The 1,153,433-nt window shown below is 46.2% G+C and overlaps 14 protein-coding genes, 2 long non-coding RNA genes and 5 pseudogenes across 66 annotated transcripts in view; 11 read left to right on the top strand and 10 right to left on the bottom strand.

The window, feature by feature from the left end:
- Positions 1-60,171: 60,171 nt before the first annotated feature.
- On the bottom strand, positions 60,172-61,142 carry LOC118650571 (annotated as a pseudogene).
- A 33,063-nt stretch (positions 61,143-94,205) lies between these two features.
- PARP11 (poly(ADP-ribose) polymerase family member 11) lies at positions 94,206-147,407 on the top strand. 2 transcript variants are annotated; one of them, XM_036300872.1, is made up of 8 exons: positions 94,206-94,425; positions 125,871-125,999; positions 126,835-126,955; positions 130,046-130,121; positions 133,197-133,269; positions 133,349-133,479; positions 145,067-145,218; positions 146,935-147,407. In XM_036300872.1, exons 1-8 carry the CDS (start codon positions 94,408-94,410, stop codon positions 147,249-147,251), a joined length of 1,017 nt encoding a protein of 338 aa, XP_036156765.1. In that variant the 5' UTR covers positions 94,206-94,407; the 3' UTR covers positions 147,252-147,407. The 2 variants fall into 2 exon arrangements, with proteins under 2 accessions (XP_036156765.1, XP_036156766.1); XM_036300873.1 differs by lacking the exon at positions 126,835-126,955.
- Positions 147,408-198,686: 51,279 nt separating this feature from the next.
- Positions 198,687-200,881, top strand: LOC118649447 (annotated as a pseudogene).
- An 11,599-nt stretch (positions 200,882-212,480) lies between these two features.
- On the top strand, positions 212,481-350,587 carry CRACR2A (calcium release activated channel regulator 2A). 10 transcript variants are annotated; one of them, XM_036300457.1, is made up of 22 exons: positions 212,483-212,644; positions 227,753-227,906; positions 228,248-228,319; positions 256,802-256,854; positions 264,169-264,215; positions 267,964-268,214; positions 276,442-276,553; positions 277,646-277,829; positions 282,213-282,359; positions 302,259-302,349; positions 305,936-306,031; positions 308,426-308,613; positions 315,682-315,753; positions 319,378-319,423; positions 321,374-321,480; positions 323,274-323,613; positions 327,444-327,576; positions 332,852-332,933; positions 333,044-333,158; positions 343,940-344,041; positions 346,272-346,348; positions 348,137-350,587. In XM_036300457.1, exons 6-22 carry the CDS (start codon positions 267,999-268,001, stop codon positions 348,219-348,221), a joined length of 2,193 nt encoding a protein of 730 aa, XP_036156350.1. In that variant the 5' UTR covers positions 212,483-212,644; positions 227,753-227,906; positions 228,248-228,319; positions 256,802-256,854; positions 264,169-264,215; positions 267,964-267,998; the 3' UTR covers positions 348,222-350,587. The 10 variants fall into 10 exon arrangements, with proteins under 10 accessions (XP_036156355.1, XP_036156353.1, XP_036156354.1 ...); XM_036300454.1 differs by lacking the exon at positions 264,169-264,215 and adding an exon at positions 248,917-248,996; XM_036300456.1 differs by lacking the exon at positions 256,802-256,854.
- A 20,013-nt stretch (positions 350,588-370,600) lies between these two features.
- On the bottom strand, positions 370,601-464,329 carry PRMT8 (protein arginine methyltransferase 8). The gene is made up of 10 exons (XM_036301950.1): positions 463,296-464,329; positions 429,803-429,988; positions 411,904-412,059; positions 409,694-409,757; positions 397,136-397,278; positions 396,207-396,294; positions 389,423-389,538; positions 382,809-382,959; positions 372,179-372,300; positions 370,601-371,441 (listed from the first exon to the last, which is right to left on the bottom strand). Exons 1-10 carry the CDS (start codon positions 463,368-463,370, stop codon positions 371,358-371,360), a joined length of 1,185 nt encoding a protein of 394 aa, XP_036157843.1. The 5' UTR covers positions 463,371-464,329; the 3' UTR covers positions 370,601-371,357.
- Positions 464,330-511,910: 47,581 nt separating this feature from the next.
- Positions 511,911-512,560, top strand: LOC118650570 (annotated as a pseudogene).
- A 2,217-nt stretch (positions 512,561-514,777) lies between these two features.
- LOC118651845 (cofilin-1-like) lies at positions 514,778-515,414 on the top strand. The gene has a single exon (XM_036301455.1). It carries the CDS (start codon positions 514,851-514,853, stop codon positions 515,349-515,351), a length of 501 nt encoding a protein of 166 aa, XP_036157348.1. The 5' UTR covers positions 514,778-514,850; the 3' UTR covers positions 515,352-515,414.
- An 80,799-nt stretch (positions 515,415-596,213) lies between these two features.
- On the top strand, positions 596,214-655,279 carry TSPAN11 (tetraspanin 11). 3 transcript variants are annotated; one of them, XM_036300477.1, is made up of 9 exons: positions 596,214-596,360; positions 614,865-614,959; positions 627,878-628,069; positions 640,051-640,125; positions 640,928-641,032; positions 641,901-642,059; positions 642,427-642,513; positions 642,671-642,755; positions 647,194-651,766. In XM_036300477.1, exons 1-8 carry the CDS (start codon positions 596,354-596,356, stop codon positions 642,743-642,745), a joined length of 795 nt encoding a protein of 264 aa, XP_036156370.1. In that variant the 5' UTR covers positions 596,214-596,353; the 3' UTR covers positions 642,746-642,755; positions 647,194-651,766. The 3 variants fall into 3 exon arrangements, with proteins under 3 accessions (XP_036156370.1, XP_036156372.1, XP_036156371.1); XM_036300479.1 differs by lacking the exons at positions 642,671-642,755; positions 647,194-651,766 and adding an exon at positions 654,441-655,279; XM_036300478.1 differs by lacking the exon at positions 642,671-642,755.
- LOC118651376 lies at positions 632,692-636,854 on the bottom strand. Its single transcript, XR_004966215.1, has 3 exons — positions 636,511-636,854; positions 634,436-634,630; positions 632,692-633,319 (listed from the first exon to the last, which is right to left on the bottom strand). It is a non-coding gene; the product is annotated as an uncharacterized LOC118651376 (long non-coding RNA).
- A 1,542-nt stretch (positions 655,280-656,821) lies between the features above and the next one.
- On the bottom strand, positions 656,822-865,050 carry TSPAN9 (tetraspanin 9). 10 transcript variants are annotated; one of them, XM_036298111.1, is made up of 11 exons: positions 864,952-865,050; positions 859,372-859,433; positions 844,724-844,914; positions 843,339-843,403; positions 742,553-742,632; positions 664,646-664,837; positions 664,205-664,279; positions 662,948-663,049; positions 662,045-662,176; positions 661,575-661,658; positions 656,822-660,010 (listed from the first exon to the last, which is right to left on the bottom strand). In XM_036298111.1, the coding sequence occupies exons 5-11, from the start codon at positions 742,613-742,615 to the stop codon at positions 659,939-659,941; spliced, it is 720 nt and encodes a 239-aa protein (XP_036154004.1). In that variant the 5' UTR covers positions 742,616-742,632; positions 843,339-843,403; positions 844,724-844,914; positions 859,372-859,433; positions 864,952-865,050; the 3' UTR covers positions 656,822-659,938. The 10 variants fall into 10 exon arrangements, with proteins under 10 accessions (XP_036154004.1, XP_036154006.1, XP_036154005.1 ...); XM_036298113.1 differs by lacking the exon at positions 843,339-843,403; XM_036298112.1 differs by lacking the exons at positions 843,339-843,403; positions 844,724-844,914 and adding an exon at positions 824,878-825,107.
- Positions 806,914-808,089, top strand: LOC118650157 (annotated as a pseudogene).
- Positions 865,051-869,291: 4,241 nt separating the features above from the next.
- On the bottom strand, positions 869,292-960,274 carry TEAD4 (TEA domain transcription factor 4). Of its 14 annotated transcripts, none has more exons than XM_036301698.1 (14): positions 960,150-960,170; positions 959,626-959,743; positions 951,084-951,175; positions 927,808-928,062; positions 911,381-911,445; positions 910,868-910,930; positions 908,098-908,226; positions 906,212-906,455; positions 904,229-904,368; positions 903,027-903,200; positions 889,690-889,878; positions 888,672-888,824; positions 888,422-888,565; positions 869,292-869,421 (listed from the first exon to the last, which is right to left on the bottom strand). In XM_036301698.1, exons 3-13 carry the CDS (start codon positions 951,124-951,126, stop codon positions 888,452-888,454), a joined length of 1,569 nt encoding a protein of 522 aa, XP_036157591.1. In that variant the 5' UTR covers positions 951,127-951,175; positions 959,626-959,743; positions 960,150-960,170; the 3' UTR covers positions 869,292-869,421; positions 888,422-888,451. The 14 variants fall into 14 exon arrangements, with proteins under 14 accessions (XP_036157591.1, XP_036157592.1, XP_036157596.1 ...); XM_036301699.1 differs by lacking the exon at positions 869,292-869,421 and adding an exon at positions 949,742-949,851 and having other exon boundaries at positions 883,396-888,565; XM_036301703.1 differs by lacking the exon at positions 869,292-869,421 and adding an exon at positions 906,953-906,996 and having other exon boundaries at positions 883,396-888,565; positions 906,400-906,455.
- LOC118651963 lies at positions 959,826-975,804 on the top strand. Of its 2 annotated transcripts, XR_004966373.1 has the most exons (3): positions 959,827-959,961; positions 960,912-961,122; positions 975,030-975,804. It is a non-coding gene; the product is annotated as an uncharacterized LOC118651963 (long non-coding RNA). The 2 variants fall into 2 exon arrangements; XR_004966372.1 differs by lacking the exon at positions 975,030-975,804 and having other exon boundaries at positions 959,826-959,961; positions 960,912-961,375.
- On the bottom strand, positions 968,050-1,066,488 carry TULP3 (TUB like protein 3). Of its 6 annotated transcripts, none has more exons than XM_036301710.1 (12): positions 1,066,368-1,066,488; positions 1,013,102-1,013,153; positions 990,133-990,292; positions 988,787-988,963; positions 977,805-977,932; positions 977,225-977,422; positions 974,838-974,950; positions 973,986-974,091; positions 972,685-972,783; positions 971,974-972,145; positions 970,731-970,844; positions 968,050-968,364 (listed from the first exon to the last, which is right to left on the bottom strand). In XM_036301710.1, exons 1-12 carry the CDS (start codon positions 1,066,406-1,066,408, stop codon positions 968,330-968,332), a joined length of 1,395 nt encoding a protein of 464 aa, XP_036157603.1. In that variant the 5' UTR covers positions 1,066,409-1,066,488; the 3' UTR covers positions 968,050-968,329. The 6 variants fall into 6 exon arrangements, with proteins under 6 accessions (XP_036157603.1, XP_036157604.1, XP_036157605.1 ...); XM_036301711.1 differs by having other exon boundaries at positions 990,196-990,292; XM_036301712.1 differs by lacking the exon at positions 971,974-972,145.
- Positions 1,008,219-1,009,140, bottom strand: LOC118649684 (annotated as a pseudogene).
- Positions 1,066,489-1,068,266: 1,778 nt separating the features above from the next.
- RHNO1 (RAD9-HUS1-RAD1 interacting nuclear orphan 1) lies at positions 1,068,267-1,077,263 on the bottom strand. 2 transcript variants are annotated; one of them, XM_036300523.1, is made up of 3 exons: positions 1,077,174-1,077,263; positions 1,070,668-1,070,919; positions 1,068,267-1,069,137 (listed from the first exon to the last, which is right to left on the bottom strand). In XM_036300523.1, exons 2-3 carry the CDS (start codon positions 1,070,833-1,070,835, stop codon positions 1,068,574-1,068,576), a joined length of 732 nt encoding a protein of 243 aa, XP_036156416.1. In that variant the 5' UTR covers positions 1,070,836-1,070,919; positions 1,077,174-1,077,263; the 3' UTR covers positions 1,068,267-1,068,573. The 2 variants fall into 2 exon arrangements, with proteins under 2 accessions (XP_036156416.1, XP_036156419.1); XM_036300526.1 differs by having other exon boundaries at positions 1,070,710-1,070,919.
- Positions 1,077,264-1,077,352: 89 nt separating this feature from the next.
- Positions 1,077,353-1,091,879, top strand: FOXM1 (forkhead box M1). Of its 6 annotated transcripts, none has more exons than XM_036300519.1 (10): positions 1,077,353-1,077,538; positions 1,079,577-1,080,160; positions 1,080,747-1,080,898; positions 1,082,559-1,082,750; positions 1,083,867-1,083,995; positions 1,084,893-1,084,937; positions 1,085,539-1,085,605; positions 1,085,798-1,085,973; positions 1,089,528-1,089,605; positions 1,089,916-1,091,879. In XM_036300519.1, the coding sequence occupies exons 2-10, from the start codon at positions 1,079,659-1,079,661 to the stop codon at positions 1,090,951-1,090,953; spliced, it is 2,379 nt and encodes a 792-aa protein (XP_036156412.1). In that variant the 5' UTR covers positions 1,077,353-1,077,538; positions 1,079,577-1,079,658; the 3' UTR covers positions 1,090,954-1,091,879. The 6 variants fall into 6 exon arrangements, with proteins under 6 accessions (XP_036156412.1, XP_036156410.1, XP_036156413.1 ...); XM_036300517.1 differs by having other exon boundaries at positions 1,085,506-1,085,605; XM_036300518.1 differs by having other exon boundaries at positions 1,077,354-1,077,538; positions 1,085,536-1,085,605.
- Positions 1,091,880-1,092,482: 603 nt separating this feature from the next.
- Positions 1,092,483-1,098,230, top strand: TEX52 (testis expressed 52). The gene is made up of 3 exons (XM_036297333.1): positions 1,092,483-1,092,554; positions 1,093,947-1,094,494; positions 1,097,859-1,098,230. Exons 1-3 carry the CDS (start codon positions 1,092,483-1,092,485, stop codon positions 1,098,214-1,098,216), a joined length of 978 nt encoding a protein of 325 aa, XP_036153226.1. The 3' UTR covers positions 1,098,217-1,098,230.
- Positions 1,098,231-1,115,828: 17,598 nt separating this feature from the next.
- Positions 1,115,829-1,127,562, top strand: NRIP2 (nuclear receptor interacting protein 2). Its single transcript, XM_036302074.1, has 6 exons — positions 1,115,829-1,116,301; positions 1,122,903-1,123,055; positions 1,124,663-1,124,745; positions 1,125,075-1,125,175; positions 1,125,450-1,125,502; positions 1,125,810-1,127,562. Exons 1-6 carry the CDS (start codon positions 1,116,110-1,116,112, stop codon positions 1,125,900-1,125,902), a joined length of 675 nt encoding a protein of 224 aa, XP_036157967.1. The 5' UTR covers positions 1,115,829-1,116,109; the 3' UTR covers positions 1,125,903-1,127,562.
- Positions 1,127,563-1,127,807: 245 nt separating this feature from the next.
- Positions 1,127,808-1,142,352, bottom strand: ITFG2 (integrin alpha FG-GAP repeat containing 2). 5 transcript variants are annotated; one of them, XM_036299644.1, is made up of 12 exons: positions 1,141,522-1,142,316; positions 1,134,740-1,134,835; positions 1,134,238-1,134,279; positions 1,133,894-1,134,065; positions 1,133,183-1,133,322; positions 1,132,596-1,132,744; positions 1,132,110-1,132,207; positions 1,131,880-1,131,933; positions 1,131,706-1,131,797; positions 1,130,574-1,130,691; positions 1,128,913-1,129,086; positions 1,127,808-1,128,828 (listed from the first exon to the last, which is right to left on the bottom strand). In XM_036299644.1, exons 1-12 carry the CDS (start codon positions 1,141,615-1,141,617, stop codon positions 1,128,725-1,128,727), a joined length of 1,335 nt encoding a protein of 444 aa, XP_036155537.1. In that variant the 5' UTR covers positions 1,141,618-1,142,316; the 3' UTR covers positions 1,127,808-1,128,724. The 5 variants fall into 5 exon arrangements, 4 of the variants coding, with proteins under 4 accessions (XP_036155537.1, XP_036155538.1, XP_036155540.1 ...); XR_004966080.1 differs by lacking the exon at positions 1,131,706-1,131,797 and having other exon boundaries at positions 1,132,110-1,132,229; positions 1,141,522-1,142,342; XM_036299645.1 differs by lacking the exon at positions 1,130,574-1,130,691 and having other exon boundaries at positions 1,132,110-1,132,229; positions 1,141,522-1,142,336.
- A 4,622-nt stretch (positions 1,142,353-1,146,974) lies between these two features.
- The window catches only part of FKBP4 (FKBP prolyl isomerase 4), a 9,574-nt gene continuing 3,115 nt past the window's right edge, over positions 1,146,975-1,153,433 (bottom strand). Inside the window, exons 2-10 of the mRNA XM_036299202.1 lie at positions 1,153,391-1,153,433; positions 1,152,796-1,152,938; positions 1,151,864-1,151,984; positions 1,151,442-1,151,598; positions 1,150,423-1,150,513; positions 1,150,237-1,150,320; positions 1,149,802-1,149,987; positions 1,149,025-1,149,264; positions 1,146,975-1,147,780 (exon numbers count right to left, since the gene is read on the bottom strand). The exon at positions 1,153,391-1,153,433 is cut by the window's right edge and continues 102 nt beyond it. Of these exons, the coding sequence (XP_036155095.1) occupies positions 1,147,676-1,147,780; positions 1,149,025-1,149,264; positions 1,149,802-1,149,987; positions 1,150,237-1,150,320; positions 1,150,423-1,150,513; positions 1,151,442-1,151,598; positions 1,151,864-1,151,984; positions 1,152,796-1,152,938; positions 1,153,391-1,153,433 (1,170 nt within the window). The 3' untranslated portion in view covers positions 1,146,975-1,147,675. The remainder of the gene's footprint in view (positions 1,147,781-1,149,024; positions 1,149,265-1,149,801; positions 1,149,988-1,150,236; positions 1,150,321-1,150,422; positions 1,150,514-1,151,441; positions 1,151,599-1,151,863; positions 1,151,985-1,152,795; positions 1,152,939-1,153,390) is intronic.

The following is a 1,153,433-nucleotide window of genomic DNA, read 5'->3' as shown; positions in this document are numbered from 1 at the left end:
AGAGAGATAGTCAGAAACATCGATGAGAGAGAAACATCGATGAGAGAGAAACATCGATCAGCCGCCTCCTGCACATCCCCCACCAGGGATGTGCCCGCAACCTAGGTACAGGCCCTTGACCGGAATCGAACCTGGGACTTTTCAGTCCGCAGGCCGACGCTCTATCCACTGAGCCAAACCGGTTTCGGCTCAATTGTTGAAATGAAGGATTTTTGAGTCCTCTCCCTATCATTGTTCTAGGCACATCTGAGAACTTGGGCAGGACATGGAATCGATGGTTTTCAATTTCAGTTATGCAAAAGAGCACTTTTCTTTTTGCCCCTCTCAGTTATCCAGGAATGTCTTGATGTGACATTGCTAAGATTTAAAAATTTTTCAGGTTCTTAGAGAAGGACGCCTTCTGAAGTGAATGTGACCTTTGTATTCAATATCTTAAAAGAACTACCCACATATGGTTTTTCTCCATCCACAAAACATCCTGGTTATGTCTATATTTTATTTTCATTTGACTTTGGGTGGAAGAGCAATTGTGAGGGGAAGTGATGGAAACCCATTTTCCAGGGGGACTATGAACTCCGTACACATGGCTATTTCTCCTCAGCCCCTCCCGCCTTCCTTTAGCAAATCCAAGCTCCTTGACAAGGGTCCACAACCTGTTGCCAACTATTTTCTTTTCTCAGCGGTTGTGATGAGGAACAAATGTGAATAGAAATAGCACCCTCCTCCCACCTTCTATAGCAGCCTTTCCAATGCTACCCACGATTCCCCTTCCAATTTGCCACCTATACACTTTTGGTTAAAGTTTACTTTATCCATGGAGACTTCCCAGATTACCGTCACTTTATAATAGCAGCTTCCATTTATTGAGTTCCAACGTGTAACAGGCTTTTAGTGCATCAAATGAGAAAATGTATGCAAAGCATGAAACACTGTGCCTAGCACATAACAAGCGTTTAATACATTTTAGCATTTACAGGTCCTCCATCCTTATCCAAAACCCTCAGGGCAGGATGAGTTTTAGAATTTATTTGTTTTGAAGACATTGCAAATGTAATGAAGAGGCTGTATATTAGTCAAACACCCTCAGCTGTGCCTCGACACCATGCTCTATCCAATGCATTAACATTTCTATGGTGAAATGTATAAATGTGCACATTAAGTGGAATAAATAAAGACATCATTTTACTTTGGGTCAGGCCAGGTTTTTGCAACCAAATGACTTTGCACCAAACTTACAACAGAACTTATTTTCACAGCTTCTGGGACTTGGGAATTGTGGGTAAGAGATAGCAGTATATTGGTGTTTCTGGTTTACAGATTGGAGACTGATGTTCAGGGAGATGAAGATATTCCTACAGCTGGGAGCAGGGCTGTGATAGAAACTCAGACTTTTCTGAAACTGGAGCCTCACTCGTACCGAGGAGTTACTCTCTTTCCCTCCATCTCTCTTGGTCTTCTCTCCAACTTGTGTGTCTCTATCCCCACTATTCTATCTCTGTAACTCTGTCCAGTGTATTACTCACCTTTCCCTTGTAGGAAGGTTATGAAGTCAGACCAGTGGTTCTCAACCTTCTGGCCCTTTAAATACAGTTCCTCATGTTGTGACCCAACCATAAAATTATTTTTGTTGCTACTTCATAACTGTAATGTTGCTACTGTTATGAATCGTAATGTAAATATCTGATATGCAGGATGGTCTTAGGCGACCCCTGTGAAAGGGTCGTTTGACCGCCAAAGGGGTTGTGACCCACAGGTTGAGAACTGCTGCCTTAGACTATGATCCAGTTCTGCCTCTAATTCTCCCTCTCCCTGTCCTTGTCCCTCTCGCTGTCCCTCTCCCTCTCCCTGTCCTCCTCTATCTCCCTCTCCCTGTCCCTGTCCCTGTCCCTGTCCCTGTCCCTCTCCCTGTCTCTGCCTCTCTCCCTGTACCTCTCCCTGTACCTGTCCCTCTCCCTGTCTCTGTCCCTCTCCCTATTCCTGTCCCTGTCCCTCTCCCTGTTCCACTCCCTCTTCAGAATTTTCAAAATTAGTATGTACATTTCTGCAGTGAAATGAAGGGCTTAAAGGGGCTCATCTTTACAAGTTCTTTTCATTTCTTAACATTTAATTGAGAATTTAAAAATTATTGGAAATTCACAACATAATTTTAACCATTTTTAAGTGAACAATTCAGTGACATTTAGTATATTTACAATGTTATGCAGGCTAGTTCCAAAATTATATATATGTATTTAAATTTTGTAAAAGTTTCTATTGATTTCAGAGAGAGGAAGGGAGAGGGAAAGAGAGATAGAAACATCAATGACGAGAATCATTGATCGGCTGCCTCCTACACACCTCCTACTGGGGATTGAGCCCACAACCCAGGCATGTGCCCTGACAGAAAATCAGACCTTGACCTCCTGGTTCATGGGTTGATGCTTAACCACTGAGTCACACTGTGTGGGCCCGAAAAATGTTTTCACTCCGAAAGGAAACCCTATACCCATTACATAGTTACCCTCCCTTCATTCCCTGGCAACTACTAATTTGCTCTCTGACTTTTTGGATTTACCTATTCTGGATATTTCACATCAATGGAATCATTCATTTTGTGATGTATTTTGTCTGGCTTTTTTACTTTGCATGATATTTTCAAGATTCATTCATGTTGTAGCATGTGTCAGTTCTTCAACTTTTTTATTGGCCAAATAATATTCCATTGAGTAGATATACCATTCTTTATCCATTCATCTATTGATGGACATTTAGGTTGTCTTTTGGCTATTGGGATAAGCACGCTTGTAAATTTGCACAATTTCTTCTTAAAATAAACTCTTTGCTTCAGCCATGTATCAGTTTTCCCTTTTACGACCTCACTCAAGGCCCCTTTGCTGGGGTGTGGTACAGACTGGAGCTGATCCCAATGGCTACAATGAGGCAGTGTGTGAAAGGACTCAAAGGAGATGAGGAGTCAAAGAAGGCAGGACACAAAAAAAATGCTAGTTTGTGTTTGCTTTAGCTTTAAATTGTATTTTTCATGCACAGATAAAACACGTTCATTGAGGAAATATGCAGAACACAAAGAAAGGATATTTGAAAATTCTCTTTAAGTCTATCACCCAGGAAGAGCTTTCTGGTTTTTGCAATTGTATTGTTTATGTTGTGTGTGTGTGTGTGTGTGTGTGTGTGTGTGTGTGTGTGTGTGTGTGTGTTTTAAATAGACTTTACTTTTTCGATTTGGATGCACGATTTTGGATTTACAGGAAGATTGAGAAGGTAGTACAGAGTGTTCCCATATACCATCTCACCTATTTTCCCTGATTACTAACATCTTACATTAGTATAGTACATTTGTTACAGTGAATGAACCCATGTCTGTACATTATTATTAACTAAAGTCTATAGTTTATTTAGATTTTTCTAGTTTTTATCTAATGTCCTTTTTCTGTTTCAGGATTCTGTCCAGGAGACGACATTACATTTAGTCATTCTGTCACCATAGACTTTTTTGTGGTTGTGACAACTCAGATTTTCCTTGTCTTGGCAATTTTGAAGTGTTCTGGTCAGATATGTCGTGGAATGTCCCTTTATTGGAGTTTATTGTTTTTCTCAGATTTAACTGGGGTTGTGAAATTGGGGAGGAATTAAGCAATAACACAGAGGTACAGTGCTATTTTTATCACCTCATTTCAAGGGTACATATTACCAACATGACTCATGACTATTGTTGGCCTGGATCACCTGGCTGCACAAGTATTTCTCTGGTTTCCCTAATAACATATTCTTTTCTCCCCTTTCCATATTGTATTCTCCGGAAGTAAGTCACTATGCAGAGCCCAAACTTATGGAGTGGGGGTTCCCGTAGTGTTTTAAACATTGTGATTTTGAATAGTAGGAATTCACTAAAGGAAGCTACACTCACCTGGTGAACCTACCCTTGCCATTCCAAAAAGTATACTATGTACATGACACACTGAATTCTCACTGATCGTAGGTACTGTCTAGTTCTGACTAGTTGAGCTGTATGCTTACCAGTCAGTTCTGTTTGTCCCCAAATCTCAGAATGCCAGTTGTATTTGTCATTGTAATCACATTATTTAATTAAGTATTAGGTAACCCAATAAACTATAAGTGACAAAAACTCCCAACCAACCAGTTAGCTGGAATTCATTAAGAAGCCTCTGTTGTGCCTGTCTGGTGTGGCTCAGTGGTTGAGCCACCACCCATGAACCAGGAGATTACGGTTTGATTCCAGGCCAGGACACATGCCCAGGTTGTGGGCTTGATCCTCAGTAGGGGGCATGCAGGAGGCAGCCGATCAATGTTTCTCTCTCATTGATGTTTTTAGCTCTCTATCCCTCTCCCTTCCTCTCTCTCTCAAAATCAATAAAAATACATTTTTAAAAAAGAAGCCTCTGGTGTAACATTGTTCTATGTCAAACAAGTTTTGCCTATATTCAATTATTTTATCTGCTAGATTAGTTTTAGAATCATTTTGTCAAGATACATTAAACATCCTGTTGCAATTTTAAATTTTGATCCTATGAAAACAAAATTAAATAATTTGGAAAAAGCCAATAAAAAGAGTCATTTAAAAATTACTGCTTAATTAGAAGTGGTTGAGACAACTATGAAAGATGGAAGAAAAAATCACTAAAATCTAGGAGGATTCTGTGCATGATTGCTGAAATTCTCACTTTACTTAAAAAACAGCAACACAACTTAAAATTGCACCTTATAAGTGTGAGAAAGATTATGGAAAATTCCAAATGGCAGACCTATGCCCTAAGAAAAGATTTTGCCCCACATCATATTCAGTGAATAAATGTGCACATATGTGCTTTAAGTTAAAGTAAAATGGCCCTAGCCAGGTAGCTGAGTTGGTTAGAGGGTTGTCCCCATAATATCAAGGTTGTGGGTTTGATCCCCAGTCAGGGCACATACAAAAGTCATCCAATAAATGCATAAATAAGTGGAACAACAGCCCTGAACTGTGTGGCTCAGTTGATTGGATGTTGTCCCATGAATCAAAAGGTCACCATTTTGATTCAGTTCAGAGCACGTGCCTGGGTTGCAGGCTGTATCCCCAGCAGGGAGTGTACAGGAGGCAGCCAATTGATGTTTCTCTCTCACATTTATGTTCCTCTCTCTCTCTCCCTCTTGCTTCCTCTCTCTAAAAGCAATTACACATATTTTCAAAAATAAGTGGAACAATAAATCAATGTTGCTCTCACTCTAAAAATCAATAAAAATAAGAGAAATTATAAAAAATAAAGTAAAATGCTTGAAGTAGAAATGGATTATTTTTTATTATTTCCAACTTTATTAACTTTTCCTGTTAACATACCAGTTAGCAGGCCTACCAGTAATTGAAGTTCATTAGAGAGCTTCTATTGTAATATTGTACAATGTCAAAAAATCTTGCCTATATTTATTTATTTATTGCTACATTAAATTTTGAATCAATTTGTCAAATACATTTAAAAATTCTCTTTGAACTTTTATTAGGATTTAAAAAAATATATGCATTGATTTGGGAAAATTCACTTTATAATATAGAACATTTCATCATAACACAAATATCACTCACCTTTTATTAAAATATTTTTATGCTCTTCAGTAGTGTTATAGTTTTACTATATGGACCTTATATATTCCTTTTTTTAACCTTTATTTTTATTTTTTTACTAGAGGCCCAGTGCACAAATTTGTGTACCAGTGGGTTCCCTCGGCCTGGCCTGCGAGACCGGGCTGAAACCAGCTCTCCAATATCCCTCGAGGGGTCCTGGATTGCGAGAGGGTACAGGCAAGGCCGAGGGACCCCACAGGTGCACACTCAGGGCCAGGGAGGTACGTGGGAGGTTGGCCACCCGGAGAGGGACTGCAGGAGGGCTCCAGAGAATGTCTGGCCCATCTTGGTCAGTCCCGATCGGTCAGACCCCAGCAGCAAGCTAACCTACCAGTTGGAGCATCTAACCTCTGATGGTCAGTGCACATCATAGCGATTGGTTGACCGGTCAACTGCCTGCCCCTTGATGGTCAGTGCACGTCATAGTGAGCACTAGAGCGGCTTTAGCATATTATTAGCATATTATGCTTTGATTGGTTGAATGGCCGACTGGTTGACCAGACAGTTAGCATATTAGGCTTCTATTATATAGGATTGTTTAAAGTATTACAAATAGTAGTACATATGTCTCCTTTTTCCCCCATTGACCTCTCCTCAGCCTCCCCTATCCCCCAGCACATGCCTTCCCTCCTTCCCCCCAGTATCTGTGTCCATTGGTTATGTTTATATGCATGCATACAAGTCCTTCTGTTGATCTCTTCTCCGTCCCTTTCCCACTGTAGTTTAACAGTCTGTTTGATGTTTCTTTGTCTCTGTATCTATTTTTGCTCATCAGGTTATGATGTTCTTTATATTCCACAAATGAGTGAGATCATGTAATATTTATCTTTCTCTGACTGGCTTTTTTTGCTTAGCATAATGCTCTCTAGTTCCATCCATGCTGTTGCAAATGGTAAGAATTCCTTCTTTTTTACAGCAGCATAGTATTCCATTGTGTAGATGTACTATAGTTTTTTAATCCACTCATCTGCTGATGGGCACTTAGGCTGTTTCCAAATTTTAGCTATTGTAATTTGTGCTGCCATGAACATAGGGGTGCATATATCCTTTCTGATTGGTGTTTCTGCTTTCTTGGGATATATTCCTAGAAGTGGTATTACTGAGTCAAATGGGAGTTCCACTTTCAATTTTTTGAGGAAACACCATACTGTTTTCCACAGTGGCTGCACCAGTCTGCATTCCCACCAGCAGTGCAAGAGGGTTCCTTTTACTATGCATCCTCTCCAGCACTTGTCGTTTGTTGATTTGTTGATGATAGCCATTCTGACAGGTATGAGATGGCATCTCATTGTTGTTTTGATTTACACCTCTTGGATGATTAGTGACTTTGAGCATGTTTTCATATGTCTCACAGCCTTCTGTATGTCCTCTTTCGAAAAGTGTCTATTTAGATCCTTTGCCCATTTTTTTTTATTGGATTGTTTATCTTCCTTTTATTAAGTTGCATGAGCTCCCTGTATATTTTGTAGATTAAACCCTTATCGGAGATAACATTGCCAATTTTTTTCTCCCATGCAGTAGGCTTTCTTGTTGTTCTGTTGATGGTTTCTTTTGTTGTACAGGAGCTTTTTATTTTGATGTAGTCCCATTTATTTATTTCCTCCTTAGTTTCCATTGCCTTAGGAGCTGTATCGGTAAAGATATTGCTACGACAAATGTCTATTATTTTGCTGCCTATGTTTTCTTCTAAGATTTTTATAGTTTCCCATCTTACGTTTAAGTCCTTTATCCATTTTGAGTTTATTTTTGTGTATGGCATAAGTTGGTGGTGTAGTTTCATTTTTTTTGCATGTATCTATCCAATTTTCCCAATACCATTTATTGAAGAGACTGTGTTGACTCTATTGTATGCTCTTGCCTCCTTTGTCAAATATTAATTGAGCATAATGGCTTGTGCCGATTTCTGGATTCTCCGTTTTGTTCCACTGGTCTATATGTCTGTTCTTGTGCCAGTTCCAGGCCGGTTTGAGAACAGTAGCTTTGTAATACAGCTTGATATCTGGTATTGTGATCCCTCCAATTTGGTCTTCTTTCTCAGGATTGCTGTGACTATTTGGGGATCTTTCTTTTAATTCCATATGAATTTTTGGAGAGTTTGTTCTAGATCTTTGAAGTATGCTGTTGGTATTTTAATAGGGATTTCATTAAATCTATAGATTGCTTTGGGTACTATGGACATTTTAATTATGTTGATTACACCAATCCATGAACACGGTATATTCTTCCATTTGTTTATGTCTTCCCATATCTCTTTTTTCAACGTCCTATAGTTTTCTAAGTACAGGTCTTTTACCTCCTTAGTTACGTTTATTCCTAGGTATCTTAACTTTTTTGGTGCAATGGTAAATGGGATTTTTTTGTTTCTCTTTCTGTGAGTTCATTATTGGTGTATAAAAAAGCCATAGATTTCTGGGTGTTAATTTTGTATCTTGCTACATTGCTGAATTCATTTATAATACCTAGTAGTTTAGTTTTTTTTATAGAGTCTTTAGGGTTTTCTATGTACAATATCATGTCATCTATGAATAATGACAGTTTTACTTCTTCTTTTTCAATTTGGATGCCTTTTATTTCTTCTTCTTGTCTGATCACTATGGCTAGCACTTCCAGTACTATGTCGAACAGGAGTGGTGAGAGTGGGCATCCCTGTCTTGTTCCTGTTCTTAGGGGAAATGGTTTTAGTTTTTGCCCATTGAGTATGCTGTTGGCTGTAGGTTTGTCATATAAGGCTTTTATTATGTTGAGGTATGACCCCTCTGTTCCCACTTTGCTGAGAGTTTTTATCAAGAAAGGGTGTTCGATTTTCAAATGCTTTTTCTGCATCAATTGATATGATTATGTGATTTTTATCTCTCAACTTGTTTATGTGATATATCATATTTATTGATTTGTGGATATTGTACCATCCTTGTATCCCCAGGATAAATCCCACTTGGTCATGGTTTATGATCTTTTTAATATAATGCTGGATCTGATTTGCTAGGATTTTGTTGAAAATTTTAGCATCTATGTTCATCAGAGATATTTGGCCTGTAATTCTCGTTCTTTCTAGTGTCTTTATCTGGTTTGGGGATTAGGGTAATGCTGGCTTCATTGAAAGAGCTTGAAAGTGTTCCTTCCTCTTAAATTTTTTTGGAATAGTCTGAGGAAGATAGGTTTTATTTCTTCTTTGAATGTTTGTAAAACTCCAATGTGAAGCCATCTGGTCCAGGGATTTTGTTTGTTGGAAGTTTTCTTGTTTGTTTGTTTGTTTTTATTTTATTACTTCTTCAATTTCATCCATAGATATTGGCCTACTCAGATTTTTTTATTCTTCCTGATTGATTTTTGGAAGGTTGTATTTTTCTAGGAATATGTCCATTTCTTCTAGGTTGACCAGTTTGTTAGAAGAGAGTTGCTCATAGTATTTCTTTTTTTATGATTCTTTGTATTTCTGTGGGATCTGTTGTTATTTCGCCTCTTTCATTTCTGATTTTGTTTATATGGATCCTCTCTGTTTGCTTCTTGGTGAGCCTGGCTAGAGGTTCATCAATCTTGTTTATCCTTTTAAAGAGCCAGCTCTTGGTTTCATTGACCTTTTGTATTTTGTGTGTGTGTGTGTGTGTGTGTGTGTGTGTGTGTGTGTGTGTGTGTCTATGTCATTTATTTTTGCTCTGATCTTTATTATTTCCTTCCTTCTGCTCACTCTGGGCTTTTCTTGTTGCTATCTTTCTAATTCTTCAAGTTGCAGAATTAGATGGTTTATTACTAGTTTTTCTTGTTTTGTTTTGAGGTAAGCCTGTAATGCTATGAACTTCTCTCTCAGGAATGCTTTCACTGTGTCCCATAGATTTTGGATTGATGTGTTGTCATTTTCACTTGTTTCCAGGATGTTTTTTATTTCTTCTTTGATCTCTTTGGTAACCCAATCATTGTTTAATAGCATGCTATTCAGCCTCCAAGTGTTTGAATTTTTGTGATTGTTTCTATTGTTGTTTTTTTCCTAATATTATGCCATTGTGATCTGAGAAGATGCTTGATATGATTTCAATCTTTTTGAATTTGGAGAGACTTTGCCTGTGTCCCAATATGTGTTCTATCTTTGAAAATGTCCCATGTGTGCTTGAGAAGAATGTATATTCTGTGGCTTTGGGGTGGAATGTTCTGAAAATGTAGATTAAGTCCATCTGATCTAGTGAATCATTTAGGATTGCTGTTTCTTTGCCAAGTTTTTTGTCTAGAGGATTTATCCAGTTAATGGGGTATTAAAGTCTCCATGATTGTATTGCTGTCAATCTCTCCCCTGATATCTTCCAGAAGTTTTTTTTTTATGTATTTGGGTGCTTCTGTATTGGGTGCATATATGTTTACGAGAGTTATATCCTCTTGTTGTATCAATCCCTTTAGAATTATGAATTGGCCTTCCTTGTCTCTTGCTATGATCTTCACTTTGAGTTCTATTTTTTCAGATATAAGTATTGCTACCCCAGATTTTTTTTTCAATTTCCATTTGCTGACAGATATTTTTCCATCCCTTCACTTTCAGTCTGTGTGAGTCCCTTGTTCTGAGGTGGGTCTCTTGTAGACTCATATATATGGGTCATGTTTTCTTATCCATTCAGTCACTTGATGTCTTTTGATTGTAGAATTTAATCCATTTACATTTAAGATTATTATTGATAGGTAGTTGTTTGTAGCCATTTCTATTCTTTATGCTTGTGTTCCTTCCTCCTTTTCTATTTCTTCTTTTTACAGCATTCCCTTTAGCATTTCTTGCATTGCTGGCTTGGTAGTGACAAACTCCCTTAGCCATTTTTGGTCTGCGAAGCTCCTGATTTCCCCTTCAATTTTGATTGATAGTCTTGCTGGATAGAGTATTTTTGGATTCAGTCCTTTGCTTTACATTACTTTGTATACTTCATTCCATTCCCTTCTGGTCTGATGTGTTTCAGTTGAGAAATCATTTGATAATCTGATGGGGGATAATTTGTAGGTAACTCTCTGTTTCTCTCTTGCAGCCTTTAAGTTTCTTTCTTTGTCATTAACATTTGCTATTGTAATTACGATGTGTCTTATAGTGGATCTTTTTGGGGTTCATCTTGCTTGGGCCTCTCTGTACTTGTGTGACTTTTTTCTTCCCCATATCAGGGAAGATTTCTGTCATTATTTCTTCAAATAGATTCTCTAATCCTTCCTGCTCTTCTTGTCCTTCTGGCACCCCTATTATACGTATGTTACTTTGTTTCATGTTGTCCCATAGCTCCCTTAGGCTCTCCTGCTTTTTAATTTTTTTCTCCAGTTGCTGTTCAGATTGGGCTTGTTTCTCTACATTATCTTCTAACTCACTAATTCAGTCCTCTGCTTCTCCTAGTCTACTGTGAAACCTTCCATTGCTTGTTGTTCCCTTTCTAATTTTTTAAGTTGCACAGTTAGATAGTTTATTAATAATATTTCTTGTTTTTTGAGGTAGGCCTATAGTGCTATGAACTTCCCTCTTAGGACTGCTTTCACTGTGTCCCATACATTTGGGGTTATTGTATGTTCATTTGCACTTGTTTCCAGGAAGTTTTTCTATTTCTCTCTTGATCTCATTTGTAACCCATTCATTGTTTAATAACATGCTATTTAGCCTCCATGTGTTTCAGTATCTTTATTATAGTTAATTTCTAATTTCATGCCCTTGTGATTGGAGAAAATGCTTTATATTATTTTAGTCTTCTTGTACTTGTAGAGACTTGTTTTGGGTCATATCATGTGGTCTACCTTTGAAAATGACCCATATGCACTTGAAAAGAATGTATATTCTGCAGCTTTGGGATGAAATGTTCTGTAAATGGCAATTTAATCTATTTGATCTAGTGTGTCATTTATAGACACTGTTTCCTTATTGATTTTTTTTTATGGTCTGGAAGATCTATCCAGTGAAGTCAGTGGGGTGTTAAAGTCCCTTACTATGTTGTATTGCTGTTGATCTCTCCCTCAAAGTCCTCCAGAAATTATATATATACTGAGTGGCCATATTATTATGACCACCCCATCAGTACTTTGTTGGGCCACCTTTTGCCTTCAATACTGTGGCGATTCTTCTTGGCATTGACTCCACGAGATGTTGAAAGGTGATGTGAGGAATCTGACACCATGCCTGATGAATAGCACTGTCCCATTCTGTGAGATTTGATGGTTGTGGAACCAGCTGCTTGATGGCTCTTTTAACTTCATCCCACAAAAGCTCAATTGGAGTGAGATCTGGTGATTGTGGGGGCCACCTAAGTAAGGTAAAGTCTCCCTCATGTTCTTAAAACCACTCCTGCACAATATGAGCACTGTGGCATGGCACATTGTCTTGTTGAAAGAAGCCATCTCCATTGGGATACGCCATCAACATGATAGCATGAACTTGATCAGCAACAATACTTAGGTATGTTGTGCTATTCAGACGTTGGTCCACATGAATCAAAGGGCCCAAATCATGCAGGAAAACATGCCTCAAACCATAACACTGCCCCCACCAGCTTAAAGGGTTGTACTCATGAATGTGGAGCGCATGCTTTCATGCTGTTTCTGCCAAATTCTCACTCTGCCATCTGCATGATGCAACTGGAAACGTGATTCATTGGACCACATGACTTTTTTCCAATGCTCAACTGTCCAATCCTTGTGTTCCTGTGTGAACTGGAGACATTTTATCTTGGTAACTACAGACAGCAAAGGTGTTTGAACAGGCCTTCAAAATATATATATATATTCCTATATTGGGTGCATATATGTTTACTAGGGTTATATCCTCTTGTTGGATTGATCCCCTTAGTATTATGTAGTGACATATATTGTCTCTTGTTATGTTCTTCATTTTGAAGTCTATTTTGTCAGATATGAGTATTGCTATCCCAGCTTTTTTTCACTTCCATTTGCATGGAAACATTTTTCCCATCCCTTTACTCTAATCCTGTGTGAGCCTTTTGTTATGAGGTCAGTCTCTTGTAGACAGTATATATTTGGGTAATGTTTTTTATGTCCATTCAGCTACCCTATGTCTTTTGATTCACAGTGGTTCTCAACCTTCTGGCCCTTTAAATACAGTTCCTCATGTTGTGACCCAACCATAAAATTATTTTCATTGCTACTTCATAACTGTAATGTTGCTACTGTTATGAATCATAATGTAAATATCTGATATGCAGGATGGTCTTAGGCGACCCCTGTGAAAGGGTCATTCGACCGCCAAAGGGGTCGCGACCCACAGGTTGAGAACTGCTAGATTAGAGCATTTAACCCATTTACATTTAAGGTTATTATTGACTAGTGGCCCAATGCACGGATTCATGCACATTGAAAGGAAATTAATTAGAAGGTGGCCAGTGGGGCAGAACTGGGTGAGATGGGCTGGACACACCTTGGAGCCAACCTCCAATGGTCCCTCCCTGGGAGGGACCAATGGCCTGGGATGGTGCCACAGTTTGAAGGGTGTCTGCGGAGTGAGCGGTGTCCCTCCAGCAGGTGTGGTCCCTTGTCCTGGCCTGTGGGAATCAGGCCAAAACTGGCTCTCTGACATCCCCCAAGAGGTCCTGGAGTGGGAGAGGGCACTCTGCAAAGTTGCTGTCTCTTGGTAGCTGTGTTGAGCATCTGCCCCCTGGTGGTCAGTGTGCGTCATAGCTACTGGCCTGTTGCCTGGTTGCTTAGCCTTTCATATATATATATATATATATATATATATATATATATATAGTTATTGTCATTTAAATTCTTTATGACTGTTTTTTCTATATACATATTTCTTATTATTACAGCAGTCTCTTTAACATTTCTTGCAATGCTGGTTTGGTGGTGATAAACTCCTATAGCCTTATTTTTTTTTTTCTGAAAAACTCTCTAATTCACCATCTATTTTGAATGATAGCCTTGCTGGGTAGAATAGTCTTGGTTTCAGATCTTTGCTTTTGATTACCTTGAACACTTCATGCGGTTCCCCTCTGCCTGTAGAGTTTCTGATGAGAAATCAGCTGACATCCTATGGGAACTCCTTTGTAAGTAACACATTGCTTTTCTCTTGCTGCCTTTAAGATTCTCTTTGGCATTTTAATGCTGTATCTGGAATAGGCCTATTTGTGTTCGTCTTGCTTGGACTCTCTGTGCCTCCTGGAATTGTGTGACTTTTACCTTCACCAGGTTAGGGAAGTTTTCTGTCATTATTTCTTCAAACACATTCTTAATCCCTTGCTCAGTTTCTTCACCTTCTGGTATTGCTATAATGTAGATATTGTTATGATTCATGTTGTCCCCACTTCTTTAAACTGTCCTCCTGTTTTTAATTTTTTTTTTCTTTTTGGTACTTTGCTTGAGTGATTTTTTCCTACCCTGTGTTCTAATTTGCTGATCTGATCCTTGGCTTCTTCTAATCTGTTGTTTATTCCTTCCAATGTACTCTTTAAATATGTTTTTCTTGATTTCAGAGACAGGAAGGGAGAAGGAGAGAAACATCAATGATGAGAGAAAATCATCCATCAGCTAACTTCTAAACACCCCCTACTGGGGATTGAGCCTGCAACCCGGGCATGTGACCTGACCTGAAATTGAACCGTAACCTCCTGGATCCTGGGTCAATCCTCAACCATTGAGCCACATTGGTGGGGCTCCAGTATATTCTTTATTACTGCTATGTCATTCTTCATTTCCAACTGGCAATTTTTCATAGGTTCTCTATCTTTTCTCATTCTGTTGAGCATTCTTGTAATCATTATTATGAACTCTATATCTGATAAACTGCTTATCTCCATTTCATTCATTTCTTCTTCTAGAGAATTCTCTTATTCTTTCATTTGGGGCTTGTTTTTTTGTCTCCCCATTTTGGCTATCTGTTTGGGTTTGTTTCTATGACTTCTAATGATGTCTTGGATGGTCTCTGGTGCAGGAGAGTGTCAGATGCTGTTTGTTGATGGCCCTGAGTACACAGTTTTGAGCTATCAGCAATCTGAAACTGTGGCTCCCTCTGCTGAGTCTGGGTACATTTGGACAGGACCAAGATGCACACCACGGTCTGCTTTTCCTATCACCAGGTCCAGAAGCAGGTCAGGCAAAAACTCAAAACACCTAGAGATCCAACTCAGCCTGCAGGTTGACTATTATTCTCAGTCTCTTAATGAGCCTCAGGCTGTAGCCCAAAGCAAGATGGAAACTCCACAGGGTGGGATGAGAGGTTTTCCAACAGGGTGGGGCAATTCCTTCCCCTGCAGGCAAAATTACCTGTATGGTTAAGGTCTGCCTGAGAAAAGATGCTCTCTGCAGTATAGGGGGAATGAATCAGCACAGGAATCCAGGCAACTGTCCTCTGAGCTCTATTCTTAGAGCCCTAAACCCTGGATCCTCCTCACACAGCTCTAGTCCACTCTGCCCTCCCTCTGCCAAAGGTGAGTGGCTGCACACAAAATTTTGTGTGTTGGTCCTTTAAAAGGTTACCTGCATTTTTAGTCATCTCTCTTTGGTAGACAGAAACCCTGCTGCTTTTCACAGCCAGATGTTAGTGGGCACCTTTCTCAGCTCTAGTGCTCAGCTTGAGGTTTAGATCCCAGTGTTTTCAATGGGAACCCCCCACAGCTGAGATATCCCTCTGGAACTTCAGTTGCTGCCTGTGGGAGCCTGGCCAGCCCTATTGTGCCTAATAATTTCCTACCAGTCTCTATGTGGTCTCCACCTTAGGTCCTTGGTTATTAGGTTTCTCTCCAGCTAGTCTTCAGTTGATTATTCACGATGGTTTTTCTATATTTTCATTGTAATTCCAGTTTGGCCCTGGGAGAGTGTCAATGTAGCTTCCACTTAATCTGCCACCATCTTAGAATTTCTTTAATTTTTCAATTACAGTTGACAAGTAATATTATGTTAGTTTCAGGTGTCTAGCATAGTGGTTAGACATTTATAAAATTTATGAAGTAATCCCCCTGATAAGTCTAGAATCCATACATAGTTATGAAAATATTATTGACTATATTCCCTATGCTATACTTTTATAACTGGCAATTTGTACTCAATCCCTTCACCTTATTCACCCAGTACTGCAATGCTCCTCCCATCTGGCAATCATCAGTTTGTTCTCTGTATCAGTTTGTTTCCATTTTCTTTATTTGTTTTGTTGTTTAGATTCTACATATAAGTGAAGTCATATAGTATTTGCCTTTCTCTGTCTTATTTCACTCACTATAGTACCTTATCAGGGGTGGGCAAACTTTTTGACTCGAGGGCCACAATAGGTTCTTAAACTGGACCGGAGGGCCGTAACAAAAGCATGGATGGAGTGTTTGTGTGAACTAATATAAATTCAAAGTAAACATCATTACATAAAAGGGTACGGTCTTTTTTTTCAATAGTTTTATTCATTTCAAACGGGCCGGATCTGGCCCGTGGGCCATAGTTTGCCCACGGCTGCCTAGATCCATCGATGTTGTTGCAAATGGTAAGATTTCATTCTTTTTAAAAATCTTTATTGTTGAGATTATTATTACAGATGTCCCTCTTCCCCCCCCCATTGCCCCCATCCACGTGGTTCCTGCCCCACCCTATTGTCTGTGTCCATATGCATATAAGATCTTTGTTTAATCTCTTCCCACCCCCACCCCCTTCCCTCTGAGAATTGTCAGTCTGTTCCATTTTCATGCTTCTGATTCTGTTTTATTCAGCAGTTTATTCTGTTCATTAGATTTCTTATTCATTTATTTTGATTTTTAGATTCAATTGTTTATAGGTATGTATTTGTTGCCATTTTGTTGTTCATATTTTTTATCTTTCTTTTTCTTCTTCTTCCTCTTCTTAAAGAATACTCTTCAACATTTTATATAATACTGGTTTGTTGGTGATGAACTCCTTTAGCTTTTTCTCGTCTGTGAAGCTCTTTATCAGACCTTCAATTCTAAATGATAGCTTTGCTGGGCTGAGTAATCTTGGTTGTAGGTCCTTGGCATTCATCACTTCAAATATTTCTTGCCAATCCCTTCTGGACTGCATAAAATTCTGTTGAGATATCAACTGACGGTCATATGAGCATTCCCTTGTACGTAACTAACTGCTTTTCTCTTGCTGCTTTTAAGATTATCTTTTTGTCTTTAGCCCTTGAAATTTTAGTTATGATGTGTCTTGGTGTGGTTCTCTTTGTGTTCCTCTTGTTTTGGACTCTCTGTGCTTCTTGGAATGTAAGTCTATTTCTTTCACCAGGTAGGAGAAGTTTTCTGTCATTATTTCTTCAAATAGGTTTTCAATATCTTGCTCTCTTTCTTCTGGCACCCCCATAATGTGAATGTTAGTATGCGTGAAGCTGTTCCAGAGGCTCCTTACACTGTCTTCATATTTTTTAAAAAATATATTTTATTGATTTTTTTTTTACAGAGAGGAAGGGAGAGAGATAGAGAGTCAGAAACATCAATGAGAGAGAAACATCGATCAGCTGCCTCCTGCACATCTCCCACTGGGGATGTGCCCGCAACCCAGGTACATGCCCTTGACCAGAATCGAACCTGGGACCTTTCAGTCTGCAGGCTGACGCTTTATCCACTGAGCCAAACCGGTTTTGGCAGTCTTCATATTTTTTAATTCTTTTTTATTTTTGCTCTTCTGGTTGGGTGTTTTTTGCTTCCTCATATTTCAAATCATTAAATTGATTGTCAGAATCCTCTACTCTATTGTTAAATCCCTGTATATTATTCTTTATTTCAATCAGTGTATGCTTAATTTCTGACTGGTCCTTTTCCTTTTCTTTTTGGAGGTTTCTAGAAGATTCTTGAGTAACCTTATAACCATGGTTTTAAACTCTATATCCAGTAGTTTGCTTTCTTTCATTTCTGACATGTTTCTTTGTCTCTGCATTTTGGCTGCTTCCCTGCGTTTATTTCTATGTATTGGGTAGAGATGCTATGACTCCTTGAGTTGGTAGAGTGGTCTTCTGTAGTAGGTGTTCTATAGGGCCCAGTGGCTCAGCCTCCCCAGTCCCCTAGCTGGGAGCTCTAGGTGCACCCGTTTGTGGGCTGTGAGCACAGTCTTTTTTGAAGTTGAGTGTGGGGAAGCACAGGACTTGGTTGGAATGTCTGTAAGGAGTATTCTCCAAAAGGTCAGGGGCATCTGAGGAGGCCTTGCCAAAGGCAGCAGCCCCTACCTTGATGTTTCCAAACAAGTCTGACCCCCTGGGGTGTTTTGCTAGAATCTCTATGTTTAGTCTTTAAAGACCTGACCTTGTAGAAGCATATACTTTCTCAAGGATACTTACCCTGCTGATTGTATCTAGAGATTAATTTTAGCTCAAGCTGTTATGACAATAAAAGCCAAAGGAGGCAGGTAAATGGGGCTACTTGGTAGCAATAGCCAAGTAGTCCCTTAGCCACTTTTTCACAGAAATGTGTGTCAGAGCAATCTGTTCATCCATTGCTCAGGGTCTGCCAGTCAGCCCCAGCAAAGTGATGCCCTGTGTGAGGAGGTACCTGGAATGCAACAAAACACAACGGAACCCTCAAAAACTAAGAATAAGAAAATGAAAATAACTGCGCAGTAATTCATTGGAGCCTACTTGGGATTTCCAAGTTTGAGGGAATTGTTTCTCAGCTAAGGCATTCGCTATCTCTGTTATGCTTCTTAAGAAGGTGAGTATGTTTTCCATTAGAAAAATAAGCCTATTTCTAAAAGTAAGGGAAAAAAAGTTTTTCCTGTATTGTCTAGGAAGCAAAGGTTTTATATATATTATTAATATAATTATATTATGTTAATCAGGAATTTGATTACTTTAAATGAATAGATTACTTAATACTGTTTAATAATCTATAATAATAAAAAGCATAACATGCTAATTAGACCGGATAGTCGAACAATATTATGGACATCATGCTGGATGTCCTTCTGAATGAAGCCACAGTGGCGAGGGCCGAGGGGTGATCAGGCAAGCAGACCAGCAGTTAGAGGCAATCAGGCAGGCAGGTGAGCAGTTGGGGCAATCAGGCAGGCAGGCGAGCAGTTAGGAGCTAGTGGTCCTGGATTGCAAGAGGGATGTCTGACCACCCACAGGGATTGGACCTAAACCAGCAGTTGGACATCCCCTGAGGGGTACTGGATTGCAAGAGGGTGCAGGCCGGGCTGAGGTGCCGGGGTTCTTGTTCCAGCATCTAGAAGGGTTCAGCAATCTAGAGAAGGGCTATGTGTAACTTAATGAAGAGTCCAGAGACAAAATATAATTTTGAAAGGCATTTGGGGGTCAGAGGAGCCTAGCTAAAGAAACTAAGATCTCCTTGTCTCAGGACCCCATGCTTTTTATTAACACAAATTGTCCTGAGATGAGGTGGAGATATACGCTTCACAGGGTCAGGTTTCCTATACACAGAGTCCATTGTCAGATTGGAAGAATCACCTACGGCTGTTCAGGTGTTTGGCCAGCAGGAGGCAATAATATGTAGATTAAGATGCCTTGAGCTGTCTGGCAGCAAGCAAGAATCCCTTTTCAGGTTTTGGGATCCCTTTACCACTCCAGATGATTCAGCCCTTGGTGTCATGCTGGAATTTTGTGCACCTGGCCTCTAGTAATAATAATAAAATAAAATAATATAATGTAATTGACTACTTTCCCAGGGTTTGAATTTTAAGATTTGCTTTCTCTCATTGTAAAGAAAGTTTTATACTTAAGGTGTATAGGAAGCTCTGTCAAATAAGAAAATGATAATTATATTCTGTTTATATATGCATATTAAATAGATTCTAATTGTTTTCATTTATAACTAATTAGAGGCCCAGTGCACGAATTTGTGCACAGGTGGGATCCAGGTGGCCTGGCCCCAATCTGAGGATTGGGGCTGGGTCTGTCCGGAGGAGGAGACAGCAGGAGGTTGACTAGCCAGCCTGCCCCAATTGAGCCTGATCATGGCTGAATGGGCTGGCGGAAGAGCCGGGGAAGGTTGGCTGGTCAGCCCCACCCCCAATTGGTGTGTGTGTGGGGAGATCGGGGGTGAAGCTTGCTGGAGAGAGGGGCTGCAGGAGGTTGGCCAGCCGGCCCCACCCTGATCGGTTCGGTTCACTGGCCGCAGTGGGCATCATAGCAACTGGTCATTCCAGTCATTAAGGCATTCTGGTCACTGGCTTTATATATATATATTTATAAGTTATAATAATATGGAATATTGTGTTTTGCAAAAAGGACAAGATTCCATGTCATTTGTTTTACTCTATAAAGTATTTAAATTTGTAAAAATACTAGCAAGATAAATCAGGAGAAAAAGAATTTGATTATAGGACTAAATGAACTAAAATAATTATAGTTTTTTAATTATTATTATCATAGCAATGTGTTTGCATGAATCCAATAAGAATCTGACTTTTTCGTAACAAGACATAAGTCAGTTTCCAATTGTAGCTTTATTATCCAAAAGTTTACTGGAATATTGTGTCTGAAAGAGAGACATGCCAGGAGTCTGGATGTCACCCAAAAGCCCTAAGGAATGCAGATTAACTTTGAAGCTGATAAGCCCCTTAGATAAATATTCTGGTACCTTGCTTGTCACATGGTTCGTGGCAGTCTTTCCAGGTAAGGAACAAAGGTGGCTTTCCTGAGAGAAGACATGAAAGAAACCTCAAGACACCTGTAGGAACCTCAACTTGAGGAATACACCCCAATTCTGTAGGTATTGCAGGAAAAGCCTGATGGCAACTGTGTGACTTGGCTTCTTGACCCTGAGGGTAAACTTTCTCATAAGATTCCAGCAAAGCATATTTTTTTAAAATAGTCTATGTGATCAACTGTTATTCTTGTTGTGTTCATACAAACAATCAGACCAAATTATAACTAGACTTAATACAGTGAGTAAATTAGTCTTTAATAAACATGAGGGTGATTTTAGAGAGAAAAATTATTTCAACAGAAAATTATTAGAAAATGTTCTTTTTCCCCAATAATACTAAATTTTATAATACAGTCACAGTATGTCTCCACCAAATTACAAGCCTTACTTACAGCTAGGGAATATCACCTCTAGGCACCATTGCCACCTCCTTCTGTGCCCAGGCCTCAGTGTCCCTCTGACAGAGAGCAAGGATCTCTTGGTTCTGAGAGAAACCATCAACCTGCCTCAGCACGAAGCAATTACAGAAGAAATCTGATGTCCCCTTTCCCTAAAAGAATTCAGAGCCAAGATCCTTGAGGGAGATACAGTAGGCAGTTAGACAGACATGAGCAGAGCAAGGACAATAGGCCAACTAGAGGAGAGATAGACTGAAACATACTTCTCACTGCTCCAACTGCTCTAAAGGTAGGAATAAAGAAACCTGTGTAGACCTAACCTTTAATCATAACTAATTAGAAAGAATTTATAGTTTTGTGTAATAGAAGGTATAGAAATAAATAAAAAAGAAGACAAACTGAAAGGGTATGTGTAAGTTGCAGAAGGTATATGTGTAAGTTACAGATGGTATATATAAATTGCAGAAGGTATGTGTAAATTGTAAAAGGTATGTATAAGTTACAAAGGGTCTGTATAAGTAAAAAAAAAAACTAAAGTTAATGAAGTAAAAATTGTGAGAAGGAATATAAAGAAAGGAATATAACAGGAAGAAAGAAAATTAGAGTAGGAATACTTTGTGAAAGTTATAAGAATGTTTATTATAAAAGTTATAAGAATGTTTATAAAGGTCATAGAAGGTTTATAAAAAGAAATCTTAAAAAGATTTAGAAGCATACTGAATATAAATCTAATAGAGCACCTGAATTAATCTGAAAAGTAATCATATTATTTTAAATCTTAGAACACATATACTTATATGTGAATAGGGGGTTAAGTTTGTCTTAAAGTTTTATTTTCAAGGCCTAAGTGAAGTAATTAGGGAATTGTCTCAGCTATGAATCCAGCAAGCAGAACCAATAAGCACGGTCAGACTGACCCACCAGGAGTCAACATCATCTCATCATCTGACAATAGCTGATGTCTACAGACCCCACGCCTACACATAGCTACATCCCTCACCCTAGCCCCTTCCCCTTTTATAATTCTGTCCCCTACACCTTGCTAAAAGGCAAGATTTAATGCTTATAAATACCCTGTCTTCTTAATTAGACTAACCATTGCTGTCATTATAATTCTCTTTGTTTTTCTTATAGTCTACAAAATCAGAATTCTGAGCAGTGAATGTGCTTTGCAGCTCCGACCTTCCAAAGCAGAAAGTTCGTTGCCTCCTTCTGTCTTCTACAGCCAGCAAAACAAAAAGGGGGGAAATGTGGGGAAGCATGGTACTTTGTTGGAATGTCTGTAAGGAGGATTCTCCAAAAGGTTGGGGGCCTCTGAGGAGACCTGGCCAAAGGTGGCAGCCCCTACCTTGGCTTTTCCAAACAAGTCTGACCCCGCCGCCCCCCCCGGGGTGTTTTGCTAGAATCTCTATGTTTAGCCTTTAAACACCCGACCTTGTAGAAGCATATACTTTCTCTAGGATACTTACCCTGCTGATTGTATCTAGAGGTTAATTTTAGTTCAAGCTGTTATGACAATAAAAGCCAAAAGGAGGCAGGCAAACAGGGCTACTTGGTGGTGATAGCCAAGTAGTGCCTTAGCCTCTCTTTCACAGAAATGTGTGTTAGAGTAATCATTCATCTGTCATTCAGGATCTGCTGGTCAGCCACAGCAGTTGAGACTTGGTTACTGTTGGTGTCACTGGGAGGAATTGACCTCCAGGCCAATTGGCTGTGAGGATCAGCTGCAACTGCAGTGGGAAAGCTGCTGTGCAGGAGACACCCCAATGGAGCAGGATTTGCTTCAGTGGGGCATTGGTGCTCACTGAGTCTGCCCCTTGAGTATGTCGCTTATGGATGTGAAGAGTTGTAATCTGGTATGGTCTGACACTGACCACTGGGTACACTGGCTCTTGGATCTCCAAGGAGGTGCAAAGTCAGCCACTGCCTGGGGCCACCCAACTGGAGCTACAGAGAGATCTGCAGATTCCTCCTCTTTGTATCAGGTTTGGAAGTGCCCAGAAGAGGCCTAGCTATGAAGCAAGGCAGGCTGGTGCTGGTGCCGGCCTTTGGCCTTTTATTGATAGGTTTAGGGCTCCCTGACCCAGCTGCAGCTTGTTTGAGAGATTTTACCCTGAACAAGGAAAGGCCATTCATATGCAAAAGCTACTGCACACAGCTTGGGTGGGGTTGTAAATTGGATGAGGAGAGGTGTTAGGGAATCACCAGGCCAGAGCAAACAGGAATGGCTGCCAGTCAGCCCTGCTACCAGGGAGGTCCCAGCATAGGAACAATGACCTCTGCAAGCACCTCCACCTGGGAGAAAGCCACCCTCAAGTTCCTGCCCTGATGCCAGATAATCCAGTTCTTCCTCATATGTGTCTGTGTTCCCCAGAGCCTCACCCTGGTGCTGGAGCTCAGAGGAAGCAGGACTTTGTAAGTTCAGTTCATGGTGCCAGCCTTTTAAGAGAAACAGCTGGTGCTCCAGCAGCCTCTGTGTCACTGAGACCCAATTCATACTGGTTTTTACAACCTATAGTTCTTTTTTTTTTTTTTTTAAAAAAATATGTTTTATTGATTCTAGAGAGGAAGGGAGAGGGAAAGAGATATAGAAACATCAATGATGAGAGAGAATCATTGATTGCCTGCCTCCTGCACACCCCCTACTGGGGATCCAGCCCACAACCCAGGCATGTGCCCTTGGCTGGAATCGAACCTGGGACCCTTCAGTCTGCAGGCCAATGCTCTATCCATCGAGCCAAACCAGCTAGGGCTACAGCCCATAGTTCTTACTGCCTGTAGGGACTTCTTTTCCCAGCTCTGGGATACTGGGCTTGAGGTCTGGTGTGGGGCTGGGACCACTTGCTCCTCTGGGCAGCCTCCACAGAGACAATTTTCCTCCTGATTAAAAAAGAAGCACACATGGGTGCCAGTCTCAGTATGCTTTCTTCTTTACTTCTCTAGTTGTAGGATCTCCATTCAGCCAGCTTTCCAGAGGTTCTGGATGATGGTTGTTCTATGTTTTAATTGTAATTTTGATGTGATTGTGGGAGGCGGCGAGTATAGGCATTTACCTATGCTGCCATCTTCAAATCCCCTAAGATTTTATTCTTTTTTTATGGCTCAGTAAAATTTCATTGTATATACATACCAATCCCCTTTATCCAGTCATCTATTGATAGATATTTAGGTTACTTCCATATCTTGGCTTCTATAGACCTTATATATTCCTTAGTAACTATTTGCCTAAGTATTTTAAGAGTTTTATTGCTATAATAAATGTTATTTGGGTTCCTAATTGGTTATTGCTAATTTATAGGGAAGTTATAGATTACTGACATTTTATCTAACACTATCTGACATTTTCTGATTCTAACAATTTAAATAATATACCACCTTGGATTTTCAAAATAGATGATCATTAATCTGCATATAATGACAGTTTTGTTTTCTTTTAAAATATTTCTGTCTCATTCTTTTTTGTGTACTAAATTGGTTTGGACCTCAAGGAAAATGTTGAATAATAGTAGTAATCAAGGCATTCTTACAAATGTAATAATCTGAACAATAAAGATTTAATTAAAAAAATAATAAAAAGGCATTCTTAGTTTGTTTCTCATTTTAATGGGTAGACTTCTCCTTTCACCATTTCTGGTAGATAACCCACATAAATTGGAGAAAGTTTTCTTGTAATCCTGGTTTAAAAATGTGATTTTTTTCCTCATGATGTTATTATGATAACTAGAGGCCTGGTGCACGCAATTCATGCACTGGGGCATGTCCCTCAGCTAAGCCTGCATCCTCTCCAATCTGGGACCCCTTGGGGGATGTCCGACTGCCGGCTTACGCCCGATCTCACACTGGCAGTCGGAAATCCCTCTCACAACCTGGGACTGCTGGCTCCTAACTGCTCACATGCCTTCCTGCTTGATTGCCCCTAACCACTTCTGCCTGCTTGCCTGATCGCCCCATAACTGCTCCCCTGCTGGCCTGATCACTGCCTAACTTCTCCCCTGCTGGCCTGATCACCCCCAACTGCCCTCCCCTGCCAGCCTGATCTTGCCCCTAACTGCTTGCTCTCCTGCGCTGGCCTGTTCTCACCACTAACTGTTTGCTCCCCTGCCTGCCTGATCACCCCTAACTGCTTGCTCGCCTGCCGGCCTAATTGCCCCTAACTGCCTCTGCCTTGGCCCCCGCCACCATGGCTTTGTCCTGAAGGAAGTCAGACGTCTAGAAGATGTCCAGTCGACCCAGTCTAATTAGCATATTACCCTTTTATTAGTATAATTAGCATATTATACTATCATATAATTATATATTATCATATAATTATCATATTGTTATGATGTTATAATAGTTTTGTATATATTAACTTATTTATGGGTTAATATAATATACCATATGGTAATATAGATATGCTATATATGTTGTATATAACACTTATGTGTTAATAGAAGTTAGCATATTAATCCTATATAATAAAAGAGAAATATGTAAATTGACCGTCCCTCCACTACGCTCACCAGCCAATCAGGAGAGTATCCAAATTAACCCAACAAAGATGGAGGGTTAATTTGCATATGCAGGTGCCCAGTGGCCTGGGTCCTGGGAACATCCTTGGGATCCAGGCCGCTCCTATCCTGTAGGCCTGTGCATAGTCCCTGAGAGCTGGGGTCCCAGAATGCCCCTGGCCACTCTGGGCCTATGGGCACAGGTGCCAAGTGGATGTTCCTGCCCTGTGGCCGCTTGCACATGCAGGTGCCAAGCAGCAGCCGGGTCCATGACCCCCAGCCCAGCGCCCATCACAGGGTGAACAGGCCAGGCCAGGCCTCCCCGCGATCACTCACGGGGCAAACAGAACAGGCCTCCCGACAATTCCTGCTGGGTGAACAGAACAGGCCAGACCTCCCTGAGATCGCTCGCGGGGTGAACAGGCCAGGCCATGCCTCTCCATGATCAATCACGGGGTGAACAGAACAGGCCAGGCCTCTCCGCGATCAATAGTGGAGCGAACAGGCCAGGCCACAGGGCTAACAGGCCAGGCCACACCTCCCCACGATCCCAGGCTAAGCCGCTCAGCTGACCGGCCTGTGCTATGAACCTGTTCGGTGGGTGGCGAGAAGTCCGGGGCCTCTAGCCTGCAGCCACGGGAAGTCTCCCTCTCCCTAGAGTTAGGAGCACCAGCCCAGGTCCACCCAGAGCCCGGTTCTGACTGCGGGGGTGAGTTCCTGCAGGCTGGGGTTTGATCCCTAGGCATTAGCAGTAGAAGACCAGTGCCTTTGTTATTGCTGTGTGTCCAGGTTTTAATTGGACAAATGCCCAGTGGTCCCGGGTGCCTGCTTAGCAAAATCTTTTAGGAGGAGAATTCTGTCTGGGTTTCCTCAAATTCCCTCAGCCACTACTCACCCCTCTGTAAAGGTGCAGAACAAGTGAGGCCCCTTAAATAAAAATCAGAGGTCTCCAGCAACGGTGGGCCAATCTCATCACAGTTATTTGGACTGGATGACATTTGAGTATTTATCTTAGCACCATGACAGGGAACACACAAGCTCAAGTCATGATCTCTGCCCTTAAATAATTCACAATCTTATTAGAGTGAGTGGATGATAAAAGCACAGTAAATGACATCAGAATGTAAGGCAACAATACAGAGAGGAACAGAGGCAATTGCTAGGATGATTTTCCAACAATTAGTACAAAGAGGATGTGCTGTGAATTAAGTAAAAAAAAATATGTGTGGAAGTAGCTGCTTCATGAGTATGGGACCCCTTATTATTTTAAAGGAAACTGAGTTCCATATGAACTGTGAAATATGCTATGATATCTGAGGCACAGGACAAGGGAGGCCCTAAGTGTACTATGCTTTGATATTTAAGTCATTCTTTATTGTTCAATGTGATTTATTTCTGCATGTCTCAGTTTTGTAATAGTTAAATTACTAGAATAATACATCTTGCTATAAAATATTACTAGAAGAGCAAATGATCAAGTGAAATTTATTGTTATTTTCTATAAAAGAACACAATCTCTGGAATGCTAAAGTGATAGGTGTTATAGAAATACTCAGATAGGGAGACCTACAAGCTTGATTACAAGTGAGGCTTACTATCACAACCCAAATTTATTGCTTAAAAAAAAGAAGGGAGCCAACTAGAAACTGAACCAAATATAAGCCCTTGAAGGGTAAATGTAAATTGGATAAGCTTTGCTATTACAAGAGCAAGAAGAAAAAATTCAGATGCAAGAATGTGAAGCACATTGCATCCACTCTAAGTTGCTGTTAAAGAAAAAGAATGATATACTATGAAAATACTTAATACAGATTGTGAAGAGATTTGTTCAAAGAGGATTTCCTAGAGTAGGTAGTATTTCAGTTAACTTTTTTAAATGTGAAGAGGTTAGCTTGATAAGAAAAAGGTGTAGGGGTCCCAAATTGCAGAGGTGCAGGTGGGCTGAGGGATCCCTGACCCCTGTGCATGAATTTCGTGCACCAGGCCTCTTGTATATTAATATAACAAATCTCTAGTGTTGAACCATTTTTCATTCCAGAAATAAATTGTAATCTCAGAAATTATTTTTGTATTGAACAACTGAATTTGATTTGCTAATATTTTATTAAGGTTTTTGCATCTAGATCATGTATGTGTGAGGTTGGCTGGTAATTTATTTGTCAGATTTTTGTCATTAGATTACATTACTTTTTAAATGAGTTTTATGTCTTTCCATTCTTTTTCTCTTTTCTGAAAAAAATTACATATCATAAGATTATCTGCAACTTTTAGGTTAGGTAGAGTTCACCCATGGATACATCTGGGTCTAATGATTTAAAAATTTTTTGTTTTGTTAATCCTCACTGGAGGATATTTTTTACATAATTTTTTTAGAGAGAGTGGAAAGGATGGAGGGGGAGAGGAAGAGAGAGAGAGAGAGAGAGAGAGAGAGAGAGAGAGAGAGAGAGAGAAACATCAATATAAGAGATGTTTCCCTTATATTGATTTGTTGCCTTCTGCATATACCCCTTCTGCCCTGGCGGGGCCGGGAATCGCACCTGCATGCCTTTGACCATGAATCAAATCTACAACCCTTTGGTGCCTGCCGACACTCTAACCACTGAGATTCACTGGCCAGAGCCTAATGATTTAAATTTAAAAAACTATTTAATTTAGGTGTATCATACACAGAGATAAGTGCTCAGTTTATAAGTATATGGTTTGATGAATTATCCCAAAGTTAACATACTCATATGACCATCATCCTGGCCAAGAAAGAGAGCACTTATACCAAAGAGCCCCCTTTTCTGCCTCTCCCCTAGTTGCTACCCTCTGCTTTCCTCCCCAAATACAATCACTGCTCTGACTTAATGCCCTGACCTTCCCACACCCACAGACTTGCCATAACTGGCCCTGGGTCCCTCCTACACAAGCATTCACACTTGTAGCATTCTTCCTGCAGGGTTCCAAAGGAAAACAACAAAGGAATCTCCACCTGACCAAAGGAAGGTGACCTGGTTGAGAAAGGGACAATATCAGCCACCATCAGTTCCTCCCCCAAGGAAGAGAGGCAGCATGAAGGGAACTGAGGAGTGTCTGCCCTGTCACCATTGTGTCTGCTAGCTTGAATTACCTGCCTGGAACCCCTCTCTCTCTTGGGCACTGGAATACATAGAATTGTTTTGATTTTAGAGAAAATTGACTGTGAAATGAGAAATCAATCAGAAGTGTTCTGACATACATATAAAAGCCCTCTGTCTACTCTAAAACACTGTATGATGTTAGCTGTTTATTTTTCTCTCTCCCTCCTCATAAAAATAACAGCACTCGCATGCATGAGTATGCGCGCGCACACACACACACATCATTTGTTGGTATGGTCACTACTATTATTATTAAGTGTCACGTTGGCAATGATTATGTGTGTGCATGCCTGTTCTGCCTATAATCCTAGAAGAATTATTTTGCATCACTGATCATAAATCAACTGATAGGTCTGAGATGACCAAGACTTGTAGCCTCACAGAAGGAGAAGTCCATGATGGCTATTGGAGTAGAAGAAAATAGATTCATAGGGTGGATAATTTACCTCTGTGGAGGATTTCCACTATTGATAAAGGGCCTGAGAGAGGTAGTGAGCAAAGTGGTGGACTAATAGTGTGGAGTACTTATAAGGCAAAGGAAGGGGTTGCAACTATTTGCAAATATGAGAGCTTTCAGGAAATCTAGAAGAAAGCTCCAAAAATGATCAAATGAGCAGAACACAGAATTTTGGAAGCAAGGCTCCATAAATGTCTCAGTTCAGAGAAGAGAAAGTTGAGAAGTCTTCAAGGGTATGAATGAGCTTGTACTCATTGAGCCATGACTGCTGTTCTGGCATCTAATATTATTTTGAGATCCCATCAACAGACATGGAGGTAAGACTTTTATGACCAGAATTGGTGCTTAGACCATGGCCTGGACTGACCAGGCAACTAACAAGATGATTAACACCTGAGTAATAAGTCATCTTTGCTTAAAAGTAGGGATATGGAGAGGCTACTTTCATAGTAGTTGTTCTAAACTTTATTGAAATAGGATTTCCTGCAGGATGGGCTAGTGGGGTACATAGTTGTAAGAGTGCAAAGGCCCCCAGCATGCAAAGAGTTGCCTATGGTCCTGTCCACTGCCTGACAACCTCTCTCCCTCTTAAACTTTTCTGTGATTATGTATACATATATCAAAATATCAAGATGTATACCTTAATTATAAACAATTTCTGTATGCCAAAAATATCTCAATAAAGTTTAAAAAACTTTTCTGTGGATCTATTGAAGATTCTGAGTAGATAAGATATTGGACAAGTACGTTTTGATGGGTAGGGGATAGGGAAGGTTTCAAGCCAGGGCAATATTGAGGATGGCAAGCCTAGAGGGAAGGGATTCCTGAGGAGACAGGGGACACAAGAGCATCGGGTGTCCACAGTAGTCCATAAAGCTGAGAGACATATCCCAAGAGGAAGGTAGTGGAGTCCACAATACTGTGGATAGTCCAAGCCACTGGGAGGAGAGCCCTTGCTGAGCTGCCACTGGGTCATAATTCCAGGGCTAAAACCTTCAGTTGTGGCTATTCAGTTGTGGCCAAAGCCACCTCTTTTATCATTCTTAACAACTGTCCTCTTGTGGACATTTATTTACAATAAAGTCTAAAGTCAATCCTTTCTCAGTTAACAACCAGACCACTTTGCTTTATGTCCTTTGGTCACTGTATTGCTATGATAAACATTTTTGCCTGACTGCTGGGTGTCAGAAGGCATGGTTATGTGAATGCATAGTTCACCATGGGCTAGCTCTGCTCTTAGCTCTGTGTAATAAGGCCATGACACAGGTATGCATCAGGTGCTTTGGGAACACAAAAATAAAAAACTGACTTTGGCCTTGAAAACTAGGAAAACATCACAAAGGATTTGGAATGAATTTTGAAGGGTGAGTAAGGGTTTGTCTGGCAGTGAAGGAAAGAGAGGGGACAGGGTTTTAGGTACAGGACATATATTCAAAATACAGATTCTCTAATGACCATTATTTGTTTGGAGGCTAAAAGCAATTCTGTAGGGCTGTGTCAAAAGCTAATGTAAAAAATTAATAGACACTAATATTAATTGTGCACTTACTAAGTACCAGGTACTATCTAAGTGCTTTCAGTGTATTAACTAAACTAATTCTCATGACAATCATGAATTTTATTATCCCTATTTTACAGATGAGGAAACTGAGGTACAGAAATGTTCACATGTATGGAGGGAGGGTATAAGCATGGCAGATGCAGCACAACATGAAGTTGGAAATCTTGGGGCCAGATTGTGAAGAACTTTGTGTTTAATGCTAACAAGTTTGTATCTTGTCCCTCAGGCCAATGTTTCTCAAGCTCTATTCAGTGGAGCCCAGGGTCCTTTGGAGACACCTCAGGAGCACTTACTAGTAACAAGAAGTTGGTGGATCCAGCTACAACTTGTCATATTTAATAGGTTGCTGCATTCCTACACTAATAAAAGACAAAAATGCAAATTGACCATACCTTCCCTATGCCTTAAGCCACGCCCACCAGCCAATCAGAGCGACTATATGCAAATTAACCCAATGAAGATAGTGGCCGGCAGCCACAGAGCTGGAGCAAGCAGGAGGCTTGGTTAACCCAATGATGGAGAAAGCCAAGCTTCCCGTGGCCGGCTCTGAGCTCCATTCAAAGCAACAAAGTTTCAATTATAGAAGGTAAATAAATCACAGAATTAAAAAGAAAAAGAAAAAAAGGAGAGGCTGGGAACTTCCGTCGCTGGGGAGGCTTGGCCAACCTGAAAACAGCCATCAGCCCCTCACCCAGGCTAGCCAAACCTCCATGGGGTGAAGGTCCCCACTGGGGGGGGCTTGACCAGCCTGAAAACAGCCATCAGCCCCTCACCTAGGCTGGCCAGGCACTCCAGCGGGACCCCTACCCTGAAGGGGGTATGACCAGCCTGCAAACAGCCATCAGCCCCTCACCCAGACTGGCCAGGCATCCCAGTGGGGACCCCCACCCAGAAGGGGGTGTGGGCAGCCTGCAAATAGCCATCAGCCCCTCATCCAGGCTGGACAGGCACCCCAGTGGGGACCCCCACCCTGAAGGGGGTGTGATCAACCTGCAAACACCCATCAGCCCCTCACCCAGGCTGGCCAGGCACCCCAGCGGGACCCCCACCCTGATCTGGGACACCCTTCAGGGCAAACCAGCCGGCCCCGACCTGTGCATCAGGCCTCTATCCTATATAATAAAAGGGTAATATGCAAATTGACCCTAACAGAAGAACGACTGGGAATGACTGGTCACTATGACACACACTGACCACTAGGGGCCAGACGCTCAATGCAGGAGCTGCCCTTGGTGGTCAGTGTGCTCCCACAGGGGGAGCTCTGCTCAGCCACAAGCCAGGCTGAAGGCTGCCATTACAGTGGTGGTGGTGGGAGCCTCTCCCGCCTCCTCAGCAGCACTAAGGATCTCTGACTGCAGCTTAGGCCTGCTCCCCACTAGCAAGTGGACATCCCCCGAGGGCTCCGGGCTGCCAGAGGGATGTCTGACTGCCAGCTTAGGCCCAATCCCCCAGGGAGCAGGCCTAAGCCAGAAGGTGGTCATCCCCCGAGGGGTTCCAGACTGTGGGAGGGCACAGGCCAGCTGAAGGACCCCCCGGAGTGCACAATATTTGTTCACTGGGCCTCTAGTTATAAATAAACTAGAGGCCCAGAGCATGAAATTCATGCATGAAGGGGGTGTCCCTCAGCCTGGCCTGGTCCCTCTCCATTCTGGGACCCCTTGGGGGATGTTCGACTGACATCCCCCTCACAATCCAGGACTGCTGGCTCCTAACCACTCGCCTGCCTGCCTGCCTGATTGCCCCTAACTGCCTCTGCCTGAAAATTTAAAAAGATAAATTTTCTTGATCTTATCAAAGAACCAGCTTTTGGTTTTGCTGATTTTTCTCCTGATTTTCTGTTTAAATTTTATTGATTTTTGCTCTACTTTTTAAGTATTTCTTTTCTTGTTTTCTTTGGATTTAATTGGATCTAGTTTCTAGTTTCTTAAGGTGGAAGCTTAGATTATTGATTTTAGATCTTTATTTTTTTATGATATATGCATTAACTTTTAAATACACAAAAGTAGGATTGCTGGATAATATGGTAGTTCTATTTTTAATTTAAATTTTCTGGAACTCCATTTAATTTTCAAATACATTTTTACCATTTTACAATCTGACTAGCAGTACAAAAGGGTTCCAATTTCTCCATATCCTCTGCAACACTTGTTCTTTTCTATTTACAGTAGTTATCCTAATGGGTGTGAGGCAATAGCTATCTTATTGCAGTATTTATTTGCATTTCTCTGGTGATTAGTTAGTCATGTTGAATATCATTTCATATACCCACTGGCCATTTGTATGCTTTCTTTGAAGAATGCCTATTCAAGTTCTTTGCCCATTTTACTTGTTTTATTTTCACTGAGTTTTAGGAGTATTTATTTATTTATTTATACCTTATCATATATATGATTTACAAATATTTTTCCCATTTCACAGATTGCATTTTAAGTCTGTTGATTATTTCTTTTGCTGTGCAAAAGTTTTCTAGTTTGACATAGTCAAATAGTCTATCTTTGCTTTTGTGCCTGTGTTTTTGATATCATATTTACTGTCTTTTGTGGTTTTAATTGAGTATTCTGTATTATTCCACTTTTTCTATTGTTTTGTAGCATATCAATAACATTTCTTTTTTAAAACTTGTTTATTAGTTGTCTTGGAGTTTGCAATATATATTTACAATTTATCCAAGTCCATATTCAAATAAAACTACAGTACTTCACATGTAATCCTAAGTACTCCCTCTCATTCCTTATATCATTGCTGTCGTTTATTTTACTTAGATATAAGTATGTGTGAGGGTATATAAAAGCATATAAAATCTAATAGATTATTGCTATTATTATTATTTTAATCCTCACTGAGGATATTTTTCCAATGATTTTCAGAGAGAGTGGAAGGAAGGAAGTAAGGGGAGAGAAAGAGAGGAGAGAGAAACATTGATGTAAGAGAGACACATTGATTGGTTGCCTCCTGCAGGTGCCCCAACAGGACAGGGGATCAATCTTGCAACCCACGTATGTGCCCTTAACTGGGAATCAAACCCATAACCTTGTGTGTGGATGGGGGTGACACTCCTATTACTGAACCATGTCAGCCAGGACTATTATTAGTATTTTTAATCCTCAGTGAAGAATAGATTTATTGATTTGAGAGAGAGAGAGAGAGAGAGAGAGAGAGAGAGAGAGAGAGAGATCAGTTGGCTCTCATAGGCATCCAGAACCCGCAAACTAGGTATGTACCCTGACCTGGAATGGAACCCTCAGCTTTTTGGTGTTCAGGATGATGCTCCAAACAACTGAGCCACCTGGCAAGGGCTATTATTTTAAACAAACTGTTATCTTTTAGATGAATTAAAAATAAGAAAAATACAAGTTTTTATTTTACCTTTACTTACTGCTTCTCTAAAGCTATTTTTTTATTTATGTATATCCAAGTGCCTGATCTATATAATTTTTCTTTCTCTGAAGAACTTCTTTTAACATTCCTTCCAAGGCAAATCTACTCAAAATTAATTCCCTTCATGTTTTTCTGAAAGAGTTATTTTTTATCCTTCACTTTTGAAGGATAATCTCACAGGATACAGAATTCTAGATTGATGGGACTTTTTTTTTTCTGAACACTTGAAATATTTTACTCTAATCTCTTCCTGTTCACATGGTTTCTGAGAAGTTGGATATAATTCTTTGTTTCTTTATAGAGAAGATGTTTTCCTCTCTCTAGCTTCTTTTAAAAGTTTCTTCTTTATATTTGATTTCCCACAGCTTAAATGTGCTATACCTCGATGTAGTTTCTTTGGCATTCAGCCTGATTGCTATTCTATGAGTTTCCCAGACCTGTGGTTTGGTGTTTGACATCAATGTGGGAAAATTATCAGTCATTATTACTTCAAATATTTCTCTGTTCCTTTCTCCTTCTTCTGGTATTCCCATTACATACATGTCATACCTTTTGTAGCTGTCCCATGGGTTTTGGATATTATCTCTCTCTTCTTTTTAGTCTTTTTCCCACCTTTGGTTTTCTCTTTTAAAAGTTTCTGTTGTGATATCCTCAAGCTCAGAGATTCTTTCCTCAGTTGTGTCCAATCTACTAATGAGCCCATTAAAGGCATCATTCATTTCTGTTACTACTTTCCTTTTTAAAAATTCTTTCTTAGAATTTCTATCTTTCCGCTTACATTGCTTATCTACTTTACTAATAGAGCCCTTAAAACATCAACTATAGTTGTTCTAAATTCCAAGTCTGATAACTATAACATGACTGCTACAGCTGAATCTGGTTCTGATGCTTGCTCCATCTCTTCAGACTTTGTTCTTTGCCTTTTGGTATGCTTTTTAATTTTTTCTTGTTAGCTGGACATGGCAGCCTGAGTAAAAGGAACTGTAGTATATAGGTCTTTGCTAATTTTTTTTTAAAATATATTTTATTGATTTTTTACAGAGAGGAAGGGAGAGAGATAGAGAGTTAGAAACATCGATGAGAGAGAAACATCGATCAGCTGCCTCCTGCACATCTCCCACCGGGGATGTGCCCGCAACCCAGGTACATGCCCTTGACCGGAATCGAACCCGGGACCCTTCAGTCTGCAGGCCGACGCTTTATCCACTGAGCCAAACCGGTTTCGGCAGGTCTTTGCTAATTTGGTGGTGAGTGGTGAGGTGTGAGGCAGGGGAAGCCTTCTATGGTCCTATGATTAGGGCTCCATCTTTCAGAGAGCCTGTGCCTTTGGACTGTGAACTTCACAGGTGCCTCTCTGTCCACCACGCCCATGCCTTAGGTGGAACAGGATGTTTAGAGTGTCTAGAGTTGAGTATTCTCTTTCTCCCGTGAAGATTAGAGTGGGCTGGAGTGGGCTATTTCTGTTTCCCACATGGAAGGCCAGAGCAGGCCGTAGTTAAATACTTCCCTTCCCTTATTGATTGGTCTCTGATAAGACCCTAGTAAGTTAGACTTTGGTAAATAGTTTCCCCTAAGGGCAGACCTTGTATGGAAAAAGAGTGCTCTGGCACATTTCAGAATGCTTCTTTTTCAATATAAACAAACAAACAAAATAGCTATAGAAACAAACGCATAGATACAGAAAACAAACTGATGGCTGCCAGATGGGAGGGGGTGGAGGCTGGGTGGAAAAGGTGAAGGAAGTCAGAAGCACAAATTGGTAGTTACAAAGTAGTCATGGGGATGGGGGACCACCTCTTAATTCATATAAATGTCTAACCACTATGCTGTACACCTGAGACTAATGTAAAATAATATTAAATATCAACTGTAGATATGGAAGATGGCGGCGGTATAGGCAGACGTGTCCCAGGTCGTGTCCCTGAGCAAATGGAGTGAGCAGCTGAAACTAGTAACATCCACCCCGAATTGGCGAAATTCCTCAGCTGGCGAGACAGTTTACAGCCGGGAAGAGCAGAACTCCCCTGGAAAGGTAAAAAAACCAGGGATTTGGGCAGGAAAGTTTGCCAGACCTCTGAGCCCAGAGAGTCGGAGGGAGACCACATGGCAGACAGCCGCGTCCCTTGGGACAGGCACAGCCCCTGACGGGGGAAAGGAGAACCGCGGGATTCCTGGCGCTGATGGGGGAATTGAGAGCTCGGTCTGTGATCACAGAGGACTGAGCCTAAAGGGGGCAGCCTGAAGAGCTGATCAGACCATGCAGTCCCGGTAAGAGAAGAAGCGTACAGAAACCAAGCCTTCCCCGTTTCCGCGGCCGGCGTTTGTTTGTTTGTTTTCGCTGAACCCTGTTCATGGGACATTTCGGATACAGACACTCACCTGTGCTGAAGAGAGGGAGAGTGTGCGGAGGAGTGGAATCTGGGGAGAGACTGAGGAGAGAAGGGGGACAGGGAGAGGTGGCAGCGAATTGAGTGCTGAGACAACCCTGAGCGCACGTCTGAGGCAGCCATTCTCTCCGGAGAGTGAGACTCCTCCCCCTAGCCCCCAGGCAAGGAGCACAGCCACACCCAGATTCCACCCTGTAGGAGATCAAGGATTAAAATAACCTGATCAGTCCCTGGGAGTTAACAGGGTCTGGCCTATAGAGGGATTTTCAATCCCAGCAACAACACAGCACTGGTAACTCTTACGCAGCCAGCTCTGGGCAGTGAACTTCCACTGGACAGAGAGGCCCTGTAGCCTCAGAGGCCAACCCCAGAACACTGCCACCCAGAGGCTGACCCACAAACTGACTCTTTGCTAAACACAAAATAAGGCAGTCTGGGAAACAAATGCGGCTTGCTTTAAAATAAGGACTGTGGTTTACAACACAGAGGAACAGTGTATCGCAGGGAAACTCAACACTCTCCTGAATACCTGGCAGGTCTAAGGCGAGCCACACTGAAGAAAAGAAGAAACGAAGGACCTTCACTACTGCAATATTTTTTTTTTCTTTTTTCACCTTTTAACTAAGAAACCAATTTTTTTTCTTTTTTTTTTCTTTTTTTTTCTTTTCCTCTTCTTCTTTTTTTTTTTTTTTCTTCTTTTTTCCATCACCTGATTTTACCCTTTTAATTACTACCTTCTTATTTTTAACCAGTATTATTACTGCTACCATTTTGCCATTTTTTTTAAAGTGCCATTTTATTTTCTCTTTATTTTATTTTGGGATTAGTGTTCTCCATTCTATTTTCATCGTTATATTATTGGTTGTTTCTAGTTTGCATTTATCTCCAGGGAGCTGTTGCTGGAATTTGTTGGGATTAATGGCTGTTCTATAGGAGCATTCTCCTCATATAAAAAGTCTCTTCCCCTCTTCCACTTCATTCTCTCTTTTCGCTCTTTTTTTTTCTTTTCCTTTCTTTTCTCGCTTTTACTTTCCCCCCTCCTTTTTCCCACTTTCATTTTTGCACTCCTTTTTTTGGTCCCTAATTTTCTTTTCTTTTTCTCTTTTCTCTTTTTCTCTTCGTTCTTCCTTATCCCCTAATTCTCTTAATTCAGGTGGTCACCTTTATTTGGGGTTATTAATATCGTGAATATATTTGTGTATAGTGCCTGGTACGTGGTGCCTTGTTGTGTTGTATTTTGTGCCTTTAAATCAACACAGCAGATCCAAGCAACAGCAACCTCCTGAGCACCACACCCTCTGCTGAGGAACAGCAGCTGTACGTGAAACCTCGCCCCACCAGCCAGAAGAGCCACCACAGCTGTGAACAGCACCCACCAGAGGAGTTGCTGCCAACTGAAGAGCAGCTGCTACCGCAACCGCCCGAAGAGGAACCGCAGACCAAGGAGTCACTGCCACCAAGGGAGCAGCCACTGAACGACTCAACGTCTAGATATGTCAGTGAGATCAAACATGGGTAGACAAAGAAACCCCCAAAGGAAAGAGAAGGAGGACTCTCCAGAAAAGCAGCTAAGTAATACAGAGGCATGCAACATGACAGAAAAAGAATTCAGAATAAGGGTCCTAGAGTGCATAAACCGGATGGAGGAAAAAATCAACAACCTCAGCAAGAAGCAAGAAGAAACAGATGAAAAAATCGATAACATATGGAAGAAGCTAGAAGAAACAGATGAAAAAATCGATAACATATGGAAGAAGCTAGAAGAAACAGATGAAAAAATCAACAACTTAAGTAAGACCCAAGAAGATATGAAGAGTGATATAGCTGCAATGAAAAACTCCATTGAAAGTATCAACAGTAGACTAGGAGAAGCGGAGGACCGAATTAGTGATTTAGAAGACAAGGAAGCAAAACACACCCAAAATGTACTGCAATTGGAGAAAAAAATGAAAAGACAGGAGGAGAGCCTAAGGGAGCTTTGGGACAACATGAAACGAAACAACATACGAATAATAGGGGTACCAGAACAACAGAAGGATGAACAAGGATTAGAAAACCTATTAGAAGAAATAATATCAGAAAACTTCCCTGAGGTGGGGAAGAAAAAAGTCACACAAGCCCAGAGAGTCCCAAACAAGGTGAACCCAAAAAGACCCACACCAAGACACATCATAATTACCATGGCAAATGTTCAGGACAAAGAGAGAATCTTACAGGCTGCAAGAGAGAGACGGAAAGTTACATACAAGGGATCTCCCATTAGATTGTCAAATGATTTCTCAACAGAAACACATCAGGCCAGAAAAGAATGGACGGAAATTTACAAAGTGATGCAAAGCAAAGGACTGAATCCAAGAATACTCTATCCAGCAAGGCTATCATTCAAAGTTGAAGGGGAAATAAGAAGCTTCACAGACAAAAAAAGGCTAAGGGAGTTTATCACCACCAAGCCAGCAATGCAAGGAATGCTAAAGGGACTGGTATAAAAATAAGAAATAAAAAGCTCAGAAAGAAAACAGCCACACAAAAACAGAAATGCCTACAAACAACTACCTTTCAATAATAACTTTAAACGTAAACGGACTAAATGCTCCAAACAAAAGACATCGAGTGGCTGAATGGATAAAAAAACATGACCCATACATCTGCTGTCTACAAGAAACCCACCTCATTAGAAGGGACTCACACAGACTGAAAGTGAAAGGATGGAAAAATATCTTTCAGGCAAATGGAAAGGAAAAGAAAGCTGGGGTAGCAATACTTATATCGGACAAAATAGACCTCAAAGTGAAGGCCATAACAAGAGATAAGGAAGGCCACTTCATAATACTAAAGGGATCAATACAACAAGAAGATATAATCCTGGTAAACATATATGCACCCAATGCAGGAGCACCCAAATTCATAAAAAAACTCCTGGAAGATATCAAAGGAGACATCGACAACAATACAATCATAGTAGGGGACTTTAATACACCACTGACAGCACTGGATAAGTCCTCTAGACAAATAATCAGCAAAGATACAGCAATCCTAAATGACTCACTAGATCAGATGGACTTAATAGACATCTTCAGAACACTTCACCCGAAAGCCAGGGAATATACATTCTACTCAAATGCTCATAGGACATATTCAAAAATAGACCATATATTGGGTCACAAGCAAAGTATCCCCAAATTCAAGAAAATTGAAATCATAAAAAGCGTCTTCGCAGACCACGATGGCATAATATTAGAAATAAACTACAATAAAAACAACCCAAAATACTCAAACACCTGGAAGCTGAATAGCATGCTATTAAATATTGATTGGGTTACCAATGAAATCAAAGAAGAAATTCGAAACATCCTGGAAACTAATGACAATGAAAACACAACAATCCAAAACCTATGGGACACAATGAAAGCAGTCCTGAGAGGGAAGTTTATAGCTCTACAGGCCTATCTCAACAAACAAGACAAAATGGTAGTAAATCAGCTAACTCTACAACTCAAAGAATTAGAAAGAGAGCAACAAGAAAACCCCAGAGTGAGCAGAAGGAAGGAGATAATAAAGATTAGAGCAGAAATAAATGACATAGAGACCAAAAAAACAATACAGAAAATCAATGAAACCAAGAGCTGGTTCTTTGAAAGGATAAACAAGATTGACAAACCTCTAGCCAGACTCACCAAGAAGCAAAGAGAGAGGACCCAAATAAACAAAATCAGAAACGATAGAGGCGAAATAACAACAGACCCCACAGAAATACAAATGATTGTTAAAAAATACTATGGACAGCTCTACTCCAACAAACTAGACAACCTGGAGGAAATGGACAAATTCCTAGAAAAATACAACATTCCAAAACTCAATCAGGAAGAATCTAAAAATCTCAACAGGCCAATAACTATGGAAGAAATTGAAGCAGTCATCAAAAAGCTTCCAGCAAACAAAAGCCCAGGACCAGACGGCTTCACAGGGGAGTTTTACCAAACATTCAAGGAAGAACTAAAACCTATCCTCCTCAGACTACTACAAAAAATTCAAGAGGAAGGAACACTTCCAAGCTCATTCTATGAAGCCAGCATCACCCTAATACCAAAACCAGGTAAAGACAACACAATGAAAGAGAATTACAGGCCAATATCCCTCATGAACATAGATGCCAAAATCCTCAACAAAATCTTAGCAAATCGGATCCAGCAGTACATCAGAAAGATCATACACCATGACCAAGTAGGATTTATCCCAGGGATGCAAGGATGGTACAATATCCGCAAATCAATAAACGTGATACATCACATAAACAAATTGAAAGAAAAAAACCACATGGTCATATCAATTGATGCAGAAAAAGCATTTGACAAAATTCAACACCCATTTTTGATAAAAGCTCTCAGCAAGGTGGGAGTAGAAGGATCATACCTCAACATAATAAAAGCCATATATGACAGGCCCACAGCCAACATCATACTCAATGGACAAAAACTAACACCATTTCCCCTAAGAACAGGAACAAGACAGGGATGCCCCCTCTCACCACTCCTGTTCAACATAGTACTGGAAGTGTTAGCCATTGCAATTCGGCAAGAAGAAGAAATAAAAGGCATCCAAATTGGAAAAGAGGAAGTAAAACTGTCCTTATTTGCAGATGACATGATATTATACATACAAAACCCTAGAGACTCCATCAAAAAGCTACTGGACTTAATACATGAATTTGGCAATGTAGCAGGATACAAAATTAACCCCAAGAAATCCGAGGCATTTCTATACACCAATAGTGAACTTTCAGAAAGAGAGATTATAAAAACAATCCCGTTTACCATCGCACCAAAAAAATTAAGCTACCTAGGAATAAACTTAACTAAAGAGGTAAAAGACCTCTACTCAGAAAACTACAGGACGTTGAAAAAAGATATAGAGGAAGACATAAACAGATGGAAGAACATACCATGTTCATGGATTGGTAGAATCAACATCATTAAAATGTCCATACTACCCAAAGCAATCTATAAATTCAACGCACTTCCCATTAAAATACCAATGGCATACTTCAGAGATCTAGAACGAACTCTCCAAAAATTCATCTGGAATAAAAAAAGACCTCGAATAGCTGCAGCAATCCTGAAAAAGACCAAAGTAGGTGGGATCTCAATACCAGATATCAAGATGTATTACAAAGCCACTGTTCTCAAAACTGCCTGGTACTGGCACAAGAATAGGCATATAGATCAATGGAATAGAATAGAGAGCCCAGAAATCGGCCCGAACCAATATGCTCAATTAATATTTGACAAAGGAGGCAAGAACATACAATGGAGCCAAGATAGTCTCTTCAATAAATGGTGCTGGGAAAATTGGACAGATATATGCAAGAAAATGAAACTAGACCACCAACTTACACCATACACAAAAATAAACTCAAAATGGATAAAGGACTTAAATGTACGACAGGAAACTATAAAAATTCTAGAAGAATCCAAAGGCAACAAAATCTCAGACATATGCCGAAGCAATTTCTTCACTGATACAGCTCCTAGGGCACTTGAAACTAAAGAGAAAATGAACAAATGGGACTACATCAAAATAAAAAGCTTCTGCACAGCAAAAGAAACCATCAACAAAACAACGAGAAAACCCACTGTGTGGGAAAACATATTTGCCAATGTCATATCCGATAAGGGCCTAATCTCCAAAATTTATAGGGAACTCATACAACTTAACAAAAGGAAGATAAACAATCCAATCAAAAAATGGGCAAAGGACCTAAATAGACACCTTTCAAAAGAGGACATTCAGAAAGCCAAGAGACATATGAAAACATGCTCAAAGTCACTAATCATCCGAGAGATGCAAATCAAAACAACAATGAGGTACCATCTCACACCTGTCAGACTGGCTATCATCAACAAATCAACAAACGACAAGTGCTGGAGAGGATGTGGAGAAAAAGGAACACTTGTGCACTGCTGGTGGGAATGCAGACTGGTGCAGCCACTATGGAAGACAGTATGGAGTTTCCTTAAAAAACTGAAAATGGAACTCCCATTTGACCCTGTGATCCCACTTCTAGGAATATATCCCAAGAAACCAGAAACACCAATCAGAAAGGATATATGCACCCCTATGTTCATAGCAGCACAATTCACCATAGCTAAGATCTGGAAACAGCCTAAGTGCCCATCAGTAGATGAATGGATTAGAAAACTGTGGTACATCTACACGATGGAATACTATGCTGCTCTAAAAAGGAAGGAACTCTTACCATTTGCAACGTCATGGATGGAACTGGAGAGCATTATGCTAAGTGAAATAAGCCAGTCAATGAAGGAAAAATACCACATGATCTCACTCATTCATGGATAATAGAGACCATTATAAACTTTTGAACAATAATAGATACAGAGGCAGAGCTGCCTCAAACAGATTGTCAAACTGCAGCAGGAAGGCCGGGGAGGGTTGGGGGGCAGGAGGTAGGGGGGTAAGAGATCAACTAAAGGACTTGTATGCATGTATAGAAGCATAACCAGTGGACATAAGACATTGGGGGATAGGGGAGGCTAGAGAACTGTCTAGGGCGGGGGGATAAAATGGACACATATGTAATACCCTTTGTAATACTTTAAGCAATAAAAAAAAAAAAAAAAAAAAAAAAAGAATATGAAAAAAAAAAAAGAAAAAAAAATAAATATCAACTGTAATTAAAAAAATAAAATTTTGAAAAAGTTTTATTTTCCTCCTCCCTCTGCCAAAAGCATGAGGGAATTTTTTTTTTTCTGATATCACTGTGAGATCCTGGAGGTAAAACTGACAGAAGTGTGGGCACCTCCCTGATTTTTGAGCTCTCAGGCTCGTCTGTCCTGAGCCTCCAGCAGCTAGTCAGTTCCAGTTTGGCTTTCCTACTTTGGTACTGGTTTCCACGGAGGGTTCTGCTGGTATTTCTGCTCCAGTAAGCTGTGATTTTCTGTATTGCCTGTTTGCCTCTCCAATTTGGGGGGCAGTAGTTTGCCTTGTGACTTCGCTTCTCTTATGATCTAAGATTTGATGAATTTTCAGTTTGTTCAGGTTTTTTAAAAATATATATATATTTTATTGATTTTTCACAGAGAGGAAGGGAGAGGGATAGAGAGTTAGAAACATCAATGAGAGAGAAATATCAACCAGCTGCCTCCTGCACACCCCCTACTGGAGATGTGCCTGCAACCAAGGTACATGCCCTTGACTGGAATCGAACCTGGGACCCTTGAGTCCTCAGGCTGATGCTCTGTCCACTGAGCCAAACCGGTTAGGGCTTGTTCAGGTTTTTACTTGTTGTTAGAAGTAATGAATGACTTCCAAGGTCTTTTTGTGCCAGAACAGAAACCAGAAGTCATTGATACCCTCTCCATTCTTGTTCTGCACAAAGATCTGGTTCGTGGTCTCTTTTGACCCTTGTCGTGGCAAATGAGCAAAGATCTATTATTTCTGCCATAATATTAAGTAGCAGTTGAAATGAAAGGATCACATGCTCAGTCCATGGAACTCACCAGATCACTGATCTGTTTGCCTGGAGGAAATGATCTTAGATCAGTGGTAGTTTGCAGTGGAGAGAGATTTTGCCCTCCAGGGAACATTTGGAAATGTCACATTTTTGGTGTTACAACTGGAAAAGCTGCTACAGGCATCTAGTAGATAGAGGACCCTAATAACAATCCTACACTGTAGAAGACAGTCTCTCCCCAAATCCTCCAGTACATGCAACCATGACCTACCCAGTCTCAATGTCAATGGCAGAGGTTGAGGAACCCTATTTTACATTAACCTGGAGGTTCTCTTCCCCTAATCCCACCCCACCCGCATCTTCAATACAACCAGCACTGAACCAACTTGATGCCTTGAATGCTATTTTGTAATCTTAAGATTCAACTTTTCTCTTGATTATTTGTTGGTCTTGTCACCATTATTAGGCTGCTAGTCAAGATTCAGCCAGCATTTTACTGAGTATCTATGGCTCACCAGGCAGCATGCTCATTCCTTTACCTTATTATCTTGCTTCATTTATTTCCATTAAATATTAATGGAGCCCTAATAGGTACCAGGTACACTACTTCAATATGAGGGAAGAATTGCTATCCCTGTTGTTATAGGTGAGGAAGCTGAAGCTCAGAGAGGTTAAGCAATGTATCCTAGGTCACACAGCTCGGAACTGGTTTGTTAGATACACATGCTGAGAAAAGCCACCATAGCCTTTCTTTCTCCTGGAATTCGTGGGTGCCCAGATACCCTGGCTAACCAAGGCTGGAAAGTTGGAGAAACCCTGGCAGGGTTGAGGAGGTACACACACGGTCATGGCAAACAGAGGAATAGAACCCAATGTTCCAAGTCCCCACCCAGGTGCTCTGCAGGCCTCCCAGAGAGTATGAATGGGTTTTGATGGGGTTAATAGTCTCTCTCCAAATACACTCACTGTTAGCCTTTCTTATGGAGCAATTCAGCTTTCAAATGCTCAGTACATTAGACCAAAGGATGGGTGTTTTGTCTTCTTTTTCCCCTGCCTTTTTCTTTTTTAGGAAAAGCAATTTGCTCCTTTCTGATTTAGAATGAGATCTGGCAAGTAAGTGCTTGTTCTCCCTCCTTCCCTTGTTCCCCCACTCCCTCTCCACCCTTCAGTTAAAAAAACGCTGTGAGGGTAGTGAGGAGGGGGGGGATAAGAACACAGGATCCATGCTAAGCAAAACTATTTGCATAAGCTGTACACTTGGTCCTTAGAGCTGGGGCTGATCTAACCTATGACAAATTCCTCCGTCTCGGCTACCTGCCAGCTGCGTTTTCATCGGGGCTGGCAAGACAACTGAAGTCTACATTCTGTACTAATTAACGACCTTCAGGGAGAAGACCACCAATTGCAATGCCAGCACACTTCGCTTGTTAAAGGGGACAGGGGGCCTTGTTAGACAAGGCCCCGGCTTTTTTCTTTAGCGTGGGGGGCGGGTAAGCAGACCAGGAGGAGTGAGGGGTGGGCTGGTATGGGGGGTGTACAGTAAACATTCCAGAAAGGCAAACTCTAAGTTGTAGTAACAGTTGGGAAGACATCTGCACAGACCACAACCACACAGTGAGCCCTGGCTTCTGCAAAGTGACCTTGTTGCAAGTAGGAAAGGAGCCCGGGAGTGAGGGGCTCTCTTTTGGGAATGGGACTCTGGTGACCCTGAGCGTGCAGGCAGAGCCCACGCTACAAAGGGCAGCCCTGGCTGAAAACATCAGGGCTGCCTTGCCCGTTGGTGCCCACCAGCCACACCCACTGCGTAGACAGTCATCAGCATAGGGAGCATCACCTTTTGGTGCAAGGATCATAGATGCGGCTAGAAGCCACTCAGAGGGAAAACCTCTCCTCCCCCAGGATTCTACCAATTTCATGTTTCTTTACTGTTAGATGAGGCCGGGAGGGGAGCATAATAGGGGACATTCTTAAAGAACAGTTGAGTGAGGAGAACAACCATCTGTAATCTCACCATCTAACCCAGCTGCTCAGTTCATGCTGTGGGATGTTGCGCTGCCGTTGCCCACATTCTGTGAACTCCTGGAGCCATCCTTCTTCACCTGGATGGAGACGGCCTCCAACCACAACACGTTAGGACCTGAGGGAATCCTAAGAGATCATTTCACTGGCCCTCCTGGATGCAAGAATTACCTTTTAGAAACTAACCCTCGTTGGGTGATGACACGGTCCGTTTTTAAGGAATGAAAGGGATCCCCCAGGTTCTGCCTTCCCCACTCATATTGTGGGCCAGTGCAGGGGAAGAGTCTCTTGGTGGGGAGAATATAGGCCATGTGCTCCTGGCTGATGCTCCTCCCAGGAGCTCCCTGCCTCCTGCCCAGCAGAGCCTCTCCTGGAGGAAAACCTAAACCCTCTCTTCCAGCTCACCCCCTCAGCGCTCCAATCTCCAAAGGCTCTGACATGGAGCTAGTTCCATTCCTAGAGGCACATCCATACTAACTATGAGGTAAAAGAGGGGCCAATTGTCCTTTCCCTCAAGAAGAGCCTGGAGTAGAAAGATGGGGTGCCCCTCTGCTCACCCCTAGCCCCTGCAGGCTCTCAACACCCCCATATCACCAGCCCATGCTTCATTAAGGGAGCACAATGTGTCCCCGTGGTCGCCTGCCAGCCGGGATGTCCTGTGTGACAGCAGATGCAAAGAGAATGAACAGGCGGCTGAAAGAGCTGGGGACAAAAAGAGCACATTGTCCAGAGCTCTGAAAGGGCTGCCTGAGAGGGGACATATGCATCTGAAAAAATACCCCAGTGGGTCTCCCCCCCTGCTGGCCTCAGCCCCCCTCACCCAAACCTTCAACTGATATTGCACAATGGTGTCCCCAAGCCAGGCAGGGCTAGGCCAGCTCCAGGCTAAGAGCTGGAGGATGACTGTGGAGGTGAGGTCTCAGAAGCAGAGGTTCCCTCTGAGAAATTCTCCACCTGTGTTCTCTGTCTGTCGTGGAACCATACAAGACTAGAGCTGAGAGAGTCTGTAGAAGTCACCTGGAATGTCCCCTCACATTATAGATAAAAAGGATTGAGGCCTGGGATACATGAGGTGCTACAGCTGGACAGCTGAGGCAGATGCCGCCGGGGCACCCAGGTCTCCAACCTCCTGGTCTGGCGCGCTTTGGTACCCACAGACATCCATTCAGAGGATGACGGTGGAACTTCCAAAGGGTCGATATTCTCGCTGAACCTCCCCTCTGCTGCTCTGTCAGGGTCTGGAGCCAAAACTTGGGAAGTGATTGTGTCATACCCATAAGAATCCCAGGGGCCCCCAGAAAAGGGAGAAGGAGTGAAGCTCGCTCACAAACAAGCTGCTGTTTTGTGAGAGATGACTGCATGATTTTGCAAAGGAAAAGTTCATGGTTTTACAAACCAAATGTAAGCGTCCACGTCCTCAGTTCTGTTTTGTGAACCTGGGCAATCCACGGTCCCTCCATAAGCTGCAGCTTCAACCTTAGCAGCCAGGGCTGATGCCAACGGCAATGGCAATACCTCTTCACTCCAATTCTGGTGCTAACAGTGTTAGCAGTATCCACCCTGACTTCCCCGAGGGTCACCTGAAGATCGAATGCGATACCATGAGTGAAAGTTCTTTGTGGAGGAGAGAGCACCGTACAAGTTAGAATATTACTTTTACCACAAGAAAGCGTGGGCCAGGCTGCCTCGGCCCAGGACCATATTCATTTGTAGATGGGATCAAGGTTCTTTTTAAAATCAATTGCAAATTAGATAATGCCTTATTTTAACCATGACAGGCAAAGCAAACTCTTCTCCTCAAGGAAGGCGGCTGTAGGATCACTCGCCCTTCAGCCTGTCTCCAGTGAATTTTCTGATGTGAAAAAGTTCCCCCTCCACCTGGGGCCACTTCCTCTTTCCTCCTCAGCCCCTCCCAAGGTGGACTTAAGTGGACCCCACAGACTCAGACTGCATCCCCCGGAGAAATGAGCTCACCGGCTGTATGCTAGCAGATGTGGGGAAGTCTGTGTGGTCTCTCACAACAGCTGTTCAGAATTCTTTCCCCGAAAGTTTCCATTCTGTATATGGGGAGGTGGGCAGGGGGGAAGGGCAAGCCGGCAGGCAAGGAAAGAATGTCAGCTCTCCACCCTGTTTTGGAACTGCTTTGCTTCTTTGAGATCTCAATGTTTCAGAGACATTGTGCATGCTGGAAGGTGTCATAAATGAGTTTGTTTTGTTCCAGATGTATGACACCAGGATCTCTGACTCGGATTATACACATTATGTTGCCATGCCAACACACACATACACACACACACACACACACACACAGCACCCGCACACACGCATGCACTAGTATTCCAAATTGTTCGGCACTGGGGAGGAAACAAGGGGCCTAGGAGAGAACTTTTTTTTCCTCTAGAAAGAATTTCCCATTGTGAAGTCAAGTAACATATTCCCGAATCAATTAGAAGCCTGGTAAATATCACACTGCCCAGAACCCAGAAGAAAGAGAGTTCCCTTAGGAAGGGGCTGGTCAAAAGAGGTTTTGTGGTGAAGGTGTGACTTAGTTGGCTGGGAAGGGGAATATAACTTGGGCAGAAGGCAAGGGCTGGGACATTCTACACAGGGTGAAAGGGTATGCAAGGGGATGAGCTGGTTCCTCTTACCCCCATGTGTCCTACACAAGTCCAGCAGTCTACTTAAAGACTCCTGGAGCTGAGAAGGCCAGTGGAGAGCCAGGTGGTCTATCCCCACCTCCAAGCAGAATCATGATCAAATCAGCCTCTCTTGTTTGTAAACCTTACCCAAGAAAAAAATTCCAGAATCTCTGGTAAGATGTTCTGGAGTTTTATGACCATAATTGTCAACAAATCTTTCCTCATATTTGCTTTTAATCCCTTTGGCAGCCTTGTGTTCACAACCTGAAAACAAGTCTTAAACATATAGAACACATGGCCCCAAAGGCATACTCGAGGCTAAAAGGCCTCGCTTGACACTGCTGGACACCTGCGGTGTACCAGGCTAGACGTCAGACCCCAGGCGTTCCGAGGTAAGCTAGGACTTGCTTTCAATATGCTCACAGGGAAGTAGAAAGGCTATAACACAGTGCAGGCAAAAAGAATTCACAAGAAAGTTACTAACTCTGCTTTGAGGTTGGAGGACAATAAGGGAAGCTTTGCAGAGGAGGTTACAGTTGTGTTGGACTTTGAAGGATGAATAAGGGTTTGCCAGGGGAGGAAGCAGCATTCCAGGCACAGGGATCAGAAGGTGTGCATGCATAAGGGGTGAATGAGCATCCCCTCTTCCTTCCTCCAGGACCTTACTCCCAAAGTGAATTTGGATCTGTTAAAAGAATCAATAATAAATGAGTGAATGCATAAATAGCCTAGCACTTCACAGAATTGTCCATGGGATTTGACAACCTTGTAAGCACAAGATATCCAAAGGGTCTTTTATTAATTGGCTGGCACTGTGAACCCTGAGGACTAAGGGCTCCTGGTGACTAACTGGGCTCAAAACACCAGAGCTTAACAGCCATTTCTGCGCAGGGCCTCTCACCCAAACTGCACTCCCAGGAGAAGCCTCTTGCTAACCTACCTGCTTGGGCAAGAGTGTCTGCCTGCAGGGTTTCCGCCATGGGAGCCAGCCCTTATAAAGGAGTTCCTGGAGTCCTATTTCAACCAATAGGACTGAGGCTTTCCACAGACAGGCTGTAGTAGCCTTGAGCTGTTTGCACTAAATGACGTTTCCTTCTTCACCAAACCCCAAACAGGATTCCCATTGACGCCTGAATTAAATTGGCACAACGACCATCAGCTGACAGTGCCCATGGCAATGTCTGAGAAAGAGGATGAATGTGAACGTTTCTAGCAGAGCGCCCAGCATATGGAGGGCACTTGCTCACACACTTCTTCAGGGACTGGCCTGAGGAAAAGGATGCCAGTGTGAGGGTATGAAAGCTTTAGCTAATCCATGGGAGCTGAGATAACAATAGGAGAGAATGGAGTCGGTTTGATAAAGGGAGGTATATTTGTCTGCTGTGTCGCCCTTCCTCTGTTCTTAACTGTTTCTGTTCCAAGTCCATTTTCCCTTCCTCGTTGGGCTGGAAGAGCAATGCAATACAGTAACAGTAATGCAATAGCATTAGTAACACTGGAAACCTACCATCGACCAGACCCTGCTCTAAGCACTTCCTACGTTAACTCATAGTCCTTATGATTCTGTGAGCTAAGTGCGATTATTAGCCTCCTTTATGAAAACAACAAGAACAACAACAACAAAAAGCCCCCCTCACACAATGGACATGGACCACAGGGGGATGAGAGCAGGATTCGGGGGGAGGATGGGGGTTAATTGGGGGGATGAGGACACATTTGTAATACCTTAACTAATAAAGAATTAGAAATAAATAAAATTAAATTAAAACAAAAAACCCCACACACAAACACTGAGAAGTAAAATCAAACAATTGGCCCAGGCTCACAAAGCTGGTGACTATAGAGCTGGAGTTGAGCCCAGGTGGAGGGGTCCCAGAGCCTGGGATCTCGATCAGGACCCTCGTGGTCTTCTCCCAGTGACAGAGTATAAACCAGACCCTTTCCCTACCTCTCAGTGCCCATCTACTGAGCTTCAGTAATAAGAATCATTGTAGTTATTATCAGAGGTTCTTTTCTATCCTTCCATCTTTACTTTGTCCCGATCTCAGTATAGCATGGCTGTGGGGTGGGGTGGGGAAGGAGCAGCATATAGCTGGTAGAGAAAACATGACATCCGAAGGAGGATGGGGTAGTAGTACCCTATACTGCCTGTGATTTGAAAGGAGTTCTGGGCGCCCCATCTCCTATATAGTCTTTTTCTCTTACAGGGGAGATTATAAACTCCCTTTTGACCCTCCACCTCTTCAAACTCGAAAAGAAAGATATCTCATTATGTTAGACGAGAAACTCAGGCAAGGGACAAAGGTTCATGGACCACTCATCAGACCCTGAGAACATGAGGGCATGACAGTACAGGAACTTCTACTTTATAATCTGATCAACAGCCACACAGCTCATGGCACCAGCCCAAGATCAGACTAGAAAGATGGCAGCCACCTGGCATGGAGGCCTCCATTTCCCTGTCGCTTTGGACAGACCTCTCCAATCCCACCCCACAGTGTTTCCCACTGTTTTGGTGCTGCCTCAAGACTTCTTAGAGCAGTGCTTCATGCAGTCACTGCATCCTAATTTGATTTGACCTATGAGATAAAACCTCTTGGAACTCCCTGGACCAGTCATTAGCTGTTTGAAGACCTTATTGGGATCTTGAATTCCCTCCTAGATCTATAATCAACGTACTGTCTCCGGGGGCTGGATATTTTCTCATTGCAAGGCTGTTGGGCTGACTAGTGTCTCTTCCCTCTTTTATGGGACTAGGACAGGAGGAGTAACAATCTAATGGCCTTCCATTAGGTTCAATAAACAAACTTTTATTCTGTGCCAGACCCTATTAAACATAAGATCCAACTATCCCCCAAGCCGCTGCTTAGGATTGTGCAGGGTGTGTTTGGACTGAGATGTGAATAGCAGCCAGAGGGCTGAGCATTGCACATCCTGTACGATGATCTGCTGAGGCCTTCATCCCTCCCTCAAGCAGCTCACAGTCTAGTTGGGAAAATGATGTCTAAACAAGCATAATTCATTCTCATCAGCACTGTCACTGAGGCATGTCCAGGAGCTCTGGAGGAAGCCAATAGCTCTCCACCTGGGAGCTGGGGATGTCATCACAGCACAAGAGCCCTCAGAGTTAGGCACTGAGCAATGAATAGGAGTTTCCCAAGCAGAGCAGGAAAGAAAGAGCATTCTGGGCAGAGGGGCCACAATGTGGGATGATGTGAGTGCAGGGAGGGGAGGAGGCAGGCCTGGTGGAAGTCGCCTGGGTGCCTGCAGTCAGGTCAACCCCATCCTGAGAATCCTCTTGTCTGCCACTGGGGCTGTCTGGGAAGGAGAGGTCCTCAGAGACAAGCATGTCTAATGCAGAGAGGAGATGGAGAGATTTATTTTTTAAAGGCAAAACCCCCAAGCCTCAGCCCCACAGTACATCAGTGTGTAGAAGTGAGAGCCACAATTCATAGCCTGTTTGCACGGGCCAGAAAAGGGAGGCTTTCTGGGAGTGAGGTGAGAGCTAGGCTGTTCCCAAAGTCTCCAGTCTCTGTTTGTGCAGACAGCATGGAATCCTTTCAAGCCATGATGGTGTGGCATCCGCTGCTGGCCTCCAGGAAAATCCATGGCATGGCGAGGAATGGCCAGCTTCGCCTGCCAGAGGAGGGGCAGGCATTCTGGGGCTCTTGCCCACTGTGTGGTCAATCCACTCAAGAGACTATAGAGGCTCAAGACATTTTAGCTCAACCTCAAGCTGAATGTAAAGACAATCTCCAGAGTAAAGAGAGGGAAGGGAGAGAGGATTCTTAGGGACCACCCCTTTCTCAAGAAAAACACTCCAAGGACAAAGATATCCATCCCTAAGCTGGGGAAACCCCCAGGCACTAGACCACAGAAGAAGGTGTCCAACATCTCTGGCTCAAGCTCTCCTTTCTCCTGCAGCTCGAGGAAAAGTGTAGCAAGGACCAGTTACCTCAACCACATGGCACATACCAGCTTCCCATCTGAGCCAACAGTCACATCGAATCAGATTTGGGGTGCATCTCATCACTCCAAAAGCTTCAGACGTTGCTCTTGCCTGTGAGTAGAATCCAAAGTTCTCACTGTCTTATTTAGATCCATCACTACCCCCTCCATCTTACTGCAGTTCACCTGCCACACTATTGGCCTCTTTTGCTCCTGGAGAGCTACTCACTATTCCCTGAGCTCCCTGTGTCCCAGTGCTGGGCCTCCAGCTGGCAAAGCCCTCCTCCTCCTTCTTGTCTATTGAAAATGAGGCTCCTGCCAGAGCTCATTCACATATGCCCATTCTAGTGATAGCTCAGTAAGCCACGATCCCTTCTCCTGTTCCTTCACATGACTACACTGTTTGTATCTTATCTATAATAATAAAAGTGTAATATGCTAATTAGACCGGACGTCCTTCCGGATGACTTTCCAGATGAAGCCAGGGCTGTGAGGGCAGCCTGGGTTCCGGTTGCCAGAGGGAAGCCGGTGCCGGCAGCTGGGGGAGGGAAGGCCTACTCTTGCATGAATTTCGTGCATCTGGCCTCTAGTTATTTTAATAAATTAAAGAAGTTTTCAATTACAGTTGACATACAATATTATATTAGTTTCAGGTGTACAACATAGTGAATAGACATTTATATAATTTAAGGAGTGATCCCCCCAATAAGTCTAGTACCCACCTGGCACCATATATAGTTATGACAATATTATTGACTATGTTCCCTATGCTGTACTTTACATCAACATGATTTTTATAACTGGCAATTTATATAATCCCTTCACCCTTTTCACCCAGTCCCCCAACTGACCTCCCATCTGGCAACCATCAATTTGTTCTCTGTATCTATGAGTTTGTTTCTGTTTTGTTTCTAACATAAAATTCAATTTATAAAATAAAGTTATGGGTATTTTTCATCAAATTTTGAACTTCTTAAGGACAGGAACTGATCTCCCACAGTGTCTTGTATAAGTGTCTCACAGTCAGTTATCATGTGCCCGCTGGAAGAGAAGGAAGGGAGGAGGGAGAAATGAACTCGTGCATTTTTCTGAATACTACTCTGTTAATGAGGTGATTTCTTATTCTTGAAGGCAGACCTCACAAACACTGCCTTCTTGTGTGGATATCATAAAAGTCTGTCTGAAAGAGAAATCCTGTCAGCCAGATGCTTTCACAGAGGTATTTATGTGTGAGGTTGAATTCTATATTTGAATGCATGAAGAATGTCAGATACTTTTAATAAAATAAATTTCTCCAGCACTTATGCAGTGTCAGGCATTACACTGTAAAGCAGTGGTTCTCAACCTGTGGGTCACAAACAATGAAAATACATCATGCATATCAGATATTTACATTACGATTCATAACAGTAGCAAAATTACAGTTATGAAGTAGCAACAAAAATAATTTTATGGTTGGGGGTCACCACAACATGAGGAACTGTATTAAAGGGTCACGGCATTAGGAAGGTTGAGAACCACTGCAAAGGGACTTAAACGTGCCCTAACCAGTTTGGCTCAGTGGATAGAGCGTCGGCCTGCGGACTGAAAGGTCCCAGGTTCGATTCTGGTTAAGGGCATGTACCTTGGTTGCGGGCACATCCCCAGTAGGGAGTGTGCAGGAGGCAGCTGGTCGATGTTTCTCTCTCATCGATGTTTCTAACTCTCTATCCCTCTTCCTTTCTCTCTGTAAAAAATCAATAATATATATATATATATATATATATATATATATATATATATATCTCGACTCAAACATGGAGCAGAAGTGGGCTTTATCTTCAAGAAGCTAAAAGTCTATCTATACACAAAGAGAAGACATGAGTGAAAGCATCACATGCAAGGTCAAAACCCTCCGGTGTGGTAAGAGATGCGAAGAGGGAGGATTCAGCCCAGTTTGTGGAGATGTGAAAGCAGTGTCTTTCTGCCTTGAAGGTCTGGGGAGGAACTGTAAATCTGTTTGTTTATTGCCGAAGAATGCTCTCCTTGGAAACTAGAGAGTGCCTCAGATTCAGTCCCAGTGATAAAGTATCTCTAAACTGGGTCAGGGACAAAAACAAAGGGGACGACACCATAAATAAGGAACTTATGGGGCAGAAGGTGTCAGCTCAAGCATTTAGAGGCGCTCTGCCAGGGAGAGGGAACTAGAAATGTAATTATTTGGAAGACTTCAAAAACAGTAAATCAATGAGTTGTTTAGTACAGCACTTCTCGCTCTTTTTTAGCCTATTGCAATTACTTCCGAACTGATTTCTCCAGCTTCCATCTCTCCCTGCCTTATCGATCTTCTACTGTATTGCAAGGTGCATCTTCCTGGGATGTGGCTTTGATCACGTTACTTCCCTTCTTACACCTTTTATTTGTTCCAAAGAAAAAGAATAAAAGTAATGTTTCAATGGGCATTTGAAGCCATTTTAGCTGCAGTCTCTTTTAACAAGCCCTGATTCTGAGGCCTGAAAGGCCTCAGAATTGTTCCCTTATGGCTTATGTCTTCCACCAAGGAAGTATATTTTCCCCTGACAAGAGCCTTCCTAATACTATCTTGTAGTCCTCGGCTCAGAGTCTGTCACACAGCAGGCGTTCTAGAAATCGGGGAGAGGTGACCTGTATCCTCTGAGAAAAGGCTGCTTGACAGGAGGCATGCTGGGTGCACTGGGGAAGACAGCAGAGCTAGACATCGCCCAGCATTTGTTCAGAGTCTATCAGAGGAGACAAAATCAACACAAGCGGCAAATGAGAATGATAGAGCTGCTCCTCAGGGTGCAGCTCCCAGAACCGACACCAGCACAGACAAGGGGAAGAGGCCTGCATGGTTGAATTATATGTCTTTATATGTCCATAAAATAGCCTCAGTATGGCTGAACTCTCCCTTCATGGTGCTTGGGTTATTTCTTTTCTGTCCAGGAGCAAGTGGCCAGCAAACCAGAGGATAACAATGATGATGAAGATGATGACAACAATAACAACGAATGTATTCCTACTTAAGACAATAATAACTAACATTTATTAAGGTTCCAGTATGTGTCCTGTATCTTCTTAGCATTTTATATATTAACTTATTTAATCCTCATAACAACCCAATGATAGGTATCAGAGAGAGATTAAAGTTGAGGAAATCAATTCGGAAGTTATTGCAATGTGCTAGAAAACCCACTGAGATAGTGATTCATCAGTTTTACAGAGGTGGAAACTGAGGCACAGAGAAGTTAGGTAAGATTCTACTGATTGGAAGTGACAGAGTCAGGTCTGAATTCCTCTGTGCACTAAGGGAGTTGGGAACGGGCAGCTAGGGTCCTGGCCCCCTTGGTGTGATCTGCAAAGTGCAGAATGAGATTTTAGTTCAACAGGGAAATTCTTTTTTTTTTTTTTTTTACAGTGAAAGCAAAACTTTTTTTTTTTTTAAATATATTTTATTGATTTTTTACAGAAAGGAAGGGAGAGGGATAGTTAGAAACATCGATGAGAGAGAAACATCGATCAGCTGCCTCCTGCACATCTCCTACTGGGGATGTGCCCACAACCCAGGTATATGCCCTTGACCGGAATCGAACCTGGGACCCTTCAGTCCGCAGGCCGACGCTCTATCCACTGAGCCAAACAGGTTCCGGTGAAAGCAAAACTTTTAATGATGGTCTTGCAAGGTCAGGTGTCTAGTATGCAGGCATAACAGGGGCAGTTACAGGAAGCAATTTATCCCTACTGAGCTAGTCCCTCCCCCGGTTCCTCATTGGCTGAGTACTATGGGTGAAGGCTCCCCCCAACCCCCCACATCATCTAAATTTACTATTGGGTTATTTAAAAAGTGGGCAGTGGGCTTTTTAGTTGTCTCCACCTCCTTTTGTCTCTTTGTGGTGGGAAGGTCTTCCTGGGGTATGTGCTTTCTGACACATATACAGTCTTTTTAAAAAATATATTAAATTCTTTATTGTTTAAAGTGTTATGTAAGTCTCCTTCCACCCCTCCCCCCATTGACCTCTCCCTGGCTGCCCCCACCCTCAGCACATGCCCTCCCGCCTCTTGCCCCCTGCCCCACCTGTCTGTGTCCATTGGTTATTGGCTATGCTCATCTGTATGCATACAAATCCTGAGGTTGGTTTCTTACCCCCTCGCCCCCCACCTTCCCTCTTAGGTTGGACAGTCTGTTTGATGCTCCTATGACTCTGGTTCTATTTTGGTGCTTCAGTTTATGTTGTTCATCATATTCCACAAAAGAGTGAGATCATGTGATATTTATCTTTCTCTGACTGGCTTATTTCGCTTAGCATAAGCTCTCCAGGTCCATCCATGCTGTTGCAAGTGGTAAGAAAACAGGGAAATTCTTGGTGTCTTCAGCAATATCCTCCCAGATGGCTGCCGTTCCTTGTTAAGCTTTTCGTCAGCTTTTTGGCTCAGTAATTGGCTTGCTTTCTCACCTGCGTGGGAAAGCTTCTTCCTCTTTATCGATTCCCTTTAACATGCTTCCACCATCCTCCTTCCCCTACAGAAATCCCAGATGCCCCTCAGAGCGGGACACGGGTATCCCAGCACCCTCTGCTCCCTCGCTCCTGGCTTGGATGGGCTCTCCTCCACCTTAGAACATTCTTTTCTTTTCCTCTTTTTCTTCATCACAGAAGGAAGGGAACAACTGAGTTGACACCTATTTTTACAGATAGATTTTTAAAACAGGAGCACAGAGTTACAGTTCAGTGTGGTCCCATGGGGACAATGCTTCGGGGGACTCGAAACAACTAAGTTGTATGCCATCTCTGACTTACTGTGTGACCTTGGGGCCAGCCACTTGCCCTCTCTGTGTCTCAGTCCCCTGGGGTGGGATCATAATATCTACCATCAAGCAGTGCTCCGAGCAAGAATGAATTATTATCCTGAACACCCTCTGAGCTTCTGGGACAAAGGTGCTATGTTAATACACAGTATCCCTCTTCTTCTTCTTCTCATTAGTATTATTCAAACCCAGATGGCATTATTATTGTTGTTGATTGACAGCCCCGCATAGCCCCATTCATGGGTGTCAGAGAGCCAGGCGGTAGTTAACACAAGCAAAAACCATGTTTAAAACAAAGCCCAAGGAACACTCCAATAGTGTGTGGCTTGGGCTGCTATTAAAGCCAGAGCAGCTGCGGTGGCAACACGGAGGGACAGGGCAAGGAAATGCATCCCGGAGCACAAAGAGGGGAAAGTGGGTCTTGACACTGATCATATAATCGTGCTGGGCTTTTATAGACACTGGGAGGCCTCAAACAGAATAAATGCTTGAACTTTATCCACGGTTTACAGGCAGCGGCTGTAAAGGTCTTTGTTGCTGTTGCTGCCATATTAATGACCCAGCTTGGGGCGCTGCAGCCGCCGCCGCCGCCGCCGGCCGCTTCTTCCAAAGAAAACAAATCAAAGTGAGTAACTCGATGTCCAGCAATGAGTTTTCCATTATATAAAAATAAGTATAAATCTTTCCCAGTCGGGCAGCCCCACTGCGACGTCGGAGGCTGGTGAAGGGGTCAAGGTGGCTAGACGCTTTGAACCCCTGAACTAGCGCATCAAAAAGAGGCTCCTTCTCTATGTTAATTGCAAAATAAACAGATGAAAATAAACCGTGGTGCTCTGGCTCCTTGGACAGTGTTTGCACCAAAGGAGAGAGGATGGGAGGCTGCTGGTAGGGGAATGGTTTCCCTTGATCTGGTTCTCCCTTACCTTTCCTACTCTGCCTAGGCGGATAAAAACCCCTGAGTAACTGACCCTCCACAAGCAGGGACATTAATCTTCAGCTCCAGGCCATGCCTTGCAACATTAGAGAAGTCTTCAGCCAAGTGGTATCTTGCACAGATGCAATTTAGTGCCTTGGAGGTTTTAAAAAATGGTTGCCCATTCATATTCTGATTGTCTTAAACAGTGGTTCTCAACCTTCCTAATGCCCCGACCCTTTAATACAGTTCCTCATGTTGTGGTGACCCCCAATTTCATTGTTACAAATTGAACATAATTAAAGCATAGTGATTAATCACAAAAACAATATGTAATTAATATATGTGTTTTCCGATGGTCTTAGGCGACCCCTGTGAAAGGGTCATTCCACCCCGCAAAGGGGTCGCGACCCACAGGTTGACAACTGCTGTAAGTCCTTGGTAAGCGTTAGGAAGCTGAAAGGTGGAGGCACGTGCCTTGGTGGGGGAATTGGAAAAATGCATGAACAATAGCCTGAGCTCCCAGGACATGGCCAAATGGATGACTTTGGTTAGTTGGGCTGGGGTGGATGAGCATGTGAAATAAGGCGGGTGGGTGTGAAGGAAGAAAGTGGGACACTGGAGTGAGAGAGGGAGAGCTTGTCCCTGGAAGGGGGTGTGTGTGTGTGATGGTTTGGGGATGTGATGAAGGGAATGACAAGGACAGAGTTAGTGGCAAGGGAAAGACATTAGACAGCTGGAGGGGCAGGAGATGGGGCCCTGGAGGGGGAAGCAGGTGATTCCTCCTGATTATAGGGTCTGCAATCCCCATCCCATCCCATCCCCATTCTTCCTTCAGATGCAACAGAAAGAACCCAACATTCTGCTTGGATGTGGAGCTTTTTCTTCCCTAAAATAGCAGATACCCACCCAGCAAAAGTGAATGTGTTTCTTTTATCCAAACACTTTGTTTTCTTTTCTATATTTTATCATCCTTCTCTTCATCCCCAGACCTCTTTTCTTCCCTGGGTCCTTTCTGAGTATCTTTTCTTTGCCACCAGTGACCATTGATCAGTTCATTCAGTCAGCCAGTCAACATGGTGGAACACCTTCTACAGTGACTTTCCAGAAACCATGCAAAGCATTCTAGATGCTACTAAGGGAGAGTCTCTGTCCTGAAGCAATTCTCTTTCCAGTGTCTGAGACCAACTGGTGCTGAGATAAGTACCAACACAGAAATAAGCACAGAGCTGGGGCCCGCTTCGGGTCGGGGTGGGTGAGAGATTGTGGTATGTGTGTCTGGATGGTAATAATAAGGAAGGATTCAAGGAGAGAGTGGTTGAGCTGATACATGAAAACCATATGGGAGTTAGGTGGAGAAGAAGGTGTAAGGATTTGGCATAAAGAGGAATAAGCATGTTCAAAGCATGGAAGCTGCATTGATGAAAGAGAAAAGACTGTGAGAGCCAGAACAACAGCAAGGCTCTGGGAATGACAGGCTGCCTGGAGAGGCTGGAGCAGAGAATGCGAGAGAGGTGAGGCCGAGAGGTGGGCAGGGGCCAGGTCACCGAAGGCCTGATATGCCACAATGAGGAGTTCAGACTAGATATTGAAGGTACAGGAATCTACTGAAATGTTTGAAGTGTGGGGTGGGTCAGGGACAAGATCAGATTAAAGAGAGATCACTCTGGTTGTGAGATAAATAGACTGGTGGGCAGGGGTGTGAGTAGAGAGACCAGTTAGTTAGAAGGTTATTGCTATCTCCAGGGCAAGAGACAACCTGGCCCAAGCTAAGCAGGACCGGGGCAAAGAATACAGATTATGTAAAAAGGTGAGTCAGCTAAAGAGCAAGGCATGGGAAAAGTGAGGAGAGGATGCCTCCCAGAATTCTAGCAAGTCTAATAAATCCCTCCTCCTGTTCATTCCTTCATAGCTCCTCTCCTGGAAGGGCACTCCAAACTCCTCTTATTCAAACTCTCTCTCTCCTTGCGTCTCTGGTTTTGTTCAAGTCTTCTCCTCATACCTTCCTCTCACATACTTACAGGACCATGGCTCCTGACAACTGCTCTTCTCCAATATCCTAAAGATCCTTCTCCTCCAAATCTCATGTTCACCTTCTTTATTCTTGCTTTTTCCCAGTTCTATGCTTTTCCCAGCTTGCACCACAGTAGAGGATGAACTGGTTTCCAGCCTCTTGCCTTAAGGGCTGCTTGGGAGAAAGAATTGAAGGACTTACTGGGAGGCAGGGTGAGGGAGATTTGGGTGAATTTAAGGCAGAAATAAAATTAAATTGGTCTGGTTTCTTCCCTGAAATAACAGCCCATTGGTAATAGATTTAATGTGCCCCCTGGACATTTTCACTGCATACTCCTAAATTTGAGATTTGTTTTTTTTTTTTTTTTTTTTTTTAGAAAGACAAGTGAAGAGAATCTAATTTTTTGGGCACTTTTATAGTTCAGGAAAGTTTGCCCAAAATTCAATGATTAGGTGACCATTTGTATGTGGTCTACGATAAATTGGCATGCCTTCATTTAGCACACACTTGATATCTCTGTGCTTGACACTCTGACCTGGATGAGAGGTGATGACTATGGTTCGGTTGTCAAAAGTAGCTATTGGCTTTTGGAAGTTACACAATTCTTTAACCAGCTGTATGTCCATACTCATGAAAAGGTCTTCTCCTGGTGGAGTGAAAACAGCATGGTTCTTTTGACCTAACACAATGATACTATCTCCTGGCTCCAGGCTTGGTTCTTGGTCTCCTTCACCACAGAATGTTATCTTGTGGCCACCTTTCATGCCTTTGTCGATATGAACTTCTAGAATCTTCTCTCAAACTATCTTCCTTCCATTGCACCTTTTACATCTATCTTTAGGACAGATTCATTCCTCATGGCCCTGGCACTCCATGCACACAGACTGAACTGGCTGAACCATTCCAGGGAAGATCTGATGAATTCTCATTTGCATTCCAGTACCTCGGCAATTGGGATGGCACTCTACTGCTCCTTTCTTACTACCTCTGCATTTATATTTGTCACATACCATGTTCATTGGTTCTTTGGCAGAGCTAGTTTTCTTGTTGCACTACTATGTACACCTTCTAAGATTACTGATGAACAACATTTTTACCTCTCCTTTCTCTCTGCATCCTCCCTTCTCCTCCCAAAGATGTCCATTGGGGGAGCCAAAGCCACCACCTGCTCCACCTTCTTTAATTGCCTGTTTTCTTTTGTCATACAATACCCCCTTCTTTACATCAGAGAGCATTTTGTAAGCTTGAGAAATCTGTTTAAACGTCTCTCCTTCATTTAGAGTCTTATCAAGGTGGTACTTCAAGGCCAGCTTCCCGTAAGCCTTTTTCAATGCTTCGTGGATTTGACCCCCCAAACATCACAGTAAGTGGTTTCTTTCACCATTTTTGACAGGCAGTGAGCAGGCTGAGGCCCGTGAGGAGGAGCAGGAGAGAGCACATTGCTGTGGAGAACATAATTCTTAAGAGAACAAGAGAGAAGCTGCCCTTCCCCCTGCTCCTTCCCAGCCACTGCAGGGAATGGGAGCATGACTCCTGATTCAGACATTTCGGAAAGACAAGTGGAGACTTCAGAGGAAACATAAGGAGTCATTTTTGTGATTTCCATATTAATAAGTTCAAAGCAGCTTATTTATCACATGATAATGTTCTGCTTGGCGATTTCACATCCATTACATTTCCTCTAATCTCACATCAACCTTTGGGGGTAATTATAGTCCCACTTTAGAGATGAAGAAGCTGCTGGTTAAGAAACTGGCCCAGGTCTGTGTGAGTCCTCAGCCTACAGCCTTTCCCACTCTGCCATGTACTCCCTCCATTGTCAAGCTAATGCTATTTAAAAAATAAAAGTAAAACAATAATACGCCACATTAGCCTAACATAAATGTAACCTTATGCTTTTTCCTCTGTCTCCTCAAATGTTAGAAATGGATCTCACTCTCTGTATTTTGTTTGAAACAAAGAATTAAAAATGTTTCCTACAGAATTTTGATGCTTTCCTCCAGGTGAAATATTTGATGTCCTGAGAAGTTTTTTTGTTTGTTTATTTATTTGTTTGTTCCCGACAATAGCATCAAATAAAATCTTTCACTAACCCCATCTTTCAGCCCTTTTCCAAGACAGCTCCTCCGGGGAGCCATTCTTGGAAGAAAATCGTTTACCCACTGCGTAATGGAGACCAGACGGGCTTGATGGGCAGTCACAGGAGATGTAGATAGACAAGGAAGTCCGAAGTGGGTGTGAAGGTGAGAGACAAGTTGGGTGCTGCTGTAACAAGACACATTCAAATATGAGAGTGGCATTGGGACAGTAGAGGACAGAAGCTGGAAGGATCTTGAGAAGATTATTAGTAAAAATTTAAAGGGTCTCAAAGAAACTGTCAGTAGAAGCCAATGTCTTTGAGAAGGCTATTGGTCCAGGATTACAGAGAAGTGAGGAAAACGTTACTGGCAATCAGAGAGAAGAGGTTCCACTACGCAGTGACAGAACGTTTAGCAACACTCCTGCCTGCAATAATGTGGAAAATAGAAAATGTACCCCATGCAATGGGTGATCTAGTTAAGGAGGTTCCCAGGCAGGGCTACAGGTCACCCTGGCTTATTTTTCCCGCTGACATTGAAATGGGAAGGGAGAGCAATAAGCTCAAGAAAAAAAAAAAGTTACATATGAAGGAAGAGAATCTGCTGAGTTTGTAAATACCCTGCTTCTCCAGATGGAAAGCAATGTTGCATTAAGAATGGTTTCTGGCCGAAACCGGTTTGGCTCAGTGGATAGAGCGTCGGCCTGTGGACTGAAAGGTCCCAGGTTCGATTCCGGTCAAGGGCATGTACCTGGGTTGCGGGCACATCCCCGGTGGGGGATGTGCAGGAGGCGGCTGGTCGATGTTTCTCTCTCATCGATGTTTCTGACTATCTCTCTCTCTTCCTCTCTGTAAAAAATCAATAAAATATAAAAAAAAAGAAAGAAAGAAAAAAAAAAAGAATGGTTTCTGGAGAAAAGTAAAATTTAGGAAATTAAGGAAAACATGGTGTAAAGATGAAACAAATTATGATTATAAAATTATTTGCTAAGACTGTGGAAAGGTTTAAAGTAATGTCTTAGAGAACTGTTCAGTCAAAACAAAAACAAAAAATCCAGGACTTTTAAGAATCCTTGGCAGCTTCCGCAGAAGCCCAAGATAGATGGTGATTTATCATAAAGAGATTTGTAGCCCGGCCACAGTGGCTCAGCTGGTTGAGCCCTGTCATGTGCAAGGAAAGGTTGCAGGTTCATTCCTGGTGAGGGTACATAGCGGGTTGTGAATTTGATCCCCAGGCGGAGTATACAGAAGGCAACTGATCAATGTTTTCTCTCTTACATTGATGTTTCTCTCTCTCACCCTTCCTCTCTCTACGCATGTCCTTGGTTGAGGATTAAGAAAAAGAGAGAGATTTATAGATGTGGCTTTTTTTCTAATGGCATGAACCACAGTATGATTCATAGGAGGCTCTCAAAAGTTTTAAGAGAATGCCCTGGCCGGGTAGCTCAGTTGGTTAGAGCATCATCCCGATACACCAAGCCTGTGGGTTTGATCCCCAGTCAGGGGACATACGAGAAGCAACCAGTGAATGCATAAATGAGTGGAATAACAAACCAATGATTCTCTTCACTCTCTCTAAAATTCAATTAAAAATTTTTTAAAGTCTTTGAATTCCCAGACTTTATAGGCTGAAAATAGTCTGAAAAAAATGAACCAGTCACAAATGGCAAATTCAGATTACCTTTTATGGAAAAGGAAGAATGATACAGAGAGTAAAACCCAGAGCCTCCAGGAATAATTCCCAAGGTTTGATCTCTAATCAAAGAACTGACCACATGTGGGCTGTCAAGTTTCAGGGTTGCTGTATGTCCCCTGTGGTCCCCCTTTTAGAATGAGTGTCTATAGCAATTATCCTGTGCCTGTCCCACCATTGCATGTTCAGTGTGTGTGTGTGGTGGGTGGGGAACTAAGGGGTACAGCTAGGTTGTCTCTTTAATTCCCAGGTTTTCAAATAGGGACTAACGGTACTGAAGGAATCATGTCTATCACTTTATAGGATGGAGACCCAGCACGCCTTCCTGGCACTTAATACACTCTGTTCCTTGTGCCTAGAATTGTCTTCCCTCACTTCCCTATATGGTTAATTTCTATTCACTTTCTACAATTCAGTTTAAAAATAATCTCCTCCATGACATCTCCCTAGTTGTCATCAGCTCAAGTTAGTGGCTATGTTTTCTGTTTTTCTATAGGACTTATCATGGCTCTTATCATCCTGAGCAAAACAATTTACATACTTGTTTGCCTCCCCCACTGGCCCATCATTTTATCAATGGTGGGGATTATGCTTATCCAGACTCATTGCAAAATTAATACAGGTGCTCAACAAATATCTGATGATAAATACATGTAAGGCTACAGATGGTATAAAAACCTTGATGAGGGAAAGTTAAAACTTGAATGGTATGCTCAACAACTGAGGGCTGGAGAAGTTTGATAAGGTGACGTGGGGCTGGGGTCCTGTCCTGAAGGTCAGCCTGATTTGGTGTTTAGGAAATCTGAATGCAAAGCAGGTCTTCAAATAATGTCATTTTGTTCAATATTGTTTCTTTATAACATTGATGAAAAAAATAATAAGTTCCTGGCTGGAGCCACTGTCTGCGTGGAGTTTGCACCTTCTCCCCATGTCTGGATAGGTTTTCTCCGAGGACCCTGGTTTCCTCCCACGTCCCAAAGCTGTGCACGTTAGGTTAATTGGGTGTCTCCATTGTCCCAGTCTGAGTGAGTGTGGGTGTGTGAGTGCCCCTGCAATGGAAAGGAGTCCTGTCCAGGGTGGTCCCTGCCTTGCTCCCTAAGCTCCTGCCACCCGTGAACCTGAACTGGAATAAGTGGGTTGGAAAAGAATTCGCTCACTTTTTAGTTTTCAATTCATTTTTTTTAAATGTATTATAGGTCACATTTATTTCCATGTTTAATATTAAAAAGTGTTTGGGGCCTTTATTTAGAAGTTTGGTGATGTTTTTGTGACCAGAATTATGCCACGGGAACTTGTCTTATGCTATCAATCAGCCTAGGTAAAATTGGTTTCGTTACACATGAGCTTGCTTGCAGCCACGGTTTCTAAGAACCTATGGACAATGTGGAGTGAAGACTTACTGTACTGAACAAGTAGTAAGAGAACACAGGAAAGAAATAGCTTCATTTGTGCATGTGGAGATGGGCACTTTGTTCTCCTTCATATATCGTTAGGGAACCTAACTAAACTCTTTAGCATTTAGGAACCTGAATGGGGCACCAGGAATGGTGGAACTCTGAACATCAAATACCTGGGGACCACCTCAGACCTAAACTCTTCTGTTGGGAGAAACTAGTGCAGAGACCCGAGTTAAGCTCTGTGGGACCAGAGACTGGCCAGGCCTTCCTCTGTCACTGCTGGAATGCAGTATGCACCAACGACATTTTTTAGTGGTTGATTGCTATTATCATATGGAAGGAGGAAGAGGGGAAGGGAGAAGGTTAGGGGATAGTTGGGAAGTTTCCCAATGTTGCCTAAAGCATAGGATTTAAGAAAAACAAATGGTGTGAGTTTATCGAGTGGGGGTGATATTGTAAGGAGGTTTTGTCACCCCAGGATGGTGGTCTCCAAAGGCCACCTCCCTAGGAACTTTTTCCAGAGGCTCCCACATTTGGTTGGGACTGTTCTCCCCTAATTCTCAGTAAGGCTCACATCTGAGAGAGTATGAGACAGACGCCCACAACTTCCGCTGCCACGGAAACTGCAGCTGAATGCCCAGGAACTAGAGTCTTGAGGGGGAGGGAGGTGATCTACATTGAGCCCAAAATAAGATTTATTGACATGATTGATATTTCTTTTTTCTGTTTCCTCCTGTGAGGATCTCATAGTCAAGACCTAGAAATTATTATAAATACACAAATGGGCACATTCTAGTTCAACAGAACTTATCCAATGACAGTGTTAGAGGCCCCCCTGTAAGACATGTTTTCAGAGGGGCCAACAAGGCCTCTTTCCCGACCACAAGAGCTCTTTCAGCACAAAGCTGCCATTGGCTGTAACAGTGGCTTGGTGAAAATTAGAGAAGTCATTCCTTCCTTCAGGGGACACAGCTCTGTGCCAGGGAGCATGGCTTGGTGCAGAGGGTGCATAGTGGGTTGACAGTTCCACTCCACCTCTTGGCTTCAAGCTCCATGTCAGAAAAAACCTACACAATCCAGATGAAAGCCCTCTTGAAGTCCAAAATTCTACCATTTGGATTCCATTCTTTACGATTGGATGAAAATATTATTACTTTTCATAAAGTGCAAACACTCCTAAATATTGAATACACATCCAGCTCCTATCAGCCAGCATTTATGACTCTTTACCAATGACAAGGGATTGTGACAGAGACGGGGAGGAGCCTCCAGGCAGAAACACCCGAGCGTGGAAGCCCCCAGGGAGAAGAGACTGCTAGAGGGAGGCCCTAGAGCAAGCACATCAAACTCCGAGGCTAACTCGGGCCTAAAAAACAAGGTGTAAGTTTCTGTGGGCCAAAAAAAGAAAAAGCTTCAATTTTCACAGAAACGTAGGTTTATTTCGATAGAGACATGCTGAATACCAAAGGCTGAAATAAATGAGTAATCGCTAACATAAAATAATAGAACATTTTAATAAAAATTATCATTTTTTTCTTGAACATTAATTTACCAGACACTAAATAACTGCATAAATTAGTAAGTGTAATGCAAATAAACCTATTTTTCTTGTTCTCCAAAATCGAAATATTTCCTGTTGCGCACACCAAACAAGTCAGTCCAAGACTAATGACGTGGCAATGGGCTGCTAAAATATTCACTGCTAGCATTAGTGGAGAGAAATGGTGTGCCTGCGAGTAAGGTGGCATAAGGTCATAAGGGAAATGAATGCAGCATGATGAGAGCAATCAGTCATTAGCGAATGTTGTAGTTCCTTGTTAATAATTATGTATATAGGATATTGTAAAAATTAAGTTACGAAATTTTTATTAAAACCTTTCTTACATGCTGTTATATTGACTGGGCTGCAAAAATATTCATTGTGGGCCACATGTGGCCTGTGGGTCAGCCATGAGTTTTCCATGCTTGCTCTAGAACCTCAAGGAGGCTAAGGTTCATGGGAGGGGGTAGGAATGGTGGGTGGGGTAGGAGGCCAGAGGGCCAGACCACATTCCATTCACCAATTTCTTTCTAATGGTAATGTGGCTGCTAGAAATTTTAAAATTATATATGTGGCTGCCTTATATTCTATTAGACAGCACTGCTCTAGAACTCACACAGTACCGAGCACCTAGCAGACGTTCATAGATGTGATTTGAAATGAAATGGAGCTAAATGTACCACAATCGCATGTCTAAGAGCTGTGACTGATACCTTTTCTTTGTGCAGTACTTCTTTCTCTAACTGGCTGTTTTTTGTTTATTTCTTCAAAAATTCACAGTTGCTTAGAATGAAAGATTAATACAATAAGCTAAAATATACTTCCAGATACTTTCTGTAAAACAAATATCCCCATGTCCTTCTCCCTTATTCCCTTCTCTGGAATGTACCACAGTCTCTCAAGTACCGTGTGATGGCTGGTCACACAAGGAGAGAAGACAATTTGTCAACTTTGGGTTCTTTCTGTAGACATTGAAATTGACTCAGAATTCTAAACTGTCTAAACTCTAAATCCTTTATGAGGACCCATCGTGGATTCAAAGTCTATATCTATAGGAAATACAGCAGAGAGCAGAGGATGTAGTTAATGACTTTCTGTTAAATGAATAAATGAATAAAGCTTTGAGACTGTATTAGGAATATGGAGGAAGATAGCGATTTGGAGAAAAATGTTAGGCTCCCCCCCGCCCCCCGCCCCCCCGCCCTGAATCACTAGGAAGAAAATAATCTCACAGTTTTAATTCTTTTTAGTTCTCTTACCCCTGTTTTTATATGTGGCTTTTGCCCACCACATCCCCTATGTCGACAGAAGGAGCTCTATGGTGACCATAGCTGGGTCAGGTGAGTGTGGCTGTGTGAGGAGGTCACACTGGCTTGGCTTTGGGGAGGGTTTCGGCGAGGAAGAGGGTGTAGACAGGCGCCAGAGGAGGCTGTGGTTTTAGGGGATTTTTTTGTTTGTTTGTTTAATTACTTGTTAGAATAGATTTAGTTTCTCTCCCCAGAATAGATACAGATTTGAGATGAATTTTAGATGTTTTTAGAACAAAAATGCTGCTCAGTTGAATTTCTGTTTCAGCCATAGCCTTGTAACTGAGCTGGGGGATAGAAAGAACAAGTAACTCCCACCAGACTGAATCCCTTTTCGTTTCTTCCATGTCACAAAGCCTGCATTCTGTTCCTGAGGGAGAAATAGTATCCTGAAGGATTCCCCCAAACTTGGACAATTAGGTAAATATTTTTGCTCAGAAAACATGCCATTTGCTTCTATTTTCCTTGATAAATTATCTTTTCCTTGTCAAAAAGAGGCCAAAAGAAGGAAGCCTTTTCTGAGATAGAATCATAATAAATAAAGAGATCTGATTGGATTTTTATAGATGTTAAAGCACTTAAACATGCTAGAGCTTGAAGTAGTTAAGTGTTTTTCCATATTTTTAACTTTTCTGAAAAGAAAAAAATAAAGTCCATGGTAACATCTCTTCTCTTTTTAAAAGACTACAATGAAGTTGAGGAAGGAAATGAGACAGTTGTCCCTAATCATTTTTGCCTTACTGGTTGTAGAAGCCACACGTTTACAAAAGGCATATTGGGCTTCTTGCTGGCTTCATGCATAGTTAGCTTAAAGGCCAAGATATAAGACAAACTTCATGGATAAACTGTGTCCACTGCTTTCCCTTTATTTCTAAATGAACTGAGTAAATATAAGACATTGCAGTCGCTCAGAGAAGATATTTAAACAAAAATTGACCATGGAGTCAGTAAACCATAGGTACTGTGTATCTTCTCAATATTGCACACCATATGATTCATTCACTAATCCCCTCAGTTCACATGCATTGAGTGCATTGCACAAAGAAGAAACAAATATCTTAGCCTCTAGAATCTGGAGCCAACTTCCCAACTGAAATGATTTTTGATCAAGGTCTTGAAGATTAAAGGTGTGTCAGGAGGGCCAACCTGACAGAAAGAATAGCATATGTACATACACAGCTAATAAGTGATAGGTATAATTCTAAGCGTTTGAGGGTAGAAATGGGTATAACATAGTTGTTATCTCCAAGGAACTTAAAATGTAGTTGAAGAGAAAGAATATACACATGAGACATTGATTAATAGTTCTTATTAATAGTTTCAAATAGTTATATTTGGAGAATGTATTATTATTTATAATTATGTCTACCGTATCTCCCAGGCATTCTGCAAGGTAATTTGGGTTAGTATTGTTAAGGTTTAATTTACAGATGAGAAAACTGAGGTTCAGAATAATGGACATGTATTTGTATAGCCAGGCTTCTCTTTATTGAGTCCAGTGCCCTTTCTAGAACCCCATTTGTTAACCTTTATAAAAATACCAGAGTTATTATTCAGCTATTAAAAGGAATGAAGTTTTGCTACATGCTTCAATGTGCATGAACCTAAAATACATCATGGTAAGTGAAAGAAGCCAGACACAAAAGGTCACGGAATATGGAATATTGTATGATTCCATGTACATGGAATATCCAGAATATGCAATTCTATAGAAACAGAAAGCAGATTGGTGGTTGCCAGGGGCTGGTGCCAAGGAGGAATGGGGAGTAACTGCTTGATGGTATGGGATTTTATTTTGGAGTGATGAAAATATTTGGAGCCCTGGCCGGGTGGTTCAGTTGGTGGAAACATCATTCCATACACCAAAGGTTTGGAGTTTGATTCCTGGTCAGGAATACATACTTGGGTTGAGGTTGGATCCCCAGTAAGGGCATATATGGAAGGCAGCCTATTGTGTTTCTCTCTCTATCTCTCTCTCTCTCTCTCTCTCTCTCTCTCTCTTTCTCTCCCTCTTTCTCTCTCTCTCACATATATATAATATATAATCTTTCTTTCCTTTGGTGAGCATTTAAGATAATGACATGCACACCACTCTCCTCTCCCCAGCCCCCTCATAACTGGGTTAAGAGTCACTGTGAAGATAATGGGAAGTTAACAATTCTAAACAGGCTGGCATGATGAAAGCTGCATTTTAGAGAGAGCATTAGTAGCAAGAGGATGGGATATGAATGAAAAATAACATGCAGTCCTGCCCTAAAGGATTTAGAAAACCTAGCTGCAGAGAGACTAAACACAAACAGTGTAAAGGACAAAGGGCCTTGGGTGGCAGCCCAGGGAAGAGCACATGGGACTCACACCAGGAGAGAGGCACACTATTGTAGGAAGTGCAGGAAATGAGCTGGAGGACTGGGCTTTGTCACTTTAGTGCTGTAGGTCTCAATTTTCAACCTTTAAAAGTGAAATAATGACAATATCTACTTCACAAAGCTGTTACAAGAATTAAATTATAAGGCCTATATGAAAATGCTTTGTTGACTATGTAGTCGTGAGCCAATACCAAGCACCAAGATGTATATTGTGTCTCTGAGCTACAATGTACTCTAGCAGTAAAATTAATGACATGGACTTCTTTGCTCTTTACCTGCCGTAAATTCTTCATGTGAACAAGGTCAAAGAAGGGCAGCAAATCTTCCCGTTGGAAGACATCTTTGAGGTTATTATTTCAATCTCCCACTCAGTGGAGGAATCCTCTTTACAAATGCCTGCCCTAGGTGGCCACCCTGTCTCCGCCTGAATGCTTCCCACGGTGGAGGTGCTACTCCCTCGTCGCGCATCTCAGCCATGGTGGACCGCAGGAATCATTATAAATAGCCCTGAAATCAGACTCCCTCCAAGTTCTTTCCGTTTGTCTCAGTTCAACCTTCTGGAGGAACACAACACTAATTCACTCCCTTTCCCCTCTGACAGCTCGTCAAGGCTTTGAAAACAGCTATCAGGGCGCTCAGCTGCCTCCCTGGGATAAACAGCCCCAGTGTTTTTAACTGCCCCTCACAACATGATTTCTAAGACCCTTCACTAAACTGGCTGGCCTCCCTGGAAGGCTCACTACTTTGTCAATCTCCCTTTTAAAATCTGATGCCACCTTCCTGCCACCACTTCTAAATGGAAACAACCTAAATATTCGGGGGTCAGTCGATTGAAACAAATTAAGGCATAGCCATATGATAGTAGGTTGTGTAACTATTAAAACTGTGTTTTCAAAGAACATGTAATGAACTGGACAAGTAAGTCAGAATATAATGTTGATTTTTTAAAGAGTATAAACTATATAAGCCACATTTTTAATACTTCCCTCTATATGCCTCCATCTCACACAAAAAAGACTTAGAAGAACACATACAAAAATGTAATTTTTGTTTTCTTCTTTTTATTTTGCTATACTTCTAATATTTCTACAATGAACATATTTTGTTTTTATAATTAAAAAAATACAAAGGCCCACAAAGCTTAATATGAAGGAGAAACATGGTGCATAGAACCAACCTCGATGCCCTGATGCAGGCAGGATGATGGACCCCCACCACCCTCGGTATGACCATTGAGCTTCCCTCCATACTGTCTACCAAACATTAATGCTTTTTTTGTAGCAATGTCAGAATTTTTGACTCACATTGAGCTTTCTGTTAACTAAAAATCTTCAGACTTTTTCACATTGACTATTGTCAATGGTTTGAATGACTGAGTTGTTTTGTAAGAATCAGAATGAAAAACTTTCACTTTCCCTCATTAAATTCCATTGTGTTTATTTTGGTTCCTTGTTCAGGCAAACCATATCCTGTTTCTGTCAGGCAGCCTATTACTCATACTTCTTCACTTTGTGTCCTGCCACACTTATGTATTGTCAAGTCTTTCATATCATTGAAAGATTTTTAACAGAACAGGTCCCCAGACAAGGACCAGTGGCTTCTTGTTCTGTGTACCTCCCTTGTGTGTCTTGGCTCAGTCATTCAATGTTTTCTGGATACAGTGCTTTTCCCAGCTGTGCCTTTACCCGGAGGTAGATCATCTAGTCCTAATCTATTCATGTTACCATGAGAAACTTTGTTAAAAGCCCTGCTGAAAGATTCCCTACCTCTGGGTCAGTCCGGTCAGTTTTGGTACCCTTTCAAAAGAGAAAAAATGTATAAAATGATGTTTGTATGACGTGGTTTGTTTTACATGAATTTGTGCTGGCTTCTTGAGATTACCACTTCCTTTTTGAAGCGATTACAATCTAACTCTTCAATAACTCAAGTTAGAGTTTGCTGGAGACCAAAGTTAAACTCAACAGTGCAAACGTTCCAGAACCTACCTATTCCCCCTTTGACAACTCAGACAGTTGCCCATCACTAATCCTTTGGCATCACTCCTGAGATTTCTGAGAGATTGCTGACAACGGTTCTGTGATTAAATCTACAAGTTCTTTTAGTCCTGAGGATGTAATTTGTCAGGGCCTGGAGACCTGAGCTTATTTAGAGACAAGTTATTCATTTTCTAAGGAGCTTCACAACTAGGGCTGCAATTTTCTCTTTACTTTGTTTATACTACCCTTTCCAGTTTGGAGATCCTTCCTGGAGATGGCGAAGATGGAAGCTAGGTAGGAGTTGAATAATTCTGCTTGGCATCTGTTGTCTGCTAGCATTACACCATCTGCCCCACGCACTGGCGCTGGCCCTTCCCTATTCTTCCTGCTCAGAATGTGGTTGCACAAAGCTCTTTTTGCTGTTACTGAGCACTTGTTGCAAGTCTCAACTCATTCTGAGCCCAGCCTTGCTAACACTATGACTACATGCCTCTGACAGTCTTTGCTTTTCTTCTCTGGTTCGGGGCCTCTCCTTTCCACTTTTGTGAAGGCTCTTTGAAAACCTGGGAGTGCTGGAGGGCTTCCTCTGCTGGCTCTGGGCTTCCCTTTGCTTCCCAGTCAGAATCGCAGGAAACTGTACTGTTAGAATTTAATTTGGGAAAAAATGTTTCTTTAATAAGCCTCTGTCCTCATATCCTTTAAAAAATAAAACAACAACCACAACAAAAACAGGACAACAACAAAACCTCTTCAGGTATGTTTCCTGTCACAGATGCAAATAAGGTCTGACAAGTAACTGGTACTGTGCATTTAGGCTCAACTGTCCCGGTCAACTGTCCTAGAAAAACACGAGAAATGATTAAAAACATTGCTTAATTTGTTTCAAGTAAGGATGTAGAGGAGCTGTTTCTTTCCAGTTTATTGTGCAATGAGAAAGAGAGGAGAAGGCAGAGATTAAAGGAAGAAGGGAAATTAATATTGAGGACCAACTACATTATTTCACTTAACCGTCATGTCAATCCAGGAAACACTTTCCTGATTTTAGAGATGGAAAAAATGAAGCTTAGGTTAAGTAACTTGAAATAATTTTGTTTGTGATCCAAAAGGTAGAGAGCCCAGAGCCGATTCAGTCAGTATGACCCTTCTCTTCATGCTTTGGTAGGTAATCTACTCACAAAACTACTCAGCCCAGAGTTGGATTTTTTGGACCAAACAACATTTAAAAAAATTTGAATATATTGCCAACATTTCAATTTAGGAGATTTTATATCAAATTTCAGATTTCCAGTTTCTTAAAAAATCTCTGGATCCAACATTTCCCCCCATGGCAACCATTGACCAAGCTGAGTACTGATGATCCCTTTCCATCCCTCTCTAGTTTCCACATCCCCACTTCTTCCTTCCTTTATAGTCTCTGCTTGGTCCTGCTAGGTATTGGAGTTTTCAGTGCCTGAGGCCATGCTGCTGCACCATTGTTTTTCCTGGTTTTAGAGAGAATCTCCTCTGCCATTTGGAAAAGAAGGGAGCAAAGGTTATGAAAAGCATAGATATGTCTCTTACACTCAATTCAGTCTTATTATTTCCATAGAAATGGGGCTCCTAGAAACTCAAGAGGTTCTAAAAAGAATGTGCTTATTTTATTGAGCTTGTCTTACATTCCCGCTAATGTACTCACTTTTTGTACTATGTTTCTTAAACCACAGAGTCTAACAAGAATATAATTTCAGACCTTAAAACCTCTAAGGATGGGCAACAGCGTTTCTTCCTATGACTCTTTGAATAGGAGTCTCAGGCATGATCAAAGCCCATGCTCTCCCAGAATCCTCAGCTAAGCCAGCCATTGTGGCTGGACACTTCTAATAGATCATTAAACATACATAAAGCTGGATTGACCATAGGCTGGGAATCAGGAAACCTGTCTCTTAGTCTTGTTCTGTTACTATAAGGATACTAATGCACAGAATATTATAGCAATACAGACCTGGGGAGGTAAGTCCTAAACCAGGGCCAGTAGTAAGAATGAAGTTAGAGGAGGAATCTAAATGTCATTTTGAAGGGAGGGAGCCATTCATTGAGTCAGTCATTCGATATATATACTTATTATGTGTCCACTACATGTCTGACACATTACAATGAGGATTTGAAAGTGAACAAGAGAGACAAAAATCCCTGCCATCATAGAGCTTACATTTTAGTAGGGAAAGACAAATGATTAAAAGAAATAATAAGAAAGTAAAAACTAAAAAAAAAAGAATATATCTATAATAATAAATGCATAATATGTTAATTAGACCAGCCATCCTTCCGAATGACCTTCCGGACAAAGCTGGGGCTGCGAGGGCCGAGGCAAGCTGCTGTAGCTGTGAGGGCTGTGCCCCTTGCATGAATTTCGTGCATCGGGCCTCTAGTATATAAATAATATAACATAACTTTATATATATATATATGCCTAAGTGACTGAAAGACTGATCACCTGGTCGCTATGATGTACATTGACCACCAGGGGACAGATGTTCAACACACAGGATTGGGCTCCCTCCTATCTGGATCGAGCCTGCGGGGATTGGGCCCAAAACCAGCTATCTGACATCCAGAGGGGTCCCGGATTGCAAGAGGGCACAGGCCAGCTGAGGGATCCCACTGGTGCGAGAATCCATGCACTGGGATATATGGAGAGAGAGGAAGAGAGAGAGGGAAAGAGAGAGAGAGAAAGAGAGAGAGAGAGAGAGAGAGAGAGAGAGAGAGAGAGAGAGAGAGGTATTTTGGTGGTGATAGGCTATGGGAAAAAATGTGTCAAGCCAGGTAATCCCTGTTAGGGAGCTTTGAGACTAGAAAAGGATATTTAAATAGAATTGTTGAGGCCTCTTCACTGGGAAGGTGATATTTACAGACCTGAAGGAAGTGAGGAAGTAAGCCATGTACATATTTAGGGAAGAGCATTCAGGCAGAGGGAAGAGCAAGTGCAGGCCTTGAGGTGGCACCATGCTTAGCATGTCTGAGCTGGAGCAAAGGCCAGCATGGCTGCAGTGGTGTAGGCAAGGGAGAGAGCAACTGGAAATGGGGGTGGGACAGGCAATGGAGCCCTAGGCCATGGAGGGACATGGAGGCCATTGTAAGCACTTTGATTTTTGCTCTGATTGTCATGGGAGGCAGGGAAGTGACATGATCAGACTTGCACTTAACAGGATCACCCTGAGAGCTCTGTTGAGAATAGACTATAGGCAGCAAGGGTAGAAGCAGGGAGACCAGTTAGGTGGCTATTACATGGTGGTGGACTAAGGAAGTGGCCTTGGAAATTGTGAAATGTGGTTATATTGTGTACATATTTTGAAGGTAAAGAGAACAGGATTTGCAGAAGGATCAAAATAGAGTCTGAGAGGAGGGGGAAAGGTAGGACTGTAAGATTCTACCCTGAACAACCAGAAGAATGCCATTAACTGAGGTTGGGAAGGCTGTGTGGGAAGAATGGGTTTTGGTGTCAAGACTAGGAATTGTCTTGGATACATTCAGATGCCTATTAAACACTGTTACTATAAGGATACCAGAGATTGTGAATAGGAAATTGGTATGTACACATGTAATTATTAGTGAGGCATCATAAGTGTATTGATTATACTTAAAACCATAGACTGGATGAGTCACCAAGGAAAAGAGAGTGTTTAGAAACGAGGAGAGGTGCCAGGACTGGGCCCTGGGCATCCTGACGTTAAGAAGTGGGGAATAAGATAAAATCAGCAAAGGAAACTGAGAAGTGTCCAAGAAGAAAGAAGGAAAATGCAAAGAAGCCAAGTGAAGGAAGTAAATTAAAGAATGAGGTGATCCAGTCTGTCCAGTGCTGCTGAGGGGCCAGCATGATGAGGACTTAGGAATGGCCATAGGTTGTAACAATGAAGAGGTCTCTGGTGACCTTGATAAGAACGTCTTAGCAGTAGTGGAGGGGATGGGAGGGGAGGCTGCTATGAAATCCTAACTAGGCAATGTGGCAAAGAGAGATTGGAGACTGTGAGTATAAAGAACTATTTAAAGGAGTTTTGCTGTGTAGAGAAGAGGAGAAATGGGATGGTGGCTGGAGGAAGAAGTGAGGTTAGAAGAGGTTCTCTCTCTCCTCTCTCCTCTCTCCTCTCTCCTCTCTTCTCTTTTCTTTTCTTTTCTTTTCTTTTCTTTTTTTCTTTTCTTTTTATCTTCTTCTTTTTTTTCTTTTTCTTTTTCTTCTTCTTCTTCTTCTTCTTCTTCTTTTCTCTCTCTCTCTCTCTCTCTCTCTCTCTCTCTCTCTCTCTCTCTCTTCTTGCCTCAATAGAGGTGAGGATGTCTAAGTGAATTTGTCAGATGGGATCTAGTGAATATGTAGAGACAGTGGCATTGTAAGGAGCAGGGCCAGCTCATCCATGGTAATGGTATGAAGGTGAGGTAGGTGGCACATGGAGTGACAGAAACTTATAACTGTAGCAGATCTCATCAGCTAGCTAAAAATGGAGCGGGCAAGAAAGAGAAAACTCAGAGATACAGGTCCAAAGGCCCATAGAGAGGTTGGTAAGGGGTAGATATGGGTAGTTCTAGTAATTGAATCTGGAGGACACCAAGTGGAGGCATTATTTTTATTTTTTATATTTTTATTTCAGAGAGGAAGGGAGAGGGAGATAGAAACATCAATGATGAGAGAGAATCATTAATCAGCTGCCTCCTGCACGCCCCCCTTCTGGAGAATGAGCCCCAAACACAGGCATGTGCCCTTGACAGAATTGAATCTGGGACCCTTCAGTCCGCAGGCCCATGCTCTATCCACTGAGCCAAACCAGCTAGGGCAAGGCACCTTTTAAACAATGAGACAGAGTAGACCTGAGAGCCTCAATTAGAAATAAAGCCTGTGGGAGTTGTCATCACAGCCAGTGCCAAAAAAACATAAGATTGGATTAATTCAGAGAGAGAGAGAGAGAGAGAGAGAGAGAGAGAGACAGGAACAGGTCAGGGAGTGGTTCCACAGGACACCCTAGGAGTATGTGTGCATATGTGTTGTTGGTTGGGTTGGGGAGGCAGCAAAGACAGAAAAAGATCATTGCTTCAATTGTCAGTTCATACCTACTTTCTTGCCCAAAGAAGTAAAGACAACTGAGCATGCACTGGAGAGTATTTCCTGAAGGAAGGAACCATCAGCTAGATCACCAGCTTCATGAAGGCCAAGGGGGTGGGGGAGTGATGGCTTAGTAAAGTCGCCAGATTTAAGGAGGTCACTGGCTTTCTACGGAACAGTTACAATAGAGGAAGTTGGGCAGATGCCCAGTTGCAGGGGCTTAAGGTGTGATTAAAGAAGTGAAAAACCATATAATACCTCTAAGGACCAAGCAAAACATTTAAGGGAGTTCTAGGATGACATCAGAAGAGGGGCCATGGAGAGGGCGAGAGCCCAGAGAGGCAGGGGCTGTGGTGTGGCTTACAGGATTCTCAGCGGATTTCTGCCTACGCTTCCTGGTAGCATACCTGGAAGTTCCAGGGGGCGGTGGAAGGACATTTCAAGACCTTTCACTTGTCCCATAGCCTCCTGGGCAAGATTATACACAATAAGGAAATGGAAAGTGAGATGCATGGTGTCCTAAAAATCCCCCAGATCTGTCTGGGTGGAGCTCCCAAAGCTGGGAGGAGAGAATGTGAAGCAGGACATGTAGATGCTGCTTTCCTCATTCCCTTTCTTATTTACTTTTCCACATGCCTCCAAGTCTGGATGTAAATGTGTGTCTCTGCAGAGTGTTCTAAGAAGGTTCTACTCAACATGAGAAGTCCAAGAGTTTCCTCTTGGAGGAGGAGACTCAGGGCTGGAACCTGCATGTTTGGGGAATAACAAAGCATCACACTTTGGATCCTAACCCATGCTCCTAGTGGCATCCTGCAAAGGCCTTCATGGACACTCAGAGCCCAAAACTTTAGCCACAGGTGAAGAGAAAAGACTCGTGCCTCCTCTCCTACTATTTATTCCTCCTGCGCTCTTAGAAAAGGTCTCATTAAGCCTTCAGAGAGAAAGCACCAGTGAAAGTTTTTACTCTGGAAAACCTTCTAGGTTTTTTAAAATGACAAAGATACATGTCTTTATTAATACATTAAAATGTTATTAATCAATATATTAAAGTGCAGAAATTAAAGTTTAAAGAAACCACCTCTCCACTTAAGGCAAAGTCATTTTCTTTTTAAAAAATATATTTTATTGATTTTTTACAGAAAGGAAGGGAGAGGGATAGAGAGTTAGAAACACCGATGAGAGAGAAACATCGATCAGCTGCCTCCTGCACACTCCCCCACTGGGGATGTGCCCGCGACCAAGGTACATGCCCTTGACCGGAATCGAACTTGGGACCCTTGAGTCCGCAGGCTGATGCTCTATCCACTGAGCCAAACCAGTTAGGGTGTCATTTTCATATAATAAAGCAGATATTATTGAGTACTTGAAATATGCAGGTCACTGGGCCACATGCTTGATATGTATTATCAGACTTAATCTTCAAAACAAATTGATGAGGAAAGTCTTTACTGCTCCCATTTTATAGATGCAGAAAGGGAAGCTTGAAGACATTCATGGGTCCAAGTCCAGGAGCTGGTAAAGGACAGATCCGGGGTCCCATTCCCAATCTGCTCCACAGAACACGTATTTCAACCCTGTTGGAATCCTCTGACGGTATTTGATGAGTATTTTTTTTTCACATGCCTGCCTAACCTTGACCTACCCCATCTCCCTTCATTGTGGTAAGGGGTTTCCCAGTAGGAAGATCTTTGGGAAATCTTCCACCCCATCCCTTTTTCTCCTGGGCCAATGATGCCCCAGTACCAAGGGAACTTGGACCACCTCCTCATTCCTTAGCGCATTGAGAACCTCTCCGTGGGAGGAAGCACAGATGGAAATGGAGGCCCGGCCTCTTGTTGGTGGGAGGCAGGATGTGTGGACAGCTCAGAGGCTCACAAATAGCCCCAGGTCACACTTCCTGCTCCAGGTTTGCAGAGGCCCTTATTTGAAGTGTGACCTTAGACAAGTGACTAGACTCCCTAGGCCTCCATTTTCTCAGGTAGAAGGAGGGGGTGCTCTCTCCCTTTTCACTGAGGGTTTCAGCAGGGGAGTGGGGAGGAAAGGAGGTCCCCCCCACCCCCCAACCCTTCCCTCTCATCAGTGAGAGACCAGGCCTGAAGAGGGGAGAAGTTGTCCTGGCAAAGGGCTGGCTGGGAGTTTACTACCGGATGAAGGCTGGGGGCAGTGAGGTTGGGGGTCAGGCATTGAGGCATGTGAAGGATAAGGCTGGCTTCACAGGCATAGGATTTCCCAAGGAAAATACTTCCTTGACTCGAAATAACAAGGTTAGATAGTGCGCTTAGGTGGTGCAATTTCTGGATGACTGTTAGTTCAAAGGACTGGGGTGCAGGAGTTTATGTTCTCACGCCAGCAATGCGTGTAGCCCGGCTGTTTCTTTACACACTTCTACTTTTGCTTTCCTGTAGGGAGTTCCAGTGTTATCATTATGCTTAACAGTTATAAACACTCCCATTTATTATGAGCTTACTAAAAGCACTGTCTTTACTTATATCTGCCTGGCAAATCTGTGCTTATCACCCCAATCAGGGCTGTGAAAGAGCTCTCTCTATAAACACTGCCTTGGACGCCTGGAAGTGATTTGCCAGTTTGCAACCTTCATAATAACAGCGTGTGATTCGGCCTCTTGGTTCACGGTGTTTTCCTGGTGATCGAAGACTACTCCAAGGCATTGGCAGTGATTGCTGGACAAGTTAGTGAGCCTCTTCTCTCACGTGTGGGAAGTTTCAGCAGGGTTAGGGGTGAGTGTTTTCAAGGGCTGTGCAGGAACAAAGACAATCACTTCCTTCTCATTCTACTAGGCCCCTGGCCACAGTGGACACACAAATCAATGTTATAGTGCTTCTCATACCACTGTTGTCATCTGTTTATTGGGTGGTCTCTCCTCCAAGACCGTGAACTTCTTGTGACCAAAGTCTATGTATCTTTTCTGTCTCCACCTTCCGAACGCCTATGCCCCGAAAAGGGTCTGGTTCATAGAGATCCTCAGTGCATGTTTGCCTGTACGAATGCCTCCTTACCTGGGCTCATTTCTGGCATGCTTTGTGAGCTTACGAGTAGGGGGAAGACTTTATTTTTCTTCTGTTACAAGCTCATCGTAAGACTTTTCTCACGCCTATAGTACTTTCATGGCAGTGTGATTCCGAACTATTCTGTTAAGATTACTCATTATAACTTATAACTTACTATGAACAAATGTTTCACAAATGTTGGGGGGAAAGGCCAACTCTCCCTTTCCACATGCTAACATATTTATACAACCCCTGTTGGCTTGTGCATACCTGCTAGGATGCAGGATAAACAAAAGTAGTTTCTCCATTACGAAGAAATGTAACTATGCCATTTATTAGGTAATATATGAACCTGGCCTCCAACCCAAAGCTTTAGGAGGCGTTGGCCAATACAGGAAAGGTCAAATTAGCATGTGATAGGCTTCGTGAGTCACACTTGATCCCGAACCAATTAGTAATGTTGTGCATTTGGCAATTTTCCTCACCTCTCATTTTTTTTCTCTTTACAAGTCAGAAGATCAGCGTTTTGTTTCTAAAGCTCTGCCGTAATTTCTAGCAGGTGCTGATGGTCACCTGCCACACTGTCATCAGGTTGTCTATGTACCGGGCAAGGAGAGTCTGGCCATCAGCAGACCAGGCCAGAGAGGCACACTGGGTGGCTCTGCCTTGCTGCTGGTACTGGTAACTTCTTGCTTCAATTCATCTACAATGATCTTGCCCTCTAAGTCACAGATCTTGAATCTGGGGTCTCACATCTCCTATCTGTGCTAGCACAGGGAGAAAACTGAGATAGTTTTGACTTCATTATCAATTATATTCTCAAATTTATTTGTCTTAAAATGAAATGCTTTCTATAAAAAAAATCAATAAAAACAAATCCCCTGAAAGGGTAAATGGAAGAATGATTTTCATTAATCATAGAGCAGACTGCTATTTTATAGCCACATTGTTACTTCTAAGATATTTAAAAAAATAGATTCAGTCTTATTCATATAGACACTGATTTTTTTATTAAACCATAATTAAAAAAAACAAGTGCTTTCTAGTATTAAGCTGCCTGCGCTCATCTTTTTATGACTCCAAAGAAGAAAAACAAACTTGCATGGATTAAACAATTACCTCAATGTGCTGAGTAGGAAAAGCTGATAATGGCTTAGAATTCATTTAACATCCGACCAGAGTTTATTGAGATCCCCTGGACAGACAGTGCTCAACAAGGGGAGGGGAAGAGGGCAGGAGGGAGGTCCTTAGAAGTGTAAGTCAATAACAATACAATGCAAGAACACACCCAATGCCACAGGGATTACTGTGATTAAGTGTCAGATGATCTGCACTGAATGCATCAGAAATTTAGAGAAAGGAGCACAAAGTGTCTGGGAGTGCAAAAGAATCACAATCTGACTGAGAGGGATGGCATTCCACCTAGAGCAGGGACCTCAGCAAAAGGACAGAGCAAAATACACACGGGAGAGCGACTACGTCCCTCTGAAGGGAGAGAAGGTATGTACCTGAGAGGGCCACATAGTGTTTGGATTCTAAACCAAAACATATCTTCAAAATTTTAAAAGGGTAGAACAAATTTTATTGAGAGGAAACTGAAAGCCAAGATAAATGAAAAATGTTAGATTACTTGAAACATAGACATCAGACCTTGAAAGGACCTTCAACTTCATCCGGTCCAAATGCCTTATTTCACAGAAGGGGAAATTTAAGCTAAAATAAAATAAAAACATGCTCATGCTCACTAAGATAGTAAATGGCAAAGCCAGGGCTAGAAACGAGTGTGGTGTCCTTCTCCTCCTCCCCCCCCCCCCTTAAGAAATTCAAATATCCAGACTTAGACAAATCACATCCCAGGTTGCGCAAAGAAGTCCCAGAACCATTGTCAATAATTTCTGAACCAGCATGGAGAATAGAAGAACTGTTGGCAGACAAGAGAAGAACAAAGTTGTCCTGATTCTCATGAAGGGGGAAAAGGGCATATTATAAAAACTATAAGCCAGTCAGCTTGACAATTATCCCTGGCAGAATTCTAGGACAGAATTTTAAAAAGCTATTTACTCCACAAACATTATTATAATAATAGAAACGAGGGGGGAAATAACCCACAATTTCACCACTTTAACCCATCAACTGAACAGATTATTAAGTAGACTGTCAGTCTTTAGAAAAGCAAAGATCACTCAGAGCCAACCCGGAATCTCAGAAAACAAAACATGTCTTTATTTATCCCTTTTCTGATAGGGATATTAGACTGGTAAAAAGAAGAGGCACCAAATCCATACTTGCTTTCAGCATGGCCTTTGACAAGACGTATCATAATCACCTCATGGATAGGACATGAACTGGCTGAGAGCCAGTGGGTACAACCGTGGCTGGGGCAAGAGCAAGACCTACAAAGTGCTGATTAGCTGCAGAGCAACTATGATGGTGAACCACAGAGAGCTCTCTTTTACCCCTCCCTAATAGTATTTTTGTTTGTGTCTTAAAGGAGAAGCTTATCAGATTTTCATTCGATGTGGAGAAGGAAGGATAGTTAATATGAGGGGATATTATTACTAATAATAATAATGACAGATACTGGTTACTTGCTATGTGCCACGGATTGTGTTAAATATACTTTCCACACAAAATTGTAGCTTCCTATAAGGCAGGTAGTATTATTTTCTCAATTTTAGAGATGAGGAAATGGATGTTTTAAGAGATCAAGTAATTTGCTCAAGATGACACAAGTCATAAGGGGAGGAACGAAATTCTAAATCCAGGTGTGTCTGGCACCAGAGTCTGAACTAAACAATTCTAAGTAATTTTGACAGAACACAGCTATGAGCTTAAATCCACATGATATCTTAGGGCTTAACACGTGCATTTTAATTTTAAAAATTAATTATACGTACAAAGATTGGGCTGATCTGATATACCCATCCATATGAATGACCTGGGAGTTTCAGGTGACCTAAAGGCTCCAAAGGGAAAATAATGAAGAGAGTTCATAAAATTTTGGCTTTATTAATAGACTCATAGTAATGAAATCAAGATAGCTAAGTTTGCTGGCAGTGCGATCAGAACACATTTTAAGACAAATCAGAAAATGTTATCCAGATAGATACAGAAACCATGCTATATGAAAAATAGATGAAGAAACAAACAGCATTTTAGCCTGAGAAGGCCTAAACCATGACATATTTAAGGAACATCATATTTTTAAAAAGGCAGAATGGGGATATGTGAGTGGAAGTTATAAAGAGCTACCACCTAAGGAAGGACTTTCTACCTATTGGAACTGCCTAGAAATATAATGAGCTGCTTCTGAGTGCTACTACAAGAGTTCAAACAGCCTGCATGAGCCCTTGTGAATGTGAAAGAAATTACCGTGCTTGTGAGAAGGCAGGCAGAGGCGCTAGAAGGAAGGCCGAGGCATGTATGCTCCATTCCAAATCCAAAGATTCGAAAACTTCATTTAGATACGTATTAGCTTATCAGAACCTGGTTAATGGTTGCAGTTCAAACAGTGAATTATTCATCAAATGATATAAAATAATCCTCAAACAGATCTAAATGTGTTAAAACAATATGGTTTGTGAGGAAGTACAGGAGTTCCTATTTTAATTTCTAACTAATTTGGCGTCACCTGAATGTACAGCTGCATGATCTAACTAACTGGCAAAGACCCATTCCATATCAGAGTAAGAATCTAAAATGCATCACCTTCGGTGATAGTACACAGCGAAGTCTCTTGGCCACTCATTTTTGTCTTTTGACACTGCATGCTTAAAAGTTATGGTTCATTATAAATACCTTTACTTCTCAATCTTGACCATTTGGTTGATTTAGGGTAAGGGAGTACCATTAGATTATTACTACTCCAGAAAGCTATTCTGACGTGTGCTTGACAAAAACTGATCTTTCCCATCCAGAAACAAAGGAATTCTCTGGCTTATTATTAGGCGGTTTGTGCTCACCTTTTTTTTTAAATCAGAGCCATTCTTCCCTGTGTGCCAGCGCCATCTAGTGGTGAAATAGGCACATTTTTCCAGTGGGGAAGAAAAACCCAGTTGCGGACAATTAATTAGGGATCACCATTCCTTTCTGGAGGATAATTGGAAGAAACCTTTGAGGGGAAAGAAAATATTTAATATCTTAAGATAATCCAACAAGGCCTCTCCCAAGATCCTATCCAGAGACATTTTCAGTTGAGTTTCCAGAAAGCATTAATCCAAGAGGCTAGGGCTGAAATTTTCCTAGATTAATGAAAGGAAATCCTCCCAGAACAAATGAAAATAAGTTAATTAAATGGGAGGGATCACAGTGACTTTCCCTATCTATTTCCTTTCAGTATTAGTTCTAACTCATGGAAGTTTATGATATGCAAAGGCATATGATTAGACACCTGTGGAGATGCTCAGAAATAGCCTTAGGGAGTGGAAATGGCTCTGAAATGAAAGGATGAGATAGAAAAATGCATGAGGGTAAGAATTTAATTTTTTAGGGCAATGATTTTTGACAAGTCATTGCTAGGCAGATCTTGTGCAACTCCAAGCTGATAATGAGACTTGTCTTAAAATCATTCCATATTCAATCCTGGGCTACGAAGAGGAAGATATTATATGCATTCCTCTTCCAGTTTTAGGATTACTCAGGATTGGGGATAATGTTAAGGATAATAATATAAAAATATTAGAAGCATGAGACAAGCATCCCAAAGACTAAATGCAGATGGAGGGGGGTGAATTGGATGATGGCTAAGATCCCATTTCTCCTCTAAGAGTTTCTTACTCTGTGATTTGAGGCCATCCACAAGGTCAATAATGACTGCCTCTGTGTCAGGGCGACCGGCCCAAAGGACCCAGGGGTTGGCAGAGTGACAGACTCTTTGTCTCTTTAGTTCCACAGGTGAGTCAAAGCCAGGTGATCTGGACCAGAGGGCTGCTCATTCATGATTCTCATCTGCTTCCTGTCCCTTGCATTCTTCGGATGGTTTACATATTTACTTCACAATCTTGTCAAGTCTTACATGTGGCTCTCTTTTCAGTCCCCTCCAGTCAATGAAAAGTTCCTCAAAGGCAGGGAATTTATCTTTTGCCTCTTGTATCTCTGGGCATCTTGGCACTGACATATGAGCCCTGCATCTCACTTGTCTCATTATGACACCAAACCCTGGACTGTGAGATCTGGCATTGACCTTGGACATCACCTGGCTCCATTATCTCATCTTTTTGTGTGAAACTAGGGCCTCAAAATGAGATGTGACTTCCTAAATATCACTCAGCTAGTGAGAGCTTGGATCAGCCCGAGACTCCTGACCATCCTAGATGTTGGCATGGCATCTCAAGCTTCTCTCCCATAGGGCAGGGGACATGTGCCCCACCCAACCCCTCAGCTGGAAGAAGGCAGCCAGAAGCAAGAAACTTTCTAACAGCATGTGACTACTGCCTTCTCATGTATGTGAATTATTTCCTTCTACTCCATTATATATATATATATATATATATATATATATATATATATATATATATATATTTGTTTTAACATTAAAATGTTAGATTATTTTCCTTGGCATAATGCTGTAAGCCTTGGAGTCAAAACAACGTTGTAACTTTGGTTGGAGTGCTTGGGGTTTAGCAATGGTGAACATCTTTCTGAGCGTGATTCTGGGCCCCTGAAGCTGCGAAGAAGGAAAGAGGTCAGAAGGAAGGTAAGCAGGGAGGTAAGCAAGGTAAGCAAGCCAACATCCTATTTATTTAAAAAATTGTTTTAACAGCTTTGTTAAGATATAATTCACATACCACCCAATTCCTCCATTGAAAGTGCATAATTCAATGGCTTTTAGAATACAAGTCTGTGAGAGAACAGGACACAGAGGGCACAAGAAGAGCTGGTGACCATCGTGTTACAGACACACCTCCAAATAGTGCCTTTTGGGGTAGAAGGAAAAGCAATTATCTAGTTTTAAAATTCAATTGTGCTGTGTCCTCCCTCCTAGACCAAAGCACTGCTCCATTGTCCCCCAGCTTCCCCTCCCAAACTGAACCAAGGCTCCATCCATAGACATTTACTTGGGCAGAAGCAATAGACCCCAGTGATGAACTTTCCATAAAAAGCAGTTCTTGAACTGGCGAGAGAAGAGAGCAAAGGGCCAGGAGGGCGGGGGGTCATAAGTGGTAAAGCAGTGAGCAATACTCATTTTAAAACAAAACAAAACAAAACAAAACAAAACAAAACAAAACAAAACATAAATTGACCCTAGGAGAGTAATTGAATTCCAATTGCTACTTGGTGCAGAAGTAGAGGTGGAAGCCACGCTGAGAGATGGCATGGGGGAGTGGTTAGGAGCACCGGCTCTGAAGACAGGCACCTAGGTTTGGATCTTTGCTCTTTGGCCAAGTAGAGGGTAGGTAATAAGAGTACCTCCTTTTGGGTTGTGAGAATTACACTTGTGTATATATATATATACACACACATACATACATGGAGGGTGCTTGCTAAATGTAAAAGCCCACCCTGGGCTTTTACATTTGTGTGTGTGTATATATATATATGGCGCTTGTAACGCACATACTTGGTGCCATGTATTTGTTAATTGCTATATGAGTATATATACATCTATACCCGTTCAAACTGTAAACCTCCTCTGCTCCTCCCTCTCCAAACACACACACACACACACACACACACACACACACACACACACACACACTAAGTTTGCTCCCTTACCTCCTCCAGATTTTACTTTAAATGTTACCTTCTCAACGAGGACCATCCTGACTACTCTCAGGATGCCCTGATCTATGTTTTTCCTATAGTTCTTATTACTTAATACCATCTCTACAATGTTTGTTACATCATCTGTGTCCCCCTACTCCCAGCCCAAGGCCTTCCCACCCCCAACCCCAGCACACAAATTCCACAAGGGCAGGAATTTTTCTCTATTTTGTTCACAGATATATCTGAAGAGGCTAGACTCGAGATAGTGCCTGGAACATGGAGGGTGCTTGCTAAATATTTGTTGAGTGAAGAATGGAAGAGTAATTCATGTTAGATAATCTGCTGTAATTTCTTGACGCCCCCCCCCCCCCCCCCCGCCATGTGCTCCTAAGGAACAGGGGACAGCCCCACACATCTGGAATGACCTAAGTGCAAACAGTACACCCCCAGGCTGCTCTTTCTACCACCCTGGGTTTTTACTTGCCTCCCTCTCTAATTTTGAAAATGATTTCTTATGAAGTGTTTTCCTGATTTCTGCTTTTAGCCTCAAAGCTTTTCTCACTTGTTCCCAAGTCATTTCTGCTATCCCTTCCCACATCACTCCTACCACTTCCCTTTTCACAACGTGATGACCAAGACCCTAATGTGGCATTCCTAGAAGGAAAGCCTGGCCAGGAATGTCACCGCTCCAGAGCCTTTTCAGAATTCTCCATCCCCTAATTAGGATGGCCACACATCTCAGCTGCTGCTTTTGACTGCTGCTGTGAGCTGCATGTTGATGCCCATCATTGTGCCTAGATAATTTCCCTGAGCAGCTAAAACTAATAATCAGTGGTAGTTTCAATACAGCCTTTCCATTTAGTGTGGGTGAGCACTTCATTTTTTTTTTTTTTTTTTTGGCTGAATTTAGTTCCTTGTCATGTTTCCTAATTAGGAAGATTTACAGGACTCATTTTGATTTTTTGAAAAATTCCTTCCCAGGAATGCTTATCTCAGCTTCAGCAAATGTTTCATCTGCCGATTTCAGCTCTTAATTCCTGCTGGGTTGTTAACATGTCAGACCACAGCAGCAGGGCTGCTCTGGGGCTGCCTCGCTGCTGGCTGTTTCATACTGAGGCTGGGTCTTTATACTAAAGGCTGATGGGCACACATGGAGCTCCCCCTTTATTCCTGTACCCCATCTCTCCTTTTGCACCTTCTTCTGGTCTCTGGATCCTCCTTCCTGTTGAATCCAGCCTGTCTTCCATACGCATTCCTAGTGCTTCATTTCTGGCAGTAACTGTGGCCTTTAAAAATCAAAATGATTATGAAAATAACATGGAAAGAAATATGTACTAGATCCTACATCTCACCACTTACTTGGTTCTCTTTTCTCCTCCTGTTGTCTTTATGAGAGACTGCTCTCCCCCACACACAAATTTACTCTGCCATTCAACTGCCTGTCTGCTGGTTATTTTCACGATTTCCAGTGATGGTTCTCCGCTGCTCCTCGGCTTTCTCCTTTCCCCGGAGCATTTCCTCCCGCCCCTCTGGCATTCAAAGAGCTCATAGACTCCACCAGGTGGGAGCGGGGCTGGGGTGAGCACGAGTTAAGACATTGCCATCCAGAACACACATAGAAAACATGAAAGATAAAGTCAAATGTCTTCCCGAGAAAACCAGTGACTGTGGTCAGTATGCATAATTTCTACTCGGTGGCACTTTGCCAGAACTGTGATGCAGAGGGAAGCATTCCCAGTGCCGGACTCTCTACTAGGCAACATTTTGGGCATTACATGCAGAGCGTAATCTATTGAAAGACTGAGAGATTGAGACCCAGTGACTGAGCCCACCGTTGAGAAAGGTATGGGAGAGAGCAGTGAAGGTATCTTCTATAAGGATATTTTAGAAGTCCCAGATCCATTACATTTCCTCAGCAAAATAAGAGGTGGGTTATATGTAGTACAACCCCAAATATCTATAGGGCCCAGGTAGGTCATTTAAATGTGGATAAGCAATAAAGGCCTGATAACTCAGATAAACCTGACAGCACATTCCCGGTCTAAACGGGTCTGTAGGATTGGCCACTTGTTTGGCATATGAGAATACAGTGTCTAAAGCAGTGGTTCCCAACCTTTTCTTGGCCATGCCCCACATAAGCGTCTCTAAAATCCTGATGCCCGGCCTGTGACATATAATTCTTGTTATTCAAAAAGTGAACTCCTACTCACTATTTTAGGAAGCCTAAAATGCCATTAACTTGGTCTAAACAAGCTTCCAAAGAACATGGCATCCATGAAAGAGAAAAATAAAAGAACGAAAGGACGGTTGAAGTACTGAGGGAGAAATCACTAAGAAATTGTTTTAAAAAATAATATGAAGTGCTATAAGAAATAGCAAATAAAATTTCAAAACATATAATAGAGAAGTAAAATGCATAAATAGGTCACAATATATATTTATATACTGATATGAGGCCCCTAGAACCATAAGAAATACAAAAAATTCACTGTTAACTCATTCTTGAATTGCTCCCCTTAAAAATCCAATTGCCTCCCTGTGGGGCTTGTGCCCCATGTTGGGAACCACTGGTCTAAAAGAAGCAGGAGATCCATATCATTTAATGTGAAATTTCCCAGGGTTTTTTTTTTTTTTTTTTTTTTTTAACTTAATACTCTGTGTGCTAAAGCTCATTAGCTAGCAGTTTGTGACCTGAGGCCTAAATGATCATTAAGGCCCTTTCCCACACTTGCTCTCTAAGTGGTTTTAAATAAAGAATAATAAGAAAAAAATTATCTAACATTTCCACAGCTATTTTCAGTTTATGAAATATAAAGACATTGCCATCCAGAACACACATAGAAAACATGAAAGGGACAGGCTTCACAACCTGACTCCGTTTCCTCATCTTCGGAATGGAGATGACAATAGTATCCACCTAAGGGCGTAGTGATATCATTTAAAGTACCTAGCATGGTATATGACATACAGCAAGAGCTCAAGGAATGTTTCCTTTATATTATTTTGGGATACAGCATCTATATCTATATCTATATCTATATCTATATCTATATCTATATCTATATCTATATCTATAAAAGCCCAGTGACTGAATGGCAGAACAACCAGAACGACCGTTTGACCAGTCACCATGACATGCACTGACCACCAGGAGACAGATGCTCAATGCAGGAGCTGCCCCCTGGTGGTCAGTGTGCTCCCATAGCGGGAGCGCCGCTTGGCTGACTGGGATGAGCAGCTGCTCCTGGGAGCAGCCACTAGCAGGCCCAGGGTGAGCTGAGTGTCTGCACCTATCAGATACCTGAGACAATCCAGACTCTGGCCTGACCCCACCAGCTGATGCAGGCCCTCTAAGGTGTGTTCTAGAAAGAGTGCAGGGAGCTGGCATAGGCAGATGGCAAGAGGGGACGTGACTGTGCCCCCACACCCCTGGGGAGGCTATCCTGATGGCTGAGGATCCTGGAGCATGGCTGCGGTGAACATCCCTGATGGTGCCACCAATCTGGCATCACACATCAAGGACATTCACTGAGTGGCTTTGGGGTGCAAAGCTCTTCGCCAGGTTCCTCCAGGACACAGAATATGCCTTTACCCAAGACATTACCCTGAAATATCAGCTCAGACTAATTTCCTCATTCAGTGGCGGCTCAGAGGGCGGGTCCACAGCTCTGCTGCTGACTGTGATGACCCGGCTCCCACAGCGGGCCGATTCCCGCAGGCCACGCCCCCCACCACTGCATGAATCCATGCACTGGGTCTCTAGGTATATTATAAAAGGTTATTCACCTGCTACATATCCAAACCAGTTGTGTTCTCTCTATCCCATTCTGTGACCACCAGCTCAGGTAACCCCAAGGCTTCATGGAAATGAAGTATAGATCCAACCCCACAAAAAGCTGAGGAACTGGTCCTAATCTTTCTGGTTAAACTTGCTTTGCAAAAATCCACTCCACCTTTGATGAAGAGCTAATTCCTAAATTACTTAAACTATTACTGTTCACTTAACAAAACTTGCTAAGACAATCACAAAGAACACCCATTTCATTAATTATAAACTTTAATCCTAAATAAAAGATTAGCCCTGGCTGAGTAGATCAGTTGGTTGGAGCATCATCCCAATATGCTGAGGTTGAGGGTTTGATCTCCAGTCAGGGCACATACAAGAATCAATCAATGAATGTATAAATAAGTGGAACAACAAACCGATGTCTCTCTCTCTCTCTCTCTCTCTCTCTCTCTCTTTCTCTCTCTCCCTCCCTCTCTCTCTCAAATAAAAAATAAATAAGAGATTAACAAAATGAACCAAGAGTGTATTCAAAGAATAACGAATACACAATGAAACAAAGTTTATTTCAAGAATAAAAGGATGGGCTCAATATTAGGAAATCTACTAGTATATATTTCATTATATTAATAAGTCAGTAAAAATGAATATAGTAATAGAGTTTATGAGAAAGTTTATTTATCTTTTCCTGTATTCTTCAAAACTTTTCTGAGGTTTTGGCCAATGCAATAGGAAGATAGAAAACTGCATTCTTTGTAGGTGATATTGTTACTGGAAAGGGGATGGCCATGAGCAGGTCTGCCTAGGGCTGGCTGGTAGTGTGTGGGGCAGGATTACACCAGCCTTGATGCAGGAAAGATTTCACAACACAAATCCAAGTGATTTTGAGGGTATGTTTATTAAAGCTGGGGGCAGTGAGACAAAGAAGGGCCTAGCATAGAAGAAGCAACAGGAGAGACCTAGATGGGGCTGCTTTGGCCTCTGGAAATGTTATAGGAAAGAAATCAGCCAAGGCAGGGCTGCTCTGGCTTACTGAGAAGTTAGGGAAAAGGGGACATTGGGGACAGGTCCAGGGGGTTAGCCCAGGATGAGCTGCTGCTGTCTATTGCTGGTTGCAAGTCTCATGGGGTCCCTTAGAGTTTAGGAGATGCACACCTGTGGGGCATGAAGAAGGAGAAGGGTGAGGGCATGATCCCTGGAGGGAGAACACATGGTGGGAGCTTTGTTTTGAGGGTTTTTAAAAGCTGGGAGTTTATGGGAAGGTCTTAGGGGAGGATCTCAATAGAATATTCATCAGTTTTATGCTCATGTGCTAAAATGAAATTTATTCCATTAACTTCACCTGTCCTTGGGTGTGATTGGCACAAACGGCACCACTCTATCTCCCTAAGTAGGGTGATTTGAGCTATTTAACCTCTGGTTAGGGAGGAGAAGTGTAAACCATTTGTACTTTAAATTTTTTTTTTTTTTTTTTTTTTTTTTTTTTTTTTTTTTTAGAGAGAGAGAGAGGGAGAGGGAGAGGGAGAGGGAGAGGGAGAGATAAACATCTATGTGAGAATGAAACATTGAGCAACTGCCTCCTGCATGCCTCCCACCAGGGATTGAGCCCACAACCTGGGCATGTGGCCTGAACAGGAATCGAACTGGCAACCTTTGGGTGCATGAGATGACACCGAACCAAGTGAGCTTTACCAGCCAGGGCTAAACCATTTATTCTTAAGTGTCCTTGATTTAGGGAAGATAGGACTTACTAGATGGCTATAAACTGCTTGGCCATTTAAATATCTGTCTCAGTTTTCCTATTCCACTTGCCAAGGAATTTTTCTAGCTTTTTACTATCTTGCCTCAATATTATCATTGACATAAAAATTCAGAGACATCAGCTGACAAAGCTACTAGGACTAATAAGACATTTGCACAGGTGGTAGGATACAAGATTACATAAAAACAGTAGTTTTCCTCATTCATAATAACAACAAAGACTATAAAATATCTAAAAACAAACTTCACAAGAATTGTGCAAATCTACGTGAATTTTTGTGTGTGAAGATATAAAAGACCTATATACATGAGATGTGTTCCTGAATAAGAAGACTCAGGATTTTGAAAATTTTAAATAAAGGGGGGACTTGCTTTATGAGAGAGGGAATATATTACAAAGTTATAATAAGTATGGCATAGCATAGGAATTAGCACATAGCTAATAGAATAGATGAGAATGTTCAAAAATACATACCCACAAGTTTAGTTTTAGTTAATGGTGGCACTTTAAAGTAGTGGAGAAAGAGTAGATTACTTAATAAGTGATATTGGGGCAACTGGTTAACCATTTGGCAAAAAGTAAAGTGAAAAGAAGCAAAGTGAAGATCCCTACCTCAATCCATTTAGAAGTATAAATTAGAGATCGCAAATTTACATACTATTTTTGAGTGTAGTTTGGCAATATGTATCAGAATTTGAAATTTTCATAATTTCTTATTGAACAATTCCATTTCTTAGAACTAATTACATGGAGGTACATGGATAAATGTACAGAAATGTCAGTACAAGAATGTTTATTGCTGCATTTTTTGAAATAGTGAAAAATTGAAAACTACTTAAATGTCTGTCACAACAGATGTGTAGCACATACAAACTATGGAATGCCAGGAGTCTTTAAAATGATGATTTTAAAATGATGAAGTAGATTTACATGTATTGTAATAAAGAATATCCACATCATATTAAGTTAAAATATTGCCATGTTTTAAATCTGTAGGTATTCTTTATTTTTTTAATGTGTGAAGGTATAGAAAAGCCCAGGATCAATAGCAAATTGTTTCTTTTTCATTTCCAATAGGTAGAGTCTACTTTTTGACTAGAAAATTCTTCCCCTCTCTTAGCTCTTTACCCAGGTTACTTCAACAGGAGTACATCCTTAAACTTCTTGTGGGGAGGGGAGCGGACACCTATCCTAGGTAAGCTTGCTCTCATAGAACCCTGTACTTGCCATGCTACCTATAAACCATACTGCACCTTCTTATTGATCTAAATTACTTATTTTTTTTTTTTCCTTTAGATTCTAATCTAAGCTCCATGAGGTCAATCTTGTTCACTCGACAGCCCAGCACAGTGTGGGGCAAACAACATCCCTTGAGCTCTTGCTGTATGTCATATACCATGCTAGGTACTTTAAATGATATCACTACGCCCTTAGGTAGATGCTATTATCATCTCCATTCTGAAGATGAGGAAACGGAGTCAGGTTGTGAAGCCTGTCCCAAATGCCACTGCTTGCATTGGGATCCATTCCCAGGCCTGTGTGGCTCTCGGCCACTACACTCAGCATACGGCGACCAATAACTATCGGAGAAAATACAACCAACCGTGGCCCGAGGATCTCTTGATGGGGATGTTGCCATGGTGATTTAGCACTAGAAGCCCTTTAAACTTCATTATAATCCAGACACTTCCCAGCTCCTCGCATTACCATCAGCTTGCCGAGCTCGGAAGGGAGCGATAGGGGCGGGGCGGCTTCCGGGGGCGGGGCAGGGTCAGCGCTCCGGGCGGAAGTCGGGAGATTCGGTGGTCCGAAGACGCTGGCTTGTGACACAGAGGGGGAGAAAGAAGGCCTGCTGGAAGGTTGCCTCTCCATCCCTTCAGTCCCGGGCACCCTTGGAAAAAAGCCAACACCCGGCCCGCGGCAAGCCCCTTCCCCCAGGCTCTCTCCGCTCGATTTCGCCACCGTTATGTGGGAAGCGAATCCGGTGAGTAGCCGGGCGGGACGGGGCGGACCCAATGGGCGGGGTTGGTGGGAGAGAGGGGGCGGGAGGGGGTTTCCGGGAACTGCTCCCCCTCACCCGCTTCAGGCTGGATCTTGAGTTCCGGAGCTCAAAGATCCTGGCCCTTGCGGCTTCCCCAGCACTGCCTTTGAGGGGTGGAAATGGCCTGGTGGGGTCTCCAGCGTGGAAATGCTTTCCCGTTAGTTGCTTATTTTGCTTGCTGTGGTTTCTCCGCTTTCCTCCCTTCATCCTTTGAAACTCAGTTTTGCTTTCTAATTGGAGTCATTGGGCTTCGGACCTGTTACTCAGCCTTTGCCTTAGGTGTACTTGCCAGTCCCACTTACCTAAAGCTGGGGGATTCGACCCTCGGGTCTTGAATGGGCCTGGAAGGAACTGTCACTGCTTCCCTTCTTGGTGAACAGTCATTTAAAACTTGGGGACCGAGGATATGTTCTAAGCCTCTTGATTGTGAAGTTCTTAGATATTTCTTTTTCAGTGGATAGAAGTGATGACCTGGAATGTTTCAGCAGCAAGTTTTGTCTCCCTCGTTTGATTCTGGTATATGCATTATGCCTGCATGTATTTTTGTCTGTTTTGCTTTTATACATTTATTTAATGTGCAGCCCTCAAAGAGTGCAATCTCTTTGCCAAGAATATTCCATTGATCTCTTGTTAGAGTTGAAATTACTTAGTAACATGGCAAATGTACACTGTTTATGCCTTATGAGTTGACAGGGAAAATGGTAGAATCACATTTCAACAAATTGTTGGACTAAATATGTGAAACTACTCCATATGCAGAGATATCTGCCTAAATTTACTTTATAACCCTGTTTCCATACTTTCAAAAACTTATTTTATGTAATAAATACTTTCCTTTCATTTCCAGAATTTATTTCCAGATAAATTGGAGAGTTTATCAGTTAATTCAGCTAGATTTTTAAAAATATGTTTTTATTGATTTTAGAGAGAGGAAGGGAGAGGGGTAGAAAGATAGAAACATCGATAAGGGAGAAACAGATCGCTGCCTCCTGCACACCCCCTACCAGGGATTGAGCCCACAACCGGGCATGTGCCCTGACTGGGTATGGAACTAGTGACCTCTTGGCTCATGGTTGGATGCTCAACCACTGAGCCACATCAGCCAGGCTAATTTATTAATTTTTAAAATTTTTATTCAACAGAAACTAGCCTGTTAGTATGCGTTTTTTGGTTGCTCACTGTGGTTCTATCCCAGTTCATCATGTAACAGTGGTCATCTGAGATTTATTTATTTATTTTTGGTTCATACTCATAGCCCTCTATTCTAGGCTACATCAGAGAAAGTAGTTGCTGGTATTTGGTTTTAGCAAAAATAATTTAGAAATACGAGAATGTGCTCTCTCTATATATTCAGTTTCCTGTCAACAGTCTTCATTTTGTATCGTGTGTGTGTGTGTGTGTGTGTGTGTGTGTGTGTTTGTTTGTGTGTGTGTTCGTTCAGTTTGTATTGGCAGTCTTCCTTGTCTTGATTCCTCTGTAACAAACCTTTTAGTCACCCAAATACATGCCTTGCTCAAAGTCACATGTTTTAAATCCTTCACTAAGCTCTCTATGGGCAGGGAGTTTTGTCTGTTTTGTTTATTATGGTATCGTCAGTCTAGAGAATGGAGCCTGGCACACTTTGTAGGCACTCAATAAGTATTTGTTGAATTAATAAAGGTGTTTGTGCTAGAGAGAGTCCTTTGCTCCCAGTACTCTCCCTCCTCCATCACATATACATCAGCATTTGCTATTGGGTCATTTGTATGTTTGTGAGGGTTATAAAGGCATCAATGAGTGTCTCATTTATGTGGTTTGTTATATCATTATCTCATTTCTTTGTAAGAAATGCTGTTTTCTCTGAAATCACCCTAACAATTTTGCTTGATTTCAGTAGAGTAGACTGATTTTTGTCAAAAGTACTGACCTTCTGCATTGTACCCCTTGTATGCCATCATAATATTCCTTAATGCTACCGGGTTTGCTTACTTACTGATGCTGTTTTTCTTCCTATAACCATATGAATGCTGACAACAAAGGCAGTTTAGTTTTTAAAAATATAGTCAACATTCTGCATGTGGATTTCTCTAGTAATTCATTAGTGTCTTTTAATAGAAGAGGCATCTGGATATTCCAGCTGTGCTTATGGGATGAAATTAATGTTACTCTAAGCCAAACAATTGGGAAGGTTTTTAAAAACACAATGATCTTAAATGCAAATGCTTTTGCATTACCCATCAGTTTAAATCACAGTTTATTATTTCTTTCCATTGAATGAGAGAATAAATTCTACTATATGAAGAAAGGGAATTGACTTAATTGAACACTTATGCCTAGTTTCTCCCCGTGTGTTTTGTTAGTATCCATGACTTCACTATGCCACCTGTGATCTGCAAATACACCTTCTGGGTGAAGCTGTGAGGAAATATACCCTGGGTTATGGATAGTTTCACTGTAAACATCTTCGCCTCAGGCATTTTTGTTATAGGCAGTTCACAGCAAACATTTTCACCACACAGCTAATTGGTAGTAAGGCAGTTTCACCATAAAAGATAAAATAGTTGACAGTTTGGTTTCATTTCTTCATTGATGAATCATCTACCTCCAGCAGACAAATATTTAAGCTAGTTGTCAGTTTGGTTTCATTTCTCCATTAACATAGTTTTTGTAGCACTCCCATTTTTATATTATGTAGAGCTTAGCCAGATTGCATACTATACTCTAATTACAAAGTCCTCACAGTTCTTCTATTTTTATATTATATAAATCTTAGCCAAGTTGCCTACCATACTAGAAAATTATAACTTGTCAGTTATTTCATATTTTCCCATGAGCACAGTCATCCCTCCACCTATGAAAACCAAGTTTACCAAGCTATGGCAAACATAAAAGAGGTGGCTACTAATTCATAACAGTCTTTAAGAGCATCATTAATTCTCTAGTTGGAAATTGATACCTCTCTTAAAGAAGGAGGAGATTTTAGTGATAAAAGAAGTGCAGTGCTGAATGAGGAGACAAATCAACAAGCAAGCAAAGTGCACTATGAACAAAAGACTTCAAAGACAACGTATTTTCCTTTTTTGCAATAAAGCCTTTAATTTTGTTATTAATTTTTCATTTTCATTATGTCCTTTTGTAATGTATCTTTTATATTTTGTTTTGTTTTTAATCTTTTCCAGTGAAATTTTCTCTGGTTAATTAGTTGTGCTGCAAAAATGCTTGTGGCATAGATGTTTACAATGAAACTACCGGCCATGTGTACACTGACCCTGGCCATAGTAATGTTCAGAGGCAGCAGCCCTTTTAGGTGGAAAGTTTCCATGATATGACTTGAGTGTGGAAAATTACCCCTGGTCTTGCAGCCTTTTCTTGTGGGAAAACCCCAAAACAAGATAACCAAGGAGCTACAAAAGCTTTATTTAAGTACACAGTTTTATTTCTCAAGGAAGTCATGAGGTCAGTGGTGATTCTACCGAAGCCTGCCACTGACCAGGCACCTGGAGGTAAACATCGTGTCCCTGCCAAGGCAGCCCAGGTTGACAGAAGCAGCCGGCACACTCAGTTCTGATATGAGCTCCTGGTAGTTCTCCACCCACCTGGTGAAGGTAGCCTTTGACTAATGTCCTCATTTAGGGAAATGGCAAAATCTCTAGAAAGAAGATGGAAGGGTTGCCATCTACACACCTTGACTTTATCCTGCCTTTCTCTGTCTCCTTGTCATTCATTGTCTTACCCTCTTTGCTGGGATTGAAATAATTAGACCAGTATCACATATGGGGGAGTTTCAGCTACTCTCTGTCACACTGAGTAAAAATGAAAAACAACAAACATCTGTTCAAGATTACAAACTATCTATTACAATAATACGACCTTACTTTTTTTTTTTAGTTGTTCTTATTTATTACTTTTTAAAAATAAATCTTTATTGTTCATATTATTACAGTTGTTCCCCCTTTTTCCCCCCATAGCTCCCCTCCATCCAGTTCCCACCCCACCCTCTGCCCTTACCCCCCCACTGTCCTCATCCATAGGTGTACGCTTTTTGTTGCTGGGTCAAAGGTCATACACATGGAAAATATAGCTATTTCCATCCGCAACGTGTCCCTGTGTTCGGAAAGGTCTCTCACGACTTGTTCACACTCTACTCAGAAAGGGTACGGAGCCATGTAATGGCTTTTTAAAATAATGTGTCCTCTTATGTTTAAAATGAGGATTTCGCTACCAAAAGTGAGGAGACAGCAACGCTACAGCTGGTTTGCGGGCCATTGCCGAAGCCGTCTGGGCGGTCCGCGCTGCTCCACCGGCTTCTCAGGGGCTGTCGCAGCCTCTCAGGGGCTGTCGCAGCCTCACACAGCCTCATAGGGGCCGTCGCAGCCTCATGCAGCCTCATAGGAGGCGTCGCAGCCTCGCAGGGGCCATCGCAGCCTCGCAGGGGCCGTAACAGCCTCACAGGGGCTGTCGCAGCCTCACAGGGGGCGTCGCAGCCTCACAGGGGCCGTCGCAGCCTCACAGGGGCCGTCACAGCCTCACAGGGGCTGTCACAGCCTCACAGGGGGTGCCGCATCCCACGTTGGGGGTGAAGGTGCGAGACAGAAGCTCCTCTCGCTGTCTCTCCTGCTGCTCCCTTGCGTATCGCCGATGCTGGAAGTTTCTGAGAGCAGTCTGCAGGTGCTGGACATCATACTTTAACTGGTCAACACAGAGTCTGGCATTCTGTTTTTTGTTGGGAGGCTCCTTGCTGGACAAAATCTCCAGGCGTTCTAGCTGGCTGAATATCTGGTATGCTTGCTTGGATTTCGTTTTCTACTAAGTGCACAGACTGCTTGTCTGCCGTCTCCCGGTGTCCCATGTAAGACTGGAGTCCCATGTAAGACTGGATCTGGTGAACCTGCTTGTGCATTTGCTGGTACAGAGGTTCCATGTTGCTGGCCCAGCCAGGTTCAGCTCTGGCTTCCTCCGAACCTGATTCTGCTTCTTGAGTGTGTCCCTTATGGGTGCGAGGAGTTGAAATCTGCAGTTTGTTGGGTTAGGCTGCAAAAGCGCAGGTGGTTCCTTTTGTGCCACTGGCACAGCTTGGGTGGGGATGTAAATTGAGTAGGGCAGGGTCTCAGAGAATCACCAGGGCGGAGCAAACAGCAATGGTGTCTCCATGACTCCTCGTCTCTCTGTGACTCCGCGTCTCCGCATCCCCGAGTGCCAGTGAGCAGCTCCGCGAGAAAGCCACCCTCGCTCTCCGACCCACTGCAAGGCAGTCCTGCCTCTCCCCGTAGGGGTCTGGGACCTCAGAATCCTGCCCCAAACAAGCTCAGTGGATTCGAGAGCTTGTATCCCCTTCTGATTGAAAAAAACCGTGCATCCAGTTGCAGCTCGCCTGGCGCGCGACTCCGTACCTCTGCTCTTGGCGCCTCTGCACCTCCTACTCAGCCTCAATGCACTTCTTTCTTTGCTTCCAGTTGTAGAACTTCCACTGGGCCAGCTTTCCCATGGTTCTGAATGATAGCTGTTTTGTCTTATAGTTGGTAGTTTCAATGTTGTTGTGGGAGGCAGCACGCACAGGTCTATACCTTATGCCGCCATCTTGGTTCTCCACGACCTTACTTTATACAAAGTGATAAGCTCCTCTAAAATCCCTTTGTACTTCTTAACTCGTACTATTAGAATAATCTGATGGGTTAGCTAAGGGAGGGAGAAATGATTTTTCTAAGAACACTCAGGTGAGTAGCCGTAGAATTCTATCAGCTCCCATGTCCTCTTTCACCCCATTTTGTTGTGTGGTGGTTGCAGTGAGGACAGTGTATGCCTGAGTCATGCTTTACCTGCTGAGACACCTTTTTCTCTGTTCTTTTATATTCACAGCTGCTTCCAGACTCCCTTGGCACTATGATTCTATCTCCTTTTTCTGTTAAACTTCTTGAAAGAATAGTCTTACATTTTTTATCGTTCTTACTCATACCTCAGCTCCTCCAACCCTACTTCTTTCTGCTCCTTACTTGCTAGGAGGTCACCAAGTACTTTTGAATCACTACATACAGTGGCAACCTTTACGTCTTCAATCTCTTCTTTTTTTTTCCTGTAGCATTAATGCCATTAGAGGTGTTTCCCATAGCTCCTTTTTTTTTCTTTCCTGAGACTATACTCCTTTGGATTTCTTCTTTTTATGATTTATCATTGAATTATAATCTTGACTTAGCTGTACTGCCTTCTTTTACCCCTGAAATGTTCTACCTTAACCTTCTGTTGTTGTTCCTCTCAGCACATTGTTTTGTTGAGCTCCGTGGCTTCAGCTCTAACTCTGGTGAATACGCCTGCCGAATGTGCACCTGTAGTCGCGACCCCTCGAACTGGGGGATGGACAGTACTGGTGGCCCCCCTGACAGTTCAAAGTTAGTATGTGTAAACCAGACTCACTCAGTCAATGATTTATTATTTCACTCAGTCAACAAATATTTAGTAATGTATCTGGTACATAAAAAAAACACCATTCTAAACACTGGGGAGGGAGGTTACAAACGTGGATCAAATCAGAGCCTGCCTCTCGGGGGTCTTGTAATAAATATACTTTAGGGGGAAAGTGATACCAGAGGGTACCTGGTGGGGCGGGGGGAAAGGGGGGACTAGGAAGGTTTGCATTTGAGCTAGGTGTTCACCTTATAAAAGTAGTTATATGGGAAGATCAAAGGAAGCAAAATGACCAAAGCCCATGGAAGTGAAAGAGAATTGCAAGTACAGTTTGGACAAAATGAAGGGAAGTGGAGAAGATGTGTATCTAATGAGTAAAGGCTCATTAGAGAATGAGGATGGAGGGGTTGTGGGCAGTGGTAACTAGCATCTATGTAATATCTTCTGAGTCAGCTGGTGTATTTTATAGACATACCCTTAGTCTAGGGGGAGGATATGTGTCTGGAAATGGAAGGTCTATAGAGAACTTAGTGTCTCTGCAGATGTGTTCTTAGTACCAACATATAATCAGGGGCTCACATACTAATACCTTTATCTTCTTGACATTCTTTGTAATTCTTCTAACACTGGAGTTAGTTCGGCTAAGCTGAGAGTCAGTGTGACATGCCAGTGTTTGGTGACTGGGGACAGTGCTAAACAAAGTATGCCCAAACTTAGGTCATCTTACACTTCCGTGAGGTAGGAATTAATAAATTATTAGCCTCCTTTTTTAGTGACAATTCTAAGGGTCAAGGTTTGGTGAACTTTTTGGATAATGACAGAGACACATTTTAAATTTAGAATTTTCTTGCTCCAAACACATACTCTTTCCAGTCTAACTTAGGATATAAGATTTAAAGTAAGTAAAAGAGGACCTCTGAGGGGAGTCACAGAGAGATGAAGGATTCCGAGCTAGAGAAAATCAGGACGTTTTTGTAACACCCATGTTTTTAGTACTTTTTTCTAGTGGCATAACACCTGAGCAGGAGTAGAGAAATAATGTGGCCTTCCCAGGATTGGCATGGCAGGGCCAAGGAGATAAGTCTGATAGTCTTTGGTATGAGGGAGGAGAACAGTTTGGGATAAAGCTGAAGGCACATGTTTGCAATAGAGGTTGGAAGGAATGGGATGAGATGATATGTTCAGTGTGACCCACTGGGCCTAAAATGCTCAAGCAGAATGGTGAGGTGCTGATGCAGCTTACTCGCTAAGAGTTACCTGCTTTTGAAATTGTGTCTGATGGCTCTCATTTGTTTATTGAGCATCTACTACATGCCAGTCACTTCTAAGTCCCAGGGTTTACAGTGGTGAACAGAACAGACTAGATCCCATCACTCATGGGTTTTCTGTCTGGTGCAGGGAAGCAGACATTAAGTTAATAGTTACACAAATAACACTTAACTACAATTGTAGAAGCTCTAAAAGAAAAAAGAGTACCATGGGAATATATAACGAGAAGAGCTGGTGCTAGGCTGGAAGATCAGGTAAAGCCACTTTTACAGAGATCTGAAGGATTGAACTAGAGTTACCCAGGTAAAGGAGGGATGGGAGGCAAAGAGGGCTATTCCAATAGCAGAAATAGTATGCACAAAAACCCTGAGGCGGAAGGGAGTTTGGTGTTTGAGGAAAAGAGAGAAGCTACGTGTTGCTGGAACACAGTGAGCCAGGAGACGAGGCCAGGAGTTAGGTAGGAAGTAGGCCATGCCAGGCTTTGTGGCATACATTTAGGATTATTCTTAAAGGAGTTGAAACCCATTAAAGGATTTTAAATAGGAAGTGACATGAACATGTTTGTTTTTAAAAAGACCATTCTGGTTGCTGTATAGAAAATGAGTTGTGTATTAGAGAGTGGTAGGCAGGGTAATGGCCTCCCTATTCTATTCTAATCCCTGGAAATGGAAATATGTTAGGTTACACAGCAAAGGGGAATTAAGATCTCTAACTAGCTGACCTTAGGATAGGATGGCTATTTTGGACTAATATAAGTTGGCTCAATGTAATCACAAGCGTTCTTACAAGTGGAATATGGAGGCAGAAGATGTGAGTTAGAGGGAGATGTAACTATGGAAGAAGAGGCAAAGAGACAAGGTTGCTGGCTTTGGAAATGAAGTTGGTGGTGGTGGTGGGGGGCGTGCATAAGGCAAGAAATATGGGTAGATTCTAGTAGCTGGAAAAGCCAAGGAAATAGATTCCCCTGTACAACTTCCAGAAAGGAATTTAGCCCATTGAGTCCCATATCAGGTTTCTACAGACCTGTAAGAAAATAAATTTGTGTTGCTTATGTTTGTTGTCATTTGTTCCAGCAGCAATTGAAAACTTGACAGAAGTGCATCAGAAAGGCTGTTGGAAGACCACTTAAGAAGCTATAGTATAGTCCTGGGTGGAGATGAAGGTACTTGGACTAGGTAGGTGGAAGTGGAGAGAGAACAAAGTGAATCAGTTCAAGCTGCACTTTGGTGAGTGTTAGCTTCCTGGCACAGGCCACCAAGAAGGAAATATTTTCATTGAGATGGGGTGATTGGAAAAAGGGGAGAGATGGTAGAGATAAAAAGTTTGGAGCCTATTATAGGTTTAATGTGCCTATGAGGCGTTCAAGTAATAACGTCAGAGAGGCAATTGGACAGGTGAGTCTGGCAGCAGAGGAAGAGGCTAGGGTAGAAGTGCAGTTTGGGTCTCAGCCTTTAGAGATGGCTTTTGCAATCATGAGAGTAACTGAGACCCCTAGGACAGTGTTTGTCACACTTTCTGCACTCTTTCAGACCTCTGGTTTAAACGGTAAAGCAGTATTTTAAAAATTAATGATGTTTGTATTATCATTGAAAAAGGTGATATTTTTTGTAGCCTCTTACAAAGTGTGCAACTAGCTTGAAATATAGATTAGGCCCAGCAGTTTGATTTTTTTTTAACCCAATATTTCTACTAAATTAGGAGACCTCATGCTATAATCAGAGATTGTCAAGATTTGCAACTGGTATTTGCTGGATGTCAGATGTTATAGAATATCAAGATCAAATACAGACTGAGAAATTATGGGAAGATTTCTCCCTGAAGACCATTCCTAGTGCTCTATGAGTTGCCAAATCGACACGCTTATAATATTTTTTTTTTTTTTAGTATTTTATTTTTTTATTTATTTATTTTTTTATTGCTTAAAGTATTACAAAGGGTATTACATATGTGTCCATTTTATCCCCCCGCCCTAGACAGTCCCCTAGCCTCCCCTATCCCCCAGTGTCTTATGTCCATTGGTTATGCTTATATGCATGCATACAAGTCCTTTAGTTGATCTCTTACCCCCCTACCTCCTGCCCCGCAACCCTCCCCGGCCTTCCTGCTGCAGTTTGACAATCTGTTCGAGGCAGCTCTGCCTCTGTATCTATTATTGTTCAAAAGTTTATAATGGTCTCTATTATCCATGAATGAGTGAGATCATGTGGTATTTTTCCTTCATTGACTGGCTTATTTCACTTAGCATAATGCACTCCAGTTCCATCCATGACGTTGCAAATGGTAAGAGTTCCTTCCTTTTTAGAGCAGCATAGTATTCCATCATGTAGATGTACCACAGTTTTCTAATCCATTCATCTACTGATGGGCACTTAGGCTGTTTCCAGATCTTAGCTATGGTGAATTGTGCTGCTATGAACATAGGGATGCATATATCCTTTCTGATGGGTGTTTCTGGTTTCTTGGGATATATTCCTAGAAGTGGGATCACAGGGTCAAATGGGAGTTCCATTTTCAGTTTTTTAAGGAAACTCCATACTGTCTTCCATAGTGGCTGCACCAGTCTGCATTCCCACCAGCAGTGCACAAGTGTTCCTTTTTCTCCACATCCTCTCCAGCACTTGTTGTTTGTTGATTTGTTGATGATAGCCAGTCTGACAGGTGTGAGATGGTACCTCATTGTTGTTTTGATTTGCATCTCTCGGATGATTAGTGACTTTGAGCATGTTTTCATATGTCTCTTGGCTTTCTGAATGTCCTCTTTTGAAAGGACGACACGCTTATAATATTAAATAAGGTTTCAGCCAGCCTGAATGTTTGTAAGAAAGGAGGAAAGATATTCTTAGTCATTCTTTGATTATTTTAGTCTCTGGAAAATGTTCATGTTTTGTTATAACAGGTGGCTGTGTTCTATATATACTTACAATGATAATAATAAAGTCAGTCTCATTCTCTGGTGAGTAAAAAAAAACCATCCGATTCTGGAAAGAAATCATGCTCTAGCAGTTGAGCTGTTTGGTGACCTTGAAAAATCTGGTATCTATTAATCAGCATTAAAAATTGGGGTATTTTGACCTTGAAGTAGTAGGTTCAGGTTATTTAGGATGCTGAATATATGTCAGCGATATTTAAGCAGGCCTCTAGAAATCAAGAAAGATTTTATTGGTATTATTAGCATCATGAAGAAATGTTTTTGTCTTCTTCCTCCTTTCAGAAACTTGTCAGCACCTTTTTTCCTTTGACAGCCAGTAAACTTGAGTAGGAAGAGTAATTTTGCAAACTCTGCCATTTTTTCTTAGAGCTTCTGAGAGCACATACTCTGAGTGTGCTGACACTAATTTTCATTATTTCCTTCAACACACAGTTACAATTAGGAGCATATTATATACTTTTAACTGTTCCACGTTTGTAACATCTTTTAGTAATAGAACACCTTTTTTGCTATTTGTGTAGCTTGTGCTCAGACAGTTTTGAATGTGTTGTACCTTTTTCAGCCTGTGTCACACAGCGCACAAAAATAGTGTCTAAATGAAAACTGTCATTCCCCACAGTGAGTTCTCACTGATAGGCAGAACAAAGCAATGTTGAGTACTTCTACCTCATTACATACTATATATACAGGGTGGGGCAAAAGTAAGTTTACAGTTGTTTGTATGGAAAATAATACAATAATAAATAATAATACAAGAATAAACTCTGTGTTTTGCATACTCACAACTGTAAACCTGCTTTTGCTCCACTGTATTTTCTTTGGTGAAGTGTCTACTTAAAAAAAAAATTGAGCCATTTATCTTATAAAAAGCAAAAAGCAAGATGATAAACCTAACCATATCAATAATTATACCATATACATATACACAATGGAATACTATGCTGCGGTAAAATAAAAGGAACTCTTGCCTTTTGCAACAGCATGGATGGAACTGGAGAGCATTATGCTAAGTGAAATAAGCCAGTCAGAGAAAGATAAATATCACATGATCTCACTCATTTGTGGATTATAGAGAACAACATAGACTGATGAAAAGGGACAGACCCAAAGACTGAGAAACAGTGATCAGGCTATCAATCCCCAGAAGGAAAGTAGGGGAGGGCCGGGGTAAGGGGAAGAGATCAACCGAAGGACTTGTATACATGTATATAAGCCAAACCAATGGACATGGACAACAGGGGGATGGGAGCATGAGTTTGCGTGTGGGGGGGGGGGGGGTTGGGGGTTAATGGGGGGGGATGAGGACACATTTGTAATACCTTAACTAATAATAATAAAAAAAATGACACACAATTCTTACAATGCTGGTTATTCTAGAAATGCTTTTAACCAGGGCGGTTTCCAAGGGAATTCATGACCGCTTCAGGTTAATGGTCATTGGCTGCTTGTTCAGCCCTCAATTAAACTCTGAACTTCAATTGTTATTACTTAATTGACTTGGTTATAAAAAAAAAAAGAAAAAGAAAAAGAAAGAAACCACAGCAGCCTTCTGAATGTGAAGTTCAATATGCCTTTAACTATTATCTATAGCACAGTATCAGCAGAAATCAAAATGAGAGGAAAAAAGAATTCCCCCATGATGCGGCAAAAATTAAAAGATTTTTATTTATTTTTATTTTATTGTTTAAAGTATTACAAAAAAAAATAATAATAATTATACCATAATAAATGTTCTAAACACCCCAATTAGAAGGCAGAGTGTTAGACTGGATTAAAAAGCAATGCCCAACTATAAGTTGTGGCCAAGAAGCACACTTTGAATATAAAGACAAAATAGGAGAAAAGTAAATGGAAGGAGATGTACAGTGCTAACATTAGTCAAGAGAAGGCTTCAGTGGTATATTAGTGTTAAAGTAGATTTCAGATGTAATGATTTTGGGGTAATGAACACCACTTCCTAATGATAAAGAGGCCAGTGAATTAGTAACAATCCTAAACATTTACACACCTAATAATAGAGTTTCAAAATTCATGAAGTAAAACTAATAGAACTGTAAGAAGCAATAGACTAATTTCATTATGTTGGAGATGTAAATTCTCTATAATTGATAAAATAAGTAGATAGAAATGAGCAAGGATATAGCAAACTATTACACTAATAGCAACAATATTGACGAACTTGACTGAATTGACACTTATAAACCATTACAACCCAACAACAGCTAAATACACCTTTTTTTCAACTACGCAGAGAGCATTTAATAAGATAGTCCATATTCTGGGCCATAAAACAAGTCTCAGAAAGTTTAAAAGGAACCAAATCATAAAGTGTACTATCTGACCAAAATGGAATTAAATTAGAAATCAATAGAAGAAAGACCTGTAAAATTCCCAAGATTTGGTAAATAAATAAAACACTTTAAAGTAACCCACTGGTCAAAGAAATAAAAAAGGGAAATAGTATGAAACAACATATAAAATTTGTGCTATGCTTCTAAAACAGTACTTGAAATTTATAGCTAAACTAATGCCTACATTGAAAAAGAAAACGTGTCACAAATCAATGATTACAGCTTCTTCCTTAAGAAAGGAAAAAAAGCCCTAACCGGTTTGGCTCAGTGGATAGAGCATCAGCCTGCGGACTAAAGGGTCCCAGGTTTGATTTCAGTCAAGGGCATGTACTTTGGTTGTGGGCACATCCCCAGTAGGGGGTGTGCAAGAGGCAGCTGATCGATGTTTCTCTCTCATCGATGTTTCTAGCTCTCTATCCCTCTCCCTTCCCTCTGTAAAAAATCAATAAAATATATTTTTTTAAAAAAGAAAGTAAAAAAAGAAGAGAAAATTAAACTCAGGCAGGAGCTAGAAAATAAAGTTTAGAGTGGAAATTATTATGAAAAAATAACAGAGAAAATCAATAAAACCAAAAGCACTTTTTTGCGGGAACATCAGTACTCTTGATAAACCAGAGAGATCAGGAGAAAAAAGAATACAAATTACCAATATTAAGAATGAGATAGGTGACTCTGGCCAGGTAGCTCAGTTGGTTTAGAGCGTCGTCTCAATATTCCAAGTTGCAGTTTCAATGCCTGGTCAGGGCACATACAAGAAGCAACCATTGAATGCATGAATAAATGGAACAGCAAATCAATGTTTTTCTCTCTTTTTCCCTCTTTCCCTTCCTTCCCCCTTTCCTCCCTCCCTCTTTCACTCTCTTCCTTCCTCCTTTCCTCTCTCACTCTCTTCCTCTCTCTCACAAGTCAATAAATAAAATTTATTTTTAAAAAGGAATGAGCTCGGGCTGGTGTTTCTCAGTGTTTAGAGTGTTGGCCCACTCACCGAAGGGCATGTACCTGGGTTGGGTTCAATCTTCGGCCCTGGTTGGCACATGTAGGAGACAACCATTCGATGTGTCTCACTCACATTGATGTTTCCCTCTGTCTCTCTCCCCTTCCCTCCCTTCCACTCTCTCTAAAAATCAATGGAGAAAATATTCTCAGGTGAAGATTAACAAAAAAAAGAAAGGAAGGGAGGGAGGGAAAGAATGAGAGAGGTAATATCACTACATCCTATATAATAAAAGCCTAATATGCAAATTGTCCCCTTGACTGGGAGTTCGACTGCTCACTATGACATGCGCTGACCACCAGGGGGCGGCACGGAACATGGGCGTTGGTGACGCGGCACTGGCAGTGGAGGTGCTGCCAGCCCCAATGGGTCCTGATGAGAGAGGGACTGCGGCAGGATGGTGGAGCAGGTGAGGGGTGGTGCCAGGTGGCCCAGTCGCCCTGCCCATCACCCCATTGATGGCGACTAGCAACGGCAGTGGGGGGTGGGGCCACTGCCTGGCTCCCAGGCACTGAGGGAGCCAGGTGGGGGTCCGATCGCCCTGCCAATCGCCCTGCAGACGGTGACCAGTGGCAGGGAGTGGGGCCGCTGCCCGGCTCCCAGATGCTGACGGAACTGGGCGGGGGCCTGATTGCCCCACCAATTGCCCCACAGACAGCAACCAGCGAGGGCAGCAGGGAGCGGGGCTGCTGCCTGGCTCCCAGGCACTGAGGGAGCTGGGCAGGGGCCCAATGACTCAGGCAGAGGGGGCGCACAGTGGCTAGGGGCCCAGGTGCTTCCCGGGGTCTAGAGGTCAGCTGGGACCTGACCTTCCATGTCAGATGCTCACGCTTTGATCACCAGCCAGGCCTAGGGACCGCACCCGTGAATGAATTTCATGCACCTGACCTCTAGTATTCTATTAACATCCTATCTAATAATAGACAAACATGGTAATTAATTGTACCTCCGACACACTTCCCATTGGCTACTCAGGGTGATATGCAAATTAACTGCCAACCAAGATGGTGGCTGGCAGCCAGGCAGCTGAAGCGAACAGGAGTTTTGCTTGCTCCAGTGATGGAGGAAGCCAAGGTTCCTCACCTGCCGCCGCCCAGCTCTGAGCTGCACTCTAAACAACTATGTTGCAATTATAGAAGCTAAACAATCCCCAGAAACCTGCTTTCAGCCAGCCGGGATCTCAGAGCTGGAGTTGCAAGAGTGTTTCAATTATAGAAGCTAAACAAAGCCCAGATACCTGCTTTCAGCAGCCGAGGTCTCAGAGCTGGAGCTGAGCCTCAGAGCTAAAGCTGGCTCTCAGCTCCAGTGACAGCCATAGAAGGTAAATAAATCTCAGAATAAAAAAAGAAAAGAAAAAAAGGAGAGGTTGGGAGCTTCAGTCATCTGCCAGCCTGAAAACGGCCCTCAGTCCCTCACCCAGACTGGCCAGACACCCCAGTGGGGACCCCCGCCCTGAAGGGGGTGTGACCAGCTGCAAACAGCCATCATCCCCTCATCCAGGTTGGCCAGGCTCCCCAGTGGGGACCCCCACCCTGAAGGGTGTGTGACCAGCTGCAAACAGCCATCATCTCCTCATCCAGGCTGGCCAGGCAGCCAAGCAGGACTCCCACCCTGATCCGGGACACCCTTCAGGGCAAACCAGCTGGCCCCCACCCATGCACCAGGCCTCTATCCTATATAGTAACAGGGTAATATGCAAACTGACCCTAACAGCAGAATGACTGGGAATGACTGGTCACTATGACACACACTGTCCACCAGGGGGCAGACGCTCAATGCAGGAGCTGCCCTCTGGTGGTCGGCGCTCTCACATGGGAGGAGCTCTGCTCAGCCACAAGCCAGGCTGATGGCTGCCAGTACAGCAGTGGTGGTGGGAGCCTCTCCTGCCTCCTCAGCAGCGCTAAGGATGTCTGACTGCAATTTAGGCCTGCTCCCTGCTGTCAAGTGGACATCCCCCGAGGGCTGCCGGGCTGCCAGAGGGATGTCTGATTGCCATCTTAGGCCCAATCCCCTAGGGAGCGGGCCAAAGCCAGCAGGTGGTCATCCCCTGAGGGGTCCCAGACTGCGAGAGGGCACAGGCCGGGCTGAGGGATCCCCACTCCCCCCAGTGCACAAATTTTTGTGCACCAGGCCTTTAGTCCTATATAATATAAGGCTAATATGAAAATCTACTGAACAGTGAAATGACCAGTCACTATGATGTACACTGACCACCAGGGGGCAGACAACACAGGAGCTTTCCCCTGGTGGTCAGTGCACTCCCCCAGGGGGAGCGCCACTCAGCCAGAAGCCATGCTCACGGCTGGCGAGCGCAGTGGCAGTGGCAGGACTGTCTCCCGCCTCCGCAGCAGTGCTAAGGATGTCTGACTGCCCGCTTAGGCCTGCTCCCCGGGGAGCAGTCAGACATCCTCCAAGGGCTCCTGGACTGTGAGAGGGCACAGACCCGGCCGAGGGACTCCTCCCCCCCCCAAGCCTGAGTGCATGAATTCCGTGCACTGTGCCTCTAGTTAAAGGATAATGGAATGTTATGAACAACAATGTCAATCTATATGACAACTTAAATGAAATGGACATATTGTTTCTAAGACACAAACTATCAAAGCTCCCTCAAGAAGAAATAAATAACATGACTATCCCAATATCTATTAAAGATCTTGAATTGGAAAAAAAAAAAAAAAAAAAAAGCCTACACACAAAGAAGACTCCAGTTGCAGATAATTTCACTGGTGAATTCTAACATTTAAGGAAGAAATAAAATCAATTCTGCACAAATGCTTAGAGAATTGAAGTGAAGGTAATATTTTACAACTCATTCTAAGAAGCTGTCATTACACTGATACCAAAAGAAGTCAAAGATATTACAGGAAAACTACAGACCAATATCTCTAATGAATATAGATGCAAAAATTCTAAACAATATTTTAGCAAATCAAGTGTAACAACAAATAAGAAGGTTGTTGCATCATTATTAAATGGTGTTTGTACCAAAAAAATGCAAGGTTGGTTTAATAGTTGAAGAGCAAATCAATGTCATTCATCATATAAACAAACTAAAATGAAAAACCATATAAGCATTGCAGTGCATGCAGAAAGAAACATTTGACAAAACCCAGGAAAAAAATCTCAAAAACCTGGGTATAGAAGAGAACTTGGTCAACCTGATAAAGGAAGTGTGGGAAAGGGTTAACTCAGCAGTCCTGTGTAGCTCAAAATCTGTACAGTCTCAAGAAAGTCCTGTTTCCATGACTGCTCTTTGCCTAGCACCAGGGAACTGAGCTCTTGAAATGGTTTGTCTAATGAGTGTATTTGTATGTTTGAGTCCTAGAGCCATGCTTTACCAGTTTGTTCAGATAGTTTATACCAACAATGTGATTTATAGTGAACTTCTGCTTTTCCTCTGGAGCTCTGGAACTTGAGCATATGCTCATGTGACTAACTCCCAATAAAAACCCTGTACATCTAGGCTCAGGTGAGCATCCCTGGTTGGCAGCACTTTGCACTGGTTGTCATACATGGTTGCTGGAAGAATTAAGTGTATCCTATGTGACTGTACTGGGAGAACACACCTGGAAGCTTGTACATGTTTTCCTTTGACTTCAGTCCACGTGCTTGTTCCCTTTGCTTATTTCACTCTGTATACTTTCACTGTAATAAACTGTAACCATGAGTAGAACAACATCTGAGTCCTGTGAGTCCTTCTGTGAGCCTGAGGGTGACCTTGGGGACCTCTGACACAAAGGGCATCTACAAAATACCTATGTAACATTAAACTTAGTAGTGAAAGACTGAATACTTTCTCCTAAGATTAGGAACAAGGAAATGATGTTCATTCTTTATTTAACATTGTACAAGAGATCATATTCAGAGCAATAAGGCAAAAAAATCCCAAAACAAACAAACAAACAAAAAGAATTAATGGGCCATCTGTTAGAGGATATAGATAGATAGATATAGATAAATCTTCATATGGTAATGGTTTCATGTGTGTCAGAACTTACATATCTATATCATTTATATCTATATCCTATATAATAAAAGCATAATATGCTAAGCGTCCAACCCATCAACCAGTTGACTGCTCAACCAGTCACTATGACACCACTGACCACCAGGGGGCAGACCTTCCAACCAGTAGGTTAGCTTGCCACTGGGGTCTAGCTGATCAGGACTGAGCGAGAGGGCCAGACTTGCCCTGGAGCCCTCCCGTGGTCCCTCCCCAGCCAGCTGGCCCCAATTGGGGCAGCCGGCCAACCTCCTGTGGTCCCTCCCTGGCCAGCCGGCCCACATCGTCCTGATCGGGACTGGGTGAGATGGCTATATAGGCCTGATCACTGGCCAGGCCAAGGGATCCCACCCATGCATGAATTCATGGCCTCTGGTATATCTATATGTGTATAGATAGATATATGATGCCTATATAGAAAATCAGATGGAATGTCCAAAAATGTCCTAGAACTAATAAGTGAGTTTAATAAGGTTGCTGGATAAGGATCCATATACAAAAATCAGTGTATCTCTTTATATTAGCAACATTCAGTCAGAAATTGAAATTTTAAATGCAATTTTATTTATAGTATAAGAAATATGAAATACTTAGGCACCAATTTTGCATAATAGGTATGCAAGATTTGTACACTAAAATCTGTAAAATATTACTGAAAAAAGTTAAGACCTAAATAAGCCAAGAGACATACCTCATTCATGGGTTGGAATACTCCATATTGTTGAGATGCTGATTCTCTTTAGACAGATTGCTAGGCAATCCCAATCAAAACTGTAAGGACTTAGAAAAGCTAAAGCAATTCTGAAAAGGAAGGAGAAATTTGGAATGCTAGCACTACCTGATTTAAAGATTCAGTACGAAGCTATAGTAATCAAAGTAATCAAGCTATGGCATCATGATAGAGAAAACAATTTTTAGAAGAGAATAGAGAGTCCAAAAATAGACCCACAAATGTATAGTCAACTGATTTTTTTTTTTTATAAAGGTAAGATTCAGTGGAGAAATCACAGTTGTTTCAACAAATGGTGCTGGAATAATTGAATATCCATAGGCAAAAAAAGTGAACTTCAATACATACTTGGCACCACATGTACGAGCAAATTTAAAAGTGGATCATAGACCTAAATGCAGCTATAAATTCTGTAGATTTTTAGAACAAAGTGTAAGAGAAAACTATCTTAAAAAATAATAAAATCTTTGTAACATTGAATGGGCAGTGATTTCTTAGCTATGACTCCAGAACCATAATCCATAAAAGAAAAAATTGATAAATTTGACTGCATAAAAATTAAAAACATTTGTGCAGCATAGGAAATATAGTCAATAATATAATAACTATGTATGGTACCAGTTGGGTACTGATATTTACATATATGATTGTCTAACCACTATGATGTACTCCTGAAACTAATCCAAAATAATACCGAATTTAAATTAATTGAAAAATAAAATTTAAAATGTTTGCTGTTCAAAGCATACTGTAAAGATAATGAAAATCTAAGCCACAGACTAGAGAAAATTTTTGTAAAAGCATACATCTGAAAAAGGATTTGCATCCAGATATATTAAGAACTCTCAAAACTATAACAAGAAAATAAACAACCCAATAAAAATGAGTTAAGGATTTGAACAGACACTGCACAAAGAAGACAAATAGGTAGAAAAAAAGTACATGAAAAGATGCGCAGCCTCATTATTCATTAGGGAAATGCAAATTAAAACCACAGTGAGATATCACTACATTTCTATCTATTAGATTGGCTGTAATTTAAAAGTCTGACTATACAAAGTCTTGGTGAGGATGTGGGGCAACTAAAACTTAACACACTGTAGATGGGAATGTAAAATGGTACATCACTTTTTAAAAGTTTAGCTATTTCTTAGAATTTTAAGCACACATCTATCATATGAGTTAGCTATTGAACTCCTAGGTATTTACCCAAGAGTAAAGGAAGCATATGTTTATACAAAGACTTGTGCATAAAAGTTAAAGCAGCTTTATTTGTAATAGTAAAACCTGGAAATAACCCAGGTGTTCATCAACAAACAAAGGGATAAACTGTGACATATCCATATAATGGAATACTGCTCAGCAGTACAAGAGAATTAACTTGATATATACAATAGCATGGATGGATCTCAAAATAATCATGCTGCCCTAGCTGGTTTGGCTCTGGATAGAGTGTTGGCCTGCAGACTAAAGGGTCCTGGGTTCGATTCCAGTCAAGGGTACATGCCTGGGTTTCAGGCTTGATCCCCAGTGGGGAGCATGCAGGAAGCAGCCGATTAATGATTCTCATCATTGATGTTTTTATCTCTCCCTTTCTAAAATCAATAAAAACATATTTTAAAAAATAATCATGCTGACTGAAAGAAGCCAGACAAAAAAGGGTACATACAACATGATTCCATGTATATAACTTTTTAGAAAAGGCCAACTATAGTGACAGAAAGCTGGTTAGTGGATGCAGGGGAGGGGCATGAAAAAATTCTGGGGGTGATATATATGTTCATCATCTTCATATGGTAATGGTTTCATGTGTGTCAGAACTTATGAAATTGTACACCTTAAATGTAGTTTGTTGTCAATAAAGCTGTTAAAAAATATAGTATTGTTTTCCAAGTCTAGAAAGTAAAGCAACACAGTGTGGTCTCAAATGGAGGCACACTGCTGGCGGAATACGAGTGGATGAGGAAGCTTATGAGACTTGACCCTGGTGTGTTCCTAGAGACTTATCTAGCTGTCATCCTGATTTTTTCTAATGTATAAAGAAAAGCCTTTCAAGTAATTTATAATTTCTTATGAATTTTCCATTTGTCCACTATCTCTGTTCAGGCTTCTAATATCTTCTAGAATCTCTGGTTTTCTTCAGAATCTATTTGTTCAAAGCATAATCTTAGATTCACTATCATTTTTAACTTGGCTATAAGAGTCCAATTCTATGTTCTTTAGCTTTTAAAAGGAATATTTTTATTTAGAAGTACATCTAAATGTACTTCTAAATTACCCACTTAAAGTGTGTAATTTAATATTTTTAGTAGATTCCCAGGATTGTGCAACCATTACCACAGTTTATTGTTAAACATTTTCATCACTCAAAACAGAAACTCCTACCCATTACCAAGTCATTCCACCACCTTGTCAACCCTAAGTAATCACTAATGTACTTCTTGTCTTTATAGATTTGCCTACTTTGTACATTTCAGTGGAATCATTCATAATCTGGTCTTTTGCATCTTGCATGTTTCACTTAGCAAAATGTGTTTAAGGTTTGTCCATGTAGTATTTCTTAGTGCTTCATTCATTTTTAAGGCTGAATGATATTCCATTGTATTGTGAAGTTACATGTTTTTTCATTCATTCATCAGTTGATGGAAGTTGGGTTGTTTCACTTTTTGGCCATTATGAATAACTAGAGGCCCAGTGCACAAAATTTGTGCACGGGGGAGCAGGAAGGCCCTCAGACTGGCCTGTGCCCTCAGGGGATGTCCGACTGTCGGTTTAGGTCTGATCCCAGCAGTCAGACATCCCTCTTGCAATCTGGGATGCTGCATGCACCAGTGACCATATGTTTCATACAGGTGAAAGGCATCTTGCTGTTGTATGGGAAGCTACATTTTTTGCCCTGATTATAAAAAGTAGTACATAACATGATCCTTCTGAGGCAATAGTACCATTTTCCCCATCTTATGGGTGGAAAACTAAGTAATTGGCTTTGTCACACAGTTATAAGTGTGAGAATCAGGGCTGACCACAAAATGTGCAAGCCAGAGTCCACGCATGTCATCGCAGCATCATCCTGTTTTTTTCAGTGTTAGAGTAGCCTTGAAAGGTTTTAAATCTAAGAGACTATTCCCAATATATAGAGTAGGGTCCCTAGGCCTGGCCAGTGATCAGGGCTGATCTGTGGGGTGACCGATGGGCGGGGCAATCGGGGGGCCCCTGCTGGCACCCGCCTTGACTGGTGGCCTGGCACTGCCTGCTGGCTGTCCCCTTCCCCCCCTTCCTAGCCCCCCATCGCCACCATAGGTTGCCTCTCTCTCAGGGGGGTGGGGGCAGACGCGCATCATAGCAATCGGTCATCTGCAGGTTATTTCGCCATTTGGTCGATTTGCATATTAGGGTTTTTCTTATATAGGGTTTTATTACTAGTATATAGAATTTTTCTATTAATATTTGTATATTTGTATGAATGTATATTTTTGCTCTTAGGTATATACCTTAAGGTGGAATTACTGGGTTATATGTTAACTCTTATGTTTAACTTTTTTGGGAACTGCAAACTTCTCCAAAGTAGTTGCCCCATTTTACATTCCCACCAGTAAATATCATACAATGGAGTAAGGAACCTATGAAGCTTCCAATTTTTCCACAATCTCAACAACACTTGTTATTGTCTGTCTTTTATTTTATTTTTCAATTACAGTTTACATTCAATGTTGTTTTGTATTAGTTTCGGGTGTAGAGCATAGTGGTTAGATAATCACATACTTTACAAAGTGTTTCCCTTCATATTTCCCGCACCCACCTGGCACCATACATAGTTATCACAATATTATCGACTAGGTTCCCTCTGCTGTACTTTACATCCCATGACTATTTTGTAACTACCAATTTGTACTTTTTTTTTTTTTAAATATATTTTATTGATTTTTTACAGAGAGGAAGAGAGAGAGAGATAGAGAGTTAGAAACATCGATGAGAGAGAAACATCGATCAGCTGCCTCCTGCACATCCCCCACTGGGGAAGTGCCCACAACCCAGGCACATGCCCTTGACCGGAACTGAACCCGGGACCCTTCAGTCCGCAGGCCGACGCTCTATCCACTGAGCCAAACCGGTTTCGGCCCAATTTGTACTTCTTAATCCCTTCACCTTTCTCACCCAGGCCCCCAACCTGCCTTCTCTCTGGCAATCATCAGTCTGTAGTCTGTTGCAATTTTTGTTCACTTATTTTGTTCTTTAGATTCCACATATAAGTGAAATCATATGGTATTTGTTCTTCTATGACTGACGTATTTCACTTAGCATAATACCCTCTAGGTCCACCCATGCTGTTGGTAATGGTAAGATTTCATTCTTTTCTAAGGCCAAGTAATATTCCATTTTATACATGTACCACCTATTTTTAATGACTCATCCACTGATAGACTCTTGGGTTACTTTCATATATTGGCTGTTTTAAATAACCCTGCAATGAATATAGGAGGTGCATATATTCTTTGGGCTTCGTTGGATATACACCCAGAAGTTGAATCATTGGATCATAAAGCAGTTCCATTGTTAATTTTTTAGGACCCTCTGTACTGGTTTCCATAGAGGCTGCACCAAACTTCATTCCCACCAACAGTGCATGAGGATTCCCTATTAGCCACATCCTCACCAATATTTGTTGTTTGTGGCTTTATTGATGGTAGCCATTCCGACAGGTGGGAGATGATATCTCATTGGGGTTTAATTTGCATTTCTCTGACAATTAGTGACATTGGGCATCTTTTGATGTATCTGTTTGCCATCTCTTTGGAGAAGTGTCTATTCAGGTCCTCTGCCCATTTGTAAATGAATTTATTTGTGAGTTGTTTGGTGCTGAGGTTGTGAGTTCTTTATAAATTTTGAATATTAACTCCTTACTAGATGTATCATTGGCAAATAAGTTCTTTCATTTAGTAGGTTGTCTTTTTGTCTTGTTGGTGGTTTCTTTTGCAGTACAAAAACTTTTTTAGTTTAATATTGTCCCGTTTGTTTCCCTTGCCGGAGGAGATATATCAGAAAAAAATATTGGTAAGAGAAATGTCAGAGATTTTACTGCCTATGTTTTCTTCTAGGAGTTTTATGGTTTTGAGTCTCACATTTGAGCCTTTAATAAATACAGGTGGAGTTTGTTCTTGTATATGGTGTAAGTTGGTGGTCTAGTTTCATTTTTTGCATGTATCTGTCCAATTTTTCCAGCACCATTTATTGAATATCCTGTCCTTACTCCATTGTATGTTCTTGCCTCCTTTCTCAAATATAAATTGACCATAGAGGTGTAAGTTTGTTTCTGGACTCTATTCTGTTCCGTTGAACTATATGTCTGTTTTTAAACCAATACTAGAGGCCCGATGTGTGAAATTCGTGCAAGGGGTTTGTCCCCTGCAGCCATGGCGGCTGTGGCTGCATTGGCCCCCAGGGCGCCGTGGCTTAGTCCAAAGGTCATCCAGAAGATCGTCCAGTCTAATTAGCATATTATGCTTTTACTATTATAGATCATGCTGTTTTGATTACCATAGCCTTGTATAGTTTGATATCAGGTGATGCGATATCACCAACTTTGTACTTCTTCAAGATTACTTTGTCTATTCAGGGTCTTTTGTGGTTCTATATAAATTTTCAGATTATTGGTTCTAATTCTGTGAAACATGTTACTGGTATTTTGATAGGAATTGCATTGAATCAATAGAGAGCTTTGGGTAGTATAGACATTTTAATTATGTTAATTCTTCCTACCGTGAACACGGTATATACTTCCATTTATTTGTATCTTCTTCAGTTTCTTTCTTCAGTATCTTACATTTTCTGAGGATAGGTCTTTTACCTCCTTGGTTATATTTATTCTTAGGTATTTTATTACATTTTCTTGATGCAATTTTCAATGGAATTGTTTTCTTAGTTTCCCTTTCTGATATTTTATTGTTGGTATATAAAAATGCACCCAAATTTCAGAATGTTATTTTATATCCTGCTACTTTACTGGATTTATTTATCAGTTATAGTAGTTTTTTGGTGGAATCTTTAGGGTTCTCTACATACAGTATTATGTCATCTGCAAATAATGACAGTTTAACTTCTTACTTTCCAATTTGGATGACTTTTATTTCTTCTTCTTGTCTGATTTCTGTGGCTAGGACTTCCAGTACTATTTTGAATAAGAGTGGTAAAAGTGGACATCCATATCTTGTTCCCGATCTTAAGGGAAACACTTTTAGTTTTTCCCCATTGGGTATGTTAGCTGTGGTTTTGTCATAGATGGCCTTTATTATGTTGAGGTATGTTCCCTCTATTCCCATTTTCTGAGATTTTTTTTTATGGGTGCTGGATTTGGTCAAAAGCTTTCTTTGTATCTATTGATACAAATTCACACTCCGTGCCAATGCTGGGACTGAGGTCACTCAGCAAAAGTCTCAAGGTACACCAAGGTCAGCTGCCACCATCTGGGTGCCCATTGACATTTGTGGGAGGGTAGGGTGTCAGGGATTCCTCATGTGAGGCCAGCAGAGTTAATGAGGCCCAAACAGACCAAGATTTGGTCATATGAAGGGAGGGTTGTGCGCAAGAATGCTAATGCTGGTTGGATGTGCGAGCAAAATATGACCTCACCCTAGAGCAGGGGTGGGCAAACTTTTTGACTCGAGGGCCACAATGGGTTCTTAAACTGGACCGGAGGGCCGGGACAAAAGCATGGATGGAGTGTTTGTGTGAACTAATATAAATTCAAAGTAAACATCATTACATAAAAGGGTACGGTCTTTTTTTTTCAATAGTTTTATTCATTTCAAACGGACCGGATCTGGCCCACAGGCCGTAGTTTGCCCACGGCTGCCCTAGAGCCACACAACTCAGTTTATCCTTTACTCTCCTCTGCAGGTGGGAGCTTGGCAGGGTAGGGTCCCCAGGAGTCAGAAGGGTGTGGCTAGTGCATTCCTCCAGGCTGATTCAGAATGAAGGGGAGTGCTTGACCCAGGAAAGATGGCATCTGTGGGCAGTGTGGGAGAGGGACTCAGCACAGGGACCCTGGCAGCTGTCCCTTCAGCTCTCTCACTGGAGCCATACAACCCAGTCTATCCTCACATGACTCCGGTCTGCTCTGATCCAACCTCCCTCTGTGGGAGCTAAGAGTGAGTGAACAAGATTTAGTGTGCTGGCCCTTTCAGAGGGAGTCTGGATTTCTAACAGACTCCCATCTCACCCTGGCAAACAGAATCCCCTCTGATTTTCATAGCCAGATATTATGTAGACTGCTCTTTCTGGCTCTGGTGTTCTGGGCTGGGGAGTCCAATGTGGGCTTGAGACCCCACACTCCTCAGGGGGGATCTTTGCAGCTGAGATATCTCTACAGATTTTCAACCACCACACGTGGGTGCCAGGCCAGCCCTTTTCACCTCTCAGGGCTTCCTATTAGTCTTGATGTGGTTCCTTCTGTAAATTCTTGGTTATAAGACTTGTTCAACTCCTCTTCAGTTGATTATTCAGGTTGATTGTTCTATCATTTAATTGTAATTCCAGTTTGGACCTCGGAGAAGATGAGTATAGCTTCTACCTACTCTGCTGCCACCTTGGATCTCTGTTGTCTATCTTTTTTATTTATGGACATTTTAGTAATTGTGAAATGGTATCATATCCCATTGTGGTTTTGAATGCACTCCCTGATAACTATTGATATTGAGCATTTTTTCATGTGCACATTGGTAATTTGTGTATCTTCTTTGGAGAAATGTCTATTCAAATTCTTTGTTCTTTTTTGGATTATTTTCCCTTTTTAAAAAATCCTTGCCTGAGGATATGTTTTTTATTGTTTTTTGATAAATTGTGTTTTAATTTTCATTCTTCTCAACATATTTTTAAATTTCGCTTGTGGTTTACTTTTTGACCCATTGGTTATTTAGTAGTGTGTTGCTTAATGTCATATATTTGTGAATTTCCTGTTTTCTTGTTATTGATTTATAATTCCATTTTGGTAGGAAATCATACTTTGTATAACTTTGTTCCTTTTAAATTTAGAAAAACTTTTTTTATGGCATAACATATAGAAATGTCCCATGGTTAACAATAATACCAGGAAGCTCTTGGCTATCCCTGGTTCTCTATATTAGATTTCTGCCTTCTCTGCCATTCTTGTATCAGAGCTTCAGGCCCCCGATAAATTGTTTTAATCAGGATTTCCATTTTTTTTAATAATGCTCTTAACCATGAGGTTTTCTACTTCCTATTTCAAATAAAGACAATCCCTTCAAGTAGAGATGTAGAGCTCTTTGTCCTTAAGGTGTGCCTTTTCCTTGCAGTAGAACCCGCATTCCACTGTACCTGGAGCTGGGGCTAGGGACCCACTTTTCCCAGGGTGACACCCCGGGCACTTGGTGGGAGGGGTGGTGGCAGCCCCTGGTCTTCTTGACCTACTCCTCCTGGCATGATGAGCAAATTGGGGTGGTAGCAATCAAGGTCCAGTATTCTTTGCCTACTGGGCCTGGAGTAGAGTTTCCACCAAATGAGTGGGGAATGGATGAAGGAATGGAAACCCAGGCTCTGGGTGCCTGTCCAGAATAGACCTCTGCACCTCCTTGCTGAAGCTGATGAGAAACACCAGCAGCCTCTCCCCCACTGGGAAATGGACATAGAGGAAATGGAGTCCCTGCCTTCTTGGCTGCATATTCCAGAGGTAGAGCTTCTGTAACAGAGTTTGTGGAGTGGGGGTAATAGAACAGATGTTGGCTCAAATGCCACAAATTCTTGCCTCTTCTCAAATTTAGTAGATTTTCTTGAATAAATGTTTCTCTGTTTGCTATTTGCTGTTAGGACAATTTCCAGAGACTTTAAAAAACAAAACTAAACAATGTTCAGTTAAACTGCAGAGTATGTATGGCAGGGGTCCTCACACTTTTTAAACAGGGGGCCAGTTCACTGTCCCTCAGACCGTTGGAGGGCCGGACTATAGTTTAAAAAAAAAAACTATGAACAAATTCCTATGCACACTGCACAAATCTTATTTTGAAGTAAAAAAACAAACAAAACGGGAACAAATACAATATTTGTATTTGCATGTGGCCCGCGGGCCGTAGTTTGAGGACCCCTGATGTATGGCATTGTGGCTAAACTAATTCATTCAGCTGACATTTATTAATTGCCTACTCCATGACAGACAACTTTCCTTATATTGCCTATAAATGTGTTCTAACCTAGATCCATTATTACTATGATTATAGTATTTTAAAGTTATTAATTTAAACTTACTCTATGAGCCTACTTTTGCAGAATAGCCATTCGTTTGGAAGGAAAATTTGTTATAGAAAACTATAAGATTTAGTCTTATGAAATGAGTATGGAAAGAAAGCCATAGCATCTGTGAAGCAAAGCAATCAAATGAAGCTTTGGCAACAAAAAAAAGAAGGAACAACTGACCATATGTGAAATGAGGCAGTGAGTGTTGGCAGCTCAGGAGGCCCTGGGTGTTTCTTTGGTCTTCTTTATACTGCTAACTCTAGGGTTCTAGACAAAATAATTATATTTCCTCTGCTTCAGGTTTTTCCCAACTTTAACTGAAAAATAATGGCTTCTCCTGCACATTGGGTTATGGAGGGAAAAATTAGTGTAAAGCAATAAAGAAATGTTAAAAAATTTGAAGTGCTTTAGGAATGTTCAATGCAAGGGCACCTGTCTATAGTGCTGCCCTCTCTAAAACAGGGATAAATATGAGCCTGTCTTAGGTCCTACCCAAAGCTATTGATGGCAGGAAGTTCTGAAAGGACTTTGTTAAAAACACTTTCACTTGTAAACTGGCTTAACATGTGATCTTAGGGGCAGTGTGATGAGGCAAAGCATACATGTTATCTATATGCTGTATATATGCAATATGCTATATTTGTTAAATTTCCTTTTCTAGCAGAGAAAAGAGAAAACTTGTAAGCCAGAGATTTGTGTTAAATATTACTTTTAAATTCATTCTTCCAAATTGTTTTTTATTATTTTCAGAAGGAAAACTGAAGTCAGGTCATGCTTTCTTTCTCTCTCTCTCACAGTAAAATGGCCAAATGACGTGAATGTTAATAGAAGAAGCAGAAGTTGTGAATTGTTAACCTATACAATTGATCCTAAATTTTAAATTATTGCCTTTATTATCTGGTTAAAATATGTAAGGTAAATAGTGGCTCCTAAACCTGAAGCTCTTGATCCTAAGGTCTTCTATTTTTTATTTCTTTTTTTAATATGTTATTTTTATTATTGATTTTAGAGGGAGAGGAAGGAAAAGGGAGAAAGAGAAAAACACCGATGAGAGAAAGAAACATCAATCGGCTGCCTCCTACACACCCCATACCTGGGATCGAGCCCAAAAACCGGGCATGTACCCTAACCAGGAGTCAAACCAGCGACGCTCAGTGAAACGGATGACGTGCAACCAACTGAGCCACACCAGCTATTTTTCATTTCTTAGGAGCCAATCAACCTTAAAACATGTAGGAAAAATCCAGAAAATAAGTATTAAGCATTCCTTGGAGATTAAAAAACATGAGTAAAAAGTAACAAGCCCCCTTCATAGAGTTCAGCTACTGTACTTGGTACTTTAAGGCATTGTCTCATTACTTTCTAACAACAACTCAATGAGTAAGAAGCCTTTAATCTCCATTTTGTGAAGAAGAAACTGTGGCCTAGAGAACGTAATGGAATCTCATCCTAGATCATACAGCTTCTGGAAACAGGATGGACATTTAAAATAATGATATTAAAAACAAATATTTTCAAAATTACTTAAGTAGTACATATTCTTTGTAAAACAATTAAATATATAGGAAATAAACATTTTAAAATAAATAATTATATGTTTCTATGTGTACATATGATCTCATACATACATAGGGAGGGAGGGATGGAAGGAGGGAGAGACAGAGAGAGAGAGGGGGTGGGTAGAGACCTGAAAGATAAATAGTAAGTTGATAGCATTGGTTAACCCTGGAAAAGGAAGGTGAGAAGGTGCCAAGAATGGAAGTATAGAAGTGATGGTCAGAAAAGTCTTTAGGATTATTTGGTGCAGCATTTTTTCATATATAAGTTGAATAAATTTAAACTAGTAATTTTAAAAATCCTTTTAAAAAATGAGGACAGAAAGCAACATTCCAGATAAAGTTTTACCATTTTTAACTAATTTCTTTGCCCCTCTTCTGGTGACTTCCTCTTTTTCACGATCTCCACCCAAGAATGTTGAAAACTTTTCAAAGATAATGTGTACATGAGTTAGTTGATATAGTTAAGATTATAAAATCATTGATGATTAAGTATAAGGCAGTTGTCATGGTGGTTAAGAACCTGGGTCTAGACCGCCTGGGTTTGAAACCTGGCTTCCTCTTTGTATGACTTCCCTGTGCCTCAGTTTTCCCATTTCTAAATTTGGGATAATAGTACCTATCTTATAGGGTTGTTGTGAGGACTAAAGGAGTTATTATCTGTACAGTACTTAGAACAGTGCTTGGCAAGTAGTAAGAGCCATATAAGGCTTATTATTAGTAGTAGTAGTATTATCCTAACACTCAGAAAAAACTAACCTAAGTTTTTGTATATCCAGCCAGACTTTGTATGTATGTGTACATGTACATACACATACGTATACACTCATGTGGGTAAATATAGATGTATTTTTTATTAAAATTGGACTATACTATTTTTAAAAATTCTTTATTGTTTAAAGTATTACATAAGTCTCCTTTTTCCCCCATTGACCTCTACCTGGTCGCCCCTACCCCCCAGCATATGCCCTCACCCCCCTACTGTCTGTGTCCATTGGTTATGCTCATATGCATGCATACAAGTCCTTTGGTTGATATCTTACCCCTCACCCCCTGCCTTCCCTAATAGGTTGGACAGCCTGTTTGATGCTTCTATGACTCTGGTTCTATTTCTGTTCATCAGTTTATTATGTTGTTCATTATATTCCACAAATGAGTGAGATCATGTGATATTTATCTTTCTCTGACTGGCTTATTTCGCTTAGCATAATGCTCTCCAGTTCCATCCATGCTGTTGCAAATGGTAAGAATTCCTTCTTTTTTACAGCAGCGTAATATTCCATTATGTAGATGTACCACAGTTTTCTAATCCACTCATCTGCTGATGGGCACTTAGACTGTTTCCAAATCTTAGCTATTGTAAATTGTGCTGCTATGAACATAGGGGTGCATATATCCTTTCTGATTTGAGTTTATGAGTTCTTGGGATATAGTCCTAGAAGTGGGATTAGTGGGTCAAATGGAGTTCCATTGGATTATACTATTTCTATTTATTGTAACCTTCTTTGTACTGAACACTATATTACAAGCATCTTTCCATGCCATTAAATGAAATAATGAATGTTTAAAACAAAAATCAGATGTATTTGGTCTTAATTAGTTGTGATATCATGCATCCTTTTGACCAAACACATGAATAAACATACGATCAAACAAAATTTTTGACACTACGCTGACTCTGGAATGCTTATAGATTTGATACAGCTTACTTAAAAGGTTGAATGGGCATTGATATATCCTACCTAAGTGATATTCAACATTTTACTAAAATGTTCATCTTCAGAGCTAATATACAACATAGAATGCTACTTTTGAAGTGTCACTGGGGAAAAGACACTTGGAATACAGTTATTTGTAAGACGAAAAATGACATGCAAAAAGTACATTGGTTAGTAGAAAAAACATTTCTTTCTCTGCCTCTTTCTGCCTTTCCAGGAGATGTTCCACAAAGCCGAAGAATTCCTCTCCAAAACAGCAGGTGGTGAGATGGACGAGATGGACACGTCGGATACCCAGTGGGGCTGGTTTTACTTGGCGGAATGTGGAAAGTGGCACATGTTCCAGGTATCTCCGTCCTTGGACGTAGCAGAATGGGTTTAGATTCACTTAGCGTCATCTTGCCGATGGATAAGATGAGTATAAGCAAACCAGAAAGAAATCAAGCTCTAAGGAAATCAGATTGCTAAACTGAAAGAAAAATTAGAAATTCTTCTAGTTCTTTTCCTTTTCTTCCCCCACGTGTTCACAATAATTTATTTAGAAGAAACAGTGTGTGTTTGCCGTGTGTACAGAAGGCGATTGTGATTGAGAGTTGCATGATAGCAGTACATCTGAGCAACTCCAAGTTTGATTTGGTGGACAAAGAGAAAGGGAAGAGAACAGCCCATATTAAACGCCTTCTGTACACCAAGTATTATGTTAGGTGTTGTACATAGGTTTTCTCCTTCATCCTCATAACAACGCTGAAGCAGATGTTAACACTCAGTCTTACAGGCAAAGTGAAGCTCAGAAAGTTAATGTATTTTGTCCAGAATCACACAGCTAGTTAATGGCTAAGGTAGTGATTAAAGCTTGTAGTCTTTTTAAACTTACAAAGCTATTTAAAGAAGATTTAATTTTTGAGCCACTTAGGAAGTACAATTATTGTCATGATTTGTGAAAATTGTAATAATTTTGGATAAGGCTTAACCAGTTTTTTAAGTTTCTTTGCTGGAAGTCCTTAAACTGTTTTTAACATGCTGGTTTAGCTGTGATTTTCCCGGTGTTTAGGGGACTAGAACAGATGACTAGTGAAGTGCCCCTTGTTTCACCATTCTCTGTCTCTGAGCACAGTACCACCTCTGTGGCCAAGCCATTAAGGTGAACAGCTGTAATTGAAACTTTCTGGTTTGTCTTAAAGCCGGATACCAACATTCAGTGTTCAGTTAGCAGTGAAGATATCGAACAAAGCTTCAAAACAAATCCTTGTGGCTCCATTTCTTTTACTACTTCCAAATTCAGCTACAAGATAGACTTTGCAGGTATGTTGCTTTTTTTCTTAAAGTTGTGTGGTTTTAGTATACGGATATGGTAAAATCTACAGTTCTGAAGATGTATCAAGGATTAGTTGATACATTTGTGAACAGTGAAGTAAATCCTCTTTGTAATACATACAAGTACCTCTATAAAAATTCAGGATTTAAAATCTTGAGCAACACTGTCTTTTTATAAAGGAGTGTTTATATGCTGAGACTGATGTAATGCTTCTCTTCTAAGGAACACAAACATTGTTTTCCTCATGGTCCTATCAGTCTTTTGAAGTAGATAGGAACCTTTTATTTTAAGGACCACTCTGAGAGGTGAAGTGACAAAGTCTGTGATAGTTTTAAGACTGCAGTTCAGATGAATGACCCACCTCCGGGGGTCTTTGCCAGAAAATTATTTCTGTAGTGGACATTGCCTTCTGCCCTTTTCTGATTTCATGGGCTCTTTCACAGATTAGCCAGTAATCTGGAAATCAGCTGCACTTGGGATTTCATTCCTGATTTATGGGCATGATTTGGGGTACTTCTCCTGAAAAACCTGTTGGGTTCAGTCCCTTCACTTTCAAACTGCTACAGTCCCAGCTCTTTGCTGCTTAGAGGCAAACAGGACCTGGTTGGGGAAGCTTCCTTAATAAAAGTGCATTTTGGTTATTTCACAGCTCAGTCCTCTAACTGTTCTTCCCAGTGTCTTTATGACAATTAGTAGTGTGTTTCTGCAGGGGAGGGTGGTGAAACCTTAGGAGATGTCCTTGAATGAGCCAAGGCCCAGAACGGTAAAGGGGATTGTCCAGTAAGAGGTTGATGCAACCAAATCTCTAATGATCATCATCCCCCAAAGCTTTTTTATCAAGAGTTAAAACCATTAGATTCTTACTCTTGACTCACCATAACTTTTTTCCCCCACAGTTATTTTCTTTTAACTTTTTATTGATTAAGCGCAGGAGTCCTCAAACTTTTTAAACAGGAGGCCAGTTCACTGTCCCTCAGACCGTTGGAGGGCCGGATTATAGTTTAAAAAAAAACTATGAACAAATTCGGCAAAAACACCCGGCGGGCCGGATAAATGTTTTCGGCAGGCCGCATGGGGCCCGCGGGCTGTAGTTTGAGGACCCCTGGATTAAGGTATTAGAAATGTGTCTTTATCCCCCCATTGTCCCCCCATCCCCCCGGTCTTGCCCTCACCCTCACCCCCTGTTGTCTGCGTCCATTGCTTATGCTTATATGCATGCATACAAGTATTTTTATTGATTTCAGAGAGGAAGGGAGATGGAAGGGAGAGAGAGATAGAAGCATCAATGATGAGAGAGAACCAGGGATCAGCTGCCTCCTGCATGCCTCCTATTGGGGATCAAGCCCATGACCTGAGCATGTGTCCTGAACTGGAATCAAACCCAGGACCCTTCAGTCTGCAGGCTGATGCTCTATCCACTGAACCAAACCAGCTAGGGCAACTTAACATTGGATAAATAGGCCATCTGCCTTTAAAGGGCCCTGACATTTATCTTTCTCCTGCAGTCTAGACAACAGGTGTCTGGTAGGCATTTTAGTCTGTGTACCGGGGCCAGTTCTGAAGCCATACTGAGACATAACGATATGCACAGACTCATATAGGAGATGAAGTTTGTCGAAGCAGATGATTCAGCAAGCTACATGTTTCTGGAAGAATATTTTCTAGAAAACATATTTTTGCGAAACTTTCTCTCAGACAATACAGTTTATTAAAACTTTTTTTAATCATCTAGGAGTCACATGTTATGTTGGGGTCAAGTTCCCCAACCCTCAATATAATGACACTGTTTCAGAAGTATACCTATTAGCACTTCATATATACCATTTACAAAATTAGTCCCTGTTCTGCCACAAGCCAATTCAGGTTCTCTCTGTAGAAATGGTAAAAAGTGAACTCAGAGGAAGACACTACAGTTTTCACTATGTGAGCTGAGATCTTGCTTTTCCCTGCACCATGGTAACGCCAGTGTGTACAGAGTCTAGGAGAATACAGACAGGGCAGAACATACTTTATACAGCATTTGCTTGACGGGTGAATCCCTTTGTTTTGGAATGGAATAATGTCAATTAGATAAGATAACTGACTAGAATCTCACATTCACATCTTTGTGGGAATGTAGAAATGGGCTTGGTAAGTACTGCCACTGCTGAGGCATAGATGAAAGAAGAAAATAATACCTTTAATTAGTCCTTTGTCACTAGAATCTGTTATGTAAGTACTAGAGGCCCAGTTCATGAAATTCATGCACTGGGGTGGGGGTGGGGGGTTCTTCAGCTCGGCCTGCACCCTCTCGCAGTCCAGGAACTTCGGGGGATGTCTGATTGACAGCTTAGGCCTGATTCCCTCGAGCTTGGCCAGGGGGTAGCTCCTGCAGTAAGCATCTGCCCCCTGGTGGTCAGTGTGCGTCATAGCGACCAGTCATTCCACAGTTTAGTTGATTTACATATTAGACTTTTATTATATAGGATGTATGGAGTCTAGCTAGGTTTTCTATGTTTTGGTTTAGGTATACAATTTAAAGAGAAGGCAAGCAATGTACACATTTTTGAAATTCTGTGAATTGTACATGTTTTATAATGGTAATGTATTTTTTAAAATCATTTCCAACTACTTTGGAGAAATAATGTAGTTTCCACTTAATAAGCATCTAGAATATTCAGTATTATAATTTCTTTCTCTTTCTAGTACTCTTAATTTTCCTAAGTTTAGAATTCTTCTAGTTTAATGTCACTTAAACCTAAGGATTGTATAGAAAAGTATAGACCCTGCCTACTGAGCTGCATATGGTATTAGCATTCTTTTGTCTGAGAGTAGATCAAGCAATGAAGCCATCCTCCCTGAATAGCGCTTTTATGACATGATAGATAGGTAGGTAGGTAGTAGATAGGTAGGTAGGTAGGTAGGTAGATAGATAGATAGATAGATAGATAGATAGAAAGAAAAGTATCTTAATGCACTATGTTTGTCAGTGACTCCCAAAATTCTGTGATTCGTGTAGGGTGGCTATACATCTTCGTGACAATTTATAGCACAGTATGTTTCTGTGACTTATCTAACATCTTTGTCTTTGTATACAGAAATGAAGCAAGTGAATCTTACTACTGGAAAACAGCGCTTAATAAAAAGAGCCCCCTTTTCTATCAGTGCTTTCAGGTACGGTAACGAGAATAGGGGTAGAAAGATTGGGCTTTTCCTCTCTCTTCTCTTTCTTAATATTTGATAGAGGAACAAATAGACTGAAAATGTTTTGGTAGGTTACTTAATGATCTTAATATTGATCCTTTCAGTACTGAATTGCACCTTACTTGATGAAATAGCAATAGTATTATTTTATGCCCATGTTTCCTTTCGTCACAGAACCATCCAGTTACTTGGGCTATAAATCCCGAGTAATTACCACTCTTCTCCACTGGGCAACTCCTGGAAGTAATTTCAGAGCTAAAGGAGACCTGAGGAAGGTGGGAGTGCAGTGGGACAGCAGCACTGCTACTTGTTCCCACTGCGAGTTGTCTTTTTCTGTCTCTGGATTATATAGCCTGAAAAGAGGCATAAATACCAGAAGAGAATAAATATTTTGTATTGCTGTGAATGGAATCTCAGGGAAAAATCTTACACTGTGTCTCCTATTTTCTGGAACAATTTCTCCAGCAAGTATTCAAATTCTTGCTGTTCAAAGAATTTATAATGAAACAGAAGAACAAAGAGCTAGCATATGAATTTTAAGGGCTACCCATTTGCTCCTTCTGAGGAGATATTGTGAAAGGATTAGAGTAAAGAACGAAAATTTTTAAGTTTCTATCAGTTTGTTTCACAAGATTTTGGCTTACATTTTAGCATCATGATTTAAAAGTTATTTCATTAATGAATATTCTAGTACTTCTGTGGAATGTAGAGAAAACTATTTTCTTATCAACTATATCATATCCTCATTCTTAAGTATAGGAATTAATTATCTTTAAAGAGTATGTAATCTGGGAGAAAATGAAACTTAATAATGAGAAATGATATTGTAAATTGTAATTGCACATTATTGTATCTGGTATGTTTTGGTGAGGAGAAGCAGCACATGATGGGGTCTAGCACTTTGTTCTCTCACTGACTATACACACTATAGAAAAGAGACAGGAGAGGGAGACAGTGCACCAGAGTGGAGGATAATAAGATATTAAAAGATGAAGAACAGTTAGTTGGGATACAGAAGAGTGATGAAGGTGACGTGAGTATGTGCTGATATAGAAATGTTTATTTATTACAGGAAATATTACATGCAAGGTGAATAGTATATATTTTCCATTGGCAAAGATTAGCAGTTAACTAAGGCTATGGGCTATAGACATAAAAAAAAAACAAAAAATGCACACACACACAAAACTTTTCCATAGCTAAAAGATATGGCAAAATCTTCTCAAAAACTGGGTAAACTATTGTTACTCATTATCACAGCCTACGGATTTATCTCTGTAGTATATGAAATATTTCTATGAATCTCTAAGTAGAAGACCAACAACCTGTTAAAAAAATGAGCAAAGAATTTGAACAGTTCATAAAACTTCACTCATAATAAAAGAAATACAAATTACATCAGACTATTTTTTTACTATCAGGTTGACAAAAATCCAAAAGTTTGATAACACATCTTTTTTATGAGGTTGGAAAATAGACATTCTTTATTTTTCTGGTGGGAATGTCAATGAGTACAACCTTCAAGGAAGGCTTTGGTCAGTATCTGTCAAAATCATGAATAAATATATTCTTTGATTGAGAAATTCTATTTCAAAGATGTCATCCTAAAAATTGACTAGTGGACACGTACAATGACAAATGGATGAACTAGTTCTTTGCAACATTCTCAACAGTAGCAAAAAGTTGAAAGAATTGAAGATCTTCAATAGGGGACTTGTTAAATAGATTGTGGTGTCTCCATACCACAGAATTCTGTGCATCTTTGCATGTGCCAGACCCTATGGTAGGGACTGGGAACAAGGGTACTCTCTATCTACTGATGCAGAAAGATATCTAAGAATGTAGTAAGTGAAAAATAAAAGCTGCAGAAGACACATGTTTCAAGCTACCATTTGAGTGTGGGGACAGATTGGCTTGTGTTAACTTAAAGGAGTTCTAGAATAATAACCAAAAGACTGGAAACAATATTACTTGGAGTTGAGGCAAGAGGTGAGAATTGGACAGTCTAAGGACTGGAGTGGGAGGGAAACTATTCACTATTCACTATTTACTCTTTTTATACTTACTAATTTTTAAATCATGTCATTTTATGATCTTTTCAAAGTTGAAATGAGTCTTTAAAAATTAAACTGAAAATAGGCTTGAAATTTATTTCTTCCAGTGACCTCGAGTCACCACAGAGGGTTAATATGTCAGTGTCAGCCTGTTGCCATTGAACTCCCCAAGATTGCTCTCTTTTTCTGTGTTCACATCCAGTGGCTTAAACACGGTAGATAGTTTTTAAAAAGTTGTACTGACTGACGATATTAAGTGTGTTAATGTGAACTGTGTATGAGAATAGTGGGCAATAAACAGAAAAGTTTAGATTTGAGTTAGATCTTGAAGGACATTGAATGTATAGCTGAGGGGTTGGGATTTTATTTAATAGGCAGAATAAATATCTTAAAGAGTTTTATTTTTTTATTTTAAATATATTTTATTGATTTTTTATAGAGAGGAGGGGAGAAGGATAGAGAGTTAGAAACATCGATGAGAGAGAAACATTGATCAGCTGCCTCCTGCACACTCCCTCCTGGGGATGTGCCTGCAACCAAGGTACATCCCCTTGACCGGAATTGAACCTGGGACTTTCAGTCCGCAGGCCAATGCTCTATCCACTGAGCCAAACTGGTTAGGGCTTAAGGAGTTCTTTTTAAATCAAGGGTTTTATTTTTCTTCTCGGAAATTTCTTTTCTTTAGCTAAAATCTTCCTTACATTTTAAAGAAATTCTGTAAAATTCAGAAAAACAAGACAAAATGAAACAACTGTTCTTGAAATGTTAATGTTATGTAGGGTTGGATGTTTTCCATTGAAGTTCTCAATTCAGCACTTAAAAAGGTAATACACAAGAAAGATATTCAATAAATATTTTAAAATAAAGCAAGGATTCCACTTAATTGCATTTATCACAGTATCCAAACATGAAAATTCAGCATTGAAGAAGTCTGACTCACAGTAATTATAATCAGATTCTAATATTTTGTTTTGTCTTTTGCTATTTAAAGTTATATCTGTGAAAATGAGGCTATCCCCATGCCACCACATTGGGAGAATGTGAATACTGACGTACCCTATCAGGTAAGAGCAGCACTGACGGACCCTCCTGTGCTAGAGATGGAACAGGACTTCCATAAAACTATTAAACTTTATTTTCCAGCTTATTCCTTTGCACAATCAAACACATGAATATAATGAAGTCGCTAGTCTCTTTGGGAAAACAATGGATCGCAACAGAATTAAAAGAATTCAGAGAATTCAGAACCTAGACTTGTGGGAGTTCTTCTGCAGGTGAGATAGTTTCTATTCTGACCCCCCTCCTTGGCCTCTGAGACTTTTGTTGTCTTAGAGATGATAATGTAGCACAAACATTTAATTGTATTAATTTTCACTGCTGCTGTGTTTTCCTCTTGCTTTGTTTTGACCTGGTCTCTCAGCTCTCTTCTTCAGCCTTCTCAGGGAGTAAGAGAGATGCTCTGTAAGTAAATGCAAGGCATTGTTTACAGGGCTCGGGAACGTCCCACCGGCCGCATAAGGCCCGAGAAATCATTTGTTCTGGCCCTGCCAAGGCATTAGGGGTAAGTTCATTAAATGTTTGACCAAATACGGCAGGCTAATTTTTAAGTTGATAATTTTGTATGGCCCCTGAATAATGTTATAAATACCCAAATGGCCCTTGGCAGAAAAAAGGTTCCCCACCCTTGGCTTACCACATTGTTATGCAGTGGTAGAGGTTAGTCTCCTCAGCACGCTCCTAGAAACTTGCCCCTTTCAAGGTTCTGAGCTTCGCATCTTGGCTTAGTCAGCATTGCAGAGGAATAGGGGAGCTATTTAGTTTTGTTGATATGACTTTGTTTGCTCAGACTTTTATGTTGAACTAGTGGCCCGGTGCACAAAATTTGTGCACTTGGGTGGGGGTTGGGGGTCCTCCAGCCTGGCCTGTGCCCTGTCACAGTGAGGGAGCCCTGCGATCCATCGCCCCAAAGAGGTAAGCCCTGCCCACCCAACTGGTGCTCCTCGATGGATTGCCCCAAAGTGGTAGGCCGGAGTTGGCGAAGGCCTGCGGACCTCCAGCCGGGCCCACGGCGGAGTGCCCTCTCCGCGCGCCTGTGGATCCCCGGTGCAGGCATGTTCTCTGCCGCTGCCCCAACCCTGTCCCTGACGCTGCAAGTCCCCGCCCACCCATGCCTGCTGCGCACGCAGCCTGCTTATTGGTTGTTACTGTGATGATGTCCTGACCAATTTGCATATTACCCTATTATTAGTATAGATTATAACTCTCTGAATCATTGTTGAATTTCTTTTTAAACAATTACACTATCTTGCCTATAGTCATTTGCTTATTTAGTTTGAAGGACCATTGCAAAACATACCTGGAAATTTTCTGTTTAGCCCAAAGTTTATGTTGTAGATTTAAAAATCTCAATTTATTACTCAACTTGGGTTGGAAATGACCCATAGAATTACTCTGTGTGCACTTAACCTAAAAGTAAAGCCCACTACAAAACCGGAAGGGTATTGTCCAAATTAATCTGTTTGTTGTGCTGTTTGTTTGTTTTTGTTTATTTCTTTTTTTTTTTTTACAAATATATAGTAACAGGAAATACATCAGTATTAGTGAGGATAGAGGGCTAATTGAGAGAGGCAGGATGGAGGGATTACACATAGGAATAAGGAAACTGGGGAAGGTGATAGATATGTTCATTATTTTTACAACAGATTAATGGTTGTTAATTGTAAATATGTGCAGTTTATTGTATGTAATTATATCACAAATTGTGCTGAGGAATGTGTTTTTAATAACAAGTACTACCTAAAATATGTGATTTTTCTGAAATATTTATTAAATACTAGAGGCCCGATGCATGAAAATTCGTGCACTCGAAGTGGGGGGTGTCCTTCAGCCTGGCCTGCGCCTCTCGCAGTCCGGGAGTCCTCAGGAGATGTCTGACTGATGGCTTAGGCCTGCTCCTCTACAAGAGGCAACCAGGCAGGCCCATCAGGTGATGGTGCCAGCCGGCAAGCAACTGGCTCTGCCCAACCCCCGATTACAACTCCACCGCTGCTGGTTGCTTCTGCCCCCAAATCGCCATCCCCTCCCTCTGCCCGCTGTCACTAGCCTTGGCTGGCCTGGCGCAGCCTGCTCACTGGCCCCGCCCCCCCGTCCGGTCGTTCTGCCATTCGGTCGATTTGCATATTATGCTTTTATCATATAGGATGTGTATGAGATTTAGTTTCTAATATATTTTTTTATTATTTTTATTTTATTAATTTTTATTTTATTATTTTCTTTTGTTTTTTTTCTTGTTTCTAATATTTCTTAATATAAGCAGACCTTTAGTACTTATTCAGAAAATTTTCAAATAATAGAGTTTAATATAACAAACCTCTAGGTAGCCATCACACTGATTTAACATTTATCAAGATATACCACATATTATCTATCAATGAAAGTTGCAGTCTCATTAAAAGCAGGCTGACTTTTATTTGTTAATGATACATGGAATTCTTTCATGCTCTGGTGCTCATACAAGTTTATATGATAAAATAAGGAGTTTTCAGCTCTATTCTTTATAATTTTGAGTCTTTGGACCAAACCAACTTTTATTTCTGATAGTACTGAGTTTAGAAGGTTTTATTCAGTTCTTGTTTGGGTAATTTGTTTTTAGAGGAAGATGGAAGCCTCTCTCCCTTTTATTTTATTCTCTCAGTGAATAAAGTTTTTTCTCAGATGGTCTGATGAAATCTTACTTCATTATGTTTAATCTGGCCTCCGAAGTGGAGTTCATATTAGTCTCCCTCCTAATTTGAGTCTTCAGTTAAATCCTAGTGATAAAATGTACAGTGACTCCCCAACATTTTATATGAAGATTTTATGAAATCAGTTTACTGTTGATGCCCTTTATGATTTTATGTAATGTCAGTGTCTAGAAATCTGTGATGGCAAATGAATCTGCCACCTACTGTGATAGAAAATACTAAGTCTCATTATGAAGACAGCCTGTCATGTTGTCATCTCCCTGAAGAACTGATGTAACCGAGTCGATCTCATTGTCATGTAACCTGTGACTTACCACTTGAGTGCATCATGCATCAGTTTGCATGTTGTCCAGGCCTTTCTTACTTCCTCCCTTTTTCTAAAAATATGTTTTAACTCCTACTTTGTGACAGGCTTTATTCTGGGCACTTGGGATATAACAGGGTATAGGACTGTAGCTTAGACAAGGGGCCAGGCTATCAAACCACAAAATGTAGACGGGAGCACAGGGTATCTTGGAGCACAAGGTGAGGGTATCTACGCACCCTGCTTGACAAAGGTAGGATATGTATTGTGGAGTGGGGAATATCAAGAAGCACTTCCTAAAGCAGGGATCATTTAAGCTAGACATAGGTGGGAGAAGGGAAGGGCATCCCAGACTTTGGGAGCAGCATGGGCCAAAGTTGATTATGAGAGGGAACGTAGAACATTGACAGAATTTCAAATAGAACAAAAAATAGGATGAATGTTGAAGAAGGGCTAGAAAGGTACTCCAGAGATAGAACATGCAGAAGTTTGTAGTAGAGCCACTGGGTGGTTGTGTGATTTTCTTTGGTAGCCTTACTTGAGTTGGACTGACACACTGTTAAGGTAGAGAGTTAGCAGGGGCCAGGCCATGCGGGGCTTACAAACCAAACAAAAGGATTTGGATTATTTTTCTGGGACAGTGGAAAGCTATTGTAGGATTTTAAGCAAGAAAGAGATGGGTCTGATTTGCATTTTAGAAAAATAATCATCAGTTTATATTGTGGAATAGGGGTTTAAAGCAGTTAGGAGTGATTTTGCCCACCAGCGGGTATTGGCAATGACTGGACACATCCTTATTATCCTGCAGTGGGATGGGGATATCCTACTGACATCTACTCAGTAAAGGCCAGGGATGCTAAACATTGTACAGTGCACAAGACAGCCTCCTACAATGAACAAATATCCAGCCCCAAATGTCAGTAGTGCCGAAGCTTAGAAATTGGTTTAAATGGATCAAAGTCAGAAGCAGAGAGGCCATTGTAGGAAATTGTTTCAGTAATTAAACTGAGACAAATTGGGAGGCTTGAACCAAAGTGGACCGAAAGAGTGAAGAGGACAACTTTGAGGTATTAAGAATGTAGAATGATGTTGTTTGGTGCATAATTTAATGTGTGCAATGGGTTGGGTTAGGGAGATGGGAAAAATGACATTGAAGTTTCTGACTTGTTTTAGTTGACTAAGGAAATATGGGTAGGAACAGATTTTGGTCTTGGGAGGATGTGAAGGGAGTAGTAGTTAATATGTGGATTGGGAGCTTAGCAGAGTGGTGTAGACTAGAGATAAAGGTTTTGGAGTAGTTAAGAAATGTGGGTAATTGTTGGGGTCCAGCCCCAGCAGGTCCAGGTTTGGAATGGAGATAACAAATGCCCTAACCTTTGGAATAGAATGAATAGGATTAAAATCAAATGGTATAAATACAGATGTAACAGGAGAATAAAAAGAGAACCTGGCCAGAGAACCTGGCTATGCTGATCATCTGAACGCTGTCTCCATGTCATTCCTTCTTCACCGACTCTGTCCACACCTTTGGGAACCCCTGGACTTGCTGGGGCGGGACCCCAACAGGTATTAGAAGCCATAGGAATTGATAAGATGACCAGGGATGTTATGTAGATAGAGAAAATAGGATGTCCAAGGACTGAACTCTAGAAGGGATAGACAGAGGAAGAGAAAACCTAAGGAAGAAGCTGAGAAGTAACAACCAAAAAAAGGTGGAAGAAAATGAGTGGAATGTGATCACAGAAGCCAAAGGAAGAAAGTAGTTTACATAAGTAGGTGTCATCCATGGTCACATAGTGAAGAATAACCAAGTAAGATAAATATTGACAACTAGAGGTCCAGTGCATGAAATTCGTGCACTTGGGGAGGTTGTCCCTCAGCCCAGCCTGCGCCCTCTTGCAGTCCGGGAGCCCTTGGGGGATGTCCAACTGCCAGCTTAGGCCCACTCCCTGCTGGCAGTCAGACATCCTTAGTGCTGCCGCAGAGGCAGTAGAGGCTTCCACCACCACCACTGCACTCACCAGCCGTGAGCCTGGCTTCTGACTTAGCAGTGCTCCCCCTGTGGGAGCACAATGACCATCAGGGGGCAGCTCCTGCACTGAGTGTCTGCCCCCTGGTGGTCAGTGCATGTCATAGCGACCGGTCATTCCACTGTTCGGTCGATTTGCACATTAGCCTTTTATTATACAGGATATCCTTTGGATTCTGTAACAGAAAGGTCATTGGCACCTTTGATGAGAGCAATGTTGGTAGATGCTATACAGGGTTGGGCAGAAGTAGGCTTACAGTTTTTCAGATGGAAAATAATACAATAATTAATAAATGGTCAGGTACTCACAACTGTAAATCTACTTTTGCCCCACTGTGTATTGTATTTACAGCAAATGTTGACCAGTATTTCAAGAAGCTTGGCAGTGAAGAGACTGAGAGATCTGAGAAGATGGGTAATGTAGAGTTGGGAAGGCTGTTTCTGTTTTATGTTTTTTGAAGTAAAACATCAGGTAGACATGAGCATGTTTACATTATAATAGGAAAGAGCCTATGGAGAGGGAGAGTTTAAAGGACAGGAGGGGCAAGGGTAATTGATGGATTAAGTCTCCTGAAGAGGTGTGATGGGATAGAATGTGTATTAGGAGTTAGACAAAGGTGGTCCAGTTACGTTATAAGTAAGGAGAAGTAGGAGATGAGGACAGGAATTAGGTTGGGAGCTCCATCCTGATACTTTCAGTCTCCTTTGTGAAATAAGAATTGAGGTTCCCTATAGGTAATGATATTAAGGAGGTGTGGGTAAGAGGGAGAGATAGAGGAAAAGGAGCGATTTGAAATGGCCATTGTGGAAAATGGGGGAGAAAAAGCTAACTTGAGAACTATAGGATTTCCATCAGTGCTGAAGGCTTAGTTAGAATGTGTGAATTTGTGGAAATCACAGGGATGTTGTTTGACTTATTTCAGCCATTTACGAGTCGAGAGAGGTAGTGGTTTAGTTGATTCAGGAAAAGGTGGCAAGGAAAAAAGAACAATGAAAGCTGTTATCTCCTTATGAACATGGGAGAATGTGGATTGAGATCAGAGACCCTCAGCCCTGGCTGCATATCAGAATCACCTGTGGAGCTCCTTAACAAGTAGAGCTATTTATCCCCACCCTTGACCACATCAGAACCTCCAAGTTCTGACATTATCTTTAAAAAGTTCTGCAAGTATCCAGCCAGAATGGAGAACCACTGTTTCAAACCTAGGCAAACATAGTTCAATCCAGACCATGAAGATATCCCTGCTGCTGCTCAGAGTGCATAGCACATCTAATTTAGTCGTTTTGGCATTCCAGTCCCTGAGAGGGTGGGCAAACTTAAAAGATCTTTGAGAGGTGGGTGCTACAATACTTTTAGTAAGTTCAGAAATGACCAACTTACACCATACACAAAAATAAACTCAAAATGGATGAAGGACTTAAACGTAAGATGGGAAACCATAAAAATCTTAGAAGAAGCCATAGGCAGCAAAATAGCAGACATTTGTTGTAGCAAAATCTTTACCGATACAGCTCCTAGGGCAATGGAAACTAAGGAGAAAAATTAACAAATGGGACTACATCAAAATAAAAAGCTTCTGCACAGCAAAAGAAACCATCAACAAAACAACAAGAAAGCCCACTGCATGGGAGAACATATTTGCCAATGTTATCTCTGATAAGGGCTTAATCTCCAAAATTTACAGGGAACTCATACGACTTAACAAAAGGAAGATAAACAATCTAATAAACTAAATGGGCAAAGGACCTAAATAGACACTTTACGAAAGTGGACATATAGAAGGCCAAGAGACATATGAAAACATGCTCCAAGTCATTAATCATCTGAGAGATGCAAATCAAAATGACAATGAGGTACCATCTCACACCTGTCAGAATGGCTATCATCAACAAATCAACAAACGACAAATGCTGAAGAGGATGCAGACAAAAAGGAACCCTCGTGCACTGCTGGTGGGAATGCAGACTGGTGCAGCCACTATGGAAGACAGTGTGGAGTTTCCTCAAAAAACTAAAAATGGAACTCCTATTTGACCCTGTGATCTCACTTCTGGGAATATATCCCAAGAAACCAGAAACACCAATCAGAAAGGATATGTGCACCCATATGTTCATAGCAGCACAATTCACCATAGCTAAGATCTGGAAACAGCCTAAGTGCCCATCAGTAGATGAATGGATTAGAAAACTGTGGTACATCTACATGATGGAATACTATGCTGCTGTAAAAAAGAAGGAATTCTTACCATTTGCAACAGCATGGATGGAACTGGAGAGCATTATGCTAAGTGAAATAAGCCAGTCAATGAAGGAAAAACACCGCATGATCTCACTCACTCATGGATAATAAAGACCATTATAAACTTATGAACAAAAACAGATACAGAGGCAGAGCTGCCTCGAACAGACTGTCAAACTACAGCGGGAAAGCTGGGGAGGGTTGAGGGGCGGGAGGGGGGCGGGTAAGAGATCAACCGAAGGACTTGTATGCATGCATATAAGCATAACCAATGGACATAAGACACTGGGGGGTAGGGGAGGCTGGGGGATTGTTAAGGGCGGGAAAAAAAGGAGACATATGTAATACTCTTTGTAATACTTTAAGTAATAAAACAAAAAAGAAAGAAAAAAAACCAGTGGAGGTCAAAAAAAAAATCAAAAATGCCTTGGCAATTTTAGCATAGTTCCTAGGATATTGGTTGGCACTCAAAGGGTTAAAAAGTAAGTACATAAAGTTTAAAAAAAGACATAATTTATTGTTAGTGAAAACTTGCTGGCTTTTTCTGCAAAAATATTTGTTTAATACACATCCTTCTAAGTTATGATTAATGGTTTGAAAAGACTATCAATAGTAGATCAAAGCATAGACATTAAATTTTAATACGTATTGCCAAATGACTCTTGAGAACAACCATATACATTTCCAATTCTTTCATCATTTAAATGCAAGTATCCCCTTTTTCCCTGCATAATCACTAAGTTGCATGTTAGTTTTTAAAATAAATTCTGCATTTTTAAATTGCTATCTATATATATAAAAGCCTAAGCGACTGTTACTATGGAACGACTGGAATGACTGGTCGCTATGATGTGCACTGACCACCAGGGGGCAGACGCTCAACGCAGGAGCTGCCCCGGGACCCCAGGCCCCGATTGCCAGATGGGGCCTGCCGGCAACCTCTCGGTCCCTCCCCCGAGCCAGCAGGCCCCCATCGCCCGATCAGGGCCAGGCCCTGGGCTGAGATGGGGAACTGGAGGTGGGTGGCAGCAGACACGTCCCCTTTCCCCGGGGGGCCAAGGGCTGGGATCCCACCTTGGGGCTGGCAGCCAACTTCCTGGGTCCCTACCCCCAGCTGGCAGGCCCTGATCGCCTGATTGGGGCGGGGTCCCAGGCTGGGACAGGGAACTGGGAGTGGGTGGTGGCAACCAACTTCCCGCGGTGCCTGGGTGGGGTGCTGTGACCTCTCGCTGGCTACCTGGGGGTGGGAGTGATGAGGACAGAGGGTCGGTGAGAATGTGGGCTACCTGCTGAGCTCACTCTCACACCCCCTGCTACCTTCCCTGGGGATGCCAGGTCTTGTGCATCGGGGAAACCCTGCACTCAGATGCTGGGTGCCAGTGAGGAGCCTGCCCCCCCCCCCCCCCCACCCGTGCAGCCTCTTCCAGGTGAGCCAGGTAGCAGCCACCAGGACCACAGGGGCTGGTCGGGCTCCCCATGGGTTCACACAGGAGCCGGTCTACAAGGCTGGCCTGGAGAGAGTACGCTGCCTGCCAGCTTTCATGCGGCACCACTGGGCGGCCCAGAGGTCTATTGTGCCCCCACCCGCAGCTCCCGGCCGCGCTCACCACATCTCCGAGTAGGGACTCGGGCGCAGTGACTCAGGTGGGACCTGTCCTTCCATGCCAGACCTCACACTTTGGTCACCAGCCAGGCCTAGGGACCGCACCGTGCATGAATTTAAAAATAAAGCTTAATTGAAATAAATGTAGTACTGCATTAAGTTTGTAAATCAGTTATACAAATATAGAAAGCTGAGAGGAGTCTAGTTTGAGAAAGTTCTGGGAGTTTTAATTGACTCAGACGTATCAAAGTGTGGTGCCCCTGCTTCAAAATAAATTCAGTGTGTGCTGGTAGAGTCAGTGCTGTCTGAGATATCTGGACTCTGCTACTAATTCCTACCAACATTATAAAGTAGAAGGGATCCAGCAGATTCTTGTCAACTAAGGGCTGTCCAGGATGGAAAAAGAAAGGCCGTGCTGAGTGAGGAATAGCTGATGGAATCCTAATAATAAAGAGCTAATATGCAAATGATCATCATGCCCTCATGCTGTCACGCCATAACGGCTCAGACACTCAACACTGTGGAGAGAGGAATGGGGACCAGCCAGGCACAAATGAGTTCTCGACAGAGGAGTGGGGACCAGCCAGGCTGTGGCCCAAGAGAGGGACAAGCTGCCTGCCCTGTGGTCCCGAGCGCCAGCGGCTGCACCTGCACCTGCGGCCAGGAGAGAGACAAGCCGCGCATCCCATGGTTCCGGGCGCCAGCGGCTGTGCCTGTGCCTGTAGCCTGGGAGAGGGACAAGCCACCCGCCCCACGGTCCCAGGCTCCTGTGGCTGCGGCCCAGGTGAAGCCACTGCCCACGGTCCCCTGTGGCTGCGGCCGGCTTGGGTGAAGCCGGCCCAGGTTCTGGTGTCTGCGGCCAGCCAGAGGGAGGGAAGCCTGGGTCCCGGGTGTGGGGTGAGGCAGAGGTGGTTAGGGGCAATCAGGCCAGTAGGGGAGCAGTTAGGGGCAATAAGGCCAGTAGGGGAGCAGTTAGGGGCAATCAGGCAGGCAGGCAGAGGTGGTTAAGGGTGATCAGGCAGGCAGGCAGGCGAGCGGTTAGGAGCCAGCAGTCCTGGATTGTGAGAGGCAGTCAGACATCCCCCAAGGGGTCCCAGATTGGAGAGGGTGCACCCCCCCATGCACAAATTTTGTGTACTGGGCCTCTAGTCTATATATAAAAGGCTAATATGCAAAGTGTCCCCTTGGGAGTTCAGCCGGGAGTTTGATTGCTCGCTATGACATGCGCTGACCACCAGGGAGCGACATGGAACAAAGGAAGGCCCCAGCCGGCAGCCAAAGGCCCTGATCAACCCTGTTCACCAGCCAAGCCGAGGGACCCTACCCATGCACGAATTTTGTTCACTGGGCCTCTAGTGGTGTATATTTAACCTAGAAAAGAAAGCCAAGGTCAGTGTTCATAGTTAGTTTTGGATATTTTCAGAGTGGTTTTGTATAAGAATATTTGAATTGTTCTGTGTTCAAAACAGAAAAACTAAGACAAATCAATAGAAGTAATAAGAAGGCAGATTTTGGTTCAGTATAGTGGGGCCTTGACTTACAAGTGTCCCGACTAATGAGTTTTTTAAGATACAAGCCGTCTGTCGGCTGATTTTTTGCTTTGAGTTGCGAAATAAAATTCGGGTTACGAGCCAGCCTCAGATACCCCACCGCTAGTTGGCGCAGTGAACGTCACAGTGAACGCCACAACATCAGCCCAGCATCACGTGTCTCACTCATTCACTGTTGATTTGACATACGAGTAATTTGAGTTACGAGCTCCGTCACGGAATGAATTAAACTCGTAAGTCAAGGCCCCACTGTATTAGGATGGACATACTTTCTCACAATTACAGCTGATTGCAGATAGGTTGTGCTGTGTTGCAAAGCTGTGAGCACTTGACCCTGGTCTGAACTGAAGCAGCTGTTAAATAGCTATTTAGAGATATAATGGGGGAGGGATTCTTTTTCATGTTTAAATTGTTTTTATGAAATGTTTTTAAAATGAAAATGCAGCAGATAGTTTACAGACACCTGTGTACCTACCAATCAAATTTAACATTTTAATATTTGTCACATTTTCTTCTTCTTTGTAGCAGTTTTGTTTTTCTTTTTAAGATATAAAGCATTACAGATACAGGTGAAGTGTTTACCCCAACCCCATCCTGTTTTCTTTCTTCCTCGTGAGGTTGGTGCGATACCTTCTTGTCCATATCTTTATATTCTTTATTACCTATACATGTATACTTATACAACATACAGTATTATTTTGAGTCATATGCCTTTTTTTGCAACATTCTTTTTATATTCAACATTATTTTGCAAGAGTTATTTGTTAATACATGTAAGTCTAGTTTATTACTTTTAACTTTCATGTATAAATAAGTAATTATTTACTCATTTTTCTGTGAAAGATTTTTAAGCTGTTTTCAGTTTGTTTGTATGTTTTTTACTGTTACAATCAGCCCTACATTGTTAAAAGAGATTTGTCCATTGGGAAGAGGTTGAACTGGTTGACTTAATTCAGTTTAATTCAACCAATATTTTCTAATCTCTGAGGATAAAAAGATTAAGGCATAGTCCCTGCTCAAGGAATTCACTGTTTAAAGACTCTGAACTTTGTATTATTTAATTGTTTAAAGTGCCATTTTTAGGCATCTGTAAAACTTGGCTGGTTTAGGCAATCACCTTTTTAATAATGGGGCATCATCTGACATATCTATAGTTTTGAGTGTAATTTTCAACCTTAAGTCTCAATGTTAACTAATAATTTCTGATGAGATGACTTATGTGTCCAAGAGCATTTGAGATTCTTCTTCAGAGCTGCTTTGTCCATTTATGATTTATGTTAAAGAAGGTTTTCTGGTTCATGTTTTCTACTGAATTTTTCTCTTTGAAAAATTAATAACTGCCACTTATGGTATATTTCTGTGTATTTTATGTCTGTGTGTATTGTGTTTTTAGGAAAAAGGCTCAACTAAAAAAAAAAAGCGGTGTGCCTCAGATTAATGAACAAATGCTGTTTCATGGTACCAGCAGTGAATTTGTGGAAGCAATTTGCATTCATAACTTTGATTGGAGGATAAACGGTATACATGGTGCGCTCTTTGGAAAAGGTAATTATCAGAATTCCAGGTTCGATTCAGGTCCTAGGAGCAAATCTCCTCTCTTTAGAGATAATTGACTGTTCTGTAATTCAGGGGTTTGACAGTTATTAAGTTAAAAGTTATGTACAAGGTTCCCAGCACACCCTCAGAGGTTCTGAGCTACAGAAAAGCCACCTCCTGCATGTACAAGATAGAAGTAAGACCTTTATACCCTGCCGGGTTAGATCGAGCCCCGCTCCCAGTCATTCGCAGGACATCGTGTCCATGTTCACTGATTTTTGCATTACATTTAATTTTCACATATAAGTCCTTTGCTTGGATAAAACTAAAACTTTTATGTCAGATAAAGAGAGAACTATCAAATCAATTAATGTACATTGTGCACAGGTCTAGGTACTAGTATTTTTTGTTTTTTTGTTTTTTTTTTTTAGAAAAAGATAGGTAAGAATATTAATGAGCAATAAAGAATAATGGGGGAAATCCTCACCTTTTTCCTAATGTCATGAAAGTCCAAGTTCTCCAATTTATGCCTACTACCCAAGCAAATTAAGGAGGGAGATGAGGGGGAAAGGTAAGGGATGCACATTTATTTTGCTGGTTCTTGCTTTGTACCTTACTTCCATCAAGAGAACTGACTACCATTTAGGATTAGGGTGTGCTCTATTTTTAAAAAGTAAATACATTTTAAAAATAACTACCAAAAAGTCCATTTTATTTATTTAACTGTAAGAGGATCAGGAAAGTGTTACATAAATCCCATCAGTACTGGGTAATACGAGACATTGAAATTACTTTTCAAAAATTTTTAGAGTAAGTGTCCCCATAATGATGTCAGTCCTCCCAAGAGTCAGATGCTTTACTGAGTTTTCCCAAATAGGCAATGAACCAGTGAAATTGTTCTGTTGGGTGGTCGATGTGAACAGCATTGCACGCTCGGGACAGAGAGTTCTATTATTTCCAGACATATCATTGGATTGTTGCTCTGTATCATGGAAATGCGGTACCTGGGGTTTGAAATCATCTCTGTAGACCAGCAGTTCCCACTGTGCTCTCCAGGGCTTCAGTGGCTGCTGTATAGGGAAGCGGGGGAGGAAAGCGGTGGAAGGACATAGAAATGGGAGGGAGTCCAAACAATTAAAACTCAGGTCCTGCCACACTTTTAATCACAGAAATAGTTTGTATCAGTCTCACATATTGGATTTCTTTGTAAGATTTTTTTTTGAAAACAAGTCTGGCACTACTTTTTGGTGTGGAATGATGGAGTTGGTGGTGGGGACTGGTCCATACTAACAAATTTATCCCTATGGCAGTCTGAATCACAGCCATCCATAACAGATAAACTTCTGTTCTTAAAGATCTACATAGGAGGAAATTTCACATCTATTTCTGTTATACAATTCCATGTGTCTATTCCCTTAAACCATGGTCAGCTAACTGTGGCTCGCAAGCCACATGGCGGCTCTTTGGCCCCTTGAGTGTGGCTCTTCCTAAGCCTTAGGAGTACCCTAATTAAGTTAATAACAATGTACCTACCTATATAGTTTAAGTTTAAAAAATTTGGCTCTCAAAAGAAATTTCAGTCATCGTACTGTTGATATATGGCTCTGTTGACTAATGAGTTTGCCGACCACTGCCCTAACAGAATGTTTTTTTCTTGTGTTTCATGTATTCTTCAGAGTAGTCTTTAATCTTGGCTTTCTTTTTTCTTGGTTCTTTTTTTTTAAGGAACCTATTTTGCTAGAGATGCTGCTTACTCCAGTCGCTTCTGCAAAGATGACATAAAACATGGAAACACATTCCAAATTCATGGTGTAAGCCTGCAAAATCGGCATCTGTTTAGAACATATAAATCTATGTTTCTCGCTCGAGTGTTGATTGGAGATTATATAAATGGAGACTCCAAATACATGCGACCTCCTTCCAAAGACGGTAGCTATGTGAACTTATATGACAGCTGTGTGGACGACACCTGGAATCCAAAGATCTTTGTGGTGTTTGATGCCAACCAGATCTATCCTGAGTACTTAATAGACTTTCATTGATCCAACTTACAAATCTCAGTGGTCAAGGAAGTTTATTCTTTCTTGCAGGAAGACTTGCTCTCATGTCATCTAGCCACTAATGTTAATTATCTGACACTTTTCAAACCGACTTGAGAAAAAAAGTGGACTCCCTATAAAAAGACATACTGGCTTTAAGGTTGGTTTTATTGTTGTTTTGTTTCTGCTAGTTTTTCACCGTCTTGTTTGTTAAAGATGGACACCATTGCCATTTTAACACCTTGCGGTGAAAGATACCACTAAAAACTGAATCAGCGGAGTCTCAGTTAGCATGGTCACTTAGAGTTATCAAAGTTTCTGTGTGTGTTATCAGGATGAACGTTTTCAGGTGAGATAGACTGATTCCTATATATGTTCAGAAAATAAGTTATAGACATAAGCTGGTTCCTTCAGAGGAACTGAACCTTTGTAAGTTGAATTCTGATGTTCCTGTCCACCAATCTACATGTTGCTTTGTTGGTCTTCTGAAACCTTGAAGCAGCCTGAGTATTCTTGAGAGAAGTAGGAAATAAAATTATTTGCAGTCCTGCCAAACAAGCCAGAAGGAGAAAATCAAGGTAGAGTGCCCTGCTTCTGTCCGCCCAGGACGCAGGCTGCAGCCTCAGATTGTTCCTGTCACTCCGCTGTCTCCTGCATCTGAACTGACAAGTGCCGCAGCTGTCGTTAGCCTGCAGTTCATCCACCGAGGCTCTGGAATTCTTGTACTGAGACTTGCTGCACAAGGTGTTTATTGCAGCTTTAAAGCAAAACTTTTATTTACTATTTAAAACACATATTTTCCCTTTGTTTTGGGGTTCTGACAGTGATTACTTGTAAGATATTTTTATCTGCTTCCCAACTACCACACACACACAGCTATTCAATAGTGATTTATAAAATTCACTTCCGAATTGTATTTCCCCATTTTGAATCATTGGATGCATGGAACAAATCTGGTTTATTCCTTTCAGTAGCAATTGACAATCTGCTAACTCTCTTGAAAAGTTAGACAAAATTTATTATCATGTTTAATGGAAGTTTGTTTCCCTGTTCTTTCTGTTTTGCTATCCGATTCTAGGAGAAGTAATGTTGCAACAGCTTCCTGCCCTTAAAGGTATTCTGGCAGACTTTTACAACCTTGATTTTCAATAGTTCTACCTGGAAGAAAGAAAAAAAAAAAGAACACTTGTATCAATCATTTTCAAGAAAACCTTCAATCTAATACTGAATTGTCTTCATTATCCTCACCCAGTTTTAGCTGAGAGTTAGTGAACACAATTTAACTTCTCAAGAAAAATCCAGTAAATGTTCATGTCTGTGTTGTTCAGTTCAGCCATTTGAGTTGGGAAGGCATCTCAGCATAATAAAAATGAAGAGTATGCAGCAAGATTAGGTTGGTAATTCTTTACCTACTATCTCCGCATTTATTATAGCCCAGAACACTCGTATTTGTGAGTCGAAAGTAGCACACAGGAAATTGTGTGTACTGGTATAATACCAATTAAAAGTAAATGACAGCAAAGATTTCCTGACTCAGATATGCGGACTATCAGCCACTTTTGATGAAGTGCTGTGAATATTTAGAAAGAATATATTTTAGAAACAGTCAGAAATCATCATGGAAATAACTGAGAAAAAGCCCGCAGGCTGCCTTGGGAGTGGTAGTACACCATTGCTCTAGCCCTGTTCACAAAGAACTTCCTTAGAAACATTAGGAATTTAGATTTTTGAAAATCTTTTGTGCTATTTATTTTTACACACCAAAATGTTTACATAGTCTCCAACATGGCTGTCTTTTTTTTTTTTTCCTGATTTAACATGATTTCCTCTCCCATCACTTGACTGGAATAACTATTATAATGTCTGGGGGTTATTTTTCATTTAGACATGTGCAGATTTCATCTCCGGGTGACTAAGAGCCCAGAGCTGAGATGTGCAAGGCAATCTGTGTGAACTTAATTAGTTGGCTCATCTGTAGGAAGCAGAGTGCACTGCAGTAGACATTGTAAGAAAGAACTATTTGAGAATCTACTGTTAACTCTCCTTTTACAAGAAAGAGCCAATTGAGATCATTTTTTAATGTGACAGCATTGAGTTAATTGACACTAAAATTCAGTTTCTCTGTATTGATCAGTAGATTGAGTTGAGAATCATGGTATCAGTATGTTATACATGCTGGTCTGGACCCATCCACTTGTCACCTTTTCTTCTTGGCATCACATGGTAGGCGTGGGCGAGGGAAGAGAAGCCACTCCAGGTTAAAGAATCAGTGATTTAAAATATTCCACATTGAATGAATCCCAGCTGATAGTGACCTTTCTTTTTCACTTTGGTGATATCAGCCTCAGGGCAAAAAAAAATGTGTTTATAAAGAAAGTTTCATAAATCTTGCTGTTATGAACAGGAAGGTTTTTGTACTAGTGTGACTTTCATCTCTCCACTGTGGTGACGATGGTAAAGAATTTGGAGCCATTTTTGATATGTGAAAATATTGTTTTTACATGTGGTGATTAAAGCTCTCCATCACAGGCCTTGGTTATCTGTGGATGCCACGTACTTGTTTCTGTGATTTCTGTGTCTCAACTCCACCATTCGTTATTTAAGCCTAAATTTTCAGCTCAAATGAAAGGAGTTTATTGCTTGTACCTCTGTGTAACCCACGCACAGATGGGTAAAGTCTCTTGTTCTCAGTTTGCATTACCCTAATCAGATAACCTGTGAGGAAAATTACTTGTTCTGTGGTGTTGAAAATTTCAAAACAGACCAAGGGCTAATGCCTGTGGCCGCACCTTTCCTCAGCGCGCTCCCTGCGTCATCCTGCCTCCAACCAGCCCCTCCCAGCATGTTCACAGTAATTCCTTTTGAATTGAGTTAGGCATTTCACTTCATCTTTAAGCTTCTATTGGCAGAAAGGAAGGTATCAAAAGATATCTTAATTTTAAAGCTGAGAGAAATGAGAAACAGAATGATCAAGGCTCACCTGTGGAAACAAATCAAGTTTTACATCTACTAAAATCATGTCCCACTCTGTCTAAATGTTGGGCTATAATTGTTATGAAAATTCAGTTGAGCTCTGACTGATGATGTAGAAATTTGACATGTTTATAAGTTTTGTTTCTAGCCATCCGGTGTTTGAGGTCCCCTCCCAGGTCTCAGGAACATCACTGGGAACCATCTCCCAGGTCCTCGGTGTGCTTTGTCCCAGATTGTCCTCCCTCCATGGGAAGGATGTTTGTGTTGTTTTCAATAAACATATTGCTTGAAACAGAGATAGTCCATTTCTAGATGAAATTACGGGTTTTGTTCTTGTAAAAGAGAAAGTTAAAGGGAAATGAAGATTAGCCAGGAAAGGAAAAACAAGCCTTCTAAAAAATTATGTTTGATTAGAAACTGTAGCAAAGGGATTGTATTTATTTTTAGCCCTTTGTGCTAATATACAGGAAGAGGTTTGGTGAAAAGAGCCGCCCTGCCGCACTTCCTATGAATAATTTTGTGATGTTGCTTGGGGCAACGGTGATGGAAGAAATGAATGTTTCAAAGAAATATGAAGTACATGATTCTTTTTAAAAAAATTTATTGATTTCAGAGAGGAAGGGAGAGGGAAAGAGAGAAACATCAATGATGAGAGAATCGTTAATCAGCTGCCTCCTGCACACCCTACAATGGGATCGAGCCCAAAACCCGGGCATGTGCCCTGACGGGAATCGAACCGTGACCTCCTGGTTCATAGGTTGATGCTCAACCATTGAGCCACGCTGGCCAGGCCAAGTACACGATTCTCTGTGGGCTTCCTGGTTGGTGTGAGTAATAAATATAGGAGAGGTGAGCCCTGTGTATTTAGGAAAGACATTCAGAGTTCATCCATTAACCTTCACTTTTTTGCAGAGGTAGATGACTTCTCATGTTTTTCAAAAACTCCAGGCTTTGGTAGGTTGTGCAGTCTCTCTCTGCCCTGCCCCTTCCTGTACTGAACTGTATTTGATAAAAAGATGACTTTTTTAGCTTTGGCTGATGTGGCTCGGTTGGGCATCATCCCATGCACTGAAAGGTTGTCGGTTCGATTCCCGGTCAGGGCACATGCCCAGGTTGCTGCAGGCTCCGTGTTTCTCTCCCTCTCATTGTCTCTCTAAAAATCAATAGACAGTTTTAAAAAAATATGTCTTATTTATTTCTAGCACCCAGACAAGAACTTCCTTGCTATAACTGAGCTCAGTCTCCTGCTGTAAGACTGTAGAATGCATTTTCTCAGCTCTAATTGCTTGGCTTTCATTCTTTAGCACTGTAGGCTAAGAACCTGGCTTTGATTTGAACTTTCTCGTTGTGTGGCTGTGTATTTAAGAATTTAGCATCAGCCTTATTTATTTTTAAGTGGCTTCTCATGAGATTGGAACATAGGATTATGCCAAAGACATTGGTGTTTTCTGCAGCTGAAAAGCCTTATTGTGCCCTCTCCTGAGAGGTTATACAATATGCTGATACTGATTCTGGCTCATGCTAACTTCACTTTGGTAAGCTGGTTTAGGGGAGTCACAATCAGAATTTAATTCAAATTATTTTTGCAGTATCCTATATAATAAAAGCATAGTCTGCAAATTGTCCCCTTGGCCAGGAGTTCATCCTGGAATTTGACCAGGGGGCAGGTCTGGCTGGGGGAAGGGAGGGAGTACCCGGCCAGCAGCCAGCAACCAGCAGCTGCTAGGAACCCTACCAGTGCAGGAATTTTGTGCACTGGGCCTCTAATTAATTATAAATACAGATTGCCCTTCTTGTGTTTTCCTGTTCCTTTCTAGAAAATATCCTTTCCTGAAGGGCTCATTGCAGTTTAATGTCTCCTAGATAACATGTAGTATCTGCAGGCATTATAAGTCCACATTTGATTAACATTCTTAGAGAATCAGTATTGAAGTCCATTTCCTCTTATCCTTTTAAGAAGAGCAAGGACCACTTTTGGAGTTGCTGAATCCGAGTTTTCTGGCTTTGCTGTTTGATTTAGTGTGACCTTGGATAACTCACAGGGGGGTAAGGTTTACTTTTCAGAAGGTGAAGTTTATGAAGGACTGATCAGACTATTATTAAAAGAAAAAGACCTGAAAGATTTCTAGGTTTCAACATCTGGTCTGACTGATGACAATTTTTGAATTTAGGTCAAGAAATACACTAGAGCAAGGATCATGATGCATTAGGAAGCAAGAGTTTGGAACAGGAAGAAAAAAATTGACCTGGTTCTCCCCAAATCTCTACCACCCATCAAGGTGGCAACTCTGAGTTCCTGCAGTGTGCCAGTCCAACATGGCCCTGCCCTCGTGAACTTGAAGTCTAGCAGGGAGGGGCAGATGCTGAGCTGAACAAGAATAATAGGTTTAACAGAGAGGAAGTTCAGGCCAATATGAGCGCCTGTGATGAAGGGATCAACCTATCCTAGGGGATCAGAGAAGGCTTCCCTTGGAAGTGACACGTGGCTGTGGAGACCTGAAAGATGAGTGACGGTGAAGGGTTGATTTTAGTCCCCCTGGCTACACCCAGCTAATGCCACACAGGCTTTGGGGAGATGAGAAAAACTAGGTGTGGGGTGGAGGCAGATTGGAGCATTTTTTTAATCATTAAAATTAAGGTAACAGAATCAAAGCCACCTAAAGAACCAGAGTGCTAACCCTACTCCTGCACCTGGCCCTGCGGGTCAGTGTTAAGGGAACCAGGACCAGCGCTGAAGGGTATGTGGAGAGAGGAGCATGGATTATGTCGATTTTTATACAATTTACTGAGAGAATCAAGATGCTTGTTACATAGAGGTATCCATCACCCCTGCTGCCTGCCCTCAGAACACAAGCTCACAGACCTCTCACACCTTCCAAGTCCTATTTATCGGAAGCCTGGGCTTGGGAGTCAGATGACCACATGGCATCCTGGCACCCCCACTTACCAGCTGTCTGCATTTGAGGCTACTCTCTGTGCTTTACTTTCCTCGTCTGTAAATAAGAATAATGATAATACGTACCTCGTGTGATGAAATACGGCCTGTAAAAACACAGAGTAAGTCTCAGTAAATGTTAGTAGTAATAAGTAAGACCACATTTAGGAAGTGTTGTGTAACTAATACAGCCCTCACAGACCTGGGATTTTTATAGCATTCACTCTGCACTGGAGTTAAGAGCATACTTTTTCCCCCCTTAGCATTTACTTGGTCAATGCCCTTTAGCCAAAGACTACAAGAGCAGCCTGTAGTTAAGTGGATTTTAGTGAGGGAGAGCACAGTCCGTGGGGAACTATGGATATGTTAGTAAAGGAGTTAGAAAGAACTTCCTATAGGATTTGGGTTAGGGTTAGGTCCGTGGTCGGCAAACTGCGGCTCGCGAGCCACATGAAGCTCTTTGGCTCCTTGAGTGTGGCTCTTCCTAAGCCTTAGGAGTACCCTAATTAAGTTAATAACAATGTACCTACCTATATAGTTTAAGTTTAAAAAATTTGACTCTCAAAAGAAATTTCAATCGTTGTACTGTTGATATTTGGCTCTGTTAGTCGACTGATGAGTTTGCCGACCACTGGGCTAGGTGATTGGGGAGCATCTAAGGAAATGGGGTTTTGCCTTAGACTGGGAACTGTCAAAAGCAGGGCAAGTCTCTGACTGGGCATCTCAGTCTGTGGAAGAAGGACTAGCAGAGGAGGAACTGCCCCTTGTAAAGAGGCAGCAGGCACTCGCTTAGGCTGAGCTGGGCTGCTTGGTATTCTGCGGGGGGCATAGTGAGCTTATTTTTGTCTGTGCTTAGACAAAATTATGAAGTGACCTTGTTTTATCTCATTTTATCACAGTCCCCAAGTATCTTTGTCTGAGGTTGGTATTCTGAGAGTTTATGTTCAGTAGGAGAATAACATGGCTTAGTCTGAATGCCAGGCCAGCTTCTAAATGTCAGAATGCTTTATTTTTCTTTCTCATGGAGTAATTTTTATTTGGGCTAGTTTTCTTCCTTCATGGAAATGGTAAGTGAATATATTCATGGAAATGGTAAGTGAATATATTCATTCATTCAACAAAACATTGAGTATCTATATCTACTACATACCACCCACTATGTTAAACATAGGATGCAATGGTAAAAACCCCTTGTGCAGGGTGCTCAAAGTCTAGCATAAGAACAGATTTCAAGATTGCTTCAATCAACCATTTTTTGTGTGTCTTGTTTTAAATGTCTTCTTCAACTTTCCTGCAAAGAATTAGCCGTAGGGCAGTGATGGCGAACCTATGGCACGCGTGTCAGAGGTGACACACGAACTCATTTTTTTGGTTGATTTTTCTTTGTTAAATGACATTTAAATATATAAAATAAATATCAAAAATATAAGTCTTTGTTTTACTATGGTTGCAAATATCAAAAAATTTCTATATGTGACACGGCACCAGAGTTAAGTTAGGGTTTTTCAAAATGCTGACATGCCGAGCTCAAAAGGTTCACCATCATTGCCCTGGGCTATGCCTGCACACTCCCAGTGACAAGAAACACCTGTCCCTAATAGGCAATACTAGAGATTCAGTGTTAAAAAATCAATCCTTACCTTGATCTGTAATACCCTCCCCCCATATTCCATCACCTGGGCCTGTCTTCCATTCAAAGTGCACACAACAGGTTCTCTGCATGTTCCCTGAAGTACCTCTGTGTAGTCAGCACATGGAAGGTCTGACTGAACTCTGATTCTCATGTCTCAAGGCTGTACTGACTACTCATATTTTCCTCAAGAGTACCGTATTTTTCTGTGTATAAGATGCCCCCCCCCCCACTTTTCCAATCCAAAATTAAGAAATCAATATTTTAAACATAAAACAGAACACATTTTTATTTAGTAATTACCACCGGTAATATTTACATAGCAGTACTATGATATTATGCAGCATATCGCTTTATTCGGCCCCTGTTGCATCGCTGCTCTCTTCTTCATCACTATTAGTTCCAGACATATGAATTTCTTCAACTTCTATTATATCACTGCTGCCTTCTGGGTCACTATCTATATATGTGAGATCATCCTTGTAGACTGGTGGCATTTTCTGAGCTAACTTTGTTCACGTTCTCATGGCCAACCCTTCTCCCCTCATGAAATTGAAGCACCATTTGCCTTTCCTATAAGATCAACAATGTTCATTTCGCTTGCAAACATTCTAGCCTGACGTTGAATAAGCTTGGTTGACACACATAAGCCACTCTGGCGCTGCTCCATAATCCAAGTCTGAAGTCTTTGCTCCAAGTTTGCCCATTTTGCTGGTTTTCCTCTAAAGGCCTCCTTCTTTTTTGGCATCTTAAGGAGTTGTTTTTCCTGTTTTCTCCACTGTCTGATCATACACTCAGTGGGAGGAGGTCCAAATTGTCTCTCTGCAGCTCTATTTCCATGTTCTTTTGCAAAGCTGATTACATTCAGTTTGCATTTTGCAGAGTAAGACAATCGCTTACCAATATTTATCTTTTTATTTTTTGACACCTTTATGGGCTCAGATGGCTCTGGTCCCTTTGCATCTGCACACTCTCCACATCCCCCTCCAATGACAGCATCAGCTGACGTCAGTAACAATAAGGCTGGTGATTGGAGGAAGCCTGTTTGACAAGGTGTGGGCAGCTACGCACCCATGCAGCTCCCTCCTTGGCTGACTTCTGTGTATAAGACTCCCCTCGATTTTCAGTCTAACAATTTTAGAAAAAAAATAGCGTCTTATACACGGAAAAATATGGTACTCTATTCAACAAATACCTTAATGTAGATTCTGTGTGGGTATGCCTTTGCTATTTAGGTCTGAGAGAGACCACGTTATTGGGAGGTGAGAGCAGCAAACACTAGGTGGCAGCATCTGACTTCGGAACTGGCACAGCCAGGTCTGGGAACCAAGTTCATCCCTCCCCATTTTAGAGAGCAGGGTCAGAGGACCAAATAATCCTGTCTGTTTTTGCACCAGGCTGGACCGTCCTGGTCAAAGCCACCTGGGCATTTATGTATCCTATTTGAGATCATTGCTAGGAAAAGTGAGCCCCTTCCCACTAGTTGAGAATCTTGCCTGTGTTAAAGTTCTTCCTAAACAACCCTTTCACATACTATCATTCACTATTATTTTCTTTCCTTTTCTCATATGAAGTTTTATTTAACTCAGTAAATAATTACTGGATACTTTCTGAATCCATAAACCTTGTCTTTTCAGAGACAAGCTAAAAATATGTAACCCTCTAACTTCTGTCTTGCCTTACTCTCCACCTCCTTATCTACCGGCGGTGCTATCTCTGTGTGCTCTGTCCTCCTCAAGTTACCAAGACCCAAAGTTCTGCCATCCTTGACACAAATAAGACACTCAGTTTCTTATAGTTGTAAAGGTAGTACTTTAGAACACAATAGGCACATTCTGTACTCTTTACAAAACATGAGTCAGAAAAGAGGGGCCATAAATTTAGCTTAAAATTGGAATCTGTGATGTATCAACACACATGTTTTTGACACCCTTCTCTCAAAATTTGAGGAGCTGAACTTGGTCCATGACAAATGTGTTAAAGGTATAATTTTGCACTGTCCCTATGACACTGCGGTGGGGTCAGATACTGCCTTGCCACTCAGGAGGACAGGAAGAACTGACTCTGGAGGGTGCACTTCAGTGTGGGAGCTGGCGTGACTTCCAGACCCCAAATCCAGTCAGCAATATTTTAATTTACTTTGTTGCAATGTGGCTATATTTGCCTCATCTTAGCACTGATATCCTTCATTATAAAAATATATGTATTGTAAGATCAATGTTTTAAAAATATATGTGTCATGGGTTTAGCATTTGGTGTTTGAAAAACAATGTGCTATAATGAAAAACCTAGGTTTTAGAGTCAGACCATCCTAGGTTACAGAACCAGCTTTGCCACTTTGGAGCATGTAGCCTTGGGGAAGTTCCCCAGCTTTTCTGAACAGCTTTTCCTTGTCTTTAATGTTGTGAGAATTACCTGAGGCTGTGTGAGTAGGAAAAGCACTTAGCACAGTGTCTGACATATGCTAGTTGCTCAACACTTAGCTACAATTATTATTATTAATTGAATTATTCCAAGAGGAGGGGATCTGTAAGGTTCTGGTGAAAGGGCCAGACGGTCTAAGGCAGTGGTTCTCAACCTTCTGGCCCTTTAAATACAGTTCTTCATGTTGTGACCCAACCATAAAATTATTTTCGTTGCTACTTCATAACTGTAATGTTGCTACTGTTGTGAGTCGTAATGTAACTATCTGATATACAGGATGGTCTTAGGCGACCCCTGTGAAAGGGTTGTTCGACTGCCAAAGGGATCGCGACCCACAGGTTGAGAACCGCTGGTCTAAGGGAAGATATACTGGAATGATAGAGTGTCAGATCTCAACACAGTTCTTCACCTCTCAGGAAGCACAAGAAGTGGATGCAGGAGAGACAAGCCAAGGCATAGAAAGGCCAAGGAACATAAATAGAATATGATTTAGATTCGTTACCATCCATCTGCTGGCTTCCAGACAGGTTTGTATTTTGTCCATTCCAGATAGCCCTGGTGGGCTGGGGACAGAACAGGATTGTGGATAAGGGTAATATGATTTTTAATATCCCTTCTAATCTGAGGACTTTCTGTTGAGAATTCTTTGTACATTTTTATAATAAAAAATAGCAACAATGCATACAAGAAGCAACCAAAGAATGCATAAATAAGTAGAACAACAAATCGCTCTTTATCTCTTCTCTTCCTCCTCTCTCTCTCTCTCTCTCTCTCTCTCTCTCTCTCTCTCTCTCTCTTCACTTCCTCTCTATCTCTCAAATCAACATTAAAAACATTTTATTTTATTTTTTTAAATATATTTTATTGATATTTTACAGAGAGGAAGGGAGAGGGATAGAGAGTTAGAAACATCGATGAGAGAGAAACATCAATCAGCTGCCTCCTGAACACCCTCTACTGGGGATGTGCCCACAACCAAGGTACATGCCCTTGACTGGAATCAAACCTGGGACCCTTCAGTCCGTAGGCTGATGCTCTATCCACTGAGCCAAACCAGTTAGGACAAAAACATTTTAAAAATAGCAACAATAGCACCTAATGCACTGACTACATCTAGATTATCATGGACTATAGTTAAGTAACCTGCCATCATTGAGTATCAAGTCCTCAGAGCTAGGTTGAAATTTACTCTTTTCTTCTGGTAGCTCCTAGATCAGTGCCTTGAAAATTCACATTTATATTTGTTGGGTTTACAATTAATTGCATTAGCCTGAACTTAGTTTTGGCTCTTCCACCAACTGAGCAAGTAACTTCCTCCTCCTGAGCTTCAGTTCCACATCTGTAAAATGGGAGGGTGGTCGAAAGGCCTCTGCTAGCTCTCATTTTCTGAAGTACACAGCTTTTACTACCTCAAAGGTGCCAAAAATGAAAATAAGGTAAATCTGCAAAGCAATTTATGTTCACTGTTCTCCCAACTTGGAGTAGACTTGGACCATAAAATGGATGATAGAAAACTAAATTATAGGCAAAATGCACTAAAATACAAAAGGATAAAGCAGCAGACATTGAGGGTATTTTCAGTGTAATGAGTGGTCCTTTAGAGAGAGTTGACCCTCAGAGGACCTTTGAGAGTTCAGTCTATTCTTTTTTTATTAAATATATTGGGGTGACATTGGTTAATACAATTATGTAAGTTTCAAGTGTACAATTCTATAATACATCTGTATATAGACACAAAGTTTAGTCTCCTTCCATTACCATATATTTGCCCCACTTTATCCTCTTTAATCTACCTCCAACCCCCTCCCCCTCTGGTAACCACCAAACTGTTGTCTATGTCTATCAGGTTCTCTTGGTTTGTTTTGTTTGTTCATTTGTTGCTTTCTGTTTTATATCCTACATGTGAGTGAAATCATGTGGTTCTTCTACACTTCCATTTGACTTATTTTGCTTAGCATGATACTCAAGATTCATCCATGTTGTCACAAAGGCAGTATTTCATCTTTTCTTATATATATATCACATCTTCTTTATCCAGTCCTCCATTGTGGGGCACTTAGGTCATTATCGTGTCTTGGCTACTGTGAATAATGCAGCAATGAACATAGGAATTCATATATCTTTATGAATAAAAGTTTTCAATTTTTTTGAGTAAATATCCAGAAGGCGGATTACTGGGTTATAAGGTAGCTCTATTCTTAATTTTTTAAATATGTTTTTATTGATTTTTAGAGAGAGAGAGAGAAACTGATGAGAGAGAAACTGATCAGCTGCCTCCTGCATGCCCACTACTGGGGATCAAGCCTACAACCTGATATGTGTCCTGGCTGGAAATCGAACTGACAACCGCTTTGGGCATAGGGCAACATTCAACCAACTGAGCCATACCAGCCAAAACTTTATTCTTAATTTTTGAGGAATCTCCATGCTGTTTTTTATAGTTTCTGTGCCATTTAAATTCCCATCAACAGTGTCTGACAGTTCTTTTTTCTCTATATTCTCTCCAACATTTCTTATTTCCTGTTTCTTGATATTAGGTATCCTAAGAGGTGTGAAGGGGTATCTCATTGTGGTTTTGATTTGAATTTCCCTGTAGCTAGTGAAGTTGAGCATCTTTTCATAAATCTGTTGTCCATTTGTATATCTTCTTGGGAAAAGTGTCTGTTCAGATTCTCTGTTCACTTTTTAATTGTGTTGTGTGTGTTTTTGTTGTCAAGATGTTTGAGTTCTTTATGTATTTGGGATGTTAGCTCCTTATTGGAGATATTGTTTGCAAATTGTTTGCCTTCTCCCATTCAGTTGGTTTCTTTTTTTTTTCTGTGCAGAAACTTTTTAGTTTGACATAGTTCCATTTATTTATTTTTACTTTTACTTCCCTTGCCTTTGGGATCAAAATCATAACATCTTCTCTGAGACCAAGGTCCATAAGTTTAGTACCTATGATTTCTTCTATCTATTTTATTATTTCAGATGTTATATTTAGATCTGACCCATTTGAGTTCATTTTTGTGCATGGGTCAAATAACATTCTAGTTTCATTCCTTTGCATCTGGCTTTTCAGTTTTCTTAGCACCATTTATTGAAGAGGCTTTCTTTTCTCCATTGTATGTTTTTGTCTCCTTTGTCAAAAGGTAGTTGCCTATATGCATATGGGGTTTATTTCTGGGCTCTCAATTCTGTTTTATTAGTCCATGTGTCTGTTTTTCTGCCAATACCATACTGTTTTATTATTGTAGCTTTGTAGTATAATTTGAACTCAGTGATTCATTGGGATTTTGATGAAGTTTGCATTAAATCTGTATATTGCTGTGGATAATATGGCCATTTTAACTATGTTGATTCTTCCAATCCATGAACATGGGATATGTTTCCATTTTTTTGTGTCTTCTTCAATTACTTTCAGTTTATAGGTTCTTTCACATTCTTTGTTAACTTTATGTTTAGGTCTTTTCTTCTTTTCTGTTGAAATTGCAATGGAATTGTTTCTTTCATTTCTTTTTCTGAAAATTGATTGTTAATATATAGGAATGCAATGAATTTTTTAACATTGACTTTGTATCCTGCAACTTTACTGTAATTGTTTATTGTTTCTAACAGCTTTTTGGTGGAGTCTTGCAGATGCCAATATGTCATTCTTTTTTATGGTTGAGTTTATTCCATTATATATATATATATACCACATCTTCTTTATCTATTGATGAACTCTTAGGTTGCTTTCATATCTTGACTATTATAAATAATGCTGCAATGAACATAAGGATGCATATCTTTTCAATTTAGTGTTTTCAGATGAATAACTAGAAGTGGAATTGCTTGGCCCTATTTGTCTCTTGTTATACCCTTTTATTTGAAGTCTATTTTGTCATAATTATTGCTACCCTAGTTTTTGTTTTTCCATTTTTATGAAATATCTTTTTCCATCCTTTGCTTTCAGTCTATGTGTTTCTTTTGACCTGAAGTGAATCTCTTGTAGACAACATATATAAGGTCTTGTTTTCTTATCCAGTCAACCACCCTAGGTCTTTTGATTAGAGCATTTAATCTATTTGCATTTAAAGCAATTGCTGATATATATGTATTTATTACCATTTTATTATTCATATTTTTTTTCTCCTCTCCTCCTCCTCCTCCTCCTCTTCCTCCTTCTCCTCCTCCTTCTCCTTCTCCTTCTCCTTCTCCTTCTCCTTCTCCTTCTCCTTCTCCTTCTCCTTCTCCTTCTCCTTCTCCTTCTCCTTCTCCTTCTCCTTCTCCTTCTTCTTCTTCTTCCTTTTCTTCTTCACCCTTGAACATTTTCTGTAATACTGGTTTGGTGGCAATGAACTCCTTTTTTGTTTGGCAGGCTCTTCATATATCCTCTGATTCTAAATGATAACTTTGCTGGGTAGAGTAATCTTGGTTGTAGGTCCTTGCTTTTCATCACTTTGAATATTCTGTGTCAGTCCCTTCTGGCCTGCAAATTTTTTGTTGAGAAATCAGCTGACAATCTTATGGAAGCTCCTTTATAAAGAACTAACTGCTTTTCTCTTGCTGCTTCTCAGATTCTCTCTTTGTTTTTAATTATGATGTGTCTTGGGCCTCTTTTGGTTCATCTTGTTTGGGACTTTCTGTGCTTGTCTATTTCCTTCACCAGGTTAGGGAAGTTTTCCATTATTTTTGTCAAATAGGTTTTCTTTTTCTGTTACTCCTAACCCAAATATATTTTTCTCCATTGCTTTACAGAGAGAGTGGGGGGGGGGGTAGTGAGGACAAGAGGGAGAGAGAGGAGAGAGAGAGAGAGAAACATTTTTGTGAGAGAGACACATTGATTGGTTGCCTCCCATACACTGCCTGACCAGGAGCGGGGAGTGAATCCAATCCAGTTATGTACTCTTGACCAGGAATCAAACTCTTGACCCTTCAGTGTATGTCCCAACACTCACCATTGAGCAACACCAGCCAGGGCTCAAATAGGTTTCCAATTGCTTGTTCTCTCTTCTCTTTCTGGCACTCCCATGATGTAAACATTGGTATGCTTGATGTTGTCCCAGAGGCCTCTTAAACTATTCTCATTTTTTTAAATTCTTTTTTTCTTTTTGCTCTTCTGATTTAGTGTTTTTTGCTTCCTTATATTCCAAATTGCTGATTCAGTCCTCTGCTTCATCTACTCTACTATTGATTCCTTATAATTTATTCTTCATTTCTGATTGGTTCTTTTTAATGTTTTTTTTTTTTTTTATCTCTACTTCCATATTTTCTATCCCTTTCTTGAAGTTTCCAGTGAGGTTATTGAGCATCCTTATAACCGGTGTTTTCAACTCTGCATCTGGTAGATTGCTTGTCTCCATTTTTTTTAGTTCTTTTTCTGGAGTTTTGTTCTGTCCTTTCACTTGGGATATATTTCTTTGTCTCCTCATTTTGGCCACCTCCTTGTGTTTGTTTCTATGGATTAGGCAAAGCAGAGCTGCTACATCTCCTGGTATTGGTAATGTGGCCTTATATATTCAGTGTCCTGTAGGGCCCAATGGCACAGCCTTCCCAGTCACCCAGTCTGGGTGCCTTAGGTGCACCCCTCCCCCACCCATGTGGGCTGTGTGCACCCTCCTGTTGTAGTTGAGTCTTGATTGCTGTTGGCAGGTCAATGGGAGGGATTGATCCCAGGCCAATCAGCTTTGAGGACTGACCATGACTACAGCAGAGGAGCTGCTATGCAGGGGATGAAACCCTGGAGCAAGATTTCCTTCAGCAGGGCTTTGGTTCTTACAAGTCTGCCTCTGGAGGGTGTCACTGGTGGAGGTGGTTGGGTGGTACTTTGGTATGCTCTGAAGCTGTCCACAGGGTGCAATGGCTCTGGAACCTCCTGGGCCACCTAGTATGAGCTACAAAGCAATCTTCAGGTGGCTGTTACTTGTGTGGGGCTTGGAGGTTCCTGGGAGAGTCCAAGCTGAATACTGAGGCTGGTTGCTGCTAGTGCCAGGCCTGGGGCCACTTAGTAAGCAGTATGGAGTAGGCCGAGGTCAGATGCTGCTTGTTTAGGGTTTGTGAACCTTTGAAAGATTTTAGGAAAGTCTGAAGCATGAGTCAAGACAGGCCATTTGTATGGAAAAGCCACTGGAAATGGCTTGCGTGGGCCCACAAGTTGGGTGAGTCAGGCTCTCAGGGAATCACCAGGGCAGGGCAAACAGTATAGCTAGGTTGATGGAGGCTCATATGGTATCCACCTGCACCTGCAGCCCCTCCAGTCCTCATTCCAAAGCCAGACAATTCAGTTCCTCCCAAAGCCAGTTCCTTCCCTATGTTCCTGGTGCCTTTTGAGCTGCTGTCCCAGTGCTAGAGCTCAGAGCAAGTTAAGTCCACGTAAACGCATACATTGGCCCTTTAAGAGCACCACCTGGAACTCCAACAGCCCTTTCACTCACTCAACCACAATCTGCATTTGTTTTCACAGCAGAAGTTATGGGGAATTCTCTTCCTGGCACTGAAATCCCGGGCTGAGGAGGCTGGTGTGGGGCTGGGACTCCTCAACCCTGAGCAGACTTCCACAGCCAACATACTCCTTTGGGCTTTTAACTACTAGCCTCAATGTGGCTTGTTCTGCATATCCTTAGTTATAGGACTTCTGTTCAGCTAACTTTCAGGTGGTTCTCAATGATGATTCTGTAGTTTACTTGTAATTTTTATGTAATCGTGGGAGGAGGTAAGTACTGTGTTTACCTACTCTGCCATCTTGACTGGAAGCCTCAATAGCATGTTGTGTAAACATATTTGTGGCTTTTCCTGCTTTCTTTTGCCAGTTTATTTCCAATTTTAACACATTGTGGCCAGAGACTATGCTTGGTACAATTTTAATATTCTTAACTTTGTCAATGCTAGTTTCGTGTTCCAACATATGGTCTATTATTGAGAATGTTTCATTTGCACTAGAATAGAATGCATATTCTGGCATTCTGGGATCAGAAGCTCTGTAAATATCAATTATGTCTATTTGGTCTAATGTGCCATTAAAGACTGATATTTCCTTATTGATTTGCTGTTTTGATGATTTAATCACTGCATTGATTTCTAACAATATATTCTTAGAAAAATATATTTAGACTGAAAGGCTCCTAAGAGATCATCTCATTCATCTTTCCATCTTTAGACAGACTTGGGATTATACCTTTTAGGAGGATCATGATAGCCTAGGATTCCCATTGGTTGCCTGGAAATCAAAAGTCCTGAATTCAGTTTATGATGCAGTGTATGATTTTGACCAAAAAATGTAACCAAGACTCTTGCTTTACATGAAGTTCCTCATGTTTGTGTAGTCTCAGGAGACAAGATGTAATTCACACAACGCACTATTAAATTCAGCGGCTGCAGAAGGATGGTAGGTTAGAACAAAGGCATTACACTATACTGTAGTCTATTAAGTGTGCAATAATGTTATGTCTAAAAAGTAATGTACATACTTTAATTAAAAATACATGATTGATAAATAATGCTAACCATCACCTGAATCTTCAGCCAGATATAATCTTTTTGTTGGAAGATCTTGCTTCGATGATGATGGCTGCTAACTGGTCAGGGTTGCTGAAGGTTGAGGTAGCTGTAGCAATTTGTTAAAATAAGAAAATAATGAAGTTTGCTACATCAATTGATTCTTCCTTTCACTAATGATTTTTTCTGGAGCATGCAATGCTGTTTTACCCACAGTAGAACTTCTTTGGAAATTGGTCAATTATCTCAAAACCTGCTACTGCTTTATCAAGTAAGTTTATGTAATATTCTAAATCCTTCATTGTCATTCTACAGTCTTCATAGCATTTTCACCAGGATGTAGATTTGATCTCAAGAAACCACTTTCTTTGGGCATCCATATGAAGCAACTCCTCATCCATTCAAGTTTTATCATGAGTTTGCAGAAATTCAGTCAATTCAGGCCCTATTTCTAATTCTAGTTCTCTTGCTGTTTCCATCACATCTGTAGTTACTTCCTCCACTGAAGTTCTGAACCCCTCAAAGTCATCTATGAGGGTTGGAATAAACTTCTCCAACTCCAATTAATGTTGACATTTTGACCTTTTCCATGAATCACGAAATGTTCTTAATGGCATCTGGAATGATGAATCCTTTCCAGAAGAGTTTCAATTTACTCTGCCCAGATCCATCAGAGGAATGGCTATCTGTGGCAGCTTTAGCCTTACAAAATTTATTTCTTAAATAATAAGACTTGAATCAGAATTACTTCTTGATCCATGGGCTGCCGAAAGGGTGTTGTATTAGCAGGCATGAAAACAACATTAATCTCCTTATACATTTCCATCAGAGCTCTCAGCTGACCAGGTGCATTGTCAATGAGCAGTAATAGTTTGAAAGGAATCTTTTTTTTTTTTTTTTAGAAGTAGGTCTCAGTGAAGGTTTAAAATATTCAGTGAACCATGCTGTAAACAGATGTGCTGTCATTCAGGCTTTGTTCCTTTCATAGGGCACAGGCACAGTAGATTTAGCATAACTCTTAAAGGTGCTAGGATTTTTGAAATGGTAAATGAGCATTGGTTTCAACTTAAACCCACCAACTGTATTAGCCCCTGACAAGAGAGTCCATCTGTTCTTTAAAGCTTTGAAGCGAGGTGTTGCCCCTCTCCTTTCTAGCCGTGAAAGTCCTAGCTGGCATCTTCTTCCATTATAAGGCTATTTCATCTACATTTAAAGTCAATTGTTTAGAGTAGGTAGCCACCTTCATTAGTTATCTTAGCTACATCTCCCGGGTGACCTACTGCGGCTTCTACATCAGCACTTGCTGCTTCACCTTGCACTTCTGTGTAATGGAATGGCTTCTTCCTTAAACCTCAGGAACCAACTTTTGCTATTTTCAAAGCTTTCTTCTGTAGCTTTCTCACCTTCCTCAGCCTTCATAGAATTGAAGAGAGGCTTTGGCTTAAGGGAATGTTGTGGCTGGTTTGATCTTCTCTCCCAACCACTAACATTTTCTCTATATCAGCAATAAGAGTGTTTCATTTTGGTAAAGTTTTTGTGTTCACTGGAGTAGCACTTTCACTTTCCTTCAAGAACTTTCCAAAGGAAATTAAACTTTGTTAACTGGTGCAAGAGGCCTAGCTTTTGGCCTATTTTAGCTTTAGAAGCACCTTCCTCACTAAGCTTAATCATTTCTAGATTTTAAATATATATTTTATTGATTTTTTACAGAGAGGAAGGGAGAGAGATAGTTAGAAACATTGATGAGAGAGAAACATCGGATCAGCTGCCTCTTGCACACCCCCTACTGGGGATGTGCCCGCAACCAAGATACATGCCCTTGACCGGAATCGAACCCGGGACCCTTGAGTCCGCAGGCTGACCCTCTACCCACTGAACCAAACTGGTTAGGGCCATTTCTAGATTTTAAAGTGAGAGATGTATGACTCTTCATTTTACTTGAACACTTAGAAGGACATTATAAGGTTATTAATTGGCCTAATTTCAATATTCTTGTGTCTAGGGATTAGGGAGGCTGAGAAGAAGAAGAGAGACAGGGAATGGCCAGTCAGCAGAGCAGTCACACATTTATTGAGCTCACCATCTTATATGGGCAGTTTGTGGTGCTCCAAAACAATTAAGATAATGACATAAAAATCACTGATCAGCCCTGGCCAGTGTGGCTCAATGATTAGAGTGTCAGCTCACATATGGAAGGGTCTCAGGTTTGATTCCTCAGTCAAGGACTCGTACCTGGGTTGCAGGTTCCCTTCCACCACTGATGGGGGCACATGCAGGAGGCAACCAGTTCATGTGTCTCCCTCACATACCTCTCTCTCTCTCTCTCTCTCTCTCTCTCTCTCTCTCCCTCTCCTCCACTCTCTCTGAAAAGCAATGGGAAAAATATCCTCATGTGTGAGGATTTTTAAAAAATTACTGATCACTTATCACCATGACAAATATAATTTTAAAAGTTTCAAATATTGCGAGAATTACCGAAATGTGACACAGAGACATGAAGTGAACAAATGTTGTTGGAAAGAATGGCACCAACTGACTTGCTCAACACAGGGTTGCCACAAACCTTCAATTTGTAAATAATACAGTATTGGCAAAGTGCAATACAGAAAAAAGCAATAAAACCAGATATGTCTGTATTTGCAAATAACAGTATTTATTAGATTGGAAGCAGTGGGCATGATTACCCCGACAATTTAAAATTACTACCATGTGAGATACATTATTTGAGGATTAAGAAGTAATAAATGGATGTGTCTTTTTTTAAACAACTAATAGTACATCAAATTAATTAGGATCAAACTAAAACATAATCTTGATTTCTCTCTTTACTTTTCATTTTGCTACTTGGTTCTCCTAAGAAGGTGATTGATGATCTGGATGGAGAGCAGACTTCCCTTGTCTTCTAAAACTGAGGTTTTAAAATGAACTTCTGTGGGTTGTCATAGTGATAAAATGTTTACCCAGGATGCATCATACTCTATTTACTGTCCCTGGGAGAAAATTCCTGACCACCTTGCTGCTGCTTACCCCAACATGTTGTCCATGGCCAAAGACACCTTGCACTGTCCTCGTGTCACTACGTTCCCACAGAAGCCTGTATGCCAGGAACATGAGGAACAATGTCTGCATCTTGCTTTCTCTGTCAGTCCAAATGGGTAATCACATCTAGAGCTCAAAAGGAACTTAATAACAGTCCTCAATCCCCTAAAGGGTTTCCATGCAGAAGATGGTGGCCAGCTGCTCTTTATCTTTGCTGAGAACAGGGGAGGGATCGGATTTAAACTACAGAACAAGATCTTTCAGTTAGACATTAAGAAGAATTGCCTGTTACAGTTTTAAGACACAGAGTTGGCAACCAAGGGCAGCTATGAAATTGCTTGCCTTGAAGATCTTTAACAATAGGAAAGATAGGCAGATAGGCAAGGCAACCTGCCAGGGGAGAGGTTATGTAGAGGTCACCATTCATTGATCTCCCTCCAGGCAGACATGGACTTGTTCTTAGCTCTTTCATGAGACTTATGACAAGATGGGTCATTCCATATCTACTCTACTGGACTCTAGCAATGTTTAGGGCAATGAGAATGTTTGGCATGGTGCCTTGTGCATAGTAGATACTCAAGATTTAGTAGTGAATGAATTCAACTCAGATGAAATATGTCTTTGGAATTTCTCAATCCCTCGCCTTCTCTTCTCACCCTCTTCCTCCTTTCAGCACCTTCCCATCTCAGGTGAATTCCCAAATCCCTTCCAGCTCAGAAGCTTTAGTAGCTGGATCTGCTCTGTTGTTACCACACCATTGCACCTTTCTTTGGAAACACAGATCTTATAAGCCATCCCTGAATGTGAGTGCCTTAATAACAGAACAAAGTTTCCAACTATATATACACGTGTTAGTTTACAATTCCATGGCATTATCAACCCCATTTCACAAATAAGCAAGCTAGGGCTTAGAGAGATTGCCACATACCCAAGGTCAAATAGCTAATAAGGCTGTAAACTCACATCTAAAGCCCAGCACTTAAACACACAGCCATACAAGTTCTCTTGCCCAGGAATATACAAAATTGAACTGTATAAGGAACTAAATCTCCACCACATTCAAGACCAGTCATGGTACCTGACTGCCCAGGCCTGCCTGGCCCTAGCCCAGCCACCGTTCAGTGCCTGCGAGATGTAGGCAGGGCCCGCTATCTACTGAGATGGTGGGTATCACAGGTGCCAGGGGCTGTAGTGGGCCCTGATATTTGAGTTTACGTTACTACCTTGCTACCTGGGGACTCTAGCATTTCATCCACCTGCAGAGTGAATATTTGTCCTTCCCTTTCTGGCATCTGAACCACTGGAAATAGGATCTCTCTATCAATAGTGCAGTCTGGTCGGGCAGTTTATTTTTACTCCTTCAGATGCTTTTTGCTCTCTTCTCAGATCATTAACCCACTCTGGGAGAACTTTTGCTCAGATTTGGATCACAGAGGACCAAGGCTCTGATGTGTGTAGCTACTATATCAGAAACAGCGAACACTGAAACCGTGGTGCACACTGCCCACGGCCTTGTGCTTGGAGTTCTTCCACTGAATCTCTTGCTTTCTGACCAAATATGTTGATCTGCCCAGAATCCTTTTAAAGAAAGTTATAGATTTCTTCCCTGCAATTATGGTGTGATTCCCTGGGAAAGTGTGGTTTAATTTGTACATGATTTTCTTGAATACATCATCATAAAGCAATTTTCCATTGAAGCTTTGTTATTACATAGCCAGAGAAAATCATGCAATTATCACTTAGTGTGGGGACTGGCCTGTGCCACAGTGGGAGACTGAGCAGAGAGTGCAGGCTTAGTTTCCAACAGCTGCTTAAGAAATGATAGGGCAGGAGGAGCTGTGACTTGGAGCCCCCATTTTGAAAGGATAATAAACTGGGAAGACACCCACTAGACTTAAATTTTCTGAGGACAAGGCCTGTGCTATACATTTGTAGTCACTATCCATGTCATAGTGATTAGGAATATAGACTCTAAAGCCAGGCAGCCTGGGTTCAAATTCTTCCAAGATCATCAGCAGGCTGTGTGACATCTCTGTGCTTCAGTTTCCTTGTCAGTAACACAGTACCTATCTCCCAGGGCTGTTGTGATGGCTAAATGAGTTCATATATGTAAAGTGCTTAGAACACAGCCTAGAATGAAATTAGTACAGTATAGCTAACACAGTACCTGTGCATGATAGGCTCAATAAATGCTTGTGAGTACATAGCAGCAGCATTCCATGCCTGACCTACAGTAGTCCCTGCATGGTACATTACCACTCCAACAAAAAGAAAAAATGTGAATAGTTGGAATGACTGATCAAGGAGGAAGTGAGACATTTTTCCTTGGGGGTTTTATAATGGTATTGACTCTCCTCAGTCAGGGATCCCTGTGTATACTGCATATTTTCAAGGAGTCAATGGCCTGGAGAAAAAAGGGCACAGAGAGTTCTTCAAACAAGAGAAACAATTGTTGTCTGCTCACATTACCATGTACTAGTCCATATTGTCCACAAGCCACTGAGTTCCACTAGGCGGTGCACTGAGGTTGACCTATTCTGAGCCAATAAATGCTCAAGACCTTCCCAGTGGGTCAGCGAGTGCCACCCACTCCCCAGGAGTCTTCTCACTGGATTTCTCAAGTTCTTGGTCTCTAATGTTTTCTTACATCTTGGTGCCTTACACTACCAGTTTTCACATTTATCACCCTCCTTTGTCCTCTTTCTTGTGACCCCACCCCTAACACGGTGGTTAAGAATTATATAATTTATCAATTCACAATATTTAGATGTCATGGAAAACACAATTCTGTGATCCATTGGAGGGGAGTTGTTTGGCGATTGTCTAAGCATTATAGCTGTGGCAATTCACTTAGTTTCAGTGTGTCTCTAATATATGTCTGTATGCATGTATTCATGTACATATATGCACATATGCATGGGATTTATCAGTAATTATACATGCATATACTTCTTATTGATTTGAGAGAAAGAGAGAGAGAGAGAGAGAGAGAGAGAGAGAGAGATCGATCCATCTGTTGCTCTGTCCATACTTTCACTGGTTGATTCGTGTATTTGCCTTGATGGGGGGATTGAACCTTCAACCTTGGCATATCAGGACAACTCTCTAACCAACTGAGCTACCCAACCAAGGCTATATGCATATACTTTTAAAGATATGTTTGTACTCATATTGCCTTCACCTATAGAATACCTTGCTTTTCCTGCTGCTTGAGGCTCTTACCTTTCTGTGTTCCTTCTACCTTTCCATGATTGTATTCTCCAGAACAGTCACATGACACCACTATGAGATGTAGTTTGATGCCTAGAAGTGAAAGAAAAAAAGGAAAAGGAAAATTTTGTCCCCTCTCATACTTTGAAAGCATGAGAATGCTTTTCATTTTTCAAAAAAAAGTGACTTTATCAGCAGGTGAATTTGTAATTCCTATAAAGCCCATTAGTTGAGTATGTTTTACACATACCTCAATTTTGACCTTTACTTAGTAGATTGTCCTTTATCTCCACATAAGCCCTGCCTGGACTCCCTATTCTCCAGACTCTGTGCTTCTCAACTTTGTATTCCTGCCTTCCCTAACAGCTTCCAAAACACAATAATTTGTTAAAGGAGTAGGGATGTTAATTTACCTGATTGACTGATTGTGCATCTGATATATATATATATATATATATATGTATATATATATATATATATATATATATATATATATATATATATATATATGGAGAGAGAGAGGGAGAGAGAGTTATTTGCAAGGAGCAAAACTCACTTCTGCTATCTCAAGAGAAAAAAGGGTTTGTTGTAGGATTGCATGAGAACTGGAACTGGAAAACATATCAGGATTTCAGGAGTTTTAGGACACCTGCCCTCTTTATCTCTGTTTTAACGTCTCTCATGACAAACCTCATCTCTGTATATATGCTCTTCTTCCAGTCCGTCTTCATTGGTCCATCTTCTCCATAGTCTCAAGCCTGAATTCTGACTGGCTTGACTCTTTCCTACTACTCTATTGGACAGCATGCCTTTTGCTGCCTGCCTCACGGATGGATGCCCAGTCTCCGATTGGGCTACCTTGGGTAGTCACATACTATGACCTGATCAGTGGCCACTCCCGCCAACAAGACTGCTTTCCTCCTGCTACTTTGAAGGAGGAAGGTGGGCTATGGCCACTGTGGCTAAATGGAACAGTAAATGAAACAGGAACATTGCAATCCACGGCAGAGTACCCCTGACTTTCCTGGTACATGTAACAAACAACAAAAGGATAACTAACTAGTGGGTGTTGCTATGTACCAATTCTGTTCCATGCCTTTCACACATAACCACTTTTTGGCCTTTTATGATGTACTCTTAGGGTTGCCAGATGTAGCAAATACAAAACATAGGATGGGTGTTCATGCACTATTTGGGACATTCTTATACTAAGAAATTATTTGTTGTTTATGTTCAAATTTAACTGGGCATATTGTATTTTCTCTGGCAACCCTATTTACCTCCATTTTACAGTGAGGACACAGAGGCACAAGAGACAATTTGTCCAAGGACACACAGTAGGAAGTGGCAAAGCCATTTTAGCCTCAGTTCCTGTGGTCCTAACCACTATGATAAACTGTCACTTTAAACCTATATAAATGTACACACACACACACACACACACACGACAGTCTTTTGTTCTTGTCATGTTTCAAAAAATAAAAATCAACACTAAAGCATTCTTAGCTGGCTGTCAGTCAGAGCCCAGGTAAGAGACAGAAATCAGCAGAACTTTGAACAGGGAAATTTTCATATAAAGCTTGTTCACCATTCAAAGGGTTGTTAACTATTAAAAGAGGTACACGAGAACGCTAAGGAATAGAGAGGCAAGAACTACAGAAGGCAGCCACTACACCTAGCATTCGGGGACAGGAACAAGGAAAAGACAGAAACTCAGAGAAAAGGGCCTTGAACTGCTGGATTCAGATCTCTGAGAAGAGTTTCCTGTTCTCACAGGAACATGTGGCCTGCAGCACAGTGACCAGGAAACTGCCCGAGGACACCCACGGTTGAACCCCAAAGTGCAGCCTGTGGTCTATAAAACGCTGCTGCGGCACCTGCATACTGATCTGCTCCCCGTTACACTGAAACCAGAAACCATAAGAAGACCCTCTCTCCCAGCCTTGCGTTGTCCCTCCCACACTCCTATTGTCAAAACCTAACATCAAGCCAGCTGGCAAAAGAGACACACAGCCCGCAGAGTTCAGCTCCAGTATTACGAAGCAAGATAAACAAGGTGGGTTTAGAGCTGAAAGACGTTAAATTAATAACTGGCACAGATGGAGAGTACATCTTTCATCCTAAGGAAGGAAAAAAGCCCAAAACATCATCACACAAAAGGAAGATAGATCGACTTGAGAGAGACATTTGGGCCTAAAAAGCTGGCTGACTGCATGAAAACATCTCTCAGAGTAGAGCTATAAAATGCAGTCTGCTGCCAAGGTACTGGATATCCAAGACAAGGTGTTTTAAAACCTCTTGTGGAAAAATGTGCAGAATGCAGTGTTTTTCAACTGAGCAAACGTCCAGTACAGAGTTATTATAGCTGAGAAATTAATTCTATAAGAAATTGAGTAAAAAAAAAATCAATCATTAAAGGATAGATGACTCTTTAGGGAATCTCTATAGTTATTACTTTCAAAAGGATGGTGGTAAACATTTACTATGCAAGCTATCATTTACCTCCCGAACACTTGACATTTCTGGAGAGTCTAAGACTGATGTTTGTAGAGGCAGGAGCATAGACTTGATGAACTGTGAAGACCCCATTCCTTACCAGGAGGGAGCGCGTCTGAGGATGATGAATAGAGACCGTTCTTGCAATGTGAAGCAGAGTAAGCCAGGCGTTGGGTCTGTTACCTTTACTCGTGAGATAGTAACCATTCTATGCAGTCAGCAGTTACTGTTTTTTATAGAACCCCGACTTTCCTGGCTCCATAGCAGCTTCTCTAATTGCAAGGTGTGCTCTCTGATTTGCTCTCCAGACAATTATGTCTGTCTTGCAAAGTGCTGACTCTCAGCCTGGCTGAGCTAATTGAACACATCGCTCTTTGAAGTGCCATGGTGCCAAGGTCAGTCCAAGGGGGCATTCTTCTATATTGGAAGCATGCTTCACCCTCCTGCCTGCACTGGCAGTGGTGTCTTAGTATTTATGGAACATCTACCCCAGCTGCACCTGGCCTGCAGTGATTGAGTCAAGGCCCAAGCCATTCTGTAGGCATGAAGATACCTCCTACTTGTGGCTCATGCTTTGCTTTCATCCTTTTTAAATCTGGGATCAGGGCTACATCCTACTCCTTTTTAAAAATATATAAGTGTGCTTTAGAGATTTTTGTATTCCTAATACTTTCTTGAGAAGCAATATATTATGATACTTAAAAGCATGGGCCAGACTTCCAACCTTTACCAGGAATATTAATTTGGGTGACATTTTTAGTTCCTCTATGCCTAGTTTTCTCGCATATAGAATGAGCTTAATAATAATATCCACTTCAGAGGGTTATTATGAGAATGTGAGAGAGTAAAAGAGACAGAGAGTATAATCATCTGCCTTGGGAACTGCCTTCCTGCCCTAAAAAATTAGAAGGCATAGGACAACAGGGAGTACAGAACTCTGAAGAGAAATAAACTATGTGAGCCTTATGATTGCCCCAGTTTGCTGACTGGAGGCAGTTTACAGGCTGCGATGCAGATCAAGGAAATCCTGCAGTCTCACTTGACCGGAGTGCAGGGAAGCTAGAATTTATGTTGTAGAGAAGCTCCCGACAGCTGCAGAGTGCACGGGGTCTCCTCAGGTCTTTGCCTAATTATATACTTTGGTGTGGGACAAAAATACACAAGGCTGAGGAAATAATCACCAGAAATATGTAGGCCAAGAAATTCCCAGAGCTCACACATTCCACTGACCAGAACAGAGAAAAATGATAATACAAAGGACATTGTCAGAGTTCTGAAAAGGCTCATCCTTTATAGTAGAGCTTTGCTTGAACCCACTTTATCAAGTTTTAAAACAAGTCTTAAAAGAGCAAACATATCTGCTAGTAACTTAGTTACATTCCAGGACAAAAAGCCAACATTCTTGTTTTAAAAATATATATTTTTATTGATTTCAGAGATGAAGGAAGAGAGAGAGAGAGAGTGAGAAACATCAATGATGAGGAAGAATCATTGATCAGCTGCCTCCTGCATGCCCCCCCCCCCCCCAGCATTGAGCCCACAATCCCGGCACGTGCCCTGACTGGGAATGGAACCCTGACCTCCTGGTTCATAGGTTGATGCTCAACCAGTGAGCCATGCTGGCCAGGCAAAGCCAACATTCTTTAAAGGTATACAACAAAATCCAGCACTCAATATCATAAAATTCACAATGCTTATCATACAATAAGAAATTACCAGGCACACAAAAATGCAAAAAAATATAACCCATAATTAGTAGAAAAATAAATCATAGGAATAGATTAAAAAAAAAATGAGAAAATGATGGCATTACCAGATAAAGGCCTTGAAAAACTTATAAATCTGCTGAAAAATGTAAAGCCCCCCCGATTGACCCACCAGTTGCCCCACAGATCAGCCCTGATTGCCAGTCAGGCCTAGGGACCCTACCCATGCATAAATTTCATGCACCAGGCCTCTAGTATTAAAATAATCAGAGAATGGGAACATTTTATGACAACATATTCAACAACTTAAATGACATGAAAAGTTCCTTGAAAACACAAGCCCATTCAAGAAGAAATAAAAAAAACTACAAAAGTTGTGTAACTATTTAAAATTTTGAATCTGTAATTTAAAAACTGCTCACAAATTTCAGACGCAATAGTTACACTGTTGACCTCTAACAAGTATTTAAGGAAGAAATAATATAAATCTTACACAAATTATTTTATAAAACAGAAGAGAATGAATGCTTTCTAAGTTACTTTAGAAGGTGGCCAGTATTCTAATATCAAAACCAGACAAAATTATTACTAGAAAGCTACTCATGAACATAAGTATAAAAAAACCTCAATAGAACATTAGCACACTAAATTCAGCAACAATAATAGAATAAGCGTCATTGCAAAGTGGAGTTTATCCAGAAATAAAATATTGATTTAATCTTTAAAATCAAGCAATGTAATTCATCACAAGAACAGCCAACAAAACCCCCATATGACCATCTCGATAGATGCATAAAAAAGGATTTGAGAACATTTAAATCCTCAGTCATGATAAAAACTCTCAGCAAAGTAGGAATAGAATGGAATTTCCTCAAACTAATGAATGCAATCTATGAGAAATCAACAGCTAACACCTTATTTATCAGTGAACAACCGTAAGCTTCCTCCTTAAGGTTGGGAAGAGATGAGGATGTCTTTTCTCTTCACTTCTAGTCAACGTTATACCTGATCTTTTTGGTAAGGCAATACGGTAACAAAAAGAAATGAAATGAAAGGAAGGAAGAAATAAATCAAGAAGGAAAAAACAAAATCATTATTTAGAGTTGACTTGATCTTGCATATAGAAAAAAAATGAAATCTACAAAAAGTAAATAGAAATACAAAAAAGAATCTACAAAAATGTGAATAGAACTAATTAGATTTTAGCAAGATTGCACAATACAATTGTATTTCTATATATTAACAATGAATCATTGGAAATTGGAATAAAGAATACAATTTATAATAGTGCCAAACAACATGAAATACTTAACAATAAGTTTACCAAAATAGGTGTAAGACCTTTACACTAAAAACTCTATGCTTATGGATCAGAAAACTTAATATTGTTAAGGTATCAGGTGTCCTCAAATTGTTTAGATTCAACATGATATCAAGCTGATTCTTAAATTTATATGGAAATTCAAAGGTCTTAGAATGATCAAGACAATTTTGAAAAAGAAGAAAATTCCAATGGGCTTTCACTACTTGATTTTAAGACATATTAAAAGCTGCAGTAATCAAGATAGTATGATATTAGAATAAAGATAGATAAGAAGCCCTAGCTGGTTTGGCCCAGTGGATAGAGCATTGGCCTGCAGACTAAAGGGTCCAGAGTTCGATTCCAGTCAAGGGCACATACTTGGGTTATGGGCTCGATCCCCCATGCAGGAGGCAGGCAATCAAGAATTCTCCCTCATCATTGATGTTTCTATCTCTCCCTCTCCCTTCCTCTCAGAAATCAATCAATCAATAAATAAAATAATAAATAATAAAAAAAAGATAGACAAGAAAATCCAGAAATAGACCTTCATATATATTAATTTTGTCAAAGTTAGCAATTCTATGGGAGGAATGGTAGTCATTTTAATAAACAGCTTTGGAATAATTGGGTAGCCATAGGAGAAAAATTAACTTAGACTCTCATGTCACAACATACATAAGAATCTCATAATATTATAGACCTATCTGTAGTGGTAAAAATTTAAAACTTCTAGAAAAAAACCATAGGAGAAAAATTTTGAACCTTGGGTAGGCATTGCTAGGGCACAAAAAGCACAAACCAAAAGTACTGATGAATTAAACTTCAACAAAATTAAAAATGTTTGCTTTTGAAAAGCAGAGTCAAGAAAATAAAAAGGCAAGTCAGACTAGGTAAAATATTTGCAAAACATAAATTGATAACGGACCTGTATCCACCTCAAAAATAATTCTTAATAATTTAATTATAAGAAGAAAACTGGTTCTTTTTAAAAAAAGAAGTGCAAAAGATTTAAGTAGACATTTCATAAAGAAAATACAGGGTGGGGCAAAAATAAGTTTACAGTTGTGAGTATGCAAAACAGTTTATTTTTATCATTTATTATTGTATCATTTTCCATGCAAACAACTGTAAACCCATTTTGCCCCTACCCTGTATATGAATGGCAAATAAGCACATAAAAAAAATGCTCAGCATTCTTTAGTCATTAGGGAAAGGCCAAGAAAGCCACAGTGAGATATCATACACTGAGTGGCCAGATTATTATGACCACCTGATGTTTGTAGGCAAATTAGCTATAATTTCGCGCTGAAGTTGCTAGAGGGCCAGACCATTATAAATAGGGAAGCAAGTTGTTTACCACGACAGTAGAAGTGATTTTTTTTTCTGAAGATATGGGTAAACAACGCGATTTAACAGCCTTTGAATGTGTGATATATTTGAACATGAGTGGCCAGATTATTATGACCACCTGATGTTTGTAGGCAAATGGGCCGTACACTGCATTGTATGGGATATGGAAGCCGAAGGTTCGACACCTTTGCTGTCTGCAGTTACCAAGATAAAACATCTCCAATTCGTACAGGAACACAAGGATTGGACAGTTGAGCATTGGAAAATAGTCATGTGGTCTGATGAATCACATTTCCAGTTGCATCATGCAGATGGCAGAGTGAGAATTTGGCGGAAACAGCATGAAAGCATGCACCCCACATGCATGAGCACAACCCTTCAAGCTTGTGGGAGCAGTGTTATGGTTTGGGGCATGTTTTCCTGGCATGATTTGGGCCCTTTAATTTGTGTGGAACAACATCTGAATAGCACAACATACCTAAGTATCGTTGCTGATCAAGTTCATCCTATCATGTTGATGGCGTATCCCAATGGAGATGGCTTCTTCCAACAAGACAATGCACCATGCCATGGTGCTCGTATTGTGCAGGAGTGGTTTCAAAATCATGAGGGAGACTTTACCTTGCTTAGGTGGCTCCTACAATCACCAGATCTCAATCTAATTGAGCATTTGTGGGACGAAGTTAAAAGAGCCATCAGGCAGCTGGTTCCACAACCATCAAATCTCACAGAACTGGACAGTGCTATTCATCAGGCATGGTGTCAGATTCCTTGCATCACCTTTCAACATCTCGTGGAGTCAATGCCAAGAAGAATCGCCGCAGTATTGAAGGCAAAATGTGGCCCAACGAATTACTGATGGGGTGGTCATAATAATCTGGCCACTCAGTGTGTGTATATGTATATATATATATTCCATGTTCAAAGGCTGTTAAATCACGTTGTTTACCAATATCTTCAGAAAAAAAATCACTTCTACTGTCGTGGTAAACAACTTGCTTCCCTATTTATAATGGTCTGGCCCTCTAGCAACTTCAGCGCGAAATTATAGCTAATTTGCCTACAAACATCAGGTGGTCATAATAATCTAGCCACTCAGTATATATACCCACTGGAATGGCCAAAATTAAAGAGATTGGCATTATAAAGTGTTGATAAGGATGTGGAGCAGCTGAAACTTTCACACATTGCCGGTGGGATGTGAAAATGATACAGCTGCTTTGGAAAACAGTTTGACAATTTTTTTTATAGAGTTATATCACTCAGCAATCCCACTCTTACATATTTGTCTAACAGAAATTAAAACCTGTTGTTTACAGGAAGACTTAATTGTACCTGAGTTTTCTTAGCACCTTTATTCATAACTAGAGGTCTGGTGCATGAAATTCACTCATGGGTAGGGTTCCTAGGTCTGGCTGGCAATCAGGGCTGATCGGGGCCTTCTGGCTGCCAGCTGGGGCTTCCCTTCCCTGGCTGCCAACTGCCGGCCGGGGCCTTCCTTCGTTTCTTGCTGCCCCTTGGTGGTCAGTGCACATCATAGTGAGCAATCAAACTCCCAGTCTCCCAATCGAACTCCCTAGGGGACACTTTGCATATTAGCCTTATATATATAGATAGATAGCTTCAAACTGGAAACATCCCAAGTGTCCATCAGTTATTGAATAAACAAAGTGTGATATATTAATTCATTGGAAGACTACTGATACATGTAACAATGTGTTTAAAGTCAGAAACATTATAATAAGTAAAAACACACAAAAGACTACACAGTGTATGATTCCATTGATATGAAATTCTAGAAAAGGCAAACACCCTATATAATCCTATATAATAAAGAGGTAGCATGCTAATTGACCATCATACCCTCACAAGATGGTGGTACCCACAGACACAAGATGGTGGCACCCAGTCCCCTCAGCCCTGCCAGCAGTGAATTTTCATGCGACCATTACCTTTTTAAAAAAAAATCCTTACTCAAGAACATGATTATTTCATTTAGATCATCTGTTCTCAGGGAGCAGGACTAAGCCAGCAGGTGGGCATCCCCCAAGGGTCCCAGACTATGAGAGGGTGCAGGCTGGGCTGAGGGACTTCCCTGTGCATGAATTTTCATGCACCGGGCCTCTAGTATTGTGATAAAATGAAAAACAAGCAGGACCTAGGGTCATGGATGTGAGAAGGGATTAATGGCAAAAAAGTCCCCAGGGGACTTCTAGAGATAATGGAAATGCTCTATTTTGTTTGTGGTGATAGTTACAGGGTATATACATTGGTCAAAACTCATCAAACTACACTCTTAAAATGGAGAATCCTAAATAATAAAAACCTAATATGCTAAGTGTCTGGTTGTCTGGTCATCCATTCAACCAATCAAAGTGTAGTATGTTAATGATATGCTAAGGCCATTCAACTACTTGCTATGATATACACTGATCACCAGGGGGCAGATGCTCTGACCAGTAGGTTAGCTTGCTGCTGGGGTCCAGCTAATCAGGACTGAGTGAGATGGGCCAGACATGCCCGGGAGCCCTCCCATGTCTCTCCCTGGCTGGCCAACTCCTGTGTCCCTGGCCCTGATTGTGCACTGGTGGGGTCCCTCAGCCTGGCCTGTGCCCTCTCACAATCTGGGACCCCTCAGGTAATGTTGGAGAGCCGGTTTTGGCCCAATCCCCCAGGCCAGGCTGAGGGACCCTACTGGTGCATGAATTTGTGCACCGGGCCTCTAGTGAATAAATAATGGAATATTATTCAGTAACAAAAAGATATAAACAAGTAAAAATTTGGATAAATCTCACAGACATTATGCTGAGTGAAAGAAGCCAGATATACAAGAATACATACTATATTATTCAGTTAATTTGAAATCCTAGAATAGGCAAAAAATCATCTACAGTGAAAAACAATCAGAGATGTGGTTGCATCTGAAGCAGGGCTGGGGAGCACTTATTGGGGAGAGACCTGAGTGACTTTTGGGGTGGTGGTAATATTCTGTGTTTTGAGTGAAGTGTTGGTTACACAGGTATATACATTTGTCAAAACTCACTGAACTGAACATTTAAGATCTATGGATTACATTGTGTGTAAATTAGTCCTCAATAAAATTTTCTTAAAAGTAAAAAAATGCTCTTGTGTACATTATTTCATTAGTTCTTCACAACAGCCTGAGAGAGGAATACAGTGAAAATTATCCCCTCTTTCATATATCAGAAATCCAATGTTCAAATGAAAAACTGCCTGAGATCACACAGCTGGATAAGAACTCAGTCTTTTCACTTCTATTCCATTCTTCCTATTACACATGCTGTCTAGTGGTTGTAACTGAACCATGACACGCAGTGTAAGTTGGGTCTTTTATAAGTAAGCAAATGGAATATGACGCTCCACACACAAATCAAACCTGTATGTTTTCTGAAACAATAGGACTCATAGAAACAAGAACAATAAAAATATTCTCTGCAGTGACATGCCACATGGGGACAGTACAGTGTTTAAATTGTCCTCCATGTCTATCATGTTCTTCTTCCTTTGTTAAACTGTAAAACAAAAACACTCAAATGACAACAGAGCAATTACCGGTTGACATCTTACTATTGATCGGCAGAGCTGCTGGTTGCTGCTGAGATCCACGTGCGTTTGCTGTGAAGTTCAGAGGCCTGTGAAGCTGACACATCAGTCACCAGTTACTGGGAGTGCTAGTGCCCACAGTGAGGGCCTCCCTTGGGGGTCTCCTGAGGTGTAGTTGAGGTGGGAACAATTGATTTCCCCAGGCAGAGCAGCAGCATTTTATCACTGATGTGATATGTGTGATATGAAAGGACCTAAAACCTGCTGGTAAATTCTCAAGGTCCACTGGTATGAAGTCTCAAGTATTTACAGTTTTATTGCCAAAGGGGAATAACAGCTTATACCTTGCTAAGCTCCGACATCAGATGACTCAATGGTTTTTCGTTCTGATTTGTCCATGAAGAATTGGAGAAATACTCTATTGTTAATTGATTTCCAGATATCGTTACTGCTGATTGGCTTCTTTAAAGGTTGCCTTGGTGTAAGTTCCAGCTTTGCCTGGTCAGTGGTTTATATTTCCAGAAAAACGTCAGAATGGGTCTGTTCCTACATCTTTCTACCTCAAGATGGGGCTCTTTTCATTCCATTCTAGATTTCATAGTCTCCAAAAATGCCTGGGAAGATGGCTCAGACATTGTCATGTATTCTTTTATGAAGGTTGACACACAAAGACTAATCTTCCCCTTTCCCTCCCTCCCTCCTTTCCCTTCCTCCCTCCCTTCCTCTCTCCCTCCCTTTCTCCTTTCATTCCTGTTGTTCAACAAATATCATTGAGCACCCACTATATGGCAGGCATTGAAAATTCAGAGTTAATAATGGCATAATCCTTCTCTCAGAGTTACAGCTAGTAACAGAGACAGATGTGCACCCAGATAACCATAACACAATTTTAACGTGTTCCAATAAAGGGGGGAGGGGGGCAAGGAAGATGACCCCGGAGAGGAAAGTCAGGCCTAGATTGTGAAGAACTTGCCTATCATCTGAGGGGTTAGATTTTCTTGAAAGGGCACTAGAGGACCTCAGAGTGTTTTAACCACAGATGAGTCATGATCAGATCTGAATGTGGAGAGATCACCCTGACCTCAGTGGGAAGGATGGATGAGGGGAGTGAAGATTAGCGCCTCCTTTGCTGGCTCTCCCTTCTTTTCCTGACTTGTGGATATTGGAGGGTCTCAAGGCTCAGTCCTAGGCCTTCTCTTCTCTCCCTTTCTCTTCTCTTTCCTCCTCTAACTATATCCCCCTCCACTACTGTGTCAGCTAATCTCACTTAGTCCCACTGCAATAAACAGGATCTATTCAGGGATCACTCTAGCATGCCCTCTCTCCAGACCTACATATCCCATAATTAAAAGCCTTCTTGACCTTTACTTGGCTGTGTAAAACCTGTTCTTTCCCTCATTGTTCTCAGGATAGCAAACTGTCACCATCCATCCAATTAGTTACCTAAGCCACACCCCATTAGACATCCTCTTTTTCCTTTACGCCCTCACACCAATCCATCAAGTCTGGTCTATCACCAAAATATACCCCAGACCCATTCACTTCTCTCTATGACTCCACCATCACTCCAGCCCAAGCTGCCATCCTCTCTCATTCACACCATTGCAGTTGCTTCCTAACCAAGCCCTCCACTTTCCTCATGCCCCACGCCAGTCCACTGACCACACACTAATCAGAGTAGTTTCCTACAAACACAGTCAGATTATATTATTCCCTGGTTTAAAACCTACCCATGAGTACCCATTCACAGTTGGAAAAATTCCCCAATCTGTGGACAAAAAGGCTTTCCATGATTTGCTCTATCTTCCTCACCCTGAACCGCTCTGTCCCTCAGTCTCTCTTACACGTCGCTTATTCCTCCTGGAAAGCTCCAGGCAAGGCTGGCTTCTCCCTCTTCCCACCTCAGCTCCCCATTTCCTCCCCTCTTCACCCTATCTGTGAGGTCTCTCTCCTCTGTTACTCTTTCCCTTTCACTTCTCTCTGCTTATTTTCTTCCTAGAACTTAACATAACTTACAATCACCTTATTTAGTGGCTTTCTTGTCTGGCTCTCCCACTAGAATATAAGCTCCGTGAGCCTAGGGCCTTTCTTTTTCTCACCACAGTGTTATCTGGTCTACAGGAGAGCCCAGTACAAAAGGCATGCCTCAAATAAATGTCGCTCAGATGGGCAATTAGGAGGCTCAAAGGAAGTCAGCAGAGGTCAGGGTGGGAAATAGGAGGTTTCAATCAATGCACCTGTGGAAGACCGGCTCCGGCTCCGTAAGGCTTGGTGACTGAATGAGTTTGGGGTGAGGAAAAGGAGTCAATACATATTTCTTGGCTGGGTGGGTAATGATGTCATTGATACGGCACAAAATCCAGGAGGAGGAGGAGCAGGAGCGAATGAGGCATTCCTGTGGAGGAGCTCAGAGGCTGGAGAGGATTAAGAAAAACAATGACTTGACCTGTAGAATTGGCTACGGTTCTAAGAACCTTTACAAGTCGAATTAAACTGCAGATAGTTTCATTTGAAATCCATGCTTTTGTAGTTTAAGTATATGTTAAGATATTATTTCTAAGTCTACTTCCCTTTTCTACTATTTCTTGAAAGGGCACTAGAGGACCTCTTCTACCTTTAGAAATGGGGTATTTGTGATACAATCAAATAAAATGCCCCAAAGTGAGTATCTCAAGTTAACTTTCTGATCAGTTTTCTGCATTTTTTTTTTAAATATAAAGGGTTTTGGGGTTTTTTTTGGCTTCAAAATATTTAAAGTCTCCTGAACCACTTGATTTTTTTCAGATTCTTAACAGACATAGTGGGGCAAGAGTAGGTTTACAATTGTTTGTATGGAAAAGAATACAGTAATCAATAAATAATAACATAAGAATAAACTGTTTTTGCACACTCACAACTGTTAACTTACCTTTGCCCACCCAGTGCTTTGAGCCCACGTAGTGAAATGGACTGAATCAGAGAGATGGAGAGCTTTGTGGGTAGATGGGATGTCGTGCCATTTAATCAGCTGAAGAAAAAGATGCCCAAGTGAAATACAGCTTGTCAAGTGGCTGAGCTAGGAAAAGAACCAGGGAAGTTTAGTTAATTGAATCTACTCAGTCACTCAGCCTGAACTCTGCTTCTGATTGCAGCAGAAGGTGTCTTCACAATCCCGGGGGCAGGCTTTGTGCTGCGTTTCCTTGTCTCTACATTAGCTCAGTTTAACTGTCACAGGCAAGCACCTAACCTCATTATTTGCCATTTCAGGGCCATTTCAGATGGTGCTGCTGGATTTGTGAGAAGTTATTGCCTTAGCCAAATTGTGTGTGTGTGTGTGTGTGTGTGTGTGTGTGTGTGTGTGTGTGTTTAATGACACTATCAACCTCCTCCCACCCTCCTCCCACCTGATCATTTAAAATGTCAGCGTCTGACATCACATCTCCCACCTCTCTCTTCTTTCTGAGACACAAATCCCCTCTCTCCCTTTCCCCTCTGCTTCCATCGCAGGACTTCTGGCCTCAGCAGGTGCATTGCATTTATCGCACGAGCCAGCCCAAGTGGTCCAGACTCTAGGGAATAATAGTTGGAGTGAAAGTGAATAAAGATTTTGCACATTTGTCAGTCTTCTCAAACTCTTCTGAAAGTCTGTCTGGGCATCCCTGTTCCTGGGGTGGGGTAGGGGTGGGGGTGGGGGTTACTTAAGGATATTTTTCTATACAGTGGAATTAATAGTGATCAGACAGATCTGAAAGCATCGCAGGTGCACACCCATGTTTGCCTATCATTATGTCAGCAGTGGTGACCAGCCCACCTGGTATTTGAAACACTAGGGACTGTGTTATGCAAAGGTCATCCTCATTTTCTAAGCTTCCGAAGGGACTGACTTCTGAGCAAACATGCCCTTGGCACCTCTCCAGGAGGCCCTGAGCCACGTGTAGCTCTGCTCATGCGGCACCAAAAGGCAGGAGTTCATTTCTGTTCATGGCCTCCCAGAGAGCACCAAGCTCGCAGTGTCAGCCTGGATGGAGCCTAAAGGTCATTCGGTACAACATCCATATTTTTGTGATCATATTGGAAAGTTCTCCACGTGTAAGTTATGGATCTTGTCAAGTTGGAACCTGAGTCTGTGTCTCCCTCCATTATTTAAATGCCTTTGGAGTTAAGAGGTTAACATTGCCTGTCTGGAGATGAATCAAAATCTTAACTGGTAGTCAAGGTCCACATGATTTGTCTCCAACTTTATAAACTTACCTGCTACTGCTTACTGCCCTATAATACGAATTTTGTGCTTTAGCAAAATGATATTGTTTTTTTCCCCCAATGCTTGTGCTCTCCCATTTCTAAAATCCTCTTCCTCTGGGCACACATCCTTCTTTCTACTTATAATTCCCACCTTCCTTCAGCTCTGCCACTCAAAGTCATACCCAGGGCCCTGATTTCAATAGCAGGCTCTCCATTAAGACTTTCCCGATTGTTCCAGCTAAAAAGCGTCTCCCTTCCTTTGATAGCTCAGTTTGTATCTCTGTCACATGTCACCTAATAGTTCAATTACTTGTGTACACACCTTATCTACCTCTTGCTTTAATTGCATTGTAAATGATTCAGGACAGAGTCATTCATTGTTATCTCTACATCCCCCCTAGCTTGTAAGACACTTTTGCGCTTAAAAGGAACTTAATAAACATATGTTGTGAAATGAATGAGAATCAAGAAATGTATAGTTAAGGAAACATGAAATGAGTAGGAATTCTGGAGCCCTGGAACACTCAGCTGCTGACTGGGTCCAGAGTGAAAGAGAAAGGCAACAGCAGGGAAAGTACTGTTTGATCTCTCTTTGAGGCAGCCAGCTGTAATCCCAAAGAAATGCTTTCCTTTAAAAAAAATTAAAAGCCAAAGCCAGCCAACAAATTGGCAGAGGAAGTGATGATGTCACCCATTCCTTCACAGATATGTTACTCAAGTAAAACTCAAAAGCTCAGATGCTAAATTATTACATCTTCACACCCCTCATCTTCCACCTAGGTGCCCCCCCCCCCCCCCCACACACACACACTTGTTCCTGGGGGCGTAAATATCAAGTATGTTTTAGAAGCTTGGTAGGTATTCCTGCTAGGGCAGAAAGTGTCATCCAGAATATGTTTATGTAAGGTACACTTCAGTTCTTTCGTAAAGGCCAAAGTTTTAGATAAGAATTTATTTTTGTTAGATTTATAATGCACATGGACTATTACTGGTTTCAGAGGTATCTCCATATCATGATGCTGAAAAGTACTGAGCAGTCGCAAGCCTGGTGCGCTGTCCCAGAAATCCTGGCAGTGAAATCTCAGCGTCCGCAGGGATGATGGACAGCTGAACAGGATTGCTTTGGCCAAGGCTAGAGTGCAGCCAGTCAGTGTCGGTCAGGAGGAGGGAGAGAGAATTTGTCGTAGCAGAATGTCTTTGTCCACACAAATGAGGAGCTGTTATTCTGGTCTTTGATCTTCCAGAGGCCACATCTCTCTTGCTGAATCAATACTGAGCATCAGATGTTCTTTTCTTATTTTAAAATTGATGTTTAGTAAGAGAGGAAGGGAGAAGGATGGAGAGATACAAACATCGATTGGCTGCCTCCTGCACGCCCCCTACTAGGGATTGAGCCAGAAACCTGGGCCTTGGGCCCTGACTGGGAATAAAACTGGTAACTTCTTGGTTCATGGGTCAACGTTTAGCCACTGAGCCATGCTGGCAGGGCGAGATTTTCTTTTATAGACTTATTGAGGTATAATTTACAAAGCTTAAAATTCACCCATTGCAGGTGTGCAATTTAATTATTTTTAATAAAAGGAAAGAGTTGTGCAGTCATCACCACAATTCAGTCTTAGAATATGGTTATCATCCTGAAATTCTATTAAATTTATTTGCAGTCAATATTCACTCCCACCCCCCCACCACAGGTAATCACTGATCTGCTTTCTGTTTTTATAATTTCCCTTTTCTGGACATTTAATATAAATGAGATGATATAATATATGTAGTTTTTGCATCTGGCTTCTTTAAGGATTTTTTTTAGGCCCATCCATGTTGTAACATGTACAGGTATTTTTTTCCTTCTTATTGCAGAGTAGTATTCTATGCATGGATATACCACATTGGGTTTATCCATTCACCAGCTGGTAGCCATTGGATTACTTCCAATTTGGGGCTACTGTAAATAATGCTGCTATGAACATTTACCTACAAGTCTTTTGTGGGCATGTCTTACTTTCTCTTGGAAAGATTCCTTAGAGTAAAATTGCTGGGTTTGGGGTAAGTTTATTTTAATTTAAAGAAACAACCAAACAGTTTTCCAAAGTGAATGTACCATTTTCATTCCTGCCATAAATCTGTGATGGCTCTGTTTTTCCGTATCCTCATCAATACTGTGCTTCTGAGTATAGCATCTAGTGAGTATGCAGTGGTATCACATTATGATTTTGATTTGCATTTCCTTATGACTAAATATGTTGAGCACCTTTCCATGTGTGTACTAGCTATTCATAAGTCTTCCTTGGTGAAATGCTTATTTCAGCCTTTTATCCATTTTTTAATCAAGTTGTCTACCTATTATGGAGTTGTAAAAGTTCTTTTATATTCTAGATACTTTTGCGTCACATTTAAAGCCCTTAATCAGATACATGTTTTGTAAATACTTTATCCCAGTCTGTGTCTAGTCTTTTTTTATTGTGTTAATGTTGTTTCTGAAAGCACAAAGGTTTTTATTTTAATAAAGTGCAATTTATCCATTTTTTATGGCTCCTGTTTTGAAGCCATAAAGATTTCTCAAAGATTTTTCTCCTGTTTCTGTCTAAAACTTTCATAGTTTTAGCTGTTACACTTAGAGCAATGATCCATTTTGAGTTAATGTTTGTGTATGATGTGGGAGAAGAATCTAAAGTTTATTTTATTGCATATGAATATCCCCTATCCTAGCCCCTGTTGTTGCAAAGATTATCATATCTCCATTGAATTGTTTTGTTACTCTGGTTGAAAATCAGTTGGCCATAAATATAAGGTTTTATTTCTGGACCCTCAATTCTGTTTCAATAATATATATGCCCACCTCAACATAATAAAAGCCATATATGACAAACCCACAGCCAACATCATAATCAATGGGAAAAAACTAAAACCATTCCCCCTAAAAACAGGAACAAGACAGGGATGCCCCCTCTCACCACTCCTGTTCAAGATAGTACTGGAAGTACTAGCCATTGCGATCAGACACGAAGAAGAAATAAAAGGCATCCAGATTGGAAAAGAAGAAGTAAAACTGTCCTTATTTGCAGATGACATGATACTGTACATACAGAACCCAAAAGACTCCATCAAAAAATTATTAGACTTAATAAATGAATTCGGCAATGTAGCAGGATACAAAATTAATGCTAAGAAATCCATGGCATTTATTTACACCAATAGTGAACTTACAGAAAGTGAAACTACAGAAGCAATCCCATTTACCATTGCACCAAAAAAATTAAAATACCTAGGAATAAACTTAACTAAGGAGGTAAAAGACTTATATGCTGAAAACTACAGGACACTGAAAAAAGAGATAGAGGAAGACATAAACAGATGGAAGAATATACCGTGTTCATGAATTGGTAGAATCAACATCATCAAAATGTCCATACTACCCAAAGCAATTTATAGATTCAATGCAATCCCCATTAAATTGCCAACGGCATATTTCACAAATCTAGAACGAATGTTCCAAAAATTCATCTGGAATAAAAAAAGACCCCGAATAGCTGCAGCAATCCTGAGAAAGAACAGAGTAGGTGGGATCTCAATACCAAATATAAAACTGTATTACAAAGCCACTGTTCTTAAAACAGCTTGGTATTGGCACAAGAACAGACATATAGATCAATGGAATAGAATAGAGACCCCAGAAATCGACCCAAACCACTATGCCCAATTAATATTCGACAAAGGAGGCAAGAGCATACAATGGAGTCAAGACAGTCTTTTCAATAAATGGTGTTGGGAAAATTGGACAGATACATGCAAAAGGATGAAACTAGATCACCAACTCACACCATACACAAAATTAAACTCAAAATGGATAAAAGACTTAAACGTAAGACGGGAAACCATAAAAATACTAGAGGAATCCACAGGCAGCGAAATCGCAAACATATGCCGAAGAAATTTCTTCTCTGATAATGCTCCTAGGGCAATGGAAACTAAAGAGAAAATAAACAAATGGGACTACATCAAAATAAAAAGCTTTTGCACAGCAAAGGAAACCATCAACAAAACAACAAGAAGACCCACTACATGGGAGAACATATTTGTCAATGATACCACCGATAAGGGTTTAATTTCCAACATTTACAGGGATCTCATGAAACTTAACAAAAGGAAGATAAACAATCCAATAAAAAAATGGGCAACGGACCTAGATAGACACTTCTCGAAAGAGGACATACAGAAGGCCGAAAGACATATGAAAACCTGCTCAAAGTCACTAATTATACGAGAGATGCAAATCAAAACAACAATGCGGTATCATCTCACACCTGTCAGAATGGCTATCATCAACAAATCAACAAACAACAAGTGTTGGAGAGGATGTGGAGAAAAAGGAACCCTTCTGCACTGCTGGTGGGAATGCAGACTGGTGCAGCCACTGTGGAGAACAGTATGGAGCTACCTCAGAAGACTAAAAATGGAACTCCCATTTGACCCAGTGATCCCACTACTAGGAATATATCCCAAGAAACCAGAAACGCCAATCAGAAAAGATATATGCACCCCTATGTTCATAGCAGCACAATTCACCATAGCTAAGATTTGGAAACAGCCTAAGTGCCCATCAGCAGATGAGTGGATTAGAAAACTGTGGTACATATACACAATGGAATACTACGCTGCGGTAAAAAAAAAAAAAGGAACTCTTGCCTTTTGCAACAGCATGGATGGAACTGGAGAGCATTATGCTAAGTGAAATAAGCCAGTCAGAGAAAGATAAATACCACATGATCTCACTCATTTGTGGATTATAGAGAACAACATAGTCTGATGAAAAGGGACAGACCCAAAGACTGAGAAACAGCGATCAGGCTATCAATCCCCAGAAGGAAAGTAGGGGATGGCGGCGGTAAGGGGAAGAGATCAACCGAAGGACTTGTATACATGTATATAAGCCAAATCAATGGACATGGACAACAGGGGGATGGGAGCATGAGTTTGTGTGTGGGGGGGAGGTTGGGGGTTAAAGGGGGGGATGTGGACACATTTGTAATACCTTAACTAATAATAATAAAAAAAAATAAGCAAATAAAAAAAAAAGAATATAGACCATCTTTACCTTTGTGATTTTCTGTGTTTTTTAAGATTGAGCATGTATTACTTTTGTAATTTGGAAGAAAAATAAAGGTTAAGAAAAAAAAAATAATAATATATATGCCCATCTTTGATGCTAATATTACATTGCTTTGACTACTAAAGCTTTTTTGTAATTTTTAACAATCATGTAGTATAACTCCAACCTTTATCTTCTTTTAAAAAAATTGTCTTGGATTCTCATATACATTTTAGTATCAACTTCTTATTTCTACCAAAAAGCCTGATGTAATAAGTTGATCCTATAAATCAATTTAGTGAGATTTGACATCTTAACAATAGTGAGTTTTCTAATGCATGAACATTTCTTTTTTCTTTTTTTAATATATTTTATTGATTTTTTACAGAGAGGAAGGGAGAGGGATAGAGAGTTAGAAACATCGATGAGAGAGAAGCATCGATCAGCTGCCTCCTGCACACCCCCTACATGGGGATGTGCCAGCAACCAAGGTACATGCCATTGACCGGAATCGAACCTGGGACCCTTGAGTCCGCAGGCTGATGCTCTATCCACTGAGCCACACCGGCCAGGGCAACATTTCATGTTTATTAATATCTCATTTTAAAATTAATTTGTTTTTCCTTTTCTAGGTTCCTAAGGTGAAGATTAGATTATTGATTTTAGATCTTTTTTCTTTTCTAATATATGCATTCAATGCTATAATTTCTCTCTGAGCATGGCTTTCACTGCATTCCATAAGTTTTGATAAGTTGTATTTCATTTAGTTCAAAATATCTTAAAATTTCTCTTCATACTTTTTTCACCCATGTTTTATTTAGAAATGTGATGTTTAATCTGAAACTATTTGGGGATTTTCCAGCTACTGTTAATTAATTTTCCAATCTGTTATTGATTTCTACTTTAATTTCATTGTGATAAGAACATAATTTGTATCATTTCTATTCTTTTAAATTTGTTAAGGTTTGTTTCATGGTCCAAAATGTGGTAAATCTTACTAAATATTCCATATGAGTTTGAGAAGAATGTGTATTCTACTTTTGTAGTATTATAGAATGCCAATTAGATCTAGTTGATTAAGTGTGCTTTTCAGTTAATTATATCCTTGTTGGTTTTCTGCCTATGAATCCATCAATTACTGAAAGAGGAGTTGGAAGTCTCTAACTATAACAGATTTGTCTATTTCTCCTTGCAGTTCTGTAAGTTTTTGCCTCACATTTACCATCCTATCTAATAAAAGAGAAACATGGTAATTAGCCATACGTCCACTACCCTTCCCATTGGCTAATCACGGCAATATGCAAATTAACTGCCAGCCAAGATGGTGGCCGGCAGCCAGGCAGCTTGAAGCAAACATGAGGCTTGCTTGCTTCAGTGACAGAGGACTCCAACGTTCCCCGCCTGCCGCTGCCAGCCTCTGAGCTTGCAGTTTGAAACATTGTTACAAATATAGAAGCTAAACAAAACCCCAGAAACCTGCTTTCAGCCAGCCGGGACCTCAGAGCTGGAGTTGAAACAGTATTTCAATTATAGAACCCAAACAAACCAGATACCTGCTTTCAGCACCTGAGGCCTAAGATCTGGAGCCAAGCCTCAGAGCTAAAGCTGGCCCAGAATAAAATAAAATAAAAGAAAAGAAAAAAAAGAGTGGTTGGGAGCTTCAGTTACCCACCAACCTGAAAACAGCCCTCAGCCCCTCACCCAGACTGGCCAGGCACCCCAGTGGGAACCCCCACCCTGAAGAGTGTGTGACCAGCTGCAAACAGCAATCATCCCCTCATCCAGGCTGGCCAGGCACCCCAGTGGGGTTCCCCACCCTGATCCAGGACACCCTTCAGGGCAAACCAGCTGGCCTCCACCCGTGCACCAGGCCTCTATCCTATATAGTAAAAGGGTAATATGCCTCCCACCACCGGGATCAGTGTGACAGGGGGCAGTGCCCAAACCCCCTGATCACTCTGCGGCTCTGTGTGTGACAGGGGGTGGGGCCACAACCTCCCTATCCACCCTGCTCTGTTCGTGACAGGGGAAGGCGCCTGAACCCCCTGATCAGCCCTGCTCTGTGCCTGATGGGGGGAGCTCCCCAACCCCCTGATCGGCCCTGCTCTGTGTGTGACAGAGTGCGGCACCCCAACCCCCTGATCGGCCCTGCTCTGTGAGTGACAGGGGGGAGCTCCTCAACCCCCTGATCGGCCCTGCTCTGTGCCTGATAGGGGGGAGCCCCCCAACCCCCTGATCAGCCCTGCTCTATGCATGACAGGGGGGAGCTCCCCAACCCCCTGATCAGCCCTGCTCTGGGCGTGACAGGGTACAGAGCCCCAACCCCCTGATGGGCCCTGCTCTGTGCATGACTGAGGGTGGCATTGCAACCTCCCTATCCGCCCTGCTCTGTGCATGACAGGGGGTGGCACCCCAACTCCCCAATCAGCCCTGCTCTGAACCCGACCAGGGGCTGCACCTAGGGATTGGGCCTGCCCTCTGCTGCTGGGGTCCAACCCCAGTAGGTCCAGGGGTCCCCAAAGGTGTGGACGGAGTCAGCGAAGAAGGAATGACACAGAGACAGCGTTCAGTTGATCAGCAACCTAGCCAGGATCTCTAGCCGAGTTCTGGTCAGGATCTCCAGCGAAGTTCTGGTTAGGATCTCCAGCCAGGTTCTGTGTCCATGTTCTCTTGCTAGGTTCTCCAGCCAGGTTCTGTCCAGGTTCTCCAGCCAGGTTCAGTCACCAGGTTCTAGTCAGGTTCTCTTGCCAATTTCTGTAGTCAGATTCAGTCCAGGATCTTTTGCCATGTTCTCTCACTAGGTTCTGTCTCTAGGTTCTGTCTCCAGTTTCTGTCCAGGATCTTTTGCCATGTTCTCTCCAGCAAAGTTCTTCTGTCTCTAGGTTCTGTGTAGGTTCTGTGTCTAGGTTCTGTATCTAGGTTCTGTCTTCTAAGTTCTGTCTCTTGTTGTCTTGTTACATCTGTATTTATACCAGTTGATTCAATCCTATCAATCTCTATTCCCAAGGTTAGGACGTTTCTTATCTCCATTCCAGGGAGTAAAGATTATGTAGCTTAAGCATGATTGTTCGTAGTTAAAGTGATTAACTACCCGCCTGGCACTTAGCGAAGGGGTTTTATTCCCTCCCTAACTTCGGGGGAAAATCCTTACCTGGGGAAACAACCTTTCTCGGAGAGGTGACCTTGGTTAAAACACATAGCGCCAAGAAGGTGAGCAAACATATTAAGAACAGTATGCCATATACGCCAGGTCCCTTGAAACAGCAAGGATGGACCGGCTCCCGGCACTCTGCCACCCGGGAGCAGGCCTATGCCAGCAGGTCATTATCTCCCGAGGGGTCCCAGACTGCGAGAGGGCACAGGCCGGGCTGAGGGACCCCCCTCCCCGCCGAGTGCACAAATTTTTGTGCACCGGGCCTCTAGTATGCATATATATGCATATATATATATATATATATATATATATATATATATATATATATTGATTTCAGATAAGGAAGGGAGAGGGAGAGACAAAAACATCAATGATGAGAGAGAATCATTGATCAGCTGCCTCCTGTACATACCTCTCCACTGAGGATTGAGCCCACAACCCGGGCATGTGCCTTGACCAGGAATTGAACCATGACTTCCTGGTTCATGGGCTGACTCTCAACCACTGAGCCACACTGGCTAGGCTGCCTCTGTTGTTAGGTTCATACAAGTTAAGGATTGTGTCTTCTTGGGGAATTGAGCCCTTTATCACTATGTAATGTCCTTCTTTATCCCTGATAATTTATCTTGTTCTGCAGTCTGCTTTGTCTGAAATTAATATAGCAACTACACTTTCTTTTGACTAGTGTTTGTTGTGCCCAGATTTCAAGGTTCCCAAAAAGCCCATCAGGGAGCCAGCGAGTCCGATGCAAAAGCAAAGAGTCCTTCATTTCGAACTAGTTCGGCTCCCCGACCACACTCACCGATACAACAACGGTAAGCCCAGTGGCCGAAAGAGAGCGAGGCCTGATGGGATTGTGGGTTTTATAGTAAGAGCAGGGGAGGGGACTGTGGGCCCCGCCGACTGGCCAGGCGCGAGTCGGGTCTTGTTACACAGGATGTGGTCATATTGATGGTGTGCACTTCCCTTGATTATCATTGGTTAGTCCAGAGAAATCCTGGGCGTGGCCAGCAGAGGCCTGGGCCTCCAGGAAGAAGCCCCCGCCGAGCACATGGCTCTGCCCAAAAATGGAGGACCCAGGGCAAGATGGAAGGTGCAGTCCTCGCCCCCCCAAGGGCGAGCTGAGCCCGGGCTCCAGGGGCCAGTCCAGTTGCCAGCGGTCCAGCAGATCAACCAATCCCAGCCCAGACAGGAAGTCCACATCCTCCGTCTCGTCCCCAGGGGCGCTGGCGATCGCCGCCACCTCCTCCTCCATCTCCTCGGGCGAGGGCACACGCCCTGCCCTGCCACCGCCACTACCGCTGCCGCGTGGGTCTGGTCCAGGGGCGGTGGGTAGGTGGCCTGCGTCGGGCTCCCGCCGTGGGCTGGGGAGTCGGTGCCCGAGGCCGCCAGCACTGTGGTCAGGCTGTGCCTCATGGGGCCCGGCGGCCGGCCCACGTAGGCCCCGCAATGACTCGCCCTTTCAGTGTTAGAATGGTATCTCTTTCTCTACCCCTTTAATTTAATCTACTGGTGTCTTTATATTTAAAGTGGAATTCTGTTGGACAGCGTATAGTTTGGTCTTGTGTTTTATCCATAGTGCCAATCTCTGTCTTTTAATATCTATATTTGCTATTAACATTTTAAGTGTTTTTATATAGTTGGATTAATACCTACTGTATTTATAAAGTCTTATTTGTTGCATTTACTCTTTACTTTTAAAAATCTTTTCCTCTCTTTCTGCCTTTTCTAATTTTTATTGAGCATTTTATATGATTCCATTTCATCTCTTAACATCAGTTATACTTCTTTTAAAAATATTTTAGTAGTTATTGTAGAGTTTATAATATATACTTATAAATAATTCTAAGTCCACTTTCAAATATATCTATATCCATAATTCTCAATTCCTCCCTCCTGTTTCTTATAATATTGCTGTTATTCACTTATCTATCTGCTATAATCATCCAAAACATTGTGACTATTATTACTTTGAACAAATAGTTAACTATTAGATCAATTAAGAATAAGAAAAGCAAAATATTATACTCTACCTATTACTTCCCTGGTGTTCTTCCTTTGATTATATAGATCCAAATTTCTCACCTATTTCATTTTTAATCTCTCTAAAGAGCTTCTTTTAAAACATTTATTGGAGGGCAGGCCTACTGTGATAAATTTTCCCAGGTTTTTTCTTAAAACAGTATTTATTCTTTACTTTTGAAGGAATATTTTGCTGAATGCAGAATTTTAGGTTAGTAGGTTTTTTCTTTCAAAATTTAAAATATTTCACTTCACTCTCTTGCTTGCATGGTGTCTGATGATAAGTTCAATGTAATTTTTATCCTTGTTGCTCTATAGGTAAGATGTCCTTCCCTCACCTTTCTCTAACTTTTTTCAAGACGTCCTCTGCCTTGGTTTTCTGTAGTTTAAGTATGATATGCTTATGTACAGATTTTTTGGTATTCTCTGAACTTTCTGTAGTCTGGTGTCAACCATTCTCAGATTTCTTCTGCTCCTTTTCCTCTTTCTTCTTTTTCTGGAACTCCAGATACACATATGTTTTACCTTTTGTAATTGTTCCAAAAATTCTTGAATATTCTGTTCTTTTTCTTTTATTTTTCTTTGCATTTTAGTTCGGGAAATTTCTATTGACATATCTTCATTCTTGCCTACTCTTCTCAGCTGTGTGGATCTAGTCTGCTGATGAACCCATTAAAGGCATTCTTCATTTATGCTATTTTATTTCTCGCATTCCTTTTGATTCTTTCTTAGAATGTTTATCTTTCTGCTTATATTATCTATCTGTTTTTGTATGTCTTTTTTATTAGAGCCCTTAACATATTAATTATAGTTATTTTTTAAAATATTTTTTATTGCTTTCTAGAGAGAGAATAAGGGAGAGAGAAATATTGATGTGAGAGAGAAACATCAATCAGCTGCCTCTGCACAACCCCTACTGGGGGTCTCGTCTGAAATCCAGGCATGTGTCCCATTTGGGAATCCATCTGGCATTGGACGATGCCCAATCAACTGAGCCACATGGGCCAGGGTAGTCATAGTTACTTTTCATTCCCTATCTCAGAATTTCAAAATCTGTGTCATATCGGAGTCTGGTTCTGATGCTTGCTTTGTCTCTTCAGACTGATTTTTTCTTGCATTTTGGCATGCCTTGTACTTTCTTATTAAAGCAGGCATAATGTATTAGTTAATAAGAACTAATAAAATAGGCCTTTAGTGTGAGGTTTTATATTAATCTGGCTGGGAGCTGGGCTGTGTTGAAAATTTATTGTAGCTTAGGTGCCAGAGAATTCAATTACCTCAAGTGACCTCGTGTTTTTCAGCTTTTTCAGTTGTAACATGCTGTTATTCTGCTGGAGCCCTGTTGAGGTGGTGGTGAGGTGCTGGGAAGAGAAGCACTCTATAATCTTATGATTAAATCTCAGAGTTTTAGTGTGCCTGAGTCTCTGGGCTGTAACCTTCAGAAGTTATTTTTATTATTTGTCTCTTTTTTGCATTTAGGTGAGGCAGGAAGGCTATAGGGAGCTGGAATTGGCTAACTGCCCTTCCCACAAGGTTGATAAGACTATGGTAAAGTTGGTCCCTTGGAGAGAAGACTTTTGTTATGGAGAATGCTCTGAACATTTATGTAAATAGTTACTCCCCCCCTCACCTTTGCCTGAAATATGAGGGAATTGTTTTTTGGGTTTATTAAAACATATTTTTATTGACTTCAGAGTGGAAGGGAGAGGGAGAGATATAAATATTAATGATGAGAGAGAATCATTGATTGGCTGCCTCCTGCATGCCCCACACTGGGGATCTAACACGCACCCAGGCATGTGCCCTTGACCGGAATCAAACCCTGGACACTTCAGTCTGCAGGCCGACACTCTATCCACGGAGCCAAACCGGCTAGAGCCATGAGGGAGTTTTTGTTAGATCCTCACCTTGAGAATCAGGTGGGATTCCTGACTATAAAGCCCATGAAATTGCACCGCCCAGGAGTTTCTCACTCTCAAGCTTCCCCACCATTGAGCCTCCAGCAATTCATCAAAATTATCATTTAAGTGTTCCTACCATTTTGTGGCAGCAGCAGCTTCCTCTCTAGCTAAACAGATAGAGGATGTGATTTCTCTGCATTCACCTGTCTCCAGATTTTAGGGTGGTGCTTTGCCCTAGGACAGTGATGGTGAACCTTTTGAGCTCGGCGTGTCAGCATTTTGAAAAACCCTAACTTAACTCTGGTGCCATGTCACATATAGAAATTTTTTGATATTTGCAACCATAGTAAAACAAAGATGTATATTTTTGATATTTATTTTATATATTTAAATGCTATTTAACAAAGAAAAAACAACCAAAAAAATGAGTTCGTGTGTCACCTCTGACGCAAGTGTCATAGGTTCGCCATCACTGCCCTAGGATATCAGTTTTCTGATGAGTCTAAGAAAAGCCACTTATTTTCAGTTTGTTCAGCTTTTATCATATGAGGATGGAAGTGACGAATGTTATAAGCTCGTTACATGTCATATCTGAAACTGGAATTCCTTCTTTCTTTTTTTTATTTATTTTTTACTTTTAATCTCTTTGTTTCTTTGTAAAAGGCAAAAGATTTATGCGATCTGAAGAGAAACCAGAGTATCTCTTTGTTTCTTTGAATTTAAGCTGCTTTTCTTGTCATACAGCATATAGTTTGGTCTTGCTCTTTTTTATTCAGAATGACAATCTGTACCTTTCAAGTTTTGAACAGAAAGGGGCCGCATACTAAACCTGACAAGCCCAGGGAGGCCTGCATGTCAGGGCTTACACACTCAGAGACTGAAAGTAACCACATAGGATGCTCTGAAATTAAAACTTCCTAACTTGCGCTTGAACCTGTCTCAGCTTCTCACCTTCCCTCCTTGGACAACATGAGCTTTAGCACCTGCTCCAGCTTCTCCACAAACTACTGGACCCTGGGCTCCGTACAGTCACCCAGCAGCAGCATGGCCAGCATCCATGCAGGCTCTGGGGGCTTGGGCTCCAGATCTCTGAGCCCCACTCCAGCAATGTGCAGGGCAGCTGGGAATCTGGGGGCCTGGCTGCAAGGATGGCCAGGGGTCTGGCAAGTATAGGGGCATCCAGAGTGAGAAGGAGACTATGCAATGCCTGAATGACCATCTGGCCTCCTACCTGAAGAGGGTGAGAAAGCTGGAGGCTGATAATTAGGGACTGGAAAGCAAAATCCAGGAACACTTGGAGGAGAAGGGATCCAGGTCAGAGACTGGGGGTATTATTTCAAGACCATCGAGGACCCGAGGGCTCAGATCTTTGCAAATCCTGTGGCCAATACCTGCATTATTCTGCAGACTGACAATGCCCATCTTGCTGCTGATGACTTCAGAGTTACGTATGAGATGGAGCTGGCCATGCACCAGTCTGTGGAGAGTGACACCAATGGGCTCCGAAAGGTCACTGATAACACCAATGTCACTCAGTTACAGCTGGAGACAGAGATTGAGGCTCTCAAGGAGCAGCTGCTCTTCATGAAGAAGCATGAGGAGGAAGTAAATGGTCTATAAATTAGACTGCCAACTCTGGGTTGGCTGTGGAGTTGGATGCCCCTGAATCTCATGACATCAGCAAGATCATGGCAGACATCTGGGCCCAGTATGATGCGCTGGCTCGGAAGGACCGAGAGGAGCTAGATAAGTAGTGGTCCCAGTAGATGGAGGAGTGTGGGGAGCCGATATAGGGTTAAGCCTCTGACTGACCTGTTAGCAAAATCACAAACAAGTCTTCTTCGGAGTCTTAAACAACCCAATCCGAGAGGTGGCCGCTGATTTACACGCGCTGTCATTTAAAAAATAAAAATGGGGGAATTTGCCGGAGCCTCTCCACCCTTGCTGCTTGATGCAGTCGCTGCAGGGAAGAAACACCTGCACAGCTTATGTTTCAAGGGACCTAGCGTATATGACATATGTTCGCTCCCCCTCTTAGCGCTATGTGTTTTAACCAAGACCACCTCCCAAGAAAGGTTGTTTCCCCAGGTTAGGGGTTAACAGGACTAAGGAAGAGAATAAATCAGTAAATCCCCCTAGTGTTACAGAAATACCATGTACTACTTATGAAGAACTTGGACTAAGACTGTTGGCAATAAATTTGGGACTTGTTGGGCCCGCATCCCCAGGGGTCTGCCCACTAGGGAAAGCACCAAAGCCTATACCCCTGGAGGCCCACCGACACAGGGCAGTCCCAGGGAAGGCAAGCAGCGAGGCTGGGAGGACATAACCTTTACTGGGTAGGATAAACTCCATCAGTCACTTCCTTGTAGCCTATCAGTAGAGCAGTGACCTTGGAATAGCCCTTATAATGGAACACAGAGATTAACCTAGACAAGATTAAAATCAACAGAACTAGATAGAGACAGGATTTTTGGCAAAGGTCAGATAAGAAACTATCGAAATGAAGCAAGGAACTGTAGAAGGTTACCCAAAACGTACCATGATATAATTATAGAGGCATGCTTATAGGATCAAATGGTATAAATATAGATGTAATAGAACAATAAAGGGAGAACCCAACCATGCTGACCAACTGAACGCTGCTTCCGTGTCCTTCCTTCATCGCTGACTCTGTCCACACCTATGGGAACCCCTGGACCTGCTGGGGCTGGACCCCAACAGAGGAGAGCACTGCAGTGGTCACCTCACAGACTGCTGAGATAGGAGCTGCTGAGATGACACTCATGGAGCTGAGACATAGGGTCCTGTCCTTGGAGATCGGCCTGGACTCGATGAGAAATCTGAAGGACAGTTTGGAGAACAGCCTGAGGGAGGTGGAGATGCTATGTCATGCAGATAGAATAGCTCAAAGCATGGCCTAGACTCAGGCAGAGGGGAAGTGCCAGGTCCAGGAGTAAGAGGCCCTGCTGATTATTAACATCAAGCTGGAGACTGAGATCACCACCTACCTCCACCTGCTGGAAGAAGGGGAAGACTTCAATCTTGGTGATGCCCTCGACAACAGCCACTCCATACAATCCATCCAAAAGATCACCAACTGCAGGATTGTGGACAGCAAAGTGATGTCTGAGGTCAACTACACCAAAGTTCTGAGGCATTAAGGGTAGCAGAAGTGGGGCACCCTGTTAGGGAGGGGAGGCAGGAGGCCAATAAAAGTTCAGAGATCATTGAAAAAAACAACTTCCTAATTAAAGGCCAGTCATGGTGGGTAGTCCTGTCGTAGGCCAGTATCTTCCTTGACAAAGACAGTCTTTACCTGAACTGAGCCTTTTGCATCTAGAATAGCATACCTTTGGAATATCAGAGTAATCCCCTTTGTCAGATCCCCCAGGGCACAGTCTCTCACTAGAACCCTCATTGTTACCTCCTTCTCCGGCATACCATCTCTATGTGCTGTAAATGTTCACTGTTAACAATGTAAAAGAAATATGGGCCTATCCATTTTACTTTTCATCCAATCCCAGAGATTCCTCTGCTTTGCTTTCTCCCACCTCCCAAATCTATCACCAATGAATTTTATGTAATCCCCCTATGTCTTCCCCTTTGATTCTGATGTATAAAATAAGTGGTGAAACTGCCATTTTCCAGAGCATTTTTTTTTTTCAATCCATTGAGATTTTGCTTCCCAGCAATTGTCATAAGTTTGGCTCAAATAAACATAAAAATTCTCTACAGGTTTGTACATTTCTTACATGGACAAAGTGGAATGCTTAGTTACAATCCTCTACCCAATTCCAAAGTGTGGGATTTTTCTCCACGTCACCAAGCAATTCTCTAACACCAACTGGGTGTCCTACAATTCAATTCAATTATGATGATACTATATATATACCCAGAGATAGCAACAGGGTAAGTGCTCCAGCCCACAAGACTGCCTTCACTTCAGATGCCAATCACAAATCTAGGTTGTTACCTGTGCTTCTGACTGGTTGAAAATCAGAGGTTCCCAGGACACCCTCCTTGGATTCAATTAATTTGCTAGAGCAGGTCACTGAACTCAGGAAACAAATTTACTCACTAGATGAACAGTTTATTACAAAGACTATTAGAGGATACAAATCAACAGATATGTAGGGCGAAGTCCAGAACAAAGGAACTTCTGTGCTGTGGAGTTTGGGGCCTGGTGTGGTGGCATGTGGAAGTGTTCTTGTTCCCCAACCTGGAAGTTCAACATGTGGGATTTCCCCCCACCTTCTTTTTTTTTTTTTTTTTGAAGCTTCATTACATAGACATGATTGATTAAAACATTTCCCATTGATGACTAATTCAATCTCCATCCCCTCCATCCTTCCCAGAAATGAGGAGATAAGACTGAAAGTTCTAAACTTCTAATCACGGTTGGTTCCCCTGGCCACCAGCTCCCCTATCTTTAGGGGATTTACAAAAGCCACCTCATCGACATAATAAACCCAGATGTGGTGGAAAGGGGATTGTTATGAATAAAGCAATTTCAAGAACGGAGGACAAGGGAAAAAATTATATAGCAAAAGATGTTCCAATTGCTCTGATTGCTTAGGAAATTCCAAGGGTTTTGGGAAATGAGTCAGGAACCCTGGACAAAGGCCAAATAAAATTTTATTATAAATCACAATATCAGAATAGTCCATTTATATTTAGTGTAGTTACTGATATGCTTGGATTTACATATGCTTTTTTGATATGTATTTTCTATGTTCCCTTTTTTTAATTCTTCTTCCCTCTTACTTCTTTTTCTTGTGTTAAATAAAAATTTCTAATGTGTCATTTAATTCCTCTATTGATTTTGCTGTTATATTTTTTAGTTATTTTCTTATTGATTGCTCTAGGTATTACAATATGCATATCAATTTATCACAGTTTAATTCAGAAAATACTAAATTAATTCTAGAAACTTGCCCAGCCTACATGGCTCAGTTGGTTGAGCATTGTCCCATACACCAGGAGGTCCCAGGTTTGATTCAGCCAATTGATGTTTCTCTCTCATTGATATTTTTATCTCTCTGTCCATCTCCCTTCCTCTCTCTGAAGTAAAAAAACCCATATTTTAAAAAGTAGAAACTTGGTTCCAATATATTTTCTTTTCTTCTCCCCTACTTTGGTCCATTATTATGATATCTATTTCCATGTATACTATATGCTCAACAATACAGTGTTACGATTTTTGCTTTATATAATTTGTCTTTTAACAAAGTTAGGGGAAAAATGAGAAAATATATTTATAGAGTCTTTTATATTTACACACATAGTTGCCATTTCTGGAACTCTTCATTCTTACTCTGGATTTGTATATTATCAGGTATAACTTTCCTTTCAGCCTAAAGGACTTCCTTTAGTATTCCTTATAGGGTATATTTGCTAGCAAAACATTGCTTTGGTCTTTGATTATCTGGGAATATCTTTACCCTAGCTTTCTTTGTGAAGGATTGTTTTGCTGGATATAGAATTCTGGGTTGACAAATCTTTTTCACTACTTTGACTATGTTGTTCCACTGCCTCAGGGCCTCCATTGTTTTGGAATTGATTCATTTGTGTAATTTCCATATTTTTTTAAATAAATCTTTATTGTTCAGATTATTACAGTTGTTCCCCTTTTCTCCCTCCATAGTCCCCTCCACCCAGTTCCCACCCCACCCTCTGCCCTTAACCCCCCCCCCCCCACTGTCCTCATCCATAGGTATACGCTTTTTGTTGCCAGGTCAAAGGTCATACACATGGAAAATGTAGCTATTTCCATCCTCAACGTGTCCCTGTGTTCGGAAAGGTCTCTCACGACTTGTTCACACTCTACTCAGAAAGGGTACGGAGACATGTAAAGGCTTTTTAAAATAATGTGTCCTCTTATGTTTAAAATGAGGATTTCGTTACCAAAAGTGAGGAGAAAGCAACACTACAGCTGCTCTCGTCCCTCTCGCCCTTTGGGTGATAGTTGTGCTTGGGGCTGCGCGCTGTTTCGCTGGCCGTCGACGAAGCCATCTGAGCGGGTCATGCGGTTCCCCCAGTTTCCCAGGGGCCGCTGGAGCCTCATAGGGACTGTCTCAGCCTCACTGGGGTAATTTCCATATTTTTATTGAGATTTTTAAATTTGTTGAATCATTGTTGTCACACTTTCCTTAAATTTTTGAGTATAGCTGTTTTTTAGTTTCTTAAACATATTTCTAATAACTACTTTAAAGACTCAGTCTGATAAATCCAAAATCTTAGGGACACACAGAGATAGTTTCTATTGACTGTTTTATTATCCTTCTGGATGTTGTCATACTTTCTTGTTGCTTTGCCTATCTTATCATTTCTTTGCTGAAAACTGTATTATTTTACATAGTGAATTTTAGCAACTATATATTCTAATTTCCCCCTGAGTGTTATTGTTGTTTTGTGTGTTTTTATGTAATAATTTGCCTAGACTAAACCCATAAGCTCTACCTTCTCTGAAATGTGCATCCACAAACGTTTCTGCTGGTTTGTTTTTCTTTTTGTTCTTAAGCCTTGCTTCCTATAGTCACCCCTGTGTCTGCCTAGATTAGTGTTCAGACTGGCCAGAGGTTGTATTCATATACTTTGAGCCAGGAAGGCCTCCGGTATCTGCTGATAGATCTGTGAGTGAGTTGAGGAGCACATTCAAATGTCAAGCTTTTGTTTTTAAGTTTACCCAGGCTTCTATTTTTCAACGAGCCCTTTGTATGTGTAGGTAGGCTCCACTGCCCAGGGGTCTGTGGGTGGCTTGGGCTGCTTCTGTCTCTGCAGCACATACACACACTTTAGTCAACCCATGAAACGTGGCCAATGTGGCTCCGTTGGTTTGGTGTTGTACTGTATGCCAAAAGGTTGCTGGTTCAATTCCCAGTCAGGGCACATGCCCGGGTTATAGGCTCTCAATCCCCGGGTAAAAAGGAGTGCAGGATGCAGCTGATCGATGTTCTGCTCTAACATTGATGTCCCTCTCTTTCTCTTTCTCACTAAAAATCAATAAAAAATATTTAAAAGAAACGTGCAGAGTGCATCCATCTTCCCATGGCTGCATCACCCCATCAATTCCCTGTTAAATTTCCAGATAGTCCAAGTTCATTGTTTGCTCTGTAATTTCAGGCTAGCAGAGCTACTGGCCCTCTCTGTCCACTTGCTTCTGAGATCATCATTTAAACTGATGCTCCTCCAAATTAAGTCAGAACACTCTACCAGTGACAAAAGGCCGCTGGCTTTTGTGTGTGAGTGTGTTTGCTGTTGGTTTGTACAAAGTGCCCCGATTGAACTAGCAAACAGCAGAGTGCTGGGCTGGGGACAGCTCCAGGCAAACATGCCACATGCTGGAGCTATTTAAAAGTCAATAGTTTTCATGAACAAACACTTCTCAGTAGTTGCATGTCTCCAGCCAATTTCCAGAGCGCTGAACTGGTTGTTTTTGAAGGTTTTGACCAAGCATTATAGTTGCCTTTTGAAAAAAACAAAAACAAAAATGGTTTATCAACCTCTTAACATTCTCATGCTAGAAATTACTCTGTGAGCATCTGGTTTTTATAGTGTCCTTCTCAAGCTTGGAGAAATGATATGCAAGGTAGGTAAGAGCTCTGGGTGGAAAGCCTTCTAGTCTGAATTCTGCTACTGACTAGCTCTTGCCTTTTGCAGCTTCCTTAGCAGAAAAAAAAATGGCGGTTGGACAGGGTGATTTCCACAGCTCCTTCCATTTAGAAAATGCTAAGTTTCTAATAGAATTCAGAATTCAGCTAATAAATTTACACAGTAGACCTGAACAGATGAATTGCTTTTATCCTTTCTATAACCTTTATGTCAAAATAAAATTTTGTCTTCCATCTAAGATGTGTGTGCCTATCTAAGATGAGGCAATGGTCTTTTGACTCCAGTAGAATAGGAACGTATGGTTTTTCCTCCTCTCCTCTCTGCCTCTCTCTATTCTCTTCTTTTTTCCCTCCTAGCTTCTCTCCCTCTCTCTTTCTCCTCCTAACACAGTGGGCCCTGATTTAACACCAGGTACTGTACAAAGTATTTTTTACCTGAATGATCTCAGTTACTTCTCACAACAACCTCATCAGGTAGGTCCTGTCCTTAGCTGTATTTTACAGATAAGTGTGAGAAAGAAGAAAAATTCCCCTTTCCCTCCTCTGGTCCTTCTGGCTGGCCAAATAGTCAAATCAACAAGAGACAGATTGACAAGAGAAACTCAAATTCAATTTTGTGTGCACGGAAACCCCAAATATATATGAGAGAGTCAGAGACCCTGCATTCATAAGAGATTCCAAGACAGAAAGGAAAAGTGTGGTATATATGCTATTCTGAGCTAGGGATGAGATAAGGCATGTTGAGGCTTCAGAAAGTCATTGCAGGGAGAACATATGTTCAGTAATTAGTAGTTTGCCCTGCCCTATAGATAGGTCAAAAAAGGCTATCTCTGATAACCTCTTAGTATGGGCAAGGCCCCTAATTCAAAATCTTCTAGATAGTTAAAAGGAGTGGGGTGTGTGTGTGTGTGTGGGGGGGGGGGGGACAGAAGTTTTTCTTGAGCCTGTAGGATCTCAGTTGTTTTTAGCTCAGAATAATCTGCATATTACTAAGGCACATCTTGGGTGGCTGAGCCACTATATAAGAAAACTGAAGATCAGAGAAACTTCTTGGTTTGCTCAAAGCTAAGCAGTTAGTTGGTCTAATTCCCTTCCATTCAACAATACCAACTCCACAAATAGACAGGGTATAGGCAGCATGTGAACATGTCTCTAAGAGAAGTTGCTGGGAGTTGGGAGTTGGGAGTTGAGAGGAAGCAGCTCTGGGGTGTGAGTGAGGTCTTCCTGGGGAGGGCAGTATCAGAGCCAGATCTTATCCTAGACTTTGGATAGAAATGGCAGGGAGGTCCCTTCAGACATCAAGACATTGTTGGTAGAAAGTCAATCTGGGGCTCTTTACAGCCTACTTGTGGGTGAGCAGTGAGAGGCAAGCTTGGGGGTGGTTTTGGAGGTTTGCATATATCATACCTGGCAGTAATGTGGAGGGTGCATTGGGTGGAGCAGAGACAAAAAATAGAAGGGCAAGTCAGGAGTCCAGAGAGAGGTGATGAAGCCAGAGCTAAGCTGATGAATCAGGAAAGCAGATAATGGAGGCAAGAGGCACCACAGAAAAGGCCACAGGACTTTTGAATCAGTAGCAAAATTCGAATATAATTCTGATATTTTATTTCTACTTAATTAGCTATTTTCTAGCCTCTGGATTGTTTGTCCTAAAAATAATGTTAAGCAGTTGTTTCTTTGATTATTTTTGTTTTCTAATGGGCCAAGAAATGGCTGTGTATTTTTTAAATAGGTCATTTAACTTTTACCTTCTCAACCTCCAAATTGTCAGCTAGTATAATTTTTGTTGTCTAACATCTATTATTGGTTGAGAGCAAACACAAGGTTAGAAAGACCAAAAGATTTTTCCTTTACCAAAACAAAGCATCGTCCCCAAATGGTGATGTTTCTTGACCAATTTTTGATGATGGGAGAATAAGAAAATATGGAGCCATCCTATAATCTGACAGGCAGCAGCTTTTGTCCTCACCACTCTCAGGAGCAGTTGGGTCCCCCTAACTTGAGGCCTGAACACCTTCTTTTGGCTTATAATGCCCTCTTTTTTTCATTCCTATGTTTCTTATCTCCTTATTTATTACATTAATAGCCAGGTACTATGGTTGGGTCTGTGTATATGTGATTACATGCCTGAGGAAGCAAAATTATGATGACAATGTTTCTCAAACATTTAAAAAATAGGAAAATAGTAGATACAAAACATGAATTTCATCATTCCCAGAGGAGCTAACTTCATCTCTATTTTTCTGTACTTTTAGGGCAACACATTACTCATTGTAGGATCTTTACTTTTTTTAAGCAAAAGTCATGATAAGGCTTCTACTGTCCTTTAGGAGACATGTTTGATTATATGATGCTTTTTTCTCTCTGCTCTATAAACATGGGATTTAGAAATTTGTGATTGAAAACACAATAAATGTCCCATACAAGGCGGCATCTGGTACTCAGCCTCTCAGAGACCACCTGTAGAGAGGTGGGGATGGAATGAAATCTTGCATTCAAGCCAGGAGTAGTCACATCACTACACCTATCACCTTGGACTATAGTCACCTCATCTGAATACAGGGGATTGGCTCTACAACTTTCAGTCTCTTCCAACTCCATTAACTCTATGACTGCATCTGAATGATGAAGTCCGTTCTTGCTGCTAGAGACAGTAGGTCATTGCTCTGTCTTTTCCTGCTTCTGAAGGACTCCAGCTTTGTGAATGCCATAGAGGAAGTACATGGTTTTCATAAATATCCTCAAGGAAGCCTTATTTTTCAATAATAGCTATGAGCCTATAATCAGCCCCTGTAATCTCATTAAAAATGCTTCCTTCCCATCCAAGCCCAACACATTCAAGAAGAAAGACAACAAGTGTAGATACCGGGCGATCTCCCTCTGCAGTCGGCCTGCTCTGGTAGAGCGGCCAGCCCTCTAGCCTTCGGGGCTGTTTGATTTGGCCTTTGCTGGTGAGGCTCTGGGAGGTGGGGCAGAGGCTGCCATCTGGACGGAGCCTGGGAGAGTCAATATTGAAAAGCCTGTTTGTTGTTCCTTTTGGCCTCCACCTGTTGGAAACTCTACAATGGGAGCCACTCAGAAAGGAAGAAGGGACAGCAGAGGAATTCCTGTACTGGAACAGTGAATGTTTTCATTGTTCCCCTGGGGATCACCCAAGAGAAACTGGCCTTTAATTATAGTTGAGAGCAGCATGTGGCAAGAAAACACAGTCAGAAATGGTGCCATGAAGCTTAAAGGGGACTCAGGAAGCACATCTCCTGCAAGGGTCTCTGGGCTCTCCAAGCCCACTTGCTAACTCTCCCCTATTGGGTGGCCCCCACTACCCACCCCAAAGGAGGCAGCAACTCACAGCATGAGTGTCTAAATGCCACCCACCCCAATGGGCCACCCAGATGCTCAGCTATTACCTATTTTCCTGTGTCACGGAGAAAACGGGGCCAGTCATCTAGGAAGCCCATCCACTTTCCTCTCTTGCTCGTTCCTCATGCTCACCCATCCGTATCTTCCTCCTCCTGTTTGGAGACTTGGAGGCTTCCTCACACCCTCTTTTGCTCTTCCCGTCCTCTTGCCTTTTCTAGAACCAGAGCCTTAGACCCTATTCACTCCCATCCCTTCTCTCTTCATCAGATTCTTGACCTCAGTCTACAAACATCTTCATGGCTCCTCTGTGCTTCTCTTCATCCTTTAGCTCCCACACTATTGCCTTCCTTCTCCAGTCAGTCTCCTTGAGAGAGGCCCCTCCTTACTCCTCCATTCCTTCACTTCCCATTCACCCCTGAACCATTGTGTGGAGGCTTCTGCATTATTCCAAGACAAAAATGAAACACAACAAAATTCCCTGTTCTTCGGCCGGTGAGCTTTGAGTTGCATATTCCAGGCTTCGTCATATGCATTTACCCTTCATACTCAACTATGATAAATTAGATGCCCATTACATGTCAGGCATATAGGCCAGAAGAATACAAAAAAAAAAAAAATCCCTAATAAAGCCCATGTCCTTTGGATGAAGAGCCCATTAGGTTGACTTTATTTATCTTTTCCTGAAGTCAGCTGGGTCTGAGCAGGTACAGGGAATCAAAGGCTAGGAGTCTGGGGTGACATGTGAGGTGTGGGGAGGGGGCATGAGGAAGGCTTAGGGCTCTAATGACACAGATTTCCTGGTATTGCCAAGACCCTGCCAGGTCTTGGGGCTTGCAGCAGCTATTTGGGGCTACAGGCCTTGGTGCCTAACCAAGGCCATTGTCCCAGCACTGTGGCAAGCAGCTGGTGGCAGGGTAGGCTAACATAGCCGGGGAAGGTGGCCCAAGTGAGCTGAATCCTGGCCATGTTCCTGTCCTGTACTCCCCAGCTACCTGCCTCTATCACAGTAATCATCAATTCCCTGGCTGACTCCCCGGAAACCCGAGAGCTCTAGGGAAGACCTAGGTCCAGAACAAGCTGTACAACTTTCAGGGTCCAGTGCAAACTAAAAATGCAGCCCCCTCAGTTCAAAATTATTAAGAATTCAAGGAGGTGACAGCAGAGCATTACATCAGGCAGGAGGCTCTTCTAGTGCCTAACTGTATGGGTCAATGCCCGGGAAGCCGGTCCTGCCTAGCTTTTTATCCATCAACTTATGGTTGCTCAATAAGCACTCTCTAAATGAATGAGTTCGGGCTTCTCTAGCAACTCTGGAGAGGAGTCACTGGCATCCTAGGGAACGAGGAAGTGAAGATCCTCATCCTTCCTGAGCTTCAGGCCGCCACCTAGCCTGGGGCCACCAGTGAGTGCCTGCCCTGCCCCAGTGTCCTGTGTCCATACATGAGGAGAATCATTCTTGTCCGCCTCCTCTTCTCCACTGTGGGCTGAGAGTGAGAGAGGTGGAAGCCGGCCTTTTGGCATGTACATGCAGCGATCCTGTGATTCTGGGAAAGGAAGTGCAAATCAAAGGCGTCACCATAAAACCCAAAAGATATGGTTGGTGTTTGTAGTGTGCAATGTCTAGGTGTTCAGAGAGCTTAAAGCAGCGATTTCCAATTGATGTGCCATAAGAATTTTTAAAACATGCCACTGACCTCTTTTCCCTTAGATTGTCAGATAAAAGAATGGCAACAGCTAACACAATAGTCATGGGTGTGAATGAATCAAAATTATAGCTATTTTTTTTTTGTCAGGTCGGCAAAAAATATATTTTTGGTGTGCTGCAGAACGTTAGTGATTAGCTTATGTGTGCCAGGAGACGGAAACGGTTGAGAATCACGTGCCTAAAGGATCTATGAGTTAGGTGTAGTGAGACCCAGAGCAGCGGAGTGTGTCCGGCCCACGACGGGATCCCACAGGAAGCAGGGTCCTGTCAGAGACAAGGTGCATGGAATTCGATGAGGAAAGCACCCGCTTAGATGGGGCTCAGCCTTTCCAACCCTCTTTACCTCACCTGCCAAATAATACAATTAATAATAACAAAAGTATCCAAGAACAGCAAACACACTTAGAATATTAGTGTACCAGCTACTGTTCTAAACCCTTTAAAGATACACACTCACTTTGATCCTTAGAGCAACCCTGTGATGCAGGGACTGTGACCATCCACATGCTGCTTAGGAAGAAAAGTTCAGTTACTTGGCAAGGTCATTACTGACAGCTTGGAGCACCAAGGTTCAAATCCAGGTCTTTGGCTCCCAAAGTGAGTACTTAACCACAAATATCTTAAACCCTCATGGAACTGTGAGGGGCAAACTAGCACCAACATGTGGAATTGCTTTAGAAGAGAAAGGCAATCTAAACCTGGCAGATAACAGTATTAATAATATTTAACAACAACAGATGGTAGAAGCTTTGGATGCCATTGATCTCCCCAGCCTCCGTTTTTTCCTCTGTAAAATGGGAGTGGGTAGGTTTTGCAACAGATCCTCTCTAAGATCTTTTCCATTTCTCAGGTTCTGATATGAAAAGTGTTCCTTTCCTGATGCAGCATGAGAGAAAGGGAAGCATCCACTGCAGCCTGTTTTGCTCCCTAGAAAGCCCAGCCCTCAAACTTGTGTGCTTGAGCAACACCAAGGCAATCCACCCTGACCTTGGGGCCTACACAGGCAAACATACCCCAGAACTGGAACGGAAAGACCAATGCATAGGGCCGGGCACAGGTGGAAGGCTGGGGAGGTGGCCTGACATCCTCCTGAAACTCAGTGGGAAGGGGGTCTGGTGCATCCCTCCTCCGGGGGGGGGGGGGGGGGGTTGGGGGGAAGTAGTGGGCTTCAAGGAGAGGAAAGGACACCACAAAGATTTATGACAGCTGCTTAGTGTTTATTTCTGTCCCTCCAGGAATAGGGCTAAGTGTGGAGGGTTGGGGATAGGAAGAGGGAGAGGAAGGCGGTCTAATATATTCACCAGCATGAGATTGACGGGCTCACCCAGAAGGGGCTGGGCTCCTCTATGGGGGCCAGTGTCTGGGGACATTTCAGTGGGGCCTGGAAGGATGAGTACTATTTCAACAGGCGGTGAAGAAAGGGGCAGGGCATCCCAGGCAAAGCAAGAACTCCCAGCAGCTGGAGTTTGGGAGCAGCCTGTGTTCCCAGAGCAGGGGTGCGTGTGTTTGGGGGACTCGGGTGAGGCTGAAGAGTTAGTTTGTGGCCAGAGAGTGGGCATGGAGGGCCTTGTGCACCAGGCTGAGGGCTATCCTTCAGCCTGACCGCCTTGGGAGGCCTTTGAAAACTTGTTTAAAGCTTTATTAAACATATGTAGTGGATGCTTTTCTTTATACAAGCATTCATGCCAACAGAAGAACATACAGAAGAGACAGAAAAGTATATGGACCAGATCCCCAAAGTTAACAGCTGGAGTGGACCTGGCTGCTGCAGGTTTTCAGGGAAGCATACCCATACTTCTCTCCAGGGTCCCTGGAGGTTCCAGAAGAGTCTCTTTCTTTAAAGAAATGCGGGGCTCTGCAACCTGTTACCATTCTGGAATCAGGGCAAAGGGCCTAGGGGGACTCAGGAACAGAGGGGCCCAGGCAGCCCCACCAGTCCCGCAGGCTAAGTCAGCCGCAGCCCCGCCCCCGCCATCCAGGCTCCCTGGCTCTCTGAGGTCTCCTCCTGTGGGCCGGGACCCCAACGCGCCGCGTGCAGATCTGGAGGGCGCCCAGGGGGTGGCGGCCGGCAGCGCGGGCTCCCTGGCGCCGCCTCCAGTTCTGCGCGGCAGGGGACTAGTCCAGCCCGCGCGGTTCTGGGCGGAGAGAGTCAGGGGGAGCAGCCCGCGGAGCAGGAGGCTACCTGACAGCTGTGAGCCCAGCGGTGGCGTCAGCAGCTAGGAGGGAAGCGGCGACTCCGGAGGTACGAGGTACGTGTTGACGGTCACCAGGTGGGCGTTTCCCAGCCCCTCTGCTGGTGCAGCCCGGGAGGAAGGTGCTTCCTCCCCGAGGGCTCCGCAACAGCCAAGTGAGCATGTGTGTGCAGCACATGGGTTCCGGGGAGGGCTGGCTCAGAGGGAACAGCTGAGTGCCCGACCCCTGTTCCCAGGCCTAACCCTGAGGGGACTGGAGGAGGGCCGGGGAGCAGTGGGGCTGAGATCAGAGAGGGACCTCAGGGGTCCTTTTGGCACATCCAGCCTCTTCATTTTACAGAGTGAAGTGACTGGCCCAGGGTCTCAGTTCCAGAAACCTGAAGTCCTCACTTGCAGGGCAGCGCTGCTAGGAGCTCCTGCCGCCTGGCTCAGGACAGCTGCACAGCTGTTGCCAGGTGTAGAAACAAAGAACTGGGAGAGACAAAGTCAGAAAGTCAGAAAGAGACAGAAAGAGAGCCTCCCAGCACAAAGGAAGAAGGTCAGGAAATGGACTGCTTCTGGGGCTGTACTTCCTCCCCGGTCCGTTGTGCTGTGGTCTGGCGTGTGACTCAGCCGGCTTGCTGACTCTGGCCCAGGTGTGTGTGTGTGTGTGTGCATGCATGCACGGGGATGCGGCGAATCTACCTGAGCATGTGGAAACCCTCTAAAACTGTGTATATCTGTCCACTTACTCACAATGAACTTGTTGGGAACCAGCCCTGTGTTTGGCTCTGAGGAAGATACCAGGAATCCCAAACGAATTAGCTTTGCGTTACTCCAGAGGGCAGAAAGGGCCCATGGGGGAGTCCCTAGGGTAGATCAGAGTTCAAGAGGAAGAACCTGACTCATGAGGTAGCAGGTTCCCTGTCTCTGGAAAAATCCAGCCCATACCAGAGAATTTTCTTATCAAGGAAATGGGCACAGGGATATGAAAGGAGGACAGCTTACTCCACATAGAAGCAGGATTTTAGTTTGAGGGTCCAGGGCTCATGCCCCTTTTTAGGTAACATCACCAAGCATGACCTCATTGGGTGGTGCTTCCTGTAAGAGCTACTCTCTGCATATTTTTGAGTGACAACTGGGAGGCTTCACAGGCGACCTCTGAGGCCCCATCACCGCTCAGTACTCTACTATAAGAGTGATGAATGCCATGAGTCTAGGGGCCTTTGGAGGAGGCAGGGCACTTCTGGAAGGAGTGGATAAGGATGGCATTTTGGAGGTGGCTGTGCCTTGAGGAGGAGGTTGGGTCTGGGCACTTCTGGGGCAGGGACACCTGAGCAGAGTCATGGAGGTGGGGGGGGGGGGGTGGTGTCTGGAGACAAGGGAAGATGTGGTGGAGATGTGGTGAGGAATGTTGGTTGGAGCTTTTGGAATTGTGATGAGGAATAGTGGAAGGCCTGGAGCATTAGGCTCTGGAACTTGAACTTCATTCCTAGGCCTGGGGGCTTTCGATGGGAAGGGGAATGGGTTATTGGGGTGGGTTCAGAAGAACTTGGCTCTTGGCGGCAATATTTGGGAAGCACTAACAGTGAAGGAAGTGGTGGGAGGAGAACTGGGAAGGAGAAGATTGCAGTGACCATGTGCGGCTGAATAGAGCTGTTGGGAATGGAGAGGATGGGGCTTGACCAGAGACATTGCTAAAAGGGATGTGTATGTGTCACGGAGAAAAAGTCCAGGGCCTGTGGTAGGGCATTATCACACATGATCTTACCCAACCCTCCCAACAACCTTGTGAGATTATTATGTGTAGGAATTTTGTAGAGGAGGAGATGGAGAGTCAGAGTTTAAACAGCTTGTCCAAGGCCACACAGCAAATAAGTGGTGGGGCAGGGACTTGAACCCAGAGACAGATGGAATAGATCCAATCTGGTAGCCGAGTAAGTAAATGTCAGAGGCTGAGCAGAGGAGGAGACCTCGATGATGGAGATTGGGGTTCCAGTGCTAGGCAGGGAACCCCAGAAGTGGGTGTGAATGACCCATATCCCGCATGGTTCAGGGTTCGGGCTCTGGAAGAGGGGGCTCACACAAATGACAGAGACGAGACAAGAAATAATAATTTGGAAATTGGGAGGCCAGGCAGGAGCCCATCCCAAGAGGAAGGACTCCACTTATGCTCAGGCCTTGCTATCCTTTTATTCAGTTTGGGATACACCTATAGCCCTTAGGCAGGCAATTTCCAGTAACAGACAGACTATCTTATCAGTAAGGATTTACATGACTATCTGGTGGGGAAGTTACTTCAGCTACCATTGTCTGGACTAAACAGTGGGTGCATAGCCCTGACCTTTGCCAGGGCTTCGAGGGTCACCAGCATTCCCGGCTCCTTGTCCACACCTCTCTGCTAGAGAAGACAATAGGCAGCTTCCCACAGGGGGGTCAGGTTTGGTGGGTGATTGCAGGGTGGGAGCCTGTGATGGCAGCATGCCCGGGGATGGGGGCTGCAGTGTCCATCTGTTCTGCACCTCCTGACCTGAGGCTCCTTGTGGTGAATTTCCTGAGTGTGCTCTCAGAACCTATAGGCTGCTGGGATGCTGGAGGTGCTGGGAGAAGTTGTGCTGAGGGAGGTGGTGGGGGATCCCCTGGGATTTGGCAAGTCAGTCACTGAATTCACATCACTCCCTTGCTTTTCTCCCACCCAGAACAATTGTGTGTTCTGACTCAGTGCACAGGGGACTTGGGCATTTGCCAGGCCTCATTGGGCTAGAATTAGTTCAGGTTATCATGTTGCCCAATTCTTGGTTCCCTCCTATGTTTGACCTCTAACAACGGTTATACAGGTCCTAAAGATGTGGTTGCAGACTATTGTGGAATTCCAAAAGTGCAGCTTCGGGAGCCACATGTCCTAGTACCTGGTGATCTAGGGACAAGCCTGCCCTATATTTCAGGTGGGGAAACTGAGGTGTCAGAAAATCATGTTCCTTTGCCAATGGCAGAGTGAGTGGCAGAGAGGAGACCAGACCCTTGGGCTCCTGACTCTCAGGCTTTGCTCTCACCACTGCCATGTGGGGAAGCAGCTGCTTGGAGAGCAGCTTCCAGAGTCCCCCATAAAATAGCCCTTGGGGCGATTTTTAAAAATAGGCTTCAGCATTTGATGGACCATTTCAAGCTGTTATTCTCTTTTTCTCCCTTAAAAACACAAAGTCACAAAATGCCACATTATTTCCACTCATCCATCTAGGGGTCAAGTAAGTTCTTTGACATCTCAAATTGTTTTTTTTCTCTAAGAGAACTTTGGTAAGGCACGGTATAGTTAGAGAGCTGCCGGGAGCCGGTCCATGCTTGCTGTTTCAAGGGACCTGGCGTATATGGCATACTGTTCTTAATATGTTTGCTCACCTTCTTGGCACTGTGTTTTAACCAAGGTCTCCTCTCTGAGAAAGGTTGTTTCCCCAGGTAGGGATTTTCCCCTGAAGTTAGGGAGGGAATAAAACCTCTTAACTAAGTGCCAGGCGGGTAATTAATCACTTTAACTACGAACAATCATGCTTAAGCTACATAATCTTTACTCCCTGGAATGAAGATAAGAAACACCCTAACCTTTGTAATAGAGATTGATAGGATTGAATCAACTGGTATAAATACAGATGCAACAAGACAGCAAGACTCAGAACTTAGAATACAGAACTCAGAACACAGAATGAAGAAGACAGAACTCAGAAGAAGGAACCTACACAGACAGAAGAACTTCTCCGGAGAGAACATGGCAAAAGATCCTGCACCGAACCTGACTACAGAAATTGGCAAGAGAACCTGACTAGAACCTGGTGACTGAACCTGGCTGGAGAACTTGGACAGAACCTGGCTGGAGATCCTAAGCAGAACCTCTCTGGAGATCCAGACCAGAACTTGGCTGGAGATCCTGGCTAGAGATCCTGGCTAGGCTGCTGATCAACTGAACTCCGTCTCCGTGTCATTCCTTCTTCGCCGACTCCATCCACACCTTTGGGGACCCCTGGACCTGCTGGGGTTGGACTCCGGCAGAGAGCCAGAAAGTGTCCCTCACGTGTGCAGGGTCAGTGCACGCAAGGTGCCTGTGCTCACTGCTGGCAGCCTAGGGCACTGACAGGGACGACCAGAGAGGAGAGGATGGCTGTGGGAGAAGAGGAAGGAGGGGGAGCAGCAAAGTGAAGAGAAAAAGGAAAAACTGAGTTGATGGCCCAGATACCTCAGTGGCAAGGGCAGAACTGTCTTGGGGACATACACTTTGGGAACCTGGCTCCCCAATACTCAGAGAGGCAGAAAAAAAGATGAGCTAGTCGGCCTTAGAATTTATTGTGCAACTGTTCACAATAAATTGAGAAAGGAAAGTGTTAATAATGATGCTGGGACAGCAGGCACAAGCCAGGATGTCCTGGGCACACTGGTCATCCTCAGGACAACCAATGTACATTAAATGCCAGACATGAATTTGCTTGTTTAAGCCTCACTACAACCCAACTGAGTAGGCACTGCTATCGTTCCCATTTTACAGAAAAATTAATGGAGAAACAGAGAGGCAAATATCATGCCCACTAACAAATGGAGGAAGCAGGATTTGAACCCAGGCAGTTCGGCTCTGCCAGTGCCCATGCCTTCAGCGTCACCTATGCTGGCCCTCCCCTCAGCTGCCTTCTTTTAGGACTCAGCAGTGAGCTTTTGGGTCTTTGTTTCCCACTGGAAGCTGATCTCAGTGGCCAATTTAGCATGGCTGCGTCTGCATAAAAAATAAGTTTGTGGTTGAGGCCGAGGTGCTGGGGTGGGCTGGGCGAAGTGCTCTGTAGGTTTTATCCTCTACAGACTGCACCTTGTTCAAACCAGCCTTGACCACAGGTCTGCTTCATTCTTTCCTTGTACCCACTCTGCCCTTTCTAAGTCAATGGACCGATGGACTGGGTTGGACATAAGCAGGCCCTCCTGAAGGCCATTGCTGGGATGGGTTCCGGAAGGCCCTCATCTGCCTGGGTGACATGAGGGATCGCTGTCTGATGGACAATTTTGCATGCAGGGCCTCTCCTAGCTTGAGGAATATGGCGTTTTCTTTTGTGACAGATTCTTCTGGGGACAGTGCATTCCCTTCTTCAGTTTGTTTTGGCTCCCAGCCCGGGCTTTTTCTGAATGTCAGCACGGCTCTTTCTTACCAGGCCTGCCTGTTGACACATCCGGGATGGGCTGGCCCAGGGAGGCATTTACAGGGGCAGAGCCTGACCCTGGGTGATGCTCCAGGCCTTCCTAGGAGATGCAGGGAGGTCGGAGCAGCCAGGCTTTAAGGGCCTCTGTCCCCACTAAACCTGCTCTGAAGACCCTTATGCCTTTCCCAGGGCTGGGCAGAATGTTGGCTGGGCCTGAGAACTTGTGGGAGGGTGGGAACTGTGCCTTATGCAAGAGAGCTCCGGTGGCGGGAGAAGGGGGCTGGACTGGCTTAGCACCTAGCCTTCTGCTCTTAGAGCTCTGCTGGGTCTGTGCAGTTCTGTGCCCTGCTGGGCTTAGGAAAGGTGAGAAGGGTGAGACTTTAGCACACATGCTGTGGGTGTGCCAAGACCTTCCTTAACTCCCTTTTAAACTCACAGTAGCACGGGGGAAGTAGGAAGGTGGCTACAGTGGCTCCATTAATTACCAGTTCAGACAAAAGGGATATCTCTTATTACCTGGGCGATTGGTTTATTTTCACTTTTTTTACTTTAGTGATTGCTCAGTGTTGAGCTCCAGGATTTGCAACTGGTCTGAGTTTTCCTGGTAAAAGCATGCCGCTTTGCCACAATGAATCCACATGAGCGCACACCTCGCCGCTGGTGTGGAAGGTCGGGTCGGCGCTGACGTGGGAGGGAGACCAACTTCCTGCAGCTCCACCCTGATCACACACGGAACCTCAGGGACTCTATTCCCATGGCACCTCGAGGCTAGTGCACAGAATGTACCAGGCACAGCTGAGAACTTGGCACAAACAAACTCAATCCTTAGTACAGCCTTGTGGGACAGGTGCTGTTATTATCATTCTCCCCACTTTAGAGATGAGGCTTCTAGGGCAGGGTCCTTGCTGAAGGTCAATCAGCTATTAAGAGCCTGAGCTGGAATTTGAACCCAGGCAGCCTGGCCCCAGGGCCAAGTCCTCAACCATTCCTCAGCCTGCCCCTCTGAATGCTGAGGTCAGGGCCCAACTCTGTAGCCGTTCATGTGTCCTCAGCATTCACCCTATAAATCTGAGTTTCTTCCTTCTTCATGGAAGTGGGAACCTGCCAGTTCACCTCAGGTGAGCACATAGGTGTGAACAGGCAGGTGTGAAGGTTTACCTCGTCTTGCAGGTTTAGGTGGCTTTATCTGTGGAGAGTTTGCTCCTGAGTTCTGTAGTGTGGGGTCCAACTTTCCCTAGCTGGTCCTCGTCAGCATGTCAGTCTTGGACTGGAATTCCCCAGAGGGCCAGGCCAGAGTCTCACCTCATCGTTGCTTACTGTACAGCTCAGGTTCCCAGGGGACCTGGTTTACAAAGAGAGGTGTAGTCCCTTCAGCCACCATTTACAGTCCCCTTGGAGGGATGATCTGAAAAGATAACCAATGCAGCTCAAAGTTTATTGATAAGCAGAGTCAAGGGTATTTCTTGTGGCTTCACAGAGGAGGTGGGATTTGAGCTGGATCTAAGGATGGGCAGACTGGACAGGCAGAGGGCAGAGTTGGGAGCACTGAAGGCAGGTATGTGACAGCACTGAGAACAGCACACAGCGTGCTGGTGGGGCAAGAGGGTCCCTGCTTGGAGACCCCCCTAGGGGTCTATGTCCAGCTTCCAGGGGCTCTCAATGACTGGGAAGTGAAGGGACGATCAGCTGGGAAATGCTGTTGGGCTGCAGTGTGGTCAGGCCCAGGCACGGACATTTGCAACCGCAGTGCCCTGAGGCACAGGGACAGCCCTTTACTCCCTTGGCATGGAGGTACCAGGTTGGCATGCCTTTCGGGGGACATGGATGAGTCAGAGAGGTCCTGGCGGAGGGCGTTAGAGACACTGGCAGGAGGGACTACACTTGTCTTCAGCCAGGCTTTGTTTTTCTGTGGAGGAGGAGGAGGTGGACTGTCAAAGCCACTCTCTCTATGGTTCTGTGCAGGAGTGAAAGCTAGAGGCTTTCCTCCCGAAGGCAAGGGTTTTCTCAACAGGAGGACAGCCACCTTCTCTACCCCCTCCCCCCTCCCCCATCCCAATGGGAACACTGAGGAGTGAGGGGACTTGGTCCTTGGAAGTTTCATCTGAATTGTGGTCAGAAATTAGTATCTGAGGTGCCATCAGGAAAGACAAATTGTTCTGCATCAGGATCTCAAGGTCTTTCTCTGGTGTCCCGGTCTGTGGTGGCTTCTGGTTTTGAGGACTTCAGGGAGCTTGGATCAGATGGATGGCCTGGAGAAGGATCAGTCAGCTTGGTGCCATGAGATCTTGACTCAGAGCCTTCGGGGTGGTGTCTGGGTGCACCGACCCTGCCTTCCCTAGAGAACCCCACAGATGGAAGGTGATTCCAACTCCCCTTTACACTATTTTTATTTTAGTGTCTAAAGTGGCCTGAGAATTCAGTTTTAGGGTATTGTTTGGTTTTTGAATTTTTTTGTAATGGTCTTTTTTCATTGGAGTAAAATATACCTAGTACATGACATAAAAATCTACAGTTTCTAAGTGTGCAGTTCAGTGGCATTAAGAACATTCACAGTGTTGTGCAGCCACCACCACCGTCTCCAGAACTTCCTTTATCCTCCCAGCTGATAGGGTTTGGTGTTCACCCTGGCTCCAAGGAGGGCCACCGGCTCATTTTCTCAGCACCCTTAGGCACTGTGAGGCTCTCTCCACTTGGGCCATCTTCCTGCTTCTGTTTCTTGTTGTTTTTTGTTTTTTTAATCTCTGCTTCAGCCAAAGGAACTTCTGTGAGTCTGCCCTCCTTTGGGCTGGGTTCTGTGCTAAGCACTTTGTCATTTCTCCCAGCAGTCCTATAGGTGGTTATCATCCACCCTTTCCCCATGAGAAAGCAGCATCAGAAATGTAACAGGCTGTAGCAATTTCAGAGCCCGGGTTGGATTTTGGACTCTAATGCAGGGGTCCTCAAACTTTTTAAACAGGGGGCCAGTTCACTGTCCCTCAGACCGTTGGAGGGCCGGGCTATAGTTTAAAAAAAAACTATGAACAAATTCCTATGCACACTGCACATATCTTATTTTGAAGTAAAAAAACAAAACGGGAACAAATACAATATTTGTATTTGCATGTGGCCTGCGGGCTGTAGTTTGAGGACCCCTGTAAATCCTTCCTCCTTCATCTGGATGGGAATGTATAGAATCAAGCACAGCCAACCCTGCCTCACATTGGTGTGTATGCTAGAAGGTTTCTAGAAACTGCATGGATTTGGGGATGTATTATATGAACCCTCTTCCATTAGGATTCTTAATTGGAACCTTTAGCCAAAAAGGATTTGCTTGAAAATAGCTTAATTACATACCATAGAAAAACAGCTAATGGAATTTGCCAAACTACTAAATTAAGCTTTTCAACTAATTACACATGTACTGTAGAAATGTGTTTTTAGCCTTGACTGTGGGCCCTTCCCCAGGCAAAGAGATGTGGAATGTTCTCTGGCCAGCAGGGGCCTGGTGATCCTGCCAGCTCTTGTTCTTGATGGTGATCACGTGTGCTTTTCTGTCCCTCTTGGAGTCTTGCTGGGGCTTGACCCTGCATTTTCTCAGGGCAAGGCAGGTTATTCTGAGTGTGTGATTGTCCTGGCTGCAAATAATGCTAAGTGCATTTCTGTTTCTCAGCAGGCTTCTTCCTAGCATTTATCTCCTGCAGTGTGTCTCTGGCGCATTTCCTGTTGCTCCTCCTTAACTTCTTTATGGACTGCACTAGCCCCTGCTTGTGTCCCCTCTACTCAGATTTTTTGGGTTTGCCTTGGTTTGTGGCTTGGGGTTCCAGCTTCAGTAGATGTGGCTTAACTCTGGGAGTGAATTCACCACCCAGCAGACTCACATGGCCCCATGCATAAGAAAATTTGTTGAGTCCTGCCATATGCCAGGCAGTTTCTCATCTAGGAGTTAGCATTTCCATTTTACAGACAAGAAAACAGAGGTTCAGGGAGGGTACAGAATTGTCTGAGTTCACACATCCAGTTCTGGTATAGACACCTACATCACAGACATCTCTCGCCCGTGCTGTTGATCCCGCTGCACCAGACTGGCTCCCCACAAGGGCTGACCCCTCAGGCTATGGGGTCTGCTGGATAACAGAGCTCTGTTAACACAGCTGTGAAATGGGAACAGAATCTCCTGACTCCAACTCAGGCTCAGGCCAGTCAAACGATAGGGGTGGGCCAACTATAATGTAAAAAGTCTGCTATAGAACTTTTTAAGGAATGTAGTTTTAATGCATTGAACCACAGCTTGAATCAGAAACAGACACAAGAAGGAATTGCTAAGTGAAATGAATGTTAATAAAAAATAATTACTAGGCCTTCGTTATGTATTCACACATTGCAAACAAAAAAATTTTTTTAAACACACAAGCTCCATTAACTGGAGTTAGAAATAGAATGAAAAGCTCTACTTTGTACTGGATAGCAATCACATTATACCACATACCACATCTGAATTTTCTGATACTTTAGGGGTCTATCAGTGTGTTTTTATTGAATGGTGATGCCAAACAAAACAAAACAAAGCAAAACAAAAAACCCTCATAAAACAAAATGGATCAACAGATACTTATTGAGCTCACTGTTTCTTTCTCAGACTGTATCTACTATCCTATGAAGTCTATCCATACTTTGTCATTTCAGTTATTTAATTTTTATTTCTAAAAATTCTCTTTGGCCCTGGCCAGTGTGTTTAGTGGTTGGAGCATCAGCCCTTGTACCACTGAGTCTTGGGTTCGATTACTGGTCAAGGGCAGGCACCTTGGTTGCAAGTTCACTCCCTGCCCCTGGTCAGGGCATGTGAGGCAGACAACCAGTTGATGTGTCTCTCTCACATCAATGTTTCTCTCTCTATCCTCCCTCCTTCTCTCCCTTTCACTCTCTTTGAAAAAGCAATGGAAAAAATATCCTCTGGTGAGAATTAAAAAAACAAAACAAAAAGAAAAAAAATCCTCTCTGGTTCATTTTTTAAAAATCTTCTTTGTTATTCTTTATGATTTTTTTTTTTTGTTCCCTGCACATATTTGCAAGCTTGTCTTTAACTTCTAATTAGTATTATATTAAAGTCATTATTATAGTCAGACCTGGACATTCCATTATCTGAAGAGTCCCTGGCCAGTGAATTTCTTTCTCACCAGCTTTTTGAAACATGGTTTTTAAATATTTTATTCAAAATTTTTAGTGTTGTTCAATGGTAGGGTCAATCTAAGTGCTTAGCCTGCCATACTGCTGGAAATAAAAGTCTAGCATATTTATTTAAAATTGATAAAATGATGAGAGGGAAAAGTAATGGAGGTTGGCCTTTGAGACCTAGAATTGCCACTCTGTGCTGAAGGCATTTTATGAAGGCCCCGAACAGTGCATGAGGTGCTTTGCTGAGAAGCCACTCACAGTGCGCTTGCCCACCAGCGTGGTGGGGATCCATCTACTCCGCCCCCACCCCCAGACGACGTTAGTGTCTTGCAGGATCCAGCCATCAATCTTTTCCTCCTATACAGTCTTACTACTGTCTATGGCTTCAACCATCACATTGATGCTGGTGACCCCCAAACCTATGTATCTAGCCCTGACCCAACTCCTGAGCACCAGGTCCCCCTTTATCCTTCCATTTTGAAGTGTTTACATCTCTATGTCCCACAGACACCTCAGTCTTCACATTTCCCAAGTAGAGCCAAGTGTCTTCCCTGCCAATCTTGTTCCTCTCCTAGTATTGCCAATCTGGCTAACCAGTTTCACCATGGCCCTCACCTCTGAAGTTAGAAGCCCTGGAGTCATCCCGGATACCTCTGCCAGCTCTGTGTGCCATGTCCAACTGTTACCTCACTCTGTCTCTTGACCCTATGCAGGTTCCTCCTTTCTCTGCACTGTCACGCCTCACGCAGCCCCTGCTGCTGGTCTGAACCATCACCTGCCTCTTCCCTGGGCTCCCTCCTTCTGGCCTCTCCCTGCTGGGGTCCAGTCCTAGCATTAATGCCAATCAGGATCTCATCCCAATCGTGCCACATGCTGTCTCACTTCCACCTTTCTCCCCAGCGCCTGTAAATGAAGCCCATATTCCTTAGATGATATGTAAGGTTCCTCACATCTACCCCATTTCTCTCCTTTGCCAACCATTTATACTCCTCTGAATGTGCCATCTCTTCTCATTGCATGTTTATAGTGCTGAGCAGGGGTTTTCAGATATAAGTGGGCATCAGAGTCATGTGCAAGCCTTGTTGGAACACAAAATACTGGACGTCACCCCCAGAGGTTTAAATTGGGTAAGTCAGAAATGGGGCCCAAGATCTGAATTTGTAACAAGTCCCAGGGGTGGCTGCTTCTGGCAACAAATATGAGAACCACCAGTGTGGTCTGGTAATGAGTGTGAGCCCAGGAGCACTTCACTCCCTGTATCATGTAACCTCTCCATGCCACAGTTTACTTTTCCATGAGAGAGGATTCAATGAGTTAATAGTCAGAAAGAACTAAACACAATGCCTGCTTCATCGTAAGTGCCCAGGAAATGTTAGCTGCCAGCATTATCTATTATTATTTATACTAGAGGACCGGTGCACAAAAATTTGTGCACCAGGGGAGGTCCCTCAGCCCGACCTGTGCCCTCTCACAGTCTGAGACCCCTTGGGGAATGACCACCTGCTGGCTTAGGCCTGCTTCCCAGGGGATTGGGCCTAAGATGGCAATCAGACATCCCTCTGGCAGCCCGGGAGCCCTCAGGGAATGTCCACTTGCCAGTGGGGAGCAGGCCTAAGCTGCAGTCGGACATCCTTAGCGCTGCTGAGGAGGCAGGAGAGGCTCCCACCACCACCGCTGTACTGGCAGCCATCAGCCTGGCTTGTGGCTGAGCAGAGCTCCCCCTGTGGGAGCGCACTGACCACCAGGGGGCAGTTCCTGCATTGAGTGTCTGCCCCCTGGTGGTTAGTGTGTGTCATAGTGACCAGTCATTCCCAGTCTTTCTGCTGTTAGGGTCAGTTTGCATATTACCCTTTCATTATATAGGATAGAGGCCTGGTGCATGGGTGGGGGCAGGCTGGTTTGCCCTGAAGGGTGTCCCGGATCAGGGTGAGGGTCTCCACTGGGGTGCCTGGCTACCCTGGGTGAGGGGCTGATGGCTGTTTGCAGCTGGTCACACCCCCTTCAGGGTGGGGGTCCCCACTGGGGTGCCTGGCCAGCCTGGGTGAGGGGCTGATGGCTGTTTTCAGGCTGGCCACACCCCCTTTAGGGTGGTGGGTCCCCACTGGGGTGCCTGGCCAGTCTGGCTGAGGGGCTGAGGGCCATTTTCAGGCTGGCCAAGCCCCCCTGGAGACAGAAGCTCCCAGCCACTCCTTTTTTACTTCTTTTTTTTTTCTTCTGGGATTTATTTACCTTCTATAATTGAAACTTTGTAGCCTTGAGAGGAGCTCAGAGCTGGCCAGGGCGGGCAGGAGGGAAGCTTGGCTTCCTCCATCACCCGGGGCAACCCAAGCCTCCTGCTCGCTCCAGCTCCATGGCCATGGCCAGCCGAAAGCAGGTATCTGGGGTTTATTTACCTTCTATAATTGAAACTTTGCTGCTTTGGAGCTCAGAGCCAGCCACGGCAGGCAGGAAGCTTGGCTTCCTCCATCACTGGGGCAACCAAGCCTCCTGCTTGCTCCAGCTCTGTGGCTGCCAGCCGCCATCTTGGTTGGGTTAATTTGCATATAGTTGCTCTGATTGGCTGGTGGGCATGGCTTAAGGTGTAGCGAAGGTACGGTCGATTTGCATGTTTATCTTTTATTAGTGTAGATCATAATTCACATTTTTGGTGATGGATGTCTGCCCCCTCACTCTTTTCTGCTCACAATCTTCTTTCTTTCAAGAGCCAGTTTCTTTGCTGAGGTGCTAAAACACTCTTCTTTGCCACCTCATTTGGCCGCCCTGCTCTCCTCAGCCTCTCCTCCTGCTCACACACTCCAGTGTGCGCACCCTGCCCAAGGCGCTCCCCTCCTTCCCCGGAGTGATCTCCTCCACGGTGCACCTCCCTGGCTGTCTGGCACATCACAGGGATTCCAAAATGCTAATTAACTAACTGACTGGGCTTCTATTATAGAATTGAATATTGTATTGAAAATGTGGTAAAATGTGCTCAATCTGGGCAAAGAACTGAATGCTAAGAAAAGGTAGAGGGAAAAGAATTATGTGGACGTTTGGGAATGTTGTATTCAGGATAGTGGGATTATGCTTCAGGAACATGGGCCTGTCTTCTTGGGAACAATCTGAGAGCACTTTACTTAGTATAATCTTAACTACAGGTAGCAACTCCCCCACACAGTGGACATAAGTGATGAGGATACTCTTTACTATTATAATAGGACTAGAGGCCTGGTGCATGTAATTCATGCACTGGGGGTGGGGGGAATCCCTTCAGCCTGGCCTGTGCCCTCTTGCAGTCCGGAAGCCCTTGGGGAATGTTTGACTGATGGCTTAGGCCAGTGGTCGGCAAACCGTGGCTCGTAAGCCACATGCGGCTCTTTGGCCCCTTGAGTGTGGCTCTTCCACAAAATACCACATGCGGGCGCGCAAGTACAGTGCATTTGAAACTTCGTAGCCCATGTGCAGAAATAGGTTTTCGGCCTGGGTGAGTCTATTTTGAAGAAGTGGCATTAGAAGAAGGGGGGTGTCGGTCAGTCGGGCGATGGGAGACGCGGCGCAGGTGGGCCACGGGATACGCAGCATGGGGGAGGTGCGTGCGATTCATGCATGAGTTGAGGATGGGAGAGTTGGAAGGGGTCGACCTCAGCGAACATACCTCAATCAGATTGAGGACGTTTTTAGCAAAGGCCAGCTTAGGAGTACCCTAATTAAGTTAATAACAATGTACCTACCTATATAGTTTAAGTTTAAAAAATTTGGCTCTCAAAAGAAATTTCAATCGTTGTACTACTGATATTTGGCTCTGTTGACTGCTGAGTTTGCCGACCAGTGGCTTAGGCCCACTCCTGCCACCCCCACTGTGCTCGTCAGCTGTGAGCCCAGCTTCTGGCTGAGCAGTGCTCCTCCTTTGGGAGTGCAGTGACCACCAGGGGGCAGCTCCTGCATTGAGCGTCTGCCCCCTGGTGGTCAGTGTGCATCATAGCATAGTGACAGGTCCTTCTGCTTTTAGGTTGATTTGTATATTAGCCTTTTATTATATAGGAGGATGCTGGAGAAAGCACAGCACCAGGGTTGTTTATCCAGTGGGTCAATGATATCATCAAAGACCCAGGTGTTTTTTTTGTTTTTTGTTTTTTAAATATATTTTATTGATTTTTTACAGAGAGGAAAGGAGAGAGATAGAGAGTTAGAAACATCGATGAGAGAGAAACATTGATCAGCTGCCTCCTGCACATCTCCTACTGGGGATGTGCCCGCAACCCAGGTACATGCCCTTGACCGGAATCGAACCTGGGACCTTTCAGTCCGCAGGCCGACGCTCTATCCACTGAGCCAAACCGGTTTTGGCTGTTGTTTTTTTTTAATCTTTCTCTGCTCTTTACTTATGCTCCCCTCTCACGGTTACACTGTGGCTGCAGAAGGTCACAATATGGCTACAGAAAATCAGGTGTGGCTGAACAAGGAGAAGTTCTTGCATCTTCCTTTTTAAGAGCAAGGAAAACATTTCCAAGAAACTTCCCCTCCCCCACCAGCAGGCCCCTCTTCATGTCTCAGTGACTAGAGTTGGGTCAGAGCCCACCTCTAACCTACTCCCTTGCAAAGGGCCTGCATTTGCTTTGACTGGATGAGGCCTCTGAGCTGGACATATGGTGGCACCCTGAGTGGTGAGCACATTGGAGTTCTGTTAGAAAGGAGGAAGGGAGAAATGGATGTTGTGGAGGTGAGCAACAGTGTCAGCCACAAAACCTGACCCACACCCCAGGGGCAAGTTTATTTGAGCAGTCACAGGAATGAAAATTAAATGATTTTAGGAGTCTTTTCTACCTTGAGAATCTAAAAGGAATTACTTGAAGTGAAAATGAGAAGACTTTTCCTCTGTCTGTCCCTGCAGGTCCTGCCCTGACCACAGCTGCCCTTCAGGACACCAGCTCTGAGCCACAGCTGGGCCATCAGCTGCTGTCAAGGGTGGGGCTCTGGCGACTTGTGCTGTTCCTCATGAGTCCAGCCTGGGGCTCCACCTGGCATCCAGCACGGCCACGTCTCAGGTGAGAGTTACAGAAGGAACCCTGGGGCAGCTGGATCCCAGAACCTGGGGTTCAGAGGGAGAACGAGAACAGGAGAGTTCAGTTCAGTTCAGGAGGGGTGCCCCCTCCACACCCCCAGAGGTGTAACTGGACAGGAGGCTTGTTTATGGCTCCTAGAGGCAGGTATAGTGGGAGCTGCCCCCTGCAAGAAGGTTGGGCCAAATAAGCAAATATTCTGAAGGACACCGAATACAGTTTCTCGGTAGGCATCTCTGGTTTTCTGTAGCCCTATTAAAAACTGTTAGTCAATGTACCAAAGTGGACTCCCAAACCACATGGATCGTGTGTTTTCTGCTTATCAGGTTCGTGGAGAGCTGTGGAATAGGCTCGTCGTCCCTCCAGGGTCTGGCTGTCTGAACAGAAAAAGAAAGCTGGTAAGAAACTGATGAGAAACTTCCACCAAAGGTAGTGGATAATGATCATGGACAGCAGTAGGTATCCACAGTGGCCAAGAAGTTTGGGTTCCATGTGAGGAGCATTGGTGACAGCTTCTAGAAATTATCTACTAGCCTGCCATTCTAAAATTTGCCCAGCTCTTCCGGACATACATCAGGGGCATTAAGGTGAAATATGTGGGAGCCTGAGTGTGAGGCAGTATAGTGGGATTTAGTTGTGAGTGACTTCTAGGGTGGGGCAGGGGGCGAAGTCACACTAATTTGGCCATTATATGTGTTATTATATTTTATGTGCCTATCTTAAATCTTCAATCAAATTGTCAACTCCTTGAGGACAGTAATACTTCATTTCCCTTATATTCTTCACAATTATTTATTGGTTGATTTTTTGGTATATACTTAAACGATAAAATTTTATCAATCAAGGGCCTAGAATTTTCACTCATTTGGGCAGAGTTGTCATCAGTATCTATTGAGCACCTCCTGAGATGAACAGCGTCAGAGACCTTAGCCACTTGAACTGCCCAGAGTGTGTTCATTTCTGAGGGCTGTCAAAACAAAATACTACAAGCAGGGTGATTAAAAACAACTGAATGTATAGTCTCACAGATCTGGAGGAGACACGTCCCAAGTCAAGATGTTGGCAGGGCCCTTGCTCCCTCTCCAACCTGTGGGGAACCCTTCCCTGTCTTCTAGTTCCTGGTGGTTTGTGCCAGTCTTTGGTGTTTCTTGGCTTGTGGCTGTGGAATGCAAGCTCTGCCTTCATTGTCACATGGCATTCTCTTTACCTGTCTCTATTTTCACATGACTGCTTCTTATAAGGACATCAGTCATATGACCTCATCTTAACTCAAGACATCTACAATCACCCTATGGATAAATAAGATCCCATTCTGAGGTACTGGAGGTTAGGACTCCAACTTGTCTTTATTTGGAGATCACAATTCAACCCAGAACACGAAGTGAGCTCATTCACGGGGCCAAGACCAGAACACACAAAGGACTAGGAGTGAACATGAGCCATGTCCCTGGTGCTGACAGGAAGATGGAGGGAGAAGAAGCAGCAGGGGCACATGTACAGTTCTCACGTCACTGTCTGGGGAACTGTGTTGGGTTGGGGCCCCGTGGACACACTGTGCTACTGTCTGTGCCCCAGAGGAGGAGTTCCATGCTCTTACTGCTCTGCCCTTTCATAGGACAAGTCGGGAAGAAGCCTCAGAGGCTGGGAACACACAGACCATTTGAGTTCCAGGTAACCTTAACTTTGGAGGGAAGTGGAGGAGCCCACCTCATCCTGTGGAAAGTTGCACCCTTTTGCCCTAGGAGAGGAGGAGCTACTGGGCCCAGCCAGCTCATTGCCAGGCTCTCAGAGAGAGAGAGTTCTAGATACCAGATATTGAACAACCTGCTTGTCTCTGAGCCTAGTGAAACCTGGACTTCATGCTGCAACTTTCTGCCTCCCCAGTTTGAGATCCTTTAGTGCAAAAGTTGCAAACCAGAGGCCCACAGGCCACTTGCAGCCCGTAGATGTGTTTTGGCTACAGTGGCTAGTGTCAGATGTTTTTATATTATTTTTTGAATAATCAGTATATTTACATAGTTCAAAAATCAAATCATTATAGAAAGATATCTAGTGAAAGCTTATCTTGGCCCCCACCTGCCTGTCCAGCACCCTCCCCTGTTACCAATTCTATTACTTTCTTACACATTCTTCTAGAGTTTCTTATTGCAAATACAAGTCAGTACAAATCACATTCTGCCTCCATTACTTTCTTTCTCACATAATTGTAGTCCACTACATGCTTTTTCTACCTTGCTTTTATCACTTATCTTGGCACTCTTTCCCTATCAATACATTGAGAGCTTTCTCAACTCTTTTTTTACAGGGATGTATAGATTGTGTGGATGCACAATGTATCACTTATTTAACCAAAATCCTTCTGATGGACACAGGTTGTTTTCAGCCATTCGCTGTTTATTACAAGCAAAGCTGCAGTGACTAAAACTGCCACTTTGTACTATGCTTGAACATGTTTAACATTTAAAAATTCTGAAATATCTTTGAATTATCAAAAAGACTGGAAACACGAAATTCTAATAACTGTAGGTTGACCACTGTTTGGATTGTTAGCTGTTTCTCAGGGTCCCTAACACTGGGTCCGGCCTGCTCTTATTCGGCATGTTCCCCACCTCCTCTTCCTCCCTCTTTGCTTTGAGGCTGAGTGTTGACTGCATTGAGCACCTTGATTGCTTGTGCTCTTTTTCTTATGGTAGATTCAGAAGGAAGGGAAATAGCTCTTGTACCCATGCTCTTTCTACATTCTTTCAAGCAGAAAATGAAAGCTAGGGAGGCTGTCTTTTTCAAGAAGAAAAGGAGAAGACAGATTCCTTTGTGGATGTAATTCTGCTTCTTCTTATGTTCACCTGTGTTACTCGTTTGGGCACTTGATTGTGCAGCCCGGCCTTGTTATGTCCACGCTTTTCTCTCACCTCTGAGCAGAAGGGAAGGACTCTGCTCGCTGGTTGATTTAGCACTGCCAGAGCAGCTGCTTGGAGACCAGCAATGACGATGAACAAGACAGTCAAATGCATCATTCTAACACATGTACTCTCTCACCAGAACCCCACGAGGATGGGGGCGTAATATTCCTGTTTCCATTTCATAGACAAGGAAACAGTAATAGAGTGAAGTCGCTTGACTATGATTCATAACTTGTACATGGCAGAACTAGTATCTTTTTTAAAAAACATATTTTTATTGATTTTCAGAGAGTAAGGGAGAGGGAGAGAGAGATAGAATCAATGAATGAGAGAGAATCATTGATTGGCTGCCTCCTGCACACCCCCTACTGGGGATCGAGCCCGCAACCCGGGCATGTGCCCTTGACCAGAATCGAACCCGGGACCCTTCAGTCGGCAGACAGACGTTCTATCCACTGAGCAAAACCAGTTAGGGCGGAACTAGTATCTGAAACCAAGAACTCCTGGCTCTAGAACCTGCTGTTTTAGCCAATATATTATGCTGCCTCAAACTCTTTTTTTTTTTTTTTAAGGTTGTGGCTAACAGTTATATTTTTCGCCTTTTCAGTTTGTCGTCAGTGGTGGCGTGATGATGACAGTCATGACAAAGATAAGAGGAAACTCTGAAAGTAGGCGAGAGGTGACATGCTGCAGGAAGGCAAATAATGAGAAAGCATTGTTGTTCTAACAGAGGCCAGGCTCAGCCTCTACAGTCTGTCACACTGGATAGAGTAGAATCGGCTCCGTTGCCCACTTTGCTCTTTCAATGTCCGAACATTTATAGAGCAACTTCTGAATGCAAGGCACCGTGCCAGGTGGGAGATACGATGAATGGGCCACACCCTGGTCCTCAGAGCTAGGACATGTCAGCAGACACTGCAGTGCCACCTGATGAGTGTGGCATTGGAGTGACATGGATGTGTCAGGCCGGGTCCTGAATGTGAGAAAGGAAATAAATTCACTGGGGTAACAAGGTGGGTAGCTTGTAGTTGTCTCAGGTCTTCATCTCTGCTGGATGGAGGAAGGAAGCAAGGCCCGGAAGTGGAGGCTGTGAGCTAAGGGGTTGAGCCATCTTTCTGACCACAGGCCAGGGTGAAGGTGACAACGGCTGCACCTCTGGAGCTGTGGGCTCTTTGGCAAAGGCCTCAGTCAGGGCTGGAGGTGGGCTGAAGGAAACGGCCTCTCCCCTTTCCTGCATGCCATCTCAGCTTTTCTCATTCCTGGGCCTGGGTTTAATGTCCGAGCTGGGCTGCCTCCCGTGGAGCACTTACCCTGGGAGTTAGTATTCTGCTGGAGGGTGAACCCCTGTCCCCGGGTGAAGGACTAAATTTGCCAGGGAAGAGAGAGGGGCGGGGGGCAGGAGGACACAGTTCACAGGTCACCATATTTGACCTTTGACATCACACTTCAGCATAAGGATCATAGGCCGGGCTTCCTGTAACAGGGAGGGAGGCTCCTTGCTTGTCTTTTTATTTGCTGCCTTTCTTCTTTCTTCTCCCCCAGGCTTGCATCCACAGCATCTATCATCTCTGTGGTTATCGTAGAACAACTGGGGGTTTTGCTTTGTACTTATTCTTTCTCTGAGTGCGACACTAACCACAGCCGCCTCCAGGCACAGGGTGTAGGGCAAGGCCAGCTGCTCTTCATTCAGATGCTGTGGTCTTTGGTGCAGCTGATGCTAGTGGTGAAGTTATACAAAACAAAGGTGTTGAAACTCAGTCCAAGTGACTGTTGGGGACCTGCTGCTTGTGCTTCTAGGGATGAGTAACGGAAACTCATTTTTTTCTGGTTGAAAAGGAGAATTCAGAGTCCTGATGGAACAGACAACAGGCATTGCAGGGCACAGCCGTGCGCTTCTCTGTGCTGGCATCTTTGTGGACATGCAAGAGACGCACACACACTCTGTCCTCAGGGACCTATTAACAAGAAGAGGAGAAAAATGTACATTGACCTCCCCTCTTGGGCCCGCTTCCTCATTTGAGAAATGAAAGAGGTTGGGCTTTACCAGTGTTCCTCCCGGGGTCAGGGCTGCCCCGAGGGCAGTGCTTCACAAACGCTCCGTGTGCACATGGACCACTGGGGGTCTTGCTAACATGCACATTCCAGCCCAGGAGGTCTGTCCAAGGCTTTCGATTCTGCACGTCCAATAGACTCCAGGTACTGAGGCTGGTGCAAGGCTCCCAGAGCTTTGAGTACTGCGGCTCTGGGGGCACTTGGGAAATCTGTGGGTGGCTTCGAGTTGCCACAACAACAGGGTGAAGCCCCTGGCATTGCTGGATGGGGGCGAGGCATGCTAGTCATGATTCTGTGTGGGAATGTCATTAGTGAATTGTCACCCAGTCTGCCAAACTCAGCCCACTGCACATATAATTGGTAATTACTTCTCATATAGTAATACTGAGAAGTTTTTATAGAAGTTATGCCAAAAGCCCAGTAATCTAGGAGACCATTGTTCTGGGAAGAGAAGCCTAAATGGTGTAAAGACACAGCCTTGACATGACTGGATAATGTCCCCACTGTGGGCGTCCTGTCTAGATCGGAGCGTTTCCACACACGCTGAGCCGTGCAGCATGCAGTCACTGCAGAAGCAGGGACGTCACTGCAGATTTGCAACAGGACAACACGTTGCTAAATTAGCAGAAGCACAGGAATACCACCATCTCAGTGAACTTCTGTAGAGAAGCTGTTGTTAAAATAGTTTATGTTCTAATTTATATAATATACTTATATTTGTAGTGCAATGATAAGAAATCTCTTGGAAAAAATAGATCTTACAATGACTTACTTGGGGGTTGCCTTTGTTTTTCATTCTTACTCTGGTAGTCTCCTTAGAGGTCTACCAAACAACTTTTTCCAATCCCTCCTCCTTTCCCCACTGCCTAAACAAAAAGGATATGGTTTCCAAGGCTTTTTTTTTTGTTTGTTTTTAAATCCTCAACTGAGGACAGTTTTTCCATTGGTTTTCCAGGAGAGTGGAGGAGTGGGAAGAGAGAGAAACATCAATGTGAGAGAGACACATTGATTGGTTGCCTCCCACACGCACCCCGACGGGACCAGGGATCGAACCCAAAACTGAGATAACATGCCCTTGACCAGAATTAAACCCTTCGGTCCGTGGGCGGATGTTCTAACCATTGAGCAACTGGCCAGGGCTTCAAGGCTTTTTAATGCCCAAAACGGAATGTGTGCCCCTGCTCTGTGGATGGGATTTCCAGATTACACACATTGTTTTCCATGAGGCTCTGTCACTGCCCTGTCCCATGTCTCTGCACAATAAATAACTACGCCTAGCTCATACAAAAGAATAATATATTTTCTTGTTTTCTCTACTTGCACGTTTGTAATTTTATTCAGCACGTTATCTCTACTTCAGGAAAGGTTATTACCTGCTTCCTGTTATCAGATCCAGACAGGATAGTGGGTTTGCTATTTTTCATCCTAGCATTTTTATTCTGTTGTCCTCTGCTCTTTTATTTCCTTGTAGTCTTTATGAGCAGTTAAATCTAATCTTATCTATTATAAGTAGGTGTAAGCATTGACTTCTTCATTATGCATCCCTGTGCAGTCGTGCGTGAGCACTTACATATTGAAATACTTATTATTTTTATTATAAATTGCATTCCTTTTTCCTCCTTTTTATTATAGTTAGAGCTAGATTTTGCATATGGGTTGACTGACTTATCTAGAAGTTTCATTTCAGGTAGTTAAAAGAACATTTCCAAATATTTGTTATAAAAAATGGTGCATTGATTGAAGAGGGCAGAGCATCACTGGGTTAAGTGATGTCTCTGACATTCTCTGTGCAACATTTAAAAACAATAGATGTCAGTGTGATTTGTGACCAACTTGAGAGTAACCCTAGATGAGAAAGCAATCAGTGAACGTTGGTATTACCTGTAATTTCTGCTTGGATGAGATACTATGAGTCCTCAAGGCTTAAAATAGTGGCTCTCCCTAGGTTGCACTTTAGAAACTAGGAAAGTTAAACACACATTCATGCAAGCATTTACACACACACACACACACACACACACTTCACACCTTGATCCCACCCAGAAGCATTTCAAACTGAATATCTGGGATGAGGCCTAGGCATCTGGAGTCAGAAGACTCCCCAGATGACTCTGGTGCTCTGTGAGGCTGAGAATCACTGCCTGTAGTGGGGTGAATGGTAAAAAGATAGGTCCTGTCCCAACCACCAAAAGCTGTGACTGTGACCCTCTCAGAAAAAGGCTGTGTGCAGGTGATTCAGCGACAGGTCTCCAGCTGAGATCATCCTGGACTATCCCCTGGCCCTAACTTCAGTCAGTGTCCTTTCAAGAGGCCCACATAGGAGAGACACGGAGAGAAGGCCAGGGGGAAACAGAGGCAGAGGTTGGAGTTCCAGAGCTACAAGCCTGGAAGAAGTAAGGAATGACCTGTCCCCCACAGCCTTCTGAAGGGGTACAGCTGCCTAAATGTGAAAGGATGCATTTCTGTTGCTCTAAGACACCTGGTTTTTGATAATTGTTGCAGCTGCCCTAGGAAACTCATACACTGCCTAAAGGGTGGCTAAAAATGTGGTGAGATGGGAGGAATATAGGAGCTTTTCGGATGGGGAAGCAAAATGAGTGAGAGTGAGAAGGCCTGGCTGAGAAGAATGGGGGCAGCACGCCTAGAAGAGAGAGTGGCTGTACGAGGAGAGGGAGCTATCGGTTGGAGCCCATAGAGAAGCCTGGTGTGGAAAGCTGCCTTCCTCTGTGCTCTGTCCTGTCCTATTCAGGGAATATCGTTTGCTGCTCCTCCTTAGACCACAAAAGGCCCAAGAAGCCGGGAGAGTAGGTTGGCACTTCATTCCACAAGGGTGGGAGCCACTGAAGGGTGTGAGGGGGAGCAGCATGGCGAGGTTGTAGGGAGGCCCGCCAGGCCTGGGTCACGTGTCTGAACACTTGGCGTCTGCATCCTTCCTGCTCTCCACCTCTCCCGACACCAGCGGCCCCATCTTGTGTGGTGGCTTCATGAGTGTGAGCAAGCCATTTGTTTCCAGCTGGAAGTCCAGGGGAAAGTGTGGACGGGTTGGGTGGATCTGCCCCGTCTTGGGAGTTGATCCCTTCTGCAGCTCCTACAGGAAGTGCAGAGGAGCCATCCATCCTCTCCCAGTGCATTGGAATGAGAGCAGCCAGCCTGGAAGCACGCACAGTGCCAACTGGTCTTCCTTAATAACCAGCCAGTTACCTGTGGAGGCCCCTTGCAGGCACTGCCTGCCTTCTGCAAGCGTAAGCAAGGGAAGCTTTCATTAACGATAAGCCCGTGGAAGCAGAATCCTCCCTGCCTTGTGGGGCTGGCACGGAGGAGCTGAGAGGGTGCGAGTGCTTGTACATAGACTCACTCATCACATTACAGGCCTTGTTTGCTGGGCTCACTCAGAACAGAAAGGACCGGCAGCATGGGAGCAGAGAGGTCACCCTGAGTCTGGTTACCCCAGGGTGGAGAGGCAATTAGATACTGCCTGTGAGAGCCATCTAGGGACTGCAGCCACTGAGCTGGGGTGGGGGTGGCTCCAGACTGGATACAGATTGAGGAGGAAACAGAGGGGAGCCCCAGTCCACAGTTATTCTGTTAGTTGTGTGGGGATTTAGTATTATCCATTGTCCCAGAAATGGACAAAGGGCATAGGAACACCTTCATTTTACTTTCTGGGAGTGAGTGACTTTAAAGGAAGGAGGGCACTTCCTTCCATGGACAGCGCGTCTCACTGCCAGACGTGTTTGAATGTTGAAGGAGATGCTGCAGGATGCTAGGTGTGGGTCAGAAGGGAGCTGTGGGCCTCAGGGAGTAATTTTGGGATCCCCTAGATTGGTCGTGCTGATGGAGGTCATTCTGGGCATCCTTTTGCCTTCAGGAGCCCCAGCACCCGTCCCTGACCATTGTGGGTTGTGATGGAGGAGGGCACCTCAGGTGAGGAGTGGGCTGATGTTAGGAACAGGGATGGAGTCTCATGAGCTGCCCCTCCTGAGACCTTAATCTCACTGGGACCCTACAGCAGGGGACAGTGACCAGGTGTCCAGTCGAGCAGTAGAGTATTCTGAATGCAAACACACAGTTTCCAGTCTCCATCTCTCCTCCTACTTCTAAGAAGACCTACGGTACTTTCTCAGGGTGGGCGGAGGGGTGGATAAATCTGACACAACCCACAAGCTGAACTGTGGGGACAAACAGTGGATTCCAGATAGCGAGCTCGGTCGCAGAAGCCCAGCCGTGGTGAGAGGCCAGGCTGGCTGCTTTCCCACGCGTGGCTTCAGCCCAGAGAAAGCGTTCAGAGACCAGCCACAGACCTGCACAACAGAGGTGCTGAGTACTGCATGGCGCACCCCAGGAAAGTGCGGGGTTCTGTGGGAACAAGACAGGCAGGCCCTGGCCCAGTGATGGCGAACCTTTTGAACTCGGCATGTCAGCATTTTGAAAAACCCTAACTTAACTCTGGTGCCGTGTCACATATAGAAATTTTTTGATTTTGCAACCATAGTAAAACAAAGACTTATATTTTTGATATTTATTTTATATATTTAAATGCCATTTAACAAAGAAAAATCAACCAAAAAAATGAGTTCGCGTGTCACCTCTGACATGCACATCATAGGTTCGCCATCACTGCCCTGGCCTCAGGGATTGTTAACCTGTGTGCTTACTCATTCCAATGGGCATACATGACACAAGGGCTCCCAGGCATGTGCCTGGACCAGCCTCCCCTGTCTCCTCACTGCCCAGTGCTACTGGTCCTGCAGGGTCAGTATACATGCTCCATCCTCTAGGGCAGCGGTTCTCAACCTGTGGATCGCGACCCCTTTGGGGTCGAACGACCCTTTCACAGGGGTCTCCTAAGACCATCGGAAAATACATATATAACTACATATTGTTTTTGTGATTAATCACTATGCTTTAATTATGTTCAATTTGTAACAATGAAAATACATCCTGCATATCAGATATTTACATTATGATTCATAATAGTAGCAAAATTACAGTTATGAAGTAGCAACGAAAATAATTTTATAGTTGGGGGTCACCACAACATGCGGAACTGTATTAAAGGGTCACGGCATTAGGGAGGTTGAGAGCCACTGCTCTAGGGCAAGCACATCAAACTCAACAGCAAACACGGGCCAAATAAACAAGGTTTAAGTTTATGTGGGCCGCAAAAAAAAAGCTTCAATTTTCATAAAAACGTAGGTTTATTTTCATAGAGACATGCTGAATGCAAAGGGCTGAAATAAATGAGTAATCATTAAGATAAAATAATAGAACATTTTAATAAAAATTAATATTTTTTTCTTGAACATTAACTTACCAGACACTGAGTAACTGCACAAATTAATAAGCATAATGCAAATAAACTTATTTTTCCTGTTCTCTGAAAGTGAAATATTTCCTGTTGTGTACACAAAACAAGTCAGTACAAGACTAATGACGTGGCAATCAGCTGCTAAAATATTCCCTGCTAGTATTAGTGGAGAGAAATGGTGTGCCTGCATGTAAGGCTAGTAAGGGAAATTAATGCAACATGATTATAATAATCAGTCATTAGTGAATGTTGTAGTTTGTTATTAATAGTTATGCATATAGGATATTGTAAAAATTAAATTATGAGATTTTTATTAAAACATTTCTTACATACAACGTTATATTGGCTGGGCCACAAAAATATTAATTGTGGGCCACATGCGGCCCGTGGGCCGTGAGTTTGACATGTTTGCTCTATCACCCAAATCATTGTCCTTAAGCATTTGTGAAAATATTCTTGAAAACACATTTTATTGTATAAGCAATATATGCTTATTGTAAAAAAAAAAAAAATCACAGAATGTGACATACAGTAAAAAAGAGAATAAACATGCCCTAGCTGGTTTGGCTCAGTGGGTAGAGCATAGGCCTGCAGACAGAAGGGTCCAGGGTTTGATTCTGGTCAAGGGCACATGCCTGGGATGCAGGCTCGATCCCCATTGGGGGGCGTGCAGGAGGCAGCCTATAAATGATTCTCTCTCATCATTGATATTTCTATCTCTCTCTCCCTCTCCCTTCCTCTGAAATCAATAATAAAAAAAAAAGACATTAAAAAAAGAGAATAAACAGAGATAACTATTGTTAACATTGAGGTATGTTTTCTTCTCATTCTTTTTCAATGCACTTTCATGCACATATACTTTTATCATCACCTTTCCTCATTCTGCTTTACATTGTCTTTTGTCACATACACCTATCTTCTTTTTTAATTTATTTTTATTGTGAACACCATTACAAATGTCCCCCATTCCCCCCTTTGTGCCCCTCTACCCAGCCCCCACCGCACCCCAGGCCATCACTGTGAGCTGTTTGAGGGCACAGACAATGTCTCACTACATGGTATCCCTGTTACTAATACAGCATCTTGCACTAAGAGTCTCTCTGCAAATGTTACCACGAGAGCCACTCAGCAAATCTGTTTGGCTTTGGAACTCAGCACACAATCATTTTGAGGAAGCAGAAGCAAATTTGCTGTCCTGGCCATTGATGCTTGTTTAAAACGTGTGTGCATTCCTAAGCAACAGTGTCTGCTGGCCACTCTTCTGGGTGGCTGGGGAGGGGACTGGGATGCACAGTGATTCAACACGTGGCTGAGACACGCACAAAGGGTGACTAATTGTGCTCCGCACCCTGGAGGGGCTGCGTTGAAAAGCAGCTCCATCCAGCTATTCCACTGAGGCTCTTTTCTCACTTTAGAACAACACCGCTGATTCTGGCAAATCTTTCTTTATCCTTTCTGATTAAAAAAATAGTGTTGGCGTTTTACCCGGGGAGGAGTGGGTGAGATTTTCTTCTCTGACAAATCAGTTTAGGCTCAAAAATACTCTTCGCTTAGATTAAAATTCAGGAGGCTCTTGGACTAGCATTGGAAATGGAAATAGCACAGGCTCTTTTCCAAAAAGCTCTGTTGGAGGTTGAGACCATCAGGAGGGGCATGCACTCAGCAGACCACAGGTGAGAGCAGAGCGGAGCCCATGAGAGGGCGTCAGCAGAGGAAAAGCAGCAGAAGCTGTTCTCTGAGCATCAGGACTCCTCAGGCACAGGTGGAAACACGAGAGGCTGGGGCATAGATGGCAACAGACAGTACTAGGTGTACCGGTTAATAATGCGGATTTGTAATCAAAGAAAACATGATAATTTCAAGAGAAACATCAAAAGTGCTTTATTCAAAGTAATGTCCATCGCTAGCTACACATTTCCCCCATCTTTCAGGTAATTCGTGAATACCGTCCAATAGAACTTTTCTTGTTTTGAGACAAACCATTCAGAGACCCAATTTTCCACTTCTTCCTATGTTTTGAAGTGCTGCTCAGAAAGTGCGTGTGCCATCAATCGGAACAAGTGGTAATCTGAAGGAGCAAGGTCTCTTGAATACAGCGAGTGGGTTACCACTTCCCAGGCAAGACATGTCTTTATCTGGTTTTGAAGTGTGTAATGGTGCGTCATCATGAAGCAAAATTACTTTGCTGTGTCTTCTGGAACATTCTGGTCATTTCACAATTAAAGCATGGTTCAAATTGATTATTTGTTGTTGGTAGCGATCAGTATTAATGGTTTTACCTGGTTTTAGAAGCTCATAATACACCACATCTTCCTGATCCCACCAAACGCAGAGCATTGCCTTCTTTCTGAAGCGATTTGGCCTTGCAGTCGATGTTGATGGTTGACCTGGATTAACCCATGATTTTGTATATTTGGGATTCTCAAAATAAATCTACTTTTCATCGCCAGTCACAATTCGATGCAAAAAAGACTTTATTTCGTGCCATTGAAGCAACATTTTACTGATGACTTTTCGGTTTTCTATTTGTCTTTTGTTCAGTTGATGTGGCACCCATTTTCCTTCCTTTAAAATCTTTCCCAATCCTTGTAGATGATCAGAAATTGTTTGCTGAGCAACGTTTAATCTTTCTGCAAGTTGTTTTTGAGTTTGACATGCATCTTCATACAATAATGCTTATAATTGTTGGTCTTCAAACTTTTTCGGTTGACCTGGACATTCATTGTCTTTCACACTGAAATCACCACTTTTAAAGCATTTAAACCAGCATTCACAAGTACAGTGGGGCCTTGACTTATGAGTTTAATTCGTTCCGAGGCCGAGCTCATTAAGGAGCTCGTTAACTCAAATTACTCTATCAGCTCAATGCAAAAAATCGGCCGAGATGCAGCTGTTATCTCAAAAAACTTGTTAGTCGGGACACTCGTAAGTCAAGGCCCCACTTGAGATGGAGCATGTTCACCATAAGCTTTCCAAAGTATTCAGCAGCACTTTTCTTCAAAATAATGAATTATAACTTCCCACAAATGCTCTTTTTTTTTTTGGCACAAAATTCGATATTTTTAAGTGGAAAAATATCTATGTTAACACCTTCAGCAAATTTGACATATGAAGTTTTGAAGCTTGTTGTCAATACAACAAAATAGCATACATATCAAATCGCATTTATATCAACATACGTGTAACTCCATCTATTGAAAAAAAATCCGCATTATTAACGGGTACACCTAGTAAAGGCAGATACAAGGGAGACAAGCCCGCATGCCTTCTGAGCTTTTTAGTTGACTGTGATGGGATGTTTGTGATTTAGATGTCTTTCTTTCTTTAAAGAAGATGGCATAGCAGAAACTATTTCTAAAGTTAAATATCTTGGAGGGAACTTCATTACAAGATCAAGGAAAAAGTCTGCAAGATTTTGCTTTTGAAGAAAAACATCTAAAACCAAGTAAAATCAAAGAGAAGCCTTAAACAAATTATTGATTTGGGTGATGCCGAGAAATCTCAGCTGGAGCCGAAGAGTGGAGAGGAGAGAGGAAGCAGAGCTCAGCCTTTGACTGCCTTCTGCACACAGTGGGGTTCGCTCCGTGCACACACTGGGGTTCTCTCCGTGCACACACTGGGGTTCTCTCCGTGCACACACCTGGGTTCTCTCCGTGCACACACCTGGGTTCTCTCTGTGTACTCATTGGGGTTCTCTCCGTGCACACACTGGGGTTCTCTCCGTGCACACACTGGGGTTCGCTCCGTGCACGCACTGGGGTTCTCTCCGTGCACGCACTGGGGTTCTCTCCGTGCACACACTGGGGTTCTCTCTGTGTACTCATTGGGGTTCTCTCCATGCACACACTGGGGTTCGCTCTGTGCACACACTGGGGTTCTCTCTGTGTACTCATTGGGGTTCTCTCCGTGCACACACCTGGGTTCTCTCTGTGTACTCACTGGGGTTCTCTCTGTGTACTCATTGGGGTTCTCTCCGTGCACACACTGGGGTTCTCTCCGTGCACACACTGGGGTTCTCTCCGTGCACACACCTGGGTTCTCTCTGTGTACTCACTGGGGTTCTCTCTGTGTACTCATTGGGGTTCTCTCCGTGCACACACTGGGGTTCTCTCCGTGCACACACCTGGGTTCTCTCTGTGTACTCACTGGGGTTCTCTCTGTGTACTCATTGGGGTTCTCTCCGTGCACACACTGGGGTTCTCTCCGTGCACACACCTGGGTTCTCTCTGTGTACTCACTGGGGTTCTCTCTGTGTACTCATTGGGGTTCTCTCCATGCACACACTGGGGTTCGCTCTGTGCACACACTGGGGGAAAGAAATGAGATCCGTGGGGTCTGGGGTCAACAGTGCAGATGAGGATGTGAGCACCCTGAGGCGAGGCCAAGTGACTTTCCCCAAGCTAGGACTTCAGTGGTATTGAGGGAATGTGCTTTAAATATATGTATGTATTTTTTTCTTTCTGCAACTCTGCATGCCTGTGGGAGGTCACGGGTTTTAGTGGAAAGAACATAGGTTTGGGATGCACTTGATTTGAATCCTGGCTGTTTTGGAGCAAGTTTTTAATATGTTTTCCAACCTCAGTTTACTCATCTGTGCAAAATCCAGGCTGCCCCTAACTTGCCCTAGGACTACCCCCACCTCCTTAAGCTTGACCTCCCACTTTTGAAAGCTCTCCTCACACTCTCACTCACTGGCCCATTCGTTCACTCAGGGCCTGTCCTGGGTGCTTGGAACTCAGCAGGGAACCAAAGTGCCAAAGCCTTGGCCTCACTGAGCTCCTGGTCCAAACCAGGCTGTGCAGAAGGAGTATAATGTGAGCCACGCATGTAATTTTCAGTTTTCTAGTTGCCACATCAGAAGAAGTAAATAGGCAAAGTTAACTTTAATATTCTGTTTAACCTAATACACCCCAAATATTATCATTTCAGCATAGTCTCCATGTACAAATTTATTAAGAAGATAATTTACATTTTAAAATTGAAGTATAATTAACATGTAATATTACATTAATTCCAGGTTTGCAACATCATGATTCAGTATTTGTATATGTACTGTGAAATGATCACATTATAAGTCGAGTTAACATCTGTTTCCATACATACTTAACAGAATTTTTTTTTCTTGTGGTGAGAACTTTTAAGAGCCATTTCTTAAGCAACTTTCATATATACAGTACAGTGTTATTAACTAGCAGTGCTGTACATTAAACCCCCAGGACTTACTTATTTTATAACCAGGATTTTGTACCATTAGTTTGACCCCCTGTGGCAACAGTAAGCTGTTGAGCTTGTTTTTGTGTTTGTTTGGATGCCACATGTAAGTGAGATCATATTTGTCTTTCACTGTCTGACTTACTTCACTGAGCACAACGTCCTCAGGACCCATCCCTGTTGTGGTCATTCCTTGTGTTGGAACTAGGTTACTCTCCTAGCAGGTCTCCGTTGGGACGGGCCACATTGTGAGGGCTCAGAGCTTATGTGGCTGCGGCTGCAGCTGCTGTGTTGGACAGTGCGGTTCTAGAGCTCAGGGGTGAGATTCTGCCATTCACCCCAGTGAGTACAGCTTGGGGAGAGACAGGCCCTGTCGAGGGAGAGTGCTGCCTCCCCGCCAACAGGCCTCTCCCAGGGCCCCCAGGCCACCCTGCCAGAAAGAGGGAGACTGCCACACCACAGAGTCCTAGTCTCTGGGTTGAGACAGAGAATGACATGGAGCTGTCCTCTCTGTAATTATAACAGTAACTACAACAACATAGTTAATAGGTATTGAGTGCTAGGTATGGGGGCCAGGCCCCGTGCTAAGTACTTCATTATCTTTACTGCACCTTTACAAGAGAGGTACTGTTATTTTAAAGATTCCACCAAAAAACTATTAGAACTAAAAAATAATTCAGTAAAGTAGTAGGATACAAAATAAATATTCAGAAACGAGTTGCATTTTTATACACCAATAATGAACTATCAGAAAGGGAAACTAAGAAAACAGTCCCATTTACAACTGCATAAAAAAAATAAAGAAAAAATACCTAGGAATAAATTTAACCAAGGAGGAAAAAGACCTGTACTCAGAAAACTATAAGATGTTGAATAAAGAAACTGAAGATACAAATAATGGAAGCATATACTGGGCTCATGGGTAGGAAGAATTAACATCATTAACTGCCCTAAGCAATCTATAGATTGAATGCAATTCCTATCAAAATACCAATGGCATTTTCACAGAATTAGAACCAATAATCCAAAATTTTATATGGAACCACAAAAGACCTCAAACAGCCATGATAACCTTGAGAAAACAGAATGAAGTTGGAGGTATCACAGCATATGATATCAAATGGTATTACAAGGCCATAATAATCAAAACAGCATGATACTGGCATAAAAATAGACATATAAAACAAAATAGCCCAGAAATAAACCCATGCCTATATGGTCAATTAATATTTGATAGAGGAGGCAAAACCATACAATCGGGTAAAGACTTTCTATTCAGTAAGTGCTGTGGGGAATATTGAACAGATACATGCAAAAAAAAAAAAAAAAATGAAACCAGACCACCAACTTACACCATATACAAAAATAAACTCAAAATGGATTAAAGGCTTAAATGTAACACTCAAAACCATAAACTTCTAGAAGAAAACATAGATGGTAAAATCTCTGACATTTAGCAATATTTTTTCTGATATATCTTGTTGGGCAAGGGAAACGAACTAAAAAATAAACAAGTGGAACTACATCAAATTAAAGACTTTTTGCACAGCAAGGGAAACAACAACAAAATGAAAAGACAACCTACTGAATGGGAGGACATATTCACCAATGATGCATCTGATAAGGGGGTTAATGTACAAAATTTATAAAGAACTCATACAACTCAACAACCCCTCTCCCCCAAAACACACACACACAAAACACACACACACACACACACACACACACACACACACACACACACAATCCAATTAAAAAGTTGGCAAAGGATCTGAATAGACACTTCTCTGAAGGGGACATACAGATGACCAATAGACATATGAAAAGTTATCAATTGGTAGTAAATTGATAACAAAGTTTTTAATTGGTAGTTAAAAAATAGTCACCAGAATGTAAAGTACAGCATAGGGAATATAGTCAATAATGTATGTATCGTGCCAGGTGGGTTCCTGAAAATATCTGGGGGAACACTTTGTAAAGTATATGATTGTCTAACCACTATGCTGTACACCTGAAACTAATAAAAATAATATTGAGTTAAACTGTAATTGAAAAAATAAAATTTTAAAAAAGAAAGGAGGAAAGTGGCTGAGAGAAACAAGATAACTTGCTGTGGATCGCATGAGTCGTAAATGACAGACCTGGGACTTGAACCTAGCGCTGTCTAAACTCAAAACCTTGTGTTCTTCAAACAGAAAGAACAGAGGAGATCCAGGATGAGCACAGGTTTCCTGAGCCTATTCACAGCACACACTGCCAAGTCAAAACGCTGTGGGGATGAAGGTGTCAGTGAGGGTGACTCAGTGTCACAGCGAGGGGTAGGTGTGAGAGGTCTGGCACCCTCAGGCCCAGGCCTCACCAGCTATAGTCCAGGATCCATAGCTGCCAGCATGGTCTTATCTATATATATAAAAGCCAAGCGACTAGAACGACCAGAATGACTGGTCGCTATGACGTGCACTGTGGCAGCCAACCAGCCTGATCAGGGGTGGGGCCGGTTGGCCAATTTCCCATGTCCCCTCCCCACTACCAGCCCAGCCCCAATCGACCCCGATCTGGGCAGGCCAGCCAGACCCCACTGGTGCATGAATTTATGCACTGGGCCTCTAGTTACAAATAAGATATTAACTCATAGGCATAGATGACAAATATCTTTGTTGATTCTAAAGCACCATATGAAAGTTTGTTGTCATTATTGTATGGTTATTCCTATTCAGCTGGTGGTGTATCCAGGGAACTCACCATAGCTCAGATCACTGCAGTGGTGCCTGTGATATCAAATGGCAACTGAGAACATAACCTGACTTGAAATTTCTGTTCATATTAGATCACAACACCTGAAAGTCTTTGAGCTTCGCTTATGGATTTTTTCAGTAAAACCCAATGTGTACAAGCACTCATTAGCCAGGTGTTTTCATCATTTGCTAGCTGCCTGGTGCTGAAATCAGACTTTATGTTCAGCCTTGGGTGACCAACAGCCCTCCTGGCTCTTCAGAGCTTAGTTAGAGGGACACTTAAAAACCCCAAAACAGACGTAACAGGACCCCAGGCCTCCTCTCTCAAGTCCCAGGCAAGAGGTCGGGAAGCCAGCCTCCTGTGTCCAGGAGAGAAAGGGCCACGGGCTGTGCTGCAGGCTTCTTGGGCATCCTCAAGGCCGTGCTAAATGGGATTGCCTGGAAGAACATCCAAATCCCTTCACTGTCTGAGGCCCGCCTCCTCCACAGAAGCCTTTTCCAGCATGGCGGCCCATCCAGTCCTCTCCCACCTCTAAGGTCCTATTGTCTTAAATGCTTGTGCCACCCACTCAGACACTGAAGCCCGGTCTTGTGGTGTCAGCTATGCACTTTCTGTATGTCTGTGCCATTTCTTTCCTGGTGACAATCACATGTTGACTTGTGCCAACACTGATGATCGGGTTGGTCAACGTCACCTTGTTTGAGAGAGGGCTGAAGGGGGCTACTTCATCATTGTAAGTGCCACGATGTCCTCAGTGGACTTCTGTTTTGGTGTTGAGTGCTGCCTCTCTGTCCAGGGTATATGTCCTTTGAGAACAGGTATCTTGTAATCTTGGCTTCAATGAGAATGTGTGCCTGGCATACCCTGGGGACTTAGTGACAACGTATTGCTCAGTATCGGGCAAAGGGCTAGTGTCCCATCCAGATCAGCTCCCTCTGGTGCTAGCCATTTGTGTAACACCTTACTTCTCTTCCACTGCAGTAACCATGATTTGTATCATACATTCATTAATTTGTGAAGACCTTTTTGGTTCTCCCCTGTGTCCCCAGCACTCAGTACAAAGCCTAGAACCAGGTAGGACCAGGTGAAGACTGGGTCAATAACTACACATCTGAACAAATCAGCTTGGTCCCTGTAGGAGAAGGCAAAGGTGGAGACAGGGGGAGTTAGCACCTGGGTGCTGGCAGTGTCTGAAGGGAGGTCAGCTTCAGAAGGCCACGCGGAATAATGGCAAACACTTTGGCTCAGAAGTCGGGCACCTGGGGGCAGGCATTTTCCTGCACTAAGGTTTATTTTTTTATGTAACCTTGAGATTATCTTGTGAGGGTTGAAGGAGATATTTTTGTGAAATTGCTTTTGTAAGCCATAAAGTGGCATGGCAAGATGTTATTCATCATCCTAAGATCTGGTCCCTGCCTACCCATCCAAATTTATTCCTTATTAATTTGATTTATCTAGGCCAGTGTTCTCATTTTTTAAAATGTGTTTTTCCCTCATTGCAAAAGCACTACATTGTAATAATAAAACTATTAGGAAATTCAGAAGGAAGGCAAAATAAATCATCTCTTAAGACTACCACCTAGAAATAACACTATTAACATCTTATGTAGAGCCAAAATATATTTTCTAAATATGTATAACCTAAGTTTCCCAGGTGTCGGCAGCTGGGGACAGTCAGGGCAACATTACTCTCCATTCTGCCTGGCTCTGGCTCTGCTGAAGGCTGCTGCCTGGGTGGGGCTTCCACACCTTGGTTGCTTCCAGCAGCAATGCCCCTGAGGGGTAGGTACTGAAAGCTGACTTCTTCCAACACTTTTCATTTTCTGAAAATACTTACTGGGTTTATATATGTATTGCTTGTCTCTCTCCACTGGAATCTAGGCTCCACAGGTGCAAAGCTTGCTGGATTCGCATTATTGCTGCTTGTCTGGCACCTAGAAAAGTGCCTGCACAGAGCAAACATTCACTGGATGGTTGAATGAACACCTGAGAACTGCATTACCTCATATAGAACACCAGGCACTTGCTTCAGATGAGTTGTGCATGTGAACCCTACAGAGACCAAGGTTGCTGGGAATACACATCTGGTCTGCCAGATCTAGTGATTATTGGAGATTTGGCCTCAGCAGGGGTACAACAGAGAATCCCAGCCTCCTTTGCAGTCACTACAGCTGCCTGCAGTAATTTCAGGCATGCCCTCAGACCATGTTACTTAGCATGAGGCCAAAGCATTCTGCAAAGTTTGTCCCCAAGTTCACAGTGCTAATTAATGGCATCTCCCTGTCCCAGAACCTGTTCCAGCACCGTTTAGGTTGGTACCCATATGGGGCCCTTAGGTTTTTCTTACTTACTATACTACTGCAGAGCTTTCTTAGGTAGGGCAGTGATTCTGGCCACAATTCTCTTTCTCCATCTTCAAGGGTAAGCTTCCACAATGGTGCAGACAGCGTTTGTGGATCAGATGCAAAAGCTGAAAGATCACTGCTGAGAGCTGGGGTTGCTGAAAGGGGGTGTCCAGTTAGCCCCAAGGCTATACCCCCTGCTTAGGCACAAGAGTCAGCCTCTGCTGGGCTGGACCCATCTCCAGACTCAGGTTGCTATGTAGACTTCCCACTGTAATCCCTCCATCTCTCCTCATCTCCAAAACCTGGAAAAGGATGGGACGAGGCCTGTTTTCTGAGGGGCATTGCAACCCTAGCGAGAGGGACATTTCCCCCCATTGCCATAAACCCCTTCCTCTGCGGCTCCTGGGGGAAAGACGGCGTTTTCATCTCTGTGTGTTTCCTAGGCGGGATTCAAACACGGGTCACAAACATGCTCTCCAGATCTGAAGCGTTACCCTTGCTCTGAGGAGCCGGGACCTGCCAGGTGAGTGAGAGATCAAAAGGTGGACAGGGTACCCCACAGCCCCTGGTCCTCAGGCCTGAAATCTGTGAAGCCTGTGTGGGTGTCTTTGCTGCTGTTTTTAATATTTATGAGAATCATTAGCAGGCGCTTAGCTTCCAGAAACTGAGTTCATCAGATGGCCATTATTTTTCCCAGTCTACTTGAGGACACAGTTTTCTCCCCACTCCTCTCCCCCTGCCCCAGCTTTATTAAAATATAATTGACATATGACATTATATAACTTTAAGGTACACATAATGATTTGATATTTGAATATATTGTAAAATGATCACCACAATAAGTTTAGTTAACATCCATCACCACACATAGTTACAATATTTTTTCCTGTTACAAGAAGTTTTAGAATTTGCTCCCTTAGAAAATACAGTATTGTTAGCTGTAGTCACCATGCTGTATGTACGTTACACCCCCAGGACATACTCCCCTTGTAACTGGAAGTTTGTTCTTTTCTACCACCTTCACCATTTCTCTCCCCTTTGGCATTGGAAGAAAATATGAGAAGTCATAGGCATATAGGAGAGACTTTATCGCAGACCTAGTAGCCATTGATAACAAGGAGCCATCAGACAAAGCAGCTCTTCAAAGTAGCCCCACAAAGCAGCTGCGTACCTGCTGGCCAGTAACACCTCTTTATACCAACTTAGAAAAAAGAGGCTTCTTGCCAAATAGGGACATCAATATTTGGGTTATAGAGAGGTACGCCTGCGCAGTGCGAGCAGTAAAACTGCTGTGTCATTGCCTTTGCACATGCATATGGCAAATTGGCCTTGAACATCCTGTTTAGGTTCCCACCCCCCCACACCCCACCCCAGGTAGCCACCAATCTGTATTTGGTACCTATTTCAGTTTGTTTTTTATTTTGTTTTGAATTCCACATGTGAGATCATATAGTATTTGTCTTCTTTGTCTGATTTATTTAATTTAGGGTAAAGCCCTTCCATCCAGGTTGTCGCAAATAGCAGATTTCCTTTTTTTTTTTTTTTTTTTTTTTTATGGCTGAATAATATTCCATTGTGAATATATGCCACCTCTTCTTTATCCATTTATCATTCATGGATACTTAGGCTGTTTTTATATCTTTGCTATTTTGAATAATGCGGCAATGATTCTGAATGCCACAGGGAAGCATGATCAGGCCTGCGTTTCAGGAAGGTCCCCTGGGCAATGCTGTCACGGCCTTGTTTAGCAGTTTTTGTTTTTTAAAGCAGTTTGGTAATATGTATTAAGAACCTTTAACATTTGCATATAAAGTGCTCTTTGGCTCAATAATATTACCTCTGGAAGTAGTAAGAGTGATTTCCACTTATGTAGTGCTTATTGTACCAGATATTTTTGATAAGCTATTTTTAAATCTTTGTAACAATTATGCAGAGTGGGAATCATTGGTCATATTTTACAGATAAATAAACTGAGGTTTTAAAGAATCAGGCAAGCTTAGGACTGAGTTCACACTCTGTCACTAATTAGCTGTCTTCCTAGGTCAATTTGTTTACCCTCTCTGAAGCTGTTTCCTGAGGTAGGACTGCTTTCTAGAAAATGCCAACCAGGATGAAATACCAGCTGCTTTTTTTGGACTCTCCACTCATTTGGGGTATCTCTGCCAGAGCTGACCTCCATTTCCTTAGACATTTAAGATTAAGTAAACCAGCCAGAATCGAACAGTGCGGAGAGCTGTGGACAGTGGCTTTGCATTGGGGGAAAATTCTGAGTTGTTTCTCCTACAGTTTTCCTGTGTGCATGCACATGGCTCTTCTCATCTCTGCCCCCAAGTATTTGTGTCTTATGTCCCTGCAAGACTGTAAATTCATTGAGGAAAGGGCTGGTCATAAACGTATCTTTGTATCTCTCCCAGCATCTGCTGGTTCAGTGCCTTCCATGTGCCGAGGGAAAGCTCAAAGTTTAGTTTTTTCAGAAGCAGTTGGGATATCATGATCCAAGGGAAAGCAGGTACTTTGAGAGTGAAGAGCTAAGAGGTGGGGGCCTGGGAGTAGACACAGAAAAGATAAATATTAGGGTTGGAGGCTTGGCAGCGAAGACTTGAAACTGAAGAGATCTGGGAGAATGCATTTAATGGCAAACATGCAAAATGTCCTCATTAGTGCTAAACCAAGAGAATTGTCTTAGGTTGGTTTCTCAGATGCAGATCCCGAGAGGGGGACCAATGGGCAAGTGATTTATTCAGGAAACGTTCCCAGGAGGACAAAGTAAAGGAGCAGGAAGCAGGGCAGGAGAGGGGAAGAAGCCAGAGTGATGTCAGGCAGGCTCCAGTCTTAGCCTGGACCCACAGACTCTAAAGTACTTTGCTCTAAAGTACAAATCACAAGGCAGCGTTTGTCCCTGCTGGAGGCCAGGGCACTGGGCTTTCACACGTATGCACCAGCCATCGGGTCAGGGCTGAGAGGTGACGAGAAACTCAGGCACTTCTGGCTCCGTCCATGTGGACAGTGTGGCTCCAGCACCCAAGTGCCAGCCTTCTGAGAGTCAACAGGTGGAAGGAGTTAGAAAAGGCACGTAGAAGCTGGGTGTGGGGTTTGGAGAGGTGTACATATATCCTGGGGGTGTGGCTGGGGCGGCGAAAGGGTCGCCTTGATAACTGTACCCCTACCCAGTGGTACCTCCTGATGTGTGGATCCCCGCTTCCTCCTCTGCAAAGGGCGGGTAGTGCTATGTGCTCATGTTGCAGAATGATAGGGAAACAGAACAAAATGAGAGCCCAGGCGTAGACCCGTGCTGGCAGCAAGGCAGCACGGAGCCATTATCCGCGGGCAGGTGCTGTTATTGCATCCTTCCCTTCCGGGCCCAGAGGCTATGTTAGCTCCGTCCTCGAAGGACAGCCTTGCAGGCATCAACGGGGACCGTCTTGGAAAAGAGCCTGTCGCGTTGGAAAGAAAGCAGGCACTTTTTAAATGTTGACAAATTTTGCAGCGGTTTCTTTAACATATACCAGCCACCTTGAACTACATCTAATTAAGCACCAGACACCATGCTGTGGCTGTGTTTGGCTTTGATGTGCTCATCAGCATAGTGGGGAGCTAATCATAACAGGACTTAGCTCTTATAAAATGCCTTTTATCTTCGGAGTGGTTTACAACCACTAATTATTAGAGGAATTAGGGTGAACAGCAGCCGTCTCACAGAGACCTGCAGCCGCTATCCAGGGCCTTTGATGTATCCTATCATAGAGCCAGAGAAGTGGGAAGGGGTGTTTATTAATGGTTGTCCAGACCTGGAAGAGGTGTTTATAGGAGACAGCTGTTCTCTTTCTCCCTTGAGACTAGAACAAGGAAATTGAGCCTAATTTGAGGAAAAAGCAGGCAAGATATAGTGGTTGCATAAGTGATAGCCAGCCAGCCACCGAGTGGTAAGTTCGCCTTTTCAAAGGCGCCTGCATACACTTGCCCCTTTATATGGGCTGGCGGAGCACATGGCTCTCCTGGTGGCCTGTGGTGGGTGACCTTATACCACCAAGTCCCATGCAGCCGAGGTAGTCAATGGGCTTGTTTCCACTAGACCAAGCAGTATGTTTTAATGGGCCTCTTCATTGTATTCCTCTTATAATTTTTTTTGTTTTGTTGCTTTTTGTTTATTAGTTTGTTGGATTAGAATTTGATCTGGGGTGTAGGGTTTGAGTTCTACAATAATAAGAACAGTAACAAGAGCTCACACTCCTAAGGTACCATCCCACCCTCATGTTACAGGTGAGGAAAGAGGCTCAGGGAGCTGAAGAAACCTGTTTGTGGCCACATGGCTGGTGCCCCAGGTGGTCTGGCATCTGGCCTTGGAGTCTGTGTTCTTATCAGTAAGAGGCCTATCGGAGAAGGGGTGGGATTTGCCCAAAGCCCCCGCCCCCGCAACTGTCAAAGAGGCACATGGCAATCTCATAGGGAGCAGGGAAGGTCTGGTTTCCAGACTGGCCTAGCTCCTGTGCTGACACTTGACTCTTGAGCAGTGGGTGTGTGTGTATGTGGGTTTTAGGACCTAGCAGGGGTGTGGGAGGCAGCCCCCTGAAGAAGCAGCTTGGCCACTCTGCCCTCCCTGAGAAGATCCTCACATCTGCTGCCTGGTCCCAGCAGAGGATCCACAGAGCCATGGGGAGGGGCAGGGGCATGGGCATGGACAGCAGCCAGGCCACCTGTGGAACCCGGATGTTTGGTTAAAGCACTTTCCCCCATGTACTAAGAAGGATTTAAAACAGGCCCCGCCCTGTAAGTCCAGGGTGGGGACACAGTCTACAGTGGCATCAGCTGCCATGGCCTGTGCAGACAGTGCCGGGGACACGGAAATGACCTCTCAGGACACCTGGGCAGAAACACAAGCATCACAATTTCTTCCTTGTGGAAATATGGACACCCAGGAATATTCAGGTATGATAACCTAGGGCAGCGGTTCTCAACCTGTGGGTCACGACCCCTTTGGCGGTCGAACGACCCTTTCACAGGGGTCGCCTAAGACCATCCTGCATATCAGATATTTACATTACGATTCATAACAGTAGCAACATTACAGTTATGAAGTAGCAACGAAAATAATTTTATGGTTGGATCACAACATGAGGAACTGTATTTAAAGGGCCAGAAGGTTGAGAACCACTGACTTAGGGCTTTCCCCCACCCGGCCCAGAGAATGAATGTTAAATACTTCAGTGTCTTTTTTTCCCCCACAACACCATTCTGATACCAAATGTGTGTCCTTTGACTCAATTCAATTTTGACAGTAACATAGACCCCACGGATTAAGGGCTCAGTCTCACAAGACTGTCCTCACTTGGATGCCAGTCCCAGATTGTCGCTCATGTGTGTGACTGACCAGCTATACACAACCCCCTCCTCAGGTTCAGTAATTCACTGGAACAACTCCCAGGGCTCAGGAAAGCACTTCAGTTACTTTTGGTTACTGATATCAGCTTATAAAGGATGTAACTCAGGAACAGCCAGAGGGAAGAGGTGAGCGGGGCAAAGTGTAGGGAGAGGGTGCGGAGCCTCCGTGCCCGCCCAGAGCACAGCTCCAGGTACTTACGGACTGGAAGCTCCCCGAGCCCTGGGCGAGGGCTTTCCTGGAGGTTTTGTCACACAGGCATGATTGATGAAATAACCGTCCCTCTCCTTCCTAGAGGTGGGAGGGTGGGGGGGACCTGAAAATCCTGACCCTGTAATCACATGGGTGGCTCCTCTGGCAATCAGCCCCACCCAGAAGCTCTCTAGGGCCTGCCTCCAGTAAGCTCATCAGCATATACTCAGGTATGGATGAAAGGGGCTCCTTATACATTGCCAAAGATACCCCTTTCACTCAGGGAATTCCGAGGGTTTTAGGAGCTCTGTGCTAGGAACCAATATTTTTCATTATACCACAAATAGTCACCACTCTGAGCCCTCACTCTCAATGGCCTTAATAAGAAACCAACACACATTTATTGAGCAACTGTTGTACGTGAAGTACCAGACTGGGAATTGGTGGGGCACTTTTCATTCAAATGAGCAAATATCAATTTAATTCTTATTAAGATTTATTAAGGAGGCTTCTGCCTTGAGGAAAAAAGGAGAAATACCAGGTTGTCACCCATGTGTCTGACTGACCAGCTATATATTCTGGGTTTGATTCCACCAGACCAAGCAGTATGTTCTAATGCCCGAAGCATGAAAGCGCACTCAGAGACACAGATGCCTGGGTGGTCAGGGAGGACTTCTTGGAGGAGGTGGGCTGGAAACTGGGCTCTAAAGGCACATGCAATACCGAGAGTTGGGGCAGACCTAGGGAGTGTTTTTACAGGAGGGAGAAGGATTGAGAAACTTCCCTTGTTGAGTCCTAGAAAACAAATGTAGCCCTCTTATGCACCTGGTCTTTTCTCTGACCTCTCAGTGGTGTGAAGTTTGAGTCCCAGCTCAACTTGCTCATGACCCGAGACGTACCGCTTAACCTTTTGGAGAATGAGATTCTCATTAGTAAAAGCAGAAAAAGGCAGCCAGTCCTGACATCTTCACAGGATCACTATGGAAATGAGATCACAGAAGTGAAAGTTCTTTTTAAACTACAAAGTGTAATTAGTGCCATTATTGGTTTATAGTGTGTCTTTAATTATTTCATCACCTCCCAAACAGTGATCTTACTATCAGAATTTTGAACTAAAAGGTTAATATTGAAAATGCCTTAGAAATAATCACAAGAGCTAACATTTATCACCTCCTCACTAGGAGCCAGGCATAATTTCAAGGTCTTTTACATGCTTTATGCTGCTTAGTCCTCACATGAAGTAGATGCATTTTACAGATGGAGAGACTGAGTCCTGGAGAGGTTAACTTGCTCAAGGTCACGCAGCTAGGAGGTGGTGGAGGCAGGATTTGAACCTGGGAAATTTGGCCCTTACCAACCCTCTGTGTTGGATTCCTCTTTTCCGTGGGGAGGAAGAGAGAGACGGAGTTTTCTCTCTGCTCTGGTCCCTAGCCTTTCCCCACCTCACCCTCCACATTTTTTCCTGTTGCCGGTGGAAATGAGGTTCTTGTGGTGTCGAGAGAAAAGCGTTTCAGGGATCATGCATGGAGGATTTGAGGTAGTGTTAAGATTTATTGAAGCTGAAGAAAACACAATGGATTGTTTCCAGGATGAGCCAGTGTCTCATCCACGGCCAGGTGGTCAAACTCCGTCTCGCTGTGGAAGAAGTCCAGCCTACGCTCATCAAGCCCAGAAGGAGGTCCAGGATCCAGAAATCCTGTGTCATCAGTTCAGTCGATGCCAAAGCTTAGTCCAGCTCAGGCCCTGTCCCCGTCCAGCTCGCTTAGTCCTTGTTTCCAGGTGAGCTCCGCCTGGGGCTGCATTGCCGGGCCCAGGCCAGCACGTGGAGCCCATGCTTGGGCCTGAACATGCAAGTGCGCAAACACACCAACAAACCAACGCCTGTTACCCAGAGAGACCTTAGTTAAGTTTGTATTATATTACCTCGGGCTTTCAAACTGAAAAGCCCAATCTCTTTCCCAATCTTTTGCAGGCCCTTTTCCCAGGCTAGATGCCTCTCCCTTACGGTTCCCATCTTGGCTCCTACTGGGCATGCGCCCAGCAGAGGAATTTTCCCTTAATTGTTATATCTCTCCCTCAGTAATCCCAGCTAATGGCCAGTAACCAATCTTTCCCAAGTGCTTCAGGAATTAGAGGATTGGGGGCAGGGGGAAGGGGGAGTGGGGGCGACTGGAATGTGCGAAGCTGTAGCTTTCAACCTCATTAAGCTCAGCCAGTATTGCTCCCTTGTTTATTAGGCTTAATGTCTGATCCATTTGCTCCCTTCCTATATTTACAACTAACTAGCTACCTAGGCAAACACTCCCTAGAGAAAAGCAGGGTTGGGGTGCCATGTGGGAGGCCTAGAACCTCTCCTCACCCCACCTACCCCTGTGATGCTACTGGGGAGCCGCCCACATCAGGGAGCCTGACCATTTCCATGTCTTTTGGCAACTTCCAGGGGCCAGTGCTTGCCTCTTTGCCTGGATCTTTCCTGCACCCACTCCACACATGGCAAAGTGGAGTGCAGGTAATTAATGCCCCCAGGAGCAGCCCGCACCCAGTGACTGATAGGGTTGATATATAAATACCCCAGCTTCTTTGCCCCTGGGGTTGGATCATTGAGACATGTAGTGTATACCGAGCTGCAGAGTGCCCTGGGATTAAGCTCAAGGAAGGTACAGTGCTTTCCAAAAGTCTCCCTCCCCTCCCCTCCCCTCCCCTCCCCTCCCCTTTTCTCTCTCCAGACAAACCACTTTGACTGAAATCTTTGTCTCAAGGTATTCTGTGACATAACCTGCTAAGGGCTGAATTGCACCCGCCCCACAAAAAGGTATGTTTTAAATCCATCTTAGTACGTGGGGGAAAAGTGCTTTAACCAAACCTCTGGGTTCCACAGGTGACCTGGCTTCTGTCCATGCCCTTGCCCCTCCCCGTCCCCATAGCTCTGGGTGGACCTTCTGCTGGGACCAAGGCAGAGAGGCAGGTGTGAGAATCTTCTCAGGGAGGGCAGAGTGGCCAAGCTGCTTCTTTAGGGGGCTCCTCTCTCCACCCCTTCCAACCCACCCTCCCAATTCTCCTCTCCCCTAACCACTGCTCAAGTGTCAGCACAGGAGCCAGGCCAGTCTGGAAACCAGACCTTCCCTGTTCCCTATGATATTGCCATGTGCTTCTTTGACATGTGGTGGTGGGGGGCTTTGGGCAAATCCCACCCCTTCTCGGATAGACCTCTTACTGTGGGATAGGCCTCTTACTGATAAGAACACAAACTCCAAGGCCAGATGCCAGACCACCTCGGGCACCAGCCATGTGGCCACAAACAGGTTTCTTCAGCTCCCTGAGCCTCTTTCCTCACCTGTAACATGAGGGTGGGATGGTACCTAAGGAGTGTGAGCTCTTGTTACTGTTCTTATTTCTGTAGAACTCAAACCCTACACCCCAGATCAAATTCTAACCTAACAAACTAATAAACAAAAAGCAACAAAACAAAACAAAAATATTATATGAGGGATACAATGAAGAGGCCCATCAATCTCCCATTGGCTGCCCTGGCTGCATGGGACTTGGTGGTATAATGTCACCCACCACAGGCCACCAGGAGGGCCATGTGTCCCTCCAGCCCATACCAAGGGGCAAGTGTATACAAGCACCTTTGAGAGGGTGACCTTACCATTCTGTGGCCCACCAGGCACCATTCTTTGTATCTCACACCCATTCTTCCTGGAGCTGCCTTTGGAACCCTTCCAGCAGCAACCCTCCTGCCCCCTCTGCATTTTGACAAGACTCACCTGTCTCTGCCTTCGTGTGCAGCCAACTCAGAGCTAATGGTAAAGACTTGGGCTGTTGCTGCCTAGGGAGCATCCCTCCACGCGAGCTGGGTAATCAAGGAGATCTGATGGATCCCGAAGATGCTGTGAGGCCTTTGATTCCTAACTGTGTGCTGCAGGAGAGATGCAAGGGAGATTAGGGTGGATTAGTAGCCGCTTTCAAGTTTGCAAGGGATGTGGCATGCAGGGAGCTACCAGCTGTTCTCCATCTCTGCTGAGCCCAGAGTGAGGGGGAAATTATCTTAGAAACCTTAGGAAGGGCTTAGGCTTGATCTTAGAATTACTTTGGAAGTCTGGGAAATGTTCCTGGAAATGGTTGAGGGCTAGATAACTTCCATCTGTGTTCAAAGGCTTTTATGAACTCATTCTGGTGGGGAGAAGAGCGGCCTGCTCTGAGGGACAGGCAGATGAACAGTAGTTTCTCTGACCATACTGTTGCCTGTTTGTAGCTCTGGTTTTTTTCTTAATCCTTTCACCTTTTTCACCCAGCCTCGCTTCCCCTTTGATAGCTCTGAGTCTGTTTCTATTTTGTTAGTTTCTTTTGTTCATTAGATTCCACATGTAAGTGAAATCATATAAGGGGTGGGGGAAGCAGGAGAGGATAAAGGAGGAATAAGTGGTGATAGAAAGAGACATGACTTGGGGTGGGAAAGGCACAATACAATATCTGGGTGATGTATTATAGAACTGTACTCCTGAAACCTATATCATTTTATTAACCACTGTCACCCCAATAAATTCAGTTTTCATAAAAGCAGTTTCTCTGTCCTCGTCGTGAAGGTGATGGCCCTTTCCCTTGGCCTTGGACCACACCCCACTACTTCCCTTTTGTAGAAATGCTGTCTGCTGCTCTGACAACTCTTTGAAACAGAAAGCTGTCTCCAGCTCTGAGTCAGGACATCCTGGGCTCCATCCAAATGGGAGACCACAGAGCGTATCACTGAGCTTCCACTTTCTTTTGAGTTGAAAGGAGATTGCTTCTGTTGTTTTGTCTTCCGCTCCCTTTGGAAGACCCACAGGTGCTGTGCAAAGATTGCAGGCCAAGACCAGCCAAGAAGTAAGAGGAAGGGGGCTGAACTCAGCATGGAATGGGCTTCAGGAGGGGCTCTGCCTGCTCCCCTTTTTTTCAGAGGAGGGACTGAGAGTTTTCACAGGGAAATTACTTAATTTTCAGCTGTTTCCTGCTTGTTAGATTGAATGTAAAAGGAGGACTCAAGCTCCTGAGATGGAGTACCATAGGCAGGGCTGGATTTGCAAGTCCTGGAGGACATAAGAAGGTTCTGGCCTGGACCTACGGTATTCTTTTTAAATACATTTATTGAGCTATTGACATGCACAAACTGCACATATTTAAAGTATATAATTTGATAAATTTTGATATATATCTATATATATGTGTGTATATATATATATGTACATATCTCCCACAATTAAGATTGCGAATATATTCACACCCCCCAAAAAAAGTTTCCTCTTAATTTATTTGCAATCCCTCTTATTCACCCTTCTCCTTCCTTATCTCTTTTCTGTCACTATAGATTGTCTTCATTTTTTAAATAATTTTATATACATTAAATCAATTAGTATGTATCAGTACTAGTACTCTTTTTTTGTCTGGCTTCATTCATTCACATGATTGTTTTGTTGCTTGGGTCAATCAATAGTGCCTTCCCTTTCCTGGGAGTAGCAGTCCATCGAATGCAAAACAACACAATTTGTTTCCCACTCTGCTGGTGAGCATTTCTGTTGTTTTGGTTACTATAGCTAAAGCTTTTATAAACATTCATGTGCAAGTCTTTGTATGGACATATGCTTTGATTCTCTTGGATGAAATATTTAGGAGTGGGGTGACTGGATCATTGGGTAGAAGTTTGTTTGACTTCTTAATGAAACTGATAAATGTTTTCCAAAGGGATTGTACCATTCTACATTCTGCCCTGCAGTGTAAGAGAGTGCCACCCAATTGTGCCACATCCTTGCCAAGACTTGGTATGGTCAATCTTTTTCCTTTTAGCTATTCCAATAAGTGTGTGGTGGTATTTTGTTGCAGTTTAAGTTGTATTTCCCTTGTGACTAATGATGTTGAACATTTTCATGTAGTTATTTGATATCTATATATCAATTGCCTGTTCAAATGTTCTGCCCATTTTAAAAATTGAGTTGTTTATCTTCTTATGAGTTTTGAGAGTTATTTATATAAACTGAATCAAAATACTCTATCAGATATGTGCTTTGCAAATGTTTTCTCCCAGTCTATAGCTTAAATGGCATCTTTTAAAGAGCAGAAATTTAAAATTTTAATAAAATCCGAATTATTGGTGTCACAAAGATGTTCTTGAAGTTTTATATATTTTGATTTTACATTTAGGTCTGTGATCCATTTTGAGTCAATTTTTGTATGTGGCATAATGTACAAATTGAAATTCTTTTGCAAATAGATATCCAATTATTCTAGTACCATTTACTGAAAAGATTATGCTTTCTCTGCTGGATTGACTTTGCATGTTTGTCAAATCTGTTTTTGGATTCTATATTCTGTATTCTATGCCATGTATCTATTTTTCTGTCTTCATGCTGATTCCACACTACCTTAATTACTATAGATTCATGTCTTGAAATCAAGCAGTGTTAGTCTTCCAGTTTTGTTATTTTTCAAAACTATTTTGGCTATTCTAAATTTATCTTTATTTGTATTTCCATACAAATTTCAGAGTGGCTTGTCAATCTCTATCTCTGCTGGGATTTTGTTTGGGATTGAGATGAATCTATACCTGAATTTAGGGAGAAATAGCATCTTAGTGTGGAGTCTTCCAATTCGTGGACATGCATATATCTCCATTTACTTCTGTTTTCTTTAATTTCTCTTATCAATATTTTGTAGCTTTCAGTGAATAGGTATTACACATTTTGTCAGATATATCCCTAAGTATTTCATATTTTTATGCTATTGTAAGTGATACTTTCATTTCAACTTTTTATTACAGAAATATAATTGATTTTTATATAGAGCACTTGTATCCTTTGAATTTGTCAAAGTCACAGATTAGTTACAGTAGCTTTTTGTGGACTTTATCAGATTTTCCACATAAACATTAATATCTAGGAATAAAGACAATTTACTTCTTCCTTTTCCAATCTAGATCTTTTGGGGGTTTTTCTTGCCCTATCCTTGCCTTGGAGGCTAGACTCTCCAACACAATGTTGAATAGAAAGTGGTAAGAGCAGACATTCTTATCCTTTTCTTGATCATAGAGGAAAGTATTTGGTTTTTCATGATGAAGTATGATGTTAGCTGTTGGTTTTTTGATAGGTGCTCCTTTTCAGGTTGGACAGACCTCCTTTACATTCCTTGTTTTCTGAGAGCTTTCACCCAGAGTGGCTGTTGGTTTTGTCAAAAGCTTTTTCTGCATCTATTGAGATGATCATAATGTTTGTCTTTTTTAAGTTGTTAATTTGGTGAATGATGTTATTGATTTTCAAATGTTAAACCATTCTTGCATTACTTGGATAAAACTACCCTTGATCAGGATGTATTATTTGTTTTATATATGGTGTTGGTTTCAATCTTTTAGTATTTTCTAAAGAATTTTTACATCTATATTCACGAGGGATATTGGCCTGTATTTTTCTTTGTTAGTAATGTCTTTGTCCAGTTTTGGTATCAGGATAATCTTGGCCTCATAGAATATGTTAGGAACTATTTTATCTTCTTCAATTTTTTGAAAGAGTTTGCATAGAATTGGTATTCGTTTTTCTTTTAATATTTGGTAGAATTCATCATTGTAGCCATCTGGGCCTCTCAGCTTTTTGTAGAAAGATTTTTAACTGTCAGGTTAATTTTTAAAATAGATATAGTTTATTCATGTTATCTATTTCTTTTACTCATGTTATCTATTTCTTTTTTCTCTTCATCTTTTATTTATTTATCTTTAATTTATCTTTATTGTTGATAGATGTTGATAGTATTATAGATGTCCCTCTTTTTTCCCCTATTGACCCCTCTAACTTGCATCCCTCCTTCTCAGGCATTCACCCCAATATATATGCATATAAGTTCCCCAATTAATCTCTTCCCACCCCCACCTTCCTTCTGAGTTTTGTCAGTCATTTCCATGCTTCTGTTTCTGGATCTTCTTGTTCATGAGATTCCACAAATGAGTGAGATCCTGTGATAGTTATCTTTCTCTGACTGACTTATTTCACTAAGCATAATACTCTCCATGTCCCTCCATGCTGTCCCAAGGGGTAAGAGATCCTTCTTTTTTACATCTGTATAATATTCCATGATATAAATGTACCACAGTTTTTTTATCCACTCATCTACTGATGGGTACTTGGGCTATTTCCAGATCTTAGCTATTGTAAATAACGATGCTATGGACATAGGGGTACATATATTCTTTCTGACGGGTGTTCAAGTTTCTTAGGATATATTCCTAGAAGTGGGATTACTGGGTCAAATGGCAGTTCCATTTTTATTTTTTTGAGGAAACTCCATACTTGTTTTCCATAGTGGTTGCACCAGTCGGCATTCCTACCAACAGTGTACTAGGGCTTCCTTTGCTCCATATCCTTGCCAGCACTTGTCATTTGTTGATTTGTTGATGATAGCCATTCTGACAGGTGTGAGATGATACCTCATTGTCACCAAATAGCCACAGCAATCTTGAGAAAGAACCAAGTTGGAGGGATCACAATACCAGATGTCAAGTTATACTACAAAGTCACTGTACTCAAAACAGCCTGATACTGGCACAAGAACAGGTATGTAGATCAATGGAACAGAACAGAGGACCCAGAAATTGACCTAACCCACTTTGCTCAATTAATATTTGACAAAAAAAGCAAGAGCTTTCAATGGAGTAAAAATAGTCTCTTCAATAAATGGTGTTGAGAAAATTGGACAGGTACATGCAAAAAAAAAAAAAAAAAAAAAGAAAAGAAAAAGAAACTAGACCACCCACTTATACTATACACAAGAATAAATTCAAAATGGATAAAGAACTTAAATGTAAGATGTGAAACCATAAAAATCTTGGAAGAAACCGTAGGCAGCATAATCTCAGATATCTCTTGCAGCAATATGTTTGCCAATACATCTCCTAGAGCAAGGGAAACTAAAGAGAAAATAAACACATGGGACTTCATCAAAATAAAAAACTTCTGCACAGCAAAAGGAACCATCAACAAAATGAAAAGGGAGCCCACCGTGTGGGAGAATGTATTTGCTAATGCTACATCTCATAAGGACTTAATTTCTAAAATACATAAGGAACTCATACAACTTAGCAAAAGGAAGATAAACAATCCAATTTAAAACTGGGCAAAGGACCTAAATAGGCACACTGATGACCAACAGCCATATGAAAAAATGCTCAAAGTCACTAGTCATCAGAGAGATGCAAATTAAAACAGCAATGAGGTATCACCTCATTCCTGAGAGAATGGCTATCATCTATTTCTTTTTTTATAGCTAATGTTTTTCAAGGAATTTGTCCATTTCCTCTAAATTGTCAAGTTTATTGTTATAAAGCTGTTCATAATATTCCCTTATTAGCCTTTCAATGTTTGTAAAATTTGTAATGCTTTTATCTTTCAAATTTCTGATATTGTAATTTGGGTCGTCTCTCTTTACTGCTTTTAAAGAACCAGATTTTAGTTTAAGTTTTCTCTGTTTTTCTTTATTGCTTTCTATTGTATTGATTTCTGCTCTGATCTTTATTATTTTTCCCCTTATTTTAGGTTTAATTTGCTCTTCTTTCTCTAGTTTCTTAGGATAGAAGCTGAGGTAATTGATTTGAGGCCTTTTGCTTTTTTCTTATATATGGTTTAGTGCTATAAAAAATTTTTCTTGAATACTACTTTAGCAATATCCTACAAATTTTGATATAAAGTATTGTGCTTTCATGTTCATTTAGCTCAAAATACTTTTTAATTTTCCTTTTCATTTCTTCTTTGACCCATGGGTTAATTCAGAAGTGAGGTTCATAGTTTCCACATATTTGAGTATTTCCCAGAAGTCTTTCTATTATTGGTTCTAATGTAATTCCACTAAAATCAGAGCACATACTTTTATGACTTGAATCCTTTTAAATTTATTGAAACTTGTTTTATGGACCAGAATATTCCATGTGCACTTGAAAGGAAAGTGTATTCAGCTTTTGTTAAGTGGAGTGTTCTATAAATGTCAATTAGTTGACAGTGTTGTTTAAATCTTCTGTGTTTTTAACAGATTTCTGCCTACTTGTTTTATTAATTATTGATATAGGGGCATTGAAATATTTGAATATAATTGTGGATTTGTGTCTTTCTCCTTACAGTTCTATCAATCAGTTTTTACTTCATCATCTTAAAATCCAGTTATCAGGTACATAAATGTTTAGGACTGTTACTTTCTTTTGATGAATTGAGTTCTTTATCATTATGAAATGACTTTATCTTCATTAATATTCTTTGTTCTAGAATCTACATTGTCTGCCTATTAATTAAGATTCAGCTTTCTCTTGACTAGTGTTAGCATGGTATACATATTTTTCCAACTTTTAACTTTTAACCTATTTGTGTCTTTATGTTTAAAGTGCATTTCTTTTAGGCAGCATATAGTTGGGTTTTCTCAACTTAGGGAGTTTCCAGGCTCTGCCTGGGTTACCCCTTCCTGTGCCATGACAGAGAAACTCTTTAGGCAACAATGGGACTTATATTGTTTGCTTTTCACCGCTCAAGAGCAGGGCTTGGCTTGGTGTGAGGTGAGTACAGCCCCTACAGTGAAAATTTTAGATGATAAACACTCTTGGATACATAGTTTGAAAGTGGATTCCTCTTTACATTTTGGATCCCCTTTAAATTTTTTACCTCAGTCTTAAGAAGATACAGAGTTGTGCAAATACAGGGCTAGCAACTGAGAGTAAATGCCTCTTTTAATTTTGCACTTTAAGGCCTCACTCAATTTACCCTAGTCTCAGCACTGTCTTTCATTGCCTAACATCCGGCATCATGAAGACCATTATAAATATATATTTTGCCTGGATTTTTTATTATTTCAACTGGAAGGTTGAATACAGTTTCTGTTACTCCATCTTTTCTGGAAACAGAAGTCTGGACTTACTCTTTATGAGCCTTAAGAATCCTGGATATAGAGCTACCTGACTGAAATACGAATGTTTTCAGGCCTTGCAAAGAATTTAGCAAGATTGGTCTTCTGCAAACAAGCAATGAGCACCTACTCTATGCCATATTCAGGGCTAGGATCTGGGGTTAAAATCAAATAAGACAAGGCACCTACCTACCCGTATTCATAGCTGGCTTCCTTAGAAATATTACATAGGCCCTTTTATACCATGCATCACCTATGACATGGGCCAGGGAAGGCAGAGACCCAGAGAAAGTCAGACCTGGAACTGAGAGATCATCTTCACTAATTTCTATGCCCAGGGTAGTTCAGGGACTCACTTAAGTCACACAGTGGGTCAGTAGTAGATGATTGCTATATAGTCTGTTTTGAAGGGTATGAAGGAGGGACCCAATCCAAAATACCTTCCTTCACAGCCAGTCACCATGACTAAAATCCCACAGACACTTACTCATTAAGGTTGGAGACCATGTTTTATTCATGTTTCCATTTCTCAATGTTAGCTCAGAGCCTGCTATGTGGTAATCAATAGATATGAATGAATGAATGAATGAATGAATGAATGAATGAATAATGTTAAAATGATCAGCATGCCTCTAGGAGGTGACTTAGGTTGTTATCAGTTGGGGAAGTGTAGACTGTGATGAGCAGGCACACAGCTGGGACCTATGATAGGAAGGCAATGTGATACAGTAAGTACATGAGCCTCTAACTATACTAGACCTTGATCTGAGTTACTAGACCTATCCCAAAGTCAGTTTCCTCATCTGTTTGCCAGTAATCCTAATCCTATGTACCTTATGGAAGGATGTCAGGTTTCAATAGGATGAAATAGGTTAGGGGCCTGGGAATGACAGGTTTTATTAGCCTAGTGTCTGGGACAGCAGGTGGGGATGAGGCCTTGCAGACATCAGGAAGACTGCAGCTGCTCTGCTCATGCTGTGTATTTACAGAAGCTCAGATAGCACCACTATCATTATCCAAAAGCCCTCCCTGAGCTCAGCATTGCATGCAGATGTACCAGGCAGTGCACATAAATAAGCCTTGCAGACACAGCCCTGCTCTCTGGGGACTTACGTACAAGGCAGTTCCCCCGGGGAAAGACAGAATAAAAATGTGAAATCTGCCTCTGATCAGGTGACAGCCCACGCGCACATGTAGGGATGAAGGAAAGACCATTTCCCGAGTGAGGGGCTGGTCAGAGGTGTCAGGGTGGGAGTTCCTTGCTCAACCCGAGCACAGAGAGAAGGGGAGCCTGCTCTGCCTTGTCCCGGCTCTGTTCCACGGACTCCATTCCTGGGGCCGGGGCGGTCATCCAGCTCCAGGCCCATGTCTCTGGACAAATCTCACAGATGGAAGGTGTTGACTGAAATAATAGATGACTTTGGAGCCATGGTGTGGCTGAGCCACAGTCCCAGACTCTAATAGTCAGAGAAACCCGCCTGGTGATACAGTGATTTTCTGCCTTTATTCTGACCGTGGTCATAGGAAATGTAGTTTAGGACTTCACTTTCTCTATTTTCCCATCAAATGCATTACAGTGCATAGCTATATTTTTAAATTCAAATATTGTCATACATTTGAAATTTGGACCTAGTCTACTTCTCGAAAGTTCAGGTGGGAAAATCCAAGGATATTGCTATTTTCTTTTATCACATTAACCCAATTTTTCAATAAAAACATTTAATTATATTAAAATGTCAGACTTCCAGACTGTTAGAGCGAGAAAGGCCTTTAAAGACAAACAGGCCCGGTCTTCTAGTTGTACAGATGGGGAAACTGAGGCCTAGACAGGTGACTCGTTCAAGGTCTTGTAAGTCGCAGTGCAGTCCAGACTGGAAGCCAGGTTTTGTGCCTTCTTCTATGACATCACATTGCACTGAACCTTCTGAAAAAAACTCCTTGAGGGGCTTTAAGGACCTCATTGAGCCCCAGACGGTTTGGCTAAGTGGATAGAGTATCAGCCTGCGGACTGAAGGGTCCTGGGTTTGATTCTGGTCAAGGGCATGTACCTAGATTGCAGGCTTGATCCCTGGCCCTGGATTGACAAACCTGGATGGTAATCAATCGATGTGTCTCTCTCACATTGATGTTTCTCTGTCTGTCTCTCCACCTCCCTTCCACTTTCTCTGAAAATCAATGAAAACTATCCTTGGGTGAGGATTAACAAAAACACACACACACACACCTGACTGAGGTCTGTGATTTGTGATTCTACATTGGCTGAAGACAGAATCACAAATCCCAGAAACCAGGCCTGGGAAGTCCAGTACAACAGGAAGCTCCTTGAGGACAGGGTGCACTTTCTCATCCAGCCATCATGGCCTCCATGGATCTGTGGCAGAGCCTAAGCGCTCACCAAGAACTTGTTGGTTGTGAGTGATATAGGAGAGAGTGCATCTGAGTGAGGGGAGCCCTGCAACATTGGCTCAGGAGGAGTCAGGACAGTGTGGGATTAATAGCAAATACAAGTTAGATGACCTTGCATTTAAATGACAAATTTGTACAAACTGCTGTGTGGCCTTGGCAAGTCACTCAACCTCTCTGAGCCTCAATAAAATAACGATGATAAGATCTATTTCAGTGAGATGAGAGAAATAAATGATGATGTATAGAGAGAGACCATTGCCTGGTGCCTGCCTACAAGTAAACATTCAATAAATGGTAGCTGGTCTATCAGAATCTGTTTTGTTGTTTGTTTAAATTGGGAGAAATTACTTTCAGGCTTCCTCTACCATTTTCTTTCAATCTGGAAGTGTCTGTTTTCTTTACCTGCTCTTCTCTTTTCTCTTTGATGGGCTGGCTGATCAATTAGCGATCATGGCACACCTCCCCTTGTCCGAGCTTCTGCTAATTAAGAGGTGGTTGCTAAGAGATGCCGGGCACACTGGTGAGCAGTTCTGTGCTTCTCTCTCGTCCCCTTCATTCGTTCTCAGCCTCACTTCATCCCCACCACACTCACCTCTCTCTCATCTTCTATTATCAGGGTCTGAAAAGACTTGGAGAAATTGATAAACCTGGATGGCTACCCCTGACCAGAAAGTGGTTTCTAGGCCCCAGAGACCTGCCCGGGGACCGAAGGGGAATGGGGCCTGCCTGGGCCCCCTGGACAGCCTGGAGTGTATGGAGACACAGGAGATGGTGCTGGCAGAGGTAGCCATGCTGAGGAAGGCACAGGAATTCTTCCAGACCTGTGATGCCGAGGGCAAGGGCTTTATTGCCAGGAGGGATATGCAGGTAAGAGGGTCCTGTCCACATGGAAAGCCAAATGGCCTGGGTCTCCCTGTCTCAGGTTACAACTTGCCCCTTTGGAGGCACCATCCTTAACAGAAAAGAGGCCTTAAACTCGCCCTGGGAGGAGGCATCGGTCCAAGCTCTCTGGGTTCCCTTATTTTTCTGGTCTTTGCTTGCTGTCCTACTCGGGGGTTATTTCCCTTCCTGACTCAGTAACTCCCCGGGGTTGGGGAGAAGGTGATAGCACTATAAGGGACGTATGTCAGAGATGGTGAAGAACCTTCTGAAACAGGTGAAAAGGCACCAATTTGTTGCTTCACATCAAAGCTCTGCTGAAGTCCTTCCTGGGAGGTGCATGTGTGTCTGGGCAGCTCGCAGAGAAAGGCATTTCTGGAGCTCACCTTGTCTGTTCCTCTCTCTGAAACCCAACCACGCTTAACCCCTTCTGTAAGCATTTCCAGAGAGAGATAATGCAGATCCCCAGTGCACACATCTGCCAGTGTGGGGCTCAGCAAACGGTCCTTAAAGGGCCAGAGGATATATATATTCTAGGCTTTATGGGCAATGTGGTCTCTGTCCTGACTGCTCAGCTCTGCATGAGCCGTCATAGGCAATATGTAAATGAACGAGAGTGGCATTGTTCCAATGAAACTTTATTTATGGACACTGAAATTTGAATTTCAAATATTTTTCACGCATCACCAAAAGTTTTTTTAATGTTTTTTTCAACCATTTAAAAATGTAAAGGCCATTCTTAGCTGACTGATCATACAAAAGTGGGATATGTCTGATTTATAGCTAGGAAATGGTTTGCCCACCCCTGGTCTGGTTCTTCTTGGTGTCTCACTTAAGTCTCTTATGCTGCAGTCATGATTTCACCCTGATGTGAGTAAATAAAATTCAGGCTCCACTGGAGCTCTATGGAAGCATCTCTTTTCCATATCTTGTTGCCACTTGCTCTGTCAAGAGCATTTTTGGCAGCTATGCTATTAGAAGCAAGACCTGCAATGGCCAGGTTTTCTTTTTTTTTAAGTCTAGGTTTTCAGAATATACTAAAGTTGGACAATGAAACTAGACCTCATTAGTATCAATCCCATTGCTGCTCACTTGTGTGAGTCACAAGGCGTGGAGGCTAAGATGAGCAGGTCTTTCTCTCCTGGCCCAGCAGATGGTGTATTCTGGCTTCTCCCAGCACCCCATCCACCATCCAGTAGTTGTACAAATTGAGAGGAAAAGACCTGGGAAATAGAGCCAGCTAAGCCCACAGTGAGATCAGACTTGTGGGTTCAATTTCTTTCAGTAATTGACTCCCCAATAAATGTCTGTCACTGAAACTCATCCCCAAAGCCTCACTTCAGGTAGAAGGCCGGATTTGATGTATTTTGTGCAAACCAGAGACAAAACCCTGTCTGCGAACTTCACTCACAGGTCTGGTAGTGGTGCTTGGTGGTCATAGTTCCAATAGCGCCCTTAACTTCTGCTTATCCCTTCTAGAAACAGGGAAAAGGGAACTCACATTTATTGAGGGTCATTCTGGGTCACATGCACAGTGCACCTCACTGTGTAGATCCCAGTTAACCTGCATTGAAACCCGCTCTTCAATGAAAGGAGGCAGAGGCGTGGGGAATCTAAGCTGCCAAGTGGAAATCGTTAAAGAAATCATTTGTGTTTGACTTGGAATGAAGTCAGAAACATCGAGTGCAGAGACACCAACTCAGCTATATCCCTCCTTAGTCTTCCTCCCTCATTCCTCACTCCTGACCCAGGCGGGGCCGGGGGCGGGGGGTTGGGGGGGGATGGCATCCGCCAGCAGATGCATGTGCATTCATGGCACTTATTTCTACCAGCTCCTTAGTTTTTTGAAATTTCTGTGTAACTGTGGACAATGAAGCATTGAACATTCTTCATATTTTCAGACTAAGAGAGTGCTATCAAGAGAGAGAACAAAGCATGTCACCTAAGCACTTTCTCTGATGCTTCCACTGGTCACGTCTGGACAAAGACATGCTGGAAAGAGAGAAACAAAGGACAGTCGCCTCTCATAGTTGACCTCGGGCTATCTGTGTAAAGTCCACGTGCCCCGTGGTTCTCCTGGGCAGAACCTACAGATATCTGCCTGCTGCCTGTCACTCCCACATCATCACCCCTTTGGTTGGTGGCCAGCTCCATGTACCTGTCCAGCACCACCCTTCTCACCATCAGCTCCTAGCACAGCCTCATGGGAGCCGGAGGGAGAACAGTTCAAAGCGTTCACACACAAAAATTCAGCCACTAGGAAAGGCCCTTTAAAACTGAGAACGGCTCTCAAGGAAGGAGAGGCTGTGGGTTACGTGGGTTGGAGAACGTAGGGGCTGGAGGAGGCCGTGAAGAGGCAGAGTTGGAACAAAACCACAGAGAGCTCGCTGTCCTTTTGAAAAATGAATGGGAGAGTTAAGCTCCTTCCCCAGTGCTCTTGTTCCTTCTCCTGATTAACAAAAGCCCATGTGCAGAGTGTGAGGTGGACTTCCCAGTCATCTGAGAGGTGGGGGACACGGCCACCGTGGGCGGAGCCCCAGCAGGAGGCAGTCCGCCTGCCCTGAGGAGCAGGGAGCCCAGACCCAGACGGGAAGGAGCAGGGGCCAGGAGAAGCCTTTCTCCTTAGTGGTCCCTGGAGGGACTGAAGTGGCTGCACTGAGGGCAGGGGCTCCTTGTGAGGACATCCTGCTGCAGGGTCGAGAGGGTGGAGCCTGAGCTGTGGGAACAGCTTAGGCAGCCCTTGAGGGTCCTCAGCTCCACCCATAGGCCCTCAGACTCCACTCCCCTCCACAGGGAACCTCTCCGGGCTCCAAGGGATCACTCCAGGCAGAATGGGGGTACAGATTGCTTTTCAGGGTGGGGTCTGCACAGTCCCCTAGAGAAGCGAGGGCCCTAGAGGGCCAAGGGCCCAGGGTGAGAGCCAGTCCTGTCTCACAGGGACAGAGGGACATGAAAGGCCAAGCTGGAGAGGGCACGGCGGGACTCCTGCATCTGGGGGAGGAAGTGGCGTGCAGGGTGGGAGCAGTTCTCTCTGAAGAAACCTAGAGCCTCAAAAACTCTGTTTTCCTGATATTTTAGAGGAGTGAAATGGTTATCTACCTCCCAGCACTGCCTAGAACTCCTGGCTTAGCCAGACTGTTAAGAATCATGTAGGAATCGGCAGACCAAGCGAATCTGGCCCAGCAGCTGTTCTTGCAAGTGAAGTTGCATTGGAACACAGTGTGCTCACTCATTTACATAGTGTCCACAGCGGCTCTCACTCCCAAGGCAGAGCTGAGCAGTTTGTGCCCAAGACCGGAGGGCCTGCAAAGCCTAACTATGTACTACCTGGCCCTTTACAAAAAGGGTTAGCTGATGCCTGATTTAGGTTAACAAGAAGACTTTTAAAGATTTTTTTTTAATTGACCTGAGTGTTAATTCTGAATCTGCAACTTACTAGCAATGGGCGTTTGTATGTCTCGGCACCCTCTGGCCATGCTTCCTCCCCTGTGAACTATTGTAGCACCTCCCAGCATTAGAAGAGAACAAGTGAGCAGGAGGGCACTGAGCCCTGAGACCGAACCTGGTGTGTTTCTGGTGCACGGTGGGAGGGAGGGGGACTTGTACCCTGTGTCTTAACCCAGACCCAGTGTCCTCCACACCGTGATTTTTAAAAATTGTGATAAAATGTACATCACATAAAATTTACCATTTTAACAATTAAGTGTATAGTTCAGTGGTACAGATAGTTCAATATGTCCACTTTGTTGTGCAGTGCAGCCTTCACCACCATCCGTCTCCAGAACTCTTTTCATCTTGCAAAATAGAATCTCTGTGCCCATTAAACACTGAATCCCCCTCCTTTCCCCTCCCCCAGTTCCGGGTAACCACCATTCTACTTTCTGTCTATGAATTTTACTACCTCATCTAAGGGGAATTACACAGCATTTGCCCGTTTGTGACTGCTTAGCTCACTTAGCAAAATGTCTTCAAGGTTCATGCACATTGTAGCATGTGTCAGGGTATTCTTCCTTTTTAAGGCTGAATAATGTACCATGTACACACATGCTCATTTTGTTTCTCTGCTCACCGGTCAATGGACACTTGGGTCGCTTCATGTCTCTGAGTTTGAACAACAGTGCTATGAACATGGGTGTATAAATATCCTTTGAGTCCCTGCTTTAAATTATTTGGGGCACATGCTCAGAAGTACAATTACTGGATCACATAGTAATTTTTAGCTTTTTGAGGAACTGCCATACTGTTTTCCATGGTGGCTGCTCCATCAAGCTGTGATTTTAAGTGCAAGTCATCTGTCCTTCCTCAGAGATAAACAGAGGGCTTTTCTGCTGAAGAAGGCACCATCCATATGTACCTAGCTGGTGCTATTTTTGTTTGTGATCAGTGTGCGAGAGTGAAGGCAATTTTGCCTCTTATAGAAAATTTGGCAATATCTGCAGGCATTTTTGACTGAAACTACTGGAGAGGAAGGTGCTATTGGCATCTGCTGGGTAATGTCCAGGGATGTTGCTAAATATCCTATAATGAACAGGACAGCTTCTCCCCGCTGCCCCTCCTCCAACAAAGAACTCTCCACTCCAAGATGTCAATAGTGCAGAGGTTGAGAACCCCTATCTACACCAAGGAATCAGCCGAAACCAAGCACATCAAACCACAAAGCAGGAAAAAGGTGGACCCTGCCTCCAGGGCCTCACATTCTCACCCTGAAAACCTTTGGTTCCGGAAGCTCAGCTCTACCCCAGGGAAGACCTGGCTGGTGCTGGGACAGAGGTCTGGGCAGGATGCCGTGGAAGCCCCCAAAGGAGGGAGACTTTCATTCCGGCCCTAAGGATGGAGCTTGTCTGATTTTCTCTCTCATGAGTGTCCCCTGAGATATGGTTAAAGCAGCGCAAACATTTGCTTCAAGCTTCAAGGGGCATGCCATGGGCTGTGACCAGGAAGGTAGAGGGGTCAGGCTGAGTGCAGCAGAAGACAGTGCTTTCCCGGGCCCTGGAGCCCGAGGCCTCAATGCTGCTGCTGCAGGATTGCACAGTTTATAAGAACCTACAGTAGTGCTGCTCTGGAGTCTAGACCAACGTTGTGTCAATAGGAGTTCAGGATCCCTGTGATCACTCTTAGCCACTCATTTATTCAACAAATATCTAAATACTCCATGTGTGTCAGCACGGGGCTGGATCCTGGGGTCACAGTAGCGAGGAAAAGTGAATGGGATTCCTGTTCTCAGAGCTTCGAGTCCCCTGAAGGAGCAGACATTCACCAAGATATCACATCTACAGCATGTAAAATACAAGCCCAGGTGAGACCTGTGAGTGAGAGAATGGGTTTGGGGAGTCTGTGTGTACTGGCTGAACCTGGGGCCACAGAGCTTCCTGAGCAAGAGAGGCCAGAGCTGAGAGGGAAGCAGCAATTCAGAGTTTCTTAAAGGTGTGAAGGGGGGGGGGTGGGCAGCGTTTACAGGAGTCACAGATTCTGAGGAGCAGGGCCCGCCCTGGGCCAGGGAATAGGGTGCGTTGATGTCCTTCCATGTCTCCTCCCTGCTGCCGGCCTGCCAGGGTGGGGGTGGGTGGGAGTGAAGCAGGGGCTCTTTGAGGCTGTGCCTGGTGGTGCTGGCCAAATAGATGGTGGTGGTCGGTGGGCAGGTGTGGGATGGTAAGCAGACAGGGAGTGAGAGAATGATTAACCAGAGGACCCTTGGACTGTAGCAGGAGCCGGGATGGGAAACTGGGTCTTCCCCCCAGCGCTGGTCTCTGCTGTGACCTCAGAGTCTCACGGTTATTTACAGAGAGGAAGGAGTAATCCTGACCAGACACAGCACACTAGGTACCCAGGGGACAAGACCAGAATAAGCTGCAGGCCTTGAGAGGAAAGACAAATAAGAGAGAATTATAGTTACTAAGACGAAAGGATTTTTCAGGTAAAAGGGGTTATGAACTCTGGCATGGTGCGGCTTGCGGAGAAAGCTGAAGAAGCACTCAGTGCGAATTTGCCAGGATATGAAGAGTGGGAATTACTTGGAGGATATAATATTGCTCTCTCATCTTCACTGACAGCAGGAAGAGGACACTGGGTTTGAGATGTGGACAGAGGATTGGGATTAGACAATGGGAAGGATTTGTGGTGGGAGGCGTTAGATGCAGGAATAGTGCCTAAGGTGGGGTATGACATAGCTCCTCTTGGCTCTTCCTAACAAGAGAAAAGCTACCACGTGTGGTGGTTTGGGTGAAAGCCAAGCTGAGGACCCCACCGACCTCTGCAGTTTCCTTCCAGCCCTTTTCTGGCGTCAGCTCTGTGTGTGCTGTCCCATTTCACACCAGGTCCAGCAACCCTAGGCTGACAGTGGGGAGGGAGAAGGGTGTTTCCAAAGAAAGGGCTGGAATCTAGATGGGCTTTTCCCCCACTTCAGTGTGATGCTTTTTGTTTCAGCGGAGCTAATAAACGTTCTGCTTGCAAAACTGATTCCTCACTCCCCATTCTCTTCCTGCGGCGTTTGGGACGGCTGGTTTATGGCTGCTGGTAAACCAGAGACTCTGCTGTATGCTAAGCAGATGCACTTCTAGAATTTTTGCACACACCCTCACTCCCCTTCCTTAAGACAAAAACTCATTCATGTTTAATTTAATTCTTCTAAATGGCTTTCACATCATTCTGTCTTCCCACTTTGTAATGCATTATAGTCTCCCTAATGCACGTACCTGCCAAATTAAACTTTATGGCATATCAGCTAGCAGATTGCCACTGGATCAAGCCAAGTATTCTTGCATGTTATGTTATGGGCTTTACACCTGCCAGGTTTTTTTTTTTTTTGTCTGGATGAGTATATATTCCCTTCCGGCGGCCCTGTGTTCATTACATTCAGCTGTCAGTCACTTTCACAGGAATTCTGTGCACTTGTCCTTTGGCTAACTGGGAGGGGGGATATATAATGAACTCCTTGGGGAGCCCTCATTTGGAGACTTAGATTATTAGGGTATAAGAGGACATTTGTTTCCACTATGCAAATTAGCCTTGGCTTGGGCCACTGCACACCAGGCCACGCTGCTCGTCATCCCATCAGTTGGTCCTTTCTGTTCTGGTCTCAGCCCAGGACTCAGGTCAGCGTTTATTTATGACCTCACACACCATCTTGCCCAGGTTCCTTTAAAACACAAATGTTCTCTAGAATTGTTACCTTAAGTCCGCAGCAGTTAACATCCTGTCAGGAATTAGTTGAGAGCCAGCAGGAGCAAGAGTGGAGCATAAACCGGTGTGAGGGGTACAGGTCACTCAGAGGGAAGAAGGGGCTAATCCAGTCCCCACTCGGAGCTGAAGAACCAATGTGTGTCCCAGAGAACTTATAGATGTGGTGCTGGGGCCCTGAGACATGAGTGGCCTTCATCACAGAAAGCTCTGCGAGTGTGACCCACACCCGCGTCTCAGTAGGGAGGTAGCATGGCTGAGGAAAAGGGGCTCAGGCAGAGCGGGAAAAACTGGGCACAAAACTGCTTCTGTCACTCACTCACTGAGTGGCCTTGTTTGGTCAGAATCAATCTCTCTCTCTCTCCCCCCACCAGGCACTATGCCATATTCCTTACATTTGTTAGCTCATTTAACTTGACAGCCTCACATTGTGTGGGTATCAGGATTCAGTCCTGTATAGTTTTCGGTACAGTTGGTCCATTACAGCTGTGAGGAGCACCAGCTTTGGAGTCAGACCTGGACTTGACACCTGGCAACGTCATTCCGTGAGGTCCGCAAGGTTGGCGACCGCTGGTTTAAGGAAACCTTTGGAGCAGCGGTGGCCAAATGGTGGTCTGCAGACCACTGGTGGTCTGTGAGGTTCAAAAGGTTGGCGGCCGCTGGGCTAGGCGACCATGGGACAGGTCATTGAACTTCACACCTCTTCTATAAAATGGAGATAATAACACCCACCTCCAAGGGTTGTCGTGAGAATTCAATGCAAAGATATATTAACATATAAGGTATATAAATATATTGATAAATATATACATGTTTAAATACTTATAACTCACTTAGAAAATTGCCTAGCACTTTGGTAGGCACCCAATAACTGGTTGACATTCTACTATTCCAAGGAGGAGAAGGATGGTGAAGTGGTCTTCAGACGCTCACTCCGGCTTCTGTAGGACAGGGCCCCGATGGGCCTTTTTTGGCAGGAGGCCCCAGGCCACCATCCATGATCATGAATGCTAACCAGTGCGGTCTGGGTTGTTTTCAGAGGCTCCATAAAGAGTTGCCCCTCAGCCTGGAGGACTTGGAGGATGTATTTGATGCCCTGGATGCTGATGGCAACGGCTTTCTGACTCTAGAGGAGTTCACCACTGGGTTTAGTAAGTTCTGATGGATGTGGGGGCCCCATTGTTTGGGTCTCCCTAACCCTACAGAAAGTGCACCCTGCCCACCAGATCCCAGGGTCCTGGGAGCACAAGCTTTTCTGCCCTCCTGACATTTTCAGGCTCTGGATTTTGTGGCTCTTTCATACGTCTTCCTTGGCTGCTCACACCACTGCTCTCTCAGTGCTTACCACACTGTCATTGCCAAGTCCCCTGCCACCAGGAATGGCAAGTGGAATCCAGAGAAGCTCTGGCAGAAGGCCTGGCATGAAAGGGGGAGCCTCTCATTTCTGCCTTGGTACTAGAGGACGATAAAGGGGGATGACTCAGACTCCAGCTGAGTCTCAGGGTTTAGGACTTCCTAGAGGGTTTGAATAGGACAGTCATTCCAGGTTAACCAGCAGATCAGAGATCCATGAAGAAGACAAGAAAACCAGCTATGCCATCACATTAGACTGATCTGATATTGATTAGAGCAGATATTGATCAGATAAATCAGCAGGTACATTTCACTGCACATGTGGCTCCCACAAAGTGCTGTATAGTTTACTGTGAAGTATCTGAGGCCTTTCCTGACCTTCAGGAGCTTGCAATGGTCTTAGGAAGATAAGACAGATTGCTGTATTCCTAGACCTTATGAGAATGGGAAGAGTGCACCTGAAGCTATACAGTAATTTGCGAACGTGAAGTATAGCGATGCTGCTGGTAGGTCCAAGTAGATGATAACATGGAGCATGGGCGGTTGGGTCACTGGGGTGTGACGGAGAGAAAGGTCTTGTTGTTTAGAGAAGAAATCAATGAAGAGATGAGTTCTAAGCCAGACTCTAAAGGACTGAGAACCACCAAGGTGCCAGAGTACCTGCCATGCATTCTGCCTTTCCCAGGTTCTATTCTAGCATCTCTGGCAGAGTCTCTTGGGAGTTGGAAAGACACAAAATCCAGAATATGTTGTCATAGGATATTTGCTATAGGTGGTTTCCCTTTTTCTTCTCTCAGATGAACCTCAAATGATTCTTGGCAACTGAGAAAGGGAAGGTCTTCTTGGGTGAGCATTGCCTGATTCAGACCCTTGTACCATGCATCCCCCAGGTCATTTCTTCTTCAGCCAGAGCAAGCCAAGTCAGGGAGATGCAGGTGAACAGGTGGCCCCGCTCCAGGAGGAGAAGGTGTATCAGTCCAGAGCGGAGGAGGATCTGGGTGACCTGGATGAAGATGAGGAAGCCCAGTTCCAGATGCTGATGGACAAACTTGGAGTCCAAAATGTTTTGGAAGAGTAAGTGGCGACAGGGACTTGGGGGAGGGAACCCAGCCTAGGAGCAACCTCTGTATCTGCTTCATTCAACCATTAATGTTTGTGAAGCCCCAGAGCCAGGCCCAGGCTCCGTGCTGCCAGCTTCAAGACTTGCCCCATACAGCCTGCCCTTGCAATGTCCTGTTTGTGTGTCATGGTGTGGGGCCCTATCTCTGCTTTTCCCACTTTTTTCATGGGAATCAACTATCTCCCTACTCTCCCACTCTCTGCATTTCCTGCTATTCATTACCAGCACAGTCTGAGGCTCAGTGAGGAGCGCTCTCACATTAGAGGGCTGTTCCAGGCCTTGTGGTTTTCTCTGCAGTTTGCCTAAGGCTTCACCGTCAGCTCACCAGCCTTGCCACCTTCATTGGGGCCAACCTAGGCTCTCTGGGCTGCGGTGCATCCCAGCCACCCCCTATGGTAGGCTCCTGGCAAAGGCGCCCTTTGTGGAAGTGTCTGCACATTGCATCCCAAGCCAAACCAAACCTGTCAGGAAGCCGAGGCAGGAAATTAACCAGGTTTTACCAGCCCACCACTTGGATAATCAGTAGCTCAGCTAGAAATTTTAGATGGAACTTCAAACAAAACATAATACTCCATTTTTCTATTTTTTGCAAAAAGTGTTTTGGAAGAAAGACATAAGAATCTGAGCCCTGACATTTAAAATGGAATTAAAAAATGATATAAAATAAAATAAAGTGATGGCATCACTAATGGAAACCATACAGTGACCTGAAAAACATTTCTGTTGCCTTTTGCCTTTTCATTTTTGAGTCTATAGGTCTTGGGTTGGGTGTGTGTTTCATGAAGGGTGGGAGTGGCCTAATGATTGGAGCTGATGTGTCCTGAGCTTGGGAAGAAGAGACTGTGATAAAGAGGAAGCAGGAGAGAAGGAGTCTGCAGCAACATGCAGGCCAAAGAAAGTGTCTGTTGCTATGTGAATTTTCAAGAAATGACAGGCTGTGCAAATGATTTGATTGGCTGTGTCTGAGTTGAGAAAAGCTGGGAAAACCTGTGCCAGGCAAGGAAAGGACAGGTGGAGGGGCTAGGAGAGAGCCTGTGGGAGGCTCTGGCCAGGAAATGAAATGACAAAGTGGCAGCGGCAGCAGCTCTGCTCAGGCCTGGAGGGCTGGTGCAGGCACAGATCTGCAGAACTGGAGTGGGTTAGGCAGGCGTGCTGGGGGCGCAGGTATGTGTGAAGCTCCTTAGTCAGACACCTGACTCAGCTTCTCCAGGGACAAGAGGCCAGAGCACAGTGACCACTGCCAGTGGCTACGTGAAGCCTCCTCCTAGAGGAGGGGGAAGGAGAGGGCAGTGTGGCGATCCAAGGGACTGTAATGCAGAGAGGTGCCTCTCTACCCCCATCACTTCCGGAACAGCCACCTTCTTGGCAGGGCCCGCAAATCAGAGTTCACCAGATGTCACCAGATGTCTGACTAATGTCAGAGGCAGAAATGAGTCACATGAGATTTCTGGAGAAGAGAAGGCTCTGGGGAAGGTTTCAAGAGTGGCCTACAAAAATTGATACATAGAAGATGGTGACCAGCAATTTCCATCCTCATTGGGGTTGAACAAGAAGGAAGAGGGCTTAACTTTCAGCAGGAGGGCTGTGACTGTGGGACTCCAGATAAGGAAATAGAGGAGGCTATGAAGACTAAGATTTCAAGCTCCAAGATGGTTTGTGTGTTGTCCTGGAAGCAGGAAGATGGACAGGTTGACCACCCAACTCCCTTCTAGCTCCATATGCCTATATCTTTCCAGAGGAGAACCCTGGGTGTAGAATGGACAGCTGGAGTCCCACCTTTTTTTGATAGTTTGATTTGTTGAGTGATTTTGTTGTTTATGTGCCTGGCTTATTATTATTATTATTATTATTATTATTATTATTATTATTATTTTACTAAGGGTTTAAAGACTTGTCTCTTCTCTAGAAATCTGGGGGAGTTGATGTGGCCATTAATAAGCGGTTCAAGAGCTTTGGAAAAGGGTCAAATGGGTCTGCAAATCTCACTGGAGGTTCAAGCCCAATTGGTGGTTCTGTCAGGCCCCATTAAGAACTTGACAGATGTGAAAAGACCAATCTAGGCTAGTAAGATGGATCTTTTTATAGTGCAGTTATTCATGAGGAAAGCAACCTGTCATAGTGACAGGAGGCCATTGTGGCATCACCCTGAGACCTTTTTTTTTAAAAAAAATATATATATATATTTTATTGATTTTTTACAGAGAAGAAGGGAGAAGGATAAAGAGTTAGAAATATCGATGAGAGAGAAACATCAATCAGCTGCCTCCTGCACACCTCCTACTGGGGATGTGCCCACAACCAAGGTACATGCCCTTGACCGGAATCGAACCTGGGACCCTTAAGTCCTCAGGCCGACGCTCTATCCACTGAGCCAAACCGGTTAGGGCAACCCTGAGACCTTTTAGCTCTGAAACTTTTTTGCCCCATCCATTGTGCCCACATAATAAAGTAGATAGCCACAACATGTTCTGTGTGGGGAGAATGGAGCTCATTATGGGAAATAAGGAAGCTCCTTACCTCTCCTTCATTTGTTTCTCAGATTCCTTCATGCCACCCAGTTCAATGCTAGTTTTTCAACAGATAATAAATACTTGTTAGGTGGATGGGTGGATGGGTGGGTGGATAAATGGATGGATGGGTGGGTGGCTTAATGAGTGGGTGAGTGAGCAGATAGATGGATGGATGGGTAAATAGATGGACAGATGGGTGAGTGGACAGGTGGTCTAGATGAGTTGGTGAATGCTTGAATGAGATGGAGCAAGGGAAGGAAGGAGGGAGGGAGGGATAATTGGACAGATGATACGATAACTAACCAGAGGTAGATCTATTTCTCAGTTGGCCTCTTCTCATAGAGTAATATCTATATTCCAGGCACATTAGTAACATGATACTATCAAATACCACTTCTGAGGAAAGTTTCTCAAATATGGTGCTTGTGATATAAGCACAAAGGATTTTATTCATTATCATGAGGGTTTCTGGTCATAGCTACCCTCATATCATAGTGGTTGTAGAATTTAATGGAGTGCAAATCAGATTACTGCCTGGCTCAGTGGGACCATTGGCTGTAGATTACTGAGTTTCTCCAGAGAAGGGAGCAGGGTCCATGGTGTACACCACCTCCCTATTCCTCCCTGCTGGTCAGCATGACCCTAGGTGTCTCTGCTGCTGTGCATGCACATATGAATGTGCCCTGTGGGCCTGTTTTTGTGTGTGTGTGTGTGTGTGTGTGTTTGTGTGTGTTTTTTTGGGGGGCGGTTTCTGGCCATGTCCCTCTATGTCTTTGTCTCTCTGCCTGCTCTTTCCCTCCTGACTTTGTCTTTCCATGTGGTGCACACGTCTTTCAGACTTGCCACTTCCCCTCCTTTCACCTGTCAGTCATTCCTGCTGCCACCAGGCCCCAGTGGGGTGTTGCCTATTCTCTTCCTTTTCCCGCAGTGACAATTGCTTCTGCCATCCATCAAATGGCATGTCTCTCCCTCTCAGCTGTGAGGACCTTCCTTCTTAGGGTGACAAGCTCTCTCCTGTAGTTCCACAGCCTTTGTCCTCACATGCACCAGACTCCTGTCCTTCTTTCTTCTTCTGGGCATCTGAGATGTACCCAGAATGCAGCTGTGCATGCTCAGCACCACCAGCCCATAGAGAAAGACAGGGGAGTGGAAGCAGCCAGTGAGGCAGATAAGGAGGTCAACACAGAAGCCAGACAGCCCGAGTGTGCCTCCCAGCTCCATCCTTTACCAGCTGAGTGGTCTGAGACAGCTCTTCCACCTCTCCTCTCCCCATCTGTCACCTCATCTCTAAATGGGTGATGGCAGCACCTGCCACAGAGGTTGCTATGAGATAAAATGAGCTAATATGCACACAGCAAGCACTCGGTAAAGGTTAGCCACTGTCGTCATTATGATGACGATGCTGTTTCTGGCTGCCTGTTTCACAGCTGGGGACTTCTGTGTTCCCTTAAAGCATCAGTTCTCAACCTTCCTAATGCCGCGACCCTTTAATACAGTTCCTCATGTTGTGGTGACCCCCAACCATAAAATTATTTTCGTTGCTACTTCATAACTGTAATTTTGCTACTGTTATGAATTGTAATGTAAATATCTGATATGCAGGATGCATTTTCATTGTTACAAATTGAACATAATTAAAGCATAGTGATTAATCACAAAAACAATATGTAATTATGTGTTTTCCAATGGTCTTAGGCAACCCCTGTGAAAGGGTCGTTCAACCCCCAAAAGGGTCTCGACCCACAGGCTGGCGACCCACAGGTTGAGAACCGCTGCCTTAAAGCCTCATTTCCACACTCTTACATTAACGTTCCTTTCCTCTTGCAGTGAAAGTGATGTCAAGCAACTCTGGCTGCAGCTGAAGAAGGATGAGCCTCACTTACTGTCCAACTTCGAGGATTTCCTGACCAGAATCTTCTCGCAGCTCCAAGAAGCCCACGAGGAGAAGAACGAACTGGAGTGTGCCCTGAGAAAGTGGGTGCCCTCAGCTGCTCTCTGTCCATCTGTGTGAAAAACAGGAATGCAAATGGTGCTTTCTCTTATATTCTGTAAGAGTGGGAGCCAGAGTGGGAGGCCTCATTGCCGTCATAATGTGTGTGTGTTTGTATCTATATCTATATCTATCTATATCTATCTATATCTATATCTATATCTATATCTATATCTATATCTATATCTATATCTATATCTATATATCTATATCTATATCTATCTATAAGCCCTTGCTCACATTTGTTAGGCTCTTACCATATGCTAGGTGCTATTCTAAATGCTTTATATGCACTAGCTCATTTAGATTTATTTTATTTTACTTTTTAATTAATTTATTTTTTAATTCTCACCCAAGGATATGTGTGTTTTTAAAATTTATTTTAGAAAGAGAGAAGAAGAGAGAGAGAAGAAGAGAGAGAGAAGAAGAGAGAGAGAGAGAGAGAGAGGGAAACATGAATAGTTGCTGCCCATATGCGCCCCAACTGGGGAATGAACCCATAGCCTTTTGGTGCACAGGATGATGCTCCAACCAACTGAGTCACCCGGTGAGGGCTCATTTGGGTTTATTTTTATTTACATCACAGATGAAGAACTCAAGGGACTGAAAGGTTAAGTAACAAGCCCCAGAATACACATCTTGTAAGTGGCAGAGCTGGGGTTCAGAGGGAGACAGCCTGGCACTGAGACTAGTTGGAAAACCACTCTACCTACTCTGGACAGGAAGCCTCCAACGTACTGAACCTACCCTCCCAACTCTGGACTGGCCCTTGGTTCACTGAATTCCCCCTTCTGATCACACTCTGCCATCATAGCTCGTGTCTCTCCTCCTGCCCTCTTTGCCCTCAGGGCCTCTCCAGGAAACTAGCAATTTCTAGGATTCCTGGAGGAGGCAGGACCAGGCCAGTGAACACCAACACCTGAAGAGGCTGCTTAGGAGTCAAATGAAATTCAGCCAGGCACCTGTTGGCCACAGATGCAGGACCAACCTATTCACCTGTAGTAAGGGAATGAGTGTGCCATTTGGATGCTGTGCTTGTACGCAGCCATTGCATGTATATTACAGCAGTGAGCTCGTGTGCGGTGAAACTACAGACGATGCATAATCCTGAATGTGCAGCCAAAATGCATGGCTGCATTTGGGTAGCGCTCAGAAGCATGCAGAGGTGGCCCTCCCCCATGCCTCAGCCACAGACTCATCCCCACCTGGAGACCCGCCTATATTCCATAGGAATCCTCAGCAATTCCAACACAGACCACACCCCCAACCATGCAGATACTTCCCCACAAGCTTCTTGGTGCCCAGCACAGCCTCCTGAGGGCAGTGTTTCAGAGTCTGTGTGGACATGGCTTTAGTGAAAGCTCGCAAGCCCCTAATTAAAAGAGATCGCCTTGTGTCTTACTGTCCAGGTCAGCTGCCATATATTACCCGAGCTCTGTGCCCCCGCCCCTCACATTAGCTCTAAAGATAACTTGTTGAGGTCCACTGGTACACATAGGAACTTTAGGACCCTGAGTTATGAGAAAGTTGTGACCAACTAGTGTTGGGGGGACCTGGTTTGACTGAGCAATGTCATGAGCCTTCTGGGGAGAGGCCCCCAAGGCTCAGAGAAAGGAGGGTTGAGGATACATTTCCATATAGTCTGTAGCTGATTAACCCATGAACCAGACAGATCTGAGTTTGAACGTTGGCTCTGGCACTTACTAGCTGTGTGAGTTAGGCAAGTTACTTAAACTCTCCGAATCTCAGCCTCCTTATCTAGAAAACTGAAGGCCCAGTGCACAGATTCGTGCACTGGTGGGGTCCCTTGGCCTGGCCTGCACCCTCTCGCAATCTGGGACCCCTCAGGGGATGTCGGAGAGCCGGTTTTGGCCTGATACCTGCAGGCCAGGCCGAGGGACCCCACCAGTGTACGAATCTGTGCACCAGACCTCTAGTATGCATATAAGATCTTTGGTTAATCTCTTCGTGCCCTCCCCTCTACCCACTACCCTCTGAGATTAAACAGTCTGTTCCATGTTTCCATGCCTGTGCGTTGAGCATTAGCCCCCTGGTGGTCAGTGTGCATCATAGCTACAGGTTGAATGGACAAACAGTCTAACAGTTGCTTAGGCTTTTACATATATACTAGAGGCCTGGTCCATGAAATTCATGCACGAGAGCTGGGGGAGGGGCCCTCAGCCTGGCCTGCACCCTCTCCAATCCGGGACCCCTTGGGGCTGCTGGCTCCTAACTGCTCATCTGCCTGCCAGCCTGATCCTCCTAACTGCTCTCCCCTGCCTGCCTGATCGCCTCTAACTGTCTCTGCCTTAGCCCTGCCACCATGGCTTTGTCCGGAAGGTCGTCCAGAAGATGTTCAGTCTAATTAGCATATTACCCTTTTATTAGTATAGATGCCACTTTGTCCTAAAAATGTAGGTTGTTAGCAGGTTTTCCTATCATGGAAGGGGAGCCTGCAGTAGCATCCTGGGTTCTGACCAGGGCTTATGCACTCGTGCTGTATATCAGCAGATGAGATTCCTAGAAGAAGACTCTTGGATGTACCTTGAACATTTCTATCGATTTTGCCAAATCGTCCTCCAAAAGTGTTGAACCACTTTAAACTCCCACCAGCAACCATGCATGTGCCCTCTGTCCTACTTTGATGCCAATATCATTGATTTCCCCCTAGAAGCTTCCCTCCCCTCAGCCAGGACTGCTTGGCACTTGAGCCAACTTCACTGTTCAGCCCAGGACTTGATTTCCTGAGATAGAATTATGGAGGAGGAAAAATAGTTTTCCTCTACCCTTATGAGTTCTTAGCGGAGGCGCCCTTGTAATGAAAGACAGAGTACCAAGAGAAAAACAAAAGTTCATTAACATATGTACCTAGTGTATATGTGGGAGATCCCAGGTAAAAATGAATAACTCCCCAAGGTGGCTTAGAATCTAGATTTAAATACCTTCTTCCTAAGGAGAGGGGACGGGAGATGTAGGCCTCTTAGAGGAGAGTACATGATTTTTAAGAAACATAAATGGGGGTGGGGGGAGATAGTTTGTAACAAACTTTGGGTGTGATGTGAACTTCTAGTCTCCTGTCCTGTGACTGGAGTCAGTCTTCACTGGCTGATGGCACTTTCCCCATCGAGGGGACCTTTTGGGGGGGTCCGATTTTAGGCAGATCAGGAGACTTCAGTGAAAGCCTCTCCTTGCATTTGCTGTTTTTCAAGCATCTGCAGCTCAAGGTCATCAATATAACAATACGGCATATGTTGGGGTGGCCTGTTCTCTGACCTTCAGAATAAACCCAACAATAGCTTGTTTCCTCTTAGATGATTTGCCACAGTAGCATTATTCCCTGGAGACAGTATTCTGACCAGACCTTCCTAGGAGTGGTCATAACATACCCTGTGCTTGTAGAAAGGTGTGGGCCATATCACTAAATAAATCAGGGTCAGTTTTCTCATCTTGTGGAAAGGGAGATAAGGTTATGATAGTTTATCTCCCTTTTCACAGGTTTCCTGCAGGTTTGTGTCTCTGCTGCAGTCCCAGTGGCTCTGGGGCTTGGGGCTGCTGGGTGCTGGGTCCCCCTGCAGGCTTGTGTCTCTGCTCCTCCGGCCCCAGCACCACTGCGGCTGTGGGGCTTGGAGCTGCTGGGTGCCAGGCCCCCTTGAAGGCTTGTGTCTCTGCTCCTCCACCCCCACAGCAGGTGGCGACCAAGCAGGCCCACAGGCCCTCCGACATTCTGCCCCAGCCGCCGCCATCTTTGTCAAGGAGTGACAGCAATTTGCATATTCCCTTCTATAGGTTGTGGGCGCAGCCATCTTTGTTGCAGAGTGATGGCTAATTTGCATATTACTCTTTTATTGGATAGGACTAGAGGCCCAGTGCACAAAAATTTGTGCACTTGGCTGGGGGGGGGCCAAGCCTGGATGAGGGGATGATTGCTGTTTGCAGCTGGTCACACACCCTTCAGGGTGGGGGTCCCCACTGGGATGCCTGGCCAGTCTGGGTGAGGGGCTGAGGGCTGTTTTCAAGGTGGTGGGTGACTGAAGCTCCCAACCGCTCCTTTTTTTCTTTTTCTTTTTTATTCTGGGCCAGCTTTAGCTCTGAGGCTTGGCTCCAGCTCTGAGGCCTCTGCTGCTGAAAGCAGGTATCTGGTTTGTTTGGGTTCTATAATTGAAACACTGTTTCAACTCCAGCTCTGAGATCCCGGCTCGCTGAAAGCAGGTTTCTGGGGTTTTGTTTAGCTCCTATATTTGTAAGAATGTTTCAAACTGCAAGCTCAGAGGCCGGCAAAGCAGGCAGGGAACGTTAGAGTCCTCCGTCACTGAAGCAAGCAAGCCTCATGTTGGTTTCAAGCTGCCTGGCTGCCGGCCACCATCTTGGTTGGCAGTTAATTTGCATATTGCCCTGATTAGCCAATGGGAAGGGTAGCGGATGTACGGCTAATTACCATGTTTCTCTTTTATTAGATAGGACTAGAGGCCCAGTGCATGAAATTTGTGCACTGGGGGTGAGGGGTTGCTCAGCCCAGCCTGCCCCCTCTCACAGTCTGGGAGCCCTCAGGGGATGTCCTACTGATGGCTTAGGCCCCGTGGGGGAGCGGGCCTAAGCCGCAGTCTGGCCACGGAGGCTCAGAACAGGCGCCCTGTGTGTGTGTGTGTGTGTGTCCACTGGGGGCCTGCCCCCAGCCACGTCGGAGGCTCGGAGCAGGCACCCTGTGTATGTATGTCTGCTGGGGGCCTGCCTTCAGCTGTACCATGGAGGCTTGGAGCAGGTGCTCTCTGTGTTGATCTCTCAGGCTCTTGGCCACACCCAGCCCCTCCTTCTGAGCTGGTCATGACCATTATGGAGTCCTGACCTCATTTGCATAATATATATTATTTGCATATATGTGCATATTTGTACATATTATGCAAATGAGGCCAGGGCTCCATATATATAATTTAGCATTTTAGCAGGATGTCCAGGTGCTTTGGACATGGGTTTGAGAAGTGGGAGGCTGGGAATGAGGAGCTTGAGTTTGAGTCATGTGTGGCTCTCCAACCAGCTTGTTCTGTGCCCTTGCTCAATTCTCTGGGTCTATCTGAGCCTTGGTTTTCTCACCTGTAAAATGAGGAGATTGGATTAGTTTCTGACTATCACCACACCCCAACTCGCCTCTGACCACAGCATTGATCACACCAGGAGTCATAGCACAAGTCAGGTACCCCCCAACCCCCAGAGAGGATGGCACTCTTGTTCTCTAAGGAGGTGAGGGTAATTGCAGTCTGAATGGGCCCAGCCCATGGCCTGGAATCCTACCTGCAGGGTATTTCTCTGCTGCCCACACTCCCTCAGAGAGAGGCCTGTGCTCCTGACCTGCTGCAGGGCCTCTTAGCCCTCACATCCATCTTAAAGTGGCCTCCAGTAGCACTTTTGCCCTGATTTAGTTATTGCTTAAGAAGTTTTAAGATGAATGTCAAGGGCAGTCATGGCTACACATGCAAAACTAGCTCAGCCAAAGGCTCTAGGCCTCTGAGCCCATCATTTGTGGATATTCCTGCCAGCTCCCAACCTGGGGTCAGCTGATGAAGGCCCACTCCTGGCTGGGGAACTCTGGGGGTGGGGGTGGGGATTCACTGTGCTTTCTTGCCAGTCCCATCCAGGCGTGTTTTCTGGGTGCAGAACCAGAGCACTGCAACACGACAGGAGAAACCTGAGTTCTTGCCTAGGCACTGCCACTGACCAGCTGTGTGAGCTTAGGCAATTTGCTTTACCTCTCTGTGCTTTAGTTTCCTTATTAGTAATGTGAGAGAATGTGATTGGTATTTTTCCAACTTTGTGGTTGTAACTCTCTAGAAGGGAATGCGTTTGCTTTTGTAACTTCCATACACATGTGTTTAACTGAAACAAATTTTGTGAAATAGTGCTTATGCTTTGACATTTTCTATTAGAGTCTCTTTTATTCTCTTCTGTTCAAGACAAAAAAAGAAAAGGTTGGTCACATCTCACTGGGTTATGACTGGACTAGGTGATCTATAAGGGCTGTTAGAATCCAGAAGTCAAACAGGAAACCGGTATCCCCAGTGGGATGTAGAATACTTCAGTGGGATTCTTTACAAATGGCTCAGGGTGAAGTTAAGTGGTTCTGGGCAGGTTTGGGCTTGTGTGTGGGAGGAAGAGAAAGGTGCTTGTGAAGGAAGAGGAAGGAAGCGCTGGGCAATGGCCCAATTCAGGCTGGAGTTGGGGCATCCTGAGAAGTCTCAAGCACCCCCCAGGCTCCTCCACAGCTCCCTTCCAGTACAGGGAATCACATTTCAGTTCCACCTGGGAAATGCGCACCTGTCCCGGAGATGGTAATGAGAGCTCAGGTCATTACCCCTGTGTGTCCAGCTCAGGGCCAGGCACCAGGGATACGATCCACGTGTCTCTGTTAGCCCACATTTAACGATCACTTATTCTGTGCCAGGCTCTGAGTTAAGCAAATAGAACACAGAGTCCCTATCTTTGAGTTTACAATTACAGTGATGAGGCAGAGCTCATAGCCATAAAAACTCTGCCACAGAGCCAGCCAGAAAATTCCCATGCTGTTGAAACACTAGACAGCGTTGCCACTGGCAGCTGCAGCCTCTGCTTCTTCCTCCTTTCCCAAACCACACCTCGTTTCTTTCTCCCACTGGGCCCAGAGGAGATGGGATTGACCTTGGGGGAAACCTGGCCTCAACCAGGTCAAGCAGGGCATGAACTTCCTGTCCCAGCTCCCCAGGCTGGGCCATGCCCCAGGGTTAGAGTTTTGCTGCAGTGAGTGACAGGTCCCCCAGCTTCCTCTCCAGGCTCACCTCTAGGTGGTGGGGGGTAGGAGGATGCAGCTAAGTTGAGTACCTGGGATAACTCTTAAAAGCTGATGTCAGGAGACCAATCTCTGCAACAGTGTCAGAAATAACCCGGGGCCCTCCTTACCTCACTGACATGGATACTTTTTAAACCTGCATGTTGGGAAAAGGAGAAAAGGCCAGTCTGGGAGCATCCAATCCCCCAGCCCCTTGTCCTTTGGGGCAGAAGTTGAGGAAATCTCAGAGTTGAGTTGGAAGCCTGGGTACAATGTTTGACTCTATTGCATGTCCACTGGGAAATAGCCACAGTCCTGTGGGGTGAGGTGGGGGGCAAGGTCAAATGCAGGAACCTGAGGCTAAAACCCAGTTCCACTGCTGAACTTCCAAAGTGAGGAATGCTCCAACCATGCCTCTACTTCTCTCCAAGGGGGTGGGGTTAGATGGCCACTGTGCCACTCTCCTCTGTGTCCACAGTGCAGAGGCTCAGAGAACTTTGCATTTAGCATGAAGGATACAGTTTAGACTGAGGAAGAACATCTGGCCACCTGGCAAGAGCCTTAGCTGTGCCATTCTTGAATGCTGGTTTGCCTCACAATGACCAGAGAATCTTGATTAAAAGGTAGATTCCTAATCCCTTCCACAGAGAGCCTAAATCAGTGTGTCTTGTGGAGGGACTCTACAATGTGCATCTTTGTCCCCTGCCCACACCCCCCCACCCCCTAACCCCCGCCCCCCACAGTGGTTCTGATGCAGGCAGGCCACAGACTACACTTTGAGAAATGCTGCTCTAGCTTGTCCTTCCAGAATGTAACAACCTGCAGAAGGTACACCAGGGTGCCCTTCTATCTGTAATTTTACTCCTGCTCTGAGAGTAAAGGTAAGTTCTCAGGAAGGGCTCAAGGTGATAAGGCTATGGCTTAATCAGGCACCTGCATTTTATTGGTGTACTAGTGGCCCAGTGCACACAATTTGTGCACAGCGGGGGGGGGGGTGTTGTCCCTCAGCCCAGCCTGCACCCTCTTGCAATCTGGGACCGCTGGCTCCTAACCACTCACCTGCCTGCCTGCCTGAATGCCCCTAACCACTCTGCCTGCTGGCCTGATCACCCCCAACTGCCCCCCTTTCTGGCCTGATCACCCCTAACTTCCCCCCCCCCAAACTGCTTGCCCTCAACTGTCTTGCCCTGCCAGCCTGATTGCCCCCAACTACCCCCCTGCTGGCCTGCTCATCCCCAACAGTCCCCTGCCCCGGCCAGACTGCTCATCCCCAACAGTCCCCCCTGCCAGACTGGTTGCCCCCAACTGCCCCCCCCCCCCGCTGGCCTGATTGCCCCCAACTACCCCCCTGCTGGCCTGATTACCCTCAACTGCCCCAGACAGCCAGCTTGCTCTCCCCAACAGCCCTCCCTGCCAGCCTGCTTGCCCCCAACTGACCCCACCTGCCAGCCTGCTTGCCCCCAACTGACCCTACCTGCCAGCCTGCTTGCCCCCAACTGCACCTCCCTGTGGGCCAGTTTGCCCCTAACTGTACCCCCTTCTGGCCTGCTCACCCCCAACTGCCACCCCCTGCTGGCCTGATTGCTCCCAACTGCCCTCCCCCACTCCCGGTCTAATTAGCATATTACCCTTTTATTAGTATAGATTATTATCTGAGGCAGCAGCATGCTGTTAACATCACCCTGAGAGCAAGTGGAAAGGTGAGGACTGTTTGTGCTCTGCATGCTCCATGGGCATCGTTTGTAAACCTAGCTAATGAAAAATGGTTTGCTTTATAGGATGGGATAAAGCTGTAAAGTTGGTTTATACAAGACAGCAGAATCTAATTAGGGAGAAACCATCCATCTTGAAAATTCAATTGGTAGTTTCACAGTCTTTGCAGAATTTTCTACAAATTCTTGTTTTCCTTTTATTAAGCTCTACTCTAATCATATGTGCATGTGGGTGCAGGAGAGAGAGAGAGAGAGAGAGAGAGAGAGAGAGAGAGAGAGAGAGAGAGAGAGAGAGAGAGAGAGATACAATTAGAGAGTCCTAGAGAGACTATTTTCAGGAAAACAAGAAAATTGTAAATACGAATTTTCTAGTAAGAGCTTCTCCTTGCTGTGTAGAGACTGCAACTGCCTGAAGAAGGTGGGGCAGGGAGCAGTGGTGAGTCTGAAACCCTCACATTCTCATCTCAACCACAAAGCTGGCTGAGGCTGAACTTTGCTTGCATTTTCTTCTCTGGCAAATAGAAAACTCATTGAGACTTTTCCACTCTGGGATCAGTGCATATGTGGTGGAGGTGGGAAAGATGTGAGGAAGGGAGTCAGGCCTTGGCCATGATCTTGGCCTCCCCAGCCCTGTAGTGCAGTCAGCTGGCTCCATTCCTCACTCCAGTGTCTGTTCATTCCACACTTGACAAGCTCTAGATGGGATTTGGATCAATGATGATCCTAAATGCAAATGTAGGGATTTTTCAGTTTTAGGGAAGACAGTGTGCTGCTGGATATGGGACATAAGATTGGGAGTTGAGGCCTGGGTTCTCCCCTACTATGACCCAGGGAATCTGGGTGACCACAGGTTGGTCCCGTCCCTGCTTTGACCCTCATTTTCTTCGCATGCACAACAAAGGAGGTGGAATACATGAGCTTTTTAAGCTCAGAGTCTGTGATGGGGAGGGGAGGAGTTTTTTCCCCGTTGCATCTGCTTTTCACCAGACTGTACCCACCAGGAGACATTGGTCAGGCCATTGCCCGCGCATAGAAGCCATGAAATAAGGATGATCACTCTCCACAGCCGGTGGCCATTTCTGAAGCTCTGCCTTGAGTTCAAGCTTCTGAAATTTATCTAAAATATAGAGAAATGTCACTTGTTCTGTCCAAGGTTAAAACTATACCTTCATTTAGGGAAGAGAGAAGGTACTTTTTATTTTTTCAAAATATATTTTATTGATTTTTTTACAGAGAGGAAGGGAGAGGAATAGAGAGTTAGAAGCATCGATGAGAGAGAAACATCGATCAGCTGCCTCCTGCACACGCCCCACTGGGGATGTGCCCGCAACCAAGGTACATGCCCTTGACTGGAATCGAACCTGGGACCCTTGCATCCGTAGGCCGATGCTCTATCCACTGAGCCAAACTGGTTAGGGCGATGAAAAAAGTACCCCTACCTAGAACCTAGAAGCTTTCTGAGATCTCCAAATTCCTAATGGATTTTGTTCCTGAATGAAGGCAAAGGAGAGAGGGAACAAGGAAAATAATATTTAACATTCTAGAGCAGGAAGGTGTTGGCCTGTGGTATGGAGTATTAATGCTTTACTCTAGTGTGGTACCTTAACTCTCAGTGTGCAAAGCACTTTGTGAAGGTTAATTAATTTTCACACAACACCTGTGGGAAGTTTGCAGCGTAAATTATTGCTAACTACCTCTCATCTTCCAGTTAGTTCCCTTTAATTTACCTTGTAAAGGCCTCTCAGAACCTAAGCTTTCATTTCGTGAGAATCAGTATTTCCCCACCTCTGCCTTCTTCCCATACATCCCATCCTCCAGGCTCCACTACCACACACGAATGCACGCGTGCGCACACACACACACACACACACACACACACACACACACACACACAGAGACATTTATGCTCCTCCTTTTGAGAGGGGGGCACCTGCTGCAGGCAGACACCTGGCTGACATTCTGTGCTGAGATTTTCGTACTGGCCTTCAGGAAGACTCATTTTTTCAGATCTCTCCCTGCCCATATGGTGTCCTCAGTACATAATTGTTGGTCTTCCCTCACTATGGAAAATCTCCCTTTCCTGGACTCAGCCTTCTTAACGTTTCCCCCAACAACTCTACCATCCTCCTCACTACTAGACCAGGCAGCTTCCTCCACTTCCCTCCAGTCAGGGCTCTGTGGTCAGAGTCACTGTCAGCTGGAGCCCAGAGTCACTGTGGGCTGGGGTCCACTTCATGGTGTGAGGCTCCTGCCGGTTTCTTTCCTCCTTGCCCCCTTAGCATTGGGCTTGGTGCTTGTAGGTGCTAAATTCCTGGTGTGCAGAGGCCATTCCATAAGTCTAAATGATATTACCCAGATTGTTGCTTTATGAAGGGCATAAGCAGTACTTTTTAATGTTCATAGTGATATTATAGATCTCTCTTTCCACATTTACTCTGCTCTACTGAGGGACCCAGCTCGTGTCCTTCCCCATGTATTCTGTCCCCTAATGCCTCCTCATCCTGCACATGTCTTCATACCACATACACCAACTTGCTGCATGATTCCCCTGCAGTTTCTACTTGCTCCTTGGCTGAAATCTGAAGGAATTGTAGAGGAGCATCTTAAAATGGGGTCCACAGGCCTCTGGAGAATCAGAGAATGCATTTCAATAGGAATGATTAAATACAGTCTATAGGCTACCCTTCATATTAGGTATGCATATTATTTTTTATTTAAATTTTTTATTGCTGACACTATTGCAAATGTCTCCCAACTCTTTCCTTCCACCTTCGCCCACCTCCACTCAGTCCCCACCCTCTCAATCCCTTGGACTTCACCACACTGTTGTTTGTGTCCATGGGCTATGCATATACTCTTTAGCTAATCCCTTCACCTTCCTTTATCCACCCCTTCTATCCCTCTCCCCTCTGACATTTGTCAGTCTGTTCCATGTATCCATGCCTCTGGTTCAATTTTGTTTGTCAGCTTATTTTGTTCATTAGATTCCACATAGTAGTGAGATCATATGGTACTTGTCTTTCTCTGACTGGCTTATGTTGCTCAGCATAATAATTTCCAGGTCCATGCATGCTGTTGTAAAGGGTCAGAGTTCCTTCATTTTTACAGTCATGTGGCATTCCATTGTGTAAATGTACCACAGCATTTTTATCCACTCATTTACTGATAGGCACTTGGGCTATTGTAAATATTGCTGATATGAACATATAGCAGCATTATTTACAATATATAGGGGTGCATATATTCTTTCTGATGGGTATTTAGGGATTCTTAGGATATATGCCTAGAAGTGGGATCACTGGATCAAATGGCAATTCCATGTTTCATTTTTTGAGGAAACTCCATACTGTTTTCCATAATGGCCGCCCCAGTCTGCATTCCCACCAGCAGTGTACTAGGGTTCCCTTTTCTCTATATCCTCACCAGCACTTGTTGTTTGTTGATTTATTGATGGTAGCCATTTTAATAGGGGTGAGGTGATAATCTCATTTGCATCTCTATGATGATTAGTAATGTTGAGCATTTTTTTCATATGCCTATTGTCCATCTATATGTCCTCTTTGGAGAAGTGACTATTCAGGTCCTTTGTCCATTTTTTAATTGGATTGTTTGTCTTCCTGGTGTTGAGTTGTACAAGTTTTTCATATATTTTGGAGATTAACCCCTTATCAGATGAATCATTGGTGAATATGTCCTCCCATACAGTGGGTTCCATTTTTGTTTTGTTGATGGTTTCTTTTGCTGTGCAGAAGCTTTTTCGCAGTCCCATTTGTTTATTTCTTCCTGTATTTTCCTTGCTCTTGGAGACATATTAGCGAAAATATTGCCTGAGATTTTACTGCCTATGCTTACTTGATGATTTTTATGGTTTCATGACTTACATTTAAGTCTTTTATCCATTTTGAGTTTATTCTTATGTATGATGTAAGTTGGTGGTCTAGTTTCATTTTTATTTTTTTTTTTTGCCTGTACCTGTCCAGTTATCCCAATACCATTTATTTGAATAGACTGTTTTTACTCCGTTGCATGCTCTTGCCTCCTCTGTCAAATATTAATTGACCATAAAGTCATGGGTTGATTTCTGGGCTCTCTGTTTTGTTCCATTAATCTATATGCCTGTTCTTGTGCCTGTGCTAGGCTATTTTGATTACAGTGGTTTTGTAGTATAACTTTATATTCAGTATTATGATCCCTCCAAGTTTGTTCTTCTTTCTCAAGATTTCTGAGGCTATTTTGGGGTCTTTTTTGGTTCTATATAAATTTTTGAAATGTTTGTTCTAGGTTTGTGAAATATATCATTGGTATTTTAATAGGAATTGTGTTAAATCTATAGATTGCTTTGGGTAGTATGGACATTTTAATGATGTTAATTCTTCCAATGCATGAACATTGTATACTTCAACTTGTTTGCATCTGCCTCTGTTTCTTTCTTCATGTCCTATAGTTTTCTGATTACTAGTCTTTTACCTCCTTGGTTAAGTTTATTCCTAGGTACCTTATTTTTTTTGTTGTTGCAGTAGTAAATGGGATTGTTTTCTTAGTTTATCTTTCTGAAAGTCCATTATTGGTGAATAAGCATGCCATCAAATTCTGGATATTAATTTTGTATCCTGCTACTTTGCCAAATTCAGTTATTAGATCCAGTACTTTTTTGGTGGAGTCTTTAGGGTTTTCTATGTATAATGTCATGCCATCTGTGAATAATAACAGTTTTACTTCCTCCTTCCAAATTTGGCTGCCTTTCATTTTTCTTCTTGTTTGATCACTGTGACTAGGACTTCCAGTGCTATGTTGAATGAAAGTGATGAAAACAGACATCCCTGTCTAGTTCCTGATCTTAAGGAAAATGCTTTTAGTTTTTGCCCACTGAGTATTATATTGGCTGTAGTTTTTTATATATGGCCTTTATTATGTTGAGAGATGATCCCTCTATTTGCACCTTGCTAAAAGTTTTGATCATAAATGGATGTTGGATTTTATCAAATGCTTTTTCTGCATCTATTGGTATGGTCATATGATTTTTATCTTCCATTTTGTTTATGCGATGTACCACATTTATTGATTTGTAGATATTGTTCCTGCCTGGCATCCCCAGAATAAACCCGACTTGGTCATGGTGTATTATCTTTTTAATGTATTGCAGGATCCAGTTTGCTAATATTTTGATGAGGATATTAGTAACTATGTTTACCAGGGATATTAGCATCTAATTTTCTTTCTTTGTAGTGTCTTTATCTGGTTTGGGAATTAGGATAATGCTGGCCTCATAAAAGTTTGGAAGACTTCCCTCCTCTTAATTGTTCTGGAATAGTTTGAGGAAGATAGGTGTTAGTTTTTCTTTAAAAGTTTGGTAAACCTGACCGGTTTGGCTCAATGAATAGAGCGTTGGCCTACGGACTGAAAGGGTTCCGAGTTCGATTCTGGTCAAGGGCATGTACCTTGGTTGCAGGCACATCCCCAGTAGGGGGTGTGCAGGAGGCAGCCGATCGATGTTTCTCTCTCATCGACGTTTCTAACTCTCTATCCTCTCCCTTCCTCTCTGTAAAAAATCAATAAAATATATTTTTAAAAAAGATTAAAAGTTTGGTAAAAATCTGTCTGTGAAGCCATCTGGTCCAGGACTTTTCTTTGCCGGGAGTTTTAAAATTACTGCTCAAATTCACTAGTTGTTATTGGCCTACTCAGGTTTTCTGATTCTTCCTGATTGAGTTTTGGAAGATTGTATGTTTCTAAGAATTTGTCCATTTTGCCCCCATTGTCCAATTTGTTGACACATAATTGTCATAGTTTTTTCTTATAATCCTTGTATTTTTGTGATGTCAGCCTCTTTCATTTCTGATTTTATTTGGGTTCTCTTTTTTCTTTCTTGGTGAGTTCTAGCTAAAGGTTCATCAATTTTTTAAATATATTTTTTATTGGTTTCAGAAAGGAAGGAAAGGGAGAGAGAGATAGAAACATTAATGATGATAGAGAATCATTGATTGGCTGCCACCTGCACCTCCCACACTAGGGATTGAACTCATAATACGGCAGGTACCCTGACATGAGAATAGAACTGTGGCCTCCTGGTTCTTAGGTCAACATTCAACCACTGAGCCTTGCTGGCCCGGCTCATCAATCTTGTTTATCTATCAAAGAACCAACTCTTGGTTTCATTGATCTTTTGTATCGTTTTTTTAGACTCTCGTTATTTCCACTCTGATCTTTATTTCCTTCCTTTGTTTACCCTGGGTTTTTCTTGTTCTTTTCCTAGTCCTTTTAGGTATAGGGTTAGATTGTTTATTTGAGATTTTTCTTGATTCTTGAAGTAGGCCTATAATGCTATGAATGTACCGCTCAAGACTGCTTTCACTGTGTGCCAGAGATTTGGGGTTGTTGTATGTTCATTTTCATTTATTTCCAAGTAATTTTAAATTTTTTCCTCAATCTCATTGGTAACCTAGTCATTGTTCAATAACATGCTACTTAGCCTCCATGTGTTTGAGTGTTTTTAGTATGTGTTTTTTTATTATAGTTGATTTCCAGTTTCATGCCATTATGATCCCAGATGATGTTTGGTATGTTTTCCATGTTCTTGAATTTGTTAAGACTTATTTTGTGTCCTAACACATTAATCAGGCAAAAAGTACATTAAATATGTACAGTACTTGAAACCGTCCACCAGCAGGCTTAAGTTAAGAGACGAATGTAGAGTGTGTGTGTCCTACAAATAAATACACATGCTTCCCATAGACTTTACATAGAATTGATAGTGTTTTTGGTTACAAAAGGAAGGTTAATTGATTTTGTAAAGTAAATACCTTACCAGTATATTCTCTTGTTATAATATGATTATAATATGATAAAACTAGAAACCAATAGTGTATATGTGTTTGTGTATATATATATAAATTTCAGAGAGGAAGGGAGTGGGAGAGAGAGATAGAAACATCAATGAGGGGAGAGAATCATTGATCCACTGCTTCCTGCTCACCCCACACTGGGTATTGAGCCTGCAACCCGGGCATGTGAACCATGACCTCCTGGTTCATAGGTCAATTCTCAGCCACTGACCCACACTGGTAGGCAGTTTATATATTTTAAACAATTTTCTAAATAACTCTAGATGAAGGAAGTAATCAAAAGCAACATTATAGGTTATTTAGCTTACATTATGATTGAAATTTAAAATATAACAAAACTTGGAAGGTCATTAAGTATACTGAACAAACAGTGGGAAACCATTAAAACAGTGACAGGCTGGAAAGATGGACTGAATCTAACAAACATGAAATCTAACAGAATTATATTTAAGATTTTGCCAAAAGCAAAAAAGCCAATGGCAGAAGCACAAAGTGGGAAAGGTATGATTGAGTAGCACCATCTTTAAAACAAAAACCATCACACAACCATAAAGTTTAGAGCTTTTAGTTGACAAATGGGTCATACCAAGAAAAAGCATGTGATGTTAGGCTTCATGAGTAGATATGCAGCATTAAGAACAAGAGAGGCAATAGCCCAGCTCTAATCTGCACTGAATAGTCTTCATACACAGAGTACTTGGTTGGGGGCTCCATGATTTGAGAGAGCTAAATTAGAGGCCATTTTGCAAGGTATAAAGAGAATAGTGAGCAGACTTACCAAAACAAAACAAAAAAATCCATATGAGACATGATTCAAGGAAGTGGTGAGGCATGGCCTGAACCCAGGGCTATTCCTTGAAGTCTTAATGCTGTTTCAAATATATGAAAGGTTTTTATGGATAGGATGTTTATAATCATAGGAAGACACATTTCTATGAGCCAGAATATTCCAATGATGAAAGAGTTGCTTAGAGATCTAGCAAGTCCCCTATCACTGGAGCTGTTCTAATATAGTTTGGTTAAATACTTGGTGAGGATATTGTGGTAAGAATTTTAACACTGGAAAAATAGGTGGTTGGATCAGACAAACTTCCCAACCCTGAAATTCTTCATTTCCCCTGGAATTTAGTGTTCCCTCAAGATGGTCCACGGGTTTCTGAGTTTGGTACCCAAAGTCTTAAACATTAACATTTTGAGCACAGGGCCTGTGGGTGGCATAAATGTCTGATTGTTTATAACCGAATTAAAACAGCATTAACCCATATGAAACAGTTCTTCAGGACTTAAAAATTAAATGTCAAATAAAGACGTATGGTGTCCTAAGAGTTCAGAAAAGGAGGTCAGTGAGGGTTGGAATAGATGAGGAAACCTATTGGCTCACAGAGAAGATTTCAAAGTCTATGCTTGTATGCATCAAGCAATAAGAGTAGTTTTAGAAATCGTGGGAACAAAAATGAATATAATAAGCAAACAGAATTGGTTACCTTTTTCCTTTGGATGGAAGAATAAGGTGTGCCCATCTGAAACAACACACACTGTGCGCATAGATCTTTTCAGTGTCTCTCGCTATTATTGCTCTCACAGCTCCCTGCAGATGCAGGCTTTGGCTCTGCAGCTCCTACTTTCACACACCCTTGTCTCTAATGGATTGGTCTGACAGTGATTTTTATTGACTAAGCTTTGTATTCTTCATCTTCCTGATTGCCTCTGACCCTTACAATCCCAACAACCCTTTTACCCTTGAAACTAAGGCCCTCCTCCCCTTGGAGGAATGCCGGTCCTTGCCCTCCATAGCCCCTGATAATAATTACCATAATAAATAATCCCTACATTTATTTAGGACTTTGTAGTACCAAATGCTTTCCACACCTGCTCTCTTGTTTGACATTCATCATGACAGTGCTGGGAGAAATGCAGGGCAGGTGCTATCCTGGGATCTAAAGTCACTTGTCCAAGGTCACATGGAGGAAGTGAGCTGGCTCTGGGATGGGCCCCTAGGGCTCTGACTCCTGATCTGGCTTCTCGTGTGTCTGATCCAGGCTGGTCATGAGTCAGGGCGCATCCTCAAAAGTCATTCAGGCCTGAGCAGTCTCCCAGGAGGCCAGCCAAGCCAACACATTTCCAAAGGCCTGGTTCCATGTATCAGTCTGGTTGGGCCCAGGATCACGGATGCCCACCTGGACTCCCAACGCTTCTTTGTAGTGAACTCAGCCTGTGTGAGTGAGGGATGGGAGTACATACCTTTCAGAGGTGACATTTGCCTTCCCTCCAATTATATTTTTAGCAGTTTGCAAAATTACTTCATGACTAGCAAACTGACATGTGAGCACAAAAAACAAGCACAGAGTTTATTAATTTAATCAAATAAAACTTAGAGCAAAGTTAATGTAACACATTTAATGATAGTACAGAATTAATGCCTTGCATGGTTTCTAGGCATAAATGGTAAACGGTCTATATGAATGACTGTAATTAGTATTACTTTCACAGAGCCAAATTATTTTTTTAATTCTTCTCATCTCACTTTATTAGTTCTCCAGTATTTATATAGTTGAAATTGCTGTCTAAAGTTTTCCTTGACACCATTTGCCATCTAGCATCTGAATTTCTTCACGTACAAGAAGATAATTCCTGGGACCAAGAGAAGACCATTTTTTTTTGAAAGTTCTTTCGAACTGTATTCATTTCTGCTCCTGAAATGTTCCCATTTAACAGCAGGTGTTCTTGTTCCTTATTTCTCTGTAAGATTTTCTTGTATTGTCATGGGTTAGCTAAGAACAAAAGTAACCATCCAAAACACCTGTCATTTACCAAGAACAGATTTCTTACTCTTAGCAGAAAAGGTATTTGTTGCACCAGGATGTCAAACACAATGATAAACACAGGGCTGCAGCTCATGGAAGTCTTGGAGAGCTGTCACCTTTTACTGAGCACATCTTGGGACCATTGCTGTACTCACTCAAAGTCAGGTTTCTGGTCTTGGATGTACAGCTAAGAAAGGGAACTCAAAGGCTGGTGCTCTAATGAGTGACCTTGACCATGGAGATTCACACCAGTTCTTTTTTCTGCATCTGTTTTGTGGTTTCTGTAGAATTAAAAGGATGCCAATCAAAATGGCTCCTTAGTCATTGCTCAGTCTGTGCAAGTGACAGGTAGCAAGAGAGGAAGGGGCAGTGAGTGGGCTGTGGTGCAATCATAGGCAGCTGGGACAGCTGACACTGGATTAGAGTCCCAAGTGGACATAAGGAGGTAGGGGTTAAAACGATGAAAGGCTCAGGGGAATAAATACATACCCATCCTTGATGTTTTCTTCAGAAATCTCCCCAGAACCTCTTAGAACTGAGACTAGGACTGTTTCCTCAATTATTAAAGTCTTCTTACTTGAATTAAGGGTAGAGGGGCTTGCTATCATTTGAGTTTAGGATGACAAGTGCCAAAACTTGCAAGATGTGTGTGTGTTACATGCTCAAAACAGACCTTGAGAGCTGTGACCTCAGCCTGTTCACTGGAGCCTGGAGTTCCTTTAATAGGAGAGAAAGAGGGCAGAGAGCAGGGGCAGAGAGGGGACCTGTCAATGCAGGTCAGAGAAAAGGTATAGAAACAGGATACCCTGGGAATGTTTGTGCGCAGTGTGATAACTTCCAGTCTCAGTTCAAATGCTAATACCTGATCCTTCCTGTTTGAATTTGGGGGCATTTGGAGGAGGATCTATTACTGGGCAAAAATGAGGAACAACCCCAGGGTGACTTACAAACCTTGTCCTCACAGCCTCTTTTGTTTTCATCTGTGTAGGAGCCCATGAGCTTCCTTCATGTCCTGTGGGGCTCTTCTGAGTGGGGGAAGATGATGAGGGTGGGGATGAGGACATCTCATTATAACTCCAGCCTTTGCCAGCCTCACAGTCTCATACTGTCTGCCTGTGGCCCCATGCCTAGAGGGCATGAACACCTGGGCAGATGTGGCCCCTTCTTTTGCAGGGGGTGTAGTGGTGGTGGTTGTCATTATCATGCAGTCTTTTGAGCTCTTATGAGAAGTATGTATCCCACAAACTTTAGCACACAATTCTAGGAGAGCCCTCTGATGGTGCAGTTCAGATGGTGCTGATGTAGCCAGTAGAGAGAATGCATCTAATGTGGGAATGACATAGACCAAGAAGCCGAACAGGAAAGAAGCCCACACAACTTTATGCAGTCTACAAACAGGGGGGTCAGCAGGCAGGAGGCAGGGTGAGTGTAGCAGAGGCCAGGGAATTGTGTTAAATAAAGCTGATAGAGCCAGGGCAGCTTCGCTGAGGAGCATGTGCATGACCGGGAGTGATGGTCTGAAGGAAGAAGAGGAGAGGGTCCTGCTGGCCTCTGTAGTCAGCTGATCCTGAGGACCTGATCCTGCAGCTCAGACTGACCTGACCTATACAGTGTCACCCCACCACCCACAGATCCAGTGGGGTTCTGGTGCCCAAGCTCTAGGACTTGCTTCTGTGGGATAAAAGAATTTCAGTGTCGGCCTCATCAGACTGTCCTTTTGCCATCTTTGCAGGAAAATTGCTGCTTATGATGAAGAAATCCAGCATCTCTATGAGGAGATGGAGCAGCAAATCAAAAGTGAGAAGGAGCGGTTTCTCTTGAAGGTAAAAGTCACTTCGGGGGCTTGGTTCTGCGGGCCAGGTTGATCTTGCCTACTCTGACTACCTCCCCCAAGTTAAGATTGCAATGCCTCACCCATGGCACTACTGATTCCCCTTTTCTCTGCTTGATTTATAATTATTTCACGACATTTGTCACCTTTGAATATAGCATATAATGTACTTGTTTACTTTTATTGATGGTGATCTGTCTGCTCCCACTAACATGTAAGCTCCACGAGAGCAGGGATCTTTAACTTTATACCTAACATATCCTTAGCACCTTGGCCATGCCTGGGACGTAGTAGGTACTCAACAATTGTTTGTTGGTTCAATGAGTAAATGAACGAGTGAATGAATAAATGAATGAAAGGATGAAAGTGCATGCTTTACCAGTTTAAGCATCCTGAAGACTGAATCTGACACTTGCTCTAGTCTAGACCCGTATGGTAGGCCCACCCAAATGCACCAGCTCACTCCACTCCATAAGGGGACCATCCTTGGAGCGTGTACATCCCACCCTTTTCCCTTAGACACCTAGAAAATTTAATACCCAAGACAAATGAAATCCTACCTTTCTCAGATACCATGGGAGGAAATTTAAAACTCACATTTCCTATTCCTAGTCTGGCACTTAGCCTCCTACGTAGCCTTGCTATTTGTTTTGGGAGGTCAGAACTGGTAAAATCATCACCTTTTCCAGGCTAAGCTAAGCATATCCATATTCATAAAACAAAGCTATAGGAAACTCTGTTATCCATTTTTGGATTATCTACTTGGTGGGTTCTCAGTAGAAGAGTTTTGATCTTGAACAGTGACCTCCTGTCTTAGTCAGTTGGGGTTGCTATTACAAAAATACCATAAAAGGGTTGGCTTACAAACAACAAACATTTACTTTTCACCGTCTGGAGGCTAGAAGTCCAAGATCAGGGAATTCAGGTCCTGGTGAGAGCCTTATTCTGGGTCGCAGACTGCAACTACTCTTTGTCTCCTCACATGGCAGAAGGGCAAGCAAGCTGTCCAGGGTCTCTTTTATAAGAGCACTAGTCACCTCCCAAAGGCCCCACCTTTTAATACCATCACGTTGGGGGTTAGGTGACAGCATATAAATTTTTGGGGACACACTACAGAGACCACATCATCCCTGGCCTCTCAGCACTGGGGCTGTTGTCACAATGTCTTTTTCCCCTGCTAATGTGGCTGGTTTGAACCATTTTTTAGTTGTATGCAGCTTTGATCATCCAAACCACATCTTCATTTATTATCACAGATGTCATTGAAATGGAGAAGGAGTCTGGATGCCTTTCAGAAAAAGCCAGTCATGTTCTTTAACTAGAGCCTTATGGAGACTTGTCAGTTTCTCCAGACCTCCTCCCTGTTCCTTTTTAGAGCTTTAAAACTTTCTGCTGCCCCCCAACCTTCAGCATACGGAGTGAGTATATGGCAGACAGAACTCAAACTCTCTTCACCTAGCAGACCCTGAAATAGTCCTCTGAGAACAGCAGCCTTCCCCTACCCTGCAGTAGGAGAGCTACTTCCTTTACCCAAAATGGCCTACTGCTCAGAGGGGCTGAGCCCTGGGGCATTTGCCCCTCTGCCTGGGCCATGACAACAGACCAAAGTCCTGGCTAAAGAAAGGGGACCAGAAGCAAAAGTGGGCCAACACATGGGGATTGGGAGTGGGAAGAGGTCAGAGGGGAAAATTCAAGGACAAATTAGTATCACAAAGGTGATCTGACCATGCTTCTGCTTCACCCACTTGCCCCCTCCTGTCCCCTGCTTCTCAATAGCAAACACCTTTCAGACTCAGTGCTTAGATTTATGGTTTCTGCACAAGCATGGAAACTATCAGAAAGTGCTATGGCATGCTACTAAGCCTTGGATACGCACGCAGGCTTTTGCCGGGCCACAGTGTGAGCACAGTGGGGTTACAGTTGATGACAGCATGGAAAAGCAGGACCTTCTGGGGCTCTATGTTTAGCAGCTTGTTTGACCAAGAGGGAAATATTAGTCACTTGCACACCCAGCTCCAGGTATTAGACTCTCAAAGCTCTGTGCTGGCGGGGCAGTAAGACACTTGCAGGCCCTGGTGGAGATGGCAGCATCGCCATGGGGATCTGTAGCTGCTCCCCTCCCAGCACTGCCCACTGGTACCTGCCCCATGAGCAGCAGACAAGCCAAAGGAAGCAGGTTTCCTGTAACAGAAGTTGGGAGCAGGAACTGTCTCTTTAAATCTGCTTCTGCCATTACGTGTGGTTGAGATGAGGACAGTCACAGAGCTGTCCCTGAGCTGCAGTCACCTTCCTGAAAATGGGCAGAGGAATCAGGTAGCATCTACAAACAATGAGCCCAGGAAATACCTGAGCCCTGAACAGAGGTGTCCAAAGGCCTCTGCCCCAGAGCGGTCCTGTTTCCCGACTGTTGCACCGTCACATGCAACCTGCCAGCAGGACAGGCCGCCCTCCAGTGCAGCCTCCACGGCTGTCCTCCTCGGGAAGGCGTCGTTCCATGGGACGGGCAACCGGGGCTCCTACAGTGAGTTATATGGAGGTTATGGTGGTTTCTTCTCTTCCTGCATGGTTTGCGCCTCTGTTCTGCCTTCAGGCAAGTGGAAAGCTATAAGTGGCATGGGTATTTTTGTTTCTATTCTATGAACAAAGACTCCATGATCTAGAACAGGGGTCCTCAAACTTTTTAAACAGGGGGCCAGTTCACTGTCCCTCAGACCATTGGAGGGCCGGACTATAGTTTAAAAAAAACTATGAACAAATTCCTATGCACACTGCACTTTTCTTATTTTGAAGTAAAAAACAAAAACGGGGACAAATACAATATTTGTATTTGCATGTGGCCCGCGGGCCCTAGTTTGAGGACCCCTGATCTAGAAGAATGAGCAAGTTAGCTGGGCAAGGCCAGGCCTGGAACCCAAGTCTCTGGACGTCCAGCTCAGGGCCTTTACACCATTCCAGGCTCTGTTGAGAGTGTCAGGCATCCTGACAACCTACACACTTTCCTCTTTATCCCACAACCAGGTCTCTTTTGCTCTTGCATCATCAGGGACTCTGCATCCCTGAGTGGGAAGCTCAGTTCTAGGGCGGGAGGGAAGGTACATCAGGAGGAAGGGAAAATCTCCATCATGGTCAGAAAACAGTGAGGACCTAGACCCAAAAGAAATGATGCCCTGTGTTTCCAGAGTGATGGTCATTTAAGGGATCAAATGACAGGCCCAACGTGAAACAGAATATCCACATGGAAGGATAATCCACCTCCCAATTTACAGATGAGGAGACAGCCTGAGATTTGAGGTCAGGCCTGTTCTCTTCTCCCTGCTCAGTACTCCCCCACTTACTGACACTGCCTTTACAGGGGAAGGGGGGTACATCGTTGCCAGTCAAGCCACACCTAGCACTTGCACTCTCTGTATCTCACTGGGCCGCACCAACCAGCTGGCAGATCACCAAGGCCCTGGAATGCTATGGGGAGGCCCCAAAGTCCACCAGGATGGGCAGGCCCTGCTGTTGAGCAGGTTCAAGGTGGGAAAATGTCTCCATCCCAGGTGCATTTAGGCCTCACATGTCCCTCTCTCTGGCAGGACACAGAGCGCTTTCAGGCCCGCAGTCAGGAGCTGGAGCAGAAGCTGCTGTCTAAGGAGCAGGAGCTGGAGCAGCTCTCCCAGAAGCAGAAGCGGGTATGCTGTGTCCTCAGATGCCCGGCCCTCACTGCATCCTCTTCTCTGGCTCTGGCCCACTTTCCCTGCCATTCAGTTAAGGACTTCTCTCTTTTTCAATCTGAAAGAACCATTTAGTTGTACAAGAGAGCATTTGAAATCAGAGATGATCCCAAGATAAAGCCTTTGCTTCTCCAATGCCAGGTGTTTAACTTTGAGAATGTGCTAAGAATTCTCCCTTGACGTATCTGCAGACATTGCCGTATAATTGTGCCCAGGAGCCACCGAATGCCAAAATGTTCATTTGTCCCCTGCATGCTGTATAAGAGAGGATGGGAGTGCTGAGGTACAAGGGACACCGTCCCTGGTACTTTGGGGGCGGCTGCAGACAGCGCTGTCTGCCCGCCAGGATGGCCATGGAGCCTCCAGCGGGAAGAGGCTTTTCAAAGGTCAGATTTTCCATCCCCATCTCCCCCTGGACGTGGTTCATCACCTCCTTTATGACTGTTTCATCATCCTGCAGATGGATGCAGACACAGACGCTCCTCTGATGCACCTGAGCTCCCAGCAGGCAGGCTGGGTGCTGCACTGTGTCCATCCACTATGGCTGGGAAGGCCTGGCTAATGACCCCAGAAAGATTTATTACCTCGGCAAACCTCAGGCTCTGCCTCTTCTCCAAAGCCAGGGCTCATGGAGGGGAGAGAGTGTCACGTATCCTCCTGTTTTGTCTTGTGTTGGAAGGAATCCAGCCCTGGACAGACCCAGACACATTGCTGCAGTTTAAATAGAGAGGGCTATTTTTAGCAATGCATTAGAATGTGTTTGAAGACATCCCATGCTAAGGCTGCAGACTGCTCCACTCCTGCTGCTACCCCGTCTATGGATTTGGGTTTCTTTCCTCTGCAGTAAGATGGTTTCAACTCCAGGAACTGGCAGCTGCCTTTCCTTCCCCTTTCCACAGCCTTACCTTGACTTGCTTCTCCTACTCTTTCTCCTCCTCACTATTATGCATTAAGTCCTTACCAATTAGAGTTATCCCTCACATGAATGATTGCCACTCGATTTACTTACTGCATGCTTACCTGATTACACAAGAGCCTCCTGAGAATCACACAACATCCCTCATCATTTCTTCCTCCTCCCCTTACTGGCTACATTCATTAAACTAAATTTTTATAAACAGTTTGCCTTGGTTTGGTGCTTCCTCTAGTGAGAGGGTTGGAAGCTCTGCAAGGCATGACCACTAGCCAAGAAAAGCTGAAGTCATTCAAAGGCAGGTTTTTAGTTGCTTTAGGAACATGTTTGGTTTGACCTGTTTTAGCTATTTCTTAGAAATTTTCAGTGTTTCTGGCTACCATTCAAAGCTTCTGTAGATTAAAGGAATTGGACTTACACAGCTGAGAGAAGGAGGTAATAGATAGATTTATCTCAGTATTCAAAATTGGGAGGGAGGTTTTATGAGGATGCCCCTTACTTAGTGTTCTCCATTCCATTGATGGCCAAGGAGAAGAAACTGGCTTAAAGGACAACAAGAAGGATTTACTTTAGCTCTTAAGTCCATTGATGGGATGATGGTAATTATCATTGATATAAGAGTCGAATATCCAAAGAAGCTAGAAACACCAGTCAGAAAGGACATATGCACCCCTATGTTCATAGCAGCACAATTCACCATAGCTAAGATTTGGAAACAGCCTAAGTGCCCATCAGCAGATGAGTGGATTAAAAAACTGTGGTACATCTACATGATGGAATACTACATTGCGGTAAAAAAGAAGAAATTCTTGCCATTTGCAACAGCATGGATGGAACTGGAGAGTATTATGCTAAGTGAAATAAGCCAGTCAGAGAAAGATAAATACCACATGATCTCACTCATTTGTGGAATATAATGAACAACATAGACTGATGAACAGGGACAGATCCAGAGACAGAGAAGCAGCGATCAGACTGACAAACCTCAGGGGAAAGTAGGGGAGGGTGGGGGTAAGGGGGAGAGATCAACCAAAGGACTTGTATGCATGCATATAAGCCCAACCAATGGACACAGACAACAGGGGGATGAGAGCATGAGTGTGTGTGTGTGAGGGGGAGGGGGGAGTTGAGGGTTAATGGGAAAATGAGGACACATATGTAATACCTTAACCAATAAAGAAAAAAAAAAGATTAAAAAAAAGAGTCGAAGATGGATGTGGAATTTCCTTTTCTCGTAGCCCTATGGAAACAAGGGAGAGCTGAGATTGTTCTGGAAGCTCCTCCTGCTTCCTGAAGTGTATACATGTGAATGAAGGAACAGGACAAAGTTTGAGGGCAGTGAGGGGTACAGTGATGGTTCCTGCTAGATGAGGCTGGGGCAGGCCAGCCTGATGATGGTGCTTGCCTGCCATTCCTCTCTGTCCCCCATTCCTTTCCAGCTGGAGGGCCAGTGCACAGCCCTGCATAATGACAAGCATGAAACCAAAGCGGAGAATACCAAGCTGAAACTCACCAACCAGGAGCTGGCCCGGGAGCTGGAGCGCACCTCCCGGGAATTGCAGGATGCCCAGCAGCAGCTGGAAAGCCTCCAGCAAGAGGCCTGCAAACTCCACCAGGAGAAGGAGATGTGAGTGTGGCCTTTAGGCACCCCTATCACTGCTCTCCTGCTCCCTCCCTGCAGTGAGCATGCCATCTCCCCTCTTGGAGACCCTGTCCCTTTGCCTGTAAAATGGGGATTGGACCCCTTGCTCCCTAAGATCTCAACTAGTTTTCTGAAACTATCAGCAGACCAATGCTGCGCTGAGCATTATCTAGGATGCACAGCTCTGTTCTTGGAAAATTTATTATGTGATCAGGAAGATATGTTATCCAACCAACAAATATATTTCAGTCTGTGAGAAAATGCTGAGTGAGCGGGTTGACCAAACATGACCGTAGTAGTTTAGAAACCTTGGGGACCGAAGCGGACGAAAGTGAAGCCCGAACACTTCTGAGATTGACATGTAAATGGATGGGGCATGTGACGGTGCCCTGGAATCTTCACTCCATCTCTGCCCCTTTTTCCTACAAGTATTCTTCTGCATGGGCTGGTTGGGGAGCCCCACACCTCTCGGGGCCTAGTTTGCTAGTGAAACGCTGTGGTGTCAGGAATGGCTCAGCTTGTGAGGCAGAGGCATGCCTGCAAAGATTCCAGGTGTGGTCTGTGTGTTCAGCTGGAGAAGTTGCTGAGAATATCAGCATTTATCTTGTCCCCGGAGTGTTAGGTTTTGAGACCAAATGCACTCTGAGGCCCAGGGAGAGGAATCTCACTTTTTAATTTATTCATTCATTTCTCTATATATTTATGTACTTATTTAGCAAATATTTATTGAAAACTACTCTGTGCCAGGTACTGTGCTGAGCATTCAATGTGTCTTGCGTCGATAGTTTAACATCATCTCCTGTGACCTTTACAGCATCCTGATGTGGCAGGGACGCTTATGATCTTTGATTTATAGATGAGGAAACTGAGGTTCAGAGGTTTTCAGCATCTGTCCAAGAAGCTTAATGCTAGACACTCTTGGTTACCCCCCCAAGGAACAATGAGACAGCTAGAAAATATTTACACAGGCATTGGACTGGCCATCATTCACTCACTCATTTGTTCATCCACTCATTCATGTCTTCATCCATTCATTCTGTGAAATGTTTTTGTGTACCTGGTCCTGTGCTGGGTAGAATGAAAAGTCTGATTTTAGAGGAAAGGCAATATTACTTACCAATGCTTGATGTTATACATATATTCACTTTCCTTGCTCAAAAGTGAAAGCCCTCACTTTCGGACTGTTGGCAAAATGTTGGTCCACCTGCCTAAATCAAATTGTCCTGCTGTCTGGCTCACGTGTGGTGTCTTCTAGCATGTGGGATTGATTGCCTAGGGCAGTGGTCGGCAAACTCATTAGTCAACAGAGCCAAATATCAACAGTACAACGATTGAAATTTCTTTTGAGAGCCAAATTTTTTAAACTTAAACTATATAGGTAGGTACATTGTCATTAACTTAATTGGGGTACTCCTAAGCTGGCTTTTGCTAAAAACATCCTCAATCTGATTGAGGTACGTTCACTGAGGTCGACCCCTTCCAACTCTCCCATCCACACTCGTCTTGTATACAGTGGGGCCTTGGCTTACGAGTTTAATTCGTTCCGAGACCGAGCTCATTAAGGAGCTCGTTAACTCAAATTACTCTGTCAACTCAATGCAAAAAATCGACGGAGAGACAGCTGGTATCTCAAAAAACTCATTAGTCGGGACACTCTTAAGTCAAGGCTCCACTGTACTTGTTTCGTCTATTTCCTTTCCGAAAACCGACTTCTGCGCATGGGCCATGAAGTTTCAATTGCACTGTATGGGTGCGCCCTCACGTGGTATTTTGTGGAAGAGCCACACTCAAGGGGCCAAAGAGCCGCATGTGGCTCGGGAGCCACGGTTTGCCGACCACTGGCCTAGGGTGAGAGGGAGGTGTTTGGATTTAAAGTTTTATCCTAGTAAGATATCTGCAATTAAATACATACACACACACACACACACACACACACACACACACACACCAATTCTTGGGTGACCAGTGGAAAAAGAGTGTATTTCATTGTAAATGAGCAAAATCAGTTCCTCCTCATTGAAAGCAGGTCAACAAGGCACAGGCATTTAACTTTGCAAACAATGAAGGATTCAGGCTTTTAAAATTCAATCAAGTTCTAAAAGCAACAAACATCTGAAGGCGCAGGAATTAGAATAGCAGATGGAAATGAGCACACAGCGTGGAGTAACAGATCATAGCAGGAGGATTCAAATCTTCCCGAAGCCTCATCTTAATTAACCAAGCCAGAGATAGTCTCTGGAGGTTGGGAATTAAAAAAGAGGGGAGGAGGGATAGGAAGAAGAGATAAATGATTCCCCCGTTCACGGCTTGTTTTGGAAAAGCGTGCAGTGTCCTGTACAGCCAGACAGAGTGCTGGAGCTCAGGAGAGCATTCCTGGCCTTCCAGGGAGGTCAGGAGAGAAGGCAGGGAGAGCCTCGCTTGTCCTCTATAGAACAGAGTCCCAGACCACCAGGACTGATAGGACCTTAATGCTCTCCATCTCCCATTTTATAAATGATGAAACTGAGGCTCAGAGAGGTATAGTGACCAACCCAAAGCAGCACAGCTAGTTAGTTCCAGAAAATGGGACAGAGCCTGGTTCTGATGTCTTGCTGCCTGACACTGCTTCACAGCTGGGAGGGGAAAGGGAAGATTCAGAGATAAACAGACTGAGTCATTTATCAGCAAGAGTTCTGAATGGGCAAATTGATTTTCCTGTTCTCTGAAGATGCTCAAGGAAGGAGAACTAGATTTTAAAATATGATAAAGAAAGAACAATCAAGCAGGGAAGATAATATAAAGATGAAGGTCAGCTGAAAGCACCTCTCCGTTTATTTTGTTAATTAACTTTTATTTAGGGTAGTTTATGACAAAGCACCAAATTCAAAGGGCACAAAAGGATATGCACTAAAAAGAGGTTTGCCTCTATCCCCTGCGCCATCACTTCTGGCCTCCAGCCACACAGAGGCCACCAGTCATGGTTTCTTGTGGGTCCTTCCAGAGAGTTCTATGCATATGCAAGTGCGCATGCATACACACAATTTTCACTTACAAAACGGTAGCACTTTATTCTGCATTTGCCTACATTTTTCACTTGACAGTGTATTTCAGAGTGTGCTCCATATCTCATCTGCCTCCTAAAAACAAACCAACAGCAGTTTTCTAATAGCAACCATACATCTCTCACCAACTACTCCTGTGGGGGTCCTCACTGGGGTGCCTGGCCAGGGTGTTCTTCCCCTTTTAGTTCACATATTACCAATGTAAACATTTAGAATGTCTAGGTTAGGAGGACTTCCAAGGTCATTTAATCAAACATCCAAGCACCTTTTTTCACCCAGAAATGCTTTTCTTTTTGTTAACACGAAATAATCTGAATATGTTTCTATGTCTATAAATGGGTCTGAGCAGTTCAAACCTACATTGTTCAAGAGTCAGCTGTATTTTCTATCCCTAGTTGGTGGGATCTGTGTAAGTGGAGGGCCAACTTAACTTATATGGATTTCCAACTGCCCAGAGGATTGGCACTTCCAACCCCCACATTGTTCAAGGGTCTGATGTCTATTTATCTATATACTAGAGGCCCAGTGCATAAAATTCATTCACATGTAGGATCCCTAGGCCTGGCTGGCAATCAGGGCCGATCGGGGTCTTCTGGCTGAGGGCCAGGGCCTCCCTTCCTTCTGCGCTGCCCCCTGGTGGTCAGCGCACATCATAGCGAGTGATCAAACTCCCAGTCTCCCGGTAGAACTCCCGAGGGGACAATTTGCATATTAGGCTTTTATATATATAAACTAGAGGCCTGGTGCACAAAAATTTGTGCACTAGGTGGGGGATGGGCCCCTCAGCCCGGCCTGTGCCCTCTTGCAGTCTGGGACTCCTTGGGGGATGACCACCTGCTGGCTTAGGCCTGCTCCCTGGGGGACTGGGCCTAAGATGGCAATCAGACATTCCTCTGGCAGCCTGACAGCCCTTGGGGGATGTCCACTTGCCAGTGGGGAGCAGACCTAAGCTTCAGTCAGACATCCTTAGCACTGCTGAGGAGGCAGGAGAGGCTCCCACCACCACCGCTGTACTGGCAGCCATCAGCCTGGCTTGTGGCTGAGCAGAGCTCCCCCATGTGGGAGCACATAGACCACCACAGGGCAGCTCCTGCATTGAGCATCTGCCCCCTGGTGGTCAGTGTGTGTCATAGTGACCAGTCATTCCCAGTCTTTCTGCTGTTAGGGTCAGTTTGCATATTACCCTTTTACTATATAGGATAGAGGCCTGGTGCACAGGTGGGGGCCGGCTGGTTTGCCCTGAAGGGTGTCCCGGAACAGGGTGGGGGTCCTGCTTGGGTGCCTGGCCAGCCTGGGTAAGGGGCTGATGGTTATTTGCAGCTGGTCACACTCCCTTCAGAGTGGGGGTCCCCACTGGGTTGCCTGGCCAGCCTGGATGAGGGGCTAATGGCTGTTTTCAGGCTGGCCACACCCCCTTTAGCTTGGGGGTTCACACTGGGGTGCCTGGCCAGTCTGTGTGAGGGGCTGAGGGCCATTTTCAGGCTGGCCGGGACTGAAGCTCCCAACCTCTCCTTTTTTTCTTTTATTTTTTCTGAGATTTATTTACCTTCTATAATTGAAACATTGTTGCTTCCGGAGCTCAGAGCCGGGCTGTGGCAGACAGGGAACCTTGGCTTCTTCCTTCACTGGTGCAAGCAAGCCTCATGTTCGCTTCAGCTGCATGGCTGCCGGCCGCCATCTTTGTTAATGCCAGCAGTTAATATGCATATGGCCCTGATTAGCCAATGGGAAGCGTAGCAGAGGTATGGTTAATTACCCTTTTGTCTTTTATTAGATAGGATATCCAACTGGATTTATGTTTACTAGACAAATGGACAAATATGTTTGCATGGACATGTAATATAATATATGTGTGTATATATGTGTGTTGGCATAGCTCCAATGGTCAGCTGGTTCTGTGAGAACAAGGCCAGAGAAGACCTGCAACACCTTCTTATTTAGGAATTGGTTCCTCAGTCAAACCCCCTAGGACAGCGGTTCTCAACCTGTGGGTCGCGACCTCTTTGGCCGTCGAACGACCCTTTCACAGGGGTCGCCTAAAACCATCCTGCATATCAGATATGTACATTACAATTCATAACAGTAGCAACATTATAGTTATGAAGTAGCAACAAAAATAATTTTATGGTTGGGTCACAAGATGAGGAACTGTATTTAAAGGGCCAGAAGGTTAAGAACCACTGCCCTAGGAGAACCCAGACCTGAGATCTGCAATGAGTGGTTTTCCAAAGCAGGGGTAAGCTACCTGCTTCCTCTGCCCCCGGAGAGAAGCAGGACCAGGTGGGGTCGCACGAAGCGTCCAGGCAAGCTTGGCTCCTGGGGCACAGAGGCAGCCAGGAGGCACCTCTAATTGCTAATCAGAGCAGAATCCTAGACAGGGGTTTGGGAACCTGGTTCAGGTAATGGCAAATATGTTGTTTTTCCCCCAAGTTGAAATTAAATATAATTGGTAATAAAATGTTAGGAATTTGCAGCTCTGCAGGAGCCAGAGAAGTTTTGTTGCTTAATTAGGATTATCTGAGGTGAACTTAGAATTTAATTCAGTCTGTTATTGTTGTAATTGACTTTATAGTTATTCTATAAAGGGGGGAAAGCCACCACCGATACCTCTTCAGGAACCAGGTCATTGTGAGCTTGGCAGAGTCTTATGGACCCAGCAAACTGGTTCTGTTTTCTCCAGCTCAATGACATGGATGGGTGGCCGAGGGTGACTGTCCTTGCCCAGCCCAGGGTGTGCACAATCTAGATGCCCTGACAGCCTATGCAAGTTGACAATGTTATCAGGGTGTAAGATGCTCCCTTCACTAAATGCCATGCTGTGGTTTGGAGACGTGGAACTTTGGGTCCTTTGCATAACCCATGGTGCAGAGCACAGAGGAAAGGATGGAGGTGAAGTTATGAAGTCAACCACGGTTTATTTCCCAGTGTCTCCAGTTCTGCCTTTTTTCCTTTCTTCCCTGAGTGTTGTTGAGTACCTCCCCAACTCACTCCCCTTCCTTCCTTCCCTCCCTCCCTCCCTCCCTCCCTCCCTCCCTCCCTCCCTCCCTCCCTCCCTTCCTTCCTTCCTTCCTTCCTTCCTTCCTTCCTTCCTTCCTTCCTTCCTTCTTTCTGTCTTCCTCTAGCCCTGCCTTCCTTTTTCCCCTCCCCACTCTTTCCTTCCCTCTCTCCTTTCTTCCTTCCTGCTGCTTCTTGTTGACTCTGCCTGTGTGCAGGGCCCTGCAGGGAGGATACAAATGCAAGCAAACTGGACAGGACCCTGCCTCACTACGTTGCGCTCCAGCCACCCATGCAACTTTCAGCTTCTCTCTCCCTCCTCACAACTCCCTATATGGCCACCATGTTCACACTGTGATATAAACAGCTGATTACAACTGATGCATAAGTCTCTCGTTATAGCTAGAGATAAGAAATCCTAAGTCAAAGAAATGAGTGATCAATGGTGGAAATCCCAGATATCTGAAAACAGATTGGAGACTTTGGGAGGTGAAACAGGAAAGTGATTCTTTGAGAGCTCCTGGAAACAAACCTAACCAGCACCCAAAGGAAAAAGAATACCAGTTCTGCTCTCGCCCTCCAAGACTGGGCTGGAGAAGAATATTGATTCTAATCCCCTGAACTCTGGGGGGCAGGACCGTTTGGAGCCTGGGAAAACAGTGGTTCTCTATCACAGAGTCATGCTCAGAGGTGGCATGCAAGTGGCTGCAGAGTGAGCATGTCTGGGGCCAGGAGGCCTTGCTGAGGACCCTGGGTTGTCTGTGTGAGCTGGGAGGGTTATCGAAGCTCTGCCTGTGTCTGTGAAATGGGGTGTCTGTGATGACTAACTGAGGTCATGGCTGTGAGCACTTGCACGTGGCAGGTGCTCTCCAAGGAAGGTCATGTTCCTTGAAACCCGTTGGTCCCCAGCGCGGGCACTGCCTGCTTGTTCCAGTGTGAGGGCTCCCAGGTGCCTCATTCCCCATAGCTCCCCCCGCCCCGAACAATCATTCATTTCTGCTGTTTGCCTCCTCCTCAGGGAAGTGTACCGCGTGACGGAGAGTCTGCAGCGGGAGAAGTCAGGGCTCCTGAAGCAGTTGGATTTCCTGAGGTGGGTCAGCGCTGTGTGTGTTCTGAGAGCGCATCCCAGATGCCTCAGGTGGGGGCCAGGCTGAGTCCGCCCAGCCTCCATGCCGGATTACAGCCGCTGAGAGAGCACCCTCATTTCCCTGCCCTTGACATATTGTTCAGACACCAAGTACCACCCTCTCCATTATGTTTGGTCCATCTACACACGCCCACTTCCCTCTCAAGTTTATACCCCTGTGGGCGGGCCCTCCCTCGTTCTCCACCGCATCTCTCATAGCACCCTGCATGGCCCTTGTCAAGTAGAAGGGGACCTGAATTTATTGAGCATCTACACTGTGCCAGCCATACTACCCCTTTCATCTTCAACAAAACTTAGGGAAGTAGGCAGGGCAGTTGTTAATACAGGGAGTTAGCTGATGAGGAAGTTGGTATTAGAGAAATGAGATAATTTACCAAAAGTGACACAGCTACTCACTGGTGTAGCCAGAATGGAGATCCACATCGGGTCGATTCTCTTTATCCTGCCGTATTCCGTTCATGTTTGTTGAATGAGTTCAGGCACACCTCATCTTATTGTCCTTTACTTTGTTGTGCTTTGCAGATATTGCGGGTTTTTTTTTTACAAATTGCATGTTTGGGGCCATGGTGCATCGGGCAAGTCTATTGGTGCCATATTTCCACAAGGCTCAAATGATGTGTCGCACTTTTTAGCAATAAAGTATTTTTTAATTAAGGTTTGTACTTTTTTAGACATCATGCTCTTGCACACTTAAGACTACAATATAGAATAAAACTATATTTATATGGACTAGGAAAGCAAAAAATTCATGACTTGCTTTATGACGATATTCCCTTTATTGCCATAGTCAGTAATCTGCAGGGTCTGCCTAAAAATGAGTCAAAACAGCACCAAGAATGGTGTCTCCTTCGCCTGCTAAAACTCACTGTAACGTCAAAGCTCATTGGCCTGGGATGCGCCCAAAACCCAAACCAAACCAAATCCCACCAAACCTGTGTGGGAAAGGTGGCATTTTGAGTTCCGCCTCTGAGGTTTCTAAGTGCCTGCTGCCTACCAACCACCTCCTGGGGAGTGGTGACCAAGCAGAAGGACTTCGGTTCTGATTTGTAAAGGGCAAATGCTTTGAAGTCAGGTAAATGATGAAGCTTTTGTTTAGTTTTTTTGTTTGAAAGCAAGGTAAGGTCACTGTGTCTCACATCCCTGATGCTACCAGATTGAAAAGTGCTTCAAATTGAATGCCCTTCAAATTTACTGCGCTTAATGCCTGGTTCCAACAGGCCCCAAAGGCCAACTTCTCATCCACTTAAGAGAAGATGTTGATTCTTAGGAAGGCGTTGGTGAAAGGAAGAGAACAAGATGTTCAAGGCCAAGTTTTTGTGTTTTTCCCCTTCTTTCTATTATACTTGGAAAAAAGAAAAGGGCAGATTCAACATGAGTGAGCAGAGGGGGGTGACAAGGCAGCATTCTGCAAATGCTTGTGGGCCTTTTTAAAGGAGAGCAGCCTTTGTGCAGAATCACGTGGCTGGAGCTACAGCATGGTTACCAGCTCAGCCTCTGCCAGCTGGTGAGAGCCCAGCTGTGGAGGGGAGGCCCCCAGCAGGTTTCTCTTCCACACTGAAGTCACCAGCTAGTGACCCAGAGCAATGGGGAAACGGAAGTTGAGGAGAGAAAGTTGGGAGAGGGGAGGGGTGGGGAGAACAGTGGGATGTGGAGGGGTGGTGGTGGTGAAATCAGGACAATGGCCGGGATGTGACCGGATGAGGAGGGGACTGCCCTCCTAAGGGAAATGGAGCAAATGGAAGCAATTTCAGGAACACACCCTTTGCAGCTGCATCTGGTTCCAGTCCCAGCACTGCCCCTCATTACTGTGTGTGCCCTTGGACAACTGACTTAACCCGTGGGCGTCTTAATCTCCTGCCCACCTCTTGGGCTTCCTTTGAGACTCAGATGATAGATGTGAGTAGCAATCCCAACAGGGAGTGATGGGAATGAAAGTGGACACATGTAAAGAGTCTAGCATTTCTTTAAGTACTGAAGCCTCTGCATGGTGGTGGCTGCACAAAGCATGAAACAACAGCAAAGCCCCGAGAAAGATGTGGCTCCCAGGGCTCCCCACGTCCTCACCCAGACGCAGGGACGCTAACGTCACTCCTGCACAGAGGGAGGGCCATTCCGGCATGAGAAGCTCCCTTTCCATCCTCAGGGTTTACAAGAACCTTCCTCGTCCCTCCCGCTCACTCTGCAGGCCCTGGCTGCTCACCAGATGCACAGCTGGTGCAGAACAACCCCGGGAGCTGAGGTCTGTCCTCCGGCCTGTCTCAGACCGGCGCCTGCCGCGTGCAGCTCACTTAGCGGAATGCCTGCCCACGGTCCGTGCCCAGTAAATGGCCATGTTACAGTGATGACAGTCAGACCACAGCTGTGCCCTCCCTTTGGAGAGATCTAAATGTGTTATAATATTTCTTATACAGTTTCTCATCCTCCCCTCCCCATCTAGCTACTTTCCGTTTCTTTAATCACTTTCAACAAAACTTTCAAAAGAATTGTTTGCCCTTATAGTCACTGTCTCCATTTCTTTTCCTCATAGTCCCACCCTCTAGTCAGGCTTTTTCTACAACTGAAAGTGGAACCAATGACCAACATGTTAATTAAAATATTGACCAATTCTCGGCCCCACCCTCGTCCCCAGCAGTCTGTTCTTGGCACTGCGCCTATAGGGCTCCTTTGAAAACCTGGGTCAGATCAGGACACTCCTCTGCCTCTCCACACCCACCCCCACGGCTCCATCTCTCAATTGGGTGAAAAATCAAAGTTCTTACAATGGCCCACAGGCCATGAACGGCAGGTCGCCCTCCTCCTCTATCTTTTCTCTGACCTTGTCTCCTAATGCTCTCCCTCTGAGCACGCTGCTGCCCTTCGTTCTGTTCCTCATGCACAGCAGGCCTCCCCCAGTCCAGGCTGTGCCCCAGCAGTCCCCTCTGCACACCAGGCTTTTGCCTCAAATACCCACAGTGCTCCTCTCTCCTCTGAATCTCCGCTCAGATGCTGCCTTCTCAGCAAGCCCCCCCCCCCCCCCCCCGCCCCGCCACCCACCACCACCCTATTGAAACACCACTCTACCCCTGGCTCACTTTATTCCACTTTCCTGCTTTTTCTCAGCAGCAGTTATGCCTGCACTAAAATACAAATTCTCTGAGGGCAGGAACTTCTTGTTTTGTTCATTGGTGTAACCTTCATAGGCAGAACGGTGCCTGGCACATAGTGGGTGTCCAGGAGACTCTTGTTGGGAGGATGTAGGCACGAATGAATGGTTCACAGAGGGCACAAGGCCCCAGAGCAACTCATAGGCCCAGAGTGACTCCTGGGCACCCTCTGGGGGAGGCTCCCTGGTGATGGCATAGATCCATGCATGATCTGAAGGGCATGGGTGCCAGGAGGCCATTCTGTCTATCCCCTTCCTCTGAGCTGATTTACACAGACTATCCTCTGCCATTAACCACAACCCCTAAGGAAGGGGGTGGGCCTTCCACAGCACGCCTTCCTCTGTACCACCCGCTGGCGACTGCTGCTATCGGCTCCGTGGACCACAAGCTCCATGTTTGAATAGATTCTCCTTTTCCATCACAGGGAAAGGAACAAGCACCTCCGGGATGAAAGGGACATATGCTTTCAGGTAAGTGCCCGGTGCCCCCCACCTCTGGGGAAAGACAAGGACTGTGGTCCAGTGGCAGCCAGCGCCTGAGCCGGGACTGGCCCGCAATGCCCTGAGGTGTGGGGTCTGCTTGCTCCTTTCTGTGTGGCAGGACCATGGCATATGCTTTTTAGGAAATAATAAAAATGCAGGGGACCTCCTGGGTAACAGTGTGTTAATTTCCCATGAAGTCACACACTTCCCTCTTGGCATAACAGGGCAAATAATTGGGAGGGTCACGCATTTCTTGGATGCAGAAATGGTAGTTCTGTCCTGAGATGACGCAGTTGAAATGTCATGATCACTTTTACACCACAAAGCTCGCAGCGTTTTTCTTTATTAAAATTTTTATCTCTTGATGAAAAATTTGCATTTTAATTCAAAATTCAAAATGTATACTTGACAATTTACATAGTAGATTTTATGAGCAATATTTTTACCCTGTGGGGGCCCCTGCTTTTCCAGACCTGAGCACAATACTTACTTATTTTCCCAAACAACACAAAATTCTATATTTATTTAAAATCTTCCCTTTGGGCTGCATCAAACAAAATCTAGGATCCCACGTTCCCCTACTTTCTTCCCTCTTAGACAGCGGCTGTTGGATGCTCTCAAGGGAAGAAAAATGGTGGCAGGACTGATTGATGTGAGTTTTTAATTATTAGAATGATCATACCATGAAGTTCATGTGTGTCCTTGGGCAAGTCATTCGCCTCCTTGGACCATGACCCTGCCTACCTCATCAGGAAAGGGAATCCCTATTCTTTATTTTTTTCCCCCAAATTGTAAGGGTTTTTGAGAAAAAACTTTTGGCAAGAGGAGGTCTCCCACTGGACCCTTGGCTGAACAGTGGCCTAAATGCAGGTGGCAAGGGGCAGCTGGTCTGCCCTGAATGAAGTGCACCCAGTTTATAACTGCGAATCCTGGAGGGACCTTGTTCCACCGTGTCCTTTCCATCACTGACTGGCAACAAACACCTCTGCACCACCTGAGCCCTACCAGAGCAAGGCCTCAGCCTACATGTGTGTTGGATGATGATAATGGTTATTATTTTAGAAGTAACTGCATTTATTTTAAAACTTCCAACCGAATGTCATCCTAATCCCTTGACCTTGCTTTCCCTCACCTGCCAAACTCATTTTGCTTTGAAAAGGGAATGGGCTTAAGAAAGAAGGGTAAAATCATGTTAATTCTTTTTTAAAAAATCATGTTAATTCTGGGTAATAATTAAAAATTAACTTGGAATCATTATAGTCATATTTGCAGAGGCCCTGGGAGTCCTGCCAGTTCCCCCCACCCCCCTGTTAAGGATCATCAGGAATCATGGGGATGGCTGGTTAACGAGAGATTCCTTTAGGGACTGTTAGGGAGCATTGGCAAAGAGGGTGCAAGCCCCCACCCCACCCAGGCTCTTCCTTACAGATGTGTGAGCCATTTATCCACACCCAGCCCCCGCCCACAAAAGGTTTGACATACCCTGTGCTAGCTTAGTAGCTGTGGACGGGGGCTGGGTGAACTGATCCTCTGGGCTGGTCTCTTTCTCATGTCCGAGCCTTTGGGAATACCTGGAACTGGAGCCACACAAAGAGTGTGATTTAAAGAGCCAGGGTCTTTTCTGTCCATAAACATTCTTCCTATGCTTTCCACATCTAGCTCCTCTTACCTGTGCTCTTGCAAATTATCAATAGTCCTGTGAAGGACAATATCGTGGACCCCAGGCTCTAAACTGGGTGTTGCCTCATTTGATTAGGTTATCAGACAGGAAGTGGAGGAATTCTGGTGAAAATGCCAGCAGGGAGAGCAGAACATCACTTGCTTATTCAGAGTTTTGTCTAAAGCCTGACCTAGGAGGTGGGAAAGTTGAGCCCTTTCTGCTCAAACATTAGGACAAACTGGCAGGCATGGATCTGAGGGCCTTTTGTGTTTCTGCAGAAAGATAAGGCAGCCAAAGCAAACACAGCTGCTGCCAAGGCAAGCTGGAAACAGAGATCTGGCTCTGTGATAGGCAAATATATGGACGGCAGAGGAATCCTTAGAAGGTAAGTTGTCCTCTATTTGTTCACTCGTTATCTGTTCACTGGTCTTGTACTTCTTGGGAGCAGGCCCCAAGCCTGTGCTGTGCTGAGTGCAGACTGGCCCTTGGGAAGTGGCACTGGTGGGGAAGCCTGGGGTCAGCTGTGCTCACTCCGCTTGAATCTTGGAGGACGTATCCCTTCCTGTTCTGACATCCAAGGAGGAGTCTGGTGCAGAGCGAGCCCCTAGGACAGACCATTGTCTTTTCTGTCCCTCCCGTCCTGTCCAGTGTGTGCCTGCAGAGAGGGACTGAAGCAGTGCTATAGACCAGCAGAGGGGAGAAAACAAGAGCGTCAGGGACAGAGATGGAGGGTGTGGCCTGACGATGCCCAGCTGTCAGTTGAGCAGAATGGATACACTTGGTTTTTCAGGCACATGACTATTTGGGCTCTAAAGGGCAATTAAAGTGCCCTATGGAATCTCTAATAGCTGAACTCCTTCACAGACAAGACTAGGGCCTGTGCTTGACTGATTCCTTTCAATGATTCATATTTAATTAACTCAAAGATGACATGTTTTGTTCCTGTTGGATAACACATAATTGCATCCCCAAAGGAGGGGTTTGTTGTTTATTCAGAGACCAGCCAATCCCCTTCTTCTTGTTGGCATGTGCTCCTTCCACATTGATGGCCAGAGAGAGGTAGAGGCAGCTGGATCCCTTAGTATTAGATCTGGGGACAAAGTGTGCGAACTTGCTCATCTAGGAGACACTGAGGACAGCAAGCATGCAATACCAGGTGGGCAAAGGGAGGTGGCTCTGGGCTGTCAGTCAGCTGATGAGTCGAGTCTTTGGAGCTGATCATTGTGAATTTCTCAGTATCTGAACAGTGAGATACAATTTTGGAGCTAAGTTTGTGCAATAATAGTTGGCCTGTTGGTTCCTCAGAACAGAATCTATTCATTGATTGATTCAGTCAATAAGCATTTACCAATTCCCTCCTCTGTAGCAGACAATTTTTTGAGTTCTGTGAAGATTCCAAAGATAAATTAGACATGAGCCCTGCCATTAATGTCTATTATCGAGTGCCTGCAATGTGCAGATACTGCACTGTGTGCTGGGTATATATACAGTGGTGAGCAAACAGGCTCTGAGGCCACTTCCCCCTGACTGACTTGCAGGGTCACTGAAAGAGAAAGGGAAAGGAAGGAGAGGCAGGTCGAGATACCCTGGCTTCCTTCGACCCAAAGCACGTGCTCTAGTGGGCAGCTGCCTCTGAGCCAGGAGACATCTGACTAGTGGGGACATACAGTTAGTTAGGGCTGGCCTTGGGACCAGAGTCGAGGCTATCTGATTGTTAACCCAGGATGCTTTATTTATGCTCCTTTCTTCATACCCTTTTCTTCTCTATCAAAGCATTTCTCACAACTTGTAAAAATATGTTTAGTTGTGTCATTATTGCTCTAGCCCTTCCACTAAGGTAAACATTCCTCAAGGACAGGGGATGTGTCCACTTGTTCATGACTGTGACATTAGCTTTATACCTGATAGATCATCATTATTACCTTTACTGTCATCACCATCATCACCTTCATCATCATCACCTTCACCATCACCTTCACCACCTTCACCATCAGGCTCTTATATAAGTGTGTTGAGTGAATGAACTAAATAATGCTGGGTCTGGTTTTTCCTTTTCCAGAACTCTGTGCCCCCAAGGTGTGGTGCTCTTTTGTCATCTGTCAGAAAAGCGCTATGGCTTCCATACTGATACATTTTATAATTTTCTTCCCCTTCTTCTTTCTTCTCCACCCCAAACAGCCAGTCAGAGGAGGAGGAGGATGTGTTTGGCATGCTGAGGAGGAGAAGCTCCCTGGGCCTGAGTGGGTATCCCCTTCCAGATGAGGAGCCAGGAACCAGGGAGCCAGGGGCTGAGGGTCCACGCCCCCGGGCACTCCGCAGAATCATCTCCATTGAAGAAGACCCCCTGCCCCAGCTCCTGGATGGCAGCTTTGAGCGGCCGCTGAGCAAATGCCCAGAAGAGGAGGAGATCTCCAACCAGGGGGTGGAAGGACAAAGTCAGCAGTCCCAACCTTCTCAGGGGGAACTCGTGCCCACATCTCCCCGAGGGCAGCCTGTTGGGAAAGAAGCTCTGTCTAAGGTAAGGGCATGTCGCACCTTGATTTTAGAGGTCATTCCTATGCCATGTCCCAAAGGCAGCTTAGAAAATCAGATGTAACTGGTCTCATGATTCAACATATTTGTGTCCTTCAAATACTACCTTTCCCTGCTTAGCTGAGTGTCTTGGGGGAGACTCAGGGGTCCTGGTAAATTCTCCTTATAAACTCTGATGTTTGTCCCACTCCCTACCCTATGCTCTTTTCTGATTCAGTGTAAAGCACCAACCCCATGTCCCACCTGAACTCCCCACCAGGTCTTCCTCTAAACTCTGTGGGGAGAAGGAGGCCATATGAACCATCTTCCTCTGGCTCATAGTGATGATGTTCCACACCTTGTTTGTGACCTAAGCCTAGGAGCCTTCCTTGGGCCCTGACCCCTCCACTTGACCCTCCAAAGCAGCTTTAGAAATGTCCCGGCAGTGTGAAAGAGGCTCCCCTGCACACTAGGCCAGCCCTTTAGAATTAGCCCTTGCCACCTGGAGCATTTCCATGGCTGTATTAGCATGTGTGACAGGAAGACTTCTCTGGCCACTGTGCGCGGACATGTGGTGTCAGTTATCACCCTTGGGTCTGGATTAAGATTCATGCCTATGTGTCACTCCTCTGAAGGGTGGAATGGTGGAGGCCCAGGCCCCAGGTAGGGTGGAGAATTGGTGGCACCCACTGGTGGGTGGGGCCCCTCCCCCTACCTGTCAGCGCTATACATGCAGGCATTGGGCACAGATGGGGTTTTCAGTACCCCATGCTTTTCCCCCAAATGTGAAAGAAATGTCAAGAGGCCAGGGGTAGAGGGAAAAGGCTAAGCATTGTGTCTGCAATGGCATTTGATCCTTGCAGTCATCTAACGAGGCGTCGGAGATGTGTTCTTCCTTCCGGCAGACTGGGAAGTAAAGTCCAAAGGGGTGCGGCCTGGCCCAGCCTTCTCCCTCTGCTCTCACACACTGAGGCTCCACCAGGCTGGGCTGCCTTCCAGCTGCGGACAGAAACTGCGGCAACGAGGAAATATGATCCACCAGCAGCCACAGCAGCCTCAGCAGAGGCTCTGCTCCTAGGAAGGTGGCATGAGGCAGGCCCTCCGAGCCAGGCTGCTGAGCCGGAAACCATGCAACCTTTCGGAACAGTAGATTGATAGCAGGAATCATGAGCTTATAAATTCCACGTCCTTTGAACCAGCACTTCTTCTAGCAATCTTTTCTCAGGAAATAACCAAAGTTAGACAAAGATTTAATGCAAGAATATAAGTGTACTAGAGGCCCAATGCTTGAAATTCGTGCAAGAGTTGGCCTTCCTTCCCCCTGCTACCAGCTCTGGCTTCCCTCCAGCACCCAGGACCCGGGCTTCCCTCAACCCCCCGGCTTCATCCGGAAGGTCGTCTGGAACAATGTCTGGTCTAATTAACATATTATGCTTTTATTATTATAGATAATAGCAAACAATTGAAAATCTAATAGGACATAAACTATAGCTTATTAATTCAGTAGAATATTACACTGCTGTTAAAAATAACATTTAAAAATAGTGAAACAGAGAAATATTTATAATTTAATAATATATGAAAATGATAAAATTATAATATCTCAAGTCATTCTCAATAAAACATATGTTCATTCATCTATATAGAAAAAGAAGCCTGGAAGGAATGCATTTGAACATGAGTGGTGACCACTGCAGGGCAGTAGGGTAGATTATAATTATTATTTTCCTCCCTACTTTTCTGCATTTCCTAATTCTAAAAAAAAAGTACATATTAGTTTTATTTTTAAAGTGGTCGGAAGGAGATTAGCAGACCTTTCTCCAGTCGTCTTGCCCCAATCTGGTTGGCTCACTGTGGGTTAGCCCCAGAAGGGACATGGCTTAAGTGCATGAACACTGAGTAGGAGTTTGCTGCACCTGGAAGGTGTGTCCTGCCGCAGCTGAACCATCAATAAATGTGTTTATCTTCTTCAGCCTGGAAAAAAAAAAATAGTGTTTTGTCCCATGGTAGGGGGTGGGCACAGGGCTAACGTCAGGCACAGCCTCTGCAGCGGGACCTGCTCCTCCTGCCCTGGGCTTCTCATGTCTCCCCACACCTGGGCCTGAGGACACAGATGCTGCTCTGAGCTTTCATCTCAAACAAATTACAGGGAGACAGAGGCTGAGCAGAGACTGGCAGAGAGCCCATACCCTTGGCATTGCAAGAGTAAAGAAAATGGGCAGGGGCATAGTTTTTGAGTGTGGAGCATTTTTTTCTTTAAGTTTAAATTCCTGAAATTGACCTTGAATACCTACTGAAGTGCTGCATGGAATTGATTTCTCCCCAAAAGGCTGTTAGTGGCTTTTCTCTGATACTCAAGTCCTGCTAAGATCTGCTGCCACTCCATTATAGTATTTGCTCGATGAGAGGAGCTAATTCCCCCAAATCCACTTCTAAATAGATTCCAAAGAGTTTCCTCACTTGAACCAGCAGTGCTGGGCTGGGTTTGAAGGCAGGATTGGGGGGAGCAAGCAAACAGCTCTCCCAAAGGAATGAGGGCTCAGTGGAGAGCAATGACCCTGTGCAGGCGGCAGGTCCTTACTCTGCCTCTCATTCCCTCAGTGTCTAAGCCAGCCGTGGGCAAACTACGGCCCGCGGGCCGGATCCGGCCCGTTTGAAATGAATAAAACTATTGAAAAAAAAGACCGTACCCTTTTATGTAATGATGTTTACTTTGAATTTATATTAGTTCACACAAACACTCCATCCATGCTTTTGTTCCGGCCCTCTGGTCCAGTTTAAGAACCCATTGTGGCCCTCGAGTCAAAAAGTTTGCCCACCCCTGGTCTAAGCAAGTCCATTTCCCATTGGGCTTCGGCATCCCAGATGAATGGGCAGCAGGCTCAGCCCCAGCCCTCCTGCTGCCGGGCAGGGCAGGAGGAGCAGCAGTGCTGGGGGATTTGAACGCGCTTCCAGTGGCCTGGTGTTAGCATTTCCCCTTCTACGAGGTGGAGACTGTCTTGCCTTTGTTCCCCAGGCAAATGGGGATCCTGGATGGAAGCTGATGAGATGGGACAGAAGAGCAAAGGGCAGGAAGGCAAGACTATCCCCGTCAGTCTAGCCCAGTAATGGCGAACCTTTTGAGCTCGGCGTGTCAGCATTTTGAAAAACCCTAACTTAACTCTGGTGCCGTGTCACATATAGAAATTGTTTGATATTTGCAATCATAGTAAAACAAAGACTTATATTTTTGATATTTATTGTATATATTTAAATGCCATTTAACAAAGAAAAATCAACCAAAAAAATGAGTTCGCGTGTCACCTCTGACACACGTGTCATAGGTTCATCATCACTGGTCTAGGCTTTCAATGAAAGGGCAGAAACAAGAGCCCTACCCCAGCCTGGGCTGTCTCTGCCCCTGTGACAAAGATGTCTTTTTTCTATCTCCTCTCCTCCCTGCAAACATTTCTCCTATCCCCCCTTTCACCACCCCTGCTTCTGTTTTAAGCCCAGCTCAAGGCATCTGCGGGGTGAATCCTGGCTCTCCTCCCTGCTGCCCGAGCACTTGGACCATTGTGCTGAGATTGTCTGTTTACATGCCTGTCCGCTTCTTTCTACCACAAGCCAGGCCTCCTCCTCATCCCTGCATCATAGTAGGCAGACAACAGGTGCTGGTTGAATGAATGTCCCTCTTCCCCTTGCTGATGCCCAAAGCTACCTGCATCTGCGGCTGGGCGGTCTCCTGGTGCCAGTGTGGAGGCCAGGTCCCCACTGTCCCCTGCACACCGTAGGGATGGGAGAAGGGCAGGTGGTGGCAGGAGCAGGGCTTGAGGCCACACTGTCTGCCGTCCACAGGAGGAAGGCTCTCTCTCCACCCCAGACCGGCTCTTCAAGATTGTGTTTGTGGGCAACTCTGCCGTAGGGAAGACATCCTTCCTGAGGAGATTCTGTGATGACCGGTTTTCCCCGGGCATGACAGCCACTGTGGGTAAGTTCTTACCCTTAAACTGGGTCCCGCCACCTCTGGGAAGGGGAGGTTGTGAGAAGGGGGCCGAGGGAGGCACTTGGAGCTCAATGGGAGCAGCTGTGGGCCCTCAGGGAGGGGAGGCCAGGTCTGCTTGCTCCACAGTGAGGCTGAGGGACAGGCGCAGTCCATTCCTGCAGAGGGCTAGCTGCTAAGCTCACTCCCAGTGGGACAAGACCACCGAAAGCTTCCCATGTCCAGCTTGAGTAGAACTGAAGTTGCCAAAGATGGACTTTAGCCCTTTTATCCCTCTGAGCCTTTCTCTCTTATTGTTTCTTCCCACTTTCAGCAGGGCCCTGAATCTTCATGTTCCTGCTGGGACTTATTCCCTTCCCCCCTCCCCCCTCCCCCCACCCCTGTCACCACAACCCCAACCCCCTCCATGAGCCAATTGCTTCCGTGCCCTGCCCCTCTCAGTGTGTGTGTGTGTGTGTGTGTGTGTGAGAGAGAGAGAGAGAGAGAGAGAGAGAGAGAGAGAGAGAGAGAGAACAGGAGGGATGGAGGGCAGAGCTCTAGATGGCTCTTTTACGCAGATGACAAGACATTACCTGTCCTGCCTCCTGGGCCTGCTGGGTGGCAGCTGGAGTTCACTGGAGAAGCCCATTAGGCGCAGCTATTAGTGGATGATCATGGCTTAATGTGCTCCCACTCCTGTGTAATATTTTATTTAGATGAAGGAGTTTCTCCCTTCTCCAAAAGTTGCTCATTGCATTGGAATATGTGGTGAGACCACAGGCATCTTGACCTTTTTAGCTTTTACCAAGTTGAATCACCCAAATAAAAAATAAGTCCACTGAGTTCCTACTGTATGCCATTTAACCACACTGATAAGTCAACTATATTTGAAAATATATGGATATATCTGAATATTTACCATGGGCTTTTATATTCATCATTTCACTCTACCTTCGTACAACCCTGGGAGGCAAGTGTTGTTATCAGCCCAATGGACAGATCAGGAAACTGAGGCCCAGAGAGGTGAAGAGGCTTGTCCACATTTCCATCAGCAGGTTGGTGCAGATAGTGGCTCCCCCTCTGCCCCCAAACCCCTTCTGTTCCATTCCACAGTGTCCCTCATAACTTTGAGTTGTGTGTGCTCAGCACCCCATGGATTTTGAGGACACTTCCCTGCCACGGGAAGTAGACTGATGGGTGCAGGCAGGGGAGGCTGCTGAGGTTCAGTGGGGCATTAGAAGTCCTGGCTCTCTGTCTCTGCTCTGCCACTAACCAGTTATGTGACTTCAGGGGGACACGTTCCCTCTTTGGGCTTCAGTTTTTCTCATCTGAAAAATTAGGGAAATGAACTGGGTCACACAATACTGCTTCCAGGCCTGAGGCTCTGTCCAGGCCATCTTTTACCTTTGGGTGCCTGACAGCTGGCCCCACAAGACAAACTTTTCCTGCCCCAGAGTCCTGACTGGGGAGACTCCATGTTCTTCCTCTAATCCTGAACTGGCCCTTCTTCCAACTTTCCTCTACAGATGGGTCTCCTCCCACCTGCTTCAGGGTGCCATTCTTACTGCTGGGCCTGTTCCTATGGTGTTTCCACATCTGGAATATCCTCCTGTCCCTCCCTTCTGCTCCATTTCACCCCAAAACTGAAAGCACCTCAAGATGAAGAATTGGGACCCTGAAGGGAAGAAGAGCAGAGTCTGTGAACTCATCCCAGAAGCGTCTGGCCTTGTCTGCCCTGGAGAAAAGTGATGGGAGTGAGCCAGGTGCACTGAGCTCAGGAGTGAGCATGGTGACACAGGAAGCAATGGCTGAGGAGGTGGACTGAATTCCTGGGAGATCATTCGGTGGGGTGGGCCCCGACAAGCCATGGCTCAAGCACAGACCATGAGAGGCAGGAGGACAGATTCCAAGTGTTTAGGTGCCTCTCCTGTTGAAATCAGGGAATCAGGGTTCGTTTACATTTCCAACTTGTGTCCCTAAGATGCAAGTCTCTAAAAAGAGAAAACCAGACTAATTTGCACTTCCCAGGGGGCCAATTATGGAAACACCTACAAGTTAGGTGTAGGAACTGTGGCTCAAATTAGTGTTCCAGCTACACAGCAGGCCTTGCTCTGGTGCACCTGTCAGTAGGCAGTCATAGAAGCCACCTGAAATGCTTCTGTAAAAGGACAGAAGAGCCACAGAGTCCTGGCCCTGGAGGGCCAAAGCGGTCCAACCCTAGATTGGAGCTCTAGCCAACCACCTGTCCAGGGCAGCAGCCCCTGAACCATGAACACAGTACAAACAGGGACTCAGCAGCCCCTTAAAGCTTACCTCCATCATCAAAGGGGACTTCCTGGCTTCGCACTGCCTCAAGGGACCATGACTGGTACTCAACTCCTGGCTTGCGCGTAATGTAAGTTCTACAGTACAACAGTGTGACTTGAGCACCTTCCTGCACCACCTTAGCACCACATGATTCCTTTACAAGCAGGTGTTTGGGCCTTGTGGGTGTCAAAGAATGGTCTCTTAGAACATCAGAGCTCATTTTGTAAATGAAAAGACTGATTATTAAAGGCAAAAGCTCCCTAGAACCCAGGACTCCGAGTCCAGTGTTTTTCTACTGCCCCACATTGAGTCACCGCTCCTGCTTTTCCCAACAGACTGCACTCTGCTCTTTCTTGGCCATCAGTTGAGTTTCTATCCCCCTCCCCATCTCTACAGAGAAATCCCTAGTTGTCCCCATGACAACTTGCAGACACTCCCACTCCCACATCCGTCTTGCTCTAAATGACAGCTTGGTCCTGTCTTGTCACCCTTTCTGGAGTCCATCAACCAGCTCTAACTCATTACCATCCCACAACATAACACACTTCACGGCCACAGAGGCTCCAGCTTTCCAGCCATCATTAAGGAACCAGTTAGGTTGCAAGTTGGAGGTCACCTCCATGTGTTCATTGAATGCTACAGCTGAACAGATCCTGAGCACCAACTTACCCCTCCACACCCTCCATCACACCTCAATTTACAGGTGAGGACAGTGAAACTCCCCCAAAATGAGATGAAGCAATGTCATCAAGATCACATAGCTGGTCAAAGGCAGGACTAAGACACGAACACAACATGGTCGCCTGGCTCCTGGGGTGTTAAAACTGGTTATGGTCTTAGAAGTCAGTGTAGTTCAGGCCCTCAGGTCCCATGTTATTGTGTAGCCTCTTCTATTGGAATTGACTCCTTGTGTCTCTACCTTCCCTTGCCTCTCCCTCCCATGGACTTACCTGCTTCCTGGGCCTGCCTGTCGGAGGCTGCAGAAAGAAGCACCAGTACCTGGCAGGGACTCTCACCAAGCTCACCACAGCACAGAACCTGTTTTTTTCCAGCACTCCTTGGTCCACCTCACTCTCTGCAAGATAAGCATCCTGTCCTCCAGCAAAGCAATCAGCCAATGAGGTAGAGCTCAATCATAAAGAGCTGAGACCTGTCTGCCCCTCTGCCTTCAAGCCTTTCTTTCCACCAAGAAGAAGGCTCTGTCCTTGGGCTTCCCACCTTGGGCTGGCTGGTTTCAGATCAGGCCCTGAAAGTGTGTTGACAGTGCTGGCATTCTCCTGAGTTGTTGCCAGAAAGTAGGCAGCCCCTTCAGTCTCCCAGAGTATACACTGGGGAAACACTTCCACTTTTGGCTAAGAAGAAAGCTCACCTGGATTCAGCTCCCAGCCAGTTGTAATCCATTTGGATGGAAACACTTAGCCCTGGACTTTCCAGATGAAATGAAGCTGCCAGGTGTTTCTGTGCCCAGGATACTGGTGAAAAAAGAAGAATGAACCTCAGAGCTGGGTTTGCAACACACTGCACCTGATGAGCTTGGGCGAGGCATGCCATCTCTGGATTCTTGTTTCTTTATCTCTCACTGGTGTGGTGGGTGGTGTGGTGTGCATATACATATCTGTATGCATGTGTATGTATGTGCATGAGTATGTGTCACGGGGGGAGCACTGTGATGATGGAGAGATAGCATATGAAAGTTAGAAATATCAAGCATTCTACCAATGGGTGAAATCACTCTTTTCTCTACCTAGAAAATGTACTGCTCCCTCTGCCCTCATCTGCAAAGCACAGGGCCTCTAGAGTCATTCTAGGGGTGGCGACTCTCCCTCCTCTCCCCCACTCACGTGTCCATAATGTACTGGCCTTTGCCTGGGGACAGTGGCTGGGATGGTCTTTTCCATTGACTGCCTCTTTGTTGTCTGTTTTGTCACTTCTATCTTTTCCATGCAAGCTGCTATTGCTGTCCTCCCTGAGCCCTCCAGGGTGAGGACCTTAGAAGCTGGGCCCTTTTGGAGGTGGTATAGGATGCCCTCTGTTTCCAAGATTTGATACCTTAAGAGGGAAAGACTTTTTGAGCCTCATTAAGCATTTGTGAACATTCTTAAATGATGGCAAGAGAGGAATGTCTGTTATCAAAGAACTTCTGAGGGCTGCTGTGGGCTCAGAATGTGTGTACCTGAGCTTGCTCCCTCTCTCTGTGGTCCATGACTTCAAGTGGGATTGCAGCGTCAGAGAGACCATTGCGAGTGGCCCAGTGGCTGGGATTAGGAGCTCTGATGTCGCCTCCAGGGTGAATGTTGCCTTTGATTCCCTCCTTCACCCTCTTCTCTTGTAGCCTTTCCCCCACCTGCCACACCTTCCTGTCCTCCTGCTCCCCCTGTTCTTCCTCTGGCTCTGTCACATACATTTGCAGTGGCTGATGGAAGTCTGAAAGCATGATCCATACCCAGGGATATTTGAACTTTATTAGGGGAACATTGAAAATGATTTTAGGGAGAAAGGAAGGGAGGGAGGGAAGGAAAAAGGAAGGGAGGAAGGAAGGAAGGGAGGAAGGAAGAAAGGAAGGAAGGAAGGGAGGAAGGAAGGAAGGGAGGAAGGAAGGAAGGGCAAAGGGAGGAAGAAATTTAAGGACAGTCTTTCCTCCTGCTCCATCTTTGTGGTAAGAGAGTAAATTCATGAATATAACAATGTCTTTGCATTGGCATATTGCTTTTACATTTGAACCTGATTGTAGTATCCCTAAGGAGGGTATGGATTATAGTACAGGGAGGAGCCTGAAGTTCAGAGTGGTTAAGTGATTTGATAATAAGTAGCAGAGATAGAATCAGGCCCCACACCTCCCTGTCCAGTGTTCTGTCCATTTCCCCACATCGCCTCCCACGAGCTACACAGGAGCTGTCATCCTTGACCTGATGTGATTCCAGACATGTTGGGGCATCATGCTCTTATTTGGAAGTAACAGGCCTGGTCCACCTTGCAGGCATCGATTACCGTGTGAAGATGGTACATGTGGGTGACTCTCAGGTGGCCCTGCAGCTGTGGGACACGGCCGGGCAGGAGAGGTGAGGAGTCGTCCTGATGTAATACTGCCTCCTCCATTCCCCCCGGGGGCCGAAGGTTTGGGTTGCAACGGAGGGCTGTGCTTCCTTGACCTGTGGCCCTTCAATGGCAGGTATCGTTGCATCACCCAGCAGTTCTTCAGAAAGGCTGATGGTGTCATCGTCATGTATGACCTCACAGCCAAACAGTCCTTCCTGTCGGTCCGGCAGTGGCTGAGCAGCGTGGAGGTGAGCTGGTGACCTTCCTGGGAGCACTATGAGGGCCTCTTGCTTTTCTCTCTTCTCTGCCCATCTCCTGCCTGTTCCTCTGCTCTTTCAAAACCTTCTCCAGGGACAAACCGATTCACACATTTGTTTACCCAAGTGGCCAGTACCAAGCTAGCTACTGGGGACTCTAAAGTGACCAAGACAGATACAGTCCCTGCTCCTATGGGACATAAAAAAATAGAGATTGTACCAATAATTATATCATTATGATTTCAATAAGAGCTATAAGTGAGTAGGACAGGATTAGAGGAGGAGCACAGAGTACAATGTCAAGGAAGGTGTCCCTAAGAAATGGGTGTTTAAACTGAGTTACAATTGTGCTGTTCCCCCACTCTCACCACTGCCTCCTCAAATCCCTGCATTTTCTAGCTCCAACTGGCCCAGCTGTGCCCAGCCCAAAGTAACACCACACAGTATTTTGAGGCCTCTGTCACAGCCCTTCACAGGAGGGGAGGTTGACCCACAATATGAGGGCCCCAGGTTCACCCCAAAGTCACCTTAGGTGGGCCCACAAGCAACAGCACTCTTGTTTGAATTCTAGATTATCTCTGAGACACTACCTCTTGACTTATACTTGTGATATGTCCCTTTTAACTTCCTGACCATCTGCATGCTCTTCCTTTACCACTTAAATGCCAACTTTTCAAGGCCAATGGCAGAGTGGGCAAGCCACTTACTTCTTTTAATAGGGCCTTGCTGATTCATTTACAAAGCAATCAGGTAGGGTGTCCCATTTCCTTCCACCAGCAGAATTCATGCATTGTTCATTTATTTGTTCAAAACACTGCCAGCCACTCTCCTAGGATCTGGGAATTAGAGCAGCAGGTAGATGAAACAATGTCCCTGTCCTCATGAAGCTTACATTCAACCTCTATTCAAGCCCATTAGACCTTCCGTGGACCCCTTACTTATTTGCCACACTGACACATTGCTGTAAAGGACATAGTTCCCAGCGTGGATCTGTGCTGCATGCACTCTGTGCCTCCTGGGAACTGAAACTGCATCTTTGTCATAGTAACAAAGTGCTTGCTGGGGTGCCCACAGAACTAGAGCTCAACCCATGTTGGATGCCTGAATGGATGCTATATTGTTGTGCAATCAGAATCCTGGAGTTGTTCATTTCTTCATCCTTTTGGCCCTAATATCTGTGATTCCTCCCACCAAAATCTGTTGCTCTTATAGTTTGGACTGGCTGTGCCACTTCTTTCTCTACTCTTTTAGTTCTTTCTTCTTTCTTTTTTTTTCTAAGAGAGAAGGAAAGGGAGAGAGAGAGATAGAAACATCAATATGAGAGGGAGACATCGATTGACTCCCTCCTGCAAACCCCTACTGGGGCTCAATTCTGCAGCATGGGTATTGTACCTTGGCCAGGAATTGAACCAGAAACCTTTTGGTGCATGGGAAAATGCCCAACCAACTGAGCCTCACTGGGCAGGGCTCCTTTCTCTACTCTTAATCCCCATCCTTCTCATTTCCCCCAAAATAAAGAACAAAAATGGAAGTCAGATTCTTGAGTTTCTCAGAAATTTGCTTAATACAAATTATTTCTTAAAATCTTTGAGCCTAAAAACAGTTATAATAGAGAAAATGTACATTTTGAGATGTAGTGAATTGCTCTACACCAAGCTATTAATGGAAACAAATGGTATGGGTCATCTGGAAGTGGATCTTATTTGAACTTTGGGATTTCAGACATGACTTTTCTTTGACATTACCAGTGATTTATCTTCCTCATTGAAGTTAAGCACCAGAGACTTTAGTGCTTACCTGATACAGTGGTTTTCAAACTTTCTCTGGTGGAACCCTAGAAGCAGAGTGACACTCCTAGGGACAGAGGCAGGGCATGGAAAGGTATAACCATCACAGTTCTGGGCCCTTGTCCCCTCTTTCAGTCAGAGCCACTGTAGTTCTTTCAGTTTGGTATATTGGAGGTGCTGGTACAATTTTGCTAGGTAAGAAGGTTTCCCTTTGAAAATCACTAGTCTAAGACAGCCATCTCATTTTCAAACTAAGATGTTGAGGATATGCCTTGGTCAGGTGGCTCAGTTGGTTAGATCATCGTCTCATACACCAAAAGGTTGTGGGTTTGGTTCCTGGTCAGGGCATATATCCAGGTTTTGGGTTCAATCCCAAGTTGGTGCGAGTATGGGAGGCAACTGATCACTATTTTCTCTCACATAGATGTTTCCCTCTCTCCCTTTCTCTCTCTCAAAATCAATAAGAAACATATCCTCAGGTGAGAATTAAAAAAAAAAGAAAGAAATAGAGGCCATAACTTTGGGGGAAGTGGGTGAAGGTCAGCCATTCTTTTTTTAGCCACAAACATTTTTTTGATATTTTAGTTTTCCAAGTACAGTTTACATACGATATTGAATTAGTTTCAGGTGTACAACATAGTGATTAGACATTTATATTTCTTAAAAAGTGATCATCCTGATAAGTCTAGTACCCACCTGTCACCACACATAGTCTGTTCTCTGTATCTATTAGTCTATTTCTGTATTGTTTGTTTGTTTATATTGTTCTTTAGATTCCACATAAAAGTGAAATCATATGGTATTTATCTTTTGCTGTCTGATTTATTTCACTTAGCATAGTAATACCCTCTAGACCCATTCATGTTGTCTCAAATGACAGGATTTCATTTCTTTTTATTGTGTCTGAGTAATATTCCATGTATATATGTACCACATCTTCTTTATCCATTTGTCTCTTGATGGACATTTAGGTTGCTTCCATGTCTTGGCTATCCTATATAATAAAGAGGTAATATGCAAATTGGCCATCATGCCCTCACACAAGATGGTCACCCCCATGTGGTCACAAGATGGCCGCCCCCATGTGGTCATAAGATGGCCACCACAAGATGGCCGTCATGGGAGGGCAGTTGTGGACAACCAGGCCAGCAGGGGAGGGCAGTTAGGGGTGACCAGGCCAGCAGGGGAGGGCAGTTGGGAGCGACTGGGTGGGCAGGGGAGGGCAGTTGGGGGCAATCAGGCTGGCAGGGGAATAGTTAGATGTTGATCAGGCTGGCAGGGGAGTGGTTAGGGGGTGATCAGGCTGGCAGGCAGAAACAGTTAGGGGTAATCAGGCAGACAGGCAGGTGAGTGGTTGGGAGCCAGCAGTCCTGGATTGTGAGAGAGATCGGGCCTAAACTGGCAGTCGGACATCCCCCAAGGGGTCCCAGATTGGAGAGGGTGCAGGCTGGGCTGAGGGACACCCCTCCCCCTGTGCTGAATTTCATGCACCAGGCCTCTAGTTATAAATAATGCTCAATGAACATTGGGGTGCATATATTCTTTTGAAACATTGGGGTCATAAGGAAGTTCCATTTTTAATTTTTTACAGACCCTCCATAATGTTTTCCACAGTGGCTGCACCAGTCTGCATTCTCACCAACAGTGCACAGGGGTTTCCTTTTCTTCACATCCTCACCAATGCTTGTTGTTTATTGATTTATTGATGATTGCTATTCTGACAGGTGTGAGGTGATAGCTCATTGTGGTTTTAATTTGCATTTCCTTGATAATTAGTGACATTGAGGATCTTTGCTTTTGTGTATTGGCCATCTGTGTTTCCTCTTTGGAGAAATGTCTATTCAGGTCCTCTGCCCATTTTTTTTAACTGGATTGTTTGTGTGTTTTTTGGTGTGAAGTTGTATAAGTTCCTTATAATTTTTGGATATTAACCCCTTTTCAGATGTATCATTGGCTAATATCGTCTCCCATCCAGTAGTTTGTCTTTTTATTTTGTTGATGGTTTCCTTTACTATATACGAACGTTTTATTTTTATGTAGTCCCATTTGTTTATCTTTTTCTTTTGTTTCTCTTGCCCAAGGAGACATATACAAAAAAATATATTGCTAAGAGTAATGTCAAAGAGTTTATTTTCTATGTTTTCTTCTGGGATTTTTATATTTCAGTCTTACATTTAAGTCTTCAATCCATTTTGAGTTTATTCTTATAAGAAAATGATTTTCATTCTTTTGCATGTATCTCTATCCAGTTTTCTCAACACCATTTATTGAAGAGACTGCCTTTACCTCATTGTATATTCTTATTTCTTTGTCATAGATTAATTGATAATATAGATGTGGATTTATTTCTGGGCTTTCTATTTTGTTCCATTTCTCTGTGTCTGTTTTTGTGCCTGTACCATGCTGTGTTGATTACTGTAACCTGTAGTATAATTTGAAATTAGATAGCGTGATACTTCCAACTATGTTCTTCTTTCCCAAGATTGTTTTGGCTATTCAGGATCTTTTGTGGTTCTATGTAAATTTTAGGAATATTTGTTCTAGTTCAGTGAAAAATGTCATTGGTATTTTGATAGTGATTACATTAAATCAGTAGCTTGCTTTAGGTAGTATGGACATTTTAACAATGTTAGCTCTTTCTGTTCATAAGCATGGTATATGCTTCCATTTATTTGTATCTTCTTTTCTTTCTTTCTTCATTATCTCATAATTTTCTGAGTATAGGTCTTTTACCTTCCTGGTTAAATTTATTCCTAGGCATTTTATTCTATTTGATGCAATTATAAATGGGATTGTTTTCTTAATTTCTACTTCTGATATTCATTATTTGTGTATTATTCATTATTTGAATATTAATCTTGTATCCTGCTATTTTACTGAATTTATTTATTAGTTTTAATAGGTTTTTCTGGGTATAATCTTTAGAGTTCTCTAGGTATGGTATCATATCATCTTTAAATAATGACAACTTAACTTCTTCCTTTATAATTTGTATGCCTTTTGTTTCTTTCTCTTGTCTGATTGCTGTGGCTAGGACTTCTAATACTATGTTGCATAAAAGTGGTGAAAATAAACATTCTTGTCTTGTTTCTGATCTTAAAGAGAAAGGTTTTGGCTTTTTATCATTGAGTATGATGTTATCTGTGAGTTTGTCATATATATCCCAGCCACAAACATTTAATTGTTCCTAAATATCTATATTTTGATATATACTAGAGCTGGGTAGAGGAATTTTAAATAGTCTGGGATCAATAGGGATAAATGGAGTCAAATTCATGGAACTTCCCTCTCTGCCATCATTAGGAAGGTATAGTTACTAAGTCTCCTGTTTAGCACAGAGAGCCTGTGACTTAGCAGGAGAAGGAGAAGATCAGGTTGAATTTGGTGCTGATGGTAGAGGTGAAGAAATATTAGAGGGCATAATCACACCTTGAAGCATAAGTTCAGTCATTCTTCAGAAAAACTATGCCATGTGCTGTTCCTTATGGGGTGGGGCTGAAAGCATTGTCAGCATGGGCCCATCAGGAGTCCCCATGGAGCCCCGGTGCCTCTATGGGCTCAGAAGCCAACCTGAGATGGCAGTTCTTTATGTGGTTAATTCAGAATTATCTGTGTGTGGATGGGCCTTTTTGTACAATTTGTAGTTTGAGTTCTCCTTTTTTAAAATTAGCAAAAGATATAGCTAAACTCTCAATGACTATCCCAAACCTAGATGAACATCAGGATCACCTGTGGAGCTATCAAACAAAACAGATGTCAGGGCCTTCTCTCCCAGAGAGAATGACTCAGGGCCTGGAAATGTAAAAATAAATAGATAACACCTTCCCAAGTGACTCTGAGCCATCATGGTTCCCAGCTGACAAGTGTTTCTCAAACTCTAATAGGCCTAGCAGTGTCCTGGACATCTTGTTAAGATGCGGAATCTGACTCAGCAGGTCTGGGCTGGGCCTGAGATGCTGCATTTCTAACACATGGTCAGAGGAGGTGATGCTGCTGGTCTAGGGACCACACTTTGAGAAGCAAGCCTCTATATCTTATTCAAAGATGTTCATGCCCTTCAATGAGAATTTTCTGAGCTTCTCCCACGTGTCCAGCACCCACGAGGCACTCCTGAGGACTCAGTATGAGGCACCCAGCTGGGTGGCCCAGGGTTTTGAGAGCAAGTGTAGAAGGCTGTGTCAGATGGCAGACAGCGTGGTGAAGGTGTGGTGCAGTAGCATCATAAATGTGATAATTCTTAAGATTCTTGAAAAGCTAACTCATTCTGCCGTGGCAACCAGCAATCAGAGGTGTCAGGCGATAGATTAAAGCTTGACACATAATTTGATTGGAGAGGAACTGAAGATAGCAAGTACTTTATATTTGTGGAGCACCTTATTTTTCCATGGAGCTCCAAGCATGCTGCCTGCTCCCTCACCTGGGGAAGGGAGGGTAGAGGGGAGCTTTAATAACAGGCTGCAGGTTCTAAAGCCGTATTATTAAGTGAATGCTGGCCAGCTGTTCTCAATGCCCCTTCCTCCCACAACCTGAAAAGCAGCACAAGAATAAAGGGCTAAAATAGCCCCAGATTATACATAGCAAAGACTTACTCGTGGAAGAGGTTCTGTGGTTGGAACAGACTCTCAGGGGAGGTATGGAGCTCCCTGAAAAGGAAGGTCTTACTATCCCAGCTCAGCCATTTCTGGTCATGAAACTGTGGCCAGTCGTCACACAATGAAGGAAGGAATCAGAGTCTCTGAAAGGTCCCTCCTGGCCCCCACATTCTACAAAGTATGACATTAGACTCTCTGGGGGCCACAGGATGGGTCAGAAGTGTTTGTGCATCAGAGGGACCCTAGAGGATCCTTCCAGCCCAGAGGGAACCAAAACCCTTTGGCTCAGAGAAGCACCTTGCTTTATGAGGTGGGAGCATCCTGCCGCTGTGACTGTTCTCCCCCCGCCTCACCCTCCCTCATCCTCCCCACCTGGATAGCTTAACCCAGCCTGAAGGCCTTCTGCAGAAGAGGCCCAAGCCGGGCCCAGACACACTCTGTTCTGTGCTGATACTCCTGCCCTTTTACATTTCCTACACACCTTATAGGAAATCAAAGCAGTTAGTCATTCCTGCCAACTCAGCATTCCCAACCCTCCCTACCTCTTTCTCATCTCTGCTGCTGGGACTGGCTTAACCAGTCCAATCTGAACAAGAAACTGGTTGAGCTGTAAGAGCCCCACGTTTAGACCATGGGACACACCAGACATCTGAAGGCTTTGGGGCCTGTATCAGACAGAGAAAATAGGATTTAGAATGAGCTTAAGTGGGTTGGTATTTCCCCAAACCCAGATTTTTGGTCCTAGTGTCTGCATGTTGAACTTTTACTTTAGATCTTTTTTTGTCATTCTAGAGCACTGTATTGTTAGATCTATAAGTCAAGGAAATGGAATACGACTGGTATCATTAAACCTTTGAGCTGGAAAAAAAGGGGAAATTAATCCAATGCAGCCTCTTATTATAGAGATGAGAAATCCTGAGATCCAGAGAGGAAGTGACTTGTCCAAAGGCACTCCGGCCTGTGGGACAGCACAGCCAGAACTAAAATCTAGGGCTTTGCCACTGCGTTATGTTTCTCTCTCATCACATGGCCCATGGTTGAAATCTGCTTCTGAGAAAGAGGTGTTCATTTCTTTTTCAGTCCTGCCAGCTCTGGTCTCAAAGCAGAACCATTAGTTCTTCAGCAGAAAGGGGTCAGGCCCACTTTCTTCCCCTTTTGTGGACTGTTGGCTAATTCTCATTCCGTGATCTTTGTCATTGGTGACAATGTGCAACACAGAGCAAAAAATAGCAGATTTGTTCCCCACATTCCAAGCTGAGCTTGAAGTGCTGGCAGTTTAAACGAACTACACAAATAAATCTTGTTTTGACTCATAGTCAAGGGGTGGATAAATATGGAAACCCCCAAGATATAATTTTACAGTAATTTTTTTCTTAGCATAACTGCAAGCTTTAATGTGCTGAGAAATTTTTGTTCTGGCTCCAGAAAGATAGCAGCACCCTCCCAGTTAAGTGCTTTTCTTACCTCCCAGCAAATAGATGTGCGTGCGCGCGCGCACACACACACACACACACACACACACACACACTACAACCAACCAAACCCAACAGCTGCACATTCGGAGCTAAATGTCAGTCCGCTGCTCCAAATTGACAGCCTTGTTATTTAAAATCAGAGATGCATAATCTTTTGAATTCCAACTAGTCTATCTTCCAACAAGTTCAAGTTCACAGAAAGGCAACTAAAGTGATTGGAGGTGTAGAGAGGCTTCTGTATCTAAGTCAGAAGAGGGAAACCAGCTCTAGAGGCCTATTTCACAGCTCAGAGCAAAGAGGAGCAATTGGGGCGGGCCCCACAGGACAGCAGAGCCAGGTCTCCTACAGAGATTGTGTGCACGGCTAAGGGGCTTCAGCTCCCTCTGACCTGGCATGACTATGGGACTTTACCAATAACTGTAGAAACATCAGCAGAGGTTGGAGGACGTAGACTTGTTCTTCAGAAGAGGTGAACTTTGGACTTTTAAAAGGAAGTGTTGCTTCATCAGGTGGATAATTATGAGCATCTTTGTGGCAAGTGATATATAGGCTGAAAACCTAGTTATGTGTACAAAAAGGGTGGAGTTTAGTCAGAGGTTAAAGTGAGAGAGGACCATGAGACACCCACCCCAGCCCCAACCCCTCCTTGTGGGTGGCCCTGTGTCAGAGACTGACTTGGGGCTGGAGTGACGTCCACTGGTTGCCCACGGTAGCACACTCTCCAGTGTTATGTGTGGTCTCACTTATTTTTGCCACATCTTTGGAGAGAAACCGAATTCTCCTTTATCAGTGGCAGGCCAGGGCCCCTGAGAGGGAGTGAGTTGTGCAGAATGTCTGTGAAAGAGGAACAATGCAAAGAGCAGAAGCCACGGCTCCCGATGGGGACTTTCTGCCCCTTATAAGCTCTTCTATGTTTATATCCAGGAATTTCTTTTACAAAGAAGACTTCCCCTTCTTTTCCCAAGGGGCACACTGCTATGTGTGGTGCACAGGGCTCAAATGTCAGGCTTAGGACTGTTTCCTACCTCATCCAATCCCCTCCATCAGTACGCAGCATGCCCTTTAAAAGGGAGGAAACTGAGGCCACCATTCATACCAGATTGGGTTAGACTCCTGCCCTGGGATTTCAAGTCTGATGCTCATATTTTCAGAGTTTCCACGTCAAGAAATCCCACAAGCTTTAGTCATTCCTCACACATAAATCTACAAATATCTCTCCTGTACTCCAAGCAGCAAGCCCTTTGGCCCATCTCCTGCCTTCCTCCTCTTTTCTTCCTTTTCTGTATAAAACTCTTTGCCCAGGTTTCTGCGGCACAGCACAGTCAGAGAATGGGGGCATTCCCATTAACGACACAGCGTTCTTTATAATCCATAAGTGGGGTTTTTACTTGCAAATTTTTAAATGCAATCCACTTTACACATCAACTACAGTACACATAATTGAATCTATTTTGATGGGTCAGAAGACAACGTAAGATCTTGTGCCTTTGAGTCACCATTACCAACATTATTTACCATCTTACCATGGATATGTGGAATACTGCTTTTAGAGAGTTCTAGTTAATGAGACACTAAATAGCAGAGAGTTTGTTGGAAATCAGAATTTAGAGGAAAACATTAGAGAATTGTGGGCCCATATACTAAAGGGTCCTCATAACTCAGTGACTTTGATGTTGAATGTTCTCTTGGACTCTCTGAGCCTCAAAATCTCATTGATTTAAGTTTTTCCTGACTGAACAGCAATAAAATTGAATGTATACTTTAAGAAATCATTGGGGCTTAATTTCAAATGTAATTGCATTTAAACTTAAAAGAGGTGTACCTATTGGATGGGCTTTGGACATTTATTTGGAATGGCAATGTAAAATAGCTGAATTATTGGCGAAACTATAACTGTTAGCTTCTTCTCCCACAGCCCCCTCTCTTTAGTACATTTAGCTACAATGAATAACTATTCTCTACCAAATTATGATCAAAAGCCCCTAATTAAATAGCTCACAAGTAAAAATAACAACCTGCTTAAATGTGAACATTACCCTATGTCCTTACTAAATAGCTGTGTGGCCTGGGCCCTTTGCCCTCAGGAGAGGGACAGATGGTGCACCCACTTCACAGGGAGGACGCCAAGGCACGGGGACTCTGGGTACACAGGCCCCTGCTGGTCTGCCGCAGCCGCATGAGGAGTAAATAGGGTTGACCCCTTGAATAATTCTGTCACTTCTGGCCCAAGAGGTGCAGTTGCTATGGCCACACAGTTCTTCCCACACAGGGCTTCCTTCAGACCCAGAGTACCCAATGACAAGGCTCTGCAGACCCACGTGGTGACCTCCATGAGGCACACAACAGTCATTTTCCAGGCACCGTGGACCCAATAGCATGAATCAGATTTGGACCCAACCCTCAGAGAGCTTACGTGCCCAATATGAAATGCCTGGAGATGCCACTTCTAACCCAGCAACCCCTAGAACAGCCCCAAACCACATTGCATTAATTCCTTTGGTTCAGTCTTGTTAAGACTAAGTCTAGTCATGTAGGAATGGCCTCAGGGGGCTGTGAGCCCTGGAGAAGGACACATAGTTCAAATGTGCCCTCATCCTGATACCCACTCCCAGCACATCCAGGGGGTCTGTGTGTTCTGTCCACAGCCAAGGAGAGTGGCGAGGCAGAGGTCACTGCACTGACAGGGACTGGGGGCACCCAGAGGCACCCAGAGTGGGCCTCGGGCACCTGGCAGAAGCCTTGTAAACAGAGGCTGCCACAGAAGGTGGGTCTCCACTGTCAGGATGCCTCTGTTGTCACCTGGCCTATTGCAGCAGCAGGGCATTCGCAGCCGGATGTGTCTTTCCATCCAGCATTCCAAGCCTGCCCCCGGGTTCTCCCTGTGGATGCTTCTCTGAGTGGGGATGTCTGTTCCGCAGGAAGCTGTGGGGGACCGTATTCCTGTACTTCTGCTGGGCAATAAAATTGACAACGAGAAAGAGCGGGAAGTTCCCCGGGGTCTTGGAGAACAGCTGGCCAAGGTAAGAGCAGGCATCCCCATCTCTATGGACCGGGTGGCACCCAAGGCAGTTGGGCATGTGCCCCAGAGCCTTGGGGGGAACCTTCCCTGGAAGCCCACTGGGAACGGAGCGAGTGGGCAAGATAGGCGTCCAGCTCCTATGCATGTGGAACTTTCCATGGGAGCCTCAGATTGTAAGTGGGAGTTGGCCAGGGATGACTAAGGTGTGGGGAATTTTCCCAAATTCTTTCCCTCAGAAGTCAGAATTAGAAATTCTTAGATAGTGAGAAGTTGGTTATTTTAGTCCCTATCTGATGCTTGAATCCCATCATCTGTGTTTCCACTTGACTGCCTCCCGGGATGGAACACTCACTCACGGCAAGGCTGGTCCTTCTTTGGACAGCTCTGTGGAGAGTGCATCCTGTCTGTCAGATTGAGCCTCAAAGCTGTGAACTCGAGACCAACGCAGGGCACACACTAGATGGCCTGCCGTCAAACAAGCAGCGGCCCGCTTGCCCAGGCCCAGAACCAACAAGGTTGGACGGAAATCAGGCAGCAAAGCACGCCGTGCTCTCCCTGGGCTGCTCCAGCCCTCAGCATAGTTTTCGGGGCACCGTGTGTCTGGAAAGATGGGAGAGCTGTTCGGCCAAGGATTCATCATTTTAGTGTGCTCAATCTAAACAGAGGCTCGTGGCTCAGCGGCTGGGACAATGGGCACAGATGGTAAGATCCAAGGAAAAAGAAGGAAGAAGGGCCCGGTAGGTGTTCCTGTGGAGGGTCGCCAAGCAGCTACATCCACAAGCCCTCATCCTCAATTCCCAAATCCAAAAAGCTTTGAAAACAAAGAGCGGTTTTGACTTCATCTGGCAGAAGAATCTGACCAGAACTGACATGCAGCTATTTATGGTCTCTGTGTGCCACACTCTGAATGAATATTCAAATGTTTCACTGAAGAAATATTAATATGCTTGGTTACAGGATGCTGCCCCAGACCCACTGAGGGTACTATTTGATATCGTGTATACATGCATTATCTTTCTGAAACTCAAAATTTCTGGATTCTAAAATACAACTGGATCCAAGGATTTTGATTAAGCAACTGCAAGACCTATATTTTTATCATCCCGTTTTCTTTCTCTTTCTTTCTTTCTTTCTTTTTTTTTTTTTTTTTTTTTTTTTTTGTCAGTGAAAGAAAAACAGGCTCAGAGAAATTAAGTGATTTATTCAAAGTATCACACAGGTTCTCAGTGGTGGGGTCTGTAGTTGAGGCTGGAAGACAAACTGTGTCTTCCAATTTCAGGCCCTGTGCACATCCCCCACCTCCCCCTGAAACCTTCGTTCTTCACAGACTGGCCAGGAGTTAGGGTCTGACTGAGGCGGGAGGGGCAGGGGTGAAGAGGCTGGAGGACAGAGCTGGGTCCGTGGGGTGTGCAGCAGGAAAGCTGAATTGGAAACAAGCATTTGCAGAGTCTCTTGATCTGCAGCCACAAAAGAAGTGTCCTCACTCAACTGCCTGCATCCCCACAGGACATCAGCCTCCAGGGCTCAGTGCCATCAGCACTGTCATGAGGAAGCAGGACAGCTATAAATGGGAGTGATAAACAGAAAATGATAAGCCTTGGCCAAGGGCCCACTGTGCTGTGTGTGCAGCCCCGCCTCTGCCTGGTGAAGGGACGGACAGCTGTCCATGCACCAGGGCTGATAGCCACGCTGGAGTGCTAATTAACTGTGTGAAGGAGAATGCCTATGGGAGCCCTCAGTGACATCTGCCCCTAGGCCATGGCATGCCTGTGTCCTGGGAAAGGTAGGCTGCTCGGAGCCCTGCCATTAACTAAAGACAGGGCTGGAGCAGGCAGGCCACTTATACCTTCTCTAGCCTCAGTCTTCCTGCCCATGAAGTGGGAAGAATGTTGCCCATCCTGGCCTCTGAGTCTTTGCCTGTCTGCATCACAGGCTGGTGTGAAAAGGAAATGAGTACACGCTTTACCAGAGAGTAATTAGAGGGAGTGTGAAGCACTAAGGCAGTTTATGGTTTTGTTGCTTCACAGTTGTTACAGCTCACCTGGGAAATGGTTACAGAACTTTCCTGAGAAGACAGAAATCAACCTCTTAGAGAATGGCGAGGGGTGGAGGAATTAAAGGGGACTTGGAGAAGAAGCAGGGGTGTTGGTAGATGCAGACAGGGTGCTCTCCCCTACCCCACAGTTCCCTCCAGCTCCCCTCCTTTTATCCCCTCTGTTTTATGATTCTAGGAGAACAATCTGATCTTCTATGAATGCAGTGCCTATTCTGGTCACAACACCAAAGAGTCCTTGCTCCATTTGGCCAGGTAGAGGACAGCTCCACGGATGGGATGGGATAGGTGGGATGATGTGACTGCTTTGCGGGTCTGACAGGGACCACTGCATTCACCACCACCACCCACACCCACACCTGCGACCTCACTGCATTCACCAACCCCACCTCCTATCCCAGAACTCACTGCACTCCCCACCACCCCACTCCCCACCTGTAGCCTCATCTCACTCACCACACTCCCACACACCCCTACTCTCAACCTCACTGCATTCACCATCATCCCCCACCTCCCACCCCCAAGCTCACTGCATTCACCATCATCCCCCACCTCCCACCCCCAAGCTCACTGCATTCACCATCATCCCCCACCTCCCACAGACCTCTGGTCTGTTTTCTATGTGCCTGAGCCTCTGGGTAAATGGGCTGGTGGCCTGGGCCTTTGTGTGTGATTCCAGGGGTCAAGGGCAGCCTCTGAAACACACACAAAAAAAAGCCAAGAAGGAAGCCTCCCTGCCTGTCACTGGGTCTGCAATCTTCTCTCTTAAAGGCTGCCTTTCCCCAGGAAATCTTTATTTTTATTGCTAACACTATTATAGATGTCCCCCATTTGCATACCCCCTTTAGCCACCCCCTAATTCCCCCCTCCCACCCCCATCACCACACTGTTGTCTGTGCCCTCTTTTTAAATGCAAATGATCATGGGAAAGGTCATATCTTAGGTCCCACAATCCTGGCTCAAGTCTTAGCAGGGATTAGTTGCCAGCCAGCTGGGATCAAGGAGGGGTTAGGACTCCTAGGGAGGGGGAGAGGGAGGGGGAGAGGGAGGGGGAGCCCAGGAGAGAAGGGCTGTGATGGGAGACCAGAGGCAACCAAGGTGATGGCATTCCAAGGGCTGGTCCCATAGAAAGACACTTCCATAGCCTCTGCCTACATCACAATTAAGAAAACGCCACAACACACAGGGCCCTATTTTCCATACTTGAACATTCACTCCTTCATCTATTCAGGCATTTATTTCATTCCATCCATGCACCAGCTAACAGATATCTAATAGTACTCATTTGTGCTCAGCATTCATTCTGGGGCATCTAAAAACATTTTAGGTGAGTAATTAAGAGCCCAGAACAAGTTCTATGCCCTGGCGAGGTTGTAGAGCGATGGAAGACCCTGGGGAAAGTTTTAGGCTTTTCTCTGCACTGATTCTCAGAGCAAGTCACTCTGCCTCTGAGCTCTGCCCCTAACGTAGGCACATCAATCATACCTTCCCTGCCCACTCCCAGTGTTGTGAGAATCAAAACAGGTGCTGAAGGTGAAAGCACTTTGACAGTATGAAGAGGGATAAGATTCTTAACACTGTTTTTAATCCTTCCTTTCCCACATTTAATCTGGAGTTGTGGCCACATGGGACAGCCCTTCCATAGAGTTAATAACTAAGAAATATATTTTCTGAGCCTCTATGTGTTCCGGGTACTGTGATGGGCTGCAGAAATGAAGAGACAAACCGTAGTCTCTGCTCTCAGCAGCTCCTTCAGTGCTTGAGGGAGCGATGGGGTTTGAACAGAAGGGTCAGAGTGCTATCCTCGCACTACACCACCTGGACAGTCAGGGGAGGCTTCCTGGAGGAGGTGGGAAGGCTCACTATTGACTGAACTCTGGCTTTACACATTATACTCATGGGCCTGTAGTCCACAGGGGGAGACTTGGAATACTCTCTCTGATGCTCTGGTGAGGTTGCGGCCCCTCAGTATTACCCAGAGGGTCTGTAACCCAAGGGCCTAGCAGCTACCCACTAGTGATGCTATTCCTTCCCTCCTCCCAGGATCCTCAAGGAGCAAGAAGACACAGTGAGGGAGGACACCATCCAGGTTGCCCGCCCTGCCAAGAAAAAATCCTGCTGTGGCTGAAAGGCACCGCTTCCGCCTCTCCCCCAGGCCTGGCTCACAGGGCCCACCTGAACGCTGCGCATGGCTCGGCACAGGTGCCCCCGCCGAGGCCGGCCCAGACCTCTGTCCTTGACAGGGACTTGCCTTCCCCAAAGAAAGGGGAGCACCTCCACTCAGGAGAGCTGCTCTTGGAGCACCTTAGAGTCTTTCCTCTTCCTTCTTTCTCTAGATCCCAGATGCCCATTCCTTTCCCTCCCTCCCCCCACCTCCAGCTTGGCTTCCTGGGGAAAGAAACAGATGGGCTTTCCCAGAGAAGCCACCACGTGCCTTCTCCACCCCCCTTCTCCCCCCAACCCCCTTGCCTTTAAGAGCCTCAGCAATGCAGTTGCCATGGTAACTGTGCAGGGCAGACTTGCTGCTTCCTGCAGGCCACAGATACAGCACCTGTGCAATGAATGCCAGGGTGGCTGGTCGGGCTTTGGCTCCTGTTCTCTGGATGCCAATGGGACACTCTTGGCATATGCTTCATGGACCTCAAGGTGCCTGTGTGGTGTTCAGGGGAGCAAACCTGGGCACCCGCATCCTATTCCTCACCCACATCCTCCACCCCCAGGGGTCCTGCTCCTCTCCAGGCTTCAGGGCCCAGCCTCTCTCAGCAGCCACTGGCCCGTGGTATTTGCCCCACGGGTTCTCAGAAACAGTGCCTTATAAGAACCCCAGCCTTTTCTCCTCACCGCCCACCCACAGCCAGGACTCCCAGGTGGGCTGGGGTGATAAATGGGTGCCTAGAGTTAGGGAGTGGGCTTACTTCCTGCTTCACTTTCAGAGATGAAAAGAAAACCAGGGGGGAAAAACCATCTGCTGCTAAACAGAGCGACCATTTCTGGAGGGTATAAATAAACTATAGCTATGTAAAGCCATTTTCTAAATGTTTCTCAAAATAGCTCTCTGAGAAATTGTACGTGATGATTGACAGGGTAGCTTGACATGCAGGCAGTGAGGCCCAACACCAGGTCCATCATTACTGACTTCATTTTATTTGATTTGAGGTTTTCCAGAAGACCGTGTGTGTGTGTGTGTGTGTGTGTGTGTGTGTGTGTTTTAAGTGTGGCTGTGATGGTGACATTTTGCTGGTGTTTGTCAAGAGAGTGTAGCTGCTGGCCTGGGCACCGTGACTGCAACAGCTCAGGGCATTGGAATGAAGGGAAGGTCTGGGCCTGTGGTGGTCTCTGGCCTGGGTGCTGATGAGTGCCCAGCCCTGGCTGGCTGGCAGCGGAACTGGCGAGGGCACTCTTGCCCTGGGAAGGAAGTTGGATGAAATGACCATAAAGATCACTGCCGATGACCATTCTCGGGCTGTGGGCCCAGGCCCGCAGGAGAGGAGGTGGTGAAGGCAGAGAGGCAAAAAGTGCCCACACGCCTCTGAGAAGATGACTCAAGACAAATGCACACAGTCAGCCAGGCTGGGGAGAGGCGACAGTTCCCAATGCTCTTCCCTACATCCTCTCCACTGACCCCCAAAGGGGTCAGAGCCCCAGGGGTCGCCAGGTAAATGCCCAGTTCTTTTGCAGACTCCTCTCTTCTCTGTCATCCAGCCTTCAGAGGCACCAGGGAGCCCGTGAAGAGTGTGGAACAAAACCCAGCAATGAGCACTGGAAGGTGCCCCTTGATCTTGGGCAAGCCGGCTCCCTCCCTGGGCCCCCGTCTCAGCAGTAAAGTGAGCAGTGGGCTATTTGATGCTCCAGGCTCTTCCCCCTCAGAATGCTTTTGACGACCTGCTCATTTTCCCACTTAGGCTGCTCTGGCCCCACTCAGAGTTCGAGGGGAACTTAAAGGAGACTCCATTTCCTGGGAGAGGACACTGGTGGTGGTCTCATTCGTGGGATGCGTGGGGGACGGTCACCCGGCGGTGGCCCTCTTATCTGGTGTGTTGCTGTGTGAATGTATGTTTTACGTGTATGGAGTGCAGGTGGAAGGTAGGGATCGCCAGGGAGAAAGGGAAGCAGCTGTCCTGCTTCTGATGGAAACAGGATGGCAATTGGGATTTATGGGGCAAGCAGGCTCTCCGTGGGGTTCCCTCAGCCATAGATGCATCTGTCCCTGAACACCTGACCCCTGGCTCGGGCTGCATTTTTTCCATTTAGGAGAAGTGGATTCAGGACTTAGAGCAGGGTGGGATGACCCTAGTGCCTGGCCTTCCAATGTGTGGGGTAAAGCCCCACAAACCCTCAAAGGTCCCAAGAGACAGAAGGGCAGAAAGTGTCTTCAGGCCTCTGCTGCTCCCTTTTCCAACCTCACTTGAAGAAGTGTGGAGCATGAGGACTTCAGAGAGACTCTGAGAAGTTCTGTGTCCCCACGTCTCAGCCTTCCCTTCTCTCCTCCCCTTCTCTCCCATTCCTTTTAAGGAATTTTTTAAAATATATTTTATTGATTTTTTACAGAGAGGAAGGGAGAGGGATAGAGAGTTAGAAACATCAGTGAGAGAGAAACATCGATCAGCTGCCTCCTGCACACTCCCTACTGGGGATGTGCCCACAACAAGGTACATGTCCTTGACCGGAATCAAACCTGGGACCCTTGAGTCCGCAGGCCGACGCTCTATCCACTGAGCCAAACCAGTTAGGGCACTCTCCCATTCCTTTTAAACCACCACGGTGATTAAAGTCACCCAGGGATGGTCAGCCTGGCCCCGAGCCAGCAGTGCTATCAGAAAAACCTCTTCTCCATCCCATTTACATTGCTGTTATGATCTTGAGCAAGTCACTTCACCAGGCTTCACGTTAATCTGTAGATTAGAGGTTTCAACATCAACCTCTCAGGGACATTTAAACTAGTAAATAAAGCAATGTTTGTGAAGTACTTAGCACAGTGCCCAGCACAGGAGGCGCTAACAAATAGGGGCTATTACTGTTGAGCTGCTGCCCAGACCCTTTTCCTTGCTTCAGTTTCAGATAAGAACCAACTAACACCAAGTGCTTACCCCAAACTGGATAAATCCCCATTTCCCAGTCCAGTTACCTGGCTGATGAGTTTGTATCTGGCTTTGCCTCATGGCCTTTGGCTTTCCAGTCAATGTCTGTAGTCTACCAGTGTCTGTGGTCTGATTTCAGCCCATAGCCCACTCTCCCTCCCTATCTGTGGTTCTCCAGGACTCAGATAGCAGCTCAGACCTGGTGCCAGCTCCTTGGTGTTTACCTGGGAATGACCTGTGCTCGTTGTCATTCCTGGATCCTCACTTCTTGCTGTATTCTGCTTCCTTGTGCTTCTTCTGGGGTCTGCTGCTGCCCTCAGCCTTGAATTGCCAAACCATGAGCTCTGGCACCAAACCAATGCCCCATTCACTTTCCTTTCACAGACTCTTTGGGGTCCTTTCTGTTTCTCTGTGATACCCTAGCTTTCTTCCACATCTTCCCATCTTGTACTCTTTCTCTATTCTTTTAATATATATATATTGATTTCAGAAAGGAAGGGAGAAGAAAAGAGAGATAGAAACATCAATGATGAGAGAGATTCATTGATCGGCTGCTTCTTTCTTGCCCCCTCCTGGGGACGAGCCAGCAACCCGGGCATGTGCCCTAACTGGGAATCAAATCATGACCTCCTGGTTCATAGGTCGATGCTCAAACACTGAGCCACTCTGGGCTCTTTCTCTATTCTTAATACCTCCACCCAGTCTTGGACTCTCCTTTCTACTCTCCCCTGGCCTACTCCAGGCCACTCCTGTTCGCTCTATCTAAAATGTCTCAGCCTTTGTTTTTGTCACAAGAGATCACTGCTCCAAAAGATCTTAAACCAATTTCTACTAAGGTGTTAATACAAATGGTGGCTTCAGGGCTATATTTACATTTTAACAAAGAACTCTAAGGGAGACCAAAACTTTAACCCAAGGAATGAACTCTTAGTGGTAGACTATTAAGCACCATAATGGGTCATGGGCATCAAATATTTAAGACAGAGCTGCCTTCTCCTAGACTGCTCTTAAAGACCTCAGTTTTCTCTATGTATTTTGGAGCTCTATTTCTAGGTTCATATATGTTTGTAGTTTTTCTTTATGAAATAGCACTTTATCATTATAAAGTATCCTTCTTTGTCTTTATAGCAATTTGTATCTAAAATCTATTATTTATGATATTAGTATAGTCACAACAGTTCTCTGTTAGTTGCTGTTTGCATGGTGTATTTTTCCATCTTTTAACTTTCAACCTATTTGTGCCTTTGAGTCTAAAATGATCCTCTTATAGACAGCATATAGTTGGATAGTGTTTTAAATCTATTCCTCCCATCTCTGCCTTTTAATTGGCAAGTTTAAACTATTTAATGTAATTAGTACATTAAGATTTATGCCTGCCATTTTGCTATTTCTTTTTTATATTTCAACTAGAGGCTCGGTGCATGAAATTCATGCAAAGGGGGTGGGGGGGGTTTCCTCAGCCCAGCCTGCACCCTTTCCAATCCAGGACCCCTTGGGATCGGGCCTAAACCGGCAGTTGGGACATCCCTCTCACAATCCTAGACAGCTGGCTCCTAATTGCTCACCTGCCTGCCTGCCTGGTCGCCCCCAACTGTCCCCCCTCTGCTGGCCTGGTCACCACTAACTGCCCCCTCTGCCGGCCTGGTCACCCCCAACTGCACCCCCTGCCAGGCTGGTCACCCCTAACTGCCCCCCCCCCACCAGCCTAGTCTCCCCATGCAGCTTGCTGTTCAGTCATTTGGTCGTCCCTCAATAACCCCCCTGCTGGCCTGGTCACCCCACACAGCCTGCTTGTTCAATCATTTTGTCATCCCTCACTAACTCTGGTTGTAGGCAGCCATCTTGTGAGGGTGTAAGGGTTAATTTGCATATTACCTCTTTGTTATATAGAATGTCTTTTTTTCCTCTATCCCTCCATTACTGCCTTCTTTTGTCTTAGTTATTTTCTAGTGTGCTGTTTTAATTCCCCTTTTTTTTTCATTTACTATACTTTTTTAAACTTATTTTCTTGGTGGTTACCTGATGTTTCTATTAATATCTCATTTATAACAAACTAGTTTAGATTAATACCTACTTAATTTCAACAGTACACAAAACTGCTTTTGTATAGCTTTATTACCCCTTCCTTATGTTGTTATTGTCACAAATTGCATATTTATACATTTTGTTTCCATCAACATAGATTTACAGTTATTTTATGGAGTTGTCTTCTAAATCAAACAGGAAAAAAAGGAATTAAAGCAAAAAATACATTTGTACCATTTTCTATATTTAATTATATAATTGCTTTTACCAGTGCCCCTTATTTCTTCATATTGATTCAAGTTACTATCTAGTGTTCTTTCATTTCAGTCATATTTATTATAGAGCAGGTCTGCTAGAGACAAACTTTCTTAGTTTTGTTTATCTAGAAATGACTGAATGGTAACTGTAAGATATAGAACTTTTGGTTTATAACGCCCCCTACCACTTGCCAACTTTCCCTCCTCCCCCCACCCTCCTTGCACGTCCTTCCCTGTTCAGTCAGAATGTCAGTACTTTGAATATACTATTCCATTGTTTTTTGGCCTCCATGGTTTCTGATGAGAAATCAGCTGCTAATCTAATTGAGGTTCTTTTGTATATGATGAATTGCTTCTTGCTGCTTTGATGTGCCTAGTTATGGATCTCTTTAAGTTTATCCTGCTTGGAGTTGGTTGAGCTTCTTGGATGTGTATATTAATGTGTTTCATCAAATTTGGGAAGTGTTTGGTCATTACTTTGTTAAATATTTTTTTCTTCCCCTTTCTCCTTCTCTTTTCTTTCTAGGACTCCTATTATGCCCATGGTGGCATGCTCTATGATGTCTCACAGGTTTTGAGGCTCTGTCCAATTTTCTTTATTCTTTTTTCTTTGTGTTCCTCATACCAGATTATCTCAATTGCCTTATCTTCAAGTTCACTGAGCCTTTCTTCTGCCTGCTCAAATATGCTATTGGGATCCTCTAGTGAATTTTTCATTTTCATTATTGTACTTTTCAATTTCAGAATGTCTCTTTGGTTCCTTTTTATAATTGTTACTTCTTTGTTGATAGTCTGTATTTAGAGAGACATTGTTTTCATACTTTCCTATAGTTCTTTAGACATTGTTTCCTTTAGGTCTTTGAAAATATTTTTAAAAGCTGATTTAAAGTTCAAAGAACTGATGTACAAATCAAGCTCTGCTTTCTATCCCTGCTTTCTTCTTTATATTCCATACCACATAGCCAGAACTCTGAGTTCATTTCTTAGCCCTACCTCTAAGCTCCTCCCCATTATATTTTATCTCTTCTGAATTGGAGGGAGAACATGAAACTCAGAAGTCCTTCAGATCTGAGGATCCTCCTCTCCATTTTGAGCTTCTGGGTTCTGTGCTAGAGATGAGCAGCCCAAGGAGGTATCCAGTTCCTTGGAAGTGAAGAAGGCCAGACATCCTCAGGCAGTTTCTCCTCCTGCCAAGAATTCAGACATTACACAAAGCTTTGGTCAAAAGCTATAAATGAAGGAAGACTGCAAATCAGAAGCTTTTTTAAAAAAGCAGATTAATGACTTCAAAATAATGAAATCACAGTACACAAACATACAAAACCTAAGACTTAAATGCCCTGTTGCTGAGTGACCCTGTGAGTACTGCCATCTCTCCTCCTGTCATCTGAGGAATAGAAATTGGTTTATACAAATTCTAATCAGGTTCAGTCAAAATTCATAGGATTTTACATTCTTATCCTGGGGTATATAGGTTGTGGTGGGGGGTATTGATAATGGTTAACAGGATATAGGAGGTTTCTAAACCTCCCCCACTTCCTGAATCTATTAACGTGTCCATTAATAAACATGTTAATTATCAGCAGTAGAAGTAACAAAGAACATCATAACTCTAACCTTGAACAAAGGTCAGTGGAGCCAAGTTAATTGAAGTGTCCTACTTAGGAAAAAGATCTTGCTGGAAATGCTGGAGGTTGGGAAACCACATAGCACTTGGCAGAGGACCTGGAATCAATGTGGAAACTGAGGAGCATTGGCGAGGTGGGTCATTCATCACCCTGCGGCAAGACTGAGTCAGGTCCAAGAACTGACCTATCTCAGGGCTGGGACTTGATCAGGGCTTTGGCTCTGATTCAGAAGTGGGACTTACAGGCTCTTGTCATAACACCAGGAGATTCCTCTCCCAACAAATGAGAACTCATAGAGCCAGTGAGGCCTGTGCTATCATAATGAGTTATTGCTTGATCCATCTGACCTATAAAAATAAATGCTACCCATAAAAACACCACACTACCAAGCAAAAATGTCCAAAGAACATGGACAGAAAGAATGAACTTTTTTTAAAAAAACTTGGAAACAGAAATTGAAACATGTGGACTTCAAGGGGCCTTAGAATGTTTGAGTAATGTGACTATAGAACTAGAATTCATCAAGCATGTGTAGCACTAGGTCAAGGGCAGAGTGTCAGGGGCAATTCAATATCTGGCCCATGAACTCCCCAGGCTATTCTGTAATGATAGTGTGCAGTGATTATTTATATACACTTCCCCAAGGGCTCTAATGAGCAAAATGCACTGGATTGAGCTCCTGAGGCAGAAGCATTCATCTCTGTCACCTCATGTTTAGCACAGTGACTGGCAAACAATGCTTGCCTAAAGGAGCACTCAGAGCAGAGCTTCATTTCTCAAGAACAAGACTCACCACTTGGTGAGTTCACTCCCCTGGAGCCCCAGGTCCCAAAGGCTGGACCTCTGGGCCTGTGACCTGGTAGACCCATGGGGTTTGCTTCACTGCTTCAAATGAGTCAAATGTTTTAAAATGCTTCTGGTTTTTAAAACAAAGTGTTGAGGAGCATTCTAGCTGCTGCATTTAATTGCCTTTCAGACAGTGTGATGCCCATCAGAGCATTCCAGCTCATCACCCTGCAGCCACCCCAGCTGCCACGAGCAGCAGCAATCCATTACCCACAGGCAGCTCAACAACTTAATTTGACCTGAGCTCCATGCTTCTGCGCATAAAAAGACACTTGTCTGCCCAGTTCGCCTTCTTCCTGGTGTGGAACCAGCCATCTTTACCCAGGCTGTGCTCCCCACAAATTATATGACCTTGAGCAAAACCTGGAACTGCATGATACTGTGAGCCCCAGCTTCCAAGTCTGTACAATAGTGCTCTCTGCCCAACTGCCCTCACAGGGTAGTGAAGGTCAAATGAGAACTCTGAGGAAAGGGCTTAGTCAAATGAAAGTCTGTAGACAAATGTGAGTTATTAAATTTGTGCAAGAGACCAAACAAAACAAAATAGGAAAAAGAAAGAAAAGCCCACATTTGGTAACTGGGAGAAGCTGAGGCCTCAGGTAAGAGCAGCTCCCATTTCCCTGGGCCAATAGAATAAGGAGAACTTGCATCCTTTCAAGCTAGAGACTTTTTTCTAAGAAAGCTTTGTACCCTCACTCTGCTTTGACATTGGACAGGGCCAGCATTGCAGATGATAAGGTTCTCACTGGCAGGGCTCTGGTCTCATTAGTATTGTACTTACTGGGGCCTGGTATGTAATAGACATGAGGCAGTGGATGGGTGGGTTTGCTGCCCATTAAGACTTTACATAGCACATTCCTAATTAAACCACCTTTACATTAGATTTATAAAACACTTTAGGATGATGCAAAAGTTCTGGAGTTGGAGAGTACTGATGGTTGCACACAATCTTGTGAATGTACTAATGCCACTAAGCTGTACATTTAAAAATGGTTAAAATTATAAATTTTGTTATGTAGATTATACCTCAATACATTAAAAAAAAACTACCTTCTGAAACATTTATATTCCTTGAATGAATGAAGGATGGATTCTCTTCAATGCCCAACAACTGGGCTCTAAGATGCTCAATGTTTGTCTCAAGTTATATCCAGAGGTGAGGGAGCAGGAAAGGTTCCTCTGAGTACTTGAGGAAACACCTAGAAACCTACAGTGTACATTAACATGCCACAACAATGCCATGGCTCTCCTTCGCTGAAGGCCCTCGAGCCAACCTCACCCACACCCACTCAATGGGGGAGGGACTCTCAGTCCTCCTGGCATCTCTGCCCCTGCCCAGCACACGCTTCTCTTTAGGAGCCTGGCTCCCCCTGTACATAAGGTCCTGGACAGGACCTTCATATTCCACATGCCAACAGGAGCACCTAGTCGGACCCCAGAGTAGGGGCTCAATGTGAGTGTGTTGAATGACAACAAAAAATAAATGACAAATGTCTTTTGTTGTTCCTGGAATTTTGTTGCATTGACTACAGCTGGAAATACATTCATTAGCACCCCGAAATATTTTGGTTTTGCAAGATTTATGTTGTAATAATGTATAGTAAGGGGACTGGGAACCAGCATAGATGGATCAGTGTGGAAGAGGGACTGGCATACTGCGTTCAGGGAGAGCTGACTTTGGTGTTACACTTGTTCTGAGTGACTCAAGAGGGCTGGGAATGCAGACAGTGGGGACTTGATTTATCGCAAGGAAGCTTATCCCAGTGAGCATGGTCCAGCAATGGAATGGGCTGCCTCACTCGGTAGTGAGCTCTCTGACACTGGAGGTGTTCAAGCAGATGAACTCTTCTTTTTGGAATGTCAGTGAGAAACTAGATACAGTGAATTACAAGGAACCCACCTCCACTTTCTCTCCTGGTCTCCCCCTACTGTGCCGGGCCAGCACAGCCAAGGGTTCGGTGAGCCTGAGGGGGGGGCAGGGAAGGATGTAGAAAAGACAGACAAAGAGAATAAGCTGGGTCTAGGTGGATCTCCCGTGCCTGGCTAATGCCACAGAGAGGGACCCAGACAGCAAGCTAATGCTTTATTTTATAGCCAGAGGTAAACAAGGTAGTGGTCACCATAGTTACAATGTTCTTGTGAGTTTCACTTGTTTTGGCAGCACTTGCTGTACCTCCCCCAGCCCATTAGCTTCCCAGATAAGATCTAGGGAGCATCATAAGGTCAAGCCTAATTATGCTAAGAGGGCTGTGCCCTCTAAGCTGGGACTTGTTTGTGGCTTTGCCAACAGGTCAGTCCCAGGCTTAATCCTATAGCTGCTCCCTACACCCTACTTTCCCTCCCTTTCTTCCTTTTCTTTATCTTTCTAACTCTCTATCATCCTCTCCACTTCCCAACCTCCAGCCTGTGCTCTCACATCAGGGATTGGAAAGCACCTGGCCTAAAAGTCAACCAAAGAGGTTTGGGCTTCACAGCTCGTCCGGCATGGGGAGGGTGCTAAGGCCTCACCAGTGTCCAGCCAGCTCTCTACTGTGCCAAGTGAAATTACCAGCTTCCCAGTGTGGGTCTATTTAAATCAGCCTCTCATGTCTGATGGATTTAAAAATATGCTAGAAGGCAGCATCTTAAATACAAGAAACACAAACAAGCAGATGAGGCTGCATTTTCCTTCCTCTATGTTCATCCCTCTCTCTTTCTCTTCCTCCCCCTTGCCTTTCCTGCCCCCTTCCCAGAGTAGTTTTTATTCATGAGGGCCATCTCCTCCCTCTCCCCACCTCTTCTCTTCTCTCAGTGGCATGAAGTTTGAAGCTTGAGCAATGGCTGGGAAGCCCTGGGGTCTATCCAGGTTCCCTCCTTAACTTGGTGAGAGACAAATATGACCACCCTCATGAGTGCTGGGCACCCTTACTCCTAGCTCACTGCCTGCCTAACCACTGGTCTTCTGCATTGACTATTGTGTGCAAATGCAGAGCTAGACTGATCCCAGAGCAGGCTCACCAAGCTCCCTCGGGTCACAGATGAGGACACTGTGCTCATGCAGGAGGAGGGACTTGCCAGGGTCTCAGGTCAGTGAGCAGCCATGCTGGCTCCTGGCTGTCTTGGTGTCACAGTTGCCTTTCCAATTCTATATGCTCTGCTTGCTGGGAAGGTCATTTGCTACCCCTAGTTCCTCTGACTATCAGTAGTCCACCTGTGAGGGTTTCACAGGCTCCCGTACAGCAGGGTTCCCAGTATGTCCCCTGATATTTACTGGGAACTGGTTCTGGGGCCTTGGCCCACTTTGGTTGATCTAACCCAGTGGTCGGCAAACTGCGGCCCCTTGAGTGTGTCTCTTCCACAAAATACCACGTGCGGGAGCACACGTACAGTGTGATTGAAACTTCGTGGCCACACTCAAGGGGCCAAAGAGCCGCATATGGCTCGTAAGCCACAGTTTGCCGACCACTGATCTAACCCAATTTTCTCCTGCTGTGATCCAAGTCATGTTCCCTCTAGTCCCCGAACATCATCTCTTGGAGACTTGATAAGCAGGCCCTGCCGCATGCCCCCTCTCTGTGGGTGGTGGCCAGCTGCTGGGTTGCAGTGGTTGAAATCAGGGGAACTGCTTCACCTGAAACAGCAGCACCGCCTGCCCCACACCACGGAGTGATGTTAGCTCCTGCACTCAACCTTCGCTGCTCATTGGAATCACTAGGGGGAGAGGGGAGAATAGGGGAAGGATTTTTCTTTAACTAGTTTACTTCTTCATATTTATTCCACTTTTAATTGTTTTATCTATTTTATTATTTTTTAAAAAATCTTGCGCTCCCCTCCTACCATAAATTCTGATTTAATTACAAGTTAAAAGAGTTTAAAAAATTGTTTAATATTACCATTATTATCAACAATAATGGAATGGAATAATAGAATGTAAAAAATCTGCTTGTGTGTGAACATTTTCTTGACCTTGGATCTGCCCTTGTGTGCCTGTGTCTTTGCCCATGCTCTTCCCTCTGTCTGGATTCTTTAAGGGAATTTCAATGACTTGTCTATGGTCATGCAACAGGTCTTTAGTTAAGCAGATGGCCAACAGGATTCTGAGGCCTCCCTGGTACTGTGGACCCTCTCAATTACCAGGCCGTAGATAGCAGTCACCTGATTCCCTGTACTCAGGAGGAAATGTTGGGGCTCAGGTGCCACACAACACACACACACACACACACTGATAAAGCCACACATTCTACCCATTTTAATTTTATCCTTGACTCCTCCCCATTGTCCTACCATTTATGACTTGAAATACATTCCACAAAAGTTGCAATATATGCCATTACACTATGCCCTTGGAACATAAAAAAGAACTAAAAAAAATGAAGGAGCTCAAAGTCAGTGATGGAGCTATACTAGCAGATGGATAGAATATGAGAGACTGCAGTGTAGTATGGGAAGTGAGACTTTAGCAGGATTAAGTTGCCCCTGGAGTTGGAGGGGGAAGGACAGGGAGGATGGGTAGAGGCAGCCATGTCTTAACAAAGGATTCAGTGATGGTCTGAGAAGTGAAATCAAAGGGAAGCCCTCAGGCAAAGATGGAAAGAAAGGGAGTAGCTCAACAGTCAGGAATACCAAGGGGAGAGAAGGGCCCCAGGAGAGTGAGCTGGTTTGGGGACCCACAGGGTGCTGGGTTTATGGCTGTAGCAGAGTGCAAGGTGAGGAGTCTGGGGTTGGCTAAAGCTGGGCTTCGAGAGTAAATTGGGGATGGAAGCAGAGAAGCCCAAAACTTGAGAGCTGCTCTCCTGCATCAGAAGAGTTTAAATGTCACCCTGTAGGTGACAAGGAGCCTTTAGGCAGTGGTTCTCAACCTTCTTAATGCTGCGACCCTTTAATACAGTTCCTCATGTTGTGGTGACCCCCAATTTCATTGTTACAAATTGAACATAATTAAAGCATAGTGATTAATCACAAAACAATATGTAATTATATATGTGTTTTCCGACCCCTGTGAAAGGGTCATTCGACCCCAAAAGGAGTCGCGACCCACAAGTTGAGAACCACTGCTTTAGAGGGATGTTAACAGGGCGACAGGTCTGCTTTACAATTGTGCCAACGAGAGTGGAATGGAAGTAGGAGGCAAGACTGGAGTGCAGCAAGTGAGAGTGACCCAGGGTGTGGGGAAGAGAAGGAAGAAGGAAGAACTCATACCAACCAATCTCAACTCTCAGTGTGTCCTAGGTTTGTCTATGAGCCAGGCCATATTGTACCCTTGGCCTTCCCTCTCTGCCTTCCCACTGTCCAGTGAGTTTCCAGACTACCCGATGCCTCTCCACCCCATACTTTAAGTCATTACATCTCAAACACTGTGTTTTTTCCAATTAAATCCAGAGCCTTAGGAAAGGGGATTTCTAAGAATAAGGTGAGGACTTAGGGATTATGCATTGCAAATCTCACACCAAATAAAATTACATTTTGTATAATCCACTACTTTGAATTCTCCAGGCCATAGTTTCCTCCATGAATAATCAAAGCTCGCTGTGCTTGTGCACTGGGAGGGAGTAACAGAAAACCCACCAGTGTAGGCACATTAGAGTTTTAGAGTCTTTTCCTCGACACCCTCTGTGAATCATTTTCTCTGTGTGGAAACTGAGGCTCTGCGAGCATGAGGACCTCCTCTAGAGCAGGGCTGGGGAGCCAGGACTTCTCTGGCCCAGGACCCTTAAGTCCGAGGCTGGAGCCACTGTGGTTAGACACAATCACACAGTTTGCCCACAGCTTCCATCTCTCCCAGGGCCCCTGAGCCTGAACACCCACTCAGCCCTATTCTCCTTGCTCTTCCCTCACCTTCCTCAGAAGCCCACATCTCCAAGACCCACTCATGAGAAACATATGGGAGTGACACATGAAAGGAAATCTAATCAGAGATAATCAATAGGCAATATTAGCAGAGCCAAATTAACTCCCTGCATGGACAAGTCACCCAGCCTGCAGCCAGCCCGCAGCCAGGACCCTTAATTCCATTTCCTGACAGCTATTAAAATGATTTTCCAAGAGATAGTCCCATTTCAGCAGAGTCACAGACTGACAAAGTACAGTCAAGCGCCCTCTTTCCTCTGGCTCCTCATTGGCAAAGCCTCCAGAATTCTCTGTTGTCCAGGCAGGAACTTCATTTCCTCCTCAAGCCTTTATTTCTCAGCCTGATCCCTGCCCCTCCAAAAGCCCAGCAGCGATTCTACTCTCCTCCACTGAAAAGTCAGGATCTTCTTGGAAAGTTCTGAGTTCAGGTTCATCAAATAAGAGCTGTGGAGCTACAGAGTTAGAAAATCACAGATTCTTCATGCTGGTGAGGACCTGCGACCACCGTAAGCTAAGCACCGTCATTTCGTAAATGAGAGCGCTGAGGCCTAGTAGGAAACAGGCCCCTCAAGACCACACAGTAGGTCCCCAAGTAGGAGTAGCAGGCAGACCGACAACTGACAGGAGCATCATGGCAGCAAGCCATCATCTGCTCACCGGGCCAGTGTTCCCTGAACACCTACAATGGACCAGGACTGTGCTGGAACCTGGAATACAAACCCAAGTGAGACACAGAACCTTCCCTCCTGGACATCACAGTCGGGGGGAAGATAGACACAAAAACAGATGCTGATACCATGCTTGGTAAGCGTGGGCACAGATATCCGCTCAGGGGCACAGGGAGACACCTGTGAGGCTCAGAGGGGCTAACGTGGGTCAGGTCCAGAGGAGCTCACAGCCTGGTATGAGTCAGAGCTTCGTCCTGTCGTAGTAGTAACAGCTAACACAGAAGGCTGCCCTGGTCCCAGGCACGGCTGGTATTTGACCCTTACCACCTTCCTCTGAGGAAGATCATATAGGATTACCTTCTATTTACAGGTAAAGGAAACTGAGGTAGAGAGAGGCTAACAACTTGCTCAAGGTTACACAGCCAAGCGTGGGAGAATTGCGCTTTGAACTCACTCCTTCAGCTCCAGAGAGCACACTCCACCAAGCCCCGGCTCCTCTGCTCCAGAGTGACTGTGAGTCCTCATTACGACACCACAGGAAGCCTCCTGCCGCCTGAGCTCTGCACCACACACACAGAGGGTGGCCTCAGGCCCTGAGTCATGTTTAATGACCTCAGGTCGCCCCTGCTCTGAGCTCCCGCAGCCTCGAATGTAGGTATCCAAGAGCATCTTCAGAACCATTTCTAAGCAATAGAGGATCGTGTCTCTTCTCTGACTCCACGAGGCAAGCTCTCCAACCCACTGTGGGCAGACACACTCCTAGAGTTGCCTCTCTCTCCCTCCCTGGTTGAGCCCAGAGGCACCTGAACAGTCTTGTTGGGGCCTCCGTTTCAGAACTGGAAGCTCCGTTTTACATGCAGCGGTGGGACCATGCACTGCCTTCTCACCTAACACTCACAGCAACCTGGGAGAAAGGTGTTGTCATCCCCGCTGGACAGGGAAGAAGTCACACAGGAACAGGGAGCTCCAGGAACTTCGTGCAGGTCTCAGAGCCTTTGGCAGGAAGCACCAGGCTTCAATCCCAGGTCTGTTTATCCCCAAGGCTGGCTGGAGTTTCCAGGCATCATCTGTGACCGTGAAACTGAGCAGTGAGCCTGTGCAGTCTGTGTCTTTGGCTTCAACCGTGATGTGCTATCCAATTGGGCTAACCAACCATGGCCAGAAAGCAATTGCCATAATATCAGAAACCCATTAGGCTCCATGAAGCTTCAGAAAGACTCTTCAAGAAGATATCTGTGAGCTGAAAATGATGCCAAGCACTATGCGCTCTGGAAACAGCTGCCTGGGGCCCGAAGACAGCAGAACAGTCCTGAAATGCAGACCCAGCCTCGCCCAGACCCTCCCAACCACCTCCCGCCTCCCAGACAATAACATCCTCGGAGCCCAGAGGAAGCCGCCTGTGGGAAGAACAGGTTGAGGTGACACGGAAAGGGTAATCCAAATGATCTCTGAGTTATACAGATTGCCCATTTGCAGATTCCCAAGTGGTGAATGAGGCAATCCTACAATGAAGCAGTCTGTATTCAAGCCATTCCCCACAACAGCTACCCAAGGAAGCCTCCATCTCCATCCTCCGCAGTGGCTCTTAAAGGTTCTGCGGTTTTACATTTATCTTTCCTGTAGCTGATTTTCTGAGTAGGAAATGGGTTAAGTCTACTGTCATTTTCCTGGGGAAATGACTGCCAACTTGAGCTCATTAGATTGCGAGCACGTGTGGCATGCTATTCCTGTCCTGTCACTTCCCTCACTAAACGCCGGCAGTCTTCTCACTGCCCAAGGAAAAAGTCTCCTTGATGCAATTCACAAGGCTCTTGACCGTGGCCCCTGTCTACATCTCAAGCCTCCCTCCTCGCTGCTCTCCCCAGGCCCTTACCTTTTCCTGTTCTCTGTTCTTCTCGAATTTTCAGATCGGCCACACTCTCCAGACTCCTTCAGGCTGGGCCTCATCTCTCCCTCTGAGGTACCTCCCCCACCTTCTGCTTCCTCAAGTTTATGTTTAAACTCATATCTTCACAGAGTGTCTCCATCTCCTACCAGTCTCTTATTTCCTCAGCCTCTGTACCTCCTCTTTCATAATATTTATCACTCTTGTTTAGGGTCTGCTCCTCCAGCACCCTGTAATTCCAGAAGGGCAGACTGGCGTCTGTTTTGTCCCAGTGCCTACCACAGTGTCTGCCACACAGAAGCGCCCTGAGAAATATGAATGGATTGGAGGAAGTTGGGAGAGACAACTCACTTACCTCTCTGGTTCCAACTGAGACCAGAACTGGAGCCATTGTGCTGAAGATGAAATCCCACCCCATGCTTAATCTGAAAGCCATGCCCAGCCTCCAGATAACAGGTGGTGAGTATATCCTCATCCTAGATATTCCGTGTTTCACGGTCACATGCTCTCCTAAACCACAGCGCTGTGGTGCAGCACAGAATTTCCACATCTCTAGGTTTTGCTTCTTTTTTCCTGCACAGATGTTCTCTTGGGAAGCTCAGTCCTTGCCCTGCACACAGAAAAGGATCCCTACTGTTCTGTTCCTCTAATGCCTTCTGACTCACAATGCCACAGTGACATGTGCCTCTGTCACACTGATGACAATTTTTAATGATAGGGGACATTTGGCTGGCTATTTCTTATTAAATGTAGCCAGACATCTCTCAAACATCTATGTGGCTGCCATTGCAGTCAAGATGAGGTTCTCAGCTTGGTCCCTAACTCATCCCTCTTGCTGATCCCCAGAATGTGCTTCCAAGCCATTAACTCTGGCCATCGAAGAGATTAGGTGCTGAGAGTATACAAACCCAACATGTTATTGATCAAAACCAAATATGACAAGGGGGAAATTCTCCTGGGAAAGACGGCATGTTTGGGATTTCAAAATAAAGTGAACTTTGGGTTACTACTGCTCATCTCCACAGGATGCAAACAGGCACTAGACATAGACACTAGGCTCTGTCTCAAGGTCACTAGGAAGTCCTTGTGATTGGCAATGTAGGTCAACAGAGCCAGAAGGGGAGACCCTGCCCAGAGAGCCCCATGTGGGGTATGGCATCTCCATAACTGAGGCTCTTTTAGTTCCAATGAAAAGTCATGTGCCAGGTTGCCAGCCAGCTGTTGCCTGCCCGAGGGCTTGGAGATAGGCATTTTTTAAAAAATATATATTTTATTGATTTTTTACAGAAAGGAAGGGAGAGAGATAGAGAGTTAGAAACATCGATGAGAGAGAAACATCGATCAGCTGCCTCCTGCACACTCCCCACTGGGGATGTGCCCACAACCAAGGTACGTGCCCTTGACCGGAATTGAACTTGGGACCCTTGAGTCCGCAGGTTAACGCTCTATCCACTGAGCCAAACTGGTTAGGGCTGGAGATAGGCTTTAAGAGCTCTGCAAGCCACTTGTGAACCAGAGCCATGAAATGGGCTACCTTTGCCCAGGGCTGTCCCCAAACTCTGAGCCAAAGTCTGTGGCCCTGGGGGCTGGCCAGCTGCTGACTGAGGCTGCGATGCCCACTCCTGCTTCGCCCCAGGACCGTCAGAGGTGCAGGCCTCAGGCACTGGCACCCGGCGTGCCAGTGATGGGAGCTAGAGTACAGGGTGGAAATATTATTAAAATAGCTTTATAACTGGGATATCCATTGTACTTTATAGATTCCAAATGTGTTTTATATTTTTTTTCATTTTATCTGAGTTACCTCCTTTTGAGTTTCATGGATGTGGAGAACTTGCCCAAAGTCAGAGTAAGCAGCAGAGATGAGGTTTGATTTGGTCCTTTGGCTCCAAACCTCATGTCATGAGTTGTCCAGTGACTGTCACTTGCCTTCTGAGGTAGGGACAACAAGGGGCTGGGTCTAATGAGCCAGTGTCCTGGGTGTTTTCTCTGCCCAGTTTGCTATGGCTGCCCTTGGGACTGAGGTGTTAGCTACAGCCTAGTGGTTGGAAAAGGCACTTTTCACTTCTGCTGTGAGAAATGACCAGGATAAAAAGGGGCCTCAGACCTCCTTTGAAAATGGCCAGCTTGGCCCTCCTGTGGAATTTGTAGATAGTGGGCTTCTGTTTCGTAGGCTTAATGACTGAGAGATGCCAAAGAAGCTGCATACCTCACCTCCAACCCTGACACAGCTTATCTCGCTGAGCTGGGCTAAGAAGATGGATGGCTCACTGGGCGGGACAGGTAGAGTGGGGTTGGCTAGGGATGATGGCTGAGGGTCCGCACTTCTCAATATTTAAGTAAGAGCAGGCCAGGCCTGCCCAGAAACTGACACCCAGGCAGTGTGTGCTGTGAGGGCAGGGACGGTGCTTGCTGATGCTGCTGTATTGCTATGTCCTGCGCAGGACCTGCAGCCCATTAAGTATCCAATAAATGCATGTTGGCTGAACTTCTGATCACTGAGCATGTTGTGTCTGAGCCTTGGCTAAATATGGACCAGTTGTTTCCAATGGACCAAGACAGGCAGCCTGGGAGTCTCCCAGATGTGGAGCCAAGTGCATCAAAAGTGGTCAGACAGGCGTGAGGAGATGACCCATCCTCAGGAAATCAGGCCTTTCCTGGCAGTCATAAGACCACAAGCCCAGGGCTCAGACACAACATGGGACAGCCTGGGGGTCTAAGGCAAGTTAGGGTGCATCACAGAAACCAGGTGTGCAGGGAGGTGCCATTCAAGACTCCAGGCAGGTAGCAAGGATCCAGAAAAATCTGTCATTAGGAAGAGGGCTCCAGAAAACCAGGCTGGGGATCTTCCATGTAAGGGAGTTGGGCGGGGGCGGGGGGTGGTGGTGGGAGGGTTTGCATCACATAGGATCTGGGACTTAAAGATCGGAGATCAAGGTAGGGCAGGTACCCAATAATCAGAACTGGCCAGACACCTGGCCAGGTGACCACCCCAAGGCACCGGGATGAGCTGAGGCATTTGCTTAACTTTATCCTGTTACTGAGGTCTGGAGCCAAGCTGGGCCTGGAGATGGTATGTCAGGTGTGGTGCCAAGAGAGAAGGTTTCAGAGATGGGAACGTAGGCAGCACCTGGCAAAGGAGTGGCTTTTACGAGAAAAGAAAATGTTGGCATGTCCCTAGGGCACAGACGGGAAGGACAGGAGCCGGTGGCCTGGGACATGTTCCCCAGGAATCAAGCTGGTCAGCTCTCACCTGTGATCTCCCTCCTGCACCCCCAACTCTGTTCAGGGAAAAACACAGGCAGAAGGAGGCAGATTCCTGCCCTTGGAACCTATGGTCTAGTGGGTAAGAGACCATGCATGCAATGAAGCTCTAAGCAAGCACAGGTATCAACAAGCCCAATTAAGACCACCGCAGACACACCACTGCTGCAGGTCTGGGGGAAGTAGGGAACTAAAGGGAGATGTTCCCCAGGAAGGGAGAAGAGTGACAGGGTCTAGTATAGTCTAAAAAAAAAAGTCAGATTGGGGGAACAAACAGGTTCCCTAAGTGAAGTCATTTTTATAGCATCTCTATCATCATGCTGAAACCTTCTCATCTGACACACTGACTTCTCTGTAGAACATGCTCCAGCAGATATTGCTTATTTCCCACCGAATCAGAGAGAAATGACAATTCCCACTGGAGCTTTCTTTCCCAGGGGCAGGACAAGGCAGGAGGCGGGGAGGGGGGGGTGTTGTGGATGCTTCTTCCTGCCTCCCAGGCTTCACTCTGCACCCCAGGAGCAGAGAGAGGGGGTGGTGTGGTGGGGGCCACAGACCCAGGGCCAGGGCAGGCCGTGGGGTGACCCTCTTCTCCTCTGAAGGCAGAAGATGCCCAAAAGACTGCCAGGCCTTGCCTTCACCGACCTCCTGTCCCCCAGGAATGTCAGGGATGCCTATAGGTCCCAACACCTGAGCTCCTGGGAGATCGTCATCCTGGTTGCTCTTGGCGTAGTAGGATTTTGCCCACTGACCATGGGTGGAATTTTCCACAAAGTAGGAGAGCCTTGCTGTTTGAAGCTAGGCAGCATCCAGGGCTCCTGACTCCCACCACAGTGAAAATTCCCCGATGAGTTCCCCTCGGGGGCCCCAGCCCATGTCCTTCCTCAACCCCTCCTTCTTCTAACACAGTCACTGTTGTCTCCTTGAAGTTTCTAGACTTTTCTTGTTTAATACGTGTGGACAAAAAGCATTTCGCGGTTTTCACTGTATGTGTCTCTAGGTACAAAGAGAGGCCCTGCTGGCCGAGGTTCAGAGGACGAGCACTGTCAGCAGAGGCCCGAGGAGCAGGATCGGGCTCACTGCCCCGCTCCGCTCCTCCTCCCCAGTCTCAGTGCCTCGGCTGCAGCACTGGTGGGGAGCACTCATGCCTAAGTCCCACGGCTTTGGGGAAGCCAGAAAGCGAGCAGATACCTGAGAGCCATTGCCGCTGAAGTTCGTTATCATGTTTAAGGCCACGACCAACCCCAGGACACCCACCCTCAGGCAAGCCGAGGCCTCCTCCACTCCCTCCCATCCTGGGCCCTGTCAGCTGGACCACTTCCTCTAAATGGCCCCTTTGCCTTCCCAGACCTGGAATGTCTCCCCAAGGAGAAATGCTGACACAGATGAGACTGCCCTGCCCCAAAGCTAGAGAATAACCCCAGACAAACCAAATGAAAACATTTCACCAGTTCTGGCAAAGGATATGGTACTTCATCCCCATGAGGTGTCTGATGGAAAACCCAGGCTCCAAGGGGCCTGGCCTGCTGGGACCCTGCACAGAAGCCCGGCCAAGGGGCAAGTGAAACCCACCAGCCTGCCAAGCAGAGCAGCCTCAGAGCCACCTGCTCCTCAAGAGCCCCCTCCCCCGCCCCGCTCTGCCGACAGAGCCTGTGCCCCTTCTGAGTGAGGATGGAGAAGATATTGTGGAGCGGATGGGGCAGGAGATAACAAAGGTGCAGGTGAGGGGAAATGTGGCTCTAGGCCAGGTAGTAGGTGCCACTTAAGACCCAAAGGCTCTTTGGGGCTGTAGGAAGTGCTTTAGGTGAGGCTGTATAGGTCTGCTGGGTGGGAGGGAAGGGAAGGGAAGAGAGAGTCCCAGATAGCCCTGACTGTGGAGTATTAGGACTGTGAGTCACCTACATAAGTCATCTTCAAAGGGGTTTGGTTTTGGTCTTGGTTTCTTTACATTTCTTTGTTTTATTTTTATTTTTAGTAGAATTCTATCCTCCCCCCCAAAAAAAAAAAATTAAATAAATAAAAAACAGAGAAAGGAAAAATGGTTCCTTCTGAAGTTGGGGGGTTGCCCCTGGCAGCTCCCACAAGCCCTAGAGCCCCTAGGACATGGTGTGGAAAACACTCACTTGGCCCAGCCCCCTTCTTTCAGTGGTGCTACAGCCCCAGGTGCCTGGCCCCTAAACCAGAGGCGGGCCCTCCCCTCCCTGGCAATTGAATATTCAGGGCAGGTAGGCCTGGTCCCTGTCCACAGGTGACGCTCCCACCTTTTCTTCAAGTAACAGTCACAGCCCCAGGAGTCTCTCACCTGGTTCTGCCTCTCTGTGATGGGACTGGAGTCGCAGAGGTGGCAGGATGAAGAAGTTGGGAGGACTGGAAATTTATCCGCCACACTGGAAGGGAGCTGTTGTGGGAAACTGCGTGCCACTTCGAGGACCACGTGTCTTGCTTGAGCTCAGTGGGAAGGCCCTGTTCAAGATGGGTGGGCTCCTGCTGATGCGGAGGCTGCCAGGCCAGGCCAGATACTGGCCCAGGAGTGAGGGGCAGGGACGAGATGACCCACCAGCACGCCCTAGCAGAATCTCAGCCACCCTAGACAGGGAGTGTCCCTTGCTGCCTACTGGCCTTCCCCTCAAACCTTGCCCTGTCTCTCTCCAGTGACTCAGAACCACAAGCTCAGTCACCATCTCCTGCTTTCCCCCAGCCCTCCCGGCAGCAAGCACATCCCAGCTTCCTGCTCCTGACCTTGGCTTAACTCCAGGACACATGTGGCCTCCCATTCTAGAGCATTCTCAGTCAGCTCATGTCCCCCACTCCAGCTCCAGGAACCTCCTCCCACCCCGAGAGTCTGCGGGAGGTGCCTTTCAGCCAGTCCTGACTTCACAGCTGCTTCTACCCAGCAGCCTCCCTTCCTGAAGCAGGAAGCAAGCCAGGTGCTGCCCTTTCATTTCTGCTCCAACGCGGCCTTTGCCTTGTGCTTCCCCCCCTCACACCCTCCTCCCTTTAGAGCACCAGGAACACAGCCGTCCCATTGCTTCACTCTCATGTGCCTTTATTGAGCTCCCACAGAGTGTGTGGTACTATGCTCCAGGGTTCGGAGCCACGGTCTAGTCAAAAGGAGACCAAAGCTAGTACAGAGAATGTTTCATAGCTGCTTACATCTGGTAAGGGGTGGGGGAGGGGAGAGCTAATCACAAAACAAAGTCCTATTCCAAAGCAACAAAATCTCCTCTGGGAGTAATAGATATTCTACGCACGCGCACGTGCACACACGCCCTGGATGGACACTTGGGTGCACCCAGTGGTTGTATATGCATGCATATACAGTGTTGTGGGTAAATAAGCGACTGTATATGCTGTCCGCACGCAGGCACGCACACACCACCGCACAGACAGAATCCGGCTTATTCTATCAAAGATACTAGCCTCCAGGTTCTAGTGAAGCCTCTGCCCTAGATGCCTGCAGCATGCAAAACCTGGAGATCGGAGAGTCACAGTAAAGGACAATAGGTATACATGAGCACTTCTGTCCCCGGGCCCAGCCGCAGCACTGGAGGTCGCTCATGGTCAGCGACAGCAAAGACATTGTGAAGGGCTCACAGAGCAGAGCTGAGCAGCTGGAGGTCCTCTGTCCAGTGTCAGGGCCACCTGAGCCCTGGCGAGTTCCCCAATCTTCAAGGCAGAATTTAAAACTCTGGTTTTCGAGTGTGTAGTCCTGCAAACAGTATTCTCATCACAGTGCCGCAGATCGAGGTGAGGGTTTTTCTCGCTCGCTCTCTGCAGCTTCCCACGTGTGCTAACGCATTTTGTAGTCATTAGATACAGATGTTTCACATAGCTGTCCCTTGAAATCCAAGTCTACTGTGAAATCGAGGTCTCGCTGCAGAGAAGGAGCAAAGGGTCGCAGCATCAGTGTGGAGGGAAGTGCCGGCCCCACGCCCCTCCCTACAGGCAGATGGATGGGTAGCTACTCTGCTCCTAAGGTTTGCTAGCTAAGGAGTTCCCACTAACAGCTCTCGGGAATCTATTCTGGTGCCTCATTATCTTCACAGGAAGTTCTTTGATTCCTAACCTAAATTCTTCCTGTAATAATATAAACTGTTTCCTCTGATTTCATCCTGGGAGAATAGAGAGTGGGATGGGTGAGTCTCCTGTGGCATATCCCACAAGGCATTGCCTGCAGCCAGGGTGGCTCAAACAGAGAGAATCACGCCATCTCCAACCCACGTGGCCCACTAAAGAAATGCAAAAACTTCTTCTGGGCCACCAGAAACTTATTTCCTGGCTCAGCTCGTCCTAACTGAGGTGAAACCCATGACAACAGCCTCTGTTCTCAAAACCCCTCTATGAAGAGCTAGATACTGTGCTCCAGGCTGAGAGTCCAGGTGGAGAAGGAGGGGCTAGAAAAAGTCTCAAATTCCCGAGCTTTTAGGGGCCAACCCTGGAGTCCTTCAGTAATGCCTAGTTACATCCAAGCCCAACTTCTGACTGCCTCATCTGGTACCTTTCCTGATTGTGCACAAGGCACTGAGTTGCCTGGGTGAGTGGACACTGGGACCAGCACTGTGGTCCCTTCTCTCTGACCCTTGCCCACACAGAGGCCATTTTAGCACTCACCACATTTTTGGCATTTGGCTTCATGGAGATGGACCCATAGAGCTCTTCCCCCCTCCGGACGGTGAGGCAATCTTCCAGGTAGAAGACGGTCTGCTTCCAGTGGGTGTAGGGGGCATCAGGGGCTGAGGGGCGAAGGACAGGGAGGTAGGACGGAATAGTCAGAGAAGGCGTCTCCAGAAGGGCTGAGGTTGGGACCCTGCCTACAAGTCACTGGCTTTCCTCTGGGACTCTGATGCCCACACAACACTCTTGTTGGGTCACATGCCAGCTCCAAGCCCACACCAGAACTCCTCAGCCTCAGGGACCCCTCCTTCCATCAGATCCCCACCCCTCAGGGCTGCGGGTCTTAGCTGTGGATCATAAGAGAACAAGCTGATATTACAATTTCATACTAAGCAGTGGAGGATGAATACCCTCTCACCAACTAAACTTCCTAATACAAATGAATCTCAGAATGCCACTGTGTGTGTGCGTGTGTGTGTGTTTGTTTGTATATTTGTTTTCATTAGTTCAACAGAGTGAAGACTTTCCAACAGTGTAGGGGAGAGATTCATAGAGTAGGACATCCTGTTTCCCCTTAAACGACATCATTTATGCAAACTCCACGGCTAACCCAGTTTCCCCACTTCCATTGCCAGCCCAGTCCTACAAATAGCTTTCCCTTCCTGCCTCTCTGCCCTAGAACCAAAATTAGTACCCTTGGCCCGGGCTCACCAGGGGTCTCAGCTGTGCTGACCAACTGGCTCAAATAGAAATGAGGGATGATTCTCTTTCCACAGCCCCAACACTGGGCCAGAGCCCACACCGCCTGCATGATCCAAAGCCACGCTGATGCTTGCACCTCCTCTGTATTTGCCATTAAATTGCACACATCCCTCTCAGCACAGTACAGATTCCACAGCTCCACAAGAGGCACAGCTAATGGGCCATCTTCCTCAGCAACAGCCATCCCTGGAACACTCTTCCCCTGCTCCCTGCTCACCATGCTCTCTCTCCCTCATCCTGCAAGGTCACTTCCTCTGTGAAGCCCTGCCTGACCGCCCACCTGGACTAGGACACCCTGAGCCTGTCATGCTGCAGCACAAATGTCTTTTCTGCCCACTTGTATGTGTCCTCCCCAAGACTGCAATCCATGAGAGCAGGGACCATGCCAGGCCTGCTCACTGTTATAGCTTCAGTGCTTACCGCCTCACTTAGTAGGCCTTTAAGCACTGAACAAATGATTTATTTGATATAAAACCAGACTAGATAGACATCCCATGAAGTTTCAATGTACCCATAGATGCTCAGTTACACTGAGGGCTTTGAACCTAAGAACAATAGAAGATCCCATCTTATAGTCAGTTTCTCTTGGCCCTTCAGGCACTTATATTCCCCACCAGGATACAGGACTCATTAATGCTGATTTCCTCTTTGCTTAGGACCAAAGTTAAAGATAAGAAGACTTGGGGGAGAACGTAAGTGCTTTTTAAACACTACAAAAAGCTGTCACATGGAAAAACTCATGTGTGACCTTGGAGGCAGAGCAAAGGTTAGTCGGTGGAAATTACTAGAAGGCAGACTTCAATTCACCATAAAGAATTAGAACTGTATCACAAGCTTACAAGCTACCTGGGGTCCACTGACTTGGTATTTATCATGAAGCAAGTCAGACCAGGTGGCCTCTAACATCTTTCAAGCACTATTTGAATGGTGATGAAGACTTTGTCTTTCTTTGCCCTTTGCAATGAACTGGCTTGATCAAATGTCAGTGGTTTGGATTCAGACTTGAGTAGCTTTCAGTGTGTGCATGTGGGAAATCGATGCAAACTCAAGGTCCTAGAGGGGGAAGAGCAGCCTGAATATTTGGAATGGCTTGAAGGAGGATCATGGGCATGCAATCTGTGACTCTCCGATCCTGGATCCCCAAACACATCCAGCCTTCCTGTCCTCTGGTCTAAGGCAGTACTATACTAGTACTGCTGTCTACAGACGAAGTGTGCCTGCTCCCAGCATCTTCCCTGCCAACTACATCTAAATAAATTGTCAAAAGACAGTCTTCAGTGTGTGTGTGGCGAAGAGCAGTGTGTGACTGACAGCACTCTCGCCCCCCCCACTGCCACTTACAACAGCTCAGACAGGTGTCTCTCCAGTTCTTATAGACCTTCAGGCAAGAGGATTCAGGCACCTTCTTTCTTTTACCTCGTCAGATGCTTCATGAGAATCCCAGAGACTTCACTGCCTCAAATTTGCCAGTCACCAAGCCTAGGAGTCTGACTCTGATGGTAGCCCCAAAATATGCCCACATTGGGTTGGAGGAAAGTGATCTCTCCCCCTGACATCAACATCAAAAGGTTAAGAACTTCCCCAAGGTCTCATTTCCATGATGGGTTCATTAGCTATAGACTAATTAAACCAGTCTTCTCAGTCCTGATCCTCCAACAATATGTCCAGAAGAAACTTATTAAAAGTCAACTGTTTTTACTCTACTAGGAATTTGAATTCAGTATTTCTGGGGATGAGAAGGGAGCAGGTTTGCCAAGACTTAAAAATCTCCCCCAGGTGATGCAGATGAACAGCCATGGCTGAAATTGCTGAGCAAACCTAATGGTTCGCATCTGATAACACCTTTCGGATGGGTGTCAGTGGGAAGGACTGTGAATGGGCACAACAGACCCAGTTTCCAGCTTCCACTTTGCCACGTATTTGCATATGACCCTGGGGCTCATTTTCTACACCTCCAGACCATGGGGCTCTGTGAGGATTAGATGGGATGAGAACAGGGAAAAGATACACTAAGGATGATCAAACCTGTTGTGCACAGTTTACTTCTGTTTTCCTGGTATAATTATTACTAGCTCTCTCTCTCACTCTCAAAGATTTCCTTAAATGAAAGATAAATTATATGATCACCCAACCTATAACATAGTCATCCTATGTTAGGGTGTTACTAAGCATTAGGTGGCTATTTCATAATTATGGAAAGTAATATATCATTTTACTTATCCATAAACTATGGCTCTGGGCTGCAAATGTGGGCTTCTCGATTCTTGATTCTAGAGTGTCCTGGGGAAGCATCCAGGAAGTTGCAGTGCACGAGGGTGAGCACTCACCACAGGGCTGTGCAGGACACCTGGAGTTCCCGTAAGCAAGTCTTTTCTTCTCCTCCTCTGCCTTCAGCTTTCCCTGTTATGAAGATGCCTTCATACTCAATATCTGGACCCCTTTTCTCCCTCCCTGAGGCCTCTCCCCTCACAGTCTCTCTGGGTTCTGGATTACAGACAGCTTGTGTTTTGTATTTTGAAGTGATTGTGACCAATAGTGCCTGCAGGATTCCAAGTGTATATGCATGCATGCATCCATCCATCCATCCATCCATTGATTCATTCAGCACACATCTATTCAAGATGCCTCTGATGTGCCAGTTATGGTCCTAAATTTGGGGATCAGCAACCACTACAGCCTTACCCCCTTTATATCCTATCCCCTAAGTGAGAAGACAAGTCTGGCATGAGTTGTTACCACAGGGGCCATGGGAATAAACAGCAGGGGGTTCACAAGATTATTCCTGGTGCTTTTGGAAAACGAGTGGAATCCTGCTTTCTGTTTCACTTCCCAATGGTTAAGTGGAATCTAATGCTCTTTTCATCTGTAAATTTGTAATGATATGCTCTAGGGCAGTGGTTCTCAGCCTTCCTAATGCCGCGACCTTAAATACAGTTCCTCATGTTGTGGACCCCCAATTTCATTGTTACAAATTGAACATAATTAAAGCATAGTGATTAATCACAAAAACAATATGTAATTATATATTCGATGGTTTTAGGCGACCCCTGTGAAAGGGTCATTAGGCCCCCAAAGGGGTCGCGACCCACAGGTTGAGAACCACTGCCCTAGGGGGTTCACAAGCTCTCTGAAGAATTAAAGACTATGCACCAAGAAGCTCCTTTGACCTGAGAAAATGACTCATTGTCAAAGGACAGCAAAACTAAAAAGGGCTGCCAGGCCACTGAGGTCCAATGGTGTGATTTCACACATAACAAACCCAAGACCCAGAGACTAACTTGCCCAAGGTCACTTTCAGCGCCTGATCATCCTACTTTGCTGAATCCTGGGAATACCAGGACTCAAATCCAGGCTTGCTCATTCTCAGCCTACTGCTCTTCTATCTACTACACAGCAGCCCTGGGGCCCCAGGTCCATTTTCCTGCCTCTACCTGCCCAGGATGTGCCAAAGTGGTGAATGGGGCAGCTAGGCCTGTTGGCTAGCACAGCCTGGAAACCTGGGTGCCTGTGCCCATTAGGGCTCCTGCCTGGAGCTTCAGAGAGGAGGTGGCAGGCCATTAACAGGGATTGTTTTCAAGCTGCACAAGACTCAATGTGTTATGGAGTGGGCTCCCCAGTGTCAGCTGCTGCTGATGGAAGCACGGTTGAGGGTTGGTGAAGAGGGACTGCATAAGCAGGCTGCACTTTGCAAGAAGTTCAAAAATAGCTGAGACCAAACAATACGTTGTTGAGGCCTGCACACACATGTGATAAAACTTTTCTAAAATAGAAAAGCAATAAGGAGCACAAAATTTAGGATAGTGTTCACCTAGAGGCGATATGGGTGGGGCAGGGATAGTAGAGCATCCAAGTGGATGGAAAGGTACTGGTAGCATTTAAGTGAATGAGTTAGGTAGTGAGCTCACATGGATTTATTATGTGACTGTAAGTTAATTTACTTACACTTATGATTATAACCATATTTATTAATAATGGGTTTCTGGTTAATATTTTATATTCTAATAATTTATTTCTTAGCTGATGTATTACATTCTAATAACAATAATAGTCTTATTTCTAGTTACTATTTATTTTATTCTCATTCCTGAGTTAGGTGGTGAACTCACAGGTATTCATGATATCCTATATAATAAAAGAGAAACATGTAAATTGACTGTCCCTCTGCTACACTCACCAGCCAATCAGAGAGTATGCAAATCAACCCGACAAAGATGGCAGGTTAATTTGCATATGCAGGCACCAAGCAGCCTGGGTCCCAGGAACATCCTCAGGACCCAGGCCACTCCTAGCCTGTAGGCCCACACATAGGCCCTGAGCACCTGGGGTCCAAGAATGCCCCCGGCCACTCCGGGCCTACGGGTGCAGGCATCAAGCAGATGTTCCTGCCCCATGGCAGCTTGTGTGTGTGCGCGCGCCAAGCAGAGGCCCGGGTCCACGCCCCCCAGCCTGGCGCCCATCGTAGGGCAAACAGGCCAGGCCTCCCTGTGATCCCAGGCAAAGAAGCTGCTCTACTGACCAACCTATGCTATGGACCTGTTCAGTGGGTGGCATGGAGTCCGGGGCCTCTAGCCTGCAGCCTTGGGAAGTCTCCCTCTCCCCAGAGTTAGGAGCACCAGCCCAGGTCCACCCAGCTGCCCGGTCCTGACTGCGGGGGTGAGTTCCTGTAGACTGGGGTTTGAACCCTAGGCATTAGCAGTAGGAGACCAGCACCTTTGTTATTGCTGTGTGTTCAGGTTTTAATTGGACAAATGCCCGGTGGTCCCGGGTGCCTGCTTAGCAAAATCTTTTAGGAGGAGAATTCTGTCTGGGTTTCCTCAAATTCCCTCAGCCACTGCTCACCCCTCTGTAAAGGCGCAGAACAAGTGAGGCCCCTTAAATAAAAATCAGAGGTCTCCAGCAATGGTGGGCCTCTCTCATCACAGTCATTTGGACTGGATGGCATTTGAGTATTTATCTAGGCACCATGACAGGGAACACACAAGCTCAAGTCATGATCTTTGCCCTTAAATAATTCACAATCTTATTGGAGTGAGTGGATGATAAAAGCACAGTAATGACATCAGAATGTAAGGCAACAATACAGAGAGGAACAGAGGCAATTGCTAGAATGATTTTCCAACAATTAGTACAAAGAGGATGTGCTGTGAATTAAATAAAAAGAAAATATGTGTGGAAGTAGCTGCTTCATGAGTATGGGATTTCTTCCTATTTTAAAGGAAGCTGAGTTCCATGTGAACTGTGTACTATGCTATGATATTTGAGGCACAGAACAAGGGAGGCCCTAAGTGCACTATGCTTTGATATTTGAGTCATTCTTTATTGTTCAATGTGATTTATTTCTGCATGCCTCAGTTTTGTAATAGTTAAATTACTAGAATAATACATCTTGCTATAAAATATTACTAGAAGATTAAATGATAAGGTGACATTGTTATTTTCTATAAATGAACACAATCTCTGGTATGCTAAAATGATAGGTATTATAGAAATATTCAGATAGGGAGACCTACAGGCTTGATTACAAGTGAGGTTTACTATCACAACCCAAATTTATTGCTTAAAATAAAAAGCAGGGAGCCAACTAGAAACTGAACCAAATATAAGCTCTTGAAAGGCAAATGTAAATTGGATAAGCTTTGCTATTACAAAAGCAAGAAGAAAAAATTCAGATGCAAGAATGAGAAGCACATTGCATCCACTCTAAGTTGCTGTTAAAGAAGAAGAATGATATACTATGAAAATACTTAATACTGATTTAGGTGGTGAGCTAACTCACCAGATTGTAAAGAGATTTGCTCAAAGAGGATTTCCTAGAGTAGGTGGTATTTCAGTTAATTTTTTTAAATGTGAAGAGGTTAGCTTGATAAGAAAAAGATGTAGGGGTCCCAAATTGCAGAGGGTGCAGGCAGGGCTGAGGGACCCCCCCCCCCTTCCCCCTGCACAAATTTTGTGCACCGGGCCTCTAGTTAATAAATAAATAAGCAAAAAGTGAACTGTGCATGACCCAACTATGACAGTATGTCATAAACCAAGAATTAATTTTGATCCAGTTCTGTGCATCTGGGATCCTTAGAAACAGAAAGGAAATCCCCCTTGGTGTCAAAGTGCAGAGGGTCTGTGTAAAGCCAACTACCAAGCCCTTGCTAACTGGTAAGGACATCTGCTATGTGCGGGAAGCAAAACCCCATGCTGACATCTCAGGGTGTCTGAGAAAGCAGCTAAACAATTTAATTTCCCCTGATCACTATGTGTGTGGAAAAGCTGCAGCAGGAGGGATCTGTCAGCCAGCAGGCATGCAGTCAGAAGGCATACCGCAGTCAGGAGATGGAACTGCCTTTCCAGAGGATGTCAGCACTGGTGAGGCAGGCTTGCACAAGGGCAGTGGTTTTCAACTTTGATCGTGCATCACAATCACCCACAGAACTTAAGGCACAGATTCCAGGGCCCCACCCCAGAATTACTGACTCAGTAGGTTTAGGGGCGGGGGAGGGGGGAAGCAGAGAATTTGCATTTCTAACATTCCTAGGTGATGCTGATGCTGCTGGTCCATGGGCCACACTTTGAGAGCTTCTACTACAAGACACAGGAAAGGAGGACTACAGGAAATCCGAATGTCCTTTCAGAACCTAAGTTCCTGGGATTCTGTGCACAGGGGAGGGGACATAATGCCAGGACTGTGAAAGACAAAGAGGCATGCTCAGACCTTGAACTGGACCCAAGGTCGTTGAGCTTATAAAACATATTCGTTATCCTCTTTCTCCTAGGGGCTTGTGTGGGACTATGGTGGGTGTGTTCAAGAACAGGAAGGAAAGAAGCTGTGGTTGGAGACTTAGCACTTGAAATTCTCACCAATTCCCAGGCAGCCCAGGGCTGACTTATTTGATTCTGAACTTGAATTTAACCAAGACTCCTGCTTGTGGGGGGGCATCAGGAATGTTGTCCCTGACACCACAGAGCCAGAGAGCCATTTCCCCAGGCTGTCTGCTTGACCTCAAGGACCCCAGATATGACCTACACAGCTGGAGCCCAGGCTTTCAAAAGCCAGAATTCTCCCAGACTGCCCTTTCCTCAGCACCTGCAGCAGGGCAGGCCATCATCCTGGTCATGGAGGAGGCACAGCCAGCCTCTGTGATTCCACTCCTGGCCTCCAGTCACAGCCCTGGTCCCCACACAGGCTCCTTGACCCTCTCACTGCCCCCACTCCTCACCAACATGAGGCTGAGTTTTCTCACTTTGCCAGGGTCTAGGTAAAACCTCCCTGCTCCATCCTGGCTGTCCCTACCCACCAAGAAGATAAGCTTGCAGGCTGCCCCTAGAAGAAGGGTAACCGCTGTATCCCAGACTGGACCTCTGGTTTCACCAGAGTGGGAGTGCCAGCACTGGCCTGGCTGATGGAGATGAGAAAACCCTAGCATTGGCAGTTGGGAGACACTGGCTCTGGAAAAAGCCCTTCTGTGAGGAATTAGATAAGTTGCTTGCTCTCTCTGACAACAAGTAAGAGAGTAGCATTGTCACCAGGTCTTCTGAAGTGAATAAATCACATCCTTGAATTCTGGTAGAACCCACCAATTCCTGCCACATGCGCACTAACCCCAACTGCGTGCTCCCAGGTCCCAGGGTGACCCCACGTGAGTTGTGACTCTGAATACATCCCCATAGATATTTGTTTTTTCATAGAGATTTGTTTAGGATCTGCTATGATCCAAGCACTACCATAGAAGCCAGGAGAGCAGAGACTAATGAGATGTGATCCCGACTCATGGGGAGACCAAAGATTGAAAAGAATGAGTGGAAATGTTGAGTAAATGATGGCACACCTTACATTGAATTTCTGTGTCATTGTTTAAAAAAAGAAAGTAGGTATCTCTGTGAGGCTATGGAAGAACCTCCAACACATACTGTTAAATAAAGGAAAGGTAGCAGAAGGCAGTGTACGGTCTGAGCCAACCTGTGTTTTTTTAAATGCTGTAGTTTGATATTGTACTCTAGTTATGTAAGATGCCACCAATGTGGGGAGCTGGGCATAGGGTTCACAGAACTCTATGTGCTATGTTTGCAACTTCCTGTGAGTCTATAATTATTTCAAATAAAAAGAATAAGAAAAGGTGTATATAGATGTGGATGTGCTTGTTGTGAGAATAAACAAATCATCTTTTCTGTCAAAGAACAGTGTAGACAGCCTCCATTTTGGACTGCGTGACTTGGCAGCGACCATGTTGGCCGCATGCCTTGCAGCTCCCTGGGGGCCGCCACCTTGAAACAGCAAAGGCCAACCCCTCCCTTTGAATTAGCCAATTGCGAAAGACTGTGCGCCTGAGCTCCAATCAAGAGTGAGGGACGGGTCATGTGCGTCAGGGATTATAAAGCCAAGCAGACTGCCTGCTCAGGGTGTGCGTGCTTCCAGACCATGTGTGCACACCCTTTTCGTAGAAGTAAAGATGTTTGCCTTGCTGCCTGGCTCCCGAGTATGTTTTGTGTTCTACCAGGACCCCTGACTTGGGGGGCTCGCCTTATTTCTAACATTGTGCACCATTGAAATTTTTTGGAAGGATACAAAAGAAATCCATAACAATATATGCCTCTGAGGTGTGAAATTGGGATGAATGGGGAAAGGACTTTTTATACCTTTTGGTTCCTCTTTGCTATTGTGTATAAGCATCACTTTAAACATGGCCATGACAGATCTTAGCCCAGGGTGTTAGGGAGCCAGAGGAGGACACCTAAGCTTGACCCAAGAGGGAAGGAAGGGATCAAGTAATACCGAGCTGAGAGACCTCTGATGGGGTGGGCCAGGTGAGAAGGTGGGGACAGGGGAGGTGTTATGGGCTAAATTGTGTCCCCCGCAAATTCACATACCTAACTCCAATACTTCATAATGTGACTGTATTTGGAGCTGGGCCTGTAAAGAGGTAATTAAGTTAAAATGAGGCCCTTATGGTGGGCCCTAATCCAACCTGGCTGATGTCCTTTTAGAAGGAGATTAGAACATACACAGACACCAAGGATGTGTGCACACAAAGGACAGGCCATGTGAGGACACAGGGAGAAGGCAGCTATCTGGAGGAAAGGACATGACAAGAGCTTCTGACATAATGTAAAGACCCTCTTGCTCCCATGGCACACTGCGGTGAACACCGAGTTGGGGTATGCGAGGCAATTCCCAGAGACTTAAGAAGCCTCACTGAGTTCAGGGAACTGCAAAGTGCTTTGTGTGAATGGAATAGGGGTAGAAGGCAAAGCTAAGGAAGGGTAAGAAATGAGGTTGGAGGAGTAGGCTAGGGCCAAGTCCCCGAACCCCCACTTACCGGGCTAAGACATTTGGGCTTATCTGCTACAGGCAGTGAGGCACCTCTGCAGGAGGGCTGGGAGGGAGAACGTGGTGGTCTTTGGGGACCACTGCCAGGGAATTATTGAGGATGGACTGGGTGGACGTAGTGAAGAAAGCAGGACACATAGAGACGCCACTTGTAGTCTACTGAATCTGTAGTGAGGCATGGCAGGGGGCGAGAAACCTAATTCCACTCTGTTTCCTTACCCCTTCATAAAATATGCTCTAGAAATGCTGAATGAGCAAGTGTGCGCTTGAAAAGGGGCCCAAACCCCTGCCTCTCCTCACTTAATGCTCTATCATAGCTCTGGCCATGGCAGCCACAATTTTATTTACCTTCTCCTTGGGCAGCCAAAATTTTGGTGACATGCATTTTTCTTAGATTACTCCGCAGCTGCAGAAGGCTTAAAGATGCCAACTAAGGGCCCCTGGCTAATGCCCAGGTCCTTCTCCCAAGTTGGGGACAGCCCTGTGTCACTTCCCACAATGCCTCAGTATGGGGGAAGGGAGGATCTGGAATGCCAACAAACGGCTCACCTGTGGAAAACCCCATTTTCTTGTGGCACTTGGTAAATTCAATATTAAAATAGGTGACCAGGGCGTGGATGTAGTCATTGCGCTGGATCTGCAGGCAGAAGGCAGACGTGAAGGATAGCTCTTCTGTCTTGACCGTGTAAATGTCCACCTCCTGCAGCCCAGAGAAGAGAGAAGGCCAGACACTTAGCACTTATACCAGGGCAGCTGCATTCTGCAGGGGACTACCTACTGTACACGCCCCAGGGTGTCATTACTTAAGAGTGACTCCCCAGGCCCACCCACCACCCTCCCTATGACCCCCTCCATCCTTTCTAGGGTGGAACAATGATACAAACAGATATGAGTCAGCACCCAGGGGGAACAACATTAAAAGGGTAAATCTGCTGGGGGTGTGGGCTGTGGAGGGGGGAGGGGAGAGAAAAGAAGCTTCATTCGACAGAGCAATCCTAAACCCAACCCGAATGTCCTCAGAGTGGTCCGCCTCAGCATCATATGTTCATCTAGAGCAGTGATGGCAAACCTATGTCACGCGTGTCAGAGGTGACAAGCAAACTCATTTTTTTGGTTGATTTTTTTTTGTTAAATGGCATTTAAATATATAAAATAAATATCAAAAATATAAGTCTTTGTTTTACTATGGTTGCAAATATCAAAAAATTTCTATATGTGACACGGCACCAGAGTTAAGTTAGGGTTTTTCAAAATGCTGACACGCCGAGCTCAAAAGGTTCGTAATCACTGATCTAGTGGTTCTCACAGTGAGGTCCCAGAATGACAAGTGTGGGCATCACCTGGGAATGAATTTTGAGGGGAGGGCATCCTAGTCCTACTTAACTGGAACAGCAATCTGTGCTTTATCACATCCTCCCAGTAATCTGGGGGAACCAGACTCTCATTTCCCAGATGTTTGATATTTAAGTGCCTGGCAGTAGGAGGCATCAAGTATTATCCAAGAATGAGGACCGGAGCCTCCCCATAGTCACTGACTGAGCTAAAGGAAGTCCTGCTGAGCATTTATAACAAGTCTGGATTGGGAAGGAAGGAAGGAAGGTAGGAAGGAAGGAAGGAAGGAAGGAAGGAAGGAAGGAAGGAAGGGAGGGAGGGAGGGAGGAAGGAAGGCAAAAGAGAAAGAGAGAGTTAAAGGGAAAAGGGTAAAAAAGAAGTGAGAGATTTTCAGTGCTGGCTGGAGAATGAAGAACTAATAATTCTAACAATTTCAGCTGTGAAGTGGCTGAAAATCAATCTTGTGTGGGGAGCAAGTGTAATAAAAGTTTGTACTGTGCCATTCTTTTCCATGTGAAGAATGTTGGCTGTTGTTTGCTGGCTCCAGTGAGACAGGGCAGACTTTTCAAAAGCCCAAAAGGTATCCAGGCAGCTTTCAGTGAGGTCTAAGGGAGGACTTCCCATGGTCGGAGTGTGTAGCAAGGATCTCTGTCCTGAGGACTGCAAGAGCCAGACACATGTATGTCTGGGATGATTCCTAGAGGAACCATTGGGAATACGTGTTGGGAATGACAAAACCTGTTGGGAATCATTAGGACAGGGGTCTGAGGGTAGGAAACAAGCGCAGGCAAGAGACAAAGTAATGTTAGCAGAAATGCCCTTATCTCTACATATTTCCAGGGTAAATAAGTGAAAAGCAGATGTGATGCACCCGGGGACCTTTAAAGAGAAGTCCTGCCTCCAGGGGACAAGGAGGAGGAGGTATGGTCAAGGGAGCCAGCCATCAGAGCCCTGTGGTGTCTGTGGTGAGCAGCTCTAACATCCCCAGGAGAGCTGAGCTCTGACTTATTAGTTGGGAAGAGGTGGGACTGCAGGTTTAAGGGAATGTGGGGGCCTCAGTAAGGTTCAGAACTAAGGGAATGATGAGCCCTGGGTTGGGCATGCAGAAGTAGAAAGCCAGTCCCCTGAATCCAATGCAAGAGCCCCTTGGAAGCATTCCCAGGAAGTGGCACCTGGTGCTTGCTTGAACACCTCAGGGATGATGCATTCACTACCTACCAGGCAACCGATTCCTTTTCCTAACACCTCCAATCGGTACCAGTCTCCACCCACAGAATAAGCTGAATGCTTGTTCCAGCTCACACCAAAACCTTTTCTTCCCCAACTGCCTCTGTTTTTCCATTTACTTCTCCAAAGTCATGCTTTCTGACAACTTCACCAGCCTCTGACCTCAAAGAGCACACTGCTGGCTCCTCCTACATTTAGTCAGCCAATCCCCTCCCCCAACTTCATCCCTCTCACAATCCTTTGTCTTTTCTTCCTGGGGCCCAGGTGCAGGGGCCCTCCATTACATGTCATTCTGTTAGTTCGGGCCATCACCCCCGTTCAGGAAGTCTGTTTAGACCCAGTGCCTGTCAGCCTTCATGTTGATCATTATCCTTCCTGGCCACATGTTGTCCACAGGTTCCCACCCGCTCAACAACTCTTAGAGCAAGCTGTGCTGACTGTATTTGTATTAATGGCATCAGCACAGTCCACCAGGCTCCCACTGGTGTGCACTCCCACCAGGCCTGCACTCACTGACTTTTCCATCTCCTTCTTAGTCAGGGCCAGCTAGCCAGGCTCCAGGCTCTTTCCAAGGTCCGTGGCATTTTTTCTCTGTCCCCTCTGCCATGAGCCTAGCCTGGTCTTTTTACCCTACTTCTGGCTCATCCCAGCAGCCTCGCCACCTTTGTCTTGCCCCTGCCATTGGACTGGAGCTCTGTACTGACAGAGGCTACACCTTACTGATCTGTGTACACTCGCTGTGTGACATAGCACCTGACAGGCCTTCTATGTGACAACTCTCCTCCCTTTCCCAGATCTCTCCTTTATACCAACTGACTAATCTCTCAGATCCATTCAGACTGTGCTGCTCCCTGCATCCAAAATCTCCCATGAGTCCTCATGGCTTAGCTAAAAATACCCAAACCTATTGGCTTGAACATAAGAGGGGAGAACTGGAAAGTGGGCTCTGTGACACATCTAGACTTGGCTCTTTTTCCTTGTCACTCCCCTCACTTCACACACACACCACCCATCTATCAGGAATTCTACCACTATAGGGTCTTGCTTTCAACTGTCCATCAACCAAATGTCAACTATCAACAGTATTAGCTGAAAGTGTTCACTAGGTCCTGCAGACATTTGCATCTTAATGGGGACCTACGAAGGAATAAAAGCCTCCAAAACAGAAATAATGGAGCTATACATTAAAATGATGCCAGTGGAGGCAGTGGGTCTCTAGGAGTGGGGGTTGGGCCATCTGTGAGAGTGGGATCAGCTGTGGCTGGGCTTCTGAGCTACGGACACCCACTGAGCTCAGCTCCACGCTCTCAGACCCCAAGTCTACAGAATCAAACGCAGTTATCCTGGCTCCCCCAAAACTCAGACCCCTTTGCTGGAAGGTTGCTTTCTTTTCACAGCAGCAACAGCATCCCTGAGACCCCTGGGAAATCCCATGGCTTGGCCTCAGGTGACCCCATTAAGTGGAGGGCTCCGCAGGCATCAATTACTCAGAAGAGCCCCTGGTTGCTGCTATCCCCACCACTAAATAATGTTACAAATGGTTGTCTCAGAGCAGAAGTCTGGTCAAAACAGAGTCTTAATTATAATAAAGTGTCACACGCTGCAACGTTAATAGCATGAAAATAGCAATTAAGTGTGTGAATAAGGGCAAGTGTTTTCCCAACAGGCTCAGCAAGACATTGCTTAGCACATTAGCAAGATAGCTGCTGGAGGGGTGCTCCTGGTGGAGGAAGCAACCACAGCCAGTCCCAGCCTTCCCAGAGGTCAGGGAGCGGGGCGGGGAGGGACAGGACTGCAGCTCAGAGCTCCAGTCCTGACACCTCCTCACAGCCTCTCTGTAACAAGGTGGTAAGGAGCTAGGAAAAATCCCAGAGCCGGAGAAATAGGGAAACTGAGACAAGAAAATTAAATAAGTTTGGACAGCTTTACAGACAATTTGTAGCAAGATCTTATCTTTCCCAGTCAAGGAGCTTGAGAACAAATGACTAATGTCTCTCCTCTCTAACCAGAGAATACATAGCTTAAATCAACCTGGAAGTGCTAAGGCAGGAGGGGGAAAAGGGAAGGAAAGAAGGGAGAGTTTATCTCACCCACAAAACAAAGAAGTCAGCCATCTCAGGGAAGGGGGAACATAGGGGGAGTTTTATCTCACTCCTTAAACCAGGGGTGAGGAACCTTTTTTCTGTGAAGGGTCATTTGGATATTTATAACATCATTCAGGGGCCATTCAAAATTATCAACTTAAAAATTAGCCTGCTCTATTTGGTCAAACATTAAATTAATTCAGTCCTAATGCCTTGGCAGGGCCAGACCCAATGATTTTGGGGGCCTTATGTGGCCCTCAGGCCGGATGTTCCCTACCCCTGCAAAGCCGGCAGTCTCGGGCTTGTCAAGATAAAACTGTCAAATGTTTCTTATAAATTCTAGGAAAGCCATAAACAAAGAAAAAGGGAGCCCTTGAAACTAGTCTGTACCAAGATATCCAGCAGAGGAATTTAAAAACCGGTAGACAAAAAAGCACAAAAAGCCGAACCTCTACTAGGCGGGGCTCCTCAGATTAGCTGAGGGCCATCTGTGCTTCGTAAGCCAGTGGTATTTTGATAGATTTTCTTGCCTTGAATCTTTAATAAAGTTACTTGCTTTGTTTCTTTAATTTATCCGCTTTACTACAACACAACTGTCCAGGGTCGCTCATTTGAATTCTTTCCTATGAGACTGACAAGAACCGAGGAGGGAACAGTCCTCCTTCAATTCAGGGGGCTGTTCAATAGCACCTTTTCTGGTGTTTCTGGTGCCTGTAATGCCTCCTTCACTGAGCCTGGCTGCTGTCCCCTGGCTGTACTCAGTTGCTACCAAAGGGAAGTCCCTTGCTGCGTCCTGATTGGAATGAGGCAGAGGAAGGAACCTGGGTGCCCGGGCAGATGGAAGCAGGCCAGTCCACAGTGTGACCAGCAGATGTACAGTGTCACACCAGCAGGTCAAGGACAAAAAGCCACCTGGGGCCCAAGCATACTGAGGAATTTTATCACCAAGCTCAAGGCATGCCAAACAGCTGCCTAATGGTCAAATAGAGCTGCCCCATGTCATTTTGACGAATGTCGCTGTACAGTGATTTCTATCTATTCCACAGTAGTTACAGAAATGTTTTGCACTATGGTGAGCATGTTTCACAGTGTACTTTCCTGGTTCTTGTTTGGGACACCCGAAGGGAGAGGTTTCAGGGCCAGAGGGGCTGGTAGGAAGAAGTTAAAGGACACGTTTGACCACATCAGTCCTGCCTGGACCTGGAGCTGGCCGCATAAAGTAGTGAGAACTGTGTCAGTGGAGAGTCTGAGACTTAGACCCAAAGCCAAACTTCTTAGATAGAATGTTATGAGAGGGAGACAGAGCCTGTTGAGATCTGTGTGAGGCTCATGTCGTTTTATTTGCTCTCAGAGGTTGTTCTAAATGCCACAGTGATGCTATGAACCAAGGGTTGTGGTATTAGGAAGTCCGAGTCTGGGGGCAAAGCACATTTCTCATCTGCCAAATCAGCATTAGTCCTTCAGAAACTTCCTCTCGTCCCCAGAGGCCCTGGGCCTCTTCCCCTTCATGCGCTGTAAATGTCCCAGTCCTCCACACCAATATTTCCAGAAAAGAGGTGATATGTACAGGACAGAGCAGGCAAGTATGTTTTAGCAAGATTAGGGCTGAGTGGGCTAATGAATACTTACATAAATGAATCCAGATTTTTAAATAAAAAAGTCAGCTTGAACCATATGAAATTAATGTCTTCCTAGCTTTTAAAAAATCACATAACAATAGTTTATATGACTCAACATAATATATTAACATATATGCATGCAAAGACTTAGCAAAAGGACTGGAAAGCTCAATCCAATGTGTGAATAGAGGTCCCTCTAGGAGGAGCATGCGCTTGAAAGGGAGGGAGGTCAAGGGGAGCTTTGTGGTTTACTCTATCAAATTTGGCTTGTTTGGATATTCAATGATAATGAGAACACACTAGGGATTGATATAATGGGATGCTGACCCATTCAGGAAGAGGTGGGACTACAGAGGTGGGACTACTGCATCTGCACTGAAGAAAGCTTTGGGGGGGAGGGGGTAATGTTAGATCATGTATGAACAAGAACACTCAGGTGGGCATTGCTGTCTGGACGTCCCACGTGTGCTAGGATGTGGGAGTGTAATGACAATTATACAGCAGATTTCGGTACCGGATTTCTTTTGTAAGAGGGCCATTCACCTCTGAATAGAGTAGTTTATTCAACCCTGAACAGACCCTCCTGCCTGCAGGATGTCCTCTCCTCTATTACCCCCTGCCCCCAACACCACCAAGGGACAAGTACTGTCTCCTTCCAATCAGCTGTGCCACTGTGGACTCCAGTTTCTCTCCATATGATTTTTTGACTGGTCATCTTGTGATGCCAAAGGCTCTGACTAAGGTGTTCTTGACACCAGGCTGGGGCCGAGCAGGAGCTGGCAATACCTTACTCCAGGCCCACCACTCTCCAGGGTGGCACAGCTGGGTTCCCGGCATGCCCACAGGGTGGCACAGCTGGGTTTCCAGCATATCCAGGCCCATGAAAGATGAGTCTGCAGACCTTTATTAAACAGGCATTGGTCACCACTTGCTTTGGGTCCACGATGTCCACCAGGGGCTCCTTCATGGCAACGTCCCGGATGCAGCTCATGTCAAAGCCATAGACATTCTCCCACCCTGAGGGAACAGAATAACACATGAGGGCCAGCAGCAGGACCCCCAGAAGTCTCCCAGACCCTCCCGAGTACCAGAGCACGGCATGCCCAAGAGGGTGAGGGCCAGCCCGTGCTCCCCTGCATCAGAATAGCAGCAGAACGGCTCCTCTGGGTGGAGAGCTTTGCAATGTGCCAAATGCTCATTCACACTATCTTATGTGTACAGGTCCTGCTTTATGGTTAGGAAAACTAAAGCTCAGAGAGGCTGGGAAAGTTCTCTAGGGTCATACAGCTAGAATGCTACAGGCCTAAGAATAGAATCCAAATTACCTGTCTTCCTACACCTACTTTCCTGTCCCCATCTCTGAGCTAGCAGAGTCTCCTCTGAACTCTCTTACTGGCACCCACATTTCTATGTCAGTGCCTTTGCTCCAGCCACTCTACACACCTAGGATGGCCATCTCTCTCCCTTCTCCAGTCCCCACTCACTGAACCTTCAATGCAGCAGAAAGAAACACGGGTGTGCAAAGTGAAAGAGGCTACAGTTTGAATCTCAGCACCACCACTTACTGGTTAAGCCTTGTGCAAACTCCCTAACGTCCCTGAATCTCAGCTTTCTTAACTGCAAAATGAGGGGGTGTCCATGAGAGTCTCTACCTCTCTCACATGCCATGATGCTCTCACTAAGGAGCTCTCCTATAAGAAATACCCCCCAGGTGGGGCACACACCATCCCAGTGGTGCTCGGTGGCCCCTTGGGCAGCTCATAAGGTGCTTTGAAAGAAAGTTTTATGGTTCAGGATTGGTGAGTAAATGAATGCAAGTTTGATGGCCTAAGACCACCCTTAAATGATGATAATCATTGTGATCATTGAATGACCGCCAAGCCCAGGCCAGATTCTTCACTTCAGCTCCCCGGAAACCCCATGAGGATGGGATACTTCTATATGTCAGAGGAGGAATTAGGGCTGGAAGAAGTTGGCATTTGGCTCACATGCAGTATCAGGCCCAGTGTCACTCATCAGGGAGACAGTGGCACTAGGGGACAAGCCCAGCTTGTCCCCTGACCGTTCAGCTGCACTGCGCCAATGTGACAGCCCTGGGAATACAATTTCCCCTCCGCACAGCGCAGAGGGTGGCCTGCAGAGGCCTCAGTTACGAGGCAGCTGAACTCTCCGTTTACAGACGGGCTTAGAAAGGCATTGAAGGAGAGATGCTTTTTCCTAAAATCTTTCAGGATTAAATTTTTTAAAATGTTCATTAAATACATGGTATCTTAGGGAACTATGTCCCTAAGATATGTTTGGAGGAGGGGGTGTGTGGGGAAGGAACAAAGAACAGCCAGTGAGAGCTGTGTTCCTTTGACTCATGCTTTTCTAAGGCACATAAAGACCTTCCACAGGGAGAAGAGGCAGAGAACATCACCGTCTCCCAGAGGGTGAGCACTTGTGAAAGTCTGGCTTGAGGATAAGATGCCAGTCAAACCCCATTAAATCACCCGAGGCTGGTGCCAAATTCCCAATTGAAACCTGCATTTGGGAAGGAAGCTGCTCGGTCGGCAACAGGACGTGCGCCAGATTCCCCTCTAGAATCTGGAAATACCTACCCATCCTCTCCCCAGATGAAACTTTCTCACCAAGACACACTGCCTTTGTCTAGAATCCTTCCTTAAGAGCCTGCGCCATGCTCCTGCTCTTACTCCCTCGCGGCTGTGGCATAAGTTGAATTTAGTGCAAGTGCTGGGCAAATGCCTGAGAGAGTCTGTGCATGTAATAGTTAAAAGGCCTGGGCTTTGGAGTTCAAATCTGGGCTCTGCCACTTATTTGCTGTGTAACCTTCACAAGAATTTAACCTCTCAAAGAACTGCTTTCTTCTTCTTTAAAATGGAGATGATGACTTCAGTTGTTATGAGGATTAAACGTGATAATAAACATACAGAGTGTAAGGCAGTGCCTGTAGAGAGAGGTTGACAGATGGTGGTTGTCACTATATGGTTGGAGCGTTGGCTTTGCCACCATTAGAGTTGTGTGACCATGGGCAGGTCAACCTTTCCTTGAGCTTGTTTGTAATATGAAGAGTTTGGTTCACTAGTTCTGTGTTCCAGAATCATCTGGGACACTTTTAAAAATACAGATACCTGGGCCCAAACCAGACCTACGGACTCAGAACCTCCAGACTCAAAAGCTGTAACTTTACAAATCTATACAGGCAATTCCAACCACAGTGTGGAAACTTTGTGTTAGATAACCTTTAAAATTTCTCCCAGTCCTTCAAAGGTGAGCTTGAAGTCTCACGGCCTTTAATAAACCCTTTCCAGCCATTCCCCACCATGGGACCCTCCTGTATCCTCAGTACTTACTGTGTAGCTTCTGGCTCAATACAGACCCACATATAATGCTCTTTCATTCCCAAATATTTAGTGTCCATACTGCTTCACAATATCCTATGTTTTAGGTGTTTTGTTTTGTTTTCCCCCAGGGGTTAGTTCATGCCTTACGTCCACAGTTAGACTACACTACCTTCAGTTATTCAGGAGACAGATCAGCCAGGACATTAGATTTTTCCCTCTCCTTTCTGCTGATCATTCATTTCCCAAAACCTCCTTGAACAAAGTGGAGCAGGGATGGGAGATAATGCAAATCAAACAGATTAATTTTTATTGCAAGTCTATCTTATCTACCAAATGAGTGAATGTGGAGTAAGGTCCATTTACTACCAGAAAATATTGCTATTAATTTTCTGGTGGTTTAAAAAATAACATCAGAAGGATCTGTGAACTTTTGTTTAAGGATTGAAACAAACTCTTTAAAAGAGCTGCACCAGGGTGCAATGAATATAACTGAAGCAGCAGTGAAGCCCAGGCCTTGAAAACTACATACTAAGTTGACTCAAATCACCACTTTAGTAACTCAGTGGAGAAAAAGATCTATTCTTTCCTGGGAATACATATTATTCATCTATCTCTGCTTTTCTTTTGGAAAATGAACAAAAAATAGATCACCCAAGATCCATGAAACAATACCTAACAACTTCTAACATATGTGTAATTGGAGTCCCTGAAGAAAAGAAAGAATCAGTCAGAAAAAAAAAATATTTGTAGAGATAATAGCTGAAATTTTCCCTAAACTAATGAAATCGTCAGCCCACAGGTCCCAGAATTCCATGGAACCCCAACCAGAATAGAAACAACTAAAAGCATACCTAGGCACATCAGAGTCAAATTGATGAATATCAAAATAAAGGGAAAATCTCAAAAGCAGCTGGAGGAGAAGAAATGTGAAGTGCTGGAGAACAAATTTCACATTTCATTGGCAAGAGCTGTAGCTCCATCCTCCCTCCCAACTCTGGCCCAGCAATTTGAGTTTCTCTGCTGGGGCTAATGGGACAGCCTCAGAGAACAAAGCAAATGTCACCAGGTGGCACTGACAGCTTTCTTCTCTAGACAGAAGAAAAGGTGTTTACAATAGTTTTATATATTTTAGGCTCTTAGGAACAAAGTCAACTCCTTGTTTAAATTAGGCCAGAGCCAGAGGCTAGAGCTCTGGATTTTGGAGGTAAAAGTGGAGGAGAAACCATGCACAGCAACCGAGCCCTCCCAGAGGTCCTGCCCTCCACCCCTGCAGCTGCAGGCCCCACTGGCTCAACAGGAGGCCTTCTTTTTCATCCTTTTCTCATAAGCCAGGAAGCGAGTATCCATCCCGATGACTCTCAGCAGTTTGTAGATTCATGTATTGGTTGGGATTCATGTACTGGGTAAGAATTCAGAATACTTACCACGGTTCCTTCAAAATTTGAGAGTCTATAACTCTACTTTTGCCAAATTATAGTAGAATTTTTAAAAAATAATTACTCCTTTCTCAAGTTTAAACAGTATGCCTTCCATATTCCTCGGTGGTTTACTTTTATGCCTTCATTTGTTTACTCATTCATTCACTCAACAAAATATGTATTGTGAGCCTAGTATAAGCTGTAAGCCAGTCATTTGTCTCACTTTCTATCTTCTCTAGTAGTTGGTAAGCAAACTGAGAGCAGGTTCTATATTTTACTCATTCTTGTGTTCCCATGTTGCATGTGGTTGAGAAAGAAGAGGAGAGGAGAGGAGAGGAGAGGAGAGGAGAGGAGAGGAGAGGAGAGGAGAGGAGAGGAGAGGAGAGGAGAGGAGAGAGAAGAGGAGAGGAAGGGAGGGGAGGGGAGGGGAGGGGAGGGGAGGAGAGGGGATGGGAGGGAGGGGAGGGGGAGAAAGGCAAGGTGGGGAGAGAAGGGGAGAGGAAAGGAAGCTGTTTTCCTAACAATTTATATTCTGAAAGGACTGGGCATGTTTCACTTTCCTGCCCCACTTCAGATCTTTCTTTTTTAGCTGGTTCTTAAGCCAAATGAAATTTGCTTACAATTGTTCCCTTAGCAACCAGCAACCTTTGTGCTTTACTTTTTATTTAGAACTCAGAGTAACCAAAATCTTCATTTATTTGAAACTGATTTCTAAATGGGTTTGCCTGCTTTACTAAAAACAAAAGCATATCATTTAAAAGCACATTTAAATAGAAAACTTAACTGTATTTTAAATAGATTTTAAATGTGTGTTTAATCTTTGTTTCTGTTTTGTGTGTGTGTGTGTGTGTGTGTGTGTATTGTGTTTTTTTTCTTCATACTCCAGAGCAAGCATTCCACAAGAGAAAATGGGGCTGAGTTTCTTTTTTTTCTTTCCCAGAAGCTATGAAAATTGCAACAGACAGTGCCAGTTCTGGGCTGGCACCTGGGTAGCCATAGTGCCCCTAGTACCTCGCAGGGCCAGCCCGGTCCTCTTCTGGCCCCACTTGCTCATTAAAAGGTGCACATGCCAGAGGTCTCCAAACACCACCGAAGGAGGAGGAAAAGATATGTTTGCTTTTAAACCACGTGGAAGTTCCTTAAAGAGCTGTGCCCAGGGTCGGAGCTCAATAAATACTTAAGTGCACGTGAGAATGAAGACTGCCCTGGAGGTTCTCCTCAGAACACTGTTCGGTGCAGTCACACAGCAAGAACTCCAAGAGCAGTGTTATAATGCAGCTCCAGGGCAAAATGTGCCCTATTTAGACATACATTTGATCAGTATTCACTGTTGAGTTGCTTCTGCAACCTACCATGAGAGCACATTTGTCCCAGATTCTGAGCCACTGGAGGCCAGAAAACTTAGCAGTCAGCCAGAGCCAGGAGCAGAAAGGGGCTTAGTGAGCGACAGTTCAGAGACTAGACCAGTCTGGTGCCACAGAGCACCAAGAACTGCTGTGTCCTTCAATATGCATCATCTCACTTTATCCTCATGACAGGTCTACGGGATTGGTGATATTATCTCTAACTTGGGCTCAAGGATGTTAGGTAATTTGTTCAAAGTGACCCAGGGAGGATTTGAACCCAAGGCTGGCTGACCTCAAAGCATAACCATCTAACCTAGGCCACCCTACCTCTGAATCCTGTCAAATGTTAGAAATGATGCCAGACTGGCTGAAGAGAGAGGGCACAGAGCCTCAAACAACCGTCCATTTCTGTCTTCTTCTGAACCTCAACATCACGCTTGGATGTTATATTTCCAGAAGGGTGTGAACACACACATTCCATAGCACAGTCCAGCTGTGGTCTTAGCACTAACAGCTATTAAAGGCATTTTGTGAATCAATTAGCCGAGCAATTGAGTCTCAGCCTCTCAGGGCAGGAAGCATTTACTCATCTGCTCAGTCTGTGACCCTCCACAGTCATCTTGCCAAAGAGGGCTGGACCACTGGAGGGGCAGGAACTGCTGGCTTCGTCGGACTTCTGGAGTTTCTGCCACGTGCTTTGGGCTGAATTATGTGCGTGTTACTTGTATGAGGGGTGCTTTGCTGCTTTGTCGTGTTTAGTTCTGGTTGGGAAGATGTGGCCATTCCTAACCTTATGAAAGGTTAGGAGGTTTGGTATAACCTCGTTGAGGACCAGGATTTTGTCACTGAGAAATTTTATCCTTTAAATTAAATAGAACAAAACAGTCCTTTTTGGACCAGATAAAACAATGAAGGTATTTTTTGGCTTTTTTTTTTAATCTAAGAAAACAAGTTTCCAGCTGATAAAGTATTATGAACACAGATTTGGATATGAGACTCTCCCACCACACACACACACACACACACACACACACACACACACACACACGTGCAATCTCCATCTCTTCCCACCCCCACTGCTTCCCCAAAAGAACCTCAGAGGAGAATACATATTGTACTTAATGAAAGAGAGTGGATATCATTTTGGTAAGTTTGAGTAGTATGACGGCAGGAGTCAGGATGATTGGCTTGGCTAGAGATCTGGCATTTCTGAGCCCTGTGGTGGACTTTGGGGATAACTAACCTACTGACTTCCAGCCACTTGGCCTCTGTTCTTTGCAAAGCTCAGCTTCTGTGGTTTTAACTTATTTTTCATTAACCTTGCATATATTCTCTCCCCCAGGACATTTACCTTACACCAGCCATATAGTTTATTTTCTCTCTGCAGACCTGCCACCTTTGGGACTACAGGAAAACATTACAGAGAGAAGAATCCAGAAAGACTCAGGTGAACTCCACACACATAGCAGTATGCTTATAAACTAGCTGCTCATCTCAGGCCCCCTGATGTGCCTCCCACCCTAAACATAGAGGGGTGGGGTGGGGGGAAGCCCAGCAGAAAACGAAAGGAGACTTACAGTGGATTTTGAAGTCCTTGTACTGTCTGTCTTCAATTGCTACCACGTACAAAGCTGCCCGGTCTGGAAACATAAGCCCTCCAGGTTTCTGTTGATGAATTGTGGGGAAATGGGTCTCGTAATCTATTCACCTGACAAAGACATCACATTTTGAACTGCACATAGAGTTACCAGACAGGCAGCCCCTTGCCAACACTTCTCAGTCAGCAGACCGTCACCTTGGCCATCTAGGGCTCAGCTGGCAATGCTCACTTTTTATTTTGGAGTAAGGAGAACTGAGGGACTCAGATGGAATCAACAGAGCAAATAAAGCGGGAGAAGGTAAGTCCACTGGGAAACAGTGGAAGACGGTATGACCTTTCAGCCTGGAGAAGCCAAGGTCAGAAGCACTCTGGGCTCTCTGGCAGCCATGCCACCCTAAGTATTTGTTGACTAGAGTAGACTTTTGTCTTGACAACATTGAATGGGTTTCAATTGTGGTGAAGGAAGCCAAGGTTAGACCTACAGAAGAACATTGTGACAGTTAGACATATTGGGCCCAGGGACCATAATTCTGCCCCTGAAGCAGACCTGGTTTAAAGAGGGGTGACTGGAAGAGGTTATCTTCAAGGCCAAGTCCTCATGTTCTTCTAGGCCAGCCGGGGGCAAACTATGGCCCGCGGGCCGGATCCGGCCCGTTTGAAATGAATAAAACTAAAAAAAAAAAAAAAAAGACCATACCCTTTTATGTAATGATGTTTACTTTGAATTTATATTAGTTCACACAAACACTCCATCCATGCTTTTGTTCCGGCCCTCCGGTCCAGTTTAAGAACCCATTGTGGCCCTTGAGTCAGAAAGTTTGCCCACCCCTGTTCTAGGCTGTAGGTCAGGGCTAGAACAGCAAGATAGCCAGAGACCAATAAGGGGAGAGCATGCAGGACACTTACCAGCCACTTGTCCCTGGCAAAGATGACCGTGTTGAGCATTGACTCATAGAAGAGGCAGTAGCCCATCCACTCGCTGATGATGATGTCTACCTTCTCCACAGGCAGCTCCACCTCTTCCACTTTACCTTTAAATATGGTGATGACTGGAAAATATGAACCCCAAGGCCACACTTTGCAGGGCTCGATCTATGGGTTTTAGCCTGGTTTTGATTCTACGTTTAGGGTGGGACATACTCACCCTTCACCGTGCTAGTTTATACTAAGGGAATTGAAAGCTACTTGCACATTTTCTCCCTAAAATGTATTGAGCAGTTGCTATGTGGTGGACTAAGCCCAGGACATGCACCATATTATGTACTAGTAATCCTCCCAACAACTCCATGAAATAAACACTTTATTCTTATTTAGAACTAAGAAAATTGAGGCTTAGAGAAGTTACATGTGGCTGTGGAAATAGGGCCCAGGTCTGATAGGCCATGACTCTAGCACTCTTCTCATGACCCCCACCCCGTGTTAGACTCCATGATGATTCAAACCCAGAGAAGGCTGGGGTGACTCCTCTATTGCTCTTGCATCTGTTCACAACCAGATTCACCCCCTCACCAGTTCATGAGGGAGGCAACATAGTGTTTTGAAAGAACATGGGCTCTGCAGTCAGAAAAACCTGGGTTTACTGATAAGTGCTGGATATTCTCATTATTAGCTGTTTTACTTTCCACAAGTTACTTGACCAAACCAAATTCCAATTCCCCAAAGAACAGCCCAAAAGAACATCTACTTAGTGGTTGTACTGATGAAATGAAATAACACATGTGAAGGCCAGGCTCAGAGCCAGGCCCCAGCAGAAGGTAGACATTTTCTGACATTTCCCCCTTGCTGACCAGCCTGTAGAGAGGCGGAGGGGATGGGCCACGACAAAGTCCCTGCTCTAAGTGGCTTTTGCTAATGAGTCACTTCCAAGACTTTCCAAGACCTGTGGCAGGAGGAACTTCTTAGTTGGGTTTTTGATCACTTGACATACACATACATCTAGTTTGGGGGTCTCTCTTTGTATTCATTGTTATAAAGATCAAAGCAAAAGCTCTCTTAGATGCCGCTGTGAAGTTGACAGGATGATGTATCAGTTGGCTGGTTCCATCTAAACATTTCCTCTGGAAGGTTACCCATAGTCATGCTCTGAAACCCTCTTTCTGCACCATCTTCTGAAAAATTACACAGTGCCTGAGCTTTGCTGTGAACATTGAACAATGATCTGTGTTCGGGAGTTATAAAAACAAAATCCAGACTCACATCTGTTTTGAATCTGAGTTTCACAAAAATTAATTTGGCTTGGAGGCTTCTATCTGGCAAAGGGCACACAGGTCACTGGTTTTATTTCCTGTCTTCACAGTGGATAATGCAGGTGGGTGATGGAGTGCCCATTAGCAACCTCTAATGATGTTCTACTTTCCAATATCTGGTATTTAATTAAGGCCTAATCAGATAAGGCCTCCTCTGTAAAGAATCAGACACCTGGCAGATGTACACTGGCCCAGGTCATTCTCAAGTGGGGCTCAGGCTCATGTGACCCCCCCTGGTTACTGCTCAGAAGCCCTACCCCTAGGGAGTAAGAACAGGAAGGGCCGGTCTTCTCCAAAAAGTTAGAAGGGGTGGAAGGAGTAGGCATTAATATTCTGCTTCTCTGGGGGCTCTGGGAGCTACGAGCAGGAACTCAGCCCAGGGCAGGGCCCAGGCAGCACCAAGAGAAATCACAAGAAGACAAAGTAAAGGGCTTTTGAAAATGCAAATAGAGTGCCTAATTTATTTTTTATTCTAAAAAACAAAAAAACTAACAAATATGCCTGATCTACCTGCTTAGTTATTTATGTGCAAAGCCTCTCTGGTCTTATTTTTTAAAACATTTTTAAGGTGTTTCAATGGCCTCCCTTTCTTTTCTCTGTGCACATTTCTTGAAGGCTCTTCACTAATGTCTGCACATTTCCATGGGCACAAACATTCAAAGATTGTGAATGAATGAATGAGTGAGTGAATGAGTGAATGCGTTAGATCATAGTCTCCCAGTGGCCCAGGAGGACTTCTGACTGAGGTGCCCCATGACCTCCACCTAGTGCAAGGTTCTCCAGGACTATTCCATGGACTAGACTCCAGCAGGACTGCAAGCAGCAGAAATAGACAAGGACTTACGGTTTACTCCGACAGATAGGTATGTATGGGACATTCCTTGGGTGCCCCCAGAGTGAGTGAATGCTGCCCCTGTTCTCAGCACTAGCCCTCTTAACCATTTGCTCCAATAGATACAAAGATGCAGAAATACGAAGAGACAATAGATCACAGAACAGCAAAAAGCACTCCGTTTCTGCTTACAAAAAGGCAGAAGGAATCAATTAACCCATAAAACACTCAGAATCTGGGCCTCTGTTCATTAAACATTGCCCTTCTGCATCCAAACATTTCTCAGAGCAGACGCGGTCTCCACTTGGTGCAGTGAGGGATGGTCCCTTTGTGAAAGGAAAAAGACACACCTCCCTTCAGTCCAGCTGTGGACTAGATTTCACACCCCAGTTATCCCCTCACCCAGTTGCTTTTGTGCAGCGCCCAACCTGCACAACCTTATACTGAGTCCTGGAGGCAGACAATTTATGCTCTTGTTCCAGCTGACAACCTTGATTAAAGTTTCCCTTTGGGGGGGGCCTTGATTTCCTCATTGGGTGCCTAGTGCAAGGTTTCCCAGGACTATTTCATGGACTAGACTCCATGGAATGGAGTTAATGAATGAAGGAGGAAGGTTGAATCTAAAAATCCCTAAGATATTTTGCAGCTACAAAATGCTTTGATTTTTCAAATATGTGTTGAGTATGTGTAAGGTATTCGGAGAGTTTGGGGAATAACTGACATCAATAAAGAACCAGTGGCTGCAATGTCCAGTTTGACTTCAATTTGCATCAATTTCAAGCCTGATTTTTTAAAAAAGAGGCCACATTATTTCTACGGACCCAAATACAATTGCCCACTGGTGTCATCAGGGGTAGTCTCACCCAGCAATTACTTAAACTACGAGATTCAGTTTCCCAATCTGCAAAATGCTACCCCGCTATGGCAATTAATTAGGAGTTACTGGGCAGTGTATGGTATGGGGTTGACTCAAAGAACTGTACATGTACACACAGCTACAGGTGTCCTGCTTCATGGCAAGCCTTTCAAAGGGGATCTTAGCCGCTGATATTAGGGTTCTGAGCAGCAATGGGCTGCAGAGCCCCACTCCTAATCTGGATCCCACATCACAAACACTGTGTCAACTCAAGGTTGCTTTGAGGTCACTCTCTAGAGCTGTGTCTTTATTCCGTAAGGATGATGGAGAGTTTGTTCCACTAGCTGTGACAGAACCCTGGCTTGTAAAGTTTAGAATGATTAATCATAATTAGATGCACAACAGGAGGCAATAAACTCCAAATAGGGAGATTTCCCCCCTGCAACTCCGAGTTTACAAATTAGGCATCCAATTTTTTGGGGGGGTTGTTTTTAGTGAGATTATTTTTTCCTTTTGTCTTTAGTGGTTATTACATAAATGTAGTCATTCTAATTCACGGTCATTGGTTTAACCGTTTAGGTTTATTTTGTTGTTGTTATTGTTTTGTGATGCTTTTGTTGTTGTTGTTTTATAAGCCAGGCCAGTCTGATCTCATCTGGGCCTCCAATATGTTCATGAGAGTCAGTGGACCCCCCAAGGTCCATCTGAGTGGTCTCCCCACTGTAGACTCCTTACTGTTTCCCAAAACAGATCTTGTCCCACAGAAGAGTGAGCATGAGGGTCTTGAGTGGGAGGACAGGGAGCACGTGATGAGGCAGTGGAGCCTCCCTAATGCCACTCCCATCTCAGCACAGCCACCCGCTGCCCTCCATGCCCTTGCCATGCTCCTTACACACCTATGTTGGCAACAACCATACTGCCTACCTCGCTCCTTCTGAGGGCCTGACTCACCTCTAGCCTATGGTCTCATCTTAGTAGTATTTCAGCTTCCTATTTCCAGGATCTAGCAGTGCACTTGACTTCTCACAAACATTCAAAGCTTGTGAGTGAATGAATAAATGAATGAATGAATAAGCAACTTTGGGAAAAAAAGGGTATTGAATTCAGAGACAAAAGATCTTTAAACTAGTCCTAATTATGATAGCAAAAAAATTATCAGTATTTGAATAGAAACTTACACAGTGATTTTACATGCATTGTCTCAATAATCCTCACAGGAACCTGTGAGATTGATTTCATTGTTCCATTTGTCTAATGAGAACTGGAGTTTACAGAAATCAAAAGGTACAAGTCACCAACCTCCCTGAGATTCCCTTCCTTTACCTGCAAATGATCAGGCTATCCAACTCACCATGGGATTGTTGTGCATGCCACAAGAAATCAGAGAAGGCCAAGGACAACCCATTTTCCCCCTAAAGGCTGGTGGGGTTGCTTCCTAGGGTGAGGAGAGGGGGAATCATCATAGAGATAGAACCCATCAGCTCGCCTTGGCTTCCCACCCTCACCTTCTCCAGGGTCCAGCTACATGGATAAACCCATTACAAGGTCAAACCCACCCATATTCGTAAGCCAGTGATGATGGAAGAAATAGAATACCAACATCATTACCCTCAATATCTGATGGCACTTGGGATATATCCTGCAGGAAACAGACCCCGTAATGGAGTGGCATCAATGAGGCCTAGGTGCTAGGTATACTCAGTATAGTAGAAACTTAAATATGGTTCCCCTCTCTCTTCCCAAGTCCTCTATTCACACAAGAACATAGGGCTTGAGCTTCTGCCTTGTCGGGTGCATAATCTGTCTGGCTTCATGTCCTAGCCTGCTCTGACTCCCTTGAGGGCTGAAATCCCAGTCGGCTTAGCTGGAGCTCTCAGCTTTGGCCAGAGCCCTTCCCTGGCCAGAGCTTCTGCTTGGCACATCTGCTCCCCTAGGCACTGGCTGTACTAACACTCAGGTAATCAAACCCATGCCAGGACTCATCCCTACCCCAAGTTATCATCGACCACTTAGAACCCCTAGCATGATACAGCCGGGGCAGATCCCTAACACACTGGCCACATGCAGATGATTTTGTGGGCTGGGCCATCGTGGAGGAAATTAAGAAGGGAATGGAACTAGACAGAGTGGTTGAAATCAATGGGAATGTAGAAGGCAGCAAAGCTTCCCCTAGGCTCAGGGATTCAGGAAAGCATGCCAGCTTTCACTCACTAATTATACATGGGACAGGTAGAACGTGTCTCCCACCCCAGGGAATTTGTACCATCAATCCTTCTGTGTAAATACTCTTCCTTCTACTCTTAGCATGCTGACCTCTCTTAATCTCTTGGGTCTCAGCTTCAATTCCTTACTCAGAAAAAGGTCCTCTTTCCAGTGCTGTACTTTTCCATGTTTAACAACAGGCTCTGTGAGAGGGGAAAAGCCCTGATTTTTAGTGTTTGCTGTTGTCTGTGGTGCAAATACTTCCACCATGGCTGATTTCAGCTCTCACCGCAATGTCCCTCATGGCAGGTTGGGAAGAGAGGCGCAGAATTGCTCACAAGGTGGGGTGAGCGGTTCCAGTAAGCCACTGCCACCATCCAATGAAAGTGGATGCCCCATTTTTCTCAACAACTCTAACATGCTTCTTTCTAAGTGCTTTCACTATTTTAATTCTATTGTGATATTATTTGTTCCCTTGCTTTGATGTTTGCCTTCTCTGTGAGACTCTAAGTTTCATGAGGGCAAAGATCTTGTGTCTCCTATTTGTGTTGACCCCTCCTACCCCCACCCCTTGCCTGGCACAGGACCTGGAGAGTTGCACACTAATGCCTGAAGGGATGGGTGCAGGAAACCCAGTCCTAAGACTGTGAACTGGCCTCTGGAGCAGTTTGGAAAGGAAGTCACAACTGCCAGGAGCACTAGTACAAGTTCATTAAAAACCATCACAGCTGACTCATCTCATCTTCTGTTGACAGGGTTACTGGTCAAGTTAATAAATGAAGTAATAATAACAATACTTCACATTTATTGGCTGCTTACTGCCCTCCGGATACTGCTGTACTGTACACAGTGGTATGCTCATAGACAATTAACAACTGGCTCTCCAGGAAAGAAGCCCTGATTTTCTCATTTGCTGATTTCTTAGTGTAAATACTCCCACTATGGCCAACTTCAAAACACCAAAGTGACTTCATTCATCCCACAAATTTAACAATACTGACAATTTAACAACCAGCCCTTAGGAGCCTGTAGAGCCCACTCCAGTACACCACGGTTTTACATGCAGGAACTTTGTGCCCCTCATAATGACCCTATCAGGTATGTGCCACTATAATTCCCATTTCACAGTTGAAGAAATAGAGACACAGAAAGTGAGTTTGACCAGATCCCACCTCCATGATATCTTTATGGGAAAGGTGACAAATTATTGTGTGTGTTCATAACTGGCTTCCTGACTGAATTCCAAGGTTCAGATTAAGAGCTGAGTGAGAACCAGCCTGAAGAAGCATCCACATCACCCCTGGGCACTATCCAATATACAAGTAACAGGAAGCAGGGAACAGTGACCTTAGGAGAGTGATGCTCTGTAAGGAAGGACCAGATCTAACAATGTGATGCTTAATAGATATAAGAGTGGGACTCAGTCTGGATTTAAAACATCCACGGAGCAGATACAGGTTGGGAGCTACAGCACGCCAGTAGGCAAGTGTAGTTGATTCCGACTCTGTACCAGTGTGACATGGCCTCTCCCGTAACTGCTAATGGAACTGGAGCCACATTGTTCCAAGTGCAGCATCTGGGCCAGGCGCCTGGCTGTGCTTCTTAGCCTGACTGTCCAAGTGTGAGAGAGATGCCGGAGACATGGGCAGAAGAAAAGGTGACTCAAACCAGCACAAAGGGTAAAGGAACTGGGGGCGGGGGGTTACCCAGAGATATGGGAGGAAGGCAACCATGTGAAGGAGCCTCCTCACTCCATCTGGCTCCAAAGGAGCACCGGGAAGCCCCCAGGGAGCAGAGTGCCTCTTCGTGGAAGGCAGTGCTTTCTAACAATCACGGCTCTCAGAAGACGGGGTGAGGACCCCGTCCGAGGGATCATCCCCGACTGGATGACTGCAGAGCACAGAGGCCCGCTGCAGAGCAGAGAATTCAGGCAGCATCTATAAAAGCCATGGAGCTACGTGGTCAACCAAGACCAAAGAGTAGAACATTAAGCCTGAAAGCACCTATAGTTCATTTTTGTTAATCCCCTACTCCTCATAAAGCCCCATATCTCTAATCCCTCAACACCCCTGCAAGCTGTTCATGGACATATCTCCTCTACATGGAGCAAGCAGAGAAAGGTGAAGCGATGTGCCGATGCCCCCCTGACATTATGTAGCAGAGGCCTCTGTCCATTGCCATTCTGGTCATGCTACACTCAGGCCCCTTCCATCCATGACAGGTGTGTTTTAGGACGTGTACCAGTAGAAGAAGAGGAAGAAGAGATACACTTTCTTTCCTTAGTTTTCTGAGAAATAAAAAGGGTCTATTTATTTTGTTTCTAGAACTGTAAAAATTGTATCAATCCCTGAGCTCCCAAGTCAACATTCACAAGTGATTCTACCTTTTTAAGCATCGCAGCAGCCCACTGGTTTCCTGGGCAGAGAAAGAGAGAAAATAATAGTTGTCAGAGCCCAAGTGAGAGGAGGCTGTGGGCTTGTGTGGGGGCCACGCATGTGGAAGCAGCCTTGTGAGGGCTGCATGGCAGCTGCACAGCTTCGTGGAGGTGCGTGGCTGCATGCTTAGAATCCATCCTGAGGAGCTGTGCGGAGGTGGAGAGGGAGCGAGATTGATTGATGCTGGGTGGCAGGTATTTTATGTCCTGTGTTGTTATTTATGTCTTTACACCTACACTCCAGAGACACACACAAATGCTGGCTGACACAGCACTTCAAAAGCATTTCCATGGAAGCATTTGTGCAGTTAAGCTGTCCTCTCTCTAGTTCACATGCCACGGCTGGACGAGCTGTGCAGCTGACAGGACCCTGTGTGTGAGGGGCAGGAACACGGATGGGGCACCGGGCACAGGGCTAGCTATTCATTTGAGGACAATGGTTTGTCCTTCTTAGCCTTTGCCTCAATGACAGAATCAAGTGTGAGCCATCAACATAGGAAGTCTGGAACAAGTCCACCCTAAAGCCATCACGTGGGGCTGAGTGAACCAGACCTCTGTGCTGCCCCGGGAGGGGTTGGGTGTAGATGCCACAACAGTCCAGCGTGAGGTGTTGAAGCTTGAGCAGAAAGGGCAGCCAGCACAGTACATCAGAGCCAGAGTGGGGTGAGCAGGGCACTCTGGTGTGGGAGGGGGACTGCAGGGCCCCAACTGGAGCCTGAGCAGGGAAGGGAGGGTGCCCCGTGGGCAGCTGCCTGGCACAGGGTGTCAGAGTCCAGCACTGGGTGACAGAGGATCTGCAGGGGCAGGAGATGCTGACAATGGGAGGTTGTTTACACACAAGGGATTGATCCAGGACATAAACACACGCAGAATAACAGGAGCCAGAGTTTCCACCCTCAGAGAAATGAGGCGCAAGCATGGGAACGGGAAGAGCAATACAAGCTGGACACTGTGGTGCTGGATTAGAAGTGGAAGTGATAGACGGACTCATACTTGACAATATGTGCAGATAGATGTAGAAATGCATGTGCGGTGTGTGCACACACACACACACACACACACACGCGCGCGCGCACACACACACACACTAGTTCTTTCTTCTGAGACAGCCTGGGAGCATTCGCACCCTGAAGTCAGGAAGCACACCGCGCCCCGAGTCCTCATTTCTAAATGCCACTGTCCACTAAGTGGAATCAAGGCTCGGAGAGAAGGCTGGTTCTGGAACAGAGGCGTGGAAAGTACGAGGTGAGCCTGAAACATCGGTGCCAGAAAACGAGAACGCTCACAGGAAGTGAAGGAGGCATGTCAAAGGGATTTAGAAACCAGCTTGAAGATGCTCCAGTGACCAAATCAGGGACAATTTGAGAATCAAAGTAAGTACTGACAATAATAGATACAGCCTATTGAATAAAATGGGAAATGAATGATGAGGAATGAAATATTTACATGGTTTCGAAGTACCTGTCCCAGAAAATCTAACTGACTACAAAGGGGGAAAGAGCAACTTGACCATGAAGAAGCGTGGCAGACATCGCCTGAACCACATGGTCAAAGTCAATGCTGTCAGGAACCAGGAAACCCAAACCGCATGCTCCTGCCAGTGCACAAGGAGAACCAGCGTGGGCTGCTCCCGCAGGTGCGTCGCCGAGGAAGAGCCACACACACACAGCCCAACCGAGGGGCATGCACAGAACACGGCCTGTGGTCGAAGGCCACCAGATGGAGTAGAGTCTGTCCCAGCCTGGAGTAAAGAGAGACTCGCTGACAAATGCAGTGCATGCCCAGAACTGGGTCCTTTTGCTGTGGGTGTGATGGTAACAACCGGCAGGATGCGACGAGGATCTGAGCACTGGATAATGACAAGGTATTTATGTTACCCTTCTGACTTCAATGGTTGCCCTGCGTTTATATAAGAAAATGTCCTTGTTTGTAGCCATGTGCATTCATGTGTTCAGGGGTGATGGGGCACCATGTCACAACTTACTCTCAAATGGCTAAAAAACCCACAGTTGTATTTGCACCTCTTTTGTCAATTGGAATGTTTTGCAGTCTACAAGAAAGAAGAGAAAAAGGAAGGGGAGGGGAATTTTAAAAGTTATAGGAGTCTGAGGCAGGGAAGGGAGGTGGGGACCATGAAGTATGAATCGGAAGGGGTGGTCAGGGGATGAGCAGTTCTTTTCCTGGCAAGTTTCAGAGCCAGACCGCTCTCCTCCCAAAGTTGAGGGATCTCTCCGCTCCTGCTAGTCCCTCCCACCCCACATTCTGCTACCAACGGTGCAGGGCAGTGGCCCTCTGCCAGCCAGTGCAAGGAGGTGAGCCCAGAGGCTGCAGTTCAGACTCCAAGAGGTGGCGGCAATAGAGACAGTTAAGAGTAAGAGGCTGGGCAGACCCTCAAAGGGCAGGAATCCCTGTGCAAGTGAAACCTGGGCAGAGTAGGGGAATTGTTAAATGTTCTTTGAAGGCCCCTCAGAGCCCAGGGCTGAGACTCAATAACCCTGACAGGAAATCCACCTCTACATCTATTTTAATTTTAATTTTCAGAATTGGCAGGCACTCACTGAGCTTCCACATCAACTTTAGGAAAGAGTACAAGAATGAGAGCTGAAACCAAAGGCTCTGCCCCACGTCTCCTGTCCTCAGTCTCCACATCTGTCAAATGGGAAACCACCTGTCCTACTTCACAGAGCTGGGGAAAGGGAGGTCAGGTGAAAACACGCAGATGCCAGGTTGCGTCACCTTTGCGGAGAAAATTCACCATTTCCTTTTGCCATCTTTAGTAGGCCAGTAGGGAGGTCACCTCTGTCCCTGCTACCCAGCTCAAGTACTTCCCTGAGGCATGTACAGAAAAGATCTGGCCCCTAACTGAACCAAGACAGGTTGAATGACCAGCCCTAGGTCAGGGGTATTGAATGGCAAGCCCTAGTCAGTTTATCTGAGCAACACTTCCTCTACTCAGGCTGGAAAGAGGTCTCTGGATGTTGGCTCTGCTCATGGCCCCATCAGTGTTCCTCACACACCACCCCTAGCCTTTTCACTAGCAGTCACCCACCTGTACCCCATTCACTGTCTCACCTCCTTGTTCACCCAGCGCAGATTTCAAGGCTCATTATTGTTGTAACTCTGGCTCCTCCCTCCCTCTGTTGTGTCCTCCCAGCAGGGCCCCACTCAAGCAGCTGTGCCCTCCACTGCACCCAGGCTGCTGAGCACAGCAGGAACACTGAGCTCACTGCATAGCTATGTCCACACACCTCTAACAAGGCTGCCGGCCCCCAGCCATCCCCACTACCCATGGTGTTTGCTTTTCCCTCCCTCCTTCTAAAAGACCATTCTATTCCTTCTCATCTCCCCAAAACACTTAACACCTCTCCCCTTCTGTTCTTTTCCACCAATGACTGTCTCATTCTTCATTGAGAAAATAGAAGCAACAAAGCAAAGGTTTCCCACCATTGGCCCACTTCCATTTGGACCCACACTCCCCCCTTTCCCTCTGTTACTGTGGTTAAACTGTCTCTACTCCAAGAGAAAGGTCAACCCTCCATCTGTGCTTTGCATCCCAGGCCCTCTTACCTTCTCAAGGACCTTGCTCCTGAATTTACTTTTTCCTGTGTCTGCAATTTTGTTCTCCCTTTCTACTGGACCATTGAATCATACACATGTTTTCATATCTCCTGTCCTTAAAAAAACAGCTCACTTCCTTGATCTCACATTTCCTTGTAGCTCCTGTTCCATTTGTCTGTTCCCCATTACAGCAAGAAGACTTATTTGTAGTCCTCACTGCACAGTCTCTCCCTAACCTACTCTAAGTGGACTTCGGTCCTTACCCCTACACTTAGTCTGCTCTTGCAAGAGCGCCAGTAACCTCCATGCAGCCTAATTCAGTGGCCACTTCTCTGTTCTTATCTTACTGGATCTCTTAGCATCCCCTAAGAGACAGTTGGCCACTTCCCCTTTCCCTTGGTTTCATGGTACTCCTCTCTCCTGAATGTCCACCAACCTCACCTAATGTATCTTCTCTTCTTCTCTGCTTGATCTCCAAATGTTGAAATGCCCAAGAGCCTTATCTTTGGCCCATTTCTTTCCTCCTCCATCCCTAAGTGACCTCATTGTGTAGCTTTAAATAAAATCCGTATGCTGAGGACTCCCAATCCATTTTCTATAGAGAATGCTTTTCCTTTGTTTAAAATTCTCAAAAGGCCTCCATCATCCTTAGAAACTTGTTTTCCTAGTTTGTGAACCCTACATGATCTGCCCCACTCAACATGGGGCCTGGCAACTAGATCTCCTTCTGCTGACAGATAACTGATAAAGGATACAGGACACCTTCTAATCAGGGGCATTTCGGGGCATGAGTGTGTAGAAGATGTGCTCCAGAGGGAAGGGACTGGAGAATGCTGTGATGCATGGGAAAGGAGTAGGGAAAGGAAGGAAAGGAATACACTTCTATAATCAGACTCCAGCTTGGAGAAGGTCCTGCTTCCATGGACAACCAATTGCTAAGGCAGCCCCATGAGCAGCAGGGTCTGTGGCAGTAGAAGACCACATCCACTCTAGTGGATGGGTGATGGAGAGAGATGGGGGCTGGGTGTTGTAGAAAGAGAAGAGAAAAAGGAGGAATAGCTGCCATTTTTCAAAATTCAATAGACTGCCTATAGCTGGGGCCAAGCAGAGGGCATGGCAACCAAGAATTTAGCCACAGGCTGGGCTCATAAGAAGTTGAGCTGGGACAAACGTGCCTTGGCTAACATGGCAGAGATGGGGAACCTCAGAACCCCAAGACCACAGCTGGGCTCCTTCTCCCCAAAGCCAAGTGTTCTGTACTCTTCTCTTATGCCACCCAAGTGAGGAAATAAAAGCCCCCTCTATCCATGGGAAAACACATGGAGGTATGTCTTACTGTTGTCCAAGTGGTTGGCCTTAATGATCTTCTCTGAGTAGTCAGAAATACTGGAGCATTCAATCTAGAAAGGCACAGAACAAAGGAGCAATGCATCAAAAATACAACCAGCACCAAGTTAAGGAATGGAGAAGCTGAGACCTACAGGGGTGCAGTAACGTGCCCACAGCTGTCACTGCTAACCTGTGGCAGATTAAAAACTATAATGCAGCCCTCCCAACTTGTGGGGTGCCTTCACAATGGAGGCCCGTGTCTAAGTTGGGAGATTCGGGAGGCACTGGCAGACCTCACTCTCCTGACCAGGAAAGCATTGGATGAGGTGGCACAGCCACTGTCCTCCTGGGAGAGCATGTAGGACCAACCAGAGGTGCTGTGAGCCTCCTTCGATGTTATCTTCCCACCACCACCAGCTCCCAGCCCTCACTGGTTAAACTTGGAACATTCCAGGATAGGGAATATCTGGAAAATGCCAAGTCAGGGCCTTGGGGCCAGTCTCTCTCTCTCCATTTCTCTCACATCTGTCTCCCAGTTTCACTGTCTCCATCTGCTGTCTCTGTCAATTTCCTCTCTCCCTCCCTCTCTCTCTCCCTCTCTCTCTTCCCTCTTTCCTGCCATCCCAGCTTCCCTACTGGAGAAGAGCTGTGGGTGGAAGGGGGAGCCTGGCACAGGAGAAACTGAACTGTGAAATGAACCAGCCTGAAAGAAGCCCGGCTAACTGAGGCGGAGCTGTTTATAAAAGAGCTGTTATAGCAGAAGAGCGGGAGGCAGCCAGGTTGGGACCAGTCACCACAGCTGGAAGGCGCCTGGTGGGACCTTCCTGACAGCTCCTTGGCCGGAGCCCCTGCCAACTTGGAAGCCCCAGCCGACTTGGAAGGCGGTGACAGGTGGCCCTGCCTCTCCCTGTGCAGCCCTCCGCTCCCCCCGTGTCTAGCAGAGACTGGGGCTGAATCAGGGCCTAACTGTCAGCACTGCGAGGAAGGCGCTCCGGGGTCAGCATGCAGGCTCACCACTCTGCGGCCGTGTGAGCTCCTTGGCAGTGGAGTCTGCCACGGACAGGAGGCCTCCACCCTGGTGAGCGGGGCCTTGTCAAGGGAAGCCGAAAGGTGGGGAGGGCAGTACCTGTGATGATGACAGGCCTTGACCTTGGGCATCAGATTGGCCCCGTACCCTAACCACATGCCTCAGCTGAGTGCATTATAGCTTTTCTGGTCCAGGTTTCCAAAAGACCCTCCACAGCTAAGGACCAAGTGCGTTCCGGGCCAAGCATGAAGGAGGAATTCTGTTCCTGCTGCAGGGGGTTGGCCAAGGGGATTTGGAGGGTCCTACTCAACCCAGGAGCCTGGGGTTCTCCAGACAGGCTCTCATGACCCAGCGAAATGCACAGAGAATCAGGCCCCACTGAAACCTGCCCAGCTGCCTGGGATCCTCTGCAAAGGGGCCGCCTGTGCATAGGCTGTGAGTTTTTTATTATAACTTGAATTTTGATTAAGATTAATTCCAATTTTCCACTTCTAGACCCACTGCATTTTTTCAATGTCAGCCAGCAGCATGGATCCCTTTTTTTCACAGAGGAATGTTAGGAGGTTCCCGGAGGGTCGGCCTCCACCTCTAGCCAGAGAGGCTGCAGCAGCCAGAGCAGCAGAATTTAGATCTACCAAATTGCCCTTTAAAGGACAAAGCAGGAGGTTTTCTTGTTGTTATCTCCTAGGGCCCTGTCCCGACTATCCTAATAAACACTGAGCGGCTGTCCTATGCCGGTTCTGTTCTAAGCTCCTCACATATGTATTAAACTTTTCACGCCTCACAATGACCCCATGGGCAAGACACTATTTTCATGTCCATTTTATACATTGGGGAAACTGAGGTACAGAGAAGTGAATTGCCCACGGTCACACATCTCATGAGTAGAAGAGCAGAGATTCAGGCCAGAGCTCACACGTGTAATCATGCTGCACTGCCTCTCAAGCATTGTGAGGCACTGATGACACTGAAATGGTTTCTGAAAAATCAAAAATCCTCTGTAAATGTCAGCAGTCGCCAGGGCAAGGAACGATGCCGGGTGACAGGGAGCCATGAAGACTGTCCTGCCTCCTGAGGGGCACACTTGATTTTTCCCTTGAGTGTGTGACCTCAGCAGAGAGGTGGAGTAGGGTTTGTACTACTAGGAAGGGCCGAGGCCACCGTGAGGGGGGTGGGGGTGGCATACTCACCCCAAACACCTTCTTGGCCCCTGCTTTGGCAGCAAACATGGAAAGGATCCCGGTACCACTCCCGACGTCCAGCACCACTTTGTCCTTGAACACGTGCTTGTTGTGGTACATGGAGTTCCGGTAAGTGAGCGTCCGCACCTCGTCCTTCAGCATTTCCTGTATGGAAGGAAAGGAAAGTCAGTGTCAATGTTTTCAAGGTACTTGGGGGTACGCCAGGGTCACAGGCCCCAGGACTGTCTCGCCAGATTCTTCAAGGATCTTCACTAGGCAAGCCACAGAAGAGTACTGTGGCACAGCTAGACCAATGGCTGCCTGCATCATTACAAACAACTCCAGCCCTAAAACTCTGCTCAAGATAGCTTTGTACTATCAAAGAAGAAACTCATGTCCAGACCTGGGAAAACTCCAATTTACCAAGAAACAAAAGAAAGTACTAGTAGGATGCAGCATAAGAGACTCAAGTTATGCCTGAAGCAGAACTTCCTGCCATGGTGAGAATTGTGTCATTGAACAAGTTGTTAAAGGAGGCTTTTGGTGTGTATATTATTTTTGTTTGCTTTTAGGAAAAGAAAACATATTCCTTTTTCTACCATTATTTAACTGCTTTGTGGTAAGAAAGAAACTAGATTACCCATTACAGCTGCCTCCAGCCCAAGGAGAACATGGTTAATTTGTATATGGTGATGAGGTAGGGGTCTTCATCTATTCAAGGTACCAGCAAACACTCTAAGTCATCACCAATAGAACTGTAATTTTTTGGTATAATTTTAGTATATCTTTTAGTATAACCTGAGTACAATAAAAAGCCCAGATTTCAAAAGTATAACTAAGTGCAAGAGTTTTTACAAATGCACACCATAATTAAGATACAGAACATTTCCATCACCCCAAAAAGTCTTTCGTGGCTGTTTGCAATTAATTCTCACTCCCACTCCAGACAACCAATGATCTAATTTCCATCACCAAAGCTTCCTTCTGCCAGATTTAGAACTTCATATAAATTGAATCATACAATATGTACATTTTTGTATGTTTCTTTTGCTCAAAGATTTTGAGATTCATTATTTTTCTTGCATGTATCCAAGGTTTGTTCCTTTTTTCTTGTTGCTACTGTTGTCATTCTTATTCTTGTTCTTGTTGTTGACTAGTATTCCATTGTATGACCATATCCATTCACTTGTTGATGGGTATTTGGATTGTTATGAATAAAGGTGTTACATTTTCACATAAGCATTTTTGAAGATGCATGTTTCTATTTCCTTTGAGTAAATACCTAGAAGTGGGGTTTTGGGTCTTAGGGTAGGTGTTTAATTATACTTAAAGTTGCCTAACAGTTTTTCAAAATAGTGGTGCCATTTCATGATCCCACCAGCAATACATGAGAACTCAAGTTGCTTTACATGCTGACCAATTAGACTTATCAGTCTTTTTAATGTTAGTTATTATAGTGCAGTGACTTTTAACCTTTTTCATCTCATGGTGCACATAGAGTAATTACTAAAATTCCGTGGGACACCCAAAAATATATTTTTTGTTGATTTTACAAAAAATAGGTAATTTTGATTCATTCACACTGGACAGCTATTGTTGTGTTGGCTCTTGTCATTTTTTTTATTTGACAATCTAAGGGAATAGAGGTCAGATACTGCATGTTTAAAAATTCTTGTGGCAGCACACCAGTTGAAAATTGCTGTCATAGTGGATATAAACTAGTATCTCATTGTAGTTTCAATTGCATTTCCATGATGGCTATTGATGTAGATAATTTTTTTCATGTGTTTATGAACTCTTCATATATACCTTCTTTTGTGAAGTGTCTTCATTTTTTTTTCTCTTGAGCTATTTGCTTTTCCTTATTGAATTATAGGAGTTTATATATTCTGGAAATGAATCCTTTATCAGATGTACATATTGTGAATGTCTTCTCCAAATCTGTGATTTGCCTTTTCATTTTCTTAATGTTGTCATTTGAAAAGCAGTATTTAATTTTGATAAAGACCAATATTTTTAGTTTTTTTCTTTTTTAATTTTGTTTTATTGCTTAAAGTATTACATAGAGTATTACATATGTCTCCTTTTGTTTTTTTATCCCCTTGACCTTCCTCCGGCTTCCCCTACCCCCCAGTGTCTTGTGTCCATTGCTTATGCTTATATGTATGCATACAAGTCCTCTAGTTGATCTCTTACCGCCCCACCCCCCACCCCCCAACCCTCCCTGGCCTTCCCGCGGTAGTTTGACAGCCTGTTCCATGCTGCTCTGCCTCTGTATCTATTTTTGTTCATCAGTTTATAAAGGTCTTTATTATCCATAAATGAGTGAGATCATGTGGTATTTTACTTCAGCATGTATGGAACTGGAGAGCATTAGTTTTTTCTTTTATGATTATAATTTTCTGTGCCCTGCCTATTCTTTGTCTACCCCAAGGTCACAAAGATATTCTCTTATGCTTTCTTCCAGAAGTTTCATAGTTATGGCTTTTACTTTTAGGCTACAATTCATGTCAAACTAATTTTTACACATAGTGTAAGTTAGGGATGTGAGTTCATTTGCTTCATACAAGTAGATGGCTCGAGCACCAGGCTTCATTTTCCCCACTGAGTTACATGGAGGAGATCCTTTGGAACAATCCTTTCTTTGTTTCAATTATGTTGCCACCTTGTAAAAGTCAATTGACTATATATGTTTGTCTTCTCTGATTTGTTCCATTAATATACCAGTTCAACACTCACTTGATCACCACAGATTTATATTAACTTTGAAATAAAGTGATGTCAGTTCTCCAACTTAGGTATTGTTTAACATGATTATTTTGTTTTTTCTATAACTTCAGCATTTTCATATACGTTTTAGAAGCAGTTTGTTAATTCATACAGAATAGCTTGCTGGAGTTGGTTGGGACTGCACTGACTCCTACAGAGCAATTTGGGGAGAATTGATATCTTAGGAATATTGAGTCTTAAAATCCAAGAACACAAATACAGCTCTCCATTTATTTAGGTCTTGTTTAATTTCTCTTGGCAATATTTTAGATTTCAGTATAAAGGTCTTGTATTTTTAAACTACTAATTAATTTATTCTTAACTATTTTATGGCACTGTATACAACGTATTTTAATTTTTACTTTCCAGTTGTTAGTTTATATATTGGCCTTGTACTTTGCAGCTTTGCTCCTTTGCATATTAATTCCAATAGGATATTTTGGTAGATTCATTAGTTTTTTTACGTAAAAAAAAATCTTGTCACTTGTGAACAAAGACAATTTCACTTCTTTTATCCTATCAGTATGCCTTTTATTTCTTCCTTCTTTTTTTTTAAATCAAAATCTGTCTTTATTAAAGTGAACAAATCACCAGAGTCCTACCCAAACTTAGTGAGCAATGCTGAATCTGCTCCCCTTGCCCGCCTTCAACCAAGCCAACTCCAGCTCCCAGCTGGCCTAGCAGTCCTCAGTAGGGAGTGGCTCTGCACTGTCACGCAGCACAGACGCTGCACATTTCAGTGCTTTCAGTGAATTGGTGTCTTCAGTAAACTTTTTCTGAGCAACAAAGACAAGAATTGTTTCCAGAAACCTTAGAATTGGATATAAACATTGGCAATAGACACAATCAATAAATATCATACCATTTCCCAAATGAACAAGACCCCCCAATGCGAGTTCTTTTCCTGAAGACATTCAAACACCCTGACCAGAGAGCCTGTCTCGGTTCTCCAACCACACAAGGTCTCAAATGCCCGCGTGTGGGGGTCAGGCCTTGAACAGAGGGGGATGTGATGAGAGTCCAGAAAGCAAAGTAAATCACTTTTAATAGATACTGAAGAACTTCAAATAAAAGGAATCCTGCCACATGCACATCCCTCATTGGCAGCCGCAGGTACAGCAGAGACCACAGCAGCTATGTCCTGGATCCGGCGTGTGTCCCTGCATCCCTGTTCCATCTTGCCTTTTATTTCTTGTTCTTTCCCCTTGCTATATTGCGCTGGCAAGGATGGCCATTCGGTAATATGCTAGGCATCCCTCCTCTGTTCTAGTGACATACAAATGTCACCATTAAGTATAATTTTAGCTGTGGCCTCTCCATAAATGTCTTCTACCAGACTGAAAGATTATCTTCTACACTTGATCTTAGCCAAAAGGCCAAGAAGCAATGACAAGTTATCTTCTATTTCTAATTTTCTGAGAATTGTTATCATAAATCGGTGTTGAATTTTGTCACATACTTTTTCTACATTTTTTGATATGATTACCACTTCTCTCCTTTATTGTGTTAATGTATTGAACTCCAAAGACTGGTTTCAAATGTTGCATCAACTCTTTGTCATGATGTATTATCTTCTTAAATATTGCTGGGCTTTATTTACTAATATTTTGTTGCAGATTTTTGTATCTGTATTTATGAGAGATATAGAATTATAACTTTCTCTTATCTTCTCTGATTAGTATGCTGAGCTAATCATACAAGTTAGGAAGTGTTATCTCTTTATACATTTTCTGAAAAGGTTTGGGTGAGATCAATGTTTTCCTTTTTTAAATGTCTGTATAGTTCACCAGTAAAAACATCTGGGCCTGGAGTCTTTTTTGTGGGAAGATTTTAAATTATGAATTCAATTTGTTTAATAGATAGAAGGCTATTTTCATTTTCTATGCATTCTTACATCAGTTTTGGCAGGGTGTTTTTTTCCAAAGAATTTATCCATTTCTGCTAAGATGTCAAATTTATGGGTATAATCCTATGTAATAAAAGCCTAATATGCAAATTGTCCCCTTCAACTGTTTGCTATGACGTGTGCTGACCACCAGGAGGCAGCATGGAACATGGCAGGCATTGGCGACGTGGTGCTGGCATCGGGCAGCAGTGGAGGCACTGCTGGCCCCAATGGGCCCCAATGAGAGCCTGGCGGGTTGGTGGAGCAGGTGAGTGGGCAGCACCAGGCCAAAGCGGGTAAGAGTGGGGCCTGATTGCCCTGCCAATCACCCCACAGGTGAAAACCAGCAGCAGCTCTAACACTTTCATTACAGAGAAGGGGCAAATAGCAATATTAAAATATTTCTTCTGAACTCTTACCATTTGCAACGTCATGGATGGAACTGGAGAGCATTATGCTAAGTGAAATAAGCCAGTCAATGAAGGAAAAATACCACATGATCTCACTCATTCATGGATAATTGAGACCATTATAAACTTTTGAACAATAATAGATACAGAGGCAGAGCTGCCTCAAACAGATTGTCAAACTGCAGCGGGAAGGCCAGGGAGGGTTGGGGGGCAGGAGGTAGAGGGGTAAGAGATCAACTAAAGGACTTGTATGCATGCATATAAGCATAACCAATGGACATAAGACACTGGAGGATAGGGGAGGCTAGGGGACTGTCTAGGGCGGGGGATAAAATGGACACATATGTAATACCCTTTGTAATACTTTAAGCAATAAATAAAAAATAAATAAATAAATAAAAATAAAAATAAAATAAAATATTTCTTCTAATTATTTTCCTTTCAATGTGTAAAAATCCATGCACCAGACCACTAATATTGTTATAATAGTCTCTAATGACTGTTGGGTGTCTTTATGATCTGTAGTAATGTCCTTGCCTTCATTTATTTATAATCTGTGTTTTCTAAGATTTTTTTCTTGATCAGTCTAGTTAGGTGTTATTGATTTAATTAGTATTTTCAAAAAACAACTTTTGGCTCTGTTGATTTTCTTTAATGTTTTATTTCTACTTCATTGATTTCTGTTCTCATCTTTATTATTTCTTTCCTTTGACTTAGGTGGATTTAATTTGCTCTTCTTTCTCTACTTCATAAGGTGGAAGCTTTGATTATGGATTTTATACTTTTGCTTTCTAATAAAAACATTTAAGCTATACATTTTCCTCTAAAGATTTCTTTAACTGCATCCTACAAGTTTTCCTATGTTGTGTGATCAGGCTGCTATAACAGAATGTCTTAGACTGGGCGGCTTAAAAAAACAAACATTTACTTCTCACATTCTGGAGGTTTGGAAATCCAAGATTAAGGTGCCGCAGACCCGGTACCTGATTTGCAGGTGGTTGCCTGCTCCTTGTGTCCTCACATGGCAGACAGCAGAGCGAGACAGCAAGCCTTCATGTGTCTTCTAAGAAGGGCACTAATCCCATTCATGAGGGCTGGCCCTCATGCCCTAGTTACCTCCCAGATGACACACCTCCTAATATCATCATACTGGGGGTTAGGATTTTGACATATGAAATCTGAGGGGACATTCATTTCACAACATTTTTTTCATTATCATTCCATTTGGAATATTTTCTAACTTCTTGTGATTTCTTCCTCACCCTGTTCTCAGTGCTGCTTAATTTCCAAATATTTGGAGATTTTCTAGAAAATTTATTGCTTCTGGTTTCTAATTTAATTCTATTATGAAAAAACTAGGGGCCCAGTGCACAAATTTGTGCACCTTGAAAGGAACTGTGGGCCATGAGGTTGTGGTAGGCACAGGGGCAGGTCTCAACCCATCCTCTGTGCCCGTGCCTGGCCCCTCCCACTGTGGCCCTGGTCCCCTGTCTGCCTGCAGCCCTGTTCCTGCTGCCACCACTCCCATACGCTGATAGCACTGGCCCAACTCACACCCGCTGAGAGCACAGAGCGATTGGGACCAGCGCCAGCAGTGGGTGCAAGCAGAGCCGGCACCATCAGCAGGTGCAAGTGGCAGCTGGTGCCCTGATCACCCCTTAGGAGCAGGGGAAGGTGAAGAAGCTTTAAGGGGCAACTGGGACTGGCAGCCACCACTCGCACCCACTGACGGCACCGAGCCATCAGGGTCAGCACCAGCCACCGGCAGCAGGTGCAAGCAGTGGCTCCAACGCCAGCTGCAGGTGGGAGTGGGGCTGGCACTGGCAGCAGGTATGAGCACTGGGCAGGACCATGGCGCATTGGAGCAAAGAAATTTCAGTAACCACTAGAGGCTCACCCTGATGACAGCAACCAGCACCCCACCTTGATCTGGCACCCCTGCTCACCTGCTCCACCATCCCACCATGTCCATGCACGCCCCCTGGTGGACAGCGCACATCATAGCAACCAGTTGTTCGGTTGTTCCACCATTCGGTCTATTTGCATATTAGGGTTTTATATAGAGAGATATATACTGTGCATAATTTCAACCTTTTGAAATTCATTGAGATTTGTTTGTAGCCCAGCATATCTATCTTACTGAATATTTCAATCTGCCCTTTAAAAAAATGTGTATTCTATAGATTGGTGGTGCAATGTTCTAGAAATGCCAATTAGGTCAGGTTATTTGATAATGTCAGAAGATTGTTCAAATTTTCTCCAGCCTTACTGTTTTTTGTTTTTTGTTTTGGTACATTTGTTCTATCAATTACCAATAAACTAGCATTAAAACAAATCTTTACTTATGGTTGAGGATTTGTATTTTTCTCCATCTAGTTCTGTAGATTTTGCTTTATGTTTTAAGCTCTGTGCACACATGTTCAGTGGCTTTGTAACATGTCACCTTGGCCACCTGAACTACATTTTACAGAATTCTCTTTCCATTATATTTCTAGTTAGGAGAGGTTACAAGAAATACTCTTGTGAGATTTAGAAGGCAAAAGGAGGCAGGAACCATTTTATAATGCACATATGTCATTGGCAGATGTACAATTGTTCTGCCTTCAAAATCAGCTTCTCTAACTCCTGGGCCAGGTGCGCATTTCCGTGGTGAAACACCCCAGGCTCTATAGGATATGCTTGTCACCAAGGTCAAAGGCAATAGAATGAATACTTGTTTCAACCTGTTGTAGGGTTCAATCTTGTGCTTATGGGTTCTAGCTGCTCCTGATCTCCCCTTATTTTATATTCAAATTTCTTTTCTAGCTACCTGTTCTGTAGACTTAAAGCTCCAACATTAGACATGGATATATACATAAAAAATCCTACTGGATCTGCTTCCATTGTTGAACCCTGACTGATATAGAGATTGGTACCAAGAATAGTTCCTAAGGAACAGAACCTGAAGTTGTGTTCTCTGAATCAGTTCTGAGTTTTAAAGGTACTAATAGCTCTATTGCCATTGGTAAAGGGGGCACTGGTAGTCACTGGCATGAAATGGCAAAGGAGTTACTCAACTTTAGCTTGAGATACCTGTAATAAAGTATCTATAGAAGACAAGACTGGGAGGCCAAGCATTTGCTACCTTAGCACATTTTGGTCAAAACAAGGAATAATATAATGGAGTGGGTTAGTTGGATGATTACTACTAACTTTGCTAGAAATCTTGGAGAAAACAAATCATGAGCACAGGATTTAAAATTTCCAGTTCAGGGTCTGAATATAGCACCTAAAAGCTTCTGTAAGTTCTCAGGGCAGGGGGGGGGGGGCTGGTGTGAGGGGGGGGAGGCAGTGGCATTTCCTGTAGGTGCAGGGCTAAGATTTCTGCAAAGCAAATCTGAAGTCTAATCCTGCAAATGCCTGAATTACAACACAAATTGAATTCCCATCCCTGTAGGGTCTCTTTTGTTAAAGTTGAGGCATCTATTGGGAAGAAATGGGACCTTGAATATTGGAATTGGAACATATGGTCAAATTCTAAAGAAGCTGAACCTAAAGTCCCTAAATGACAGAGTTTTCTTTGCCAGTAGAAGCATCTTCTATCCCTGCCTGAGGGAGGCTTTTTTGTTTGTTTGTTTGTTTTGTTTTTTCTGAAGAATCACATTGGCCTCCCTTGAGGTACTTGCTAGCAAGATACTGCTGATTTCCAGGACCTACCCCCACCAACCTTATTGGCTACTACCCCTACAATTAGATTAAACTCCAAGCAGTCCCCAAAGGGTATAAAGAGTGACTCATTGGGAGATGTGATACACACGAAAAGAAATGCATGATAATTTTTATTTATATAGACTGAAAACTAGGGAATATATATGGAAATGTATTTTATTTTTTGTTAATCTTCAACCAAGGATATTTTTTCCATTGATTTTTAGAGAGAGTGGAAGCTCGGGAGGGAGATGGAGAGAGAGAGAGAAACAGTGATGTGAGAGAAACATTGATTGGTGACCTCCTGCATGTGCCTGACAGGGATCAGGGATCAAACCTGCAACTCAGGTTTGTGCCCTTTACCTGGAATTGAACCTGTGACCCTTCGGTGCATGGGCCAAGACTCTAACCAGGGCTGGAAATGTATATTAAGAGTGTGGGATAAACATGAATGGAAAATAAAGCTGGACGGGCCAAGTTTATTGATATAGGACCACTAACCAGAGATTCTGGGTTCACCATTTTAGTTTCAGGGGCTCGAAATGCTCCTAACTATTGGTTTGGTTGGTTGACTGAAATATGGACCCAACATTAGCCTACATTAAATGAAATTGAAATGTCAGAACTTTCTCAGTATGCCAAAGAGGGGGGTACCCAGTGGTTCAGGGAAATCAGAAGGTTAGTGTGCAATTATCATGTGAGACCTACTCACCAACACCAGAGAGCACACCTTTCACCACAGCTGTGTGAAATAAACTTGTGAGAGGAGGCCAGCATCCTTGAAGAGCTCTGTGGTGGCTCTTCTCTATAAGTCAGAAATTACAGGAGGAATTCTACCACTGAACTGAGATCCCTGAATACTATGGGGATAACATCAAACTGAGATCCTGAGGTAGTGGGGGTTAAATTGCAGCACGTAATCACCAAAGATGGGGTGGGCATGGTTACCATGAAGGACATGGGAGCCAAAGATTTTCAGAATAGTTTGAATTGCAAAGATCTCTGATGTTCGCTGCTTGATTATAGTATTTCAGAAGGGAATTATACTAAATTCTTGCTTAATATGTTTAAGCAGAAAAGTTATACTAGTAGATCTGGTGAGCAGAAGTCTGGTTTGAATCAACAGAGTCAGAGTCCCTCCATGATTCCCAAACTTGAGTTAGTTTACAGAACCCCTTGAATGAAGGAAAATCCATGTCCCCTGCGGGGGGGGGGGGGGGGGGAATCCTGTTGTACTGCCAAGAACTGATGCTGTTAATCATTCTCCAGCCTTCCCTAAGAAGGCTTGCAGCCATTTATTAGGGTGATAACATTGGAGAAAAAAAAGACAGATTTTTGAAGATTACTGGACACTGGCTCTGAACTGACACTAGTTCCATGAGGCCCATCAGTCCAGGAGATGAATTCCCGGAGACCCACATCCCCATTCAGTGTGCCTATGTGGTCGATGCAGAAGACAGAGATGGATCTTAGAGAATGACCAGGGATTATCATAAACATAATCAGGTGGTAATTCCAGTTGTTTCAGATGTGGCTTCATTGCTTGAGCAAACTAAGTTTTTTATCACTTTTTGAAATTTATCCGCCTATACTTTTTCCAATATTTTTATTTCCTATTCTTTTTCTTCTCTTCTGGAACTCACATGTTTTACCACTTGTTTCTGTCCCACAAATCACTGAGCTTGTTGTCAATTTTTTTTCCTCTTTATGGATGATTTCTACTGATCTGTCCTCAAGTTCATAGATCTTTTCTTTCTATGTATCCTATTTGCTATTAATCTTATCCAATAAATATCTGGTTTAGATCTTGTATTTTTATTGTAGAATTTCATCTATTATATACATCTACTCTTGGAGATTTTTTAAAAATCATATCTATTACAGTTATTTTAAAGTGTTTTTCTGATAATTCCAAGGCCTTGGCTGTCTATAGGTCTGTTTCTATTGATTAATTTTCCTCTTGACTATGAACCAAATTCTCCTGTTTCTGCACATCTTATAATAATTATTTTATACTGTAGATAATGTGTAAGAAACACTACCAGCTGTTAGTTTTTATTATTGTTGTCTTTTCCAAAAAGTACTGTTTTTTCCTTTGTTAGGCAGCTAGAGTGATGGGCTACTCAGTTCAATCCAATCAGGAGTTGAGCAAGTTTGGGTGGGTTTGTGGCTTTAATCCTTCTGTTAGGGAATTTAATCACAGGGACTAAAAGAGCTTGTACTATTTGCTTTTCAGCAGAGCCACTACTTCCTGTGTTGCCTCAGAGCTCATATATTTGATCATACTAGAATTTGAGGATGGAAGGGTTTACTTAGATTGAGTTTACTTTTGGCTTTAACTTATTTGAAAGTGAGCTCAAGCTCTTCCCTCCCAGAGATGTCTGGGACCAAACACTCCAAGACTTCTAGACATCAAAACTGCAAGACCTCGCAGTGAGACTACAGACTGCAGATGGTTTCCCCAGAACCAGGCACAGGGCATGGTGCATAATCCATGCTCTATAAATAGGAATACAGTAGAGTATAATGGAGCCAGAATTCCTACAATCAAATCATAGCTCTAAAGCTTTTGAGCTCTCTGATCCAGATCATCATTCAGCCTCTATATCTCAATTTCCCCATCTGGAATATGGGGTAACTAGAGGCCTGGTGCACAAAAATTTGTGCACTCGGGGGGATGGGGGATCTCTCAGCCCAACCTGTGCCCTCTCGCAGTCTGGGACCCCTTGGGGCATGACCACCTGCTGGCTTAGGCCCACTCCCTGGGGGATTGGGTCTAAGCTGGCAATCAGACATCCCTCTGGCAGCCCAGGAGCCCTTGGGGGATGTCCACTTGCCAGTGGGGAGCAGGCCTAAGCTGCAGTCTAACATTCTTAGTGCTGCTGAGGAGGCGGGAGAGGCTCCCACCACCACCGCTGCCCACCAGGGAGCAGCTCCTGCATTGAGCGTCTGCCCCTTGGTGGTCAGTGTGTGTCATAGTGACCAGTCATTCCTAGTCGTTTGCTGTTAGGGTCAGTTTGCATATTACCCTTTTATTATATAGGACTAGAGGCCCGGTGCACAAAAATTTGTGCACTCGGGAGTGGGGGGTGGTCCCTCAGCCTGGCCTGTGCCCATTTGCAGTCCAGGACCCCTTGGGGGATGTCCACCTGTTGACTTAGGCCCACTCCCTGGGGGATCAGGCCTAAGCTTGCAGTCAGACATCCTTCTGGCAGCCAGGGAGCCCTCAGGGGATTTCCAACTAAAGGCTTAGGCCCCTAAGGGATCGGGTCTAAACCGTTAGTTGGACATTCTTAGTGCTGCTACGGAGGTGGGAGAGGCTTCTGCCACCATCTCTGAGCTGGCCAGTCATGAGCCAGCTTCTGGCTAAGTGGCACTTCCCATATAGAAGTGCACTGACCACCAGGGGGAAGCTCCTGCATTGAGCGTCTGCCCCCTGATGGCCAATGCGCATCATAGCAACTGGTCATTCTGCCGTTCAGTCAATTTGCATATTAGCTTTTTATTATTATTATACAGGATGTCCCTATTTCCCCCCTTTTGCCCCCTCTACCCAGCTCGTGTTCCCCACTTCTCTCTGGCCATCACCATACTGTTGTCTGTGTCCATGGGTTGTGCATATATTTTCTTTGGCTAATTCCTTCTTTAAATTAACTTCTTTAAATTTTTATTTTCAGATAAGTGCTTATAATTGCACTATTATATATTTTCTATTATATCATTTAGAACAGAGGTCCTCAAACTTTTTAAACAGGGGGCCAATTCACTGTCCCTCAGACATTCCACACATGTGCACTGTGGGCCTGGGACGAGTCAGCTGCTAAACAGGACAGGCAGCAGTGGCAAAAACATCCAGCAGGCCAGATAGATGTTTTCGGTGGGCCGCATGTGGCCCGTGGGCCATAGTTTGAGGACCCCTGATTTAGAATTAAGATATCTTTTAATTGAACCCTTGTAAATTTTAGCACAATTTAATAAATTATGCTAGAAGCAATTAGGAGATTTTTCATGTAATGCAGATACATTTTAATTAATATTTTATTAATTTTTAATTTTTTAATTTGAAATAATCTCATACATGTAAAAAAAACTATAAAATACTACAGCATATTATATGTACCCTTCACGCAATTTCTTAGGTGTTAATAATTTAAACATAACCATTATACAACTAACAAAATTTGGAATATATTTCTCTTATAATCTCTTTAATGTTACCTAATCCATTTACTTTGTTTTTGTTAATCTTCACCCAAGGATATTTTTCCATTGAATTTTAGAAAGAGTGAAGGGAAAGGAAGAGAACATTGATTGGTTGCCTCCTGCACATGCTCTGATAGGGACTGGGGAGGGGATCAAGCCAGCAACTGAGGTACATGCCCTTGACTGGAACTGAACCTGGGACCCTTCAGTCCATGGGCTAATGCTCTATCCACTGAGAAAAACAAGCTGCAGCTTAATTCATTTACTTTTAATCTATATGTGTCTTTATATCTAAAGTGGGTTTTGTTTTTGATTCATCCTCATAATCTATCTTTTAATTGGTGCATTTATGCCACTGACTTTCAGAGTGCTTACTGATAGAGTTACTGTCATATCAGGTGGCTTCTGGGGTTTCTGGGGCCGGCCTGCAACCCGGGATCAGATCCATCATGGGCGGCAGGCAGGCGGCTTCTGGGGTCGCACATGGGGGCCTGGACGGCAGCTCGCACTCACACTGTCCCACCCTGCCTGCAGTATGCAATTAGCCGCCATCTTTGTTGGAGGTTAATTTGCATATTGTGCTGATTAGCCAATGGGAGGCCTAGCGAAGGTACGGTCAATTACCATGTTTGTCTATTATTAGATAGGATAGAGGCCTGGTGTATGGGTGGGGGCCGGCTTGTTTGCCCTGAAGGGTGTCCTGGATCAGGGTGGAGGTCCCTGCTGGGGTGTCTGGCCAGCCTGGTGAGGGGCTGATGGCTGTTTTCAGGCTGGCCACACCCCCTTTAGGGTGGAGGGAGGGGTCCCCACTGGGTTGCCTGGCCGGTCTGGGTGAGGGGCTGAGGGCCATTTTCAGGCTGGCCAAGCCCCCGGCGATGGAAGCTTCCAGCCTCTCCTTTTTTTCTTTTTTCTTTTTTATTCTGAGATTTATTTAGTTCTATAATTGAAACCTTGTTGCCTTCAGTGGAGCTCAGAGCAGGCTGCGGCAGGCGTAAAGCTTGGCTTCCTCCATTATTGGGGCAACCAAGCCTCCTGCTTGCTCCAGCTCCGTGGCTGCTGGCTGCCATCTTGGTTGGGTTAATTTGCGTATAGTTGCTCTGATTGGCTGGTGGGCGTGGCTTAAGGTGTAGTGAAGGTATGGTCAATTTGCATGTTTGTTTTTTATTAGATTAGATAAGAGCGCCTACTTCATAGGGTTGTTGTGATAGTTAAATAAATATAGCAAGTATTATATAAGTGTTAGCTCTGGCCTTGTGTGATAACCCCTTTCATCCATGCAAAGAAATTGTTAGAGGTGAGCAGAGAATGGAGCAAAAATAAAGGCAAATATTTCAGAAATCTCTCACTCACAGTTATGATTAAAAATCCTCACAGCCTTTCCTGATGGAATTAGATTGGCCCAATACCTTTGCAGATCCTATTTTTGCTGAAGCAGAGCTGCCCAAGTGCCCCCTCCCCTTTAATTGATTGCCTTTTGTCACTTCTTTGGTCCCTTCTTCCCTTCTTTAGGCTCCAGACCACAGGAGTTAGGTTCGAAGATACAAGTTCTTAGAAAAGGAAAGTTGTAACTTAGCAAATCTTCCTCCACTTGGCCTGCCCAAAGTAAGGGCTTTTTCTCCTCCACCCCTGCCTTAGTCATCCCTGGGAGAGAATGACCCAAAGAGGCCTCAAACATTTCAGACAGAGAATGCCACTCTGGTGAGAACAATTCCCAGCTCCAGCTGTGGATGACTTTGTCTCCCAGCTTTCTTGCCTGTTAAACACGTGACAGCACATTGAGTAATTGCTGAGAAATGAGGTCTTGAAGAATGTTTCAAAAGAAACTGCAACAAGCTTGTCAAAAGAACTGAGCTGGCCAGGAGTGGGACGGGCGCCCAGGGTGCAGGGGCTGGCAGCACAGCCCCACTGGCAGGCAGCTGAGGCACCACGCCCAGCACCTGTCAAAGATGCTGAGAATTCAGAGCAGGGCTGCGGGAGGTCACAGAGCTGGCCCTCTCCACTCTGAGCAGAGGCCTCAGTAGGCAGACATCTGTCACTTCTGTTCCTGTTCAAGATTCCATTCTTCTCAGAGAGGCCCTGTAGCGGAAGGCCACAGGGCCCTCTCCCTCATCCCACCCTCTGAAGGTTGAGTTCAGAGTCCTTTCTGGATGAGTCATGAGATGGAAGAACAGAAGTGTCCAGACCACCTCCTGCTGTGCTCTCTAGACCCCAACAGTGTCCTTCCCCAAACCCAGCGCTTCTCCTTTGTATTTGCCAACTCATCAAACCCAAGCACCATGTTTCCTAAACACTCACTGATCACTATTAATCAGCAAGCTGGCGGTGCTGCTGCCTGCCCTGTGAGCATCTTGTTAATGATGGGAGAAGACTGCCAAACGGCCAGCTCGGCTCTGGATGGTGAGATATGGGTCTTGCCCAGACTGAGGAGGCAAAGGCATCGCTGTGAGCCGTCTGCCACAGAACTGAGATCCCTGGCATTTGATAACAAAAAATGAGCAGGCCCTCTCTCCGCGAAGAACAATGTAAAGAGTCCATCCACTCATTTCCTACCAGAGACCAAAAACAGGGTGGAGGGAAAGCTTCAACTAGGAAGAAAGGCCAACTAGCCACCCCTGCATTATAGACCTTTGTGTTTCCCTGAGGCCAGGATCTAGAGATGGACAGCAGCAGCAGCATGAGGGACTTAAGCTAGATGATCAGAAGTACTTTCTCATGTGAAGAATTGCTAACTATTCTAGGGTAGGTTACTAAGGAAAGACATGTTATCTATGACCTGCAGATCCCTTACTCCAACTTAATTAGCTCAGCCTACATTGTTTATATATGTTCATTTACAAATTTGATTTTTCTATCAATACATGAAATTGAGGAGACATACTATAATATTTATTTGATGACCTTTGGTGTCCCCTCTCAATGGAGATCGTACCCTGCTGGATGCCTGGCCGTGGTGCTGGCCAGGCATCACCTGAGTGATGAAGCTAGCAGGCACGTCAATAAACCTTTGCCAATCAGATGATGTGCCAAACACTGGTTAGAGGCTGAGGAACCAAGACCTGAAGAATTACAGAGATTAACAGTAGCCCAGGAGAGTACATCCTGGGTGCCTAAGTGTTGCCCAGCAAGAGCTTAGCAATTCAGAGGGAGGTGTCGGAGAAGTCAATCAGAGGAGGCTCCGTGGGGGAGCGCAGCCTAAAGATGGGTGGGGAGTTGAATGCCCATCGTGGAAGGTTGGTTTCCGTCAGGAGGGATTTCGGAAAGCCCCAAGGGGAGCACATTAGGGCCCCTGGGACTGCAGTTTCTGCCCTGATATAGGTGCTCAGAGCCGTGGGCCTGTCAGAATTGACCACATGGAGGGCACATCCTTTAATTAGCGCCGAGGGACCTTGAGGAGCGGAGCTCTTGAAGGAGTCCTTTCTGCCTCTCAGAGCCTCTCACAGGCCCAGGACAGGGCTCCACACATGCACCATCCCAATTCTGGGTCCCACGGAAAGAGGATCACAGTAGGCACAACTCACCCATCTGCCCTGAGAGGGCATTCGATCCACCAAGAGAGGCAAGCTTGACTGCTCAGGCCTCCCTGGGCCAGGCCCGCACCCCAGGCCGGAGCTTTTATGTGGAAAGGAGTTCTCAGGGGGCCAAGCCTTGTGCCTCCCCAGGCTGAGCGCAAGTCTAATAGTAACTGAGGGAATCCACATCCACTCTCTACCACCACGTGGAATTGCAAAGGAGCAAGCAGGAACAACGTCAACATTTCTGGTAAGAGTGAACTGTTTTAGAAGCTGTATGGCTACGTAGTTAGGAATGAAACCCCTGAGCCCAAAATGTGAAGGTTTAATTTCTAGCTCTGCCATTTATTAGCCTATAACCTTGTGTGCGAAGGAACCAGCAAGGATGAACGAAGGTCGATCTGATGCTTAAGGTCTTTTATCCTCATCTATAAAATGGAGACAGATAATAATACCAACCTTATAAGATTGACCTGAGGAATAAATGAGCTAATAATATAAAATGCCCAGAACAACAGCCAGGTTGTTGTAAGCACTCAAGAAAAATGGCGGTTATTATTACTAAATACGTGCCTGACAATGGCAGTGCAGACTTTTCGATACAGGAAGGGTTTACAGAAGCATCTAATTGGAAGGCGGAGCTTTGAGACATACAGACCATGAGGAGATAATAGAAATATTTTCTTCCTAAGGTTCTGAGGAAGGATAAATGAAATGATACATATACTGTGCTTAGAAGAGTAAGCACGCAGTTAATACAGTCGTTTATTTGGAGTGGCTTGAAAGTGTTAAAAGGCGATGAAGGCAGGGCCAGGGGTACAGGTATCAGAAAGCCCCTTGTCAGGAAGCTCTGTTCTATGCTGCAGCTCACAGAAGTCTTCCCTGCTATGGATGAAGACAAGCATTTACACAAAGGAATTTCCTGAGAATTAATCAGGGTGCCAGACCTGGGCCAGGTTTCCATGGACACTTGCTGCATTTCTTCCCTGGAGGCACTCATTGGTCCAGGACAAACCTAAGGATTCATGTCCATCCTTCCTGAAGACCAACACCATGACCTCCAGAAGGCCTTTGGCTATAGGACCCTAGCTGCAAAGCATCTGAGCTCCTGGAGTGAGGACCAAGGATGTTCAGTCCACCTGAACCACCTGAACTGAGGACCGGGAAGAGACACAGGTGTCGGGCTGTAAAACGGAGGCCCTGAGTTCTCCTTGCTCACCAGCCAAGCAACACAGACACACACTTTCACCTACTCACCTGCTCCAGGCCTGGCCCTGACCCCCTCCCAGAGAGACTCGTGGATGGAGAGAGAATCAGGGGCCTCGGACCACTGGGAGAACTCACTTCATGACAGTGGAGAGTTGAGCACATGCTGCCTCAGAGAACAGTGATGGAACGGCAGGGCCAAGCTTGCCCCATTCGGCCACCAGCTCAGGATGGTTTACCTCGTGGATCCCAAAGTGGGCATAGGAGTCGAAGTAATAATCTCTTGAGGTCATCTCCTCTGGGTTCAGCAGCTTGGACATCTTGCCCCGTCCTGGACAGCTGGGTTGAGTGGACACATGATGGACACATTGCACAGGCTTGGATGGGATCACAGGCTGAGGGGGCTGAGAGGGGGTACTGCTCACCTGAGGGCGAAAAAAGGGAGCCTGGTGAGAACAGTGGCAGCGAGGCCCTGCCTTCTGAGATTACTCCCCTCCTCCCTTCCTGGTCCCTGAGGCCCGCTCCAGTGATCCACATGGCCACTCTTGAGGGGTGGGTGCCAGCGATCCACATGGCCACTCCTGAGGGGTGGGTGCCAGTCATCCACACGGCCACTCCTGAGGCATGTGGTGCCTTCCAGCTTTCTGGCAGTCACGCTGATGGCTGAGGTGCCATGCTACAAAGGAGCCAAACAGATCTGGTTTAACCCAGCTCCATCTCTTGCTAGTCAGGTGACTTGAGCCCATCCAGGCCCCAGTTCCCATCTCCATTAAATGAGGACAATACCTTTCTTCAGAGGCAAATAGTAAACACTCAATAAAGGGAAAATGTCCAGCATGGTGGCTGGAGAGGAGATTCCAGGGCCAGTCTCCCCGAACGTGAATCCTGCTCTGCCACGTACTAGCCGTATTACCTTGAGCAAAGTGATTAGCCTCTTAGTGCCTCAGTTTCCCCACATCTAAAGCAGGAATAAAATGGTCTCATCACCTAGAGTTGTCCTGAGGATTCGACACATTGGTGTCTGTAAAGTGCTTAGAAAAGGCCGGCGCACTGAGTGTTTATTAAGTTAAAATGAGTCCCACCTGCCCCCTTAGGAAGATCACACCCACGGGCCTTTCTCCACCCAACAGGCAGCACTTGGCCCCCAAAATGCAGGTCTCCTGGGTTCTGGGCCTCGCACCTTCTGCCTCCCACTCTGGCTTCTGATTCGCGGTTGCTCTGGACTTCAGCAATTGGTCTGAGCTGTGAAGACCACACCTCGGTGACCTGCCCGGGCACCACCGGCACCGCTCTTTCTGGGTTCCCAGTCCTGACACCCGGCCCAGCTGCACACCCACTGCTGCTGCCCAGCACTGGCCGCCGCCACTCCCACAGGCCATGGGGAGGAGGGAGAAGGAGATAGAAGCTTGGAGAACTTCTGGGCCCAGAAGTTTAAGCCTCACTACAGAGGCACAGTCTGCCAGGGGAAGAGCCTCCTCTCCCTGGAGGGGAGGAAATGCAGGTGTGCACAGCACAGCAAGGCCTCAGAGCGGAAGCATCTTTAAAAACAGAGCGAGTTGTGTGCAGTGGTTGGTTGTCCGGGGCTGAGAATCAGGGCTCCTAGATCCTACCCAGACTCTAGTAAAATGAAAGAAGGCATTGAGAGGCAGACAGCACAGTGCAAGAATGTAAACCCTGGGGCCACACTGCCTGGCTTTCAAACCCTGCCCTGCTACTTGGCTGACAAATGACCTTGGGAAGTCATTTTGTCATCACTGTGCCTCAGTTTCCTCCTCTGTAGGCAGAGATCAAAATAAAAACTACCCGATGGAGCTGTCCAGAAATTTGGATGAGTTGATATAAGTAAAGATATTAAAACACTGCCTAGCATATAATAAGTGTTTAATTGTTATTATTATTATTAATATTCAGATTACATAAACATGTCCCTGTTCTCTGCCTCATTTTTCTCATCTGTGAGCTGGGTCACCTCAGACTTCCTACCTCCTTTCCTAGGACAGAGCAAGATAAAGAAAAAACTAGTGGTTTCTTCCCTTTATCGTGTTGTGGGCACAACCCCAAGACCACCAGGGGCTGGAGGGGAGTCAGCAGGGGGATGTGATGGTCCCATTTTCCTGGTGTATCTAGGCTACAGCCTCTGGGAAATAAGCAGGCTTCCCAGTTTAGCAACATCGGATTTCAGGTCGGCAAGATCCCGGGCTGGCACAGGCAGTCGGGCTGCCTCATTAGAATGCAGCAGGTGTGCCCACCCTCAGCTTGGGATGTTGGTCACGGTCTCAGGGAGGCTAAAAATAGACTGTCAATTGCACACTCCCGTGCTGGCTGCAGAGTCACCTCTAAAGCTGAAAAATGCTCTGTGCACGAAGCTGACCCCAATCTTGACTCTATTTAAATATATTAAGAGAAAAAGTCCTAGTTGGTCCAGGCAGCACGTGTGGTCAAGGTCAAAGGGGCCTGCCTCTTGCACCCATTAATTGCCATTCAACTCATTCCAAGGTCTCCTTTTCCGTGGGGTCCCTGAGACTTCCCAGCAGCCAATTTGCAAAGCATCAACCACGTGCACCCATCACATTCATGAGGGAAAGAAATGAGTAAATATGGAGTGTCATTCAGCTCAATAAATACAGGTCACGGGAACAAAATGGTAACTGTGGCCCTGTCACTGGTGTCACAGGCTGTCAGCCTCCTGCAGAGGGGTCCTGTGCTCTGCCCATGAGCTCAAAGCTGTGCCGCCCCAGGGGGCTGGGAGTGGGGTGGGAAGGAGCAGTGGCCCAGGATGCCTGGCCATTCAGCTACGTGGGTGGCGCTTTTCATCCCACAAATACCTAGTGAGCACCTGTTGCGGCCAGGCGGCGTGCGGGCCCTGTGGGAGAAGCAGATGTACAGGGCAGTGCCCTCAAAGCACTCTGCTTTCTAGCAGGAGTCTAAGACCTTTGAGGCTCCACTGGATGATGGAATAAGGTTTGTTTTACAAGAGAAGCTCAAGTAAATTGTTCTGGGGGCTCAAAGAAGAGAGATTCATTTCCATTTAAAGAGCCAGAAAAGCCTGGGATGGCAGCAGTGAGGTGGGTGGGGAACTTTCTGAATGAATTTTGGTAGGTGGAGGTGGTGGGGAGGACTCTGGGAGGAGGGGATGGCTTGAGCAAAGAGGTAAAGGGGAAGGAAAGCAGTGAGTTTGTTTGGGGGAGCAACTTGGCGGAGATAGTGGGAGATTCGGCTGAAGGGAAATCACGGCCAGGCTGTGATGTGATTAAACAAACAGGACAGTGGGGAGCTGTTGGCCACTTTTAAGCAGGGAGTTCTATGTCCGAGCTCTACTTTAGGAAGATGAATGTGATGCAGCCTCCCACAGGGGCAAGGAGGAGAAAGGAGGAGGGGCAGCCCTGGCATCGGGGAAGCAAGGCATGAACTTATGAGACCATTTGCAAAGTTCGGTCAAAAATAATGGGGATCTGAAGCACTGTTGTGTAAGTAGGGCTGCCTGCCGGAGAAGCCACAGAAAGAAAAGCTCTGGGAGCTGGCCACTGATGGCATATCAGGAACCAGAGGTGCCTCCAACAGTTCCAGCCTGGGGGACCAGGAAAACGGTGGTGCATCAACAGAAACAAGCCAGCCGGCAGGAAGGACAGGGTGGCCAGGGAAATGATGAGTTTCAATTTCAATATGTGAAGTGTGCAATGCCATTGCGTCATGTAAGAGAAGATGTCTAGCAAGCAGACAGCAGTGCAGTCCCAGTCAATAAATATTACAAACCAAATTAAAAGGCAAGTGGTAAACTGAGAGTACATTTCTACCATCCCCGACAGGCAAGGTTAATATCCTTAATATGGAGAGCGCTCTTACAAACCAATGAGAGAAAGAAGAACATCTCCGATTTAACACTGGACAAGGAGCTTACAGCGAATTCACGTGAGAATAAGCACAAATGGCAAGTTGACATCTGGCAAAAATATTTAACCTGTTTAGAAATCAGGTAACTTTAAATTAAAGCAAAAAAGTATAATTCTTAAATACCAAATAAGCTCAGCTCCCTCCAAAACTGCTAAAAACTCTATTTTTAATGGCTGCAAAAAAAAAAATAAGTACTTTCGTACAATTCTAGTGAGAACTTTTTGGAGGGTAGTTTGATAAAATTCAGTAAAAGTGAAAAAAAGCAGAAATCTGTTAGCCCAATAATTCCTTTTTTTAAGTATATCCTAAGGAAAGATTCATGGATAATCACAAGCGTGTAGCTATAAGAATTTTGTGAAAGCAGTATTCAATGGCAAAAAATAGGAGTCGACTTAGAGGTTCCACAAAGCACAAGTGACTACATGAACAGTGACAGAGTGCAGGCTACACAGCCTTTTAAATGTTGTGGAAGAGTGTTTAACATCACAGGAATATTACCACGATAAGCTGTGGGTTGAGAAGAGCACGTGGGAGTAGAACAGATAGAGCGATTGCATTTTGAAAATTAAAACCTATTCATGCTTATGTGTGATGAAGAGGGATTCGGGGACTGTCTCCCTCTTGTTGGACTGTCAACAGCTCAGTCTTTCCCTTCTTGTGCTTGTTTATACTTCCTAAAATTTATGCCATTAACACCTACTGCTTTTGTAAATAGCAAACGGTAATAGTGGAAAAGGAAAGGCAGTGCGATTCCAGAGCTCTGGAGGGAAGCTGAGGCTGGCACTCTGGATTTGGAAACCATCTGCACTAGATGGCGGGGGAGGGGAGGGATGAGGGGTTCACGTCGGGGAGATACCCCAAAAAAGAAGGCATAGGGGGATGAGGAAGGTCCAGGGAGAGAAGCTGAAACATTATCCTTTGAGGACCTTGGCAGCATCAAGGGACCCAGTTCTGCTCCAGTTCTGTGACTATCCCTCCTCTGAGGACATGCGACCCGCACAATGAACTCCAGTGACCAGGCACTGGCACTAAACATTGACAACTGCTGCCCAGCGTTGCACATCCACGTGGATGCTATGCTCCGGAAGCTGTGCAGTCACCTCTAAAGCTGAAAAAGGTTCTGTGCACGGAGCTGACCCCAATCTTGACTCTATTTAAATATATTAAGAAGAGAAAAAGTTCCAACTGGTCCAGGCAGCAGGTGTGGTTCCAGGTCACCCCTTATCTGCCATTCAACTCTGATTCCAAGGTCCCCTTTTCCACGGGGCCCCCTGACACTCTTTCCCCAGCAGCCAATTTATAAAGTGTCGACCATGTGCATACTCATGAGGGGGGAAATGAATAGATATGGAGGGAGATTCAGCTCAATAACTACAGGTCATGGGAACAAAATGGTAACTGTGGCCCTGGCCCTGATGTCACAGGCTGTGAGCCTCCTGCAGAGGGAACTTGCGCTCTGCCCATGAGCTCAAAGCTGTGCTGTCCCAGGAGGCTGGGAGTGGGGTGAGAAGGAGCAGTGGCCCAGGATGCCTGGCCATTCAGCTACGTGGGTGGCGCTTTTCATCTCACAAATACCTAGTGAGCACCTGTTGTGGCGAGGCGCCGTGCGGGTCCTGTGGGAGAAGCAGATGTACAGGCCCTCTAGGTCCTCATGTAGGCATACAGGAACCCATAGGACTCCAGACATGTCTCAGGAAGCCATTTAAGATGGTTCAGCCACAGTGGAAGACCCTTGGGAGGGGCTCTGAAAACTCAGTCTTGGTCCATCTGCCTGGCCTCCTATGGCCCTGGAAAGACTCAAGACTCATGTACGGGCTGGGTCTTGAAGAATGATGGTGGGCGCACCTGTAAAGTCTGAAGTCCTGACTCCTATATAAGCAACAGTGGGCAACAGAGGCTCTGGGTGAAGGCAACCTTCAAACATCAACCAATCTCATATATGTTGGCTGAGAAGTCAGCAAAATATTGGGAATCACACAGGGGAGGAAGCCAGATATGCATCGCTCTCTTCCTCCCCACGTGTGCTTACCAGATATGATCTAAACTGTGGTCCGTGTCGTTGATAATCACATAGAGTTAGCTCTTCAAGCACTGTCTGTCTGCCTTTAGATATGGACCTCAGCTTCACCCGAAAGGGGGACATTCCAAGGGCAGAAAGTCAGGCAGCAGAGAGACAAGCAAGGGCTCTGCTGGGCATTGGGACCTCTCCTATTGCCTATAAATATACTAGAGGCCCGATGCACGAAATTCGTGCATGGGAGGGGGCTCCTCAGCCTGGCCTGAACCCTCTCTAATCCTGGACCCCTCAGAGGATGTCTGTCTGACTGGCAGTCAGGCATCCCTCTCATAATCCAGGACGGCTGGTTCCTAACCTCTCGCCTTCCTGCCTGACTGATCACCCCTAACCGCCGCTGCCTGCCAGCCTGATGCCCCTAACCACCTCTGCCTTGACCCCCACCATTGTGGCTTTGTCTAGAAGGATGTCCAGAAGATGTCCGGTCTAATTAGCATATTACCCTTTTATTAGTATAGATAGCTTTCCTGTCTGCTTTGACCAAAGACAGTTCTAGTTCCATCCTCATATCTACTCTCCTGCTTTCATGTCCTAGCATCTGGACTAAAAGATGGGACCCAGCAAAGCAATACTGAAGTCAGCCTGCCCAGAAAGAAGTGCTATGCTAGAGCAGATGGCCCTAGCTCCCTGCTGCTTATCAGGGGTCGGAAGTCTGCAAGTTTGGGTGTGGGGAGAAGGGTCTAGATGCTGTTGGTCCTGCAAGGTGGTGTGGTCTGTATGCACATACCCTCCAGGGTCCCTGGCTTGTTCACTTGTCAACAGATATCCTCACATGTTTCACTAGCATTGGCTTTTTAAAGGCACAGACACTCCAGATTCCCCTCGGGCAAGGTCAGACACGATGCATGTTACAGAGTGTCAGCTACTGTCACCCACTGAGACCTTCCTGTTTTACAGTGTCCCTGACTGTAACTGGCTACTTGGCAGAGCCCATCTCCATATGCATTTTTATTACCATAAGTCTCAAGCCCCAACAAGGCTGTGCTCCTGGGATCCAACTTCCCTTGGGTCCTGTCACTCACCATTCTCAGTCCCCATCCTCCCACTGGGGAACACTGCCAGGAGACCTGCCAGGACCGTGGCTGAGCCAGGGCTCACAGAGGGGTCTAGGGCAATGGTTCGCAAAGTGTAAACCCCAGACCACCAGCATCAGCATCACTTGGGAATTCGTAAGAAATGCGAATTTTCCCTGGCTGTTGTAGCTCAGTTGGTTGAGCATCATCCCATACACCAAGAAGTCACCAGTTCAATTCTCAGGGCACATTCATTGATGTTTCTCTCTCTCCCTCTCCCTCTCTCTTCCTCGCTCTGTAAAAATCAATTAAAAAAATTTTTTTAAAAAAAACAATGAAAATTTTCAGGCCTTATAGCACCCACATCACCATCTCTGGGTGGGGCCCAGCAGTGTATTCCAGCAAGCTCTCCATGTGATTCTGATGCATCACAAAGTTTGAGAAACTCCGAGCTAGAGCTGCATTTTTCTACATTGTGGGTACTCAGTGGTGGATTCTATGGTGAAGTGAGTTTGGGCAAATAGCTAAACAGATATCTTTTCTTTTTTTAGCTTTATTGAGGTATAATTGACATATAATATTGTGTAAGCTTAAGTTGTACAAGGTAAAAATTTGATATATGTATATATTGCAAAATATAAAGAGAAGAGGTTTCTTAATTGTAATCATTTTAAGCCTTTAATTTGCTAAAATGAATTGTGAATCTCCAAGAGGGAATTAGGGTATATAGTTTTACCAAATTTATGGCTATGACACCCTTTTCTCCTGAGAGATCTATAAACATCTCTAGAAATTAATGTTCTGAGGCAACCATCTGGGGATTTAGGACAGTAATTTAGGACAGTGTTCCTTTATGACAATCTGTGTCAATCTCCCTAAAGTGGGTCTCAGGCCCCACACCAGACCAACAAAATCAGAATCTGTGTGGGTGAGACCCCTCAGGCTGCATGTTGAACCAGCTCCCCCAGGGCTGCCTATGAAACCCTGGTCCAGACAGAGCCGGGGACAGCTACGTGCCTTCTCAGTTCCTCTCTGACCCCTGCTGCAGCCCTCAGAGGCAAGCCTGGCACTGCCTCAGTGCTACTGTGAATCCCAGACAATGTCCCAGCAGGGCCCAGGACACCTGGAGGGAGAGGCAGGTCCCAGGACACCAGAAGGGAGAGGCAGGGCCCAGGACACCTGGAGGGAGAGGCAGGGCCCAGGACACCTGGAGGGAAAGGCAGGGCCCAGCTCACCTGGAGGGAGAGGCAAGGCCCAGCTCACCAGGAGGGAGAGGCAGGGCCCAGGACACCAGGAGGGAGAGGCAGGGCCCAGCTCACCAGGAGGGAGAGGCAGGGCCCAGCTCACCAGGAGGGAGAGGCAGGGCCCAGGACACCAGGAGAGAGAGGCAGGGCCCAGGACACCTGGAGGGAGAGGCAGGGCCCAGGACACCTGGAGGGAGAGGCAGGGCCCAGCTCACCTGGAGGGAGAGGCAGGGCCCAGGACACCTGGAGGGAGAGGCAGGGCCCAGCTCACCAGGAGGGAGAGGCAGGGCCCAGCTCACCTGGAGGGAGAGGCAGGGTCCAGCTCACCTGGAGGGAGAGGCAGGGCCCAGGACACCTGGAGGGAGAGGCAGGGCCCAGGACACCTGGAGGGAGAGGCAGGGCCCAGCTCACCTGGAGGGAGAGGTAGGGCCCAGGACACCTGGAGGGAGAGGCAGGGCCCAGCTCACCTGGAGGGAGAGGCAGGGCCCAGGACACCTGGAGGGAGAGGCAGGGCCCAGCTCACCTGGAGGGAGAGGCAGGGCCCAGGACACCTAGAAGAGTGGCAGCCACCCATTGCAGAAAGCACCTTAGTTCTCACAACCAATGAGCTGGGATTGGGTTTAGTCTCTGCCACCTTCAGGCTGCGTAACCTTGGGCCAATCCCAAATATCCTGTCATTGCCAGGGCACCGTGCAGCTCAACACAAAGGGCATTGTGCCCCGTGCTTCCCATCAGCCCCGACTGCCTCTTTGTGGTACAACAGCAGTGCCTGCCTCAAATCAAAATGGCATTACATCCTCCCAGCCCTCCCTCTGGCTCCTGGATCAGGAATTGCTAGGAAGGAATCTACCGGATTTGTTGGGCCTGACCTATTTTTTAAATAAACTGGGGCTATTTCCCAGCTATTCGTCACTCTTCTCCCAAGACTCTACATATTACATTCTCTTATATCCTCAGATATTTTGGCTTCAAGAGATGTCAGGTTAATTGGATACTTGGCCCATGGTTCTTCCTCCTTAATAGGCTTAAAAGCAGACTTCCTCTCTTGTCCTCCCACTTCCCTCCCAAGTCAACAGGAGCCTCTTTCTCTCCTTTGACTTGGAGGATGTCAGAGCACTTGACTTCCTCTCCACCTTCCTTTCCAGCAGGTGTGCAGAAAGACCTGGCCAATCCCCACCCACCTGCACTTCTCCTGGAGCCGGACAAGCTTTAGTCCCAGATTTGAGTTAAATCTGAGGACCTGAGCTGTGCTCGAGACTCTCCACCCCAGGCTGGGTCATTGGTAGAGTGGAGGGTGCCAGGCAGATAGAGCACCTGTGGGTTCTGATCTGGGCTTCTTCTTTCCCTATTCAGGTCACTATGCAAAAGCCAACCAACCTTTCCTACCCTCAGTTTCCTCTTCTGTCAAATGACAAATGTGTGCCCCGCCTCTTTCACAGGCCTCCTGTGATGACTGAAAGACACTGAGTGTGTAACTATTTGGAGAAAACTTTGAAGTGTGGTACAGGAGTATGAGACTTTCATTTCTGGAAATGGGACTCTAGGCCCTGATGCTATTTTTGGATGCTTTCTGGGCCCTTTACTGGCACTAGACACAGTGACCTTGGCTGCCCTGAGCATTCTATTCTGTTCACTGTTTGACTCTGGTCCTCACCCTCCACATCATCCACTCTCTAGGCCCTGTCCCCTCCCCCCCCCGCCCCCCCCTCCCCCAGCCCGCTTCCTCAGAGCCTTCTAAGTGTCATGCAATTAATATCTCAGGAATGTAGCCGTCATGGGAAGTCAGTCATTTTCTCTGACACCTGGTCTTTCCTGCTCCTATGGCCTCTGCAATCGGTTATAATTTGTGTTGTTTTGTTGGCAAACGCTTTCATTCTAATTGACTCACAATTGTAGGTGTTACTTCTACAATGAAGTAATAAATTCTTCAGACCAGTAACTAGACCTTAGGTGTCATTGTTTCCCCCTCAACACTTGGCCCAGAGCTGGGGCTCGTAAAGATATGTTGATTAGTTTCCTTACTCTTCAGCTGAATCAATGTTGCCCATTATAAATACACTATGAAAGTGAAGTGAAGGCCATGCACTCAGAGACCTTTCAATCCCCTGAGAGGGTGGGGAGGTGGCAGTCAGAAAGACAAAACTGAGAAGAATCACCACCAGAATCCTAATAATACTTAACACTATGAAGCGTTCATTGGCACTCCAAATGGTTTTACTGAGAAGTAAAATTTCTGGAATGTCTACAAGAAGAAAATAGCTTGCAAATATCAAATATATTTACTAAGCACCCATAATTCCATCCATATAGACTTCTGGTGGCTTTAAGTACAGATTCAAGGTATTTGTTAGACATTTTTCCAACAATTTCTTCACATCCAAACAAAGCAAGGCCAGAATTGCAGCTCACGATTCCATGGCTCTGAGAAGCTGACTGACTGACTTAACCCATACAGCAAAGTGGGTCAGGACCCAAGAGCTGACCCCTCTGACCCAGGCTCTGACCCTATCATCTGTCCATTAAGCTAATGGCTGGAGAAAAACATGCTATAATGTCATGTTACAAGTAAGAAAGAACATCACAAGTTGTTGGCTAAGACCAGAGCCACACCAGCTTAATCTAGGTTCTCATCTGGTTCCCATGGACTCCTCCAGACACTTTCCTTCTAGTTCTAGCAAGTCTATTTAGTCCGATAAATAGATTTCCACCCCAGATTCTTAGCAGAAGTGACTGACTCTTTTAATCAGAGATTCTGATGTAAGTAGTCACTGAAAATACTGACACTCCAGCTAGAAAGAAATGCCAGCCATCTGGGAATATTCAGGTCTACTCCAAAGGTGACCTCACATTAGCCAACAACATATTCTAGGTAACTGGCTTGTCAAAAGCTCTCCCAGGCAATTCGGGTGATCTGTGTAAAAGCAAAAAAAAAAAAAAAAAAAAAAATGCATACGAAATAACAGTGTTTGAGACATTAGACATCAGGCAACAAAAACCCATGTCCCTGAGAGGTGACAAACAAACAAGGTGAACGCTATGAAGGCCCAGTTTATTGCCTGGTGTGAGTACTGAGCAATGGTGTAGGGAGCAAGAACCTAGAGAGAGCTAGGAAAATCTCTTGGTGGAAGAGACAGAGGTAGGAATTAGGACACCAAGGCAACTAGAGATTGCAAGGCAGAGTACAGAAGCCTATACAGACAGGGGGCTTTGTAGAGAGTGGAGAGAGTGGCCTTCAAGTCTCCATCTGAGACTGACCAAATCATGCATGTGAAGAAATTACCCGAGGCCAGGAAGATTACTCCTGAAAAGATAGAGGGACTAGCCTGTGCTACCCACACAGGGCCTGACAAGGTTCTTGTGCCCCCAAGCCAGAGTGGAAAACGCAGAAGAGGTGTTTTTTTCCTTCACTTGTGGGAATTAGTCCTAGATTAAAGACTTCTCTGACTCCACTAAAAGAAGCTTAAAAGTAAGACCTGGAAGAATTAAACTCTCCAAATCATTTAACTGTATCCCAGAACAAAGCTTAGAAATACAAAATATCCAAAAATATCCAGCACCAACAAGGTTTGGATTCCACAATGTCTGGCATTCAGTCAAAAATTATCAGGCTTACCAAAAAAGTGGGAAAATACCACCTCTTAGGAGAAAAAAAGTCACTCTACATCAACCCAGAGAAAACACAGATCATGAAATTAGTAGACAAGACAGGGTCATTAAAATTCTTATTATAATTTGATTTCATATGTCCAAGAAACTAGAGGAAAGATTAATCATGGTAAATGAAGATATGGAAGATATAAAAATGACCCAAACTGAACTTCTAGAGAAAAGCACTATATGTGATGAAAGATACATTGGATTAGATTAACAGCAGGTTAGACATTACAGAAGAAAAGATCAGTGAACTTCACACAAGAAAATAAAAATCTATCCAAAATAACACATGGGGAAAAAAGTTAGATGGAACATCAGTGAGCTGAGCAACAATCTCAAGTGGCTTAGTACACTTGTAATTGCAGTACCCAAAGGTAGGGGAAACAGAGAAATATCTAAAGAAATATTGGAATGATGGCTGAAATTTTCCAGCTTGATAAAAACCATAAACTTACAGATCAAAAAAGTTCAATAAACTCTGAGGAAAAGAAATGAGGGAGAGAAAACTACACCACTCATGTCACAATCAAATTGCTTCAAACCTCTGATAAACAGAAAATCTTAAAAGGATTCAGAGAAGGGATAAATACAGGCTATATGCAGAGGAACTACTATAAGAATGACAGCCAACTTCTTATAAGAAACAACACAGGTCAGAAGACAGGGCAGCAACACCTTTAAAGTACTGAAAGGAAAAAAATGAAACTGTCAACTTAGAAATCTATATACAGCATAAATATCTTCAAGAAATAAGGCAAAGGAAAGATTCTTTTGCGATAACAAAGCTGAGAGTTTTCCTTACCCACAGGCCCTCACTATAAGGGATGTTAAAGGTCATCCTTGGGGCAGAAGAAAATGACACCAGATGGAAATCTGGATCTGTGCCATGAATGAACTCCCAAATCAAAGACTGGGGCAAGGTTGGTAAATACAACACACTAAGCATTTGTTTGTCAAATTAATCCCTTAGTGTGAACTCATTCTCCGGGCCCTTCACTCCCTTTCACTCCCGAAAGGAGGAAGAAAGTATTCCTCTCATTTTAATGATTAAATTTCAATAATAATGGGAAAGAGGGAGAAGACAAGACCCAGAGGCTGTATTCCCAGGGAATACCTGTGAGTCCTGGAGCCTGAGAAAGGTCATATCTGGAAGCCCAGGGAGGCCGTGTGCCAAAGAGAGAAGTAGGAAGGCCAGAGTCCAGCTGCCATCCCCTCAGTGATCTGGGGTTCTAAACTGTTGTTCCTGACTCCTGCATCTTCTACATGCCTGTGAGGCCCTGCAACCTCTCCAACCCCCGCCTGCTAATCAGTCTCTGGCCTTCATTCTGTTCCTTGTACACCCCCAAAATTTGTTCCCACCTAGGGACTGTGCACAGCTGTTTCCCTATGTATTTGACTGGTTCACTCTTTCACCTCATTCAGTTCTTTATTCAAATGTCACCTTTGCAGAGTGGCCTCGCAAGATTACTCTATCTGCAAATACCACCACCTGTACCTCTTTCTATTCCCTTACCTGCTTTAATTTTCTTTAGAACTCTTATCGGTACCTGACACTAATTCATTTATTTCTACATATCTGTCTTCCCCTTAAAATGAAAGCTCTATAAATGTAGGCAGCATCAGGCTCTACTATAATCCCAGCTTCTAGAACCTACCTGACACTGAGTGGGAGTTTAATAATCTGTGGAGGGTATGAATAAATGAGCACATGAATAAATGAATGACTTCCTTAACATGGTGCCTGGGGCAACCATGCAAAGAATGGGACTGAGAAGCATAGGAAGTCAGTCCTGGAGGCCCACTCTCAGTCCCACAACAGGCAGCTCCTTCCCAGGGCGTTTCCCCAGCTATCCACACTTGATGGTCCCCCTCTGTGCTGGCTCTAAGATGCTCACCCCCCCCCCCCCCCCAACAAGTGGCCTGCCCCACCCTGCTGTCTCTCTGGGGAGGCTGAGCACTCCAGAGTCCAGGAAAGCTGGGCTAACTTTGTCCATTTGGCCAAAGTGTAAGCTGGGGCTACCAGATTCATTACAGATAAGGTTCAAAGTCATTTGCAAGGCTTACCATGGTCTGCTCCCCACCATGATCTGGCTCCTGCTCCCTCCTCAGGTTCCCTCCTCAAAGGCTGCTCCAGTCCTGCTGCCCTTCTTTGGGTCCCCTCATTGCACTGTGCCTGTTCCTCCCAGCACTGGTACCTGCTGTTCTTCTGCCTAGAATCACCAGCTCCTCCCTCTCTCCTGCCACCGACCTGCCCAAGCCTACACAAGGATAACTCCAGTAAGTCTTCAGCGAGGCTCAGATGTCATTCCTTACAGCAAGTCTACTTTGATCACCTTCCTGCACCAAGTTAAATGCCCTGGTGAAGAAATCAGTCATAGAACATGTAATCTGCCCATTCCAGAAAGATAGATGTCACCAGAATGACAGGACCTCAGTGGTTTGCCAGGCCCTTCTCTAAGGGCAGCCTTTTGAAGTTGCTAATCAGAGGGTCCCAAGTCTCTTACTAGGTGTCGTGGGATTTCCTTTCCATGATGAGTGTCACAGTCCCTTCCACCCAAGTGTCATGAAATTCCCCCTCCTATACATCACACCAGGCAATTCTCAGAAGAGGGCTTACATTTCATCTAAGTATAAAAGAAAGCTTGTATGTGCTAAGAAATGGAGGGAATTGAAGCACGCAATCTTCAGAAGACCTTTGCCTCTCGTCTTCCTGCATTGCAGTTCTTAGTAAATGCTGAAGTCTTATTTTAAATTATTAGTCTTGTCTTTTTCCCCAACAACTGCCTTCTGTAGGTGCTTCCCTGGCGCCCTCCTATTGTCTTCGCAATGCCCCTATAACTGCCGGTGTACTCTCCACTCCCTAACAAAGCATAAGTTCCTCAAAAGTAAGGACTGTTTCTTACTCAGGCACATTCCCAGGGCTTATCCTAATATGTGGCATGGGGGTGACACATCGTACATTCTCATGCTTCCTGAAGGAACAGCTGAGTGTATGCACAGATGGGTGCATGGACAACAGCTCTGCAGAGGAGACTGACACTCAAAGAGCTTAAGCGGCTTCCCCACAGGTCCCTGATGTCAGCAAATGACAGAACTCGGGGTTTCCACGCTGCCAGGGTTGGCAGTAGGCAGGATTGCCGAGAACTTGGAATGTTTCTTCAGAATCCAGTTTTCCTTCCATTCCCCAAGCATCTTCCAGAAGATGGGGGTCCATGTGTCATCTCGGCTTCCTTAGGGCTTAACTTTGATATGCAAACAAGGTCTACTTTTCTGAATGCATCCAGGACAGGTGAGCATCTAGCAATCCTAGTCAGCATCACAACCACAAACCAAACAACAGCACCATTTGTTGGCCAGGCCCTACGGTAAGTGCATTTTCATTACTATTTCATTTGCTCTACATATCAATCTTTTGAAGAAAAAATATATATAATGATTCCATATATATATATATATATATATATATATATCTACACTAATAAAAGAGAAAAATGGTAATTGGCGTACGGTGCTACCATTTTCATTGGCTAATCAGGGCTATATGCAAATTAACTGCCAACTAAGATGGCAGTTAACTGCCAACAAAGATGGCGGCTAATTTGCATATGTAGGCACAATGCAGGGAGGCGAAAGGGAAAGCAGGAAGAAGCCCCCTGCCACTGACAGTGATCGGAAACCCAGGGGGGAGCTAAGAGCTGGGGGGCAGGGCAAAGGCGGCCCTGGGGCAGCCTTTGCCCTGCCCCCCAGCCATGATCAGAGAATAAGGCTCCTTTGCCACCCTGGCCAGTGATAACAGGAAGTAGGGGTGGAGCGAGCGATGGGAGCTGGGCATGGTCGAAGCTGGCAGTCCCAGGAGCTAGGGGTCCCTTGCCTGGGCCTAAAGCGGAGCCCACGATCGCAGGGACGCTGCAGCTGCGGGTCCCCGCTGCCCAGGCCGGACGCCTAGGCCAGAGGCGTTAGGCCTGGGCAGGGGCAGAGCGGGAGATCGCAGGGAGCTGGGAGTCCCCTGCCCAGGCCTGACACCTCTGCCGGAGGCCTCAGGCCTGGTCAAGGGGCTGATCCAGTGATTGGTGATCGGAGGGTGATGAGGGTCAACTCCTCTGGCCGAGGCATCAGGCCTGGGTGGGGGGCGGAGCCTGGGATTGGGGGGATATCATGGTCCCCTTGCCCAGGCCTGAAGCCTGGGTCAGAGGCGTCAGGCTTGGGCAGGGAGTGGAGCAAGCGATCAGAGGGAGATGGGGGTCCCCTGCCCAGCCATGATTCCTGGGCCAGAGGCCTCAGGCCTGGGCGGGGGTCAGAGCCAGTGATCAGGGGGAGATGGGGGTCCCCTGTCCAAGCCTGACACCTTTGGTGGAGGCGTCAGGCCTGGGCAAGGGGCCGATCAGGCGATCGGAGGGTGATGGGGGTCTACGCCTCTGGCCGAGGCATCAGGCCTGGGCAAGGGGCAGAGTCAGCAATCGGAGGGGTCTGGGGGTCCCCTGCCCAGGCCTGACGCCTGGGCCAGAGGCATCAGGCCTGGGCTGGGGGCAGAACCAGTGATGGGGGGAAATGAGGGTCCCCTGCCCAGGCCTGACACCTCTGTCAGAGGCGTCAGGCCTGGGCAAGGGGCCGATCCTGAGATTGGAGGGTGATGGGGGTCAACGCCTGAGGGCTCCCAGTATGTGAGAGGGGGCAGGCTGGGCTGAGGGACACTTCCCCCCCCACCCACCCAGTGCACGAATTTCGTGCACCGGGCCCCTAGTATATATATATATATATATATATATATATATATATATATATATATATATATATATATATATATATATTTAATGAGCCTCAGAAAAAAAGAAAGTAACTGGTCCAAGGTTATAGCATTAAAAATTGGAAGAACATGAAATCAAGCCTACGGGAAGCTGCCTACTATATTTTAACACAGATTCATGTTGCTCCAAGGTCAAGATCCTGAAGTGTAGATAGCCAATAATGATAGACACCACCCCCTAAATGGTTCCCAATCAAAGTCCCCAAGGTGTAGCATTCTGGACTATCTCTTAAGTACCTCACCATTTTCACAATTAGGCACAAATATTTGTCTCTCTCCTGAATCACCCAGAACAAACTGGCGAGAGCTTTCCTTTATTTGGCTTGAAAAAAAAAAAAAAAAAAAAAAAAAAGACCTTGAAGAGGAAAGTTTCTAATTGGGCAGTTTGAAAAGGCTCAGGGCTATACAGATCCTCGGCCTCAGAGCCGGGACCATGTGATGAGGAAAGACTCATACTTGGATCCCAGAGCTCTTATTCTGGTCCCAACTTTGCTACGACCTCACTGTGTATCCTTGAGTCACCTAGGCCTTCTTTGGCTTTTGAGTCCCATCTCAGAAAGAGAATGGACTGGATTCAATACCATGGATTGAACAGTCATATCTAAAGGGACCAAGCTGGTGACGTGAACTGGTAGAGTGAATGACCATAGGTGATGACAGCCACCATGGGCAGCAGGGGGACTATGGCAGGTGGAGAACAGGCACCTGCTCTAAGCAGTGGCCAATGTCTCATGCTGTTATCTTCTGATTCGAAGATCATATGTAGAATACCAGCACACTACGAAGAGGGCCTTCAGACATCATTTGATCTACACCCCACCATGAGAGGTCGGAGTTCCCTAATCTAACTTATACTGGTGATCTCCAATAAAAGAGCTGATGGATTCGGAAAGGCTCCAAGAGTCTGGGTGAGCAACTCCTCTCCCAACCACATCTTACAGCCTGATGTACCAGTCAAATCCCAACACCAATCTGGTCACGGATTTCAGACCCGGCCAGAATTTTGACATTGAACCAACCAGGCACCAAGCTTGGAGGAAAGTGAACTTTAGGGTTTCTGTAGGGGACAAAGACAATATTGCAGGGAGCAGAAAAAATAGGCTGACTTTAGCAGAGACTGGAAAATAAACACAGCAACCTGACTCATAGGACCATAAGGGCTGAGAGCCTGGCTTTGGTCCTGAAGCCAACTCTTTGATGTTGACAAAGTATCTCTCCACCGAGCTCCCCTCTCCAAAAGGCAGTTGTGATCATTCCTGCCCCCTTCCTCCATCCAGCACCTCCTTATCATTAAGGATTTAGGGCCTGGAAATAGATTTTAAGATGTGTTAGGTTACACAGGGCTACTTGAAGAAAATCAATGTAGCAATACCTGACTTAATTGATTATTCATTATCTAAAATTGGACAGAATGAAGTACTGCAAAATAATATACTGTAAGGAATGGATCTGCTGAGACAACAAATGGAACTAAAATTGTTACTAGTAAACATTTTCCCAAGACTACTCACTTCTGATGCCCTCTTTACTCAGATAGTGGCTCTTGTCTCCAGAGCCCTTAAAGTGACCAATACTCTGCATTTCCCTGGCACTGATGGGTAAAGTAACGTGGGAGAGGCAAGTTTATCACGGAAAAAGAAGATAACATGTGCTCTATCACAGAGTACAATCATATTCACTAAATCCTGCAATGGGAACAGTATAATTAACACCTGAAAACCCAAAAGGGACCTCAATGAGTCACATGGTCCTGTCCCCTGGCTTCAGGTAAGCTGCTATTAACCAGGCCCAAAAGGTCTACGGGACTTACTGGGGGACCCCAGCCAGCTACTCAACTTAAATATGAAACCCCTGCTAAAGCTAAAATATAAAAGAAATTAAACAAGAGTTAGCTTTTCAATAGCACATGCCATATTTGGTTTAGGAGTCAGAGATCTGCAAAGAGGCTTCCAGAACCCCCAAGACCAAGCCCATTGTGTCATTAGAGACAGACAAAGAAACAGGGCATGGAAGCCCACATTAGAATTTCTGGGAGGACTGGGTGATGCTGGGGGATTGAATAATGTCCCATAAGGAACTACCAGGACATCTCCTTGTGGATTCAGACGCTTCTCCTGGTTGACTCTCTATCATAATCTTTGTCCTTTTTCTCATGAAGAGTAATGCAGCTTGGTAAGTGCAGAGCAACTGAGAACCTCAAACTCCTTCATTCTTGCTTTTGCAGTGCTCTCAAGGTCAAATACAGCCTCAGAAAAGACTTGTCTCATAGTAAGCAAGTTGCAGAGCCTGAACTATCACACAGGTCTCCTAAATCCCATGAACTGTATTCTAAATGTATTTATTACTGAAGCATCTCCACTAAGGCTAGATGAGGTGGAGAATAGTGATCCTGATGTTAACTCACAATGACAACCAGCTGCAGACAATCTCCCTGCATTTCTCCTCTGAGCATGTAATTGCTACCCACGACTCATTCATTCATTCATTCATTCATTCATTCAACCAGCATCTACTGAATCCTCCTGGAACCCAGGCATCATGCTGCAGTAGAGAATAGACTGACAGTGCACAAGAGCAGCAGCTGGGAAGCCAGCTTCCATGGCCCAGACAAGAGATGATGAGGGTTTGACCTAAGGCTGTGGGGATAAGGAGAAGGCAAGGAAAGCAAATGATGCTATGAAAGTAGAATTCACAGAATTTTGATATAAATTATCTGGGATTGGAATAGGAGAGGTGAGAGTAAGGGAGGCTTCTAGTATGATTTTTGATTTCTGTCTAGAGTGAAGGAGAGAATGGCAGTATCCTTATTGTAGGCAGGCATACAAGGAGAGGAACAGATGAGCAAGTGTGGGTCCTGTGGAATTTGAAGTGCCTGCAGAACACTGAGGAAGAGAAATCAAGCCAGAAGTGCAAGTCTGGGTGTCAGAAGTCATGAAGAGGATGAGATCATCCAGGAAGAGTAAGCTGGAGGCAGCATCGTTCAGAGGTGGTCCAGGAAGAAGGATCCACATGAAAGCTTGAGAGGAAACAGTTATCAGAGATGTGGGAGAAACAGAAGAAAGTAGGACTTAGGATCCCAAAGAGGAGAGAGTTTCAAGAAATACGCAATGCCCAGCAGTGTCCTATGCCTTTGGCTACTCAGGTGAGATGATAATCCACCACAATGGGGAATAAGGGGTCTCCAAGGCTGATGGCCAGAGCATGTCAGAAGAGGGTCATTGCAGGGATAGTCATAGAATCACCCTTCCTCCAGCTCCCCTCCCCTACCCCGGCACCAGTGTGGAGCTAGGCTGCTGCACCTGGCATAGTACCCAATGGAATACAGCATCCTGGCATGGTTCTGTATCCTGGGAGATTCATCAGGTCCCAGCACTTGAGAAAGAATGGTCCAGCATGCTCACTGGGGAAGACAAAGAAGTGTGGCTTTAAGAAATTTGAAACTCAAATCTTCCCTTTCTTTTTCCTTTATCCCTGCCTACGTTTGGAACAGGCTGGACCGGTAGCACCTGAGTGAGATTATGCATCAGTGCCTGGTCAAACAGGCATTGAAGGAGTGGCTGCCAGGAATTGAATTCTCTCCAACATGCAACATCCAGGCCCACAGAGCCCAGAGCCATGAATCTGGGGCTGCCTCCCCTGGCAGCTGAATAGTAAGCTCTTCACAGTCTTTCCTGCCTGAGAAAGAAAGAACCACGACTCTTAGGAGCACAGAAGCCCATGCCTGGGAAAGTGGGAATGAAAGGAAGAGACTGAGCCAGCAGGAGGAGAGAAAAACAAAGGGGGGCAGGGGCAGTGGCTTCTGAGGAAGAGTCTTTCCCAAATAAATACTTGCCTGTAACCTGCCTACCCTACATCCTTTGTTCAAGTCCGGGCCCTAGAAAAGGACAGCTCCCCATGAAGCTGAAGTCCAGACTGGTGCCACCTTCCTGCTCACCCCAAACATCATTCTCTGTGCCATTCGCCACCAAGGGGGAAATATCTCCCATCTTCAACAGCACAGATTCAGCACATGTGGGCGTGTCTGGATGGGAGGTCATGTGGAGGAAGGCGATGAGCTCCTTTCCAACTCCACTGATAACTCATTGAGAGGAAACGGGCACAGAGTTGCTCTGTGAGGCACTTGAGACAGCGAGGGAGTGACAGCAAAATGTAAGACGTGCACGTACCTCCCCCTTTTTCAATCGTCCCCATGCCCGTTGACTCCAGTTATTTCAGGGCACCACCATCACCTGGGGTAGATTAGGATCACATCATCCGTTTCCATACGGTAACTGAGAGTCATAGAGCGCAGCTGGCAACAGAGTCAGGGCCTTGGGTTCTACCTCTCGGTTCTGTGCACTTTCTACACTGAGGAACTGGAGTGAATAATCAAGGCAACTTGAAGCAGTTCCTCCTTGGGGCTCAGGATAGAGGCCAACTGTCCTCACCAGATTGTGTGGGGCCCCCTGCAGAGGTGGGAGAACGAACCCAAGGAGCTCTGAGACTCTGGTTGCTAACGCTGAAAGCGGAACTGGAAGAAGGAAGAGAGGTGGGCGCAGGCTTGGCAGAGCTTCAGTTAAACCTCCAAGAAAAGCCACCAGCCCTGGCCTGCAGACAAAGTCCTAGCGCCCTGCAGCACTGGCAGCCCAAACCCTTGGTTTGGTTTTCTTCACATCCTGAAATACGGAGCATTTTATTTTTAACCTTATAAACAGGAGAATGGATGGCAGTGCTGAACCAAGACAACTGTGAATAAAGGAGGCCTGGGCGAAGCTGGGGGCAGAGCGCCTGGCCCACAACAGGAGCCTGGGGCCCGAAGTGCCTGTGGTTTGGAGCCAGAGCCTCAGGGCTGCTCAGCTGCCTGTCTGAGGGCACCACCCACCATGTCTCCTGCTCAGATCAATCCATGATGATGCGTCAGGCCCAGTGGGAGAAAATATGTCAGCTGATCCAAACCCCAAAACTCCCCTGCCTCAAGCGAGGGTTTTCACAGGAGACTCTACAGTCTCATGGCCACCTCCTGCTACTGCCAAGTGCAGGGAATTCCGCTGCCCCAGGCAGAGCCCTGACTCCCAGCCCTTTCTAAGACTTATGTTGTGCCTGCTCAAGAGGGCATTAAACTTATACTGTTGTTTATCCAAAAGTCTGCTCTTACCCAGTGTGCACGGACTATAACCATTCTCTCTGCAGTTTTGGTTTTGTCCCTTAGCAGCGAGCCTCTAACTGGAACAGCCTAACTATTTGCTTTGGGTTAGGGCAGTGGTCGACAAACTCATTAGTCAACAGAGCCAGATATCAACAGTACAACGATTGAAGTTTCTTTTGAGAGCCAAATTTTTTAAACTTAAACTATATAGGTATTAACTTAATTAGGGTACTCCTAAGCTGGCCTTTGCTACAAACATCCTCAATCTGAGGGGTCAACCTCAGCGAACGTACCCCCACTTCTTCTAATGCCACTTCTTCAAAATAGACTCGCCCAGGCCGAAAATCGACTTCTGCGCATGGGCCACGAAGTTTCAATCGCACTGTACGTGCGAGCCCGCACGTGGTATTTTGTGGAAGAGCCACACTCAAGGGGCCAAAGAGCCGCATGTGGCTGGCGAGCCAAGGTTTGCCAACCACTGGGTTAGGGGGATGATGATTATGACCACAGGGATTTCCTCTCACAGTGGATCCTATGTGACTGATACAGTCTGAAGCAGTGGATTAGGAAGGAAGCAATAAATAGATATTCATTTAAACACTAGCATTCACAGGGCATTTTCATACAGGAAAGATACATGCAGTGTCACTCATTGAACAAGTGGTTTTAAACCTCTAATAAGTACCTGGCCTTGTGGTCGGTTCTGGGAGTCAACATGAAGCACACAGACAGAGTCCCTGCTCTCACAAAGTTTCTGGTAGACTTACAGACAAGGAAATCAGCAAATAAAGTGCAGCGCGATACATGCTGTGGCAGAGGATGCACAGGTACTATAGGATCACATAGGAAGAAGAACTAAGCCAGACTGGGATAAGGGGGTGGTATCAGGGAAAGCTTCCTGGAAGAGGTGACATCTAAGCTGAGACCTGAAGGAAGGGTGGAAAATACCAGGTGGTGAGGGGAGGTAAGTAGTTGAGTATAGCTGGAGCAAATGGGAAGGACTTACAAGAAATGAGGGAGGAACAGATCGGGGGGGGGGGGGTGGTATGATTGGGCAGAGCCTTTTACGCCATGCTAAGGAGGGGGCTCTTTCTCCTAGTGATAATGGAAAAGCCACTGAAGGGTTTTAAGGAAAGGCTTAGTATAACCAGATTTCCACCTCAGATGCACCTTCAAGCTGCCATGGGAATCAACCAAAGCAAGGCAAGGGAGGATTGTGGAGAGCATCCTGGAGGGAGCTGCAGAGATCCAAGCAAGAGATGGGAGGATGTGAACTAGGCCAACAAAAGTCGGACGGCAGCCCTGGCCAGCTTACTCAGTGGTTAGAGCGTCGGCCTGCAGACCGAAGGGTTGCGGGGTTTGATTCCCAGTCAAGAGCACATACCTCGGTTGCAGGTTCTCCAGCCCCAGGAAAGGCGCATATGGGAGGCAACCAATTGATGTGTCTCTCTCTCCCCTACCTCCTCCCTCCCTTCTACTCTCTCTAGAAATCAATAGGAAAAATATCCTTGGGTGAGGATTGAAAAAAAAGGCAGACTGCAAAGAAAAGATCAATTCAGAACAAAGGGGCAAACCCTTGAGACGTAGAATCATCAGGTCTCACTGTGGAGAAAGGAGAGAAAGGGCTTGTGAGTTTGGAGACTTGGTACTAAGCAAGGTGGGATGCAAGAGAAGGGCGGATTAGGAGAAAGAATGACGTTGCAGAGGAGTTTGAGGTACTTGTGAGACATCTGAGTGGCCATGTCCCGAAGGCAGTCAGACATGTGGGTCCAGGCTCAGAAGAGAGGTCTAGGATTAGAAAGAGATTCTAACAAAAGGAGCTTGGCATAGTATATGTCTGATGTACAGGCTTACTTCCTTTTATTCATTCAATAAATATTCATCAGCAGTTGAACTAATGCACATTCACAGAGAACATTCCTTAATTGGAATCCTATCTACACCTGTGATGGGCTGTGATCGCTTGTGTGGGATTCTCTGAGGGGCTCCTTAGAGACAGGGAGTATCGAAGGCCTTGAGTGTAACTGTCTGTGGGAACGGCAGTCTTTCATTTCCTGGCAGGCCCAGCCTTGAGAGCCCATCACTTCTCTTTACTTCAGCTAACAAGAGAGTATCTTTCACAACAGGGCTACAAGTGGACCCTAATTGATGAATTTGTGAATAGCCATTCTCTTTATAGTGGCACTAGCCCAATTTGGTCTTAGCTGTAACCCCCCGCCCCCTCCCTGGGTCAGGCCTCACACACAGTGAATATATTCTACTGGATTTAAAGCCAAGTGGACAGGGTGTTTAGCTGGGTAATTAAACATCTATTTGGCCATGTGAGCCTCTCTCTCCCTTTCCCTAAGTGGGAACATGGGAAATGGTCACCAATCCATCCAGTAACCAACAAATGGGAACTGTGCCCTTTCCAGCGGCCAGGCTTGTGAGCGGCACAGAGGAGACTGAGACCCCGGCTTTCCCTCAGGAGGTCTGCAATCCAGCTACTCTCCACCCCCCATTTCCCTCACATTGGTAGGGACTCAATGAGGTTTCAGTTTCATTCTCTGGATGTTAAGTTCTAGATCGCAGAGCCGAATGTGAGCTGGGAGGCAGATAGGCCAGCTCACAGAGAACCCGATTCTTCCTGTACCTGGGGCAACTTCACATAGGGACTAGTGGCCCCTGGGCAGGGGGTGATAAAGAGCCATCTTCAGTCTTTGCGGCTCTGGTTGGCTGACCTGAGAGTGATTGAACCAATGATTCAGTGATTCAATGACCTGCATCAAAGATGTCTCCCTTGGCTGTTCTGCTCCAGCCTCTGCCACTAACTTGATAATGTCATCAGTAAAGGCCCTTTATTCATCGGCTCCCACATAGAAACACCACTTGTCAGGCCCAGATTACAAATAATAGCTAATCTTTCTTGAGCATTTACTGTGTGCCAGATGTGTGCTTTACATGAAATAGCTCGTGTAATCCTGACAGTCACTCAAGGGGATAAAGTGCTGTTACCATATCCCAGATGAGGAAACCAAGGCACTGATGACTGCAGTAACTTGTGCAAGCTAGCAAGCAGCAGGCTGAGATCTGAATCCAGGCATACTCATTCCAGAGGCTGCACCCTTAACCTCCACACAAAACTACCTCAGACTGAGAAGTCTACGTGGATTAATTGTTTGGAAGGTGCCAAGAAAGTCCTTACGCTTCCTGCCCTCCAAAATAGCCCTTCAAATAAGCTAGTAATGTGCTCACAATTCTGCCACTAAAATAATTCCTCTGGCAGCAACAAAGCAAATCCCCTGGGAGGCTCAGGAGATGGAGCACACAGAGCCTGTCACAGACTGACAGCTCCAATCAACCATGAGCCCCTTCCCATGCATGGAAGCTAATCGATTCCTTCCCAAATCTTCCAGCAAGTGGGAGCTGGTGTGGGGCAAAGGTGAGGTCCAGCTTGAGGCTGGAGATGTGGGAAAAGTGGGAAAGAAGCCCAAATCAACAGCAGAACACATTCCAACTCTGAGAGCACCCCAGCCCCACTACTTATTAGTGCTAAAGTATTGGTCAAGTTAATCAACCACTGCAAATTTCCATTTCTTCAACTGCAAAACGGGAATATTAAGAATTGCTGCCGAAACCGGTTTGGCTCGGTGGATAGAGCGTCGGCCTGCGGACTGAGGGGTCCCAGGTTCGATTCCGGTCAAGGGCATGTACCTTGGTTGCGGGCACATCCCTTGTGGGGGATGTGCAGGAGGCAGCTGATTGATGTTTCTCTCTCATCGATGTTTCTAACTCTCTATCTCTCTCCCTTCCTCTCTGTAAAAAATCAATAAAATATATTTTAAAAAAAGAATTGCTTTGCAATTTTGTGGTGTAAATTAAATCAGACAGTGCTTAGAAAGTGACTGCACACTGTGCCCCACACATAATGTGGACAGTAAAATGGCAGCTCTTATATAATCACTGCTACTGCTCAAGGAAAGAAGGTCTCATAAAGGGAAGCCAGTGGGCATGGTGGACAGCTGAGGGAGCAGTAGGAAAGGAACTTAAAAGAGAGTGACTACCTTCACTGGCTTTGCAACTATTCCAAAGCCTGCTATGTATTCATTCAGCCTTTCAGCCATTGTCTATTCAGACCTACTACATGTGGGCACTGTGTTGGATGATGTTGGGGATTGAATCAACTTCCCCATAAAGATGTATTGAAGTCCTAAGCCCTGTTACCCATAGATATGACCTCATTTAGAAATAAGGTCTTTACAGATGTAATCAAGTGAAGATGAGGTCACACTGGATAGGTGGCCTCTACTCTAGTATAACTAGTTAAGAGGTACAGACACACATAGGGGAGAAGGTCCTATGAAGACAGACAGGGATTGGAGCGATGTGTGTACAGGCGAAAGAATGCTGAGTGTAGCTGACAACCACTAGAAGCTAGAAAAGAGGCAAGCAACAAATTCTTCCTAAGAATCTCCAAAAGGAACCAACCCTGCTGACACCTCTATTTCAGACTTCTAGCTTCCAGAACAGTGAGAGAATACATTTCTGTTGTTTTAAGCCACCCAGTTTGTGGTACTTTGTTATAGAAGTCCTAGATAAAGAATATAGGTGATAAAACTACAGAGATAATTTTTTTAAAAGTTCCTATTCTGAAGCTTCTGCGATTCATTTCATCCCAAGAAAGAAGCTGGATGAGAGTCCAGGCTTAATATGGATGCCCTTGAGTCTAGTTTCCAAAGAGGTGCACTTTGTTACACAAGAGTTTCCCCCTGGCCCACCAGCTAGGAACCCAAGCATGGGGACAGCTTAGATGAGTAGATGGTGTGGAATGATGATCCCAGCCACAAATTATAGCAGGTCCTTGCCACCCTCAGGGACTATCATTAAGGACAGTGAAAGTGGGTATGGCAAGGTAGTAGTGGAGGCAGGAAAAGAAGATTGGGAAAGGAAAGGTGGGGATGGAGGCCTATTCTTTGTTTCTTCCAAATCCACCATTCCTTATTTCTCCAGTTATTTCTCCATTCTTTCTCTTCATATTTTAAGTTTCTACTCTGGCCCCTCTAACATCTACACAGCCTAGTAGACTGGAAAACAACACGAGTCTTGGTGGCTAGAAAACCAGGGTTTAAGTTCCAGCTCCGTCATTACTAGCTATGGGATCTTAGGCAAGTAACACTAACTTTCTATGTTTTGGGTTTCTTCATCTGTACAATGGGGATACTATGTAACTCATAGTATTATGTATCAATGCATGGTGTACATTATGTAACATGTGTCTGTGTGCAACTATGGTGACATGTATTAACATTATGATATATGCCAAAGCATTTTAAGTGTCATATGAAAAGGAGAGAGCTCTGATTATGCACGATTTCTAGACCTTATACAGAGAAACACTGTTTTTAGATATTACATATCTGGATATGTTAGAAAATTAGCACACAAAAAATGAATAAATCAGATGCTACATTTAAAGGAGGTAGGCATGGTATTGACTTGTTTACTCAAAACTGAAGAGCTTTGTGATATTGGGCAAGTTTTTCCATCTCTTAGTTTAAAAATGATTTGATTTTTCATCTGGCTCTAAGATTCTATGACTTTATGAAAATGTGCACATCAAGCTGTTTCCTCTTATAAAATTACATTTTAAAAAAAGATCTTTACTCATGGGTCACCCATTACAAGTCTGGGAAAGCTGTGATGCTTGAGGGAATTCTAATAACAAGTGAAGTAGAAAAGCCAGTTGATGTGTGAAATACCCCATAGGCTGGATAACACTGGAGAGGCAAATATCAAAGACTCCTCTCCCAGCTATTCCGATTAGAGGGCTGCTACCAAAATCCCAGAGAAAGGGGTTGGCCTCACTTGGAACAAAAACTAGTAAAAAAAAGGTGGCACAGTCTTAACACAGCCCAAAATGCAAAGGTTACTGGCCAGGTTTTGTCTCATTTTAGAATAAGATGAACAGAGGTGACTCTGGTTGCAATAGAAGAGACATCTGAGACCTAAGGAAGAACTTCCTAACTATTGAACTTCCTGACAAGGAGTTTGGGGAAATCGCCTCTTCTGAAGCTTTTTATCAAGTTCCCAACTGCGCATCTGGGTTAATTACGTAAGTGTGCAACAGAAGCATGGCCGGTGCCCTTTTGGAGGTCCCTTCTTGCCTGTGCTCTCTCTGTTCTCCCACTGAGTCCATTCACAACACAATGTCTGCTTTTTACACAGCAACATTCCGCTTCCAGTTACCTCGGCAATTCACATATCGTCATGTTGCCCACTTTTTTCCTGTTGGCACAGTAGACTCCAAGGTGCAAGCACTGTTTTTACATATTTTTGCATGTTCCACAACTGGTATGCGTGTGATAATCACTTCACAGTGCAGTTAGCAATGAGGAGGAAATGAAACCCACTCCTGAATTGGAGACAGGAGTACTGTGTTTCAGCAGAAAACCAATTTAGGGCTCTATGAAAAGCCAAATTTCCCAAGGAAAAAAATATGGGTATCTTCTTAATTCTCCTGAGCGCATTTATGGACTGAAATATGTGTTTGCTGGGGGAGGAAAAAAATTGATGTGGGTCATTCAGTGGAGAAACAAGAAAGTGGGAGAGTTCATCTAGTTTTCACTCTTTTGGCAAAATTTCCAAAAGCTAGCAGGATAATAATCATAAGCAGTTACTGAGCACTCACCATATTCTAAACACTTTGCATGAATTAACTCATTTAATCATCACAACAACCTTATGAGGCCTCAAGAGGTTAAGTCATGTTCAACATAACACATCTAAGCCCAGAGCTGGATTAAACCAAGCAGCTGGTGTTGGAGGACACACAGTTAGTTAGCTCCCTTCCCCCCCTCCCCCCGCCCCTTTCAAGAAAGAGACATGGATGCAGACCATCCTCAGAGAAGTAGCCCTGAGTCCTGCCTCCTCCGGCCCTCTTCCTCCTCACTCCCTGACCCTTTAGCTGAAAGGAACTCCCTGGGGAGAGCCAAACAGTAGCTAAAACCACCAGCATATGCCATGTCAGAGGTCAGCTCAGGTCTCCCCATAACTCACACAGCAGCACTTACTGGGACCCTTAATCCCTCTGTCCTAATGTAGGACTTTCCCCACCCATAACTATTCCCTCTCCCTGGTCAGTAAGGCATAGAACATTCAAATAACAATCCCAAAAATGACTCCTCTGCTAAAAACTGTTTTTTCACCCTTTACGGCCCTCCCTTAGGTGCTAAAACCCCAATCAAGGAGTCATCACCATCAACAATGCATCAGACTTTCTCCAAGACAGCTGCTCACAAGGCTCCATTGTCCCCCTGGTTCATAACTGGGCGTTGTGACTAGTCCATTTATCTGCCATTCAGAAGAACACCGCATAGGAAGCGTCAGTATTGAATAGAAACATGAATAACCAAAATGTGCCCATGCTTTCCATTGCTGCAGCACCTTGATCCCCAGGATATTTACTCACTTTGAGTGTTAAAGATCCACAGGAATGTAAGTACAGCAGAGGGGTGGGAGCTAGGAAGCCCAGTTTTCAGAAACCCAGAGTGCCAAAAACCCAGGGGGCTCGTGAACTCGTTCATCATCCCATGAATCAATTCAGAAGGCATTTATCAACATTTATCATTTACTGTGTGTCAGGCACAGTGTTAAGAACAAGGTAATTTTTAAAAGTTCATTATCTAACTTGGGAAACAGACATATAAGAAGCCAGTGGTCTTTAATAGGAAAAGTGAGAGGCAGGTGTAAAGAACAAGGAGAAGGAGCACTCGCTTGCTGTGGGAGTGGAGGGTAAGTGGCAGATCTGAGAAGGCTGCCCAGAGGAAGTGACCTTTGACTTGGGTCTCGCAGGTTGAGGAAGACTTTTTTCCCAGAGAGAAGTGGTGGAGAGCAACCCAGGCAGAAGGACCAGTATGCACAAAAGTATTCAGGCATGATGTCAGTGGCCTATATAGAGAATTGCATGGGGCAGGTATTAAAGGGCCTATGCTAAGAAAACTGGGCTCCATCCTGTATCCTATATGCAATGGGGCTGCTACATGGTGAGCCTTAAAAGAGATGTCTGATCACGAGCACATTTGTGCTTCGGGAAGCCCACTGAGCATCAGAAGGCGGCTGGATTAGGAAAAAGGAGCAATAGTTGAGAGGCTACTGCCTAAGTCAGGGCAGAGGTGAGGATGACCTGTAATGGGCACTGAGAGTGGACTGGAAAGGAGAGTCAGATGGGAGGCTTTGTAGACATTTCGGAAGACCACATCAGAAGGTTTCTGGTGATGTGTGGGGAACAGGGGAGGAGAAGAGGCTGATGAGAGTGGGCACGGTGTGTGATCCCAGCTGAGGAGGAGAAGCATATTTGAGGGAGCCAGAAGAAGCAAAAATGGAACTAACATGTGCCAGGGGCCCCGCATTTCCTTATGTCCACAAAGGGAATCAGCTCCAAGTTAAAGAAACAGAGGCCAAAGTGATCCAAGAGTGTACTCAGGGCCACCCAGTGCCAACCATGCCCTCCAAAACTGTGCTTTTGAAGTCCCCACTGCCACAGCTCCAGACTTTGTTAAGAGAGGTTCAGCTCACAATATAAGTAGTCTTATTCTTCACTTTCTCCTTACCTAATAATTAGAATATCTTTCCCTATCTTTACCTTGTGAAAGAATACCTATTGGCCTGGCTGGTGTTTCTCCGTGGTTGGAGCATTGTCCGCGCACTGATTCCCAGGCAATGGCACATACCTGGGTTGTAGGTTTGATCCCCAGCTCTGGTGGAGGTGCATTCAAGAGGCAACCAATTGATGTGTCTCTCTCAAGTCAATGTTTTTCTCATGTCTCTCTCTCTCTCTCTCTCTCTCTCTCTCTCTCTCTCTCTCTCTCTCTCCCTCCCTCCCTCCCTCCTTTCTACTCTCTCCAAAAATAAATGGGAAAAAATATCCTCAGGTGAGGATTAACCACAACAAAAATTTTAAAAAAGAACACCTCCCATCACCTTTGTTTACCTCCAATATTTCATCTCTGCCTTCCAAAGTAATCCTCACTTCCCCACTCCCATTCATACATACATGGCATCTTTTTTGGAGCACGAATGTAGGGCAAAGGGCAAAGAATCAGAAGTGGGATCAAACTGTATTCCAAGACTGGCTTAGCCTGCCAGGTGACTCTCAGAAATTGCTGGACCTCTCAGCCTCAGTTTCCTCAACTGCAGAATGGTGGTGGTGGGGGGTGGGGGGGGAATGAATACTACCTTTGCTTATCTCACAGGATTATTGTGAGGATGAAGGGAGATACGGTGCTTGCCAACAACACCAACAAAGGGCAGGAAAAGGTGATACAGGATCATCTGATGATCTGGCACCACTATCCACCAGACTGTGATTCCCTGGAGAAAAGGGGCCTGGTGGTCTCCATCTTTAGTTCTGGGGTACCTAATTGTTCCTAATACAGTCAGTGCTCACAAAGTCATGTCCAGTTAAGAACAAAGACCACTACCACCATCAGAGCAGCACAGACACAGAAACACCACAGAGGCATCCTTGCCTCTCTCTCCCACCATACATGCAGGCAAACCTACACTTTCCCACTTTTAGAAGTATTGCTCTAGTCCTGGCTTATTCCACAAACAGCCATTTCCTGGAAAAAAAACAAACAAGTGATTGTCACGTTGCCTGGATGGCTTCATTGGGCATGTTTGAACATTAAGTAGGTCTGAATTCCTCCCCTCCTCAGGAAAGTGGCTAAGAACTGAACCCCAGACTCACTCCCCTTTAAGGAGCCCCCTTTGGTCTGTCCCTCCCACTGCCACGGTGTGCAACGTTTTTGTTTTTTGGTTTGTTTCTTCCCCCCCTCCCCCACCCCCCCCCCACCCCCCGCCTGCCCAAACAGGAGCTCAGAGCCTCTACTGCTATTTTCATTGATGCTTTGAGCAGAGCTGGCATGTGCAACTGCTGAGAAGGGGGAGCACAGAACCGTGGAGGAAGCAGTAAAAATAGCCTGGCGCGTGTTGCTATGCCTGCTATGGACGCCTTTAACCCTGGCCGAAGTGGGGAGCTCAACAGAGGCTGCTGCACACTGAGGAACCCAGCAGGGGTCTGCGCCCAGACCCCAGCAAACAGCCGGGTGCGGGAGCTACAGGCCCTAAAGAACTTTTTTTTTTCAGGAACTGAGAGGGACGGGGTGGGGGTGGGGGGTGGGGGAGCGAGGGGGGTTGTTTCCAGCTTCCAGCCTCCAGCCACCTGGCAGCACGGACTGCTACGTGCTGCTAGTCCAACACTTCACAGGCGCGCAGCCTTGACTCCGAGCTATTTTTAGAAAGCTCTTCAGCGGGTGGGCGATCCGAGAGAGGACAGCGAGGGTATTGGTAAGGCTAACTCTCCACTGTGAGGCTAAGAGCCTTGCACTCCACATCATTCTAAATGTCTGCTCTCTGGTGGGGAAGGGTGCGGGAGAGGGAGAGCAAGTGTCCGGGGATCGAACTCTATTGGCTTTGCCCTAACTCAGGGAGAGGGCATTAGCTACTGAATACCCCACTGTTTTCAAGCCCCAGAGCGTGTTTGTTTCCAAATCGACAGTTGCCAGATGCATGCTGCTTCTAGTCTCTCAGAGAATGGAATCGTTAAAAGCTTTGCTGCCTACGCGGTGGGGGCAGGGGTTAGCTGCAGTTCAGACCTCTCGGGAAGAAGACTGGGGAAGGGTCTCTGCACCTTTTTGCATCCCAGAACGACAGAGAGACAATCCTCGCGCCACACCTCCATCCCTGCCCCACGCTGCATATGAGTAACCATATGTGAACTGTACGGCAGCCCCACCAGACAGCCGGCTATTAATAGAGCCTGGAGAGCTCGCTCCCTGCCTTTCTCCTGCCGCCGAGTAAGGAATGATCACACACTTACCCCACTCCGCCCCCACCTCGGCTCACCGCTCTCCAGGAAGGTAAGGGGACTGCCCACGCTGATCCCCTTCGTGACTACAGGTGCCCAGAACCTACGGACTAGTCCAGTTGTAAAGGACAGCAGGGTCAGTGCGAGGGCAGAGAACACAGCAGCCGGTATTGGGGCGCAAAACCCAGCAGGGCTCTTTGCGGCTCAGGGCCAACTCGAGAGTAGAGAAAGGTCAGCTATTGGGCTGCCAAAGGCGAGGGGGGGGGGGAGGCCACAAGCGCAATTTGAGGAGCTAGAGCGACATTCAAAAGCTGATGCGGGATGAGTGACTGCAGACCCATTTGACGCTGCAGCCCGGGGGGCGCGCAACCACCACCACCACCGCGGCGCGGGCTCTGATGCGGCAGGAGCGGGCGCTGTCCCTGGTCCTGAAGGTGGTCGCGCCCTCGCTCCCTCCCGGGTTTAGCGCCCCAGAGATGGCTCTAAGATAAGAGGATTTCAGACATCTCCAGGTCCCCAGACTGGGCCGGACGGTCTGCTGGCGGTGCCCAAGTCCCACTGCCAGCCCAGCTTTGCCCCCTACGGCTGGGAGCTCTCCGCGGTGCTGCGGGGACCGGTAGCTCAGGGACTCGAGCTTGAAGGGTAAATCTGAAGCAGCGCTGGAGATGGTCAAGGCACTGCAGGGAGCAGACCTGGCCCCAGGATTATCCCTCTCAGCTCTGCACAAAGCCAGGACTTGGAAGCCCTAACGGAGCAGGGGAGAGGGCAGGGGAGCGCAGCTGCCCAGGATTGGGAATTGGGGAAAAGAGAAGCAAGCAGCGGGTGGTAGGAGAGAAAGATGGGGTGAGAGCGACTCTTTTGCATTTTCAAAAGGAGGGACCTGAGACATGCACTGGCTCTCCCCCACCCCAACACACGCACACACACACACACACACACACACACACAGCCGGCAGATGGAACTGGGGAAAGTTTGGCTCTAGGTGTTGAGCGGCCGCGGCAGCGGCAGCAGCGACCGCGGCGGCTTGGCTGTCGGGTGGGCAGCCGGGGTCGCGGGGCGCCCGGCCGCTCGCCTCCTTACCTCGGCGTTCTCGGCAGCGTTCTCCGCCATTTTCCTCCTTAGGAGCAGGCAGCGGGAGGAGTGTTTCATGCCCATAAGAGCCAGCAAGGGTTTGGTGACACACAGATAGTAGAGAAAGAGAGAGCTGGTATAGCTTTAAACGAGAGAGAGAAAGCGAGAGAATGGGTGGAATAAAAAATTTTTTAAAAAGCCCAACCCAGCCCCTCTGCCGGAGCGTCAGCCGATACAATCAAGCACGGTGGAGTCTTTCCTGCAGTCTCCACTTTGTTTTATTTCCTCCCTTCTCATCTGCTTCGGATTCCTTCGCACAGTTTCAAGTTCTTCGTGCGCACCCGACCCCCTCCCCGCCCCTCTCCGCCCGCGCGCTGCGGCTGAGCAGGAGGGAGGCAGCCCCGAAGGCTCCGCGGTGGCGGCGGCGTCCCTCTCCTGGCTGCTCGCAAAGTCCGCCGGCCCGAGGCAGCCACCAACTCCTCTCAACTTCTGTGGATCCGCTGGGCGAAGCAACACGCTTCCTGCGCGTCTCTCCTAGGGGCTGAGCTGGGTGAGTGGGGGCGGGGTAGGAGGTTCGGCGGAGCAGGCTGGGAGCAGACTGAGAGCCCCCGGCCGCCCCCTCCACCGGCTTCGAGGGTCTCTTGACCGCTTCCGCTCCGAGGCGTTGCGGACAGCTTGCACTGGGGGCAAGGGCTGCGCGAACGCTGCAGAGCCACGCGGGAAGCTCGGAGAAAGCAGGCGCCGGAGCAGGACTCTTGCAGGTTCTTAGACCCGCGTGTGCATCCTCCCACCGAGGACAAGCTCTGGGCAAAATTGGGCCAGTTACCTTGCCCCCACCCCAACTCTCCCTCTCCTCTGCCAATCCCTGGATCCTTCCTTGTGGAAGGGCTTGGGAAGCGAATGGGGAAGGTGTCTGGATGAAGGAGGGTCCTTAACTCTTTCAACTCTAAGACTAAGTACGGTATCACGATCTCGCCTTTTCTCCCACTCTCCCTACCCAGGGCACTTGGGGCTCCAAGCCTCCCTCAGGCTGAGAGGGTGGGGCGAAGGTTCAGCCAGAGGTGGCTGGGGAACGAGGGCGGGAGAAAGTCAAATGGAAGAGCCTGAGGTCCTGCTCCCCCTAACCTAATTTTCCCTGCCTCCCACCCCCACAAACCCATTTCTCTTCTCCCTCCTCCCCCCCTTCCCCGTTGTCACCAGATTTTGAAGTCCCTTTTATGGAGGGAGGGAAGGAAGGTGTCATATACCCATTAGGATTCTCTTGATCCTTTTTAAAGGGAGTTTGGGCGGCAGCAGGGGGTGTGAATTTTTATACAATGCATTCCTGTCTTCGCTTTGAGAGCTTTTTTCCCCCTCCCGTCTTGCTGGCCATCTGTCGACTGGTGGGAGACAGAATAAGTGGGGAGGAGGGGACGAAGAACCCCACTCTGTCTCTCCCATTACAACAGGCCACTCAAGTGGGCTCTTTCAAAGACAGCTGCACTTTCCAGCTTTCAGCCCACAAGTCAGGAACAGGGACCTCAAAGATGCTCTCTGAGCATCCTGACTCTTCCCACTTCATCCTGTACTTACATGGGAAGATCAGTGCTGCGTGCATGTCCTATTTGTTTTTGAGCATCACCTTTGACAGCCAGTGAATGTGAGCCTGATTGTCCTCAACTAACCCCAGAATCCACTGAAATGGGCTGGAATCTAAGGATGCCTTCATCACCTGGTCCTAAGGAAAAGAGAGAACACATTGGAATAAGTGAAGGAGGGAGAGGAGAGGAAGGGAGGGTGAGTAAGAAAGGTGAAAAGAAAATGGAAAAGAGGCTGGAATTAATGTGTGTGTGTGTGTGTGTGTGTGTGTGTGTGTGTGTGTGTGTGTGTGTTGAGGAAGGAACCAAAAAAAAAAAAAGAAAAGAAAAGAACTTAACCTCCTTAACCTTTTTCTTTCTCACACCACAGACCTGTATTAGTGCTGGGAGTGTGAGTGAGCAGAGTCTTTTGGCCACACTTGCTCATTCTCCTTCCCTTTCACATCCTGCCAACTTGCAGAAAGTGGTAGGGGGATAAATAAGGTGAATCTAATGACTTTCAATCTAAAAAATGAACACCATTTTTCTCTAAGTATCTTTCTCAAAGACATCTGATCTCCTACCAAGAGTCTCAATACTTGTCCAATCAAAGGAAACCAGAAAGGGAAGTATCCTCACAGCTCTTCAGTCCAATCCTCTCATTTTACAAATAAGGTCGTTTGTCTCTGGTCCTTCAACCAGCTGTGGGAACTTCCCAGAGCAGCGCTCCGACCTCCTGACTTTTAGTCCAACACTCTCCTCTGACCCCACCCCACACTGCCTCTGCCTGCCATTCTGTGACTAACTGGGAAGGAGGGAAGCTGAGACAAGCTCCCACCAAAATAGGCTGCTGCCTGTGCATGATTATGTTGCTATGAGAACCCCTGTGGGTGTGTTTCCTCTGTTCTCTGTTGAAATCTTTTGCTTTGCTTGGCTTCTCCCCAAGCACAGACACTTCTCCCCTTGGAATGGGGAATGGAGAGGCTGAGATGGAGAGCGGTATCCTCATGGCATGAATTTTCTATTCCAACCCATTCAACCCAGAGTCAGTCAGTGAGGAGCCTAGGCCATGGAGTGGTTCCATCATGGCTGGAGGACAAGTGAGTTGTCTTTTTTTGTTGTTGTTAATCCTCACCCAAGGATATTATTTCCATTTCTTTTTCATTGATTTTTTTTTTAGAAAGAATAGAATGAATGAGGGAGGGAAGGAGGGAGGGAGGGAGGAAGGGAATATGGGAGGAAGGGAAGAGCAGAGGGAGAGAAACACCCACCAATGTGAGAGAACACATCGATTGATTATCTCCTGCACACACCCCAACCGGACCATGCCAGGGATCCAACCTGCAACCCAGGTACATGCCCCTGACCAGGAATCAAACCCTTTAATGCATGAACCAAGGCTCTACCACTGAACCATGCCATCCAAGGCCAAGTGAACTGTCTTGGAAGAGAATCCTCCAGTCTTCTGTTGAGCCATTTTAGAGCAGAGAGGAGTTGTCTCTGCTATGCTTCCATTTAATTACAAATTCACAAGCAAAATAATTGTTACTTTATGACACTATGTTTTGGGGTGGTGTGTTACACAACAAAAGGTTACTAGAAACCCATCTTTCTAGGGTTTTGAAAATTGTGTGATGCATGAGATGTGCCTAGCACATAGTAGGTATTTTGTATTTTCTTACCATCCCCACCCTTCATAGGAATTCAGTCTTCTTTGTCTCTCTTGCATAAGTATATTAGATTAATTAACTTAGTCATTCTACAAAGAATTTACTAGGCATCACATGCCTAGCTCATCAGTAGGCACTGAGCTTGGCAAGAGGCAACAAAAGATATGGAACCGACCATTGAGTAGCGCTTAATTTAGTCATCTTGAATGCCTTGAAATGTACAGGACTTTTGTAGAAGAACTTTGGAAGGGATTTTGATGGGATGCAAGAAGAAATATGAGATGACAAGGTATACAGGAAATTCGCCAGGACATGAGTTAAATGGGCAGTCTGAGACAATAGGTTCTACTAAGAGGTCCCAAAGCATATTTTGCTATGTCACTTTTCTTACACTAGATCAACACAACAAAACATATTGAATAGTACCTGTGAAGTGCTAACAATGTGTGGCTTTTGGTAATAGCACAGATATTGTGTTAACATTTGCTTGGCCCTGTCCTAGGTTCTGACTTAAACTTCTAGAGCTTTTATTACACAGCAGGAACTCTTCTAGTCTTAATGTGCTCTCATGCAGTCTTTCAATAGTCATTGCAGTAGGTACTGTTATTATCACTGCATAACAGATGAAGACACAGAAATCAGAGAATTGCCCAAGTGGTAGAGTCCAGGTTTGAATCTAAGATGCCTTATTCCAAAATATGACTTTCAAGAGGTTAACCAGTTTCTGGGAGCAAGACAATGGTTCTCAACCTTGACTGCATGGCCAACTCATCTGGGGAGCTTTCAAAACACCAGTGCTTTGGTTCCATATCCAAGGAGTATGATTTAAAGGGGCCTGGGCACCAGGATTTTTTTTGGTCCCTGAGTGATCTTATGGGCATTTATGGTTGACGATAATCAGATAAAGATATTTGGAGAAGATATAAAGACCGACAGAGGAAGAAGGTCCCTAAGTTATAGAAAGTGCCCAAAACTACAAGCATACCCACATTATAGAAAGGTCCATCACAAATACAAAGGTTTTTGAAAGCCACAAAATCCTTGAGTGAAGTTGTGCTGATGGTTGAGCCAGCATGCAAAGGTTGGAATGAGACTCTTGGGGAGCGCTATAATTGGAAAAGTTATCCAGATTTATGAGATGCCACAGAAAAAGTGAGTTTCTGGTCACTAGAAGGGTCAGTTAGACTATTTGGCATAGCTATTGCTGCAAACCCTAGAAGGTTAGCAAAGCCCCTAGGGGTGCACCTGCCCCATGCTCTGACTGCATAATTGTCTTTTTTCATCTCTGAGCCCTCCAGAAGGTGAAGACTACGTGTTGTAGGCTCAACTTCAGAAGCCAACCAACACTTCCTTTGCTGCCTCCCCAAATCCAGTGACTGGGGAATCAGGGTGCAGTTTCTCTAACCTGTAGACCGCACAGTCTGGGGAAGCCAGGATCTGGCTTGTTCAAAGGTGGTTGCTGTAATACAAGTTGTGTATAAGACATGCCATGTGGCCTCTCCCTCCTCCTCCTAGGCCAGGGCTCATGTGTGGCTAAAACACACTGCAGTGGGTCCACAGCTCGAGAATGACACTGTTATCCATCACACCTCCTGGCAGCTAACCTGGTGGTGTTCTTAGTGTCTTCTGGGTCAGATAGGAGTCAAGCCGAGGCTGCAGGCAGCCCCACACCTGCACAAAAGCCTCCGCAGTCTTAATGTTTTCTAACCCAAGACCCAGTTATTTCTTAAACTACATTCTAAAGAACAACTTGCAAGAGCCACCAGTGTCTGCAAAGTAATTTTTGTTTTGTTTTGGTTTTTTGGCCATTAAAACCAGAATGTTATTTCTTCCTTGCTCTGATAATGTTGAATCAACTCACTCTGATGAGTTGATATGATATTGTTTGAGTATTTATTCTACCATGACTTGGGAGGCATTTTCTTAGTGATTCTGTATTAACAGCTTTGTCCTTGATGTTTTATGCCCCTAAAAAGCTAAATATTAGACTATTGTTACCTACCTTTCTCTCACAGCTTCTGAGAAGAACCTAAAAGACATTTTCTCAATGATCTGTGATGGAACCCCAAACTTCTTTGGAGAAGGGGGAAGAGGAATGCAGTAACAGAGCCCTAAAGACACTAAAATATTTGTTAAATGCTGTCACAACAGGAATTAGTTTTTCCCTCTCGGCTGCATACTTGACTCATTTCCTCCTTTTCAAATCTTTCATTAAAGGATCACTTTTTCTAGAAAATCTCACCTGAACCCCTCAAAGCCAGCTAAAAAATCAATTCCGTCTGTTTGGTGCAATAACTCAATATACATTTTCTTCAATTAGCCCTTACATAGCAACTACTGTGAAACAAGCATTGTGCTGGGTGTTCTAGAGTAAAAACTGAAAAGACATATATGGATTGATTCTTATAGGTTAAATGTAGCTATACTCAATGGCCTCTAGTCAGGTAGGCTCTGTGAAAAGAACATATTGGTATGGACAGGGAGACCCTGGAGGCTGTGGTGCCTAGACAAGAAGCAAAGTAGCCTCCAATCAAGTAAGGCTGGGGACATATTTTTTATCAAGATACTAAAGTTCTTGTGCACTTCCAAAACTTTCATAAATAGTTTTGCGGCCTTGCCTCCCTACCCCCCGCCCCCGTCCCCCGATTACATACTGATGTCACATGGGGCATAACACATTGTGATCTGCCCTAGTGCAGGGCTGGTTTCTGGTGATTCAGGGGTGGCCCGGCCTGAAAATGCACAATGAGCCGAGACGGCTAAACAAAGCTGCGCTTGGTTCCATCTGCTTCCTTTCTGGACCATTTAACCATCCTGATCTCTTCTCTTCCCAGAGGGTTTGTTATTTTAAGCTTTGTTAGATTTTCTCCAATTTAAAACTGTACCCCTCCAGGGTAACACTAACATTTTGCTGTATATCCTCCATTTTTTTTTTTTTTTTGCTCATGCAAATGTGTGCATATACCTATGAGCATGTGCTCTTGGCATATGTTGTGTAAAAGTGGAATCATATTGTACACATTATCCAGAAACTTGCTTTATTCATTAAACAGTGTATAACAGATTTCTTTTCAGGTCATTACATGCAAATCCAAGTTACTATTTTTTAGAAACTGTATAATGTCTCACTGTGTGGCTAAACCAGACTTTTTAAAACCAGGACCCTACTGATGGACTTTCATATTGTGCCTAGTTTCCTCTCATTCCAAGCAATATTGCAATAAATGTTCTTCCACATATACCCTTATGAACAGGAGCTTTTATTTCCACATGATAGTTTTTCCAAAGTGGCATTTTAATATATATTGCCATATTCTTACCAAAATTTGATTTATCAGACTGTAGTTTGAACCCTTGGCACAAATCCAACCTTTTTCCTCTCTTGTAATGTCAAGTGCAAAAATATCTACTAGAAAAAAAAATTTAAGCCTGGATCAGGCACTTGAGAAGGCAGGTCCATGAGATAAGAGATACAATCCTTGTTTTAAAGTTGTTTTTTTACACCAAGAGCTTTACAATGGCTGGGACAGGGTTCATGAGAGAAGCTGAGGTATGAGATAGTTCTCTGGAGTGACAGCAGATTGCTTCCAAGTGCTGGGCACCATGGCATGAATTTGAGGTTACCAAGAGGTTCTGTGGTCTGAAAAACAAGGAGGATAAAAATTGACATCAATCACCTGTCACTCAGGTGTAATGACCACAAAGGACACTCAGACCTGCGGGGTCACCCTCAGTCCTTTATCTCTGAGAAGGCTGTGCCTCAGTGATGGCAGAATGCCACTGCTGCTTGCACATAGCACCTCATAGAAACACCACCACCTGGAAAAACACTCTCTCCCCTTCCGAGAACAGTCTTGCTTGGCTCCCTTTTAAAACAATATCTGTTGTATTCAGACTTGCCCACTTAACGCAAGGAAACCTTACCATTTAACACCTCCCATTTGAGTCTATCAGAGGGCGCTTCAAAGTGTGAGAGAGGTCCAAGGGGGAAAGAGGCGAAAGGAAACAGCCATGAGCAGAGCCTGGGAGAAGGAGCAGGGGCTTTGTGGCCTATAGACCAGTAAGTTCACTGCTTTGCTGTTTAAAATGGCTTAATGAGCCTTTGTCTTTTGCAGAGGGGCTGTGAGAATCAAACAAGCCAATGAAGATGACACATCTAGCACAATTCGGGGGCAACAGTGTTTTAATAAAAGGGAGTTTTCGACCTATGTGGTTTGGCTCAGTGGATAGAGCATCAGCCTGCAGACTAAAGAGTCCCAGGTTTGATTCCAGTCAAGGGCATGTACCTTGGTTGTGGCACATCCCCAGTGGGGGGTGTGCAGGAGGCAGCTGATTGATGGTTCTCTCTCATCGATGTTTCTAACTCTCTATCCCTCTCCCTTCCTCTCTGTAAAAAATCAATAAAAAATATTTTTTTTAAAAAAGTGAGTTTTCTTCCCAACATCTCTTCATTGAAGACCATGTCTATCCGCATGAGATAGACATGTAGTCTGGTGTGGGAAAAGAGTGTCACTGCAGGGGTCAGCAGGCCTGCCCCCAGTCCCAGCTCTGCCATTAAACAGCAGGGTGGCCTTGAGAAAGTTACGCAACCTCTTTGGGCCCATTACCTCTTTTTTTAAAAGAATGGGTTTGGGTAAGTTCAAGCCCTACATGCCCGCCCTCTCTGCTTGGTCATTCTATGCATGGTGTAAATTCTGATTCTAACCACACCCAATCACAACAAACACCCAGTCACATGCATCTCACACCAAAATTCAACAATGATGGCCAAAACAAAGGCAGGAGAGTAGAATGTCCCTCCCACTTGTAGGAGTGATGGAATGGAAAGTTTCAGGTCAGAGATTCACAAAGGAGGCCTGCACATAATGTTGATTATAATATCCACTTCTGCACTGGGCTGTGGTTAAGACTTTCCAGAGGACTTATTTTTTTAAGAGTGCTGTTTGACTTCTGCAGCCTCAAAGGCAATAACCCAGCAGCCATTATAAATAGTCATCATTTGATTCCCCCATTGCTTGTCAGGGACAGAGCTCCAATGGGGGAACCACTGAATTTCTGGATCACACAGATTACCGTGCTGTAGTCAACATAACCCCATCTGCTCTCAAGGATCCATGTCAACACATGAATAGTGCAGATCAGCAGGTTATCCAAAAATCACTTCTCTTTGACTCAGATTATGTATACTCATTCTCAGATACTCATAGACTTTCTACCTGTCTAATGATTCTTGGTTTCAAGCATATTCAGATTAATGTACTGTCCTGCAGACACTATGGTACCCATGGATGATGGTCTGGGTGGCTGGAGTAGCCAGCCAGAGCCCCCTCTTACCAAGGGCAGTCCACTCTGTGGCTTATTCACCTTGGGGAAGTGGAAGTCCACTATCATCCCAGCACACCTCTCACGCTCTGGGATTATTCAAGTTATTCCACAGAAAAAAACTACGTGAATGTTAGGTGATGTTTTAAAACCACACAGCAAGAGAAGAGTGGCTTTGATTTCTTGGACCATCCAGGTATCCATTTAATTAAAATGCAGCTGTGGCTTCCAGAGGAAAGAGCTTTCCTCTCCTGGGATGGAAATGCTGCTGGCAAAGTGAAGAGCTGTCTCCTGTGGGTGTAGTTCTTCTCTCCTAGAGTCTCAGAGGGGGAGCGAGCATGGTGACCTCAAATGGTGACTGCAGGCCATGTGCCCATTCCAGGCCAGGCAATGTGCTAACTGCATTATACACATTGCCCCACTGAATCCTCACACTAATCCCAGGGGTTAGCTGCATTGCTCTCCCCGCTGTACAGGTGATGAAAGGGTGGCTCAGGGAGATTAAAGAACTCATTCAAGTCACACCCTAGTAAGGGATTGAGCCCTACCAAAGCCCATGCCTCCCCACTCCACCAGTGGAAGTAGCACAGACCTCAGAATATACTGACCTGGTTTAAAATCCACAGTCTGATATTTTAACACTGTGACTTAAGGCTTAATTTCTCTGAGTTCAAATTTTCTTATCTGTGGAAAGAGTTCGGTTTGGTAAAACTATTGTTCAGGGTTGCTGTAAAGTGCTTACCCCAGAACTAGGCTCATCATAGACCTCAATAAATGGGCACAATAGCATGCGGCATATGGCTGGATGTGACCCACTTAGCTCAGCAAAACCGCATCTGCTGTTAGACTGTCAGGCACAACTACAGGTGTAGGAAGTGCACCCCCTCCAGAGGCCAAAGTAACTGTCAGCCTGGCAATGACTCTAGACAGGCTAACCATCTAAATGGCACCTGTCACCCTGTATTATTGCTGAAGCTCTTTCTGTCTATCCTTTTAGCTACTGTTCTAAGTAGTGTCACTCTGGGTTGCATACTATATATGCAGGTATGGAAGACATTGATATTTTTTTAACTTCCGGAAAACTCAGTTCATGCAGTGGCCGAAGCTGCCACAGAACATCAGAACCTAATATATCCAAGTGTGGGATTAATCACAGGAAGGAAGGAAAGATACAGCAATTTGGCAGCAGGTGGTGGAGGAAGAAAGGGACAATGATATCAGAACAACTTTGCATATATGCCCTGACTTTCCCAGACTGCAGAGTTGGCTTTTCTTTTTCAAGCAGATCTTTACCTGTGTCTTTTCCTCTTGACCCGTAAACCAGGCACTGGGAGGTTCAAGGTATGGTTTCCAACCGGGAGGCTCTGAACAAATCTTTTCCTCTTCCTTGTGCATCACTTTATCTCAGGTTAGTTAAGACAATGATTTGGTTTCTCTCCTCTTTTTACTGATTAGAAAATGGGATCCCTGAAACTGTTCTTGCTTCTGACCTTCCCATACTGAGTTTGGAGCAAACTTTCCAGTCCTGTAGAACCACAGCCGAAGTTTGGGTGGGTAAGAAGGGAGACTGCATCTGTGAGCTACTGGACTTTCTCTAAGCAGGGCCAAGGGCTCCACTCAGGCCACTCCAGCCTGTGTCATGCTAAATAACAATTTCCCAAAGCTTCTCTTCTCAGCCCCCCTTGCGACAGAGAATCCTTTATCACCTCTCCCCCTATAAAGGCCTTCCCAAGGATGTCTAGGAGACCTTGTAGGACCACATCATATGTACTCACATTGAGTCTTCTTTTTCATCTTTGACCCCCCCTTAGTCAATGTCCAGTAACCTTGAGGTTGCTTTCAGGAACTTACATTGCCCATGCTGACAATGTCCTTCATAAGGATGATGATGGTTATGCCAGGGCTGCTGTCTCCAGGCACACCCAGCAACTGCCAGATATTGAACAAATAAACCCACTCCTAGTGCTCTGAGTTTCATCAAGCCTCTTGGAGAAACACTCCTTTCCATTTCTGGTCCTAATCCTTCCAGTCCTCTGTAAGGGCACAAAGCCCAGTGTCAGTGTAGAATGTAGATAACTCGCCACCCCCTCTGTTATTGTTTCCTCCCCTGTCTTCCACTCAGAAACTATGACAAACTCCTCCCTTCTTCATCCATAGACAAAAGTGCCCCATGCAGGTCAATTCATGCAAATGAAGCCTTGGGGAGTTGAGGGGACCTGACTCCACCAAGTCTCAATGTCCATACATAGGAAGCATTGGGGGGACATCCTCTGGTGGCGGATGTGGGCAGACCCATCTTTCCCTTTGGAGTCTGAGACATTTGCTCATGCCTTATAAAGGGAATTTTTTGCCAATATGTCTGGGTCATGTTCTGTCTTATTTAACAAGGCAGGTAGTAGTAGCATTTACAGGTTGTCCACATTAGGTTGAACCCATTCTCAACTCTAACTTCTTTTTTCAACGAGTTCCAAAATCTCTCTGCCTTGGCTTCCCCTGCATACCCGCCCCCCCCCCCCCCACCACCACCACCACCGGGTATCAACTTTCTTGGAGAAATAGTTCTTGCAGTTTATCAGCTATCAGCTGTTGTTAGCCTTCCCAGAAGTACTTGCATCTCAAAAGGACACATTGGAAGCCTGCTTCACCTCCAAATTACAAAAGAATGAATCTCTAATGGTGGAAGGTCAAGCATCAGTGCCAGGCTGGTGGGAGCAAGATTTGGAGGTGGAAGTTCACCCTGCACTCTTTAAAATCATGTTACACTGGTATTTCATTCCGCTTACTGCTAAGTTGTGCCCTGACCTACAGGCTGCAGAGAAAGCATGGAGTTCTAAGGGCAGGAAACACTGAAGTGGAATCAGGAGATGCAAATTCTAGTTCCAGCCCTGCCATGAGTTGCTAAAGACCCGGGGGGGGGGGGGGTGCGGTGTCAAGGCAGAGACCCCTGAGAAATGGTGGGTGACTATGGTCAGCCCTTGTCCTACAGCCCTTTGTATTTCATTTCCTCTGCAGTGTGAGGAGATTGAAAAAGCTGAATTCATGGGTTACTTTTAACTCTTTCATTCTATTATTGTGAACTCTGTGGTTGGTATCCAGAGCTATTACCTCCAACTCTCAGAACAAACTAGGAGGAGCAGCAAAATGTATTGGGGAAGCTTGTGCTCTGACGGCTTAGGTACCCAACCCTACCTATCTTCAAGAATACCCAACCCTACTTATCTTCAAAATTTGTTTTTCTCTAAAAAAAAATAAAGCTTTAAATACTACCTCCTCCTCCTCTTGAGAAGCTCAAATGTTCATGATCTGCTGGTAGAAATCTGTCTTAAAATATTGCACTCAAGCCAGACTTGCAAAGAAATCTCTCTAGCTGGGAATGTATGGAGAAATATCCTGGCCAGCGTACTTCCATTATTCTTGCATATGGAAGGAACGTGCTGGTGAAATTCATCTGTGGACTAGTACTTCCCAGTAATGATTTGCAAGGCAGCCATAGACAACCGTTGTTCCTCTACCACTTTCCCCTTTATACTTCCTACCCTCTCTCTGCTGTAGTTTCCGCTAGTTCTTCTCAGGTGCTTTTAAATGGATATAAAGTGCCTGAAGTATGACTTAGAAAATCTAAGGTTGAACCTGACACCAATGTATACAATATAAAAACTCTGTACAACAGGTTCAAGAACCAAGAGACCTTTTTTATTCCGGATAAAAAGGGCATGAGGCTATGTGCATTCAATGCGCTTTGGAGGGTGGGGAGAATTCTCAGACTATTCTTTCCCCAAGGTCAGAGGATCTGCAGGGGAGCAACAACTTCACCTTCCTTGGTCAAGAGCAAATAAAATTCAGGAAAGCCTTCCCAAGAGATGCTACAGTGACTGACTCTTGTGGGTAATTTTTTTAAGTGGAGAGAACACTAATATGAGAAAATAGAATCAGGGGGCAGGACACATAGCTTCAAGGGTCCTCTACTTGCCTGGTCAGTGTGGATCAATGGTTGAGCGTTGATCCATGAACCAGGAGGTCATGGTTTAATTCCCAGTCAGGGCACATGCCCCGGTTGTGGGCTCAATCCTCACTAAGGGGCGGGCAAGAGGCAGCAGATCAATGATTGTCTCTTATCACTGATGTTTCTATCTCTCCCTCCCTCTCCTTTGCTTTCTGAAGTAAAAATATATACTTTTAAAAAGGGACCCTTACTAGATTGCACAGTCTATGAAATTACAATAAAAGGACTAAAAAATATTAGCCAAGTTGCTGGGGGTTTTCTGAAGACAGTCCATTCTGCTTGGTTGGTTTCCAGCCTCTCTCCGATCTAGAGCTGGGGAGAACCATGTGATGCAGGTCCATCTAGGTGAAGGGAAATCAAGAAGGGATCTGCTCCACACAGTGCTAGGCCTGACCTCCACAGGAGAAGCTACCAGGGAAACACAAACGGGCTGGGAATATTAGCCCCTCATGGTTTTCTCAAACATGATTATGCAAAGAATAGAAATTGGGGGGGGGGGGATTACTAGTACTTTAATAACATATGGATTTTTAAAGAGCTTCCAAATCCTACCCTGACAAATGATCCATACCACTTCCCAACCAGAACCTGTTGTACCTCACTCGGACTCTGACCCACACCAGGAGGTTTCCTAAAGCAGCACTTTGTGGATTCCTCAGACTTTTGGTACCTATAGCCTCCTATGACAATTTTTGTTTCTTTCCTTCCCAAGCTGTCAGGGTCTCTTCCTAACCAGTCTTTCCCCTGCCCCAAAGGCCAGGCCATGTCTCCTTCTGCTCAGCTGGGCATATTACTGATGCTCTGATCCATCTAGGCCTGCCATTGTACTGCTTCCAATCTGAAGAAGTCAAGAGGTATGATTACTGTAATCCAGAGCATCAGTCTCAAGAGTCAGACAATTTTCCCAGCCTCATCCCCTCTGAGTACTCATGAGATGGATTTGAGAATTAAGAGATAGCAAACATTTACTGGGTGGTAGAAACCCCAGCCAGATAACCAAAACTCTTCAGGCTCCAGAGACAAAGGTGTTGGATGAGGGTTGAGAGAAGATTGTCAACACGCCATGCCCATTCCACATTTTAATACAGCAAACCCACAGGGCAGCACAAGATGAAAAGATCTTCTATATGGGCAATTGCTTCAGCTCAGCCAGTCATCTTGGGGAGATGACTGATAAGTTCACTCTTTTTCAACCAAGAGCAAACTGATTGAGACTGCCTTGTCCCACTTTTGACAGAAGTATGCTCAGTTAGCAAAAAATAGGTTCTTCACTCCCATTTTTTTCATTTTGCTTTTTTATGACCTCTAGTAATTTTTTAAAGTGAAGCAGTGGATAGTAAACTCTTGGAATCCAAAATGTCCAAAATGACTTTTTCACCTTCACACTTGAGTGACAGTTTAACTGGGCATACAATTCCAAGTTCAATATCTTCCCGAATCCCACAGTTTTGTGAATACAGTTCCACTGCCTTTTCGTATCTAATATTGCTGTGAAAGATATGTTGTCATTCTCTTCTTTTTTAGACTATCTTTTTTCTTTTTCCCTTCTCTCTAGAATTTTTTTCTTTCCATTTTTTTATTTTCTCTTAAGCAGTTTTGTTTTATTACTAGAAGAGGTCTGGTGCACGAAATTTGTGCACGGGAGGGGGGTTGTCCCTCAGCCCAGCCTGCACCCTCTCCAATCTGGGACCCCTCGGGGGATGTCCGACTGCTAGTTTAGGCCCAATCCCTGAATCAGGCCTAAACTGGCAGTTGGACATCCCTCCCACAATCCGGGACTGCTGGCTCCCAACCGCTCACCTGCCTGCCTGCCTGATTGCCCCCAACCACTCCCCTGCCAGCCTGATCAATGCCTAACTGCTCCCCTGCTGACCCGATCAACCCCAACTGCCCTCCCCTGCTGGCCTGGTTGCCTGTAACCACCAGCTTGATCACCCCTAACTGCCTCCCCTGTAGTTCTGTTTGCCCCCAACTGCCCTCCCCTGCCAGCCCAGTCACCTCTAACTGCCCTCCCCTGCCAGCTTGGTCGCCCCCATCTGCCCTCCCCTGCTGGCCTGGTCACCCCTAACTGCCTCCCCTGCTGAGCTGGTCACCCTAACTCCCCTCCCCTGCAGTCCTGTTCATCCCAACTTCCCTCCACGGCTGGGCTGTTGCCCCCAATTGCCCTCCCCTGCCAGCCTGGTTGCCACCAACTGCCCTCCCCTGCAGGCCTGCTCCCCCCCCCAACTGCCCTCCCCAGTATGCCTGGTCCCTCCCAACTGTCCTTCCTTGCAGGCCTGGTCTCCCCTAACTACCTTCCTCTGCCAGCCATCTTGTGACCACATGGGGATGGCCATCTTTGCGAGAGTGTGATGGTCAATTTGCATATTACCTCTTTATTATATAGGATTGTGATGTATCTAGTTGTAGGTCTTTTCTCTTTCATTCTATTTCCACTTGGTTATCTTATTTAATCTTGGGATTTTTGTTTTATGCTGTTTCTTGTCCATCTTCTTGAAAATTTTCTGGTGGTGGTTTTTTGTTTTGTTTTTTCTTTTTCATTTTCTTCTCTTCATTTCATCCATTCTATCCTTCTGAAACTTTCTTCTTGTAGACAGCTGCTGGAATATCTGAATATGTTCTCCATGTCTCAACTTTTCTTTCCATATTTTCATCGCATGATCCTTTTAGATCATATACTTAAAAGATTTCCTCAGTTTCATCTTCTAGTTCACTAATTTATTCTTCAATTATGTCCACTCTGTAGGTCCAGCCCATTTGTTGGTTCTAATATTTTTTGCGGGGGAGGGGGGAAGAAGAGAAGATTTTAAGTTTCTAAAATTTCTGGCTGATTTTTTACAAATCTGAAGCCTGTACTTATTCCAAAAGCTCCAGAAAAATCCTGTTCTTTTTACACTATTAAAATTTCCTTGGGTGTGAACTTTTGTTTACTGCAGTCAGTACCTTTTTTCACAGTATTGGTTTTTCAAACATTTTTGGTGAATTCTGGGTACATATTTATTTTTGTACCATAAAGTTCATGTTAATCTGGCCAACAGAGGGAAAGAGTGAATGTACTAGGGGGCAGGTTTTACTTTGGCCTACCCAATGTAAGTGAGGGAAGATGCCTGCTGTTGGTGTACATTTTATTTTAAAAAGTTTAACATTTGAAAAATAATTGTTAATTCATTGACATAGTAACTGATCTCAACTTGTCCCACCCCCTCCCATTTTAAGTGAATGCAGAACTTGGGATCAGATGGTAAGATCTTTGGCCCCAGTTGTATGACCTTCCTTCCCTTCCCCTAATTTCCAAGGATTGGTAAATTGAAAAAGATCCTAATGTTTTTCATTAATAACAGATATCCACATGAGCTAATGCCTGATGGTTTCTCCTGATTTCATAATGCAACTTTGTAACCCTTATGAAGTATTAGAAAATTTGGATTCAAGAGAAGGGGATAGTTCTCTGATAGCACAGAAGGATATGAAACCAGTGTTTTCCTACTCTGTCTTTGAAGTACACATAAAAGTTTAGTGACACTGTATCATTTTATGTCATCAGAGTACAAGTTTCTGCCCTGCAATTCACACTCATAATCTGGGAAGAAATTGCAGCCATCAAACACATTATGGCTTCCTACAGAATGTAGAGGGACCCCAGCCAAGATTCTATAGAACAAATCCCTGCCTGGGCTGGCAGGGTGGATGATGGGACATCACACATAACCTCATGAGGAGTTATGTAAATAGATCATGAAGACATTGATACCACTGGGGAATTTATCAATAATGTGGCCACTTCCCCTCAGCTCACCAAGCCCTGGTACTGTCCTCAAGGTCTTGCTTTCATCTGCATAAAACCTTTCCTGGGGCCTTCCAGCCATTGGGAATATTGTTTCATAAACTCTTACATTATAGATGGTGTCACTCACTTTGACACCACACCTTAGAGAGTTTTGTTCTACTTTAGACAAAAGTTACATCCAACAACTGTGATTATGCAAAATACAGCTTAAGGGAAGGAAAACACTCTCAGAAAAGGAGAATAGTCATCAATTGTCCATACAACACTCCAACCACCAAGCTGGTTTATTACCCTTAAGTTGAATACAAAGTTAAGCTTGCTCATTAAAAGTAATTCTCTTGTCCCTCCAGTTGCCCTTCAATTTGTTATGGTTATAGCCAAATAGGCTACAGTGGCAGCAAGAACAGCTAGAACTTGGCATGATGAGAAGTGGTTTAGAAGAAAGAAGCACCAACCACTAGAAAAGGTTGGGGGATATACAAGGAAAGGTCAAGTTAGGACCAAACCATTCAAAAGACTGTGCTCTGTGAATTCTGTTTCCTAAGGCAGAGGAGGATATCCTTTCAAAGATCTCCATCAAAAGTATTCACATAAAATATTTTAGAACTTAAAAGTCCTTAAGAATATCCACTGAAGGGAAATCTAGGCACATGGGGCACCCCATGTCCAAACCAAGATTAATAAAAAAAAAACTCAAGCCACCTCCTTCTTTTTCGTTGCACAGGTGCTTAGCTATGTTCTGGCCAGACATCTCAATTCTCAATTGTAAGCTCATAGAGGTCTTATTATTTTGTCTTGCTTTTCTCATTAAAGTTAGCCCAGTGCTGAGCACATACAAGTTGAATGAATGAATAAACAAATGAGTGAAGGAACACATCTTACTTCTGATGCCTTTCTCTAACTTTTGTTTGTATGTTCACTGTGTTCTGGAGAAAGATTAGAAAGCAGATTTTTTTAACAGCTAGGAAGCCTTGTAAATAGGCACTGCAGCCCCATAGTTCTCATTAACACCCATTCTTTAGCCTCTTCATCATTTACAGCTCTACCATAAGAAAATTAGTTCTCACCTATAGTCAGCCACACTCCAGGCTAATCTTACAAATGTAAGTTCCTGTGGTGGTGGTGGTGGGGGGGGGGGGATGATACAGGATGCTGATTCTCTTAAAAGTGCTGCCTGATTTCTTGAAGATCAGAGCCTGGTGGGCCCAATTCCTGAGGGGCCCTCCTCCCTTCACCACTCACCAAATGGACAGACTTGAAGCCCAGTGCCTATTTAGCTCACAATCCTGGCTGCATGCTTAGAGGCTCGTGTTCAGAATGGGCAAACAGCTGCAGACCACTTAAGAGACAGAAAGGGGAGAGCTGCAGGGAAGGTGTCCTGCCTTGACTATTCCAATCAGCCCAGCCAGGAAGAACTCTGCCTGAGAAGGCTTTTGTGCAGGAACTCAACCAGTGTGCCCCATCTCTTGGCTTCCTTGCATAGCAGTCACAAAACTCATGCCCCAAGATAGATGGGAGAGGAAAAGTGAGGACACAGGTACTGAGGAGACAGGGATGAGGCTCTTGTTTACATTCATCAAGCCTTGTGGACTTTCCATATAAATGCAAACCACCTCTCAGGCACTTCTCTGGTTCACTGTTCATATACTTGCCAATAGCACACTCTTGAAAGAAATGGTCTACCTGAGACCAGCCAGCTTAGTCCCCCATCACCCAACAGGCTCATCTTTCTGTCACTCTACATAGATGACAGGAAGATCTTTGAAGACAGGAAAAGCTTCAACCTCCCTTATTCCCAAACACCCTGACTCCTAGCAAGAAGTGCTGATGTATGTTCAACCTAAACCACCCCCGCTTACAGCTGAAACCCTCTTCAAATTGCTTGGCTCCCATAGGGCAGAAAATGTTGCGGCCTCTGCACTGGAAATTCAGTGTTGGGAGGGAGGACAAAGGAATTTTTATTAAAGTCAATCTTAGGACCAGTTACACAAATGAGCTCTTCCCTCTATAAAGATGCCTGGCTTCTTAGTAGACAAAGTACATGACTCCTAAAGCTCTGCTGAGCATCCAGCTTAACCCCATTTCTTAGCAAATTATCAGAAATTCAACTTTAAAAGCTCTGACATGGAAAATGATGTTGAAAAAGAGAACTTGGGGCCCAAAATTAGTCACACTTCAGCCCCTCACTATATTGCCACATGTGCAGAAGAGAGTGAGCATAACAAACAAGAGTGTTCTGGGGTGCCAGGCTCCAGGAAGGTGAGCACAGTAGCAGCCAGTGCCTTGCCCTCCCTGGGAATCAGCAGTCCAGAGCCCAGCTGCTGGTCTTCCTAGTGCGGTCAGAGGAAAGAATCCCTGTGTAGGCTCTTGCAGGACAACCAATGGGGGTGGTGTGTGCAGACTGCTTGCAGTTTATCTCCCATTCTGTTAGAGATCAAAAGCAACAAATACCCCATTCTGTCTGACAATGCAAGAGATGGCAGTATTCTGCAGGGCAGAGGGCTGGCAATCAAGCTCAATCCCAGTCCTCAAGCAGAAGAAACCCCCAGGGATCCCTTTAACTAAAAACAAGAAGGTTCACCTTTGACCGCATTGAAAATTCAGAGAGGCTCTGACCTGCCTGAAAACTGACTTTAAAACACAAGCTAAAACCAATTTGGCGGTTAAGCTTAGTCCTTGCCTGACAGTCCCGAGACAAATGTCTGAAATTCTCCCAGACAACCAGAATAAAAAACCATGCATTTCCTCCAGGACTTTGCTCTATACCTCCCCTCTCAAATTTCCTCTATCCCCTGCCCCCCAGTGCTACCTCTCATTGACCACCATTGTCCCAGTACCAGAGAGACAACTCAGGACCCTCCAGGGCCACTAGGATTGATTTACACAAAGTAAGATGAGGACCCAGTCTTCTTGCATTGAATTTTCCTTCTGTCAAGGAAGGTGGGGGATCGCCCATATGTGATGAGAGTTACCTGCATGCTAATTTCAGAGGGCACCCTTCTGCCAGGGACCTTACCCTTAGGGAGCTTTTGATCTGATAGGCCAACAGCCCCTACTTCCCAGAGAAACAGAAAAATAGGTAAAAGTGTTGTAAACAAATAATGAGAGGAAGAATTTGATCATCACGTGGATAGAATTCCATGTTTAAATTTGTTCATTCAGCAAATGTTTATTGACAGCCTGACATTCCTGAGGTCCTGAGCTAGGTCCCAGGGATAAAGATAAGACATGACCCCTACCCTTGAGGAGATGCCTTGAACAGGGAAGAACACTTGAGAGAGGAGGTAACTACAACACGGCAAGACGAAGTGAAGGCCTTGATGGGAGTGTGAAAAGACTGCTCTGAAAACATTTAGAAGCAGCAACTAGTCTCAGAGTACTCAGGAGAAACTTCCAACAGATACTTCCTAAGAACTCTCAGAAGTTATGAGGAATTAGTCAGAGGAGGAAGGCACAGGGGTAGTCACAGGGATGGGCGCAGGGGTGAACTTGGGCCTGCAGGAGGTGTGAACAGAGTGGTAGTAAGGAACTGTGGCATCTTCTGGAGAGGATGGCAGCTCAGGTGTGCTGGAGCAGAGGGCATGCAGCAGGTGAAAGCTGACAGACAAGAGGCAGTGGGGGGTGAGCTAGGACAGGAGACAGTGGGTCCCATTTGCTACGTGCCTATAATGAGCAAGGTGCTTTGCTAGGGATAAAAAGACAAATACAAAAACAAAAATATGTATACATTACTTCATTTTATCTTCACAGCACCCTCTAGAAGAAGTAGGCATATTACCCTCATTCCATACACAAGAACACAGGCTCACAGAGGTTGAGTAACTTACTCAAAGTTGCACAGCAAAAATGCTGTCAGGATTCAAACACAAGTCCATCCAAGTCACACTCGTCATGCTCATAAGGGCCATGGGATGTGAAAAGCTTTGGACACCCCATGTTAAGGAACTTGAACTTTATTTGAAGACATCAGGGAAGTCCTCAAGAATTTTAGGCAGAAGGATCGCCTGAGCAGATTTTCATTTGGGGAGGTTCATCCTGGTGGGTGTGTGGAGAATGCGTGTCAAGGGTCCACAGACAAGGCCAAGAAAGCAGGCAGGAGGCTGCTGCATAAGTCCCAGCATAAGATCATGGGATCTGGTGGACAGTTGTGGCAGAGGAAATGAAGAGAAGGATGTACTAACTCCACAGATAGGAGGAAGGTAGAATCGGCGGAACTCAGTGACATTTAGGGTCGGGATATAAAGGCGAATGAACCACCAAAGATAAGTAGGAGGAGCAGAGGAAGCAACCAGTTGGATTGAGTCAGAGTTGCGTCTCATGTAATGGTTATATTAGCCAGTTGAGTGGTTGGAGACAGTATTTACCAAGATAGGGAATCAAGAATAAAGAGCAGATTGGGATGTGAGGGAAGGAATTCAGTTTTGGGGATAGCCAAGAGGAGGTGCCCAATTGAGAGGAGACTTTTCAGATCTGGTCCCCAGAAAAGACCCCTGGCTGGGCTTCCATTCCATGGGGCAGCATTTGAACCTTGAAAAGAATCAGCTCTCCCAGAGCATGATGGTTGGGCATTGCAGAAAGTAGACTTGGAACTCTGGTAAATCCCAGTCATTAAGCAGAGTGAACAGAGGAAGAGGACCTCAGGAAGGAGCCTGAAAAAGGCCAGTTAGAGAGACAGAAGGAAAACCAGGAGACAGCGCTGTCAGGGAAGTTGAGGCAGGAGAGCATCTCAGGGGAGAAGAGTAAAGGGCATCCTACTGAGGATCTTTCCAAGTATGGGAAGCCTGAGAACTAGTCCATTTTGGCTTTATGATCCTGAGGTCAGCAGTGATTTCAGTTGAAGAGGATGCACAGAATGTTTGTGGAAGGGCAGTCTGTGAAAGCCAGATTGTGGGTGTCAAGACATGAATGGGAGGAGATGCCAGAGACAATAAATGAAGACAATGCTTTCAAGAACATTGTCTGTAAAGAGAAGCAGTGATGAGGCCATGATTTCATAGGGACCCACGTTTGTTGCAACTTTCATTGAAAGAGCCAGGAGTATGTCTCAGTGCTAATGGTAAAAAGAAATTGCTGGTACTGAGGCAAAGATTTAGGCAATGAGAAAAGGACCATACATGGAATGCGCTCCCTCAGGAATGGGGAGGGTTTGTGGGGAAGAATTAGCTTTCCTCAAAAGGAAGAGTCCTTTTTTTGGGAAGGGTGCTGCCAGGAAGAGTAGGCAGGAGGAAACAGTGCATGAGAAAGATCCCCCTCATGTACTGAACTTGACTTTGACCTTGAAGTAGAAGGTTGCTGGGAGATGGGTTGCAGACAGCCCAGCTTATAGGAAAGGAAGTGTTTAAGGAGACAGGTGAGGGTTTGCCATCATATTTGTGGGAGCTGGACATGAGGCTGGTCAGGGACCAGAGATGGACTGTGGGACAGCACCAAGGACAAAGCACAGGTTGGAAATCCTGTGCTGGCCCTAAATCCATGAGGTTGTGTGAACTTCAGCAACTCTTAAGACACCCCAAGCAGAAGCAGAGAATGTGTTCAGCCAGATTGAGTCAAGATTGACTTTTTTGATGGCCAAAATGGGCAGACAATGGGACAAAGGTACTGCAGGAGAAGCTGGCAGGTCCAGTCATAGAAAAGCGAGTGAGGAGTCTCGTCCTGCTGCAGAGCAGAGATGGCCAGCCCTCTGGAGCTGCTGCAGAACCAGAATCCTGTTCCAAGCTCCTAGAAGCCAATCTATATTCATTGTTCATGAAACCCTGAAGCTCTTGGGTCAAATTTTCCAGACATATACTTGTGTCGAAAACAAACTCTTGAGGACTTGGAATGCCATTCCAGAAAATTTTTTCTGTTTAAAAAACTTTGCAACAGTGTTACTCTCCATGTTTTCATCCACATACGCTTGTGAATCTTTGTTCTCAGTGATGAATTTTGTTAAGTCTCGTAATAGGAGTAGCCTGACAGATGAAAGTAGTAGCTCGTGCATATCTCTGAAGGTCACGAATTATAAATCTGATGTAAAATCTCTGACATCAGTGATGCAGCAGCAAAAATCCCACAATAATATCAAACGGAGTCATAGTTTTCTGTCGGACTATCAGTGTACTTGTATACATCCTATCTAATAATAGAAAAACATGGTAATTAACCATACCTCCGCTACGCTTCCCATTGGCTAATCAGGGTGATATGCAAATTAACTGCCAACCAAGATGGTGGCCAGCAGCCACGCAGCTGAAGCGAACATGAGGCTTGCTTGCTCCAGTGATGGAGGAAGCCAAGGCTCCCCGCCTGCCACAGCCCAGCTCTGAGCTGCACTCTAAGCAACAATGTTGCAATTATAGAAGCTAAACAAACCCCAGATGCCTGCTTTCAGCCAGCCGGCCTCGGAGCTGGAGCCGTAACAAAGTTTCAATTACAGAAGGTAAATAAATCCCAGAATAAAAAGAAAAAAAGGAGAGACTGGGAGCTTCAGTTGAAGGCTTGGCCAGCCTAAAGGGGGTGTGGCCAGCCTGAAAACAGCCATCAGCCCCTCATCCAGGCTGGCCAGGCACCCCAGTGGGGAACCCCACCCTGAAGGGGGTGCAGGCAGCCTGAAAACAGCCATCAGCCCCTCATCCAGGCTGGCCAGGCACCCCAGTGGGGACCCCCACACTGAAGGGGGTGCAGGCAGCCTGAAAACAGCCATCAACCCCTCATCCAGGCCGGCCAGGCACCCCAGTGGGGACCCCCACACTGAAGGGGGTGCAGGAAGCCTGAAAACAGCCATCAGCCCCTCATCCAGGCTGGTCAGGCACCCCAGTGGGGACCCCCACCCTAATGGGGGCGCAGGCAGCCTCAAAACAGCCATCAGCCCCTCACTCAAGCTGGCCCGGCACCCAAGAGGGACCCCTACCTTGATCCGGGACACCATTCAGAGCAAACCAGCTGGCCCCCACCCGTGCACCAGGCCTCTATCCTATGTAGTAAAAGGGTAATATGCAAACTGACCCTAACAGCAAAAAGACTGGGAATGACTGGTCACTATGACACACACTGACCACCAGGGGCAGATGCTCAATGCAGGAGCTGCCCTCTGGTGGTCAGTGAGCTCCCACATGGAGCTCTGCTCAGCCACAAGCCAGGCTGATGGCTGCCAGTACAGCGGTGGTGGTGGAAGCCTCTCCTGCCTCCTCAGCAGCACTAAGGATGTCTGACTGCAGCTTAAACCTGCTCCCCGCTGGCCAGTGGACATCCCCTGAGGGCTGCCAGGCTGCCAGAGGGATGTCTGACTGCCAGCTTAGGCCCAATCCCCTGGTGAGCAGACCTCAGCCAGCAGATGGTCATCCCCCAAGGGGTCCCACACTGCGAGAGGGTACAGGCCTGGCTGAGGGATCTCACCGCCCCCCCCCCCCCAAGTGCACAAATTTTTGTGCACCGGGCTTCTAGTTAAAAAAATAAATGTACTTTAAATCATCATATATTGTGTTTTTGTTGCTTGAATGAATTTTATTATTTCTTCAATGTTCTTCACATACATACATCTTAAGAGATATCAAGTAGGCGTAACATGTTCTCAAAAAATTAGGCTTGGCACGCAGAAGAATTTTGAGTCAGAGATTTTGCTGGTTTTGGCACACACTCACAAAAAGGTTGCCCACTCCTGGTTTAGGGGTTCACAGGTAGAGGATAGAAGAGGGCAGGGGGCATGGGTGAGTCACCATTCTCATACTCTTTTGGATAAATTCTTCACTCCTTTATGTCTTTCTCATTCCTTCCAAAAGCACAGCAGAAAGTGGGAGCCCAGGTGGGGCCCTGAGTTGAAGATTTGGCTCTCTATCCCATCTCTAATAGTGCAAGAATTTAAATACTCCCCAGTACCTTCATCACTACCACTTGCTTCTCCATGAAGAAACCATCATTCCTTCCTTCCCCAACCCCAACTCAGCTTAGTTCTAGTCTCCCAGAGCTCAAGACACGGGTCACCATCCCTTCATCTTCAAATCCTGGACTTCACCAAATATGGCCTCAATGGAAAGCCACTAAACAAAAGCCGAGGCCTTCCCTTTATATCTTTTTCAGTAGGAGGTTTGAACTCATGTCTTTAAAAAACTCCTGTTTATTTTTAAAAGCGGGCCCTGTGTCCCAAAGCTTGTGGCAAGTCGGAACTTAGGGTTCCTTGAGTATGGAAAAGGTGATTTCGACCGAAGGAGCTTATCCCAAATCACTAGGTTGATGTTCTGCTGAAAAAGGGCTTTGCTTCTCCTCTCCTTTTAAGCCAGCCTTGGGCACAGCTGTCCACCAGAGGCAGTGATTCACAACCGTGCAGTTGCTGCATGCTGAGACTGCATTCTATGTGGGAGCTCACTTCACACCTGCCCCATAACTCCACCTAGAAAACACGTGGACACATCCATTCCAGCAGTGGTTTCCCAGCCATACCATGCAGGTGAGGCATACACAATCTCCCACTCACTGAGGAAAACAAAATGGCAAAGAGCCCAGTGAAATGGGGCAGATTGAGTCAGGCCTTCCCTGAGCTGCTCCCAAACACAAACCGTCTCCCATGCATCCCCTTTACTTCTACTGCAGGCTTAATGCTGTTCTTAGCTCTGAGCAAGAGGCACTTTGAGTGTTTTGCAGAAATAACCAGTTAGTTCAACTGGTGCCCTCACCATGAGATCCCGGATACCCAGGAGATGGAGGATTTGAAATCCTCTTATCAGCCTCTCCCTGGGGCTACTGAGGTCTATGGGATGTTTGCCTTTCCACAGAGACTGCAGCATCTCATTCTCTGGCTTCTCTTGAAAGGAGCCATCCCACAAACGTTATCTTTCTAGCTAACTAAAATTTGACACCAGAGGTTTTAATACTTCTTTAAAAAGTTGCAATTTTGATAGAATTTTTTTTTTTTTAAATGTATTACCTATGACCCACTCACTCCTCTGCCTTCTTAAACTAAGCACTTGGAAAATAAAGCAACCTTTTCATGATGACTCCCGTGGGGGTCATTAGTTTGAATGCCCATTGCTATGTTGAGGTAAAACCTCCAGAGTGCAGGGACCATGTCTTAGTGGTCTGTGCCCCTCGGCACCTAGGGCAGCAGGTGGCAGGAGGGAGGCCGTGCGTGTGCATGGGCTGCACTGGCAAAAACCCACAGGTTGGCGCAAAACCCTCCTCAACACCTGAAGCCTCTCTTGCTGTCAGGTTTTCTTTTAACATTTTTTATTAACATATAGTTCACATATCCTAAAATTTACCCTTTTTAAGGTGGTTTTTATTATATTCACAAAGTTGTGCAACCATCACCACTATCTAACGCTAAACATTTTCATCACGCCTTTAAAAGAAATCCCATGCCCATTGTCACTCCCCATTCACCTCCCACCCCCCAGCCCCTGGCAGCCACTAATCTACCTTCTGTCTCTCTGGACTTGCCTATTCTGAATATGTTCAGAAATTGGATCAAACACTCTGTGGTCCTTGTTATCAGGACCACAGTGTTTCATTTAACCCAAAGTCTTCAAGGTCCATCTGTGTCTCGGGACGCATTGCTACTCTTCCTGCTCCTGCTTCTGCATCCTTTCGCCGCCTCCCCTGCATTTTAATCTTCTGGGAGCATGATAACAAAATGTATTAGAAATGTGTGCAAAAGGGAGTAGTTGGAACTTGTGTAAAAATGAGTTCTTGTAAAGTGTGGGGCATTTGGGGACTTTTATTTCAGGTGCTCAGAAGTGTTGCCTGCTTGCTTCCAATTTCTTGGCTGTTTTCACAATGGCCAAGGTTTCTGGATGCAAATAGGTTTCAGATAAGAAAAACATCAAAATAAGTATTCACTTCATTTCCATTTTGCCGTGTATTTTTACAAATGTTTGAGTAACTATTTTCTATTTTGAGCCCCTCAGCAGTACAGAAGAATTGGTAAATATAAGAAAGAGAAGAGCAGCCCCTGACATTCAGAAACTGGCATAATGCTCAAAACGGGGCCTCAACTGTCAGGAGCTGGCTTGGGCAGTAGGTCATGGCATTCTGTTGGACATAATCTCACAGAACACCAACATCAGACACAGTCGCTCTGTGGCCACAAGGGAGACAAAAAACAAGACCATTTCATAATCAGATAAAAAATAAGACCACTGTGCAAATCACAAAAATATAAAGCATCTCCCCATCCTAACTAATGCAAGTAACTGTTGCTTCTTTACTAACCACAACTTGAGCCCAATTCCATTCTTCCGGCCTTCTAAATCAGAGTGATTAAGTTGCACAATCATAGACTTACACCTGCTTACTGATATTGAACACAGAGGAAATCCTTGCCTTCCTAAACAAGCTCAAATCCCTTAAGTGCTTTCTAACACTCTCGTTACTGGTGTGTGTTCTCCCTTCTTGCAATAAATTCACAAGCCCAACTTTGTTCGACTACGGGTATGTTATTTTTGGTTTTTACCTGGAGGATAGTGGCAGAAATGTTCCACTGAGAGTCAGAAGAACCCCTCTCTTCCTTGAACCAAGAGACTCTCACCTCCAATATGAAACCTTTTGAATCATTACCTGTTTGGGACACCCTGTAACCCATTGCTAGGAGGTAAGCTCTGGATGAATTTTGCAATATTTCCTTATGGCCCTTTGGCTTTGCACTTATTCTGTTTTCCTAGGAATGATGTGCTAATGGACTTCATGGTTATCTGCTTAGATATGGATTGCTCCCTAGTAATGGTTGTCTAGCCTTCTAATAACTGCTCTTATATCTGTCTAATGTCTTAAGCACGGTCTTCAGATGGAAAAGTTGACAGGAACAGCATACACACAGGCCCAAGAACTCCATCCTTGAGCTGGTCTCTGGGGAGAAGGAATTCAGATTTCAGATCAGCATCCTTTGGGACAAACTTTAACCCAGGTCACCATTTCAAAACCTCCTAACAACTTCTTCCCCAGCTTTGTGTTTGTGTTGTCCCAGGGAACTGCTTTTTTAAAGTTCTGTCTGCCTGGACTCTGGAGGACTTTTAGCCAGTCAAACTGGTGGTAATCAGCCTTTGACTTCTGACCGTGCTCCAGAGACACAACTTATACACTATTCTTGTTCCCTTGGGGTCTTCTAAGTCTAAAACCATACTCTCTGGGTCAAACATCTGCTGTTATCGTGTTAACTCATCTCCTTATTTCTCTAACACAATTTAAGAGACAATTTGGAATTGAAATGGCCACTTGGGGGATTTTGACATGAACTAGATTGTTAAATTTCAGAGGTACTGTACAAAGAGTGAAGAAATCCTCACAAAAAGCTGGTCTTAACTAAAAGAGATCATTTCATTTAATGTAAAAGATACATTACATTCTCCTTTGTTTCCATACTCGGGGGATTGGTAAGTGCTGGCTTTTTATCATACAGCTTGATAAAACTGTCAAAACCCAAACTATTGTCTAAAACAGTATCTTTCCAGTATATATGTCAAAATCTATTTTTCTATAACTAACCTTTTTTTTTAACCTCACTTTACAGAACGAACGTTAACCTTATAGTGATAATTTCATACCTATTGGAAGCCAGCTCCCTCTAATTATTTTTGCTTTTATCCATCTATTTTCCCATCTCTTAGAAAATTGTAAAGGCAACTGATCAAAAACATCATTCAATAGTTGGGTACACATTCTAGGAATATCTAGACTCAAGATCAACTCTCAAAAATTCCTGAAAAAGAAATTATTCAATTGTGTTTCTGTTTGTGAACACAAAAAGATAGTGTGGTTTTTTTTTTAACTCCATGTCTGAGATAATAAGAAAAGGTTTTAACTCCAAGATAGAGAGTCTTGGGCTTGATTCAGAATCTCTAATTTTATTTTACCAAAACCAAAGAATGTCAGTACAATATTTTGCTTTGATTAAGGCCATGGTTAAAGTTCTCATGATTCAAGCTTCCTAAGTTTTCTATATTGGCTTTATGATATAGGTTATGCTCTTTTCATAAAATGTTTAAAAATAAAATTATATATACACTAGAGGCCCAGTGCATGGATTCATGCACCAGTGGGGATCCTTGGCCTGGCCTGAGGGGATTGGGCTGAAACCAGCTCTCCGACATCCCCCGAGGGGTCCTGGATTGCAAGAAGGCACAGGCCAGGCTGAGGGACCTCACCAGTGCACCGACCAGGCCTCTAGTATGCATATAAGATCTTTGGTTAATCTCTTCCAGCCCTACCCCCTTCCCCTTTTCCCTCTGAGATTCATCAGTCTGTTCCATGCTTCCATGCCTGTGGTTTCTACTCTGGCGCTGCGCTTCTGCCCCCTGGTCAGTACGCATCATAGCTACTGACCTGTCAGCTGGTCACTTAGGCTTTTATATATATAAATATATATATGAAGTTATAGTCAACAAAAAGAGTCATGACAATGCTTGGTTGGGGATGTGCCCAGGGCCTCAAGATTCCACTTCATGTGCATGTCATCTGCTGCTTGTTATTGGCAGGTCTCTTTTCTCACTATAAGCTCCCTTATCTCACTCCTCTTTTGACTCCCTAAAGTCTTCTACCACTTAAGAAAAAAAAAACCAAAACTCTTGTGTTTTCCTTCAGTCTTAGCTAGTAGCTACAATTTAACTGATTATTGACAAAATAACCCTTCTTGAATATTTAAGAAGGTAGATTTCCTTCTGCAGGTCCCTCTGGTTCTTAAGTTTCCCTGACATGATTCCAAATTTGAGTTTTTAAAAATTGAACCTTGGCCTCACTTCAACAAGATGTTTCTGCTGAGGTTATTACAACCATATCAGCAAAACCTAGCCCATTGGGAATGGGAACTAATATTGGGGCTCTTTTAGCTACAAGAGTTAGTATGCTCTTGCTCTGCAGGAACTATTTGACTCTACTCATAGACTCTGCCCATCTCGAAGGACAACACATTGGTTCACTCCTCTTGTGATCAAGCACCCCACTAGAGGATTAGTTATTATGTGGACATCAGGCTTACACCCAACTGCCAGCACACTGATTTACCCTATGTATTACCATCCCTTCACTGGATCGTTTCCTTGAAAAGTATACTCAGAAACCTCCACAAGATGCAAGCATAGAGCACTCCATGCATACTTGGGAAGCCCCATATGGTTCCTACAGTAGGGATTAATGCCCTGAGAAAGGTAATCCAGACTTGTCTCTGGCCCTAACAGATATCACAAATGCTAGCTACTTCTGCTTTAAAAATCCAGGAGAGCAGTTTACCCTTCATTAGACAGACTTGGCTAAACATGAATAATCACATAGCCCTGAACTTCTCCTTAGGTAACCAAGGAAAATTTTATATTGGAGCAAGCACGTCTTGCTATCCCTATGTCAATACTACAGGATGAGTGGGGAATGTGTAACTAGGCAAAGAGAAAGCCATTTGGAGTCTCGGACATGTTTTCATTGAGTTTTATAATCTGAGCCCCTTGGTTTTGAGGCCTGTTACAAGAACTAATCATCCTTTCATTTTTAATGATTGCCCGTGTTGCAATTGGCTGATATATTCTCCCCAGGGTCTTTAATGCTACTGTGCAACCATTAAGTCACAGGGGCCAACAATTCATCTCACAACAAAAGAACCTGACAAACACTGACCCTTAGTCCAACTACACACTACATTCTCTGAACACCCTCCTGATCCTGATCAGCAAAATTCAGCAAGGGCCAGGCAACATCTGGGTGGCAAAGATTAACATCCTGCAGCTCGACTCTGTCTCCCTTGGCCAAAAAGAAGAGTCTTTGACTGGAGGGCATTGACATATTAGTTTATCTATTTTTCAGAAAAAGGCAACAGAGGCTCATAGAGGTTAAGTAACTTGCCCAAGCTCACACTGCTAACCAACAGCGACGTCAGAACTGGAACCCAGGTTGCAGGACCTGGCTTCGGGTCTGAAAAAAAGTGCATCCTATCAAGTTGCCTCTGTCAGCACCAATGAGAGAGAAGAGGGACTTGGGGATCATCAGAAATGCCATGCCAGAGCTCCCAGCCGCCTTGCGCAGGCCCATAAACCCACAGAATGTCCGAGCTCAGAGGAATGTTAGACTCTATGCAGTCTAAACTTTCAGGTGACAGATAAGGAGACTCAAGGCCAGAGAGGAAAAGGGACTTGTTCAAGATCACACAGCAAATTAGGGGCAACATCCAGACTTGAACTGAGATCACTGCAGCCTCCTACCCTCCCCAGCGGCAGTTGTAGTCATCCCTCTTGGTCGCTACAGCATGTGACTGTGTTCTGCTTTGGGGCCCTTCCTTTTAGGAAAAAACATCTGCAGACTGGGTGGTCAGTTTCTCCCTTTCAGTCACATGAACTTTCTCTCTTGGTATTTTATTAGAAGCTTTCTCGAGATTTTTTAAGTGTATAAGGCTATATCAGCCACAGAGGTGAATTATGAACAATTCAACTTTTCTATGTGCATAGTTCTCCACAATAAATAGAGATGAGGAAGCAGCAAATACAACATTAGCAGGAGGGCAAGCCAAGATTACTTTTTCTTTTGAGCAGGCTCGAGTGATCCTTAAATTCACCCATACAATTATCTTTTAAGTTCAGTCTCCATACTGAAATTCCAAATTTCAGAGTCTATTTATAGTCAGATAATCATGCTATTCCCCTGCTCAAAAACTGTGATTTTTCCCTTTGCCTTCAAAATAAAGTCACAAATCCTTTGCTTTTTATCCAAGGCTACCAGTGACCTGGTTTAAATCTACCTCTGGTGCTCACGTGCACTCTCTCCTCCTCTTCAAGTGTTCAGGCACCTCCAGCTGATCACAGGAGAAATAGCCGCTTCTCTTCCTGAACCCCAAACATGTTACCTCTCTTCACAAATCATTTTCAACCCAAATACACATATTGAAGTATATGTGTCTTTTTCCCTTAGGGGCAAGCTCTCTATTTTCTTATCCCCAACTATCAGAGAGCCCAGTGCATGACAGGTCTTATTACATATTGAATACATGAATGAGAACTTGCTTGGAAAAATTACATTTATTCTCCCCCTTCATGTCTGGGTAGAATTGACTACCACTAAAGAGAAAACAGATGAAAAAACAGAAAATCTCTTGAGGTTTTCTCAACAGAATATAAACATAATATAAACATATCAACTGAGATGGCAAGTTGAAGAAAGTGTGACACTGCTTTATTTTTAGGATTGTTTTCCTTAAAGAAGTACACTAAAGAATAAGAAACACATTACAAAGTTGAGAAAATGCTATTGACTATCTTGATGGTTTGTGTATACTTTTTAACCAGGATTCATGGCTGGGGAAACACAAGAACCCCTTTGTCTGTATAATTTTGTTCCCTACCTTTATTGCTTTAAATAGGCAAGATGTGGTTTGCATTCCTTTCACCACTAATGTTTGCTTTTTGTTCCTGAACAAAAATAACTTGCCCTCAAAGGTTTCTCTCAAAGGTTGTTAATTTTGCTTGCAAAGATCCCCTTGCCCTTATGCATGCCACTCACTATAAGGAAGGTCTTGAGTGTTGCTAATGGAGATTCCCTCAGACCCATATATTCTGTGATAAAGCAATAATAGGTAGTGGGGCTATTTATGTTAAACAGCAAGTAAAAGTGGAACTTGGGTAGTGATTCATGCTTTCCATGTCTTTTCCATTTGTACTAGTCAGGCTTAACAAATACATTCCTGTGACTTAACTGGCTTCCACTAGTTCAGCCAAAAAGTAGCAGTAATTTTGATGTTGGTTACAGTCAAGGGACTGTTGATCCTCCCCAAGGATTTTAATTTCTTTGCATACCCTCTTCTTGGCTTCTCTCTGACCCTGCCAGCAGTTCTACATAGGCATTCATATCGTAGCACATAGTAAGACTCCTGATGAGAATAAGTGAAAGGCCTCAACTCCCATCTCTGTCGGAAACTCAGACTGCACATGAGAGGACTTCCTGCTCCAAGACAGGAAGGAGGTGATCTCAGAGAAAAGAGGTTCTGCCCAATGAGGTCAGGGCAGGGCTGTTGGAAGTTTCCGTTAATTCCGTTGGGGCAGGCAAGTGGCAATTGGCAGTTAGTTCTGAGGCTGAGCTGAGGACCCTGGGATGGATGGATTCTTAAATAGCCCTTATATCATAAGCCTCATTTGTGCCCAAGGAAATGAAATAGCTGAGAGAAGGGATATTTGCAAATAATGCCAAAACCTTTTGTTAGTCTTTAGCTTCCATATCCTTTCTAAAAACTTTAGCCTGAGTGTTAAACAGTCCAACTTTTCACCTTGTTCCCATTTCTTCATTGCAGAGGTCCTTGCTGGCAAAGCAATCACTTTTAAGTGGGAAAGATAATGCGTTGTAAAAGTTTCCCCAGCCAATCTACAGAAAGCTTTGTTGGAATTAGCTTATGGATCTCTGAATCTTAGCTAGGTTTGTTGGGTCAGGAACCTTGCTAACTTATTGGCTCAAGAACTGACAGAGAAGGTGTTTTCTAAATGCTTGTTGGCTGGATAAGCAAACAGCTAAATGAAATTTTATCTGAGCCAAAAAAAAAGTGCCTTTTCTAGCACAAAAGTTGAGATGCCCAACATCCTCAAGGCCACACATGCTGGAAAAATGCCAGTCTGTCAGCCTCAGGAAAAAGTGGGCAGAAAGAAGAAGTCCTAAAGAAGTCTAATGCAGAGTATTTCCCTCCTCCCTTTCCTGCCCCCACGTCCACTGTGGTGCAAAAAATCCCAGCGAGGCCAGTCATCCAAAGAGCAAAGCAGGAGATAAAAGAATCAAAGAATCATTCTTTGCTGTGGCCATTTAGAAGGCTCCTGGAAAGCTGGCTTCTCCCTACACCATTGCTCCATGAGCATGGTGGTGACAAGCTTGGGCTCTGAAATCAGTAAGCCCCCAAATCTGAGTCCTGGGTCCTCTTACTAGATATGAGATTTTGTGTAAATTACTTAACCTCTCTAAACCTCAATTTCCTCAATTTGTAAAATAGGGATAATACTGGGTAAAGCACCAAGCATAATCTCAGGAATATAGGTAGTGCTCAATAATTGTTTTATTATTATTATTATTATTATTATTATTATTATCATTATTATTATTCCTGCACTCCATTCTGTTATTTCCTTCTTTCTCTTCCTCACCATAACCCCTAATTGAATCATTGTCTGCAAATAAAGACTAGAGCGATCAGAAAAACTGAGGTAGTTTTAGACATCCAATAAGTACTAACAAGTCTGAGAGCAGACAATGCAGCCCCACCAACTGCTTGGTCTTTTGTAAAGCACAATTAGAATCTGGTGATGTCCATAAGCCACATAGATTCCTAAGAACGACAAAGATGTGTGTGTATTCATAGAGTAACTCCTGACCCTTTAAAAGAAAGCAAATCTTTTTTGTTTCCAGGACGTCTCAAATGGCACCCAGATCACCAGCAGCATGCTTGAGAGCAGCAATGCCACCTGGAGAGCTGCATGGCACCTTGAGTCTAGCTAGGCCTGTGAAGTGAGATAAGCCACTTTACACACTAGAGCAGTGATTCTCAACCTTCTGGCCCTTTAAATACAGTTCTTCATGTTGTGACCCAACCGTAAAATTATTTTCGTTGCTACTTCATAACTGTAATGTTGCTACTGTTATGAATCTTAATGTAAATATCTGATATGCAGGATGGTCTTAAGTGACCCCTGTGAAAGGGTTGTTCGACCGCCAAAGGGGTCGCGACCCACAGGTTGAGAACCGCTGCACTAGAGTCTTAGTCCCCTTGTGTGTAAAACAAAGGAGTTGGATTAGACGTTCACTAAAGCACCTTCATATTTTAAGCCTGAAGCTTTAAATGGTTCTATGATTGTCAGAGAGGATCATAGAAAAGTAAAATACACAAAGCTTAACCTCCCAGAGGGACAATAAAATGTATTAATTTGAAGTTAACTATAAAGTAGTATAGTTTGGTGTAATGTAATGGCATTGGGAGGTCAGAGGGCTTGGCCCCCTCAAACTCTTTCTCAACAAATGTGGCACCTAGAACAGCCTGAGGGGAGGCCAATCGATTCCATCCTACCCCAGCTCTGAAGATGCCTTGTAGTGAGAAAGCGAAATGGAGCCCCTAACTCTCAGCCCTTTCACTGGCCACTCCCAAGCTGGAGGGAGGGGAGAAAGGAGACCCTGAGGTCTCCCATCTCTGTCACAGACACCAACCAAGTCTCTCCCTCCTCTCCTCAGTTTGGCCTTTCATCTGCGTCCCCAGCCCAGTCTACCATCAGATAATAGGTGCACTTCACAAACTTTTGCATATTGTTTGCATACATTTGCAGGTAGGGTTTGAGGCCATGATCCTAATTATGCAAGAGAAAACACAATGACTACATTTGCGGTCAAAGAAGGCTTTCCGGAGAGCACACCTGATTTGATATGTAATGAGTGCGGTGAAAGGCATGAGGCCTGTGTCAGGCTGGGAAGCCCATGCAGTAGCCCCTATACCCCCGCCCTCCCCCACAACACCAGGTCCAGGAAATTGGAGCTCTGTCGATGTTGGCTTGAAATCATGCCTAATGGGTAGAGAAAAGCTTTTCCCAGCCATGGGGAAAGGAGGGGAGGCGGGATAGGGTACGGGGCTCATTTATTCCAACAAAGGGGAAGCAATGAAGGACAGCTGAGAGCCTACGTCCAGAGTTGTTTACTCCATATTGTGAATGTTTGGTAACTCTACCCAGTTCTTATATTGCTAGTCAAACCAGGCTCAGACTTTCAAAATAATGGGCCCCAGCACAGTTTGGGAATAAAGTTATCTGACTGAAATATGAAAGTTGGAACAGTTGTTCCTGCCATCAGCTCTCAGGTCACCTTACTAAAAATAAATTGTTATGCCCACGCAATTTAAGAAAAGAAAAATTCCCAACTAGAAAAGCAAGTGGATAAGTACCAACCAAATGAGGCCAATCATGTTAGAGTGGAGATCCTCTGAGCAAGTTGGCAAATAAACTAGGCCTTGACTTTCTGCCGGGAGGCTTGGGAAAACCTCCTATGATGGCCACACATAAAGAGGGGTTCAGGTTACAACCTGGAATGGGAGTATCTACTGACCACAGGGATAAGGAGAGTGAGGCCCACAGCAAGGGAAAGTCCATAAAGACCAGCAAAGTGATCTAAAGCAGACACTGAGTTTATTATTTGCCTAAAAGGGGAGAATCTGATTTTATTAAAAAAGTCAAGAAGATTGTCTGAACTGAAGGGGAATGGTGTGGACCAGAGGAAGTTTTGTACAAACACCTGATTGGCTAGAGAAGCAAATTATAAACTCTCTCTTGGGATTGGTTACTGTTCCGATTTTTTGTCACACAGGCACGGTCTGGACCAGCCGTGGGCAAACTACGGCCCGCAGGCCGGATCTGGCCCGTTTGAAATGAATAAAACTAAAAAAAAAAAAGACCGTACCCTTTTATGTAATGATGTTTACTTTGAATTTATATTAGTTCACACAAACACTCCATCCATGCTTTTGTTCCGGTCCTCCAGTCCAGTTTAAGAACCCATTGTGGCCCTCGAGCCAAAAAGTTTGCCCACCCCTGGTCTGGACAGATCATGGAGGTACCTGTCGTCCATGGCCCTAGCAGGCTGGCACATGTGTCTGATCTCATCTCAATGAAACTTTTCTTTAGCACCTACCTTTGTTAAGAGTTAGGAGCCTTGGGGCTCCATCGGTTGCTATGTGACTTTGTACCCATTACCCCAGCTTTCTTATCCTCCCTGCCTATATTGGACTGACATACCTCTCTCCTGGCTAAATAGATGAGATAACCACATGAAAGCAGTTGGATAATTTTATTAGCAGATTACTATATTTTTTCAACAGTAAAAGTGAGGCACAGACCCCCCAAGCCCCAGTAAATTGAGGAATATGTTATTAAAATGCTGCTGATTGGTGTTTCTAGTTTCTTGGGATGTATTCCTAGAAATGGGATCACTGGGTCAAATGGGAGTTCCATTTTTAGTTTTCTGAGGAAACTCCATACTGTTCTCCACAGTGGCTGCCCCAGTCTGCATTCCCACCAGCAATGCACGAGAGTTCCTTTTTCTCCACATCCTCTCCAGTACTTGTCCTTTGTTGATTTGTTGATGATAGCTATTCTGACAGGTGTGAGATGGCATCTCATTGTCGTTTTGATTTGTATCCCTCGGATGATTAGTGACTTTGAGCATGTTTTCATATGTCTCTTGGCCTTCTGTATGTCCTCTTTCGAAAAGTATCTACTTAAGTCCGTTGCTCATTTGTGGAATATAATGAACAACATAAACTGATGAACAAAAACAGATCCAGAGACAGAGAAGCATCGATCACACCATCAAAACTCAGAGGGAAGGGAGGGGAGGGTGGGGGGAAAGGGGAGAGATCAACCAAAGAACTTGTATGCATGCATATAAGCATAATCAATGGACACAGATGGGAGGGCATGAGCGGAGGATTGGGGGGAGGAAATGGGTGGATAAGGACACATATGCAATACCTTAATCAATAAATAAAATAAATAAATAAAATTTAAAAAAATAAAATGCTGCTGAATATGGAGAAGAAGAAAAAAAAGGCCACTGGAATGATCTAACCAAAGAGTAACAGTGCTTAAAATCTAGGTAGTAGAATTGCAGGTGATTGTTGCTTTCTTTTCTGTAGTGGTTTTCTGTGTTAATCTTTCCTGTAACAGTGTTCTATATTCTCCAATTCTACTATGTGTTATTTTTAAATTACTTTTTGAGAACAATTTTTGATGCAACAAAGATAAACTCAAGGTCAAGGTGGCTATAAAGAGTCAAAGGGTGTGTGCTTAGCAAAATCAAAACATTCTCCCAGAACAGGAGATGAAAAGTCAGAGCTTTAGGCTGAGTCGGGTGCCCCCTGGGGACCTGGGCCAGGGGTTCTATCAGAGCCAGGTACTAGTAGGCCTGTCATTTCTCTCCCACAGCTCCAGGACCCCAGCCTGCCCTTGAAGAGTGCACTAAAATACTGGTAGAGCTGAGACCTAATGGCATCTCCTGTTCATGAGAAACCTCCTCTGCAAAATAAAAGCTTAGAGAGGATTCCTTTGTTCTCTAAAATGGGTGGTGGCACAATCCCATCTGGACTCTATTTCTCTGGCCTTAGTGTTTCCATGGCAGGTGTGGTCAGAAAGTCCCGTTCCCTCACTTTACACCCCTAGGAGCTGAGCCACACCAAGAAAATACAAGTCTGTTCCACTTTTTTAAGCCTTTAAGAGAGCCCACAGCTTCTGTCTGTTGTTCACCTACTTAACCTGGTAAAGGGTTTCAATTCTTTCTGCCTGATAATATTCTTTTATATATATACTAGGGGCCCAGTGCACGAAATTCGTGCACTGGGTGTGTGTCGGGGGGGAGTGTACCTCAGCCCAGCCTGCCCCCTCTCACATACTGGGAGCCCTCAGGCGTTGACCCCCATCACCCTCCAATTGCAGGATCAGCCCCTTGCCCAGGCCTGACGCCTCTGACAGAGGTGTCAGGCCTGGGCAGGGGACCCTCATTTCCCCCCATCACTGGTTCTGCCCCCAGCCCAGGCCTGATGCCTCTGGCCCAGGCGTCAGGCCTGGGCAGGGGACCCCAGACCCCTCCGATTGCTGGCTCTGCCCCTTGCCCAGGCCTGATGCCTCGGCCAGAGGCGTAGATGCCCATCACCCACCGATCACCTGATCGGCCTCTTGCCCAGGCCTGACGCCTCCGCCAGAGGTGTCAGGCTTGGACAGGGGACCCCCATCTCCCCCCAATCACTGGCTCTGACCCCCGCCCAGGCCTGAGGCCTCTGGCCCAGGAATCATGCCTGGGCAGGGGACCCCCATCTCCCTCTGATCGCTTGCTCCACCTCCCGCCCAAGCCTGACGCCTCTGACCGAGGCTTCAGGCCTGGGCAAGGGGACCATCATATCCCCCCAATTCCTGGCTCCGCCCCCCCAGCTCCCCGCGGTTGCAGGCTCCGCCCCTGCCCAGGCTTAACGCCTCTGGCCTGGGCGTCCAGCCCGCAGCTGCAGCGGCCCCGCGATCATGGGCTCCGCTTTAGGCCCAGGCAAGGGACCCCTAGCTCCTGGGACTGCCAGCTTCGACCGTGCCCAGCTCCCATCGCTGGCTCCACCCCTACTTCCTGCTATCACTGGCCAGGGCAGCAAAGGTGCCTGATTCTCTGATCATGGCTGGGGGGCAGGGCAAAGGCGGCCCCAGCTCTTAGCTCCCCCCTGGGTTTCTGATCACTGTCAGTGGCAGGGGGCTTCTTCCTGCTTTCCCTTTCGCCTCCCTGCATTGTGCCTACATATGCAAATTAACCGCCATCTTGTTGGCAGTTAACTGCCAATCTTAGTTGGCAGTTAACTGCCAATCTTAGTTGGCAGTTAACTGCCAATCTTAGTTGGCAGTTAATTTGCATATAGCCCTGATTAGCCAATGAAAATGGTAGCGCTGTACGCCAATTACCATTTTTCTCTTTTATTAGTGTAGACTAGAGGCCTGGTGCATGAAATTCGTGCACTGGGGGGTGGGGTTCCCTCAGCCCAGCCTGCCCCTCTCACAGTCCGGGAGCCCTCAGTGGATGTCCTACTGATGGCCACAGTCTGGCAACAGAGGCTCGGAGCAGGTGTCATGTGTGTGTGTGTGTGTCTGCTGGGGGCCTGCCCCCAGCCACACCATGGAGGCTTGGAGCAGGAGCCCTTCTGTGTTGGTCTCTCAGGCTCCTGGCCTCCACTGCATGCTGTACTCTCCCTTGGGCTATGGCCAGGAGGGGGTGCTGCTTGCAAGCCAGGCTTTCCTGTTCCCTGATCATATTGGCAACCGGGGAGCAGGCTCAGCTGGGGGCTGCCCACAGGCTGGGCTTTCCCACTCCCAGGTCTCCATGGCAACTGGGAGCAGGCTCAGCTTGGAGCTGCCCACAGGCTGGGCTTGCTCTCCTACTCCTGGATCCCAATGGCGACCAGGGAGCAGGGAAAGTTTGGGGTTGCCCACAGGCCGGGCTTGCTTTCCTGCTCCCAGATCAGGCGCAGCTGGGGGCTGCCTACAGGCCGCACTTTTCTACTTACCTATGGCCGGATCACCACAGTGACCCAGGGCCCAGTGGCACTTTCCTGCTCTCTAATAGTCATAGGGTCCCAGCTGGGGGCGGGGCTTAGCAGTGCAAGGCTTAGGTGGCACAGGGGTCCCTGCTGGGGGCTCAGGTGGCACACAGGGGTCCCGGCTGGGGGCAGGGCTTATGCCCTGCTGCCCAGGGCTGCACATGGGGCCCGGATGGCAGCTCACGCTGTCCCGCCCTGCCTGTAGTATAGGATAGAGGCCTGGTGCATGGGTGGGGGCCAGCTGGTTTGCCCTGAAAGTGTCCCGGATCAGGGTGGGGTTCCTGCTTGGGTGCCTGGACAGCCTGGATGACGGGCTGATGGCTGTTTGCAGCTGGTCACACCCCCTTCAAGGTGGGGGTCCCCACTGGGGTGCCTGGCCAGTCTGGGTGAGGGCCTGAGAGCCATTTTCAGGCTGGAGGGCAACTTAAGCTCCCAGCCTTTCCTTTTTTTCTTTTTTTTTATTCTTGGATTTATTTGCCTCCTATAGCTGTCACTGGAGCTGAGAGCCGGCTCCAGCTCTGAGGGCTGAAAGCAGGTTTCTGGGTCTGTTTGGCTTCTATAATTGAAACTCTGTTGCCATCACTGCAGCTCTAAGCTCTGAGGCCGAAGCTGGATGAAAGCAGGTCTCTGGAGCTTGTTTAGCTTCTATAATTGCAACATTGTTTCTAAGACTGCAGCTCAGAGGCTGGCAGCGGCAGGCCGGGAACGTTGGCTTCCTCCGTCACTGGAGCAAGCAAGCCTCCTGTTTGCTTCAGCTGCCTGGCTGCCGGCCGCCATCTTGGTTGGCAGTTAATTTGCATATCCTGCTGATTAGCCAATGAGAAGGGTGTTGGGGTTATGGTCAATTTGCATATTTCTCTTTTATTAGATAGGATTTTCCCCTCCTTGCTCAATACTTATTCAACGGGCCACTATCCGTGTTTCAGCCTTTTACATCTGACTTTCACTGCTATCTCTCCTCTAGGCCAAGCCATCTCAACCCTATAACCCTTCTCTGGAGGGGTCACCGTATTTATCACTCACATCTTGAGTTTTTATTCCTACCCCTTTGAATAGATTCAGAAGGTCATCCTAGCCATTTCATGAAAAAAAAAAAAAAAAAAACTGTGAATGAGGGAACAATTGGGTTAGACAATGAATCATTCATGATGTTGAATGTATGCTTGCAAGTCATGATTTTCCATCAGGTAGGGAAGTTTTGCATGGGGCTCCAGAGATTCTGGGAGTCCCCTGAAATTCTATAGCATTATCATGGATGGATGTGTGGCTGTTAATTATTTTGTTCTTGAGATGGGGATCCATAGCTTTCATTAGATTCTCAGAGAGGCCCATGATCCAGAAAAATGTCAAGAACACTTCATGTAAAAAGAGGACATTCAGAAAGCCAAGAGACATATGAAAACATGCTCAAAGTCACTAATCATCCAAGAGATGCAAATCAAAACAACAATGAGGTACCATCTCACACCTGTCAGACTGGCTATCATCAACAAATCAACAAACGACAAGTGCTGGAGAGGATGTGGAGAAAAAGGAACACTTGTGCACTGCTGGTGGGAATGCAGACTGGTGCAGCCACTATGGAAGACAGTATGGAGTTTCTTTAAAAAACTGAAAATGGAACTCCCATTTGACCCTGTGATCCCACTTCTAGGAATATATCCCAAGAAACAAGAAACAACAATCAGAAAGGATATATGCACCCCTATGTTCATAGCAGCACAATTCACCATAGCTAAGATCTGGAAACAGCCTAAGTGCCCATCAGTAGATGAATGGATTAGAAAACTGTGGTACACCTACACGATGGAATACTATGCTGCTCTAAAAAGGAAGGAACTCTTACCATTTGCAACGTCATGGATGGAACTGGAGAGCATTATGCTAAGTGAAATAAGCCAGTCAATGAAGGAAAAATATCACATGATCTCACTCATTCATGGATAATAGAGACCATTATAAACTTTTGAACAATAATAGATATAGAGGCAGAGCTGCCTCAAACAGATTGTCAAACTGCAGCGGGAAGGCCGGGGAGGGTTGGGGGGCAGGAGGTAGGGGGGTAAGAGATCAACTAAAGGACTTGTATGCATGCATATAAGCATAACCAATGGACATAAGACACTGGGGGATAGGGGAGGCTAGGGGACTGTCTAGGGCGGGGGGATAAAATGGACACATATGTAATACCCTTTGTAATACTTTAAGCAATAAATTAAAAAACAAACAAACAAACAAAAAAAAAAGAACACTTCATGTAATGGCTCTGTCCCCTAAGTTAGACAGTAGTTAGTCATCCTGGCAGAAATTGTAGCTTGGGTCAGAGATGATGGTGAAGCTAAAGGCAGGGCAGTCAAGGGGAGGCTTCCAGCTCCTCTCTCCTGGCCTCATAGATGAGATAACCCCAGTCTCCTCTGAGAGGGTGGTAGCGGCAGGGCAGCCCTAGCACGCTTTGACGTGGTCATTGGGAAATGTAGTTCAAAGGACAGAGCAAAGCAACATTTCCTGAGCACCTAGTTCACAGCCAGGAGCTTTACAGCCGTGGGCAAACTATGGCCCGTGGGCCGGATCCGGCCCATTTGAAATGAATAAAACTAAAAAAAAAAAAAAAAAAAAGACCGCACCCTTTTATGTAATGATGTTTACTTTGAATTTATATTAGTTCACACAAACACTCCATCCATGCTTTTGTTCCGGCCCTCCGGTCCAGTTTAAGAACCCATTGTGGCCCTCGAGTCAAAAAGTTTGCCCACCCCTGAGCTAGACTATACAGCTTATGTACCTTTTCTTGCTTCATCCTCACACATTCTCTGTGAGGTGAAACTTATTATCCTCATTTTACAGATGAGGGAACAGGCTCAGAGAAGTTGTGAACTTCCCTTACGTCATATAGCTAGCAAGAGACTACTGAATTTAAAACTTTATGGTCCAAGGTTTGTGGTCTTTTCACTATATTCTGCAGCCCTGACACATCTCCTGTGTGCCGGTGGAGTGGGAGGAAGGGCACAGACCTGACCCTAATCCCTTGGAGATTCTGGTTCTCATATCTGCAAAAGGGAGATTCATTCAGGCTGCCCTTCTTTTTTTAAAAAAAATATATTTTATTGATTTTTTTGCAGAGAGGAAGGGAGAGGGATAGAGAGTTAGAAACATCGATGAGAGAGAAGCATCGATCAGCTGCCTCCTGCACATGCCTGCAACCAAAGTACATGCCCTGGACTGGAATCAAACCTGGGACCCTTCAGTCCCCAGGCCGATGCTCTATCCACTGAGCCCAACCGGTTAGGGTGCTGCCCTTCTTCTTATCTGGCTATTTGTCGGAGAGTGGTTAAGGGGGTCAGGAGGACCTAGCCAAATTTAGTTTAGCAGGCTCGGCTCCACCATCCCTCCCTGGACCCTCCACTGCCAGAAAGTGGTGAGGGGGCCGGAGGTTAAGGCCGTCGGCCAGATATGCCCTTAGCACTACAAAGCCCAGAGAGCAGGTGACGTCATGACCTCCTCTCTGTAAATTGGGGTGATAGCTCAGACATGTTTAGGAGAAAGGCCCTGACTGCAAAGTGGAATTGCAGCACGGAAGGCCCAAACAAACAGCCCTCACCAGGCATGTATCAAAGCCTCCACACTGCTATGTGAATGGCAATATTTGTTCAGGGTGGCAAGGGCAAAGGGAAGGATGGGGAGGACAGAAGCAGAAGGGTAGAACCCCTCCTCTCAACCAGCTCACGCACTCCCTCTGTCATATCTGGGAGTCCTTGTATTCTACGTTATGTACCTACCCCCGGGCTTGGAGGTACCTTCCGCCACCTCCATCCTCCATTTCCACCCTGCCAGCCACAAAGGATGAGGTGGTTAATCCTAATGTTCTGGTGAAGGACTGGGAGCCATTCATTCCCTTGAAACTTAGTTTCCCACTTGAGAAAGGTCAAACACACTCCTCCCCTTTCCTCAAATGCTAAGCCATGAATGACTTCCTCTGTGGTAGGGTTCTCTTCCTTTCCAGCTCCCTTCAAACCCCCACCTCTCCTGCTCTAAAGTGCTTTCACACAATGTGGGCTTTCATTAAGATCAATGATTCATTTCCCATCAAACTTTAAATATTCCCCTCTGAAATGAGTAATTCTGACTTTGAAGGGAGCATGCAGTGACAGCCGTGCCTTTCTCTGGTTCCTGCTGCCTCCTACCATCCCCATCAAGGCCTTAAAAGACAAGTGGGAGAAGCCTCAATTAGTGCACCCATCACTGAATCAGGAGCTTAAGTTGGTGGAGAGGGCTTGATGCAGGCAGGTGGGCCCAGCAAACACTGACCACCCTCAGCTGGAGGCAGTGTGACATGGGGTAGGGACTGCATGTGAGAATTCTGACCATCCTTTCCAGCTCCTACTTTTCGGAGTCTATTAAGAGCCTTTAGTGGGCATGTGTGGGGACTCTAGTAACCCAGGGCTTTTCCACACACAAACAGAGAGGTGTGTATGGCTACATCTCCAGATTTGGTGGACACTATTAGAAAGAGATTCAGACAGTGTCTGCACACTGGCAATTGACCTAGGTGTGGCCTTGGCCCTAGGTCCCAGTTCTCTCACTGTGCAATCTTTTCTTAAAACCTCTGTTCCCTCTGAAGAAAGCAGACACCGACCATTCCTTACACACTGGTCACCGTGCTTTGTACCCTGTGACACCGCCATCCTGGCTACAAATGTTTGTGCCTGGAATTAGTGCCTGAGCCAGTAGTGGCCACCTTGAGACCAAATAGCACCTCAAGAGGTGGCCTTGCTGGGGATCCAGCCCTGAGAGCCCAATAGTGCCCTTCTTCTTAAGGAATTAAAAGAAATTTAGAGATACTGACAGGAGAGCAAGGAAACGGCAAGACGCACTGGAGGGACATTGAGCCGGACGAGATGAAAGAGATGGCAAGTGCTAGAAGCAGAGACCAAGCTCATGGTTAAGAGTTGGTGTTTGGCACCTGGGGCCCTTTTGAGCTCCCATGCTGGTCCAATACTCTGTGAAGCTAAGAGCTAGATAGTTGACTCCTTGTATAGCCATCCCTTTACCTGAGCTGGCCGGAGTCTATCACTGCTTCTTAATACCTGGAAGAGCCTATCATATATTTTCTGAAAAACACATGAGCCAACATGCGTCAAGCACTCAAGACAATGCTCCTCCTGAGGCTGAGATCACATTTCATAGATGGAGTGTGGCAGGTGTGAGAGCCCAGACTTGGGTATTGGGCCTGAGAAATGGACTTATGTGAACAACAGTACAAGGGTACCTGGCATAGCAGGACCCAAATTGTAGGGGACTTGACATGAGCTGTGTGCGTGGAACAAACAGAGTGGCTGAGCCCCAGCAGTCCCTGGAGCTCAGGTCTCAGCTTGTGGACCAGTCCTGACTGTGGGAGATTGAGCTCAGAGAAGGGAGTTCATTTTCAACTGATGTCCCCTGATTCTGTGCTCCCCAGTTCTTAACCCAGACACATCACCGCCCAACCCCACTTCAAGGTCACATTGGCATGTAGAGTGCAGCCTCTGGAATTTTCCAGTGGAAGGAAAGGTCTTTGAGGTCAGAAACCACGTCCTCCCTCTTCATGGCCTCAGCAGCAGTGGCCTTTAAACTACTCAAGCTTAGCAAGGGCTGACCCAGGAGTCTGTATTTCCAACAAGTCCTCTCACCTGCTGATTCTAATACTCAGCCGGCATGTGCAAACTGCCACCCTTCAGGACCTGGCACCAGGCCCGCCACCCAGTGGAAGCTAAGCAAGCAACTTGGGAAGAGATCATCCTGGAGATGATCTTTGGTCATTAAAATATGGTCCCATCCAGGAGTTTTTACTTCTCTCCCCATGAGGCAATAAACTCTGAACAGGTGGGTATGTGTTTTTTGTTGTTTTTTTTTCTTCAAAATGCCAGCTAAACTGCTGTTCTGCTTATTGATATATGGGGCTTGCTGAGCAATTCTCTGATTAACACCCAACCCTCGACCCCCACGCATGCTTTCCCCCAGAAATGCTTGCTTCTCAGGTCTTTAGGTATTTCTACAGCATCCTCTAGGGAAGCCAGCACTTTGCCAAAGTGACCAGGGCTGTGGTTTTAACTCTCCTCTGCCCTTCATGATCCCCAACATTAAGTTCTCAGCCTGGGACATCCGGGACACCATGGGAGGGGAGATGGTAGCAGGGGTGTTTGAGTAACAAGTTGCTTCCAAGCCATGGAGCAGCCCTTCATGTGACAGTCCTCATGTGAGCTGGTAGAAGTATCAGAGTCCTGGGAGCCACCAGAAGAGGCCACCTGGCCCAGCCTCTGGTCCTGGACAGGAGAAACCCCAACCCAGGGCAGCTTCGGAAGAGACCTCTCAGGATATTAGCTCTTGGACCAAGTCAGTGGGGAAAATGCAAGAAAAGCATGGCTAGGAATAATTTTCAAGCTCCATTTCAGATTCTTCTAAAATGCCCTTTGTTCTTGCATGTTGCCAGTATGTTCTCTCTTCATGGTGTTTGAATGCAACCAACAGCAAGGTTCCCCATATTCTCAACTCAGCTGTCCAAAAACCAAGCAGGCCTGGCATTCTCTCCTTTAAAAACATGGCAGGTCACTGGAACGATGTTTCCATCTTAGCTGTCATTAATAATTTTGACTTGGTGTTCTGCAGCTTATGTATGTAGAGAAGCCACATCTATCTTCTCTCCTCCCCAACTGCCAGACAGAAAAATTATCCACAAGCTTCTTCTGAAATGCCCTGAGGCACAATAGAGCCAAGAGACAATTAAGGAAATCAGCAACATCAAGGCAACCAGTTAAGGCACTTCCCCTGGAAAATGCTCTAGCCAGAGGTTTCTTTGAAGTGAGCCAAGGTGCGGGTGGAAACATGGACTTCTTAAGTAATCCTAAGTTTCTCTTCTACCACAGAGGGCTGAGCATAATGTGTGGCTAACTGAATGGGAAAATCCACATGGTTCTCTTAGTTAACCAATTCTATTGGAGGTCTAACTTTTAGAGCACAAAGGCGTAACTAAGCACAATTAAAATCATTGTAAGCCAAGCAACTTGAGAAAATAGGTAGCCTCCTGGCTGTTGGCTGGGCAAAAAAAGAACTTATAAACCAACAATAAATATGCCCACAATAGTAAACTCTTGTTCACCCCAAGTACACCAAGGATCTTTTTGCAGGTGGACCTGTGTCAGACACTTAACAGTGGGGTGTGGTAGAAAGAGCACTGGACTGGGAATCAAAAGACCTGGATTCTTGATCTGGTTCTGCCACTACTGCCTGTGAGACTCTGGGCAGGTTACTTCCCCTCTCTGGGACTACATGTGCTCATCTGTACACTGAAGGGGCTAGGTTAGACCATCTCCAAGGGGCCCTTCCAACCGGAAAACTTGAATCCATGACGGTTTCCTTGGCAATTCCTGAGCTCATCACATAAACAGCTCCTGTTCTCTCAGGACCAATGCTTGCCACTGTTTATGTGATGAAAGTAAAACAATGCTGGTGTTTTAGGTATTTCTACAGCATCCTCTAGGGAAGTCAGCACTTTGCCAAAGTGACCAGGCCTGTGGTTTTAACTCTCCTCTTCCCTTCATGATCCCCAACATTAAGTTTTGCAAGGGCTGGCCCAGGAGTCTGAATTTCCAACAAGTCCTCTCACCTGCTGATTCTAATACTCAGCCGGCATGTGCAAACTGCCACCCTTCAGGACCTGGCACCAGGCCCGCCACCCAGTGGAAACTAAGCAAGCAACTTGGGATATTGGCTGGGCAAGCCTCCTGGATGTTGGCTGGGCAAAAAAAAACTTATAAACCAACAATAAATATGCCAACAATAGTAAACTCTTGTTCACCAAAGTGACCAGGGCTGTGGTTTATAAGTTTAGTCATCCCTGGGGCCCCAAAGCCCTGCCAGGGCCAACAAGAGCAAAACTATCCTATCTAATAAAAGACAAAAAGGGTAATTAACCGTACCTCCGCTACGCTTCCCATTGGCTAATCAGCAAGATACTAACTGCCAACAAAGATGGCGTCCGGCAGCCACGCAGCTGAAGCGAGCAGGAGGTTTGCTTGCTCCAGTGATGGAGGAAGCCAAGGTTCCCCACCTGCTGCGGCCTGAGCTCCAAAAGCAGCAGCTCCAAAAGCAACGAAGTTTCAATTATAGAAGCCAAACAAACCCCAGATACCTGCTTTCAGCCAGCTGCGGCTTCAGAGCTGGGAGTGCCAGTGACAGCAACAGAGTTTCAATTATAGAAGGTAAACAAATGCCAGAATAAAAAAATAAAAAATAAATAAATAAAGGAGAGGCTGGGAGCTTCAGTCACTGGCCAGCCTGAAAACAGCCGTCAGCTCCTCATCCAGGCTGTCCAGGCACCCCAGTGGAGACCCCCACCCTGAAGGGGGCGTGATCAGCTGCAAACAGCCATCAGCCCCTAACCCAGGCTGGCCAGGCACCCCAGTGGGACCCCCACCCTGATCTGGGACACCCTTCAGGGCAAACCAGCTGGCCCCCACCCGTGCACCAGGCCTCTATCCTATATAGTAAAAGGGTAATATGCAAACTGACCCTAACAGCAGAAGGACTGGGAATGACTGGTCACTATGACACACACTGACCAGCAGGGGGCAGATGCTCAATGAAGGAGTTGCCCTCTGGTGGTCAGTGTGCTCCCACATCGGGGAGCTCTGCTCAGCCACAAGCCAGGCTGATGGCTGCCAGTACAGCAGTGGTGGTGGGAGCCTCTCCCGCCTCCTCAGCAGCGCTAAGGATGTCCGACTGCAGCTTAAGTCTGCTCCCCGCTGGCAAGTGGACATCCCCCGAGGGCTGCCGGGCTGCCAGAGGGATGTCTGATTGCCAGCTTAGGCCCAATCCCCCCAGGGAGTGGGCCTAAGCAGCAGGTGGTCATCCCCTAAGGGGTCCCAGACTGTGAGAGGGCACAGGCCGGGCTGAGGGATCCCCCCCCCCCCCCCCGCTGAGTGCACAGATTTTTGTGCACCGGGCCTCTAGTTTTCATAATAAAACTAAGATGTTATTTGCCTTTGCCACTGTGTTGACACTGAGGTTGGGCGGCCTCCTGTGCCTGTGAGCTTGCAGAAGGAAAAAGAATCCACTTTCACTTAGGAATGTCCTCAGTGAAGCAGTAAACAGTAATTTTATTAAATCTCAACTCCTGAGATTTAAAATATTCGCTGTGAGTTGAAGCTCGGCGCTGGGCTACCCCTACAGTGACACCCCCTGGTCTCACCAATACCACTGCTGCTCCCCTTCACCCCTCGGCCACAAATGAGACAAGTATGACTGACTGCCTCTTCAAAGTTGTCCTTATCAGAGAGTCGGGTGTTGGAACGAGTTATCTCCTGTCTCTATTTATTCGAAATGAGTTTAATCTTGAAAGCAAGATTGCCATTAGAGTGCAGTTTGCAACAAGAAGCATCCAGGTTGATGGGAAAACAACGGCACAGATATGGGACACAGCAGGGCAAGAGCAATCCCGGGCTATAACGTCAGCATACTATCTTGGAGCTGTAGGTGTCTTACTGGTTTATGACATTGCTAAACATCTCACATATGAAATTGTAAAGTGATGGCTGAAAGAACTGAGAGATCACGCAGATAGTGACATTGCTATTATACTTGTGGGCCATTGCATCATTTAAGGGCAGTTTCTACAGGTGAAGCAAGAGCTTTTGCAGAAAAGAATGGTTTGTCATTCATTGAGATATCAGCTCTGGACTCTACAAGTGTAGTAGCGGCTTTTCAGACAGTTCTGACAAGGATATACCACATTGTTTCCCAGAAGCAAATGTCAGATGTGAGAATGACGTGTCTCCAATCAACAATGTGGCTCCTATTCATGTTCCACCGACCACGAAAAAATAAGGCAAAGGTGCAGTGCTGTGGGACATATAAGGCGTTTCTCTTCTCCCTTAGAGGGCTGTTATAGTCCATTTCCCAGGTCCGAGATTTACATATATTTCTAATTCTTATGGTCACTTTCGTGTTTTTTTTTTTTTTTCTGTTCATCCGATTATTTATTCACTTGATTCTTAGATTCACTTGTTGATAGATGCATATTTGTTGTTCATAATTTGTATCTTTACCTTTTTCTTCCTCTTCCTCTTCTTAAAGGATACCTTTCAGCATTTCATATAATCCTGGTTTGGTGGTGATGAACTCCTTTAGCTTTTCCTTATCTGTGAAGCTCTTTATCTGACCTTCAATTCTGAATGATAGCTTTGCTGAATAAAGTAATCTTGGTTGTAGGTTCTTGGTATTCATCACTTTGAATATTTCTTGCCACTCCCTTCTGGCCTGCAAAGTTTCTGTTGAGAAATCAGCTGACAGTCGTATGGGTATTCCCTTGTAGGTAACTGAGTTTCTTTCTCTTGCTGTTTTTAAGATTCTCTCTTTATCTTTTGCTCTTGGCATTTTAATGATGATGTGTCTTGGTGTGGTCCTCTTTGGATTCCTTTTGTTTGGGGTTCTCCGCGCTTCTTGGACCTGTAAGTCCATTTCTTTCACCAGGTGGGGGAAGTTTTCTGTCATTATTTCTTCAAATAGGTTTTCAATATCTTGCTCTCTCTCATCTTCTGGCACCCCTATAATTCTGATGTTGGTATGCTTGAAGCTGTCCCAGAGGCTCCTTACACTATCCTCGCATTTTTGGATTCTTTTTTCATTTTGCTTTTCCGGTTGGGTGTTTTTTGCTTCCTCGCATTTCAAATCATTGACTTGATTCTTGCACTCCTCTGGTCTGCTGTGGGGAGTCTGTATAATATTCTTTATTTCAGTCCGTGTATGCTTAATTTCTAGTTGGTTCCCCAATATAAGATCGAGGGTCTCATTAGTTTTCTTGTAGATCTCATTAAGTTTATCGGCGGCTTCTAAACAGTTCTTGAGAGACCTTAAAAGTGTGGTTCTGAACTCTATATCTTCCATTGACAATTTTGTCCTGTTTCTTTGTCTCCGCATTTTGTTATGCTTCCTTGGTGCACCCCCTAGTGGTCTTTGTTTGCAGTCTTATAGTTAAATCTTGATCGTTGTAGCTAATTCCAGGGAGGGTTTGACCTCCAGGCCAAGTGGCTATGAGAATCAGCTGTCGTGTTTTGTTTTTTAAAATATATTTTTATTGATTTCAGAGAGGAAGGGAGAGAGAGGGAGAGGGAGATAGAAACGTCAATGATGAGAGAGAATCATTGATCATCTGCCTCCTGCACGCCCCACACTGGGGATCGAGCCCTCAACCTGGGCATGTGCCCTGACCCAGGAATCAACCTGAGACCTCCTGGTTCATAGGTTGACATTCACTGAGCCAAGCAGGCTGGGTACTTTTGTGTTTTATTACTTCCTCATACTTCACGAACTTTCTATGTTTTAAGTCTTTAGGTTTTAGCTTTATAGAATCATCCACTTGTCCCGCATGACTGCAGCTTTTTTCTTGCTGTGGCTGCACCAGCCTTAGTTTGATGAACTGAATGTTTGTTTCCTTTTCATCATGCAAAACTGTCACTGTAAGACATGAGAACTGGATCACTTGAAGCTCACACCTGCTGATCATTTTGCCAGAGAGCCCCTTATAATTCATAGTCTTTGCTCAGTGCAGTACCTATTTCCACAAATCTAAGAATTGCCCTACAAACAGCAGGATCTTGAGAGCTTGAGAATTTTCCATTGTTCTGGAATCACTTTCTAAAACGACTTAGTAGGGTTATGTAGTTCAGTAACTTTTGTAAGCATCAAGGTTGATTTGAGAGGGCATTTTTTTCTGGACAAGAATTAATACATGCAAAGACTGCTCAAAGCATGTTCTCTGTGACAAAAAGGAAAATGTATATCAAAATAAGGTGGTGGTCGTGGCAAGCACGTGTGTGGTCTTGTGAGTCGCAGATTGTACCAGCCACTGTCTACATGGAACACACTTTTTACTTGAAAGAACAATTGATAGCCTATGGCTATGGAAACATTGGTATCTGGCAGATATTTTTTCAAAAATGAGTGAGCCAGTCACTTCAACAAAAACAATTAATAGTACTTTTTGGCCAAGAACAAAATTTGAGCTTCAAGAGGAAATTTGAATTTTGGAAAATTTGCATCTACCTTTGTGACATTGACAGTTTCCCAGCACCTATTTTTTGTTCTAATAAGATCAATAGCGTCAGTCGGATCCCGGCAGCAGCTGCAGCGGCGCTCGTCTTTCCAGGCTCTTCTTGCTATCTCTTTTAGCTTCCGGAAACATGGCCTCTGGTGTGGCTGTTTCTGATGGAGTCATCAAAGTGTTCAATGACATGAAGGTACGTAAGTCCTCAACACCAGAGGAGGTGAAGAAGCGCAAGAAGGCGGTGCTCTTCTGCCTGAGTGAAGACAAGAAGAACATCATTCTGGAAGAGGGCAAGGAGATCCTGGTAGATGATGTGGGCCAGACAGTAGACGACCCCTACGCCACTTTCGTCAAGATGCTGCCGGACAAAGACTGCCTTTATGCCCTGTATGACGCAACCTATGAGACCAAGGAGAGCAAGAAGGAGGACCTGGTGTTTATCTTCTGGGCTCCTGAGTCTGCACCTCTTAAGAGCAAAATGATCTTTGCCAGCTCCAAGGATGCCATCAAGAAGAAGCTTACGGGGATCAAGCATGAATTACAAGCAAACTGCTACGAGGAGGTCAAGGACCGCTGCACTCTGGTAGAGAAGCTGGGGGGCAGTGCTGTCATCTCCCTGGAGGGCAAGCCTTTGTGAACCCCCTTCAGCCCCCTGCCTGGAGCATCTGGCAGCCCCAGACCTGCCGGTGGGGGCTGGGGTTGCAGGCTGCCCGCTTCTGCCAGACCGGAGGGGCTAGAGGGATCCCAGCAGGGGGAGGGCAATCCCTTCACCCAGTTGCCAAACAGTCCCCCACCCCCTGGACCTTCCTTCTCCCTCCACCCCTGACCGTTCTGGCCTTCCCAAACAGCTTTTGATCTTCTGATTCCTCTTGGGTTGAAGCAGACCAAGTCCTCCCTACCCCAGGCACCCCAGTTTTGGAGAGGGTCTGTATTTTTTTTAACGATACCCCTACTTGCAACCTGTTCCCCCCCTTTCCCATGCTGCCAACTTCTAACCGCAACAGTGACTCTGCGCTTGTCTGTTTAGTTCTGTGTATAAATGGAATGTTGTGAAGATAACCCCTCCCCGTGCTGCCTGGTTCCCCTCCCCTTTTCCACCTGGTCTTGGCCACTCGTGGAAGCAGGACCAGTAAGGGACCCTTAATTTTTTTAAAAAAAAAAAAAAAAAGGAAGAAAACAACAACAACAACAACAACAACAAAAGATCAATAGCAACAAATATAATTTCTTTTATGTTGCATAATGAAATGTTTCAACATTGAAAAGACCTGCATAAACATTTTCCAATTAATGTATAATGTTATAAAAATCTCACATGGGTAAAAGATCCATTCAAAGTTTAAGATAAATTAATGTATTTAAATGTCACAGAATAGGAAAAGTTCATTAATATGGTTTCAGATTCCACATAACTAACTTTAAGGAAACACTTTTTTGTTATTTTGCTGTAGTATCACAGAAGACTATGCACAATTATTTTTTAAAGCTATTAAAATATTTGTCCCTTTCCCGACTACATATCTGTGTAAGACTGCAATTCATCATATACTTCAACCAAAACAACATATTGCAACAGACTGAATGTAAAAGCAGAAATAAAAATTGAGCTGTCTACTATTAAGACATTGAAAAGATTTGTAGAAAAATAAAGCAGTGGTTCTCAGTCAGGTGATGTTGTCCTCACCCACCCAAGGTGGTGTCACGGAAAGTTTTGGTCATAACTGGAAGGAGGGAGTGCTCCCAGCATCTTGTGGGTAGAGCTCAGAGATGCTGCAAACACCCTGCAGCGCACAGGACAGCCCCCAACAAAGAATTACCTGATCCAAGATTTCAGTAGTGCCAAGGATGGGAAACCCTGATATCGAATAATGCCACTCTCACAATGTTTTTTTTGTTTCAAAAATATTGGTATTAGCATGTAATGGGCTTGTTATTGTTATTTTAAGTGACTTAGTATTTTTTTATTTCATAGTTTTAATTTATAATTTAGTAACTATCAATAGATGTAATCCACATAAACAAAGGCTCTTTTTCACCATAGCTAAGATTTTGAAACAGCCTAAGTGCCCATCAATAGATGAGTGGATTAAAAAACTGTGGTACATCTACACAATGGAATACTACTCGGCAGTAAAAAAGAAGGAACTCTTACCATTTGCAACAGCATGGATGGAACTGGAGAGCATTATGCTTATTGAAATAAGCCAGTCAGAGGCCGAAACTGGTTTGGCTCAGTGGATAGAGCGTCGGCCTGCGGATTGAAGGGTCCCGGGTTCGATTCCGGTCAGGGGCATGTACCTGGGTTGCGGGCATATCCCCAGTAGGAGATGTGCAGGAGGCAGCTGATCGATGTTTCTCTCTCATCGATGTTTCTAACTCTCTATCTCTCTCCCTTCCTCTCTGTAAAAAATCAATAAAATATATTTAAAAAAAAGAAAAGAAAAGAAAGAAGCCAGTCAGAGAAAGATAAATACCACATGATCTCACTCATTTGTGGAATATAATGAACAACATAAACTGATGAACAAAAACAGAGCCAGAGACAGAGAAGCATCAATCAGACTGTCAAACCTCAGAGGGAAGGTAGGGGAGGGTGGGGGTAAGGGGGAGAGATCAACCAAAGGACTTATATGCTAGCATATAGCCTAACTAATGGACACAGACAACAGGGGGTGAGGGCATGAGTTGGGGGGGATGGGTAATGTGGGATAAGAACACATATGTAATAACTTAATCAATAAAAAAGGCTCTTTGTTGTCCACAATGATTTCTAAGATTATAAAGGGCTTCTGAGACCAAAAAGTTAAAAAATTTCTGATATAGACAATAGGATATATACTCGTAGATTGCAAAACTAAATTTGTTGAGCAGCCCTACATGTTAGCCACACGAAAGATAAGAAAAGTTCATGGCAGGTATGCCAAGGACAAGTAGTTTCTTCTCAAGAAAGGAAGGTATCTAAAGGGGGCAGAGTAAAGAGACAGTGTATGGTGTCAACAATGCCAATTTAAGCCTTTTATGTGTCAGGTTTCCAATCACTGCTAGAAATGCAACCATGACTAAAATGCAGTCATTATTCCCCCAAAAGCTTACTGTCTAAAAGGGAAGAAAGACATAACTGAAATTTTAATTGAAATGTGGGTAGGGAGAGAAATATAAGCATGGGGTGTATGAGGTCAGTGGGGATGAACCTTAGGTTAGAGTGGTGGGATTTGGGAGGAGGTCAAGACAGGGAGGGCTCCCTGGAGGAAGTGACCTCTGAGTTGTCTTGAAGAATGAGTAGAAATTTGGTTACTGAGAGTGGAGGGACACTGCAAGAGAAGGTGGTGTTCCAGGCAGTGGGAACCACATAAGCAAAGGCTCAGCGTTATGATATAGAATGATAGATTAGGAGAAGATATGAAAGGGTATGGAGAAAATGAAAAATATACAAGATAAAAGCATCAGAAAATAAATTTAGTGCCCCCAGTAAAATTAAGATGTTTTAAAATAAAAAATAACAGGTCTGATAACATCAAGTTATATTTTTAGAAGGCTGCTTCCTATTTAGGTATACTATACAAAGTACCTGTTTGGGAAACAAGAATAAGACTTTGTGCTCTCTTCCTGGAAGCAGCCAGAACCTCTGAAAATGGTTCCCTATTCACTTGACTCAGAAAACTCCACAAAACCATGCAAACCAAGAGGTTCAAATCTTCATGTTCACTTAGGAACACCCCAGCCCAGGAATTCACGCCACATTTTTCATAAAGGACTTATATGGTTAGTTCATGCAAAGACATGTGATATTACTTTTCCCCACCAAAAAACTTGATCAAAGTGGTTGAATGTTTATTTCAGAGCAATATATCAACACCATTCTGGAAAATGGGGTGGCCCTGCTGAGGGAAGAGAAAGGGATGTTTTTAACAGTGATCACGGCCTGACTATTCCCCTCACAGCCTTCATCAAAGGTTGGATTGATCCAAAGGACACGCTGGCATTTGCCCAGAGTCCCAAGGGAGAGCCTGCCCTTTCCAACAGCAGCCTGTTTGACACACAACTGGTACTCTGCTTCCAATAGAAAACAGATTGATACCATTGGCATTAAAGAGGGCTAGCCAAGACCCAGGCCTTGGGCCTTGACTCCCAGAACCCACCCAGGGGCCCTGTGCAAGCTGGTGTCAGGGTGGCCCATGGAGGACAACCCGGGATGGGCATTTACCCCAACAGTGGGCGACCTTTTCCCAGGCTGTGCATGGCAGTCAGGATAGGGAGCTAAGACAATGAAGGGAGGCCTGGCTCGGGTTCATCTGAGCGTGGAGGTGATTCTACAAGCAGGAGCAAGAACCATCAACAGAGGCGGGAAGCCCAGAGGCAGATTAAGAGTCTCTGAGCAGATTGGGGCAAATGGCAAAGGTGTGAGGATGGGAATGAGCAGTGAGTGAGAGAGTGAGCAGGTCAGTCCTTAAAAGCTTCGTGACTCAGGGGCAGGTAACCTAACTAAAAGGATCTCACCCTTAGAGACCCTGGCTGACACCCCTCTTGCCAGTAGTCCAGTGTTGGGGAGTTACTCCTGGACATTGTGAACGTCTACAGGCCCCCGCCTAGGAGACCAGTGGGTGTGCCTGAGGAGGTGAGTATGGGCAGTGTACTCTGTATCCCCAGAGGGGCCTTGGCCTTTCCTCCCTCCTGGTCCAGGATGCAGCCTGGAGCGAAGGCTTATCAATCAAGTCTCTTAAATCCCAGCGGAATCATATGCCCCCCCCCACCCCATTAGTGTTACTCCACATTGCAAACCAGTAGGTTCCTGCTTTGCCGACAGGTGTGCAGCTTGCACACACCTTCGAGGGCATGCCACGCATATTGCAGACATCGCTAAAGGGAGATAGGAGGCTGGAGAGCATTTCATTTAGAGAAGGTGCCAATGTCAGACATTAGGCCAGAACTTACATGCATATATGCATTGCCCATGGATACAGACAATAATGGTGTGGGGCAGCAGCCAGATAGAGGGGGGCAAGGAGAGGAAAAAGGGGGGACAGCTCAACAATAAAGACTTATTTTAAAGGAATAGTGTGCACCAGTGGCCACCAAGCATGTCAAACTCACGGCCAGTAGGCCGTATGCCTCGTTATGTGAGTTTGACATGCTTGGTCCACCTTTCCTCCTCCATGCCTGTTAAACCCATCAAGCAAGCAAGCTGAACTGATCCGCACTGCCCTGATCGCCCTCGAGTAACCCTGAGAAGTGTTTGTTCAGACGGGCTAGCAGAATTCAGTAGCGGAAACCCCATAGCTTCAATAATGATAACAATTATTATGAAAAAAATAGCTAAAAGTGCCCAGCAGTGTTCTAAGCTCTTCACAAATTTAACTCCTTTAACTGCAGTAGTTGATAGGACACTTTATTAACAACGTAAACCAACAAAGTGAATTTACCTGCGTTTGTTGACTAATAATAAGAAGGTTATGGCATCTGCTCAGCACTGCTCCTACTCTGAGCAGGCCCCACCCTGACCAAGCAAGAGGCTGCCGGGATGGTCCCTCTCAGACCTCTTCCCAGGGCACCAGGAGGGGAGCATGTCCCTCTTTTGACGCTTGTTTTGTTTCAGCAGTGATGACAATGAGACAATGTGCTTGAAGCTCTGGATGTATCATTTACGCTCCTGATCTGATTAAAAGCAGGAGTGGGAGGTCCGCCAACCTGCAGGCTCTGTCAACTCCTAATGTTACATAACCCTGTTATGCTTCACTCGCGATTCCCCCCTCATAATTATTCTTCATTTTTGTGCTACACAGAGCTCCCTTCACCATCTCCCCTGACCTTCCGCGCAAGGGGCTTTGAGGACCATGTGCTTCATTCACCCACTTGCTTTTCCTTCCAGGGCTGCGGCTTGTGGTGGGGTTCCTGTGGGGCCACGGGGTGGGAGCACTTGCCAGCAGCTGCAGCTTACCTTTTGTCCACATGTGGGTCCCTTTCGCTCTTGCCATCGGAGGGAGCCAAACCCACCACTGAACTGCCTGGCTCTTTGTTTTGCTCTCTTGTGCCATGAGTTCTAGGCAGCCTACAGCCTCTCTCACGTGTACTAATCTTGCTCCTTTAATGGAAACTGTGCTCATGGCATAACCTCGATGCTTTTCCTTCGCTCTCACATAGATTTGACCTATCAATTTCCCCTCTGGCCAAGCCTTCACTCAACACTTACTGATCACAAAAAAATGTCTAGAGGGAACTGAGAACATGATTAGGAAATTGGGTTTTACAAAAAAACTAAAAGTGGGTGAGTTTGGAGGAAAGCTTCTTGCTTGCCTCCCTAGGATTTTGCCCTAGTGAGGCTCGCTGCAGAGTGGCCGGAGACAGTGGCCCCAAGACGGTTATCTGAACCAGGGACTTCTCCTTGTCCCCCAGCCCCTCAGAGGTCCACAGGCCAAAATAGTGCAAAATTCAAGATGACAGAGCCAGAACGGAAAAAACACTGGGAGGGTGATCACCTGGTTTAGAAGCATGAGGTCCAGGAAGGCATTTCATACAGGATGGGTGTTCACGAGCATATTTTCCTTGCTCCGGAATGGCTGAAAGGGCTCCATAGCACATCTGATAAGAAAAGAAATTAACCCAAATCCTTGTCTGCTTCTAGGTTAAGAAGGAATAGGACAGATAAACTCATTACTGGTCACTTCCACCGATGTATGAAAGTGCACAAAGACTTTTAGACCACCCTGTACATATTGTATTGAAAATATAATGGGAGATGTGATAAGGTGAATGGGGTTGAATTGGTTTCAAAGACATGGTGTTTAAACTTAAATCTGACAAAAGAAATTCACTAGTAAGATTTGGGGATGTGCAATGTGGCAAAGGGAGCTAATGCAAGTCTCTACATTAGGAACAAACCTGGGAGACAGGACAAAGGATCACGGTGGCTGGAACGTACTGTGTGACAGGAGAGGTTGCAGGGACTGGGTTACAGGCCAGGGAAGTGGGTCTGGATTTTATTACAAATCTGAAGGACAGCCTTTGGAAAGTTTTTACCAGGAGGGTTATGTGGTCAGTTTACATTTAGAAAGATAGTCCAGGGCCAAAAAGCAGAACTCCAGACAAGAAATAATGGTGGCTTTGACCAGGATGGACGTAGTGGAGAGAGAGGGAGAGAGAGAGAGAGAGAGAGAGAGAGAGAGAGAGAGAGAGAGAGAGAGAGAACCATACTAATTTGGGAAATATTTTAGTGGCAGTCTCAACAAGACTTCACGGGAGACTGGATGTGAGTCAGGAGGGGAGAAAGGAGTCAAGGATGAGCACTAGGGTTTTGGCTTAAGCAACAGGCAGATGGTGAGACCATTTAGTTAGATGGAGAAGAGAGATAAAGCAGGTCTGGGAGGTGACATTAAGAATGTTGATCTGGACGTGTTGAATGTGAGAAGTAGTGTTTTATAGAAAGTAAAGCTATCCTAGGGCCTGTAACATGTCCCTGGAGCTGTTTAGGGGATTTTTCCCTGGGGTTTTAAGCTCTACTGAGAGGACCATCTGCAGAGCCCATGGGGTTATATGTCATCCTCAAGGTCAGAAAAAATGGCTTTGTCTTGGTCCACTCATTCATTTGTCCCAGGAGGAAGGTCTATATTTCCCTCCATCTGTATAATAATCCTACATCTAGAGACCTTTAGAAGAAGAATTGGGCATTTTTCTACTTGAATATTATCTTTCTTAGTATAAATAGGCATTAAAAAGTACAAATAAGGCCAGAGCAGGACTTCTTGACCCCTCAGTAAAAGATGTATTCAAGGGACAAACCCAGCCTGAACAGGATCACACCAGCTCTGGGCCCTGCCTTGGGATCCTCTGCAGCCTAAATGGGAATTTCCTTACACACACACCCTGTCCCCAGGGAACCAGGCAGTCAACACCAAGAGGGACCAGGCTGTTCACATGGGAGGGGAGGTGGGAACCAGTGGGGGATTAGAGGGGGCTCAGAAGCCCAAGCAGTAGCTGCCACCAGCTCCCCATCTCTCTACCTCCCTCCACAGCATTCTGGATGATGGGCTCTGAAAAGTCATTTTCCTCTATGTCTTTGTTTTTTACTTGCTCATTTTCAATTTTGTATTTCTGCTTTCTCTGTTTAACAGAAAAAAATAATAGCCACTGTATAATTAGCTCTTCTGTTATTTCATCAAGTCTTCAGACTTTCCAAGTTCTAAAACATTTTCTTTCGATATTATTTCCATTGCTCTGCATTCTTTGTGTTTCTTTTTTTTCCCATATCTAACCTTTTTAGATAGAGGTTTAGTTTTTCAGTTCATTTCTACACTTTAATTTTTAGTTAAGTAGTAAATGCTATGAATTTTCCTCTTTGAATAACATTAGCTCTAATCTACAGATTTCAATGTAAGTGGTTTTTTTAATCCCTACCTGAGGATGTGTTTTTATTGATTTTAGAGAGAGAAAGGAAAGGAGAGATAGAAACCAATGTTTGATTTGAAAGAGACATCAATCAGTTGCCTCCCATACATGCCCCAACCAGGGGTCAAACCCACAACCTAGGTTTGTGCCCTGACCGGGAATTGAACTGGCAACTTTTTGGTGTACTGGAAGGCGTTCCTACCAACTGAGCTACCCCAGCCAGGGCTATAGCATTTTTATTTTTGTATTTTCTAAATAATTGTAAGATTTCAGTTTTTGTGATTTTTCTGATTCAAAGTTTCTTTTTAAAATTTTGTCATGTTCTAAATTTACTGAAGTGTGATGACAGAAAATGATCTTTATAAGAAAATGAATCTTATTTTTCAAACAATTTTGAGGTCATCTACGTAGTTGAAAAGGTGAGGACTGATTCATGGTCATCTCTAATCTTGAACATTTGTTAACTCTTTTCAAGTGCATTATGCAGTAATTTGACACCCTCCGGAGTTTTAAACTCTCCTAGTGAAACCATCTGCTGAGCCAGCAGAACCTTACGTGTGAATCTTGAGGGACAGCCGATGATGGCTTTTTCCCTCCTTCATGCATTCATTCCACAGACATGTGTGAAGAACTGAGCGCCCACCCTGTGCCAGGCCCTTCACCAGGCCTGGGGACACACAGGTGACGAGGTCTAATGCTCATGGATGGACATGTGATTGCCACATAGGCTGTGAGAGCAAAGTCTTTCCAGGTAGAGTGGACAGCAACTACATAGGCTGGAGTGGTTAGTTCCTCAAGGGCCACCGAAGAAGTTCAAGTAGGGGGAAGAGGATCCCTGGGTAGGGTTGAGGGTTGATCTTCATTGTTTCTATTCTCTCCAGGCACCTTCTGCCCTGCTTACCGGGTGTGGGTTTGGTTTGGGCAGAACCCTGCTGCATGAATTCCATAGCTGTGGTGGTCCACTGGCCCTGGTGGCCGCTGGGTGCTCTGTGGAGGAACTGTGTCCTGCAGGCAATCTGTACTGCGGGTGAACTCCAGAGACACTGCAGAGTCTCGTGGCAGAAGTCCCTGAGGAGTAAGTAGATCAGGTCTCACTCTCTGGATAGCAATGACAGATGGAGGGGTGAGAGGTGATCCTTCACGTGTTTCTTGATGCCAGGCAGAGCTTTTCAGCCGGAGAGAGAACTATTTCCTGTGCAGAGAGATGAGGAACACGTCATTAGCAGTTGGACACCAGTTCTCGTGAAATGTAAATCTTTCAGCCAGTTTCACCCTGTGATGAAAAATGACGACAGCCCAGAATTGCCCAGGGCCCTGGATATGCCCAACCCATGATTTGGTCCACCGACCTCTTCGTAACAAACCAGCTGGCAGAAGAACCTCAATGCTCAGATCAAGGAAGAGCAGATGTCTGATACTTTTTAGGAAATTCAAGTTCAGAAAGAAGAAACCAAATTCATCAGAATGATCGTGGGGAAGGACATGTAATAAGAATAGAGCCACAGTTGTTCAGTAATTATTCACCTGACTGACTATAGGTAAGAAGTTTTCTTGCAGACCCTAGGAAACTGGAAGATGTGTGGCACAAAGAAACACAGCGCTGTAAAAAGATAAGATGCCTCAAACCCCGGACGGGTCCATTGCTCAGAAAAGAAATACATTTTAAAAGCAGACCAAGGACAGGATGTGCTTTGCCTTGGTTGCTATGCCTGGACCCTGACCCCACTCCGGGAGTTTGCCTCAGGAATGCTGCCCATTTTCTGATCCCTGGGCCTGGCTGAGGTGTTTGTAACATCATAGGAGATTAGCTGCATTTTTATTGGACTTCGAGCTCCTGAAGGCCACACTGCAAAACTGCAGACCCTTCCCTCCCCTTCTCCCTGTTACACTCTCAGCTGCAAATAGCTCCTCCCTCACCCGTATATAATCAGCCAGCAGGCCAGGGGGTCAGAGCAGAATTTCCAGGGTAACCAACCGCTCTCCCCATACTGCCAGCATTATTGGAATAAGTGCTCATATGTGATTCAACCCTGTCTCTGCTTAATTTGGCTCAAGTAGTGACAGGCGGCCTCAGACCCGTTTAGTGTCCAATATCCATTCCACTAGTCCCTAAAAAGAATAGTGTTTATGAGTAGTTCAGCAATGAGGGACATTTGAAATAACAAAAAACATGCTCCTCCATTAGTGTTTCTGTGTCCCACAGTGACACAAAGCTGGGTTACTTGATGGCTTTAAAAATTGTTAGATGTTAGATCCGGACATATCCTTCAAACGCTTCTTCCTGTGACTGTGATCTGGCTTCTGAAGGAGATGCAGGGAGGACATCACAACCAGAAGATTGCTGCCCCGTGACCTGGCCCATATCCGTACCCGTCTGTGCTCTATTATAAAAATGCTGGTGTACACCCTAAATATGAATTTCTCTTCATTGATTAAATTTGACATTGGTTAATAAGATAATACAAGTTTTAATTGAAAATATATCACCTGTGTATTGCATTGTGTGCTCATCACCCAAAGTCTAGTCACTCCCATCACATTTATCTGACCCTTTACCCTCTTTAACGTCTCCCCACACCCTTCCCCCTCTGGCAATCACCAACTGCTGTCTGTGCCAATGAGTTGTTTGGTTCATTTGTTGCTTTCTGTTTTATATCCCACATATCTATTTCTTTATGATTTAAGTACTTCTGTACTAATATATTTATTATCAAGTGAACACAAAATATGTTTCAGAGGATGCCATGAAAATAAAAAAATATTCCTAATATATTTGAATGCAGTTATTAATTATGCAAAGCTTTTTGCTCTCATTAAAATATTACCCATAACTATATTTTTAGTGAGAACAATATGGTAGAATTTTGTATCATTTTTAACTTTAGTGTTATGCTTTGAAATACCTCAATACAAATATCTCAAGTATTAAACTTTTGGTACATCAACTAAAAGTTCAGCTTGTTTCCCTGCTTGCTTTTAATGATCATTAGAGCTGGGAGGTAACTCACAGGGTACAAGGGGCACAGCACACAAAGTGCATTGTTAGCAAGAGGAAGTCCACACTGTTCAAGCTTAGAGAATTCGGGGATTTTAAGTCAACTTCTTACCTGGTGCAATTAGATCCTCTATTGTTTTTATCTCCCGGTGATAGCGACGGAGAGATTGTTCCTGGCACAGGAGAAGGGGCATTCTGTTTTTCTTGCTGTTTTCTTGTCCTCGCAAAATTACTATTATGTTTAATCCATGAATTTCTTTGCAGGAATCTTGAAATCATTCATCCATTTTATGAAGGTTAATTTGGTTCAAACTAGATAATACATTTTAACGAGGCATGGGTACATTGCAAAACACTGCAGTCTGCTAAAGCTTGGAAATCAGGAAGGAGGCCACTGCCAGCACCTTCCAATAATAAACTTCCCCTTCCCTCATACCACACAGGGATGGTGAGTGCCTGACATAGGGCACCAACCAGGATTCAGAGAGATTTTTTAAAAGATAACTGTCATAGACGGCCTAATAGCTTTATCTGATACCTCAGTGTTTTGTGTGACATGTAGAGACCAAACTGTCTGTTTTCCTGATGAGTGCAGAGAAGTGATGATTTGATCCAGGTCACACAATTAAGCATTAGAGTCAGGATAAGAACCCGCTGGGCAAATGCCCAGTGTGCTGCATACCACTGTGATGCCTAACACTCTGCCACAGCCACCCTCTTCATTTCTGGCCCTGTTTGAGACCCCTAACTCCCACCAAAAACAATGAACGCTCCAAAATTAAGGCAACAATTTCACTTAGAGCAAATGGGTGGAGGAGTTTGTCTAGCAGCAAAGGTGATACGGAAGGCACAATTTTGGGCTACTATCAGATTGTCAGGTCCGTGAGCCAGCCATCTTTGTTTCTCATGAGAATCACTGTCAGGTGGTAACCACAGTTGTAATCAGAAGTTATAACGCATTGAATTAGTGCCTATTGAATAGCTTAAGTTTTAGTTGCAGCTGTTGAGAATGAACAATAGTGGTGAGCTAACAACGGAGTTTTATGCTAATGAGTCAATCAGGAGCGACACTGGGCTATAAGCTGGCCAGGGTGGGTAAACCTAAGATTTTAGAGAAATAAGGAAGTTATTAGGACACATGTTTTTGTGTGTTTTTTAAATCAATCACAGAATAATAGACAATACAACCCCATTGTGTCAGTGTCAGCTCTCAGCTGTCTATGATGTGCTACAGCAAGACTGAGAAGCATCTTCCATTGACACCAGCAGCACCCAGGAGAGGCAGGAAGGGATGGAGGCCATGTAGAAAAATGTTCACCAGACATTGGGATTTCAAAGATAATGAAACTCTAAAAAGTTTGAGGCTCCATCTAGGATTGTCTGTTTCTTAATGTCCAAATGAAGGCATAAAAACAAATAGGTGAGAAGCCAATAAATTTTTTAAATTTGATTTTTCAATTTTCAGTTTATATTCAATATTATGTCTTACTAGTTTCAGGTGCACAGAATAGCGATTAGATACTCATATGCTTTACAAAGTGATTCCCCACAATATTTTAAGTAAACGCCTGGCACCATGCATTGTTATTACAACATTATTGGTCATATTTTCTATGCTATACTTCACATCCTCATGACTATTTTATAACTACCAATTTGTACTTCTTAATTCCTTCATCTTTTTTACCCCACCCTTCTCCCTTCTGGCAACCATCAGTCTGTTTTCTGTATTGATAAGTCTGTTTCTGTTTTGTTTGTTTTTGTTCTTTAGATTCCACGTATAAGTGAAACCATATGATATTTGTCTTTATCTGACTTATTTCACTTAGCATAAACCCTCTAGATCCATCCATCTTGTCACAAATGGTAAGATTTTATTCTTTCTTATGACTGAGTAACAATCCATTGTATATGTGTACCACAACTTGTGTTCTTTTTTTGAAATAATTTTTTATTTTTCAACTACAGTTGATGTACAATATTATATTAGTTTCAGATGTACAACCCAGTGATTAGACATTTATATAACTTATGAATTGATCACCAAGATAAATCTAGCACCAAGATAAATCTCATACCATACATAGTTATTACAATATTATTCACTGTTTTCCCTATGCTACATTTTATATCCCCATGGCTATTTTGTAACTACCAATTTTTATTTCTAATCCTTTCCCCATTTTCCTCATCCTCACAACACCCCCACCCTCCCCACCCCTCATCTGGCAACCATCAAAATGTTCTCTGTATTTATGAGTCTGTTTTGGTCTGCCTGTTCATTTATTTTCTTTTTTAGATTCCACATATAAGTGAAATCATATGGTATTTTTCTTTCCTTGTTTCTTATTTCACTCAGCACAATACCCTCTAGAGTCCATCCATGTTGTTGCAGATGGCAAGATTTATTCTTTTAATGGCTAAATTATATTCCATTGTATATATGCACTGCTTTTTTTTGTCTGTTCATCTATTGATGGACACATAGGTTGTTTCCATATCTTGACTATCCTATATAATAAAAGCCTAATATGCTAAGTGTCTGGTCATCTGGTTGGCTGTTCAACCAATCAAAGCATAATATGCTAATGATATGCTAAGGCCACTCAAACACTTGCTATGATGTGCACTGACCACCAGGGGGCAGATACTGACCAGTAGTTTAGCTTGCTCCTGGGGTACAGCCGATCTTGACTGAGTGAGATGGGCCAGACATGCCCTGGAGCCCTCCCACAGTCCCTCCCCAGCTAGCCAACCTCCCACATCCCTCCCCAGCCTTGATCGTCCACTGGTGGGATCCTTCAGCCTGGCCTGTGCCCTCTCGCAATCCAGGACCCCTCAGGGGATGTCAAAGAGCCAGTTTGGGCCCCATCCTGCAGGCCAGGCCAAGGGCCCCCCCCCCCCGTGCATGAATTCATGCACCAGGCCTCTAGTTGTAAATAATGCTACAAAGAACATATGTATGCATATGTTTTTTGGAATTAGTGTTTTCGTTTTCTTCAGATAAAACCCCAGAAGTATATTGGTGGGTGCTTCTTTGTATCTTTGTTATAGCCTTTGTTTTAAAGTCTATCTTGTCTGGTATAAGTATGCTACCCCAGTTTTTTGTTTGTTTGTTTGTTTGCTTGTTTCCATTTTTATGAAATATCTCTTTCCATCCCTTTACTTTCAGTTTGTGTGTGTCTTTAGATCTGAGGTCAGCCTCTTATAGATAGCATATGTGAGAGTCTTGTTATCTATTCAGCTACTGTATATTTTTGATTAGTACATTTAATATATTTGTATTTAAAGTAATTTTTCATAGATATGTATTTACTAGTGGCTCGGTGCACAAATTCATACACATTGAAAGGAAATTAATTAGAAAGTGGCCGGCAGGGCAGGACTGCGTGAGACAGACAGGCTGGACATGCCCTGGAGCCAACCTCCCATGATTCCACCCTGGCCAGCCACACCTGGGGTGGCACCGTGGCTCGAAAGGCGTCTATGCAGTGAGCAGAATCCCTCCGGCAGGTGAGGTCCCTCAGCCTGGCCTGCAGGGATCGGGCTGAAACTGGCTCTCAGATATCCCCGAGGGGTCCTGGAGTGCAAAAGGACACTCTGCAAAGTTGCTGTTGTACAGGGTGTGGAACGCAAATGTAAGTGTGCAGTAAACCAGAATCAGGGCCGACAGTGCCCCAGCAACAACATAACCCATGGCTGAAGGTGGAATCGTGTGGCTCCAGGAGGAATCAGGCTCCCTCCTCTCTGGTTTTGAGGTGCATCACCCGAGAACTGCTGCAGCCAAGTCACTACAGCTTGGCAGTTCCTGCTTTGAGTGTCTGCCCCCTGGTGGTCACTGCACGTCATAGCAACTGGTCAGGTGGTAGGAGGGACATTTAGCATATTAGCAATATATATATATATATATATATATATATATATATATATATATAATATATATATATATATATATTAGAGGCCTGGTGCACAAAAATTTGTGCACTCAGTGGGGTCCCTCAGCCCGGCCTGTGCCCTCGCGCAGTCTGGGACCCCTTGAGGGATGTCCACCTGCTGGCTTAGGCCTGCTCCCAAGGGGATCACGCCTAAGCTGGCAGTCAGACATCCTTAGTGCTACTGAGGAGGCGGGAGAGGCTCCCGCCACACCGCTGTGCTGGCAGCCATCAGCCTGGCTTGTGGCTGAGCAGAGCTCCCCCTGTGGGAGCGCACTGACCACCAGGGGGCATTTCCTGCATTGAGCGTCTGCCCCCTGGTGGTCAGTGTGTGTCATAGTGACCAGTCATTCCCAGTCATTCTGCTGTTAGGGTCAATTTGCATATTACCCTTTTATTATATAGGATACATATAGATAGATAGATTGCCATTTTATTATTAATTTTTAAAATCCTTTTTTCCCTTCTTTCCTTAAAGAAGACCCTTGAACATTTCTTGTAATACTGGTTTGGTAGTGATGAACTCCATCAGCTTTTTCTTGTCTGGGAAGCTCTTTATCTGTCCTTTAAATCAAAATGAGTGTTGATGAGTAGAGTAATCCCTTCAGACCTGAAATGTTTTTGTTGAGAAATCATCTGACAGTCATATGGGAGTTCCCTTGTAGGTAACTTAACTGCTTTTCTCTTGCTGCTTTTAAGATTCTCATTTTGTCTTTAACCTTTGGCATTTTAATTATACTCATACTGTGTCTTGGTGTGGGTCTCTTTGGATTCATCTGGGTTGGAACTCTTTGTGCTCTGTGGACTTGTATGTCTATTTCCTTCACCGGGTTAGGGAAGTTTCTGTTATTATTTTTTCAATAAGTTTTCAATTCTTTGCTCGCTCTCCTCCTTCCAGCACCCACATGATGCAAATGTTGATATGCTTGAACTTGTCCCAGAGACTCCTTAAACTATCCTCATATTTTATTTTTGGGGGGGGATTCTTTTTCCTTTTTGCTCTTCTGATTAGGTTTTTTCTGCTTCCTTATCTTCCAAATCACTGATTTGATCTTCTGCTTCATCTACTCTACTGTTGATTCCCTGTAAGGGATTCTTCATTTCAGTTAGTGTAGTCTTCATTTTTGACTAGTTATTTGTTTCCTATCTCTTTATTGAAGTTCTGACTAAGTTAATCTGCTTTTTCTCTACATACATTGAGCATCCTTACTATCAGTGTTTTAAACTCTGCATCTGGTAAATTGCTTGTCTCCATTTTGTTTAGCTCTTTTCTTTTTTTTTAATTTTTTGAGGTTTATTCTGTTCCTTCATTTGGAACATGTTTCTTTGTCTCCTCATTTAGGCTAACTCCCTGTGTTTGTTTTTATGTAGAGTTTCTATGTCTCCTGGTCTTGTTAGAATGGGTTTATGTAGCAGGTGTCCAGTAGGACTCAGTGGCACAGCCTTTCAGTGACCCAAGCTGGTCATTCCAGGTGTGCCTCCTGTTTGGATTGTGTGCACCCTCCTGTTGTCGTTGAGTCTTGATTTCTGTTGGCACATCAATGGGAGAAATTTACCCACAGGCTGATCAACTGTGAGGACTGGCCAAGACCACAGTAGAGGAGCTGCTGTGCAGGGGCTGACTCTATGGAGCAGAATTCGCTTCAGCGGGGCTCTAGTGTCTGAATAGTTTTCCCCTTGAGTGTGTTGCTCTTGGAGATGGTTTGGTGGTGCTCTGGTGTGGTCTGAGGCTGTCCGCAAAGTGTACTGGCCCTGAGGCCTCAGGAAGTACAGGTCAAGATCAGCTTCCACCTGTGCCCTGTCCAGTGCCATCTGGCATGAACTATAAAGAAATATGTAGATAGCTGCTACTTGTGCTGAACTAAGAGGTGCTAAGAAATAGCCAATGCAGACTGCCACTTGTACTGGGCATAGGGCCACTTAGCAAGACATATGGGCTACACTGAGACCATGTGCTGCTTGTTTGGGATTTGTGAACCTTTGAGACATTTTAGCAAAGTCTAAAGCATGAGTCAAGATGGAACACTTGTATGGATGAACCACTGGAAATGACTTTGCTGGGCCTGTAAGTTGGGTGGGGCAGGGTATCAGGTTATCACCAGGGCTGGGTGAATAGTGTTAGCCAGGTTGATGGAGACTCAGGTATGATGTCCATCTGCTGGGTCTGTTAGGTGAGGGCTCAGCAAAGGAACAATGGCCTCTGGAGAAAGCTGCCCCCTCAGATGTCACCCTGATGCCAGACTATTCAGTTCCTCCCTATATATCCCTGATGCCTTTCAAGCTGATGCCCCAGCCCTGGAGATCAGAGCATGTGAGTCCAAGTAAGTCCATGTATGGGTCCTTTAAGAGGAAATCCTGGGATTCCAGCAGGACTTCCTCTCACTCAGCCACAATCCTCACTCATTTTAGTAGTCAGAAGTTATGGGATTTCTCTTCCTGGCACTGAAAACCTGAGCTGGGGCACCGAGTCTGGGGCTGAGTCCCCTCGTGAAAGGGACCTCCAAAGCCAAGATGTCACTTGTAATTTTTAACTGCCAAATATGGGTGTGGGACCAGATTGTTCTGAGTTTTCACCCTTTTTATCAATCTCAGTGTGCCTCTTCTGTATATCCCTAGTTATAGAACTTCTGTTCAACTAGATTCCAAGAGGTTATGAATGATGGTTTTTCTGTAGTTAAGTTGTAATTTTGATGTGGTTGTGGGAGGATGTGAGTACCACATTTTACTGCTCTGCCATCTTGACCAAAAACCATACCACAACTTTTTTATGCACTCATCTATTGATGGGCACTTGTATTGCTTCCATATCTTGGCTATCCTATATAATAAACGCCTAATATGTTGAGTGTCTGGTCGCCTGGTCAGCCATTCAACCAATCAAAGCTAATGATATGCTAAGGCTGCTCAACTGCTCACTATGATGTGCACTGACCACCAGGGGGAAGACAGTCAACTGGTCAACCAGTCACTATAACATGCACTGACCACCAGGGGGCAGACACTCAACGCAGGAGCTGCCCCTGGTGGTCAGTGCACTCCCACAGGGGGAGCGCCACTCAGTCAGAAGCCAGGCTCACAGCTTGGGACCACAGCGGCAGTGGGGGGAGCCTCTCCTGCCTCCAGAGCAGCGCTAAGGATGTCTGACTGAGGGCTCCCAGACTGCGAGAGGGTGCAGGCCGGGCTGAGGGACCCCCCTGAGTACATGAATTTCGTGCACTAGGCCTCTAGTTGTAAATAATGCTATAATGACTATAGGGGTGTGAATTAATGTTTGGGATTTTTCTGTATATGTAACCAGAAGTGAAATCACAGTTCATAAGGCAGTTTCCATTTTTTTTTATTTTTCTGAGGACCCTCCAAACTGTTTTTCATAGTGGCTGCACCAATCTCCATTCCCACCAGTAGTGCAAGAGAGTTCCATTTTCTCCACATCCTCACCAACACTTGTTTGTTGACTTATTGATGATAACCATTCTGACAAGTGTGAGGTGACATCTCAATGTGGTTATCATTTGCATTTCTCTTGAGTATCTTTACGTACATCTATTGGTCATCTAAGGGTCCTCTTTAAAGAAGTGTCTATTCAGGTCCTATGCCCACTTTTTAATTGGATTGTTTTCTTGGTGTTGAGTTGTATGAGTTTTTTTATAAATTTTGGATATTAACCCCTTATCTAATGAATCATTAGCAAATTTCTTCCCCCATCTAATAGGTTGACTTTTGGTTTTGTTGATGGTTTCTTTGTTGTGCAAAAAAACTTTTTAATTTGATGTGGTCCCATTTCATTACTTTTGCATTTGTTTCCCTTGTCTGAGGAGATATATCAGAAAAGATATTGCTAAGAGAGGTGTCAGAGACTTCTGTTTTCTTTTAGGAGTTTTATGGTTTCAAGTCTTATGCTTAAGTTTTTAATCCATTTTAAGTTTATTCTTGTATATGGTGTAAGTGATCTAGTTACATTTTTGCATGTATCTGTCCAATTTTTCCAATACCATTTATTGACTAGACTGTCTTTACCTCATTGTATGTTCTTGACTCCTTTGTCATATATTAATTAACCATAAAAGTGTGGATTTATTTCTTGGCTCTCTATCCTGTTCCATTGATCTTATATGTTTATTCTTATGCCATGCCATTTTGATTGCTATAGCCTTGTAGTTTAGTTTGATTTCAGGTAGCATGATACCTCCAACTTTGTTCTTCTTTCTCAAGATTGCTGTGGCTAGTTGGGAATTTTTGTGATAAATCAGTAAATTTAAGCCTTATTAAAAGTTAAAGTAGAAAAATAATACAAATTTGAAATAAAATTAGAGTTAGATTTATTTTCACTGATTTTATTATCTACATTACAAAAAGAAGGGACATGAATACATAAAAATATAACTACATATATTAAAAAGCATAATACATAAAATTAAGTGGCATAACTTATATTTTTTCAAATATTTCCCTTAGGGGTTAATGTTTTTTAAATATAGAATATCTTGAAACTCAGCATAAAAATTAATACCTAGTAGAAAGATGGGCAAAATTCTTGAACAGAATAATAACAGAAATTAAAATAGCATTGAAAATTAAATGCTTCCACATCGCTTCAAAGTGTTTGCTGCCCCCATTTTGCAGTTGAAGACATTGAAGCTAGAGGGGCTTGGAGAAGACCTATAAGGTCACACAATAAATACAAAGCTGAGATTCAAACCCGGCGCTGTCTGTTCCCAAAGACCACATTTTAGGCACTATACTTCCAGAAAGAGCATCTGAGAGCAAAAAACAACTAGAAACAACTCAATGTACATCATAAGGGAAATGACTAAATGAGTTGTGCAATATCCATAACATGTAAGTGTATGCAGTTATTGAAGAGAAATGAGCTAGATTTATATGTAATAACCTAGAAACTTTTTGTGTTGTATGGATAAATGAAAAAAAGGAAGTTGTAGAAAATATATATTGTATTAGGCCTTTTTTGTTTTGATAACATTCCTACACCTGTATGTTTGTAGAAGCATAGAAAACATATGGAAGCATATAATAAAACTCAACATTGGGTACCTCAAAGAGGTGGGCTGCAGTGGTTCTCAACCTTCTGGCGCTTTAAATACAGTTCTTCATGTTGTGACCCAACCATAAAATTATTTTCGTTGCTACTTCATAACTGTAATGTTGTTACTGTTATGAATCGTAATGTAAATATCTGATATGCAGGATGGTTTTAGGCGACCCCTGTGAAAGGGTCGTTCGACCGCCAAAGGGGTCGCGACCCACAGGTTGAGAACCGCTGGCTTAGGGGAAGAGAAAGACTTTCTAGCTTATCATTTGAATTAAAAGAAAAAGGAATAACCTTGCTTTTGTGTACTTCAAAGTAGGAGCTGATTTAATGTTTGCTGAACTGAATCAAATGGAACCAACTGAACCCTTCCTTCCGCTGGGAGTGCACACCTGCGAGGCAGCCTCTCAGCAGAATCTGGAGTTTGTGCTTCCAAAGATAAAGGCAACAGCTTTTCTATCCACTTGGCTATTGATGAGCACTTGGGTTATTCATTGTAAATGATATGCTACATTCATACAATAGAATACTACTCACCATAAAAAAAATCTTACCTTTTGCAAAGACCTGGATGGACCTAGAGCAGCGATGGCGAACCTATGACACGGGTGTCAGAGATGACACGCGAACTCATTTTTTTGGTTGATTTTTCTTTGTTAAATGGCATTTAAATATATAAAATAAATATCAAAAATATAAATCTTTGTTTTACTATGGTTGCAAATATCAAAAAATTTCTATATGTGACACGGCACCAGAGTTACGTTAGGGTTTTTCAAAATGCTGACACGCCGAGCTCAAAAGGTTCGCCATCACTGGCCTAGAGGGTATTATATAAGTCAGAGAAAGACAAATACCATATTATTTCACTTATGTATGGAATCTAAAGAACAAAATAAACAAAATAGAAACTGACTCAGATACAGAGAACAGATTGACGGTTAACAGAGGGGAGGGAGGTTGAAGGGCTGGGTGAAAAGGGTGAAGGGATTAAGTACAAATTGGTAGCTACAGAATAAAGAATATAGTCAATATGATAGCTATGTATGGACCAGGTGGATACTTGAAATATGGGGGTGGGGAGTGATCTGTAAAGTACATGATTGTCTAGCCACTGTACTGTACATCTGAAACTAATACAGAATAATATTGAATGTAAACTGTATAAAAGAAAGGGGAGGGCACCAGTGGAGAGAAAGAGCAGCTTGTCTGCTAAATCCATCTCTCCTGTCACCCAGGCCTCAACGTTGCTGGGAGATGCTGCAATTGATCAGCTGGAAATAACTTCACCTTGCTGTTTAACTGACTCTGGCTTTTGCATTTCCAGGCAGTATAATCATATTAGCAGCCTCATAACCCAATTATGCCCACATACTCTGACAAAACTTCTCCATGCGCAAGGAGCCAGCTGAGCCTGGTTGGCTGCATGACTGCCTCCTCTTAGAAAATCATTGGCAGCATGAAATGTTGAGTCTATTAATAGAGATCCCTACGCTCTGACAATAGCGGTGCATAAAGAGAGAAAGCGGCTTCCTGGGTTCTGATGGATGAAACCGGAATTTTGTCACAGTAGCTCCGCCCCTGGCTTATCTACAGCTGTTGGTGTTGTAAAGGTGGACAGCTTTTGCCTTTCAAAAGCATGAAGTTGAAAGTAACACAACATTGTGGGGGTGGCTATACTCAGGTGTTTTGAAAGCAAGTGAGTATCAAAGACAAATGTGATGCAGATTGTGTGACAGAAAAAGCCAAGTGTTTCTCCAGGACTCTGAGATGAACTCAATGCGTCATTGGATCCTACCCACCCTCACCAAATCATGGCTCCTTAAAAAGGGGAACCAGGGAACCCAGTAAGTTTCACTCAGGGCAGCCGAGGCCAAGCCACAGGTGTGGACTCTGACCTGGACCCATACCACCATCCCCACCCCTCCATTCAATAAACATCACTCCTCCTAAGAAGGAATCAATCAGACATTGGGCTTCGGTTGCCTTGCTGACACAGGTTGTCATCTGGGAACAGTTCCTGGGTTTCCTATAGGTGAAATGGAACAAGCTTCACTCCAATCCACCCCCCCAAACCCCACTAAGACTTGGAAAGAATCCAAGAGTCTATGAGGTTCCTGGAAGGTACAGATGAAAACACATGGTGTTATCATAGGAAGGAAAAAAAAAGCATGCTCTACAGCACTTCATGGTTTTGAAAGCATTTTGCAGGTTGGACCTCATGCACCTCACACACCACACCCCTCCCTTGAGAGGTCAGTGGGACTGGCCTAATGATTCCTGTTTATTTCGTGAAGAAAGTCTCACTGCTGGGGACAGACAGAGCCAAGACTAGGAACTCTTCTATCCACCAGCCGCCGCTCTGTCTGCAGTACTTGAGGAGCAGAGCAAAGCGAACCTCTCTAGAGGTGCCTCCACCTGTGACACCTGTTGGGGGTCTGAGTGAGGAATCCTACCAGACAGGCAATCCAGCCCTGAGTTGGGCGCCTCCCTCAGTCCACCTTTCCACAATGGCTTCATAAACCCGAAGACCTGTGGAAATCTCAGCTGGAATGTGAGTTACAATAAATAAAAAGATTTTTTAGAAGATAGAAATTCATCCATGTTCATCATACCATCTCTTGATGGGGGGTGGTACATCCACCAGCATGTATCACACATCCACAAACACACACACACACACACCACACCTGAACACCTGCTTCTATGCATCCATGTCTGGAAACAACCCCTGCCATGGCTAGATTTTCTAGGAACTCTTTCTATAACACAGCCATGGCCATTGTGAGAGGGGAAAAACACCATGAAATTGTAGAGAATCTGGAAGCAGTGAGTGAGTGTGTGTGTGTGTAGGGAGAGAGAGAGAGAGAGAGAGAGAGAGAGAGAGAGAGAGAGAGACTTTTAAATAGCTTTTGCTCCATAAATTCATGTTCCTGAGGGTTTTGTTACAATTAGTATGTCCAGGAAACAGCAGTGAGGAAAGGTGGCCCATAAACGTTTTTAGACAACAAGGAGAACATTGGCCTTCTTTTCATTTTCTACAAAGGCAATGGCAATTGGCAAATATCTTCATTTCCCTGCTCTCTTTCCCTGCCTGTGCCCAGTAGCCTTCAGTGAATATGGCCAATGCAAGGGCCCCTGAGTGTTGGTCTTCTTTCTGCGCCACACTGTCCTTGGCTCCTCAACTGTCCAAGTTGGTTTTAATGGCACTGGTTTCCCTTTTTTTAGTTTGTTTGTTGTTGTGGGGAGTGTTTTTGTTAATCCTTGCCTGAGGATATTTTTCCCATTGATTTTTAGAGAGAGTAGAATAGAGAGGGAGGATATATATATATATATATATATATATATATATATATATAGAGAGAGAGAGAGAGAGAGAGAGAGAGAGAGAGAGAGAGAGAGACCCACTCAAATGTCCTTGGATATATATTCTTTTACTGAAGGACACCTAATATTTTTGGTGAATATCTGTGTTTTTATTTTGCAGGAGGTATATTGTGTTATGCATCTCACTTTTTACTCAGCGCTGTGTTTTTAAGCTCTTGTCACTAAATCTACTGCATGGTTTCTGACTACTAGAGAGCAGTTCACTTACACCTACCATATGCTGGCTCTTCCACTTCCTAGCTATGTGATTTGGGGCAAATGAGTTAACTGCTCTGTGCCTCACATTCCTAATGTATAAAGTGAGACGCGAAGAGTACCTACATCCCAGGGTGCTTATGAGGATTAAATGAGTTTTGGGTGTATCTGAAGAGCTTTGAAACATGCTTGGCACTGGAACGTAGGTAAGCCTCAAAACCAAAAGCTAGCTAGCTAATATATTATTATTACTGCCCCGTTCCCCGAGAAGGGTGTGTTGGTTAGACAGCTCTCTGATAATAAACAATGCCTCCTTGGGCACCCTTGTTTATGTTTCCTCCTAGACTTGAGCATGAACTTCTCTGGGGCATATACCGGGAGTGGGACTGCTGGATTATGGAGCATATAAATAACTTCGCAAAGAAACTCTAAAAGCTCTCTAGGGCAGTGGTTCTCAACCTTCTGGCCCTTTGATACAGTTCCTCATGTTGTGGTGACCCCCAACCATAAAATTATTTTCGTTGCTACTTCATAACTGTAATTGTGCTACTGTTATGCATCGTCATGTAAATATCTGATATGCAGGATGTATTTTCATTGTTACAAATTGAACATAATTAAAACATAGTGATTAATCACAAAAACAATATGTAATTATATATGTGTTTTCCGATGGTCTTAGGCAACCCCTGTGAAAGGATCATTCTACCCCAAAGGGGTCTTGACCCACAGGTTGAGAACCGCTGCTCTAGGGTGTCTGATTTTATACTCCCACCAGCAGACTGGAGAGTTCTCATTCCCCAAATCCTCTCCATTACCTGGTGGCACTGTGCTTTCCAATGGTTGCTCTAATGGATAGGAAATGGCATCTTGTTTTGTGTTTGTGTCTTTCATCACGAGTGATGTTGAGCATCTCTTTGTATATTTTTAAGCCTCCTCTGAATTTATATCTTTTGCCTAATTTTATAAAAAGCTTTTAAAATTTTCTAAATTTGTGGTAGTTCCTGGTATATTCTAGAAATTAATTCCTTGTCAAGTTTTAAAAGTTTCAAACATTTCCAAGTCTATCACCAATCTGTCACTTACATCTATATGTCTTTCACCAAACAAAATTTCTTAATGCGGTCGGGTCCATCAATGTTTTTCCTTCATGATCTGTGTTTTTTGAGTATTGCTTTAAAAACCTTTAAGCCCACTCTCAAGTCTCACACACACACACACACACACACACACACACACACACACACAAGTTCCCTCATCTTCTTAATATAATTTTACCTTCTACATTTAGGTCTGTAATCCATTTCCTCCCATGGATCCATTAAGTCTATAATTCATTTAGAGTTTATTTTTGTGTATGGTAGAAGATAGAAATCTGAATTATTTTTCTCCATATACTAAACAAGTTCTCCAAATAGCATCTATATATAAGCCATCCTTTTTTCATTGATGTGCATGCCACCTCTCTCATATCTATAGCAAATGGTAGGGTGAACATCCCTATTTTCTATTTTTCAACATTATCTTAGAATTGATGAACCTTTATTATTTTACTAGAGGCCCGGTGCACAAAATTGTGCACTGAGGTTCCTCAGCCCTGCCTGCATCCTCTCGCAGTTTGGGAGCCCTTGGGTGATGTCCAGCTCCCATAGAGGCAGGAGAGGCTCTCGCCACTGCCCAGCCATGAGCCTGGCTTCTGGCTGAGTGGCGCTCCCCCTGTGGGAGTGCACTGACCATCAGGTGGCAGATCCTGTGTTGAGCATCTGCCCTCTGGTGGTCAGTGCACATTATAGCAACCAGTTGTTCTTCCGTTCAGTCGATTTGCATATTAGCCTTTTATTATATAAGATAGTCATTTTAGAATCAGTTTGTTAAACTAGTCCCATAATTCTACAGTAATACAATGAGTGTGCTTCTGGTGCAAAACCAGGGAATTAGGCCCATGCATCAGAACAAAGGAAGGCCCCGGCCAGCAGCTGGAAGGCCCCAATTGGCCCTGATCACCGGCCAGGCATAGGGACCCTACCCATGCATGAATTTCATGCACTGGGCCTCTAATTTAATTAGGAAATTCAAATGAAATAAAACTATAACTTTCTTTTATTTTATTGTCTTTATCTGATCTTGGAGTCAAGGATATATACTTGCATCATAAAAATAAGTCAGGCAAAGTTCTCCCTTTTAAAATTTTTCTGAAACACTGTGTATAAAATAAAGATACTTGGTTCTTTGAAAGTTTGGTAAAACTAATTTATAAAACTTAGATCTAGGCCTTAGGGGTAATAGGGCATGGTTTTGATTACTTTTCATTCCTTTAATGATTCCAGTTCTATTCAAATTTTCTATTTCTTGTGTAATCATATGCATATAAATTATGTATGTATATATATTTTCAACACACCCAATTCATTTAGTGTTTCAAAATTTTGACTTTCTATTTCATATTATTCTTTTGATAATTCAGTTACTTAGGTAGTTATTTCCCCTTTCTAAACCTTTGTTTGTTTGTCTGTTTGTTTGTTTACATGTCATCTATTCTTAACCACTTTTTTCAGAGATATACTTTTCAGAGATGAGCTTTAGTTTTATTAATCCTCTCTTTATTATTTTATTTTATGTTATTTGTATCTGATAACTGTTGCTCTTTTCCAAAACACCTCAGTTGATTGCTTGTCTCATTTGTTTTCAATCTTTTTGGTTGGGTGATAAACGCATTCTTTGAGGCCCCACATTTCTGCCAAGTCCTGCTTTAGCTATCTCCCTCAAGTGTCCACTCACAGTGCTTTCATAATTGCTCATCCCTACTTTGTGCTTTTAAATAGGGAGTATTTCCAGATGGAACTTTTTAAAAAAGTTACAACTTTATTGGTAAATACCAATGTCATGGCATTATGGTTAGAGAACAGAGTCTGCGATCCCATCCAACCATGTCAGCATCCTGTACAGCTGTAGTAGTAATTACTATGACTAGACCTCTACATTCTAAGTTCGTTAACACTTTGAAAATATTATTCACTTTTCTTCTTAAAAATAAGAATTTTTTTCTTTATCCTATGTAGAAGATGGATGTCAATTTGATTCTTGTTTTGTTTTTTTGTGGATTATTTGCTTTTATTCTTTCTGAAAGTTTTGATGTTCTTAAATTTCAACATAGATAGTCTTGGTGGTTTATTAATTTTTTTAAAATGTATTTTATTGATTTTTTTACAGAGAGGAAGGAAGAGGGATAGAGAGTTAGAAACATCGATGAGAGAGAAACATGGATCAGCTGCCTCCTGCACACCCCCTACTGGGGATGTGCCCGCATCCAAGGTACATGCCCTTGACCGGAATCGAACCTGGGGCCCTTGAGTCCGCAGGCCGACGCTCTATCCACTGAGCCAAACCGGTTACGGCTAGTTTATTAATTTTTATAATTTTACCTATATTGTCCAGCATTCTAAATAAGTTTTCCAGTTTTTTATAACTGCTTGTTTCTGCTTCAGGTTTACAACATACTGTCATATTTTCTTGAAGATAAAATTTTTATTTTAAATTCTTGTTCACTTGATACATTAATTCTGTCCCATCCAGCTAGGTGTGTTCAACTTGTTAAACCTATCCCTCTAATGATTATTCTCTTTGGACATCCTGATAATTTTTCCCTGGAAGTTATTATTTTTTTTAAGACTGTTGACTATTTAGGCAAGTAATATAAACCTCCAGGGGAAGAGTAAGGTGCTGGGCTCTAGCCTGTGTCCCTGCTGGTGACTGGAGGAAGGAGAGCCTTGCCTTGGGGCACCAAGCCTCCAGCCTCACAGACTGCCCCTGCGGACCCAGTCAGGAGAGCCTGCCCTCGACCCAGCCAATGTCCTGCTTGGGCATTTCTCTTTTTAAGAGCTGCTTCTCCTCTTGACTGTGATTGTCCAGCCCACCAACCCCCTAGGGCTGGAGAGGGGGGGATGCCACCGTTAGAGAGGATTTAACAATCACCAGTACCTTTTACCTTCACTGGAGCCCAGCCTGGCTTCATCTCTGTCCTAATGGTAACCCCCACCCGCCTTGCATTGGGTGGGATGTGCCATTCTCCTGCCTTGTGGCTACAACAGGGAGAGAATGTGACTCATCTGCAAAGTCTCTCCTTCCTTCAGCCTATTCCCTATGAGTTGTATCTGGCCACCACCTTTCTAACCACCCACCATTTCCCACTTCTCTCCTAACTGAGATCCAATTTCTTTCTGTCTCCCACCAACTTCCCCCTGATTTCTCCAGCATCTCTAGGTTGGTTTTAGAATAAGCGGCCAGCATCTCTGCTGGCTGATCATGTCTTCTGGGAGTAGAATGGTCCCTTCCACCTGTGTTCCTGCTCTATTTTTGACCTGTCTCCATGAGTTCACCACCTTATTTCATGGCTGCACTGCTAACCAAACAAACAAACAAAAAACACCAAGGAAGAATCCTTCCCTGGACTTGGAGACCAATTAGGATCTTATGAGCAGCCAGCAATAAGGATGAGAACCTAGAATGGAAAGCCAAGAAGGCCCGGCGTCCTGCAGACTCTGTCAGAGGAGCCTCCTCATCCTTTTGTTGTTGTTAATCCTCACTCAATATTTTTTCATTGGAAGGGAGGGGGAGAGAAACATCGATGTGAGAGAGACACAGCAACCGGTTACTTCCCGCACACACCCCTGCCCCCCAACCAGGGCCAGGGATCAAGCCTGTAATCAACCAAGGTTCGAAAACCTAGGTACAAATCAAACCCGGGACCCTTCAGTCTATGGGCCCAGGCTCCATCCACTGAGTCAAACTGGCTAGAGCTAATGAAAGGTGTTTTTTCTCTTTTTCTTTTTTTGCTAATTCTAACCCGAGGATATTTTTTTCATTTATTTTTAAAGAGAGTGGAAGGGAGGGGGAGAGACAGAGAGAGAGAAACATTGGTGTGAGAGAGACACATTGATTGGTTGCCTCAGCCAGGGATTGAGCCTCTAACTGAAGTATATGCCCTTGACCAGAATCTAACCCATGACTCTTTAGACTATGGGCCCACGCTTAATCCACTAGGCCTAACAGGCTAGGGCAGTGATGGCAAACCTATGACACGCGAACTCATTTTTTTGGTTGATTTTTCTTTGTTAAATGGCATTTAAATATATAAAATAAATATCAAAAATATAAGTCTTTGTTTTACTATGGTTGCAAATATCAAAAAATTTCTGTATGTGACACGGCACCAGAGTTAAGTTAGGGTTTTTCAAAATGCTGACACGCCGAGCTCAAAAGGTTCGCCATCACTGGGCTAGGGCCTCCCTCACCCTTTCTATTGCTACTGTCTAGTCCTTTTTTTTTTTTTTTTAAATATATTTTTTATTGATTAAGATATTACATATGTGTCCTTGTCCCCACGTTACCCTCTACCCCCCACTCCCCCCACCCCCGCTCATGCCCTCACCCCCCCGTTGTCCATGTCCATTGATTAGGCCTATATGCTTGCATATAAGTCCTTTGGTTGATCTTTCCCCCTTACCCCCACCCTCCCCTACCTTCCCTCCAAGTCCCGACAGTCCAATCAATGCCTCTCCGTCTCTGGATCAGTCCTTGTTCATCAGCTTATGTTGTTCATTATATTCCACAAATGAGTGAGATCATGTGGTATTTATCCGCTCTCCAGTTCCATCCATGCTGTGGCAAATGGTAAGAGTTCCTTTTTCTTCTTCCTCTTCTTAAAGAATACCTTTCAGCATTTCATATAATGCTGGTTTGGTGGTGATGAACTCCTTTAGCTTTTTCTTATCCGTGAAGCTCTTTATCTGACCTTCTATTCTGAATGATAGCTTTGCTGGATAAAGTAATCTTGGTTGCAGGTTCTTGCTATTCATCACTTTGAATATTTCTTGCCAGTCTCTTCTGGCCTGCATGGTTTCTGTTGAGAAATCAGCTGACAGTCGTATGGGTACTCCCTTGTAGGTAACTAACTGTCTTTCTCTTGTTGCTTTTAAGATTCTCTCTTTATCTTTTGCTCTTGGCATTTTAATTATGATGTGTCTTGGTGTGGTCCTCCTTGGATTCCTTTTGTTTGGGGTTCTCTGCGCTTCCTGGACTTGTAAGTCCATTTCTTTCACCAGGTAGGGGAAGTTTTCTGTCATTATTTCTTCAAAAAGGTTTTCAATATCTTGCCCTCTCTCTCCTTCTGGTACCCCTATAATTCTGATGTTGGTACGCTTGAAGTTGTCCCAGAGGTTCCTTACACTATCTTCATATTTTTGGAATCTCTTTTCTTTTTTCTTTTTCGGTTGGGTATTTTTTGTTTCTTTGTATTTCAAATCTTTGACTTGATTCTTGGGATCCTCTTTTCTGCTGCTGGATCTCTGTAAATTATTCTTTATTTCAGTCAGTGTATGCTTAATTTCTAGTTGGTCCTTTTTCATGTCCTCCATGGTCTCACTATACTTATTGAGGGATTCATTAAATTTATCGGCGGTTTCCATAAAATTCTTGAAAAACCTTATAAACGTGGCCTTGAACTCTATATCCAATCGTTTGCTTTCCTCCATTTCTGCCATTTGTGACCTGTTTCTTTGTCTCCGCATTTTGGCAGCTTCCCTGTGTTGATAGAGTGGCCCTGTGCGCCAGGTGTCCTGTAGGGCCCAGTAGCTCAGCCTCCCCAGTTACCTGGGGTGGACACTCTTGGTGCACTCTTGGTGCCTTGGTTGTTGTAGAATCACTGGGAGGAATTGACCTCCAGGCCAATTGGCTGTGAGAATCAGCTGTGTCTAAAGTGGGAGAACTTCTGTGCTGAAGACACCCTTCTGGGGCAAGACTTGCTTCAGTGGGGCTTTGGTGCTCACTGAGTCTGCTCCCTGAGTGTGTCCCTTATGGATCTGAGGAGTTGCAGTCTGGATGGACCCCCTCTGACCACTGGGTACAGTGGCTCCTGGATCTAAGGAGGTGCTAATTCAGCCTCTGCCTGAGGCCACACAGCAGGAGCCACGAAGAGGCTCAGCTGTGAAGCAATGCAAGCCGCTGCGGGGCCTTGGGCCTTCTCTTGGAAGTTCCGGGTCTGCCTGGTTCGGCTGCAGTTAGGTACATTCACATGCAAAAGCCTCTGCCGCAGCCTGGGTGGGGCGGGGTCTCAGGGAGTCAAAGGGCGGAGAAAGCAGCTATGGCCGATTCTCCGCCCGGAGTCGCGCGTCTCAGTGTCCCGGTAACGGCTGCAAGCACCTCTGAGGGAAAGCCGCCCTCAAGTTCGCTCGCTGCCGGACAGACCAGCCTCTCCCCGTATGAGTCCTGGGTCCCCAGAGACTTCCCGGAACCGGAGTTCAGAGCAGTCAGGAGCTTGTGACTCAAAAAGACAGCCGCGTCCTCAGGTGCTACCCCCTTTCCTCGCGCGCGCGCGCGCGAGCCGCCGTACCTCTGCACTGTACCTCTGCACTTCACCTCCGCAGCGCCTCTGGCTCTCAGCGTGCTTTTCTTTCCTTCTAGTTGTAGAATTTACACTCAGCCAGCCTTCCTGTTGTTCTGGATGATGTTTGCTCAGTCCTTTGTGGTAATTTTCAATTGTTGTGTGAGGCGACAATTTCCCGGTGTTTACCTATGCCGCCATCTTAGTTGCTCCCTACTATCTAGTCCTTTCATCTCCTAAACAGTCTCCCTCCCTCCAGCCCTTCCTGCCTAGTGCTGCCTTGGGATTAGGTACAGATGCCATCTCTTCTGTATTCTGACCCTGTTTCCATCTTTCCCCTGGACTGAACCATACGTTACTTTGAAGGGCTATTTCAAAGTCCTTCCATTCTGCACCATGATGTTAAGGTCCTTGAGAGCAGGTCTTACTCTTTGGCAGGCCAATATATAGGATGATAGAATCAAAGTCCAAAAAAAAAAAAAAGCAACATGCTACAGTGGTGATGGACCGACTTTTGCTTTCTTCAAAACAAAATGGAACTAAAGGAAAGCTAGGAACCCCATCTGGTAATGAATGACCCTATCACCCCTGCCTCCACCATTATCTCAGCCACCTTAGGCCTCTGTTCAAAGCCCCTCCAACCTGTGCCTTCCACTTCAATTGGTGCCTTCTCTGACATCACGAGGATGTCACATCTCCTCCTGATGCCTGCAAGGGACACTCAGCCCACAGGCTGCGAAGGAAGCTTCCACATTTTTAAACTCTGCAACCCGTTCCAAACGCCTCTATTCTTGTGGGAAACCGCTGCTCCTTTAATGCCCACACTACCTGCCAAGAGCATTCTCTCCCCGCCCTTGTCACTGCGAGCAGCAACCTGCTGCTCACATTTCTCCTGGTTGCTTCCCAAGCATATCCATATGCTCAAGCCCCCTTCTCTGCCCCCACCCCAGCTAGCTCCCCCAAGCATCACCCCATGTCTCACTTGCTAGAGAGATAAGCTTCTTGCAAGAACAGACTGCAGATTTCTCTTCTTGCTCACCTCCATTCACTCCACAACCCTCGGCTCAGACTCTCCATGGAAATGGTTCTTGCCAATGTCACTGGTGACCTTGACTTTCATTATTTAATTAAAGTTTTTCAGCCCTGATCTCCTTGGCTGCAGCCTTCAATACTATGTACCTCCCCTTATTGAAGCATAATATTTCCTTGATCTCTGGGACACCATTCCCCTTAGTGGTTTTTAATTCTCTCCAGCCTGCTTCCTTCTGCCAAATGCGGCACTGAGCCCTCTAATACCTTGACCCTGACCTCCCAAGCTCCTCCCCGCAGATGACATCACCTGCTGCCCAAACTTGGAAGTGTCTGCTTTCTGGGGGTCTTTCAGAGTTTTTGCTCTGCCTTATGACCCACATTCAACTGGTCGCTATGCCCTCACTGAGGTTGGTCCCTCTCTCCATGCCCTGTCACTGCTTAAATCAGGCTCCATTCTTTTCAAGCTGAGCCATGGCTGAGATTTCCCAACTCGTCCTGCTGCCTCAAGTCTTGCTTTCTCCCATCTCATTCACTGAAATGCAGGCAAAGGGATAGGTCTAGAATAAAATTCTTAGTCCCTTGTTTAAGGCTACCCATTGACTTCAAATTCAAATCTAAATCTTTAGAACACAAGACCCTACGGGATCTGGACATTCCGTGTCACTAAGGCCTCAAGTCTTTCTAACTCATCTCATTCCTCAAGAGTCAGACAGCCCACCTCTAGGACGCCGTTCCTGAAGCCCTCCTGCTCCTGGCCCGGAGCTCTTCCCTCAGCTCCAAGAGGCCTCTTTGGATCACCGCTCTCTAGCTTTATGACCCTGTGTTGGATTGTCCCCCCAACTAAGCTATAAACTCATTTTCTTTTGCTTCTGTGTTTTTCAGTGCCTGTCACAGTGCCTGGGCCCCAGCGGTTGCTCTGGAAATGTTAGGTGTTTGGATGGATAGATGTTTTACTCTCTGGGGGTGAAATCCTGCCTCAGATATATTGTATTATGGTTAGTTCTTGGTGCTGAACTGAAAAGGTTTAAATAATGTCAACCAGTGCGATGAAGTAACTTGAAACTGTCACTTGACAAATTTAAAAATGGTTAGGAGCAGGGTAAGGGAAAGGAAACTAATGGTTATTGGGTAGCTACTTATGGCTTCTTAGTGGACATTTTTTTTAATCGTCATCAGAGGATATTTTTTCCATTGATCTTTAAAGAGAGAGTAGAAGGGAGGGAAGGAGTGGAGAGAGAGAGAGAGAGAGAGAGAGAGAGAGAGAGAGAGAGAGAGAAACATTTTGTGAAAGAGACATATTAACTGATTGCTTCCTGCACAGTCCCCAACCAGGGCCGGGGATCAAACCTGCAACCAAGGTACATGCCCTTGACTGGCAATCGAACCAGAGACCCTTCAGTTCGTGGGCTGATGCTCTAACTATTAAGCCAGGGCTTAGTGGACATTGTAAAAACTATTATTTAATCTCCATAAGCCTAGTCTGAAATCAATATTACCTTCACTTTATAGATCCAGAATTAAGGCATAGAAAAATTAACTAGGCTGAGGCTAAGTGGCAAAGCCCAAGTTTAACACAGGTCTCTGTCTGATTCCAAAACCCATGTTCTCTCCACTGTCTTTTGCCCAAGAACTACCCATAACATGAAGGTTGGAATGCAGGGGGAGGAGGTAGAGAGCCCAGTGACAAAACTGCTGTGATGGTGATGGTGATGGTGCTGGTGAGAGATGCCAAAAATCTGGACCAGGACCGTGACAGCGGGAATATTGAGATGGACATGGATTTTATAGGCTCCTACGAGGGAACATTACACAGCTTGAGATTCAGTTGAGATATGGGAGATGAGCATGATTTCTGGGCCAACTGAATGGATAGAAGTGTCATCACAAAAAGCTTTCTTTTCTATGACCTTTGAGGAATGTGACAGGGAACCCTAGTTCTGCTCTCTGTAAGGAGGACTTTATGGCCAGGATGAAAGGAGACCCCTGCCGGACTGGAATGGAGCAGGCACCAGCTCACTCATTACCCCTTAGCAGGGATGGTGAACAGTGGGGTACAGCATCAATAAGGGGGTGACTGAACTGAAAGACCTCAACAGGCATACCCTTCCCTGCAAGTCTATGGTTCTGAAGCACTCAAACAGGTGATGAATGGATAACAAAACAACACTTAGTCTTTATCTTTTTCTCAACCTGCTCGAAGGTAACCAGGTGGGGGAAGGAGAGTTAATGCAGGTTCCGTTAAACACGGAAATACCAGATCTCAGGCAAATATGGCCATGATTCCCTTCCCCTTTACCACCCTTATTTGGCACTAACAAAATGCTTTAGATTGTCTGGCTTTTGCATGGGAGGAAACATATGAATTTCCTTATTACCTTTAAACTCAACAGTACTCTGTGTGTAATCAAATACACTCATTTGGTTAAAATTGGAATATTGTTGGAAGAGCTTCTAGGGTTTTGTCCTCCTTTGCTGCGATGGTCTGATGTCTGGGATCACAGACAGTGTAACCTGGCCCAGGTCCTCTCATTGATTTGGGCTTGGGTAGCAGCCAATAAGACAGCAGGGACCTGCTCCTCCCGCTTTCCCAGTTTACTGCCAAGATAAATCCATGCCATTGCAGGGAGCCATCTCCCCTGGGGCAGTGGGACATTTGTCCAGTGACCTGTGGGGGACAGCAGCTTTTGCCCATCATAATGGTTGATAAAAGAGAGAGTGATTGTGGCCCAAACCCCAAAACCACAGCCCAGCAGCCTGACACCTGAGAGGCATGTGGGAAACAGACCTACCAAAGACAAGCTGGGGCTGGAAGTGAGCGCGGCAATCACTGAGTCTCATTCCCTCATGTCACAGGTGAGGATACCGAGGCCCGAAGAGCTAGGAGTGCGGGCGCTGCACCATGGCTCCAGGTGGGCACCCACCACTCCCAGTGCCCAGCACTGACCCTGTCCCCCCACAGCACACCTCCCACTGTCCCAAGAACCAGAAGGCCCGTGCCGACCGCGAGAAAGCACTGAGGGGAGAAGCCACGCAGCCCTGAGTGGCACCCACCTCAGGGAGCGGCTACCAGTTGGCTCTGTTCCCCTGCAGAGGCAGAGACAGCTGCTCACTCCCCGCAGCTGCAGCCTGGCCTGGGTCCCCTTGGTTATTGTTCTCCGAAGGTTAATAGCTCTGCTTTCCCATAAGTCACCTGACAACTTTCTCTTTAAAAATGTAAAAATTAATTTCAAAAACACTGTAATTCAGTACTGTGCCTTCAAAGTGCCTCTTTCCCAGAGACGGCAGGTAAGGGCTGGGGGGCTCAGGCATGTCCTTTCTGTCCCCAGAGGCTCGACTCAGGCTCCTGTGCCTGAATGTCTTCCCAAGAGGAGGAGACAACAGCCCTGGGCAACAGGAGTGTGAACCACCACATCCTTGAAGTCCAGCCCAGACTGGTCAATGTGGAAAATCGCCTAGAGCCTGGCCTCTCTCTGGCCCGCACCTGCTTTCTGAGGACTGAGGGGCTAAACAAACAGATGTGAGCTCAAGGGTCCTCCCCAGGCAGGTGGGGAGGGCTGAGGTCAGAGGAATGGGGGCTGCCCACTCAGTGAAGCCCAAACCAGGGCCGGCAGCTTCCCTGAGAGGAAGCCTGGCCCCACAGCGTGCAGGGGTGGCTTCTGGCCTTCTGCCAGCACACCTAAAAATGACACAAGAAGCTGCCAAAACTGGACCTCAAGCCTGTGGGACCTGGTGCAGAAAACAAATGTCTGCCCCTAGAGGCTGGCGTCTCCCGAAATGGGCCCGTGCCTTTCTCCATTTTTTGGAACAATTATGTTTTTAAGCTAAATTTAAGACATAGAGGAGGAGGAGTGGGAGGGCTCTCTATTGGTAAGATAAGGAGAATGGCTCACATTTTTCTTGTCCTTTGCAAAGCACATCCCCACAATAGAAGGCCTGATATTTAATATGATTTCTGACCAATATAATTTCATCTTTTTTTAAAGCATTTGTGTGGTAGACGCTCTTATCCCCACCCCCCACCCCCACCCTGAGATGCACCCAGTTCCCCTGAGGCAGCCCCACCTACATGTCCTGCCTGTCCCAACCGTCCTGTGAAGGAGGCGAGTCTCTGAGCAGACGCTCTTGCTTCCATCTACACAGAAACTGACTGGCCAACTGGAGAGCAGGAATGGCATTTGCTGGGAGGAGATGGGGCAGCTCCCAGGATGAACTTGAAGCCACGGGAGAAAGGAACCAACTTCAAGGAGAATCTGGTCTGGACACCCTGGTGACTGCCTGCACTGTCATTGTCACTGGGGCTCCACCCTCTGGGATGACTCTCAGCTGTGGCTGCACCTCTGCTTTCTGCTCCCAATGCAAAGACCAGGCGGGAGCATCTCACCCTCTCACTGACAGGGGCGGTCACAGTACATGGTTTTTTCACCTTCCCACGGGGGTGGCAGGACCCTCCCTCCCTTGGAGGCTCACACAGTAAAAAAAAAATTCCCAAAAATAGCAGGCAGTTTTTGTGAAAAAAATTTTGCAGCAAATTTTTTTTAAATAAAATACCACACAGTAGGCCAGTTATCACCCCCATTTTACAGATGAGGAAACTGAGGCTCACAGCCTCCTTACATGAAGTGCCTCGCTCAGTATCACACAGCTAGCAAGAAATGTTAAGCCTCTGGAGAGTCACCAAACCAGAACATGCTGTTCGCAGAGAGAGTTTTGAGTTTGCAGTCTTGCTCTGAAGATCCTACCCACCTCTGAGTGTAATGACGGTGCCCTCTGGGTTTAAAATATTCCAGGTGAAGTGGGTACTTCCATGCTGGCCAATGGTTCAGTACTGCCCAGGCCCAGGCTCTAAGCCTTATTCTCTCCTTACCCACTCCTGTGCTCTTCCTCTGTCTTCTTCTGGCCCCCTTGCCGAAGTTCCCACAGCATGATGAGCTCAAAGAACACAAGTTCATTCTGGTATGAGAGTAGAGTGTGAGACAGTTCAGTGGCCGAGTCTGGAGAGGTGGCAGGGCTTTGTGATGTGTTCAGGCTTTATCCTGAGGTCGATGGGAGTCTTGGAAGAGTTTTCAGCCAGAGAGCGACCTGATGAAATTTTATGAAGTAGAATAGATAGAAGAAAATTAAGAGGTTAATTAGTAGGCCAGTAGACAGGTGGTTGGAGTAGGGATGGAAAGAAGAGGAATTCAAGAAATATTAAGCAGATGGAATTTAAAAGTTTGGTGATTGATTAAACACAGGGTGTGTGGACAGTGGGCAATGGGAAAAGTCAAACTGCTTGGGCACCTGGGTGACGGGTGGTGTCATCCTCCAAGAGAGAACATTGGTGAGTGAGCAGGTAAACCAGCCATGAGGCTCTAGGGGTTAAGGACTCAGGCAGGAGGTTTTGAAGCCAAAAGGTCAATTACAGCCTCTTAGTTAGTCAATGTGGATCAGGCCCTTCAACCTCTCTGGTCCCGGTTCTGAAGACCTGGACACTGTAAGGCAAGTTGAGCAGCAAAGCGATGCACAATGCAGGGAGCAGCAAGACATCAGCAGACTTGCGACCTCCTGCCAGCTCCGCAGCACACTCGTTCTGTACCGCGAGCCAATCACTTGTTCTCCCTGGGTCTCAGTGTCCTGGCCATCAGTAACACCCCAGGGTTCTGTGGGTGAATATTTGAGAAAGCGAAGTGCTATGTAAATGTTTATTACTAATAGCAAACTATCCGCAAAATGTCTACATATCGCCGGGGCAACCCAACAGCTTTAACAATCTTAAGTGGTTCTTGTTCTTCTGATTCATCACACTCTATGCATTTAACTTCCAGAACAAATTTAGCCCTCAAAATATCTTGGTACATTTTCTGCCCACCCCTTAACATTTAAATCCTCCATCCTCCATGCCACTTCCCCATTCCTGCATCACTGTTTCCCCAGCACACCCTCATCCTTTTTCTCTTCAAGCAAAGAGCCTCACCCACCTGCCCTCCACAGGAGACAAAAGCCACCAGAGACACTGCCTCGCTGGGCCTGCTGCAGACACCTCCCAAGAAAGAACCCAGCAGAGCATCTAAACAAAAATGACTATGGGCCAGGGAGGGGAGGGCGTGTTAGGATCCAATGAAGGGAGGGGCAAGGTACTTAGATCCACACTTAGAGTTCACACACACATACACACACCACCACCACCATGATCGTGGGCATGAAGGCTCAAAATAGGGGGAGGACCCTTGCAGGATGTCAATTTCAGTATTCATTTGAGCCATTCTTGTCACTGCCTAGAACACTGGTGTCATCAGCATTGGAGCAGGACCAGCTGGAGTTCCAGCCCATCCAATGGCTCATTTGAACCAGAAGCTCATCACGGGAGGGCCAGAACCAAGGCTTGCACTGTTCTGTCAGAAGCATTTGCCTTAAGCATACTCAGTTAATCAAAGCAAATATTTCCTAAAACATCCAGCAATGCCAAAGTCTTAAACACAGGGTTGTAGAAGGAGACATGAGGAAGCTAGGAGAACAGACTGGTACAACAGCCCTCTCATTTTCTGGTGACCAAACCTGATGTGCAAGTTTGTGTTCCAAAGAAACTTCTTAAAAACCCACAGCCCGGTTTCCCTTGCCTGTGACTTATTGATTGATTTGATTTTCCTTTCCTCTCTGACTACTTACCCCATGTCTCCACATTCTCCTATCACACGGGCTGAGGAGCATTTCAAAGAGTTTGCAGCTGAGAAACAGAGAACTGAAAAGCGTTTGCCTCCTCTTGCAGCCTTAGTCGCGGGCTCCTTCATCCCTAGCTGGGACCTATATAGGAAATTCCCTTGGACAGTAGGTGCCGCCATGCTGAAAGCTAGTAAGATTCATGATAGCAAATCTACTGAGCACTTCTCTGTGCCAGAATGCATGTGAAATACTGTTCTAAGTGACTGGCCCCAAGGTTCCCAGCGAGAAAGCAGCATAACTGGGATTTAAAACCAGGAGGCTGGTTTCAAATGGGGCCTCTCTGAAAACAAACCACATTTAAAGCTACTCTCGAGGCAAAAGAAGTCAAGCAAGTGGAATTTTTATTTCCTATTCCCACCTCTCCTCTTTCCAGGTGCTGTATGAAGCCCCCTCAATGATGTGAAGAGGAATTCTGTAAGCTTCACCCAGTGAGGTAAAGGTGAAGAAAGGGAATGAATGCCTGATGGTGAAATTTCAAGCACTGTGGCTCTGAGCACAGGTTGTATTTTAGGCTGGTCCAAATGATCAGGCCCTTTAAATTATGCTCCCCATGACATATAGTGTTCATCCTGCACTAGTGCCTTTTTGCTCACTCTCTCCAAATGTATCACCAAAGTGAGGCACTTTGGGTGCCCTGCAAAGGCTTCCCAGCCCCCAAGGACATTACTGGTAAGTAACAAGAGGGCTAGATGCTCTTGTGCGTCCCCCATAACTCCTTGAATGAGATTCTGTGCATGACTAGTTTTCTGAGAGTTACTCCTGTGAACCTGGCCTCTGAGAATCTGTCCAAGTCCCCTAGCCAAGGTAAACACAGATTCCCCCTCGCCCCTGTCTCTAGGCTGAGGTCTGACATTTGATTTTTATACCAGCTAATTCTAATATGACTTCAAATCCTTTCCCCCAAATAAGCCTCAATGCTGCAAAGAAAAGACACCAAAATTTAAGCACTCCAAATCTCTCATTCAAACATCCTTTGGATTCAAATCTCCTAAACTCCCCATTCAATTACACGCCTCTGCTCAGGTACCTAATGGAAGCCATCAAAAACCTGAAAAAGTCTGGCTTCAGATCAATATAATAGTTCCCTTGATAAGGCTCCCTCTGCAAGAGAACTGAAAGGACCTCCTCTCCCCGAACCCCAAATGCATTGGCCTGTCATTATTATTTGCAACCAAAACTCTTACACGCTGTTTGTTTTCTGCCCAAACTCATATTCCTGTTCTTTGTTCGTGAGGCCAGCCCACTGCATGCCTGAGAAATGTGTTCAGACTTCAGGGCCCAATCTCTCTCCAGGCAGTTGCCCATCTTTCCAGACTTGAAATCCCTTACACTGCTTCCTCTCTAAATTATCTTTACCTCAAACAGCACAACTCAGTTGTCTCCTTTCCATTTTTGCTCCCTCCCGACTTGGGGTCCTCTTCCATCTTTCTGAAACCGACACCAGAGTCAGGGCAGAGAGGAACAGGCAGTAGCAAGCCTTCAACAGGCTCCAATAGAGGGCTCTGTGCTGCCTGCTCCTCTCCTGGCCGCCCATCAAAATTCGTCGTCAGCAACTCTAGCTCTGCCCCAGCCTCTCACAAGCATTTTTCTTTCAAACAGCACTTGCTTCACCAGTATTGCCTAAAGTGCCCACCTCACTGACTTCTGTGCCAGGGAGGATGCCAAGATATGAAAGAATCGGTCGCTGTCTCTCAGACCTTGGAGTCTCAAAATGAGACTTGACAATTAATGAAAGAAAATGCAAAGCCTGGAGGATCTTTTCCAAATGAGGCTCAGACACCACTAGTAGAAGAACTTGAGGGATGAAGTTATACCTGGAGGGACAAGTAGAATTAGGGCAGGAGAAGGGGAAAGACACTCCTGATGGGGGATGGTATGTCCACCACTCAGCATGGAAGGACCAAACTAGGGCTGTGGGCATGGGAAGAGTTGTAGAACAGGCAGAGATGCGTGTGAAATAGGGACACCCAGGCAGACTGAGAAGGCTTTTGAATGCCAAGCTAAGAAATGTGTCTTGTAGACAGTGCCATCCCTTGTTGAAGCTAACTGCTCACCAACAAAATCTAAACAAAGCAAGAGGTAAGGTGAGCCCAACAGCCATAGCCCAGCAATTTCCCTGTCTGAGAAGGGCCGGCTGAGCCAGCCTGAATCCCTCACTCTCAGCCCTAGCCCCAGGCTCTTGTCCTGGTTCTGTGGGGAGAACCGCCTGTGACTCTGTGGGCCACCTTAACTCGACAGACTGTCCTGGAAAGAGTGCTAGCCTTTCCAGGAGACTCAGCTCCTGGCCTGTGCTATCGCTACGTGGCAAGCCATGCTACTTCCTGGGCCTCGGTTTCCCCATCGGTACAATGAGAGGTTTGATTAAGATAAGCTAAGTTTCTCCCAGCTCTGAGGGCTACTTAGGAGCCCCACCTTCCTTCCTCCACTATTCTGTGGATGGTTTTCCCGTTTCTGGGACAGCACCTTCTTTTTCTCTGGTTTGCTTCCTTCTTCACCTAATATTTTTTGGCAGTTGCCCTTCTGTAAAATAAACATTTTTTTTTAATATGAAAAACTCATTTATTATAGAAAATTTGGAAAATACAGAAAAGCACATCAGCATCTATAATCCAATCAACCAAAGAGCACCACTTATAAATATATATACATATTCACATGATTTTATTTTTAGCCAAGTTAGCACCATACAGCACACGCTGTTTTTGAAACCTGCTTTTCATTTTCACTTTTAAAAATGTCATTGAGAATTCCACTTCATTATTGATTGACTAGGTTGGGTTTGGACCAGAAAAGCTTGACAGCATATAACAAAATCTGTTTGAAGGCATCTGGAAGATTATGAAGGCAGTGAAATGTTGTAGTGTTGTACTCTGCAAGAGGAAGGAAATCAAAAATTAACCCAGGTTTGGGGTCTCTTAGCCCTCAGGGGAAGAGCTGGCTCGACCAAATGATTTTGAGGTCTTTATACAGCCTGCAAGCCAGATGTTCCCCACCTCTGCTTTAGAGAAACAGAGGGAAAGGTGGTGAAAATAAATGAAATAATAAGGAATTTCAACTGAGAACTAGACTCTACTTTTTAAAGAATCAAAGTGACGTTATAGAACTGAAAAATACCATATCTGAAATTATGAACTCAATATCTGTCATGAAGAACTCAACAAACTTTTTAACAGCAATTTAGATACAGAAGATAAAGGATATGAACTTAAATACATGTCAGTAGAAAATATCTGAACAAGATGGTTTTAAAAAGGAATATATGCAAAGAGCATAACAGACTAGGAGTTATAGTCAGAAAACAACATACATGAAAATGGACTGTCATGGAGAAAAAGAAACACTTTTTTTATTGATTATAGAGAGAGGAAGGAGAGAGAGAGGGAGGGAGGAAGAGAAAGGGAGAGAGAGAGACAGCTATGTGAGAGAGAAACATTGATTGGTTGCCTCTTCCACGTACTCTGGACCCGGGATCAAACCCGAAACTTTTTGGTGCACAAGACGGTGCTCCAACCAATGGCCATGGTGGAAGAAACAATTTTTGAAAAGATAATGGTCAAGAATTTTCCAAAACTAATAAAGGATATCAACTCAGAATCAAGATCTATGAACCCCAAGCAGTATAAGTATAAATAAAATGATATCTAGGTGCACCACAGGGAAACTACTAAAAACAAGATAAAAAAATCTTAAAGGTGGTCAGAGAAAAACAGGCATATGACCTGCAAGGAGCAACAGTAAGACTTTAATCTCACTTCCCCCAGAGATGATGGAAGTCACAAGACACTGGAATGCTAGCTTTAAAGGGCCCAAATGAAATAACGACCAATCTAGAAATCTGTACACACCAAAGCTTGTCCTCAAATATGAAGGCAATATAAAGACATTTCAGACAAACAAAAACAGAGAACTTGTTACCATCCAACCTGCCTTAAAAGAACTGTGAAAGAAACTTATTCAGTCAAAAAAAAAAAAAAGATGATCTCAAATGAAAATACAAAAATATAAGAAATGCCCTAGCTGGTTTGGCTCACTGGATAGAGCATTGGCCTGCAGACTGAAGGGTCCCAGGTTCAACTCTGGTCAAAGCTACATGCCTGGGTTACAGGCTCAATCTCCAGTAGTAGGTGTGAAGGAGGCAGCCAATCAATGATTCTCTCTCATCATTGATGTTTCTGTCTCTCCCCCTCTTCCCTCCTCTATGAAATAAATAAAAATATTTAATAACCTATATAATAAAAGCCTAATATGCAAATTGACCAAATGGCAGAATGACTGGCTGAACAACCGGTCGCTATGACTCACACTGGCCACCAGGGGGCAGATGCTCAATGCAGGAGCTGCCCACAGCCTGCAGGCCCAAGGCCAGCCAAGGTGGATGCCAGTGGGGGCTCCCGATCGCCCCACCGGTCATCTCACAGAGGAGGCAACCAGCAGTGGCGGGGGTGGGGGCAGGGCTGGCAAGTGGGCAGCACCAGGCCAGCCAAGGTAAGTGTTAGCAGGGCCCCAACCCCTGATCCCCCTGCCAGTCACCCCAGAGATTGTGCCTGATTGCCGGCCAGGCCTAGGGACCCTACCCATGCATGAATTTCATGCACCAAGCATTCAAAGAATAACTGGAAGATTCTCAGTTGTTCTGAGAATCCTGTCCTCCTCAGACTATTCCAAAAAATTCAAGAGAAAGGCACATTTCCAAGCTCTTTCTATGAAGCCAGCATTACCCTAATCCCAAAACCAGATAAAGACAACACTAAAAAAAGAGAACTACAGGCCAATGTCCTTGCTGAACATAGATGCTAAAATCCTCAACAAAATCCTAGCAAATTGGATCCAGCATTTCATTAGAAAGATCATACACCATGACCAAGTGGGATTTATTGCAGGAATGCAAGGATGGTACAATATCTGCATTCAATAAATGTGATACATCACATAAAGAAATTGAGAGCCAAAAATCACAAGATCATATCAATCGATGCAGAAAAAGCATTTGACAAAATCCAACACCCTTTCTTGATAAAAACTCAGAAAAGTGGGAATAGAGGGATCATACCTCAACATAATAAAAGCTTTATATGACAAACCTACAGCCAACATCATACTCAATGGGCAAAAACTAAATTCATTTCCCCTAAGAACAGGAAAAACACAGGGATGCCCACTTTCACCACTCCTGTTTGATATAGTACTGGAAGTGCTAGCCATAGTGATCAGACAAGAAGAAGAAATAAAAGGCATCCAAATTGGAAAAGAAGTAACACTGTCCTTATTCACAGATGACATGATATTGTACACAGAAAACCTCAAAGACTCCATCAAAAACTGCTAGACATAATAAATGAATTTGGCAATGTAGCAGGATACAAAATCAACACCCAGAAATCTATGGCTTTTTGTATACCAACAATGAACTCACAGAAAGAGAAAATTTAAAAAAAACAATCTCGTTTACCATTGCACCAAAAAATTAAGCTACCTAGGAATAAACTTAACTAAGGAGATAAAAGACCTCTACTCAGAAAACTACGGGACATTGAAAAAAAGAGATAGAGGAAGACATAAACAAATGGAAGAACATGCCCTGGTCATGGATTGGTAGAATCAACAGCATTAAAATGTCCATACTACCCAAAGCAATCTATAGATTCAATGCAATCCCCATTAAAATACCAACAGCATATTTCACAGACCTAGAACAAACTCTCCACAAATTCATCTGGAATAAAAAAGGACCCCGAAGAGCCACAGCAATCCTGAGAAGGAAGACCAAAGTTGGAGGGATCACAATAGCAGATATCAAACTGTATTACAAAGCCACGGTTCTCAAAACTGCCTGGTACTGGCACAAGAACAGACATTTGGACAAATGGAACAGAACAGAGAACCAAGAAATTGACACAAGCCATTATACTCAATTAATATTTGACAAAGGAGGCAAGAGCATAAAATGGAGTCATGACAGTCTCTTCAATAAATGGTGCTGGGAAAACTGGTCAGATACATGAAAAAAAAATGAAACCAGGTCACCAACTTACACCATACACAAAAACAAATTCAAAATGGCTAAAGGACTTGAACGTAAGACGGGAAACCATAAAAATCCTACAAGACTCCATAGGCAGCGAAATAGCAGACATATGTCATAGAAATATCTTTACAGACACAGCTCCTAGGGCAATGGAGACTAAAGAGAAAATAAACAAATAAGACTACATCAAAATAAAAAGTTTCTGCACAGCAAAAGAAACCATCAACAAAACAACAAGAAAGCCCACTGCATGGGAGAACATATTTGCCAATGTTATCTCCAATAAGGGTTTAATCTCCAACATTTACAGAGAACTCATACAACTTAACAAAAGGAAGATAAACAATCCAATCAAAAAATGGGCAAAGGACCTAAATAGACACTTTTCAAAAGAGAACATACAGAAGGCCAAGAGACATATGAAAGCATGTTCAAAGTCACTAATCATCTGAGAGATGCAAATCAAAACAACAATGAGATACCATCTCATACCTGTCAGAATGACTATCATCAACAAATCAACAAATGACAAGTGCTGGTGAGGAGAAAAAGGAACCCTTGTGCACTGCTGGTGGGAATGCAGACTGGTGCAGCCACTGTGGCAAATAGTATGGAGTTTCCTCAAAAAGTTAAAAATGGAACTCCCATTTGACCCAGTAACCCCACTTCTAGGACTATATCCTAAAGAACTAGAAACACCAATCAGAAAGGATATATGCACCCCTGTGTTCATAGCAACACAATTTACAATACTAAGATTTGGAAACAGCCTAAATGTCCATCAGCAGATGAGCGGATTAAAAAATGGAGGTACATATACACAATGGAATACTACACCGCTATAAAAAAAAGAAGGAACTTTTACCATTTGCAACAGCATGGATGGAATGGGGGAGCATTATGTTAAGCGAAATAAGCCAGTTGGAGAAAGATAAATATCACATGATCTCACTCATATGTGGAATATAATGATCAACATAAACTGATGAACAAAAATAGATCCAGAGACAAGGGGCGGGGGGGGGGGGGGGTCGGGGGGAGGGTAGAGATCAACCAAAGGATTTGTATGCATGCATATTAGCATAACCAACAGACACAGACACTGGGGCGGTGGGGGCTTGCCCTCCGGGGTGGGAGTGGATGGGGTGGAGGTCAATCGGGGGAAAAAGGAGACATATGTAATACTTTAAACAATAAAAATAAATAAATAAATAAATAAATAAATAAATAAAACAGCTAGGTCAAATAGAAAACAAATATATAAATAGTGCATATGAACCCAAATATTTGATAATTGCATTACATGTTAATGAGCCAAATACTAAATATAAATAGATTAAATATGTAAAAATAAATGTAGTAGGTTATAAAAATGAATTTTTAAAATCCAACCATATGCTGCTTACAAGAAGCAGTCTAAATACAAGTACACAGAAGGGATGAAAATAAAAGAATGGAAAAGATGTGAAAATTAGCAAAATGAAAGTGTAGATATTCTAATAGCAGAGAAAGTAGACATAAAGGCAAAAAGATTGCTAGTTAAAGAAAGGCATTTTATAATCATACAGGGGTTAATTCACCAGAAAGTTATCACAATTCTAAATCTATATGCTTGCAATAACATAGCTTTAAAATATTTAAAGCAAAAATTGACAAAATTAGAAGGAGAAACAACATATCCACATTCCTAATGAGTTTAATACCTCTCTCTACAGCTAATAATTGAGCAAAGTAATAACAATAATAAGAAGTAAGAAAAGAGATGAACACAACTAACAAATGAACTATAGAGTGTAGAACAGCCTTTTATATAATTTTCAAAAATAGACAAAATGATGTTATTAAAAATAATGGCAGTGGCCCGGCTGGTGTGGCTCAGTAGTTGAGCATCAACCTATGAACCAGAATGTCATGGTTTGATTCCCAGTCAGGGCACATGCCCAGGTTTCAGGCTCTATCCCCAGTAGGGGGCGTGCAGGAGGCAGCCAATCGATGATTCTCATCATTGATGTTTCTCTCTCTCTCCCCCTCTCCCTTTTTCTCTGAAATCGATAAAAATATATTTTAAAAAATAATGACAGTGACTACTTTGGGGGAAGGGGGTACAGGTAAAGCTAATTCTTGACCTGGGTGGTGATTAGATGGAAGTGTTCACTTAGAGATAATTCTTCAAACAACCATAATTTTCAAAAGATTTTTTAAAATTGATTTTTAGAGAGAGAGGGAGAGAGAGATAGAAACATCCATGTGAGAGAGAAGCATCGATTGGCTGCCTCCTGCATGCCCACCCCCCCACCACCACCACCGGAGATGGAGCCTGCAATCCTGGCATGTGCCCTGACCAGGAATTGAACCAGCAACCTTTCAGTGCCTGGGACAATGCTCAACCACCTGAGCCACACCAGCAAGAGCTATAATTTTATTTTAAAAGTTTATTAAATATATCTGTGTAGTTGGAATACCACATAAAGCAATAAAAAAATCCATGTACATCTTGAAAATTGAGTTGAGTGAAAATAGCACATTGTAGGAGGTTAAAATTTTTGTAAATTATTTTTAAATGCTCTATAATTTTTATGGAGAGCTACACATGTGTGTGTATAAAGTACTAGAGGCCTGGTGAACAAATTCATGCACAGATGGGGTCCCTCGGCCTGGCTGGCAATCGAGGTCTATCAGAGGCCAGCCCCCCAATTTGGAGCCTATTGGGGGGGCAGGGCTGGCCGGCAGTGGGGAGGAGTAGCAGGAGGAGGGCCAGCCAGGGAGAGGGGCCGAGGGAAGTTGGGTGTGGGAGCAACCTGACCACCAGGGGACAGCTCCTGCATTGAGCGTCTGCCCCCTGGTGATCAGTGCACATCATAGTGACTGGTTGATCAGTCATTCAGGTCATTCAGACATACTGGTCACTTAGGTTTTTATATAGAGAGGTAAATTCTTGGTGGGAAAGTTATGTACTAATTTCAACAAAATAGTTATCTCTGGAAAGGCAAGGAAGGAAAAAATACAAAACAGTCCTCAACTATATATGTAATTTTTTTTAATCCTCATCTGAGGGTATTTTTTCCATTAATTTTTAGAGAGCGTAAAAGAAAGAGAGGGAAGGTGTGGGAGGGAGAGAGAGAGAGAGAGAGAGAGAGAGAGAGTAAGAGGAACATCAACGTGCCTCCCACACTGCCCCAACTGGGGTGAGAACCAACCTGCAACCAGGTACATGCCCTTGACCAGGAATCGAACTTGAGACCCTTCGGAGTATGGGCCAGTGCTCTAACCACTGAGAACACTGGCCAGGGCTGTATCTGTAATCTTTTATTTCTTAAAAAATTCTTACGTAAATATGGTAAAATGTCAACATTTGATCATTTGGCTGGAGGATATATGGATATTTGTGATATTTGTTGTGATTTTCCATATAAAATTTTTTCATAATTTTTTAAAGTTCTAATAATTGTAAATATGTTTCATTTCATCAAACATTCTGAAATAGCAATTTTAATGGCTATAGTTTTTACTGTTATAAATAATGCTGTGTTAACATCTTTATCTTAAATACTTGTGGTATCTCTAATTTCTTTGGAGACATTCCTAGAGGTTGGGTTCTTAGGTCAAAGATGATGAGCATTTCTAAAGTCTTTAGTCGATATTGACAGCTGTCAAAACAGCGTCATCCATTAACCCTTACTACAGAAGAGTGGAAACCAAAAACTCCTTTCTGTGTGGGTCTGGAGTATAGTCAGAGATTCAGCCTCAATCCAGCGTACCTGCCTGTGCCCATCACCAAGCCCTCTTGGTCAATGTTTAATGTCTGGATCCACAATGAGAGTTTTACAGGGGCTGGAGGAGGCCAAAAATAAGGAAAGGCCACCCTGGCGGGTAGCTCAATTGTTTAGAGTGCCATCTGGATACGCCAAGGTTGTGCATCAATCCCAGGTCAGGGCACATACAAGAGTCAGCCAGTGAGTACACGGATAGGCGGGACAATAAACAGATCTCTCCCCCCCTCTCTCTCCCTCTCTCTCTGTAAAATCAATTAATAAAAATTTAAAAAATAATAATAAGGAAAGGCCAGCTAAGCTCATCTCCAAACTGTACAAATTGTGTGTAGACAATGAGCCCTGATCATCAGAGGCTCTCCCAAGAGAATGCGGGCAGGCACTATGGTGCTGACCCCTGACTGCAGTGAGAGTAAAAGCTCTGCTCCTCACATGGTTTTCTGCACCTGGGGGCTCCTGGAGTCCCTGAATGGCATTTTAGTCATTACAGGTGAACCTGCTGTTTCTCAGCAGAGGACAACTGGGTTTCTTTCCCTGAGAGCAGTTGAAAAGAAAATGGAAATTACTGGTAAAAGTTCCCTCCTCTTCCCCAAATGACTGGTTTCTATTTAAACTCCCTGAAAGCTGGGTACGGGGGTTTCTCTGCGCCACTCCATTCCTGCCCCTGCCTGCCCCCTCCCAACTTTGAAAGCTGTGTCTCTTCTGCACGTGTGGGGTGTGTGCGTGTGCGTGTGCGTGTGTGTGTGTTTGTGTGTGTGTCTGTGAAACCGTGTGCTGCCCAGGGACAGTCGCAGACTGTAGCCCCAGCTGAAACCACACCAGGAGCCGCGCTCGGGCCTGCCTCACCACGAAGCCGTGCACACTGACTGGAGACGGCTGGAGGGCAGAGGTGGCAGAGTGGGTCAGCCAGAGGTAGCTCGAGTCAGGGCCTGAAGGTGGGAGCCTTGGACTCCAGCCTGGGAACAAGCCCATCCCCTCCAAGGACTGAATGGCTGACAACTCTCCCTGGGCATGGACTTCCATCTCCACTGCAGAAGGGCCTCCTGGGGCCATTTCCCCACCACCCAGGACTCCCCACTCCGCCCCGCCACCCACCCCCACCCCCCCACACACACAGAGGCAGAATGGCCCGAGGCCTGCCCTCGCAGATGGCCGCCTCACCATTCCCCTCCCTGCTGAGAAGGGGGGCTTTCTAGGAGCCTCTCCGTCTTTGTGATGAATCCCTGCTTCAGGGACTGGGAAGCAGCTGGGCCACAGGCCGCGCAGGGCAGAGCAGGCTGTGGGGGCTTTCAGCCAGCTTCGTCCCAGCCTCCCCGCAGCCTCCCCGCAGCCTCCCCCGCCCCTCCCGCGCAGGAGAAATTCAATAGCCCTGGAGCCTAAGCCTGACCGATTGGACAGAGGACGGATGGGCTGCATGAGCAGCGCAGTGAAATCCTAGCTGCTCCCGAGCTGCACGCAGGCGCCTGTGGGGTCACACCTGAGTGCACTGCTAAGTCCTTCACTGTGCAGTGTCAGAGGGCTCCGCAGGCGGGCTCTCTCCTTCTGTGCCGACAGTATTTCTACACAGTCTGCACAGTCTAGAGCAGCGGTTCTCAACCTGTGGGTCGCGACCCCTTTGGGCGTCGAACGACCCTTTCACAGGGGTCGCCTAAATACATCCTGCATACCAGATATTTACATTACGATTCATAACAGTAGCAACATTACAGTTATGAAGTAGCAACAAAAATAATTTTATGGTTGGGTCACAACATGAGGAACTGTACTAAAGGGTCGCAGCATTAGGAAGGTTGAGAACCACTGGTCTAGAGGGAGAGGCTGCGGCCACGATGTGAGGCACCTCCTGGCGTACATCCTTCTTGCACGGCCAGCTGCCCCCTTTGGCGACAGACAAGCCATGACTGAGTTAACAGCCAAAACCTAATGGCTGAATCTTATCCTCCAAAATGGATGCACACACCTGTAAAATCCTGCAGTGGCTCCCCATTGCCTGCCCTGGGCAGCCCAAGCCCCCTAGCCTGGCCTGCACCTCGTGACATGATTGGGCCTCTTCTGTGACTCTGGCCTCCCACCCACTGCGCCACCTCTCTCCCTGCCAGGAACACTGGTCTCTTCCAAGTTGTCTCAGTTGGCCTGTGCCTTTGCTTCCAAAACTTTGCTCCTGTTCCTTGCTCAACCTCGGAGAGCCTTCTCCTCTGTCTAGGGCAGTGATGGCGAACCTATGACACGCGTGTCACCTCTGACGAATCCCTGCTCCAGTCCCTGAAGCAGGGATTCATCACACTCATTTTTTTGGCTGATTTGTCTTTGTTAAATGGCATTTAAATATATAAAATAAATATCAAAAATATGTCTTTGTTTTACTATGGTTGCAAATATCAAAAAATTTCTATATGTGACACGGCACCAGAGTTAAGTTAGGGTTTTTCAAAATGCTGACACACTGAGCTCAAAAGGTTCGCCATCACTGGTCTAGGGTCTAGATTCAAGCATCTGCTCCATAAAACATCCCTCCTTCCTCAGGTCAGAATGTATTTGTCCTCCCTCTGGGCCTCCGCTTGCACTCCAATTTAGCTTGTTTCACAAGCTTATTGTGTATATTCGTTGGTTACATGTGTATTGAAACATCTGCCAGGTGCCAGGCCCTGTGCTCAGCCATGGGAACATACATGTTTGAGAAGCTCACAGTCTAGAGGGGAGATAGGTTTCCACACAGCCACATTGCGGAATAACTCGGAAAGTCCGATTATGGCCCTCCTCTGCCCAGATGCTCCAGTGGTTCCCACCTCACCCTGGTCTGGAAGCCCTTACGCAGCCTGGCTCTGGTTACTCTCTCCCATCACTTCCCCTCTCACTCCAGTGACTTCTGACTCCCCGTTGTTCACCTAATAACCACATAGTTTTGCCCCAAGACATTTGTGCTTGCTATTCCTGCTGCCTGGAGAGCGCCTCCCTGTGGTATCTGCATGACCTGCCTCCTAACTTCCCTCCAATCTCTTGTCAAATGTCACATTCTCCATGAGGCCTTCGTTGGCCACCTACCTAAAATTTTCACTCTCTTCCTCAGACTTCATAGCCCCCTTCCTAAACATGTATTCCATTGTACATATTGTGTATTTTACTTATTTCTTGTTATTGTTTGCCTCCTCTAGGGGAGTGCAAGCCCATGTGAAAAGGAATTTTTATCTGTCTTATTCGCTGCTATTCCTGGAACTGTATCTGGCACAGGTATTCCCCAAATATCTGCTAAACAAATTCATTAAAGAATGAGTGCCTGAGACTGGAGGTGAGGGGAAGGGCAAAGAAAGGAGCAGCCCTGGTAACTCTCTTCAAAGACCCAGAACCCAGCCAGCTCACACAACTGAGAAATACAGATGCACAAAAAGACTATATTCATTGGTTTCTCCTGCTAGGATAATTAGCAAAATATAAAATAGGCTATGTCACCTGAGCCATAGCTATTCCTTCACCCCAAAAGATGTACTGTGTGCCAAGGAAGGTGCTGGGTTCTGGGGGCCCAGTGGTGAACAAAATGGCCTATTCACTGCCCTCATGTAGTTTATCATTTAATGAACCACAAGTGAATGAACAACATAATTAAACATTTTAACTATCTCTAGAGCACCTGCCCTGTCACCTTCTCCTGGGACTAAGAGGCGATATGCCTAGTGAGCAGGAGCGCAGGCTCAAAAACCGCACTGCCTCGTTCAGTCCTAGGTGCACTGTTTATTAGCTTGGACGAGTTACTTAACATAGCTGAGCTTCAGTTTCTTCCTATGCAGAACTGGATTCTTAGTACTGCCTAATTATTTGGGTTGCTATGAGGACTAAGCAGCTAATTCATATAAATAACACACAGTCTGGCATAGTAAATGTTATCCAGTTGTCACTATTGTGCTGACTGCTGTTAAGGGAAGAAGGGCTCACTTGAGAAGTCCAAAAGAGCCCAAGCCATGCTGTATGAAGTCATTATATCAAGTCGCTGATCTATGTAAGCAGCTGTTTCCTAATTGGTCTGGATTGTGCAATCGGTCAGCAGCAAGAGCGGAAAAAGCAGCCAAAACTTTTCACAGCCTACGAATGCCTTGGTGTAATCAGCACTTAACGCCTTCCTTCCTGCTTGTGATGTGATTATTCCCTTGTGCAGAATAAGATTGGGCCTCAGTTTAGACCTCATAACTAAGTGTCCATGATGCAGTGTACGGGGCAGCAGGCAGCAAGATCATAGGGCCTCCTGCAGCTGACGCTGCAACTAGTGCCCTTATGGCAGCTGTTCCTGCTTCTCAGCGTCCTCGCCATTTCTTCCCCTGGCCTCCTCCCCAGGCCTCCTCCCCTGGCCTCCTCCCCTGGCCTCCTCCCCAGGCCTCCTTCCCTGGCCTCCTCTCCTGGCCTCCTCCCTAGGCCTCCTCCCCTGGCCTCCTATCCTGCCCTCCTCCCTTGGCCTCCTCCCCTGGCCTCCTCTCCTGCCCTCCTCCCCTGGCCTCCTCCCTAGGCCTCCTCCCCTGGCCTCCTCCCCTGGCTTCCTCCCCAGGCCTCCTTCCCTGGCCTCCTCCCCTGGCCTCCTCTCCTGCCCTCCTCCCTTGGCCTCCTCCCCTGGCCTCCTCTTCCTACAGGCACAAAGGGATCCGGACACCCAGTAGCCATGCAGGACGATGGAGCTCTTGTCTAAACCTTTGAACTGAACTGAGCCAATAACCAGCTCTAGGCTTCTAATCACCAGCAGCAGTTACAGCCACCCCAGCCACACCATTACTCCTGGGTTTGTGAGAGGGTGTGTTCTGGGTCCTTTTCCAAATCCTCTCATCACACATCTAGCAAGCTCTGCCCTGCCCTTCTTTTTTCCCCATAGTACTTTCTTCCCTTTCCACCGAGGTCCCATATTCCCCAGCAACTGTTTCCCAAGGGCCCTGGATGAGCAGTGTTACTCTAGTGCAGACATAGCACATAATGTTATGGTTGTTGGATTGTATTTCCCCGCCCCCACCTAAACTGTGACCTCCTTCCAGGCTGACACTGTTTGTTTTTGCTTTGTACCCCCTGTGCCCAGCACAGGATCTGGCATACAGCAGGACGATAATAAACGTTGGTTAAAAATGAATGAAACAATGGAAAAATGAAGGAAAGAATGACCAAATGCCTTCAAAGGGAAAATCTGAGAGGGGAAGGCTGAGAAAGGGCAGCAGGAAGACCAAGGACCAGGCAAGCTAGCTGAGTTGGCCCCAGGCAAGGGTGAATATAGAGCATAACTTAGTGATTTTGGAACATAACTGCATGGAGTCCCTGGTTCTAGCCCCAAATCTGTGGGTCACCTGCTATGAACTTGGGCAGTCCACTTCCCACTCTAGGGCTCACATTCTTCATCCACAAAGAAGGGATTTGGGCCAGGTAATCTCTTCTAGTTTTAATATATTATGATTTTTTAATCCAATTATTGGCTGGAAAATTTGATCCCAATGGAAAAATATATTCCCTGCCCTCACTCCAAGACCCCCCAAGTCCCCCCTTTATGAAAGAACCCAGAGAGAAGTTCACTGTGATCATCCCTATGGGTTGATGTCATTGTCTTTCTTACACTCCCATAGACCATTACCAAAGGTAATCGCATCAGTCACAGTGTGGTGCTGGCAAGCATCAGGGTCCCCAGCACCCTGGGATCAAATCAAAGTAGAAATTCATAGTTTAGGGACCTTTGGACAAAAGTGTAATTTATTCACCACATTTAGGTAATAATCAAAGCAAGGTGAATTGAGGGGCATCAAGCTTCAACAAAAAAAATAGTGTTCAGGGAATAAAAGGAAAAGAATCAAGAACTAAAAAAATTGGTGTCATCTATGATCTTAAATATCACTTTTTCTTCCCTTGCCTGGAGTAAAAAAGAAGAGAGATGTACCTTCAGGAAGTATCGCAGTAAGTCATGAGAGCAGAGGCATTTAGAGACAGCTGCGGTGGTTGAAAGCTCAGCTCTGTCCCTTAATAGCTGTGGGGCCTTGAGCAAGTTTCTCTCTCCTTTTTTTTAAGTCTTTATTATTGAGATTATTACAGATGTCCCTCATTTTCCCCCCATAGCTCCCCTCCACCCGGTTCCACCCTGCCCTAGGCCTTCGCCATCTTATTGTCTGTGTCCATAGGTAATGCATACATGCATATAAGATCTTTGTCTAATCCAGCCATGGGCAAACTATGGCCCGCAGGCCGGATCAGGCCCGTTTGAAATGAATAAAACTAAAAAAAGAAAAGACCGTACACTTTTATGTAATGATGTTTACTTTGAATTTATATTAGTTCACACAAACACTCCATCCATGCTTTTGTTCCAGCCCTCCGGTCCAGTTTAAGAACCCATTGTGGCCCTCGAGTCAAAAAGTTTGCCCACCCCTGGCTCTAATCTCTTCCCGCGCACCCCCCTACACACACACACACCTTTCCCTCTGAGAATCAACAGTCTGTTCCATTTCAGTGCCCCTGATTCTGTTCCATTCACCAGTTTATTCTGTTCATCAGATTTTTTCTTTGTTTGATTTTTAGATTCAATTGTTGATAGATATGTATTTGTTGTCAGCTCCCCCACTGCAAAATTACTGGCAATAGTATCTCCCTCACAGGGTTATCATGCAAGTTTTAAAAGATAATGTACAATGTCATCAAAATGTTAAAACCACTGGGTGAAAGGCTGATGGGAGGATATTCACATAACCTCATCATGTCACCCTACAGGTTACTTAGTAATTGTCAAGGAAAATGGTATCTCTGTGATGTAGAACTTGGGCAAATGCTGCCTTAACCAAGTGTTCGTAATGTCATGGATGACAGGACAGACTATTTCATGCCCTGTGATGTGATAAAGTGGAAAACACAGAGCATCACCTATGTAATCATTCTGGTCGATATTTACCCCAAATCTTTCCATGAGGAAACATCAAACAAATACAAAATAGAAAGCCACTTTGCACAATAACTATCTTGGAGTCCTCACAACAGTCAATGACATTAAGGAGAAAAAAGGCTGAGAAACTGTCCTAAATTAAAGGAGATTAACGAAGTACAAAAAGTAAACATAATGAGTAATCCTTGATGAGATCCTGGATTGAAAGAAAGAAGAAAGGAAGGCAGGATTATTGGAAAAGTTGGGAAAACTTAATAATGAAGATTTATTAGATAACAGAATCATTTTCATGTTAAATGTCCTCAGTGTGATAGTTGTGTTTTAGTTATGTAGAATGCTCTTGTTCTGAGGAGATATATGCTGAAATGTTTAGGAACAAAGAGTCACACCTTCTGTGTGTAACTCAAATGGTTTAAGGCGGGGGGGGGGGGGGGGGAGATAAGCAAAAATTTAAAACTAGTCCTAAGAAACCAGGTGTAAGAAGTAAAGCAATTAGTGAAATGATGTTTTATTGTATACTAGAGGCCTGGTGCATGAAATTCATGCACAGGGGTGGGGGAGGAGGGGTTGGTCCCTCAGCCCAGTGCTTTCTCCCTAATCAAGGCAATAGGACAACAATAGAAAATAAAAGAATAAAGTTGGACCCTTACCTAACACCCTATACAAAAATTAATTCAAAATGGAGTAAGGACATAAATGTAAGACATAAAACTCTTAGGAGAAAACACAAGACAAAAGCTTCACAACACAAAAAAAAAAATAGAAAAATTGGATTTCATGACCATTTTTAAAATTTTGAACATCAAAGATGCTATCCACAGAGTAAAAAGACAACCCACAGAATAGGCAAAAATATTTATAAATCATGATTCTGATAAGGGACTAATATCCAGAATAGATAAATAATTCCTAACACTTAACAAAAACATACAACTCCATACAAATATAGACAAGAGATTTGAATAGACATTTATCCAAAGAAGATATACAAATGACCAAAAAGTACATGAAAAGATGCTCAACATCACTAATCATTAGGGAAATGCAAATTGAAACTACAATGAGATACCACCTCACATACATTAGAATGGCTACTATAAAAACAAACAAACAAACAAACAAAAAACATAAAACAACAAGTGTTGGTGAGGTTATGGAGAAAGTACAACCCTTGCACATTGCTGGGGGGAATGTAAAATGGTACAGCCACTATGTAAAACAGTATGGAGTTTCCTCAAATAATTAAAAAATAGTTACCATATGACTCAGCAATTCCACCTCTGGGCATATACTCAAAAGAATTTAAAGCAGAGAGACGAAAATCACATAATCATATCAATCAATGCGGGAAAAGTATTTGACAAAATCCAACATCTTTTCTTGATAAAAACTCTCAGAAAAGTGGGCATAGAGGGATCATACCTCAACATAATAAAAGCCTTATATGACAAACCTACAGCCAACATCATACTCAATGGGCAAAAACTAAATTCATTTCCCCTAAGAACAGGAACAACACAGGGATGCCCACTCTCACCACTCCTGTTAGATATAGTACTGGAAATGTTAGCCATAGTGATCAGACAAGAAAAAGAAATAAAAGGCATCCCAATTGGAAAAGAAGAAGTAAAACTGTCATTATTCACAGATGACATGATACCGTACATAGGAAACCTCAAAGACTCCATCAAAAAAACTACTAGACTTACTAAATTTGGCAATGTAGCAGGATACAAAATCAGCACCCAGATATCTATGGCTTTTTTATACACCAAAAATGAACTCACAGAAAGAGAAAATTTAAAAAAAACAATCTCGTTTACCAGTGTATCAAAAAAAATTAAGATACTAAGGAATAAACTTAACTAAGGAGATAAAAGACCTCTACTCAGAAAACTACAGGACATTGAAAAAAGAGATAGAGGAAGACATAAACAAATGGAAGAACATGCCCTGGTCATGGATTGGTAGAATCAACAGCATTAAAATGTCCATACTACCCAAAGCAATCTATAGAGTCAATACAATCCCCATTAAAATACCAACAGCATATTTCACAGACCTAGAAAAAACTCTCCACAAATTCATCTGGAATAAAAAAGGACCCCGAAGAGCCACAGCAATCCTGAGAAAGAAGAACAAAGAGGCATCACAATACCAAATGTCAAGCTATATTACAAAGCCACTGTTCTCAAAACTGCCTGGTACTGGCACAAGAACAGACATTTGGACAAATGAAACAGAACAGAGAACCCAGAAATAGATCCAATCCATTATACCCAATTAATATTTGACAAAGGAGGCAAGAGCATAAAATGGAGTCATGACAGTCTCTTCAATAAATGGTGCTGGGAAAACTGGTCAGATACATGCAAAAAAATGAAACTAGACCACCAACTTACACCATATACAAAAACAAATTCAAAATGGCTAAAGAACTTAAATGTAAGATGGGAAACCCTAAAAATCTTAGAAGAATCCATAGGCAGCAAAATATCAGACATATGTTGTAGCAATATCTTTACTGATACAGCTCCTAGGGCAATGGAGACTAAGGAGAAAATAAATAAATGGGACTACATCAAAATAAAAAGCTTCTGCACAGCAAAAGAAACCATCAACAAAACAACAAGAAAGCCCACTGCATGGGAGAACATATTTGCCAATGTTATCTCCAATAAGAGTTTAATCTCCAACATTTACAGAGAACTCATACAACTTAACAAAAGGAAGATAAACAATCCAATCAAAAAATGGGCAAAGGACCTAAATAGACACTTTTCAAAAGAGGACATACAGAAGGCCGAGAGACATATCAAAGCATGTTCAAAGTCACTAATCATCTGAGAGATGCAAATCAAAACAACAATGAGGTACCATCTCACACCTGTCAGAATGGCTATCATCAACAAATCAACAAATGACAAGTGCTGGTGAGGATGTGGTGAAAAAGGAACCCTTGTGCACTGCTGGTGGGGATGCAGACTGGTGCAGCCACTGTGGCAAACAGTATAGAGTTTCCTCAAAAAGTTAAAAATGGAACTCCCATTTGACTCAGTAACCCCACTTCTAGGAATATATCCCAAGAAATCAGAAACACTTATCAGAAAGTATATATGCATCCCTATGTTTATAGCAGCACAATTTACAAGAGCTAAGATTTGGAAACAGCCTAAGTGCCCATCAGCAGATGAGTGGATTAAAAAAAGGTGGTACATCTACACAATTGACTACTACGCTGCTATAAAAAAAGAAGGAACTTTTACCATTTGCAACAGTCTGGTTGGAACCAGAGAGCATTATGCTAAGCGAAATAAGCCAGTTGGAGAAAGATAAATATCACATGATCTCACTCATGTGTGGGATATAATGAACAACATAAACTGATGAACAAAAATAGATCCAGAGACAAGGTGGCTCTGAGCAGACTGTCCAACCTCAGGTAGCAGGCAGGGGAGGGGAGTGGTTAGAGATCAACCAAAGGACTTATATGCATGCATATTAACATGACTAATGGACACAGACACTGGGGTGGTGGGTGCTTGCCCTTGGGGATGGGAGTGGCCGGGGGGTGTTAATCGGGGCGGGGGGGGGGGGGGGAAGAGACATGTAATACTTTAAACAATAAAAATAAATAAATAAATAAATAAATAAAACAATTGAAAGCAGATTCCTAAGAGATTTTTTTTATTAAATCTTTATTGTTCAGATTATTACATTTGTTCCTCTTTTTTCCCCCCATAACTCCCCTCCTCCCAGTTCCCGCCCCACCCTCCGCCCTCACTCCCCACCCACTGTCCTCATCCATAGGTGCACGATTTTTGTCCAGTCTCTTCCCGCATCTCCCACACCCCTTTCCCCCCCAAGAATAGTCAGTACATTCCCTTTCTATGCCCCTGATTCTATTATGATCACCAGATGATTTATTCACTTGATTCTTAGATTCACTTGTTGATAGATGCATATTTGTTGTTCATAATTTGTATCTTTACCTTTTTCTTCTTCTTCCTCTTCTTAAAGGATACCTTTCAGCATTTCATATAATCCTGGTTTGGTGGTGATGAACTCCTTTAGCTTTTCCTTATCTGTGAAGCTCTTTATCTGACCTTCAATTCTGAATGATAGCTTTGCTGGATAAAGTAATCTTGGTTGTAGGTTCTTGGTATTCATCACTTTAAATATTTCTTGCCACTCTCTTCTGGCTTGCATGGTTTCTGTTGAAAAATCAGCTGACAGTCGTATGGGTATTCCCTTGTAGGTAACTGGGTTTCTTTCTCTTGCTGCTTTTAAGATTCTCTCTTTGTCTTTTGCTCTTGGCATTTTAATTATGATGTGTCTTGGTGTGGTCCTCTTTGGATTCCTTTTGTTTGGGGTTCTCTGCGCTTCCTGGACCTGTAAGTCTATTTCTTTCACCAGGTGGGGGAAGTTTTCTGTCATTATTTCTTCAAATAGGTTTTCAATATCTTGCTCTCTCTCATCTTCTGGCACCCCTATAATTCTGATGTTGGTACGCTTGAAGCTGTCCCAGAGGCTCCTTACACTATCTTCGTATTTTCGGATTCTTTTTTCATTTTGCTTTTCCAGTTGGGTGTTTTTTGCTTCTTCACGTTTCGAATCTTTGACTTGATTCTTGCGCTCCTCTGGTCTGCTGTTGGGTGTCTGTATAATATTCTTTATTTCAGTCAGTGTATGCTTAATTTCTAGTTGGTTCTTTATCACAACATCGAGGGTCTCATTAGATTTCTTGAGGATCTCACTACATTTATCGGCGGTCTCACCAGTCTTTTCGAGGGCCTTACTAAGTTTATCGGCAGCTTCTAGACAGTTCTTGAGAGACCTTAAAAGTGTGGTTTTGAGCTCTATATCTTCCATTTCTGACATTTGTGTCCTGTTTCTTTGTCTCCGCATTTTTTTTATCTTTTCTTGGTGCACCCCCTATTGGTCTTTGTGCGCAGTCTTGTTGTAATTAAGCCTTGATTGTTGTCGGCAATGCCAGGGGTGATTTGACCTCCAGGCTAGCTGGCTATGAGAGTCCCTAAGAGATTTTTGTCTATCCATTCATTATTCACAGTAGCTAAAATGTGGAAGCAACCCAAGTTCCCATCAACTAGAAGAATAGATAAGCAACATGTGGTATATATATATAATGGAATGTTATTCACCTTTAAAAAGGAAGAAAATTCTGTAATATGCTATAACATGGATGAACCTTGAGGATATTATGCTAAGTAAAATAAGCCAGGCACGAAAGAACAAATACTGTATGATTCTGCTTATATGAGGTACTTAGAGCAGTCAAAATTATAAGGACAGAAAGTATAATGGTGGTGACTAGGGTCTAGGGCAGTGATGGCAAACCTTTTGAGCTCGGTGTGTGAGCATTTTGAAAAAACCTAACTTAACTCTGGTGCCATGTCCCATATAGAAATTTTTTGATATTTGCAACCATAGTAAAACAAAGATTTATATTTCTGATATTTATTTTATATATTTAAATGCCATTTAACAAAGAAAAATCAACCAAAAAAATGAGTTCGCGTGTCACCTCTGACACACTTGTCATAGATTCGCCATCACTGGTCTAGGGAGAGGAAAGAATGGGGTGTTAATAGATATAGAGTTTCAGTTCTGCAGGATTAAAATAGTTATGGGATGGATGGTGATGATGGCTGCACAAGTGTGAAGGTACTCAACCCCAGGGAAATGTACACTGGTATGGATAGTAAATTTTATGGTGTGTGTTTTTAACAATTTTTAAGGGGGGAGGGGGGGAGGATGGATGGAATACAGATTGGAAAGAAGAAAACTCTCCATATTGCATATGACATGATTTTCTAGGTAGAAAATTTCAAAAAATCTACAAAAAAAAAAACCACTCAAACTTTGTTGGGCAATATTGCAAGATACACAATAAACACATACACAAATCAATTCTATTTCTATATACTGGTAATAAAGACATATACACCAAAATTTAAAATGCATTACCATTTACAGTAGCTTTAAAAGGATGAAATATTTTGGTTTAAATATAGTAAAACATGTACAGGACTTTTATGCTGAAAGCTACAAAACTCTGTTGAAAAAAAAATCAAAGATCTAAATATTGTGTTCATAGTTTGGAAGACTCAACATAATAAATGTGTCAATTGTCCTTCAAATTTTTATACAGGTTTAACACAATTCCTATCAAAATTTCAGCAAGATCTTTTAGAACTATAGACAAAATTACTTTAAAATTTATTTGGAAAGGCAAGAGATCTAAAATAGCTAAAACAGTATTTGAAATAGAAACATAAATTAAGAACAACCAGTCTACTCAATTTCAAGATGTTGTATCATAATATATAGCTACAGTGATCAAGACTGGATGGTATTGGTAGAGGGATAGACACAGAGAGCACTGGAGTGGAATAGAGAGCCCAGAAATAGACCTGCACAAATATGCCCAAGGGATTCTTGACAAATGTGCAACAGTAATTCGGTGGAGGAAAGACAGCCTTTTTAACAAATGGTGCTGGAGCAATTGGACATTTACAGGCAAAAACAAAACAAAACAAAAAAAAAAGACCTTGCCCTAAGTCCTACACAGCATACAAAAATTAATTCAAAATGTATTATTAATTTAAAATTGGTTTGCTTGAAATATTAATGTTTATTGCATATAAATGGATAATTATGTTGTATCTACAATCTGATAATAGATTTATTTTGTGTATTGTAAAAATAAATAAATCAATATAAAAGCACAAGCAAAAATAAAAATATAAACACCAAAAATTAAAAAGAAAAAATGTATTACAGCCTTAAATGAATATAAAACTATAAATCTTTTAGAAAAAAGCATAGGAGAAAATCTTTGGGATAAAGTTAAGTAACGAGTTCTTTGAATTGACACCAAAAGCATAATTCATAAAGGAAAAGTTAATAAATTAAACTTCATCAAAATTTAAACTTCTGCCCTACCAGCATGGCTCAGTGGTTGAGCGTTAACCTATGAACCAAGTCACAGTTTGATTCCCAGTCAGGGCACATCCCCAGATTGCAGGCTCCATCTCCAGTAGGGGGTGTGCAAAAGACAGCTGATCAATGAGTCTCTCTCATCATTGATGTTTCTATCTCTCTTCTTCTCCTTTCCTCTCTGAAATCAATAAAAATATATTTTTTAAAAATTTAAACTTCTGCTTCACAAAAGTCCCTGCTAAGATGATGAGAAAATAACTCGCAAACATGGAGAAAATTGCAAGCCACTTATCTGACAAAGAACTAGTATCTAAGTATATAAGGACTCTTAAAACTAAATAACAAAACACAAATTATCCTATTGGAAAATAGGCCAAAGATACAAACAAACATTTTAACAGAGGATATACAGATGGCAGATAAGCACATGAAAAGACATTTAACAACACCTGCAATTAGGAAAGTGCAAATATAAATCATGTTACGACATCATACACACTCATCAGAATGACGATAATAGAAAGTAGTGGCAACATCAATGCAGGTGAGGATGTAGAAAAAGGATCGCTCATCCATTGCCATCGGTCATGCAAAATGGTAGTCTCTCTGGAAGGCAGTTTGGCAGTTTTTTAAAAAGCTAACTATGCAGCTGCCATATGACCCAAAGGAATGGCATTTATCCCAGAGAAATGAAAACTTAATTCACATAAAAACCTGCACATCACTGCTCATGACAGCTTTATTCACAATAGCCCAAAACTAGAAGCAAACCAGGTATCCTTCAATGAGTGAATGGGTAACCAATCTGTGATACATCCATACCAGGCATACTACTCAGCAATAAAAAAGAATGATTGGTGTATGCCACAACTTGGATGAATCTCCAGAGAATTATGCTTAGTGAAATTCTAAAATCTAACAGCAATAGGTTACATACTATATGATTCCATTTATATAGCTTTCTTTTAATGACAAAATTATACGAACAAATAAGAGATTAGTGTTTGCCAGGGGTAAAAGAGGGAAATGATAGGAGGGAGGCGTGTGGGTGTGGCTATAAAAGGGCAACATTGATGAATAAGTCTTAAACTTGAATGTCTCAATGTCAGTATTCTGGCTATGATACTGCACTATACTTTTGTAAGATGTTTCCATTGGAGGAAATTGGGGAAAAGATACATGAAATCTCTCTGCATTGTTTCTTATAACTGCATGTGTGTGAATTCACAATTAGCTCTAAATAAAGCATTTAATCTTTAAAAATTGCACCAGCATGCAGTCAACAGATCTGTTGATCCAGGAAGCCCATAGCAAGTGTGGTGGAGATTGGAAACAGAAAGAGAAAATTGGGAACAATTTTCTCCCTGCTTGTGGGTTGTTTTCTCATCCTCTTAACAGGATCTTTTGTGAAGCAGAAGTTTAATTTTTAAAAAATATATATACTTTTATTGATTTCAGAGTGGAAGGGAGAGGGAGAAAGAGAAACATCAATGATGGGAGAGAATCATCAGCACAGCCGATGAATGAAAGGAAAAAGCCAGTGAGCCCCACACGGGGTCAGGATAAATGTGTGCTGATGCCTCACTTGCAGAAAGAAGAGAGGAGAAGAATTACCGTATGGCTGATTTACAAATGAAACCTCTCTCAGCCTGACTCCATCTGAAGCCAGAAGCCCCACTCAGCCTGGCACACATTCAAATGGCAAGTCCCCACCACTCCCTGTGCAAACATCGGCCCCTCCAACTCAGACTCGGTGACTCGATCCATTTACACAAAGTCAGCAGTTTGGACATATGCTTGCAATCTAAGGCTTCCTGTGAGGTACGCAGGCCTTTAATAACATCTCTTACGGGAAGAGTGTGGTGTGGATGGCAGGCCACACTGGAGTTGGACTGAAGGTATGGTTATGAATAAACCAGGGCTGGAAAGGTCAGTTTTCCAGCCCACAGCCTGGGCTGTGTGAATCTTGGGGTAGGAGTGGGGGCGGAGCAGCAGCTCTCAATGGGTTTTTTCAGAAAAGGATCCTTTGAGTGTTTTTCCCTCATGTCAGAAGAAAAAACCCCACAGGATTTTCCCACTTCTCCACTCCTGCCTCTGCTGGAAGCCAGAGGAGATGGCACCAAGCCCGGCCTGCCCTGCCCCTAGCTCTCCCACTGCCCTGAGGGAAACGCTAGCAGGGCCACACAAGGAGCAAAGCCGCCTCCCCTCCTGCTCCTGCCCTGGGGCTGCTGCACCCCTCACCCTGGCTTTTGCGTGGGGCCCTTTTCACAGGAATTGCTCCCAAAGGAGCAGTCCTCTTCTTAATGTGCTCCTTAAACATTTCCAGTGATTCCATAAACAACACACTAAAAAAAAAAATGTCCTGATGTATTATATTAGTTCAGTTGATATCCCATTTAATTTGCCCCTGTGTTCTCAACGTCTTCTACCAATCAGATAGCAGCGATCTGGAAAAGCACATTCTTTTACTTAAACTAACATCCTTCAACAACTGCTTCTCCTCCCACTTTAGGAAACATCAGCATCTGGAGGGAACACTTCCTTAAGCTGCAAGCCACCGCCTGCGCTGTGACCTTCGGCCCAGTGCTCAGCCTCCCCTTCCCTTCCCCTTCTGTCGGTCTCCAGGAGGTTGTCCTCAAGGCCAGGTTCACGAGGCCAAGGAAAGCTGACCGACTGATTTGCAAGAGGTTCTTGGCCAGGGATTCCTCTTCTGCAAACTTCTTTCACATGAGGTCTCCTGGGCCTGCAGACTAGAAGCCTGTAGGCTAACAGGAAATCAGCAGCCAGCCAGGTAGAGTATGAATATGGAATTCTTCCAGAGACACACTGAGCTTTCTCTCATCCTAGGCTTTTATTCAATAAGGGATGAGGAAGGAGTACAAGCAACAGGACAGAAAACAAACTGCCTAAATGACTAAGAAACCTTGTGCCGGAGTGATTGCTAAATTCTGTGGTCCTGGCACCCAGCTCCCAGGATTGAATTTCGTGTGCTGGAGAGCTACAGAGCTACAGGCAGTGTCCTCAGGAGCAGGGGTGAGGGTGTAGTTGCGGAGCTGCTGACCGGCCCTCTTAGCTGTGCCACGAAGGCCACGTGCAAGGCAGGAAGAGCAACGGCGCAGGTGGGGTACAGGGTCAAGTATGGCGGACTCGGAGACCCTAAGTGGGCTCAGCTCTCATTTCCAATGTGTGTGATTCTTTGTATTATAGTCCATTTCCCTTCTCTGCCTCATTTCCTTATTAATAAACTCGAGGTAGTAATACCTATCTCAGGAGGTGATTGTGAGGAACCAACGTTAGAAACACGTTCCCCATCAGTAACAAAAGCCCAACAACCATGCCTAAAAGGAGTTGTTGTTTTTACTTAAGTCTAGAGATAGATAGTCCAAGTTCCAGATACTTGTTCAATTCTCATTGATTCTAAGACCCATGTTGTTTTGTGTGTGCTTTTTTCCTCCACATTTTATTGTCTTGGGAATCTGGCTGTGCTTTTCAAACAGGCTATAGTTTAATGAGCAGCATTAATTGTATCTTTCCTAATGGTACCAATAATGGTGTGTTCTACAATATTGATTGTGTTTCTAATGAAAGACATTATGTTATCAGGGAGTAGACTCTTAGCCTGGTGGCTTTCAGCCTCATGGTTGCAAGAAGGCTGCTGTACCCTGGGGCATCACATCCATATTACAGGCAAGAATAAAGGAGGAGTGGGAAGAAGATAAAGTATTTTCTCTCCAAGAAATTTTCACTTACATATTATTGGCCAGAACCATATTACATGGCCATCTGCAGAGTTTCAGGTTCCCAGGCTCTATAAAAGAGGAAGGCAGGGGAGACAGAAAGTGGCTGGGTACTGAGTGAGGCAACCTGTCATGTCTGCCACCATTTGTAAAAGACTTAGCCCCGTCTCAGGCATGAAGTCAAGCTCACCAAATAGCAGCTCTTTACTGCCACACGAGCAAAAACCCAGGTGATTTGTGTTGAGATAAGCCAGCCTACCAAACAACTTCATGTCTTCTTCCTGTTTATATTTTTTAGTTGATCCTCACCCAAGGATATTATTTCCATTGATTTTTAGAGGAAGTGGAAGGGAAGGAAGAAGAGGGAGAGAGAGAGAGAGAGAGAGAGAGAGAGAGAGAGAGAGAGAGAGAGAGAGAGAGAGAGAGATCAATTGGTTGCCTCGCAACCTGGGCCAGGGATGGAACGTACAACCTTTTGGTCTGTGGGCCGACACCCTAACCACTGAGTAACACCAGCCAGGGCACAACTTCATTTCTTAGAACACTGCATCAACACTCTCTAGGAATGCAAATGAGGTTTGCCCAGGAACGAGTAATAAACACACTTCTCTTCTTTCCAGTTCTGAGCAGCCATCTCTTTATTTGCTCTGGTGCAAAGCAAATAAACAAGCTATTTTGCAGTTCTCACAAATGAGTGATTTTGGTTTTCCTTCTCGGAGCTAAGCCCATCTCCCCTTTTCACTCTGGCTGCCACCACCCTGCAGCCCCTGCTGACGTTGGCTAGGACAGCCTGCAGGCTGGCTTCTGTAACCCAGACTGGGCATTCCCGTGGTCATGCTAAACTTCCTAAGGTGATGGGAAGGGAGTTGACCTCTGTCAGTTTCTCTGTAAACTTCATGGCAAGCAGGGTATAAGCATTCCTGTTAGAAAAATGTTCAAGGTCATCCAGCTGGTAAACAAGGAGCTGAGGCCCAAACCCAGGTCCATCTGGTGCCAGTAACCTTCCCAGTACACCTCACTGCCTCCAGAAGTACTGTTTGCTGTTTAACTCTCAGTTTTAGGCCAAAAAAAGTCAGGCATCTCCTCCAATATCAGGAGCCTCTGAAAAGTGGAGGTGTTGCAGCTGAGGAGACCCCGATGCTCTGCTCCCCCAGGCAGCTGGCCTCTGTGCTTGAAGGGTGGAGCGCAGGGGTACAAAGTCCACCAGGTGTGACCTCAGAGATCGCCCCATCCGATTCCCTCACAGGGCAGATGAGGAAACGGGGGCCCTGGGAAAGAAGCTAGTGCTGAGAATAAGAAAAGGATCTAGGAGTCAGGCTGCGTAACTTCTAGGCCACTTGCTTTCTCCAGCATAACAGGCTCCTACTGTTTCCCAAGTTCTCAGCCGGACTCTCCAGGTCAACCTCGGGCCAGGCTGGGAAACCACACCAGCAACTCTGCCCTGTGGGCTTTCATTCGTTCATCTACAAATATTTCTAGAGCATTTACTATGGGTCCGTCACTGTTCTGAGCTGGAAATGCAGCAAAGAACAATAAAGATAATGACCCTGTTCTCATGGAGCTTACATTCTAGTGGGGCGGGCAGAGGATACATAAATAAATGGAGAGGAACAAGAAACTATCAGATAACAGGTAACAATGAGTTCTATGGAAAGACAAACAGAAAGATGTTATGGAGACTGATCAGGGGTGTACTTTAGAACTGGGGTCGGGGAAGAGATCTCCTGGGGGTGACATGTAAGCCAGGAACTGAATAATGAGAGAGCGCAGCTGGGCAAGGATGGAGAGGAAGAAACGTCTGGGCAGACAAAGCAGAGGTGCCAGCCTCCAGAGGAAATGGGCGTGGCTGGGCTGCACAAGGAAGAGAAAGGAGGTCCTTGGGGCCTGAGTCCACTGAGCCAGGCAGGGAGAGAAGTGACCAGGTAGGAGACAGGCCAAGGGCACATCCTCTGGGGCCCTGTAGGCCGGTGGGAGGGATTTGTTTTTGTTCTCGGTGCAATGAGAGGTCACTGGAGGGTGTTAAGCACGTGAATGCCATGCTCTCATTTAAGTTTTGAAAAGATCCTCTGAATGCCTTAAAAAGAACACGCCCACTCCCAAGGCTGCCTTCACTTCACTCCAGTACAAACATCCCATGAAGTTGGGCAGAGCGGGCCTAGTTTTATTAACACTTATGACCTTGTATACTCATGTCAAAGGAGCAAAATAAGAACTCCTTCAACAACATTTTTCTACACAAAAGTAAGACAAACTATAAATCACTATGTCTAAGACGGGATCGTGAATTATGCAGTGAAGTAAATATGAGGTATAATAGAATCTATAGTAATGTTATACCTTTAGGAAACCCGTGTCCATTGGAAACTATATTAATCCCCTGGTTGTCTGCTCCATCGCTTATAAAAAAAGTCATAGATGATTCAAAAAACCATTTATATAATTTATGTCTGGTTTAAATACACACCTAATGCCAAGTGCTCAAGTTGCAGCCATGAAACCGTCAGTGGTATTTCAGTTCATGACATTGTCCAAACTGAATCACCAATGTTTAAAAAACAAAACTAAAAACAAATCTTTATTCATTGTCTCATCAAATATTTGTTGTGTGCCTGCTACACGCCAGGCCCTGCTGGGTCTGGGAGCCAACAAACCACATGTTCCCTGCCTTCATGGACCTGCCTTCCGATGACCTGGACACTGAACAAGGAAGACGCACAAAGAAACACACAGTTACAGCTTGTAGTTGGGTTATGGTGGAAAAGAACAGAGATCTCCTCACCTAGATCACAAGGCTCAGGGAACACATCTCAGGTGGACCTTTAAGATGGCCAAGGGGCCCCCATGCAGTTGACAGACTTCCACTGTTCTCCGGCCTCATTCTCCTCTCTATCTCTAATCAGACAGATACTTGCCCAGGGACTCACTTACCATGTTGGCCCTCTCTCCCAAACCCGTGTCCTCCAAGCCCTGGGGCCCCCAGGTGCAAGCAGATGACCCTCAGAGCCAGCATCTCTAAGCAAGGGAAGTCCTGGGCACCTGACAGAGGGCAGCGTGTAAGCCCTTGGTCTGGTTCTCACAAAGGATCTCCTTTTATGATCTTTGAGAGTTGCCTCCTCTCTTCTGAAGTGTCAGTGTCCCCCCTCTGTCAAATGGAATGAAGCACATAGGCCTTGCCCAGGTGAGCCCCCAGAGATTGATTCTGCTGCCCAGACATCTTCGGAGGGTCCCACAGCAGGCTTCAGACCCCATGCCAAACTGGCACTAGAGTGGCAGAGTAAAGGATGGAGAAGCCCTACCCCCTGCCCAATCCCCTATTGGACCTCAACCTTGAGCAGGGCCAAACCCCATGCACAGTCTTAGAAAGACTTCTTGGCAAAGCCAACCAGCTATAAGATTCCCCTCAAGGCTTCAGAAACAAACACTGAGATAAAATGAGGAATGTGATTAAAGGTGTGTGGACTTTATTTCTAGATGTTGCACTTGACATAAAGCCAGATGCTAGTAAGTCACTCGCCACAATAAGCTTCTCCCTTCACTCAGCCAACTTTCTCCTCACCACTCCTTCCCCGCCCCTGTCCTGTGAGGCCCTGGCAATAATATATATAATAACAATATATATATTTTTCATTTCAGAGAGGAAGAGAGAGGGAGAGATAGAAACATCAATGATGAGAGAGAATCATTGATTGGCTGCCTCCTGCATGCTCCCCTCTGGGGATTGAGCTCACAACCCAGGCACATTGCCCTGACTGGGAAGCAAACGGTGACTTCCTGGTTCATGGGTAGACGCTCAACCACTGAGCCACAGTGGCCGGGCAGCACTCTTTATTCGCATAAACCTGGCAGTGTCAATGTGATGTCTCCAGTCAGAGGCCCAGGCCAGCTTCTTGCACTTTCAAGACAAGATTACCCTTTAGGCCATTTTCTATTCCCATCCTTCCTTGGGCTTGGCTCTGTCATCTCTTTGAGTAGGATTAAGGGATGACCAAGGCAATCAGCTCATGGACTGGGGGAGAAGAGAACTGCTATAGATGTGAATAAAAGGAAGGATGGGAAGGCAAACACAGGGCTTGCAGGAGGAAGGCACTCTTAACCTGGGTTCTAGTTGCTGTCTACCAACAATTGTGTGACAGCACATTCCTCTCTAAGTCTCAGTCTCATGGCTGTGAATAAGAATGAACTGGGTGACCTCTAAGCCTTCTTCCAGCTCTAGGACTAAAATTCTCAGTGAGTGCTCATTTCTGCTTGCTCATCACACACATGCTATGCAGGAACTCGGGCGGGGAGAGAGACTGCCGGCTTCCTGTTTGTAAGAAGGAAGTGTGTTGGCACAGCAGCTCTCAGCCTTTCTTTCTTTCTCTTTTTTAATTTATTTTTTTCAATTACAGTTTACTACATTCAATATTATTTTGTATTAGATTTAGGTGTGCAGCATAGTTATTAGATAATCATACACTTTACAAAGTGGTCCCTCTGATATTTCCAGTGCCCACGTGGCATCATAGATAGTGATTACAATATTATTAACTATATTCCCTATGCTGTACTTTAATTCAGTGACTATTTTGTAACTACCAAGTTGTAGTGCTTAATCCCTTCACCTTTTTCACGCAGTTCCCCAAACCCCTTTCCCTCTGGAAACATCAGCCTGTTCTCTGTATCTATGAATCTGTTTCTGTTTTATTTGTTCTTTAGATTCCACATATAAGTGAAATCATATGGTATTTGTCTTTCTCTGACTTACTTATTTCACTTAGCATAATACTCTCTAGGTCTATCCATACTGTTGCAAAAGGTAAGACTTCATTCTTTCTTACTGCCATGTAATATTCCATTGTATATATGTACCCTTGCTTTTTAATCCACTCATCTATTGAGTTGCTTCCATATCTTGTCTATTGTAAATAACACTGCAATGAACATAGGGGTGCATTGTACTTCTGAATTTGCGTTTTGGGTTTCTTCTTGGAATACATATCCAGAAGTAGAATAGTCATAAGGCAGTTCCATTTTTAAGTTTTGAGGACCCTCCATACTGTTTTCCATAGTGGCTGCACCAATCTCCATTCCCACCCAACAGTGCATGAGGGTTCCCTTTTCTCTACATCCTCGCCAACTGTTTGTTTGTTGATTTGTTGATGGTAGCCATTCTGACAGATGTGAAGTGATATTTCATTGCGGTTTTAACTTGTAATTCTCTGATGATTAGTGATGTTGAGCACTTTTTCATATGTCTATTTGCCATCTGTATGTCCTATTTGGAGAAATATCTATTCAGGTCCTTTGCCCATTTTTAATGGGATTATTTGATTATTGGTGTTGAGTTCTTTGTAAATTTTATGTTAACTCCTTATCAGATGCATCATTGGCGAATATGTTCTTCCATTCAGTAGGTTGTCTTTGCATTTTGTTGATGGTTTCCTTTGCTGTGCAAAAACTTCTCATTTGATGTAATCCCATTGGTTTATGTATTCTTTTGTTTCCCTTGCCAGAGGAGATACATCAGAAAAAAATATTACTAAGAGAAATGTTTGAGATTTTACTGCCTGCGTTTTCTTCCAGAAGTTTTATGGTTTTGAGTGTTACATTTAAGCCTTTAATCCATTTTGAGTTTATTCTTGTGCATGGTGTAAGAACGTGGTACAGTTGCATTTTCTTTTGTATCTGTCCAAGTTTCCCAACACCATTTATTGAATAGACTGTCTTTACCCCACTGTATGTTCTCACCTCCTTTCTTTCAACATTAGTACACTTGATGAACAATGACTAAGGGCTTGCAACACTCCCAGCACAAATGGGAAGGATCCAGGGCTCTGTATGATGCCTGAGGGATGGGGGGGGGGCGGGGGGGGGTAATGTAACTTTACCACATCACGCCAGTGTATCCAACACATTTAAAAGGCAGAGCCCCAGCAGACCAGATTTGGGAAATTTATGTTAATAATGTTTTAGACTAGGCCCAAATTGTGTTACATGCTATCAGCAGGGCCTCTTGATTGTTTTATAATTTATTCCATATTTATTCATGTCTGTTATTATCCAGCACAGTGGTAAATGCTGGAGATGTAAAGATGAATAGAATCCTTGCTCTCCAGCTGTTCCCAGCTGATCTCTGTAGCAGCCTGAGGTGTCCTGAGCCAGAGCATCCACTCATCCAAATGGGACCTTTGCACAAATCAGGAAAAGGGACCCCTTCTGGGCAGGTGCAGTCTGGTGGGCACATCATCTGTTGACAGGTTACGGCTGGCCATTGGTCTCCCTTTGCCCCTTCAGCTGAGCGTCCAGGTACAGTGAGCAATCTGTGTCGCTGATCCTGGTGATCATGATGGGCTGTCGGATTTCAATCAGTGTCTAACACATATTTTTGCTCTAATGAAATATGTACGTCAGCAAAGTCTGTCAAATAGGACACAGACCCAAAGGTAAGAGATGTAAAATCTACCCAACTCGGTGTTTATTGGAACATAAGAAAATGTAACATGTAAGATAAGCAAGAGCATGTACTCAGAACAGCAAACGAGCAATAAAGGGAGACCAAGTGATAGTGCAGTAACAGCGATGATGTTATAGCAGCTGCGAGACCCAGTTACACTGCAGCAGTAATTGCCTTGTAATTATTCTTGACTTGTTTAATGTGTTTCAGTGTTTTAATACTTTCAAGTGTGCCCCACACAAAAAAATTAGTGAATACACACAAAAATGTTGGAAATCGCTAATCTAATGGAAAAGAGGTGCATAAGAATTCCAGCTCCATGATTAAGTCCTCACTGGAGACAGGAGGTCAATAGAGCAAGGCGCTCAGCTCAGCCTAGAGAGGCCGAGAAGAGGGTCCTAAAGGGGGTACTAACCAAGCAAAGGCTGAAGATCAAGTAGGAGCTCATCACGTGCATAGGGTGGGCAGGGTGTTTGAAGCAATGGGGGCCCTTGTGCGAATGTGTGGGAGAAAGAATAAGTTTGTGTACTGAACTGCAAGCTGGAATATGGCTGGAGAGTAAAGTGAGAATAAAAGAATGTCAAGTGAAGGTGAGGCCACCTCACAAAAGGATACTAACGGAATGGATTCTGTTCATACTCTTTTCCCCAAATTCAACCCCTCACCCCACCCTTGCAGAAAGGTGAGATTATTCTGAAGATACACATGATGGAGTTCTCTTTGGAGTTAGCAAAATGTCACCACCCTTAATCTTTTAATTTGGGCAAAAAAATGCATAATACTGGCTAAGTATTTTTGCAGAAATATCAATGACCAGGCTCTGCTAAGTAAAGCCTATATTCAGGATCAGTCACCCAGTTGTGCGAATTAAGAATTTTAGGATAGCAATAGCAGAGCCTTAAATGAAGTTTAGCCCCTTTTAAGCACTGGGCCTTATACGCACACCCATAAAGCCGGCTCTGCAGTTGTGGGAGACCAGAAAGGCTTACTAGTACATTTTTATCTTTATTGGAATGTGGATTTATTTCTTTGGATAAGAGAGGTGAAGGTGGAGAGAGAGGGAGAGAGAGAGAGAGAGAGAGAGAGAGAGAGAGAGAGGGAAAAAAAAATTTCAAGGTAGCCAAAATTCATTTTTTAGTTAACTTCAAATTTTGTCCTCAAAGTATCCCTAGAAATCCTCCACAATCATCTCATTTGTTTGGTTTCTGTGTCATTGAAAAATGCATGCATATTTTGCATTATTCTTAATGATATATCAGTGTTTATTTTAATATGAAAAATGCATTTAGTAAGGTGACTGGTTATGAGACAAATAATACAGACTGGATACCAGCCTCTGCATCCCCACCTACTCAAAGTCCTATGAAATAACAGAAATAATTTGATCTATAATGTTGCTGAAAATCAAGGGAGGGTGCTACCTTTACACTAAAAATATTGAGGATGATTATTTAAAAAAAATTGGATTGATGAAGAAATAAGAATTTTTAAAACTTCAAGCCAAACATGAGTGAGATAAGCTACTTGAGATAAGAGTCATTCTCCAAGTGCTGAGTGATAAAATCCATGTGGAGGAGAGAGCCTGGGGCCCTCCTCAGGGTTACAGGCTAAGTCATTCAGAATAGCTGGCCAGTCAGGCCTGCCCTTCCCAGTTCGCAGATAGGCATGGCCCCCGGGGTAAAGCTGTCATCATTGCTCTCTTGACAGGGGAGTCCAGACTCAACAAATCTTGTGAGCTGGGGCCAGGAGGTAGAGTAGGACCTCAGGTAACTTGGGCTCCTGACATGAATACTCTCCACCCTGAGGACTGACTACCCACAGGCTCACCCTGCACTGACACCACCCCACACTCACTGGGGGGGGGGGGGGGGGGGGGGGCAACAGCATTTGGACTAGGCAACAAGGATTTCCTGAGATTGTGAAAAAGCATTGTGCTTAGCTATTAGTCTATTTAGACATTTTTTGATATCTTCATGTGGCTACCAGGTAATTGATCAATTTAAGTTGATTTCAGAAAAGAAGAGAGAGGGAGAGATAGAAACATCATTCTATTCAAGGTTGCATGAATGTTTGACACGAGTGTAAAATCTCTGAGATCAAAATTCTCCCTTTATATATCTGTTAGTTTATACTTATTAATTGTATTAGTCTAATCCTCTTCAGAACTGTCCAACAGAAATCAATGTGAGATATGTATATTATTTAAAATTTTCCATAGCCATGTTAAAAAAAAGAAACTGGTGAGATTAATTTTAATAGGTTGTATTTAACTTAGTAAATCTAAAATATGATCTTTTCAACATGTAATCAATATTTTAAAAATATTAATGAGATATTTTGCATGATTTTTCATACCAAGTTTTTGAAATCCAATGTATGTTTTTGCACATACAGCACATCTCATGTTGGCTTAGCCATATTTTGTGTTCAGTAGCCTAGCAGCTATTGGCTATACTTTGTGGCTAGCGGCTACTATATTAGTGCAGTGGTAAATCCTTGATTTTTTTTTACTTGAGTGGTCATTTTTCTTTCTTTCTTTTTTTTGTTTTGTTTTGTTTTGTTTTGTTTTGTTTTGTTTTGTTAATCCTCACCTAAGGATATTTTTCCCATTGCTTTTCAGAGTGAGTGGAAGAGAGGAAAGGGAGAGAGAAACATCAATGTGAGACACATCAACTGGTCGCCTCCCGCAGGAGCCCAGACCAGGGGTGGGGATGGAACCTGCAACCAAGGTATGTGCCCTTGACTGGGAATCGAACCTGCAACCCTTTGGTGCACAGGATGATGCTCTAACCACTGCACACACTGGCCAGGGCTATTTTTCTTTTCTTTTCTTTTTTTTAATATATTTTTTATTGATTTTTACAGAGAGGAAGGGAGAGAGATAGAGAGTTAGAAACATCAATGAGAGAGAAATATCGATCAGCTGCCTCCTGCACATCTCCCACTGGGGATGTGCCCGCAACCCAGGTACATGCCCTTGACTGGAATCGAACCTGGGACCCTTGAGTCCACAGGCCGACGCTCTATCCACTGAGCCAAACCGGTTTCGGCGCTTTTCTTTTTTTTTTAAATTAAATCTTTATTGTTCAGATTATTATATTTGTTCCTCTTTTTTCCCCCCATAACTCCCCTCCTCCCAGTTCCCACCCCACCCTCCGCCCTCACTCCCCACCCACTGTCCTCATCCATAGGTGTACGATTTTTGTCCAGTCTATTCCTGCATCTCCCACACCCCTTTCCCCCGCAAGAATAGTCAGTCCATTCCCTTTCTATGTCCCTGATTCTATTATAATCACCAGTTCATTCTGTTCATCAGATTATTTATTCACTTGATTCTTAGATTCACTTGTTGATAGATGTGTATTTGTTGTTCATAATTTGTATCTTTACCTTTTTCTTCTTCTTCCTCTTCTTAAAGGATACCTTTCAGCATTTCATATAATACTGGTTTGGTGGTGATGAACTCCTTTAGCTTTTTCTTACCTGTGAAGCTCTTTATCTGACCTTCAATTCTTCTCCGAGGAGAAGAGAGAGAGGGGGGCAGGTCTGCTGCACATCCCAAGACAGTCCGCTGTGAGTCCTGTGTCGTTGTGCATACTGTTGACTTATTTGCTCAGCTGTCTGTACTTAGCTTTTCTGTACCCAAATGTGTTTTCTGTCTTGCTTTGAATAATGCTCTCCTGGGAAAGAACAAGCTGCAAGTCCTTTATGCAGCATGCCAAGGGAGCATGACAAGCAATTGGACATGGGAGCAATGCTTTTAACACTGTTAATGAAGATCAATAATTATTTCAAGCACAAATTAGCGCAACTAATGTTCTTGGAGTCGTTGGACGTATGCCTCACAACTGAAAAACTCGCACTTCTGATGTCAGGTCTCTTTCATGGGAATTATACCTGAGACCGTGAGGTTCAACTGAACAACCATTTCTTTGCCACCTCCTACTAAGTACCGGGTATTGTTGCAGAAATTAGTAAATTCAGTCATTAAGTTCATAGTTAAATGCAGTTTGAATTCAAGCAAATGTTAACTGGTCAATATTTAACTGGAAGAGGGAAAGAGGCTGGCCAGAGTGTGTGGAGCTCTGATTTTCACAGGGATGAAGAAGGTATGGCCAGTTTCCACTAAGATGGAAGAAGAAAAATCTCATGAGTTTCTCCCCAATTTAAAGATGGGGAAACAGGCGGAGTCAGACAGCTGTGTGCTGTGTACGTGGAGGGGAGTGCTTTCTACCTGCGTGTTTCTACCTCCCAGAACACACTGTCTTTCCTGGGGAGGCTCCGAGTCTATGCACAGAGACCTCATCAGGGCCACCTCAAGACGGCAGCTTCACCAAGCGAGTGTCACAGAGGCAAGAGCAAAGGATGTCAAGGGAACATTCATTTCCGTGCAGCCCTTCTGGGTAGTGACTGGACATTGGTTTGAAAGATAGGCTTGTACACAGGGGATGGAGAAATCCAAGTTTTACATTTCTTGTCCTGTGAGGGGTTAAGGTACAACCTGAATATTAAGCTAATGTGCCATATAGTCTGGGGATGGCAGCAATACAGCAATACCATATCATACTCATCAGTGTCGTGTGTGTGTGTGTGTGTGTGTGTGTGTTCATCCATTTGTGTGACTCCATTTCTAGAAATGGCTATACTAGTAGATACTGTTGCCAGGAAGCAAGGTGATCAGGCCTTGTGCTGGCGTGGGGATCCCACCAGATCTCACCTGGACCTCCAAGTAGTAGATGTAGGACCCTTCAGAGCAAAGGAGGGAATTCTTTCTACATCTCTAAAGGAGGCTCTAGAACAGGGGTGGGCAAACTTTTTGACTCGAGGGCCACAATGGGTTCTTAAACTGAACCGGAGGGCCGGAACAAAAGCATGGATGGAGTGTTTGTGTGAACTAATATAAATTCAAAGTAAACATCATTACATAAAAGGGTACGGTCTTTTTTTTTTTTAGTTTTATTCATTTTAAACGGGCCGGATCCAGCCCGCGGGCCATAGTTTGCCCACGGCTGCTCTAGAACCTCCATCACCCCAGCACCCCATGACGGATTTGTCAGATGCAAGGCAGGCAATCGGTGCCTGAGTGTGGCCTGAAAGCACAGGCTGCCAGCACCCAGCTGGGAGCAAAAGATGTGCCACAAGCAGAGGCGGGGGGCACGGTCTCCAAGTCTGGGACAGACACTCTGCCTTCACTGTAGCTTCACAGTTGGGTTTTCACCAATTCCCTCCTATTGTTCCCCGGAATAAGGGATTGCTTTCCCCATTTTGCAATGCAGGAAATGAGGGCCAGACCTAGCAGCCACACCCAAGTGTTTTGGACTCAGTCAGCGCTCAGAGCTCAAGGGGAACTGCTAAAATGGGAGACGGCGCCATCAAGAGCTGTGCTGTGCGCCACCCGTGCAGTCTCCGGCGCACCCGGCTTGGAAGGAAACCACAGACTCCTCGTGTGAACACGGAGTAACGATCAGGATGGAATACTTCCAACTCATATCTCATTTTCCACACTCCTCGTCTAGTCCAAGCCAAACCCCCATTTCCCTTCCACAGATGTTGGATTTTCAACCTTCTCCCTCATCTTCAGAGCATTCTGTGAAATAAGATGGAACACATTAGGATCTTGTTAGTGGAGCAACACTTGGTGGGTGGTTGGGGGTCCATTTTTTTCACAGACAGTGAGAACAAAACAAAGACACAAATCCAGAAGTCTAGGAATCCATATTCCAGACCTGTGGTCTGATGTGGCAGCTGCTAGTCACATGTGGCTATTGAGGATTTGAGATCTGTTAAGTGCAACTGAAAGATTAAATATTTTTATTTCAATTAGGTTTAATTAATATAAACTTCCTTATCATTTGAGTCAGTTGGAAAGCATAAGTATGTATGCAGCAATTTAGGCTTGTAAATCTACTTTTCCTTTTTTTTCCCCCCATTGACCCCTCAAGCCAGCCCTTGCGTCTCCCCTCTCCTCCTCCCCTCCGCCCAGGTCTTCAGCACCCTATTGTCTGTGTCCATGGGTTATGCATATATGCATACAATGTCTTTGGTTGTAAATCTTATTTTTTCAACCATGAATGTTATCAAATCTAAATACAGATCAGGTGTTTCAATGAAAAGTCAGATGTGCTGGGAGCGTAAAATGCACATCAGAGCTAGAAAATTTCATAGGTAGAAATATAAAATGTCTCATTAGTAATTTTTATATTGATGCATGTTGAAATAATATTTTAGATATGTTGTGTTAAATAAACTGTATCATTAAAATTAATTACACCTGTTACTTTTTTACAATTTTTAAACATGGCTACAGGGAAATTTTTAATTACAAACCATATTTCTATTGGTTCACTATTCTACATGTTTAATGTTAGTAGGGACAGTGCTGGAGACAGGACATCCTGGTCCACAGGTTCAATTCTTACTTGCCCTCTCATACTGCATAAGGTCCTTCAGAACATTTTCCAACGCTCTCTTTCCTAATTCCTGCTTTAATATTACTAACTTTATTGAACACTCACTCCCCCTCAGCCTTCTCCACCTATAGCATTCTTCTCCCTCCGAAGGCCTGCCCCCCCCTTCTCTCTTCTACTGTCTTCTGCAAACCTACGGGTCTCCCCTTCACAGGACTATTGCAATCATATTCTACTATGAATAACTCTCCTCTCGCGCCCCATTTCTGTCTTTTCCTTTAACACCACCGCTCTTTTTCTGACAATCTCTGTCTCTTAAAACCGCTTAATGAGAGGTCAGGGTCTGCACTGGGGGTCTGCTTCATTAGAGGTCTTGTAGGAAGGCCAGAGGGCAAGGCTATGTTCTGTGCTTGCGCAGCCTCGCTCCCGTCTGGTCTCCGTAATGCTCGTGTGCTGTTCATGCCGTTTATCACCATCTACCTATTCTTTTCTTTTTTCTTTATGTCCTTTTTAAAAGTTGTTTTTCATTATAGTCCACATACGATATTACATTAGTTTTAGGTGTACAACATAGTGATTCCATATTTATAGGCCTTACAGAGCGACCACCGCAGCCAGTCTAGTAACCATGCCACCTTTTCTTTCTTTCACTCTCCCTTTCTCAGTGGCCGCGTAGCTCAGGTTGGTTTCTGGGAAACAGACTCTGCATGGAAATGGAGGTGGGGATCAGCATGCAGGAGGCCTACTGGGAGCTGCTTGGGAACACACCTGTGAGAGGGCAAGGAAATGGGACTGGGCAGAGAGTGGACTGGAACGGAGGTGCCATTTCCACAGAAGCCTCCGCTAACTCCTTGGGAAGCCCTGGCACTGGGGTAATGGCCGTCAGGAGCCTCTGGAGCGGGAGCGAAGCGCTGTGCCTTTGGGTCCCCGCATGTCCAGATGTCCCCAAGGAGGGGCGATCGGCTCCTGCTCCCCGCCACCAAAATAATTCTCTCAGAAGTCCCCACAGACCCTGCTCTTTGGTATCCCTGCAGTGTGGGTCCCTATTGAGCACACCCTCTTCCCGGGAGCCCCCGGGATGGTCTCAGTTCCTTTCATTGACTGCTTTGCCTGCTTAGACCACAGTTCTGTCCTCAACCCAGCCCTCTCTCCCTGGTCTACACTCTCCCCCATCTCATCTTCTCTCAGCTTCACATCTCTCCAGGTCCTCCTCCGACTCCCACCCCCACACCACCACCAGGGTCCTCCTCCTTGAGACCCCCTCTCCATGCCCCCCTCTACAGCCTTCTGCTGTTCCTTCCATATCCCCCCCCACCCCCCCTGCAGGTCTTCCTCTCACAGGGACACTTGCAATCATCTCCTTTCAAGACCCCCAATTTACGTCCCCTCTGCTAACATTTAGAAGGCTGGTGCTCCCATGCCCTGCCTGTCAGCTCTCCCTGCCTCCCCTGGCTTCCCTGACCCAGCAGCTGGGTAAATGGGTAACCTTGCTCCCTGCAGTCCAGTTTCAAAAGGACATGGTTGGATAAGCACAGGCCTCTGCTGCTCTGGGAAGTAACACAGGCCTGCCCACTGGTAGGTCAGAGCCCGTCACAGGCAGCGTTGCCCTGCCCTCCGCCAGGGCACAGGCAGGTGGGCTCTCTGCCTGGCCTCCCTTGTCCCCCAGTCTAGGAAGAGATCTCGGTTCTCCCTGCCCAGGGAATGGGAAGCTGATGGCCAGTGGGACTGTCGGAGGGACAGGGCAGTGATGGTAGTCTTCCCTGTGCTGGCTGTGGGGGGAGAAGCGGGAGGTGGAAGGCCCTTTGCGGTCACACATGCTAGTCCCTAGAGTCGGGAGCCCTCCCGGGCCAGCTTCCCCCAGGACCCTGCTCATTTCCTGCTCCACCAGGGCCGACCTGGGGGCAGCAGAAGCCTGGGGCGTGGAGGGGGCTAAGGGCAGACGGGCATCTGGAAGCCGCGGGACCCCAGTCCACCCCAACACCTCCTAACAAGAGTCCCCCAGGCAACCGCACAGCTGCCCCGAACTCCAACTGAATTCGCTCTGTGTGCTGTGAATTGAAGAAAGGCCAAGTCCCAAACAAAGACGCTGCCGCACAGGGCTTCTGGGGAGCCCAGCCCGCGGCGCTGGGCGAGAGCGAGCCTGGGAACAGAGGGGGCGCGGAGGGGAGGGTGGGCGCCGGGAAGCGGGCGGGGCGGGGCGGGCAGAGGCGCGGGCGGCAGGAAGGGCCAAGGGCTCCAGCGAGCGCACCGCCTTCACCCAGACCCTCCGGGTGGGAGGTCAGGAGCGCGGCGGGCGGGCGGGCAGGGGGCGGCCCTCCGAGCCTCCGCTCCACCTCCAGGCTCCACTCCCCTGGCTGCGAACCGAGCCCTGTGCCCCATGGCCGGTAAGTGCAGTGCGCCGGGCTCCAGAGGGCCCTTGGGCTGGGGCGCACGGGGAGGAGGGCGTCCCCGGGAGGCCTGCGGGGCGCGGGGAGGAAGCGCCCCACTTTCTCTGTCTTGCCCCCCCCCCCCGCGCTCTCCCCCCAACCCCCAGGCTGGACCGCAGAGGGCCTTGGCGGGCAAGGGCTAGCTGACTTCTGATTAGGAGTGGGGCGGGAATCCTGGGGACATTCAGGATGGATGTGTGTAAGCACTGGTGTCTGTACGGGGTCCCAGCCTTTGTGCCCAGAACTGTGCTCCTGATTTCTTCACGCGGGTCTTGGGAGAGGCTCTGGGCCCGTCAGTGCCCTGTGCTGCCAGCTTGCTCAGTGCATGGCTGCTCCTCTTCAAATTGCCATTCTCTTTGTCCACCCTGAATTCCAGTCGCTGGCTCTTAAGCATGAGGTGACAGGTCCAGCGTGATCCTAACTAAAATTTCACATCCTTGGCTCTGTCCCCCATGCAGAGCAGGGCTCACCATGTCAGCAGCTGTTGCGCCTCCTGTGTGTTCAGGACTGTCCTCAGCATCTGCCTGCCCGTGCAGGCTGTGCACAGTCCCATGGGCGCAGAGATGTACTGGGGAACATGGTGCAGCAGACCCTGTCGCCTCTGTTTGCCTGTCTGGGTAGTTGATTTTAATTTGGTATAGAAAGAAGGAAAGTGTGGAAGGTTCTAGAGCAGTGGTTCTCAACCTTCCTAATGCCGCGACCCTTTAATACAGTTCCTCATGTTGTGGTGACCCCCAATTTCATTGTTACGAATTGAACATAATTAAAGCATAGTGATTAATCACAAAAACAATATGTAATTACATATGTGTTTTCCGATGATCTTAGGCAACCCCTGTGAAAGAGTCGTTCGACCCCAAAGGGGTTGTGACCCACAGGTTGAGAACCGTGTTCTAGAGGGTGTTGTTTTCACGTGATATGTGCAGTGTTCACATGCATAAACAGGCTGGAGAATATGAAAGGGAGGAGGGCTCAGCTGGGTTGGACAGGAGAGCATCTCTGCTGGGTCAGAGTGGCCAAGTGCAGAAGTAGGTGCCCCAGAGGCCTCCGGCAGGGTGGCACGTGGTGAGGCAGGCGTGGCTGGAGAGGAGAGGCAGCTCTGGAAAAGCCCCTGTGCATACTCTGGGGCAGAGGGTAAAGAGAACAAAGGTGGTGGTAGGCCAGCAGATGGTCTGTGTTTACCTCGTGGGCAGCTGAGTTCTAGTGGAAAGAATCTGGAGACCTGGGTCTGAGTCAGAAGTTAGTGGTTGTTCCTTGGTCAGTGCAGTGTTCCCTGCACAGCTCACTCTGGGGTTCCGTGGCTTCAGCTTCGTGTGCAAAACTAGTAACCACTGCCCTTCCTACCTCATGAGGCACCAGTTAGCTGATGCCTGGGAAGTGCTCTGACAGCAGGAAGGCTCTGAGGGCAAAGGGCGAATGCTGGGCCCACAGGTGCCACCTGGGAGGTATGGGCAACACTTGGGGGCCGGGAGCCGTTTGGTTTGTGGGTCAAAGAGGGCGCCATTTGCATGCTGCTCCCTATGATATTCAGCGTCACAGGGCTGTCTGCCTCGCAGCACTCTGTGACACCCGTGCGGCCGGGGGTGCGGGGTTTGGGTGGATGCCCCCGCAGCGCAGGCCCACCCTGGAGTGGGTGGCCTTGGAGTCAGAGCCCTGGAGTGGCATGACTTCCAGGCACCCTTCCCCCCGGTGAGCGGGAGGCTTTGGACCCTCCGTCTTGCTTGTACCATCTGCCAGCAATGGAAGCAGCAGGAGCATTTCCCAGTTTGCAGCCAGGGGGACAGGAGAGGAGGACGCTTTCCCAGCCAGGCCAGGGTCAGGGAGGACAGCTGCAGGGCGCTGTCTTCTGGGTTACAGACCTCCAGCTGTAACAGGCTGAGGAGGGCAGGGAGGGGGTCAAGAGTCATGACAGACAGCCCCAAACACCAGGAGGTGGTTGGTGGTTGGTCAGCCCTTGGATGTCACCAATCACCTCGACTTCTTTGAGCGCAGCAGCTATTTGGTAAACATTGTGAAAGGAAAGAGCCCTGGCAGGAAGCCTGGAGACCCAGGGTCAAGTCCCAGCTCAGCCTCCTCCCCGCTTGTGACCTGGGAAAGTCACTCGCCTCTTTGAGGCCGTTTCCCTGCTGGTCAGAATCAGGCCTCCTTCCAGGTCCTCCTTCTGTTCTCACATCCCCCGAGAGCCATTCCTGATCCCCAGTCTGAAGCAGCCACCTCCTGGCCCAGCCACAGTGCCTGATCTACTTGCTTCGCAGCACTTACCACCCCCTGAACTCCTGTCTGCCCCTCACACCGCACTGTTCGCTTCTGCAGAGAGGCCCCCCCTCCCCTGTTACCTGCTGGCTCACTGGCACCCAGCACACAGTAGGTACTCGAGAAAGGTTGGGTTAGCAAGTGAGGGAATAACGTATGGGGGAATGGCTGCATGGTTTTCAAACTGTGCTCCTAGGCGCTTCTGAGGAAGGAGCAAGCCCCATAGGCCCCGCCCTGGGAGCACCAACTGCTCAGGGTAATTCTGAATTGTGGGTTGGCTTCCAGGTAGGATTTCCTTTGACAAAAGCATCCTCCCACTATAAACTAGAAAACCGTTGTATCAGAAGACTCATCGGGGCCTTTTCAACGCCAAGTTGAAATAATCGTAATGCACACGCGGCCCTCAAGGAGGACCAAAGGCAGCGATTCAGACTGGACGTGGTTATCCCACAGACCATTTCTGCTCAGCCACGGAATTCATCGTATGGGTGTTTTTTTTCAACTGGTGGAATTCCCTGGATTTTTGGTCAAGGTTAATATGAAAATTATTTTGCACACAGGACAGCAGTGAGGGGTATGTGGGAAACTCTGGAGCCCATGTGAGACAGGCACTAGACCGAGAGGACACACGGAACATCCACAAAGTGGCTAAGCGCCACGCTGATGGACCGGAGCTGCCTGTGCAGGGTGATGTCTGTCATCGCCCTCCCTTGGGTGTGTTCCCAGGCAAACTGCCTGGATGTGCCTCCTGCCCAGGAGGTGTCCACTTGGCATCGTTTTTCTTGAATAGTTGGCAGTGGAGAGGAGCCCTCCACTCTGAGCGATTTCTGAGGGCAGCAGCGCAATGGCTCGCCCTGACCCACATTTACAGCAGCCACGTCAGCTCCATGTGAAACATCTGTCTCTTCCTATAAATACATTTACAGACGGCGGTGCGGCTCCTGTGTCCAGCACTGTACCCGGGTTTGGGGCACAATATGCACTTACCGCCACCTTTACTAAACCCACGGGAGTTAGTATAGCCCATGTGTACTATAATATAGAGGTATATGGCATAGCACATTATTTATTAGTTACATAATGCCTATATTAGCAGTATGCCCACGGGCGGAGAAGGAGGTCTGGCTGGGTTGTTTAGGTGGTTGGTGAGGAGGGGCCTTTGGAGAGAAGTGCAGAGAAGAGACGGGTACAGATCAGAATCTCGTTCACTCCTTTGGACATTGACTCTACTGCTTGTACATGTCCCTGCTCTGGCTGACGCTTATACTTACAAGACAGCACACCACAGAGCAGACCTGGGCAGGGGTATTAATCTACACGGAGTCACCACTTGCCTACTAAGCGCCTGACTCTTCAGGCCTCAAAAATACATAAGGACCCAGTCCCTGACCTCGAGCACCTATTGTGGGGAGATTAAACTCACTCCCAGGAAGAGATGGGAATACGGCTGGTGCTCAGAGGCATCGAGGAAAACAAGTGCCAGCCCAGGGCACACAGCCCAGCCTGGAACCCGGCTCTGCCCCTTCCTCCCGTGTGACCTCACTAAGCCCCAGTTCCTCATCCTGGAAACAGAGGAAATGATCCGTGACTCCTAGCCTGGTGTACAGAAGCCTGAGTTAGGCCTAGAAAGTGCAACTTAGTAGAGGGCATGGAGCATCAAAGCGTCTGATGATGACAGTGAACAATTTGAAGAAGGGCTCATGGTGGGAAAAGGCCTTGCCCGTGGTGACCGCTGTGCAATTGTGTCTAAACACAGGTCTTCCCTGTCGGTGGTCAGGGGTGCATGGTCTCCTGCTGGTTATGCCCCCAAGCCAGCCAGGCACCCCTTTTCTTTTTGGGGTGCCTTTCCAGTGCACAGCTTAGGGGAGGAATGCAGCTGTATGTGAACAACTTCTCCCCCTGTTTTCACTGCCCCGGGATATGCGTATGGCCCTTCTTCAAGGCTTAGGGAGCTTTACTCTAAAATGCCTGAACTCAAGAACTGAGGCGGTTACAGGGGTTCAGGAAATGGTGAGGGGAAATTGCTCTGCTGGCTCCCAGTCTGTTTTTAAGTAGTTCCCTGCTCCTCTGATGGTAGAGGGAGTAATCAGTAGTGGCTCTCGGCTTGTCCTGAAGTAGGGATCCTTTTTTATTTTTTAACACTGACCTCATGTTTTGAAACATTTTTGTCAGCCAAACTTTAATGTAAATGAAAATTTGTTTTTTCAGCTGAAAAATATTAATCAAAGAGCATGTCACTGATCATGAATTCACTGTTTGCTGTCCGCTTTCTGCTTTCGATCACTTACAGTTTTAAATGGGATTCTGTGCTCATGGGGCATCCTGAATGCAGTAAATGAGGCAGCACAGAACAGGGGCAGCACACTGCGCCTCTCCCTCTCTCACGCCCGTGCCCACCGAGATGCCCTCAGCAGGGCATTAACCCACCGAGGCCCTTCTCGGCGTGGGCCCCGTGCAACCGCACAGGCTGCCGGCCCATGAAGCCAGCAGGGCCTCAGCCTTGGCCTCCGGTTTTAGTCACATTTTTGGATAGAAGCCCAGTTAGGGCAGAACAAGTCCTTTAAGCGGGTGGGCCATTCAAGTGCCCTCGGGTCCCAGTTAGCCACTCAGACGGCAGCTACCTCTTTCTGATCACACTGAGCAGATACTAAGGGCTTTTAACTCCTCCCTTTCAAGCAAATATTAAGAAACAAGTATAGCAAGTCCTCAGTAGGTTCCAAGACTGTAAGCCAAATGACTCAGAGTGAAATTAATCTTACCACCAGCTAATGGTTATAAACAGGAGAGAAGTTCCTATGGCGTCTCGTCCACTTCATAACGAACGTTGAGTGTAACGTTGTTTGAGGACCTGCTGTTCCGGTACGTGGGCTCGGAAAGGGGTGGAAGGAAGCCCCTCGTCGTTTTATAACACATGAAGGAAAACTGTTAGAAGAAGCCACCATTACTTTAATTCCTCTAAAGTAATCTACATTCTACCTTAGTTTCAATTATCGTTTAAATACTGCTAATTGTGGATAGCTATTTTCATCATTAAATTTAATAATTCATGACTGGCTAGTCTCCAGGGGTTCAACAACTGTTTTTCTGTGACTTGCGAGCTAATATAACACATTTAAATGGTTGAAACAAATAAAGAAAGAAGAATATGCAGCAAAGACCACATGGCCTGCAAGCCTGAAATATTTGCTAATCAGTCTTTTATAGAAAGTGGGCTGAGCCCTAATCCACCCAGGGTCAGCCTGCGGTTGTCGCTGATGACAGCTCAGCAATCCCACGGCCCTGAGCAGGGCACAGTGGTCAGAGGGAAGCTCAGCCTCGAGCCAGGGTCTCTCTCTGGCGCCACCCACTACAGCCCAATTGAATTTGCCTAGGGTGCAGCCTGGGCCCCCAACCCCCAGGGGACCCAGTGCAGCTAAGGTTGAGAAGCACTGCCCTAAAGCAGTAGTTCTGAGTGAGGTCCTGCAGGTTCAACCACCCCAGCTGGTTAGATCTCAGGCCCATCCCCACCTGCTAACTCAGAAACTCCGATGGGGCTGGGCATGGGGGCAGCTCCTGGTTTATTTGGTTTGGTTTGGTTTGGTTTGTTTAAGAGAGGAAGAGAGAGAGGGATAGAAAGATCAATGATGAGAGAGAATCATTGATCCATTGCCTCCCGCACACCTCCTACTGGAAATTGAGCCCAAACCCTGGCACATGCCCTGATGAGGAATCACTTAGCCTAATTCCTGGTTTACCCAGTTCATAGGTAGACGCTTAACAACTGAGCCACACCAGCTGGGCAGCATCTGTATTTTAACAGACATTCCAGGATTCTGCTGCACTTCAAGTGTGAGAACAGTACTCTGAGGCTTGGCCTTTCAAACCTAAACCTGCTCATCGCAGGTGCAAAGGGGAAAGTTGGCAAGGGGACCAGAAGGCCTGGCACCTTCATTGTTATTTTACACTCAGCCGAGGTCCTAGGAGGTGAAATGAGCTGTAGGACTCAGGACTAGACACGAGCTCTTCTCTAATAAGAGTTACCATTAATAAAAATTTAGCTTTGGACTCTTCTTTTCATTACTACATATATGTTTATCTTTAGTGAGTTAACTTATAGAAGGTAACTATTGCTAAACACAGGATTTAAGTACAACTTCTGAACTAGCCTGACATAATGTAAGTAAACATCATACGTGCCTGGGAAGTAGGAAAGCTGTGCTGCTGACCTTCACCTCATAACTGATGGGTGAATTCTGTTCTCCAACCATCGCCCCCCTCACCCCAGGAAGAACAGATTCCCACAGGGTACTTCAACCCAATTGCCTGCCCTCTAATAACATAGCATGTGCAGCATTTGTAAGAATGTAAGAGGATTTAAGACCTACTGATGGCCTACTATGTGCTGGACATTTTGTGAGGTTTTAACATACATTATCTTCTATAATAATCACAACCCTATGAAATCAGTGCTGTTATCCCCATTTTACAGTTGTGGATGTTGAGGCACAGAGAGGTTAAAGACCTTTCCCAGATCCCACAGCTAACAAACAGCAGAGCTGAGATTCAAACCCAAGGAGGTCTGGCTTCAAAACGTGGGGGTGGAGGTGGGGGTGGGGAAGCTTCCTCACGATCAGTTCAATAAATCTAAACTGGCTGACCTTGTGAACAGGTAACGCAGTGATCCCCAGCTCTCCCAAGGCTTGCCCAGTGTCCTGTGTGTCCTTAGCAGGGTGTGAGCCACACCATCCAAAGGCTGGGTTGCTGTGCACCATCTTAGAACAAATTCAAGGACCAGAGGCACCAGAGGCCTGGGGCAACCAGAGGTAAAGATTCCATCTGAGTTGCCAAGAACAGTTGCTACCCTCAGAGCTGCCTGGGCCTTTAAATTCATCCCTTCTCATTTTGGAAATTAGCAGCCAAAGTGGTATAAATATTACACATTATCATCACCATCAGCAATAACAAGGCATCCTTTTAGAGCTCTTTACATCTCCAAAGCTCCATAAACTCATTAGCTCCCGATGTCCTCATGTTGTTGGCCTTGGTTACAAACAGAGGCAGTGGGAGCTCTGAGATCATGACTTCCAGCAGCGTTGTGAGTCTGCAGTCCCCACAAACCCAGAAGGTGGGAGCTGGGGCCAGAGATAAGGGTTTGAGTCACAGCTCTTCTCAGCCTTGCTCCGTGAGAACAGAGAAATGACATTCACCCCTCTGGGTCTCTCCAGCCAACATATGGGAGCGGACTGATTCCAAATGTTCCATCTGTTTCTTTAAATCCTGGAACATATAGACGACTTCTCAAAGAAACAATGGGTAGTGATGTTCATGCTGATGATGTAATTAGTGCATGGTTAGGGAGCCACTGGGGGCAGCATCTGCAATGTCCTGATGCCAAGGCTCTTTCTATAATGTCCTCCCCCTGTAACTCATGGAGCTAAAGTTGATCCTTGTTTAGAAATAATTAAGGTAATAGTGCAGGGTTATTGGTTAGTTGCCATGTGAGCACGTTATTTCTTTGCCCAGAAGGTCAAGTATCTTTAAAAATACAGTTATCTGTGTGTTTGGCTCTGCAGCAGGGAGAAGATGCTAATACTTTCCAAGGGGGTTTCTAAGTCCCCAGCAAATGTGTTTTCACAAACCTGAGAAGAAGAAACACGGTTTATTTATCTGAGCAGCTTCCAAACTCTGTTCAATGAATTGCATCCCCTCCTGGACTTAAGACCTAACAGATTTACATCCAAGTCCCAAAGTGAAAATTGGAATTTAAATTCGGATGCCTGAGTGTCCTCTCCCTCACGTTCACACACGCGCACAGGACTGTCGTCCGTGTGCTGAGGTAGGAAGCAAGCCGAGCCAGGGGTCTGCACACCCGGACACCTGGCCTCCGGTCCCGCTCTGCCTCTGAGCCTGAGCCCACGACATGGCCCTTCTCTTGGGAGGTGATGGTCTGGGCCTTGTCTGTACCAGCCAAAAAGGAGCCTGAACCTTTTCATGGGGAGTTTCAACCCCTGTGGGCATCTGCAAAAACCTATGGAGCCCCAGCACAGAAATGGTAACATTTTTCATACATTTTCAGGGTTCCCAAGCTTTAAGCCTTTCAAAGGGAATGGTCTTTTAGGCTCACCGCTGAGGTGTCCTGCTCCAGGGACAAGACAGGCACTATTTTGAAAGCAAATGAGAAATTGTACACATGTTTTCATTTCCTGCTGCCTGGAGGAGTGGCCGTGCCTGTCTGGTTCCCAGCAAGCAGGTTGTGAATGTGCTTAAGCACAAAGTAATGTACACCTTAATGAAGGCTCCTGCGGGGACGGGCTCCCACCCGAAGCACCGCCGCCTGGCTGGTGCCTGCCCTCGTCCCCCATGGAGCCTGCTGCTGCTGGTGTGCTGGGCATGCAGGCTGCGTGGTCAACCAGCACTTACTGGCCTTCTCAGTCACTTTCCGGGAGTCCTTGCCCTCTTATGTTAGATGTCTCACCAAAGTCACACAGCTGGTACGGGTGACAATCTTTCCCTCATCTATGTTCACTCCCAGGTCGCTCTGACTCCTCCTCGTCCCCTCCCCCGTCCTCCTTGCAGGGATGGTGGCAAGAGAAAAGCACCCCCCAGCCTGCACTCAGGATTGTGCCTCAGCCACCCTAAGCTCATGGCTGTCCTCTACGCTCCAGCAGCTCCTTTGCCCAGGCAGCTCCCAGAAATGGCTGCGTCAAGCAGACAGTTGCTATAGCTGTGGACCTGGGAAGGGGCTGCTCTGAGGAGTTTGTACTCAGCTGGGATCCCGCCCTGGGAGTGGGGGCAGTGTGGTTGGGCTCCTGTATCTGAGGACCTGGGCCCCCTGGGTCAAGTTCATGGTGAGTCCTTGTTGAGCGTGAGAGCTGGGACCATTGTTGATCTGGGGCCTGGAGTGCCTCCCACATCCTCTGGACTGTTTTGAGGAGCCTTCCCTTCTCACATGTACACACCAGTGACCACACACCCTGGCCCCTCAGAACAGATGACCCTTGGGCCCCAGCCCCTGCCTGAGTCCTGAATCCAAGCTTGGGGGGGTGGGGGTGGGGGAGGCCTGGGCCCAGAGCATCTCCTGCATCTGCCTGGCTCACTGGGGGGGACAGTGGTGTGTGGAGCCTTTCCCTCCACTCTCAGGGTCATGGACATCCAGCCTCTTGACCTTCTGTAATTTCTGCAAAGCACTAGCAGGCAGCTGTTGGCTGACTACCCAGGGCAGGAGGAGGGGGGACGAGGCTGGGGGCGGGGACAGAGTGACAGGGAAGACCTGCTTCCACCCTAACTGCACCAGAGAGGGCCGGAGCAGAACCGCCTGGAACGGTGCCCCCGACTGGCCTCCTCCTCAGGGCCTGTGTGCAGTGAGCAGCCTTTTTGCCTTGGTGTGGTCATGTGCATTCAGACCCTGAGGTCCTGTGCAGCTTCCAAAGACACAGCCCAGGTTTCCCTGCCTGAGCACGGGGTCTGGAAAGCTGTTGTTCACAGTGTGAGTCGAACATGCTAGGAGCTGCCTTGGGAGGAAGATGGGAGCCGGGACCAGACCACATGCCCTCGTGTTCCCTGGCCCTGGCCAAGGGCACAGAGCAGGCTCAGCTGTGCCAGAGATGGTTCTCATCGTGAACTGGGAGCTGGGCACTGACCAGTGAAGCCTGATGCAATGACAGAACCTGGCGGGCAGCCCAGCCTCCTGCGCTGGCCTGGCAGCAGCCAAACTGGACATGTTCCTAGGAGGCAGACGGGCACCAGGAGCCCGGGCAGAATGGTCTGCCAGACAGTCTGAAGCCAGAGGAGGCTCCTCTGGAGCAGCACGGGGAGTGGCTGTGGGTGGACTTGCATTCCAGACAGGCTGCATGTCCTTAAATAAGTTTCCTTATCCGTGACGGGATCCTAAGAGTACCCACCTCTTAGTTATTGTCAGAACCACTATAATAATTCTATCATCACTTTAATTATTCTCATTATTATTCTCATCATTGGTGCAAATAACCAGTGAGCTAAAGCCTGGAGAGGACAGAAATAGCAAACCACGTGTCAGCGTGCAGGGGCTGCTGCCATTCCCGGGCGATGGGAGGGGCACGGTTCTGCCCAGTTGCCCAGTTCAGATGCCATGTTCAAAAAATGAGTCGGTCCTTGGCTGGGTAGCTCAGATGGTTAGAGCATCGTCCTGATATGCCAAGGTTGCAGGTTCAATGCTGAGTCAGGGCACATACAAGAAATAACCTATAAATGCATAAATAAGTGGAAGAACAAATCTCTCCCCCCACCTTAATCCCCCTCTCCCATCCCTCTCTCAAGTCAATAAACATATCCTCATGTGAGCATCAAAAACTATATATGAAAGAATATACTGGTAGAATATCACTTTCTCATTGTGTCGATAAATAAACGGAGGCTCAGAGAGGGGCAGTGCCTTGCCCAAGGTGCTGGCCAGCAGAGAGGGAAATCCTGAATCAGACCCCTGGCCCCGGGGCCTCTGCCTGTCCCACCGTCCGCCTGCCGATGTACCCCGCCTGTTGGTGGGCTTCCTCAGCATCTCTTCGGCAGTTCCTCCCTTGGGAACCATGGAAGGGAAGACGGCCCTCGATGCTTTTCCCTCAGCTGGGTCCCAGGAGCACACAAGTGCCCCCCTCCCATTGGGGTGATGACCAAGCAGCTCCCGCCTGGACAGGGCCTTGTGCACATGTCTCCACGTGGGTGATGAAAAGAGCAGCTCTTCCTCGGAGGAAATCATAGATCCATTCATTCAAGAAGATGGGGGAAATTATCACACAGAGCCATCTCTGAGTGTGGGAAAAATTATAGACTGTATTCTTCTCTATAATTATGCTGGTTTTAGCGGGAGCAGTTAAGTATATTAGGCAATGCATTCTTTTTTAAAGATGTTTTTGAGACCCAGTTTGTCAAAATGAAAACCCCATGCTCTTAGCTACTTGCTAGGTGGCCATGTGCCCAACTACAACCTCCTTATAATGGAGAAAGGGAAGAACACCTTTTGGTAAATCACTAGCAGTCTTGGCTATACCTTATGAGTCAAACTTAAGTTTTAACGCACCTCCCATCCTCTAGAAAAATGGGGAGGATATCTACCTACAGATCACAGTTAAGGCTTATTATTTAAAATAATCCATGGGCTTTTTTTTTTTTATCAAGTGTACCAGCCCCCAAATGTCTGCCCACCCTACTGGGTTTGGGCAGCCCAACCTGTGAACACCCTCCTTACCTGCTCATCACTGCATATTGTGCTGCCCAGCCCCTACTTGGCAACTTCCCAAAAAAGCCAGAGTTTCACCCAGCCTACCCCATCAGAAGAAAGGCACCCAGCCCAGTAGGGAGGATAGGTGGTAAGGTTCTGGTTTACTGGAAATGAGAGAGAGAGAGAAGGAAAACAAACAGCTTGTTAAGTTAGCAGCTGTGCACACCTCTATAGACCATGCCCTGCACAATTCTGGGCACAGCTGTGCACAATTCCAAGGGCAGCCAATCACAATCACATCAGAGTGTACAGCACCCCCTGGAGTTGAGTGATGTGACCACACCATCCTTGTCTCATCCCCACGTGCCACCCCGCTGCTGAACCGGAACACCTGGGCTCTGGGACCTTCCTGCAGCTGCTGCTCCTCGCCTTGCAGATCCTGAGCTCAGCCTGAATGGGCCACCACTGAAGCCTCCATTCTTGCTATGAGAGGTTTCTCAGGAGGCAGTCAGTGCTCTAAGAACCTCCCATGGGCGGCGAAATCAACTCTAGATGGAAATGACTTCTCTCCTCAAATCCTGCTAAAAGACAGGCCGGCGAGGCATTGACTAGGACACTGCGACACCAGGGCTTCATCCCTGGGTCTGCCAGAGGGGCTCAGACTCCTCAAGTATAAAATAGAGGTGAAAGCACCTGCCTCACTGAGTCAATGAGACACTAACTGAGAGACCTGGCCCGATGAGGGCCCACCTCTATTCGCCGGCTGAAGCTGCAGGGTGATTGGGTGTCCAGCTGCCAGCCAGAGTCTGAGAGAGGCACTGGGGCCAGAGATGGATTCTCAGGACCCTAAAACACCTTGTCTTCGTGACAGGGAAAGCAAATGTTTCTGGAACAGAGGCAGAATGACCTGCCTCCCTTGGATCCAGCATTTGTTTATTCAATTAGCTATTTTCAGATCCAGCGCGCACACGCACTCCGTCTCTCACAGCTCTGCAGCCCGTCATGCTGAGCATCTGCAGGAGGAGGGGGAGGAGGCCACTGTGTTTCTCACCACTGAGATCCGCTGGGGTGGCTCCTGGCTTTCCCGGCCTCTGCTGGGAGCCATCTTTAAGGGCTGGAGCTAAGGTGGACAAAGAGGGTACGGGGCTTGGAGACGGGGCAGATGTATGTTCATTGTCAGTGCCTGTCGAAGCTGCCCCCAGGGTGGTTTCTTCCGAGGTCTGACTCTAGGAAGCACCTGACGGTCCTGTTCCCATTTGTGCCTCATTGTTTGTGTCCACAAGGATTTCCTGCTTTGGTGTACCAGGGACATAGGTCCGTGTCTCTCCCCTGAGGCCGGGATTGAAAGACAAAGAAAATGAGTGGAAGAGGAAGAGAAAGCTCTGGGAGAAAACGATGAGAGGAGCGTCCTGGGCTGCCTGTGCAAGGCCTCCGGGAGGGCCTGCTGGTGGCACTGCTGGTGCCCCTGCCAAACTGTCCACACAGAACCCTGCTCCCCCTTCCCTAAATTCAGCTGCAGAAGTGATAAGCTTGGCTTGTCTCCTTTTGTTCACCTTTAACTTGGGTGTCCTAGGGGCAACTCTTAAAGAGGCAGGTGCTTTCACATGGCACGTTAGTGCACGTGTTCATCAGTTCATTCATTCACTCAACATCTGACACCCAGGCACCCGAAGCTGTGGTGGATTTCCACTTTACAGAACTGAGCTCATATTTTAGCAAGTAATATAGTTCAGGCAAATGCTTTAGGCTTAACTAATGGGGGTGTTGGTGGCCCGCTGTGTAAGAGCAGGAAGTGGGTTGCAGAAACCTACAGTGTATAGAGGGAGGTAGGGCAGAAAGATTCAGAGGCTGGAGGAATACTGAATATCATGATAAGCAATATAACATAGTGGTGAAGAGCCAGGATGGGACACCCAAACCAGGATATTTTTTAAGTGTAAAGGGCCACCACAATAATCATGCCAAGACAGTAGGTTTACATTGGGACTGTCCTGGAGAAACTGGCATTGTGGCCAAACTGCAACACATGGTCCCCTGCGGAGAGTACACTTTGAAAACAGTATTCTTCCACCCTTGTGTGACACTGAAGCTGTAACATTGCTTTGCACACGGTTCTTACAAATTCTCCATCCCATTTGATCCTCACAACCACCCTATAAGGGATACAAAGCTGGACCAACATCAGCTCCTTTGCACAGAGGAGGAAGCTGGAGCCTGAGAGGTCACGTGACTTGCCCAGGGTCACACTGTTGTAGGTGACAGCTGGTATTCACAACCAGATCTTCTAACCTGCTGCCTAGTGATGTTTTATTTGTTCACTGATTCTTGTCATAACACTGGGGAATCCTCATTTCATGGGTCAGATTGCAATTTAAAAACAAGGACCCAGGAAAAACAGCGAAGGGTGATACCCATCTACAGGCAGAACCTCCCAAGACTCTGTACATGTATAAATGCAGAGAATAAGAAGCCAAACCACCTGTCTAGGGTTATGAGGGAGCCCTGACTGATCCAGAGAATGCATGTGGGCACTCACAAATGAAGTGAAAAATAGAGTCATGTACTTAGGAAAACATATCTCAGAGCACAAAGACTGGAAGACTTAGTTCTAGAATTTTAATTCAAGTTCTGCCTACAGTCTCATCCACATGATGCTGTAGTTGGCAGTCAAACCCTAAGTTTGGTCTAAAAGAGTTAAGTATTAAATTAATGGATATAGCTCAGTTTCTAGTTATACTTAATAAATCATTATTATTATTATTAAAACATTAGCCAATCGAAATCTTGTTGGTGGTTATAGTGACAGGAGACCAGGTCCCTGCCTTGCCACTAATGGGCAGTGAGACTCCCCCGTGGGCCCTGCCCCTGGACTCGGCTCCCTCAGTTCTCCAAGGGGCCGAGCTAGAGATCCTTTGGCTCCTTCCAACTATCCCATTCGGAGGGTCTGAGGAAGCTCCACTTTTGTGACTGTTTCAGATGGACCATCCCCCACCAGGAATGGGCCAGAAGAGTGGAAATTAAATAAGAAGGAGATCAGGACAAAGAAGGACGAGGCTGTCTGCATGGGGAAGGAACCACACCTTGCAGGGCTGCAACCAGGTTCCATTAAAAGCGAAAATTAAGTTACACATTAAACCACTTAGGCTTGTTTCCTTTCCAGCTGTTTTTGACCATCATTCAGCAGGGCCTCTTGCTGAATGATGGTTTCCAGAGGTGGAAACTGGCACTTCTTTACCTGAAGCGGTGGGGCTGGGGTGGGGCGTGGTTTTGCTTTTGTTTTAGAATCACTAAGCTCCGGGAGCCTCCCCTGGTAAGGGGTGGTCTCCGCTTAGGGAATGGAGAGTCAGGGCACCCTCAACCTGAACTAACATGGCCAACAAGATTGCCCGGGACCCCACCCTGATTTTTCGGTCTTTCTGCAGCCCAGGCCACTGGGCCCAGCCATACCTCCAGACCTTTTCTCACACTGTTCCCTCTGCCTGAGCATCCCTCCCTCCTTTTCTGCCTGTCCTCAAGGATCAGATTAAATGCCCCTCTCTGCCCCTCCACCCCCTCCCAACCCGGCAGAATTAATGCCACTTCCTCTGTGTTACCACATGGCTATGAGCTCCTTAAGGATGAATTCCAACCTTCTAAGCACAGCTCCTGGCACAAGCTGGGGCCTCAGTGCATGCTTGTTGAATGAGTAAAGGATGAGACTGGACCACATGCCAACAGTGCTTTGTATTCATGTGCAATGTATGCAGTCAGTTCCCAAGCACTCCCCGCCTGCCCCACCCACCCCCCAACTCGGGCCACCCATCACCATGAAAGGACTCAGCCTGCTCTGCTCACCAACACATCTGGCCAGCTGGGCTCTTTCTGCATGTCCCTCATCCTCTCTGCACTGTGAGGCTCATTCAGTTCACTTGGGGTTGGAGCCGTAGAGATGATAATGCCCAAGGCCCACAGCCCATGACGCTACACGTCCGGCCCTGATGAAAGTCCCGCAAATCCATCACTTCACCATGAAGGCATCTGCAGTTGCTTTTCTGAGATGGCCTATGGTGTGGGTCCCGACTGCTGTTCCCAGCCCCCAGCCTGCTGGCTGTCCTGAATCCCAGCTTTGTTCAGCAGTCAGAGCCTTGGCCTGAGGGGCCGGCGCCCTGAGGCTGCATTACCAGGCTGTGTGGGAAATCTTTGGCATTTCATCGGGAACTGTCCTAAATGTGATGCTCCACCCTTACCCCACTCAGTTATGTCTGCTCAGAGGCAGAGGATAATTAATTACATGCAGGGTCCTGGACAAGCAGAAGCAGAAGGGGCTTTGAAGAACACTGGTTCAGAGTGTGGTCCCCAGACCCCCGCATCAGCCGCCTTTGGGAGTAGGCTGTCCAACCACCCAGTGTGCCCAAGATTATGCAGGCTTAACGTTGAAGGTCTCTTACTCAGAGAAATCCCTCCATCCTGGGCAAATCAGACGGGCAGTTCAGACCCTGCCTAGGAATGAATTCCCAGGCTCCCACCCCAAGCCTAGGATCTGAAACCCTGAGGCTGGGGCTGAGTGATCTGTGTTTTAACAAGCCCTCCAGATAATTTTTTTCACACCTAAAAATGTTATTTATATTTAAAAAAAAATACTCATTTGTTTTTAAAAGCATTAAAGAGAGAAAGAGAAACAGAAGAGGTGTGGAGTAGCAGACATGCCCCTTAGCAGTGTCCATGGGAAGGTGCGATTTTTGGTTCTCTGGAATCCAATGGTGTGTTTATAAAAGAAGACAGTTAAAGGTCCCCCAAAGCCCACGGTTGTACTATTACCCACACCCACCAAGAAAAAGGGCACCAGCCAAAGAGCTGAGATGACAAGAAAAGCCAAGAGTGCGGCCACTGGGAGATTAAGTACCTTGGCCCAGGTCACACCTTGGGGAAATGACAAGGCCAGCTTTCAGACCCAAGCACCGGGCTCCACGCTGGCACTGACACTGACACTTCTGTGGGGCCTCTGCCACCCAGCACAGGGCCCGCATACCGTGGGGCACAGTGGGGAAAGAGCGCTGAACAACGGGGATGGGAAACTGCTACCAACCGTTAGCCTGTGACTTCAGGGAGGTCATTTAAAAATGTATGTCTTAACTCAGACGTGTTTACTTCTCGTTCCTTCGGCAGAGGCTGAAGTAAAGTGAGCCGCGCGGTTTCCCCTCGCCCTGACACTCTGGGGTTCTATCTTCTCTACCACTAATGGCTGGGGTTTTACCACTAGAAATGTGTTTCTTTGTGTTACATCTTGTCTGAACTCCTTTTCAAAAAATACAATTTTCCTTGAGCGGGCCCTGACCCCTTGGCTTGCAGGTCTAGAGAATGCTCCGTGGCATGAGCCCAGTGGGCCCTGGTTGGAGGGGAGGGGCAGGCAAATGGAGGGGAGAATGCAAAGGGGAGAGGCTGGGCCCCACACAGTCGTTTTACTAATGGCCCCAGCGGCCCAGAGGAGCTGTGCCAGGCCTCTGCAGAAGGACCTTATAATAGCTCCCATTCCAGTCGCCTGGCTGACCCCATCTATCACCTTTTTTTTTTAACTTTTTTATAGGCTTCTTTTTTCTCCTTTTGTGTTTTTTTCCACCAGCCTGCGTCTCAGACTAAATTAGAGAAAAATGGGTTTTGTCTTTTTTTAACAAGAAGACTAAAAGTCTTAAATTACCTCTTCAAGGTCTGCAAATAGAAAGGCCAAATAAGACAGCCACCTTTTCGTTTCTCCCTTCCGCTCTCCCTGTCCCAGGAGCCCCAGAGCTTGAGCTAAGAGGCGAGCACTGGCTCAGGAGGACGTGATCTAGGCTTAGCCAGCACCAGCCAAGGAGCAGGAGCAGGGTGGTGGCAAGGAGGGCCCGATGGAGGTGGGGAAAGAGATGGGAATGGGCCAAACCCATGCCCGTTGGTTCTAGAATAAAAGAGGTCCCCTAAAGGGAGGTGGTTTCCTGAGGGGGCACTTCTCTGTGGGTGTGAGCGTGGGTGTGCAGGTGCTGGGGGCAGGGGCCCGGGGAGAAGAGGAAACCACGCAGGCTGCGGTTCAGACTTCCTGAGAAGCAAACGGGATTCCCGGGCGCAGTGCATCTTCTCCGCCTCTGCCACCGGTTGCCGCCACAGCTTCCAGAGAGCCCATCGGGGGGCATGAGGGCGAGGAGAGGAAGCATGCTTCCGGGGCAAGGAATTTTAGTGCTGGAGTCCTGGGTTCTGATCCCTGCTACGTGTAATAATAATAGCTAACAGATATGCTAAACTCCTCTCATAGATTATCCACTTAATCTTCAAAACAACCCTGCAATGTAGGTATCATTACTATTCCCATTTACAGATGAGGACACCGAGGAATGGGACTTATCCAAAGTCACACATCTTATGGCAGACGCAGGTGTGATCTCAGGGAGTCAGACTCCAGAGCCCTTGTACTCTTCCTGCCAAAACACTAAGCCTGCCCACCTGCTTCCTCATTTGGAAAGTCGAGGTGCAGGGGACGATGGCGTGGACTGGGTAATTGTCAGGGGAAGACAGGGTGGACTGGGTAATTGTTAAAGTCCTTTCCAGCACAGATGCTGTGATTTGGGGCTCATGCCTCACCCATGCATGCAGAGGTCCTACTCAAATGATGCAGAGTGCAGGATTCTGATGCAAAGCAGGTATAGGCTGTGTGTGTGTGTGTGTGTGTGTGTGTGTGTGTGTGTGTGTGTAAGACAAGTAAGCTTGTGTCCTGCAAACCTGATGAGACAGGAGAGAGAATAAGAACACAACAAGGCCAGCACAAAGTCTTTAGGAAGACTCATAGATTAGACCTGTGTCAAAAGGACAAAACCAAAATCTTGACAATTCTACCCAACTCACCTCCATGTGTCAGTAGCCTTTGCATTTCCCTGCTCTTTGCTCCGGTCTAACACCCACAGCCTCAGACTCCCCTGACCAGACAGGCTAGTCAGCCCTTTGAGGGGCACCTTGCCAAGGAGCTCTGGCTCTGGGAAGGACAAGATGGTTCCCTGTGCACCCCCAGCCCAGCACGTGTGTCTTCTTTGCAGGCCCAGCTACCATGGCCCATTACAAGGCTGAGCAGGATGACTGGCTGGTTGTCTACCTGAAGTATTTACTCTTTATCTTCAACTTCTTCTTCTGGGTAAGTGAATTCTGCACACACATACCCGTCCTGGCACCGAATGACTTAAGCTACCTTTTTTGTGTGTGAGTCACCACTCTGGGGTTGATTTCCTCCAAATCAAAGACCACCCATGGGCAAATTCTGCCTACTTGAAAGCAAATATGTACATTTGCTACTGAGGGGGAAGAAAGAATCCGGTCTGCAGGTTGGCATGGAGTCTGTACCACATGCCATCTGAATAAAGGAAGCATAAACATAACAATGAGTTTTGTGTTCCTGCTGGCTGTACAAAGGGTCCAGCTCTTTCTTCCCTTCTAGCTTGTACCAGTGCCTTGTGGGAAATGTGACTGCCTGAAATAATTGCCTGTTTTCCATCGAAGCCCATTTGCCTTCCGTGGCTCACAGCCTCGGGCCTGTGCAGAGAAACAGAAGTCCTGGGGGCCAGAGGCTGCCTCTGTGTGAGATGGGAATGGTCTCTATAGCGACTCCTCTCAGGAAACCCACCAGTGAGGTCTTCTAGGAGGGGAGTCTGTCCACTTGAAGCAATTATCAGGAAAGTCAGAAGCAGAGTACTGTTAGTTCCCCAAAATAGTCAGGCATGGAATAGATACCTTTTGTGTTACAGTTTCACTAAATTTGTAGAGGCAGAGTGTTCAGAGTTCAGGCTTTGCCATCAGACGGACCTAGGCTCCCCTGTTACTAATGGTGTGGCCTTAAGCATGCCACTTACGTTGCCTGAGACTCCCCAGCTACAAAACAGGGATCCTTTCTAACCTTTTAGCGTTTGTCAAAATCAAGACAACAATTCCAAAATGAAGTCACTTACGCTAAGCTCCACATCACCAAACTGAGACTTAATTACAGTGCTGGTCCTCCCAGAAACGGAATCTTAAACCAGTCAACCAGAAACCACCTGATCAGCACTAAATAATCTTCCTGATCCCCTCAAATCTTCTTGCCATCCCCTCAAAGAAAGTAACCTTGAAATGACTAACCTGCGTTTTTGTCTGGCATAACTTCCTTGTTCTGGCTCCCTTCTGCCTATAAAAGTCTTTCATCTTATACACTTGGAGCTCCTTTCTATCTGCTGCCTGATTTGAATTGATTTTTGCTCAAATAAACTCAAAAAGTTTAATATGCCTCAGTTTATCTTTTAATAGTTCATTTAGCAGATACCCTGAAATGGTATGTATTAAGTACTTAGCTCAGTCTCTGCACATAGAAGGCATTTGATAAACTCAATATTTCAGATATATTAGGTGTAGAAGGCCTGAAAACTCTACCAAACCAACCAGCCGATAAGGCAGAGCTGAGATGCCTGCTCACATGGGAAAGGGTACACCCCCTTGACAAAGTCCTAGAAAATCTCAGAAATGCAAAGGCAGAGATGGGATATGTCTCCATTTTTAGGTTCTTCCATTAAGATTACTAAAATTGGTTAAGATTGGGAAGGATCACTGGTTTAGGATTGGTGGATACAGCAAGGCAAGGGTTCTGAAAGTCTTGGAGAGCAGACAGTTGCTCTTTAAAAGTCAAACAACTTGATCTTTGTTTAAATGGTTTATTTTGAAAAGTTCCTGGAATAAACTTATTTTATTTGCAGCTTTTATCTTCCTAGGCAAGTGTTTCCTGGAATAGTGAAGTTGTGTTGATGAAAACGGTGGAATAATAGAGCCATGTTGATGTGATCAGTAAGCTGTGTGGGTGCAGATAGGTTCAATTCTCAGAGATAAATCCAATAGGGGGGTTAGGATTCTCGATGAATGAGAATTATTTTTAAAGAATAAGTATATTTTTCCTGATCATAAAAGTCTTACGTATCCCATACAAATAACCTCTAAAATGCTGAAAAGTATAAATAAGAAAATTAAAATTGTCTATATCTCACTATGCTAGGGCTTTCATAATGAAGTACCATAAGGCAGGTGACTTTAAACAACAGAAATTTACACTCTCACAGCTCTGCAGGCCAGAAGTCCAATCAAGATGTCAGCAGGGCTGTGCTCCCTCCGAGACACTGGGTAGAATGTCTCCTTGCCTCTTCCTGGCTTCCGGTGATGGCTGGCAGTCCTTGGTGTTCCTTGGTACTCCTTGACTTGCAGCTACATCACTCTTCTTATCTCTGCTCTGTTTTTACATGTTGTTCCTGTGTCTTTGTCTTCACATGGCATTGTCTTCTTCATTAGGACCACCCTAATGACTTCATCATAATTCTGCCAACTTTCTATTTCCAAAGGCCACATTCATAGATAGTAGGGTTAGGACTTCAACAAATTTTGGAGGGACACAAATCAACCCATAATACTCATCATCCCAGGAATGACCATTGTTGACATTCCCTCTAGACTTTGTCCTGATGAGGACAAGAGGTGGTGGGTAACCTGCACTATGGGAGTCACAGTGGGATAGGAACACCTGAAGAGAGTCAAGGGACAATGACAAGATGAGGTCATTAATTGGATGGGGTTAAGAGGCAAGAGATGTTTAGAAAATGGGTTATATTATAGATATTTATAACTCTTGGGTTGATAATGGAGCTCTTCCTTGCAATAGAGACCAAATGGCAGGTCAGATGTAGGCTTGGTGAGTTTGAGTTGCCAGGGGACATCTGAACAGAGATGCTCATTGGGCAGTTAGCTCACGACTCTGGATCTCAGATGGGGATCATCCCCACCCAGACAGTGGTTGCAGCCATGGAAACGAGTGAGCAGCCCCTGGGAGAGCATGGATTCTGAGAAGACAGCAGAAGTTAAGAGTGAGACATGGAGCAGCCCAACTAGGTGGGGTGAGTCTAGGGTTGGCAATGATCCCCATTTGCCCTGAACTGAGGGGCTCCCAGCTGTGGGACTTCTGGCACTAAAACCAGGAGAGCCCATGCAAGCCAGAACTAGAGGAGCTGGAGGAGGAGCAGTCTGAGAGGTGAGAAGAAAACCAGGAGAAAGAGTGCCAGAAGCTGGAGATCAGGGAGGGTCAACTATGTTAAAGGCAAGTGACACATCAAGCATTTTAAGACCTAGAAAGTAGCTAATGGGTTTGGCCACACAGAGTTTATTGGTGACTGGTGACAACACGCTCAGGAGAGTGGTAAGAACACTCTCAGGCAGAGGTCAAGGAGGTGGACACTCAGTGTAGACAGCACCACTGGGCACGAGGAGAAGGGAGGGCTATAGCTTAAGGGGCCCAAGACCTATTGTGAGGTGCTCAGCCAACGTCCTGCCTGTGCTGGGTCCCTGTAGGCGGGAACAGGCAGTAAACGCAGTGACCATCCTCAGGGTCCCTTCCAGCCATAGGGACTCAGAGTCTGCCTGTTGGTGTTTCACTCCTTTGGGACTGGTGAGAAGAAGGACGTGTGGGTGGAGCTCAGGCAGATGGGTAGCAGGCATGTTTCCAGGAAAGCTACCAGTGAGGGCAGCTTCTCCCATACAGCTCTCCCTGCTTCGAGTCAAAAATACCCCTGCCTGGGGCCTGGATGGACATGGACCAGCTTCCCAGGGACTCATTCAGCCAAGTCTCATTTTCCTTCTGGGGGATGGTCGGTTTCTGAACGTCCAGGCCTCAGTCTCCCGTCCTGGGTTCCTGGCATCTGTGCCCTGGACCTGCTGTGATCTTCTCAGAAGTAGATATGGGCAGACTGCTGGCCCACGTTCTGCAACGCACAAAGTCCCTGGGGCTTTACAAGAATTCCCCAGGATGGGCCTTGTCCATGAGGACCTTGCATCCCTCCCACAGGAGAAGGCTCCCTCCCAGAGTCCAGCTGCTGGTCCTCCCCACTGAGGCCCTCTCAGACACACAGCAATGCCAGCTTCTACATCGGCGGGTGCTGCCCTAGCCCCGCGTGGTTCCCGCCCTTCCACCTTCTTCGTATAATCGTAATGCACCTCAACAGGGAGGGTCACAGATAGCACCCCTCCACTGTTCACCAGCGCCCTGCCCACCACCGCTTCTGCACAGATGCATGTGAGCCTGAACAGCGGAGGCCAGTTCTCCCGGCTCCTATGATAGGGGTGAGCCCTCCAACTTCCTTTCTCCCCCAGCACAGTGTTCATTTGCCGAATATCACCTTGCCCACTCTATGAAAATCCAGCACTGAGAGGCTAGGACAGTGGTCAGCAAACTGTGGCTCGGCAAACTGCAGCTCGCGAGCCACATGCGGCTCTTTGGCCCCTTGAGTGTGGCTCTTCCACAAAATACCACGTGCGGGCGCGCACATACAGTGAGATTGAAACTTCATGGCCCGTGCGCAGAAGTCGGTATTTTGTGGAAGAGCCACACTCAAGGGGTCAAAGAGCCGCATGTGGCTCGCGAGCCGCAGTTTGCCGACCACGGGGCTAGGAAGCCCTGGGTTTTCTTCCGTGCTTGATGCCCAGCATTTGTGAGGCTCTGCTGGAAAAGACCTCCCGTGGCTGTCTCATGTGATGCTCACATCAACCCTGACAGTCGGGGTCGCTATTCTCCTCATTTCACAGGCAGGGAGCAGGCTCACCCAGTTCAGAACTTGCCCAGGGTACCATCGTGGTGATAAGCAGAGCTAGCGCTGACAACCAGGTGTTCTGGTCACTAATAATGACGATTTAAAAGTCCTTTCTGTAATGTTTACTAAGCGCGTACTAAGTGCCGGCACTGTCCTAGGCGCTGGGATGTGTCAGTGGAGAGAGTCCGGCTGTCACGGCTCACTGTTGTAGGCTTCCTCTGTGCTTGTCTTTCCACTTGCATCCTCCCATTTACCCTCCCAGCACCTCGACGCTGTGAGCAGCTCTGTTAGAGCCCCATTCCACAGAGTGGAAAGCCCTTTGCCCAAAGTCCCAGAGTGGGCCCCAGCTCTATCTGAACCGTGAGTATTAGAAATAAATTCCTTGCTTAAGCCACCCAATTATGGTATTTTATTATGGCAACCTGGTGGACTATAAAACATTTGGCAAATCACTTAATTTGAGCCTCACTTTTTTCATAAATTTAATAGGAATGTCAATACCTGTAAGAATCAAAGATTAATATTTAGAAAAACAATTAGCCCAGTTTCTGGTACACACTTGGTGCTTAACTATTATGTGCAATTGTTATGGTTAGACTAAAGAGCGTGCCTCATCCTACGGTTTTAAGACTTTGGGGAGCATGACCTATGTAAAAGATAATAGAAGCAAAAGAAATGCTTATATGTTCATGAAACTAAGCTTACCCTTACTATATGCGATGCACTCTGATATTTTCTCTTCTATTTTGTGGTGCTTGGTTTGTTTTGGGGGGTTTGTTTTTTAGGGCAGATTACAACCCACCACAGTTATTTCACAGCCCTGACCCCCTAGGCCTGTGTGCTTGGCCACCAGGCTCTGTTGCCTCCAGCTCAAAGTCCTACACTTTCCTGCTGTGTCTTTTGGGGGCACACAGGGACCAGCATTCCAAAGTTTGAGAAACGCAGAGCAGTGGGATGGTGGGGAGCAGTCATCACCTCCACCTGGATGAGGCATGACTCAGGTGCCAGGGACCATGCTCCAGGCAGGTGTTCTTAATGAGACTTTAAACCAAGTCTCCACCAGCTGCCGCTGTAGCATAATTTGAAGGTTACAAATAATTTTATACAACCGAATTATTCTCACAACCACTCTATAACTATCTTCATTCCCATTTTGTAGATTATAAAACTGAGGCTCAGATGATTGGCAAAGTTCTATGTCAATTCTGGGTTTTTGACTCAAAGTCCGGTGCTCTTCCCATCTCCATAGACCACTGGCCCACAATCACAGCCTTAGTCCCGCTGCTCTGATGCTTGCGTGGAATTTAAAAATGTCCCCAAAGTTCAAGGTTGATGGAGCAATCAAGGATGGTAGGGGCATTCAGACATGCAGAATATAAATAATATAAGCAAGACTTAAGCAGCGTCACAGTGGACACCCATTTCCTGCACCTAAGCTCCACCCCACCTCTGGACCCCTACCCCCCACATTCACCCCATGCTTGAGCCCCAACCCTTCACCATCCCCTGTCCCTGACTCCCACCCCACCGCCTTGCACTCCGATTAACCCCGTGTTGATCATGACCATTTCACTGAGCAGGGAGGCCCCTTGGCTACAGCTCTGCATCAGAAACCAAAAATGCCAACTCTCATGCCTCCTTCATGGCCCTAGACAGAAGTGTGACCCACGCTTTCCTATGTGACTTTTCTTCCCCCTCCCATTTCCTACTCAACTCTGCACAGCTCCCTGCAATGTTGTTCTCTAATTTATTATTTTAATTAGCTGCCTGGCTGTGTTAACGATCAAAACTTTTCCAACCTCCCAGGAGCTGTGCCAGGCTGTGAGAGAGCTGGGGACCCTGCGGCTCCCTGGCCTGGGGCGGCTCCTCTGCTCTGAAGTCCTGCCCAGGGCATTGGCAGAGGCCACGGAGCTTCCTGTGGGGGCTCCGCCTCCAGGAAACCTGTGGGCTCCCTTAAGGGGGACATGGGTCAGGACAGGAAGCAGAGGTGCTGGGGGACTCATTCCTGGCCAGGGGAGTGAGGGGGCTGGAGAGCATCCACACAGCCCCCCAGAACCCCTAGGGGCCACTAGTAGGAAAGAGCCTCTGCTCGCTTTTTACGGAGGCTACATAGACCTTCACTTGGTCCAGCCTCCTCCCATGGAGCAGGGCCCTGCCTGTCTCCCAGGCATGTCATCAGAGAAAGACCGGGTGAGGGCCCGGGCTTGGTGTTTCTGCTGTGTTCCTTCTTATGCTGAAGTCACAAGCCCCCCAAGGTGTTCAGGGCATCTCTGCCTCTGGCCGTCAGACTGCTGGGGGACAGGCCATACTGGAGGAGGACGCACATTTGGACCACACAGGCCATTGCAGATGAGAGTAGTCAAGGATGAAGCCTGTGGGAGAGCTCTGAGCTGCCCTGCTGTCCTCAGGGACTCCAGGCCTGGCTTGGCCCAGACACCAGGTGGCTTGCTTCATGCAAAGGAGCTCTGTGTGGTCAGCAGCCCAGCTGGCAAAGCAGGCGCTAAATCGGACGTGAGGTTCTGAGTTCTAGTCCCCCCTCTTCCTCTCGCTAGTAATGGCAGCTTGGAGCCGTCACCCTCTCTCTGGGCCTTGGTTTCTTCATCCAGAATATAAAAGGGGTTAGACGTGATTCTTTTCCTGTATTCTTCCCTCCTTCCTGCCTCCTCCCATAGGGAGTTACTGGGCATCTATCTACCATGTGTAGCACTCTGCTGGGGATGCTAAATGAACGGGATTTAACCAAGAGGCTAAAAGGAGAGACAGATAAAGTAACAAATACAGCAAATACGCTGTGATGAGTGTAACCATAGAAACCTGCCCCAGGCGTGGAGCTCGTGGGGAGGACAGAGTGATTCGGTCGCTGGGAGTGGGGCCAGCAATGGCACCCGGCAGGTTCAGAACGGGGTTTGAAAGAGGAACAGGCAATCTTGAGCTATTTCCCAGCTCAGCTAGTCCCAAGAGATCTGCTCTTATTATAAAGGTGGACGCTTATGGGGGAGAGGGGGGCGTAATACTGATGTATTTCATCAGGGGCTCTTTAAACTCCAAGAGCCAAGAAAAGAATGCCTTGCGTGGAAAGCTTATCCTTGAAGATTCAGCGCAAACAGAGCTGGTGCCAAGGCCACAGGAACACGAGGCAGCTGGGAGAAACGCTCGCCAGGTGCTGGCAGGTGTTGCTTATTAATGAGGTGGAGAGCCGTCCCTAACACGAGGTTACCCACGGTCCCAGGGAAGGAGTCAGGGGTGGTTGGAGTGCGGTCCCCCACCCTCACCCCCGCCCTGCCAGCGAGGGTTCAGCATACACCTCAGGGCTGCAGCCCTGGCCTCAGCTGACTGGACTTGGGAATGAGGAGCCTTGCTCAGCCCTGGCGCCAGGCCCCTCCCCAGCCCCCACCCCTCCCTCACAGTGGGAATCACCTCGTGCTTAGGCAGGGTCTTCCCACCCAGTCACCTGCAAGCAGCATGGGGCAGGACAGTGTCAGCGTGGGCCGCACACTGGCACGCTGCCTGGTCAGAGTAGGTGCGCAGTGAGTGCCCGATGAAAGAGAAAGTGGGGAGCATTCAGCTGCATTAAGAACTCATGGGTGCTGCCCAGCCATTCCCAGGGCTTCCTAGCGGCCGGCAGAAAAGCCCACTCCTCTCTGAGACTCAGACTCCCCATGAAAGTAAAAATTGCCAGAAAGCAAGGAAGAGAATTAATAACGTTGCCCCAGAACTCAGCCTGGAGAGGCAGTGGGGGCAGCACACGGCGTTATGTCCCTGGCCCTCTGCACAAGTCCCATCCGCGAGTCCACCCCACTGCGGTGGCTCCTGTGTGCCAGGCCCTGTGCGGGGCTGGGATCCTGAGGGGAGCATGGTGCCGCTCCCTCCCATGCTGAGAGCTACACTGGAGGCTGAGGAGCTCCCCGGCCCAGGGCCAGAGGCAGGAGAGGAAGGGCAGACAAAAGAGAAAGGCAGGAACTCCAGGAGAGATGAGAGCCGAGGCCCAGAGAAGCCGTGTAACTTGTCCAGATTCACCCAGCCAGCGGGGGAGCTGGGACTCAGGCACCGGTGGTTGGCCTCGTCCCCACTCTACGCTGCTATCACAGTCAGTGGGCACCTGCAGTGCTTCCAGGAAAGCAAATACTCATTCGTAGTAACTAAAGCCCAGGTGAGGAGGAAGGCAAGTAGCAGAAGACGGAGCCAAAAATCAGGCTAAGCTGGATCTAAGGGCCTCGGGGCCATTCCGGGCTTTGGGCTTAGCTCCCGGTCTGGGACCTCAGGCGCTCTGTCACCCGAATGCCTGCTGGTTCAGCACAACAAGCTGGCCCCTGGGTGGAGCAGAGACCAGGAGGCAGGTGTGGGGTGGGGGTTGGGGTGGGCGCATGCCAAACTGGGCAGTGCAGGTCATGGCGGGGCTCAGTAGAGGGGGTGTGGTTAGCACCTGACTGTCCCTGAAGAGGAGGAAGTCCGTAGGGACCCAGGGGCTCTGGTCTGGGTGGGCGGTGGTGCTGTCAGTGAGACTGCCCAGGGGAGGAGGAGCGTAGATGACAAGTGTGGTGGTGAATGGTGTACACACATCCTGCCCAGAACCCTTGCCAGCTCAGTGTGGTGCTTGCACCAAGAAGGTGCCCAGCAGACGCTGCCATGAGTGAGCTGAGCGGCCCCCCTGTGCCTCCCCTCACATGAAGGCAGAGAACTCTCCTCCCAGGGGCTCCTGACCCCTGCACCATCCGCTGGTCCTTTCCCGGGTCCCAGCGCAGAAACCTCTCGGTATCCTGACAAAGAAATGTCCTGCAGTTACTCTACACTCCCCGCCTGCTTTTCTCCTGTCTGCTGCCTGCTGTCTGTCAGGACTCTGGCTAATCCTTCTCCCGTATGACATGAGCAACTTTTTGGCAAAGTTCCTTTTCTATAAATGGGAGGTTCCTGAAATGACATGGCATGGGTGACCTGCCATGTGTCCTCTTTGGTAAGAAGGCCAGCCTCAGCCTCTGCAGGGTATCCTAGCTAATCGGCTATGGGCTCTGGTTTTGAAAATGTAGCTAATATTCCACAGAAAATCAACCCAGCTTCTATAGAGTCTGATACTGTTGAATCAACTCTATGCAAATAGCTGTTGAAATAGCTCTTTGGGGTCAGGTCTCTCCCCACCCACTCTGTCCTCCTCTCAGTCCCCTCCCCACCCCCCTGCTCGTTCTGCTGACGGGGGGGCCCCCTCCGCACAGTGGGCGAAAGCCATGAGCCCCTGGCCCAGAAGCATCTTGCCGGGGGTGTATTGGCAGAAGGTTGTCCCCCTGGTAAGTAATAGGGACACTTACCCACGTGGCAGGGACCTCGCAGTCATCTCATCCAGCACCACCATTTTACAGATTAAGAAACTGCGGCTTAGAGAGGAGAAGCGTCTGGCACACAGTCACGTGGTTAGTGAGGGGCACAGCCAGGCCTGCTGACTTCCACCCTCCCAAGACCTTCCGGTGACCCATTCCAACAGTTCACAACTTTTACTTTTCCTGTGCAGAGGAGAGACTTTTTTCTAAAGAGCTGACTGAGTCCCAAGCAGGAAACGCCTGGACTTGAACTCCTCTTGCTCCTGGTGGCAAATACCACTTGGTATCCCCTGCAGACACTAACTTCTTCGCCAGAGGTGATGCCCCAGCGGAGGGAGGGATCCCCAATGACTCGCTCACTTCCTAATTTCTTCTGACCCTGCTGCCACCTGGCTGACCTGCAGGCTCCAGCCCTCTCTGCGACTGGCAAGCTGTGGGCGAGAGCAGCCCTCCCACAGTGCGATCAGCACTGCTCTTCTCCTGGGGCTGCGTTTCTCAGAGTCCCCCACTCCTTCCTGGGGAGCCAGGATTTTTTCCTTTCTTGCATAATTTGATTTTCATCCCTTTGGACTGAAAATTCTGCTCCTCATATTTTCACCTTCTGCACCAAAGCTCCTACCAAAGCAAACGCCCTGACACAGCCAGAGCAGGCTGGAGCTCAAGTCCTGGACAAATGTCAGAAGCTCTCCCAACACCTGCCCCCAGGCCAAGGGGCCCAAAGCTTCCAGGAAGCCATGTGGTCTGTGAGATTCAGCACAGCGCCACCTCCTGGGGGAGAGGGGCAGGACACTGTGACCCTCCATTAAACCTGACATCTACACAGTGAGTGGTTCTCAACTGGAACCACCTGGAAACTTAATAAAATATTCATGTCCCACTCCCAGCGATTTCCCCTGGCCGGGGTGTGGCTGGGGTTTTGCAGAGCTCCCAGGTGACTGTGCAGCCAGGCTGAGAATCACTGCCTTAGAGGTGGAGGAGGCCTCGCTGCATGGTACAGACTGGGCTCCAGCACCCAAATCTGAATGCATTATTTTAAATGGATGACCATTTCTCCGGGCAAAGCACCCATAGTTTGTTGTTGTTTTTTATCATATTCTCAGTGGGCTCCATGCCCCCAACCAATTAAGTGTCCCCAGTCCAGTCCAAATGTGCCCCCTAAGGAGGTGCCAGGCCCAATGTTCAGCCGTGGGGCTGACAAGCCTAATGGATAATGGATAGTGTGCAGACTTCTATAAAGAGCCTACAGCAATTACAAATTAGATCAACCTGATGTGGTCACGTGGACTGTTTCATGCTGCTCAGAATCGCTTCCTGGCACTATCATGTGCCTTTGATTAATAAAAAATGAGAAATGAATTATTACTTAATGCACTGGGTTTGGTAGGCAAAAATCTTCAAAATGTAAGATCCATGGAACAAAGTAATCAAGGGGATCCTTGGTGATTATAGGTTGGCAACTACCGGTCTAATATAATGCCCTAGAGATGAAGAAACTTTGGCCCAGCGAGGGTATGGGACTGGCTTTAGGTCACACAGCTAGTTGTGCAGAGTTAGGGCCCTTCCCCTTAGGCATGCTGCTGAAGCAGAAAGGAAAGGTGCAGGGCATTTTGCTGGAAACTCGCACTTAACACAATTCCATAGACCGGACTCGGGAAATGCCTCACTGGCCATGGGGTTGTGTGGGCCAGAGATAGCGTACACTCACCGAGAATTTACAAACCTAGTGTAGTCTGGGATCACCAACTACTGGGAGACACCATCAACTGTGAGAGACATCATTGTTTCCTGTACCACTAAAAAAAAGTCCTGCCCAGTATAACTGTACGATGCCATTAATCCCAAGATGCATATCAATGTTAGATATGTAAAATGTGAGAAAAAAATGGAACTGAAGCGTCTCACACTAGGCTCTCCTGCTCCGTTCAGAGCTGCACGGCTGTGAGCTCTTCCACCTGGTTCTCTTACCTGCTGGAGGTGCTAAGGGGGATGAAACGGCACTTTGAAGAACACTGATTACTTAAAAAGCAGAAATTAGTAGCAGAGCAGGCGCAGCCCAAGCTATGGGACCCACGGACAAAGTCCTGGATCTACCCTCAGAAGACCTTGGTTTGAATCTCAATTCTGAAACTTCCCAAGGTTGTCATCTTGAGCATGTTCTATTCTCTCCAAGCCTCAATCTCTTCCTCTGCAAACAAAAATGTGTCCTCCTCCCCCCCCCCCCCCCGATATCCTCACAGAACCATTGCAGCGCTCAGAAGGTAAAATGGTAAGCTGAGTAATGTAGGTGCCTCGTGCATATTAATTGCTAAGAACGCCCTTCCATTTGCTCAGCTGATGCCTGTGACTCCTGAGAACAGAGAGCTGCTAGATGACAGGGTGGGTCATGCAGAGAGTCCTGGGGCTGATGGGACGCCATGCAGTCTTCATCCATCCGAGGAGGAGAACTGACCCCTAAAGGAGGCCCCCAGCTCTGTCCCAGGGACCCTTCCTAAGGAGGCACCCTGACCTGCCAGTCAGTACTGTCCTGTCCCTGCCCCTTCTCAGGGCCAAAAGGGAATCAGACAATTAGCAGGAAGAAACATCTCCTGCTCAATCCCAGAGAGACTCCAGCTGTGGGGTACCTATCCCTTCAATCCTGGAGGCTGCATCCTGAGTCTTGTCCCAGCCCCTCCTCCAATTGCCCTCCTCACCAGAGGCAGGCCCTCCGGCAATTCACTTTCCTCTGGGAGCCTCCTTTCTCCCCCTGTAGTGCAGAGGTGGAACTCCCCCCCACCCCCTCCAGGGGCAAATATAGGGATGAATGTGGACTAGGGCACAGAAGCACTGGGGGTAGGAGGGGCACAGGGTGGCTGGGCCTGGGGAGGTGAGAGGCTCACACACAGAGGTCTCCCCTCCCTCGGGGGACAGAGACTCTCGGGCAATGTGGTGAGAACCGCGGAGTGGGGAGTCCCACCTGGATTCAAAATCCGCCCCTGCAACGCAGGTGTGTGACCGTGGCCAGGTGCCCGGCCTCGCCACGCCTCCATTTCCTCACCTGTCCACTGGGACCCAGTGTCCTCCCAGGCTCTTTGAAGGACTGAATGAGGTGGAGCATGGCTCGCCGAGGGGCCACGGCGGCGCCCAGCGGCCACCCGCTCTGACTCGGGCCTCCTGCAGGTGGGGGGGGCCGCCGTCCTGGCCGTGGGTGTCTGGACGCTGGTGGAGAAGAGCGGCTACCTCAGCGTCCTGGCCTCCAGCACCTTCGCCGCCTCCGCCTACATCCTCATCTTCGCGGGCGCCCTTGTCATGGTGACCGGCTTCCTGGGCTTCGGTGCCATCATCCGGGAGGACAGGAGCTGCCTCTCCACGGTGAGTGCGGCTGCCCCACGCCCAGCACTGCGGCTGGGAGGAGGGAAACCTGGGGGGAGGGGGGCTCAGGGAGCCCAGCTGTACCGCAACCAGGCTCCTGGACTGAGAACCCCACCAGGGAGAGTGGCCCAGCCTGGAGTCCGAGGCCTCAGGAAGCTGGCGGCTGCGCTGCCCTTGGGTTGGCTGTTGCCTTGTCTCCAGGGCCTTAGGGAGAAGGGCAGTCTCAGTCCTGGCACAGCTTCTGTTCCTCCTCCTCCTCCATCTCATCTCCCCCTTCCTCTTCCCCTTCTCCTCCTCCTCCCCATCCTTCTCCTCCTCCTCCATCTCATCTCCCCCTTCCTCTTCCCCTTCTCCTCCTCCTCCCCATCCTTCTCCTCCTCCTCCATCTCATCTCCCCCTCCCCCTTCTCCTCCTCCTCCCCATCCTTCTCCTCCTCCTCCATCTCATCTCCCCCTTCCTCTTCCCCTTCTCCTCCTCCTCCCCATCCTTCTCCTCCTCCTCCATCTCATCTCCCCCTTCCTCTTCCCCTTCTCCTCCTCCTCCCCATCCTTCTCCTCCTCCTCCATCTCATCTCCCCCTCCCCCTTCCCCTTCTCCTCCTCCTCCTTCTCCTCCTCCTCCTCCTCCTCCTTCTCCTCCTCCTCCTTCTCCTCCTCCTCCTCCTTCTCCTCCTCCTCCTCCTCATCCTTCTCCTCCTCCTCCTTCTCCTCCTCCTCCTTCTCCTCCTCTTCCTTCTCCTCCTCCTCCTCCTCATCCTTCTCCTCCTCCTCCTCCTCATCCTTCTCCTCCTCCTCCTTCTCCTCCTCCTCCTTCTCCTCCTCCTCCTCCTTCTCCTCCTCTTCCTTCTCCTCCTCCTCCTCCTCATCCTTCTCCTCCTCCTCCTTCTCCTCCTCCTCCACCTCCTCTTCGTCTCTTCCTCCTCTCCTTCCAGATTTGATCGTGGTGATTTTCAAAGCCATGCAAAACTGAAAAGAATGTCATAGTGAAACTCCACATCCCATCACTCAGATTCAGCAACACTCACCTCAGAGCCAGTCCTGTTCCACCTGAACCTGGTGCCTCCCCCACCCTGACACCCCAGGCATCTGGTCATCTGTGAACATTTCAGGGTGTACTTGGAAAACCTATGGTCCTTTTTTTAGAAAATATGATGACAATACTATTATCACACCTAAAACAATTAGCAGTGCCCTGGCCAGTGTGGCTCGGCTGGCTGGGCGTTGTCCATGCAACAAACGGTTGCCGGTTCGATTCCAGGTCAAGGGTGCATGCCTGATCCGGTGCCGCTGCATCCCCGGTGGGCGCACGGAGGAGGCTGCAATCAGTATTGCGCGCTCACAGCAATGTTTCTCTCTCTCTCTCCCTCTTCCTTCCTCTCTCTCTAAAAATCAACAAACTATTCTTTTAAAAAAAAGGATTAACAGTTGTTCCTTAATATCATGAAATAGCCAAACAGTTTCAAATTTCCCCAATTGACCCATGAACTGTTCTTTTAAAAAAACAAAGTTTGTTTGAATTAGAATCTAAATTAGTCCATGTATTAAAATGGTCCATTGTCTCCTAGGTCTCTGTTAGTCTCTAAGCTCCCCCATTGATCAATCTCTCTTTTTTCTCCCTTGTGACTTATTTGTTGAAGGAACCAGGTCATATGTGCTATAGTTTCTCCCAGTCTGGCTTTTCCTGTCATGTTATTTAACGTGTTCTCCTGGCACTTGACTCTAGAAGCCTGATCGGGCTCAGGTTGGATTGTGTGGGCAAGAGCATTTCCTGGGTGGTGGTGTGTGCACCTCAGGCTCCTTGACAGGCTTTCTCCGGGGAAGCTGGCTCTCCTCACCTGGATCAGGGTGTCCAGAGAGAGGCCGGGGCGACTGCAGGGAGCAGAAGCCAGAGGTCAGTTCAGGACCTGCCAGACCAACCCTCTGACTCCTGTGCACCTGCTGCCAAGACAGCCCCGCCACCCCCACCCCACCCTCCCCCGCCCCAATCTCCTCCTAAGGCCAAGGCCAGTGTGGGCAGGGGAGGCTACCGAACATCAGCAAGGAAGGGCAGGGCCAGCGCCAATCCAGGTCTCCACGAGGAATCAGGCCGAGCCTGGAAGGAGTCAGACAGCGGGAAGAACCCCTGAAGGTTGTGCCCTCTCTACCCTTCCTCCTCGTGCCCACAGTCTCGTGCAAGAACTCCCCCCCTTGGCAAGCCTGCGGCTCTGTCACTGACAGCGCTCTGCTCTCTGCGCTGTGACTGCGGTCTCCCCTTCTTCACTCCCTTCTTACGTGACCCGTTTGCAGGACCTGTCCACCATCTAGGCCCGTGGTCGGCTAGCTGCGGCTCGCCAGCCACATGCGGCTCTTTGGCCCCTTGAGTGTGGCTCTTCCTAAGCCTTAGGAGTACCCTAATTAAGTTAATAACAATGTACCTACCTATATAGTTTAAGTTTAAAAAATTTGGCTCTCAAAAGAAATTTCAGTCATTGTACTGTTGATATTTGGCTTCGTTGACTAATGAGTTTGCTGACCACGGAGGGCTGAGCCAGTAAGGAAGCAAGAGTCTCTCCAGTCGCAGCCTGACAGGCACTCGGTCTGAGGCCTGTGTTGGGGGCCTAAGGCTGTGCCCAGGGCTGTGCAGGGAAGAATGAGACTTAAGGAGGGGCAGGGCCTCGGGCTGGCCTACAGACTGGTGCGCACCTCTCAGCCTCCGAGAGTCAGCAACAAAGGCCTTGGCAGGGCTGGGGACACAGGGACTGCTGGCCGGGGATTCCTTCCTTCTTCTCAGAGCCACTTCACTGCTGCCTGCGTTCACCTCCATCTCACCCAGAACTGAAGATTCTCTGGTCCAACATCACTAAGCAAACACATCAGAGAGGCACCAGCTCACAAGTGAGGTCAGGAAAAGTGGGTGTAGGCACACATGAGTGCACACACATGCACACACGTGCACACAGCCCAGCCCAGCAGGGTGGGGACATTGCTAGCACACCGGAAACTCCAAGCCCAGAGTCCTCTTCCCTTGCCCCCCACCGACAGACCCAAAGACAGAACTGGCCCAAGGACAGGACACGGGTGAAGCAGGGGGCCCTGAGGAATCCATGGCCTGGCCCCCCAGCCCCTGAATTATCGATCACTTTATTGTTTAAAGCGAGAAGGTGGTCGTAAGACCTTCCTTGGGCTAACACAGCAGGACTTTTAAAACTCAAGCTCCCATGTAGAGGCGAGTGGTGTGATTAAGGCAGCTTAAAAGTATTCTGTGCTTCCTGGAGGTGCCTTCTGGTCTCACTGCATCTTTCTTCAATGTGTGTCTTAACTTTCTTTTTAAATCTTTAATCAGCTAAAGGTTGGAGGGAACTCCAGAGGAGAAGTACCATGAGTCTAGCTCTGTGAGCTCGATCCAAAGTGATTATCATCCCATGCGCCGAAAGGTTGCAAGTTCGCTTCCTGGCCAGGGTACATGCCTAGGTTTCAGGTTTGATCCCCAGTCAGGGCACATACGGAAGGCAACCAATCAATATTCTCTCTCACATCGATGTCTCTCTCTCTCTCAAATCAGTAAGTATATCCTCGGTGAGGGTTCTTTAAAAAGTGGTCCCCCAGGAAAAGAGGGAAAGATGAAAGATGAGGCATATGTGGAGGTGCATCCAACTTCAGCCAGAAGGAGTGAGGGGCCTGGCATCAAAAGTTCCCAAGGACCCCCCCAGAGAAGGCGTCCAGTTCACACAGGCGCACCTCTGTCCTGCCCAGGCCCGTCCTCCCGGCACATCTGCAGTCCCTCCAAGTCACTTTCCCAAGGACATGCAACCCTGGCTGGTGCTTAAATGATGATCATTTGACGTCAGAAACCTGCAAAGGGGAGCGGGAATGCGGTTTAAATTATTCACACCAGCTCTTCTTTTTTAGGGAAGGCTGCGTGAGAAAGCAGATAGGTCGGGCCGGCTACGCCTAAGGCCGATGACCAGGACAGATGCGGCCCTGATCAAAAGAAAGGGATATTTTTAGGGTTTTGAATATGGGCTCCGAAAACTGTTGTATCTGAAGCCAGATGAAGATCATGATCGACGGCCCAGGCTAACCTGGGTCTCTGTCAGGGGCTCTTTTATATTTATGGGACAGATTAGGAAGTAAGAAGTTCTAGAACCAATTTCTGAAAATGAGGGGACCGCAAATTGCAATACTTCCATCCAGTACGTGCAGACTTAGTTCAGGGAAGTAAGGTCCTGACTCAAGAACTAGGGCTCTGGGACCGCAGGGCAGTCACGCGGCCACCCCCGGCCCCCTTGCATCCCCGTCTTTATGTGGGTGAGGGGTGAGGATGAGGAGGAAGGACTTTAGGTCCTAGGAGACGAATCACCACATTATGTAAAGATCATAAAATGTGGCTATAATTACATTTATGTCTCCAGCACAATGACCAAGCCTCTTTGATAAGAAATAGCTATTTGTAGGCTTTTACTCCCTGGGTCCTCACAGCTCCTTAGCCAGAGACAGAAAGAGACTTGCCTAAGCTCGTGGCCTGGAGCTGGCAGAGCCAGTGGACACCCAAGGCTCACTCCAAGGCTTTCTGCTGCCCCAGGCTGTCTCCCGCCCCCCCCCCCCCCCCCCCCGCCTCCCACACGGGGAACGGGATTCACCTTCCTCATGACTCAGGACCCATGGTCTGCCTGCCAGCTGAACACTGAAGCACTGAGGTGAGAGTTGGAGGTCAGTGCCCTGGCTGCCTGCCACCACATTCACTCAGAAAGGGAGGTCAAGCCCCCGGGTGCTGGCAGTGAGGCAGAAATCAGCTCTGCTACCCGCCGCGGAGTGTTTGCACCTAGTGGGGCCAAGTTCAGCTCAATGTATGCGTGGGTATCACCCACAGGGGCTTGCTGTCTCCCCACTCCCAACTGGGGCCCTGAGCAAGTCTCAGAGCAGGGCTGAGCCAGGAGGGACAGAGAGCGTGTGTGTCTGTGTCTGTGTTGCAGGAAGGCAGGGGATGGTGGGCTTACATCTCCAATCCTAGAGTTTGTTTTTCTGTCCTTCAGCCTTTCCATCCTCCAGCTTCCTTTCCTTGGCAGATTCTGGGTTCAACCGTGTAACTGGAAAGAGACAAGCTCCAGTCCCTGTCGCCTAACGAGGCACAGCGATCGGTACTCTCATCACGGAGCCTCTGGAGAGAGGGGAGCCTCAGAATAGCCGATCCAAACAGCAGGTGGTCCTTCAGCCAATTACTGGGAAGCCCACGGGTCCCTGCGGATGTCTTTCCTTCCCAGTGACATTTCATCCTGTTGATGTTAAAACGAACCTTATTGATCCTTATTGCACACACATACCCCCCCCCCCCCCCCCGCAAGGATGGCCTGGCAGTGGCTGGCAGGAGGAAATGGGTCTGGGTGGGAAACCTCCCGAGGCCCATGCAGGTGCTCGGAGGTAGCTGAGGACGGGCGGTATTACTGCTCTACTCCCACGGGCTGATGGGAGAAAGGGCATGTGGAGGCAAGTCATTCATGTAAAGACTCGCTGCCTGCCCGCTGTGGTGCTCCCCACCAGGGCGCCAGCTGCACTCCCTGCCAAGAGCCATGAGCAGCGGAGAGGGCAGGACCCACTCAGAGCTGCACGTCCCCCCACGTTGGTGGGACCATGACAGGAATGATAGCTGGACAGCTGTCTGGACGGCTCCTCTCGTGCCAGGTCCTGCACCGACGCTGGGAAGCTGTGCCTCCATCTGATGCTCAGTGCCCTGCCCCATCAAACCATACATCACACTCTCTTAGGGGAGCTTAGGATCAATTGGAAAATGAGACGTGGGAGACACAGAGATGGTGCCCAGACGTCATCGTTATTACTAATGCAGCTCTACCTCTGCAGCAGAAGCCTCAGCAGCCCTTCGGCTCTGGGTGATAAAGGACAGGCCTCGGCACCTCCCTGAGAACTGCTTCCCTGAGCTCAGTGCATGGCGTGAGCAGAGAATACGGCATCCTGAGGACAGGCTGTCCCCGAGGAGGGCAGGAGGCCTCCTGTCAAACAGATAAGAGGAGCAGCGAGCAAGGAAGGGGGAGAGGCAGGAGTGTTCCTCCAGGCGTCCCTGTTGGGAAGCAGGAGGCCTGGTGAGAGGAGGCTTGGTCCTGACACTGCACAGACAGATGGAGCAGCAGCACAAGACATTCTTCCCACCTAAGCCCCACATTTTATGCAGAAGGCCCAGAGAGGGTAAGTGATTCGCCCAGGGTCACACAGCATCTTCAGAGAGGAAAGCTGGGCCCAGACTCCCAGGCCATGGTGCCCCGTGTGACATTACTCTCTTCTTTGACCAGCACCATTCTGGGTTCAAGATCCACCTTTCTCAGGCTGCAGGAAATGTACTTTATCATTGCCCACCCATAGCAGCAAATTTTCTATACCCAGCAGTTTTTACAGCTGGTTAATTTCCACCACCTCCTCCTCTTCAACTTTCGGCAACTCATACACCATGTTACATTGATGAGGCTGCCTAGTTCATCGACCTCCACAAGCATTTCCAGAATTTTCTGCTCTGCTGGGCACAGAAGGGACTAAACCAGTTCTTGGCTTGGAGTGCAGAGAGGAAGACAAAACGCCTGTATTAAAAGACAAAGGACCGTGTGGAGGTTAAATTCCTGTTTGAACTTGGTCAGAGCTCTGACCTCTCTGAGCCCTAGGACTTCTCCTAACCTCAGGCAGGGCAGGAATTTCCCCTGCCAGCCTTCCCTTTCCTCCTATGACCAACCTATTACCATCACCATGCCCATCCTGGTGTCCCTGTTACCTACCCTGTCCTGTGTCCTACCCTGGCCCATGCTCATCCCTTCTGTTCCAGGCATGTGCACAGGTGCCTGCAGGCCGCACCACGGCTCTCCACAGGCCAGCAGGAACCTCTAGGCCAGTGGTTCTCAACCTGTGGGTCGCGACCCCTTTGGCGGTCGAACGACCCTTTTACAGGGGTCGCCTAAGACCATCCTGCATATCAGATATTTACATTACGATCCATAACAGTAACAACATTACAGTTATGAAGTAGCAACGAAAATAATTTTATGGTTGGGTCACAACATGAGGAACTGTATTTAAAGGGCCAGAAGGTGGAGAACCACTGCTCTAGGCCCTTCCGGGGGCTCATAAGAGACAGCAATCGCTCACTCCCCCCATGCCCACACCCACTGGGCAGCAGCCCCCTGGGGAGTCTGGTGACCCTCCCTCAGCCACCTGGCCAGGCCCTGCTGTCCACTCTGGAACCTGCTCTCTCAGCCCAGTCAGTCTGGACTCTTGGCAGTCCCGGCATGATATCCAGTGGACACCTGTCTCTGGCTTACAGTTCTGACACTGTGTTCTCTCCTGAACCCTCACAGTGTGATCTTTGCACCCCAACCCTTTGGCTGGGACTTTGGACCGCCTCGGATGCATTCTCTTGATGTCTCTTGAATAGTTCCTGCCTCTGTGGCTGGTTTGCTCCTCCCCTGCCCTCTTCCAAAGTCCCCATTCAGTCAACCAGCCTTCCTTGCCCAGCCTGGTCCTCTGCTCTGCTCCCAACCTTTTGGGCCAAAACTGGATATTAGCATCAGCCATTAGCCAGAGCACTCCCTAAAGCAGTGATGGCGAACCTATGACACGCGTGTCAGAGGGGACATGCGAACTCATTTTTTTTTTTGGTTGATTTTTCTTTGTTAAATGGCATTTAAATATATAAAATAAATATCAAAAATATAAGTCTTTGTTTTACTATGGTTGCAAATATCAAAAAATTTCTATATGTAACACGGCACCAGAGTTAAGTTAGGGTTTTTCAAAATGCTGACACGCCGAGCTCAAAAGGTCCACCATCACTGCCCTAATGTCTTCCCATAGAACAGCCCCAGGAGGGGTGGCTGAACCCCAGCTATGAGCCCTGGGCTGGGGCTGGAGGAGGTGGAGGTCACCTTCATCCTTCCAACAGTGACATCTTGCTGCAGGAATGGCTTGAGGCTCCCAAATCCACATCCTCTCTTTTCTGCACAAACAGGTCAGGCAGCTGCACCTCTGAGCCCTGGCTGCCTCCAGCCGGTAGTTAATTGCCAGAAAATAATGAGCCCTGAGGTCATTGCAGCTTAAACAGCTGGCCCCAGCTCTTCCTGATTGGCCTGGGTGGCTTTGAGCTCCCTGCCCGCCCTCGCCTGCCGCTGTAATCCTCTCACGCACAGTCAAGCGGGGAGCCTCCAGCTGTGCTCTCCCCGCCACTGACTTTGGCAGCATCTCAATCCTCCTTTCTTCCTGTTGCCTCACTGCCCTGAGACCACGCTGTGCCTCTCCCCCCACCCGCCTGGACACCCTGCCTCGGTTTTCTGACGGTGGCTTGGTGCCCTTCTCTAACCGTACGGAATAGTGAGACAGAGGAGGAACGCTTAGCGAAGCTCCCTTCTTTATGGCAGAATCAGTCCAATGGGGAAATTCCAAAGTCCAGTTGTATAAAGTTCTTGAAACTTACCTGAAGGTGGTGCCAGCTGGTGCCGAGCTGCCCTGTGTCACAGGCCCAGTGACAGAACCGCACCTGGGCTTGGCCTGTCCCATGCGGCAGACGGAGGTCCCTCGTCCCTCGTCCCTCTGAAGACTCGTCCGGTAATGTCACTGCGAGAAACATCCCCGCAGCCTTCCTGCAGGGCCTCTCCTTCAGGAATGCCAGTTTGGTTGAGTGCTGTGTCTGCCCCAGCTTCGTTCTGGATCTAGATTTTGTTTTAGGAAATAGCCAACTTCCAATTCAAACTGTTCCATTACAGAATTAAAGGAAAACCCCTTTTGGTAAATGGTAGAGGAGGGAGATGACTGCGTCCCACTCTGTGCTCACCAAACCGGTTCCTCCCATGTTTGGGGCCCAGTTTGGCATCCTTTGAAGTGGCATCATTCTTATCAAAGGCTCTGGGGGCAGAAGCTACAAGAGCTTCCCTTGGAATTCTCGTCCTGCTTTCTGTCCAGCCAAGACTCAGGCGGCCACTTCTGGAAGGACAGGGGCAGCCCTGAGAGCAGGGGCAGGCCCGGCACAGGGGGAGCTGGGGGGAGGGGTAGGCTCACACCCATGCACAGGGCCTGCGAAGACAGAACAAGATACGGGTCAGAGTGTCCATAGTCCCCAGAGCAGACCAGCGTGAGGCCCGCCAGTCAGATCGGTTCAAGGGTATCAGCAGTGAGGTCACAGCCAGGAGCTTCCAGCTCAGGGAGGGCTTTGGGGGCCTAGCGGGAGCTGAGGTTGGTGGCTAACAGCTGCGGGGCACAGATGCGGCCGGGGCAGCGAACCCGGGCAGGCGGCAGGGAGAGAGCAGAGGCCGGCTGTGCTCAGGCTCTGTGCGCCCCCGGGAGCGTTGTCCAGCGTGTGCAGGTAGTAACTAGACTCCGAGAGAAGTTAGGCTGGACCGAGTAAGGCAAAGGGCAGAGGGGCAGGCACAGGCTCGACATCTCTTCCTCCCACACCACAGAGGCACAGTGGTGCACCGGGAGCCTGGGGGTGACTGGCAGCCACCGCACGGAGGCTCCGGTGGCAGGATGGGAGCTGGGGATGAATGTGGAGCCAGCAGGGAGGTGCAGCCGTGTTCGAAAGGAACTATGGGTCAGGCACATCCCCAAGGTCCTGGAGTGCATGCATTAGCAGGGACACCCTCCTGGTGGGTGTCAGTGCAGCCACACACTGTCCAGTGGGCCGGGCAGCTCCCAGGAGGACAACCATCTGGCCGGGACAACCGTGCCTGCCGCTGGCTGACAAGTGCAGCTCACCTCAGGCTGTCGCTACGAGTTCTGGAGCAAAAAGCAGGCCAGATCATCGTAAAGCATAACTCCCCTCCCACTGGGTGCTCCTAGGGGTAAGCAGGACAGGATGGGCCACCCACTGGCTCAGCCCCACAGGCAGGGCCCTGCGTATGGCCCTGGAGGTTGCACCTTGTACAAGGAATCAGGGAAGGCTGAAGTCAGCTTGCCCAGCTCACTGAGCCACGTTTTTCTCATTGCAGCACATTTTTCTAATTCACACCAAGGTGTCAGAGGTCACCCGTCCAGAGCCAGCAAGTGGCAGAGCCTGGACTCACAGCCAAGTCAGCTGACATTCCACCACCATCCTCCAGTTTCCAGGCCCTGTGTTAGGCACCCAGGCTGCTTAGCAGAGAGGACCCAGCCACAGACCTCTCTCAGCCTCCTGCTCACATGGACAACATTCAGTGCCTCCCGAGGACCCAGGCACACACAGCCCCCTTCATCCAAAGCCCTCCCTGTAGCGGGAAGAATCCATGGGCCCAGGGCACATGCCCACTTGGAACCTGCCTCTGGCCTCCCCACTCGAGACCTCATCTGGGGGCCAGGAGCTTGGGATCCTGTGCAGTCAGCCTGAGCCTCCATCCAGAGCCTGCACGGAGAGCCAAGGCGGGTGCCCCCACCCTCCTCCACACCCGCCTCCTCCACACCCTCACCCAGTGGGGACCGGGCCTGGGCCTGGGGAAGTATGGGAAGAGCTGGGACATGCAGGCCCGGGCCATTCCTGGTGCAGCATAGAGCAGGGCAGGAAGGGAGGACCCAGGACAGTGACGGGCAGGCCTGGCACCAGTACTGAGACTGTAGGTTTCTCTGCTCACTCGGTGCTGGGAGACGATGAGCTCAATCCAACGGCTGAGGGAGAAGCAGCAGATTCACTTAACTTGAAAGGAAGCCTGCTCGTGGGTCAAAGGTCTTCGTCCGTGAAATGTGCTCTCCCCTGTGTTGCTTCAGTCCTGCCCTTGCCAAGCCCCCTGCTGGGCTCTGGGAGCCAGTGGGCAAGGCCTACAGGCCCATGGGCTGAAATTGCCTCTGACATGGCCAGACAGCCCCTGCCCTCCTGCTATCTCACCCTGTCAACTCTCGGGAGCCCGTGCCAGCTGTCTCCTTGCCCTCAGACCCTCCTGCCCACTTTCTTGCCACACCTGATGACCCCCGGCATCTCAGAGCTCACCCACAGGTGGGCAGTGCCTGGAGGGAGGAAGAGCATCACCAACCAGTGCCCAGGAGTAGCGGCTGTGCTTGCCCAGAAGGGGCCAATTTCAGGCAACAGCACCCCCTCTTCTTCCTCCTCTCCCCCCATGTCTTTCCTTCTTCCCTACCTGTACCTGCACCATCTCCCTCACCCTGTTCCCTCGCAGTCATGTGGGCCTGACATGCATTTCTGACCTGTTGGCTCCTCCAAGAACATACCGGGATCCAGCAGTGTCCCGAGCCTTCCTGGTGGTAAAAGCAGGTGGGGAGAGGGGCAGGATGAGGCCCGTCACAGCCCAGAGCACAGCCAGGAACCCAGCCAGCAGCGTCAGCAGGGCTGTGAAGCGTGCAGAGCAGCGAGCCGGAGCAGTCAGGCAGTGGTGAGGGGAATTTAGTACCGCTGCAATGCCCTTCCCAGGTCCCTGCCTGTGCTTTTCCAGAGCCTTGGTTGCTGCAGCCCCTACACTCCAGCCATGTCCCTGAACTCAAACACCCCATGCTTCTGCTCTCACCTCTGCCTGGCATGCACTTCCCTCCTTCTTCACCTGGCAAATGCTCACTCATCCTTAGAGGTGCCACTCAGGTGTCACCTCCTCCAGGAAGCCTTCTCTGACTGCTCTCCCATAGTTTCCAGGGCTTGCCCCATAACAGCATTTAAAACACATCATTATGATCACTTACTGTCTATCCCCCTACCACCAATAAGTTTGAAGGCAATAACCATCTTACTGATGAGGCCTGGCATATAGTAGGCATTTAGTAAGTATTGGATGTGTGGGTGGATTAACAAGCTGCCAGCAGACCAGTGAGTGAAGAGGTGAGTGCAGAACTCCGTGCCAGCAGCCAGCAGCCAGCAGCCAGCAGAGGTGGGGATGCCCAGAGCTGCTGGAAAGAGAGGAAGATGCTCTGGGGGTGGGGGTCCCTGGCAGGTGCCCCACCTCCCTCACTACTTTAAGAAAGCATTTTCATAGTGGCCCTGAAGTACCATCCACTCCCCAGCCCGATCCCAGGGTGACTGACCGTCTTCTCCCCTTGTCCCTAGTATTTCTGCCTGTTGCTGGTGATCTTCCTCGTGGAGCTGGTGGCGGGGGTCCTGGCCCACGTGTACTACCAGAGGGTGAGTGGAAGATCTTCCTTCTGCGTTGCCCATAGCGCCCCCAGGAGGCCACGCGAGGGGGAGGGTGCAGGGTGCTGGGGAAGCGAGGCACCGGCACACGGGGTGGTCCTGTCTCCCAGGCCCCAACACTCCTCGGCACATCTGGGTCCTGCTTCTCGCCCGGGTCCCAGTAACCCTCCCCTCCACCTGTGGATGTGGATGTCTTCATGGGAGCCAGGAGGGGACGCTTCCCGGGGGTGGCTGGCTCCTCTCCCCTCCTAAGGGGAAGTCACACATCCAAGGGGAAAGCAAGGCCTGGCCCAGGGCCACATGCCAGACTATGAAGACAGCACCGGCCTTGTCTGCCTGCGAGGACAAGGAGGACGGGGCCGGTCGGGTCCTCTCCCACCACGTGCCCTCTGAAGCAGGCTTCAAGGCCACGACCAGACTGATATTCGGCTGGTAGAGACAGTGACCATGCTGGTTGTTTCAAGCCAGTACCTGGAGGAGCACTGGGTGCCCACGGGATCTCATGACCAAAATGAAATTCAACAGGTATTTAAAAGCAGCCCTGGGCCTCCGAGCTGTCTCCTCCCGCACCTGCCGCTCAGCTCCTCCCACCACACCCTTATGTTAAGGCCCCAGCTTTTGCAACATCGCCTCATAACTCTGTCTGCTGTGCGCGGAGGGTCCCTTCCACTGTGTGGGAAACCACCGCACTGCACCATTGGAAGGACAGTGGTGCAGAGTAGCTGGTGGTTAGGCGCAGGCCTGGGGACCGGGGTGGGGCGCTCTGCTGACCCACCTCCCCTCCACCCTCCAGCTGAGCAATGAACTGAAGCAGCACATGACCCGGACGCTGGCTGAGAACTATGGGCAGCCTGGAGCCATGGAGATCACCACCTCCGTCGACCGTCTGCAGCAGGACGTAAGCCCGGACAGGGTGGGGTCCTCTCTGTCCCTTCCGTCTGTGTGCCCCGGGCAAGTTCCTTACCTCTGTCAACTCCTACTGGACGACAGGCAATGATAAGCTTTGATAAACTCATGTTTGAGCCCAGGGCCGAGCGTCACTCCCGGCACAGAGTAGGTGCCTAACAAACACTTAAGTAGACTGAATGCACCTCCCGCCCCACCCGCACCTCTGACGCCAGAGACCACCTCAAATAGCCATGTTCATGGCCCACGTAGGGACTCTAAGTCTCAATCCCCAAACCAGAAGGGCGAGAAATAACCAATCTCCTGTTTTTCAATCACCCTGATCTGGGCGGGCACATTCCTGCCCTGGGAGGTGCAGCAGATGCAGGGCCCAGGTCGGCTCACACCAGCCCCTCTGGTCACTGCTGAGCTGCCTGCTCCTTGGCCTCTGGGACACCTTTTATGTCCCTGCAGGACTCAGGGCTCTGAGGCCTCAAAGCCTGAATGGGGGCCTGGAACCTGTGGCAGGACTGGGTCCCTGGCCCTGGGTTCTGCCTCCCTGCGGGCCCAGAAAACTACCTCTGGTGGGTGTGGCCCCACCTGCCTCTACCTCCCTGCCCATCTTCTCACACACTCCCTGCCCCCAGGGCACCAGCATAATCTCCTTGAAGATCTTGATGATGTTTAAGGCAGCAAACAGGTGGCCTGCAGGCAAATTTTGCCTGAAATGAGACCAGCCCCCACTCTAAACAGGGGAAGGGAGGAATCCCAGGGAGAAGAAGGGGCTGGTTGCTATTTGAATAATGGTCCTGCTCCCTGGAACCGAGCTGCTGGAGGGGCCTGTGCGTCTCCTCACCGCCAGGTTCGGCCTCTCTCTGCAGTTCAAGTGCTGCGGAAGCAACAGCTCTGCCGACTGGCAGCACAGTGCCTACATCCTGTCCCGGGAGGCCGAGGGCCGCCGGGTGCCCGACAGCTGCTGCAAGACGGTGGTAGCGCGCTGCGGCCAGAGGGCCCACCCCTCCAACATCTACAAGGTGGAGGTGAGCACCTTTCTCCAGCTGGGGCCTGCAGAGGGCCCAGCTGGCCATCCAGGGGCCCCCAAAAGGCAAGCTCAGGGCAGACAGGTGGGGAGAGAGGGCCCACTTATTTATTGGCCAGAAAGCAGCAGTGCTGGGCCTTCAAAGGGCCGCACAAAGCAGGGGACGCACACCTGCTACTGAGAGATTCCGGCACATCATGGCCGACCCGGGGTCACCCAAAAGCCTGTGGGCAATGGGAAAGCTGGAACAGGCCCTTTCAGTCTCCGGCCTTCCCTCAGCCAGTCGGATGCAGCACCCGGCCTGCCCTTCCCTCCCATCCTCGCCCACTTCTGGGTCAAGGTGAGTGTGACCTGCTGTTCCCTTACAGGGAGGCTGCATCACCAAACTGGAACAGTTCCTGGCCAACCACCTGCTGCTCATGGGAGCAGTGGGCATCGGGGTGGCCTGCCTGCAGGTGAGTGAGGGGAGGGGCCATAGAAGAGCTCTGAACGCCCCTCCCTCGGGCTGTGATCTCAGACCACTGACCCTTTGCACACGCACACTCTGCCCTGCCCTCCTCTCCCCTTCCCTTCGCAGCCAAAGTTGAGTCACATGGTCACTCTCTTCCCCAGAGACAGGAAGGAAAATGCCTGGGGCCGGGGGGCCAACTTGAACTTGTAAGGAACAGAGACCTGAGAGGAGTGTGAGTGGGCTCAGGTATGTGCATGCACCCGTGTGTGCATGTGCAGGTGTGTGTGCAGCCTGCTGTGGCTGCGGGCCCTGGGTGTGTCCGCATGCATCATGGTGGGGGTTGGATGCATGTGTATGTGTCTAGGTGTGCTTGTGCACGTGTGCGTGTATGTATGTGTGTGTGTGTGCATGACATGCTCTCATTCCTCTGTTATGTGCGTGTGCACACCTGTGGATATGTGCTCCCTGTGTACACCCAGCTCTCTGCTCCGAGCATGAGCCATGCTCTTTGCTCTGGGTCACTACTCCACCCTCCCCCAGCTGCCATCCAGGGAGTTAGTGTTGCTCCCATGAGTCATTCTAGTCACAGGTCAAGATCAGAGGAGACAGGAGTGGCACCCGCAGGGGCAAGGACAGGCTCAGCGAGCAAGGGCCCTGCGTGCCCTCCTCACCTGATACTCCTGCTTCAGCCCAGCCGGTTCTGGAGGGAGCTCAGTCCTGTCCCACCTTCCTGTGCCTGGTCTATAAGCACTGTCCAGGGGAGCGGGGAGAGCAGTGGCTGCCTGTCAGAGGACCTGGGTCCAATCCTGCCGCTGCTTCTGTGCGACCTTGAGCAGTTACTTCCTGGCGCCCCAATGTCATCCTCAAACTATGGATTGTTTCCCCACTGCGTGAGGGCCAGATAAGAACAAGGTGATACGTGGGCGGCAGCAGCACCCGGCACAGGCGAGGGCCTCCATAAGTGGAAACTCTGTGGACTTCAGAGTGACTCAGATACTTTCTCTTAACTGATCCCCACAACCTGAGAGCCAGGCCAGGCGAGTAACAGTGTCCTCCCCGTTTTACAGACCAGAAAGTTGGGACCCAGGGAGGGGACTTACCGAGGGTCTCGTCCTGAACTGCCACCCAGGTCTCCGTGGTCCTTCGCTTTCCCAAACTCCCTCCCAACACAGTTCCATGGAAAGAGAAGCAGGGTGGGTGCGAGGCTAGGGAGCCTCCGTGTGGGTTTCCCCCAGGTCACGGCTGCTGGCCCACGTCAGCCTGAGTGCCAGAGGGTCCAGCTGCAGCCTCACCTGCTGGGCCTGGCCCTCTGGAGGGAGACCGGACAACCGAGGGCTGGTTATTCATCTCGGAGCCCTGGCTCCTCATTTGTGATGTGGGGCTAATTATAGCTGGTTCGTGACCAGTGAGGATCAGCAGTCTATATGTAACCACATGGCTCACTGCCGAGCAGGTAACAGGTGCTCAGGACATGGTCCCCATCATTACTTTTATCATTTACATGTGGCACATTATTTCTCCCAGAAGCCCTGATTGTTCCCTGGACAGACCAGCTGCCCCTTCACCTCCACTCAGGAGCAGGCCCAGGGAGCCCCAGGGGGCAGTCACCTGGCCCCTCGTGTACTTCCCAGGGCAGGCCTGTGCCCCACATACTGAACCCCGGGGGAGTTGCCATAGGGTCTGGGGAAAAGGCTGCTCTGCACTCAGCCCCTGAATCAGCTGTGGTTTCTGGAAACCTGCTGTTTGCGTCAGGTATCGAGGGGACCTGCTCTGCATGGACGCTGGCCAGGCCGGGGCCACGCTCTGTGCCCATTTCTTTCTGGCCTCTCTGGCCTGAGAGCCTGGAGAAGCTGAGACAGGTCAGTGAAGCCATGGGCAGGGAGGGACTGCCAGTGCCCAGAGCCTAAGGGCAAGGTGGCCAAGTGCACCTGCAGGAGTGATGCCCAGGAGGCCAGGTGGCAGGGTGCCTGCAGGCCCACAGGTGCCTCCTGCCCCCTCCACCCCCACCATGAAAGTCTTGGTCCAGCTCACTGTAGAACTACTCCTACAGTCCCCCAGAGAGAGCTTCTCCGGGCCACCTCCATGAACCCCAAGCCCTTGGGCAGTCTCTCCCCTCCATTCCTCTGAGGCTGGCCCTGCAGCAGCCAAGCCTGGGTTACAGCTCCCTCTGCTGGCCAGTGCTGGAACTAAGCTCCCCAAGTCCAGGTCAGCTGCTGGCCTTGAAGGAGGGCTCGCACCAGGCCTGTTCCCAGGTTCACAGTCATCCTCCCGCCGGAGCCGGCACCAGGCCCCTTCCCACACACGCCCAGCCTGGCACTTGGGAGACCCTCAAGGCTCAGGATAGACAAGGCCAAGATGGTGTCATATGCTTCCCTGGTCGGGACTGGAGGAAACCTAGCTTGAAGTCAGAGGTTTTCCTATTGATAGAGGAGGATTTGAGGCTCAGAGAGGGATGTGGCTGTGCCCAAGGCCACACGGCTCCAAATGGAAGTTAGCCCACTCCTACTCCCACCCCCACATTCCCACACGACAAGATAGGAACATGCTGCAGAGCCCGGAAAACTCGCAAGACAGTGAGATTGGACTCTGCAGGTCATTAAGGGGAACCGAGTGGCTTCCTGGGACCTCCTGGTCCTTCCCTGATGCTCTTGGTGACCGCCAGGTGCTGGGTCAGAAACCTCGAAAGAAGCTGAAAGCAGCCGGCTTCTCTGTTAAAAGCCCACGTGTGCCATGTGCTATATCCAGGCCGGCCGTCAGGAGGGGGTGCCATCTCCCACACAGGCTGGGCCCAGCAGCCTGTCATCTGCCATCTCCCGCTCCCGTGGTCAACTTGTGTGTTTTCTCTGCTCACCCTGGTCTGCCGCTGAGTGTGCTGATCTCTGCATGTCCTCTGCCAGGAAGGAGACACAGCTCACTCAGGGATCTGAACGCTCAGTCCATTACTCTTCTGCATGAGTCAGGGTGGGGGTTGTGTGTGTGTGTGTGTGTGTGTGTGCATGCATTGGCGAGATTCTGGCCCGCACACTCCATCCTCGCTGTGCCTTCCCTGGGAGGCACCCTGGGAACACACATCTCATTCAAGAGTGAGCATGCTGGGAGCCCAGCCCTCCCGTCTCCCCCGGCATGAGGTGTAGGAGAGGTAGCCACAAGCCCCTGCTGGTCCACCTGCTCCCTCCGGCTCCCCCCTTAGCAAGGATGAGAAAGACTCAGATAACCACAGGACAGGGCATGCTGCGTGACACCGGGTGTCATGGCTGTGACAACCATCTGCTAACAGCCGGTGGGAGACAAAATAACCTCTTACACCGCCTTTCAGCTGTGGCTCCGAGTACTTGGTGGATTAGCTCTGCTCTGGCACCAAGTCTGGAGCTGAGGGCTGTGTTCACAGGGCCCCACCAGCCTCCCACGTCGGGGTGGAGAGGAGGGAGGAAGGGGAAGAAGAGGGGCATCCTTCACTACCTCCTATGCCAGCCTCGCAAAGAGAGACTGAGCGCCTACCGGCCCGTAGGAGTCCTCACCTGCCTGTCCTCCCGTTGGCAGCAGCTGTTGGAAAGTTTGGGGAAGATGGGGCCTTGCTCCTATATGTGGGGAAGTGCACCTTGGCCCGTGTCCACAGGGTGGCCATCGGGCTGCCCTAGGGCCCCTCTCCCACCGGTGGAGTCAGGATCCAAGGGCCTCATGGTCAGGAGCATGATCACAGCCGTGGCCTCCCTGGTCCAGATATCCTCGCCTTGTCCCTGCATATCCTTGGGTGGGAGGGAGGAGAGGAGGGGTAGAGAGGAAGGAGGCAAGGGAAGGCGGGGGAATAAGGGTCCTCAATAGTGTGGAGACAGGAAAGTGAGACCGGAAAAGGTGACTTCCCAGCACTGCCCTGCTCTGGGCCGATGCTCTAGCCCTGTGGTCGGCAAACTGTGGCTCGCGAGCCACATGCGGCTCTTTGGCCCCTTGAGTGTGGCTCTTCCTAAGCCTTAGGAGTACCCTAATTAAGTTAATAACAATGTACCTACCTATATAGTTTAAGTTTAAAAAATGTGGCTCTCAAAAGAAATTTCAATTGTTGTACTGTTGATATTTGGCTCTGTTGACTAATGAGTTTGCCGACCACTGCTAGCCCCTTCTTGCTCAGCTAGTGGGTGTGACGGGGGCCTGTCAGGCAGGCTCCTAAGGCCTCGTTTGGGGCCACATTCCACGCTGACTTACAGATGAGCTTTTGCCAGCTCTGGGTGCCCCTCCCAGAGCCTCGGTTTCCCCAGGGGCTTCTGTCCATCTGCCAGAATCCACTGTGGTGGCTGGTTTTGCTCTGGTCAGAGCAGCAATGCAGACAGAGAAAGGCTGCTCAGGTAGCAGCCAGCTGCCCCTGGAGAAGCGCTGGGCCGCAGACCAGGCAAGGGCCGAGCTCGTTCGCTAGTAGTGCAGAACCTCGGCCCCACCCACATCGCGGTCCCTGGGTGATTCGTTCCCATCAAAGTGAGAGACGTACTGCTCTGGCAGAGTAGTTCTCAGAGCGTGTTCCCTGGGAGCTTGTCAGAATGGCAGAATCTCAGTACCTCCCTCCCCCACCTCCCACGTGGGAACCTGCCCTTCATCCGGGTCCCAGCTGCGCACTCCATGTGGGAAGCCGCGCTCTGGGCACTGCTGGCCGTACCGCAATGGGGTCCTGATCTCTGCTCTCTCCACCTGGCAGACCTGCGGAATGGTTCTCACCTGCTGCTTGCACCGGAGGCTCCAGCTGCATGTTCACTAACGGCCCATCCTGTCCCCCTCCAACTGCCCCCCACAAGGACAGGGGTCCAAATCCCATCTGCCAGACCCGCAGAGCCAGCATAGCTCATCTAGAAACTCCCAGAAAGTCCCCATCCCTGGTGCCCACCCTTCAGACCCACCAAGTGCTCAAGACCACGGCTCTTAAAGTTCCCACCAGACGGGAACCCTCCATTTCTGAGTGCTCACTGCCAGCCCAGGCGGGGACTGGCCCTGCCAGGGGCAGACAGGAGGCTCCCAAGGACCACAGGAAGGTGAGAGAGTTGGACTCTCTGCTCCCTCCCAGCTCCTGAAACGACATCGAAGGACTACAAACCTTGACCCCTCTGGACCGGGCGTTCAGCATGACCCGATGGGTGCTGAACAGCCCTCTTCTCGCCTCTGCCTAGGTTTGGGGGCCTTGCTCTGGCCTCCCGGAGATGCATCACGGTGGGCAGTTAGGGGTATCTCTGCTCCCAGAAGGCCCAGGCCTCTGATCTGCCTACCCCAAGGCCTTCTCACGGGAGAGGAGTGTCTCCATGGCCTGGCTCCTTCCTGCAGGGCCTGAGAGTGGAGAGAATGAGGTGAGGCCGCTGGGAGCTGGATGTGGGCAGTGGTAGAGGGTGGGGCTTCAGCCAGGGCGCGAGGGGGCTGGGGGCGTAGAGAAGGCGGGGAGTTGGCCCTACCTGCATGTGCTGCAGCAGGAGCCTGCACCGCCTGGAGGCCTTCCCCGGGAGTGGAGCCCTGGGAGAAAGGCCCCGAGCCCCAGCCTCCAGGAATCTCCTGTGTAGGGCCTGATTCTCAGAACGGCCAGGGTTTTAAACCTTTGGGGGTTAATGTGGGCGAGTGTAAAACTCCTCCCGATTGGACCCAATCACAGAGCCTGAAACGCTGGAGCCACTGAAAAGGTAAAGCTCCAAGTCAAGGGGTGCTCTGCCCTGAACCTCACTTGTCCTGTGTCAGGCTCCCTGACCACGAGGCCTTGCTCTGCTCCCGGAGTGAGCACAGTCCCTCCCTCCGGTCCTGCCTCGCTGTCTGAATTGGGCAGGGGATCCTCAGGAAGAACTTCCCGATACTGAGGGAGAACAGAAAGCAAAGCCTAGAAATGCAGTGCAGATGCTGACAGTTTTCCTTCGACAGCCGAAGCCCTCTCCCCCACACCCAGCCCCCTGAGGCTATGACATGGTGCTCCAACAGGAAGACCCCACACCCGCTTCCACACCTGCTCTTCCCGGGTCCTGGGGACCCTCTTCCCGCCCCACCCATGAGAGGTGGGCCCTTGTTATGCTAAAACCAGGGCCAAGGAAGGTCACCTCCTGCCTCCCCACTGGGTCCAGTCCCAGTGTGACAAGCTCAGCTCTGGCTGAGCCGGGTCAGTCCTGGGTGAAGGGTATTCTCTCTCCCATACACAGGTCCCTGCTATCCCCAGCTCAGCCCTCAATTGAGCAGAAGCTGCACACCCTCAGAGCACATTGCCTCCCTGCCTCCCTGCCTCCGGGGCTGGTGGGGACCCTGGCTGGCTTAGCTCCTCCACCCAGAGGGCCTTGGGGTGGCTGAGAAAAATTCATTAGGAGGGAGGCCAGCTTTGCTAGCAACCCCAGGCTGCATCAAGGACAAAAGAAACGGTGGTGTGGTCATCTTTGCTGCCCTCCAGCTTCCCGGGACTCATGCAGATAGATAAAAGGTGACGGTGAGGCCAAGCTCTTTGCAGGGACAGAAGTCAGACGACAGGTCTCACAGGGAGAGAGAGAGAGAGAGAGAGAGAGAGAGAGAGAGAGAGAGAGAGAGGAGAGAGAGAGAGCTCTTCCTGCCAGGGCCGAGGGAGGCGGCAGTGGGAGGGGTGTTGGCCTGTTACATGCCTGCCCCTCCTGGGTCCCTTCACTTTCCTGAGGTGCCCCAGCCTGTGCAGATGGGGATGGGGTGCCGGGCCTTGTCACTGGGGGAGACCCTGGAGAGCTGACTTCCTGCCCCACCTCCTGTGCTGACGAGGCAGAGGCTGGGGGAGCTGTGGCTCCTGTGCTGGGCATCGTCTTGGGAGCACTTCCGAGGAACCGGGCTGGTCCAAGCCGCAGAGGGACAGAGCAGCCCAGAATTTTGGGGACTGGGACCTCTTTGTTCATGCCTACGGCCTGGGAGATGAGACATGATGACAGGAAACTGAGGCCCAGGGCATGGCAGGTTCCCCAAGGGGCGCCCTGAAGGCTGGAGTCAGAGCTGGGGTGCTGGTCCCGCCTGTGAGCATGCAGATCTGTGCCAGGATGGCTCCCCCAGGTCCCTGCTCTGAGGCCGGCAAGGCCCTGAGTTCCCGGAGAGAGAAGGCGTGCCTGGTGAGGGCCATCGCAGTCCTGCGGGGGCAACAGGCGCTGGCACACAGGTCCAGAAAAGAGGCCAGCACACCCACACCTCGATCTCACCAAGCGGCCCTTCCCTCCCTCAGCTCATAGGAACACCCCTCCCAGAGGGAGTGCTGCACCCCAACTCCCTGGATGACCTGTGTTTGGGGAGACAGGAGTGTAACGGCCTTTGGTGAGGGGATGAAGTCTTGTTTAAAATATTTGCGACCATCCTTCTCTTTCTCCCTCCCCCTCCCAGCTCCAGGAGCTCCTCAGGCATAGCCATGGGGGGAGGGGGGGCCAGGGCCTTGTGTTTACTGAAGGCCTACTGTGTGCTTAGAATGTGTTAGTCACGTAGACACACCATCTCGTAGGGACCGAGGTACGAGGGTATATTCCCCCCACTTCAGAGTCAGCAGCAGTGGCTGCCGTCACGCCACCCCTCTCCCGAGCGCCCCCAGTTCTCCATCTCTAATAAACCGCTAAGCTGGCATTCAGGAGCAGCATGGCCTGTGGGGTGTTGTGGAGCCTCGGCAGCCTCACACCCCCTCCCCGGTTGGGCGGGACCACCATCAGCCCCAGCGCTAGAGCCCTGCTCTATGCGGTTGGAAGAGAAGAGTGGCTCCTTTGGGCTGACAGGGGACCCCCGCCCCCGGCAGAGTGTCTCACAGGAGCCTGGGGCCATGGCTCAGGGGCGCCTGGCCTGCCACCTCCGGAGCCAACGCTGACACCAGAGTGAGGGTGACCGCCCTCAGCACTCAGAATCCCCACGCAGATGTGAACGCTCATGCGGCGTGGAGACAGTGGTCTGGGCATGGAGGCCTGGCCAGGTGGCAGGAAACGCCTCTCCCGCCCGCCCATGCGGCCTCACGCATCACAGAGCTGCCGGGGCAGGGAGGAGGTGCCCGGCTGGTGGAGCTGACTGCCTCCTGCCTGCCTTCCCTCCCCTCTGTGGCCGATACCGGGCTCTGGGTGGGCACAGTGTGAGCTGTCTCAGGCCTAGAATCTCATCAGGCTGCCGCCCAGTGCACGGCCCCAGGCCTGGCCCTGAGGAGGGGTGGGGTGACATGCAGGGCGATGTGCCTCCAAGATCCTCATGCCCCACGGCCACTGTTGGTCTTGGGATCTGCCACTTCCGGTCCATCTTCAGGGGTTCAAGGTGGGGGGTGTGAATGAAAAGTTACTTTCACCACCACCCACCCTGCTATCAGCCCTGAAAACACTCTCCTTACTGGCCACTTTGGGCTGGGGACAGAACTGGAGAAGGGGAGGTGGTTTGATGGCTAAGGAGAACCCCACATTTTGTGTCACCACTGGGTGGCGCTCACATCTGCCAAGGATGCTAGTGATCGAACTTGAGCTTGCATGAGGGTCGCCTGCGGGGCACCTGGAGGGTTTTTAGCAGATTACTGCCCCCTCTTTCCTCTCCCCCTCCCCCATCTTCAGATCAGAGGGTGGAGCCAAGGATTTGTGTCTCTAGTTCCCAGGTGATGTGGGTGCTGCTGACCTGGGGTTGCACCTGGAGAGCCACTGCTTTCGACCACAGCCCTGAACCACCTTGTGTGCCACAGCCCCGGGGCTCAGTCCCCTCCGGGTGTGAGGCTTGGGTCCCACTCTGTGAAACAGGCGGCTGTGGGCAGTTCACCGCCAGCCAGGACCGTGCCTCCCTGCGTGCGTTCCTGCAGCACCTGCCCCACCTCCGCTTGGATTGAGGGGCCGCCTGAGCCCCTCTGTGACCCCGGCTGGCAGAGCAGTGCCGGGTCCTCTTCCCTGAAGGGAACAGGTCCACAGTCCAGTCCCCTTTCCCACCCGCTCCGGCCCCACGCCACTCTCGTCGCCCCTTCTCTCTTCCAGCACAGTGCTAGGCCTGTGCCCCTCCCGCGGCCTCCCGCGTCCCCTCTTCCCCGCCGCGTGAGCACCACAGACACCCGTGCCAGCGCCACAAGTCTGTCCAGGCAGCCAGTTCCTCCTGAGGCCAGACAGGCTCCTGGGGATCTGGAACTGGCGGTCCTGGATATGGGCTGTCACAATACTCTAGAGACAGGGAAGTCGCCTGACTCTATCACATACAGAGAAACTGCTCTCCCCGTAAACAGCCCCTCCACCGCTGGTCTCCGTGTAAGCCAGCCTCGGGGCCAGGGGGCACAATAATAAAGGAGCTGCATCTGGAACTACCTGCTGCTGCTGTTTTTCCTCCCCTGCAGGGAATTCCATCAGGTGTGTGTGTGGGGGGGGGGGGAGGCTGGTAGGAGCACCTTGACTGTTTGCACGGACCTCACCTCCATGGGCGTCACTACTCCTGGTGGTGAGCGAGAACCAGGCTCTCACAAGTGTGCTTGAGTTGTGTTCCCCTTAAGTCGCCTTTGGGCAGCCGGGACTGCCACATTTCTGACTGTGATGCCCAGCAGCCCCTGTTACGAGCCTGCGGTCTGCCCGTCCTGCTGTGGGCATCACCCTGGCGGGCTGCAGCCGATGCAGGGTGTGCGGAGAGGGCAGGGCAGGGGCACTTCAAGCTGAGGCACACCTTCTACTGCTCCCTGCCCCCCCCCCCTCCCCGCAGAGTGCTAGTGTCTCCCCCCTCCTCCCCGACCACTCATTTGTCCTCCTCCCCAAACTAGAGTAAGGCACTCCTCACCCCAATGCAAAAAGACGTCCATCCATGATTCAGAGGGCCTGAGCGCACTAGGATGCCCGCCCAGTAAGGAGCGAAAGAAAGTAAATGCTTGTCTTTTATGACATAAAACATTCATTCCGTTTCATTCACTATTCTGTCTAGAAAACTTGCTTAAGGTGGGGTGGGTCCATGAGGGAGCCTGAAGAGCACCCGGGTAAGCTGGATGCTGGGGACCCCGCGACAGAGGGACTGGGGGGCAGGCTGGGCGGGGGTGGGGGGTGGGGGCTGCCTGGCAGGGATCCGCATCCCTGGCCTCCTCCTGTGTCTCCTGGCCAGTTGGTCAAGACCATTCACTGAACAGTCACAGTGGCAGCCTCCCTGGCTTTGATATCAGGCCGGGGGACGGGCCCAGTCTGGGCGCCCCTGGTCACCCCTCTCACAGGATGTCTGCTCACCTGCACCATCACTGAGTGTGAGAGGGTGAGACCCCTCCAGGCCCCTTCCTGCCACACACAGCACTGTGGGTGCTGCCCATGCCGCCCCAGGGCCATGGCGCCGGTGGGGCCTGGTCAGGATGGGGGCAGTGGGAGCCTTTGTGGAAGCTGTCTCCCTGGTGGCTGCCCCTGGCCTGTCGGCTGCCACTACTTGCTGGCAGGAGATAATGCCTCTGTCAGCAGGGTGGGCTGCTTCAAGCTGGTGGGACTTGGTTCCCACTTCCTGTCCCCAGCTGAGAACAGAGAGGCTGCCCATGGGTTAAAGGGACACACAGGGATAAAAGCTGAGATTCGTCTTCTCCTCCTCCCCCTCCCCTCCCCCTCCTCCTCCTCCTCCTCTTCTCCTTCCCTTTCTTTCTTTCTTCTTTTAGTTTTCAATCAAGCTTTTAATGAAAAGATCATAAAATAACTTTTTCTCCTGTGATAGAAAAGTAATTCACTTACTTTCTTCTTAAAAACAAATCCATGAGAAGCCCCTACTTCCATCACTGGCTGAAACCCTGTCCAGCAGTGACTGAGTAGGAAGGATGGGGCACTGCAGTGGAACCCAGTGGGACCCTTTGGCTCAGTCCAGGGGTGAAGAGGGCAGTGAATTAATCTTGAATCTGGCCCTTTCCATCAGCCAGGTGCAAACCATGTCATGCACCAAGGCTGGAACAGGCCGGCCAGAGCCCCGTTAGCCTAGGCACTCCCTGAAGAGGTGAGGAACAGTTTCATGAGGGGCTCGATCCCTGATTGGAATTTGGAGAACGCCACATTGGGAACCAGAGGTCAGATTCAACATTCTCTCCCTGAGTTGCCAACCAGTAAAATAAGAAGGCTGCGTCCTCTCTAGAACTGGGGTCCCTTGACAGAGAAAAAGAAATATATTACAAATCTATTGAGGTTGCAGGAATTGGGGGGTGGGGGCGAGGAGGGGGAGTTAGGGCAGAGGAGGGAGACAAAGGTAAGGGGCTTCCTGCTGCCATCAAATGGCAGAGCATGGTCCTCTTGCCCGCCTGGCGGGTCGGCCCTGCTTGGGACAATGGTGAGGCTAGGTCCCAGAACTCTGCAGCCGCCAGAAGAGAAACCTCTGGGCAACACACTCTACCAGCCAGACCCACCACAGACCACCAGGTGGCCTTGCTCTTCCAGTCCCTGTTCTCTGCATCACGATCACCAGAGGAACCTGGGCACTGCCCAGGTGTGCCCCAGGGACAGTCAGCTACCTATCACTCTCCAGGCCCACAGGGGGAAATTCCGGCTTCAGCCGGAGGGCCTAGCTCGAGTGTGTCCTGTGGATGTGGCTTTTCTTTTTGTCGGGTTAAGGAGGCGCAGTAGTCCATCTCACGGCTGTCATTAAACTCAGCATAATGAGATGGCTAAATCAATAGCCTCCCAATCTTTACTGACTGCTTTAAGAAGGGGCCATTGCAATGCCGATATTTTTGTGCCCCAATCGACATTCATTTAATCTGACTTCCCTCTTGCGTCTGTGAATTACTATGCTCTACAACCAGCCCAGAGCAAAACTTGGAGACACGTCCTGCAACTCTCCTTTCCATAGCTCACTCCCCTCCCAGATCCCTGCCCTGGGACCCAGCTTTCAGCAGGGGCCCTGCTTCTCCTTGGGGACCCTAAGCCCCAAATTTGACCACTTCCTTGCCAAGCACCTCCCTTGGCCCAGGAACAGGCTGGGTGTCTTTCCATACATGCCTCTATTTAGTCTTCACAGCAAATCTGTAAAATAGGTGTCATCCTCATTCTGCAGATGACGAAACCAAGACAAATTCAATGACTACAAGGCTCCTGAGGACACCAGCTGCGGAGGGGGAATTTGCCCAGGCCCTCCAGCCCCCACCAGCACGTTCCCACCCAGACCTGTACAGTGACCGCTGATAGCAGTCATGGTCAGGACAAGCCTAGACAACGCCTGTGAAAGCATTGTGAGGCTGTGATGCTCAAAACAAAAGGAGAGATAGCTGCACGTGCCGGCCTCTGCCGTCTCCTGCCCGTGAGCAGTGAGCCTAGAAAACACTCACCTGCATTTGGTGCAAACCATTCGTCAGCTCCAGCGCAGGGCGAGGGCCGGCATGCTGGATGAGCGGCAAGAAGGCGCTTTCCCCCACAGTAAGTCTGTCAGTCACCGGGCTCATCACTTCTCCTGGGGTCTCTCAAACCTGTTCTTTCCTCCGTCCCACCGGTGTTGCTCGAGGGCTGTGCCATCTCTCACCTAAATCACCTGCACAGCCTCTCCGAGGTCCCTGCACCCATGCTGTCCCCTCAGCCACAGCGATGGTTCTCGAGGCCGGTCTGAGCCGGCACATGGGCTTCCAGCCTCTCAGCAGTTCCCTGTGCTCTTGGCTTAAAGCTCACCCCTTCACCGGTGTGCCCGCCCCAATGACATCGACAGGACACCCCTCCCTGCCACGTCAGCTCCTCCCACTTCAGCTCTCAGCTCCACATCGGAGATGGGATCAGCGACTCTCCACCCAGAGAACATCAGCATCGGAGCCTGAGGTGCAATCCCATTGACTCTGTGGGCCTCTGTGAGCCACAGGGACCAGTCTGGCTGTTCACCACTGTATTCAAGCTGCTTGGCACAAGTTAGTGTTCGAGTCTTTGTGTGATAATGTCTTATCTGTGCGAGCCCTGGATGAGCTGTTTTGAGGAAGTTCTCATACATACCAAGCCAGCTCCTCTGTGGCTCACAAACCATCCTTTCTCACTTGCCCTTCGCTGGACGCTGATGGGAGGCAGCTATCCCACCTCCTCACACAAGAATGGGGGAGCAAGAGGTCCTCCAGGGTCATCTCAGACACCCATGCCATGGGCTGAAGAGCCCAGAACCCATCCCAGAAGGCCCTTACCTAGTGTTAGAAGTCTCCAGAGGAGAAGATGCCCAGCCCTGTCCTCCCGCTGACATCCCCTCTCCTGCCTGGCCAGGTGGCCCGCCTTTCACTGCTTAATCTGACTGGAGCCCAGTGCTCACAGAACAATCCGTGTGTCCCAGTGCCCTGGGTGCCAATGGACTTCACTCTGTCCCTCAGAGAAGACAGCGCAGGGACACGGGGGCATCCCAGTAGGTGTGTCCACAGGCTGCGGGGCAGGAGTGAGAGCAAGAATGGGCAGAGGAAGTGGCTCCCACCCACTTTCTATGCCTCGGTTGGTCCTCAGAGGATGGAGGGTCACCCTTCCCTGAGCCATGACCATCTCCTGACCCCACAGCCACAAGGTCTCCTTGCACCTTTGACAGAGGGTCACCTCAGACGCCTCAGTCAATCCTCAGCAAATCCCTGCAGGTGCTGGGACACAGCAGCTGCAGGAAGGCTCCCAAGGTTGATGCTCTGGGACAATCCCATGCCAACCTGGCCTCTGCCTGAGGAGGCGGGAGCCAGACCTCCGCACACGAGGGCTGAGAGATGCGGCTCCCGCTCCCATCAAACCCACGCTGCACATTCGCCTTCATTCCCGCCCCGGCCCAGCCTGGTACCCGAGCTGCAACGATGGCCCAGGGCAGGGTGAGTCTGAGCTTCTCACCCCACCTTGTCACTGTGACTACAGCAGCCAAGGAGGCTGGGAGGCTTCCCTGCAGTGAGGTGGCACAGCCAGTGGTTTTCAGTGCCTCCCTCCTCCCCGCTGACCATCTCGTACTGACTGGTGCTTCTGTGCCCAGTAGAGCCAGCTCAGAGCCACCTAAGGGAGTGCAGCCCAGGCAAAGCCACCCGCAAGGTCCCCTCACTCCTGGCTCCCATGAGCCCCAGGGTCATCAGGGGGGTTGGGGAGAAACTGCACCTAAAGCTGCATCCCTGCCCCACAGGAGGCCAAGAGTGGCTTGTCGCTGCCCTTCTCCCAGCGCACTAAGGGCCTGGCCCACAGGCTGGTGGACTGGACGGGACAAACACATAGGTGGGGTCGGCCTCTCATGCAGAGGGCCCCCACCAAACCCGCCTCAGGTCACCAGGCAAAGGAGGTGTTAGGATTCCTCAAGCACCCACAGAAGGACCCCCCACTCCCCTAAGCCAGCAGATCTGTAACCTGGGCTTGAGGGGAGATGAGTTCCTAGCTGCAGGGTGTGTCTTGGACAGAGAGTAGGGCTGGTGCCACAGTCATGGTTTACCGAATGAACATACCACAGAGACAGCCTGCTTATGCTTTTGACATATTACCAGGTTTTATTTAAAAACATGCTAAAAACATGGTGTTCAATAAAGCCAGGACCAGGATGAAGGAAACGCAGATACCGCATCACAAGCAGAAAAGTGCATTTGAAACCAACAGGCGTGCTCTCCCGTGCTGGGCAGGGTGTGCCCGGAGTGCCCGGTGAGGGCAGGAAGGCCAGGCCCCACCCTGGACTACTGCTTCACTGCAGGGAGAGGAGGGAAATGGGAGAAGGGGAAATGAGCCCCAGACGCTGAAAGGCTGAAGGACCAAGAGCGGACCCCACGCACCTGGCCCGGCTCCCATCCTACACCAGGTCCCTGCTAGTTAGCACCTCCACCAGTGGTGGGCAGGGGGCCCGAGAGCCGGACAGTCGTTTCCATCCATTTGGCTGCTCTTTGGCCACTAAAACAAAGAGGGATGGCCACCTGGTTCCAAGTCAGACCAGAACATTTGCATGAGCACCTGGGGTGGGCTCAGCAGCCTTCCTGAGCGAGCCCAGGACGCAGGCCCAGGCCCGCAGGAGTGCAGGGGAGACTGTGCCCACACCTGCTGCAGCCCACGGAGCAGGGCTCAAGCCCTGCTCACTCACCTCCCGAGGTGGCTGCAAAGGAAGGCCAGGGAAGGCATTCCCCTGATGCCGTCGGCAGGACCCTGACCTTCTGAGCCTTCTGTAAACCGCCTGCGTCAGACCTGACTAAATGAACTCCGACTCTGGTGGGGAAGCCACAGCTGCGGCCTCCAACACAGTGTGGGCCAGACACAGGCTTGGAAGAGCACCCCAGCCCATGCACAGCACCTTTCACCCAGTGTCGACTCAGCCAATGACGGAACCACCAAGCACAGGATGAGACCAGAAGGGAGTTTGGGAACTGTGACAAGATTCTGAGGACAAATGATAGGGTGGGGCGCAAAGGAGGAAGGGGGTCAGTGGCAAGGGCTCAAGGCCAGAGGATGCCCCTGAAGCTCCAGAAACAAAACACTGCCAGGGAGGCCACACCTCCCAAGGTGCTAGGCTTTTGCTGTTGATTTTAACAAAAATTAAAAATTGCATTGATAGGCATAAACAACCCCCCACCCCCAGCATAAACTCAGTATGCACCACGTCCCACTGCACGACTTGAATGCTGTTTGCTGAGTGTCTCCACAATGGCCTGGTGGCAGGCTGCTAGGAGCTCTGCAGTCTGGGGTTCCCGGAGGCAGCCAAAGGACCCAGAGGCAGTTTTTCTCAAACGTGTGCTTACCCCTCCTCCACCCCAGGCCCCACCTCCCCAGCTCTCCCATCTGCACCAGCTCTCAGGAGGTGGTTCTACTGCCCAACTCACTCCCCACCCTCCAAAGACGTGAGTCCTGAGCTCACCCAAAGTTCTGTCCTCCTGGTCTTGACTGCACTGCACTGAAGATCAGGGGAGGGGTTGCTGGCTGGGCAGCTGAGTCTCAGCTCTTGGAACAGACAGATGGAGGCCGGAGAGATATGGGCCTGGTGGGAAACTAGGGCTGGAGTCACGTGGTGTAGAAAAAGGCAGCCTCCCTGAGGCCCCACCTGGGGAAGCACCCAGGCCCCACCTAGATAGTGGGGAACCTTTTCAAGCTCCATCCCACAGATTCTTGACTTTCTTCTTTAACTGCAAAATGCTCGCTTAGACCAGCATAAATGCTGGTGGGCGCTCTCGCAGCCGAATGCCCCGGCCACCTCTCATCTCCCAGGCCCTAACTCAGGCGGCTTCCTCCTGGGGCTACTTAACAGGATCCAGTCTGACATCTCTCAGTTTTCTGTACTTTTCCTTGCAGTCACTGGGGACATGACTGCCACCCACCCCACCATCCATGAGCCCAGAGGAAGATGAGTCCTGGGACCTGGACGGACACCTCCCCCTTCCTCCCAGCAGGAACCAGCAGCCCAGTGCACCAGCTGGAATGGTCACGGGCACCACTTCCACCTGCCTTCCTGACTCCAGGGTCCTCTGCCACTGTCTGAGCAGCAAAACCTCAGGACTGCCTCCCTCCCAGAAGCAGTGTGAGAAAGTGAGCAGCAGCTGAACGAGAGGTATGTGTCTGGGAGTTTCTACAGGAATGTCTGTGAAATCACTGGGGTTGGCAGATGTCACGGGAAGGCCCACGGGGGTCGGGGGGAGGAGGGCCTCCCATGCCGGCAGAGGGCAGAGGAAGGAGGAAGGGAAGGAAAAGCAACTGCTCATCCATGAAGTGGAAGGACCCACAACGGCTCCAGCTGTGTTCCTGGGAAGCACCCGGCAGCCCCCCAGGGACCCCGCTGCTCTGGCCTCCTGCACCAGCACGCGCAGACACGTGGCTCCTGAGCCGGACGCTCCTCGCGCGGCTGCACACGCCTCTGTTTCACCTCCTCTTCCAGGCTCCGGTGCCACAGGCCGCGGGGCAGACAGAGCAGCCCCGGCCGCCTCCCTCAGAGCATCCGAACGCAGGCTGGCCCACCTCACCCAGTGCCTCCTGACTGCTGCACAGTGGTTTGTCCTGACTGAAACCCGACGACGTCCTCTCTCCCACCCGTCTCCCACCCTCAGAAAAAAATCAAACTGTTACAGAAATCAACACAGTAAAAAGTTATAAATCAGAAAGCTAACCCTAAACTTATCTGAGATAATATTCCTGAATAATCATAATCAGAGTAAAATAAAATAAAAAAAGTTACACTGTAAGGTATAAAAAGCCTGGGCAAGGTGCTCCTTGGGTGCCTGGCCGGAGGCTGCCGCTCGGCTGTCCGAAGGGAGGCCTCTGCTGGGCAGTCTCTCCGCCAGGGCCAGGCGGGAGCACTCACGGCCCCCACGCGCACAGTGTGGTGTGAGGAAGGCGGGGCAGCCACCATCGTGCGGCCTCCTCAAATGCGGCCCCCGGCCCACCCTGTCTTCTTTGGCAAATGCACAGAGGCAGGAATCCAGCACCCCCAGCACCCCAAGGTCTCCGTGCCTTCTCCCCATGGCTCTCCACCCCAAGAAGGCTGAGGCGGGGTGTGTGGAGGGCGCTGGGGGACGCGGGTGCAGGGGGCAGCAGTCTGGAGTGCGGGCAGGCAACACAAAGCTCAAATCTCCTTCCCTGGCACGGTGTCCGCGTGGGGGCGGGCTCCGCTGGCGCTCAGGCGTCGTACTTCTTACCGGTCCGGTGGATGTGCTGGAAGAGGGTCATGGAGAAGGCCATGCCCAGAATCTGAAAGACACGGGGAACGGGCTCAGGCAGAAGCCCCACGGCGGGGCCCCCGCCAGCAAAAGGTGCCACCGCTTGTGGGCGTGAAAAACCTGGTGGGGTGAGGATAGTGGTGAGCAGAGGAGGGCACCCCGCGACCAGCCCAGGGCCACACCGTGAGCTCAGCCCTCAGAGCTGTCTGTACAGAGTGTCGCTGAGCCTCTCCATCTCAGTGCTGTGTGAGGCCGAGCGCACAGAGGCCTGACCCTGACCGGCAGCTAACAAGGCGGTGCGGAGGGGGAGGGAACGCCCTGTGCTCAGTCGTTCTGTTCTGGAATACACAGCGTGATTCTCGGGCTGCAGCAGACACTCTTACCAGTGATGCTTAGGGCATTAATTCTTGTTTGTTATTTCCTCAACTCCTGAATCCTGAAAGGGGGTGGTGACTGCAGGGAGCCAGCCTGTGGCTCAAGTCACCACAGATAGTCTGCATTGGGCACAGGCCACAAAGCAGGTGACACTGTGCCTCTCCTGGCTCCCACACCGAAGGTGCAGGCATACGTGGAGGAGACCATGGTGGATGAGCCCAACCCCAAGGTTCTGGTCCAGGTCCAGGTCCAAGTCCAGGCCTGACCCCAGGCGGACCTGACATGAGCCCCACTCTCAGTACTAAATGGTGAGTGCAGCTTACATGAGAGCTCATCTGCTCAGTCTGCGAGCACTTAGATAAATCAGACACGATCTGGCCCCTTGGCCCAAGGGTTTAGGATAAGGAAGGTCCCTGGTGCAGGATGTTGACCGTCTTCCCATGGACCGACCAGGGAAGTTCAAGTACTCCAAGAGGAATCAGGCATGGAGACTCCTGCTCACCAGGGACAGGAGCCATGTGTAGTGGGCACAGGAGGGAGCCCAGGAAATGCTCGTCCCAGAAAGGTCAGGGTCTCGTGCTCCCAGCCAGCTGTGTCGGCCTCATCATCAAGAGGAGAGGCAAGGACCCCTCCTCTTGCCTCTCCATCACCTAAGCTCGGCCTTAAGAGAACAGCGTCACTACGTGCTTGCTAAGAACAGCTAAGATGACCTGGCACTTCCTCTGTGCTTGGTGCAGCTCCTTGCCCGATGTGAGGCATGTTAAACTCACTCCCTGTTGACAAGTGGCACGATGACCAGGCTCGTTATATTGATGTGGAAATTCAGGCACACAAGCTAATCAGTGTGCCCAGGTCACACATGTCTAACAGACGGTGAGGCCAGGACTGACCCCTGTGGGCTCTGACCCCCGGGCCCATGCTCATAGGTGTTACTAAGGACTCAGGTCTCATTCAGTTCAGCCACAAGGTAAATGTCCCCGTGAAGTGAGGACAGGTGTGTTCACCAGCAAACCCACACGCGGGCTGCACGCAATGCCAGCATCGGGCCCAAGGCCTAGGAAATGGGAGGAAGCAGCGCCTCTGGGGCCTGTAGGGTCGGGCAGGCACCAAAAGGCCGCAAAGCAGGACAGCGCATGGAGGGGGCCACCTGGGTCAGTGACTTAACTTCGGGGGCTTGCTTTTCTCCAGCTTGGATGCAGCGAGGCTGATGGCCCTCTCACCTGCATGATAAGGATGCACATCCCCACGGTGCCGAGAACGTTCTTGTTTTCATCAAACCACATCTTCACCCTTTCATAGCAGCCCTAGGGAGCGAGGACCACGAGGTGAAGGGCCCGGCATGACGACGAGCACCCCTCCAGCCCAGCCCCCCACTCTCTTTCTCCTTCAGCCCCTGTCCTTGCTCTTTTCTCCTGTCCTTCCCTGACCCTCAGCCTGGTCCTGCCTTTGAGCAGGCCCTGCCCTGCCCAGGGTTCCACCCACAAGGCCCCACTGCACAGCCTCAGACACACCCCTCCCCATTACACTCCCAACTATGGGTCCAGGCCCTCCATTTTCCACCTGTCTTTTTGGCTTCAGTCCTATGCACCCCCCACATTAAGCCCCAGGCCCCCCTCCCTCCCCTGTAGGTTCCTTTTGCCAAGGAACAGGCTCCTGGGAGGAGGGCCCGGGGCAGGGCCTCAGGCCTCACCGTTCTCCACAGCAGGGTGGTGCCGTTGCGCCCACAGCCCTGGGAGTTCTCCATGCAGCAGCGGTCGGGGACCGTGTTCTCACCCAGCACCGGGTACCAGTCTGTGTAGTCGGTGACACCGCAGCAGTGCATCTGTGGGTGGGAGGCACAGGGTCAGACACGCCACAGCCTGCCATCTCCTCTGCGCCCTCCCCATCCAGGCCAACCCCGCCCCAGTGAACTGCCCCCTGGAGTTCAGCAGAGGACACAAAGGCCTTCTCTTGTCCATTTTTGGCCTCAGCTGGGCCCACAGGGGAGGTAAGTGAGAGCTCCCTCCTGGAGGCTGGAGCAGGAGAGAGGAAAGCTGCCGGCCCCTCGGAGCTGGGCACTGACTCTGGGCAGGAGTGCTCAGCCCTCCGTCCCACCAGCACCTGCGGCTCTGTGCCTGAGGGACCGTCGCAGGCTGGCGCCTGCCCTTCCCCAGCGCTTCCCATGGGGCACCAGGCTGTACTGACTTGTTCTTCTCAGAATCAGAGCCTCCTAGCCTGAGCCAGGACCAGGGGGCATAGCTGTTGCTAAAATAAATTCTGTCACTCATTCCAAAGCTTCAGAGAAGGATCAGATGGTCTGTCCTTCTCGACCATCCATCCTTCCCAGCTCCCTGTGCCCACTTAGCCACTCGCACAGCCCCCTCAGGCCTGTCCACTCCTGTGTCCAGGTCCTGCTCACCCTCCTTCACTCACCTCCTCGCCCCTCTCCAGCTGCATCCCACTGGCTGGTATCTGACCCGGCAGCTCTCACTTACTATCCAGAAAGCACCGCTGCCCAACTCGGTCACCTGGGTGGGGTCTGAGGCCCAGGCCGCACGCCTCCTCCCTGCCTGCTGGCCCTGCCCATCCAGTCAGCAGGGCTGCCCGCCCTCACCTCGGCCTGGATGATGTTCCAGGCGTTCTTCAGACCCACATTGTTCTCCGTGTTGTAGAGCAGCAGGCCTTCCTTCAGGTCCTTCTTGGCGTTCTCATTCACCTGTCCGGTGAGGCCGACAGACAGGACAGTGGGACCAGATGCAGCCTGCCCAGGTCCACTAGGACTGCTGGCCACCCTTCTCCCTGGGTGGGGTGCTGGGGCAGGGCAGGTCCACGCGCCCAGCTTCAGTCTATTCCCACTGACTCCCAGGAGAGCTGTAACACTCGGAGGAAAGACACCAGCCACACACAGGCCACTCTGCCACCGCCCACATCTTCCCCCGTGCTGCCCGTCAGAGACACCCTGGGAACCAGAGAGTGGCAGGCGATCATTTTGATCTTAGGGCCACCTCTCGGTGGCAAGTAGCTTGCCTCTGCTTTATCTGTCATACCCTGTAATAATAATATCTGCCTCTGGCGTTGTGAGAATTAAAGGAAACAATTCTCATAGAGAGCCAAGCACAGGGCTGGCACAGAGGGATCTTTCAGTATTATTATTTCTTCCCTTTCACAAATGCAAAGGAACTCATTTCTAACCCTAATAATGACTCCACCTTCCAGTGTGGCCTGGGCAAGTGCTGCAAGACCCCACGGAACTGAGAGCAACATAGTTCCTGGGCACAGGGCACCAACGAGCCTGCTGAGCACTAAGAGACTCAGTGCTTGGCTACTCATTCCTGGAAGTACCAATAAGAAGTTCTCCAAATGGACTGGGAATTATCTAGTCTGGTGAGGTTGCCAGGGGGCACCCCACCATCCTGAACCCTGCGGTGCAGCCTGGAGCAGTCGCTCCGCCTTGGAGGCCTCTGGAAGAGAAAGGGTAGCTCCCCTTCACCGTTAGCCCTACTCATGGTGTCACCGGCCACGTTCCTGCAAGTTTCCAATGGGTTATCCTCAAATCCCAGCCCAGCGCTTAGTAAGTCTAACTCCCTTCTCCAAGTGGCCAACACAGTATGCTGGAATGCTCCCAGTGATGCGGAGTTCACTGAGCAAGGGGCAGTCCACTGCATCCTTGGACAATTTAGAGGACTCAACTTCCTAAGACTACACAAGGTAATGAACCATCCCAAACTCGCCTTCCCCATGCTGCCCCACCAAAACCTTTCATCTGGGCCTTTCCTGTTCTCCTGGTTCCATTTCCCTCTGGCTTGCTCCAGTTTGACCCAATCCCAAGGGCAATGAAATTCCATAAGCTCCCTCCTTCCTGAAAGCTTACCTTGTCCATGTAGACAAAGAAGAGGATAAGTAAGATCAGCTCTGCTAGGAGGATGACCAACAGGACGATGAAAAACTGGAAAGAGAAGGTGCAGTCATGGCACATGGTGGTGGCCGTGGCCAGGAGTGGGGCACAAACCAGAACAAGGGCAGGGAGGCGGGGGCAGGCAACAGCCAGCCAGGGCTTCCCAGGTATGGAGAGGCTACCTACTTCTGAGGAAACCTAGACAGGTCGGGGAGGGGCATTAAGTGGACACCAGTCAAGGAGTGAGAGGGACAACTAGGGCAGGGATAGCGGGGAAAAGGGGAGTGATTGGGCCAAGAACATCCTGGAAGCAACCTTCTGGGCTGTTAGCTGATGTTCCCAGGCCTTGCCTGTCACTGTGGCCCAAATGCAGGGTGATCCAGAGTTCAGAGGGTTGGGGGTGTGGGTCCAACTTACACTGAGGAGGAGGCACTTGTTTTCCTTGATGGCCCCCAGGCAGCCCAGGAAGCCCGTCACCATGACAATGGTGCCTATGGCGATGACTAGGTTGGCTGCGGACAGCGAAGGGAAGCTGGGGGAGAAGGTGGCAAAGTTGCCTTGGGACACGGAGAGCCAAATGCCCACTCCAAGCAGCCCACAGCCACAGAGCTGGAGAGAAAGGAAAGCCGTGTTAGACTGGCATTGCTCTTGCATTCACCACCAGGGGTCTCGAAAGACTCCATGTCCCCACCCCCAACTCCGAGCCAGGGAAAGGGTGAGAACAGGGCTACTGGTCAAACATGATCACAGCCTCCAATCATGGCGGCTGTGTGACCCAGACAAATCCCTTCCGCCTTTCCATGTCTCAATCCCCCTGTCTGGCTAATGGGGTTACACTGGCTTCACTGGCCTCTAGGGTCACTCTGAGGATCAAATTAAATGAGACATAAGCAAAAGCACGTGACAAACATTGCGGGTCTCAGGTGCAGATGGGGGGCTGCCGTTATTCCACCTGCAGGGGAGAGGTCCCAGCATCCAGGAAGGAGTCCGGGAGGGTGGATGGCGGTCAGGGAAGCAACACGGGCTTGCTCGGGGCAGGAAAAGAATCTCGGAGCCCAGTTTCTCAGAGCCAGACCCTCCAGTGACTGCCCCGTGGTCCTGAGCAGAGGGCCGTTGCCCACTGTTCTCAGAGCCTGGAGAACAAATTTCCCAAAGACAGGAAAAGAAAAGGACTGGCTGGGCGGGTTGAGAGCTGACTGAGGGGCTGGCTGAGGTTTAGGACGGAGCAGCCCATCACTGCCTTCACCATCCATCTGGTAAGCCAGGAACCAGCCCCATGGGCCCGAAAACCGACTCTTCAGCAGCACCCCTGGGGCCGCCGCCGCCACTCGCTTCACCTGGGGAAGCTTCAGTTTCATTGGCTGCAAATCTCCACGTCTGCCTTATTTTATGCTCGATATAGCTGACAGCCCCCTCCCTCCCACAGCCCAGGGGAAGTGTGCTGAATCTGAGAAGCCAATCAATCAGTCAACCGATATTTATTGAGTGCCTCTAGCATGCAGCGTCCGTGCCAGAAGAGCTACAACTGCTTTAGAGGCCTGCCTTCCCCGGGCCTCCACTCGGGCTGGGTGGGAGCAAGGAAAAAGCAGCATCTACCCCTGGCAGTACACACTGGTGCCAAATAAACGGCACAGGCGTTCAGAGGAGGCAGTCACTGTCCTGGTCCAAGATGCCAGTTGGCAGAGACAGTGCCTCAAGGATGGGGGGACTTGGGGCAGGTGGAGGGCAATGATGTTCCATCCAGCCAGACATGGATCTGATACCCAGTTCCAGCTGGTCCTGGTTGTGCCACTTGTAAACTCCTTTTATTCTGAATGAGAATAATAGCAACTACTTCCTGGGTTGCTGTGAGAATTTATGTGGAAGCAAGCATGGGAAGTGGGTGGAAGTAGCAGTTCCTGGTGCCGAAGCCGTGCTGTGACCCAAGGAACCAAGCTCAGAGAGGAGACACAGATATGCCAGTAAGACAGGCAGCCCGCAGCCCCAAACTGAGCCCCTACTTAGTAAGTGCCAGTCCCCTTTCGAGTGCGGGAGGAGCTGGTGAACTGCACAGGTGCTCATGAAGTGGGGGTTCCCACACAGAATGGGAACAAGCAAACATCTTGCAGAGTTTCAGGCGCTGATGTTGCTGTGAAGAAAACTAAGGTGGACAAGGGATTAGAAAGTAACTGGGGACAGAGTGGTCAGAGAAAGGTGGCAGTTGCATAGGGACTCAAATGAAGAGGGGAAGTGAGCCACACAAATACCTGGGGGAAGGTGTTCTCGCAGAGGGAATGGCCCTGAGGTGTCCAAGTGGCCACAAAAGAGTGAAGGAGGTGACAAGTGGCGGGGGGCGGGGGGGGGGGGGAGAGTAGGTGGCGGCAGGGGACCGATGAGACAGGACCTTGCAGGCACCAGCAAAGAAAATGTGGGTGCTGTTCTCAGCGGGGTGGGAAGCCTCCGGAGCTGGAGAGTGACATGATTTATGTTTTCAATAGATTGCTCTGGCTGCTGTTGGGAGAACAGACCATCGGAGGCAATCAGGAGGCACTGCGGCGGCCGGCTGGCCGTGACCTGCACCAGGTGGTTACGGAGGGCTGGTCAGAAATGTCCGACTTGCGATGTTTAGAAGGTAGTGTTGACAGGGCTTGCTGGGCTTTAAAGAATCAGTAGGACTTTTGTAAATGGGGAAACAAAGGTGATCCAGACTGGGCGTGACAAAGAAGTTGGGAAATTCCCATGTATTACTAAGCCAAAGACTGTTCAAGGAGCATAGGGGATGGGAGTTAGGTAAGTGGAGCGGCTGCCTGGGTCCCCTAACCTGTGGAGAGGGGTCCTGCGCCTCCTATACCCTTCAGCAGCCCCAGGTGGAACTAGGGCAAGGTTCCGAAGGTGTGGGCATACTCAAGCCCTGAGCATCCACCCACCCAATGAATGGGAGCATCCCTAAGCTTTGCCAGGGGAATAACCTTTGCAACCACTAGGTGGCGCTCCAGGCTGGATCAGAACCTCTGGGTTTGCCAGTGAGGTTCTGAAACTTTCATCCAACTTGTCATTGACTTTCTTCAATCTGCTCAGTATCTACGCTGCCGTCTCAATTTTTCTTTCATTAATCATACCATGGAAATTCATGACCTTCATGTTGCAGATTTATGGTTCCCAAAGCCAGACCCTGCAATGAATAAGGAAACCCGCTGCTGCGGGCCTCTGGCTACAGGTAGAGGAGTCTACCAAAGAGAGCTGACTTGGGCTCCTGGACCTGCAGGACACCTATTCCCCTCCAGCTGGGGACACCAGGGTCTCCAGGACCCTCCCCAGAGCGTGCAGTCCCAATGTTAGTAGAGAAGAAACTGCCCCGGCCCTCCCATGCCAGGTATCCATCCTCTAATCTCAGTGCCCTGAGAAGACACCACCAAAGAAACAACCTCGTGTGTCCCCTTGTCCCTTCCAAGGGTGGGACAGCGTCCTGGCTCCCAGAGGGTCGACACAACATGAGAGGAGAAAAATGCTGGGAAGACTCCACCCAGGAGCTAGTGAGGGATGGGGCAGGAGCAAGTAACAGGCCAACATCTGGTGTGTGGCAACGGGCATAAGGGAGGAGTTGACAGCAGAAAAGTTTTGCTGGGCAGGAGGGCAAGAAGACAGGAAGCCAACATCCGAAGGCAGAGCAGGAGCAGGGAGGGTGAGGCAGGAATGGGAGAGGGGAGGAGCAGGGAGGGGAACCGCCTCATATGGAGGGTGCCAAGCACAGGAAGGAGGCAAGGTCTGCAATGGCACAGCCAAAGATCAGAGCCAGAGAGCTTAGCTGGTGGCATTCGGGAAAATTCCCTTCCAAATCCAGAGGGTTGTCTCAGCTGAGATGACCGAGCTATAGTCAGCCCAAGGCAGGAAGAGACTAGGGCGAGGCAAAGTGACTCAGGGGGCCGGGATCCAGCCCCTGGTAGCACTGAATGACCCAAGGTCACCAGCCGGGCCTGGTCAGCACCCCTCTCTAAGCAGGAGCTGGCCCACGGACCATCTTGGCAAGCCTCCCTTGCCCCTTCTCCTTCCTCCCAACAACCAAGGGCATTTCTAAATACTTTCAACTCAGGGCTCCAAATAAATCCACATCAAAACTTGAGAAAATGAGTTCTACCCTTGCAGTTGCCCATGGCCTGGATCTCTGTGCAGGCTGGGATTTGGGTCTGTTTGGTTCCTCACTAACTACCCAGAGCTGGAACAGTGCCTCACCCTTGGCAATGCCTTTGGGTTTCCCTCCGACAGGACTCTCCTGCCTGATTCCTCAGAGGCTGTCTCAGGATCTTCCCCTCACCCTTGGACCCATCCACCAGATGCACAGTGAGTAAGCTGAGGCCCAGTGGGGCCATGGCCACGCGGGGAACAAGCACTCCAGACTCACCTCCTTTATTAGGCCTGCTGTAACTAGCCAATATCCCCAGGGCATTTTTCCTCATCTTCAGTTCAAAGCATATTGATTTGTAGTTTTAATACATGCTTCTGCCATGTAGCCTTATGTATTTTTCATGCAGGCATCCCATTTCTCTGGGGATGAGGACCATAATTTCCCCTTCAAACCAAATTCCTTCCTGAGCTTCTACCCCCACTTACACACCGCTCAGAGCTCAGGGACAGCCACTCCAGGGTCCCCTCATAACTGCCACAGCCTCTCCCCCTTGTGGGGGTGGCCCTTGTCAGGGGTGACCTCCTACGCCAGCGCTGGACCCAGAGCTGAGCACACAGGGATCAACCTTCTGTGTAGACTGATGCCCACCCTCATTAAAGCACCAGCACTTCCAGGGCCAGGTTCATATCTCTTCCCCCACAGGGCCCAGAATATGCTACGTAAATATGGATGGATGGATGGACGGACGGACAGGCAGATGGATGAGTGGATGGACAGAAGGACAGATGGGTGAGTGGGTGGATGGATAGATGGAGGGATGGACGGACAGATGGATGGATGGATGGATGGATGGATGGATGGGAGGGTGGGGAGAGCCTGAGCAGGAGACAGCCTGGGAACAGAACCAGACTCAGACACACAAACCCACCTGGAAAAGAGGGCCCCATTCACCCCCACTTTGTTACATCTAGAATGAATCTCAGTGCCCCAATTTACCCTCCTTGGCCCCTCATTGGCCTGTAAGTCCCCCCTGGGGCCCATCACACCCTCTGGCTATTTCACTGGCTGCCTCATGTGTCTGCAGAGCCCCAGCCCAGACCAGTCCCTGGGCCCCCATCAGCCTCATCCCCTCTTTATTTTGCAGAAGCTTTTCAAACACCAGGTCTCAGCACTCCCCAATGCTCTTTATGAGCCAGAGCCAAGCACAATGTTTAATGGCATTTAATAAATTAGTGGATGTGGAAAATAAAAAAGAAAACCAAAGTGACTTTAATTTCACAGCCTGACATGTGGCTAGCAATGATCTTGCCTGGCCCGGGAGAAGCCGGCCTGCCAAGAACTTCATCACTGGGAGAAAGGACCATACGTCAGCGCCGGGAGTGGGGCTGCTACATTGCATTTCAAATGCCGGTTGCCTCCAAGGGGCCGCTGCAGCTCATTCATCGCCACAGCTGTAAAGGGGGTGGAGGGTGGACAACGCTTCTAATGCTGCACGGAGCAAAAGGACAGGACAGAATCGCAAAGATGTCTCTGCCAAAGCCACCAGCAGGCAGGAGGATCAGAGCACAGAGGGGGAGGTGCCTCTCAGTGAGAGGTCTCCCCCGTGGGAGCTGTCCCTGGCCTCTCCTTGAGCACCCCAGGCTCCCAGTGCTCACCATCCCACCAGATGCTCCATTCCATTTATGCATAACTCTAACAGGTCAAGAATTCTTTTCTTTTACTTAAGAATCTACTCTCCGATGGCTAACATGCCTCAGTTCTAGTTTTGCCCAAGAGGCCCGCCCAGAACAGGTGTGGCAGGCCTTGAAATATCAGAAGGCCGGTATCTAACATTCCTGCTCAAGTCTTCCCTGGCCTAGTCAAGGGCTCTGAGATCTTCCACCTCCTCTGAGTCACCTTCCACTGCTCATCGCTGTTCCAATCTGAAAGTTAGAGTCCAGCTATGGAGGGACCGACACAGAATATACAGATACCACTCTCCCCTCCTACACTCTGAGCTCTATACTCCTCATAATCCAGCCTAAGCCTTCACTGCCTTGGCTGGAAGCCATAGCACAAGTTTTGCTCACATTAAGTTTCTGCATCACTTAACACCAAATTACATGATTCCTCGGTCATTCTTTTTTGGACCCCACACTTTCTCTCAAAGCCTCCAATGTCTTCACAACTTCAGTTCACAGCCCCCAGTATCACCAGCTTGCACAGGTGCTAGGGAGATCACACCCATATTTCTGAACTGAGTTTTCCTCCAAATAAGCATAACATAAAGCATTTGCATATCTAAAACCCAGTTACATTCTGATGATTGCAGAATCAGGCTATTTTCCATCCAAGACAGGCCTAGGGGAGAGCATTCCAACGTGGTCAAACGTGAGGGATGTTGTAGTGGGAGCTGCAAGCCTCGGAGGTTAATAAAGCTCTTAAATTCCATGTTTCCAGAGTCCACTTCTCTCCAGTGAACCTTGTAGGGGCACTGAGAATGTGGTAACCCCTCCCCAGTTCACCAGAACACCTACCTGTTGAGAGATCCTGTTACAATACCTCTTACAGTCTACAACTCCAGAAAGTTCATGAGGATGACAGTCTGTGATGAGGGAAGTCCCATTTGAGACTTTGAGGACAGCCCTTGCCACCCTCCAGTGGGTTAAGGGCCTGGGCAGGGGGAAATGCCCAGTTTCCAGCAGCCCTGATCCCCAGAGGGCTGCACAAAGGGCCTGGTGCCCTCTGACCCCAGCGGGTGGGATGGGGGATGGGGAGTGGAGATTGGCTTGCTGAAGCACTCACTGCCCATCTGTTTGGGCTTCCCGGCCTGGCCTCCGCATGGAGGGGATCTGCCCTGACAGAGGTTCACTCTGACCAAGGGTGGGGCCCAGGGTGGCATGGTTCTAGGGACAGGGATAATCTGGGCCTGTCCCTGGGCTTCAGAGGCCAAGGAGTGGTGCCAAGACCAGGGCCAGTCCCCAAGAAGGCTGATGTGCAGACAGTAAGTACGGGGCAAGAACTAGATATGGGAGGAGAGGTGGGCATCCACCTGTGCTCTCCCAACACAGCCCCCGTGAGCCCCCGTCTTCCACAGCCATTCCTCTGTCTGGGAGAAAGGCTGGCAGAGCAACAGATCTCACCTCCCCGACCTCCCCCGCCTCCACCTGCACCCAGTTCCCAGGCCATCTGGACTCCTCAACTCTGACAGCAGGACCCAGATCAACCCTCTCAGGTGCCAGCACCTTGCCATCTTCTCACACTGACCCGCAGGCCCATTCCCGCTGTGGGGAAATGGAAGAGGAGGCAGAGACAACTCAGAACCCCCACAGCGCACTCAAAGTGCGACTGAGGCTGCGGGCAGGAACAAAGCCTGAGAAGCAGCCCCCAGAAGGACCACAGAGTGATGTGCAGCTGGATGCCAAAGTGCAGCAGATGATACAAAGCACCTGCCAGCCTTGAAAAGCAGGAGCAATCACTCACCAGCCCATAAACATCGATTCACGCCATAGCCCCAGCCCCGCTGCGCACCTTCTTCCCAGTCAAGCACACTGCAGGCCCAGGCGGGGTGGGCTGGGTGGAAGGAAGAAGGGGCACAGGGTGTATGGTACCCCAGCATTCGCTAGCTCAGTCCAGCCCTTCCCGCTCCTGTGCACTGCTGGCAACAGGAGGATGGAGGCCTTGGCAGCGGGATTCTGCTCAAGGACCTTGGCCGGTCACACACGGTGGGCATACAGATGTGTCCCATCCCTATTCGAGAACACACAAGAGGAGATGGGGCCAAAACACCAAAGAGGCAGGGGAAGGACTTCGCAAGAGGGAGGCTGACAGCCTACCCACCGCTGGTGGCTGTTCTCTGAGCTGTTGGGGACTGTCTTTTGCTGAGAAGGCTGGGGGTGGTGGTTTGACCCTTGGGAAGTGTCTTTTCTCCAAACTACGGAACTTGTCAATACACAACAGGAAACAGCTTGGAGCCTCAGGCACTGTTACTGTCAGGCGGGGTGCTAGTGTGGGAAGGGGTGCTCTTTATGGTGGTGCAGCATAAGCTCTCCTTACCTGCAACCCCACGGGCCATGGCTGCCTGAGCTCCTGGGCCCACAGGAGCCATGGGGAGACAGCCTGGGACCACCATGTGAGGCACTGTCTGAACTCCCAAGGTCACTATAAATTGGGAGCGAAGGCGCCAAGGACTCAGAACAACAGCTTGTCAGAGGAGTCTGCAGAGGGATTTTCCCATGACTAGCATATTTCTCCTTCCTGCATTTGTTTTATTTTGTGTATCTGGGGAGAAAGACATTTCTGGTAGCATCAAAGCGCGAGTCCATGAAGCCAGGGCTGCCATGGGAGAAAGGGATGGGCTTAAGAAACCAACCTCCAAGGATCACATTGAAACTGGGGCCACGTGGGCTTCCCTGAGAACACAGAACTGCCAAGAGCCTGGGGACTGCAGCGTGCTGTGCGGCTCTGGGGAGCCACCCAGCCTTCTGAGCCGTCCCCCCGCTGGAAGACTGAGGCAGGAAAAGCACCTGCCAGCATCAGGAAGACCGCGAGGACGAATGGATTATGCCTGCCGAGCACTCTGTGGTCCTCAGAATATGAATATTGTACACGGTATTGTGCTATTTTTCAGACTCCTTGGAAAATGCAAGGGGAACAGGACAAGGATACCTTGAATTCACATCACATCTTCCTGGGAAAGCGCTCAAATAATCTGCGAGACTACAATTCATCCTACAGAATGGGGAGCAAGGCCCATCCTCCCTGTCTGAGAAAAGGAACCCCACCTCCAGAGGTGAAAAGAAAAAGTCAGAGTGAAAATTGTCCATTGCTGGGTGCTTCTCAGTGGGGCTGCCTCTGCCTGGCCATCACATAATGGAGGCCCCTTTAATAAATAAATGAGAACGGTATTTGGCAGATTAAGTTCAGCAAATCACACTCCGTAATTACACAGATAGATATCAGGGAAGATCTCGGCTGACAACCAGGTCCATCTCTGGCTGCAGGACAGCCACCCCCACACACCTTTGCTACGATGATTGGCCTTTTCTCTAAGGAACCCATGCCCATTATTATTTATACCGCCAGCCAGGAGCCGTGTCCACCCATGCCAGGAGAGGAAGACACAGGCCAGGTACGTTCACCAACTTACGTGACAATCTGAGATCCCTCCCCACCCCGGGCCAGGCTCTGCCCATCTCTCCATCCCATCCTCCTGGTAGAACAGGAGACCATGGCCCACCTTCTACTATTTGACACATGCCCTGCAGTTCAGGTGATGCTGCTGAAAGCTGCCTGCCCACAGTCTCATCAGATGAACCTGTGCAAGGTCACAGAGCTCGTCCACGGAGGAGCCATGCGTTGCTCCCACCCACAGCCTGACTTGCCCCCTTAACCTCTTGATGCTGCGCTGCTGGGACAGTACAGCACCAGCGCTCGTGAGCACCGGCCACACGCCAGCACGGTGCTGAGAGCTTTGCCTCTTCTGCCTTAGTCAATCCTCCCAACCCAATGACGGGGTTATGGGCAGATTATTTTTGTCCTCCTGTTTTATAGATGAGAGAAAAAGGCACAGAGAGGCACAGCGGTGAAGGAACACAGGAAACCTGACTGCAGAAACCATTATGCCCCACTGCTTAGACCTGGGTCATCCCTAATACGCCAGAAAGGTGTGACCTAGGCCTGTCCCTCCTGGAGAAAGGAAGGCTAGCGGGGTGTCATGGGTGTGAGCGAGCCTCTGTGGCCGGGACGCCTACCTGTAGACCAGGAGGGCAGGAAATAAAAGTTGTGACAGAGATAATAACAGGGGTGGTGATGCAGTGCTGGTGCGGGTGACGGTGGTGACGATGAGAATAATACGACGAAGCTAGCACTTCTTGAGCCCATATTACATGCCATAAACTGTGTCAACCCCTTTCCACAAAAACCACACAAGTTACTGTATTTCCCCCACTTTGCAAATGGGAAAGCGAAAGGATCAGAGGTTAAGCACGTTGCCTAAGTTCACACCTGGAGTCAGTGGACCTGGGATTTTAATCCAATTTGCTGTGACTCCGAACCCGGTGACTAATCTCTCTGTGCCTACTACACACAGACCCAGGGAAATCCCACCTTGTTTCATTAAGCATTTTCAACACCTTTCTAGCCTAATCTGAGTCCAGGGAGGTGGGAATGGGTGCCCAAGAGTACAGGACCCAGAAACACAGATTCCCTGGCTGGTCAGTGAGAAAACCGCGAACTTGAACCTGGTCTACCTGGTTCCGAGGCCAGGAAGCAAGCATAGCCCCAGCTGGGAGTGGGAGCCACGGTCCAGGCCTTAGGTGCCTGGCTGGTGAATGACGGCGGGAATGGCGGTATTGGGGAGCAGAGAAGGTGGCAAGGACAGCGAGTGAGTGGAGGGCACCTATTCTGGGGAGGGGTGTGTGTTCTGGTGTACATGTGTTGGGCGGGGGGCAGTTTTCAACCAAGGCAATCTGCCTACTTCACTGATTTTACCAGAACTGTGAAAACTGTTGGCTATTCCTCTGCAAGAAGAAGCAAGAAGGAACAAAACAAACTAATTTGGTGATTAACTGACCTGTTTTTGCACCTACATTTCCACAAAACAGGAGAGCTTGTTGAAATGATCACAACCCCATGCCGTACATATTCTGGAGAGCATTTTCACAGACACGACTCAGGCACACAGTCCCACAGACTCCCGGGGGCTTGCCACCCCCTTTTACAGATGAGGAGGTTGCAGCTCACAGGAGCAAAGCCCTCATCTCCACACGCCTGTGGGAAGCAGGGACACAGGGACTATCCGCATCTGACCCAACGGGAACCAGAGCAACTCAAAGACTTCCTGCTTTCCAGAAAGGAACGACAAGGAGGGCCTGGCTGGTAACTGCTCATTAGACCTGCAGCAAGGGTCTCAGGGGTGCTGCTGAGCAGGCACCAGGGTGCCATGGTGGCACACAGGAGCAAAAGACAGGGCCCCTCCTCCAGGACATCCAAGCCAGCTGGACCAGCAGTTCTAGGCAAATAAGCCACCACAACACACATGAGCATATGGGCCAGTGCTGGACATCCGGGTCAGGGAAGGCTGGCGACCATGCTGGCTGTGGATCCAGGTACACCAGGTGCAAGTTCTCGGTTCCCTCATTACCATCAGGGGAATCTGGAAACCAATTCCTAAGTGCTGGATTTTAAATGGGGAATTAATTGTACCTACCACATAGAGTTGTCATCAAGATAAAATGAGATTCATGAAAATAAACTTCCTAGCACGGCACCCTGTACAAAGCCATAAACGGGAGTCGTTATTAGTATTTATGGCCTGCAGTCCTCATTCACCCAGATTGCTGGGAACAGGCAGAGTCCCTGTAACAAGGGGCTGGCAAGAGAGGTCCTGCCCGGCTGGAGCCCAGCAGTTCCCAGGCCACAGCCACACTCCTGCAGTGGCTGCGCAGCACACATCCGCCCAGACATGCGTTACTCACTCCTCGTCCTCCCAGTCCCCAGCCACCCATCTCCGGGAGGCAGCTTGCTTTCTCGACTTGCGAGCCTGCTTTCTTTTGGCAGGGAGCTGCTGCCGTCTGCGCTATGGACCGTAAAACAAGTTTTCATCAATAAATTAAGATAAGCGGAAAGCTAGCTCAGGAGGAGGCGGGCTGAGGCAGGCAGGCGGGTGGGTGAGAAGTCACTCTGTGACCCAGAAGGGACCACAGTGATTCCAAAGCTAGACTGGGGCTGACAGGCTCCTCTCCCTGGGCTCCAGGGGTCCCCCTGGACCTGTGCTTCTCAGAGAAGGGCACTCAGGTCACCATGCCTCTCTCGGGTCCCGTTCTATCCCTCGAGGCGGATTAGTGTCAGTCACAGGTAAAGCCAGGCCTCAGCAATACCCTGAGCTGAAATAATGATCCCTATCACTGCATTAGACTAGCTAAATCTAACCAGACACTTGCCTGCCCAATCACTAACACTAGTAAGCAGCCTCTAAAAATAAAATCGTTCTCACAGAGCTTCCGCACGCCTCAGTGTGAAACCCCGGGCCCCCCAAATGCACCTTCCACACCTCTCCATGTCTTGTTCACAGCATCTCCCCCACCCAAAAAGTCTTCCTCTTTTCACTGTTCTCAGTCCAACCCAGAGCCTCCAAGGCCCCGTTGACAGCCCACCTCCTCCTCCAGGCTGGCCAACCCCACCCTGCCCCCACCTAACCCCCTGCAGCGGCTCTATCTGACCACCTCAGCCACAGAACCTCTCCCACCTGGCCAGTCCTGACCTCTGCTGGCATGTGTCCGGCCTACACACAGCTGCACGGGCAGGCAGCTCCCTCCACCCCTCTCTGTGCATTTCCCTGGCATCAAGCTCAGTGGGGGGCACAGAGAGGCCCTTGTTTACCAACAGCTAGGTATCGACTGAGTGAGCCCAAGTGAAGGAGGGATGTGGGACACAGGCTAGGTAAGTTTCGGCTCAGCCACAGGCAAGCCTCCCCACCCCTGTGCAACAGTACACAACCCTCCAGTCCCTGACGCTCATAAATAGGCCGGAGCATATGGCAGGAGAAGGGCCATCTGTCTGTCCACCACCACACACGGAGAGGCGTGCAGCTCTGCATATGCTATGAGTTGATGGACAGAGCGGCGTGATGAACCCCAAATGGTCCACACACTGGCCACATGCTGGGAACAGCCGGGAATCGTGGGCGAGTCGATTCACTCCTCCGAACCTCAGTTCCCCCACCTATAAAACAAAAGGTTGAACCTAATAACATGCCAGACCCCTTCCAGCCCCAAGGTCCCAGGATCCACTTCTGCTCATCCTCACCCTGGCTGTGTGAGAGGTAAGATGACAGCACCTGGTCCACTTTACATGATGGCTCAGGGCTGCAGGGCCACCCATGAGCTGGGAGGTTGGAGCCCACCCTGTGTCGCTAAGAGTGGCCCCACTTCCCTCGGGGAAGGGAAAGTGTCAGGCTCTGGGCTGGGCCTGAGAAGTGTTGTGTGATATACCCTCATCCCCTGTGTGGTGACATCGTGATCCAAACCCCCCAGGTAAGGAAATGGGAGGCTCGGAGATGAGACTGCTCAGGGTCCCACGGTCAAGGCCAGTTCAGCACCAGGCCTCAGGAGCCGAATATTTAAATACACCCAAGCAGAGGGAGCCGCAGGCAAGGTTTCAGACGACAATGATATTAATCAAGGCTGCTAATTAAACCCCACCCTGGATATAAATCAGGATTGATTCACTTCTGAGTTGGGGCGCTTCCCATACCTGGAAGGAGCAGAGTCACGGGAGGCCTTTGGGCGAGTCCAGGCTGGGGGGCAGCCTCGCTCTAAATCAGATCCCAGTGGCCTTCCCCCTTCCCCTCCACACCCACTCCTACACCACACACACTAGCGCGCACACACAAAAACATGCACGCGCGCGCACGCACACGCACACACACACACACACACACGTGTGCGCGCACACGGATAAGCACTCCCTCCACCCAGACCCAGAGGGGAAAGTGATGCCATTTTATAAAGGGCAAACAGGAGGAAATAACCTGTATGTTAAATTGTGAGCTGGCAGGTGGAGCTGAGAACAAAGTTCAATGAACGGAACAGAAACATATTGACAATAGCAAAAGAAACAATTACTACGCATTTTCATACGAGATCCTGAGGAATAAATTTGCTCATGCTTTTGCTTATTCAACAAAAAAAGAAAGAAAAAAGAGCAGTAGCCAGGGAGGGTGAAGAGACAGCAGAATGCAGACGCTTGCACTTTGTGGCTCATCATTTCCCTTAAGCTCTCCAAAGAGTGGGAGATACAGGCCGGCACAGGAGTCAGAAGAAATAATATTGTGAGTGGAGAGATTTAGGGGTCCTGTCTCCACAAAATAGACACCCTCAAATTAGCACGGAGAGAGGCTGCTCCCATCCACGTGGCAGCTTTGCATCTTTGAACTAGACATCACTAAGAGAGAGAGAGAGAAAATATTTTACTTGGAGATGGGACCTTTAAGGTTCGTGGCTCCGGCTGCTCAGGGGGCTACAGTCTGGCTTCATTTCAGAAAGACTCTCTTTTGCAAAAGCGAACTCCAAGACAGTCCTGTGGGAAGGGGTATGATCCCACGTAAGAGGTTCAACAGTCTTGCACAATAACATGCGATCAGTCTCCGGGCATGGTCTTGGGAACACGGGAAGCACAGGACTCATGTGGGGATCTTGCCCCCTGCACTAGGCGCACCAGGATGGTGGTCACAGTTCAGACCTCCTTTTCCTTGGAGTCACATGCACTCTGAACAGCGTCATCTAGATCAGCAAGTCCGTCCAGTCTCCTGAAATGTGCTTCTCCATGTGTCCCCTATATTGGGGACATGTTCCTCCACCTATTGTTCCACCCAGGACTTAAAACTTGGCTCTGTGGCCAGCGGTTAAGGGTGAGGCTCTGGAGAAAAGGCCTGGGTTCTGAACCCCAGCTTTGCCCCTGACCAGATGGAACCTTGGGCCAGGTGACCTCAGTGACACCGACTCCACCTCTGTAAAATGGGGGGTACAGGAGTCAGAAGAAATAACATTGTGAGTGGAGAGGTTTAGGGGTGCTGTCTCCCCAAAATATATGCACTACTTACTTACAAGGTTGTTGTGAGAATTAAATAGGATAAAACGTCTAAAGCTTTTGAACAAGATCACGGCCTAAATCAGAAATGTGCACTACCACCATCATCACTGTGACCCTCATCCATCTCAAACCCTTCAGCCACCTCCCTGCAAATCTCCTGCACCCACCCCTGCACTCCCACCGGGCAATTGTTGGCCTCCTCTCTCTGGCCTGAGCGCTGGGAAGCATCCCACTTGGCACCCGCCTCGCTCTGTCACCACCACAATGGAAACGCTCCCTGGAGCACAGAATGCATCCTCTCCCAGGCCCTGGGGGCTCCTGCAGCCCAGGGACACCACTGGAACCCCTCAGCACGGTGCTCATCTGAGACTCACAAGATCCTCTCTTCATTCCCATCATGCTGCTACCCCTCCACTGGCTCTTTCCCCACCAGCCATGCTCTCCCTCCACCTCTTACCACTGGGAATTGCCCATCCTTCCCACAAAGGGTCTGTGGCCTCCGCCCGCCCTGCCTTCCACCTCTGTGCACCAGAAGCACCTGCCACCTTCTCACAGCCCTTAAGACAGTTTGCCCTACAGATATTCAGTCCTTGCTGGTTTTTCCAAAGTCACTGTCACTTCCATCTCCTACGGTGCCTCACACAGAGCAGACTTTCAGGAGATATTTTTTAAGTTGAACTCTGTGTGAGACAGGAAGCTCCGCAGCATGGGACTAAGACGGTACCACTTGTTCTGTGCAGCACCCGGCTGGTACCCCGCAGAAAGGATACCTCCACTTATGCTGTCAAGGACCATAAGGGTGAAGCAAGCCCCATTTCCATGAGTACCAACTTCACCCAATTCTTCAGTGGCACAGAAATGTTGTTATATCAAATGCAGCTATTTCCTCATCTCGGCCCTAAGGCGTGTGATCACAGGGACTATATGCCTCTTCTGTGTGGCTCATTCATGCCCTCATCTTGCTTACTTTCCACAGTCATGATTAAGCACAAACTACATCAAGAACCATGTTCAGCAGTGCTGAGACCTCCCAGGACCTCAGGGTGCTCTGAGGGGCTGCCCGACTGACTGCCTCAGGCACAGGCTGAGCAGCCCCCTCTCTGGGCTCCAGCTCACACATCCACTTGCCTTCTGTCTTATTACCTCCACTTGGATGCCTCGTGGGGTCTCACACTTGCAAGGTGCACAATGGAAATGCTGGTGTTCAAGCCACAGAACTCAACAGTCACCAGTGACTCTTTGCCCTCCTTCGTGTCCCACATCATCCACCAGCAAGTCCTCCCTCCAATTTCTATCTCAGTCCTCCATTTTTCTCCATCATCCCTGCTACCACCATCACTTCCTGTTTCCTAGCTGCCACTCCTGCCTTTCTACAACCCATTCTCCACAGAGCAGCCAGATGGTCCCAGCCCCGCCCGTCATTCTCCACATTTCCAGTGGTCCCCCTTCACATGCAGAACAAACCCCAAGTCCTTTCCCATGGCCTACGAGACCCCCATGATCTGGCCTCTGCCTCCATGTGTCCTTTGTCCAGAATGTTCTTCCTTAGGTAGTCACATGATTATTCATTCCTACCTTTCAAGTTTCCCTTGCTTCCTTCCCATCTTGTATGACAATCTGTTATTACTCTGTTTATTGTTGTCTGTCTTCCCTACTAGAATGTGAGCTCCGTGAGGTTAGAGATTCCTGACTTGTTCCCTGTGCATTCCCCACAGTGCTGCACTGTGGGAGGTACATGGCAATGGCTCCACCCAATCTGTGGAAGGGCGGGGTGGAGGGAGGGGGGAGCCCAGGACTTGGAACTCTTCGGTCCCAGAGAACTTTCCTCTAGAATGGCATTTAGTGTCTATGGATTCCACTGCTCAGGCACCACCAAGATCCTGGGAATGATAGCAGGGCGCAGAGTTGCAGCACAGAGAAAATGCTGCAGGATGTGAAAGCTTTGACAAGTAAGAACAAGAAGGAACATGGACTATGATGTCAACAGACTCATGTGAGTTAAAACCCCTGCCCTGGCTGTGCAACCTTAGGGAAGCACCTTAGCCTCTCTAGGCCTTAATTTCTCATTTCCAAAACGGAGGCAGCAATACCAAATTCATAAGCTGCATTAGCACAGTGCCTAGTAGAGAGTGGACACTCACATACAATTCTCTTTCTCCAAGGATGTGGAGGTTCAGAACCACATACTCTTTCTAATTACACAAGTCCATGCTCCTGCTCCCCAGATAGTGGGATGTCACGGTGTCACCACCACTTATTTGTCAGCCACCTCATCTAGGCTCTCACCTAAAGGACAAGAGGCAGTGGGGGGGCATCTACAACACTCTGGCACAAGCACTCAGAATCCACTGAATATCTACTGGGCGTCGCCAAGGGAAGTCGCCAAGGGAAGTCTGCTCCCAGCCCCGGCCATCATTCTGCACAAGGTTTGGGAGAAGATCCTGGGAGCAGGCACTTGGCTGCAGGGCAGGGCCGGGGGCGGGGGTGGGAGGGGGCAACCTGGTGTTTTTCAACACTGCTTGGATCCTAGGGTTGCCCCAAGCTCCTTGCAGCCTTAGTGGGAGGGGGGGAAATGAGGATAAGAACCAACTTGCCTAACAACTTGTTTTCAAATGCCAAACAGCAGCTCAAAACCCAGGGAAGGGGTCAAGGCTCCCTCTGTCCTTAGTCCCTGAAGAAGATGACAATCTACAATGCCCAAGCCAGAATGCTCACTGAGGTCTCTCTCCCTCTAGGAGGAAAGGGCACCAGGGAAATTTCGAGCCCCAGAATATCTCCTTAGCTGGGGAGGACATATCGTGGGCCACAGAACTCAGCACTCAGACACAACAGGAATCTTGCCAAAGCGCTCCCTTCCTAACCCCCAAAGCCTGTGGGCTGGGACACCAGGGTGCAAGTTCAGCCCGAGGCAGAGTCAAGCTGCACCTGCAGATGGCTCAGCTCTCAGCTAGCCCTTGGGATCCTGTCCTTGCCAAGACTATCCCAGTGTCCCTCCCCTCCCTGCCCCCTCAATTACTCCTTCTGCAATGGCTTTTACCTGCCATTCCCATGCTCAGGAGCAGCACCAGCTCCCACTGCCCACAGGAGCCCAAACCCTCCGGCCTGACAGTCAAGGTCCCACATGAGCTGGCCACAGGCTCATCTCCCGCATACGCCATCGTGAGCCATTTCACTCCAGCACCATGGAGCAGAGCGTTCCATCATCATCAAGCATCCCCTTGCTTGGGCCAAGCCTGTCTGGAAGACCCCCGCTTCTCCTGACTCACCCCACATGACCACTAAGATCTTCCTCCTTCAGAGGTATCTTGCTCTGATGAAGAGCATAAAAACCCTGAAGAAATAAAATCCAATGCTCTCCATTTCTGGGCACCTGCAGCCTAAATCCTCTGTCCAAAGTCGCCTGACTTGTCACCCTTGGTGGTTAGAAAGGAGCTGGGGCAGCAGGTAAAAAGACACTCAGATGGGGACAGTCAGCAGGCTAGTTCCGGAAACCCTGCTCAGATGCCAGCAAGAGGGGAGATGGGAGGCAGCAGCAGAGGGGCCTGACTTTTAACAAGAGAGCTTGTTGGGGATAATGTATTCCCGCAGTGTCTCAGCGGGTTTCAGCTAGTTGAGTCTATAATGGAACAAGCAGTCACTGTTGTTCTTGGATGCCACGGCTCCGTGACGGGGGAGTAAGTGCCACAGAGACAGCAGCCATAAAGCAGAGAACAGCCCATGGGAGGGGACACTCCGCAGGAACCAGGTTTTACAGTCCTAGAAAGAGGAGGTTCCAAGAAATCCAAGAGCATGGACTATGAATCACAGGGGGAAGTAGAGTTGGAGCCTCAGCTCAGGGAAGGAAGGGGTCAGACTTGGAGGAGAAAGCCAGGCCAGAACCCCAGGCACTTGAAGGCGAGGGGCTGGCAGCAGAGAACTACCTAACATTGGCCCAGAGACCTTGGTAGGCAGGGCTAGAGACCTACCCTTACTCTGCACAAAGGGTGAGGCACTGGGTGACCTCAGGGGAAGTGCTCTGCTTTTACTTACAAAAGTCCCTGGGATCGTGGTGGGCCAGGGTCTCCTGACTCAGACCACAGAGGAAGTGGACAGATGGGGACTGGTATATGTTGCCTGCTTGACACCTTTCACCAACTCACCCCTGATATTGAGCAAAGCCAGGTTCCCTGGGCCTAAGCTACTTCCTGAGGAGAGGTCTTTCTCTCCTCATTACCTAAAGGGCAGTCCCAGAACAGTCCTCCCTGTGGGACAGCCTGGTCTGAGAGAGGGCCACACAGCAGGTCCAGACTGCACTTCAGGAACTGGCCCTCCTTGCGTGGACCTTCTGGAAGTCTAGCCCCATGTCAGCTGCGGCTCTGCTTCAGGCAATGCGGAGTGGTCACGCCTTTGGGGTTCTTCTACGGTCCCCCTAGAAGAGTTAACTGGCCTCAAAGTCAAGATCAGGGGCGCCGCTAGGGAGCTTATCTGACCTCCTGAAGGGATTAGCAACCGGCTCAAGAAATGCCAATCAGCCAACAGGGCCGAATTTAACCTTGGCTATCCCTCCCAACCCTCGCCAGGGCACTCTCAAAATCGACAATTACGCTAGAGGCAGCTCTCGCTAAAGCTCGTCATCGACTATTTATAACCCATTCGCCTTCTGGGGGGAACTAGACACCTCCCATCACAGTGAGGAGCGGAGCACCAGGCATGTGGCCTTGGCCTCAGGGACCCCTCTGTGCTGGTCTGCTCCTGCCAGGACCCTGCAGGAGCACCTTCTCCCAGTTCCCAGTGGCTCTGCCCAGTCACCTCTGAGGGACGGAGTGCCTCACTCAGCAGGGTCTTACGCCTCCTGTGAAGACCCCAGACCTACCATCGAATGCAGCTCAACTCCTCCAATCTCTCCTACCAGCTCACCCATAGGACTCAAGACCTGACTGTCTCACTCCGCCAGCTGCTGGCTCCCCCAACAGCTCTCTTCCCTCTTTTTTATTGTTTAATCACCTCCCTGGCTCCTGACAACCCAACAAATCTGAAGAACCAGCAAAACCATAAAAGGGGTGGGAGTGGGACATTTATGCAAATAAGCCTTGAATGGGGAACAGGTCTAGTCCCTGATGCAGGTCTCCCCACCTTCAGTAAAAGAGGTGGGTGAATGAATAATAAATTGTGGTCCATCCAGACAGTGGAATATTATTCAGCACTGAACAGAAATTAGCTATCAAGCCATGAGAAGACATGGGGGAACCTTAAATGCATATTACTAAGTGAGAGAAGCTAGTCTGAAGAGGCTGCATACTGTATGATTCCAACCATAGGACATTCTGGAAAAGGCAAGACTAGATCAGTGGTCGCCAAGGGTTGGGGGGGGGGGGGATGAATAGGTGGAACACAGAGGACTTTTAGGGCAGTGAAAGTACTCTATATGGTTCTGTAATGGAGGATACATGTTATTACACATTTGTCCAAACCCACAGAATGCACACCAACAGTGAATCCTAAGGATAACTATGAACTTTTGGCTATGATGTGTCAATGTAGGATCACCCTTGGTTAAAAAAAAAAAAAAAATATATATATATATATATATATATATATATATATATATATATATATATCTCGCACACACACCATTCTGGTGAGAGATGTTGATAACGAGGGAGGCTGTGCATGTAGGGGGTGGGGAGGGAATATATGGGAAATCTCTGTAACTTCCTCTCAATTTTGTTGTAAATCTAAACCTGATATATATATAAAAGCTCTTAAAAAAAAAAAAAGGTGGGTGACCAGCTAACAGCTCTGCCTTCAAGGATGTAACTGGCAAGAGCAAGACTGTTCTTCAACTCAAGCTAACTATAAGAAGCAGATGCCCACACTGCAGATATACTAAGAGGGGGTCCAGCTTTGTTCCGATACGGTCTGCACCTCTACTGAGCCTGACCCTCATCTCTGGCATGGTGAGAATGCTGACTGCCCAACACTGCCATATCCTCAAGGCTTCACTGATTTGCTTCATCTAAAGCAGTGGTTCTCAACCTTCCTAATGCTGCGACCCTTTAATACAGTTCCTCATGTTGTGGTAACCCCCAATTTCATTGTTACAAATTGAACATAATTAAAGCATAGTGATTAATCACAAAAACAATATGTAATTATATATGTGTTTTCCGATGGTCTTAGGCGACCCCTGTGAAAGGGTCGTTTGACCCCCAAAGGGGTCGCGACCCACAGGTTGAAAACCGCTGATCTAAAGCATGTTTGTCTAAAAGATACTCACCTTATTCTAAGAGTAACTTAAAGGGAAAGGTTCCCTGACTTCTGGGTTATGGGCTAGATACCCCAAGAAGTACCTTTTGAAAGCTAGTCACTCTTCTGCAGCCAAAAACGGGAAATCCCATTAGTGATTCTATGAAACTAAAACAGGCCCCCTGCTGGCCTTGTCCCTTTGGGGTGGCACAGGGACAATCTCACAAATATGGTGGCAAAGGGCTGAGTGGGGAGAAAGTGCTAGAGAAAAGTTTAATAATAGAGCTGGGTTGGGCTCAGCCCGTTTCCTTTTTCAGTTGCCCTGACCGGCTGCTCCCATTACGCGATGTGGCTGAGGGCAGGGCGAGTCAGCTGCTGTGGAGACTCAAACCCAGGTCAGCCTGGGGGCCACGTCTCCTCAGGCCACCTCTGTGCAGGGTCCACATGCCACAGTCAGATGAGGCCCATGCACAAACTCACTGGGCTCACCTAACGCAGCCTCTCTATAAAAAGCCGGGAGCTGGCCGGGTAGATAGCCAGGCCGGAAGCCCCAAGGTTGACTGTCCTGCACCCATCAGCCTTCCAGCCCAGCCACGTGCCTTGCCCTCATTGTCTCTCTTGACTGTAGACTGCTATTTTGGGCTCTGGGGGACAAAGGGGAGCTGATGACTGCAGTAAGAAGCCCACATGGTGGGCAGGTTGGCGACGGGGCAGCTGCTGCCCTCTCTCTAGCCTCTCCCCGTCCCTTGGAAACCAACAAATACCATTCACTCAACAGTCAACATACGTGTGTGTATGGCCTGTGCACTGGGCTCCAGGCTCGGTGTTTTAGGTGTATTATTCCATCTACTCTCATACCAGTCTGAGGAGGCAGACTCTATTATCCAAGACCCATCAGTAGGGCCAGGGTCAGCTCCTAGCTTTCTGATTCCTATACCTCCACTCCCCTCAAGGACATCAGAATCATCAAAGAAAGTTCCCAATATTGCAGATGCCCATCAGCAGCTCCAGAGTTGTAACCACTCATCTGCCCAGCCAGGACACAGCAGAGAGAAATATCCCCAGGGACACGCTGCCCCTAGAGACCTGGCATGTTGTGGTCCCTCACCACTTCTCCTCAGGAATGAGCACCAGCATCCCACCCCGATGACGGAGTTCTGGGGGCAGAGCCAGATTCCAATCCCGACCTGGTGCTCTGTGGACCTTTACTATTTTCCACCGAGGCTCAGAGAGATTAAGGAACTTGCCCAGAGAGAGGCGTGGCAAGTCAAATCCAAATCCAAGATCTTAAGCACCAGGCTAGAGTGGATCCTTCATTGGAGCTTGTGTCTGCTGATAGTGGGCTGCGGCTGGTGGAGAGAGTGACTTTAGCCAACAGAGCAGGACGACCAGGCACAGTAGATGTCCCAGATGTTGAGAACCATCCTCCGAGTCCTAGGAGCACTTGGACAGGCAGGACAGATCCACGTGAGCCCCATTTTCCAGATGGGGAGAATAAACAGGGTAGTCAAGCAGCTGGCTCATACAACTATCACAGCAACACAGAGGAATGTAGGACAAACCAGTCTCCCTACGCCAGTCCAGGGCCCACCATGTAGTTCTTCTGGACTGCTCTAAAATAGCTCCATCTCCCACCCCTGTGTCCTCCCCAAAGACAGGTGTCCACTGGCCCACCGAGGGGGAAAGTGACAAGCCCAGCAGCCCGACATGGCCCCACAAGGGAAGGGTCCTCAACTCAGCCCGAGAGGCACCTCTCTCCATTCCCTTCCGTTTAAAATAGGCCACCAGGATGCATGCCAAGATCCAATGCTCTTGGCGAACAGGAGGCTTACACAGGGTGGGGCAAAAATAGGCTTACAGTTGTGAGAACACAAAACACAGAGTTCAGTCTTGTATTATTATTTATTAATCATTATGTTTGTATTTTCCATAGGAACAGCTGTAAACCTGCTTTTGCCTGACCCTATATTTCTGGCTGCGCCCCATGAAACGCTGAACTGGGGAAGGCTTCCCAAACCAACAGCTGACCCTGGCTGTGATGACAAGACGATCCTGAGAGAGTGGGCCCGGGGCCCAGCTAGCGCCCAGCTAGCGGCAGGCTCTCTGCATGAGCACAGTAGGTGGGGCTCTGAGAGCACGCCAACTGCTATACAAGGACACGGCTGGGGGGAGCCCAGGGGGCTGGGATTTCTCCCTGGCCCCAGCAAGAGCTCACGCTCGTGCAGGCATGTGCGCACACCTGCCGCGGATGAACATTCCTGCATGCCATTCCCTGGCCTGGAATGGGCTTCCCCCTCTGGCTGCCATCACCATTCTATCCAGTCTCACCTGCTCCAGGAAGTCTTGCCAGAGGCTCCACCTCTCTCCAGCCACACCGGCACCGAAGGGCACGAAAGCCATGCTGCCCATGGGAATGGGTGTTGGAACTGCAGGTGTTTGGTCTGAGAGGGCTTAGGGGATGTGGCAAGGAACATGGTGCAAGTCTTAAATACAAGAAGGACTGACATGGTTCAGTGTCCAGGCTTATTCTATGAGACTCTGGAGGACAGAATGGAGTCCCCAAGGGTTAGAACCCATGAGATGAAAAACAATCCCTTGGTTGCACTTGCCCAGAACCCAGAACTGACCGACATGGTGGCTGCCACTAGAAGGCTGGGTGGAGACCCCATGGCCTCCTGCAGGAACCTCTGCTTTGGGGCGGGGGCTGTCCCAGCTACTTCCTGCTCTGTGTTTCCATATTACATGGGAACTCTCTGAGAGCAGGGTCCTCTTTCTGGTCAGCTCTTCCAACTCAGAGCCCAGTGGGCACTCAGCAGAGTGCCGAGTGTTAATGGTCAAAGTGGGGGCAGGAAGGCAGGCATCCTGGGGTGGGAGGCACTGAGAGCCCATGGTCCTCTGTGTCCTCCTATTCTTTTTTTTCTATATATTTTTTTAATGATTTCAGAGAGGAAGAGAGAAGGAGAGAGAGATAGAAACATCAATGATGAGAGAGAATCATTGATCAGCTGTCTCCTGCATGCCCGCTACTGGGGATTGAGCCTGCTACCCAGGCATGTGCCTTTGATCAGAATCGAACTTGGGACCCTTCAGTCCCCAGCCCAATGCTCTATCCACTGAGCCAAACTGGCTAGGGCTGTGTCCTTCTATTCTTTATAATTAAAGGTGTCCTTTGGAACAAAAGACTCTCCTCCCACATATACACCTAGAAACTCATCAAAAGGTGAACAGTAGTTATCTCTGGACAACAGCATTATGAGTGATTTTAATTTCTGCACTTTTTTACTTCTCCATTATTTCCAATATTCTATAATGACCATATACTAATTCTAAATCAGAAATAAATTTTTTTTTAAAAAACAACTTCTGCCCTGAATGGTATTTCTTAGTGGTTAGAGCATCAGCCCATGGGTTTGATTCCCCGTCAAGGGCACATACCTGGGTTGTAGGTTTGATACCTGGCCCCAGTCGAGGCGTGTGCAGGAGGCAACCAATCGATATGGCTTTCTTACACTGATGTTTCTCTCTCACTCTCTGTGTCTCTCTTTCCCCTCTCTGTCTCCTCCTCCCTCCCTCCCATCTACTCTCTCTTAAAAAAAAAAAAAAAAAATCAATGGAAAAAAATAAACTCGGGTGAGGACTAACAAAAAAGTTTTTGAATTAAAAGATAAAAAGAACCAACTTCATTCTCCCCTCTCAGATACCCCCATCATTAGTCAAGATCAGCCCCTTAGAAACCTCTACCATCCGCTTCCCCACGCCATTCCCTGGCACAGTTGCACACACCAGGGGAGAGAGGCAGGATGCAAGTGTATTGCATTTCTAGGTCAACTCCCTGCTGGGAAAGTAACAGCACTTGACTTCCCTGTCTTTCAGGTGGGACGCCTGTGTGACAGCATGTGGCACCCAGCAGCTGCACACTGAATGTTATTTTCCTTCTCAAGGTCCTGAAAGTGGTCTCTGCCATTTCTGGTCATGTGGCCAAGGCTCCCTAACCACTCCAAGGACAGCCTTCGATCTTTAACATGCTTGCAGCCTCTTGAAGGAACCCTTGAAGGCTCCGCAGTAGAATGAGACAGAGGTGTGCAAAGGGAGACAAGCTCCAGCAGATGTGGAGGAAGAGATGGGGAGGAGATGCCAGTCTGGTCAGAGACCAAATGGAGGGGCAGGAGCAGCTGGCCTGTGGTCAGAACTCTCCTGTGGTCAGAATTCTCCTGGCTGGGCCCACCCCCCACTTTGCCAACTCTGAGCAATGCTCACTGAAATGCAGTCTACAGAGGGTACCTATTCCTTTTTGGTTGTATTTTAAAGTCACAAACTAGAAACTTCTAGAGACCCCTCGTTGCTTTCTATGTTGTGGGGGGTGAGGTCAGTACCCTCAGGCCCTGCCTGTGTAACACTCACTTGTTTATTATAACTGATCTGCTGTAGCTGTAACCTTCCTCAGGACGGTGTGAACCACTGCGCGCTAGTGATAACCACTGCTCCAACTCGCTACTGCATGAAGCTGGTGTGTTGTGGTAGGAGTGCAGGGGTGAGGAGGGTGGGGCTTTGCTGTGAGGACTAGGTAAGTGGGTAACAGTTGGGAGTTTGGGACCATTGGGGGAGAGAGAGAGAGAAGAAGAGAAGAGAAGAGAAGAGAAGAGAAGAGAAGAGAAGAGAAGAGAAGAGAAGAGAAGAGAAGAGAGAAAAAAGTTAAAACAAAAAGGAACTCATGATGGTATGAAGCCAACAATCAACAGTCAGAAGATCCTTCAGAACTCTGATACTCTGATATTGGGATGGATGGCACTGATTACACACATCATTGTGACAACTCCCAAAACGTGGGGGGAGGGGAGGGGTGGGGAACGATGAGAAAGAAAGAGAAGGAGAAGAAAAAAGAGTCCAGATGAGATGAGAGAGTATGTGAACCAGAGCACAGTGACATCCCCACGGGCCACCCTGTCTGCCTCACTCCACCTTCAGTCCCTCCCGGCTGCAAGCCCCTTTTTCAGGGCAGGTCGATGTGCACATCACAGTCATTACCCTGGCCGTCCTGGGCCTGGTAACCTATGATCTGCACAGAGGCCTGAGAGCCGAGCTCTGCATACCTCCAGCGCTCCGTCATAGCACCAAGAAACGCTTCTCATGTCACAGGCACGATGCCTGAGCCAGCTAACCTGGGATGGGCCATATCTGTGGCTGCTGATAAGCTGACCTCAGCATGGACAGCGGAGCCTGGGGTGGGAGCAGAGACAGGGCTTCTCGTGGTGCGTCTGTGCAGCGGGAGTGTTCCTGTGTGTGTCAGCTGTGGCAGAGCCACGGGAGCGGGGAAATGGCCCTGCCCTCAAGGTGCCCCACCTCTAATGGGGAGACTCCCTCTCACACAGCAAACACACCAGACACACAAAGGCAAGTGAGAAAGTGAGACGTGCAGTCCATGTCTAAAAAGCTGTGAACTCCTCATTCTGGGAAAACAAAGCTGAAGGGGGATTAGATCAAAATTTGTAACATCATGAAGGAGATGGCAGAGCCAACACAGACCTACCAGACACATTCCGAAATAGAATCTCAGGCATCCCTGAAGCTTGAAAGAAACCATCTGAGGACAAATAAAAGGCAGCTGAGCTTTACACAATGGGCAGAGGCAACGGACTCCCTGTCAGGCAGGTGGCACAGGATAAAAACACGGCCTAAGATCAAGAGAGCTCAGGTAAATGCATGGGTGACAGAACCACATGGACCATTAAAGGAAGCAGGGATGCCGGGGCACCGGTGGCCTTCACTGAGCACTGAGAGACGGGCTGCTCACCTAGCATGGGTAGCCCTGCCCAGGCACCACGTGGGAGGAGAAGGCGCAGGCGTACTGCTCCACGCGGCGTGGAGGAGAGGAAAGCACACAGGACTCCGAGTCAGACGTGGGAGTTCAACTCCTCGCTCTATCACTCACTCGAGGGCTTTGAGCAGACTACATAACCTCTCTGGGGCTGTTTCCTCATTTTCAAAATGAAGGTAAGAATGTCTTCCTTGAGGGATAATATGAGGATAAAACCAAATAACACATGAGAATCCCAGGGATAGTGCCTGTCATGTGGGAGGCACGCAGCAAGTAGCCACTAACCATGATCCATATTCACTTGACAGATAAATCAGATGTGAACATGCCCACAGGAACATCGACATGCACTTAAATAACCAAGGTACGAGTGAAAACTATTAAGGATTGTAGGAGACAGAGAGAGTAGAAGAAGAGCTAAGAGGTTCTACCTTGAGGAGTCATGGAAGAAGTGGCACTTGAGATGAAAACTTCAAGGAAAAGGGGATGGGCATGTAATATAGAGATAACTGGTATGGAAAGACTCATGGACAAGGAGGAGAGTGGGAGCCATATAGCAACATGGACAGGAAGTGGAACAGAAAAGGACATCTGAGCACTTCCTGTGGGCCAACCAGGTGCTGTGTGTGACAGGCAGGAACAGGGAACTGTGAGGGGGGGTGTGGTCTGCAGGGTGCCTGAAGTCATCAAGAGAGTGACTCAAGGTTGAGAGGCAAAGGCGATGGAGATGGAGGAGCATGAACTCTGCTAGTTTCTGAGGGGTGTTGGTGGTGGCGGTGGTGGTGGAACCTTGTGTGGGAGTGGAGAAGAAGAATCCAGCAGCTGTGAATAGAATGAACTAAGAGAAACTGGGGACAGGGAGATCAGCAGAGAACCTAATGAGTGGGCAAGGAGTGAGCAAGTGAATCCTGAGCTAGGGAAATAGCTGTGCAAATGGACAGGTGGGGCCAAGGGGAGGGGCTGAAAGAGGTTTGGAGCCTGAGAGCTGAACAGGCAATGGACCTGTTACTAAAGCAAACAATATAGGACCAAAGAGGGCTTTTGAAGGAAGAAGATGAAACTAGTGTAAAGAATCAGTGGAAGGTGCACATGGAGAGACCGAAAAGCAAGTGGAAGTATGGAGAGGGAAGTCTGCAGATCTGGTGTCAGAAGATCCAGCTCAGCCACACTGTATCTTCAAAGTTAAATCCTTTTGGGGTATAACCAAACAAACTGTCACTTAACCATTCTGTGCTTCGGTTTTATCATCCAAAAATGAATGAATTATTCCACTTCACGGATGATTGTAAAGAGCAGACGTAATATATGTAAAGATGTAAACTACACAAGCACTTTATAAGTGTCGGATGTTATTATCAGAATTCAAGGCTGAAACCAAGAGGCTGGACAGCTTTGACAAGGGACAAAGAGAAGAGCAAGAAGGGAAAGGGCCAGTGGGGGGAATTCTCATGGATGTTAGGTCAGGGCAAAAAGCAACCCTGGAGAAAGTGAAGAAGCAGAAGAAAAACCAGGAGAGCATGACATCTCAAAAGTCAAAGAAAGAGAACGGTATCTCCCAGAAAGGGCACTCATGCTGCCAGCCCTGGCCGGCACCACCCAGTGTTCCACAAGGAACAACTCCCTCATCTGTCCCAAAAAGGAGGACAATTTCAAAGGTAAGGAGAGTACCTGCCAAGGAGAATCGCAGCCGCTTGAAGAAAGTAACGATACGGGGTGTGCGTGTTCCTGGGAGGGAGATTTCATCAAAATCCCAGGGAACAGACATCTCAGCAAAGAGGCATTCAGGAGCCATCCACTCCCTGATTACAATGAAGGGGCTGTTGCTCTGATGTGCAGAAGTTGAGCAAATCTATGGGGGTGGGGACAGTGGCAGGAAGACAGGCTGACTGTCATTTGACTAAGAGGCAGACTTTTAATCCATCATCCTCCACACCCTGCCATGCTCCCCACTGGGGAGCATGCCCCAAAGGTACATACTGCTCTGATCTGGCAAAAGAAGTTGATAGGCTGGGGGACAGTCAGAGAGAGCAGGGAGGCATTTCTGCAGGATCGTGAAGGAGCTCTCCCCTGTGAGTCTGGGAGCCCAGCAGCGGGAAACAAACAGCCCAGAGGGAGGTCCATAAGGAAGCAGGGTACAAGGCTGACACTGAGATCAACTGGGCAGGCACTAGGATGGCAGCTCACCCGGATCTGAACCTTCCAGGCCGGCCTGTCCTCAAAACCAGACAGTCAACACAAAGGAACGATGGCGGTAGAGAATGAAGTTGGCCCTGTCTGCTCAGTGGGTGGCCGGGCGCCTCTCTGTGGACTGGAACACCGCATTTCTCCCGTGGTCTCTTTCCCCTCCATGGCTGTTTCTGGCAGGCTTTGACACCTTGCCAGTCATTTTGGCCTGACACTCTCTAAGGGTTTCCTGTGCTTTCTCCTGCTCTGAAGACAGAGAACTGAAGCAGAAAGGACTCCAGAGGGCTTCTGGTCCCATCGCCTGCCTCCAAGCTGGCCTCTACTCCGACATCACAGATGGCTGGCAACCCTCACTTTTCTTCAGGGAGGCGAGTGGGCCAGCAAATCCCATCAGCTATAACCAGAGTAACTGAACCGCCCCTCTCTTACTATGCCTGTGGTAAACTCCACAAGACTTTGTCAAATTATTTCTGCGATAGCTTTCACTGCTCATGGCCAGGCGTAGGACAGTCCCAGTCATTCCCAAGATGCCTTCTCAATAAGCACAATGGCGTTCAACACACACATTTACTGAGCATCTTCTATGAGCCTGGCATGTGAGCACTCCTCTTCTCTGTCCTGGGCAAACCCATACCCTTCCTTCCACCATTCCCCTAGGGCAGTGGTTGGCAAATTGCAGCTCGGCAAACCGTGGCTCATGAGCCACATGCGGCTCTTTGGCCCATTGAGTGTGGCTCTTCCACAAAATACCAGCTCTTCCACAAAATACCAACTTCTGCGCATGGGCCACGAAGTTTCAATCGCACTGTACGTGCGCGCCCACACGTGGTATTTTGTGGGAGAGCCACACTCAAGGGGCCAAAGAGCCGCATGTGGCTCGCAAGCCGCAGTTTGCCAACCACTGCCCTAGGGCCGTGCTCTTTTCAAACTGCCCTTCACCCAAGGGCCATCAGCACTTCGCAGACAAGCTCTCCTTGAAGCTGCCCACTGTGCCCAGGGCTCACACCACCCACAGACCAGGCTCGGCCTCTTTGCCCGTGCCCTTGGGAGCAGAGATGACTCCCGCCAGCCCTGGGGCCCCACCCTGAAAGCCCCCATGAGGGCTGGGCTGACAGGATGGCCTGGAGCACTCAGAAAGGGAAGTAGGGAAGATGCCAGGGTTGTTCTGAACAGCCAGCAACTGCAGTTTTGCTCTGCCCTGCCCCACACGAGGCTGTTATTAGGCCCAGGAATTGGAGGGTCGTGGTCAGGAAGGATGCAGGTGCCCTGACCCAGAGAACACGATTTGGAACAATCAGGCTACTGTTCCCTGGCACTGAGAAGGGAATGGACTCAGGATCCCAAACTTTTCAAGTGGGAAGTTTTGCCAGAGTCCATCTGCCTCCTTCCCTCTCCGCTGCGGGGAGCATCTCAGCGGGTAAATGGGGATCGAGCCCTCCACCACATGCAGCCCAATCCTCCGCCCAAGGCAGCTGCAGTGAGTTCATCCTGGGTTGGGGGCCTGGAGCTGGGAGCAGGAGGGGAGAGGATGCCCAGCAGAGTCATCAGAGCATGAACCTGGAGCACCTCCACCAACCATAAAGTGCACAAACAAGACAGCACTGATCCTGACCCGGCCATGCTTCACAGCCCCACCTGCTGCACCTTGGTGCCATCAGCAAAGGATGTTTAGGGGCTGGAGGGTGCAGCCTAGGCCTCCATCACCACTCTTTTGACAGTTTGGGTGCCTCAGGTTCCACCAGCATAGTACAAGGAAGCAAAGTGGACAGGGCAGGCGAACAGGCAGCCTCTCCTTCCTCAGTCACAGGCAGCTGGGGCCAGGGAGGTGGGTCACGGTCATATGGCAAATCAAGGACAGAACCAGGCCATCTTACTCCCTTTCCCTCCAACACAGCTAGGCTTCCACTCCCCTGGCTTCCCTCCTTTGGAACATGCAAATAGGTTTGAGAAAAAGAAAACTGAAAAACATGTCTTTCTCTTGGCAAGAGTTAGCTTTCCCTTTCCATTTTCCGGGTGGAAGGCCAGAAGCAGCTTCAAGGACATCCATCTGTCCTTCCTGTGCCCCCTGGACACCTCCCTTTGGCAGGGGCCTGAGAACAGGAAATGGGCCTGGCACCTTCCAGGACTGTTCCACTGGCTGGCAGGTGCGAGAAACATGCCTTGGTCCAGGCATCTGCTCGCTCACTTGGCCGCCCTAGGACGGTCCGATCAGAGTGGTGCTGAGTTCCAGAACCAGGCACTGCCAGTGAGAGGCAGAGGAGCAGTGCCTGACTGGAACTGGAGGTGGGTATGGATGGTACCTAGGACTCAAGAGGTCTGTTCTCCTTCCTCCACCCCAGGTGAGCTGGGCTGCAGCACAGATGCCTAGGGAGACTGCCCATGGAATCCAGAAGCTAAGGCAGCCAGAGCGAGAGAGGCTGAAGCTCCAACAGCATGGTGCTGGATCCTGAGAGGCAAGCTGGGCCTCTGTCCTCAGGAAAGGGAAGGAAGAGCCAACCACTCTCGCCAGGGGAAGGTTCCAGAGCCTGGGGGCAGGGGAAACAGAGTGGACCATATACCCTCCTTTCTCTGCTGTCGAACTCCATCTGGATTGGCTCCACTCCCCAGCTCTCACAGCCATGACTAAAGAGCCCATCAACCAGATGGTCCCCTCCAGGGCAGCGGCTGGGGGCTCACCATCTGGTGGGACCTGCTGCCACCGAAGCTCCCTGTCTGCACTGCAGGGACCAGTCAAGCATGGGGTGACTCAAGAGCCCACTCTCCCAAAGTGGACATTGCCAGGCACTCCTCAGAAGTCCCAGCATGCACTGCCAGCAGCCTCTCCTACTCCCATCTCTGTACCTTTGTGCCATCTGGGGAGGACTGGAACCCAGCTCTAGGCTGAAGGCTGCACAGAATCAGGACCTGGCCTCCTCCCCAGCTAGGCAGAGAGGCAGCAGATAGGGCTTCCACACATCTAACTTCTGGAGATAGCCACAGGCTTTGTGGAAAAGGTTAAGGGGCTTTGGAGGTTCAGGGAGAGAAAGGCAGGCCCAGGGTGAGAATGAGACCTGCCTGGGCTTGCTCATCCATGGGGACCTGTGGCTGGCAGTCTCAAGAAAAGGGGGCAGAGTTTGGGTCAAGAAAGTTGAGTCACAGATAAAGACACCTCCATGCCTCCAAGCAGACTGTTGGGGTTGAAAATAGCATCACGTGAGTATCCACCACCTTGGAGTACACTGTTTGGGGCAAAGTGCCCCAGATGTGGCGTGTTGCTAAAGCGTATACCCAGCAGTGCACAGTAGGCAAGTTGAGAGGGTACAGTCTTGCCCAGGGCCCAGGCATGGCCAACGGAGGCCAGAGCACTTATACTGACAGCCAAGGTCTGACCAGAAAGACTTTGCGGATCCAGAGGGTGTGTAAGGGGAGACGAGCCCAGGATGGCTGGCAGGGGTAGCTCAATCAGAAAAGTCTTCCTATTCCCAATCACAGACCCTGGGACAGGCTCTTTGCTGGCCTAAGAACCTGTATCAGAGAAGACAGAAAACGAATGGGGTCTCCATGTCCCTCCTTAGCTAAACCTGGGCAAGGTGGTCCAGAGAGATGGAGCCAGAGGAGGGTGGCAGAGGCAGGGCCTGAAGCCTGGCTGCTCCCCCCTCGCTGACGCCCTTCACTGAAGCTGCCTTGGCTGTGATCTGGTTCTACACTAAGTGGCTTAGCCAAAGGCCCTATCTCCTCAGCTCAGGGCTCAGCCGAGGGGAGCAAGGCGGCCTTGTGGGAAGTGTGGGCCTTGAGCCAGAGTTGGTGCAACTCAAGCTACTGTGAAAGCCACACAAGTTACTGAGCGTCTCTGAACCTCCTTGTGCAAAAGGAAGGACAACAGTAGTACCACCACCTGGGGTTGCAGTGGGAACTCCGAGGCGGCAGGAGTAAAGGCCCACCATTGTGCCTGGCCCACAGGTGGTGCTCCACAAACGGTGATGTGACCGCAGTGGTGGAGCATGATGGGTAGGACCAACAGAAAATGAGATGTGGAACTCAGCCACTGTCCAGTGACTCAGCATGGAAAAGAGGGTGAAAGGGCTCATGGAAAACTAGGGTTGTCTGTATTGGGTGGCCTTTTCCACTTTGGGTGTTAAGGCCCATCCTGAGTCCACATCTCCCCAGTAGTCCACCTGCACCCTAAATTTCTCAGGCTGGTCCAGAGGCTGTGCTAGGAGGCCCAGGGACGCTCTGTCCTCCTATAGAGTTCCTGTTTGCATGCCCCGCACCTACGAATAGGCTCATGCTTCACTCTATGTGACAGGGATATGTACAGGGTATAGAGAGCAGCCACTACAGAGGGACATTCAACAATCAGTGTTGCTGGAAATCCTTTTAAGAAAGAAGCCAGCAGAAAGGGTCCTTGAAGATCATACATATAGTCGGGGGGGGAGGGGGGGCGCAGGGAGAACTCACCCATCACCTCAGGCACAAGTGAGGTGGAGCTAGGCTCCCCCACTCCAGTGGGCAAGCCCGGCAGAGCACTGGAGCCCCTTGCTTGTCCTCCGCGTTCTCTGTGCAGAGTCCTATGTGACTGCTAAGCATACAGAGAGGATGGGGACAGCCCCTGTCCTTTGGAGCATGAAGGGAAGGGAGGAAGAAAACACCTGGCCATCAGGGGCGCTGCCCAGAAGTGACTGTGGGAGTCCATGTCCCACTCCTGGGAGCTGCCCTACCGAGCTAGGAGCTAGTGGTTAAGGATGCGTGATTCACTGTTGGAGGTATGTGGGAGAGGAAGCTTTGTGCCCAGTGGCAGGCTGGGTGCAATGCCAGGGCACCAGGCAGAAAGCACACCCAGGCCTCAGACCTTGGCCACACCCACCCCAATCCGGGGAGGAAGGCCCTACCCTGGCTCAGCTTTGAATGAGCAGCAACTAAGTGCTGAGACCAACCTCATATGCAGGCTCTCCCTCCCTGCTGAGGAGCAGTCCTGCTGAGGGCAAATTAACAATAATACCAGCCCCAGGAGACCGAGGAAGCTGAGAAGGAGACCCCTGAAGCTGGCCTGGGGAACACCGGAGGTGGCAGGGAGGCAGTAAGAAGGCAGGGCAACAGAATGCTCTGTCCCTTGGTCAGAAGAGGGAGGAGTTCTAGTCATCAGAACAGGGAACTTCTCCTTCCCCCAGAATCAGCAGCCCCCCACATGCTAGAGCCCCGACTCAGAGCAGCTGTCTGGCAAGATGGTGAGGAGGGGGCAGGGGAGAGGACTCTGCCCTCTGATGCTCTTCACTCAGGACACGGCACCGGCTATCAGCATTCCATTCTATACTGAGCCCAGTGACACACCAGAGGCCAGGCTGGCAGTGCCCGGCCACCTCCCAGCCCCACTGGGCACAACCGAAAGGCCAGGTCACAGGCACGGAGCCCACCCTCCCACACTGACCGTGATTGGGGTAAGAGCACTGCGCAAAGTCAGGGCTCCAGGCCCAACCTCACCATCTTACTGGAAAGAAACTGAGGCTCGGACAGAAATCACTTGTTTAAAAATTGCACAGCTCATTTTTCTAGGGCCATTTCGTTTGGTCACCTTTTGTGATGTGCTTCCAGTCATATGCATATACATACATATTTTTGTATATACACTGTAGTAAACTCTTTCCTCATTTAAAATTATACTGGGTGATGATAGTTACATGACTACGTGTGTTTGTCAAAACTCAGAACTATATTCCAAAAAGAGTACATTTTACAGTATGTAAAATATATTATACTGCATTTTCCTCCACATCATTTCATCATTTCCCAAACTCACCCACAGACGTACCATGCTTTATTTAACTGTTTTCCTGATGTAAGATAGTTATTTTCAATTCCCCTTTATTATAAGTTGCTCTTTAGTGAGAACCAACAAATAAAATTTTAACAGTATTTCTGATTATTTTCTTCGGGTGGATTCTTAGAAGTGTAGTCACTGGTCAGAGGGCCGTTTTTAAGCTCTCGATACCTGCAAAGTTGTTCAGTGTGAAGGTTGTGACACTAGACACTCCGGTGCTGTGTCCAGTGCTATAAGGTTGTATTATGGTAGCAATATCAGTTTAAAAATCTATGTACATTTGAAAGGCAAGAAAATAGCATACTATTATTGTCATAATTTAGATTTCTTTGATTACTAGTGATGCTATGCTTTCTTTCTCATGTTTATTGATCACTAATAATTCTTCTTACACAAACCTAATTACAGCATGAGCCAGCAAGTCGCAACTCTCAAACATCCACACCATTTTAGTGTTATTGTTATAGTATATCAAATATACATTAAATCAAATGGGTTAATATTATGCTCATATTTAACACAATAGTACTGTAGAGACAGGCGTGGGGTAGCATAAGGTACACCAGCTTTGAAGCCAAACAACCCCGAGTTTGCATGCCTACATCTCAGCATACCCGCTGTGTGACCTTGGGAAAGTTACTTAAGCTCTCTTAGCCTCAGTTTCATCCGCTGTGGAATTACAAAATACAACCACAGAAACGAACTTTCTATGGACCCAATGACCCTGGCTTTTCCTCCCCAGGAGACAAGAAAAAAATTCAGTGTCACTGTGAAATTCAAAAGCAGCAGGAAGCTAAATGGGTCATCTCTATCCTCCTTAGGGGGTTCCTTCCAGTCCTTGTGTAGAGGACTCGGTGCAAATGGAACAGAGAGAGCAGCAGAAAGGAGAGATGGCTAGGCAGGTAGGGGGATGCGGGGCCTGGAGAAAGGCTGGTGCTCTTGGTAGAGGCTGGGGCCGCCTGCAGCTACAGCTACTGAGAGAGGAAAGTCATCAAAGAAATTCTAAGACACAGCCTCATGGCTTAAACCCCTCTCTCCCCTACCTTCTCTAAGGGCTGGCAGTGGGGAATGCATGTTCTGCAAATTTGAGAGCTTACTAACGTCAGGAAGCCCAGAGCCTCCCTCATGTTCCACCTGCCACCAAGAAAGGTCATCCCTGGGAGCCACAAGCAGACACGTCCAATCAGCCAGAACATAAGCAGGTAGGGAAGCGTGCCACCAGCCCACTGGAGCAAGAGAAGATCAAAGTCAAATACCTCCTTTAAAACAGCCTTTTAATGGGCAAGGGAGACTCCTCCCCCAATCAGAACACTGGGCTACTCCCAAAGCCATGACGAGGCCAGGTAAAAGCAGTTCTGATGCAGGAGGTAGTGTAACAACAGACAAAAACAAGAGCTTTGGGGTCCTGAGGCCTGCATTCAAATCCCACTTTCCTTGCTGCCCAGCTGTATGAGCTTGGGCATGTTCCCAACCTCTCTGAGCCTCCATCCCACATCCATAAAAAGGGAATGCTGACACAATCATCCTCACAAAGGTTCTGTGAGGATTAAGTGAGGTAAAGCATAGGAAGTGCCTATAATAATGCCTGATACATAGCAAGGACTCAACTGATAGAAGCTATTGCTGGTGTTCACCAGTGGAGACAGGGGAGTGCAGGCTATAGGAAACACCCTCTGGGCCTGAGCTCTGGTCTTGTGGCCTGTCCACTTTCCAGATGACCACCATCCTCCCAGGGCTGCTCCTCTGGGAAGAGCAGGCCTACACTCTCCCACCTCATCCACACAACTCACACTCACCTTGGCCTGCAGCGGGGACTTCTGAATCCAAACACACCCCTGAAAAGGTTCAAAATGTAGCCCTGGGTGAAAAGACAGGAGGTCTCCACTTTAAAACATTCCAGAAGAAAGAAAGGGGGGTGGAAATAGATGAAATAAAGGAACGGTAGAATGCTAAAGTGATGGTTACATGAGGTTTGTTCCATTATTCTCTGTGTGTGTGTTTTCCACAGTAGAAGTTAGAAGGAGAAAAGAAGCTATTTCATAGTACCCACCCCCACTTTCTGAGACCTCTTCCCTAAACCTAGGTCTTGGGGAAGCCCTCTCTCTTCCAAACCTATAATCTGGGTCTTGCCTTTGTTCCATTTTAAAATGTCCTAACCCCAAGCTGCCCTCCTTACCCCTACTCAGCTCCTTCCTTCTCTCCCTCCAAAGCCTCCTCCCTATCAGATACTGTCAGAGCTCCCAATGACCCTCCAAGAAGGCCAAATGCAAGGTAGCACACCAGGAACCAGGATGGACACCTGGGTTTTAGCTCAGCCACGCCATTATCTGTGCTGACCTGTGCAACTGACCTCTCTCTTCAGATCAAATGAAAACTCAGCAGAGCCAGCAGAGAGTTTCAGCAGTCACTGTTGCTACTTCTAAAAGGCAAAAAAAAAAAAAAAAAAAAAGTGCCCCTTTCTCTGTGAGCCTGTTCAGGGCATTAAAGCTATGGTAAGGTGATTCCCATGGCAGACACTGCCTACCTACAGAGGGTTGGGGAAACGGGCATACAGGTGCCGTGATCATCATATTAATGAGGATGAAAATCAAAGCTGAGAGGGGTTAGGGGTACACTCCTGTACACAGGAATGCAGCTGTGTGCCTCGCACAGATGATAAGCCTAAAGCAATGAAGTCTGTCAAATTAGTTGTGAGCAGGGCACCTGATAAAGATTAGAATAAATGTGTACATGATCCTAAAAAAATTTTGTACTCAGATTGTTTCATATGTGAGTTTAAGTTCTTTCTCGATTCTAAAGCCAAATCTGGCCCAAGCCGGTTTGGCTCAGTGAATAGAGCATTAGCCCATGGCCTGAAGGGTCCCAAGCTCTATTCTGGTCAAGGGCACATGCCAGGGTTGCTGGCTCGATCCCCAGTAGGGGGCATGCAAGAGGCAGGCAATCAGTGATTCTCGGTCACCATTGATGTTTCTCTCTCTCCCTTCCCCTTCCTCTCTGAAATCAATAAAAATATTTTTTAAAAATAAGTAAATAAAAACAAATAAAGCCAAATCTGAAAACCACAGATGATATGTAAAGGGCATCTATATATCTATCCTATCTAATAACAGACAAACATGGTAATTAACCATACCTCCGCTACACTTCCCATTGACTAATCAGGGTGATATGCAAATTAACTGCCAACCAAGGTGGCGGCCGGCAGCCAGGCAGCTGAAGCGAACATGAGACTTGCTTGCCCCGGCGATGGAGGAAGCCAGGGTTCCCCGCCTGCTGCAGCCCAGCTCTGAGCTCCGGATGCAACAATGTTGCAATCCTAGAAGCTAAACAAACCCCAGATACCTGCTTTCAGCCAGCCGGCTTCAGAGCTGGAGCCACAACAAAGTTTCAATTACAGAAAGTAAATAAATCCCAGAATAAAAAAAAAAAAAGAAAAAAGGAGAGACTGGGAGCTTCAGTTGCAGGCTTGGCCTGCCTGAAAACAGCCCTGAGCCCCTCATCCAGGCTGGCGTGGCACCCCAGTGGGGACCCCCACCCTGAAGGGGGTGCGGGCAGCCTGAAGACAGCCATCAGCCCCTCACCCAGGCTAGCCAAGCACCCAAGCGGGACTCCCACCCTGATCCGGGACACATTTCAGGGCAAACCAGCTGGCCCCCACCCGTGCACCAGGCCTCTATCCTATATAGTAAAAGGGTAATATGCAAACTGACCCTAACAGCAGAATGACTGGGAATGACTGGTCACTATGACACACACTGTCCACCAGGGGGCAGACGCTCAATGCAGGAGCTGCCCTCTGGTGGTCAGTGAGCTCCCACATGGAGGAGCTCTGCTCAGCCACAAGCCAGGCTGATGGCTGCCAGTACAGCGGTGGTGGTGGGAGCCTCTCCTGCCTCCTCAGCAGCGCTAAGGATGTCTGACTGCAGCTTAGGTCTGCACCCTGCTGGCAAGTGGGCATCCCTCGAGGGCTTCCGGGCTGCCAGAGGAATGTCTGATTGGCAGCTTAGGCCCAATCCCCTGGGGAGCAGGCCTCAGCCAGCAGATGGTCATCCCCCAAGGGGTCTCAGATTGTGAGAGGGCACAGGCCAGACTGAGGGCCCTCATCCCCCGAGTGCACAAATTTTTGTGCACTGGGCCTCTAGTCCTATCTAATAATAGAGAAACATGGTAATTAACCATAACTTCACTACCCTTCCCATTGGCTAATCAGCGAGATATGCAAATTAACTGCCAACCAAGATGGCGGCTGGCAGCCAGGCAGCTGAAGCGAACATGAGGCTTGCTTGCTCCAGTGACGGAGGAAGCCAAGGTTCCCCGCCTGCCGCAGCCCAGCTCTGAGCTCTAGATGCAACAATGTTGCAATTATAGAAGCTAAACAAACCCAGAAACCTGCTTTCAGCCGCCAGCGGGTTCAGAGCTTAGAGTGCCAGTGATGGCAACAGAGTTTCAATTATAGAAGCTAAACAAACCCAGATACCTGCTTTCAGCCAGCCACAGCCTCAGAGCTGGAGCTGGCTCTCAGCTCCAGTGACAGCCATAGAAGGTAAATAAATCCCAGAATAAAAAAAAAAAAGAGGCTGGGAGCTTCAGTCCCCCACCAGCCTGAAAACGGCCCTCAGCCCCTCACCCAGACTGGCGTGGCACCCCAGTGGGGACCCCGACCCTGAAGGGGGGTGACCAGCTGCAAACAGCCATCAGCCCGTCATCCAGGTTGGTCAGGCACCCAAGCAGGACCCCCACCCTGATCTGGATCACCCTTCAGGGCAAACCAGCCAGCCCCCACCTGTGCACCAGGCCTCTATCCTATATAGTAAAAGGGTAATATGCAAACTGACCCTAACAGCAGAAAGACTGGGAATGACTGGTCACTATGACACACACTGTCCACCAGGGGGCAGACGCTCAATGTAGGAGCTGCCCTCTGGTGGTCAGTGTGCTCTCACAGCGGGGAGCTCTGCTCAGCCACAAGCCAGGCTGATGGCTGCCAGTACAGCGGTGGTGGTGGGAGCCTCTCCTGCCTCCTCAGCAGCGCTAAGGATGTCCGACTGCAGCTTAGGTCTGCTCCCTGCTGGCAAGTGGGCATCCCCTGAGGGCTGCCAGGCTGCCAGAGGGATGTCTGATTGGCAGCTTAGGCCCAATCCCCCAGGGAGCAGGCCTAAGCCAGCAAGTGGTCACCCCCGAGGAGTCCCAGATTGTGAGAGGGCACAGGCCGGGCTGAGGGACCCCCTACCCCCGAGTGTACAAATTTTTGTGCACCGGGCCTCTAGTATATATATATAAAAGCCTAAGTGACTGAACGACCAAACAACTGGTTGATTGGTTGCCATGACGTGCACTGACCACCAGGGGGCAGATGCTCAATGCAGGAACTGCCCCCTGGTGGTCAGCGCTCTACCAAAGCCAACCTCCCATGGCTGGCCAACCTCCCGCATTCCCTATATCCAGCCGGCCCCGATGATCCCAATTGAGGTCGCCGGCCAACCTCCCGCAGTCCCTTCTCCTGGCCAACCTCCTGCAGCCCCAATCAGCCCTGATCACCAGCCAGGCCAAGGGACTCCACCTGTGCATAAATTCATGCACTGGGCTTCTAATAAGCTATAAAAAAAAAAAAAAAAAAAGAACAGGAAAAATAAATGTGTAACTCCAACCTAGAGATAAGACTCAAGAAGCCTCAGCTCTATATCAAAAGATTAGCAAGAAATGATTAGGTTGAAATAGTGTTTAAGGTTTATGTGGTATAAACGTATAATTTTAGTGATCCCTGCTTCACCCAACTTTTTTAAGGAACTAATTAACTGGTCCTGATCACACCAGATAAGAGAGTTATTAATTAAAATACTGTGTGCTAGGTGCTTGTTACATGTAAGCCCTTTGCAAAACTCTGAATGTATAATCATCTTATTTAATTCCTACAAGAACCCTTTGAAGTATTCTCTCATCCAAGAGATGTCCCCCGCCCCCCGTCCCCCCCAAAAAAAGCCTGAGGCAGAGAGGCAGCATCCCCAATAAGGATGTCACCCCACTCACTCGCCATCCCAGCTGCCCTCTGGGCCTGAGCTTTCCTCCTCTTTTCTCTCCCAGGATTACAGGTCAGGCCTGGAAAAGAGGACAAATCAGGAGCCCTTAGGTCAATTTCCAGGCACATCTGCCACGCGGGTGACTGTGAAGGAGCTGTCCTACTCCTCTCTGGGCTGAGCAGACAGCTACTTGCCTCTCTCTAGGTGTGCCATGCCCTGGGGAAACCAGAGAGAAAACAGCAGGAAACCCTGTGGATGAAGGCACAACATATGCACAGGGTCCGTCCCACAGCCCACCAACATCACTGTGCACCACCGGCAGGCCCAAGGGTGGCCCAAGTTCACCGGGACCTAAGCACTTACTGGTCTGTCTGCTGTGTGATCAAAATGGCTTCAGCTGACTTCTCCCAGTGTATCTGCACTGCCCCACCAGGGACTGGGGTTGTAGGTGGTAATAATCTTCACTCCCATCTTTTGAGTGAGAAAATAAGGGCATGGGACTTTGCCCCAAAACAGGATATAGGATAGTTGGTTCTGGGGTCTAATCCCGGCAGTCCCGACTCCTATCCAGGGCTCTCCCTATGAGACATGGAGGAGCAGACACATTTTTCTGGGGAAGAGTACCATCTGTGGTTCGGCTTTCCTGCTAGCAAAGGAGAAAGAGCCAGCCCTGATAACTCAATGACACACAAAGGGCACCGTGGGAACAAACAAAAGCCACAAACCACAATTCAGCACAAAGCAGGCTGGCCCTTGGCATCTGCAGACTGTGCTCAGCCCAACATGTCTGAGGGTGGGGCAGGAGGGGACTCAGCAATGCCCAGGGAAAGTCTGTCATGCCCGCCAGATTGAGGGAGCACAGCAGAGTGAGAACAGCAAAGGATGCAGACTCAGGACCAGGGCTCCAGGCTCAATTCAGTTACTTCTAGCCATCAGCCTGGGGCAGATCAATCGGTCTTTCCGACCCTCCACTTTCGTACCTACAAAATGAGAATAATGCATCTTCTCTACGGGAGCGATAAAAGTGCTTTGTAAACTGCAGGCAGCATGCAAAAATAAGGGAGCATTCTAGTTTTCCTCTTGAGGATGAGAGAGGGAGGGAAGAGGAAGGAGGGAAGAAGAGAGGAACTCATAGGAAGGATCTCCAATGAGGCTGAGGTTTTGAAACTCAACCTGCTGGCTTTACAGCCCAGCCCTTTCATCATCGTAGGAAACCTAACCTGCAGCAAATGTACGCTGAGTTCATACACATGATTAAAAAGGTTGCTTGCAAAATTCACACAGTGAAATGAGCTGCAGATGGCGGCAGTACTGGCCTTCCACAGCAGGCAACAGCTGGCTGTGTGGACTCGGGGACAGCTGGAGGGGAGCCTTGTGAATGCCCACTTTCAACTTTAGAAGGGAGGGGGCATGCCAACCCTGCCCTCTCTGTGACTGGAGACAGAGAGATTTCCTGAAACTGAAACCCTAAGCCATAAACTGTCATTAGTCCCAGAGAGATCAATCAGGTCTTCAGTCCCAACTAAAGAGGGCAGGCCAAGCAGAGAGGGGGGGGGGGGGGGTGCTGAGATGACTAGCTCCTTCCACGGAGCCTGGGTCAGGCGGGACACAGCCAGGGCAGCTCAGGCAGCCCAGTGCTGGGAGTGCTCTTGGAGAGGGAGGAAGAAAGGGGTTTAGAATATCTGAGGTGCTCCCCTGCTCTGAGGCCAACAGGTTTCCCTGGTATGAGGAGAAGGGGTGGGAAATGCAGGGACCAGACCTCTTCGCAGCATTCTCTGTGGCACATTTACCTAAGTGGGCATCAGCTGGCCATCTTTGATAGTGAGCCACCAGGAGGCAGGGTCCAGGACTCTGTGTCATTGGCTTCCAATCAGAGCAGACAATATAGGATACTTTTAAAATGTGATGAAGAGGACCATGTTGGTCAGGATAATACAATGAGCCTTTGGCCCCAATTCAAGATGCGCCCTGGCTTCTGATGCATCCCACTGCCTCTGCCAATCTCTCTCCCCAGGCCTCTCCACCCAACAGGCTTCAGCTGCAGCCACACCTGCTCCAGGAAGCCCTCCTGATGAGTCACCTTCCCTGCACTGCTCACGTGCCTCAGCTGCTGCTCCCCAATCACTTCATGGGCCTGTCAGAGCACCAGGTGCTCCCGCAGGCAGGGTCCCATCTCTATGACATTTCTCAAATGCCCCTGCAGTCCAGAGAACACAGAGATGCCCAACAACGATGCCCATGACCGGATCTGAGCCTGTAAGCTCTTGACAAATTCAGAATGCACTGTGACCCTGTGCATCGTTACCCACCTCCTGCCTCCTGCTGTGCGAGGAGAGAGTCATCAGTCTGCTATCAAACACGTCAAGGTCTGCACTCATGGATGATTCCTCTGCAAAGGCTGGGAAGCACAGACCCAGGCTTACTAGTCTCTTCTCTACCCTCCATTTTTCCGGTCCCTTGAAAGCCCCAACTAATCTCTCAGTAAATACCACAGACTGTGTCAGGTTCAGGGTCCAGCCAATTACATGCCAGACACTCTTCACATATCTTATTTGCTGAGAGGAGCAACATGGTGGTGGTGAAGAGCACAGGTGCCAGGTGGGTTGAACTGCCTCTGTCACCACCAACTGCGTGACCTGGGCAAGTTACCTAACCTCTCCTAGTTGAAGCTGCCTCTGTAGTAAAATGGAGGCCACACTACCTCTCTCTCAGGTTTGTTGTTGAACTGATGTTTGTAAAGTGTTTACAAAGTATCTGGCACTTTTAGAAAGCACTCAAGATTACAATATTGCATCAATCTCTCGAGGTAAATATTACTGTCTTGTCCCTACCAATGAGGAGGGTGCAGCTCAGAGGTATCAGGCAACCGGTTCAGAGTCACAGAGCTGGTGCTAAGGAGACAGAGCTGGGTACTCAAACCCAGAAATTCTGACTTCGGGTGCACGGTTCTTGCAACACCATGGGCTTGCAGAGACAGCAGGGTGTGCCCTCAATCCTGGGGAAGTTCATAGCCTGAAATCAAGGACTGAGCAGCTGGGACTCTGGGTCAGGTAGCTCCACCCTTCCCTGACTTCAGCAACTCCCCAGGAATATGGAAAATGAGGCATAACCTCAGCAAATCTTTATTTGAGAGGACTGGCTGTTCTCCCCCAAATTAAATGCTCCTGCAGCAGTTAGGCAAAAAAACAAACAACAATAACAAAAACACCCCACACAACCTTAATTCAATTAATACCTGTTCTCCCCACATAAGCAAACTGGGAAGGTGCCATGGCTGGAGCCAAACACCAGCCTTCACACATTCTAGCCCCATGGGAAGCAACAGTTTTCAATACCCTGGCTGCATGGCAAACCCAGCTTATAGGGCACCACCTTCAAGCAATCACCTGAGGGTGGGAAATGGGATGCAATGGGCACTTCGCAAAACACAACGAACTCAATGGAGAAAATCACATGCGTGTACCCATCACATCCAATCTTGTCAATCTACTGAGACCCTAGTTACATTAGACATGACCTCAAGGAGAGTAGGCACTTTTACAAACATGATCTCCTTTGGTCTGCTGGTCCACCCTGGGAAAAGATATACTTTTGCCCCATTTTTACAGATGAGGAAACAAGAAAACATTAGGATTTTTCATCATCACACAAATAGAAAGGAAAACACTACGATGCAAATCCCACGATTTCAGGTTCCAGGACAGGGACAGGGTCCTTTCTGCTACAGTATGCCGTTCATTTGCCCTCTCGTACATTCCTTCATTCGCCCTTCGTTCCACTCATTCCTTCACTCATTCACTCACCTTTTTTTCCCCTAAACTGCTATAGTTCATGACCCTCTGAGTCATTTCCAGCGGTTCTCAACCTGCGGGTCACGACCCCTTTGGGGGTCGAATGACCCTTTCACAAGGGTCGCCTAAGACCATCGGAAAACACATATATAATTACATATTGTTTTTGTGATTAATCACTATGCTTTAATTATGTTCAATTTGTAACAGTGAAATTGGGGGTCACCACAACATGAGGAACTATTAAAGTGTCGCGGCATTAGGAAGGTTGAGAACCACTGATACAACTACCTTCTCCTGCTGCCTGAGAAACCTAGGAGGCAGCAATAATGGTTTTCTTTCTTGCAGAACTGCCAGGATTTTGCCCTTCTCCCAGCCTTAGCAGCAGAGCCTACAGAGAAACCAGCAGCAGATCCTGGAGTAAGTGTGGGGCGCAGCCCAGAACACTGCACGCTCTGCTGACTGCAGCCCCGGCCTAGCATGTGCCCCTCCACTGCACAATGCAGCTAAAAGCCTTGTAAAAAAGAAACCTGAACCTCCCAGAAATATGGCTCTGGGAGTGTTATTTTGGGTGGGGGCATGGAGTAAGAACTGGGAAAGGAAGTAGACTGTCACCTAGCGGGTGCATGTGGCTGGAGTGGATCCAGCCAATTAGTCGATTAACGATAGTATTTATTGTGCCCAGTGCTGGGGGTGGGGGCACAAGGGAGCAGGAGACAAAGGCCCTCAAGGGTCTGGTTGCAAGAAAGAGACACACACATGCGGAAATGGAACCATATGATCAGGCAGGAAGCACTAGAGTCTACAACAACAAAGACATCAAGTGCCACTGAGAAATTCAGAGCAAGGAAAGGTACCTGCAAATGAGGGGGGAAAAGACTTCATTCAGGCCACAGAACATAAGGTAGCCATCAAGGATAGCCAGGATTTAACTCTGGGATTATATTAGATTATTCAAACTACCTTCTCAACACCATGGCTAATATAGAAGACTACCTGGATCCTTCCTGATTTTAACTAAATATTTCATCCTTTTTTACAGGCACTTGGCAGAAGCTGCAGGATGGGAAAGCAGAGCTGTAAATTAGATCTGTGAGAATATCCCAGCCCCAGATGTCCCACACTCCATTCATCCCTGCTCTGTTTTGAAGCAACACCACTATTCTCCACAGCTGCTGTGGGCTCAGACCTGGGGGTGCTAGAAAACACCCACTCATGCTACTCAGCTTTGGGATTATCCCAGCAAAGACATGGCTGCTTATCAGGCTAGAACAGGTGCAGCCTTTCCACCACTAGTCAGAGAAAAGCACACCTGACCTAGCCCAGCCAGCAGGATGGCTCTTCTGATCTGATGTATTTCTTAAAAGATGGAACTGTCCTTGCCCCCCAATCCAGCAATTCCGCCCCAGGGAGACGCCCTGGAGAAACCCTTACACATATGCACTAAAGAAGAGCGAACAGTCAGGAATGATCCCAGCAGCTTTGTCCATGATAGCCAAAAATGGGTAACAAAGGGCAAACTGCATATATTCACACAATGAAATACTAGAAGTAGGAAAAATGAGTTAACTATAGCTACAAACACAACATGTACCAATTTTAGAAACAGTGAGTAAAAGAAATGAAAGCTACAAAAAGCTACTTAGAGCACAATACCATCTCATACAGCTCAAAGGCACACAAAACTACAGGACATGTTGTTTAGGGGTATATATGAGTGGCAACATTACAAAACCAAGGCAAAATAATAATAAAAACACAATCAGGAGAGGGGTCCCCTCTGGAGGGAGGTCATGGGTGCAGGGACTAGCGATGATAGAAGAGACTTATTGCTAAGGATCTGGCCTTAGGTAGGGTTTTGGGTTCTATTATCTTTGATAACTTACATGCATCTTCTGTATTTATCAAATACTTCTTAATAAAATAAAATGCTTACTAATTGGTTAAATTAATAATTTAATGTGGCTGTGGAAGCGAGAGAATTCAGTGAAGATGAACTGCTGATGGTTACTCAGAGACTGGAAGCAATGGGTGATGGGTGGAGTTGGGGAGAAGAGACTGCCCTGGCTGAGCCAGCCAGTTTGAGGTTGAGAATGTGGGTTACCAGCCTGCCTTCCTGGGCGCCTCTCCTCAGTTTTCCCCCTCATCTCCCTGTATCAAGGTGAAGGCATCTGAAAAGCCTTGGAAGAAGCAGGGGCATATAGGCTGGCGAGGACAAGACTGGATGGGATGAGAAGCTGTTATCACATGAGAAGGCTGGTCACAAAGAAGAGGAAGGACAATCTTTCTAGAGAGCAGACCAGGGCCAATGAGAAAGAATGGCCTACAGCTAAGCCATCCAGATGGAGTGAGTGGCCCCAGGACACAGGAGACCACTTGGAGAAGCTGGAGCTGGGCTGTCTGCATCTGATAAGGGAGAGGGGCCAGAGGCCACTATAGCACATGAACCACAGCCACTCCAAGGGCCAGGGTGGGCTGGCTGTGTCAGCATCACCTGGGGTGCTTGTTAAACAAACTGATCCCCACTCTCCACTCCTGGCCAACAAAGGGCATCTCCAAGGGTGAGACTTGCGAGTCTAAAGTTCTGCAAGCTTCCCAGGTGATTCTGATGCATAGCTAGGCTCAAAACTACCAGACTTACCCAGCCAGTGTTGCTCAGTGGTTGGGTGTCAACCCATGAATCAGCACATGACTGGGTTTGTGGGCTCTATCCCCAGTAGGGGGCATGCAGGAGGCAGCTGATCAATGATTCTCATTAATGTTTCTATCCTTCTCTAACTCTGCCTTCCTCTCTCTGAAATCAATAAAAACATATTAAAAATAAATAAAAGTGTTTTCAAAAACCCACCAGATTTATGTCCTTTAAGTTTTCTTTTAGTTCAAGATTCTGTGGACCAATGGTGGGGAGCGGGAAGGGAAAGCATCAGGGCAGGGAGCATGCTTCAGGCTCTCAGCGCCTCTGATTCCCTCCTGTGGAATCCTCACCCCTATTTCCACTAAACTGGCTTCATATCCTCTGGTTATTGGAAGCATTTTAAAAGTAAACAAATATATCAATCTCATGATAAAAATAAAAAAGTCTTATAATGGGCCCTGGAGATCAGGGAGAAAATGTTGAGAGAGGAGACCACACACGTTTCTACGGTTCACCATTACATGGTGAGGAGCAGGTACTTGTTTATATAGGGCACCCTGGTAGCTGGAAAATCCCTGCCCACTTCACTTCTAAAGCTGGACATTCTCAGGCCTGTAAGAGTCATGCCAACAACAAAGCTCCACGAGTGTAGCTCGGGACCTGACAGAAGTGACTTCTGGAGAAGCGGGGACTGAGGTCCTGCAAACTCCTGGCCCCTCCCAGGTGCACATAATCATGCTGTTATATTTCAGATAGGCAAGATGCTCCCAGGGCGAGGAGAGAAGATGCTCTGGCCTGAGACAGCCCCGTGGAGAGCCAGCCCCAGGCTCAGGGAGCTCAGAGTGCCGGGGGTGGGGCGGCCAACTCTGCTGGCCTGGCATGCATGAGGCAGCGGGTAAAAAGGCAGTGGTGGGAGGAATCTTGGAGGCCAGACGGCCCCCAAAGTGAAAGGCCCTTCCCAGAGCCAACAAGAAACCTGACCCGGGAGATCATCTGAAGGCGCCGCCCGCCCACGGCCTGGAGCGAACCCCATCCAGGCTCCCAAGCGAACATCTGTTGCCCTGGCACCGAGGCCGGCCAATTCCACGTGAATGTCCACCCGCCCTGCCTCTCCAGCTCCAGCCTTTGCTCCTTGAGGTGACCGCTTTAGGGTGGGCCTGGCATGGGTAGGTCAGGTTGCAATGAGGGGCTTGGCATCTCTCCCTGGTGAAGTAATGCCAGGAACTTCATCCCAGCCAAGGCCAGAGCCAGGCCTAGGCTGGGAGCGCCGTCTTCATGGACTCCCCATTTCAGACCACATTTGGTTCCCACAGTGGCAGCAGCAGAATCAAACTCTTTTACCAGAAGGAATCATGTGGGTCAGTATGCTGATGGGAAGCCGGAGGCGCAGACAGGGGAGGTGTCTGGCCCTAGGTCACAGAGCCAGGGAACCTGGGACTGTTCCTGCTTCTCTCACTCCCATATGCCTCTCTCATTTCTGCACCTGCTGTTCTGTGGCCTTCTTCAGGGATAAGAGGCTCCACAGGACAGGGAGAGAAAGAATGTATGGCATTCCCTGGCAAGAAACTAAAATTACTTTTAAAACCCACAATCCTTACATACCCAAGCACACACTCTCTTGACCAAGCACCATCCTCAGTTCGAGGCATCCTTCACCTCCCCAGCAGGAGGCTGATATAGGTCATGCTGGGCCCTAACAGCACACCCCCAGCCCCACCCCAACCCAACCCTGCAGCTCCAGGCAGGGAGGGACACACAGAAACCTGATGGCTTTGGGCCTCCACATGGGAGTCAGGGAAGCCTTGCTGTGTCTTTGAGGGGTCTCCAGGATAACCAAGGAACAGGCAAGTCTTCAAACAAATTGGTCTTCCCCAGGCAGCTGAGGACCAGGAGCAGTGGCTGAACAGGAAAAAACCTCACAATGTGAGGTAGAGTCTGCAGCCTGAGCAATCACTGTTCCATCCTCATTCTAGAAGACAGTACCCCAAAGTGATGAAGAGCATTCATTAGGCACCTAATGCTTGCAGAGGCAGGTGTAAGGTAAGTGCCATACTGTCCTCCAGGAATGTTCAATTCCAGGGCACAACGGGAAAGTCCTGTGTGGGCTACACTGCAACAGAAAGACTACCCAGACCCTCCCCCAAGCATAAGAGGCAAATTCATCTGGCCCAACAGATCTAGGACTGGCTCTGACTCCTCCCACAGCGGCGGGATCCTGAGATGTCTTTGCAAAAGAAGCTGGTGCAGCAGGGCCTGCCTGCCAGACGGAGGCTGCTGGGCTGGAACTGTGAGACCCGCAAGGGCTTCATCTGCATTCAGCCCAGGCAGTGCCCGGCAGGAGGGAGATGTCACCACAAGTCTGCTTCCCCTCTTCCTCTGAGTTCAGCAAAACCCAGCTTGGAAACAGCATTCAGCTCCACCTCAAGGCAACCCCACCCAGCACCCACCCCCACTCAGCTTGTGCACAGGGCTTTCAGTTTGGCCCTGGCCTCACTACAGGAGCTGCAGAGGGAGGTTAGGCCAGGCGTTAGGAGAAAGTGCCTGACCCCTAGAGAGGAAAAGCAGGAGGATATGCTGGATTTGTTGGGGGAAGACTGGTCAGGAGGCCAAAAGAGCAAGACAGCGTGTGGGTGCTTTCTCCATTCCCAAGGTTCCAGAGTTTATAGATGGAAGCAGAGAAGACAGAGTGAAGGCTACAAGCCCGGTTCAGGTTCAGTCAGAGGCACAATCAAGGGCCAAGCCATGATGCCACAGCGTGAAGAGACCCAGGACGTCATCTTCCTGGTTTCACTGGCTGTCCCTTGTTGGGAGGGCTGGTGAAGATTCCGGCCCCTGCCACCCCAGGTCTGAGATGGGACCAACTCCTGCTTCCAGGTCCACAGCACCTGAGGATGCCCAGTGCAATGTGAGCTAATATGTACACACCCTAATTCCTGGGACCTGTGAATGTGGCCTTCTTTGGAAAAAAGGTCTTTGCATACATGATTAAGTTAAGGACCGGGATGGCCAGGATGCCATTATGAGTGCCCTACAACAGAGAGGCAAAGGGAAATCAGACGCAGAGACTGTGAGGTGAAGGGGAAGGCAGAGGCTGGAAGGCCGAAAGATGGGTAAAGAGATTGGAGTGATGCAGCCACAAACCAAAGTGCGCTGCAGCCACCAGAATCTGGAAGAGGCAAGGAAGGACTCTTCCCTAGAGTCACCAGAGGGACTGAAGCCCTGTCAACACCTTGATCATAGACCTCTGACCTCCAGAACTGTGTGAAAAGAAATTTCTGTTGTTTTAAACCACCAAATTTGTGGTAATTTGTTACAGCAGCCGCTGAGAGCCAATACACCCTGGAAGTGAGCTGAGGCAAGTTTCCGCTAAGAAACCCTCACGGGCACCAACCAGTGCCTGGGCTGTGAGGCTCTGCCCCCTGGGAACACGGCCACTCCCTCCAGGCCTGCCTGTCAATGGGGTGGGGGACCTCTGGAACCCAGTGCTTAGGTACTACCTGCTTGACCTTGTCCTCCAACATCTCTGAGCTTCAGTTTCCTCGGAGATAAAAAGGACTGTATTTGTACTGTGTCCCAAAGTGGTTGTGAGAAGAACATTTTTGTTTAAATGCCTGTAAAGCATTTAGCAAAGTCCCTGACATATAGTAATCACTCAGTAAATGTTAGTTTCTCTTGTAACATCCTTGGAAGGAGCCAGGGGGGCCAAACGAGAAATGTATATGAAGGTATTTGCTGAGCAGGGAACCACACAGGAATGCCAGTTGCTAGGTTTTGTCACCCGGCTGAAGTTCTTTGCCACCCAGTCCACACGAGTGGACTGATCATCCCGTTTATGAAGCTTCTCCCTGCGCCTGTCCTCAAGCCCCCCACGGGGACAAGGCCCCATCTGAGAGCGAACGCCCGTGTCCCCTACCTCACACAGGTCTGGCACAGGGAGAACAGGACCTACCGGAGCAAAGGGGCAAGTGGTGTGAAATGGCACGAGGTAAGGGCGGCCCCCACCAAGGCAGCCTGCTGCACAAATACTTGTTCGCACCCTTCCCCCGCCCGCTGTCCCTTCAGGCTTCTGACCTTGGTGTCTCAGGGAGCCCAGGGGAGTACAGACCATGGGGACCAGGCACAAGATGGGCTGGCTGCTCCAGCGCTGCTCAGAGCCCAGCCCCGTCAGGAGCTGAAGCAGCTCTCCAAAGCCTCCCCAGCAGTGCCAAACAGCCCAGACTGTGTATCCTTGTGGGACACATTCAGCCCCAGAAAAACCCGGGACACGTGCATGGCAGACAACTTCTAATGCTGCTCTGGGGCTCTCAGTCTCCCTGTGTTGGTTGAAATTACTGTTGGCTTCAGCTCTTGCATTTAATTTTCACCACTAAACAATTATTTGGATTTTCCCACTGTGGTGTTTCTTGCTGGTGTGCTGAAGGCATGACACAAGGCGGTACAGGGTTCAGCATATTAGGATTCAGTGTTGGCTCTGCTACCACCCAGACATCCTGGTAAGCGCCTGGATCTCTGCACCTCAGGATCTCACCAGTGAATGGGGAAAGGACCTGGCCCCTCTCTATTGTCAATTCTACTGTGTAAAACCTCTAAGCTCCTTGGAAAGGATTCAGGTCACACCTTAGGAGGAGCCCTAAAATCTGAAAATACTGGGAGGCATGAGGCTCTCCATCTCTAGGAAGAGAGCAGACAGCATTCTACCCAGAGGGGAGAAATAGACAGGATAACCCCTCAAGAACCCTCATGGCCAAGGATTCAGGGGTGGGCCCTCCTAAGGTGTGAATCTCCTCAGGTGTGAATCTCACCTTTCAGGAGCTGATCATTCCCTAAGAAATACCCTGGCCAGTCTCCTTGAATGTGTGAACAAAGTGGGAACAGTCCTCCTTTCAAAGTCCAAAGACCAAGAATGGAAGGTTATCTTCTCTGGCCTTTAAATAAGTTTCTCCCCCTGTGGGCAATTCTGAGAATAAAAGAATGACCTTCCTCTCTGACCCTGCCATCCCTCTCCCACCACCACCTTCTTCTCATCACATGCTCATTCCCTCCTCCCCTGCACAGCCAGAGCACCCTCCCTGCCCTCCTTTCCCGTTTCCCCTGCGCTCTGGTGCCAGGAGAGATGCAGCACAGCGCCTCCGTCCCTCCCCGCCTTGTGGCAGATCTGCTGTGTGCTTTGCTGTGGTCAGAAGAAAGGAAAGCAGCCCCCAGCGGGCCCCCAGCTTGACCCAGCAGGTGGAATGAGCACAAGGGCACCGTCTCTCTGGGTTCCCTGGGTGGGCTGCTTCTTCCAGCTGAGCAAGAACTATCCTCCTTTCCTGGGAATTCAACCGGTGGCCCAGGACTACGGAGTGGCCCTGGTCAGAGCCCCTCTGATGAGCATAACCTATATGAAAAAAGCCCCTCCTGCTTCCACAGACTTAAGCTAATTACTAAGGCCTGTCTTCCTGTTATGATGGAGGAAAGGGGGCTGTTTTCCCACCTTTTTAAAGCTCCGGAACCGAGCATGAGTCAGGCAATGTGCAGGGATGCATTGCTCATCTTCCCATGAGGATGCAACAACGGCCAACATCCCACAGGGACCAGCCTTGCTTGCAGCTGCCAGCACACTGCCCCCAGCCCTAGTGTCTGCACAAATGTGACTCCTGCTATGTTCTGAAACACCATGTCCCATCTTCAGTGCGACATCCTGCCCGCCATCTTGCCCTCAATAGTGCTACTGACCTCCCCAGCCTGAGACTGTCCTCCCTCCCAGGCTCCTTTGGGCAGGCTGCAGGCTGGGGAGGGCCCAGGGACACCGGAAGACAAAGCCCTGCCTGGCCTGCCGGCACTCATCTCCACTCACCTGGGTGCAGAGAAAGCATTCCCAGAGTCCCCACCTGACGGCTGGGGCCCTCTCTCAGGTGCTCCTACAGTTTCCTGTGTTTACCCCACCACAGCTCTTACCACACCATGTTTGGAACTGACTCCTTATCTGTCTCTTTCCACTGGAACAGGAGCTCTCTTGCCACAGGGGCTGTGTCCCCTCAGAGCACCTCTGTGCCCCACACAGACCAGGTAAAAGGTGACACTTACACTGTACTGACTGAGTGAACAGCTGAATGATTTCTGAAGTCCTGGCCACCACATGGAGACAAGCACCACTCCCAGTGGCCACCTGGTAACCTTGACCACCGCTCTGCTCCCCCAGCAGCCGCACACGCCCGGGAGGGCTGTCTAAGGCAGACCTGCTTTCACCAAACAGGAAGCACACTGCTGGAGCAAAGCTGACAGAACTGGGGAATCTGTCAGGGGGCCTGCACTGATGTCAAACCAGACCCGACAGCTGTCATTCCCCCAGCCCATCACACGGCTATCCTGGTGCAATCCGTGTCTGAGAGTGAGCAGGCACTTGGCCTCATCTGAGAGGCTGAGCTGTTCAGTCATGCACACGGATCCTGCCTCTTAGGGCACAGCCTCCCCAGAGAAAGGGTCCAGGGACCACTTCTCCTCAGCTCAGCTGCCATGGTGTGGGAAACAGCCCTGGACAGCAGCTGGGACCTGCGGTTCCAGTCCTGCCTCTGCCACCAACTGCTATGATCTGCTGGCCAAGTCCCTTTTCTTCTGAGTTCTAGCTTCCTCGTGTGTAAACAGAGAGGGCTCTGAACTCCACTCCCCAGCTCAGGAAAAGGCCCAGTATAGTGCCTAGCAGAGCAGCACAGTCCTCGGTGAGGCCATGCCACTCCCCAACAGAAAGCCTCACTGCCCCATCCGCAAGTCAGCAAGAGTCCCAGGGGTGCTCCCAACACAGTGCTGCCTGACACCAGCCACACAGAGAGACAAAGGGACCAGGTACACACACTCAGCTATGGGAGGATGAGTAGGTTAAACCTGAAGCAGTAGGGATTCTGGTTAGACAGAAGAAGGAACTTCCTATCAATTATAAAACAGTTCTCTTTTCTACAGAGGTATGTATGAGTCCTACCTGAAGAAGCACAGATCCAGCTGAAGATAGAGAAATGGGTTAGGTAGCAGTTTTCAGCCTTGACTACATATAAGAATCTCCTGGAGAGCTAGCAATACCTAGATGCCCAACACATACCCAGACCAATTAAACCAGAATTTCTGAAGATGGAACCCAGCATTAGTATTTTGTTTTAAATCTACTGTGTGACTCCAATGTGCAGAGCACACAGAGAACCGCCCGGGATGCCCGTCAGCCCTTTGGCAAATCATTCTCCTAACAAGCTACTGCTGTTGCTGCCACAAATTATGCTCCAACATTAAAATGCCTGGACTCCCATTCTCTCAACCAGTACTGAAACCAGTACCTAAGCAGTGTTTCCCCCCAATTTAAAGGTGAGAAAATGAAAGAAATGATCCTAGGAACTGCTGGGAAGGCAGGGAGCACAGTGATGATCTGGCTCCCACGCACTCTTTTTACTCTGCAGCGGTTCTCAACCTGTGGGTCGCGACCCCTGAAAATACATCCTGCATATCAGATATTTACATTACGATTCATAACAGTAGCAAAATTACAGTTATGAAGTAGCAACGAAAATAATTTTATAGTTGGGGGTCACCACAACATGAAGAACTGTATTAAAGGGTCGCGGCATTAGGAAGGTTGAGAACCACTGCAAGGCAAGACAGACACACACATATATGCACATACAGGCACACACAGGCATACACACAGGCGCACACACATAGGCATGCACACACACACAAACACATAGTCACACATACTAAAGTTCTTAGGGCTGTCCAAAGTGTCATGGCCTCAAATTGCATAAAAAAAATACACAGTGAAAGCCAGGGGGTTTGGAGCAGGCAATGAAACAAATGAGGTTCCTGCCCCACACCTACACTTTAACACGACTGTCATTGGCCCTACTCCGGGCAAATCCATTCATGACAAATCTCCATCCAGGGCTGGCCTTGCTGGGGGAGGGCTTGCTGGTAAGCTGTGCTCAAATTAGCCAGGTAGAGGACATGGAATTTCACTGTAATGGTTCATGTTTGTTCCAAGGATGACAATTACAGCACATTTCTCATGTTAATGTCGTCCAACTACCCGTGTACCGCAATTACTCCGCATTGATTTTAAAACCGACTTAGCACAATAGCGGCTTCTAATTTGTAAGCAAAACCGCGATGGCATAAATCAAACTGTTAGAGGAAACGTCACTACTGCATGCTAATGGAGCATTAATAGACAGGGGAGGGCAGCTCGGGCACTGGCCCCAGGCAGGTCCATCCCCCATCAGTGGGCCTGTGCTCCCTGCCCACATCCCTCCCCTCCATCCACCTTAGCCTCCTCATGCATTCTGGTGGCAAGTAGCTCCCTGGGTCTAGTTGGCCAGAGCTGTGATTTTGTCCTGCAAAACCCATCATGAGGAGAAGAGGTCAGCTGGTTCTGCGCCCCAGCATAAGGCCTGGGGAATGGTTTAAAGAGAGAATAATAGCCCTAGCTGGTTTGGCTCAGTGGATAGAGCATCGGCCTTTGGACTGAAGGGTCCCAGGCTCGATTCCAGTCAAGGGCACATGCCTGGGTTAAGGCCTAAATCCCTATTAGGGGGTGTGCAGGAGGCAGCCGATCAATGATTCTCTCTCATCATTGATGTTTCTATCTCTCTCTCCCTCTCCTTCCTCTCTGAAATCAATAAAAATATATTTTTAAAAAATAAAATAAAGAGAGAATAATAAATTATAGGAGAACAGAACTTGGAAGCAAACACTGGTGAACCTGAGGGTCTGGTCCTCATTGCAAATTAATGTTTCTTGAGGACCCACTAGAGAAAGGACCGTGGATTTGGCATGCTGTCAGTAAGAACATGGGCCTATAGAGACAGGGCACAGGTGAGCCATCCACCACACGGGACCCCACAGAATGTGCTGATCAGGATCACCTCTGGGCAGCATCGGGCTCAGGAGAGGCAGCCAAGTGTAGGGAACAGAGATGCAGCCAAGAGCCACAACCCCTGTAACTCCATTCAGACACAGCTCCGTGGGGTGCTGGGGTGGCCTATTAGCCTGGCATGGGGAAAGGCCCTGGACCTGGAGACTTGTGCTGGTAATGCCCAGGAAGCACTTGCTACCCACCCCTTTGCCACCATCACAGTCCAACCCAGGCAGGGTGGCCAGGCCTGCCAGTTGCTGTTGCTCCTGACTCTAGAACTACAAGCTATGCCCAAGGCCAAACCAGCCTCAGCTGGGTTGGAGCCAGGGCCCGATGTGCAGGAAGCGGGGATCCCCATTCACATATTGATACTCCTCTTCCCAGGGCAGTATGGCCACACCCTCTCTGCTGCACCAGGGCAGGGCCAAGACCAACGCTGTGCCTTGGGCATAGTAGAAGTTCAATAAATATTTATGGAAGAGCTGCCAAGGAAATACAGCAGAGAACCCTGCACAGTTCTAAGGAAATGTGTCCATAATAGAGCACCTTAACACAGCTGCTCACTTTCTTTCCAATACACTCTCATTCATTGTTCCTCAAAGAACATACTTCACAATGTCAAAAGAAAAGCTTCAATTAAGTGCTTACGTATCTTTCATATTTCCTTTTAATACAAAATAATGTCTCAATATGACAAGGTGGTCTAGTTATAACAAGACAGGACTATTTCATCCCTATTTTTGGCAGTCCCAGCATAAGTAGGTATTTGAATGAGTGAGTGAGTGAGTGAATGAATGAATGAACGAGGAAAGATATGAGTAAAGGATGGGGTAAGAAACATAGAAAGTGGTCCTAACAAGAGGACATCCTTCCGTCCACCTGCACCTGGGGAGATAGTGGTGAACACCCCACATCCCTGGGGCTTCTCTCCCCTCCTCCAACCACCCAAACTCAGCAAACTTGCAAAAGACCAGCCTGATGCCAAGTCTCAAGGGCTCTCCTGCCCCAGAGCCATAAAGGGCAACTTGAAATATCCCTCTGTATCTTTGGAAAAGAGCAACGAGTGAAGGATGGCTCCAAGTCGGGAACCACCTCACAGGAAAAGGCCAGCATGCTCTTCATCCCAGATCTATGACAAGCTGGGCCTGTCCTTTGAAGACGAGAACCCAGAAATGGCCCCACCCTCCCCACCTGAGGCCCCTCTGCTAGCAGACTAGTGTGCTTGTCTCCAGGGGGCAGGGAGCAGGTCCCAAAGCAGACGAGGAACATCCCCCATTGGCCAGGACAGCAGAGTAAAGTCTCTGGGCCCTCCATCAGTCCCAGGAAAACACATCAATATCAGATTCTTCCACAGCACCCACCTCCCCACTACCCAGCAAATGGCCCTTGTTCAGCCTGATCAACAAACTCTGCATGCTCTAGAGAGGCACCTCAGCCAACGTTTGCTGAGTTACTCTGTGCCGCAGACTGTGCACATGCCAGCAGAGAGACAGAGCAAGGTTCAGCACCCAAGCAAGGGCACCCGACACAGGGGTTCCCACCCATACGACAGGTGCTGCCTGCCCACCCCAGACCCACTGGAGGACATCTAGGATGATGCCCCAGGCTTTACTCCAAGTCACATTACCAGCCTGAACAGTAAAGGGTTAGGAGCATGGAAGGCTCCAGAATCAGCCAGAGAAGGTCGCAATACAGGTAAAGTGCTCAGACCAGGGCCCAGTATAGTGTAAACTCCCAGAAATGGAAGCTGCTGTGGGAAACTAGAATTCACCTCTTCCAAGAAACTTCCTAGATTTATTCCCCATTTTTATTGTCCTTTCCACCTCCCCTCTACATCACCCTACTCATCTGCATTCCTAAATTCAAGAACGAGACGTACAAACAAAGCTTCATGGTCTTAAAGGAGGGTCTCCGTTTAAGGAGCTGCCTGCCTGGTGGACCCTTTGCTCCTGCCATTGAGCTTGGCACTGTGGCCGAGTGAACGTAGCTCCCCTGGGAGGTGCTACTCAAGAGGAACATAATCATAACGACACCTAAGCAGCAGCCTCCCTTCCTGGAGGACTGTGCTGAGACATTCCCTGCAGACCGCATTCCACGACCCAGAGGTAGCCACAGAGGAAACAAAATGGTCCTGCTGGATGACAAAATCAAGCCCAAGAATGTCTGATTGAGCTCATGCTCACAGCCACCACCAAAGCTACGACACTCTCCACCCCAGCCAGCTAACAAGAGGGGAAACACCTGTGAAACCCCTCTCTCCAGAACATCACTCTCCATTTAGGGCCTTTGCTTCACAACAACAGAATCTGAACGGCCAGCAAGGACGGCTGCCTATCTGGCTGAATGACCCTGACAGCCAACATGTCCATCCTGGCTCCCTGTCCCTCCAGACCCCACCTTTGGGCATCCCAGCTATATTCCAGGGCACGGATTGCCAGGGAATGATTGAAGAAGAGAAATATCAGGTTGTTTTTTTAATGACCCAGATTCCAGCCAGATGCATTTGTTACTGGCAGCAGAGAGCCAGCAGAGCTAGGAACACAGGCAGCTGGTGATGTCTTAATCACCGCGGAGAGGAAGAGACTGGGCAGGCTCAGCCCCGGTGCTGGCTACCTGAGGCATTCTGCCGGTGGCGTCTGCCCACCCTGCCAGCTGTCCCTGTGCCTTCTCCCTCCTTTCCCCTCCTTCCCTCCCCTCCCCTCCTTCATGCTTCTCGGGTCCTGATTTTGTCTTTCACTCCACCGCTGCAAGGCCCTAAGTAGGGCACCCAGTCTCCCACAAACATTCCTTAGCCCTGCTAGCAATGCCAGGTGGGGAAGTCACTGCCCATCATAGTCCTACACCTGCCCATCCAGGTCCCTGGCTGGTCTGGGTAATGCAGGCCCCAAGGGCCTCCTCTGGCCCTCCTTTTGATAACTCAGTAGGAGGTTTCAACACTAGTTTAAACACTGAGCCCCTAAAGAGCAGCCTAAGAGCATAGAACACCCCCTTTATTTCCTTCCCTGTCTCCACCTGAGATCTCAAACCACTCAGCTCTGGGAGCTCACAGTCAGTCCTTCTCTCCCTGCCCTGAAGGAAGCTGGGGGACGGAGGAAGGTACAAGGGACGTGCTGGCATTCTGCTGAAGAGAAAGTCAAAACGAAGCCTAGAGAAATGAGGACCCAGCTGAGGGCATGGGGGCTGAGAACAGAAAGCAGGCACTCACATCTTAATTCTGAACACATGTTCCCCATGTCACCCTGCCAAGGAGCATGCTGTGCTAGCCCAGCAGGCATCGCCTGCCCATACAAACCTCACTGGGCCCCAACACACCTACCGTGTGCCATACAATGGCTGAACCCGCTCCATACAGTGTTTCAGCAACTCCTTGAATCCACTGCGAAAGTAGCTATTATCCCGTTTTACAGATGAGGAGGTCAAGGCTCAGAATTACGCATCTCGTAAGGTTCATACAAACAGTAAGCAGTGATGCCAGGAGTCAAGCCCACCTGTCTGTTTCTAAAGCCAGGGCTCTTCCCACCATTTTACCTTTCACTTGCCAAACCAACAGCTAGAGCAGCCCTGACAGAAGGAAGTTGTGGGGAACCAGATGCTGGGGCAGGGGTGAAAAGAGAGGCGCAGAGGTGCAGGCAGGAGACAGCTGAAGCAGAAGGAATGTAGTCTACGCATTCTGATTTTCTTCTCCCCGCCCTCCCAAAAGGAGAAAGTCTTTTCCACTTTGCTGGGGCAAGTGAAGGTAGAGAGATGTGTCTGCATAACAGTGTGAGGTCTGGAACAACATTCACCTTCCACTCCTCTCAAAGACCAGGCCATTCACTCACACAGGGCCCCTCACTGTTGCCTCGGTGACACAGAGAGATAGACAGCAGAGAAACCGGGTGCAGAATACCGTGGGGGTGCTCCCCCTCCCCAGCTTCCTTTTCCATCATCTAGAAAACACAACCTACGTCCGACTCCAAGTCAGTGGGTATCTCCACCAAGGCCAGAGCTCCCAAGTCTGCCTTCCCAGAAGGGTTTCCAAGGTCTGCCTTCACTCCTCAGTGCCCACAATCAAGGTCAGGGGCATCAGGCCAGGAACCATGCAGAAGGCTCATCTCCCCAGTTATCTCCTAAACATGCAGTGAAGAGAACCCAGAAGGGAGAGGGGCATGAAGAGATGTCTGGGACCACCATACAGAGAAGTAGATAGACAAGGAAAAGTAACTCCAGTAAATTAAACAGCAAGGCAACAGGTTGCTTCTTGAGAGGTCTCTCAGTTCTCTCCCCTGCTCGCCCGCCTTCCAGCCCTTCCGCCAGCCATGGTTCAGAGGCCCATTCTGAGAGCCCAGCCACACCTAGGACAGAGTGGGCCCTTGCGGTACTGGCCTGGCCTGCAATTTCACAAGGGCCCAGGGAGCCCACGGCTGGCCCAGAAGTCCCTCAGAAGCAAGGGGTTGTCTGTGTCTAAAGGCTGGAGGTCAGGGCCTCGGCAAAGAAGGTTCACTTTTCCCCAGGACGGATGCCTGCAGTTCTGTGGAGAAACTGGTCCAGCATGGACTTTCTTAGGAAGCAAGGAAAGGGCACTGGCTGAACCCTTAGGATCCACACAGCCTGGCAGCCAAGGCACCCCTGCCCACACCTGATGTAAATGGGTCTATGCCCATATGGGCACGCTGGGTTCCAGTGGGTCCACTACAGCCAAACAGGCTCTATTTATTGCCCATGTGACCTGGACCCTCAACATAACACCTTCCCCCTCCACAACTCAGTCTGCCTAAAAGCAAAATAAGGCTAATGACAGTCTGGCAAAGGTCTCTGAGATTTTCAGACACGATATAAAATATAGGTATGCGAACAGCTGAAGCTGGCTTCTGTCCAGAGAGACTCACCTAAGCCAGTCTCAAGTGCCCAGGGTGGGTTGGGACATCTCTGCGGGAAGGAAAGGGTCTCCGTCTCCTCACATCTATCCACCGTGATCTAGGCAAGTGTGAGAGCTCTGCTCAAAGCCCTGCCCCCAAAACCTACTTTCACATCTCCGTGGTGGAAGCAGAAACCAAAAGGCTCTGTCCATCAGAGGATGATCAGCCTAGCTCGAGTGTCCCCACAGGGCAGACAAACCCAAGCAAGCAAATCAACTCAAACTCCTGTCAGTCAAATGCCGACTCACAGGCTTGAAGACCAGCCCCTGACCTGGTGAGGGAGGGCCTGCCCAGGAGGGTCCTCCCAGCACAGGATTCTGGGAGGCAGCCAAGGCCAGAGCTGCATGAGGAGGGGCAGGGTAATGGACAGGCAGACAGTGAGTGGGTCAGATGGGTCAGCCACTGGGAAAATGGGGCCAGCTCTCCATACCCTGGACATCTCGGTAAACCCCCAGAAAGAGGAATGAGCCTGAACAAGCCAGGAAGGCCGTGGATGAATCTGTAGAGGCATCTGCAGTTCCTACTGCGCCAACCGCTTTTCTCCCGCGGACCCACCAAGAGCCTCGGGAATGTCGGAGGGGCTGCTGGAGCTAAAGGAGCAGTCGCCTCCCACCACCACACTTCCTGGGCAGTCATGAGTGAGGTGTGCAGAGGTGTCGACCACTGTGGGGCACCTTGGCAGGCAGCCTGCAGGAACCATAATCACGTACTTACTCACACTCTTACGGTGGCTGCCTGGGTGGAGAAGTACCTGAGGGAGCAAACTCGGGGCAGCTTCATGGCCCGCTCAGAAACAGGAAGGCAGGCAGACGGGGCCAAAACAGACAGACCCAGAGAACAACAGGAAGTTAACGAAGGAAAAACAAGATAGTAATCCCAACTGATGAGCATCACCCTTTATAGACATCAGAGAACTTTCTTGAACAACATCTCAGTGTATCCTCCTGACAATTTTCCCAGTTTGGCCAGCTAAGTATTAAGGTTTATTCCCATTTCACAGATGAGAAACTGAAGTCAAACATCCTCACAGGAAGGCCACGGCAGAGCTGTGAGGGGAACCCACACTCTGAGTAAAACTTTTTCCACACTCCCCCCTGGTCCTTCTGACAAAGTGAGAGCAAGGACAGAGGCAGGGGCTCTGAGAGGACAGGGAGGCTCGGCCAGCCCCAGCGGAGAGCCAGGAGTGAAAACCACTGCCCGTGGACGTGTATGTGCTTTCCCGCTGGGGACACCCACCCCTGATGCTGATCCTCAGGGCCACACAGAGGGGGCAGGGCAGGTTCCTGAATTCACAACGAAGAGGCCACTGAAGGGGAAGCACTCCAGCTCGGAGCCATGGGTTTAGTAGGGTTTGGAGGAGGTTGTTTGCTTATCTGTTTGGTTTCTCAAAGGGTGGCAGCTGGGAGTTCCTCCCTACCTGAGGAAGGTGGCGAGGCCTGCCCAGGACAAGTGGGAGGCAAAGTGGTGCCAGGGAGCAGCAAAGACACCGAAGACACCGTTCAAGGGATTTGGTGAAAGCAGGAAGCAAAAGGAAAGCTCTTCCTAAGGATGAGTGCGGAGGGCGGAATTGGAACAATTCATAATTAAGACTTCTAACAATAGGCAGGGAGCCAAGGCAGTTGTAAGTGTCAAACAAGGTGCTGAGCTCCTCTCCCTAGAGCATTAATAAAGCAGCCCGCCCCCTCATTACCTGCTTCCAAGGTGACAGCCATCCCAGGCAGGAGGGGCAGGTAAAACCAACTCACTGAGTGGTTGAGCGCTAGCCATGTGTTCCATCTCTTCCTGCCCTGAAGTGAGAACTGGGGTAACAGGGAAGATTCTCTCCCTACCACTGAGCAAGGACTCTGAGGTCTAGAGTCAAAGCCCACGGGGAAACGCTCATGAGCCCCAGAGCTCCCGTACCAACACCCAGCCCTGCAGTGAAGCAGCTGCTGCCTCCCAGGGCTGAGAACTCCAGGCAGAGCAGCATCTGGGCCGTTCTGTGAGGTTCAGGCAGTGAGTTCCCCAGCACACCAAGGACTCACCCGGCCCTGCCCAATGGGTCCTCCCTCACCCTGGGCCTCCGTTTCCCAATGATTACGTTATGAAACGTAATCACTGCTGGTCCCTCACTTTACCAAGGATACTATGAGGATGATAAAATACCTCAAGAATCATCAGCTCCTTCAAAACACAAAGGGGAAAAAGAAGTGTATAAAAATGACGGGATGTCAGAGCACAAAGGGATGAGCTGGTCCTAGTCTTTCAGTGTCCAGATGTGAAAACATAGGTCCAGAGAGGAAAAGTAACTTGCTCAGGGTCACCCAACAAATTAGCAGCACAGCTGGGACTAGAACTCAGGCCTCTGTGGCCCATCCCCTGCTCTTTTCCACTCTGCCACGCTGATCCCAGACACAAATGAGTTAACTGGTGTATACCTTACATGAAAAGTATGACAAGTGCATTTCTAGAATGGGGGATGGGTGGGGGGGGCGGGGGGGAGACACACATAGATTATGTGGCTAGGCACACCCGATGTCACAGGCTACTGAAGGGACTGTCCAGCACACACTGGCCCACCCAACCCTAACGGGGTACGAGGAACCCCCATTTAAGGGGAAGAGAACAAATCAGCACTGCCGAGAACCTGTCAGTCTTCCTCCCACAGCTCCTGAGTCAGACCCAGCCCTCCACAGAGCAGGGTGGCTCTTTGTGAAGCATGCTCCTTTCACACAGACTCCCCTCCTCCCAGCAGGCAGGCTGAGAAAGGGGCAGAGGAAGGGGGGCTCGAGGGGAGGGGAGGCAAGGGGGCTCGATTCTCTTTGGCTGCCATAAATGGTAATAAATCCAGCACCTTGTGCACTCAGCTCTTCTGACTGCACCAATGTCCACCCCCTCCTGAGGGTCCCCCAACCTCATCCCCGCCAGCCCCCAGGGCCCCAGAGAAGCAGTCAGGATGGGTGTCCTAAATGGCTGAGACATCACAGAGCTCTTGCCAGGAGCCCAGGCTCATCGGCCTGACAAGCTGCCACCCTGATTTGGGTCTGAGGAGTTCCTGCCCACAGGCAGGGGAAGCTTCCTTGAGTGGGTGGGGGTACAGTCAGGCCTCGGGACACAACTGACCTCCCAGGCACACACTGGGGGCTGCTGCTCACTGCAGGGAGCACAGAAAGCTCAGGATCCTTCCCGCCAGCTACTGCCATCTCCTTAGCTTCCCCTACAATTAGACAGCTCAGGCCATATCACCACATTCCCCTGACCTCAGGGTATCACCCAGACCTCCCACCACCTGGCAGTCTCTAACACCTGCCAGGTAAAGGGGTCCTTGCCAACCAGCACAGGGGTCCTTGCTCTACTGAAGCAATTCCTTGCCAACCACAATCTGGTTCAAGACCCTTTGGCATTAGCTCCTTTCCCTGGTCTCTAATATCACCTTGTTTTGCCTGCCTCCTCCTCCACCACCCTGCCCACTCCTTCGGCTTGTCCAGTACCCTTCGTCTGACTGGCCTCCTCCATGAAGCCTGTTCTGTTCAAAAGACAGATGGCAGGTGCTGGACACCCCGAATGCCCTCCATGATCAGCAAGAGCACTCAGCACCATGCAGGGGCACGACAGGTACTCAGTACCGCTCTCCCCTTCCATACCAGAGAGACACCCACCCTGTCGTGCACACCTACTCCTCCAGGCCCATCTCATTCATCGGGTCTGCACACGCGGCAGCAATGAGTATGAGTGAGGGTCCTGCCCGGGTTCTCATCCTACAGATCTCAGGCTCCCTGCTCACCATGTCTCCCACCTTTAGTTGGGCCTGGAAGGCTGTCCCTCCTCCTCTCCACACGCTAGATCCCATTCCTCCTTCGAGGATCAGCTCTTGTCCTGCCTCTTGCACGGAACTTTTCCCACCCAGCTGGCCCTACGCCTGAATCACTGGTGCCCCCAGAGTTCACACTTCCTGAAAGCCGAGACAAACGGGAAAACACCAGATTATGTAATACTCCACACTGTTTCTGAGTGTCTGCTATGTGTGCGAGGTAGTCCACAGGCACTCTGACAGCAGTGTTCTCACCTAAGCCCCACTACCTTCAGATGGAGGATGAGGAGCCAGGGACTGGACACCAAGGATGTCTGTAAAATGCACTGCCCCTCTGGCCAACTGCACACAGGGGCTCTCTCTGATTGCTACATTGCCTTCCTGCACACTTGCCTGGACAGCAAGGCGGAAAGTTCCTTAAGAGCAAGGACATAGTTCATTCTTGTTTCCCCTACAGCGTGCAGCAGGGGGGTCAGCAAACTGCAGGCCACCTCAGGACTCACTGGCTGATCACTGGGAATTTTGGGAATTCAAAGAATCAGGACTGAAGAACATCAAGAAACTCCAGGACAGAGGACACATACACCCTAGACCAGTGGTCGCCAACCCGTGGACCACTGGTGGTCTGTGAGGTCCAAAAGGTTGGCGACTGCTGCCCTAGACCATTGGTTGGCCCTGTCAGCAGACCCAATGGCAGTCACTGGGTTGGGTGAGAAGCGGTGAGTGTGGCTTGCCGGGAGATGCCCCAAAGGGTGTCCTGGGTCTGGGGCAACCTACCCCTGAGCAACTCAGACATACGTAGATGGTACACCAGGCACTGAGCAGATCAGAGGAGCCCCAAGGCTGCTGAATCTCACCCACAGAGACCATCAGGGTGGCCCTGGAAACACAGCCAGAGCTGCTGGGTTGGGCTGCTCTGCATCCCTGGGTCATAGCCTCCCCATCTGCTCCCGACCGCTCTCTCCAGGAGATAGGGAGAATGTGCCTCAGGGGATGAACAAATCCCAGCAGTGGCATCTGGCAATAGGGGGGGCGGGGGGCGGATAAAACACTTAAGCAGATATCTCCTGTTTCTGCCCTTCCCCCCGTCTTTTGGCATCAGCACCCCTGTTTTTCTTTAGGGAATTCTCCTTCTCCCGGTGCATACAGCTTGTCCCATCAATCAAGGTGCTCTGCTCTCCTCTCGCCACAGGTGGGCACGTGACCAGCCAGGCCCTCTTCTAGGAAGCCAACTCTTGAGTAGTGAGAGCCAGGGGCCAAACAGCAGAAGGTGATGCATCCTGACAGAGTAATGTGACCAAGCTCATCATTAGGCCCCGATGCCTAGGGCCCCAGAGCAGCCTGGCTCCTGTCCCTGTGTGTGGCCTGTTGCTCAGCTTTCTGTTCTAGCCTCTGAGCTAACCTTGTATCCTTCATAGATACTGAAAGATCCCCAGGAAAACAAGGGTGTGGATCAGAAAAGCAGGGAAAAGGAAGCTGGGCCAGCAAAAACAAGAGATGTCTGCTAAAGTGATTTGCCCCCCACATACCAAACAACACTGCTGAGCTTTTTTCACAGATCGAGAGATAAATAGGTAGTTATACAGGGTCCCCAAAAATGTATATACACTTTAACAGGTGGTAGCTCAATTTTAAAAACGAAATGTATTTTAATAAACACCGCCTTTATAATTATTCAAAGTGTGTGTACACATTTTGGGGGGACACATATATATATCTGTGCTCCTAAGTTAGCCATGGTTGCTATACAGTGCTTCCAATCTAAGAGACTAGCTTATCCAGAATCCATCTAGGAAATGAGATGCTTAAAATGAGGATGCAGCTTACACTGAAGGGTCACACACACTGGGAGAGAATCTAGCTAAATATACATATTCATACATATGTATAAATATATATACACACATACTTAGACTATTAATGTGCTTTAAATGTCTATATATTCATGCACATATACACACATATTTCTATATAAATACAGTATGTTTATAGACATTGTGCACACATATACATACAAATATACATAAGTGTGTATGTGGGGACCAAGGAGCTCTAAGAACTTACAATTTGGGTACCTAAAGGGAAAATGCAAGTGCATAACCAGGCAGCGAAAAATAAAGATTACAAAGAAAAAAAAAACACCCTCAGGAACTTGCCCCACCCTCTGTGTTACCCACAGAATCTTCCCAAATCGACAGACACATACCAACTGACCCCAGCCCTTCTGGCTTTGGCTGGCAAACATATCTACTCTGTGACCACAGGGTCCTGTACCCTGAGATTTTTGAAAGGGGGAGGAACTGTACCCACCACTGCCCCATTTAAGCACAGGCCACATGGAGCCCCCAGTTAGGCACAGGGATGGAAGCTGCCACATGACCAAGCAGGGCTTTGTTTAGGGAGTTCTGTACTGATCTGGCTGGCCTCATCGATCATCATGGAGTGACTGAGTTACAACCACCTACACCAGTGGTCTGCAAACTCATTAGTCAACAGAGCCAAATATCAACAGTACAACGATTGAAATTTCTTTTGAGAGCCAAATTTTTTAAACTTAAACTATATAGGTAGGTACATTGTTATTAACTTAATGAGGGTACTCCTAAGCTGGCCTTTGCTAAAAATGTCCTCAATCTGAGGGGTCGACCTCAGCGAACGTACCCCCACTTCTTCTAACGCCACTTCTTCAAAATAGACTCGTCCAGGCCGAAAACCGACTTCTGCGCATGGGCCACAAAGTTTCAATCGCACTGTACGTGCATGCCCGCACATGGTATTTTGTGGAAGAGCCACACTCAAGGGGCCAGAGAGCCGCATGTGGCTCGCGAGCCATGGTTTGCCGACCACTGACCTACACCAAAAGTCTACCCAAACTAGACCACAGGGAAACACGGTCAACCAAGTGCCAGGACGCCAAACTCCATAGCTCCTCAGCTCTCTGGAAATGAATGCAATGAGGTGATGGCATTTTCCAAAGTGCTGGGGGAGAGTGATGTACGTGGCTAAAAGGAACCACTGGGCAGGGGCACCCACAAGGGGTTTGCTGGACTAAGGAGAGATGGACACAAAGCCTCCTTCCAAGGCAATGAGTATGGGTGGCTGCAGGGGTCCTGTTTGGTTAGGCAGCATATTCCAGTTGGAGGCCAGTATGGCTCCCCAATAGCATGGCACCTTTCCTTTAGAAAAACTCCAATCATTATTTAATGGTGTCACCTGCAAGGGGCATCACATTATTAGCCTTCCCGAAGCCCTGCCCCCTTACCTAGCACCCCTGTACAATTCAAGTCAGCCCATAATCAACACATATTTCCTGAGCTCCTATTATGAGCAAGCAAGGCAAAGACAAGGGCCCTAACACTCACCTCTTCCTGCTCATGGCCATGGCTGACAATGCTTCTAGCCTCAGTGTCATCATCTACATGTAGATCCCACTATTCACCTACAGTATCTGTGAGGATTTAAAACGCCCAGAGGACTGAGTGTTAAGTGATCTGAGAAAGTTCCTGATAATCAGTAGGCGGTCACCTCCTAACCCACTTCTGTTTGGGGCTGGGACTTGGGGGAGGAAGGCACAAATTACCAACTGAGTCATATACAAATATGCATAGCTCGGGCCCTGTAATCCCAGGCTATACTGCACTAAACTGGTGTACAGATCCAAGAAAAGTACAGTCTACAGGGGAAGGAGCTGGGTCAGGATGACTTCCCAGAGATGGTCACAGAAAAATATGGCTTGCAGGTTTGACTGACCTGGGTTCAAATCTAGCTCTGTCACTTTCCAGCTCAGTAATTTGGGGCAAAATATCTAACCTCTCAGGGTTTCTATCTCCTTAGTGGCAAAATGAAAATAATGTCCTGTCTCCTCCTCAGGTGCTGTGGAGAGTGGATGAGGTAACAGGGTGACCCAGGGAAGTGCCTAGTACTGAGCCAGACCACCTGGCCCTATGGTTCTCAGCATCACCACACCTGATGGGAGGCTGGAAGGGCTGCTGGCCTCCCCCTGGGCCTCCAGCCTGAACTCAGAAGGGAGAGGGGTGGAGGGAAAGGATAGAAGAGCAAAAGTCTCTACATAACAAAAGATGTGTAAGACCTTAGGGGGTGGGGGGGGGGGGCATTATAAAATTTTACAGAAAGACATTAAAGAAGGCTTAATATATGGAGTGTACCATATCCATGAACATAAATCCATAATTAGAATACGATTTATACTCATGAATGGAAATACAAAGGTAGCAATTCTCCCCAAGGCAATCAATAGATTCAACGCAAAACCAATCAAAATACCAACAGGCTTTGGGCAAGGAGAAGGGAAATTAATTGTTTGATCAATTTACTTTTAGTGAAACTAAACAAACTAATTCCAAAATTTATGCAAAAGAAAAAAATTATGCAAAAGAACAAAGAGCCAAGAACAGCCAAAACATTCTTGAAAAGCATAAGAGGAGAGGATTTGCCCTACCAGATGTGGAACTTATTTTAAAGCTGTAGTAATTAAGACAATGTGGTATAGGGATAGACAAACAGTGCATTGGAAAAGACACAGGTGGCATTACATGTCAGTGGGGAAAGGGGAACTAGCCATCAATGGAGCTAAGACAATGCTTTATACTTGAGGGGAAAAGAAATCAGGGCCCTGCCTCACATCATACATAAATATAAATTCCAGATATATTAAGGACTTAAATGTAAAAAGAAAAACTTTCAGAAATAAGTATAGGAACTCATCTTTAATCATTCAAATTCATTCAACAATTCATGTGTGCCTAGTATGTAGTGACAAGCACTGTCCTATTACCAGGATATAAAGACACCCATGAGATATTATGTATTTGATAAATAATACATAATACGTAAAACCTAACAAAGAAAAGAGACTGAAAATTTTGACTATGTTAAAATAAAAAGTTTCTGTTTGCCAAAGGACCTTATGAAGAAAGTGAAAAGGCAAGCTATAAGCTGTGTTTGTGGTACACTTAATAGACAACAGATTAGTATTCAAAACATAAATAAAATCCTAAAAATTAGTAGGAGAAAGCAAACAACTCAATAGAAAAATTGAACAAACACATAAACAGGCATTCACAGAAGAGAAAATAATGGTTAATAAAAGATGTTCACTAATAATCAGAGAAATGCAAATTAAAAGCCCAATATAGCATTTCACACCCACTGCATTGAAGAACACTCAAAACTTTCCATTTTCAACCAACATCCCACTGGTGGAAATGTCAACTGATATATCCATTTTGGAAAACAATATGGAATTATCTAATAATTATCTATCCTAAACCTCAGCAACACCATTCTTTGCTGTATACCCCAGAGCAGTTCTCTTCAGAGTGTAGTCCATGGGAATGCTTAACACTTAGAACTTTTTATAGCAATTTGGTGTCGCCAGAACAGCCAAGTCTGTGATCAATGGACTCATTTGGATGTAGGTGAGTCACTGCTTTGCGCTGTGTACCAGTCATGCTCAGCAGAGCCACACCTGAGAGTTGTAAGTAAAAAGCTGGTCCCTCACAGATGCTTTCAGAAGCACTGTCCTAGAAAACCCTTGCATGTGTACACCAGGAGACTAGTCCAAGAATGTTCACAGAAACAAGTTCAAAAAGAAGGAATAGCCTGGCTGGTGTGGCTCAGCAGTTGAGCATCAACCCAGGAACCAAAAGGCCACCGGTTCATTTCCAGTCAGGGCAGACTCAATCCCCATTAGGGGGCACACAGGAGGCAGCTGATGGATGATGTTCCTCTCTCATTGATGTTTCTATCTCTCTATCTCTCTACCTTCTGCTCTAAAAATCAATTTTAAAAAAACATATTTAAAAAGAAGGACTAACCCAAATGCTCATGACCAGAAGATTACACTGCAGCACACTTGCATGGAGTACCACAGAGCAGTGATAACCAGTGCGCCGTGGCCACACAGACGCACACGCATGAATCAATAAACAGTGAATTTTTTAAAAATTCTGAATGATTCCATCAATCAAAAGTTTAAAACAAACCAAGGCAAATGGTGTGGTGTTGAAGGATGCCTACATATGTGGAAACTATAAAGAAATGTACTTAACAAAATTTAAGGTTCTCCCCAGGGAAGATGTTGAAGCTAGGGAGGAATACACAGGGGCTCCATGAGTGTGGCTAACGTTTTGTGTCTTAAACTTCGTAGTGGGTACATGTTCATTACGTACTCTTTAAAACTATATGAATTTTACATGATCTATTCCACAATTTGGAAACATTTTAAGTGACCGTTTTTCTGGTTTGTCAAGTGACCTGGACTTGCAGCCCCACGTGCCCTGTCTTTTCATCAACTACTCAGCTTCCCCCACCCCAGTCCTACACTGAGTGTGCCTGGGGCATGACCTGCCCTTGGAGTACCCAGGGCAGAGGGTCATGGGGACCCTGCTGTATGCCCATCGGCCTAAGTGACCTGTTTCTGGTCTGGTTCATTGCACCAATAATAAAGGGGGGGCAGGGGAAGGGTGTGGACTGCACCCGGCAGGGACGGCCACAGGTAAGTATACGGCATGGCAGGTACAGCTGCTGGCCCTGGGCTCTGAGACCATTCCCCTCCCCCACTGACCTTTACTCCGGTCTTCCAAAAGATCCACCTAGACCTCCGCTTCTCCCTTTCTCCCATGTATCCATAAGACCAGAAGAATTCAGCCTACAGAGGCATCTGGGGTTGCTTCCAGGGCTCCACAGCACTGCCCAGCACAGTCACTGCAGCCCTAGGGCGTCTAATTGACCACTGGAAGGGCTACCTGCTCATATGCTCTCACTGCAGGAAGTACAGTGACAATAACTGCTAGTCACTGAGTCTAACCTGCCAGGCCTCCTGCTAAGCAGTGTTCCTACACAATGCGTGTATTACCTCATCTGGGCCTCTCACAGCCCTGAAAGATAGCTGATTCTGCTATACATACAAGAGGAAACCGAGGCACCAAGAGGTTAAGGAAACCTTCAAAACTAGGCCTCTTTCCTGGAGACTGACTCAGGCCAGTGGGAGGAGAGGGAAGGGAGCATGGCCTGTGCTCATGCACAAAGCTGCCTGTTGATTTGAATCTACACCCTAGTGAGGAACCCCTGGAGCAGATGGAAAGCTCTCTGAAGGCAGAGCCATGTCTCTTTCCTTACTGGCCAGTCACTCACCCATCCCACCCACCCCCGGCCACGCAAACAGGGCCTTCGTGCAAGATACTGATACAGTAAGCTACACAACTCAAGAGAAAAGGTCTGGAATTTCAACCCTCACCTAAAGTCCTAGTTAGAGAAAAGGTAGGGGGTAAAAGCCATATGTCTACTCTGCGCTACTCCCCCAGCTGCAGATCTGCTCACCTTCCCGACCACGTGCCATTGCTGACATCCCTGCCCCAACCCCCACACTTCTGCTAGCAGATTAGCTTTCAAATGTGAGCAGGGACAAAGCTGGCTCAGAAGACTTAACTCTGCCCGATGGGTTTAGCTCAGCTTCAAAGCTTCCTAACTGGAACCAAATAAGCAGGCAGATTTCAGCTAGAAGAGAGTGGCTGAAGAGGGAGTAAAGGGGGAGCAAATGGGGTGGGGGGTGGGGGGTCTGTAAACTGGATTACCTACAGCAACAGCCTACATACAGCCTGAGGGACACCACAAGACCTGTCATGGTGGTCACTGCCAGAAAAACAACTCTCCCTTTCCTCAGAGACTGGAGACAAACTGCAAAGCATCCTCAGCATTGGTCACACGTCACAGCAGAGCCACCTCCCCCTCAGAGCCCATGCCAAGCTCACCACCCCAGGAAGTCCCTCCCAACTGGCACCATCCAGACTGATTCCCCCCTTTGCTTCTCTGTGCTCAGCCCACTGCACACATGCAAGGGGCTCTGCTGCTCCTATTGGACTGCAAGCTCTCCCCCAGCACAGTCTCTGGGTGGACTTGTGTCTATCCCTCTCCACCCTTCTTCCTTGCTCAGACCCCCATCCTCATCTATCCAGCAAACTCCTATTTATCCTTCAAACACCAGGTGTCACCTGCTCTACTGTTATCTCTGTATCTTGTCTCTATTAAGCAGTATTAATTACTCCATTAAGTAGCGCTGCGGAGCACCTACTGCTCAGAACTGTTTATGTTTCTGACTCCTCCATGGAACTCAGAGCCGCTCAAGGGTCTGTTACAGCTGGTACTCAATAAATGCATGAGTATGCACTAGCCACAGAGAATCGATCAGCCCTTTCAATAGAAGAAACAGAAAAGGCCCATAATTCACTAATTCTTTTTCCCAAGCTAGGAGACTAACTCCTAAAAGGAATGCAGCTTGTTTTTTCCCTCCAATTTCTGATGGGAGCAAACATTGTAGAGCGGGAGTCGGCCATCATTTTGGGGTGGGGAAAGGGAGGACAAGCTGCGTCAGGCCACCCAGATGCTGGGTCCAGCCTGCTGCTGCCCCTCCGTAGAACGCTGGGGAAGGGGAGGTGGCCGTGCTCTCCCCCCTCCCCTGGCAGCCTGTGTTCAAAGGCTTGGTGGAGGACGAGCCAGATGACCTCTCAATTCCACGACTTCCTGGCCCAAGAAAGCTGATCTGCTCTGTGTGAGCCCAGTCAGCCCGTCCTCACCAACTGGAGCCTCCTGTGCACTCAGCGGGCATTCAGTAAATAGTTGTGGCATGAGTGAACGGACTCAACTGGGTCCCCAGCAGCCCTGTATGCCCCAGGACTGGCTGCCACATTCAGCCACGGGCAGGCAGGCACATGGAGGTAGGGCAGGGGGAGGGCGAGCCCCAACCCAAGGTGAGCCCTCCCTCCTCACCCCCTACCCCCATAGACACCTCCCAGCCCACCATCCTCAGAGGAGGTGGATGGTGTTTTCTGTGCTCTGCACCGCCCAGTGGGATGAAGGACAGACCTGTGTCACTTGCCTCAAGGCAGTGACAGCGCTTACCCTGTTTCTGCTGGGACTTTCTATTCTCTACCCTCTTCCTCCCCACCCACTCTTGATTGACACCAATGCTGGCTCTGACATGATTTAAAAATAGATATTAAGACAAAGAAGTTTAATTTTTAATGCTTTGGAAAGGAAGTGAACAGAGAGCCAGCATTCCCTCATAGCCATGTTCCACAGTCTCGGAGCATTAGCCAGGACCTTCATCTGTGCCCGTCCCCCCAGGCGGAGCCATGCCTGACCTACCCTGAACATCTACTTGTAGCAGCCATGAGGGGGGGGCGGGGGGGGGCGCAGAGCCGGAGGGGGGTGGAGGGGACAGCCTAGTGACTCACACCTGAGCACTTTGGGAAGCCTCTGAATGCCTCTTGCTGCCAAGTTTAGCCAGGATCTCCTGATTGGAGAGGCCAAGTCTGAACCTGTCATGCTCAGACCCCTTAGTCCATTCACCACTTCCATTCCCAGACAGAAGGCACCCCACAGCTTTCTTAGGACACCCCAAGCCGTCTAGCACCAAGTGTGTACAGACCCCTGTCCTGGCACCACAGACCACAGAGGTACATACATGCAGCCATGCCAGTACCAAACACATGCCTCAAATGTGGCTGGAGAGCTTTAACCAAACTGCCTGCTCCCAGAGGGGCCGAGCTACAAAGGCCTGACCCCACTTAAGGGAGGTTAATCAGGGCCCCCACCCGATCCCCTGACCATGCCAGCCCTGTGCCAACCTTTCCCCTGCTCCAGCAGGCACACTGAACACTGCCTCCTTAGCTCATTGGCCTTTATTAAGGAGAACTCCACAGGGAATAGATTTTCCATTGGGGCCAGAATGTCACTGCTCCGCCAACCACGGCTTAAAGTGATGGGACAGCTCTGCTAGCAAGCATGAAAAGTGACCATTATCCGGAGTGGCAATTACTGGTATGCCAGCAACCCCAGCCCCACCTCTGCCCCGCCATATCAGACAGGAATTTGACTTGGGTTGGGAGAAGCTGGGCTGGGATCCGATTTGCTCTCTTGAGAAGGGGACATAGGCCCCCAGCACTCAAAGCCCATGCTATACACTCCCTCCCCTTCTCAGAGTAAAGAGCTCTGGGCCCACTTTGCCCCCCTGTTGGGGCTTAGATTCACTTAATCTCTACCTGGAGGGTTCCACCAAATGGCTCTGGGAGGACTCAGAGATGAACTGACTGAGGGGAATACTGCTGGGAGAAATAACTTGGGGTGGGTTTGATTACTGGTGGGCGGGCCCTTCAGGATGGGGAAACTTCTGTCCCAATTCAGGCTCCTATTTCCTTTCCTCCAAAAAGCCAGCGTTCTCTGGGCTGTGAGAATTGGAGTGAGGTATGCAGTAGACAAGTGGGACTCCATCAGGCATGACCACTGACTGCCCCCTCCTCAACCCCTGCCATCAATATCAGGCCTTCCAAAATGCTGCCCTGAGGGCTAACATGGCTAGGACCATCTGGTTGAAGTCGGCAGTGGAGCAACCTGGACCCCACCCCCAGCCCGAAGCAGGCAGGCACCCAGCAGCCTGTAAGGCCTCTGCCCTTTTCTTGGTAAGGAAGGGGAATGCTGGCAGCATGGCTCTGCCTCCCACCCTGTCCTCGGTCATGTCACCCAAGCCCTCACCAGTACCAACACCCTAGAAGCTCCACCCAGTGGCAAGGAACCAGGGACTCTCACGCCTGAGAGAGGCTGCGGTGTAAGACAGCTGCACTGGGAGCCCTCCCGGCAGGCTCTGAGGAGGCAGGGGGCATGGTGGCAGCAGTGGGTTTGGAGAACTACCAGGTAGGCTCCGGGATCTAAGGAAGATCTCTGTCTATTGATTGCAGGCCTCACATTCAACTCTAATGCCTCAGAAAAGCCTCCTTTTGGGATCTGGGCCATGAGACTAGAGAAAGTGATGGCTACCTAATTCCTGACCATTGCGCTGGGTCCTGGAGGAGTTGACTCTCACCAACCCTGCATCCCCCCTCTCCCTACCCCGTCACCTTCCCTCCCTGTGCACTAGAAACAGCAGAGGTCTCCCAGAGGTCCTGTCCCACCTGCCTGAGGCCCAAGCACTTTCTCTTCTCACTTGGCTCTTTCCTCCGCTCCTTCTCCCGTCTCAGGCCTAATCACCTGGCCACAGGAAGTCATCATACAAGTGGAGCTCAGTGACCCACCGGGACCAAATCCTGGCCAACACCCTACAGCACCTGCTCTCCCACCTCCCAACAAACCTCTTACACACAGGCATCCAGTTCTCTTTTGCTAAGTTTTCCATTTTTCCTAAGGTCTATGTCTTCATCATCTCATATGCTACTAGCATAAAAGACCTGGATCTTTGAGATTCAATTTCTCCCAGCTTATAGTATGTCATCGGAATTCTGAAATGCCAGAAAAGTCATAGATTAGGAGAGAGTCACTCCTTGCTGGTGAGAGAGTGGTGGTGGTACCTTCTTATGAGGAAGAGACAGCAAGTCCTTTCACTATGGACCATAAAGGAAGCCCTCTCCATCAACCAGCTCATTAACCTCTGCCAAGATTCTCAGGGATGAGGAAAGGAGCCTCTTGTCACCCCACAGCTGAGGTGCTCTGCTAGGAGAGCTTTCATCTTGGACAAGTCCCTACCAAGTGGGACTTGGGAATCCTGCAACACAATTAACATGTAGATTTACTGTTGTGGCCTTCAATTCATTTACTCACAAACATATAACAAATGCCTTCTAAGTACGGAGCACAGACCATTGGGCTATACTGTGTGAGGGCAGTCCCTAAACCAAGTTGACACCATCCTAGAGAAAGAAGCTGCAGCAGTTATACCCACTCTGGCCAGCAGGTGGCGGGGTGGGGGTGGGAGGAGCAGGGAGCTGCTGGCGAAGAAAGACACTGAGTGAGCATCCCAGGAGGGTCTTTGTAGTAAGTGTTAAGATATGCAGGGTGGGGCGAGACAGGAAGGCAGGTTGACTGTGGGCAAGAACAGAGAGGGAAGCTGTAGACAATGGAAGGGCAGCATTCCTGTAATGCGTAGGCACCAGAGAAATACACACCAGTGTTTGGCTGACACTATTGTCCGCAAGTGAGTCAGAGGACCAGGAGCACTTGTCCAATGGTGGCCACTAAATCATTCTTCACATTCCAGTGGTTCTGCCCCCGTTTCCACAAAACCTCACCAAAGGATAGGTAACACAGTGACTGGAGGGCCCCAGACCATGGAGCTATCTGGGAAAATTCAACTCAAACAACCTCAAACCAGGCTCCTCTGAAGAGAAGCAGCAGCCTATGCATGAGGCAGGGAAGGGGCTCCCTCCCCATAAAGAAGGCAAGGATACCCATACCTACGGAAGTGAGCGCATGAGGGAGACCATCTTGACAGCCCCCCCCCCCCGCCCCCCTGTTCCCCCTTGGGCTGGAAAGGACACCTAGTCCTTAATAAATGATGCAATTTAGCCAAGGTCACAAAAGAAGCTAACACAGAACCAAGAAGCCAGACTTCTTCCCACCCAACCTGAGTTTTCCCCTCTGTGGGAAAAGTCGCCCCCATCCTACACAACCAAAAAGTTCTTCAGTTAAAGCCAGTCACTTCCCACAAACGTTGAACACCAAAACACAAGTGCTTCTACTGGCTTCACTGTGAATGACTTTCTCCTGCCCCCAGTGCTCCTCCTGGACCACGGGCAGCTGACAGCCTCTAGTCCCTCTAGTCCCTCTAGTCGGCAGGACAGGCCCTGGGGCAGAGCCAAACATCTGTGTTGACTTCGTCTGGGCTCTGGTGAAGAAAGGCGGAAGCAGCAGTTGGGATGAAGGAACAATTACTAGTAGATATGAGGTTAAGAAGTTTTCATATCTGCCTAACTAGTATTTATGACAAGTGTGCAAGCCGCACTCACAGGGCCTCCAGAATCACAGAGGTTGGAGAATGTTTCCAAGCTGCCCCACCCACTGATACCTTCTCTAGAAAACAATCTCTCACCCAGAATGGAGCACTCCTGATTGCCCCTCCCCGCCTTTGTCCCTTCTAGTCTCTAGGGTTCTCAGAGCTGGGAGGGCTCACGGTGGAGATGGAGCACATGGCCGCCCGCTCCCCCTGCAATCCCTCAAAAGCAGCTGCCTGCCACCCGCCGGCAGCATCCCTCCCACACCCTCCTTTTTCACAAGAGCCCTAACTCAGAGGCATATCTGCAGTCCAGCAGGGGAGTCCCTCAACTTGGGACAGGGGCTATTCCTCCTTTTCCTGGAGTTCACTGACAGGAGTGGGAGGATATGACCTCTACCACTCCCCTATCTGGTGCCTATAAAACGCTGCAGATAGTATTCTTGCATATTCAGCAGGGATAGAAGAAGAAACTCAGAAGACTATTCACACTTGTGCCGGTCTTCAACTCAGGGTCACAGCTGTTAAAAATTCGGACCCCACACCTATTTCTGCAGCTTATCCAGTTAGAGGCACTTGCAGACGGGTTTCTTATAGGGGAAGGAGGTGGAGGCAAACTTTGCCAGCCTCCTAGGAGTACAGTTAGCCTCTCCTGGAAGAAAAGCAAGTTTGGAGCCTCCATTCAGCCAAGGAGAGAGAAAAGAAGAGGAAGATACATGGACGAGGGGAAATAACGATCTTAGAAAAAACCCACTTACCGTTCTGCAGAGAGCAGAGCAATGCAGCACCAAAAAGGAAGAGGGTATAGACGAGGAGAGAAGGCAAAGGGAGGGATAAGCGCAAGGACTTACCCAGAATATCAAATTGAAGAGGAACATCATGTATTTCAAACAGCAGAGGCAGCCCCTGGCCATGTTGCACTTCTTAAATTCTAGGAGGAAAACAAAGGACAGGTCCAGGTAAAACACCACGTACTTGCTGCCTTTCGGGGCATTGTACTTGTCAGTCTTGACTCCAGCCTCCGCGCGGCTCTGGCCCCCGGAGCCCGCGGTGCCATAGAAGGCGCCAGCAGTGAAGCCGCGGCCGAACGGGCGGCCCGAGGTGGACGGCTTGGCAAAGTCCGAGTCCTTGCTGTCCAAAGATGGACTCCGGTGGATCGAAGAATCCTCGCTACTCGATTTCTCCATGCTCGAGGCGTTCCCGTGGGGCGCAAAGGGCGGGGGGCATCGCTCCCGGAGAGGGACGGAGGGGGCGCCCAAGTCGGACGCGGGCTGCAGGAGGCCAGGTGGAGCCTTGCACGCCTCCTCTCTGTACCCCCGGCACACTCCGGACCGGACCCCGTTGCACAGGGGCCGCTGCCCTACTCCCAGCCGGCTGGCCCGGGAGGGCTCTGCGGCTCGGCTTTCTGCGCGCTCGCGAATGCTCTCCGGGAACTGGCTGGCCTGCGTAACTTAGCAGACGTCTTTGGGAAGGCTGCAATTTGACTTCTCTTTCCAGAGCGTCAGCTCGCTTCCCGGGGCACTGACCGCTCCACGAGAGGCACCAGGGCTCCGGGATCCAGGCTCCCAGGGCACACACCTCGCCCGACCCAGCCCCAGCGCGGAGCCCCGACCACTTGGTGGGCGCTCCACCTCCTTTCGCTCCGCGACTTTGCGGAGCTGCTCGCCAGCCCAGGGCTGGGCGGGCGCGCCGCAGACAGTGCCGGGGGATCCGCCGCAGCTACCGCCGCTGGGCTTTCCCAGTGAAATCCCAGCCCCGACTCCCGACTCCGAAATCGCCCGGAGCCCCCTCGCCTGGCCCTCAGCCCCGCCCCCTGTTTTGCATTCAACCAATGAGTGCGAGGTCTGCCAGGGGCGGGGGAGGGGAGCCTCCCCCTCCCCAATGACACCGTATCTTTAATAGGATTACCGTTATGCTGTGTGCCTACACCCGTGCGCCTTGAACCCTCACTAAATGTCAAGGGCTCTGGAGCTGGGGGTGAACCAGAACCTCCACGGAAGGCGCTGGTCTCTTCTACCGCAGAAAAGGGGCGGCAGAAGGGGAGGCGAGGGGGGGACTGGAGGTACCAATGACCCAAAGAAACCAGAGGAAAGGGCCGAGAAGGACTGGAAGGGTAAAGAAGCGCGGCCACTGTCGCCCTGGCTGCCTCCCCTGTGCACACGGGCCTGCCAGACCTGGGGCACACGGACTCGCAGCTATACACACACACACACACACACACACACACACACACACACACACGCCACTTTTGCACACGTGGGTCTGGCCACAACGCTGAGTGAAGGGACCACAGGTGCTGGGTGAGGTGTGGGAAAGGCGTTTGGGGCCTCCACGGGGCGCGCCGCCCTCCCCGCCCCCTTCACGTGCACGCGCACGCGCGCGGGTCCCGGCGGCTCCGGGAGGCTCCGGCCGCTGCGGGAGTGCCCCTCCCCCGCCCCACATTGCGGGGTGGGACGCTGCGCCGGCTAGGACCCTCGCCAGCATGAGGAGAGGTGGCCGAGGTGGGGTCCTGCCGGTACCAAGGATGATGTAGAAGGGCTCTTGGACGCAGGCTGGATCCTCTCCCATGAAGAGTGCGCGTAAGAGGCTGGAGAGGGAAACCGCAGGAAGGAGGCTCTCGCTAGGGGCTTGGGAACGTGCAGAGGAGCCTGCATCCTACCGGGAAACACTGCGCTGGGGCTGCGTCCCCTGGGCTTGGGCAGAATTCTGCACTGCTGACCTGGGCTACCAGTTGCCAAACCAAGAAGACTAAAAACTTTGGGATATGAGGAGCCCACCTCTCCTGCCACCAGCACGAGAGTGCTGAGAGCACCTGAGGGCAGGACCAAGTCCTAGGAGGCTTAATATCCCCAGCACCTAACGCCAGGCTTAGGGGGGCGATAGGGGGAGAATTCATGCCCCCCCATGGGATATGAGTGTGAAATGGCCTCCCCGGATCCCATCAAACACTTATTCTATACCTGCTTCAATGTGCTGAGCTCAGGGCCAGGCCCTTGAGGAAACTGATGTAAGGTGTGCTGCTCCCTGCCATTCACACACACTATCTAGTCAGAAAGACAGGACATTCATCACCAAGGCCACTGGCTGTGGCCGAAGGGAGGGGGACATTGACTCAGGCCCGGGGGACTTCAAACCCGATCACAGGCTTGCTGTGGTGGCCCTGCACTAACCAGCCTGCACCCTCACTGGCTCCCAGGCAGGTCTACATCTTGGGTGCAACCCCTCAGGCTTTTTACAGGGGCCTGCAGTGGTGTTACTATTCTGAGCCCTATCCCCACTCAGACAGCAGCCCAGCAAGGAAACCTAGTGTATGTCACAACTGTGACACCATGCGTGTCCCCTGGTTGGACACTGGGTGCTGTCTACAGATGAGGGGCAGGCATCTGGCTGGCTCTTCATGGAGCCCACAGCCACCTGACTGAAATGGTTAATACCTTTGTTCTCTTCAGAGAGCTCCTGAGGGCCCATGGCTGCTGCTTCATTCTAACAACATTACTTCTTTGATGCAGGAGAGATCATTTACCAGCGGGACCTGTTCTTCACTCTTAGCTCAGTTTGGGATCAAAGGCAAGTTTGCTTTTCTGAGCTGCTGTTTCCTCCTCTTTAAAATGGTGCCTGGCCTGTATGGCTCAGTGGTTGAGCATTGACCTATAAACCAGGAGGTCATGGTTCGACTGGTCAGGGCACATGCTCAGATTGTAGGCTCCATCCCTAGTAGGGGGCATGCAGGAGGCAGCCAATCAATGATCCTCTCTCAACATTGATGTTTCTATCCCTCTCTCCCTCTCCCTTCCTCTCTGAAATCAATAAAAATATATTTTAAAATGGGGATTAATAGAGCCTAACCCCAGAGTTGGCACATGTGGAAACATGTTCAGGAGAGTTGTAAGGTACAGACCGCTCTTCAGGATCTCTGAGCATTTGAACAAGGCAGAGCTGCCTTTTCGTCCCGCCACCCCCCCCCCCCCCGCGCCACCCGCATCCCTTTTTTAATAACAAAAAAGTGAAGCAAGTACAGACTTCCCAGAGGGAAGGAAGAGCAGTGAACACATGAAACCAACATGCAACATCTCTGCTGACTGGCAACTGGGGAGATGTGGGCTTCAGAGTAAATGCCAAGCTCTTTCTGCCTCTCGCTGAGTTTCTCGGGCTTGCAGTGCCAGAGAGATCCGTCTTTGGTCTTTCACTCACCCACACGCAATCAGAGCTGATGGGCCAACACAGATCTCCTGTCGGACCTGTGCTGATGATTTCTGTATTTGATGATGTGTGCAGCTCGTGAAGTATTCTGTCCCTCTAAACCTCAAGGCAGCCTCCTCCAGAATTTATGTTAGACACAGAGTGACACTTGCTATCCTAAGGAATGTGTGAGATGGGCTGCCATGGAAGAAGACAGAAGATTCGCCTCACCCCAAAGTTTAAACTACAAAACTGAGATCTTCTTCAGCAATATAGAAAACACTGTACTTGCTCGGCAAACCGCTTACCTACAGTGCCAAGAGACAAGGCTGCAGAGGTCCCTAGCAGGGGGCCCCCATCCAGAGATGTCTGCATGCAGATTCACTTGGCAGCGGATGGTGAGGAAATGAAACTTGGCCAGGATTCAGGAAGGACAGTAACAATGACGGTGGAAAGGGCGGGATAGAAAAGAACTAAAGGTAGTTTTGTTTGAATAGTTTGTATAGCCCAGTAAGGAAAATAAGCAAGTAAATAGGGCTTGGCTGCTGTGGAAGGGATCGCAGCTACAAATGGAGGGATGACTTCCTCAGGACAGTCTACCAGAGATGGCTGGTGTACCTCTTTCTCTGTGTAGAGGCCTGCTCCTCCCTTCTTCAGGCCCCCTAGTTCTTTGTTGAGGATGCAATTACATCCTCAACCTCTGCTCTGGACACTGAGCTTCTCAAAAGAGGCAGGGGCTGTGTCTTAACCATTTCTCACCCCCAGGGCGTGCCCAGTGACCACCACAGGACAGGGACTCGGAGGGAAAAGGACGACCACCATGCCTAAGCCCTGCACTCCCTCCAAGTCCATTAATCACAGGATGGGACCCATGCCAGAAATCTATGGAATTGTTCCTGGAAAGCAGGATATCTGAGGGCATCAGAACCTGACAACAGAACCCAGGAAATCTAAATGCCCGGCAACAGATGACTGAGTGTAACGGCCATGTAGTCAACTGTTTGCTCACAGCCACATCCCTAGCACACAGCCTGGATGGTGAAATGGACAGACAAATAAACACTTATGAATCAGAGAGCCATTTTAGAGGAAGAGTCAAGAAATGTAGGGGGCGGGGGAAAAGAAGACTGAGACAGGAGCAAGACAGAGGACGAGCTGCTCCGGAACCCTTCCCACCCTGCGGGCCACACCTTCTGGAGGAACTGTCAGGACGCTGCAGGTCTGTCTCCAGCTGAACCACGGTGAACTCGTGCAGACTCCCTGGAGCTGGAGCCATGGCACAAAATCCAAGAGCTGGCTGGGGTCAGCCCTTGTCAGAGGTCATTACTGGCTACTGATCAAACATGACTGTGAAGAGAACCTCGGCTGTGTGTCCACACCCCACAAATGACAAGTAAGCATGCTGCCCTGCGCATGAACCAGTGAGACTGGACAGTTAGCTGAGCTCCGAAGAAACCGGGTCGCAGCTATGGGCCAGCCATACTACTCCGTTCCCAGCGGGAGTACTAAAAATAAGGCTTCTAGATCATGAGGAGCCAGCTGAGAGGTATGGATGGGTTGTCACAAAGCCAATACCACTCAGCACACACCACGTGCCCTGGAAACTGTGGGTCAGCTGGGCCTGGCTCTAGGAGAAAGGATGGCACCTGCTTAGATGCCTTCAGTGACCCCTGCCCATAAGTTCTGGCAAAATAATGTCATGGAAACACTTCAGGGTTTGGTACAGGTGTGTGTGCCCAAATCCCATCTGGAGTTACCCAAATGCTGGGTAACCTGGAATGAGCACTTACCTGCTGTGTACCTCAGTTTCCCCACCATAAATGGAGATAATGCACACCTTCCCAAGCAGTATGTAAGAAAATAGAGATGAGAGGGCTGGGGGAGGACAAAGAGGGTAAAGGGGATCCAATATACGGTGACAGAAGATTAGACTTTGGGTAGTGAGCACACAGTGCAGTATTCATGATGAATTTTGAAGTTTTACACCTGAAACTTATGTGATTAACCAGTGTTACCCCCAATAAATTTAATTTTAAAAATTTAAAAATAGCTATGAAAGGTTATGAATGTAATACATATAGCATGTCTGAAAATGTTCAATGAATTGAGGCACTATTATCAATATCAATAATTATTATTATACTAAATATGATCCCAGTACCCATCTAATTAATAATGTAGTTGAACAGAAAAAGATACAAGTTAACATATAATCAATACAAAATGTCTGTGGCTCAAATTCTAAGGGTAAACATGCAGCTCCTTCTCCTCAGCTCCTTTCTCAGTCAGAGTCCCTCAATCCTGAACCCTCTTCCTCTGCCTGATATTCCTGCATCTGACCATCCCTTCTAGTGCCCTGCACATGCTGATGACACCTAAATGGTTACCTGGGCCTGACCTGTCTTCCAAGCCCCAAGCACACATATCCAGCTCCTACTTGGCATCCCCACTTGGCCACTTCAGAGGCAGCTCCAATTTCCCATGCCCCAGAGGGACTGACCTTGCCCCAGCCCTGCCCCCTGACACACACACACACACACATACCACGGCAGTGCCCTCCCCTTAGCAATACACAGAATAAGCACCATCCCACTGCTTACACCAGAAACCAAAGATCCACCCTTAACTTGCCCCACCTCCAACCAAACATAAGCCCTGTCCAATGACTCGCCTTCCACTTGTCCCTACCCCCACAGGACAATGCAGGTCTGCCTCGGTTCAGCCCTACATCATCTCGCACTTGGCTCCTGCAGCAGCCTCCAACAGAGCTCTTATTCCTGCTCCTGCCCTCAGTCCACTGCACAGAGCAGCCAACACCATCTTCTCACTCACATTGCTCTCCTACTTTAACCCCATCAGTATCTTCCCATTTTACTGAGATTCTGATTGTGTGTGTGTGTGCGTGTGCGTGTGCATGTGAGTGTGTGTGTTTGCTACTCTATTTTTCTATTACAACCCAAATTCCTAAAACAACCGCAAAGGTCCAGCATGATTGGCCCCTGGCTACCTCTCCAGCCCCATTTCCAACTATTCTCTCATTATGCTCCGACCAGTGAACTTTCAGAGCTCTTTCTCTCCTCAGAGGCTTTGTCCATGCTCTTCCCTCTGCCTGAAATGCTCTTCCACAACCCACTGTCTGACTTAGTTCTACTCATCCATGAGCTCTTGTAAATTCTTCAAAAATCCTCTTCCAGCCCTGGCCGGGTAGCTCAGTTGGTTTGAACATCATCCTAATATGCCAAAGTTGTGGATTTGATCCCCAATCAGTGCACATATAAAAAGCAGCCAATGAATGCATAAATAAATGGAACAACAAATCAATGTTTCTCTCTCTCATATCAAAAAAGAAAAAGAAGGAGGAGGAAGAGGAGGAGAAGGAGGAGAGGAAAGGAGGGTGGAACGGAGGGGGAGGGAGCGAGGGAGGGAAAGCAAGAAAGAAAGGAAGAAAGGAAGAAAGAAAAGAAAGTCTAAAAATTATCTTGTATGTTTCTGACTGTCCCCCTACCATCTAAATGAAAGCCTCCCTCTCCATCAATATAGAGTCTCATAGCACCACTTGCCTCTCTCTCATAGCACTCATCCTAATTTGAAGGTAAAGCTGACCCCTGAACAAAATGGGTTTGAGCTGTGTGGGTCCACTTACACATGGATTTTTTTTCCCAATAAATACTGTAAATATATTTTCCTTATGATTCTCCTAATAAAATTTTCTTTGCTCTAGCTTACTTTATTGCAAGAATACAGTATATAAAACATATAACATACAAAATACTAGTATATGTTATCTACACTAATAAAAGACAAAGATGCTAATTGACCATACCTTCGCTACACCCACCAGCCAATCAGAAGAGTATGCAAGTTAACCGAACAAAGATGGCCGTTAAATGTGCATGCTGCAGGTGGGGCAGGCAGCGCCAGAAGCCACCCGGGGAGGCGGAGCCGGTGATCACCCTGGCCAGAAGCCTGAGGCCTGGGCAAGGGTGGAGCTGGTGATCGTACAGGGCTGGGGGTCCTCTGCCCAGGCCTAAAGCCCCATCCAGAGGCCTGAGGCCTGGGAAGGGGCGGAGCTGGTGATTACCCAGGGCTGGGGGTCCCTTGCCCAGGCCTAATGCCCCAGCCAGAGGCCTGAGGCCTGGGCAGGGGCCGAGCCTGCGATCAGAGCGGGCTGGGGGTCCCCTTCCCAGGCCTAACACCCCAGCCAGAGGCCTGAGGCCTGGGTAGGCAATCGGAGAGGACTGGGGGTCCCCAGTCCAGGCCTAATGCCCTGGCCAGAGGCCTAAGGCCTGGGCAGGGGTGGAGCCGGCGATCACCCATGCCAGAAGCCTGAGGCCTGGGCAGGGTCTGAGTCTGTGATCTGAGCAGGCTGCAGGTCCCCTGCCCAGGCCTAAGGCCCTGGCCAGAGGTCTTAGGCCTGGGCAGGTGATCAGAGCAAACTGGGGGTCCCCTGCCCAGGCCTAACGCCCCAGCCAGAGGCCTGAGGCCTGGGCAGGGGCGGAGCCTGTGATCGGAGTGGGCTGGGGGTCCCGTGCCCAGGCCTAACACCCCAACCAGAGGCCTGAGGCCTGGGTAGGTGATCGGAGCAGGCTGGGGGTCCCCTGTCCAGGCCTAATGCCCTGGCCAGAGGTCTGAGGCCTGGGCAGGGGCGGAGCCTGCGATCGCTCAGGGCTGGGGGTCCCCTGCCCAGGCCTAACGCCTGGCCTAAGGCCTTAGGCCTGGGCAGGGGCCGAGCAGGGGATGAGTGTGAACTACAGAGGAAACACCTTTTCTGACCAGTCATTGGCTCATGTCCCTGTATGCCACTGGTAATATTCTTAGTAACTTGGGTAATAAGAATCCAAGAAGGTAATGTAGGGTTTTTCCACCTCACTCCTGGAGAAAAAAACGAAGGTCCGCTGCTGGAGGAGCTAAGAAATATCATATCCTGCCCTAGCCAGGTTGGTTCATTAGATAATGCCTCGGCCTGCCTATCACAGGGTCTGGGTTCAATTCTGACCAAGGGCATGTACCCAGGTTGCAGGCTCTTCCCTGGCTGGGGCCCAGGTCAGCGCTCATGCAAGAGGCAACCAATCAAAGTGTTCCTCTCACTTTGATGTTTCTCTCTGTCTTTCCCTTTCTCTCCCACATTCTCTAAAAATCAATGGAAACATATCCTCAGGTGAGGATAAAAAAAATAATAATTAAGAAATGTCATATTCTATGAAAGACACATCTTGAAAATGCCTAAAGAAAGTTGTCATTTTTTCATGGTGAAGGGACTGGAGTCCATGTTGATGAAAACACCTTGGTGGCTGCGGTGACTGGCAGTGGCTGCAGCAGCGGGGAGATGGGGCTGGTGCCTTCCCCTGATCAGCCCGGTTGCCTCCCACAAAGGAAGGCCAGACTGTGGTTTAGGCCTGCTCCCCAAGGAGAGCAGGGAGCGGGCTTAAGCCATCAGTAGGACATCCCCTGAGGGCTCCCAGTATGTGAGAGGGGGCAGGCTGGGCTGAGGGACCACCCCCCCCACACACACACACACACACTAGTGCATGAATTTCGTGCACCGGGCCCCTAGTATGTATTATATACTGTATGATACAATACAGTGTAATAGACTGTTTATATTATCAGTAATGCTTCCAGTTAATAGTAGGGTATGATATTAGTAGTTACATTTTGGGGGAGTCAAAAGTTACATGTGGATTTTCGATTATGTGGGGGAATCTATATCCCTAACCCCTGTGTGTTCAAGGGTCAGCTATACATGTTTACTTGAGTGACAATTTGCTGATTCTCCTAATAGACCATAAACCCTAGGGCAGCAGGACTGGGTCTGGTTCTCTCACTACTGTGAAGCCAGTACAATGCCTGATCAGAAGCAGGGGCACAATGAATACCTGAACAAATAAACAGGAGCTCAAAGGAGGGCGTGCATGTGTGCAGGGGCAAGCCAGCATCATTAGGAAGGGCTTCACGAGCCTTCCAATTGTATGGTCACCTCGGGCCCAAGGAACAAAGCCTCTGGACACCAATTACCTATATGATCTCTAGCTCCTCACCCACAAAAAAAGGAGGTTGAACTAGCTGTTCTCTAAGGCTCCTGCTAGCCCCAAAATTCCCACCCTGTGAAATGGGACCCAACTTGGCTCTTGGAAAATGGGTAGGACTGGACAGGCAGAGGGCAGGAGGAAGTGCATCCTGGTAGGGAATAGCTAGGTAAAGCCAGAGTACCCAGAGTGCTCATGTCCACCCACCCAGCCAAAATGAAGCTTCACAGAGAGTGAACTTGAAGGGAAGGTGAGGTTGGAGCAGAGGTGACCCTGGGTGCAATTAAAAACCCTGGATGCCAATTAAAAACCAGCACAGCCTTGGCCAGTAGCTCAGTGGTTAGAGCATCAGCTGTGCAACGAAGGGGCACAGATTCGATTTCCAGTCAAGGGTATGTACCTGGGTTGCAGGTTCAATCCCTGACCCCGGTAGGGGCACGTGCAGGAGGCAACCAAAAGATGTTTCTTCTCTCTCTCTCTCTCTCTCTCCCTGCCTCCCTCCTTTCCACTCTCTCTAAAAATCAATGGAAAAATATCCTTGGGTGAGGAATAACAATGACAAAAACAAAAACCAAAAAAACACCACAGGTGCTTCCCCACCCCCTACTCCTCTCATCAGCCCCATCCCCCACACCTTACTTAGCCTATGCTTCACCAAAATGAACACACATCCTCACCTCCTGGCCTTCCCACTTGCTATTTTCTCTGCCTGGACCACCTTTCTCCACACGTTCTGACTGGCTGACTTCCACAGTCCAGGCAGCATCAGTATTGCTCTTACTTCTGTGATGTCTGGGGAGGCAGCTTGGAGACTCTCCTTGGAGCACCAACACACCCTGAGCCCAGCCCATCACAGTGCTGCCTGTTCACCGACCTCCCTGCCCCCTGCCCCCTGCCCCAAGACTGTGAGGTCCTTGAGAGCAAGGCTGTGTCCATCATCTTTGTATCACAACCCTTGGCATAGTGCCTATCACATAGGAGCTCTTAAATCGCCACAAACACATAAATGAAGCACTGGGGGGCTTTGTGAGAGACTTGATGCAAAGAGCAAGAACTGCCACTCCCAAAGGACAACAGTCTCCTCTGTTGACAGGACGGGAGGGAGCAGCAGGGGCTGAGCTCTGGGAGCACAGGACGGTAGCCCACCCTGTGAGTTGCCCACCCTGGGCTTTCAGGCCCCTTTTTCCAGGAGTGTCCCTGGACACCAGCCCCATCTTTCATCCCAAGCCCAATCAGCATCCCTGTCAGATCCCTAAGAGGGCCTGGTTGGTGTGTGAGGTGTTGTGCTGGACAGACAGGTGTACCTGCACCCGCAGGCATGCACATACTGAGCCATCCGAGCCTGGCAGACAGGGAGAGGTATTTGTTATTAGTACTTATCAAGGAGGGCAGAAGGCTTTGGGAGGATGAGATAAGGCCAGGCCGCCGGACACTGGGAAGTGTGATGAGCCTGAGGTTTATTGCCATACACCAGTGGAAATTTACTGACCCAGCGAATCCAATATTCCTTAGCCACTCCATAGAGGGTGCTGACTGCTTCTGAGAACAGCAATCTCTGACCCAGCATCCAGCCTGCCTATGAGGCCAGCTCAGTAGCTGGGAGCCTTTGCTGGTTCAGAAACTGCTGCCTGCTGCCTCCCCTCTTCCCTCTCTCCCTCCCCAAAGCCCGGACTGCTGCAGTAAAGAGCAGCATGTGCGTAACACCTGGAGATGCTCTAAGGAAGATGGAGCAGGAACAGTGCCCTGGATTCCACCTGCTCTGCAGGCACCAGGGGAAGGGAGCCTGTACAGGAAGAGAGTGAGAGGTGCATGAGGAAGTAGGAGGAAGACAAATTGGCCATCCCTATTGGGTAGACTTGGCTGTCTCGGGACTCACAGTCTCATAGGGCATGAAGTCACTTGTGGTCTCTGAACCTCCACTGGCCACTCTGTCAAGTGAGGCTGCAGCACTGGCCATGGTCCCATTCAGCATCTCTTCCCTCCACCCACTTCAGGCTGCCCATGTCCATGCAGCTAAGTTATTCAAGGTGCCCCCATCTGAGAAGCAACCAGCCCTTCCCAAACTTGGAGGTATCTTTCTCCTCCCAAAGTACTTGAGGTGAAAATGGTCACATAACACACCCATGAGTCTGCTGTTTGGGCTACCAAAACTCTTCTTTCTCTCTTAGGTTGCTCTGGCAGAAAGGCATTCCTACCGTAACCCAATCATGCACAATGTGTACCCAACCACATTTCACCGACACAAACTTCCTCAACACGTGCCCAGAAGGCAGCCGGCACCACACACGCACCCCTGAAAGCAGAGGAGGAGCCCCTCCTGACGCAGTCTCCCAGCCCAACTCCCGCCACAGTCCTCTGAACTGGGCCCTGCCTCCAGCCTTCCTCCTACTCCACCCTGCCACATGCTGCCCATCACTGTCCTGACAGAGAGCTTTGGATGCACCGCTCTGCCCCTTCCACCAGCTCAAATTTTTTCACAGTCTTCCTAGGGATTCTACAAAAATTCTCAAACTTGGCATTCAAGACCTTCTACCCTGTGCTTTGTTGGCCTTATTTCCCATAGTCCTGTGCCTTATGCTCCCAGCAATCAGCGTTGCTCACTGTTTCCTAGACATATCCCTACTTGTTGCTTCCATACTCTGCTCGAGCACTGCCCTCCACTTTTGAGGGCTCCACCACCCATCTCTGTCTTTAGTAGATGGTTTAAGGCTCTCCCCAAATGTCATATCCTCTATGGAGGATCCCCTGATCCTAAGGATCCCTCAAACTAAGAGGCTCTCTTCTTATTCCTATTCTCAATTTTGAGGCACTGATTTCATTCTGCCTTGTGTCATGGTTGTTTGCATAAATGTCTTCCTACAAGACTCCCAAAAGCTCCTGAGGGGACAAACTCACCCGTGTTCCTCTTGCAGTGACCAGCCTAACTTGATGTGTGGTGAGCACTTCAGAAATCTGACAGAAAACTGAATCCCTCACACAGCCACACAGCCCTCAGCCTCACCCCCGCCTTCATCATATGTACTTACCTCACCCATTTATTGGACACTCTTGACACTGCCCTTGGCCTATCTGGCAGGCACTCAACTTGCAAGATCACCACCATTTGTCCTCCCCTTTGGAGGCCCTCTCTGGGGTCCCCCAGCAGATATGACCATCTCCTGAGCCACCGGGGAGCTCAGATATCCAGCCTGGAGCCCAGAGAATGTGGCTGGGCTCCGTGAGACCCGATGTGTCTGGGTGGCTGTGTGTCACTCATACTCCAAGATCCAGCCCCAAGAGGCATTTCCATAGCCCAGTCAGGCCCAGTGCCAGGGCACACCTGTTCTTCCCCTCCCCCACACTGCTGCTGGAGGAAATGCCAGCCCGCAGCTTCAGCCACACGGACACAGCAGGGCCAGCCACTGAGCACTGGGGCTGCCCTTGAGCCTGACCATGAATGCACACTCTACTCAGCTGCCCCATCTGCCTCCTAAAAGGACAGCACAAGGCAAACGCACTCATACTGCTGCGAGCCAGGCGGAATGAAGGGTGAGGCCCCAGTCCCAGCTCTGATACTTACTATCTGTGTGACCTGGACAAGAGGCTTACAGCTCTCTGATCACAGCACACATTTTTTTGAATGAATGAATGAGCACACTTCCATTTCCTCATCTGTAAAACAGAGATGCTGAAGGACAGATGAGGCACTGTCTGGGAAACCGCTACATCAGGTGGACAGTACTACACTTCAGAACCTTCATCCACACACACTACAACCATCCATCACGTTTCAGATGAGACTGATATAAAGACAAATGATACTGGTTACTAATCACCAAAGGTCTCTTGAGTACCCACTCTGTGCCCATCCTGGGCTCGCCACTGTGGATGGTACCAAGGAGCACTGGCCCCAAGGAGCTAATGGTCTATGTGAGGGGAGAGCAAAAAAAAAAATGAAAGGACAACAGGTGACAGAATGCATGAACTCGTGCCAGAGTGGGCAGCACAGGCTGAGTGCTCAGAGGACCTGCCCAGGGAGGCTGGCCCATCAGGGAACACTTCTTAGAGAAAGCAGGGTATATTCTGGGCTGTCCGCCTAACAACAGAAGGGAGAGGCAAGGGGTTCCAGGTGCCTGAACACCGTGAATAAAGGCGTGTGAGTCACAGCTTATTCAAGGGAGTTTTGTACTTATGATCACAGGTGACCTTCACCACACTGCTGCATAACACACAGGCAGGGAAGCCATCTGCTTATACATACGAAAACTAACAACCAAAGAGAGGAGATGATTTTTCTAAGCTAATCAGCAGCAGACCTGACTGGAACCTATGGCCCCTGACTTCTAAACAGAGATCGTGCCTTACACCAAGTAATTTTACCTGGGCCCAGTGCTGGCCCTGCCTTTATGTACACAGCTGACCCCTGCACATAGAGGTGAGAGAGTGTTCATGCATGGGATGATCCAGTCAGGAACAACAGAAAGGCTCCATGTCACAGCACCATGGGGCAAGCCCTGTCAGTTCTGGGGACATACCAGCAGCTCCTAACATCAACCTGCGCCAAGCCCTCAGCCAGCATGTCCCCTGTGCTCTTTTTGACTTCACACAGCATGAACACAGGTGCTTTGTCAAATGTAAGTAAGCAGAGGTCCTGCCCTCCCAACTACACAGCCCAGGTATAGTAGGGATCACAAACCAATGTTGGGCAGATAAATGTATAACATTTCTCCAGGGGGGGAAACCACAACTTCCAGTGCTTGACTATTTCCATGGTGTAAGTACTCCCACCATGGCCATTTTCAAGCTATCAATGGCTTATCAACCAGCTTTCAAATTTTCTGATTATTTACTAATAGGCTCTTGAGAGCCAGTACAAATAAGCTCCAGCAACCCACTCTAGGAGCCCAGATCCCATTCCTGCAGAAGAAACTCTAAGGCACAGAGAAGAAACGTGCACCTTCCTGCCCCTTCTTGCCAGGAGCAAAGGTCTGGGAATAAGAATGGAGGCTGGATAAGTCATAGGGAAAGGAAGGGGTCCCCACAGGGGAAAGTCAACTGAAATTAGCTCCTGTGTTACCGTGACCCTATAATGTAAGTCACATAAGTTACTGCTCTGTTCAAACCCTTTAATGGCTTTCCATCTCTGAATCTGAGGAAGAGACAAAGTTCTTACAAGTATTTGCACAATTCACACACCCACACATACACACACATGCCCGACCCACTCACTCTCTCCACTCTGGCCATATTGTCCTTGCTGCTTCTTACAGCACAGCCTTTATGCTGGGTAGTCCCTCTACTAGAACATTCTTCTCCTAGATCTCTGCATTGCTAACAATCTCATCTCCTTTACACCTTGACTCAAATGCCACCTTCTCAATGAGACCTTCCCGGCCCACCCATTCAAAGCTGTACCTCCCCCAGCACACTCAATCTGGCTTATCCTTTTCTGCTTGTTCCATAACTCTTATCCCCACATACACTATAATTTTATGTTTTTACAAATTGATAGTTTGTAATCACTCTCCCACCAGAACAAAGCTTCATGAGGGCAGGAATTTTGATATGCTTCATTCATTACTGTATTTCCACAGCAAAAACATAGCTTTACATATTGTAGGTACTCAATAAATACTTGTTGAATGAATGAATGCTTGAAGGAGGTCTATGCCAAATCCTCTAGGTGCCATCTTGGCTTCCCAAGAGGAGAAAGCTGGGGAATGGAGGAGCCAGTGGTTAGTGTCCACCCAGCCAGGACTCAGGATGCCTGTGTTCTCACCCCAGCCCTGCCACCTGTGATCTGACATAGCCAGCACCTTCCATCCCACCTCTCTCTTCATTTAAGTTGAATGGGATACTGCATGGCTAACCCTGGGCAGTACCAAAGGCCAGGACTAAGGCCAAACAGGATGCCCAGTGTAAAGGCCTCTGAGTGCTGCAGTAGGAGTGCTGAGGTCAGGTTCGAGGCATTCCCGTGAAGTTCTTAGGAAAGACAAGCTCTTTCCTTTCCCTCTGCACCTGAGCACCCCCCAACACCAACCCCTATCCTCCAGCCTGAGCCTAGAAGAAACCCCCCAAAGCACGCTCTCCAACTTAGTGGTTAGCTCCAGCGGAGCCCCAACTCCAAGCAGCTGCCCCATCATGCCTCAGGCGGGCTCCCCACATGCTAAACGGCCAGCTCATACTGCTATTTTAAGCTCTGTGGACCCAGCTGTAGCACGTAGCCACAACGGGCTGGCGGCCCAGGTTGGAGGTAGAAGAAGCTAACTCACTAAGAGTGCTGACCTGGGGAGCTATGAAAGGCAGAAAGGGAGGGGGTCATCCTCCGTAACTGCAGTCCTTCTCTGGAAAGAGCGGCAACTCCCAGTCCACACCCTCCAATTCACCAGCCATGGGAAAGTGAGTCAAGAGCTTCACTGGGCACACCCAGATTCCATTTCCGAATGTGACCCCCTGAGTTTCCACATCAAAATCACTCCTAGCCCCACCCTGCCAAGCCCCAGAAATGCCAACAAAACTAGAGCTAGCACAGTAACCACCTTCCAAGAACTGATAATATGAGAATAGGCAAAAATGCAGACTGAAGAAAGGAGTGAACCCTCTGCTATCTGAGAGCAGCTTATCCACTGAGTCCCTCTCCAACTCCTCTCTTCCACCTCAAACTCCCCTCTGTGACTCTGCACAGTGCTTAGGCACACGGCCACACGCAACAGATACTTGTTGATTAAATGATTGTTTCTAAATGTATTCTAAAACCAAATATGATGAAAGTGGTCTCGGGACAACCCATCTTAATTACTATGATCAGTATCATCATTACTATATTCATTCATTCCTTCTGACCTCATTAGGCACCAAAACTGAGAATAAAAACCACAGAACCAAGGAACCGATAGAATTTAGTAACAAAATAGGGATGCCCCACACTGCAGCCCTTCCAGGGAGGAATTTCCATGCCAACAGTCACATTGTGCTCCTGGGAAGTGTGTCCCCTGAAGTTGTGTAACATGGGGACCTGCTCCAACCTACCCTCCTCCAAAGGATGTCCAGCAACCAGGACCTGGCTTCAGAAGCGATGAACTAACTCTAGGAGCAAGCGATTTCCACTCCCAACTTCACACTGCAGGTCACACATGCCTGGGGCTCCCAGCAGCATCCTACAGCACTAATTGCTCAGTTTAAGCAACATCAGCAGCCGGGAATGAGGAAAGGAGATCCAGAAGGTGCTATAATTGGGAAGCTCTGGGACCCCTTCTCCTTGTTACCCGCCTGTGTCAAGATTGAACCAGCCACCCACATCTTAAAGAAATAGATTCACCACCTGGATTGGGGGGGAGAGAGAGAAATTCCTTGAAACTTTTGTTGGAGGAAGGTCCCCAAAGTTATCCCCAAAGATCCAGAGATCATTTGGCCCACTTTTCTCCTCCACTTCCCTTTCCTGGCCTCAGTCAATCCAAACAGACTCTCTGTACATTTCTACTGTAACTATAAAAGCAACTACAGCAGCCTTCACTTACAAAAAAATGTGGACTGATCAAAGGGATTTTACATATGTGACCCTTACAAAAGTCCTGGAAAGGAACTGCTGCAGATATCATTGCATCAAAGGTGAAGTGACTGTCACCAAGGCCAGTCACTGAATGGGCCAGAACCAGGTCTTCAGACCTCCAGTCCGGTGCTCTTTCCAAATGCTGAGTTCCCTTCAAAACAGCATTTCTCTCACGGTGGTTCCCAGGCCATCTACTGTCCATCCTTGGGTCTTTGGTATCAAGTGCGAATTTCTGAGCCCACTCTGGCCTTATCGAGTCAGAATATCTGAAGGCAGGACTGAGGTAACTCCTCTATTAATAAACTCTAAAATGTGCTATCATTTGAGGGCCCCTACTGAGAAGGGTGCTAATTGGATCTAACTGGCTCTTCCTTTCACTACCCAAGCAGCAACTCAAGTCTACCACCTCTAGCAAATCTTCTAAAACTAGAGGTTTTAGGGGTATAAGCCCCCCCGCCCCACTCCTTCCTTTGGTCCATTTCCTAAAGATATATCTGCAGCCCTGCCGGCATGGCTCAGTGGTTGAACCAGGAGATCACAATTCGATTCCCAGTCAGGGCGCATGTCCAGGTTGCAGGCTCGATCCCCTGTGTGGGGCATGCAGTAGGCAGCTGATCGATGATTCTCACTCATCATTGATATTTCTCTCTCTCTTTCTCTCCCTTCCTCTCTGAAATCAATAAAAATATATTAATAAAAAATGCACTGCACATAATCACCAAAGTGACCCCGAGACATTTCTGTCAGTAATCTGAAGTCACACCAGCCAGGAGACAATCTAGCCAAAATCTCTCGTCTCCAGCAAGGACATATCTGCCCAAATCCCTTGTCAGCCCAAGCCCGTTCTCAGACAGTGCCTCGTGAAGAGGGATGCGGTGGGGAGCAAGGGCAGGGAGGGCAGAATGACAGGCCTGGGCTATTCCAGGGCTGCTTTTCTCCCCCTTTTGCCTGTGTCATCAACAATACAGAGCTCTGCCTGTGACTGTTCATTTTCAGTTGTCCCCCACCCCAGAAAAGCCAGTGAAGACACCCAGTGTTCCCTGCATCAGCCTCGAGACAGCTTTAAGTCTGTCCCTGGTCATCAGTGCTGACCCTGTAGCCACCATTCTGTCTCGGACTCGGCTGCCACCTGGCAGTTCCAACCTCAGGGAGGGCTGTGCAACCTGGCTCAGCTCTCTGCCAGCCTGCTCCAATTCGAGGCTTCAATTAGCATCCCCTCCCAGGTATGGAGGCTCCTGGACTGATGGCCCAGTTACAGATCTCCCCTCCTCGTGCTTACCCCCCACACACCTTCCCTCCCACCCTTCTCGCTCACTGCCCCATCATGTGGTCTCACTGACTCAGCATGGGCAGCCCAAGTGGGCAAGTCTCATCTTTGCAAAGGCACTGTCAACTGTAAGAGAGCAGAGTGATTCAGAATCCTACTGCGTCCCCTCAGCATCTACCACATCCTAGTCATGTGCCAGTGACTCAATAGGCACTTGTTGAATGAGTGAACCAAGTCCAAAAATCTTCTGGTGGTATCTAGTGTGAACAATAAAAGGGAAAGAAGAGGGAAGAAAATCACAGGGAGAGAGAGAAAAGAGAAAGAGAGAAGAGCTCAAGTGAGGCCAAGAGCAAGGCAATCAGCTCAGAAGGCCGCAGGCCCAAGGAAAGCTTCCCTGCCTACCTCCCAACACAGCCCCCACCCTCAGTCAGTAATCAGAACTGCAAATTAGCAGTTTCCTCATTCCATCAGCAGAGCATCTCCCAAGCAGAAAACCTATCTCATCTGAATGAATTAATTGAGTATTTAACTTCCCTAATCGGCTCCCTCCCAGCCCACCTTTCAGAGAGGAAGGACTGGTAAAGGGCTGCCAGAGCAGGAGGAAAGACCGCTTGTGCCTTGGGATCCCACAGCCTTCTCCACCAGACCCAAGTTGGTCTCTCACACACAGCCCCTCAAGTGCTTCAAAGCCCCCTCATGGCCCTCCAGGACACGCAGACCTCTGCCACACGAAGCACACACACACATGCTTCCTGAGAGTGGCACCGCCTCTCAAGCAGCTTATATACTGGTTGCAGCTCCAGTTTTGAACTCAGGAACCCACAGGACACGGCAGGCAGTCTGTCACATACAGCAAAGGGCCGGGGAGAAGCAGGTGGAATGAATCTGGGCAAAAGACTAACAGGAATCATAGAAGGTACAGCTGCTGGGTAGGGCTGAGAGGCAGAATGGGGCAGCAGGAAGGGCACAGGGGACAGGGTCAGAAGACCCAGGTTTGAGTCCCAGTTCTGTCTCTTAGGGACTGTGCCACTTAATCCTTGTGAACTGCAGTTCCCTCCTTCCAGGGCTGCCCTAGGGTTCATGACCCCAGTAAGAGGTACTCATTTATGTCCAGTCTCCTCCCCTCTGCAGAAATGTCCCAAGGAGGTTCCTGCACAAGCCTGTCTCTACTCTCTGCTTTTAACTCTGCTTGAGTACTGCCCAGGCCAGGAGCTTGCCAGGCAGTCTTATCATTTCCCAGCTAACTTCCAAAAAGCTCTGCCTTAATCTGAGCCCACCTGCCTGCCTCTACCTTCTACCTTACAGATGTGGGAGTGGCATGGGGAGACACTGGCCATGAAATCAGTCACATCAGCATCAAATCCCAGCTCTGCCCCTGGATACGTTACTAAACTGCCTACACCTCAGTTTCCTCATCTGAATTATGAGTACAATAAATGCCTAATGACCCACAGAGTCAATGATCGATGAGCAGTGCCTGGTACACACTACACTTAATAAACAGTAGATAATATTTCTTTTAATTATCATCATCATCATTATTCTGGCTAATAAAATTAGTTCTTCCCTCTGGAGCAGTAAAGCCTGATTCCTCTCCCAGATGCCAGCCTTTCACAGTAAGAGGACAGTTTCAGGTGCCCCACATTTTTTTTCCCCAAGCAAAACATCCTCACTTCTTGCCGCTGTTACTTATGCAGCAACCTGCAGACCTTGTGCCACCTGCCCACTCCGCTCCTCGCCTTTCCTGGCCTGCCAATGAGCTCCCTAAAATGCAGGCCCTGAACTCCTATATCTGATGAGTGCAGTACCTCCAGCACCTGGCACACAGTAGGTGCACAGAGTATTCAGCAAATGAGCTGTACACTCTACTTCGTGGAATCTGGAAATTACCAATGGCAATAGACTGTGGTATCTCTTGCTCTGGATGCTCTGTTCCCTTCCACGCAGCCAGGCACGAAACTCCCTCACACTGTGTGTCAGACCCTGCTCAAGGAAGACAGCCCTGGGCCATGCCAGGACCTGCCTGGGCCTCACATCATGCATTTTAAGGCAGATGCACCCTCCCTTTCAATATTCCTGCACTTTTCTAAATGTAAATATAGGACTTCAGTACAAGGGGCAACTGTAACCATTTGTCCATTACCCTTCATCTTGGTTTTGTTCCATTGGTAACAGCACATTTGTGATTTAAAGTCCTGATTCTATCATCCAGCATACTCGTAAATTATTTCTCTCAACTTTCAGATCAGAGAACTTTTGCACTAACACTGATGTTAGAGATTATCAAATTCAATGCCTTCCATGTCCAAATGAGGAAACTGAGGTACAAAGCAGTAAAGTAACTTGCCCAAGTACACTTATAATTTTGTGTCAAAACTGAGATTTGAGTCCTGGATCCTTCCTCTCAGCCCAGATTACCAACAGTAACGCCATAAAACTTCTGAGTACTTAACCTTGTGCCAGGACTTAAGTATCTATTTTCTCCAATCCTCATAACGACCCTACAAGATAAACATTCCCACTTGACAGATGAGAAAGCTTAGGTCACCAGCCCCCTGGACCACACAGAGCAACACTAGGACCAGAGTCTGCTCTGTCTTACTCCAGAACCCCTGAGCATCAGAACAGCTCCAACCAGATGTCCTAAAGAAACACAAACCAACAGGTCTAAACCTAAATGTTACCCTCCCTTCCCTCTACCTACGTGTTCCTCCTCTGGCATTTGCTACACTGATAACAGCATCACTACCAACTTAGTCACTTATACTAGAAACCTAAAGAAATTCCTCAAACTCTTTCTGTTACTTTACCTTTTTACCCCTAATGCTCACGCCCCATCCGCTAGACTAGAGCCCATCCCCCTTCCTCTCCTTCATGCATTTCCTTGGCAAGGCTTCTCACACTATCTCCTCCTTAACAAACCTACAAAACGACTACAAAAACCTCCCGCCTGGTTTCTTTCCCAGCCCCTCTCCATTTCCTGGACATCTTTACACCCTCCCTCACAATCATCTTTCTAAAATAAATTGATCTTCAAAAAAAAAGCAACAACAAAACAACAAGAAAGCCCACTGCATGGGAGAACATATTTGCCAATGTTATCTCTGATAAGGGTTTAATCTCCAACATTTACAGGGAACTCATACAACTTAACAAAAGGAAGATAAACAACCCAATCAATAAATGGGCAACGGACCTAAATAGATACTTTTAGAAAGAAAACATACAGAAGGCCAAGAGACATATGAAAACATGCTCAAAGTCACTAATCATCAGAGAGATGCAAATCAAAACGACAATGCAGTACCATCTCACACCTGTCAGAATGGCTATCATCAACAAATCAACAAACGACAAGTGCTGGCGAGGATGCGGAGAAAAAGGAACACTTGTGCACTGCTGGTGGGAATGCAGACTGGTGCAGCCACTGTGGAGAAGAGTATGGAGTGTTCTCAAAAAACTAAAAATGGAACTCCCATTTGACCCAGTGATCCCACTTCTAGGAATATATCCCAAGAAACTAGAAATACCAGTTAGAAAGGATAAATGCACCCCTATGTTCATAGTAGCACAATTCACCATAGCTAAGATTTAGAAACAGACTAAGTGCCCATCAGCAGATGAGTGGATTAAAAAACTGTGGTAGATCTACACAATGGAATACTACGCTGCTGTAAAAAAGAAGAAACTCCTACCATTTGCAACAGCACGGATGGACCTCGAGAGCATTATGCTAAGTGAAATAAGCTAGTCGGAGAAAGATAAATATCACATGATCTCACTCATTTGTGGGATATAATGAACAACATAAACTGATGAACAAAAACAGATCCAGAGACAGAGAAACATTGATCAGACCGTCAAACCTCAGAGGGAAGGCAGGGGAGGGTGGGGGTAAGGCGGAGAGATCAACCAAAGGACTTGTATACATGCATATAAGCATAACCAATGGACACAGACACCAGGGGGGTGAGGGCATGAGGAGGGGGGCAATGGGGGAATAGGGATAAGGACACATATGTAATACCTTAATCAATAAAGAAAATAAAAATTAAAAAAACAAAATAAATTAAAATAAAATACATTGATCTTATGCTGCCCCATCTTAGGAACTTTGTTGGTTCTATTCCAGGTTTCTTTGAAGAGCTACCAATTCCTTCATTACAACTTAACAGGCCCTCCACTCGAACTCCTGTGCATCCTCAAGACCCATCACAAACTTCACCTCCGCCTGTCTGGCTCCTGCCTTTGGACTTTCCAAAGTCAATCTCTCTGGTGTAGCCTTTGCAACTGCCTCTGTTGCAGCACTTCACACACTGTATTTCCTCTGTGAGTCTTTCATGCCTTTTCATGGCGAGCTCCCTGAGGGCAGAAAAGTGACATTTCTGAATCCCCAGCTCTAATTCATAAAGGTGCTAATTTATTCAAAGTGCTAGTTTACTCAACCTTGAAAACATTCAATGAAAGTTATTGAGTAAATCAGGAAACCCACAAATCAGGGCTCTGTTAATAATTTTATTATAAAAATAATCTTCTGTTAAATAAAAACCTATATCTTGAGTTAAGATCAAACCTATTTTAGAAAGATGGTGTTAAAATACTGACTGACAGAGGTCCTTATTGAAAGATGCATGAAATCCAAGTTTCCTGGTTGACAGGCACTTACTAGTTAATAGGCACCAGTGAAAATAATAATAGAAAAATCTAATTTCAAGAAATAAAGAATCTAAGCTATAGTGGATGTGTGGCTATGTCCCAAATGAATTAATTTGCTAATTGTTTCCATTTGCTTTAATCTATGGCAACTCCCAGATTAGTGCTTTTCAAACTGCAGGTCATTACTCATTAGTGGGTTATGAAATCAGTTCAGTGGGTCAGAAAGAATATTTTTAAAAATTAAAATGAAACAGAAAATACCAGAATGTACCTCACACAGTAATTTCATGAAACAATTTTTAGGTGACACACACAGGCTGAATCACAAAGTTTGAGAAACATGCTTTGATGGTGACATACACATACAACCCACATGAGTCTCAGCACATGGTTGACTGCCCATGAGAATATGCACTTCCTAGGCACAAAATTCAAAGCTGCTTCCTTTCTGCAGGGGGCCATACCTGGTCAAGAAGGTTTACCCAGCAGTAGAATATAGACTTGGTTTCACCCTCCAACATAGAAATGTGCTTAAAGGATGCCAAAAAGTTGCGTGTACCATGAGAAGAGACAGAGCAAATCTTGTCATTATGAAAATTTGTCCCTGAGTCATTTGATCCTACAATTTCATCTGCTGGGCAGAACTCTGGCTGGGAATGTGGACTTAAGGTGTTTGCCTGAAAAATGGGGAGAATAGTGCCCATCTCATGCTGAAGCAAAATGTTAAATGGACAACACATAATATGGACTCCTTATTCGTATATTCATCTCTTGGTTGCTGAAACAAATCAAAGTTGGTTTTAAAAATGCATGAAGTTGCCCTGGCCGGTTTAGCTCAGTGAACAGAGCATCATCCTGTGGACTGAAGGGCTCCAGGTTGTATTCCGGTCAAGGGCACGTACCTCGGTTGCAGGTTTCTCCCCAGTTCAGGCCCTGGTTGGGGCTCATGCAAGAGGCAATCAATCAATGTGTTTCTCTCACATTGATATCTCTCTCTGTCTTTCCCTCTCTCTTTCACTCTCTCTGAAAAGCAATGGAAAAGTATCCTCGGGTGAGGAATTTAAAAAAAAAAAAATGCATGAAGTTAACTCAGCACAGAACTGTACCTTCCTAACCCATTAAAACTAGGGAAAACCAATTTTAAATTGAGCCAATATTTTATCCGTTACAAATTCTACTCAGCTGTCTGCCTCATGTGTCTAAAGTAGACACTACCTCCCACTGGTTCTCCAAAACAGAAGGAAAACATCATGCCCGCACGCGTTTAAAGGCTCTGTGCAGAGGATGATGGCCTCGTGTCTTGTTTCATTTAAGGCAGAATAAGAGGAGTGGGTTTAAATGCAAGGAAGCCTCTAGAAGAGAGCCCTTAAGGACAGGAACAGGTGACCGCAGCAGGTGCTAGCTACCACCCTGAGCCAGTTGAGCCCGCCCCACCTGGAGTCCGAGCTAGCCACATGTCGGGGTGTATAATGCGATCAGCATGGAAGCAGCACAGTCCCTTCCTTCCTACATGACTTTGGGAGGTGCCTTCCTGTCTGTGGCATCCATGGTTCCAGGATGAGGCGGGATGGTGACTGTGGGGTTGCCACAAACAATCGACCATCCCCCGGGCCCCACAGCCTATTTCCAGCTCCTGATAGTTCCTGTCTAATGTCAAAGTCAACTAAGGAATCCAGGGCATCCTGGGCCCAGCATTGTTCAAATCACACATTCCTCTTCATAAAAAGCTACTGAATAACTCTCATTCCTCCAGCCTCGCAGGAGAAACCACATCAGAGAATGAGCAACCAGATCCCTGTATGTGATGGGAACAGAGGGGACAGACGGGAGCCTCAGGGTGTCTCTACCACTTTCCATCAGATCCCCTGCAACAGATACACAGACCAGCCCAGAGAGCTCACCTGCCCTTTCCCACATGCTGACCCCACCTACAATCACAGCAGCCAAGAGCAGCTGTGAGTGGCCACAGCTCTACCTGCACCCTTGGCTCAGACACATGGCTTTTGAAGTGTCGGTGTTGCTACACCACCTATCTCCCTGACTTTTTGTGAAAAACTGCAACCAAACTCTCTGGGGAGGGAAGAAGCTTGGTGATGTTTATTGAGAGCCTAAGTGTCAGGTACTGGGGCTTAGCATTGGGGTCAGAAACCACTTATCTCTGTGAATGACCAGCCAAGCCTTGCTGAAGACAGAAATTCAAACAGAGGAAAAAACACACACACACTAATATTATGCTAATATTCTAGAGAGGGATAAGAAAGGCCAGGGAGGAAAGGGGGATTTGGGCGGGGGTGGGGAGGGAAGGAGGGGGAAGCCAGGGGAAAAGATAAGAAAGATGGAGGGAAAGAAGTCTGCAATGGGAAGAGGCTGACATAGCCCTCCCCCCCGCCCCCCATAGCACTAAATGAAAACCACTGTCCTGTGTCCCACAGCAAAATGCAAGACTTGCTTCCTGCCCACAAGGAGCTTATCATCTGCCTGGAAACCAATCAATGTGCAAGACCTCTTCCTGAGGCAGAGCTCACAGGACGCCCACACTCCCAGCCCATCCTTCTCACTCACCATATATCCAACCAGTAACTCTGTGTGAATAACTTCTGTGATGATGAATCCCACTACTTTGTTTCTTATTTGGGAACATTAGACATCATGAAAATACAAATTAAAATGGCCAACCTATCACTGTTTATCTATCAGGTTAGAAAAATTATATATATACACACACATGGCTACCCAAGGCTGGCAAGAGTATGTCTCCCACTTCCCAACACCATGGCCACCTCCCCACATTTCTCGTTCACTGACTCCTCGTTAGTCTCCCAGCCAGTCTCACCTCATCTCCAGGCCTCTCTTAGGAGACTGCAGGCACCCTCCTAACACTCAGTCCTGCTCATTTCACTCCCCTGTGCAAACATTACAATGGTTCCCGTTTCATGGATCAATTCAAGAAAAGCTCTGAGTGCAAACAAGTCTTGCATTTTGCTGTGGGACACAGGACAGTGGTTTTCATTGGTGGGTCACTTGGGGAAGACTAAGCAGGACTCAGTAGGGCCTAAAAGATGCACCGTTCTTTGCCAGGTGGGGTGTGAACTGGGACAGAAGGAATGATGTAAAGATGGGAGATCTAGTATAAGTTTTCCTTGATATTTTCTCTAACTTTTCCCTTTGAGGAGGTCCCAGAATGAAGTCCAAATCACCAAATGAAAAGGAAGTCTTAGTAGCAGTGAGGTTATTCAATTGTTTAGTCTTGTTTTAACCAACCTTTTCATTGTGAATGGACCAAGAGACAAAATATTTTAATCAATCAACAAACACTGATTGAGTATCCTTATGAACAGGAGGGAGCAGGCATATTACATGGACATTACAATCCACTGGTGTACGCATAGCTCAGGTAACAAAGATATGATGCCTGTTTATGCCAACTGCTTGCACACGGAAGGAAAAGCAAGCTTCCTCGTGCCTTTGCACATTCTGTTCCCTGTGTGGAAAGTACTCCTTTCTCTTGGTGATTCTCAGTTTTCTCTGTGAAGCCTCTTCCTTCCCAACCTCAGGCAAAATTGAACATTCTCTTCTTCATTCCCTGAGCCCCCAGTATTAAGACTCTTCACATTGCTCTTTGAATCTTGACATTGAGAATGGGAAGGAGAGAGGAAACAGGAAGTGATTCTGTTGACCTTGAATCCCAGAATCTAGCACAGTGCCTGCCTCATCATAGGTGAAAATGGAAGAAGGAGCGAGCCAATGAACATGTGTACCTAGGCAGAGAATGCCCATAGGGGTGAAGGGAGAGAAATCCCAAACCGCTGGCTCCTCGGGGCCTCTGAGAGCTCGGATGGGTAGTGAGTGTTTCAGGGAGAGGAAGGGAGCATGGTCAGGACTGAGCAAAGCCCTGGGAGCCAGCCTAGGTCTGGTTAATATACAGCATGTAGATTCCCAGAAATCAATGCTCATTTATAAAATACTGCTGCCCAGAGCCACCCTCTCTGCTTGATTCCAGGGTCGGTGTTAAGTATCTTTCTATTTATAAAGCAACTCTCACTGCAGTGGTGCAATGCCGGCCCTATACCCAGCCATGGAGGTGGGGCAGAGTCAGACAGAAGGAGAAACTGAGGCCTATAAACAAGATGCCAGAAACACCAGGAAGGTTTCTACCCCTGAGGGAGACTCTCTCCTTCCCTGGGCCCCCTTCCTAGAGGGCCTCCTGACCAATTGGCCAGTGCTACTCTCTTCTTGGCTCCCATGACCACCACTAGACAGGGTGGGCCTTTTGCAGTCTACTAAGTACTAAGGGAAAATGAGTTCAGAGGGACGGAAGCACCAGGAACCTGGCTTTCCGAGTCCAAGTTCTAACCTTTCCGGTGTCCAGCAGTTCCCCATCTCCTGCCTTCTCCAAGGCAGTCACACTAGCTCATGGGGTTGCCACAGCTAGGCAAGCCCCTTGCCTGGGTGCTGGATCCCCAGTTCCTTCTCTGTCTCTCCATCTCCCCGCCCACCTTTGGAGTCTTCAGGTCAAGGCCAAGAAACACTGGTGCCTCTCATGCTGAACTCCTGGGCTTCTCCCTTCCAATTCTGCTTTCAGGCTGAGGGACTGTCCTGCTCCCAGTCTCACACCTGGTGAGATGCAGCCCAGCCCCAGGGTTCCTCAGAACCAGCACATCACATACAACACCCTTCACTTAGCAGGACTCATATCCACAGAGCACATGAGAAGTCAGAGGCTCATCTCCAACACTTCACATCACACAAAGCACAAAGCTGGCGATGAAAGCCTCACGAGTGCTCCGGGCCACTTCCTCAGAAAATAAGGAAGGCCAGACGAGAGGCGGGGTAGAGGAGACCTCACCAGAGGCTCCTGAGGTCCTACTCATGGCCTGTAACTGGACACCCTGAGAGGGCCCTGTCCCCAGGACAACAGGACATACATACTTGTGAAAATGGACACACAAACATCTCCATTTTCTAACATACAGAATCGCAGAAGGTCAGAATCAGAAGGAAACCTGGGACTCATTCAGGTGTACACCCTCTGTACAACTGAAGAAAACGTGAACTTCTAGAGGGAAGAATAAACTCATCTAGGGTCACCTAGCAAAGCAGTAACAGAACCAATACAAAAACCTACCTTTCTCAACTCTGTGATCAGTGTCTTTTCCACTACACACTATTATTTCAACAAGCACTTATTAGGCAGAGATCTGCCAGACACTGAACTTGGCATAAGGGGTCGATGTAAGACATAGTTGGTCTCTGTTTTTAAGAAGATTAAAGTTTAAGAAGAGATGGAGACAGAGAGTGAGATGGAGGGAGAGATATATTAAACAAATAAGAACTTTAAAACAAATCTTTTATTCGGCACAAGAATGTAACATGTGGTCCAATACCCAGCAGGGCACAGAGAAGGAGGTGACTACTTCTGCTGGGGGCACTATCTGGGCCCACTAGGTGAGTAGGAGTCAGCCTGCCTAGCAAAGAAAAAAGAACAAGTGTCCCAGAAGTGCTGGCAAAGGCCACTGTTCTTTTGCTGAGCCCCTCCACCATAGAGCCAATGGTAAGCACCATATCTTAGTTTCCATCAAATTAGCTAATCAGAACGGCAAAAAAATATTTTTTTTAAATGAGGCTAGTATAAGGAGCCTCTGGAACAACATCAAGCATACCAACATTCACATCATGGGCTTGCTAGAAGGAGAAGAAAGAGAGCAAGGAATTGGAAACCTCTACAAAAAATAATGATGGAAAACTTCCCTAACTTGGTTAAGGAAATTGACATACAAGTCAAGGAAGTACAGAGAGTCCCAAACAGAATGAACCCAACGGGGCCCACACCAAGATACATCATAATTAAAATGCAAAACTTTAAAGACTGCCCTGACCGGTTTGGCTCAGTGGATAGAGCGTAGGCCTGCAGGCTGAAGGGTCCCAGGTTCGATTCCGGTCAAGGGCATGTACCTTGGTTGCGGGCACATCCCCAGGACGGGGTGTGCAGGAGGCAGCTGATCGAAGTTTCTCTCTCATTGATGTTTCAAACTCTCTATCCCTCTCCCTTCCTCTCTGTAAAAAATAATAAAGTATATTTAAAAAAAAAAAGTTTAAAGACTAAGAGAGAATCTTAAAAGCAGCAAGAGAAAAGCAGTTAGTTACTAACAAGGGAGCTCCCATAAGATTGTCAGCTGATTTCTCAACAGAAACTTCAGACAAAGAAGGATCCAGCAATTCCACTTCTGGGTTTATATCCAAAGAAACCCAAAACACTAAGAGACATATAATCCAGGAATTCTGGGTAAACTCTCCCCAAAATTTCAAGAACACATATATGCACCAGCTCATTTCTTTTGCCTCACTGCATCAGAGAGAGCAAGATGGGTCACCACCAGCTCTACTAGAACTATCGAAGAAAATTCAGCCAGGGTTCTCGTAATGCAGCGTATGCCCAAACTGGCATGGTCTAATCTGGAAATATGGCCTCAAAATGTGCTACCAGTGGTTTGCTCCATCAGTACACTAAGGACATAGGCTTCATTGAGTTGGACTAAGTGAACTTATGTGAATGGGTCATTCAAGACAATCTTGGTCATAAATTTTTTTAAAAACTTCAATTATCGTCTCAATGGATTCATCTTTAAAATTTGTGACTTATTTTCCCCCAGTTATATAAAAGTATTCATGCTGCAAAAAATGAATAAAAGACATATACATCTATATGTTCATTGCAGTATTACTTACAATAGTCAAGATAGGGAAGCAACCTAAGAGTCCATCAATAGGTGAATGGGTAAAGAAGTGATCCATATATACAATGGAAAATTACTCAGCCATGCCCTAGCCAGTTTGGCTCAGTGAATAGAGTGTCGGCCTTCAAACCAAAAGGTCCTGGGTTCGATTCCGGTAAAAGGTATGTACCTTGGTTGCCTGGTCAGGGCTCATGCAGGAGGCAACCAATCAATGTGTTTCTCTCACATCGATATTCCTCTCTCTCTTTCCCTCTCTTTCCACTCTTCTTAAAAATCAATGGAAAAATATCCTCAGGTGAGTATTAACAACAAAAAGAAGAAGAAGAAAGAAAGAAAATGACTCAGCCATAAAGAATAAAATAAAATAAAATCTTGCCATCTGTAACAGCATGGATAGACTTAGAAGGTGCTGTGCTGAGCGAAATAAGTCAGACAGAGAAAGACAAATGCCATATGATTTCACTTATATGTAGAATCTAAAGAACAAAATAAACAAGCAGAACAAAAACAGACTCATAGATACAGAGAACATTTTGACAGTTACAAGATGGGACGAAGTTACAGGGATGAAAAGGTGAAGGGATTAAGAAGTACAAATTGGTAGTTACAGAAAAGTCATGGGGATGTGAAGTACAGCATAGGGAATATAGTCAATTGTATTGTAATAACTATATATGGTATCAGATGAGTACTAGAATTATCAGGACAGTCACTTCGTAACATTTATAAGTGTTTAATCACTGGGTTGTACACCTGAAACTAATTTAATATGGTATGTCAACTATAATTGAAAATGAAAATTATTTTTATAAAAGATGAAAAAAAAGAGAGAAAGAGAGAACAAGTGTCCCAGTCCCAGGGAGAGCAGACGGCATGCGTGCACTGAGACAAGAAGTCTGTGGTAGAATCAAGAAAAGGGCAAGAAGAGCAGAGTGGCTGGAACATGCAGCCTGTGAGGCTATGGAGGCAGGGCCACAGGCCCATGCAAAGGGCTTGGAAGGCCATACAGAGCCTGATAGGGGACCACTGAAGTTAATCCACTCAGGTATGGTGAGCATCCTCCACACACCAGGCACAGGTATCAGGTCAGTAGACATGGCCACTCTATATGGATTGGCAAAGGATGGCTTGGAGGGGGCTGGTTAGAAGACTATTGTAACGTTCAGGTAAGACACCTGAGCACCCGAACTAGGAAAGTATAATTGAGAGACAGAGTGCAGATGGAGACAAGTGAACGTGGATGGGGGCGGGGGAGGGGGCGGTTTGAAAGAAAAAACTGAGAATAACTCCTGCATTTCTGGAAGGGGAAGGCTGGGATGGCTGATAATGTCCTTCACTGAGACCATCTTCTTCATTTAATAGACTCACCTGCCTTGTGCTGTTAGTTACCTTTTGTGCATACATACCTGAGACACCTTCGTGTTCCCTACGGGCTCAATTAATATCTGTGGGTTGATGTTGATTACAAAGCAAGCACAATTCCAAAGATGCAGAAAGCTTTACCAAGTGACAGTGTTGATGGATTGAGTACAAGAGTGGGGTCACACGTAACGACCCATCTCAACACCTAACCCATCACCATCTCACACCCTTCTTTTGTACAAGAGGGCTGTACAGACAGTGGTTCCTAAAAAGGACTGGGCACAGGAGCATTCACTGGCAGGAGCCAGGGAAAGGCGCGTGGAAACACGAAAGGCTACACTTTCACCATGTTGATTCTCTGCACTACGATAGGACTTGGCAAGCTGCTTTTAAATTCCCCAGTTGACTCAAATTCTCACTCCAGACTAAGAACCACCAATTAAATCCCCTTGTTTTGGAGAGAAACAGGCCTGCAAAGCTTAGCAGTGGTCCATAGGTTTAAATGGAGAATGGCGGGAGAACCAAGATGGCGGCATAGGTTAACGCCGGAGTTTGCTGCTTTGAACAACTACTTCAAAAGTGAAACCAAAAAACGGAAGGGACATCACCCAGAACCACAGGAACGCTGGCTGAGTGGAAGTCCTACAACTAGGAGGAAAGAGAAACGCATACGGACACTCAGAGGAGGCGCAGTGCTGAAGTCAAATTCTGAGGTGCGGAGTGCGCGGAGCGGGCTGGCGGCGGAGGGCGCGGTTGGCGTATTCAATCGGGAGGGAGTCGCAGACTCTGAGCTCCAGATCCGGGCGAGTCTTTAGGGACCCAGACTCAAACGGGAGAAGCGGGACTGTCTGGCTTCGGTCAGAGCGAGTGCAGCTTTCTCTCTGAGCTTTGCAGCGGGTGCTGGGACTCAGAGAGGCAGAGCCCCTGGGGACAGGACTGAGAGCCGCTATAACTGCTCTCTCCGGCCCACCCTGTTGATCCTGTGCGACCCGCCCCGCCCAAGCCCTGCACACAGGCATTTGTCGGATAGCCTCAGGCAAACGCCAGATTAGCACCTCCCTAGAGGACAGAAGTTCTCTCACTGCTGACACAGCTGATTCTCATAGCCACTTGGCCTGGAGGTCAAACCCTCCCTGGAATTAGCTACAACAATCAAGATTTAACTATAAGACTGCAAACAAAGACCACTAGGGGGTGCACCAAGGAAGCATAACAAAATGCGGAGACAAAGAAACAGGACAAAATTGTCAATGGAAGATATAGAGTTCAGAACCACACTTTTAAGGTCTCTCAAGAACTGTTTAGAAGCCGCCGATAAACTTAATGAGATCTACAAGAAAACTAATAAGACCCTCGATCTTATATTGGGGAACCAACTAGAAATTAAGCATACACGGACTGAAATAACGAATATTATACAGACTCCCGACAGCAGACCAGAGGAGCGCAAGAATCAAGTCAATGATTTGAAATGCGAGGAAGCAAAAAACACCCAACCGGAAAAGCAAAATGAAAAAAGAATCCAAAAATGCGAGGATAGTGTAAGGAGCCTCTGGGACAGCTTCAAGCGTACCAACATCAGAATTATAGGGGTGCCAGAAGATGAGAGAGAGCAAGATATTGAAAACCTATTTGAAGAAATCATGACAGAAAACTTCCCCCACCTGGTGAAAGAAATGGACTTACAGGTCCAAGAAGCGCGGAGAACCCCAAACAAAAGGAATCCAAAGAGGACCACACCAAGACACATCATCATTAAAATGCCAAGAGCAAAAGATAAAGAGAGAATCTTAAAAACAGCAAGAGAAAGAAACTCAGTTACCTACAAGGGAATACCCATACGACTGTCAGCTGATTTCTCAACAGAAACTTTGCAGGCCAGAAGGGAATGGCAAGAAATATTCAAAGTGATGAATACCAACAACCTACAACCAAGATTACTTTATCCAGCAAAGCTATCATTCAGAATTGAAGGTCAGGTAAAGAGCTTCACAGATAAGGAAAAGCTAAAGGAGTTCATCACCACCAAACCAGGATTATATGAAATGCTGAAAGGTATCCTTTAAAAAGAGGAAGAGGAAGAAAAAGGTAAAGATACAAATTATGAACAACAAATATGCATCTATCAACAAGTGAATCTAAGAATCAAGTGAATAAATAATCTGATGAACAGAATGAACTGGTGATTATAATAGAATCAGGGACATAGAAAGGGAATGGACTGACTATTCCTGGGGGGGAAAGGGGTGTGGGAGATTCGGGAAGAGACTGGACAAAAATCGTGCACCTATGGATGAGGACAGTGGGTGGGGAGTGAGGGCGGAGGGTGGGGCGGGAACTGGGAGGAGGGGAGTTATGGGGGGGAAAAAAGAGGAACAAATGTAATAATCTGAACAATAAAGATTTAATTAAAAAATAAATAAATAAATAAATAAATGGAGAATGGCCACAAATGGGAGACCTGCCCTAGTCCACGCTGGTTCTCAGAGGTCCCTGCAGAGCTAGGCAGGAAGGCAGAGCAACACCTGCATTCAAGAGCCAATCTGCATCCCTCCTCCCATAGCTGTGCGCTGAGAGCGGAGGCTGGGCCTGGGGGTGGGGTGCTGTAAGGAATAGAGCCTGTTCTGCCAGCTACTTTGAGAGGGCCAGGGAGGAAGAGGAGAAATGAAAGCTAGGAAGATATTTTCCCATGATTTGTGCCGTTCGAGATGCCCTGAAGCAATATTTATCCTGCGGCTCTGTCCCACTTTCGTTTATTATCCAGCTTAGCCTGAGTTATCACAGCTAGGACAGGACCTATAAACTAGCTATCTGACACCATCGAGACCGTGCAGTGTATTTTAAAATCTCAAAGAGCAGATTTTACCCTCCATGGAAATTTAAAGAAACAAGTGCATTCCTCATCCTCTGGGAACTGTGGCCATCCTGGAAGCGGACACAAGGAGAACCTGTAACTCAGTTGCCACACTCCCAGAGAAACACACTAAAGTTTGCATCATCCACACCCTTCCATGTCCTACCTACCAATGTAGATCGATTCTGGTCACTGACCCTTGTTCAGACCTGTCAGACACCTTCCAAAGGTCCAAATCATTTATAGGGTTGAATTTTAATCATTTGTCAACAGCAATTAATTAAAATATTTGCCGGTAAATGAATAAATAATGAATTTATTGAGCACTTTCTATTACATATTAGATCTGTGCTGGGCAAAGGGGTTAACAGTATAAGATCAAGTCCTCAGTTATCGTGCCTACCAGATCCAGTCCTAAAATACACAGGCTGGATAATTAACAATACATGAAAGATAGGAGTCTTGGGGTGGGCAGGTGGGCAGCAGTTGCGGCCATGATGTCCAAGGCCAAGGGTTGGGACTGGCATCAAGGAAAACTTGACTAGAAGGTGAACAGTAATTCCCAGACTGCCAGCAGTTTCTAAAGATCAGATTAGTCATGTGATCTAGTTACTGGGTTTAGGGCCGTGCACAAAACCAGAAGGAAAAAAATGACAAAAAAATCCTTGCCTTCATATATGATTTATATTGAGGACATGGGTGCAACAAAAAAGAATGACAATTTAAAAAGAAGTAAAAAATATATGTCTGGTGTGCTATGTAGGAAATAAAGAGATGGAGGGAGGGCAGCTATTTTAAAGAGAATAGTAAGGGAAGGTCTCAATGAGCAAGGGCAGTGACAGGGGTATGACTTGGGAAGCTGTTATAATAATCCAAGCGAGAGATGATGGTGGTGGCTCTGATCAGGGCTGTAGCAGTGAAAGTGGTAAGAAAAGGAGCGATCCAGTTTGTTCTATACAGGAAACGGGGTGGGGGGAGGCCAAAAGTGAATTTTCCAATACATTAAGATGTCTATTAGTCATCCAAGTAGAGATGTAAACCCAGGATTTTATGAGTCAAGGAACTTTAGAAACAGGAGAGACTTTAGAATATATATAACCTAGGAGTCCTAGCCCAACAGGTGATGATGTGACGGTAGACCATGAAGCCTTACCTGGTGACTCTCCCAGCAGGTGCCACTGCCATACTGGTCCTTCTACTCTACTCAGGGTCCATGTCATCATCCCCAACATCCCTGCAGGGCTTAGGTGGGGAGACCTGATCTATGTATCCATCTCATTCTATATGTAACATACTCTGAGGCCAGAAGGAGCCATGTGACTTGCCCAAGGCCCCTCCCAGCAGCTGCAGAGCAGGGCTCTATGCTGCACAGATCCACAAATTAGATTTTGTTTTTAGGCGGGAAAGATCTCTGCTTCTAGAAGTTTTTTAACCCAGCTGGCATGGCTCAGTGGTTGAGCGTCGACCTATGAACCAGGGGGTCACGGTTCCATTCCTAGTCAGGGCACATGCCCGGGGTGTGGGCTCGATCTCCAGTGAGGGGTATGCAGGGGGGCAGCCAATCGATGTTTCTCTCTCATCATTGATGTTTCTATCTCTTTCTCTCTTTCCCTTCCTCTGAGATCAATAAAACTATTTTTAAAAAATAGTCATAAAAAATAAATTATTTACACAAAAGTGCTTTTAAATTCTGGGTTTTCCCCCATGTAAACATTATTTGCAAAACCATGCTACATAATATCTGGGTGCAAACTGGACACATCTATGGCTGACATGAGAATATAGGTTACTGGTATGAAATTAGAGTGACTGCAAAGTCTGTCTCCACAGAAAGAAAGGAAAATACTGAGGTCTGGCAGGGACAATATGGATGTCAAAAGGCTCTGGAATATTCCTTGAAAACACCATAAATGAAATGGATGGGAAAGAAATTCAGATTTAAGTGACATTTATTGAGCACCTTCTATTTCCAGGTTGTTCTTTCACTTCACTCAATCCTCACAGCAATCCTGAAGACAGTACAATTCCAGGTGGAGGACGTGGCACTTAGAGAGGTAAAGGGACTTGCTCAGGTCACAGCACCAAAAACATGACAGAGATGGGACTCAGGACACCTCGTGCCTCAAAGACACTCTGACTCCTAAATCAGAGCTCTTCAACTACCACACTGCCTCCAAAAAATGAGGAAAGAAGGGACCCCCCGCCAATCAGGTTCAAGGCTTAGTCTAACTCGAGGGACTGAGCACATCCTTCACCTCCACCCTTCTCCAGGATTGCACCTCTAGACAATTACTTCTGGCCAACGGGAAGTCAGTCACCTGCCCACCATAGTGCCTAACATAGTCATTGTCTTCCCCGCTTCAATATTGCTTTAAACTGCCTCCTTTATCAAGTGCTCCAGACTCCCTGCCATGCCTCAGCGTCCTCCAGTGGGATAATGGACCTGGAAGGACCTCTCAGATGCCAGGCTCTGCACTGCATGCCCCCAACCCTTGGACCCACAGTCCTTTCCAGCTGTAATTACTGACACCCTTACTGACACCCACGGTTCTGAGTGTTTACAGTATTTATTATTAACAATTATATCATACTAGATGCCGGATGATTAAAAATTCGTGCAAGAGTAGGCCTTCCTTCCCCCAGCTGCTGGCACCAGCTTCCCTCTGGCACCCGGGACCCAGGCTGCTTCCCTCTCTGGCCACTCGCAGGTACCCGGGACCCAGCTGGCTTCCCTCCGGCCCCATTAGGAAGGACATCCAGAATGATCTCCTAAAGACGTCTGGTCTAATTAGCATATTACCCTTTTATTATTATAGATTACTTATGAAGAGCACTTTCACTTCCCTAAGCTGTCACACTAACTCACGTAGTCCTCATCACTACTCTGCTGGTAGAGAGGGCAGGTATACATATCACCATTTGACATGTGAGGTAACAGATATGGGGGACAAGGAACTTTTCCAAGGACATCAAACTAATTAATATCTGAACCACAACTAGAAATCAGAGGTTCTCATTTACAGGCAAAAGGTCCTTCCACCAGACCATACGAATCCCCTCTTGCCTGACCTCCTAGGGTAGGGTCTTCTCCCACATCTCCTCTCAGAAAGTGCCAAAGTCCACCAAACCTTCCCCCAGCCAAGGCCAACCTGTCCCTAACCACAGAGGATTTAAAAGAGAGTGAGTACCCTCTGCTCACTAAGAGGGAAGACAGAGCACTTTACAGAGGGAGAAGGCAGACTGCATGCTGAGAGCCTTCACCCCTCTGCAATGCTCCAAGTCAAGAAGCTGGAATGGTCAGTGAAAACTCAGGAGCAGGTGAAAATGGAGCCAGTTTTCTCTTCTCTGACTACACTCCATAGAGAGTCCCATCCAGGCAGACTGCTGCCAGGGGGCTGGAAGGAGGAGAGAAATGACAAGAAGATAAGCGCATGCACACTTCACGTTCCCAGCTCCACTTAATACCACATGAGATCACTTATATTTCTCTACTACCTTCCTCCTGAGTCATGTCCAAACCTGAGCTCATCCATCCGCACGCCAGCCCACTGCTGGCCAGGAGAGGAGGCGGCCCAGCAACGACTACGCATCACATCTTACTCATTTGCTCACCAAATGCTTTACTGATAGAGACACACAGAGAAGGAAGGTGGGAGTCGCCTTGGCTTCCTGAAGCACAGGGCCTGGCCTGAGAAGAGAGCTGAGATCTAACAAATCCTCCCCACCCAGACCCCAGTTCTACCCAATCCCTATAACCTCTCTTGAGACATTCATCAGTGAAGAGCATTTCACGAGTAAGTAATAATGATTCCTAGACAGAAAGAGACAAGAGAGACACAAGGGAATAGGGGCGGGGAAAAGACAGAAAGTAGCTATGCTCTTCCCCTGCTTTGGCACCTGTCCTCTTGGCCCTCAGATACTCTTGTACCCTGGCCCGGATTTGTTACTGTGTACATGAATTCTGCTCTGTGTGCTAGATGCTGAGCAGCTTCCGGCAGGGCCAGAGCTGGCTCATCCAGTGCCCTTGCAGCACCTGGCACATACATATTGGAAACACATCCATGCTGGCTCTCCTCTTGGTTTTGAATTGAAAGATGGCATAAAGAAACAGGCCAGACAGAAAATTTTATGAAGATCTTATCAACTAAATAGGTTTGAAGCATCTGGAAGGAGTTGGTACAGTGTAGAGGGATAAGATTTCTTCTGATGATAAAAGAGTGAATGGCCCTGGCCAGTGTGGCTCAGTTGGTTGGGAGTTGTCCCATGCACTGAAAGGTTGGCAGTTCAAGTCCGGTCAGGGCACATACCCGGGTTGCAGGCTTGATTCCCAATAGGGAGTGTGCAGGAGGCAGCCAATCAATGTTTCTCTCTCACATTGATGTTTCTCTCTCTCTCTCTCTCTCTCTCTCTCTCTCTCTCTCTCTCTCTCTCTCTCCCTCTCCCTCTCCCTTTCTCTCTCCCTATAAATAAATTTTAAAAAATCTTTTTAAAAAAACACGAATGAATGGTTCTTTGCCAAGGATGACTGACGCTAGCCCTGCCTTGCAAGGCGCTGAGATAAACGGTGTTGTGTAATCTCCCAAACCTGGGCTTCTATAGCACTTTTGGTACATTATGTGTGATATAATGGTGCCTCCTGGAGCTGCTCTTCCCCTCTACCCTGGGGCTCCCTATGGCCATACAGAGGGAATCACCCCAGGTGTGCCTTCATCCACAAAGGCCTGCCACCCCTGCTCACTTCATTCCCTCCAAGGGACATGACCCTGCAGAATCAGGCCCAGATTTCCCAAAGGAGCCAGTGGATGGGCCCAGGGAGGTGGTCAATGCACGTGGGGACTCTGCAGGTAGTGTAAGGTACATCCAGCCCTCACCCAGGAGGACCCTGGAGGAGAATCACTCAGCCTGTCAGGAGTCACATCCATCCCCCAGTAGCTCACAGACCCTGCCATCCCAAGCTTGCAGAAGAGGCCATGGGAGGCCATGCTCACAGCACTTAGGCAGCACTGCTAGACTTGGACCCACATTTGAGAAGCCTGTGCACACCCCAAACCTAGCCCGTCATGGACTCCTTGCTCCCACATCTACCCCAGCCTGTCTCCATCATCCCTCTCTGTCTGAACCTTGGGACTACCCCAGCACTCATCTTCACTGAACACTACGTACCTAGCACTCTCCTAACCACCAAAGGGGAAGGCAGGTGCAAAAGTACATAAGATATAACCCCAACCTCAAGGGGCTGCAGCTGCTTCTACTCTAAGCTGAACAGTACTACACAGTAGCTATATGCTTACTTCTCATCCCCGAAATATGTGCTAGTCTCTCTGGGTCCTCCTTGTATGGTATAGAGCAGTGATGGCGAACCTATGACACGCATGTCAGAGGTGACACACGAACTCATTTTTTTGGTTGATTTTTCTTTGTTAAATGGCATTTAAATATATAAAATAAATATCAAAAATATAAATCTGTTTTACTATGGTCGCAAATATCAAAAAATTTCTATATGTGACACGGCACCAGAGTTAAGTTAGGGTTTTTCAAAATGCTGACACGCTGAGCTCAAAAGGTTTGCCATCACTGGCATAGAGTAACTTCCTGGATGAAAGAGCTAAAAATCTCAGTCTGTGCTCAAAACCCCATTCCTACTGCTCAACTTCACTGGTTATCGTTAATGTCAAATAAAAGCCATGGTGAAATATCACTTCACATCCATCAGAATGGCTAAAACGACAAGAGGGACAATGGGTTGGTGAGGGCCTATGAGGGAGGGGAGAGGAGGATGGGAACGGGCTGGAAGAGGTTAATGGGAGGGAAAGAAGGACCTATGTAATACTTTCAACAATAAAGAGTTTTTTAAAAGAAAAAGAAAAAGGAACCAAAAATAAATAAATAAAAAATAACAAGAGAAAATTCCAAGTGCCTAGACAAACACAGGCCAAACAGAACTCTCACTGCTGCAGGGAGTATAGACTGACACAACCAGTGTGGGAAACTGGGAATAACATCAGAAGTGGAATATGCCACTCAGCAATTCCATTCTTTCCTATAAACCAACAGAAATGGGTTTCAATGAAAAGGTATACCAGAATATTCATAGAAGGGGAAGTACTATTTAAAAATAACCAAAGTCTAGAAACTACTAAAATGTCCATCAACAGTAGAAAGGCTAACTCAATGTGATATATAGTCCCACAGTGGAATATCACAGCAATGAAAATTCATGAACTATAGCCACTTGCAACAGCATGGATGAATCTCAGTGGGTAAAATGTTGAAGAAGCCAGACACAAAAGAGCACATACTAAATGATTCCACTGGTATGAAGTTCAAAAATGAATCTATGCTATTAGATGTCAGGATGGTGGTTATGCTTCACCCGGGGCTTCTGTGGGGCTTTTAGGTGCTTTACGTGACATGAAGGCAGCCTCCTGAGGCTGCTCTTTTCTATACTTTGGGGCTCTCTGGGGTCCTTGCCCAGGGGCCTGAGGGTAACTCCTGGGATGTTGGTAAAGTTCAGTTTCTTAAGCTGGGTACTGGTCCCATAATGTGTTCACTTTACCAAAGTTCATTGAATTTTCATGTCTGTATGTTTTACTTCAATAAAAGGTAAGAAAAAATTTCCATTCTCTCCATTTATTCACCCCTGAAGCCCTTTTATATTAGGGAACAAACTTGTTCTTGTAAAGAAAAAAAAAAAAGCACTGATCATCTGTGAGTGTGTACAGTAACTAGTGTTTTTTCATCTCTAAAATGAAGAATGTGATAAAAGGCAGTGATCAACCTAAGGACTTGTATGCATGCATATAAGCATAACCAATGGACACAGACACCAGGGAGGTGAGGGCATGAGCGGTGGATAAGGACACACATGTAATACCTTAATCAATAAAAAATAAATAAAATAAAATGAAGAATGTGAGATAATCTCTAAGGAACCTTCCAGTTCTAGATAGTATGATGCTTTAATCTTAGTCTTAGTAAAACCTCATTAATCAGTAATAAGAAATACTTCCAAATTAGTGAAAAGTACAAAATATGGAACCTTGGTTTAAAGAAGGCAGTGTGACTGCTTTAGAGAACTAAGCATGTTACAAATTAAAACATAGCCTGGCCAGCATAGCTCAGTGGTTGAGTACTGAGCCATGAACAAGGAGGCCACGATTTGATTCCTGATGAGGGCACGTATCCAGGTTGTGGACTCCATCCCCAGTAGGGGGCATGCAGGAGGCAGCCCATCGATAATTCTCTTGTCATTGATGTTTCTATCTCTCCCTCTCCTTTCCTCTTTCTGAAATCAATAAAAATATATTTAAATATGTATATGTAAATGTTCACCAAATTGAAGTTAATGAAAAAAAATTACAATCTACATTAGGCTCCTACTACTTAATACTGCCTGGATATTATTAAAATCCCGTGTCTTGCCCACATTAGATCCTCATTTCAACCATTTTAGTCAAGAGGAGCCATGAATGCCAAATTACTACATCTGCTACATTATCAGTGACCAAAGTAGAGCATGATGTAGCAACATAGACTCAGGCCCCTCCAACTCCCAGGCCCCGCGCTTCTCTGCCCAGCGCTGTGAGATGAAGCCTCTGCCGCCCGGGAAAAGCTGAGCCCGGCCCGAGCCCTATCTCACTCCTTGAGGACCGTCTGAATAAGGCTGCCTTCGAACATGGCAGACACACAGATTACCTAGGAAATTTACGATGCCCCTGAGAGCTCGGCAACACCACTGATAGCAGCGGACTGGAGCAGGCAGCAGGATGGAGAGTTCTAGGCACCATCATAAATAAAACCTCTGCTCAGTGGCTAATCTCACAGTGCCTCACAAATACACACATGGAACGACCGAGGCTCACTCACAGCCTTGAGAGCTCACACCAGAGGCATCTCCCTCCAACTGTCAGCAGTCACAGCTTCACCAGAAACTCTCTCTGGGCCTCAGTATCTCCTTCTGTACAATGGGGGGGAAATGCTCCATGATCCTCACCTGGCTTTGCAGTGGTGACAAAGGAACTGGTTCGCTAACACTTTAAATATTTCTGGACCTCTCCTACCAAACAAGAGAGCATGGGGAATAATGGCTCAAAGGAAGTCATTTGCCGGAGGCCATGATGCAAGTCCAAGGAGCAGCATCTGCCCAAGGGATTGGCAGCTCATAAAAATTTACTGAAAAGTGAGTAAACCTTGATTCCCAATAAACTCCTCACTGACAGTTCTCCTTGCCCCACACCAGCAGAGAGAGAGAGAGAGCGATGGGTTAATGGCCAAGTACTCGTGGAAGAGTTAACTCACAGGGTGCAGCATCTTTGCCAAGATCTAATGCAGTGAGTACTCCTTCATTCCATCAGAAACAAGGGCAGCTGAGTTAGGTCTCCCTTCCCCCAGCCCTGGAGCTGTGAGCAAACTTCCCTTCCTCCAGGCTCCACCACCTGTCTCTGGACCAAATATGGATCACAGAGAGGCATTTCCTGAGCTCTGTAAGCTTGCTGACCCTGGAGGTTAATCCTACCCCCTGTGGCCAGGCCACACGGATGATAAGCCTCTCCCTCCCCCAGAGAACCACGGAATCCTAGAATTTCAGAGCTATAAGGGACCTAAGAAACCATTAAGTTCCAGGCCCCAAATGTCCAGGGATTATCCCAACATCACAAAGCAGAATGGAGAGGCCAAGGTTCAAAGCTAGGTCCTCTGACCCTCAGACGAATGCTCTTTTTACTAAACCCAAGATAAAGCCTACTTGACATCCTAAATGTCACTGTGGCCCTTCAGTGGTGGTGACCTGGAACGCTATGTAGACAAGGATTGAGTGGGGTGCAAAGAAAGAGGGCTGTGCTCACTTAGCAATAAAACCCTCAAGCCAAGGATGAGGGTTTTACAGTTAAGTATTTGCGGACCTGCCACTTAAACTCACAGGACCAATATTCTGCATCACCTCATCCAAAAATCTCTGGGAGTCATTCTTCAGGCTAGGACTTATGCAAGGGCTAGGGAGAGTGGCTAGCCCTACGGGGAAGAGAAGTAACTGAGTCAAAGGGTGAAGGAGACTAGAGTGAGTTAGGAGTAAAATCCAGAACACTCAAATCAACTATTTATTGATGCCGCTATTCATTTGCTGGACAAATATGCATCCAATGATCTCTCTGTGCAAGGTATGGTTGGATTCCTAACCAATGCTGCATCCTACAGAGTGTGAACTTCTCTCCTGTCCCTGCTACTAACTTCAGGAACAAGTCGCCTTCCTGTATGCTCCACAGACCCTGTGTCTGAAAACAGAGGTAAAAAAAATCCCCAGGAATGATGTTGTGAGACTCAAAAGTGACAATCTATATGAAAGTGCATTTGGAAACAGAAAGCCTGCGTCAGTATAGGGTCACCATCATGTCCTCCTCCCCTGTTCTTTCATTAGGGACTGGGCACCGCAGCCTGAGCCTCCCCGCCAGACAGTCTTCTCCAAAGGCCCCCTGTAGCTCAGCCCTGTATGTGGCCTCTTCCCTCCCTGTAGCCTCTGACCCCACTTGGCCCACCTTCCAGGTCAAGAACTGGGGAGAGTGTGGAGAGTAATGGGAGGACTGCAAAGAGCGGAGAACAGAGAAGAGCTGCCTAATCAACTGGAGAAAGAAATCCAGCCACCACATTAACATAGAAGGTGAGTCTCTAATATCCACAGCCAGCAGCTCACACCAGAGATTTTCTGTATCCTCCAGGGCAGAGCAAGGGATTACCACTGATGTGCTATCTGCTCCAATTCTTCCTGCCAGGAGTCAAGTATAATACCTCAGTAATGCGCTTGTGGTGATGTTCCCTACACAGAGATATGTAAAATATACACAGTAGATGGGGAATGCCACACACTGACATCTGTCTCTTGCAGATACTTCCTTCTCCAGGATGTGAAACCCAGGAAAATCCTCTGGGCAGCATAAAGCTGTAGGCAGAACACTACCCTGGGGGGCAGAGACCAGCACAAACCATCAGTAACCTAGGCACAGTAATTAAGCAGATTTCGTTGAGTGGCAAATGTCTGTAAAACACCACTCTAGGAGGGGTGAGAAAGGAGGAGAAAGGCAGTGAAATACAAAATGAGAAAGTTTGTTCCCTGTCTCACGCCTTGTGTTTCAATTCTGGGGTTTAGCCATACACACAAATATTTTATAGCTGGGCAGAATGTGAAAAGTGGCAAAATAGAGGTAGAAATGTAATGAATGCAAGATTAAAAAGAGAAGAAATCACCATATTCAATTATGGGGGCAAGGAGTGACAAGGCTTTATGGACAAGATATTTAAGCTGAACCTTAAATGGTTGATAGGCTTTGGAAGACAGCCAGCGGGCAATGGGAAATGAGGTAAAAGGAACCAGTTGAGCTCAAGGTGGAAAAGCATTCATTCATTCATCCTTTCATTCAACAACTACTCTAGCACCAGGGAGTTTCCTTGTGCTGGAGGTGTAGAGATGAAGAGCACAAACAAGCATGGGTTGGTCTAAATTGACTGGAGCCAGGGACCATGGAAGAGGATGGGAATAAGCCTGGAGAAGAGAGTTGGGGCCCTACCTGAGAGATTTACCAGTGACTAGCAAGACCCTCCCATTCCCATCACGTCAACGGTAGGAGGAAGTAGAAGGCCTGTGTCCGCTGAGGTCCCCACTGCCTTCCCACTGGTACTCTTACCCAGCAGGCTGCCAGGGGTCTCCATATCTGCCTCCCCTCTCACGGTGGGGAAGATGGTGCTTTGAGGCCTGGGAGAAAAGGGAAAGATGTAGTGTAGAGCCTGGTATGATTATAACTTGTCTCACCAATGTCCCTTAATCTACCCAGGGGCCCTATTAGCTCTGCTGAAAAGGTACTGACAGGAAAGAAAATGGTTCTCCTCTGGCCTGAAAGCAGAGTTGGATTAAATGAGCCAAAAATGCTGAAAATGCCCTGTTACCTGGTCTCGGTTGTCACTATTATCTCCTCCCTAGCCCAATCAAAGGCCAGCAAGAGCCCCATCAACTGGACTCCGGGCCCACAAATACCTCTTCAGTAGGAGAGTTGACAACTTCTCTGCTATTGGTTTCAGCAGGTCTCACAGCCAGGAACACCCTTGCTATGATGGAAGCCAATCATCCTCTTGTTATGACCTCCACTATCACCAGAATCAATTATTTAGCATCCAGATGCATAAAACACAATTCTGGAAGTTGTGAAGAGCAAGTTAAACAAACACAGAATTATATAATCTCAACACAAAAGTTGTCAAAGGAGCTGGGAGCTCGGTGTTGTTGCAGGAGAAAAGGGAAAGACAACCAAGAGCATTTTCCCCAAGCCGTCTCCACACTAGTTGTTGTCCACAATTCCTCCTCAGATAATGAGCTGCTTCAAATGACCTTTAATATCCCATCCATTCCAATAAATGGTGCTGGATATCCACATATCTGCACACAAAAAATGAAGTTGAACCCATACCTCACACCATACACAAAAATAACTCACAGGGGATCATGGACCTAAATGCAAGAGTTAAAAGTAGAAAACACTTAGAAAAAACATAGGAATAAATCTTTGTGACCTTAGGTTAGGCAATGTTTTCTCAGATGCAACACCAAAAGTAATACAAGAAAAATTAGATAACTTGGACTTCATTAAAATTAAAAACTTTTATGCTGCAAACGATACCACCAAGAAAGTGCAAAGACAACCCATAAAATATGAAAAAACATTTGCAGATCATGTATCTGATAAGGAGCTTATATCCAGAATATATAAAGAACTCCTACAAATCAATAATATAGACAAATAACTCAGTTTAAACATAGGCAAAGTATGTTAATATTTCTCCAAAGGAAATATACAAATGGCAAATAAGTAGATGAACAGATATGTTCAACATTATTCATCATCAGAGATATACAAATCAAAACCACAATGAAATGCCATTTCATATCCACAAGGATGGCTACAAAAAGACAGATAATAACAAGTGTTGGCAAAGGTGTGGATAAATTGGAATCCTTTATTTTTGCTAATGGGAACATAATATGGTACAGCTGTTTTGGAAAACAGTTTGGTGGTTACTCAAAAAGTTAAATATAGAGTTACTACATGACCCAGCAATTCCTCTCCTGGGTATATAACCAAGAGAAATGATAATATGTCCACATAGAAACTTGTACACAAATCTTCATTTTAGCATTATTCATTATAGTCAAAAAATTTATATAACCCAAATGTCCATCAAGTGATGAATGGATAAACAAAAGGTGGCTATACCCATACAATCAATTATTATTCAGCAATAAAAAGGAATGAAGTACTGGCATATAATATAACATAGATGAGCACTGAAAACATTCTGCTAAGCAAAAGATTCCAGTCACAAAAGACCCTATCTATATATATAAAAGCCTAATGTGCAAATTGTCCCCTTGGGAGTTTGACCGGGAGACCGGGAGTTTGATCACTCACTATGACATGCACTGACCACCAGGGGGCGGCACAGAATGAAGGAAGGCCCCAGCCAGCAGCCAGCAACCAGGGAAGGAAGGCCCTGGATGGAAGCCAGAAGGCCCTGATTGGCCCTGATTGCCAGCCAGGCCTAGGGACCCTACCCGTGCACAAATTTCATGCACCAGGCCTCTGGTATTGTATAATTCCACTTATAAGAAATGTTCAGAATAGACAAGTCCATAGAAACAGAACACAAATTAGTGGTTGCCTAGGGCTGGAGTTGGAGAGAAGGTTGGGGAGAAATGAGGAGTGACTGCTAATGGGTATGGGGTTTCTTTGGGGGGTAAGAAAATATTCAAAAATAAATTATGGTGACATACAACTCTGTGAACATACCAATCTACTGAGTTGTACATGAAATGAGTGTATTAGTTTGCTAGGGCTACCATAACAAAGTACCACAGACTGAGTGGCTTAAACTTCAGAATTTATCTTCTCATGATTCTGGAAGCTATAAGTCTAAGATCAAGGTGTTGGCAGGTTTGGTTTCATTCTGAGGCCTCTCTTATGGGCTTGTAGATGGCCTTCTTCTCCCTGTATATTCACATGGTCCTTCCTCTACATGTCTGTGTCCTAATTTCTTCTTTTTTTTTTTTAAATATATTTTATTCATTTTTTACAGAGAGGAAGGGAGAGAGATAGAGAGTTAGAAACATCGATGAGAGAGAAACATCGATCAGCTGCCTTGTGCCCGCAACCAAGGTACATGCCCTTGACCGGAATCGAACCTGGGACCTTTCAGTCCGCAGGCCGACGCTCTATCCACTGAGCCAAACCGGTTTCGGCCTAATTTCTTCTTAAAGGACCAGTCATATTGGATTAGGGCCCACCATAATGACCCCGTTTAACCTTAATTTACATTTTTGAATATTCTATTTCCAAATACTGTCACATTTTGAGTTATAAGGGGTTAGGTCTTCAACATGTGAATTGGGGAGCAGGACACACAACTCAGCCCATAACAATGGGAGAATTTTATAGTATGTGAATTACATCTTAAGACAACTTTTTAAAAATGCCATCCACAAATCCTAGAAATTAGAAAGTCCAACCCATTGTTTTACAAATGGGAAACTGAGGCCCAGAGAAGGGGAGCTACTTGCCCCAAATCACAGTTCGTCAGAGGCAGCTCTGGGAGTAGAACTCAAGTGCTCTTTCTACTGCACTGTCCTGCCACCTTAGCCTCTAGGGCTCATAAACTGAACAGACAATGATGGAAAAGGAAATTTTACACTTAAGAAAAACAAAATGCCTAAGAAATTAGATCATGCGCAATTAAGAAGTAAATATACTCCATAGCATCTGGGAAAAGGAGACAGACAGGAAAACTCTGAGGAGGCCCTGGAAAAGACATGCACAGTGACAAGCAGAGAATCCATGGGCGAATTCTACATTAATTCCATGTCTGTGGTATGCGAGGTATAAGGGGAACATGTTCCTGAGCAACATGTGTTACAGAAGAGGTGGCACCTCAGCTAATGCCTGAAGAATGGGTCTAATTTCACATTGGTGAGGACTGCGCAAGCAAAAGGAACCGCATGACCAAAGGCAGTTAATTTCCTGACCTGTTCAGAAAATAGTGTGTTGGCTGATGTAGTGGAAGCATATGGTTCATACAAGACGCAGTGGGGGATAACAAAGCAAAGGTAGGCTGAGGTTGGATTCTGGAGAGCCTGGCATGGGAAGTTTAGAAGCAAGAACTTGAGAAAAGCTAACAGGGAGTCACTGAAGGTTCTGGGGCAGGAGTGTGGCATCACCTGATGAGTACCAGAGAAAGTTGGCTCCACCCACAGCCAGTGGTTAGACTGGCTGGCCACTTCAATAGTTCCTGTAGGAGGCATTCACAGGACAGGGGAGGCTGGTAACAGAGCTGAAGGGAAAGAGCCAATGAGAGACAGGGAAGCAGGAAGCTCCCTGCTTTTTTTGTGTGTGTGTGGGGTGGGGGTGGGGGGGGCCACAGATCTTAATTAGACTTAGGAAAGCAAGGACTTGAGGAAAGCAGAAGAGGAGGGAACTCTCTGCAGGAACTGAAAAGCCGCCAACTCCTGGGCCCATGTTATGATCTGGTGCTGACAGTCCTTCATCTTTTCCATTTCTTTCTTTCTTTTTTATTTTATTTTTAGAAGATAAAGGGAGGGGTGAGGAAAAGGAAAGAAACACAATGGAGTTGCTTGGTGAACAAAAGCCCTGGCACATTTCCGCTAATTTTTTTTAACAGGGTGAGCTGCTCTGTTAGCACCCTATAATCATACCTACCACAGGAAAAGAGTCCATAACTTACAACTCAGGCATAAATGCATCCTGGATGGCGCCGGGGCCTGCCTGCCTGCTGTCTGCCAAGTGTCCACCTGATCAGGGAGGGAAAGGAAAGGCCTAGGTACACAGAATGGGAGAACACAGCATAAAAAGTCTGGAGGCTTTGGGTCAAATCCCGGCTGTTTTCTTTACCAGCTTTATGACCTTGAGCAAGACATTTAATCTCTCTAGGCCTGTATCTTACTCTTCACTGACAACAATAACAGCTACTATTAATTATTCAATGTCTACTATATGCCAAGGACAATTATAGTTTTTATCCCTTACAAAACACCATATGTAGTAAGTATTAGTCTCCCCACATTCCAAATGGAGAAACTGGGGTCCAGAGGTTAAATAATCAAGTTCAGAAGACTATAGTTAAACCCACATTTGCCTACCTTCAAATTCCCTGTTCTTAAATTATACCACACTGCCCTAGCCAAGTTTGCTCAGTGGATAGAGCATCAGCCTTTGGACTGAAGGATCCAGGTTTGATTCCAATCAAGGGCACGTACCTAGTTGCAGGCTCAATCCCTGGCCCTGGTCCGGGAGCATATGGGAGGCAACCAATCGATGTGTTTCTCTCACATCAATGTTCCTCTCACTCTGTCCCTCCCTCCCTTCCACTCTCTAAAAATCAATGGAAAAATACCCTCGGGTGAGGATTAACAAAAACAACAACAGAAAACAACTATACCACACTTATGTGATTAAGTGGAAATAATAAAATCTGCTCTCCCTACCTTCCTCAGTGAGGAGAATTCATACTCAATACTACAAGGGTATTTTTGTCCTTACCAGTAACGCAGTTACTCAAGGTCAAAAGGTGGTGGCCTTCAAGTCAGCTAGCCTTCACCTCAACTGGGGCCCTCATTCCAGGCCCTTCTCCTCCAGAAAGCCATCACAACTAGCCTGGCCTAGCATCCCATCCCTTCCACCACTACTGACCCATTGTCACTTCCTCCAGGATGCTCTCAGTCCATGGTTGATTCACTAGACTCTTAGCAGCAAAGCGCAAGTCTCACCTTGATTCTAAACTCCGAGAGTATCCCATCAGAAGACAGTGGATATCTCCATTAGCACCTTCCCTTCCGAACACTGGGGTTCCCCACCTGCTGTCCCTCACTCTCCCCAATCCTGGAGGGGATTACATGAGAGAATGTAGATAAAGCCTCTAGCATAGTGCCCAGCACCCAAAAGGCCACTGTTCTGTACTGTTGTTCACAATGGGCCCAGATACTGCACACCATTTCAATTCTTCAATACCATGTCCCCTCCCTCTTGTGTAGTCATCACATGCCAAAGGTGCACCCAGACAAACGTCTTGATGCTCCTGACAAGCACACCGACCAGTTATTAACAGAGAAAAATTGAACTTGACATTGTCAGTGATCTGAAACTTCCCATCTGAAGAAAGCTTTGCTTTTAATAAATAATAAATAACAGAAGGCGTTTATTTCCCTAGCAAGTCATATTTCTTAAGTATCACTAGGCTGGTATGTCCTGGCTGTCATCTGGGGAAACTGTGGAGGGAGGCCAGCATCTTCAAGTCCCTTCTCCTACCTGCGGAGTTCAAAGCACCTTCATCTTCTCTTCAGCTCTCAGAGGAAAGACGAGGGAGAGGGTGGGCCCTAGCAACTCTGCCTCCAATGTGCCTACAATAAATACTTGCTAAGTGCCCATGGGGGACAATTTTCCTCACTGCACAGATGGGAAAATGCAGGAAAGGCCATTTACTCAGCATCCACCTAAGCAATTTTCCCAGTTCTGACTCTACTAGTATGCTTCAAGCCCTCTCTCATCTGAGGCCTAGTTCCTCTCAAAGGACTTGCCAGAGGAACTAGAAAAGACGATGTGGTCTCTTGCTTGAGACAGACACAGACACCCAGTCTCAGGGCTGACTGGGAGGGTGTACAGAGACTAAGTATTTCACAATGTCTCAGTTCTAACTGCAAGAGTGGTCATCTCGTGATGACTTCCTAAATCCTCAGAACAGAATCAACTGTCCTGCCCGAGCATTTCCAGAGCAGCTTGTCTGCCGTCACATTTGTGTCACCGATCACATAATGCTTCATGTTGTAATCGTGCAAGTTGCTGCCCTCCCCCATAATTTTTATCACCTTTATAGTTCTACTAGAGGCCCGGTGCATGAAATTCATGCACGGGGGGCGGGGGGTTGTCCCTCAGCCTAGCCTGCACCCTCTCCAATATGGAATCCCTCTCACAATCAGGGACTGCTGGCTCCCAACCACTCACCTGCCTGCCTGTCTGATTGCCCCTAACCACTTCTGCCTGCCAGCCTGATCACCCCTAACCACTCCCCCGCCAGCCTTATTGATGCCTAACTTCTCCCCTGCTGGCCCAGTCACCCCTAACTGCCCTCCCCTACAGGCCTGGTCCCCCCCAACTGCCCTCCCTCCCCTGCAAGCCCAGTTGCCCCCAACTGCCTTCCCCTGCCGGCCTGGTTGCCCCCAACTGCCCTCCCCTACTGCCTTGGTCGCCCCTAACTGCCCTCTCCTGCCAGCCATCTTGTGGTGGCCACCTTGTGACCACATGGGGGTGGCCATCTTGTGTGAGGGTGTGATGGTCAATTTACATATTACTTCTTTATTATATAGAATGTTCCTTTGACACTCCAAAATGCCCAGCATAACAATTTGCCTATTACACATACAGCAACGGTCACAAACTGGCACCCTAAACCACAGATATGCTTTGTTTGGTTTCCACCATATTTTACATTTTTTTAGTTAGTCACCAACAATTAAAAATCAGGAGTTTTTACCCAAAAATCAGGAATCCAAGCTTCTCTAGTGAAAAAATGGAATATCTAGCAATACCAGGCTCATTGTGGTGTGGCAACAATCAGCTGGGCCTGAACAGGAGGTAGGTTTACAGACCCACCACCCTGACCCATTTCACTCATCTGAGTTTGCAGCTTTGCATTGAAGTCTAATTGAACAGGTGACTCTGTGGTCATTTCAGCCCACAAAATCCCTGAAGGTAAGAGACAGATCTATTTCTCTTGCTTTGAATGGGGTCAGATGAAGGAAGTGTACCTCGGGAATCAATGAATGAGTTAAGCCATACAGTGAAAATCTACATATACAGGCCAACAGGCTTCAGAGTCTGCACCACAACAAAAATGTAAAGTTACCAGTCTTTAAAACAGGGACTCTGCTGCCTAACTCATTCCCAGGTAGTTTGTAAGGACAGACTTAGACCAAGATCTAAGCTAATCCTGAGGCGTCCTTAGGCACCTAACTTCTGGCTGGTATTTAACAACCCAGAATGAGATCTCCCATTCCCTAGGAGTGTGATGGCGAACCTTTTGAGCTCGGCGTGTCAGCATTTTGAAAAACCCTAACTTAACTCTGGTGCCGTGTCACATATAGAAATTTTTTGATATTTGCAACCATAGTAAAACAAACACTTATATTTTTGATACTTATTTTATATATTTAAATGCCATTTAACAAAGAAAAATCAACCAAAAAAAATGAGTTCGCGTGTCACCTCTGACACGCGTGTCATAGGTTCGCCATCACTGCTCTAGGAAGAATGCTCAGCTTCTTATCTTAAGAAAATAATGCAAATGGGGAATGAAGGAAGGAAGGAAGGAAGGAAGGAAGGAAGACATATATACACACACACACATAAATACACATATATTATTAACAAAACATCATAACATATTGGTGTATATTAATGCAGTATCTTTAAGATAAGTTTAAAAAGTGTGAACAAGCTAAAAGTTCAACAATGGGAAACTCAATAAGTATCAAGAATTACTGTGTAGAAGATGGCGGCATAGGTAAACACCGGAGTTTGCTGCCTCGAACAACCACTTCAAAAATACAACTAAAAGACGGAACGGACATCATCCAGAACCACAGGAAGGCTGGCTGAGCGGAAATTCTACAACTAGAAGGAAAGAGAAAAGCATACTGAGACTCAGAGGAGGCGCAGTGCAGAAGTAAAATACTAAGGTACAGAGGCGCACACGGAGCGGGCTGGCGGCTGAGGGTGCGGCTGTCGTTTTCAATCGGGAGGGAGTCTCAGGCTCTGAGCTCCAGTTCCGGGCAAGTCTCTGGAGACCCAGACTCATATGGGAGAAGCGGGACTGTCTGGCATCGTTCGGAACTCGAGGGCAGCTTTCTCTCGGAGGGACTTGCAGCGATTGCCGAGACACTGAGAAGCAGCGGGGCCTCTGAGAGCAGCCATAACTGCTAGCCCGGCCCTGCTGATCCCGTGGGACCCGTCCTGCCCAAGCCATGCAGGGAGGCTTTTGCTGGATAGCCTAAGGCAGAGGCTAGATTAGCACCTTCCTAGAGGTCCAGGAGCCAGGAAACCCAGAGGTCAGAGTGGGACCATCCAGTTTGCAGCTCCATGGAACCATAAAGGATACACTCAGGGGACAGACTCAGTGAGCACCAAAGCCCCATTGAAGCAAGTCTTGCCCCAGAGTGGTGTCTCTAGCACAGAAGTTCTCCCACTGCAGACACAGCTGATTCTCACTGCCAATTGGCCTGGAGGTCAATTCCTCCCAGTGATACCTACAACAATTAAGGCTTAACTACAACAAGACTGTGCACAAAGACCACAAGGGGGTGCGCCAAGAGTGTCCTCCTCAGGTAATTGGGGAGGCTGAACCACTGGACCCTAGAGGACACTTAGCACAGAAAACCACTTTATCAACACAGGGAAGCATAAAAAATGCGGAGACAAAGAAAAAGGACACAAATGACAGAAATGGAGGAAAGCAAACTACTGGATATAGAGTTCAAAACCACACTTTTAAGGTTTTTCAAGAATTTTCTAGAAACTGCCGATAAACTTAATGAGTCCTACAAGAAATCTAATGAGACCCTCGAGGTTATGATAAAGGACCAACTAGAAATTAAGCATACACTGACTGAAATAAAGAATATTATACAGACTCCCAACAGCAGACTAGAGGATCACAAGAATCAAGTCAACGATTTGAAATACGAAGAAGCAAAAAACACCCAACCGGAAAAGCAAAATGAAAAAAGAATCCGAAAATACGAAGATAGTGTAAGGAGCCTCTGGGACAGCTTCAAGCATACCAACATCCGAATTATAGGGGTGCCAGAATATGAGAGAGAGCAAGATATTAAAAACCTATTTGAAGAAATAATGACAGAAAACTTCCCCTACCTGGTGAAAGAAATAGACTTACAAGTCCAGGAAGTGCAGAGAACCCCAAACAAAAGGAATCCAAAGAGGACCACACCAAGACACATCATAATTAAAATGCCAAGAGCAAAAGACAAAGATAGAATCTTAAAAGCAGCAAGAGAAAGAAACTCAGTTACCTATAAGGGAGTACCCATACGACTGTCAGCTGATTTCTCAACAGAAACTGTGCAGGCCAGGATGGAGTGCAGGCAAGAAATATTCAAAGTGATGAATGTCAAGAACCTACAACCAAGATTACTTTATCCAGCAAAGCTATCATTCAGAAATGAAGGTCGGATAAAGAGCTTCACAGATAAGAAAAAGCTAAAGGACTTCATCACCACCAAACCAGTATTATATGAAATGCTGAAAGATATCCTTTAAAAAGAGGAAGAAGAAGAAAATGGTAAAGATACAAATTATGAACAACAAATACACATCTATCAACAAGTGAATCTGAAAATCAAGTGAATAATCTGATGAACAGGATGAACTGGTGATTATAATAGAATCAGGGGCATAGAAAGGGAGTGGACTGACTATTCTTGGGGGGGAAAGGGGTGAGGGGGATGCGGGAAGAGACTGGAAAAAAATCGTGCACCTAGGGATGAGGACAGTGGGTGGGGAGTGAGGGAGGAGGGTGGGGTGGGAGCTGTGTGGAGGGGAGTTATGGGGGGAAAAAGAGGAACAAATGAAATAATCTGAACAATAAAGATTTAACTAATAAAAAAACAAAGAATTACTGTGTAGACATTTAAAAGTCTAATTATAATTATTATGTAGCTGTGGTAGAACATTAAATAAAGCAAATAGAATGCAAAATTCTATCTACATTATGACAATAAGCATGTGGAAATCATGTTTGTAAGTAAATACAGACTGAAGGCATCATAGAAAATAGAAAATTGACTTGTCATGCTGGCAGGTTTGTGAGGCGTCCTTTGTTTCCCTATTCTATTGATTTGTACTCTCATTGTACAACACTATTTATACTAAAAGTATTTTTTTAAGTGCCCGCCCAGCCCACTCCTGACTCTAAAATAAGCTAGCACAATCCCAAACCAGATACTGATGAAGGGTAAGGTGGAAAGGTCTCCTTTGCTCAGGGCCTTCTTGGAGTCCCATAGGGGATAGGTATGAAGTAAAGGTTTTGTCACAAATCAGCATGTAGAGTTGGGGGAGCTTCCAAGAAGGCCCCGCCCACACCACCCCTCTCCCCCAACATGCACACACTACAAAGGGAAATTCAGCACTCCTCACTAAGCAGATACTTCATGCCCCTCCCCCCACCCTTCATGTGTGTGGCCCTTCACTGCTCTATCACGCAAGTGTGCCAGTGTGCGATGGTCTCAGAGTCCCTATCTTCTGACGCGTGTGAGAAGGCTCTGGGGGTCTCCAGGCTGGAGATTGCCACACCAGCCCTATCTTTTCTTTCTTTCTTTTTTTTTTTAATCCTCAACTGAAGATATGCCTACTAATTTTAGAGATGGGAAGGGAGAGAGAGAGAAATACTTATCGACTGGTTCCCTTCCAATACGTGCCCCAACCGTGATCAAACCCACAACCTTTCAGTATATGAGACTATACTCCAACCAACTGAGCCACACTGGCCAGGGCACATCCCTGTCTTTTCAATCCACATCTCATTGTGTCCCTTGTGGAGAGTTAGGCGCCAGGTCCAGGGAAAAGGCTGCTCGCCCGCCAAGGGAGGCAGGAGTGTTGAAGAGCAGGATGACCACTGAAGCACCTTCTAAAAGGAGGGGGCCACCATGGCATCAGGCCAAATGCTGTGGCGGAGCCGGGGCAGGCAAGGGAGGAACTGAGCAGGCCATGTGGACAACCAGAAGACCTGACCCTGCAGTGGCCTCCTTATGGCCAGGTGGTGAGGGGCATTAGGTGGCAGCTTCCTTTTTTTAAACGGTGACAGAGCTGGTGCCTTGGAAAACAGAAAGAAAAACTTTCTTACATCCACTTTCCAATGGGAACAGACTCCCCGGGGAGAGATTCCCTACTTTGAATCACACCCAAATCCAGCAGGGCACCCATTTGCAGGGAAATTCACTTATACTCGATTGTTGGTCTTTTACTTTTCAATTCCAAAAACTGGCTAGGAAGGAAGGAAGGAAGGAAGGAAGGAAGGAAGGAAGGAAGGAAGGAAGGAAGGAAGGAAGGAAGGGAGAGGGAGAACGGGAGGGGAGGGGAGGGAGGGGAGGGGAGGGGAGGGGAGGGGAGGGGAGGGGAGGGGAGGGGAGGGGAGGGGAGGGGAGGGGAGGAAAAGAAATTTCCTTTATTGCTGCCCTATTCTGCTTAGCATTTGTGGTTATGGAGGAAGTCCCCAGGAATGGGGCCACAATCCAAACAAGAAGGATGGGAAGCCAGTGGCCCAGCTGGTCAGGTCCTTAAACCCATTGAAGGGCATTTGCAACCCCCAAGCCTGCCCAGCTGGTAGCATCTGCCTAGAGGGGAAATGGTAGGGAAGGGCTGGAGAGGGCCAAGAGGGACCAAATGTGAAGGCCAATGGCTAAAGCTGGCCCCTCCTCCTGTAAGCAATCCCTACCAGAGGGTTATTTCCAGGCACTTTTTCCTGTGAGAAAAGAATGGAAGGAATGCAGCCTAGCCATTACCCAAATCCACCCCACAAGGGCTCCATGCCCAATTATGTACAGTGAGGGTGTGGGGGGAGACCCCTCCAGAGCCTGTAATCAGCAAATCCGTTTAAGAAATTCAAACTGGCAGCCAGAAACGAGTGACATAGGTGATGCAATACAAAGGCGGGCCTCCCTGACAGCTTCAGTACGCATGTCCGCTCCCCTGCTCTGCGGTATGAGTGTGTGCTGGACGCACAGCCTCCACTAACCACAGGAATAGGTGGCCAGAAACACTCCTGGACTGTTATAGCTCTCCCGGGACCTGATCTCCAGGAAGTGCTCGCAATTGCAATCCAATTGTGTCCCTGGCTAGGGAAGCCAGCTGGAGACTGGGGACTGTGCCGGGGGAGGAAGAACTTCATTGGGAAAAAATGTTGACAAGAGTTTAATGTGGAGTGAGCGGAAGGACAAAGGCTTGGATGAAGAAGCCTGACTGAGAAATAAGGCATTCAGAGTGCTCCAGCGATTTGAATGGGGCTGTGCAGGGAGTATTGAGTTAAAAGGAACAAGACGGGGCTGGACTCCCCAAGGCCAGGCCGGGCCCAGGGTGAGGAAGGGGCAGTGAATGTTCTCCTGCAGTGCCTGGAACTTGGCACCTTGAAATCAACTCTAAAGTGGGAATTAGCTTAAGGCAACCCCCAGCTAGAAGGAGAGCTCAGAAAATTGAGACCAAAAAAACATGCTGTCCTCATTTATGAGATCAAATTAAATGGCAAAGAAAAAAAACTAGCATTAATTAAGCAGTTAGCATGGACCAAGCATATGATATCTCTAATCCTAACAACCTGCAGCAAAGTGGGTATATTATCCTAATATTGCAGATAAGAAATCTACAAATCTGCGAGTCACCCTATCATGTGACTGAAATCAAGACTGACGCCAACGACTGTGTGCACCTCCAGAGTCCAGATATACCAAGCTCATTTGGGGGTTCTTGACGCAGTTTTTCCAAAAGTAAACCCTTTTCAGCCCAGACTCCTCCCTCAATAACAACAAAACAGCTCACTGGGTGGCCTTAGTCAAGTCCCTTAGTCTCTCTAGGCACCACTGCCCTCTGCGTTGGTGTTCTTATCTGTCTCCCCTTCAGACTATGCCCTCCCTGAGGGTAGAACACTCCACCAAATTCTGCCTGCAGCCCTCTACCTGGAGCTGTGTCTGGCACACCAGACACTCACTCATGTCTGCTAGCTAAATGAATGAATCCATGAATGGATGCATGAACAAACACCTCAAAGTCAAGGCATGCCTCCGAAGAAAGCACTTATGAGTATTTGCTCACCAGATTTCTCCTCAAAGTAGATTTGGACCTCCCCAAATCTAACTTTGCATTAAAATAATCTGGAAATCTTTTCACTATACAGATTCCTGCCCCACTCCCAGAATTTCAGACTAAAGATCTGGGCTGGGGGCCCAGGAGTCTGAATTATTAAAAAGCTTCCCAGATGTCTCTAATACAAAGCCAGTCTAGGATCACTAATGTATATTACTTGGCTTATACCCGTTCAGTTATACGCTGGGAATGGATGAAGCTAAGAAATAACAACAAGTGACTCTCTCCTATGGCCTCTGTTCCAAAGGGCTCAAATCAATTTTTATGCTGTGATGCTATTGCCTATTAGATTGAAACAGGGTAGCAATGCTTCTCCCCATTCTATAGGTTGGCAAACTGAGGTCTGTCCAAGAAAGAGTACTAATTCCTTTTTATACCTCTCCCTTTAGTTCCTGAAGAAGGTAGGTATTAGAGCCTTTGGGGCCTTACGTAGATTTCTGGGAGAGAAAAAAGAGAGAACAAGGCCAGGCACAAGTCTGGCTATAGGCAATGCTGATGCCAGGACTGATGTCTCTATGCCTCCTGCCCAGACATGGAGGACAAGACACAGTTGTTCTTTGACAGCTCATATACCTCAAGTCTAAACCCCAAACACAAAGTCTCAACAATGTCAAATCATCTGGCTAGATGAACAGAGACCCCATCCCCTTCCTCTCACACCTGTGCCCATCTCCCTGTCTTAGAGATTGGGAAAGGCCATGTATTTATTCATTCATGAAAATTACAGCAAAGCTAAGAAGTGCCAAGCAAAGGAAAAGAGAAGAGTTTCAGTCCCAAGAGAGTATAAAGAAAAAATTTAAATATTCCTATTATTTTCAATAAAAGAGTAGTCCTTCTGGAGGAACTAATGCTGAGATTCTAAAAGCTGAGCTACCCACACCCCACCTTACCCAAAAGCTGGGACAGACACCCTGAGCTCTCTCCCTCAGCAATGGGACACACCTCTTAGAGGCAGAAACCAAAGTCACCTGGCCAACACGCCCAAGAGGCCCTCTCTTCCCTCACCCCCCTCCTTCCACCCAGTCTTGGATGAGACTGATGGAGCTGAACAGCTGCAGCTGTGAGGGGAGGGAGGTGGACAACAGCTGGACAGAGGGAGGGCCCTTCCCCCATCCTGGGCAGAGTCCCAGCCAGAGCTAGAGAGGAAGGAGAGAGACAGGTCTCCTCTGTGCACTTCTCTTTCAGGACTGGAATGTGGGCCTTCAGCTCCCCTCTGACCTTGCTCCCTCCTGGTCATCAGGGGGGAAGTGCCTAGATTCCACAAATAGCAAGGTCATTCAGTGGTGTGGTTTGCAGGCTCTGTGGCTGCACGCCCTGGAGAAGGCAGCCCCACACTGCTGCAGCCATGCTCCGTGAAACATTCCACACACACACACCCCTCCCCCGCTACTCCCCCACCACCACCACCACCACTACTGGCCTCCCACAGGCCATGGGGGCTGGAGAAAGGAGTTCTGACCCCCAGCCCGACGTGGTGGAGGCAATGCCATGATCTGCGGTGAAGAGTATTGGCCTGATGGTCAGTGGACATGGGTTTTGTCACAAATTAAGCTTGTGACTCTTTTTTAAAAAAATGTTTTTATTGATTTTAAAGAGAGGAAGGGAGAGACATAGAGAGAGAGAAACATCAATGATGAGAGAAAATCATTGATTGGCTGCTTCCTGCATGCCCCCTACTGGGGATCGAGCATGTGCCCTGACCAACAATCGAACCTCCTGGGCTCATAGGTTGACGCCCAACCACTGAGCCAAGCCAGGCAATCTGTAACTCTCGACAGACTTGGGATCAATCTTGATTCCACTAAAAAGCTTCATGACTTTGATTTCTGGTTACTTTGACTACAGAATGAGGATGGTAACATATGCTTACAGGGTAGTTCCTAGATTAGAAGGGGTGGAACCAGCTCTTGTTCCATGATAGGTGCTGATGTTTGGGGGTATCAGTTTCTTCATCTGTAAAATGAGCATCGTAGGCTAGATGGTCTCTCACATCTCCTCCAGCTCCTATAAAATCTACTCATGAAATGGATCCCCTTTACCCCTTCCCTCTAAGGCAGTGGTTGGCAAACTGCGGCTCACGAGCCACATGCAGTTCTTTGGCCCCTTGAGTGCGGCTCTTCCACAAAATACCATGTGCGGGCGCACAGAAGTCAGTATTTTGTGGAAGAGCCACACTCAAGGGGCCAAAGAGCCACATGTGGCTCGCGAGCCACAGTTTGCCGACCACTGCTCTAAAGAGAATGGCTGCTCAAAATACATTCCCTGAGGTGAGTAGCACACAGTTGTGAGAGGTGCATTAACCTCTTCAGACCACTAGGGTTCAAAATGTTCCCTAAGGGGTAATTTATTAAATGAGTCCTAATTGCTTGTTAATATACCTTCCAAAAGTAACTTTATTATGCTCTGATTAGGCCTGGGATTTGCCAAGTGCTGTCATTCTCTTTGCAACTCCATAATGGAACCTTAGGATGTGAGAAACTAATCCATTGGAAAGTTATATATCTAATCGGGGTTCAGAGTCCTAGCAACAGAACCAGACAACCTTTCATTTAATTTTCCAGTGTGTAAACACAGAGATACAAAATTGATACACCTTGTAGTAAGATATGCCTTTTACTCAGTAAATATACATTTTCATAGAAAAAAATGCAGACACTGGTTCTGAAGTGTCTCCCAGGTAAATAAGGCCCTTAAGACTTCTCCCTTTATATTCTCCTATCCAGACCCTACACTCAATCTCCAAACTTGCCCAGACCAGACTACCAGGGGCCAGCCCTTTATCTGACAAACCATGTCCCCAACAGACATGCAAACCAGTCACACAGTTCAGTGATTTCTTACCAAGAGCAAATTACTCATAACACACCTCACACCAAAGGTGACCCAGCAGTATGTGGCAACACTGCAAGTGAAAACCAGTGGTGTAGAACAGTACTGTCCAATATGGCAGCCGCTAGCAACAGGTGGCCACTTAAATTTTAATTTTAATTAGTTAAAAAGAAATAAAATTTAAAATTCAGTTCCTCAGGTGGACTAGCCATATTTTAAATACTCAATAGCTACATGTAACTAGTGCTACTGTATTGGACAGTGCAAACTAGAACACTCCATCATCGCAGCACTGGTCTAGAACAGCGGTCGCCAACCGATGGTCCTCGGACTACTGGTGATCCGTGAGGTCCGAAAGGTTGGCGACGCTGGTCTAGAAGATGTACTCTTCAGGGGCAGAATAGGCCGCAGGTGGCTCAGACTGAATCTGGAAGGGGACAAGGAGCGAGGGGAGGGCCATCCTGGAGGAGGAGGGGCCATTTCCCATTGCTTCAGGTGAGACACCACCAGGAAGGTGGCTCCAGCAGGCCCACCAGCTCAGGCTAAGCACCTCAGTGAGGGTCTTCCTAGACCCAACACTCGGCAAGATGCAGCCAGCAGCTGTCACACCATGCTTCATTTTTGGGATTCATAGGATGCTTGTCATTCTCTCTAGCCCCTGCTGGACTCCTGGATCTTGTCCCAGAGAAGGGAGCACTGCTACCCTCCTGCTGCCCACCTCAGCTGAAGTATAACCTACAGAAGGCCAGGCTGCTCTGCCTCCATCCCAGACTCAAAAATATCAGGCTGCAAACCCAGAGGGAGGTGAGAAAGCTGGTTTTAATCAAGCACCTACTATATTCAAGGCACCACCAAGGTACTTTACTTACATTTTCCCATTTGATTAAAAAAAAAAAAATGCTACAAGGTAAGTATAATCCATTTTCCAGACGAGAAAACTAAGGCTCAGAGAAGGTAAGTGACTGCTGCAAGCTGGTAAGGGTTATAGTCTGAACACAAACCCAGAGAAGTCTGACTCCGAAGCTTACAATCTATTACCCTCTCAGAGGCCAGAGGTCCATGGGCAATGGATGCAGAAAGGACAGCCAGTGCCACACCCCTCCCCCAGGGAATTCTGCAAACACATAAGACAAGTTCAAAACCCAGGGCTTTTGAGTTTCTGGCCTGAGAGAGCCCAGAATCTGAGGAAGGTCTTGGCATTAGAGAGGTGAAGAAAGGCCAGAGTCAAAGCAGGGGAGCAGAATAAGGAAGGAGAAGGAGGAAGACAGTGGTGGGAACAGAAAAACAAAATCAGGAAGAAGTGCACAAGGTGTTTGAAATTATTCCAAGTGTAATTAATTATTTCTGCAATTAGTTGTCTATTACCTGTGTTCCTCAATTAGGCCTTAGGCTCCATGAAAGGATGACCTCATCTTATTCACAGCTGTGTCCCTAGCACTAGCAAAGCAGGTGCTCTATAAATACCTGTTGGAAAGATGGATAGGTGGATGGAATGGCAAATTGTCAAGGGACTATGACGAAAGAAAAGTCCTCTTTCTGTTTTTTCAGAGACCATTATTTCCAAGACACGTTCCTGCCCTCTGGGCCAGCTCAGCTACTCGAGGGCCCTGAGACGTCTGGGAAAACCATCCTCCTCCAATGGTCCAACATCCTGGGCCCTGTCTTCTCCTCTTCCATCATCCACAACCCCATCACCACTCTCCGGGTGACCACAGGTTATGAATCTAGGCCACGGCAGACCTAGAGACCTCAAAGTCATCTGGTGCAGTCTGCTCATTTCACAGATGAGGAGACTGAGACCTAAGAGAGGAACCGGCTTGCCAGGCTGCAACTTCAAAGTGGAGAAAGTTCCTCATAACAATGCCAGCAGAAGCTTGATAATAGAAGCTCAGTGCCAAGCCCCAAGTGCCTTGTTGCTCAGTCACAGAGCCAGGCCCAGTGCCTGCAGCCCATCTGTCTCTCCAGCCTGCCAAGAGCCCTTCCTTCCCCTGTGCCCATGTTGATGAAACCCACCCCAGGTGATTGAGAACATTGTACTGGGGGAGGTTTTGCTGGCTATGGTGCCAGGCCTTTAATTTCCGATTTCCCAGCCTGACACCCCTAACGGTCCTAGACCTCTCTGCCCTGAGCCCCATGTGGTCATACATTACCTTGGCTGATGCCAGCCATGCCTTCCCAGCCATCTGGACAGAAAAATGAGGAAGGAGAGGACAGGATGATCTTGGCAGAGAGACCAATGGAAGCTACAGACACCTGGTCCCTACCCTTCCTTACCTTGCTGTGTATGTGCTGTTAAGATGCAAGGGTGATGGGAATGCTTCTTTTTTTATAGGACTCAGTTTCCCATAAGTAGTTGGGAATCTTCAGTCCAAACTCAGCAAGATGTACTGAAATGCAAGTATTTCTTCCCCAGATACAAAAAAAAAATCCATAATAAACCCCAGTTGGGCACTTTCTAGGTACAGTAAGGCTCTGCCCTCGAAACACTCTCAATCAAGTTGGTGAGTCAAAACAAACTCACATACAAAGGTTAATTTCACAAATGAGAGCACTGCCAAATGAATAACACAGGGCAAAGGCACCGCAGACTGGCACAGGTAAGAAGGACATGACAGGAGAGACCCTTGAGCTGGTGCTGAAAGATGGCTGTGATCTCAAGAATCTAAAGGCGAATGCGAATCATGGCTACTGAGCACGGGGTAAGCATGTTCCCTACTGGAGGACCTCACTGTCCAAGTAGTGAACACACAAGCCATCCACCAAGGATGCTCAAGGCCGCTGGATGTGCACTGTGCCACCTGGGGGTAGGGGAAGTACAGTGCCTGCAGGATGAACTTGATGCATGAAAACAAGAATTTTCTAGGAGATGACCTTGAGCTTCACAAGGAAGCAAAGGAAGACAAACCAATTAAATGCTAAGAAACACAATTTGACAATCGATTATCCTTGTAATCTAAAGGTTTTGGGGAACAGGAAAAAGAGACAAGTATCATCACTAGATATTGTTCAAATCCAAGCCCTTTGGATCCTAATTAGGCCAAAACACAAACTTCACTGAAGTGGAGCCCTGACTATGGCTAACATGCTACTGAAACCTCTGCTTTTACCTCCCTGGGTATAGCTCCAGCCTAGGGCCACCCAAGAGTGAGAGAGAAGAATCAACTACGGAAGAGCCTGGCAGGAGCTGTCCACATCTGTGCAAAGGATGGAAAGCAACACCCATTAGAAACTCTACTGCATTACTTTCCTGGGGCTGTTGTAACAAAGTACCACAAAATGGGTGGCTTAAAACAACAGAAATTTATTGTCTCACATTCTGGAGGCTAAAGTCTGAAATCAAGGCATTAGCAAGGCATTAGCAAGGCATTAGCAGGGCCATGGTCCCGCTGAAGGCTCTAGGGGAGAACCCTTCCTTGCCTCTTCCTCACTTCTGGTAGGTGCTAGCAATCCTCATGTTCCTTGGTTTGTAGCAGCACCACTCCAATCTCTGTCTCCATCATCACATGGGTGTTCTTCTTAATGTGTTTCTGTGTCCAGATTTCCCTCTTATAAGGACATCAGTCATCAGGTTAGGGCACGCCCTAATCCAATATGATCTCACTTTAATTTGATATATCTGCAAAGACCCTATCTCCAAGTAAGGAGATTCACAGGTTCTGGGCAGATGTGACTTTGGGAGTGAGGGAAAACACTATTCAACCCAGTATGTCCACCTATTGCCAAAAGATGCCCTTAGAGTCAGAAATGCCAACCACCGTGGGGAGACATTACCCTGAGGTGGTAATGCCATCTCCTAATCAGCACCATGGCCACCCTCAGACCCCTTATGAAGCCTGAGATCATCAAAAAGAAGATAAAGAAGCTCACCTGGTATCAGTCAGCCCAGTACATCAAAAGTCTTAAGTTCTAGACCCAAATCCACCTCTGACTGGCCAGGTAACCTCAGCCAGAATGAGAGCCCTCTCAATGACTCTGTTCTCTGTGAGGGGAGAATTTGGATTTGATTTCCCATGTTCCTTCTAACCCACAAACTGCCAAATGAAAAGCAAATGAAAATCAGTACAAACTCATGACTTTTTAAGTATAAATGCAGGTAGTCCTGGCCGGTTTGGCTCAGTGGATAGAGTGTTGGCCTGTGGAATGAAGTGGCCCGAGTTCAATTCTGGTCAAGGGCACATGCCCGGGTTGCAGGCTCAATCCCCAGCAGGGGGCAGGCAAGAGGCAGCCAGTCAATGATTCTCTCTCATCACTGATGTTTCTATATCTCCCTCTCCTTTCCTCTCTGAAACCAATAAAAATATATTTACATGTAATACAGGTAAATAAATACAGGTGAAAGAAATAAATAAAGGTATATATGTGCTCATGTGTTGGCATACATAGATTTCCCAGGTGTATTCTCTACAAGGACATTGAAGCAATGACACTCCCATAGCAATAAACACCCCCAGTGCCTAGATCTTAGTTTCTAAACACCATTCTCCAGCAATGGGCCCACGGCTCCTTAGAGAAGTGATGGATTCCAGGGCTATGACAGAAAAAAAATGCAGCATAAGTCTAGAGTATCTTGTGATGCCAAAAAGTAAGGAAGTGCTCAAAAAAAGATGAAACCATGTCAAAAGGGCACAGGTTCACCTTAGTAACAGTCAGACCAATATGTCAAAATTAAGTGTAACTGGCAGAAAACCAGAGGCAGTGACAGTATGATGTGTAGGAGATTCAAGGGCCAGGTCTTGATGCCCAGCATTGGTTAGAGAAGCAATAAGAAAACAAAGCACATGCTGTCTAGTGGCTTTCAGAAGTTCCTGGTCCACACATCAAGGAGCTCAATGTGCTGCTGACGTGCAACAAATCTCACTGTGCTGAGATCACGCACAACATCTCCTCAAAGACCCGCAAAACCATTGTGGAAAGAGCAGCCCAGCTGGCCATCAGAGTCACCAGTCCCAATGCCAGGCTGCACAGTGAAGAAAATGAATAGACAGCTTGTGCACACATTGTATTTGTGTTAATAAAACCATAGCATTCTGCCAAAAAAAAAAAAAAGGACATATTAGAGAAGGGGTACTGAGAAGGACGCAGCATTGCATCTAAGACATTCTTGCCAAAAATGCATAACCTCACTCTCAACATGAGAAAACATTGGCCAAACCAAAAGTGAGGGACATTCTGCAAAGTGACTGATTGGTACTCTTTAATGCTGCCAACATCATGAAAGACAAGGAAAAACTAAGGAACTGTCACAGATTGGAGGAGCCTAAAGAGACATGATAAAGGCAATGTAGGATATTGGCATAGAAAAAGGACATTAGTGGAAATATCCAAATAAAGTCTACAATTGGGTTAATAACGTTACACCAATGTTAATTGCTTGGTTTTGACAGTTGTACTATGGTTATGTGAGAAGTCAAAAAAGCAAAGAAAGCCGAAACTGGTTTGGCTCAGTGGATAGAGCGTCGGCCTGCGGACTGAAAGGTCCTAGGTTCGATTCCAGTCAAGGGCATGTACCTGGGTTGCGGGCACATCCCCAGTGGGAGATGTGCAGGAGGCGGCTGGTCGATGTTTCTCTCTCATCGATGTTTCTAACTCTCTATCTCTCTCCCTTCCTCTCTGTAAAAAATCAATAAAATATGTTTAAAAAAAAAAAAAAAAAAGCAAAGAAAGACGGTGTGTGCCATGTGTACACCACACATGTACAGGCTACAGGGCACACTGAGTGCAAGAATGGAAGAATGGCAAGAAGTGTGTAAGAGAGCATGGTGGGATGAGGGGGCAGGGAAGGGGGGAATGCCCTTTTGCTGTTTCAGGCAGCATGCTGAGCCTCGGATCCAATTTTCACAAAAGGATTACGAGATTGCATTCTTTACCACAGGCAGCTGTCCCTGTCAAATAAATAATCATCGCCTTACATTTACATATCGCCTTTCATCCCACAGCCCTTCTCCTACAGCTAGGACCAGCCTGGGAACTGTCTCAGCACTTCTCACGGAAGGGAAGAAGGCAGAAGCAGGGAAGGGGCCAGTCCACAGTGAGGAGACCAACCTGAACCAAATCCGGTTCCCAAGAAAGTCAGAGGAAGGGGAAACTCAGCTGCCAGGAAGAGAGGGTGGTGTTGGTGGTGCCCCATAGGTGCTCCACAATAAAGGCCAGGGCGGGGAGTGGCAAGCAGCAGGCTCCCCAGCAGAGCGTCCAGACCTAGCAGCGACCACCCAGAAGCTATCCACTCTCAGCCTCTAAAATGTGTGTAATGTTGGGCAAGTTCCTCATCACACATCCCCTATCACACAGGATTCCTAGGAGCACAGATCCATGGTAAGCACTTGGCATACTAGGACACCTAATCTTGCAGTTCGCCTGTTGGCCACATGGGAAGGGCCAGATGTAGGAAGTGCACATCGGAAATGGTGGAAAATATCAGGACACCTACTGGTCTCAAGAAGAGAAGCTATGAGTTTTCCCAAGAGGCTGACTTTTCAGAAGTCCACTGCTGAGCAAAGTGGAGTGGGGTCCTTGTGTCCAAGCTAGAGGAAGCTGCCCACTCAGAGGAGGTGACTTGTTCTGATGTGGGGCTGTCCCTGAAAGGTCCACAGAGCAGGGCTGCGCCAGGCTGGGAAAGGAGGAGGGGGAGTGCCAACTCAGACAAAAACCTTTCTATCAAGGGCTTTATGTTTCCCAAGCAATTAAGACACAAGGCCAGAGCTACCAGGCCCTGTATCTGGTGTGGTTGGACAAACACGTGCACACTAAAAAGTCAGGTCAAAATATGACAGCTGTCACCACCCATAATGCAAACTGAGGCCAAATGAGAGAACCAGCGGAAGCGCCACAGGCACCAGAGGACAGAGAGGCCACTCTGGGTGTGAGGGGCTCCAAGGAGCAGAGATGGGCAAGGGGAGAGGGAAAGCTGCAGACACCAGAACCCACAGCATGCTCCGGAGGCAGCAGCACATCCGTCACCGCCATGATGGGGGACCGAGGGAGTGCACTGGAAAAGCCATTGGAGTCAGAGTGGAAAGAGCTGGGGTTTCAGGCTCTAAGTTAAGACACCCCATGTGGTCCCACAGCATGGGCACAGAGATCTTGGGTTGAGAGAGCTGGGAATGCTGGGAGAAAGAAGGTTTTGGCATCAAGGAGCAAGTTTTCGGGGGGTAGGTTGAAAGATTTTTTTAAAACTTTCTCATGACACAGGATATTTGAGAGCTGATACAGACTGGAAACTTAGGTCACCTTGTGTAACAGAAAACCCAAATTTCCCCTTTGGCAAGGACCCAAAGCCCCTTGGTTCTCATCAGGAATCTCATGGCTCCTCTCTGGCCTCCTGCACAGAATCCCTCTCTTTTGGCCTCTACTGTGAACCCCAATACTTCCATGGCCCTTTCCCACTAAACCCCAATACTTCCCTTTGGCCTTCTCTAATAAACCCTAAATTCCCTTGGTCCTTACCCAATACATGTCCAAATTTCCTTCTGATATCCCAAATAAAACCCCAATTTCTTTTTGGCCTTCTATAAACCTCCCAATTTCCATTGGTCTACACTACTGAACCCATTCTTCCCTCTGTTCTTTCCCAAGAACCCAATATTCCTTGTAATCATCACCACCCATGGAACCTCAAAGGAGTATACATCGAACCCCCAGATATCCAACATCCCCCCAACACAAACTCCAACTACCTTTTCCCTTCCCGTGCCCAACTACAAACCTTCCTCGTTCAAATTCCCCCAAGAAACCCTGCACTTTCCTCAACCCTTCATCATCAACCTCCCAAATTCTCCTCAACTTCCCATTCCAAATCAGTTTCTCCTAAGAAAGCCTCTCAGTTTCTTTTTAGGGACTCACTCTATAGTAGGTTTAGGTGCCACGGGCAGTACTGCTCAACTAGTCAGTGGCAAATGCCAGGCATTTTATTTCTAGTCCATCGTGGACCATGACACATTTCACAATATGTGCAAATCTCCTGGAGATTTTAACAACCACCAAACTGGCTTTACCCTTTGGAAGTCCTTCAGCTTCAACGAAAAATCCCTAAGAGTTTCCTTGGTTCCAACCACCAGATTCAAAGGACTTCCCTCGCGATTCCCCTAGGAAACACCAAAGTATTATGGCCATGTCCATCACTAGAGTCATTTCTAAATGCTTACTTGCTATTTTCTGCACTTACCTCACCACCAGCAGCCCTGGTCTACAGGACGCACCTTAAGCAGCACTCAGCTGAGGATTTTCCTTCTCAGACTGTCTCAGTGGGTTGCCCTGAGATACCCTTTCATGGTCAAAACAAAAGGCTTTCCCAGGTATGTGGATAACCAAGAGCTAAATAGGTACAGAGCAAATCCCTTGGGACCAGCTGGAATCGACTGTTCCCATACTTCTGGGGAATGGGGGGGAGGGGGGGCAGTAATCTAAGCCCCCGATGGGCCAGAGGGAAGCCCTAAAGAAGGTTTTGTGCCATGGATCCCAGAGGCCGCAAACTCTGTCAAGGGGTGTGTCAAGGAGGGAGTGAGGCAGAGCAGGTTGAAGAGAGTCCCACTGTCTCCAAGTTGTCCCACAAATGTTAGGCTGGGGGGAGAAAGCCCCTCCCACAGCATAGTAAGGGGACACATGGGGCAGGCTGGCCTCTGATGAGTAAGAAGAGGGAAAGTGTGAACAGAAGAGGGGGAAATCTAATTAAAACTGGTTCCTGCTCAGCCACCTGCTAAAAACCACAGCTCACCCAAGACTTGGACAGAAGGGTCACTGACAACATATCCAGGGATTTCTCTCTACGGCCTCAGACAGGCTAAGGAAGGACTGGGCCGCCATCCCTCTCTGAATCCCCCAAGAGAAATAAACGCTCATGAAGCCGAAACCTGAGAAGATGCCAAGGGGTAGCAGGAGGCAATTTACAGCCAGGAAAACTGAGCACTCTGGCCAGATGTGGGCCCTGGGGAGGGGGCTGGGGTCTAAGGCATTTGTGCAGGGAGGGGGTAGGGGAGGCCCAAAAGTTCCTTCCCCAGGACACCCCCAGCCTGCGGCCTGGGCTCCCACCTTCCCAGAGGCAGGGGAGGCGTGAGCAGGGCTGGGGGTCAGCAGCCTGAGGAGGCATGATGAGAGGCAGAGAGGAAAGTAAAGCAAAGGAAAGGAGGTGGATGGAGGAAAGCCACAGAAGACACTGGAAAAGGTGAGCAAGAGAAGAGGTCCACAAGAGCAGGACACCAGGCCTCTGCCCTTGACCGATTCGCCCCTGGACTAGCTCCCTTCTCTAATAGTCATGACTCCAGGAGGCAGTAAATGAGAACCAGCAGGGAGACAAAGCTAGTTTTCCTTCTTGGCTTGGCCCTGCACTTCACAACCCCCACCCCAGGCAGAAATCTGGTCTTCCTCAGCACTGATGAGCATCTCTGTCCGTAACAGGTGTGCCAGCTTCCCAGCCTCCAGCCACTCCTGCCAGCCCACAGGTGGGGCAGAATGGGAAAAACCACACTAACAAGACTGTCAGAGCCCTCTCACCACTGCAAATAACAAATGTAATCCTAGGCAAGTGAGGGGAAAGCCAAGGTCCAGAGAGGGAAAGGGCCAAACCTGAGGTCACACAGCAACAAAGAGAAGCCCCACCCCCAGACCCCTGAGTCAGCTCTGAGCTCTCCCACTCCCCACACTGCCGTCCTCCAGCCCCAGGGCCAGCAAGGGCCCTAGTTTAAGGAAACAAAGCTGCCCCATCCCTTGAGCAGCAAGGAGGCTGGGATAGAATGCCTGGAAGAAGTCAAGCCCCTAAAGAACTGAATGCAAAAATCCACTGACAAGAGGTGAAATTATTTTCCCTGGAAAAAAATTAATAAAACGCCCTCCCTTACTAGACCCCAGGGGTATTGGGCTGGAAGCTGATGTAATATAGAGAGAAGAGGCCAAGGGGAAAGGAGCGCCCCCCCCCCCCGCCCCCTACCCCCAGAAAACCTACTGCCAGGAGCACAACAGGGAGGCTACAGCTGGAGCTGCGGGTGGGGGGAAGAGAACAAGCCAAGCAGGATGTTAGAGCCTGAGACACAGTCCTGTGGGCGTCTGGCTGGAAGCAGAAGCCCTTGAATTGGCAACCCAGGGGGCAACGCTCCACTGGGGCCCAAATACAGGCGGCGTGGATGTCAGGTGCCCAAGGGGCTGCGTGTACTGGCAGAACCCACTGGATGTGAAGCCAGAGGTGCCGTGGGATGCAGGAGGTAGAGATCTGGGAGAGCAGGGAGTTGGGACAGAAACTGGGCTTCAGAGGCAGACACATGGGTCCTCCAATGAGGAGAGATGGGGGGCCTGGGGTGACCAGAAGCAGATCGTCCAGGGAAAGATAGGCATGGCCAGCACCCATCTTCCCATCCACTCCTGTCAGTCACCAGCTGCAGTTCTGCCGAAGCTGATGGCGATAATGGGCCCCACACCCAGAGAGGGTGTGAATGGGTGTGGAGGACCAGGACCTTGAGGAGACCCATCTTGGAGAGGAAAGAAGACAAGGAGAAGCACAGAGCCATCCCCACTGCTGCCCGGAGTTGGAAAGGTGCTGCACCAGGAAGGGTTCACCTTTAAAGGGGGTCTCAGCAAAAGCCCCCTTGCTTCAGAGGAGCCCAGAGAAGCACCTGTAACTCAAAAGGTCAACAGAAAGTTGGTTCCCAGAACAAAACCCCCCACAAACACTTGGCCCAAGCCTTCCTGGCATGACAGCCCGTGGAAGGTTCTGGCAGCTGAGACCAACTGGCAGCTCCACAGTGCCAAGTGTGAGCTGGGGCTTGTCCCAGGCCAGCCTCCCCTCCACCCTGCCTCCCACTCAGGACCCGATGCTGGGATGCTCGGAGGGAGGAGGTGGTGGCCAGGTGGCCACCTCCCTATCTCATCTGCTCTCCACCCGCCTCCCTGTTCACTTACAGGCTAGGGGCCTAGGCTTCCCACAGGGCACCTTCAAACACTGTCCCCTTACAGAGGTGTTAGATGTGACTATAAAATAACAGGATAGGTTTCCTGACAGTCACCCTGACCTTGAGATGGGGAGAGTGCTTCTCCCACTCCCACTAACCCCCCAATACACACACCGGCTTCACTACAAATAGAGGCCACAGCGTGTGGGCGAAAACAAAAATAATGACTGAGTTAGCATCCTGTCTTTGAAGTGTTGGACACATCCTTACCTTCTCTGAGCCTCAACTTCCTCATCTGTAAAGAGAATACCCCAGTACCTGACACAGGGCCACTGGGAAGACCACGTGAAACCGTGGGAGACAGGAGGAACCATGTCGAGTGATAAGCAGTGGTGATAAGCAAAGGGCTTAAGGATGATGGCGCTCAGGGGTGGGGGGTTCTGTCGGAACCAGGCTCTGGAGCAGCGTGCCTGGATCCGAGTCCCCACACACCACCAGCTGTGCGTAAGGAGTCAAAGAGTTAACGTTGGGAGAGGATGAGCACTCTCCCTGGCTTGAGCGAGTATTTGTAGATGTCTGCTATTAGGCATCACTAGGCAGGTCCTTGGCCTCATGCCGTTGTCCTTCCACCACCAACACTGCACCGTCAGTATGTGCACAGGCTGCCAAGCTAGGGACTCCGCAGGGAGCAACTGGACTGTCCTCAGTGACACTGGGTCTCAGCTTTTGGTCCATTTAAGGCACTAAAACCCAGCCTGGGACAAAGGATAAGACTTTCCCAATAGCGGGAGCTCTGCTAAAAGAGTCTGGGCACATAGAGGGCTCTGGAAAAGGCACCTCCTGGGGACTGTTTGAGATGAGACAGCCACTTTTCATGAATGTTGTGAGACAGTGGATGTTAGGCTGCCTTGGCTTCATCCCAGCCTTTCCACAGACCCATCCTGGAGCCAGTGATGTGTGGAATTTGAGAATCCCTGTGCCACCCAAGAAATGATGGCTGATTCACCCTAGAGCAAAGGTCTTGACCTGAATAAAATCAACATGGGAGAGAAATTTATGTTTCCTGCTGCCATCTAGTGGCCATGACAAATAAGAGCAGGCAACAAGCCAGAAGGCCACCAGCAGGTCTCAATGACCATCAGTCAGTCCGGCACACCTGGACTGTGGGTGAGAGACAAGCTATGGGAGGCAGAAGCTAGCAGAAAGCACAGGGCACAATAAAAATCAGGAGACCTGGGCCCCAGCCTCGACTGGCCACTAACTGGCCACATGACACTTGGCACATTTCTTTCTTCCTAGAGCCTTACAACTTCCCCTTTTGTAGAACAAAGGATCATTTCTTGGATCCCTTTCAGGTAAAATTATCTATGACACTAATTCATACTAATGTGTCAATGACCAATAGCAGCTAATTGTGTAACTGTTCCCACCATACTCTCATCTTGAGAAGGGGGAAGCCTCAACCCACCACCCATTCATACAGTAAAAATGCATTGAACACCCCTGTGCTGATGGTGAGGCTGCTATTTTTAGCATTGCCACTACCTTAGCTCTGCTCCAGCCTCACAAAGACAGGTTGAAGAGGAAGGCCAAGGTTGACGCTGAGCTGACACTGGCAAAGGAAGGAAAGCACTAACCCTGCACCTGACAGTGAGGACGGAGAGCCTAACCCTTTCACCAAACCTTCTCAGGCACTGTTTCCTGTAACGCCTCACAACGACCCGAGGTGTTGACTCTTCATTCTAGAAGAAACAAAGACCCAGGGAGGTTCAGTAAGCTGCGCTCGCCCAAAGTGACACAGCCAGTAAGCGTTGAACTGGAATGGAAACCAGGCCGCTGTCTAGCTCGTACACTTGTGTGGCGGCGGATGATCACAGTGGCAGTTCCCTCTCCTGCCCTTTATCATCCATTTTCTTGATATCTGATTCTTGAGATCCTCTACGCCTGAGATCCTCCACCCTCCTCATCAGGGTTTTCCTTCCCAGCTACCCCTCGTTCAAGTCCACACAACAGAGTTAGTTAGTTAGAGCCAGCTAAGGAGAAAAAAGCCAAATGCTGTCCAACTTTCAAGAAGCATCATTCTAGGGCATATCTGAACTCATTTGGTTTCAGTTCAGTCTGATGGTGTTATTTCGTTTGGAGCTTCTCTTAGATGAGAGTCAATGGGGGAATGGGGGAATTAAAACATTGGAATAAAAGGCCTGGAAGAATCCAGAATCCAGGCCAAGTTTCACCTGTGATTTCCCCTAGGAAGGACATGGGGGTTGAGGGACAGGTGTGAAAATGGGCTCTCTCACATTTTATTCTATTACTTTTATGATTTTATTTTATTTTTATTTTTTGCAGCAACCACATTTTCATGTAATTGAGCATTATTTTGAAGTAAACACTTTATGCCAAACCCTATCCTGGTAAGGAAAGTGCCTGGGGAGGCAGGCAGGTCTCAGAGGACAGGCCAGAGAGCAGGAAGAGAGCCCATGTCTTTTCCAGGATGGGTGGGGTCTCTAGCACTGAGGCAGATGGTGGAGTGGTTTCTGGAGCACAGAGACAAAAATCTCTGCCCCCCAAAATACCTCGTCCATCTGCTCATTCATGCCTGAAATTCCTCCACTGAGGGGCAGTCTTTGATTCCTGGTCAGAAATAGGCCTGAAACCGTAAACCCACCCAAGAGATGAGAAACAGTGCCTTCCAGTCACTCGCAGAGGGAACGAGGTTACTGGTCTCTGGGAAGCAAAGCTCTCAGAATAATCCTGTGGAGACGGTGGGGACATTCGGGCTGGAGGCAGCAATAACCTGGTGGATTAGTAAATGCCCAAAAGGGAGGAAGAGTTCTGTGCCAGGCTCCATACCCTGACTTAAGGGAAAGAGAGCTGGCTAACCAGGAGTAGACAGGACAAGGCTGAATCATCTGTGACCACTAGGGATTAAAAGCAGAACCTGCGGAGCTCCACAAGCTGAAGGGAAGGATGATGCTACCAAGACGAGACTGGATACAGGAAAGCAGCATATCAGGAACTTGAGAAGTGGGAGTCTCCCACGCCAGGCTGGTCCCAAACTAGCTGGAGGCCTGCGCTGGACCTGGGTGTTTTTAACAGGATCTACACAAATGGGGCCACGTTCTGAAAAGCATGAATAAATAATGGAAGACCTGAGAACTGGGTCAAGAGAACGTCAGAATGTTAAAACTAAAGGAGAATGCTCAATGCCATTGTCATCAGGAAAGTGCAAATCAAAACCACAATGAAATACCACTTCACTCCCACCAGGCTGGTCATAATTGTTTTTAATTCTTTTTAAATGGAAAATAACAAGTGTTGGCAAGGACAGAAAGAAATCGGAACCTTCATATATTGCTGGTGGGATGTAAAATGGTGTAGCCACTGTGGAAATAGTTTGACAGTTCCTCAAAATGTTAAACATAAAATTACCATATGATCCAGGTATATACCCAAAAGAATGAAAACAGGTGTCCAAACAAAAACTTGTGCATGAATGTTCATAACAGGTCTATTCGCAATAATCAAAAAATGGAAACAACCCAAATGTCCATCAACAGATGAATGTATAAACAAAATATGCTAAATACTGCCATGGAATATTATTTAAGCCATAAAAGAAATGAAGTACTGATACATGCTACACATGAATGAATCTTGAAAATATTATGCTAAGTACTGAAATATGCCAGGGACAAAAGGTCACATATTTGAATGATTTTACTTATACAAAATGTCCAGAATAGGCAAATCCACAGACATCAGATCAGTGGTTGCCAGGGGCTGAGGTGTATGGGGGTGGGGGAAGATGTCTAAGGGTGCAGCTTTCTGTTTGGGGCAATGAAAAAGTTAGGGAACTAAGGAGCAGGGATGGTTTTACAACACAGTGAATGGACTTAATGCCAATGAATTGTACTTTTAAATGGTTAATTTTATGTTATTTATGTACTTACCACAATAAAAAAATAATTTTGTAAAATATGGAGAGGGCTTTGAGAGGGAGATGATACCTGATGTCAATGCCCAAGGGCCTATCCGGAAGTGGTCAGAGGACAGAAGGAGCCTCCCAGAGGTCAAACTCTGACAGTACAGTGCGCATGGGGGCTAACATTCCCTGCACATCACCACGTGCCAGGCACTGTGCCAATGGCTTGATCAGCATAAGATGTTACTATTATTTCCATTTTCAGAATAAACAGAGGCTTAGAGAAGGTAGGGAACTGGCCCACAGTCACACAGCAAGTGGAGGAGCTGGGCGCCTGTGCTATTGGCCTCTACACTATATACCAGCATCCATGCGGAGAACACGGCTATAGCTTCACACAGTCCACGCTTAATCAAGTCCCACTATCACCTTCTCCCATGTGACCTTTAGGGATTTACCCAGCCTTGTTGTGCCTGTTTTCTCATCTGTGCAAATTGGAATCACGCCATCAACAGGCTCCAAGGCCTGGAGGGGCAATGAAATGAGATCATGAATGTGCCTAGCGGCCCCTGGCAAATAAAGGGCTCCATAAACGTTCAGTTCCTTTTTTCCCCAAAAGTGGAAAGCATTACAAAGACAGAGTAAACTATATAAGCAGGTGGAGAGCTCCCTGTCAAAGGAGGTGAGAAGGTAAAAGAAAAGCAAAGGCCCCACTCAGCAAGGACGGGTATCAGACGGGGACTGGTCCAGATGACCTTGAAGTTCCTACCCTTAAAATCTAATGTGGCTACAATATGAGGCCTGTTCCCAAGAGTGGGTTTCACCACCGGAGAGAAGGAACCACTCAAGGACACTGGGATCCTAGAGGACTCAGGGTTTCCAAAAAAGAGAAAAGGTGTAGAGAAGCAGATGGCTGGGAATAGCAAAAACAAAGTTTGCCAATAAAAATAGAAGTAACTTATGTTTTTAGCGCATCCCCATGTGTGCCAGACACTATGCTAAGCATTTTCCAGGGATTATCTCACTGAGTCCTCACATCTCTGTGGGCAGACACTATTATTATCTCATCTCACTGATGAGGACAGAGGCTGAAAAGCAGAGCAGCTTGCTCAAGGTCAGGTAGGTAGTGAGTGCCACGTGGCCACCGTGCCATAGGCCAGTCCTGAGTGCCACTCTCAAGAAGCCCTCTCGCCTGACTTGAGGGGTGACTGCCTTTTAACTTACCTGCCCAGCTCCACCTCCTGCTTCAAGCAGAAGTCTCTGCAGAGCAGAAAATTAGCCTCACGTGGCAGAACCTTCTCCTCACCTGCCTATGGCCAGAAAGCTAGAAGCTGATGCTAAGAAGAAATTGTGAGAGGATCCAGCAAGTATTTGGGAAATTTTTGTTAAGTAGGAAAAAAAAGAAAAACTTCTGTTTTCACCAGCTCACTCAGCTGGTGGGGCAGGACTGGCCACAGGCACAGGCAGCCAAGCAGCTGGGAAGTGACCCACTGGGCATCCCAACAGCACCCTCCTAAAGGAGTCCTTCAGTGTGGTGCCTAAGGCTCCCCTCGCTGCCACTAATCAGCAGCCCATGCAGGCAAGAGGACTCGCGGAAGGCATCAAAGAAAACCCAGGGCCTGGGGTGCTCAGAGTCCAAACCACCTGAACAGGGGCAGAGGGCAATGGGGGAAAGTAGAGACTAAGAGCAATGGGGGACAGTAGAGCGTAGCAGTAAGCAGGGCTCTAACTCTGCCTGGTTCCGCACGGCTTTCCCCATAACCGTGGGACTCAGATCCACAGGAGATCCATTCATCTTCCTCTTCAGCCACCTCACAAAGAAACTCTGAGGACAAGAGGCAAATTCTGAAAGGGATATTAAGATCTCAACTTTTTCTTAGGCCAACAGTTAAGGGGTTATGGTGTATCAGACACTGCTAAACCCTACATATGGATTATCTCTTTTCATTTCTGTAATGGACCTATGCAGTTGGTTATTACCATCATCATCACTGTTCAAATGCAGACAAACCGTGCTGAAGAGGTAAGTGACTTCTGCAATGACAAACCAGTATGTGGTAGAAGTGGGATATAAACCCATGTGGTCTGACCTCAGAACCCATAGTCTTAACCAAGATCTTTTACCACTTCCTAAAACGGACTCTCAAGAGCTAGTAAAAGTAATTATTAAGCATAGTTCCTGGCCTCAGAGCATTTACAGCCTGATTAGGGAAATGGATAAATAGATCCAATGCACAGGAAAATATACCTATACATGTATTATTACTAAAGGTGTGCATTCATCACTTCAATTACACAAAGTCATGTGTGTGCATGCGCACACGCAGGCATATTAATACACATGTGCAGGAGAATCAATGCAATGACTCAAAAAGAGGATTGTGGGAATTTAATTTTGAAATATGATAATATACAATAGCCAAAAGGTGGAAACAACTCAAGCGTCCATGAACAGATAAATGGATAAACAAAGTATGATCTACACATACAATGAAATTTATTATTCAGCCTAAAAAAGAATGAAATTCGGATACATGCTACAACATGGGTGAACCTTGAGGACATTATGCTAAGTGAAATAAGCCTGTAATAAAAGGACAAATACTGTATGACTGCACTTACAGGAGGTCCTAGAATAGTCAAAATCATAGAGACAGAAAGTAGAGTGGTAGTTGCCAGGGGCAGAGGGTTGGGGAGAGAATGGGGAGTTCATATTTAATGGGTTCAGAAGTTCAGACTGAAATTATAAAAATTCTGGAGATGGATGGTAGTGATGGTTAGACAATAATGTGAATGTACTTCATGCCATTTGTGAGGCTAAATTTTATGTGTAACTGGACTAGCCATGGTGTGCCCAGATTAAACATTATTTCTGGGTGTGTCTGTGAGAGGTTTTTCTGAACGAGATCAGCTTTTGAATTGGTGTACTCGATGTAGCTTGGCATCATCTAATCCAGGTTAGGGAACATCCAGCCTGCAGGCCATATAAGGCCCAAGAAATCATTTGGTCTGGCGCTCCCTGGGCATTAGGGGTGAGTTAATTAAATGTTTGACCAAATATAGCAGGCTAATTTTTAATTTGATAATTTTGTATGGACCTCGAATAATGTTATAAATATCTAAATAGCCCTTGGCACACAAAAGGGTCCCCACCCCTGATCTAATCAGTTGAGGACGTGTACAGAATAAAAAGTGGAGAAAGTAGATATTTGCCTTTTTCCTGCCTCACTGCTTGAGCTGAGACACCCCACCTCATCTTCTACCCTCAGACTAGGATTTACACCATCAGCTCCCCTGGTCTTCAGGCCTTTGGACTGGGCTCAGAGTACACCACCTGGGTCTCCAGCTTGCATATGGCAGACAGTGGGACTTCTCAGCCTTCATAATCACGTGAGCCAATTCAATTTATACTATACTAGAGGCTCAGTGCACGAAATTCGTGCACGGGTAGAGCCCCTAGGCCTGGCCGGCCATCAGGGCCAATCTGTGGGGCGACCCACAGGGTGATCAGGGTTCCCCATTTGCACCCGCCTTGGCTGGCCTGGTGCCTCCCACTTGCCAGCTCCATCCCCCCTGCTGCCGCCGCCGCTGGTCAAGGCCTGCAGGCTGGGGGCAGCTCCTGTGTTGAGCGTCTGCCCCCTGGTGGACAGTGCACATCATAGCAACCGGTCATTCTGCTATTCGGTCGATTTGCATATTAGGGTTTTATATAGATAGATATAAAATATGTGTGTGCATGTATCCTATGGGTTCTGTCTCTCTGGAGAGCACTAATACACTACTAAACTTGGTCACTTAAAAATGGTTAAAAAAATTAAAAAAAGGTTAAAATAATAAATGTTATATATTTTTGCCACAATAAAAAAAAATTAAGGAAAAAAAAAGTGCTGGTGGTGATGGTGATAATCACTGAACCTTGGAGTTTTTGTCTTTGCTCTAACCAGTGAGGAACAGAGAGTGGTAACCCAAGCAGCCTTGTTGGGATGTGCAAGGGGGAAGAAGGCAATTCTGGGGACAGGGGATTTATCCTTTTGTATTTAAAGCCCCCTTGAAAATGATCTGATAACAGGTCTTCTATGTTTGAAAGTTTATTCCCCATTAAGTGAGAATACTCAAGAAGGTAAAGGAGATCATCCCTTCCGGTGTTTGCCTGTCCAAAGGAGGAGTGCTGGGGTCCTAAAGGTGGAACTGGGGGAAAGAAAGAGATCAGGGCTCTGGGTCTTTAAGACAATGGGCCACTGAACCCACGTTCCTGGCCCACACAAGTTGAGAGCCAAACAGGATGGGGGAACCTCTACAAAAATAACAAAATTACCATTTTAATATTAGTCAGATATTTATTGATCCTGTATTAAATACTTTATAAGCATCATCTTATTTAATCCTTATCACACCCCTATGAGGTTTCAGCATTGCACCCATTTTACAGAGGGAGGAAAGTGAGGCTCCCAGAAGTTAAGAGACGTGCTCACAATCACCACGCTAGTGAGCCAGGATCTGGATCTCTATGGCCCAAAACCTCTTTTCTTAACCACTACAGGATACCGTTTTCTTTGGACTCTTGAATACAACAAGCTCATAGGAAATCTCATTGTTGGGAGTGAATATTGCCAAAAAAGCCAGTATTTATCCAAACAACATGTTTAGGGGCCTTAAATGCCGGGTGATATACTAATTCCTGATCCCTATCCACAAAACACAAACAAAAAGGCTCTTTTTTAAAGAAATTATAGAAAAATATTTACTGATGTCAGAGTTGTTTACAATAAATAATGTTAATGACAGAAATAAATGGAATATATCATAAGACAGACACTATTTTTGTAAAAATGTCAATGTATCTATAATAGTAAAAGCATAATGTGCTAATTAGACCGGACATCCTTCCAGACGACCTTCCTGATGAAGCTGGGGCTGCAAGGGAAGCTCGGGTCCTGGGTGCCAGAGGGAAGCTGGTGACGGCAGCTGGGGGAAGGAAAGCCTACTCTTGCACGAATTTCATGCCTGGGGCCTCTAGTGATTATAAAATTGGATAGAAATGTGAATATTCAAATACCCAAATGGCAACTATGGTTTTCTCAGAGTGGTGTGATTATAAGAGAGTTTTATTGTGTTCTCCTTACTTCTATGTATTTATTATATTGAGCATGTTTTCTTTTTTCTAATTTTTTTCAATTACAGTTGACATTCAATATTATAATAGGTGTACAGGATAGCAGTTACACATTTATATAACTTACAAAGTGATCCCCCCAAAAGATCTAGTACCCTTCTGACACCATATATAGTTACCACAATATTTTTTTACTCTATTCCCTATGCTGTGCTTTATATCCCCGTGACTATTTTGTAACTGTCAATTAGTACTTCTCAATCCCTTCACCTCAAAGAGGCTGTTCTTGAGTAAGAATCACAAGTGTTCTCTGGGCTCACTTGGGGGTCAGTTTCAAGCTTAGCGTCAGCCAGAAAACTTTGTTAAAACAGCAAGCTTCCCTCTTTACCACTCCTCTCGTGAAACCAGGCAGGACTGCTATTCCTAATAGGCCAACAAGGTATCATTTTAAATTGGGCTTTCAGAGGCCATTTAAGGCAGGAGCAGAAAATTCTTCTGAAAAAGACCATCTGAACTAAAAAGAAAAAAATCAATTGGGATCACATAGGTGGGAAGGAACTTAAATTAGGGGTTTGTATTTTAGAGTAAGAAATATGAAACATCTCTCTTGTCACAGTATTCGGAAACAACCAATAAATATATACATATTTTTAAAAATCATTCTTCAGTTGTAAATCTACAGCCAATTAAGGGAGATGACTGGAGGAGGTAGAGTGTGACAGAGAAGGAAAGGAAGAGGGGGCACCTCCTCACACACAGTTAATGCCATGCTTTGGAAAGGACTAGAGACCTCATTTTACAGGGCAAGGTCCTGGGGAACACCAAGATGCTGTTGTTGTTACTGTTCACTAAAGAAATTTTAGACATTACAGAAGAACATAAAAAAGAACAAAAATCAGCCCTGGCCTGGTGGTTCAGTTGGTTGGAGCATTGTCCCATGCACTGAAAGGTCACAGGTTTGATTCCTGCTCAGGGCACATACCTAGGTTGTGGATTGGATCCCCAGTCGGGAGTGCACAGGAGGCAACCAATTGATATCTCTATCTATCTATCTATCTATCTATCTATCTATCTATCTTAAACTCAATAAAAACATATCCTTGGGTGAGGATTAAAATAATAATAATTCTAAGCAATGTTGCAATTTTGCAACTCTAGACAAAAATGGCACTGTATCTCGGCATTTTCTACATGGACCAGTTTCAATCATGCTGACAGGAATTTACCACTTTTGTTTTTGGGGGTGTTTTTTTTCTTTGTTGTTGAAAGTATTACATATACCCCCTTCCCCCCCCCCCCCCCGACTTCTTCTAACCCACCTCTACCACCAACCCCTCCCTCCCCCCCCCCCCCCCCCCAGCACCCCAGGCCTTCACCACCCTATTGTCTGTGTCCAGGGGTTATGCACTTCTGTTAAAAGTGTCTCTTCAGCCAATTGGTCACATACCAGATGAAAGCGTAGTTCCAAATCCCTCCAGCAGCCCCCCTGTTAGCACCATTCACACTGTTTTGCATCAGACTTAGCCGAGAACAGGAGTGTTTCCCCCACTCTGCTGTAAACTCCAGGCCCCATTCACCTTTACATGGCTGCCTTCAAACACGTCCAATATTCATCTTCTATCATTGGTTCACACTGTTTTTTAAAATCTTTCACATACCCAGGTCCCTGCCTAGGAAGTCATATGTCACAGCACTTCAAAGTGAGAAGGATCTGACATCTTGGGCAAGCTCTTTACCCAAAGTCCCTACGATGCCTCATCTGTAAAAGAGGGGTGATGATACCTCCCTGAGAGAGTTACTGGAAGGACACAGTTAGATAACCCACAGAAAAAAACACATAATACATAATAACAAACCCACCAAAAAATCGCTTAATCCTCTACCCACTGGAGGAGATTAAAGAATCACACAGCTGCCTTTCTCATCTGAAGCTCATCCAGGTCCTGAATGCCTGGGCAGAGACTCAGAGCCTTCACGGACTGCACCAAACCACTGAACCTCAAACCAAGGGTAAGGGAGGTCTGGCAAAGCTTGACTTGGATGGCAGGCGGGCAGCTGGTCAGCATGGAGCCACAGAAGCTCTGGATCAGCTGTGAACAAAGGATTGAGGACATGCTTAGGGAAACCAAAAAGCAGCAGCCTGAAATCAACCCAACCAGGGCACTAGGACCAAGCAGGGAAACCATTCAAGGTGCCACTGGCTCCTCCCAACTGGGAGCCTGGAAGCAGGTGACTGGTGCAACCGCAGTTCCCTAGCTGACCCTGGACAAATCTGCTATTGTTCATCCACGATGCTGGGAGTTGAGTCACCGTGGCATTGTCCAACAGCGCTATCAGGAGGAAACAGCTGGAGAGACCAACACCAAGTGCAGGAAACCTCCACCTCCACCAGAGCTCCCCTCGGAGGCTCCACCCTGTATGGGAGGTCCAGCATCCTGCCTGCCTGGCCCTCAGGGACCCCGACCAACCCCGGAGGCATCTACAGTCTGAACAGACATCCCTATTTCCTGCCTCCGTTTGCCTGGGGCAAAATACTAGCTCTTTGTGTAGCATTTTGGCAATTCTCCTGGGGGAGAAGAGGTGAGATCTCCTGGTTTCAACACTCCAGTAAATAGAAGCCAGGGTGCAAGAAACCTGGCAGTAGACAATAAAAACAATTACACCAAGTTAATTTGAAAAGGACATACCACATGACAAGGAGATGGATTTTCCCTGGACTAAAAAGATGAGCAGGTAGATGCCGCCTCACTGCAACAGCACCGTGGGATAGGCTAGATGCTTAAACCTTTCTGAAAGGGATTCTTGCCAACTTCCTCGTCTAGAGACCTGATGAAGATCTCTGTTCCAACAGAGGGCCTAAGAATCCCTGCTGGGATTTAGAAACAACTCAGAAAAGCAGCAGGGTGGTCATGGTTTAAAGTCCTAGAGAGCTGCATTTGACTCCTGCCTCTAACAGAGTACTGTGTGACCTACGTGGTGGGAGTTACAGTGCAGCCTAGCACATGTGATACCAGCTGGGCATGCAGGCACATTCCCACGTTGTGCCAAGACTGAGGGGTCAGGGAAGCACAGGCCCCGTGGCTGAGACTCAGATCCAGCCAATAGGTGCCACAGGGCAGTACGTCAATGTAATTAGGTCTGACAACAATAAAAAGCCAGAAATCTCTCTTTTTATGAAATCTCTTCAGTGTTTAAATGTTGACATCTGTGGAGTGGATCTGAACGAGGGCCACTGGACTGCAACCTCAGCTCTGGACCTTAGGTTCCTCCTCTATAAAATGAGGGCGAATAAAAGAGCCTGGTGTTGGGAGGATTCGATGAGATTAGGCCTGTTAGGCACTTCCCGCTGCCTGACACTAGAAAGCACTTGACAAATGGCAACTGTCAACTAGGCAGAGCTAAAAGAGCCTTGGGGAAGATCCACCCAACCTTCTCGTTCTATTAAAGAGGAAACTTCAGAGAGGTCCTGGGACTGACCCATGACCTGCTAATAAGCCGATGGCAAGAGTCCGACTGAACCCAGATCCCAGACTCTCCCTGTTAATGGACTCAGTTTATCACGGACAGCCCTGCAATTGTCCCTCACTGGTGCTGGGCTCACCAACTCTGAGGGGCAGCTCCCCAAGGTAAGTGTGCTATACACATCTTTGTTACATCCACAAAACTCAGCCTCACACCAGGCAGGTGACCAGGTGCACTACTCAATGTGAACTGGTCCGTGGATGTGCTCCTCCTCCCCCCACTGCCCTGTAGTCCAGTTTACATTATGTTCCTTGGACCAGGCCCTGTGCCAAGCTCAGCTCCCTTACCTATCACCTACCCCAGCCTAGTCTGGGTGGTAATGGAAGACTAGGCACAAAAGGATGGGGGGTGACATCAACAGGTAGAGAGGATGAGGGGTGACATCAACAGGTAGAGGATGAGGATGGGACAGAGCAGGCCTGAGTGAAAGAAGGTGGCCAGAAGGCTGGGAAGTATACTTGGGGCCAGTGTGGGCTGGTGCAGCTGGAGGAGAGGGGATAACTGAAAGGCAAGGGAGGTGGGAGAGTGGGCTGGGAAGGAAGGTTGTGGCTGCTGGTACGCAAGGGTCCCTAAGCTGAGGGGGCTCTGGAACAGCTGGCCTGCTGGGTTTCTGCCACACAAAGGTGCTAATTAGGCAGCTTGGGGCAGGTCCCAAAGCACTGAGCTGTGTTCCCTTAGGTAAATGAGCAGCCAAGGTTGTATCCTGTCCCCAGACCCTAGGGGTATCCTGTTTGAACTTGTCCTTACTGGGAAACTTTCCACCCTTGATGTCTCAGGAGCCCTGGAATTTCTCCCAGCTCCTTCCAAAGCATGCACTAAAGCTTTCTAATTAACATGAGCTGAAAAGTAAACCTTAGCTTTAAAACGGCAACAGGGGAAAGAAAGAGAGCTTGGGTTCTGTATTTCCTAATGGATTCATCTTAAGTTGTAGAACTTTGTAGGCTGAAAGGACTTGAGGGACCATCTGGTACAAAGCCCTCATGTTACAGAGAGGCAGGGAGGTCCAGAACAGGGAGTGATGGGCCCAAGGTCAATCAGCCTGTCAGTGCACTGACACCAGACTCTAGGGCCCCCACAGCCAGGCCAGTGCACTTTCAGGGACAGGACAAAGCCTCAGTCACTGCATTCCATCTTTTCACCTAGGAATACCACCAGAGCCACATCAACACTGTCACAATATCTCACCTCCCCAAGGGGGTCTTAGAAAATCCACACTTCGAACAAAGGCCCAAAGTCATTCACACCTTTTAGTACAGGTTTCTCTCACCTGCTAAGAGCTCACTCTCCTCCCAAGTCACAAGAGGTAAACTGAAGGGAGGGAAGAAAGACACGGAAGTTTCTGGCCACCAGAGAAGTGTATGGGATGTGTTCACCTCGGGGAGGTTCACAGGTTAAACCCACATCCCTGCAGGGCCCAGGCCGGCTGGCCAAAATGAAGGGGGAAGGGGGGAAGGGCTGAGACTTTGAGCAGAAAAAAGAACACACAAACATCACATGGCTGAGAGAGGCTTTCACAACAATACTCCAGAAGGGCAGAAGAGAGACCTGGGAACTACAACAGTCTTTACGGGGTCCAGAATCATGTTTTCCTACCTGGAAAGAACACAGACTTTGGAACCCCCAGATTTGAGTTTAAATCCCTTCTCTGGCACATCCCACTACATAACTTGGGAGTGGGGGGGGGGGGGCGGGGCAGTAATGAGCCCCTTTGTTTTCCTCATTTTACAAAATAGATGCATAAAGAAAAGCATTGAGCAATGGTTATTCATGTCATTGAGACTTTCTTCCTGATATTAAACCATCTCTTGCCCCTTTGTAAGTATCCTGAGAGCAAAAAGCATAGCTGCTTGTCCACCTGGAGTCAGAGAATGAGCCTGGAGAAAGTTCATGTGTAACTGACTTTCTAAACCACATCCCACCTCCTCCCCTGTGGGTGATACAACCTGAGGGGCATGCGTCTGATCAGCATGGAACTGCTCACAGCACCCTAAGGAGGGTGTGCAGCTCCATTTCATCCCACTCCAAACCACAGAGGTTTCTGATGGCCAGTCCAATACCTCTGCCCCGTGCCCCGAGCTCTCCCATACCATCCACCATAGTTCTGCCTTTGTACCCAACTTGCCATGCTTAATAGATGTCACCTGACATGATTCACATTTCTGGAGGGTGCTGGGAGGAAGAAAGAAAGTAGAGGGTAAATGTTTTCCCACAGGTTACAAATGAGGAAGCTAAGGCAAGGAAATTAGATTGTCTGCTGCTACCTGACAGTCAGCCCAAGGCTGGTTCTCAACTCAATGGCTGGGAGTAGTGAAGCCATGTTGGACAGGAGTGGTAGACAGAGGCTTACAGGTTCTAAGAGCAAATGCAGGGGGTTGAGCTGAGAAATTGTTAAAATACTTGTCAATAAATATAGACTGTGTGCCCTGTTCCATTAAGAAGAAAAAAAAAGTGCCCTGGCCAGTGTGACTCCATTGATTGAGCAGCATCCTGTACACCAAAAGGTCACAGGTTCAACTCCCAATCAGGGCACATGCCCAGGTTGCAGGTTTGATCCCAAGTAGGAAGTGTGTCAGAGGTAGCTGATAGATGTTTCTCTCTCATAGATGTTTCTCTCTGTCTTCCTCTCCCTTTCTCTCTCTAAAATCAACAAAAACATTTAAAAAAATATATAAAATCAATAAAAACATATCCTCCGGTGAGGATTTAAAAAAAATTTTTTTTTTAAGTCCTGGCTGGGTGGTTCAGTTGCTTGGGCATCATCCCATACATCAAAAAGCTGCAGGTTCGATTCCCAGTCAGAGCACATACCTAGCCTGCAAGTTCGGTTCCGGGTTGGGATGCCTTTAGGAGGCAACCAATCAATGTAATCAATGTTTCTCTCTCTCTCTCTCTCTCTCTCTCTCTCTCTCTCTCTCTCTCTCTCTCTTTCTCTCTCTCCCCCCCTTCCTCTCTAAAATCAATAAGCATATCCTTGAGTGAGGATTTTTTAAAAATCATTTTTTTAGATGTAGGGAATCAGGTAATCTAATAGGAGAGATGGGTTAACCATCCTCATCATCCTCATCACCACCCCCACCTGCTACAGAGTGCTTTCTACATATTAGGCAGGTTCTAGATGCTTTACATATGTCAACTCACTTAATATTCATGGTAACCTTGTGAAATAGGTGCTTTTTATCCCCATTTTACAGAAGAGAAAGGGGTCTTTAAGAACTTGCCCAAGGTCACGTGACTGGGGAGTGACTGCCAGGATCTGAACAGGACATGTAGCCTTAACCATTTCCTGGACTACCTCTCACCACACAAGCTCCTCCACTCCCAGGTCCATCCCCTTCACCTCCCAAGCCATTAGGTAACAGGCTGGCAGGCAAACTCTCAGCCCTGAGGTTCCAGTACCTGTAGCAACTGCCTCCCAAAGTGTTTCCTCCAATTGCAAGAGCCAAGTACTCAGATCTTCATGATGGGCTCCACAAATGTTCTGCCCTTGACCTCCTATGTTCCTTCTCCAGGCTGGGACAAGACACAAGAGGAGGCAGGTGCCAGAATTCTACCAGGATATTCTACTCCCATTGACTCAGAACCCCAGAACAGATGGACAGGGGGATTTCTGAGTGAGTAACTAACCACAGAAGAATAAAGTTATGTAAATCAGCCTGGAACACAGAAAGAAATCAGGCATGGGCTTTCTCAGAATCAAGCTGAGCAAGTGGGAAATACCCAACACAGGCTCCAGCACTGTTCTTGCCTTGGGGCAGAGCTGGGCCTATTGTGAGTTTCTAGACTGTTCCTGATTATAAAACTATAAGGCTTTTACCCCACAGGCAGCAGCAGAGGGACTGCTAACACATTTGGATTTCTCCCACCAACAGAAGAAAGGCCTTAGGATACAAAAATCAGACAGATAAATGAAGCTCTGATTCCTCCCCTTCCCTGTGTTCTCTTTTTGCTGAATTATTTTCCCAATGGGCCTCCTGTCACCATCTCCCTCCTGCAGCTTCTAAAACTGAACCCAAAGGCTATACCAACTGCTTGGCCTCATCAGGACAGGAGGTGACAGTGGGGGAAACTTCAATGGCAAACCCATTGGCCCATCAGGGAGCCAGGCGATGAAGGCAGTCTGTGCTGCCTGCCTAGAGTCAGCTTGGAACGCTGGAAGGAGAGACTGAACATGCTGCAGCTGGAATTTCAGATTTTCCGTAAGTTAGAATGAAGTTATTTTTCCTGCTTGCGCATCTTCTTCAATAAAACCGTCCTGCTGGTAAAGGTGAAAATTTGTCACCCTCAAAGGCTTACCACTCATTCTGGCCCTCTGTGTATATCTCCAACAAGGAAGGCTCAGGCCGTGTCTAGGGAACAACAAACAAGCTGGAGTGCGTCCAAAGGCGGCAACAGGGTGGTTGGGTCTAGAAATGAAGTGATCTGGGAGACAGCTGGTAGAAACAGTGACGAGACGAAGAGTAGCTGTTGTCAAATACTTCTGGGTTGTCATGTGAACAGGGGAGCAGGCTCCCTGTTTCAGGCTCTGCCCTTTTACCCACGAGGAAATTGAGGCTTAGAAAGGATCAGTATATTGCAAGGCAAACCAACAGAGCTGGTCTAAGAAGCTGGGCTGTGCCCCAGGGCCTGCATACTGACCCACTGCACTGCACACGGTGGCAAATGCCTTGGTCGTGGAAGAAGCCAATAACAAAAGACCACATATTGTATGATTTCATTTATATAAAAACTAGAGGCCTGGTGCATGACATTCGTACACTGGGGGGGTAGGGGGGTGGGGGGGAGTCCTCAGCCTGGCCTATGCCCTTTAGCAGTCTGGGAGCCCTTGGGGGATGTCCTACTGATGGCTTAGGCACGCTCTCCAGCTGCCAGTTGGACATCCTTAGTGCTCCCACAGAGGCAGGAGAAGCTCCCACAACCACCACTGCACTCGCCGGCTGTCAGCCCTGCTTGTGGCTGAGCAGTGCTCTCCCTATGGGAGTGCACTGACCACCAGGGGGCAGCTCCTGCATTGAGCATCTGCCCCCTGGTGGTCAGTGGGCATCATAGCAACCAGTTGTTCCGCCATTGGGTCAATTTGTATATTACCCTTTTATTATATAGGACAGTGATGGCGAATCTTTTGAGCTCAGCATGTCAGCATTTTGAAAAACCCTAACTTAACTTTGGTGCCATGTCACATATAGAAATTTTTTGATATTTTCAACCATAGTAAAACAAAGATTTATATTTCTGATATTTATTTTATACATTTAAATGCCATTTAACGAAGAAAAATCAACTAAAATAATGAGTTCGCATGTCACCTCTGACATGCGTGTCATAGGTTCGCCATCACTGATATAGGATGTCCATAACAGGAAAATCTATAGAGGTGCAAAATAGATTAATGGTTGTCTAGGGCTAGGGATGAGGGAGAAACTAGGGGAATGACAATTATGGCTATTTGGGTATGGGCTTTCTTTTAGGGGTGATGAATGTTCTAAAATGGATAGTGGATGCCTGGCTGGTGTGGCTCAGTACTTGAGCATTGACCTATGAACCAGGAGGTCATGGTTTGATTCCCAGTCAGGGCACATGCCCGGGTTGCAGGCCCGATCCCTTGTGGAGGGCATGCAGGAGGCAGCCAATCAATGTTTCTCTCTCAATGTTGATGTTTTTATATCTCTCTACCTCTCCCTTCCTCTCTGAAATCATTAAAAATATTTTTAAAATAATAAAAAATTTAAAAAGAACTAGTTGACTACCCTGGCCAGTGTTTCCCTTTGGTTAGAGCGTCAACCCACACACCAAAGGGTCACAGGTTCAATTCCCGGTCAAGGGCACATACATGGGTTGCAGGTTCAATCCCCAGCCCTGGTTGGGGCATGTGCAGGAGGCAACCAATCAGTGTTTCTCGTTCCCTCTCCCTCTCTCTCTCCCTTTCCCTCTCCTTCTTCCCCTTCCTCCCAACTTCCAATCTTCCTGAAATCAATGGAAAAATATCCTTGGGTGAGGATTAAAAAAAAAAAGAACCAGTTGGCTATCTTAACAGATTACAGGGAGCCTGATAAGAGATAAAGATTATGAATCAAGCAAGGGAAGACAGCAGCTCACAAACTCACTACCTCTGGCCCAAGATGTCACTTACTCAGTCAACAAATATTTATCAAGAACCTACTCTAGGCCACAATTTAGAATGCTCAACATCGCAGAACTGGAGTCCAGAGGCCAAATCCAGCCTGCCAAGCAAAATGTGCCAACCCCTGTGCTAGATGCAGCTAGAGCCATGGGTGAAGGAAAGGGGTGAGTGATAACAGTCAGGGTCTCCTTGTGGAGTTCACATCCCAGTGAGACAACCATACAGGTGAGATCCAATTAGAATGCAGAGAAATGTTTTAAAGGAAAGAACTACAGCCTGTGTGAGCTCAGAACAAGGGACTGACCTGGGCCAGAAAAGGCTTCCTGGCTGATGGACTTGACTCTTAACACCTGAAAGAGCAAGAGGAAGCCACATTTACAAAGGCCCTGGAGAAACGAAGGGGTGGGGTAGGCAGAGCATGTGGTCTGGTGAAGGACTAAAAGGCACCAAAGCAGCAGTACAGTGCTGTGCAGGGCAGCCTGTGCTCCCCCGCCCATCCCCCAGCCTCACAGCCCCAGGTCCAATCACTGGAGGCTATGAGAAAGGGCTGAGAGTCAGCCACCTGACATTGCTAACTGTGTATAAACCCTCAGCCAGATGACCTAGGAAGACTTAATCCAGCCAGAGGTTGGAGAATTAATCAATGGAAAAATGTTTTTTTTTGTTTTTTTTAATATATTTTATTGATTTTTTACAGAGAGGAAGGGAGAGAGATAGAGAGTCAAAAACATCGATGAGAGAGAAACATCAATCAGCTGCCTCCTGCACACCTCCTACTGGGGATATGCCCGCAACCCAGGTACATGCCCTTGACCGGAATCGAACCTGGGACCTTTCAGTCCGCAGGCCGACGCTCTATCCACTGAGCCAAACCAGTTTCGGCGGAAAAATGTTTCTTAATCACCTAACAAAGTGCCCATCGCTTTCTTTACCCAATATCGTACAGGACATAAAATAAGAAAAAGATGCAATCTCAGACTTCAAAGAGAAAACCAGAAGTTGAGGAAACAAGCCCAAGCCCTCAGCTCTGCTACTCAAATGTAATGGCACTCACGCAGAGCCCGGAATGTACTTCCCCAGGTCTCCCAAAAGGACTGTTCCCTCCATTCCTGGAGGTCTCTATCAAATGCAACATTTCCCTACCCACCCCACACAAATAACACACTTGTCTTCTCTCCTCCCCGCTCCTCCAGCCCCTCTCCCCAACCCCTCCTAAGCCCCAGCATTCCCTCCCTATGCCCTGACCTTGCTTAGTTTTCTCCCGTACACTTAACTCTGCCCATTATACATGTATCTGTTTGTTCACTGACCAGCTTACACTAGAATGGAAGCTTTATGAGAACCAGACTTTGTTTTTTTTTCCAGCACTGAGATCTGAAAGAGTCAGCTCTCAAATAATGGTTTGTGGAATAAATGCAAACACAAAACTCTTAAAGAAAACTTAATCCCTAAATTCCTTGATTTGGAACGTTGGGCAAGTTATTTCTTTATGTCTCAGTCTCCTCATTTGCAAAATAAAAATAATAAAAGTATCTACTTTGTGAGTAAATAAGGAAATGCACATAAATGCTGATTGTTGTTATTACCATGATCATTTGTTATGGGTCTATTTTTGTGTCGTGTGTTAAACATATAGTTCATTTATTTTTCATAGAAACCCATGAGGTAACTTTTATTACAAGTTCCCTCTAGATAGATGAGACTAGATAAGCTGTCCAAGGTCACACAGTGACTAAGCAGCAGAATTTAAATTCAAACTAGCACCACTGGCCCTGATCCTTCTCTCTGCCTGCCTGCCTGCAAACTGAAAATGCCAACGGAGGCTGGAGAGAGGAAGACTGGCATACCCTGGAGCAGTTGGGGCGTGATCCTGAAGCAACAGAGACTCGGGTTCTGTACTTAAGGACGAAAAGGACTCAGAGCAGACAAAAGTCATTCTAGGTCAAAAAAAAGGAGGAGGGGCAGTTCTTTTCCACAAGAGACTTACACTCCCGTAATACAAACAAGAGAGGACAATAGTGGAATCACAGGACTGGCACTTGGACGAAATCTGAGATGTATCCGGTCCAACCACTTGTTTTATGGAGCAAGAAACTAAGCTGGAAGAGTGATCTGTGAAGAGTTGGGAAATCAGTAGATTGTGCCTTTGTTGACGATGCTTCTGTTCTAAACTAGATGTATTTTTACTCTTATTCATTTATTTCTTCTTCAAAAGTCATACAAGTAAAACATGCCCACTACAGGCAGAAAAATTAAGCCAAATGAGGAAAAGGTTAATAGTGTCCCACCACTAGCCAAAAGCTATGTTAAACAGTTTTACATTTAACAGGTTCTGAGTTACATTCAGTGGCTTGCATATCAGAACAGAGTAGGAGCCTAAATGAACTGTGCTTCTGTTTCCATTTTTGTTTCCAAGTCTGTTTGCAGTTCATTTGTTCATTCATTCATTCAGCCAGCAAGCATAAGGATCTCATTCATAATTGGCACAGTTCTAATTATTGGGATTCTGCAACAAACGTACATAATAAAATGATCCTACATTCCTTTCCCACAAAGTTTGGGAAGGAGCACACCCATTGCTGTTAGCTGCCACTGTCTGTTAAAAACAAAAACAGCGGCAACTAAATACACTAACTACATCCTGGCCCAAGCTCTCAGCAAGAACATGTGCATCATCACTACTGCCCCTATGCCTCACTAACACAGGAAAGAGCTTTTTTAAAGCATAAACCCACAATTTCTTTTCTTTTTATTTTTAATCCTCACCCGAGGATATTTTTCCATTGACTTTTAGAGAGAGTGGAAGAGAGAGGGACAGACAGAGAGAAATATCAGTGTGAGAGAAACACGTGGGTTGGTTGCCTCCTGCATGCTCGGGCCTGGTAGGAGCCTGCAACCGAGGTACGTGCCCTTGACCGGAATTGAACTGCCCTTGATCAGAATCGAACTCGGGAGCCTTTGGTCTGCAGGCCGACGCTCTATCCACTGAGCCAAACCAGCTAAGACCATAACCCACAATTTCAAAGAGAGCAGAAAAGGAGATAATAACAGAATTTTAGAGACTACAGGGTCAAAGGACAAGTAAGAAACCTAAGAAAGCATTATCGTCCCAGAGCCCACAGAAGGCTGAGTAATGGCAGCAGCAGGAGGGGCTGCCAGTGGCAGGATTAAAGTCTGCTTTAGGAAGAGTCCCACATCCACCCCCCTCAGGCAGGTGGCTGTACCTCCCTTACCCCAGGGGTTTATTCTTTGGAGAGGGCAAAGCAGTAGGTCTATGGGCTGAGGAAACCACACAGGGAAATAAATTCAGGGCACCACATTGAAGACAGGGGTTAAGTTGAAGTACAGGAGGCCCAGATTCCAACCCTGTCTTCCTTAGGTTCCTGGGCACAGGTTTAGTCTCAGACCATCCAGGAAGATTAGATGATTCTTCTCTAAGGGATTTACACAGCTCAAGAGAAAACACCCAAAATACTAACTTCCTGGGTTCCTAAATGAAACAGGCCACCCAGGTCACCCTACGTGAGGCCTAGAACCCACAAATGCCACACACACACACACACACACAAAGCTTAATACCCTACACATATGCAAGCAGATTACCAGGACCACTAGATTTCTGGAGAAAGCCTGTCACAGGAAAGACAGGGAAAACACACATACACTTTATAGAAAATGAAGAACACCACTTCTTCCCAAAAATAAAGCTATCATTAATGGCCCCAGAGAAATAAGAGGTAAATATTGCATCTATGAAACCAAAACAGAATGCTGTATTTAAAAAGGTATATTTAGAAAACATAAGAATGCTTAAAAATTAAAGATAATGCTAACTAAAATGAAAACCTTAATAGAAGGGGAGTGTAGGGGGAAAGATAGTAAAATTATAGGACCAACCCAGGAGACTCAATATTCAAATTCTAGGAGTTGCAGGGGGAAGAAGAAGGAAAATAGGCCCTGGCCAGTGTGGCTCAGTTGGCTGAGCATCATCACATGCACTGAAAGGTCCCCAGTTCAGTTCGATTCCTGGTCAGGGCACATACTCAGCTCAATATTTCTCTCTCTCGCTCCCTCTCTCTTCCTCTCTCTCTAAATCAATAAAAACATATTTTTAAAAAAGAAAGAAAATAGCCCTAACCGGTTTGGCTCAGTGGATAGAGCGTCGGCCTGCGGACTCAAGGGTCCCAGGTTCGATTCTGGTCAAGGGCATGTACCTTGGTTGTGGGCACATCCCCAGTAGGGAGTGTGCAGGAGGCAGCTGATCGATGTTTCTCTCTCATCAATGTTTCTAACTCTATCCTTCTCCCTTCCTCTCTGTAAAAAAATCAATAAAATATATTTTTAAAAAAGAAAGAAAGAAAGAAAATAGCAGAAGCAAATCATCATGAAGTAATTCAAGAAAACTTTCCAGAACTAAATGATGTGTGTTCCAAGATTAAAAGTTTCCAAAGCGCACTGGATGAAAGTACACCCACATTAAGGCAGGTCGCCTGAGAAATTTCAGAACACTAGAAAGGACACTAGAGACTCCAGATAGAAAAATCATGTTACCTACAAAGGATTAAAATTGAAATAGCATTAGATTTCTCAACAATAACTCTAGAATTTAAAGGAAAATTAAGCAATGCTTTGCACAAAAATAAACTCCTACCCTAGAATCCTACAGCAAGCCAGAATGTCAATACCGTGTGGGTAAAGAATTAATACTTTCTCAGATATGCAAGGCCAACAATTATAGAGCACCGCTCTGTGGTACAACACTCTGCCTCTGGTGCATGTACCCCACGGTGTTGTAAATGCCAGTTACTCGCTGTCTACCCCCACTGTACTCCAGGGTCAAAACTGTCCACTCCTCTCAATAGCCTCACTGGTGCTATGGGGCTACTTAAGAAGAGCGCCCACCCAGCAAGGGGCAGCAAGGAGTGCTTAGTGGAGGGAAGTGACATCTAAACTGAATCCTCAAGGATAACTAAAGGATATACAGCACAGTGACGTTCTAGGAAGCGGGATTATCTGCAAAGACTTGGGGAGCCGTCACAATCCATCAATCTGCTGACCTAGACAAGAATCCTTGCCGACAGGTGAAACTCAAGCCAGGCACAAAAAAATCCATGCCCAAGTGGCATCAGTGGCATTACCAAGTATTTGGGTTGGTTTTAAACATCGCTCCACAACAAGGTGATATACAAATCTATAAAATACAACCAATCTGAGCATGAAGAATGAAGACAAGGAGGCAAAGGCTGGCTCTGGATGTGACCTAAGGGTCCCTGGAGCAGTCTGGCAGCCCCACAGGACACAGCACACCATAAGGCCAGTGCCCTAATCAGAAAGGTGAAACCAGACCTAATAACAAGCATGCAGAGGCCCCAGATGAAGGGCACCTGGGACCTGGAGGCCAGGCTGGGGCAGAGAAATTCTCTGTATTTGGACTTTCTCTCTTCCCCTCACTTGTGAAAGCCAGACCTTTAAGCTCATAAAGATCCTAGGCTGAGATGGGGAATGAAGGCTTGTCAGCTAAATGCCTGGGAATACAACCAGGTCTCCTGGCTACCTCCTACCCCTTACAGCCCTGTCTGGTTGACCACAGGTTTCCATGCAGATATTCACTTGCTGAATGTCAAGGTAAGAAGAAACAGCCAAGAATGAATAACAGTCTGGCCTCTCCACCACTCTAACTCAAATTTACGGAGGCAGCTTTCTAGATATCGCCTCCCGCCCCTTGGCGCCTCCTTTCCCCACTCCTGGAAGGAGGCAGCTGGCAGCTCAAGCCTAATTGGAGTCCCACAGCCCCCTGACGATCTCTGTGCTCTGTAGTGGTGGCTTCAGCAGCAGCAGTGAGGTTTCTGAAATAGAAACAAAGTCAGCCCTGACTAGTGTGGCTCAGTGGTTGAGAGCTGACCCATAAACTAAGAGATCATCGGTTCAATTCCGGTCAGGGCACATGCCCAGGTTGCAAATTCAATCCCCAGTAGGGGGCGTGCAGGAGGCAGCCAATAGATGTTTCTATCTCCCTCTCCTTTCCTCTCTCTCTAAAAAAATAATAAAAACATATTGGGGCGGTGGGGGCTTGCCCGGGGTGGGAATGGCTGGCGGGTTGGGGGGGGGGCGTGTCAATTGGGGAAAAAGAAGACATATGAAGAAAGAAAGAAAGAAAGAAAGAGAGAAAGAAAGAAAGAAAGAAAGAAGAAAGAAAGAAAGAAAGAAAGAAAGAAAGAAAGAGAAAGAGAGAGAAAGAGAGAAAGAGAGAAAGAAAGAAAGAAAGAAAGAAAGAAAGAAAGAAGAAAGAAGAGAAAGAGAGAAAGAAAGAGAGAAAGAAAGAAAGAAAGAAAGAAAGAAAGAAAGAAAGAAAGAAAGAAAGAAAGAAATATTTAAAAAAAAAAAAAAGAAAAGAAAAAGAAACAAAGTCGGGGCCTTTTTGCTTGGTTTCTGCTGCTGGTAACCGCTGGGATCTGAGCAGCCAAAAAGGAGCCTTTCCTTCCCAAAACGGTCCTTTCACACACTGCTGAACAATGTGCTCTCTTCCCCAGGGCCATGCCAAGGTCTGGCTCTGCTGATAGTATATGTTCAAGGTCAGGCAGTGCACTCAGCTCCAGCTCCCAGAACCATGGCCTAGGCTGGTGCAATGCAGGTCCTTGCTTCCCACCTCCAGGTCCCTTCTTCGATGATTTTACAGACACTTCACATTTCATAAATACAACTCCTCCCAGTCTGAGGCTCTCAGAACTTGAATCTGTATGTTGTTAGTCTCTCCAGTGCTCACTCTTTATTATACAAGTGGTAAGCTGAGGGATGGGTGGGGTAGCTTAAAGGCTGGTGTTGTGGGGACTGCACTGCTGTGACAAAATCTCATGTCAAGTCAACTCCCAGCTGGGAGTGTATATCTCTGACACATCACCCCAGACACCACACTGTAGTTGTAGGAGGGTGTGTGCATGGGTGAACTGAGCAAGCACGTGAGCAAACATACAAATGTGTGAGAACATGAATATAAACAGCATGTGAGAAAACCCACTTGCTGCATGCTATTGGTGAATGTGCGTGTATGAGGGTGAAGATAGAGGCAAATGAGTGAATACGTGAGCAAGCATGTGTGAGAACAGGAGTATGAACAAGCATGTGAGTATGTGTGCAAGAGTGAGTATGTATTTCGTGTGCATGTGTAAGGATAAAGGTACACGTGAGTGTGTATATGAGCAAGTATGTGTGAGAACATGAGAGATCACATGAACATGAAATATGTATGTGTGTATGGAAGTACACAGAGAGAAGGCCCTGGGACACCAAGGCCACATTAGCAACTTGAGACAGTTCCTAATAAGGGCAGAGTACCACCACCCCGTCACCTCCCACATCCAGACATCACAGCACATGCCCGGTGTCTCACCTCAGTCACCTCTTCCCTCTCTCCCCACTCAGGGTGAGCTGCATCCAGGCCTGGGCTTCTGGGTTCCTCCCCCACTCTAGCCCAGCCTCACTCTCTGACCCCAAATCTCCACCCTGCAGGATTTTTTTTTTTAAACAAGGGAAAATCCTCCTTACTTCCTTAGGGAGCGATAAATATGAGGATTATAGAAGTGACATTCTGAAAATGATCTGAGCTACTTGGAAGAAAAGGGGTAGATAAAATACAGAGCATTTTGGCCCAGACTTCACTCAGAAAGACAGAGAGGTTCTGTCTCTAGGGAGGGAAGACCATCTGTAGGGGTCTCCTGCTGCCTGCCTTGGAGTGCTGGGCCCAGTTGAGAGTACAAAATCCAGGTCTCTAACTAACAGGGCTTGTCTAACATGCCAAACAGACACAGGGTCCTCGCAGGCCCAGAGAGACTGCTGTCTGGAGGCAGGGCACAAATTTCACTCCCCAAGCAGCCTTCCCCCATCTGGAAGCAATTTGCTTCCCCCTCCACCAAGCCAGAGAGTTAGAGGAGAAAGCCTGTCCCTCACCCCTCCGCTGGGTGGCCAGCTTGAACACCTATGAGCAGCCAAAGAACAGGAACAGGGTCAGCCTGACTATCACACCGGACATTTGCTCAATGCCACCTAAACAATCTCTCCCTTTGCCCCTGAAAACTGGACGATAGTTGAGAGCACAAACTTTGAATCAGACTGACCTAAGCTGACAGCCATCTCTTCGAGCCGAGTCTCTGCTTCCTCCTAAGTGAGATGGATAAAGTTGTCGGGAATAGGACATGCACATGAGGGGTTTGCACTGGGCCTGCATGCACACAATAAGCACCCGATAGATAAGTTACTATTGTTGCTGTTGCTGCTACCTACTCTCAGTCAATTCTCTATACAGAGGCCACAGTGATCCTTTTGAAATGTAAGGTAGGTCGCCCTGGCCAGTAGATCAGCCGGTTAGAGCGTTGTGACCATACACCAAGATTGTGGCTTCCATCTCCAATCAGGGCACATACAAGAAGCAACCAATGAATGCATAAATAAGTGGAATAAATGAATGTTTCTCTCTCTCTCTCTCTCTCTCTCTCTCCCTCTCTCTCTCTCTCTCTCTCTCTTTCTCTCTCTCTCTTTCTCTCCCCCTTGGTCCCTTCCTCCCTCCCTTTCTTCCTCTCTCTCTAAAATCAATAAATAAAATTTAAATATATTTTTTTACTTTTTAATATATTTTTATTGTTGATAGTATTATAAATATCTCCCATTCCCCCCCCTTTATCCCTCTCCTCCCAGTCCCTACCTCCTTCACTACCCTTTTGCCCGTGTCCATGGGCTATGCATATAATTATATAAGTTCTTTGGTTTCTCTCCTCATTCCCCCAACCCCACATCAAGGTATGTCAGTCTGTTCCATGTCTCCATGCTTCGGGTCTTATATAAACACACATACACACACACTTTTTTTTTTTTAAGAAAAAAAATTTAAGGCAGGTCTGCTTCTCCTTGGTCAAATCCCTCCACAGGGTCCCACCATAAAAGTCAAAGCCCTCAAAATGACCTTCAAGGCCCTATTTGATTCAAATCCCAAGATCTTCCCTTTGCTCACTTCACTCCAGCTGTACTGGGCAGGTCTACACACTCGGGACCTCAGAGCCTTTGCACATCCTGTTCCCTCTTCCCTGGGATACACCTCCTGCAGATATCTATAGGACTTGCTTCACCTCTTCTTCCACCTCTACTGAAATAACACCTCTCAGTAAGGCCTACCCTGTTTAAACCATAATCCTAGACCCCCTATCCCATTCTCCAGCCCCCTTCCCTGTTTCACTTTTCTCTACAGTATCTGTCACCATCTGATATACTATAAATTGTAATTATGTATTTATTGCCTGCCTCCCCTACAAAAATATAAGCTCTGGAAGACAGGACTTTTTCTTCATTTCCGCATCCCCAGACCCTGAACAGTACCTGGCCCAGAAGAGCCCAAAATATTTGTGAAATGAATGAGTCTCAGGACACTTAGAGTGAACCAAGCTGAGGCTAGAATCGGAAACACAAGTCCTAAGACCCACTCAGAAACTGTCAGTCCTTTTCAGCTCTGTGGCTGCCTCTGAAAAAAACAATCCTCATTCCAGCCACTTCTCAAAGTCATTGTCAGGAGGAAAGGACAAGAAAGTTATGTCTTAGAATACGCCTTGGTGCTTTCATAATGGGGAGCCCTACAGAAATAAAAGACCCCAAATCTATTTCTCCAACATCATCCCCAGGCCAGCTTTCAGTCCCAGGACAGGGGCCCTAAGTGTTAAGAGGATATCACAGGTAGGAATCTACACAGACACAGTCCATGCCTTGAGGAGCTAGCTGAGTCAGGTTTTAGGTCTTCCAATGGTGGGGCACATCTGGTGCTATTCCCACTGAATCCCTGCTGCCAGGACCTGCATGCACACATTAGGTGCTCAATAAATGTCATGCAAAAGCATAAATGAGTAAATCCCATACTGATAACCACACAGAAATTAGAAAGATCACCAATATTATATGAAAATCCTGAATAAAGTATTAGTTGACCTAAAACAACATGCAGACAACAGCTACCACAGATAATACTGACAAAATCATATATTTTCATTATCTTCACATCAAGGGCAAGTGTATTGTAAGGCAGATGCTAAGGCATTGGTGAAGAAAGCCCCGGGGCTGGGAGAACAACTTCAGGAAACCTTTAGTGAATACATTTCAAGATTTAGGCCAAAATAATGCAGATTGTTCCACCCAGGTCCAGGCATGTGCTGGAAGCAGCTAATTAATGTATCTCTCTCTTTCCCGCCCTCCCTCTATAAATCAATGAAAAAAATATCCTTGGGTGAGGATTAAGAACAACAAAAAAACAAACAACAAAAAACTTGCTCTTCCTTCCACAATGCCAAATTCTACCGAAATAAAAACCAAAGAGCACACATTTTAAAAAAAAAAAAAGAATACATATTCACACTCTCCACTGCAAAAAAGGGATGGAGGTGAAAATAATTACATTCAAATACTCTATTCCATTTTCTTACATTCCAGATAAAACTCTTTTTCTTTGGGGTGGGCGCAGATTTTGCCTACTAGACTATGGCCTCTTAGAAGATAGTGAGGACATATAGCACCTGGCAGTTAATAAATTAAATAATTTCCAGCTGATTTGGTCTAGTACCAGTAGTATTACCCTACCCAAGACCCATCAACAATCTATTCCCACATTCTTCCCCTCTCGCTCAAGATTTGTCTTAAGAATCAATCTCACCCTGGACAGGTAGTTTAGTTGATTAGAGTGTCGTCCTGATACGCCAAGGTTGCAAGTTCAATCCCCTATCAGGGCACAAAACAATAGTCAGGAGCATATTCCAGGTGTGTTTTCTGAATGTGTGTGTATAGGTTGGGGATGCAGAATTGTAAAGGGGGGATGAATCATTGGGTTCAAAGGGATGAGTAAAATTTAGAATCATTAAGGTGAAGGGTATCTTAGAGATTATTTCATGCAACATATGTAACCTTACAATGCCAAACACAAAATCCCTGATCAATAAATATCAGTGCTGAGAGCTTGCTACTTCCTAAGGCTCTACCTGTAAGAAAGTTCTTCCTGGAACTACATTCAAATCTCATCTTCTGGGCCCGGCTGGTATAGCTCAGTGGATTGAGCATCATCCCATGGACCAAGAGGTCCCAGGTTAGATTCCCAGTCAGGGCACATGCCCAGGTTTTAGGCTCAATCTCCAGTAGGGGGTGTGCAGCAGGCAGCTAATTGATGTGCCTCTCTCATCAATGTTTCTATCGCTCTCTCCTCCTCCTCCCTTCCTCTCTGAAATCAAAAAAAAAATTTTTTAATCTCTCATCTTCTGGAATCCCCTACCCATGGGACCCAGGTTTGGCCTTCTGAAGCCAGAGGATATGTTTAATTCCTCCTCTTCCACACCAGCCCTGCATGGGTTAGGAAACCATTATTGTGCCCCCACTTTCTATAACACTCCATAAAAATAATTTCCAGACAAAATGAATATTCCCAAATCCTTCATCCAAGTCACATGTAGTGTAGTTTACACCATCCTAGTCACCCTCCTCTGAATAAATTCAGATTTGAAAGTGTCCCAAGCAGAATCAACAAAACCCAATGCTGCAGATGTAGGGTGAGCTCCATAGAGCACAAAGAGTCTAGTCCAGGGGTGGGCAAACTTTTTGACTCGAGGGCCACAATGGGTTCTTAAACTGGACCGGAGGGCCGGAACAAAAGCATGGATGGAGTGTTTGTGTGAACTAATATAAATTCAAAGTAAACATCATAACATAAAAGGGTACGGTCTTTTTTTTTTTTTAGTTTTATTCATTTCAAACGGGCCGGATCCAGCCCACGGGCCGTAGTTTGCCCACGGCTGGTCTAGTCTGTATTCCCAAGAGCAGAGCTTAAACCCAGGATGGTACTTTTCTCCTAAGTAACCACAGAGCATGGCTAGCATATGTTTTTTTTCCATTGATTCATTCAGTCAATAAACATGAGCTAACAGGCACTGGGCTAGGTACAAGGGCTACTAAGAAAAATGGCATATCATCTTTGTGCTCAGGGAGACAGCCTACTCAGAGAGATTTTTAAAAAACACACACACAGATAAAACTATGAGGAAAGAAACATACTTGCTTTTGGGATCTTATAGGCGTCTGACTAGGGATCCCTCCTCCAGTGAGTCTTCCAAGAATGCAGGGCTTCTGCTTACAGCCATAGTGACTGGATTTACCTGCCCCCCTTCGACAGCTAAAACACTGGACAGAACACATGAAACAACTGCTTCGGAGGATGGACAATAGGCAGAACAGATCTGTACTCCCTGAGAGAAAGGAAACAAGAGTGAGTCCCATGACTGCCCAACTTACTGCCTAGAGCAGTGATGGCGAATCTATGACACGCGTGTCAGAGGTGACATGCGAACTCATTTTTTTGGTTGATTTTTCTTTGTTAAATGGAATTTAAATATATAAAATAAATATCAAAAATATAAGTCTTTGTTTTACTATGGTTGCAAAGATCAAAAAATTTCTATATGTGACACGGCACCAGAGTTAAGTTAGGGTTTTTCAAAATGCTGACACGCCGAGCTCAAAAGTTCGCCATCACTAGCCTAGAGGCAACTTCCACACAGCAGCACAGCAGGAAGAATCAAAATGGTCCCAACCAAGTTGAGGAAACAGAAAGTCAAGTTCACAGAGCAAGAATTTATAGGGCACAATACTGGAGAGGAGGAGACTGCACACAGAGAGTGCTCTGGAGAACTGCAGAAGAGTCCCCTTGAACCTCTTGCTGATGTGCACGTGTGGCGTGAAGCTCCACAAGACTGAGAAAAGAACCAATAGCAAGCAACAAGCCAAACAATTAGTGGAGCTCATAAAGAGCCAGAAAGAATTCACATTTTCACCTGCAAGAGTAGCAGGACCTCATAACACATAGGGCACTGGATAGAGTCCTTAAAAAGATGATGCCTCAGTAGTGAAGATAAATTAGTCCAGATTAAAGGCTGGATCCACCTTAACAAAGCTTAAAAGCAAGCCTTGGAAGTATTAGACTGATCCTAAGCAATTTAAATGCATGCCAGAATAAGTCCAACACTATTTAAAGAAATAAAACAACATTAAATTCACAATATCTGGAATCCAATAAAAAGTTAGCAGGTATTGCCCCGCTTGTGTGGCTCAGTGGTTGAGCATCAACCCCAGTCAGAGCACATGCCCGGATTGTGGGCTCCATCCCTAGTAGGGGGCGTGCAGGAGGCAGCCAATCAATGATTCTCATCATTGATGTTTCTATACCTCTCTCTCTCTCTCCCATCCTCTCTCTGAAATCAATAAAAACATACTTTTTTATTAGCGGGTATTTAAAGAAGCATAAAAATATGACTCATAACCAGAAAGAAAATCAGTCAACAAAATAAACCCCAAAATGACAGAGATGATAAAACTAGTAAACAAGAATGAAAAACAGCCCTGGCTGGTGTGCTCAGTGATTAGCCAGAGCACCACAGGGTTACAGGTTCAATTCTCAGGCAGGGCAAGTACCTGGGTTGCAGGTTTGATCTCCAGCCCTGGTCAGGGCTCGTGCAAGAGGCAACCTGTATCTCTCTCTCGCATCAATGTTTCTCTCTCTCTCCCCCCTCCCTCTCTCCCTTCCACTCTCTCTAAAATAAAAGCAATGAATGGGAAAAATCCTCAGGTGAGAAAAAAAAAGAATGAAAAGTAGCTTTTATAAGTATGGTCCACATACACAAGAATGAAGAGGAAAACATAAACATGATGAGAGAAATGAAAGATATAAAAATTCAAATGGAACTTATAAAGATGAAGAATATATCTGAAATGAAAAATACACTAGACGGAATCTATAATAATAAAAGCATAATATGCAAATCAACTGAATGACCGAACAGCAGAATGACTGTCTGGACAACCACGCTATGACACGCACTGGCGCCAGACCAGCCAAGGTGGGTGCGATGCGATTGGTGCGATGCCCCACGATCACCCTGCAGAGGGAGGTCCAGGCCACCTGGCCAGCAACTACAGAGGGAGGTCCATGGCAGCGCTGTGGTGGGTGGGCGGGGCCTCCGTCTACAGAGTGATCAATCTAGGACCCCCCCCTTCCGCAATCAATAGCCCCACAGAGGGAGGCCCAAGCCACTGGCCAGCAATGCTGTGGTGGGTGTGCAGGGCTGGCCAGCAATCGCCCCGCAGAGGGAGGCCCAGGCCAGCCAAGCAATCGCACCCCACACCTGTCACCTGCAGAGGGAGGTGACCAGTGACGGAGGGGGGAAAGCTGGGGGGAGGGGGGCAGCGCAGCATGGATTGCAAACAGTGGCAGTGGCAGGGGCAGGACCAGCTGCCAGCAGCCAGGGGAAGGAAAGCCCCAATAGGCCCTGATCTCCAGCCAGGCCTAGGGACCCTACCCGAGGGGTCACGGATTGTGAGAAGGTGGAGGCTGGGCTGAGGGACACACACACCCCCCACCCTGTGCACGAATTCGTGCACCTGGCCTCTAGTTAATTAATAACAGATTAGACACTGCAAAAGAAAAGAGCATTGACTTGCAGATAGAACAATAAAAACTATCTAAAATGCCCTGGCCGAGTGGCTCAGTTGGTTGGAGCATTGTTCCATACACCAAAAGGTTGCAGGTTTAATTCCCAATCAGGGCACATACCCAGGTTGTGGGTTTGATCCCTGGTCAGGGCCCATGCAGGGGAAACCGATCAATGTTTTTCTCTCTCTCTCTTCCTCTCTCTCTCTCTCTTCCCTCCTTCCTCTCTCTCTAAAAATCAGTAGACATATCCTCAGGTGAGGATTTAAAAAAAACTATTTAAAATGAATCAGAGAAAAAAACACACTGAAATTAAAAAAATTTTAATTTTTGTTAATTGATTTCAGAGAGGAAGGGAGAGAGAGAGCAAGAAACATCAATGATGAGAGAGAATCATTGATTGGCTGCCTCCTGCAAGCCCTCTACTGGGGATCAAGCTCACAACCTAAGCATATGCCCTGTCCATGAACCAAACCATGACCTCCGGGTTCATAGGTCAACACTCAACCACTGAGCCACACCAGCTAGGCTAGACTGAAAAAAATTAACGAAGCATCATCAATTTATAGTACAATAGCAAACAGTCAATCCTATCTAATAAAAGAGAAACATGGTAATTAGCCATAGATCTGCTACCCTTCCCATTGGCTAATCAGGGCGATATGCAAATTAACTGCCAGCCAAGATGGTGGCCAGCAGCCAGGCAGCTTGAAGCTAACATGAGGCTTGCTTGCTTCAGTGACTGAGGAAACCAACGTTCCACGCCTGCCTTGCCGGCCTCTGAGCTTGCAGTTTGAAACATTGTTACAAATATAGAAGCTAAACAAAACCCCAGAAACCTGCTTTCAGCCAGCCAGGATATCAGAGCTGGAGTTGATACAATGTTTCGGTTATAGAACCCAAACAAACCAGATACCTGCTTTCAGCAGCAGAGGCCTCAGAGCTGGAGCCAGAGCTAAAGCTGGCCCAGAATAAAAACAAAAAAAGAAAAAAAGGAGCAGTGGGGAGCTTCAGTCACCTGCCAGCCTGAAAACAGCCCTCAGCCCCTCACCCAGACTGGCCAGGGACCCCAGTGGGGACCCCCACCCTGAAGGGTGTGTGATCAGCTGCAAACAGCCATCAGCCCCTCACCCAGGCTGGCCAGGTAACCCAGCGGGGACCCCCACCCTGATCCAGGACACCCTTCAGGGCAAACCAGCCAGCCCCCACCCATGCACCAGGCCTCTATCCAATATAGTAAAAGGGTAATATGCCTCCCAGCACCGGGACCAGTGGAGCCGCGAGGCCTCCCAGCACCGGAATCAGTGGAGCCGAGAGGCCTCCCGGCACCGGGATCAGTGTGACAGGGGGCAGCGCCCAAACCCCCTGATCGCCCTGCGGCTCTGTGTGTGACATGGGGCGGGGCCACAACCTCCCTATCCGCCCTGCTCTGTTCATGACAGGGGAAGGCGCCCCAACCCCCTGATCGGCCCTGCTCTGTGCCTGATAGTGGGGAGCTCCCCAACCCCCTGATCGCCCTGCGGCTCTGTGTGTGACATGGGGCAGGGCCACAACCTCCCTATCCGCCCTGCTCTGTTCATGACAGGGGAAGGCGCCCCAACCCCCTGATGGGCCCTGCTCTGTGCGTGACAGGGTACGGAGCCCCAACCCCGCTGATGGGCCCTGCTCTGTGCGTGACAGGGTACAGAGCCCCAACCGCCCTGATGGGCCCTGCTCTGTGAGTGACAGGGGGCAGCGCCCCAACCCCCTGATTGGCCCTGCTCTGTGCGTGACAGGGGGTGGCGCTGCAACCTCCCCATCGACCCTGCCTTGAGTGTGACAGGGGGCGGTGCCCCAACCCCCCAATCGGCCCTACCCTGAGTGTGACTGAGGGTAGCATCACAACCTCCCAATCTGCCCTGCTCTGTGCATGACAGGGGGCGGCACCCCAACTCCCCAATCAGCCCTGCTCTGAGCCCGACCAGGGGCTGCACCTAGGGATTGGGCCTGCCCTCTGCCACCTGGGAGCAGGCCTAAGCCAGCAGGTCGTTATCTCCCGAGGGGTCCCAGACTGCAAGAGGGCACAGGCCGGGCTGAGGGGACCCCTCCTCCCCCCCGAGTGCACAAATTTTTGTGCACTGGGCCTCTAGTATACTTATAATTAGAGTTCTAAAAAGAAAGAGAAAGGTGAGAGAAAGGAGAACAGAAAAATACTTGAAGAAATAATAGCTGAGCAAATTTTCAAATTTGCTAAAACAATGCAAATAAGAGATAAAACAAGGCAGGATAGGAGGGGCACTTCAACCAAGGTAGACACACCAAGGACAATGAGAAATGAGAACCTTCATGGTGGGAGAGGGAAGAGGGGCCCTGGGTAACCTGGCATTACAGAAACAACAGGGACACAGTGGCTCACAGAGGGAAGCAATGAGGCTGGAGGGGGCAGGTGCCAGTTCACAGCAGACTCTGCATGCCTCACTCAGTCACTTGGACCTCATCTTAAAGGCCAGAGGGATCGCCTTGTCCTGGAAGGGCAACTGATTTTTTAAAAAATATATTTTATTGATTTTTTTACAAAGAGGAAGGGAAAGGGATAGAGAGTTAGAAACATCCGATGAAAGAGAAACATCGATCAGCTGCCTCCTGCACACTCCCCACTGGGGATGCGCCCGCAACCAAGGTACATGCCCTTGACCAGAATCGAACCTGGGACCCTTGAGTCTTCAGGCCGACGCTCTATCCACTGAGCCAAACCGGTTAGGGCACAACTGATTTTTTGAACTACAAAGTCGGACTTTGCAGTTCTCCTAAGTTGGAGAGTCCAGAGAACAGAAGAAAGGTTTGAGTCCTGGCTGTGACATCTGTGCCCTTAGCCTGCTCCCGTTTGAAACAAACACCAGAGACAACAAAAACATCGTACCCACCTGAAAAGTTTTGCCTCCCTAGGACTCCTAGAATCAGATAACTCTTAAGTCAGAAAGGACTTCAGGGATCAAAGACTCCTGGCTTTACAGATGAAAAAAGTTAAGGCCCAGAGAATTGACAACTGATCCAGGACCACTTAGGAGTCCTGACTCCCAGTTCCAGTCCCCACTGCCCCACCAGCCCTATGGATTGCTCTGGATGATACAGTGAGCCTGTGAATGTCTACGCAGGCTTGCTGCTATATGTCCACTCTAGCTCCTTCCAGGCACTGGCGGATTCCTGGCCTCACTTAGCTCCTGAACATCCACTGGGTAGGTGCTAGGTATGTGTCTCCCTCACGTGCACTGAGCAAAAGTAACTCTGGGCCTGACTCCAGGGAAGGGAGAAGAAATAAAGCTCCCTGAAGATTGGAGGCCAGAGCTGTCCTGAGCCTTCCTAAGGCTGAGAGGGTCGGAGAAACAAAAGGGACAGAGAGACAGAGAGCCTGGCCCACCAACCCAGCCAGTGGGAGTTACCAGCTGACCCCCAGAGGCAGGGATGAACTAACTGGTGGGGGAGAGACATTCCTATGGCCTCTATGTCCAACTCCCTTAACAGATTGGCCCTGAGCCATGCACTGTGCTTGCCACCCCTCTCCTCCCAGGGGAAGAGGAAATTGCCTTGAACCCTCCTTCTCCCCCTCCCCAAGACCCACACACTCAGCTCTGGGTTGGGCAGCACCTCTTTACAGGGGTTAAGAATAAGCAAATTCTTGGGCTATTCCTGGAGCCTTGATTTTTATCATCCTTCCATTCTGGTCAATTCTGAGAGGCCAGTGGCCCGGAATGCCAGAGAGATCTGAGCCCAGTCCACCAAACCCAAAATAACCCTACACATGCCTCTCTCAAGTCCTCATGGATTTGGCCATTTTGTATGCATGTTTTCCTACAAATGGCCTATTTTGCCCACACACACAAAGTGCTGGAAACTCGAAGGCACCCCTGGGTGAATTAAGAAAGATAGGAGCAGGGTGCTGGGGGAGGGGAGCACACAGAATCCAGGGTTGGGAACAGAAAGTCTGGCTCCAGGCTCCTCTGCTCAACTGCCTGGAGATCCTGGGATAACCAGCCTCCGTTCCCTCAGTTATGAAACTCCCAAGCAGTGGCCTCCTCTTCCCTGTAACTTCTTCTCCACCTCTGGGGAAAGGCAGCGTAAGTCCCCCTCCCAGAGCTGCAGACTCTAATAAGGAGCTCCTGCCTTAGGAGGAGTCCTGCTTCCTCCCAGAGACATTTCAAGCCCCTGAGACGATGGGGATGGATGGTTTTAAGTCATGCAAGTGCGCTAAGTGTCCTGGGGAAATGGCTAGATTAGGGACAAGTTTCTTTTTACATCACAAATGCACTATTCACTCATTCAAAAAACATTGGAGTGCCCACCAGATTGCTAGGCAATGAGAAAACATGCAAAGCATCAGTGGAGGGGGAAACCAAGACCTTTGCTCTTCAGAAGGAATAGAGAGAGACTGAGGTGAGCCATCAGAAATGCCCTGCCTATCAGAGCTTCCCAGGGGGCTGCACACAGATATCTGGCAGTGGGAAGGCTGCTTGGAATCCTGGTGCATGGGGAGGGTGAGGTGGCTGCAGGGTCTCAAAAACACCAGGGCCAAAGACCAGTTCCCTATACCGCTGGGTTCAAAATGTGGCCACTCCTATGTGTCTGTTCATGACATGAAGCAAGAATATGTTTAAAGTACTTGATTTAAAGCCACCACCACCACAAAACAGGGACACCTGAACTGGTAAAATGACCAAGAGTCATTTGGATAAGCTGTGAGGAAGGTGGAGAATAAAATTGAGGTAACATCATTTTGATGCCAAATTAGGTATGAAATAGGGCAGTAAGACTTCAGTGGTCATCTCCTTTGAGTCCGACAGAGAAAGCTCTGGAGGCATCTACTAGCAGTCTCATCCCTTGCTATTTTCAGAGCCCACTCCTAGGGCTGTGGATGCTGCAGGACCAAACCCTGAGGGAACAGAACCAGATAAAACAAAAACACAATTGATAGCCAGGAAAGGTTTGGGGACTCACCTATCCTACATCAGCTGAAGCTCTCTTATCACACAGAGCACCTGGCCCAAAAGGTGCCTCAGACCCTTAAGGAATCAAAGTGCTCGGTGATTACTTGTTGATGAACTGATAGTGTGACTCTTGAGCATGCTGAAGTGGGAATCCATCCTCACAGCCGTAGAGACTCAGAAATGGTGGGTGGAGGCTGGAAGAGAAGTCTGGCACCATATAGGGGCCTCTTGGGTCTCGCTTATGGGGAATTTACCTATTATATGCTTCAAACTGGCCAACTTGGAGCAGACTGAGGGCCTCCATCCAGTTTTTCCAATTCCTTAGCCAAAAGCATTGCTGAGGTTTCTTGTCTTGCTTGTGATGCCAGATTTCTTAAAGGTTTGCAGACATCAACACTAAGCACTGGTGCACATGAAGCCCATAAGCTGATCAGATATCATTAACCCTGCAACGGTAGCACAATGCTGGCGCCAAAGTCACCCAGACGCATCAAGGTAGCTCCCAAGTGTGGTGCAGTCACTTGCCCCTCCCCACCCATGGTCCTCACCAAGCTGTCTCTCTGAGCTGGGCCAGTTCTCCCACAGCACAGTCAAGAAGGAAGAGAGTGACCAAGAGGCTGAGCTGTGCAGTGTGCTCTGCACCGTTGCCCAAACAGTGAACCTCTCGGCCACAAAACATTTCTTTCCCAAGAGATGCCAAGAGAGAGCAAGAAGCAAATAAAACACCAAGGGGTTTTCAAATGTGAAAGTCCACTCAGCCTTTGTTCTTATTTGATGAATGCACAAGCCACCAGGCAGATGGCAGGCGAGAGAACACTGTTGTACTAGGAAAGTGTATTTCATCAAGTCTGGCCTGAGATCTGCAGGGAGACGTAAGTTTGATGAATGATTAGCGCTGGGAGGACTTTACCAGCAGCTCTGCTGCAGCATCCTCTCAACCAGGACTGGGGATTCCTTAACAACCAGGAGCTGGCTCTTCCCTGTCTCCTGCCTCACCGCCACTGGTGAATTCACAGGAGAGAAGAGCTACCAAGGCAGGTGATAAGAAAACTATAAAAAGAATACATTGTGGGAAGTGAAAATATTAAGTCCACTGTGAGTTTCCTGAGAAGGAAAAGTGAAGCCTATGAATCATACATACAGACCTGGGCGGTCTTATTTCACATCAGAGTTACAAGAGAATGGGGAGAAAGCCTGGAGCAGAGTAGGTACAGTATTTGTTGGGTGAATGAATGAGTGAATTCCCAGCAGAGGCCTGGATCTGCAATGACCAGCTGGCTTTCTTAAAGACCTGTCACTCACTGACTCATTCTTCAGAGGCCATGATAGTTAGCAGGGGTATCCAGCAGCCAGGCTCCTGGCAGCTCTGGGGGGCAGGATGGCCCCAGCTCCACTTCTACAGCTCTAGCAACCCCAGCAGGAGAAGCTGTCTACCACAACGCTCAAATCCTAGATCACCCCAAGCCCTACCAGCATAAGTCCCACAGAAACACACAGAATCCACCTCAAACACCACTCCAACCCAAAATGAAGATTAAGTGTCTTGCTCCTGCTATTTTCCCTAGTTGATTCATTTGAGGCAAAGAGTGGTTTGGGAAGGGAAGGGGCCTGTACTATCTTCCAAAGATCTGTGGGGTCTATTCCCATATATTCTAATTCTCCACCTTCTGGGTACATGGAGGACTACACATCCATTCCCTCCCACCCCTGAACACATATACATGCCTTCGGTGTGACTTTGCCAGTCCTCCCATCAAGAGTGGAGTCTTGCCCTGAATGGTGTTTCTAAGTGGTTAGAGCCTGCGCACCCAGTGTCTCGGGTTTTATTCTTGGTCAAGGGCACATACCTGGGCTGCAGGTTTGAACTCCAGGCCCAGTTGGGGTACATGAAGGAGACAACCAATTGATGTGTGTCTCTCACACCAATGTGCGTGTGTCTCTCTCTCTCTCCCCCACCCTCCCCCCTTCCACTCTCTCTAAAAATCAATGGAAAAAATATTCTTGGGTGAGGATTAACAAAAAAAAAGGGGGGGGGCGGGGGAGAATGGAGTCTTCCCCCCAACCCTGGAGTTCCAGCTGGTGCTCTAACCAAGCAGTAGATGGATTATTCACTGTGAGACATTAGAGCCTAGATCTCAAGAGGTCTTGGAAACTCCATTTTCACCTAAAAGGCTAGTTTCCTTGAGAATGAGAAATCATGTGGAAAAAGATCTAGCTGAGAGCAGTGCCAATCTCCAGACATGTGAGTGGCTCCCTTGGACCATCCAGGTCCTGCAGAGCCCAGTCCAAAGGGCTAACCCACATTATTGTGAGCAAATAAAATGGTTGTTGTGTTAACCTACTAAATTTTGAAGTGGTATATTATGCAGCCATAGATAATTTATATTAAGCTCATCCAGCAAGTCTATGTAGCTATTCAGAAGAACGAGGTCATTCTATATGCACTGATGTGGAAAAGTGGCTTAAGAAGTTGCCAATCAGTAAGTACAATACAATTCTACTTATGGAAATTGATAAGGTAATAGGTGGAGAGCTGGATGTTAGTCTATCATAAAACTACCTGAAAATGATATAAACCAAGTATTAACAGTGATTACCTTTGAAGGGCAGGAGTATAGATTTACTTTTCTATAATTTATGTCATGTTTGACTATTATAATGAGTTTGTACTATTTTTTACAACAACCAAGGTACTCTTAAAAAATTCATCTTCAATTCTGCTACAAGCTAATTTTTCCTAAAAGATCCCTTTTCATCCTTCATTCTCCTGTTCAGGGACCAACACTAGCTCCCCACAGCTAGCCTCGCAAAATCTGAGCCTCCTCTGGATGGCATTCAAGGTGCCCCTCCCCTGGATTATCTCCAGTCCAACTACCCAGGCCACACCCATCCCTACCCAGATCTCCAAGCTTGACATCCTCACTGCAACCACTCAGCGAGCCCCTACCTTTGCCTCTCTAAATTCACCTCTCCCTCAATGCCCAGTCCCAGCTCCCATGGGCTCCTCCCCGGGTCCCCAGAGAAAGTTCCACCCAGGCCTGTCCTTGATTGGATGGTGTCCTGAATTATTCTCCCTGCACTGCAGGTACTGACTGCCCCTCAAAGGAGACTTTCACAGACCAGCCAACTGGCCACCACTATCTCCAGCTTCTTGTCTAACAGTGGGAGGGGGGCAGGTAGTTCCAACCCTCTGTGCTGCCCACAGCCAGGATGGTGGGTGATAACCATGGGCGGGCACTTCCTTCCTACCCTGCCCATTTCCAGCAGCAATCAAGTGGAAGCCAGTTTGCTAGCTGCTAATATAGAGTGACTCATGCCTTCAGGGATGTTCTCAGAGCCCCCTCCCCACACTCCAGGTCCCACATGCTGCATACGATCCAAACTCTGGCTTCAAACCTAATTGCCTTCCTGGGGGACCCAACAGCTCTTCCTCACTCAGGTCTCTGCAATCTGCATGTCCAGTTTTTAAACAAAGCTGTTTAGAATCTCCTAGGAATAAGACAAGTGGAAAATTGCAAGCGTTGACCTCTACCTTTCTCTAAAACAAAACACGTCATTCTGTATGTTCACACACCCCTAAACATATACCCCCATTCAAACCCAGCCCATCACCCTGCCCCTCTGAGCCCTTCTATAGGATTTGGCCCAAGTGGGAGCTGGGGACTTGCTGAGACAGTGTCTGCTCCCTCTGTCCCTGGCACCACCACCCCTAGGACTTATTGGAATGGTAGGCACCTAAGACTTAGTCTCCACACTATGGCAGGTGGCCAAGTGAAAGGGCTTAGAAGGGGCTACCAGATACTGTGTTTGAGTTTTACAAACCCTCTAAGGAGGGGGCATTCATGTCATAGATATGTAATAATCTATTGAAAGTGCTCAGGTGGGCCTCTCAGCTGAGTCCCAGAACAATGCAGGAGAGCCCTCCCACACAAACCCATGTAGGCATACCCAGCCATGCACACTCCAGGGCAAGTATACACATCCTCTCTCTCTATCTCAAGCATACATATTCTCTCTCTCTCTCTCTCTCTCTCTCTCTCTCTCTCTCCCTCCCTCCCTCCCTCCATCCCTCCCTCTCTCTCTTACACACACACACACACACACACACACACACACACACACACATACGTACATGGCCACACCTTGTTCCAACCTTGCTCTGAGCATCCCCTGAGATCACTTTCCTCACCTGTCCACTGTTCTCACATGCCCTTTCACCCAGGCCTTCTCCCAGACTCTGAAACTGACAGGGGGGGAGGGGTGTGAGCACAGGTATATACACAGCCAGGGCCCTGCCTGCCAGGGTTCTAGAAGGCTATCCTATGCAATTGGATGTTGTTCAGGTTTGACAATAACATATTCAGTTTAATTTTTATTTTTAACCTGAGAAAGAGAAATTTTTCAAGTTTGCTCAAAGGTGCTGTGGGGATCAGCAGCAGCCCTAAGGTGCTAAGGCCAAGGCCCAGAACTCACCAAGATCCTGAACCAGAGGCCATGAGGCCCCTCAGTCTGCTGCAGTGACAGCACGCCTCTCTAATTAATGGAGGGTTTCCAGGGGATCCACCGAGCTGCTTGACTCTTCAGACCCCTGGACTGTTCTCCATCCCCATCCTTTCCTCTTCCCATCACAAGGTCAGATATTTTAACAAATGCTGACCGTTGAGCATAGAATTGGTCACGAGTCTCTCAGAAAGTAAGCGAGTATTCGAAGTACAATTAATTTCCAGCCACTGTAAGGGGCGAGGGTGTTGGAAGACAGGGGGAGGAAAGGGTGTGGTAAATTCAAAAGCACAGATAATAATAAACAATGGATAATCAAAAAGTACTAGTAATCTGCATAGACTGAAGCACACACACTGGGACACTGAAAGCCAGTGGATGTGCTCCTCCTGGCTCCACCCACTCCTCCTGTGCCCCAGTCCAGTTCAGCTAAGTTTTTGGTTGTGTTTATGGTTTGAGAGGAGGGATAGGGTTTGGAAGCTGGACTTCACCCAGGCAGACACTCTTGTTTCATTATGCTGTGGCTATCATTGAAGTTGAAATTCTTAACTTGTTGTGCTGGACCCCAGCAATGGAGCCTTCTACCTCCTAAATGCATCAGGCTGGGGCAGGAGGCAGTTAAAATGAAAGTAGCAGCAGAGCCATGAGCACTGGGTGGAAGTCAGGCAGCAAGGCCCTGCCACTAACCAGACAGGTGACCATCTCTGTAAACAACCTCCACCCTCATCCAGCTTCTATCAAAAATCAGAGCCTTGGGTTTACTCGTTAACTTTACTCTTTCCTCTTCCATCCACTTCTAGGCCAGGGCCAGAGAGCACACTGTCAGAGGAAAAGGTATCTGGAAAGCCCCAGGATTAGAAGCCAAGACTTGTGCCTTTGTCCCACCTGAGAAACCACCTCCATCAGAGCTGAAGGAACCTTAGCAATCGATAACCCAGCCACCCCTTCTGTGGGTAGAAGACGACTTGAAGAAAGCAAGTAACTTGCCAAAGGTCACCGAGCCTGTTAGAGGCAAAGGCAGGGGCCAGGATTAGAACCACCGGCCCGGGAGCTGGTCATCATTCCAGAGGTTCAACAGCATGACAGACGAACCATAGCCCTCTGAGGCCAAAGCCATAGGAGAGGATACACTTCCTGTCTGGAAAGTCCTCCACTCAGGTCTCCCTCATTGCAGCTTCAACACAGATGCACAGAAGGACGGTCATCTGGCTAAGATGACTGGTGATGTCAGACCATGCAGGCCTCCTGGGAAGCTCCCCACCAAGTCCTCCCCCTAGGACCAGGCCCCGCAGAATCTGTGTCATGGGACAGGATATGCTGTGAGGAGCCAGGATGTGCTGAGCAGCAAGGCCGCTCATCACTTGGCCTCAGGCCTTCCCTCCCCACCACCTGATTTTCACCAGGCTGATTTCCCTCAGCGCAGGCCCATGTGCCTGTCTGCCCTGCACAGTCCACTCACAGGTGGTACCCCAAATCCAAGAGCAGTGAGAATGAAAGTGGACACCCATCCAGGTCCCAGGGAGGGGGGGAAACTTAAAATGGGAGTTTCCATATTCCTGCTGCAGCAGCTCAAGGCAGGCCCTACCCAGGACCTTATGACAACAGCCAGCCAAGGTTTGCAGTAGGACAGGCAGCGTGGCAGCCAGCCTGCCTAGGTTTGAACCCTGCAAGTCTCTGACCAGCTCTCTCCGTAGCTGCTGCCTTTATACAATGGGGGGAAATGACAGCTACCTCCCTGGACTCTTGTGAAAATTAAGTGAGATTTAAATTAAGATTAATACACTTTAAATAAATTAGCAGTGGACATATGTAAAGAGTCTGAAACTGTAGCTCATGAGGATAGTGACAAATATAAATATTGGCAACCCAAGTAAAATGCGCAAAACATGGCAGGACAATAAGGTTGGTGGCCACTCCTGGAACACCAAATAATTTCTGCTGGAACTTAGAGAAGGGAATATTTTGGCAGGATAAGCTACCAGCCAACACCATCCTTTCCGCAACCACCACCTCCACTGCCACACTGCTAGATTCTTAGAAGGTAGAAGATTTACAAATTACTCACCAGGAGGAAGCCACAGAATAAAACACACAGAAAGTAAAACATAAAAAGACCAGGGTCTGTAAACAGCAACCCTAGGGAACCTGAATCAGCACCATCCACACAGGCTGCCTAAGGTAGCTCCACAGGGTCTGGATGAACAAGTGCTGGGAACAAAGCAAGACCCCAGGAGTCTGTAGGAGCAGAGAAGAGGATCTTGATGAGGGTCCTGGCAGAGGGTGCCACCTGGATGGCCAGGGGCATTCCTGTAGCAGCCAGTGCAGAGGAATAAGAGTTAGGTAGCATTGGCCAGATTCCCACAGATGCTTTTCTGAATGGCTGGTGGGAGCTCCTTCACCCTAGCTCCCAAGCCTGCTGGGAGGAGACAGGAAACAGGAAGTTACAGGCCTCTCCTGCTTCCCTAGGCTTCCTCCTTAAAATCAGGGTGGTTCTCCAAGGAAGAAATTAAGAATACTGCTAGCTGCCAATCAGAAACAGTAGGGAGGACGATCTCTCTCCTGGCCCCCAAAGCCCAAGTTAAGGAGCTTATCACTTCCAAGCCAAGTGCTAGGGCAGAGAGTCAGTCTAAAAAATATCAGTATCCTATGTTATCCTCCCTCCCCAACTCACAGTTAAAGGACAAAAGAAACTTTGACTTCAGTTTATAACACAAAGACTTTCTAAGGCCCCACCACAATGGACCCAGACCAACACTGACCTGTTTTCTTTGAATTTCCTACAAGCACCTTGGCTGCTGACAGATAAGATCCCAGGATATTCCTGCAGGAAAACAAAAATTAGGTCATCACTTCTCTGTGTAGCCACTCTAGGGTGAATGTTGTCCAGCAGTGGCCGCTCTTTGGGGCAGCAGTCTCCCATCAAGAACCCATTCATTCAATAGGTGGAGAAAGCCAGAAATGGCACACTGGTTCCAGCTGCTGTGCCCATTCCACTGAGCTGGTGGTGGGTGCTTCAAGCATTATTAGCAGAACCCAAGCTCTGGAAAGACCACTGTGATCAGTGATGTCTGGTATGGGCAGTTATGTAAGAGTACCCATGTCATCTCTGAGGTAGGCCCCGGGCATCCAAAGATTTAATGTTTGTAATTTTGATCACTCACAAGCAACCCAAAGTTTCAAGAAATGTAAAAGTGTGTAACTTTACTGAGACACGAGTTTGATTCATATATCCTAGGTGGCTGATGTAAAGAATAGGCCACTTTGTTTTCATCTCCACCACATCCAAAGTACTATTGTGGAGCAATAAAAACTTGGTGGAAAATGGCCATCAAATGAGAGATGAAATTGTAGCAGAAGTGTAAAGGGTAGTTAATTTGGGGTGTAAAGATATACACAGGAAACACTTGGCTCTGTGGAAACATGACTCTGGAGAAATCCAGGCCCATGTAAAAATATTACTGTGGATGCAAATTTGGGATTCTAGAAGGTACAAGATTATTTTGGGTGGGGGGAATGGCAAAATGGTTTCATATTTTTTATTGAAATATAATTGACATATAAATTATATTAGTTTCAGATATACAAATAATTATTTGATATTTGTGCATATTAAAAAATGACAACCACATAAGTCTAGTCAACATCCATCAACATACATACATAGTTACAATTTTCTTTTCTTGTGATGAAAACTTTTAAGATCTATTCACTTACCAACTTTCAAATATACAGTACAGTATTATTAAACTACTAGATGCCTGGTGCACAAAATTCGTTCATGGGTAGGGTCCCTAGGCCACGCTGACACCCGCCTTCGCCAGCCTGGCGCCCCTGCTCGCTGGCCCCGCCCAAGTGGGCCCCCCCATCACCCTGCCTCTGCCACTGCTGGTCCCCGCCTCCCCTCTCCCTCCTTCCCCGCTGCCACCTGCTCACCAGCTGGCCCCACCCCCCACCACCACCACCACTGCCACTGCCGCAGGTCGCCTCCCTCTGTGGGGCAACCAGTGGGGCGATGGGGGAGTGCCCCCACTGGCACCTGCCTTGGCTGGCCTGGGGCTTGCAGGCTGGGGGGCAGCTCCTGTGTTAAGCATCTGCCCCTGGTGGTCAGTATGCATCATAATGATTGGTTGTTCCATTGGTCATTCTGCCATTCGGTTGATTTGCATATTAGGCTTTTATTATATAGGATAGGATAGTCACCATGCATACATTACATTCCCATGACAAGACTAATTTCTTGAAATGTCAGGGGTCCACACTGTGCCTACTCTATGTCTCTCAGCAGTGGGTACTGGGCCAAGGAGGACATAGAGGTGATTAGAATCTAAGCCTGAAGGAGCTTACAATCTAATTAGAGCAGCGGTTCTCAACCTGTGGGTTGCGACCCCTTTGGGTGTCAAACAACCCTTTCACAGGGGTCGCCTAAGACCATCGGAAAACACATATATAATTACATATTGTTTTTGTGATTAATCACTATGCTTTAATTATGTTCAATTTGTAACAATGAAATTGGGGGTCACCACAACATGAGGAACTGTATTAAAGGGCCGCAGCATTAGGAAGGTTGAGAACCACTGAATTAGAGAAACTATGATACTCACTAGAGCAGCAAGTGGCACTGCATCTTCCCAATGATGCTCAGAATCCATTTCAATCCCCCTTCATCCTTTCCTCACCACCCCAGCCAACCAATTCACAAACTGTCTCAATCCTTCTTCCAAAATGTCTCAGGTTCAGTCCTTTCTCTCCATTCCTCACAGCTATCCAGCCACTCTCCCCACCATGATCTCCCCTCTTAACAGACCCCAGACTCACATACCGGAGGCCTAGCCCTGCTTCTGTAACCCCTATTCAAAACCCTGCCAAGTTCCCAGGGCCTCCCAAGGAGTACACATGGTGGGCATTCACCTTCTCTTGAATGAATGGATAGATGAAATTCCTTGGCTGGACATTTGAAGCTGCCTACAATATAGCCATTAGCTCCCTATCTAGCCTTTTATTTCCCTGCTTCCCTTCATATAACCCACTCACTGGCCCACCTATGCTATTCACACACCCCAACACTTACTTAGTGCCTTTCCTCAGGTTGGTTCCTCCTCCCTTCTGTTGAAATGCAAGCCACCCTTCAAAGTTTATGTCAGATACCACCTGCTACATGAAGCATTCCTCCAGAATCAGGGTGACTTATCCTGCTGTTTGAACCCACATTCTCCTCTCACAGCCACTCACCTTATAGTTTGAATTGTCACTGTTGAACCCCTTTCTTAACCCTTTACTGCACTATAAGCCCCATGAAGACAAGAACCTTTACCTTTTTACTTTTTGCATCACCAGAACTTAGCACAGGCTCTTGAACTATGACACATACATACTAAGTATTCATCAAATTCACTGAAGAATCATCCCATGTAATATATAAAAGCCAGGAGAGATGAAGACAAAAAATGTCATAGGAGCTCCAAAGAAACTTTTAGAATAGGTGGCCAGGGAAGGTTCCATGAAAGAGCTCAGACATGAGTAGGGCCTTGAAAGAGGGAAAGGAGGACTGGGGACGAGCATTCCAGGAAGATGGGACAGTATGAACTAAAAGACGAAGAAGGAATGAGCCAAGCATGCTTGGGAGATCCATCTGACTAGAACTGAGGGTTCCTGGAGGGAGACCAGTGGGAGATAAGGCTACACAGGCAGGCCTGGAATGGAGAAAAAGGATGTCAGTGCCAGGCTATGGCACTTGGATTAGATCCATTCCCTCAGTCACTGGCGACGACAACCACAGCAGGCCTGGGCCTTAATAGTAGAAAAAAAGAAGTCTTGTTCCAACCATATTAGTCTAGTCTCCTCAGCTAGAGTATAAATAACAGCCACCATCTTCTGCACACCTGCTATGTAGAAGGCCCGAAGCTTCATGCTTCACATACATTACCTCATTGCTCCTCCCAAGGCCTGAAAGACTGCTATTGTTATCCTTACTTTGCAAGCAGGAAACTAAAGCTATGAGAGGTGAAGGCACTTGCCCAAGGCCTCACCAACTAGCTCATTCACTTAACAACACTCCAGTGCTGGAGTTAGACTCAGGGATGAGGACCGGCATACTGGCCAGCTACCCCTGGCCCAGGGGCTTCCTGCTTAAGCTGAGCTGCTTCTCCTTAATGCCTCAAAGGCAACATTTGTTAAGCACATAGTAGGAGCTGAATAAAGCACAGTAAGTAGGATGGAGGTTGCCAAGGGCTGGGGGAGGGAGAAATGAAAAGTTACTGTTTAATGGGTATACGGTTTCAGTTATGCAGATGAGAAAGTTCTGGAGATCTGATGCACAATGAATATACTTAATGCAATTGAACTGGACATTTTAAAATGTTTAAGATGATAAATTTTGTGTTTTTTACCACAATTAAAATTTTTTTTCACTTATTAATTGTCTGATTGGCTGCCAATATGATCTTATACTGCTAATTATCTGGTGCCAGCAGAGACTCTAGAAAGATTTTACCCCAATAACCCTCCAAAACAGAAATTTGGAAAGAGGAGGTAATGTGCTCATCGCTGCACACATAGGTGGTGTTGAGGCTAAGATCCTCCAGCTCAATAGAGAAAAATGGCTGATGGCAGCAGAGCACAATAGGAAAGCACAAGGCATGATGGGTCAGAGGCCACAGGTTCAAGTTCTATTTCTTCCACTTAATGAGTTCTGTGACCTCAAAGAAGTAATTTATTCTCTCTGAGCCTCATTTTCCCAACCTATAAGAAGGCAATTAAAAATAACATATACTTTAAAAGGTTATATGTGAATCAAATAAAATTATATACGCCTAATGTGCAGAGAAAGCACTTGGCCAACTATATATTATTTTATAAACACTAGTTATTGTTATTAATATTAAATATCAGTTCCTAGATTTTAAAAAGATTAATATCTGATTAATTCAAATAAAAAAATAATCCCACTTCATTGTAGCCCACTCTCCGCTGTCCAAAGCCTTGTACATAGCAGGTCTTCCATGAATGAGTGCAGAACAGAATTACCCTTCAAGTTTTATCCACCCCTATCCTCTTCCATTCCTCACCCCCGACCCACCACCCAGCTGCAACAGCCATGCCAGAACCAGGCAGAGGGTAGAAAGCTGGTGTAAATGTCTGCCTCCCTGGCTGCATTCCTTAGCTAAATATAAATGATTTGTACAGTCCATTGTTTGAAATTATCCATAATACCTCTCCCCTCTATTACTTATGATGATAAGCTGACTGTACATCTTTATAGCAGAACTACATACAAAACATTCCCAATAACTATTTTTAGTAGAGAGAGGAAAGCGGGCTGGTACACAGGGATCAGAGCCTGAGTCCTCAGTTTTCCCCACTAGTCCAGGAAAGCTTCCTGGAGGAGGAAATGCCTGAGTCAGAGAGAGGACAGTTGCAGGTCAGAAGGGCACCCTCACATAATGAGTTTGGTTCTCTGAACCAAAGGGAGGTGAGTGGCTGCCTTCTTATTCCCGTTTTGGGGAAAGGTCCACACAGCCCAGGGGATCCCATACTACCCAATGCTTCAAATTTCCCCCGACACTGCAGGCAAGAGGTAGAGAAGAGGTAGAGAAGAGACCAGTATCTTTTGCAAAGAAAGGCGAACCAAGACTCCAGTTTCGAGATACACACGTACAAATACTGCCCTCATAACAAGCCAGTTTCTTCTTTGGGCTTTTTTTATTTAACCACAAGAAAGTTTCTTAAAGTTCCAAAGCTGAGGCACAGATGGACTACATCGTGTACCTCGAGGTGTGCCAAAGCTCTGTCACTCTGAGTGCCGATCAGCCAGCAGTGACCCAAGGAATGGGGGGAGGGGGAGTGGGGGGAGGGCCTCGGGCGGGATCCCAGTCCTGACCGAACCCCTAGCCCTCCCTTGGGGGCGCTGTATGGACAGCCCCCAAGCCACTGGGGTCTCCTGGGCCACACTGTCAGAAACCCATGACAGCTCCCAGGCTCTCCCTTTCTGCTGCACCCTTCAGAACGCCCATCCCTTCACCAGGGACCCCACGGTTCACCCTCCCTCGCTCCACTCTCAAAAGGTCCTCCGAGCCTCTCCGTGCAGCTCCCTCCTCGCCCCGATCCCGGGCCCCCACACACACCTTCCTCTTCCTGGGCAGAGAGCCTGCCCCATCCCTCCCTCATTCCGCCCCACAGCCACCCTCCCGACACCCCCTTCTCGGGGCGCCCCTGAGGCGCTCCCCTCTCTGGAAACCTGGTGAAGGGCTCGCCTAGCTCACCCAAAGCCGGCCCGGATCCCGCAAGCTCGCCCGGCCCGTTCCCTCGCCCGCCACCCGCCCGCCCGGGGCCGCACTCACCGAGCTCCCAGGAATGCGGGATCCCGGCTCCCTCGCGCTCCCTCGCCGCCACCGCCACAGCCACCGCCACAGCCACCGCCAGCGGAAACGGGGGGCGGGGCCTGCCCAGGAATGGCGAGGCTGCGGGGCGGGGCCGGCCGCGGGAGGGGGCGGGGCTATGCCGCGGAGGCGGGGCGAGGCGAGGCCGCGGGGCGGGGCCTGCCTGGGAATGGTAGGGTTGCGGGGCGGGGGCGGGGCGAGACAAGGCCGTGGGGCGGGGCGAGGCCGTGGGGCGGATGGAGGAGGGGGGCCAGGGGGGCCGGGGCCGGGGCCTGGGCTGAGCACGAGGGGCGGGGTGACAGGGCTGCCAGAATGAGCTGGAGCGGCCGCCGGGGGCCCGGCCGAGGTTGCGGGAGGATCGGGGGGTCTGCAACACCCCCTGTCTGGTTCCCCTGCGTCAAAGCTGGAGGGAGCCCGAGGAGGGAAGCCAGGGTCGTGCTGGGCACGGGTTCCCGATACTGTCGGGCCGCCTGTGGGTCTCCGGAACCCCCGCACCACCGCCTGGATTCTCGGATTGGCCGCTCATCAGAGGCGCTAGGACGCCTTCCCCTCGCCCTACGGCCCCAGCAGCAGCTGGGACCTGACTTGGGGAGGGGAGGTCAGGGCCTGTGTGTGCGCGCTCCTGGGCTCGGCCCCATTCACCGCCCTAGGCCCTCGCTGCTTTCGGGGATCTCAGCTTTCCCCCTGGGGCCAGGCTCTCTGATCTCACCACCCCCACATCCACACCTAAGAAATCCTTCCCTGGTATTTGGGGCGGACTATTTGAGATGTTGACGTTCGGGTGTGTATTAGATACTGCCGGGAGGAGCCGCTCTCTGTGTCCCCAGGAACTAAAGGCCTCCAAGTGTTGGTAAAGGGCATGGTATGCCCGGAAGAACTGAACTGAAGCAGGAAAAACTCAAGTTAGACATCTCTGGCGGAGTGCTTCCTATAGGCGTTTCCAGGCCTGGATTCTTGAAGCAGAAGACCCGACTCTTCTCTGAAGTGATGACTGGCAGCCGTCATCATCATTATTGCCATCAAATGTATTCTGTGCTCCCCATATGCACGATCATGGTCTAAGTATGATTTGAGACAAAGTTTTAGACCTGGTTATATGCTCCTAATTAGACTGGCAGTTTCCACTCATGTCCTCAGCCCCCGCCCCCTCATACACACAGTCTTGTTTGTCTTTTAGACTTAAATCAATAACCCATCTCCTGACTCTCCATTCCCCTCCTTCAAAACCTTATTCAATACCCCACCCATAAATTCTTCCAAGGCTAGCCCCCATTAGCCCCAATCTCTCCAGCCCTCTAGCACATATTTGCAAACTCCAACCAACTTCCAGAAGAAATTGATACCCAGAGGAAAGGGGGCTTGCTAATGATTTCTGCCAGGGACTGTTCTTACTGTAAAGGCCACGGGAGGCAGCCTGGTGTGGTAGAAACCACAGGGCTTTGGAGCCATACGGATCTGGAGTCCTGGCTCTGCCTTTCATGCACTGCGACCTCTCTCTTTCTTCACCTTAATAATACCAATGCCACAGGGTTGATGGGATGGCCAAGATGATGGGGGCAAAAGCACAACATTTGGTTTTGTTAGCTTCCTCCTGCCCTTTAAAAAAGATAAGCAAATTTGATAACCAGGGATTATGAATGAGCCTTAGGGATGGAAGAAACCTTAGAAAAAACCCTTCAAGCAATAACCCAGGAAGTGGCCGCGCTGCTCACCCCCCTCCAACACATCCAGAGGGGGAGGACTCAGTGCCTCCAAAGGGGTTTACAGCTGCAGGAAAAAGCCATGGAGAAAGCCACAGGCGATACGTAACCATTCAACATAAGGAGGCTTGCAGTCCGTGGGGCAGGCACATACTACTAGGTCCACAGGACAAAACTCAAATAAATACCTGACAAGGAGGCAAGATTTTAGGGCAGGAACTCCCCAAAGCCTGTTGTCACTGTTTACTACACCAGGCTTCTGAGGAATGTCAGTGAGTTTGTGGCCTGGAGATTCTGGAAGTGCTGAGGAAAAGGTAGGGTGACTATATCCAGGTTGTCGGGAACATCCCATTTACTACTCCTGACATAGTTATTAATAGTCCCCCATTCACTCTCAAAATATCTTAGTTTGGACAATAAATTTTATATAGGTCACATTAACTATGAACAAAGGAAGTATTCCAAACAGCTCCTACCAGCCCTTCATATCAGCAATTCTGCTGGAATCTCTGCATCCCCAGAGACTTCAAATGATAGTATGTCAGTTTATCCCCCTTGAAATCACCAAATCCAATCAAAAATGACAAACAAGCAAAAATTAATTTTCCAGCCAGCCACCCCAAGTCAAGGGACAGACAGTGCTTGCTGAATTGTGACACCTAGTGGGGAGAATTCACACTGTTGGAGGCTTTTTCCGACACTGCATTTAGCCAGTTTTCTTTTTCACTTATAGCTTGTAAAGCACAGAACAGCAGTTAATATTTTCCAAATGCTTATGTGCCAGGCACAGGTCTAAGTACTTTACATGTTCTAATTCATTTGACCCTCACAAGAATTCCATGAGGTAGCTACTATCATCAGCCCTCCATTTTAAAAGATGAGGAAATTGAGAATAAAAAAAATTAGGTAAGCCCTATAGGCTTGGCTCAGTAGCTGAGCGTAGACCTATGAACCATGAGGTCACTATTTGAGTCCCATTCCAGGTACATGCCTGAGTTGCGGACTCGATCTCCAGTGACGGGCGTACAGAAGGCAGCCGATCAATGATTCTCTCTCATCATTGATGTTTCTACCTCTCTCTCCCTCTCCCTTCCTCTCTGAAATCAATTGGGGGTTTGGGGGGGGGGTTAAAAATAAGTTAAGTAACTTCCCCCAGGTCATTTAGCCAGTAAATGACTGCCAGGGTTTAACCCCAGGTTGTCTGGTTGCAGATCCTGGCACTTAACTGCTACTCTATCCAGCTTCTATCAGTTGCATGTGCAAAGTTACTTCAGAGGTGTCTTCATATCTTCGATCAACTCTCCTGCATGAGATGACAAAAAGGGGGAGTGAGAACAGAGTGTACTAGGACAGCAGTTGCCAACCTTTTGGACCTCACAGACCACCAGTGGTCCACAGACCATCCATTAGTGACCACTGTCCTAGAAGGTCAGCATCCACATCTACCAGTAATGAGTGGTCAAATCTACCGAGGATTAAAATCAGGGCATTAAACCAGACAATGAGAAGACATACAGTGTCAGTTAAGTGCACAGTGGAGCTGCTAGCTTAAAGAAGGAGAGTGAAAAATGAAATAGTTCCTTGCCCTGGCCAGTGTGGCTCAGTTGATTGGGCATTGTCCTGTACTCTGAAAGGTTGCTGGTTCGATTCCCCATCAGGGCTTATGCCCCAGTTGTGAGCTCAATCCCTGGTAGGGGGCATACAGGAGGCAGCTGGTTTCTCTCTCCCTCTCCCTTCCACTCTCTAAAAATCAATTCTTTAAAAAAAAAGAATGAAGCAGTTCCTTCCCTGCATCAGCCTCTTCAACAACATTTGTTTGTGCAAACTGAACAGTGGCTGCTGGTCACTTGCTGGGGGCTAACTCCAGCAGGTCATAAATGCAAGAAGTTCATCAAAAGGTTGGTCACCTTGAGGCTTCAGCAGGGCTAAGATACATATTATTTCCTGCTGAGGGCATTTCCCCAAACCTGAAAATCTACATGTTATTACCTGCTGCTGGCCAAACAGCTGAACAGCCAAAGGCAGTCACCCCAACCTGATACTTTACTGCTTACCAAACTTTACCTTTGATATGTGTGTTTGCTTTGCTTTAGGGCAAAAATGTGTGAATAAAAAGCCCTGGGTCCAGAGATTCAGAGAGAACTTGGTCACTAGAACTAAGCCTTCCTTGGCTCCCCCATGTATTCCAAATTTATATTTCATGTCTAGTCTCTTTATTAATTTACTCAGAGCCCTTTCTCCAGATTCCTGAACTCTTCTAGATGCAGGATAACACCTGGCAGTCACTGAAGCCTATCAGCTGCACCAAGAGGACCCACACCAAGGCTTCCCACCATTGTCAGGGTGAGGCAGGCAGAAGTGACCAAGACTGTTCTGCTTCTTTCTAGGCTCCCTCTTCTAAAGAATACAGATCATCCCAAGGACACCTCCCCTCCTTCCTTCAACTTCTTTCTCTTCCAAAGCTCAAAGTGGTGAGTGTAGCAGGATTGAGGGGACCATTAGGCTTTGCAGACCAGATGGTCTCTGTCACAACTACTCAATTCTGCCATTGTAGCACAAAAGCAGCCATAGGCAATGCATAAATGAATGACCACAACTGTGTTCCAATAAAACTTTATTTACAAAAACATGTATCAGCCCTTGCTGGTGTTCAGTTGGTTGGAGCGTCGTCTCATACATCAAAAAGTTTCAGGTTCATCCGGCCATCGTGGTTCAGTGGTTGAGCATCAACCTATGAACCATAAGGTCACAGTTCAATTCCCAGTCAGGGCACATGCCCAGGTTGTGGACTTGATCCCCAGTAGGGTACATGCAGGAGGCAGCCGATCAATGATTTTCTCTCATCATTGGTGTTTCTATCTCTCTCATCCCTCTCCCTTCCTCTCTGAAATCAATAAAAATATACTTTAAAAAAAAATTTTTAAGGTTTTGGGTTCAATTCCTGGTCAGGGCACATACCCAGATTATGAGTTTGATCCCAGTAAGGGTGTGTACAGGAGGCAACCAATTGATGTTTCTTTTTCACATCAATGTTTCTCTTTCTCTCCCTCTCCCTTCCTCGATCTAAAAACAAACAAACAAAAACATGTCCTCAGGTGAGGATTAAAATAAAAACACAGGTAACCCCTGCACCAAATAAGGGCCTTCAAATTCCTATCTTCAGATGTATTATAGGGGTGAGAGTGGGTTGAATCCAAGTTCTCAAGTGTGAAGAACAAAGAAAAATGGATTAAAATCAATGAGCATAAATGAACACCAGTAACTCTGGGTGGGTGTGCACATGTACATGTGTGACCCCGGTTGGGTCAGTGCCTGCAGGAAGCATGCACATTCAAGGAGTGGCTGGTTTGGAGCTGCCTAGATTTTGCAAAGTCTTGGTCAGACCTTTCTAAAGAAGTGCAGATTTTATGTCTGGAATTCCTGGTGTTCAACATGTACTCTATAAAGACAGAAATGCACAACATTGTGAAATCAGACAAAGTATACAGGCCAAGAAAAGCAGAACATCCCTGCAGAAGGCCTTTGGGAAAGCTAACGCTGTTGGTTGGCATTTGTCCGGCTATTGTAGAATCTCAGAAACACATGATAACAACTATCTGTGAGTGTCTGTGCATGCGTGTGTGTGTATGTGTGTGTGTGTGTGCGCGCCACTTGTATACCATCTAGCTGAACATGTGAGCAGCAACTGAAAGATTTGCATGGTGGGTTGTAATCAATAAATATAACAATAGCCATTTCAGCTACATTTGTATCAACTTCCTTAATGATCTTAGAATATTCCTATATGCTTATGAAAGGCAATTCCATTGTTTAAAATCACACTTCAAATTCTGCCCTGCAGCCCAAAAACTGTTAAACCCAAATACGAATTTGCCATAGTACAGGAAATGTTAGTATGCCTGGAGCAACGGAATCGGGGCCAGGGGCATGATGCAAGATAAGAGGAAAGAATCACATAGGCAGCAGACTATGCCAGGTCATGTTAAGGATTTTGCATGTACATATGTCTTAAATACGTCATAAATTGAAGTGTTTTAAATAAGAGAGTGAGAGAATCCGATTTGCATTTTGAGACTATTTGGCTGTAGTATAGAGTGCAAATTGGAGGGTTGCAGGGACCAACATGGAGACAATAGGCTTTAGCAGTGGTCTAGGTACAAGATGAAGTTAGCTTGGTCTAGGTTGGTGGTAGTGACAAAGGAGGGATATCATAGACCTAAGAGAGGTTTGGAAAGTGAAATGTACAGATTGGCAACGAATATGATGGATTAGGGAGGGAAGGGTGTCGAGGTTTCTGGCCAGCCTAAGAGGATGGTTGGTGGAGCCAACCATGGAGATAGGCAACAGGAGAAGAGGATTAGATTGAAGGGGAAAATAGAGAATGGCTAGTAAGTATCCATCAGATTTAGTAAGTTTAAGGTCACTGGGGATCTTGGCAAAAGCCTTTTTTGTTTTGGGTTTTTTTTTTGGGGGGGGGGTGTTTTTTCTTTGCCATGATGAGGCAGAAGCTGTGATGAAGAGAACTGAGAGGGAGTAGGAGCTGAGAAATGGAGATAGTAAGACAATTCTTTAAAAAAATATAAAAGTTGTAGGGAAGATATATAGGGCAGATAGCTGAAGGAAACTGTAGATCAAATGAGGGTTTGGGGAATTTAACAGGAAGAATTGAACCTATTTAAAACCTTGTGTTGCCCTGGCCAGGTAGCTCAGTTGGTTAGAGAGTTGTCCTGATACGCTGATGTTGCAGGTTTGATTCCCCAGTCAGGGCACATAAAATAATCAATCAGTGAATGTACAAGTAAGTGGAACACCAATTCAGTGTTTCTTTTTCTCTCTCCTTTCCTCTTTAAAATCAATTTTTTAAAAAACTGTGGGGAAAAAATCCTATTTCTGGTATGGAGAAAAAAAAAACTCCTAATTGACCAACCTGTACAATCTGGACAACATACCAAAAAAAAAAGCCATTAACCCCACCACCAAAAATACAAAACCCCAACTACCTGAGGACTCCTGACAATGAACCCAAGTTGGTATGAGATGAGTTCCCATTTTTGTCGATTTCCCCTATGTTGGCTGCAGTCACATGTGCAGCATAGGGTGGCTAAAATTCCAATAGAAAACCCACTGTCTTTCAGGCAGAGGAACCAGACACAGCCCAGAGCAACCAAAGTTGCAGCACAGTGAAGGGAGAATCCTGAAGGGAGGCAATGAGAACGCCAGAGAAGAGAAACCCAAAATTCTCTCTATAAACTCTCTTCCAAGTCCGTGACGCATGCCTGAACCACACATGAGCAGAACCCCAGCTAAAGATAAAAGGACCAAACTGAGACTTGAGCAATTGCTGGCTACAGGTAAGGCAGAGGCTATAGTTTGAATAAAACCAAGTTAATTGTCTGGTAAAAGAAAACTATTAACATTTATCTGAGGGATAAAGTAGAATCCAGAGTCTCCTCTACATACCCTTCAAAATTTTAGGATATAATCCAAAAATTGCTCAAAGAACCAGGAAAACGTGGCCCATTCCCAAGAGGAAAGTAAACAACAGAGGCCAATTCCACGGTAACTCGGAAGTAGGGACGATCAGACAAGGGTTGTAGAGCAGCTATCACAACACTGTTCCAGGATAAAAAAAAAAATACATTTGAAATAAATTAACAGAAAATGAAAAGCAAAAATAGAAAATGTTCTTTTGAAAACCAAATGGAAATTTTAGAACTAAGTATTTGGAATTCTAAAACTCACTGGATGGGCTTAAAGATCTCAGTGGAAAAAGAAAATGAGCTTGAATATAGATCAATAGAAATAGTCCATCTGAAAGAAAAAAAGAGGAAAAAGATGGCATAGAAAAAAAGATAACAGTCACAGGGATCCATGAGACAATATCAAAACGTCTATTACATGGGTAACTGGAGTCCCGGAAGAAGAAAGAGAAAATGGGACAGAAAAGTATATATTTAAAAGCTGATGGTGAGGATCGAGTCGAGAGGAAGTGGTTGAATATATGGGAAAGATATGAGACCACAAATAATAGTTCTTATATAAGGAGGAAAGGGATGAAATCCAAATTGTCAGTGTAGGGATTTGGCAAAGGCAGAAAAGATGATAGCACTTGCATTGCAAGAGGAGGGAAAAGAGCACAGAATGGGAGCAAACATAGGTGAATTTATGTCCTAGGTGGGGATTTTCATTAGGTGACTTCCAATCCCCAGTGGATAGAGCATCGGTCTGCAGACTGAAGGGTCTTGGGTTCAATTCCGGTCCAGGGCACATGCCTGGGTTGTGGTCTCGATCCCTAGTGGGGGGCGTGCAGGAGGCAGCCAATTGGTGATTCTCTTTCATCAGTGGTGTTTCTATCTCTCTCTCCCTCTCCCTTCCTTGCTGAAATCAATAAAAACACACTTTTAAAAAAAGTAAAGAAAGAGCAAGTGGTTGAGGCACATACACTGAGACTGCCTGAAAGGAGTCTTAAAGATAACAGGAGAAACAAAATGACAACCTGTCACCAGTATAAAAGGCAGGAGAGCCAGAAGGTAGACTGCTCCAGGAGAAAGGAAAGAGCCAAGCTGACGCTTTTAAATTGGAATCAAGCCTAGTGAATTCAACAGAGTTGGGTGAAATGAAATTGTGTGACTATCAATAAAATGACCAGAGGATGATGGTTGATAAGACACACAGGATCATAAAAGTGATGAGGGACACATTTGCAGCCCTGGCCAGGGCATCTGGGATCTAAGCCAATATTCGACCATTATGGCATAGACAGGTTAATATTATAATTAAAACACACACACACACACACACACACACACACACACACACAGCATGACAATTAAATTGTTTTTTAAGAAGAAGCTGGTAGCTAAAAGCTGGTGGTTAAAAAGGGGAAAATAAAATGAAAAGCTTTTACAGTAGAACATATATTTCTAAAGGACTTAGGGTTGGAGTTACATTGGACATTTCACAGTAAACTCATTTTCTGGTTCTGTTATTGGAGTGACCGAAAAGTGGAGACTCCTCCTCCCCCTCCGTCCTCATGTGGGTAATTTGATTCACACCACAAGCATTCAGGTACTGGTCCCTAATAACATTCACCTCTTAAAGAAACCAGAGCTCCTTGGAGAGTAGCTGATTCCTTATTGTGGACAAGAAAAGTCAAAGCAGACCTAAGTCTTCCAGATGATGCCAGAAGCATGTTAATTTTTTTTTTTTAATCCTCACCTGAGGATATTTTCCCATTGATTTTTAGAGAGAGTGGAAGGAAGGGGGAGAGACAGAGAAACATTGATGTGAGAGAAACACATCGATTGGTTGCCTCCCTGACACACCCTGACCAGGGCTCAGCTCCTGACTGGAATTGAACCCAGGACCCTTCAGTCTGTGGGCCAACGCTCTATCCACTGAGCCAAACCAGCTAGGCCAGAAGCATATTAATTTTGAAGCAGTGTTAAGAGGAAAAGAGACACAGACAAAACAAAAACAAAAACAAATGGAGACAATCTGAGTATCAGAGAAAAAACAAAAGTCTTTATGAAAAGCCTGAGTCCATAATGGCATTAAAATGAGTTAGACCAAAAAAAAGGTACATGCGAATTCCCCAAAATGTCAGCTATTCAAACAATGCCATGCTTTGGTCAATAATTAAGCTGTGGCCCTAGCTGGTTTGGCTCAGTGAATAGAGTGTCAGCTTGTGGATTCAAGGGTCCCAGGTTCAATTCTGGTCAGGGCACATGCCTGGATCGTGAGTTCCATCCCCAGTAGGGGGCATGCAGGAGGCAGCCAACCAATGATTCTCTCATCATTGATGTTTCTATCTCTCTCTCCCTCTCCCTTCCTCTCTGAAATCAATAAAAATATCTATATAATAAAGGCCTAAACGACCTTTACAGCAGAACAACCTAATGACTGGAATGATGGGTCACTATGATGTGCACTGACCACAAAGGGGCAGACGCTCAACGCAGGAGCTGCCTCTGGTGGTCAGTGTGCTCCCACAGGGGGAGCGCCGCTCAGCCAGAAGCCAGGCTCGCCAGGCTCACCACTGGCAGCGGTGGTGGGAACTTCTCCCACCTCTGCAGCAGCACTAAGGAGCAGCGAGCCCAGCAGTAAGGAGTGAGCAGGCGGGCGGTAAGGAGGGCGGTAAGGAGCGAGGGGTTCCGGACTGCGAGAGGGTGCACGCTGAGCTGAAGGGGACCCCCCCCCCCAGTGCACGAATTTCGTGCATCAGGCCTCTAGTATAATAATAATAATTAATAATAATAATAATTACGCTGTAAATTTTTTCTATTTATATCCAGGCAGTGTGATACCCAGAGATGAAAGAAGGACTGAATTGCATATTTTTGTAATTTTTAAACAAATTTTGTTATTGTGGCACATAAAATTTGACCACAGGAAGGCATTCCCACAGATAATTGCCAGCCTGGGTCAAATCATTTTAGAAGCACATCCAGGCCCTACTCCCAGACTTACTCAATCTCCGGGTGACTCTCCCTACCTGTAACAGTATGGCAACTCCAAATATGGAGCTCAAAACCCTAATCTAAGTGTGTACAAATCCTAAATCTTCACTGTAGTCATCTCAGTCCATCTGGGATTTTGCCTGCTCTGTTTAGATAGAAGCTTGAAAATTTGGATAAAAACCTGAAAATAAATATCAAGATAATGAATGACACAAATACACATTAACACTTTTGTGATAGGTTTAAGCATGTGTGTGGTAGTAACTGCTGTAATCATTAGGATAATTTATATTTTATATTCTTTTTGGTAATTTAAATTTTTAATTGCTTTTAAAAATTCACGTAACATTAAATTAACCATTTTTTTAATCCTCACCCAAGGATATGTTTATTAATTTTAGAGAGAGAGGAAAGGGGGGAAAGAGAGAGAAACATCAATGTGAGAGAGAACATCGATTGGTTGCCTCCCGTACACACCCCAATTGGGAACAAACCCAAAACCTAGGTATGTGCCCTGACTGGGAATCAAACCCACAACCTTTTGGTGGATGGGACGACACTCCAACCAACTGAGCCACAACAGCCAGGGCTAAATTAACAGCCAAGTACAATTAAAAAAAATTTTTGTGAGTATATTTTTTCCATTGATTTTTTAGAGAGACTAGAAGGGATGGGGAGAGACGGAGAGAGAGAAACATCAATGTAAGAGAGACACATCGATTGCTGGGGCCTGGGACCCAGCCTGTAAGCGAGGTACGTGCTCTTGACCAGAATCAAACCTGCAAACCTTCAGTCTGCAGGCCAATGCTCTAAACACTGAACAAAACCAGCTAGACTAAGTGTACAATTTTTATCTGCTTTTTAAGGTGTTGAAATAGTATAAAAAGCATGTGACATATTAGAATTGTGCTGTTAATTTAATACTGAGGTAGACTAGGTTTAAAAGATTAAATGCTTAAATAAATATGATTAGGTCTATAAGACTTATTATGTTCCATGAATGTTTAGAAACAATTATGAATATATTACTCAAACATATGTATACTAGAGGCCCGGTGCACGAATTCGTGCACCAGTGGGGTCCCTCGGCCTGGACTGTGGGATCGGCCAAAACCAGCTCTCCGACATCCCGAAGGGGTCCCGGATTGCGAGAGGGCACAGGCCAGGCCGAGGGACCCCACCGGTGCATGATCAGGGCCGGGGAGGGACACCTGAGGTTGGCCAGCCAGGAAGGGACCGCAGGAGGGCTCCAGGGCGTGTCCAGCCCATCTTGTTTAGTCCTGATCGGCCAGACCCCAGTAGCAACCTAACCTACCAGTTGGAGTGTCTACTCCCTGGTGGACAGTGCATGTCATAGCGAGCAGTTGAGCAGCCTTAGCATATCATTACCATATTATGCTTTGATTGGTTGAATGGCTGACCGGTTGACTGGACACTTAGCATATTAGGCTTTTATTATATAGGCTACCTTTCCCAGGGAAGGAAGCCCTCTGTATTCCACCCCATGCTGCATTTCCAAGAGGAAGGAATTATTGTTGGTCACAGTCTGGGGGTGGAGCTTTTCTCTGCACCTAAAGTCTAGCCTGTTGCTTCTCTAACTTGAATGTGCATGGGGATCACCTGCAGATTTGGATTGCAAACCACTGGGATGGGTGGGATGAGAATCTGCATTTCTACCGTGCTTCTGAAGCACTGCCTGCGGCTGGCTGGGAGCCATGCTCTGAAGCCCATGAAGTGCATGTGCCCCACATGGGAGCATGTGTGCATGTGGCTCTGTTCAATGGTCCTAGTTACCAGTGACCGAGGGCTGGAGTTGCTCTCCTCAGCCAGAAGAGCGAGCTCTCGCTCACCCTTGTGCACACGCTCTCTTGTGTTTTCACTGTGGCTAAAACAAACTGTTTCTCTGTCAGGGCCCCTGGGTGGTGGTTGCAGGGATTGGGGGATGGGGTGCTGCTATCCTAGTCATTGAAGCCATTGGCACCCCCACCCACCGCTCTTAAGTCTTACACTCCCTGTGCTAATCTCTGATGTGAATGTGGCCTTGCCCCCATCACAGAGATCAGATCCAAGACTACAGAGCATTTGGATATGGTCCTGCGGGAATAAGTAGAACAGGAGGCCTGATGTAATTTTATTGATTTTTTGTGATTTCCCCCTACTAGATGTAAGCTCTCCGAGGATCATGGCTGCATCCCCAGGAGCCAGAACCATGCCAGACACATCCTAGGGGCTCAGTAAGTATTTATGAGATAAATGAGGCCTGTTTTGGCTCTAGGCATTCAAGCCAACCTTTCTGAAATTCCACATCAGGGTCCAAGTCTTACCTGATAAAGACAGTGGTAAATGCCTATTTTGTGCATGTATCTCCCTTGAGGGCGGGAAACCGTGGCTAAGGGCAGGATTTGATTCTTCTGATGCCCCCTTGCCCTAATGCCATCTCAATGCCACCTCCACCTCTGGCCCAGCTGCACGGTTCTGCAGGGCCCAGGCCAGGGGGAGAGGTCCTCACCCAAGGACATGAAAGGACACAAAATCAGAGGCAGGAACAGAGCAGAGGGCTAACCAAAAAAACTTCAAGGGGAATGTGATGAGTTGCCAAACTTGAGAGAGCAGAAGCAAATATCAAAGCCAGGGACTACAGCCAGGAATCCACGATCCAGGGAGATGAAGAGCAAGAGCAAGTGGGCCGATGGTAACTGGGGAGGCGCCGAGGCCTTTCCCTGAGGCAGGCATGTCAGGCTTGCTTTAAAGTGCCTCCAGGAGCAGTGCTAGGGTGGGTCAGACAAGATTAAAGGGGGTCAGGGGTAGGATGAACAGAATGGTATTTCCTGGAAGTAGGGGGCTCTTAATTTTCTAAGGTGAAAGCTGGGGAGACAATCTGGGGTCTAAGTCACACAGCTGGCTTCAAATCCCACCTTCCACTTTCTGACTGTGAGCTTTGAACAAGTTACTTAAAAATCATCTCACCTTGGCTTGCTGTTAGGAAGGCGCAAACCCTTAATCAGCTTAAAATCTGTAGATCCCCAACTATCTCAAAATGACATTTGGCATGCATCCACCACAAAGTGTCTACATCAGGATCAGTGGGATTTAGGGAAAGAAACTGGAGAGAAGTCAGCAAAGCAGTTACTGAAGAGGAAAAGCAGAAGGAGAGAATCATGCCAAACTTAAAAAGTTCTCAGCTTGGCCTCTGAGGAGGGGAGACTGCAAAGAGAAGCAAATCCCTTTGATACGGAGAAAACATTTTTATGGTCACAGGCCACTCAGCAGACTGGGTCTGAACATCTGATTGCTACCCAATTACTTCCAGGAGGGACTGCTAGCATGCCAGCTGGCAAACACATTTTCCCTCCAATGTTGGTGGTTGTCTAATTTTCACTTCCCTTTATTCTCCATGGCTACTTGTACCCTACCTCACCCCTATAAAAATATAGGCATTTCCCTGAAAAGTGAGAAACTTTGCTGCACAAGAAAAAAAAAAAGAAGCTTTCCCTTTAATGTCAGTACTCTTTGGGGGCTAATTTCCAACTACCCCACCCAGCATCAAGCAAACTCTGGGGTAGAACCTTATGTGCATTCATGACCTACTCTCCACCTATATTCACGAGCACCGGGTGAGGAGCCAAAAGATCCAGGTTGAAGTGTAAGTCCTGCGACTTAGTAACCAGGTGACATGAGTTAGTGATTTCTCTGGGCCTCGGTTTTTTCAACTATGAAGACAATGTTTACAGCAGTGGTTCTCAACCTGTGGGTCGCGACCCCTTCGGAGGCCGAACGACCCTTTCACAGGGGTCGCCTAAGACCATCCTGCATATCAGATATTTACATTACGATTCATAACAGTAGCAACATTACAGTTATGAAGTAGCAACGAAAATAATTTTATGGTTGGGTCACAACATGAGGAACTGTGTTTAAAGGGCCAGAAGGTTGAGAACCACTGGTCTACAGTGTCACAATGGAGCTGCACACACCAGGCAAGACAGTGTATTTGAAAGTGCTTTGTAAACTGAAAAGTGCTATGAAGAGTCAGCAGTGATATTATTATGGTTGTCGTTTTTACAGCTGTTCGTGCTTCAATCACTATGCCTCTAATGTTTGTTGCCAGATCCAATGATAGATCAGTTAGAATTACATTTGGCTGCTAATTATAGAAAACACAAAATAAAAGTGACTTAAACAAGAGTTTATTTACCTCTCATGTATAAAATCTGTACAGAGCTGTTACGGTGCTCCCTAGTATCAAAGATCCAAGAGCCTTTTCCTTTTCGTTTCTTTTCTTTTCTTTTCTTTTTTTAAAGCTGTGAATCTTTTAAATATGTTTTTATTGATTTCTGAGAGAGGGAGGGAGAGGAAGAGAAACATTGATCGGCTGTCTTCCACATGCTCCCTACTGGGGATCGAGACTGTGACCTAGGCATGTGCCCTGACCGGGAATAGAACCAGTGACCTCCTGGTGCATGGGCCAGTGCTCAACCACTGAGCCACACCAACTGGGCTGTCCTTTTTAACCTGTTGCTTTTCCATGGGTAACTTCCATTGCTAATGTCATCTCATGGTCCTAAAAGGCTGCAGGAAATTCAGCCATTACATCACAATGTAATCAATGGAAAAGGAGAGGTGAAGATGAACATGGCCCCTCCCTTTGAAGTTGCAGTTCTACTAATACCCACTGGCCATATAATAGCTGCAAGGGAGCCTGGGAAATATGGTTTTTATTTCTAGTGACCATGTGCCCACCTAAAATGGAGGGGTACTATTACAAAGAAGGGGAGATCACAAATGGTCATTTCTCCACCATCTTTTTGATCTACCGGCCAGTAGCATTTCACCACTTTCTGTGGAAACATTTTTTTCTCTTTACTACTGAGAAGAAAACCACACTGCCCTGGTCTCCCTCCTCTCTTCCATCCTTAAACGTTGGAATGACTCGGGCAGTCCCGGGCACCTCTTTCTTTTCCATCCATACTCTCCTCCTAAGTAATGTCATTTAGTCCCAAGGATTTAAATACCAATTCAGATGCCAATGAAGTCTAAATGCAGCCCTGACATTTCCCCTTGATTCCACTATCATATATGCAGCTGCTATTTGACAACCCCACTTGGATGTCTAATAGGTATCTCAACTTTAACTCTAGATCTCCACCCACAAACTTGCTCCTCCCCAAGACTTTCCCATCATAGTAAATGCCACCAATGACTTAAGCCAGGAAATTCTGGAGTTAATCTTAATTCCTCACTTTCCCACACTCCCTACAACCAAACCATCTGGAAGCCATAGTGGCTGTCTTCAGGACATAACTCAAGGTCACCCATTTTCTTTCAAATCCACCACTCTACTCTCATCCAGAGCACCATCAGCTCTCACCTGGACCTTCAAATAGCCCCCAACTGTGTCTCTCTGCTTCCATTCCTGCTCTCCTATTATCTGTCTTCACACAACGATCACAGTGGTATTTTAAGTAAGAAAATCAGGACAAAGGTGGTCGATTCAACAGAGCTACTTTGCTCCCTCTTGAAACCCTTCTAAGAGGACTGTAAAGGGATTTTTTAAAGTTTTCTCTAAAGAACTTTAAAAAGAAAACAGGAGAGGAAATAATAGTAAGAAAAATCCAGAAGCTAGAAAACAGAACAAATACCAACTGACTTAGCAAACCCAAAAAGCTGAAACCTAACCCAGAGAAAGTAAAAAAGGAACATGATTTATACCATCAACTCCCCCGAAGTCAAGAATTGATGGTACCAGGTATCTCTGGAAATGGAGGTAAAAACAGGGAACTGCTCAAATTCAGTTTAAGAAGAGACAGCACCCCAAGTCATCTCCTTGACTCCATGTAGTGGGGGCTGCCCCTCCCCAGCACAGCCAGAAGCTGGGGTGCTTTCTGTGGGAGAGGGTAACACTGGTGTGTCTGGGCCGGGGACACCAGGTCCAGTTGAGCACAAGAGTACTGCGCAGCAAACAGGAGAGCTGGCAGAAGTTTCCACACTGAATGTTGAGACGTCCCTGACCATTTTCTCCCACTTACTTCCCAGTATGCTGGTGGCCACAGTTCTTCCCAGCAAGAAACTGGGGGAACACTTTCCACGGAATCTGACCTGGCCAGGAAGAAACACCCTAACAAAACCCACTCCCTAAAGTAAGAGCCCCACTGTATGGCCACAGGCGGCCTCCAACACCTCCCACCTGGGCCGAGCCCCCTGGCTCTCAGTGCCCCTCTGATGTGGAAGCAATAGCAGCTTCCCAGGCAAGGCCCTAACACCAGAGGCCAAGACTAGAACAAACCAAGAGAAAAGCACCCGGAGGAAACAGCAGGGCGGGAGATGAACCGCATCCTGAAGCCATTGCTTTCCTCGGGTAAATCAGCGGCGGTCTGGCTACCCGGAAATAAGGACAGGCTATTCCCCCGCTGCACTCGCCTTCCTGCCACTGAACACACCGAGTTCTTCCCCACTTCAGCACCCTCCAAACGGGGTTCCCTTCTCTAGGTCTTCACATGCTGGCTCCTACTGTCACCTCAGAGAGGCCTTCAGTGAGCACCCACTCTGAAGAAGTCCCCACCAGCCACTGAACACAGCCAGCTGGTTCTGTCATTGCATACGGTAAGTGTCTCAGGCATCGCGAGCTGGATGTGCTGGATGTGGTCTCTGCCGCCACCACTCACCTGTCACAGCCGAAGGCAGGCATCGGCAGGACGTGCACCGGCAACGGTGGCAATGTTCCAGTAAAACTCTATTTATGGACACAAACTCGGACTTCCTATCATTTTCACAAGTCACGAATGTTATTCTCCTTTTGATATTTTTTTCATTTTTAAAAACATAAAAACCATTCTTAGCTTCCAGGGATTAAAAAAAAAAAAAAAAAAAAGGCAGCAGGCCGGATATGGCCAAACTGTTTTGATACATCATCCTGTTTTATTTTCATTAAAGCACTAATCACTTCCTAGTATTTTCTTGTTTATTTGCCTTTTTTATGGTTTGTTTATTATCAGTCTCCCCTACTAGAATGGACGTCATGAGAGCAAGGGTCCTTGCATTCTCCCCTGGCACCCTCACCACCATGCATAGTGCTTGGCATACAGTAGGTGCTCAGTGTTTACTGAGTGCTGGAATGATTGCTGTGCCACACCAGCCCCCAGCCCCTCCCACCGCAATCCCTCCTGGAAAGGCCTAAAAGGACAAGTCTTGGGGGACAATAATGGCACTCCCACCCTACTCTTTCCCTACCCTTTCTGCTTTCCTGCTCCTTCCCCCTTTCCTGTGAACCAAGAAAACTCAGTCTAAGGCTGCCTCTTCTCAGTGCTCTCAGACCTATAGTTAGAGAATAGTGTCAGGTCACTGATCCAGCCCACACAGGGGGAGCTGCAGGTTAATGGGGCTTCAAAATTATCCCCTTCGAATTCCAAGCTAGTGAAGGGGACCATAGCACAGCAGCTAATATGCGTTCGGTGCTCTGAGGAACGCCAACCGACTGCATATTCACAAGCATTGGGACTTTTCAGCATCATGTAATGGGTGTTGTGGTTACAAAAAAGGAGCCATCTCTAACCAATTTCCGGAGGAAAAAAAGATTCCTTGCTTCTTGGATAGGAGAATTCAGATCCCCAAAGTGGAGACAGGGGCACGAGACTCTCACCATTGCTGGCATAGTCCTTTAAGCCCACCCAACCCCCTGGTTGAACATATGCACGAGCCACCAGACGCAAACGATCTGGTTTCCCACGGGGGAGGAGGGTGCTGACAAGCACACACAGGTGCTCCCACGACCTGCCCCATGTGAGTTAGCGAAGTGGCACTTGGGCTTACCAATCACACTGCTCTTTGTGAGCAAAGCTCGTCGTGTGGGCCTGCTCACTGCTGGCCAAGGGCGACAGTGAAGTTCCTCAGATGCCTAGCCAGGACCACATCCTACCAGCCCTGCCAGAACCTCCTTTTGACCACGTCCAGATGCAGTGGCTTTTTGTGACCCTCTTTTTCATACCTAATGCTGTGCTTCTAAAAATGCAGAGCTCACAGAAACTAAGGAATTTACATGACCCAGGTGGCAGCCAAGGCACTTGTCTCTGACCCCCATGCTTGCAAGCACCCCCAAGTACTTTCCATTCTCTCGGGAGGGGCTGGGCTGGCTGGGCAGGCTTCCGCTGGCCTGGTTCAGTTATGATGCCTCTGTGGCCCCTGCTGCTTCTGTTGCTCTATTGACAGATGACTTTCATTTCTATTAAAAAAAAGATCAGTCGACAAAAGCCTTTGTGTACATGGTAGACTTTACTGAAGATGTGGAGAGACAAAGGGGGTTTTCATAGCAAAAATACAAAAACTTGGTTGAATATTAGACATCCTTGAGCTTAAAAAGACCCTTAGCCATTTCCACCAACTGGTCTCCAGCCGCCTACAAAGGCACTTGACCCTTCCCCCATCCTTTCTCGGGAAGTAAACAAACAAATTCCAGACAGTTTCCTACTCAGAGTGACTTAGCCAACATTTGTTCTGTCCTCCCTTTTACCACCCTCCACTGGGGCCCTGGGGCCAGCTCTCTCAGCCTTGAGGCCTCCTCCCGCCTGTTTTGCCTAGAGCTTGTTCTGTTCTCTAAAAATGTGTGTGTGTGTGTGTGTGTGGAGAGCAGTTAGGTGAAATGTGTATGTGTGTACAGGTGAAATTTTTATGCCCCCAAGTCAGTGATTTTCAACCATGTGCCGCAATAATTTTTAAAACATACAACATCTGACTATTTAGTCAGGAGCGCTGACCTCTTTTCCTTTAGGTTGTCAAATAAAAAAATGACAACAGGCAACACAATAGCCATCCGGTATGAATTAATCAAAATTATACCTATTCTTTTTTTGTCATATCAGCAAAAAATATATTTTTGGTGTGCCGCAGAATTTTAGTAGTCCACTTATGATGCTTCAAGGTAGAAAAGGCTGAAAATATCTGCCCTGAGTTATCAGCCTTCTCAGCGCTCACTGGGACTAGGTCCCAAGCCCCAGGTCACACAGCTTGTAAGAAGGCAATTCAGCCCCAGGTCGGCCTGGCTCCAGGGTTAAGGTCTTATACCCCTGCTTACAAGGGGTGTCAGCCCTCCTCCCGCTGGCCCTGTCACCACCCTGCCCACTGTCCTCTGAACCCTACAGTCAGGGGAAGGGAGCAGATATACGTAGTACGCAGGAGGCCTGGGCCAGGCCACACCATGGAAGCCCCTTGTTCCCCACACCCCTGGCTTTAGTCCTGAAAGGGCAGAGCCTGTGTCCGCACACACGCTCACGTCACACTTGTGCACACGCACCTTAAACTCCTTCTGCATGTGTCTCTCTCGTTAGATCATCCTGCTCTATGGAAGCTCATTGGTGGCCACTGGGTCACAGGCTGCTCTGTCATCATTAGACCCCACAAGACAGGCAGTGTTTCCACACCCCCCTCTCCATGACAGTGCCTGCTAGCTCTAGATTGTGTCAGGAGGGCAAGGGCTCCACCCCAGAGGCCTCAGGAAGCCTACACACCTCCCGGCCCCAGTGGCATGGATCCCACTGCCTGTACACGTGCGGTCACTCAAGCCCCGGCAAGGCTCCAGAAGTGGTGTGTGGTCTACAGGAAGTAACAGACCAGGAAGGCTATAGTCTCCACCCACAGAAGCTGAGTCTAGGAGGAAAGACAGACTCAGAAGCATGTGCTTCTCGGTAGTCCAGGAGGCTCCAGTGCTGTTTTCTAAAATTCAGATAAAAAAGACTGACTCCTTTGCTTAAAACACTTCCAGGACCCCCTTCCCATGGAGTAAAATCGAGTGAGGGGGGTTGCCCTGCGGAGGAGAGAGCTGGATCACCTCCCCATCTGGACGGCTGGCCTGGGCAGGATGTAGCCCTGCAGCCTCCGCACCTCAGCCCCTGCGTCTCTCCCTCTGTGCCCCCGACACACCCTCCTCTCTGGCCTGGAACACACCAGGCACTGTCCTGCCCTTGCCCTCCCCGGCTTGAGAGGCGCCCCAGTGTCCCACCATCAGGACACTCTCCTTCTTCCACAGCATGTATCACAGTTTACATCTTGTTTCCTTGCTCACTTTTTCTTCCTCAGTAAAATTTAGTAAGTGCCCCAAGGACCTCATCTGTCTTGGTCACCAACACATTCCCAGGGCCTGGCACAGAGCAGAATTTAAATAAATATGTGCTAAGTGAGTGAATAAATGTATGAATATTGCAAGAAAGTTAGTTCCCATTCTGTGCCCCCTTCCTCACCTTCAAAACGGACAGCACAGTATCTATGGGGTGAGGGTTAGCAGAGATGACAGAAGTCCCTGTTTGCTGGTACATGTAACAGGTGCTCTAACGGGTCAGGACTGGAATGCCTTTGTCACACAAGAGGAGCGGCAAACCCTTCTGCATGAGGAGGTGACTCCAGACTGGCTCTTGAAGCATGAGTAACTGTTTACCAGGGGAGGCAGAGGCCCGGGAACATGTGGGGCCACAGCCAAGAGGCAGAGCCATGCTGGGAGGAGTGATTCAGAGAGCCCAGGGCTGTCAGGGAGGCTGCAGGAGAGGTGGGGCCAGGTCGGGTCTCCTGTCTGCCCCAAGGGTCACAGTCTGTCCTACAACAGTGGGACAGGCTCTACAGCTCATCTGTGTTCCCCACGGCTGACTGGCTTGGGATTTAGTTATAAGTAGATGAATCTTCATTAGGCTACTGAGGTTAGTTCCTAAAGAAAAGGGAAAACTCACAGCCAACACACCTGCAGATTCCTTCCCACTCACAACACAAAAAGATCATCCCCTTCACTTGTGCATCTGTCCCACGGTCAACAGGCTGCTCATACATCCTTCGTGAGCATTTGTCTGAAAGTTCACAGTCAGCTAGCAGGGCGGGCACCATGAGTTCCCTTATCCAAACAGCCCCAGGAAAAGGGAAGGGCAGAGGGGAAAGGGCAAGGCTGTGCTGGTGACTGGGGGAGGGACGGGTAGCCTTACACAAACACAAACCCTCACAGACATGCGGGAACATGCCAGTCCGAGCCAGGGACTCGGGGACCCCACGCCCCGCCTCGGCCCCCATGAACAGTAGTGTTAAGCAACTTGGTATGAGATCTAGCAGTAGTCCGTGTGTTTGTTAAAGCTTTTTAATAAAGAGAGGGGTTCTGGCCTGTGGAGGACAGCGGGAGACTAGGTAACCCACCTGGAAGGAGGGCCAGCCTTCCTCCTGCTTGTGTATCCAAACACTGCCCATCCGTTAAGGGGCAGCCCCTCTCCACCGGAGCCCCTTCCCTGACTCATCCACACCCTGCTCACTCCCGTCTCTGAAGTACAGTTCACACACACATATCTCTTCCCCATCCGATCCCCAAGTCTCTTATTCTTTCACCAGCCGGTAGATGTGGTGTTGAGCCCCATGCTCGCTGGCTGACACCTCAAAGACATGCAATGCACAGCAAAGTCTGAGGATCAGATTAGCCAGTTTTCCAATCTGACTCCTTTGACCGAAAGCTCCTACTATTAACAAAGTATATGTATCAAACACATTTATGTGCTTGACACTATGCTAGGCTCTCTACATAAATGAGGTAGGTACTGTTATTAGACCCATTTTACAGTTGGGGAAACTGAGGCACAGTGAAATTAAGGAATTTTTCCCAAGTCACAGGGCTAGGCAATAGCTAAACGCCAGGATTCCAATCCTAGTGGTCTGACGCTTGCTCCTAACCACCACTCTGTACCCCTCCTAGACACTGTCTTCCTCATTTGTGTAATAATATATATTATCTTCCCGAGTGAGCGTGGGGCACAGTAAACACCTGTAGGCAAGTTGAATCCCAGGCACCTGGGATTGTGGTTCCCAATGGGGATAATACCAAGGAGCCACTAGATGGCAGCAAAGAGCAAGGCCTAAGCCTCCCTGAGGGAGGTGAGTGATAAGCTAATTATCATAACATTTGTTTAGAGCAGGGGTCTTCAAACTTTTTAAACGGGGCCAGTTCACTGCCCCTCAGACCGTTGGAGGGCCAGACTATAGTTTAAAAAAAAACTATGAACAAATTCCTATGCACACTGCACGTATCTTATTTTGAAGTAAAAAAACAAAACGGGAACAAATACAATATTTGTATTTGCATGTGGCCCGTGGCCGTAGTTTGAGGACCCCTGGTTTAGAGCATCTTGCACCAGGCACTTTGTAGACATTCTCTCTCCTCCTCCCTAAGGCCTTCTAATGTGGGTGCTATTGCCTGCCCCCTTTACAGGCTCAGAAAGGTGGAGACATTTGCCCAAAGTCGGGCAGCTAGGAATACTAGGATGAAGCCAGGACTGCTGAAACCCAAAGCTGGCCTGTTAGCAGGAAATAAACAGGTGGTTGCCTCTAGATGCAGCGTTGGTTCCACACCCTTCTCCAGCCCCGAGGAGCACAGAAACTACAGTTTGGGGAGGGAGTGGATGCCTGGGCTGGCCCTGAGGTGGTCACCACCCAACAGGCATCTTGGCTGGGAGGGAGGTAAGACTCACCAGTCAGAACTGGATGGTCTCAGAGACCACTGGGTCACCACAAACCTCTGAACAACTTTCTTGGCCTTCGCCACCAAAAAGGTGCTGCAAGACGCCAGCCTCTGCACAACTCGGCAGCCTGCTCCAGCACTGCCCCTCCTGTCCTCCATCTCGGGCTCCTCTGATCTAGAGCCAGTCCCCTCAACAAGCCAGCAGGGCCATGGGATCCACAACCACCAGAGATGAATAAAAATAAACGGCTCAGTGTCCCCTTCCAGCAACTCAGTCACCTCCACACCTAAAACCCACGCCTGGGTTGGACGGGCCTCCGTAAGCTGCCCCGCGGCAGTGGCAGCAGAGGTGCCGGGCGGAGCAGCTGCAGCATGCTCAGGGAGCCGGGTGCACACCTGAGCACGCACAGAATGGGAGCCACGCGCCTATCCTCAGGCCTCCCAGCGTGGCCAGCAGCAGAGTGCAGGGGCTCCAGGCAGCAGAGGGACCATCCAGCTTGACCTTCAGCGTCTGGCGACATTCCTGGCCGAGTCCACTGGAGCAATGGCTTCAGAACTGCCCATGATGAATCTCTGGGGCTGCTTCCGGCCCGCTTCCCAGACTGCCCCCCTTCTCCCACAGTCCTTCCCAGGGCTCCTACAGCCAGGTGGGGTCCTCTGAAAATACACATCTTGGGTTTATTTGGGGTTGGGCACTGCAGGTTGAGGCACAGTTTGTTCCTGGGTAGGAAGGGTAAGCTTTCTTGGCACTTCAAGGGGCTGTCCCCGCAGGTCCCCACCCCATGTCCCTACACACACACACACACCTCTTCCCCCGTCCCTGCTCCCCAAGTCTCTTATTCTTTCACCAGCCGGTAGATGTGGTGTTGAGCCCCATGCTCGCTGGCTGACACCTCGAAGACATATGCAATGCACAGCAAAGTCTCCTGTGTGTCTCTGTTGGTGACCACCTGTGGGTGAGAGAAAAGGTGAGGGGTTAAGGCCCCAGAAGAGGGCATGCCTTTTGCTGGGCCCTCTGCCCCACCCCTGCAGCGCCCCCAGCCCTGGCCCCCACACCTGCAGGATGGTGAAGTTCTCCAGCACGCTGTTCATCATGTACTTCTCGGGCAAGTGCTTCAGCTTGTGGATGAAGTTGATCATGTACTCACAGAGCGGGGACCGGTGGATGCGGTAGGAGTAGTGGCCGTTTTCGTAGCGGGCATACTCTGTCTGCAGGACCAGGGGACAGCAGGGCTTAGGTTCTCTTTTGACCACATTCAGCCCAGGCCCAGCTGCTTGGGGAAGCTCCAGGACCCACTGACTCTTAAGTGGAATAAAAGGCAGAAGGCCTAGAGGCTCTTGAGATCAGAGCCTTCCTCCTCCCTCAGTAACAGGGGTTCGAGTGGCAGCCAAGGGACCATCCACCTTGAGCTCCGATGCTCAGAAGGTGAGCATTGGAGGAGGAGCGCTTCAAGACTGAGTAGTGGCAACAGGCAAGACAGGATAAATGACGACTCAGTCCTGACCACACACTAAAATAACATGGGGAAGGGTGCACAGGAATCCTTGTGGCCATGGAACTGTCATGTATTTGTACACACACACACACACACACACACACACACACACACACACAAATACCGATGAAATCTGAATCAGATTGTAAGTGACATCAATGTCAATTCCTGGTTGCCAATAGTTATGCAAAATACTGCCCTCAGGGGAACTGGGTGAAGGGTACATGGAATTACAATTGCTTGAGTGTCCACAATTATTTCAAAACAAAAATTTAAATTTAAAATAAATAACTTGAAGTGCTTCTTACAAACAGCTACGACCCAGATTCCACCCTGGAGGTTCTGGGGTAAGTATTGTGAAGTGGGGCTTATGCACTGGTAAGTTTCAAAAGCTCCAGTGATCTAAGTGCAGCCAGGGGTGAGAACACTGGGAAGGGAGTGCCTCCTCCCTAGTACCAGCCCGGCATCTGGTGGTGATTAACATGAGGAGGGTTATCAATAACTAAGAGACAGTGAGGGTAAGGCTTCATTAGTTCAGACAAATTTGGGGAAAGCAGAGGGCATGAATGAAGACCAACCTGAAACAGCTTAAAGGTCTGGTTTAACAGTGCACAGGGTACTCCTACCTCCACTTTCTCTACCACCTGCTTGCCGAACGAGCAGACCTTGGTGGAGCAGGTGATTATCATGTTCTCGGGACTCTCGTACTGGCTGGAGACCCCGTAGAAGGAGCTGCCTTCGTCCTCCATGTTGGTGTTGAGGTCTGCCTGAAGGCATGGGAAAGCCAAGAAGCAGACAGGTAAGTCAGCAGGCACATGATCGGGGCGGAGACATGGAGACCTCTGGGGCCCCAGTCCAGGTTCTAGGGCCAGGAAGCAACCAGGAGGCTTTAAATGAAACCTGGACAGTAGGAGGCTGGAACATTTCCATCTTTCTTCACTTGCAGGCCTGGCATAAGATCAGGTTCTGCTGCCTAAACAACAGAGAAACACACTGGAACCTGCATTAGTTACAAGGCAGAAACATGGACCATGCCTGAAAAAGAACCAGCAGGAAGCTCAAGTGCCTGGGAAAGGCAGGCACCTGAACGGGGGGGGGGGGGGGGGGGGGCGGGGGGGGGGGGGGGGGGGTTGGGGGGGGAGCACGAGGGGTCAGGGGGGCATCCGAGGGTCCAGGCCAGGACATAAAATACTATGCCCCTAATGGTTTCTTTTAAATCAACTCACTCTTATTCCCTAATTCCATTCTTAGCAATATAGTCATGAAATCAGGGATTCTATTTTTCTAATATACATGAAAATAATTGCATATTTTTTAAAAATGCTTATTCATATGCCACCTAAAAGAACACTATGCAACCCTCTTAGGCTCTTCAGACTATACAAAGGTAGCACTGCCCCAGCACCCCCTAAGTGATCTGGACATGCCCCTCATCGCCCCCTGCTGGCAAGATCTGTTCAGTTGGCCTTGCCCCTTCCAGATGGTAAGCACCCTGGAGGCAAGAACTAAGATCTCCCCAGGGCTAGGGCAGAGGATGGGCCTTCAATAAGTCACGTGTGACTGTTCCACCCCTCGCCTCTGGGTGAGAAGAGAGAGGTCCCTTCATCCCAAGGAGGGACCTGTAATCTCCTGCTTATGAGGGGAGTCCTCTCAGCTCCAGCTCTGCCCCCAATTCAAATACACACCAGGTCTTCTGCACCAACTCCTCACTCACCTGACCTTCCAACCAGTCACCGTTTATCCTGCCCAGCCCAGCATAGGGAGAGCAGTGGGAGACCAGAGAGGCCGAAACACTGTCTCTGCTCTCAAAGAACTGAAACTTGTGGGAGAGCAAGTAGAATAAGTGAGCTGGTTGTCTAGGGTAGGATGAAGAGAAGAGGGCTGGGGAAGACAGAGAGCCCACAAGTAACAATCCAACGTCTGCCCCAGAACCTGCCCCGTGGTGACGCTGCAGGCCCAGGAGATGCCGGCCAAGGATGCAGACAATGCACCCAGATGCCCCACCTCATCCTCAGTGCCCCTTCCTTCCGATTACAACCCCACCCTTCTCCTTTCCACCCCTGTATCCCCCTACTCTAAGCACCTCCCCAAACAAGCTTGCTTTTCTACTTTCTCAGCCTAAGAAGAAAGCTGCCCGCCTACATTACTCTGAAAGGTGCCCCCCACCACTAGCCTTCCTGCCCTCAGAATGCCCCTTGTTCCCCATCCTCCACCCTATTCATAGCTGTGGTGCGGGTGGGCAGCTCACAGGCCATGCCTGGAACAGGTGTGGGGGATCGGGTGACTGACAGATGAGCCGGACAGCCGTAGCCTGGGTATGGGGGCTGGAGGGGCTCAGATTCATTGTCATGTGCTGGTATGTGCCTGGGAGAAATGTCAGGGCCCAGAAGGGAACAGCAGCCTGTCCGGGGTACTCTCCTCCCTTCATGGCCTCAGCTCAGCTCTGCCCAGCATTTTCAATTTGCAGACAGACATTAATGGCCATCAGTGTCCATGAGTCCCCTCTCTCCCCACCCCAAGAACAGAGGTGGCCTCTGCTAGTCTCATATGTTCTGGGGAGGAGGGGAGGTCTCAGCTTCTCAGTCCTGCTCCAAAACCCACCGTATGAATCCAACAAAGCACAGCTCACATCTCAACCCCTCCTGCACCCACATGCCCCTCCCAGCCAGGAACAATTTGTCCTGGCAGCCCACTGAGCTACTGCTGCGCTACTGCTGCCACTCCTTCCCTAAGAGCAGGACTTTCAGTGGGAGGTGGGTTGGGGATATCAAAGTCCTCCTCTCACTCCAGCGGGGCTCTGATCTCCCCAGCATGCCTGCACAAGGCCTGGGCGGAGCGGAATACTGCCAGGCAGGAGAAGAAAGGAAGACTTCAGGAGAGGGGCACTGTTTCGTTGCCTTTGTCATTGCCCGTGCCCAGTCTCACACCAGCTGATGGCTGGGCAGGAAGTGGGCAGGCCAGGGCCCAGGAGATGAGGGTCCAGATATCTGCAGACGCCAAGCTGCCTGTGAGGACCCGATGGTTGACCAAAAGTCTCTTGGTTTGTGAACAGGAGCAATTCTTTCCCCACATTTGCACTTCCCTGGTGCCTCTACCTTCCCCAAGCAAGAGGAAGGGGAAAGAGGAGATGCCCACCAAGATGTAGTGGCCACTGACATGCCCCCATCTCTGATTTCTCCTGTCCTCATGCTGCCCAAGCCTCTGGCCTTCAGAGATAGCCCGGCTCAGGCACAGGGCTGGAGGAGGCAGGCATACTGCCTCCCTTCACTGCTGGCTGACATTTCACCTCCCACCACTCCCCTCCCTCCAGGTCCTCAGAGACACAGCCTGGAGCAAGCCCTCAAAATTGAACTGCTCGTTTTTCAGATGGAGAAACAGAGGCCCAGAGAAGATGAGATTTGCTTGTTGAGGCCCAGTGTTGCCCGCCTTGTGCCCCCGACACTCTGGAAGGGACATGCTTGACCACCACGCTCCCCGGCACAGCAGTTGCTGCCCCAGGACCCTGAGATCCATTCTGGATTCTACCACTCGGAATGTGAGTTCCTGGAAGACAAGAGCCACGTTGGGTCCGCATAGCGCAGGTGCTGTGCACAGCCCACGGCCAGGGCACAAAGGCCTAATCATGTGTCCTGGGCGCCCACGCTTCCCTGCCTTCCCTTCTCCCATCAATCTCACCTCCAACCTCCTCACAGAGGCAGAAAGGAGAGGTCATGGGCCACGAGCAAGGCTACAAAACAGACAGGACAAGGGATGTCTGGGCTCTAGAAATCCAAGAAGCCCCACTGCCCAGCGCTACACTGAGGGCGCAGGGCTAAGACTGCTCTCTCTGTGCCGCCATAAGCCGTGTTCCACAGGGTCAGGGGATCCTTTTCCAGGCAATCAGAGCCTTCTCTGACAGCAGGGGAGCACCAGGACCCCAAATGGAGGGCACCCCGGGTACTGGGCAAGGTTTAGTGTAATGGTTCTGAGCCCACACCCGGGAGCCAGACTGCCTGGGTCTGAATCCTGGTCCTGTCACTATGAACCTGGTGATGCTGGCAAGCCACTTCACCTCTGTGCCTGCTTCCCCGAGAGGGAATGTGACTGTCAATCTGACCTACGTTTGGAGGTGTGGCAAGGATAAAACATGCTGATGTAGGTGATGGGATGCAAGCAGTGCCCGAGGTCATCTTTCACCGACCACCCCGACGCACCTCGCTGCGTGTATGTAACAAGACCCAGAAAGAGCTCATCCTGGCCGGGTAGCTCAAGGCCAGGCCCCTACTTGCTCCACGCCTCAGTCTCCCCCCATGTGTGGAACCGGAGGCCTAGGGTGGTCCTCATCTAGATGGTGGATAGAAGAACGCAGAATATTATCTCCAACTAAAAGAAGGCAGGAGCCAGTGAAAAGTGCCCCAAATATGCCACCTCCCCACTCCAGGGTCGTGTTCCCATAAATGCCTCCTGCCAACCAGGCCTCCCTTCTGACCCTCAGGGTAGTTGAGGCAGTGCTGAGGAACAGCCGCAAATCACGTCACCCAAGCCCCTTCTCCGAGTCAAGGCGAAGCCTGGACAGGTTTGGGGGAAGGTGGACTCAAGATGGTGTAGGCTTCTCAAAGAGAAGGCCAGAAGCCTCCCTAGGCCTGCAACAGGAAGGGAGCTGCCACGCTGGCAGTAGAGGAACAATGCTGTTCGGTTGCCCAGAGCAGAGCTTCCTGGTTCCAATTCCCAAGGTCAGGGCAGGAAGGGAGAGTAGGGAGAAGTAAGATTGTTTGAGCCCTTTCTGGCTGAGGTCCTAAAGAGATTGCTGCCCCTCACTGGGCCTATGTTATAGCAGTCTCCCACTTGTTTCCATTCTGGACAGTTGATTTATCCAACTAAGCACAACTCTGGCCATTGCCATGCCCTGTTCAAACACTTCAGTGATTCCTCATTACCTAAAGAGAAGGGACAGCAAATACACAGCAAACATACTACTGTCTTCCCCCGCTACAGCCGTGACAGGCATTACTAGTCAATCCGGCACTCTCTCCACATCCTTCTCAAGGCAGCCTTCCAACAATGATGGCCAGTCCACTGCAGGGACACTCAGGTTAAACCCACTTTTCTGGACACCCAGTTAAAATGGGTTACGAACCACACAAGTTCATTTTTCCCCTTCCAGACAGCCAACTAGAATGATAGTGAAGAACTTTTAAAAATGTGCTGCACCACAGAGGTGAAGAAAACAGAGAAGAAGCCATAATGACAGAGAGTTCAACAAATCTGAGGAGACTGAAGGCGGACCAGAACTAGAATGGTTTCTGTGAGGCAAAGGAAGCAAAAGGAATTACAACCTAAAAGTGCTCTCTGAGGGGTGACAGACAAGAAGTGAACTGATGTACTTCAGAGAAGCCCTGAGTGGCTTGACACTAGAGGGACCAGGATAAAACACGAGGAGCTGATTGAAGACTGTATATAGGGTGAACATAGGGTGGGCAGGACTCCAGGAGGACCTCTCCCACCCATTGGCAGAGGACGAAAGGGTAATAAGCTTCAGAAATTAAACAGGGCTCAGATGGGGGGGGGGGGGAGGAGATAAGAATGAAAACAGAAAAATAAAGTGAAACCTGCATAAGAAAGGGTAGGGTCCCCTAGCCCTCTACCCTGCCCCCCTTCCTAGAATTCTACTGATCAAGTATATTCCTTCCCAGGGTGGATGGAGAATTAAAGGAATCTCCTCTGGAGAAACTGAACCACCTCAGAGAAAAAAAGTCCAGTGAACACACTGACATTAACTGGTTTTCCCAATTAAACAGCTGGCTCTCAACTCCAATTACCTTAAAGTGAAGCCCACCAAGTGACAATTCCTGCCTGGTACACAGTGCTCCTGCTCATTATTAAAAATGAACAAATGGCACAAACAACAAAAGAAAGAATAAACTGGACTTCATCAAAATGAAAAGCTTTTGTGTTTCAAATAACACTATAAAGAATGTGAAAAGACAGCTGACAGAATGGGAGATAATATCTGCAAATCATATATCTGATAAGGGACTTATATCTATAATACATAGAGGAACTCATCTATCTACACTAATAAAAGACAAAGATGCTAATTGACCATACCTTTGCTACGCCCTAAGCCACACCCACCAGTCAATCAGATCGATTATATGCAAATTAACCCAACCAAGATGGCGGCTGCCAGCCACAGAGCTGAAGCAAGCAGGAGGCTTGGTTGCCTGGGAAATGGAGGAAGCCAAGCTTTCTGCCTGCTCTGAGCTGGCTGTGGCCTCCACTCAAGGCAACAAAGTTTCAATTATAGGACAAATAAATCCCAGATACCTGCTTCCAGCTAGCCTCCACTGGGAGCCTGGGTCGCTGGGGGCCATGGTCAGCCTGCAAACAGCCATCAGCCCCTCACCCAGCTGGTCACACCCTCATGGGGTGAGGGTCCCCGCTGGGGGGCTTAGCCAGCCTGAAAACGGCCCTCAGCCCCTCACCCAGAATGGCCAGGCACCCCAGAAGGACCCCCTACCCTGAAGGGGCTGTGGCTAGCCTGCAAACAGCCATCAGCCCCTCACCCAGGCTGGCCAGGCACCCCAGCGGGGATCCCCACCCTGAAGGGGCTGTGGCCAGCCTGCAAACAGCCATCAGCCCCTCACCCAGGCTGGCCAGGCACTCCTATATAATAAAAGGGTAATATGCAAACTGACCCTAACAGCAAAACGACTGGGAATGACTGGTCACTATGACACACACTGACCACCAGGGGGCAAACACTCAATGCAGGAACTGCCCCTGGTGGTCAGTACGCTCCCACAGGGGGAGCTCTGCTCAGCCACAAGCCAGGCTAATGGCTGCCAGTACAGCGGTGGTGGTGGGAGCCTCTCCTGCAGTGCTAATGATGTCTGACTACAGCTTAGGCCTGCTCCCCGCTGGCAAGTGGACATCCCCCGAGGGCTCCTGGGCTGCCAGAGGGATGTCTGACTGCTAGCTTAGGCCCAATACCCCAGGGAGCGGGCCTAAGCCAGCAGGTGGTCATCCCCAGAGGGGTCCCTGACTGCAAGAGGGCACAGGCTGGGCTGAGGGACCCCCCAAGTGCACAAATTTTTGTGCACCAGGCCTCTAGTCTATATATATAAAAGCCTAAGTGACCATTAAGACCGGTTGACCAAATGACTGGTCGACCAGTCACTATGATACGCACTGACCACCAGGGAGCAGCACTCAATGCAGGAGCTGGCCCCTGGTGGTCAGTGCACTCCCGCAGCCAACCAACCTCCCGCAGTCCCTCCCCCCAGCCGGCTGGCCAACCTCCTGTGGTCCCTCCCCGCAACAGGCCCCCATCGGCCCCAATCATGGGCCATGCTGAGAGACCCCACCCATGCACGAATTCGTGCACTGGGCCGCTATTAAGTCCATAAAAAGACAAATAACCCAACTGAAAGATAAGCAAAGGCATCAAAGAGACATTTCTCCAAAGAAGATATATATATATGAATGCAATAATCACAGAGAATGTCAAGTGTTGAGGAGGATGGGGACAACCTGGGATCCTTGAATGCTGCTGGTGGGAATGTAAAATGGTGCAGCCACTTTAGAAGACAGTCTTGCAGTTCTTCAATAAGATAAGCATAGAGTTACTATGTGACCCAGCAATTCCAGAAGTAAGTATATACTCAAGAGAAATGAAAACATTATGCTACACAAAAGCTTGTACAGAAATGTTCATAGCAACATCTATAATAAAAGCGTAATATGCAAATCGACCAAATGGCTGAGTTGGAACGACAGTCCAGATGACCTTCCAGGCAACCTTCTGGACCAGGGGTCGGCAAACTCATTAGTCAACAGAGCCAAATATCAACAGTACAACGATGGAAATTTCTTTTGAGAGCCAAATTTTTTAAACTTAAACTATATAGGTAGGTACACTGTTATTAACTTAATTAGGGTACTCCTAAGGCTTAGGAAGAGCCATACTCAAGGGGCCAAAGAGCCACATGTGGCTCGCGAGCCACAGTTTGCTGACCACAGTTCTGGACGAAGCCGGGGCTGCGAGGGCCGAGGCAGCTAGGGCTGTGAAGGCCTACCCTTGCACGAATTTCATAATAACCAAAAGGTGGAAACTACCAAATGGCCATCAACTGATGCACAGATAAACAAAACAAAATGCGATATATTCTTACAATGGAATATTACTCAGCCTTGCAAAAGAATGAAGTGCTAATACCTACTACAATATAGCTGAACCTTCGTTTATGCTAAGTGAAAGAAGCCAGATGCAAAACACATTTTGTATGATTCCATGTATATGAAATGTCCCAAAAAGGCAAAGGCATAGAAAAATAGAAAGTAGACAAATGGTTGCTTAGGGCAGATGAGAGATGATGGCTCAAGGGTACAGGTTTGCTTCTGGGGTGATGAAAACATTCTAAAACTCACTGCCTGCACAGCTCTGTGACTATAGTAAAACCAATGAATTGAGCACTTCAAGTGGGTGAATTGTATGGTAAGTGAATTATATGAAAATAAAGCTGTTTTAAAAAAATATGGGCCAAAAAACATGGCCAAGGATTATAGATATTTGAGAAAACCCTCCACCTTGAAAGACAGAGACCAAAACAGACAGAAAAAAAGGATTAAAGGGAAACAAAGACAAAAAAGGAAGAAGAAAACATTAAAAAAAGTTTTTCACTTCATATTCCCAGAAATATAAGAGAAAAACTATATCCATACAACAAGACCAGGATATAATCAAAGAACCAAAAGGAGCTCTTAAAAATTAAAAAGGTTTATGGTCAACATTCAACATTGGACGGGTGTGGCAGGGAATGCCACCATATCTCATTCATCTAATTCATCCTGAAGTGTGCAATGTGTCATGACCACTAAGAAAGAGAAAGCCATCAATTGAACCCTGATTTTATTTGGCAATTTACTCAACTAAAAGTACATTTCCCTGGCTCCTTGTTAGCTAGGAGCAACACGCAGCTAATTAAGTGTTGTGAGGACTTCCAGGAAGGCTCCTGGAAGGGAACTAAGTGGGCTTCCTCCCTCCTGATGCGTGGAATATGGGTGTGACGGCTGGGCTCCAGCAGCCACCACCGTGAAGACAGAGGCCAGGCACTGAGGACACAGAGAGCGGTCAGCTCCTGGTGATTTAGGGAAGTGCTGGACCTGCCCTGGGCAGCCTACCTCCAAACTTACTTTACCTGAAAGAAAAACAAACTATTTATTTATGCCACTGTTACTTTGGGTTTTATGTAATATGCACTTAGATATACTCTTAACTAATTCAGAAGAATTAGAAGAAAGGGTTAAGGAAATCTTTAAGAAAATGAATTTGAAAATAAAGAATGATAAAAATCATAGAGGATAAGTCCAGTAGATCCAACATCAGACTAATAGGAGTTCCTGGAAAAGAACAGAAAGAAAAAGAGGGAAAGAAATTGTCACAGAAATAATATAAGTTTATTATACAATAATAATACAATAATGAAATTTCCAAAATTAAGAGATGCTAACCTCATGATTGAAAGTGTCTAACAAGTGTCAGGCTCAAAAATAGGAAGCAAAATAACACAAAAGCTCATCAATGTAAAATGTAAGAACTTAAGGGATATGCCCTGGCCAGTGTGGCTCAGTTGGTTAGAGCATCATCCCATGCACAGAAAGGTTGTCAGTTGGATTCCGGGTGAGTGCACATCCCCAGGTTGCAGGTTCCATCTCTAGTCAGGGTGCATGTTTCTCTCTTCTCCTCCCCCCGCCTCGCCCTCTCTCTCTCTCTCTCTAAAATATCAATAAAAATATATTTAAAAAATAAACACAAACATAAGGGATAGAGAAGAAATGCAAAACTTCTAGAGACCAAAAAAAAAAAAAAAAAAAAGACACCCCACAACAAGTTACACAACAAAGGACAGAGAATTAGAATGCTATCAGACTACACACTGTTAGAGGACAATGGAACAATGCATTAAAAAATTATTCTTTTTTGTTGTTGTTAATCCTCACCCAAGGATATTTTTTTCCATTGATTTTTAGAGAGTGGAAGGAAGGGAGGAAGGAAGAAGATGGAGAGAGAGAGAGAAACATCAATGTGAGAGACAGACATTGATTTAGGTTGCCTCCTGAATGCTCCCTGACCAGGGCCTGGGATCAAACCTGCAACCCAGGCACATGCCCTTGACCAGGAATCGCACCCATGACCCTCTGGTGCACAGGTAGACGCTCTAACCACTGAGCTACTGGCTAAGGCCAAAAATGATTCTTCAAAATCATTTCTAGTGAAAATGATTTATGATTTAGATTCTATACCCAATCTATCAATCAAGTATGAAACTGACGTTTTAAACAAAGACTTAGAAAATGTACCTATCACATGACCTTTCCTTAGGAAGGTACTAGAGAATGTGTCCCAGCAAATGAGGAGGACACCTAAACAGAGAGAAATGAGACCTAGGAAACTGCAGATCTAGGAATGCTTCAGTAAAAAAGGTATCAGGCCCAGCAGGCATGACTCAGTGGCTGAGCGTCCACCTATGAACCATGAGGTCAGTGTTCGATTCCCGATCAGAGCACGTACCTAGGTTGATGGCTCGGTCCCCAGGATGGGGTACAGGAGGCAGCCAATTAATGATTCTCTCTCATCATTGATGTTTCTATCTCTCTCCCCCTCTCCCTTCCTCTCTGAAATCAATAAAAATATTTGAAAAAAATTTTTATATGGTAGTTATAATGGAACAATATGTAACATTTTAATAATAGGGTCATTTAAAAATATGGAAGTGAGCCCTGACTGGTTTGGCTTAGTGGTTAGAATGACAGTCCAGAGGGTTGAGAGTTCAATTCCCAGTCAAGGGCATGTACCTAGGTTGCAGGTTCCTCAGCTCCGGTAGGGGCAAGTGCTGGAGGCAAACAATCGATGTGTCTCTCTCATGTTGACACATCTCTCCCTCCCCCGCTCTTCCCTCCCTTTCACTCTCTCTCTAGAAATCAATGGAAAAAATATCCTCGGGTGAGGATTTAAAAAAATTTGAAAATATGCAAGTGAGAAAGCCATTGATTTGTAGGAAAAAACCAAAAAGCTGTACTAGAAATAAAATTAATCACAATATAGTTCTTGGCTTTGACTAAATTATGTAACTTATTAGATATAATACAGGGATGATTGACGTCCTGGCCTAGTAATTCAGTTTGTTGGAGCATGGTGATGATAGGCCAAGATTGTGGGTTCGATCCCTGGTCAGGGCATATAATAATGAATACTATATAATAAAAGCATAATATGCAAATCGACTGAACGGTAGAATGACTAGTCAGCGGGGGCGGGGCCAGTGAGCAGGCAGCACCAGGCCAGCCAAGGATCATGCCAGTGGGCAGAGGGAGGGAATGGCAAGGGGGGGGGGCGGTGACCAGCGGCAGCAGAGGGGTGATGGCGGGGGTGGCAGCAACCTCCCCTTATTGGCCAGCCTGGTCGCCTCCCACAGAGAGAGGCCAGACTGCGGCTTAGGCCCGCTCCCCACCTAACCCACCAGTAGGACATTCCCTGAGGACTCCTGGACTGTGAGAGGGCGCAGGCTGGGCTGAGGGGACCCCCGCACCCCATGCCACCCAGTGCGTGACTTCTTGTGCACCGGGCCTCTAGTATATAAATAAGTGGAACAGCAAATCGATGTTTCTCTTTCTCTCTGTCTCTGTCTCTCTCTCCCTGCTACTTTTTTTCTGACATAAGAGTAAATATCTTGGTTGTGACATCCAGGTATGTCAGTATAAGCTTATTATTTAGAATTAAGGAGATAAAGCCAGAATAAACAGTGAAAATTTACAGCAACTGCCTCTGGGGATTGGGATTGGGGAGGAGTGGGACAAGAATCTGTTGCATTTCATTGTAAGCCTCTTGGTATTAAACAATATAACATGAACATGCATTGATTTAAAAGTAAGGTAAAAGTAAAATAAATGATTACCTGTTTTTCATCCCAGGATAGATTAAAACCCAAACTTCTGTATGATCAGGGCCTCCCAGGATCTAACACCTTGGCAGTTTCATTTCTGTTATCCCCTCATACCCCTGTACCTAGGACTTTCCCTCCAGAGCCCACTTCCTTATGCCTTCCCCAGGCTGCAATAGTCTTTCCCCATGCCTGCCTAATAGATCTTCCCACCCTAAAGGCTCAGGTCCAGCTGCCTTCCTGCTCCCGGAGCAAGCTGTCTCGTAGAGTATAAAAGCTAAGCACCTGAAATATCAGGGCCGTGGGTCTCAGTTCCAGCACCTGCCTCTCTGGAGAGAGCCAGCCCTGAGTGTTTGTTGTGAATGAGAGCTAGACTAGGAGTCCAGCCAGGGCCCGGTAAGCCACCTAGAAATGTATACTGTATAAAATTTAGTGTGTATAAGCCTATTTCTGTGAAAAGTAAAGCTTTCAGATAATCAAAGTGTTCTGGGACCTTATAAAGGATAGGAAACCCTGAGCTGTCTCTGGGTGTTAACAAGGGTGCTAGGGAGAGGAATGTGGGAGGAGCCGCCCAGGCCTTGTGTCAATGCCCTGAAACTATTCAAAGGCTCCAATCACAAACCAGAGGATTTCCTGCACTTCCTCACTGCTGGCTTAGTTCGCACTTGTCTGACTCTTCCCTGCATCCCTTTTCTTTTTTAAAAAAATATATTTTTATTGATTTCAGAGCGGGAGGGAGAGGAAGAAACATCAACGATGAGAGAGAATCATTGATCAGCTGCCTCCTGCACACCCCACACTGGGGACCAAGCCCACAACCCGGGCATGTGCCCTGACGACCTCCTGGTTCATAGGTCGATGCTCAACCACTAAGCTATGCCAGCTGGGCTCTACATCCCTTTTCTGTGTGTACTGGGCCCCTCAGAAGCAAGCTCTAGAGCAGGTATTAATTATGCCCCCTAGTCTTGAAGAAGATGTTTTGAAAGGATGGAACTCTACCCACATAACACCTGTCCAGAGGCGAGCGGAAGTCCACAGGCTGAACTGTTTGTAAAGTTAGGTGAGTGTTTCTTCTGGGGTGACCTTTCCTAGCCCTACAGCCTTCTTCTCTAAGCCCTGTCCTTGGAGATGAGCTTTTAGGGACCAACTGCCCTGCTCCAGGCCCTACAACCAACTCAGGACTTGCCATTCAAAGACTCAGGTGACTAGGGGGTCCACGTTGGCTTTTCGCCTATCCCTCAGTATCTCCTGTAAGTCTGCCAGTACGATAGCCTTCTAAAGGCTGTTCTTGTGCCGGGCATGGTTGCCATTGCCATGGCTTAGCAAAGGACCTCGTGCCGTGGCTGGTTTGGTTCAGTGGACCGAGTGTCAGCCTGCGGACTGAAGGATCCCAGGTTCGATTCCAGTCAAGGGCACATGCCCGGGTTGCGAGCTCCATCCCCAGTAGGGGGCATGCATGAGGTGGCCGAATTATGATTCTCTCTCATCATTGATGTTGCTATCTCTCTCTCTCCCTTCTTCTCTGAAATCAATAAAAGTGTATTTAAAAAAAGAAAAGGGCCGAAACCAGTTTGGCTCAGTGGATAGAGCGTTGGCCTGCGGACTGAAAGGTCCCAGGTTCGACTCCGGTCAAGGGCATGTACCTGGGTTGCGGGCATATCCCCAGGAGGAGATGTGCAGGAGGCAGCTGATCGATGTTTCTCTCTCATCGATGTTTCTAACTCTCTATCTCTCTCCCTTCCTCTCTGTAAAAAATCAATAAAATATATTAAAAAAGTAAAAAGAAAAAAGAAAAGGGCCTCATACTAGCCCAACTCTCCAGCCCACTGGCCCAACTCCCAGGCTCAGCCATTGATGCTCGCTCCTCCCCTTCTCACGGGCCCTGTGCTCCTCAAATTTCCACCACGACAAGAACACCAGATGCCACTCTCCCTCTTTTCTCCTCTTTCATCAACGTGCTGGGGGTAGGGCGGAAGAGTCTATCGAGGGCTTACCCAGAACTTCACGAGAAAAAAGGCATTAGAAGGTCCCCGTTCAAAGAGCTCCTTGAGTCCACCCTTTTTCTCTGGGAACTTGTCATAGATCTGGCGGATGTCCACGGCTTCAAGGTAGGGGTCACTGTAGCTTGGGCTTGACTGGCCAATGTGTACGAACAGGTGCTTGTTGTACTGTGGAGAGAACAGCTGGTCTGAGGGAGAGGCAGGGGTAGCAGGGCAGATAAAATGGACCAGAGCTCAGATCCCAGCCATGTGACCGGGAGTGAGTAATCTCACCTCTCTGGACTGCAGTTTCCCCACTGGTAAAATGGAGACAAAGGATTGACTATAAAGCAAAATTAATGGTATACAGCATCTGGTGGGGTGTCTGGCACCCAGCAGGTGCTCAATAAATTGTAGCTATTATTTGTATTTTTCATAGTCCTGCCTCTGCCATGAACTGTCTTTAGGCAAGTCTTTTTCTATCTTTGGGCCTCTGTTATTTCACAGAGATCAGACCACTGACCTAGAGGTGTTTTCAAATTGTGCTCCACCCGTGGAGACAGGGCTGGGTGCCTCTGTTGCTACAACCAAGTGAAACCTACTTCTGTGGCACAGTGGGCTTCTGAGGAGGAGCTTGTTTGACTAATGAGTCCCTCACCTAAAAGACAAGTTGGGAATGTCAAAGTGAGATGGCCACAAAGTCCCTGCTGGCCCAGCCTCCTCCACATGCTCCTCTGACCTTTGCAGGTGACACTGTTCACCTAGGAACAAGCCGCTGAAGGGGGATGTGGGTCAGAGCCATAGGGAAAGGATGGGACAGCCTCGGGGTGAGGCTGGGATGAGCAGTTCACTGGGAGGAAAGAGAACATGGAGGGAAGAATAGAGGTCAGGGAGGGAGCAGGAAAGGGAGAGGATCTGAGAGAATGGAAATGAAGCAAAGAAACCGTGGTGGGGGCTTTGGGATGGGAGCAATAGCTATACAGGGAGAGAGGGAAGGTGAAGTGAGGAAAGAAGAGGGAGGTGGCTTGAGGAAGGAAAGGAAAAGGGGAAGAGGTTCAAGGAAAGTAAAGGCTGCAAAGAAATGAGGAACCTAAATTCAAGCCCATAGCTGAGCGGGTGAGGGTTGGGCTAGGAAGCCAGAAGCAGGTGGAACAAGAGCTGGAGAAGGTGGGGGAGCTCCAGAGTGAAAGAGCAGCTAGACAGGGACCAGGACCTACCGTGTCAGGGTCTTGCTGCTGCTCCAGGAAGGCAGAGAACTCCAGCATCCAGAGCTTGGAGCTGGCCACGCTGCGGCCCTGCCACGGGGGTGCTGGGGGCGCTGAGGGCGATGGGGCGGCTCCTGAAGGAGGCTCGAACCCTGCAGGCAGTGGGAGAGGCACATGTGAGCCTGTTCACACACGCCCTCCCTGCCGACAGCCTCTGTGAGGGCCCCAGGCCCACCGATGAGACCGTGCTAGCAAGGGAATCACCAATCTCCCCTAAATGGGCTCTGACAGGGGTGGTGGAGGGCTCAGCCTGCCTGGTACAACTCAGTCCCCTTGCCACACACTCCAGAGACTGCATGCCTGCTGGACTGAAAGGGCTTCCAGGGCAGGCTCTGCTGGATTCTCGCCCTCAAGGAGCTTCTGGTCCAGCGGAGCTATCAGACCATCATTAACCACTATGACGTAGCCCTGCGAGAAGAGAATGTCTCCTGTGGGATTCCCTGCTGTCGCTCCAGCATCGAGCAGTGCCTGGCCCAGGATAGGTACTCTGATACAGGTCTGCAGTAAAGGAAGTCATGAATGGGATTAAAATTGACAAGGTATACACTCAGCACCAAAGAGGAGCTGCTAGTCCAACTTGGGGTGGTCGGGAAAGGTTTTTCCGAAGGCGGCGCTTGAAAGAAGTTATGACGGAGAAGTAGACGGCAGTTAGTGAAGCCAGGGAAAGGGCGTTCCGGGCAGAGGACACAGCTGAGGCAAAGGTCTGGGGGCTGTGAGATGCTCCATGAGTTTGGAAACTCAAGTCTGTGGTAGAACTGGAGAGAAGGACGGGTTTGTACCAGGGGCAGGAACAAGGCTGAAGAGAAGGGCTGGGCTAAGAAGTGTGAATTTTAGCCTAAGGGTTTGGGAAAGGGACAGGATTTTATGTAAGCAGGGCAGGGAAATGCTTAGATCTGCATTTCTGAAAGACCCCATTCCCGTTTGGAGGACTGGCAGGGCGGGCAAGGCAGACAAAAGCAGTCCTGCGGGGTCTAAGCTAAGTGCAGTGGAGGGAAGAGGAGGGCACAGACAGACATGAAGCAAGGACAAGCCCAGGCCTTGGAGATGACGGACGAGAGAGCAACGAGGCCGCCCAGAAGGCACTAGTGTTCCTTCCAGGCTGGGAGTCAGAGGAAGGGAGGCCCCATGTGCTGAGGTCCAAGGAGGGAGATGGAGAAGAAATGGTAATCAGAGGGGTGGCTGGAAGGCCGAGCTGGACAGACACATTAGCCTGTGCTTAAAGCATCAGCTGAGTCATTCATTCATTTGTTCAAGCATGCTTCCCGAGGAACTGCCGAGTGCCGGCAGGACAGGATACTGGAGGAGGTGGACAAATCAGCCACACAGATGACCAGTCAGATGCTAGGTGGGGGTGCAGAGTACTCAGGCGCCAACAGTAGGGCACCTAGTCTGAGGTGGGGGGTGGGTGCCTGAGCCACAGCACTGAGGCAGGGAGGGGTGGGGAGGGAAGGAGAGGGGAGAAAGATGAGGTTTAACAGAGGAGCCCTGCAAGTCCTACCAGTTCACATTGTATCCTGAAGGCACCAGAGCCATTATAGGGTTCCACGCCTAGAAGCAACATGCTGAAATGGGTGCTTTAAAAAGATGACGAGGGGGATTACAGGGTGAAGAGAAGAGACGGGAGACCTAGAGGGTGAAGAGAAGAGACGGGAGACCTGGAGCTAGTTAAGCGGCCACTGCAGTAATCCAGGCAAAATCTAGGAGGCCTGAGCAAGCACAGCGAGGCCAGTGAGGCAAGGGCAGGGGAGCGGAGACTGCACAGGGCTGGGAGGACCCCAGGCGGCAGCCCCTAGAGCAGGAAAGGCCAGGCAGAATGTGGGCAGCAGCTACTCCCAAGCCAGAAAAGGTGCTGAGGGCGAGGATCCTGCCTTGCCCTGCCAAGTGGAACATGGTGAGGGACCCTCATGAGAAAGACGCAAGGACAGAGCTGGTCACCTGAGCAGTGCAAGGGGGTGAGCTCCTGTGCTGGCCCAGCTGCTGGACCTGCGCCTGCTCCGGGCCTCTTCCCAGGAAGGGTTCCCTCTGCTAGTAAGGGTTCCCTTTCCAGCTGCCAGGCACCTGGGACCTGGAGGCGGGAGCTGCAGGGGTGCGACGGGCGAGGGAGCTGTTCACTGCAGACCCACCTGGCAGAGGCAGCGAAGGCTGGACAGTGTAGGTTTGTTGAGAGAAAGGTTTCACACTGCGAGAGGGGAGAGAGGAGGTGTAAGCCCTGGGCAGGATGCAGCGTCCATCGCTCTCTGTGTGGCAGGCCCGGTGGTCTGGTCATCAGTGGCCTTGGTGGGCTTTGGCCTCCCACTTCCTCTCCTGCCAACTCCCTCATGTTTCAGGGTTGATCCACAGAAGCAGCATGTCTACTGAAAAACCCATCCCTCCCTTGTCCCTCCCTCCCAGGCCAGCCAGAGCCCTGGTTCCTAGCCTACTTCCCTTGGGGTCCCAACCCCTGGCCCTGCTACCCCATGGACAGACTGGTGTTTTGGCAAAAGCCACCACAGGGTGTCCACAGTGTAGACTGAGCTGGTGTCTGAGAGCAGGAGAGCCGGATCCCCAAGCTCAAGGCCGTAATAAAAGGTAGACCCCAAACTGCAGCCCTGTCCCACCCTGCGGCCCAGGCTCAACCTCTTGAGTTTATGCGCTCCAGTTCAGTTCAGGGAGCAGCTGGCAGCAGGCCATACTCACTCGTGGGATGTTCCGGCTTGGCCCGGCAAAGCTCCTTGCCAAAACTGAGGAGGCAAAAAGCATAGTCAGCATAGTCCATGTGCACAAGGGCCCTGGTGTGGGGAGATGGTGCTGTGGCCTCAGCTGGAAGGTGAGCTGGAGCCTGGACCAGTGGGTGCAGGGAGAGAGTTACTGCTACTGTCTGGAGCTTGGCTATAGCAGCATCTCAGTGTGTCTCAAGGCACTCAAGTCTGTGGACACGCTCTGCTGACACGGTGCCCCCTGGGAGAAGCACCCAGCTTAGTAAACAGCATCTCGTATTCCTCCATGAGAGAGAGATCCACAGTGCACAGCAGCACGTAAGGCTGTGAACAGTCCTACAGTCAGGAAACCAAGGCAGTTCTAAGTGCCCCAAACTTACTTATGCATAGAATCACTTTGTGTCATATCTATTTAAACATTCTGTGGACTAATGCTCTCTGGAACACCCTCTGAAAAATGATAGACATGAGCTGCACCGAGCCCAGGACAGGGCTGTCACTGCCTCTACGGCGGCTCTTGAAGACCCATTTAGACCCTACAGCCAAGAAAACCCTGTGAGGACACAGCCCTGGAAGGGAGGAGCCTTGCAGGACCATTCTGAAAGTGTGAGCCACCTGGCCATGGCTAAGAGGCCAGTTCTTAGGCCGAAACATTTAAAATTTGAACAAGAGTTTGTTGATGGACATCAGCCCTGCAGCTGGAAGGAGTGGGGACCCGAGGGCAGAGTGGGCACCAGGCCAAGTGGCAGGGCCACTCAGGGTCACGCTGGTGCTGCACCAGAGCCCCAGCTTCAGCCCCCGTCCCCAGGACTTCAGCTTCCCCTTTTGTCCTTTAGGCCAATTCTGTAGAGCTTCTTGGGTGGTCAGCTAATGGGGGCGACTCTGTCCCTTGTGAAAGGTCTGCTGTGTTCCTGCCAATACCCCCAGGAAGGTAGTTCCAATACCAGCTGAGCTGCCACCCAGCATGGCCCTTCGGTCCTTGGTCCCTCCTTCCCCCTGGCTCGCCTGGCCTGAGAGGACTCAAGCAGGAGAAATTTGGTCTGGCCAGTGCTCTGGCTCTGCAGAAGGGGGAGGAGCGAGAAGGAGAGGCTGGTTTGGCCTCTGGCTCCAGGCAGCCCCACTTACCCCTGAGACTGCTGGGCAGCCAGGGCCCCGGGCGAGGGCCATTTTACTGTGGAAGGCTGTGGCGGAGATGATCTGGGCGGACGACATAGCAGCCATGCTCTGCAGGGCCTTGTCCTTAGCTGCCTGATCCTGGGGGAAGACAGTGGAGGGGAGGGCCTCAGCAGCGGCGAGGCGAGGCAGGGAGGGCTTGTGGTCAGGGAAGCTGTCCCACTCTCCGTGGCCAGAGCCCTGGACTAGGCAGGCCCCAGGGAACAGGCTTATGTCCTTGCAAAGCTATTACTTTGCTTTGTGACTCTGAGCAAGTCACGTGGTTTCTCAGATCAGTTTCTTCATCTGTCAAAGAGGCACAATACTTGCCCTGCCTTTTTGACTAGCACTTAAAGAGACTTTGAAGACCATTCCATTTACAAACCACGGACCTGAGAACAGGGACCTTTTATTTATTTACTTATTTTTCAGACTAAAAAACAATTTTTTATTAAAGTATAGGTGGCATACAATAATATATTAATTTCAGATGTACAAAATAGTGACTTGACACTTACATACCTTACAATACGATCTCCACACTAAGTCTAGTAACCATCCGCCATGATGCAAAGTTGTCATAGTATTACTGACTATATTCCTGTGCTGTACATTACAACCCTGTGGTTTATCTATTTTATAACTGGAAGTTGGTGCTACTTATTCCCCTTCACCTTTTCTACCCTCTCTCCCCCCCTCTGGCGACTACAAGTTGAGAACAGGAACCTTTCAGTTCTTGCTCATCCCCACACCACTGGTGGCTGGGGCGGCACCTGGCTTACAGCAGATGACACATAATTCTGTCGGATCCCCCTTGAATGAGCAGGGGGTCGTCCTTGGTCACCTGGGCTGTTTGGAGGCACGGACAGTCTCCTGTGACCTCACCTGTCTCAATCCTGCCCTGTGGGGCCCCCCAGCACGCCCTGCCCTTTACAGGTCAGGATGTAAACACTGGCTGTCTGCCCTCCGTGGGCCCAACCTGAAGAATGGACTCACCTGCACAGGCTCTGAACAGATAAGCACTTATGACACTGCTAATAATACTAACAGTACTAATAATGCTTTTTACCCTCACCTGAGGGTATGCTTATCGGTACTACCTTGCCTAACCCTGTCATTTACAGAAGGGGAGACTGGATGGGGCTCAGGAAGGGGCAGTGCTTCCCCTAAGCTCATGCAGCACAAGGCAGAGTCAGGCCAGACCAAGCCCGAGACCCAGAGCATTTCTACCTGACCTTGCTCTGAAACCCCTTTGAGAATATGATGAAATCCTCAGACCAATCTCCACCTAAGTGTGAAAATCTGCATATTATTTAAGGGGTTCGTGGCTCCCTGATGTCTGCCCAGTGGTTGTCCCTAGGCCCCAAGTGAGAGCCTGTGGACAGGAGCGGTGCAATTCCTCTAAGCAAATGTGAGCTGCACAGCCAGGCCCCAGTGGAACTAAAAGTTCCTCTCAATGACTCTAAACAGAACACTGGAAAGTCTGTTCCCAACTCTGGTCCCCGCCCAGGGTCCCAGTGAGTCAGAGGCAGACCAGAGGGGGAAACAAGGGGCAAGCTGGGCTCCAGGACCCTCAGGGTGGCCTGGAGGGGCATGTGCCAGCCTGAGAGGGAGGCATGAACAGCTGAGGCCCAGCCAGCTGTCCAGGGACAGAGGGGGTGGGAGACAGCTGGGCTGATGGCAGGAGGAAAAAGCTGAGAGGCAGGAGGGTGTGGCTTCCTAGGCGTCCCCACCCACTCAGAACCTCCAGAGTCGGGATCATGAACTACTGGGCCACACAGGACCTTCAAGGTCATGCAGTCCAGGGCTTTTAAACTGGGTTCTGAGGTACTTTGGGGTTCAAGAGCCATGGGCATGAGAGGTGAATAGAAGTTGGGAGTCTCTGGCCTCTGGTCTGTTCCTCACCAACCTAGCATTGACCTGAGTAGCTCCTTTAATAACAAATTGGGGTGATATTTGGGGGAAACAAAACCAAAGGGACTTACACTGCTTTACAAAAATTGTTTGTAAACTGCTGGTCTTAGTCTAATGCCCCCAAATGTTATTAGCTCTTCTTACCAAGCGGCTGGAGAGGCTTAACACCTCCATGCAATGCTTCCTACTAGTATTCACCAAAAGGGCCCCCTGGCCAGGGTCCGAGAGGCCTGAGTCCTGTGGGGAGCAGGGCCGCCCCGAGGGGAATGCTGCCAGCAGCTGGCCCTCCACAGAACAGTCACCTGTCACTCAAGGAGGGGCTGATCCAGGGAGGGGAAGGAACTGCCAGTCCCAGAGAGCAGGGCGTGGGAAGGAATTCCACCTGCTCCCACAGCAGCATCCCAACCACCCACAGCAATGCCTCCCATGCCTGACCACCCTGGAGGCGTCAGCTGATGGCACTAGCCAGGGGGCTCTAGGAGGCTTCAAGGAGTGGGGTCTGGAGGGCGTTCTGCTGTGATCTGGTGAGGGCACTGCCCCTGGGGGAAGGGAGCACAGCAGGAGACTGACCTGTGGCCCCAGGATGCTGTGGAGCCTGGCAGTCGCACACATGGCTCTAAGGTCAAGTGTCCCTCCTTGTGTGGACAGGAGAGGTTATAGGCTGAATCCCACTCTCACCAATACCAAGAAGCATGCTGGCTCCGCACACAAGCAGCCAGCCCCTAAACACAAAGGGAAGCCTTTTCCCTCTGGAAAAAGAGCTTCAACTTCCCGAAACGGCCCCATCTGTGCCCTAGGTCCTTCCTCCCACAACTGCCATGGGCCTTACCTTTAGCTTGGCCTGGATCTCACGGGCTTTGCGACGAGCCAGCACCTGGATGTGGCTGGAGACCTATGGCAAGAAGAGAAGGCTCCTGACCCTACTTCCCAGACAGCCTAGCTCCCCATCCTGGATCCCTGACCCTCAGCCCTCCATGGGCCTCAATCCACTTCTGTGGACTAAAGGAGTAAACGGATGCATGAATGAATGAAAGAAAGGGTCAGTCAATGAGGGGCCCTCAGTTGGGAAATAAACAGAAGTGCAGTTCCAGTGCTTTGCTTTCTGTTCCCTGGTGTCTTGGAGAAGGATGGGGAGGGGCTGCTGACTCCCCAGAAAACGAGGGATGGCAACAGGGACGGCGGGGAAAATGAACTGTCCGTGGGATACCAAAAAGAGACAACCTATCCAAGCTGGTCCCACCGAGAGCCCACACTTAGTCCTGAGGAGGACCTGGCCCACCTTGGGAGCAGGCTGGTGCTGGGGTGCCTGCCCGGGGACCCATACCCGTCTCCCAGGGCCCACCTGCTTCCTGGTGCGGGTCTTCCCTGTCCGGAGCTTGATGTAACGAGCAATCAGCTCATTCCGACCTGTGGAGAAACAAAGAGCCATCAGTGGGAGGAGAAGGACAAAAGGCAGGCAAATGAGGTGTCTGAGAGGTCCCTTCTGGCACCCTCTGCCCACCTTGAGTGGGTACCAGGGGTGAGGACTATGCAAATTCCCTCTTGCCATCCTTGGACCCCAGGGATCTCCCAAGAACAAGGAGGTGCCAGGGCCATGGCCTCCTGCTGGATGCACAGCTTGAGGCGCCCTCTCAGAGCCTCCTTATCACGTGGCTACCTCACCTCTGCCCATGGCAGCCTGACAGCTGCCTCTCTGCTTCCACTTCTCCTGGGCCTTCTGCACATTTGAGAGGCTGCAAGGAAGTGCCTGGGCCTTGACCCTTTCCCTGTGCAACTCCCACAGTTCCTGCCACCTCCACAAATGCACAGGCCCTTACACGATGTCCTGTCTGTGTGAAGCAGGGAGCCTGGGGAAATAAGTGCTGACACACTGACTATCCCCAGAGGAGGTCTGAGGCCCTTAACTCAGATACACAAACCCAGGCCAACCACACTTCCACTCCATGGTTCTGAGGAGAACAGTCAAAACAGGTCTACATCCTAGAGGCTGATGCTGTATCTGAGAGACCCAGGAAAAGTGCCCTGTTATCATAAATGAGATCATGAAAAGGGGTTCCCTGGGTCAAAGAGCTCACCACCCAGCTAGGGAGAGACATGTGTCCACACAATAGCTCCAGCTCATGCTACGGACAGTCAACATGCAGTGTGCTCTGAGAGCGAGTGGTCAGTTCAGGCTGGGTGGACAGGTGAGCGTTCAGTTGAACCTTGACCACTGGGAGGATTAGACCATAAAGAAGGGCATTAGGTTGGGGACAGGGAGGGAGAGAGGGTTTGAGCGGCAGCTATCACTTCCTTGCTTCAACTCTGGGGCCAGAAGGCCCAGCCACCAGCCTGCTCTGCCCTGCTGGGCTCGCTGAGCCTGGAGGGCTGTGGCTATGAGTAAGGAACCTGCTGATGCAGGGGGGAGGCAGGACGAGTGGGCTATCTGCCACCTGGGTTGTAAAAAGAGAGTACAGCCAAGGCCACGCTGGCCCCCCAGCTGACCTATACCCACTGCCAAGGCTGAATTAAGAGGCCACCCTCAGGAGGTCTCGTCTGCCAGAAGAACTGGCTGGCCTGGAAGCACCGGTCTGTCTGTGTCAGGGGGAGAGGGGAGGGAAGGACCAGACCCAGGGGACACCACCCTGTGGGCTGGCTGGTCTGTACCTAAAACCGAGATCCAGCAAGATGTCTCTTCTCAAAGCTTTCCAGGGACAGGAATTCCACAGGCTCCTTGGGCAGTCCAGTGACGTCGCACCCTATGTATCACTAGAGCACTCACGCTGCAGTTAAGAAATGCTTTTCTTCACTGGCAAGAGAGCTAAGTCAGCCCACAGGGGACTGAAAACGGGTCACAGAACTGGGAGGCGGGAGCCAGGCTCCGGCCCAGCAGCTCCACACGAGCTATGGGACCTCCGCACGTCGCTTTCCTCTATGGACCTTCAACTGCCTTCTCTTTAAATCTAGGCCCTTTAAAGGATTTCCCACCAGACTTTCCAACCGAATTTTTACAGACTTAGGAAACGGACGTTAATGTTGGCTTAATGTTAAACTGAGCTCTCTATAGCTCAGTTCCCTTTTCTGTAAAATGAATGTAAAATGCTTCAGGCCCCTGTAAGCAGTCTAATTCAGAGACCAGTCCAGGAGTAAGGAAAAGAGTGGGGCAAAGAGAAGGTTCCAGAGAGTTGGGAGGTTAGTTGCAGTGCTGAAGGATGTGGTGCTGAGAAGAACATGCTGGAGTCTCGGGGTTGGCGGGCAGCTGGAGGGATGGGGAAGGCAGGGGACACTAGCTTGGAGACCATCTGGGGTATAGTTCTAGTGCTGCTTCTCTAGCCCACACCTTGTACACAGGGAGCAGCTTATCAATTCTCTATCTTTTCCTGTTAAATTCCCAACGCCTCAAAGGAAGGGGCCACATCTCCATTCAGGTCTACATCTCCAATACCTGGCATGTATTTGTCAAATGAATGAAGAGGTGAGTCCACTAGTGAATCAGGAAGGCTCTATCTGAAGATAACTGTATCTAGAATCCAGCCACTTCTCATACCTCACCCTGCGTGGTCCAGTGCCCCCCGCTCCTGCCCTCCTGCCCACTTTCTGGCATGGACTGTGATGAAAGCCTACCTGAATTCCCTGATCCCAGTCTATTCTCAACAGTGGCCAGGGATCCTGAGGCTCAAACACCCTCCAATGGCTTACCATGTCCCTCAGATTAAAAGTGTCTAAGCCTCTACAATGTCCTGGAAGCCCCCACATGATGTGTCCACCTGGTCCCCAGCTCAGTCCCTCTTTGATCTCATGCCACCCACCATCGGGTCTCCTCGCTGTTCCTGCAACATGCCAGGCCCACTCCCACCTCAGGGCTTTTGTGCATCCTGTGCTCTGTCCCAGAGACCCACATGTCCTTGATGGCTTCTTTGCTCAGATGCCACTGTCTTGGGGACATCTTCCCTGAACACCCCACTGAAAGCTGAGATCACCTCCTGCTCACCCTTTATGCTCCAGGTTTCACTTATCTCCATAGCACCTTCTAACATACCACGTGATCGATATACTCATTTAGAGCACTGTCCATCCCCACTCCCATGGGAGGAAAGCTCCTAGAACAGGGACTTTTGTCTGTTTATTTACTTATTTATACTCTACACCAACCAGGCCAAACTCGCGGCCCAGCCAATATAATAATATGCAAGAAACATTTTAATAAAAATTCTGTAACTCGCCCTAACCGGTTTGGCTCAGCGGATAGAGTGTTGGCCTGGGGACTCAAGGGTCCCAGGTTCGATTCCAGTCAAGGGCGATTCTGGTTGTGGGCACATACCCAGTAGGGAGTGTGCAGGAGGCAGCTGATCGATGTTTCTCTCTCATCGATGTTTCTAACTCTCTCTCCCTCTCCCTTCCTCTCTGTAAAAAATCAATAAAATATATTTTAAAAAATTCCGTAACTTAATTTTTACAATATCCTGTTACACATAATCCTATCTAATAAAGAGGTAATATGCAAACTGACCATCACTCCAACACACAAGATGGCTGCCCCCATGTGGTCAAAGATTGCTGGCAGGGGAGGGCAGTTGTAGCGATCAGGCCAGCAGGGGAGGGCAGTGGGAGGGACCAGGCCTGCAGGGGAGAGCAGTTGGGGGGAACCGGGCTTGCAGGGGATGGCAGTTGGGGGGAACCAGGCCTGCAGGGAGGGCATTTAGGGGCAATCGGGCTGGCAGGGGAGTGGTTTGGGGGTGATCAGGCAGGTGAGCAGGTGGGAGCCAGCAGTCCTGGATTGGGGTCCCAGATTGGAGAGGGTGCAGGCTGGTCTGAGGGAAACACACACACACCCCCCACTGCCGCATGAATTTCGTGCACTGAGCCTCTAGTTATTAATAATGAACTACAATGTTTGCTCATGACTGATTACTATAATCCTGTTGCATTCATTTCTCTTATGCACAGACACACCATTTCTCTCCACTAATACTAGCAGCGAATATCTTAGCAGCCGACTGCCACGTCATTAGTCTTGTACTGACTTGTTTGGTGTGAGCAACCGGAAATATTTTGCTGTCGGAGAACAAGAAAAATAGGTTTATTTGCATTATGCTTATTAATTTGTGCAGTTATTCAGTGTCTAGTAAGTTAATGTTCAAGAAAAAATATTAATTTTTATTAAAATGTTCTATTATTTTATGTTAATGATTACTCATTTATTTCAGCCCTTTGTATTCTGCATGTCTCTATCGAAATAAACCTACGTTTCTATGAAAATTGAAGCTTTTGTTTTTTTGCAGTCCACATAAACTTAAACCTTGTTTATTTGGCCCGTGTTAACCTTTGAGTTTGACGTGCTTGCTCTACACCTAGAAACTGCCTGCATTAGTAGGCTCCCAATAAATATTTGTTAAATGAATGACAAGGGAAGGATGATGAGATGTTGGTTAGATGCCCCATAAAGTGCTTTAGCTTCTAAGGGAAAGGTGCGAGTTAAATAAATGAAATAACCCTTTATAGTCAAGCCTCATTTTTCTAATGTCTATACAACAAAAAGCATCTCTCAGGCAACGAGCAAAAGAGAGAATGCTTTAGTTGCTGGGGAAATCAACTATTAGCACAATTTGAAAACATAAAGAGGCCATCAAGAACCCTAATGTTGCTAAGGGTGTGAAAGAAACAATGATCACAGGCAGTTGAAGAGGTAGAAAAACTGTTGTTGATTTGGATAAAGGGAAAGCAGTTAGCCAGTGACAGCCATTTCTGAGGCTGTGATATATGAGCAAGTAAAGATGCTGCATGCTGACCTGAAAGTCGCACTCCCCCTACCCCCCCACCCCGCCCCCGCAGGTCCAAGTGCTGAAGGTGATTCCTTTAAGGCTAATAGGGGATTATTCAGTAAATTTAAGAAAAGAAGTGTTTATTTATAGATTAAACAGTACATTACACATATATTATATATAAAAAAGGCTAAAACAGGGAATCATTTGGGGGTCTGGGACAGATTAATTTACATTATTTCTAACGGGAAAAAATGATTTGGTTTTCGAACAAATCACTTCCCGAACAGCCTTCTGGAATGAATTAAGTTTGAGAGCTGAGGTTCCACTGTACTTCTGATTAGCTAGACAGAACTTTCAAAGTGCTTTCTTACTCTGGTCTCAGTTGAGTCTCTCTATACAGGAGCAAATCCAATCTAAAAATTGGAAGGCTCTCTTTGAGAAAAAAGAATTTAAAATACAAATACAAAATTAAGTTAAGAAAACCAAGATGGCGGCATAGGTTAACGCTGGAGATTGCTGCCTCAAACAACCACTTCAAAAAACAACTAAAAGACGAAACGGACATCATCCAGAACCACAGGAAGGCTGGCTGAGTGGAAATTCTACAACTAGGAGGAAAGAGAATATCATACCCAGACTCAGAGGAGGCACAGTGCTGAAGTGAAATACTCAGGTGCGGAGTACACGCGGAGCGGGCTGGAGGCGGAGGGCGCGGTTGTTGTTTTCAATGGTTGTTGTTTTCAATTGGGAGGGAGTTTCAGACTCTGAGCTCCAGATCCGGGCGAGTCTCTAGGGACCCAGACTCAAACGGGAGAAGTGGGACTGTCTGGCTTCGGTTGGAACTCGAAGGCAGCTTTCTCTCCGAGGTTTGCAGTGGTTGCTGGGACTCTGTGAGGCAGAGCCCCTAGGGACGGGACTGAGAACAGCCATAACTGCTCGCTTCACTCTGCCCCGCCCAAGCCCTGCGCAGAGCCATTTGTCGGATAGCCTCAGGCAAACTCTAGATTAGCACCGCCCTAGAGATCCAGAACAGAAGCTCTCCCACTGCAGACACAGCGGACTCTCATAGCCAGTTAGCCTGGAGGTCAAATCACCCCCGGTATTGCCGACAACAATCAAGGCTTAACTACAACAAGACTGCGCACAAAGACCACTAGGGAGTGCACCAAGAAAGCATAAAAAATGCGGAGACAAAGAAACAGGACAAAACTGTCAATGGAGGATATTGAGTTCAGAACAACACTTTTAAGGTCTCTTAAGAACTGTCTAGAAGCCACCGATAAATGTAGTCAGATCCTCAAGAAATCTAATGAGACCCTCGATGTTGTGATAAAGAACCAACTAGAAATTAAGCATACACGGACTGAAATAACGAATACTATACAGACTCCCAACAGCAGACTAGAAGAGCGCAAGAATCAAGGCAAAGATTTGAAATGCGAAGAAGCAAAAAACACCCAACCAGAAAAGCAAAATGAAAAAAGAATCCGAAAATACGAAGATAGTGTAAGGAGCCTCTGGGACAGCTTCAAGCGTACCAACATCCGAATTATAGGGGTGCCAGAAGATGAGAGAGAGCAAGATATTGAAAACCTATTTGAAGAAATAACGACAGAAAACTTCCCCTACCTGGTGAAAGAAATAGACTTACAGGTCCAGGAAGTACAGAGAACCCCAAACAAAAGGAATCCAAAGAGGACCACACCAAGACACATCATAATTAAAATGCCAAGAGCAAAAGACAAAGAGAGAATCTTAAAAGCAGTAAGAGAAAGAAACTCAGTTACCTACATGGGAATACCCATACAACTGTCAGCTGATTTCTCAACAGAAACTTTGCAGGCCAGAAGGGAATGCCAAGAAATATTCAAAGTGATGAATACCAAGAACCTACAACCAAGATTACTTTATCCAGCAAAGCTATCATTCAGAATTGAAGGCTAGATAAAGAGCTTCACAGATAAGGAAAAGCTAAAGGAGTTCATCACCAGCAAACCAGTATTATATGAAATGCTGAAAGATATCCTTTAAGAAGAGGAAGAAGAAGAAAAAGGTAAAGATACAAATTATGAACAACAAACATGCATCTATCAGCAAGTGAATCTAAGAATCAAGTGAATAAATAATCTGGTGATCATAATAGAATCAGGGACATAGAAAGGGAATGGACTGACTATTCTTGGGGGGCAAAGGGGTGTGGGAGATGCGGGAAGGGACTGGACAAAAATCGTGCACCTATGGATGAGGACAGTGGGTGGGGAGTGAGGGCGGAGGGTGGGGCGGGAGCTGGGAGGAGGGGAGTTATGGGGGGAAAAAAGAGGAACAAATGTAATAATCTGAACAATAAAGATTTAATTAAAAAAAAAAGAAAAAAAATTAAGTTAAGATCACTTTAGGTTAAGATGGGGATGTTCACACTCTTGATGGTGCTGACGGCTTCACAGGTATATACATCTGTCAAAACTTATCAAACGGTCCACTTTAAATATGTATAGTTTAGTGTACACTGACTATACGTCAATGAAACTACTTTACAAATTAAAAATAGTTTAGGGATTTGGAAGAGGCCCATGCAAGCATGAGCCTCATTTAACTTCATAGAAAACCCATCTCCTCCCTACAAAAAGGCACGCAATTATACCTGTTTGCCAGAAGAGGAAACAGGTCAGAAAATCTCACCCAGACCACCCACCAGCAGGTCTAGGACTGACTGCCTGGGTGTGAGCCCTGGCTCAGCCACTGCAAGTGACACAGAGCCTTGCACAGAGAAGATGCTCGGTGAATGGGAACTCCTGGCCCGCCCAGAGGTGTCTCCTCTGCAGCTGAGGAGCCCATGCCCTTCACAGGGGCTGAGACCCTTCCTCCAGACATCCTGTGCAAGGAGCCTCAGAACATGAAGACGGAGTCCCACTCAACCCCACAACTACCTCTGCCCTCAGAGCAGCATTCAGGAGCTCTACTACCCCACAGGCCACCTTGACCCTGGGAAAGAGGTCAGCAGTGGGCCAAGGAGCCAAACGCAAGGGGTCTAAGTCTGGCTAAGCTGACTGTGGATGTTTCAGATTGTGTTTCTTCCCTCCCTTTCTCTGGAGCTGCACTCTCCGCTCCCTTGCAGGCTCATCTCAGACCGCTTCTATCCAGTCTCATGCTACTTGTTGGAAGTAATGCTAGCAGTTGAGAATTCCCTCCTGGGTGGGACTGAAGTGCTGGGTTTCTGTGGGTATACTGAGCCAAGAGGGACCAAACAGCTTCCTTCCTGCAATCAGAGTTCCTCCAGAGGTCAACCCAGCCATTCTACTGCCTCCAGGCCAGCTGACATCTAATCTAGGCTTAGCTCCTCTCACCCTTGTAATAATAGTAACAATAATGAACACGTATTGAGCACTGACATGTGCCAGGTACGTGCGCAAACAAAGAATGTATACTCTAACAGCTTTATTTGCACTTGCCCTTTCAATCTTTACAATCGCTTTATGTAGCTGGTACTGTCACCTTCCCTTTACAGACAGGGAACCTGAGGTGCGGAACTTGTTCAAGGTCACAGACCAGCATGTGTTTGAGATTCAAACCCATGCAGTCTGGTTCCAGAGTCTGTCTCTTAACTAATGCACAGCATTACTTCTATTTAACATGGGATGGAGCTCTATCTCTTGCAGAAGCAGGGGCTGGACCAGGTGACCCCAGATGGTCTGTCTAGCCTAAGGAAGAATAAACTGAAGCCCATAGAGAGAATGTGATTTATTCAATGTCACAGTTTCTTAGGGTCCCACGGGCCACAAAATATCCATTTCTAAGACTTCACAACTATTCCACAATGACTGTTTTTTCCTATGGATGCCCGCCCCTGGCTGGGATAGTAGCTTCCTCTGCAAGACACCATTCTGTTCCTCCTCTCTGTACCGAACCCCAATTCTCTGGGACTCTTCATGAAGTCAGTCCTTGGTGATGTCTGACTGCCCCTCGCCCTGACCCAGGCCCAAGAGCCTGCCCACCTACTGTCACTCTCTCATGGAGTGTGGTACCCAGAGCTGATGGAAGCCAATGGGCTCTAAGTAATGTAGACATCAAGAAGCCCAGAGAGTCAGGGGTAAAGGCAGAGAGAAGTAGGGAGCATGTACCCAGAGGTAGAGCCCTGAAACCACAGTGAAGGCAGCCAAGAAGAGCAAGGACAGTCAGAAACTAGTAGAAAATCCAGGAGTCAGTGCGAGGGAAAGACACCTATATCCTGACCCAGCTCTGCCACTAGATGTAAGACCCCGGGCCTTTTCCCCTCTAGTGGGTGAGAGCACATGCTGGGGCAGCAGGAGGCCAGCCTGGACCTTGGTGGAGGCCAGTTGGGCAGTTGGGCATTGCAATGTGGCAGGTGGCTTTGGCCAACCCCAGAGAAGACCTGGGTGGGGCTAGGAAGGACACCCACCAGACCCTGGTCCATCTGTCAGAGGACATGTGTCCAACAATCCCCAGCTCACATCCACGGCCCCACCCTACCAGGGTGAGGACTGCTGATGGAGAAGGGAGCCTTGGACTCCTCACAAGCTGACGGTAGGGTGTTCCCAATGTAGGATCCACAGGTCACCACCACCTTCTCCCAACCTTCCCTACACACCCTGCCAACCACCCCAGGCTTTTCCTCAGCCATATATTACCACTAAAATTGCTATCCCACCTGCAAAATCCTGTCTTAGTCATTTCTGTATCTCTTTTCCTCTGTACTGACTCCCTTTCTATATCAGCCCTCCCTTGCCACATATTAAATGACAAAGTAAGTAAAGCACCTGCCACTTAGCAGAAGGTCAGTAAAGAAAGCTATTACTGTTCATATAGTTAATAAGATCCTGTTATAACTTATGTTATTTGTTTTCAAAACTGGAATGGGCTGAGAACTTGAGGGCAGGAGCCTCATCACCCAATGAGCTCTCCATCTCACCTCTGCAGACTAGGACGGGGAGGAGGCTGGCCCTTCCTCCACAACCAGCCCAATCCCTATGTCCAGGGATCAGCTGAAGCCATAAACACCTGCAGGAGGAGGAGGCTATTTGTGGAGAAACTTGTGCCTGAAGCCTGAGAAGGCAGTGATTAGGCCTGACATCTGAGCTAGTACCACCATTGTCCCTGGAGGGCTCTGAGGCTCCTGGTGAAATCTTACCCAGGCTTCAAGGCAACCGGCCCAAGAAACTCCCTGGATTGCCCCCCAAGTGGGTGTGCCCACCCCTGCCTCCAAGCCCTGGTCATGGGGTCTGCACCTTTCTCACAGTACTTGTCCAAAGCCACTGAGCTCTTGTCTGACTCCCTCAATCAAATGTGAGCTCCTGAGGGCAGACATGTCCCAGTCAGCTCTATACCCAAGTACCGTTCACTGGGCACCTCTTCTGTGCTCTCCTCCCAGGAGCAGCACTAAAAGGTAGTGTCTTCTTCCCATAAACATGTGAGAAGAACCTCAACATCACTAATCATTAGGGAAATGCAAATCAAAACCATGAGGCACCACTTCATGCCCACAAGGATGACTCTTTAAAAAAATGGAAAATAATAAGTGTTGACAAGGATGTGAAGAAATTGGAACCCTTCTGCATTGCTGGTAGAATGTAAAATGGTGCAGCCACTGTGGAAGATAGTGTGGCAGGCAGTTCCTCAAAAATTAAAGAATTAGCACATGATCCAGCAATTCCACCTCTAGGTATATACCCAAAAGAACTGAATGCAGAAACTCAGATACCTGTACACCTATGTTCATTGCAACAATATTCACAACAGCCAAAAGGTAGAAACACCCAAGTGTCCATCAACAGGAAAACAGATAAGCAAAATGTGGTATATCCTTACAGCAGAGAGTACGATAAAGAATAGACATACGCTACAACACAGATGAACCTTGAAGATATTGTGCTAAGTGAAATAAGTCCAACACAAAAGGACAAATACTGCATAATTCTACTTCTATAAAGTACCTAGAATACTCAAATTCATAAACAGAAAATCGAATAGAAGTTACCAGGCTGTTAACTGGTTTGGCTCAGTGGATTGAGCGTCCGCCTGCAGGCTGAACAGTCCCGGGTTTGATCCCAGTAGGGGGCGTGCAGGAGGCAGCCGATTAAACATGTCTCATCACTGATGTTTCTCTCTCCCTCTCCCTTCCTCTCTGAAATCAATAAAAATATATTTTAAAAAGAGAGAAGAAGTTACCGGGCTGGAGGAGAAGAGAAAGGGGATTTAGTATTTAATTGGGTGTGGAGTTTCTGTTGGGGAGCATGAAAGAGTTCTGGAGACAGATGGTGGTGATGGCAGCTCCACAATGTAAACGTATTTAATGCCACTGAACTTAAAAATGATTAAAATGGTGAAATTTATGTAACGTATATTTTCCCCACAATAAAATAAATATACACCCCAAAAGGTAGTATCATTATCATCCCCATTTTACAAATGAGGAAACTGGTGCTGAGAACACCTTGCCCACGGTCACACTGGCTACTGGAACAGACAGCGAACTGGCAGCTCAGCTCACATCATCACGCCTCCAGAAGCACAGGTCTGGGTTCTAAGCCAGAAAGGAGAGCATGGAAGGAGCTGGAAACCGAAGGTGACCAAGCAAAGGGGAGGGAAGGATTCAAGGAACGTGGCGAGGGGGTGGGTAGGGGAGAAGCTCGGCTGAGGCTCCCTGGACCTGTGTCCTATCGTCACAATGACACGAGCCCCAGTTGGGTCCAGTCCCTACTCTACCTCTCATTAGCTGTGTAACACATCCAAAATGAGGATTCCCTTCCCCTCTGGCAGTCTGTTATCACAGTGCTTTGTCCAGCTCTCCCAAAATCACCATGCAAAGTCCCGTCTCTGGGCCAATGCTCATTCCCTTCTGTCTGAGCACACACCTCCCTCCTCTACCAGCTCAAGTGCCACTTCCTTCCATTAAAATTCCCTTTGGTTTAATGGCTGTGTGCAATGTAAGTGTCATTAATTTACTTTCCAAAGATGTTTCTCCTGCCTCTCCCCTTAAACTATGAAATAGTTTAGACCACAGACCTCAGGCCAAGCCTGGTTCAGAGTGGTGGGCATGTGTTAAGAACTGACCGACTGCTAACAGGAATGGGCAGTCTAGGCCACAGGCACCTGGTCAAAGAAGAAAGCAAGGAGAAGAGAAGCAGAGAGACATACGGAGAGAGAAGAGAGGCAGAAAGATTTAAGAGCAACCGCCAGGAGGGCAAGAGGCATGGGGGGCAAAAAGGGATGCAGAGGAAGACAGAACCAGCCACAGGCTCTTGCAAGCAGGAGGGAGAAAGCAAGACAGCAGGGCCAGGGCAGAGCTGTTGGAGAGGGAAAGGCAGAGTGTGAGGGCAGATGGAGGAGAGAAGTTTGCCCCATGCTTACCGCCCCACACCTGCCCATGGGGCCAGAGGCCAAGGCCTGGCTGAAGGCAGTCAGAATGACCAGCGTGTGTCAGTGCCAGGGCAAGGGTTACACAGTGACAGGGCAAAAATGAAAGCAGCAGTGAAAAGGAGAGGGCTAGCAGCCCTGGCCTGGAAACCGGTCCACAAGTGTGGGAGGCTGGGCTCAGAAATAACAGGCGTTAATCTCTCCTGCGGCTGTGCACGGCATCTGCATGTCTGCCTGGCCATTGACAGTGTGCTTCTCTGGGCGCCCAGGACCAGGGCTGAGAGCAGGCCTACTCCTGTCCTCAGAGTTGGCAGGTCTAGAACCTTCGTCTGAGCACTCTAGAGTCAGTTTGTCCTTCTGCCGAGCCTTCTTCCTGCTGCTTGTTCTCAGCTCCCACCCTGTGCCCCACTGGACCGCCACCTGGAAAACCGCAGATGGCCTCTAGATGTGGGTGAGTGTAAAGACCAGGGCTCTCCGTTAGCCTGCGGACTGAAGGGTCCCAGGTTTGATTCTGGCCAAGGGCACATGCCCAGGTTGTGGGCTCAATCCCCAGTACGGGGCGTGCAGGAGGCAGCCAATCAATGATTCTCTCTCATCATTGATGTTCTGTCTCTCTCCCTCTCCCTTCCTCTCTGAAATCAATAAAGAAATATAATTTTAAAAAAAAGAAAAATAAAGACCAGGGCTCTCAGGGGCTCGGGCACAGGAGGATCCCCGAAGGGAGATGAGAAGACGGAGGACAGCAGCCTCAGTGAGATGTTTGAGTCAGCTTGGCAGCTTGGCCCTCTGCCTCTGCCTCCCTGGGGTCCATCCCACACACTGGGCCTGAGCTCAGAGCTATATATACCTCCCAGATGGACAGGAGCCCCTCTACCAACTCCCTGCGCAGTCCTTCCTTGGCCCAGACCTCATGCCAGGTAAGAAGAGATGAGGATAAGCCCACGTCTGGACCCTAGCAGGATCTGTACTCACGTAGGACAGGTGCTGTGGGGGCTGGGTGAGTCAGCAACACTGCCAAGCAGCCTTCAGCCCGAGCCCAGAGCCTGACCCACCTGGGGCTGGGCTAAGCAGAAAGCTAAGCAGGGGAGAAGACAGGAGCAGGTGGGAGGCTTTGTACAGCTCACAAAGGCCACTCAGGGCAATAGGGGAGCACTATATGAGGAGGCAGGAGAACTGGGCTCTAGCCCCGGCTCTCTCGCTTACTACCTCAGAGACTCTGGGATAAACTCTGGCCTCTCTGAGCTTCCCTCTGCATCTGCAAACAAAGTTTATAATTCCTCCTTCCCTTGAAAACATCAAAGGGATAACTGATATTAGAGGCCACTGAGTGCTCCTGTCTTAGCATAACTAGGTGGCTCCTGGGCTCTCTCCTCCTCCCAGGTTAATCTCTGTGCCATCCCCCCACCCTGTGGCCTCCTGGTCTTTCTGCATAGGGGGCAGCAACATGGCCAGGACAGTTTGCCAAACACCCTTTTCATCCTGCTCCACCGCCACCCCCCTTCTCAACAGCTCTCCTCCTTCCAAACAATTCTAACCCAAGGTCTGTCTGAAGTCCACAGACTTGCCTTTACTAAACCCTGGTCCAGGCACCACCATCTGGAGACGTAATATAAAGTCTCTTAACCCAATTCTCTTACAGGTAAAGTGAGAATAGAAATATCTACCCATAGAAACTAAATAAAACTAAGATCCACCCAAATGTCCATCAACAGATGAATGGATAAACAAAACGTGGTCTGTCCATACAATGGAATGTTAGTAAGTAAATCAAGCCAGACACAAAAAGACAAATACTGTATGATTCCTCCTCTATGAGGTACCTAAAGCAGTCATATCCACAGAGAAAGAAAGCAGAGTGGTGGGGCTGCCAGGGCTGGGGAAAGGGGTGAGTGAGGAGTTAGCATTTAATGGGTACAGAGGTTCAGGGGGGATGATAATAAAGTTCTGGAGGTAGATGGTGGTGATGGTTGCACAACAATGGGGATGTACTTCATGCCACTGAACTGTACACTAATGGTTAAAAAGGCAAATATTATATACTTTTTGCCACACACACAAAGAAACAGCTCAGCACCCAGAGTCTGGTGCACCATAGCACTCAACTAAATAAACGTCTGCTGGTTCTGCCACATTCCGTACCTCCATGGGCCTTCCCAGAGGCCTGAAAGCAACCTCAGCTCATTCCCTTTGCTAAATGCTTCTTGCACACTTGTTTGCCCAACAATTTGTCCCTTTAAAGCACAAAGACGTATCCTGCGAAGAGTCCTATGCACAAGTTATGGCTTTCCATCCAGGGACCCTGACAGCTCTCCAGCTAAACTACACGCCCCCCGGCCCCCCGCCTCCCCCTTACCCCTTCTCACCTCAGCTCATGATCAATACCATCCCACTCTCCACCAAAGGAGTGGAAAGAGCCTAGGGTCCCAGAGCCTGTTTCTCACCAGCTCCATGGGAGTGACCTATGAAAAGCACCCAATCCGACAACCGGCACCCAACAGGTGCTCCCTACATATCAGCGCTCACCTCCATGAACACATTGTTTGCGGGTAGTTTTTATCGCGCGCTAACAGGTGGCGCGGGCCATTTTAGCTAATTTTTTGCGCAAATGGCAACGTTCAGTAAAATTACGATAACTTTAGTTTATGTATTTATACGTTACCTGCATTCTACCGCTAGTCTATAAAAAACATATTAATACGTGTCCCACGCTCTACTACACTGGTAGAACGTATAAATACGTAAAACGTATAAATACATTTCCCGCATACAATGTGTGAAGCTTCCACAGGGGCCAAAAGAAGCAATAATCAAAAAGGGAAATGGTTAGAGTAGGAGTGGTACAAGGGGCTGACCCAGGGCATGGGAGCCCACAAAAGTAAGAGAGACTGTGGGAACCAAGCATAGCCATGATGATGGGCTGGTAAGAAGAGATGAGTAGTCCTAGCCGGATTGGCTCAGTGGATAAAGCGTCGGCCTGCGGACTGAAGGGTCCCGGGTTCGATTCCGGTCAAGGGCACATGCCCAGGTTGTGGGCTCTGTCCCTGGTGGGGGGCATGCAGGAGGCAGCCAATCAATGATTGTCTCTCGTCATTGATGTTTCTATCTCTCTCCCTCTCCATTATTCTCTGAAATAAATAAAAATATATTAAAAAGAAGACATGAGCAGTTTACTGGTGACTGCGGAGCAGACCTAGAGCTTGCTTCCCAACAAGCAAAAGAAAGAGAAGACCTCAAATTGGCCTTGTAGGGAAGGTTAAAGCATAGAGTAGAAGAGGCTTGAGAGCTCCATGACTCCCTGGGCCAGTAAACAACCAGATTTGAGTTTAGTCAGCTGAATTAAGCTGAATAGTGTGCCCCCAAAATTCTTGTCCACTGAGAACCTCAGAATGTGACCTTATTAGGAAATAGGGTCTTCACAGGTGTAATTAGTTAAGGTGAAGTCATATTGGATTAGGGTGGGCCCCGGTCCAAGGACTGGTGCCCTAATAAGAATATGAGAAGATACAGAGACAGACACAGAAGGAGCACGGCCATGTGACAGCCGAGTCAGAGGTGGGAGTGATGCAGCTAACAGCCACGGAACGGCAAGGACTGCCAGCAAGCACCAGAAGGCAGGAGAGAGGCATGGAGCGCATTCTCCCTCAGACCCTCAAAAGGAACCCGCCCAAGGACACCTGGATTTCACACATTTGGCCTCCTGAACTGCTGTTTTAAGCCACTCATTTGTGGTAATTTCTTACAGCACCCCTAGGCGACAACACAGCAGCCCCACGGGGGATCTGTGCTGAGAAGGGAGAACCTGCGTGGAAACCCCCAGGGTGGGCTCCTGGACTAGAACCAGCTTGTTGGAAGCCAGGGTGGAGCCCTCTGTTCTCAGGGGCTTTGGCCAGTTCCGGGGACCCTCTCAGCTCCAGTGCTTCAAGCTGAGGGCCCAGGGGGCTTTCCAATGGGAATGAAAGCCTGACTTGGGCCTTCCAACAGCTGCTCCGTTGTTGTTTTACTTTCCCAGATACCCTTTCTTCCATCCAAAATCAATCCCACGTGGCTGCTGGACAGTTTCTATATCTGTACATTCCGCATCCTCAGGCGCTCAGGAAGACCGAGCCTTCCTAGATGCCTCCCAGCGGAAGGGACCTTTCCTGAGGAAGGTCTGCAGCACTCTGCTGGATTCCCTCCTGACCCACTCCGCCTGCCTGGTCGTCAGCTACATGTGTGGCCACGCCTCACCCACCATATTGAGAGCAGGGACTAGATCTGCCCACCACACCTGGAACACAGAAGGCTCATGAAGGAGGGAATGAGTCCAGGAACCACCTCCGTGACCACCCTTCACAGCCAAGGTGGGGAGCTGGAAGATGAGGCATTTGCCTGAGGGATGGCTTGTGGGATGTTTCCAGTATTTTACTCCTTTCCCAAGTCTCCCACTACCCCAGCTCCTCACACACTCAAAGACTTCTCCTCAGATGCCCTCCCATCCCTTGAGAACCCAGCTCAGAAGAAAGCAGTGTCCACCTTTAGAAACGCCAAGAGATCATCCCCCTCCCTCATTGGAGGGGACCCCAAGGTTGCTGCGCCTCACGCCTTGCCTAGATTCTATTTCCAGAGCTGGACCATGAGGTCAGGGGCCTGCTGCCCCACCCCACAGGGTCCTTACCGTACATCTTGCCCTCATCCGACAGAATGATCTTGCGCCGGCCACAGGGTGGGTAGATGGCCAGGGCCTCCTGGAAGCTCTGCTCAATGTCCGGGCTCCAAACACCCTCCGCATCATTGTCAATGGGCTTGTCCAATGCCTGACTGCCCCCAGAGACGTTGCTCCCCTCAGGGGAGTTAGGAGAGCTCCACTCGTTGGAGGTAATGGTGCCGGCCTTGCCCTCCAAGGCTCCGCTTGGAGGAGCGCCTGTTGGACCTGTTTGGGCAGAAACCACAGTATTGGTGGAAGAACTAGGTGGGCCATGGGACATGGGTACCCAGGGAGTGCCAGGCCCACGACCAGCTGCTCTTCCTTGACAGGCCACTCACCACACAGGAACTTGGAGGGAAAAGGCCAGGGATTCTAGGAGACAAAGAGTAAAATGCAAGGTCTAGGACGATCAGAGGCCTAGGATCAGGCAGGTCACCTCCCCTCTGTAGACCTCAGCTTCCTACCTGTCAAATGAGCACAATGACCTGGGCAATCTCTAATCGCAGCTCCAAGAACCCAGACAGGGCTGGGAAGTAGGAGACAAGGATGGTCTGGCATTAAATCAATTATGGACAAAAAGGACGAAAAACACTCTGTGCTGCCCCGCCGGTGTGGCTCAGTGGTTGAATGTTGACCTATGAACCAGGAGGTTACAATATGATTCCTGGTGAAGGTACATGCCTGGGTTGCGGGCTTGATTCCCGGTGCAGGGAAGGGAAGTGGGTGCAGGAGGCAACCAATCAATGATTTTCTCTCATCATTGATGTTTCTATCTCTCTCTCTCCCTCTTCCTTTCTCTCTGAAATCAATAAAAAAATATTTAAAAACAAAACAAACACTGTGTGCTGCTGGCAGGAATATCAAATGGTACAGCCTGTGGGAGACAATATGGAGGGTCCTCAAAAAATTAAAACTAGAACTATCATGTGATCCAGCAATCCCTCTTCTAGGTATATATATCTGAAAGAACTGAAAGCAGGGTCCTGAAGATATATCTGTACACTCATGTTTATAGCAGCATTATTCACAATACCCAAGAGGTGGAGCAACCCAAGTATCCACAGATGGATAATGGATGAACAAAATGTGATATAGACATACAATGAAATATTACTCAGCCTTAAAAAAGAAGAAAATTCTGTCACATGCCACAACATGGATGAGCCTTGAGGACATCATGCTAAGTGAAATAAGTCAGCCACAAAAAGACAAATACTTGTCCACTTATATGGAGTATCCAGAGTAGTCAAATCCATAGAGACAGAAAGTAGCATGGTGGTTGCCAGGGGCTGGGGAGAGGAGGAAAGGAGAGTTGGTGTTCATGAGTATAGAGTTTCAGTTTTACAAGAAAAAATGTTCTGGAGATCTGCTGCACAACAATGTGAATATACATTTAACACCACTGAGCTATAGACTTAAAAATGGTTAATATGATAAACGTTATGTGTTTTACCACAATTAAAACTTTAAATTTAATTTAAAAAGTATGTCAAGTAAAATGCAGTTCACCATTCTCTATGACATTCAGCTTTGTCTGTTTTTATTTTTTATTTTCGGTTAATCCCCACCAGAGGATTTTTTTTTCCCATTGATTTTTATAGACAATGGAAGGGAGGGAGGGAGAGAGGAGGATAGAGAAACATTGATATGAGAAAGACACATCAACTGGTTGCCTCCTGCACGTGCCCCGGCAGGGCCGGAGGATCGAACCTGCAACCCAGGTACATGCCTTTGCCTGGGAATCAAACCCTCAACCCTTCAGTGTATGAGTTAACACTCTAACCACTTACCCACACCAGCCAAGCCTGGCTGTTTTTTTTAAAGAAAGCTTTTGGCCCTGGTGGATTCTCACATGTTGGGGCTCTGGCAAGTTAACTTGCTGGTGTCTCCAGAAGCTGACAACACATCCCTGCCCTTGCCATCAGCATAAGACAAATTCAGTGACCTCGGCACCAACTGTCCAAGCTATAAGTTTCTAGACACAGTTCTTAGGGATTTGGGAAGGAGCAGGACATACTAGTAATCTGAAGGCAGTTTTTAGATTATGAATACCAGGTGGGTACCATTTACCTCCCATGACCCTCCCTGAGCCCCCAGCCACTGAGCACATCTGCAAAGGAGGGTCTCTCCGCATCACACAGATCACCCCTTTCTCCCACCCCTGTTAGCCATGAGGACCAGTGTAGCCCAGCAGCCCGAACCCAGGGGTAGGAGTCTGAAGACCTGAGTTCCAACCCACTTCCATCCAGGATCCTCACAGATAAGACCTTCCCAGAGCATCCCTCATGCTTGAAGTCTCTCACCCCCAACCCAGACATGTTAGCCCAGTGGTTCTCAACCTTTCTTTTTTTTTTTTAAATATATTTTATTGATTTTTTACAGAGAGGAAGGGAGAGGGATAGAGAGTTAGAAACATCAATGAGAGAGAAACATCAATTAGCTGCCTCTCGCACACCTCCTACTGGGGATGCACCCGCAACCAAGGTACATGCCCTTGACCGGAATTGAACCTGGGACCTTTCAGTTCGCAGGCCGAGGCTCTATCCACTGAGCCAAACCGGTTAGGGCCAGTGGTTCTCAACCTTTCTAATGCCGCAACCCTTTAATACAGTTCCTCATGTTGTGGTGACCCCCAAACATAAAATTATTTTCCTTGCTACTTCATAACTAATTTTGCTACTTTTAATGAATCGTAATGTAAATATCTGATATGCAGGATGTATTTTCATTGTTACAAATTGAACATAATTAAAGCATAGTGATGAATCACAAAAACAATATGTAATTATATATGTGTTTTCCGATGGTCTTAGGCGATCCCTGTGAAAGGGTCATTCGACCCCCAAAGGGGTCATGACCCACAGATTGAGAACCGCTGTGTTAGCCGAACATTTCTTCACAGAGAGGTGGGTATGAGGGTCAGTGTGGTCACCATCCAGTGAAGGAAAGGGAGGAGCACAATGTGTGTGTGTGTGTGGGGGGGGGGGGGGGAGTCGGTTACTGGGGGGCATACCTTGGGAGAGAGTAGAGGTTCCAAGGAACTTAGACTGCTGGCCCAGGCCTGAAGTTAGAAAGAGGTTAAACCATTGAAATTAAAACAGGAACCCCAGGGGAAACCTAACCCAATCCCTTCAGCTTGCAGATGAGGACACTAAGGCCCAGAAATGCCTAAAGACTTGCCCAAGGTTATATATAACAAGTCAACAGATCAGCTGGGTCTTGATCTCTGCCCTCACATCCCAGGCCTTTTAGCATAATTAAAGTTGGCTTTCTCTCTGTGGCTGTTAAAATCATTTTCCTCAAAGTGTGTCCAAGAGGGTCACCTGATCTGAAAAAAACTAGCTTATTCTCCACCTGAAATTCTTGTCTTGATGCTATCATGAACCCTGACCTCTTTTTCTATACCTTCCAAAACAAAGTTCTTAAAAGAGATGGAACTTAGAAATGACAAATATAACAAATACTTTTTTATTTATATTTTAACAACAGCCATTTTATTTATTTATTTTTTACTTTTAAAAATATATTTTTATTATTGATTTCACAAAGGAAGGGAGAGGGAGAGAGAGATAGAAACATCAATGATTATAGAGAATCAGTGATCAGCTGTCTCCTCTTTCACGTCCGCCCCAACCAGGGACCGAACCAGGGCATGTGCCCCAACCGGGAATTGAACTGTGACCTCTTGGTCCATCGGTTAATGCTCAACCACTGAGTCACACAAGCTGGGCAACAGTACACTTTTAAATACATGGCTAACTTCAGAAGAAAGTAAACCCCAGAAGCCCAAAATGAAAAAATGCTAAACTACAGAAATAAGCAGATGAGCTATTACTATAGTAGCTCTAGGAGGCAGGGCATGAAGCTAATCTTAGTACTAAGGCCACTGGGTTTAATGGTTACTCGGAGATGAGACCTTAGACCTGAGAGATACAGGGAGGTTGGAACTGGGAACTATACCTCAATCTTCACAGAAAAGATAGAATCCCAACAAAATATGACAGGGAAGGTTATCTTGGCCTGAGCTCTAGGTATAAAAAACAAAGGTCATGCCTAAGAATTTGTAACAAAAGGCCTACCAGTAAGCGGATTTGAGATTTAAATTTTATATCACTCAGGAACTCCTAGCCAATTCACAAAATAAATAGTGGTCTCAAGCTGAAAAATCTCTGAAAAGACAATTTTAACCCAGACTGGGGAGAATTACCAAAGGTAATGCTTTGCTAACGAGGGTCTCAAAATCCATAACTACAACATATAAGAAGAAATAATCTACCAGGATCAAAATTAGATCCCCAAGAACTACAGATAATTAAAATATCAGATTAAATATTATTCTATTAATTGTGTTTAAAATACTTATTGACTTAAAGAATTGGAAACATAAGAAAGAATTAGACACTATCAAAAAATGCAAAGTAGACTGGAAAAAGGACAAAATAAAACATTTAGAAATAAATATTTTAGTCACTAAAATTAAAAACTCAATGACTGAGATTAACAGCAAATTAGATACAGCTACAGAAAAAATTAACAACCTGAAAGATAGATCTGAGGACATTATTCAGAGATATATAATTTGTAAATGATTATAAAAAGCAAGGAGAATAAAAATGCAGTTCAACATGCCTCCAATTAGCATCCCAGAAAGAAAGACTATAGAAAATGAAGTAAAATAACATTTGAAATAATAATGATAGGAAATTGTCCATAATTAATGAAATACATGAATTCTCCAATCCAGGAACCATACTGAATCCTAACCAGAATTAATTCAAATAAAATAAAGACATATTACAGGTACACTTTAGAAAAACAAAAACAAAGAGTAGATCTTAAAATCATGCAGATTGAAAAAGGACAGAGTACCTACAAAGAAAGGTCTACTATATATATGTATTTAATATTTATTTATTTTAAGTTAATTGGGGTGACAGGGACTATTATATTGTGTACATTGATCATGAATGTCTCAACAGTACACTAGAAGACCCAAAACAACATTTCCAAATTGTTGAGAAAAAAATAACTGTCAACCTAGAATTTTTTCTTTTTATTAAATTTATTGGGGTGACGTTGGTAGTAACATTATATAAGTTTCACATGTACAATTCTATAATATATCAATTTCCTTCCATCATAATATATTTGACCCCCTTCCCCCTCTGGTAAATGCCATACTGTTGTCTGTGTCAATAGTTATTTTGTTTTGTTTTGTTTGTCAGTTGCTTTCTGTTTTATATCCCATGAGTGACATCATATGTCAACCTAGAATTAAAAACCCAACCAAAATATTGCTCAAATGTGAACATTCAAGGTTTTTTCAGATAAAGGGGGAGAGAATTTAGTACTAGCAAACCCTTACTGGAAAAACAAAAAACAGTAAAGGAGGTCTTTAAAAAAAAAAGAAATTGATATTAAAAAAGGCATTATACATGGAAGAGCGGTGAGCAAAGCAGCTGGTAAAAATAAGAGTGAATCTAAACAATATTAACTGTATAAAATAGTAACAACAATAATGACCACTAAGTCTGGCCATACAACACACACACACACACACACACACACACACACACACACTCACACACATGCACAGAAAAACCATGTTTCTAAACCATAAATTCAGAAGCTGCATTTGGTAAAATCTGATACAGTTCAAGACCCATCTGTAATAATAAAAGCATAATATGCTAATTAGGCTGGATGTCCTTCCTGACGACCTTCTGGACAAAGCCGAGGCTGCGAGGGAAGCCCAGGTCCTGGGTGCCAGAGGGAAACCTGTGTTGGCAGCCGGGGGAAGGAAGGCCTACTCTTGCACGAATTTCGTGCATTGGGCCTCTAGTTTACAATAAAATCTCTTAGCAAACTACTAGAAACAAAAGGAACTTCTTTAACTCACCAAAACATATCTTCACAAAATCTACTGTGATGTTATAGTTTATAATAAGAACTATATATTTGGTCTTTGTCCAGCTTTCTGGCAAAGAGCTCCCACAACACTTGGAATTTCCTAAGTGATGAAAGTGATGGAGGAGTCTTGCTATGTGAATGAGGTGACTTTTGGAAAGCACCTGTGGATGGGGGCTGGTCGTCAGGAGAACCAACCATGTGACTAGAGGGTTAGAACTTTCAGTGTCCCCTCACCCTCACCTCTGGAGAGGAGAGAGAAGCTAAAGGTTCACCAATTGCCTATGGCCAATGTATGGTCAAGGATTTAATCAATCATGCCTAGGTAATGAAGCCTCCATAAACCCCAAAAGGACAACCAATGGGAGGGCGCGGGCAGCAAGTGAGATGAAGCACTGAGGCTTCCTCCCCTTTGCCCTCCTCAGCCTGCTGGTGCTCACCTATGCGGAGGTCAAAAAAGAAAGACAATCAAATTATTAAAACTACTAAGAGGAAAAAACAACAACTTCTATGAGAATTCAGCAAGCAAACTCAATTACATTCTTTTATTTTTAATCCACACCGAAGGATATGTTTATTGATTTTAGAGAGAGGAAGGGGGGTAGAGAGAAAAACACTTATGTAAGAAACAATCAATTGGTTGCTTCTAGTTTGCAGGGACTGAACCCACAACCTAAGTATGTGCCCTGACTGGGAATTGAACCTGCAACTTTTTGATGCATGGGACGATGCTCCAACCCACTGAGCCACCTAGCCAGGGCTCAATTACATTCTTTTATAGTATACCAGAAATAAGGTATTGGACAATATAATATTTTAAAATATTCCATTTTGAAAGCAAAATCATAGCTTATCTAGTGCTAAATCTAAGAGCAGATGAGACCTTTATAGAGAAAATCGTAACTATTTGAAAGACAAAACACCTAAATAAATGAAGAGGAAATGGTATGTTCATGATTGGGAAAATGTAAAGATGTTCAATCTTTACAAATAAATCATAAATTCAATTCAGTTTTTATGAAAATCCCACAAGATTTCACAAAACTTAAGCTGGTTCTCAAAATATGTGGAAAACCCAAGCCCATTCTCCAGTTGTCTAACTCATTGTCTCCCCTCCATTCCCCTCCCCTCCCCTCCCCTCCCCTCCCCTCCCCTTTCCTTTCCTTGGCTTCACATTTGCCAGACCCATTCTATAAATATTTCATCAGGGTTCTGACCTCACCTCTTTGTTTTAAACCCTATACATACTCCATGGGAGATCACATGGCTTTACAACCCCACTACATGTTTTTGATTCCCAAATCTGTTATGCCTTTCCTGAGTTTAGGCCTTATTAGCAAATGCCTACCAGGCAGCTCAAATCAGACATCCCCAAAGTTCCTCAAACTCAACATGTCCAAAATCAAATTTGTAGCTTGTCATGAGTCCTGTTCCTCCTCCTCTCCCAGGCAATGACACCACCATCCATCCAGAGACCAAAAACTTAGGAGTGTACTTTGACTTTTTCTTCTTATCTCCCATAAACAATGACCACGACCTGTCTTTCTTTCTCCTAAATGTCTTATTGAACCCACTTCTCTTTCTATCTCAGAGTCTTAATCCAAAGCTTCCACCAATGCTTACCTAGATAACTATGTCCACTCCACCCAGTCTCTGTGATCTCTTCACTGCAGCTGGAATGATTTTTTCTCTCTCTTTTTTAAAAAAAGAAAGAAATGTTTTTATTGATTTTAGAGAGACGGGAAGGGAGAGGAAGAGAAACAAACTTTGATGTGCAGAGTAACATCCATTGGCTGCCTCCTACATGCCCCCCACTTAGGATGGAGTCCGAAACCTAGGCATGTGCCCTGACTGGGAAATGAACTGGCAACCCTTTGGTACATGGGACAATGCCCAATCAACTGAGCCACACTGGCCAGAGCTGGAATGATTTTTTTACAATACAAATCTGATCGTGTGATTTCCTCTACTGTTTAAAATCTTTCAATAGCTTCCCCATGATGTCAGATAAAATGATCTACTCCGTAATGGGACTTCAGAAAGCCCTCCCTCAACAGATTCCTGCTCTTCGGCCATACCTTCCATCCATCTGCAACGTGCTCTTGACTTCCTTCTTTGCACCCATCCCAACCTCCAAACTCAATTCTCTAAATGATACCCTCAACATGCTAAGCTCTTTCTCCACACCTGGAAGTGCTACCTGTAACTTTTCTCCCCATCCCCCTTCTTTCACCTGATTCAGGCCTGGCCAAAATGTCACTTCCTCTGGGGAAATGAGCCTGGATTATGCCCCCTCTTATGTGCTCCAACAGAGCCCTGTGCTTCTGGCATCCTAGCTGTCATCCCAAGAAAGATTGGTCTCCTTCACCACACTTCAGGCACCACAGGGAAAGGGATGGTTTTCTTTTTCCTAGTAAGTCCAAGCACATCGAACAATGCTAGAGAACAAAAGGATAAACAGATGAATGGATGTCTCCTAAGTGTTCTCTGTGAAATAATGATTTCTCTGTGGGGAGGAAGAACTGTTTGTTCTGTGTTTAGTGTCAGAAAATAAAAGAAAATCTCCATAAATGTCTGGACATCGGCATACCAGTGGGAGAGCTTGAGTTGCTGTAAATCCCGGGGGGATTTACTTTGGAGGCTTGTAAAATTAAAGTGTGATGTCTGGGAATCAAGAGACTGGTTTTGGTTGCAGTTCTACAAGCACTGTGTGACCATGATCAATCCCTCCATTTCTCTGAGCCTCAGTTTGCACATTTATAAAACTAAGATGAGGGTTTGCTCTCACTGTAATCAAGGGTTCCTTCTGTCCTAGCAGTGTCTGTGGCTCACACTCTCGCCCAGATCCTCTATGTCCTCAGGGAGCTTGTCTATCCGCTGCTGGACATATCCTGCAGACTTTCACCTGTGGCTTTGCTCAGAGAAGGCTGAGGAACTGATCTGCCATGGAGAGATGTTCCATATGATGGTCAATAAGATGATATGTTAACCTGTTTGGAGCCTGACACAGTCAGTACACAATTAGAGCTATACTGTCACCATCACCATCCTCACAATCATTACTAAGCTATAAGTAAATGCCTCAACTAGGAGATCTAAAGCCCTAAATGGACCTGATAGGTACGTATATCTTAAGCCCTAATACCCAATATTAACTGATGTTAATTAATTACTATTAACATCTAAAGCTTCACATGTCCTGGTTTTAGCCTAGATCTTCTGTTGGGATCTGACACTAAACAGATAGAGAGTCCAGACCAGGTGGAGCATGCTGTGGAGGCCAGAAAGTTAGGAGATCTGCGTGAGCCCCACTAAGAGCCAGAGGCTATGGTCTCCAGGCCTGTCCTTCACTCAAGCTGTGCTGGACCAGCAGATGAAATGAACATCCTGGGTTCCTGCAGAAGTTGAGCACAGGGCAGCCCAGCAGAACACCAGACCTGGGGAGAACCAGACTTGAGCCAGACGCTGCCCCATGAGGGAGGTTTCCTGAGGACCTGAACTCCGTGTCCCCAAGGTTGGGTCTGTCCCAGCAAAAGCAGGGCAGCGGGTCACCCAAGGCCCTGGGCCACGGGATTCATTACCGAAATGGAGTTGCTCCCAGCCCTGTGTGGCCTGCTCCCATCTCCTGGTCTAGACTCTCCCACTCTTATCGCCCACAGCCAGGCCTGGCAGCTAGCTAGTTCCCTCATTAGGCAAACCTCCCATATAGCCTCTGTCCCTCAGCTAGGAGAATGGGGGGTAAGCCAATATCAGTCCAGAAAAGGATCCTCACTCCTCTCCTCCTTCCCCAAGTGTTCCACAGTGACCCTTGGGGCCTGCCAGACAGAGCTGGAGAGGGGGCTGGGGTGGGGAACAGATGGCATCATTAAGCCCGGGCCATGTGCCATGACCAGAGGAATAAAAATAATCCCTGACTTGGCTCCCAGGGCCTGGCCACCACCCCACCCTGTTCTGCCCACTACCCCACCCAAAAGGCTACCAGAAGGCCACCCAATGCAAACTCCAGGCCCAAACAACACTCAGCTCCATCCTAGGGGCCACAGACGCTGGTTACTCAGGAATTTTCAGAAGATTCATGAACTTACAGGCTTTTATAACAATCTTTCTAGTAATGAGAACAACAATTTCCTCAAAACCCTTTTCAGGACAGGAAGAAAAAATGGAGAAATTGAGGCTCAATGATAGCAAATAATTTGCTTGAAGAAACTGGCGAAACCAGACCTCAGACCCTGAAGTCCTGTCCCCTGGTTGTGTCCTTAAGATAGCCACCTGCTGCTCTCAAAGCCCACTCCTCCTTCGGGAACCTTCCTCAGCCATGGTGATCTCTAGGCCCCACCTAACTCCCACCAGCCTCTAGAGCTTCCAACACTCAACTCAACACATGACACTGGTCTGAAAAAGTGACTGCACCTTGCTCACCTGTTTCCCCACTGGACTGTGAGCTCCTTGAGAACATAATCATTTCTCATTGATTAGCACCTCCCACCACTCCTGCCTCAGTGTTGAGAATTTAGGTAGTAGATGTCATCCTTAAGAAATTGATTCTTCCACTGATCCCCTTTCCTTGGTCAGGAACAAATCTACTATTAATTTCCTTTAATTACAATGTTTCTAACTCCTTGGGGATCAACACATATCCTCCTATATAATAAAAGCATAGGTATGCAAATTGTCCCCTCCACCAGGAGTTGGTCTGGGAGTTCAACCAGGGGGCGGGGCCGGCCGGAAGAAAGGGAGACTCCAGCCAGCAGCCAGCAGCCGCTAGGGACCCTACCAGTGCATGAATTTCATGCACTGAGCCTCTAGTAACATTATAACCTTTTCCCTATGCTCCCTCAACCCAAATTGGAAGTGATGGACAGTGAAACTCAGAAAGTTTGTAAGACTGGCCTAATGTCATCTAGAAAGTTAGAAAGAGACAATTAGGAGAGGGCCTGAGTCTCCCTCCCTATTATGAAGATAAAAATGGTTCTCTATGCTCCTCTTCTCCTCACTGATTCCAAGAGCTCTGGGATCTAGGGGAAAGATTCCAGCCACATCAGGATTCTCATGAACTGTGGGCTCTGAGATCCTGCCCACTGATACCTCAGCTTTCAGTCTGCTGCTTCTCTCCTGGGCCCTGTGAAAGAGCTACCTCCTTCACCTCAGTGGCTCCTATAACTGAGAAGCTGGATGGAAAAAGAGAAGTTGAAGTTTCCTTCCAGGAGACCCATTCTAATCTTCGAGATACATTTGTCCCAGAGGTATAAAGATGTAGAAGGCGGGGTGGTGGCTAAAGTAATTCAGAGTAGGAGCAGGCCCCTCTATCTCAATCCCAGACCAGGAATCCTCCTTCAGGATGGTGGACTTATCTAAAAGGCTTGGTTATCAAGGCCAGGAGTCATGTGTCTGAATCCTAGGTGCTTTGCCCAATCTAATATAGCTGTGGCTATGGAGCATCGACACCAAATGGAATGTGGGTCTTCCCCATCCAATTCATTTCAGAGCAGAGACCAAAACTGTTCCTCCCATTATTATTCTGACTATTCCCAATCGGACTAGACTCTGGAGATTGAGCCAACTGAAGCAGAAGTGCAAGCTCCCCAATTGTGGGGTGATCTCTGAGCTTTCACTGCCCTGAACTCATTTCTTAAGTAAGAACAAGAGGGGATATCAGGAACAGGAAACACCAGCCTTCTTCCAGACTCATTCCCAGTCCTCCTCCAGCCCCCTTGGTCTCCTCACCACCTCTTAAATCCGAGTTTAGTCGCACTGCTTTCCTGCTTAGGGTGAGCCTCTGTACTTATGTAATTCCTCACACCAGTCCATCAGTAAACATCTACTGAAGGTAGGGGAATAGGAAAATGCTAGTAGAAAGGTACAGACTTTCAGCTACAAGATGAGTAAGTTCTGAGAATGTAAGACATGGTACTACAGCTAATAACACTATATTGTATAACTGAAATTTGCTAAGAAAATAGAACTTGAATGTTCTCACCAAAACCAAAAAAAAATTATAAATATTATATATCTGAGGTGACAGATAGATTAATTAGATGAGGGTAATTCCTTTAATAATGTATACATCTATCAAATACTAGATAAACACTTTAAATATCTTATTATTTTATGTCAAGTACTAGAGGCCCAGTGCACAAAAATTTGTACACTCGGGGGTAGGGGGTCCCTCAGCCCGGCCTGTGCCCTCTCACAATCTGGGACCCCTTGGAGGATGTCCACCTGCTGGCTTAGGCCCGCTCACTGGGGGATCGGGCCCAAGCTGGCAGTCAGACATCCCTCTGGCAGCCCAGGAGCCCTCGGGGGATGTCCACTTGCCAGCGGGGAGCAGGTCTAAGCTGCTGTCGGACATCCTTAGCGCTGCTGAGGAGGCGGGAGAGGCTCCCACCACCACCGCTGTACTGGCAGCCGTCAGCCTGGCTGTGGCTGAGCAAAGCTCCCCCTTTGGGAGCGCACTGACCACCAGGGGGCAGCTCCTGCATTGAGCATCTGCCCCCTGGTGGTCAGTGTGTGTCATAGTGACCAGTCATTCCCAGTCGTTCTGCTGTTAGGGTCAGTTTGCATATTACCCTTTTATTATATAGGATAGAGGCCTGGTGCATGGGTGGGGGCTGGCTGGTTTGCCCTGAAGGGTGTCCCGGATCAGGGTGGGGGTCCCACTGGGGTGCCTGGACCGCCTGGGTGAGGGGCTAATGGCTGTTTGCAGGCTGGTCAAGCCCCCCCACCCCAAGTAGGGACCCTCACCCCATGGAGGTTTGGCCAGCCTGGGTGAGGGGCTGATAGCTGTTTTCAGGCTGGCCACACCCCCTTTAGGGTGGTGGGTCCCCACTGGGGTGCCTGGCCAGTCTGGGTGAGGGGCTGAGAGCTGTTTTCAGGCTGGCCAAGCCCCCCTGGCGACGGAAGCTCCCAGCCTGTCCTTTTTTTCTTCTGGGATTTATTTACCTTCTATAATTGAAACTTTGTAGCCTTGAGAGGAGCTCAGAGCCAGCCAGGGCGGGTGGGAGGGAAGCTTGTCTTCCTCTATTGCCAGGGGCAACCCACTCCTGCTCGCTCCAGCTCTGTGGCCATGGCCTGCTGAAAGCAGGTATCTGGGGTTTATTTGCCTTCTATAATTGAAACTTTGTTGCTCTGAGTGGAGCTCAGAGCCTGCCGCAGCAGCGGGAAGCTTGGCTTCCTCCATCATTGGGGCAACCAAGCCTCCTGCTTGCTCCAGCTCCATGGCTGCTGGCCGCCATCTTGGTTGGATTAATTTGCATATAGTTGCTCTGACTGGCTGGTGGGCGAGGCTTAAGGCGGAGGGAAGGTATGGTCAATTTGCATGTTTGTCTTTTATTAGTGTAGACACCCCAGTAAGCTGAAATTTTGCAAAGTAACAAAAAATTTTTTTTAAGAAAACCATCTCTTGAGTATCTATCTATTCCTAGACTAACCTCTGAAGAAATGGGTTCAGGCCCTTAGGGGCTTAGACCCAGGGATGAGGAACCTTTTTCTGCCAAAGGCCATTTGAATATTTTTAACATCATTCACAGGCCATACAAAATTATCAACTTAAAAATTAGCCTGCTTAAAGAAAATTAGCCTGCTACATTTGCTCAAACATTTAATTGACTCACCCCTAACGCCTTGGCAGAGCCACACCAAATGATTTCTTGGGCCTCATGCGGCCCACGGGCTGGACATTTCCCACCCCTGATTTAGATAGAGGGCGGAAGGCTGGTACAGGCACGCAAACACCTAAGTGCTCAAAGTGTGAGAGTCATCCGGTGGAAGCAGGTACCAGGCACACAGCTCCGCCAAGGCTTGCCTCTGCCCTGAAAGGTTCCCTGGCCCCACCCACAAAGGCCTCAGGACTGTAACACCTGCTGCCTCAACGCCTCATTAGGCCTCCTCAGGCATCTTCTGTCTTCCATTCCAAGTCACTGTATTTCTTGCCAAATATAGCCAGCGATGTCTTAGGACCAGGGAAAATGTGCATGCCCCAAGGTTCCTAGGAGATTGGCTGCTTTGCTGCAACTCAGGAGGCTGGGGAGGAAAGGGAAGGACAGGGACCTAGAGCCAGAGAGAAGAACCTGTCCTCAAGACAGAGCCGGGTCAGAGCACGGAGCCCACCTCCCCAACACAGTGATGCCCCCCCCCCCATCGCGCCTGGCCCCCCTGCAGGACAGACTGGGCTGCCTGACAATCACAGGAGGGAGGCCTGGCTATTGGGAGGTACCCAGGACACTGAGGGACACAAACATTCTGCTTATCAGAGAGAGAATAATTTTAATGTTAAAGCTAGTAGCTACCATTTCTGAAGGCCCACTCTGTGCCTGGCACTGGGCTAACATCTCCTCTAATCCTCCCAACATCACCTTGAGGTAATCAGTACCACCTCGTTTCAGATGACAAGACCAGAGCTCCTGGGGTGAAGGGCTGTGCCCGAGCCCCAAAGCTCTAAGTCAATGGTTCTTAACCTGTGGGTCGCGACCCCTTTGGGGTTGAACGACCCTTTCACAGGGGTCGCCTAAGACCATCGGAAAACACATATATAATTACATATTGTTTTTGTGATTAATCACTATGCTTTGATTATGTTCAATTTGTAACAATGAGAATACATCCTGCATATCAGATATTTACATTACAATTCATAACAGTAGCAAAATTACAGTTATGAAGTAGCAACGAACATAATTTTATGGTTGGGGGTCACCACAACATGAGGAACTGTATTAAAGGGTCGCGGCATTAGGAAGGTTGAGAACCACTGCTCTAAGTGGATGAGCTCAGCTCCTTCCCCAGCAAACGGTCTCTCACCCACCACAATGTTGCTCTGATGGCTTTGCCAATAGTTTTGTGGACAAACAGAGGGGAGTGGTCTGAGTCTACAGCATGTGGGACTTAAGTCAGATGTGAAGAGTAACAGGAAGGGGTACCAGACCCTGAATGAGGAGCAAATGGGAGCTAGATGCATTTCTCTCTGTGGATGTGAAAGTCTTCCTGACTTTTCTCAGCACAGACCCCACTGCCCCACAGCCTCTGGGGAAGGTCCCAGCTGGGAGGTGTGCAGTTTCCAAGGTTGGTGTAAATAAAGAAAAACCCCAGAGGAAACGTTGCCCTCCAACTTACAGGTGCCATGCCTTGCCAAAAGGCTCCACAGCTAGTTGAAACAGGGACTAGAACTAAACCTCAGCCCTGTACTTTGCTGCTACACAATTAAAACTCCCATGACCAGCATCTGGATGCCTCTCAATGAGGAGGAGAGAGTTGGTTCCTAGGATGGAGAGGAGCAGGTGACTGACATGCGTGGTTAAGCAGGTTCCCCAGCCAAAAAAAATTCCTCCCTGTTTATTTTCATGCCTCACACCTCACTATTAGCACATTAGCCCTTTGGGCCTTTCATTCATTCATTCAAAGCTGTATATGGAGCACCTACTATATGCCAGGCATTGGGTACCAAGTCACGTATGACATGGTCTGCCCTTAATGCCCTTCAAAGCTAGTGGGCAACAGGGGTTTAGGGTTTTCTGTGAAGATGTAAATACAGTCGACCCTTATCATTCACAGGATATTCAGAGTCCATATATGCAAATTCGCCTACTCACTAAAATGTGTAACCCCTAAATCAGGGGTCCTCAAACTACGGCCCGCGGGCCACATGCGGCCCGCTGAAAACATTTGTTTTTTTACTTCAAAATAAGATATGTGCAGTGTGCGTAGGAATTTGTTCATAGTTTTTTTTTTAAACTATAGTCCGGCCCTCCAACAGTCTGAGGGACAGTGAACTGGCCCCCTGTTTAAAAAGTTTGAGGACCCCTGCCCTAAATCAATACTTGCAGTGATTTCCTAATCATTTGCAGACGTGTATATGTGCTGAGCAACCGAAATATAAGTCACACACGTTCAGCTGAGTTTGGCTGAACAAGGCTGCACTCTGCCTTCTGGTCTCAGCTCACACACGGTAAACAAGTGTCCTTTTTGCAATCTACTTAATGCCATGTTTTTTGCACTTTTGTGTTTTTTGTTCTTGATTTTGCTGTTTACAATGGTCCGAAGTGTAGTGCTGAAGTGCTGTCCAGTGTACTAAATGCACGAAGGCTGTGATGTGCCTTATGGAGAAAATGCATGTGCTAGATAAGCTGTGTCCAGGCATGAGCCATGTGCTGCTGGTTGTGACTTCAAAAGTAATAAATCAAAATGTGTCTATATAATAAAAGCCTAAGCGACCGTTACAGTGAACACCCAGAACGACTGGTCATTATGATGTGCATTGACCACCTGGGGGCAGATGCTCAACGCAGCCAGAAGTCAGGCTCACAGCTGGAGAACGCAGCGGCGGTGGCGGCAGCCTCTCCTGCCTCCGCAACAGCACTAAGGAGCAGCGAGCCGAGCGGTAAGGAGCAGTGAACAAGGTGGGTGGTAAGGAGTGAGGGGTGCCAGACTGTGAAAGAGATGTCTGACTATCGGCTTATGCCCAATCCCCGGGAGGAGTGGGCCTAAGCCAGCAGGGGGACATCCCCCGAGGGGTCCTGGACTGCGAGAGGGTGCAGGCCGGGCTGAGGGGGGACCTCCCCCTCAGTGCACAAATTTTGTGTACTAGGCCTCTAGTCCTATATAATAAAGACCTAATATGCAAATGGTTGTCACACCCTCATGTGGGGGGATCTGAGGCCGGGCTGGGGAACCTGAGGTTGGGCCGGGGTACCTGAGGCTGTGTCCCCCCCCTGGTTGGGCTTGACGGAGGACCTGAGGCTGTGCTCCCCACCCTGCAGGGCTTGACGGGGGTGGGGCCGGTCGGGTCTGGGTCTCATGTGATTTCGAGGTGCGCTCAGGTGGGCGTGGACTTGACTTTTGGGTCCTGCAGCGCGCCCCAGGCTCTGACAGGAGGGAGATTTTAATACACATTTTACTAACTTTCTTTCATCTCTGACACTTCTATTATAGAGAAAGGGCAAATAGCAATATTAAAATAGTTCCTCTAATTAATTCCCTTTTAATGTGCATGGATTTTGTGCACTGGGCCACTAGTATTAAATAAAATGTCTTTGAACAGAGCGAGACATGTCTAAAGGCACCAAGATAGCCAAAAGGTGGAAACAACCCTTGCCCCTCAACAATGAATGGATAAACAAAATGTGGTACAGTATATCCATACAATGGAAAATAGGAGGCAAAGGAAAATGGCTGATTTACAGCTAGAAATGAAAAGAGATGAGACAGGAGAGTTCCCAGGTCAGAGGCAGGCAGTACCAAAGGATGAAGGAAGGAGAGGGCACGGAGGAGAAGAAAGCAGCCCAACAGAGAAAAGGGCTGGGCGGGGCTGGCTGGGCCATGTACTCAGCTGGAAAAAGCTGACCCCAGTGTGACTTTAGAAGGCTGGCCAGGGCTTGCTGGAGGCCAGGAAAAGGCCATTCTCAAAAAGTCACAAACCACACAAGCCTAGGTGTAACAATGCCTGAGTTCTCACCACCAGAGCACCCTTCCTTCACTCTGAGTGCTGCTTCCTCCTCTCCTAACAGGTGTAAAGCTCTGCGAGAAGCTGGGGGAAGCTCAGCAGGAGTCTGGTCCACTGTGAAGGAAGTTCAGCCCTGGTCGGTGGCTCAGGTGGCTGGAGCATTGTCCTGTACACCAAGTGGTTGCGGACTCAATCCCTGATTGGGCACGTACAGGAGATGGCTGATTGATGTTTCTTTCTTCCTGTCTGTCTGTCTGTCTCTCTCTCTCTCTCTCCCTTCCTCCATCCCTAAAAAATCAATAGAAACATATCCTCAGGTAAGGATTATTTTTTTAAAAAGAAGGTTCAAGGTAGACCCTGAATTAAAATCTGCCTCTTCCCAGTAACTTATTTAACCTCCCTAAAGCTTCTGTCACACAGGAGACCCGCCATGCAGAAAGATGAAGGGTTGAGTGAGGCACACAGGTAAATTACGTGCACACAGCGCTCGCACCACCCACTACCCCTCTCTAGCCTCTTAGCGTGAAGACATTTATCACATAATATTTCATGAGAGAATAGGAATGGGAAGGGGGTGAGAGAAAAGAAGGCAAAAAGAGGGCCCCACAGTCCTACCGGGTGTACGATGTGTTGGAACCACAGCCACAGAGAGCAGACCCGGGCAGGCCTGGCCTGGACAGGAGGGGCTGTGGGGCAGAGACTCAGGCCTGGGCTCAGATCCAGGCTGGGCCTCATGCTGCTCATGCTGGCCTGGTATCCAGTATCCCTGGGCAAGCTGCTCCACTCTGAGCCTGTGTCCTCCCAAATATAGTCCAGAGGTAATAATGTTACCTCCTCATGGAACTGTCTTTTTTTTTTTTAACTTTTTTGAGTTTTATTTATTTATTTATTTATTTATTTATTTATTTATTTATTTATTTATTTATAATCTTCACCCAAGGATATGCTTATTCTATTTATTTATTTATTTATTTATTTATTTATTTATTTATTTTTTAGAGAAAGAGAGAGAAACATTGATCAGTTGCCTCTCACAAGTGCCCTGATCCAGAATCAAACCTACAACACTCCAACCAACTAAGCTACCCTGCCAGGGCCTCATGAGACTGTCTAGACTAGAGACTCTAGAGGATTGAGTTCAATTATGCTCAGATACAGGCACAGAGGTGGCTCTCAGAAGGTCTCCTCAAACATCTGTGGTTATTGGAGGGATGGTGGAGGGAGCAAGAACCAATGTGAAGCAATGACCACTGGGAAGCAGTAGAGAAGAGAGGAACAGAAGGAATGAGGGTCAACAAGAAGAGAGATAAGTAAATAGGTGGAGAGGAAAGCAGGCCAGTGGGAGGTATCTCAACAGGGAGGGGCCATGGGTGGCTCAGAGATGAAAAGAAAAGGAGGGGAGATAAAATTCTTGAGTAGATAAAGGCCCTAAGCCCTTGGGGTAGCAGAGACTCTATCCATTCCCCAGCCCCACACCCAAAGGGCCAGTATTCTACCCATCACCTCTCCAGAAGCTGGGACCAGGAAAGCTGCCCCAGCCACTCCCTCTGAGCAGCCAGGGATGTGGGTGTCTGAGTGCCTAGCCCTAACACATCCAGGAAGTGGGTCACAGCACGTGGGTGTCCACAGACCTCCACGCTCACCCTACCCTGTGGCCTGCCCTGGAGCCACCAAAGGGGCTGATGAAGCTGTGATGAAACAAGCTTTTGGCCCCAGCACAGTGCCTGTCACAGCAGCCCCTCTGAATAGTCTGTGAAAGAAAGGCAAAACAGGCTCCAAGCTCAGCCTTGCCACAAATTCATGGTTCCTCTTGAGCCAGTCACTTCTCTTCTCTGGATCTCAGAGTCCCCACTTCAAAGAGAAATGGTGGGTAAGTAGAATATTCAGTGACAATATGATGAGCTATCAAGCCATGAAAAGACCTGGAGGAACCTTAAAGGCATATTGCTAAGTGAAAACCAATCTGAAAAGGGTACATATTGGATGACTGCAATCATATAACACTCTGGAAAAAAACAAACTGGAAACAGGGAAAAGACCCAGGGTTGCCAGGGAATTGAGGAAAAGGAGGAATGAACAGGTGGAGCAAAGGGGATCTGAGGGCAGGGAAGCTACTCTGCGTGATACTGTCAGGGCGGATACATGCCATTACACATTTGTTAACACCCACAGAATGAACAACACAAAGAGTGAACTCTGATGGACTTCAGTGTAAGGTGTTAATAATAAGAGCAAGTGGGGGAGAAGGGAAGGAACTATCTATACTTTCTGCTTAGTTTTTCTGTAAACCCAAAATTGCTCAAAAAAATAAAAGCTATTAATTTAAAAAACAAAACAAGCCCTAGCTGTTTGGGCTCAATGGATAGAGCATCAGCCTGTGGACTGAAGGGTCCCGGGTTTGATTCCAGTCAGGGGAACATGCCCAGATTGTGGCTCAATCCCCAGTGGGGGCCGTGCAGGAGGCAGCCGGTCAATGATTCTCATCATTGATGTTTCGATCTCACTCTCCCCCTCTTCCTTCCTCTCTAAAATCAATAAAAATATATTTTAAATAAATAAAAAACAAAGGTGGGGAGAGTAGGTCTTGCATGTTTTTTCTCCACAGGGCCTTTCCTCAGGATTCTAAAATAAAGCAAAATTTGAGAAAGTGCTTCACTTTAAGTAGGCCTGTCCTATGAAAATTCAGATCTCAAAATAGATAACTGAGCCTTTGCCTGACAGGACTTGTCACTGAATCCCGTCAAATGGCGATCCCTCTGGGAATTGACAGAACCAGGGCTCATACACACTCGCACAGCATGCCGCTCACCAAATGCTTGTTTCCCAGGCCTGGGGTGGATCTGCCTAATCAGCTGCTCACCCAAAAAGAGACAAGACCATGCCCCACCCTGCCAGGACCAGAGGTGCACCCACATCTGGCACCCGTGCAACACAAGGCACTTCAGGTGGGGGCTCTGAGTGCAGGCCTGCACAGGGAGGAGGCAGGCAGGGGCTCTGCGTGCTGGGGAGCAGCCCTCCAGTGCCCAGAGCATCAAGGGGCCTGGGAGCCCAATGGGCTCTGGGGCACCAGCATTAGCAGCTCCAGGAAAGCAGGGCTCCCTCTTCAGCTCTGCCCACACTCCACCTCTAGGCCTTAATCATCTCTGGAAAAGGTCTGTCCCAGGGAAGAATGAAGACTCCAGCATCTGGACAGTGCCACAGCTCCCAGGACACAGGAGTGGACAGGATGAACTGAGCATGAACAAGGGGTTAGAAGGAGCACCCATCCTACCCTTGGTCATTTTTCATAGAAATGTTCTTCCATCTCAGAGCCACTCTGCTCAGACAGAGATAGACATGAATTTTGAGATGCTCTAGAAGTTCCAATGGCCCAAAGCCCTCAGACCCTTGGCTGAGGTCACCATCACAGAGGACCCACCCTGACCCAGAAAATACAACCCACTGATTCTCTCTTGCACCAGCCACACTCCTACCCAGTGGCTTACCCCTGAAGGCCTGACAAATGCCCCACCTCCCATTCCAGAATGCATGGTCATTCAGTTTGGAAACAAGGCCATGTAAATGGCTGATACCCAGGCTGAGCACAAGCATTTGTTGTTCTATATGGGACCAGCCCAACCTGACCCAGCCAGCTATGGGGAATAGACCAGGCACAGCCAGCCAGAAAGGGAGATGCCCAGCAAACCATGCTCTATGGCAAGTGCTAAGCCAGGAACAGACTTAGCCAGGGCCTTCATGAAGGCCCTGTTCCTTCCTACCTTTTTCATAGGTCATTCTCTAGGAGTTTCCCCCACCCAGCCCGCTGCCTCATCCAAGTCCCACTTCACCCTTGAAGAAAGGTCAAGGCTCATGACACCAAACTCTAAACCTCGCTCTCAGAGTCCCTCACACACATCATCTTCTTTTGGAGATTTTTCTCCCTAAATGAGTTTTCTCCAAACATTTTTTTTTAATGTGTAAATCACACATCTGACTTACATGCAAAATATTAAAGTCAAAACACAGACAAAAGATTTGGATTGACACTTTACCAAAGATGTTACATGAATGGCAAACACCTGAAAAGATGTTCGACATCATTAGTCAGTAAAGAAATGCAAATTAAAACCACCATGAGATTTCACTACATACCCATTAGAATGGCAAAAACAAAAAGAAGCCTGATATACCAAGTGCTGTTGAAGATATGGAGCAAAGGAATGCTCATGCTTTGCTGATAGGAATGCAAAATGGCATACTTTGGGAACAGTTTGGTGTTTTCTTAAAACATTAAACACACACGTGCCATATGGAATACCACTTCCAAATATTCCCACTCCAAGAGAAATGAAGGCTTGTGTTCACACAAAAACCTGGACATGAATGTTGACAGTAGTTTTACTCATAATTGATAAAGGCTAGAAACAACCCAAAAGTCCTTTAATGGGTGAACGGATGAACACACTGGTGCATCCATCCACACAATGGAATACTACTCAGCAAAAGAAAGGAATGATATGCACAACTTGGATGGATCTCAAAACATTATGCTGAGTGAAAGATGCAGGCTCAAAAGCTACATACCATAGGAGTCCATCTGACATTCTTGAAAAGGCACAATTACAGGAGTGCAGAGTTGTCAGGGGATGGGCTTGGGGGAAGGGTCCTAGAGGGGCAGCACAGGAGGGCACCGTCTGAGGAGACAAAAGTTCTGCTTCTTGACTGTGGCGATGAATACCCAACTATATATATTTGTCTAAATCCACAGAACTGTGCACCACAGAGTAAATTTTGCCGTATGTAAATTTAAAATTACATTTTTAAAAAGTCCTCCTTATTCTGCCCAGAGGGCCCAGCTCCAATCTATCTCTTCCATAAAGACCAGTTATCTCCATGACTATAGCCCTGAAATCACTATTTTTTTCTGTCTTCCCAGATTTAGTCCTCTCTTCCTTCCTCTCTTTCTCTGTCCCTCTCTTGTTTATACACAGCGCAATCAAAACCCTACCCATCCCTGCCTAGCCAGCGTAGCTACCAGTAAGTGGTTGAGCATTGACCTATGAACCAGGAGTTCAAGGTTTGATTCCCAGTCAGGGCATGTGCCTGGGTTGTGGGCTCGATCCCCACTGTGGGGCGTGCAGGATGCAGCCAATCAATGATTCTCTCTCATCACTGATGTTCCTATCTCTCCCTTCCTCTCCATTCCTCTCTGTAATCAATAAAGAAAATTTTAAAAGCCACACAAAATGTTACTATAAATAAAAAAAGTTAAAAAAAAAACCTTACCCATCCAACAAAGCTTGCTCAAGTGCCTCCTCCTCTTGTGAAGTCTTCCCTGACTCCTCCCAGCTGCATCGGAATGAATCATCTTTACCAGGCACCCCCTTGTTTGTGCCTCTAATTAGCCCTTCTTTCATCTTACAGGCTGTCAGTGTTTGCTTTCAGTCTGTCTCTCCTGCTGTATCACAAGCTCGTTGAGGACAGGGACCAGGTCTTCCCTCCACATTCCCCCACTGCACCTGGCACAGTCTAGGCACACAGTGGGTGCTCTGAGACCACAGTGGATTGACTGAGGCCAGGTGCAAGCGGAGGAGGCTGATGCCAAGAGCATTGGGCTGGCAGTGCTGGGCTGGCAGTGCTCTGAGTGGTACTTTGCCCTATGTAAATTTAAAATTACATTTTAAAAAAGTCCTCCTTATTCTGCCCAGAGGGCCCAGCTCCAATCTACCCACTGGTAGCCACTGGTACTTCTCCTGCACAAGCAGCACAAATACTGCCTAAACCTTCAAATACTGTAAGTGACCTCTGCTCCCTTCCAACATGAGGCCATTCAACTTACGATGGAACATTTCTGAAGATGCTTTTGCTTCCTCCATGCCACCCAGCACCATTCCAAGCCCCAAGCAGAAAGATGTTGGGCGCGCACCTGTTGAAGGACTGGAGTCTCTCTTGTCATCAGGGTGTGTCATTTCTCACTTCCAGAAGGCCCTCTCCGCAGCAATAGCAGGTCAGGTCCATCTGCTCTGAGACAAGTCCATTATGTAGAACTCCCAGGCACAGGCACAGTGAACCGGCAACACCACAAGACCACTCTGTGACTGGGTTTTTCCAAGCACGTCCCCAGCCTCTCTTTATAAATTCTAGCTTGTCCAGGGCTTAAGGACCATCTATAAGCGATTTATTTGATAAAAACTTATACAGTGGTTAGTATTTGCCAGGCAAAAAAACTAAGCACTTTATAAACAATAACCGGTTTAATCTTCACATCAACCACATGAGGTTGGCTCTACTATTATCATGCCCATTTTGCAGAGGAGAAAATAAGGCACATTGCAGTCAGATAACTTGCTCCAAAACTATCCTGTCCAAACTTAGCCACTAGTTCCTCATGGCTACTGAGCACTTGAAAAGTGGCTAATTCAAATTGAGATGTGCTATTAAAGTGTAAAAGAATACATGCTAGATTTCTAACACTTTGTATGAAAGAAAAAGGTAAACTATCTCAATTGTTTTAAAGTATTGATTATATGTTTAAAAATATTTTAGGCATAGTAGTTTAATAAAACACATTATTAAAATTCATTTTACCACTTTCTTTACTTCTTAAATGTGGCCCCTAGATGACTTAAAATTATCTATCTGGCTTATGCCATATCTCTATTGGACAGCACAGGTCTGGAGTCTGAGCTCGTAGCCACCACGCCATGCTGGAGTCATCTTCCCCTGCCCCCGCCTCAGGGTGCAGCCTGTCCCTAACACCTGTTCATGCAGCTGGTACAAAGATGATGGGGAGCCAGGCAGTAACTCCCACATCTCCCCTTTCTGTCTCCTCTAACTGCCTGGACCCTGCCCCACCCCGCCCCCACATCTCTCAGCCTTGCCTCCATCAGGAATCCCAGAATGCCAAAGTGGGAAAATACCTCCCCCATTGCCTACTACAATCCCCACTTGCTGCATGTGGAGAAACTGAGGCCCAGAACCACATGGATGACCTAGATGTCATCTGGTCCAATTTCCCACCCAGTGCAGAGACCTCCAAAACATCCCTAACGAGTTCCAGGTAATGAAATTCTATGTAGTTCTAGGTGGTACTATGCAGTGAAACTGACTTAGAGCAGATGGAGCTGATGTACTACTCCTGCAAAGAGGGCCCGCCTTCTGGAAATGTGAAATGAACCCTGATGATGGGACGGGTCCAATCCTCATCTGCCCTCTGCTAAGACACTCACAATACCAGCAAGCTGCATGGTTAACAGGTCAGGGCGTATCCACCCTCCAAAAGCAGAGGTGACTCCCAAGGTGGCCCAAGCAGCACAGAACTTAGTGGACTAAGGTTTTCCTTGACACAAATCCCACCACACCGCTAGGCACACAGACTCGGTTTAAGGGGTGGTACGAAGACTCAGATCAACCTGGGTTCAAACTCCAACCCAAGCATTAATCTCTGTGTAACTTTTTTCCTCTTCTGTATAGTAAAGGTTAAAAAACAAAACAAACAAAAAACGAACCCTACCTCACAAAGATTAAAGGAGATGATGTAGGCAAAAATGTCTAGAATAACACCTGGTACCTAGTAGGCACTTCATAAATGTTCATTTCCCTTCCCCTTCCTTTGTCAAATGAAAGCCCAAATATGTTTTCACCACAAGAATTGATAGTTCCTATTCTATACTTTTATAATTGATGTTTTGAACTTAAATGCAGGATTTTACACTTAAATCTATTAGATTTTATCTTGAGGAAAGTATACGTGTTCACATTGCTAGATAGCAAGTAATTTTCAATGGCTAAAAGTCGAAAACAATTTTTGAAAGTGCAGTAGGGTACAGTTAAATAAATTAAGGGGCATTCTGCCTGGCCAAGTGTGGCTCGGTGGTTGAGCATTGACCCATGAACCAGGAAGTCACAGTTCGCTTCCCAGCCAGGGCACATGCCTGGGTTGTGGACTCGATCCCCAGTTGGGGGACGTACAGGAGGCAGCCAATCAGTGATTCTCTCTAATCCTTAATGTTTCTATCTCTCTCCCCCTCTCGCTTCATCTCTCTGAAAAAAAGAAACAGAGAATGCACTTAGTCTGTGCCAGGTTTGCGTTAAAAGATAAATTTTAAAAATTAAGGGGCATTCATATAACGTAATCTTATTCAGACCCTTACAATTATGGTTTTAAGTGATTTTTTTAAAAAATATATTTTATTGATTTTTTACAGAGAGGAAGGGAGAGGGATAGTTAGAAACATCGATAAGAGAGAAACAGCGATCAGCTGCCTCCTGCACATCTCCCACTGGGGATATGCCTGCAACCAAGGTACATGCCCTTGACCGGAATCGAACCTGGGACCCTTCAGTCCGCAGGCCGACGCTCTATCCACTGAGCCAAACCGGTTTCAGCAGTTTTAAGTGATTTTTATGACATGGGATATTGCTCACTATATAGTATTCAGTAGGAAGAAAGGAGTATAATTGCAATTATTTAAAATATATAGTTTACATGAACACAAAACGGGAGAGACCTATACCAAAATACTAACTGTGCTCATCCCTAAGTTGTGGTACTATGCACCATTTTGTTTCTCCTTTAACTTATAAAGGTTTTCTACAATGAGCATGTATGAGCTTTAACAGACAAAATGTTTTTTAATTTCATATTTCTGCATTCTAGTCAATTAAAATGACTCAGAATCCTGCTTGCTGCCTTAAACACCCACAGAATCTACAGAGGACAAGAGAAGACAGCTCTGAGACATATTGCTGGAGACCTCCCCACAGGGTGACGTGAGCTCCATTCAGTACCCAGGATAACCTTTCAACCAGGTACCAATCCATCGTACTGCTGTATCAGCCAGATCATACTTCTCTCAAACCCAAGAAAATCACTAGACTCAAAGTTCTTACTGAACATTCCTCCACCCAAACTATATTATTTTCCAAGACTTGATAGAGTGAACATGTGGTGGCTATTAGTTACCTCAACTTCATTTTGAAGTCCCCTTAGACTTTTTTTGTTCAAATATCTGACCTGGAATTTGGGGGACCAACAAGAAGCCTAACAGCCTGACACTTCCAGGATCCCCAGCTTGCTACATTGAAGAAATAAATGAGGGCGGCATTTGTTATTTGGCAACTCTTATCTCCGCCCAGACCCTGGAGTGATTCCGTGGTCACTCATACAGCTTCGCAGGACCCCAACCACAAGCCAGAAGGGAGTGGCAAGAAATATTCAAAGTGATGAATACCAAGAACCTACAACCAAGATTCCTTTATCCAGCAAAGCTATCATTCAGAACTGAAGGTCAGATAAAGGGCTTCACAGATAAGGAAAAGCTAAAGGAGTTCATCACCACCAAACCAGTATTATATGAAATGCTGAAAGGTATCCTTTAAGAAGAGGAAGAAGAAGAAAAAGGTAAAGATACAAATTATGAACAACAAATACACATCTATCAACAAGTGAATCTAAGACTCAAGTGAATAAATAATCTGATGAACAGAATGAACTGGTGATTATAATAGAATCCGGGGCATAGAAAGGGAGTGGACTGACTATTCTTGGGGGGGGAAAGGGTGTGGGAGATGCGGGAAGAGACTGGACAAAAATCGTGCACCTATGGATGAGGACAGTGGGTGGGGAGTGAGGGCGGAGGGTGGGGTGGGAACTGGGAGGAGGGGAGTTATGGGGGGGAAAAAGAGGAACAAATGTAATAATCTGAACAATAAAGATTTAATTAAAAAAAAAAAAAAGAGTCTGGCAACCAGAACTCAAAAAAAGCAAAAGCAACTCAGTGTGGTCTGATCCTCTTTCCTCCCACAGTCCTCCTTAACCTTCTCACAAAGTCTGTTCTACCCTCACAAAGATCAAGGCAAGATAAGAGACTGCCTCCCAGAACATTCCACCACCTGCCTCAAGCAGGAATCTCCCCCTGACTGTCTTGTGCCTTCTTGCTCTGCCTGTGCCTGAAAAAAAAAAAAAAAAAAAAGAGAAAGAAAAGAAATCCCTTTATGTTGTCCAGCTGATCCAGGCCTGTTGCTTCCCACCCAGAGCTCTGCCCACTGCACAAATTGCCTCCCCAGTCAACTATTACTCAAGGCTCAACGCCAAGATGGAGATCATCCAGGAAGAAACAAAAGTAGCCTTTAATCCGGTCAGAAAGATTCACGCAGACGTCTCAAGGGGCTTGAAGGGAAGGGGAAGACCTGGCTCTGGCAGGGGTGAGCCGGGCAGCAGCGGGGCTGTCAGGTATCGCACACAAAGCCTTTGTTAGTGAGACAGGGAGCAGAATGCTCCGCCAGATAATGGGCTCTAAGCAGCTCAGGTTTCACTGAGTCAACAGCCCCCTTCGGAGGAGAGGCCCACCCTATGTGTCATCAGCCCCTCCCCAGTGCCCTTTGCACTGATCCCAACACCCTGTCCTTCCTTTCGGCCGGATATGCAATCCCATCCCCCAGGAGGGTCACCCAGCCTTAGCACAGCTCCCATTTCCTGCCCCTGGTGACTCCTCTGAAGTCTATTGTTCCCATGAAGTTTGGGTCAAAGGAAGCTGCGTTCCCACCCATGGGGGCCCGCCTACCCTCAGCACCGCCAAGGAGCTGGCCCACACCACAGGGAGCCAGGCCCATCCTCTTGCCTTTCCGTGAGCCTGCCAGTTTTAAAGGCAGGAGAGGTGGGCACAGATCTTAGGGACTGGAGTTTTAGTGGGAAAGTTTCCAAAGATCCAGTCGCTACCAGCTGAAGGCTCCAGGACCATGTCACACAGGTGATTAGAATCTCCCCAACATCTAAATGGAAAACCCAAAAGTAAGGGAAGAACTGTCCTTTCAGAAGGGGTCAAGGCAAAGCTGGAATTAAAACACAGAAGTTGGTGCCCTGGCTGGTGTGCTCAGTGGTTGAAGCGTGGGCCCATTCAGGGTCACAAGTTCAATTCCTGGTCAAGGGCATGTACCTGGGTTACAGGTTCAATCCCTGGTCCCAATTCAGGGCTCGTGTGGATGGCAACCTATCGATGATCGATGTGTCTCTCCCACATTGACATTTCTTTCTTTCTTTCTTTCTTTCTTTCTTTCTTTCTTTCTTTCTTTCTTTCTTCTTTCTCTCTCCTTCCTTCCTTCCTTTCTTTCTTCTTTCTTTCTTTCATCTATCTATCTCTTTCTGTCTCTGTCTCTATCCCTTTTTTTCCCTCCCTCCCTCTCTCCCTTCCTCCCTCCCTCTCTCCCTCCCTCCCTCCTTCCCTTCCTCCCACCCACCCTCTCTCCCTTCCACTCTGTAAAAAAAATCAATGAAAAAAATATCCTCAGGTGAGGATTAACAAAAAAATTTTTTAAATAAATAAAATAAAATAAAACATAGGAACTGGAGACTGTGCTGCCAGGGACAAAGCCCTGCCCCCACCTCCACCTGGGCCCCAGAGCGATTAAAGCAAGGGGGGGAAGGGGGGTCGGAGAGCAGCTGTTCAGCTCCAATTTCAGAGCTTTAAAGGGAGCTCTCCTCCCAACCCCTGCCAACAAAGGGTCATGGAGGGCAAAGGAAGACAGGCTAGGTAGAGCCATCCCTACAAGCCCTGAATTTCCCGGGACTGACCAGAACAACAGGAAAGTCAGCGGAGCAAAGTGGTGGCCCATGTCCTCCACCTCCACCGGAGAAGGAAAGAAGCCACAGATTAGGCAAAAGGTATTGCTCTGTGACAGTCACTAGCACAAGACTCCAGAATGGAAACCACAGGAGACTGTGATAATCTGCATCCCAGGAGACCTTAGAAAGATAGAGACCTTCTCCACCTGGCTGAGTCATGTACAGACCAGCAAGGAGAATAGAGGGTGCGTTTTAAAGACCTCTTAAGGATCCCTTCCAGAGGTGGCATTCTCAGATTCCACAGTTCTGTGCTTTTTGCTGGTTCGGAGACAAGTATTTCTGCCTCCTAACAACCTTATCTGAGCCACAAGATGACAGACATCACCCATATCAAACTGTTACAGCCTCCACCCCTGTTAGATGAAGGTGAACAGGGGGTCTGAACATTGGGATCCACAGAGCAAGAGACAGAATGCAAAGTGAAAACAGTAGGTTCAAGTCCCAGGTCTGCAACTTATTGGTTGTGCAAGCTTAAGCAAGTTACTGTCCCTCGAGGGGCTTCAGTTTCCCTGTTGTTATTTTTAAAATGTATATTTTTATTGATTTCAGGGAGTAAGGAAGAGGAAGAGAAAGAAACATCAATGATGAGAGAATCATTGATCAGCTGCCTCTTGCACACCCCCCGACCAGGGACCAAGCCCACAACCCGGGCACATGCTCTGACCAGAATTTTACAGTGACCTCCTGGTTCACAGGCCGACACTCAAGTACTGCCAGGCCAGTTTCCCTGTCTTTAATATGAGGGAGCTAGATGCTGAAATTAGAGTGCCCAATAATGTTCAACAGGTTTACCCTGCGGTCAAGGCAAAACTGGAATTAGAACATAGGACTTGGAGGCCCTGTGGTCCCCTGTGACAAAGCCTGTCCCCACCTGCACCTCGCCCACAAGCTATCCTGGTCCTAAAGAAGAGCATGGTACAGGGCCTGGCCTATAGTAAACACCCAATTCAGGTTTGTTAAATAAACAGGGCAGGGTCTAGCAAAGGATGTTCAGAGAAGTTCCCAGGAAAAATGAGGTTCCATGCTGAAATAAGTTGGGGCGCATTGGCTACTGAGTCCCCAGGAAATGCCATGCACTGTGCTAGGTACTTTGCAAACATTGAAATTTCACAACAAACTTTTTGGGTATATATCAACTAACTCCCTCCCATATTACTCATCAGAAAACAACCTCAGAGTCTCAAACATAGTGAGGTAATGGCCAGCATTGTATACAGGTATGTCTGACCATGAAACCTGTACCCTTTCCACACTATCAATGCTGCCTTTAGAACAGACACCCTTGAAGCCCCGGCCACACACCTGGCCTAACCAGGTAAGAGTGAGGAGGGTCCCACCAGAACATTGGCATCCTCAGGGTGCATGGAGGAGCAGTGACCAGAGTTCCCATCCCAATGAGAGCAGTCTTGTTCCTTCCTTCCAAGAAACCCTAAAATATATGTCCATATCATCATGTTGTGGGAATGCAGAACCCTTGAGGGCAGGTCTGCCTGTGTACCCTAACCCCCACCCCACATACTATGTCACTTCCCCTGCCCAGTTCACTCCTTGAAAATGTTTCTGATAGTAAAACTCCAAATGGAGAGAAAACTGAAAGCAAAACAGAAAGAGATGAGGCAATGGAGACACCCAGGGGGGTCTCCTACTGCTCAACTAGCGAGTCAAAGGCAACCCTTCCCTCCTATGCTGGCACTGCAGCATTCAGGAAATGTGCCAGTCATTCGCCTTGCTGCCACAGGAAAGTGTCGGATGGTCTAGAAAGCTGTAAAGAATTAAAGGTTCATCCATTTGACTGCACGGGCAGCTCCAAGGAGAGCTGGACCACTAGAAAGTAGCTGTGGCTGGCATACACGGATTCCTCTTTGTCCTGGGGGCCAACTTTAAAAGTGTTGTCTATACAAATCTCCAGTGTTGTCTATTCAAATGGTCTCCTCCCCGTGATCTCCCCCAACCCTAATGATCAATAACCCACCCCATCAACAAGTGACAAAGATCTCAACTTCCTTTAGCCTTCTACCAACTTGTTCTCTGCTGTTCCAGGCAAGAAGAGAACCCCCCTCCCTCAGAAAGACAGCTTCCTTCCAGCTCTGCCGGGTCCAGGCGAGTGGTGCCTGGGGGCCACAAGCTCCAACAATCGGAGACACTGTCTCTGGCCCACAGTGACGCAGGGAGGAAGCCCAGTCATGCCCCAAACCAACATCCTCGCAGAAAAAGACACACTCAGAAACACACAGTCCTCAGACGCTCGCTCACACTTTCAGACAGACAGCACTTTTCTCACATGGAAATACGCTCAAACAAATACACCTACTAGGCCAGATGGACTCATGTGAACAGATACCAGCCTCACATACACGCAAAGCCGAGGCAGGGCAGTCGGACTACTTCACATGAGCTCACCAGAACCCTTCACACGTCTGTGCGCAGACAGGGTGTTACCGAGAAACGTTTGCTTTGGGGCTCGGGAGCCTCCAGTCCCCATCAGGGGCACAACGGGCTTCTCAGCCTGCAGAGCAGGGACCTCAGGACCGGTCCCCTTTGCTCTCCCAACGCTGAGCACTTAACAACCAACACGCCTACCTCCCAAAGGACCCAGCAGAGTAAGAGGCGTGGGTGCTGGGCCTCTTCCATCGCCGGGGTCCTCGGTTCTGCCTCTGGTCTTCTCGGCTCCCCACGCCCCCTTTCCCCAGCGCCCCGCGCAGCTCGCCCCGACCCTGCGGTCCGCAGAGCCTCCACGTGCCCGCTCTCCCCCAGTCCGTCCGGGTCGGAGCGCCTCGCGCGCCCCTCGCCCCGACGCCTGCCCGCAGGCCAGGGGCTGCCCCTCCCTCGCCGCCCCGCGCCTTACCGGTACCAGAGTGAGGGGAGGCGCGGTGGCTGCGCTAAGCCAGGTCCTCGGAGTCCGTCCCGCGCGCCAACTCTGGAAGCCGCGGCCCCGCCGAGTTCCCGAGCGCACGGCGCAGGCTCTGCGGGGACGGGAGGGGGTCAGCGCGGAGACCCGGCCCCCGCCCGGAGGCCGCCCCGCTGGGCGGAGAGGAAGGCGGGGCCGCGGACCGGGCCGCCCCGGCGCTCCCGAGCCCGGCTCGCCGCCACCCAGCGGCTCGCGGAGCGGCGCGGCGCGGAGGGAGGAGTTTTCCCAGAACCGGACTGCCGGGAAGGTCCGGAGACCCCCACGCCAGGAGCGGTGAGTCAACGGCCCAGAGGAAGGGAGCCGGGGCCGGGAGGGGCGGGTTGCGGGGAGCAGGAGCGGGGTCGGGCCGCCGAGGGAGCGGCGGAGCGCGGCTGCGGAGCCGGCGGGAGCCCGGAGTCCGGGGCGGGAAGGGGCGAGCGGAGCGCGCGGCCGGGGCGGGGCGCGGCGGGCCGTGCACTCACCTGGGGTGCCCGGCAGCAGGCGCCGGGGCCGGAGCTGCGGGCCCTCCCACCCGCTGCCTGGAGTTGGAAAGGACGGAGCCTGGAATGTGCGGAATGAGGGCTGGTACGAGATGCGCGCAGCTGAGGAGGGAGCTGGAGGGCGTGGCAGCCCGGGCCCCTCGGGGTGGAGTCTGGGACGCGGGCCGGCGGGGGCGGGAGCCGGGCGGAGGGCGCGGAGCTGGCGGCCCTGGGACGCCGACCCCCGACTTTGACCTCAGTTTCTGGATCCGGCCCCCGCTGCTCCCCGCCCACAAGCGTTCCCTTTGATCTCTCGGCCGGACTCCCCCGCTCCCCGAGCCCCGGTTCCTGCCCCTCCGGGCGGGGTGGCCGACTCTCCGTCACGGGAGCTGAAAACCTTCCCCTGGGCCGGAGCGGGCATGTCTACGCGACTAGCCGCGGGCTTCGCAGCCGGCCACCCTCCACGTTTACGAACGACATCCCTCCGCACAAGTCCCGGAAAGGCCGGGCAGGGGCGGGCTGCGGGCGCGCAGGAAGGGCTGCTCCTTCCCCGCGGCTCCCACCGGGGACATTCACTCCGGGGGACCAGGAAGCAGGAACTCCGGGCTCTAGTCCCAGCCCGCGGCCAGTGCCCCCGCGCTCGCGTGCCCTCCCGTCATGAGCCCTTCAGTCTCTCTTCTGTCCCTCGCCGATCTGCAGAGATGTCCCTGCAAAGAGTGCGCACTCTTTGGAGAAGGAGTAACTCCATGACTATTTATTCAACAGGTATTATGTGTCCACCAGGTGCTGTGGAAACAGTGAAGGGTAAGACCTCAGCACCTACCCTCGAAGGAAGAACTTGTCATTTAGCTGGGAAGAACACTGCCATAACGTGGGAATCTGGGTGTTAAACGCACCAGCAGAATTTAGTATCTTGAGAGCTGCTAGAACCTCACTGAGCTCCTGTTTGGAAGTCTTCAGAACACTTTGATTTAAAGTAAGGTGTTACCACATACCTCTGTTGTCCACCTTGTTGGGAGGGTGAAACCAAAGAACTTTTGAAAAGCTTTTTTGGAAAAATCAAATCCAACCTTTTTGGGCTCTTGTCACTTAGCTTTGAATTTCGATGGTTGTCCAGATCTTATCTCCCTCATCAAACAGAAACTTCCTTGAAGACTGAGTAAATGTCTGATTTATCTCCCACCCAGCACCAACTTGGTGTCTGGGATAGATAAGTACATGAAAAATATTGAAAAAAATGAAAAATGCTATCACAGAGGATATTGAAAAGAAAGTGCTATAAATGCCAAAGTTGTTTCTACAAGAGGTATTCCAAAGATGTTTTGAACAATGACAGCATCACTGGAGGAAGAGTGAAGGCAGCAGCTCTCATTAGCATATATAAATTCTGGTATGCTTGTTAAGTAATGAGTCACAGGAGGACCTGGCCACACCTCATACACATGAAAAGATTGCAATACAGGACAGTGTATAGGCATTAGCCCTTTTATATAATCATCATCTGCTGAGTGTCTGTAGACTGAGCACCATGCTAAGTGCAGGGGTAGGTCCCTGCCCTGTCCTCAAGAAGTTCACAGTCTAGGTGGGAAGATGAGAATTATAAAGTTCAACGGAAAACCAAAGTAAGGAACACTGAAATTCAAGTTACAGAGTGGACATTGATCTAGCTCCTGAAGGATAAATGAGAATTTACCAAATTAAGACTGGAATACTGCCTGGCCTGTGTGGTACAGTGGTTCATTGTCGAACTATGAACCAGGAGGTCATGGTTCCATTCCCAGTCAGGGCACATACCCAGGTTTCCAGCTGGATCCCCAGTGGGGAGCATGCAGGAGGCAGCTGATCAATGATTCCCTCTCATCATTGGTGTTTCTATCCCTCTCTCCCTTCTCTCAGAAATGAATAAAAAAAATCAAAAAATAAATTTAAAAGAAAAGACTAAAATAACCACAAAGGTATAGTACAGAGGGGTGGTTAGGAGAAGTCTTGTAAATTGGTGTGGCTAGAGAATAGGAGCTGGGGAGAGTAGGTTACAGTAAGTGGGTGCCATGTTGTGGAGATCATTGGATTCCATGCTGAAGAAGGGTATCAAAAGGCCCTTTACACACAGGTGTGACATAACCAGTACCAACATCAGAAAGACCCCTCCGGCAACAGTGTCAGGGCTGCATCAGAGAATCAGGTGCCTTAAACTCAGGCAGTGGTCCTGAGGCTGATATGGGAAAGGGTGTAGGAAATAGTCCAGAGTTGAAATAAACAAGAACAGGTGACTAAGTGGGCTGTGAGGGTGAGAGAAGAAACAAAAATCACTAAATTTTGACAACTGAACTATTGGTGGTACCATTAACTGAGACAATTCAAATAGGAGAAACAGGGTGAGGTAGTAGGTGGGTCCAGCCAGGTTCAGAGGATTGAGGGGAAGGCAGGACAGAGCCTAGGGTGGAGACAGAACAACCTTTGAGTGTCACTTCAGCACAGACTACTGAGAGGAAATTTGGAGATCAGACAATTATTCCCAAATTTTAACTGTCAAGACTGTAACTGGTCCTAGCTGCAATGGTGTGACCTGAGACTTCAGCCTCCTGGTCCATGCCCTTACAGGCTTCTAGAGAGCTCTGTGCTTTCAGAAATGGCATGTTCCCAAGTTGTTGAGGTCCCTCTGGCTAAAGGAAAGTTCTTAGATGTAGAAATTGTGAAGGGTGAAAGACTGACCGATTTTATACTGATTTTTATGTCCTGCCCTTACTAGGGGTATTTACATTTAATAGACAGGACTCTCATTCCTTGACCCTCAGGAATAAATTTGTTGGTGGAAATATTTCATCTCTCTGGATCCAGCTAATAGAAAAGCATATGGCTGCCCTCAAATGACAACATATAGTCCACAACTCCCCTCAATTCCTAGTGATCCAGACCACCTAGTCCTCACTCAGGCTTGCTGAGGAGTGGTGCAGAAAGTTGGATGTGGTCAGAGCCCCTCTTGATGTAGGGAGGGTATCTGTGTTGTCTCTACTCCAAAATGAAAGTCAAAAATCATACTAATTATTCTTATGTTGTTTGATATAATTTGCATTTCTTTAATAAATTTTGTTTTTCCAACCTCTATGGTCATAATTACACAAAATATCCATATGATACTGTGTTAATCAAATTCAGGCACATCTATACCCTGGCCGGTATGACTTGGTTGAGCATCATCCCATGTACCAAGACGTTGCAAGTTTGATTCCCTGCACATGCCCAGGTTGTGGGCTTGTGCAGGAGGCAGCCAGTCAATGTTTCTTTCTCGCTCTCTCTCAAAATATCACTAAAAACATTTTTAAAAATTCAACCATATCACCCTGACCAGTTTGGCTCAGTGGATGGAGCGTCGGCCTGTGGACTGAGGGGCCCCAGGTTCGATTCTGGTCGGGGGCATGTGCCTTGGTTGCGGGCACATCCCCAGTGGGGGGTGTGCAGGAGGCGGCTGATCGAGTTTCTCTCTCATCGATGTTTCTGACTCTCTGTCCGTCTCCCTTCCTCTCTGTAAAAAATCAATAAAAAATATATTTCAAAAAATTCAACCATATCTATGTGATGAAATAATTCTTTACAGCTATTAACTTTTTTTTTTTTTTTAATAAACCAACTGTGGAGATGTTGAGCAGGTAGTTAGATAACACTTGCAGAGCTAAAGAAAGAATTTCAGACTGTGGGAGATGTCAAATGTAAAATGGGAGTTATTCAGTATGAAGAGTGAGAAAGAAGATTAAAATAAATAACATGGGTCCCTGGAATACTGTATATACTCAAAACATGTTGGTAAAATTTCTTAACGTGCAAATTATCCGTGCATAGGGGACTAGTTAAAAATACTATGGTGCGCCCAGCCGGGTGTAGCTCAGCCATAGAGCGCCGACCTAGGAACCAAGAGATCACCAGTTCGATTCCTGGTCAGGGCATATGCCCAGGTTGCGGGCTTGATCCCCAGTGGGGGGTGTGCAGGAGGTAGCCAATCAATGATTCTCATCATTGATGTTTCTATCTCTCCCTCTCCCTTCCTCTCTGAAATCAATAAAAATATATTTTTAAAAAAACAAAACAAAAAAACCCACTATGGGGCGCCCTAACCACGTAGCTCAGTTGGTTAGAGTATCGTCCTGATATGACAAGGTTACAGGTTTGATCCCAGGTCAAGGCACATGTAAGAATCAACCAATGAGCCCTGGCCTGTGTGGCTCATTTGGAGCATCATCCATGCACCGAAAGGCTGCCAGTTCAATTCCTGGTCAGGGCACATACCCAGGTTGTGGGTTGGATCCCTGGTCAGGGTTCGTTTGGGAAGCAACCAATTGATGTTTCTCACATCAATGTTTCTCTCTTTTTCCTTCTTCTCTGTCTAGAATCAATAGAAACATATCCTTGGTGAGGATTTTTTTTGAAAGTAGCAATACTATATTAAAGTAGCAATATTTTTTTTTAAAGAATCAACTAATGAATACATAAGTAGAACAATGAAATTGATGTTTCTCCTTTCCTCTCTCTCTCAAAATCAATAAATAAAAACAAAAGAACCACTATGGAACTTACCACAATGAAATACTGTGGAGGATAAGCAAGTATGAGGAAGGGCTGCATTTATTGACATGGGAATTATCTCCAGGATATATTAACTGAAAAAGCAAGCTACTGAACAGAGTATATAATATGCTACCTTTTGTGCACAAAGGGTGGGAAATTACGAATACGTTTTTATTTTTGCATAAAGAAACTGGAAAGATACACTAGAAAGAAACTAAAAGTGGTTAACTATAAGCGTAGGACAGGGCAAGGAAAACAAGAAGGGACAGATAGGGAACAAGGCTTTAATTATATAGTCTTTAAACTTTGTTTTCTTCGTTGTTGTTTTAAATATATTTTCATTGATTTCAGAGAGGAAGGGAGAGGGAGAGAGAGAGAAACATCAATGATGAGAGAAAATCATTGACTGGCCACCTCCTGCACGCCCCCGCACTGGGATTGAGCCCACAACACGAGCATGTGCCACTGACCAGAATCGAACCTGGGACCCTTCAGTCTGCAGGCCGACACTCTATCCACTGAGCCAAACCTCTAGGGCACTGCTTTGTTGTTTTTTAAAAAATATGTTTTTATTGATTTTGAGAGAGAGAGGGATAGAAACATCGAGGAGAAACATCATCAATTGGCTGCCTCTTGCACGCCCCCTACTGGGAATCGATCCAGGAATCTGGGTGTGTGCCCTGATTGGAATTCAAACTGGCAACCTCGCAGTGCAGGAGATGATGCTCCACAAATTGAGCCACATCTGCCAGGCAAGTAATTTTTTTTTTTAAACCCGCACCAGAGGATATGCTTTTCATTGACTCTAGAGAGAGAGGAAAGAAGAGGTAGAGGGAGAGAGAAACATTGATATGAGAGCGAAGTATCGATTTGTTGCCTCCCAAATGAACCCAAATCAGGGATGGAACCCACAACCTGGGTATGTGCCCTGACCAGGATTTGAACCAGGAATCAAACCTACGACCCTCAGTGGATGGGATGATGCTCTAACCAACTGAGCCACACCAGCCAGGGCTAGTCTTTAAACTTTTTTTGAATTTATTACTATTTAAAATTTATATACCTGCTACATAAGACTGAAAGCAAAATCATGACTTTTTTGAAAGTAATATTTTTATCTTACATTGGTTAGTTTGTCCTGAGCATGCCTTAGTACCCTAGAAATTGCATTTAGACTCCACTTTAAAAAATCTTGATCTAATTCCTAGCTCTCGCCTGCCTGTGACCCTCCTTTACTCTCAGACCATTCTTCTTCCTAACTTTCTTGAGCCAAGACTACAGAGGAGAGAGAACTACTGAATTATTACACTCGGAGTCCTTGAAAATCATGAGAAACAGAACCTGAGTAGGTAGTGCTTAACTACATGTTAAAACACTGAGGCTTAAGAATCACTATGTTAAACCAAAACGTGTAGTAAAAGGTGGTAATCTGACTGACGGGGAGCACTCCCACTGCCACTCCCCCCAGCTGCACCCTCTGTGTAGTCCACTCTCTTTCCTTGCACTCCAACGCCTGGGCCACAGCCAGGCCCAAAGGCAACATGCAAAGGAGCTTGGGCCTGATGGACCAAAAGACTAGGCAGAGCCAGAACAAGTCAGAGACACCCACTTCATATTTTTAAAACTTCCATTAACATCAGGGCTATTTTGGCCTGGGCTGTTCCTTCAAGTAGAAACGGAGAGATGGTTACAAAGTAAGGAATGTAGGGTAGGATCAGAACTGAGACTAGAACATGGATAGTTAATTACCTAGGAAAAAAATGTTTTCCATTCTTCTCACAATTGTCCCTGGAAAACCATCTAAAATTGTTTTTATGAGCATTTAAAAACTATTTTATGTAACTGGATGGCTAAAAAAATCAACTGAGATGCACTGTTTTATTTTAAAAGAACATGAATAAACATGATAATACTTGCCACCATCCTGTACCAAATGCTTACTATGTGCCAGATCCCAGGCATTTTACCTGGACTACCTCAACTGGTTTCTATACTTCAGAAATATTAATGTCTCCGTCCTTCAGAAAAGAGTCATGCCATAGCACAACTCTAGTGGGAACATTATAAGGTCCAGTCGTTGAAGTCACCCTGAACCCTTCCTTGCTGACTCCCTTGTTGGGTTGCAGAATCTGTGTTCATTTTAATACATTTGTAATGTGCATCCTTGGTCAGTAGGTGGCGCCAAGAAACCATCTGTGGCATAATTAGGGCTTGCCTAAAGTTCTGACAGCATCAATGGCAAATCCTGCATTTACTGTGGCATCCTCTTTTGTGGAGAGGAATTATGTGTTGGTCTATAAAGAAGACTAAGACTTTTAAAGAATATACAATGACTATGATAACGAGGAATCCCAAGTGGGGAGAGGAGACAAAACAATCCAACATGCAATTGGTCAAGAAACGTGTTATAAGGGGTGGATAGAATCTGGTCAGTCTTTGGTAAGCCCTTAGCTGGGGTCCACATGAGGAAATTTAAAAGAAGACTATAGACTGGAAAGAAGTAGACATCAGACCTATGGCATGAGTACACAGGTAGGAGCCATTCTACCCAGAGGGGAGCTGAGGCTGGGAGAAGGGCAGCTTGCAGCATCCCAGGATTTCCTCCATGGAGCAAGGTGTCTCCAGTGATTGGGGAAAGGCAGCTTTAAGGTCCTGCACTTCCTCAGCGTAAGATTATACTTCTCCCACGTTGTGCACGCCCACCATTCCAGAATCTCCCCTCCGGTTCCTTAGCTCAAGCACCCATGGTCTTTTCCTAAGGTCTGTACATTCTGCCCTGAGCAGTATCTTCAGCCATGAACAACTTGTAGCTGTCCAGAAGGTAACCAGAGATCAAGTCAAAACACATTTATGGAAATTGCATTTATGGGGAGCGTGCAGGAGGCAGCCAGTGGATGTTTCTATCTCTCTCTCTCCCTCTCCCCCCCCCTTTAAAATATATTTTTATTGATTTCAGAGAGGAAGGGAGAGGGAGATAGAGACATCAATGATGAGTTATTGATCAGCTGCCTCCTGCACGCCCCACACTGGGGACTGAGCCCACAACCCAGGCATGTGCCCTCACTGGGAATTGAACCATGACCTCCTGCTTCATAGGTTGATGCTCATCCACTGAGCCATGCTGGCGGGGCCCTTCCTCTCTCTTTAAAATCTCTAAAAACATACATATTTTTTAAAGTAACTGCCCGACTCTATGAGAGTTTATAGTGATGCTTCCTTGAAGATTAGTCCACTATTGCCAAGTGATGAAATGTATTATTACAGAACATGACAGAAGGAACTATGTAATGGATGGGACTTTGAAAAGAAGAAGGGGGACACCTCATTTTTATATAAATTATTTTTTATTTCTATAGCATACAAAAGGTATAAATATGACTTATGTAAAACCAATCACCTACACATTCAAGCAGCAAGTACATGAAGCTGGGGTGTAAATCTCTTAGCCAGAGTGAGCAGGAAGAAGCAGGGTTAGATCTGGTCAGGCCATGAGACTCCCTTCTCCAGATGTTGTCAATTACTGCATCCAGGGATAACTGAACAGCTTTGTTTTCAAGGAGGGCAGCTCATTTGACAGTACATGCGGAAGGTGGTGCCAGAGGTCTGAAGGGCTTTGGGCACTTCTACGAAGGAGGCACTTGATGGGAAGCAGGCATGCCTGAGATAGAAACCAATCTTGTCAAAACAGCAAGGACTTCCCAGCGGGGGCAAGGCCTTTTCATCTCCCAGACCTCCTGCTTCCACACTGCTATTTGATGTGGAGCACGGGGAAACAGGAGGCAAAGGCAAAAAGCAAATCCACAGAAGGGAACCGGAATGGCGCAACAGCCCCTGACTCCCTGCCCCATGCTGGCAAACAGCTAAATGCACAAAGGCTTGGGAGCTGAGCAATACTGAATGCAGAACTCACAAAGTCACTGGATTCTCAAGATTCAGATACACTCTGAGACCGGTGAGCTGGTAGAGTCATGTTTTGTTGGGAGGTGCTAATAACCTGAACAACTTAGCAAAACTCATGATCTGTGAGGAAGAGTGACGAGAGCTTGATCTGTACCAGTGAACCAGGCTTTAGGGAACTGATATTTATGTCAAGAAGGCCCAAAGTTCTGCCCAACAAGGTCCACAGGGCTCACAGTCAGCTGACTAGTCCTCACCAACCCTCACCTACCACCTCCCTTGATAATGACAATGGAAGTTTTGATACATAATGATCTCTTATTACTTACACGGTCTAAAGCAGCGGTTCTCAACCTGTGGGTCACGACCCCTTTGGCGGTCCAATGACCCTTTCACAGGGGTCGCCTAAGACCATCCTGCATAGCAGATATTTACATTACTATTCATAACAGTAGCAACATTACAGTTATGAAGTAGCAACAAAAATAATCTTATGGTTGGGTCACAACATGAGGAACTGTATTTAAAGGGCCAGAAGGTTGCGAACCACTGGAAAGGTATGTGTGTCCTTCTATACCAGCCGTGGGCAAACTACGGCCCGCGGGCCAGATCCGGCCCGTTTGAAATGAATAAAACTAAAAATAAAAAAGACCGTACCCTTTTATGTAATGATGTTTACTTTGAATTTATATTAGTTCACACAAACACTCCATCCATGCTTTTGTTCCGGCCCTCCGGTCCAGTTTAAGAACCCATTGTGGCCTTCCAGTCAAAAAGTTTGCCCACCCCTGTTCTATACTAATGTCTCCATAGTAATATAGCTGTGGGAGGCACTCCTGGGTTGAAAGTGAAGGCAACTGTCAAATTACTCTCAATCTTAGACTAAATCACCTCTTAGGTTTTTGTTTTCAGTGTAAACTAAAATTAAGACAACTATATAAAATCCTCACATCACTGATCACCAATTTGGCCATAGCCACTCTGACTGAGATTGGTGCCAGCCAATCCTCTGTGAGGGAAGAAAGGGGAAAGGGGGATTGCAACATCAGTATCTCCAAGCATCATGGGACTATAAGGTTAACTCATAAGAAACAAATACCACACTCCCTGTGATGAAGACAATACAATTCTAGGCTAATTTCCTACTGTGCATTAGTTCTTCTCAGGGTAGGTAAAGTGGCTGGCGTTGCCTTGTCCCGTGGGTGGGTTAGGTAGGATAGCAGAATTAAGCCACCTATGTGGACAGAATTATCACGGACTTTGGGTTTCCCAGTTCTGATGGTAAATGATATCCTAGGAACCACTGTCACCAAAACAAGGTAATGCTTTGTAACAGTGAATGCAGCCGAGTGACTCTGGATCCAACCTGCTATTGCTTCCTAGAGATACCCATTTCCCACTCATATAATCTCATGATTACAAGCCATTTTGGAAATGCCCAAGTCCAGCGAGTACAGAGATATACCTGAAGCAGAGGTTGGAAAACTATAGCCCACAGGCCAAACCTGGCTGCTGCCTGTTTCACTGGAACACGACCACACTCGCTCATGTAAGAACAAACTAGGGCGCTTTTGCAACGACAGCACTGAGTAATTAATTATAAGAGAGATGATCTGGCCGTTTTCAGAAAACGTTGCAGACCTAGAGACTAAAGTGAATTTAGGGAACTGTCCCTTCTCTGAAAAGGTCTTCAAAAGAGAGACCCAAGCATCTAATTATTAGAACCTGATTCTAGTTGCAAGTTTCCAAGCACAGGAAATCCAACTTTTGAGGCACAGAATCTGTTAGCGGCAATAACCTCAGGAGTCAAAATGTGTTCTGGACAAGAACCTTCCTGTACTTTGAATAATGCCTCACCTATGTTACTGGTAAACTGCACCCCTTGACCAGATCTGTGAAAGGCAGAGAAGTGTGTGTGTGTGTACATATGTATACGAGTATATGCACACACATAAATGTATAGACACATATACATACATACATTCGGGGATTATTCCAAGAGGGACAGACTGTCTCTTTTTATGCCCTGGGCCAAGAGCCAGGGAGGCAACTATCTGCTCCCAAAAGCTCTGTAGTGAGGACGTCCAGCTGTGTACGTGTTTCTGTCTCATTCACATGCCAGCTTACTGTCAAAGCTAGAAAGCCCAATGGCGAAGGCCTGGAGTGCACACAGCGGGTAGTTGTAGTCCAGAGTGAAAACATCATCTGCCACACGTCCAAACTGCATGACAATATAGTCAGCTAGAAACAGAGAGAAAATATGATGTTAGAAGACAATGTGGTTGTACTGGGGAAAGCCTGTTAAGATATAAAAATCCTCCAAAAGGTCAGTTAATCAGCGGGTCTCTTTAAAATGGGCAACTTTTAGCCCTACCGAGTTTGGCTCAGTGGGTAGAGCATCGGCCTGCGGACTGAAGGGTCCCAGGTTCGATTCCGGTCAAGGGCACATGCCTGGGTTGCAGGCTTGGTCCCCAGGAGGGGTCATGCAGGAGGCAGCCAATCAATGATTCTCTCTCATCATTGATGTTTCTCTCTCTCCCTTCTTCTCCCTTCCTCTCTGAAATCAATATAAATATAAATATACTAGAGGCCTGCTGCATGAAAAGATTTGTGCAATAGGCCTTCCCTTCCCCTGGCTGCCGGAACCGGTTTTCCTCCAGCACCCAGGACCCAGGCCTTTGCTCCAGCCGGAGCCACCTTCAAAGCCCTGGCTGCTCCGGCTGGAGCCGCCTTCAGTCTTGGCTCCACCGCTTCGCGCTGTATGCAAATTAACCGCCATCTTTGTTGGTGGTTAATTTGCATATCGCGCTGATTAGCCTATGGGAGGCGTAGCGAAGGTACGGTCAATTACCCTGTTTGTCTATTATGATAGGATATTTAAAAAAAATAAAATGGGCAACTTTTAGAAGAATGGAAAGATTTATTAAAAAGAATATCTGCTAACCATGAGCAAAGTTTCTATTATGATTCCCCTCAACTACAGGGAACGGGAGGCTACTCCTGACCAGCATGAAAGGGACAGAGGAGAGAAAAGTCGAGAGTAGCTTGCTGGGGACAGTACAAGCTCCATGAGCTAGAGCTGCCAAGGAACCTTTACTGGGTGAGGGTCATTTGCATTTGCTTCCCAAAAAGCCTCCTCTAAGACTTCTCTCGGCCACAGGAAGAAATCTCTCACTCTTCAGCCCTCCTTAACACAGTAGTTCAGAAGTTTTACTGTGACACTGTTGTTTTCTCTTTCCAAAGAAATCATTTCTTTCTTAGATAATTCTCTCCTGAATATAGGTTCCTATCAGTGACAGGAAATGTTCATTTCCCCACCATGTAAGAATAGCCTCCCTTCCATTCCCAACCAGTCCTTCCTGTGGCTTACGGTCATTTTCATGGACTATCTGAAAGTTCTTCACAGATGCCTGAGTGACCCGGCCATGGAAGTTCAGGACATAGGACTGCGTGTCATCATTCCACACTGGGGCCTTGTTGTGCAGCTCAATCAAGTTCTCCATGGTTTTGTTTTGCCATTTTGAAAGCAAGCTCTCATGGTCCTATTTGAAAGGAAAAACATTACTCTATACTGAGAACCATAAGAAACCATTCACTTGCAACTCTGACGGAGAAGGTGGGCAGGGGAATATTTCCTCCATTCCAGGAAGAGTCAGTGGTTGCAAATCAAGCACTCTAACAACTGCTCTGCAATGTACTTCTCCTGAGGTTCTGGAGTGATGGCTCTCCTAAAGCAGAGTATGAGGGCCCTGGCTGGTGTGGCTCAGTTGGAGCATTATCCCTAACACCAAAAGGTCACCGGTTCTATTCCTGGTCAGGGTACATGCTCAGGTTGTGGGTTCAGACCCCAGTTGGGGTACCTATGGGAGTACCAATCGATATTTCTCTCTGACATCAATGTTTATCTCCCTTTTCCTTCCTCTCTCTCTAAAAAGTAATCCATTAAAATGTACAAACAAATTAACTAAATAAGAGTATGAGCAATATTCCAGTTCTAGAAGAATCAATAATTTTTGGACTGATCTCTTCTATATTGTATTCTTGTCTTTGAGAGTCCTTTGCTGATTAAATATATTCTTACACTTCGTGGCCGAAATGGGATCCGTTCATGGTTCATATTCATCCCTGGAATGATCACAGACATCTTCCTAGGACCTTTAAATCCAAACACATTTGTTTCCTGGAAGATAGGAAAATAAGACAGAACTTGGAAACAGAAAAGAAAACAAGACCACATTCTTCACGCAAAACTCATTTGGGCATGTAAAATGCTGACAATGTCAAGAGTACTAAAGCTGCTTATTACTGTAGTTTAAACAAAGAGAGACAGATAATCAAGACCAGGAAAGTAATTATATTTCTCTTTTTTAAACCTAATTTGAACATTTGAATGTAAAATAGATTATATTGGCTTGAAAATTTACTCTTTAATCTTAAATGAACTTTGAGACAACTGTGAACAAACTGTCCAATTTTGTTATCAATAAATATTTTTGTCCCAATGAGGGTACAGCACTATCTGATCTACAGTGAGAATTACAGTGTAAATTAAATGGGGCCTGTATTAGGAGGTAAAAACTCAAATGCCTGTCAAGCCAGACAGATTATATATAAATAAAATAAGCACATTAAATAGGTAGATATATGTCTGTGTGTGTATTCATATACATATGCACATGTACACACACGAGTCATGCATAGTCATGCATGTTGAGACTGGGATCAAGCAACAACTCTGAAAGGAAGCACTGGGTGCCATGCAGATGTACACAAAGGAATGCCAGCCACATCCAGTGGTCAGAAAAGACTTCTCTGATGACATCAGTTGATATGGTAAAGGCAAGGAAGGGAAAAGGGAAGGCTCTCAGGAGAGGGAAGATCATATGGTGGATAAAACAGGAGAGTTGTGTGGCCAGAATGATGGCAACAGGAGGGAGAGTCTGAAAGAAAAGGCTAAACAGGAGGGAGAGTCTGTTAGGCCTTTATTCTGTACACCCTGGGAAGTCATACAAGATTTGAAGCAGGAGAACAGCAGGATCAGCTGGAGTTCTGTTTTAGGAAGATTTATCTGGCAGCAGTACAGAATGAACTAGATAGAAAAGACTAAAAGCAAAGAGATTAATTTGTAATTTATTGTAGCCTCTGGCAATGGATTAAGAGGTCATGAAGGTCTGTGGTAATCCAATGGCATTAGGAAAAGGGAAGGCAAGACATATTAACACAGTAAAAGCATAAATGAACTTGGCAATTCATAAATAATTAAAATTTGGAAAGAGAAAATGATTCCAGTAACAGAAAAGGGGATCACAGAAATAGAAACAAGCTTGGGAGGGAGGATTATGAGTTCAGTGTAGGTTAAGTGATTCCGAGGACAGCACTTACATAACAGATGGCTGCCAGCTCCTGCCGGGCATGGGCCTTTTCTTGGGCCTTGGCTGGGCTGACACCATGGTCATAAACTGTAAACTTGGTCCCCATGAGGTTGGATCTAGAATCAAAAGAAATAATCATCATAATGATCTATATTTTTTCTCTTCCACAAACACAATCTAGGAGAGGTGTTTAACAGAATATCTGCCTGTTCCCCAAATATCTAAATGTTCCTCATCACTATTCAAAGATCTCTCATTAAAACAACAAAAGGACTTAGATTTTCTTTTAACTTATTTTTCTTTAGATTACAACATTAATACATGTTCATTGTAAAAAAAATATAGGTTGTTCTGAAACTACAGTGTTAACCTAAAAATAAAAGGCAGAAGCGAGAGGCAACAAGCATTTATTTGAGATTAAAAAAAAAAAGAATAGCTATTCAGAAAGCACTGATTCAGGCAGAAGCCCAAATGGTGCTGCCATTAGGAGACAAAGGCAAGAGGTATATACGAGAAAGGGAAGGGAACAATTACATCACTATGGGGGAGGCACTGCTATTGGTGCAGATAAGCTAGCAGAGTGACACTAATTCTAAACAATGTTTTTAATTTTTAGTCAAGTAGCCATCAGTCCGGTCGTCTTACTATCTGCTTTCTTGTTATCTTGGCACAATATCGTTTTAGGCCCAGTCCAAAGGTTATTCTGCCCTGTTTTAACATTTCAAAGGGTTCAGGCACAAGTCAATTTCTCTGGGGTGGCAGCTCTGACTCCATTTTTAAAGTGGCTCTATTTATATTATTTTTTTACAATAAGAATCAAAGTACCAGAAAGAATAGGACAGTGATACAAGGATGCTTTCACCTGAGTTTGCCAATATAACTTTCCCCTTCACGAGATAAATCTGTTGGATCAGTGGAGATAAGGTAGTTGGATGTTTTGCTCTTTTTCCGTTTTCTACCAGCAAGAAGAAATATCTGGAAAAAGAAAAAAAAGGTCAGTTAAAAATGAAGTCAAGAGAATTGCTATGGTTTGTTCTACCTTCTCACTTTGCAGCCCCTGCCCAAGGTGCAGCCATCCTTGATGCCATCCAGCAGCAGCAGCAGCTTCTTGGGCCCAGGGCTGAGCCAATGCCAAGGCCCCTGGCAGTGGGGACAAGGCCGCCAGCACAGAGCAACATTGGCCAGCCACTCTACAAGGGACAGTATGGGGCCTGCCGATCTTGTTCCCTCAGTCGCCTGGCCACACAAGGACTACGGAGAACTTGGTCAGCATCATGGCCCCACAGATGGCAGTAGCTATTTCCCTGTGGCATGTAGCACCCCGACCAACATGTCCGTTGTCATTTCCAATGGCAACAAATGCCTTGAACCTGGTCTGCTGGCCAGCACGAGACTGCTTTTACATGGACATAATCTTCAAAATTCATCCTTAAAGAATGCCCCCAGGAAAAAAAATCAACCATCTCAGATTTCTTGATGAGCAGGAAGAAGAGAGAGATCTTCTCCAGGGATTTAACTGTGTTTTTAACCAATGACTGAGCTTAGCGAGGGGCATCACCCCTTGTCCTTAGCCTTGCCTCACAAACTCCGTGGCCTCAATCCCCACCATTGACAGAAGTCAGTTGGGCCTCCCACCACAACCCACGGGTCTCATCCTACTTCAGCACCAGTGTCATCACCACTTGGCGTTTTGTCAGAGAAGACCAATCTGTGGGTCTTGATCCCTTTTCCCTCATAAGGCTTCTCAGAATTCACTATCAGTGTTTCCCCACTATGTAACTTTCCTAAATTCACTAGCTTGGTTCTCAATAAAACTTTATCCCTAAAAACCTCTAGTGACTTTTTTAAAAGCTTCATCCAATTTCATGAATAAGAGTCTTTCCAACTTTATGGGAGACAGGATCCTGAATACCTACCCTTCCCATTCTTTACTGCCATAGCAGTCCTAATACTCCTTTTTGTATTTTGTTGGGGTTTTTCTTTGTATTTTTTAAAAATTTTTTGACTTTAGCCCAGCCGGTGTGGCTCTATGGTTGAGCATCAACCTATGAACCAGGGGGTCATAGTTTGATTCCCGGTAGGGGCATATAGCCTGAGTTGTGGGCTCGAGCCCTCCTGTGGGGCATGCAGGAGGCAGCCGATCAATGATTCTCTCTCATCATTGATGTTTCTATCTCCCTCTCCTCCCTTCCTCTCTGAAATAAATAAAAAAATATTTTTAAAAATTTTTCAGATGAATACTCTCATATTTATGCTTCCTTGCTAAAACCCTACTGGACTTAGACAATAACAAGGAAGCAAAAGAGTTGGAGTAGTTAACGGGCGACTTTGGAATCAAACATATGGATTTGAATCTGGCTCTTAAACCCCAGTTCCTTTGTCCATAAAGCAGGGATATACATCCTATCTTACCAGGCTGTCATAAGAATTGTAGATGATAATAAATATGAAGCACTTAGGATATGCCTGATATATCATAAACATTCAATAAATAGTGGTAATAATAACCATGATATTTACTATCACCATCTAATTTCTAGGACCCTAAAATCATCCACTTAGACCTGGTATTAATACAAAATACATTGTTCATTAGCAAGTATAAACTGTCTCAAACATAGGTACAAAGTAAGTTAGAATTTCTAGGGTGAGAAACAATATTTTTCACTTGTATATTCTTCTATATTTCCAATTCCTTCTATTACCTAAAACTTGCTCTTTTGCCCTGGCTGGTGTTGCTCTATGGTTAGAGCGTTGTCCTGTGCACCAAAGGGTCATGGGTTTGATTCCTGGTCAGAGCACAGGTTTCAGGCTGAATCCCTAGTAGGGGGCGAGCATCAGGCAGCTGATCAATGATTCTCTCTCATCATTGATGTTTCAATCTCCCTCTCCCTTCCTCTCTCTGAAATCAATAAAAAACAAAAAGAATCAACCAATGAATGCATAAGTAAGTAGAATAACACATTGATGTTTCTCTCTCTCTCTAAAGCAATAATTTAAAAAATAGAATCAAGCCCAGCCGGTATGGCAAAGCAGTTGAGTGTAGACCTATAAACCATGAGGTCATGGTTCAATTCCCGGTCAGTGCACATGCCTGGGTTGCAGGCTTGATTCCCAGTAGAGGGCATGGAGCGGGCAGCTGATCCATGACTCTCTCTCATCATTGATGTTTCTAGCTCTTTCTCCCTCTCCCTTCCTCTCTGAAATCAATAACAATATATATTTTTTAAAAAGAATCAATTCTCATACCTTCCGATTTTCATCCTTTTCCAAGTGCATATAGTAAGTGGGGAAGAGACCCCGATCCATCCCTTTTTTATCCCTGGTTATCCGACACTTCACTGTGACACCCCGAGGAGCAGAACTAAAAGCAAAGTCCTCTAAATCTTTTACTTCTCCCAGCTGGTTATCAGTTTGTTGGGCTGAAGTACCAGAAGCTCCTGTATCCTGAAAGAATAGCCATACATGAGCAATGGAGGTAGAGTCAGAAAAACCTATAATCTCTTTGAGAAGTACTTAATGATAAAATAGCTTATTGGTTTATACCCCTATGTCTTCAGTCTTCTGACAAAATAATAGAAAACTCTGAGAAATTAAGTATGTATTTGAATACTGGGAGTGATGAAAGAGCTAAGTATGAAAATGGTATATAGTGTCACAATAGCTGGCTTGAGATATGAAATTAGAGGTCATGAACTTTACATCTAAATTAGAGCTTAAATCTTTTGAAGCAACCCTCACTCAGTAATGGTATTTAAATACTGAATGTACACTATATTTGGGAAATAGTTAAATTAGCTCCAAAGGAGGAAGTTTCAGATCTACATACTGTGGTTGATTTCTGGCTGGATGCAGAACTGGGTCTCTCTGCCTCTGAACGTGGTGAATGAGATAATTTTTTTCCCTCCTCTTCCTCCCCATCAGTCTCCTCATCAAAGTTCAAACTACCTGAGATACCTAGCAGAAAAAGAAGAACTGTCAACAAAAGTCATTTTAAAAAATCAGAGTTTTATTTGGGGATGATGAAAAAGTTCTGGAACCCTTGTGCATTGCTGGTGGCAAGTAAAATTGTGTGGAAACATTATGGTGGTTCCTAAAAAAAATTAAATATAGAGTTACCATATGACCCAGCAATTCCACTTCTGAGTATATACACAAAAGAACTGAAAGCAGAGACTCAGATACTTGTGCACCAATGTTCATAGCAGCATTATTCATTATATTCAAAAGGTGGAAACAACCCAAATTCCCATCAACTGATGAAAGATAAATTGTGGTACATACATACAATGGGCTATTAGCCATAAAAAGGAATGAAATTCTGAAGCATGCCATAACCTGGATGAATCATGAATACATTCTGCTTAGTGAAATAAGCCAGACACAAAAGGACAAATACTGCTATGATTGCACTTACATGAAGCACCTAGAATAGTCAAATTCATAGAGACAGAAAGTAGAATGGTGGTTAGCAGGAGCTGAGGAGAGAGGAGAATGGGGAGTTATTATTTAATACAGTTTTTATTCTGGAGATGGGTAGTAATGATAATTGCACAACAATGTGAATGTACTCAATGCCACAGAACTACCACAAAATGGTTAAAACATGTATTTTACCACAATAAAAAAATTCAATGATCCATTGTTCTCTATATCAGTCACTTCCCCCACCCCTACATTTTGTTCATTTCTAGTCTAATTAATTCAAGTTGAGAATGTCTGAAATACTATTACTTTGAATTCATGAAGCACCTCTTACAGAAAATTTAAAACTATTTTATTAAAAACTATGTTTTATTAATCAATATCACCCCCAACAAATTTAATTTAAAAAAAACTATGCTTTTATTTTATCCTCATATTTATAAGAGTTTGAGGAGGAGATACTTATAGTTTTATTTTTTGTTTTGTTTTTTATTTGTTTATGGAACATACCACAAGAGGAACACAAACATAAAGTGTGATGTATGTTATATAAGAAGTAGGGTACTCACATCTATAATAATAAAAGCGTCATATGCTAACTAGACTGGATGTCCTTCTGGATGACCTTCCAGACGACCTTCTGGACGAAGCTGGGGCTTTGAGGGAAGCCTGGATCCCGGGTGCTTGAGGAAGCCGGTGCCAGCAGCCGGGGGAAGGAAGACCTATTCTTGCACAAATTTCGTGCATCAGGCCTCTAAGTTTACATATAAAAGTATGAGGCTCAGGGAGAATCATTTGCCCAAGAAAAAGAGGCAAAGCTAAGACCTAAATTTCCTTTTTTGCTTAGTCTATAGCAGGGTTCTCAAACTTCCTAATGCTGCAACCCTTTAATACAGTTCCTCATGTGGTGGTGACCCCCAACCATAAAATTATTTTTGTTGCTACTTCATAACTGTAATTTTGCTACTGTTATGAATTGTAATGTAAATATCTGATATGCAGGATGTATTTTCATTATTACAAATTGAACATAATTAAAGCATAGTAATTAATCACAAAAACAATTGTAATTATATATGTGTTTTCCTATGGTCTTAGGCGACCCCTGTGAGAGGGTCATTGGACCCCCAAAGGGGTCGTGACTCACAGGTTGGCGACCCACAGGTTGAGAACCACTGGTCTATAGGGTAAAGTTATCTATCATATAATAGTTGAAATAGCCCCCAAATCATTAATTTATGAGTAGATTTCACAACAAGCAGTGTGGTTTTTTTCCTCCAAACCATTTCCTACCCACATTCAGAGTGGGGACAAATATGACCTACTTTTACACAGTTAACAAATAAACTGGTGTTAGCTATTCTCAAGGACATGCAAAGATAAGACAAAGACCAATTGGAAGATTCATCTCAAGTGAAAACGTATTTTCACACAAATACTTAGACATGAATGTTCATGGCAACATCCTATCTAATAAAAGAGAAACATGGTAATTGGCGTACGACTGCTACCCTTCCCATTGGCTAATCAGAGAGATATGCAAATTAACTGCCAACCAAGATGGCGGCCGGCAGCCAGGCAGCTTGAAACTAACATGAGACTTGCTTGCTTCAGTGACGGAGGACTCCAACGTTCCCCGCCTGCCTTGCTGGCCTCTGAGCTTGCAGTTTAAGAAAAATTGTAACAAATATAGAAGCTAAACAGAACCCCAGAAACCTGCTTTCAGCAAGCCCGGGATCTCAGAGCTGGAGTTGATACAGAGTTTCGATTATAGAACCGAAACAAACCAGATACCTTCTTTCAGCAGCAGAGGCCTCAGAGCTGGAGCCAGAGCTAAAGCTGGCCCAGAATAAAAAAAAAAAGAAAAAAAGGAGCAGTTGGGAGCTTCAGTCGGCCTGAAAACAGCCCTCAGCCCCTCACCCAGACTGGCCAGGCACCCCAGTGGGGACTCCCACCCTGAAGGGTGTGTGACCAGCTGCAAACAGCCATCATCCCCTCACCCAGGCTGGCCAGGCACCCCAGTGGGACCCCCACCCTGATCCAGGACACCCTTCAGGGCAAACCAGCCGGCCCCCACACGTGCACCAGGCCTCTATCCTATATAGTAAAAGGGTAACATGCCTCCCAGCACCGGGATCAGCAGAGCCGCAAGGCCTCCCAGCACCAGGATCAGCGTGACAGGGGGCAGCGCCCTAACCCCCTGATCGCCCTGCAGCACTGTGTGTGTCAGGGGGCGGGGCCACAACCTCCCTATCCACCCTGCTCTGTTCGTGACAGGGGAAGGCGCCCCAACCCCCTGATCAGCCCTGCTCTGTGCCTGATAGGGGGGAGCTCCCCCACCCCCTGATCGGCCCTGCTCTGTGTGTGACAGGGTGCAGCGCCCCAACCCCCCCGCCCCCACGGGCCCTGCTCTGTGTGTGATAGAGGGCGGCACCCCAACCACCCCCCCGCCCCCATGGGCCCTGCTCTGTGTGTGATGGGGTAGAGCCATAACCTCCCCATCGGCCCTGCCTTGAGTGTGACAGTGGCGGCGCCCCAACCCCCTGATCGGCCCTGCTCTGTGGGTGATAGAGGGCGGTGCCCCAACCCCCTGATCCACCCTGCCCTGAGTGTGACAGGGGGTGGTGCCCCAACTCCCCTATCGGCCCTACTCTGTGAGTGACAGGGGGGAGCTCCTCAACCTCCTGATCGGCCCTGCTCTGTGCATGACAGGGTACGGAGCCCCAACCCCCCTGATGGGCCCTGCTCTGTGAGTGACAGGGGGCAGCGCCCCAACCCCCTGATTGGCCCTGCTCTGTGCGTGACAGGGGGTGGTGCCGCAACCTCCCCATCGACCTTGCCTTGAGTGTGACGGGGTGGTGCCCCAACCCCCCAATCGGTCCTACCCTGAGCGTGACTGAGGGTGGCATCGCAACCTCCCAATCCGCCCTGCTCTGTGCATGACAGGGGGCGGTGCCCCAACTCCCCAATCGGCCCTGCTCTGAGCCCAACCAGGGGCTGCACCTAGGGATTGGGCCTGCCCTCTGCCACCCGGGAGCAGGCCTAAGCCAGCAGGTTGTTATCTCCCGAGGGGTCCCAGACTGCGAGAGGGCACAGGCTGGGCTGAGGGACCCCCTTCGCAACCCCGAGTGCACAAATTTTTGTGCACCGGGCCTCTAGTTATTTATAATAGTCAGAAGTGGGAAACCACCCAACTGTCCATAAATTGATGAAGAGATAACAAAATATGGCATATCCATACAATGTAATGTTTTTCAACAATAACGTGGAATTAAGTACTGATACCTGCTACAACACAATGAACACTGAAAACACTCCGCTAAGTGAAAGAAGCCAGTCATAGAGGACCACAGCAGGTATGATTCTATTTATATGAAATGTCAGGAATAGGCAAATCCAGAGATAGAGGAAAGTACATTGGTAGTTGCCTGGGGTTGAGGGGGTTAGAGAGAAATGGGAAGTGATTGGTAATAGGTATCAGGTTTGTTTTGGAGGTCATGAAAATGTTCTAAAATTGTGATGATGGTTGCAAACCTCTGTGAATATACTAAAAACCAACGAATTGTTCACTTTAAATGAGTAAATTGTATGGTATGTGAATTATATCTCAATAAAGCTATTATAAAAAATTCTTTGGTTTGTGAAGAACATCTTTTCTTTTGTTTTCTAAAATTGTTTTGTTTTCTACCTTTTTTGGATAGCTTCACTTAGTACCATGTTTTGAAATGCCATTTTTATACCAAGAACTCAGTTTATATGACTACTAGAGGCCCTGTGCACGAAATTTGTGCACTGGTAGGGTCCCTAGGCCTGGCCTGCGATCAGAGACCATCAGGTTCCCTGCCTCCCCGTCTCCTCCTTCCCTCACTCCCTCAGCACCCCACTGCTGCCACTGGTCACCCACCATGTTCTGCACTGCGCCCTGGTGGTCAGTGCACATCATAGCAAGCACACAAATTCCCATTCTCCCGGTCGAACTCCCAAGGGGACACTTTGCATATCAGCCTTTTATATATATACTAGGGGCCCAGTGCACGAAATTCTGGGGGAGGTGTCCCTCAGCCCAGCCTGCCCTCTCTCACATACTGGGAGCTCTCAGGGGATGTCCTAGTGACAGCTTAGGCCCGCTCCCTGTTCCCCTTGGGGAGCGGGCCTAAGCCGCAATCTGGCCTCCCTTTGTGGGAGGTGACTGGGCTGATCAGGGGAAGGCACCAGCCCCATCACCCCACTGCTGCAGCCACTGCCAGTCACCGCAGCCAGCAAGATTTTTTTCATCAACATAGACTCCAGTCTCTTCACCATGAAAAAATGACAACTTTCTTTAGGCATTTTCAAGATGTGTCTTTCATATAATAATAATTTCTTTATTATTTTTTTTTAATCCTCACTTGAGGATATGTTTCCATTGATTTTTAGAGAATGTAGAAGAGAAAGGGAAAGACAGAGAGAAACATCAAAGTGAGAGGAACACTTTGAGTGGCTGCCTCCTGCATGAGCCCTGACCTGGGCCCTGGCCAGGGAGGAGCCTGCAACCTAGGTACATGCCCTTGGTCAGAACTGAACCCAGACCCTGCCATTAGCAGGCCAAGGCATTATCCACTGAGCCAAACCAGCTAGGGCAGGATATGACATTTCTTAGCCCTCCAGCAGTGGACCTTCGTTTTTTTTTTTTTTACCAGAAGTGTGGTAAAAAACCCTAGATCACCTTTTTGGATTCTTATTACCCAAGTTACTAAGAATATTACCAGTGGCATACAGGGAGCTTAACCAATGAGCGGTCAGAAAAGGTGTTTTCTCGGTAGTTCACACCAATCGCCAGCTTGCCCCCTCTCACCAAAATGTCAGGCCTGGGCAGGGGACCCCCAGACCCCTCCAATTGCTGGCTCCGCCCCCTGCCCAGGCCTGATGCCTGGGTCAGAGGTGTCAGGCCTGGGCAGGGGACCCCCATCTCCCCCCATCACTGGCTTCTGGGGCGGCCTGCGGCCTGGGATGGCAGCTCCCGCTGGCGGCTGCGCTGTCCCGCCCTGCCTGCAGTATGCAAATTAGCCGCCATCTTTGTTGGCAGTTAATTTGCATGTCACGCTGATTAGCCAATGGGAGGCGTGGCAAAGGTATGGTCAATTACCATGTTTGTCTATTATTAGATAGGATATATATAGAAGATATGTCTTAAGATAGAGACCAAATATTTATTTTATTTTATTTTTTAAATATATTTTATTGATTTTTTACAGAGAGGAAGGGAGAGGGAGAGGGATACAGAGTTAAAACATCGATGAGAGAGAAATATCGATTCAGCTGCCTCTTGCACGCCCCCTATTGGGGATGTGCCCACAACCCAGGGACATGCCTTTGACCGGAATCGAACCTGGGCCCTTCAGTCCGCAGGCCGATGCTCTATCCGCTGAGCCAAACCAGTCAGGGAAAATATTTATTTTTTAAAAATCTTTATCCTTCAGATTATTGCAGATGTTCCTTTTTCCCCCCCATAGCTCCCCTACACTCGGTTCCCACCCCACTCCAGGCCTTCCCTCCTCCACTGACCTCATCCATAGGTATAAGCTCTTTGTCCAATCTCTTCCCGCACACCCCACAATCCCTTCCCCCTGAGAATTGTTAGTCTGCTCCCTTTCCATGCCCCTGATTCTATTACATTCACCAGTTTATTCTGTTCATCAGGTTTTTCATTCATTTGATTTTTAGGTCCACTTGTTGATACATATGTATTTGTTGTCACTTGTTCATATTTTTTATCTTTACCTTTTTCTTCTTCTTCCTCTTCTTAGAGAATACCCTTCAGCATTTCATGTAATACTGGTTTGGTGGTGATGAACTCTTTTAGCTTTTTCATGTCTGTGAAGCTTTTAATCTGACCTTCAATTCTAAATGATAGCTTTGCTGGGTAATCTTGGTTGTAGGTTCTTGCTATTCATCACTCTGAATATTTCTTGCCACTCCCTTCTGGCCTGCATAGTTTCTGTAGAGAAATCAGCTGACAGTTGTATGGGTACTCCCTTGTAGGTAACTAACTTTTTTTCTCTTGCTGCTTTTAAGATTCTCTCTCTGTCTTTTGCTCTTGGCATTTTAATTATGATGTGTCTTGGTGTGGTCCTCTTTGGATTCCTTTTGTTTGGGGTTCTCTGCACTTCCTGGACTTGTAAGTCTATTTCTTTCACCAGGTAGGGGAAGTTTTCTGTCATCATTTCTTCAAATAGGTTTTCAATATCGTGCTCTCTCTCTTCTTCTGGCACCCCCATAATTCGGATGTTGGTACACCTGAAGTTGTCCCAGAGGCTCCTTACACTATCTTCATATTTTTGGATTCTTTTTTCTTTTTGTTTTTCTGGTTGGGTGTTTTTTGCTTCTTCGTATTTCAAATCTTTGACTTGATTCTTGGGATCCTCTAGTCTGCTTTGAATTTCTGTATATTATTCTTTATTTCAGTCAGTGTATGCTTAATTTCTGATTGGTCTTTTTTCCTATCCTTCAGGGTCTCACTAAATTTCTCAGAGGTTTCTAGAAGATTCTTGAGTAACCTTATAACCGTGGTTTTGAACTCTATATCCAGTAGTTTGCTTTCTTCCATTTCTTCCATTTCTTCCATTTCTTTCTACTGGGTAGCTGCTAAGTCTCCTAGAGTTGATAGAATGGCCTTGTGTGTTAGGTGCCCTATAGGGCCCAGTGGCTCAGCCTCCCCAGTCACCTGTGGGCTGTGTGCAAAGTCTTGTTGTAGTTCAGCCTTGATTGCTGTTGGTATCACTGGGAGGAATAGACCTCCAGGCCAATTGGCTGTGATGACCAGCTGTGTCTACACTGGAATATCTCTTGTGCAGGAGACACCCTTATGGGGCAGGACTTGCTTCAGTGGGGCTTTGGTGCTCACTGAATCTGCCCCTTGAGTGTGTCTCTTATGGATGTGGAGAGTTGTAATCCGGTATGGTCTCACTCTGACCACTGGGTACACTGGCTCTCAGCTCTCCAAGGAGGTGCAAGGTCATCCACTGTCTGGGGCTGCCCAGCAGAGACATCTGAAGATTCCTCCTCTTTGTATGGGGTTTGGAAGTTCCCAGACAAGGCCCCGCTTTCAACCAAGGCAGGCTGCTGCTGATGGGTCTTGGGCCCTCTTTTGGAAGCTCTTGGGCTCTCTGACCCAGCTGCAGTTTGACAGGTTTTAGGCGGAGAAAGGACAGGCCATTCATGTGCAAAAGCTGATGTGCACAGTTTGGGTGGGTTGTAAATTGGGTGGGGAATCACCAGGGCAGAGCAAACAGCAATGGCTGCCTGTCAGCCCTGCACCGGAGAGGTCCCCAGGTCTCCGCGTCCTGCGCCCCCGTGCAGGAACAATGATCGCTGCGAGCACCTCTGAGAGAAAGCTGCCCTCGCATTCCTGTCCCGATGTCAGACAGTCCAGTTTCTCCCCGTATGTGTCTGGGTCCCCCAGAGTCTTGCCTGGAACTGGAGTTCAGAGCAAGTGGGAGCTTGTATCTCCCTCCCGATTAAAAGAGCAGCACATCCAGGTGCTAGCACTTTCCGCACCTCTGTACCTCTCTAGTTGTGGAACTTCCACTCAGCCAGCTTTCCTGCGGTTCTGGGTGGTAGTTGTTCTGCCTTTTAGTTGTTATTTTGATGTGGTTGTGAGAGGCAGCAAGTATAGGTGTTTACCTATGCCGCCATCTTGGTTCTCTCAAGACCAAAGGTTTTTCTCAAACTTGTAAAACAAGCAAATTAAATACATTTAAGGGACATAATCTGCCAAAGTGATGCTTCTTAGATACTAATCAAGAGAGCACTTAATGGGTTTTATGGCAAGATGCAAACTGTTGAGACATGAAAAAGCAATGATGTAACTGGCACTGAAAAGCAGATTATGAGAAAGATCACAGTAGTAGTCACCTATGGCAGTAAAGGAGAAAGCATTAGACAGTAAGGGAGAAAGAGCTAGATTAAGGATCAGAAATTCTAGGTTTACCACTCTTCAGCTAGATGACTTGGGGTAAGGAATTTAGCTTTTTGTTAAACTGAAAAGTTCTCTTTGCTCTTTCTTTTGTACAATATAGTGGTAGTAAAGTCATAGGTAAGCATCACAATCACATTCATATTACAAACAGGGAAACTGAGGCAGAGAAAATTAAGGTGTTTTCACCCTTTTCCAGCCAGATGTGGCAGAGCTATGCTCTAATCCATTTCACTACACTGCCTTTGCCACACCCACACACTAGTCATCTGTCCCAGTTTGCACAAACACATGTTTTTATAGTTGATGCCTTTGTACATGTTATTGCTTCTGCCCAAGTTTGTCACCTAAACTGTCAGTGTGGTCTAGGCCAAATTATTTAATCTCTGAGAAAAAGTTTCTTACATGTAACACAGAGAGACTAATATATATAAATCTCTCAAAGTACTGTTACAAATATTAAATTAATTGAGGTAATATATGTCAAATGCCTGACATATCAAAGACATTCAAAATATCAGTCTCTAGCTGCTTGCACAGGTGACACTAGTACACAGGAAGACATGCATCCTTCAGAGTTCTGCTTAAGCATCACCTTGTTTTGATGCCTCTCTTGTCCCTTTGTAATTGCTCTGGCAGTATAATTCTACCTCTCCCTTATTTTTACTCTGGCATATGCCACATTATAACTCTAGGACAGACCATCAGCCAAACCATCTCCTAAGTAGTTTTCCTGCTTTCCGGATGTGTCCCACTTCCACTTCATTCTTTATGGTGTTGAGTAATTTTCCTACAACCCAAGTCAGTCAATACCATTTCTCAGCTTAAAATTCCTCATCAGTTCCTACGACTCTTCAGATAAAGTCCAAATTCCAATCGTGGCTTATTATGTCCTATATAATCAGAACCCACTTTCCTCTCTATATTCATCTCTCTACAATCCCTTTCCAAACCTCATCACATCATACTCTCAGCTCCAGCCAGTCTGAACTTGCCAGCTCTTCCTGAATCAGGCTCTAATTAGCACAGCCGTCACTTTCCCTGGATAGCTTTCCAAACCTTCAAGTCTGGGTTAGGCACCACTCTCCATGCCCTCTGGCCTTTTTTGTTTTAAAATATGTTTTTGTATGTTTTTTAATCCTCATCCGAGGATATTTTTCCATTGATTTTTATAGAGAGTGGAAGAGAGGGAAAGACAGAGAGAAATATCGATGTGAGAGAAACTCATCGATTGGTTGCCTCCTGCACATGCCCTAACGAGGGCATGAGCCAGGGAGGAGCCTGCACCCGATGTACCCTGGGAATCGAACCCAGGACCCTTTGGCCCACAGGCCAACGTTCTATCCACTGGCCAAACTGGCTAGAGCTAATATGTTTTTTTATTAAATTTTTTTTTTTTTTTTTTAGAAAGAGAGAGGAAAGGAGATAGATAGAAACATCGATGAGAGAAAAACATTATCCATCAGCTGCCTCCTGCACGCTCCCTACTGGGGATCAAGCCCACAATCCAGGCATGTGCCCTGACTAGAATCGAACCGGTGACCTCTTGGTTCATGGTGCTCGACCACTCAGCTACACCGGCCGGGCACTCTTGGCTTTTTAAGCGCATGAAATCTCAATCAGAATAAATGCTCCATGAGGGCAGGAACCTTTTTTACTACTGTATCCTAAGTAGTAAGACAATGCCTGATATATAGTATGCACTCAATACATAGTTTCTAAATGAATGAATGTATGAATTTGTTTGAATGTACATCTATTCTACCATTCTGTGGTACAATCTTCTGATTCACATAGCCCAGGATCTAGCAATAACTACCTATTACAAAGTAGGCACCCAATAAATATTTATTCATTATTGGGCTTCAGTCTTCTTATCTGAAAAGGAGACAATTCCTTCTCCTATAAAATTATTGTTCTAAGAAGGAAAGCTGACTAAAAAGCATGTCTAAAATGTACAGGAATATCCATGAATATCCATTTCAACTGGCAGAAAGTAGGCTCTAATGAAAAAATGCATTTGTGTTTCCATTAAGCGGGCTATTTATCTTTCCCCTTATCACTAGATCAATATAAACTGTGAAACAGAGGTAGAATAGGGGTGCTGAGTGGCATCCATGTCAAAGGAAGAGGGCAGAAACTAAAAGTAAAATATAAAAAAGAAATAGCCACATATAGTAGCTAATGCTGCTGACATTTCACATTTGATTTAATTAACTTATTTTTCTTAAATATTAGGATAAATACTACTATTGTTGACAATGACCAATTCTCAGATCTCAAAGATGCCTAATGCTGTCACCTCTGTAAAGTCCTGAACCACATTGCAAGCAATTTTGAGTCATCCAAATTGTTAATCAACAAGAAAATAAAGTAAAAGATTATAAATGACTAAGACAATTATTTGCCTTAAAATCATGACTGATCCTCACCGTGTTTTTGGAGAATCTCCTGAAGATCTGGCTTAGAAGCAGTATCCAAAGTGCTTTCCCCATCAACACTTCCTTCAGTATCTTCTTCTGTGGCAGAAGAGCCAACTGAGAGAACATGAACTTTGGTTTCTGAATCTTGAGCATCTGGCTTCAGGAAAGCAGCTGGACCATCAATGCCTGGGGACAAAAAGAAGAGAGAAAGCATAACCCACTATTTAGCTGTGTGGGTTTGGAGTATGTGATCAGAATTAAGAACCACCAAAGCACTTCACTCTCCTCTTTCCTTAACATCCATGAGGACATTTGTTAACAGTAATCCAGGACTGGTGTTCATTTTATTAACATGCTCTGACTCTTACTAAAGTAAAATGTGCCTGATGTTGCCTTGAGTAACTTAAGAACGAGACTATGAAAACAAAGTAGGTCCTCCAAGGTTCAAATCCCATACAAACCAATAGTTTAAGGGGCTTGACTTAGAGGCTCTTAATCCCATTCATCCCTCGTCCTCTCATCATCTTAGAAGATCCTTGGAGTCCTAATAATTGGAAGAATGGATGCTCTCTACCTCCTCCTGGCTTCAAAGTTGACTGTGCCACAATGTAAAAATAAAGACTATAAGATCTTAAAATAGGCTATTCTGGACTAATTCACTTGACATCTAAAAATAACACTTCTAGGGTGGATATAAACTATATAATATCTCCTACTGATTAGACCAGTGATGGCGAACCTATGACACGCGTGTCAGAGGTGACACGCGAACTCATTTTTTTGGTTGATTTTTCTTTGTTAAGTGGCATTTAAATATGTAAAATAAATATCAAAAATGAAAGTCTTTGTTTTACTATGGTTGCAAATATCAAAAAATTTCTATATGTGACACATCACCAGAGTTAAGTTAGGGTTTTTCAAAATGCTGACATGCCAAGCTCAAAAGGTTCGCCATCACTGGATTAGACCATTGCTTTTATTCTACCTAAAAGACCCAGAATTTGATTATAAAAATTTATGAAGGCCTGGCCAGTATGGCACAGTGGTTGAGCATCAACCTATGAACTAAGAGATCACTGGTTTGATTCCCAGTCAGGACACAGAACTCCAGTAGGGGGCATGCAGGAAGCAACCAACCAATATTTCTCTCTTATCTCATCGATCTTTGTATCTTTCTATCCCTTTCCCTTCCTCTCTCTCTAAAATCAATAAAAACATATTTTTTAAAAATTTATGAAGATACCCTAGTGTCAATGCTAATGTTGTTTCTTTGATCCATCTAAGAATCTTCCTGCCTTCTTCTGGGTTTGTAAAAACTGTGCCCCAGAGGTAAGAGAGGCTGCCTAAATACACACCATGTAGGATGACATTGTTGTAAGGGGTATGAGGTTCCACCAAAGGAGTATGCTCCTCACTACCTCTTGGCTTTGACCGACGTAGCTTGGCTTCTGGATTTGGCTGCACCATGAGTGGCTCCAGGCGCTTTTTCCTCTGCTTCTTCTCCAGCAGTGCTCTCTAGGAAAAAATTTGATATTATACCCAGGAGAGTTATGACAAGGCCCACCCACTTTGAACATTTACAGTGTTTCACTGATCTTCACACAAAATCCTTGTGAATTAATTTTCCCACTTAAGAGGGGCAACGGCTCATTCATTTAATAACTATTTATTGAACACCTATAAATATAGATTTAAATGATACAAATGCATTCCTAGCCAAACTGAAGATCATGATACAAGTCTATTTAAAATATATAGTAATTATCATATTGTTATCAACACGTGGTCACAAGTTTAAACGATATAAACACATATGCATAAATAAAAGATAAAGGAATACAAAGAAACATAGTCTTGGGGTAGTAAACTATAAATAATTATTTTCCTTTTTCTATATTTTTAATTTTTCTTACTTTTGTGATCAAAAAAAAAATTTTATTATTGTCTAAACCCCAAATTATTTTCATGTTTTAATTAGCAAAAAAACAATGTTTGCTTTCTTATTCATCTATACTAATAAAAGGGTAATATGCTAATTAGACTGGGAGACCTTCTGGACATCCTTCTGGACAAAGCTATAGTGGTAGGGCCACAGCAGAGGTGGTTAGGGGTGATCAGGCCAGCAGGCAAAGTGGTTAGGGGCGAACAGGCAGGCAGGCAGGTAAGCAGTTAGAAGCCAGCGGTCGGACATCCCCCGAGGGGTCCCAGATTGGAGAGGGTGCAGGCCGGCTGAGGGACATCCCTCTGTGCATGAATTTCATGCACTGGGACACTAGTCTATCTATATAAAACCCTAATATGCAAATCATTCGAACAGCAGAACGACCAGAGGAATAACCAGTTGCTATGACATGCACTGACCACTAGGGGGCAGAAGTTCAACACAGGAGCTGCCCCCAGCCATCAGGCCCTGACCAAAGGTGGCAGCAGGGGGCAGGGCCACTGAGCAGGTGGCGCCAGTCCATCCAAGGTGGGTGCGAGCAGGGATCCCCAGATCACCCTGCCAGTCACCCCGCAGAGGGAGGCGATGGCAAGGGACAGGAACAGCGAGTGGGCAGCACCAGGCTAAGGTGGGTGCAAGCAGGGACCCCGATCACCCCACCAGTCACCCCACAGATCAGCCCTGATCACCAGCCAGGCCTAGGGACCCTACCCGTGCACAAATTTCGTGCACCAGGCCTCTAGTTTTTACATATTAGGGCCAAGGGATAACAATTGGAACATTCCAAATAGAAAGCAATCAACTCTATGAACAAAAACAAAATATGGAACATGGTAGCAAGAAGTCAGAAAAAAAGCATGCGAGACCATGAGAAAAATCCAACAAGATGGAATTGGAGGTACTAGACCCACACTATTTTTAAGCTTTGGCAATTAAGAGCATATAATATTTAGAAATTATTACGAATCTGGGATAGCTCAGAATAGGAAAGTACCAAGTCCCAAACTAAAAAATTAAGCCATTATTTAAAAAAATATATATCTTATAACCTACTTTATTGTTTCTTAGGCAAAAAGCTATCTATTTACTTTTTTTTTTTTCATTAACATTGCTTTTAAAAAGTGCCACTAACAAGAAGAGTTATTCTAAGGGGTGAGACTATGGGCAGGAAAGGAAATGTGCTTTTCCTGAACTGGCCTAATGAAAGCTTGCAGATAAACTCAGAAGATACAGAAAAACAGACTACTCTTTTTTACCCAACTTTGTTTACAGTAGGTCCTCAAATAACATTGTTTCGTGATAATGTGGAAGGGATGCATAGGAACTTAACTCTTGTTTATATCAATTAGCCTATGGTAAAACTGGTTTCATTATACATGATTTCCCTTAAAGTTGCAGAACCTATCGAGGACATTAAGTGAGGACCTACTGTATAAGGAAAAGACTGGAGACCTAAGATAATGTGCCAAAAAATGGACTATCCATGAAGAATGAATGGAGAACTTAGAGCAAGTTGTGAAGGAATATATTTTGAGACTCATGAATTCATGTGAATAGATAAACTTTAATGTACCAGGAACACTAAATACATATGAGACTATAATGAGTTCCTCTTCATAGAACTTGCTGGTAAGGTTCTTCTAGCAAATAAGTCTTGTATAATGGATAAGAAGTAACCTGCCTGCACATATGGTAAATATGAAGTATAAAGACATGAGAAACTGCCCTAGCTGGTTTGGCTCAGTGGATAGAACATCAGCCTGAGGACTGAAGAGTCCCAGGTTTGATTCCAGTCAAAAGCACATGGCCAGGTTGCGGGCTCAACCTACAGTAGGGGGTGTGCAGGAAGCAGCCAATCAATGATCCTCTCTCATCATTGATGTTTCTATCTCTTTCCTTTCCCTTCCTTTCTGAAATCAATAAAATAATAAAATAAAAATAATAAAGACATGAAACTACCACATGTGGCCACTGCTATATAGTGTCATATAGTCTCCTAACTGTGAAAGAGTTGATGAAACAAAAACACAAGCTATAGCTAGTCCATTTTATTAATATATGTAAAGAAAAAAATGTTCTATAGAAAAAGAGTATCCTGTTTGTGGTCTAGAAAAGGGGAACCAAGGAGCTAGAATTTCTCAGAGTGCAGCCAGCCTGCCCAAGAAAGAGAAATACTAAATCTGGTAGACAAGAGTATTCTCTTTACGGAAGAGCTTACTCATTTTAAGCACAAGAAACTATAAAAGACGTCATGGCTTAATTAACTATCCCTCAGCACAATCTAATTTCATTTCTTCTGACTCCTTGCTTACCAATCAGCCTTCTAATTTTCAATTTAACTTCTTAGGCATCATATTCCCAAGAATAAAGAATCATGCGCAGAACTGAATGTACACTGGAAGAGTCAGAGTTCTCATTGTAAATTAATGAATTGATATCTGGTTTCAAAACTGATTGTTGTGAGTTTGACAGGTATGTTTGTGGTCTAGAAAAGGGGAGCCAATGAGCTAGGTGTCACATGGTACATCTCAGTTCACTAACAAAACCACATTCTTAGACCTGTACACAGCCAACTAAATTCCTGGTCATGATGATCCTGTCGAGGTATCTGGTGAAGCCTTCCTCTACCAAATTTAAACTTACTTATATCAACAACTTAAAAAAAAATAAAAAAAAACAGCTCAGCCCAGCCTTCATAGCTCAGTGGTTGAGCGTTAACCTACAAACCAGGAGGTCACGGTTCAATTCCTGGTCAGAGCATATGCTTAGGTTGCAGGTTGGATCCCCATCGTGGGGCATGCAGGAGGAAGCCGATCAATGATTCTCTCTCATCATTGATGTTTCTATCTTTCTCTCCCTTTCCCTTTTTCTCTGAAATCAATAAAAAATACATTTTTAGGATTAAAAATGGCGGCAGAATAGGAGGATGCTGCACGAACATGCTCCCAGGAACAAGCTGGGATTACAACTGAAATTCAGAAAGGCTTCCTGAATAATCAATGGAAAACTCACAGGAGAGAACCCTGATACCCAAGGACTGAAGGTGGAGACTGCATAGACTGGTAGAAGTGGTAGAGGCACGAAAGGGCTAGCTGGGCACCCACAGATGGCAACTGAAGTCCCAGAGAGAGACCTCAGCTGTGGAGGGAGGTGGGGGTGCCACTGAGAACTCTGGGATCTAATTCCAAAGCTGGGCTCCCCAGCAGAGAGCACCAAACTGAGGAGGTTACCCACATAACATCTAGCTGTGAAAAGCAGTGAGTAACTGTCTGCCAGGGAATGCCAGCTGCAAGTTCTGGCACCCTCTTAAAGGGCCAACACAAAAAATTCCCTGTGGAGCCACTCACCTTGTGCTCTGGCAGAGGGAGGGTGAAATGGACTGGAGCTATGAGAGCAGAACCTAGGACTGGGGACTCAGGGGACAGAGCTCAGAAGGCAGACACCCAAGTTTCCTGGGCTGAGTCATTCCCTCACACAGCGGAGGACATCTTTCCCACATAGACATTTGCCTTGCCTGGGGGGAAGACAGTGGACACACCCCATTGGAAAACACCTTGCCCTGAGGCCACTTGAGAGATTAAAAGTAACAATTAGCCTCCAGGCAGAAGCAACTGCCCCACCCTGTTGAAAAAACTCTCACCACACCTGAGGACGACTGCCTGGGGGCAAATCAAGTCAGAATCCTAGTAGTCTGTAGACCAGTGGTTCTCAACCTTGACTGCACATTAGAATCACCTGGGAATCTTTTCAAAATCCTGATTTCTGGGCCTCATCCTCCGGAAATTCTGTTTCTTTGTTAATAATGTTGTGGCCTCACCCCTTAACAAAGAAACAGAATTTCCAGAGGATGAGACTCAGAAATCAGGATTTTGAAAAGATTCCCAGGTGATTCTAATGTGCAGCCAAGGTTGAGAACGACTGCTGTAGAGAGGCAGTCTCTGGAGGCTTTGAGTCTTTGCCTAATCCAATTAGTCAGAAACAGCCTTCAACACTGTCCTGCACTAGAGATTGAGAGGTGTAGAAGATCTACATAATACAGAGTCACAAACCCATACAGACAGCCAACTGTCCAACTTTATTTCTCATGTTCAAACTCACCTCCACTCTAGGTCTAAGCCTATTTCTATTCTCTCATCAACAACAAATGCACATGAGAAAGCAGTCAGACGACACAGAAATGTCTCCTGAGACTACTGTTCAACTGTTGAGAAATATTCGTATCTTAGCAACCAAGCCTAGAATGCCCAATTGTAACTGACCAATCAGCTCATATCTAAAGAACCTAAGGTGGAATGGAAAGCCCCTCCCCCTAATGTTGACTCCTGAGAGAAATGGCACAAAGCAGTTACTCCATAAATATCTGTTGAGAGAAAAAATGAGTAAATGAACTATTTTTTCTTATTTTGAATCAAAATTATGCACAAGGAGATATATACAAATATATGTTCACAATGACATTATCAATAAGTAAACTTTAAAATACCCTTGACATTTCACAGTATAGAGGTATATTACAGTTCAAATACATGATGCAATTCATTAAAATAATTTTTAAATACTGACATAAGGAAATGTTTATACTACATTAAGTTTTTAAGAAGAGGTTTCATGCCCTGGCTGATGTGGCTCAGTTGCTTGAGTGTTGTCCCAGGCACTGAAAGGTCCTTGGTTTGATTCCCAGTCAGGGCACATGGTCAGGTTGTGGGCTTGATCCCCAGTCCTTAGGTGGAGTTAAATGTTAAGGGATAAGGCTAAAAATAGGGTCAAGGTAACCCAGGACAGGAGAAAAGAATGGGTGACTGGGTTATTAACTTTGGCTTTTCAATTGGAATTGCTTGCTGGGAGTCTGAACAAAACATTTTGCTGGATAAACGAGAGCCTGAACTCACTTGGCTCCAAGGATAAGGGGCACTTTCTCCCTTCAGTAAGAATAGCGGTATTCTTAGGTGACTAAGAATCCATGTGCAGGTGTCAAAGGGTATCACTCACAATGTGCAGAAGCCCCATAAGGAATTCCAAATCAACTGTAATGTCTAGGGAGGGGCATATAAAGGTTACCCAGAGCTCCGAGTCCTCATGGTTGTAATAGACAGCTAGGGACAGAAACCGAGACACACAAAAGAGTTGAGGGTTGAGATGAGGGGGGCGGGGGATAGAGGAGAGTGACAGCACCTTAAAGCTAATAGCATACTTCAACCCACTACACAGTATCTCTAGAAATTTTGTTCAGACTCTTCAGACCTCAAAATAAAACTAAAATTTAAAAAAAACAACAACTATAGATTCAAACTGTGAACTTCAGGGCACTGCTACTATATTACAGAACTGAATATATCCTACTATTGTCCAAATTTGTAAATAAGAAAAATCATAAAATATCTACTATGAAAATAAACAGAAACTTCATTCAAATGAAGTCAGGAGGGTAGAAGAGAGTTCTCACACATGTCACTCAATGCAAACTGTTGACCCCAACAGGAAGAGACAGCAGGTACCTTGCATCTCTGACAGGAGGTGATAATACTAGTACTTTACTACCTCATCAGAAAGAAGAGTCCTCCTTGCCCAGTAACAGCTCAGCTAATGGGAGACTGTCATAACTCAGCCAATGGAAAATCACTACATCTGAAACTTTCAGTCCTCCAACACGCTTCACTTACAACAGTGCCTCCCAAGTCCATAAAAAAGTGGTTCTCACCTTTGTTTTTCTGGACTTGCCCATAGTTTGCCATTAGACTGAATGTCCCAAACCACAATTCCTTGCTATTCCTGAATAAACCCATTCTGCTGGAGAAATATCTGGCTATTTATTTAAATTCAACATTATGTATGAGCAAACTGATATTTGGTAAAAACTGTCACCTGATGTAGCACTCTAATCACCCTCACATGGTTTGGATGAGGGATAAGAAAGGTGCTAATTGAGTTTTTTTTAAAAAAAATAGATTTTTATTGATTTCAGAGAGGAAGGGAGAGGAAGAGAGAGACAGAAACATCAACGATGAGGAATCCCAGCAACAACACAGCACTGGTAACTCTTACGCAGCCAGCTCTGGGCAGTGAACTTCCACTGGACAGAGAGGCCCTGTAGCCTCAGAGGCCAACCCCAGAACACTGCCACCCAGAGGCTGACCCACAAACTGACTCTTTGCTAAACACAAAATAAGGCAGTCTGGGAAACAAATGCGGCTTGCTTTAAAATAAGGACTGTGGTTTACAACACAGAGGAACAGTGTATCGCAGGGAAACTCAACACTCTCCTGAATACCTGGCAGGTCTAAGGCGAGCCACACTGAAGAATAGAAGAACCGAAGGACCTTCACTACTGCAATATTTTTTTTTTTCTTTTTTCACCTTTTAACTAAGAAACCAATTTTTTTTCTTTTTTTTTCTTTTCCTCTTCTTCTTCTTCTTTTTTTTTTTTTTCTTCTTTTTTCCATCACCTGATTTTACCCTTTTAATTACTACCTTCTTATTTTTAACCAGTATTATTACTGCTACCATTTTACCATTTTTTTTTTAAAAGTGCCATTTTATTTTCTCTTTATTTTATTTTGGGATTAGTGTTCTCCATTCTATTTTCATCCTTATATTATTGGTTGTTTCTAGTTTGCATTCATCTCCAGGGAGCTGTTGCTGGAATTTGTTGGGATTAATGGCTGTTCTATAGGAGTATTCTCCTCATATAAAAAAGTCTCTTCCCCTCTTCCACTTCATTCTCTCTTTTCGCTCTTTTTTTTTCTTTTCCTTTCTTCTCTCGCTTTTACTTTCCCCCCTCCTTTTTCCCAATTTCATTTTTGCACTCCTTTTTTTGGTCCCTAATTTTCTTTTCTTTTTTCTCTTTTCTCTTTTTCTCTTCCTTCTTCCTTATCCCCTAATTCTCTTAATTCAGGTGGTCACCTTTATTTGGGGTTATTAATATCGTGAATATATTTGTGTATAGTGCCTGGTACATGGTGCCTTGTTGTGTTGTATTTTGTGCCTTTAAATCAACACAGCAGATCCAAGCAACAGCAACCTCCTGAGCACCACACCCTCTGCTGAGGAACAGCAGCTGTACGTGAAACCTCGCCCCACCAGCCAGAAGAGCCACCACAGCTGTGAACAGCACCCACCAGAGGAGTTGGTGCCAACTGAAGAGCAGCTGCTACCGCAACCGCCCGAAGAGCAACCGCAGACCAAGGAGTCACTGCCACCAAGGGAGCAGCCACTGAACGACTCAACGTCTAGATATGTCAGTGAGATCAAACATGGGTAGACAAAGAAACCCCCAAAGGAAAGAGAAGGAGGACTCTCCAGAAAAGCAGCTAAGTAATACAGAGGCATGCAACATGACAGAAAAAGAATTCAGAATAAGGGTCCTAGAGTGCATAAACCGGACGGAGGAAAAAATCAACAGCTTATGCAAGAAGATAGAAGAAACAGATGAAAAAATCAATAACATATGGAAGAAGCTAGAAGAAACAGATGAAAAAATCAACAACTTAAGTAAGACCCAAGAAGAAATGAAGAGTGATATAGCTGCAATGAAAAACTCCATTGAAAGTATCAACAGTAGACTAGGAGAAGCGGAGGACCGAATTAGTGATTTAGAAGACAAGGAAGCAAAACACACCCAAAACGTACTGCAATTGGAGAAAAAAATGAAAAGACAGGAGGAGAGCCTAAGGGAGCTTTGGGACAACATGAAACGAAACAACATACGAATAATAGGGGTACCAGAACAACAGAAGGATGAACAAGGATTAGAAAACCTATTCGAAGAAATAATATCAGAAAACTTCCCTGAGGTGGAGAAGAAAAAAGTCACACAAGTCCAGAGAGTCCCAAACAAGGTGAACCCAAAAAGACCCACACCAAGACACATCATAATTACCATGGCAAATGTTCAGGACAAAGAGAGAATCTTACAGGCTGCAAGAGAGAGACGGAAAGTTACATACAAGGGATCTCCCATTAGATTGTCAAATGATTTCTCAACAGAAACACATCAGGCCAGAAAAGAATGGACAGAAATTTACAAAGTGATGCAAAGCAAAGGACTGAATCCAAGAATACTCTATCCAGCAAGGCTATCATTCAAACTTGAAGGGGAAATAAGAAGCTTCACAGACAAAAAAAGGCTAAGGGAGTTTATCACCACCAAGCCAGCAATGCAAGGAATGCTAAAGGGACTGGTATAAAAATAAGAAATAAAAAGCTCAGAAAGAAAACAGCCACACAAAAACAGAAATGCCTACAAACAAGTACCTTTCAATAATAACTTTAAACGTAAACGGACTAAATGCTCCAAACAAAAGACATCGAGTGGCTGAATGGATAAAAAAACATGACCCATACATCTGCTGTCTACAAGAAACCCACCTCATTAGAAGGGACTCACACAGACTGAAAGTGAAAGGATGGAAAAATATCTTTCAGGCAAATGGAAAGGAAAAGAAAGCTGGGGTAGCAATACTTATATCGGACAAAATAGACCTCAAAGTGAAGGCCATAACAAGAGATAAGGAAGGCCACTTCATAATACTAAAGGGATCAATACAACAAGAAGATATAATCCTGGTAAACATATATGCACCCAATGCAGGAGCACCCAAATTCATAAAAAAACTCCTGGAAGATATCAAAGGAGACATCGACAACAATACAATCATAGTAGGGGACTTTAATACACCACTGACAGCACTGGATAAGTCCTCTAGACAAATAATCAGCAAAGATACAGCAATCCTAAATGACTCACTAGATCAGATGGACTTAATAGACATCTTCAGAACACTTCACCCGAAAGCCAGGGAATATACATTCTACTCAAATGCTCATAGGACATATTCAAAAATAGACCATATATTGGGTCACAAGCAAAGTATCCCCAAATTCAAGAAAATTGAAATCATAAAAAGCGTCTTCGCAGACCACGATGGCATAATATTAGAAATAAACTACAATAAAAACAACCTAAAATACTCAAACACCTGGAAGCTGAATAGCATGCTATTAAATATTGATAGGGTTACCAATGAAATCAAAGAAGAAATTCGAAATATCCTGGAAACTAATGACAATGAAAACACAACAATCCAAAACCTATGGGACACAATGAAAGCAGTCCTGAGAGGGAAGTTTACAGCTCTACAGGCCTATCTCAACAAACAAGAAAAAATGGTAGTAAATCATCTAACTCTACAACTCAAAGAATTAGAAAGAGAGCATCAAGAAAACCCCAGAGTGAGCAGAAGGAAGGAGATAATAAAGATTAGAGCAGAAATAAATGACATAGAGACCAAAAAAACAATACAGAAAATCAATGAAACCAAGAGCTGGTTCTTTGAAAGGATAAACAAGATTGACAAACCTCTAGCCAGACTCACCAAGAAGCAAAGAGAGAGGACCCAAATAAACAAAATCAGAAACGATAGAGGCGAAATAACAACAGACCCCACAGAAATACAAATGATTGTTAAAAAATACTATGGACAGCTCTACTCCAACAAACTAGACAACCTGGAGGAAATGGACAAATTCCTAGAAAAATACAACATTCCAAAACTCAATCAGGAAGAATCTGAAAATCTCAACAGGCCAATAACTATGGAAGAAATTGAAGCAGTCATCAAAAAGCTTCCAGCAAACAAAAGCCCAGGACCAGACGGCTTCACAGGGGAGTTTTACCAAACATTCAAGGAAGAACTAAAACCTATCCTCCTCAGACTACTACAAAAAATTCAAGAGGAAGGAACACTTCCAAGCTCATTCTATGAAGCCAGCATCACCCTAATACCAAAACCAGGTAAAGACAACACAATGAAAGAGAATTACAGGCCAATATCCCTCATGAACATAGATGCCAAAATCCTCAACAAAATCTTAGCAAATCGGATCCAGCAGTACATCAGAAAGATCATACACCATGACCAAGTAGGATTTATCCCAGGGATGCAAGGATGGTACAATATCCGCAAATCAATAAACGTGATACATCACATAAACAAATTGAAAGAAAAAAACCACATGGTCATATCAATTGATGCAGAAAAAGCATTTGACAAAATTCAACACCCATTTTTGATAAAAGCTCTCAGCAAGGTGGGAGTAGAAGGATCATACCTCAACATAATAAAAGCCATATATGACAGGCCCACAGCCAACATCATACTCAATGGACAAAAACTAACACCATTTCCCCTAAGAACAGGAACAAGACAGGGATGCCCCCTCTCACCACTCCTGTTCAACATAGTACTGGAAGTGTTAGCCATTGCAATTCGGCAAGAAGAAGAAATAAAAGGCATCCAAATTGGAAAAGAGGAAGTAAAACTGTCCTTATTTGCAGACGACATGATATTATACATACAAAACCCTAGAGACTCCATCAAAAAGCTACTGGACTTAATACATGAATTTGGCAATGTAGCAGGATACAAAATTAACCCCAAGAAATCCGAGGCATTTCTATACACCAATAGTGAACTTTCAGAAAGAGAGATTATAAAAACAATCCCGTTTACCATCGCACCAAAAAAATTAAGCTACCTAGGTATAAACTTAACTAAAGAGGTAAAAGACCTCTACTCAGAAAACTACAGGACGTTGAAAAAAGATATAGAGGAAGACATAAACAGATGGAAGAACATACCGTGTTCATGGATTGGGAGAATCAACATCATTAAAATGTCCATACTACCCAAAGCAATCTATAAATTCAACGCACTTCCCATTAAAATACCAATGGCATACTTCAGAGATCTAGAACGAACTCTCCAAAAATTCATCTGGAATAAAAAAAGACCTCGAATAGCTGCAGCAATCCTGAAAAAGACCAAAGTAGGTGGGATCTCAATACCAGATATCAAGATGTATTACAAAGCCACTGTTCTCAAAACTGCCTGGTACTGGCACAAGAATAGGCATACAGATCAATGGAATAGAATAGAGAGCCCAGAAATCGGCCCGAACCAATATGCTCAATTAATATTTGACAAAGGAGGCAAGAACATACAATGGAGCCAAGATAGTCTCTTCAATAAATGGTGCTGGGAAAATTGGACAGATATATGCAAGAAAATGAAACTAGACCACCAACTTACACCATACACAAAAATAAACTCAAAATGGATAAAGGACTTAAATGTACGACAGGAAACCATAAAAATTCTAGAAGAATCCAAAGGCAACAAAATCTCAGACATATGCCGAAGCAATTTCTTCACTGATACAGCTCCTAGGGCACTTGAAATGAAAGAGAAAATGAACAAATGGGACTACATCAAAATAAAAAGCTTCTGCACAGCAAAAGAAACCATCAACAAAACAACGAGAAAACCCACTGTGTGGGAAAACATATTTGCCAATGTCATATCTGATAAGGGCCTAATCTCCAAAATTTATAGGGAACTCATACAACTTAACAAAAGGAAGATAAACAATCCAATCAAAAAATGGGCAAAGGACCTAAATAGACACCTTTCAAAAGAGGACATTCAGAAAGCCAAGAGACATATGAAAACATGCTCAAAGTCACTAATCATCCGAGAGATGCAAATCAAAACAACAATGAGGTACCATCTCACACCTGTCAGACTGGCTATCATCAACAAATCAACAAACGACAAGTGCTGGAGAGGATGTGGAGAAAAAGGAACACTTGTGCACTGCTGGTGGGAATGCAGACTGGTGCAGCCACTATGGAAGACAGTATGGAGTTTCCTTAAAAAACTGAAAATGGAACTCCCATTTGACCCTGTGATCCCACTTCTAGGACTATATCCCAAGAAACCAGAAACACCAATCAGAAAGGATATATGCACCCCTAGGTTCATAGCAGCACAATTCACCATAGCTAAGATCTGGAAACAGCCTAAGTGCCCATCAGTAGATGAATGGATTAGAAAACTGTGGTACATCTACACGATGGAATACTATGCTGCTCTAAAAAGGAAGGAACTCTTACCATTTGCAACGTCATGGATGGAACTGGAGAGCATTATGCTAAGTGAAATAAGCCAGTCAATGAAGGAAAAATACCACATGATCTCACTCATTCATGGATAATAGAGACCATTATAAACTTTTGAACAATAATAGATACAGAGGCAGAGCTGCCTCAAACAGATTGTCAAACTGCAGCAGGAAGGCCAGGGAGGGTTGCGGGGCAGGAGGTAGGGGGGTAAGAGATCAACTAAAGGACTTGTATGCATGCATAGAAGCATAACCAGTGGACATAAGACATTGGGGGATAGGGGAGGCTAGGGGACTGTCTAGGGCGGGGGGATAAAATGGACACATATGTAATACCCTTTGTAATACTTTAAGCAATAAAAAAAAAGAAAAAAATTAAAAAAAAAAAAGAAAAAGAAACATCAACGATGAGAGAGAATCATTGATCGGCTGCCTCCTGCACGCCCCCTACTGGGGATCAAGCCCACAACCCAGGCATGTGCCCTGGCCAGAAATTGAACCATGACCTCCTGGTTCATAGGTTGATACTCAACCATTGAGCCACCCTAGCCAGGCTAAAATTTTTTGTATTTATTGATTTTAGAGAGGGAGGATGGGAGAAACGTTGCTTCGTTGTTCCATTATTTATGCATTCATTGTTTGATTCTTGTATGTGTCCTGACCAACGATCGAACCTGCAACCTTGGTATATTGGGAAGATGCTCTAACCAACTGAGCCACCCAGCCAGGACTCATTTATGTTTTATCTTCCCTAAAAAGCTAAGAGTGCTTTAAAGGCTGCATACACAAAGGACTCCTTACAAACTTAGGGGAAGGTCAGGCGAATCAGGAAGAGAACCCAAGGTTTGATGCTCTATGTGCAATTAAAATATGTTGCCTTCAGGATTTAAGTGCTACATAACCTTTAAATTTCCCAGTTCCTGTGGAAACTGAAAAATAACTCAAAGGATCCATCTTCTCCAGAATCTGGTGGTATGCTAGATTTTTCTGGGGGCAAGATATTGAATAGTGATTCCAAAATAAATGAGGAAATAAAGGAGATTAGATGGGAAATGGGGGTAATTTCCATCAAAGGTCTTAATCCAATCCTATATAATAAAAGGCTAATATGCAAATTGTCCCCTGGAGAATTCGGCCAACCGGGAGATTGACTACTTGCCATGACATGCGCTGACCACCAGGGGGTGGCACAGAATGAAGGCAGGCCCAGGCCTGATCACTGGCCAGGCCTAGGAACCCTACCTGTGCATGAATTTTGTGCACCGGGCCTCTAGTAAAATAATAAAGCTCAGGCAAGCCTCAAATTAATGATAGCTTAATTCACTCACTGATTCTCAGTTTTCCAAGGACTCCCTAGAGATGATAGGCTGGTTACATTATGACACTCTTGAATAGACTGGCTGACTACAAGGTACAACCAATGAGTTCAGAATGGTTGCCTGATATCTATCAGTTTGGCTAAAAATAACTAGCTTTCCTGGCATACAAACTGAGATCATAGAATGATAAAACTAAAAGTTTTAAATCAGTCTTCTTAAAATATCAGTTCAATGCACTGATGACTGCCTCTCTTAGAAGGGTGTTAACAAATAGATAGGCAACCTGACCTAAAGAGACTATATTATATTTTAATTAATTGTATACCAGATGGCACAAATATTTCCTACCTAATGCGTATTCATGACTCAGTAACATCACTGAGTCTGAAAATCTTTATATTCTACTAGAGGCCCGGTTCATGAAATTCATGCACTGGGAGGAGGGGTGTCCTTCAGCCCAGCCTGCCCCCTCTCACAGTCCGAGAGCCCTCAGGGGATGTCCCACTGACAGAGGGGATGTCCTCTGTGGGAGGTGACCAGGCTGACAGGGGAAGGCGCCACCTCCATGACCCCACTGCTGCTGCTGCTGCTGGCTGCCGCTGCTGCTGCTGGCTGCCGCTGCTGCTGGCCACTACTGCTGCTGGCCGCTGCTGCTGCTGGCTGCCGCAGCCACCAAGGTGTTTTCATCAACACAGACTCCAGTCCCTTCACCACGAAAAAAATGACAACTTTCTGTAGGCATTTTCAAGATGTCTCTTTCATAGGATATGACCTTTCTTTTCTTTTCTTTCTTTCTTTCCTTTTCTTTTCTTCTTCCTTTTCTTTCTTTCTTTCTTTCTTTCTTTCTTTCTTTCTTTCTTTCTTTCTTTCTTTCTTTCTTTCTCTTTCTTTCTTTCTTTCTTTCTTTCTTTCTCTTTCTTTCTTTCCTTTTTCTTTTTCTTTCTTTCTCTCTCTCTCTCTCCCTCCCTCCCTTCTTTCCTTCCTTCCTTCCTTTTTTATTCTCACCTGAGGATATTTTTCCATTGATTTTTAGAGAGCATGGAAGAGAGAGGGAAAGACAGAGAGAAACATCAATGTGAGAGGGACACTTTGATTGGTTGTCTCCTGCATGAGCCCTGACCTGGGCCCCGGCCAGGGAGGAGCCTGCAACCTAGGTACATACCCTTGATCAGAATCGAACCCAGATCCTGCGGTCCGCAGGCCAAGGCTCTATCCACTGAGCCAAACTGGCTAGGGCAGGATATGACATTTCTTAGCCCCTCCAGCAGCAGACCTTTGTTTTTTCTTCCAGGAGTGAGGTGGAAAAACCCTGGATCACCTTCTTGGATTCTTATTACCCAAGTTACCAAGAACACTGCAAGTGGCGTACTGGGAGCTTAGCCAATGAGTGGTCAGAAAAGGTGTTTCCTCTGCAGCTCACATGCAGAGGCGGGACTGCTGGTGCATGGCTGCTGGAAGGGCCCCTCCCCTTGCCCCCCCCCCCCCCCCCCCCCGTCTCCACTCTCCAGGCCTGCTCAAAGCCGCTACGGCCGGCGCTGGCAGGCCCCCACAGTCTCCGCTCTCTGGGTTTGCTCAAAACTGCCGCAGCCGGCGCTGGCAGGCCCCTCCTGTCTCTCCACTCCGAGCCTGCTCAAGCCATCGCAGCATCCGTGGCTTGCCTCACCTCACACGCAGTCCCCTCCCGCCCACCTGCACATGCAGCCTCCTCCTGAACGGTCGTGACGTTACGGTATCCCGGACAATTTGCATATTACCTATTTATTTATATATATCCAGCTAAGGTATCCACATACCCTGAAAATATGAGCACCATACTGAAACTAGCAAAAATAAAAGCAAAATATACTTCATGGGAAAGATAGCTTTTCAATAAATGGTGGTGGGGCAACTGGATATCTACATGCGAAAGAATGAAGCTGGACTCTCACCTCACATCATACATAAAAATACACTCAAAACATCAGAGAAAGTGCAAAACTCTTTGAAGAAAACAAAGTAGCAAGTCTTTGCAGCCTTGGGTAGACAATGGTTTCTTAGACATGATACTAAAAGTGCATACAACAATAGAACTGTAGAAAATATCTACAAGTAATATTTCTGATAAGAAACTTAAGTTTATACTATATAAAGAACTCTTACAACTCAACAACAAAAAGACAATAACCCAATTTTAAAATGGGCAAAGGACCATACCTGGTTTGGCTCAGTGAATAGAGCATCCACCACAAACTGAAGAGTCCCAGGTTTGATTCCTATCAAGGGCACGTGCCTCAGTTGCAGTCCCCAGTTGGTGGAGGAGGCAACCAATCAATGTGTCTCTCTCACATCGATGTCTCCTCTCTCTGTCTCTCCCCCTCCATTCCCCTCTCTCTAAAAAACAAATGGAAAAATATCCTTGGGTGAGGATTAACAACAAAAATGGCCAAAGGATTTGGATAGACATTTCTCCTAGGAAGACACACAAATGGCCACTAAGTACTTTAAAAATGCTCAACCATCATTAGTCATTAGGGAAACGCAAATCAAGAATATATAATATCAATTCATGCCCACGAAAATAGCTCTATAATCAGAAGACTGGGGCCCAACTTTGAGGATCTTACCTAAAATTACACAGCTATTAATGGCAGATCTGAAAGCACTAGAATTGCCCTAGCCGGTTTGCCTCAGTGGATAGAGTGTTGGCCTGCAGACTGAAGGGTCCCCGGTTTGATTCCAGTCAAGGGTACATGCCTGCGTTGCAGGCTCAGTCCCCAATGGAGGCATGCAGGAGGCCAATCAGTGATTCTCTCTCATCATTGATGTTTCTCTCTCTCTCTTTCCCTCTACCTTCCTCTCTGAAATCAAAAAAAAAAATAAAAAATAAAAATAAATAAGTAAATAAAAGCACTAGAATTGCCCTCGCTGGTTTGGCTCAGTAGATAGAGTGTTGGCCCACAGACTGAAGGGTCTCAGGTTCGATTCTAGTCAAGGGCACATACCTCGGTTGCAGGCTCAATCCCTGTGCAGGAGGCAACCAATCGATATATCTCTCTCACACTGATGTTTCTGTCTCTCCCCCTCCAATCTCTCTAAAAATCAATGGAAAAATATACTCAGGTGAGAATTAACAAAAAAATAAAAATAAATAAAAGGAGTAGAACCAAAGTCTTCTGATTACCAACCCAATGTTTTACTCACAAGGTGGTACCCCCTTTCTTGTTACAGGCCATTTGAATGTTCAACTTGCATTTGTGGAAATTCTCTTATGCTCTGCTGAGTAATCCCCTTCTTGTGCATTTCAGGGCTCTTAAGTATTTGAATATACTATTTAACATTAAATTTTATATATCTGGTCCAAATAGATATTTTTAGAATTTAAAAAAATCCTATAAAATTTTACCCTTTTTTTCTAATAAGATTAAGTGTATTCAATAATCTAGTAAAAGTTTTGATTATAAGTATCCAACAGTATAAAAAGTACAAAACAGATTTGTATATTTCTAATGTATTAATACAAAGTGCATGGCTACATACAGTACATCCTACAGGCAAAGAGGATAAAGAAGACTGTGGCCCTGGCCCGGTAGCTCAGTTGGTTAGAGCATCATCCTGATATGACAACATTGCGGGTTCCATCCCCAGTCGGAGTACATATCAATGTTTCTCTATCTCTTTCTAAAATAAAAATAAAATTTAAATTTAAAAAAAGAAGACTGTGAAAGAAAAAAAAGAAGACTGTGGTTGAGACCTAGTAATGAATAAATAAATAAATAAACACAGAAGTAGAAATGATCTATACTATAGTATAGTCTACCAATACTGCAGCCAAAATGTATTTTAAAAAAAACTTTCAAAATAAAAAGGTTAAGACTACATATGTCTATCATACAACAAATCCTATCTCTGTCCCCTGAAATCCCCCTAGTTTCATTCATTAGAAGGGGATTTAAAAGAAAGACTTAAAGAGCATTTTACAGCAGCATTCCGTTTCCTCTGAAATACTCAGCACTTTAAAAATATATATATATACATATATTTTTTTTCTTTTATAAACTAGATACTGGCTTCAGTTGGTGGAACTTGTGGAAAGGAAGGAAAAGTAATCCATTCAGAACTATTCCAGAAGTTGTCTTCTGGCAGAATAGCAGATATACGAGTTAAACACAGGAGGGTCATTTTTGTTGCTGTGGGTTTGTTTGTTGCTTTTCTTCTAAAATTTAAATTGTATTTTGTTCTCCTTCTACATAAACCTCAGGGGCCACTCCTGAGTGGCGCTGGGCAGGGGCTCTGGCCCCCGGCTTCTCAGAGGCTGCTTTCTCACTGCTACAGCAAGGCTTGAATAGATGTGTGTCAATGAGGACTTCCCCAAAACGCCTTTATAGAAAATCTCACAACGTATGTTCTGTCTTTTCCAGTATGTGAGATCTAAAAAGGAAAAAAAACCTGGCATTCTGGTAGAGCCCGCCCGAAGCCATCCCTGTCTCTGAGCCATCATCTGACTGGTTACTATAACAAGGAGATTGAGCTGGGGAGGCACTCAGGGTGGGTCTGTGAGCATCAGAATTACAATGTTTCAATTCCTTCTGCAATTTGCTGATCTGCTTGCTTTTTATCCTGTTTCCAGGTAGAATTTTCACTTTCTTTGGTTTCAAGTTAGTCTATAGACCGGGTCCTGGCCTTGCACCTACCACATGATTCCAGTTTTTTTGTTTAAATATATTTTGATTTTTTTACAGAGAGGAAGGGAGAGGGAGAGGAATAGAGAGTTAGAAACATCGATGAGAGAGAAACATCAATCAGCTGCCTCCTGCACTCTCCCTATTGGGAATGTGCCCGAAACCAAGGTACATGCCCTTTACCAGAATCGAACCTGGGACCCTGCAGTCCGCAGGCCGATGCTCTACCCACTGAGTCAAACTGGTTAGGGCTCCAGTTTTGTTTTGTTTTGGTTTTTTAATCCTGCTAGTAATTTCTTCCATCTTTTCACAAGCAGGACATAGGCATTACAGATGTCTCCTGAATGAGTCTCATGCAACACAAAAAGGGTCTGGAAGTCCTTTTCATAGCATTTACTGTCTGAATTGAGAACTGGAGAATTTATCTCTGCAAATACAGCAGTCGTCTATCCTTTAATACATCTATGGCTTGTAAAAACCAAACATCTTTTCTGCTGGGTAACAGTCTTCCAAAAACAGCTGTTCTGATACAAAAAATGAAAGGGTCCAAGCTGCCTGCCACTGCGGGAGTCAAATAAGTAGAAATGAAGTTGAATCTTTATGGTGTGTCTATCAGATAGCAGGCAATCTGAGAGAGCAGCAGGTGTAACACCCTGAAAAGATTGCTCTGACATTTCAATTCAAGTCAGCCCTTCTGTATGATACTAGAGGCCCGGCGCACAAAATTAGTGCACGGGTACCATCCCTAGGCCTGGTCTGCAATCAGAGCCATCTTCTCTGGCTGCCGTCCCCATCCCCCACTGCCACGCACCCCCGGTTCCCAGTTCCCCATTGGGCAATCGGAGCCTGCCGGCCAGGAGAAGGGACTGAGAGGTTGGCCAGCAGGCCCTGAACAGGCAATCAGGGCCTGAGGGCTGAGGGCAGCTCCTGTGTTGAGTGTCTGCCCCCTGGTGGTCAGTGAGCATCATAGCAACCATTGGTTCCACCATTTGGTCGATTTACATATTAGATGGTTAGAGACTAGGAACAAAATTTAAAGTTAGTGAGTTCCCAGGGTCTGCTTTCTATCATTGTCCTTGCAAAGATTAGCCCTGATAAAGATGAGCCCAGAACAGTGTCTCCCTTCAGATAGGTCCTGTCCTTGATCTGAGCTTAAAATGTATTTTCTTTTGAGTAACAGGCTCATCTCAGCTCTGGGGCTGCTTTATCTTCAGAGCCTGTTCTTCTCCTGCAACACATCATCCAGTTTCCCGAGTCTATAAGAAAATCTCTTCGTTATAGTGAGTAGCTATTAAACAACTGTGATTCTATTTCTATTATATACCTCGCCCCTATTGGTTCCATGGCAATAACTTTCCAGAGGTGCAGAATACATACCAGGCCAACCCCACATCCAATGGCTCCTTCCTCCTCAGCTGCCTGGCCTAGAAAGATTGCCTCCTACGGCTCTGCAGTTGCTACCGCTGGCCAGGAAGGCATAGATTCAGCTTTCTAAATTTTAGGTCTTCTAGGATATACTAGAAGTCTGTGACTGCCTCTGGTTAAGAACTGAGCCAGTAGTGGGGGTGGGGTGGGGTGGATATTTTTCATCAAATATATTTTTTGTATTATTTGAATTATTACCATATGCAATGGAACATAGAAAATAAGAGTTCATTACAATTATTCTGATATTTATGGTAGCAATAAACATATATATAATCAGAATTTTCCCCATGATCCCAGAAAGGTTAGTTTATTTTCTAGTTTTCTTTCCTTTTCCAGTGTTAGAAAGAATTGTTTATTCACACCCTCACTGACATGACAGATGCATAACCCTAGCGGGGTCTCCACTGAGAAGCAGAATACCTTGCAGAGGAAGGTGCCCAGGCAGCCATCTATATTTGCTGGGAAGTTTGTTCTTATTTTCCACTCTGCCAAAAAAACTAGATCTGCTTAACATATTCCCCAGGCCTGGCAAGTGTGGCTCAGTGGTTGAGCATTGACTTATGAACCATGAGGTCACGGTTCGATTCCCGGTCAGGGCACATGCCTGGGTTGTGGGTTCGATCCCCAGTGTGGGGCGTGCAGGAGGCAGCTGATCAATGATTCTCTCTCATCACTGATGTTTCTATCTCTCTCTCCTCCCTTCCTCTCTGAAATCAATAAAAATATATTTTGAAAAATAAAAAAGTTCCCCAATCTCTTTAAAGGAAGCCAAGTAGAGGGAGGCTGCAGCTGGTGTATTAACCTAAGCAGTGTTTTCAAGCCATAAAAAACACTACAGCAGGGCTTCCCCTAGGATTGCTTAAGGGTCACCCACACTGGGGTCCCCAGCCTTGGGCATCAGTCAGCTTGTCCTGAGGGACCCCTAAGCCTGAAAGTGGATTTTACTGATCAATCTGGAGCTGGACATATGTGGTGATAGAGGTGACTGGCTGGTGGGGGGCGTGGCCCTCAGGTTGTGGAAGGTAGAGTGGCTAGGCACTCACTCCCCAGTGCAGGCAAGGTCTGTCCTGTGCACTGCCACCAGGACATGGGGAAAGATCAGAACACAGGTCCAGGGGTTTCAAGGTCCTGTCCACATCAGCCAGTCCTGTGGTGTCCTCGCCAAGGGCAATGAAGCTATAGTTACCTTATAGCAGTGGCATTGCTGTCATTAGTCAGGCCTTTGAGGCCAAGCTGCGCAGCCCTGTCCAAGCACTGAGGCTCCAGGTTCGCTCCTCTCCATGCACTTCATGAGGCAGCAGGTGAGGAAGGCCCTGGCAAGTAGGCGCTGGTGCAGCTGACATTGGAGGCAATCACCGTAGCCTTGAAGCAGGTCTCAGGCTTGCACGTGAGATCACTGGGCACCGAGGTCCACCATTTGGTGGATTGAGTGGTAGTGGAACTCAACAACAGTCTCCAGGGAAATGCCATCGCCACAAAAGTTTTGAAAGGTGCCATGCAGGGACTGCCACCCGCAAGCACAAGTACCAGTGCTGTTCCAGGGACAGGCGTGGCATTCCAGTCTGCATCTCCACCTTGCCCTATGTGGAGGGTTGCTCTATACATCCCTGCATGCTATGCTGAGACCCCTTTCCTAGTTTTTAATAATTCCACCTTTAATTTGTTATGCTATAAGTCCCATTATTAATTCCAACAGCAACATAAGGAAGACAAAACTTTAGAGGTCTTTTTAGTTACCTGTGGAGTTTTGTTTTTTTTTAAAATATATTTTGATTTTTTACAGAGAGGAAGGGAGAGAGATAGAGAGTTAGAAACATCGATGAGAGAGAACCATCGATCAGCTGCCTCCTGCACATCTCCCACTGGGGATGTGCCCGCAACCCAGGTACATGCCCTTGACCGGAATCGAACCTGGGACCTTTCAGTCCGCAAGCTGACGCTCCATCCACTGAGCCAAACCGGTTTCGGCTACCTGTGGAGTTTAAACACTTAGTAGACTAGAGCTATAGAATTTCCTGACTAAAAAAACATCCATCTGAGCCCTGGCTGGTTTTCTTAGTGGAGCATCAGCCTGCAGACTGATGTGAAGAGTCAGGGTTTGATTCCCAATCTAGGGCATGAACCTTGGTTCCAGGTTCCCCAGCCCTCCTAGGGGATCTTGTGGGAGGCAACCAATCAATGTGTCTCTCTCACGTCAATGTTTCTCTCTCTCTCCCCCTCCCTCCCTTCTACTCTCTCTAGAAATCAATGAAAAAAATATCAGGTGAGGATGAAAATAAATGACATTCATATGAAAAATCAAATATGCTATGTTGGGTATAGGTTCTAAGCTGAGTAATCATGATGAGGATAGTATGTGACAACACAAAACTCTGTTCACTTATTCCTTCCTTCACTCAAATATTTAATGAAGATTATGCACCCAGCCTTATGCTAGGAACTTCTGATATAACAGTCATCATAAATAGACTTGCTTCCTGTTCTCATGGAACTTACTTAGTCTAGTGGAGGAAACAAGCATAAATCAAATCATTGCAAAAAAATTTAATGTGTAGCTAAAATTGGGATCAGTGCTGTGAAGAAAATTATTCTGCAGGCAATGGAAGTTTTAAAAAAAAATAACAGCATGTTCAGATCTGCAGATTAGGGTAAGAAAAAAATATTGTAGTTAAGTGAAATTACAGTGTAGAGAGGTACTTACGGCAGTAAGACCAAATAAGTACATAGAATTACAATGTTAACATTCTTCAAATTCTTATAAAAGGTACCAAGGAATTTTCAGTGATTACAAATCTAAGGCCGGTTTTACTGCTGATGTCCTCAAAGCACTTTGGTCTTGCCATAGCCCAGGGCCTTGGCTCAGCAGATACTAAGTCTAGACACTGCTGAGTGAGTAATATCAGAGCCTTTTCCTATCGGGTCTTCTTTCCATGACCCTGCCAAGACTTCAGAGTCAAGACTATCAGCATCATGGTCAGTATAGCTCTCCACTTATTTCAGAAGAGAAGACTCTACTCACCTGATTATCGAGTTTCAGCTGTCGAAGCTTCAGAGCCTCATCTTCAAAGGCACTGTTTTGAAAAAGTGGAAAAAAACATGTATAGAGAAAATCCTTTTAAAACCATGTCATTTTATCTTTTCCATATATTACCATGGGCTATTTGCAATCAATGAATTCTGCCTTAGGAAAAGCATCAATTTTAGAATGCTGCCCACACTGACTTGCCATCCTTACTGCCACAATTATTCAACAGAGGACCTGAGGATATTTTTGCCATTGATTATTAGAGAGAGTGGAAGGGAGGAGGAGAGACAGAAAGAGAGAAACATTGATGTGAGTGAGAGTGACACATCAATTGGTTGCCTCCAGAACTCCCCCCCACTGGCATGGGGTGGAAGTGGGGGGCAGATCGAACCTGCAACCAAAGTACGTGTGCCCTTGACTGGAACTGAACCCACAACCCTTCAATCTGAGAGCCAGCACTCTAACCAATGAGCAACCGGCTAGGGCAACAGGTGTTTTTGTGTGTTTTTTTTTTTTTTTTTTTTTTTTTTTATGGAAGAAAACAACAAAAATGGAATCAAATGACATCTTCAATTGATAAATCAAATCCTTTTGAACTTTTTTAAAAATACATTTTTATTGATTTCAGAGAGGAAAGGAGAGGGAGAGAGAGACAGAAACATCAATGATAAGAGAGAATCATTGATTGGCTGCCTCCTGCACACCCCCTACTGGGGATCCAGCCTGCAACTTGGGCATGTGCCCTTGACTAGAATTGAACCCGGGACCCTTCAGTCCACAGGCCAATGCTCTATCCACTAAGCCAAACTAGCTAGGGCCCTAATTTTTAACTTTTTAAAAACTCTCTCTGAAGCCTTTTCCTAATTTAAGATTTTATTTTGTTATCCAACATTCTTGGAAAGAATAAACTATAAAACAAAGCAGAAATGATCCTAAATTACTTGTATAATGAACTTCTACTGGGAGCTTACAGTTGGTTGGAGCATCGTCCCATATGCTGGTCCAGGCACATACCCAGGTTGGGGGTTCCATTCCCAGTCAGGATGAGTACAGGAGGCAGCCAATCTATGTTTCTCTCTCACATCAATGTTTCTGTGTGTGTGTGTGTGTGTGTGTGTGTGTGTGTGTGTGTGTGTGTGTTTCTCCCTTCTTCTCTCTAAAAATCAACAGAAAACATGTCCTGGGATGAGGATTTTTTTTAAAAAAGAAGACAAATTCCATGGCTACAAAGGCAAGCATGGCTTTTCCTGCATTTGGGGTAAATACACCAAAGTATCTATCCGTGGTTTAATGGTTTAACCACTACATTCCTACATTTTAGAAGGTTTTATGCATTTTAATAATGCATAGCAACTTGAAATTTGCATACCGTCTCCAAAACTCTTCCTGCCTATTAACCCTTTAGCCATAGGTGTAGAGGAGCATTCTCATTCTCTGACAATCTCCTCTATTAACTCCCTTATATCCTGTATGTTTAAAAAATCACACTGGATATTCAAAGGAAACCATCTCCTTTTTCCTGCTTAAAAGAAAGATAAACAAATAAATAAAAATGCCAGGTACAATTCTGGCCTCAGCTCTTTGGGCACCTACATTTCTCCTATATATGTTCCTGTTTTCCTTAATGTCATTAATACTCAATCACATATTTTACTATTGTAGCTTAATGAATACAGTACTGGAATATTATTAGTATTCAGTAGATTTTAGTATAAATCTGAAAAAGTTCTACATAAAACGACTAAGGGAAAAAATATTATGAACATTATATAAGAAAGGGCAAATTGGTGAAAAAATCCACTGTTATGGATTTTCAACAACTACTACTGTGATTTTTTCTCCAACTCATGTTGCCTTCAACTCTAAACCAGAATTGTAAAACCCTCTGGCATGTAAAAAAAAAAAAAAAAAAAAAAAAATTTAAAATCATCCTATGCCCCTCCCACCTGAATGCTAAAGTAACCCAAATAAAGCTAAATTCTGACACACAACTGAAGTCCTCAAACATTTCTCTGAAGGCCTCTAATAATGAAACCAGGTGTGTTTTTTCAATATCCTATGTTGACACCATTTAATTCCTTTCATCAAGCCTGGGCAAGCTGAGCAATTTAAGTAAACAGGGTATAATCAAAGCATTTAACCTTAACACAAGAGACACTAAAAAGAAGCTATGTAACATTTAGATGCCTCTTATATATCAAAGCTATACTTTTTTTCTGAGCTCTAGCATTAAATTTTAACAGCAGAAATAATAAAGATATTTTATGTACTTATATTAAACCTGAACTAGAATTTCTAGTCTAAACTGGACTATGATCTTACTGAATTTTTCATTTTTCCCTTTAATATTCTCTTTCCCTCATTTCACACTAAGTTGCCAAATAGCAAACCTAACCAAGCCTGGTTAATAAATCAACACAAAACATGGAGACTGGTAGAAGGGGTGGAGATGTGGAAAAGGCTGACCTCACACCCATGTGTCAGATGAAAATCAAGAGAGAGATCTTGGCTATAGAGGTCACCCCCTGAGGAGTGAGTGGTCCCAGCCCCACACCAGTCGCTCCACCCCAGTGTTCCAGTGCTAGGAAGAGAAGTTCCCATTACTTCTGGCTGTAAAATCCAGTAGGGATTGTGGCTCAGTGAGACACCGGGCTGCTGGAGTCCCAAGTGTTCCTCTTAAAGGGAATATTATTAGTATTCAGTAGATTACCTACTGAATCAGACTCACTTGATCTGAGCTCCAGCAGCGGGGCAGCATCTTGTAAGGCACCAGGGACAAATGGGGAGGAACTAAATAAAGTATCTGACATTAAGGTGAGAGCTGGAGGAGCAGCTTTCTCCCAGAGAGAAGTGCCCGCAGAGGCCATTTCCTTTTCTGAGTCCGCCCCACACAGAGCCAGCAGGTGGGTGCCATACCTGAGTCATCAATCTGGTTAATGCTCACCCTGTCCTGGTGATTCCCTGAGACTCTGCCCTGCCCTACCCAACATTCAGGCCCAGCCAAACTGTTTACAGTGGCATTTCCACATTAATGGCCTGTCTTAGCTCCTGCTTCAGACTTTCCTAAAATCTCTCAAGCAGCATCTGGCCTCAGAGTGGCATGTTCCCCTTGCTAAGTGGCTATCCAGAGGATGCTCTAACCCACCGAGCTACCCGGCCAGGACAAAAGCCAGTTTATTAAAATAAGAAAATCTATTCTCTTAGCAATTTTCACATTCTACACCATGCAGTGTTATTAACTGTAGTCACCAAACTATACATTACACCCCCATGACTTATTCATTTTATAACCAGGAGTTTTGACCCTCTTCACCCATTTTGCCTATCCACCCTCAGCAACTACCAATCTGTTCTCTATATCTCTGAGTTTGGTTTTTTGGTTTTGTTTAGTTTTTTAGACTCCACATACAAGTGAAATCTTAAGTACAGGTTTCCACACTATGGGCCGCAGGTGGGACTTTCCCCACCCCTGATTTATATGGAAAAAAAATAACTTAATAAATCATACCATTTACATCCAGTTCTACACTAAGCTAACACCCTTATGAGCTCTCTCAGGCTTTCCTGATACCTCAGGACACATCTTGCTAACAGATGCACAAAATAAATCCAAATACAGCACAAATGCTCACAGACAGTTCAAAGCTTTGGCAGCTGGATGCTGAGTGTAGTTCCTGGCAAAGGGGTCTGGTGGGGCTTTTATATATATGCTAGAGGCCCAGTGCACAAAAATTTGTGCACTCGGGGGAGTCCCTCAGCCTGGCCTGTCCCCTCTCGCACTCTGGGACCCCTCGGGGGATGTCCACCTGCTGGCTTAGGCCCGCTCCCTGGGGAATCAGGCCTAAGCTGGCAGTCAGACATCTCTCTGGCAGACCAGGAGTCCTTGGGGGATGTCCACTTGCCAGCGGGGACCAGGCCTAAGCTGCAGTCAGGCATCCCTAGCGCTGCTGAGGAGGTGGGAGAGGCTCCCGCCATCATTGCTGTGTTCATAGCCATCAGCCTGGCTTGTGGCTGAGCAGAACTCCCACCAGGGGGCAGCTCCTGCATTGAGCGTCTGCCCCCTGGTGGTCAGTGTGTGTCATAGTGACCAGTCATTCCCAGTTGTTCTGCTGTTAGGGTCAATTTGCATATTATCCTTTTATTATATGCCTGGTGCATGGGTGGGGGCTGGCTGCTTTGCCCTGAAGGGTGTCCCAGATCAGGGTGGGGGTCCCGCTGGGGTGCCTGGCCAGCCTGGGTGAGGGGCTGAGGGCCATTTTCAGACTGGCCACACCCCCTTCAGGGTGGGGGTACCTGCTGGAGTGCCTGGCCAGCCTGGTGAGGGGCTGAGGGCTATTTTCAGGTTGGCCACACCCCCTTCAGGGACGGGAGTCCTGCTGGGATGCCTGGACAGCCTGGGTGAGGGGCTGATGGCTGTTTGCAGGCTGGCCACAGCCCCTTCAGGGTGGGGGTCCTCCCTGGGGTGCCTGGCCAGCCTGGGTGAAGGGGTGATGGCTGTTTGCAGGCTGGCCATGGCCCCCAGCCACCCAAGCTCCCAGTGGAGGCTGGCTGGAAGCAGGTATCTGGGATTTATTTATCTTCTATAATTGAAACTTTGTTGCCTTTAGTGGATGCCACAGCCAGCCAGGGCAGGCGGGAAGCTTGGCTTCCTCCATCGCCGGAGCAACCAAGCCTCCTGCTTGCTCCAGCTCCATGGCTGCCAGCCACCATCTTGGTTGGGTTAATTTGCATACAGTTGCTCTGATTGGCTGGTGGGCGTGGCCTGGGGCATAGCAAAGTTATGGTCAATTTGCATGTTTCTCTTTTATTAGACTAGATTAGATACTAGTGACCTAGCATGCGAAATGGCACAAGTCCTGGAATCCCTCCCCATGCATGCCTCCCCGCGCACGCAGCCCTGCCTTCCCTCCCAGAAAGAGTCCCACAGCCGCCGCCCCTGCCACCACAGTGGGAGGCGGGACCCAGAAACCAGCCTGCCACCCTGGCAGGACCCAGAAACCCTCCTGCACCTCCGGTCAAGTCCTCCAGAATCAAGTCCCCACCCACCCACGTGCACCTGCTACACAGGCAGCCTCCTGCTGATCGGTTACTATGGGGTAATGGCATGATGACCACAGGCTTTTTATATAATTGACTAGGGGCCCGGTGCAGAAAAATTTGTGTACTGGCGGGGGAGGGGGGATGGGGTGGGTGTCTCTCAGCCCCACTGTGCCCTCTCACAGTCTGAGACCCCTCGGGAGAAAACCACCTGCTGGCTTAGGCCCGCTCCCCAGGTGGCAGATGGCAGGCCTGATCCCTCGGTGCCTGCCCCGCCTCCCCGGGTCGTGCACACGACAGGGCTGATCTAGGGGTTGGGGCACCGCCCCAGGTCCGGTCACACACTGCACAGGATGCCCGGGCGGGCCGGCGATCGCTGCTGCCCTGCCCGGCCGCCCCGGGTAGGGTCGCACACGGGATGCCCGGATGGAGGACGGGCGGGCTGGCCGATTGCTGCTGCACTACCCAGCCACCCCGGGTCGGGTCGCACACGGACGCCTGCCACCCCGGGTTACAGATAGCAGGCCCGGATGGTGGCAGGGCAGACGGGATGGCGCTGTCCTGCCCTGCCTGCAGTATGCAAATTAGCCACCATCTTTATTGGTGGTTAATTTGCATATTGCACTGATTAGCCAATGGGAGGCATAGCGAAGGTACAGTCAATTACCATGTTTGTCTATTATTAGATAGGATACTAGAGATCTGGTGCATGAATCCATGCATGGGTGGGGTCCCTCGGGGTGGCCTTTGGGGATCAGGCCAAAACCGGTAGTCCAATGCCACCTGCGGATCCTGCCTGCAGCTCCCGCTCATCCCAGTCCGCTGCACCTGCCACAGGCTCACGCCCAGTCAGTCCTGATTGGGAGAGGCTTGCGCTGCCACAGCAGCACTCGCCCTGTGAGCCCTGCCTCTGGCGCCCATGATGAGGGAGAGGAGTAGAGGGGGCGGGATGCGATCAGCCCTCTGATGGGTAGTGGGATGCCCTTGCTGGCCCAGGATCTGGATCCATCCTGCTGATGTTCACGCCAGTTGTTGGGAGCCACCTGGCGGCCACTTTTATATCCTTTCTTCCTTACAGAGCTTCTAGGGAGGGGAAGCAGCCACGGTGCCTGAGGCCAACTTCCAGGAGGCCGGTGGCGCTGTCAGGATCATGCTAGCAGCACCGGTCGGTCGGTGCCTGGCCTGTTCTTCTGGAGATTGGACCTGCAGAACTACTGAGGGAGTGAGTGGCTGCCACTGACTGGTGGGCCACTGGAATGGATCGGTCAACTGAGCAATGCTCCCACTATGGGAGCATACTGATTACCAGGGGGCAGCTTCTGGGTTGAGCATCTGCCCCCTGGTGGTCAGTGTGTGTCATAGCAACCGGTCATTTGGTCATTCAGTTGCTTAGGCTTTTATATATATAGATATACTAGAGGCCCGGTGCACAAATTCAGGGTCTCTTGGCCTGGCCTGCAGGATCAGGCTGAAACCGGCTCTCCGACATCCCCCAAGGGGTCCTGGATTGCAAGAGGTGCAGGCCAGGCCAAGAGACCTCACCGGTGCACAATCAGGGCCAGGGAGGGATGCAGGAGGTTCGGCAGCTAGGGAGGGATCGCAGGAGGGCTCCAGGGTATGTCTCACTCAGTCCAGATGACCCAGACCTCAGCAGTAAGCTAACCTACCCCCTGGTGGTCAGTGCACATCATAGCAACTGGTAAACCGGTTGACTGTCTGCCACCTGGTGGTCAGTGCACATCATAGTGAGCGATTGAACAGCTTTAGCATATCATTAGCATATTACACTGATTGGTTGAACAGCCAACAGGTTGACAGGACACTTAGCATATTAGGCTTTTACTATATAGAAGGATATTGATTTCAGAGAGGAAGGGAGAGGAAGAGAGAGACAGAAACATCATTGATGAGAGAGAATCATTGATTGGCTGCCTCCTGCATGCTCCCACCTGGGGACCAAGCCCACAACCCAGGCATGTGCCCCTGACCAGAATCAAACCCGGGACCTTTCAGTCCGCAAGCCAATGCTCTATTCACTGAGCCAAACTGGCTAGGGCTGGTGGGGCCACTCTTGCTGCTCAGGGTGCACACTGCCTATATAACTGGCTTGTTGCAAAACAAACACTAAATGCTGTATTCACTTTTTGCCTTTGTTGGTAAAACTGAAGATTCTCTTTGGATTCCTTTCAGTTAGCAAAAACACATACTAACGTAGGTTTTTCATAAAAGCAAAGTGGCATGATGCAACTTTTGAAAAGCAAGGGATACAGGAATGTGTCTTTCCCTTCTGACTTATTTCACTGAGCATAATGTGTGATGAGAAAATGGTGAATTCAGCTTGAACACTAAATTGGAGAACTGAGCTGGAGATGTCTGTGGGACCACAAAGTAGAAAGGATAGTAAACAACTATACAGGACTTCTTTGCAAGAGAGAAATTTTGGAAAGTAACCGCTTAGGACATAAGGAACTCAGGAGAAGGCACCAGTGGGAAGGGATGAACATTAGGTTCAATCCTTAACCGGATTTACCACCTATCCATGAGCAGATGGATGCTGAAAGTGTTTGGGAAGCATCTGCCGTGGAGTTGATTATTATGCTTATAACAGAAATGTGTAAATTGTCTTTTTTGCAGGAGTGAATACAAGACAATAAAGTGATCACAATCCTGGATCAAGAACGGCAAGGAAAGCATGAACTGATTATCAGCCCCAAATATGAGCTATGAAAATGAAAAAAAATGTTCCATCAGGCATTTATTTAAACTGTTAATCTAATGAAAACCATTTCATTTTGTACAGGTTAGTACGGGGGGAAAAAACACACCCAGAATTTCTGCAGAGTAAAAGAAATGAAATTGCTATTTTCCTCCCATTTTTCTCATGGAACATTTCCTATTTACTTGGTCAAACAGGGAAAACTCTAAACATATATCTTAGACTTAGAGAAACACAGACCTACTACTCAAGTGTGGCAGATGATAATGCCCACAAGAACTCCATTCTCTTGAACTACCCTCCAATTATTGACCAGCCAAAGTTTAAACTGAAGATACCTACACAAGGCTTTATCACACAGGTAATTCTTTACAAATGTGCCCTATTTACCTACCTTTGTTTACGGGCACCAGAAATATTTCCCTAGTCCCCCTGTACTATTCTTCACTTATTCAGCTAACAAACATTTGGTAAAAGTCTGCTAAAAGATTGCCTCTACTCATCTACTCCTGTACACACACTTTTAAGAATCACTAGATGAACTGAAAATAACACAAGTATCTGCCACGAGTAAAATGGATAAAATGTGATCTAGTCATTAATGGAATGTTATACAGTACATTAATGAAAATGAGCACAATCCATAAGTTGATTGCAAACATAATGTAAAACAAATAAGCAACAAACAAAACATTACATTTTTAAAGCTTCCTTTTACATCAAGTTCAAAAACATAAACCAAATTAGATTGCTTATGTATAAACACAGAAGACAAAGTCATAAAAAAGAAAAAAGGAAATGATCATCTCAAGAGTCACAGCAGACCCATACATCTATGGCCAATCAATTGTGTGTGTGTTTATTAATCCTCATCCTCATACTCTTTTTCATTGATTTTCAGAGAGTGGGAGAGAGGGAGAGAGAAAAAAACATCGATGTGAGAGGGACACATCAATTGGTTGCCTCCCATCCATGCCCCAACCAAAGCTGCACGTGCCCCTCACTAGGAATCGAACCCACAACCCTTTGGTTGATGGGCCATCGCTCTAACACTGAGCAAACTGGCCAGAGATCATTTGACAAGGGTGCCAAGATCATTCAATGAAGAAACAATAGTTTCTTCAACAAGTAGTGCTAGACAACTAAATATCCACATGCAAAAGAATAAAATTGGACCTCTATCTCACACCATATATAAAAACTAGAGGCCCAGTGCACGAATTCATGCACCAGTGGGGTCCCTCGGCCTGGCCTGTGGGATCGGGCCAAAACCAGCTCTCCAACATCCCCTAAGGCAGCGGTTCTCAACCTGTGGGTCGCGACCCCTTTGGGGGTCAAACGACCCTTTCACAGGGGTCGCTTAAGACTACTGGAAAATACATATATAATTACATATTGTTTTTGTGATTAATCACTATGCTTTAATTATGTTCAATTTATAACAATGAAATTGGGGGTCACCACAACATGAGGAACTGTATTTAAAGGGTTGCGATATTAGGAAGGTTGAGAACCACTGCCCTAAGGGTCCTGGATTGTGAGAGGGTATAGGCCAGGCTGAAGGACCCCACCAGTGCACGATCAGGGCCGGGGAGGGGCGCAGGTTGGCCAGCCGAGGAGGGACCGCAGGAGGGCTCCAAGGCATGTCCAGGCAATCTCGCTCAGCCCCGATTGGCCAGACCTCCACAGCAAGGTAACCTACTGGTTGGAGCATCTGCCGCCTAGTGGTCAGTGCACGTCATAGCAACTGGTTGACCAGTCAACTGTCTGCCCCCTAGTGGTCAGTGCACATCATAGCGAGCAGCTGAGAGGCCTTAGCATATCATTAGCATATTATGCTTTAATTGGTTGAATGGACGACCGGACACTTAGCATATTAGGCTTTTATTATATAGGATTAACTAAAACGTATCAAAGCCTGGCCAGTGTGGCTCGGTTGGAATGTCATCTCATGCACCAGAAGGTCACAGGTTTGATTCCTGATCAGGGCACACAACCAGGTTGCAGGTTCAATCCCTAGTTGGGATGCATGCAGGAGGCAACCAATCGATGTTTCTCTTTTTTATTTTTTTGTTAATATTTTTCCATTGATTTTTAGGTAGAATGGAAAGAGGGGAAAAGACACAAAGAGAGAAACACTGATGTGAGAGAGACACAGCAATTAGTTGCCTCCCACACACACCCCAGGAGCCTGCAACTGAGGTACATGCCCTTAACCGGAATCGAACCCGGGGCTCTTCAGTCCGCAGGCCAACATTCTTTTGTTTAAATATATTTTTATTGATTTCAGAAAGGAAGGGAGAGAGATAGAAACATCAACGATGAGCGGGAATCATTGATTGGCTGCCTCCTGCACGTCCCACACTGGGGATCGAGCCCTCAACCCAGGCATGTGCCCTGACCGGGAACTGAACCATAACCTCCTGGTTCATAGGTCAACATTCAAACACTGAGCCAAACCGACTACAGCTGATGTTTCTCTCTTACATCGATGTTTCTCTCCATCTCTCCCTCTGCCTTCCTCTCTAAAAAAATCAATTAAATAAAAAATAATTAAAATTAAAAAAACCCAAAAGTCTTAAATAGATTTTCAGCTTTCAGCTCAAGGGAAGCCAACGTATAAATTTCTTCGGTCATTCCGAATCTGGGATCACCTGACACCAACCTCCTCCACCATGCCACTTAAGTTTGACCCCAATGAGATCAAAGTCCTATACCTGAGGGGCCAGTGGGAAAGTCATGTCATATGTCTTACATGTATTACATATGTCTCCTTTTTTTCCCGCCCTTGACAATCCCCTGGCCTCCCCTACCCCCCAGTGTCTTCTGTCAATTGGTTATGCTTATGTGCATGCATACAAGTCCTTCGGTTGATCTCTTACCCCGCCCCCCCACCCTCCCCGGCCTTCCTGCTGTAGTTTGACAGTCTGTTCGAGGCTGCTCTGCCTCTGTATCTATTTTTGTTCATAAGTTTATAATGGTCTTTAGTATCCATAAATGAGACAAGGGAAAGTATTTCAATTAAAGATCATTTGACAACCAAAAAATGTATCAAAGACTTAACTATAAGAGCTAAAACTATGAAACTTTTAGAAGAAAAAATTAAGAGTAAATCTTTATGACTTTGGATTTGGCCATGGATTCATAGATATGACACCAAAAGCATGAGCAATAAAGATAGATACACTGGACTTCACCAAAATTAAAAACTGTCATCAGCCCAGTTGGTGTGGCTCAGTGATTGAGTGTTGATCCATGAACCAGGAGATCACAGTTCAATTCCCCGTCAGGACACATGCCTGAATTGCAGCTCAATCCCCAGTAAGGTGCATGTAGGAAGCAGCCAATCTATGATTCGGTCTCATCATTGATGTTTATCTCCCTCTCCCTCTTCCTTTCTCTCTGAAATAAATAAAAATTTGGTTCACCCAGTTGGCAGGGCTCAGTAGTTGAGCAATGACCTATAAATCAGAAGGTCACGGTTCAATTCCACGTCAGGGCACATGCCTGGGTTGCAGGCTTGATCCCCAGTGTGGGACATGCAGGAGACACACGATCAATGATTCTCTCTCATCACTGATGTTTCTCTCTCTTTCTCTCTCTCTCTCTCTCTCTCTCTCTCTCTCTCTCTCTCTCTCTCTTCCTCCCTCTCTGAAATCAATAAAATAACATATATTTTTAAATTTTGGTTCAATTCAACCTATCAGAAATAAATGTACTTATTATGTGTGACAAGGTACTATTGGAAAAATGGCAGGATAGGAAAGATAAAGGAAAAAAATGGATTACCTAAAGACAACAGGTATAAAAACAACTTAAGTTTTTAAAAAATATTTTTAATTATTTTAGGGAGAGAGGAAGAGGAGAGAGAGTGAGAGAGAAAGAGAGAGATGAGTGAGAAACACTGATCAGCTGCCTCCAGAATGTGCCCCTATTGGGGCTTGAACTCTCAACCTTTTGGTGCACTGGATAATACTCAACCAACTGTTGAGCCAGGACACAACATAGCTTTTTATCCTTAATTCTAGTCAGTTATTCACACTAAATGGAAGATTTGACAACCACCTTCTTTTTTTTTTTTTTTATAAATTTTTTTAAAATATATTTTATTGATTTTTTACAGAGAGGAAGGGAGAGAGATAGAGAGCTAGAAACATCGATGGGAGAGAAACATCGATCAGCCGCCTCCTGCACACCTCCCACTGGGGATGTGCCCGCAACCCAGGTACATGCCCTTGACTGGAATCGAACCCGGGACCCTTCAGTCCGCAGGCCGAGGCTCTATCCACTGAGCCAAACCGGTTTCAGCAACAACCACCTTCTTGGAGAAAAATTTTAAATTGTAGTTTTGATTATGACTTTTACTTAAATTCACATAGTAAAAAAAGTCAATAAAAATTAACAAATTGGACTTCACTGGAATAAAAAACTTGTTTTGCAAAAGATATTGTTATGAAAATTAAAAGGAAAGCCACAGACTGGTAGCAAAATTTTACAAAATACATATCCAACTAAGGACTTACATTTAAAACTGAAAGAATCTGTACCAGTTTACTAATAAAACAACCCAATTAAAAATTGGACAAAATATTTCAAGATTTATTTCACAAAAGAAGATATGCATATTAAAACCACTGAGAGAAGAAACCAAGATGGCGACATAGGTAAACACCTGAAATTGCTGCCTCGCACAACCACTTCAAAAATACAACTAAAAGACGGAACGGACATCATCCAGAACCACAGGAAGGCTGGCTGAGTGGAAATTCTACAGTTAGAAGGAAAGAGAAAAGCACAATGAGACTCAGAGGCGGTGGGGAAGTAAAGTGCAGAGGTACGGAGGCGCACATGGAAAGGGCTGGCAACTGAGGACACGGTTGTCTTTTTTAATCAAGAGGGAGTCTCAAGCTCCTGGCTGCTCTGAACTCCAGTTCCGGGCGAGTCTCTGGGGACCCAGACTCATACGGGAGAAAATGGACTGTCTGGCATCGGTCAGGACTTGAGGCCGGCTTTCTCTCAGAGGTACTTACAGTGATTACTGGGACACTGAGACTCGGGGCCTACTAGGGTAGGACGGAGGAGCAGCCATAGCTGCTTTCTCCGCCCTGTTGATCCTCTGAAACCCCGCACCACCGAAGCTGTGTGCAGAGGCTTTTGCATATGAATGGGCTGGCCCTTTGAGATCTAAAATTACCTAACAAACTGCAGCTGGGTCAGAAAGACCCAGAACATCCAAAAGAAGGCCCAAGGCCCCACAGCAGCTTGCATTGCTTCACAGCTGGGCCTCATCTGGACACCTCCAAAACCCAAACAAGGAAGAGGAACCTGCAGATCTCTCCATAGCTCCTGCTGGGTAGCCTCATGCAGAGGCTAAATTAGCACCACCTTTGAGATTCAAGAGCCTGTGTATCCAGTGGTCAGATTGGGACCATCCAGATTACAACTCCTCAGATCCATAAGGGACACACTCAGGGGGCAGACTCAGTGAGCACCAAAGCCCCACTGAAGCAAGTCTTGCCCCATAAGGCTGTCTTCAGCACAGAAGTTCTCCCACTGTAGATACAGCTGATTCTCACAGCCAATTGGCCTGGAGGTCAATTCCTCCCAGTGATACCAACAACAATCAAGACTTAACTACAACAAGACTGTGCACACAGCCCACAAAGAGGTGCACCAAGAGTGTACACCTCAGGTAATTGGGGAGGCTGAGCCACTGGGCCCTATAGGACACCTAGCACAGAAAGCCACTCTATCAACACAGGGAAGCAGCCAAAATGCGGAGACAAAGAAACAGGTCACAAATGACAGAAATGGAGGAAAGCAAACTACTAGATATAGAGTTCAAAACCACGGTTATAAGGTTTTTCAAGAATCTTCTAGAAACCGCCAAAAAATTTAATGAGACCCTCAAGAAATCTAGTGAGACCCTCGAGGTTATGAAAAAGGACCAACTAAAAATTAAGCATACACTGACTGAAATAAAGAATATTATACAGACTCCCAACAGCAGACCAGAGGATCACAAGAATCAAGTCAAAGATTTGAAATACGAAGAAGCAACAAACACCCAACCAGAAAAACAAAGAGAAAAAAGAATCCAAAAATATGAAGATAGTGTACGGAGCCTCTGGGACAGCTTCAAGTGTACCAACATCCAAATTATAGGGGTGCCAGAAGAAGACAGAGAGCAAGATATTGAAAACCTATTTGAAGAAATAATGACAGAAAACTTCCCCTACCTGGTGAAAGAAATAGACTTACAAGTCCAGGAAGTGAAGAGAACCCCAAACAAAAGGAATCCAAAGAGGACCACACCAAGACACATCATAATTAACATGCCAAGAGCAAACACAAAGAGAGAATCTTAAAAGCAGCAAGAGAAAGAAAGTTACCTACAAGGGAGTACCCATACATCTGTCAGCTGATTTCTCAACAGAAACTTTGCAGGCGGAAAACACTAAGATGGCGGCACAGGTAAACACCGGAGATTGCTGCCTCACACAACCACTTCAAAAATACAACTAAAAGATGGAATGGACATCACCCAGGATCACAGGAAGGCTGTCTGAGGGGAAATTCTACAACTAGAAGGAAAGAGAAGAGCATACTGAGACTCAGAGGAGGCGCAATGCTGAAGTAAAATACAAAGGTGCGTGCAGAGCGGGCTGGCGGCTGAGGGCACAGTTGTCTGTTTCAATCGGGACGGAGTCTCAGGCTCTGAGCTCCAGTTCCGGGAGAGTCTCTGGGGACCCAGACTCAAACAGGAGAAGCGGGACTGTCTGGCATCGGTCGGAACTCGAGGGCAGCTTTCTCTCTGAGGTACTTGCAGCGGTTGCTGGGACACTGAGAGGCAGAGCCTCTGGGGACGGGACTGAGAGCAGCCATAACTGCTCCCTCCGCCCACCCTGTTGATCCCCTGGGACCCGCCCCGCCCAAGCCTTGCACGGAGGGATTAGCTGGTTAGCCTCAGGCAGAAGCTAGATTAGCGCTGCCCTAGAGATCCAGGACAGAAGTTCTCCCACTGCAGACATAGCTGATTCTCACAGCCAATTGGCCTGGAGGTCAAATCCCTCCCAGTGTTACCTACAACAATCAAGGCTTAGCTAGAACAAGACTGCGCACAAAGACCACAAGGGGATGCACCAAGAGTGTCTACCTCAGGTAATTGGGACACTTAGCACAGAAAGCCACTCTATCGACACAGCGAAGCATAAAAAATGCCGAGACAAAGAAACAGGACACAAATGACAGAACTGGAGGAAAGCAGGCTGCTGGATATAGAATTCAAAACCACACTTTTAAGGTCTTTCAAGAGTCTTCTAGAGACGGCCGATAAACTTAATGAGATGTACAAGAAATCTAATGAGACCCTCGATGTTGTGATAAAGGACCAACTAGAAAGTAAGCATACACTGACTGAAATAAAGAATATTATACAGACACCCAACAGCAGACCAGAGGAGCGCAAGAATCAAGTCAAAGATTTGAAATGCGAAGAAGCAAAAAACACCCAACCAGAAAAGCAAAATGGAAAAAGAATCCAAAAATACAAAGATAGTGTACGGAGCCTCTGGGACAGCTTCAAGCGTACCAACATCCAAATTATAGGGGTGCCAGAAGAAGAGAGAGAGCAAGATACTGAAAACCTATTTGAAGAAATAATGACAGAAAACTTCCCCTACCTGGTGAAAGAAATTAGACTTACAAGTCCAGGAAGCGCAGAGAACCCCAAACAAAAGGAATCCAAAGAGGACCACACCAAGACACGTCATCATTAAAATGCCAAGAGCAAAAGACAAAGAGAGAATCTTAAAAGCAGCAAGAGAAAGAAACTAAGTTACCTACAAGGGAATACCCATACAACTGTCAGCTGATTTCTCAACAGAAACTTTGCAGGCCAGAAGGGAGTGGCAAGAAATATTCAAAGTGATGAGTACCAAGAACCTACAACCAAGATTACTTTATCCAGCAAAGCTATCATTCAGAATTGAAGGTCAGATAAAGAGCTTCAGAGATAAGGAAAAGCTAAAGGAGTTCATCACCACCAGACCAGTATTATATGAAATGTTGAAAGGTATCCTTTAAGAAGAGGCAGGGAGAAACCAAGATCGCGGCATAGGTTAACGCCGGAGACTGCTGCCTCGAACAACCAATCAAAAATACAACTAAAAGACGGAACGGACATCATCCAGAACCACAGGAAGGCTGGCTGAGTGGAAATTCTACAACTAGGAGGAAAGAGAATATCATACCCAGACTCAGAGGAGGCGCAGTGCTGAAGTGAAATACTAAGGTGCGGAGTGCGCGCGGAGCGGGCTGGCGGCGGAGGGCACGGTTGTTGTTTTCAATGGTTGTTGTTTTCAATCGGGAGGGAGTTTCAGACTCTGAGCTCCAGATCCGGGCAAGTCTCTAGGGACCCAGACTCAAACAGGAGAAGCGGGACTGTCTGGCTTCGGTCGGAACTCGAAGGCAGCTTTCTCTCCGAGGTTTGCAGTGGTTGCTGGGACTCTCTGAGGCAGAGCCCCTAGGGACGGAACTGAGAGCAGCCATAACTGCTCGCTCCGCCCGCCCTGTAGATCCCCAGGGTCCTGCCCCGCCCAAGCCCTGCACAGAGCCATTTGCCGGATAGCCTCAGGCAAACGCTAGATTAGCACCGCCCTAGAGATCCAGCACAGAAGTTCTCCCACTGCAGACACAGCTGACTCTCATAGCCAGCTGGCCTGGAGGTCAAATCACCCCCAGTATTGCCGACAACAATCAAGGCTTAACTACAACAAGACTGTGCACAAAGACCACAAGGGGGTGCACCAAGAAAGCATAAAAAATGCGGAGACAAAGAAACATGACAGAAATGGAGGATATAGAGCTAAAAACCGCAATTTTAAGGTCTTTCGATAATTTTCTAGAAACTGCCGATAAATGTAGTGAGATCTTCAAGAAATCTAATGAGACCCTCGATGTTGTGATAAAGAACCAACTAGAAATCAAGCATACACTGACTGAAATAAATAATATTATACAGACTCCCAACAGCAGACCAGAGGAGCGCAAGAATCAAGTCAAAGATTCGAAATGCAAAGAAGCAAAAAACACCCAACTGGAAAAGCAAAATGAAAAAAGAATACGAAGATAGTGTAAGGAGCCTCTGGGACAGCTTCAAGCACACCAACATCAGAATTATAGGGGTGCCAGAAGATGAGAGAGAGCAAGATACTGAAAACCTATTTGAAGAAATAATGACAGAAAACTTCCCCCACCTGGTGAAAGAAATAGACTTACAGGTCCAGGAAGCGCAGAGAATCCTGAAAAAAAGGAATCCAAAGAGGACCACACCAAGACACATCATCATTAAAATGCCAAGAGCAAAAGACAAAGAGAGAATCTTAAAAGCAGCAAGAGAAAGAAACTCAGTTACCTACAAGGGAATACCCATACGACTGTCAGCTGATTTCTCAACAGAAACTTTGCAGGCCAGAAGGGAGTGGCAAGAAATATTCAAAGTGATGAATACCAAGAACCTACAACCAAGATTACTTTATCCAGCAAAGCTATCATTCAGAATGGAAGGTCAGATAAAGAGCTTCACAGATAAGAAAAAGCTAAAGGAGTTCATCACCACCAAACCAGGATTATATGAAATGCTGAACGGTATCCTTTAAGAAGAGGAAGAAGAAGAAAAAGGTAAAGATACAAATTATGAACAACAAACATGCATCTATCAACAAGTGAATCTAAGAATCAAGTGAACAAATAATCTGGTGATCATTATAGAATCAGGGATATAGAAAGGGAATGGACTGACTATTCTTGGAGTGGAAAGGGGTGTGGGAGATGCGGGAAGAGACTGGACAAAAATCGTGCACCTATGGATGAGGACAGTGGGTGGGGAGTGAGGGCGGAGGGTGGGGCAGGAACTGGGAGGAGGGGAGTTATGGGGGGAAAAAAGAGGAACAAATGTAATAATCTGAACAATAAAGATTTAATTAAAAAAATAGAAGAGGCAGAAGAAGAAAAAGGTAAAGATACAAATTATGAACAACAAATATGCATCTATCAACAAGTGAATCTAAAACTCAAGTGAATAAATAATCTGATGAACAGAATGAACTGGTGATTATAATAGAATCAGGGACATAGAAAGGGAGTGGACTGGCTATTCTTGCGGGGGGAAAGGGGTGTGGGGGATGGGGGAAGAGACTGGACAAAAATCGTGCACCTATGGATGAGGGCAGTGGGTGGGGAGTGAGGTCAGAGGGTGGGGTGGGAACTGGTAGGAGGGGAGTTATGGGGGGAAAAAAGAGGAACAAATGTAATAATCTGAACAATAAAGATTTAATTTAAAAAAATAAAAATAAAAGCTTATAAAAATAAAAAAGAAAAGAAAGAAAGAGAGAAACATCAATGTGAGAGAGAAACATCTATAGGCAGCCTTCCATGTGCGTCCCAATCAGGGATTGAACCCTCAACCCTTTGGTGCACAGGACAACGCTCTAACTGCTGATCCACACCAACAACGCAGCAGCTTTATTTGGAGTAACCCAAAACTGAAAACAATTCAAATTTCCATCAGCAGGTGAATAGATAAATTTTATATGGAATACCATTCAGTAATAAAAAGGAGAAAAATATTGATACAACAAAATGGATGAATCATTCTGCTAAATACAACAAAAGAAAACAAACTGGAAGATTACATAATAGTGACAAAAATTCATCAGTGGGTGTCCAAGGGTGAGGAGAGATGGATTACAAAGGGCAGAAGGAAACATTGGGAGTAGGTTCATTATCTTGACTGTAGTGACAGTTTCACAGGTGTATACATGTCACACTCATTAACATGTATAGTTTGTACATCAATTAAACCTCAATAAAGCTACTTTAAAAATCCACATACAAAGGGAGTTAAGAAATAATTAATTCATAATCCAGTTCTAACTACATCATTGTCAATTTAATGTTAAACCTATGCAAACTATGTATTTCAAACTTTTACAAACCATAATGATGAAAAATCTCCAACATCAAAACCATGTTAAACGTGTTCCCATGCACATACTTCACATCTTTTATAAATATTTGGATATAAAAATGACCTAAAATTAGGCTTGCCACAAAAATATACAGAATACATAAGGATGTAAACTGGAGAATGAAACTTAACGTGTGAATTAGGTTTCAGTAACCCTGTTATTACTTCCTCAAGGGGGCCCAAGGGCCCAATGACCACAAAGTTCTTCTTTCTTGAGGAAATACGGGCAATTTCAGAAGTAAATTCTTATCTTCCCCTCCAACCTTCCTCATAAAAATATACACTCTCTTGCCCTGGCCGGTGTGGCTCAGTTGGTTGGCCATCGTCCCGTGCACTAAGAGCTGCCGGTTCAATTCCTGGTCAAGGGCACATGCCCAGGTTGTGGGCTCAATCACCAGTAGGGGGCATGCAGGATGCAGCTGATCCATATTATACTCTCACATCCATCGATGTTTCTTTCTCCCTTCCGTTTCCTCTCTCTCTAAAAATCAATAAACTATACTTTAAAAACCAATATATATATACACACACATACACACACCACACACACATATACTCTCCTCTCTTCCTATCACAGAAGAGATTTCTCTTTCATAAAGTAAACTCCATACGGTACATCGATTCTGGCTCCTCATTTCTCAGAATGAATATTGAATATTGCTCCTGTATCTCCATCTTTAGTAGATTCTTTGCCCAGCTCACAATCATTCTTTTAAAAGATACCTAGACCTTATCTATCCACAAAGCTATGAAGCTCTCATCACACTTTCCATCATTAAGAAACTTCAGAATCAACACTTGCTGTCACCATTTCAACTATAATTCACTTCTCAACTATTGCAATCTGGCTTTATTCCCTTATCATTCTTCCAAAACTATTTTTCTAATTGCCAAAAATAATAGTTTATTTTTATTCTTCATTCCTGTTTCACTTTTCTAAAGTATTTGACAAGAATAACTACCAGCTCCTTATTGACATTCTTTCCTCCCTTGTTTTCTTGAAAACTTCTTAGTTCTACTCTTACCTAACTGCTGTTCAGCCCCCTTTCATTAAATTCAATCAGCAAATAGCCTGGCCGGCATGGCTCAGTAGTTGAGTATCGACCTATGAACCAGGAGGTCACAGTTCAATTTCTGTTTGGGGCACATGCCCGGGTTTCTGGCTTGATTCCCCAGTAGGGGTCATGCAGGAGGCAGCAATTAATGATTCTCTTTCATCATTGATGTTTCTCTCTCTCTCTCTCCCTCTCTGAAATCAATAAAAAATATTTTTTAAAAATAATCATCATTCCTGTTTCCTCCACTATTGTACTTTTAAACAACACACCTTTCCTTATAAATTGTTTTGTCAGTGTAAAGATAAAAAAGCCACCAAGTTGACAGATAAAATAAACAGAAAGGACAAGTACAATCTAAACATATAAGTTGCCACCTCCCAGAGTTCCATTATTTCCTTATTCCCAATAAATAAAAAGCCAAATTGTATATAATGATTTCATACCTCTCTTTCTAGCATTAGTTTTTGAAATGTTAAAAATATGTCGGTATGGCCTAGCCAGTGTGGCCACGTGGTTAGAGCGTTGGCCCACGCACCAAAGGGTCTCAGGTTCAATTCTGGCTCAAGGGCATGTACCTCAGTTGTGGGTTCCCTCCCCGCCCCGGTGGGATGCATGGGGGAGGCAACCAGTCGATGTATCTCTCTCACATCAATGTTTCTCTCCCTCTCCCTTTCTCTCTCTGAGATAAATAAATAAATAAATAAATAAATAAATAAATAAATAAATAAATAAATAAATAAATAAAATATATTTAAATATAACATTTCTGATCACTAATAAATGCAATGTATATTCTTAGAGAAACTCATCTTTAGGCAAACTTACAGAGTTATTGTTTTTATGCTCCTTAAATTATTACTTCCTGACTTTAGCCAAGTATCCAGTATGATTATAAATTAAACTTCATATGACTTTGTAGATATTCCTGTTGCACTGATATGAATACAGAAATACTGATTTATCTTAATTATTGGAAAATAGCAAGGTGGGAAACATGGGGCTACTATTTGTTACCATTTATGAAAGGAAAATATGTATATATTTCATTTGAAATGTAGAGACTATTTCTGGAAGAATACACAAGAAGCTGTATCAGTGTTGCACTCAGAGCAAAAACTAAATTGGTATGGGGACGGGAAGCGCCTTACTTTTGATCCTTTTGAATTTTATATCATGTAAACTTTACATTGTAAAGACATTTTAAAAGCATACTAAAAGCCAACTTTGTGTCCCATTGTGACTAAGAATAAAACAATTTGAAACAATACAAGGTTTAAAATCACTATAGAAGCCAACAGTGTTCTGCTATGTATTGATCAACCCAGTGTCTGAGTTAAGAACGCTTGTATCTGAGCTGTGCTAATTGCTGTACCTGCTCACTCAAACTATGCTCAAAGGGCCAAATGGTTGCTTTTTTTAATGTGCTCCAGGCATGAAACAGCTCTGGCCACCAGCACAGGCATAAACTAGGATGAATTAAGGACTGTACGTCTGCATTACCCCAGACGGATAAAGGAGCACCACCACCAATCAGGTGTCTCCTTGCCTATTGCCAGAGGGTTCAAATGGTTACCTTTTAAAATGAAGGAAAAGACTTTAAATCTTGTTGATTATTTTTAAACTAGAAATGGAAGTTGATGCGATCATCACAGTTAGCAACATGAACTCCCAGAACACCCTCAAAAGTGACTTGCTCAGTTTTGGAAAGACACTTGACATTTCTGGCAGGGGTCTGTTAAGGAAGTAGGTACACACCTCTGGTTCAAGTGTAAATGTGTAGGTAATGAAGCTAAATTTATCCACATCAGTGTTTTTTATACCATATTTATGTTACAGCTGTTGTGTTTAGTTATGTGTTATGTTACACTCCTCTGGGAATTCTTTTGTTTTCACTACAACAGAGCAACTACCAAAACAATGCCTCTGATAAGCTCTTAAGTAACATACATAGTAATTACTTTCATGACTTTAGAGACAACACTCCTAACACTCAAAAGAAAAGAAAAATTACAAATTAACTTACAAACATCAATACTTTCTAGCAATACTCAACATTACTAATGAAAAATGGTGCCTAGAACATGGAGGATGTGAAATAAATGTTTGATAAATAAATTTTAAAGTTAGATGAAAAAGATAGCTCTTACTTATGCCTTAAAGAAATCTAATTCATCATCCTTTGTTTTGACTTGAAAAGTAGGTAAAAATCAGATATTATCATTCCCATTTTGTAGTTGTAAGGCTATGAAAAATAATTAAGAAAATGATAGCCCGAGCCAGTTTGGCTCAGTGGACAGAGTGTTGGCTCATGGACCAAAGGGTCCTGGGTTCGATTCCAGTCAAGGGCACATAACTCGGTTGCAGGCTCCTCCCCGGCCCAGGGCTTGTGCAGGAGGCAACCAATCCATGTGTTTCTCTCACATTGATATTTCTGTCTTTCCCTGTCTTCCACTCTAAATACCAACAGAAAAATATCCTCCAGGGAGGATTAAAAAAAAAAAATTAAGAAAATGATCAATGATCATTTGGTCACTTTGTCTAATTATGGGAAATAATTTCAGCACAGGTAAGTCTAAAACCATTTCTTTAAAAAAAAGAAAAAATACTTTGACTGATTTTTAGTTTTAAACCTCATCTGAATCTTTCACAAATTTAACAAAATAGTACCTACTCTACTGACTATACACATTACCATAACTTTTTTTTTACCATAACTTTTAAAAAGTAAATCTTTAAGAGGTGCAATCAACCTAGATGCTGTGATGATAGAGGCTTCTGCTCTGTTCTTCTTTGGTTTTCTCATTTATTTTCCTCTGTCAGTTATAAACTTCATTGAGAAAATGTTTCAAACTACACTTAACATCAGTTATCCTATCCTATATAATAAGGAGCTAATATGCAAATGGTCATCACACCCTCACGCCATAACGGCTCAGATACTCAACACTGGGGAGAGAGGAATGGGGACCAGCCAGGCTGCGGCCCGGGAGAGGGACAAGCTGCCTGCCCCACGGTCCCGGGCGCCAGCGGCTGGGGCTGCAGCCCAGGAGAGGGACAAGTCGCAATCCTGGGCGCCAGCGGCAGCACCTGCGGCTGCTGCCCAAGAGTGGGACAAGCTGCCCACCCCGTGGTCCCAGGCCCCTATGGCTGCGGCTTGGGCAAAGTTACCTGCCCATGGCCCCCTGTGGCTGCTGTCGGCCCCAGCGAAGCCGGCCAGGGTCCTGGATGCCTGCCAGAGGGAGGGAAGCCCGGGTCCCAGGTGCCTGCGACTAGCCAGGGAAGGGAATCCTGGGTCCCAGGTGCGGGGTAAGGCAGAGGTGGTTAGGTGCGATCAGGCCAGCAGGGAGCAGTTACGGGTGATCAGGCAAGCAGGCAGAGGTGGTTAGGGGCAATCAGGCAGGCAGAGGTGGTTAGTGGTGATCAGGCAGTCAGGCAGGTGAGTGATTAGGAGCCAGTGGTCCTGGATTGCGAAAGGCAGTCAGACATCCCCCAAGGGATCCCAGATTGGAGAGGGTGCAGGCTGGGCTGAGGGGACATACCCCCCCCCCATGCATGATTTTTGTGCACTGGGCCTCTAGTACCACATAACTGATAATCAGTCATATTGAGGCAGGATAAGAAGAAGCTAGAAAAATTCTTTGGCAAGTAGAATAGGGAAACTGAGACAGCTGAACAAACTGACCAAGCAATTTACAGCCAGAGACAAAGGGTCACCTCCCTAGAATTAACATCGAGGCCTTAGTTGTATCTCAGCTCCTGGCACAGAGAAACAGCAAAACTAAGTGGGCGATACCAGGACCAGCTGCATTGACTAATGATGGACCCCCTGCACTTGTGCTGACCAATCAGTGGAGACCAGTACCCTGAAAGGATACACCTGGAAAAGCTGATAAAAATTCTATAGAGATCTCTCCTAAGAATGCCCTTAAACTCCCAGCCTTTAAAAACCTTCAAAATGCCCTAGCCAGTTTGGCCCAGTGGATAGAGTGCTGGCCTATGTACTAAAGGGTCCCAAGTTCAATTCCAGTCAAGGGCATGTACCTAGGTTTCAGACTCGAACCCTGGCCCTGGTCGGGGTGCATGCAGGAGGCAACCAATTGATGCTCACTCATCACTGATGTTTCTATCTGTCGCCCTCTTCCTTCCTCTCTGAAATCAATAAAAATATATTTACAAAAATATCCTATATAATAAAAGGCTAATATGCAAGTTGACAGAACAGTGGAATGACCAGTTGCTGTGTCGCACACTGACCACCAGGGGGCAGACACTCACGCAGGAGCTGCCCCCTGGTGGTCAGTGCACTCCCACAGGGGGAGCGCCGCTCAGCCAGAAGCTGGCAAGCACAGCTGTGGTGGCAGGAGCCTCCCGCTTCCGCGGCTGTGCTAAGGACGTCTGACTGTGAGAGGGTGCAGGCCAGGCTGAGGGACTGCCCCCAAAATGCACAAATTTCGTGCACGGGGCCTCTAATAAAGAAATAAAAATAAAAACCCTCAAGATGAAGGATCCAGCTTGAGCTCTCCCTCCCAGGAGCACCCCCGTGTGAGTGACTTTCTCTTTCCCCTCTTCTTCCCTCACAGGTACACATCTCCTAAACTCTAAGTCCCCAGAAACTTGCTACCAGGGGAGCAATAGGCAGCAGCAGTTCATACTGGGATAACCCCCTGAACCTATTTCCAAAGACCCCTTATCTCTGACTTCCCAGTGAACTAAAGCAGCCCCGCCTAGGTCTCTCCTATTACTTCTTCTATTCTAAGCCATTCCTTGTTTCATTGTCCCCTGCTTTAATAAATGTACCCGCAAAGTCATCTGGACATGTATTGTGAAATCTTGCCTGTATCAAGTCAAGAAACCACATACTACCAGCTGGCCCTAGGCAGACCCACTCAGAGCCAAGTTCCCTTTCAGTAACAATATCACATAAGTAACAATCTGAGATTATTATTCTGTACTACTGGCCCAGTGCATGACAGGGGATTAATTAGAGGAAATATTTTAATATTGCTATTTGTCCTTTCTCCATAATAGAAGTGTCAGAGATGAAAGAAAATTAGTAAAATGTATATGAAAATCTTCCTCCTGTCAGAGTCTGGGGAGCGCCACGGGACTCAGAGTCAAGTCCCCACACACCTGCGGTGCCTCAAAATTATGCGAGACCCAGACCCAGCTGGCCACACCCCCATTGGGCGAGATCCAGACATGGCTGGCCCCACCCTTGTCAAGCCCCGCTGAGTGGGGACACAGCCTCAGGTCACCTGGCTCAGCGCTGGGCAGGGGGGGCACAGCCTCACGTCCTCCAGCGCACACTCAGGTCCCCCAGCCCAGCGCTGGGGTGGGCGGCATGGCCTGAGGTCCCCTGGCCCGGCACCAGAACAGGGGCACGCCTTGAGATCCCCTGTCAAGCTCTGCCGGGTGCGGGGTGTGGCCTGAGGTCCCCCATCAAGCCCCGCTGGGTGGAGGACGCAGCCTGAGATCCCCCATCAGCCCCACCGGGTGGGGGGCACAGCCTCAGGGCCTCCATCAAGCCCTGCCTGGTGGGGGGCGCAGCCTCAGGTACCCTGTCAAGCCCTGTTGGGCGTGGGGTGCAGCCTCAGGTCCCCTGGCCCGGTGCCGGACTGGGGGTGCAGCTTCAGGTACCCTGTCAAGCCCCACCGGGTGGGGGGCACAGCCTCAGGGCCTCCATCAAGCCCTGCCTGGTGGGGGGCGCAGCCTCAGGTACCCCGTCAAGCCCCGCCAGGAAGGAGGCGTGGCCTCAGGTCCCCCAGCCCGGCACCGGGGCATGCGGCCTGAGGTCCCATGTCAAGCCCCACTGGGTTGGGGGTATGGCCTGAGGACCCCTGTCAAGCCCCACCAGGCAGGGGGTCACAGCCTCAGGTCCCCTACCCAAGCCCAGCACCACGCAGCCTCAGGTCCCTGCTGACTGCTTGTTAAGGCTTGTTATGGGAACTCGGCCTCCCCTGTGGGTGCAGTCATCTTGTGTTACAGAAACCCCGTCTCCGCTGTGGGTGCCGCAATCTTTGTGACAGCGTGACAGTCAATTTTCATATCCCCTCTTTATTAGATAGGATGAGAAAAGCTGGCAGTGTGATACTGAAACACTTTACACACATTCTTAAATTCTAACCCACTGTATTGCTAATTCTTTTATCAAACTACATCTGAGCCTTGGCTGGTGCTGCTCAGTGGATAGAGCATTGGCCTATGCTCTAAGGGGTCTCCCGGTTGGATTTCCGGTCAAGGGTATGTTGTAAGTTTAATCCACAGCCCTGGTCAGGGTGCATTTGAGAGGCAACCAATTGATGTGTCTCTCTCACATCGATGTTTGTTTTTTCTCTCTCTCTCTTCTCCTCCCCCTTCCACTCTTTCTAAAAATCAACTGGGAAGAAAAATATTGTTGGGTGAGGATTAACCAAAACAAAACAAACAAACACAAACAAAAACTACACACCAAATGATGATTAATCTTAGCACCTCCAGGTGGTACATCTTCCTACTACACATTCAATTATACTTTGCTAACCAGAACTCTTATACCTGCCAATCAAAATTCCTTTTATTGCCCTGGCTGGTGTGGTTCAGTTGGTTGGATCACGGACCTGGACATCAAAAGGTGGCAGGTTTGATTCCTTATCAGGGCACAAACCCAGGTTGCAGGTTCGATCCCAGGTCAGGGCTCGTGCAGGAGGCAACCAATTGATGTTTCTCTCTCTCTTTCTAAATATCAATAAAATAAAATTTTAAAAAGTATTCATTTTATTGCCCAGCTGGTGTGGCTCAGCAGTTGAGTGTCACCCTTTGAACTAGGAGGTCACAGTTTGATTCTCGGTCAGAACACATGCCCAGGTTGCAGGCTCCATCTTCAATATGGGGTGTGCAGGAGGCAGCCAATCAGTGACTCCCTCTTATCATTGACGTTTCTACCTCTCTATCCCTCTCCCTTACTTTCTGAAACCAATAAAAGTATATACTGTTTTCTTTTTTTTCTGTCCAGAACCCTCCCATATAAACACACAAAGGCACCTCTCTGCAACCCTCCCACCCAGGGAAACCACTATCCTAACTTTTTAAAAAATCTTTATTGTTGAAAGTATTACTTATGTCCCCTTATTCTCCCACTGACTCCTTCTAGCCCGCCCCCGCCCCCATCTTCACCACCCTATTTTCTGTGTCCATGGGTTATGCAGATATATATGCATACAAGTTGTTTGGTTGATCATTTTCCACCCACCCACCCACCCTCCCCTGCCTTCCCTCTGAGATTCAGCAGTCTGTTATATGTTTCTATGTCTGGATCTATTTGTTCATCAGATCCCACATATGAGTGAAATCATGTGATACTTGTCTTTCTCTGATTGGCTTATTTCATTTAGCATAATACACTCTGTGTCCCTCCACACTCTCTCAAAGGCTAACAGATCCTTCTTTTTTACTGCTGCATAGTATTCTGTGGTGTAAATGTGCCACAGCTTTTTAAAAAATATATATTTATTGATTTCAGAGAGAAAGGGATAGGGAGAGAGAGAACCATCAATGATGAGAATCATTGATTGGCTGCATCCTGCATGCCATACACTGGGGACTGAGCCCACAAACCAGGCATGTCCCCTGACCAGGAATCCAACTGTGACCTCCTGGTTCATAGGTTGACGCTCAACCACTGAACCACGCTGGCTGGGAGTACCACAGCTTTTGTATCCACTCATCTACTGATGGGCACTTGGGCTGTTTCCAAATCTTAGCTATTGTAAATTGTGCTGCTATGAACACAGGAGCACATACATTCTTTCTGATTGGTGTTTTTGGTTTCTTAGGATATATTCCTAGAAGTGGGATCACTGGGTCAAATGGCAGTTCCATATTTAATTTTTTTAGGAAACTCCATACTGTTTTCCATAATGGCTGTACCCATCAGTCAGCATTCCCACCATCAGTGTACCAGGGTTCCGTTTTCTCCACATTCTCACCAGCACTTGTCATTTGTTGATTTGTTGATGGTATCCATTTTGACAGGTGTGAGGTTTAATTTGCATTGTAGCTTTAATTTGCACCTCTCAGATGATCCGTGACTTTGAGCATTTTTTCATGTCTCTTGCCATCTGTATGTCCTCTTTGGAGAAGTGTCTATTTAGGGTCTTTGCCTTTTAATTGGACTGGCTGTCTTCCTTTTGTTAAGTTGTATAAGTTCCTGATATATTTTGTTATTAACCCTTTATCAGATGTATCATTGCCAAGTATGTTCTCCTAAACGGTGGGCTCCCTTTTAGTTTTGTTGATGGCTTCTTTTGCTGTGCAGAAGGCTTTTATTTTTATACTAGAGGCCCGGTGCATGAAATTCATGCACAGGGGTGGGGGGATTGTCCCTCAGCCCAGCCTGCACCCTCTCCAACCTGGGAACCCTTGAGGGATGTCCAATTGCCCATTTAGGCCCGATCCCAGTCAGACATCCCTCTCACAATCCGGGACTGTTGGCTCCCAATCACTCACCTGCCTGCCTGCCTCTAACTGGTTCTGCCTGCCAGCCTGATCACCCCCTAACCACTGCCCTGCCAACCTGATTGACGCCTAACTGCTCCCCTGCCAGCCCGGTCGCCCCTAACTGTCCTCCCCTGCCGGCCCGGCCCCCCCACAACTGCCCTCCCCTGCAGGCCTGGTCCCCCCCACAACTGCCCTCCCTTTCAGGCCTGGTCCCTCCCAACTATCCTCCCCTGCCAGCCATCTTTGACCACATGGGGGCGGCCATCTTGTGTTGGAGTGATGGTCAATTTGCATATTACCTCTTTATTAGATAGGATAGTCCCATTTGTTTATTTTCTCCTTAGTTTCCTTTGCCCTAGGACAGTGGTCGGCAAACTCATTAGTCAACAGAGCCAAATATCAACAGTACAACGAATAATATTTCTTTTGAGAGCCAAATTTTTTAAACTTAAACTATATAGGTAGGTACATTGTTATTAACTTAATTAGGGTACTCCTAAGCCACACTCAAGGAGCCAAAGAGCCGCATGTGGCTCATGAGCCGCAGTTTGCCGACCATGGCCCTAGGAGATGTATCTGTAAACATATTGGTGAGAGGGATGTGTGATATTTTGCTGCCTATGGCTTCTTCTAGGATGTTTATGGTTTCCCAACTTACACTTAAGTCTTTTATCCATTTTGAGTTTATTCTTGTGTATGGTGTAAGTTGGCAGTCTAGTTTCTTTTTCCTTCTTTTTTGTTGAATGTATCTGTCCCATTTTCCCAACACCATTTATTGAAGAGACTCCATTATATGTTCTTGCTTGCTTTGTCAAATATTAATTCAGCGTAAAGGCTGGGATCCACTTCTTGGGTCTCTATACTGTTCCATTGATCTTTATGCCTGTTCTGGTGCCAGTACCAGGCTGTTTTGATTACAGTAGCTTTATAGTATAACCTGATACCTGGTATTGTGATTCCTCCAATTTTGTTCTTCATTCTCAAGATTGCTGCAGATATTCAGGGTCTTTTTGGTTCCATATAAATTTTTAGAGCATTTGTTCTAGATCTGTGAAATGTGCTGTTGGTATTTTAATAGGGATTGCACTGAATCTGTAGATTTCATTGGGTAGTTTGGGCATTTTAATAATGCTAATTTTACCAATCCATGAACATGGTGTATTCTCCCACTTGTTTATATCTTCTCCTAACTCTTTTTCCAATGTCCTGTAGTTTCCTAAGTACAGGTCTTTTACCTCCTTGGTTAAGTTTATTCCTTAATTTTTTTGTTGCAACGGTAAATGGAATTGTTTAATGTTTAAGTTTCTCTTTCTGAGAATTCATTATTGGTGTATAAAAAAGCTATCAATTTTTGCGTGCTGATTTTGTATCCTGCTACATTGCTGAATTCATTTATTAAATCTAGTAGTTTTGCCCTAGCCAGTTTAGCTCAATGGATAGAATGTCAGCCTGCAGACTGAAGGGTCCTGGTTCGATTCCAGTCAAGGGCACATGTCCAGGTTGTGGCTCGATCCCCAGTGGGAGGCATGCAGAAGGCAGCCAATCAGTGATTCTCTCTCATTGATGTTTCTATCTCTCTATCTCTCTCTTTCTCCCTTCCTCTCTGAAATCAATAAAAATATATTAAAATTAATTAATTAAAATAACCCTATTCTTGAAAAAAAAATCTAGTAGTTTTTGGTGGAATCTTTAGGGTTTTTTATGTAAAATATGTTGTCTGTGAATAATGAGAGCTTTACTTCCTCCTTTCCAGTTTGGATGCCTTTTATTTCTTCTTCCTGTCTGATCACAGTGGCTAGGAGTTCCAGTACTATGTTGAATAAGAGTGGAGAAAGCGGACATCCCTGTCTTGTTCCTGTTCTTAGGGGAAATGGTTTTAATTTTTGCTCATTGAATATGATATTCTCTTTAGGTTTGTCATATATGGCCTTTATTATGTTGAGATATGTTCCCTCTATTCCCACTTTGCTGAGAGTTTTTATAAAAAACTAGAGGTCCAGTGCACTAAATTCATACATGGATGCGGTCCCTAGGCCTGGCCAGAAATCGAGGCGCAAGCATCTGACGTGAAAGGGCAGGTCTCAGCTGGCCTCTGGGCCCCAGGGCCCCTGCGCACCCCCCCAAGCCTGAGTCATGGTCCCTGAGTCCCCATACGGAGATGCTGCGAGCACAAGCCGGATGCCACGAGCCAGGGTGCAGGTGGGCCTCTGGTCAGCTCGGTGGCACTGCATGGAAGCCAGGTGGGCAGGACGCTCTCCTGGCTGTCCTCACAGACCAGCTCCTGTACAAACCCACAGGGAGCCCAACCGGCCCCTACGGTCCCAGTGGCTGCAGCCCAGCTCACCCAGAAGCCCATGGGGCTGGCAGCGCCTCCACTGCCACCCATTGCCAGGACCTCGTCGCTGACGCCTGCCATGTTCCGCTCCACCCCCTGGTGGTCAGCACACATCATAGCGAGTGGTTGAACTCCCAGACGAGGGGACAATTTGTATATTAGGCTTTTATTATATAGGATATCTTCCACTGATTTCAGAGAGGAAGGGAGAGGGAGAGGTAGAAACATCAATGATGAGAGAGAATCATGGATCGGCCACCTCCTGCACACCCTACACTGGGTATCGAGACCACAACCTGGGCATGTGCCCTGACAAGGAGTCAAACCTTGACCCCCTAAGTCATAGGTGGATGTTCAACCACTGAGCTACGCCCACCAGGCTCTCGTTCTCATTTTAAAGGAGAGATAATTAACACTCCAGAGGTTGACTTGCCCAAAACAGTGAAGTTATGCAGTGGCAGAATTGGGGGGAGGGAGAGGGACTGGTTCTAAACATGCACTCATGAGTCATCTGTGTTAATCGGTTCAACCAGCGGGTGGGTGGACATACACCGTCTCTGGCTCTTCAAGTGGCATTTCCTCAAAGCCCTCAGATTCCCCACATGACCCCCCACCCTCCCTACCTGCCATCGGAGCTGAGGAGGGTGGAGGATGAGAAGGGCCATCTGCAGTTCACCTGGGAGGGGATGTAGGAGGGGGAGGGAGGGGCAGAGCTGGGAGCACCACAGACCCTGGGTGGGAGTTAGAGGCAGCGATCTGGATGCTGACCACCCTGTCTCAGCATCTCAGAAGCGGTTCTTTCTCTGGAAGCACCGCAAGCATTGCCTTAGGCCACGGGACTTGGGGCTGGCCTGGCCATTCTGTTCTGTGGTGCGGGGCCCTCTCTGTTCTAGAAACTGGAGTTGGGGACTGGATTCGGACCACCTGGGCAAGCCCTTTGCATTGGACCCTGAGCCCTTTTGTGTCACGAATGACCCGGGTTTTGGGCACAGCTGACCTGTTTGTCCACAAGGGGGCTTAATTTTCCTAGTTTTCAACGTTTGCTTTTCATAAATACTGCATATTGTTTTTTGTACCAAAAATAAAACCATTTGCTTGTTTCCAATATGTACGTCATCACTGAAGAGAGCTTGCGGGGAGGGGGGAGGGTGAGGCGGGGCAGGAGGGAGGTTGGGGGAAGAAACATGGAGGGATGAGGGCAGCGAGATGGGAATGACCCATCGCCTGGAAGTCGTGGTGGGAGGCTGGTCATGAACATTCCACATCCCTTGTGTGGAGCTCAAACTAAGGTCTGGGTTTTACAGTCAGACCCTCAAAATGGAGGGGATCTGATCCCAGGCCCCGCACTGACAGCTGCCAGAGACCCTGCCTTCCCAGGGGCCTGGCCAAGCATGGGCCCCCTCCCCCCTCATGCTCTGGCTTCCCTCCAGCACCCCAAAGCCGCCACCTTGGCTGCCACAGTTTCCATTGTCTCCCCATCGTCCTGGAGGAGAGTACTGTCGCCTCCTGCTGTCTCCCTGCTCCCTCTTCCCCCTCAGTCTGCTCCTGACACAGAAGCCAGAGGGTCTGTCCCCACTGCATCAGCCCAGCGGGTCCTCACCTACAGCCCCAGTGCCTCCCCCGGCACTCAGGGGACGCCAGATTCTCACAAAAACTCGATCTCTGCAGAATGTGCCCCCTGACCCAGCCTGGACCCCCTTCCACTCGGCCTCTTGCTCATCCTGCTGCCCTTCGTGGGCTGTCCCCTCTGCCCAATGCCTTTCTCCAGGCATCCACCTGGCTCTCCTCCATCCCATCCACTTTCCCTCAGTGAGCCTCCCTTTGCCCCTCCCCTCACGGAGCCCCTATGTGGCTTCATTCCCATGTTTTCATGGTGCCTGTGCCCGCTAATGGCTGCAACTTATGTCTGTCCGAGGCTGTTTCCTCCCTGCACCCCCGCCCTCTCCTGGCGGAACACATGCTCAGTAGGACAGGGCAGCTGGCTCCCTGCTGCTCTGCAAGCACCCGGGTATCACCTAGGACACAGCGGGCGCTTAATCAGTGATACAGGTTGAGTAAGATGCTCAGGCAGCTTTAGGTGTAAAGGCCGTTGGAAGGCAGACTCACTCGGAGCTGAGGGCCGGTGAGCTCTCGGAGCAGCGCTCAGGGCGGGGCCGTAGGAGCCAGGTGTTTGTTTTCTCACAAGAAGGTGGAACAAAGAGAATGAAAAAGGAGCAGTGTGTGTTTTCCCTCAACTACTTAAAAGCTGATGTTCACATTCCATTCTTAAAATATGAATAGAAACCCTTAGATCAACACTGTGAGGTGGGTTCTGGGATTATCTGAGATTCAGTGGAGAATATGCGGCCTTCGCCCACCATAAGGACAGTGCTTAGTAACATCCAGATTTTAATGCTGTGATTTGTGCACTGGTGGGGTGTGTGGCCTGTGGGGATCAGCCCGCTGTGGGCGTGCTGCTCATCTGTCAGCCCAGCTGTGGGAGGGCACTGACCACCAGGGGGCAGCTCCTGCGTTGAGGTCTGCTTCTTGGTGGTCAGTGTGCATCATAGTAACTGATCGACCAGTTGTTCTGGTCATTCCACCATTCGGTCACTGGGCTTTTATTATATAGGACTAGAGGCCCGATGCACAAAATTCGGGCAAGAATAGGCCTTCCTTCCCCCGGCTGCCGCACCGGCTTCCCTCCGGCCACTAGCAGACACCCTGGACCTGGGCTTCCCTCGCAGCCCCAGCTTTGTCCAGAAGGACATCCAGAAGGACATCTGGTCTAATTAGCATATTATACTTTTATTATTATAGATAAGTGTTGGAATTTGTCAAATGCTTTTTCTGCATCTATTGATATTATGTGACTATTGTCTTTCAGTTTGTTTATGTGATGTATCATGCTTACTGATCTGCAAATATTGTACCAGACTTGCATCCCTGGAATAAATCCTACTTGGTCATGGTGTATGATCTGTTTAATATATTGCTGGATCCTATTTGCTAATATTTTGTTGAGGATTTTAGCATCTATGTTCATCAGGGATATTGGCCTGTAATTTTCTTTTTTGTAGTGTCTTTATCTGTTTTGTTTTGTGATTTTATATATATAATATATATGTTATTGATTTCAGAGAGGGAGTGAGAGGGAGAGATAGAAATATCAATGATGAGAGAGAATCATTGACTGGCTGCCTCCTGCAAGCCCCCTACTGGAGATCGAGCCCGCAACCCAGGCATGTGCCCTTGACTAGAATCAAACCCAGGAACCTTCAATCTGCAGGCCAACACTCTAGCCCTGAGCCAAACCAGCCAGGGCTATCTGGTTTTAGAAATAGATTAACGCTGGCCTCATAAAAAGAGTTTGAAAGTGTTCCTTCCTCTTGGAAATTTTGGAGTATGGGTGTTAGTTCTCCTTTGAATGTTTGGTAAAACTCCCCTGTGAAGCCATTAGGACAAGGGCTTTTGTTTCCTGGGAGTTTTTTGATTACTGCTTCTATTTCCTCAGTTGTTATTGGCCTATTCAGGTTTTCTGATTCCTCCTGATTCAGTTTTGGAAGATTGTATTTTTCTAGGAATTTGTCTATTTCATCCACAATGTCCAGCTTGTTGGGATATAGTTGTTCATAGTATTTTCTTATAATCCATTGCATTTCTATGGTGTCAGAGGTTACTTCTCCACTTTTGTTTCTGGTTTTATTTGTGCCCTCTCTGTGTCTTGATGAGTCTGGATAACGGTTCATCAATTTTGTTTATCTTTTCAAAGAACCAGGTCTTGATTTCATTGATTTTCTTTTTTTTTAGTCTCTATGTCATTAATTTCTGCTCGAATCTTTGTTGTTGTTGTCATTGTTTTTAATCCTCACCTGTGTATATATTTCCATTGATTTTTAGAGAGTGGAAGGGAGGAGAGAGAGAAAGAAACATCAATGTGAGAAAGACACACAGATTTTTGCCTCCCCCTGGGGATCAAGCTTGCAACCCAAGTATGTGCTGTTGACCAGGATCGAACCCAGGACCCGTCAGTCCACAGACTGACGTTCTATCCACTGAGCCAAATCAGCAAGGGCTACTCTAATCTTTATTATTTCCTTCCTTCTACTTATTCTGGGCTTTTCTTATTGTTCTCTTTCTAATGCTTTAAGACATAGGTTTAAATAGATTACTATTAATTTTTCTTGCTTTTTGAGGTAGGCCTATAGTGTTTTGAACTTCCCTCTCAGGATTGCTTTTGCTGTGTCCCAGAGATTTTGGGTTGTTGTGTCTTCATTTTCATTTGTTTCCAGGAAGTGTTTTATTTCTTTCTTGATCTCATTGGTAAGCCATTCATTGTTTAATAACATGCCATTTAACCTCCATGCGTTTGAATGTTTTTGAGTGTTTTTACTATAGTTGATTTATAATTTCCACTGTGATCTGAGAAGATGCTTGATATAATTTCAATCTTCTTAAACTTGTAGATACTTGTTTTGTGTGGTCTATTTTTGTGAATGACCCATGAGAAGAATGTATATTCAGCATCTTTGGGGTGAAATGTTCTATAAATGTCAATTAAATCTATCTAATCCAGTTGTTCTCAACCTTCTGGCCCTTTAAATACAGTTCCTCATGTTGTGACCCAACCATAAAATTATTTTTGTTGCTACTTCATAACTGTAATGTTGCTACTGCTATGAATTATAATGTAAATATCTGATATGTAGGATGGTCTTAGGCGACCCCTGTGAAAGGGTCATTCGACGCCAAAGGGTCGCAACCCACAGGTTGAGAACTGCTGATCTAATCCAATGTGTCATTCAGAGTCACTGTTTCCTTAATTTTTTTTTTTCTGCAAGATCTATCTAGTGAAGTCAGCAGGGTGTTAAAGTCCCCTACCATGAGGGTATTGTTGTCAATCTCTCCCTTGGAAGTCCTCTAGAAGTTTTTATATATGTAAGTACTGCTAAATTAGATGCATATACATTTACCAGGGTTATATCCTCTTGCTGGATCAATCCCTTTAGTATTATGTAGGGACCTTTGTTGTCTCTTGTGATGGCCTTCATTTTGAAGTCTATTTTGTCAGATATGAGTATTGTTATTCCAAATTTATTTGTTTCCATTTACATGGAAAAATTTTTCCCATCCCTTCACTTTCATCCTGTGTTAGTCTTTTGTTCTGAGGTGGGTCTCTTGTAGACAGCATATAATTGAGTCATGTTTTTGTATCCACTTAGCGACTCTATATCTTTTGATTAGAGCATTTAATCCATTTACATTTCAGGTTATTATTGATAGGTACTTATTTATGCCATTTTTTATTCTGTATTAGAGGCCCGGTGCACGAATTCATGCACCAGTGAGGTCCCTTGGCCTGGCCTGCGGGATCGGGCGAAAACCGGCTCTCCGACACCCTCCAAGCGGTCCCAGATTGCAAGAGGGTGCAGGCCAGGCCAAGGGACCCCACCAGTGTACAATTGGGGCCGGGGAGAGACATGAGAGGTTGGTCAGAGGGGGATGGGGGACCGCAGGAGGGCTCCAGGGCGTGTCCAGCCTGTCTCACTCAGTCCCGATCAGCCAGACCCCAGCAGGAAGCTAACCTACTAGTCTGCCCCCTGGTGGTCAGTGTATGTCATAGCAAGTGGTTGAGCGGCCTTAGCATATCATTAGCATATTACATTTTGATTGGTTGAACCGATGACTGGACGACCAGACACTTAGCATATTAGACTTTTATTATATAGGATGCCTACGTTTTTCTCTCTACTTCTTCTCATTACAGCAGTCCCTTTAGCATTTCTTGTAGAGCTGGTTGGGTAGTGATAAACTCCTTTAGTCTTTTTTTCATCTGGAAGCTCTTTATTTCACCATCTATTTTGAATGATAGCCTTGCTGGATATAGTAATCTTGGTTTCTGATCCTTGCTTTTCATTACCTTGAGTATTTTATGCCATTCTCTTCTGCCTATAGACTTTCTGATGAGAAATCAGCAGAGCTTTATAGGAGCTCCTTTATAGGTAACTGTTTGCTTTTCTCTTGCTGCCTTTAAGATTCTTTGTCTTTAATTTTTGGCATTTTAATTATGATGTGTCTGGGTGTTGGTCTGTTTGGGTTCTTCTTGCTTGGGACTCTCTGTGCCTCCTTGAGTTGTGTGACTTTTTCCTTCACCAAGTTAGGGAAGTTTTCTGCCATTATTTCTTCAAACACATTCTCTATGCCTTGCTCACTTTCTTCCCCTTCTGGCACACCTATTATGCAAATATTGTTATGTTTCATGCTGTCCCACAGCTCCCTAAAGCTGTCCTGTGGTTTTTTGTTTTGCTTTGTTTTTTCCTTTTTGGTTCTCTGATTGCATAATTTTTCTACCCTATCTTATTATTCGCTGATCCAATCTTCAGTATCCCCTAATCTGCTGTGTATTCCTTCCATTGTGTTCTTTATTAGTGCTATGTCATTCTTCATACTTACTCTATCTTTTCTCATGCTGTTGAGCATCTTTGCCATCATTATTCTGAACTCTATGTCTGATAAATTTATCTTTCATTTCATTTAGCTCTTCTTCTAGAGCAGTGGTCGGCAAACTGGCCCCTTGAGTGTGGCTCTTCCACAAAATACCATGTGCGGGCGCGCACATACAGTGCGATTGAAACTTCGTGGCCCATGCCATGAGGCCAAAGAGCCACATGTGGCTCGCGAGCCGCAGTTTGCTGATCACTGTTCTAGAGAAATCTCTTGTTCTTTCATTTGGGGGTTGTTTTTTCGTCTCCCTATTTTGGCTGCCTGTTTGAGTTTGTGACTATGTATTAGGTAGATTTGCTATGCCTCCCAATCTCTAGTGTAGGACAGCATCAAATGCTGTTTCTGACTGATAAGACCAGGCAAAGACTGAAAGCCTCCAGAGACCCTCCTCTGCCTCTAGACCAGGGGTGGGCAAACTTTTTGACTCGAGGGCCACAATGGGTTCTTAAACTGGACCGGAGGGCCGGAACAAAAGCATGGATGGAGTATTTGTGTGAACTAATATAAATTCAAAGTAAACATCATTACATAAAAGGGTACGGTCTTTTTTTTTTTAGTTTTATTCATTTCAAATGGGCCGGATCCGGCCCGTGGGCCGTAGTTTGCCCACGGCTGCTCTAGACTGATTAGATTCAATCTTGAGTGGCCTAAGGCAATGGTCCACAGGTGGGGTGAGAGGTTTCCAAACAGGGTGGGGCAACTGCTTCTGCATAGAAGCTAATTGTTATTCTCAGTCTCTTAATGGGCCTCAGAAACTCGACAGCATTGGGTAAGGGGTTTTCCAATAGGGTGGGGTAATTGTCTTCCCACCAGGCAAACTGACTAAATAGCAAATGTCTGTCTTAGAAAAATGTCCTCCACAGCATGAGAGAATGACTCAGCATAGGAAACCAGGGTGTCTGCCCTCCGAGGTCTAACCCCAGGGCCCCCAACCCTGGCTTCTGCTCACAAAGCTCCAGTGTACCCTGCCCTTCCTTTGCCAGAGCACCAGGTGAGTGGCTGCACACAAAATTTTGTGAGTTGGCCCTTAAGAGGATGCCCGTGTTTCTACCAGTCTCTCCCTGGCAGACAGTAACCCTGCTGCTTTTCACAGCCAGATGTTATGTGGGTACCTTTCTCAGTTCTGGTGCTCTCTGTTGGGGGACCAGCTTGGGGTTTAGACCCCAGACTTCCCAGTGGCAACCCCCCACAGCTGAGATATTGCTTCAGCTGCTGTCTGTGGGAGCCTGGCCAGGCCTTTTGCGCCTCTGCTCTTCCTACCAGTCTCTATGCAGTCTCTACTTTCCATCCTTGGTTATCAGGGTTCACTCCAGCTAGTCTTCAGTTGATTATTCAGGATGGTTTTTTGTACTTTAGTTGTAATTACAGTTTGGTCCTGGGAGCATGTCTGTGTAGCATCCACTTACTCCACGACCATTTTTCATCTTTTTCAAAAAAAATATTTTTTAAAAGTTCCTTTTATTATATACTAGAGGCCCAGTGCATGAAATCACGCGCAGGTAGGGTCCCTAGTCTTAGCCTGTGATCAGGGCCATCTTCCGCCCGCTTGCCATTCTGGAGTCCTACCCCGCCACCACCACCCACGCCGGTTCCCCATCTGGTGATCCATCGGAGCCTGTGGGCCAGGGGGAGGGACCAAGAGGTCTGCCTTCCACCTGCTCACCAGTCTCCAGTCCCGCCCTGCCACCACCCACCCAAGTTCCTTGTGCTTCCCCGTTCGCCATCCGGCAATTGGAGCCTGTGACCCTGGGGGAGGGACCAAGAAGCCGGCCGTTTGGCCCGCTCCCCAGTCCCCAGTCCCACCCCAGTTCCCCGTGGTTCCCTGTTCACCATCTGGCAATAGGAGCCTGCAGGCCAGGATGGAGGGACCAAGAGGTGGTCAATGCACCTCATAGCAAGTGTCTAGCGGTCATTCTGGTCGTTACACCATTATGGTTGCTGGGCTTTTATTATATAGGATTTCTAATAAAGTTTTTTGTGGCAACTATCACATTGCCAGTAAAAATATCGAATTCAAAAAACAATGTGCTTTGCTTCATCTACAAAGGATATAATAATGTTAGCTATGTAATCTTGGCTACTACCATTGTTCTACTTTGACATGTAAATTTGCTGTTAGTTGTTGAATATAAAGCTTTAATTGACTTTGTATTCCTGGATTTAACTGATAGATTCTGATCCAAATTATAGATAGCTCTTCAGTTTTACACTTATCTTTATCACCTACAAATAAGTGCCTCCTGTGTACTCAATATGTACATACAAGGGACTGAGCAACAAGAATGAATGATATTACTGCACTTCAAAATGGGCATTCATATCTATTGAAGAACAAGTTTATAACCTTTTTGGGGGGAAATTTAGCAACCTCTACCAAAATTTGAACTTGCATCCCCAAATATACAAAATAATGTTACATACACAAAGATATATATATATATATAAAGGATGTTATTGTTTTCAAAAGGAAATAAAACTGAACAGAATATTGATGTCAGTCAATACTTGACTGATTAATAAATTTATGAAAAATAATACTTTGTGATCATTAAGAAGAATAAGGTAGATACAGAGGTGATAAGTTGAAAAGTAGTCTATGACATTTAGTTTTTTTAAAATGTCCAGAATAGTTTTTTCAATAAATGGCTCTACAGCACTTGGTCATCCATACACACACAAAAAATGATTTTGGACTCCTACCTCACAGAATACACAAATATTAACTCAAAATGAATCAAAGACCTAAATACAAGAGCTGAAACTTTAAAACACTTTAAAAGAAAACATAACAATAAATCTTTGTAAACTTGGACTAGGTAATGATTTTTTTTTTTAGTTATGACTGACTATAAAAGCAAAAGGGATAAAAAGAAAAATTAACAAACTGGATTACTTAAAAATAAAAAGAATGTTTTCACATCAAATGACACCATCAAGAAAGTGAAAAGACAATCTACAGACTGAGAAATAATATTTGCAAATCATTTAGCTGATAGGGATTTGTATCCAGAATATATAAAGAACTCTTACAACTAAGCAATAAAAAGGCAAATAACCCAATAAAAATGAACGAAGTAAAAGAATAGACATATCTCTAAAGACTTAGGAATGGCCAATAAGCACAGGAAAAAATGCTAATTATTCATCACTACAGAAATGCAAATCAAAACCAAAATGAGAGTTCAAGAGAAAACCAAGATGGCAGCATAGGTAAACACCTGTTACTCACTGCTCCCCACAACCATATCAAAATTACAACTAAAATACAGAACCATTATTCAGAACCCTCTGAAAGCTGGCTGAATGGGAAGTCCTACAACTAGAGATGCAAAGAAGAAAGTACATTGAAACTGGTAGGAGGGACAGAGGCCTGGTACCAGCTGGTCTGACACCTATGTGTGCCTTTGTTTCATTTGGGATGGATATCATCTCTGCAGAGGCCACCCATGAGGAGCAAGGGGTCTAAGCCCCACATCAGGCTCCCAGTCCAGGGTTCCAGAGTTGGGGAGAGAAGTCCCTGCAACTATGGGTTGTAAAAACCAGTGGGAATTGTGGTTGAGTGACATGAAGGCTACAGGAGAGCCAGGTGTTCCATTTAAAGTTGCTGGCGCAAGACTCCCAGCACCAGGTGACTTTGGGGGATCCAGACACATACAGGGAGGAACTAGATTGTCTGTCATCGGGGCAGGAACTCAGGGGCAGCTTTGTCCCAGACAGGGGCTGCTCGCAGGGGTCACTGTTCCTGTGCTGGGACCTCCCCTGTCGCAGGGCTAACTGGCAGCCATATATGAGTCTCCATCAACATCCAGCTCCACCCTGGGGATTCCCTGAGACCCCGCCCCATCCAATTTGCAGCCCCACCCAAGCTATTTATTTACAGCAGCTTTTCCATATGAATAGCCTGTCCTGGCTCAGGCTTCAAACTTTGTTAAAATCTCTCAAACAAGCTACAGCTGGTGACAGCATGCCCCAAACTTATCAATAAAAGGCCCAAACCAGGCACTAGCATCAGCCCACCTTGCTTCACAGCTGAGCCTCGCCTGGGCACCTCCAAGCCCAATACAATTAACAAATAGCAGCCATCTGCAGATCCTTCTGTAGTTCTTGCCGGGTAGCCCCAGGTAGTGGGTGACTTTGCACCTCCCACTAGAACAGTAGTTCTCAACGTTGGCTGCACATTAGAATCACCTGGGACATTTTTTAAAATCCTGATTCCTGGGCCTCATCCTCCGGAAAATCTGTTTCTTATGGGGTGGGGCCACAACATTAATAACAAAGAAACAGAATTTCCGGAGGATGAGGCCCAGGAATCAGGATTTTAAAAAGATTCCCAGGTGATTCTAATGTGCAGCCAACGTTGAGAACCACTGCACTAGAGCCTAGAGCAGCCGTGGGCAAACTACGGCCGAGGGCCAGATCCGGCCCGTTTGAAATGAATAAAACTAAAAAAAAAAAAGACCGTACCCTTTTATGTAATGATGTTTACTTTGAATTTATATTAGTTCACACAAACACTCCATCCATGCTTTTGTTCCGGCCCTCTGGTCCAGTTTAAGAACCCATTGTGGCCCTTGAGTCAAAAAGTTTGCCCACCCCCGGCCTAGAGCCAGTGCACCCGCAGGACAGTTTCAGACCATAACAGATTACAACTCTACACATCCACAAGCAACACACTCAAGAGGCAGACTCAGCGAGCACCAAAGCCCCACAGAAACAACTCCTCCTCCATAGGAGTATATCTTGCATAGCAGCTCTCCCACTGTAGTCGAGCTGGTCCTCACAGCTAATTGGCCTGGAAGTCAACTCCTCCCAGTGACACCAACAGCAAATAAGGTGCAACTTCCAGACTGTGCACACAGCCTACACAGTGCCAAGCTCAGGTGACTGGGAAGATTGAGCCACTGGGCCTCCTACAGGACACCTACTACACAAGGCCACTCTACCAATTCTAGGAGACATAGCCACTCTACCTAATACCTAGAATCGAACACAGGGAAGCAGCCAAAATGTGGAGACAAAGAAACATGTCACAAATGGAACCAAGCAAACTACTGGATACAGAGTTCAAAACCATGGTTATACGGTTACTCAAGGATCTTCATGAGACTTTCAAGGATCTTAGTGAGAATGTCAAAGACATGAAAAGGAGCAGTCAGAAATTAAGCATACACTAACTGAAATAAAGAATAATTTACAGGGATTCAACAGTAGAAGATGCTGAAAATCAAATCAGAGATTTGGAATATGAGGAAGCAAAAAATACCCAATCAGAAGAGCAAAAAGAAAAAATAATCCAAAAATATGAATAAAGAGCCAGGCTCATCAAGAAACAAAGAGAGAGGACACAAATAAATAAAATCAGAAATGAAAGTGAAGTAACCACTGACATCACGGAAATACAAAAGATTATAAGAAAATACTGTGAAGCCCTAACCGGTTTGGCTCAGTGGATAGAGCGTCAGCCTGCGGACTCAAGGGTCCCAGGTTCGATTCCGGTCAAGGGCATGTACCTTGGTTGTGGGCACATCCCCAGTAGGGAGTGTGCAGGAGGCAACTGATCGATGTTTCTCTCTCACTGATGTTTCTAACTCTCTATCCCTCTCCCTTCCTCTCTGTAAAAAAATCAATAAAATATATTTTTAAAAAGGAAAGAAAATACTATGAACAACTATATGCCAACAAGCTGGACAATGTGGATGAAATAGACAAACTCCTAGAAAAATACAATCTCCCAAAACTGAATCAGGAAGAAAGAAAAAAACTGAATAGGCCAATAACAATTGATGAAATAGAAGCAGTAATAAAAAGGAAAACAAAAACAAAAACAAAAAACAAAAAACCTCCCACCGAACAAAAGCCCAGGTCCGGACGGCTTTACAGGGGAGTTTCACCAAACATTCAAAGAAGAACTAACACCTATACTCCTCAAACTATTTCAGGAAATCCAAGAGAAAGGAACACTTCCAAACTCTTTTTATGAGGCCAGCATTATCCTAATTCCAAAACCAGATAAAGACACTACAAAGAAAGAGAATTACAGGCCAATATCCCTGATGAACACAGATGCTAAAATCCTCAACAAAATGCAAATCGGATCAAGCAATATATTAAAAAGATCATACACCATGACCAAGTAGGATTTATTCCAGGGATGCAAAGCTGGTACAATATTCACAAATCAATAAATGTGACACATCACATAAACAAATTGAAAAACAAAAATCACATGATCATATCAATAGGTGAGGAGAAAGCATTCGGCAAAATCCAACACCCATTTTTGATAAAAACTCTCAGTAAAGTGGGAATATAGGGAGCATATCTCAACATGATAAAGGCCATATATGACAAACCTACAGCCAACATCATACTCAATGGGCAAAAACTAAAACCATTTCCCCTAATAACAGGAACAAGACAGGGATGCCCACTTTCACCACTCCTGTTCGACATTGTACTGGAAATGCTAGATATAGCGATCAGACAAGAAGAAGAAATAAAAGGCATCCAAATTGGAAATGAAGAAGTAAAACTGTCCTTATTTGCAGATGACATGATATTGTACATAGAAAACCCCAAAGACTCCATCAAAAAACTACTAGACTTAATAAATGAATTCGGCAATGTAGCAGGATACAAAATTAACACCCAGAAATCTATGGCTTTTTATACACCAATAATGAACTCACAGACAGAGAAACTAAAAAAAAATCCCATTTACCATTGCACCAAAAAAATTAAGATACCTAGGAATAAACTTAACTAAGGAGGTAAAAGACTTGTACTTCGAAAACTACAGGACGTTGAAAAAAAAATAGAGGAAGACATAAACAAATGGAAGAATATACCGTGTTCATGAACTGGTAGAATCAACATCATTAAAATGCCCACACTACCCAAAGCAATCTATAGATTCAATGCAATCCCCATTAACATACCAACGGCATATTTCACAGACCTAGGACAAACTCTCCAAAAATTCATATGGAATAAAAAAAGACCTGAATAGCCACAGCAATCTTGAGAAAGAAGAACAAAATTGGAGGGATCATAATAAGAGACATCAAGCTATATTACAAAGCCACTGTGCTCAAAACTGCCTGGTAGTGGCACAAGAACAGACATATAGATCAAAGGAACTGAACAGAGAACCCAGAAATCGACTCAAACCATTATGCTCAGTTAATATTTGACAAAGGAGACAAGCACATACTAGTACAATGGAGTCAAGATAGTCTCTTCAATAAATGGTGCTGGGAAAATTGGACATATACATGCAAAAAAAATCAAACTAGACCACCAACTTACACCATATACAAAAATAAACTCAAAATGGATAAAGGACTTAAACATAAGACAGGAAACCATGAAAATCTTAGAAGAATCCATAGGCAGCAAAATATCAGACATATGTCATAGCAATATCTTTACTGATACTACTCCTAGGGCAATGTAAACTAAGGAGAAAATAAACAAATGGGACTAGACCAAAATACAAAGCTTCTGCACAGTAAAAGAAACCATCAACAAAACAATAAGAAAGCCCAATGCGTGGAAGAATATATTTGCCAATGTTATCACCAATAATGGTTTAATCTCAAAATTTACAGGGAACTCATACAACTTAACAAAAGGAAGATAAACAATCCAAACAAAAATGGGCAAAGGACCTAAATAGACACTTTTCGAAAGAGGACATACAGAAGGCCAAAAGACATATGAAAACATGCTCAAAGTTACTAATCATCTGAGAGATGCAAATCAAAATGACAATGAGGTACCATCTCACACCTGTCAGAATGGCTGTCATCAACAAATCAGCAAATGACAAGTGCTGAAGAGGATGCGGAGAAAAGGGAACCCTCCTGCACCGCTGGTGGGAATGCAGACTGGTGCAGCCACTGTGGAAAACAATATGGAATTTCCTCAAAAAAGTAAAAATGGAACTTCCATTTGACCCAGTGATCCCACTTCTAGGAATATATCCCAAGAAATCAAAAACACCAATCAGAAAGGATATATGTACCTTTTTCAGAGCAGCACAATTTATAATAGCTAAGATTTGGAAACAGCCTAAGTGCCCATCTGCAGATGGGTGGATTAAAAAACAGTGGTACATCTACACAGTGGAATATTATGCTGCTGTAAAAAAGAAGGAACTCTTACCATTTGCAACAGCATGGATGAACCTTTAGAGCAGTGGTTCTCAACCTCCATAATGCCACGACCCTTTAATACAGTTCATGCTGTGGTGATTCCCAATCATAAAATTATTTTCATTGCTACTTCATAACTGTAATTTTGCTACTGTTATGAATCATAATGTAAATATCTGATATGCAGGATGTATTTTCATTGTTATAAATTGAACATAATTAAAGCATAGCGATTAATCACACAAAAAATGTAATTATATATGTGTTTTCCGATGGTCTTAGGCAACCCCTGTGAAAGGGTCGTTAGACCCCCAAAGGGGTCGCGACCCACAGGTTGAGATCCACTGCTTTAGAGCATTATGCTAAGTGAATCAGGCCTAAGTTGGCAGTTGGACATCGCTCTCAGAGTCTGGGAACCCTTGCTCCGTACCACCCGCCTGCTCGCTGCTCCTTAGTACTCCGGAAGCCCGGTTTCTGGCTGAGTGGTGAACCCCCTATGGGAGCACACTGACCACCAGGTGGCAGCTCCTGTGTTGAGCATGTCCCCTGGTGGTCAGTGCACATCATAGCAACCGGTTGTTCTGGTCATTCCGCCGTAATGGTCGCTTATGCTTTTATTATATAGATGTCCAGAATAGGAAAACCTATAGAAACCTAAAGCAGATTAGTGGTTGCCTTGGGCTAGCAGTGGGGAAGGGGTAGAGGGAATAATTGTAAATAGAAAGTTTTATTTGGGAGGGGGGTGATAGTAATGTTCTAAGATTACATTTTGGCCCAGCAGGTGTGGCTGAGAGGTTGAGTGTCAACCTATGAACCAGGAGGTCAGAGTTCAATTCTGGACAGGAAACATCCTGCAGTTGAGGGTTCAATCCCCAGTGTGGGGCATGCAGGAGGCAGCCAATCAATGATTCTCTCTCTTCACTGATGTTTCTATCTCTCTCTCCCTCTGCCTTCCACTCTGAAATAAAATTTTTTAAAAAAAGATTAGATTGCCGAAACCGGTTTGGCTCAGTGGATAGAGCGTCGGCCTGTGGACTGAAAGGTCCCGGGTTCAATTCCGGTCAAGGGCATGTGCTTGGGTTGCGGGCACATCCCCAGTGGGAGATGTGCAAGAGGCAGCTGATCGATGTTTCTCTCTCATCGATGTTTCTGACTATCTCTCTCCCTTCCTCTCTGTAAAAAATCAATAAAATATATTAAAAAAAAAAGATTAGATTTTGGTAATAGTTGCAAAACTTTGCAAATTTGCTAAGAACTATTGAATTGCACACTTAAAATGTTTTCATGTTGCAATACAGCTCCATTTAGTGAGTAACTACTGTGTGGCAGAAACTACATGAAATGCTTTACATATTATTTCATCTAATTCTCACAATAAACCTATAATCCCATTTTACAGAGGTATCTGAAACTCAAAGATGAAGCTATTTGCTGAAGGTCACAGGGCTCATTAGTGAAAGGTCTAGAATTCAATCACAAGTGTCACTCACCACCTCAGCAAGCTAAACTGCATCACTGACCACATATATTCAAATGGTCAGCAGATAGTATGGAATTTCATTATCATGGTATTTTACTATGTCTGCCAAGAACCTTTCCCATAAAAATGCCAGTTCATCGGGTATTTTTATTATTTTTTTAAATCCTCACTGGAGGGCATGGTTAGAGAGAGGGAGGAGCGGATGGAGGGAGGAAGGTAAAGAAAGGGGCAGGGGCCTTAGTTGGTTTGGCTCAGTGGATAAAGCATTGGACTGCGGGACTGGAGGGTCCCGGGTTCGATTATGGTCAGGGGAACATGCTCGGATTGTGGGCTCGATCCCCAGTGGGGAGGCGTGTAGGAGGCAGTCGATCAATGATGCTCTCTCATCATTGATGTTTTTGTCTCTCTCTCCCTCTCCCTTCCTCTCTGAAATTAATAAAAATATATTTTTAAAAAAGGGACAGGAAAAGGAGAGGAAAAGGGAGAGGGAAAGAGAGAGAGAGAAACATAGATGTGAGAGAAACATTGATCAGTTGCCTTCTGCAACCCAGGTATGTGCCCTGACCAGGAATCAAACCAGCAACTTTTTGTTGCACAGCAAGACACTCAACCAAGCCACTCACGCCAGACCATCTGGTATTTTTAGGTAGCAGAATTTCCAAGCTAGTAAATTGATTTTGAAGAAGCCCTTGGAAGGAATTGATTACAGTATATATAGTGAGAAAGTCATCAGGTTTCACTGTGTCGGTTGGAGCAATAGCTATTAATAAAGTAACTGTCCCTAAGTTAATTGACAAGTAGATTCACCTTGTCCAATCCCCAAATGAGACACTGAGAATACATCTGGTTGGAACAAAACATTTCTTCTGGGGAGAAGCACACAAAGATCACATTAGAACTGCCACAGAAAGACTCCTTTGAAATCCATTCTTCCTCATCTTCGGAGAAACGTTAGTATTCTAGGCTCATCTGTCTTCAACTTGGATGACTTCACAATCTGAAACTGAAGTTGAGGAATGAAAATCCATTTCCTAAGAAGTCCATTTAGTAGAGGCAGTCAGAAAGAAGAAAAATTGCTTGGGGAGAGAAAGGCAATGAGAAGGAAAAGTTAGCAACCTATTAGATTGATAAGATCATTCATTTGGCCCCAAAGAATGCAGCAAGGAAAATTCCTTCAGAGTGAACCTTTTCTTCATTTTGCATGTTCCACATAGAAAACACAAAAAACGTTATTTTAAGTGAACCAAACAGGAAGGGTATTTAAAATGTTTGATTTGATCCAGAAGTTAAAAAAATCTATTCTGTATAGATTACACAGAATCTAAGTTCATTCCACCTATTTGCCTGATTCTCTCTCTTGCATTTTCCCTTCTCTTTCTTGCATAAAGATTAAATTCCATTCTTTTGCCTAACAACACCAAATAAATGTTTCCACTTCCTTTCCATTGGATGAAATTAATGGGCATTTGTACTTCACTAAAATGTCTGATTTCTTCACTGCTGTCCCTAAAAATAATTAGAGTGCAGTCAGTATCAGTTGTTATCATTTACATGAACAAATGGCATCCAAAATATCTGGATTAGATATTTTGATAATATGTGAGAAAAAAAGAGGAGACCAGAAGTCAAAAGCTGATTTTTACTTTTCACTACACCATTTACTTGTATGTGACCTTAGGTATATCGCACCCTTTCTGGGCCTTAATTTCCCCGTTTTTAAAATAAAGGTAATAACACCATCCCTTCTCTCTTCAGAGTTATGAAGTTAAAAAGAGATCAAATACATGAAAGCACTATAAATGCTGCAAAGGATACACAAATGTAAGCCATTATTGTTGATCATTTTACCTGGACAGATCTCCCCTTTTTATAAACATTACTCAGTCAAAACACTCCTCTCTGCTTTGCTTCTGGCTTGCATGACATATCAAATCACTGTAACAAAATTACACTAGGTTTCAATGGAGAAACAAGTCAATTCTCTATCAAACTTGTTTCATTCTAAAACTAAAATTAAAGGCAAACTGTTTATTTATTGACGTTTTTTCCTGAAAAACTAAATAGAGTGATTTATTTTTACAGAAGCCTGTTTGGAAAATAATTCTTGTTTTCTTCTTATAGCCCTATTTTCTCTACATTAATTATCATAGGAAAAAAAACGTGCAGCAACTATGCCCTGGCTGGTGTGGTTCAGTAGTTAGGGTGTCCGTCAGTGCACCAAAGATTCAATTGCCAGTCAAGGGCACATGCCTGGGTTGCAATTTCCATCCCAGCTCCAGTCCAGGTGGTGTGGGAGGCAACCAATCGATGTGTCTTTCTCACATCAAAGTCTCTCTCTCTCTCTTCCCCATCCTTCTTCCACTCTCTCTAAAAAAACAATCAATGGAAAAAATGTCCTTGGGTGGGGATTAACAATAACAACAAACTTGCAACAACTATGATTCATATTTTTAAAAAAATAGATCTTGCCCAGGATTAAAGTAGCTATAGACTTTAGACCAGGGGTGGGCAAACTTGTTGACTCGAGGGCCACAATGGGTTCTTAAACTGGACCGGAGGGCCGGAACAAAAGCATGGATGGAGTGTTTGTGTGAACTAATATAAATTCAAAGTAAACATCATTACATAAAAGGGTACGGTCTTTTTTTTTAGTTTTATTCAGCCCGGCCCGCGGGCTGTAGTTTGCCCACGGCTGCTTTAGACTATTATATCCTACCTAAAACTCAAAAATCATCAAATTTTAAGTCTGGAAAGGATTATTTAACACATAGAATATTTCTGGAAGGCCCCCTAAGAAACCTACCAATGAATGAAGTAGGTGACATGGAGACAATGAAAAAAGACATAATTTTCACTTAATATAATTTTGTACTTTTTGAAATTTGAGCCATGTGCAGCGGCGCATATATATAATTTTATTAATTCTTTATAAATCACCGAGCGAATCTGAAGAAGCCCTCATTTTTCAGAGGAGAAAACTGAAACCAAACAAGGGCATAAGCTGCTCAAGATCACACCACTAGAGAGAGAAAAAGTTGGGCCTGGAACTCAGGAACCCAGTAGAAGCTTCCAGTGTTTTGTCCCTTACCATAATGCCATGTGGTAAAACAGCAAATGCTGCCCTGACCGGTTTGGCTCAATGGACAGAGCATCAGCCTGTGGAGTGAAGGGTCCTGGGTTCGATTCTGGTCAAGGGCTCATGGCCAGGTTGCGGGCTCGGTCCCCAGTACTGGGCGTGCAGGAGGCAGCCGATCAATGATTCTCTCTCATCATTGAGGTTTCTCTCTCTCTCCTCTCTGAAATCAATAAAAATATATTAAAAACAGCAGTGCCATCTTATACAAAATAAAAATATTCCTATAACCCTTTTCAGAATTGTGGTCCTCCAGAGCAGCGGTTGCCAACCAGTGGTCTGCAGACCACTGGTGGTCCGTGAGGTCCGAAAGGTTGGCGACCACTCCTCCAGAGGTCCTGGGACTTGTGACATAGTGCTCATCATGAATGTTTTCACAGAATTTCTAAGGCAAAGGGACAGAGATGACAATCCCATTATCAAGACTCGCACCAAGTATTAAGTGAGTGGATAAAGACAGAACATCAATCAGCATGTGGGTACTATGTCTCTCAGACAAAGTGAATTTAAGCTTAACCAGGCCAGGAAAATGTTACAGCTTTCATTACTATAAACAGTAAGGATGACTGATGAGGCCGAATAGAATTAGAAGGACAAAGAGCTTATTCCAGGGAATTTACTCAGAAAAAATAAAGCAAAAGCAGATGACAGGAAATTCGAGTTTGAAAGAAGTCTTACTTCCACCGTGGAACTACTCTCAAATAGGAGAACTAAGGGAATTATGAAGGCCCCTTCTAGTCCTAAAATCCTCAAAGAGGCAAGGCAGCTTCCACTCCTCCTCAGAGCAATTCAAGCATACTTTTCTTCCCTCTTGGTAAGAAAAAACAACCTTTTGTTTCAATGGGCACAAATTCAGGGAAACAGCAGAGTTTCCATAGGACGGAATAAGGGAAGCCAGAAATGAAAACTATTCCAAAAATGTTTGAGTTTGTCTGCTTAGACAGAAGATTCTTGGAAGAAAGGAAATTTACTTCAGGGATTATTCTTTCCTTTCTAGGTCTGTATGTAGCCTTCACTATTGGAGAAATACATGCATGCTAGACATTATTAGGTCTTTACTATACCTTTTGATATTTGCCAAACATACTGCAGTCATGTATTAGTTAGTCTAAAAACACTGGGTAAGGTCTGTTTGCCAACCAGTTGCTCTGATGAAACATTTAAGAAAGGGAGAATATGAAAGGATAACAAGCCTGGCCAAGATATAACCTCCAGCCACTACTACTGCTCATATTTCTAATGAGAAATCATGGCATAGGGATAAACCACAAAGGTTTTTTTTAGTCAACTCTGGGTCACAAGGTCACCCACTCTGAGAAGTGTCTCTCACCACATCTACAATCCTTGATCAGGAACAAAAGGCCAGAGAGAGCTCAAATTCTAGCACCAGCCAACCGCTGTCATCTCTAGGGAATCTATATCAAATGCCTAGCCTCATCAAAGGTACTCAGAGTATTGTTTCAAATTCCATCTCCAATTTTCACTAAATAATTCAGGCATAGGAAAATATTTGAAGTTTACTTGTTAATAATTTTTCTACTTTGTTGAAAAGAAATCTGCCTCATGGTAAAACAGTCACATAATTCAAAAAAGAAAAAAAATCACAAGAAACTTAAAAGTCAGATATTATACTTCACATTAAAAAGGTATTAATGTCAAAAGCTCTAGCCATGTATTTCATGAAAAACATTAAACACACAACCTGGAGCCAATAAAGCATGAGACATTCCACGCCCTCTGAACAACAGATGAGTTAAACAGTAATAGAGGCTGCACTAATATTACCTAGGGCAGGAGAAACATTTGGTGACTCACAAATTCCCCTTTGATGTCAATGTCTAAATTAAAGAGCTGGTTTCTTTGGGAAGAAAAAAAGGGGAGAACTTTAAAATTATCCATTTAAACTTCAGACCCCGTATATTAGCCATTCTCAATTTCAAAGTCAATTCCATTTTTCCCCCCCAAAATCATGAGTCATATCAAACATATGGTACCCGTGAAATGTATTGCCTTAAATTTATTCAACTAATTAAGATTTATTGAGTGCCTACAACCGAACAAAGACCATCTGAATTCAATGAAGATGCTCAATTTTAACTTTACCTACTCCTAACACCTCCATATTTATATTTGTAAATGTAGACTTTCTCCCGGCCTGAAAAAAAAGTTCAGTGAGCAAATTTCACAGAACGCAGTTATCACATAAAGAAAACTGATGAAAGAGGGAAAATAGGTGCCTCCTCCGTGACAATGATTTTTTGTTTGTGTTTTTGTTTTTAATCCTTACCCGAGGATAATTTTTCCATTGATTTTTAGAGAGAGTTAAAGGGAGGAAGGGGGAAAAGAGAGAGAGAAACATCTATACGAGAAAAAGACATGCACACGCCCCCACCAGGGCCGGGATGGAACCTGCAACCCAGGTACGTGCCCTTAACTAGGAATCAAACCTGCGACCCTTCGGTGTGCAAGGCCAATGTTCTAAACACACCACTCAGGGCTCCCGACAACGTTTTTAAACGGTTTAGAATTGTTTACCTACCTGCTACTCTAAATATCTGACTAAATCCTTACGCACTAAATGTTTGTGTGTGTGTGGTTTTGTTTTGTTTTGTTTTGTTTTTGCCGTGGTATGGAATAAAAAGAGGGGGATACTGTCGGTGTGTATGATTTGAATCTTCAGACAATGCCAAAGTTTTAAGCCAATGATTTCACGCCGCTCCCCATTAACTTTTCATTAACCTGGCAAACAACTGACAGGCTGAGATTTCGGATCGTTTTATTTCTGGCAGAGGGAGAAAAAGGGACATGGCCGAGAAAGGGGAGCACAGACAAGGGGGACGGTGTGTTGCAAATAAGACAGCTAAGCTTGAATAAGAGATAATTACTACAAAGCAAATAGCAGCAAAAGAATACTTTTGCATTTTCGGCCCATTAAAGCAATGGCATTAGAGCAAATTGTTAAGTACCACCCGCAACCTTCCGCTTCGAGGACCCAGGAAAAGACTTCTACCAATCTGTCATGACTGTCCGAGGCGGTGCGTGAAGCACAGGACCGGCGCGTTTAGAGAAAGCGAGGCCCACAGAGGGCAAGACGAGCTCGAAACGAAAACTCCAAGACTTTCCCAAGCAGGAACTGAAGTCCCTGATCCCGGGGCAGGATGCTGAGCCGCCGCTCCCCACCGCCACCCTGGGAAAAGGGGGGTTCTCCGTGTCAGAGGAGCGAGGGGGCTCCAAATCAGCCCCCCCCCTCCCCTACCTGAGCCCACCGCCCTCCCTTCAGAGAGCCCGAGAGGACCGCCCTGTCTAGCTTCTGTCCTCTTCCCCGCTCAAGACGAGACCAGCCATGCCCCTCGCTGACCTGTCCCCGCTGGGTCCGAGGCGGCAGCGCGACGCCTCCATTCCCGCCGCTCAGAAAGTAGCCGCCACCAACCAGATTCCCGACTCCGCGGCTGGGATGCCAAGCCTGGCGCGTGTCCGGGCCCCGCCCCCTGGAAACCGCACCCCGCACTGTTGCCACCGCCAATTGGCCCACGGACCAGCCGCTCCTCTCCCATTGGCTCTTCCCGCCGTCCGGCGTGGCGGGGTGGGGTTCTAAGGGGCGTAGGAACTCCGAGTCGGAGGCGCCTGCGCCCGAGCGGGGATGACGCTCGAGGGCTGGGTGCCTGGACCACTGTGCGGGCGGGGACCGAGGATGCTTCCCCGCTGGGAAGCAAGTGGGTCAGAGGAGCCGCCCAGCCCCCACAAACTGAGCGGCCTCCCCGCACCCCCGTGGTGTGTACACAGACCCCCGAGAGGGAGGTCTGTAATATTAGAACTTACAGAACTTACAAAAGTTAAGTTTAATTTATAGCATTCCAAGGTCAAAGTTGTTTCCACATTGGGTTTGCATTTCTAAGAAGGCTAGAACTGGGCACAAGCTAGGAGGGCAGAGCTTTGCACTGGGGCTGGGTCAGCCTCCATTCGCTGTGACCCTGAACATGGTTCATTGCTTGTGCTTTAAATTCCCATCTATACAATAAAAAGAACAATCCTTGCTAGTCTACCTAGGCCTGGACCTGACACAGAGTAGGTTCTTAAAGCTGAGTGAGATGCTGGTTGTATGGTGAAAGCACAATGAAGACATTTTGTTGACTGGGCAGTTCAACAATACTAAGAAGTAGTGTTCTCTGAAAAGTTCCCACATTTATTTATATACTTTTTTAAAAAATCCTCACTCGAGAATTTTTTAATATTGATTATAGATAGAGAGGGGGAGAGAGAAACATTGATTGGCTGCCTCCTGTACCCGCCCCATGGGGGCTTGAACCCTAAACCTAGGTACCAACAACCTAGTTATGTGCCCTGACCAGGTATCAAACCTGGTTGCTATATGGGAGGACACTCCAACCACCTGAGCTACCTGGCCAGGGCTATTTACATACATTTTAAAGTTACTCCTCTTTTTATATATATATATATATATTTTTATTGATTAAGATATTACATATGTGTCCTTATCCCCACACCCACCCCACCCCCAACCCCCCGTTGTCCGTGTCCATTAGTTAGGCTATATGCTTGCATATAAGTCCTTTGGTTGATCTCTCCCCCTTACCCCCACCCTCCCCTACCTTTACTCCTTTTTAACAAAATTATTTTTATTGATTATTAGAGAGAGAGAGAAACATCAATGTGAGAGCAAAACAATGATCAGCTGCCTCCTGCAAACTCCCTACTGGGGACTGAGCCTACAACCTGGGCATGTGACCTGACGAGGAATCGAACCAGTGACCTTTAGGTACGTGCGACTATGCCCAGACAAGTGAGCCATACATACCGGTCAGGGTTATCTACATACATTTTAAACAGTTACTCCAAGAAATCATTTTGTCATTCTACTTAATATTTACAGATTTTTTTGGTTGGAAATAAAAAAATCAAAACAGCAAACCTAAATATGCTTCCTTTATCTTCCTGATTCTACAATAACCACTAAAACAGGGCTTGCTGCCTTTCATCATCTTGCCTTTCAACAGAAGAGCCAAAGTTGCAGAGGTGTCGGCTCAACTATAAAGTCAGAATTTGCTTTGATTTTTTTCCATCCATGGGGTGATAGAGGAAGCTGCCACTGAGCACAACAGAGTTGGTACTCAAAAATGTGGAATGAATTAGTTTGAATAAGGTGATTAAAGGATTAATGAGTAGTGGTTAAATCAAACAATTTAGACCTTTAGTGGCAGAAGCAGTGTTGCTGCATTATTGGCAGTCAGAAGCAGGGTTCTCTAAAAACTTTCTGCAATCATTTATTTAAACACAATTTAAACAGTTACTACAAGATATTTTAAAATTTTAAACAGTTAATACAAGAAAAATATAAAACACTAAAAACTGTTTATAAATTTTAAAAAGCAAATCTTGGAACTGAATTCCATCCAAGGTTCTGGTTAAAATACCTTTTTTCTTGAAGTTATTGGTATTATTTCCATTTTATTCTATTGATGAACTCTTCTGTAAGTCAGAAAAGTAACTTTAGCAACTCTATGAACAGCAGCAATCAATTTTTTGAGATTACTGATGTAATCCAGTCAGTTTTTCACAAGGAACTGGCTTTTGCTGAGCTTCCCTCTCTCCCTGAGGTAAGTGAGCAGGTGCTGTCGTCTCCTCCACGTGACCTTCACCCCATACTTCTCCTCAGGGGTGTCTTTAACCAGAACAGGCCCAGGCTCTGGGCTCTCAGGAGTGCTAGTGTGAAGGGAGCAGCTTGGCAGGCTGTTTTCCTTCTGATCTGGGGGAAGCCCCACCTGCTTCACAGAAGATGACTCTGGGGTCTGGATATCAGGTGCAATGAACATATAAGGTAAGTTTTGAAGTTCATGTGCTGACATTTCCCCATAGCTTGGGGGACTGAGCATTGGAACTATGGGCCTTCCGGAAATGTCCTTTACTGAGTGATTGGGGCTCTGCTGGATCAAGGGGCCTCCAAGTGTGGCTGAACTGGAAGAAGACTGTGGACTCTCAAATGTTAGATGTGGAAACTTGGAGGTGGCAGATTTTCGATTTGAATGTCTTGGCTGGTCTCGGTGATGATGTTTCCCTTTCCTGTTGGCTAGGAACCAGCTTTCTGCTGTTGTGTCAAACTGAGGTGATACCTAAGGGTCAAAAACAAAAAAAGGTGAGGACAGCTACATACCAAGTACAAACCTAAGGGAAGAAATTATACCCAATGACCAGAGATCAGAATCCTAAATGGGACTCACTATGGCCCTGGCCGATTTTGCTCAGTGGTTAGAGTGTTGACCCTTGTACCAAAGGGTCACAGGCTCAATTCCTGATCAAGGGCACGTACCTCAGTTGCAGGTTCGATCCCTTGCCCCCCTACTGGGGTGAAAGCAGGAGGCAACCAATCGATGTACCTCTTTCACATTAATGTTTCTCTTTCTGTCCCCTTCTTTCCTTTTCCCTCCCTTTCACTCTCTTAAAAAAATGAAAGAAAGAAAAAAAAAATCAATGAGTCTGGCTGGTGTGTCTCAGTGGTTGAAGCAGGAGATTATGGTGCGATTCCCAGTCAGGGCACAGGCAGCCCAGATTCTCTCTCTTCATGTCAATAAAAAAAAAAAAATTTTAAATAGTGAAAAATATATATTTCCTCAGGTGAGGATTAATAAATGGAACCCACTATTGTAAGGGACACAAAACAAAAATACCTGTTCAATGGGATATTAATAGAAAGGGATATGAGCTTGGGCAATCTATTTGATCTCTCTGGCTTTCAGTTTCCTCATGTGTAAGAAAGGGGACAATGCCTCTTTTTCTTTATCACACTATATAGCTGCCACTTGTTTAACTATCTTTAAACTTTGAGGGCAGAGACCAGCAGTTTTATTCACCATTGATCCCAGCACCTAGCAGAATGCCTGCACAGAGGCCCCAGGTAAAGAATGAATGGCTGAATGCAAGAATAGGGAGTGAGATTGTAGATTGAAAGCAAATAGCACAGGACCTGGCATGTAATCAGTTCTTAATAAATGTTCATTCTTCTTCTCATCCACTGGATTCTAACATTTATATTTCTTCTACAACCATGAGCAAATATGTCTCTGCTAAGCAATCCTGAGCAATTTATATTTATTAAGCACTCCTAAGTAGATGTTATGCTTTAGTCTGGTCCTTTTGCTATACTACTTCCCAGACATACAGTAGCTATATGGGCTTTTAAGCTGTCAAAATATGACATAGGCCATTTCTGTGGGTTTTTTTCAAGGTTCAATCTATTAAACAGTAAACAGAGTAATTAACTCAGGAAACAATCTCATTTTTTACTAGTTCTGCCATTTATCTGGATTTTCTCACCCAGCTACTGGATAGTGAAATTTTTATACTAAGCTCTTTCAGTCAGAGGAGTGTGTGTGTGTGTGTGTGTGTGTGTGTGTGTGTGTTTGGGGGGGTGGGGGGTTGGACTCCAATTCCAACCAATCCAGATTGAACTTTCTGAGTTCAGTTTGAACTTAGAAAAGAAGATATAGCAGAAGAGATGGCTGACAAGACAGAAAGAGTATATTACCTCCTTGTCCCTGCCCCATGAATCTTATTCTTTGAAGGCCCTGGTTCAAGGAGCAGAAGAATCAGTATTTTGAGAAGCCTAACAGAGTAAAAGTCAAAGTAAGAATCCCATGGCCTACCCAGGAAGTGATGGTATTGTGGTCAATGGGCTTGCTGGGCACCTGTCTAGTGTGGGTGATGGGAAGCTGTGGCGATCTATAGTGGTGTTTGGGGCCCTCCAGGGGCTGTTGGTGGAATAGCAGCTGGGCTTTCTGGGATGTTTGGCGGCGTTTTTTTCGGGGAGGCATCAATAGGTGATTGAAGAGCCGTTAGTAGCCACATGGTGCTGGGTGTAGTCAGGTACCAGGAGAGGCTCCAATTCCAACCCATGCCTGCAGAGAAGAAACAAAAGCTCTTACTCATACTCTGCCAGTCTGTCCTACTATCAACTTACCACTCCTACTGAAAGATGTGGGAAGTACAGCTTCCTAACCTACACCATCAAGTTAACAACAGTAGTTCAAAAAAAAACACCCCCCCCCCCAAAAAAAAACAGTAGTTCACATGCAATATCTTTTTTTTAATATATTTTTATTGATTTCAGAGAGGAAGAGAGAGGGGGAGATAGAAACATCAATGATGAGAGAGAATCATTGATTGGCTGCCTCCTGCACGCCCCCTACTGGGGATTGAGCCTGCAACCCTGGGCATGTGCCCTTGACCAGAATCGAAACTGGGACCCTTTGGTCCACAGGCCGACGCTCCGTCCACTGAGCCAAACCAGCTAGGGCTGCAACATCTTATTGAACATGTGTTAAGTGTCATGCTAGGTGTTGAGAATTTAACAATGAAAAATACTTTATTTTATGATCATTTATTAAATGCCAAGCACTTGTGGGACACAGAAGTCAGACTCTCTCTGTTTCAAAGAGCAGGAGAGATAATTACAATAATAGGGCCAATGCTTCCACTAATCCCAAGGGAGGCTTTCTACAGAAGTATAAAGGGCAAGGGAAAGCAGGGAGGGCACTCCAGGCTGAGGAGCAGCACACACAAAGCACAAAGAACGTGAAGGAGCATAGGAATTCAGGGAATCACAAACCCCATGTAGCTGGACCCAGGTATGAAGAGATGAATGGCAAGAATGAAAGCTGGACATGGTGTCAGGGTTAGTTCAGAAAAACCAGGCGTGCTCTCGTCGGTGTGGCTCAGTTGGTTGGGCATCATCCATGCACGGAAAGGTTGCCAGTCGATTCCCAGTCAGGGCACATGCCCAGATTTTGGATTCATGTACCTGTTCCGGTGCATACGGGAGGCAACCGATATCTCTCTCTCTCTCTCTCTCTCTCTCTCTGAAATCAATAAAAACATTAAAAAAAAAAAAAAAACCAGGTGTATCATATGAGTTTGGATTTTAGCCCAAGTAGTCATTGAAGGATTTCAAGCAAAAAGATATGATCACACTTGGATTTTTTAAACTTTTCATCCCATATAATTTTATTTTTATTTTTTTTAAATATATTTTTATTGATTTCAGAGAGGAAGGTAGAGGGAAGAGAGAGATAGAAACATCAATGATGAAAGAGAATCATTGATCTGCTGCCTCCTGCACGCCCCCTACTGGGGATTGAGCCTGCAACCTAAGCATGTGCCCTTGACTGGAATCCGCATGTCAATGCTCTATCCACTGAGCCAAACCAGCTAGGGCCCCAGATCATTTTAAGCACACACAAAAGTAGACTAAATAATATAAGGAATCCCTATGTACCCATCACTCAGCTCCAACAACCATCAACCCATGGCCAATCCTGACCCATCCATACCCCTAACCACATCTCCTTCCCCTGTATTATTTGAAGAAAATATGATATTCCCAATCATTATATCATTCCTATTAATATTATCAAATGTTCAAATTTTCCATTGTCTCATAAATGTCATAATTGGTTTTTGTTTTCTTTGTCTTTTAGACAGGTCATCCTGGCAACAGTGTGAAAAGAGAGAACAAGTGCCCTGGAAGTAAGAGGACCACTTCTAGGAGGGTACTGTGTTACCTAAGTGAAAAATGGTGAGGCATGAACCTGAGCTGTCAGTGGAGATGGGAGGCTGGAGACAGAGGCAGGATCAACAGGATCCAGAAAGTAATAAAAAGTCTGGAAAGGTATCCACTGAATCTAGTAACCAGATCAATGTTATTTTTTTTTGTTCTTAATCTTCAACCAATGATATTTTTTTCCATTGCTTTTTTCAGAGAGTGGAAGGAGGGAAGGAGGGGAGAGAGATATACTGATGTGAGAGAGACGTATCGATTGGTTGCCTCCCAAACACAGCCCAACTGGGGGTGGGGAAGGGGGGAGATGGGAAGTGAACCTGCAATCGAGGTATGTGCCCTTAACCAGGAATCGAACCCAAGACCCTTCCGTATACAGGCCGATGCTCTAACCACTGAGGAAACCAGTCAGGGCTAACCAGGTCAATTTTAATACAAGCTTCGTCAATGTAATGGTGGAACAGAAGTTCGAATGCAATAGGTAGAGAGGTAAGTGGGGGGTGCAACTGAGCATCCTAGACTTAGAAAACCACAGAAGGCAGATTGGTTCCACTATACATTCATGATTCAGTTTTTCAGTTAACAACAACAACAACAAAAAATACCCTGATTTATGTCACTAGGCAGTGGAGATACAGGTTTAAAAAGGGGGAGGAGAAAATCTCTACCCTCAAGAAACTAACATTTTTAAACTAATACCTATTTGTTCCTTCATTCAACAAATATTTACTGAGCGCCTACTGTATGCTAGGTACTATTCCAGGTGCTGGAAATATATACCAGAGAACAAAATCAAATACCTACCCTATGACACTTATATCTTAGTTGGAAGTAATAAGAGGTATGGAGAAAAATCGAACAGGATAAGGGATTGAGCTGACTGGGGTTATTTTAGACAGGGTTGTCAGGGGAAATGTATCTGAAAAAACAATATTTGAGCAAAGACCTGAATAAAAAGGGAGAACAAGCTCAGCTGGTGCGGCTCAGTGGTTGAGCATCGCCTTTTAAACATGAGGTCAAGTTTAATTCCCAGTCGGGGGGTGGGGTGGGGGTGTGTGTGCAGGAGGCAGCTGATCATTGATCTCTCTCATTGATGTTTCTATCTCTTCCTCTCCCTTCTTCTCTGAAATCAACAAAAATATATTTTTAAAAAAGAAAAAGAAAGAACAAGCAAACAATAGAAAGATGTGAGTGGCATGCACTCTTCCTCTGGGGAGCATGCCGCACCTTCCCCTTCTCCTTTTCTTCCCCCACAGGCAAGCATCTCCTAAACTCTAAGGGACCTCAACCAGAGGAGCAGTGGAAGCGGCTGGTCCTCAGTTAACCCCCTGAACCTGTCTCCAAGGCCCCCTTTTCTCTGACTTCCCAGTGAGCCAAAGCAGCCCAACCTAGGCTTTCCTGTTACTTTTTCAATGCTAAGCTCTTCCTTATTTCTCTGTCTCCAGCTTTAAAAAACATCCCATCTGAATGTGCTTTTGCTACGGCCAATAAAATTCTTGCTTGCTATACTAAAAAAAAAAAAAAAAAAAAAGATGTGAACAAAGAATAGTCCAGGCTGTAAGAATAATAAGTGCAAAGTGAGAATATGCCTGACTCTTTCAAAAAAACAGTAAGGTCAGCAAGGCTGACCAGGAGAGGGTAGGAGATTAGAACCAGTTCATGTGACACTGGGCTTTATAGGCAAGGTTAAGGACTCTGGATTGGATTATTGCTAATGTGATAGGAAGCCACTGAAAAGTTCTGGACAGAGAAGTGACATAATCTGATTTATAGTTGTGGGTTTTTTGATTGATTGATTGATTGATTGATTGGAGTGAGAGGAAGGGAAGGAGGAAGAGAGGGAGAGAGACAAACATCAGACTTGATGTTCCACTTATTTATATGCATCCATTGGTTGACTTTTTCTCCTATGTACTCTGACCAAGGATCGAACCCACAACCTTGGTGTATGAGGAAGACACTTTAACCAACTGAGCTACCCAGACAAGGCTGATTTATACTTCAAAAAAGTATTTTTTTTATTGATTTCAGAGAGGAAGGGAGAGGGAGAGATAGTTAGATACATCAATGATGAGAGAAAATCATTGATGGGCTGCCTCCTGCACCTCCCCTACTAGGGATCAAGCCACAACCCAGGCATGTGTCCTGACCAGGAATCAAACCATGACTTATTGGTTTATGGGTCGATGCCCAACCATGAGCCACACCAGCCAGGCTGATTTACACTTTTAAAAGATAACTTGAGGCACTTTATGAGAAAAGGTGGGTTGGGGAAAAGGGGTTGAGAAAGGAAGCAGGAACTCAGAAGGCTATACTGCAGGAATCCAGTGGAGAGGTGACACTGGTAGCAAGGGTAACAGGGAGAAGTGTGGAAATTAACCAGCCTCAAGTGGACACTACTGTTGTGTAGCTATCCTACTATGTTTATGTATTAACTCATTTTCCACAAAGATTATCTTAAAACTTTTCCACTTTCTTAAAACTTTAGAACTCTCCTTCTCTATCAATAAATGACCTATTTCCTACTTCACAAAGAATACAGCAAACATCAAAGGACATTCATTTTCCAGAAATCATGCAAACTGCATATATCTGCAGCCATCCCCCCTTTTTTCTTCTGTAAATAGAGGTCAAGTCTCTTTTGCTCTCTCTTTTTAAAATATTTTTAAATAGATTTTTATTGGTTTCAGAGAGGAAGGGAGGCAGAGAGAGAGATAGAAACATCAGTGATGAGAGAGAATTATTGATTAGCTGCCTCCTGCATGCCCCACACCAGAGATCAAGCCCGCAACCCGGGCATGTGTCCTGACTGGGAATCGAACCGTGACCTGGCTCATACATAGGTAGACGCTCAACCACTGAGCCAGGCTGGCTGGGCCCCTTTTGCTTTCTAAGGCCTTTCCCTCTGATTGTGCTTTGGAGCCAAACATTTCAATAAACACCTAAAGGTAGATGACTTAAGTATTTATATATTTAGCTTAGAATTCTCCACACTCAGGACTCATATATCCTGCTGTCTATTTAACAGCCACTAGATGTCTCAAACGCACTTCAAACTTAATATGTTTAAAACTGGATTCATGATCATTTCCCCTGCACCCCTGCCACAAAAGTGATTATCCTCCAGGGCCCTTCCAGCACCCTTCCAGGGCTCAGGAAATGGTATAATTCACTCAGTTACGCATCCAGAAACCTTAGCATTTCCCTTTCCCCTCTCCCATCTGACCCAACACCTCTTCAACATGTCTTCAAGAATGCCCCTTTCTCCTCCCTGCGTCTCCCTCCCCACCTCCCCCACCCCCTTTCAAGTTCCAACAGTCCAGGCCTTGATAGTTGCAGTAGCCTAACTGTTCTACCCTAATCCACTCTGGCACCCCCTGCAGAGACCTTTTTAAAAACGCCTTTGTACTCACCATGCTCCCTCCAGCTACACAACCTTTCACACCTTACTCCCTTTGTTTTGAGGGTTTCCCTCCCTTCTTTGCATAAAGACATCAGATCTTACCAAGCTTTAGTTCATCAGGAAAAGCCTTCCCTGACCTACCAAGGCAAGATCTTATTATAGATACTCAAAGTTATCACTGACCTCTAACTTATCACTTCACAGCTATAACTCTCCACTAGCTTATTTTTTTAAATATATTTTTATTGATTTAAAAGAGGAAGGGAGAGAAACATCAATGATGAGAGAATCATTGACTGGCTGCCTCCTGCATGCCCCTAACTAGGATCGACCCGGCAACCTGGGCATATGCCCTGACCAGGAATCTAACTGTGACCTCCTGGTTCATAGATAGATGCTCAACCACTGAGCCACACCGGCCGGGCTCCATTAGTTTGAGTCTTCAAAAACGTCTGTGCTCCCTCTTTCCTTCCATTAGACTGTGAACTCAAACCTCCTCTGCCATTGTATCCTGGCAGAGCCTGCAACACAGTAGGTGTTGAATAAGTTAGCAATACTATATAGAAAAGATTGGTTTGAGGGGTGGAGGTGGATGAGACATCAGTATTTGAAGATCTGGAGCTGAGGTAGGGTTTATGGTGTGTAATTTTTTTTAAGATGTTGGAAACTTGCCCGGCAGCATGGCTTAGTGGTTGAGAATCGAACTATGAACCAGGAGATCACCGTTCATTCCGGGTCAGGGCAAGTGCCCGGGTTTCGGGCTCGAGCCCAGTGTGGGGCGTGCAGGAGGCAGCCGATCAATGATTCTCTCTCATCCTTTATGTTTCTATCTCTCCCTCTTCCTTCCTCTCTGAAACCAAGAAAAATATAGTTTTTAATTTAAAAATGTTGGAAACGTGATGAAGAGAATATGCTGCCCTCAGACTCTCGATGTGGCCGGGGAAGCTGACGATCGTTGGCTGTTGGTTCGCGGAAACGACCAGGGTAGAGGCAGGCCGGTCCCGAGGGCGGCGGGCGGAGGGCCTGGGTGCTCCGGGAAGCGACGAGGCTGCACCAGGGAGAGCGGGCGAGGGGCCCGCCCCAGGCGCCGCCGGAGCCCCGGGTCCCGCCGGCCCGCCACCGCCGGAGCCCCCCGGCGCCCTCCCTGCCTCCCGCGGCCGCTCCCTCCCCACGAGCCGGCGCAGCCGCCTTACCCGCCGGGAGGCGTCCGGGCCGCTGCTCCCCCAGCTGCCGCCGCGTTCGAGCCCGGAACGCGGAGACAAGGGCCGCCGCCGATTGGCGACGCTTCGTCACGTGACAGCAACGCTCCGCCGGCGCCAATTTTAAACAGCGGAACAAACTGAAAGCTCCGGTGCCCGACCCCACCCCCGGCCCCTGGCCCGGGACCCCCTCCCCTCCCGGGATCCCCTGGGATTCCCCACCCCTCCCGCACCGCCGGGGATCCGGCGGGCCTGGCGCGAGTCCCTGCCCGGCGCCCTGGCTCGGCCCCCGGGTCGGAGGAGCCCGGAGCCCGCCCTAGGAGCCTCAGCCCAGCGGCGACAGCGACTGCAGTCGGGAGGTGAGCGGAGCCGAGGAATGGAGGCTAAAGCCGGGTTGGGGCGCCCGCGGGGAGCGGGGTCGGGGGCCGCGGTCAGGGGGTCTAGCAGCAGGGCGTGGGACAAGAGTGGAGGTTTGGGGCCACTCAGGAAGGAGGTCTGAGCGAGAGTGCACATTTTTTTCTGCATCCAACCCCCTGTCCTGACCTCATTTCTTTCTCAAAGCACTCCTCGGCCTTCCCTGGAAGTGTGACCTCTGCACCCCGCCCGCAGCCTTGGAAGGGCTCTGGTGGCCTCCTTTCCTAGGCAGACTGTGGCTGGGGTGAAGATTGAGCCGATTGTGCATTAAGTCAAAGACAGACCTGCTTCCAGGTGCTCTCCCCACTATACCACACTGCTTCCACTCTCGCCTCTTAAAGGACCCGTCTCTTAGTTCTTGAGAACCCTGCAAGGTTTCCCTGGTCAATATGGGGGTGGGGTCAGAGGAGTCACTCTGGAAAGCTCCTGGGCTAGATAAAGTGTTGACAAGATAGGAAGAGGCTGGTCAGAGAGTAGAAGGGAAAATTAAGCCTTAGGAGGTATCTTTTTTTGGGGGGGCGGGGGAGGGGGAAGAGGCTTGAGATACGAGGTAGAAGTAAAACTGAGATTTGAAGGTAGAGGAAACCCAGAAATAAAGGAAAGGGAGGAGGAAAAGTGGAAAGGGCAGATTGCAAATGTCATGAATGTGATGATCATTTTTAGGGCCATATCAGATGTCCTGTAAAAGAGACAGCCCATTCCTTTGTCAAAGTACCTCTAAATAAGATTGCACAATTTTACATAATAGTAGAGTATTCTATATATCTATTAAAATCAGCAAAGCACAATTTTTTAACAGATAAAACTATTTTTTTAACATTACAAAATTACCTTATATTGATGGCAGCACATTTTAGTAGGAGATGTGGACTATAGTCTTGGTTCTGGAAAAGAAATTAACACAGTAACATGCTTAGAAAGTTAAAATGTGAATAAGCACCTGCAAGTACTAGAATGTCACTATATAAATATTTTGCAAATTGTGAAAGAAAAATGTACTTTTAAAATATATATATATTTTATTTCAAAGAGGAAAGGAGAGGGAAAGAGAGAGAGAAACATCAGTGATGCAGGTTCAGGGGGTTTGCCTAGGACCAGCTGCTAGGGCTCATTGCTCCCTGGTTGCAAGTCTAGTGTGGTCTCTTAGAATTTAGGGGATGCTTACCTGTGGGGGAAGGGAAAGACGCTGGCATGCTCCTGGCAGATAGAGCGCTCCCCGTTTATCTGAGGTCTTGTGAACTGGGGATGTTTCTTCAGTGATGTGCAAATAGTGCAATGGTACAATCTGCCTTTCTCTCTTGAATCTATTGGCACTGACCCTTTTATTTATAAACTAAGATGTTATAAAAATATAAAGGCTCTATCCTAGAATGGATTATGGGATCAGAGTTTTGGACTCCACCTTCCCAGTATTCCTGTCCCTACAGTCACTGCAAGCAATCTGAATTCTAGTAGGCAATACTAGTCATTTCTACATTTTTGTATGTGCCCAACTTATTTCTGCAGCCAAACATTCTCAAGCTTCCAAAAGACCTTTGGCTGTATTGACTTAAGTTCAACTCAACCCCACTTTTCCCATTAAAATTGCTTCTGTTTGCTCCTGTTTTAGCTTTCTTTTGTCAGTGGAATTCATCTCCTTATTGTCTGAGATCTTAACAAAGGCCCAGGGAGTGTTCACTTGGGCCTTTGGGCTCACGCTCCTGGTCATAGGAAGAGGAACACCTCTCTCTAACACAGCGGTTCTCAACCTGTGGGTCCCGACCCCTTTGGGGGTCAAACAACCCTTTCACAGGGGTCGCCTAAGACCATCAGAAAACATATATAATTACATATTGTTTTTGTGATTAATCACTATACTTTAATTATGGTCAATTTGTAACAATGCAATTGGGGTTCACCACAACATGAGGAACTGTATTAAAGGGTCATGGCATTAGGAAGGTTGAGAACCACTGCTCTAACAAAACCTTCTCATCCTCACAGATCTCTGACCTCCTGCTGCTCCTTGCACTTTCCAGGGTCCATTCTTGTGATTCTCAATGGAGAATGAAAACATAGATTCATAATGAAAACCAGCCCCCATCGGCCACTGATTCTCAAAAGACGGAGGCCGCCCTTACCTGTTCAAAATGCCCCAGGTGAAACATCAGAGGAGGAGCCTAAACGGCCCCCTGCCCAACAAGAGCCTGGTCAAGCACAGGCCTCCAATGAGGTGGCAGAGTCCACCTCTTGCAAGTTTCCGGTTGGGATCAAGATTATTAACCACCCCACTATGCCCAACACCCAAGTGGTGGCCATCCCCAACAATGCCAATATCCAGAGCATCATCACAGCATTGACCGCCAAAGGAAAGGAGAGTGGCAGCAATGGGCCCAACAAATTCATCCTCATTAGCTGTGGGGGAGCCCCCACTCACCCTCCAGAACCCCAGCCTCAAGCCCAAACCAGCAATGATACCAAGAGGACAGAAGAGATCACCAAGACTCCGGGACCAAAACCTGCAGCTATGGATGGGAATCTTCCTAGACTACCTGGAGCCCTTCTCGGGCAGAGATGGGAGAACTGTGGTATGTGGTCTGCAAGGCAAAGGGGTGAGGAGCTCAGCCTTTCCCTTTCGGTGGCAAGGACTGCAGTCAGTCATGTTGATGCCTACAACAGGTAGTCATTCTGAAACCTTCACCCAGATCCTTTGGGCACTGTCCAAAGGGTTGTAATTATCATTTAGCACTTCTAATTGCCTTCTTTATATTGGAAAAGGGTTTCTTTATTGTTTTTGTTTATCTCTCCCATTGACTGTATAAAGAAGTAGGGATCTTTATCTATCTTAATAAAGGAGAAAACTGAAGCATGAGGAGGAAAAGTGGTTTTCTCTGTGCAGATACTTATAAACTCTTTTATAAGGTTGCCTTGACTGACCTCTAAGAGTCAGTGTGGCCCAGATTGAAATGCAACTTGAAACTGTGCTCCTGAATTTCTCCTGAGATCCATAATGGGGTGGAGTTCCTGAGTGCCACAGTAGATTCAGCATGTATTCATTCCCTTGACCCTAAGGATAGAGCTCTCGGAGAGGTGATCCCTAACCACCAATTTTGATGGACCTGCTGGGCATCAGATCAGGCAGCTAAGTGACATCTTGAATTATTTCCCCTCTAGCTGGCAGTGAGGCAGCAGGCTGCACTCTTAACACCAGCTTGACCAACATCCAGTGGCTTGGAAAGATGAGTTCTGATGGCCTGGGCTCCTGCAGCATCAAGCAAGAGATGGAAGGAAAGGAAAATCAGCACTTGGAGCCGAGTCACGTTAAGGTGAACTGTCACTCACTAGGGACATGAGAGCCATGCAGGGAACTTCTAAGAAGGGAAATGGACCAAGTGGCCAATGCAGCAGAATTTCCAAGTTCTGGTATTAGCGTTCACTTAGTGCAATTCTGTTTAACCTTTGAGCTACCTTTCTGCTTGGGATCTTTCTCCCCATCTGCAAAATTTCCTTGAGGGCAGATTCCTCTGGCTCGGCGTATTCTGTCAGCACTGAGTTTAGTACTCCGCCCTAAGGTATTCAGGAAATGATAAAAAAGGTCTTAGTTTGGAAAGCCAAACTTGAAAGAAACAACCCGATGGTATGAAAGAAATATAATTCTTAACCAGATAGTTTTCTTATATATTACTAGAAAATAAAGTAAGTTAGATGTTAATTTTAAATGGCATTAGGAAGGTTGAGAACCACTGCTCTAACAATCAAAATTGATTTGACCTAATTGTGTGGCTGGGGTTGTTTTTCACAGTAGCCACACACCTGGATTCTGTTGTATATCCCTTTTAATCATTCATGCCACAAGCTTTAAAAGTAAAAAGTTGCATGGATATATACATAAGTAAAAATTGAGCTATTCACTTTATAACTTGTATACTTGATGAAGTTATTTATATAAACATATCAAATAAATATAAACTTACAAATATAATAAAACTCAGTATTTTTTAAAGCTTAATATTTTGAAATGTGAATGATCAGATCCTTGCCTAAGACTTAATCAAATTTACACTTTGTAGCCGAAACCGGTTTGGCTCAGTGGATAGAGCGTCGGCCTGCAGACTGGAAGGTCCCAGGTTCAATTCCGGTCAAGGGCATGTACCTGGGTTGCGAGCATATCCCCAGTAGGAGATGTGCAGGAGGCAGCTGATCGATGTTTCTCTCTCATCGATGTTTCTAACTCTCTATCTCTCTCCCTTCCTCTCTGTAGAAAATCAATAAAATATATTTAAAAAAAAAAAAATTTACACTTTGTAGACATTTTTCTGTCCTGTACTCAGAAATATTTCTCTCACATAAACATTGAAAGGAGATGGGTTTATTCACATCAGGAGAAGGAATTAGAGTAAGACCTAGGTCTCATGGGCCCCAGGTCTGAAAAATGGGTGTGGTGGTTGTTGTTTTTTTAATTTATTTAGAGAGAGAGAGAAACATCGATTTGTTGTCCACTTATTTATGCATTCATTGATTGCTTCTTGTATGTGCCCTGACCAGGACCAGCGATTGAACCTGCAACCTTGGCATATTGGAACGATGCTCTAACCAACTGAGCTACCCAGCCAAGGCTCCATATGGGTGTGATTTTGTATAAAATTAAAGTTTTATGAATCATAACATATACCCAAACTTTCCTGGGAGATTTCAACTACCAAAAACTGGACACTTATTATTGGGAAATATCTTCAACAAAATTAACAAAGACAGAGAAGTGGTTCTACATTGTTGGACTGGATTGGATCATCTCTAAGATCCTTTCTAATTCTAAACTTTTATTCTATGGAATAAGTGGTCTGGGATGAGTTTGTTCCTAGTGTGATTTTTGTGGGATAAGAGGTTTTTCTAGGGAATGTTATTCAAGGGGGGCTGGAGGAGGTCTTGTGAACTCTTCCATGTCATTCCCTTTTCTCTCTCCCTCTGGTTTCTCATAACCCTCAGGTTGAGGAGCTCCCAGGAGGATCAACATCCTGGCAGGACTCCGTGTCTGAGCGGCCGCCATACTCTTACATGGCCATGATACAATTCGCCATCAACAGTACCGAGAGGAAGCGCATGACCTTGAAAGACATCTACACGTGGATCGAGGACCACTTCCCCTATTTTAAGCATATGGCAAAGCCAGGCTGGAAGGTACTGTGTTCCATAACAACCCACATGGAGGTCACTCTGGTCCGACAGTTTGTCTACACAGATGTCCAACACTTGATGTCTGGTGCTCTGAGAGAATATTAAAGGATGCTAGAACTATAACCAGTTGTATCTTTTGGATTATGACTTGATCCTGCTGAATCCAGCCAAAATCATCAATAAGAACTTTGCAGCCACTTTACCTGTCACTACCTAAGGTTTACCAGGACTCTTCCATGTAGCACTGAGCCCAGTTTTGTGCTACATTGAACAGCAGCTGGAGTGACTAAGTAGCTTTCTGAAAAGATCTTTTAAAAACAATGCTATCTGTGAGGCTCATGATTCACCTCTAATGTCACATAATATTTCTAGAAGGCAGGGATTTTCTTTCATTTTATTCATGGGAAAACAGATGCCTGGGAGTCACTAGGTCACACTACATTGTCAGAGCCACAACTCAGGTCCTTTGACATACTCAGCTTCAAGCCAGAGTTTTTTTGTTTTGTTCTCCCCACAATAGAACTTTTAACTTCACATTCTTACCTCAACTAAATTTCCAAGTTTCTTATTTCATTCTTTTTTTTAAAATATATTTTTATTGATTTCAGAGAGAAAGGGAGAAGGAGAGATAGAAACATTGATGATGAGAGAGGATCATTGATTGGCTGCCTCCTACATGCCCCCTACTAGGATCAAGCCCGCAACCTGGGCATGTGCTCTTGACTGTAATTGAACCTGGGACCCTTTAGTCTGCAGGCCAATGCGCTATCCACTGAGCCAAACCAGCTAGGTCCCAAGTTTCTTATTTCTTTACTCTCCTAAATTGTTATTGATTATTGCTTCAAAGTCTCATTCCTCTTTTCTAGCTCTTGACAGCTATCCAGGTCTTTTCTTTAACACAAACCTAAGAAATGGTACCGCCTTTATCCCCGTAGGATAGATGGGTTTATGGCTGAGATGGACGGCTCTGCAGTGTGGAGGTAGGGATAGAATTGGACACTCGACAAAGTCTGTGCTGGGTACAGTGGATGAGTCCTGAGGCTCATATCCCCTTAGGAAACATCAAGGGTGATGTTTCTGTAGCTAAAATAGCTGGTAACCGGTTGTCTCTTCTTTCAGAATTCCATTCGCCATAACCTTTCTCTTCATGACATGTTTGTTCGAGAGACGTCTGCCAATGGCAAGGTCTCCTTCTGGACCATTCACCCCAGTGCCAATCGTTACTTGACCTTGGACCAGGTGTTTAAGGTGAGTGTCCTGGTTTCTTCTAAATGGGGCCAGAGTTGGAGGTTGTAATATCCATCTCAAAAAGAAACCAGTGGTCCTTGTCATGATCTTATCTGATCTGGGGAGAGTTAGATGCCAGCTGGCCCATAGGTGATTTGCATAAAACTCAATGAATTAAGTACAATTGACAAATACCAAAGACCCACTTTAGTACTAGACCAGGCCATAGAGAGGACTACTTAGATCCAAATAAGAGGACTTCCCAGAATAGCATTTCCCTAACTGCCCTGTGGATAAGAACTGCCTGGGATGCTTATTAAAAAACAGCTGCCCATCCTAGCACGTTTGGCTCAGTGGATAGAGCATGGGCCTGCGGACTGAAGGGTCCCAGGTTCGATTCCTGTCAAGGGCACATGCCCTGGTTGTGTGCTTGATCCCCAGTAGGGGGTGTGCAGGAGGCAGCCAATCAATGATTCCCTCTCATCATTGATGTTTCTATGTCTCTCTCCCTCTCCCTTCCTCTCTGAAATCAATAAAAATTTATTTTAAAAAAACCCACACAACTTCCCAAGCCCCTTTCTTGGGGCTTCTGATTTAATGGGTCTAGGATGGGCCCAGAAATACGTTTTTTGAACAAGCTTCTCAGGTGATTCTTACAGAAAAAGTCTAAGAAACCTTGTTTTTTAAAAGCCTTTCTTTAGGCTAGAGACCAGAAACCGAGCCAACTGAACAACTCTTTAGAAGTGATTGTTTTGGGATTTCAGAGTGCCCATAACCGTTCTGTTGGGAGGGACAGTTGACGAGGGTGGCCCTCAGCATCAGGCAGGAATAGGTGTTTTTCCCAATGTGGTCAGATTGATTGACCATGCTGGTGGTAACTTCATCTCATTTCTCTCCCACAATGCCTGCCCACCACAGCCACTGGACCCAGGGTCTCCACAATCACCCGAGCACTTGGAATCAGTAAGATTCTTTCCCTCTGGCTCGGGGTTTGGCCTTATTTTCCTTTCACGGCTTAGCATGGCTTTAGCGGACAGGGACAAGACTGCCAGCCCTAAGTACAGAGCACCGAGCTTCTGGAGTGAGGAAATGTGTGACTGTCACCTCATCTCCCCAGAGGAGGGCCCACTTCTCCTTCCCCTCACATGGGCAATCATGAAGGTGCACTGAGCAGAGCGGGCATGGCAGGAGGACATGCCATGGGCTTGGTGCAAGATAGCAACCACAGCGCATGGCATAGGACTGGCAGGAAGCAATGTTTTTCTCTCACTTTCGTCCTGGCTTTTCTTTGTCACTCTTAGAACTACATGCCTTAGCATCCCCTGGGGGTGGTGAGGACATGGATGAGGTGTTAGGACCTGTCACCATAAACCTGTGTGCTGCCCACCTTTCCCACTAACCAGGCTTGGTGGCATTGCTCACCTGCATCCTCCCAGAGCAGCTTTGGTTTCTGGGCTGTTGGTTAGCTCAGTGCATAGTACCAGAGCAGCTGGTGGGTTCTCCCGCCTCCTCCCCTGCCTTATTAACCCAGGTTTCTCTCTCTTCCTATCGCCACACACAGCAGCAGAAACGACCCAATCCTGAGCTCCGCCGGAATGTGACCATCAAAACTGCACTCCCACTGGGCGCACGTTAGTATGGGAGAGTGGGCCTCAGACCTAATCCTTGTTCTGGGGGCATATTTTTAGGGGATCTGACTCTGGGATTCTGTGCCTGGCTCAAAGGGATCTGTGCCTAGCTCAAAGGGATCTGAGCACAGCTCCTGGGATTGAGAAGGGTGTGTCTCTGGACCCATACCCCTTATCTCTCCTATTTCCTCCTAGGGCGGAAGATGAAGCCATTGCTACCCCGGGTCAGCTCATACCTGGTACCCATTCGGTTCCCAGTGAACCAGCCACTGGTGTTACAGCCCTCGGTAAAGGTGCCATTGCCCCTGGCAGCTTCACTCATGAGCTCAGAGCTTGCCCGCCACAGCAAACGAGTCCGTATTGCCCCCAAGGTGAGTGGCTTCTGTTTTCCTCTGAGGATTATGTGCATTGGACCTACATTTGCAACTGCACTCTACTGAGTGTTCCTTGAATAGCTTATAAATTAAGTTGGGTAGGTAAAACAATGGAAAATTTAATAACATAGGAATTTGACTACAATGTAAGTGTTGTCAGAAGGTCCAAAATACCTGATGAATGTGTAAGAATTGGGACAAGGTTGTTATGATACACTGGTGGCCCAGTGCACAAATTCATGCACATTGAAAGGAAATTAACTAGAAGAAATATTTTAATATCGCTATTCGCCCTTTCTCTATAATAGAAGTGTCAACCAAATTCACGATCAACAATGACAGATGGAAACACGCGCATGCAATTGGCACCAGCAAGAGCTTTTTATGTATCACACATGCGCGAGTTAACGTAGCCTTTTATAGATAGAGAACAAACTTGCTTAATTAGATCTGCTTTCTGATTTAGCTAAACTTTTTCCAGCCCAGTGAAGCACCCCAACTTCTCTTTCAGGTAGTTGTCAGCAACAGAGCAGTAAATATCAACACGAAGCAGATTATTATTGTAGATCACACAGGGAGAACAAAGGGTAAAATATTTAACTGCAGCAGTGTTTGACTATATTCTGTGCAGTGAGAAAACCTCAAGTCATTTTCAAGTTCCACCATTTCTTACTTTTTTTTAGTCGGGTCAGGTTTCTAAGCTTTCTAAATCTCCATTTTCTGGCTAATTAAAAGAAAAGAGGATTCTACCAAGTCTCCTATCTACCTACTCCAGGACTTCTCTGAGGATCAAATGAAATGAGGCATGGGAAAACGCTTCACAGACATTTGGTTACTGTGTAAGGTGTTTCCATCTGGCTATAAGCAAGTGGTATTCCTGGGCTGAAGAAACTGCAAGGAGCCTAGTCATCACTAGGGAGAGGAAGCCAGGTGTTGCTACTTGATGTCATTACCCAGACGGAGGGAAAGACACTTAGCATATTAGCCTTTTATATAGATCAGTGGTTCTCAACCTTGGTGGCACATGAGAATCACCTGGGAGTCTTTTTAAAACCCTGATTTCTGGGCCTCATCCTCTGGAAATTCTGTTTGTTAGTAATGTTGTGGCCCCACCCCATAACAAAGAAACAGAATTTCCAGAGGATGAGGCCCAGAAATCAGGATTTTAAAAAGATTCCCAGGTGATTCTCATGTGCAGCCAAGGTTGAGAACCACTGATATGGATAGATAGATGGGCTGGGTGGTTAAAGAAGAATTTTCAAATTTTCAAAAAAGAAAGATCTTTTTTCATTAAAAAAATATATGTTTTTATTGATTTCATAGAGAGAGGAGAGGAGAGGGAAAGAGAGTCAGAAACATCAATGATGAGACAGAATCATCAATTGGCTACCTCCTGCAAACTCCCCACTGGGGATCGAGCCTACAACCCAGGCATGTGCCCTGACCAGGAATTGAACTGTGACCTCCTGGTTCATGGGTCGGCACTCAACCACTGAGCCACACCAGTCGGGCAAAAGAAGTAGATCTTAGAAGTGGATTTGGGTGAACAGATAAGAGTGGAGAGAGTATAGAGGCAGGAAATGCCAGTTTGTACCCAGTAATAGTGGAGTAAACTGGTCAGTCTAGCTCAGGGTTTCTCAGCCTCCATACTATTGGCATTTAGAGCTGGATAATTCTTTGCTGGGGTTGGGGGGTAGGGGTGCTGTCCTGTGCACTGAAGGACGTTTAGTGGCATCACCTGGTCTCACCCCACTAGGTGCCAGGAGCACCATCCCCCTACCAACCATGTGAAAATTAAATTAAAATGTCTCCAGACATTACCAAATGGCCCCTGGTTGATAAGCATCATTGGTCTAGTTTGAGAGGAGGGTAAGTTAAGACCATATTTTGATGGGCAACCAAGTCTGGACCTAACCCTCCAGAAAAGTTTTTGTGAGCAGAAGCTCATCTATAACAAAGTAGGGAAAAGGCTCCACCCCCTTCACTGAGATGGAAACAGAATGGGCTCTGGAGTTTAGAGACTTGGGTTGCTTTTTAAATTATTTAAAAATTATTTAAAATATATGTATAAAATGATACGTACCACCATACATAATTTTACATATGTACTTTAATATGATTATAGCATGTATATTGTTTTTGTTTTAATGAAGTCTTTTTCCCTTTTTATTCTTTTTGCTTACCCTCTCCCACCTTCACCCATATCACCCCTGCTCCTCAAATAACCGATATTGACAATTTACTCTGCTTTCTTCCATATTTTTATCTATTTTTAGTATAATAGACATACATATATAGTCATAGCCATTTTTTATTGTTGACAGTATTACAATGCCCTCCACTTTTCCCCCTTTAGCTCCCCTCCACATAGCGCTCCCCTAGCCATTTTATTTACTTAATTATTTTTCAAAATATATTTTTATTGATTTCAGAAAAGGGAGAGAGAGATAGAAACATCAATGATGAGAGAGAATCATTGATCGGCTCCCTCCTGCATGCCCCCACTGGGGATCAAGCCCACAACTCAGGCATGTGCCCTGACCAGGAATCGAACCGTGACCTCCTGGTTCATAGCTTGATGCTCAACCACTGAGCCACACCAGCCAGGACCCCCCTAGCCATTTTACATATACACACACAGCACATGGAACATTGAAATGGGATTATATTACAAGTCACCTGGCACAGCTCTATTTCATTGTCTTTTTTTGTTATTGTTGTTAATCCTTACCTAGGATATTTTTCCATTGATTTTTAGAGAGAGTGGAAGGGAGAGGGAGAAACAGAAAGAAATATCAATGTGATCAAGACACAGTGATTGGTTGCCTCCTGCATGCACCCTAACCAGGGCTGGGGAACCTGCACCGAGGTATATGCCTTTGACTGGAATCATAATTCATTGTTTTTTAATGGTCACATAATATTCCCTGGTGTGGCTATGTCATAATTTTTCAAACCATTCCACTCTTATGGGCTATAACATTTTGTTTCTAATATTTTTCTCCTATGAACAGCATTGCAATAAATATCTTTGCAAGTATTTTCTTACTAGTGCTTTTATTTCTATGGAATAGGGTCCCAGACATGAGATTGCTAAGTAAAGAGGTATTTTAAATTTTATTAAATATTGCTAGATTGCTTTTCAAAAAAAATGTGATAATTCACATTTCTACTAGCAATATATGACAAGACCTATGTCTTTGCTAGCAATTGGCATTATTAATCTTTTTAATATTTGCCCATCTAATGTACATAAAATTATTTCATCTTTCTTTGCTTATTAGTAAGTGTGAGCACCTTCTTGTTATGTTTATTCACTTGGGATTATTCACTGTGAGATGCTTATTTATGGATGTTGCCTATTTTTTATAGGGTTCTGTTAATAATTTGTGCTAATTCATTTTATTAAAATATTAACCTTCTGTCTTTTAGGCTGAAGATTTTTTTTTTTACTTCCGTTGTTTGTTTCTTAACTGGGTTTATGGTTTCTCTTGCCACAGTAAGATTTTACATTTTTATGTAGTCAAATTTATCTCTTTTCTCTCTTACAGCTTCTGGGTTTCCAGTCTTGGTTAAGAAGGTCACCCTCAGATTGTACATGTAGTCTCCTAGATTCTCTTTCAGGATTTGTATGGTTTTAATTTTTCTTTTATCTTTGTATATGGTATAAAATAGGCATCCAACTTTATTTTTTTCTCAGCTAGATACTAATTATGTCAGCACTATATTAAATGATCTACCTTTTCCCCCTGGAATTGAGCTACCACCTTCATCATATATTCTCATATTTAATAGTTTTTAAGAATTTAAAAAGACAAAAAGAGGATTAGTAGCAGCATGTCACTTATTTTAGTCATCATCTTATGTCCCTCCTGGTGACTGGGTTGAATCTCAAGGCTTCAAGAGCTCCCTCTCATCTTGTCCCTACTTCCCTTTCAGGTGCCGTTAGCTGATGAGGGGGTCGCTCCTCTGCCCACTGCAGGGCCAGTGAAAGAGGAAAAATTCCTGCTTGGAGAAGGGCTGTCTCCTCTGCTTCCAGTTCAGCCCATCAAGGAGGAAGAAATACAGCCTGGGGAGGAAATGCCACACTTAGGGAGGCCTATCAAGGTGGAGAGCCCGCCCCTGATAGAGTGGCCCTCGCCGTGCCCATCTGTCAAAGAGGAGCTGTCTCAGTCCTGGGAGGACGACTCCCCTCACTCGCCCACTCCAAAGTCCAAGAAGTCCTACAGTGGGCTCAGGTCCCCAACCCGGTGTGTGTCTGAAATGCTGGTGATTAAACGAAGGGAGGGGAGGGAGATGAGCCGGTCTCGAAGGAAACAGCACCTACTACCTCCCTGTGTGGATGAGCCTGAGCTGCTCTTCTCAGAGGCCCCTGGGACTTCAAAACCAGCCACAGAGCTCACTCTCCCTTCAGAGCCCTCTGTGCCTGCCTCCCAGCTTGGCTACTCCCAGGAGGAGGGAGGACCTTTTAAGACACCCATTAAGGAGACGCTGCCCGTCTCCTCTACCCCGAGCAAATCTGTCCTCCCCTTGAGCCCTGAATCCTGGAGGCTTACACCCCCAGCCAAAATTGGAGGGTTAGATTTCAGCCCAGTACGAACCCCTGAGGGTACCTTTGGCCCCCTACCTGACTCCCTGGGGCTGACAGATTTCAGTACCACCCCACTGAAAAGTATCCCCCTCTTTGACTCACCCCAAGAACTCCTCAATTCTGAGCCCTTTGACCTCAACTCTGACCCCTTTAGTAGCTGTTCCCCCTCAGAAATGGAAGTCCCCAAGCCAGACTACCCCATGGTTGGGGAGCCACAGGTTGCCAGCCTTCCAGCCAACCGTTCCCTGACAGAAGGCCTGGTTCTGGACACAATGAATGACAGCCTGAGCAAGATTCTGCTGGACATCAGCTTCCCTGGCCTGGAGGAGGACCTGTTGGGCCCTGACAACATCAACTGGGCTCAGCTCCTGCCTGAGCTGCGGTAGAGACCTGACCTTACCCTTGCTGCTCAAGCTGTCCACTCTGGGCCATCCAGGAGTGGGTGGGCCATCCAAGGCCTGAGTAAGGACGGCAAGCAGGGACTGTCCGCCCTCTAGCCCCACCTTGTTATGCCAAGGCAGACATCGTGCCATAGTCACCACTGGGCCCTCTACAAGCATCGAGGCCCTGGTATCTGAACTCTGTGCCACCCTATGCTCCCCTAGAGAATCTGATTCCTCAATCCCCCTGCGAGAGCTGAAGGGTGAGCATAGCAGAAACAAGGATGAAAAGAGATTAGGAACTCCCCAAACTGTTTGTATTGTGCCCAGCAGTTTCACCTTCCCTGTTCCTTGCAGGGTGTCCTGTAAATAGTGTATATGCTCCAAATTATCCTCTAATTTTAAATGTAAGCTTATTTCCTTAGATCATTATCTACAGACTATCAGAAGGTGGGTAGGATGACAGGGGTTTCACTTTGCTTCTGTTCCATGCTTTCCTCCAGGCCCAAGTTGCCTGCCTCAAGGGTTCTTTACTGTAAGCACCCAGACAAGCAGATCGGCTTGCCAGAGCCCCTTCTACTGCTCTTCCCTCCCACCTCCCCATGTTTCCAAGAAGAAATCCTGGTAAAACTGTCTCATAATGTGTCAAGAGTTGAATTGGGAGTGGGGGGTGGATGCATCTGAGGCAGAGTGTGGGCGCCCAGCTGTGTGCCCACATGATGTTTCTCTGATAGTGCCCCCTAATCATGCCAGAGAGACTAGCACTGATGAGAACCTGGCCTGAGGCTTGAGGAGGCTAAAAGGGTCCTGACCTGCCTGGCTTCCTTAGCTTGCACTGCAGCTTTGCAAAGAGCCCCCTGGGCCCCAGCTGGCCATATGCATGTGAGCCAGCGCAAGAACACTACTGTAACTACTCAATAAAATCCAGGGTGTAAGAGTTTCTCTCTGTGGTGTGTTGGCGTCTGGTCCCTAAGCTAAGAAGGGATTGGGGAAAAAAGTGGGTGACGATGAAGATGGGCAAGCAAGGTCTGAAGACAACATGAAGCACTTGAGAGTGCAAAGGCCTGTGGCACGGACCACCTCCCATACGGTACCTGCACAGACACACAGCCTTTCTCACACAGAGATGACTTTTCCCAATAATGGTCCTGCACAGCCAGTCCCCACTAAGGGAAAGGAATACCTGGGGGCACACCTTCCAGAACATTAGGAAAGGATGAGCCCAATTACAGGTACCTCATGACCACCTTTACCTCCAACCCAAGGCCTGAAAGCCAGCCTGTCCTGCTTTTCTCCGCAGGCCTTCCTAGGCTAGTCCCTTCCCAGAAGCGCTCCCATTCCCATCTTTCACAGTCAGAACTTGTCTCATCCCCTGGCTCTGGGCCTGGAGCAACCAGGGCCCAAAGGACTGATGACCCCTCCTCCCTGAGGCACCGCCCAGGAAACAGCACCATAGCAACCGGGCAGCAAACAATGCTGCCAGTAAGGTCTTCCCTATAAAGCTGCCCCTCCTGGCAATGAGGCCCAGAAGAAGAATGGCTTGTAACCCAGGAAGATCACTCAGAGGGCAAAGTAAACCATCCGATGCCAGGAAACCTTTCCTGCAGGTAGGGGCCAGGGCCTCATCTCTGACACCTACCTTTTTGTACCCCACTGGGCTAGTGGCTGTCCCCCTGGGTCATGCTTTCTCCAAGGCAGCAGATCTCCAGTCTGCGAACTCCCGCTGTCTTCCTCCCTTAGTTCTATGGTACTGTGAACGCGGAGTTCAGAAGAGAGGAGAGGAGAAGCCTGGTTATTAGATCTCCTGGACCGTTGGTCACATAGTAATGATTTAGGGGACTGGGCCCAAGAAACGGGAGTTTTGGGAACCAGAAAAGTCCTAAGAGTGGACTGGCGGGAGAGGCATTTTTGGAGAGCATAGTATCATGATTAGTGCAGACAAATGGCCACAGGCTTTCTGGGTGAGTTATTTACTGTGTGAGATATTTACTGTGTCTTGCTTTTTGCATCTTTGAGATGAGGACCGTAACAACACCTGCTCACAGGGCTGTGAACATTAAGTGAGATGTGGATAAGTACTTCGCACAGTGCCTACATATTTGCTACTGTTTATTTCATGGGGGTGTGGCACAGAAAAGGGAAGGGACGAAGAGCCTAGATGCTTTCTGTATTTGACTATATTTTAATGAGAAGGGCAATGCACCAATGACAGGGAAACGAGCAATGGGAGGAGTCCTGGTAGAAAAGCACCCAGGCTTCCTTCTCTGAGGAAAGACTTGCCTCCTACACTTGGCTTGGTTAGGACATTTTCCCTCAGGCTTTCCTCAGGCCTGGTGTGCCCATTAGGAGCCTGAGTTCCTCAGCAGGATTGTGGGAGCCCCAGAACAAAGAGGGTGGGTGGAGGTAATAAGTGAAGAGTGGGAAAATCCAAGTTGAAAGAGGGTGGGAAATCAACCCCAAACCTGGTAGGTGGAAAGAGAACAAAAGATCAACAGTCTAAAGCAGTGGTTCTCAACCTTCCTAATGCCGCGACCCTTTAATACAGTTCCTCATGTTGTGGTGACCCCCAACCATAAAATTATTTTTGTTGCTACTTCATAACTGTAATTTTGCTACTGTTATGAATCGTAATGTAAATATCTGATATGCAAGATGTATTTTCATTGTTACAAATTGAACATAATTAAAGCATAGTGATTAATCACAAAAACAATATATAATTATATATGTGTTTTCGGATGGTTTTAGGTGACCCCTGTGAAAGGGTCATTTGACACCTAAAGGGGTCGCGACCCACAGGTTGAGAACCGCTGGTCTATGGGAATAATACAGAGCCAGCCTACCTGCTGCTGGGCACGGCCGGAGGGAGACACACTCCATGCCAGGCCGCCAGTGCCCCAGGAGAGCCCTGGTGTGGAGGAGGCCGGCAGCTCCTTTCCTCTGGGCTGCTCCCGGGAAGCAGAGGCAGAGTGCCCCATGCTTCCTTTGTCCCTCTCTAGATGTTCCTGGCCGAGTCCCTCCCAGACTACCGCACATGGGCTCAGCGTGAGTTTCTCCTCACTGATAAGCCCGGGGAATTGCCTGGCTTCACCCGGCAAACCTACCACCAGCTGGCCCTGAAGCTGCCACCCTGCACAGACATCAAGTCCAAGGTGCGCCACCGAATAATCCACCCTTGGAAGGATAAAACCAAGCACACCTGGGGCTTTCACACGTGGCTTGACGTGGGGCGCTTGCCTGCCACCTTTCCCAGCAGGCCTGACAGACCCTATGATAGCAATGTCTGGCGCTGGCTGACGGACTCCAGGGCCCACCGCTATCCCCCAGCAGAGCCCGCCATCCCCCCACCCTCCTGGATGGGTCAAAACAGCTATCTGACCTTCATCAGCTGCACTCCTATCTTCTTGAATGAGGACCTGAAGAAACAGGTGATTTTCAGGACAGTGAAAGAACTAAAAGAAGTGGAGAAACTCAAGCTGAGGAGTGAAGGAAGGGCACCTCCACTCGACACCAATGGCAACATCCTGCCGCCAAAGAACTTCAGGAAGTAAGAGGCGCTCCTTCCTCAGGGAGCTCACCCACCTCCCCATGTTCAGGTGACCCCCCCACCCCCCGATTCCTGTTTCTAATATCTAATTGGAACTCTAACTTTCCCACCTCTGAAAACTAAACACTCTTCTGAATGTATCTGGAGGAAAGGGATGGAGGCAAGGGAAAGACAGCCAGGGGAGGGGCTCAATCATTTATTTACTTTTTAAATATATTTTTATTGATTTTTTTATAGAGAGGAAGGGAGAGGGATAGAGAGTTAGAAACATCGATGAGAAACATCGATCAGCTGTCTCCTGCACGCCCCTACTGGGGTTCGAGCCTGCAACCCCGGGCATGTGCCCTTGACCGGACCCTTGAGCCCACAGGATGACGCTCTATCTATTGAGCCAAACTGGCCAGGGCCTTTCTGCCTTTCTGAAGGCTTCTTACCCTTTCAGCTTTCATTCGTTTTCTCATGAAGCCTTCCTGGGGGATATATATAAAAGAAAGGCAGAAAGGAGGGGATGGAGGACTGACTGGTGTGAGCAGAGACAGGAATGCAAAAGGACTTATTCCAGAACCCTGCAGCTCCCCCTCCCCCACCCCATCGTGGGAACTCACAGATATTGCCATACTGGGTCCAGTCCAGGCACTGGGCATGAGTGGCGGGAAAGGAGGAGAAGAATAAGGATAGAATGTCTTAAATTCCGATCCCACAGGCATTAACAGAAGCATTGAGGGGTTGAAGGGGGAGGCTGTGGAAATCTGCAATCTTAAAAAAAAAAAAAAAACAGCCAACAATTGGTGATTTTGAGAGAAGATTATTCAAGGCCTTGGCTTCTCTCTAGTGTCCCTGCAATGAAGATTTATTATTATTATTTTTTATTTTTTATTTTTTTATTGCTTAAAGTATTACAAAGGGTATTACATATGTGTCCTTTTTTTCCCCCCGCCCTTGACAATCCCCTGGCCTCCCCTACCCCCCCCCCCGTGTCTTATGTCCATTGGTTATGCTTACATGCATGCATACAAGTCCTTTGGTTGATCTCTTACCCCCCTTCCTCCTGCCCCCCAACCCTCCCTGGCCTTCCTGCTGCAGTTTGACAATCTGTTTGAGGCAGCTCTGCCTCTGTATCTATTATTGTTCATAAGTTTATAATGGTCTTTATTATCCATGAATGAGTGAGATCATGTGGTATTTTTCCTTCATTGACTGGCTTATTTCACTTAGCATAATGTTCTCCAGTTCCATCCATGCCGTTGCAAATGGTAAGAGTTCCTTCTTTTTTACAGCAGCATAGTATTCCATCGTGTAGATGTACCACAGTTTTCTAATCCACTCATCTACTGATGGGCACTTAGGCTGTTTCCAGATCTTAGCTATGGTGAATTGTGCTGCTATGAACATATGGGTGCATATATCCTTTCTGATTGGTGTTTCTGGTTTTTTGGGACATTATTTTTTAATATATTTTTATTGATTTCAGAGAGGAAGGGAGAGGGAGAGAGAGATAGAAACATCAATGATGAGAGAGAATCATTGATTGGCTGCCTCCTGTATGCCCCCAACTGGGGATCGAGCCTGCAACCCGGGCATGTGCCCTTGACCGAAATTGAACCCAGGACTTTTCAGTCCCCAGGCTGACTCTCTATCCACTGAGCCAAACCAGCCAGGGCTATTATTATTATTTTTAATTGATTTCAGAGAGGAGGGGAAAGGGAGAGAGATAGAAACATCAATGATGAGACAGAATCATTGATTGGCTGCCTCCCGCATGCCCTACACTGGGGATCAAGCTGCAGGCCTAACTGGGAGTGGAGGGGGTGGTGGAGGAATTGAACTTTGACCTCCTGGTTCATAGGTTGACACTCAACCACTGAGCGACACCGGCTGGCTGCCATGAAGATTATTGATGGTTAAAATGTGCCAATACTAGGTATACAAAGGTGAAGGAGACTTAGCTCACTCCTCAAAAAACTCAGTCAAATTATAGTGCCAGATGTTCTGTGGTTCCTTTTAAACAGCTCTGTAAGGGGTTAAAATAAATTGTTAGAATTACTCTAGATCCACGAGAAAGCACATTCTGAGCATGAAAGACCCAGAGATTTTGGACAAGGTCTGAGCCTGAAGATACTCATGATTTGCTGGGAAATAGAACATTTATATATAAACTCAGCCATTCTCAACTCTGGTAGAGCATCAGAATTACCTGGGCCTCTGTAGAAAACTGTTGAGGTTTGAGCACCACCCAGAAGAGTCTAACTCACTTGGCCTGGGGGCAGCCTGGCATGGCATTAAGCTCCTGAGGATGACTCCGTTGTGCAGCAAGGCCTGAGCTCTTCTGCTGTACACGGAAGAGAGAAAACCGGGCTATCTGTGAACCAGGTGCAAAGCATGTGGAGCCACAGGAAATTTGCCACCATTTAACTATGGATTTTAAAAAGTCAAATTCTTTCCCTAGCCAGGTTGGTTCAGTGAATAGAGTGTCAGCCTGTGGACTGAAGGGTCCCAGGTTTGATTCCAGTTAAGGACACATGCCTGTGTTGCAGGCTTGATCCCCAGTGTGGGGTATGCAGGAGGCAGCCAATCAATGATTCTCTCTCATCATTGATGTTCCCCACCCCCACCCCCCTCTCTTCCACTCCCTCCTTCCCTTCCTCTCTGAAATCAATAAAAACATATATTTTTCAAAAAGGCCGCCCTAGCTGGTTTGGCTCAGTGGATAGAGCATCAGCCTCAGGACTGAAAGGTCCCAGGTTCGACGCCGGACAAGGGCACATGCCCAGGTTGTGGGCTCGATCCCCAGTGGGGGTCATACAGGAGGCAGCCAATCAATGATTCTCTCATCATTGATTTTTCTATCTCTCTCTCCCTTTACATTTCTCGCTGAAATTAATAAAAATATTTTTTAAAAAAGTCAAATTCTCACTGTTGAATCTAATACTACAGGCCTGTAGAAGAGGAAACCATCAAACCAGGTGTTGGAAGGCGGCAGGTGAAGGCAGGGAGGGCTCTTGAATAGCATCATATTAACCAGTAATGAGAAGAAGCATGTGTGCTGTATTGGGGAATAGTCAGAATCTGGATAATGAAATATCCTACAATATGTTGAAAGATTGACCAGCTAAATATAATCATTCCAGCTAATGCCAAACACACACACACACACACACACACACACACACACACACACACACACACACACACGCCATTTGGAATAGATCAATTTCCAATTAGGAAAAGAGACAGAAGAATTCCCTATAGCCTGATTGCTCATAGCTTATGGAGGGCTGCATCGTACTTTGCCTTCTCACCCCTTCCATCATGCCTGATTTCTTCTCTGACTTCCTGTTCTCTCCACACCCTCTCCCCTCAACAGGTACCAACACATCTCAGCTGGTGGAAGGTTTGAACCCCTCGGCTTCCAGCTTCTGCCCAACCCACTTCCCAGTGCTTCTGCCAGGAGAAGGCCCTGCCCAAACCCTCTGCCTCACTACCAGGAGACGGCACTAAAGCTGGCCTTGTTGCCAAGTGCGCCCCTGAGAAAGGACCTCGTGAAGAACTACCAAACCCTGATAAAGGACCGCATTGCCTTGCCTCTCCACCATCTCTCCAAGGCACAACCCAGGAAGAGAAAAAGAAGACCTGAACACACCTGGAAAAGCCTCCAGATGGGTGAGGACCACGGTGGGGACACAGACCCCCAGGCTCCAGTGTTCTCAACAAATGTACCTTAAGCAGGAAGCCTTTGGGTGGCTCAAGGACTCTGGCTTCGTAGAATGGAGCCTCTCCAGCTCCTCCCTATCTTTGTAGCCCAGGCTCCTCAAGACTCTACTGAAACGCTAAATTGTTACGTCTTCCTTGGAGGACTCTCTCATAGCAAGTGGGAGGATTGGTGTGTGCGTGGGGGGGGGGGGGGGGGGGGGGAGGAGGTGGAGGAAGACAAAGAGAGCAGGGAGAGCAGAGGGGGGTTCCCATTCCCAGGGACAGAATGAAAAGTGGGGGAAAAGACGGTGTGTGTGTGTGTGTGTGTGTGTGTGTGCAGGGTTGGGGGGAGGAGGGAAGGCTGTAAGAAATGTGGGTAAAAAGTTCCAATCCCATAGCCCACTGGAACAAGACTGGGATTATCAGAGTACAGGAAGCTTTTTAGGCAAAAATAACCTCAATTCCACCCCTCCATGGACCATTTGATGTCCGGAAAAAGACCGGAGGTAACTCTGCTGGGTTGCAGGTCCTACGCAGGGTTTGGGGGAGCAGAGGTCAGGCCTAGGCTGGTGCTAGAGGATGGAAGAGTCAAGTTTGAGGTAGGCTGACCAGGCCTCCATAGAGGGACAGGAGTAGAACAAGGCAAAGGTCAGGGTGGTTCCCCCAGAGCATTATTATGTTAAGGCCTGTGTGCTGCAGTTGACCCCAAATTCCTCAGCTTTTACAATGGGGTACCAAGGACAAGTGGCCTAAAGTGGAAGCAGGCAAACCACATCAGAAAGGTGCTGACCCAGGCTGGGTGGAGGTTGATAGGGGAGGGCCTGCAAGGGACCTAGTGGAGGTGGCAGGGGGGAGGCAGCTGGGAGGCTGCTGAAGAGTCACCTCATCTCTTCTTGTCCCTGTCATACCCCAGGTTGGTGATCTTCCCCAACTGGGCTTCTCTTAGCCTTCTGTCCATTGCTTCTTTGTCTCCACTTTTCTCAAGCCCAGCAGGCACCAGGGAATCAAAACACCACCAGGGTTTTGATTAACCAACCACTAACCAGCTATGTGACCTTTGGGAAGGTCATTGTGTGACCTGTGGGAAGGTCATTGTCCCCTCAGGCTTTCAGTTTTTTTCATGTGCTCCGAGGTGGGACTGGGGTATAAATCAGTGGAATAAATAAAATCACATAAGTGAAATAAATACCTGCAAAGTATCCGACACATTGTAGATTCTCCATAAGTAAAGCTATAACCATTATTCCTAGAATAAAAGAAAAAAATGGGCGGAATATTACTCATCCATAAGAAGGAATGAAGTACTACCCTGGCCTGGTAGCTCAGTTGGTTAGAACATTGTCCTGATACACCAAGGTTATAGATTCAATCCCCAGTCAGTACACATATAAGGATTAATCAAGGAATGCATAAATAAGTGGAACAACAACTCTCTCTCTCTCTCTCTCATTGTTTCTCTAAAATCAATCAATAAATTTTTTTAAAAAAGGAATGAAGTACTGATCCATGCCACAGTGTAAATGAACCCTGAAAACATGTTGCATGAAAGAAGCCAGAAAAGGCCGCCTGTTGTATGATTCCATTTATATGAAATATGTAGAATAGGCAAATCCATAGAGACAGAAGGTAAACTGACAGCTGCCAGGTGCTGGGGAGGAGAGAATGGGGACTGACTGCCTAATGGGCTCAGGGCTTTCTTTTGGGCTGAAAATATTTTGGAACTAGATAGAAGTGGTGGTTATACAGCATCATGAATGAATGAAATGCCACTGAATTATGTACTTTAAAATGGTAAATTTGATGTGTATTTCATCTCAAAAATAATGTTAGGCCCTGGCCAATGTGGCTCAGCAGTTAGAGCACTGGCCCACACACCCAAGGGTTACAGGTTCGACTCCAGGGCACATACCTGGGTTGCAGGTTCAATTCCCTGACCCTGTCAGGGTGTATGTGGGAGGCAACCAATCAATGTGTGTCTCTCACATCGATGTTTCTCTCTCTCTCCTTTACTCTCTCTAAAAATCAAAGGAAAATATCCTTGGTTGAGGATTAACAAGGAAAATAAATAAATAAATAAATAACATAATAATAATTTTAGCCCTGACTGGGTGACTCTGATGATTAGAGCATCATCCACATACACCAGGGTTCTGGGTTTTATCCCCAGTCAGGGCACATACAAAAATCAACCAATGAATAATACATAAATAAATGGAACAACAAATCAATGTTTCTCTCAAAGCAATAAACTGTTAGGTCGGAGAGAGCCCAGGTTTGGATACATGCAGACATGTGATGAGACAATGGACTTCCCCTGGAATTTCTCACAGATCAACGTGCCAGACACAGATACCAGCTTCTTCTCCCTGAATCCACATACCCCCACACAGATACGGACTTCTTCTGAATACCCCTGCCCATCCCCTGCAGCAGAGAATTCCTCAGCTCATGTCCCCGCCCCTCACCCAACTGCAGTATAAAAAAAGCGCCCCCCTCCCTGCTGGTGTGAATCCACGTGCCCTGTCCTTGGGGTACGTGGGTCTCCCGGGGATGCAGAAATAAACCTTTTCCTTTCCTTTCTTTTCTGATTCACTGGACTCTATTTCTTGCGCCGCCTCCTGAGCCACCTAACCTAACATAAACAACTTTAAAAAATAATTTTAACAAATAGTGTGTGTGCGTGTAGAGAGTTTCCAAATTTCCTTATAGTTCCAAATCTATAATTCTATTCAACCGACTTTCTCTTTGCCACCTTTCTCCATGTTATGTGTATGGGGGTGGGTGGAGAGAAGCCAGGGGTGAAGGAGAATTTCCTGAGTACTCCAGGGAAGTGGAATATACTCATTCTCCCCTCCTTGGATTAGGAATGGTGGTAGAAAGGAGGAGGTCCCTTCACCTAGGAGTCTAACACATGTCAGAGCTGAGGAGTCCATTAGAAAACAATTGTTTAGGAGGTAAACCATGGTCATTGGAAAAGCAACTTGCTCCAGGCTACAAAGACAGGCAGTCCCTGGCCTCCTGCTACAATAGGAAACACAGGGCTCTGAACTAGGTCTCCAGGGCCTATACTGTCATTCTGCTTCTTAGGCTACTTGCCCAAGACCCAGGGTTTTGTCATCTCCACAGTGAGAGGCCGGGGATATATAAAGGGTTAATATGAAGACTTAGGAGGTGGAAGGAAGGAGGCCATTGGAATTCTTCAGAGAAAGCCACCTACTCTCTGACCTGGAGCTGGTGAAGAGCAGAAAGGCAAGCTGACTCCTGCCTTGGCAGACCCAGACCACCCCAGAGGCTGCCAGCCTCATGGCAGGACTTCTACCCCACCCACCACTTGCCTGCTCTGCTCTCTGGACAGTGCCTCCTTCCTGCTGGCAGGTGGACTGCAACATTATCAGGGGCTGACTTGTCTAGTTGCCAGCCAGAGATGCGGAAGCAAGACTCCTTAAATTCCTGAATGCCACTGGGCCATGGAGATCTGGGAGACAGAATTAGCTTCTGTCCATATGTCCTCCAGGGCCTGAGGACTTCTGTAAGGCAATCCCCAGCTCAGCCTGCCAGCAACTGTGAACACCCCCACCTTCCCACATGCACTAATGAATATGGAGTTCTTGAAAGCCTTTGGTGGGATGGAGTTGGGGATTCCTGTAACCCGGGTCTGTCTTAAAGACCTGTTCTCTCACCACAACTTTTTTTTTTTTTTTTTCAGAGAGGAAGGGAGAAGAAGATGTAACTAGACAAACAATGGGTTTATGCTGCCTGTCACTACTCAAGCCAATTAAGCACAGACAGGGTTGAATCATATATGAGCATTTATTCCAATATTGATGGCAATATGGGAGAGCAGCAGGTCGTCCACAAAATCTGCCTTGCAGCCCACCATAAGCCAGCCCTTATACAGGTAGAAATACAAAGGAAAGTAGGCAAAAGGGCATATGGGCAGTTTACAGATATGCAAAGGGAGGGGGATCTTCAAAGGGCTTAGTGATATGCAAGGGCTGGGGTTACATGGGGAAACAGCCAAAGGGTAGGCCAAATGGGCAGTTAACAGATAAGCAGGCTCCAGATTTGCAAAGGCCTGCAGGTATGCAAAAATGGGCTGGGGAATTCTGATTTCTGGCTCTGGTTTCTGCAACAAATAGGCAGCTCCAAATGGGGAGGGCGGGCTGCATTTCCAGGTGAAACTCCCAGGTCCTGAGTGCAGCTGTCAGCCAAGTTAGAATGTGCCTTCTTTAATCAGAACAAAACAATCACAGTTAACAGAGCATGATTAATATTTCTTACAATACTAGCTGGTTCCCCAACATTCTATTTCTGCCCCTTTTCAGAGAGAGAGAAAGATAGGAACATCAATGATGAGAATCATTGATTGGCTGCCTCTGGCATGCCCCACAACCCGGGCATATGCCCTGATCAGGAATTGAACCATGACTTCCTGGTTCATAGGTCAATGCTCAACCCCTGAGCTGGCAGGGCTCTCACCACAACTTCTGAGAGTAGATCTGAGAGGGAGGTAGGAATGGCATCCCCTCCCCCATATCCCCAACATCCCCAGAGCACCACTCCACAGAACTTTCTGTGCTCTGCTGAATGCCACCAGCATCATAGACCTTAATTAATCCCAGCACAAAGGCTTTCAAAGCCACTTCTGGGTCAACACCTTCCCTTCCACAACCTCACTTTCCCTAAGCCCAGGATTAGCCTCATGAGTTGGGTTGCCGAGTCCAGTTCAGGTTCCTGAATTGCTTCGGGCCTGAGGAATTGTTGGGGGTCAGAGAGTGTTGGAAGCTGTGGAGGCCGGGAAACCATGGGAGAGATGCAGGGCCAGCCACTTGGCCAATCATGATCTTCAGTCCTCATTCATCAAAAATCCCCATTGCTCCTGGCCGGTGTGGTCAATGGTTGAGCATTGACCTATGAACCAGGTCACAGTTCAATTCCCAGTCAGGGCATATTCCTGGGTTGTGGGCTCGATTCCCAGTGTAGGGCATTCAGGAGGTAGATCAATGATTGTCTCTCATCATTGATGTTTCCATCTCTCCTTCTCCCTTCCTCTCTGAAGTAAAAAAAAATACATTTTTTAAAAATCCACATCCTAGAGAACCAAGATGGCGGCATAGGTAAACACCGGAGAATGCTGCCTCGCACAACCACTTCAAAAATACAACTAAAAGACAGAACGGACATCACCCAGAACCACAGAAAAGCTGCCTGAGCGGAAATTCTTCAACTAGAAGGAAAGAGAACAGCATACCGAGACTCAGAGGAGGCGCAGTGCGGAAAATAAAAAGGTGCGGAGGTGCGCACGGCGCGGGCTGGTGGCTGAGGGCGCGGTTGTCGTTTTCAATCGGGAGGGAGGCTCAGGCCTTGAGCTCCAGTTCTGGGCGAGTCTCTAGGGACCCAGACTCAAACGGGAGAAGCAGGACTGTCTGGCATCGGTCGGAACGTGAGGGCAGCTTTCTCTCCGAGGTTTGCAGCGGTTGCTGGGACTCTGAGAGGCAGAGCCTCTCGGGACAGGACTGAGAGCAGCCATAACTGCTCCCTCCGCCCCGCCCCGTCCAAGCCCTGCACAGAGCCATTTGCTGGATAGCCTCAGGCAAGGGCTAGATTAGCATCTCCCCAGAGGACAGAAGTTTTCCCACTGCAGACACAGCTGACTCCCACAGCCAGTTGGCCTGGAGGTCAAATCACCCCCAGTATTAACTACAACAATCAAGGCTTAACTACAACAAGACTGTGCACAAAGACCACTAGGGGGTGCACCAAGAAAGCATAAAAAAAATGCGGAGACAAAGAAACAGGACAAAATTGTCAATGGCAGATATAGAGTTCAGAACCACACTTTTAAGGTCTCTCAAGAACTGTCTAGAAGCCGCCAATAAACTTAATGAGATCTACAAGAAATCTAATGAGACCCTCGATGTTATGATAAAGAACCAACTAGAAATTAAGCATACACTGACTGAAATAAAGAATACTATACAGACTCCCAACAGCAGACCAGAGGAGCGCAAGAATCAAGTCAAAGATTTGAAATGCGAAGAAGCAAAAAACACCCAACCGGAAAAGCAAAATGAAAAAAGAATCCAAAAATACGAAGATAGTGTAAGGAGCCTCTGGGACAGCTTCAAGCGTACCAACATCAGAATTATAGGGGTACCAGAAGGAGAGAGAGGGCAAGATATTGAAAACCTTTTTGAAGAAATAATGACAGAAAACTTCCCCTACCTGGTGAAAGAAATGGACTTACAAGTCCAGGAAGCACAGAGAACCCCAAACAAAAGGAATCCAAAGAGGACCACACCAAGACACATCATAATTAAAATGCCAAGAGCAAAAGATAAAGAGAGAATCTTAAAAGCAGCAAGAGAAAGACAGTCAGTTACCTACAAGGGAGTACCCATACGACTGTCAGCTGATTTCTCAACAGAAACCATGCAGGCCAGAAGAGAGTGGCAAGGAATATTCAAAGTGATGAATAGCAAGAACCTGCAACCAAGATTACTTTATCCAGCAAAGCTATCATTCAGAATAGAAGGTCAGATAAAGAGCTTCACGGATAAGAAAAAGCTAAAGGAGTTCATCACCACCAAACCAGCATTATATGAAATGCTGAAAGGTATTCTTTAAGAAGAGGAAGAAGAAAAAGGAACTCTTACCATTTGCCACAGCATGGATGGAACTGGAGAGCGGATAAATACCACATGATCTCACTCATTTGTGGAATATAATGAACAACATAAGCTGATGAACAAGGACTGATCCAGAGACGGAGAGGCATTGATTGGACTGTCGGGACTTGGAGGGAAGGTAGGGGAGGGTGGGGGTAAGGGGGAAAGATCAACCAAAGGACTTATATGCAAGCATATAGGCCTAATCAATGGACATGGACAACGGAGGGGAGAGGGCATGAGCGGGGGGGCGGGGGGGGGTAAGAGGGTAACGTGGGGACAAGGACACATATGTAATATCTTAATCAATAAAAAATATATTAAAAAAAAAAAAGAATTATAGGGGTGCCAGAAGATGAGAGAGAGCAAGATATTGAAAACCTATTTGAAGAAATAATGATAGAAAACTTCCCTTATCTGGTGAAAGAAATAGACTTACAAGTCCAGGAAGCTCAGAGAACCCCAAACAAAAGGAATCCAAAGAGGACCACACCAAGACACATCATAATTAAAATGCCAAGAGCAAAAGACAAAGAGAGAATCTTAAAAGCAGCAAGAGAAAGAAACTCAGTTACCTACAAGGGAATACCCATACGACTGTCAGCTGATTTCTCAACAGAAACTTTGCAGGCCAGAAGGGAGTGGCAAGAAATATTCAAAGTGATGAATACCAAGAACCTACAACCAAGATTACTTTATCCAGCAAAGCTATCATTCAGAATTGAAGGTCAGATAAAGAGCTTCACAGATAAGGAAAAGCTAAAGGAGTTCATCACCACCAAACCAGTATTATATGAAATGCTGAAAGGTATCCTTTAAGAAGAGGAAGAAGAAGAAAAAGGTAAAGATACAAATTATGAACAACAAATACGCATCTGTCGACAAGTGAATCTAAGAATCAAGTGAATAAATAATCTGATGAACAGAATGAACTGGTGATTATAATAGAATCAGGAACATAGAAAGGGAATGGACTGACTATTCTTGGGTGGGGAAAGGGTGTGGGAGATGCGGGAAGAGACTGGACAAAAATCGTGCACCTATGGATGAGGACAGTGGGTGGGGAGTGAGGGCGGAGGGTGGAGTGGGAACTGGGAGGAGGGGAGTTATGGGGGGGAAAAAAGAGGAACAAATGTAATAATCTGAACAATAAAGATTTAATTAAAAAAAATCCACATCCTAGCCGGTTTTGCTCAGTGGATAGAGCTTTGGCCTGTGGACAGAAGGGTCCCAGGTTTGATTCCGGTCAAGAGCACATGCCCAGGTTGAGGGCTAGGACCCCAGTAGGGGGCAATCATACAGGAGGCAGCTGACCAATGATTATCTTTCATCATCATTGATGTTTCTCTCTCTCTCTCTCCCTCGCCCTTCCTCTCTGAAATCAATAAAAATATATATTTAATTTTTAAAAAATCCTCAATCACTGCTCCCTGAAATGACAAGTCAGAACCATGATTCTCTCTCCAGCCTGCCCCAAACTCACTTCCACCTTCCCCAGGACACTCTGGCCTCTTATTTCCACTCATCACTGACTCGATTGCTCAAGCCTTTTGTCTTCATGCTTCTCTTCCACCTTTGAGCTCTTTCCTCATTGTACTGTCCACCAAGCCACATACATTTACTCTTTTCATCACACCATGTAAGTAATTGCTGCTGCCTATTATTATATTTGGTGATTTTTGTGGCTATTCATGGTTGCCCATCTCAGGTTAGTTTCCTGCCAACACACTTTCTGCAGGTCCCAAGACATACCCTTGCAAATGCCATGTGCTTGTAAGATAATGCTGCTGCATCTTGCCATTGTTCAGATTCTTAGGTGGAAGTTTTGATGGGCTTCTTTTAGCCCACCATCATTTTCACTGGATGTTCGCTGAACACTAACACGAGGTATCTATTTATATAAAATCCCTGGGTGTAACACCCATTACGACCAGGCTCGACCAGCCGGAAGGAAGTCAGTCCTGCAGGGGTCACCTTGGCAATGGCTGTGCCCTCCCCGAACTGTTTCCCGTGAGGGCAAGGTTTGAGGCAGGAACTGGCCCTCAGAGCATGGAGGCATATCTTTATAAAGTTTTAATACATTATATTAGATGTCGTGGTGGTACTGTTTTACCCACAGCATCTACAGGAATTGCTGCAAATTTACTTCTCAGTGGAAGAACCTTCCATTCCCAATATAAATGACCAATTCCATTAAATGAAACTTCAATTTCTAGACTCAATATAAACAGTGAAGTTGCTAAAACTATTAAAAAGGCCCAACTTCTCATTATTGATGAATGCATCATGGCATCCAGTCATGCTATAAACGCCATAGACAGATTACTAAGAGAAATTATGAATTTGAATGTTGTATTTGGTGGGAAAGTTTCCTTCTTGGAGGGGATTTTCGACAATATCTCAGTATGGTACCATATGCTATGCAAACGGCCATAGTACAAACAAGTTTAAAGTACTGCAATGTTTGGGATGTTTCAGAAAGTTGTCTCTTACAACAAATATGAGATCAGAGGATTCTGCTTATAGTGAATGGTTAGTAAAACCTGGAGATGGCAAACTTGATAGTAGTTTTTATTTAGGAATGGATATTATTGAAATCCCCTGTGAAATGATTTGTAATGGCTCTATTATTGAAGCCATTGGAAATAGTATATCTATAGATAATATTAAAAATATATCTAAACATGTGATTCTTTGTTCAAAAAATGAGCATGTTCAAAAATTAAATGAAGAAATTTTGGATATACTCGATGGAGATTTTCACACATATTTGAGTGATGATTCCATTGATTCCACAGATGATGCTGAAAAGGAAAATTTTCCCATCGGATTTCTTAATAGTATTACTCTTTTGGGAATGCCATTTCATAAATTAAAATTGAAAGTGGGTGCAATAATCATCATGTTATTGAGAAATCTTAATAGTAAAGAGGGTCTTTGTAATGGTACCAGATTTATTATCAAAAGATTACGACCTAACATTATCAAAGCTGACGTATTAACAGGATCTTCAGAGGGAGAGGTTGTTCTGATTCCAAGAATTGATTTGTCCCCATCTGACACTGGCCTCCCATTTACATTAATTTGACAACAGTTTCCTGTGATGCCAGCATTTGCGATGACTATTAATAAATCACAAGGACAAACTCTAGACAGAGTAGGAATATTCCTACCTGAACCCGTTTTTGCACATGGTCAGTTATATGTTGCTTTCTCTCAAGTTTGAAGAGCATGTGACACTAAAGTTAAAGTTCTAAATAGTTCATTAGAAGGGAAATTAGTCAAGCACTCTGAAAGTGTTTTCACTCTTAATGTGGTGTACAAGGAGATATTAGAATAAGTTTAATCACTTTATCAGTCATTGTTTGCATCACTATTGTTTTTATATCATGTTTTTGTTGTTTTTATAGCATGCCTCTGTTGTTATATTTTTTGTTACTGCTTATTTATTAATAAATTTATATATTATTTTCATATACATTTTACTAATTTCCTTTCATCTCTCACACTTCTATTATAGAGAAAGGGCAAATAGCAATATTAAAATATTTCCTCTAATTAATTCCCTTTTAATGTGCACAAATTTCATGCACCAGGCCACTAGTCATGACATGGTTCCTATATAATGGTCAATGACTTTGTTAGCATGAGTACCACTGGAAAGTGGAGATCATGTCTAGGAGTGCAAAGGGCAGGCCCACAGCTTAGGCAAGGAGGAAATAAATAATGGAGGGAAATTGAAACAGAAAAGAAAGTAGATAAACACAAGAGGAAGGAAGAGGAATGATGACTCCAGAGGAAAGGCGAAACTGGAGTCTTTTGGAGCTTGGAGGTCCAGAATGTTTAGAAAAAGTAGGGCAATCCTGCCAGATTCTCTGAGGGAACTTGCAGGATAAAGATTAGGGTATAGCCTTGGCCAGTTTGTTCAGTGGTTAGAGTGTCGGCCTGCAGACCAAAGGATCATGGGTTTGTTTTCTGGTCAAGGGCATGTACCTTGGTTGCAGGTTCAATCCCAGGCCCTCCTGTCGGGGTGAGAGCAGAAGGCAATCGATCAATATGTCTCTCTCACACTGATGTGTGTTTTTTTCTGTCTCTCTCTCTCCCCACCCCTTTTCCTTTCCACTCTCTCTAAAAATCAATGGAAAAAATATCCTCACTCCTGGAGTAAAAATTAAAAAAAAAAAGATTAGGGTACAGAATCCAGGGGATGAGGGGATGGCAAATAATCCCCATGGGTAGAAGGGAAAGGGGATGAGTAGAAAGGGTGATTGCTTTTGAGTGAGTGCTTATGGCATCAGCAGGATTTTGTGACTTGAAAAATCAGGTGGGGAGCTCAGCAGGTTGGTCCAGTGTCTCATCATTTCAGTTGCTGGGGGAAAAATGGCCTGTCTCCTTCTGTGTCCTCTGGAATCCTGCTGAGCAAATCATTGAACAAATTTTGTGTGAGAAGAGAGAGAATAAACAAACTATGTATTAGGTAATGTTTTGAGAGCTTTTCATGAATCAACTCATTTAATCATCACAACACTATGAGGTAGGTCCCATTATAACCTCCATTTTAGAGAGGAGGTGTAGAGAACTCTTAACATTTGCTATTCTGCTTCTCATTTAAACTTCACAGCTATTCTACAATTATATGTTATTTCAGTTTTACAAATGAGGAAACACATTCCAAAAGATTAAGTACTTCACCTAAAGTCACCCAGTTGGTAAATTACTGAGTTGTCTGAGTTCCTTTCAATATCTGTGTTCAGTTTGCTCTCGTCAGTAGAGACAAACACTTGGCCTTGGTTTTGCCATCCATAAAATCATCCTAGTGGCAAATAGAAAAATTTGCCTTAGCCTGGTAGTTTTTGGAAGATGTGCCTTTGGGGGTGGAGGTAAGTTGATACATTTTCAAAATTGGCACAAGCCTTCTGGGACCCTTGCAGGACAGGAGAATTCTGGAAAATAGTTTAATTCCTATCTTCAGCAGATCTGACAGGGCCAGAGGAGAAAGCCCGAAAAAGAACTGGCTGCCCTTCACCCTGCATGGGCTCAAGGGAACTGCTTGTGTCGCTCTGAATAACCCACTCTGAAAAATATTCTGGGAACTTCCTTATGCGGCAGGGCATTTGACTGGATGATTTCACCGAGCCAAATGAACTCTCCTCCCCATCCTACCAGAGATGAGAATTGGCACTATTCAGCCTTGAGAATGAACATTAAAAGAAAAGGTGTAAAGATATTTAAAGGCATGAAAGGTTATCTTGAGGAAGATGGGAACCAGTTTACCTCGGTCTCTACTGTGGCTTGACAAGAAGGAGAGATTTTGAATACAGCTATAGGGGTTAAGATTAGCTATAAAGAACTTCCTAATACAGTGGAGAGATGCTGGAGTAGGTTTAAAAATACGAGCTGTGAGTCTATTTAGACTGGTGCTGTCCAACAGAAATATAATGAAGCCATATATGTAACTTTAAATTTTTTAGTGGCCATATTTTAAAAAGTAAAAAAAGCCCAACAGGCTAAGTCTAATTTCATAATGTATTTTATTTAACCCAATAGATCCACAATATTATCCACAAAATAATGTAATCAATGTAAAAATAATTGATGAGATATTTCACATTGTTTTACATATTATTTTCAAAATCCAGTGTATTTTACACTTACAACACAGCTCAACAAAGAACAGTCACTGTCAAGTGATTAATAACCATTATGTGGCTTTTGCCATTGTATTGATCAGCACAAGTCTAGAATTGCTAATGACTGTCAGACTTAACAGTTCTGCATCTTGCCCTTGTTCAATGGCAAATACAAGATAAGACTGGTGTTATCTAAAGGCAGAAAGTTCTCTAGGACAACTGGGGGCCTAAGAGGGTAAAGGCCAAGAAAACGTTACCTTTTGGACTCCTCTCAGCCTTCCTCATTGTTGGAAATATGCAGACCTCCGGCATTTTTAGAGCCCACTGGGCAGTGTTCTGTGTTCTCTTTCTGTAGAGATAACCCTGACTCCCTCAGGTCTGTCAGGTCCAGTGTTTGGGGGCAGTTAGCCCCGCTGGGAAGAGCTCTGTGTCCAGGAGAACAAGGAAAGAGTTCCACCCTGGGGTAGACAGGCAGCTCTAACCCAGTGGTTCTCAACCTTCCTAATGCCGCGACCCTGTAATACAGTTCCTCATGTTGTGGTGACCCCCAACCATAAAATTATTTTCGTTGCTACTTCATAACTGTAATTTTGCTACTGTTATGAATTGTAATGTAAATATCTGATATGCAGGATGTATTTTCATTGTTACAAATTGAACATAATTAAAGCATAGTGATTAATCACAAAAACAATATGTAATTATATATGTGTTTTCCGATGGTCTTAGGCGACCCCTGTGAAAGGGTCGTTTGACCCCCAAAGGGGTCACGACCCACAGGTTGAGAACCGCTGCTCTATTATCTCCCTACCCCCTTAACTGATGTGAATAACTGGTCACAGGAGGAGCCAGGCTGGACAGAGGGGATGGAGAGGATGAAATCTGCCCCCTTTCTGTGCTGCGTGTGGGACATAAGCACTGTCCTGGCCTAGCCTCTCTTACTGTTGCAAGGTTTCTGTCCTAGACACCCCTTCTCCAGGTACCTATGAGGCCCTCACCCTCACCTTGTCCTCATCCCTGCGCAATGTCATCTGCTCTAAAAGAGCCACCCCAAGCCCCCACCCCATCACTCTTTCCTCTCACCCAGCTTTATTTTTTTTTAATATATTTTATTGATTTTTTACAGAGAGGAAGGGAGAGAGATAGAGAGCCAGAAACATCAATGAGAGAGAAACATCGATCAGCTGCCTCCTGCACATCCCCCACTGGGGATGTGCCCGTAACCCAGGTACATGCCCTTGACCGGAATCGAATCTGGGACCTTTCAGTCCGCAGGCCGACGCCCTATCCACTGAGCCAAACCGGTTTCGGCTCACCCAGCTTTATTTTCCTTTAGCAGTTACCACTGCCTCACATTATGGATTTAGTTATTCACTGTCTGCCTTCCTCATTAGAATGTGAACTCCTTGCCGCCAGGGATTTCATCTGGTTCACCAATACACACCCAATGTCTGAAACATAGGTGCTCCATAAATATATTTTTTAATTAAATTTTTTTTATTAATCCTCACCTGAGGATATTTTTACATTGATTTTTCTTTTTGAGAGAGAAAGTGGAAGGGAGAGGGAGAGACAGAGAGAGAAACATTGATGTGAGAGAGACACATCAATTGGTTGCCTCCCACACACACCCTGACCTGGGCCGGGGGATGGGGGGGCGGGTGTCAAGCCTGCAATGGAGGTATGTGTCCTTGACAGGAATCAAATCTGCGACCTTTCAATCTATGGGCTGATGCTCTATCCACTGAGCCAAATTGGCTAAGGCTCAATAACTATTTTTTTATTGAATTCATTTTGAAAGGAAAACTTGTTATAATTCAGAGGAGAACCAATGTACTGAGGGAGCCATATAGCACACTTCCATTTTTGCTCATAACATTTCTTAATTTGTATCCATCCTCTTTTATGTAAACCACAAGATGAAATAAATGAGAGAAATTATAGCTATGTCCTAAGCATCTTGGAAAGGAAAACCTGTTTCTTCTATTCCTTACAATCCAGAATGGTTTAATCTTCCTTCATAGCGTTCCTGGAAGTTTTCTCCCTCTCTGTCTCATCATTAGAGTTCAATGGTTAAAAAATAGCCCTAGCCAGTTTGGCTCAGTTGATAGAGTGTTGGCCTGCAGACTAAAGGGTCCCAGGTTCGATTCCAGTCAAGGGCACATGCCCGGGTTGTGGGCTCGATCCCCAGTAGGGGGTGTGTAAGAGGCAGACGATCAATGATTCTTTTTCATCATTGATGTTTCTATCGCTCCCTCCCTCTCCCTTCCTCTCTGAAATCAATAAAAATATATTTTAAAAAATGACATCAAACAGACCCTCAAACCTCAGAGGGATGGCAGCGGAGGGCGAGGGTTGGGGTAAGAGATCAACCAAAGGATTTGTATGCATGCATATAAGCATAACCAATGGATACAGACAATAGGGGGGTGAAGGCCTGTGCTGAGGGGCAGGGGAGGGCTAGGAGAGATCAATGGGGGGGGGGAAGAGACATATGTAATACTTTCAACACTATAAAATTTTAAAAATAATAATGACAGGAGGGAACGGAGGTGAACTGGTAAAGATACAGACAACCCAACTGAGGTTACAACTGGCCACAGAACATTCCCTGGTACTCTCCACCATCCTAACAAAGAGATTTCTTTCGCCCCTAACAAAGAAGAGCTCAGAGTTTTGTATTGCAAGAACATTCCTGTTCACCCTGAAACTTTGGGTAAAAAACAAATTTACAAAGGAATAAACCAAGGAACAAAAAATGGCAAAAGAGAGTCTCCTTACTCCTGAGTCCTACCCCAGATGGTGAGATAGTGAGTGAGGTAATATTAGTTTGGACCAAAGAACACAGGGTGACTCAGCTACATTCCAGAGAATGGCATTTCCTGAGTACAAGTGCTTCCTAGGACCAGGCAATAGAGGCCTTATCAGACCAACTAGAGAAGAGGAACTTATGTCCCCAACCTCACCCCATCCAAATCATACATTCCAAAGTCTTCATTCTACACCACAGGCACGTTTAGTCTTCCCTGGAATCAAGTCTACAGACCTAAGTGCACTTGAGTCCTGAGACATCTTGTCTATGTTATTAAGCTGCCCAAGACAACCCTGCTAAGTGCCTAGAGTCATCTCACTCTTGTTCATTGATAGCATTACTCCTCTGAAAATCCTATATAATAAAACCCTACTACAGACAACCCAACTGAGGTTACAACTGGCCACAGAACATTCCCTGGTACTCTCCAAAGGGAATGCAAATCGACCAAAGGGCAGAACGACCAGCAGAATGACTGGTTGCTATGACACGCACTGACCACCAGGGGGCAGACACTCAATGCAAGAGCTGCCCCCGGGTGGTCAGTGCGCTCGCGCAGGGGGTGCGCCGCTCGGCCAGAAGCCAGACTTAAGGCTGGTGAGTGCAGCAGCGGTGGTGGGAGCCTCTCCCACCTCCGAGGCAGCAGCAGTGCTAAGGAGCAGTGAGCTGAATGGTAAGGAGCAGCGAGCAGGCAGCTGGTAAGGAATGAGGGGTCCCAGACTGTAAGAGGGCACAGGTCAGGCTGCGGGATCCCCCCCACCACCAGTGCACTGATTTTGTGCACTGGGCCTCTAGTTGAATTAATAAAGGACTCTTGAAGATGTTGAAGAATTTTCAAACCTAAGGAATGAATTGCTGAGAATAAAGTTGGAGGAGACACGGTTCAGTGTTGGGGCCCGCCCAGCATCCCAGTATGCAGGTCACTCACTGACTTGTTAGTGCATACAGTTAATCCCAGGGAATCAACCACCAGAAACCAGCACAACGTGTCAGTAGATCCTTTTCAACCTTTATCCCAGGCAAATGTGTGGGTCAGACACAACCCACAGCACACAGCTGGTTTCCTCAACTGTAAATGGGGTTCATGATACAGTTCTTCCTCATACTATTATAGTGGTTGTGAAAGTGCCTCAAAGAGGCTTGGTTCATAGAAAACCAGAGGATACCTGGTTTGTCTGAATGTGCACTTGCCTTGGTGGTGTTTGGACCAGACCATGTCCCTAGGGAGCAGGGCTCTGGTGGGTACTCATGCTGTGAGTGTCCACCACATGCGAGCAGGTGCTTGACCAAAGCATTTTGATGATGGTGAAGACAAAAGGCCAGAGAGAAAAATCTGAAGACAGATGAGCTAGCACTATAAAAAAATCTGATACTAGTTATGGGTGAGGAAGTGGAGCCCCAGGACACTCCATACACTGCTGACTGAAGTAAACACTTATATAAATATTTTGGAGGGTGATTTGGCAGTATGCATAAATGGGGAAGCAATTCCACTCTTAGGTATATATTCTAGAGAAATGCTTATACATGTCCCCAGGAAAAATGTGCAAAAACGTTCATAGCAGCATTGGTTGAAAAAAAAAAAAAAAAGGAAAAAGAAAACCTAGATTTTCTAAATATGACGTTTATATAGAGGAATACTACACAGCTGTTAAAGTGAATGAACCAGAGCAATGTGTATCTCATGGATGAATCTCACTAGTAAAATATTGAGCAAAAAAAGACAAGTTGCCGAAGAATATATGCAATGGGTCAGGCAAAACTAAATGCTGTATTGCTCAGGATACATACACAGTTATATATATAAAGAATATAAAGACAAGTGTGGGAACTGCAAACACCAAATTCAGGAAGGATGTCGTACAGGAAGAAGGAAAAGTATAAGCGGAACTTCAGCTATATTTGTAGCGTTTTTTAAAAGGAGGTCCACAAGTAAGGCGTATCAGTTCTTCTTTATAACTTTCTGCTTATTTGAATTATGACATTAAAAAAAAAAAAAGGCCAGGACTGGAGGAGCCTTACATAAAACAGAGGGAGAAGCTGGGCCGACTTGTGAGAAGATTCAGAGTTGCTCTTGCCACCCCTGGAGCCCAGACCTCAGACCCCAGACCCCAGACCCCAGAGTAATGGAAACTGATGAGCCACACTGAAAGGCTGAGCCCAGAAAGGTCTCCTGTTGAGGGGAGGGAAGGAAGGAAGGACATTTTGATGCTGCCCCCTCTGGTTCTGAACCTAGTTCTTGGCCTGCACCCCAACCCCTGGGCTGCAAGAACCCCAGGTGGAGGAGATGGGGGTAGAGGGTGGGGGAGGGCTGCAGAGCATTCCAGTACCCAGGCCCATGGATGCACATGCCTGCATGTCTCACTCACACCAAACACACCCATGCAGGCTGCCACCCCCACTCACACACTGCCTTTCAAACAACCTGGATTGGCCACCCGGACATCCACAGCACCTTTGCAGCCCTTCACGCATGCACACACACCCCTTCCACCGCCCACCCTGGCCAGAACCCCAGAACTGGAGCTGCTGCAGAGCCGCCGGTGGCAGGCCCCCAGCGACCTCTACAGCGCTGCGTTTTTCCAGCAGTCTCACTCCCTCTACCGTATTCTCTGGGAATTGGTGTCTGACGCGGCTGCTCTGCACATTATTTATTTATTTCCTCTTCCTCCCGCCCAGACCCTCCTGTCAGGAGAGCTGCAGCCCAGACGGAGACAGGCAGGAAGCTACCGGGACACAGGAGGCAGAGGACAGAAGGAGGACCTCTCAGAAGCCCCCACCCAGTACATCAAGCTCATCAAGTCTCCAGGTGGCCATGAGCACCAGGCAGGAGACCAGAAGAGAGGGGGGAGACTCCAGCAGGCGGGGACAGGGGGCAGAGCTTCGGGACCGAGCCCACCTGAGCCAGCAGCGCCGGCTCAAACAGGCCACCCAGTTCCTGCACAAGGACTCCGCCGACCTGCTGCCCCTGGACAGCCTCAAGAGGCTGGGCACCTCCAAGGACTTGGTGAGGAAGCCCTCTCCCCTTCCACAGACCCCCCCAGAAGACCTCTGGCCCTTCCTCTCCACCTCTCCACCCCCTATCCTGAGGGTGGGAGTGATGACATTTAACTGGGGATCCTAAGCCTTCATATTCCCCTCCCTCTCTGAGTTGGGAACAGGCAGTCCTGCCAACTTGAGGGGCTCCCTCTGATCATTCTCAGCTCTTCATCGGGAATATTCCCATGACTTGTGGCTCCGCGGGACCCGATTCTCATGGCTCAGCTTTCCCCCCCAAACCCAAGGCTTATCTTGGAGTGAGCTCTGCTGTTCGGGAGTAGAGGTTTCCAGGGGCACGGAGCCTCTGGAGCAGTTGATTACAGCAGGAGGGCCTGGAGGATTGGCCAGTTTAGGGTTATGCTTTCCTTCCTCTCCCTAAACCAGAGTCCCTCATACCAGCTCTGGCCACTCATTTGCTTTCTCCCCTCAGAATGAAGCATTAAAGCCCTCCATCCTTGCCAAATCACCAGGATTTCTAATGGCGCCTGCCAGGCCACCTGGCCTCCTGAGGGCCCCCTTCCTCCCTCTGAGCCTCCCTCCAGGCTCCTCCTTTCCTCCCATCTTCCTGCAGCAGCTTTGGCCTCCAGAGGGAATGGCGGGGGTGGGGGGGGGTGGGGTGGGGGGTAACCGTGGGAGGTGAGTGGTCAGGGGACCTGCATGTGTGCATTCCCCTCAGAGAGAGTGGTGAGGGGCATGGGCTTTGAAGCCACGCTGCTTAGATCCAGATTCTGCTCTGCTCCTTGGGCAAGTTACTTTATGTCTCTGCCTCAGTTTCTTCACCTATTAAATGAGGATAAAATTAATAGTACCTACCTCATAGGGTTGTTGCAAGAGTTAACAGCTGATACCCATAAAAGACTCAGAACAGTACCTGAGTGAGAGAAAGCAATATGTACCAGTAATTGCTAATTATTATTATTCCTTCAGCTACTATTTATTCCACTCAGCCTGGGAGAAAGGAAGCTCTGTAGGAGCCAGAGAACCTGGCATCATATTTGGCCTCTTGGTCATAAAAGAAAGGAAGGCTTTAGTACAAAGGTTTGGGAGCACTCTGTTCACTCTCCCGTCTCCGTCTCGAGTCAGAGGGTCTGAGAGGAGGGTGGGTACTCCTGCAACCTGAGAGGCGCAAAGGCATTTCTGGGGGCCTCAGGCCATTCCGGCAGCTCCGACTTTCCATATGCCTCCCAGCCAAATGTTCCCCCTCCAGAACCTTGCCCAGAGGCCAGCAACCCCCTAGCCCCACCCAGCAGCCCCCCAAAAGGAAAATTGATCCGATTAAGATTTCAATTGAGAGAACCACCTCTTCGCAAGCATAGCAAGCACAGCTGAGAAACGACAGACAGTGAAGCAGGTTCTTTGCTCCCAGTGGCTAGGACCTTTCGGCCTCTACCCTTTGGGGACCATCGATTTGGCCCTGGAGAAGGGCCATCCCCATGGGAAAGGTGGGAGGAGAGCTGGGAACCGCAGAGCTCCTCTTTCTGGCCAGTCCCAGAGCTCGCTGCCCTTTTCCCAGAGTTGGGTCTCCTGTTGGCAGCCTTGCTGGCGGGAGCAGCCTCAAGGGCCTCATTAGGCCATGGGTGGAAAAACAATCCCAGGCTCCCAAGGAGAGAGGGCAGGTGGAGAAGCATGTGTGGAGCCTGGAAGGAGACTGTATTCTTCAGCAAGTATATGCTGGGCTAAGCCCAGCAAAACAGGAAAATGAATGAGATACAGACCTGACCTCAAGCACTCTCCAAGTTAATGGGAGAGTGAAATTCACAAAGAACATCTGTGAGAAGCATGACAAAGGGGACTACCCCGCCTTGTGTGTGGAGGGAAGAGCACAAAGAGGTGAGAGAGAGCTCCCTGGAGAAGGTAAACCTGTACTAATTACCAGATGCCCATGGAACCCCAGACATCTCTCCTGAATAGTTTAGTTCTTGAGCAAAGTGTGTTGAGCTAGTCATCCAGGCCCCGGAATAGGGGAGAGCAGAAGCCAAGGCCCGGGGGTGGGAAACAGCCTGTGCAAGCAGTATAAGCAGGGTGGCTGGGGCAGATGAGCCGAGTGGGGTGGGGTGGGGTGGGGTGGGAAGGGTGAGATGAGGTAGAGTCGGACAGTGACCAGGTCATCTGGGCTGTGGATCTCCTTAGAAAGTTTGATTGAGCTCTACCATGTAAGCAATGGGGACGGGGGTGCTTTGATGAATTTTGAAAAGAGTAACATGTTTAGTTTTGTTTCATTTGGGCGCTTCTCAAACTTTAATGAGCACACCAATTATTGGGGCATCTTGTTAGAATTGAAGCTTCTTCTTCTTCTTCTTCTTTTTTTTTTTTTTTAGGTATGTAGCTATTGCCATTTTATTATTCATATTTATGTTCTTCTCATTTTTCTTCTTAAAGAAGTCCCTTTAATATTTCTTGTAATACTGATTTAGTAGTGATGAACCCTTTTAGCTTTTTCTTGTCTGGGAAGCTCTTTACTTCTTCAATTTTATTTTATTTATTTATTTTTTTTAATTAAATCTTTATTGTTCAGATTATTACATTTGTTCCTCTTTTTTTCCCCCCATAACTCCCCTCCTCCCAGTTCCCACCCCACCCTCCGCCCTCACTCCCCACCCACTGTCCTCATCCATAGGTGCACGATTTTTGTCCAGTCTCTTCCCGCATCTCCCACACCCTTTCCCCACCCAAGAATAGTCAGTCCATTCCCTTTCTATGTTCCTGATTCTATTATAATCACCAGTTCATTCTGTTCATCAGATTATTTATTCACTTGATTCTTAGATTCACTTGTCGACAGATGCGTATTTGTTGTTCATAATTTGTATCTTTACCTTTTTCTTCTTCTTCCTCTTCTTAAAGGATACCGTTCAGCATTTCATATAATACTGGTTTGGTGGTGATGAACTCCTTTAGCTTTTCCTTATCTGTGAAGCTCTTTATCTGACCTTCAATTCTGAATGATAGCTTTGCTGGATAAAGTAATCTTGGTTGTAGGTTCTTGGTATTCATCACTTTGAATATTTCTTGCCACTCCCTTCTGGCCTGCAAAGTTTCTGTTGAGAAATCAGCTGACAGTCGTATGGGTATTCCCTTGTAGGTAACTGAGTTTCTTTCTCTTGCTGCTTTTAAGATTCTCTCTTTGTCTTTTGCTCTTGGCATTTTAATGATGATGTGTCTTGGTGTGGTCCTCTTTGGATTCCTTTTGTTTGGGGTTCTCTGCGCTTCCTGGACTTGTAAGTCTATTTCTTTCACCAGGTAAGGGAAGTTTTCTGTCATTATTTCTTCAAATAGGTTTTCAATATCTTGCTCTCTCTTATCTTCTGGCACCCCTATAATTCTGATGTTGGTACGCTTGAAGCTATCCCAGAGGCTCCTTACACTATCTTCGTATTTTTGGATTCTTTTTTCATTTTGCTTTTCCGGTTGGGTGTTTTTTGCTTCTTCGCATTTCAAATCTTTGACTTGATTCTTGCGCTCCTCTGGTCTGCTGTTGGGAGTCTGTATAGTATTCTTTTTTTTTTTTTTTAAATTAAATCTTTATTGTTCAGATTATTACATTTGTTCCTCTTTTTTTTCCCCCCATAACTCCCCTCCTCCCAGTTCCCGCCCCACCCTCTGCCCTCACTCCCCACCCACTGTCCTCATCCATAGGTGCACGATTTTTGTCCAGTCTCTTCCCGCATCTCCCACACCCCTTTCCCCCCCAGGAATAGTCAGTCCATTCCCTTTCTATGTCCCTGATTCTATTATAATCAACAGTTCATTCTGCTCATCAGATTATTTATTCCCTTGATTCTTAGATTCACTTGTTGATAGATGCATATTTGTTGTTCATAATTTGTATCTTTACCTTTTTCTTCCTCTTCCTCTTCCTCTTCTTAAAGGATACCTTTCGGCATTTCATATAATCCTGGTTTGGTGGTGATGAACTCCTTTAGCTTTTCCTTATCTGTGAAGCTCTTTATCTGACCTTCTATTCTGAATGATAGCTTTGCTGGATAAAGTAATCTTGGTTGCAGGTTCTTGCTATTCATCACTTTGAATATTTCTTGCCAGTCTCTTCTGGCCTGCATGGTTTCTGTTGAGAAATCAGCTGACAGTCGTATGGGTATTCCCTTGTAGGTAACTGAGTTTCTTTCTCTTGCTGTTTTTAAGATTCTCTCTTTATCTTTTGCTCTTGGCATTTTAATTATGATGTGTCTTGGTGTGGTCCTCTTTGGATTCCTTTTGTTTGGGGTTCTCCGCGCTTCTTGGACCTGTAAGTCCATTTCTTTCACCAGGTGGGGGAAGTTTTCTGTCATTATTTCTTCAAATAGGTTTTCAATATCTTGCTCTCTCTCATCTTCTGACACCCCTATAATTCTGATGTTGGTACGCTTGAAGCTGTCCCAGAGGCTCCTTACACTATCCTCGAATTTTTGGATTCTTTTTTCATTTTGCTTTTCCGGTTGGGTGCTTTTTGCTTCCTCGCATTTCAAATCATTGACTTGATTCTTGCGCTCCTCTGGTCTGCTGTCGGGAGTCTGTATAATATTCGTTATTTCAGTCCGTGTATGCTTAATTTCTAGTTGGTTCCCCAATATAAGATCGAGGGTCTCATTAGTTTTCTTGTAGATCTCATTAAGTTTATCGGCGGCTTCTAAACAGTTCTTGAGAGACCTTAAAAGTGTGGTTCTGAACTCTATATCTTCCATTGACAATTTTGTCCTGTTTCTTTGTCTCCGCATTTTGTTATGCTTCCTTGGTGCACCCCCTAGTGGTCTTTGTTCGCAGTCTTGTAGTTAAATCTTGATTGTTGTAGCTAATTCCAGGGAGGGTTTGACCTCCAGGCCAAGTGGCTATGAGAATCAGCTGTGTCAGCAGTGAGAGAACTTCTGTCCTCTAGGGAGGTGCTAATCTAGCCTTTGCCTGAGGCTATCCGGCAAATGCCTGTGTGCAGGGTTTGGGCGGGGCGGGTCGCACAGGATCCACAGGGTGGGCTGGAGAGAGCAGTTATGGCGGCTCTCAGTCCTGTCCCCAGGGGCTCTGCCTCTCTGAGTCCCAGCACCTGCTGCAAAGCTCAGAGAGAAAGCTGCACTCTCTCTGACCGAAGCCAGACAGTCCCGCTTCTCCCGTTTGAGTCTGGGTCCCTAAAGACTCGCCCGGATCTGGAGCTCAGAGTCTGCGACTCCCTCCCGATTGAAAACGCCAACCTCGCCCTCTGCCGCCAGCTCGCTCCGCGCACTCCGCACCTCAGAATTTGACTTCAGCACTGTGCCTCCTCTGAGTGTCCGTATGCGTTTCTCTTTCCTCCTAGTTGTAGGACTTCCACTCAGCCAGTGTTCCTGTGGTTCTGGGTGATGTCCCTTCCGTTTTTTGGTTTCACTTTTGAAGTAGTTGTTCAAGGCAGCAAACTCCGGCGTTAACCTATGCCGCCATCTTGGTTCTCCAGTGCCTATCTTCTGTATAGTATTCTTTATTTCAGTCAGTGTATGCTTAATTTCTAGTTGGTTCTTTATCATAACATCGAGGGTCTCATTAGATTTTTTGTAGATCTCATTAAGTTTATTGGCGGCTTCTAGACAGTTCTTGAGAGACCTTAAAAGTGTGGTTCTGAACTCTATATCTGCCATTGACAATTTTGTCCTGTTTCTTTGTCTCCGCATTTTTTTTATGCTTTCTTGGTGCACCCCCTAGTGGTCTTTGTGCGCAGTCTTGTTGTAGTTAAGCCTTGGTTGTTGTAGGAAATACTGGGGGTGATTTGACCTCCAGGCTAACTGGCTGTGAGAATCCAGAATTGAAGCTTCTGATTCAGTAGCTTTTCTGCATTTCTTCCAAGTGATGTTAAAGCTGATGATATGAGGACCACACTTTGAGTAGCAAGGGTTTTAGATAATCATTGGCTTTGAACAGTACTGGAGGCAGGTTCTTATGAAGGCAAAGAGGCATCCCAGTGAAGCAGGAGAGCTGGGGTGAGTCTGTAATAAAGGCAGTAACAGCGAGCAGAATGGCCTACAAACACAGGAGGCAAAACTGGTAGAATTTAGAAAGAGATTGGTCAGGGTTGGGGGGAGGGGGTTGCAGGTGAAGGGAGTCCAAGGATGACTCCCAGCATCCTAATTTTGAAGATTTTAACTTTCTCTTTTTTTTTTTTTTTTTTGTTACTTTGATTCCTATTAATCACACCATCAACTCTGGGACCTGCAACCCATTCAAGGATAAGGTCAACAAAGGGGGGGAAATGTCTGAACAAACAAAAAGCCTCTTGAGACAGAATTTCCCCTAAGCATAATACTAGCTCCTGAAATGTACCATCAGCCAATATTAATCAGTCAAACCCAGATGGCTATTCCCTTCCCATTTCTTCATCGCTGAGCAATTACTGGGGTCCCTGGAAATGGCATGATTTGATACTGGGTTCACTCTGCTATAATTATCTAACTGCTGGGAGTCTTGAATAAGCTTCTGCCTCTTTCTTACTCCTGTGAGACTCAGGACTGGGTGGGATTAGAGACAATCCCTTGGGATATCTAAGGTGGGGAACCGAGCAGCCTGGATACTTGGCTTCAGACCTATCTTCCTTTATTGTTTTGTGATGGCGCTAGCAGCCGCACAGCGTGATCCAAAGACGCCTGTTAGAAGGAAACCAGAGTCGGAGTCAGGGGGAGTCTCCCCTGGTGCAGGCCCTGATGCATGGCCAGGAGAACAGGAGGAAGACTAACACGCCAGAGATTCCAGCTCTTCTGGTCAATTGCAAGGTGAGAGGCCTCCCAGGGCACTGGCTTTCCTTAACAATCCTGCCTGTGACTGGCTTACTTCACCCACTCTCCTTTCTGCCCTGGGTAGTGAGGAAAGGAGGGCGGGAGAAAAGGAACCTCTCTCCTAAGCCTGGACCAAAAAATGGGATCCTCTATCTTCTTTACTCTTTGCCTCAAACCATCTTCCTTCTGTGCAATTCCAGCTGTCACCACCACGACTCCCTTTCCTTTATCAAAGTATAATCTTTAAATGTGAATATGTAAATGATCTTCAGTGTGCTCTACATAATGGTGTGTGCATGGATGGATAATGCAACCCTCCTGGAAAAGCTCATGTGATGGCCTTGCCATCTCTAAAGCCATTTAACCACCTGCCAATACTGAACCTTCCTAATAAACACCCATTGCTCTTAGGCCACTGTCTTCGCTCAGCATTTCCTCTGCCCGCTTTGCAATCATTTTATGTCACATTCCACAATCTCTTAAGCCTCAAATGTTACCTCCTCCTTGAAAACTTTTGATTTCCCCAGTAGGAAATAGCCTTTCCTTGTAGGACACTTTACTGACAATCCTTTCATAGGTCTTAAGACTCTACCACACAGCAGTTACATTTCACTTCCCTTAGGCTCTGAAAAAATAGTATTCATTGCTGTGCCTTCCAGCAACATCTATACATAGTAGATGCTCAGTAAATGTTTGGAATGAGCCCTGGCTGGTTTAGCTCACTAATTAGAGCATCAGCTTGTCCTCAGACAGAAGAGTCATGGGTTCGATTACTGACTAAGGGCACATACCTTGATTGCAGGCTCAATCCTCAGCCCCAGTTGTCGTGTGTGTAGGAGACAACCAATTGATGTGTCTCTCTCACATTCTCTCTAAAAAAAAAATCAATGGAAAAAGTATCTTCAGATGAGGATTTAAGAAAAAAGTTTGGAATAAGAAAACCATGTGTTTGTGATGGGCAGTGTAACCCAAAATGTCTGTATATGCCCAAAAGAAAATGAACGTGTCTTCCTTTGCTTCCCATGGTGAACGTCTCTCTTACTCACACTTGAATTTCCCAGCAAGGTATCCCAGTCTCCTCATCCCTCCCCTACTCCAACTAGATTTCTCTAACCTGGTGGCCCTCAGCCTCCCAAGAATTCCTCTAGACCAGGGGTGGGGATAGTCTGGCCCGTGGGCCATATAAGGCCCACGAAATCACTTGGTCTGGTCCTGCAAAGGCATTAGGGGTTGTTTAAATGTTTGACCAAATAGAGCAGGCTAATTTTTAAGTTGATAATTTTGTATGGCCCTCGAGTGATGTTATAAATATCCAAATGGCCCTTGGCAGAAGAGCGGTTCCCCACCCCTGCTCTAAACAAACAGATATCCATTTCTGGTCAAATTGTTGCCAAACAGATGGACTCACCATCCCATGCAGTTCACTTCCTTTTTTGATTTTTTTTTTTATCTGAGCCAGTTTTTTCTCAGTTGTACAAGTACCATGAAAACCACTTTTAAAGACACAGTTCATTCCGTTCGTTCATTTCTGAAAGGCTGGGAAGGTGCAGGTCCCAGTCCATTCTCCTGAGACTCACTGAATCCCACACAACCCTTTTTCTCAGTGTCAGGACCAGGTTCTTAGGGTGGCCGTGGACACAGGCACCCACTACAACCAGATCTCCACTGGATGCCTCACCCGCCTAGGGTAAGAGTATGGCCCAAAATAGTGGATGGGGAATGGGGCTTCTTTTGGGAGTGATATTGTGAAATTAGATAGTAGTGAATATATCTTTGAATACAAAAACCCACATAATTGTACACTTTAAAAGGGTGATGACTCCTATGGTATATGAACTATATCTAGTTAATGGGGCTCTGACAGAGAAGATAAGGCTTTAGATCCCACGTGGGGCCAGGGATTGGGTGAAAACCCAGTGTTGGGTGGTGGTGGTGGTGGTGGTGGGAGGACGTTAGCTGACTAAAGGAATAGGAGTTAGGGCTGTAGTGGCAATAACCCTTGCTTCCCCACCACAGGTTAGGGAACAGGGACCTGGCGCCTGGACTCCCACCCCAGGTGGAGCAGCTGGAGCTACAGCTAGGCCAGGAGACTGTGGCATGTTCAGCCCAGGTGGTGGGTAAGTCCTCTCTTCATCAATAGCCCCTCTTCTCATCTCTTCTACCTTCTCTCCTGGAGATGGGAGGGGGGGGGCGGGGAGGGTGCAAAGGCGGAGTTTCAGCCCTGTCAGCACCAGACAAGGCGTCCCCAAAGGTGCTCTGACTATCCCCAATATCTGTGCCAAGATTCTCAGATCTGGGGGTGGACTGGGCGAGAAGGGGCACGCACTGACAGGAGGGCAGCAGTGACCACCGGGTACCCTCCAGAGTCTTGTTTTCATGTGGTTCCTGCAGATGTGGAGAGTCCTGAGTTCTGCCTCGGACTGCAGACTCTGCTTTCTCTCAAGGTAAGGAGGACACTAGCACTCTGGGGCCTGACCAAGGGCTGGGAAAGAGGCAGGAAGCACAGGTGTGGAAGCCTGGGTCAGGTTCCAGTGAAAGACATGATGTGGGACTGCAGCTTTGCTTCCTAGAGGTTCCTGATCTGCCCACAAGTGAAAAATGTGGAGCACTGGGTCCCTCCCTGACAGGGGTCCAGGTGAATGGAAATGGGGAAGCAGCGGATGGGTGGGGGGGAGGGAAGACAAGTAAGAGGGGCTGGGAGACAGGTTACCTGCAGAGGTAACCTCACGTTTCCTCCTCCACACCCCACAGTGCTGTATCGACCTGGAACACCGAGTGCTGCGGCTGAAAGCCCCCTTCCCAGAGCTGCCCTTCCTGCCTTTGTACCCAGAGCCTGGCCAGTGACTGCCGGCCCCATCAGTCCCCAGGGGGCAGTCCTGTGACTTAGGGAAGAGCCATGTGGGTATGGGGACATTACTACAGCCAGGTAGCTGGGGATCGCTTTGTCTGTGCCTTCTGTCACCACCCTGATCCTGCTGTTCCATTTCCCTGTCGGCCACATCTTCTCTGCTTCTTGGCAACTTCCCTATCCCCCAGGAGTTTTCCCAGAGAGGGGCCAGGATCTCAGGGCTCTGGTTTCCCTGTTCTCTCTCATTCCCCTCCAGAGAAAAGCAAAGCCAAACCAGGTCTGCAGAAAATGACACAGCGTCCTGGCCAGTGTGGCTCGCTTGGTTGGGTGTCATCCTGTGCACAGAGAGGTTGTCAGTTTGATTGCCAGGCAGGGCATACGCTCAGGTTGTGGGCTCGGTACCCCGAGAGGGACGTGCAGGAGATGTCTCCCTCTCACATCGATGTTTCTCTCTTTCCCTTCCTCTCTCTCTAAAAATCAATTTACAAATACCTTTTTAAAAGATTATACAAGGAAAATGGGGTTACAGGCTAGGCCCTGGCATGGTAGAAACTGGCCTCCACCTGTCCCCTGCCACCCCAAACCTCCTCGACTACCTTCACTCCCACATCTCTCACCTCACTTTCTGGACTCATTATCTTTCAGGATCAGATGCCCCACCTCACCAACCAGCTCTCCAGCCCGGCTGGTGCTTACTGTTCTGATTCTGCACATGCCTGCTCACAGCTGAGTGGGGGTGGGGGAGACACTGAACAGAATGATTCAACACCCTAGGAAGGTGGCTTGGTAGAGGAATGGCAGCTTACAAGGCTGGGAGCTCTGTTAGTTACCTTTTCTGAGCTTGCAAATATCTGAAGCAAGTTATCATTTGATTACCCTGTGCAAAACCTTGGCTATACCTCTACTATTTCCTCCAGATATTTGTCCTTCTCCACTTGCTTTTCACCCACTGGGTCCCTGAACTTCAGGGGGTGTGTGCAAGAGCCCTGCAGAGAGCTGCCCCCAAAGGTGAACGGGATGGAGGGGTTGTCAGTACTCAGACTTCACCTGACCAGTAGTCCTTCTTATTTCTAGAACTATCCACCTCATTAGACCTTCTTCCTACCCCTCATCTTGGGCTTCCTGAGCTAGACCTTGTCTTGTTTTGGAATCAGTGGCTTTCTATCCCCTAGCGGGCTCTAAGCCAAAGCAAAAGGACAAGGAGGCTCTTCCGGCTTCACTGTGGAGAAGAATCCAAACCTTAAGAAGCTAGATGCCCGAGTGTCTTTCTGGCTGGTTTGAGCCTCTGAAATCATGGGTGAGTGGTAGAGGAAGAGAATGGTGTAACTAGCCTGACCTAGGGAACTGGGACCTTAGGCTGGAAACAAAATCTTGAGCGTGGGGCAGGTTAGAGAAGAACCAGGATGCAAGGAACTGCCCTGTGACACCCGGCCTTACCTTTCTCGGCTAAGTCCCCCGCCCTCACAGGGTGAGGAGAGTGGCTCACTATCACAGTGTGATAGGACCCTGGTCCCTCACTGCCTGGCTCCATGGCCTCCGCTTTCCTGGTCTTACCCTGCTCCTTTCACTTCTGCCTCCTGCTGCTTCTGTAATTGTAGACAGACTGCAGACCCCTATGGCTGGCCCTCAGCTCAGCTGCCTCTCCATTTGAATAAACACCTGTTTCTCTACGGTGATGTCCTCCTTTGTTCTTCTTCCATGCCCACCAGAGCTGAATGATAACTCTACCCTTATTCCCTTACAAAAGGAAATGTGAATGTGGACCCTTCCCCAGCATGACGCCTCAGGCTGGGGTCAATAAAATTGAGAGCAATAGCTTTCAAACTCCTTTGAACATAATTTAAAGCAGGAAATACAGTTTATATTACACTCAATATACACATAGAATTATAACAAAACAATGTTTTCATATACTGTGAGCAATATACTTTATTTTTCATTCTATTGTATTCTATTTCATTTATTTAAAAAATGCTGACCACATCCCACTAAAAGATTGCAACCTACAATTTGAAAGATACTGATTTAAAGCACACAGAATTAAGAGCAGAAGGGATAGAAATGGCCCACGATAGAATTCTGATTATGGTCTGGATCATAAATCTGCATCAGGTTGTAAATGTCTATTGTCTGATGGACAATAGGTGTTTCTGTGGAAATGGGGGGTGGGAAATGGAGCGAGGCCTAGGAAACTGTTTGATACTTGAAGAACATGGCAAAACGAGAGGCTGCTGACCCAGGTTCTTTGGAAAATAGAGCAAAATCATCTCAGGATTGCTGGGGACACAGAAAAACCAGACTGTGAAATGCCCTGAAAGGCCCCTCAATAACAAAGCCGACAGTTTGCCATTCTTGCAATAATCGCCACTGTCAGGGACCTGGAGCTGTGACACGAAGATGGAGCTTCGGATGGGGCAGAGGCCTTACCTCACAGCTCCACTGGCCCCGAAGCCTAGTTTCCTCACAAGTGTCAGTGCCACACAAAAGATTGGTGCTCCTTTCTCACAAACAAGTCTGTTTTCCATACGAGACTGGGGAGTTTTGGGGAGGGGGCAGTCCCAGATGATGTGGAATAAGGTCAGGGTCCTACAACTCTGCTGATGTGATGGGTGAGGTACACAAGAAAATGGGCAGACAGTCAAGTTGTCTCTTCTTTCACCGAGAAGACCATGAGATCTATAGTTCACAGTTACCCTCGGGTTGCTGCCATCTGTCCATGCTCCTCTGTAGTATACATTCCCTCTCCTGCCAATACCATGGACACCTTGGGGGTAGAGAGGTTCAGAGGATCCTTATTCAGCTAAGAGGGAAAGCCCCGCTAGGTGGGATCCTGGAGGCTTGCAGGAGCACACTGTGGTGGCTGGTCAGGATGGTAGAGGGTTTGGTGAACCAGGGTGCGGGCTGCTGGGAGGTCATCAGGATCTGAGGGCAAGAAAGGGGCTGGTAAGAGGCTGTGGCTCTCCTGGACCCCCCGATTTTCTAACCCTGCAGCTTGCTGGGACTCACCCAGGCCCAGCTCCTGCAGCAGCCCCTGGTACTCAGGCTCAGCCTCTAGCAATTTCAGCAGATTGGTAGACTCCATCCGCTCAAGCTGCACCTCCCAGTACACATAGATCTTCTGGTTGAATGTGACATACACGAGGCAGGGGTTATTGCGGCCCTCTTTGCAGGCATACAGGCCTGGGAGTTGGGTGGTGAGACAAAGGTCCAGAAGTTTCAGTCCAGTGGTGGGAAGGCAAGAACAAAATACAAGTCAGCAGTTTTGACCCTCCCACAGATGCCAAGCAGAAAACTAAAGGCTCTCTTTCTAAGTCTTCTCTGATGGGAACTCAGTAAAATAGGTAAAACAGAAAAGATCTGGCCCCATTCCAGGTATAGAAAAACTATCGTACAAAACCCAGGCAGAATAGCATCCAAATATGTGCTACTTGATTTGACTAGTCTTGCTAATCTAAGGGGTAAATCAGCAAGATGTAACCAGAAATCAGCAAGATGTAACCAGAAACTAAGGTTTCTCTGAGGTGGCAACTCCTGTGCAAAGGCCCTAGAGTAAGTATGCCAGCGCACTGCTCAATTCTTCTCACTTCGGTAACCACACGTATCTCCATGTCATCCCGAATGCTGGTTTCCAAGGTCCTGACTGGGAACTAATGGGAATGTCCTAGGACAGCGATTTTCTACCAGTGTACCACAAGAATTTTTAAAACATGCAATACCTGACTATTTAGTCAGGTGCACTGTTCTCTTTTCTCTTAGATTGTGAATAAAAAATGACAGCAGCCAGCACAACAGCTGTCCAGCGTGAAAGAATCAAAATTATACTTTTTTTGGTCAGAATGGCAAAAAATATATTTTTTCATGTGCTGCAGGATATTAGTGATTAGCTTATTAGTGCCATGAGAGGAAAAAGGTTGAACATCACTGGGCTAGGACCATGTTCTTCACAGAGTTTTGATATACTCAGATGGGAAAGAGCTTTCTGATGTCTTCATACAGATAGATAAGAAATCATACATTCTGCCCTGGCTCAGTAGATAGAGCATCAGCCTGTGGACCGAAGGGTCCCAGGTTCGATTCTGGTCAAGGGCGCATGCCTGGATTGCGGGCTCAGTCCAACATGCAGGAGGCAGCCAATCAATGATTCCCTCTCATCACTGATGTTTCTATCCCTCTCTCTTCCTCTCCCTTCTTCTCTGAAATCAATAAAAACTTTAAAAAATGAAACCATACATTCTTTAAAATATTCAGAAATAGAGATCTCACTATTATTTTTTTCTTATTTAAAACTGTAAAGATGGCAATTGAGCCTGGCTGGCATGGCTCAGTGGTTGAGTGTCAACCTATGAAACCAGGAGGTCATGGTTCAATTCCTGGTGGGCCACATGCCCAGGTTGTGGGCTCGATCTCCAGTAGGGGGTGTGCAGGAGGCAGCTGATCAATAATTCTCTCTCATCATTGATGTTTCCATCTCTCTCCCTCTCCCTTCCTCTCTGAAATCAATAAAAATATATTTTTTAAAAAAAGATGGCAATTGAGTACTCACCTATCACCCTCCAATGAAAGAGCTAAGGAACTCATTTGTTTATGAAGATTCACATTAGGGGACACACTGAGAATGGAAATAAGAGGCAGACAGTGTGTTAGAGGGGTGTGGGGCAGGGGCCCACCTGCACAGAAAGCTCGGACATTCTCATCCACTTGGAAGCGGACGACTGTGCGGTTGTGATCAATGATATACGTCTGCCCGTCCCAGGCACAGGCAACCACCTCCTCGTGCCCGTTGCCCTGAAAAAGGTCAGAGACAAGATTGCAAGGGGTGGCCAGGAGCCATTTTAGAAAGAGATCTAATGACAGGGCTGGATAGAATACTGTATAAGGAGCTGTGGACTTGGCTCTGATGACAAACCACCAGCTGGGAAAGAAGACAACCATATGTTTCTTACTGAATTTCTCCCATGCGCCAGGCACCAAAGAGGCTGTCAAATGAGCCACCTCACATAATGCTCACAACAACCCTGTGAAGTGGGCAACATTACTCCCAGTTTGATACTGAGGGAACTTCAGCTTATAGAAATAAAGTCACACACTCAAGGCCACTCAGCTGGGAGGTGGTGGAATCAGGCCTCCGACCCAGGCCTGTTCTACCTGACCTCAAAGCCTCAGGCCTTTTCTCCTACCATTGGGCCTGCATGACGGCAGCACAAAGAACAGCCCCCGTTGAGTATTCAGGAGCCATAGCCTTAGTAAAGACAGACTCACACAGGACAAGAAAAAACATACATCTGCAGTTGGGACTGATGACTAACTTCTAGATCCAAGGGATTATCTGTTTCTCTTTGGAGCGATCACTGCTGCTGAAAGAACTAAAAAGAGAGATTCCCTAGAGCACAGAGAAAAGTGCTCTGCATGTGGAATGGGGATGGCTCACTTCAAAGGGAGTAGGAGCGGTCTAAAGAGGGCCTTAAGATAAAGGCTGAGCTTGGCTGGTGATGCTCAGTGGCTGAGCATCGACCCATGAACCAGGAGGTCATGGTTCGATTCCCAGTCAGGGCACATGCCCGGGCTGTGGGCTTGATCCCCAGTAGAGGGCATACAGGAGTCAGCTGATCAATGATTCTCTCTTATCACTGATGTTTCTATCCCTCTTTCCCTCTCCCTTTCTCTTTCTGAAATAAAAGATAATATATATTTTTTAAAAAGGTTGAGAGTTAACTGTGAAGTGAGAATGGCCTCACTGAAATCTTATCTCTCCATGTGAAGAAGGTAAGAATGTTCCTCTCCACCAGGTGTTCCACCCACCGTGACATCCAATTTCTCTAGGGCGAAAAGCTGGTGGTCCACCTGCACTGACCACAACAGCTTGTCTGCTTCCTCCATAAGCTTCAGTGTCCCTGCAGGAGGAGAGGCAGGTGGATGGGTCAGGCAGGATCCCCCAGGCACACAACTGGCCCATAGCTGATCTGGGGAACTCACCATCCAGGGTGCAGAGGGCAAAGAGGCCAGAGCCACCACTCTCCGCAGTGTGGCCTGTGGGTAGAAGGACCAGAAGAAGAAAATGTGAGAAAGGCAAGAACAGAGCACATGGGGCGAGGAATGGCCAAGGGCAGGGAGGGAGAGAGGGAGGGAGGGAGGGACAGGACTAGAAATGAGAGAAAAAGCTGCATCTCCTCTCCCAAAAGTAATGTTTGTCCTTAGCAACCTGCCTCGTTTGATGTTGCCGATGAGGTGAGTAGAGACATTCTTGTTGTGGATGCGGCCGGATGTCTGGTGCAGCACAACATCTCGGGCAGCCGGGGTCTCCCTGTGGGCAGGAGACTGGGGGACTAAGTGGGAGACCAAGTGAGCTTAGTGCTCCGGCACCTTTGTGGCCCCGTCTCCGTAAGAGCTACCAAGCTGTGAATCAGCTGGGAAACCTATTGCTGACCCCGTCTGGCCCATGTGTCAAGTAGGAAACAGGGATGGAGCTATCAGGCTACCATCTTGGAACCTCTTCCAGTTGCTACAAGGTTAGAGCCAGGATTCCCTGGGTCCCAAAATATAGGTCTGCCCTTATTAGGAGAGAGGTGCTTGTGCCGTTCCTAGCTCAAGAAGCTCTGCCAACTGTAGACCTCCCATCCATTGCCGTGGACATCTGGGACCCAATCTTGCTCCCATGTACCCCACACCATCCACAGGCCTGCACCCCTTACCTAATGCCCTCCGTGGTCCCCTCAGAGGTAGTGGAGTGCCTAGCGTCCTTGTTCCAGGTGCATAGTAACACTGCATAAGCACAGCCTGGCTGTGACACCATCAGTTCAGGAACACCAAGGGGCCCCAGAGTCACCGAGAGACTGTCCACCTGCACCAGGGAACAGAGGCTTAAAGGGGACTGGGGAGAGAGGAAGTGGGACACTACAAAGAACAGGGAGAGAAGTGGGGCAGGGCCCCTGCTTACGTCCCCCAGGCTCCAAGGTAGCAGCGGGAGGAATTCTAGTGTTCATAGGGCTCCTGCCTGGTACCACTCTCCCCACATACACCACCTGCTTTCCTCTGTGCATTCCTCAAGTGGGGCCCAGTCCTGATATAGGCCCCACCACACCCACCTTCACATTCCCAATTCTTAGCACTGGGTTCCTTCCTATTAGTCATTACTAGCAATTTCCCCTAAGACCCTGATTTGAAATGATCTTTAGATCTTGCCCTGCATGACGGCCCATGACTATTCTCCCACAACCCCCTTCAGGAGGCCTTCCTCCCTGCTCTCTGGGCTCCGTGGTCACCATACTCAGCCTCTCACCTGGCCTTCCAGTGTCCATTTCTTGAGCGACACCAGCTGCCCTGTCAGATGTTCAGTGCCCTCGCCCAGATCTTCCCAGCGGAAAGCCCGTACCACACGGTCTGTGTAACCTACCACCAGCTCGCAACACCCGTCTCCATCTGTGTCGATCCAGAAAATAAGCCGAGTTTGGAGCCAAAGCTGCATTCGTCAGCTTGAATCCTACAAGCATCTCATCCCTACTCCTCTGCTAACATCACTGCTGACATTTTATCTGGTACGACTTCAAGCCCAATCTGTTGTGGAGCCACCTCATACACTCTGAGTCTGGTGCAGGCTCCTCTGCCCTTCCTGTCCTGACAACACCTACCTCTTCCTGCGCCCTACCCACCCATCTGCTCACAGGTCCTGTCACTGCTTCCCTTGGATACACAACTCGAGGTGTCCTGATTCATCGCATATACCTATCACCACCTTCGAGACAGTTTCTGGCCAAAGTATCAACCCAGTATCTATATAGCTCACTCCCTTGCCATCTTTAAGTTTCTGATCAGATTTCATCTTCTCAGCAAGGACTTCCCTGACAACTCCATTTAGAATCCCTACTTCTACTTCAACACTCTCTTGCTCCTTCCCATGGTTTATTCCTTCTTCCCCCGAATCCCTTGAGATCTGCTCTATTGCCCACTGACTCCTATTCCCCCAGCTGCCTGCAAAGACAGCCATGCCCACCGATGTCGCTGATCAGCATGACCTTGGTGTTGGCAGGGATGTGCTGCTTAAACACTGGACGCTGCTCCTCTCCCATTAGGGTCTCATGGTGCCCAGAAGCATCCAGGGTCCTGGCAGGCGTCAGGTCACACAAGTGAAACCAGCCCTCAGCACTTACTGCCACCACGAGATTCTGGGAGAGACAGAGGTATAGGAGAGATGGACTGGGGAGGGAGTCTGAGCACAGGCTGATCATTAGAACACAGAAGCCATTATCCTCAGCTGATTTCCACCTTGAGAGAGCAATCAATCCAAGTAAGGCCTTGGAGTTACATTGAAGTTCCAAGGTCCCGGAGAGTTCTTACCTTTCCTTTATTGCATACATCTCCAACCCCAACGCAAGTCAGCTGCAAAAGAAGAAAGGGAGGCTCAGGGAGACACAGAGAGAGACCAGTACTCCCTAATCTCTATGAAGCAGGAAGGAGTAGGTTTTCTAATTGCCATCATTTGCTGAAAACCTGTTGCCAATGACCTACTCTGATACTCTGTGTTAATCAAGTTATTGTGCTATAGGTTTATTTGGTTTACCCAGACGGCAATACAAAGACCTGAAGTAAAGACAATTTGGGCTCAAAACAAAATCTTTACAAAACAAAAACTCTAATATAGCCAGACTTTCATGTTTCTGGGCGTATTCAAATACTGCCCTCATTTTCTACTATAAGTTATAAGATTAGACAACCTAGGCTGAGCAGCTGGTGGGTTTAGGACACGCTGGTTAGCCCCCGTGTGGGTCTCAGCCTTGACAGTTCCCGGACAGACGAAATCCCTTCCCAGACCTACAGACCCCGGTATTTGAATACTTACCATTCCCTGGCAAGAACAGGTGAGCCATGGCCGGCTGTCATCATTCTTATATACAGACAGCTTCCCACTGGTGTCTCCCACCACCAGTTCATTTAACTTCAAATGGAGAGAGAAGAGTGTTAGCATGGGATCCTGCTGACCCACTTCAAACTCTACTGGGTCTATCCCGGGAAAATCACAGGACATCAACTTGAACCTTCATCAACTTTACTGAAAATCTTTTGTGACCAAGATAGCCATAGTTTCCCAGTTTCTTTATTTCTGTAGGGGTGAAGGGTGGTGTGTGTGTGTGTGTGTGTGTATGTGTTATGGGCAGGGGAGATTAGAGGAATAGTGCCATACAGAATCCATCCCAGGAAAGTTTGACATCTGGACAACTTAATGCCCTACATACTTGTCCATTACAAATAGGACATATAGAATCGGGCAAAGTAGTTTTACAGTTGTCTGTATGGAAAATAATACAATAATTACATTGTTGCCCTAGCCAGTTTTGCTCAGTGGATAGAGCATTGGCCAACTGAAGGGTCCTGGGTTTGATTCCAGTCAAGGGCACATACCTGGGTTGCAGACTTGATCCCTGGCCCTGTGGGAGGCAACCAATCGATGTGTCTCTCTCACATCAATGTGAGGCCCGGTGCACAAATTTGTGCATGGGTGGGGTCTGGCCAGCCCGCCCTGATCGGGACTGATAGGACCTGATAGGGCCAGGCCAGCAGGGGGCAAGGGGCCGTGGGCGGTTGGCTGGCTGGCCCCACCCCCTGGTCCGAACTCCCCGTTGAGGGGACAATTTGCATATTAGCCTTTTATTATGTAGGATAAAATAATAAACTGTTTCTCGTACTTACAACTGTAAACCTACTTTTGCCCCAACCTGTATTTTAAAAACAATTCCAAATATTCAACTTTTAGAGAATTTAACTTCAAACCTCATATTCAATTAGAGGCCAGGTAAAAAGAAAATGTCAGCTCTGTGGCCCTTCTCCTTTAGAAAGACCTTTGATCTTGGTGTGTATGAATGAATATAGGATGGAGGTTGGGGGTAGCATGAAGGGGTTGCTGGGTATCAGCATCCATGCTCTGGGCCTCTGGTGCCCTCAAGTGGCAACTAAGCTCTCAAGAGGGCAGGCTCCCTGCATGGAGCCTCTTCACTATTTGTTTTTAGGTACTCCCCTTCCTAGGGGTTCCCCAAAAGCTGGCCACCCTTTCCAGAGACTAACGATAATAAATAATAAGGTAGCTCCAAATCCTATTTCCACTAACAGCTTCATGATTTCCCTTGTGGGGAATCCAACACTCCCTTCCTGTCCTCAAGATAGAGTTAATATTAGAGTCTCAGGAGATTTAATTCTTTTTTTTTTTCTTTTTTGAATTTATTGGTTAACAAAATTATACAGGTCTCAGGTGCACAATTCCACAAGAAGATTAAATTCTAAATGCAACAAAGACATAACAGAAAGACATTAAGGAAAAGTTAGCAATGAATTGGAATTTATCAATATGATTTAGTTGATCTGAACCTTAGATTATTTTAATAGTTATGGGAATATTAGATCATAGAAGCATAAAACAAGTTTATTTACATTAAATCCTATACACCTGATGTTTCAATTACAGCTGGTCCTGGAGGACTTCTGCAGACACACAGAGAGAAGCAGACTGGCTTAGAGGCTCAGATTGCAGCTGCCTGCATTTGAATCCAGCTCTCTATGCCTCTATTTTTCATCTATAAAATGAGGATCACAAAAGTAGCTACCTCATAAGATTGTTGTGAGAACTGAGTTAACAGAGGAAAGCATTTAGAAGTGATTGGCATACAGTGAGCACTAATACCAAGTGGTTTTCAGCCTCTAGTTAAATATCTCCAAGGCTAGGGATCTTAACACTTTTCATGTAATCCATTCTTTTATTAAACATTCATTGAACAAACGAATTTATACTAGGTCTTGATAAAATGTTTGCTTAATAGACAAATACTAACAAAGAATTTTTTAAGAAACAAACAAACAAAAAAAATCAGCCCTGCTGGTGTGGGTCAGTGGTTGAGTGTCAACCTATGAGCCAGGAGGTCTTGGTTCAATTCCGGTCAGGGCACATGCCTGGGTTGCAGTCTTGATCCCCAGTATGGGGCAGAGGCAGTTGATCAATGATTCTCTGTCATCATTGATGTTTCTATCTCTCTCTCCTTCTCCCTTCCTCTCTGAAGTCAATAAAAATATATTTTTTAAAAAGAGAAACAAAAAAAATCAGAATGAAAGAGAATGCTCTTGAGTTAGTCAGCCCTTGAGTTTTCGGGTAAAGCTGAACAACCAGTTAGGGGTACGAAGATAAATGCCACAAACTCCCTGCTGAGAAGGACCTCAGAGTTTAACAAGAGCACAGACACAGGAATAAAATCATAAAACAGTGTGGTAGGTGCAGTGAGCCAGGCAGAGTGAGGCAATGACACTGGAAGAGGACATTCCCAGGGCAGCCCTATCTGCTCTCTAGCAGCTACACTAATTCCCCCTTATCCATGGGGATATGTTCCAAGACCACAGTGAATGCCTAAACTGCACACTGTACTGAACCCTCATACACACTATGTTTTTCCTATAAATACATACTATGATAGTTTAATTTATAACAGTAAGAAATTAATAACAACTACTAACAAAATAGAACAATTAGAACAATACTAGAGGCCCAATGCACGAAATTTGTGCAAGGGGCTTGGCCCTTGCAGCCCTGGCTTCATATGGAAGGTCATCCAGAAGGACGTCCGGAAGTTCGTTCAACTGTCCAGTCTAATTAGCATATTATGCTTTTATTATTATGGATACTATGATAAAAGTTATGCAAATATGCTCACTCATTGCAGGGGGTCCCTTGTATGGGCTCAATGCTTTCTGGGGTAACACGTTACCATCAACTGGAACATATTTTCTTCCACCTTTCTACTTATCAGGCACTGTGGCCATCACTTTTGCAGTTTCATGTATGACAGCAAAACAAGCATGGATTTCTTTTTCTTTCTTCATAATTTCACAGATAGAAGATTTGTTCTGATAACAGATCTTAGCAACCTCAGCATAGGATTACTTTTCTTATTAAGTCAAGAACATTCACTTTTTCACTTAAAGGAAGCAGTTTACCACTCCTACTTGGCATATCCAAATTGTTAGCATCACTACTCTTATGCTTTGGGTCCCGCGGAGCCGGGAGGAGGCGGGACTCCCAGGCAGGCTCTGTGCCGCGCATACAGAGTCAAGCCCAGCCCTGCCCACAGGTGCACGCCTGCTGTGCGCACAGCCATCTTGTGACGGCATGAGGGCACTCGGCGTGATGACCACTTAGGCTTTTATTAGTGAAGATAAGGGTTACTTAAACACAAGTACTGCAATACTGTGACGGCTGGTCTTGATCTGATAGCCCAGTTAAGTGACTAACAGTGGGTAATGTCTATGGTGAGAATACACTGGACAAAGGGATAATTCATATCCCAGGCGGGATATAGTGGAACTGAGCAAGATTCCATCCTGATATTCAGAACAGCACGCAATTTAATACCTATAAATTATTTATTTCCAGAATTTTCCATTTAATATATATTTTTTCCATTTAATATTTTTAGACTTCTGTTGACTGCAGGTAACTGAAAATGCGGATAAGAGGTGACTACTGTATAATGCTTCCCAGCAGTTCTGCTTCTCTGGTTGATTCTGGCTCTGGAGGCCACTAAGTGACACTAAAGAACCCCAGCTGGATAGTACACCAACAGTCAGAGATGCTAAAGGAGAACAGAATTAAGATCCTTCTAGAAAGTAGAGACTCTCTCTCCCATGGTGTTGGGTGGGTAGTTCTAGAGGGAGTGTATTCTATTCATGGTTTCCCCTCCAACTTAGCAGAAAATGAATTAGTTTCAAAGAACTATAACTTAATCACACATTGTGGCTATCACTTTTGGCTAATGGTTTCTATATACATAAAAACCTAAGCGACCATTATGACCGGACAACCAGCTGGTAGCTATGATGCACACTGATCACCAGGGGGCAGACGCTCAATACAGGAGCTGCCCCCTGGTGGTCAATGTGCTCCCACAGTCCCTCCCCCAGGCCAGCTGCTCTGATCTACACGATGGGGACTGGGCGAGATGGCCCCAATTGGCCCTGATTGCTGACCAGCCCGAGGGACCCCATTTATGCACAAATTCGTGCACCAGGCCTCTAGTATTAGAATAAAATAAGTCTTTTTCCTGCCCCAAATCTCCAAATGCTTTTCATGACAATCCTCATTTATTCAACAAACATTTACTGAGTCCCTATTATGTGCCAGGCACTACTCTAAGTGTTGGGAATAAAACAGTTAAGAAACAGACAAAAAACTCCTACCCTAATGGCGCTTACAACTTAGGGGGGAAAAAAAGTATAATATATCCAACACAGCAGAACTGAGTGTGTAGTAGTCAATTCACTTAGAAAAGCAATTTCCAAAAGAGCTACTCCTATGAATCTATTTTAAAAAGCATGTATTTTCCCTTGTAAACAAAGAAGACACTCAAATAAAAAAAAATGATGCACATCTAAAGTCATTTTGTTAATTTACTACTTAAAAATGCCTCCCTTAGTTTTCTCATAAAAATTGTACTGCTTGGCATATGAAAAAAATGTGAACGCCCAGAAAACATAATACAAATTTATGAGAATAACTTTTTCCTTCCTAGAGGAGGTAGAGCCAAAAGAAGCCTCATAAAATACCTCTCCATAACAGCACAAAGGAATCTGGAAAGAGAGGAGGATGTTTTAGCCCTAGCTTTTTTTGTTTTTGTTTGTTTCTTTCAGGCAAAAGACAGTACAGAACAGCAGGGAGGCAGAGTAGGGAGATGGGACAGAGTGTAGGAGAAAAAGGCAATAAGGTGCTTTGTATTAAAAATATTAAATACAGATTGTTAGGGAGGGCAATACAGTCCTGAATGGCCATTTGTAAGCTTCCCACCACAGGAGAACAAAAGACCAGGAAAACTTGCAGGACACCAGGAGTCAGATCATACAAGGAATGAAACTGTCCTAAGGCATGAAGGCACCTGATCGCATTCTAAGCCCACCAGCTCAGTCCCCAGACCCACTGACAAGTGTCCCACTAGTGACTGCATGTAAGGATGAAACTCCAGCCAGAGTGCTGCCATCACAGACCCAATGACACCTTGGCTCCTGCTGTGCAGCCCTTCCCTTGGGATACCCCATCCCCCATCCCCTTTCCTTAAATAAATTCCATTTTCTTTAATCACCATCTGACATGGCTATTTAGCCTGCCCATATACCACCATGTTAACCTTTCAGAGATAAATGAAAAGATAAAATCTGCACACAAAAAAAGTGTTTCATACCACCAATAGCCCCCATCCTCTTTGAAGCTTAGAACCTTTTACATATTTTAATCAAGGCATCTCATTACATTTTGTTATTCTAACAGCGGTCCTCAACCTGTGGGTCGCGACCCCTTTGGGGGTCGAACAACCCTTTCAAAACAGGGGTCGCCTAAGACCATCGGAAAACACATATTGTTTTTGTGATTAATCACTACGCTTTAATTATGTTCAATTTGTAACAATAAAAATACATCCTGCATATCAGATATTTACATTACGATTCATAACAGTAGCAAAATTACAGTTATGAAGTAGCAACGAAAATAATTTTAGGGTTGGGGGTCACCACAACATGAGGAACTGTATTAAAGGGTCGTGGCCTTAGGAAGGTTGAGAACCACTGGTCTATGACTATCACCCCACCTGATTATGAGCTACCTGAAGGCTGGGACTGTGTTGTTCATTTTTTAATTCCCAGAATGTAGCAATCCTTGGCGCCTAGTGGGCAGTTCAATAAATACTTGCAGAAAAATATAATTAAAAATGAACAATAATGGCGCTAACACTTTACGTTTAACTGTGGGCCAGGCATGATGCTACCTGCTTTACCTGTATTAATTCATTTAAACAACGGGAAAAGGAACGACGCGAGGGAAGAAATGGAAATTATTTTTGTAACTCAATCAAGGACTTTAAAGTTTCCAGACACCTGCGTGCAGGAAGGCGCAGGTCCCATAGGGAGACGTTAAGATTGGGGGGTTGTGGGGGGGTGCCTCTGCCGCTCCAGCGGGAGGCGGGGCGGATACAGTGTACTTATTCCAGCGCCTCGAGGAGCCAAGTGTAAGAGCAGCTGAGGCGCTTTAAAAACCCAGTTTGAGACTTTTTTAAAAAACAGTATTTTCTTTAAAATGTATTTTTATTGATTTTAGAGAGGAAGGGAGAGGGAAATAGAAACATCCATGATGAGAATCATTGATGGGCTGCCTCCTGCAAGCCCCACCCGTGCCTGACCGGGAATCCAACTGTGACCTGGTGAGTCATAGGTCGAGCGAGGCTCAACCCGGCGCCACGCCAGCCGCCTAGTTTGAGGCTCTGAAAGGTAAAATGGTTTTAGAAGTGATTCCCCTCGAGGAAGCTTAAGGACAGGAGCAGTGACCAGGAAATGTGGCCACCGAGGTTTAATAGGCTCTTACGGTAAATAAGTTACTGAATTAGAAAGTCAGTCGTCTATGTTCCTAAAAGAGTAGCAGACCAGGGGACGGGAACAATTGGGTCAGGCCGCCCCGGCATTCACGCTCTCTAGAAAGCTCTCCAGGCCCGCCACGCCAGTCCCGTCGCGCAGGCGCCGCTCGCCTCCACTTCCCTGGCCCCGCCCCGCCCCGCCCCGGCCCTGCGCAGGCCCGGGCTTCTCCTGCAGTGCGCATGCACTGACCGTGTCGTTATCGACGTCTCCGAGGCAGATTGCGTGCGGAAAGAGGCTTCCGCTGAACTCCAGGGCCACGCGCTGCACGTAGCTAACGGACCTCATCGCACTTCCGAGGGCTAAGGGGTCGGGAGACCCCGCTAAATGTTCCCCGAGGCTCTCCCGGCCGCCGCCAGAGCGGAAGGCCACTCAAAGCGGAAAGTTACGTCACCACCTGAACCTCCAATCCCAGCTTTCCTCGCTTAACCTTAGAGAGGAGGCGGGTCTTCCGAGCCCGCTGGGCTTGGGGCGTGACCAGCTACTTATGTGAGTGACAGGGGTGTGGGCCACTCGTTTTCACCTGAGGGCTGGATCGCAAGGGCAGACCAATCCTAACCGGGCTGATCCAGTCCCTTGGCAACAGGGCTCTCTAGTGCTTGACCTGATAACCTTGACCTCTTCCTTTGTCGCCCTGACAGTTGAAGAGTCCCAGTCATCAGATCATCTCTGAGAATCATAATAATCGTAATAACTGCCAATTTTATAGTTTCCAGCAGAGTTTTTTAAGAAGTTGCCCGTTAGGAGTTGTGAAAACTATATGGTCAATTGAACCAGCATTTAAAAACACGAATAGAATAGAATGGAAAATATCTAGTGACATAAGTATTGTTTTAGTGAATCCTTTGTTTCAAGTGTATATATTTATATGTGTATATACTGGCTAAGATAAAAAAAAAAACCACAGTGTGTGTGCTTTGTGATCAATAGTTAGAAAACCACTTGATGCAAAGCACATTTCACATATTGTTTCATAATTAGCACAACAAAAACGTGAGCTTTATTATTATTCCACTAGAGGTCCAGTGCACAAAATTTGTGCACTGGTAGTGTCTCAAGTGGCTGCCAGCTGTCTGCCAGGTACTCCCTCCCTTCCCCCCCGGCCACCTACCACCACCACCACCACCAGCTGGGGCCTCCCTTCCTTCCCCTGGCTGGCCCTGCCCCCTGGTTGAACTCCCTGACCAGGGATAATCTGCATACTACGCTTTTGTTATATAGGACTAGAGGCCTGGTGCACAAAATTTGTGCGGGGGGTGGGGGTGGGGTTGGGTCCCTCAGCCCAGCCTGTGCCCTCTTGTGGTCCAGGAGACCTCAGGGGATGTCTGACTGACAGCAGTTGGATATCCTTAGCGCTGCCGCAGAGGTGGAAGAGGCTCCCGCCACTGCTGCTGTGCTTACCAGCTGTGAGCCTGGCTCAGGGCTTCTGCTGAGTGGCACTTCCCCTGTGGGAACGCACTGACCACCATGGGGCAGCTCCTGTGTTGAACATCTGCACCCTGGTGATCAGTGCGCGTCATAGTGACTGGTTGTTCTGCTGTTCAGTCGATTTGCATATTAGCCTTTTATTATATAGGATTATTTTGGATGAGAAAAACAGATTCAGTAAGATTAAGTAACAAGGCAGAAAATGGTAGAGATGGAACTCAAACCAGAATTGTTTGATCCAAAACACTACATCCTTTCTATCATTTATGTCATAGTTCCTAGGAAAGTCCTCAGGGTACAAGTTAGGGTTACTGAGATTCTGGACCTGCCCTGCCCTGTGTGCCCCCATCATAAAACTCTTGTCTCCCTTCCTCAGTGGCTCCACTCTGTAGTATAAATGGAACATCACAATCATGACTGGCTTCTTAAGGAAACTTTTCATGTTGGATCAAGTCCAATCTTCCTTTGGGGTGCCTCATCAATTAAGGCACTAACGTATTATTTATTTATTTAATATGTATTTTTATTGATTTCAGAGAGGAAGGGAGAGGGAGAGATAGAAACATCAATGATGAAAGAGAATCATTGATTGGCTGCCTCCTGCACACCCCCTACTGGGGATCAAGTCTGCAACCTGGTCATGTGCCCTTGACCAGAATTGAACTTGGGGCCCTTCAGTCCACAGGCGGATACTCTATCCACTGAGCCAGGGTCAAAGTATTATTTATTAAATTCTGCAGGTGCTCGATGCATTTTAAGGTTTAGGTCTGCTGGCCCAGGCTGACTTACACATTGTTTTTTCAGGAATCAATACTGGGAAAGTGAGGATATCTACTTCATCTGGGGATGTTGGACCAGGGCTTGTTCTGCTTTGTGAACCTAGAGAAGGTGCTGGAGGGCAAGACCTTGGTCCCTGGGGACACAGGAGAAGGACGGCACATTTTGTTCTAGAGGTTCCAATGGATCTGATGGCCAGATAAGATGAGAACAAGGAACAGCATGTCAGGACAGCAAACAGGAGACAGTCTAGCCAGGGGTGAAGAATGTCAGGCCAGCAGGCCTTATAAGGCCCAAGAAATCATTTGGTCTGACCCTGGCAAGGCATTAGGAGTGAGTTAATTAAATGTTTGACCAAATATAGCTGGCTAATATTTTAAAAATATTTTTTATTGATTTCAGAGAGAAAAGGAGAGGGAGAGATAGAAACATCAATGATGAGAGAGAAATACTGATCTGCTGCTTTCTGCACACCCCACACTGGGGTTTGAGCACACAACCTGGATGTATGCCCTTACTGGGAATTGAATCGTGACCTCCTGGTTCATAGGTCAGTGCTCAACCACTGAGCCATGCCGGCCAGGCCAGACTAATTTTTAAGATGATAATTTTTGTATGGCCCTCGAATGATATAAATATCCAAATGACCCTTGGCATAAAAAAGCTTCCCCACCCCTGGTGTAGACAAATACTGGGGTTACAGATACCCTGAAGTTTCTGTTTTTCTTGGTGTACTGTGGGATTGGCCAGGTTCACGCAAAGGCTCTGGGTTACACAGGTGTACATGATCTCATTTATGGAGGGATTGCATGCTACCTCATGTTGCCCTACCACATCTCTATTCTTCTCTCATCCTAGCTCAAACACTAAACTCCATGTAAGGTTTTAAAGTGTGAAAAAACAAGCCGGTTTTAAAATAATTACCTCTAAATGTAAAGTTAACTAGTTTGAATTATGTTTCTTTTCACTACTGTTTCTAAATTGTCTTCTCTTTTTCCAGCCCTTTGAATGAAATTGTAAAAAAATAAACAAATAAGTAAATTATCCAGCACAACACAGATGAGGATCACCCTGCTTCTGTTACCAAGTGCCCTTGCTTGATCAGTTCTCTTAAATCATATTCTGACCCAGCTCTACATAATGCCTTAGTTTTATCTTCCTCATCACTTGTTCTTGACCTTTCTGTGCCTGGTGGGTGCCTATTTCTGTTTGTTCTGTTTTTGCCATGAAGGTCATGTCATTATGATCACAACTTGGATATCATGCCTTTTGGCTTTTGTCAAGAGAGCCAAATAAAGTTAGAAAGGGAGGAAAGATGAGTCTCCAGAGAAATATTTCATGAATCAAGTCTTTCCATTCCATGCCTCTCCCCACCTTGTGTCAATTACTTTAAGTGCATTGAGTATTAAATTCACAGTAAGTGGAACACAGGACTACGCACTGCAGATCCATGTGGACAGATCCCTGGTTCTCCAAGGAGCGTCCTTGTTCTTGCTAGTGGGATGGTTGGTCATTCTCCACTGGTACCATCTATAGCCCGTCTTGTTTCAGACAAGCACTCTATCAGCATGGGTTTTGGCTTACTCCCCAGAACTGCCTAACCAGTACATCTTCCTGGTTAGATGACATGGATACAGTTGTGTGAGTGGCATATTCTTTACAAAACAGCCAAACAATAGTTTCAATAGAAACCTGCTATGGGAAGGGAGGCATTAAAAGGAAAACATTTCTAGGGAGATTCTTTGTTCATTTCTTCCTCCAAGAGTAGTCAGAAGGTTCCTATCAAGTTCTGTCTGCCTAGGATGCCCAGGTAAGAAACAGGACCTTTAAAGTTCTTCCTATGGGTGAGGCCCAGAGCCACTCACTACATTTGCAGTTGAGGAAATAGGGTCCTCTTGTCCAAGGTCATAGAAACCTCATGGCTGACTTCGGATTTGTTCAAGAGATCTTATATTCCAGGCAGATCTTTCATTAACTTCCAAGGCTTGGTTTCCTCACTTGTAAAATGGGGTGATACTGCCCTGGCCAGGTAGCTCAGTTGGTTAGGGTATCATCCCAATAAGCCAAGGTTGTGGGTTCAATCCCCCATCAGAGCATGTAATCAACCAATGAATATGTAAGTAGAATAAGTCAATGTTTTTTCCTCTCAAATCAATTTAAAAAAAAAGGTAATACCTCCTTTGTAGGATGGTTGCAGGGATTAAGATTAACTCACATGAGGCTCTTGGCTTAGTTCTAGGATTACATCATGTTAACTAGGGTTACCTATTGTTGGCTGCAGGGAGGGCCATGTCTAATCTTGAAATACCAAAAAGACCGAGACACAAACTCCAGGCCCTAGGACTATGACATGAATCTAGCAAGAGGGAAAGTGGTGATACTAGGAAACTAAAATGCCCAAATTTTAATTCTGGCTCCAGCACCAGCCATACTATATGACTAGGTGAAACTTTTCACACATAAGTTCACCTTCAATAGTAAAAGTATGAAGAACATTCTGGAAGGAACTGTACAGGCCTGTGGGTAGGGAGACTAGCTCTGTCACTGTGTAGGAATTACTCAGCAGCCTGCACAGGAGAGGATAGGGGCATAGATGTAGGCTTTGGCCTGCAGCCAGGTCAGCATAACTGCCTTGTGCCCCTGGCTTCTCCGGGCCCCATGCTGTATGAGTGAAGGGTCAAACGTTTTTTCCCGTTAGGCACAGGAAAGCTGGGAAACAGGCCTGAGTGCCTGTGTTCCCTGGCTTGAGGACTGTTCTTCCCTCTTAATTGTGTAAAAGGTGTCTGATAGGTATGACTTCAGGATTTTCCCTTAAGAAACCAAGGAAGCTTGTGCTTTCTATGTTAGGTGGAAATAGCTAAATCTAACTTCAAAATAAACACAAGTGGTCCCTGTATTTTAAAGTTCATATTTCCTTGTTCCTCAGTGTTTGGGAAGACAACCAGAGTTGGCAAAACTGCCAGTCTGCTTGGGGCGGGGGGGGCTGGAAACCTATGGCAAGGTCTCAGCATAGGCCCTGGTCGGAGCCTATACAGTACCCAGGAGGCCCTGCATGGCAGTGTTGTACCTGCTCAACTACAGCTGCTCTATCAGATGCTGCATTTCAAGCAGGGCTGGGGATGTGACGGGTGACTCTGTCAATTTTTTAAAAAAATTTTTATTTTTTACAGAGAGGAAGGGAGAGGATAGAGAGTTAGAAACATCGATGAGAGAGAAACATCGATCAGCTGCCTGCTGCACACCCCCTACTGGGGATGTGCCTGCAACCCAGGTACATGCCCTTGACTGGAATCGAACCTGGGACCTTTCAGTCCCCAGGCTGATGCTCTATCCACTGAGTCAAACTGGTTAGGGCAACTCTGTCAATTTTACTGCCATAATGTAGCCCACCCATGCCCACCCTCTGAGGCCAAAACAAAAAGGACTGCCTGACACCCAGGTTTTATTGTTTCCACTTTATTGCTCAAGTGTAGAACTTGAGGTGAGCCTGGACCTTCAGCAACGTGCAGAGAAGAGGCTGAGGGGGGTGGGGATGGGGACACAACCTGGTTGAGAAGAGAAATAGGTTGGAGAGGAAAATACTGGAAGGGGATACAGGGGGTGGTCACCATGACACCAGAAGACAGCATCAACCACACCATCTGGGTGAGGAAGGGAATGGAGAAGTAATGGGCACAACAGTGGTTTTTCCCATGCCCCTAGCACCCACATGGAGTTTACATGTTTGGAAATGGACAGGGAGGAGGAAAGGGGGAGGAAAATGGCTGCCCAAGGAGGTATCCTCTCCACCCTGATTTCACATCCAACCCCACATCCCTACTAACATCCTTCTACCATTTGAAAAACAGGCATAGCAAAAAGAAGCAAAATAAATTAACATTCTGATGTGTGTGTGGACATCCATTCATATGTAATGGGAGAAGGAGGAGGGGAAGAGGGGATGAAAACACCTAAAATGATACCCCACCTCAACCCCCCAGTCTGCTCCTCCTTTCCCCCTTCCCCCAAAGCCATCATCCAACCAGATAGAAAAATAAAGGTCTAATTCACTCAAATTTCTTCAGTTTTTACAAAACAAACAGGGTGGAGCAGAGAAGGGAGCAGGGGAAGCAGGCAGCTGCAGAAATAGGGCTGGGAGAGGCTATGCTTCCGTCTCCACCTGAGGTTGGCTCCCTGCCACATCCTTTGGCTCGTCCTTCATCTCTGCATCAGTGTGCCGGTCTCCTGCAGCTATTGCTGCCTTGGCCTGCAGAAAGAAAGAGGATGAATTCCAGCTCTCATTTAGCTAGTCACCTGATGAGAAGGCTGACTTTTATTTCATGTCCTCAACTCTTGCCTGCCTGCACTCATCTGGTCTGGTGCCACACACCTAGCACCCTGTCACCATGTATATAGTCTGTACCCACAAATACTCATTCCCTAAGTAAAAACACATATACATTAACTTCTAGCAGAATTACATCAACACAATTCCCTTTCTAGATATGTCCTAAAGATACACCTGCACAAAACTATGAATTTATAAAATCATTCACTGCAATACTGTTTAGTCTGTACTTGTCCACCATGGTAGCTACTACATGTGGCTACTGAGCACTTTAAATTGGCTAGTTCAAATTGATGTGTTTTAAGTCTAACATACATATTGGATTTTGATGACTTAGTTTGAAAATATATAAATGCAATTTTTAAACATGTTTAATATTTAGATAAATTGGGTCAACGAAATAGTATTAAAATTAATTTCACCAGTTTCTTTTTAACATAGCTAATGGAAAATTTAAAAATTATTTATGGCCTGCATATTTCTACAGGACAATGCTGGTCTAGAACACCGAAGACTAGAGACAGGGAGTGGGGTAAGTGAGATATGATGTATCTATGCAATGGTATACTATATAAGCATAAGGAAGAATGTGAAAGCTCTTTTGGCTGTAGATATAAAGTAAGTATTCAGGTATGATGATAAGAAAGCATAGTACAGAAAATAGAGCATGTTACTTTTTATTAGGAAAAAGGGAGAAAACATAAATGTATCTGGTTGTACATGTACTCAACATACTGGAACGATACAAGAACTGGTAATATCAGTTGCTTTTGGATGGTGGGAGGCTTTTTACTACACATTCTTTTGTACAATTTGAACAATGTAAATGTATTACTATTTTAAAATAGATGTTTAAAACCTGTGTTTTAAAAAGGCAGAGAGAACTTATGTTGGAAAGCACACTCAGCAAACAACTCCTGACCTCTAAGGCCTGCAAGTGGGTTTCCAGCCCTGACCAATGAGGAATGCTGGCCCTGACAGCAGGGGTTTTCACTGAGGAACACCCACACTATTGCTCCAGGGATGAGGGCCACTTCTGGTTGCCAGAACTGGCACAGACAATCACAAAGAGCCCACAACAGCTGGGTTGGGCAGAGGGACGCGAGGAAATGAGATGGGCAAATACAGACATTACTCGTCCCTGTGTCTGTCCTGATCCTCACCTTGTTCTCTTCCTCAGCGAGCCTCTCAAACATATTGGCATAGAGCTTCTTCTCCCGTGCAAGCTGCTTGCGGATCCGCTGATGGCAGACAGCCAGCTGGGCCTTAGCGGCTTTGTTGCTGGGGTAGAGCTGCAGGACCTTCTGGAAGTCAGCCCGTGCCAAGTCAAAGTCATTCACTGCCAGGTGGGCCTCTCCCCGGCGGAAAAGGCCCTTCTCATTGTTGCTCTCCAGCTCCAAGGCCTAATGATGAGGGAGGAAGCAACAGTGAGACCTCAGCTACTGTAGCTTATCTGGCTAAGACTGGGTTCCAGAGGATGATGGAGAATGGAAACCGCTGGCTCTACTCCAGAAAGAATGAGTCTTGGAGCATTAAATGGAAAAGACCAAGGTCTAGGGAAGAACCTCATTTAGTCCAAGAGGCAGAGAGGGAAGAGAGGTCTTCAGATGGGAGAAGGACTTCTGACAACATTTCCATTCTCTTTAGAATAAAGCAAGTATGTAAGAGGGAAAAGCTAAGAACCAGGGTGAACAAAACACTTAAGCAGCTCTTACCATCCAGTGTTTCCTTCCATCTCTGGGTCAACTGCCTCCCACCACTGAAGCCAAGGCACTTGCTTCTCCTATCTCCTGCCTCTGGGCCCTTAATCTCTGAGCTCCCAATGTTCCACCCTGCTTACTCCTACCCTAGTCACTGAGGGCAAGATTCAGACATGCTGGCAGCTCACCCCAACCTTGCCTGTGAATGTTGCTCCCATGCCTGATTTAAAGGGGCCTCACCTTGTTACAGCTTTCAATGGCAGCTGTGAAGGCCTGTAGTTTCAGATGACACATGGCCAGGTTGAGATGGGAGGCCAGCCGAAGGGCCCGTGCCTTTTGTGCTTCCTCATCAGAGAAACTGGACTCGTATTCCAGCCAGGACACAATCTTCTTGTATTGCAGCAAAGCTTGCTTGTACTTGCCTTCCTAGAATGGGAAGGAGGTTCAGGCATACAGCACAGGTCCAGTGGCATCAGGCTGTCATACCTGGCAGACACCAGTGGGCCTCTGGGCCTAAGAGAGTCCTGCCCACCCATGACCCGCCCCCCGCCAGCAAGACCAGCTGGCTCAGATACACTCAGTGAAGACTGCAGGTGCCACTTGTCTACTCCCTGCCAGAAGATGACCTCAGCCATCGGGGGAAGGGTATCCTCTGGACCATGGCTGCCGGCTCACCTTGAAGTACACAGTGCCCCGCTCTTTCACTATGGTGCTTTGTTCCAGCTTCTCCTCTGAATTCATCTCCCAAGACTCCTTGGCCTGCCGTCCCCCAAGGAAGAAACACAACTGTCAGTTACCCCAGAGAATCACTTGCAGGGTGGGAACTGACTCCAGGATAGGGAAGGCCTTGAGTAAACTCACCTTCTCAAAACTCTTGAGCTGGATTTCATATTTCAGGTCAGCATTTGGTGGGATTTGGAACTTTTCTTTCCCAACACTGCCAAAAGCATAGCTGTGGGGACAAAAACAAAACAAACAAAAAAAGCTCTAGGTTATCTCAGCAACATTTAACCTGCTCCACGAAAAAGGCTTTATTATCTGTTTCCTGGAAGTACCTCCCCATCCCTTGAAACCTGGTTCAAATGTTTCCTATTTAGCCAAATCTTCCCTGACATCTTTACACAATCAGTTGGTCTCTTAGTATCTTACATACCCTTGGAATAACTCATACTACATACTGGCATGATTACAAATTTAAATGGCATCTCACTGAAAAATGAGTCAATAGATGGCAGGAACAATGCCTCTCAATACCTAGGAATTTCTAGCATTGTGTCTGGCACAGAGTAGGTGTGTTTCAATAAATGTCATTTATGAGTGAAGGAATTCATGGGAGATGGAAATCTTGATGTCAGTAGAGAGAGTTGCCCTAGCTGGTTAGGCTCAGTGGATAGAGCACTGAACTGCAGACTGGAAGGTCCCAGGTTCGATTCCAGTCAAGGGGACATGCTCGAGTTGCGGGCTTGATCCCCAGTAGGCCCCCTGGCTGCAGGAGGCAGCCAGTCAATGATACTCTCTCATCATTGATGTTTCCATCTCTCACTCTCTTCCTATCTGAAATCAATTAAAAAAAAATATATATATATATATATATATAAAGAAGAGAGAGAGCCTGTAGCAGCCATGAGCCATGACTGAAAAGATTACGTTCTGATCCAAGGAGATGTGGACAATTGTGGCCACATTCCTAAATACAGCAAAGAGATCATAATGGCCTATGTTTGGTGTGCCCAGAGGCATCGTGAACACTAATGAAGCTGTGGGGGTAGTGAACACATGCAGAGGAAAGGATACACATGGCCAGTTATACGACTCACTGTGGACATGTAGATCTCTGACCTTGGTTCACCCACCTGCTCTACAAAGTGCCCATTCCTCACCTGGGCTTGAGGTGCACAATGGAATGTTCTCCTTTTTCCATGTGCTGAATGGCTTTCTCCAGCCCACAAGGCAGATCCAGACTCTCACCCTCGCCGATCTCAAAGTGGAGCTCCCGCTGATCAAAAATCTGGTCCTTGTAGTACCCTTCCAGTGCGACTGGCATGCAAGAGAGGCAATGTACCAGGTGTGTGAGTGGGCAGGTGATTGAAGAAGGATGCTATGAGCCTAACTCTATTACCGCATCACTTCTTGCCCCCAAGATGCCCTGGCTGTGTTCTCAGACTTAGGGGATAATTAAGAAGATATGTCCAATTGTCATTTTATAGACAAGAAAAAAGGATCAGGGAAAGGAAGTGACTTGCCCAAAGCCACCCAGAGACTAAGTATCAGAAACCAAATTAAAACCAGACTACCGTCTCACCCTCTACAATAGCACCCTCATTGGGCTTGGCATAGCCTTCGCCCCGAGTCCGTATTCTCCGGATGATTCCACCATCTTCCTCTTCTGTCAGGTCCTCTCCCTTGAACTCAAATAACTCCACCTGTGGGGAAAGATGTAAGGTGACACAACTCCTTTCAGCACTAACTCATCAACAGTGATATACAACTTTTATTCAGAAGAGTCCCTAGTAACTGCTAGACTAGGTCAGCCACACTAGGAGTGGACAAAGTGACACTTTTGCTTAGTTGTCAAGATCTGCTCTAGGTGTTAACTTTGGTAGAGGCAGGCCGCAGAGATTAACCTGAGATCAATCTATTTACTACCTGCTCCACATAGTAAGGATATGTTCCAGACAATCCTAACTTGGTTAATTGAGATGCCCAATCTGACAGGCATTAGAAATGACCCAACATCTCCCAGTAATTTTCTGAACATTCTCCAAGTGTTAGTGGCCATTAGGGCTCAACTACCTTCAGACTGAATGGTGTCAAGTGAAAATGTCCCTCACTATCTTGACTCATGGAGGGAGGCATCTCTCCCCACCTCTGATCTCTAGGCGCCAATTCTATACTGTCATTTATAACTGCATGCAGATTCTGACCTCCAGACTCCTTTCAGTTAAAGTTATACCCCATCTCCTATGGGCACTGCTTTTGAGATAAACATGTCTCAACCCATTATCCTGCTTCGAGTTTGAAAAGGGATTCGTGGCCACCTCTTCCCACCTGAAATCTCCATCACAGCCCACATTCTGGTAGCAGTAAGCTATGTGCATTTCTCTTCTCCCCTTAAAGGCCAGGCCCTCAGGTTTGGCTACATTGTCTCTAAGCAGCAGGAAGGACTGGAGGGCAGCCAGACCCTGAGCTGAGATAACGCTGGCTCTTTGCCTTGCTCTCTGGCCGGACATTTACCTCAAACACAAGTGTGGCATTGGAAGGGATCTTCGGAGGGCTACCTGCCAACCCGTAGGCATAGTCTGGTTTGCAGGTGATGTGACATACTTCTCCCACCTTCATGGTTGCTACAGCAATGTCCCAAGCCTTGATGACCTCCCCTGTAGGTACAGAGAGCAAACAGGTCCTCCTTGGTAGGGACGTGACTCAGGGCTCAGTGGCCTCAGAATACCATGTCCAAGGGGAAGCTGGACAATCTTTTGAAATGGGACCAGAAAGGTAGAAAACCTGGTTGCAACCAGTGCTGTCGTCCCAGGCCTCTTAAAACAAACAAACAAAAAGACAACAACACACACTCAACTCTAGAACAAAGGTGTTTAAGAAACAGAGTGGTTCACTCCTGAAGAGGAAGTGAGGTATTCAGAGGTGATCAGGGAAAAGAGAGAGGAATCAATACAGTTACAGGACAGTGGAAGAAAAAGGAGTAACAATAACAACAAAATCAACAGTCTGTAATATACCATTCCTCCTTAAGCTTCTGAAAATATGTTTTCCACTCGTAACAGCTTACACCCTCCTCAAAGCCTATCTACCAAGCCTAGGTTTTGCCTACCTTTTCCCAGGTCAAAGGAGAATTTGTCTTTGCGGTCCAGACT

Source organism: Myotis myotis, unplaced genomic scaffold, assembly GCF_014108235.1.
Source record: "Myotis myotis isolate mMyoMyo1 unplaced genomic scaffold, mMyoMyo1.p scaffold_m19_p_3, whole genome shotgun sequence".
Taxonomy (NCBI): domain Eukaryota; kingdom Metazoa; phylum Chordata; class Mammalia; order Chiroptera; family Vespertilionidae; genus Myotis; species Myotis myotis.
Note: the sequence above shows the minus strand (reverse complement) of the source record. Positions and strands in the feature narration are given on the sequence as shown.

What these genes read in the sequence shown, in the direction of transcription:
- TSPAN11 (XM_036300477.1), top strand. An exon ending in TCTTCAACTTCTTCTTCTGG is followed by an intron (nt 614,960 to 627,877) that starts GTAAGTGAATTC and finishes GGCCTCCTGCAG; the next exon opens with GTGGGGGGGGCCGCCGTCCT. An exon ending in CCAACATCTACAAGGTGGAG is followed by an intron (nt 642,060 to 642,426) that starts GTGAGCACCTTT and finishes GTTCCCTTACAG; the next exon opens with GGAGGCTGCATCACCAAACT.
- ITFG2 (XM_036299644.1), bottom strand. Translation starts at nt 1,141,617, where the DNA reads ATGAGGTCCGTTAGCTACGTGCAGCGCGTGGCCCTGGAGTTCAGCGGA. An exon ending in CATGCTGATCAGCGACATCG is followed by an intron (nt 1,133,323 to 1,133,893) that starts GTGGGCATGGCT and finishes GGATCGACACAG; the next exon opens with ATGGAGACGGGTGTTGCGAG. An exon ending in GCTGCAGGAGCTGGGCCTGG is followed by an intron (nt 1,128,829 to 1,128,912) that starts GTGAGTCCCAGC and finishes TCTTGCCCTCAG; the next exon opens with ATCCTGATGACCTCCCAGCA.
- TEAD4 (XM_036301697.1), bottom strand. Translation starts at nt 951,126, where the DNA reads ATGACACACCCTGATGACAAGAGAGACTCCAGTCCTTCAACAG. An exon ending in GGATGAGGGCAAGATGTACG is followed by an intron (nt 911,446 to 927,807) that starts GTAAGGACCCTG and finishes GTTTCTCCACAG; the next exon opens with GTCGGAATGAGCTGATTGCT. An exon ending in TTTTTCTCGTGAAGTTCTGG is followed by an intron (nt 889,879 to 903,026) that starts GTAAGCCCTCGA and finishes CCATGCCTTCAG; the next exon opens with GCAGACCTCAACACCAACAT.
- LOC118651845 (XM_036301455.1), top strand. Translation starts at nt 514,851, where the DNA reads ATGGCCTCTGGTGTGGCTGTTTCTGATGGAGTCATCAAAGTGTTCAAT.
- TULP3 (XM_036301710.1), bottom strand. Translation starts at nt 1,066,408, where the DNA reads ATGGAGGCGTCGCGCTGCCGCCTCGGACCCAGCGGGGACAG. An exon ending in TCCCATTTCGGCCACGAAGT is followed by an intron (nt 972,146 to 972,684) that starts GTAAGAATATAT and finishes CCTTTCAAATAG; the next exon opens with GACCATGAGAGCTTGCTTTC. An exon ending in TGGGCTTTCTAGCTTTGACA is followed by an intron (nt 968,365 to 970,730) that starts GTAAGCTGGCAT and finishes TTTCTATCTCAG; the next exon opens with GCATGCCTGCTTCCCATCAA.
- PRMT8 (XM_036301950.1), bottom strand. Translation starts at nt 463,370, where the DNA reads ATGGGCATGAAACACTCCTCCCGCTGCCTGCTCCTAAGGAGGAAAATG. An exon ending in CCCACTTTGGGATCCACGAG is followed by an intron (nt 412,060 to 429,802) that starts GTAAACCATCCT and finishes CCTTCCATACAG; the next exon opens with GAAATGCTGAAGGACGAGGT. An exon ending in GGGCCAAGAAGGTGTTTGGG is followed by an intron (nt 409,758 to 411,903) that starts GTGAGTATGCCA and finishes GTGCCTTTCTAG; the next exon opens with ATTGAATGCTCCAGTATTTC.
- FOXM1 (XM_036300517.1), top strand. Translation starts at nt 1,079,659, where the DNA reads ATGAAAACCAGCCCCCATCGGCCACTGATTCTCAAAAGACGGAGGCCG. An exon ending in GCAGAGATGGGAGAACTGTG is followed by an intron (nt 1,080,161 to 1,080,746) that starts GTATGTGGTCTG and finishes TTTCCCCTCTAG; the next exon opens with CTGGCAGTGAGGCAGCAGGC. An exon ending in TGGCAAAGCCAGGCTGGAAG is followed by an intron (nt 1,082,751 to 1,083,866) that starts GTACTGTGTTCC and finishes CTCTTCTTTCAG; the next exon opens with AATTCCATTCGCCATAACCT.
- RHNO1 (XM_036300523.1), bottom strand. Translation starts at nt 1,070,835, where the DNA reads ATGCCTCCCCGAAAAAAACGCCGCCAAACATCCCAGAAAGCCCAGCTG. An exon ending in ACAATACCATCACTTCCTGG is followed by an intron (nt 1,069,138 to 1,070,667) that starts GTAGGCCATGGG and finishes TTTGACCCTTAG; the next exon opens with GTATCACCTCAGTTTGACAC.
- TSPAN9 (XM_036298108.1), bottom strand. Translation starts at nt 742,888, where the DNA reads ATGGAGAAATCGAGTAGCGAGGATTCTTCGATCCACCGGAGTCCATCT. An exon ending in TCTTTGTCTACATGGACAAG is followed by an intron (nt 663,050 to 664,204) that starts GTAAGCTTTCAG and finishes CTCACCGGACAG; the next exon opens with GTGAATGAGAACGCCAAGAA. An exon ending in CCACCCTGCTGTGGAGAACG is followed by an intron (nt 661,659 to 662,044) that starts GTGAGGCCTGAG and finishes CTCGCTCCCTAG; the next exon opens with GGCTGCTATGAAAGGGTGAA.
- PARP11 (XM_036300872.1), top strand. An exon ending in ATACTGACGTACCCTATCAG is followed by an intron (nt 133,270 to 133,348) that starts GTAAGAGCAGCA and finishes TTTATTTTCCAG; the next exon opens with CTTATTCCTTTGCACAATCA. An exon ending in TTGTGGGAGTTCTTCTGCAG is followed by an intron (nt 133,480 to 145,066) that starts GTGAGATAGTTT and finishes TTGTGTTTTTAG; the next exon opens with GAAAAAGGCTCAACTAAAAA.
- NRIP2 (XM_036302074.1), top strand. Translation starts at nt 1,116,110, where the DNA reads ATGAGCACCAGGCAGGAGACCAGAAGAGAGGGGGGAGACTCCAGCAGG. An exon ending in ATGTTCAGCCCAGGTGGTGG is followed by an intron (nt 1,125,176 to 1,125,449) that starts GTAAGTCCTCTC and finishes TGGTTCCTGCAG; the next exon opens with ATGTGGAGAGTCCTGAGTTC. An exon ending in AGACTCTGCTTTCTCTCAAG is followed by an intron (nt 1,125,503 to 1,125,809) that starts GTAAGGAGGACA and finishes CACACCCCACAG; the next exon opens with TGCTGTATCGACCTGGAACA.
- TEX52 (XM_036297333.1), top strand. Translation starts at nt 1,092,483, where the DNA reads ATGGCTTGTAACCCAGGAAGATCACTCAGAGGGCAAAGTAAACCATCC. An exon ending in CCAGGAAACCTTTCCTGCAG is followed by an intron (nt 1,092,555 to 1,093,946) that starts GTAGGGGCCAGG and finishes GTCCCTCTCTAG; the next exon opens with ATGTTCCTGGCCGAGTCCCT. An exon ending in CCGCCAAAGAACTTCAGGAA is followed by an intron (nt 1,094,495 to 1,097,858) that starts GTAAGAGGCGCT and finishes TCCCCTCAACAG; the next exon opens with GTACCAACACATCTCAGCTG.
- CRACR2A (XM_036300452.1), top strand. Translation starts at nt 267,999, where the DNA reads ATGGCTACCCCTGACCAGAAAGTGGTTTCTAGGCCCCAGAGACCTGCC. An exon ending in AGGAGCGGTTTCTCTTGAAG is followed by an intron (nt 302,350 to 305,935) that starts GTAAAAGTCACT and finishes TCTCTCTGGCAG; the next exon opens with GACACAGAGCGCTTTCAGGC. An exon ending in AGTGGCTGAGCAGCGTGGAG is followed by an intron (nt 333,159 to 343,939) that starts GTGAGCTGGTGA and finishes TCTGTTCCGCAG; the next exon opens with GAAGCTGTGGGGGACCGTAT.